The sequence below is a fragment of the Podarcis gaigeae genome (assembly GCF_964106915.1).
Source record: "Podarcis gaigeae genome assembly, chromosome: 1".
In the NCBI taxonomy this organism is placed as follows: domain Eukaryota; kingdom Metazoa; phylum Chordata; class Lepidosauria; order Squamata; family Lacertidae; genus Podarcis; species Podarcis gaigeae.
In genome coordinates this window covers 95,756,903-96,909,363 of record NC_139678.1, presented here as the reverse complement: position 1 = coordinate 96,909,363, position 1,152,461 = coordinate 95,756,903, and the positions used below count along the sequence as shown (strand labels likewise).

At 40.6% G+C, this 1,152,461-nt stretch overlaps 7 protein-coding genes and 6 long non-coding RNA genes across 43 annotated transcripts; 5 read left to right on the top strand and 8 right to left on the bottom strand.

Annotated features, from left to right (window-relative positions):
- The first annotated feature begins 10,974 nt into the window (after positions 1–10,974).
- Positions 10,975–78,035, top strand: TMEM163 (transmembrane protein 163). Its single transcript, XM_083714434.1, has 8 exons — positions 10,975–11,660; positions 15,177–15,296; positions 53,487–53,530; positions 53,976–54,067; positions 62,761–62,857; positions 71,141–71,252; positions 76,349–76,490; positions 76,908–78,035. The coding sequence occupies exons 1-8, from the start codon at positions 11,486–11,488 to the stop codon at positions 76,966–76,968; spliced, it is 843 nt and encodes a 280-aa protein (XP_083570560.1). The 5' UTR covers positions 10,975–11,485; the 3' UTR covers positions 76,969–78,035.
- A 1,548-nt stretch (positions 78,036–79,583) lies between these two features.
- On the bottom strand, positions 79,584–198,582 carry MGAT5 (alpha-1,6-mannosylglycoprotein 6-beta-N-acetylglucosaminyltransferase). Of its 6 annotated transcripts, none has more exons than XR_014557267.1 (18): positions 198,233–198,582; positions 150,788–151,184; positions 138,950–139,117; positions 129,412–129,488; positions 128,976–129,065; positions 123,824–123,895; positions 123,087–123,248; positions 119,544–119,713; positions 116,928–117,062; positions 113,861–113,994; positions 112,166–112,299; positions 98,604–98,753; positions 93,375–93,521; positions 91,053–91,169; positions 90,218–90,292; positions 89,207–89,364; positions 81,848–87,757; positions 79,584–81,782 (listed from the first exon to the last, which is right to left on the bottom strand). XR_014557267.1 is itself a non-coding variant. In XM_083707870.1 (17 exons), exons 2-17 carry the CDS (start codon positions 151,026–151,028, stop codon positions 87,559–87,561), a joined length of 2,229 nt encoding a protein of 742 aa, XP_083563996.1. In that variant the 5' UTR covers positions 151,029–151,184; positions 198,233–198,582; the 3' UTR covers positions 79,584–87,558. The 6 variants fall into 6 exon arrangements, 3 of the variants coding, with proteins under 3 accessions (XP_083563996.1, XP_083563997.1, XP_083563998.1); XR_014557268.1 differs by having other exon boundaries at positions 79,584–82,496; positions 82,594–87,757; XR_014557269.1 differs by having other exon boundaries at positions 79,584–86,491; positions 86,596–87,757.
- A 15,517-nt stretch (positions 198,583–214,099) lies between these two features.
- LOC310833697 lies at positions 214,100–231,834 on the bottom strand. Its single transcript, XR_014558886.1, has 4 exons — positions 231,697–231,834; positions 230,767–231,207; positions 223,401–223,492; positions 214,100–214,423 (listed from the first exon to the last, which is right to left on the bottom strand). It is a non-coding gene; the product is annotated as an uncharacterized lncRNA (long non-coding RNA).
- A 512-nt stretch (positions 231,835–232,346) lies between these two features.
- Positions 232,347–843,241, top strand: NCKAP5 (NCK associated protein 5). 13 transcript variants are annotated; one of them, XM_083703012.1, is made up of 23 exons: positions 232,347–232,487; positions 245,485–245,570; positions 290,744–290,891; positions 352,979–353,031; positions 363,548–363,673; positions 476,289–476,362; positions 532,108–532,171; positions 558,350–558,483; positions 643,124–643,214; positions 656,924–657,073; positions 693,134–693,202; positions 698,300–698,338; positions 709,474–709,593; positions 750,226–750,330; positions 754,218–754,409; positions 755,943–759,709; positions 761,286–761,463; positions 765,102–765,180; positions 786,687–787,004; positions 792,338–792,474; positions 793,777–793,909; positions 799,283–799,470; positions 841,817–843,241. In XM_083703012.1, the coding sequence occupies exons 5-23, from the start codon at positions 363,605–363,607 to the stop codon at positions 842,084–842,086; spliced, it is 6,177 nt and encodes a 2,058-aa protein (XP_083559138.1). In that variant the 5' UTR covers positions 232,347–232,487; positions 245,485–245,570; positions 290,744–290,891; positions 352,979–353,031; positions 363,548–363,604; the 3' UTR covers positions 842,087–843,241. The 13 variants fall into 13 exon arrangements, with proteins under 13 accessions (XP_083559138.1, XP_083559137.1, XP_083559136.1 ...); XM_083703011.1 differs by lacking the exon at positions 245,485–245,570 and having other exon boundaries at positions 232,364–232,487; XM_083703010.1 differs by lacking the exons at positions 245,485–245,570; positions 352,979–353,031 and having other exon boundaries at positions 232,364–232,487.
- Positions 326,447–345,881, bottom strand: LOC310833993. The gene is made up of 3 exons (XR_014559037.1): positions 345,774–345,881; positions 343,315–343,469; positions 326,447–326,504 (listed from the first exon to the last, which is right to left on the bottom strand). It is a non-coding gene; the product is annotated as an uncharacterized lncRNA (long non-coding RNA).
- LOC310833630 lies at positions 442,190–494,243 on the bottom strand. 2 transcript variants are annotated; one of them, XR_014558855.1, is made up of 3 exons: positions 494,107–494,243; positions 485,662–485,845; positions 442,190–442,493 (listed from the first exon to the last, which is right to left on the bottom strand). It is a non-coding gene; the product is annotated as an uncharacterized lncRNA (long non-coding RNA). The 2 variants fall into 2 exon arrangements; XR_014558856.1 differs by lacking the exon at positions 442,190–442,493 and adding an exon at positions 448,218–448,536.
- Positions 843,242–844,896: 1,655 nt separating the features above from the next.
- On the top strand, positions 844,897–873,426 carry LYPD1 (LY6/PLAUR domain containing 1). Of its 4 annotated transcripts, XR_014558472.1 has the most exons (5): positions 845,383–846,250; positions 846,573–846,668; positions 847,144–847,480; positions 849,474–849,611; positions 870,302–873,426. XR_014558472.1 is itself a non-coding variant. In XM_083715155.1 (3 exons), the coding sequence occupies exons 1-3, from the start codon at positions 846,133–846,135 to the stop codon at positions 870,535–870,537; spliced, it is 492 nt and encodes a 163-aa protein (XP_083571281.1). In that variant the 5' UTR covers positions 844,897–846,132; the 3' UTR covers positions 870,538–873,426. The 4 variants fall into 4 exon arrangements, 2 of the variants coding, with proteins under 2 accessions (XP_083571281.1, XP_083571282.1); XR_014558471.1 differs by lacking the exon at positions 846,573–846,668; XM_083715155.1 differs by lacking the exons at positions 846,573–846,668; positions 847,144–847,480 and having other exon boundaries at positions 844,897–846,250.
- On the bottom strand, positions 869,601–997,507 carry GPR39 (G protein-coupled receptor 39). Of its 3 annotated transcripts, none has more exons than XM_083710501.1 (3): positions 997,007–997,507; positions 995,854–996,729; positions 869,601–871,448 (listed from the first exon to the last, which is right to left on the bottom strand). In XM_083710501.1, exons 1-3 carry the CDS (start codon positions 997,107–997,109, stop codon positions 870,922–870,924), a joined length of 1,506 nt encoding a protein of 501 aa, XP_083566627.1. In that variant the 5' UTR covers positions 997,110–997,507; the 3' UTR covers positions 869,601–870,921. The 3 variants fall into 3 exon arrangements, with proteins under 3 accessions (XP_083566627.1, XP_083566629.1, XP_083566628.1); XM_083710503.1 differs by having other exon boundaries at positions 996,909–997,498; XM_083710502.1 differs by having other exon boundaries at positions 997,079–997,437.
- Positions 997,508–1,053,201: 55,694 nt separating this feature from the next.
- SLC35F5 (solute carrier family 35 member F5) lies at positions 1,053,202–1,082,408 on the bottom strand. Of its 7 annotated transcripts, none has more exons than XM_083710932.1 (19): positions 1,082,217–1,082,408; positions 1,079,173–1,079,242; positions 1,077,803–1,077,864; positions 1,077,142–1,077,212; positions 1,076,955–1,077,036; positions 1,075,617–1,075,758; positions 1,072,103–1,072,246; positions 1,070,002–1,070,064; positions 1,068,539–1,068,620; positions 1,066,811–1,067,001; positions 1,065,087–1,065,168; positions 1,063,267–1,063,354; positions 1,062,499–1,062,563; positions 1,061,707–1,061,811; positions 1,060,926–1,061,085; positions 1,058,978–1,059,068; positions 1,055,547–1,055,701; positions 1,054,656–1,054,747; positions 1,053,202–1,053,988 (listed from the first exon to the last, which is right to left on the bottom strand). In XM_083710932.1, the coding sequence occupies exons 6-18, from the start codon at positions 1,075,749–1,075,751 to the stop codon at positions 1,054,663–1,054,665; spliced, it is 1,446 nt and encodes a 481-aa protein (XP_083567058.1). In that variant the 5' UTR covers positions 1,075,752–1,075,758; positions 1,076,955–1,077,036; positions 1,077,142–1,077,212; positions 1,077,803–1,077,864; positions 1,079,173–1,079,242; positions 1,082,217–1,082,408; the 3' UTR covers positions 1,053,202–1,053,988; positions 1,054,656–1,054,662. The 7 variants fall into 7 exon arrangements, 5 of the variants coding, with proteins under 5 accessions (XP_083567058.1, XP_083567062.1, XP_083567059.1 ...); XM_083710936.1 differs by having other exon boundaries at positions 1,072,103–1,074,673; positions 1,075,357–1,075,758; positions 1,082,217–1,082,388; XR_014557719.1 differs by lacking the exon at positions 1,055,547–1,055,701 and having other exon boundaries at positions 1,082,217–1,082,391.
- A 375-nt stretch (positions 1,082,409–1,082,783) lies between these two features.
- On the top strand, positions 1,082,784–1,094,058 carry LOC310833814. The gene is made up of 3 exons (XR_014558941.1): positions 1,082,784–1,083,086; positions 1,086,771–1,086,828; positions 1,093,940–1,094,058. It is a non-coding gene; the product is annotated as an uncharacterized lncRNA (long non-coding RNA).
- On the bottom strand, positions 1,084,917–1,086,559 carry LOC310833881. The gene is made up of 2 exons (XR_014558981.1): positions 1,086,462–1,086,559; positions 1,084,917–1,085,149 (listed from the first exon to the last, which is right to left on the bottom strand). It is a non-coding gene; the product is annotated as an uncharacterized lncRNA (long non-coding RNA).
- A 2,757-nt stretch (positions 1,094,059–1,096,815) lies between the features above and the next one.
- On the top strand, positions 1,096,816–1,131,994 carry ACTR3 (actin related protein 3). 2 transcript variants are annotated; one of them, XM_083712122.1, is made up of 12 exons: positions 1,096,816–1,097,531; positions 1,117,036–1,117,091; positions 1,119,700–1,119,824; positions 1,120,982–1,121,092; positions 1,122,097–1,122,192; positions 1,123,572–1,123,679; positions 1,124,735–1,124,878; positions 1,125,518–1,125,691; positions 1,126,908–1,127,000; positions 1,128,787–1,128,912; positions 1,130,558–1,130,641; positions 1,131,059–1,131,994. In XM_083712122.1, the coding sequence occupies exons 1-12, from the start codon at positions 1,097,488–1,097,490 to the stop codon at positions 1,131,152–1,131,154; spliced, it is 1,257 nt and encodes a 418-aa protein (XP_083568248.1). In that variant the 5' UTR covers positions 1,096,816–1,097,487; the 3' UTR covers positions 1,131,155–1,131,994. The 2 variants fall into 2 exon arrangements, with proteins under 2 accessions (XP_083568248.1, XP_083568249.1); XM_083712123.1 differs by lacking the exon at positions 1,096,816–1,097,531 and adding an exon at positions 1,110,826–1,115,015 and having other exon boundaries at positions 1,115,069–1,117,091.
- Positions 1,131,763–1,140,731, bottom strand: LOC310834073. The gene is made up of 2 exons (XR_014559084.1): positions 1,139,139–1,140,731; positions 1,131,763–1,138,962 (listed from the first exon to the last, which is right to left on the bottom strand). It is a non-coding gene; the product is annotated as an uncharacterized lncRNA (long non-coding RNA).
- Positions 1,140,732–1,152,461: the final 11,730 nt, after the last annotated feature.

Genomic DNA, 1,152,461 nt, shown 5'->3' with positions numbered 1-1,152,461 from the left:
ACTGTTTTTTGATAACAGCACACATCTGGTGTGCTAATTTGTGAACATGTGGCTTGCTGAAGCACTAGGGAAATCAGTCTACAGTGGTACCTTGGGTTACAGACGCTTCAGGTTACAGACTCCACTAAACCTGAAATAGTACCTTGGGTTAAGAACTTTGCTTCAGGATGAGAACAGAAATCGTGTGGCGGTGGTGCAGCAGCAGTGTGAGGCCCCATTAGCTAAAGTGGTACCTTGGGTTAGGAACAGTTTCAGGTTAAGAACGGACTTCCAGAATGAATTAAGTTCTTAAATCGAGGTACCACTGTACTGCAAATGCAACTAATACTCCTAAGAACATAAGAACGGCTCTGCTAGATCAGGTCAAAGGCCTATCTAGCTTGGCATCGTGTTCTCATATTGGCAAACCAGGTGCGACAGCACCAATCAGCAGTCTCATCAAATGCTCTAATATTTTGTGTAGAAACAATATACCATTGTTAATTTCTCTCTCTCATAGTTTCCATTTCATCTTTAAAAAGGATGTTGGCATTTCAGAAATATTTTGACCTTCAGTACCAACCAAGTACCAAGTTGAATCTCAGCAAATTTATATTTACAAATTAATGATGAGTAGAAGACAAAATCATGCATTCAGGTTATCTTTTTTTCTGACTCACCTGTAGTAGCCATCAGGGCAGAGACAGAGATGAAGTGGTACTGTTAAGGGACGTTTTTAATGTTTAATATTTTACAGTGGTACCTCGGGTTACATACGCTTCAGGTTACATACGCTTCAGGTTACAGACTCTACTAACCCATAAATAGTGCTTCAGGTTAAGAACTTTGCTTCAGGATGAGAACAGAATTTGTGCTCCGGCGGCGTGGCAGCAGCAGGAGGCCCCATTAGCTAAAGTGGTGCTTCAGGTTAAGAACAGTTTCAGGTTAAGTACGGACCTCCGGAACGAATTAAGTACTTAACCCAAGGTACCACTGTATTGTGTTTTTAATATTCTGTTTGGAGCCACTCAGAATGGGTGGGGTATAAATAATAAATTGTTGTTGTTGTTGCTGTTGTTATATCTGCACACAGTCATGTTCAGTTGTATAGACTGAAATCCTATACAGTGAAGTTGGGACCACTGAACAGAGGGGCTGTCACTTCCATGTAAATATTCCATAGATTAAACTGTATTATTTGATCCTTCTTCCATCTAAGTTAATTTAAGTGCCAATAATTCGGTTTGCCTGATGCTGTAGGTTAAGGTATGAATCGAATTCACTCACTTAAGCTTTGTGCAGCAATGTAGCTGTGAAACAGTGAGAAGCCTTGAGCAGGATGCAGCACACAAAAAGGTACACATCTGCTGTGTATTCAGCAGTAACCATTTTCTAAATTCTGAATTTAGCTCAGCCTGTCTAGCTTGGGACATTGTCTTGTGGCAGCTTGTTTAGATTTCTAAAAGCTTGTTAATTTTTTAATTTTTAAAAACATTCTCACAGGTACATATACCATGTGCTGTTTTCACATTTAATTAAATGAAAATTAAGGGCAAGTTAATCCATTGCAAATTAGGCTTTGTGGGTGAGTGTTGCCATCATAAGTCACACACTCAGTGTTTATGGCACTTCTGCTGTTATCCTTTTCAAATTTAACAAGTGTGGTGCCAAGAGGAAGAGAGGAAGGAACAAGCAGCCTGACAAAACAAGAGATGGAAACTAAGAGATGCAGAATCTAAAGTAATAGGTTGAATGAATTGGAAGCTACATTTTTAAGGACAGGTGTTGCACGCAGAAGAGACACTAGTTTTGTTTTTAAAGCCTAGGTCAAGAACAGGGGTAGGCAACCTAAGAATGCGGCCCAATCGCCTTCTCAATCCGGCCCGCGGATGGTCTGGGAATCAGCGTGTTTTTACATGAGTAGAATGTGTCCCTTTATTTAAAATGCAACTCTGGGTTATTTGTGGGGCCTAGGAATCCGTTCACCCCCCCCCCAAAAAAAATGTAGTCCGGCCCACCACATGGTCTGAGGGATGGTGGACCAGCCCACGGCTGGAAAAGGTTGCTGACCCCTGGTCAAGAAGGTCATGATGAACAGCTAAAAGAGAAGTCTTAAAAAGGAACAGACAGTGTAAAATGAAAATATAGCTAAGTAACAACTAAGATGCACCTGTTGTGCATTGGACTGCTTCCTAGATGTCAGGCTCATCTAGCTCAGTGTCTGACTGGCAGCAATCCTGCAGGACATTAGAGAAGTGCCTCTCTTTCCCCGATGCTGAGATTTGAACCTGGTAATTTTTGCATTCAAGTCATTCCCTCTATTCATGAGTGACACCCTTCCCCCACTTATTACACAAACAGCTGTAGGAGAATTAACATAGTGGCGATGTCTATATATATTTCATATTGGGGATGTCTGGATATTTCAGTGTGTTGAAATTATCCTAACTCTCCTACCTTTGTTATGTAATTTAATGGATGCTGGACTTCACCAATGACTTCTGAATCGGCAGCTCTGAACTAGCACAGGAGACATCCTTGGTATATGAGAAGGCTTTCTTTGAACCTCAAATGCATCCCCCCCCCAATTATTCAAACCAATTGCATTATTTAAATGATTTATATACCAACTTTTTAAATTAAAAAAGTACAAAGCCAACCACAGGAATATAAAATATTATAAAAATAATTTTAAAAAGCATGTCCTCATAGCCCCACTTCAATTTTAAACTTATATAATAGAGCATCAGAAATTTGGGGGTATTAGTGGCTTGACGTTTCATGCAAACAGACAAACAGAAAGACAGAGGTGACAGGCAGGAAGTATTAGTATATGGTCCAGAGGAACTGGGAATTTTTTTAAGGACATTGACATTTTCAGCAACATGAGAGCTGTAAAATACCATTCTGAAATTATAAGAAGTCTGCTATTTAATGTTATATGACTTTGCTCTATGTTGCACATTGCAAATGTACATTCATATGTAACTTTCAAGATTTGTCCATTTTGCTTTCTGAAAGCGTTCCATTGTTGGAAAGAGTCATGTGTGCAACTTATGATTAGGCCTCATAAGCAGGCATAACAATTTGGAATTTCAAGGAAGGTTGCTGCTGTTGTTTTGTAAAAAAAAAAACTTGTTATAAAACCACCACCACCAAGACCCTTGTGAGCTTAACCCCAAAACTTCCATCATAATAAGTTTGGATCGAGTAGTGGGTTTGTTGGGGAAGGAGTGGGACATGTACCTTGCAGCTGATAGGACCGGAAATGTTTTTAAAGGATCCATTCCTAACAGTGAAAAAGTAAAGGGAAGTGGCCCGTACCAAGCAGACTGCCTGTGAATCCACTGGTGGCAAAGCTCCACATAAACAGCTGGCTGCCAAAGCTGCTAGGAAAAGCACTCCCTCTACTAGTGGAGTCAAGAAACCTAATCACTACAGGCCTGGTACTGTGGCACTGCAAGAGATTTGTCATTACCAAAAGTCCACGGAACTTTTGATTCGCAAGCTTCCATTCCAGAGGCTGGTAAGGAATGAGTGAGGCAGGGAGCTCTGAGTACCACACACTAGCACCCTGCTAGTTTGTGTTAACCACAGCTGAACATTAGCTATGGCTTAACATGAATTGTGAACACAGCCATTGAATTCAAAGCTTCATCTCTAAAAAAAAAAAAATTAAAGGGTTTTTCTGTGACAGCCCATTTTTCTGAGGTTCATAATGTTATGTCAAACTTTCTCAGTTATGCCACACTTGGTATTTAATTTCTAGAGCTATATAATACCAACCCAGTTTCTTAAACAACGGCCAGAGCTCATGTTTGGATTTTTATTTTATTTTTTACATTTCACAGTGACCACTAAAATAAATTAAGTTGATTGCATGTGAGGTCCCTCGAGCAAAGTACTCAATTGGCCTTTGTAGTATCTGTTCATAACTGGAGATGTTTGTTCTTTAAAAGCTCTGTTGCAGTGAAAGGAGATATTGTTTCTGCATCAGGTGCTTGCACATTTCACTCTCCTTGTGTTAGATTCAGGGCTGTCTTAAGCATATGCAGCACTGGGGTGCAAAGATCCAGCTGGCGCCCTCCTCCCAGGTTGCCCAGTCCCAGGTGTGCAGGAGGGGGGAGCTGGCCAGCCGCCTCAGCATCTTGCTGGCTCAGTCGCCCACAAACTCCCGGCGCAGAGCTGCCTGAGCAGAAGAGCCCGCCATGGCGCTCCAACTGATGGACGGGCTCTTCCCCGGACTCAACTCTCGGGCCCCGGACTCTTGGCCTAGCACCCCTGAGAGCCTAGCGCCCAGGTGCCCTGCACCCCTAGCGCCTATGGGTAAGACGGCCCTGGTTAGATTGCAAAAAATCCTATTTCAGATGACATGGACTGCGAAACAGGAAGTGTTATTTGACTCAATATAGACCCAGTGAAGTGAATGGACTTAAATGGCTAACTGAAATCCAATGATTTTAATGGGTCCACTTGAAGTATGGCTACAATAACCTAACCTCACTTAACTGGGAGCACAGTACAGTACTTGCATTTCCTGTTACTCTAACAAAGTTTGATAATATCTTGGCTGTCTCTTAGTGCAGACCCGAGTCATCGAGCTTGAGCTTCTACAGCTGCCATGAACCACCACTGGCAGGATTGGCAGCAACAGCAGCAGGTTTGTTCTATGCTTATGACAATATGTTTTCTCTTGTTAATTACCGTATGCTGATTTAAATGTGCACTTTATATTTGACTTCTTTTAGTAATGTTTTGTTTGGAAATGTTTAAGATAATTTTTCTGTTATCTTTACTGTGTTAAATGTGCATTCTGTAGTCAACCTCCTTTGTAATGCTTTGTTTTGAAACCTTTAGGAGAATATTTTACTTTCTTTAGTAATGTTTTATCCTGGATTGTTTTATTTGATGTTCTAATGTGTTGTAAACTTTCAGATTTATTCTTAAAAATATGAAGCAGAAATAATAACGAGAATAATAATATCTAAAATCACTACGATGAAGATTTAAAACATTTTTAAAAATAAACATAAGCTGATAGGATGACAAACACCATATTCATTGCTTATGACAAAAACAGAAAATACTACACTAACATGTTGCACATTTAGCACCCTCAAATCAGGGCTGTTTCTGCTTCAGTGTCCTAAGAAATAAAGTAAATGACTAGCAATAAACTTGTTTGACCACTTAGCATCAAAATACACTAAAGTGGTAAGTGTGCTCTTAGGGAACTGAGCAATGTGGAAAGACAAACAAACCATTTTCAGGCACCTGTGATGCAACATTTGGTTTCTCTGTATTATAATGACCTGTATAAAAATTGTCAACAGAAAACTACCTGACGCATATTCTAAAACACACCTGGGGAATTTTTTTCTGGTTTGCTTGCATAACAGCCTCTAGCCCCCCCCCCCTCTCTTTTAATGTGCTTCTTCAAAACTCTTCCTAGGGAACAAATGAAACTCCACTGATCATAAGACTGAATCTAAATATCCACTAAAGATAACAGATTTTTGGATAGCCCATTCCTGGAAGCTGGTAAATTCTGATGAATTTAAGAATGCACTGAGGGAATCTTCCAGCTTGGGTGGCATTGGCTGGTGCTGTTCTTGAAGCTCTGGTTGATTTGTGGAATACAGGGATAACTCAGGTGGTTGGCAGGATCACTCCAAAGCAGCATCTCTTGCTTAGCAGAGCCTTACTGCTCCTTGGTATGCACTTAAGCTGAGGATGTTGAAGCAAACTGGCAGTACAGGCTGGTCCATTGGGGCTAGTGGAGCATCAACTTCAGTCTTCCCTGCATCTGCCTGACCAGGGGGTGTCAATAGCTATCATTGTCCTCCTCGGTCTCAGTGTTGTCCTTATAAAATTCAGCAGGGAGAAAGATGTGGACAAAACTAGAGATAGTTGAATCTGCCTGTCATTGGCTCTGGCTCCATCTACTGTTGGGCTTTCTGTCTTCCAGCCCACCAATTCCAATGGGCACAAGTCACCACTCCAAGTTGGAAACATCTGGAATCCAAGTGGAGGGAACACAACTGAACATTGGTATGAGCTCATCATTAAGATTACTCCATGGCTGTGATGATGGTTGAAGATGCATTTTTTTCTTCACAAGCCACTCAGTGTTCTCCAGCAGACCTTTTCCTGGTAAGTCAAGACTTGTTAAAATCTTGCTACTACTATGATGTAGTCAACCCCTCAGTGGCATGCTGTGACATGTTTGCAACTGGTTTTGAGAGTAAAATTACTTGTGTCCATCACAACTTCATTGTATGACACCTTGAGAGTTTTTTTAGTAGGTGTATAGTAAGTATTACATACATAGGTAAAGGTAAAGGTACCCCTGCCCGTATGGGCCAGTTGTGTCCGACTCTAGGGTTGCTCTAGAGGCCGTGAGCCGGTGCCATCCGAAGACACTTCCAGGTCACGTGGCCAGCATGACGAAGCTGCAGCTGGCGAGCCAGCACCAGTGCAGCACACGGAAACGATTACATACATACATACGGATGCAGTCTGTTATAGTCCTTTGTATAGACCAGGTTTCCTCAACCTCAACCCTCCAGATGCTTTGAGACTGCAATTCCCATCATCCCTGACCACTGGTCCTGCTAGCTAGGGATCATGGGAGTTGTAGGCCAAAAACATCTAGAGGGCCGAGATTGAGGAAGTCTGGTATAGGCACAGCACAGAGTGCAATCCTATACATGTCTACTAAGAAGTAAGTCCTATTGGGTTCAGTGGGGCTTACTCCTAGGCAGTGGCAGGTGCCCATTGGGGCTGGTGGGGTGGAAGGCAACCTCCATCAGCCCCAGTCAAGTGTGGCCAATGCTCAGGAATTATGGGAGTTGTAGTCCAGCAGCTTCTGGAAAGCCACAGGCTCCCTGAAACTGCTTTAGTGTCTTCCTCCTATATGAAGGGAAATACTGCAATACTAACAGCAATACATGTAATAAAGAACACAGTCACCATATATTTACACTTGCATCCTGTCACAAGGAATATTTGTCCCACTGGTCAACACCCCCCCCACACCAAATAAACATTTAATATGCATAGGTCTTTGAAAATTTAAAACAAACCAGCTCCTAGCTCAACCTTAATGTTTTTTTCCTCGATTCCATTTCCCTATTTAATAAACATATATTTGAAAGCTCATCTGAATAAATCTCAAGGATTAGTATTTAGGATTAAGAGATATTATATATATTTAAGCCATTGTTGTAATAGTCACTAACAAACGGTCCCAAATGACTGCTGTAAAAGCATTGCCGAAGTTCTGCCATTAATGAAAATTGCTGACTTTAGAAAACCATCCACAGCCTCATTCAGACAAGCTCAACAGGATGGATTTGAACTACATTTATTTTTAAACCCACTTTTCTTTATTCTTCACATCTAATAACTGCTAACAATCAAATCACAAATATTTAGTTGATGTATCAAATAATAAAATAATTGACGAGTACTTGGGACCTGATCCTGACTAGCTTCAGTTGAAGGTAAACAGAAGTCCACTTCAAACTATTTATTTTAAATATGAGTACTAGGAAGTGTGTGTGTATGAGATTAGCCTCCATAAGAGAGGATCTTTGAGGTTTGATTAGTCTGCACTTAGGCAGAAAACAGTACACACATCATAGAATTGCAAAGTTGGAAGGGACTATGAGGGTCATCTAGTCTAACTCCATGCAATACAGAAATCTTTTTGCCTAGTATGAGGCTCCTGAGATCAAGTGCTACCAATTGAGCAATCTAACCACATATTCAAGCCAGGGAAATATCTGGAAAAGGCATAAACTGGACATTTCTTAGTTTTCCCCTACCAGATGGAAGACAAAACTGACTAGAAGGGTGAGGCCTGTTGCAGCTTCAAAGGCGGATATTGCTAGGAGTAGAATTGGTATAATAGCAATAGTTGGAGTGTTGGTATTGAGGTAAATATGGCCATTATTAGGTATAGGGCTAATATTATACCCTCAGTACAGATTAGGACGGACATAAAGTGGATTCAATGGAAGGATAACCCTAAAAGGCTCAGCAGAAATTATGTATTTAATAAAAAGAGGACTGTTGACATGTCAGGGGTTCTGATGTGGTCAGAATTTACTAAGTCGAAATTAGTGGTTGTTGGTTAGACTAACCCCTTATTCAGCTCAATCAAAGCCGCCTGTGTTCATTCATAAATAGGACCCGTAGTTAAGGCTGACTTCAGAGACAATGGACAAGAACCTTTCTCGTGTTGCTGGATAGGAGGACAGAGACTAGGGCAGTATAAATAAATTATAATTATTATAATTTTGTTACAGCAATAGGAAATAGATTGAGAGACACATGCCTTAGCCTTTTTTTTGCCAGATACAGCCATTTAAAAGCCATTTCTGTATTCACCTAATATCCAAAACAAATATTTTATACCAGGAATTTTAAGGTGTTAAAGCGTTCATTACTAAGTTAAAGTGCATAAATCTGTGAAATAATTCCAATTACCCTTTCCAACAATCCACATAGAATAAAAATAATAAAAATCTGAGGGGAAAACCATGCATTTCAAATGTTGAAAACATTTTATTAATCCTGGTATGTATTAAGTACCATCTAAAAATGCTAAAGAAAGAGAGAGTCTCTGGAATAGTGTTTCAGCTTGTTTTGGAGTAATTACAATCTGGTGTGGGCGTGTTTGGGGCTCAGTTTTACAAATGGAAGACCAGATAGAGGATGTAGCCAGGAGCATTTGACCAGCTATGCTCATTTCTGAGGAGGCTAGAACTTTGCATGACAAAAAAATGCCTTAGGTACAACTAGGTTGGATTAATTAAACACACAGTACATGGGGCTTTATTTGAAAAGTCTTGAGAAGCTTCAAATGGTCCCGTATGCAATTGCAAGGACGCTGGTGAGTGCAGACCTCTGAGATCACATTGTACTGATTACCAACTTCTTTCCTGGCACAATTCAAATCATTGGCAATTACCTCCAAAGCCCTAAATGACATAAGTCCAGATTGCTTCCTTCCATATCACCCTGCCTACTGAAAATTGGATGGAAAGTGTCTTCTCTGTGCTCCACTTGGGTAGAAGCATGTTTAAGTGGGATGAAACAGTCTTCTCAGTGGTTGCACCTTGATTATGGAATATTTTGTCCCATGAAGTTTGGTTGGCTCCCTTTCTTGCTGTTACTAAAAGCCCTTTTATTTTAGCAGACTTTGGTTGTATATAGGTCAGATTATCTATTTATGTTTGGTTTTGCCATAAAGTTCTCAGACTTGAGGTTTTAGCAACTATGGTAATTGTTTGATAACATTCTACCATAGTGGCTAAAACCAAACAATTACTATTTAAGGTTACACGACTTGCTGATCAGAAGGTCGGCGGTTTGAATCCCTGCGACGGGGTGAGCTCCTGTTGCTCGGTCCCTGCTCCTGCCAACCTAGCAGTTCGAAAGCACGTCAAAGTGCAAATAGATAAATAGGTACCTCTCCGGCGGGAAGGTAAACTGCATTTCCGTGCGCTGCTCTGGTTCGCCAGAAGCGGCTTAGTCATGCTCGCCACATGACCCGGAAGCTGTACGCCGGCTCCCTCAGCCAATAAAGCGAGATGAGCGCCGCAACCCCAAAGTCGGTCACAACTGGACCTAATGGTCAGGGATCCCTTTACCTTTACCTTATATTAATAAACAACAGCTAAGTGATGAAAAATTGGTAAGAAGTGACTGTAATATTGCATTCCCCTCCCCCAATAGGGAGGAAACCTAATTTATTTCAAATGAGTCAGGTTTTAGGATTCGTAACTTTCTTCAAAAATGTATAACTGACTTTTTCCTGTTTTAATGCGAGCCAAAGTTCTGGAGACCCTGCTGGTCTTGTCCAACCCACCATCCTATCCTTCTACTTGTCCATCAGCAGCCTTGTCTACTTCAGTCCCTTCCAATAGTCACTTATTTTGTGGGCTTACTCACTAGTCCCTATATGTAGCCCCCCTTTTCCTATTACCTTTGTGATGCATTTTCCTGAGTGGATAAGGCTAACCCATCACACAGGCTATAGAAAAATGTTTAGCCACCCACAAATCTAGACAGTTGGGACCATTCTGTGGCTGATAACTTTTAAAACAGGTATTTTTCTGAACATCACATTAACTCACCTTAGGAAGTCCTTAACAGCGTGTGGACATTTTTGCTTATGCAATGGAGCAGTAGGAATCACAGTTGTTTCTCACCCCTTCCACATGTCTAACCTCCATAGCAGCTGGGGTCAGAAGGTGTGTCTCATATCCTGCAATTTAGGTGTAATCTTGTGGTCTTTTCCATGTGTCACACACCCATTATGTATATGAATTTAGAAGGGGGAAGACTTGGTGCTACCCTTACAATTCCTCCCCTCTAAGTGTACTGTGAATGTTTGCAAATAGGGATGGTGTCTCAACAAAATCAGACTGTATACCACGATGAGGCCTCAAACCTACCTATACTGTATAGACATCAATTTTCTGGGATTGGTTTTTGCCCTATTGAGTTCTGGCCAAAGCTGTACAGCTACATATCAAATTTTCTAAGGATTACCAATCTATGAAGAGGTGTTGGGAATGGGATGGCTCAAGATTTGCGGTCCTTTCAGATTTTCAGGATTACTGGGAAGAACTGTATTCAGCGGGGCTTACACCACAATCCTAACCATCACTCCAAAATTCTATTGAATTTAGCGGGGTTTATTCCCAGGTAGATAGGGTTAGGAGTGCAGCCTTACTCCTTGGTAAGTCTGCAACCCTAACATTAGGCAGTAAGCCCCACTGAGCTCAACCAAACCTACTTTCGAGTAAACATAGTATAGATTGCGCTGCATCTCTTTAAACAAGCAAGGTCGGGCTGTTTTTTGTTTTTTGTTTTTATTTAAACCGCAATCGCTGCTACAATCGCTACACGCCCTCCTCCTCCTTTAATTTATAGCATTTTAAAAAGGGAGGCTGCGGGTTGAGCGCGTTGCTTCCCACAGCCGCGACCGAGACCTCTTTCGATAATAGGGCAGCGCACAAGTTGAATTAAACATAAACTTCCCATGATGCGGGTGGGAACTCAGACTCGTGCTAACACGAGGTGTAGCCTCCTGCTAATTGCAGCCTAGCATTGGCTTCGGCTAACGGGAGATTTTCGGCAAGGCTTGTTGGGACTCCGAGTCTGGAGAGACGCCACCAGCTCTTGAGCCCCTCCGACGCCGGAGCTCGGGGAGGGGAGTTTGGGCGCGCTCTCGTCCTTCTCGAGGACGGTGGGAGGAGCCGAGCGACCGGGGAGGCCGCCGGCGGGTCCCACCTGCAGTTGATGTGCGAGGAGGAGCGGCCAGGGCGAGGCGAGGCGACGGCCACTTTCTCTCGCTGCATGCCTGGCTCGTGAGAAGGAAGCCTCGGCGTCTCTTTCCCCCCGCGCGCGTGCCTTTTCCCACGGCTTGGCGTCCCCTGCCGCCTCGCCCTCTTCTTCCTTTGCTGTGCTTTCTCTGCCGCCTTGCCCAACTATGGAGACGTCCGGAGACGAACTGGGCGGCGGCAGCAACAGCTTCCCCGAGCCCACCATCGTGCAGCCCCCCGGGACCACTCCCCCGCCAGCCTACCCGGCCCGGGACCCGCAGCCAGCGGAGACGCTGCGCGTCGGGGAGGACGTGCAGTTCAGTGAAGAGCTGGAGGATAGAGGTGAGTCTTTGGGGCCAGTGACGTCTCCCAACAACATGCTTCTCCTCTCCCCCCCCCACCCCTGCAGAAACCAGGCTCCTGTCACGCGCCCATTTCTCTTCCTTTCCCGCGCGCGCCCTGCCCCTGGCCGGCTCCCGAAAGATTCCTTAAGTTGGCGTCGAACAGGACCGACCCACCGCGAAGCCACCGCTCCCAGGCGACTCTCTAGGAAAGCCTTCTTTCAATCACCTCACCCCTATGGCCGGCTCCTTTCTACGCGTCTAGCACTTCTCTCTCTCTCTCTCTCTCTCTCTCGCCATCCCGGGTCCGGCCAAGTCTCTGCAGCCCACCCGCTCGCCTCTATATCGCCCTCACGGACGTCCTAGCACTTTCTAATTTACCTCGCTGACCAATAAACCGCTACTCTTAACCCCACTAAATTCTGCCACGTCGCTCTTGTAACCAGCTATATCATGCCAAGACCCCACACTTCATCCCTTCTTATGCCTTTACCGCCCTTTCCTTCCTATAGACCCATTTTTGCCGTGCATCCTCCATTGTTGAATCCTGCCTCCTGTATTTCACCTTCCTCAGCCACTCCTGCTTCTCATATATCATCTATGGACCTCCCGTGGTCTGTCTCCTCCACCGCTAGCTGTTCTTTCCTCACAACTCGTCTGCTTGTCCTCCATTGTCTTATCACCTGCAGCAGCCATCTGAATGACCATTCTCAGTCCTCCTTGACCCTTCTTAATAGTTGGACTGAAATCTTAACTCTGCTTGCCTGGGAGTAAGTCCCATTGAATTCATTAGGACTTACTTCAGAGTAGACAAGGTTAAGCTTGTGCTGTTGGTTTGTCTTTCATATTTAATTCTTTCTCTCTCTACACAAACACACCCACACACACCACACACTTAACATAATCTATTTTACCAACCTTGCAGTTAAATTCTTTGCTCACTCATTCTTTTTTATTTTAGAAAAGAAATGGAGCACTGACAGCCTTAAACAAAGAAACACCCGCCTTTTCTTTAGCCTTGAACCACCCAGTCTTCAAAATGCAATTTAAAATGCATTCACTACAATGCAGCCTGGCGTCCCCATTGACTGCAAAGAAAGCATGTTATTTTACCCATTCCACACCCCTTCTTAGAAAGAAGGGGCATTCAGTCTATTGTCTCCCTAACAGGCACCTGCCAAGCACGTGCCTATTCAATAGATTTGTGTGTTTTTCTTTCTCTGCCCTCTTCCCATGGCATTCTGTTTCATCTGAAGCCAAGCAGCTCCCTGCCTGACTTGGAGCCTGCTCTTTGCTCTTCGTTCTCTGCAACTGTCCACAGTCAGTTTCCGAGTTATAAAAACTGCCTATTTCCAGGCAGTATTCTGGCTACAATCTTGTTGGGTATGATGGGTCACTGTGCATGCATTTTTATTTTTATTTAATTAGGAGCTGCTCTTCTAAATGAAATAGTGATATTTGAAGGCCTTTTGCAGTGGCTTAGTCACTTTATAAGGATTGGGCAGTATATGCCAAGTTGGTCTATATTCAAGAGTTTGGGCTTAGGAATAGAGGGATCTTGATTCACCTGGGAATGATCTTCCCACTAAACATCTTCTATAGATGTAAGATGATGATGGTGAGAAGGAACAAAGGACCTAGTAAAAGATAATGGATGTATGGGGGAAATAAGACAAAGAACCCATAAACTCATTCCTTGTCCCTCCCTTTCCATTGATAACAAACTCACAGGTCTGAGCTATTATTCTTTCCAAAGAAATGTTAGGAATAGTTTTTATTTTTTGCTTTAATCAATCAAAATTTCAATGAATTTATTCTTTTCTTTTTGAAATGCTATGTCTGTAGGGTGTTCAGGTGCATTTTGATGGATCATGGACAAAGTATGAAGGTTTTAGCTTCAGCCTTTAGGGAAGCTTAGTTTTTTTCAGTGTCTAGTATAAAACAAAGTTGTGAGAGTCCCCTCTCTACTTTCGTTAGGATTCAGAGAATCTTTGTGTGTGACTACTGTATTTGGAATAAGAAAATGCATTAAAATTATTTCAGTTAATCTGAAATAAAAAAGTCTGTGTAAAACCAATTAAAGCAGCATATGTAAAAAAACCAACTTCATAAATATATTGTCAGCAGGAGAGTTTCTTTGTATCAATTACAAATTATTTTTTACAGACAAATGGGAAAAATATCAGTTTAATAAAACACATCACATCTTTCATTACATGTACTAAAATATCAAATGGCGTAATCTTCAAATGTGAACATGACTTTATAATTATAATATACCCTTTCTAGCCTTGTCTGTGTATAAATTAACCCAGGTATGTTCCATAGGAAGATTTGAAGTCACATTCTGAATGGGATTTGCATTCATGATATAAGTTGCAAAGGTCTAGCATTACCTGTGAAACTATTTTCATTTTATGTGTTTGGCAGATAGATGCTTGTGTGCAATCCCCAAAGATTTTTCACACATACAAACACAATATGTTTTAAGGGGAACAATTTACCTGGTGACACATTCCTTTTTTCCCTGGAGGTAGTAAATTGTAAAACATTTGTCCAATTCTAATAGTATGTAAGATTCAAATATTTTAATGTAAAATGCATAAATTTTGATTCGAGTGGTGTTTAAACAATTTAGACTTGTACCATCTTTCATAATCCAGTAGCAACCAAGAACTGGTTTTAACTATTTTAACTATAATGTTGTTATTAATTTTGCACCACAAATATGTGTTCTATTTTGGCGGGGCATAGATCCTCCTATTGCTCTTTTGGTATGGACCCCACTAATTCATTGGGGTTTTGTTAAGTCTGATCCTGTGATAGTTGGCTCATTTGTTGTCAAAAGTTAGCAAAATCCAACTGGAAATATTTATTCTATTCTTTCCAGAGATCACAGAGTGAACAAGACGAAGGGGGAGGGGAGCTTAATACATGAACACACCTGTTTTGTTTTATTTTGACTAAATTTTGCTAGAGCAAGTAAAGTCCTTAGAACTGAAATACACAAAAAAACCCAACAAGCTTGGGGAGATGGCTGCACAACAATGGCGTATGTTAACCTCTACTGCACCTGCTCTGATTTTCAGAGATGCATCAGATCAGCACCTTTATTTTGCTCTTCTATCAAGCTGCTGCTTGTATTGTGCATCTGTTTCACTGGCACTTTAAGCAATCTCTCCCCATGCTCTTTAAAGTTTGATCAGGAATTGAGTGTGTGTATGCAAAAATCTAAAGATGTCTGGTTATTTTATGATCGGCTCCAGGTTGCTCCAAGCAGCAATTGGTACTCTTTTTTTTTTTTAACCTCCTGTGAAATACAAAGACAAACCTGAACCCATGCACCTGCTTTAGCATTATTTATGGTATATAAATAAGGTGAACAGGATTCCTCCTAAACGGGAAAAATACACAAGGAATTCCTGGTTTGGTTCTGAATGGACCTAATTTCTTTTTTTCTTTAAAAGGGGAATAAAACACAGCCCACACTGATTTCCTCTTCTGATTCTCTTACCAGGTTTACTAGAAAGCAGCACAAGACTAAAACCTCACGAAGCTCAAAGCTACAGAAAGAAGGCACTGTGGGTTTCATGGGCTTCCATTGTTGTCACACTGGCTCTGGCAGTTGCTGCCTTCAGTGAGTATTGAACCTATTTCAAATATTTCAGCCTTTGTCTTGGATACCCGAATGCTTAAAAAGCCATACACGATGCTGCTGTGTGCTTTTATATAGCTCTGCTACTGAAGTGACTTAGAGAAGGCTTGCCACGTGCTTATAAATTAATAAAACAGCTGTGTGTATTCTTTTTTTCTTTCTCTTTTTCTTTTTTGCGAAGAGGACATAATTGTTGAAGGTCAGATGAAGGAGCAGTTTTTTGTTTCCTGTTAGTCTTTGCAGATACGGAAATGTATTCGCTTTTCTCAATAATATAAAAAATACAGTGAATTAAATTTAAATTGAATTAAGTTTAAACAAGCCTGTATCTTTCTTGGATGCCATTTTTTAAAAAATACAGAGCAAAGGCAGAAAAATTACACACAAAACATTTAATATTTATTTTCCTGTGGCTAATAATACATAATTAATGTTTGGAGTGCAATCTCCACCATTCTGATAAGATTATATGCTCCTTGGGGTACATTTAATGATGCCCCTGTGGATCTGGCTTTTCTGCTTTAGGCTCTTTAAGTAAATATTCTAGAAAGCATCTATCTAAAGCAAATATTACTTTAAAAATCACATGAAATTAAAGGCTGCTTGCTTCATTTAAATTGAAAGACGCTAGCTCAGCATAGTTTAAATGTTACACACTTAGTAGCAGGTTGTGCTAACCTATGAATTATGCAAAAAGTACTTTATTTAACTCTGTAGAGACATCTTGTGACGCAAAGTACAAGATTTTGCAGTAGCTTAACAGAAAAGTTAGTTGGCTTTTGTTTGGTTTAATATTGTTCGTTTTAAAAATAGAATTCCAGTTCTCAGAGGCGCACAGGACTTGCTTGTGGATTCTCAGGATATCATCTCTTGGTGTGAGAGAAGCAAAACTGGATGCCGTTGCAGCACATGTTCTTGTGCTAATCTGCAGTGATGGGCTACGGCTGAAAGCTAGTGTCAGCTCCCAAGGGGAGCTATTAGAATCTGGCCAAATGGGCTCTGCAATACTCAGCATATATTACCAGGAGTAATTTGTATGGCAAACACACACACACACCATGCGTCAATATTTAAAAAGAAAGAAGAAAAGAAAATGTGAAAGCAGGGTTTCCTCTAGTACAAAAGAAATAAAGCATAGAAAAGAGAATTGTCCTGTTTCATTGGTGTGATTTTACTGCCTTGGAATCAGAACAGCAACAATTATATTGTCCTCAATGTTAACAATACCTTGGCATACAATTAGGGCACAAGGAAGTATTTAGGGAGACAAAATGGGTTGTGGCTTTTAAGAATTTTTCTATGAGTTTGAAAGGGGAGGGCACATACTGGAGGTTTTTGATGGAACTTTGATTCTGTAAATATGCCAACTATAGCGAGTGGTGCAGTTGGATGAAATATTATGCTGTTGAAAAAGAGTACCTTGTACACTTTGCTTTGTCCTCTTTAAACCAGTGGGGCTTAATTCAGAGTATACAATGCTGGGTTGCATGGATTAGTCAAGTTAAAGCAATTTCCTATGTTTCAGGTTATTGCTACTAAACCTGTTAGGACATAAGGAACCTACATTAAAGATGGAGGGGCACATTGGCTGGTATTCAACTATGTTTTAGAGTAGACCCAGTGACATTAATGGGCTTAACTTAGTCATGTTCATTCATTCAGTTGGTCTCCTCTGAATAAAAACTGCCTGAATACCACCCATTGTATCAAGCACTAAAGTAGCATGTGGGAGACCAGTTTTTTAATTGATGTCATATCCTTGCATCTACAGCCACCTCCCTTAATATTTAAAAAACATCCTAGTAATAATAGTAATTGCCTAGAAAAAATTTAAGTGCCCTTTAGAGACACCTGTGTTTTTTAATACTGGAACCCAAGATATATCAACTTGCAAGTAGCGTGAACACAACATAGCATCTAGCATTTCTGTTTTATGCATGTCTACTCAGAAGTGAACTCCAATGGGACTTGGTCAAAAGAAAATTCACATAGGATTGCAACCTGAGCATCATATAGGTTTTAAACCCATAGGCATTTTAGTATAGTAAAATAGATTTATTAGGTACGTAACATTTATACTACAAGAAAGGAACATGTTCAGTGCTGATTTAATTGGTATAGAATCAAAGGCCCAAGCTAGACAATACGTAAGTTGGACATCTGTGACAGGAAAGCCTGCTTGCTTTTATTTCTTTTTGGAGTAGTTGCAAGGGTTTCCAAATTTGATCAGGGTTGTTGCAGTGGGGCTGTGGCAGTGGGCACTGGTACCATGTTTGTGATCTAATTTATCTCCAAAGCTGCTGTATGCACCATTAAAGAGAATATACAGACACATGTTTTCCCCACTAATAAGGCATGTAGGTCTTTGGTGGGATCCATGATAGGTAAGGAGACAAAATTTGGGGGGGGGATGTTGCTCACTCCTTTCAAGTGTTCCAGTCTTGATCAGATTACATCTCTCCCCCCCTGATTATTCTTATTAAAACGATAATAGCAACAAGCTGGGGATTCAATCACACATCGTCTAATCTTTTGACCCTCAGATCTATATTCTGCCTGTTAAATACTTGTTTTACTTATCTGATTGCAGCAGAATGCTGTGTAATAGTATAAAGTGAACAGAATATTCAAATTTTATACGTTTGCTAAATGCTGTGTTGTCTAGATAGCTTTCGAATCAATATAAGCATTTCTCTAAGACTGCTTGATTGGTTTTCAGTTTGTCTTAATGTAACTTTCAACGAAGTTCCCATACCTTAGGTTTACAAAAGATTCAATACAGACACAATACATATCTTCAATGTAAACAAGTATATGTCGGCTGATATGTAATTAGCTAAAAAAAAAAGTGTTACAGTGTTATTCAATATATCAAGTATAGCCTGGATAAAGTTGGAGTGATTTAATTTTATGCATGATTCAGTTGTTTGATGGTTCATTACTATAACGCTGCATTTTCTCCATATTTCATATTTCCTTTCATTTGTCAGCTGTTCCCATGTTTGGCCAATCTTTCAAGCCGAGATGCTTGCCAGACAGCTTGGTGATTGCTTCCTGTGTTATATGATTGACTTCTGCTTGTCATTTGGGATAGCTAGATTGACTCTGAGAATCATTTCCAAACACCTGCTATTTATGGCACTCTGTTTCCTAGCTTCTTCCTGTTCTGCTTATTCACAATGGCAAAGTGTTAGTATTGAAGTCCAGTGATTTCTACCCCCTTCTCTTGAGAATGCAGATCAGCTAGCCAACACTTTCGGTAGCTGTCAGATTGTTACTGCTCTCTTTCTGTGTTCCTACATTTTCACTTCTTTTAAGATATATTCTGAGACCTCAGTTTATTTTTACATGCTATTAGTCAGGGCTCATTCAGATTTGCCCTTACCCTGCTGTTTTCCTCAGAAGAAACCCAATCCTTACCGCTGAATCGGAACAAGTGTAAATCGAGTTTTCTCTGGCTTGATGTTTGTGCCAATTTATCACTAAAGAGCAGGTTTTCTGGGGGAAAGCACTGGGGCAAGTGGAAAAATGCTTGGATACATGCTTTCTAGGCATGGGACAAGCACAAGTCTGGAAGAGCCCTCAGTCTTCATAATTTTCCTCCTGCTCTTAAGCAAGCTTTTGCTTTAACACAAGAGTAGGGTGCATGAGATATACAGATATATTGATGAAGTTATTAAAAAAAAGACTCTGGAATGATTTTTTTCCAGTCTTAAATACAGTCTTAAATGTATCTGTAGTAGATTCTCCAATCTTTATTTCAGGTCTGGCTAGAACCATTTTCTTGTTTAGCATTGCCAGTTTGCAATGAAGAAAAATTCATTAGATATTCTGGACAAACCCAAGGATAATGAGGAATGATTGGAGCCAAGTAGAATCCAAAAAGCAGGATTATTTCCTTGTTCAACTTGAAAACCTGTTGGTTAATCTAGTTAAGGGCATGTCATTCTCTGAACTATGGAGGCAGAGATGTCTGGTGACAGTGCAAATGTCAAGAATCAGATTTAGGTGATATATTCTCAGCTGCCTGAATAGTTACTAGATGACTAATTTAATGTAGAAACTCCTTTAGAAACAGCTGATATCACCAAGGTAGACTAGCAAGCACTGTTCCCCATTGTTGCTATGAAGATTTGTCCCCTCCATGGAGCTTCCTTTGCTGTTGTCAGCAGAAATAATACTGTTGTAGATTTATGGGTCTACAGATTATGGCAGCTGCAAGCATTGAATGAATGCCTATCATTCATGATCAGAAGAGAGTATATAGTTTGGGATGCACTGAGAACATGTTTTGTGTGTTTCTTTTCGGTACATTTGGTACATTTCTTTTTGGTCCTCAAATTAGTCATAATAGTGATTTCTAAGATAATAGCATTCCTTAAGTCATCTTAAAATTCTGACACCCTGAATGTGCTTCTGGAGCTCAACATTCAAGCTCACAATCCAATAATCTGGAGGTTCACATGTAACATAGATATTATCCTAAAAATATACAACCAGGGAAAGCTAATGCTTGTTTACACTTTCTTGATTCCCCCTCCCCCGTGTTAAACATATTGCAATATTTACACCTGAGCCAGGGTAGTGCTCAGAATTATGAAACAGGTGGTTATTGCAGGCGGTGGGTCTGAGGCACTAAGAGTGCTCTCCTTGCCTGAGGGAGCACTAATGTTAAAGGCTAAAGAGCAGCAAGTTCCAGTGCAAACATGTAATTCCATCCTTGTTGAATTTCTGAGGAAAAGTGGGTTGGAATGATTGGGGGAGGATGTCTGGCTGCAATATGCATTTCACTTTGTGAAGTCCTGGAGAAGAAGGTAGAAGAGATGTGCCCTTTGACTTTTGAGTCTTTCTGTTTTTATGTTATCAGCAAGTTCAGCCTTTCTGAAGTTCTGGTAGCTGGTCATAGTTCATGTTTATGCTAATTCAAAATTAGGATTATAGTTAAGGATATATGTCATGGCTATTCAATTTTTGCAGTGGATTTCAAATTAAGGACAAAAATATGTGAATTATGCCAAATACTTGAAGAAATTACAGAACATTCACTTTTTAAGATCTTATTATTTTAAAAATATGAAATATATTTAAATGGAATAGGTTTTTCATTAATAACTAGCAGCATTGTACCTGGAAATTAGGGATTCCAATAAATGAAAACACTGCAGTTTGAAAAGTTTATTCTGTCATCTTGATTCAAATTGGTATCCACCTGTATCAAAACATAGATGAAGACCTGCACCTTGATCTCGGGAACTACCATGCAGAATCTGGTCACAATATCTTAAGAGGTGTCCAAATGTATAGTGAACAAAGAAACAACTTTCCAAAATGGAACAAAGAAACAATTTTCCAAAAATGGCCTGGCCTGCTCAAATATTTTTTGGGGGAACCAGAGTGTTGGCTCCTATGATACCTGTGCTGATTAGATTTTCTAGCATGATACTCCAATTCGCACGTAGATATTCTAACTACAATGTAGTTCTGGTGTTAAGTACAAGATCTCAAAAGGATTTCAAAGTCAACAAATACTTGCATGGAAATAACCATATACCATTGATCATTCACTTTTCATCAGAAAAACTTGGCTGGCGAATCTTACAATGAATTCTACTTACCTGTTCTAATCTTTCTGCACATGTAGAGAACAGTTTAATAAACATCATATTTTGGTTTACCATAAACCAGAGTGTAGCTTTTAGTGGGTTTAGTGTAGCTCATGGTGTATGTATGCAATTTGTAATTAAGTTCAAATATGACTCTCACTGTAATTTACATGCTTCTCAGTACCAGGTTAAAGTAGCAGCCAGCTGAGTATGGAGAGAGGAGCTTTCTACGTGTAGCTCCAGGTGTTTCATTAAAGACCAGATGGAGCAGTCTTATAATTTCATTAAAAATGACAGTAATACCCCAAAACTAATCTCAGTGGGAATGGCACCTGTGCATCATAATCAGCGATTTTAAGAATATTTATAGGAGTATGAATTTTGCAGACTTAGATATGTCGGTCGCAATAAATACTTCTTTTCCATTGGAAAAGCAGAATACCACAACCATCAATTACCCTAAACATGATCTACAATTTAGCTTCCAAATGTTTCCCCCATGCAGTGTTTGAGTTGCAGCCTGGTAGAATCTTTCCCTAATTACTGGGTACTAGTTACGTAGAGTGACCTATCAATAAGGCTGAGCCCAGTAACGAGCTGCATTAAACCATATGGCTGATACAGCAGATTGGGTGAGATGACAGATTATGTCTCTGCTATCTCCCTGCATGTCCCATCACCAATCAATTACAACTCAATGGCTGTCCAACAGACCTGCTTCTCCTTTCTCCTCACCCACCCACTCCTGCTGCTCTCCCTACCTCTGCTGCTCACCCACCTACTGCAAGAGCACTGTTGCAACCAGCAATGGAGGTGGCAAATTAGTGTAAAATGCCCTTCACTTTTAAACTGTATTTTGCCATTGTTGTGGCAAAGTGGTAGCAGCTCTCTAAGTGATTTTGCCTACAATTCATTGTTCTGAGGACCATGCCAGCAGTACTGATGGCATTGGTTGTTCCCAGATTTACCCCTCCCTCAGCCCTCTGTACTACCTACCCTTCATTGCTGTTCTTGAATGTTCCTGAATTCTTGAATATATTTTGGAGAAATGTAAAAAGGCGGCAAGAGTTGTTGGAGTTGGGCATGTATGTCACAGCAGAGTACAGGAATAAATAGTCTAGTAAGACTGCTGGTTGAAAGAAAAAAGATTTTTTTTGGAGTAGTTGCAAGGGTTTCCAAATTTGATCAGGGTTGTTGCAGTGGGGCTGTGGCAGTGGGCACTGGTACCATGTTTGTGATCTAATTTATCTCCAAAGCTGCTGTATGCACCATTAAAGAGAATATACAGACACATGTTTTCCCCACTAATAAGGCATGTAGGTCTTTGGTGGGATCCATGATAGTTAAGGAGACAAAATTCTAAGATTTATTATTCCTAGTAATAATTGAAGCCATTCGTGAGGACAGGGTTACATGTTGCGATCATGGAGTCCTTAACAGAAGGAAAGTCTCTAACTAATTGAAGGAGGAGGGCGAAAAAAGGAATGAAAACCTTCACCCCACCCCCATTTCAGATGCAGCTTTACTTCCAACAGGAGAGAGGTAGAGTTGGTTAAAAATCATGTACCCTCTTTTGCTAGCTGAGGTGTCTGTTGGATTAATAACCATTTTGCTATTAGAAGGGCACAGTTGGATTCCACCTCATAGTTTTGTGAATCGTGGTATTTGAAATGCTTCAAAATGTAATGTTATTAATGAGGGTAAAGATCTCTTCAGAGCTAAATACATGATTTTAGAGCAATATTGTTTTACTAGGCCTTAAAAGACCAGTTCCCGATTCTTTGGAACAATCGACAAAAACTCCACCCAATATCAGCAAGATATTATGAGCTGAATGTTTTAAGTTGACCTCAAACTCTTTCTCAGATCGCAAGGAGTGGCTGAGAGGTGGTGTGGAAGAAAGGCTCACTGTATGATTGAGGATGTTAATCCTTTGAGTTAAATCAGCCCTTACTAATTAATGCTTGCTTCCTGACACAACAGACCTTACTGTTATGTGATTTACTGTGGCAGCCAACATTTATCAGACTATCGTTTCCAGCTGTGTGGAACTAATAATACCCGAAGGAGCCTGTTCTATGGGTTTGACGTGTGGGGTGTTAGGTGTGCAACACAAACTTATCATTTTAATTAACAAGTCTTGATATTTCAAAATGTAATAGAGCACGACTAATGAATGTATTTTTAGTGAAAAAAGACTAAAAAAAAAATCAATTGTGCAGTTTTATGGTAGGATAACAATCTGCTATGAAATATAGAAAACAACTCTATAGCGTACTGTTATGGACAGAATGAATAAATGGCATAAGTAGGTTGATTACACAGTAGGAGGCCTAATATCTAATGTGAAATGAGATGTTGTATATATTCTGGGCATGGTAGTTTAACAGTGGCTGGGAAATGTAATTCAGGGTGAGGTGGCCAAAATTCTTTGAAATAGTGTGCTTTGAGTGTGCTTCAAAGGTACACAGCCTTTATAGAGCTCTTTTCTTATTTTCTCATCTGTTCCATGGTCACATATCCTTTAGAACTGCTGAGATGCATTTGATCCCACTAGCATTACAAATGAAGAAGGCCTTCTCTGGGCATCCTTATCATTGGAATTGAGGTAGCTTCTAAGTGCAGAGCCTTCTCAGTGATGGTGCACCAGTTGTGAAATGCTCTCCCCAGAGAGGCTCATCTAGCCCTGATTTTGCTGTCCTCCTGGATTTCCTTTTTGTTTTCCTAAGCTTTTTCGTTACATAAACTACCGAAGGAAGTTGTAAAGGACCGTATAAATGTTCATCTGCCAGTCCTCCAGCTTTGATATAGGCAGTAATATCAGCCTGTCTTTAAAAAGTGGTTTTGATGATTATTGAGTGTGTGAAACTCATTGAGCAGTGAAAAGGGATATATAAATGATAATGGTTATAATAAACCACCGAATGACTTCCAGAGCACTTAGTAACAGAAAGTAGTTGTAGCAGACATACCTTGGTTCAGTGATGTAAGAATGGCAGTTAAAAATGCCCTGGCTTCTTTAAAAAATGCACACCAAAACTTATTGTACTTTGTTTTCCAAGGAAAACAAGTTGTACCAGCTATGTATCAACACAACTACATCATTCAGATCTTTTGTCCTCTTGGTAAAATATTTTATGCAAGTATAAATAATTATGTTGCACAAGGTGCATAAACACCTGACCTTTCCTTGTAATTAATCTGTTTAACTGTCATCCAAGTGGTACCTTTTGCAGGAAAAATAATTTAGGGTATGATATTGCCATCTGTGTTTTATGAACAGGTTGTCATGGGCATAGTGAATCCTACGCCAAAAGCTTAGTTTTTGACCTGTATGGTTTGATACTGAGGAAGATGTACATCCATAGCTGTGTAATCTACAAGTTTTACTCCAGCTGGAAACAATAATAATTTGTCTATGCCTTGATACAAGTGTATGATAAATCAGCATAGCTGGATTTAGGTAAAATCTGGAATACTTTATAGTAATTTAAATCTGTGCCTGCAGGAGGCATGTGTCAATAACTGGAAATAAGATGTTATTCTTTTTCAAACACTGCCACTAGCTGTATTGTGGATCTTTTTAGAAAGGTATGTTTTAAAAAGGAAGATAAAACATTAAAATGTGGATTGGATTAAAATTCATCAGTATATTTCAACACTAGTTGTTTTTAGGCAGCATCTCAAGATGGTTACAGTCTACAAAATTCTGGGCTCCAACACACCCAGCTTTTTCACTCATCCTCCCCTCCACTTTTTCTTGTTGTTGTTGTTGCTTAACATCCATCTTGAAAAGAGATCTGGAGAACTCAAAAGGCTTGCTCACTATTTCCGGGTATTAAGGTATTGCTGTATAGTACTGTGATTTCCCTCCACAAGGCAGGAATGGAGGGGTAGCTGTAACATTAGGCAGGGTTAAATGACAGGGTTAAGTCCCTTGAGCTAGCCTACTATTCTGTGGAGCAGTGTGGACATTATCACATTGCTGGTTTTGCAGCTGAAACTTGGTTCCAGTCCAGATGGAAGTGGGAGAATGCCATCTCCTCCTGTAGCAAAATGATTCATGCCAGCCCTGGTGGAAGGAAGGATTTTCATTTATTGAATTGAATGTCAGATTATTTTTGTTCATATCAGGGTTTTTTTTCCCCCTGCATATGCAGCTTCTCTTGGGAGTGAAAAACGCAAAATGCTTTTGTATGTTCAACCGTGCCACATATTTGTATAATGCTGCGGTGTATTATTTTGATCATAATATGTTAAACAAAAATACAATCTGAAAAAGGGTATGGAAAGAAACTAAAATTGTCAAGAGTTTGGTTAAAATCCTGTATCCACTTATTTGGGTATAAGCCCAACTATAACCTAATTGGAACCTCTTTATGAGTGCACGTAGGATTACAGTTTTAAATAAATGTTTAAAAGTTTTAAAGCTTTGCAGGGCAGTCCTATGTATGTATACTCGGAAGTAAGTCTCACTGAGTTTGAGGGGGCTTAATCTCAGGCAACTGCAAGTGTATATAGGGTTCCAGCTTAAATATAGAAAACTTACTACTGTATTGGGGAGAGCAGACAAGCAATTTCTTAATTTGTACTAAAACTTTGGGACATCCAGTGAAGTCAAATTAGTGTTGATCACAAACTGACATAGCACATACCACTTAAGAGTTAGAAATTAACGTATGAAATTACAAGATATGATGGTAATTACTAGCTTTGAAGAAATGAAAGGGGAGAAAGGATTTGGTATATTAATGGAGGACAATTCTATTAAAAGCTGTGAGTCATGATTATTGAATAGAAACTCAGAGTGTTTCTTTATCCATCTCTTTTATTGGTAAGTGTTGGGTAGGAGAACTACAGATCCTCTCACCTGCTGCCCTCTATTCAATGGTTTCCCAGGAAATGTCTCTTGACTGCTCCTCTAGCTTTGCAGATTTATGCACACTCAGGCACACACACATTCAATCCTCTTGAGCATTTGATTACTGAGGGTTTTTTTTTTAAAGAGCCACAAGTTTCTGAATTTAAGGCCTCTGATGGTTGTACAGTTCAGCCTTTAATTAGGCCTGTAGCCAGGTTTGCATTCTTTTTGGGCCAAAAAGTGATAAAGGAGTGGCTTATTCTGTGCCTACAGGAACTTGAGCAATAATTCAGGTAACTATTTAATCTTAATACCAGTCATCTGTTAACTCCTTTCAAAAATAACCTAGATCATAGCTTTTATATTTTTAATGTGCACTTGTGAAAGGGTTGGTATGAACTTCACAGATTAGCAGTTGATCATTCTCACTGGGAAACTGACAAGGTCACACTGAAGTTATATTTATACCTGTGAAAACAACAAATGACGTTAACATAGCATAACATTGCATAAATGTATAGATTTTCATGGGTAGCATTTGATTGTTGCTTGAGCTGCAAGTTGCTTTGGATGGTATTGATGCAGCAGCAAGAGTTTATGCATAACACTTACATTCCCATGAGAAGGTAAACTGTTTTATATGATAATTAAACAGCAGTTGTGCAAAAAACCATTGTATGAGAAAAAGGAGCTGCCACAGTAGCATTTGAAGTTTTCTATAGCATTTTATGTTTATAGTATATTTTCAGTCTTGTGCTGTCAGATTTTTCTCCAACCTAAGAAAATCACATTGCTTTGTAGCAATAGAACTTTGTAGCAATGCAAAACAAACTTACCTATTTCCAGCTCTAAATTGAGCTAATAGATTGGAAATACTAAGTAATGAATTTGTTCAACAATGGTTTCTGAACAAAGAATTTTCCTCTGAGATCAAAATGATAGATTTTTGTGTGTGTGCTAGTATAAAAGTATGGAAGCCTTAGATCAGGCAGAGGCAAACTCGGCCCTCCAGATGTTTTGAAACTACAATTCTCATCATCCCTGACCGCTGGTCCTGTTAGCTAGGGATGATGGGAGTTGTAATCCCAAAACATCTGGAGGGCCGAGTTTGCCTATTCCTGACTTAGATATTGTCACAGAGTCAGCTGGTCAGTAAATCACAGTTCAGAGCTGGAGTTATTAGAAAAACACAATCTTTACAGACTTAGCTGGGTTTCATGCTCAGTGAGCACAGCAGTTCATGCCCTGTAGGTCCTACTCCATGAAATCATTTACTGAAAGTAAAGGCATCTGCCTCCCCACAGCCATCTATGTGTCCTCCTCTCCAGGGCTTCTTCCGAACAATTGGAGACAGCGCTGCATGCAGCCTATCTTTGCTTTGCCCATTTCATCCCTCTACTTGTTTGGGGAGCAGGGAGGGGTGACACCCAGGAGTCTTCAATACCTTACTAATCTCTACTTCTTGACCTCCCTTCTCCCACATGTCTGCTTCAGCTTCTGCCTCTGATGCTTGACTTCTCTGCCGCATACTCTCCCAACTAATTGAGCCTTAATGCCCCTTCAGCTTCTGACAGCTTCTTTTTCCAGACTTCTCCCTGTAACCATTCACCATTGTCTCACTACCAATTCCTGGACTCTGAGCATTCTTCCCTTGATGGTTCCCCAGCTGGTTTCTCCCACCACTCCTCTGTGTCCAACCAGTCCATGACAGATTTGCCCTTAGCAGATGGCAACCTACACATCTTTCATTTACCACTGTGTAAGGCTGTAGGATTACATAATCTGTAGAGCACATGTCAACCTATATTAGATTCTTGTAGCCATTTCTTTTGTTAAGAGCTAACCTTGTGGCTTTTTTTACATCAAGACAAGACAAGACTGATCAAATTTCATAATTTTTGAATAGCTCAAGAATATATCATGTGTCGTTAATGCAATATCATTCACTATAAAAGCTAGCTGTGAAACATAATCCATCATACAAATGCTTTAGGGTAATGCATAACTCAAATCTTATTTGGAACATGATATTATATAAAGTAGACATTGTGTTACTCATTTGGCATTCATTGGCAAGCATGTGACCAAGGTCTCTCCCCCCCCCTTTTTTTTTTTTTACAATCCAAAGCCTTTCCCTCCAAGCCCTTTGCTTTTGGCCAAAGTGCTGGTCTTAGACAAAATGGGAGTGAAAATGATGCGTGTAGTAGTTCCTGAAGATAATTGGTACACTTCCGTCATGGGGGGGAAATGAATACCGATATCCTATTTTCTGTATCCTGTGATACCTACCCATTTTCTTCAGATCTTTCATTTCTCCAGCCATTTGTTTGTGTATTCCAGGTTGTTTTTCTGTCACTGTCTTTGCATTTTTAGGAATCCACACCAACACACATTAGGAGAGCAATGGTTTCACAATGTAGAATAATCTATAAAACAAAACTGGCATTTCATCTGCCACATGACGCACAGGTCTGTCTTTCTTTCTTTCTTTCTTTCTTTCTTTCTTTCTTTCTTTCTTTCTTTCATCTTTTTTTTAAAAAAGGCCTTACTGTTCAGATGCCCTGTATGTGGGCTTAAAGTATATATAAAAAAGTAGCAGATAGACATGGATTTTTCAGTGGGATAGTTCACATTTGCTGCAACCCCCATGCTAATTCTTCAGGACCCTGGTGGGGGCTTCCACCAGACATGGATCAAATTGCTTTTTGAATACTGGTGTCTACAAGCAGGCTTTTCATCTGCAGCCACTATGATTGTGCAATTGCAGCAGCCTGAAAAAGACACTGAGAAATTTGCTAGCGAATCTCTAAACTGGTCCAGTTCTATGCTAAAATATACTCCTTAGCTCACTGCCTGGGCCTAGGGAGAAGATGCAGAAATAATTACACATTAGGCAGTTCTAATCTCTTCTGAAAACGTGAATCTGGAAAAAGTAAATAATTTCTGGAGAAACATATCACAAGGCATAGTAGTATAACTCATTATCATCACTGTAACAAATTTACCCTGGAGATAAATGAATTTTATATGATGAAATCTTACTATAATGATATTTATAATGCAAGCTGCTGGGACTTTAAATGGTTTTTGATCTCCAACCCCCAAATCTGACCCTGATTTCTTGAAGAGCATCTTGTGTGAAGAGACTTGCAGAAAACCACCAGTGACATGACAGAGTCTTGACCCAGACTAACTGCCCAGATTCTCATAATTTGCTTAACTCGTGTATATATGGAAACCATTTTTCAATATTGACTATTAGCATAATCCTAACTGATACGAGTAATCTGTTTTAGGAAATGTTAGTATTTACAAATAAACTGTTAGACAGCAGGGTTTTTCCCCCAGACCGAAAGACTTGAATTATTCATAGATCATGCCTGCCAATCATATACTGGTCTCTTGAGAAATCAATACTGTGCCCTATGTTAGGTTATGATCTTTGTTCTGTCAACATCCTGCTGCTAGATTCGGAATTTCTACATGTGTAAAAAATACCGTAATAATAATAAAGTATAGAAAAAACTGTGATGTTTTCTTCACCACTTCATACAGTTCAAAGGACATAACAACATTAAATCAATCATCCTCATAAGAATAAAAAGAAATAGCCCTCCCTATAGGAGCTCTACACATTTCCTATTCTCTTCCATAGTTTATATTGTAAATACTACTACTGCTAATTTTATTATTTATACCCTGCCCATCTGGCTGGGTTTCCATAGCCACTCTGGGCAGTTTACAGCCAGGTACACGATGCTTTTTCCTTCTTTTAAAAAAATACTGAGATACATTGTTTTCATTTATTTATCAAAAGATCCCAGGATGGTGTACAACATTAAGAACATATTTTACAGATCACAATAATAAAAACCCTAAGAACAGACAGCATAAGGATAACATAATCACAATAGCAGTCCTCCCCGCATGGCCTTAACAGGCCACAGATTATTTAATGTGCAGAGGTCTGGGTAAAGAGGAATGGTTTTGCCTGGCACATAAAGACATGTAATAGGCTCACCTAGCGTCATCATCTAGGGAGAGCATTCCACAGGGAGAACCACCACAGAAAAGGCACGCTTTTGTGTTGCTGCCCTCCAAACCTCTCAAGCGATATAAATAAATATGACAGGACAGATATAATTTTTTTCATTTTGTGCTGAATGGTCAGACTTGGCTTTTGTTCAGAAGTAAAGCAGATTAATCAGCTTGCTAGTCAAGGCACTTTATTATGAAGGTATTGTTAAGGTATTGATTACAAAGATTTATACTGGTGTTAAAAGTTCAGCTCAGACTTAATTTTTCTTTAATTTGTTTTTAAAGATTCCATCATAAATTAGGATTCTCAGACTGATAGGAAAGGGCTAGTTATAGGTTCCCAATCACAGCCTAATTGTCTGTAATACTGGAGTCTAATTCATCTAATTGTCAGGAAGAGAAATGATTAGCACTTTCCCCCCATTTTGTAATTAGTACTTGGTGCTTCTGAATCCCATATCAGATTAAATTCCTGCTCATATAATGAGCTTAACATGGTTTCATGGGCTGATAGATAATTATTCAGTGACAGCAATCGTTGGATAGTTAAGACCAGGCATGGACTTTGTGTTGGTTCCTGAGGATTCCAAGCTTTTGAGGTCACATCCTAAAGAGAAATGGTAGAAGTCACCAAAAAGATGGTTAACTTCTCTATGCTTCCTTGTAGTGTGTAACAGCATTATAACGTTGTGATAATTTCCCCCTCAAAGCCTTTGTAATGGAAAATATCCATTTCTTTCCCCTCAAAAGTGCATTTTTGCAGGAACCAATCTATGGTTTTGATAAGTATTTGGGTGTATGTCAATTCAGCAATGTTTTTTTACTTGTAGGTTGAACATACTGATATGCAGCTAGTATTAAGGTGCTGGATTGGATAAGATACATTGAGGGGGATTTCTAGACAGGAAAATACAACAGGAATAGTGGGCAATGCAAATGAAATAAAAATGGTTATAAGAAACAGTGGAATGACAAGAAGAACAAGGATATCACAGCAGGTAGACTATTCATTTGCTGAATGCAATTTATTTAATTCAGTAGCATTCATTATCTGGCATGCATTACCAGGCAATGAATGAATGAATGAATGAATGAATAAACAAACAAACAAACAAACAAACAAACAAACAAAGGTCACATGTAATCTGTGCACTTTTTTCTCTTGGGATTTCCTTCAGCTGACCCGCTTGTTAGTTTATATCATATGCTCTAGATATCCTGTTTAATTGAAAGGGATTTAAGAACATCCTTTTAGCAAGACAAGGCACACACCTTGTCACAACAGTCTTTCTCTAATACATGTTTAATACATGAGATTAGTGTTATATAGTCTTCTTCCCTAAGTGTGTCGTATTGTGGTTAAACCCAGAATTAGCACTTTGTAGCTGTTGCAGCTCTGACAAATATGCCCTGCTCTAGATTAATTTGCTATACTAGAGGAGAAAGAAGGGTAGTGGATGGTCTACCTGCAGCTGGTGTGGTGAAGTGCTGCCCCCCAGCCCTGATCTAGCCTCCCAAGTTACAAATTTGCTGGTTACATAAATTGCAGTAGATGGCTCAGGAAAAGCTGGTGATCAAGGTCCCCGCCACTGCCCCACTGCTTGTTCTCTCTTTTTTCACTTATAATATTTAATTGGTTTTGTTAAAGTACAAACTTAACCAAAAGGAAACAGAAAACAAAGAATCAAATGTGTTAATCACAAACCGTCACAGCCTGGAAGGACGAAAGGGACAGTGTCGCTCCAAAGCAACAATGAAGACATGTAAAAACAAAAGTACTTCCCCACTTTGAGTTTCACCATTACAGTACTGAGCATGAAGTTCTATAACGTTTCAGGTGATCCAGACGTTTGCATATACTGGTGACACTGAGCAACCATGTATCTCAATATTCTTAAAAGAAATAAAATCATGTTGAGTTTTCTTTTTTTCTTTTTTTACTGTGCATAAGAACATAAGGCAAGCCTGCAGCATCAGGCCAATTGCCCATCTAGTCCAGGATCCTGTTTTCACAGTGGCCAACCAGATGCTTGTGGGAATCCTATAAACTGGACATGAGCACAAAAGTACTCTGCCCACTTGCAGTTTGCAGCAACTGGTATTCGGCGGCATACTGCCTCTGACAATGGAGGCAGAATGCGGTCATCACGGCTAGTAGGCATTAATAGCCTTATTATCCATGAATTTATCTAGTTCTCTTTTGAAGCCATGCAAGTTGATGGCAATCGCTGTCTCTTGGGCAAGCAAGTTCCATAGTTGTAAATATGCAATTTTCATAGTTTTAAATACACAGCGAGGTGAAGTATTTTCTTTTCTTTGTTCCAAATTTTCCAACATTCACCTTCATCGAATATCCTTGAGTTCTAGTGTTGTGTGAGACATTTACAAGTTCTGATGTCTGTGGTGTGCTCTCTGTCCATTTTGAAACGGCAGGCAATGGTGGTGGTGACATTTAACCCGGATATTGCTGCTCCTACAAAGCCAGCCAAAATTTCTTCCTCCTCCTCTCTGACCTGCAACTCCAAAGGCACCCATATGCTGCTTGAAGAACTATTATTTTCCAGTCCAGTGCCACAGTGGAGAGCAAAGTTGCCACAATCCCTTTTAGACCCGAGAGGACATGGTTTCCTTTCCCATTGTGTCCCGGGGCTGGAAATTTTGCACAGCTCCTGCAGCAGTTTCAGCAGCTGCTACAAGATTCTACTCAGTCCAGTGCCATGAGGAGGAGGAAGATTGTCTCCTCTGCTGTTCATAGATAGGTCTCTGAACAGCAGGGAGCAGTTTTATTATAAGCTGAGCACTATAATAGGGAGGAAAACTCCTCCTCTACAGGTGGAGCAAGGTGGTGATTTCAAGTTGGCCAACACTCACCTTACATGTCCACCCAGTAAGATTGGGTGGAGGTGACCAAGACAAGGAGCAGCTTCCTGTACTATACAAGCATGCAGGCAAGCAAGATCTACAGCAGCTCTGGCACACAAGGCAGAGGCTACAAACAGACTTCCCCTGAAATCCAGAGCAGGAACAAGAATCCCAGTGGAGCCTTCATGAACAGGAACAGTGCTTATGTATTTCATATGTCACAAGCATCTAACAAGGGTTAGATCTGTTCATGCATGTGTGGAATGACCACACACCCCTTGGCATGAGATTTCCAGAGGATTACAATGTGGCATTGCGCTCCTTGAGCCAGTTTGCATGATACCCTAATGCTGCTTTCCTTTCTGATGGGCAGCATTGGGCTGTTGGCCATGCCGGTGGAAGTTGTAGTCCCAAACACTGGAGCGTACCAGGTTGGGGAAGCCAGCCAGTAGAAGAGTAGAAATGTTGGCTGAGTAACTAGAGGATGTTTGTGTAGCAATACTCCACTTGCTTATTTCCATAGCAATTTTTCCATAGTAATTATGGCATGTAGGGTAGAGCTGGATAGCGTTAGGCGGAGCAATGGATGCAATATTTATGCTGCCCATCATTTTGAAGCATGACCAGAAGCCATGCTGCTGCAAATCTGGACAATGGATAAATGTGATGCTTAGGCACATACTTAATCCACCTGGAATATAGTGTTGACTGAACCACACTGGCTGAACATCTCTGGAGCCAGACTGTGCTGCATATAGCACACTTTCTTTGGGTGAATTTGACAGTTTTCACTTAAGAATGCTACAGCAGAAACCAGAAGGAAGTCAGAAGGAACTGTAATTGTAAAAGACAAGAAGGAACTAGATGTGAACATAATCTAACTAACATTTTCCTCCTGGAAGCTATTCTTGCATTTCTTTACAGCTGCTAATATCTGTTAGCATACGCTATCTTTTATTGTGTAGTCTACTGCAGGAAAGATGAATTTATAAACGTGGCACTTATAAACCTTTAATATGGTTAAGCAATCTCCCCAGACAACAATGACTTTGTCAGTTTATTCTTGATGGATTATTTTAATAGAGCAAATATTGCTTGAATAAAATTGTATTCCCTAATTCCATACACATGACTCCATTTTGTTCATACTTCCTTGTCGAACATCAAACTGCTACTAGATTTTTTTGGTGCTTATATCCCTTCTGTTTATCTATACCAGTGTCAGTCTCTTCCCCCTCCTTTTTTCTTCCCTACTCTTCTGTGAGTACAGGAATATCAGGCAGGTTGTTCTAGTAAATAGGTAGGGAATCTCTGGCCGGTGGCGGCAGGGGGCTACAGCCCTCCACACCTCTGTATCTGGCCCTCAGCTCTTTCCCGAAGTGTTCTTGCATGGCTGGAATGTGTCCTTGGATCCTGACAATATCTCTTGCTTGATGGAAGACAGACGGGTATGTAGAAACGACTGTACAAAGGTAAAGCCCACTTAGCCTCTGGTCCCACCCAATGCTGGCATATGGCTCCTGAAAGATTACTCTTAAGGGAATGTGGCTCTTGGGCTGAAAAAGGTTCCCCAACCATGTACATGGATAGGGAACCTGTGGCCTTTTAGATATTGTTGGGCTCCAGCTCCCGTCAGCCCCAGCCAGCATGAACAATGATCAGACTGTTAGGATATTTCCATTCCACCTTCAAAGGGGACAGGCTGTTGTGTGTTACAGCCTACGTATTTCCTGTTCACAGGATGTTTCTGTTTTGTATATGCTTTCGTTTCTCTTTGTGCCTGAGACCTCAACGCAGGCAGTCATGTTTTCTTTGTTCTGACCAACGCTGAATAAAGTTGTAAATAATGCTTACATGGGAAACATGCAGTTTCTCCTCTGCAGCAATCTTGAGCATTAGCCGAATGCTCTCATACTTTAAGGTGGGACGGAAATATCCTAACATCCTCCCCCTTTCCGTGTAACCTGTAGTACCTGTGGTTCAACCCAATTGCAACCTCTGTACATAAACCTTAAGTTGTTCTCTGTTAACAACCTTAGACAACAGATCAGCAGGAATTTCATTTCCTGCCATGTAGGACACCTGAATGAGTCCTTTCTGAATGCACTCTCTTGCACGATGTAGCTTAATCTGCAAGTACTTGGTTCTTTGCTTGCAACTCTCTGAGTTCAGCAAAGCCAAACAGGATCTCTTGTCTTGATACACTTGTATAGGACATTTCACAGAAACTCTGATGTCCTTAAACAGTTGCATCAACTATTCACAATCCATGAGTGAAAATGACAGAGCATTGAGTTCTGCTTCACAGGAACATGATGGGGAGTTGTAGCTGGATATAATCTGGAGGGCTGCAGGTTCTTCTTCCATGTTTTAGGATATAGCTAGATACTTGGACAAAACTTTATTTGATGGTGCTTCCCTCATATCAAGGTTCAGAAATATCACAATATGTTGAATTTATTTCTGTTAATATAAATTCATCTGGGAAACGATAAGCTACTGAATGTGTAGAGGATGCTTCACGCAATACATTGTTTAGACATAGAATAAACCTCTGCATAGAGTTCTTTGTGGCAGAAAGCAAGTTTCTCCTTTGGCAAGTTTCTCCTGGGGCTCTGCTGGTATTTCTGTTGCAACAGTACTGTTCCTGGGAAGGAGAATGCACCACCCTGGTAGATCTTGCTACTTTGATGCATAACAGTAGCCAGAATGCCTTTTTCAATTTTTTTACTGTGCCTTCTATAGAAGCTAATCTACACTGAAGATTAAACTAGATTGGATGAACTTCGGTTAATTTAATTTTTTATGCTGTAAGTGATATTTTATGGTGCAACACCTAGCAAACACTAGTGATCGTCTGTGATTTCAGTGATGGTTCAATCGATCATGTCTTGTATGTGATAATATAATATTGGAGTAATGACTTAGAAGGCTGAGAGTCCTTGAAGTAAGTTGAGAGCTACTTCATTATAGAATAGAATAGAAGAGCCAATGGGGGGGGGCAGAGCAGATATGTATGTGTGTGGGGGGGGAAAGACCCAGTTTTTTCTGTTGATGTCAGAGTGATATTTGTATCAAGTTATTGCAACCATAAACAAGGACCCTGGGTCACTGCAACTTTGTGTTGCTGCATATTCTATCATTTAGAACATAGCATTTCTTAGTTACTCATTAGTATAGTAGTAAGTATCCCCTTCTGTCATGTGGGAGACTGAGTGGTACAGCAATAAAATGGCTAGCACATTTGCACAGCTAAGCAGGGTCTGGTATATCTTCAAATTGGATGGGGAACCATGTGTTGAGATTCCTGCATCCAAGGGGGTTGGACTAGATGGCCCTTGGGCTGCCTTCCAACTCTACGATTCTGATCTATAGTGGCTGATAAGGTCCAGCAAAGAGAGAATGGTCAGGTGCATTGACTACCACTTTGTTTCAGGGTTCAATTCAAAGTGATTGTGGTTTAAAAGGTCCAAATGCAGGGTCCTACTGCAATTGAACACACTAGCATTGGAGCTATTGAACCTATGAAAAACGAAATATAGTGCTGAAATATCAACACCTGTTCTGTACTTTTACCTTGAGATAAACAACTAAGATGTGTGCCAGCTGCCAGTGCTTAATTTGGAATGTATTGCAGAAAAGAAGAGAGTTGAGAGCAATATTGGGGTTCATAGTTTTTATGACATCATTACCTCTGTTTCTTATTTTTCAGGCATGAGTGCCAGTGCTTGTGTAGTTAAAAGGCACACTTGTGCACAGGAGGGAGGTTCCAAGGTTTATAGAAAACATGTAAAAACCCAGATTTGTACTGTGTGCATGTGTGTTCAATTTCAATTTATATTCACTTGCATTTACCACCTTTACTTTCTACATGTTACTGAATTATGTTTTTGATTAATTAGAAATAAATATTAAAAGGTCAAAGATTAAATTTTAATTTGTCCTTTAAAAAAACAAATGGGAACTAGAGCTTGTTTTCACGAACATATACAGTGCAGAGTGCCATGTGTTTGTGTGTGGGGCTTAAACAGTTATTCAGTCACCATGACTGATGTGCCATGTGGGCAGATACACGTTCTCTCCCTAGCTAACAGGACCAGTCATCAGGGATGATGGGAGTTGCAGTCCCAAAACATCTGGAGGGCCAAGTTTGCCTATGCGTGGTTTAGATCTAAGCATGTTGGCTTCCCAGTGAATGTCTGGTTGCGTTCCATTTGATTTGGGGGATCTAGATAGTATTCCCAGAAAGATTTTTTGGTAGGGAAGGTAGCTGCTTTTTCTTAAAGCTGAAATGGTGATTCCTTGCTGCTAGAAAAAATGCCAAACATTTTTCTGGCTTGTGTGTCAGCTGCAAATTGAACTGTGTGGAAACTGTTATGAGAGATGCATACACTTATTAGTGTCTGTCATATCACTAGAGTCATAGCCTCCCCGTCAAAATACCTTCGTCCTTCCTTATTTTTACTCGCCTTTTGTTTGTTGGTTGCTGAATGCTTCTCTGATATTTTCAGATGATGAAATGCTTATGCAGCCCTTTATAAAACAAATTACCCACCCCATGAGTTTTTCCTTTTTCTTGACTTGTTTTTGAGCCATTTCATGAGCCCCTTTTCTCCCCAGTTCACCTTGTTTATTTTATTTTATTTTGAATTTGGTTCTCTCTTCACTCTTGCTTCACAATATTGCAAACGCATTATTAAAAGGAAAAACATTGGAAATAGTTCATTTACAAGATTTATTTCTTCACTATACAGTCCCAGGTCTGCACTCACAAAAATAAGACTATATGATTAAGAGCAATACAATTCTATAACACACAAATCTGTACCCAATTAAGCATTTAGAGTTTGAGGTTCTGTTACTGCTGTTGAACTCTCCCCTCTTCCCTTGTCAAAAAAAACCCCATGCTCACATTCCTCTATTTTAGCAGTAAAAATAAATAAGGTTTTAATTGGCTACTGGAGCTATGGAAACTTGTGAACTAACACTGAGCGCATTTGACCTGCTTTAAATTTCACAGTATTCTCCTTTTTGTTGCAAACACTTGACCTTTGCAGGCTACAAAATGTAGCAAGCTCACAATGCCTTGTAGCCAAGCAGAATCCTTTAAGATAAAGAAAAGAAAGAGTGACTACAGTTAATAGCGTATTAATAGTCAAGATCTATATACCTGGAAGCCAGTTTGACATATAATTGAACACAAAGTCTCTCTTTTGACAAAGCTTTGCAACATCACCTTTCACCTCTCATTGCCTCCCATGTTGCTGTCTTCAGGCAGCAGCCAGTAGAAATCATTTGCAGTCTGCGGTGCTTACGTCACAGAGGGACTTTGGACCATTGTCTCATTGTCTCATAAGGCTGAGCAGGTTCAAAGCCTTTCATTCCTCAGAAATGGAAGCAGCAAATCTGGCACACTGGGAATACCAAAGAAGGTGTACAGTATTTGATTAATAAAGTACTTCAATAGAATGTCTTTTCCAGAGCTGCCAGCATAATGGTTTTTAAAGCAAAATACTTCCATCTAGCCTTAGATTCAAAGCAAGCGAAAAGTATAGGATGCTCTGAATTTTCACTACAGTATCAAGCATTCTAAATAACCAAATATTCCCATGCATTGTTGCACATCAACATCACAACAGGTTTGGGTGCAGGATTGTGGTGGAATATTAACTAGTCAAGTGTGCAGCTTCTGACATTTAAATACAAGCAATGTTGCTTGAGCAGCCCTGAGTTCAGTTGTATTATGTCTCCATCAGATGTGATGAACAAATAAAGCAGAAAAGATCACAGGGAATTTAGAAAGTGATGCCAGCTCCGAAGATCAATGAAACATGCTAAAACTCGACCTTCTTATTAGCTCTTAATCATTAGATAAGATTTGTTCATTCATCACAGCAATGCACACACTATCCTGTGTATTTACTCTCCTGTCCAAGGCAACAACCCAAGCAGGTTTAGATGAGAAGGAAGGATTAGCAACAAGCAGAATTTGGGTAGGATGGTGGGGGCGGGAGATGGTTTTAAAAAAAAGCCTACCACAGTAACAGAATGGCTAATCCCTGAACCGTCTGTTCTGAGAGATGTCCTGTATTAAAATATTCAGTAAATTTCTTGGAATTATGAATGGGAGAAACTGCTTTTTCAGTTTTGTTTGTCCTTCCACCCCCCACAACTGTGAACGGGTTTATAAAATTTTTGATTTTTTTTTTTAAAAACTTGTTAAAATTATGAATTAAAGCCTGGATCCTGGAAACTGGGGGAGGAAAGTCTCTCTCCTAATTGCATATGAGTCTCTAATAATGCTGCTCATTACTCAGCTTGTAACCAGGCCCTATAGGCGAGTTGTTCCCATGTCTAAGAAATTGGCCAATTGATTGTCCCTGAGGGAGCAGGTATCACAGTTTGGGGATCCTTCTGGATCCAACTTTGTCACTGGAGGCCTGTGAGGTCTCAGTGGCTAGGAATGCCTTTTATCTGCTTCTGCTAGAACAATATCTATGGCTATGACCGTGAAAGCTTGACCACAGTAGACCAGGCTTTAGAATCTTTAAAAATTGGATCACTGCAGTGCAGTCTGTATGCAGTGCACTTTGTCTGAAAACTACAGTTAGAGCAGAATACTGCAGCATGATCGGTGGGAATGAGATTCTGTCAGCATAGAATACACATGGCCCTGGGCCAAATTCAAGGTGCTACTATTAGTAACACCCGTAACAGCTTGGGACCAGTTTACCTTGCTCATCCACTCAACAACTTCAACCTGTGTAACTGGCACTTTTGCAAATGCCGTATAATGTTGAGTTTCCTACATTGCAGGGGGTTGGACTAGATTACCATTGGGGTCCCTTCCAATTCTATTATTCTTTTGCAAGTAATTGATCCTTCAGTGTGGCAGCACCTGTTGTCTGGAGCTCCCTGCAGATTAATATTAAGCAGGCGCCTTTACTATACATTTTTAAAGGCTTGCAAAAACAAGAAATTGTTTAGGCAAGTCTACCCCGATGTGCTATTTTGACGTTTGTACATTGATAAATTTTATTTTGTCAACTTGGTTTTTTTAAGGTTGGTTAAACTTTGATTTGTATTTTAATGACCATTTTATATTGTTTTTATGCAAACCAATTGTAAACTTTGCCTATTAAGAAGTTAATAAATGGGGAGGCCGCTAGGGGCGCATTGGAAGATGGCCGACAATACCATCTCTCCGGCTCACACAAGGTAATTTAGAGCAGTGTTTCCCAACCTTGGGTCTCCATCTTTTTTTGGACTACAGTTCCCATCATCCCTGACCACTGGTCTTGCTAGCTAGCGATGATGGGAGTTGTAGTCCAAAAACAGCTGGAGACCCAAGGTTGGGAAACACTGATTTAGAGGCTGATATGGGAGTATGCAGCCTCCCTTGTTACCCCAGGGAATGGGGAAACACTGCCTCACCTGCGGTTGCCATAAATCACCCCCGAGTTTGAAAGAAGGGGGTGAGGGTGCTGGGCGCACAGCACTCGTGTGGGATGGCTCTCCCGGACGCTGTCTCTGATAGCGGCCTGGTTGCAGCAGCTCAAAATAAACAATTAGAGAGAAGCAAATGCACATATTTCAAGTGAAGAACGGGAGTTAAGACTGCTAATTGAAGTGACCTCTGTGAAGTGGAGCGACGGACTGGATTCAACAGGAAAATATATAAAGAAGAAGACACATGTCGGAACGGGACGGAATGGGGGGGAACGTTTCTTTTTTTATCTTATGTGATTACCTAACAATCCCCCCCCCCCCAAGAAGAATTGTTGCAACTACTGATTATAAGCGGGATGATTAAGAACTGTGTGGAAATTAATTACTTATCAAAGACATGGTTTGTGGAATATCTGTAAAGGAATGAAAGGCCTTTGGAATGACGCTGTTATATAAAAAGAGACTCGCTAGGAAGCAGGCCTGGTTGCAGGATTTACGATCAAGGGGGAGGAGACCATGGCTTTGTTATCATATTGGACTGTGAGTTTGACCTGGCAGAACCCCCTAAGAAGATCGAGGAGAGAGTGACAGGCCTGCGAGGACTAATGGGCAGACTTTAAGAATGTTTTGTATGGAAGTGTTGAAATGGCGTCTGTCTGTTTGAATATGGCTCTTGGAGGAATGGAAAATCCACACAGGATATAACAACGTTTGTTTTTAACCCGCTTGTGGAGACTATCAGAGGTCACAAAGAAAGGAATATATGATAACAACAAGAAGATGAGGAAAACAATAAAGAGAAGATTGGACAGAACTGTGAATACTATTTGGACAGAACTGTGAATATTAAAGCAGCAAGAGAGATGTTTGGATCCCTTTCTGAGCTCGAAGCATGGGACCCCCAACAAAAATTTAAAAATTTGGCTCTGTAATTTGGAATTAATGTGATTTGATTGGTTTGTTAATAAAAATTATATTTAAAAAAAAGAAGTTAATAAATGTTGTCAAATAAAAATAAATCCAGTGGGAGTGAAGAGATCATTTCAAAGCCACCTTAAATTTTCCAAGTCTTCTATAGTCTTTTTAAATCTCTTACACCCTTGGCTGGTTCCATCATTTGTGATGTTGAGGTAGTCTGTCCTAGGCAAATCAGGTTGGTTGAAATATATATTATTGAGTAAAGCATGTTGCTGTAAGCTTACAGAAACTTCCTGATAACGGCTTGTATAAATGTGTTTTAAGAACACAAACAATTCTGGTAACATTCTCCTTGCTTAATAACAGAATGAAGGGTGAGTGTGTGCTGACTTGAGCATGCAGTCTTGAATACGTTTTTAATGGCAGTAACTGGCTATTGACTGAAGTCAATTTACATGAATATTTACATGAAGTCCACAATAAATCATGCAATTACAAACACATTTGATATGCATAATTTCTCAAGTTGTATTTAGAACTGTAGTAAACATCCATTAAGCTGCCAACTGTGCAATTTTCCTTTATGCAAAAGTTTGCAAACAATTTGAAAAGCCAACCATATATTTGGCATTAACAACTGCTGTTCTTTCAGCAAGGATGGAAAAGGTGGAGCACTGCACTGTGGGGGTAGTTATTACCCTTTTTAAAAAATAACACACAAAAAAACAAAGGACTATAATGTGACCTGTTTGAAGCAAGCCTTGTTGGTAGTTTACAGAAATGTAAGAATTAGCATGCCTTCTCTGCCAACATAAGCATACCCAAGCTATATGTGTTGTGATTCTGCAGAGTGAGTGTAGAAATTGATTAAAAAGTCAGATTCCTGGGAAACTTGATATTATTATTTCCTTCTTTATTTATTTATTTCATTTAAGAATGAAAAAGGGAAAAGGGGTTACGCTAATTTGAAAATGCTGACCTGGGTTTTATGTACTTGAAGAAAGACGGAAACACAGTGGTTGTGGGTGTTGGCTCTTGTGCCATGTGTGGCTCCTGCCTTCTTAATTTCTTGGTAGAAGCAGAATAAATTATGCAAAGTACCACAAATATGCATATGCAGTTTGCAGAACTCAGCATTTCTATATGTTGAATGTTGGTGTTCAGCAGTAGCACACGTTGTTGTTGTTTAGTCGTTTAGTCGTGCTTGACTCTTCATGACCTCATGGACCAGAGCACGCCAGGCACTCTGTCTTTCACTGCCTCCTGCACTTTGATAGTTCCAGTTACAGATAGGTAGCCGTGTTGGTCTGCCATAGTCAAAACAAAATTAAAAAATTAAAAAAAAAATTAAAAAATTAAGGTGCTACTGGAAGGAATTTTTTTATTTTGTCCTGCACTTTGGTCAAACTCATGGAGCACACGTAGGTCTGCCTAAAATGGAGCAGGAAATAGGATGAGAGATATCAAGGTACATTCACTGTTCTAAAAGTAGGAATAATTCAACACTTTGAACACATATTGGGCATTGTGCGGCTCCTGAAGCTTCCAGTCTTTGCCCATATTAACAGGCATTCCTGGAAGCCACTGATTTTATCTAGACCAGGCATCCCCAACCTGTGGCCCTCCAGATGTTTTGGCCTACAACTCCTATGATCCCTAGCTAACGCGACCAGTGGTCAGGGATGATAGAAATTGTAATCCAAAACATCTGGAGGGCCGAAGGTTGGGAATGCCTGATCTAGACCTTTTTCAGTCTGGGTTTGTGGACTTAACGGTCCTTCGCTCTGGTGGATGACCTTTATTGAAAGAGAGAGGGTATGTGTGATCCTGCTTCCTCTTGTTTCATCTCTCTGTGGCTTTTGACACCATCAACATGTATCCAGATTGACTCCATGGGATGGGCATCACGGGTGCTATACTCCAGCGGAGTCATTTTGCAAACTAGTGTTGAGGGATGCTATTCAGCTCTCTGACAATTATGTGCCACAAGTAACTATATTGCCACCAAAGCTGTTTAGCATTGAGAGTGGTCATTAGGGGATTTGGAGTGAGATGCTACCAGTATCTATTTCTCCACTGCATGTGAGTCGAGTATATTTTTGCAAGCCTTAGACTGGAGAGGCCAGTTATGCATTCTGAATGTGGTTGCACTTGTCTATAGAATTAGGTGCATAGACTGGAAATACACCAGGATTTATCTTTTTCTCTAGAGGCCCAGGTGATCTCAGTGCCTAGGGATACCTTTCACCAGCTCTGAGTTATAGCTACAACCATTCCTGGACAGAGATAACTTGGCCGCGGTAATCCAGTTACTGGTGGCCTCAGTGATTGATTGCTGTAGCAGTATCTCCAGTGTTCTTTTCCTGACTGAACATCTGCTGCCCTGAAGTCATCATTAGCCCCTCTGGGGAAAATGCTTGGTACCTGTTTTCTGCATTGTTTCCCAACAGGGCTAATCACAGCTTCAGGTGCAGAGGAGATTTAGACCAGAAAAATAGTGCAGGAGGAAAAGGTTAAACTCCATCTCACTAGCATGCTGTTCTGATCAAAACTGGAGCCCCTGTCGCCACAGAATGCAAAAATAAATATTGTCAAGAATATTGCATTTCTGTATCATATCACAGCTCTTTGGGCTTAAGATCCATTGTAAACAATGAAAGTCTTGTAGTGTCATGCCAAGATATTGTCAATCTATTTAATTGGGCTTTGCAGCTTGTCATATCTGAAGCAGAGTTTATTTCTAACTAATTAAAACCCAGGTTATTTCATATGAATAGAATGATACAAAAGAGGAGTAATTATAATAACCAAAGTATCCTGGCTCAGTCAGTCATCATGTTTTATTTATTCTAGAAGTGATTAAAATATTTAGAGAACAAATATTTAGCATGAAGCAAATAACTGTATGTGAGAGAGAAATGTTTTATATTCGTTGCATCCTTTCATTGCTCCTTTACCTGCTCAGCAAATGATTGTGGCTAAAATAAACATAAAAAGCTGATACTAGAACTTATTTTTACTGTAGATTTCAATATAAATCCAGCATGCATCTTTGCTGTTTCTGCATGTATTTAGACTAAATTAACGATGCACCCACAGTTCATATAGCAACTCTACATCTGCTCACCAAGCACAAAATGACCTGAAGGTTGTTAACTCCTCAAAGAAAGAGATATTGGGCCGAATAAGACAACATGTTTGTTGTACCTTTTAATGCATTGCTGTACCGACTAAATTGTTCACCAGTAATTCAGTTAATAATTCACATGTTCAGGACTGTTTAGAAATGAGTAGAGGGGAGAGAGAAGATGATGGCCAAGCTAGAGGATACATAAAATATCTCTGCCTTAACATACATGACTTCTAACAGAAAAAGGACTTGATCCCCTGTCTTGTGGGAAGGGGGTATTTAGCCCCCTTTGCCCCACTCTGCTGCTGATCTGGATAAGACCTTTGGAACCTGCAATTTGCTCAGGAAAGCATCCCATTTTTAAATCAAACTGAAGCTGGTTTGGGAAAAACTCAGGAAAACACAATATTTATCAAGCTACAGGATAAATGTGGATTATGGCTAATGTTGTGTGTGCATGGCTTCACAAAATAGAGATGGGAGTACACTGGATGCAAATTTAAATGGGGTGTATGTACACAGCCTAAGTTAGAGCTGTTAATTTAAGTAGGTTTACTCTGAGTAAAACGTAGATGAATACCACCAGAGATGTATACATACAGATGTGCACTTCAGACTCATTTTAGGAGCATGTCTAACTACCAGCACATGCCCATTATGACTTTTTGTTTGATCTTTTTCTTGGAATGGTAACCTCCAACTACTCTGTATTGCCATATTGCAAAGTGCTTTAAAATTTATACAAATTTCAAAACAGGATTTGCATGTTTAATGGGAGGCAAGGTGTTTCTTAAAACCATTCATAGCCCTGATGGCATGATAGAATTTAATTATGCAGGTTTTTGTATTGTAATATGAGCTGTGGGTACTATTTCAATGTTTGGCTTTAACATTTCAGTTTGAAAAATTGTAAAACATTCTGTTGTGATAACTTATTTGAAAAAGGAAAACCAATAAAATATCCAATCAAAACATATGCATTTAGAATTACTCAGTTATATAAGACTACTACAAGTTCAATCTATCATTTCCTTTATGCATTCATAAATACTAATATCTGAATCTTAGGGCTTTGGCGAGCCCTAATTTGAATATTCAACTAAAATTTAGCTGCACATAATCCATGAAGTGTGCTAATGAATTAATGAATTATTAATGCTAATTGGTTTTCCCAGTGTGGTAAAAGCTTTTGGTGTGTTTTTTAAATAAAAAAACACCACCCAAACCCAATCTGGCAGATCTTACTCCCACCTCAGTTTAATTTAACACTGCGTGGTATGGATTACAGGCTAAGAAGCTCATTAATCCAATTGAACCAAATAAATGAAGGCTGATTTATGATAGCCTGCCTACTTTAAACATAGTGATTAGATGGCTAAATAGCATTTTGTGGTCAGGCATGTAAACTGCAGTAGTCAGGCGTGGTTAGCCGATGTTATCTGCACCAGATTACGCAAACATGATTAATTGTTGGCATCTGTTTGTTTTGGAAGACAATGGAAGAGTGTGCCTTTATAGGTGAAGTCAAACCTTTGGAGAGTTACAGCACCTGCTGTGGCTGTAGAGACCAATACAGGAGAGACAGGTTTTGCAGCTGGGGCGGATGAAGGAGTCTAGTTTTTGCTGCTACAGGTGCGCCATGGCACTTGTCTCTGCACTCCTCCCAGAGGTAATTTCTCCTTTAGTCACTGCTATGGATAAATGACCTGACTGACTGTCTCCATTATAGGACTGTGAAATCCATCTATTCCAGGAATAGGGTTTTATCAGTTCCAGCCCTGCGGAAGCATCTGTAAATATGTGCCAGTGGACCTGATCCTTCACTTTTAGAGAAGTGTAAGGCCTTTTATTTAAATTAGTTTAGGGGTTGAATAGTAATTAACTGTGCCTGTTTGATCTGTTGCAGCGCATATTTGTTATGACACATCATGGCTTTTCTTTCTTTTGTTAAAATTTGTACGCCACCTCTGTCATTAAGAGGAAGTGTGATGAAAATCAATGAATAAATAAAATCTGTTCTAAGGAGAGTGAAACCCTGTGAAACAGCCCAGAATAGAGGGATTTGATTAATCTGGTCAGAAGGGCACATGCTGCTGATCACAGGATATAAACGACACTATATTAAGAGACAGTGGGATTAAGATACTTTGCATAGAAGAAATTTGGAAGTATGCCTGGCTCTGTGCCTTGCCAGATACGTATGTGTTCTATTGACAAAGCTTTTCTATGGTGATGAGATCTGCTGTGCTAGAGAGATGGACATGAAGCATTTACTTATTCACAGCTTCACAATGCAGTGAAGACTGACATGCAGCTGAAAGGTCAAGGAGATTCTCTGAAAATTAATTTTCTTCTAGGTTAGCGTACTGCTGCTATTGTTTATTTGTCTGCGCCAGTGTTGCTGTCCTTGGTACCAAAGTGCATATTTCATGCATTTAGCTGTATAGTTTAGCTTGTACTTCATTCCTGCAAGATACAACCTTGTTGTAAGCATGATATTGGTTATTTCATTGTGCAACATATAATCATGGGATTGTAGAGTTGGAAGGAACACCAGGGTCATCTAGTTCAACCCCCTGCAATGCAGGAATTGAATCTTCTACCCAACATGAGACTCAAATTCATGATTCTGAGAGTCTCATGCTCTGTTGACTGAGCTATCCCAGATGCATAACAGTTTAAATACAAAATGCTACATTGTACTGAATCATCACTTCCTTTGTAATACGACCAACCATTGGGCTGCAGCAAAATTGTTGGACCCTGCAGGTTTGTCAATCTCCAACTTGAGTATCTGGTCGATTTTCCAGAATTCTCTTGGGGAATTATTTGACTAATTATTTATTTCTCTCTGCCAGAATAGGAAGCTGGCTTTCACTATTGACTTTTAAATCAAGCACCTTGGTTTACTGCAGAGCAGAATGAAACTTGCAGGAAAAACTGTGCTGAATTAGAAAGGACATGTTAGAAAGCCCATTTTTAGGCAATGAGGTGGTAGAATCAAGAATTCAAATAAAAGCATATTTGTTAAGGGAAAATGTATGATTAAAATGCTTTGTATAGAAATGTAGATGTTTGTCATACTCTATGATGTATGCTAGCTGTGTGTGTTTTCTGAAAAAGCCAGGTTCTTTTTGACTACCATTGAATCAATGGTGTCCCATCCAATATAGTAGTTATGGGTCAAGAATGGCTTGTTACAGTTTAGGCTATCCAACTCAGATGAAGCAGTGCATTTGTTGTGATGTGGTTTTTTAAATTACTTTGATAAAATTTCACCCAGGCCTACTTGGCAGATAAAAAGGGGCTTCTGTCTAAGATGTCAATGGTTGTTTGTACTTGCTTTGAGTCAATTGCACCTCAAGAACATTGGCCCATGCTTGTGTCTAAAAGAAGTGTCACGTGTTTGCTTGCTACTGACTGATAAAGGCAAGTTGGGATTGGCTGGGGAAGTATTTGCATGAGCTTGTCAGACCTATGTCTTTTTATAAGGGAAACTTGCTGTTTTCTCATAAGAACAGCAACTAACTTCTTGTTTAAAATGTGTCATCCTGGCACTCTCAAAGTGACCCATATTACCCTTCCCTTTCCTGTGCATGTCTTCTGTCTAAGGTACATTTGGCTGGGATGTGGTCTCTGCCCTCAGACATCCATCTGGTTTCCTCATTGCTATACTTTTATCTCTTCAATACTTCTTTTAAATTCTGGAAGGCATTCCATTTGCTTGACATATTGTATGTCCAGCGTTATTGATGATTTGGCACCTTGACTTAGTTCTGTGTTTTAAAGTTCTATTCTTTTTTTTAAAAAAAAGTAGGGGATTTTTTTTGGGGGGGGGTCTGTTTTGTTTCGTAGCTGACTTGGACTTTTCCAAGAAGAGAAGCAGAATAGAAATCCATTTGCTATTTTTTTTATGCTGACTTTTATTTATTTTAAATTACTGGCTAGAGACTCTAATTTGAAAACATAGACTTTCATAAATGGTGGTTTTTGTTTGAAGGAATGTGCTGAGGCTAAAATACAGGAAAGTATAAAGGGACTAGATTGCACTCAATTAAACTAATGGGGAAGCAGGAGAGACCTGTCTGGTGCTGAAACTCCTGTAATATGGTCAGTGCATCTCGGTTTCATAGCATTTCTGTATTCTGAGCCTTCGCCATTTACATCTTCATGAGGGAAAGGTCATTGGCAAATTTAATCTGGCCATACACTGGGCACAAATTTTAGAACTGAATTCTCAGTTTCGTACCACCTTCTTGTTGTAGACATTGTGCCAGAGACAATGTGATGTGGCCTGACTGAAAGAACCCGGTGTTTGTTGTTGGTATTCGTTTTGTGTTGTGATGTTTATGTTACCATCTGTCAACTCACTTTTAGGGTTTGCTTATTTCAGTAGGCTCCATTATGAAGGCTGCTCAAGAGCCATTGTGCATAAATTATTCTACTTGAAAGTCACTTTCTGCAGAGCCTTATTTTCTCTAGTACTGGGTTAGAGAATCTGCACACAATGTGTTTGAACCACGTGAAAAGAAGTTTTTATGTTACAACCAGTGTGTGGGGCACTCTCATGTGGAAGTAACATTTAGTGGTTCTCACCTAGGAAATAGTACACTAGAAATCTTTATTTCTATTTTCTTCTGAAAAGGGGGAGGGAAGAGGCTCTGAAATAACTGAGACTGTTTAATGATGCAATATCTGCATTCCATTCTTCATAGGTAAACAAGATAACAGACTGCTGCACTTACAAAAAATGAGATTTTTAGGGCTGTCAAATTATATCCAAGCACATATCCCATATGGAGCAGGGAACACACAAAGTCCTGGGTTTAAATTTATATAATACTGCAGAACATGAAAAAGAAATGCTTGTAAGTAGTATTGAATGATAATGGAGCCATGAGAAAAATCAATTCATTTCTTTAAAGTGCTCTGCTTGCATCACAAATCTGAAGTGGACCTTTTAAATATTTATAAAAACTGTGTTGGCTATGAAAAGTATGTCAATCTAGCTTTGAAAAAAACAACAGCAGCAGTTTTTATATAAACAATTAAGCAACTACTTTGTTATATATTTTTAAACCTCTTTTCTTTCCCCATGACCTCAATATTGCAATGCTGATCCCTCTGATAAATGGCTGGATGAATACATTTTTAGGCATGTCTTGGGAATGGAGCAACTTGTCTGTTTTGTAGATTGATAGGTAGTATAAATAAATTATCCTTAACCTCTGACAACTGCAGGTGAAAACAGACTTTCATTTTGAGGTGGGTTTTAGTAGACACACTCTGTATTCCAAGGCATTTCGTGTTTAGCTTGAAGAAGGTGTGGTCTTACTGTGACTTACTATGTCTCACTGGACATTTGGATCACCTGTTTAGGTTTTTCCGCAGGCTGTGACTAGACATTACAGCAGCTGAGGAATTCTGGTTTTCAGCAGCAGTGGTGAATCTCCTCCTTTAACTTGTGGCCTGGTTTGCACAGGATGTTAAACCATAGTTCCTTCCCTGCCCCTAACTGTGCCACATAGAACAAGACACAAGTCAGAATCTTATGGTTTGTTTCCTCCAGACAAACTGCGAGTTGTAAGCCAATGTTTATGCTTGTGGTTTGTTTGGAGGAACCAAACCACAAACCAGGTTCACACATCATGACAAGCCAGACGGTGGCTTGTTTTAGGGTTGTTTCCTCTCCTCCATGGTCGTGTTGGGAGTTGGGAAGAGCAAATCTCTTGAATGCGTTAGACTATAGCTTATTTTCAACCAAGGTCTTAATGTTGCATCAGAATGTAGCCAGTTTCTAGTAATACGAAACATGTGATAGGACATTACTACCCTACTAGAGTGTTGACAGGTGAACTCTAGTCAGCTTTGGGATAACTTTGAAAAAAAATTGAACCAAATCTGGCTCATCCTTTTAAATACATTCTGTACAGCTTCCTTAATTAAAGACAGCAATGGAGTTGTTTTGCTATTCTGCCTCTATTTTTAGTTTCTGGTTGTTTCATTATTCTGTCTATGAAGAGACAATTCTTTTTGAAAAAGATGTATTGAGTTTAGGGGCGGGGGAGTGTAGCCCAATTGTAACATCAGATCGTATCTCCCTGATTCAAATTGTAATCCCTCTGCACAATCATTTGCCCTTTTAAAAACACAGGGAAATCCTATCACAGATATCCTGATACCACAAAGCTGTACTTTTGATATGAAAATTAGTCTCCACCTCACCACCTTATATGTAATAGGGTAGGCGCATGATGAAATGGCATGACCGTCACAGTCATGTGTTTTGCCTTTAGGCAATTCCTGCTGCTGTTCCTGCAATTCTTTAGGCAAATCCTTGTGATATCATGAGATGTGTGATAGAATCTGTAAAGTGCTCATCCAGCAATATTTTAAAAAGGACAAAACCTACTCTACTAAACTAAAAGGTAGCAAACAGGCCAGAGATCTTATTATAGTATGATCCCAGTTAAATCAACCCAAAGGCTGGATATACTAAAATGCCTTAGCCTGACATCTTAAAGCCAGCAGTGATAGTACCAGGTGTGCTTCCCTAGGGAGAGCATTCCACACGTCGTGTTTCTCACAATGTGACCTTCTGCACATCCCTTGGAGGGGGCACTCTGAGAAGGGTTTCTAATGAATGCAGGATCCAGGTAGGTTTATATGGATAAAGATTTTCCCTGAAGTGTTGGGGTCCTGAGCTGCATAAAGCTCTATAGGCCCAAACCAGCAGTTTAAACTGAACCTAGAAACTAAATGATTATCCTGCTTAGCAGCTTCATACTGCATACACAGTTAACACAAACTGTTTCTTTTTACAGCTTCTGTTGCAAAGCATCCAAAAGAGGGCATTCCCTGGACTATATGCAGTGGCTACTGCCTTATTCATATCTAGAATTCTTTGCAGCCCCCCCCCCCCGAAATGTACATGTTCTCATATTATGCTCTCCCTCAGGTAGAAGTCATCACTACCTGGCTTGAACTACTCATGAGAAACTGCCTACTTGCAGAAAATGCAAAAGTCACCATGTGCAGTTGTCCCTTGAACAAACTGGAGTTATTGTTTCCTAACTGTTTAAAATGAATTGTTGTTGGGAGAACCAGTGCCTTTACCATATTTGCCACCCACTGCTGTGGTCACTTGTACCACACACAAGCAAAATGCTCTGTTACTGAACAGTGGTGGTGCTATGTTCCTCTATTTGAACTAACACTCCAATGTTGTGAACTTTTCCATCCCTTGCATATGTGATCTGAAAGGGTGGTCCTTTTGCTGTACTGTAGAGTGCTTTTAAAATCGCTGTGCTAATTTTTCTGGACTGGCTTTTGTGCTGTTTCCGCAGAGACACGAGGAGTGAATTTGCCCTTTTCAAAATGACTATTTCTCGTGTTTTTATGGGAGTAGAGCAAAACTGTCTTCCCTCCCTAAAACTGGCTTTTTGATAAATTTGGATTGTCTCACCATCTCTGTGGCTTTTGTGAAAGGTTAGGTCTTCCATTAGCTTCACTATTCAATAAACCTCTTTGCCTAGAATCCCAAGCACTAGTCTTTCTCCCTAGTGCTCCTTTTTATCAGTAAACTGAATGTTCAGCTTGTTTGTACGAGACTCTTTACAAATGGTTCAGCTTTCTTCAGGTTTCTGAGATCTTTGAAAAAAGCAGTTCTTCTCATAAACCACATTTTCATCTTTGAGTTGAAATGGACATAAAACTTGCCCAAAATAGCTTTGGCTGCTTTGGTGCCTGTTGTTGGAGGTTTGCAGATAGACTAAAGATGTTGCACAGGTCTGATGTTCTGAACTGGTGTAGTGCTTTTGTTGTGTTTTGGCATAGTCCCTATTACGGCCAAGAATGGGTGGGATGCAAGCATGATAAATATTCCATTAACCCCCATTATTCCTACTTTGCTCAGGAATGTTGTAATTAGGACTTGTTCTTGTTGCAATGCTGAAAATTAAATGTTCCCTTTGGGTTAGTCCCACTATGGAAATGCCAATGATAAAGTTGATTTTAACAATTCTTCAGAGGTTTTTAAAATGATTATTTCCCAGACAATTCCTTCCTTCCTGATAGTAGCACTTGTAAAAATCCCATGGTAAAGTGATCAACCGCATGCAACAAAGTGGAGGTGTGATTGCTAGAATGTAGGTGAAAGAAAACTTGGAAGAAAGCCAACACAATTTGGAAATGATCAAAGTCTACTTGATGCAATCAGTGGTGCTGTGAGGGTACAACAGGAAGCCCCCTAAATGCAGCAGAGGTGGGTTATATTTTGAAGTAAGTTAATACTGCCACCTAAAGAGGCCTCTCCCTGTAAATAATGAGTCTGAAATATCTCTAACTGCACCACTGTGTGCAGTGATGGCATCAAAATGTACATGCTGTATTTTCCCACATCACTGTCTGTGCAGTGTCAGTAAGTTGAGCTATTTTGGATAATACCTGGCTTTAATAGCTATTGAGCCATTATTTGTTAATGCTGATTATTCCATAGTTCACAATGACATGTTTGTAAAACATTCATTGGATAAATTATGTCAGATCTGTGTACTTCTCTTTGAATACAGTTCCTGTATCTAAAGTGTCCTGAACCTCTTGGCTATTGGTTAGAGAAGTCAGTACCTGTAGCTTGAAAATATGGATCAAGTCCTTTGAGCTGAATGGCCAGCCAGTGATCTTGACCTTTAGACCTTTGCCCTTCATAGATAAATTTAACCAGGCTGCTGTCAGTTGTCCCCCTTCCCCTTTAAAAAATTAAGTAGTTTTTGGGGGAAAGTGTGCCCCGGTTGTTCAGTTTCAAATCTTTCCTTTCTCAAGTAAGCTGTTAGAATGAGGTGGTAGCTAACCAGATCTAGGGTCTCTTTGATAAGGCTGTCATATCTGGGTCCACTTTAATCTAATTTCAGATCTGATATTGAGAGGGAAACCAGAAGAAATGGGAGTGTTGGCTTGCACTTGATTTTGTAGACTTCTCAGTGGCATTTCCAGATAACTTATTTGGATTGCTCTTTTGCTCTGAATAAGCTCTGTTATGAAGTTGCTTACTTCTTGAAAAGAAAGAATTGGGTGGAGTTACCTGCATGTTTAGTTGGATTCTGTTTCAGCCTCAAATGTTAAAAATGATTTTCACATGCCTCTCCTAAGTGACAGATTGTTCCTCCTTTGATTTACAGAAGCTTGGTGGAGTCTCTACCATTGCTAATGAATATATTGTGATATTTTATTTGTTTACTCCTCTTCAAACTGATACTTTTCCTCACTTCAGTGAACAAAAAGATCAAAAGAGTATTTTTCCCTTTTTCTTTTAGCTGTCTCCGTAATGAGGTACAGTGCTTCATCATTTGGATTTGCTGTAAGTAGTCTCTTAACTGAAATGTACATTGCACAACTCCCTACCCCTGACTGGGGTAACTGACTGACACAATAAAGGCTGCATGCACAGTACCCATTTAAAGCTCAAACCCTCCTCCCAAGAATCCTGGGAACTGCAGTTTAAGAGTTCTGGGAATTGTTTCCCTGTTAGTGAAAACTACGTTTCCCAGGATTCTTGGGGCAGGGGAATGTGCTTGAAGAGGGCTTTAAATGTGTAGTGTGCATGCAGCTGAAAGTCTGTTGTGTCTTTTGTTTCCGGCACAAAGGATGAGTTTGCTTATCCTTTGTGCTTATCACTGCTTTTATTCTGTGCTTATCCCTGCTTTTATTCAAATGATTTATACTTAGTCTACAGGCTTGTGGCACAGTTAGCAGTGTATTGATTTAAGCATGGCTTGCCTTAATGGCTTCTGTATCTTTTCCAGTTTGATGCCACTTTGGATGTGTTGTCGTCGGTGATAGTTCTGTGGCGCTACAGCAATGCAGCTGCAGTACATTCAGCGCACAGAGAATACATGTGAGTACTTATGGTTATTTTTAGCACTTATCAAAGTCTGAGATGATAAAGGGCGGGGGGGGGGATCTGCTTTCTCTGGGCAGTTTTCCTCTTTATGTTCTCCTAGCAACATAATAGCTATACTGATATGAGCCTTCCTGCTCTTATACAGCTGACTACAAAGTCTTATTTATTTAAACCTTTTTATCCTGCCTTTCACAATGAGTTTCTAGGTGGTGTGCAACAAAATTTAAAATAGGTACACAATGCTTTGAAATGATAACCCAGGGCAGGATTAATAACCCACTGGAATTAAGTATCTGTAACAACCTAGGAGCAGAAGTATGTTTTCAGTAAGCTCGAGCTCAAGCGTTGTGTGCCATTCCATACAGAGGTTGTAGATGTTAAACAGCATGGGGGAGACAATTGAATTCTGTGGATCCATGGAAGTTTTTTTGTTTTTTTTTAAGGGGTGGTCTTACCACTGTCTCCTTGAGTAGGCAGGGAACATCCCCTCTTACCAGGAGTTGTTAATCATCTCCCTGGCCCAGAAGCTTGTTTTTATAAGCAGTGAGGTTCAAATGTGCAAGTGGTTCCCTAGACTGAATCAAACACCTTCCAGATGTCCTCAAGCCTTATTAACTGAAACACAACATGCCTAGACAGTGCTCTGGACACCTTTTGATGCTGTAACGGTAGAGACAAGGTCCTGGCAGAGGCAAGCAATTTTATCCTCAAAATGCTTTGCGAACAAGTTTCAGCAAGCTACTATCAGTTCCACCATCTCATTTGGGCCAGACTGTAAAAGGCCCCAAACTACCTGGGAAAGCTCTGAGGGGCGGCACAATGAGGTTGCAATGGAAGCAGAAAAATAGGTCTCCCTTGCTGCCTTTACTGCCCACTTAGGCTTGATAATGAGCACTCACCATTCATCTGTGTTCAAGTCATTTCCTGGTGTGTTTCATTGCCCAAAGCTCTGGTGTATAGCAAGGAGTCAAGTGGGCTCCAAAAAGTGGCAGAGTGAGCTCAGGGACTACCAGGTCAGTGACTTGTGCTATTTGCATATTTCACAAATCTGCCAGGGCTTCAACAGGAGTGCCAGTCATATTGACTCTAACTCCCTGCCCGCCACCTGGGAGCCAATTGACTCTATCAGAATCTAAGGGCAGATCATCCTAATAGGTCCCTCACCTCTGCAGAAGGGAAAAGGTGCTGAAAGCTTAAAACTCAGCAGGAGGTGATCCAGCTATGACAAGGGACTGATGTCAATATCTCCCACTTTCCAATAACCCTCTTCCTGCCCAAGAAAGAAAACGGAGGCCAGAGTCTCTCCTGCCACATGTTGGCATAGCCCCATGACTTACATTTTCATTGCTGCAGTGCTGTGAGAGTCTAATGACAACTTAAGCACCAAATACCGTATTTTTCTGTGTATAAGACTTGGTTTTTTAACCAAAAAAATAGGTTTAAAATTGGGGTTCGTCTTATACACGGGTATTGCTGAGGGGTGTTTTCTTAATTTGGAGTCCCCAAAAATAGGGGGTGACTTATGCATGAAAAAATACAGTACTTTTTTGAAAATAGAGTACAGAACTAATTAATACTGTTAAATCAGTCTGTAACTGAGAGCCTTGTGACACATTGAAGATTAACACACCTATTATAGCATAAACTTTTTGGATCATGGTCCACTTCATTAGATGTGCAGTGGGCTTGAGTCCATGAAAACTTATACCATAACAAATTTATTACTCTTTAAGGAGCCGCAAGGCTCTTTGTTATTTTTGTTATGATGGACTAACATGCTATGCCCTTGGAAATGAATTTTTACTGCTATTGGAAAAAATCATCAAAATCCCTGTCACGTATTAAAGTAACTCACAGTACTCTGATAAACACAAAGAAGCATTCAGGATTTCGAAAAACAGATGATTATACAGTATGTATAAGCGTGATGACCAGCTGTTCACTGCCTTTTGCTTAATGTAGTTTACTCTAACCAAGGACATAGTAATAGAATTTTTAAAGCATGAGAACTGCACATGGGGTGAAGATATTTTATTGTCTACTTGATCATTGGCATTAACCAACAATTTTCAGTTTGCTTTGTAAGAAAGAAAGACAAATGCCGCATGGATATTAAATCATCAGTTATATTTCACAATAGTTGGTGTTTCCAAATGAAAGTTGGGCTACTTGCGCTATAGAACAGATGGAAACTCTACACCTTCAATGGAGGCTTGCTGGTTATTAAGCCAAAGAGATATACAAAGTGTGCAAAGATTTTGTAAAGAGTGTTAAAATGTATTAACTCCCTAGGTTACAACCTAATGGATATGAGTAAGACATCGGTTCCAGTCTTTTGCTGCAGTAAGTGGGAATGGGCACAGTGTTATACAAGTGGTCCAAAAGGTGTCTCTTTCATGGGTGAGGAAGATGGTTCTTCCTCCTTCAGCTCTATGTACTTTTCAAGGGCAGAAAAAAGACAATAGCCCTCCCCACCTCATGACCAGGGGTGCAGTGTGTCAGGGCCAGGGCTGAGGCTTCATGGGCAGACCTCAGGGGCATTATTGATCCCACAGGCACCTTGTAGCACACACTTACTGGTGAGCAAGTCACTTTGGACTCAGTGGGACATCTGAGTAGCTACACATAGGATTGTGTTGGCAAAATGATTGTTGAGCTAGAAATATGCAGTTGTTCCCTCAACTCTGAGGAATAGTTTTACTTTCCTTTTTAACAAATAAACTCCTGATTAACTTTTTATAACCACAGAAATTGCACCTGGACCTGGCTATCCTGATTTTGATGGTGGGCAGGAGTACTTTTGCTCAGCTGAATAATCTTCTTACAGTCTTTAATTTTGTTTCACCCATAGCATGAAGTTTAGATTCCTGAGGTACATACAATAATACCCCCCAAAGATGTTGAACATTTTGCAGTGAACATAAATCAGAGATACAATTCAGTCAAAAGGTTCAGCAATCTAAAATCCCATTGACCTCAATGGAAATGTGAAGCACATGCTTAATTGTTGCATGAGAATTTTGACATACTATGTTAGCTATTGCTTTGTAATAAGAATAAAAGCTATTGCTTTGTTGATTTTTATTTAACAAAAGGTCTTATGTTAGAAGAAAACAAGGTCTGTTTTTCTGGCAGCTTTGACAGCCAAGCTGTAAGATAAGCACAAGCTAACAAAGTCGACTAGCTAGTTATTTGACTGATATTGACAATCTTGTTTTATTTAGCAAAATGTCATCACAGTTCAGTGAATATCCTAATTAACTATGCGGAGAGCTGCTAAAATTGGTTTCAACTCCATGTGAAAGATATCTTGCTACGCAGAGTGCACTAAAGGAGGGAGGCAGCATAATATCTATGTACTGGCAAGTTTAAGTGAAAACATTTGTACAGATTGTATTTGCATGCTTCACTAATTTTTACTTAATGCTTAATTCTGTTGCCACACCTCTGCTGCTCTCAGCAGATTGAACTGAGAGTAGTAATTACCAGGGGCTTTATTATATACCCATTTAGACATATTTTTACTACATTCCGTTTGCTGGAAAGTCAGCGGGATTATAATTAGACAGGGAGATATCCCACACTGGATATTTTACAGAAGCTAAATTATATAAACTACATTTTGCTCTTCGGTTAGAGAGAGAGATGTACTGTAAAATAGTAGTTGCGACAAAACATTGCTGAATATTCTTACATGGAACAGTGGAGTGGTGAACGATTTTCAGAGGGATGACTCGAAACAGAAAAGCCTTTGAGATTGCAAAGCCTGAGGGCTAGCCTCACAAAGAGATGCAGACAACTTCACATGCTGTTACAGATTCATTCTTCTCCAGTAGGTGGTCATCATGACATCACAGCTCTCCTTGTAGGATGAAGGAATCGTCTGAAAGAGGAGGGAATGCTACCATCACATGGGCATAAACACACATTTAGGGTTCTATTCACTCAAAACAGAACAAAAAGCAGCATCCTATACACCCCTAGTCCAGAGATGGGGAACTGTGGTCCTCCAGATGTTGCTGGACTGGTAATTCCTATCATTCTGGACTATAAGCAATGCTGGTTGGGGCTGATGGGAGTTCGATCCAATGTAATATAGAGGGCCATAGATGTAGTGGTTAAGAGCGGTAGTCTTGTAATCTGGGGAACCGGGTTCGCGTCTCCGCTCCTCCACATGCAGCTGCTGGGTGACCTTGGGCCAATCACGCTTCTCTGAAGTCTCTCAGCTCCACTAACCTCACAGAGTGTTTGTTGTGGAGGAGGAAGGGAAAGGAGAATGTTAGCCACTTTGAGACTCCTGAAGGGGAGTGAAAGGCAGGATATCAAATCCAAACTCTTCTTCTTCTTCTTCCTACCCCAGCCCTAGTTTTGATGGCTCCCCTAGACATTTGCCTATTTGAATAATTGCTTTGAAGTTTTGTTTTTGACATTGGGCCACTTCAGATTTATAGAATAGACAAAACATTGTTTATCTACTACAGTGGCCATAGTAGTGTGTTGGTGGGAGCTGCATGCTTAAAGAGGCAAGACAAATGCCACCCAGAAATTGTGGCTAGCTGAAATTCCTGGTGCTTCTTACTGATGTATTTTCAGACATGCGGTTTGCTTCCACACATTTGTTAAATTGTAGTGGAGATGCATCGCTTATCTTATCAGCAATTAACTGTTTTCTCTTTCATGAATTTCTCCCATCCACCCCCCACATTTGGTAATTTTAAAGCACTTTTATTGATTCAAGTGGAGTCAGTCAGTGAAAAATGACTTTCATGAGCATATTGCCATTATATATTATTTACAGTCCACTGTATCTTAATTTTGAGCAATAAGGAGGACATACTCATGGCCTCATTTTGGATTTTTAGGAACTTTCCCCTCAATTTCGTATCACTCTTTGACTAGTGCTCAGCACAAACCAGAGGCTAGTTGCCTTTTCCCCCAAAGTTGTTAAGCATTGAGGTTACCCTTTTTTGTGTATCAGGGAAGAAAACCTTTCACCCCAACCTATTTAAACCTGCTGGTGCTGCTCCCTATCACTTCCCACATGTAATTTCTAAGTGTTTGTATCTCAAAGGTCAGGCAGCTCTATTCCTAGGTCTCATAAATTGGAAGCATTTTTTTCGCACTACGGAAGGAAGCTTCCTTAAAAATATCCATTTCAAAATGACCATGTTAAGTCATGCTCACCTGTAGGCTCTGTTCCAACTCAACCAGCTGCTGCAAAATACATACTATGTATTGTGTCCAGTAAACCAAGCTCTGTCATGTGTGCAGCATGTCAGCATGTCATGTGTGCAGTCTTCAGGAGGCTAATGAAATTCACTGTATTGATAAAATGTGGGCAGAAAAATAATGCCAGTGGGTTGCAGCTTAACTTTATTACCCTCTTAGGCTGCATATATACTAGCCAATTAGTGGCAAAAAAGTACCGCCCCACAAACCAGAACTGTCCATTCTTGTCCTCAACGTGCTGCTTCCATCCAAAAGGGTTGGTGTGGTTGGAAACTGACCCCCCTGATTAGGTTATCCATGCCTTTTTCTCCCTGCACATGCTGCAAGTTAATGAAGGAGGAAGTGGTGATTGCAGTCTTGGTATATGCCCACCCACAACACCAATGAGCATGTGTGGATATACATGCACCATTTCCGTTACATCAGTTTTAATCTGTTTCCCAATGGATACACTGTTAGGAAATCTGGAATCAACCTGCAATGAGCTGTTATTTTTGGAATACAACTGGTTTTCAAGAAGTGCATTTCAGGGATAAAATATATGCAATAGATCTAGATAATGGGTCGACTAGACAGAAGCGCCCCCCCCCCCAAGTACTCAGTCTTCATTGATTTTAAAATAAAATGTTGTGTAGGCTTAGATGACTTGAAAAATAAGTTATTTTCCACTGCCTTTACCTGATTTTCCAGCACCTCCCTTACATTACAGGTCACATTGTTTAGGTTACCAGATCCTAGGGAGGCTGTGTGTGTGTGTTTTGTGTAGGTGAAGAGGGGCTGGGAAAGTCAACTTGCACCCCAGATGTATTCCACAGGCTTTTCTCTAGGTATAGCCCTTTATAATTTCAGTAAAAAATGTTATTTTCTCATTCTTATGTACCTTTTTGGGTGACTTTCTAGTTTTATCAGGTTTTTGTTTGCTAGCACTGGAACAGTATAGTGTACAATAAAGCATTCTAGCTGCAGTGCAGAGAGAAATCAGCACACTTAGAAGTGCCTCAGCCATTAAGATATTCTGCTATAGGTATAAAGACAGGCACACTCATGAATTTTGCATGACCGCAGAATTTCGCAACAAGTATATTAAAAAAGATGCTGCCCTAGCTAAATATGATGAATGAGTGATAAATCATTCAAAAGATAATAGCGCTCCTCTCCCTTTTTGTTTGCATTTTCACCCTATCCAAGGTGTCAGTATTCTGCTAAATATAAACTGATAGCTGTTGTCTGTGGCAGCTGCCACAGAATTATTATTATTTTAATAATCCTGAAACATAAATTTCCATTTTAGCCATAGTTTCCTGTACATTTTAACCCATTTGATGTGGACACAAGCTTCCGATTTTTGATGTAATAAGCTATTCAGATTTTGATTCCTTGTATGTTTCCTCTCTGCTGGGTAGAAAAGGAGGCAACAAATTTAGGTTAGAGAATAAAACCCATATTTTAAGCCTCCCCTTTTTGCGTGAAAATGGTAAACCACATATGTGAAATATCATTTTCTCAAGGTCTACTGCAATGTCTGCCTTGGGGAAGCTACATTTCCACAGGCTGTTTGTGGCTGGCGTACTGCATAGTAGTATATCAGGTATGGGAGGGGAAGATGGAGAGGCCTTTCCTTTTGTGCCTGCTGCTATTGGCAGAACAGCATTGCTACTTGCAGAAATTCTTCTCTTCCCTGTTTGCTGCCACCACTGGAGAACTACCACTCAAGAAAGTAGGGTAGAGAAGAAAGTGGGTCAAAGAATCTGTGGATGGGTGCCAGTAGAAAGGAAGGGGTTTGGGGAGCTCTCAGTGGTGTGGACAGATAATTTCTGAATTAAGACTGGCTCAGTAATGATCAGAGCCAGTTAGTGGTGTTTTGTTTTTTTTAAATTGCACCTCTTCCTGTCTGCATCAGTGAGGCTTGGCTTAGTGAAACAAATGGAAACAAGCTGGTTTGGGCTGGGAGTTGATGCAGAAGCAGAGGTTGGGCCAAGTGCTAAGGATACATTTTGGTATAGACACACTCTTGAGTGCATCAGCTTTGCCAAGGGTCCCACAGTCCCGTGACTGGCTGTGCCATCTCTGCTACAGGTAGAGGACCTTACCTTACACAAGTTTATTTTGGATATCTGCCTTCACAAAGTGTTGAATATTTATCCTAAGACCAGTGAAGGTTTGTCCTCATTTCTCCAGTGACAGAATTCTGTAGTCTTGCTGTAACATCAGTGAGAAAATCCTGTCTGATTTTGCAGTGATCTATGCAGCCAATCTTCCTTCCTGCTCTTACAGTTGTTCCTGGGAGAGCAACACAGACAGAGCTTTAGCATCTTGGAATCACCAGCAAATGTGCTTTAGCATAAGGCCCCATGTCTTCATTTCTGAATATGGTATGCCACAAAATGTTGTGACGATGTCACAACTTGAGCTTGCATTTCTTAAGCTTGGCAGAACCCTGCTGACTCCTTTGCAGCCTCTTTAATGAGTTTGATGTAAATTTTGCATGTTCTGCCAAACCTCCAGATTGGCTAATGTCTGCAGGGTAAAAAATAGTAGTGCACTGCTGTGCTAATTATAACAGCCTCAGACTGCGCTCCCAATAGGTGACAAGACACTGAATGCCAGATGAGAATCGTTGCTTCTTTATTTCTTATAATAAAGAAAACAGATGCTGGTTACAAAAGGAATTATCATACAGCATCATTTATCAGAATAGTCTGGGAGATGTTCAAAACACCATGGTTACCAGGAGTTCTGTTTACATAGGATTTGTTTGAGATAGAGAATTCCCTAAAAATGACTTCCATTAGCAGTGCAGCACAGTTTCTACTTCAAATTGCAGTTTAGAAACCTCTGCATAGGTTTCTATCTTATTTGCACAGTAATGTTTAAACTTCTAAACACTGGGAAATACAACAGGAAAATTGCTAAACGCTTCCTAGAAAGTTTGTACACATTTACCTTGTCAAACTGCCCCTCCCCCGCCTCCCAGCTCCTGGACCATGAGGCCTGAGGGTATTCATACTCTGGTAGCTTACTAGTTGATAGGGCATGCATCATATTACCACAAAATGTCTAATTCAGACCTTGGAGTTCCTAACAATAATTCTCTTTTCCATTCTTGTGATTAAAAGGACCTGATATTTATTTTACCCATGCTGTTGCATGGGGCCAGGCTGATCTTCCCCCTTGCAGTGATGATTTTTCCACAAGATTGCTATGATGTTTTCTTTCTTTGCAGTGATAATTTTTCATGGGACGCAGGAGGAGCAGTTTCCCAGTGGCCTTTGGTTTCCTGTCCAATGGCAAAGGGCAGAGTGTGCTTCTCTTCATTCAGTATAGCAGCCTCTAGGACTTCAGTAGACATTCACTCTCTGAACATTATGTTCATTGCAGAATCCTGTGTGCCATCAATCAATAGGCCACAAAGCTCCAAATGAGTTACAAATATTTTTTTCTTTCTTCTTTTTTTACAGCGCCTGTGTCATCTTGGGTGTGATATTTCTCCTGTCTTCACTATGTATAGTGATCAAAGCCATCCACGACCTTGCAATTAAATTGCTTCCAGAAGTGGTAAGACCTTTTATTTTACCTTTTTAAAACGAAAAACTTAAAATCTAGCCTTAGAATAATATGGTATTGGAGGCACATGCCTGTGTCCACTTATAGCTTGGTCCCTATATAATTCAACAGAACGGCATGAAAATATTCTATCTTTAATGTACACATTTGACCATTAACTAATATTTATCTTTTTTGAGTTCCAATATGGTTTTTCTTTGCAATAATAACTAAAATTTATTCACTTCTAGAAATAAAAGAATCCACTGTATTTCACACTTCAGACCAGTGTTTCCCAAACTTGGGTCTCTAGCTGTTTTTGGACTACAACTCCTATCATCCCTAGCTAGCAAGACCAGTGGTCAGGAATGATGGGAACCATAGTCCAAAAGCAGCTGGAGACCCAGGTTTGGGAAACTTCTTTAGACAATGGACCTAGGAATGAGTAGAACAGAAAAGAGGAGGCCGTGGCCCTTCAGATATTGCTGAATTATGTCTCCCTTAAACTCTGGCAATTGGTCATGTTGGCCAGGTCTGAAGGAAGTTGTAGAGTCCAACAACATCTAGAGAGATATAGGTTTAATCCAAAGATAGAGAATCTAGGGAAGCTTTAAGAAGAAGGTGGAATGGGTTGGATTCAGATTTACTTACATTTCCTAAACTGTAAATTTATGTTCCATAACTTGCTGCAGCCAAGAAACCATATGTCAACTTGAGGCTACAGGCACGTTGTTGCTTTGCAAAATTGGTGAAAGATACAGGCTGTGAAAGTGAACATTGAACAATATTCACAAACACTCATGGACAAACACTCATGCTGCATGTCTGGAAGTTGTCAAAATTATGCAAATCTCATGCTGGAAAAGCACAGCATATTGGTGCTGTATCCAACTTACTATATGTGTGAAAGGAGTAATACAGTACTGTAAATAGAAACCAGAAAGTGCTATGATTTTAAAGTAATATGGCAATCATCCTGCTGCCTTCTTTCTCTCATACCCTTTTCTGGCCCGCAATGGAGATCAAAACCATCTTCTGTAAAATAACCAGACATTTGTTCTATATAAAAGAGGACAGATGGACATGATAGCACAGGCTACTATATGGATAATACATGGAGATGCACATATATTACCGGGTTACTAATATGTTTGGATGTTTTCCACATGCAGCTGGATTTTGTGCATAATTTGGATTAAAGAGCCACCTCTTATTGTGAATTGGGTAACTGGAAAAATAATTCACGCCTACATCCCTAAAGGCTTGAAGCAGTTTAAAGTGAAAGTTTAGAGTCTTCAAAATAGTATTTTGTGCTAGAGTTCAGATTGCATTTACATAAGTGTGGAATTTTACCCAACAATGTCTGAGAATGAAGCCCATGTAGTGCATTGTAACCCATTTAAATTGACACAAAGGAGCATATTTTCCAGAGACTTTTAGAAATGTTAATTTATTTGAAAATGTCAGATTTCATGAATTAAGCTTCTTTTCAGAATAGGCTTTCCTAGCTTGGTGTAAAATTTAAGCAGCATGACTCTGATTTTGAGTCATGCGGTTGTGGAACAACACTTTTCCACTAGAAAATGTTGCCATTCCTTAAATGTTAAGAAAGATAACATTTAACTCTTGGTTTGGAGCAATATAATTTACATAGCAGATTAAAACATTTTCTGTCAAAGAACAGGACAAGTATAAGTTTTCTTTATGCTGGGCTTCTAGTCTGCATTTGTTTCTGGGCCGTTTTAGGGCTTAATGTTTCTCTTCTCTCTTTAAGGACTTTAGAGCGGAGTGTTTCAGTCTTACAGCAACCTAGTGAGGTAGTTTCAGACAGAAAGATGGAAATTTGGTCAAGGCTACTTGACCATAGTGTTGCAGGGATTCAGATCAGGGTGTTCCATGTCCATACTCAACATGCTGTAGGTATGGATTATATTGACTAATCACTCAATATAATGTGTAATTCAGAATCAATTTTGGAAGCTGCTGCTGTAAGGTACTTTCACAATGCTCACATGAGTTTTCTATTTATCAAGGGGCATCCTTTTTCACCAGGGCCAGCCCTATCATTAGTAAGGGTGAGGTGGCTGCCTCAGGTGGCATAATTAAGAATGCCAACAGATGCTTGTGTCTCTGGGTGTATGCAGAGTGCACAAATAGGCTAGAAGGCAGTGTTTGTGTTAGCTTCTGTGCATGGAATGGTGGAGGCACTCTTCTGTCTTTTTCCTCAAGTTTTTCAGATTGCCGCAGTTTAGAAAGTCCTCTTGTGAAGTTGTGGTGCATCTTTTCGGTTCCTAGCCAAAGAGGCCTGAGTTGCAAGGAAGGCCTGGGAATTAGCAGACTGCATAAATGTTTCATTCTGGGTTTCCTGGGGCCATTTTGCCATTATTTCAGTTTCAGAGTCAGGTCTTGTACTGGCAACCTTCATCTGTGCATGTCACAGATGCTCCCATGATACAAAGGTAACATTTTAAGTTTTCCTTACGCCTTCATTTACTTACAGCTCATTGTTTAGAAGCCTTGTATGAACTTGAATGAGGTTTCTTTCCTCACAGTCCAGGATGGGTTGTTGATGACCTGTAGATAGCACTCTGAGATAACCTTGTTGCTGTCTTCTTTGATTGATTTGACTCTGCTTGCTGCAACTCTTGTCATCTCATCTTATATTCCTGTGGCCTGCTACTGCCCTCTGTTGCAAATTGCATCGTCCAAAAAATCATTTCAGCTTTGCAGTTGTGTTGGTAGTGGCATCACTCTGATAACTGGAAAAATGCTGGCCTTGGGCTCTTTACTATAGTGAGCAAGTAAAAGCTAGGCAAGCCCCTGATAAGTGCACTTGGGGCTAATTCTAAATGATCTCTGTACTTTCTAAGAGAAGGTAACCCGCTGAGAATTGGCCTAAAATAATGCTGTAACCTTACTGAATATCCTGCTTTCTGAAATATATTGTCTTTTTTTTTTTTAAGTTCCTTGCACTAGAGCACTTTGCATGCAACCAGAGATTATTAGGCTTGGTATAGTGGCACGAAAAACAGCCCATATTTTGAAAATGGTTTTCTGAAAGTTACTTTCAAGAGTGCTGTTAGTCTTGACATATTTTTCAGTTAAGCTATTAATTTATTTCAGAGGAACTAACAATCATTTTGAGTTTTTCTCTTCTTGTTGTAGACTGTAAATTCAGCAGTTCATTATAATTTATTATAATTCCATATCCCCCCAAATAGGTTATCTCTTTTGTTACGTACCACAAAATGCATATGATTTCTTGTTTGATAATGCAACTCAAAGGGCCAGGGAGAGTACAACCATTTGCTTGGTGTGCTAAATCAATAGCTACTTGCAATTCAGGGAGTGTGTTTATTTCCCCAGGCAGCAGTATCATCTATGCAGTGGCAGTGCAGTTTACATTCATTAGTATGATCCAGGATGTTGTTTGCTAGGATGGGAATAAGGTTACTTCATTTGCCACAACAAAGGAAAGCTGAAGTTCCAGTATAAAAATGTATCTTAAGAAGCTATTATTTGTAACACTAGTTGTGCTTTTAGATGAGTAGTGAAAATACGTCTGGTCTAAGAGACACAATGTACTGGTTGAAAACTAGGACTACAGCAGTGCAGCTCACCCACTGATCCTGTTCGTTGCTAGATCTGCGACTATGTTGGCGCACACAGTCAGATCTTAGATGTATATTTGCTAAAAGGTTAATTTTGGGGAACTGGTGGTACTCCTCTTGAGAGTGCACTGTTGTGTGCACACAATATTGCATTGACTTCGATCACTCCATGAATTGAGTTTATCAAAGTATGCTTCCTTCACAGAACAGTAGTAACTATGCTATAGCTATTTTATATATATATATATATATATATATATATATATATATATATATATATGGTTTAAAGGTGATAGCATGCCAAATTGAAATGACGTAGGAACAGCAAAAACAGCTTTGTAGCGTTAAATAATTGACATTATTGGGTTGTGTGGTTAATACATTTTTATGCTTTAAATTGCCCTGTGGTGTTTTGGTGCAGGTCAGTTTATACACTTGCGACCTAGTGGCCGAACAAAGATGCTGGACTTGTTTTTCACAGTTCCATCATCTGCCATGCTTTGGGTAGCAATATCAAAGAGCTTGGGCAGCAGGGGCTGTGGCCCCCAGGTCCAGCCTTTCTGGGAGTTAAAACAACAACACAGTTTAGGTAAAAATCAATTATGGAGTATATCACGTGTGTGTGTTTGCACAAAGAGAATTTGGGTGCATCTGCATGATAGCTTCTCTTAGTCCCATACAGGAAGTTCCACCACCCAGTCGCAAATATACAGTGGATGTGGTATGAGACACAATTTCATACTAATATTATTTATTGGTTTATACCTATGGTTGTTTTTATACATTTCCCCAGTTTCTGAGAGCTATTCTATTTTTTGCATTATTAGGATCAAATCCAAGTGCCTTCTTTCCTTGTCTAAATTACAGCACACTCTGGTTTTCATACTTTCATTTATGGGAAGTAGATATTCTCTGTGAGCAGTACTGTATCTGCATTGCAGTTAGTACGGTTGTACATTAACCAAATGCAGGTTCCATCACACAGAATTACCTTTTCCTAAATAGTAATGTTTAGTGCAGTAAGAAAGAAACACTCTTGAAAGAACGTCCTCAGGTATGAGCAATCCTGAAGTTGTGTGTTGCCTGTTTATGAAACTAGCACTCTCCTTGATGATGGGCATTAAGTGATTTGGAAACAGCTGAAGTCACTGCCACTCAACAATGTATTCTTGGGTTAGAGGGCATCCACACTATACTTGTAAGCATAAAACTGGATTCAAGGATATAACCTTAGCAAGGAATGGTAGTGGGCCACAAATACCTTCCTTGTTTGCTCTTTGTAATGTGCAGTTTCCATGGTGACGTCCTGCGTGCTTTTATTGAGATGGATTTGCTAGTATAGTGAAATATATGATAAGATTTCAGCTTGCCTTGCAGTTCAATCATTGCATAACCATAAAGAAAAAGGTCAGAAAAGTCTGCCCTGTTCTTCCCCCCACTTCTTCCCTATCAGGGGCACAATCAAGCACTTAAAAGACTCAGAGCACAGACCTGTGATAGAAATTTGCATATGCTAATAGATATGTATGCAGAGATGCAAATTAAGGTTTGTGAACAAGTAAACAAGCTCGGCAGATGAGGTCTTTCTGGCCCAGCAGTCTTGTAAGCAAAATGTTAGAGACAGAGAGAGAGACAGAGAGAGAGAGAGAGAGAGAGAGAGAGAGAGAGAGAAGGAAAAGTTCAAAAACATTGCAATTATTGAGGGAGAAGGCTTGATTCTATTCATTCAGGTCTGTTGTGTATACACTTTGCTTTGTTCACAGATTTGCTGTGGGTGTACTTAGTATAGGATTTATAAATGGCTTTGTAACTGGAATGGCTATGGCAGTGTAACATCAAAGCATAGTATAAAATGTAGTTAAATACATAATTATTTGTAGCTGCATTATGTCACAAGCAAAGATGTTTAGGATAGAATGGGATATACTGGGTACTTATGCAGATATAAACATTGGCACAACTGGACAAAAATGAGTTTCATTTCAAACAAAAGAAGGCTGCAGATTATGGAAGTGTTTAGGGTTTTTTTCTAAAAAAAATTAATCTTCTCTTTCTAATTCAGTGCTGTTGCTCCAATTAAAATCTAGTGAGGTAGCGAACAATGAATCTCGATGGATTTGATTCCTTATTTAATGATTTTCAGAAGCAATGGCAAGAAGGTAATCTGAGGCGACAAAGAGGAAAGGTCCTGGGGGACATGGCAGCAGATGGTCAGGGTTATTTTATTAATTTAGTACCATATTAAAGTGTCTCTTCTGATCAGTTTTCTGGAAGATGAATTAATTTGGAAAGGTAATTGTTCACACCAAGTGGGATGCTGTTGAGGTTCCTGATGTGTTACCAGTGATTGCTGATACCAGGTCACTGCCCATCTCCTTGCCATTTCAGTTTTCATCTTCATAACAAGCACTTCCAATTGTCTCTCTTATCCTTTTATCCGTATCTTTTATCCTTGACCCTGTGGTGCACAACACAACTCACTAGACCCTCAGGTGCACAAGCCTACTCCTAATTCAGCTCATTCATTCTGCCTCCCAAAGGTAATCTAGGCTGTACTAGTTGCGTATTTGTCAGTGGTACTTGGTACTGGTGGTAGTGGGAATCCTGGGGCAGGTGGTGGAGTGGAATAGAATAGTCATACAGATATTGTGGTGAGTAGCTCCACTCAGTGGATGCATTGAAATACTGCAGGGATTCCTTGAACAGATCTTGCTGGTCTCAAGTACTTGAAAACTGGATTCCTTTACTCTCCTACACTTGCTTTTTTCTCCTCTGTTCCTTCTTTTCAGCTCTTTACTTGTATTAAATAAAGCTGGGGGTTTCAAAGAGTGTTTCAGTCATAATATTTGCATGGAGCATGCAACTTTGAAATAAAATAAAATCATAGAATGAGAATACTGTTTTATTAGATCTTATTTGGTATGATACTGCATATACTCGAGTATAAGCCTACTTCTTGAGCACATTTTTTATGCTGAAAAAGCCCCACTCAGCTTATACTCAAGTGAGGGTCCTTCTGGGCTGCTCCTTCCTCCTCCACCGCTGTTGGCGGTGGTGGAGGAAGAACGAGCAGCCTGAAAGCAGCCCTTTTGTGCTGCTTGTTCTTCCTCCACTGCTGCTGCCACCACCAGCCTCTACCTCTCAGCAGCACCCTAGGTAGGCAGGGGGATGGGAGGGGCTGGGAGGAGGGAGAAGCCCCCTCCACTGTGTACACACACACACACACACACTCCAGCCCACCAGAGTGTGTGTGGTGGTGTGGTGAACCGGCTTATACTCGAGTCAATAAGTTTTCCCAGTTTTTTGTGGTAAAATTAGGTGCCTAGGCTTATATTTGGGTCGGCTTATACTCGAGTATATACGGTAACCTATTTCTAGTTAAAAAATAGACTGTGCATGTGGCATGTGCAATGAAATGTTGCGCTGTATCCCTACCCCTTAAGGAGAGTTTTCCTGTTCCAGGCTGGTTTGAAATGTCCAGGCCAGGCAGGAGAGGCATTTCTGGAAGGGTGACAGGGAAATGGACCCTTTTATTCTTCCCCATCCCTGTTCTATAAAGAGATGGAGGGATCAGGTTTAGGATTGCATAGCGACCCTGAATATGAGCACTGGTAGAGCAGAGAATCTGGGAAAGAGAATGGGTCTCATTTTTCCTCTCCTTCTCATTATTCCTATATAATGCTAGAGGAAAGTGCGGGGAGGGAGTCACAGTTACCCCCATGGGCATAACCAGGAGGGTGCAGCTGCCCCCCCCCCAAATCAGGTACGTATATAAAAATACCTAACTAACTGACCAGGTGTGTTGCAGATGACTTTGTTCTGTCTCCCAAACATAAAGTCTACCCCCCAAATAAATCCTGGCTACTCCCTTCCCACTCACCATAACCCTTGTTTTCTGCTATATAGCTATCAGTGGTCATATTCAGGGCTGGCAGCTAGCCAACCCAGAACCTGTATGTTTACTCTCATAGTACACATCCTTGCAACTTAATCCCCCCTTCCAGGATACTTGCCAGACAAGCTGCTAGGGCAGGGCCATCTTAAGCATATCCGGTGCCACACCCCCGTTTCCCAGAGTTGTCGACCTCTTCCCAAGCCTCTGCGGGCATCGCTCTCCCGCGGGGGTTTGGGAAGACAGCTGCACATCCGCCAGCCATACAGTTGGCGGGGCGCAGCTTCCATCCTATGCCTCTGTGGGGATCGCTCTCCTCCCGCGGAGGCTTGGGAAGGAAGCTGCACGCCCGCCAGCCCACCCAATGGGAAAGACGGCTCTGTGCTAGGGGCTAGTTTCTCCTTTTCTTCTCAGCCATTGTGGATTTTGATCCATCCTGGAAGGCTTTGGTGTGCTCCAGCAGATGTGCTGCTGAATCTTGCACCTTTTTCATGCTCCTGAAGTATGTTTGAATGGGGAAGTTGTTGATCTTTCTTGCACAGAGAGGGTAAGAACATCACTCTCACATATCCCTATGGGAGAGAAATGTAGTTCCCTTTCAAAGATAACATTTACTGATTGAGATATGTGTGTGAATTGCTCGTGTGCCCACACTCACAGCTGTTCATATATATCTAGCCAAAGCCACCTCCAGAAGTGTTTTGTTCGGGCCCAGATCTGTACATTTATTTGACAGCTTTGTATTACATGGCAAAAGTGACACATAATATATTTTTCATTTTTCTTTTCCAGGATAACTTTCTATATAGTGTTTCTATTTTAAGTGGAATCCTTTGTACTACCTTGGCAGTGATCAAATTTATGTTGGGGAATGTGCTCACAAGCAGAGCATTGTTAACTGATGGTAAGTAGCAAGTATCACATTCCTCTATGTTTTGGCTACTTTTATATAAGATGAAAGATGAGTGAGATGAACATAAGGTAAAATACAAAAACAGCTACAGATATGAGCTACCAGTTAGCATGCAGCTGACAGATTTGTTGAGTTTCTTACTATTAAATTAAACATTTGATTCGGACTGCATAATCACCAAATTCTGTAAGGACAGAACACCCCCCTCTGCGCCAAGATTAATAGGAACCGTAGTTTACCCTACACACAGAGCTATAATTCCCAGCACTTTTAACAAAGGATTCTTTTTTTGGGGGGGGGGTGCTTGCTTTAAATGCATTGTATGTATGCAATCTTAGCTTCCCTGATTTGCAGAGATTTTTATTTCAGGCATTTCTGGCAACTATAAGCTATGTAAAAATGAAGACATTCCAAGTGACAAAACAATGGATGGAAGTAGCCCTTTAAATAAAGCATGGAGATCAGTAAACCCCAAGGAGTTAATAATAGTAATAATATTTGCAAGCAAGTCAGGAGAGCTTGAATGCATTAAAAGTAGTCAGATGGAGTGTGTGTGTTGCAGGAAATGAGAGGCCCACAAAACATGGCCAAATCAAAGACTTCTTCAGATACTGGATGGTTTCGTCCATGCAGGCTGCTGTGTAGTGCATAAAAAGATGTAAAACAGCAGCAAGAATACTGTAATTATTTATCGGGGACAACCCCTATTTGTCTTGCTCCATGAGAAATTCAAGTAGGGAGCACAGACGAAGGCTACCTAGTGAAGTCATCCTGTTTCCCACAGTGGTCCATGTGGGACAAATGAGTGCAATAGGATTTTCCTGCTGTGTGGTATTCTGAGGCATGGTACCACTGTATAACAGTTGTTTCAGCTGATGAATAAGCCAAATATTAAGGAGTTTTTGCCTGTCTGTGCAGACCCTTTCTCCAGTTGTGATTTAAACCAGGAAGTCTCTAACCACGGATGGAAGTTGTGTTTAAATACCCTGGCTTGTTAAGAGCTGGTGATTGTAGTTTCACCAGAGGTCAGTTTCATCAAAACTGGGAATTCGAATCTTCTGGGTTTAATTGCAGCTCGCACAAAGTGGTTGTGTGTGTTGATAAAAAAGGCTCATTCATATCTCTGCTTATTAAACCAAGATAAGACCATCTGAATTGGCTCAGTGGTAAAACTGATGGAATGTTTTGTCCCACTTCTCTACCTGTTTAATAGGCCACGATTACCAGTGTTTTCAACTAGTCTCGCATTTTGCAAATAGCTGAGGAACTTCTCTTCCATTAATTATGTTGTCGTGATAATTGTGTTGCTGCTGATTTTATTGTTAGCTAAATTAGAGACTGAACTCTGTAATTAGCCTGGTGTCTGTGCATTCAAGCTATTTTAGTCAGGCAGCTACGCACAGATTTCTCTCTTTGTATTTTTGGCTTTTGGTGGAATATAATCTTTGGGAGGGTGAGATTCTCACCCACAAGCAAGCAAATACAGCAAGGGGGTGGAAGCAGCAGTTGCACAAAGTGAATTAGTATGTTAGCACTTTTCTGATTCCTGTTAATTTGCTTCCTGCCGTGACAGCCTGTGGAACTGTAAGTTTCTTTTAGATGGCACAGAGTGGGGTGCAGAATTCAGCATTTTCTATCTAAGAGGGATTTCTTTTTTTAAGTCTGCAGATGTCTCGTGTATTTAGTCTTAGTTAATTGTTTAAAAACATGCTAAGTGAGGAGGCATATATTATGCTTGCCAATGTTCTCAAGTTAACAGAGACAATATGGTATCTGGGAAGGCTCAAGATGGAACCTGGTCAGCAGGCAGAGACTTGTGGATAACAATAGATAACTGAACTATCTATTTACCCTGGTAAATTGCTGCTGATCAGGGCCAGCCCACCCATGAGCCAAGGTGAGGTAACTGCTTCAGGCAGCATGAACCACCAGGACAGCAGATTCCACCACCACTTGTTTCTGTTGTAAATCTTCCCTCACCCCTTCTTCCCTGGTGAGGGGGGTAGCAGCGGAGGAAACTGCTTGGGCGCCTGGGGTGCTGTGCCATGGGGCTTCGGGAGTCTGCCTGCCTCCTCCCACTCAGCTGCCCTACAGCTGGGCTGGGGGAGGCAGTGGGCGGACCATTTGGGCAGCGCAGAGCTTGTGTGCACCCAAGCCACAGCGTCTCACCCAGGTGAGTGCCGCTCGGCATTTTGTCATCCCCTCAATGGTGACACCTAGGGCCTTCTGCACCCACCACACCCCCTTCCTCTGCCCCTGGAGGGGAAGTGCCATTTGGACGTCCGCCTTAGGTACCCAGATGTTTTGGACAGATCTTGCTACTGACACATAAGGTGAACCCAGGAATAGTATTATGTACACTACCATTTCTCCAAGAGGTGAAATCTTCTAGGTGCAGTGCTCATCCAGGTCTGGCTGCCTTTGGAAAATAAATCCTTGTGATTTAATAGTTTTTTTGGGGTAATATTCAAGTTATTTCCAGATACACAAGTTGAGCATAGGTGGAGACAGAATAACATTATTGAAATCACTGCTCCTACATCAGATCTCCAAAAGCTCATTCTGCCTTCCTGATTTGAATTGCAGTTTTCTTTGTTTCTGTCTATATCTTTCTATGGGCAAATGTGTGCATTTACACACTTGCTTAAGGTTGTCCTTAGTTTGGAGATATGCTTCTTAACTCTATTTCCTTGGGGATTCTGGGCTATTTACCTGTAACTTTTCTAACAAAGGATGAGGCTGGCAGCTTGACTATTAAGGAACTTTAAGCAGCCTCTCTGGCATCATTAATCCTTTTCTCTCCAAATGCAAATTTCATTAGAATCTGAAAATAATCAAATTACAAAGCTGGGGGGCTGGGATGGAGGGTAGGCAAGTCCCATTCTCCAAGCTTTCTTCTGTTTGTGATGATTCCCACAGTCCAAACTGTATTCTTTGTAAACTGCTTTGTAAAGCGGTATACCAATTCTGTTAAGTAAAATTGTTGTGCAGTATAATTAGTAGCCCCTTCGAAACATGGATAGAACAGCAACAGCACAACAGGCAAGGCGGTATTTTATGTTTCACCAGCACTAGTCAGGACTGCAATTTCTCAAAGACTTCTCGCTGCACAGGAGAGACATCTCGTGGCCAGCCAGATAGGTACCTAGCATCCCTAGGTGTTAGTATGGTAAACAAGGGAAGGCTGATTGCTATTAGGCTGAGTTGAAGTAGGGTGCTTTTGCTATTTTTATTGCCCTTTTAAGTATTTTTCATTCCAGTTATCTCCCTCCCAAGGGGATCTTCGGTGGCCCATCCCCAGCAAGAGATTGGGTGCTCATGAAATAAGGCACCCCCCTCCCAGCACACATTTGACACCTTAATGCATATGATTAGGTGGTGAGGGCAAAGTGCATCAGTGCCTCAGGGCATGCCCAGAACAGAAAAAGCAATGAATGGTAGGGTAGGAGTAACTTGAGTGTACAGTGGTGCCCTGCAAGACGAACACCTCGCAAGACGAAAAACCCGCTAGACGAAAGGGTTTTCCGTCTGGAGGCGCTTCGCAAAACACATTTCCCTATGGGGTTGCTTCGCAAGACGAAAAAAATATTGCATCCCCCCGCGGGGTTTTTTCGCTTTTTTCGCCCTTTTCTTAAGCCGCTAAGCCGCTTATTAGCTGTTCCGCTGATAAGCCGCTTAACAGCTGATCGCTGGAAGCCGCTTGACAGCTGTAGCGCTAATCTGCTAAGCTGTCAATGGGCTTGCTTCGCAAGACGAAAAAACCACTAGACGAAGAGAATCGCGGAACGAATTCTTTTCATCTAGCGAGGCACCACTGTACAACCAAAAAGCCCTCCAGAGTCATTCCAGCAACCTCCATCTTCTAGTGTGAGTGGCAAGCAGTGAAACAGCAATGAATAGCCATGACTGGGGGGAAACAAACAGGAATGTGTGGAAACTAACATGTTGAATACACACATGGCAGTCTGATCTGAAATGCCTATTGGCCCACATATGGAAGCACCCAAAGACAGCATTCTGCTTGGACCAGCACCCTAAGAGGCAGCAGAGATGGGAGGAATCTAATTACCAATAGGGTGTGAAGATGCTGGATAGACATGCAGAGAGCGAAACTGCATTACAGAGAGAAGTTAGAATGCCTGATTCGCATTTCTGTAAAATGGTGTGGGTACCTGAGTGAGTGGGACGCAGGTGGTGCTGTGGTCTAAACCACTGAGTCTAGAAGGTTGGTGGTTCGAATCCTCACGACGAGTGAGCTCCCATTCAGTCCCAGCTCCTGCCAACCTAGCAGTTTGAAAGCACATCAAAGGGCAAGTAGATAAATAGGAACCGCTCCAGCAGGAAGGTAAACGGCGTTTCTGTGCGCTGCTCTGGTTCGCCAGAAGTGGCTTAGTCATACTGGCCACATGACCCGGAAGCTGTACGCCAGCTCCCTTGGCCAATAAAGCGAGATGAGCGCTGCAACCCCAGAGTCGTCCACGACTGGACGTAATGGTCAGGAGTCCCTTTACCTTTACCTTTACCTGAGTGAGAACTAGGAAGAAATGGAGTAGTTTGAAGTACAAGTGTTAACTATTCAAAGGTGGGATGAGTGGTAGAAATTCCAAGGCACTGCAGTGAATACAAAAACCATCCTTAGCACTTGGATGCAGAGGATTACTTGAGCCTTTATGAATTCCTAAAGGCCCAGACATTCTGGCTCTCTATATAGAGAGACCTCCAGGGAAAAGGCAATGAAGGGTGGTTGAGAGTTAGCCAAGCTGGCATAGGTTTCCTTAAAACCTACAGAACAAGCTCTGTGATGAAGGAAGATGCATGTTCCCTGCACTTATCCTAGATTCCTAACTATCATAATGTAAACATAAGCAAAGTCTGATAAAAAAGACACCTTGCAGTATCAAAGTGGTCAGTATTTTCATGTGAGACACATGATCAGAGTGACATCTTGTGGCCAGTACCTGGAAAAGCTTAAATTTCTTGGTGGGTTTATTTTATGTGAGTTGACAATGGTACACATGTAACTCATTAAACTCATGAGCAAACTCTTTAGTTCTTGGACAAGTCTAAATTTATACTTTTTATTTCAGGTTTCAACTCTCTGGTAGGAGGAATAATGGGATTCTCCATACTTATAAGTGCGGAGGTTTTTAAACACAATGCTGCTGTTTGGTACCTGGATGGAAGTATAGGTGTTCTAATTGGACTGACAATATTTGCCTATGGAGCGAAGTAAGTGAAGCTGTTCCTTTTTTCACCTTATTCTTTGTGTTTGCATGCTTAACAGATACTGTGATGATCTGTTCCTTGTATATGATGGTTGAGGCATGGGGTAGCAACCTCAACACCATTTCCTGAGATGTTGCACTTACTTTGCTGTGGTGTATCGTCATTATTTACCATTGGCCTCACTACCTTATTAATACAAAGTTTCATTGCTTAAATATCAATATATTGGGTGACTTACAATTGCATGCCTTGCTTAGAACACCTTTTAGAATCCACCTTATCAAAATCTACTTTGCAGTGGTTGAGCTCTGGATAGAATACAAAGATATATTCTCAAAAATCTTCCAGCACCATTGTCCATGATTTTCTGCTTACAACTTGTGACTTTTGTCCTTCATCAACATGTGCTTTCATTTCCAGACTACTTGTGGACATGGTTCCTCGTGTACGGCAAACACGTCATTATGAAATGTTTGAATAAAGACAGAGCACCATGGACTGAATAAAATTTTGCAAAATGTGATAACGTACTACATCCTGGCAAACGGTGCCAATTATATTTACAAGATTGCACTTTGTTTCTCATGGTATATTTTCTTTTTACATTATCTTTCCAAGAAAAGGTCAATCTGTACAATTAGGCAAATATGTACACCGCTTAGATCTTGGCAAAAGTAGCAACAAGCAGCCGTTTTCTTTTGTGTGTGCTATTTAAAATCCTGCAAATGGTAACTGAGATGAGCAAAGTGCACAGTTCTAATCAAGCCGCCATGTTTTGTCTTCTGGAATATTAAGAGTTCTTCAGCACGACAGATGCCTGTATAAAGGAGCCAAACCTGAGAGGGCGCAGCCACAGTAGTCTTTTACCATGGCACCTTAAGGACTAACAGGTTTATTGTGGCATGAGCTTCTATAGACAAGAGACTACTACTGCATCTAATATAGACAAGAGATGGCCTTTAGTTACGTTGCCACCAACGTTCCAGAATGTGCCAGCAAGTGAGACATTCCCAATGTCTTCTGCACAGAACTCAGTGGTATTGTACTTAGCTTATGGGGGCCAACAGACACTACTTGATGCATGGAATTAATCCCCCCCCCACCAGCCTCAAATCAACCCCCTTTCCCAAACTTCTCCATTTTTAAATTCAAAGAATCTAATGTGAATTTCATACTATTTTCTAAAATTCTCTGCACTGCATAAATATGAAGCAACACATTATGAAATATATTAAGCTGCACAGACAAAATAAGCACAAGGTGTTAATGTACAGGCAAAAGCCAAAAAAGCAAGAGGGGGTAGTTTTTGATTATATGTTTATGGCTGTATTATGCACTTATGTAGCGGTATATATGGGTAAATACATGGGTGTCCTGTTGTCTGGTAAAAGTGATGGCTTCAAGGTGGTAGTAAGATAGCCTTTCTACTGTTAGTTAGGCTATTCTGTAGGTGTTCCATGTTCCCACCCACCATCTTATGTAATTTAATATCTGGATTACAAGTTATGACTCCCATCATGTAAATCAATAAAGCTGTTACCTATTTTATACAGTACCTGTAATTAACCTTTAAAAAAGCTCTCTAGATAATACATTAACAATACAATCTATGTACTTATTTAAAGTTAAGTCCTGCTGTCTTCAGTGGTGCTTACTAACTTGTAAGTGTGTTCAAGATTGCTTCCTCAATAGAACAAGTCGTCTTGTAGAAAAGCCCTCTGAAATGTTGCTGCCATTTTTTCAGCTATGAAGCCCTTTCTACATGAGTTTAACATTTGGTGAGTATGCAGAAATTATCAAAACATAACTTCGTACCTCTTACTGTTTTGATACTGCATTTTGCAAAGGTAGAAATGAGATGTTTACCCAAGCAGCTGCTTCCACAGAAATACGTATGAGGAATAAAAGCTTACATATACAGTAGTCACATACTGAGTAGCCAACACAGCAGCTCCTCTACCCTTCTTTTATATGTTTTTTCTTACACCTGCTATATAGTAAATCTGTGCAGAACTCAAAATTTGAGACTGATGGTGGTAGGTGTAGGCATTAAACATTTTTATTTAAAAAATGCTTATCTCCAATTAAAAAACACTGACGTGCAATTGCCTGAAACTGCTTGTTGAAGGGTGTCTGATAGTGTTAACAATGAAGTTCATTCTCTACGTGACACCTTACCACCTCAGAAATGAGGATTCTCATAAGAAATCAGGTCTATAATCGCCTCCAAAGAAACTTTGTTAAACACATTTGGCATCTAGTCCACTACAGCAACATATGGGGGTCAGTTGGTAGAAATGATGCAAATATTTTCTCCCACTCTAGGAGGGATCTGTTACAAAAAAGCGTCGTGGATTCCAAGCAATGAATTGGCCAGCTAGCTTTCTCTGAATAGAGGACTTTTCCTCCAGGAATTCCTTCTGTTCACAGAACAAAAGCTTAGGATCCAAGCTGTGTATGTGTGTTCGGCATGGTTAAATAAAGATCCCTTGGTGTACAGCACGGATTGCCAATATGGTACCAGTGGGCATACATGTGCCAATAGAGGTATTCCCAAAAGGCCACAGCATCTCCTCTCCCAGCCTTGAAAGAAGCATTGAATGTATAGCAAACGGAATAGTCGCACCATGCATTTAGTTAAAGCCCATAAGCAAATTTTCCAATAGGCCCCAAGAGCTTGGTACAAAATGTACCAAGAGCTGACAGGCCCCATGGTATTCATACTTGGGCACATATTTACGGCTTCTACTGTTTTTCTGACACCTTTGTTTCAGGTATACAGAACTTGTGCTGTGAAACCATCAACCAGACCTCACACCATATGTGTAAGACTGATTTCATGAATTTTATAGCAGGAGAATATCAGTTACATTGGCAAGATAAGTCTATTATGCAATGTAACTATCCCTCTTTTTAAAAAAAACCAAAAGCAGAAAAATGAAAGCAGAGAGGTTCAATTCTTGGAAGAGGGAAAAGTGTGCTTTTGGCTTCCTCTGTTTTAATAACTATCAAGAGTCATTTATAAGAAAATTCTGATCTTAACTTTATTTTTTAGCACAGTGTGGTTGGATGGAAGAAAGGGTGAAAACAACGTAGTCACACAAGAAAAAGTTTATTGAAAAATAAAATTTTCCCTAGTTTGCCCTACAACAGTTGGTGGGGGTGGGGGGTGGGGGAAGGAAGCATTGTCAGCCATGAGAATACAGACATATTTACACCTTGGTTTTAAGTTTCCCATGTTGTTAATCTTCTAATTTTACAGTTACTTGCTGTGAAGCAACCTGCTTAAACAAAATATAACGGAACACAATTTAAGAAATAAAACCCCCGCACAAAATTTCAAGCATGTATTGTTTTAAAAAACATAATCAGTGCTTGTGAAACAGATTAAAATCCTTATTAAACCTTAACCTACTACTCCGCTGAACAGTACTCAGAACTGGGAAGCTAACACTTTACTTCTTATTACAAACAATATTTTGACTTTCAATGTTATATTTATAGAGATAGTCAGTGACTTGCTATTCTCTGTTGCACACTTCTGGAAAAACCCCACTACTTACTTTTTTTAAGGGTTTCTCTTACTAGCCAAATGTTAATGTTGTGATCTTGACCCCTGGCTGTGGACTGCTTAGCTTATCTTAGTAAAACAGGAGAGTGGTGAATATATGTACTACTCACTGCTTTCTGTTCTAGGACAAGTCCAAGTTGGGAGGTAAGCTTTGTTTTGTCAGACAAAAACAATGCCATTTGCTTAGAACCCAGGTTTCAGTAAACTATGCAAGCCTTCTGCATGGTTTGCCAGTACCTCTTAGTGGGGCGGGTGTTACCGATGCATTATGTAGGTGAAAGAATTTACATACACCTGGCAAACAGTCCTTAGAACTGGTAGGTTTCTTTCCTTTGAAAAGTCATATTGTAAACTATTTGCCCTGTGGCATTGGGTTCAAGGAAAAGTTTAATTAGAACTAGCAATTCAAAGTGTCCCATAAACACCTACTGCTATATACAGCATATGGCCAATTCTAATATAAGAAGTCACTTTCATAATTGTAGTGGGGGGGGGGTCACTTGATACAAACACACTCCAAATGGTGGATTATTAAGCAAAGCTGGTACCTTCATGTACACATCAATACAAAGGAAATTAATTCATTTATATAAATATAAAATGACAGGGCATAGTTAAGTAGCATCATTCAGTGTCCTGAATATATAGTACTCGGTAAGATATAATACTAAGATACATCCATCTTGTATATGCTATTTCTATAGCATAACACATATATATACACACACTTTAACATTTGCAATATATTGACTGACCTTCCTACCTGCTCTGTTATATAGTCAATTTATGCAATTTATGTTCAGTCTTTACTATGGGAATTTTACATCCAGAAGAGATTTAGAAAATTTTAGAATAAGAAGCAGCAAAGCATTATACTCAGTATAAGAAGTTTAAGGTACTGGAAATCAAATCCAGGAGACTGGGGTAAATAGAAAGAAGCACAGATAAGAGAGAGAGATCAATACTGGCCATTAGAACCCAATTGTTTACAGCAGATGGAATGTGGAAGTTGCTGCAGGTGTGAGTCTTATCTCTGTTCTCCTGTTGCATTAGTTTTCCATATGCAACTTGTTCAGCCACTGTGAGAACAGGATGCTGGACTAGATGGGCCATTGGCCTGATCCAGCAGGCTCTTATTTTATATGCTAGTCATGTATGCTGTGTGGTCTGATTCCTCATTTACATTCACTCCACACTAGCTGCTACCTATCCTAGTAAAACAAAGGACAACAGAGAATGCTCAATTGAAACTAGACAGTAATTTTAGTTGCTTTAAATTGATGCTTAACTGTGGTTGTTAAAATATCAGCACTTAAGCATAGTGAGAGTAGTTTGGGCATTGTATACATGCCTGTTTACTTTGTAACCAGTACACTCCTGGTTTGGGAAGTGGTGTGCACGTGATGTATAGCTGCAATTCATATCTGCCCTGTTGTTTCATATAAAATGCTGCATTCTGATGTGCTTTTCCCTAAACCAGCTTTGCTCCAGAGTCAGAAAAAGAAAGCCCTAGCTGCACTGTAAGCCATCAGCAGGATTTTTTGTTGTCCCAGCCGGAACTCAGTTCTGGTACCTCTCAGGTGGGTGCCATTGCCATAAGAGAACAAGGGAGGTGTTCAGGGTGAGTTCCAGCATCTTTTCCCTATAAAAATAGCGCTAGCCATGAGCAAAGATTCTTAAATAGCTACTCTCTTGCTTTCCAGGTGCTGCTAGACTCCCAAATGCTATCAGCACTGACTGGCGACAGCAGTGGTCAGGTATAATGGGACTGCCGTAAAAGCTGGAGGACCACCAGGTCCACAGCACTGTCTTAAGGCAATTTCTAGTTCAAGCACCTGAGTGACTATTTACTAAGTTTTCAGCAGAACAAGCCTAATTATTCTTGCAACATTATAAGCAGGAGGTTGTAATTTCAGTTATTTTGATTTAGTCTAGTTTCATGTGGAAGGAAGGTTAACGTGATACAAATTGGCATGGGTTGGAAGGATGCACCTGTTCCTGAATGTAAGAGAATGCAGAAAAGACCTTGAAAATGTCTCTTTCTGTGCACCTCTGCTATTTTAATGTGATGGCACCAATAATTTAAGTTGGAATGGTACTTTATTAAATCTAAAGTTATTGATAAAAAAAAATTAAGCAAAAAGACAGTCTATAAAAATGGTGTATAGGGTTCCTTTAGCAAAGCAGAAACCACACCAATCATTTAAAACTGCTGAGAACCAATCAAAGTAAAATAATAGCTATAGCATCTTTGTATAACATATGGTTTCATATTAGGTGTATGGTAGTGGAATTGGGTTCAAAGAGCACCTAATCATGCTGTTAACAGCAAAACACCCAGTTTGTTGGAAGATCCCTCCCTTGAATAAGACTTTTTAAAAAAAGGTTCTTATTGTGGATGAAATATAAGACTTTTATCAAAGGGTGCAAGGGACCAGCTATAAATGCCTTCTCAACAATAACTCTCTTCACTTGTTGCACTAAATAAACAGGAATTACCTAGAATATGAATGGCCTCTACTTTGCCCAAAAGGCTGAAAGCAATGATCTAGTATTGTATGAAACCTATTGAGATTTATAATCTTCAGGCATAACCCATCACAATTACTAGTACTAACATCCATTGTGAATGCATAGTGATTTTGTAGCAGTCACGACACCCTTTTCAATTCAGAACCTGCATGAAGGCTATTCTTTCTTTAGAAAGCTCACTGTCAAAAATACAAAAACAAAGGCACTAATTAGGGGGGGGCACTGCGTTATGTAGTTAATTCAATTGTGTGCCTCAGAACTTTTGCAACAAAAGTTATTGGGGGGGAAACGTAGTGAACTGTCCCTGAATTGCTCCCAAGTACATTTTTTTAAACTAAGCAGCCTGTCAGACAACCAGTGGGCATCGTACCATCAAGGTATAAAATGCTGAATGATTAATTACAATGCTAAATACATTTTTACCCCGAGTTACAAATGGAAGTTTCCATAGACTTTTCAGAGAAATTGATTTAGGGCCTACTTACACACTCTAAAAATTCTCCATATTGGACAGCTATATAACCAGAGCCACACTGACAAAATAACATGTGAGTGTTCAGTCATGTTGGTAGGCAAGGTTCTTCTCTGTGGCAATTTGTAAAAAGAAGGAAGCCCAGTGCTACTCAGATTGCAAGTGTCACCACTTTTAAATTTATCCTGTAGTATATCTGACTCTATTTTTAAGGAAGTGCATAGGTAGACCCATACAACACCAGTCTTTGTGCACTTGCTTGCTTGAGGAGGTTAGGCTGCTCCTTGTGACTTGGTGTTAGGCTTCTGATAATCCTTATTCTACAAGAGTGGTGTGAACGTTAGAAGCACATAACATGCCATGGTAGCTGTGTGAACTTGAGCTAGGGGACATGCACCCTCTGATGCTACAGGAATGAGCAATTACACCTCCTTTGAAGAAAAAGAGGAGGGGACTTTTCTCTCTAAACAACTTCTTGAGTGCTCATGTGGTCAACCTTACATACTACTAAATGTGAAGAACTTAACAGGAGCGCCTTCATACCTGCGAAAGTTTGTGCTAAGAACTTCAAGAAAATAACCTATTTCTTCAAAAGATCATGCCAGTGAAGTACTAGTAATTTATAGAAGAACATACTGAACTGCATTCTTTTGAGAGAGAGAAAAATCATGTACATACCAATTTACATTTCTAGTTCTTTGATATTGGACGTCAGCAAATTGCTGTTACTTGGAACATGAAAAGTACACAACCAAACCATTTAAGACCAGGCAGATGGACATTAGCTAACTATATTCTCTCCTCCTTCCTTTACTAAGATTTAGCATGGATAATGCATCATATATAAGCGCATTGTGTTTAGACACAAACATTCAAGTACAAATATCAATAGGTAGCATTCTCTTTGAGTTGTTGCAGCTTGTAGTACGTACTTTTGCTTTGTCTTTTCTCCAATATTAAAAAATACTCTTTATAAATCATACCAATATTTACAGAAAGTATATAAATCCTCAAATTAGTGTTCCATTATAATTGCTCAGGCAATGTTCACATCCCAAACACACAATTAATTTAAAATAAAAAATAAAAGGCACACATATTAGCAGAATGTGCTTCAACACTGCCATGCAGAAACCAACCCACCCCAACCACAACTGCTTCTATGAACCACAAGAGAGACAAATGATCAAAACTAGGTGAAATGTACTGAAAAGCATATTTATAGATGTGCAAATCAACTTGCATATATGAAATAAATGAGGTTTTTATTGGCATTTTAAACAGTGTATTCAATCTTTACCTTTCAAAGGTAAGCTTTAATGTTAAAGTTCTTTAAAAATAAATTATGTAAATGCTTCTCTCAGGTTTTGGTGATCTCTCAGAACAAGATTTCTTAAAAAAAAAAATACCAAGTTACAAACTTGTAAAATAAGGAAGAAAATTTTGATATATGAAGACATGATGCTTCTAGCATGATGTGTTCTTTCATTTATTTCAAGCCCACTACACCCAAAGCCAAAACCTGCCAAAATGATTTGCAATTCTATTTACCCCCTTAGATCTCCTAATAATCCTGAAGTGAAATACCACATTTCTGCATTTGAACTTTTAAAAAATGGTCCAGGTTTCAGTCAAGAAAGGCATTCCCCTCAAATAAATCTATAAGTTTATCTGGCTTTAATGAAAAACCACCTTAATCATCACCTGCCATCTGCTCTTTATGCTGGCAGAGGATTATGAAGGCATTTGTTTTCAATGTGTCATTCCTTAAAGGTATCCATAGAAATAGGTTTGAAGAAAAACCTTATAGATAGCCTGGATCATGGTACAAGTTTAATTTGCTTCCACATTTCGATGCTCAAAAAGTGTGAGGTCCACTGACCCTGTACTAACTACAACATGGTTAGATGAAATTCTTCTTTTGTACCATCTACCAAGTCTTCATAGTAAACACCATAATAAGGCAAATACACAAATTCATTTCTCTTCCACAATTACTGTTATTTTAAAAAATGCAGCTATGAAATAACTGGATGAGCCTATCAAAGGTCTGATCCTATTCTCAGTGATATCATAAAACGCTTGAAGAAATAATGGGAGACCATGTCATATGCAGAGTAAACCCAATGACTTGAAGTTAGTCATAACTTAAGTCCATTCATTTCAGTGGCCTGCTCTGAATACGGCTTACTCAGATACCACCCTACAATAATGTTATCAATCATACCTTCTCAGTACACCACCACTCATTATAACCACATAGCATTTTTTTTTTTTTTTTTTGGCCAACATACAGTATGTCTAAACTAGCAATTTACAGATATTACCCCCTGCTGAAAGACTATGTTATTCATTGCACCAACAAACTAACAAAACTCAAATCCTTCTCTTGGGGTTCGTTTGATGCTATGTATGAAAACAAAAACACATTAAAAATGTTGCAATAGAGGACAAAATCTATGTTATTGTTGAAAGAAAAATATCTAAGCAATTGATCAGATTTGTAAAATTGTATAACAACGTTTAATATATATCTTTCCCTGGAGAAGAAGTATTAGATTGGAACTGGCCCCGTTACTAAAGCCAAACTAATCCGAATGTGCTAAGATGCATTTAAAGCACATATATTCTCAAACATTTTTGCTGCAGCAGCAATTGGTAGTACTTTGTTTATTGCCAGGTCTAGTTTGATGACGGTCTGTCCTCATAAAGAACACATTAGAATAAAAAAGTCAATCACCAACAAGGGTATCAAAGTTGAAGAGTGATAATTTTTTAAAGGAAGGAAGGAGGGATGGGCTCCCATGTACTTACAAGTGTGGGGCAGAAACTGCTTGGTAACTTAACACACAAGGCTAGATTCCAAGTGTTAACTATTACAGAAGTCCAAGACATCACACAAAAGCCAGTCACAAGTTACTGGAATTTGGGCCAGCCACTGCTAATTTTTAATCCTATGCACATACAATTAAAAGTTGTTAGTCTTGTCAAACATTTCTGGAGCTATGCCCTGCTGATATGAAATAGTTCTTAAAAAAAGAAAGAAAGACTCTATCTCAACGATTTGAGAGAGGTGTTTTCCCTTATGGTCTTTGGTATGTCAAAAGATACTTGAGTGCTTCCCACAATAAACAGTGAATGCCAAATAATGAATTAAGTTACATTACAAAAGAACAGAAAAGAGTGAATTATCCCACCAGTAGAAATAGTAAGTAATATTTAGTGTAGAGGGGAAAGAAGCAAATAACTGAAGTATCTACTCTGATATAATATTGAAAATGGTCCAAGTTTTTTCTTGCCAACCTGTGGTAGCTTTTAGCTTCAAAGTGAGGAAGCATCCATTTTCTATCCAATGTCTTTCTATCCAATGCCTTCCACAAACAGTGCTTTTAAAGATGTCAGCTGTGCTGCAAAAGCAACCCCTTTTTCCTTTAAAAAAAAGAGAGGAAAAGCTGATCTACAAACAAATCTAAGTTCAATTCTCTGGATTAATTTCAAACTGTAACACTACCAACCTGCTGCAGCACACCTACTTTTAATTAAGGACTTCAGGAAGAGGTCTCACTTGCTTATAGTCATTGTTTTGTTCATGTCTGTCCGTCCATCCTATAAAAGCTTGTAAAATCTCCCCAAGCTGTCAAAGACAGACCAGCACAATTTGACTGCCTCACTTCTATTTTCAACTTTCAGTCACTGTTTCTCCACCTTATACCGAGGAAAATATTGCTCCAATGGCACCACTTTATTTTCAGTGATCTAACAGTATGTCTAGTCACCACCCTACAACAAAACTTCGTGGGACTGGGAAAGAGGGGTACACTCATAATTCTAGACAAGACCATACATTTTAAATATTACGCTTATGTGGCTTAGAAGCCCCGATGAATGGCACAATCATAATCCATTATCAAACCAAAAGTATCTGCGACTCAGGAAGCCACCAGTTAATGGTGCTACTTGCTTAGCTATGTGGGGACCACCACACGGCTGTGAATTTGCAGAATGTGTCAGATGAGATAAAAACCAATAGTTATTCTGTCGCTGTGTTCCGTTGTAGTTCCATGTTCACCAGCCATTCAGGATTCAGAAGACCCCTATGAACAATGTACCCAGGATTGTGTTAGTCTTTCCTGTACTGACCAATCTCTTCCAGGTCTGTTTCTTTGTACTGGAAATAATATTCAGAAAAGTTGTTTATCATGAGGAGTTGTTGGTAAAAGAAACCCACACTCTTAATTTACCCTTACAAAATGCTGAACTTTGTTTTTTATCTCCTTAAGTAAATTAAGGAGATTTCTGTGTCACTGGAATTGCTTGCTTAGGAAAAAAAATATAAATCATTTGAGATTTTTTAAAATCGCTTTTCTGTTCCATCGTGGTACAGATTTTTCTCTTCAGCAATTGTTCTGCCTGCAGTAGCAAAGTGCAATAAATGGCAGCAGCTCTCACTAAGCCACTGGCTCTTTTGTCCCTTTATCAAGTCAAGTGAGCTGCTGCTATAGACAGTCTTTACAAAGTGCAACTTGTCCTTTAAGGTAGTCTCTGCAAGGGCAGATTCTTTTGTGGCTTGGATGAGATCCTGCACAGCTGAACAACAAGAGATCACCCTGGAAAACACAGTGTTTTCTCTTTTCATCAAAAGATGGAACCACAATATCATTTGCAGACTCAGCTGTATGACATTCAATGTTGTATCTGGAAAAGAAAAGGAAAAGTAAGACAACCTATATCACCTGCAGTAATTCAGCAAGCAGCAGCAGCATCACTTCCAACTCATGGTTCCAAAGGTAGGTAATGCAGAGATTCAGTTCATACATAAAACTGACATCTCAGCAATCGGGTCCCATAAGCTGCCCAACTCACAACGTCAAAAACCACACCGATAATTTCAAAAGGGTGTTACAAGAAGGCAGAGCCTCACTTAGAAGAGATTGACACCATCCCAGAACACATGGTTACACAAACACCGATGAGCAGAAATACTATAATCCAGAGTTCTCTTTGACACGAAGTTGCATAGAGTTCACAGTTAAAGTGGATAACTAGAATGTGTGAGATCTGTACAATGCAGTTCTACTATAGGCCTATTCATTCATTATATCCCCCCTTCCATAAAAAGAAAAGTAGGGATGAGCCCACTGCCCCCCACCACTTCCCCAATCCATCCTCTGCAGCACACTGCTTGTTCTAGTCAAGTAGGCTCTCTGCACAGTTGGAAACCCTGGAAGTTCTAAATCATGTGGCAAGTCTGCTTCACTACAGCATGTTTCCAACAAGCAGTGAACTGCAGAAACAGTGATGGAGTGTGCAGAAATCACTCCTTGTTTGCACTTCTCCTCATGCAATGGTAATCAAGTGGTGATGGTGAGAATGAGTGATTGGGAATTATGTTGCCTGGGCGCTGTGGCACACTCTGCTCTGGAAAGTAGTGACTGTCTTGTATAGGACATTCCTCAAGCCTATGGGCCAGCTTACACTTTTCAAATTCATCCAGCAAACCCACCTGTATATGCAGAAGTGTAGAGTAAAGCTAGAAGCTTCACAAACATGATTCTAGTAATGCTACTATAATTACAACACACACACACACAAAATGGAAATCTTCCACACTAATACCACAGTTGATTCACTTCATACAATAACTGTCCCTTGTGACAAGTACTGGGGGCATATACCCCAACAAACCATGATTTAGCAGACCGTACTCAGCAATCATAGATGTAAGCTAACATACATGTGTGATATCGTCACACGTGAGAGCAAACAGGGAGTTAGGGGGTTTCTTTTCTGCCAATACCTGCATACACCAGTCTAGGGGAAAGTATTTGAAAGTAGATCTAAAGATCAATTGTAACTTGTAGGTCAACGTAGGCAGAAGCCAGGGAATTGGTTGCAATACAAAGGAAAGCTATGGTAAATTCTGTTTGGTTAGCAACATGCACGGCATCATTTGGTTCAGTTTTCTCTGTATTAAATTATGCTATGCAGGTATATAGATGCATGAACACAAATGCAATACATTCAAAAGCCTCTGAAGTTTATCTCGTGGTGAGATTGAAACTGTGTTCCAGAGCAACATTCAAAATGTGCTGAAAATGTTTTCTTGCAACTTTTTTTTCTTGTCCTTGGAACTGCAGTACTTACTTCAAGAGGTCTTTGTCCTTGTTCAGGTGCTGGAAAAAGGATGGCTCACAGATGAGCTGATTTTCTTGACAAACCTGCTTACATGATTTCCCAGACCCAGCAATTTTAACCTGAAGGGCACTTAATGGGGGCCACATCACTTGCCCGTGGCAGAAATCCTGAAAAAAAGTACATTTCATAAGGCAAAAAGTGATTTCACTCAAGACGCTGCTGTTATTCAAAGCTTCAATCTCCAGACGGTTCAGTCAAGACTGTAAGGTAACCAGCATGGATCTCAGGGCTGCCTAGATCTCTGCCAAGTGTATAATCTTGTTTCAGGCTCCTGTCTGAAACTTGAAAGTCACCACCACTCAGGGTAAACAATACACAGCTAGAAGAAGAAGAGGAGTTTGGATTTGATATCCTGCTTAATCACTACCCTAAGGAGTCTCAAAGCGGCTAACAAGCTCCTTTTCCCTTCCTCTCCCACAACAAACACTCTGTGAGGTGATTGAGGCGGAGAGACTTCAGAGAAGTGTGACTAGCCCAAGGTCACCCAGCAGCTGCATGTGGAGGAGTAGGGAATACAACCCGGTTCACCAGATTACGAGTCCACTGCTCTTAACCACTACACCACACTGGCTAGATGGACCAATGTTCGGTTTTAGTAGAAGGCAGCTTTTAATGTATGTTTTCTGTCTAAAAATGTGAGACCACCAAGGCAATAAACAGCCAATTAATAAAATAAAAATATTAAAAGAGCACTTAAAATGGCTCAGCAACAACAAAAAAGCATCACCAAGCAATCTATTAGAGGTGTGCACTGACCACAGGATTTGTTTTAGACGCTGATAGAGTGCTTCATAAAATTGCCCTCTACCAGTTAGTTTACTGGTTAAGTGAAATTGGTTGCACAACTATGAGATTTAGTCTATTCCAGTTCTATTCAACAGAGAACAAACATTGGTAATATAGTGGCTTACACAGGATCTCTGCTCACAAAGCAAGTATTTGTGGATATGGAGAGCATACCTGTTTCTCTATGAAAACATTCATTCTCTGAAGCATCCCCTCACATGTGAATTCAAAGGGTAGGTAAGGTTCAATCTGTTAAAATAAAATGTGCAGTTTAGTTCCTTCTTGTTGTTTTAAAAAATATTATCCAAGGCACCACTGTAACATGTTTGTGCAGGTGCTCAGGTATTAGTTATGAAGTTGTTTAGTATGGTATCTGCCATTCTAAATATTGCTGCTACCATGAAATTAAACTATAAAAATACTCAGCAACTTTCACACCAGTAGTATTTCCTAGCCCAGTTTCCCCTACCATTAAAGCTCTCAGCTACCAGAGAAATAATTTTGTGCTTTTTCGAGCTGTAATTTCCCCCCACACTGAGGCTTCTCATTTGTGCAGGATACATAGTAAAACAGCATCTGCTTTAACAAAGTACAATCTATACATATATTCAAATATGACAATCCAGCTATATTAGATGGGCAGGGGTGGGGAGTTATCAGCTGAGTGCCCCCCCTCCCAGTTTCAAGCTCTGAACAGGATATAAATCTTCTATCTTTTGAAATAATGTCATTCATATTTTGCATATTGCATGGTATTTACAGTATGTAAGTTTTGCATATTAATGGATCTTATATAATGATCCATGTGAGTTTGCAACAAACTGTAATTCATCGTAGCCAAAAAACATAGAAAGTTTTATTTTTGTTGGATTATTTAAGGCTTTTAGTTTCATACTGAGCTCTTTCTGATAAACCTCACACTATCATGTTTCTGTTCCATATTTATGCATTGATTTACAAATGCAGTGGTTTTTTTTAAAAGAAAACAACAACACACAAAACTGTTAACCTTTTGATTCAAAATTGCTTTCACTGCCTTCTCAACTTCAGAGAGGTCATTGATGTTTACAGTCCAAACATGAGGCTTCCCGATGTAAACTTCAGCATAGGGGTGTTGAGATGTTAACTGAAAGAAAAACGATCAAATGTCATCTTTCCGGGAATCATGTTCATTTCAGTAGGCAAATTTCAATAAGATGCAAAATGTGTAGATAACATAACACTCCAGCCATTTAGGGGGCTCTTTGTTCCTTTGTTTTCAAAGCTTTGCTCACGTCATCATAGTCATTAAAAAGGAATTATCTATCAAGATTTCTATAGAACCAAATCATTGAAATGTGGGGCATTTCAATATATATATAAGCGACAGTGTAATGCACCTTGAAAAAGGAAAGCAGACAGTCTAGTGTATCTTGCAATAAAGTATCCTAACATTCTGATACTAAATTCTGACCTCTCTAGTATCTCTTGCCAAGCTAATTAGTATTTATATGAGAATTGTATGCTCAGTCATTTCCATTTGTGTCAAAGCTGGAAGACTCGATAAGATTACTTAATTTGTGAGTTGCCATCTGCAATGACACACTTTTTGTAGCTTGTTTACTTAATGTTTTGAAAAACTTAATACAGCTTTAAAAAACAAATTCAGAGCACATGCTATATAGGAAGAAGAGTTTGGATTTGATATCCCGCCTTTCACTCCTTTAAGGAGTCTCAAAGCGGCTAACATTCTCCTTTCCCTTCCTCACGCACAACAAACACTCTGTGAGGTTAGTGGGGCTGAGAGACTTCAAAGAAGTGTGACTAGCCCAAGGTCACCCAGCAGCTGCATGTGGAGGAGCGGAGACGCGAACCCAGTTCCCCAGATTACAAGACTACCGCTCTTAACCACTACACCACACTGGCTCTCCATCTCTTTTTTCGTATTTTACCTTCATGGTGTTCCGAAACATTCTGCACCCACTCTTTCTAAACCCCCTTTTATCTTGCTTCAAAATATTATAGGCAGCTGTTTACTTCTTAAGAAACTGTTCCCACCTGAATTGGCTTTCTCCTGCAGCCACTTCCTTGCCTGATATTATGCATTTGGCAGAGATGCATATGAGGTCATGTAAAGCACTGACATGCACATGTCCCAGCCCCTTGGTAGCCCATGAGTCTGTAGTCCACGAGTCGCCTCCTGTACTTCTAGATAGCCTCATTCTTCTAAAAGCCTTCAGAATTAATGCTACAGAGTTATAGTGCTGGGCATTGTGCCCAAAACACTCCACTGTTTGATGACTCTTAATGTTATCTAAAGGCTGGCAAGCAAGACCTTGCTTCCTGCCCAGTGAAGGCTAAAAGGCAGCTAACACATGTGTAGATAAATGAGGAGCCTTCAATCCTAATCTCCCTTGCTTTACTTTCTGAATGCCATATTTACAAAGCCAATTCTTGTTGTTGAGACATATTTTGAGGACAAATCCTTATCGGCTTATATTTGCTGCCTGTACAGAGTGAAAGCACCTTGTAAACCAAATGCTTCTTTTACAAGAAAGAGGCCATTGCCACTCAAGCAGTTTATGAAAAGAATTGACCGCCCCCATGCTATGTTTATCCCTTTTATTAAGTTAATGACCCCCACTGACTGCCCTTTCTAGGAACTAAAACAGCCAAACAAATATTCTTTATATTGATTTAAATACAAATATCTTCATAGAATTTCATTTATATTCTTTTAATAGGCTATGTGCTGTCAGCATACAGGATTCAGGTGGTGATGACTGTAAAAAATTCTAAATATTGAGGAACAAGCTGTTATTTCCAAGTAACAAGAAGTATGCTCAGGAGTGAACACGTGAACGGTTGGGGGGGGGGGTGCAAGGACCTTGCCCCTAAAGTCTAGCAAAATAATTCAAGTGGTTTGTTTTTTGTTTTTTCCCCTTGCTGGACAGTTTAACTTCCTTGCATTTAATGTACATAAAGCTAAATAAATGTGCAAACCACCTCACAAAAAACAACACCACCTGTGGCCTGCTTAGAATTACACTCTAAGATTTTCATACATTGACTTTTGTATTTAGCAACGAGGATTTCCTGTGTAAACTGAGCCAATTGAAATAATTGAGTACTGATACTATTCTAGATACAAATGTATAAAAGTAATTGCAGGATATAGGCTCAGAAGGAAACATTCTCAGACCAAGAGTTTGCTATGGCAATAGCAATGAAATCCCATACTTTGGCGATGCTTGGAAATTTAAAAAAGTATGTGCTACAAAAGCTACTGTTGACATGTCCAACCAGCAGTACACACAACAGAAAATTGTGAATATGGATGTTGACTGCTTACCTCTCGGAGTGTTGGCTTGCCTTTGAAGAAATCTGTGTTTTTGCTGCTTTTGGGTGGATTAAATTTCGGATTCAGAAATGCACATCCATTTGCAATGGCCTCTAGAGGGGCAGGTCCCTCATATGGAAAGCCAAGACCAACAAAGAGCTGTAAAATAGAAACACACATAACATTAGCTTTTACTTCATTTTCTCTGCTACATTTTATTTCTGTGTTAGGCATTATTCCCTTTCCTGGTTTTAAACTGTAAAATTAGGTTAGCTTACTTGTATTCTTTTATGCAATGTTGCATGGATCGATTCTTTTGTATTTATTATTGACACAAGTACAGGTGGTTCGGGGAGGCTGCCTGTGACATAACAGGAGGGTCAGCCGAGACATCTAACTCACAAAGTAAGGCAGCTTCCTGCCCTATATCTGATGACTGCCAAAGGTGCTTGCTTTTGCAACATTCCACTCTCCTGAAAGAGCCATGAAAATATACTGCAAACCTGATAACCTTTCCATAACGGGAGAAAGTGAAAATGATGAAACCCTTTTCTAAAATTAAACCTTCTCTAAATTAAAAACAAGTTTTATAAAGCACTCCCTATTACCAATATTTTTGTAGTGGGTGGGGGAGGGAAAGGAGGAAGGGAACATCATATTTTTAGATTTCTTTACAGCCAAAAGTGCAGTGAAAAAAGGTGAAGCAAGGCACACTGTCTTTCCATTATTGGGAGAATGTATTTTGGCCCACTTTCTTGGTAACACATATCACCAAGTCCTAAGCTTTGACCGAAGTCCACTTCATCCACAACCACAATTCACAGACCTCAAGACATTCTAGGCCCATCACAGAGTAATAGAACCGCCATTAGATCCTGGAATAAGGAGGAAATATGTCTTTGGGGAGTTAGCAAATACTTTGCTTGAACTTGTGGCGCACAATGATTACTACACAAATGGCTTAAAATGGCTTGCATAGAATAGCTGAGCAGGGTAGCATTCTTGAATAAGCATATTCTTCAAACAGCACTAGACTTCCAAAGACCAACGGCAGGTGGCAGCAAAGTTTGCAGGAATGTGCACTTAGTCTACAACATAGTACAGCTCAAACTACTTGGAAAGCTGTGTGAAAAGGCTGTTCTTGGAAACTGTTTAGCATAAGAGATGAAAGAAGGGAGTGTGAGTGGTCTGCAAAAAGTCACCTGAAAGTAAGTTGCGTAGAAGTACCTGGTCTTATAGACCATTTTGTCTAAGCCCAGCCTGATGCAGGAAACCGAGAGCTACATGGCTACTCCTCAGACATCTATAGGAGTGCTATCCTGCCCCCTTGGTCTTCTCTCCTTTGGCTTAACCAGGATTCCCCAAACCTGGGTCTCCAGCTGTTTTTGGACTACCACTCCCATCATCCCTAGCTAGCAGTGGTCAGAGATGATGCGAATTGTAGTCCAAAAACAGCTAGAGACCCAAGTTTGGGAAACTCTGGACTAAACATTCCCATTTCTTTTAACCCAAAGAAGGCTAACCTGTATCCCTCCAGGTATTGTCGAACTCCCATGACCATCAGCCCTAGCCAGCATGGCCAATCATCAGAGATGATGGCAGCAGCAGTAGTCCAAAAACACCTGAAGAGGCGCAGACTCCAATCCCTGGCTTGACCTTAACTCATAAAACTTGTTTTTTTATACTGCTCACCATAATCATTGTTCTGGTCTAACCCACTCCACTCTGTTTGTATCTTTATTAAAGTGTAGCACTCAGAAATGGGACACTGTACTCCAGTGGGGTCTGATTAGTGAATAAAATGGAACTTAATTACTTTACTTTCCATGTCCTGGAAACTATGACTCTATTGATGCAGTCTAAAGGCAATTTTTTCTTTTTTGCCGCTGCATCATGTTGCTGACTCATTTCAGCATGTGGCTGGCTACAATCCTGAGGTTCTGTTTGCAGGAACTACTGCCAAGTCAGGATCATCCGTCCTATACCTGTGCATTTGATTTCTCTCACACTGAAGAACTTTGCCTTAGTTTTTGCCGAACTTCGTTTGGTCAGCTTCAGCCCAGTTTTCCATCCTATCAAGGTCAACTTGAATTTTATTTTAATCTTCTGAGAGGTTCTCCCTCCTAGTTTTGTGTTATTTGCAAATGTGATGACTCATTCCACCCTTTTATATTTATAAAAAGTTGAAGCCACAGCCCTGCAGCACCTCACTTGAAACCTCATTCTAGTCTGATGAGGAACCACTAATGAGTACAATTTCACACCAGCTGTGAATCCACTGGCAGCAATGTCATTTAGCCTGCATTTAAACAGTTTGCTAACCAAGGTACAATGGGGGGACTTTGTCAAAGTCTCTGCTGAAATACCATGAGCATCCCACAACCCATTAAACTTGTAACTCAATAAAGATGATAAATTTATTCTGGCAGGATTATTAATTACAAATTTATACATGTTTCTACTAATACTGCAGAGTACACCAGTGAGTTCCTTTAGTACATGGGTAGGCAAACTAAGGCCCAGGGGCCAGATCCGGCCCAATCGCCTCCTAATTCCAGCCCATGGATGGTCTGGGAATCAGCGTGTTTTTACATGAATAGAATGTGTCCTTTTATTTAAAATGCATCTCTGGGTTATTTGTGGAGCATAGGAATTCGTTCATTATTATTTTTTCAAAATACCGTCCAGCCCCCCACAAGGTCTGAGGGACAGTGAACTGCCCCCCTGCTGAAAAAGTTTGCTGACCCCTGCTTTAGTACTTTAGGGTGCAATTTGTCTGGCCCTCAATACTTGAACTTGGCATCTTTGTTTCTATTGACTAATTCCTTATCTATCTGAACTGCAATCCTGACCTTCATTAATTATGCTAATTATGCAAGGTTGTACACTTCCTCTTTTGAGAGAAGATGAAGGCAAGAGCAAAGATATGCAGTGCTGCCTTCTCTGTGTCACCCTTTAGCATTTCACCAGGCTTACTGAGAAGTCCATTGTACGCACCTGAAAAACCCTTTCTGTTGCTCTCAGCATCTCTAGCCAGCTTCAGCTCATTTGAGTTTTAGCTTTCCTGACACTCCCTACAAGTCTGGATTCCTCGTCTGCACATGTCCTTGGTTACCTGTCCTCCCTTATAAATGACCTTTTTTATTTTTAGCTCCTCACTATACTTTCACATTGCCTTTTGTATACCTCTCTCTCAATTTCTCTCTCTCTCTCTTAGCTGTGCCTCCCTTCTTCAGGACCTCTTGGCCACCTGAGGAATTTCCCTATCTAGTATTTCTCTAAGCTTATTAAAATCAGGGTTTTCCCCCTGAAATTCAACTCGTTCGCTTTTGATGAATTTGAGAATTATTTGGCCACTTTCTCCAAAAGTTTCTGCTATTTAAATATCCTGACTTTCTCTTTCCTACTGGTTAAGATCAATCTATCTTACTCCTTCCCCCTCTCTTCTGAAAAAAGGAAGTCCTCACCAAGCCTGGCCACATGAATGGGTCTTTCCAGCCATCACACTTTCAGCAAATTGTCACATCTTAAAGTCTCTAGATGACTCTGGAACCCCATATGACAGGGGAAAAATGTGATCATTTGAAGGCACCGTTGTTGGAACATGAGCTTCCATGCACAAATCTTGATTTGGACATCCTGCAATGATCCTTGCCATTGGAGAGGGGCAAGTTTTAATCCCCAAAAGCTCCTGGCAAAGGCTGCTGCTGAGAATTATTAACTTGTAAGTCTTACGTGGGCAGGATTCAGGCTCTTTTGAGATGAACAGTACTGGATATTAAAGCAACAAATTTTTAGTATAGATTATGAATATACCTCTTCAAAAGAAAAATAGGGCAAAGTGCCATCTGGCTGCAAAATGTTATAACCCTTATTATAGAGTGCCTTTTGTGGAGAGGCTGACAGTGAAATACAGGAAAAGAAAACCTCCTAACAAAACCTACTGATGTATCAAACTGCATTATGAGTTCCCACTCTTTTTTTAAAAAGGAGATTTAATGGGCTCAACATTTACAGAGAACAACCTGATCTATTTCTGCATTCCCATGCAGCAAACAAAAAAGGTAGACAAGTCTGATAAGCAATTAAATTATATCTTTTAATTAGCAGCAGCAGAAACATGGTCGAACCATTAATTAAAGGACTTTAAAATGTCACCAACAATTCAGCAGTGGCTGAGTTTTAATTAGTTACAGAAAATGATACTGGATGGGTAGATAAGCATTCTTCACTTTTTACCTCGACGCTGTTGGAACATCTTTTCTGTTCTATATCTGTCAACTTATTTAACAAAAGCTCCTTAGGGGAGAATGTGCAGCTCACATGTCTTGACAGCACAGGGGCTTCTGTTACCACTTAATAATAAATACAGCACCAACTGTCCTCCACTCATATTAAATAGCTGCTACCATCTGTGAAGTATAACTTGGAAGTAATGACACTACAAACTTCACCAATTGGATCAAAATTATAAGCAGCACATACCACCATTTCAATAAGAAAGGAAATTATTTTACTGAGTGATGTTTTGCTTCACTTTAAATGAAAATCTTCTTTGAAAAAGATCCCATGCAAGCAAATCTTTTTGGCTTTTTTGAAAGAATATTTTCAGTATTTTTGTGGGGAATGTTATTTGCTTTTTTGGCAGGAACACACGTGTATTTGGTGTTTAATACTTTTGAAATATTAAGATTTTTGTTGAATTTTTTCGTTTTTACTGTCTGCATGCATTATTTTGTATTCACATTTATTTGTTCTTTGTGAGCTGCCTTGGGAACCTTTTCAGGCTGATAGGTAAATAAAAGTAGCATAACAGAAACACAACATAATAGAATAAACAGCTATTTGTGTGTATTTGTGTGAGAGGGATTTTGCCTCACGTTTGCTGAGCCTAATTCTGAAGTGAGTTTGCTTGGGAGGAGTGCTTCTGAAATCATCAAACTTGGTTCTCATGCATGTAAAACGTCTAGAGGGTGGAGGGGCGGACATTTAACAGTGAAAGCTTTTCATTTTTCTAAAATAACTTAACACACATATGAAGCACCATCCCAATAAGAAATTGAAACCAATGAAATCTTTGGAACACTGGACATTGGCAAATGTTTAGAGCTGTTATGGTGCAATGAGAATAATGGGCCAAGCGCTTCATGGGGGAGGGGGAGTAAATGCATTTGAATGCACATGTATTTTAATCTTTTGGGGTTTTGCTTCTTCTTCTTTTTTGCATACCAGCCAACTTACCTTTGTCCCTCTCAGCAGGAACTGCAAATCCCGGCCACTGAGGATGCCATGGTTTTTAACATAGCTGGGCATGTAGACAGTACTTGTCCCGTGGACAGTTCCATGAACTTCTGTATAGGTATGAATGACATCCAAATAAGCTTTCTTATCCTAGTAAGGAAACATAAGCCAACCAAAACTGAGTCTTCACATAATGCAGAGGCCTATCTATCTAATTACCCACCACCACTACACAATACAATATCTCCTGCTGCTCCAAGACTCCCCTGATCCTACGGAGCAGAATTTCAAGGGGCAAAGGGGCTGTAGCAGTGGTCAGATCAGCAAAAAAATGCTGCAGTGCCCCATCAGTACTCCCACCATTGGAACTAGTTAAAATCTAAGCTCTTATTTCACCAAGGAGACTGGTTATGCTAAGTTTTGGGCCCCACACATCTTAGTCACACAAAATAATTACTGATCCTCTCCAAAATTTAACTCCACCAAAGCAATGACAAACCTAGACAGCATCTTAAAAAGCAGAGACATCACCTTGCCAACAAAGGTCCGTATAGTAAAAGCCATGGTTTTCCCAGTAGTGATGTATGGAAGTGAGAGCTGGACCATAAAGAAGGCTGATCGCCGAAGAATTGATGCTTTTGAATTATGGTGCTGGAGAACACTCTTGAGAGTCCCATGGACTGCAAGAAGAACAAACCTATCCATTCTTAAGGAAATCAGCCCTGAGTGCTCACTGGAAGGACAGATTGTGAAGCTGAGGCTCCAATACTTTGGCCACCTCATGAGAAGAGAAGACTCCCTGGAAAAGACCCTGATGTTGGGAAAGATTGAGGGCACAAGGAGAAGGGGACGACAGAGGGCAATATGGCTGGACAGTGTTCTCGAAGCTACCAACATGAGTTTGACCAAACTGCGGGAGGCAGTGGAAGACAGGAGTGCCTGGCGTGCTCTGGTCCATGGGTCACAAAGAGTCGGACACGACTAAGCGACTAAACAACAACATGCAAGTGCTTTGAAGAAAAAAAAATCCCTCTCATATTCCCCAGTCCACAGCAGCTTAATGGTAGAGTCATGCTGCTCTTTACATACATGGTGGCATTTAAAAATTCTTCTCTAGAGTGAGCTACAAAGTCTATTGGTTTCCCCCCATATACTCGGACTTGAAGCAATGTGGAAAACTAGGTGCTTTGTTTGGAAGAAAGTTATTTCATTAAAAAACCCTTTGACCTGCTTTCCTCTTCTCTAGAACTCATTCAAAGATGGATTGTGAAGTGCTCAGTATAGAATAACCCTTGAAACATATTGCATGAATGAGACTTCTCAACTGTGTAAATCAGCAACCTCAAAGTCTGGTTTCTAGTTGAGAAGTAAATGTACCCTTTGTCTCCAGTGGGAACAGAAAGCACAAGCTTGTGTTTTGCATCCCTCAGTTCCATCACATGCAACAGCAACACACTATTCCCTGTTTGTTGGTTAAAAGCCATGCACAGATGCTCATTGAAAGGTTACAGGAGACTAAGAAGAATCTTCCTGCCTTGAGCCCTGTAAAATCCAAGCATCTTCACATATATTTGAATTGTCAATTTAAGAACACAAAACACACTAGCTATTACATCTTCTAATGAAGAGTAAATATATTGTAAGAAGTTTTATTTAATTAAAATTTATTTCAAAATTTCAATACCACACTTCATTCTTTTGGTGTTTTCATGATGGCATATGATCAGTGATCTTAACAGGGCAATAGGACAAGAAATAAAATCCAGAAAGTGGCCCATCCAGAAAAAAGCCCATTAAAATGATTTGCTTCCAAAATGGTCCCTCCCGCATGGCAACACTGGTGCCCTGCCAGGCAAGCCTCTTTGCGGGGGGGAGGGGGTGTTTTGTAGTTGCCGGTCCACCACTGGAAAATCCCTCTCTATTGCTGTTGAAGATCACACATCCAGTAAAGGAGGAGATGATTATTTGATCTTCCCTTTGGTCTTAAAAAAATGCCCCCCTTTTTGGACTACAACTCCAATGAGTTTTTGATCCCAAGATTTCAGCAGTCTTCAGACCCCTTCCTTGAACATGCTTCCACTTAGCTTTCCTTGGAGCTCAGATCTCTTTCCCTTGCTCACTTCCTACTATAGTACACACAGCCATTTCCTGGGCTTATCCGTAAATTCCAAACCCTGTCTTCATGAAAACCCAAGCCAGAAAAAAAGAATTAAACAGCTTGGCTTAATTTTTCTGATTTCATTAAACTCAATCAGGTTGGAGTTTTTGTTTTTTTAATACAAATTCTTCCTTAAAGAGAAGTATGCCTAATTAACTTGTTTTGTATGGTTGTTAGTTTTAAAAATTGTATTGTGTTCTTGATGTAACCCATGTTTATGGTGAAGGGCGGGTAGGAAATTATAATAATGGTGCTGATGACGACAACAACAATTCTAGCATCTACAAACTCTCACACATTATTTAAATGACTGTGGTCTTTGAAATGGAGCTTGAATCAAGATCAGTATGGGCTGCTCAGACAGATGCTAAAGTGAGATTAAAGCTCTTGGTTGTTCCTTTGATCAAGCAAGATGCATTCCCAAGTGATGGGTACTATGAAAACACCTTCAACACACACACCCCACTCCCACTACTCCTTCAAATCTCTGTGCTTTGAAGGAAAAACGTGGAGGGGGGCATTTGGGATCAACCAACAGGCAGTAGGAGCATGCCTTGCTTGATGCTATCAACACACCCCTCCCACATTTCTCCTTCAAAACTCTGCAGAGACTTGAAGGAGAAACTCAAGGGTGTGGGTGTGGGTGTGGGTGTGTGTGTGTGTGTGTGAGAGAGAGAGAGAGAGAGAGAGAGAGAAAGCCCTTTGTAAACATCCCCATTGGTGGATGTTTACAAAAGGGCTATTTGAAAGCCCCACAGTATGCTTTGAAGTCCAATCAACGATGGAGTGTGTGTATGTCTTCAAAAGGAAGAATCTCTCAACATCACTATGATAGCAGCTATCAACTTCAGTCCATGGTGGGATATGTGTGTAAGAGATAAATATCTAGCCAGAAAAGACTGCCCACCCCTGCTCCATAGGAATGTTCATATTCTAATCCAAAGTGTTTTAGAGCATGATGTGGTTACTGTGAATATAATAGTAAATCATGTCATATTTTCTTTTGTACAGTATTATAAATTTTAATTTCTTAATCCATTTAGAATTTACAATACTTTTTTAATTTCAAGGATCAGCTCACACACCAAGTGAATTATCTGAGATTTAGTTATTTTTCAGTGTTCAAAGGGCAGGAGGAAGGGATGGTGGGAACAGAAGAAACGTTTTAAGGAAAGGTTGCTTAGAAACAGAATGGACTTGTTAAATCTTTTGACACAGATTAGGATAGGCAGGGCTAGTACTTGTTTGCGACTGGAATAGAGAGACAAGATACATAAAATGGGTCAAACTAAGGCCACATATTTATTAACTTAACTTCTGCACTGCAAATGAAACAGTGAAATCAGCTAATTTCCATTGACGGCCTCGGTCCTGTATATCTGAAGAAGCGTCTCCACCCCCATTGTTCAGCCCGGACACTGAGATCCAGCGCCGCGGGCCTTCTGGCGGTTCCCTCACTGCGAGGTTACAAGGAAGCAGGCAGAGGGCCTTCTCTGTAGTGGCACCTGCCCTGTGGAACACCCTCCCATCAGATGTCAAGGAAATAAGCAATTATCCTACTTTTAAAAGACACCTGAAGGCAGCCCTGTTTAGGGAAGTTTTTAATATTTAATGCTGTATTGTGTTTCTAACATTCGATTGGGAGCCGCCCAGAGTGGCTGGGGAAACCCAGCCAGATGGGTGGGGTATACGTAATAAATTATTATTATGACTGCCTTGGATGCACCAAGTCCTGTCCTCAACAAGGGTAACGACCAGGCATAGCTCCATTGCCTAGGTCTTAGCTTCCAGTGAACAGGGATGCCTTCCTGACCCTGTCTCATACCAGGGCCTTACAACTCTAGGCACATGAGGTCTCCAGGCTAAGGACCCCACAACTCAGAACATCGGGCCTCCAAAATGCTCAATGAGGCCAAAGGGGGCATGGCACAAACCCCACAGCCATGCCCCCAATAGAGATGTTTATGTGACCTCTACATGCATGTCCATGCATCTTATATCTTCCTTGCCAGGTGCAAATGACACTCCAGGGGTGCAGTGCTGCACAGCCAGAGGGAACCTCATTTGCCAAGGCTTTTTAGAGAAAAGCTAGGCTCCCAACACTAAACTTTACCACAGAGCCCCAAAAGAGTGGTTCTTATTCCTCGGGCAGAACCAGCAGCTGCTTTCTTCTTGACAGCTACGATAAACTTGCCATTTACAGAAGGCACTTCTGTTGATCATTGAATACACAACTGTTATTACTTTATGCCAATTATTTTCCACCTACAACCCTCCTCCATATGCAAGACCTTTCACATCAGAGAATGGGATGACAAAGCCTGATGCGTTTCTCCCTCTTAAAGCAACATTAAAGTGGAAAATATAATCGTGTGTGGAGGGGCGTACAATTTTCAATGGGAAAGGGGCAAATTTCCACAAGCTTTCTTTATGGTAATCAGCTGCAGAAACACTAGGAAGGAAAGAAAGAATACACATGTTCTGTTTTAAATGGAGATAGTAAGGAGAAGGAGGTAAAGCTGCCTGAGCCATCAACTTGGCAACCTACAATTAGCAAAAATGTGCATTATTTAAAAATTATGCAGGTCACCTCCACAGAATAGTAATCTTGTTAATCAATGATCTGCTAAAAGCCACAGGAACAAAGTGCAATCCGGCTATACTCTGTGCGTGGGGGGAGCCCAAGCATTACCTCACTGCTCGATTGTCACCATACCAGGCAGTCTTGTTCTATAGCTCTATTGCTCTGACTTCTCATAGAATTCAATTTAAAACAAGAGAACAGGGGTAGCCAATGTGGCGCTCTCCAGATGTTGTTGGACTACAACTCCCAGAATTCCTGACCACTGCCCATGCTGGCTGGGGCTGATGTCCACAACATCTGGAGAGCATCATGCTGGCGACACCTGTACTGGAAGCATTTTTTAAAAAATAACTATTGCTACACAGCTGGATACATGGTTGGAGACCACAACACATGCTTTTTAAAAGATAAGTGCAGGATTTCTTAAAGATATATAAATGTGTGCATGTATCTAAGGTCTGTTTTCCCAGTGAGTTGATAAATCTCACGATTTAATGGAATTTTTCTCTGTACAAAAGACAAAACAAAAACCTCCATGTAGAAAGCGAGACCTAAAGGAGCTAGTCTAGCTTTCTCCTGCACAGCTTCCGATGTATTATGATGCCTTTTAGTGGAGCAGCATTCAATCATGTCAGTTTCACTTGCAGGATTAAACACTACAACCCAGACACAGCAACCCAACATTTTATTAGCAATCTGCTTTAGGTGGAATTGACCAGTAATTCTAGCCTAGGGATACCTATCATAGTGCCCTGCAGATGTTGATAGACTAAACCTCCCATTATCCTTGGCTGGGGCTGATAGGAACAGGTGTCCAACTCGGTTGGGATAGCATCATGTTGGCTACCCCTCCTCTAGTCTTTAGTTCTGTATTCCATAACGGCCCTGCAGATGTGACTACCGATAGAAAAATCAAAAGTCTTGCTATTGTTACAAGATGAAATGAGACAAACTTCAGAAAAGATTTGAAGCAGCTGAACATGATTGGGGACAACTTTGTTATTTTTAAAATGTCGCATTTAATGCAGCAAGATGTGTGGAGCTAGAAATTAATTGTAACTCTCCATAGCAGATACTTTTTCAAAATCTCACGAGGGAATATGGTAGAATCTTAAATCTATCTATGTTTTCTCTTTTCAATCCTGCTTAATGCCGAAGCATACAAAAAGAGCTTCTGAGTGCCAGTTATATAAATTCAATTTGGCAGAAGGATATGTTATTCCTTCTTGGATTTCATTCTCAATAATACAGCTTCTGTAAAACAAATTACATTCCCAGAAACACATGTGTAAACTGCTATTTCCTCAAACAGGTGCCAACTGAGTGGAATCTTGTGAAATATTTTGTCTCTACTGCACAAGGAAGAGTCTTCCCATCCATATCCATATCCCTATTCCACCCCATCTAACTAAATAGATTCTGTCTATTAGGAAGAATGCATGCAGATCTTATGCATTTGCTACACAATCCTTACAATCCTAATATATTTTGTTCTGAAACACCCGCGTCATCTAGCCATGGCTTTGGAACAACCCTAGGATTATCCCACAATTAGGGTGAGTGGCTTCTCTGTGCATGGCATCACAGCTAAATTTCATATACACAATCAAGGACAAACTAGAGGTGATGATTGTGCTGCAATTTTAATTATCCCCAAATTCTTAGTCATTAAAAAAGAATAATCAAATATAGTTTTTGAACATAGCATTCTTAGTTCTGGTGCTCAAGCACTTTATCACTGTTTATCATAAGGTATATAAAGACATGAACCTGGTGTAGCACAGATAATTAAGGAATGAATATAGCACAAGGTAGTGAGCATCAAGAGAACCACTGTATAAAGACAGCATGACAAATACTCAGCCTTATTTTATAGATAAAAATGTGACTATACAAATGCAGTCATTAGTCTGAAATCTGGGCTGGCACAGATGCAAATCTGGGTTTACCTTAATTACAGTTGAAAATTCTTCCAATGAACTATTTAATCATTATTTGCAGATTTAAGAGATTGACTCTTTATTTGCAAACATATGTTAAGCAAGGAACAAGAACTGTGTACAGCAGGACAAACTTTGGAGAGTATGATTCAAATTCAATAGGTTGAAAAGATCATCTTTATTCCCCGCATCTCCAATTTATATGCCTATGCATGTGAAGGTGTAGGCAAAACAGCACCACCCATGCAGACTTGAGGGAACCGTGATGTTTGCAGATGCTGGGGGGGGGGGGGGACCAAAACCCAACTGCCTTTAGGAATGGAACTGGGAGACACCCATATGGACAAATCAAAGGTTTTAATGTAGTGTAAAACTATCTACTTCACCCCCTAAAAACATCCCCAAATGGAGAACCCTTGTGACAAAACAAGCCACTGAGTGCAGAGCACTCTCAGTGGGGACAGAATATTAACTGCCTGATACTAACTGAGGAAAACCAGACCAGTGGAAGGAGCAATGGAATGGATTGGTTGGAACTCTGAGTAAAACCACAGCACGCTGTAACATTTTGTGGCCGGTTGCCACTTGTTACATGGCTATTAACAATTTGCATAACTTTTTTCTAGGGATACTCAGTGGCACATAGTACCGGCACCCCCACCCCACCCCACCCCAGTTAAAAGTGCAGCACTTACTGTAACAACTTCATGGTGAGTACCAACACCTTTTTTCCTATCTATAAAAAGCAATCACTATTTGGTATAAATCAGCAGCTCCCTTCCCCCAAATCTGGAGGTAGGATCCCTGATGATCTTGTGTGTGTGTGTGATGAGTGTATGGGAACCTGCAATCTCAAATGTTTGAGGAAGAAGCTCTATTCTACTGAATACAAACAAATACCATTTCTTCTCTACTGTCCACTAATGCCACACACTGTTCACATTCTGCAGCAAGTTCTATCCACCTATTATCCGTTTTGCCTGCATGTTACAACTGTTCATTTAACAGCTGGGAACCTGGAGAGGTGTAATGATCAGGAGGTTGCTGTCACTGCCCTTACCCTTACAAGCATGCATCCTCCAGATGGTCTTTAATTAGGCTAGGAAGATGGGTAACACAGAACAAGCGGCACTAGAATATTTTCATCCCCCAGGAAAAGCAAAGATCTAAGGATTGAAGAAGGATTCCATATTCATTTCAGATCTATCTATAGTGGGTAGACCAGGGGAGTGAGAGTGCAAACACTATACTGGTTAAGATAATATTTTATCTTTTCCACAGTGAATATTAATATGCAAGGAGACATTAACTGACATTTCTGGAAAGAGCTATTTTACAGATGGGGCATTTAACAACAGATACGAATATGCTGGATATGGCAGGCAAATTGACAGGGAGGAAAGGAAAGAACCAAGGAAGAAAGGGAGGGAGCTGGGGGAAAATAAACTAAAAGAAAAATCTGAAAATAAATCTGATACATCTTTTTGAGTACAAGACCCAAGTCTATCTGACAGGCTGTTCTTCTGGTGTACTACTAGTCACATTGGAAAATACACTGATTAATTATACTCAGTTTTTATTGAGGCTTTTGAAAGTCTCCTAGTACTGATAATAGAACAGAATCCAAAATCACAAAAGCTGAAAATGAATTAACAGTTTCCAATGCTGCTAAAATGTGTACTCTAGCACAAGGAGACACTCTAAAAACCTTGAGTGTTCGTAAATGAGGATGAAAAAGTTAATGATTTTTCTTCAAAGTCACAATGAAAGCAGCACAACTACCACTTAAATAATAAGAAAATGTTTTTTCTGCTCAAGAACCATGGGCAAATATAGGACAATCAAAACCTCAAGATGCTGCTAAACAAATGAAATGAACAGACAGCTGCCACACAAAGAAAAAATCTTGATAGGCCTTCAGGCTTTGTAACGGGCAGACAAAATAGGCTGGCAAAGGGGCCACTAGGCATTTGTCATTCTCTCCGTGTCTCTTTTCTTCTGCCATGGCGCCTTCTTGAAGTGGGCTTAACCTAGCAGATTTATCCCTATGGGAAGTATAATGAGAAATGTTTTCACTGAGGAAGTTTGTACAGTGTGGCTTTAAATCACTGGGAAATCCCAGGAAATTACTACAGTACGGATGAAGAAACTACGTGTCCAAGGTCTGTACTATGAATTATGAAGAGCTCTCACAGTTTTCTGCTGCTAGCCAGAACTAAGATGCCCCACAAAACTCAAATAATTTGTGAAACCCTTGAAAATTGAAATGACACCTGTACTCCTAAATTTGTACTCTTAAATCCTCAGTCTGGCATGTTTCTGTAAAGAACCGAGCAACAGCTTAAGATAATCGTGTACACTAGTTTTTCCTTAAGGAACAATATTTTAATTACACAAATTATTAGATCTGCTTTAGCACTAGATAATGTACATGTGCACATACACATCATGTACGCTATCATGTTAAAAGCTTCTATATGCATCTGTACATAACTGCATACATGAATGTATGCTAGCTTGAATTGGCTGTGGCTTCCTAAATATTCTAAATGCAACACTGTAAATCAGCCTTCCCCCAACAACTTCTAGCATCACTGATGGGAGTTATAGTTCAAGACGACACCCTGCGAGAGGGCACCAGGTTCAGGGAAACTGGTATACACCATATATCCACCCATTTATTTTGGGGATTTATTCAGGATGCCTAGGCATTCTAATCTAAGAAGCAGCTTTTAGTTATAGGTTAATGGCATAAAAGGGAGATGTACCTGATTGACTGAGTGCCCTCTAATAGTTTAAAACAGGGTAGCATCCACTCTATGACATCTGTGGCTGCGTGTGCATGATAAAATCCTGGTCAAATAAGCCAGCATATATACAGTTGATATGTCTCTCCTTTGCCTCTCCCTTCACTTGAACGGTGAAACAAACCAGATAATTTCTCCTTTGATCTGAATAAGGGAGTATGGCTAATGGCTTCCAAACAAGCCGGACTCAGAAGCTAGCATTGAAGTACAGTGGTGCCTCGCTAGACGAAATTAATCCGTTCCGCGATTCTCTTCGTCTAGCGGTTTTTTCGTCTTGCGAAGCAAGCCCATTGACAGCTTAGCGGATTAGTGCTAGAGCTGTCAAGCGGCTTCCAGCGATCAGCTGTTAAGCGGCTTATCAGCGGAACAGCTGATAAGCGGCTTAGCGGCTTAGGAAAAGGGCAAAAAAAGCAAAAAAAAACCGCTGGGGGACGCAAGATTTTTTCGTCTTGTGAAGCAACCCCATAGGGAAATTCGTTTTGCGAAGCGCCTCCAAAACAGAAAAACCCTTTCGTCTAGCGGGTTTTTCGTCTTGCGAGGCGTTCGTCTTGCGGGGCACCACTGTACCTTCTCTGTGATTTACAGACACTGCTTAGTATAGATGATAGCTCTTTTGGAAGGTAAGAGAACAGAGATGACTCCTTCCATAAACAACTCTCTTGACTTTTGTGTGCGCACAAAATTGAACTTTTAAACAATGCAAATCCAGTTAATTCTTTTCCTCAACCCAAACTCTTGATGTTGTGACTAGCTGAAATCCTGCTTTCAGTAACTAAAGTACATCTCTGGGTTGCAAGCTATTGATTCTTTATTCTAGAATGCTAGGTGTAAAACCTGGTATTTGTAGCACCAAGGAGAGATTTACCCAGCCTCCAAGATCCATCTGCAAACATGCTACAATATCTAGCCTAACCTTTCTGTACTAAAAACAAAGAAAAACCCTCACCTCCTGCTTTATGTAACATCTTGTCTGGACAACTCAAAAGCTTGCAACAAATTTGCAATGTTTTGATAGGTCCAATAAAGTTGTTGGCCAACCGGATTTTGAAAATTCTTGCTTACATGCTAACACAGCTGCCTTTGACTGTTAACAATCCATTATAATTCAGTTTGTTACAACTGCATTTCAACTAGCCATTTACCCAATAAAATGACAACATATAAGCACAAAAGGTTAAGATTACCTCATCTGGCTCTCAGCAGCTACCTCTTATGAAGAGCTAGAAATTACAGAACTTTAATTGCACAGAGTAGTACTTGCTGCATCTGCTTCTCTGAATACTTGTGTTGTATTATGGACAATGGCCGTGCCCTCTGGGTAATAATGGGACAACACGAAGCCTCTCTACTGAGAATGGAGGGCAATTTGGAGAACGCCCCAAGGCAGCCTTCCCCAACCTAGTGCCCTGCAGATGTTTTGGACTACAACTCCCATAATCACTGACCAGCGGTCATGCTAGCTGGGGCTGATAGGAGCTAGAGAAGAAGAAGAAGAAGAAGAAGAAGAAGAAGAAGAAGAAGAAGAAGAAGAAGAAGAGTAGTAGTAGTAGTAGTAGTAGTAGTAGTAGTAGTAGTAGTTTGGATTTGATATCCCGCTTTATCACTACCCGAAGGAGTCTCAAAACAGCTAACATTCTCCTTTCCCTTCCTCCCCCACAACAAACACTCTGTGAGGTGAGTGAGGCTGAGAAAGTTCAGAGAAGTGTGACTAGCCCAAGGTTACCCAGCAGCTGCATGTGGAGGAGCGGAGAGACGCAAACCCGGTTCCCCAGATTACGAGACTACCGCTCTTAATCACTACACCACACTGGCTCTAGAGTCCTAAACATCTAGAGGGCAATAGGCTGGGAAAGGTGTTTGTTCTTCTAGCAGACAAGAGGTGACCAAGGATTGTTTTTTTGCCCTTGTTCTCTGGAGCTGTATGCTTAATTCACAAGGGAAATGAACAAAATAAAATCTCTTTTGTAAGCACACACAGTCTCTCTCTCTCTGCACTTCTATCTGGATGAGGAGAATGCCTTGAAGTCAGTGCTAAGAAATCTGACCTAGTCAAGACCTTGCCGTGTATGTGAAAATAAGTGAATTATTTAATATTATGATTACAGGTAAACAGCAAGTCAGCAAATAAAAAAGAAAAAAAAACTTTAGGCAAAAGATAACTCATAGGTTATAATTTTTGGAAGTGCCAATGGCCTAGTCTACCATTGGCACTTTATCATAAACAATACTTTTAAAATAATACCTAATTCAATGGATCTTTAAACATGTAAAAGCAATTCCTTTGAGCATTTTGGAAAGACAAATAATAACTGAAACTAGAGAAATCAACTCTTCTGTTTTTCTTTCAGTACCTACAAGTTCAACAACACATGAATCCACAAGCAACACATGAATCCACAAGCAATGGAGTAAGTCTCCATTGCCTGTTCTGTGGCTTCACAATGTGTAGCTGCACAAATCAGAGCCTCTATCTTCCACTATGGTCAGGATTGTGAATACTTTGATTACAAAGAAATTTGAGAGTGTTGGAAACAGGGATTTTTTTGGAGGCATTTGTAAGGCTAAACATTCAGTTAAGCTGACAATTAGCTGGAGATCCTTTGGTAAAAAGAATGTGACACTCACACTAGAAATCTCACAAATGGAAACACAGAAGCAGTGCATGTAATAGTGTGTTAAAGACAGAGGGCAGGATTCACCTAACCAGCCTCATCAACAGAAGCCCTGTTCAAGGACTTCCACATGTACAATTTGGCTCCTGCACTCCCTGAATATTTTTTTTTTTTTGGGTGGCAGTAAAACCACCTGAACAACACGAGGAGGTAGGAGAGAGAGGAATTATTCCACCTGACAAGTTGTAATGCTTGCACAGATAGAATGATTGGAAGAGCATGATGTTGAATTCCACCCAGTAAGTACAGTGGTGCCTCGCAAGACGAAATTAATTCGTTCCGCAGGTTTTTTCGTCTTGCGAGTTTTTCGTCTTGCGAAGCACGGTTTCCCATAGGAATGCATTGAAAATCAATCAATGCGTTCCTATGGAAACCGCCTTCAGACCAGGTCCGGGGACAGTCTGTCCCCCGACCTCTTCTGAAGGCTGGGGGGGGGGGGGACAAGGGCTTTTCTTCCCACCCCCAGCATTTTAAAAAACCCCGCATTTTAAAAAACTTCTCCGCTGTCCAGGGCGATCTTAAAATGCTGGCGGGCGGCAGCGCTGCGTTTCTCCGCTCTCCCGGGAAGGCAGGCAGGGGGGAGCAAAGACTTTTCTCCCCCCGCCTGCCTTCAAAAGCCGTCCGGGATAGCGGGAAGCGCTTCCCTGCTATCCCGGACTGCTTTTAAAATGCTGGCGGTGGGGAGCAAAGCCTTTCGGCCCCCGCCGGCCTTCCTGGACCTCTTCTGAAGGCCGGAGGGGGGGAAAGGCTTTGCTCTCCACCGCCAGCATTTAAAAGAGGTCCCCGGAGATTTCCCTATGGGCTTTCTTCTTGCGAAGCAAGCCCATAGGGAAATTCGTCTTGCGAAGCAACTCGCAAACGGAAAACCCTTTCGTCTTGCGGGTTTTCCGTCTTGCGAGGCATTTGTCTTGCGGGGCACCACTGTACAGCTAGGAGAGTTTTTGTTTCCAATATTCAGATATAATATGGAAAGTAGTTTGACTGAGAAGCCAACCAGGAGCTCTAAGTTTCTTTTCAATGCATGAGAATTGAGGAGAGGGGAGAAGACAAGAGTCAAATGTTTGTACTTGCTCATACACATTATAATAAACCAGTTAATGGCTTGGTACAGATTAATGGCATGTCCCTTTCTCCTTCCAAATCTTTCAGTTATAAACATGGTGCAATAAACCTGGCTGAACATATAATGACGTAAAATTGTGTACAAGACTATAGTCTAAAGGAGCTGCATCTTTTGTTAAAAACCTCTTTGAACAGATAATATCTGCCGGCATTGTTTTCTAAAAAGTACCTGTCAAACACTAATTAAAATATAGCTCAGTTTAAGCTTGCAACTTTGTGTTCTGCTCCGTCATGGAAAATGAACTTCCAAGAAAAGATTTGTTCAGCATAGCAACTCACCTTCCAGAAGTTATCAACTTTGCCATAGACAAGCGACTGGTCCTGCCTTTTAATTACGTTGAAGTGCTTGATGTCACTGGAATTCAGATATTGTTCCACAACAAAACCAAGGAAACTATTGTCTGGAGTGTGAGCTGTAAACCAATCAACCAAACAAACAAAAAGTCAGCACTGCATCTTTATGCATCACTGCAACACTGTCATAAGTCTTATCTTCTATTATGTATTTTCCTAAGGATATTGTCATGCTGCAATTCACATGGCTGTTGACAGGTAGCACTGCGAGGTAAAGTAAAGATAAAGGGACCCCTGACCATTAGGTCAAGTCGTGACTGGCTCTGGGGTTGCGGCGCTCATCTCGCTTTATTGGCTAAGGGAGCCGGCGTACAGCTTCCGGGTCATGTGGCCAGCATGACTAAGCTGCTTCTGGTGAACCAGAGCAGCACATGGAAATGCCGTTTACCTTCCCGCCGGAGCGATACGTATTTACAGTGGTGCCTCGCAAGACGAAATTAATTCGTTCCGCAAGTCTTTTCGTCTTGCGAGCTTTTCATCTTGCGAAGCACGGTTTCCCATAGGAATGCATTAAAAATCAATTAATGCGTTCCTATGGAAACCGCCTTCAGACCAGGTCCGGGGACAGTCTGTCCCCCGACCTCTTCTGAAGGCCGGCGGGGGGCGAAAGTCTTTGCTTCCCCCCCGCCTGCCTTCCCGGGAGAGCGGCCTGCCTTCAAAAGCCATCTGGGATAGCGGGAAGCGCTTCCCTGCTATCCCGGACTGCTTTTAAAATGCTGGCGGTGAGGAGCAAAGCCCTTCGGCCCCCGCCGGCCTTCCTGGACCTCTTCTGAAGGCCGGAGGGGGGGGAAAGGCTTTGCTCCCCACCGCCAGCATTTAAAAGAGGTCCCCGGAGATTTCCCTATGGGCTTCCTTCTTGCAAAGCAAGCCCATAGGGAAATTCGTTTTGCGAAGCGCCTCCAAAACGGAAAACCCTTTCGTCTAGCAGGTTTTTCGTCTTGCGAGGCCTTCGTCTTGTGGGGCACCACTGTATTTACTTGCACTTTTCGAACTGCTAGGTGGGCAGGAGCTGGGACCGAGCAACGGGAGCTCACCCCATCGTGGGGATTCGAACCGCCGACCTTCTGATCAGCAAGTCCTAGGCTCTGTGGTTTAACCCACAGCGCCACTGTGAGGTACAGTATGGTAAAAAAAAAAACTGGTCTCAGAACTGCTGAGCCAAGGCAGCAGCATAAGGGGCTGAGAAGGAGGGAGATAGAAAGGCAGGAGGTGGCACAGGCCAGAGGATGGGCGGCCCAGTTAAGTGAGCAAGATGTTTGGCAAGGTGTAAGGAGAAAAGGGAAGAGGAGAGAGGGGAGAGAGTGTCCTTGATGATGCGTAAGGGGAGGGGGTGGCTTTGGTGAGGGGGTTGATAAGGGTAGGTGGGATGGTCCAGCAAAGAGAGCAGGGATGCAGCCCCTAGCATTTAATAAATGCTTAGAACATATGTTTACCCTTTCATTATATTCAAAGACTTGTAATATTAAAAGTGAAGGATACCAAAATAACTACAGACCTATAAAAACAGTTTAATATGTGGACATATCTTCTTTTTCATGTAATATCACCACTTGGAGGACTCCGAGGGCTAACTCCTATTCCGAAAAGCAAAAATTGCTTTTGTAAACAACTTGAACTTACGAAACATTGTGTAGAATTGTTGTGGGTTAAGGTTCCATTTTCCCCATGGAGTTTTGTGGCCTTTAGATTGGGCATAATGAGCATGGTTAAACTCTGGTTCAGTCCCAAATGAATCTAGCACTCGTAACATGCACCTGTGCAAAGATAAAGGAAGGCAACAACAGTGTTAGTAATTGGCAACCATGTCTTCTAAAGCTGATACAGAAATTTCTGGCATAACCGAGAATAAAAGCAATACCATGATATACATCAACAAATCAGCATGGTTACTATTCATATTTATTCATGCCCAAGAAAATATGGTAAAGATCTTCCTCTGACAGCAATACCACGGGCCAATTTACACCATAATCCTAGCAATCTTGGGACTTAGAAAGGGCCCATTCTCCACAAATACCAAGTATTATTATTCTTACTTGCACGTGTCCACTGACAAATGGCCTAGGAGTACTTTGTTGAGAAGTTTTGATAGAAAAAGTATTTGAAAGGCAGTTTCAGAGTTGGGATGGGATGGGGGGGGGGAGAAGAGTTGCAATAAATTAAACACAAAGAATAATTTTCTGACAATAAGAGCTGTTGGAGAGTGGATCGGACTCCCTTGGGAGGTGGACTGTCCTTCCTTGGAGGATTTTAAGCAGAGGTTGGATGGCCACCTGTCATGGATGCTTTAGCTGAGTTTTCCTTTATTGCAGAGGGTTGGACTATATGACCCTCGGTGTCCCTTCCAATGCTACAATTCTGTGATTCTATTTTATGCATCCATGATACTTCCACATTCTAAGTCCCCTAAGTCTGCACTGGGTAGCTGAAATTCAGAGCTTTATGTCAACCGCTTTCAGTGAAAACATTTTACAGCAGCAGAATTATTTTTTGATTACATCAAGTGCTTGTCGGGAACCAAACGTATTATTTAGTAGAATAAATCATACAGCAGAAGGAAGCTGTTGGGTTATACTGCGGAAGGGAGAGTGGGATTTGAATAAAAGCATTTGGTTTTAAGCCAAATGCAGCACGTGGGATGATTCTTGGAAGATAAGGATTAGCAAAATGAGTAGGCTGAATTAACTATCTGAAATACAGTGACAGATTACATAATATTTATTATTCTCCCCGTTGCATTAAAACTGATAACAAAGAAATGAATCACCAAGTCAAGTTTTAATGCACTGTTATGCATATGGTGCACTCTTAAAAATAATGTTTGAAGGAAAGTAAACCAAAGTTAAGAAAAGGTATATAATGTGATTCCTAAAGTAGCTTTACTGTTAAGTTTTCTTCTTCTCTACTTTTCATAGAATTATAGGACTGAAAGGGATACCAGGGGCCATCTAGTCCAACCCTTGCAATGCAGGAATCTCAACACCTGGTCCCCCATCCAATTTGAAACCATACCAGACTCTACTTGGCTTTGCAAATGTGCTAGCAGTTTTAATGCTATACCACTTGGAGGTGTTTTGCTGACTTCCACTTTATAGAGTACCAAAGAATAACTGGAAAACAGAAAGCTTAAAGAAAACCAAAGGATAACTAATTCAACTTCCTGAACTGAAAAGGCAAGAAATTGTTGGAATCCATCGTCAACAAATGCCTTCAGAGCCCATAGCTTTCCAAAGCACTTTATTCCATTACTCAGTTCATGCTGCAAAATGAATAGTTAACCAAGTAACCTCAAATGCTAAAAACAGCCTTTTTTCAATTTGAACCATTTGGTAAAGAAAAGCAGCAAAGCAAAGTTGAAATATCCATGTTATTTTATATATTTAATGAACTAGGAAGAAGGAAAACAATGAAGTTTTAGTTTGTCAGGCACATTTTTTCCTCCCATCTTCTTCCTAACAGTTTCTAAAATTTGGAATCCAGTGGCAATGTAAACCTACATGAATGAAAAATGAGTGAATATATGTTGTCCATTCATATTTTCAATTATGTTTTTCAGGCTCTGTTCTGCTACAACTGCAAACCGTGGCTTGGTGTTACATGATAAAGCTTGCACACACATGCACACTCTCCTTGCTCATCTGAAAAAAATATTTACTTCCATTTTCCTGCAAGCCTATTACATTTGAGTCATCCAAATATGGATTATGCTTTCAGTCCAAACTAGTATGGCAAACCACAGCTTGAAGCTGATTTGAAAACATGATTTGGAGAGCAAGTATAAACTGTAGTTCAGTTCACCACTCTGGATAGAAAAACAAGCCCTGGATTGTTTGTAAGAGGAAGTAATTGGGTGTCAGTGGGGAGAAGGGCGGGTATGATTACCAGGTTTGTTCACAGTGCACCAAAACAAAGTCTGGAGATACACCTGAGTGACCCTGACCACAAAAAACTAAAACAATTAAAAGCAAGAAGAATGCAAAATAATACAGTTTATTTTGGTTAAGTTTACTTTCAGAGACGCATAATCAAATACTGAAAAACAAAACAGATAACAAAACAGAGATTAATAAATCTAATCAGCAAAAAGTAGTGACTCCAATTGCCAGATGCATTTCAAACTTCTTCTTCAGTGGCATATAAACAACAATTAGTGGATTAGCTACTCCACAGTAGAATCAGATTCGGGCTTGCATAAATCAGGAATCTTAGTCTTAAGAAAAGAATATTACATTTCTGCTCTGTGCAAGATTTATCCTCCTGATATCCAGGAATTTTCCAGTTCCACTTCATTGAAGGAGGGGGGCAGACTCCCAACGCTCTGGCCTTGAGGGACATAAGGGGGTACTGTCATACAATTTCTTACAGGTTGGGCACTTGTGTTTTAAAGCAGGAGCAAGGCTGCTTATTGAGCACAGACCTGCAAATGAACAGAGCTCCTATGAAAAAGAAGCTACTTATACACAGGAGTTTTTTTGTGACTTCCACACAAGTTGTGAGGACAGCCTGGGTATGTGACACTGGCGTCGTGGCCTTATGTGAATGCTCTATAGGAGAGTAGCACATAAATAGGGCTAGTTAAAAAATTCAGATTCAACATCAGGAACAATGAGGAGAAAGATGTAAAAATGCACTAGATATGTGGAACCACAATTCCTTCTGATAAACTGCTTAAGAAAGGAATACTTACTGATAGTGAACCCAGGATGGTCCAAGGGTTTTCTTGAACTGCGTCAGTCCAACAATGTCAATGTAAATTAGTTCCACTACTTTATCCCCTTGAGTTGGGCAGCCAGATCTATTACCAACAACCTTCTTCATAATCCTAATAGTAAGAAAAAAGAAAAACTTTATTTCCTCCGAATTCCTGCATTTAGTCTTAACAGTGAGCTTTTATTTTTCCATTCCCAGAGACAGAATGACTAACAAACCGATGTGTGTATGTGTATGCGCATGTATTGCCTCAACAGGATTTTTGAAGAACAGTGTCTGAGCAGGACTCACTGCAACTCCAAAAGCCTGCCCAAGGCAGTATTCTAACCTTCAAATTATCAGCGCTGATCTAACATCTTGCTGGCCTGGTTCACAGAACACCATATGTCAAACTATGGTTTACCAGGACTGTGAGAACATGTGGATTCCTGGAGAGAAGTTCACAGTCACTTTACTCATCCCGTCTTAAGCCATGGTTTGATTTAGTGCCTCATCAAAACCTGGCCTTGTGGTTAGGCTCTTTCCTTGCTAACTGTGAGCTACAGCCAAGGCTTGTTCTCAGCCCTTGGGTTTGTAAAACAAGCTAAGCCAAATAGTTGGTTAGCTCAGCAGAGGAGTTAAAAAAAGACCAGGAAGAAAGCATAATGGTTGCAACCAACTCTCCTTGTACCTGCACATCCACACAGTCCCAGAAAACCATAGTATGGCTTACTGTATTGTGCAGGCAAAGACTAATGTGAAAAATATGGTTTGTGCAACATGGCTTTCGTGTCCTCTACTCTTCACTGCTGCCTTCTCCAGGAGCCCCGCTAGAATGAAGTGGAATATTGTGTCCGGGAATGGAAGCAGGATATGGAATAGGTTGAAGCTGAGGGCCATCTTCCCTATAAGGAATTCCCCACCCTTCATTGAGTGCCCCCTCCCCATTTCCTGCCTAGCAATCCAATACTGATAGGTAACCTTCACAACAGACCTTGGGTTCTGTTTTCCCTCTGTGAGCTACATGTCTCAGAGAAGCCAATTCTCCTTGTATTGTATACTTGTGAAACACTGCAAGAGGAATAAATCCCCGAGCTTACCATGGTGTGGGTGTGCACATGCGCAATAGCTCTTCTTCCCCATTTGGTAGTAGGTGAGCTACAATGTGCTTCCAATTTCTTACTGGGGTTTTATATATCGGGAAAGTGAGGTGCCTGGTGGGCTCTCTACCAAGACCAAAGCTTGCCTCAAAAAATTTGGTCTTTCCAGATGCAACTAACTTGCCAGATCCTCAATCTCCAGAGAAATTATGCTAGTCTCATTTTGAAATCGCATTAGTCTCACATTTCAGCAAACAGCACTACTGACAGAGGTATTAATGCATGGAAATGTCCAGAACAGGGTTAACACTTGATAACTTCCTTAGCATAAACATGTGCTCACTGCACTGGCAGAAATACAGTGAAACCAGACCAGATTAAAACAGATAGGGATACCCTATTACGTTAAACTCACATAATTCTTTCCACAAATGGGCCTATTCATGTACCAAAGGAGTGTCACCAAACAGTATGACTAATCCTTTAAGCCCATATTGTAAACATTTTAATTCATGGCTGCTTATGTATATTATACAAATACAAGCACACACACTTCCGGGACTAGCTGCCATACATTAACTCTCTGGCTTAATTTACAAGGAAACATAACAGAGAACTCTTTCAGGCTTATTGAGTTGAAATATGGTATAGCAGAACAGTTATTTGGGGCCCTGAAATCAAAGCTCATTGGTTTCTGACATACAAATACAGTCAGCCCACAACTATGCGGGGGTTACGTTCCTGGGATCACGCCTAAAACCACGTATAGCCAAAACACGTTAGATGTCATGGTGGGTGGGGTTTGCCTTTGTTCCCAGAAGCCTGCCCCCTTTCTGCCTGCTTTTATCTTTTATTATTTGTTTGCATTTTTTTGCCAAGAGCGTAAGGCTGAATGCAAACAAATTAAGTGTGCATACGCTGTGGGCTTACTGTACCACCACCTGTGCTATTAAACATCACCCCCAGCACAATACAGTATAACCATGGGCTTAATTCTCAATGTGTTTCCAATGAAATAATTTAGAAATTATGGGTTGCGTGCTGAATAACAGGATCTTCAGAAAACAGCTCAAAATCCAAAACCTGTCTGAAAAAAACAATGGCTTTCACACAAATTAACCACAACCAATCTAATTTGCTGATAAACAGTTTCATGTTGGAAATAAAGGTTATTTAAGAAAAAGAGGAAACAAATTAGAAGACATTTCTCTTGCTGCAGATGTCTAGCACACCTGTAATGGCAGAGAATAGAACTGCTTAGTTCTGAATTTTCCAGCATTCATTTGTGAAGTCTAAGGAGGAAGCAGTGACAATGAAAACATATTATGCTTTTCATGGTGCACATATTTAGCTTATGAAAATAATCTACTTATCATCTGTTTAGTGAATTATCACTTTCATTTTCCTCTTCACAAAATTATAGGCTGTAGAATAAAGGCTTCAAGAGAGTTTGCCGTTAAAGGAAGGGGTTTTTTTTGGTACTCAAGTTTCAAAGTGGAAAATAATCTCCTTACTCCTTGAGCTCTGCCAATGAAGCTGAAATCCTAATGTCATGGCCCAGTAAATAGAGAGATGTAATTAAATCACTCCACTGGACTAATTCACCAAGTGGGCCACCACTAAACGCATTTTCTGCAATCTTGAATCCAGATTCTTTTGTGAGGAGTCCCAGATGAACAAGGACCTGAAAAAGAAAGCTGAAATGTAAGTATTCAGTACTGGATATATATTGAACAGAGGGTTTAACTATAACATCATTTTACATCAATAGCCCCAATTGCTACAACATAGCATATTGAATATTTGTACTTAATTATTTCAACCCTAGTATTTTCTAAGCATGTGGAGCTGTTCATTTACCGCATCTACAGAACGTTAAAAACACACACAAGATACTCCTTAGCCACAGACTCACAGGATAACAGGCACAATGCAAAAGGAAAAGAAACTAAGAACATAAGTCATGCATTCAAAGGCATCAATTATTGAAATTACTTCAGACCTACTCATGTGGGCAGAAGTGTGCAGAGAGAGAAGCAAGGCCTCACTTTTGTGTGAGAAGCATGTGCAAGCTTCCTGTTTGTGAGCTGGGGATCTGCACAGCTGGGACCCATGGCGTAGCATGGGCGGGGCAATGGGGGAAGTTGCCCTGGGCGCAAAATTGTTAGGGGTGCAAAATTTCAAATGATAAAAAGAAAGTAATAATAATAATAATAATAATAATAATAATAATAATAATAATAGCACGCCCTCTGCCTCACACAGAACTAGAAATGTCCAGTTGCTCAGGTTCCCTCTGCATGGGCTTTAGAAAGATACCCACTCCTGACCAAACCCCCATCCTGCTCGATGCTCACAGGCATCACAGCTGCAAGGATACTTGCCTTGCCCCAGGCAATACACGCTATGCCACTGGTTGGCACCCCCCACCCCACCTCCCAAAATTAGGTTCTCAGACTACGTGGAGCTCCTGCAAATGTGCTCATACAGTGGTATTTTCCCCTTACAGAACCAGTAAGATGGTGGGACTAAAAGTGAGCCACTCCCCACTCCCTAAACATTTATGCCCTGTGCAAGAGTGTCTCAGCAGTATCATTTATTTGGCCAGCAAAATTCAAATACCATTAAATTGCAGTCTCTTAAGAGATTCACATAAAACAGCACAAAATACCAATTCAGTATAGCAATAAAATAAACTTCGAAAACAGTAAGCACAATACAATTATCAAAATATAGATAAGAGCAACAGTTCTGAGAACAAATGTATATGCTAAAATTACATTTCTAGGGAGGCCTGCTGGTGGAAAAAATGTTTTTAGAAGGCACCAAAAAAACCCAGTACAATGAAGGTGCCTGCCTAATATTAATAGGAAGTTAATTCTCTAATCTAACGATGATTAGAGAATCATCTAATGTGGACTGTGGTGGGCTTCCCTGCCTATAAGTACGTATACACATACAACCCAAAGCCCTTAGTCCCTTAGCTGTTTGCAGAACCCAGTACGCAGTCAAGAACAAAAAGCAATACACTATATTTAAGGCTTTTTATTGGTCATTCATTTAATGTTACATCTTAAATGTGATTCCGCTGAGTCTGGCAGGTTGTTGCAGGTTTCAGTTTTTATTCAAATTCTGTATTCACGGTTAGGATATATCATTTAGTTTCCAATTATATAATCCCTGAAGGTTAGTCCATGTTCTGCACAATCTAATGTTTGGGTTTTCGTTTTGTTTTTTAAAAATGTGTATCCAGAATAAATACTCTCTGGTTTAACTGCTGGTACACAGGACTGCTTCTGATCTGATGGAGCCAATTATATTAGTATCAGTTACTTCTAATGTGATTTAACCCCAATTATTCTCATTACAATAACAAGAGGTTATCTGTGAGGTACCCTGTGAGAAAATTAAATCATTTCCTTATGGCCAAAAAGAGACTGCCAAAAATGCTTTCACATTACCACTGACTCAGACCATGGAAAGGCATAACACAAATAGTTTTGGGGGACATTTTTATATCCCAAACAAAACTGGAGTGAAACTTGGGGTTGTAAGATGTCCCCAAAAAGAGCCATGTGGGCTGGTGCCAGAAGAATGAATGAATGCTTTTCCTGGGTTAGTTTTTATTTGAAAAAACCATGGGACTTTTTTAAAATGCCAGGATATTAACAGTGGCTGGAGCAATAAAGTATACCAATGGCAAAAATCACCATCTCACCATAAACCTGTACCAACCTGGCTAGATCACAGGGATGTGGGTCTGAGCCCCACATAGGGCAAAATATTTCTGCATTGCAGGGAGCTGGATAAAAACGATCCTCATGGTCTCACCCAACTCTATGATTCTGTGATGACTAGGAAAATCATACCCCAAATGATTGTATTTGCAAGGCCAAAAAAGCACCCCACATATAAAACACAATTAGTTTTCTTTGGATATTTTGTGTCCCAGGTGCTTTTTGTGCACAGATAGAAAACTGTAAATAGTATGTGGCTCCTTTTTAGTCCTAGAAGGACTACATTGTAGATAAATTCTGCAATGAAAAAGTGCACCTGGGGTATAATTCTAACTCCAGACATCTGGATTAAAATAAAGGTATTCCACACACAATGCTAATATTTCATAGTCTCCAACTATTTCTCTTTGATGAAAATAGGGATGTCCTATTTAATCATCATCATCATGCTCCACCCATCTGACTGGGTTGCCGCATTCACTCTGCCTGCTTACAACATATATAAAAATATAACAAAACAAACATTTAAAAAATTCTCTATGCAGGGATGCCTTCAGATGTCTTCTAAAGGTTGCACAGTAACTTATCTCCTTAGCTCAGGGGTCTCATAACTCCATACCCTCCAACATTTATCCAATGAAAATAGGGACATCCTAAGGAAAAGCGGGACATTTCAGGATCAAATCAGAAACCAGGACGGCTTCTGTAAATCCTGGACTGTCCCTGGAAAATACGGATACTTGGAGGGTCTGACATTTGAAATCAGCTTACCGTATTTTTTGCACCATAACACTCACTTTTTTCCTCCAAGAAAGTAAGGGGAAACGTCTGCGCGTGTTATGGAGGGAATGCCTACGGGTGGCATGCCTACGGATTTTCCTCCTCTAAAAACTACGTGCATGCTATGGTCGGGTGCGTGTTATAGAGCGAAAAATATGGTATATTGGGCCCTTAACACCATGGAGAGATTGCAAGTCAATACCTGTCCATCCAGAATCAAGGTTATTCAGATACTACTTTATCTTTATCCTCAAAATGCTCCTTTCCTTGGATTCATGTTTTTAATTGGATTAAAATCCCACTGGCAGAGAATTGCAACTGGTTTTTAGTTAGCCTGCACTACCTAGTTAAGTGTCACCATTTGGAAGCATTTTGAATTGCTAGCTTAGTTAACCTCTCTCTTTTTCTCTGACCTATAAAGAGGTATACTGACATATGGCAAATATATTGAACCAACTCCTACTCAACACTTAGAGCTAATGGGGCAGTTTTCTAGATGAAGCAATGTAAATGGTATTGCTGCCTTGGAGCAGAACTCACTTTTTTTCGTTTTCTCCTCTCCAGGTTTTGTTTTTCAGCAAGTGATTTAATTGCTTCTATCCAAGTGTCTGCCATCCTTCTTATTCGTAGCATCATCCACCGGAACTCTTCATGCCTGGACATCATTTTGTATAGCAATTCAAAATTCGTTCTGATTTCCGCCTTCAATTAAACAGAAAAGTTTTAAAAGTGTTATTGCAAAAATGATTTTTACCCCCTAATAGGAAATCTCTCTAAAGTGTGTGGGTGTGGGAGGCACAGTGTCATTCCACTTCATCTATTTAAAAAATGCATACAGATATTCCAAAATTCAAACTCACAAAGTTGGGGAATGGAAAGTAAGCTCTCAGATATTATCTGTGTGATAACTGAGCTCATCATGTGTGTTCTCCCCTCCCCCCATATTACTTTGGTCATTTCATACATTACACCAGATATGTCTGCTGACTGAATAGACCTACCTGCAATATAAAAAGTATGCTTCCAAATATCTGCTGTAGTATCTAAAAATTGTGTATTAACTTCTAAGTATGTCCAACAAATGCATGTTTCCAAAAAAATGGCAAGAAAAAGCAAGTGTGTGAGATTAGGACCAGAAATACTAGGCATTCAGACGGTTTAGGGTTTACTTTATGACCCAATATTTGTTTTTGGTTTTTTCTCCATACACAGAAAGCTGAACTTAAGGTAACTCCACTTTGTTAACCATTTTGAAAGCTTTGAGACATACTCCTTACCATCGTCTTTTGATCAGTTTCTTCATTAGGATTTTTTGCTCTCCAGGGTAAACGGGGACACCAGTTTTCAACCTGAAGATATAGGGATCTTTTGTTAGGCACAGCTTCAGATGCATCAAGCAAGATGTTCATTCAACTATTTCCTCGATGCAATCCCATTCTTATTTGCTGGCAGCCATAACAAAACAGCACAAGGTCAGCAGGCGACAAACCAAAAAAGAGGCACTTCTTTGAAGATAACAGATTGGCTATTAAAGTCCTATCTTTGGCTTCTTCGATAAACTGGCTCCCTTTCATTAACTGATCAAATCTTCAACGTATCATATACGTATTGTATGAAACAACCCTGAAGAAGTTGCTATGAGAAAATTGGAGTGCTCAGCACAACAGGACAGCTGGCACATGGAGAAAAATGTGTTTAAATCATTGTGCAAGATTAAAGCACAATGAGAGTCAATAATAAATAAAAAACTGTGACATTAAGATTTTATTTATTTAGTAGAAGGAACACCGATATTCACAGAAGGCAACACTTCCCTTACATTGTCCCTCGAGACGGACGGATGCCAACAACAATGAATATATGAGAACACAGGATGCCATGAATCCATTCTCCTATCGTAATGGATTTCCTGGTGGTACTAATCCCAATTCACATTGGCATCCAAAAACACGTGGGATGCATAACAGCAAATATTTTTCTACAGTCCAAAAATGAGTGTTCCAGTGATAAGGAACCTATAACACTTAAAAATGATTCAGTACAAAAAGGCCAAAACCTTTGCCACTCACCAAAATCTTCAGTGCTAGCAGAGGAGTTAATAACTTACCAGTCAAAAGAGTTTGAGTCCATGTGCCAAATCGCCCATAACTCTACCATGGTTCATTACTTTCATTAATGTTTTGTTATTGTTGTTGAAATAGAAATGGAAAGTGCAAGGAGGTCTGATTAGGATCCCACCATGTCCATGGTCAACCCTTTCCTCCTGCACCATTGTGCTGAAAAAAACACACCCCCTCCCCAAATTGCTATTAGTTCTAGGACAGGACTAACACTCTGTGATTTAAAGCAGGCTATAGTTCAGAATTTAATCCATAAAAAGACAGCCTTTTTGTTAGTACTATTCTATATGGGGGGCAGGAGGAATAATTAGATGAATAAAGAAATGCTTCTGACCATGTCAGAATCTCTACTGCCTAATTCTGATAGAAAGAACAGCCAGAGGGATGGTAGGATTTAACTGTCATCAGCAATCAGAATTTTAACCAATGGCACACTATAACCAAGCAAGCTTCTTCACAGGCAACTTTATAGTTTTGTCTTGCAGCAGAGGTACTTCACTGTTTCTGTGAAGCAGCACCATGCTACATACTGAGGAACAACTGCACATTTTAAGCAGAATCTCCTCGTCAGAAGTCATTGGAGAAAAATAGCTCCCACCTATGGTGAATTACTAAGCTAAAGTGCATACTTTCTTCTATCCACCCCCCAAAAACCCAATTCTCTTTTTTAGTACTGTTCTCATTCCTTACTGAAACTACTGCATTCCTTATTGCAGAATATGCATGTCTAGAACTCTAGTTGAAAATTATGATGATTGATTTAAAGATCGAATTGTCTTGAGAAAGACTCTTCCATCAAGCTCTGAGAGGATGCCTGAAGGAATAATGCTCCATGATTTTGGAGCATCAGATAGAAAGGTAGACCAGGGAAGAGTCTGCTGCAAAAAGAAGACTGCCTATTGACAAATTACTTTATGAGACACCAGTTCCAGGTTATCTTTAGCAAGCAACACAATTCATATATCCACATCATTGTAGTGGTTATTAGAATTTTATTTCATGCTTGCATTCACAAATATTTAAGCTTTCAGAATTTGCTGTTTAGCTTAATCATAACATAATCACAGGATTAAGTATGCTGAATTTAAGCTCAAGGTTAATACCATGACCAAACAATATTAGTTTTATGTGCTGTCAAAAAGAAACCTCTTAGGAAACCCCCCAAAGACTTTTATGTATGCTGTTCACTAAACATAAAACAGATTGATGAGTAACATGGATCATTTGTTCTTCGGGGAAGCACAATGAATTCTATACAATTATGTACTGTAACAAATGCCACATGAAGTACTTCATAAATTCCCTAAATTCTGGAGTGTTTGAAGATCTAAGATTCACTATTTTTTCATAAATACAGAAGCATCCTACTATGTCAAGCGAAGGACATGATAAACACAAATCATTATACAGTGGTATCTCGGGTTACATACGCTTCAGGTTACAGACTCCACTAACCCAGAAATAGTATCTTGGGTTAAGAACTTTGCTTCAGGATGAGAACAGAAATTGTGCTCCGGCGGCACAGCGGCAGCAGGAGGCCCCATTAGCTAAAGTGGTACTTCAGGTTAAGAACAGTTTCAGGTTAAGAACGGACCTCCAGAACGAATTAAGTACTTAAACCGAGGTACCACTGTATATCACCAGGCCTTGACATTTTTTTCTCCATCAACATTTACAAGATGGCTGAGAGCACTGGTGGTGAATTGGGTGTTATAAACATCATTTTGCCCCATTGGCTGCATAGCTCTAACCTGTTGTATATAATGGCCTTGCACAGAATGGAAGTATATAGGGTGTTCCCCTAGCCAACATGTTAGGTCATATAATGCTACTGTAGGTGTCACAGAACACTTATATGCACCTCTCCCAGATTTCAGTTCTTACAATCACTCTAAAAATTGGGTAAAGAAAACCTTTTCAACAATACACAACATAGAAAATAAGTTTAAAAAGTGTGACTGATGAGGTTAAAATACTTGCTCGACAAACTTGTATATTTATAGCCTTATCATAACATATTGCTTTTTAGAAAAATGAGATGAGCAAAGGCAAAATTACTCTCCGATCTGAACTGGTTGAGAATATGCTCCTCCTACACTCTAAAAGAACATATTCAAAATAATTTTCCATTGCAATTCTGTCTTTCTATTATCCCCGCAAAAGTCTTTGTGTGTGATATATTTATAGATGTTGAACAGTGAAGCCTCATGCAATAGTTGACTATCAGCTTCCATCACCAAATAAATGGAACCCAGTACTCTTAATAAGTAGTATCACAAGGCAATGGCAGCCCAATGGGACGATGTGTCACAGGTCATGAAAGTACAGTATTGCACTGGCTGCCAGGGAGCTACTGGGCCTAATTCAATGTGTTAGTCTTAGCATATGCAACCCTAAATGGCTTGGGATCCAAGTACAGTGGTACCTTGGGTTAAGTACTATTCGTCTGGAGGTCCATTCTTAACCTGAAACTCTACTTAACCAGAAGCACCACTTTAGCTAATGGGGCCTCCTGCTGCCGCCACGCTGCTGGAGCACGATTTCTGTTCTCATCCTGAAGCAAAGTTCTTAACCTGAAGCACTATTTCTGGGTTAGCGGAGTGTGTAACCTGAGGTGTATGTAACCCGAGGTACCACTGTACCTAAAAGAGTTCTTTCCTTAGTATCAAACACCCTTAGTATGATTACGTACTTACTGTTGATGTCACCAATAGGGGCTGCTTGGTTGGCACTGACATGTAAAAGGGCCTTTTCATTGGTGGTTCCGCATTTGTGGAATGCCCTCCTCTAAGTAGGTGCATCGTAGTGAGGAGGAATTTGAAAACATTCCTAAATAATGGCCGAAGAATACTGTACACCTGGCAACCATGAGATCACTGGATGAAATTGTGTTTTTAACTGTGAATCTTTTTACAGTGTTGTAACTGTTCTAGAATGCTTTTATTTTCTTTTAATTGTGTGAGTGTGTATTGCCCAGTGTAAGCTGGTAGCCAATAAATGACAGCAAGAGCCACAGTTGAGGTTCACTGGGACTGCATGTTCCATCTCTTTCTTAAAACCATTTTAACTCACCCAGAACCTATTACAGTGGTACCTCTGGTTACGTACCTGGTACAGTGGTACCTCTGGTTACGTACTTAATTCGTTCCGGAGGTCCGTTCTTAACCTGAAACTGTTCTTAACCTGAAGCACCACTTTAGCTAATGGAGCCTCCCGCTGCTGCTGCGCCACCGCCGCCCGATTTTTGTTCTTATCCTGAAGCAAATTCTTAAGCCGAGGTAATATTTCTGGGTTAGCGGAGTCTGTAACCTGAAGTGTATATAACCTGAAGCATATGTAACCCAAGGTACCACTGTTGTAAGATAGACTGTAAATCTAATAAGCAACAGTTTAGAAGTTAAGCCACAAGCTGATCAATAGCCACCAATACAGGATGTACTGATCTTCTAAAAATCTGTTTTCACCCAAGTTATGGCACTCCTTTGCTGGCATTCTCTTGTGAACTGTATTTGTTCCATCATCTATATTGAGCTTAATTAGCATGTCTATAAAAAGATACCGCTAATACTCACTGACACATGCCAGGAAACACTATGATACCTCCTGAGGTGAGGGAGATATTAACAAGCTAACTTGCTCTAAGAATATGTTTTGGCCTTTCATTACCTCTTGAAAGCTGAGAGAATAAATATGCCATTTTTTGGGGGGGAGAAGGAGAAGTACTATGACACACAGAATGCACATAGCATTTTAATAATTTAAAAGAAGAATTCTACGTTCTTCATTAGCTACATCAGCAGGAAATGCTGATGATTCAAAGACCTTCCTTAAAAGGGAACAAATCTTTAAAGTGCAACAAAATTTAAGAGTTTACCCAGGATAACTCATAGTCAGCCTGTACTTTGAATATGTAGGGAGTTATACCGGAGAGAAATAAAGGGGGGAAAAACATTTTCCATCTTACAAGTGTTATAAAGTACAAACGGCAACACACTGCTGGAAAAACGAAACCTATTGGTCATAATTATGCCGACTATGATAAGAACAATACAGTGTGCACATCAAAGGGAAAGACTAATTACTTTTTTGCCCACCGATCTAAATCGCAGTTAAAGGTTACTAAAAATCTCTGTACCAAGCCACTTTGCCTCTCCCCACTATCATGAGGCCTATGGGGTTAAATTGTAGTTAAAGTTAGTTATTATTTTTGTGCTAAACAATTACTGCTTGAAATTTTATTTTAAAATTCAGTCAGTCATTGGGATTTTTCAACCGCTGTACATATCAGTCGCAATACAAATTTACTGACCTCACTGAGGTAAATAAAGAAGGAGCATGTGGATCCATCAACACCGTAACTTGCGTAACAAGGATCAGATCGCCACATATCTTTCATCCACTAGAAGATAAAAAACACACACATACAGTCAACAAATAAGGGGTTTATAGGTCTAACTACAATACCAACCATACATATATAATATGGGTGAACTGGTAGAAAGCAGCATCTGAGATCAGCAAAGTCAGCTGTGGCCATTAATTATTACATCATGTTAATATTTCATGCATGAACATGTAGAATAACTTCAGTGTTAATCAAGGCATCAATATATGGTTTACTGCTGTGCACGCAATGTAAGTGGACCATTCTATATACGGGGCTTTTTCAGGCTAGGAAGCTGCCTTATATCAAATCAGACCATTGGTCCACTCAACAAATAAATGCAACAGGAAATTAGTCTTACTTTTATTTTGCCCTCACAGTGGGGGAAGCCATCCATGGGAGGCAATTCACACTGTTCCTGGGCTCCATTAATGAGATCTGAGAGAGAGAGAGAGAGAGAGAGAGAGAGAGAGAGAATGAATATGATTCAATAATTGTAGCACACTTCATAACATATTCATACTTCATCTCAACTGGCTGTGCAGATGGATCACCACCCAAATCCCAACTGAATTCTAAAAATGAGCACTGCCTCCCCCCCCCCCCCCGGCCCCCAAGAACGGAGAATTAGAAGCAGGCCATACAATCAGGTAGGAATAAAACTGAATGTGCAGCAATTGTGCTCAAACAGAACAGGTTGTTAAGAATAAAAAAATGGAAATAATTCCTCATCATTTATAATTAAGCACAGCCAAATTCCTAAGCAGAAATGCAATTAATCTATTTGTTAAACTGAAGTACAGCAATCATTCAATGAGCAGTTGAGAGTCAAATGTTTGACAAACCTCAGAACACAGATGCAAGCTTAATTCATTTTAAGGCTGCATTCCCTATTATCACTGCATGGAGCACATGCATTTACAGTGGCACACATTATTATGGGTATGAAAATAAAGAGAGAGACGGGATGTTGGTCAGAACCTTGGGATCTGAACACCAGAGATTTCTTTCTCCTTGTTATCTGGCTCTACCCAGTCCTCATGTGATTCCGAAAGTCATGTGTGAGGAGTTTGTGTATACACATGGGACTTTGTGCAGAGGACAAAGGCTAGTGGCTTTTGATGATCTTCCCATCCCATGTTGGGACAGCCCCATGACTATCAGCCTAACCACATATTGCATACCTTGACCTCATGTTCTTGATTAAACATAAGTTTGATGATTTGGTAGTAGGAAGTTCTTTTTCATTTCAGTGTCATGGTCACCCAGCCCATTTCCTTGTGAGGTTTAGGTTCATAGATGTTTCTAACATTTGCAGGTGTGGTGTGCCTATTAAAATGCCCTGCCCCCGGTGGCTGATGGACATGTTTGGCTCTCATGAGTAAACCAAGGACAAGGAACCTGCAGCCCCCCCAATATGTTGTGGACTACATCTCCCATCATCCACGACCACTGGTCATGCTGTTTTCGGCTGATGGAAGCTGAAGGCCAACATTTATCTGGTAGGCCACAGGTTCTTCATCCCTACAATAGTCCATCTGTGCAATGCAGAAATAACTCAGGCAGTTGATTCAATCACTACCCAACCACACTCTCCTCTACTACTGCAAAGAACTCAGCCTGCTCCCCCACCCCAAATTATTAATCCAGGATGTTATCCAATGTTGTTCACTAACACAAGGAATAAATCAGTGGAATGCCTCCTAGTGGTGCAGCAATAAAACTGCTAGCATATTTGCAAAGTTAAGCAGGGTCCAGTATGGTTTCAAATTGGATGGGGAAGTGCAGGTTGCAGGAAGTTGGACTACATAACCCTCAGAGTCTCTCTCAACTCTAGATTTCTGGGGTTCCATGGAGTAACTCCTGCAGTTCCATACTCTAAACCAAATCCCTCGCTACACTGCAGTCTTTTCAGAAGGCCCCGAAGATTTATTTTCATCTGAACATCTAGGCATGGTTAGCAGGGTGACGGTGTAACTCAATTACACTCTCTCCAGCCCTGCATTTTATATGTTAAGTGTCCATTTGTAGTGTTTTAGATTTGGTACTAAATATAGGTGGTGGAAAACTTGATTCAGTTATGACCTCCAGAATGGCACATTAGTGTGCCTACTTTGTTTCGGCAATGGCAGCATAGCAGCAATAGTTTTCTGCACCCATTGTCTCCTTGGGGGGGGGGTCTTTCAGAAGAGTTGTGCTATATAAAATGTGAAGGGACTCTTTAGCATATGAATATCACCTCAAGGCACAAGTATAGCCATTTCCAACCAATGCATCTCCTAGCATATTAAAATGGTTCAAGCTTTATTTAAAATATTGTTGTATACAAACTATAGAATAGTGTAGGCAGCAAAAGAAGAGTACACAAAATTAATACCAAACCAAGGAGATAGAACGCTACTGTTAAGTACTTGCATACATAGCTTTTATGCTATGATAAAGCTCGGGTCATAACAGGAATGCTTAAATAAAACATAACACACACAGAGCACCAGATGTATCAAAACAACATGTCAAGGCTTGTTTGCAAATGACATTGACTCAGCTGGAAGTTATCATGAAGGTGGTGTATCAAGGACAATAAATGGGGCTTTGCTTGAAGGGAAATGACCTCTCTGCCTCAAAGTCCTTGGAACTACAGGAGGGAGAACTGAAAAGGCAAGTCTTGGTAACAACAATGATTGCTGTCAATTCAATCAGATTCCCAACAATTAAGAAACATAATTGAAGCCAATATCTGATGAGTTTGAGCTGGACAGCTGACATTTTGACTACGGCTTTAGCAAGCATAAAAAGCCTATGTAGGGTCACTAATTTAGCTGAGTCCTATACTTGTCCTTCAGTACACAATCTGCAAGCTAATTCAAAGAGAAGTTTGCAAGAGATTCATTATAGATTTTTCTGTCATGGGCTTGAATAGAAAATGACCTTTCTATTTATAATTTCTAGATTCCCTACCCTGCAACAAGGGAGAAAGAAATAATTCACACACACACACACACACACATCCCCCCTAGAGATCTGGCTGAAAAGAGTAGCTTGAAGACTGCAGGAGAAGATGCAAAATTTCAAGGAGGAAATATTCACTTTCACTATCCTTTGCAATAGGAACCATGCTTACTTCTCACTTTCTGATGCAGGTAGCGTATGGGGCTGTCTGCCAGGCACTGGTTCTGGTTCAGTGGTCTGGAGGATCAGAAACCAGATGCAGGCACAGGCATTCTACCTCATATTTCCTCCTCTCAGCTTCCTATGCAGCATTAAATTTACCGTAACTTGCTATGAAACCAAAGTCAGCAACTGTGGTGAGCTCTGGCCCTTAAAATGCAACAACAACAACAACAATGATTTTCAAAGCAAGCAATGTAGGCATTTTGAAACCACAAGGTGGGAGAAACAGGTGTTTTTAGGAAATGCAGAGAGAACTGAAATGTATGCAAACATGGGTGGGTATTCAGACAATCCTTATATATCTTGCTTCTATGCGTTGATAAAATCAGGGCAGCTTTTTGAGCTCAGACACTTTCTCACATGCATAAAAAGTTAGCACCTAAACTAGGAAATCTTACATTAATTTAAACACATTGAAACCCCTGATTCAGGCGTTGCCTTCTCTGTGAAATAAGGGATGAAGAAGAAACACATAACCCAAAGACACACTTCCAGTGATACAGCATGAAGAGATAAGACCAGGAGGAGTTATTCAAAACAACATACTAAACTTCAATTGTTTAGGAACATGAAGTGTATTGCAACTTCCTGAACAAAACAATACTGTCTTGTATATGCATGAAGCAAAAAAAATATATAAATCCTTCTCTTTATAGTCAAAGATAATTGACTAATTACAAATGCAACTAGTATTTGAGATGGAGTTGCAGGTGCTTCAACCTACGGTACCCAAGAATACATCATTTGACTAGCTAACAAATAAGGTGGGGGGGGGGGAACCATCAACATACCAGAGAAGAAAAAGGAATACTAACTACAAATAGAAATAGCACATTGGTCTCAAATCAAAGAAAATATCAGGTTCCTCCAGAAATTGCTGAGTAATATCCAATCCTATAACGCAATGAACAGAATTACTCTCAACATTCTGAGAAAAATCATTGCATAAGAGCACACGCATGCACGCACGCACACACCCCCCCCCCCCGCAATTGGACCATTTGGGTGGAGACAAACATTACAAGGGAAAAATATGCTTTAAGCCTACACCTCACAATTCTGAACCAATCCAAAGTATTAGACGGGTGTTTTCCTGCATTAGTAGTCTTTTGTTTGATATACTCACCAAAAAAGGTAAAAATAAATAGGGTTAGGTAGAATAATGATGTCATATTGTTTATCATTACTTTGTGGAAGCAAAGCATGAAGCATCTGCCAGCTCCAAGATACGTTGGAAGGGTATTCATCCACATGGGCATATCAAAACTTGCAATTCTATCCTCCCGTCTTGACAAGCTTTTCATGATTGCTGCCTAATAAGGTACACTTTCCCACCCACAAAGGGCACATCAAGGCTGTGATACAATACCATAGCCAAATATTTTAAGGTGAGCACAAGCTACACCATGTTAGGTCCATGGAACAACTCCAGCAAGGAAACAAATAGGTATCCTTTTATATGTTAAAGAAAAATGTAGTCAACATGTTTCAGCAATTCAGTGTGCAGGGTAGGTTCTCTCTAAAACCAGTTACCGGTAGGCAATACAATACAAGGAATGAGGAACAACAGGGTGTAATTTCATCACAATCTGCTTCTTTCGGTTCAATGACAGTAAGTCATTAAAAAAAAAAAAAAAAAGACTAGGGGTTGCATTTAACAAAGTCCTACTCAGAGTAAACCCATCAGACCTAAATGAGTCATAGCCATTAAAATGCAATGGATCTTCTCCAAGTAGGACCAGCATCCTAATACTATCCCAGAAATGTAATCATTTATTGGATTGGCTACCAGGTCTATACTCACAATGGTTCTTTAAAACCCTGACTGCTTCCATTTACTTCAGGGGTAGGGAACCTTTTTGACTCCACAGGTAAGATCCTTATCAGAATCAGCCTTGCAAACCAAAATTGACAGATATCATTACTATGGTGATGGTGATGATCCCAGCCTTCACCCTAAGAACCTAGGATGAATTATAAGAATGTACAATCAGGATACCTGGTTCTTGGTCAGATTTTGAAATATATTCTTTTACTGTATACAGTATGTGTGAATCTGCTTTGATTCTAATTTCCTTAAAATAAATCCAATTTTTTTTACGTATGATGCTGCAGCTTGGATTTAGCTTTCAGCTGCTGTCCTTGCTCAGCTTTTCCATTTCTGCCTTGCACTACTAAGATTTTGAAACTCGTTATTGCAGAGAGGGTGGCATCCATTTTGGCCCCAATACATTAGCTTGCGGCAAGCAGTAGCTGTTGGCGTGCTTGAATACAATTGCCTCATCCACTGTGGGGAAAACATGGGACGTTAATGAACAAAGTTTGTCTGGAACCTGGGTGCCACCACAGCATCTAAATCAACCAACATGATGCCCTCCACATGTTGTTGGACTCCAACTGTCATCAGCCCAAACCAACATGGCCAGTGATCAGGAATTATGGGAGTTGTAGTCCAACAACATCTGGAGGGCACCATGTTGGCTGCCCCTTTTCTGAGAACCTGCTTTCAATGCTGTCTGAAGGCAACCACCTTGCTCAAGCTAAGCAGGACTGGATCCAGTGAGCTCACTGGTGGGAGCCCATCTTGGGATTCTTCTGCATTGCATTTATCATGGCTGTTCTATAAATATAATAAATCAATAAAAACACTAGTTTTGTGTTACTAGGAGAGACTGCACTTATGATTAGACTTTTCCATTTGCTTTCACTCATTTATTGCAGACATGCCCATTTCCTTTTGAAAATTAATATTATGTGTCAACTCTTCAGAGTTCCTACAAAACTCTTATTGTTTTGTCTCCTCCCAAACCCAAAACTATTTCTGTCTTGAGAACAAGTGCCCAAAGATGAAATTCACATATAAGCTGAGGCAGCATTAATAGTTACTTTATAACCTCTTTTCTTATTTATACACTCATTTTTTTCCCTTCAACTCACAAAAAGGGGCTTAGGCAGAAGCAATATGAATTATGAAAACCTTTTCTTTTTGAATGAGATGGTAAAATGCTTCACAGTTCCATGCCAACAGAAGCATTAATGGCTTTTTGGGAAGAAATAAAAGTAAATTCCTTCTGTTCTCAAAAAATACCTGCTGAGCTAGCAGCCTTCCATTAACACTTGACTGAAATAATGCAACTTTTAAAATGTTCAAGTAAGTGTCAAGTAGTTAATCCCCAATACTGACTGCAGACCACCTACAGCACATTTCAGTTTTTCTAATACATATTTATCACAAGAGCTTTAATAGTTACAGACAGGGCTGTCACCACCATGACCCAATCAGGCAATTTTCCATGTTCTTTGAAACCAGTTGCCCTCCAAAGTTATTGGATGCAAGCCTCCCAAATGAAATGGATATGAATAAGAAAATTAACAACAATATAGGTGAGCAAAATAGTATAAGCAAACAACATAGCAGTAAATAACACCTTCATACTTAGTTCAACAGTTAGTAGCTATTCAGGTAATAGGCAATGCAGAATTAACCTTATTGTAAGGATTTTCTGGGGGATCAATAGTAAAGGGCTATGTATTAACAGAGTTCCTATGCTTCAAAGACCTCATGTGATTAACTTCAAAACAGAGCTGAAATGCCACCATTTCTTAAATGGTTGGTTATTGACATGCACTTCTTTAATGAAAAAGATTTTGGTGTACTCTGTGCACTAAAAGCAAGAAAGATGTGATCAGCAAATATATTACTGCAACATTCTAATCATATGCTCATGGCAGACCTTTGAAGAGTCAGGAAGCAGTGCAGCTTCACAGCAACTCAATCATGCAAGGTCACACCTTTATCTTTTGTGAAAGAGATCTGCCCTCCTGTTCTCTCAGTACAAACTCCATGCTTCGAGTGATCATACAGTCACAGAATTGTAGGGTCATCTAGTCCAACCCCCTGCAATACAGGAATCTCAACTAGAACATACATGACAGATGGCCTCCTAACCTCTGCTTAAAACCTCCAAGGAAGGAGAGTCCACCATATTCCAAGGTAGTCCATTCCACTGTCCAACAGCCCATACTGTCAGAAAGTACTTCCTGAAGGTATCAGAATCTCTTTTCTTGTGACTTGAAGCTATTGGTTCAGATCCTAGCCTCTGGAGAAGGAGAAAACAAGCTTGCTCCATCTTCCATGTGACAGCCCTTTAGATATCTGAAAGTGGCTACCATATCTCCTCTTTACCAGGCTAAATATATTGAATTCCCTCGACTGTTCATCATGAGGCTTGGTTTCCAGACCTTTTATTATCTTGTTTGCCCTCCTCCTGTGCACATGTTCCAGCTTGTCAATATCCTTCTTAAATTGTGCTGCCCAGATCTAGACACAGTACTCCAGGTGTGGTCTGACCAAGGCAGAATAGGTTGAGAATATCATTTCACTTGATCAGGACACTAGACTTCTGATGATGCAGCCTAGAATAGCATTAGCTTTTTTGCTGCTGCATCACAGAATATTAAGTTGGTATGATGTTACTGTGTTTGACTAGTATATGCAACACATCTGATCAAATCTCACTATAAGCATAAACCCCCCAGTTCCCAGTCTTCCACAAGCCATTATACTTTGGTTCTGATTTCATAAAATGGGATGATTTAGCTGTTTCAAATGAGTTTCATTTTTGAAGAAGCACTGCAAAGCTAATGCTTCTTCAAAGTTCTATGAAGCGTGAAATACATAACATGAATAGAAATTCATAGTGTCATACGCCGGTGGGACAACAGACAGACATAACAAGCTAAAGAGCTTAGAGGAAACTACAGCATGTTGTTGAAACAGGCAGCTCATGTGACACATCATGCAAAAAGAAGAACATTGCTTTGTAAGGGGAAAGAGTCAAGACCTATGTTTTAAACATGGTTCTATAAAATTGTCTCTTAGTATACATAAGACCTAATGCATTGCAAGGTCAAGGTGCCAAAAAAAGAAACAAGAAAACAAGAAATCAAATTTTAGCTCCAAATAATGTAGTATTATTTGTACAGTTGTATCTCGGTTTTTGAACAGCTTAGTTCTCAAACATTTTGGCTCCCAAACGCCGCAAACCTGGAAGTGACTGTTCCAGTCTGTGAGCCATTTTTGGAAGCCTAACATCTGACGGGGCTTCCGCAGGTTTAGATTGGCTGCAGGACCTTCCTGCAGCCAATCAGAAGCCACACTTTTGTTTCTGAACATTTTGGAAATCGAACGGACTTCCGGAACAGATTCTGTTCAACTTCCAAGGTACAACTGTTTATCTTAAAAATGAAATATCCATATGGTGCAATATCCACTGATGTCTGCCAACTTGAACAATTGAAGTCTGCTTGCACAATGGGAGTCTGGGTTTCTCTCCGTCTCTCGTTCAGTTGCTCCCCTTGGGAAACTCTAAGATCTGAGTGTCTTATAATCTGCTACTTATTGTTCAACAAATTATGCATCTTCTAGATAGCACTCTTCTTTAAAACTTTAAATACTTTTAGTAACTTTTTTATCACACCGTGTGTGGTAATCATAGACACAACTACAAAAATAAAAAGGTGGTCTAAGTGTCACATAGCAGATCTTTTATAAAGAAGCAAAAACACCCTTATCACATTTCCCGTGTTCTCTGAAGCTTAAACATTCCTCCAAGGGGGTAAAAAAACCACTCACAATTGCTCAAATTGATCTGTATCACATCTGTTATGTGCAATCTTTTAAAAACAAATTCCCTTTACTGACATGTTATTTATATTATTGCCCTGCACCAGAAAGTGGTAAAATAATGGCATCAACTTAAATCTGAATTCTACACTAGATATAAAAGACAGACACATAATTGTGTGCCTCATGCTTGCCAAGAGAAACAAAAATGTTTAAGGGTTTTGTTTTTTTTTAAAAAGGTGGATTCTCTGATCTGGTTTTATTATCAATACAGAATACAAAAGCTATATAATTGCATACCTTTTCAAGTTACTTAAACAAAGGGATTACATAACATCACAGGTGGGCACATGTAGCAGGTGGGCTGCTTTATTTTACATGGTTGATCACTGATCAACCGGCTTCCTTGCATTAACCTTCTTTAGCAAAGCATGTTTGCAGATTAGATAACTTTTAAGTCACAGGCACCAGCATTAGTTAAAACTCATTGATGTCACTAAACCAGTTCACTTAATGCTGGTTATGCAAGAATCATAGCTTTAACTAATGCATACCCATGAAATCTAACTTCTCAGTAGTCATGCCCGCCCTGTGGATTGCCCTCCCATCGGATATCAAGGAAATAAACATCTATCTGACTTTTACAAGACATCTGAAGGCAGCCCTTTAATGTTTGAAGTTTTTGTGTTTTTTGTGTTTTAATATTTTGTAGGAAGCTGTCCAGAGTGGCTGGAGCAGCCCAGTCAGATGGGCAGCATATAAATAAAACAAACAACTAACTAAAATGTATGGGAAGACCCTGAGCCCATGAATGAATATAAATGCTAAGCATTATTCATTAGAGGGTTGAAGCCTGTTTACTCAGACTAGGAGCTCCATTGAGACTACTAGGACTTAATCACTAGTATGACTGCAGCCTAAGTCGTATACAAAAGTACATTAGGATCAGACAAGAGGTGCACTTTCCTTCAGTTAAGATTTGACACCAAAGACTGAAGTCCATTGCCATAGGATGCCAACAGAAGGATCAATTCATACCATCTTGGATATTTGATACTGTAAAACAGAATTTAAAAAAAGGCACAGCAACTTTCACACCCACCTGCAACATTGAGTTTTTCAGCTGCTCCTGAACTGGGAGTAGCAGTGGAGGTACTATTTGTGGAGTTTGCACCTGTGCCATTGATTACAAGGTTCTCCACTTTAGACTCAAGCTTCCCAATGCGTTGCAGGATGTTGTCTAGTAGGACGGCGAGAGTTTTCTTCAGATCTAAGTTAAGAAAAACAAAGTCAGTTAATCTTACACAGAACAACATATACCAGGAAATATACCCATTTGGTAAAAGTAACAGGTTTGCAACAAACCCTTCCAACCCTCTAATTTCTTACCTAAATATTTCCACAGATCCTCCTTAACTACCTAAGTGTGTTTCTAAGGCTAAAGGGATTCTACAGTCATATGCCGTCAATATGGTTTATTATAATAATGAACATTTACAGACAACAGTTATGTTTTTTCTAACTACAGAGATATGCACCCTCTTAACCCCCCCAAAAGAGTATTTCAATACAAAGTAAAAGGCTACCTTTCATGGGGAGGGGATGCACTTTATAACTTGTCAATTTCATCTGTATACCATCTCAACTTATCCATATGTGCAGTTTCTAACTGTTTAAATAGCTATTGTTCTTAATAGATGGGGTTGCTAAATGTCACCAGTACTGTACTGAGCAACAATAATATTTGCCATACTTGAAAAGGTTAACAATCAAACTTTCACTCTCTTTGTTTAACACATCTTGTATATGATGTATGAATAACATCAAATAACTCCTGTTACTTGGTTGATTATCTGAGAACCTTGCACCCAATAACTTCAGACCTTTGGACAACTACATGTTGTAAGTCAGCATCCATTCTACCACATATTTTGCAGCTTTGTACACTAGAGTAGCAGTGCAGTTATGAGCACTAGCAGTTCTAGCTCAGACTGACATGAGTACTTCTAGTGGCCTTATTAACTCAATCCACTATTCCTGTACTTCAGTTTCCGTCACTGATCTAGAAATATGTAAGCAACTACCCTATCTTATACACCTCTTAAAGATAACTTAAATTAGAGGAGATTGCAGGGACCTTGCTCCACCCTGCTCTTTTTTATTCCCATGCCACATGTCATCTGAACTCAGGCTTGTGGTTAAGCTCTTTCTTCAACACAAGCTGTAGCCAAGAGCAAACTTTTGTGCACTCCCAGTAAGCCATGGTTTGGCTTGCTACATCGTGAAAACCAGAGCATAGCGTGAAATACTTGGAGAAGAAAAAGCAGCATTATATTACAACATCTTACAATATTTTTCCAACTGCAAATTAATTTCCAAATTTACCACTAGAAAGTGATTTCGGCTGGAAATTTGACCTGTGGTAATAAAAAAGCTGATGGTTGGATAGTGTTTTCGAGGTTACCAGCATGAGTTTGACCAAACTGCGGGAGGCAGTGGAGGACAGAGGTGCCTGGTGTTCTCTGGTCCATCGGGTCACGAAGAGTCGGACACGACTAAACGACTAAACAACAACAACAATAAAAAAGCTGCATTATTGGGGGAATTTTCTGCCTTTCTTTCTCCTGGAATCGGAAGCACTCTTACGTCCTATCTCAGACTTTTTAAAACCTTCAACAGACACTACTTGACAACTCCCCATCCTTTGAAACCACAGAAATCAGAAATTATTTCCTTGTGGGGAGAGAATTAAAGCAAGTTTTCTGAAGCAGTCCACATATGTGATGACTGAACAATGCAGATGCAGAAGATCTGCAACGGTTATAGCTAACAAGCCAAATGAAGTGAACATTTGGTCCAGGCAAGTTTCTAATGTAGGCAGGTTGCTATTTTTACAAACACCCTCAGGAAATGTACATGGTTCCCTTGCGACTTAGGATCAAGGAATAAAGGCTTTGCTTTCAGAACAGCCTTTAGCACCCCATATGCCTTAGTGGATCTTCTTTTAGTGTTAATTTTTTAAAAGGCTCCTTGTGAGGAGGAAAGCAGCACATCATCACCATGCTCTAAATTTGTTCCATTCAAGTGCCAGCCTAGCACAGATTCTGCTTGGTTTGCAATACACAGTAAAATCACAATGCAAGCTACCATAGCCTGGAGGCTGCCACAGACAAACATGAGTTACAGAACAAGGGATACTTGTTACTTCAGCTACAAAGCGATGCAAGAGTCAGCTGCCTAGGGGATGGTGGCCTCAACCTTTCAAGCAAATGCATTCACAGAACCACCAGCATCTTATCGGAAAACGAGACAAAGGTATACAAAAGCAGCATGGCACCCTGGCATCTCTGGCACCAGTTCTAAAGAAGGGCTTTCATTCCTAACAGAGGAAGGGGAAGAAGATACCCGAAGCAGTAAATGAATGGCTGTAAGCTCTGACTTGTGTGCATCACAACTCCCTTCTCCTTTGGCAAGATTAACAGACAAACCAAGTTAGATCCCGCAATGATAAGATAGTGATGGGGAAAAGGACCATTGTAAGTGAAAACAAGGTGAACAACTAATTGGCATCTAGCTTTCCAAAGCGGCAGGTGCCTTCTGGCAAAACAAACAAAAAGGTCAGAAAATGAAAACCAATGTACAGGGAACACACACAGGCACACTGCATTTAAAGGGGCACTGCACATATTCACTGCACAAAATTCTCATTGAAGTATAAGATTACAATTAAAACCTAGGTATGTTCCCAACCTGTAAAAGGGAAGAATATTATTCAATGCACTTTACACATATGAAGTGAATGGCTTGATCTGATAAACAACCAAGACAGCCTTTGCCAGACTGGTGTCACCTACATGTTTTGGGCTACAACCCCCATCAGGTGCAGCCAGCTCAGCTGTGCTGGCTCAAACTGACTGCAGTTGGAGTCCAAAATATCTGGAGGGCACTAGGTTAGCAAAGACCGATCTGATTCATCACTTTCAATATATCTTGGGATATACGCTTTCTTGGTGCATGGTTAAAGGATCACTTATATAGCTGGCGTTTAATTACGTAATATTGTGCTAAAGCTACATATATTTTAGTATTTTATTTGAATATATCTTAGTATTTGATGAGAACGGCAAGCCTGGTTGGGACACCTTTTATTGTCTGTGCTGCCCATAATGTGGAAACTTCTTAAAAACTTACCACACTGCCTTAATTGCAATGAATAATGGATGCTACAAACACTGTGAACTTGCAATGGTATTTTTCAGCTCATAATGTTCACCTCAAATATTATGCTCTTGTTGTAGGCCTGAGAGATCTTTTGAGTTAGATTAAAGCTTAAGCAGAGACCTTCAGCCCTCTTATCCTGCCTCCTTTCCCCTCCCTCCCATATCTCCACTTACTTACTTCTATGGGAGCGGGAGAAGAGAGAAAGGTTTCTGTACCCTTTTCCTGTCTAATGCCCAGTATGATGCTATGGCTGCATGCCAGACAAATAAGCACATGGAAATGCTGTTTCCCAGCACTGCTTGTGTTTGGCTTGCAGCCATAACATTGTACCAGGAAGGGGGAATATTTCTTCTACATCATTCATTCCCCTAACGCTGCTCCTCAAGGAAAGTAGAGAGTTTGGTGGTAGGAAGAGGGAGGCAGGTGCTCAGCATATGGGAAAAAGAAACTGGGTTTTGAGACCAGTTATCAAGTCTGGCAAGGATGGTTTCTTCCCATCACTACCAGTCTACTGCTTAGAGAAATTCCACATACTACATGTAGTTCCATGCTTATTTTTTTCCAGGCTCTTATTCACATTATGCAAAACATTAACATTAGTTTCTTAACCTTTCCACAAATGCACACAAACCCCATTCAACATTCTCCCCCTCCCCATAAGTACACCTTGTTTCCATCAAAAGGCAGAAAAACAGGTAAAAGGGTTAAGAAACCCCTGTAGTCAGTGTTGGTTTTATGCTTCAAAATAGAAGATTCAAAGTGTACATTGCATAAAGACAAAGAAAAAGTCTGATGTAATCCCATAACAACACACATTGTACAATCCTTCCCTGAGATTGTTGCCTTATAGAAATCAACCACTGACTTTTTTTAAAATGAAAAAAGGGATTGCACAGAGAAGAAAAGCCTTGCTTAAGAGCTTAGGATCCACTTCTTACATGACAGTAACAGCATAAATACTAATATTCCCGTGGCTCTAATGAATTTCATGCAACATTAGAACATTGGAGGGGGATCGTGGAGGATGATATCTTATATTTTTTTTCCTGAATAAAGTCATGGGGCACCTTAAAAGACAAGGAAGGTTTACTGTAACTTTCTCAGGGCTGTGTAACTAACCTAAAATATGCCAGTAGTGGTTTACATGTGGAATTAAGTCGTGTAAAGTGAGTCCACTTTCAAAAGGAATGCATCTCTGATGTTATATGGCACTTCAGTAAATTTTGCTTGGTTCCCATGCAATTAAGTACTTATTTGCATGTGATTGATGGAAAACAGGGACACTATTTGGATTATCAGAGCCAATGTCACTTAAAATTAGAGGTGCGGGACATCAACACAGTGATATAAACAAGATTATGACCAGTGTAGCAACTATGTATAGAAAAAGCCTTTAGAGAGCTCCTGCATGTAGTTTGTGAATAAAACGTTTCTATGTGCATGTGTGCATTTGTGCACGTGTGCCTGCTCACACAAATACAGCACTGTTTTATCCAACTAGGCTTTTTCAGGGTACAATTGGTAGGTATTGCTCTTGGGAATTTTACAAATAGGTTTAACATAGTCTTACAGCTTTAGCTTTGCATTTTATTTTACTTCTTTTTGTACACCACAATATTTTTGAAATTTATTTATTGCGTTTATATTCCGCCCCTTCCTGCCAAAGGAACCCAGGGTGGCAAACACATCAATATAATTCAAATATTCCAGAAACAGTTAAAAACAATCACATGCTCTCAACCAATTATTTCAATGTTGCCTGGAACAGTATCTTTCAACCATCAAATGCCTGGGTAAACAGGAATGGGGGGGGGGGGATGACCTCCTGGTAGTCAATAATGAAAAGTGATGAGTGGTGGAAAGTTTCTAAATTCAATAAATAAATAAATGAAACAAATAAAACACAACACATACAAGTGAAGCCATGCATCCCATTTCTGGTACAACTTATTTTTATCTGTGGGCAGCAGCTGTGCCAAGGTTTTGGGTGGCTTTTGGTCTGAGCCACTTAATGAATTAAGTTTTTATTCTTCCCAAAACACAGAGGAACACATGCTCCTGATTCATTAGCTGAATGTGCCTTGCAGCAGAATCATAAAACAGTGAAACCCAAAAGGGCAGTCAGATCATCCCAGGAGAAGGTGCCAAGTGAGTGAAGCTAAAATCATGCTTTTGCTATAGTCAAAATCATCTCATTCCGAACCAGACAGATTGATCCAGTTCTGTCTTATCATATGAAATGCATACGCAAGGAATAGGACTCTGCATCTGATCAATCAAAATATTTGGTCACAGCTGTTCATAAAACATTGGTTTTGTTTCTTTTTAACAGATCAGTAAGGGCTATTGTCGTTTTTCTTCCGCCTATATCTAATATACTTTGAGCAACCCTTGTTCCTATCAATTGAAGTGACATACAAATGTTTAAATAATAGTGCTAGTTACAAAAAGGTAACCGAAGTGCATAATCTATTATTATCAATACCATTTATAGTAATTAATTATGAATTGCCAGGTTGGTTGGTAGTAGCACAAAGGTGAGACGTAGCCTCAGCCTTTACTCAGTCTTATAAGCACAGAAACAAAAAAACATCCCTTGCAAATAGAGAAGCTTGTTCATTTACACAGAGTTTGAACAGGTCTTCAAACATTTGCTTTGCTTTGCCCACCAGTTTTGGCTGTCATCATAAATGAATGCATAATTGTTCACCTTAACACTGACCTCATTTACACATGATGCTAAACTATGATTTGACATCAGGTGCAGGAGTCTTAGTAAAATATTTGGCTCAAGCACTTCCACCTCATTTCTCCCATGCAGTTGGGAGGAGAAATAAAATATGATTCAGTGTTACTTCCTCCAGTTCCTGAATTGTTCTTATGTACTGTGAAGGAAATGGACTATTCTGTTGCAGACTGTACTGTTATATAAAACTACAAATCTTGCATGTAGGTTGATCTGGGGATTATGGAACACTCCTAAGCCTAACCCCTAAGTCTGGGGTTCAAACTGGAAGGTGGAAAACTAACTGAGGTGGATGGCATGTAGCCCAGTGATGGCCAAACTTGGCCCTCCAGCTGTTTTGGGACTACAATTCCCATCATCCCTGACAACTGGTCCTGTTAGCTAGGGATGATGGGGGTTGTAGTCCCAAAACAACTGGAGGGCCAAGTTTGGCCATCACTGATGTAGCCTCTGATTTGGAGTTGGTATTTGACTGTCATAATTTCCATGAAATTGTGGAATGGGAGTCACAAGGTGACACAAGACAGAATAAAGTGAACAAAAAGGAAAAGGAAAATGAGAGACAAAAAGGAAATACCAAAGGTGGGGGGTGGAGTAGGAGGTGGTGAGAGAAAAAGAAAGGACAGACATAGTTAATAACAGAAAAAATGAGAAAGGAAAAGGTAAGGGTGGGGCCAAGAGTGGACTACAGTTTGAGGAGTACCGCAAGGCAATTAACAAGATATAGCTAAAGTATTACAACTTGACAATATTAACTACATCCACATTTTGCTCAACACAGCAATGTTAAGGTCTATGGAAACATTTTCACTAACCTTAAATCACACACACACACACAGTGGCATCTGGTTGGCCACTGCGAGAATGAAATGATGGACTAGATCAGCGGTTCTCAACCTGCGGGTCCCCAGATGTTGTTGGACTACAACATCCCTGAGTTGTAGCAAGGCCCTGAGCTCTGGCCTTGCTAGCTAGGGATGATGGGAGTTGTAGTTCAACAACATCTGGGGACCCACAGGTTTAAAAAGGCTGGACTAGATGATCATTTGGCCAGACCCTTATGTGGTTATCATTGCTCTAGTTCTGGTCTCATAGGTATCCAAATCAACACTGACTTTTGGATTTTGGCATACATAGGGAGACCCTCAGCGGCAGATTCTGAGCCACAGACATTCAGGCTTTTAAACAATGTATGGAGGGCATCACAATGACTATCCCAGGTCAAAAGGGTGCCCTGCAGCAAGATATGGCTGACAAACTGAAAAATCTCTCTTCCCGTCCCGAGTACAATGCCCTTCAAGCTGCTGGCCTGCCATTTTATCAGATATTTGCTATTCATCCAAATCTTCTGTAAGAGAAAAAGGTCTTGGAACTGAAACTTTTTGAGAAGCTGCTGCTCTCTGGCAAAAATGAAGGCTAGTATTTGGTTTTCAGCCAATGGAAAAGGTTGAGCTCACTGTGGTCATTGCCAGCTATTAATATGCAACTTCTTAGCTTTGAAAAACTTTTCTTGTGAAATAAAAAAAATAAAAAATAGAACGTCTGAAACACCACATTTCAACCACAAAGTGGGTGATGTTTCTTTGCCTAAACCACCTAAAGTGACATTTAAAGAAGTTGGGGAGTTCTTGCTGTGTAGTTATAAAAGCCTGATTCCTTATAGCCACTATTGTTGACACTTTGAGTCACCAAAATAAGGAACGGATTGGCAGAGCGGGGCAACGGGTGGGAGGATATGAAATGCATACTTAGCAATTAGGGCTTATTTGCCATAGCAAAAAATAACTCTGTTCCAAAACAGTGGGAAATTGTAGGGTTAATCTTGCTCCAGGAAAAAGTCTTACTATGTGATAATAGCAGTGCCTCCCCATTTTTTGAGATCTAGAACAAGAAGTACCTTCAACTTAAAGAATAGGAAGCTGCCATTGGACTATCTAGTCCAGCCTTCTACAATGACTGACAATGACTCTCCAGGGTTTCTCCAGCCCTACCTGGGGATTGTCAGAAGGTCCTACATATGAGTAGGAGTCCAGCAGAGACACATGCCCGACTGACATGTTCTCTCCCTTCTGGTCGGGCGTTCGCGAGATTCAAAAGCTTTATCCAGCCCGAACATCACAGCGCAGTCGCCAAGAGGCATCAGCACACTTCAGGATCAGCAGAGTATAGGCAGTCAGCGTTCAGACTCAGTAGCCTAGCAATTTGGCTAAACTACGTTTATTTACATATATACACTTGGAGCATAATAACTCAGCTCCTTCCTCTTCAGCATCAGACAGCAAAGAGAAAGAACAAAAGACAAAAATCCTACATCACAGAAACACAGTAATAAAAACATCATATCTCCATCACTTCCCACAATGTGGAATGAAAACATACACCGTCATGTGATAAAACCAATCCCATGACTGCAACACGGGGATCCTAACAGGGATGTCAGAGATTAAACCTGGGACTTTCTGCATGAAAGTAGATGCTCCACCACTGAGCTACAAGCCCTAATGCACTTGGTTTAGTACTATGGTTACCCCACCTCTCCACTGATTTTGTTACACTATTTTGACCAGCAACCCACTTGGCAAACATATTCCAGCAGGAACATGGATATTAGTGAGACAATTAGGTAAGTAGTTATACTAAAGTACATGAAGACATGAAGGGCTTTTAAAAAAAGAATAATTATTTAACTAAAACTTTAGTTTGAAAATGAATGGGGCAGGTAGAAGTCGTCTTAGGTGACATGGTATATCAATCCGCAAACCTTCCCAAGCTTATTTGCATCGAAGCACAGATTACACAATGATATATTTAGAACATTTTGTACAAAGATTGCCATAATAAAAGACAAAAGTGGAAAGGACCTTACAGAAGCAGAAGACATCAAGAAGAGGTGGCAAGAATACACAGAGGAACTATACCAGAAAGAAATGGATGTCTCGTATACCCCAGGTAGTGTGATTGCTGACCTTGAGCCAGACATCCTGGAGAGTGAAGTCAAATGGGCTTTAGAAAGCACTGCTAATAACAAGGCCAGTGGAAGTGATGATATTCCAGCTGAACTATTTAAAATTTTAAAAGATGATGCTGTTAAGGTGCTACACTCAATATGCCAGCAAATTTGGAAAACTCAGCACTGGCCAGAGGATTGGAGAAGATCAGTCTACATCCCAATCCCAAAGAAGGGCAGTGCCAAAGAATGCTCCAACTACCGCACTCATTTCACACGCTAGCAAGGTTATGCTTAAAATTCTACAAGGCAGGCTTAAGCAGTATGTGGACTGAGAACTCCCAGAAGTGCAAGCTGGATTTCGAAGGGGCAGAGGAACCAGAGGCCAAATTGCAAACATGTGCTGGATTATGGAGAAAGCTAGAGAGTTCCAGAAAGACATCTACTTCTGATTCATTGACTATGCAAAAGCCTTTGACTGTGTCGACCACAGCAAACTATGGCAAGTTCTTAAAGAAATGGGAGTGCCTAATCACCTCATCTGTCTCCTGAGAAATCTCTATATGGGGCAAGAAGCTACAGTTAGAACTGGATATGGAACAACTGATTGGTTCAAAATTGGGAAAGGAGTACGACAAAGCTGTATATTGTCTCCCTGCTTATTTAACTTATATGCAGCATTCATCATGCGAAAGACTGGGCTGGATGAATCCCAAGCCGGAACTAAGATCGCCGGAAGAAATATCAACAACCTCAGATATGCAGATGACACAACCTTGATGGCAGAAAGTGAGGAGGAATTAAAGAACCTTTTAATGAGGGTGAAAGAGGAGAGCGCAAAATATGGTCTGAAGCTCAACATCAAAAAAACGAAGATCATGGCCACTGGGCCCATCACCTCCTGGCAAATAGAAGGGGAAGAAATGGAGGCAGTGAGAGATTTTACTTTCTTGGGCTCCATGATCACTGCAGATGGTGACAGCAGTCACAAAATTAAAAGACGCCTGCTCCTTGGGAGAAAGGCGATGGCAAACCTGGACAGTGTCTTAAGCAGAGACATCACCTTGCCAACAAAGGTCCGTATAGTAAAAGCCATGGTTTTCCCAGTAGTGATGTATGGAAGTGAGAGCTGGACCATAAAGAAGACTGATCGCGAAGAATTGATGCTTTTGAATTATGGTGCTGGAGGAGACTCTTGAGAGTCCCATGGACTGCAAGAAGAACAAACCTATCCATTCTTAGGGAAATCAGCCCTGAGCGCTCACTGGAAGGACAGATTGTGAAGCTGAGGCTCCAATACTTCGGCCACCTCATGAGAAGAGAAGACTCCCTGGAGAAGACCCTGATGTTGGGAAAGATGGAGGGCACAAGGAGAAGGGGGCGACAGAGGACGAGATGGTTGGACACTGTTCTCGAAGCTACAAACATGTGTCTGACCAAATTGCGGGAGGCAGTGGAAGACAGGAGGGCCTGGCGTGCTCTGGTCCATGGGGTCACGAAGAGTCAGACACAACTAAACGACTAAACAACAACAATATTTAGAAACTGGCAAATGAACATTTCCAAACATTCAGTGGTCTCATTAACAGCCCCAAGGTGCAAACTGTATGCCACGAAGGAATTTTAGCTGCAATATATGTTCAAGCAGGGAGGAGGAACCTTTAGCCTTCCAGATTTGCTGAACTACAATTCCTACCATCTCTTGACTATTGACCATGCTCGCTGGAGCTGATGGGAGTTATGGAGTACAACACCTGGTAGGCCACAGGTTTCTCACTTGTGGTTAAAGGAAACAATTTGGGGCATTCCACATATTTCATTTCAGTAAAAGCAGATGTGCCACTGAATGTATAACCAACTGAGAGCTGCAGTTAGTTTTACCTCTCTTGTGTGTGTATCAGTGATGCATGCAAATGTGCGTCTAAATTTGCCTGATGCATTATAATTTTAGCAGAAAATCTTAGGTGTATATTTGAAGCCATAAAGGGTGAATCAGACCATTGGGGGTGGGGAGCAAATTTAATTTATTATATCAAAAGCATTCTCTTAACAATAAAAATGTAAGGACAGCCCTTTTGGATCAGACCTAAAGCTCACGAATACAAGCATTCTATTCTTACAGTGACTAAACAGATGGTTAGGTAAAGGGACCCCTGACCATTAGGTCCAGTTGTGCACGACTCTGGGGTTGCGGCACTCATCTCGCTTTATTGGCCGAGGGAGCCGGCGTACAGCTTCCGGGTCATGTGGGCAGCATGACTAAGCCTTCTGGCAAACCAGAGCAGCGCACGGAAACGCCGTTTACCTTCCTGCCAGAGCGGTACCTATTTATCTACTTGCACTTTGATGTGCTTTCGAACTGCTAGGTTGACAGGAGCAGGGACCGAGCAACGGGGGCTAACGGGACTAACCATATGGTTACATGTCTATAAAAAGCCCACAAGGTTCAACAAGTATTTGAAGACAGATAAAGAAACCTCAGTGTTTTTTCTCTTCCTGTAGTTCTCTAAAACTGACTCCCACTTTACCTGTCTTCCTGCCATCATCTAATTCCCATTCATGCCATCATATATCCTTCATAGCTAAATGTGTCAGATAACTAGGGTGACATGGGTTCAAATCAGGCTTCCTCTACCTCGGCCCTTCAGATGTTTTTTGGCCTACAACTCCCATGATCCCTAGCTAGCAGGACCAGTGGTCATGGATGATGGGAACTGTAGTCTCAAAACATCTGGAGGGCTGAGGTTGAGGGCTCAAATCCTGACTCAGCCACAAGAAGCTCACCTGGATAACCCTGGACCAGTCTCTCTCAGCCTAAACTACCTTATATGGATGTTGTAAGGATAAAATAGGGAAGAACCTTGCATCCTTTCTTTTTTGGGGGCTCCTAACAATGAGGGAATGTGCTTGAATGGGTCAACTGACATTGGAGATGAACTAGAAAGGATTGAACTTGGTCTCCAAATAATTCTTGTTACAACAGCAGCCCCTGGACAATGTCTAATTGTTTTAGGAAGCCTACTCACCATACGCAGTCATCGTACCAACATATGGTCCATCCACCACGTTCCTATTCTCTTCCGCCAGTGCTTTTATGTATCTTTTGCTGAGGTCCAGTATTTGTTCACGAAGCACCGAACTGCTTTCGTGCTGAGTCTTCTGTTGGATTGTAAAATGCAGCAGCATCATTCCCCAAATGAAGCCAAAGGTCACCAGAAAAAAGCCAAGTTTCTGAGAGGACAACTTCCATGGAGTAAAAAATGCCATGGCTGTTCAACCAGCTCTGGAGTCAACTGGAAAAGGTTTGAAAAGTCCACGCCAATGTCTCAGTTCATAGTCCAGGCAGGTAACAATCAAAATTCCGGTGCTATTCACTCTGGCTCCTTAGTCAACATATTGTTGCTATTCAACTCCATCCTGCTGCTGCAAGAGAAAAGGAAACATATCATAATTTAGAGTAGCGAAAATACCCACCAAAACTCTTCAAAGCTGTTTTCATGTTTATAATTCCCCATTGCCAGCCTTGGAAAGCAGGACAATGTGCTTTCTTGGTAAATTGTTATGAATCAATATTTTATGACACAAGTGACCATAGAGTCCAGGAAACATTTGGGAATGGATCAAGAAATGTGTATTTAACAGATATGGTCCCTGGGCTGATCTTATCACCTGATGTTCTATAGTATATGTGCAAGACATTACATTTGGGACAGAAGAGCTGTTAGCATCCATCTGTCTCAAGAGACAATGGAGTACGATTCCAGGGGGTAAAATCAAACTGCTGTGTTAGCAGCACCTAAGTGACCACCCTGGGGCGCATGCATGGGCAGTGTGTATGGAGGTGCTGGGCTGCCCAGATGACAAGATCCCCCTCTTGGCCTTGCCAATGTGGTTTAAAGGAAAGCAGAGCAGTACATTTGGCACCAGCTTGGCCACAGAAGTTGCTGGAAGGAGGCATACAAGGCGCCATCCAACAATCTTAGGGTTGCTACGCTGGATTTGTGTATAGTTTACACCTTAGCCTTTTGTTCTCCTGAATATATCCTGCAAAGCAGCAGAGGTTTAGGATCAGAGTCTTCCTTATCTGAGATGGGCTACCTTTCCAGGCTGACCTTCAATTCCCTCTATAGTATGTGCAGAAACTGCCTTCTTGACCACTGGATCCACTACTGGTCTCTTCCACTCAATCCTCCAGAGCCTGTTTTTGCATGTAGGGGAAGTCCCTAACTCATTGAGGGTTTGAGACCCATCGGCTACCTTCACCTGATTTAGCTGGTCTGGTTTGAAAGGTAAAAGTAAAAGGTAAAGGACCCCTGGATGGTTAAGTCCAGTCAAATCTGACTATGGGGTGTGGCACTCATCTCCACTTTCAGGCTGAGGGAGCTGGCGATTTGTCTGCAGACAGCTTTTCCGGGTCATGTGGCCAGCATGACTAAATCGCTTCTGGCACACGGAACACCATGACGGGTACCAGAGCGCACGGAAATGCCGTTTACTGCTGGTTTACCCAGGGTATGGCTGCTGTTTCAGGCTGACAGGTTCTAGGAGCCACAGGTGAGAGCTGAGTGCAGGGTGGGGACAAAAGGTGGGACAAACTATCCCAGAAGGAGCATGATGTGTTCCCTACCAAAAGTACTACCCCTCCCCTAACAGAAGTATTCAAGCACAACTTATGCATCCATGCACAGCTGCAGTGTTGCTACATGCACATCCCCACACCATCCTTAGCCAACGGGTCAACGGTCAGCGATGACAGAAGTCGTGGCTGAACAGCATGTGGAGACCTAAGACTAGGGAAGAATGGTGTAGATAATTTGGAAAAGAAAGTTGTTTCCAGTTTCATCCTGTGATATAATGGAAATATAGTTTAAGCTTATCTTTTCAAAGAACACGCACAGCCTAAAATCAATGAGTGACTTCCACGAATAATTAGTTCACATTTTGTTAATCATTTGCTTATATAAGATTAGTAGGATGGTTTATTGTCAGTCCTCTTGGCGGAGACGGCGGCATCCAGCTGATGACTTCAGATGTCACCGAAGTGCAACAAATTGTTAGCTGTTATTGTATTTTTACTGCCAAGGAGAGGGAGAGATACTTGTGGGATTTCCTGCCTCAGCTGCCAAAGCAAATTGCACCTTGAGTCCCAAAGTGCAAGGGCAGTGGTGGGGAGAAAACCATTTGCTGCTTCACCTTAGGCTGCAAGATTAAGTGATCTAGAAATGCTCTCAAATACAGAAAATGAAGAGTTCTTGGGTCAATCCTGTTCCCCCACCTATACATCATAAAAACAGCTGTTCTCCCACATCTCCTCATGGACAGCCCTCATATAGTCACACTCCATTCTTCTCAGGCTGCTCTTGCAATGTTACATGCTGAAGTCCTTCCCTTCTTAATGTCCGATGGTACTCCTTTATACGGTGATAGCTGCCACCTCCAACTTTCTAACAAAAACCTCTACTGTAAATGATTAAAAATATACTATGCAGAGAGATGAGAGGCAGATGGACTGAAGGAGGCTAAGCTCCGAGTGCTAGGGTCTATACCTTTCATGCACACACACACACACTTCCTCCCTCCTAAATAGACATGTATGAGAACTGACAAGGGTAGACGTTAAGATAATGCAACATGAAATCACTTTTAACCTTGAGCAAGCAATGTAGTTCTATTTTCGGGGCAGGGGGCGGGGAGAAGTCTCCTTTGTGCTTGGAGTGCTGCTGAACAGGCCTGTGGCAACCACCCATGATTCTAACAGATACAGGAGTCCTTGGTTGCACTGAGCATCTTGAAACCTCTCCAACTTTCTGTCAAGCATGCCATCTTACACAGCTTAGTCCCACAGAAATGAATCCATCAGCAGACACTTTTCTCATGGTGTGATCAACCATTTTTCTTTTTTCTTTGCTTGTCCCTGAATCATCATTTGTGTGAAGATAAATGGAGGCTTTAAAACAACAGGCGCTCCAGAGCCTCTCACTATTTAATATCCTGTTTACAAAATCTGAACAGAACCTTCCCAAACTTATGGTCAGCCTTTAACTGGCCAGTAACAACAACAACAACAACAACAACAACAGAATAATAGGCAGGAATGCCCTTTCAACTGCCCCCTGAAAAACACTTCACCTGCCCCAAATGTTTTCCCTTCGTCTTCTAGATTTGAAGAGTTGGCAGAAGCTGACTTGAGGGCAAGTGATTCCTATTTTCAGGATGTCATCTCAGTGGGGATTGTAGTCTCATGATTTTCCATGTGACATTCAAGTAGGGTTACAATGCCTTGTTCTGGATCTGCAAAAACTAATTTGGTCTAGTAGGTCCCATCTGTGATATGGAAACCATAGGGCTTTTTATATTGCTCTATCACTCACCAACTACTACTACTCTACTCTGCTGAAAGGTGCTAACATAGAGTCTTCCCATCATCCGGCAATGCAGGAAAGCAAAGAATGGGAATGGCCTGCAACTTCTGCTGTGATGCAATGTCATGGATTAGAGGGAATGTGTTGCTGGCAACACACTTTTCAGCCTGCCTGCTACTTCTTCCCACTAACTCCACCTCACCAATGGAAAAGGCTGCAGAAGTGATGCACTTACCTATTTATTGGTCCACAGATATAAAGTAAGTCAGACTTGCTGGCTTCTGGAAAAGATGTTTGGCTACCAAGCTGAAATTTATGGCTCCCTGGATAACACTTGTTTTCAAGTGTGCCAGGAAACCCTGAGATTTACAGTAGCTATCAGGGGTTTACCCATGGGGCCAAACTTTTCCAAGTTATACTTTTCCTTCAACATACCGAACACTTCCAGAACCCTTTGTAGGATAAAGTAGCTCTTCAGCATACATACATGTTGATGTGGAAAGCGGTCCTACAACTACTGACAGTTCTGTGAGTTTTGTTCATGAAATAAACAATACTCCACTAAGATTCTAAACAAATACCCCAAATTTGATTTAAACTAATAATTATAATCAGATTGACAGCATAACATAGCATATGTCTGAGACGCAGCTGGGTATCTGTATAGTTACTAAACTGATATAGCTCCTGGGGAAAAGTTAAATTTGTTGGGCTATGATGTGTGTAGACAAAAGCCTCACAATAACTCCCAGAGACAGTTATATGATAGTCACCGTGGAGCTACTTGAACCCCCTTTTTCCCTGCTGCTCTTGATTTGCTTAACCACCTGCCCATATGAATTTGGAGCCAATGTTTTCTTCAGAGCTTGGTAATATGGCAATTAAAAATCATCATGAGCCTCGCAAACCGATCAACTCTTGTGAGAGCTTAAAATAAAGAACTGAGGAAGAAAGGTAAATAAATTCTGTTTTTATCGCCCTAAGGAACATAGGAAGCTGCCTTTTACAAAGTCCGACTATAAGTCCATCTAACACATTATTGTCTACACTGTGAGGATAAAATGGAGAGGGGGAGATCCATGTATGCCAAGTTGAGGTCCTTGAAGGAAAGTTGGAATATAAATGTAATAACATAAAAATAAAATAAATGAAGGTTTATAAGAAGGGGGGGGGGTTCTTCGTGAATTCTGATAAACACAAACAAGATGAGGAAATTCTCGCTAGACCAGAGTGGATTGTCCTGGAACAAGGATGCTGGGGCAGTGCCCCTAGGGAGAAGGAAGATTGCCCAGTTCAGGAAGTGAACACCTGGTGGAATGTAACGCAAAAAAGCAGGAGACATGCTGTGTATTTGGAGCTACAAAATCAACTCCATCCCCTGATCTTGGACACCAATTCTCAGTCAGAGGAGCAAGTACAGTGCAAGGTTGAACTAGACGGGGTCCCTTCCAACTTTACAATTCTATGAAACACATGTAGCTGTGGGTAGATATTTTCAGTGATAAAGTTTGGGGGAGGGGGTAGATTCATCTCAGAAGTGCATCTTTTATTGTTATGAAATCTCCAGGGAAAAAAGTATTTAACATGCCATGGGACTCATTTGTGGGGGAAAATTTCTTCCCTTCATTTTATAACATTTATTAATCAGAAAATTAAAACAAACATTTTACTGGTCAAGTTCCACACTTTCCCAACATTTGATGGTTTTGCCAAAAAACAGCAACGGAAGCCAACTACCTAAACCAACATGACAGTCTTGAAATTTTTCAAAGGAAAACAACCACAACACAACCCTGCCAAAACTGACATCAATTTTAAAAGGGGGCAGGAGAGGAAATCAGCCTACACAAACCCTGTTTACATAATTAATGCTTGAGCTACCAAGCATAGCCATAATTTGTGGACCTCTGATTAAGTCTTGGGTTGTAAGGGATTCAATATCAGCATGGTAATATAGAACAAGGAAAATTGTATGGCCCTGAGCACCCAGTTCTTGTTAAGCCATTTTATTTCCACACAACACGTATCTGTGGAACAGGGATTTTAAAAAACAACAACATAAAAAACCCACCCACCACTGCGACATATACTATTTTCTAAGGATGAAGATCAAGTACAAAGCCACAGGCACTATAGTGATACAAGATAGAACAGTGTTGTCAAAGCTGAACAATAGTGACAATAAGATTAAAGACATTGAAGACTGGTTAGAGATGCAAAAGAATAATATAAAAAGATGCAAAGGCTTGAAAATGAGTGAAGGACACATTCATGCCATTGTTAGAGATAACTCACAGCTAAATTTGTAAGAAATCTCCAACTCCAACTGAGTTGGAGTTACTGGAAAATCTGTGATTACGTTAGTTTCCTGTTGATTGAGCATTCAAATGAAATGGTTAAAATGACTCTTGAGTTAATACTCAGAAGTAGCTCTACATATTTAAGAAGCAACAGGTCAACAAGAAAGATGGCCCAGGTGAAAACTGTTCCGTTCAAAATCCGAGGAATTAAGAATATGGTATCTACATGTCAAATACTGTGACAGTTAAGAACTTTGGATACAACTAAGCCAAAGTTAAGTGTTCTCAACAAAAGGAATACAGTATGCACCATATCCACAAGTCTCCCACTGAAACTCTTCCTTTGGCAGAGGTAGGATGCCTCTGAATGCCTGCTGCTGGGAACCACAAGTGAGGAGAAAGAATACTCCTGCACTTAGGGCTTGCATATGGACTTCCTGAACTAGATAGCTCACTGGCATCACCCAGCAGTCTCTTCTTCTGTTCTTAAATCAACAGGACTTTAAAAGATCTTACTGTATGTCCATTTTAATTAACCATCAAAAGCTGAAACAAAAAAAATTCCTTCCAGTAGCACCTTAAAGACCAACTAAGTCAGTTCTTGGTATGAGCTTTCGTGTGCATGCACACTTCTTCAGATACACTGAAACAGAAGTTTCCAGACCCTTCTATATAGTGAGAAGGTGGGGAGGGGTATTACTCAGAAGGGTGGTGGGAATGGGTGATTGGCAGATAGCTGTGATGAGCCTGTTGACGACTCTTAAGGATACTGGAAGGAATTTTTTTTTGTTTTGACTATGGCAGACCAACACGGCTACCTATCTGCATCAAAAGCTGTTCCTTAATAAATCCTACACCCGGGCTAGAAAAAGCCATTCAAAGGCTTTGATCTAAAAATATCTACCAATCTGCATACTATATATATAATATAAAAAAAGAAAACAATTGTTTACCTTAGTGTTAGCCCTACTGCTAAAGTAACTGATCCTGTTCCATAAGATTAAAAGAAGCACTAACAGCAATTTTCTGCCAACTGAGCCTTAGCTTTGAGCTGCTCATGACGCCTCCACAAAATAAATATTTAAAAGAGAATCTTATTACACAGGTCTAAAAATAAATTGCATTTATGTTTTCTACCAACTGTAAACAATTTCATATAAAAAGGATGCTTAATTTAATTTATTTCAGAAGAGTGCACCAGAAGCAGATGACATAATATGCTCTTTTTTCCATCATATGCAGGGCAGATTTGCAGAGCAGAGAGTACATTACATGCCACAAATCTGGTTAACAGTACTTTAAGTACTTGGGTGGCCTCATCCTGAGATATGCTCAGTAGATACGACTTCAATCTAACCCAAAATGTAAAATGTTAAGATATATACCGGTACTTATTATAGACACTCTCTCTCTCTCTCTCTCTCTCTCTCTCTCTCTCTCTCTCTCTGCCAGACTAATTTAACTCTTCCAAAAGCTCCTAACAATCGCTATGTGGATATGAGGAAAGCAAACTCACAAGTGCAGCTGGTTTTCAACTACACCAAATGGCGAGGTGTTTTCACCTATGAACCTGCTTCCTGCATGTTCAACCAATTGATTTCAATCCCTCAATCAGCTATTTCAGCTCATGGATTCACTTTACTTAATTTCTAAGCAACCCAATCATTTTAATGCATATGTCGCAGGGCAGGGAGGGTGGTCGTTCCTACCATAAAGCTACCCTCATTTTGTCAGTGCAACCTGGAGAATGGAGTGTGGCAGAATACATGCCTTGCCTGCAGAATGTCCCAAGTTCAATCCCTGGCCCAGAACTCTGGAACGGCCGTTGCCATTAAGCATAGATAATACTGAGCTAGATGGAACAATGGCCTGACTGTGCAAAGCAGCTTCATTCGTTTGCCTGCTGAGTCATCACCACATCCTTCCTTCATCATTGCCCAGCCTTGCAGAAACAAGAGATAGCTGTACTCCTACCCAGATAAATTGCTACAATACACAGCCTCTCCCTACTATCATAATGAAAGGCATTTCACTTGAATATAGGCACCTTGGAGGGCTGCCACCAGGCTCATGGCTCAACAGCACTCAGGCTCACCCAGATTCATAGTTTGCAATACAGCTTCCATGCAGAAGGCTTTTATGCGGCCTTCATGGTTTGTACTGAGCAGCCAAAATGATGCCATCCGGGTGCTGCTGAATTCCCAACACCCATCAGCCCCAGTCGGCAATGGCCAATGGTCAGGAATGATGGGAGTTTTAGCCCGACAATATCTGAAGGACACCGTGTTGGCTACTCTGGTTTATGTGACTGTACAGGTTTCTTTCTTTTCTCCCTTTGCATCCTCTGACATGCCCCGATGAGGAATATCTTTAACTCTGACCACTTTAAAATTCTACATAATACCACAACTCTATTTTGGCTTGCTGTCTGTCCTTAGAAGCTACTCATATCACAACATATACACAGACACAAACACACAAACACAGAGGGTGAGTAAATGAAACTTTCAGATCAGAATCTACTTCCTCTTCCCCTACTCTACCAGCTTCTATTACATGAAGTTTAAAGAATTACCTGTTTTGGCAACAGCGAACCATTTTGACAGCCTCTCTGATTTTTCTAGCTGATATCATTAACTACAAAACAGAGCTCCTCCATTTCCCCTATACTGGCACTCTCCCCAGACTGCCAGACAGTTTAGGGAATAAGCAGAAATCTTTTACTGCCTTAGGAAAAAAATTGAATCAAGTAGGAAAGAAAATTGATTTTAATGACTAGCTAGCTGGATGAAAAGCTACTCTTCTCAAAACAGCACTTCCCGGGCTCACTTACTGCACAGTTTGGAATGAATTTTACACCAACCCGAGGATTCCTTAAGAGTGTAATCAGTTGCTTCTACCTGCTAATATAAATTAGTTTACATCTTAAGCATAGCTACATTAGGAGCAAGCAGTACAGACCAAAGTTGATGCAGATGCCACCCAGGGCTTACCAGTACTGTGCAAACCTGGAGGCTCCTGGGGAGCAGCAAAGCTCACAACCACTTTTACTGCTCCTTCCTGGTCTTTTTTTAATATATACTCCCTGGCTTTGCTGAACTATGCCAAGGTTTGGCTTAGCATGTATTCCAAACTTGGGTTCATGGTTAAGATGTGTCTCACTAACCAGGTTCTGTAGCCAAGATTTATTCAGTAACCATTACTGAACTCATCAAATACAAATGCTTTGTTTCTAAAGGAAACTTAAGTGCAGCTTTTGCAAATATCATTTATGCACTGCACTTAAGAAAACATCGTGCAGCTGGTTTCAGCATTCCTAACTGGACAGAAAAGTGCTGTGGACATTGGTGCCATTTCGAAACCAGCATGAGTGCAGTGCAAACATGAGACAGAGAAAGGGAGAGGCTGAGAGAGAGTAGGCAAGCTTAGTTGTTGCTAGAGCAGAACCTGAAGAAGCGGAGTTGGACTCTTTAACATCCTTAGTGACTAGCTCTATCCAACCCCAGCCTTTGATTCCAGTACCTCATCATCAGCATAGATTAGAAGTCCTGTAGCAACAGTCTTTTCCTGCTGTCCTTCTTCCAAGAGCTCTACTCATTCATTTCCGTAAACAATGCTTCATGTAAGATCTCATTTCAATTTTTACATTAACGAGATAACTTAAAGAGAGTAAAATATTTATTGGCATCTCTGGCAAGAATAATTTCTCATTCATGCTGTTACGCTGACAATACTGTTAGTTTCACATGCCCAAGTCAGTCTGCATTAACTACCGATAACTTCAGGAAGGTATTGCAATAGAAAGTTACTGGTAATAAAGGTTTGGATTTAAGCTTCACAATCTATGGTTTCAGATGGCATCTGAATTGATCCAGAGGTAATGGCCTGGAGAAAAATGATTACCTGTTGTCCGGGAGTAGCCATTTAGTTAATAATTCCAATGAAGCTAGATAATTTAGCTGCCATTCCATTGCTTAAAAGTCCTGTCCCTGACCCTGCTCTCTGCACTGACAAGAGAAATGGTGAACTAGTTCAATAATATGTAAGTCAAGAAGTATAGCTGGGGCTGCAACTTCCAATCCCTACAATTTGTGTCAAAGGGGAGGAGGGGAGGCAGCACTCAAGCCAAGCTATTAATTACCTTGTTAAGACTGAAACTCTAGATACAGGAATAGATATTAAGGAGTCCTCTCAAAGAGGCAACATTTCCTGCACACCCTTTGATAAAATGCAGGGAGACCTGTAGCTCAACTCTCTAGTTGCTCATGCCTTTTGCCCTGCAGTTTGCAAGCAAAGTCATAGTGTTTTTTTAAAGAATCAAAAATTTCCATAAGAAGATATCAAACAATTTCATGTGCAACAATACATTGCCTCTTGATAGTTGCAAAGTCTAGACACAGGGTACTTGCTATTATTATTATTATTATTATTATTATTATTATTATTATTATTATTGTAATGCTTTATACAAACACTGAAGTCCTGATGAAACTCATGGCCGCAAAAAAATAATTATTATAATGAATATATCTGTTTAAAAAACTAATACACTAAAAAGATCATTCCTGAAGATCAATTACAACACAGATTATTTATTCCCTGCTTCCAAAGGAATATCACAAAAACCAACACAATACCAGTGGCCATTTTTGCCTGGGAAAATAAAAACTTATTTCCCTGGAATCCAAAAGATGGCAATGTCTGCATTAGGTGAGCCACTCTTGGGACAGCATTCTACAAATGGACTGCTGCTGAATCGTGACAGTCACCTAACCTAAATATGTTAACCTCCACTCCAATATGGTTTGGATAATTCTCATGCACACAACCAGGTGGCCATTTTTAGGGGCTCAAGTTTCACTTTCCACACATAGTGCTTCGCAGAATAATACAGGCAAAGATGCAAGCAGGTTGCCATCAAAAGCTGTACATTCACCACCCATGTTGACTAAGAATCCAGAACCAACACTAAACTGAATAAGATTGGTGTAAAAGTAGCAGCGATGCTTATACATGAACTTGAAAAAGAGCCTTAATCTGTACAGCCAAATGACTAAGCAATTAGGTAACAGGGCCACTCTCCATGCAATTTGTTAATTTTTCCAATGGCATTTCACCACACTAGAAAGGGACTCCACCCATTTAGGAAAGTTAATTATTTAATGCAAATGATTGTTTGGCAGCAAGAGTTTATTGAACAGAGTTCCATAAACTTAAGGGCAAATCATAAGGCAATGTAATAACAGGAGCAAAGATCCCTCTTTTAGGGTCAGGCAAAAGGCAGATAAAGATCGACTTTTATATCTTTTTTTCTAATACAACAAAGTATTATCTCTCTAAATTCAGCTGCTGGAAGAAAGAAAGCTTACTGTACAACCAGAAATAGATTTGTGTGCCAACAAATCAATAACTTACTTTTGTTACTAGAAACAAATTCCTGGGTTCAGATGTGCTCAGACCCACCCACTATCCATAACCTGACTCTTGCTGCTGGATCTCAAGTTTCTATTTAAAACAAACCTGAAAGTCTACCCACTTCTGCCCTAGTTAATCAGATCAATGAGACAACTGGAAGCTTTTATCAAGGTCAATGACTCTCACCTGACCTGTGAATTCCTGTGCATCTTCTTCTTCTTGGTCTAGAGCTGGGTAGCAATTTATAGAATGAATCTTTGACTGACAGCCCAGAGGACCCAGGGTCAGGAACCTGTTGCAGACATGTACCTAAAATCTCTATATCTGCAGGAGGTTAGCCTTTTATAGCAACAACTCTAAAGCTTACAGATGGAAAGCCAGTGATTGCACAGTACAGCAGAGTATTCTTATCTGCACACGGTAGCCAACTCAGTAATCACCACAAAAAAATCTGTACACCATTACTTCCTCAAATAAAGAAGCTTGCATACAATGCACTTGCAGACCTCTCATTTTAACACAGATGGATATGAAAACCAAGAGACTTCCCACAAGTCAGTATCTAAATATTAGAACACAGTGAATTTTTGCTCACATAGGAAACACCAATTCTCAGCTTGTATGTAAAGCATACTTATATACTTTGATTTACAATTTTGTAGAGCAATTCTGTCAGCAGTTTCTTGTTAAAGTAGATCATATTTCATTTACTGGAGCAATACCATCAACTCTTAGCCTAACATACCGGGTACATAAACATAATAAGCAAGTTCTAGTTCTCAGGAGCTGCATTTTCAGTGCACTTCTCAACTGATAATTTTCCTTGACTTTACATTCTCCTGAAACTGTTGAGATTCCTGCATTGTAAAGAGTTGGCCTAGAAGCTCCCCAGGTCCCTTCCAACTCTACAATTCTATGATTCTATGAAATAGTGTTGCAGCTTAAAATTTCACAACTTGATCCTCAACATGTCTAGTTGAAACTTAGTGGAAATTGTTTTAGTGGGACTTAGTAACAATGTTTAAGATTGCACCCTTAAAATGCAACTTTGTGAACAGATTTTTTCAATTCATACTTGGTTAAAATCTTCAAGGCAAGGATGTTCAGAGGCATCAGATTTTTCAATGGAAGAAGCTTGAGAGTCCATACCAGTGCCAGATTTATGTATAAGCTAAACAAGCTATAGCTTAGGGCCTGGCTCTCTTGGGGCCCCACAAAAAAATGTAAAGGGAAAAAAACCACTGGATGTACATTTCCAAAATATAAGATAAAAAACAAATAAAATAAAACCTACATGCAGATAGAGTGTTTTGTGTTGTGTAGGTTCCTATGATGTAAGTAATGGGCCCCGCCTGCTATATAAAGGGCCCCGTTACCTTCAGTAGCTTAGGGCCTCATCAAACCTAAATCTGGCCCTGGTCCATAGTCACAGATCTAAACAAAGCAAACCAAAATTACACCGAATAAAATGATTCCTTAGTTTGAATCAACTGGAATACACTCCTGAAATTGCTGCCAGTGACTTTTTCATATTCAGGAACTGAATTAAGGGTTGGGGTGAATTTCCTTTGCGGGGAATTGGTCATAAGTGACTTCACAAAGGTTTCAACCCTGAACATTTTCAGTGAAGATAATTTTGATTTGTAAGATAGAAGGCTTAAGTTAAAGCCATAATGAAACCTCAACACTTGCTAAAACACCTTGAACCATAATTTACTTTGTACTGGGCATTTTTATAGGTCTGCTGTAAAGATCAACACTTGGAAGATTGCTTTAAGTGTTTAATATCCCCCCATTGCTTTTTTTGTAATGATAATTCCAAAACTATTCATTCTCTATACATGAACTATACATGAACCACATAACCTCAAGACAGATGGATTTAGTCTAATTTATAATATGTATCATTATTGACATAAAATAGAAAACTAATCAGTGGTAGTGGCTCTGCTTGAATCCTAACTAATATTTTTTAATGCAGAGTTAACACTGCCACCCACTGTAAGTGGAACTGATCAATACTGCACTTATTTTATTTTGCTTTGGGGAGGGGGTTCTTCCAGTTTTATACCCATCAGTGGCATTTCAAGTATTTTCTTTGCTTTGCTTTTGAAAGATAAACTACTAATTATATAAATGCATAGCATATATACCCCAGTGGTTCATGCTCTTAGATGAGAAGTATTCATCTTGCATTGGAACATTGTAATTAAGGCATTAATTTCTCTTCATTGATGCTTGTTCACCTTTGTCCATTTTCTCCCAGAACTCCCTTGACACATACAACCTATGAACAAATCCTCACAACACATGCCTCTTTCTAAGTGGAATGTTATTTTCACAGCTCCTGCTTATCTAAACAGAATGCTGATTACTTTAACAGAAGAACGGTTTAGTTTGAAAGAAGGAAAGCATATACTTGAATAACAAAGAGTTGTAGTGTTAGAAGGGACCCTGTGGGTCATGTAGTCCAACCCCCTGAGATGCAGGAATCTCAACTAGATCATACATGACAGGTAACCATCCAACCTCTGCTTAAAAACCTCCACGGTAGAGAGTCCACCACCTTCCAATGGAGCCTTTCCACTATCAAACAGCTTTTACCATCATAAGGTTCTTCCTAATGTTTAGTCAGAATCTTCTTTCTTGTAACTTGAAGCCATTGGCTCAGGCTTTACCCTCCAGAGCAGGAGAAAACAAGCTTGCTCCATCCTTCATGTGACAGCCCTTTAGATACTTCAAGATGGCTATCATGTCTCCTCTCAGTCTCCTCCTTTCCATGCTAAACATACCCAACTTCCTCAACTGTTCCTCATAAAACTTAGTTTCAAGACACATTATCATTTTGGCCTCACTTCTCTGCATACGTTCAAGCTTGTCAATATCCTTCTTAAACTGCAGAGCCCAGAAATGAACACAGTATTCCAAGTGTGGTCTGACCAAGGCAGAAGAGAACAGGTCTATTACTTCCCTTGATCAGGACACTTGCAGACTATGGACTAAGTACAATAATGAAGAACCCACACAATAACATTTCCAAGTGCCTTGAGGAAATCTATTACTGGTGTATTTTTGCTGCTTAAAACAACACAGCTGTTGGCAAGCAAAACCTTCACTTTTTGTTCAAATGAGCAGTGCTTTCACATAGTTCTTAAAAAGTGATCCTAGTATTTGGACCACTGTCAGGATTCTTACAGTTATGTGGCAGTAGTTTAGATCCTCTTCTTGAAGAACATAGATGCCCAACAAATAAACGCCCACCCACTGCAGGCAGTATGCCTCTGAATATCAGTTGCTTGAAACCATAGGAGGGAATAGCGCTCGTGTGCTTAGGGTCCTGTTTGTGGGTTTTCCATAGGCATCTGGTTGGCCACTGTGAGAACACAATACTGAACTAGATGATCCATTGCCTGATCCAGAAGGCTCTTCTTATGTTCTTAAGTGTTTGGATGCATATATAGTACCCAAGAATGGATCTGCTGTTTTGGTAGCTAGCGCGTGAAGACTAAAAATGCCCTATGTAATAAAATCCACATTCATTTGTGTTTGTCAAAAACATTAAGCATTATGCAGGCAAATTTGCTAAGGTTTAACACATTCTGATGAGGTCTCAATATCTCATACTCTAATTAATCAACTTCCCTTCTGCCATTTGTGCACTTGCTTCTCTCTTTTTATCAAGTAACCAATGCTGCACCAGGACACGTGCCCTTAAAAATATATGACAAAGCTGATAAATATTCTGCAGGAGTTGCAACAGCCAGACAACTGTCCCATTTTACTGACTCATTAACATGGCACAGCTGTCACCACACTCACTAACAATGCTAGCCTCAGGGGATCTGACAAATACAGGTCATAGTGAAGGTAAGGCGTAAAAGATTAGATGACAAATCTAAAGGGGAGAAATGTATTACTCTCTGCATACCGCAGGTTCTTTGCTGAAAGCTGCAAAGCCAACCAGTTTTCTTTCCTTGACACATTCTTTTACCAAAACACATAGCTTTGTGGGAGCTGAGAACATATTTATTTATTTTATTTGTAAGAGAATGTCTACCCAACCCTTCATGATATGGTCCCAGGGCAGATTACAATATAATAAAACAGCACAATAACACAGCAGTAGAACCAATTCAGCACAACTTATGGAAGCAGATAAAAAAAAATAGCACTCTAAACACACAAGGAGTCACAGCCTGGGCAGTAACTTACAGTAATGACAAAATCTATAGCAACTCCAAAAAGCAAACAGATGAGTTTTCACCCAGTGCTGGAAAAGTTATTTATTTATTAAATTTATATCCCTTGTTCCTCTCAAAAGAGACCTGGGTGGCAACCCTCATCCGTAGAGTGCACTGATGAATTGGGTAAATAAGTGGTGAAATGATCTTTCAGGTTTCCTGGTGGTCCCAGCATAGGGTTCTTTACACTAAAACCAGCATGCTGAACTTAACTCAGCACATAACTGGCAGCAAGTGCAATTCTTCAAACAGCAGTGTAAAACAATGTCTTGCCCCAGTAAGCAGTTGAGCCACCATATTTTGCAGCAGCTGCAGCTTCCAAACCAAATGACAAAAGCACTGGCCTTGCTCATGCCTCTCTAGGAGTAGGGAATTCCCAAAGTGGGATACCACTACTGAGAACGCTCTGTATCCCATGTCACTGAAGAATGTTCTCTGCTGAGTGATGTAAGAGGACGAGGGGCTCACCTATAGATCTAGAAGCACAGGACAGGCTGTCACAGGGAGAGGTGCAAGGTCCAAAATCATTTAGGGTTTTGTAGGTCAACACCAGCACCTCATCCGTATTTCTGCTACCCACACAGTGTGACTACAGAAATAAAAGCACCAATATTGAAAAGGCCATGGACTTTCTCATATGAGCAACAGGCAGAACTATGACCATGGAGCAATAGAACCATTGATTATAGAACATGCTCTACAAGCATATGGTGTTTCAACTCTGCTGAAGTTAAATAGGCCTGTGTCTTGTGAGTGCCTAGAAGGGAGCCTGCTTGGGAATCCTATGCACATTGCCTCAAGTTCTATGATGAAAGAAAAGTAGACTATAAATGTAATGCATAGCACATCCTCAACTCAGTTTCCCTTTCTACCCTCTCATGGACATCATGGAGGTACAATTAGGCAGGTTCAGATAGCAGCAGAATTCAGCCAATTCAATTACACTTACTTACACACACAGCAATAATACAGGGTGAGTCTTTTAAAATAGGCCCCGTGAAACATGTGTACTCTGTATCCACAGGGCCTCTTTTAAAGGACTCGCCTTGTATATTCTTCTCGCCATTTTTTTTAATCTACACAATCCCATAAATGTAGCCAACAGGAGTACAAGCTAGACTGAGGGAACAGCAATTCTTAAAGAGGTTGCTGTTGAATGCGGCACAAATAAATAAAATTTGGGCAAGGCAAATGCTTGCAAGGTGAACCAAATTCATAAAAAGACTGTCAATGGGGAATAAGCAGAAGACAGGGAAGAATGGAAAATCTCAGTTTACAATATTACTATTATTTATCACCAGCATTAGTGGGACCAGTCCACCAATACCACCAGCATAGGAGATAGCAGAATAGTTACAAAATTGTGTAAGTATTTGTTTACTGAATTTGACATAATAATTGGCAAGCTTTGCATAAACAAAGAATGGGGAATGTTTGACCCTCCAGATGTTGGGACTACAATTCCTTCTGTCCTTAACCATTGGCCCTGCTGGCTAAGGCCAGTATAAGTTATAGTCCAACATCTGGAGGGCCACAGATTCCCCATCCATAGTATAAACTCATTTGCTATGTTCTGTGTCAGCAAACTAAATTGCAGGAAAGGTGTAGGAGGATATCATGGCAGGAAGCAGTTCTAGTTCTTCAAACAAACAAAAAAAACCATTTTTAAAAACAAGTATCCCCAGCAAAGAATCTCTTATTTCAGGGAAACATGTTTATGCAACAAGATGTGTCAAAGTTTTCAAGGATGATTCAAGGTTTTCCAAGAGATTCTTTTTTATTATTATTCAGTAACCCTGCAGGTGTTTACAAAGACACTCTGCACTTAATCGAGCTCACATCTTGAGATAAATTATACAGCTATTGATGTGTGCCTACCATACCGAATGGCTCAACAGCACTGATTTACACTCAAGGAAAAGAGTTTTAGCAGAGAGCAATACCAATTGTGCCACCTCAATCTGTGGAACACAGAATTTCCCAGGGATCTGCTGCTGTCTATAGGTTTGAATTAACAAAGGATGCAATTTCATACACACGAAGTAAGACAGCTAATAACTCTGCAGAAGTTGAATTCAGTGAGCTTAATGAGTACATAAAAGAGAGTTTAAGCATCAAGGACAGCTCCAATAGGACAAGATTAGAGTCTCAAATGAGTTTTTAAAAGAGTGGGGAGGGGAAAGATCTAAGAGTCAAAACTGAATGAAAGTGTTTATATTAATGATGAAACAACACAGAGAACACATTCTGCCATGTACACAGTTTCTAAGAGAACAGAACCAATGTGCTAGCAAATGCTTCATGTGCCATATTATTTAGAGGAGGGGAAAACATTTAGCAGTGCAGCACCATCATGGAGATAATCTTCTGGGGCCATTCTGATTCATAGTCCTACTCAGATAGGGTCTATGTTAGTCACTACAGGGCTTTTTGTGGCTGCCACGGGAGACTGAACTCTTTTGTCAAAGATATCTCCTTAACCTCCCCTCTGACATCATTTTGTAGAGTTCTTTTTCCAATAGCCTTTGACTTCATTTTAATGTGGCTGGCTCCCGATTCTATGTATTCATTCTTCCTGCTATTTATTAGGATTGTTCGTATCATAATATTTTATTCACTTTGAAAACAGATTTTAGCACAGAAGGACAGGCCACAGGAGTTTATTCTCTCCCTCCCTCCCCCACCCCACCATACCATTCCCACTCGTTCAGAGGCCCATCCAATGTAAAAACTGGGTGTCCTTTAAAGCATGCAAATTTGTCTAGAGGCTTCCTGGTTCATCTGTTCATGCCCACAGATCCTGCTGACCTCGGAGAAAGAGCTCGGAGACTGTGGAACTATGTTTAACATTAATACATATTCAGGAGCCGTCGTCTGAATATTGCATTGTTGCTTCATCAGTGCAATTTTGCAGCCCTGACTTTGCTGCCACGCCAACTCTACATTATCCAGGTACATGGCAGTGCTGCTGCTATAGGGAACATGGTTCTATAGCACTGCCCTACTACTCCTGTAACTGGGCATCTAAAATAGGAGTATTAATTCTAAGCTGCTGGAGAAAACCCTTTATATGGAAAAACATGTAACAGAACACAGTAAATATAAGGACTATCCTCTTTAACTTTGGCCAACCATACATCTATCACTTTATGTTGCCCTCAGCTACTGCAAGTTTCAGAGACAGAAAAGTAAAAAAATGAAAAGATTGACAGTTGAAGATAGAAGGAAGACAGGCAAAATGAATGTGATGCCTTGCACAGATCTACACAATAAACATAAATTATAAAACACTGCAAATAGTTTTGAATTAAACCAAGCTATAGCTCTACAGTCTATAAAAGGTCTGACGGGTTCATACTCAAACCTTTGGCTGTGAACATTTATCTTAATCTGTCTGCATAGCATGACCTTTTCTGGCAATTTCCCCCACCAAAAATACTTTACATCTTTATCTATAAAAATACAAAAAAACTGTTAAAAGGAGTCAGAGAACTTCCTAACAAAAGCCATGACATGCCTTTCTTAAAATGTATCTTTATACAAGTTTTTCCTCTTTTACATTTAGCTTAAGAAATCTTCTTCTAACCATTCTATATTGAAGACAACACTAATACAGTAGTTCTACAAGTCAGTCAGCAGGCAAAGCTTTTACTACTTTTTTTTAAAAAAGTGCTCTTATTACAAGTTTAGAACAGGTTCACAAATTAGAGTTTAGCATTAAGTTAGGAGCGTAAGCCCCTAGAACAATGGTTTATTTCCTTAGCATTTCTCTACAGTACTTTAAATGCATCACATCACTAACAAATACATCCCTTCTGATGTAATTCAATAAGGTCCTGGGAGTCCAAACCAGAAGAGTCAACAATTGGATTTTCACTCATTGTGAATGTGCAGCTGTCAACCTAATTATACTAATTGAAGCTTCATAACACTATAATCTAGTGCAAGAGATAGTGAATACAAGAGTTTCCAGCTGTTTAGAAATACTAGTATTTGTTTCTGTATTGCAATTGGTCGTAGTGGAATGTGCTAGCCTGCTGCTGATTTCTACAACGTTAAGTAAATGCATAAGCTGAATTCCACTGTGGATATCAGGAACATATCATCAGACAAAAGGAAAATCAGTCAGGCCAGATGTAGATTAGACTTGGCTGTCTCATCACAGTTATTAACTTCTCTATGATAGATTTTGGATTTTTCCCCTTAAAGGCCTTTACAGCTTAGGGCCTGTTTACTTGGAGGATCACTTTAACCGATATGTGCCCACTCAACTGGGTCAATCTGTGGAAGCGGCACTTTTACAAGTGCAACTACAAAAAAAGTGCTAAAAGCCATGCAACTATATCAACTTTTTAACAATGATAACTTTAAAGTGAAGTAGGAAAAAAAATACTAAAATTGCAAAGACACTCTTGGAATTAAGGTTTGGAATGGCTTTTCTTTAATTAAACTCTTTTTTTCTAATGTAGAATATGATTATCCTACTTTTGTTTTATATTTAGTAGCTTTTTGGAGAGATGGAACTGTCTTCCCAGTTGCAAAAACTGCAATGAGGGCCTTGAGAGGCTTATGAGGTTGTGAGTTTATGGTTGGCATGTGTTCAAAAGCTACTACAAAGCATTTGCAATTTTTTTAAAAAACCACACACACACACCAAAAACCCAGGTACATAAACATGTTGCATCTGTACAGAGGCCAGTCTAGTTGCATAACAGAGAAAATTATTTGAAAATATAATCAACAAGACCACCTCCCTTTCATAGAGTCATAGAGTTAGAAGGAACCCCAAGGGTCATCTAGTCCAACTCCCTGCAATTCAGGAAACTCAGCTAAAGCATCCATGACAGATTGCCATTCAACCTCTGCTTTAAAAAACCTCCAAGGAAGGAAAATCCACAACCTCCCAAGGGAGACTGTTCCACCGTTGAACAGCTCTTACTGTACAGCGCATTACCTTCATTCAGCTAACATCTGGTCCTTGTGCAGAGATAGTTGGAAGCCAGTTTAGACTTTGGGGTAGTGGGGGAACCAACAAAAAATACTAAAAGGGGGACCAAGCAAGTAAAACATGATGCAAACAAACCAGAAGCAAAATTAACAAATTGCTTTGCTACCATCCATGAAAAGCAGCCAATCCACAAAATGAACTCTAGAGACCCCTCTCTTCAGCTCAAGTGGCAGACTATTATATAATACACTGCACTTGTAGCTTGGGAACCAAACAGATTGCTGTGGTTCTGCTTTAACAAATAGCTTATGTTGCATAGTATATGGTGATGTCATCACTCAGCAGAATGAGGCCAGATTATGTTCCCTGGGAGGATCAAGTATGTATTATGTCAGTAAAAATTATCCGAAAGCAGGCCATAGAAACACAGCTTTAATTTATATAATTACTGCAAGCCAGATGGAGGATGCCTACTTGTTTCCTATCTAAATTCTTATGCTTGCTTCTAAAATAGTTGTGATTTCTATGTACAAATCACCTCAGTGCTAACTTAGGTTTTCACTATTGTACTGCCTTGCTTATAGTATTTAGCATGGGTGGCTTCAAATGAATATAACAGCAACAAGAAAGAAACTCAACCTTTTTCTTAACCAAGTATTACAGCCCTTTAACCAGCAACAGATCTGCTTCGGTTACACAAGAGTGACTTACACTTTATGAGTACTGACCTCATTTTAAATCTACTTGCTACTGAAGTGAGCTCTCTAAAGCAGTGTTTCCCAACCTTGTGCCTCCAGATGTTTTTGGCCTACAACTCCCATCATCCCTAGCTAGCAAGACCAGTGGTCAGGGATGATGGGAGTTGTAGGCCAAAAACATCTGGAGGCACAAGGTTGGGAAACACTGCTCTAAAGTATTCAGTAATTCAGCTGTAGTTGATTGAAGAAAAAAAATCAAGGAAAATGTACAAGTGTAAAATGTATTGATTCAGACATTCAACTTGCACTTAAGCACCTTGCACTTCCCACCCTGCTCCCATTAAAGGAATGCAACAAAGGTTTCTCCTCTTTAAGCGGGGGTGGGGGTGGGGGTGGGGGGTGGACACCTACATTCTCATTTAACAATTATAGCCCAGATCTACACCCCCACCACTGGCAGAATACTGATTTCGCTCTGCAAGTAGATGGTCCATTAAGGAAAACATCTCATTTCATTATCTCCCACTATTATTAACACAACAATCAGCTTCACAAAAAGGGAGCACCCAATTGTCACCACACAATTTTTAAAAGAAGGTGGAAAATTAACCTTAAGGCACTATTGTAAATAATTCCACAGAAATTTTGTAGCCCACCTACAAATGCATACCAGCATAAGTAATTTGTGGAAATTTAAGAGGCTGGAAGAGAAAGCAAAAGCACTGTCCTCTCATTTACAAAAACCTTCTCAGCTGCTCACCTGGAGGCAATTCTTACTTGCAATGAGGCAAGTCACTATTTAACACTTGTCCCTTAGGAATCAGCAACATTGCACTTCAGGGCAGCTCTGATAAGCAACTAAGCCCCAATGAACTTGAATATTAGCATCTACAGAATAGCACGTCAGAGACTTGGAGGAAACTATGTCTGCAACTAAAATTTGCTAAACCAATCATTCTTTATCTTTCTGTGGAACAGGTTTGGTACATGATCACTAATTTCTGCTTTCAAGGTGAAGAATGGAGAGAGATTGAAATGCTCCTGAATTAATGGTTTTACAATTTAAGGAGACTGACTTTGTAGGGGGAAGGGCGTGTTCTTTAACATTAGATAAACTGATTTTAAAAAAACACCTAGGAAAGCATTTAAAATAGCAAAAGTTCTACTTGTCGGAACTAGTAAAACTCATGCAGCCATTTCCTAACTGATGAGGATGATCATATAAAAACTGGTGAGTGTGTGTTTGTGTGCATTGTGTGTGTTGCAGTTAAAGAGGTATTTATTAGATGTTATCTTATTTACTACCTTCTCTTTATATAGCCAAAATAGCACCAACAAAGATGTGGGTATCAGCAGGATCATTGTAACCCTAAGGCTTGCTTGCAGAAATGTATAATGATGATAACCATAACAATAATGCTGATTATTATAATACCAATGCTAATAATACCTAAAAGTGGAGGGCTCCAAAAGATTGTTGTTGTTGTTGTTTAGTTGTGTCTGACTCTTCGTGACCCCATGGACCAGAGCACACCAGGAACTCCTGTCTTCCACTGCCTCCCACAGTTTGGTCAAACTCATGCTGGTAGCTTCGAGAACACTTTCCAACCACCTCGTGCTCTCTTGTCCCCTTCTCATTGTGCCCTCAATCTTTCCCAGCATCAGAGTCTTTTCCAGGGAGTCTTCTCTTCTCATGAGTTGGCCAAAGTATTGGAGTCTCAGCTTCAGGATCTGTCCTTCCAGTGAGCACTCAGGGCTGATTTCCTTAAGAGTGGAGAGGTTTGATCTTCTTGCAGTCCATGGGACTCTCAAGAGTTTCCTCCAGCACCATAATTCAAAAGCATCAATTCTTTGGCAATCAGCCTTCTTTATGGTCCAGCTCTCACTTCCATACATCACTACTGGGAAAACCATGGCTTTAACTATACGGACCTTTTACAGATAGGTAGCCGTGTTGGTCTGCCATAGTCAAAACAAAACAAAATTCCTTCCAGTAGCACCTTAAAGACCAACTAAGTTAGTTCTTGGTATGAGCTTTCGTGTGCATGCACACTTCTTCAGATACACAGATATACGGACCTTTGTTGGCAAGGTGATGTCTCTGCTTTTTAAGATGCTATCTAGGTTTGTCATTGCTTTTCTCCCATCCAAAAGATTAAGCATGATCAATACACATGAAAACCTGATTGACTATTAAGGGGAGAGGAATGGAATAAAATATACTAGAATGTGTTGCTGGCTAGCTGAAATTCTGAACAAACTCCATACTGCAGCTATTGCAAGTTGCACCACTGAAAAATAATTGTAACCAACAATAAATAATGTAAGAGAGCAGATAGACTATTCATGAATTTCTTCAGAGAGGCAGAGAGGAATAAAGGGGGGTGGGATTGTGCAAGGAACCTTTGGGTTTTTTTCTTTCCCCAATACAGATTAATAAACCGCAAGTTTACCCTCTCTGCCCCACCCCAGCTGCACAAATCTCCAAAGATGAATTATCAGTTCAATATATCACCAGAAAACATGTTGGAACTAAGCAAAATAATAATAATAAATAAAATCAGTCCTTTTTTACACCATTCACAAAAGGTAGACACACTTGATATTTTCAAACTACAATGTTAGAATAGCACTCAGAGACTTCAGTGGCACTTTTAGATCATTTTTATCCAAAAACGCCACTGAAAAAGATGGTCTAAATCAAATGAGTGGAGCTTCCCTCCTGAATAGTTTATCAAAACCTTTCCTTCTCATTTTAAAATTCAGTGCACAAAGCCAAAAAAGAAAAGAAAAAAGTGTATTAATTAGCTATCTTCATTTCGTCTTCCTTACACCACCTTTTCCCAAATCTTTTCCAGATAAGTACGATTACTGTATTGCTTGTATTTCAGGGGGCTGTTACAATCTAATCCTGACAATATTTATATAGCTGTCATGAGAATTTGTTTAACGGCAGGATATAAATACCCAAACTAAATAAAATGAAATGAAATTTGGGAGCCAGACTGACTAATATAACACCTTAAGGAGGAATAAAATTGGCAAGTGATATATTTAGCTCTATATTGCCTCCTCCACACAGAAAAAGAATGAAAATGCTTTCAAGTGCTTTCAAGTGTGGGAAGTGGCAGTGTTGCGTATACAGCCAGGCACTGGCACTCTAGCATCCCTGGTGTCTTTCTAAGAGAGCCTTTAACCTTGTGCCCCACAAGATCATGAAGTATGCAGGGTCAAATGGATGTTTAATTCTCCCAACTTTACTACTGGGACTAAATGAACACTAAGACAGCCCGGTGAATCACTAGCTGCCAACACAGGCTGAGTTAAACCTGCAGTGAGATACTAAGTGTAGCAAGTAGAGGAATCCGACTAGGGTACTGTGACACACCACCCTGCCAGCTCTCAATTTCTGTCCACCCAACTCCCTAGAAGGGTAACACATGCCCAGACAGTAGTTTGGATCAGAAGAAAAACAGAATGATATACAGTGGTTCAAAATGTATGTCCAGATCAGAATACAATACTGTATATCACTTAAACTATATACAGTATATAAAAAATAGGTTTATCAATCAAAACGCAGAACACATAAATATGGCAGACAATTAAATAAAGAAAATCTCTTATGTAACTGCCAAGTCTTGCCACAGCTGGTATAATAGGCATGTAGTTAATCTCTTATGGGCTGTGGAAGAAGCAATTGTGGAAACAGAAATCAATATCCTCCTTGGAAATGAAGAAGCATGTAATACTGATTCCAGCTGAAGGCAATTTATCCAAGGTAGGCTAGGTTTCATATTTATAGGTTTTGTATGCAAAACAGACAGTTTGGCATGACCTTCAGGATATTAGCCAGGGGTGACACAAAGGTCAAGCAACACACACTTTGACTGTCAGGAAAGAAGACAGGATGAGGGCTGGGGCAAAAATAAAGGCCATATCCGACTTAGACATGATCTAGAATTACTGTAACTTAAGTCAGGGGTATGGAACCTTTTAGAGTCCAGGGACATGGAAACACAGAAAGCTGCCCTATATACTGAATCAGGCCAATGGTCCATCTAGCTCAGTACTGTACTGTCTACACCGTACATAAGCAACTCTCAGGATTTCAGACTAGAGTCTCTTCCAATAGTACCTGGAGACATAGGGAATTGAATATGGGACCTTCTATATGCAAAGTAGGTGCTCTAACACTGAGCTACATTGTTAAAAATGGGGTTATTATATATATATTTATTGATGTTAACTCAGAAGTGGCACACAAGCAGGGCAGCCTTTCTCACCTGGCTTCCCAACACTGCCAGATACTAAGAGGGGAAGGAGCAAGGCAGCATGAGGTAGCATGAAGGGTCTGTGCAGAAGCCTGCAACTCTAGAGTGTCCTAACTCTCAGATCAACTAGCTAGAAGGGATTAAAAAGGAACAGTGTCACCTCTCTCTTTGTAGAGGAGAGCTCTGCTGGCAGAGGAGCACATCCACTGCATATGCCTTACTACACTTGCAGCCAGCCCCGTAGCCTAATCCACATTGACAATGACGCTTCTGCAAGAAACCAGTGCTAGGTCCCCAAATGGGCATTGTAGGGGTGGAGCAGACGCAGCTTCAGATCTACTAAATCCAATCTCCCTTCATTCTTTGGAGAGGGCCGTGCATCTGTGAAACAGGAACCAGATTGAAAAATGAAGATACACACAGGGTAAATCCAACCCCTTACACTTTGCACCACGCCTTGGGCAAGCCAGCAGAGCTTCAGAAGTGGTGTACCATCTGCCACATCACACATCCTCCCCCCAACCCCCACTTAGGATATTTCATGGCAATATTTTCATTTTCTAATCCATTCAAAATGTGCAACGCGTTTCCTGGAAGGTAAAAGGCAGAGAATCCACAGACTGTATTATATGATACGGCGGGGACGTTTCAGGGAAATGATTGTCAGTATAACCCTGAGAACCACTTTATCTGATAAAGAGACTGTACAAGGAATTCCAGATGGATAAACACCCTTCAGAGCTTACAGTAATGCTTCTTCTTGCTAGAAGGGAAAGCTTAATTTGACAACAGGAGAAAACAGCACATTTCATATTTCCAAGGAAGAGGAAGCCAATCATTCTGTTGCTTTTTACAGAACAAAATGCAAGCAGATAAAATAGGATATAAAAAATAAATTCTTTTTATTTAATTTTCCATAAACAGGTACATATATACATCTGAAACAAAACCAAGCAAAAATTAAAATAATAGAAACAGAAAAAAGCAAAATAACTTGTTAGTTTGAAAGTGCAGAGGAAAATTTGAATTAAATAGGATTTAAAATCTGAATGCAAAAGGTAAATTCACATAACTTTTTAAATAAATCTTTTATAGACTAGGATCCAAAGAGCTATTTTAGGCGCACAGTAGGACTTGGCATGTCTAGCCGAATTTTTCATAGAACTATTTTTCTTTTAGCAGACGACCTTTCATGGCATATTTAAACTGCTTATGAAACTCCTCATTTTTAAAGAAGTTTGCTATGTTTGACACACATAAACCCAAAGCTCCATTTGGTACCATTGGGATTAGAAGGCAAAGCCATTTCAAAACTGCTTCTCAATGGATTTTTTGGGTTTTTTGTTTGTTTATTTTTCTATAGTTCTTGTGACTATTTTGATACGATTCAACAGAAAACACGTGCCAAGAAGATTGCATTTGGAGGTGAGCCCCAATTGCCTAATTATAGTGTCCTAATATACTGAGCAAATACCAGGACAGAATGTCACATCAAAATGTCAGTCACTCAGAGAGTCATAGAATCATGGAAACTGGAATGGTCCCTGAGTCAACTAGTCCAACTCCCCACAATGCAAGAATCCTGCCCACAGCCATCCCTGGATGGGCTTGAACCACCAACCTTCTGGTTAACAGTCAGATGCACTGGCACTCCTCCCAACTGCACCTCCCAGCCAATAACAGGTATAGCAGGTGGAATTGCCAAAGTCACTTTTCCCTGGGCTGAATGCCATTAGCTGTATAAGTTCCATGTACCTGAGGCTTTATGCCTGCACTACTTCAGTAGGTACTCCCATGGAACATGAAATAGATGGGACTTTCAAAAGTAGTTTGTGAAGTAGCACAGATTTGTGTTCAAAGAAAAAATAAATGTACAGCCCCACTGGCACCCCTGAAGTAGCTCTTCTGATGACAGCCCACTTGATGATGGCATTCAGGTTTTCAGGTTATACAAATCAGAATTATTTCCCTCATAGTGGCTAAAGCTAGCAGGCAATGTTTGCTGGTGTCTGAACAGCAACAGTTTTAAGCTTATTCTGAAGTTGTAAACACATAGTAGATGGACTGCAATTCAGAGAACCTTATAGTCATTCCTTGATTGTAAAGTAAATAACTTTGACAGTGGCTTGGTTCACACATTACATTAAACAATCTATGGCTTCATAACCAAGCTTAGCTTTCACTTATGGGGCATTTTGGGAGAGAGACAAACCATGAGCCAGTACCAGTCTTTCTTTCCAGACACAGTACAATGCTAATTTAAACACAAAGTAAAATCAATATGTATTTTAATCACAGCAATATTCATGAAGTTCACCTCCTTATAAATGGGATCACTGTCTTGTCTTACTAAAAGACTTAACTGTTTTCAGGGCTGTAGGCATCTGCTACATGTATGCCAATATCTTGGTATGCAAGAAGTACACTTGATCTCTATGAAGTAGTTTAATCAATGCTGTCATTCTCCTCTAACATCACGCTGCTTTCAACCAACTTGATGAGTAAAGCAACTATAGGAAATTAGTCAGAACAGCAGAGTTTAACTTGAAACAGACTCATACTCTAAAATCATATTTCTCAGTAGCTTATTGCTACTTCCATGCATTTCCATTTAATATTCAGTAACTACCTTAAAGATTTAAGTTAATGGAAGGACAAGTTCTACCAAAAAAATATTTGTAAGGTGTAAGATGACTTGCACTATTTTTTTTCCATTCTGCAACTGAGTCTTTTAGTGTAATTAGGTCAGTCAAGAATGAAAGTGGCTGCAAAGTAGCTATGTAATGGATTAGTCTGACAAGCAAACAAGGTGTTCATCTCCATCCAACTCCTAGCTGACACAAGCACAGATGTGTATCAACTCCTTCAGCAAAGTGCAGCTTTAAATGTGACACTGAGAGTTTGGACATCTCCATGGAGATGATGGCAGTGGGGAAAATAATGTAATTTAATTTTGGGCAAGACAGAACACTGGTGCATTCATTTACTGGGATATTCCTTCATGTGCTAGAGGAGCAAGTTCATCATCCTCTGCCATGTAGATTTTCTTTTTCTTTTTTTAATAATTTTTATTAAATTTTCCATTTTAACAATCCAATCAAATCACATTAAGTATTCCAAATTATACAAATACATATCATATAGTCCAAATATTCTGCCAAATTATAAATTTTTGTTGGGGCTTCCCGTGCTTCAAGTTCAGTGGGGTTCCATTCATCTTATGTTTCTACTGCCTTGAGTTTCCAATAGTTCCTTCTTTAAATCTTCCTGTTGTTATCCTTTTCTTTTGTGGCCTCTGAGTTGTTTCCACAGGCGAGTTGAAATAAACAATAATGTGCTTCTGTGTGAAATTTGTATGACTCTCCCTTTTTTTGCAGCTGGTAGTTCCAAAATATCTGGAGGGCCGAGTTTGCCTATGCCTGCTCTAAGGAGCATCTTATGGTGATTGACAATGCAGTTTCTGGTGGTCTTGGAGAGCCAACATTCCTTGTAAGCATCCATTTCCCCCCTCCCTCCAAAAAACAAATTGGGGAATGGATCAGACAAGGTCCAGGCCAGGAGAGCAGGGCTGCCCTGTCAAAGAGTTCAGACTTGATGCCACTTGCAGTCTTCTCAAGAGTTCTTTCTCACCTATGTCAGTGGCAGTTCAATTTCAGTTCGATTCCAGCAATTGCTGGCTTTACTTTCCATTAGCCATGCAAAGGATTGAGCTCTGTGGCTTAAGATAAGCTTACAAGTGGTAGGTTGTTAGCCATAGGATACATCAGTGGACTCTGAACTCCCTTCAGTAAGAATTCTCAGAGCCCACAGGGCATGTTAACGTGATCCAGGGAAGCAATTATTTCAAACATCCTTGAAATCCAGAATGAGTAGGACTAGTCATGTTATAGGCAGGCGGGTGATATAAATCAATTGGATACACGTTGTTTCATCCAAGACAATGAAACACAACAGTCCACTAGTATCCAGTAGTACCCATCCTTTCTACTGGGCATACTGGTATGCTTCAAACATTTAAAAACATTTCTTATCAGTATTACACAATAACATTGGTGACTTAGAGCAGTTTTAAGGAATGTCATATGCCTCCTTTGCTGCTTATGTTTAGAAGGGCAGTTAAAACATATCAGGCTTTTGAGCCCTTCTAGATAGTTTGACCGCTCTGCTGTTATTATTTTATACTGCTTAGTGTTTTATTATTTTTAAGTGTCTTATTGTACACTATGCTCTGATCTGCTTTGGGAGGAAAAGCAAGATGCAATGGTTCAAAATAAGGTCTCGGTGTTTGTGCATAGTTTAGGGAGTTACAAGAATAAAGGTAGGTGAAGTAAATGCTATCCTACTTCACAAAACTCAGCCCTGGATGCCAAACTTTGGAGCTTCAAAATTATTGAATGCACACACAGTGACAGAAGAAGGCTCTAGGGCTCTAGGCCAAGGGGTGGGGCGAACCATCCACAGGGGCAGGGCACACGGTGCCCATATGGACAGCGAGCCTGGCACCCATATGGACAGTGTGTGCAGTGTGGGGCCTCAGCTGCCCTATAGCTATGGGGGAGGCAGCTGGTGGACAGCGCAGAGCCTGCGGGCATTCACGTGGCTCTGGTGCGCTGCAGGCCCCACGGTGAGTGCCAGCCGCCATTTTGTCACTCCCCCCCCCATGGTGACACCCAGGGTGGACTGCACTCCCCACACCCCCCTTCCTACGCCCCTGTGCACACACTGCTATGGGATAATATAGGACATAATTATAGGAGTGAAATGGTTGCTCACTCTTTGTTATGATTAGCTGATGAAAATTTCAGAAGATTATTGACTTACTCATGTCAAGCCTTTTCTGCTGCAACCACAAGGAAATCCATGCCTTTTAGAGAGTTACACAGACAAATACAATATATTTCACAATATGTGTTATCTAGATCAAGAACAACATTCAGCTTCCCATTCTAGATAATTGAAGCTCTCTTAAGAGTGACTTCTTCTGACTGCTGAAATTTCAAAGGCTTCATTTTCCTGGAGCAGACAGAAAACTAGTCACTAGCCTCAAACAGCAGGAAGCGTTGGAATCAGGAAGTTGGAAACATTAAGGTAACTTACCGAAACCCATTAAATAATTTATGACTGAGATGGAAATTGTAGTGATTCAACAACAGTATGGAATTATCAGTAGGGGTGACCAACATATTCACTGGACCCATACTGTTGCAGAAGAACTAAGAATGTATCGCTCTCAGCTAAAACGCAAATATCTGGGAGAAGAATAGATGTGTTATAATACCCAAAGATGTGTTAACATAAAGTTCATCAACTTTTAGTTATTTGTACACTGAAATAAACATTAATAATAACAAAAGAGATGCCTACACCAGTAGCTGTAGCTATTATTATTAATTATTATTATTATTATAAAGCAGCTGAAAATCCACTGTTCCAAACTTACTGCATACAGTGGTACCTCACGTTACATACGCTTCAGGTTACAGACTCCGCTAACCCAGAAATAGTACCTCAGGTTAAGAACTTTGCTTCAGGATGAGAACAGAAATTGTGCTTCAGCGGTGCGGCGGCAGCCGGAGGCCCCATTAGCTAAAGTGGTGCTTCAGGTTAAGAACAGTTTCAGGTTAAGAACGGACCTCCGGGACGAATTAAGTACTTAACCTGCGGTACCACTGTACATTAACCCATGAGGTGGTCTTAGACAAGAGCCCACAAGTTTAATAGACAGGATCTGGCAACTTCTGACCAAGAAGCTATGCCCGCACCCTTCTACCCTTCTCCTAAGTATTTAGAGGATGGCTGTGATTGGGGCGGGGGGTATCCATCTTGTCATGGTGCACTTAGAGGTTCTCTGATTATCCAAAAAGGCAATCATGCTGCGTAATTCCCTGTCATCCTCCTAAACTGTTTCATGCTCTGTTTTCCTATGTAAATGTATCACAATTGTCACTGTAACAGGATACTCCCTCCAGTCAGGGATAAAAGCAGAGTCCTGGGGCTTGCAAAAGCTGGCTAGCTATCAATGTCAGGCAAGATCTATGGAACCTGGCTTTAGGAAAGCCATCACTGACAGAACCCCAGCTGCACTTTTTACCACCATTACTGATCTGTTTTGCAAAATTGTTGTAAGGATTACTGAGATAATACATGCAAAATGCTTGAAGTGTACAAAGTGCAAGAAGAAAGATTAAGTATATACAGAAGTCAAAGTGAACAAGAAATATATAAATTCTATCTCAGCTGTCAACCATAAGGTTCTAAAACAGTTTACAGACCAAAACATTATTCACAAGAAAACCGCAACAATTATTAATCCACAAACTAGGATTGGTGTTGGTATAGCAAAACTCACCAATAAATGTTGGGGGGGGGGGGAGTTAACATGGCACCTAAATCAACAAAGCACATCAGAACTTAACTTGGTGCAACAAAAACCATGTAACAATCCAAAATGTTATCACTTTGATATCCTTTCACTGATGACCTACTGCCAGTAGCAAACACAGTGAGAAGCCCATTGTTACTGCTAAAGCAATAGGACAGCCTTTGCCAATGTTGCATCCTCCAGATATTTTGAATTACAGCTCTTATCAACCCCAGAGAGCTCTGTGGGAGATGTGGTTGAAAGATCTGGAAGGCACCAGGTTAGCAAAGGCTGTGACTGGACTTCCTCTAATAGCGCCACTAATATCACAGTGCTAGTTGCTGACTATCTCAGTGTAGTAAAGAAATTGAGGGAAGATGTCAACCTGTCTTCATGCCCATTCTGCTGATTTATCCATGTGGACCGCAAAAAAAGTCCAGTGAAAATTAGCATCCTCTTTCTCTACCTTTATTTTCAGGGCTGGTCCACCCATGAAGTAAGGTGAGGTGACTGCCTCAGGAGGGGCAGCAGATCCAGCCTCCAAGGAATGCCTCGCCCGCTGTTGCTACCACTGCCGTGGTGAAAATAAAATGTTTTAAATATAACAAATATAAATATATAATCAGGATTATAATGTGTGTTTCTACTAATAATACTGGAACTAAGAAATGATCTTGTAATTTATTTTTCTTTTAAAAATTTGTTATTGGCATTTTGCTGTCGTTTTGGAAGTGAAAAGCTGATATGACTCTTCTTATGCTATTACAATGGGAATAAATCAAGTCACAATTTAATTCATGAACAAAGAGAAATCTTATGATACTGTGCTTTAAAAGACAATTGGTGGTATGAAATTGTGGGTTCGCTCTACAGGTGGTGGTTGTTGTTCAAAGATCAAACCATCCGTATCTTCTCCCTTAGGCTTCACCAGAACTAAAGATAGATTATCTGTTCCCTTTGGGCTTGCTACCACAAAGCAAGATAGAAATATTGTTCTCCTGGCCTCTAAGACCTACCATATTTTTCGCCCTATAAGACACACTTTTTCCCCTCCAAAAATGAAGGGGAAATGTGTGTGCATCCTATGGGCCGAATGCAGGCTTTCACGGTGCGCAACAACCCCTCTTGCTCTCCAGGCTTCAGGAAGCTCTCCGCAAGCCTTGGGAGCCCGCGGGAGTTCCTGTCGGGCTCCCTAGGCTTGCGAATAGCAGCCTGCATCTCGAAGCCTGGGGCGGCTGCACAGTGTGCCCCGGGCTTCGGTTCCCCGACCTGGTTTGGAGGCTGGCGGCGGGGAGAAGCGCGCTTCTCCCTGCCGCCAGCCCCACAAGCTTGGGGGACAGCAGGGAGGTGGAACACCACCATCCCGCTGTCCCCCGACCTGGTTTGAGGGTGCGCTTCTCCCCGCAGCCAGCCTAACAAGCTGGGGGACAGTGGGGAGGCGCAGCGCGGCGATCCCGCTGTTCCCCGACCTGGTTTGGGCTTCAGGCAGATATCCGCAAGGCGTGGGAGCCCAGCGGGAAGTCGCGCCAGTCTCCCAAGGCTTGCGGAGAGCTGCCTGTTCTGGGGGCTGGAGTTGGGGGAAGCTCGGGCTTCCCCCGCCCCAGCCCCGCGCCTGAGGGGGAAATAATTTTTTCCCCTTTATTTCCCCCCTCCAAAACTAGGTGCATCCTATGGGCCAGTGCACCCTATGGGGCGAAAAATATGGTAAGTGATGCAACCTTTTTAGCTTGCAGAACAGGTCTTTCCTCTTGTCAAAATGAATTAAGGATCATTGCTAATCTATCCTTAATGGTACAAATACCTTCACTAATTTTCATCAATCTTTCCCTCAAATGCAAGCCAATCTGACCTCTTCCCAGCTTGCTTTCACTACTTTTTCCTCAGGCAAGCCTGTGAGAACTGGATATCCCACAAGCAAAGACCTACATTTATCTTCTACAATTATACTTTACATTCATTCTCTCTCCCACATAGTTCTTGTAAAAAAACGGCAGCTTGGGGCGGTGGGTGGGATTTCCTGTGCAAGTAAATAGAGTTCTGTATGCATACACAAACTTTCCCTTTGGTTCATGAGGATTAAAAACATAGTAACAGCAGCCTCGGTCCACTACCAAATTCCCAGCTAAGAAGGCAGCCCACCAGAAGCATGGGTATCATAAAATTATTCTAGACTTTTCCGGTGACTATTAATAGAGTCTCCATCCAAAGAGATACAACAGTCCCTCAGGATAGTGATTGACAGCCTTCACCAAAAGCTGAGCAGCAGAGAGATGGGGTGACCAGCTGCTTCCACCTGTCATTAAAACAGGCTTTCAAAATACCGTTTAACCATGGGTAGGCAAACTAAGGCCCGGGGGCCGGATCCGGCCCATCTTCTCAATCTGCCCCATGGCTGGTCTGGGAATCAGTGTGTTTTTGCATGAGTAGAATGTGTGCTTTTATTTAAAAGGCATCTCTGGGTTATTTGTGAGGCCTGCCTGGTGTTTTTACATGAGTAGAATGTGTGCTTTTATTTAAAATGCATCTCTGGGTTATTTGTGGGGCATAGGAATCCATTCTCTTTTTTCTTCTTCAAAATATAGCCCGGCCCCCCACAAGGTCTGAGGGATAGTGGATCGTCCCCCTGCTGAAAAAGTTTGCTGACTCCTGATTTAAACTATAAAGATCCTTTTAGAGCCAAGTACCAACTCCACAATTGTTGCAGCAGTGGGATGTGCCTGAAGCATGTTCCAGTTCATTGTGATCCATATGTAACAGTGATTGCAGTCAGCACTACCTGATCATGTTGCAAACTTCACTGTAACAGTTTTGGCTCCATTATAAAGTTCTTGAAACTCATGAGTAAGACTCTATGAAATAGGCTAGCAGCTGGCAAGGCCCCAGTGCAACATTTTGGACATTGCATTAACAATATTAAGCTCCCATGAGGTAGCTACATCTCATAAACTTTGCTGTAGAGCTATTGAAGATTTGTAAGTGACAAGCCTCTGGCTGTTTGGAAGTTGGGCTGGCCATGTTCCAGACAAATTAACACTTATAAGAAGCCTGACTGATATCAATGTGGATTAAAATGTACTTCACTTTGGCTTGAATGTACCTATTATCATGGTGACCTTTACAAGCCATGCTGCTATCTGTACACCTGTTATGGCTTAATTTTTTGAGTCACTGAAATCCGTTTGGGACGTCTTACCCAACAGTCCTCCATTGTCCATGGAGGATCAATGACATCTGGAGAAGGTTTTTTGAGACGCAGTTACTGAAGGAGGTGGAGAAGGAACAAGATGAGCAACTTTCATTTCATGTCCTTCATTGAGTTAGCTTATCTCAGGAGCTGAGCTTTTCATTTGCAGTCGTCCTGATAAGTAATATTCCCCAGAAAACTGTGCCTGGAAACCAGCTACAACTTGGCTAAGCAAAACTCCTTCCAAGGACATCAGTATATATGCTTGTCTGGCACTATGCCCACATACTAGGTCACAATGATTATTCTAGCTGGAATGCCCATGCTTGTCTTGATTGACTTCATTGGCAATCATAGGCATGGTGCAGTCGTCAGAACTACTTGTGTGTCCCCAAGCACATTCCACAGTACTGATAAGCAACAGCAGCAGTGATCTAAAAAGAATGAGATATGATTGACCAGCTCTTCTGTCACTGCGTTCAAACTTACAGCTTTCAAAAACCCAGCCTTTTTATAAAAAGGCTCCTGCTGGTGTCCAAATTTTTTTCAAAGAGGACCAGATCTGATGAAGTGAAGGGCCGTGCGGGCCGACCAAAGGGCCAAACAAGTTTGTTAACCTTTTTTCAGGATTGAAGCTGTTGAGCTTTTTTTATGCTTTTACCCCAAAGTTGTTGAGCTTTTTAAGAGTTGAAGTTGCTGAGGTTTTTTAGTATTTCACCCCAAGAAATAAACTGCCACAGGAACCGGATTGAACCAGTTTGGCCCCCGAAATGGACTTTGGACATGCCTGAATCTTGCTCTTCCATATATGCAAAAAGTAAAACTCATTGGCCAAGTGAGCAATCAAAACAAAAATGCCACTGGCTAAAAACTACTCAGAAATAGAAAGTACAACCAGAGACTCAACAGGAAAACAGAACGCACACCTACCTAATATAGTGTCTCATTTATGTTCCTAGGAAAGTCATTGAAATTCATATGAATAACTTTTTCAGTAAGAATTACAAAAACTATTTAAAAGTTTGCCTGTATCTGTTCTTCAGCAGATCTGTATCTGTAAAAGCAGCCATTTATGTAAGGCTTTGTCTGTTTCTATAAATATTCCTTTACCAGAATATTTTAAGAATTTCATCTATTTATAATGTTCTCTGAGCATCCCTATTAATAGGAAGAAGGGTGTTTTTTGTTTTAGATTATTACACTACAACGGTCTCTCAGGCTATTTTAAAAGTCATTTTATTGGCCTTCATAATGCAAAATACAGAGGTAACATACCTCTCAAATACTTCTTGACAAGAAATGAGGCCTACTGATGCACTGAAGCCTAACAAGAGGCTAATTACCATCACCAACAGACAATAAGAACAGAACTGGGACCTTTATTTATAACTAAGATTCATTGCACCACAAGAGTCCAGAATACAAACTTGGAAGCCATTTTAATAATAATAAAAAAATGAAGTCAAAGGATTCAAAGGATTAAACATGTAAGATTTCACAAACACATTGATTCCCCCAGAGTCACATCCCAATTATGATATGGGAGGAAGAAATCTTCTTCCGGACTATAATGTAGAAGGCTAAAATATTAAGAGCAACCTCCATATAAAAGTTAAGGAGGCATACAGCAATCCTTCATGAACCCTCTCTCATCTAGTTAGTTCTCCATTTGTTTTTCTTGAATACAGAAAACTATGATTGCAGATGTGAGTCCATATGCAGTGGTGTTAAACACATTCACATAAATGAACTTTAAACTTATTCCTTAAAAACCACATACTTGACTTACTTTCATTGCAGCTGTATCATGAAACAACTGGAAACAAACACAACTAAACTAAAAGACACAACTTCTGGCCACCAGCCTTCAACAGATAACAAATATTAGATTATTAAAACAGAAGTAAATGACTATGCAATTTTATCTAATTAAGCAAGCACTCACACAGACTATGGATTCAGCTACATTAGTCAAAAAAACCACAACCCACTTTGAATGTGTTATAAACATGCAACACCAGATGGTAAAGGTAAAGGTAAAGGTACCCCTGCCCATACGGGCCAGTCTTGACAGACTCTGGGGTCAGATGGTGCCAGAGAGCAAAACAAATTTCTATGCTATTTTTACATAGCTTTTTTTCTTTAGTTTCAACAATTTAATTTCAGACTTATTTTTAGTGGGAGTTTTTCCCCGCGTGTAGATCCACCTTATGAACACTTTAGCAGACCAACAGGTTTACAAGAAGACAATACTTTTTGTATTATATTTTTTGTATCTGCAAAGCAAATTTTCCTCAAGTGTCAGCATTTGATTAGGTGGGACATAGTATGAAGGTACATAACTGAGTAGGAGGCTGCATGGGTAACCCATGTATCTGCCTGAATATAAAGAGAAGAAAGAATAATTCCAATCTATTATAGTGGAACCCCTTATTTAAGTCACAGGCTCCTGTTTTTTCTATTCTAGCTTGTTTTGGCTTCTACTTGTGTTACCCATAATGAACCACACCCAAAAGCCCAACACCAGAAATTGCATAAGAAAGAAACAACATGAAATATGAAAAGGAAAGTGAATCATCTGCACAGTTCACAAATTGCTTCTACTTGGAACCTTGTATTGCAACCAATCTCCTTCTTTGGAGGTCTTTAAGCAGAAGCTTGACAACTATATGTCAGGAGTGCTCTGATGGTGTTTCCTGCTTGGCAGGGGGTTGGACTCGATGGCCCTTGTGGTCTCTTCCAACTCTATGATTCTATGATTCTAAGTATTCATATGTTCTGTATAAATGCATATAAGCTGAGTAGGCTAATTTGCTCAGTCCATGACATCATGACCCATTCATCAACATCCCTGGAGCAGTATCATAGTTTTTAACAAACTTCATTATGCTTTTTTTTAATAAATAAAAAGGTACACAAAAGGAACAGGTTTACATTTAATTGAATAAACATACACTCAGTTCTTTGTAAATGAAAAAAGGCAAGCACTCTGCTTAAAATATGGAGGATTGAGGCAAGGCTAATCAATCACTACTGGATTTGCATATAGCTAAATATGTCTTTTTCACAGCAAAGCTAATGGGAAGAAAAGAAGTCAGGTTCTGTTTTTAAAGTCAGTTTGTAGGCATCCCAGTTGGCATATTGATTACCTGCTTAATTTTGACAACTTCATTTTGTAGATGCATAGATCTGTACTGTTCTCAGCACACACTATTAGTTACAAATTGCTTCTGCTCAGTGAAATCCTAAATGAAACACAACCAACTTCCCAGGGAACCTCACCATAAATAACCTGTTCCAGGTCTATGCCCTATCGTGCCTACCATGAGGGTTGCCATATTTCAAAAAGTAAAAACCAGGACACCCCAAAAGGCGCGATTTGTTGATTGACTTGCCTAAGAAAGTGCCACATTTCAGAAGGTGATTCTTCATTTAAACAAGCATGCATCTTGCTCAAACATTACATGATACAGCGTACAGTGAAAGCACTATGCAAGTACGGCAAGAAATATACAAACAACTCCTTTCCCAATTTCACTGCAGGATGGAAAAAGACAGTTGACTCAACAGTTCCCAGTAAAGCAAAGGACATCATTCCTGATCATATTCTGTATGCGTGCTTCTGGAAACATATGACTAGTTACAGTTGAAACAGAATGGCAAATTAAGAATGTCCAGATCATTCGAGCAAAGTTAATTTTTAGAACACCAAATAGATAAGGGTTTTGGCCAGTATAGTAAGGACCCCATAGTATTGAAAGGGAAAGCCCCAACCTTTTGTCCCACCTCTTTCTGCTTGCTGATCTCTTGAAAATAAAAGGGATAATTGGGGGTGCAGATGGGAGGAAAAGAGATGGGTATGGATTGATAGGGGAGTATATGATTGCTTGCTTGTGTGCAGCCAAAGTTGTCTGGCCCAAAGTTGCTGCAGAAGACTCATCAAAGGCAACAGGTGCTACTTTCTTCTTCTGCCTCTCAGGCTCTGTATCCTCTCTGAAGAGGGTTTTGGCAGAATGGGAAAACAGAGTTAGAGTGATATATTTTGAATTTTGAAATATTTTGAAATATTTTGAAATATTTACTTATCAATTTTATATACTGCCCCTCATCTGAGGATCAAAGGGTAGTTTACAGTATAAAAATAACGAACAAAAAAAAAATCCACCCCAGATTAAAAGGCCATAGATTGTTTAATTAACTAAAGGTCTGGGAAAAGAAGAATGTTTTTGCCTGATGCCTAAATAGATGTAAAGAAGGTGCCAGGCAAACCTCCCTGAGGAAAGCATTCCACAAATGGGGAGCCACAGAAGAAAGTCCATTCATGAGTTGCTACGCTCCAGACCTCTCATGGAGGAGAGACACAAAAAGAAAAGCTTCAGGTGATGATCACAGAGTAATGTAAAAGGAGGACAGGCTACATTCTTTCCTCCTGAGGCCCCCTGCCTCACACACACCAAGAATCTGTTCTGGGGGACTAAGGGGTTCTGGGGAGACAGCATGGAAGGTGGTACAGGGTAAGGAGAAGTTGGAGAGACAGACAAAAAAACACTTCACCATTAGCAAAGCTGCAATTCAAGGGTCACAAATTGATTGCAATTCATTATTTCCAACGAAAGCTGTAAATAAAGTCTACTCAAAGATGAATACTTGAGGAAACTGTCACTTTTCTCTAGTTCCAGGTCCATCTATAAGGGTCGTTTGATCATATTTTCCAACTTCACCGGTAATTTCACATAAAGTCCTCTAGCACAGTTTCCCCCAACCTTGTGCCCTCAAATTAAGGATGTACAAATTTGATTTCTCTAACTGGAGGAGTAAAGGTAAAGGTAAAGGGACCCCTGACCATTAGGTCCAGTCGTGACCGACTCTGGGGTTGCGGCACTCATCTTGCTTTATTGGCCAAGGGAGCCGGCATACAGCTTCCGGGTCATGTGGCCAGCATGACTAAACAGCTTCTGGAGAACCAGAGCAGCACCTATTTATCTACTTGCACTTTGACATGCTTTCGAACTGCTAGGTTGGCAGGAGCAGGGACCAAGCAACGGGAGCTTACCCCGTCGTGGGGATTCGAACTGCCGACCTTCTGATCGGCAAGTCCTAGGCTCTGTGGTTTAACCCACAGCGCCACCCGCGTCCCAACTGGAGGAGTAGAGTCACTGAAATCAATGGATTCAAGTAATTTAGTTGGATATTACCCATAGATTATTAGAAGCATCATTTATAGAATGCTACCAGCTGTTGTTCTCTTTTCTTGAAAAAATTAAGAATGTACTTTTTTTTTTTCTCTAGCAGGAAAATATCTTCCTAAAGAGGGTTGTACAACACTGCAACATGTGACCTGGCCATTTTTCAGTCTGGCCCTGGGATTCCATTACTAGGTTTTCATCAACATGTACCATACTGGCAGTCTCATAAAGTCAGCGCCATCCTCATAACAACATTTTGGACTCTGCCTCCTTCGTCTTTTTATCTTTTCTCTAATTATCTTAACAGGAAGGTAGTACTGAAATGCAGAAAATACACTGGTGCTAAGACAGACTTAGAAATGTACCAGGCTAGTTGCCTAGATAGCTTGACAACTGAGAGCCTGTGTTTGGATGATGACTAGCATACTGATTTCTTAAGAATCTCAATTTTCTGGTTGCGAAATGTGTCTCCAGCGCTTAAGTTCCTTAGGTGAACATGCCCTGAGCAACTTCGCCCAAATTGCAGCAACTGTAGCAGAACACAGCTACTCTGTAATGGCCAGCAAGAAGCTCTGTAGTCAAAGGAATATAATTACAAAAAGTCTAGATTGTGGTGCCGGAAATGCAACCAGAACTCAGAGTGGGGGAGAAGCCATCTGACTGTAGACTGTGGTGTATCTACAGGTTTTCTGTTCAAGTGCAGAACCTGGTCTCTGGCAACTGACTTTAGCAAGTTGCTAGCCATATGTACTACATTCAAAAATGGGGCCCAAGTTGCCTTGGCATCAATGTCAGCGATTTATGGCACATGTGACTGCCTCTGCAGCCTTGCAAATCTAACCAGGCAGATACAAAAGGCAGAAACCGAGAAAGCTGGTTTACTCCAGTTACTAGGCACATTTGTAGGCTCCTCCCCTCTAATAATTAAAACAAATTTACAAAAATGAGCTCTTCATAATTTATATAAGACAATATACTATGAACCATACCAGAAATGATCACACAGGCATGCAAAAAAGTTGTGTTAAACACCTACTAGTATGCTGCTCTGATCTGTGCCAAATTTTGTAATTAAGTCTAACCTTCATATTTTCATTACATTTTAAAGAAACAGGACAAAGACTCCCAATGCTTGGAATATTACTTTGTTGTTCTCTTTACAAGCTTATATCTGTCCATTAGGCTCCTAAGAATCTCAGTGAGGTTTACAACACACACACACACACGGCAGCAAAACAACAACAAACAAACAAACAAACAAACACTACCTAATAAAGCTAATGATTCAAGAAAAACAGAGCAACAGAGACTTAACTCCAGTAGTACAAATGCATAATCAGATGGATAGCTCACAGGCACAACACAGAAATTTAATGTAATGTCACCTCTGTCACAACATTTTAATTCTCTTTTTTTATATGGACACCTACTGTCTTGAAATGCTCTTGTTGCAATCTTTGACGGATGCCATAACAAAATTAATTTGTTACTTGATTTAATAGATAGTTAAGTTTTGGCTCTTGTTGATGCAATTTCCAGACTTTGAAGTCTGGAAATTGTGTTCTAATTATGGATTTCTATTTTACACTTGGTATTATATTTTGCAAGCCACCTTGAGCAATGACTTTCAAGGTAAGGCAAGCACTAGGCAGGTTCATAGAGTCAAAGAACTGTAGAGTTGGAAGCAGTGTTAGAAAGTGATATGAAAGCTAGGAGCTAAATGACACCTTAAACCTAGGTTATGGGCGCAACAACAGAGTGTCTAGACATAAGTTTTTATAACAAGAATACAAAGCTGAAAATGAATGAACAACAGCTAAAATATTATGTTCATTTTTCACGTGGTCTAGTCCTTCACCTGCCCACCCCCCTAATATTCTTAAGAGGGTCTCTCCTCCAGTCTTCAGAGAGGAGCTGGAAGTGCAGAGGCAGGAAAAGGTCCTCCTTTGCTTCTAACTCTGCAGTTTTAATCTGAAACCTTAGGTCTAGTACTGCGCCCAGTGCTCAGAAACTGCTCGCACTAATTAAATTCCCTGTCACAAAATGCACCTAGAACAATAGGAGTTTTGAACACTGGTTGGAAGGGCCCCCAAGGGTAACCCTATTCTAACTCCCTGAAATGCAGGGATCTCAACTCTCCAAAACAACAGTTTTCTTGGAGACTTAGGGGAAGCCCTGTGAAAGGACTTCTTCCTGCAAAATGGGGTTTTCTCCAATCTCTCGCCCCCATGCACTCCCTGAATTTGGTACAGGGAAGTCTGAAGAACTCCCAGTGGAACAGTACACAGGGAGAGGAGGGAAGGATCATTCTGCCTGACAAGCTGAGATGCACCTTAATGGCTGTCTTATTATCAATCAAATATCAAGGATGATGGAAAAGGAACATAACAGTTGGGTTTTTTTATTTTAAAAAAACCCTCACCTGGAAATTTACTACTGTTTTCACACAAATGATAGACATGGAGGAGTTTACCAATGACTGTTAGTCAATCTACGGCAACAGGGCTTTCCTATGCAGAGGGGCAGCATACCAGAAACTGAAGACAAACAAGAGATAGCCGCTGCATTCATCCCATGCTGTTAAGAACCCACTGATATCTAGCCAAGCTCTGTTAAAAGCAGGAAGTTGGGTTAGTTAGCCCTGTTTGGCTCCATCAAGGCAGTTGTTATGATTGCATCTCACAGAAGCACCAGGAAGATTTTTGAAGAATCCATAGGCTTTCACCTTCCTTACACTAATGCCATGTATGCATTACTGTTGTCTGTACTGAACAGATTTGTCTCACTTTGGAGAATCAGAATAGCAGCATTCTACCACACCATTAGTACTTCAGCCAAATATATTAGGCAAGCATATCCAATATGAGACTGTTGCTACATGTAGACCTAAGGAGCAAAACAGATCATGTTAACATTTTCGTAACTAAATTTAATTATGATCGACTGGAGTTTCCCCATCAATTCCAAAGGGTGTTGGGTCATATTTTTTCTCTCTCTTTCCTCAAAAGACAAAAATAAATAAATACAGCTGTGGGAATTATTAGGTCACAATATAGACAAACCACATTTCTCATGCCATCACATCTGCCAACACAGTCCCTTGGCATCCCCACCGCTGTTCAAGAAAACAACAGAAGATGAACATGTACAAGCAGCAATAATTCATCTAACATGTAGAATTTTTGTTTTATCAGCACAGAGAGCTATGATATTTACATGCATTCAAGCTGACAGACTTTTAGGATCTAGGATGGGGGAAAATGATTCTGAGGAGACAAGACGTGCAAGAAAGATTATAGCTGTCTCAATCCTATCCATGTCAACTCACTGCTGAGTTCAGCTAAGCTTACTCCAGGTAAAAGGATACAGGAGTGCAGCCTTAGGCACAGCCTCATTTTTATTTATTATTTTGCATCCTTCAGCAACCAGACATCTGATTTTTTTTTCCAGCTCTACTCTGAAGATAGCATGATTGAACACTTATGGGGAAGACAGTGGGGAGATTTGAGGGGTTCAGACCACAGTACTTTTGAACTCAAGCAGTGCAGCACAATAGGACATTTATCTATAATGTGCAGAAAGTCTGATACACTAGATACACTGAATGGGCAACTAATTAATAAAATTTTCTGCTTCCAATAAGGTTTGTTTTAAGAAGAAAACATCTATAAATTGGTATTGTAGCATTATTATTTAAGCTCTAATTTCTAGCAGATGAATAAATTACGATTCACTTTTATTATCTATACAAACTATATTACTGTGCCTCAATGTGCAAGGTTTAGGAAATATATTAATGGAGGATTTAAGCCATTAAATATTTTTTGATGAATTTCAATAGGGAAAAATGTAAGGTTCTACACTTAGACATGAACCAGTTGCACAAATACAAGATGGGGGACACCTGAATTGCCATGTGAAAAGGATATAAGGATCCTAGAAAACCACGAGCTTAACATGCTTTAACAGTGCGAAGCAGCAGCAAAAAAAGCTAATGCTATTTTAAGCTGCATTTAGTGTCCCGATCAAGGGAAGTAATACTCTTACTCTATTGTGCCTTGGGAGTTACTGTGTCCAGTTATGGGCATCACAATTTAAGGAGGAAATTGACAAGCTGGAATGTGTGTAGATGAGGCTGACCAAGATTATAAAGGGTCTGGAAACCAAGCCTTAGGAGGAATGGTTGAGGGAACTGGGTATGTTTAGCCTGGTAAAAAGAAGACTAGGAAGAGATATGATAGCCATTTTCAAATTTCTTAAGCACTGTCAAATGGAAGATTGAACAAGCTTGTTTTCTCCTGCTCTGGAGGGTAGGACTCAAACCAATGGGTTCAAGTTACAAGAAAGGAGATTCCAACTAAACAAGACGATTAACTTTCTGGCAGTAAGAGCTGCTCAACAGTGAAACGGACTTCCTTGGGAGGTTGTGGACTCTCCTTCCTTGGTGGTTTTTAGGTAGAGGTTAGATGGCAATCTGTCATGTATGATCTAGTTGAGATTCAAGCATTGCAGGGGGCTGGACTAAATCACTCTTGGACTCCCTTCCAACTCTACAATACTATGAATTTTTAATCTCTACCCATTAAAAAACATATAGGTCCTGATACATGAGCAATCAGAACACCTGTGGACCTTTGTGAGGAATTTGCATATACAAGGAATGCAGAATTGAACCAATAAGCTAAGTTATGACACACAATTCAAAGAGTCCTCACCAATAAATCATAATCACAGCATGCCAAAATAAAGCATCCTTTCAAAATCAGAAACATTTTAGAACACTCTACCAACTTCACATTTTGGGATGCTTATATACCTCTGATTTACAGTGAAGAAGTTTAAGCAAACTTGAGGCTAAATACAGAAGTCAGTCAATACCACAAAGTTATTTTCTACTTCAACACTAAAAGCCAGTGTTCCCACTCATTGTGTTCTGTGCAATGTTCCTCTCACAGAGCATAATAAACCTTTTGGCCATCCTTGCCTAGGAAAACAGAAGTATACCTCATTATCTTTTATCGTGAGTATGCTTGCTCTCCCTGCATTGTTTACTGTCATTTCATGCTGTGCTATATTTGAATTCCACTGTGGAATGAACCCATCTCACCGCTCTTTTCCATTCTGTATAAAATTATCATTTATATTAGCAAAAAAAGTGACAGCATGCTACACTGGACTTGGGAATTTTAATGCCCAGATTTAACATTCTGGCTTTGCCATATTTAGCATGAAGTGTGCTACATTCTGAAGTAGCTCTAGGTATGGTGCCACTGTGGCATTACTACCCAGCAACAGAGGGAATAGAAATTTAATAAATAATAACAACAATATATGACCTTTTAAACTATGTGTGGGGTGAGAAGCTTATTGTTTCTGTTTGTTACTATGCTATATATTTTTGTGTTTTTATACTGTAAACCACCCTATGGTCTTTGGATGAAGGGCAGTATAAAAATTCAGTATAAAATGTCAATGTAATGTTGACATGCCAAGTTTGCTGGTGTGGCCAATTCCCACCCCCTAGCCATACATACAGACACATGTCATTTCCAATAGCATAAAGAGAGCTATTACAACCACCAGACTGTAAGGCTGTAGGTGCCTTTCAGTGACCTCAGGTTCCCTATGGACTTCCTAGCCACATTTGTGTGTTTGTGTGTTGGGAGACAATAGCTTTAGGGAAATACAAACTCTGGCTGAGCTGCTGAATTTCTGAATCCACCCTGAGTCTCTTCCTGAAGCGCAAAGAAATGCTCTTCCTGAAGAGCAAAGAAAAGCTTGAAGTGCACACCATAGGGGACACACGCACCAGGCCTCTTTGTTCCTGCCCATACCTCCAATGCAAATGCTTTGACATTAAGGCTGGGTATAAATGCAGCAGATAAATGATAGTCCCCTGCAACACACACACCCCTCCCATCTCTCACTACAATCTCAGGGAAGCATCACATAATCCACCAGCCCAAACGGAAGGCAGGGTGGGTAAAAGAAGGCCAACAAGTGTTCCTTCTGCTGGGTGACACAGAAAAAAAAGGCATTGCAGCCATCCCTCAGGGCCATGAAGATACTTGGCGGAGTATCTTTACTGGCAAAAGCTGCATCCCTCCCTCGGAAATTGGGCTGGGAACATCACCACCAGCTTGTTGGCACTGGGAGGTGGGGGGAGGGAAGAGAACAGGAGAAAAAAGACTTTTCTTTCATGGAAGACCAATAATAGCTGTCCACAAAGACAAAGGCTGGAAGCAAACAGCGGTGCACGTTAGGAACCAGAGCCTGAAAAAGCCAGGAAGAGAGGCAAGGGGGCTCCCTCATCCCTCTGAAACACTTTGATATATCCAGTAATAATGTTTACTATATTCCCTCGAGAAAAGATAGCAAGGTGGCAGACTCTGCTCAGGGGGACGCACAAGGCAGGGGAGCGAAACTCGAGCCTGCCGCCCACCTGCTCCACCAAGGGAAAAGGCCCCTTAGTAGGAGGCAGAGGAAAAGGGCCGGAGCAACTGTTTTGCGTGCAGAATGTCCCAGGTTCGATCCCCGGCATCCCCAAGCAGGGAGAGGCGAGGCATGTCGATGGGGACCGACCTGCCCCAATGGCCTGACTCCACTTAAGGCAGCTTCCCAGGTTTATTTCTCCACCCAGCCAACCTGGAAAGTAGACGCAGGTGTGGCAACCTGTTCCCCATATCTCGTGGCCAGGAAGAATGGGGATTTGGGGTGGGGTGGGGGAGAAGCAATTACTGTCCTAATGATAGGAAAAAGCCCCCCTCCCTTGTTGGTCTTACCCGCCTGACAAAAGCAGAGGAGAGAAAAGGGACCGGATAACACACCCTCGTCGTCCACACTGACAGGGAGAGAGAGAGAGATACCGAGCAGGGAAGTGACTGTGCACCGGACGCGGCCACCACGCGGGACGCGCTGGAGAGCAGGAAGCAGAAGCTACCTTGTCCCTCATCCATTCCTCCGTCGAGAGAGGAGCGCCCTGGCAGAGCTGCTCTGCCTCCAGAAGGCAAGCGAGGTCGAAGCAGCATTTTAACCGCGCTCTCCACCCTATAGGCGCAGGCAGGCAAGCAAAGGAGCAGACCTACCCCTCTGCCCGCCTCTGCTCTGGCACACGAGGGGGAATAGTACGCTCTTTCTTCCACCGCTCTCCACCCCCCCCCTCCGCGTAAATGCGGGCGAGGAAAGGCGAACTGCTTCCATCCTGACCACACAGAGAGAGGTGGGGGCGGCGGGAGAGAGGAGAGAAGCAGCACGTTTAACTACGGCGGAGTAAGGAGGGAGGGGAGACGGAGCCGCTGCACTCCGCTCCCCCCCCCCGCCCCCCGCAGTCCTTTCCCGGCGCCCGGCAACGCCGCCGCCGCCGCTGCACACCCCGCCGGGCCCTCGCGGCGCTGGGAGAAGCCGCGTTTCCAAGCGAGCTTCCCGGTGCTGCTCTCGGGTTACACGGGGGCAGAGCAGAGTGGAGCAGAGAGAGAGACAAGCCCCGCAACCCCGCCGCTTACCAGCTTCGCCGGCGAGTCGCCCCGCCGCCCTCCTCGCCCATCTTACTCTCCCAAGCGCGGCCGGGGCTTGGCCCCCCCGCCGGACTGGCGGGGAGGCCGGACCTGGAGCAACGCAGTAGTGGCGTCGGAGGCGGCGGCGCTCGGCGCTCGGCGCTCGGCTTCTTCCAAGGGCCAGGCTCGCCACTGCAGCGCCCGAACCCCGCGCGGAGCGGCCCGTGCTCGGCGGCTCCTTGTGCGCCGGCTCCTGCGGCAGGGTCAGGGAGCCCGGGCCGAGCAGGGAGCGTCTACGAGCCTCCCGCCCGGCCGGGAGCGTGTATAGCAGCCTCGCCTCGCCGGAGAGCCAGGGAGCGTCTGCAAAGTGCCCACCCTGGCGGCGAGCGCGCGCAAACGAAAACAACAAGGGGCGGGGGGGGGGAGAGAGAGAGCCGCCTGCCGCGAAAGAAAGGGAGCGTCTCCAAAGTGCCACACTCGTATCCAACGGCCTGGGAGAAAGACCGCAGCAAATCAGGACTCGAGAGAGAGAGAGGCTCTTGGCAGGCCTCCGCGGAGGCGCATGACACCGTGTGAGCGTTTGGCTGCCGCGTTGTTGTCGTTTTAATGCGCTGAGCAGCAGCACGTCCCACATTGCTCCAGAAAGTCCTCAGCAGGAAGGGGTTAAATCCTTCATCTCTGTGTGTAAAACAACACTGCATGAGCAGGAAGCATCTGCAGCTTCCCGGGTCCCGTTGCCCTGGAAAACGTCCCCACAAAACCCGCTCCGTTTACGCTTGCAAAAGTCGCCGCCGAGACGGCCGGGCATCATTAACACATAATACGGTTAGATAAACCTAAAACTTCCCGCTCTCGCTCCCCCCCTTTTTTTTTACAGCACAGACATTCATAGATTTCCCGTCTGCTGGCCACGGCCCCAAAGCGGCTAGAGGCAGCCCAATGGACTGCTCTGCAGTGCAGGGTTTCGTACCGTAATAGGTACCAAAGCATAAACTTCAAATGATGCATGCACGAAGATTACGTGCGCAATGCACGGCAGTGAAAAACACATAGCCACAATGACAGATCGGAGCTTTCTGAGTAAATACAGAACGAGAAGTGGGAAGTTGGGTGAGAGCCTGATTTAGAACCAGCGACGACCCTGTATTGCAGTTCCCCACGCATTAAAGGCTCACACGCCTGACAGCTGTTAACACGTGGTGAATGAGCGACTGGCTCAAATATCACATTTCCATACCACTTCAACAAGCAAACACCAGCCCCTAAATGCAATGCTTTCCAATTCATCCAGTTGACACAATCAGCTGCCAGCCATCATATACTGAATAACTGTGGTACAAATGGCCATCCCCAAAACTTTTTTGAAGAATGCCTGGGGGTGTTTCACATGGTCATGCATTGCAAGCATTGTTCACAAGTGAGATGATACAGATATGGACCCTCCCATATGTAGTGCAAGGGGGAATCCTGACCAATTAGAATCAGTACAGTGGTACCTCAGGTTAGGTACTTAATTCGTTCCGGAGGTCCGTGCTTAACCTGAAACTGTTCTTAACCTGAAGCACCACTTTAGCTAATGGGGCCTCCTGCTGCCGCCGCGCCGCCAGAGCAGGATTTCTGTTCTCATCCTGAAGCAAAGTTCTTAACCCGAGGTACTATTTCTGGGTTAGCGGAGTCTGTAACCTGAAGCATATTTAACCTGATGTGTATGTAATCCGAGGTACCACTCTAGTTGGAAGGGACCCTGATTATCATCTGGCCCAATCCCCTGCAATGCAGACCCCATTCTCCTGTTCACTTGGACATGGTGGCAGCAATGGTGGCTGGTTCCATTGCAAGGAGAACAGCAGCAGGTGGAGCCAGAGCTAATGACAGGCAACACCCACCAATTCTAGTTTTGCCCCTCCCCATCCCCTTCCCTGCTGAGCTCTGGATTGACTGAGGAAGAGGAAGGTGGCAGCTAGAGCAGGCAGGTGGAGGCTGCCTGAAATCAGACTGAGGTTGGTGGGAGGGGCAGAGACAAAGTGAATCAGGATGCGGTCGGGGCGAGGACCCCTTCACACCATGTCTTGGTCCAGATATGGCTCAATCAGTCATGCCAAGCCAAACTACATGATAAATGTCACCCTTCAGATGTTGTCAGACTACAACTACCATAAATCTCTGATCATTGGTCTTGCTGGCTGTGAATCATGGCAGCTGTAGCCCACCAACATCTAGAGGGCACCATGTTGCCCATTCCTGCTGCAGAAGAAAATAAGGACAATGGAGAGAAAGAGAAGTGAGATCTTAATGATGTGAAAAGAAGAGAAAACAAGCTTCTTGGCATCTCTAGCACCCCACACATCAGTTGCCAGGTCCTATTTTTGGGGTGTCAATGTCAGCTTTGTGTCAGGGTTGCACCTTGTGATATATACTTTAAAAGTTATTAACAGCCAACATTAGTCATATTCAGAGTAGACAAACTGATTTAAGTGAGTCTACTCCCAGTATGACTAATGTTGGCTATATATACTGTTATTTAAGCCATCAATTAAAATAGTCTCCATTTTGTCAAAGTGGTCTGAAATACAGCCATCAAGAAAGCAGATCAAGCAAGGATAAGTTCAGTGTCATTTATATGGAAGAGTCCTATTAACATATATGAATCTTAGCCTCTCCCGATGGAATTTATAACCTTTTCTATGAGAGTGTTTGCCAGCTGTTAAAAGTTCTTGCAGTCATATTTGTGCAGTTAGATGCACAGGAGCCCTCTGAAATCAATGAATCTAACTCTGCATTGGGCTTGTCTGATAAAAGACAGTTTAAAACGATCAATGGCTTAGACGAAAAGGGTGGCTAGGGTATAAATGAGACATCACTCTTACTATCTGGCAGCCTGAGATTTCAAAATAATATCTTTCTGTATCGATTGCCCAACGATTAAAATGTAAGATGCATGTTTCATCATATTTCCGTTATAGATTTGCCACATTCCTCTATGAATACTATATGGTGATACTCCAAGACATAAATTTCAATGTTAAAGATGTTATCGGCCTGTCACTAACTGTAAGACACTGTTACCCAGACCTAGATATTGATACTGTAGAGTATGATCAGAGCATGTAAGTTTGGTCAGACCTTTACAGACAGCTAAACTGCTAGTGATTTCACAGCGAAAAAAGAAAATCTTCTCAAGATTCTACTGTCGGCCTTATTTAATGGGGATCACTGAAATTAGAGGGTATGTTTAACTTAGTTCTGAAGGAAGACTAGAGCAGGTGACATTTTAATTTACCGTCAGAATATGCTAATTGCTGGGCTTTTAACATATCACCACGTGTGCTTTTATTTTCCTCTCGTCTTTTACTTTCATTTATCCTTTCTTATTACATTTCATCTTTATTTAACCAAGCACCATATTTTGCCCAAATTAAACGCTGATAGCACACAACCTTAGATAGGTTTATACACCCCACAGCATGCCAAATCACATTTTTATTTTTAAATACAGTACATATTTGAGCAATGAGTTCACTATAAGCACATTCTATTTGGGCTTTTAAAAGAGGGGCACTGACATATGCACTTGTCACTTCCAGTACCTGAAAGGGGTTGGTTTTTTTTAAGGCGTGTCTTTCTTTCTTTCTTTCTTTCTTTCTTTCTTTCTTACGCCTTTTTACATTTTATTAGCTTAATATAATTATTACAAAATCAAAATCAATTAACAAAGTTTTACAATTACTTACATATATCCAAAATTCTCCATAATGCTGTTTATTAAAAATTAAAATATAGAAGAGAAAAGAAGAATGCAAAAGAAAAAAGAATAAGAAAAATAAAAATAAAGAAAAATTAGTGGAAGAAAAAGAGAAGAAAGTAGGAAGAATTGCTTCCAAATTTATTCTACATGTACCGGTATTTCAATAAACAAATAATAATACAATTTATTTGAATGACTTCCATCGCTTACACTGCACTTCCTATACACCTTTTTACTGCACTTCCACCACTTCCACTGCACTTCCTATAGACCTTTTTAAACATAAATGTATCTGTTATTCCATATTTTTTCTCTCCCAAAGAATCTCATATAAATGATCAGGTTGCTAAGTTCTCTGGGTCTCTCACAAATCTACTCTAAACACAACCAAGCCTTGTATTTGATCCTTGTCTGTATAAATACGTAATCATTTAAACATTTCCATTGTTTCTGAATTATACTCTTTGGTTTTTGTCTTATTAAATCAGGTAACTTTGCTAATTCTAAATATTTGCATAGTTTATTCAACCATTCTTTGGTTGGGATGTGGTTTCCTTTCCAATGGTTGGCTATCAGCATTCTTGCTGCTGTTGTTGAATACAGGAAAATATTTATTTTCTCTTTCAGGATGTCTCCATTCAAGATTCCTAATAAATATGATTCTGCTCTTTTGTTGTATGATATTTTTATCAATTTTTTAATTTCCTCATGTATCATATTCCAAAATGTCTTAATTTCAGGGCAGGACTACCACATATGATACATAGTGCCAGTCGTTCTGTTGCACCTCCAACACTTATTACTACCCGATTTATTCATTTTTGCCGGTCTGTCTGGAGACAAATACCATCTGTGGTGCATCTTCATATAATTTTCTTTTGTCCAAATTTTTCCCCAATCTTTATAATCAATTTTGTAACCTAAATCTTTTCCCACTTTAACATATTTTCCTTTTACTTTCTTGATCTGTTTGTGTATTATTTAATAGTTTATATATTTTTGTGAGTATTTTTTGATTATTTTGTAAAACTTCTTTATCTATCCTTGATGTTTTGTTTTCAAATCCTCCACTCTTTATATCTTTCTCAAATGTCGCTTTCAATTTAAAATATTTCAGTCAATTTATTCCCGTCTTTTTAAATTTTTCATACTGTTTTAATTTAGGATTTTCATTCACTTCTTCCACCAACTCTTTATAGATTGGCCACAAATTTTTTGCATTATTTTTAAGTGTGGAGTTTGCCTCTACTGGGGAGGTCCACCACAGAGTTTTTTCTATAATTTTTTCCTTTGTTCTCTCCCATACTTCAAACAAGGCCTTTCTCACTAAATGATTCATAAATCTTTTATGTACTTGTATTTTCCCATAAAATAAATAGTCATGCCATCCATAAATTTTAACCCAACCTTCCAATTCCAAAACCTCCCTATTTTTAAGTAACACCCACTTTTTCAACCAGCTCCAACATGCAGCTTCGTAGTATCTTCTTAAATCAGGAACTGCAAAGCCTCCTGTTTCTTTTGACCCCATCAATATTTCTGATTTTATTTATTTGGTCTCTTTTCTATTCCCTGTTTCATGCCTTTTGACCCAGAATAGGGAATACAGTGTGCATATTTGCTATTACTATGCTTAGCAATATATAGATATATTAAATAAAATAAATCTAAGATATTCCATGGCATACTGTTCTGCTGAGTGTAGACTTGCATGAATAAATAATTATTTCAATAGAAAATAATAATACTAATAATTGAAAAATTGAACTGTAGTACAACAAAGATAAAGGAATTGCTGCAATCTAAGTTACTTGGTACTAAGTTACTTGGTACAGGAAATCGCCTTGCACTGAGATAAGACTATCAGGCTTTCTAGCTCAGTATTGCTAACATAGATTGGCGGCCTCAGGTCTCCTGGGTTTGAGGCAAGAGTCTTTCCTAGTCCTACCTTGTGGTGCTGTGGCTTGAACCTCAGACCATTTTTACATGCAAAGCCCATGCTCTGCCACTGAGCCATGGCCCCTTCCCTATTTGCTTATGAATGGCAAAATAATTTGTTGGAGTCAACATTTGGGGTATTTTTAAAGACAAATGCATAAAGCCAACCAATGGAAGATGGGTGACATCTGGTGGTCAGTGTAAATTCTCTGGGTTTTTTAAAATAAAAGTTGAGTATTTCCGCTGGAATGAATGGAACTTACTTGCTGTGTAACTCATATGAAGATTGCAATGTGTGTTCAGAACAAAGTTAATATGTTAGACCAATAGTCAAACAACCTTAGATATCTTTGTGCATGTTGTACCATTTGCAAGACCCAGCCTGAATAATGCAGCTTATTGTGCAAGAAAACTATCCATAGTAATGGAAGAAAACCAAATGGCAAGGTAGTACAATTTTCTTGGTTGCTGTGGATGAAAGCATAACTGGTACAAAATACTACTAATTTGTTTTTCAGGGGAGACACATACATTAGATTCTGAAATGCAGTTGCAGAAGACTTAATTAAATTCACAAACATTGAAGTCTTTATCTCCAGGAAGGCTGGCACAATCTGCAGTTGTACATTGTAGCATATAGCATTCTATGATAATATGTATAAAAAGCCCTTGACATTTAATGAGACATTTGGAATTTATAATGCTCATAGGTTATTAGTGATCAAAGCCTTGGACTTATTCCGTTAGAAAGGATGAGCAACTGTAGAAGAATTCTCCTGTGATTCATACGCTTTGTAAAACAGGCTCTTTTCATAAAGAGAAAGCAGCAGAAATCATGCTGGAGGTTTTGTGTGTGTGTGTGTGTGTGTGAACTCTATTCAGTTTCAGGACTTAAGGTGAAATAAGGTTAGCAGAGTTCAGACCTGCATTCTCTTGTATGCCTTTTAGTCACTGTGAAATGTTTGTGGTGTTTGTCAATAATGAATGATTATAAGAAAAAAACAGATATATTTATTTCTATAGATGTATACTTCACCCTTCATCCTAATTGGAACCCAAGGTGGCTAACAATACAGGTTTCAGTAACAACAAACAAAACTTAACAGAAAACATACAAACCAACCATACTAAAACTGGATAAAACAAAGCAGCACAGTCTGTGGAAAATTTGTTATACTCCAGAGGCCTGGTGGTGTGTGTGTGTGTGTGTGTGTGTGTGTGTGTACGTGTGTGTGTGTGTGTGTGTGTGTGTGTGTGTGTGTGTGTACACACACATAATGTCTAAAAATATCCAGTATGGGGGACTATCAAGCAGAAATCAGGAGAGAGAGCCATAATCTCACAGTTCCATTAGGTTCTAGGTTCTGCTTCTGGCAATGCCTTGTGTCACGCACCCACAAACTCGGCCCTCCAGATGTTTTGGGACTCCAGTTCCCATTATCCCTGACTACTGGTCCTGTTAGCTGGGGATGATGGGAGTTGTAGTCCCAACACATCTGGAGGGCCGAGTTTGGGGATGCCTGCTTTGTGTCATGAAACACTGACCAGCTAGCAATAGCCAGTGGTGGGACAATAAGCAGGCATCTCCTGCTGATGTTAATGATCATATGGGACAAAACAGGAGGCTTTCTTTCAGGTAGTTGAGCCCCAGGTCATTCAAGGCTTTGTATATGAATACAAACTCCTTGAACCAGTCTAGCAGCTCACAAGGAGGCAGTGCAAAGTTTGGAAGATCAGAACAATAGGACCCCCCCCCCACCCCACTACTTGCTGTACCAGATACCAACTGGTCAGTGGTATTTTGCACCAGAGGCAGCTTCTGGATCATCTTAATGGGAAACCTGACACAGAGTGCATTCCAATAATGTAGTCAATTAATTAACATAGTAAGGTTTTTGTTTTCTGCTTGGTAAATTGTTGAGACCTATGGCTGTGTCTTATGCTGGGATTTACAGTTCAATCTATTCAGAAGTTTAACAGTGCAATCCTACATATGTTTATTCAGACCTTATTCTCCTTGAGGTCAACAGAGCTTCCCCCCAAGAAAGTGGGTATAGGATACCAGCCATAGAAATTATAGGATTGCTGTTGACCCCGTACCTAGACATAAGCCACATTTACCTCTGTGGTACTTACTTTAAAGTAGGTGTGTATATAATTGCACTGTTAGTCTGCAATCCTATGCCTGCTTGCCGGAAATTTAACCCCAATGTCCTCCAGGGTACCTTTTCTTTTTTTAAAGAAAAAAGAGTAGACGTGTATCAGGTCAGGCTATAATCCTGTAGCCTCTTATCTGGGACTAAACCCCACTAACCTCAACTGGATTTACTGTTGTGTAAACGTTGTAGTGTTGTGCAGTTTTTTAAGAGATACGTACAGAATTCAGCGGTAAGTCACAGCATAGGACACAACATTCATAGCAATAGGTCATAGGAGTTTACTAAACAGAAAAAGAAAACATTAACAATTAAATCAGGATGTAAGAACAGAACCACCGCATAACAACCAAGTCCCTGTCTACTGATTTTCTGAATTCCTTTCTGTTGCACCTCAGGCCTGTGTTTAAGGAAGAGGATCCATTTATTACCTGGGCAGAGAGGAGCGTGACTTAATTTCCCTTGACCTCTTGGAGGCTTTTCATGAAGTAGAAAATGGAATTATTTTTTGATTGCTTGTGGAAGTTGGGGATTCAATTAAGTTTTGCAGCAGTTCTGGTTGTATTGAGTTCTCCCTCATGCAGTAGTTTTGGTTGACTGCTGCTTAACTTTGTGGAATTTGACCTACAAAACGTGCAGGGACCCCAGTTTAGTGGCAGAGCACATGCCTTGCATGCAGAAGGGCCTGGGTTTGATCAAACAGAATCAGGTGGCGGATGATGAGAAGGACGCTGTGCCTGACACCCTGAAGAGCCACTGCCAGTCAGCATAATAATCAATACTGGGGTAGATGGACAATATAGTTTCACCCACAACTTCCTATGTTCCTTATACCACAGAGGCAGGGTGTATGTGCTGTTATCAGTTTTTAGTTTTGCTTTTGTTGTTTTACCACAAATTTGATATTACAAAATTTAATGTATGTTACGCAATGCAAATGTTCACTAATTCCTAGCAGAAGCAGTGTGTTCAAATTCTTATATTCTGGACTTCCACGTTCCTATTGAGATATAAAGTAACAAAGCAGAATACTGACATTGTAATTTTTTATATGGAGGAAGTTTTCCTATGGGGACCATTACACAGCTGATCCTGCATATGTAATCTGAGGTGGTGTTGTCTAGCAGCAAATATACCTCGGGTACCTCGGGTTAACAACTTAATTTGTTCCGGAGGTCTGTTCTTAACCTGAAACTGTTCTTAACCTGAGGTACCACTTTAGCTAATGGGGCCTCCTGCTGCTGCCATGCTGCCAGACCACGATTTCTGTTCTCATCCTGAAGCAAAGTTCTTACCCAAGGAACTATTTCTGGGTTAGTGGAGTCAGTAACCTGAAGCGTCTTTAACCTGAACGTCTGTAACCCGAGGTACCACTATATTGACTAAATCTGTAGATCATGTGTTCCTAGTCAACTTTTAGCCCTGAAGTATAAAGATATTCTGCCTCACCACAGGAAAGGGCAAAGTTTTTCCTGTAGAAACAACTGCCCATTCTATAGTATTTCTATTATTTAAGAACTGCTGATTGCCTTATTAAGGGTTACAGGTGGATAAAAATTATTACAGAGTACAAAAAGATACAGTTCTCTTCTGAGAGGCTCAGAATCTAATTTCTTATTCATTGCCAGTTTTATTGTAGCTCAATGGATATCTATGGCACTTTACAACCACATATAAAGATGAAAGCTACCTCTAGGAGTTCAAAGTCCTAAAGTCAGGCCATGGAAGTAATGATAAGAAAAAATATCAAAGAGTAAGGCAAGTACATAAAGACCTTGAGCACTAGGAAACCAAATTATTTCAAATCATATTTTGCCAGGAATATTTGCTGGTTTTAAAGGGTGAACTTTTGCCAGAGGCATTAATTGAAATAGCTACTCACCAGCAGAATGTCTTGACCCTGGGAGCAAAGGCTATGAGTGCTGTTAACTTTTTCAATATATTTTGAAATTAAGGTTGCCAGTGATTTGTAATTCAAATGAACTGGTCACATTAATTAGACTTTGTAACAAGGAAAAGAAAAAAAGGGGAGAACTTACTGAAAGTATTTCAGAGATGGAAGCCAATAATTCAAGCTTTCCCAGATGTCTAAAATTTCTTGTTCAAATCCTGTCCATATTCAGACTTGTCCATATTTTTGTGTGTGCTGAAGGCTTTTGTAGGCTTTAATCGCTGCCTTTCAATTTTTTTTAAAATTACAAAATATTTATAAACTTAAAATTACTGTGTACAGTAACAAGGAACTGTGATGATGGTTAGGAATTAATGCGCTGTTTCCCAATTCCTTCTTCAGTTTCATAAATGATGGCACTAGAGAGATACCTGCTATTTTACCCAATCACAATTAGCCCCTTGATGTGGTTATCAAAGTTCTGCCCTGGTGTAGTGAAGGGATGGACTGCCCATAATTGGATTGTCAACTGAAGTTAAAAGAAACTTCAGAATGGCTTAGAGAGAGAGAGAAATACTTTAGGTTTGTCTTCTTACCAAAGAGCTAAAGGAGGGAGTAGGTCAATAATGTGGAGTGACCTGCCATCTCACACTCATGCTCTCTCACATGCCCTCCCTGGCCTGGGGTGCCTTTTACCAGTTTTACCAGGTTTGACAGCTATGACTGTTCCTGGACAGGGATGGCTTAGCCATGGTGACCAATGCCTCAGTAACCTTCCAGCTATGTTGCTGTCCTGTGTGTTATGTGAATTGCCCTTAAATATCACCAAAAAGCTTCAGTTAGTGTAAGATTTGGTGACAAGAGTAATGATGGGAATGGCTGGAGTCATTCCTATTCAACCCACTTTGAAAAATCTATGTTGGCTGTCTTCTCACTTCTGAGACCAATTTAGGGAGTGGCGCTTAACTTTAAAACCCTAAATGACTAGGAAACAAATACCTAAAAGAGTGACTCTTTCTATACAAGCCTGTCCAATCCTAAGATCTCCTGGAGAGGCCCTGACCCCAGTATACTCTTTAGTAGAGAAACACTTTGTTTCCACAAAGGAAAGGGCTTTTCCTGCAGTTGCATCCAGACTTCAGAATGTCCTCCCTAATGGGCACATTTAGCATACTGATAACAGTTGCCCGCTTTGTAGTTTCACCAAACAATAAAAATAATTATTATTGAAGGACAATTTCAAAGGTTTATACAAGTAGGCAAATTACTTTGCTTAATAATAACTAGGAATTTTCCTCAGAACGTCTTTAAATGACAGCTAAAAATGACAGCAGATGACATTGGTTGGAAGTTGGGAATGGCAAAATAATTATTTAAATGCAATTCCAGTGCAGAATCTCGCTTAGGACATTTGCCCACCAAGTCTCAGGATGGCTTCCCAGAAATTCTGGGGTCAAGTTACATAAGCTATGAGGATGCATTGAGAAGCTGGGCTGAGTTTGGCCCATGCTTGTTGAATTCCTTGAGAATGCAGCATCTGGCAGGCAGCAAGGTGGTCATTCTGATTGCTTCACCATGTGTGCAGCTTGCGATTCAACCCACAGGCATTTGCAGGGTGGGCGTTTTAGTAACTGTTTTGCTTCCGTCTTTAAAAGCCAATGGAAGCCACAATTTCTGAAAGTGGATCAATGTGATTTGAAACAAATTCAGCTCTGGGGTTAGATTATTTGAAGTTTAAACCGTACCGACTTCAGAACTTCTCATAAAATGTCTTATGTTTTTCTTCAGAAATACTGCAGTGAATTTTTTTACTGATGACAATGGCAGACTTCTGAATGGGTGACAAGCAGAACAATCCACACTCATATAATGCTGAGACCAGAGACAGGCTGCCTCTATGTCAATGGAACAACCATTGGACTGAATGCATGCTCAGCCAGTGAGGGGAGGGGAAATATACAACCAGAATATGCAAAATGTTGCAGGAAAACTGAAGAAATACCCAGAGCAGCCTGGAAACTCCACTAGGACCAACCAACAGTGGCGTAGCGTGGGGGGTGCAGGGGGGGCCGGCCGCACCAGGTGCAACATCTGGGGGTTAGGGGGCGCAAATCCACGGGTTAGGGGGTGCAAATCCATGGGTTAGGTGGTGCAAATTACTTGCCTTGCCCCGGGTGCTGACAACCCACGCTACGCCACTGCCAACCAATAAGGTATTGTTTCTGTTTCACTACTTCCCTTATGCTGCCTGCATAGGGAAGGAACTGATGAACTCACCATGATAGGGACACCTCTCTAAAACAAGTCACAGTGTATGTGGTAGGGGGCTGCAGCTGTGCTACTCTACCAGCTGCAGGGGTGCTGCCACTCTCCAGGACTGGTAGGGTGAAGGAGGGTGGTGTTGAGGATTGGGGAGCAATGGGTTGGCAGTGCTGGGTGCAGCTACTTGCCCCTGCCGCTGCCAACCTAGTGCTTCCTCAACCCTCACTGCTACCCTGCCCCAGCACATCTGGAGCCTGGATTGGCAGTGCCACTGCATCCAGGAAGCAGCAGCTCCCTACTTCACACACCAGAGCTGCCCAGAACATTCCATGCATTGTAATACACATACACCCCAATACCACAATTGTTAAGGTCTACTAAAAATGGCCTAGGGCACCAGGAAGGAAAGGTTTTTAATTTCCTAGGGAGAGAGCCACCTGAAGATGGATCTGCCCCACATATCTCCACACACAACAATATATTTTGTAAATCGCTAGTGCAAGCTGAACCTGCTGTCATTTCAATTTTTAAATTTTTTGTTTTGTTGCTCTGGGAAAATTAGTACTTTTAAAGCAATAACCCTAAATGAAACCCATTAACTCCAAATGTATCTGTTTGCTGGTAGGAAGTTTGCAGCCTGCTGACTCATGTCAGAAAGAAACCTTTTCTTGTCCATTGACACAACTGGGCTGCAGACTACAGCTTGACACCATAGGCTGCACCTTTCCCCTGCAGACAGATTTATTGTGGCAAGAGGCAGACCCCAGTCATTCACCTTCACTGTTTCTCTGGCAAGGAAGTGCTGCAACATGCCACTCCCCACACTTACCAAGGAGCAGTTCCTGTGTGTGAACTGCAGACAGGCAAAGAATAACAGAGCATGAAGCAGCATGATTAAGGGAGATTAATATTGCTTGTTTCTTGGAAGAAACAGACCAAGCATAGAAACAGCATGCCTCCCCCCACCCCGTTTTGATTTCATGAAAGAAATGAATCCTCACTTGATTTTAGAAATAGTTAAGGGCTTCATAATATTGGAAATAAAGTAGCATCCCTTGCTAGCTGCCCTTGTTTTCAGCAAACCATTTATTGAGGATTCTTTTTATATTCAGACTGCTAGAGCATTAGAGTTAAGAACATAAGCTATAATCCATTGTGCGTATTTGCTAGAACAATATATATCCCAGCCATAAGGCAGCTTGTGAAAATCTGTGTATCATCAAGCGTGTCTTACAAAATCAGCGTCTTAAATAATTAAAAGAATGTTTCACAAATAGTGAGTGGTCAGTGTCTGAAAGAGGAAGCACTGGCTCAGGAATACCTGGCCCAAAGTCCCAATTACAATGTGAAGACTCACTGTAGCTATTCACAAGTGAAGGAATGGTATTCTCCATTCTGGGATAGGTCAATGGGTAAAGCATGAGACTCTTAATCTCAGGCATTGGTTCAAGCCCCATGTTGGACAAAATATTCCCGTATTAGTCTAGATGACCCTGGAGGCCCCTTCCAGCTCTATAGTTCTATGATTCTATGATTCCATGTGATTCCATGTCAATCTCTCTATACTCAGTAGTTATCTATTATTATTTGGCATGTCTTAAGGGTAAATGTTGTTCATAAAAAGAGGTGCCAAGACTGAGCCTTTGGAAATATGACATTCCCATCATGAAATCAAATCACCAAAAAGTATATTTTGAAGAGATGTGGGAGTCATAAAGCCATGGCAGAGGCTTGTAAGTGCCGTCTGGTGCCTCGCTGACCTCGGTGACCGGCATGTCTGTGCCTTGCAGTGTATTGAGTGTATTGACCTTATATGGAGTTGTGTTCCCTCTGGGCAGTAATTACCTTATATGGTGATGGGTGTTGTAAAGCCATGATCGGGCGATGTAACGTGAGACATTGGCAGATGACCATGCAGGCGGTTAGACAAAGGATAATAAAATTACCGGAGAGGAGAGAAGTTCGGATGAGCTGCCCTCCATCCTGAAAATACTGCTGTCTCTCTGTGTCTTTTTTCTATGCTGTGCACAACTTTTTGACGGCTGGTTTCCGTCAAAGAGAGACCTCCTGTTTGACATAGTTATCCCTGTGCTGGATAGCCAGTATATGGTAGTGGTTAGACTGCGTATCAGACTAGGATTGGAAAGACCCAGGTTTAGATTTCCACTTGGCCATGAAACTCACTAGGATACCCTCCCTAACAAGGATGTTTTGAGGATAAAATCAGGAACGATGGGTGCTGCCTTTAACTCTTGGATAAAGACATTATTTGCAATGTCTGTACAAATAAAAGGAACAGCTCTCCCTGGAAGGGGTTCATTCCTTATTTTTTGTTTGATATTCCTAGAATCACACACTTTAAGCTAAATTAAGTATCAATGTTCATTTGTTAATCAAGGTTTTGTGTAAGCTTATTGGCTAGTATTGTCATATCCTGTGTGTTTGGGGAGAGTACTCGCTGTGTGAGGAAGTCTTACAATGCATCTGTCCAAAGACCAGGAGTTGAGAAAACCTCAGTAACTATACTTATCTGTGATCAACAATGCAACATAGTGGCTAGCAATTGCTACATAAATAAAACAGATAACCCAATCAGTTCCCATTTAGCTTTTTTGGGGGGACCACACCCAGGGAGGGAGGCTTCTTCTCAAGACCAGGCATGTCTCTTAAAGAGACAAGCAACACACACTACAAGAGTGTCCTCTTCTATTACACTGTAATAATTACCATGAGGGGAGTATCTTTTTTGCCAACTGAAGTGCTCATGCTGCTCTCACTAGAGCACTTATTCATTGATATCACTGAATCAGCAAAACAATACTAAGGACACACAGGTAGCTGCTGAACAGACAAGCATCATGGAAATGGTTATTTGGGAATATTACTGGGACATTATAAGGCAACCCCTTTGCTAATATTTAATCTGTATCCACCTGGTAGGGTTTTTGTAAACCACACATGGAATTTGTTGAAGAGTGGGGTATAAACCCTCAAATAAAGGCATACATATGTTGAAGGCACATATTGTGATATATGTGAATGTTGTGGGATAACCAGCCTCATATAATCAACATGCTTAAAACTAATTAAATGCACGAAGGGGTAGATATCATAAACTATCCTGCCAGGCATAGCTATGTCCATTACCATGGGTGGAAATGGATAATCAAGCCTGTTGTTCCTCAGTCTACCTGAGTTATTCAGCATATAAAGAAGTTTAAACTGGTTGTTCCAGCTCAAACTGTAAGGCTCTCACTCTTGAATTCTTATACCAATAATTTAGGAACTTTAACCACTTTTTAACTAAGCCAAGTTTTACTGCCTGTGCAACTTTCTGAAGCACATGTACCTGATCTTTGAAGAGTTTGAAAGTAACCCCTTTTTAACATGCCAAACATGTTGTCTTATTCTATGCTTGAGGAGAGAAACTTTGGAACTCCCTTTAAAGGGCATTTTTAAACATTTAACAGTTTATATTTCCATGCTTTACTTTGCTACATATTCTGCAATGTTTTGCTGGGGTTCTCTCACCAAAAAGTACTTTCTCCAAACTTGGATATTGGCATCTAGGAATTATTCCTTCTTTATTATTATTTTCCTTGAACCAATAAATGTATCTTTAAGATACCCATTTTCTGTTCATATTAAATTTCTCTGGGTGTGTAATTTTATTTTTATGCTGCCTTGCCATAGTTCAAACCATGCTTGAGGCAGCGTAACATGAAAAAATACATCATTACAACAAAAGTAGTCATAAGCAATAAACAAAACATAACAAATATACAACCAATCTGAACAATTTCCACATAAGATCTAAAATAAATATACAAAATAATAATAATGACAACAATTCCACCCCAATCTCAACCCCGCCTAAACAATCCCCCAATGCAATACCCTCAGCTTTATAGCTGCAATTGGGGCCCTGCTCTTCCAGGCCAGGGTGAAAAAAGGCTTGCAAAGCAGGAATTAGGTCTTCCAGAACTTGCATCCAAGATGCATGTCTCTGACTCTCTGGGTGTGCCAGGTTCATTCTCTTAGTCAACATAGCTAGGCTGCCTCATAACTGGAATAAAGGTTAGTGCTCTGTTAAATCTTTGCTGTGTTGTCCTGACTCTGATGACAGACTTCCTGTAAGCTGAGCTACATCAAAATTTATTACCCTTTGCCCAAACGTAAGACAGAAATATTATGCACATCATGGTCTCCTGTGGTGGGCAAAGACATGGATGGAATTATGATCTCTTTGATTGGACAGCCACGTGCTTAAATGTCCATACATGTAGAAATCTACAGGCCACGCGTAGCTTAGCCGTTAACTTCTACATTACACAATTAGATGTCTAGTGCATAAGTTGTGAAGTCTTTATTTCAAATCTTATATTGGCTATGCTCTTAAACAAGGGACACTATTTATCAGCCTCTCATCTGGAATATATGGATGATAATATGGGTTTGCCGGCTGGGGACACTGGGATGGTGTATGTGATATGTTATGAAACCTTAAGAGAAGTGCTGAAAATTGTTATGAGTTGTGGGTGGCAGACCACTACCCCCTCCAATCTCTACATTCAGTGAAGGGTTAGAATTTGAACAACCTCATAAACTCATGAATTTAGCAAGGGCTGGAAATAATACAGGCTAGCTTCCTCATGAGGCCAGCCTGGGTGAGCTCGCTGAGGGTGGGTCATTGAAGAAACAAAAAGCTGACAATAGCCTAGTTTGTTTAATAATGATAAGCCATTGACAAAATATAAGACCCCAGTAGTTTTGGGGTAGGATTATCTTTGCCTTTTGCAATCTTTTACAGAAGATGCCAGGGTGACCGGGGGGGGGGGGGGGGTGTTTGCTGGAAGTAGAAGGGGAGTAGTTGTTTTTCTGCAAATGTTGCTGGAAAGGAGGAAGTGGGCAGAACTCCATGTGGGGACTGAGGGACAGCAGCCATACTGGCTGGTTTGAGCAGGCTGTTAAAGAGATACAGGGGGATGGTGCTTAGGATGCCCCTGAATCCAATGCTGCGCTGCTGGAAAGCACAAACCCCTCTTAGGATGTGAATGCCCCACAATCCCTCCATCTAGGTTCAGGTTGTATATATGTATAAAGGAAGCATATATCATAAAGGCACCACCGCCTCTGTTGTGCCTCCTTGTCCCAAAAGGAGACACAGTTCCTGGTGTTCTTAAGGGGGAATTCTGAGGCCTAAGGGGGTTCTTTCTCACTATCTCTATCAATATAACTTTTAAGCCAAGCAGGAATTACATTTCTTTGTGTGTGTTTTTGCATTATGCACATGTTTATGCCACTTGGCATGATGACTTTTTATTTTTAGACGTAGCTTCCTATAGAACAGACTGAACCCAAAATGAGTTCAGAAGCACACCTGGATTTGCTCTACAGACCTGCATATAAATATCCAGTAAACTGATTACATTTGGAGACAATACACTTAAGAAAATATAATGCCCTGTGCATTGGAGAAGCAGGTTAATATTAGCTGATTTATATAGCATACTAAATTGAAACAGCATTTCCCACAGACAAATAACAGGCATATGGAATAAGAGAAACAGTGATGGCATATTAGGGTAATTTTATACAGACTAGGTTGTGTTGAATAAAATGTGCAGTGGTGGTGGCTGGTGCCCATTGGGACAGTAGAGTGGAAAGCAGGGACACCAACAATAGGGGTGCATTCAGAAGGTTATAGCCATGATAGTTTTCCTGATTATTATGCTAGCACCTTTGTCCCAGTTTCAAATGCTCAGAGTTGTCTACACCCAGAAAGATGTCTCTCCATTCAGGCAAACAGGAGGCATTACCACAGTTCAAAGACATGTGTGGCCAGGCAAAAACACTTGAGGGGCATGGAGAAAGCCTGAAGAGCTGTATTCAGGCTCCCAGGGCAGGAGATTCCCCACCCCTAGTTCCACTGAAGTTTTGTTTATCATTAAAGTTGTTGTTCTTGGCTATGCTCCTCTTGGCTTGTGTCCTGGGAGAATATATAACACATTGCACAACTCTATAATTGTAGAAATACCCCCCTTTGCAACTAGGCAATAGAAGATTTCTTTTTCTTTTTTAGGTGGCCAAAGTAACCAGGAAGTTAATGACATTCTTTACATATAGCACTTTTTAATTGGCCAGGTGCAGAATGGGAGCTTTAAGTTTCCTTTGAGATACTGCCAAGGCAGAATATAAGAACAGATGAACCCATGATCTGTTCAGGTACGACAATTTTTAATGGTTTTTGTGCGTGCATAAAATCTGTCAGTAAATATATTTAGGAGTTAAGGAGTAGAAGTGTTGTTGAGTGTTTTGAAAGCAGAGGCAGATGGAAAGTGAATCTCAGAGGAACAGTTGTCATCTTTAAATTGGCAACACCACTGAGGAACCTGGAAGGATTGCAGGCTGAGGGGACAATTTTACCTGTGTTTCAGATCAGCTCTGCTCTTTCTATAGCCATGATGGCATTGTGAACACAATAGGACTGAGTTCATCCCAGGGTTGCGGGCAAAGATGACAGCATTGAAAATGAACCCAATAAAGTGAAGTTTCATTCTATTGAGAGCTGAGTGATTGCAGTTTGGGAGAAGAATTATGAGGTTTGTTTATTTTGGTGGCAGCGTAACTTCTTTTTTTCTTCTCCAACAGAAAAGCTTTGTTATAATTAAGCCAAGAGGGAGGATTCTGTTTTAGTGATGCAGAACTCAACACAGAGAGTTGATTTAGATTCCCTGCAAGAAGGATTTGCTGCTGTTAGATCAGTTAACACTCTGCTCGGCAACCCTTCAAAGCAGAGATCAAACATCAATTTGTAAAATTAAGAAAAGTGGCATAGAAAGAAAACGTGTAAAGTTGCATGCAGGTGGGAAACCTTTTCTGTGTGTGTGAAATCAGTGCTATTGACCTTGGGCCACCTTTTGTGCTCTGACAACTGAGAGAGAATAGGGTTTCCAGTTTCATGTGCGGACAATGGTAAGTTATAATATTTATTCTTCTCCCATTAAAACTTTCATATTCTGATTCTGCACATGAAGCTGCTGTTAAAAACAAGAACCACACCATCCATACCACCCCGCTCATCTGTAAGTTTTAAGTAAGAAGTACATGAACTGGCTCGATGTGAACAGGCATTATCATCACAATTGCAATATAAGAAATTAATCTCATTTTATACATTCATTCATTATTTCATTCCTTACTGCATAACACAGTTCTTTGAAGAATCCAACCCTCAATTTAATTATACTGGATTGAAGGACACAAGGAGGGAGGTAGTCTCATATATAAAACACCAATAGTGCTATTCTCCCATCCAAATTTCTCAATAGTTAATAACACATGACATTCAAGGCAGCAACTCCAGAGACACCAGTGTGGCAACTGGAACATATATTTACAGCTGAGCTCCTCTGGTTCAGTGGCTATTATTATATTTGTACCTGAGAGACTTGAGCTGTAATCCAGCTCAGCAGCTGAGCAGACTTGAGAAAATCACTAAGAGTGTGATTCAACCAAAATAAAGCACTTCTAAGTATCACTGTTAATGTGATAGAGCTAAGCATGTGCTTACATTTGACTGAATAGTGCCCTGTGAATGTAATCCACAACTAACACCTCTGGAAAAATCCTGGAGACTCCCATGGGAATTTCATGGTACCTGGATCACAAGTCACACCTGAGTCTAAGTTCTCTATAAAACAAGGATGGAAAACATAAAACAAGGATGGACAATCAAATCTTTATTTTTGTTTGCGGGGAAGTTATTCTATCAAAAGGGAGGAAGTTATTTTTGTTTAACTTCCTCCCTTTTGATAGAAGTGGATGAAATTTGCAGGCATGTTATCCCCACCCAAATAGATAAATTAAAGGCAGATAGGTCCAGGGATATTTGTAGCGTGTGTGTGTGTGTGTGTGTGTGTGTGTGTTGTAAAAAGGACAGAATAATCTGAAATTTGCTACAAGTTTCCACTTCAGAGGGCGTATATCCTACCAAATTTCAGAAGGTCCCCCAGTGGTTTTCTCACAAGGGCAGCCATTTCTTCATTTCCCCACCCCCTTAACTATTAGGAAATTTTCAAATGGCCATAACTCCACTCCAATCCTTTGATAGAAGTGGATGAAATTTGTAGGCATTGTAGCAGTTAAGATGTGTTGGTGGTTATGGTTTAACTTCCCATGGGCGGTTTGGAATTTAAATATTTCCTTTTCAGGCCCGGAAAAGACTCAATATGGAGGCCGAATGGCCAAAGTATTGGGAAATATTAGAAAAAGATGGAGATAATTGGAAATTGCAGAGTTTGGAGAAAATGAAAGACAAAGTGCGAGATTGGCTACATTACGCTCAGATTAAAGAAGTTTTTAAACTTGACAAAAAGTTAGGATTCCAGGTGGAAAAATCGAAGTTGGAAATGGAATTGTTAGAGCCTAAGACTAAGGTACTTTCAAGAATGTATAACTTGCTGTTAAAATGGAACACACAAGATGAAACGGTCCAATTGGCTATGATAAAGTGGGCACAGGACATTGGGCATAATATCATGTTTGAGGACTGGGAAAGGTTGTGGACCATGGGGTTGAACTTCACTGCATGTAATGCTTTGAAAGAAAATGTTATGAAAATGATATATAGATGGTACATGGCCCGAGTCAAACTTGCAAAAATATACCATTTGTCTGATAACAAATGTTGGAAATGTAAAGAAAATGAAGGAACGTTCTTTCACCTCTGGTGGACTTGCCCTAGAGTGAAGGCTTTCTGGGAAATGATATATAATGAGCTGAAAAAGGTATTTAAGTATACCTTTCCTAAGAAACCAGAGGCCTTTCTTCTGGGCATTGTCGGCCAGAGGGTGTTAAAGAAGGACCGAACATTCTTTATGTATGCAACAACAGCAGCAAGGATACTTGTCGCCAAGCACTGGAAAACCCAAGATTTACCCACACTGGAAGAATGGCAGATGCAACTGATAGACTACATGGAACTGGCCGAGATGACCGGCAGAATCCGAGACCTGGGAGAGGAGACGGTAGAAGAAGATTGGAAGAAATTTAAGACCTACCTACAGAAACATTGTAAATTGTATGAATGTTAAGAAGGATGCTAGATTATAAATAACTTGGCACCATTAAGTTAGGTGAAGTGATATATGAAGATAAGTTAAATTTAAGAAAAGACAAATTTTGATAATTATTAGGCTAAATTTAAATTTTTAAGGTTTGAATAAATGATATCGAAAATTTGAGACACAACGTTGGAAATTTAGATAATAAGAATGGAAATAAGGTGATAAATTGCTGGTTAGATATTTATAAATTAGGAACGCAGGAGCGGGAGATGCGAGGGAGTCCAAAGAAGTTAAGAAAATATGTCATGATATGTGTTATCTTGTTTCTTTATTTGTATTGTAATTTATAAAAAAAACACCTTCAATAAATATTTATTAAAAAAAAATATTTCCTTTTCAGAACACAGAGAAGGACATGCTTGTGAAAATAGAAGAGGTGGGGAAAGTGTCCAATCATTTCTAGTATTTTACATTTTGTGGGGCAGAGATCGAAAGAGCAAGATTGAAATTGCATGTCTTGGCAGCCTCAGACAGAAGAAGAGGAATCATAGAATTGTAGAGTTGTAAGGTATCACAGGGGGACGCAGGTGGCGCTGTGGGTTAAAGCCTCAGCGCCTAGGACTTGCCGATCGAAAGGTCGGCGGTTCAAATCCCTGCGGCGGGGTGCGCTCACGCTGCTCGGTCCCAGCGCCTGCCAACCTAGCAGTTCGAAAGCACCTCCGGGTGCAAGTAGATAAATAGGGACCGCTTACCAGCGGGAAGGTAAACGGCGTTTCCGTGTGCGGCTCTGGCTTGCCAGAGCAGCGATGTCACGCTGGCCACGTGACCCGGAAGTGTCTCCGGACAGCGCTGGCCCCTGGCCTCTTGAGTGAGATGGGCGCACAACCCCAGAGTCTGTCAAGATTGGCCCGTACGGGCAGGGGTACCTTTACCTTTACTAAGGTATCACAAAGGTCATCTAGTCCAACCTCATGCAATACAGCAATATTTGGCCCAATATGGGGCTTGAACCCACAATCCTAAAATTAAGAGTCTCATGCTCTACCAGCTGAGCTACCAAAGAAGGAAGAAAAGGAGCAGGTGGGGATAGGGGCTGTAAGACTGACACCCAAAGGTAGAGGAGTGAGGTGGGAAGAAGAGATGCTCTCTCCTCTGCCCTTCCTGTGGATTGAGATCCACATCAAGGAGGTGGGAGGACTTTGACCAGCCAGAGGTAAGGGCTGCCTGCCTATAAGTGGTAGGGAAGCTACTATTGCAGATTTGCCCCACTTGGCAACCCACCCCTGCCTCTGTCTAATGCATTTTTCATACTTTACAGTTAAAAGAAACAAAACCATTGATACCCTGCTGCTTTGTGGTTTGGTTTGAAATTTTATATATACTGTAATAGTTACAGCACCCAAACAGATAGTGGTGGTTTAGGAGAGAAGAACAGGATGAAGGTTACTGTAATCTTAGATAAATAAGATCTATGTGAATAGATAATGGGTTTAAAAACACAATGCTAAACTTGTTTACTTGGAAATAAGTACCACTGAGTTCAGAGGAGCTTACTCCCCAGCAAGTATGCATTGGATAGCTGTTAAACTACAAAACTGCATATCTTTCTTTCATGAAACAAAAACAAAAAAATGCTGAGTATACTATGACAATTAGTGCTTCCATCAGAGAAAGCACAGATTTTGTTGTAGAGGAAATCAACATTCTCTTATAAACTGCACTTAATATTCTGTTTGGGCACCTATTTGACCAAAAAAAACAAAAACAAAAAACAAAAAAACAAACAAATACCATTTAGCGTAGGCCTGGAAATGCAGGGATAAAAGGAAATCCTCACCAGGGGATTAATTTATTATTGTTGGTGGTTCTACTGTTATTTGTAAATTAAGGGACAGCAACAAGAAGGAAGTGAGATAAGGCACAGTGTCTTGGTTCATGAGCAGTAACAAGTAAGAACGCATTAAATAATAATTATTTTTTTTAAATTAGACAAAATTTTACTATCTCAGAATTTACGGGAAATGTACACACATGAATAAGAGTAAGCAAGACATGTAAAAACATGCTTTGGAAACCCTGATTACATTATCAGAGATTGTGCCATCCTCTTTTTCAGGGCTGCATTGGAATGAGGTCCATTGAGAAAATGGTTTATGTGAATTCATAATGTGTCACTGAGAACACTTGGTGCTCAGTTTTAAGCAACTAAAAACACCTGAATGACCTAACAATCACTACACCACTTCACTGGAGTAATAACGTCTTCCTGAGCTTCGTCCAGTTATATCCTGAAGCCTGAAACCCCCTTTCTAGAAGTTAACAGAAGTGATAATATTTTATGTCTCAGTGTTTATTCTTGAGATGGGACATCATGTCAGCTTTGGCTTTAAAGTAAACTCTCTCATCAAGCAGCATACCAATTTAACCTCAAGTAAATTTGATTTAACAACATGCTACAAAGAGGTCAACGGTGAATGAACATCCAGATGAAATACGAGTAACAACAGAAGCAAATGGGGGGAAAGCTTTGCTGCAGAGTCTTTTCATGGCTCTCTTGGTATATTACTATGAATAATTTCATCAGATTTCCTTCCTACACTGTTTTAGGCAGTGGTAGAATACACCTAGTGGTTAGAACACTTGAATTTTATCTAATATTCTGAGATTGGGAAGCAGCATCAAATCACAATTTACAATCACAAAATACTATATAAACTTCAGCAAGGACATTGCCAACCTTTTTGGACAAATATAGCCAGTGGTGGATTTATAAAGGTGTGGGCAGTCCCCTCCCCCCGCCCTGGGCGCTGAGCCGAGGAGGCACAAGATAATGATGAATTAAAAAGGAACAATGAATTAAAAAGGAATTACAGTGGTACCTCGGGTCACAGACGCTTTAGGTTACAGATGCTTCAGGTTACAGACTCCGCTAACCCAGAAATAGTACCTCGGGTTAAGAACTTTGCTTCAGGATGAGAACAGAAATTGTGTGGCGGTGGCAGCAGCAGCAGGAGGCCCCATTAGCTAAAGTGGTGCCTCAAGTTAAGAACAGTTTCAGGTTAAGAACGGACCTCCGGAACGAATTAAGTTCTTAACCCGAGGTACCACTGTATTGTGAAAATAAGATGGGGGGGGGCAATTTTGTCCTCACTCAGGGAGCTGTATTACCAAAGTTTGCCGTGGCAGGTAACCTTGTGGTTAGCCTTGTGAGAAGCCAATGAATATGGAGCATCTGCCTAGAACAGGGATTGTCAACCTGCTGCCCATAGTCACCAGTACTCCCTCTGACATCCATGGAAAGTTTCAGCAAATATCCACTCAGAAATCCACCATATATGATATGTGGGAGACCATCTGCACCATTTTAGTCTCTTTTTATGCTGTTTTCAATGTGGCAGTCACACACAACACAGCAGCCATTTTGTGCTAGGTGCCAATAGCACTATCTCAAAATTCCAAGTGTGCCCGCTGCCAGGGAGCTGAAAAGCACTCTATTAATACTATTTTCTGGTCTCAGCTCTATAGGTAGGACCATAACCACTCTAACAACGTGTCCCCACACAGCTGGTTCAGGAGTATCTCATAGTCAGTGGTAACAAAAGGTGTAGGGAACGAGAAGATGGAATAAGGTTGCATGCTGCTGATCCCACTCTAAACAAAATGGAATCCATCAGGACAAGCAAGCCTGATTCAGTTCCCTGACCAAGCCTGAAACAAAACTGGAATGAGTCTAGATAATCCATATCATCTACAGAAGTCTGCAGTTGCCCCACCTTGACCCTCTCCACCAACTTCAACTTCAATAAAAGGGGTGGGGACTCACAGGCAAAGCACCAAGTGCAGACCCTCTAAGCCCATCCCAAGATGAAGCCTGGACTGGTGCTATCTGGGTGGGCACATCTGAGTTAAGTCAGATGCACTTAGTTTACCCACTGAGGTTTCACCAGCTCAGTTCTTTCTTCATTCATGATCAAATTGTGGATCACCATGGTCTTATTTTGGACTGGCCTGATGTTATGTGACAGCACTGCCAGATCGGAGGGCTCAGTGGATAAACAAATAGGTTTTTCAATACTGGGAGACTGAATGGTTAATAATTGTAGGAGATACCACCTACCTTCCTGAGGCTGCATGGGACAGAAGAACCGCTGGTTGTTGTTTGTGTCTAGATGGCTGACTGCTCTTAGAGGTTCTGACCTTGATTGTGATCTACATTAAAATAAATGGTTAAGTCCTGTTAGAAAGTAGCCTGGAAGCTCCTGACTTTCTACCACAGTAGCTACCACAGTGATGCTTCAAAGAAGTATTTCAAAGGACAATGCCATAAGTGTTTGCAAGAGAAAGCTATAATGGAGGTAGAAAAACAGGAGCTTAGTTAGAATTTCTTCCTGTGCTTTAGTTCCCATTTTCCTTCTTGCACTTTAGCTTTTTCTTGCTGTTCCAACAGTATGACATACACGTTAGAATTATATTTTGACTATGCCCCCAAATGTTTGACATTTTAAATGTTAATCTGCACAGTAATCAAGACAGGGTGTTTTATTTGTCAAAATACCTACCTTAAACTTCAAAGGTTTTGCCTCTAAATACCGAAGCAATCAGTGCACACATTAAATAAAGGTCAAAAGCTAGGTTTACCATAGGCATTTATATTGCACCATAAATTCATTTCACAAACTATGATATACATTAGGTGGTTAACCTGGGGCCCTGGATCTTGCAGTCCTTGCAAAACAAATGGTAAGGAGTTTATTGAGAAAAAGGTAGTGGAAAACTTCTTTGCAGGTGGCAACAGTGTTGAGATGTATGAAGAGGAGGTAAAAGTAGAACATATCTTTTCAACACAGTTTAAATGGCAGCAAAAGAAAATGCCATTTGTGTCATAAAACAATTAAATGTGGCATGACATTTTGTAGAAGGCAAGGTTCATCATGATAAATTCAGTGTAATGGAATCCTCAGAACTCTGCAAAGGTCATTGGGTATAGTCAACTCTCTGCACTGACAGGCTTCCATAGACTTAAATAATCTATGATCAAATTCAAATGTTTTGTTTTCAACACAACTGCTGCCCCAAACCACAGCCCCTTGAGTAGGGATCTATATGCTTCCTAGAATGTTTAGATGTTATTGCTTCAGAGACCACCAGATTTGGCTTTGGAGTTATTATACTTTGTCCAAACATCAACAGAACCATTGTGTTGTAGTGGATAGACTCCAACTGGAGAGTGTTGGAATGTGTTAGATTCAAGGTCAGCCAAGAAGCTCACTGGGTGACTTTGAGCAAATCATTCCCTTTTATCCTGACCTAACCAGCTTCACAGGTTAGTTGCATGAAGTTAAAATGTAGATAGGAGATAGGGATAGGGTAAAATCTCCAGTTACTCTGCAGTATTCTTTGGCATGTATTGAAATTAGAATACTGTATATTGCTTGCTGTTACATCTTTCTATGTATCAAATTAACTGCTCAAGCTACATCACTACTAATGGATGGGTGCACTGCTCACTTCAGTGTTGATCGGCTACTATTTAATGAAGACTAACTTATGAAAAATTTATTCCAGAGTGCTCAGTTTATTGATGAAATGAGTACAAAGCCAGGTTGTAAGGAGCAGCTTTTTTAAAAATAGTTTTCTATAAGTAGTTTACTTTTCATTTAAGGTCTTAATGGAATACAGCCATTTACTTCGGCTGTTCCAAGGCACGGGTTGATGGGACATACTAAATAAGGAACAGTGAAGACAACAGGAACAGTGTAGGTTACAAAATTTGAAGCAGAGTTGAAAGCTATGTCAAGATATTATCAAACTGCAGAATACAATCATCATGAAGAGGAGAAACCAGAGTTCTAAAGAACATCAGAAACCAAAAAAGGGGAGCGGGGATAAAAGTTACAAATTTTGTAAACCACTTTGAGGGTTTTTTGTTTGTTTGTTTTTTACAATCAAGCAGTGTGTGAATTTTATGAAATAAATTAAAAATATGTTTTGCAGCCATCAAGTTCTGTAGCATAACTTAGCTGCTTTGTTCATTAATCAGAATCTATCAACAGCTCCAACTCTCCATCACAACCAGTAAGGGAGGAAGCAAAAACTTGCAGGAAGCCATAAACTGGAAGACTGGCTTTCAAGGCTTCTAGTACAGCACGTGGAACTTTCCCTAACAGTGTGGTATTAGTCCTCAGAATGTCTGCATGCCATTAGAAACTGATAAAGATTTGGCTCCTTTTCAAGCTGCTGAAAAGCTTAAGATCAATATCTTATGGTTTATCTGAAGGTGATTAAAACAAATAAGCCTTATGCAGCACTTTTTATTGATCTCCTTCAGGCCCTTCAATCAACATCACCGAGAAAAACGGTTAAGAGCTTGTGAGATACATTAATATTCTGGAAAGACAGTGTTATTGTTAAAGAGTTCAGTCAGTGGCAAGATCTCTTATTTTCATAGCGGAATGGCAGGCTGTTCTTTGTTGCTCTCCTTGAATTTGATTTGAGTGGGATCGCAACTGTAAAAGTGTTGTTGGCAGTGGGGTAAACAGAATTTTTCTTCAGGAGCTAACAGACATCTAATTACTTCAGGTAGCAAATCTGCCCTTGAAACCAGTGTGTTGTGATGCGTGATTTGGAGAATGTGGAGAGAGACAATATTTTCTCTGCACTCTTGTAATGGTACAATTCAGGGTTACACGAGGACTGCTTGCCTCTTCCCCTGATGTGCAGCGGTTGCGGCCTGATGCTGGGCACAGTGACTCTGGGGGTGGGGTGGGGGTGCTGGTTTCCCGTGAGACCAGGAAGGATGTTATTTCCTCCTCCAGTGGTCACAGGGGCTTCCATTGACTCATCCATGGTTCTGACTAATCATAGGCGGGCCAGGGGGAGATCACCTTAATACAGTGGTACCTAGGGTTAAGTACTTAATTCGTTCCGGAGGTCCGTACTTAACCTGAAACTGTTCTTAACCTGAAGCACCACTTTAGCTAATGGGGCCTCCCACTGCTGCTATGCCGCCGGAGCACAATTTCTGTTCTCATCCTGAAACAAAGTTCTTAAGCCGAGGTACTATTTCTGGGGTAGCAGAGTCTGTAACCTGAAGCGTATGTAACCTGAAGTGTATGTAACCTGAGGTACCACTGTATGGTATATGTAAGGAAGATAATGGATGACTGATGAAGAACCCTGCATGACAGGCAGGGAACGGATGAACTCCCAGGCTGGGAGTACAGATGGAAGTTTCCAAGTTGAGAGCTGGAAGGGTCTGCCCCCTTTTGTGTGAGACAAGAGTTAAGATCTACCCCTGATAGAGGGGCTCTGCATATTATTTCTCTCTCTCTCTCTCTCTTTTCTTTTCCCTCCTATTTTCTTTCTTTCTTTCTTTCTTTCTTTCTTTCTTTCTTTCTTATTTTTCCCCTTCTTTCATTCTCTATTTTTGTTTAGATTTTTTTGGATTTTATTGTATCATATGTTCAAAGCTTTCAATAAAAAAAACAGATTAAAAAAGAAAAGATATACACCAAGAGGAGATCCTTAACCTGGGATTAATCCTGCTCAGTAATCAACCAGAAGTTGGGTTGGGTGATTCTGGATATACAACCATTGCCTACGCCAAGAGTTTCTTACATTTGTAATCAATAAAGTTGTAGCCTATTTTATCCCAAAGCGATTGCCCTGTGATTATTTCATCTTCCCATGTTAGCCCCCAACTGCTTGCAGCCTCACTGCACCTGAGCCCTCAATGAAATCAACTGGAACAGATAATAGACAAGATGGATAAAATAAAATAACTGAATGGAGAGTGTCCAGAAGAGAGTGACCAAGATGGTGAGACTGTGTCTCTAGGTATGAAGGGAAAGGAGGGGAATAGGAATGGAAGCAGGTCCTTTTTATGTGCCCCTGCCCATGGATGCCCAACAGTGGGGTAACTGGATACCCCAGTACAGGAACCTTTGCTCTGATCCAGCAACATTCTTGTTTCCTTCTGTAGCCTTGAGTGCAAGTAAATAACAACATGCATAAGGAACAATACTTTCATGTCCTTTCTCTCTGACTAAATCATTCATTGTTATGACCCTACATAGAAAACAGCAACTCACGTCATAGATGAATTCTGACCATGGCAAATTGTTTTTGTTTAGCTAGGAAGTGACAGTCAAGGTATCAATCCCAACAAACCCACTCTTCTAGTAACGTAAGCTGAGTTTTGGCTATAAAATACAACCACCTAGGCACCTCTCTATATAATGGTGGAATGACCGTGAGCAAGCCTTAAGCAGGAATACAGCACCATGGACCTTTCATCCTCCAGGAACAACTGATACCAAGTTCCTAAAAAAACCAAACCGAGTTTCACTGTTACACTTAACACAAGCCAGTGACCATAAACCCTGAAAAGGCTGAGGAGCAATGAGTTCAGTTCTTATTTCGAGAGTTTTCTGAATGCCACCTAAATCCCACTGCTGATTTTGAAGCAAATGGGTTGGTGGAATTGTAACTAGAGACTGAGAAACATGATTAGTGAAGAAATCTATCGTTGGAAGAGCATACATTATTCACTACAGTGTCACACCTTTTAGAAACTGAGAGAACTGAAGTAACAAGATAGTAAACAGCAGTGTAGAATCACCAGACATGGATAGCAAAAGCAGAGAAATACAATCTGTGGGCAGAGATGTGCCAATTAACCATCTCCCTTGTGAATTTTTAAAAATACCCTTCCTATACTTATTTTAAAGTTCCTCAAAAATTCCTGCAGGTGTTTCATCTGAGCAGTACCCTTCAAATCCACAAACTGAATTTTATGTTAGGTGAAATTCAGAGGCTTTTCTCCTGGTAGGCTTATGTTTATACCAGTTACACGGGAACCTTTGGGACTGCAACTCCCATAATCCCTGACTACTGGCAATGCTGCCTGGGGCTGATGGGAGTTTGAGTCCAACAAACATAGGGAGGACCACAGTTTCTCCACCCACCTGATGTATACCTTTCTTCCTTCTCCTAATATATTTATTTATTATTTATTTCAACTGTTTCTAAGTAGTACACATAAAGATTGCAAAAAGCATACAATACATAAGATCAATGGAAATTAACCAAAAGAACATAATTACCTAAATTTACGCTATGTCTTTCTGATACAGGACAGAAAGGGTTGTCAAACAAACTAGCAAAAGAAATGGACCTAGCCAGAAGTTGATAAGGGATTGTTTGTTTTAACAGGCCATTTAACTAAAAAGCACATTTTAAAGTCAAACTATATGTGATGCAAATGCTCTGTGTTTACAGTTTCCAGTGGCTGTCTTTCTGAAAAACATTGGTGGGGCAGAGCCTGATTTAGGGTCTGGGGCTATAGCACAGGTTACATGCTGTGCTCCAGTCTGGTTCCCTGTCTTAAATTCCACACACATCTGCATATATTTTTTTTTATGTATGGACAAAAGCTCTTATAACAGTGAGTTTCCATCTTTGTGGCTTGCTGTAGATTTGGAGGTGAGCAATGTGACGTAAGTCAGGGAATATGCATTGAGCTACACCCCTGTCACCAATGTCATGGCTCTGCTCCAAATCTACCACTAAACTAGCTTTCATGTTGCATTGTGTTGACACCAAGATGAATAGATTTTGTCATGACCTCCTTGACCTATTAAAAATAACAATGGGCTTTGATGCTGGAGCTGCCCCAAACTGCCCTTGGCTCCAACCCAGACCTGCTCTGCTTTCCACAGCCTCACCCAGACAGTTTTACCTGCAGGCCTCACCCAAGTACCCCAGTGAAGATCTTATCTCAAGGCATAACAGGCAGAGTGTTAAGTAAAAGTCACTTCTGAGTCTGCAGCATGATTCTGAACACAGAACTGTAGAAATAGTCACAGGCCTTTACAGTTCATGGGCTTTCCTAGGAGCTTGTTTGCAGATAATGTATATATGATGCTGTAATGCTTGTGAAGTTAGAATAGTTGAAGCACCACATAATTCAATTATCAGCATGCTTCTGCCGAAGGTACTTCTAAGAGACAGTGCCACCTTCAGTCTTAATAAACAATACTACCAAAGGAGACTGCAGTTTTATGCCCACTTTCTTTAGAGAAAGTACTTGCAGAGGACTGTACTGTACAAAAGGGGGAAATAATAAGTAATAAAAATAAAGACAATAAACAATGCATTGGGGCAAAAGGAGGGGAAAACTCAGATGGTCTTTGTCTGTGGAAGATAGAGGTTAGTGTAGACACAGCCTTCCAGTGGTTTGGAAGAGAATAGACGCTCATTTAAAATCTGAATTCTGTCCTCCCCCCCTGTCAGGGGTGCCAACTTGAATAAAATATTGCGGGGGGGGGGGGGGAGATAAGCCCTGTCCCACATAATCAATGACAAGACATGGTGCGCACACAGTCTGAATAGCAATGCCCATCCTATAGTCTTCTAATAGGATTCTCACAAAAGGGAAAGCATCTGGTTGGCCACTGTAAGAACAGGATTCTGGACTAGATGGGGCATTTTGCTCTGACCTGCAGGGCTCTTCTTATGCTCTCAAGCGGCCAAACCCACTGTGCCCCTGCAGCCCCCCAATGTAAATTGATTGCTTCTTTCCTCTTCAATTTGGCTCCAAGAGTGAATTTTCTATTACTGTTGCCTCACAGTAGAATTCTTGGCTAATAAAAGCCAAAATGAGGAAGTACTAGATCTATGGTTCAGGATCATTAATAACTCAGGAAGTGCCTTGGCTTTGCAGTTTAATATATTGGAATGACTCACATTAATAAATTTTACTTAAAATAATTTGCTTCTTGTGGCACCCTTTTTGGCCCATGATCTCTGAGTCCTTTGCAAGCAGAAAGCCAAAGAACAGAAAAGTATTAGGCATAAAGTGAATAATGAACCCTTCTCCCATTTTCTTTAGATGGGATGGGGAAAAAATTAACAAGCAATTTACACTGATGTAGACCCATGAACTTTAATGGGTAACATCAGTGCCAATGCCCAATCAACCTTCCTCCCAAATGATTAACATTTCCCATGCTTCACTGGCAGATATTAATACCAAGGATTTCATTTTTAGCTCCCTTTTAAACTGGAGTAAATCCTGACTATAGTATGGTATACTACAAGGATAATAAACCTGTGGTCTTCATATGCTCCTGGACTACATCTCTCATCATTCCTGATCTTTTGCCATACAGGCTGGTGCTGATGTGAGTTGGAGTCCAACATCTGGAGGTGCACAGGTTCCTCATCCCTGAGGAACTAGCTGTAGGTATATTTGCTAATTCCATAAGAGCTATTGAAAACTTGGAGTTGTCTATTTGATCCTGAATGATCCGAATCAGGTTGGATACATCAGATAAGTCTGCACAAGACACAGATATATATCTTATGGAAACCAGCAGTAATTGACAAGGTGATAGGTATAAAGGCAGTGGCTCTCATTTGGTTAGAACTGCTACTACTACCACCGCTACCGCTACCGCTACTACTAGACTCAGGATACTGACCATTTCCATCCCAAGATCTGGTTCAGCAGCAGATGTGTTGTTCTTTTCCTTTAAACCGAAGCATGAATTGTGGGCGCATAGTTTCAAATTACAGTGATCTGCTGCAATCTTGGTAGCTGCTGAGTCAGGTATATATTGCATCCATCACGTCCCGAGGAAGCTGCTCTCTGCAGTATATCCCACAGTGTGATTGACTGGTGGATTGATTGAATGACCCTGTCTCACTGTTTCCACTTAACCTCAGCAAAAGTTTGGGTTGTGGGGAAGTAGAGACATGCATTTCACTTTTATTTTCTTTTTGATCAACTGCATCATAGCTTCAAGCCATTTCTGTCAGTCACATGGATGCTGTAGATATTATCTTAGGTAAAGAAATAAGTAGGCAAGCCTATCATACAGGACCATCCGCTCCCCAGTGTGTGATTGATGTATATTGTTTTCCTAAAAAATAAAAAGAAAAGATAAGTTGGAGCTACTTTTATAGGCTATTTTGTTGTCTGATGGACATAACTCCTATTTAGAATTTTTTCAAACACTGAAGAAAAAATACTAATAGCATTTTAATGGGAAAACAAATCAGATATACAAAGGGGTATTATTAACCTGAACACAGTGGTGCTTACTGGAGCATATGATGTTCCTCTTTTAAAAATGATGTGGAAATTGTAAATGTTACTGACATTGTGTGGAGATGCAATCACACTGCTAAGCTTTCAAACCTACCTATATTCATGATACCATACCCTGTGAATTACTATATTAATATGCATTTTTCACTTGGAGTCTGCTAAGTGTCACAGATCAGAACTCATTTTTCTATGGGAATAGTGACAACACTCTAGCTCACACCATACCAAACTGTTTCTGAGGGCTGTGTGGCACAAGATGAACTGCCTTCAGAGCGAAAGGCAGCAGAGTGAAGCAACCTACCTCATCCATGAGGATGGATTGATGAAGTTAGAAATCGGTGGTATTCTAAGGATGCTGGAAGACTTTTGCAAGTTTGGCCTTAGTAAGGAAGGGGAGCAGTAGTGGTAGCATGAAATTGGCCTCCATTTCAGGAAGCAGAACATCTCTGGATAGCACTGCCTCCCTTTGTATAGGGGGCATAAATCTGTGAGGAACACACCCAAATTTATTTCACAGCGAGCTTGTTGCTCTACCACACTTGCTTGGGCCACATGTCCCTTTTCTAGCCTCAAAATCTACTCTTCTATGTCCAGGGAACACAAATGCTTAAGTTCAAATGACTGAGAAGAATTTAAACTGAGCTCTTGGAGGGAGTTCCCCCTTCTATGGCCCTAACTCTATTCTTCCTGTCAGGAGCACAGGACCAAGGCACAACATACTTAAGAAACTTTATGATAGATAATGAAGTGCCTTCATAAACTACTTGGGAGAGAGCAGAGGCGCCGAGTTCCACCCAACGTTGGAGGACGTATTGTTCATGTGTGGCATCACACTCATTGCAGCACATGCCACCAGGCCCAGTCAGGCCCGCCACCACCGCCACAGCGAGGCCTGGCGAGACTCACCACTCCCTGTGAAGCCTGCCGCCATGAGGCCCGTGATGCCCACTGAGGCTTAGCCCTGGGAGGGCTCAGCTCTGTCCCAACAGACTTTCTTTGGGGTGGGTGCGTGAAGACACCTCAGCCCTATGGGAGAAAGCAACAGAGATGAGGCTTATCGAGGAAAGGTGAGTTATTGAAAGAGTAAACACAGTAAGTAAAACTATACCTACTATTTCTCACAGGCCTGTGCAAGAAGGGGTGGGTGCAGCTGGGCCCGCTTGCACCGGGTCTCAGAGACTGAAGCTGTCTGGGGGGCCCTGCTATCTTATGTTAACTGGACTGGCTGCTTTTTTATTTGAGTTAATGACTTTGTTCTAACAAGACTCCTGTCCTGGGCCTCTGCATGGGCCTGCTCTCTCAGAGCAGTTATTGTCTGAGGAAACCCAGGCTAGTACAGTGGTTCCTCAGGTTAAGTACTTAATTGTTCCGGAGGTCTGTACTTAACCTGAAACTGTTCTTAACCTGAAGCACCACTTTAGCTAATGGGACCTCCTGCTGCCGCTGCGCCGCTGGAGCACAATTTCTGTTCTCATCCTGAAGCAAAGTTCTTAAACTGAAGCACTATTTCTGGGTCAGAGGAGTCTGTAACCTGAAGCGTATGTAACCTGTACTTGAAGGCTGACAGGTGTACAAAAGGAGAAGATGAGGTAGGTCTATCCTTCTAGACCTAGAGCGGAGAACCTTTTTTCAGGGCTGCATGTGCTTCTGTGCAACATTCTGGGGTCTACCTGCTAGGGGTGAGTAGGACCAGAGACCAAAAAAAAAAAAAAAAAGTGAGTGAAACAGCAAATGCACTGTATTTACTCGAATCTAATGCTCACCTTTTTGAGGCCAAATTGTGTTGTGAAATTTAAGGCGCACATTAGGTTCAATGGCACATTTACATTTGCCAGCAAATACCTTTTGGGGGAGTTTCAAGGTTCTGAAAATTGAGGTGCACGTTAGATTCGATGGCGCATTAGACTTGAATAAATACAGTAGATTTTACCTTTGTGCACCTGGCAAGATTCTCTGCGCACTCATCTCCCCCATGTTAGGTTCAGAAGGCATTATCAGAATTCAGAGACATATTCCAGCCAGGCAGAAACACTCAAAGATCCCAGCACTTATGGGAAAATGTGACAAAATTTGTTAAAATTAATCAAATGAAACTTTAACACGTGGCATGATAAAACCATGTGGTTTTATCATGACAAGCTATTTGTTGTTTACTGTTGTGACAATTGTTTTCTCAAAATTTATCTTCTGTACCATGAAAATAGATAAAAACAGTATTTTTTAAAAAATGGATAGTGTGATTGAGGGACGGGACTTGGGCAGGTGGTATGGCCTGAAGAGACTCCCAAGGCTCTGGAGGGCCATCTTCAACCTGAGGTTTTCCTACTCCTGTTCTAGTCAGAGGGAAATGCTTTACTTACATGCATAGTAGGGACACAGGTGGCATTGTGGGTTAAACCACAGAGCCTAGGACTTGCCGATCAGAAGGTCGGCGATTCGAATCCCCGCAACGGGGTGAGCTCCCGTTGCTCGGTCCCTGCTCCTGCCAACCTAGCAGTTCAAAAGCACATAAAAGTGCAAGTAGATAAATAGGTACCGCTCCAGCGGGAAGGGAAACGGCATTTCTGTGCTCTGCTCTGATTCTGGCCACATGACCCGGAAGCTGTAGGCCAGCTCCCTCGGCCAATAAAGCGCGATGAGCTCCACAACCCGACTGGACCTAATGGTCAGGGGTCCGTTTACCTTTTTACATGCGTAGTACCCAATGAAAGGCCAGTTGAAATGTTGCACACAGCCCCTGGCTGGGTTCTTAATACCCAGTGAATGGATAGCAGGAGCCCACTTCATGCACTTAGCCTGCCTGGGTACATGAGGGTTGGGAGTTGGCTCCAGTGTTGCCAGATGTGACACCTCCACTTTTGACCTACATGTATTTAGTGCAAAAAGTCTGAAAGGAGGGGGGGTTGCAAGTGTGTTTGCCTGAATGTGTTTACAAGTTGCTTTTTAAGTGGGAACACTGGTAGCGCTAAACATGATAAGGCTGGGGTAGAGTGAGTATTCCTGATGTTGTCAGACATTGAGGTGTGTGGCTCATGTGTGTGCCCCCATCTTTTCTCATCACATATTAAACCTGAATGCTCCAAAAGGGCAAGAATGTTCCCTTGATTTTGCATGTGTCCAATTGACGCGTGATCGTGATGGGGGAGTCCTTTTGGACCCGAAAGAGGGCAGAATGGGGCGTTGGCTTATGTGCACTCTGCCTATGTGTGTGGGGACCAGCAAAGCAACCCTCACGAGAAATGGTCGCTGCCTGTATTTTGTTTCAGTGGGAAGTGAAAATGCATTTTGCCCTAATTAACATTGTCAGATAAAGTGGAAGCCTGTAAGACAAAGATGGGAATGTAGGAACCCAAAATGAAGGTGGGCTGATGCCTTTTAGCAACAACATACTGTGGAATCCTGCTGCCATGTGGCACTTTCTACCATATGTACAAACAACTAGCTTGTCACACATGGTGATGTTCACCCAATTAGCTACTTAGAAATAATAGGTGCCTCATACATTGTTTATGAATGAAGCAAGTTTGATGACAGAGCTTCAAGTGCAGCTTATTTGCCTCAGTGGAATGGAAGTTTCCCAGTATCTGGGAGTAACCTATTGAGAACTGAATGTGAGGAATTTCACCTATGTGTTTATGCCCTAATGTACAGGATTTTACTTGGCTCTTCTAAAAGTTTCTCCATCTTGTCGGAATATGCTTCCAATGAGCCAGGTTCCAAACTAGAGTTAAAATAAAGGATTTCCTTTCAATTTGGCTGTCAGATTTTTCAGACTGCCTGTATTTTCAGTTCTGTGTTGCTAATCCCTTGACTAGGTAATATTAAAGCTTGTCAGATGTATTTGAATGCAGATTTAAAAGCCCATGGCCAAGACATCTCATAACCTCATCCTTTACATTTTTGAAGTCTGTATATATTACTTAGGCATTCTGCTAGTTCTCTTACTGGATTTGAGGGGAGGCAGGGATGGTGGTGGTCCAAGGATTTTATAAATTGCAGTCAAAAATCCCAGAATGCTGGCAGATGCTGAGTACTAGACTTTTAATAGACCAGAACCATTTTTATTTTTTTTGCAAAACACCTCAAACCAGACAGCTGACAAAGCAACATGATGGGCTTGGAATATGGCATTTCTTCAAAAATGTCAGAATATGACAAATGTTAAACTGCTAAAAGTTTGAATCACTATCCCCATATTATGTAGTGCTTCTGGAAAACATTTGTAATGTTACCTTCCAACTTCTATGCTTATGTCAGGCTTCTAACAAACTCTCAGTGGGCCTGCTGATTGGAATCAGCGTGTAAAGATTTGAAGTGATCAACTTGATATATTTTTGCCTCTAAAGTTCAAATATAAAAGGGAGCAAAACAGTGTCTGTCTTACTTTCCAGCCATTTCTTTAGTGTTGCCAGCTTTTTTCTTTTTAACAGCAGCTTGGATATTAGCTTGGATATGCAGATGTGTCATTAGCATTTATTTCCATGTTCTGGAAAATGTTACCTGTCAGTGGCAACAGATAGGAGCCACTGCTCAGTGCCGGATTTATGTATAAGCTAGGTAGGCTGAAGCCTAGGGCCTCTAAATCTAGGGGGCCTCACCAGCCCACCCGCTCCCCAGTGGGCAGTCTCCCCTCTCCTAAAATTGCAAACCTAAGATAGTCAATAAAATATTTTTTTTTGTTTAAAAGCCCAGTCTGGTGCTGTGACCACAGAGTCTCCCCTGCTCTGCCCACTACCAGTGCCTTAAGAAGGGTCCTGTGGGGGGGGGGGGAGGCCAAAAATGTGCAGGTGCCAACCCTCTAGGAGAAACCCAAAGTCAGGGATTTTCATCTCCAAACCCCAGGAGTCAGCCAGAGGGGTCTCACTACCCCTCAAGAAAGGCATAAGGAAGTCAGTGTGTGGTGGCAGCTACTGAAGAGTGACAGAAGCCCAAGTTTATCTAGTTGAAGATTTATTTTTATTTTTAGATTCTAATCTAAGCATGAGTAAAAGATTTTCAAGTACGGTAGTGCTAGCAACCACAAGAGAGAGACTCGAAAATGCTATGATAATGAAGTTAAGACCAATCACCGCTTTTGTGCATGAACCACTAATTGAAGCAACAAGATATTTCTTGGAAATATTGCATACAAGAACCAGTGTTGTAGTTGCCAGCATATGAAAAATGTCTGACTTAAGCCTGCAAGGCACTTAAACCACACTTTGGAAGAAGATAATTTCTTTGTATTTCCAGCTTGAATCTAAACACATTTCATTTAAAGTAAGTACTATCTGATTTTGGTGGAACTTGCTTTTAAGTAAATTTGCTTGGAATCAAGGCAAGGAAAAAATTCTTCAGTATACATTTTTAAATGACTTTAAAACAGCTTGTCAGATTTTGTATAATTGAACTATTATCTCAGAACCATGTAAGTCTAGAAACTGCTTCTGGTCTTTTATGCTGCAGCTATTTTGTCTAGACTGAACATTGCTACGAGGTTGTAATTATTTCATAATTATCCTCTTTTGAAGACATATTGTTCACTTTCCTGAGGCCCCAAGGCTGAAGTCCATTGATCTATAATGGGAAATTGGACTGAACAAAGGCTTCAGTGTTAGCTATGTAATTATTAATTAATTTGTATACAGGATTTTCTCATGGTTGCAATTTTCTAGTCATTTATAGTTTAAGCTTTATGTATCAAACCGGGTCAACTAACCCACTTTCACTGGAATAATTTACTAAAAAGCTTTACAAGTATTGATACAAGTACAGTTAAGCCTACAGCCCAAGAGTTACTTGTGAATCCATGAGTGTGTTCGACCTGGCATTTGTTGCTGAAGGTCAACAAAGGTTGTAATCCTTTGCATGCTTCGTTGGAAGTTAGGGTTGCCATATTTCAAACAGTGAAAATCTGAACAGAAAAAGTGTTGAGCTTTTTTTTTTTTTTTGCCCAAAGTTGTTGTCCTTTCTGGATGTATGGCAACCCAATTGGATGTACTTCCCACTTAAGGTAGGATTTCCTTCTGGATCAACACAAAATTTGTATTTGCACATCAGTAGGAATGCAATGGGACATGGGTGGCGCTGTGGGTTAAATCACAGAGCCTAGGACTTGCCGATTAGAAGGTTGGCAGTTCGACGGGGTAAGCTCCCATTGCTCCCCTGCTCCTGCCAACCTAGCAGTTCGAAAGCACGTCAAAGTGCAAGTAGATAAATACGTTTACCAGTGGGAAGGTAAACGGCATTTCCGTGCGCTGCTCTGGTTCGCCAGAAGCAGCTTAGTCGTGCTGGCCACATGACCCGGAAGCTGTACGCCGGCTCCCTTGGCCAATAAAGTGAGATGAGTGCCTCAACCCGAGTCGGTCATGACTGGAGCTAATGGTCAGGGGTCCCTTTACCTTTACCTTTAGGAATGCAACAGGCAGCAATTACAAAGTGTTTCTGCAGCCACAGCAGGTGCTGTGATTCTCCAGCAGTTTGACCTCAGCCCCAGAGGCACACTCCATTGTCTCTCAAGACAAATGTATGCCAAGAAAAAAGTGTAGGTACTTGGAATCAAGGTGTAGGTGCTAATCAGGCTGTCAGTGCAAGCAGCCATCAGCTGCTGAATGAATTTGGAAATGAAATATTTAACAGAACCCACTTTTTCAATCTTATTGTCATGGATGGGGCATGGGGGAAACACACATCCGTATCCATTATTGGTTTGCTGCTGTTCTTAATTTTATTATGTATTTTGTGGTTTTTATATTGTAATTTTATGTTGTGAACTGCCCTGAGATCTATGGATGAAGGAAGGTATGCCAACAACAACAACAGTAGCTGTGTCTCTGGCTCCTCACCCCACTCCTCAGGTGTGATACTGCTCCACTCCTAATACATACATTACATTAGTAGCTGCCACTCCCTGCTGAGTTATTTACTTGCCTCAGAGCAACAGGATTCTGAGCATACAATACTGAATACACTAACTGTGGACTACTGAGCAGGGCCTGTATTGATGAGTTCCAACTCACTTGACTTCAGGGCTGGCCCAATATATTTTGCTACCTAAGGCGAGGGACAATTTGGTGCTTCCTTCCTGCTGCCAGTCAAGGTACAGAATCTGGCCAGACTGGTAGTTGAATCTCATTTCAACACCGACAGTGAGACAGGCTCATCCACTGCACTCCCTCTAGGGTGCCCAGTGCAGGCCATAGGTATTGCATACAGCTCTCTCCATTCAGCATTTTACCAGCCTTCTCACCTTAGCATGTGCATCCTTTATTTTACTTGCTTGGTTTCCCCTTTGTACACAGAAGTTTGCTACAGATGCTGTGTGTGTAAGGAACCTCTTTGCACCTATGCCACAAAAGCTCTGTCAGGCAGATTGGCGCTGTCAGCTCTGACACCCCGATCACTTGTTTGCGGGAATGAATTACACCAAGTATCTTTCCCTCCTCTTCAGGTAATCAGCAGTAACAATCTGTTTTCATGATGATTTCTACATTACATATGCATATATCTGGATGGGCAGTACAGAGAATGGAATAAAAATGCTCCTGTTGAATTTCTCTTTGTCAAGCGAACAGATTCATCCCTGTGAATGCAAGCCATCATTTTGCTGCCAAAAATAATAATAAAAGGAATGAAGCCAGGCTGTCCCTTATAAAAAAGAACAGAAAGGAAATACTTTATGTATAAAGTTGTTTTGTGACACATGTGGAATGTCATTTGTAAAGCAGATGCTGCATGTTCTTGGTAACAGGCATGTAAATAATGTAAGCTGGCAGTTTTCACAAAAAGCTTTCTATGGCGTTCTACATCAGATAATAGACACTGGAGTGGGAAAGGTACTCTGTTGTTGGCATTGCATCTGTGATCAATGTTTTGAATAACTACTGTAGAAACATTACAGGCGAAGGGAAGTATAGAAGATTAGTATGTTTACCCAGCTTAGTTTTGACTATACTTGCAAGAGCATTATTCTCAAAGGCTTTGAAATTCTGGTTTAGAATTATCTGTGTTTGCTCTTAGTATTCAAGACTCAAAAAACATTTGTGCTTATTGCTCTTTTATTCCTATAGCAACATGTGTGCTACAGGAGCATGTGGACTACTCTTGTCCTCTGTGTTCATTCCTTTGAAGCCAAGCCAGGAAATATGGCAGCCCCACCTAGCAAGAAAAGCTTGCTTATGCCTGTGCTTTCTAGACTTTAGCCCTGGAAGAGTCATTGCAACACCCAACAATGTTGCAAGGTGCTTGTGTAACTTTGGGCTTCTCTCAACATAACCTACCACATAGGCTTCTTGTGACAATAAAAATTAGAAGGAGAAACATGCTGACTTGGTTAGAGCATGGTGCTGATAATGCCAAGGTTGCAGGTTCGATTCCCGTAGGGGACAGCTGCATATTTCTGCATTGCAGAGGGTTGAGCTAGATGGTCCTCAGGGTCCCTTCCAACTCTACAATTTTATGATTCTCACAGCTCCTTCCACCTCTTGGAGGAAGGGTGGAATTAAGAATAAGTTGTTGTGGACCAGGCCCTGTGTTGATTGAAGGATGCACATTGTGCTCAACTCATTTCCCACAAATATAATAAAAGTAGGAAATACAATCTCTTCACAGTATGACTATTCCCATTCAGCAATGGTAAATATTCCCTTGTGAGATGTGGACCAAATATGATTACAATGCCTTTGAGACAGGACTACTCAGATTCAAAGGCAGGGTATGCATGAGGCTTGATCATCAAGATAAATGATAAACCAGATGACAGAGACTGTTGTGTGTGTGTTTTGTTTTTTGTTTTTTTGGCAGATTGCAATTTTTTACAATACCAGAAGTGTCACAAGCTTATGTTTACATGATTGTGTCATTAAAGAGATGCTGCTGTTGTAAGTAGCTCATGTTTTGCTGCTCTCTAGTGGCTTGCTGAGTTAATAAAAACATTGTGTAAAAAAAAATGAACAGAACTGAAGAACACCTCTCTTTTTGGTCTTTCATAAGCACTACAAAAATAGTATGTTAATAAATCAGGGGGCTTTACAATCCCTGGCTTTTATTTTTAGAAATAAAGGTATGTGTATGCTACAGTATACATGCATACCTGAAGATAGATACCTGTTATGCAACATTATTTTTTTAGTCACTGCTATGGTGCATAGTGTGTCATTTATTAGGGCAACAACTTAATTGGTTAGATTCAAAAACTTTTAGGCTGCTGTCTTAGGATGTGGGAGGGGAGGAGCCCATTGGAATTGAGGATAAAGAAGTGCTCTTGTACTACTCTGTTTCCATCCAATTGGAAACAGTGGTGGTGGATGTGATAATAGATCTCCCTCTCCAAGGCTGGAGCTCTCTTTCTCCCCTGAGATGGAGATCCAGTGCTCCCCATAAACCTTGGGGTGCCCTTCTAGAACCCATGAAATTGTAGGCTTAATCTAAAAAGGTGGCCTCTCTGGGCAGTGGAGTTTTAAAAATATAAACAGGGATGGGTAACCTCAGGGCCAGTAGCCCAATGCAGCCCCACCCCCCACAGCTTCCTCCATCTGTTCCTCCTGGCTTTTTCAAGGCCTCTCTCTCCCCTCATTGCCCTTTTCCACCTTCTTCTTGGGATGCACAGAGGTGTGGAGAGTGGAATGTAGCCTACTGTGCAAAGACAGGAAACACATACTTTACTGCACCCACCTTTGCCTCTGGTCTTCCCCGCAAACCTGGCCCCACTAACCAGCTCCCAGAGGGATGCTCAGGAGAGAATGCAGCCTTTGGCCTAGGAAAGTTTTCACAACCCTGTTATAAAAAGTGCAGAGGGCATGCACCATCATAAAAGAGGTGGTTCTCAAAGAACAAAAAAGTGCTTCTAACATCATAAAATAATTGTGTTGGGATTTGTATATCATATGAGTGTTAGATGACTTATTAATCTATCAATTTAAATTGAGAAAAGCCATAGTTTGTATCCAAGCTTTGCCTTCGTGGAAAGTACTAGTGCGGCACTTGATATGTCCCCACTGTTACATTAACTGTCTGGAACCTGAGGATTGGGTAACCCTCCAGAACAGAATGGAACATGCAGAGGGTGGCACTAGGTCAGGGGACACGTGGAAATTGGGTGGATGGAAGTTCTTTTTGCAAAGCCACCATTAAATACAGCTCTTTGCTTTTACCCATATGCACATTTAACCAATTGACTAAAACTCACATGCTTCATCCAATTTGAAAAGGTTTGCAACCGTACATTTTATATTCCTTTTGTGAGTTTGGAAGAGGGGGAAAAGTTATTGTTTTGAGCCTTGTTGCTTTCAGTTTAGCTTACATTCTGGATCCTCTTGTAAGTCTCTGTCCTGGCTTCTCAACTCCCCAACAACTCAGATTTACTCAGGCTACTTCTCACAAGCTGTCAGAGTTGTGAATAATAAAATGATATAAAATACAAAAGACACAGGCTTGTGTACAATGTAGCACCAAGTTAAAGTCAATTAGTGGTATATGTGTGCTGATGGAACATTGTTGAACAATGGGAAACACAATATAATGACTTCCCCAGCAAGGATCAACTGATGTTCAACAAGAGTCAGCTGCCACATAAGGAAAAACACAAGCATATTACCAAATATTGTTGTGCAGCATATTGCACAACAAGAACCAGCTGTTTCACAAGAACCATCTGTTGTGCAACAAGCTTCCACTACTGCAGATGTTGCTTTGGATTCCTTTGACAGAGTCTAATAACCAGATACAATGGCACTGGGACACAGTTCTCAAGCTGAGTCCATGATGTCTGAACTGGGTCTATAAGAATATATTACACAACATACTGAAAATACTCCCTGCTCCTAAACCTACAACTTAAGGATTTTCAGTGTTGCAGCATTCATATGCCTGAAAGACTTACATTGCCTAGAGAGAACCACACTACTTCTACTGAAAAGAAAACCAATCCATGCATTTATCTTTTTTCATCTGATTATTTTTGATCTGAAATGATGCTTATTTATTTTAACCAATAGTGTTGGGAGTAGGTAGTAGCACCCTATATAGCACAATGGGAAACCGATTATGCTTGATATTGGCTCAATTCTCCCCATTCTCATTAGCAAGAATTTGAACCGATTCCAAGGTATGTAAGTTGTAAATAAATTGTTGTGGTTTTCTGTATAACAATTCCACCATTACCTCTAACCATTCAATATGCAGTATAGCAGTAAACATTGTGAAGAAAGATTTCGGCTCTCTTATCTAAAACTGGATTTTAGATAAATTTTCTTGCATGGAAAAACTGTCACAAAATATGTCAAAATTGCTGTTACTGATGCAATGATGGACTTGCATTAGGTTCATGTTTCATTCTTTGAAAGATTGATACATAGCACAGTATTGATACTGTCTCACCTCCACCATATACCTTCCCCCTTCCTAAATGTAATTAATCACATCTTCTCTCTGTGTTTTCTACATGCATACTATTATAACAAATATGAGTTGCTTGGATTAACAATACTAGCTGGGATGTGCTTCCCTCTGCTGGTTCATTTATAGAATACTGTAGGTTTGAAATTAAAAAGTAGAAGCTAAGCCAAGGGGTCAAATTTTATACTTTAGAAAAATGCATGTGATGTTTATGCAGGATTTTTGTGTCGGCATCATGTAGGTAGGTCCTTTAATTAATTGGTATTGTGAGAATTTGGAACTTGGTTGGTTGCATTTGGTTGGTTGCAGTGTGGTTTGTTTGTATTGGGGGCAGGGTGTTGGGTCAGATTAGTCATATTGATTCGTATGCTATTGGGGGGAATAGGTCACTGTCCCTCTCCCCTCTGTCCCCAACTGCACAATGTCTATGACAATAGAGTCTCAGACTGAATGTAAACAAACTGAAAAATACTCTATGGATTGAATATGGAGACACTATATGTACTTTTCCTTGTTTATTTGTTTGTTTTGTAACACAAGAAAATCTTCAATAAAAGCTAATTTAAAGAAGAAAAAAAGAAAAGAAAATTGCAGATGGTAACAGTCCATCCAGGACTGCACCACTTCAGAATGCCTAATTACTTTCTCACCTCAAAATATGTCAATAATAATAATAATAATATCACTTCCCACGAAGCAGCTCAAAGCAATTAATAATATAATGACTCCCCAGATGCTGTTGGACTCAAGATTTCATTGGCCCCCAGCAAGCATGGTCAAAGGGATGAATAAAGCCAGATGGGAATCTCCAGAGCGAGGAGTTATGGCCACACTGGCGAGGGCTGATGGGAGTTGTAGTCCAACACATCTGGAGGGCAACAGGTTGGGGAAGGCTGGTATGTCCCAGCTGCAGTGGAACTCCACCTTTGAGCAGGAGTTCCATTTGGGATGGGGAGGGCAGGAATCACCACCCATCACCTAAGTGTTGGAAACCACATGTTTTTATTTTTTACGAGCAGCTGTATCCCTTTATGTTCCTCTGGGACACATGAAACAACCACAACACATGTTTTTAAAAGAGCACTGTTTTGGCATTGCACTTTAAAATCTATTCAAAAGCAGCAGCAGCAACAACAACAACACTGGCTATGGAATTCCAAAACAACCCCCCAAACAAGCTACTTGGGATCATCAAGACCCGAGTCTAAATTGTCCTTCTTTTACTTCCACACCTTTGCTATGATGCAGAGGTAGGGGTCCTGTGGCTTCCCATATGTTGTTGGACTCCAGCTACCATTAGCCACACCAAGCATAGCCAAAGGCCATGGATGATGGGAATTGCAGCCCAGCAGTATCTGAAGAGTCACAGGTTCCCTTTGTGTACTCAAAAGTATATTCCAATGGAATTTACCTCTGAGCAAATGTCTATGTAGACCTTGCTGTTAACAAGTTTTACTTTTTTTATTGACAGCATTGAAAATGGCTGGAATTCAGTAGCTGAAATTTATTCACTATGTGGTTGATCCTGCCAGTCCTTTTTATCTAGTAACCCACTGATTTCAGTTTGCTGACATGTGGCTTAAAGGGAGTTACTTCTCATGTCAAAGCTTCACAAATAACATTTCAACAGAGGGGGCCTCAGAGCCTCAGTGTCCTTATTGTTGGGATGTGGGAATGGAATCCAATTTCTCTGAGTTAATGTCTTGCTTGATACTGTTGTTCTCCGAGAAACCCAAGGCCTATCAGTCTATTTAATTACCTGTCTACCCTTGTGTCTAACACCAGCAAGGCCTTTTGCACATTAGGATATGGCAGAGGATGCAATCACTCAGTCATCTGCCGGCTCCACTAGATGACTTTCTGAAATGCATTTCCCTCCCACATGGGATTACTTCACTGCTTGCTCCTCATGGAAGACTATGTTTAAGAGGAGGCAACAAACAAGCCTCTCGTTCAGGGGGAAAACCAGAAGGTTTGCCATGTGCTTCGCAGGCTGAACCCACACATGTGGTAATTGCAGCTATCAACATACAAACTAGAAACATGAAACTGCTAGCAACAGTCAACCACATGGTGCATTGCTTCTCGCTTCTCCTCTCTTCGGAAATAGACCCCAAATGTAAACAGGGAGTCATACATGGCAACTCACCACATGTGACTGATGCTAGCAGTCTGTATGTAATGTAAACTTGCAGTGTGACAGGACTGAAATAGACTGTTTGTTGATATCTATTTCCAGACGAAATTGAGCTTATGGAGATTCTCTATTCAGATACGGCTTTCTGTTTCAAAGACATTGGCCTATGTAACCAGGATATTATTATATATTAAAAATAAACCATAGCATTGGCATGTATCTCAGAGATCAACTTCCTGGTGATGCAGAAAATGCACTGCTTCAGCATCCCTGATAGGTGGCCACCCAGTCTCTGCTGGAAAACTTGTAACTAAGGACTCTCATCCAACTCTTTCTGAGGCAGCCTTTTATACTGTCAAAAAGCTCACACCACTACTACGTGCTTCAAAACGTTTATTCTAAACCCCCTTTATTGTAATGTGAACCTGTTGATGCGGGTCAAATCCTCCGAAGCAACAGAGAATAAATTTGGTCCCTCATCTATGTGACAGTCCTTATTTAAAGTTGGCAGATATACCATCTCTTATTTGTCTCGCTTCCAGGATAAACAAGTCAAACACCCTCAATGTTTCTTTACAGGTCTTAGTCTCACTGTCTTTTTCAATCTTCTTTGGACACATTCCAGTTTTTCAATATGGATCTCAGAACTGGACACCATATTCCAGGTCAGGCTTGACTAAATCAGAAAAAGGTGGTACTGTTATTTCTCATAACCTGGAGACTATTTCTGTTGATGCAGTTGAGGATTGCTTTAGCCTTTTTATGCTGCTGTGTCACACAACTGAGTCCTTTTTTTTTATTGTGGCCTACTAAATGCCCTATATCCTTTTCACATGTACCGCTGTCAATCCAGGCATCAGTTATCCTGTATTTGTACATCGTAGTCTTCTTACTTACGTACAGAATTTTATACTTAACTTTGTTGAAATACATTTACTCAAATTTTGCCTATTTCTCTATCCTGCCACCTTGGATTCCATTTCGAAGGATACTTGCAAAAGGAAACGATAATACAAAATTGTTCGGCAGCTAGTTTTAGAAGTGCAAATAAGCCTGAGCAAAATGCACAAGGGCTTAAGCTGGTTGGGATCCTCAGCTTCACAGACAAGTTCTTTTGGGAAAATGGAAAACAATGAAAACAATGGTTCCAATTGTTAATGTTATTTTACAATCGAGTAGCTTTCTGTATACGGCACTCCAAAGGGCATATGAGATGTAATGCAATCTATTGATGTTATGGTAAATCCTGTGTACAGTGGCCTTAAGGTGGCTAAGGTGGGAGGGGCAATTGGCTGGACCTCTGCTGTCTACTTTGGCTTCTTTTGTGAAGTGAGCCAAAGCAAATACCAGCTTTGTTATAACGCAGCCTCTCTCTCCACCCCCTCACATGTCATTTCCAAGTCTAGCTCTACCACCGATACACAAGCAGCTGCTTTGCCTTTTTGTCTGGGAATTGCAGATGAAGTCTAGTTACAGCCTTTTTCCGAAGGCTGGCCATGCCTGTCATGTAAAATGTCATGGTGCCAGCTTTGAAGCTGGCTGGACAATGGCCCCAAAGCAGTAATGCCAGCAAGTAATGAGTTGAGAGAATAATCGTATAATGCAGCTGGTGCTCCTCTCAGCAGAGGCCCTTTCGCTGGGCTTGCTCTTTGGTCTTTATTTGCCTTTCCACTTGATGATCTGGTTCACAGGTAGCAAGTGTGAAGAGTACCAGAAATGTTGAAATAAGGGAGGGCTGCTTCACCTTCCCATCAGCCTCCAGCATTGTGAATCTGGGCTGAATCAGAGTTCCATTAAAGTCAGCAGGGCATGTTGCCACATTATCTATAGAGAAATAAAATGAATTTAAGACAACCATAGGATTGTTTCTGGCTTCTCTTTATCAAAAGAAATCTAGTGAACATGCCTGGAGAAAAACTTCATCATTTGGAGAACTAAAGCAACACAATGCAGTTTAAAAACAACGGCCACAAATTGACTGTAGTGCCCTGGGTAGTGACTCATGCTTCCCATTTTGGGAAGCTCATATTTTCCCTTTTTCCAGTCTAGCAGTCATTCAATGAAACCAAATCAGAGAACGGGATCCCTGCTTTCTGCATTACAAGGCCAGCTGACAGGTGGAGGGATTGATTTAGCAGAGTCTTGCTGCTTCACAGCAGGACTCCAAACAGACTCTGACAGAAGGAAGAGTGCAACCAAGGAGCCCAGAGGAATCAGGTGGCCCAGGGAGACGGTGGGAACTCTCATAGTCTTGGCATCCTCAGTCTGAGCAATTTATCTCTGAGTGGAGCTGCTAATCTCTTGTTTTGCCCGTACCTCTATATGCTTCAAAACTGGATCACAAGCTTGTCTCAGGTGATGCCATCAGCTATAGATTATTGTTTGGCTGTTACCACTGCTGTTTTGTCCATCCCATGTCTCTAGCTCCACTGGGACCTAACCCCCAGCTTGTTCTGCTCCTCTTCACATACTTGTCTGCATAATCTAAATGCACAGTTGGCTAGTGGCAAGAGGGAGGAAATCAAGGGAGAGCACTGGATCCATTACCACAATCCCCTCAATTTAGAGGAGTCTTTATTGGAATCCCCAAAAGACAGGATATTGAGTCTTGTTCAAGAGGAAAGTCTCTAACACAGCCAAAGTCTAGATTAGCAGCATCTGTACTTAAGAAAACTGGCTGCATGATTTCAGCACTGGTTTTCTCATTCTGTTATCCAAAGTCTGTACAGTGGTGCCCCGCAAGACGAATGCCTCGCTAAACGAAAAACCCGCAAGACGAAAGGGTTTTCCGATTTTTTAGCGGCTTCGCAAGACGAATTTCCCTATGGGCTTGCTTCGCAAGACGAAAGCCCATAGGGAAATCTCCGGGGACAGTGGGGAAGCGCAGCGCGCCTTCTCCTCTGTTCCCGGACCTGTCCTAAGGCTTGCGGTGGGAGGTCTGGGAACAGAGGGGAAGGCGCGAAGGGCTTCTCCTCTGTTCCCGGGGCTTGCGGTGGGAGGAGGGTTTTTCCTCCCCACCGCCAACATTCAGAACAGCATTCTGAATGTTGGCGGTGGGGAGGAAAGCCCTCCTCCCACTGCAAGCCTTCAGGACAGGTCCGGGAACAGAGGGGAAGGTGCGCAGCGCTTCTCCTCTGTTCCCGGGGCTTGCGGTGGGAGGAGGGTTTTTCCTCCCCACCGCCAACATTCAGAACAGCATTCTGAATGTTGGCGGTGGGGAGGAAAGCCCTCCTCCCACTGCAAGCCTTCAGGACAGGTCCGGGAACAGAGGGGAAGGTGCGCAGCCTGCTGCCCCGCGCGAGGGGCGCTCTTAAGCAGAGCGCCCCTCGCGCGGGGCCGACATTCGCCGCTTGGAGAGCCCTGCGGGGAAGTCCTGCAGGGCTCCCCAAGCTGCGAATGTCTGCCCCTCGCGCGGGGCAGCAGGCTGCTATCCGCAGCTTGGAGAGGCCTCTGGACCTCTTCTGAAGGCGGGTGGGGGGCAAAAGTCTTTGTCCCCCCTGCCTGCCTTCCCGGGGAATTTTAAAATGCTGGCGGGCGGCAGCACTGCCGCCCGCCAGCATTTTAAGATCGCCCCGGACAGCGGAGAAGTCCTCCGCTGTCCCGGGGTTTTTAAAATGCTGGCGGGCGGCAGCGAAGGCTTCGCTGCCGCCCGCCAGCATTTTAAAATCGCCCCAGGACAGCGGAGAAGTCTCTGCTGTCCAGGGAAGGGGGGGGAAGCAAAGACTTTCGCCCCCCCCGTCGGCCTTCAGAAGAGGTCAGGGGACAGACTGTCCCCAAACCTGGTCTGAAGGCGGTTTCCATAGGAACGCATTGATTGATTTTCAATGCATTCCTATGGGAAACCGTGCTTCGCAAGACGAAAAACTCGCAAGACGAAAAGACTTGCGGAACGAATTAATTTCGTCTTGCGAGGCACCACTGTATTTAATTTTGCTTGTATGTTAACTTTTTTAAAAATGTTCAGCTCACTTTTTATTTGAAAACAAAAGGCAGGTCACAGCAACAAAACCAAAGAACAATACAATCTGAATCCCATATTAAACATATTGCATCTGATGCTGATAATAGCTATACACTAAAATATCAGCTAGTCAAATCAGTAAGAGCTGCTCTAAAAAGAAAACTGGTGAAGCCAGACTTTTGTAGGCTTTTGTAAGCCACACTGCTAGGGTTGGATCCACTTGGGAACTCCTAATTGGAACTCCCAAGTGGATCCAATGTCTGCTGAAAGCAATGTGGCTTGCATTTGGCACCCAATTTAAATGTTACCGAATGCAAGCTGTGCTTGCAACGGAGTAATTGTGGGCTTGCTTTTGATGCCAACTTTAAATGACATACCCAATTGTTCCTTTGCAAGCACAGCTTGCATGAATTCAATTCTGTTTAAATTTTGTGCTAAATGTAAGGTGCACTACTTCAGTTAGGAGCAGATTCACCTGATGTTAGGTGACTGACAGGGATGAGGGAGAAAGTCTATGAAATTCAAAGTTTAATACAGTGGTACCTCGGGTTAAGAACTTAATTTGTTCCGGAGGTCCGTTCTTAACCTGAAACTGTTCTTAACCTGAGGTACCACTTTAGCTAATGTGGTCTCCTGCTGCTGCCACGCCGTCGGAGCACGATTTCTGTTCTCATCCTGAAGCAAAGTTCTTAATCCGAGGTACTATTTCTGGGTTAGCGAGGTCTGTAACCTGAAGCTGCCTTATGAGGAGGATGCTTTATCTGGTAGTGCTCCCTTGGAGCTGACCAAGGTCTTGGTCTTGTGGGCTCTCTGCTTCGTATTGGATGTTTGGACACTAGATGCCTTCCCCATGAGTCTTGACCTTCCATGGAACTGGGCACTTGGGCTGTGTCTGCAAAACACTAGCTGCTTAGTTGAATTTTGAGCATGTGACAAAGGCCTAAAGAGTAGCTTAAATACATACATTCCTACATACACATGATCTTCCATGTGATTGGGACTCAATCCCACACAGGAGGTGTCACACATACAGTTGTTCTAAAATTCATGGCCTTCTAGAGAAAGCAGCTGCAGGGATGCACAGCCCTGCTCCACTGCCATGTGACCAGACAATGCATGGGGAAAGGTGACTGAAATACCTTGGCCATTTTGGCACATTTTAGTCCTCTCATTTTGACAGAGTAAAGTACAGGTGTCCTGTTTACAGGGTTGGGCAGTGCTTATGACCATGACTACTGAACATGTACAGAGGACTCCATGGCATGATGCCTTGCCTCATGGCCCTGACCTCATGCATGCCCAGTATACCTTTTGAATTGAGTGGCTCTAATCAGGAACCCTGAAAGACAGGGTCCCGGGTTGCACCTACAGAAACTACACATGCAGTGTTTTATTGTGCATTCTCTGGGTGGCAATAATGTGAGAGCAGTGGGAAAGCTTCACAGAATAGGTAATAAAGCAGAATGATGTGTGGATGGCCCAATATGAATCCAGCATTAAGGCACTGTTATTGCATCAATGACATGTTGCAGAACACCCACACATCCACACACACCACCCATCTAGAGGGTTCCTGTATCTTCCCTGCTTTTGCTTTATAGTTTTCAGATTTAAGTTTTAAGGATTTCAATTTTTAATCCAAGGATTGAGTGCATATTTTGATATTTGCAATTTTCGTATACTATTTGTTTACATCCATTTCAAAATGTGTATGTTTCAATAGCAGCACCTTTTCATACATTAATAAAATTAGTCGCAGTGTGGCTATATATTACCCCCAGTGATGCTTGCATTCCCCAGCAACTAGTATTCTGAGGTAGTCTATCTCTGAATACTTGTTGACTGGATAACATAAAAAGAGTGTAGTTGGGCTCATGTAATGCTTGTGGGTTTCCCACAGAAATCTGGTTGGCTAATGTGGCAACAGGATGCTGGACTAGATGGGCCATTGGCCTGATTCAGCAGAGCTCTTTTTATGTTTTTATACTCACTCTATTGTGAATGTATGGCTGTTTATTGCTGGAATACATCAAGGAGAAATGGAGAGAGAAAGTTTTAAGTATAGGGTCTTGCTCCAGCCCTTTATTATGAGTGGTTTTTCATTTATCCCCATAATATCAGATTGCTACAGTGTATTTTAGGGTTTGCTTGTCATTGTGGGATAAACTGTAGCCAAACAGCTAAAACTACAGTTTCATGTGTTGAGTGTGTGTGTGCGCGCGTGTGTGCATAGAAGGGATTAATTTTGATTTCAAAGAGTGAAATTGTATACAACAATAGGGCTTAAAAGCAAGGTAGTTTTCCATTAAAAAAAAGAGAGAAAATTTTTTCCCTTAAAGAAGGAAATGAGATGCTAGGTGTTACATAAAAAATTGGACAAAATTCAGTTCAGTGTAATCAGATCTTTTTGTGTAACAGTGGAAATATTTACTGTGATCGGTGGCTATTTATTCAATGTTTAATTCATGAGCAGATTAATGTTTGAATTAATTGTTGTCTGTTGTACTGGACTCTGGCCTATGGACTTCAATATTATTATTTTTAGATTTTATTTTATCATACTTTGATTTAGACTTTTAAAAAGGATAATAATGCCAGAGAAGCAGAAACAGGGGGGTGGGGGTGTGTGAAATGTTTTATTGCCCTCTTTGGAAAAACATTATCATTGTGAATAAACTTTGAAGACTGAGGATAAATTAGACCATCAGCTTCTAGGAACCAGGAAGTAGTAACAAAACTGCAGCAGCTCTTGGGTGAAACTATGCAGCACAGCAGCCCCAGAGTAAGATAAAGCAAGTCATGGTTGTCTGTATATTACTGCACTACACTTGAGCACACCTATAAGAAGCAAGCAAACCTCCCCACTGTAAGTAGTTGGTAAGGGGAAGAGCGGTCCTAAGAAGGAGCTGGAGAGAAGAGGGCCATGCAGGACCAGGCAGTGGGGTATGTTTCCCCCTGCCCAGTATTTACTGTGCCAGTGCCAGGCTGGCTTGCTATATGTGAGGGGCCTGAGGAGTGGGTCCCTTGGGGGATCCACAGGACTCTGAATCCAGAGTGCCCCACCTTTAAATGCCTCATTCTAGAGCTTTCAGGTGGATGGAGCTCTCTCTCTCAGTGGCGCTCCTCTCTGCCAGTGGAGGCCAGTAGAGAGGAGATGGTGTGCCATTGATGCCCGGGGATTAGTATTTCTCTGGCTCTGTGTGAAGCAGTGGCGTAGCGTGGGGGGTGCAAGGGGGGCCGGCCGCACCGGGCGCAACTTCTGGGGGGGGCGCGCTCGCTGCCTCCGGAGTCGCCGAGGAGCCGCTGCCTGCCATGCCGCCCTGGCTGCTTCAGCCGCGTCCGACAGCCGGCTCGAGGCTCCTTCCGGCCGGGTCTCCCGACGGCGCTGCGGGCGGAGGCTCCGGCACCAAGCGCCACGCCGCCCAGGCTCGGGTCGCTGTCTGGATGCGCGCAGCCCGCCAAATGCGCCACCGGCGGTGAATGAAGCGCCCAGCCGGAGCCACCTACGCTCTAGTGCCTGCGCGCCAAGACCGCCCACCCGCCCCGACGGGGCCCACCCACCCGCGCCGGAGGCCGGCCGACGCACTGGCCCCAGAGGCTCCCCCTCCCCGCGCCAGAAAGAAGCCGCGTCGGGGCTAGCCGGCCGGGGAGGGAGACCGAGAAGGCTGCGCCGCGACGCCCAAAGACGCGCGTCTTGGCGCAAAGGGGCCCGCGGCACCCAGACGCGGAAGGGACCCTCTCCCCCTGTCCCGCCACTGAACTGCAATTCCCAGCTCCCTTGGCAAATCCCAGTCCCCAATCCCCAAGATGCTTTATTTGAGGCAGGGGTCCTTTAATTGCAAAAACAACACCACGGAGGGCAGTAGTCACCACGGAGTTTGCCCCAGAGTAGAGCCGTCAGTATTAATGACCATGGTTAGGGGGTAGGGGGCGCAAGTTACTTGCCTTGCCCCGGGTTAGGGGGCGCAAATTACTTGCCTTGCCCCGGGTGCTGACAACCCACGCTACGCCGCTGGTGTGAAGTGCAGTATTAGACACAACAGCACTTTACAAATATCCACTTCTTGCTGCTATACAAACCATTAGATGTAACAGTATCTTATTTTTCTGACTTAATTTTCCGACTTCCCTAGTACATGTGTACCAGATACCAATTTTCTGGATGCCTTAAAATTTCTGCATTTTGGAAGCACTTTTTTTATCTACACAGGAGCCAGGGCAGTGAAGAAAGCATCACGATGGATGGTAATATTAGACCTAATGATTGCATATCTCATTTGTTCAATTATATTCTAAATGTTCCACTTCAGTAAATTAAAAAATAACTTTTGTAAGTGAAAACCATGATATGTTGTAGAAATGCATGGGGTGGTATTCATGAATATATGGTCTCAATTAACTCATTTTTAGTCATTTGTTAGATGGGAAATAAAGCTGCTTAGGCCATTATCTGTGCATGAGGTGCTATACTGCTGCGGCTTTGCATGTGCTTTTGGGTTAGTGGTGGAGAGTACATGCTTTGCTTGCAGACAGCCCCAAAGTCTCTTCCCTTCCAGTGAAAAGAGTCACTCATCAGTAGTAGGACAGTCTGAAGATCTTGGGAAGCCGCTACATGTCAGAGCAGACAATACTGGGCTAACTGGAGTAATGATACTGTAAGGCGATTTCATATACCTGACATATGCCCGATTGGCCAGACAGGAAATAGCGGTGCCAGACTAAAGGGTATGCTTGTCGGGGGAGAATTTTTAAAAAGTGAGAAATGGAAGTGGCCAGCCCACCAATAACCTTGTGTCGTGTGGAATTGCTTTGAGATGCTTCATAGGAAGTGATTCATAAAAGAAGCAGCAGCAGCAGTAGTAGTAATAAAAGCCACTGAAGTTCAAGCAGGGCCTGCGAAAGAAGAGCCTTCCTTTGCAGTCCTGACTCTTCGATTCCAGCCCCAGCTGCAAAGAGGGAACTGGGAGCATGCTCTTGCTACCGATACTTCCTATGCAGCCCAGATCCAGTGCTTGTTGAATTTGGCACCTTCTTCCTCTGCAGTTCAGGGCAACAGAAAAAAGGGCCAATTTCAAAAAGTGTCCGCAAAGGAAGAATTTGGAGTGTGCTCCTGATGGTTCAGCCTCTGCAGCCATTTTCCTGCATCTGATGTCATATAATGGGGTCTTGAAAGTTGGGTGCAGTTTGCCAGAAATGGTTTGGCAGGCCTAATTAGGTCCATGGGCCAGGCTTCCCACCAATGCCTCTTGGTAATTATTATTTATTCCATTTATATCCCGCCTTCTTCCCAAAGGTGCCTTCGGCAGGAAACACATCATTAAAACCATTCTAAAACCAATCACATTCTCTCAGCCTATGATGCCAGGGTTGCATGGAGCAGCATTTTTCAGCCATCAAATGCCTGGGTTAAAACAGGGGTGTTTTGATGGAAAAGGAAGAAAAGTGGTGGATAGCAAAGGAGCTGACAGGGTGGTTGGAACGCAGATTGTCTATGGTGCCAATAAATACAGGGCTGAAGAAAAGGCCACAATGCACATACCTGCATGGCTCCTGATATTGCAGAGATTTTTTAGTGTTCTTCTTCATAGACTTGTTCACCAGTGACGAAGGACTTACTGGCATCTATCTGGTTGACATGTCTGGGTGCTTGGGAGCCAGGCTGGGACTGTGTCACCTGAAGTGCTGAACTTGACATCACTCCACAGGGCAACGCGGCATATGAAGAGCCCTGCTGATTCAGAGGGCCACTCGCAGCAACATCTTCATTTGCACAGTGGTGAATCAAATGCCTCTGTCCTATGAGAAGCCAACAAGGAAATCCTATGATACCACACTCAAGGAAACACCAGGTTTCCCAGTGTATCCATACAGGCAATATGTATATGAAAGTGTGTGAAATAAAGACTAAAACTGCAATGTATGGAAAGTTGCACATATTTGACAAAAGAGCAATACATTCTAAAACATTTCTAAATGGCAACGATCGCTTTAGTGTGTCGTGATTATGAACTGCCACCAGATGGCAGTAGATTGCCAGTGTGAGGAAGAGGCCATGCTCAACAGAGCTGCTTCCTGCATATCTCACCCTAGTGAGTATCACTCCGATAGCAGGACAGGAGAAGAAAGAATTTATAGGAAACTCCCTAGCTGAACTATTGTGAAATCACTGCAAAAGCTGTTTCCCTTGATCCATTACATACTAGCTAGTTTCAACCCGGGCTTCCAAATTATGGGCCCTGTTTAGGAGCTTCCACTGATGCTAATGTTGTGTTACAGTTGGTACCTTGCTGGCACTGACCTTTCTTATGCTGAACAGATAACCTAAGTGCTCATAATTTATCTTATTTTATTTAGTGATATCTACAGAGGGTGCTTTGAAAATTTAAAAATGTCACAATATAATACAAGCAGTTAAAACACCAAACTCAAACAGCAACAACAATATTAGTAAACATATGCATTAATCTACAATTCTGTGCCATACTTCCTCTCCAGCAAAGACCTGGCAGAAGAGGTGCATCTTTACCTGCCTCCTAAAGGCATCTCTGTAGGGAGGACATTCTAGAACAGCCTTTCTCAACCTGTGGGTACCTAGATGTTGTTGAACTACAACTCCCATCACCCCTAGCTAGCAAGGCCAGAGCTCAGGGATGACGGGAGTTGTAGTCCAACAACATCTGAGGACCCACAGATTGAGAACCGCTGTTCTAGAGTTTCAGAGCTGATGCTGAGAAGGCTCAGCTATGGGCCCCTTCACTCCATGTATCCCTGATTGGTTTGGCCACCAACTTCCTGATCTCTTTTGCTGATCATAAAGAACAGGAAGGCTGAAATTATTGTATGTCTTAATATTATCCTCAAACACAAGGCTGGCTCTGGGTCTGTGTCAGACCCTCTTTGAAAGGCTTGGGATCCCACAGAGAATCCTGCCCAAACTGAAGACCCAAAGGCAGCTGGAAGAGCCCCATCTCAAAAATGTGTTGCCTGGTCACCCCAAGGGCTGAATGTTGGAAGATTCAGGACAAATAAAAGAAAGTACTTCTTGACACAGCACATAGTTAAACCATGGAGCCTGCTCACAGAGGCCTGTTGGCTTGAAAAGAGGATGGCTTGAACCTAGATGGCTTGAGAAGAGGTTTGGACAAATTCATGGAGGTGAGGGCTCTCAATACTTGATGGCTATGCTCTGCCTCCACAATTCAAGGCAGCAATGCTTCTGAATACCAGTTGCTGGAAGTCACAGGAGGGGAGGTTGCTCTTGTGCTTAAATCCTGCTTATGAGTTTTCCATAGGCGTCTGGGCAGCCACTGTCAGAACAGGATGCTAGACTAGATGGGTCATTGGCCTGATCCAGCAGACTCTTATGTTCTTAAATACAGGCACAAGCTCATAAAGTTTGAGGCATGTCCCTTTAAAAATGGGTTGTATTTGAGGATAGTTGATAGTGCAAACTGTTGATGGATATTTTATTGTATAGATTATACTCAGTTTGCTTGATAAGCATTGTTATCCATGCTGAGGCTGTATAAAAAGAGCCCAATAACATACACATAAACCTCAGGCTGAGGAATCCTTTTAAAAAGGATGTGAGTTCACGCATTTGTATACATTAAAAAAAATAACATTTACCTTTTTATTTACAGAGTTTCTAAGATTAGCAGTATCTATTATAGTAGGTAACAAGATCTGAGACTCAGGAGGAATAAAACAGATGTCTATCAAAATAACAGTCTGTAAAATAAATATCTTTTCTTTTTCCTTAAAAAAACACACGTTTTGTAATCTAAACAGGAAGCATTCCATAATAATACAGACCTGGTCCTATGTACGTAAGGAAGATTTGCAAATGGATATTTGTGGTGGGGGCAGGGAGGAATAAATGGAGTAAACTGCATTTAATATTCTACAGATGCAGCTGTACCGAGTTAAACCTGCTGAATGACTTCACCACGACTTCATTACTCCCTTGTCCCAGTCATAAAAAGAGAAGCAATTCGGTGATCTCTAAAACCTGCCAAGTATTTTACTAATCCCCTATCAGATATGGGAAACTCTTAGAAGGTCACAAGGGTGGCTATTTAACACTTCCCCTTTTGGCCATCATTGTTAATAATATGCAGTCGTGTATTCCTGTGTTTCGGAAAGCTATGGCCCACAGACATATATAGATAGAACGGAAGATGTGAGGGTTTTTGCTGTGGGTTTGAACAGATCTGCCAACTTGCTTTTAGTTTTCAGACTTTCCTTGGCAAGCATGTGTGATGTGTATCCACACAATGAGCACTGAATTGTTTTGAAGGGTATGTTTATTTGTAAAGACGCGGCAGACACTTATGAGGAGCCACAGCTAATTGTGGCCATCCCACCATGTATAAGCCCTGTGCATCCACATATTTTAGATAGGATTGTGTTCATTACATGACATGCAGTGCACATGCTGAGAGCACAATGGGATATTTATGCAGCTAAGCAGGCCTTGGCATTTGTCTGTGTCAAGTTTGAAAGTGAAAGCTGGAAGCAGATGTAGTGCTGGAAGACCTAGAACTGCTCTGAGGATTTAAGTATTAGGAAGCGGAGGTTAGATGGTTGTACAGGAGGAGTCAATTAGCTCAGTCAGCCAAGAATACCTGGCTTCCTTGTGTTCAGTTCATATCCAAGCTAACTTTATTATTTTTTTAAGCATGAGACTATCACACAGGGATGCTATTTAGTTCAGACGTTACAAGAGGAAGGGCTTTATCACCACTGAGGAGCAAAGCTACATGTTACACTGTGGAGGCCCTGATGGCCCCATCTCTCTAGGTGCTGATGGTATAGAGAAAGGGCCGGGGGGGGGGGCGCTAACCTGTTCCTCTCCAGATGTTTCTGAATTCAACTTCCATTTCTCCTGGTCATTGACCATACTGACTGAGGCTGATGGACGTTGTAATTCAGTAATACATCTGGAGGGCACAGGTTAGGCACACCTGTTGCAGAGTGAAGAAGAAAAGGAAGGGAAGGGAAAGTGTAAACCTTCACCTGAAACACCCCTCACTTGCTTGCTCACATTTGTGTTTAGGACCTATGTTTGCACTACAAAATCCTGCCAAATACACAGGGGTAGAATTGAACTGGCAATGGGGCTGTTTCAGAGGAAGTGCAGGCTGCTATAGGGGGAAATTAAGCACTCCCTTCTCCTTTGCTGCTTCTTTGCTTCATAGCATTTTCTCTCCCAATAGCACTTTAAAGGGAAGAATTGGGCATTGGGGCCTCATTACACACAACTACAGTGCAACATGTAATTGAGCCTTCATGCATTAGATGATGTATCTGAATAAGATCTCACTTAGCTGCCAAGCTAAGGGTGTAGTAGCTGGGATTGGCGAGCAAGGCAAGCAGTTGTGCAGCCCCTAGTCTGTCTCAGAGTCTAATTCTGTTCAATGGAGGACACTTCCTGATTATTTGTGCGCTTTGAGAGCCAGTGTGGTGTAGTGGTTAAGAGCGGTAGTCACGTAATCTGGGGAACCGGGTTCGCGTCTCCGCTCCTCCACATGCAGCTGCTGGGTGACCTTGGGCCAGTCACACTTCTTTGAAGTCTCTCAGCCCCACTCACCTCACAGAGTGTTTGTTGTGGGGGAGGAAGGGAAAGGAGATTGTTAGCCGCTTTGAGACTCCTGAAGGGGAGTGAAAGGCGGGATATCAAATCCAAACTCTTCTTCTTCTCTTCTTTCATTACATTGAAAATACATTTTACTCCAAGACAAATAATGAATATATATGGCTTCGACTTCCAGAAATAGATAACAGGAATGGGAAAGGCCAGTTCTCTGAATATCTGCTCCACAATGCTTTATTATCTATGTGCAATCGCTGCATAATAGCGAACGCTGCTGCTTCACCTCTAAGTTATGTCTGTGCCCTACACCCATTCCAGGCATTTTTCCACTGCATTGAGCAACCTATTTGAGTGTGTTCCTTGGCTATAATTCTAAATTTCAAGTGGTTTTCAATATCTTAAAGAACTATGAGGTCTGAATTACTATTGGTGTCAATTCACATTAAGCCATGTTTGATGCTTTGACTATACAGCTCAAGATAACTGGAAAACTACACTGTCTTGTTACAGTAACTTGTCATTGTAAACTGGAAGGATAGCTTAGCTCTCTTGTTGTGGTTAATAGGACTTAATATTGAGATGGTGTACAAACATTCCATGAAATATAAGTGAATAAATAAACCACCTGTGGCATTTGTATTAGGTGGGGGTAGGGGGGTGGGGTAAATTTGGTTGCATTGTATTATTCTTCCGATATAAATATACTTTTCTTTATCCATGTGTGAAGCACAGAAATCTAGGGCAGGGTTTGGACTTGTGTCCCTCTCTAACTTTTCTTTTTATGAGCTGAAGAGTTTTAATGAGGTTCTCCCCACCCCCTGCTGTGTGAAACTTTCCAGTAATGTTCATAATGTTACACCAATCTCTGATAGGAAGATAAGTACCATTATCCCAGTTTCACAGTGGCACAGAAGAGTGGGAGTGAGGGAGGGATGTAAAATTCCTGTAAAAATTGCTACATTGGTGCCAAACACACTGATGGCTTTTGTGGGAAATTGCAGGCGATTTTCTCTCTCTCTCTCCCCCCCCCCATTTTTTTGCAAGAATATCTTATTGTATGCTCATTTACTGCAGAGGTCTCTAACTACAGTAGCAAGTCACTAATGCATTAAAATGGAATAGAAATACATTTCTGGTGAAACAGACACTGGCAAAGGAGCAGTTAGATTTCTCTCTGTGGCTGTAACAAGGATGAGGCCTGAATCTTGGGAGTATGTGGTGTCTAGGCTAAAGGGCCATTTTCCTTGTGTTACATTTTGATGCAGGAACTGCTGCAATACAGATACATGTAATTTCTAAAGAAAAGATGCTAGCACTGTCAGGAAATACCAACTGTCCCCAAAGCCCTTTCCCTTAATAGCTATCATGTAGGGACAGTCCCTATAATTACTCACTGATGAAGGAACAGAACTCAGCACCAGCTCTGGGTTATACCCATAACCCATTTGGAGCCCCAGCACTGTAAACAAATGCCAGGGCTGAGCTGGGCTAAACTATCTATCACATTTTAAGAACCATGCTGTGACTTTTCTCTGTATTAGCAAGCATTGCTCCAGTTTTTCAGAGGAGTGATACCAGAACTCCACCTTGGACTCCCGCAATAGGGTTTGCAACTGAGTGGGTTTTTTCTTTTGTTTTTTTAGTAGCACTGGAAGGAGCTGTGCTGTAGCAAAGGGGTGGGGAAACCTCAGGTCTAGGGGCTGAATATGTCTTTCAGAGACTCTGGAGGACAAGGCAAAACCCTACAAGACACTGCATAAGTTAATTGCCAAGGCATCAAATGACAGTTTCCCAGCACCACCCTTTGAAACCAACTCTCCAAAAAGGACTAGATTCACCTTGGAAGGCTGGCATCTAGTTCCATCCCAGAAGAGACTTTCCAGGGGTTCACTTCAGACATTCCTAGCCGTGTCTGGAGATGTCAGGGATTGGATTTTGGATGATCTGCCACTGAGCTACAGCTCTTTGTAGGCACTGAGCTATAATACTTTTCCAAAAAGGTAATGGATATAGGCCTCAGATAATGGCAATTTGCAACTATCCAATCTGCTGATTGTCTATAGAAAGGGCATAAAATTCACACCAGTGTTTCAGTTCAGATGTAATGACAAACCTTAGTTTGGTGCTGTATGAACAAGCCAATGAGCCTCAGGTATGCATAAGCTGTCTTTCCTGCTCCAGTTCCTGATTTGCTGAAAATTATAGTTTGTGGTTACATCTTAACCAGCAAGCCATGGTCTACATTATAGTCTACATTTGCCTTACAAATAGGTCAGAAATATGGTCAAAAACATACAAGACTTTTACTCACCCCAATGAAACAGATAATGGTGTGGTTGGCTGAGAAAACTGATGCCAGCACCACTGGACACACTTTGATTATAGGGAAAAGAGGAACAATTCATATTTAGAGACATGCTTTCACTAACACCATTTCTTTCCTTTGATAAGCAGCCTCAGTCTTTGCAAAGCTGATGGACCTAGAGAAACATAGAGATATTATTTAGGAAAACAGAAGCAGAGCAACACGAGGCTTTGGGCATTGCATCTACTTTGGTCCTAAGATAGCTTTAAAAGAAAAAGAAGAAAGCCATACAGCACAGACAAATAGTACAGATTACAGCTCCTGTTGGAGTCAACAAGTTCTCCATGGCATAGCTATGCTGTTCAGTGGCTTAAGCATCCTCCTGTTTATAAAAAGAGATGTTAATGTTAATGTCTGCTAATTTGCATTCTTAAATCCATTTCAAACACGGATGTTATGCTTAGCAGTTTATATTTGCATAAGCATCTGGCAGTAATAATTTCCTCTGAATAACTGCACAATGCAACCATGTTTTTTAAAAGAGACACTAGATTAGAAAGCAGCACATAAAAAGAGTGACAAGGGACACTGACATGTATGTGTGATGTCTTATGTGTGATGTCTGAAGCACAAGAGTATTTATTGATAAAGAGCGACATGCATACAGTACTGGTTGCGAGGAAGCAAAATGCTCCCACCGAGTGGATGGGAGTTTCCCATGGAATTCTATTTAATCCCATTTATGATTTAATTATAAAGCAGAGTCGAGGGGAACCCATCTCTCCTCCATAGGAGTCCTTCACTTTAAAGACGTGACACTATATCACGGGGTGTGAAGAGGAAAAAGACAGAATTTGCATGAACTGCATCTTGTGTTTTAATGGGCACAGCTTTGCCACCGTTCTAAAACGTAAGCGGCAAAGACACACTGAACACATATTGTGGCATCATTCGTTCCGCTTAGGAGACAGAATAGGCAAGTCAGACAATGGATAAGATGGATGGACAATCCTCTTGCTATTTCTATTAGTGGAGGAAATTTTGGCTGAGGGATGGAATGTAACAAACTGGATGTCTTTTAAAAACATGAAAATATGGTGAAAACACACTGCACTTGAAACACATCCTGCCTGAAATTGGGTAAAATATATCATGTACCAAGCTATTTGGCAACTGACCAATTATGCAGGAGTCATGGATATATACAGAAATGAAACTACTTTCCATTAACTTTTCTTGCATGTTTGTGTTGGTTTTCTCCTCTATTACTTTCTCTGTGCTGCTTACATTTTAAACTGCAAATTCACCTAATCAGACATGCATTGGACTGATGCAAGTTCATTTAGAATATTATAAAAAGATCACTGGCCCATTCATCCTGGACACAGGACTGCCCTGAAACCTCTGGGTATAGGGCGGTATATAAATAATAATAATAATAATAATAATAATAATAATAATAATAATACTGTTCAATGGGGTCCCTCTCTAGAGTTAGGGTTGTTGTTCTCATTGTTTGCATTTAGATGTCAGTTCAAGGCGTTTTTATTTACTCAGACCTTTAATTTCATGTATTTTATGAAATTTACAGACTGATATTTAGTTGTCTAATACACCCAACAGCATGAAGTGATTCTGTGCTTTAAAGGTTTAGTTATTTTATCATTTTTTGTGGGGCAGATTGGGGGGTGACTGTATGCAGTTTTTTATGTTGCTAACTCTTTTGTACAGTGCCCTAGGCTCCTTTTATAGGACCAGCAATTCATAAATGAATCGACAAACGAAAGAATGGGTCAGATTCATGGATATTGTGTGGATTGTATGGATAAAATACATAGAAAAATATTGACGGCTATTTCTGTTTAACTTTGCATTTAGTAAATTTCAGGTAAATTAAAAATAAAACCACACATTTAGGAAGAGGGTGCTGAATAAGGAAGTGGCTTCAAATGTGTTCTTGCTTCAGCAGCAACCTTGAGATAGAAATTGGGGAAGTGGGGTAGCTTTTCTTTACTGTAAGAAAAGTATCCAGTACAGACAATACACAGCTGTGATTGTGCAATTTTGGGGTGAATTATTGTTAAGTGTCTCTGCAAGTATAAACTGCTTAGCAATAGCATTCATGTATGAATTTGAAGGGACGCAGGTGGCGCTGTGGGTTAAAGCCTCAGCGCCTAGGGCTTGCCGATCGAAAGGTCGGCGGTTCGAATCCCTGCGGCGGGGTGTGCTCCCGTCGTTCGGTCCCAGCGCCTGCCAACCTAGCAGTTCGAAAGCACCTCCGGGTGCAAGTAGATAAATAGGGACCGCTTACCAGCGGGAAGGTAAACGGCGTTTCCGTGTGCGGCTCTGGCTCTGGCCAGAGCAGCGATGTCACGCTGGCCACGTGACCCGGAAGTGTCTCCGGACAGCGCTGGCCCCTGGCCTCTTGAGTGAGATGGGCGCACAACCCCAGAGTCTGGCAAGACTGGCCCGTACGGGCAGGGGTACCTTTACCTTTACCTTTATGAATTTGAAATGGAAAATGGTAGACATTAAAATTAATGTCTCTTTTTATCAACAGGAGGGATGCTTAAGTCACTAAAGCACTAGGGCTTCGTGCAATGCTCAATTTGGATGTCAGCATTGCAGGAGGCATGTTTAGGTTTAAGATTTGTGTGCCAGAGAGTGAAGGAAAGGAGATCTTCACTCAACATAGTATGTGTCCTGGGATCTAGGTTTCACAGTAGGGCAGAGGATCTGAGCACCTTCTCTTAACATGAAGTGGGAGGAAATGGTTTTTGGAAAGCAGTAGGAGAGGAACAGGAAAAGAAGGGCATAGAAAAGATGTATGGATGTGGACTTCCGGATCTGCAGGTGAACAATGGAGGAGGACAGAGACTGCTCGCTCTGAGCAGCCTGATTGCTGTGAGGAAGTGGGAAGGGTGCTTGAGGAAAGCACCTTCTCAAAAAAGCCTGGAGGAAAAGTTCAGGTTCTGAAGGGTCCAGCAGTGTCAAATGATGCTCTCTAGGCATTCCCAAAGCTCCAGAACTACCTCCCAGCTGAGATCAGGCATCACCCTCCCCTGTTGAGGGCACTAGGTGAAGACTTTTTTATATCTCAACAAGCACTTGTCATGGGCTGGCAGAGCCAGGATGGTGCAAACTGATGGTTTGTCCTGGACCTTTGAAAAGGATCCAGTGGGATGGGGAAGTGTCTGCCAGAATTGGGGCAGCCTGATAATGAGGATCCTGGGGAGGGTTCGACCATTGGTAGGGGTTCCCTTCAACTAGCTCGCTTTCCTCACGCATCTCCCCAATGAGATCTGTGAGCACAACCTCCCTCTGTATCTGCACCTCCTCTGTACAGCTGCCTCACCACTGTGTCTATGGTGCTGCCTACCCTGGCACCATCAGACATTGGGAGAAGCCTTGCCTCTTAATTGGGAAAAAGAAGCCAATGTATGAATACTCATGATATTACTGCTGGGAAAACATCCAGTGAAGTGCCATAGCCCCATCAAAGATGGCGGTATTTGTTTGAAAAGCCTAAACATTGTACCCAACACTGCCATTGAGCAAGTGGAACAGACTTATACTTGTGCAAGAGAACTTCCTCTTCCTCTCTTCCCCCCTGCAGCCAGTTGCACACCCTCAGATTCTAGTCCTGACACATACTTTTTCTAATTTTAGTCAGGGAAAGGAAAGCAAAACACCAGCTATGTATAAAGGAAATGAATGCTGGCATAGTTCCGCCCCCCCTCCCCTGATATTTTAGTTCTGGTTGCACAGGACTTTATTTATTTATTTTTCTCACAAGGAAAGATTCTATTACACATTGTTTTTACCTGCGGTGCAGAAACAATTTTTATGACTTGCTGTTTGTGTGGACTAAGCCAATGTGAGTTTCTGATCGATCGTTCCTCCCCAGGACATACATTATGCAACTCACTGCTTTACTTTAGGCACTTGCTCATCTCAACCAGTTTCTATCTGTTCCAGCAGCCAAGGTTCCTTCAGCACCTTAAGTCAGTTTCAGGAGTGTTAAAGGAGACCTGGCAAGGCCCTACAGGAAAGCCCGGCCTCTTTCGATCATCAGGCACTTACATTTCAAATAGTTTTGTTGGGCCACCTCTTTCAGTTAATTCTTATACAGTCTCAAAGTTTCCTTTCTCTCATATTCTTCGCCTCAGACAACTCTGAAGGCCGCAGTCAAACAAACTGAAGACTTGAGGCTGACATTACAATTTTTTCATAGATGGAGTGTTTTTACCTTCACCTTTGACATGTTTCCACATTTTATCATTCTCATAACAAATTCTTTTATCTTAAGTGCTGATAAATAGATTAGATTTCCTAAACAAATATTTTGGCTTTTTGAGAAACAATTGTGCTGATAGAAGCTTTTAGAATTGCTCAGAAGAAGGGCTTTTATGCCTAAAAAGCTTAACATGGCCAGCCATGTCTCTAACTCCTGTTAAATGTTCTTCAAGTCCCATTTTCCTGTGCTTTTTGTACTGCTCCCATTTTTTTCCTTGGACATATATGTTTAATAATATCTGTAATATTCAGGTAGTAACTAAATTTTAATGAATGTCTGTATGTATATGTGTGTGTGTGTGTGTATATATATATATATATATATATATATATAGGCATTTATTCTACACGTCTCATAGTCTCACTCACCTCTACCTTCAGGCTAAATAGACTATTACCGTTATCAGAACTGTTGCTATAGGAACAGTTTTACACTGCCCTTCCTTTTGCGTGCAGTTGCTTACAGACATTTTATATCTCTTTAAGATCTTGGCACTGTGAAACAGAAGTAAAAGCTCTCAATTAAAAGACTTGAGAGTCAGCAGTTATAAAGCCAAGTTCCTGGGCTAGATTCACAGCAGAGAGAAAACAGCCCCGGATTCTGTTTTCTTTGTCCCTTTAACATTTATTCTCAAAGTTTTCCAAAATGGTAACATAGCTGCCATATACCAGATCAAACTGCAAGCCCATATAACTCAGTATTGTCTATAATGGCTAGTAGCAACTCCCCAGGGTTTTCCTGCCCTACCTTTTGCATGTGAAGGATTTAGGTCGCATTCACATCATACAGTCAGAGTGCTTTGGTACCACTTTAAGCAGTCATGGTTTCCCCCAAAGAATTCTAGGAGCTGTAGTTTGTTAGGGAGCACTGAAAGTTGTGAGAAGGCTCCTATTCTCCTCAGAACTACAGTTTCCAGAGTTCCCTGGAAAGAGGTAAACCACTCTGGGAATTGTAGTTCTGTGATGGAAATAGGGGCCTTCTCACAACTCTCAATATAATAGTGCTTTAAATGTATGGTGTGAATGTGGCCACAGCCCTTCCCAAGAGATCGCTAGGAACAGAGGCCTTAGACTAGCTGAAACCATTTGCAGATTAGCCCAGTTTTGTCAGCTCAGTCTCAATCCTTTAACCTGTGACCCTTCAGATTTGGGGGCTCCAACGCCCATTAGCCCCAGCCAACATGGCCACTTATTAGGTATGACAGATGTTTTGGTCCAGCAATTTTTTCAGGGCCATAGGTGAGCCTTCACCACTTTAACCAAGGATTCCAGGGTTTGAATCTCTGACATGCAAAGTATGTGCTTTACCACTGACCTCCCAAATTGTACATATGGGAAGCAAAGGAGTGCAAAACAAAAAGCAAGACCCAACTCCACTGTGTCTGCTGATATAACAGCTGATGGATTCTGAGAGATACTTATCTTCTTTCCGTTAATATAAATTTGAGATAATTAATATAATTAACTTAATTGTGTTAATTCCAGATGGCCTTTTTATAAATAAAGGACTGACTGCTGGCATTAAGGATTTCATGAGCCACAGGTCTTTCGAAGACCTCACCAAAAGTTTTAGCTTCAATGGTAATTATATTACCTGCATCCATATGTTCACTTCCTCATATCACAGATGTTTGAAGGTCACTAGTCAAGTTGGGGAAAGAAACCTCAAAAGAGGGATTTGTAATCTGAGGACATCAAAGAAATAATATAAAGGCAAGCTCATAGATGGGGGAATGCCCTTGTCGTATCATCACACGTCAGATTTCAGTGTAGAAGTATGTTGGAAAGAAAATGAAAGAACCAAGTAAGATTGCATTCATTTGATACTTTATCTTGTAAGTGAACATTCATTGATGTCTAAAAAGAACAGTTCATGGAAACACTTGGATGATGTTGAGATTACATATTTTCAGGGTGAACTTCTACTGCTCTAATAGTGGTTTGACTGGAAAAAAAAGGTGTAGTGAAGTCAACAGCATAGAAAATGACTGCCATCAGTTCAATGTCTCCTTAGTCTCACACAGGACAGAAATATCTTTCCATTTTATTTACCGAGCCAGGCAGATCCAGTTGTAATGAATAGTTTTAAAATGCAATAGTTGCACTATTTGTTTTTAAATGCATTGAACAATGGCTGTGTCGCTCTGTAATTTAAACTTTGAATAATGCTGCAAGATAAATATGCAACTAATGTGTTTTTCATCCCTTCCTTGACTGAGCTTTAATCCTGATGAAAATTTTTGCTCAGACAAGTCTGCTCAGGAAAGGTAGTAATGGTCCACTAAATATAATATTCTGTTTTGCACTGCAGCAGACATTTTATAGTCCTCATATAGAAACAAAGATAAAGTCTTGGTTTGTGGTGGACTAGGCTTGTCTGGTAGTTGCGCTTTTGAAATGTTCTGTTTGCTTCCATGCTTTGTTTTATACATTTATTTAATTTATGTCCTGTCTTTCCAACCAATGAGTGCAGGGAAGTTCTAACACTAGTTTTAAATGTGAATTATTGAAGAAGAATTTAAAAGTTCAGTTTGTTTGTGCATGTGTATTAAGACTGGATGAGAACCACTAGAATAAAGCTCAGCCCAGATAAGGAGGTGTTACTGGTAGCTGCTTCAGCTGATCATGGAGTTCGGCTTTGGGATTAAATCACAGAATGATCAATGACAGGAGTTCCTGAAGAGCTCTGTTTGGAGATGCTAATGGATGCAGCATTATCACTAAAAGCCCAGGCAACCCACACTGCCTTTGGGTAGCTTTGTTGTCCAACTCTTCTTGACCCCATGGACCAGAGCACGCTTGGAGAACACTGTCCAACCATCTTGTCCTCTGTCGTCCCCTTCTCCTTGTGCCCTCAATCTTTCCCAACATCAGGGTCTTTTCCAGGGAGTCTTCTCTTCTCATGAGGTGGCCAAAGTATTGGAGCCTCAGCTTCAGGGTGCTGCATTCTTGTTGGAAATAGATATCATGACCAGAGTTATCAAGCCTCTAGGCTAGACTGCTCCATATAACTGACATTTAAAGACCTCACAAACTTCAGTTGCACAAAATGCTATACATTTTGTGTAAGGATTGAATAGTTTTGGAAATTAAAAGGGAACACCATTCAGATGAAACCCTGGCTCACTTTGATTATCTGGGCAATCATTTTCATGACCTGAAACTTGTTCAAAATGTTCAGGATGTCTCTCCTCAGCAAGTGTGGTAAACACTTTCTTAGGAGGGAAGCTGTTAGACTCATACTAACAGCAGCACACACATTAGAAAGATAATGGGATAATATAATGATGTTACATATCCAGTGGTGAGAGCGAATGGGCCTAGCCTTTGTGGCCTCATCAACCAGACAGGCTTTAACATGTGAGCAGATTTCTCTAACCCTGACCCCAATGAGGGAAAACAAAACTCATTCAGAATCATTGCAATGCTTTCTTTTCTTTTCCCAAAGCATTTTATCCCCTTTTGAAGCAATCACCCAAAAGCGGAGTGCATTTTGACAATGACAAAAAAATTCATGAAAATTGTCCTTTTAGTTTGAAGGAAATAGGTTGCTTATAGAATCAGATTTGTGAGGGAGAGCTCTCCTCCATACACATTTGCAGAGGTAGTCTGGGGTGAACGTGCTTTATTGTCACAATGGCTGTCTTCTTGCTTGGAGCTTTAAATCGGGGCTCATCAAGTGCTTTGAACAAAATGATCTCAGTGGATAACATTGATGATGTTGTTGGGCTTCTCAAAGTGTCACTGAGTTAAAATTCCTGTGACTTAAAAGGAAAGAAATGTCCATTCAGGAAGCACCACAGCTCTTTCTCCAATGTATATATAATTTGGTTTAGCCTGAGAATTTTAGATGTGGGGTTGTTCTATTTATATTAAGTTTCTTTCTATCGAATCTATACATGTTTTCTTAACATATTCTTCATATTGAAGCAAAAATTAGCAAATTTGAGGATTAAAAATAATAATTCAGCAGACTAGTCTTGAAGGAAAGCTTGTTTCATTTCCTGTTTTGAGTATGCCTGTTCATTTAAGTCTCCATCACAGCATATAAATGCCTTCGTGTGGTTCAGTGTGCTTATCATAAGGCTTATCAGAGACTCCCTTTTATTCCTCTTTCTGTGATGCATGCCAGGTCCTATCAGTCAGTGTACTACACTTAGCACAACAATACACATTTGTTCACGATGAACTTGCCCCCAAATTTCCCAGAGTTTGCAGAATGTTCACAGCTTCTGAATTCTTCTTTGTTGGGGGAAAAAAAAATCTCAGCCATTCAGACTGGAGGGGAAAAATGCTTTATGCTGTCAGCATAGCCCAAGGAAACATTATCCGACAATGGCGATACAACATCTAACAGCCGTGCATAGCATGATATTTCTTATAGCTATCATTTAATAGTAGCTTGAAACCCAGATCTTCACTGCTGTCATTTTGTGGACACAGGCTACCAACCAAACAGTTGGAATTCTTATATTTTATTTTAGATACTCCAGGAAAAGAATTATAGATGGCACATTCAAATCTTTTGAACATGCAAATACTCTGTGCCTTTAATATTTTTGTTACAGTCATACATTTATTTATTTTATTACATTCCTATCCGTCTCAATCGCATGGAACTAAAGGCAACAGTGCTATTTTTCCAGAAAATGAGGTGCCGGAACTCACCATGAATGCCACATTTGTTCTCTTATAATGGCAAAGACACCCACCTGAAAGGTGCTGGAACTGAGTTCTGATGAATTCCAGCTGCAAAAAGCGCTGGCAACAGGTTTGAGTTTCCTGCCAGTCTTCTATTTAACTACAGACAACATCTAGTGTGGTGTAGAGGTTAAGAGCGGTAGACTTGTAATCTGGGGAACCTGGTTCGCGTCTCCGTTCCTCCACATGCAGCTGCTGGGTGACCTTAGGCTAGTCACAATTCTCTGAAGTCTCTCGGCCTCACTCACCTCACAGAGTGTTTGTCATGGGGGAGGAAGGGAAAGGAGAATGCTAGTCACTTTGAGACTCCTTCAGGTAGTGATTAAGTGGGATATCAAATCCAAACTCTTCTTCTTCTTCTAATGCCTCATCCTAGCTAGGTCAGGGATGATTACGGTAGTTAGCCACTCATTTATGCATGAAGTGGCTAACCTTTGGTCTTCTAAGGGAGAATGCCCTTACTGAAAACAAATATAACACAGAATATTTGCAGTACCATCAGTTCATAAATGTTTGGTGGAGACAAAAAGAGAAGGTAGTAGGATCTGTTGACTCAGCAGGGCAACTGGCAGGGGTCTGGCAGGGCTCTGATGTATGTGTGGTGGAAGCAAGGGGGCTGGAGACTGACCCAGGAGAAAGGGGCAGTGATTTATGGGGTTTGGTGCCATCTGTGAGGCAGGAGTCAGGGTGGAGGGAAGAGGAAGAGTCAGAGCAGTTAGAGATGAAGGTGGGGACACAGGACCTGTCAAAAGAGGCTGCTCAGGTGAGGGGCAGGCCAGTCAAATCCTCACCTGCCTGCACTATTGTCTCCTAGAACCAGAAGGGGCTTGAAAAGGGAAGAGCAATGATTTTCATGCAGGAGAAATCTCAGATGGTGTGTGTGTGCACTTCATCAGAAGTGTGCACTGCATTAGCCTGGAATAACCAGATGACAGCAAAAACTGCAAAAACAATTAGCAGGGGCAATTAGAGTAAGATCTGTTGTTTGATTATTGATGTAAACCTCCAGAATGTATTTTGTACAGTTAAGTTTTTACCTCTATCTTCCATACTTTGTATTTTATTTCATTGCTATGGCTAGTGGCTGATGCAAATAAATATTTTTCTGCGTGGGGCATGGTCCCACTGTGGCTTCAACTGCTTCACGGTGCGAACCTGGAAAAGTTCAGGCCAGCTAAGTGGGCACTACAAGTATGTGTGTGTGTCTGGTGCACCTTGGGAGCTGCTGTAAGTGTGTGCATTATCAATAAAGAATTCACTATGGGCCATTTGTATTCCTTGGCTGGGTGGGTGCAGGACAGCAACAGCTAACAGAAATTATTTGAGAACTGGATTCAAACTCAATAACCAAACTTGCCCTGTTTGTGTCCTCATTGAAGCTGAAGGTATACCTTCTACAGCCTTTGACTTCTACACTTTGACTGCCGCAGGAAACTTCTGATAGGTAATGAACATTTTTCATTGTGTTTCCAATCTTCTGGAGAGACAGTTAATGGGAAAATGAAACATATAACTGGCATTGAAGGAAAAGAGGGGGAAAACACTAGATGTAGATAATAGCAACCTCTCTTAAGACAATTCTCAACTTGTCCATGGAGAAAACAATAGATAAGAGCCACAATTTCCTACACCAGCATGAGCTGTCATTATGAAACCTATAAAGGTAATAGTGGACCTTACTGACCAGAGCCAAAGTCTTCGTTGAACAATATGGTCACACAGCAAATATTATCGCCATTTGGTAACTAGATTGAAAGAAGGCAGCCAGTATTAACATTCCAGACAGATTTTCCCAAAAAGTAAAGTCCCTTTGTCCGTTAATCCTCAACTCCTTTTCCAATTTAAAAATGTTCATTCTGCTCAGCCTGTAGATGTCTATAAGAACAATTATTACACAATTTATCATCATTCTTGTGTTATTTCCCTCGTGAAAGATAAAACCAGTGGCTGGGGCCATAAAGCACAAGTCTCTTATTGTAAGAAAGCAATATGACTTTACACAGCAAGGGAACAGTGAAATCCACCTAAGCAAAAATTATGCCCCTTTTAGCCCTGCATTGAGGCATGCAAAGAAGTGTGTTGGAATTAATCCTGCAGCTCCTAAGCATATGGGCAAAGATCAAATGATCCTGTGCCCGAGACAAAACTCTGAACCATTTTATATTATGGCATTCAATTTTCCATACTTGCATAACTCTGACTCCTTTATTGCTGAAATCCAGTGTGGATTCTGCTTTCTTAAGATCTTCCCTTTCCATGGCTAGACAGAAATTTCCTGCCATCAAACTGACAAAAGTATTTACCAAACGTTTTTGCTTTCATACAGCAAAGACAGAAAACAACTCTCACTTAGAATCCTATAATTGTAGAGTTGGAAGAGACCCAAAGTGTCACATAGTCCAACCCCCCCCCCCAATGCAGGAATCCTTTACCAAATGTGGGGCTTGAAACCACAACCCTATGAGTCATTTGCTCTACCAACTGAGCCACATCAGCCTATAATGCATTAGTTCATCTCCAGTCAAAGAAATATCTAACACTTAGATCTGCAGTAGTTAATGTAGTGGGTGCCTCCCGCCACACCCCCACCTCTGCCAGAGAAGTGGTGCAAGTATTGGTGCTGCTTTCCTGCAAGATCTTGCAAGATCTCATAAAAGTGTTGCAAGATGTCAAGGAAAGCCAAGCATCTCATGAGATTCAGGTGAGATCTTCAAGCTCTTTCAGGGAATCTTTCAGGTGCCAATGCCAGCACTGCAGTGCTGGTACAGCTGGTACAGTAATGGCAGATGACACAGTGGTGGTGAGTGTCCCACAGGTGGTAGTGGTGAGGTGGTATGGCAGAGCAGGGTGGCACGTTTTGTTTGGCAAAATGGGATGTACTACCCCTGATGTCAGGATTCCAGAACTTACAGCTGTCAGCTCTGAGGGAAGGCAGGCAAGGACACACAACCCAGGTGTGGCTTGATTTTTCATGGACGAGGTAAGTGATTCATTAGCTGCAGTAAGCTCAGGACAGGTGAGGGTCAAATGACTTGTCAAGCCCAGAAGGTATATTAGAAAAGGCTTCCTGGCCAGGCCTGCGTCACACACACACACATACACATAGCTGCTGTTTTGTGCAAATCTGATGGACTGAAAAACTTGTATTTTAAAAAAGTATTAAAGATGTGTGCTTACAGGTAAACAGATACCCGTGTGCATGCCCAGAATGGCCTGTATCCTGTCCAGGCCTGCGTCACACACACACACACACACACACACACACACACACACACACACCTGCTGTTTTGTACAAATCTGATGGATTGAAAAACTTGTATTAAAAAAAAAGAAGTTGTGTTTTTACAGGTAAACAGATACCAGTGTGCATGCCCAGAATGACCTCAGCTTGCATTCTGAGTACAGGCCTGTATCCTGGCTGGCCAGGCCACTACACTGGCTATCCAAGAGCTAGATTTGCTTTTCCTGACCACATTTAATGGTGGTTCTTGTTATATCTCCCTTTCAGAATTTGTTACTGGTCTTGTCACAGGGACAGATCCTCCAGACACATATGTCTGAGATCAAACTAATCAAATTGTCTTAACTATTTTTTTTTATCCCTAGAGATCTAAGGATGTATTTAACTATATTTGAGTTGGACCAGGTTCTCTAATACTGTTTTTCGATCTATAAGCTGATGGAATGCTTCTGAAATGGACTTAGAAGATTAATGAGAGTAGAATGTTAATATATGGAGCTATATTTTAAACACCCTGAAAGGAGAAAGCTGATGTCTCTAAAATTGATTAGAGAACATCTTCTGCTGTTAGAAAGACTGTGTGACAAGTGAGTGGAGCTGTATATAAATCTCATACTTCCCCTTGCCAAGGATTTTTATACATTGGCTGATTTATACTTCAGGGTGAATGCTGGGACATTAGCAGCATAAATCATCCAAATGAAATTGCAGAAAATGTGATGGTAACTAATTTTTGGTTTTGAGCAACGGATTAATGTAGGTGCAACAATCAACTTCTGGTTCATATTTAGTTAAAAAAAATGGGCTATATTATTGCCATGGTAGAGTCAAGAAGTACTAGCCATGGAGCCAGATTCCAAGAGTTGCATGGTTGCAATCCTCTTACTCTTGCTCGACCTCTCACTGACTTTTGAAGGCATCTGCTATGGATTGGCTTATATTGACTCCATAAGATGGAAGTTCGGGGCACTGAATTGGAGTGGTTTTGGTCCTAGCATCAATGCCAGTTCCCAGAGAATAGAATTGAGTGATTGTGCCTTGCCCCACTGGCAATTATGCTTTGGGGTGCTGCAGGAAAACATTTTGTCCCCAATGTTATTTAACACCAATATAAAGCCAATTGGGAACAGCCATTATGAGTCTTGGGACAAGGTGCCATGAATAGGCTGATGACACTCAGCTCTATTCTTTCCTTATATTGGAGACAGGAGCTGATGTGCATTATCTGCACAAGTGCCTGGATGCACTGGTCAGCTGCATGAGGGTGAAGAAAATGAAGCTGAAGCCTGATAAATTAGAGGCACTGTGGGTGGGTGATTCCTGGGTCCAGGAATTGAGAAATCTGCCTGTTCTAGGTGTGGCTGCACTCCCTCTGAAAGGACAGTGGGTAGCTGGATCCATCTCTGCCACAAGATTCCCAAGTGACTTCAGTGGCAAAGAATACCTACTGTCACCTTTGGTGGTATGCCAACTACAAACATTCCTGGAGAACATTGTTGGTCCATCACGAAGTGAGGATAGGCAGTCGCTTCAGGCGGCAGGCTGGGAGAAGTACCACTGTGCGCTGCCAACGCTGCTGGCCATCATTGCTGCCACCACTGCCAGCTGCTACCATTGCAAGCTGTTGCCCAGCCACCATAGCCAGCCACCGCCACTATTGTCAGGCCCTCCCTTCAGAAATTCAGGAAGGCCGTTATCGGAAGATCCCTTACGAGGAGAGGAAATGCCCATGTAGCTCTGGACAGCAGGAAACAACGGAGCATGCCCTTCTTCTTTGCCAGTATTATATAGACATTCTAACCAGGTTTATCCAACCCATCTTATATAAGTTTCCTGAGTCTTCAGAAGAACACAACTTCTCCCTATTACTACAGGACGAGAGCCCAGAAGTCACATATTTTGCACTGCCATGACAGATATTTGACGAAGAATGGTCTATGCTACAATTCAATCCTAAACTGAAGTCCCATATTGCTAGATCCACACTTCTGAAGCCCACCCCTTATAGCTGTGTTTACCAATCTTTTAATTTTTCTTATAAATTTTTACTCACCCATTACTTACGCTTAATTAAGTATTCTGTTTATATGTTTAAATCTAGATTTGGCTCTTGCTCCTATTTATTTAATAATTATTCACTTAGATTCATACTGTTATGCTATTTATTTAGATGTTTTCCTTATGCTGGTCCGTAATAAAGTACTTGACTTGACTTGACCCCTGAGATGCTCACTTAGGGGCAAGGGGGTGACCAGCAATAATGCCTCCTTCAAGAGGCTGTTTGGTTTTTTTTTTGGTCAAAAATGAGCATTGCTGGTCTCCTCCCAAGGGTGGTGCGCAGACTCCCTTCCTCTCTGTGGAGGAAGGAAAGAAGGTGTGAGCTGCCGCCTCTCCTCCTTATTGCTGTCAGGATAAAGCCTCTGCCTCACAGTCTCCCCCCCAAAATTTTGGGGCAGAGGAAGAGAAGGAGGAGATGCTGAAGTTGCCATGCCTTAAAGTTGCCTAGGCAGACAACAGACACTTTGTTGAGGTGAGGAAAGCTTCCTTAGCAACATTTAAGCTCAACTTTCTTCTCTGCCCTTCCTCCTCTCTCAGTCTACACTCTCTCTCTCTCTCTCTCTCTCTCTCTCTCTGTGTGTGTGTGTGTGTATGTGTGGTTTTGGTATTTTTTTTATATATTTGCTCTAACAATAAAATGGGTGAATGTCAGGACAGAGAAGGCAACCATATGCCTCAGTGAATATGCAGCTGTGCTTGTAACTAAACTCCCAAGGACGTAGGGCTTGCCTATGGCATTGCCAAAATAAGGAAATAATACACCACAAACACCACCATACCTCATAATAGGATAAAAGCTTAAGAAATCAATGTTTAGTCTGAAGTCAACAGCCTTTGTTTTGTTTAGGCTGCTGTCTTTCTTTTCCTGTTCTCGCTTTTTTTTTCTTTAGCTCACCTCCAAATGCACTGAGGCTTTTGTCTGACTCTTCTGTCCTGACACATTTGAAGTGATTTTTATTTTCCCCACCTACTTTTTCATCTCCACATCCTTCTCATCCCATTATGCCTTTCCTCTTTCCCTCTCTACTAGATCCAGCATATACTGTGCTCTTTTACCAAAAATAAAAAAGATCCCTTCTGTCCCCACTTTCTTCCCAGCTTTAGTGTGAGAGGATTTCTGTTTAAGAGAGACCATTTCTGTGGGTGTGCAGGGTGTGAGAGAATTTCTGTGTGAGAGGATTTCTGTGAGGGTCACACACAACACACACGGTCCTTAACAAACTACAATTCTTGGCGGGACACTATTTTCTGATTTGCCTCAGGTACCAAAATGTTTTGGACTGGCCCTGCTCGATAATGATATCCTTACTACTGTGACTCAAGTGTTCATAATCTCACGACTGGAGTACTGTAACATGCTTTATACTAACTAGGATACCCCTGAGGGTTTGTAAGTTGCAGCTAGTGCAGAATGCAGTGGCCCAGTTTCTCAGTGGTATTCCCTACTGCACACTTATAACACTGGTCTGAAAGACCTGCACTGGCTACCAATTTACAAATTCAAGTTGTTGCTTTTGAGCTATAAAGCTCTGAACAGTTTAGGGCAAGGCTATCTCTGATACCACCTTTTCCCATATAGTCCACCTAGGCCTCTGTAACCTGTGGATGGGGACTTCCTGACTGTACCATGGTCTACACAAGTTCAGTTGTGTGCATATGAGCCAACTTCTAGGGGCCAAGGTCTCTTTGCCCCCCAAAATATTTGAGTGGGCTGGGCTCCCCAAAAGTTGATGGGCATTGCCATTCAAATGGTGTGTATGTTGTGTCTTGTGATCGATTATGCAGGGCAGGGCTTACCTAGCCCTCCCATTTTTTATTCAAGTTGGCACTCATAGTTGTGTGGGGTACAAAGAGGGCCTCGTCCACTTTAGGGATGTGTGACTTGTTGGATTAAGTTGCTTTCAGTTTCTCGGAGTTCAGTTCAGTTTCACATGATGTCCGCATGAAAATTCACCAGCATTTTCATGCAAATTTCTCCTAGCATTCACAAATTTGTATGCAACTTTGCCTAATATTTTCTCGATATAATTCATTTTCATGCCTATATACTTTAATATGCACACTTTACCCCAGTGTTTTTGTGTATGTTTTTGTATACATTACTTGTCTGGTGAACTGCACTGCACAATTCTGATAATTTTGAAAGATGGCTATGTTTTACTTTTAATATTGTTTCAAAAAGTGCAAATTTGCTAAGTTTGCTTTAAAATGTGAACTGAACTGAATTTCTCCTCCATCTCTACCGAGACGTAAATCCTGCTTTCAGTGGGAAGTATTTATAATGCATTTTACAGAGAATTGCAAACTTTGTTGGCTTCTAGCAACAAACACCAAATCACGCGTGCTTACGAACTTGTTTAAGCCACCTTGAGTCCTGGTTCAGTAAAAAGGCAGGACAACAACAACAACAACAATAATAATAATACAAGTAACTGTTGGGCTGTAGGTTATTGTAGTATACTTGGAGCAATAAGCTTCTGGTAAATTCTTTCAGTGTAAAGGGGTAGTCTATGGGATCTGATATATAGTTGTAACAACAAATGATTGGAAAACAGAAATCATGAGAAAATCCTGTATAGAAATTAATAATTACATAGTGAATCCAGCAGCCTTTGTTCAGACCAGTTTTCCATTATACATATGGTTTCATATGCCTTCAAACTATAGAGAATCCCACAACATACAGAGGACAGCATTTTGACCAGCCCTGCCATGTAGTAACATATTACAGAACCATATTCTTTAAAAAATAATAATCTGGTCATGTTTTACAAAATATATGTGTAAGTGTGTTAATCAGCTAATGCATTTTCACATATGGGAATGTGCTAATTGACTGATCCTATCATATGAAATATGGTTCTATGAATTATATTGCACTAATCTGGAATTTCCTCTTTGAACACAAACATGTTTGTGGTGGCTGACCCTGCTCTGATCTGTTTAAAATGTTATATTGATGAAGCAAGTCCAGAAACTATTTTTCATGCTTTGAAATTATTATTTTAAACAATTGTAAAGCCATTATTTACACTGAGCTTCTGATTGCAGAATGGTTTAAATTAGCCAAGATTACTGGCTGAGTCTGTCAGTTATAAATCAAGGTGAAGAATGTTAGAATTTGCTTGGTGAAATGTCTGACTTTGCAAGTAAATGAGCAGGATATTCTCCTGACAGATGGTTCTGCCTGTGCATGGGCCACCTACCACCCTAGATATACCGTACTATATACCGTATACTTCGCGCAGCTCTCCCACGGCTAGCGGAGGACTGCGCGAAACCCGAAGCTTGGGGCGTGCTGAGCTCAGCGTGCCGCAAGCTTCTGGGTGCCGGCAAGCACTCCGCTAGCCGTGGGAGAGCTGCGTCTCCCACGGCTAGTGGATAGCTTCCTGAAGCCTGGAGAGCGAGAGGGGTCGGTGCGCACCGCCCCCTCGCTCTCCAGGCTTCAGCGAAAGCCTGCATTCGCCCCATAGGACGCACACACATTTCCCCTTCATTTTTGGAGGGGAAAAGGTGCGTCCTATAGGGCGAAAAATACGGTAAGTGAATCTGTGGGTGCAGATGCAGAAATGTGCCACATTTGTTTACTTAAATATGCCCCCCTCCAACTTGAATCCATATGCTAGTACAGTAGATGCTCAGGTTGCAAACGTGATCCTGTGGGATGCAGGTTTGCAACCTGCAGTGTCCGCAACCCACAGCGGTGTGTCTGCGCATGTGCAGGTTGCGATTTGGTCTTCTGCGCATGCGCAAAGCACGATTTAGCGCTTCTGCGCATGTGCGACCGCCAAAACCCAGAAGTAACCTGTTCCGGTTAGTTTACATAGGATTCGGGCAGCCTGCCTGCAACCAGGCTTGCTACTTATACAATGCATTACAGTGAAGATCTTGCCTTCTGGATATGGCCTGTGGACGGTCCAGGAATTACCGCGTGGATCGCCAGCGCACGTGTTCTTTCCCTCTCCCTCCCTCTCCCTCACATGGCGGCAGTGGCGGCACCTCCTCCCTCCCTCCTCCTGGCTTCTCCCTGCCCTGCCTAGATGGGGGAAGGGGGCTGGGCTTTGTTGGTGCCAGCAGCAGCAGCACTTCAGCAGCAACCATTTTAAGCAGCCCCTCTCTGGAGTCCTTTCATGTGCTGCTCATTGTCTCTCTGCCGCCACCAGCCCCTGCCGCTCACAAGACACAGGTAAGCAGCCACCGGGGCTCGTGGTGCTCTTGCATAATTCCCCCCCCCCATATAGTCTGGCCCCCCACAAGATCTGAGGGGCAGTGGACTGGCCCCCTGCTGAAAAATTTTCTGACCCCTGGCCTATGTGGTCCAGCATCCTGTTCTCACAGTGGCCAACCAGATACCTGTAGGAAAACAATCAGGACCTGAGCACAATAACACTCACCCCTCCCTTTTGATTTCTGAACTTCACTCAGAGAGCCTATCCAGAATTAAATTTAAATTACAAGAGGGATTCATGATAACCATAAGGGATTAATTTCAAGACTTCTGTCACACCACTGTTGCTCTTTTGAAGATGAGAGGCAGCAAACACAGTATTTAGTTCTTCTGCTCCTGTGTAATCTCAAATTAATTTTAACAGGGTTCACACATAAAGTAAGTGCTTGCCTTGCCTATCTGTCAACAACATAGCCCCCCCCCCCCGCAAACACCATTTGCAGCACATCAAACCCTGTGGTCCATGTTAATTTAGTGAACAATAACTGCTTGGCTCTATGCACATAAGATGGAGGTGAATAAAATCCACATTTTGTCATCAGTTTAATTAATTCCAATATTTATGTCCCACTTTTATTAAAATTTGGGGGTGTTGGTGAGAGACTTGGCCTATATAACCCTAGCCCCAGTTCTTGGCGCTCAGTCTCTATCCTGTATAGATTCACTAGTTTCTTCAGGGCTGAGTAGAGATTTTTTGTCCATTAGCTGATTTGGCCTTGGTTTTTGCTGCAAGGGCATCCGTTGTCCCAGACTGCTTCCTTAAGCAGATTTTATGCACTCTGTGTTGCTAATAAAAATTCAAAGTATATGCAGAGCAACAAAAACAAATCTATTAAACTCTTACTCTCTCTCAGTATAAGGAATAGATAGTGCCGCAAGTATGTATTATCAAAAGGAGAAGAGTGTGTTGTGTTAAATTAAAAATGCAACCAGCATAAAAAATGTTTGCAAAACAATGACAGTGCTTTCTTGCCTGATTTTATTAATCACAAACAACTATATGAATTGGAGGTAGGTAATATCTCTATAAGCTGCAGAGCATTAAAATACACACAAGTGCTACCATATATCAAAGAATTATTGCTTTATTGAGATAGAAATTTCTATACAGTGGTACCTCAGTTTACGAACTTAATCTGTTCCGGACATCCGTTCTTAAACTGAAGCCATTCTTAAACTGAAACGTGCTTTCCCTAATGAGGCCTCCTGCCGCCAGTGCCCTTCCACCGTTCGGATTCCATTCTTAGACTGAGGTAAAGTTTGCAAACCGGGACACTACTCGTAAGCCGAATAGTTCATAAACAGGGCTGTTCTTAAACCGAGGTACCACTGTAATGACTTACACTGTTAAAGAACAGAAGCTTGCACATTTGTTCTATCAGCACACAGAATATTGACCAGTCAGGTGAACTATACAGCCTTTAGCTGATTAAACAATCTATGACCTTTTAAAATGAGTTTGGGGGTGTATTGGTTTGTGCTTTTAAAATATATTTTTTGTTCTTATTTTGCCTTTTTGTTTGTTGTGAACCACCCTGTGATATTCAGATGAAGGGTGGTATGCAAATTTTAGTAAATAATAATAATAATAATAATAATAATAATAATAATAATAACAACAACACAGTTTTTATTTTTAAGGCAATATTTTAAAACATGGATCATTTCTATATGTGTGGATGGTTGGGGTTGGGGATTGAGATATGTACCTACTGCCCACACTGTATTCATTTATTGCCTGCTGCTCCACCCCAATTTTCACTGTTATTTGAGCAGTACATGGGAGTTTAGCACATTGTGCAAAAGGTGGGTATGATTAAGGGCAAAGTTGATGTTGGCAAATGGTTGTCTCATGCAGCATCACTCCTTCTCATAACCCAGTTCATCAACATAGTCTCTCCCAAACTATTCTTCAGTATCATTTCTCTTACCCTACTCTTTGATAGTTCCTTGTTCTCCCTTCCCATGCCAGCTTTGTCTATTTAATAAAAAAAAATCAGTCCTTAGGGTAGGCACGATGCCACTTCTATGTTCAGATGTGCCTACCACATTAATAGCAATAATAATTGCAATACTAAATGTACAGGTATAGCAAGTACGTTCTTATCACTAAGATTGAAAGGAACAAAAACATCTCCAAAGTTCCTCTGGCTGTGAGGCAAGGGTTGGGTGGAGAGTTAAATAAAATAATTGCTTCCATTTAGGAAAGAGTTCACCATCATGCTATGTATATTTACTCAGCAGTAAGTCCCATTGAGCACAATAGGATTGGTTCAAATGTAATTGTGTGTTGGATTGTATCACTGCCTATGGTGATAACTCTAGGCTTATCTTGGGTTTATTTTGATTCGTTCCATTGCTTGATATGAAATATGGCAGGAGACAGATGTGGCTTAATTTTCTAGCTGTGTAGCCAGCATTTGAGTTTTTCAGTAATGCCGCATCTGGTTTCAGTGATCATTTTTACAAGGAGGATTGTTCTCCCAGTTACTTTTGGAATACCTGTGATTTTATATTAAAATTGTTGTGTTTGTGTTGCAATTCTTTCCAAAGAATATAGCAAAGGGCTGTTTGGAAAATGGATTCCACATTCCATGGGATTTTCTGAACTGCAGACAACATTACTTCTTGGAGTCAGGAGTTCAAAATGTCACCTCCATAAAATGTGTGGGAAATTGCATTGGCCTTATATTGATATTTGTTTTGGGTGATAGAAATAATTTATTTTAAAATCACCAGTTGTTCATCCAAGTCAAATATCTAGTAGTGCATTTTTCTGGACAGCATATTTGTTAGTTGACAAAGTATGCTGAAAAGATGTAACTTCTGGGGTGTGTGTGAGTTTTAAAAAAAACACTATCTCTTGTAGCGGTACAGAGGATGATGGTATCAGGTAATACTGCTATCAGGGATAGTTTGGCTTTTATGATCTGGCTCCACAACCTTTGTTTGTCAAGGCAGGCTTTCAAACACATTGCAAATGTAGCTTTCCAAATCTTTTACTGCAGATCTTCCAGTGTGTTGTGAAGTCATGGAAGCAATTCATTGTGAGACTCTTAAATGTAAGCCACATCAAATGAATGCGAGCCATGCAAGGGGTTTTGCACAGTTTCCATTCATTTCAGTTGTGTTTGAGAACTTCACAGAATTGTGCCCATAAACTCTGTCCTCTGTCCTTTAATCTAGGGTGAAAAGCCAATAAAATTTCTTAAGGTATTTTGAGAATCCCATTAATTCTGTAAATATTCCTATATGAATGTTAAAAGCAAACATATTAAGATTCTATGTTTTGCTATGTTTTAAAGTTCTGTATATTTCTGTTTCTCTGTCTGAACTTTGTAATCTTGATTGGCTTGCAGCTAACCTCTTCCAAGGCTTGGCTAGCTTAACTTACACAAGCAAGCATTTTCAGGAATGTTAAATAGACAGTATCTGGGAAGGATTTTTCATAGACATTAAAAATTAGGATAATATTATTATTGCTGCAGGACATCTTATCTGCTTAAGATGTAGGCCCAATATCCATGCTAATGTGGTTAGCTTTGTAATTAGCAGAAAATACCATAACAACTGACTAAGCACATTTCCATAGACACAAATTCTGTTCATTTCAATGAAGCCTAATCTGAATCAGTATGCTTAGAATTAGCTCCAAGAGACTGGCTGAAAGTGAAGAAGCACAGCTGATGATGTGCCATTGCAGCTGAATTGTGATATGCTATACAGACTGGCTATGCCCACTTAAAAAGGAAACTGCCTGGTTACCATCCATTAAAATCTGTTATGGCCAGCATAGCAGGGTAACTGCTTTGTAGACATCAGTGAGATAATTTATGGTGAAAAGCTGTCTGTAAATATTGAAAATAAATAGCTATGGTGGTTCCTGCCAGACATTACAACTCCCATAATCCCTAACCATTGGCCACACTTGCTGATGGGAGTTGTAGTCCAACATTGGCTGCTCCTGGACTATAGATTTCAGGGGCAGGGCTAATTAGAAGGGAAAGAGCTTCCTTAGCAGTGACACCTTGGAGTTCCCTTGCCTCCCTATGTTTGTCGTTCTCTTCCATCTTTTCATCTGTTTACTGGGCATGGAATCTGATGGCATCTTTTAATTCTTTCTGGCTTTTTAAAACAAAAAATGTGCTAATGCTAATGCACTGTTCTTTGCTTCTGTTGGATTCACTTTGTTTTTTTCTGTGACTGTTTAAATCTGTTTTAGGTCATACATAATGTTGTGGTGTTGTTTTTTTTTAAAAAATATTGTATTCTATTATTTTAATCTTCATTAAAGGGAACTTCAGTAGCTGGGTGGTGCAGAAATGTAGCTAATAAATAAATACAGTTAGTGCTAGATGGAAGTGGCCTTGTTTTCCTATATTTTTAATGGCTCCTGTGGTTTTATTGCTGCTCCCATGTGCTGCCTTTTATGGCTTTTATTGTTCTTTTATTAGTTATATTTTAATGTTTTGATATGATGTTGCAAGCTGCTTTCAGAATTGAAAGGTGTAGCGGAAATATTTTCCCCAAGCATAACCCATTGGGATCTCTCGCACATTAGCAACAGTGGACCCTGCTACTTGTTGGAATTCTGCCTGGGTCAGAGGAATGTGCCACAACGTAGGCACCGGCAGATATTCCTTGTCGACCTCCCCGCTGCTACTCCCGGCAGATAAGCAGGCGAGGTCTCGGCGATTCTTCCCAGAAGTGTGAGAAGAACACACCGTTTCTTCTCTCTCCCCTTTGGTGTCCCCCAGGGAGGGGAAAGAAGCAGACAGAAAACTATTTACATTCTTTATTTCTGTCTCTTATATCCGTACAGAGAAACATGTCTGCACTCCACAGCAGTAAGAATAAACTCCACCCATGTACTTCCAGTACGGGTCATATGACACACACACTGAGCTAACATCCGGTGCTCAGTACAGAATGGACTGCCCCTTTGTTCCCATGGCAACAGTCACAAACATCCTGTTTGGCTTTCCAGCCACAAGCAGCTGACTTGGCTGCTATAGCCTTTGCTTGTAGCTGCAGGGTAGAACCATTCCAAGCTCCAATGAGAGTCTTCCAGTGACAGCGCTGACATCACTGCTTGAGTGCCTAGTCCCAGCGCCTACAAAAAGTGACAAGCTGTTGCCTTACGCTGGTTTTAAAATGTTCATGTCAGATCCTCTGAGCTGCTGCCTCAGTGCAGCAGCTGAGATGCCATTAAAGGGCATACACATTTCAGGTATCATGGCCACTGAATGAAAACAAACCCTTCTGAATATAACTTGTGAGCAGCTCGTGGAATGTTATTTTGCTTATATATGTATAGTTCACTCTGGCTGAACTTGCTGATGAGGGCCTGCTAGTCGGCTAGGGAGCCATCTAGAGTGGCAAGAGACAACACATTATAGACCAGTTAACCTGGCCTTAGTAGTAGGCAAGCTCCCTGAGACATTAATAAGGGATGAGATCACAAAACATCTGGAGAAATATGAGCTGACAGAATCCTAGTCATCATGAGATTTGCAAAGTGTAAATCTCGTTTGACAAACTCAAATAGAATGTTGCAGAAGAACTAATGTAGCAAGGAAAGTGGAAAGGACTAGAGGCAGTGCAGTTACTGTGCAATCCTAGCATGTCTACTAAGAAGTAAGCCCCACTATGTTTAATGAGATTTATTCCCAGCTAAGCGTATATATATGTTTAACCCCAACTATTTAGCTTTTCGGGCGGGCGGAATTGCAATTGCAGTTGCAGTTAAGACTAGAATACTGATTGCAAAAAAAAAAAAAGAAATATGATTGAATAAAATCAAGTCACACTGAAAGTTATTGTTACACAGGCAACCACAGGGATTTCTCCAGGAGGGTGGGCTGGGCTGTATCCATTTCTAGCACAATAACTATTAACCCTGTCCCTGTTGCTGCATTGGCATTCTGTAGTTATTGCATCTCACCATACTCAGTTATTTGCCAGAAACATGACCCCAAACGGCCACTTATTTTATCTTAACAATACAGGTGTCCACTTAGGTTTGCCATACTTCTGGATTTTCCTGGACATTTATGGAATACTGCATTCGGCAGCAGTGTCCGGGCAGAAATTGGTCAAATGTCTGGGAAAATCTGGATGTATGGCAGCCCATGTTGGCAGTGCCATTTTTTTTTTTTGCTGTTTTCTCATAAAAATATCACAAAACCAGCATTTTTTAAAAAGCGATTTTGCCCAAAAAGCTCAACAACTTTTCTGTCTGGATTTTCACTGTTTGAAATATGGCAACGCTACATAACAGCAGTACTCACAACAGGGAACCTTAGGAAGTATATAACACAGTGTAGTAAAGTTAGTAATATTTAGAAAATTATTCTTTGGTCAAGCAAAGAGAGTGAGGCCTTGTGGGAGTTTCATCAGCCACAAGGACCCTGGGAAAGGAGTTGTGTATCTTTAAAACCCCAGACTAGCTGACTCCTCAGCTGAAAGGTTTATTAGAACCAAGGAAGTCTTGATTTAACACCTGTGTTCGAATGTGTGAACATCCCCCCTCCCAGTGATGCTATCTGTCCTTGAATTGCTTGGGAATGTATCGCTGGTTAGTTTCCACAGGAGGGAGGAAGCCCTTTGATTTAAAGTTTAAATTCCAAATTGGCCCAGCTGTCAAGAGGTAAATTGATTGACTAGCAAGCTGGTCATTGGCGCATTTGAAAATAATTTGAGTCTTATGATTGGCTTGAAAGTTACGACGCCAAGTGCGAATTGGGAATAAAAGATCAAGGAATTGTCTTGCTCTTTGCCCTTACTCGGCAAATCGCAAAGATGCCAGGCTCTATTGTTCCAGCTTAATAGGCCATTATTCATCTTTTGAGATGGAGATCTTCAATCGCCTTCGACTAGCAGAGTCCTAAAGAACATCAACTGTCCTATCTTTGTGTTAGAGTTGTGAGTATGTAGACTTAGTCATACTATACCAATTTGTTATTTTCTTATCTGTAATGCTCAAAAGAAGTGCCTGCTATTTTAGCATGTTTCTTATGTTATTTTAAAATAAATCCTTTTAGTATGAAACTGTTTTAGTTGTGTGCCTTTCCGGGGGGAATAGCTAAGTCCTAGCCTTACGCCTGGTTACGCTCTACCGTAGAACTTCAGCCTGCAAGACTGTGGATACAGCTTGTGGAGTAGGGGGACGGCCAAGATAACGGGTCACAGCCTTCTCCCTGGGTTGTGATTTTGGGTCCCCTGGACAAGAGGGAGTGGTGGCAGCTCTACTGAGACCTATTTGTTGTGTTTGATAAAATTAATACGTCTGCCAACCCTGCCCTGGTGCGTCCTTGCCTGGCCGGAGAGCAGAGGCAGGAGAAGGGAGGGGCAAGAGGTTGGAGGCGACCGTTACTACACACGGTTTGCAGGATCAGGTCTTTGGGTTGTGAAACTGTGTACGCAATTCTATTATGTAATTAGCATGGTTTTCCTCTGCCAGCGAAGGGCATGCCAAATGACAGATGATGAATATATTTATTTTGATTTTTGTTGTTTTTTACCTGAAGGGTAGGTGTGCCTTTCAGTTCTTTCATGCTGGCTACAGAGTAAATATTAATATTTTAAGATTAAGCAACAATCTGAATAATTTGCATTGCTGTTGCACAAGGCACCTGAATTTATGGATGCCACACTTTTATGAGGTATGTAGAGGAAACACAGTGATTGCTCCAGGCTATATCAGATGCAGCTTGCTCTCCCAAGAATATACTGTAGTTTGGTTATAGGAACTGATTTAGAGGAGTTTGTGGAATAATTTACATATCATGTAGAAATCTGCCCTGCATTGGCAATTGTTATCATTTTTTCCTCTGAAATTTCAGAGAAGTGCTGTGTTCTTCAAGTCAGGGTCTTTTAGATTGTAAATGAACTTGCTCCCAAATATTCATATTAGAATTTTACAGATATGCTCAAATCTTTTTGCAGTTGTTCTCAGAATACTTACCTATGAGATTGTCTTACCCCACATGTGCCCACTTGAACACTTCGATTGGCGGAAAAGGTGCCACCTAATGCCTGTTCCACATTTGTAAGGTGTCGATCATTTAGTATGGCAGGTGTCGATCATTTAGTATGGCAGTACCTACAGCCTAGTGCAGATGGGACCTTAGTCTGAACAGGTAAATAGGTGATTAATTCTTCAGTAACTCATCTCCAGCTCTACAAACCATTGAGGTGGTGGACATTGTTCTGTAGCTTGGAATTGTGCACCTCTTTTCCCTGCCTCTTATTCCAGTGCATTGTGCAAGGCTGCAAGTTCACTTTTTGAACATAGTCTAGTTTTCATTGGTAATACAGCCATTTTTCCAAGCTGACATAATTTGACAGAGGGGTCAACAAGAGGGGATTTAAGGATTTATATTTATACAAGTTTCTTTATTTAAAATGACAGCAAGAACAACCCACAATTCCTACATAGAAGCCATGAAGAGAAACAGAAAGTGTCTAAGTACAAGGGAGGTAGGCCACAACAGCCCTAAATTTTATTTAATACTAACTGTACATCTTCGTTTAGGGCAGGTTCTTGTGACTTGCAGAGGGGAAACAACCTTTCTGTTATGTGGGATATCTATGCTAGATCTCCTGGTATATTTACAAACTGAAATATAGCTGGGGGGAGTTTCCCATTCATGTGAAGTAGTTGGGGAGGGGTTGTTGAATTCTTCCCCTCCCTATGCAATTTTCTTGATCAAAAACCTCTCCCAGCTTTTGTTTGTCCTGCAATGATAAAACACCAAGGTCTATATTCCTCCTCCAATACACCAAACATCATATTAAGGGGAATTTTTTTAATCAGAAAAATGACTTGGAGGAGGATGATTAAACATCTCTCTCTGACACCACTCAGAGAAAATGGCAACTCCTGCAATTATATCTCCGTTAAAACACACACAGTTACATCATGGATTGCCCATGTAAGAATAGCACTTGGATGTTTCACTGACTAGGAACATAGTACAAAAACGCAAGATTGAAATCAGCTGAAAACAAAACAAAAGCAAAAACCCCACAGGATAATGGTGTTGCTGCATGATGAATATGTTAAAAATACATATATATACCCAGTCCAATTATTTCAGGAGCAGTTTTGAAGTGTGTGACCTTTCTTGCAATAGGCAGCTTGGGAAATGTGTTAAAATGAAAACAAATCAGGCAAATTCCTGGGGGGAAAACGGAATTTCCACTGGTAAGTTAGACCTGGAAACTTTTCTTTATCATGTTTGCTTTGGCTAAATAATCATTTCATTCATTAGGCAATCTATATCTTTCTCATCATGGTACACTCTCTTTTATTTGCACACATCGAAATTACAGGGAATTATGAATTAGAAGATAAACAATCTGCTTATGTGCACAGGATTAAGGGCATGTTTAGTGATTTAGCTCAAATATTTGAAGTTTGTGGATGAATTTGGCTTTGTGCTCATGGGCTGATTACTGTAGCCGAAGTTGCAAGAGACTTCATTCTTATGCATCACATAGCGCAGTGGTATAGCACATGGCAGGCATACAGCTATAGAAAGGCCAAAGTTATTTCATGAACAACATAATCTGTTCAGCAACTCTAACTGTGGGATTCCAAAAGGCTTGGACGTCTGAGGACGATGAAAAATTATGCACTGTAACGTAGATGTAAAATTCTGGCAAACCCACCAGTAATATATAGTGAAGTAAGGCATTGGCATAAATGCTCTTTAAAAGTATCCCTGAAAGATTTGATTAAAACTTTTTCATAGTACAATAAGATAAAAAAATAATATAAATAAAAAACAAAAACAGTGAAAGAAAGAGAAAAGACACAGTCCTCTCTCTAAGGTAGCTCTTAATCCTTGTCCCGCACAGAAAGTGGTGGACCCTCCCAGCTCTCACCTGGGAGCTTTCCTTTCTTCTCCTCGTCTCTCACCCTGGGAGGTCTTCCCCTCCCTGCCAAATGCTCTTTAAAAGTATGATGGTTGCATCATTGCTTCAGAGTGTCTACTTTCAAATGAGAAATAATGTTTCATTTATTAGATTTTATAGTGCAATAAACAAAAGGTTGCCAGAATGTGTTTTGTTAACCTTCTTCTGGCTTGTATGCTAAAAACAATTTCTAAGTGTTTTAAAATGAGCTCACTCAGGAAGGAATGGTATCTAATTTACAGATTCCATAGACAGAGGTGCAGAAATTCTGTATGGACTGGCATTTCAACAACACAATAAACATGATAAATGAGACCAGATCTAAAGGACTACTGAGTGTAAACCAGCATGAATAATTGCAATCACCCACTGGAATTTGCCCCCTCTTCATACTGTTCTTAGGTACAAATAGCAGTACTTTCGGAATTGGATTTTCTGATTTAACAAAACATGATAGAGAGGTTTTGAGTGTATTGTTGCATGCCACCCTAATCTCTGAGTGTGCGAAACTCCAGGGGTTCTAGGTGCACTTGTCTAGGGCCCATGTTTTCTTTTGGAAATGAGACACAGCGGACACTGGTGTCTTTATGATATATGGTTTATTGACGCATATATACCACCTGAGCCTACAATGGAAGAGCTCACAGCATAATCAGCTTCTCCCAGGTGCAACCTTGGATTCAACATACATAAAACATCGTGCTCTGCCTGCTACTTTCTGTTTCAGTCACATAGCTCATAACTCCAACCCCTCTAACCTAAGCTCTGACTTTATCTGTTGAGGGAGAGGGGCCCCAAACATTTGCCATCTCACACTGAGTTCTTTTTGATCCTCTGTGTTCTTAATGGCCCATCTCCCAGGCTATCATCTTAAGATCGGAGGCTAGCCTGACTGAATTAGATTTTAATACTTGCTGATTCCAGGTGATTAGAAGTGTCTAGCACACAGTTTAACACCCAAACCTTAATTTAATTCTACACCTACTGGACCCAGGAATTGAGGGGAGTCAGTTCCTAGGTCTGAATCACCACGTCCCATTGCTGTAGAATGGAACTGGGAAAGTGATATAGGCCAATCATTAGCACTAATCCAGGATGGTTTTCAAGTTAATTTATGGCATGCTCTAGTTTTCCACATAATTAAAATATTATTGCACATTCATGCACACATGCATCTATGCAAGCCAAGCCATGTTACCCTGGCATTGCATTTAGGACGCTGTCCATTACACATCAACCTAAAAATGTGCTTTTACAAATCAGCAAAAAGCCCCATGTGATATTACTAGGGATATACTACTCAGTAATTGTTTCAAGTCACTTGTCTTAGAATCAGTGCAATTGTGAGCTGCTAACTTTGATTACAAAGGTATTCACTGTTATTTCAGAGTTTGCATTAGCTCTTGGCACTCATCTGAGAGCAATTCAAAGTTGTGACTTTTTGTTGTTCTGAACTAAGAAGCCCTAAATGGCTTGAGCCCAGATATAAAAATGAGAGATCATTCAACTCCTCTACTGTGCTTGCATTGCAGGCAGCTGAGGGCAGATAGTGCATTCTGGCTTCAAATGTGAACAAGGAAGGAAAACAGAGAGACACTCCTGGTAGCCTCTCCCTAAGCTTTTAAACTCATTGGCCTAGAAAGTGTATCATTCTCAGAATCAAAGTATCTTCAGCGAGAGGTAAGTCTTTAAGAAAGAAAGAAATGTAAGCAGTCCTAAATGCTGTCATGTGAGTTTTAAACCAAACTTCTAAAACGTATTTTGCCTATATTTTCTACCATATTTTAAAACGTTTTGATGATGCTGACATGCCTGAGTTTATGGGATAGATTAGATATAGGCCTGTACATAAAGACCTCTACATCCTTTGTACATACCATGAATAAACTTTCACAGTATGTAGGCAGAATCAAGTGCTGTCTGCACTTTTAATAGGATTCAGCTGAAATATACTACAGTGGTACCTCGGGTTAAGTACTTAATTTGTTCCGGAGGTCTGTTCTTAACCTGAAACTGTTCTTAACCTGAAGCACCACTTTAGCTAATGGGGCCTCCTGCTCCTGCTGTGCCGCCGGAGCATTATTTTCGTTCTCATCCTGAAGCAAAGTTCTTAACCCAAGATACTACTTCCAGGTTAGCAGAGTCTGTAACCTGAAATGTATGTAATCTGAAGCGTATGTAACCCGAAGTACTACTGTAATACTATCACCCCTGCTACTACCATTCAGCCATTTATGTGCCAGAGGTGTGTTAGGCTCTTTACATCAGTGGCCTCATTTCTTCAGAGCAACCTGGAAGATTTAGCTTTTGTAAAGAAAGAATGCTGGAATCCCCAGAGTTTTCTAACCTACTCCAGATTTAAACATTCATTATTTATAACAGCATCCTGGAAACTACTTTGCTCAGGCAATTAATTACAATGACCCAGCTGAACGGAAGATGGTACAGTGCCACATGCCGTGCCATGTAATTAGTCACTAGGCCAGCTCTGCACATTAAAAATCTACAGACTGTCTTTATTGAGTACAAGAGATCACCGGTCTTATAGATAATGGCTTAGATGGGAATTTTCATTCCTTAAAAGCAGCGGATATTAAGGTATGAAATGTAGTACTTCTAATAGTTTGTTCTTGGAGATTACTACTGCTGCAATGTCCAAAGGCAACATATAGCATTTTCATTACCTCCCTGGCTGTCATCTTGAGCGGTCTTTGAAAAGCTTTACAGACTTAAGGGCAACTGAGGCAGTAAATGTTGTTCCAGAATGATCCTCCAGTTTTAAATGCCATCTAGTGACAATTCAATGAGCACAGAAACTGCAAATCCCAAAAAGTGGAGAATATTTCAGCTTTAGGCCTACCGTGTTGATAGTACCCCAAGCACAAATTTGGTTCACTCCCCTACTCCTCCAGATATGAATGTACGATACCCTAGAGAAAGAGGCTCAGTGTGTATGGAATGCCAAGAAGTTTTTCAACTTTCTGTGTTGACTGCCTCCCATTACAAATCAGTGTTACAGGATAGGTGGAACAAAAATAATGACAGCATTGAGCTGTAGTAGTTGTGTGCCCCCCCCCCCCAGCTTCCTCTAGGCCTCGTATAGATAGCCATGGCTTTCAGTGCAAACTACTGCATTTTTTTGCAGTTCTTCCTTACATAAAACCAAAGAACAACGAAATGTGGTGTTATTGGAAAATAGGCCATTGTAAGAAGTTTATAAAAAAAAAGGAAATAGTAATATGGCTAGGGATTTTCATGGCTCCTGTGAGCAGAGCCCCATACAGTGGTACCTTGGGTTACAGACGCTTCAGGCTACAGACTCCGCTAACCCAGAAATAGTATCTCGGGTTAAGAACTTTGCTTCAGGGTGAGAACAGAAATCGCACAGCTGCGCGGCGGCAGCGGGAGGCCCCCATTAGCTAAAGTGGTACCTCAGGTTAAGAACAGTTTCAGGTTAAGAATCGACCTCCAGAATGAATTAAGTTCTTAACCCGAGGTACCACTGTATTACTTATTGAAGATATGTTGTGTTTTATTACATGGCAGGCACTGTAAGCCAGCTTTCTCCAACACAGTGCCCTTCAGATGTTTTGGACTACAACTCCCATCAACTCCATCTAGCACTGTCATGATTGGAGTTGTAATCTAAATGATCTGGAAGGCACCAAGCTGGAGAAAGGTGCTCCAGATAACAAAAGACTGATGCTGAGATTTAAACATCATTTGTTTGTTTAATTCATTTGTACGGATTTCAGAAAGAGCTTCAGGTATTGCGCATGTCTCTCTTTCTATGATAAAATATATACATTGGTACCTCTGGATGCGAATGGGATCCGTTCCGGAGCCCCGTTTGCATCCTGAAGTGAACACAACCTGTGTCTGCTCGTGCGCGGGTCATGATTTGTCGCTTCCGCGCATGCGCGTGACGTCATTTTGAGCGTCTGCACATGCGTGAGTGGCGAAACCTGGAATTAACACATTCCATTACTGCAACCCGAAAATGCTCACCCCGAAGCTACTTCAACCCAAGGTATGACAGTACTCCTCGAGAGGTACTATCTTTGTTTGATTCAGTTATTTTCAGAGCTGAGTAAATTAAAAACAACCATGCCAGTTATTGATTGAGCTTCTCTCAGTAAAGTGTGAATCCTGAACTTCATTGAGCTTGACTTGAAGCAGAACATTGGTCAGAGTGGGTTAAGCTTATATATAGTTTAGATGAGTTCATTGCCACATATTAAGTAGCCCAGTGCCTATAAAGGAAGTCAACACAATTTCATTTTGCAGAGAGGGAGAGAGAGAGAGAGAGAGAGAGAGAGAGAGAGAGAGAGAGAGAAGCAAGCTTCTCACACACCTGTTCTTAGAAATGGTATATTCCTTGTTTTTGCTTGTAGACTATAATGATTGTTATCACAGTTAAAAAAAAATTCCCCCTATATTCCCTTTGATCTTCAAAGAGCACTAGTGTTTCCAGAGGACAAAGAAAGCATAACAAGAATATTTTTATGTGTGTAACCAAGCAGGTGATTTGCTTGCAAAACACACAAGGTGAAGAGTCTTTTTTCAGTTTCAAGGAAAATATGGAGAAGTCAGAATGGTTATATTCATTCTCCATAGAATAGGTAGTAGTCAACCAAGCTTTACTCAAAATAGACCTGTTGACATTATATATGACTTTAGTCATGTTCATTAATATCAATGTGACTTCTCTGAGTAAAACCCAATGTTTAGTATCTTAGATTTCCTTCCATATCTGTTCATGAGCAAAGGCACCCAAACCATAGTTAGAATCTACCCATACTCTATGAGGCAGCCTATGGGCCAGTTCCTACACTACTGCCCATGCATATGTGTGCCTGTGGAAGCTACATTTGGCAACCCCAGAAACACAGCAGGCTATAAAAGCTGATGTTTCAACATGTTCAGTTTCTTTGGATAACATATAAGCACCCAGAGCAAATCATCATTATCATCACTGTTAAGACCTGGGTAGAAAAAATAATAATTTTATTTTTTGTGATGAGTGACTAGAGAAATAGGCATTTGGGTTTTGTGGAGCACTTAAAGAATGAATAAGTTTACAGTAGTAATATGCAGAAGAAGATATTGTCTAATCAGTTTGATCACTCATTTCCTGTAGTGCCAGCTAAGGTAATAGCTAGAGAGCTAAACAAGGCTTGATCAGAAGTGGTTTAAAATGCTGCTTTATTGTGTCTCCCCACATGTTGTAAGGACTGAATAAGGATGATAAATTAGTTCAATCTGCTATTGAAAGCGGACAGATGATGTAGTTAGATCTGCATTGTAGCACATATGAAGCTACTGAATAACACATATAACATGAGATGCCCAGTTTATAGCAGGCAAATAAAAGGCAAAGCAGGTGCTGCAAAGCTCTTAACATGCTGTGATTTCATGGTGGGATTCTGATCCACTTTATACACTACATTTTAAATATTTATTCATTGATTTGATTTATTATACCCTACTCTTCAACAGATTTCCAGGGCAGTTTGCAAAAACTTAAGATTACAAATTGAAACAAAAGCAAAAAAGCACATTAAAACAACACAGTATAACAGCAGTCAGCAGAATTAAAAGCAAAACTTCCAAACATTGCGAAGGCAATGCAGAGAGGATTTAATCGCCTGGTTTTTGTTTTTGTTTTTAAGTATTTGTCTGCTGTTGAACCACAACTTCCTGGGTGAGAACGTTCCATAGCCAGAGCGCAACAACCATATAAACCCTGTCCCTTATAGTCTTCAATGGTGGTAGTATTCAAATGGTGTTGAAAAAGCTATGGGTAAGCACTTGCGGAGGAAACAACTGTAGATCTTATATGTATTTGTGGAGCCAACAGACTCTTAAGGCACTTCAGTCATAAATCATATGCTGGACTTTCAAGGTTTAAAAAAGCCCCCAGAACTTTGAATTGAACCCAGAAATGAGCTGCATGCCAGTGCAGTTGGAGAAACACAACTATTTTCAGCTTCAATTTTGACCAAGCATGGAATTACATTGTTGGAAAAATATTTGGACTCAATACCCAATACCCTGTGAGTTCATCCTGGATGGCCAATAAGATCCAAACTCCAATTTTCAAGTCAAACAGGACATTTATTTAGACGTTGCGAGGCCAGTGTGACATAACCTCAACCAGCAAGTAGTTGACGGTAGCACACTGGATATGAAAAGAGAACAACCATTTATACACTTACAAGCAAAGGTTTAATCAGGAGGCATAGCAATTTTATTATCTTTCCCTCCTTCCTTCCTTTGTCCTTAACCGTTATAGTAATAGCTCCTGCATACATGTCATTCCATTCGTCTCCCATGGTTTTCTTGCACATACAACCTTCACTTTTTTGGTCTTTCTCACACACATTTTAATATTTATTCTATAATTTAATAATGTCAATTATTATCCAACAACACCATAGTGGCATACACATATGGTTTTGAGATAAGGTGATTTAGAGCAGATATCTTCAACCTTTTTCAGACCCAAGACCCACTTTTAACTCAAACATGCATTTGGAGACCCATTTCTTTGTATGGTGATAGTGCTCCTGTTACGAGCCACTTTGAATGAAGCCTTGGCCCAATAGTGGGTCCCAACCCACCTGCTGAAGACCAGTGATTTAGAGGATCCGTTGTCAACTGGTAGGTTAGGATCCATAAGCTCTTGGGCCAACTGCACTGCAAACTGTAGGCGGAGTTGGCTTTTATCCTCAGTTGGCAGACCAGACTATGCTCATTGTCTGGGCAGTTGAACTTTTGTTTTGGTAGGTTGTCCTGCCCTGCAGTGCAGCCGGCTGGGTAATTTAAAATGGCTGGCCACTGGGACGTGACTGCTCATAACTTGTGAGTGGAAAGCTACCTGTGAGGGGCCACAACCACACCCAGAGCAGGGTATGTGGCCATTGTCAGCTTTTGGGCCAGGATCCATGAAAGGATCATGTCTGACCCAAGCTAGGCCATACCAGTGCTGCTACAGTTATACACAAATGTGGTAACAAAAAATTAAGAAATGAGTCCCATTATGCAAGCTTGAGGTAAAGTATGGTTGAAGACCAGTGATATAGAGCACTGAGCTATGAATGGAATAGGAAAGCTCAGATATTTAGGTAGGCTTTAAGTCCTCACAAAGCAGCTGATTCTCTCATCCAGTACACTAAGCTTGCCACTCGTCCATTATTTCATGAAATATAAAGGTAAAGGGAGCCCTGACCATTAGGTCCAGTCGTGACCAACTCTGGGGTTGCGGCACTCATCTTGCTTTACTGGCCGAGGGAGCCGGCATACAACTTCTGGGTCATGTAGCCAGCATGACTAAGCCTCTTCTGGCGAACCAGAGCAGCGCATGGAAATGCTGTTTACCTTCCCGCTGGAGTGGTACCTATATATCTACTTGCACTTTGACATGCTTTCAAACTGCTAGGTTGGCAGGAGCAGGGACCCAGCAACGGGAGCTCACCCCGTGGTGGGGATTTGAACTGACGACCTTCTGATCGGCAAGTCCTAGGCTCTGTGGTTTAACCTACAGTGCCAGCCGCGTCCCTTTCATGAAATATATTTAGTATTAAAATCTAATATTAATAAATAAGGAACAGTTAGCCAACCTACAGGACCCCACTCATAGAGATAATTTAGACGTTGCATAAGCCTGGTAGGGTTGGAGATGCGTCCATGGTTTGTTTGTCTAGCAGACAATTTTATGAGAAAGTATGTCAGGCATACTTTTTTGAGAAGCAAATGTCATCCTTGCTTTTGTTTTATTTTCCCCAAGGGTACTCATTCCATATAACTGGCATCACTGACAGTACTACTACTGAAGGGCAAACAAAGGAAAATGTGAAGGAAAGAAAACGTAGTTCTGAGTAGTAGGTAGTGATACTGTTGAACCCTGCAGACAAAAAAGGGGGTAAACTTTGTGTGCAAAAAAATGGGGTCAAATAATCCTATGAAAAGGTTAGTATCTAGTAAAATCAGGAGGAAGAGAATGTAGTTGTCAGGGAAAATTGGGAGAGATGTTTGTGACAAATGTGAGTCAGAAATGGAGGCTATACTGTGGAGATGTAGAGAACAATACAGCACATAAGAGCACTGGATTTCACAGAAGTATTCCTAAGTGTCTTGCTTTGATCCTGAGCACAGTTAGGTAGACATACATTCCTCTGAAATCAAGTACCGGTAGATGTGCCTGGGAAATGGGTACACATCACAAGTGCAATGGTAGTTCCAAGGTATGTAGACCACAACTGCATCTAGAACCATGCACATTTCACCTAATGATAGTGAGATGCTTGACATACTCAACTTTGAGGTTTATAAAAATCATCCTCTGCAAACATCAAGGGTACCAAGTGTAGACAGATGTTGTGTGCTTGGTCATATATGGAAAACAATTAAAGTACTTGGTACACAGTGGCAGATAGGGAGGACCAATTTTAGTACAGTTCGGGCACTAGGATTGTAGAATCTATAACATCACAAAGGGATTACTGAGTAGGGTCAAGAATGGTATATGAAGAATGGTACTGTAACTGAGCTACAAGACAAGTTAAAAACAAAACCCTCCCATTTTGTCAATAATTATATTTCTGTTGAAATTAGACACCATGTTACAAAGGATGATACAGTCCAATGGCAGACCAATCTAATAAAGTAAACATGACAGAATAAAATCCAGGAAGAGCAAAATGATAATATTAAAAAAAAAGTCTGTAGGAAGAGACAGGACACTTTAAAAGTTTGTTGAATGAAAGTATTTCCAGTTGTGTAAGATCTGCACATTTGTGACAAGATGTTTTTAAGTAGTTATCAAAATTTGGAGAACTTGCACATTTGCAAACTTTGGTTAAGAACAAAGCTACTGTTCAGCAAAAGCAAACCATTCCTCCAGTTTGCTTATGTTTGCTTAGAAGTGAAGATGGGAGATGGCATGCCTACCTCTAAAAGCACAGTGTGTGTCCTACCCATCTAGAGGTACAAGTTCATTCTTGATTTTTTATGTATTCTTTTTCTTGCTCGTGGCATGGGTGGATTTGTTACAGCAAAGAAGATGACTAAACTTGGCCTGTGCCCTGTGTTAAATTTACAGGTTGAAACTGCAAGTATCAGATTTATTTCTATTTGTATTTATTAACCACACACCTTGTCTTCAAACCTGCAGTGATAGTGCCCCACAAAATAAGATTATTACCTTGACAGGCCTATAGATGGGCTGTACTTGCCCTATGAATGAGGCATCTAAAATTCCCTGCTATTCTGGCTTTGATTTCAGTGGGTCTGCTCTGATTATGACTTAGTTGGATGTCTCCCCAGGACAGGGATGTGGAACTTGTGGTTCCCCGGATGTTGATGAACTACAACTCCCATCATTCTGTCTGCGGCTAGTGGAAGTTGGTGTCAAACTTTATCTGGAGGGCCATAGGTTTCCCATTCTTGCTTTATGTACTTCTTAAAATTGCCTGTAAATACTTGTGTGAGTATGAAGCATGTTGTAATTTAAAATAATTTGGTATGTCAATGCAGACTTGTCTTTTTTCCCATCCCCATTTCTTGAGCATCAGGTTTGTGGAAACATTGGAAATACAACATAGCATGTTGGGGTTGAGAGTTAGAGTGTTGTATTTTGACATGAGAAGACAGGTTAACAATCTTTTTTCAGCCTTGCTACCTGGGTGACCTTGGGCAATTTGTTGTTACTTCCATTTTAACCAAATTCATAGGGCTGTTGCAAGGATGGCAAGAGTACTCTGCCCACCAAAAATGGGTTCAGAAACAGTTGTTGTTATTAGAAACCTTGTTCTTTAATAACTTTATATAATTCCTTTAAAAAGGTGAATAGCATTACTAATAGCACTAGAATTAAGAATGGGTCTAGATGTTCTCAATGATACTATATCCTAAAGCGATAGATATTCAGTGGGTGGAGAGACTTATAAATCCAGATTTTTCATAGTAGTAAATGAGAAGGTAGCATATGTTTCCTCCAGTTTTTCTGCTTTTTGCAGCTATCTATCTTACTTACATGTATATCCCACCTTTCTTGCATCATGGAACCCAAACTGGGATAAATATGGTCTCCAGGCACTGATCAGACCCAGACCTGCTTAGCTTCAGCAAGCTGACAGCCACATGTGCCTCCAGATCATATTCTGGCTCTCACCATACCACAAAACCCAGACTAGATCAGGCCATAACAAATCTAGATTTCTTCAAATGAGACAGCATCATCATCACAATTAATTTATTTGTATCCCACCCTTCCCTTCCTTTCACAGGAGCTTAGGACAATAAACAACATCAAAATGTAACCCCATACAAATGTTTAGATAAGCTCAGGTAAGAGCCACCTTTGGCCCTTTAGTTAATGCGCACATACAGAACTACAAACATTAATTAATTACAGACATTATTCTTTGGAAAGTCCCTGTTAAGATTTCCCTTCCCCTTCTGTGCTCTGTATTAATGTTAACAGTTGTATAATCTTGAGCAAAAGACAGTTGTTTCATTAATTTATGCTCATGTTGTGATCATATTTACCTCTCTTTTTCGAAGGGAGAGGAGCTTTAATTACATCTCCAGTTAATTATCTCTGATACAAGTTCAACCTCCAAATGCATATTGATGACATGATGCCATTTCCTAATTATCATAATTGCAGCTTCATTTGAGTGGTTAGAGGCTAAATGTGCTGATGTTTGTAGAAGTCTTTGAGCATTGGTATTAAAGCAATATGGGAACAAAGTTATGCATACATTTAATATAATCATCTGTAGGAACAAAGGAGGGGGAAACACTATAAAAGCATTTAGCTACAAAGTACTTTTATTAATCTTCATAAGCCACCCACCATCCTTTCAAGTTACTACATCTTCCATGGCCCCTCCTACCCGCCCAGCATTATACTCAAGTCCTAGTTTAGTAATTGCAGTGAGATCATGAGCCATACGTCTGGGACACAAACCTTTTTAGAGACTCCTGTAGTGATGGTCCAATATCTTCTTAGGGACAGAACAGTAACCACCTTCTGTTTCAGTCAGTGGTATAAATAGTTTTCTATACACCAGACTTCCTCAACCTGTGTAGCTCCATGATCTGTGCTTGCATCACTGAAGTGAAGTCTCTTGGGCCCAAGCCTGAGTAGTGTGTATGGAAGTCCTGGACTTCCCGGACGACAAAATACTTCCTTGGCCTCACTCATGTGGTCCAAAGGCACCAGCTTGCCGGAAAGAGGCATATAAGACACCATCCAACTGCCTTAGGTACTCAACTCAGGATTTGTGTAGGGTTTACTCAGGACTTTTTTCAGCTGGAACTCACTGGAACTCAGTTCTGTCTCCTCTCAGGTGGGTGCCATTGGCATTCTAAGAGAATGAGGAAGGCATTCATGGTACCTATTTTTCTAGAAAAATAGCACTGAGTTTACCCCTTAGCCTTTCCTTCTCCTGAAGATATCCCACAATGCAGCAGGTGCAGATATTCTCTCACCATGTATTCCTGGGATCAGAGTTTTCCTTCTTCTAGATAGCCTACCTTTCCAGGTTGTTGCTTCCCATCTGTTGAATGTAATGCATGAACACTCCTAAAACCATCTTCTTGTGGACAATATTGTTCACAGAAGTATGGAAGCCTTTTTTCAATGTGATGTCTGATATTTATGAGGGTATTCATTGGCATCCATAGGACATGAACTATATGTGCTACTTGGTACAAAAATACAGCATGTAGGTATACAGTCTTATTAAAGTAGCAGGAGTTAGCAAAATATATGCAGACAATTCCATTTTTCCTTCTTGATATTGATTTGTGTATTTCCATTGCCAATCTCTAGCTTGCCCTATGAACAGGAAAATATAGTGTAATCTCACTTCCATTAAAAGTCTACCTGTTTCCTGTTATTTTGTACATTGTTGGCATGAATGACTGCATGAAGAATATACAGGAGTATTATGAAAGACAGGAGTGCTTTTACCTTTACATGACAAGGCCTGGTTACATCTGCTAGCAGCTTTCTGCCAAGTTTTTAGAATGAAAATTGCTTTAAAGCTCTTACATGTGAATCATGTTCTGTCTAGTTTTGTTGGTCCTCCTTTCATGTCCTGAAAATAATTTATTATAGAAATGGTGTGTTAAGGTATGTTAAAGTAAACTTTTCTCTTTCTTTTAAGGCTGACATTATCACTCTAGGGCATCAGGCATCAAATTTTGAGTCACCTCAGGACTCAGATGCCTTTTGAGGAGGAAATAATTTGGATTAATTTAATCCCACCCTTTCTTACTTTTGCACTTCCAGTTTTTTGGTTGTCTGAAGCTGTACCTTTGACATTTTGACTTTCTTCTCCCTTGTACCATACACCTTAGGTCTCCTTTTGTGTGAAGTTATATACATAAATAAATCTAAACTGATCTAATTCATGATCTAAATCTGACCCAATCACAGTGTGAGGAGACACAATGAGTTAAACATGATGTTGGCTCAGCCTTCAAATTAGAACAAACACAATAGGGCAAAAAGTGCCACCTAATGTGTGATATGTCAGCAAGAGCATATGTTCCCACTGTACTCATTTAAAGGCATTGTGACACAAAGGCCAGTGAAATGTAGTGATGGACTGGAGTGCAGCACAAGCCAGATGAGTCACAACTAGGGATGTAAGAAGGCAGCAATTTTTGATTCAACCTGTATTTATCACAATCAGTGCTGTTTTCATTCCACAGCAGTTCAGTTTCCACTATATACTATAAAATTTGGCTCACTATCCACTAATTGAGTTATTTACATAACTTACACAACATACATTCATCTTAATATAAGGGAAACCACTATATATCATTTGTGGACATAAAAACAGTGTTGTGAACAAATACTGATTGTATTTGCTTTACTGATTTTCATTCATGACCACATACAAGCTGCAGCAATTTCCACTTCCTTTTCTGTTTTCATCAGAATTCCCCAACATTCCTAGTCACTGGAATGCTGGAAGCACCAAACCTGTCTTAAAAGGAGAGGGAGGAGAAAAGGAATTCCCTAATTATTCCAAAAGTGGAGATGTCATCTTCAGAACATCTCCTTTGTAGGCCCTGAAAACAATAACACCAGGGCAGCATTGGAACAACAACAACAACAACAACAACAACAAGTCTTTCTCAAAGAACAGCATAGGTATCCCCTAGTTGACTTCTGTCCTAGGAAAGTTTGTCAACAACCCCAGCACACCACTATTTCCAAATATTTCCACAAAAGTGTTTTGTAACTTGATTAATAAATGCACAGCATTTGTGTAGCAGAAAATTACTTTTCCATTCTCTGTGGAGTTACTGCTTTGCCATAAATTAGATTCTCATTCTCTGCAGGGTTCCTCCTTCGCCATAAGTTCCCTTACTCTGTATAACTCTTTTGCTCCCCTCTACCAACAACACACCGGCAGCCTGGGGAACGAAAGGAAGACAGTGGAGAATTGCCATTAGAAACGGTGACAACAGTCCTTGCTTGTTTATGTCTTTGCTCCGGAAGGATTGATTATCTTTCTTCTGATAGCTGCCATTTTATTTATATATACTGTTTGAAATTTCAAAGTAGCGCTTCTGCACTTTTACTCTCCTTGGAGCTATTAAGTGACTTAATAATAAGTGTTTAAATATTTTCTCAGTTATGAAAGCCTCTTTTTGTGGGTGGGTGTGGGTGTATAAAACAGCAGTCAGAAAACTTTGTTAGTTTACAGCTTTGCTAAGGCTTGTACCATCAACATTTAGGTTTGTCATTGTTGCATTGAGACTCTACTAACCTAGGCCATCCATATATTTATTTAAAAGGTGGAAGGCTAAAGGTCAGAAATCCTACAAGTTGTGAGTCATCAAGTGGAAACTCCTTGCTGCTCCCACAGTGCTAACTTTATCCAATGAGTCATTCTCTGCAGCCTTCTTAGACTGTCACATAAGGAAATCGAGGGTTATTCCTCCGCCCCCATGTTTCAGACCTCATATCATGATGCCATAGGAGTGCAAATCTGGGTTCAAAGGTACACATCAGTGTAGCAACAAGGATCACACATTCAAGATTATAACTGACATTATTTAAGGCCTCATCTGCACTATACATTTAAAGTAGTAAAGTAGTAGTATATCAATTTAAGCAGTCATGGCTTCCTCCAAAAAATTATGGGAACTGTAGTCTGTTAAGGGTGCTTAACAGAACTACAGTTCCCACAAGTCACAGAACTACAATCCATCTTCTGAGGGAACTCTGCGACTTCTAACTCTGTGAGAGAAATAGGGGTCTCCTAACAAGCCTCAGCATCCTAAACAAGCTACAGTTCCCAGGATTCTTTGCAGGTATGGTACTGCTTTTCCATAAGCCAAAGTGGCTTATGGAAACACATTGACCAATACATGGACAGTAGAGACATTGGCCTGGTTAACAAATCATACTAAGCCAAACTATGGCTTACCAGACCACATTACTGTGCAGGCAGCCAGAGAGGAGTTACCAACTGCTTTGTCCTTTTTGTTGTCATGCTGTACTGAGCAAAGGCAAGGTTTGACTCAGTATGTTGTCTGAGTCAGGGCTCATGGTTAAGGGTTCTGTTCATGAACCATGTTTTGTTTGCCTCCGTTTTCTAGGGGAGAGCACAACTGATGTTAAATGTAAGCTTGTCACCCTTTCCAACTTGTTTTTGTAAGCATTCAGCATTGTCTCATAACAAGTGCCATTGTTGCCCATCTCTGCCTGCTTATTATTATGGCTTTACCAGCTGCTAAGGTGCCAACCAAGGCCTTCCTTATCGACTAGCAAGAACCTCTTATAATCCAGTCAAGCCTTTCTCCTTCATTAGCAGCCAGCTGCACTTTTCTTTAAAGAAAGCTTTACAAGACTCTGAAGTTCATCTCTGATTTTTTCATCTTTCCATCTCACTATCCAGATGCATTCATGTGCTTGCAACTCTGAATGTGTCTGTTTATAGAATCACAAATCGATATGAAGCCATGTAATCAAATACTTGTGCCAGGGTTTAGAAATCATTATTGCTTTGGCAATAATGGCAGCAGCGGCAACCACCACCACCACCACAACATTGACCTCTACAGGACAGGTCAATGACAGGCTAATTCTTTGGAACTTGGAGCATAAATGAAAGTTCTAGCCCTCAGTGGTGTGGCAGAAAGGTGGTTTTAAATGATGGCAGATGTTTGAGAAAAACAGGGATGAAGAGGCACTGAGAGAAAAATGGTGCTTTGAAACAATAGTAGAGGTTTGAGTAAAGGGAGGATGAAAAGAAAGTAAGAAAAAGTGGCCACTTTAATCAATGGCAAACGTTTGAATAAAGCAAGGATAGAGGAATACTGAGAGGGGATAGTGGTGATTAAAACTTTGGCAGATGTTTGAGCAAGTAGGAAGTGACACTGAAGTGGGGGAAGTGGCAGTTTAAAACAAGGTTTGAGTACAGCGAGAAGGGAGTTTAGAAAAGATCTATTCTGTTAGCTTTTTGGTGCTGGCTTCTGTGTTGCACCCATCTCTGATATTTTACTGTGGGCAGGTGGGGGCGGGGAGAGAAACTGCCATTTTCCTCTCAGTATACCTCCACCTCCACTTCGCTTTCGGTATTTCTACCTTTTTGCTGTTCTCAGACTTCTCCCTCTTCCATTCCCCAGCCTTCTCATGTGAGAGAGATAAAGGATGTGATGCCCTGGAATATTAAATAGTACCTTCACACAATGTATTTCACAATGTATTTTATTAACAAGCAAATACCCACAACATCCATCAAATGAGGGTGGAGCAGAAGGCACGGACAAAGAAAAACAAGGGCTGGGATTGGGAAGGTGGAACGTGAGCTTAGAAGTTACATGGAGTGCAAAGGGGAAGCTAAAGGAGATTAATGTGTGGGAAGTGGCAGGGGGTGGCAAGTGGATGGAGTAGGGGTGCATATCCTAATAATGCATAATTCTTTTACTTTCCTTAAAATCTTTACGTTATTTTTTTGCTGGAAAATATGGTTTTACTATCATTATATAGACTAAGTTTCAAGAGCTGCAAGCACTTCAGTCATGTCTAACTTACTCTTACCAGTCACAGTATCTGAGGTGGTGTGTCACTGCTTTGCCATCCTGCCTGCTGTGGTGGCACTGCTGCTTGTTGGGACTGGGTTCCAAATAATAAGCATACATTTTCCATAAATTGCCAACTTAGAAACATGAGTTAAAAATAAGAACTGACATCAACATAGTGATAAACCCACCTGAGAACCCGTTCTGCAACTCAGTGGGATCTATATGCATTTATAAAGTTCCTGGCCACCATTAAACCACCAAATTTCCCAGGAAGTCAGCACAAAGAGAATTGCATGGTGAATGCTTAGAATTTCAAGGCTCTTAAGCATTAATTTCAAAAGAATTGCACGCAGCCAACTTGTTAAATCATGCAACTCTTTGATAAAGTAAGTGGGGGTTCTGCCTATATAATGTGTGTTTCCTTTTCAACACAGCAACCGTTAAGTGCTTCATTTTTCTGCACCTGGCAACTGTTGTTAAAATTTCTGCATCAGGACTGTCAACATATATTTATGGAAAACAGTCTTCATTGTATTCTAGCCAGAGAATAATCTCCTTTTCTTTGGTGCCTTCATTCTTCTTGATACGCTGGTAGCGATGGTGGTGATGGCGACAAGTGAACATTTAAGCAGCTACAGTTTCACAGGTTCCTACTTACACTACAAAGCACACACAAAGGGGAGAGGGGAAGCCAGATATTCTTAGATGCTATGACTTTGTTCAGAAAAAAACAACCCTGTTATGTATTGGCTTTAAACCATGAATTTTTGATTTTGCTGTATTCTAAGAGCTCCATTGAGCCCAAAGTTAAGCACATCTAATTCAGACTAAACTCAGTGGCAAACATCAAGGCACATTCTTAGTTCTCCCCTGGGAATAAAGATACCATAAAGTGTTTAATTTTGGGTAGATGAGACCCCAGCTCTTATATTTACTGTGTGATTTCCCTAGAGTTCTTTTCCTAAAGTCGTCCCAAACATTTCTTTGGTTTATGTTTTCTCAGCTTTTACAATGGCTATACTTCAGCAATATTTGCTAAACAGTTAAAAAAAATAGGTGTGCCCTTACTTTGAACAGGTAGGACACATCTAGAGTACATACCTGTGCATACATCTTAAGACTCATGGAATAAAATAAGACCAAATTCAATGTAGACTTTCATAGGATGACACTGAATTTATTTAGCAACAAAAACCTTCTGCCTCCCAGCCCAATGCCCAGTCACTCAGAAGTCCAAATGAATTCAGTCTGACTCACTCCCAAGTAAATATGCCTAGAATTATGAATCTAGACAGCAAAGATAAAAAGAAAACAATAAAAATACAAATACTGTAAGGTAAAATCGATATAGAAACCAAATATTGTACTGATAAAATATAGAAACCAAATATTATACAAAAAAAACCCCCAAAACTAATGTACAGGGATCAGCAAAGAATATGTGGTGTAAAAATATTTTTCAGATACAATCAGTATAACTAGTTTACAATATCACAAACAATAGCACTTACAGAGGAGAAATCGAAATAAGAAATATAAAAATTATTTTCTGCATACAAGGAATGCAGATTTGGTTCTGTTCTGGAATGTTTGAAAAGCGAAAGTAGCACTTCCAAGTTTTACAATCTTCTTAATTGCTTTGCTGCCAGATTCTGTTTTTTTTTTATTAATTCCTTTCAAATTAATTAAGAATTGTTTGCCAAAAATTATTGATTACACAATTTTGTCTAGATGCATGCTGTTAAGAGGGAGCCAACGATATTCTAGCAATTCCTTTTGATGAAGTAATCAGGAAGCTTCTGGGGCCTGTTTCAGCTGCTGAGGGGCGTGCTGCAAATGCAAATTACTGCCAAATGAGATTCTTTCCAAATTCCAGCCAATTAAAATATATTTAAAGGGCAGCTGCTTAAAGGCAAAAACAATCCTTCCTCACACCCCCAAAACTGTTGCAAGAAACTTTCCAAGGCAAAAGTCCTCGAGTTTGTCAAGCAAGATCTTTAAAGTAATGCATAGCTGCTATTTATTTTGTCCAAACTGGTGGAATCTGTGAACGGCGCCTATCTGCAGTCAGAAGCTGAGATGACATGTTCAGCACCACCTTAAAAGAGACAAAGCAGGGAGTGTTTGTTCGGGTGTCAGTTTTCTCCTCTTGGCTCTTTAAACCATGTGTGTTTGGCTGCTTGCCCTCTGTGGAGCTGCATACAAATATTGACAGAACACAGTGGTATTTGTTAAGCTGGATCTTGGGAAGTGAATGATTAAAACTCTGAAGGAAGATCTGAAAACTTCAGAGCTTCCCTCCTCCCTCTCCTCAAGAATCTTTAACAGTGTTTAACAGAGTGAAAGTGAAAATGCTGAGCTTGGTTAAATGAAAGCCCTGACCTTCTTTTCCTCTGCCTTTGCCTTGCTGTAGGTAAGGACAAACTTCTTGAAATGTTTTCGTTCTTGCATGTTTTTTTAATCCCATTATGAATTAGTGGTTGTTTAATGTGTGGTAGTATTGAAAGGGGCTGGGAATGCTTTTGATTTAATTCTGTGATTTGGGCAAAAGTTATGAGACAATCTTTGTAAATAGACAGACTGTGTTAGCCAGTAACTATGCACCATCAAATGTTAATACTACTTTTCTCACAGTTCCATTACAGTAAGTGATAGGTGCATGAATCTCCTCAGACGTTTTAAAGACATACTTAGATCCAAATATCTGGGACACATGAAATTCACCTCAGAATTCCACCTAGTGGTGTTCAACTGAGAGTTCAAAGTTTGCTGCCTGGGTTGTACCTGCAAAACATTATTGTGTCCATCACATAGTTAATCACTGTCATACTGCTTTCTAGTGCCAATGAAAGGGTACTGAAAAACCTGTTTGACTTAAGGTTTTATTTTAACTTGAGAGACTCTTGAAACATTGGAATATTTCCCCCCCACTGTGTATACTTTGAAGAAATCACCGGATGACTGAAAAAGTGTATACTAAACATTGTCCTGAAATGGGCTTTTTGTAAGAACACAATTTATTTATTTATATCTAGAGAGAATGAAATAGACCTATGATGCAGTCAAAATTTTGATATCCATGAGGATTACCGGCTGCTTGTTGCTTCCAATTGCTGCATACTAGCACTCAAAACTGCAGAAGCCTGATGATTGCTTTCCATCTCAGTTGCTTATCACCAGTCTTTGGGGCTTCATCTTTTTTCAATGTAAGCAAAGCATCTTTCATGCCATGGGATCATGTTGCAATAGGAGGATTTTGGTTAAATATGCCTTGTTAATCTTTAATGTATAAGTAGCACTGAGCATTTGCCAAATGGAAACATTTAAGCAACACCTCATGTATCCATTGCCAAAATAAATGCTGGCAGGCTACAAAATAATATTTTTAAAAGAATTTTGCAACAAACTTCAACATGTGGGTTCAAATATTCCACGATCCTTTGATGCATCTTGGAAAACGTGCAAATGCAAGTTTGCCTATTAAAATCCTACAGTTGGGGGCTGGAAGTTTGCAAGCGTTCCTCTGATTGAATAGCACTTATTCATGAAGCAGGTCTAGTTGAGCTCAATGAAACAGCTTGTTTGAATCAGCACTACGCGTCATTAGAGTTAAGTAGAATTAGGCTCATAAGGAATGTTTATGGGCATATGATGTATATGTCTGATTAATATTGAAAGCTACCTTCACAGAGCAACATGTTAATAAACATAATCACATTTTGTGGAATGTCTTTTAAGAAAAGCAGAGATACACAGGGTGAGATGGGATTAGAAGCTGAAGTTTTTGGATTGCCTCTCTTTACTTAATACATTGGCCTTATCCGCAGTATTACCCTGCCATGGTATTTTATTTGTATCACAACTGCCAAGAAGCTCAGGGGGCTTTACATAGTTTCTCCCATTTTACAGTATCTACACAGTGATCTTGTGATTTAGTTATGGTGGTATTGACTGGCCTTAGTGAAACTCAGAAGTTGAAAAGCGTCTCTGTGGTCCAAGCAGATTGGTGTGGATTGCCTTTTTTCCAGCTGTGGCTGGTTTGCCTACAATGAATGTTTATGGCCAGGGGTAATCTAGCCACACTGCTCTATTATCTGGAAACCTCCTGTGTGGACTACGGTATGTGGGGCTGCCCTTGAAGAGGATTCATAAGCTTCAATTAGCACAGAAGGCAGCTGCCAGAATTTTAACCAGCAAGATTGGCTCACTAAATGAATTACTGTACATTGGCTGCCCAGTTCTTCTGAGCTAATGTAAAGGCACAGATGCTAACCTTGAAAGTGCTAAAAAGTACTCAAATAGATGAATATACCCTTTGGGCAAAAACAAGCCTGGCTATGCATTAAGATTTGCAGAGAAGGGTCTTCTTTGTGCCCCACTGTTAAGGAAAGTTCATTTTGTGGTGATATGGATGAAGCCGTCTCCTCAATGTTGCCTATTTGTGTCATGCCCTCCCACTAGAAACACAACAGGTACAGTGGTACCTTGGGTTAAGTACTTAATTCATTCCGGAGGTCTGTACTTAACCTGAAACTGTTCTTAACCTGAAGCACCACTTTAGCTAATGGGGCCTCCTGCTGCTACCGTGCAGCCAGAGCTTGATTTCTGTTCTCATCCTGAAGCAAAGTTCTTAACCTGAAGCACTATTTCTGGGTTAGCGGAGTCTGTAACCTGAAGCGTATGTAACCTGAAGCGTATGTAACCCGAGGTACCACTGTACTTCTTCATATGTAGTAGGAACATTAGAATATATAAGTAGGGCTATGTTGCACAATGCCGAAGAGTAACATTCTTTCTGAGCACCACAAATATTCAAGGGTAGTGCTGATATCTCCTTGACAATTCTTTACAAACTTAAAGGCCACTTTATAATGGGTGGACCAACTGAGGGGTCATCACCTCATTAACTGAAAACCTATTACCTTTCCAACATGGCCACGCAATAAGGCCACATCAAAGCACAAATAAATAGAGCTACTGTTCCAGAGGGATTTGTGAGGTATGCTAGAGAAAACCATAAGGAAGGTGAATGCCTCAAACACACTCATTTGTTCCAATACATTTGCTAGGCATACTCTTTATTGGGAGGCTGCTGAAAGACGTACACAAAACTAAATGCTTTTCTCCTGGGTTAGCAGTCCAAATCTGTCATTGATGGTTAGGGAAGAAATTTAGTAGACAGATGCAGTAAATATTTTTTTCTGAAAGCAGAAGCAGTTTGTTGCAGGGGTTAAAAAACCCAACCAAAGGGTATGACATTTGTAGGACATCGGGTGAGTTAATATGTAGCAACATTTACATTTCCTATTGCATTCTAGATTGATCACATGCACACACATTCACACAGCTACACATAGCAATTGTGAGGCATTAGGACAATGGTGGCCAATTTGCTTCTCCTTCTTTCTTTGTTTGATATGTGTGCCACAAATCAATTCAAACTGTGGCGTAGTGCCATCCTGTTGTGCTCTGCAGTGCATTAGCAAGGTTTTCTGGTATATTTAGATATGGGTTGACTAAAATGGCATGTTTTTCTTGTCTGCTGGGCTTGGAACAGCTAGCACAGGAGAGTCAGCCAGCCAAACTATGCTATAACCAGGCCTGTAGGTCATTGAGAGAGGGGGACACACAACTTTCGGTACCTGTGAAACCCATGCCTCCAGACAGGGCTCCTGTGCATTAGGAACAGTGATTATAAAATCAAAAGCAATGCTGATAGTTGAATGCATTCTGCTTCTCCTAGATTCGGTAGTGCAAAGCGCAAGAAGTGTTTGGTCAACAAACATACACATGCAAATTAAATAGTATCTGTAATTCTTCCTGAGGAAATAATGTGATCTGTCTTGGTATATAACTTGAACTTTGTAGTGTAACAGACAAGGGAACCTGTGACCTTCTATATATGGTTGAACTACAATGTCCATCAGGCCTGACCACTGGCTATGCTGGAATCCAGCAATGTCTAGAGAGCCACAGGTCCCCCATCCCTGTAGTACAGGGCAGACCTAAACATGCCTGATAATTTTCTAACATTTAAGTTTTGCACTTTTACAGTGCCAACTATAGATCCTTCCTACCTCTAAAAGATACACCTATCTGGCAAACAATTTAGGTTAGAACTGCAGCACAGCCTTAACTGGATGGTTGTTCCTGGACAAGGCTGAATGGGAGAAATAATCATAGTAAGCATATGTGAAGCATCCTGATTAACATCACAGAGTCCTTGGCACCAACCCTGGTCTCAAAATCCAGACTTTAATGGGAATTTTGCCCAAGCTGGGACTACAGGATCCACTTCTTGTAACAGCAAACAGATGTTCACTTACATTTTTTGGAGCTGATTTGGTGCCCCCCCCCCTTCTGCTCTATTTCCCTGCTCTCTGTACACTGTAGTGTTCCATTGGGCTTCTCAATATAGTCACTAGCATTTCATGCCTTTGGCATAGAAGTAAACACTAAGTTTTGGGAAGTTGTCTTGTTAAGACTTCATAAAACATTATTTTACAAACACTTTCACATTGACAGCAGGAATGGGACATACCCTGCAATCATAGTAGGTTATGAAAAAGCATTATGGAATCACCATGAAAGCTGTCAAAGTCCTATATATATATCCCACACTGCTAGCAATTGGGAAGACACTGTAAAGGTGCAAAAGTGTTAGGATAGGAAAGTTCTATTTGTCTTGGTAAACTGGACCAACACTCCATTTTTCGTGTTGTTGCAATGCAGTGTGACCAGTCTGAAACAACTGGCTCACATGTGCATTAGAATGTATGTACAAATGTTTAACTCGGTTATCTTTATTAGATAACCTTGATCAAACTACTCTTTTTTGGTCTCTCAACCAAGGCAGGACAAATGGCACCTAGAATTTTGTAGCTCTCAAGATGGATGGGGCTTAACTATCTTATTGTTCTTCCTAAACTACAGCTTTCTTACCTGAAGTGTAATTTACTGATAGTCTCTTAGAAACCACAAAGCTGTTTCTCCTAAAATGAGGAATCACCCCACCTCTCAAGTATAAAATCCAGCACTGTAGTCTGATGGACTGGAATTTAACTCTTCTTGCACAGCAGTAATTAACACTGATAAATGAGAGGGCACGTCCGTGAAAGACCTTGGCAAGCAAAGCACATTGCTGTGGTTTGCTAAATGCTACTCATGCTGCCTTAATGGAATTATTGCTTTCTAAAACATGAGTGCTTTTCCTTGTCAGAGGACCACAATCAGCTTCCAGAGCAAAGGAGTTCCTCCTCCCCTTCTTTTTCTGTGTGGTGTGAACCACTAAATATAAACAGAGTATCATGTTTAGAACTACTACTACTACTGTGGTAAGCCACATGAATTTTGTGTTTTGTCATTCTATCACATTGGATATTCAAGCCATATACAGTGGTACCTCGGGTTACAGACGCTTCAGGTTACAGACGCTTCAGGTTACAGACTCTGCTAAGCCAGAAATAGTACCTCGGGTTAAGAACTTTGCTTCAGGATGAGAACAGAAATCGTGCAGCGGCGGGGTGGCAGCAGCAGTGGGAGGCCCCTTTAGTTAAAATGGTACTTCAGGTTGAGAACGGATCTCCAAAACGAATTAAGTTCCTAACCCGAGGTACCACTGTACTTCATTATTTGAGGTTTGCTTGACGGTTACAGATTGGCTTGCTGCATTGGGGGAGTCTCCCACAGCAGCTGGGATGGTTCATGTAGAGAGGAGGGAAGGGGCAAGACTGTTCCGGTCACAATGAATCTAAGGTCCATTCCTTATCTGACTTTTATTGGATGAATACAATCAAAACAGCACCTAAGCCCCACTACTTTATGCCTTGACCAGCCATGAACTTCACATTGAGCTGGACAGAATGCTAGCTCCTAACCTGCTGCACAGTGCCTAACCATTATTCTTGAAGATTGTTGAGAAACTGCTGCTGGTACAGTTGGGTCAAGCTGTCTTATCGTTGAATGGGGCAGCAAAATGACACCATATATTACTCATTTTATTCTTATTCTTCTTGTTCTTTTTTAAATTAAATTTCTATACAGCCCTTGATCAGAGGATCACAGCAGCTGGCAGTAGCAGCAGCAAAAGAAAAAGGGAAAAAAGAAATGTAAAAAGCCCAACTGTCCTGCAAACAACAGTGGTGCCTGGTTGCTTTTCAGAAGATGTATGATAACCTGCTATCTATAGTTTGATCTTTTCTGGTCCAGTAAAAGGGCTCTTAACTTTTGTGATTGCAGAGCATGAGAAAGTATGAGCAGCAATTGCTGTTGATCTTAATGCAGATTCACTTTGAAGAGTTAGATTGCACTGCTGTGGACCTATGTTATGTACATATTACATTTTAAAGTGTCATCTCTGCATCCTCAAGCATAACTTGGAATGGTATAATTCCATCTCAAGTAGGTCCTTCTAAAATTCAGTAATGTAAAGGGAGAAGAGAATTCACTTTTGAACAGAATCCACTTGTTGGTCTCTGATTTAGACTCCATTAATGGTATATAAGGGACGCAGGTGGCGCTGTGGGTTAAAGCCTCAGCGCCTAGGACTTGCCGATCGAAAGGTCGGCGGTTTGAATCCCTGCGGCGGGGTGCGCTCCCGCTGCTCGGTCCCAGCGCCTGCCAACCTAGCAGTTCGAAAGCATCTCCGGGTGCAAGTAGATAAATAGGGACCGCTTACCAGCGGGAAGGTAAACGGCGTTTCCGTGTGCGGCTCTGGCTCACCAGAGCAGCGATGTCACGCTGGCCACGTGACCCGGAAGTGTCTCCGGACAGCGCTGGCCCCTGGCCTCTTGAGTGAGATGGGCGCACAACCCCAGAGTCTGTCAAGACTGGCCCGTATGGGCAGGGGTACCTTTACCTTTAATGGTATATAAACAATCATCCATAAACCTGTAATACTAGTCTGCATGCAAGCTAGCATATATGATTGAGGAGAGATTGAGATGAGCAACTCTTGTTTCCCAATCCTGCCTTAACTCTTTAGGTCAAATGTACCAAGTTACCGCAGCTTTAGTGGTGATACCCAATAGACAGTGCTGCCATAACCAAACATGGTTGATCCCACACCAACACTTGTGAACTATTATGAAAACTTATGGGTAGTCTTCCTTGCCTTTCCCAAAGCTGAAATAACAGCAGAACACTCTTACATAATAGTTTAAGAGGCAGCAAATGACATGTATTGCTTTATTGATTGTTACATGTTTGGTGAGACTAAAAAACCACTGGAAAACACAACACTACACTAGGAAAGTGCATGTAGGTCGGGTCTTGTTAAGAATCAATTCTACAAGTAGAGGGACAGATATGGCAGTAAGAAGAAAGGGTGGTGTGAATCTATGGCCCCATCCTTACTACACATTAGAGCAGTATCATACCACTTTATACAGCCATGGCTTCCCACAAAGAATCATGGGAAGTGTAAGTTGTTAAGGGTGCTGAGAGTTGTTAGGATCTGTGTAGATCTGTGAGGGGAATAGGGGTCTCCGAACTCTCAACCCCCATAGGAAGCCACAGTTCCCAGGATTCCTTGTGGGAACCCATGACTGCTTCAAATGAATAGTGCAGATGGGACCTACCATGTCTAGCTTGTCAAAAAGAATACTGACAAAAATGTTACTAGAAGAAATGTGAGAAAATTCTGCATCTTTTCCAGTCCTTTACAATCCTATGGCAAAAATAATGTCTGACCCTGTCTCTTTAGTGAGGTCAAGCGGCACAGGGTCTTTACCTCAACAGAAGATTCCCTGGATCATTTCCTGTACTATTTAATTCAACATGATGTGATTTTCTCTCTCCAGTGGATTCAGTGTCTCAGTAAGGCAATAAGACACAAACAAACCATACCTTGCGAAAATGCTTTGTGATTATTTGGCAAGGCATCTGCAGTATATGAGGGACTGCTATTAATAATAAAAGTATGTTGCTGAAAATAGAGCTGCAAGCTATAAGGGGAGGGGAAACCCAAAGGAATTACTGGGCCTTATTGCACCATATTTGGCTCTTCCAGCAAAGTAGTCGAATGTGCCAAATATGAGTAATTTTTAAACAAAGAAATCTATGCATGGATTCTGGATTCTAAAGGGGGAAACTAAGAAAATTGAAGTTGGCAATGAATGCACATTTGTGCAACTAATGGATTCTTTTCTTGTTTCTGGCCTCTCAGTTCATAAAGCTTCTGAGAGGCAGCAGAGGGGTGTTTTCAGCAGGCTGCCTTAGTGACTGGCCTCTTTTAGCATTAGGCTTATTAACAGGCCTCCACCTCTCAGATATTTCAGGGCATATATGGGTTTTCAGTAGCTGTCTTTCTAAAGGAAATGTGGGGAAACTGTATGGTACTTCAAATGTGTCCCTGGGAATTTGGTACCACACAGTAGAGAACCCTTGGCTGCCATCTTAGGGATAGGAAGAAAGAGTAAGTGGCCACTTACTCTTTCTTGCCATGGGATGAGAGAGAAGAGATGAGCACTCTGCCTTACAATTCTAATAGCCAATATCTATGGCTTTAAAGGAACTATTTATTTTCATAGTGGATTTTGGTCCACCAAGGTAAATAGATGAAGCTCACTTTTGGAATGCATTTTATCAGGTTTCCGGAGCTACTTTCTTCCTATTCAGCAGTAGAGATAGATTTGCAAATGGCTGTGGATGAACCTGGACAAAGCTTTGTGTTTGCATGTTCCCCTCTTCTCTTCAAGCATGACTGGATAGAGTTTAGTCTAACTTTAAAAAAATAACAATCACAGTTTAACACTATGTCTGGACTAGATACTGTATCTTGGGTTTAAAACAAACCCTGGTATGTTTCAGAACAAGCAGACTTCAAAGGCCCAGGGTTATGAAACTGGTTTGTTAAACTAACCATTGCTTGTTTGAAATCAGGGTCCCTAATTTGAATGGAATGCTAAATCATGATTGTGGGAAAGTGAACGAAAATGCTAGCAAAGGGAATTTAGGAGTACATGAGTCTGATACTTATTCGCTCAGGGTTGTTTGGGCTCAGCCACAAAGGGGTAAACCACCGTTTAGCATTGCGTGCAAACATGGCCAGAGAATTCAAGCCTGGAGGTTGTGAAACTAGTCTCTCTAACACTTGGAGACTATGCAGATTTAAATGGTATCTAAAGAATAATCCTGAAATGAGTTAGGTGGGAATAAACAGCTAACCAAATCTCACATAAAGGGGCCTGTACTGGAACTAGGCTCTTGTTTGTGAATTTACAGTCAAAAGATTCTTCTTTTTTTGCAATCCATTCTTGTTCTGCATCTTTTAAAGACTGATGAGCATAGCATTGTGTTGTTTTTTAAAACATTTGGAAGCAGTATAATCTTCTATCTCTGCACTGCCCCCTTATTTAGATTAAAATCTTTAAAGAGCATTTGATATGGTGACCTTTGGTTTACAAAATAGAGACTTTAGCAAGGAATGCTTATTGCACATTGGCTGCTGCTCTTTGGACCAGACTAAGGCTATCAAGATAAAAATGTTAGGACACAAAATCCTACAGAAATCTTAGGAGCAGGCAGAGCTGGTTCCAAACTCTGTTTTTTTTCTTAAAGGAATGGAAGGAAAACAATATACAGTATTCTGAAACAGTCACCCTGTGGCAAACATCCCACCACATATAACTTCTAGGCTTGCTATTTTCATACTTCTTTTTACATCGATTTGCATCATAGCTTACTTTGAGAATGATCACTGTTTCTATTTATTAATTCTTGCTTTGTGCTCCTAAACTGTTCAAAGAAACTGAAATCATGCATGCGCTAAGCACCTTGAAAGAGATTATTAATAATAGCAGAACACGTTTAAATTCAGATTATTTTTTTAAAAAAGTCAAATGGGATAGGAAAAGAAGGCAAAGAAGCATATTTCATTATTCTAGCAAGGCAGACTGAATTAACACAAATAAACAACTTTGTAAGATAAATGGACTCGTTCCTTTGGAACTTTCTTCACATATTGACCGTTGAGATTATGGCTCCTATCACATGATTAGAAACATGCTGTGCATTTTCTTTTTAATCTCTGAAGAGCCAAGATCACAACCCAAGCCCTGCTTGTGACATAGCATTGCTTGTGCAAGTAGTCTACTTGCATAAGTGGTGTAATTTACAGGTAATTCAATATCTAAACTAAACTTTGCCAACCTGGTGCCCTTCAGATGTTTTGGACTACAGCCCCAACAAGCCGCCTCCAACCATCATAGTCACCTGGAGAGCTTCATGTTGGCAAATGTTAATCTAAATTTGCTATTAGGCTGTTCTCTCTCTTTCACCAGTAAACAGGGTGGTGTGGCTGATTCTCATGTGACAAAATCACACTGGAGATGTGCTGCCTGATGGGACAGCAATGAGCCAAGCAGCTGTGGGCGAAAGGGTACGCTTCAGGTGTCAACTGCAAACAATTAAATCCCCTCCCCACAACCAGCATAGAGCAAAATGCCACCACTGTTTTAGATCTCATCCAATGCACTCTGCTTTTGCTTGTGTCATGGTTGTGTGTCCAATCTGTCTGCCTGGTAACAAGTAGGTGCACAGCTGAAAAAAGACCTCCCCCTAGTAGTCACCGCCCATCTGAAGCATAGCTGTCAACGTTTCCCTTTTTTTAAGGGAAATTCCCTTATTCCAAATAGGATTCCTCGCAAGAAAAGGGAAAAGTTGTCAGCTATGATCTGAAGGACCTTAGTAGAATCTTAACATCAGGCAGGTACATATGGAAGTAGGCACTCTGAGGTAAAAGCATCAGAAAATAGCCAAGCTATGGGAAGCCTATCATATCTTAAGGCTAGGTAGAAATTTTACAGTTAAATCAAGTATATTGAACTGGATTTAGAAATGAAATGGTAGCCACTTGGAGAACTGGTGAAATATGTTCCCAGTAGACTGCCTTGGTTAGAATCCTAGTAACCTCTTATTGAATCAGCTTCAGTTTCCAAATTGTATTCAAGGTAGGCACTATGCACAACACATTATAGTAGTCTAAATGGAAGGGTCCAGAGCATGGATCACAATAGTGTAGCTGTTCATAATTACAGTAATTATTTCTATATTATTATTATTATTATTATAGTAATTATTTCTACACTTGCATAAAGGTAAAGGTAAAGGTACCCCTGCCCGTACGGGCCAGTCTTGACAGACTCTGGGGTTGTGCGCCCATCTCACTCAAGAGGCCAGGGGCCAGCGCTGTCCGGAGACACTTCCGGGTCACGTGGCCAGCATGACAAAGCTGCATCTGGCGAGCCAGAGCCGCACACGGAAACGCCGTTTACCTTCCCGCTGGTAAGCGGTCCCTATTTATCTACTTGCACCCGGAGGTGCTTTCGAACTGCTAGGTTGGCAGGCGCTGGGACTGAGCAGCGGGAGCGCACCCCGCCGCAGGGGATTCGAACCGCCAACCTTTCGATCGGCAAGTCCTAGGTGCTGAGGCTTTAACCCACAGCGCCACCTGCGTCCCACTTGCATATATACATATAAATTAGAATATGGAAATTTTATTCAAATCAGTATCCTACTCTCACCTCTTTTTTGATGATGCATTTTCTCTTTTTTGGCGATATGTAAGTGGCCATGCTTGGATTTCTGTCACGTTCTAATTTCATTCATCATCTCAGAAGTGCTTGGTGTCCTTCAGTTTAGATGCAGATGGGGGAAGAAGGTCACAAATTTCAACAGGGAAAGTTTTCCCTTTCCCAAAAGAAACAGCAATTCCATAGTGTTCCAGAAATATTTGTTAGAGTAATACAAAATGTGAGAGTTGAAAGCATTCCATTACAGTAATACTGTAATGATATTAAAGAATTGGCTACTAGTCTCATGATTCATGAAACAATAATCAAAAGAAAAGTTTGTTTCAGTAACAAAAACTTGCTAGAAAGAAAGAAACTGGAATTCTATGAACAAAATAAATTCTGTTCTTCTCAGATAACGTGAAAACTGATGTCACTTCTAATTCTCTTGAGGGAAAAATGGCTACAGTTAGAAGTACATCAATGCAGCCATTTATTACCCAGACCAGTCTATAAAAAGACATTGTGTACAAGTTTTCACTTTCCATGCCAGAAATGCATTCCTGGAACATAACTGCAGTCTTTTTTTATTTAGTAATTTAGATAATAGTTTCTCCATGAACTTTCATAACATTTATTTACTACCCTAAAGGATTCAGTCGAGTTCTTGTGGAATCCTTTAGCATCCAGCATTTTCATTATATTATATAGGTTCATGAACCTTATGTGGAAAATAATCTTATTAGGCAGATTTACATGAATTTACAAGCTTTACGGAGAAGCACAGAGGAGAGAAGTATGTAGGATTATATCAAGGGGAAATGTGCTGGCTGGAACAATTGTGGGAACATGAGGAAGGGGAGGCAAAGGATGCAAACAATTATGAAATCTAATGGTGTTCATCCACCAGCAGAATGGACTTTCCTCTGGTGGTTTGGGGTTATGATTATGCTTCCAGAGCAGATTTTGGGCAGAGGCTTCCAGGGGGAGGAAAGGAATTGAAAAGAGCAGAAGTTCACTTGCATGATACTAAGTGTTGCCTGTTGAGTTATTGGGTCAAGTAGCATTTTGCCTGCATATTATTATCAATTTTAAAATCGGGAAAGGTTGGGAAATGAAGCTTCTCACATGCCAAATGAATAAAGTTCTTTATTTTGCATTTTATTTAACAACCTCTAGGTACCTGTGAGAAACAATTAAAATGTCGTCTGACATCTTCCCTAACTACTCCTGTATATAATAGCTTACCGGTATATATCTTATATATCCACAAATCTATCTGAATGAAAGATGTTCAGACTATTAGAGCTCCTTACCCAATTTTATTTTTAAAAATCCCATTGTTAGTTCTGGAAAGCAATTAAAAACAAACAAACAAGCAAACAAAAACCTTCAACCTCCCAGAGCCCTTTTACTTTCTTAATTAAAAAAAACCCTCCCCAGTTACTTTAATTTTCAATTTTAGCTCTATGTCACTAGTTTCTTACTTTGTTTTGTTTTGTGTTCAACACAGATAATTAATCCATAGATAAGTATCCATGATTTCTTTAATGATATAGCTAAATTATATAGTTTTCAGGCACAGTACCACACCCACACCTGGAAGTTGCTTGTATTTACATGTTTGTATCTTCTTCTTTTTTTATAATATTTTTTATTAGTTTTATGAAATACAGAAAAAAGAATAAAGAGCATATTATAGAAAAAGAAAGTTACAAATTTTCTTACTCTTTTTTCCAAATCTGTTGGACTTCCCCACGTCCTCCCAACTCTGCATTCTCTGTGATGCATAACGTCTGCAATTTGTTAACTTATTTCAATACTTATTATATCTTCTTTTTTATCATGTTACCCAATTTCAAATGTATTATAACCCAAATCATGTACATTTTCATTTTAACACAATAAAGTTGTTTCATTATTCTATCTCTGACTCCTTGTACCTTAATTTCCATTTCTTTAATTTAACATTACTGAAGCTAGAATTTCCTAAAAGGTGCGTTTTTTAACATTCATACAACTTATAATGTTTTTCCAAATAGTCTTTAAATTTTCTCCAATCCTCCTCGAATGTTTCTTCTCCCAAGTCTCGGATTCTGCCAGTCATTTCGGCCAGTTCCATATAGTCCATCAACTGCGTGTGCCATTCTACATGTTTGTATCTTCAACATTTTATTTTAAATATCAGATACTGTACTTCATTAATTTATTTAATCTTCTGTAAAGTAGATTAAAATTAATGTTTAAGAAGCTGGTTTCTCATAGAGGCCTTGTGTATTTTCAAAATCAACATGATATGATTAGTATTTATTTAGGCTGCTTTTCTGAGCAAATGCCCATCTAAAGCGGCTTGCAGGCAAAACAGATAAAAAACAGTACAGAGTTTAGAACCATACACAAATTTACTTTTAACACACAACTCAACAGTTGAACAGTGGTACCTCGGTTTAAGAACAGTCCGGTTTAAGAACGATTTGGTTTATAAACTCGGCAAAACCGGAAATAGTGTCTTGGTTTGAGAACTTCACCTCAGTCTAAGAATGGAATCCGACTGGTGGAAGGGCGCCGACGGTGGTAGGCCGCATTAGGGAAAGCGCGCCTTGGTTTAAGAACGGACTTCCGGAACAGATTAAGTTCGTAAACCAAGGTACCACTGTATCAAGTATCAGGTATCAAACTTCCTTTCGGTCACAGACCAGCATAAGATAAAACATGAATAAACTGAACACATAAGACTTAAATCAGGCAAGGAATAAAAAACTAGTAATTAGTAAGGGACAAACAGTTAAAAACTACTATAAGGGAGGGCACGTGAAGGAGCAGAGACCTTGCATTTGGGGCCTAGTTTGTGGCGCAAACCATCCTTTGGTAGCACAGAATCTAGCAACTGAGTATGTAACATATGGGTTTTCATCTTGAAGTAGCAGGAAGGTATAAAGTTGTTCTGTGCAACCTGGGAATTTATGTAATATAGGCAAGTTGAACCTAGCTGGTATATCTGTATAGTATTGGCAGTGAAAAAAGACACGTTTTGTTATTTCCAGTTGCCCAGAGCCACATGGGCCTTTCCTCCCCTCATACGGTATCTTCCTAAAGTTGCCTTCTTGGATGGCTAAAGGGAGGGCCTGGCAACAGACCAGAGTGAAAGTCCTTTGCTGTTTTGGAATTTCAAGGTTCATCATATATGGCATCTGGGAGTGAAGTGTCTTCTGGTTTCACTGATTAAAAATGTCAGGGACCTGGCTAGATCTTCTTGGCATTTTGTATCTTCTACACCCCGTTTGATGGTTTTGGGGGCTTGTTAAAACCCAAGTCAAGTAGGATCTGCGGGGTGAAGCCTAGAGTTGTTATTATGTTTATCACTGCACATTTCCATGTCGTTTAGAAATAATAATTAAGGGAGGAAGGCCATGCAGAAGGAGAGAGAGTCTCAGCCAATAATTTAGTGTGGTGATCCTTACAAACCCAGTTTCAAGACGTATGGTAGCATTGGAGATGTGTTTAAGCACTTGTAGGGCTGATCCTAAGAACTTAGATTGTACCAGTTCTAATGGTGTGCAGTTGGCAAAGGGGCCTAATTGGGCACCATATACAAGTTGTGCAATGAATTTGGCCTCAAAAAGTTTGAGGGCTGCAGGTATATATTGTCCGCCTTTAGTCCTGAGGTACCTGAGTATTGCATTTATGCACCTCTGGGCATTCCCTGCAACATAATCCCCATGGGCTTTTCTACTTCCTGAAGAGTGAAGGGTTATACCCAAATATTTGAAGCGGGTGACCTGCTCAATCTTATGGCCATTGATGTACCATGAGCAAGGTTTGGGCCTTTTGGCAATGATTTTGGTTTTCTGATAATTTAGTTTGCTCTCCTTGCAGAATACTGCTAATGTTTTCATGGCTCTTTTAAGGCCTATAGGAGTTCTTGCGAGGATTGCTGCGTCATCTGCATAAAGCAGCACAGGGATAGATATGCTTTTCTGCTAGTTTTGGAGGCTGTAAGTTCATGTTGTAGAAGAGAGGTACCATATCATTTATATAGAAATTGAATAAAAATGGGGCCAATATGCACCCTTGATTGATGCCTTTTTTGGTTTGGACTGCGCCCCATTGGCCAGATTGAACCCAACATCGAGGGACCTACCAATCGGGTGTTATGGCTGACTAATCTTACCCACCCACAACACAGGAGGTCAGTCTCCAGGTCTCACTGCAACACTTGACCTCTTTTAGGGAGGACACATTGCTGTAGGGTAACCATAGCAAAGGACTATTCACTTTACCGGCCTAAGGCATGGTACACCAGGAGAGCCAATGGAGCAGATCTGAAACTGCAGATTGAATGGTAAGAGTGCACATATATTCCAATTAATAGCTTTGGCCCAAACCATTTAGTGCTTTAAAGGAAAACCAGCAGTCTAAATTGTGCTTGGAAACACACTGGCAGCCAGTGCAGCATATATATTTGCATATGAACAAGGCCATACATACATTGTCTTCTAACTGTATTTACTCTTACTCCTTACTGCCCAAATACCTTCCTTCCTTCCTTCCTTCCTTCCTTCCTTCCTTCCTTCCTTCCTTCCCTTCATTTCCTCTGCTGCTAAAAACGTAGATTACGTTCCATAGGACAGAGATAAATGTATTTATTTAGAATGCAAGGGTTCAATCCAATCCAAATATCTTTATTGTACTAGCTATTGGCCACGACATGCAAGGTTTTGGAATCATTCCCACGAAGTCTGTCAAATCAGAACAGGGAAACTCTTTGTGAGATTCACGTCAGAAAATGGGGTTATTTGTATACTGTATTAAAAACGTATGTGCTGCAGAGAAGCTGACTGTGCCATGTTATTACAGTGAAAAAGATGTCCCGCAATATATTCAGCATACTTCAGTATCACCATAAATAAGAAACAATATTTGTGGTGACCATCAAGCGATTAAAAGAAAATAAAAGAATGGATTTGAGTACTGTAGTTAACATTAGATTCAATCGGATAGTTGCAGGAAGTTCTGATTTTCTCTCCCCAAATTAATGCTGGCTGGCTATGAGTAATATCAATAATTCATCACCCGAGTTCATTTCGATATGATCTGTTGATGCACACCACCAGAGCACATGGCAGTAATATGAGCATTTAGGTGATTTACAGATCTACAAAATAGCAAATAATCAGAAATTTCTTCAAGTGACAGCCTGCAAGGGCTTTTGAACATCTGAAATGAGGATGTGCAGCGAGATCAGTATATTATAAATCACGTTCGTCTTTTTTTAGTACTCTTTGGTGGTCCCAGGGTAGAAGTGCATGCACTTAGACCATCTACTTCCAACACTGTTTCCAGTGCCTAAGTGACAGATTATGTTTTATATAATGGTGCTCTTTCTATATCCTTATTAACTCTTTAGTCCCTCAAGGCAAATTATATTCACTGGTGTACATCATGGATACAGGCACTATGTGTCTGCAAATATTTATTTATTTATTTATTTCAGTGTCTGTTAATCCTGATTGTTGTGGTCTTGAATGTGAATCATTTAATAAAGCAAACCCTGCAATGGCAACCCATTCTATTGCTTTGTAATAGAGATGCATCTTCATTTCTTTATATGCTGCACTTCCTACATATAGCGGTCTCTCCAACTCTGTCCTGTCTGTCCACTCTAGGCTGCTCCGTAGAGTCCCTAAGTATATGGAGAGGGCTTACGTGCATGTGATTGTTGCTAAGAGGTGGGAAAAACCTCTAGATAGGCCCAATTTGTCTGCAGACAAATTCCTCCCAGGCCCTGAATATGGCAACCAGTTAATTCCACAGCAAGGTTGTGCTAGAACACTGCCTGCTTACCTGAGGCAGGGCCAAAAGATATAGGGTGGGTGGGATGTCCGTTGCCGACTAACTGCCCACTCACAGCACTACCGGAATATTGTGCTATGGGGGAAGGTCTAAGTGAAGACTGTTGTGTATTGAGTCAAAGGATTTTATATCTGTATTATTATTGTCTGTATTTGCATTAGGGTAAAGTAACTGCCTTTTGGTTCCAGAGGGTACAGCTACTATTGGTTAATTTAAGCTGCTGTATTTGGATCCTCTGTCTTATTGGTTTCCTCCAAAAGGCAGGACTGTGATTGCATGATATTGTTCCCTCCAAAATGTATCCTTTCTAGCTAGTTCCCTGTCCCTATAAATGTAGCTCTCCCCTCCTCAGGTCTTAGTCTTGTTTGCTTTAATAAAGAAGTGTTACTAGAGAACTGTCTCCAGCATATTATGTCAAGAGAGCTGAAATCACAAACCCCACGTCACAACAAAGACTAGCTCCCCTAAGTCCACCTCCAAAACCACGCCCACTGGAATGGCCACAATTGGCCAATTTGAAGTGCAGTTTTTGTCAGGACAACTCAGAAGACCCTGTGACTGGCCAAGGCTGTTAGTGCCACCATTGGTCACTTGGATTAGGACTTCTGCCCCCCTGGTTCCCCAATGAATTTATATAGAGTGTTTGTTTTCCTACTGCTGTGGTTTTAGGCTTTTTTTTTAGTTTAAGTTTTATTGTACTGAATGTGTGGCTACTCTGTAAATTTCTGTGGGTATTCTGCGATAGAAAAGTAATATGATAAATACTGTACTAAACATAATAATTTAAATGGAGGTGAGAGCATCCTGTAGAGGTGATTTCACTTGGTACTCGTTTAGAACCTTTTTTTATAAAGTGTTATGCAGTGCAATGCTATACATGGTTACTTGGAGCTATCTCCCACTCAATTCAATGGGGCTTTTTATCTAGTAAGTATGCTTAGCACGGTGCTAGCCATTCCTTGAGAATGGCACTCTGTGTATTATGTAGGCATTTCTTCATATAGTTGTACAAAAAGGGGGTAACTCAGATAATAATTTTGTTTATGGTTTTGCCTTGGAGGGGGAAAAAACAGGGTTCTTGTGTATTCTGCAATGTGTCATGACTAAAATGTTTGTCTGCCTTTTGCTAGAGGTGGAGAGTGTTTTTGTCTGAGACACAGCTGCACGATATGGATTAGCCCTAAACAGGACCCAACTTGTATTTGTGGTCTCTGGTCTTGCTTAAGAACACTTTTGCAAATATTTCACGCAGGAGGCCTTATTTCACTAGGGCGTGGATTCTTTGGCCAGAACTGATGTAGCCTAATCATTATATCTTCCACACACGAAAGGACTTATGCAGTGTCTTGAAACCTGATGAGGAACTTGTGGTAAAAGCCAAGAATGTTGCATCCACAGGTGGGCATTCTATAAGAAGAATCTCAAATTGCCATCATGAATTTATATATGCAATAGTGAACACATTGTTCAGTTTGATCAAAAACTTTTTTATGTTCTTGACATGTGTGGAGAACGTGCCTTGTGCTTTCATAGTATGCTTTTCCTTAAGTAAACTTTTTTATCAGCTGGCTAGGCAAGAGATATGCCTTTCTGAGGACATCTAGGGACATGAATAACTGAACTAGTAAGCTATAGACAAATCCGGTCGATCACATAGAGTTATAGACTGAATTCTCTAAAGCAGCAAAATTCAAGACTACAAATCAAACAGACTTATTTCTTGACAGTACAAGATAATTGAGAGGCCTTAGATTAGGTATGCCCCAGGATGTGTATAATAACATATGAGCCTTTCTGGATCAGGCCAATGGCCTATCTAGTCCAACATCCTGTTCTCACAGTGGCTGACCAGATGTCTGTGGGAAACCTGAAAGATAGACAGGAGCAGCATTATTATTATTATTAACCACCCTGTACCCCAAGGTGGTTCACAGAATAAAATCAAAATATAAAACCACAAAATGCGTAATAAAAATAAAAACAACAACCACCCAATAACACCCCCACCCCCAAACCCCCACATTTTAAAAGGGCATAGGATGTTAATCAAATCAAACAAAGGCCTAGTTAAAAAAGAACATTTTTGCATGGTATAATAAAGGCGAACTTCCCTGGGGAGAGCATTCCACAGATGGGGAGCCACTGCAGAGAAGGCCCATTCTCATGTTGCCACCCTCCGGACCTCTTGAGGAGGAGGCACACGAAGAAGGGCCTCAGAAGATGATCTCAGGGTCTGGGTAGGCCCATATGGAAAGAGGCAGTCCGTGAGGTATTGTGATCCTCAGACATTTAAGGCTTTATAGGTCAAAACCAACACTTTGAATTGGGCCTGGAAACTAATTGGTGGCCAGTGCAGTCGGACCAGGATCAGTGCAATATGCTCATACTGTTTTGCTCTGGTGAACAACCTGGCAGCTGAATTCTGCACTAGCTGAAGTTTCTGAACTGTCTTCAGAGGCAGCCTTATGTATAACACATTGCAGTAATCTAACCTTGAGGTTACCAGAGCATAGACAACAGTAGATAGGCTATCCTTGTCCCGATAGGGGCGTAGTTGGGCCACCAGCCGAAGCTGATGGAAGGCACTCCAGGCCACCTGAGCCTTGAGTGACAGCAAAGGATCCAGGAGTACCCCCAAGCTACAGACCTGCTCCTTCAGAGGAAGTGTAACCCCATCAAGAGCAGGCAATCTCCTACCCATGTGTCTAGGGAACCACCCACTAACAGTGCCTCAGTCTTATTGGGACTGAGTTTCAGTTTGTTGGTTCTCATCCAGTCCATTACTGAGGCAAGAAACTGGTCCAGCACTTCCACTGCCTGACCTGCAGATGCAAAGGAGAAACAGAGCTGTGTGTCATCAGCATACTGCTGACAACGTACTCCAAACCTCTGGATAACCCCACCCAGCGGTTTCATGTAGATGAACCCCACATTGAAGGTTTCATGGGCCTGAAAAGCACTCCCCAAGCAACACCCTTTGGGAACAACCATCTAAGTAGGACTGGAACCACTGCAAAGTGGTGCCACCCACCTCTAGTTCGGAAAGTCGCTCCAGAAGGATACCATGGCCAATGGTATTGAAAGCCACTGAGAGGTTGAGGATAATTAATAGGGACATGTTTCCCTTCTCTCTCTCTCTCGACAGAGATCATCATACAGATAGACCAAAGCAGTTTCTATGCCAAAACCAGGCATAACAGCATTCTCCCCACTTGCAGTTCCCAGCATGATTCCTCTGACTGTGGAGGTAGAACACAGCCTTCATGGTTGGTAGCCACTGGTGAGCAATACAAGGTTTGTTATTTCAGTGCCTTTGTCTTGAGTAAATCTCCAAGGGCAGAGGTTGCTTTCCACAGTAACGTATACTAAAAATGTATAGGAGCATATAGTAAATCAGAAGTGACAATGTCACTGTGCTCAGAGTTTCTTTACTCCCACAAATGTCAGTCATGGAATGAAAATGATGACTGTCAGGGGCAATGGCATAATGATGGCAACTAACGGTAAGGCAGAGTTAAACAAATCAAGGCTTCCTGGGAATGAGCAAGTATGCTGCTCACATCATGTCTGTCTCCTCCATTTGCTGTGCTGGGAAGAAACAAACCAAAGTTTTTGGGAGGAAACAATCCTTAGTGCTTTTGTGTGAATCAGTCCTCGTGAATTCTTTCTCTCCAAACAAGCCATGAGGATAAGCCAAGAACAGACCATGTTTCAGGATGCATACTGGTGCCAAGTCCCTTTTCTGAAAAGTCTTCCAGTAGGTCTTTGAGGTCCCAGAACAGCACCACTATCAGAAATTATTCTGCTGGTGTATCTGTGGGTCTCATCTGCATTACTTAACCACTGTGTGTGAATTTGATAAGCTATTTTAAGGGTGTTAAGGAGACCTAATCTACCTTGTGATATTAAAATTTCAGCATGTGCATTTGCGTGAAAACAGACACACACACACTTCATCATAGCCAGAGTTCACTTCCTTTTCAATCATCCACTTACTGTGCAAAATCACTTTCCTGCTGCTTATACCTCTTGACAGTTGGGTGTGTGAAAGTACATCTGTCAGAGCATTGTATAGTCAAAGGTTGGCTCATCTGATAACAGTTCCTATTACTAGATATGTCAGCTTCTATTGGGTACCCACAGCTATTTATTAGGCCTATGTAAAATGTATTTCCACCACCACCACCTCCACCTCCCCCAAATCCAAGTAAGTGTTGTGGTCTTTTTAAGTTTATCCTTTTTGACAGATAAAAGCTGAACAAGGATGTCTACACCTAAAATAAGGTTGTTATTGCCTCAAGGGAAATATTGGATGCATGAGAACGTTTTTGCTAATTGTAGAACAGAGAGGCCCTTTATTTTGGCAGGGAAAAGTTGCAGGCTGCTTATGGCACATGCATATACTTGCAATGCAATTACATTTAGGGTTTGATCTAGCATTGCTAGTGTATGGTGTCTATATTTCCCCCTTAATATATTTCTTTGGTGTTCTGTGTAATACGTGCTAGATAGAAGGAATTAGCTTAATACAAACAGTTCTTAGTAACCAGATACAGCATTGGAGTCATCCAACATTTGAAATAAATCAAAAAATTGCTTTTTGTATAATTACCATGTCAATAACTTTAGATTATTTAAAATGGCAATCTTTCACCTCACCAATCATAAGGCATGTTAGAGGGCTTTTAAAAAGCAAAATACTTCAAATTATTATTTTGTTTACTATGTATCTTGCTATCTATTATTTGTCAAATGAGTCTCAAATCGTTCAGTGTATTTGCTCTTTACAACTTTTTATTTATTAATTAAAAATTCCCTTCATGTCAGTATTTAAAATGTAGTGATGCAATTACAAATTTTAGATATTGTACCTTTTGGGATTTGAGGGGATTTTTTACACATCAAAAATTATTTTATTAGATGAAATGCTTCTATTTCATTAGAAGAATTAATTAATTAGATGGGGTCTTCTAATAGTCTAGTATTAGATAGCTGTATTTCAAGGCAAGCACCAAGTTTGAAGGTTGCCTCTCAGTGGTGTCTGGTGTCCATTAGGGCTGGTAGGTTGGGAGATTGGGAGACTGATGGTAGGAGGACCCAAAGTGAATGATAGGCAGAGCCAACTAATTCTAGTTTTATCTCTGTCCTTCTCCCTGCTGAGTTCTAAAATGACAACACTTGGACTAAGGAGAAAGCTGACAGACAATACCACTCCGTTGACAAATAGAATGTAAGAGTTGTTGTTTATTTATATCCCACCCTTCTTCCCTAAGGAGCCCACAGGGGCAGACACAGTAATGAAAAACATTTTTAAAAATCTAAAGTTTGAAAACTTTCTAAACATAGTTAAAACATTATCCCACCCAGCAAAACATACTGTTCCTTCCTCTGTAGTAGATTTCTACTTATGACTAGTATGGCAGCAGCCTAAAGGTAAAGGGACCCCTGACCATTAGATCCAGTCGCGACCGACTCGGGGGTTGGTGGCACTCATCTCGCTCTATAGGCCGAGGGAGCCGGTATGGCTTCCAGGTCATGTTGCCAGCATGACTAATCCGCTTTTGGCGAACCAGAGCAGCGCACGGAAACGCCGTTTACCTTCCCGCCAGAGCAGCACCTATTTATCTACTTGCACTTTGATATGCTTTCGAACTGCTAGGTTGGCAGGAGCAGGGACTGAGCAACGGGAGCTCACTCCCTCTCAGGGATTCAAACCGCCGACCTTCTGATCGGCAAGTCCTAGGCTCTGTGGTTTAACCCACAGCCTAGTGAGTATTAACTACTCAGTGTGTACTTTCAAATTACCTTGATGTAAATTGGGTTTGGAACCCAATTTCAAAATGAAAACGGATGGCTTCCTGTATTTTACCACAATTACGCAATGTAACAATGATCTGTTTTTGCATAATGACATGTTTTTGTGCATGGAAGCGGCAACAATCAGCTGTTTGTCAGCATTTGCAAAGTGCTATGCACGGGGCTTTGCAAGTGCCACCAATTAGCTGGTTGGTGGTGCCTGTGACTCTGCCTGTCAGCCCATCCATCTCTTTACCTGACCCACAGGTAGGACAGGTAGGCATGGCTTGGCCCAAACAGCCTCACAGCTCAAATGGGATATCTAAATAGACAATGGGAACATTCTAACACAGAGATGGATGGGGAGCCTGTAGTCCTCTAGATGTTGTTGGACTACAGCTTGCATCTCTGCTCGCTTGCCGCCCCCCCCCCAACCATGTTGACAGAAGCTGAAAGGAGTCTAACAACATTTGAAAGGTCACAGGTTCTCCATCCCTGTTCTAAGTCATAAGGGCTTTAGACTAAATTTAGAAAGCTCCCCTAACCCCCAAATTAGGAAGATCTTGAAACTACATCATTTTAAAAACAGCTTCTCATTGCAATATATATATATATATATATATTTGCTTTCGTAGATTTTCACGGGTACAGGAATGCAGGTTTTGGTGTCCTCGGGTGTCTTCCCGTGTAAAAGTTGGGGTGTCTAGGCGACGTTTCGACGAGGTCTCACTCGTCATCTTCAGGCTGGTGCTTTCGGCTTCTTGTTACTGGAACAGAGCGGGATCTCAATGTTTGAGTTCCTATAAATACTGTAGAGGGGGTGTGGTGTCTAGCCTCCAATGTTCTGGGCAGAGAGGAAGTTCCCAGGCTAGTGTGCCTTTTCTTCTTTTGTTCCTTAATTACTTGAGAGATACCTTGAGTGATTTCTTGAGTGATATCCTGAGTACCACTTAGGTGGGTCATTAGGTGTGGATTAGTTGCTAAAGTCTTTGTGTCTTGACCTCTTGAACTTTGTGAAGAGTTTTCCTGAGAAGATGGCTGTATTGCACTTAGTTGTGCTTTGGCTTGGCTTCGTGTATAGGGGCGAGCTGTGGTTTTGTGGCTTGTGTCAGCCAGATCTGTGTAGGGATTGCAGGGGGGTGCAGCATCCGGAGGTGCCACCATGGATTGGCTACTGGATGGTGTCAGTAATTCATCTGTGGAGAGGGTCTGGGTTTGGGTCTGGTGTGGTTGATTGGTGTTGGCGTTCTGTGTGCCTCTGGATCTGGTGTCAGTTTTTGTGGGGAGGGCTAATTTCCAGATGTCTGGCAAGCGGGATGTGTCGTCACGCTTGTTCATGTTGTGAGGGTGTTTCTCTATCTCGATGGCTTCCATGATTATTCTCTTGTGGTGATGTTCCGTGTTAAAGAGCAATTTGGAATCTGCAAAATTAATTTCGTGTCCTGTTTCTTTCATGTGTTGGAAAAGAGAGGAAGTTTTTTCTTCTTTTTTGACGGCATTCTTGTGTTCTGCGATACGTGCATTTATTCGTCTGTTTGTTTGTCCAATGTACGTGGCTGGGCAGACTTTGCAGGGTATTTCATAGATCCCTTGGTTTTCCAACTGGATTTTATCCTTGGGGTTTCTGAGGATATTGGCTATTTTTTGGTTGGTGCAAAAGGCTGTTTTGATATTGTGTTTATGGAGGATTTTGCTAATTTTATCTGTAGTGCCCTTGATATAAGGAAGGAGGGCCATGCCATTGTTTTCTTCTGTGTCTTGGTTTTTGGGGGGTGTTTCCTTTTGGATTAGCTTCGTAATCCTGTTTTGCTGGTATCCATTGGCAATTAACACATTTGAGAGATTCTGTAACTCAGTTGTCAAGTGGTCTTTGTCAGCCAGGCGTTTGGTTCTGGAGATGAGAGTCTTGGCTACGGAGTTTATTTGTGCAGGGTGGTGGTGTGATTGTGCATGTAAGTAGCGGTTGGTGTGTGTTTTTTTCTGGTAGATAGTGTGTCCTAGGGAGCCATCAGGTTTTTTGTAGATTAGGACGTCAAGGAAGGGAAGTTGGTTGTTGGCTTCTATTTCCATAGTGAATTGTATTTTGGGGTGTAAGTTGTTGAGATGTGTGAGGAATGACCCTAATGACCCACCTAAGTGGTACTCAGGATATCACTCAAGAAATCACTCAAGGTATCTCTCAAGTAATTAAGGAACAAAAGAAGAAAAGGCACACTAGCCTGGGAACTTCCTCTCTGCCCAGAACATTGGAGGCTAGACACCACACCCCCTCTACAGTATTTATAGGAACTCAAACATTGAGATCCCGCTCTGTTCCAGTAACAAGAAGCCGAAAGCACCAGCCTGAAGATGACGAGTGAGACCTCGTCGAAACGTCGCCTAGACACCCCAACTTTTACACGGGAAGACACCCGAGGACACCAAAACCTGCATTCCTGTACCCGTGAAAATCTACGAAAGCATATATATATATATATATATATATATATATTCTACCTTGAGAATGCAAAGGTATGTAGGCATCATTCACCCAAAGGGTAAGTCAAGTTTATGCTAATGCACAATATTTTTATGTTAGGCTACCTAAAATAGAGGCACCTGCTTAATGCATGAGTGACTCACATCCTCCATATTTTGCTTAGTTGATGTTACATTTTAAAGAGACAGTTATATTCATATTAGGTCATTAAATGAACTAATTACCATCACATTTTCTGGCTGCTGTACTCTTACTTTGAAACCCTTTGAGTGGCAGTCTGGTTTTATCTCTTTAAAGCAGAAGTAAGTATTTGGGCATTTATATATCCTCAGGTTCCATAACAGACGTGACAAAGTTTATTTGTTTGTATAGCTAGATACCATTTATATATATAAATCCATATCTCTTGGCAACTAGATTCATGAGATATACCCCCGGGATACAAATAAAAGCCTTAGCTTTCTTGTGTCTAGCTGCAGCTAATTCACTTCTAGTACAAAAATATCCTGGGAATTAATAATTCATATCATAGGTACTCTGAAATTATATCATTGTGAAGCAGAGTCTCTCCACTGGCTGTCCCTACCATTATTGCTGCATGTATCATGGTCCAAGAGATAATGAAAAGACTACATAATGGTTAGAATCTTCATAACATTAGCTTTTGAGCCAGTGCTCAAATTAGTAGCACTTGCCAGTATGCTATTTCTCACTCTGTTTTGCCCTAGGTCTCTTTGGCCGTGGTTGGAGATGGCATTAGCTCTTTTTTCAGTTACGAAAAAACTATAATCCTTTCTGTGGAGAGATCATAACATTAGGGTGCAGGTTTTGACTCCATATCCAGTCAGATCTTATATAAGAAAATCTTCATTTGGCTATACACAGTAAGAGTTTTTTTATTTCCAAACAACTTTTTCATACTTCCAGCATAAGGAGAAGCAAGTCTCCAAAATAAGAATCATTTAAACAGCTCTCTCTCTTTAAAATCTAACTGCACCCATATAGGAAATCACATTTAAAATTTCAGGAAGTTTTTGAATCAATTTGTAAAAGTGGCATGGAAAAGATAGGGCTGCTTCTTAGAGAAAGAAAAGGTCAGTCAAAAGGTCTGTAGTGTACATTCAGGAGCAGACTACAGTGGTTTCTAAGGGAGCTCCTTGGATTGTGGATCCAATAATTTTAGGGGTTGCCCTGGTCATGTACAAGAAATTGGATGCAGCATTTCCAGTGCACTCACTGGAAAGCCAGCTAAACCATGGTTTGGATGTTAAGTGGAGTTGCCTTGTAATAGAGAAGGCCACATGCATTTCTTTCAGGAGTGGTTTAGAAGATAAACCATGCTGAAGTCCATAGCCTGATTTGCTTTTTTAGGAAGAAGTAAGAAGGATTTCCTCCCCAAATGAGAATTGTCTGCTTTTATGTTGGTATTTGTTGTTTTGGTTTTTTGCCTTCCTAGCTAATAAATGGTTTTGACAACTTGCTTAATAGACATCTGGATTGTTTGTTTAGCCTATTTTTTGAATCATTGAAGAAATTTCAGCATGAGGAAACTTGTTGACTCTTGTTTGCTGCGAGGTAATTTATTTCTTCTTGTGCACTGTTTTGTCACTGAGGCTAAAGCTATAGAAGCAGGAACTTTACAATATTCATATGTGTAACATTCAGTTTTGGGCAAGAAGGTTGGTCTAGATTTATAGGGGACCTAATACTGGGCTAGGAACTGTTTTAATATATGATCTTCTATGTGAAATGAGTACATTATCTCCAGATATAATGAGTCTTCCACTGCAGAAGATGAGACACAAGAGGATGAGCAAACCAATAGTCCCAAATTATGTTTTCTGAGAGTTGATGAAATTGACCTGAGGCTTGCAGAGTAAGTACACAGCATTTCAAAACTGAGCTTAGCCAGAGGGATTACAAACAGAAATGAGGAAATGGAAGCAGGTCTCCCTGTGTCTTAATGATAGCTTTCAGAGGAGACTACAAGCAGGGAGTGTACATCAGAAGAATGTGTCAGAGAATAACAAATATTGGCAAATGATCAAATATATTATGTTAGAGTGATCACAGGAAGATGAAGAGTCCAACTAGTGCAGCATTCTGTTTCAAAGAATGCACAGCTAGATCCAAAAATACAGTATGAAGGCTACAGCCCTCTCAATTCTCCCCCCCCCCCCCACCAGCAGCTGGTGTTTATAAAGGTATATTGTCTTTGACCATGGAATTTCCATTTAGTCATAATGACTAATATTGAATCATTACATTGTTCTTTGAATGAAATATATTGAGATATTACTAGGTTTGAATGGAAGGAAAAGCCTCTAATATTATTGCAGCAGAACGGTTTAAGAAAGACAGGGTTGATATCATCCTTTTCTCCTCTTTGCTCCCCACCCCCACCTACTCTTTCAGGTTGTATGTGATTGTTCCATATATTGTTAACAATATTATCATGCTTTACACCCACATCCGCCCACCCCTCACACCAAGCTCTTAAAATACACTGCTTTTATGCAAGTTAACATGAATAGATGTAAGGGTTTGCCTTTAAACTCTGCTGAGCAATCCACACCTACAGCCAGCTGCAACATTTTGTACTCTGTTCCTGGAATCTGAAAAGCTCCCCTTTCGTGCATCAACTCTCCTCACACCCCACCCACACCCTCACTTTAAATATATATCCTAGGCAAGCTTAGGTGGTAAACTGACCCCTTTAAGCTCACCTAATATGTAGGGGGAAAAGAATAGCTTGAACAGCTGAGAGCGAGAGTCCTGCTAATTTAGAAAAAAAAATATTGTGACTAATATAACAAAGACTTTGCTGCTTGTTTTGAATTGAAGGTTTCTTTTGATGCTTCTAATCTCACTGAAGTCTTTATCACATGGTTTGAAACTGTACCTCAGAGCTCAGATTTTCAAGAAAAGTTGCAAAGGCATTTGGTAGATAAGTAGTACTCTGTGCTATGAATTTTATTTATATCAGTCTACAAAGGGTTTCTCCTTTGTAAAGTTCAGGGAGAAATGTTCACAGGCTCCAGAAGAGAAAACAATCTGGACAAAAGAACATAAAAAGATGCATCTTCTTTTCTCTACCCATGGGCAAAAAAGAAATATTGTGCCTTTGCAAAAATGTAACAGAAGATGTTGTCTCTTATTCTATGCTACCTTTATCTAAGCCACTGCACCAATTATCTACTTAATATAGACCCAGGTGTGCTTTCCCTATGTGATGAAGGTTTTTGAGCTGGAAGTTGTAGAACAGCAATTTAACACATGCTTAGATCAGGCATAGGCAAACTCGGCCCTCCATATGTTTTTTGGACTACAACTTCCATCATCCCTAGCTAACAGGACCAGTGGTCAGGGATGATGGGAGTTGCAGTCCCAAAACATCTGGAGGGCCGAGTTTGCCTGTGCCTGGCTTAGATCCTACTACTGACCAGGTCTTTATGTGGTAGCGATAATAAAGCTAAGAGTTTTAATTAAGGATAGTTTTAGAATCCGCTTCAGTCAGATCCTGCCTAAATATTATGGGTCTAAATTCCAGCATAATTTCTAGAACTGGGCGTGCATGCATTGGACATGGAGGGTTCATGGAACCTGGGTGCCGGCTCACCCCTGACCAAGCATGGCTGCGCTGCACATCTGCCTGCTTGTGCAGGGAGGAGCCCATCTGGCTGATGCATGCCTTGGCAGGCGGATCCCGCCTGCCTCCCCCATGCTGACCAGGTGGCCATTCAACAAGGAGGGTGGAGATACGACAGCGAGGCCAGGCTGGGCTCTGGGACCCAAAGACCACCAGGGGCAGACAGGGCAGGATGGGGATCCTTTTATGGAGACTCTTGGCTCATGCCCCCTAAAAATTGTGCTCCTGGGGCTACACCACTCTATTCCCCCAAACACTATGTCCCTGGTTGTTCCAACACATTTTAGACCCCATTGGTCCCTGAATTTCCCTGAAGAACCAGAATGGTCTGAAACACATTGGATCAACAAGACTTTTTCTTTCTGCCACTTTTTTGTTTGTTTGTTTCCAGTTATGTTTTGAGGTGTTCCCATTTTTGTTGGACCTACTATGGGATTTGATACCCTGAATATGGTTTGGTAATTTGTGTGAAATGTAGCAGGCTTCACTGGACACCTCTAAAGTGCTTATTAAGACCAATGGGTCTTAGGATAAAATTGCCGACAGTAGAGAAGAAATAGTGTTCCATCATAAATAGGGGTGACTGATTAGGATTTTGCTTTTAAACAAAACAAAACAAAACAAAGATGTCAAAGGAATCCCAAGACCTGGAAAATAAGAGAACTCTTTCTTCTTCCAAATGGAAAAGGGCAGAGGTAGAAAATGTCACCATCTCTATTTCCTTGGTTAAATCTAGGCAAAATACTGCCCCTTTCCTTATTGTTTACTGATGTGATGCACGTTGCCAGATCGCTCACAGCCTGCTGCATATCACCTCCTCTGTTCTGTATATGCAGAAGGGTACCAGAGATAAAACTGTCAGAATAAAATAAATTCCTCATTTTCTATAAGCTGTTCTGATTGTTGTCTCTTTCGATAGCAGGATAGCAGAAGCGCTGTAAAGTTTATTTGTGATGGACAAAGATACTGAGATAATTTCTTTTGGGAAAAGAACACCTTTTTTTTTTGCATGTGTCAGAAGTAATATAGTTGGTGGCTTGGATCTCGTGTGCAAACAGGATCTGGAGTTGCCTTTGACACATTCCCCTGTCAGTGAGGAGCCTCTCCAACTGAGAACAACTCTGATGCTGAGCTGGTCCTAATTCCATCTCTGTCTCAATGGAGACACCAGGGCTGGGACTAACAAGCATCATGGACCCAATTTACTCAAAGGAGTGCCTGTTTCTTTGCCCAGTGTTGAGACTCTAGCTGCTTGCCATGCATATAGCTGTGCTGGTTCTGCTCTTCAAAGCAAGCAGCAGGTGGCATGTTCAGGTTGGATGAAGGTTTTAGTTCATGCTTAGATCTGCATTTCAGCTCTCATGTACCTGCTGATTTCTGAAGCCTGTAACTTGCCTTATGCACCAATCCTATCTAAAAATTGAAGCCTTTGGCAGAACTAGAGTTCTTCATCCAATGGGAAGAGCCAGGATTTATTTATAGAAGGATTTCTGCACTGCCACATCATGAGATACTAAGGTGGTATACGCGGTTAAAACATAAAACACAATCTTTTTTAAAAATTAGGAATACAGATAATAATTAAGGTGACTGGCCAATCAAAATTTTAAAAGCTGCAAAGGCCTCTTGGAACAAAAAAAAGTACTCAAGTGATACCTGAAAGTCAAAAGCAAGCATGTCTGGTGAATCTCTGCTGGAAGAGTGTTCCACTACATGGGTCTGGCAATACTACGTAAATGCTCAAATTCTAGTTAAGGTCAGTTGGGCCTCTGTAATACAGGCAACAACTAAACAGAACTCCTCTGGATGAAATGGAATGATGTGTGGGCAGTCCAACATAAATCCATCACTAATGCAATATTATTACAGCAACAGTGACATGTCCCAGAATATACTCACAGACAGACACACACACACAACACACCAGTTTAGCCAGAAAAGACTCGGGAATATCATTTCCTGGTGAGAATCATAGGGGTTGTAGTTTTGTCTTCCTCCTGAACTGAATTGGGAAGCAGAGACTCCCCCAGCAACTAAAAATCTCATAATATTTGACAGGAAATGTTTCTTAATATACTCAGACCATCATTTCTAGCAAAAGTTTCTCCTGGGTTTAGAAAGCTGTGCCCACCATCAATTTTGTTTCTTCCATTTGCAAATTCTAGTTTATTGAAAGCCCTATACCCTTAAAAAGTTTGAAACCTTATCATCTATAGGCTACTGGGTTTCTAGAAAGATGACAATATTAACTTCCTTTTCACATGCATTACTGGTTTGTCCTGTTCGTTCTATTAGTAGTACTGAAAATAATATTTACCAGACTTCTCAAGGTTATGTTCTCATATGAGACAATAGGAATGTCTGTTCCTACTATCTGCTATGTTTAGACTTAATTTGGTTTTGCCACCACTTGTTGTTGATATGGAGGAAGGTATGGTTGGTAGAAGCACCCCAGAGAAGTAAATGCTTACTTATTCATATGCATAGCTGGAAGCCTAAGCATTTGTGCTTTTATTTTGATTTGTGGACTAAATGCTTAAACTCTGGGACATATCTTTGTCTTATCTATCCCACGCCAGCCCTTTCTTTTCTCAGTTCTGTTGTTAACCCTTGGCAATTTCTTGCTTCCTTTCTGCTTATACTTATGTTCACAACACAAGCCAGTATTGCATGAATCCTCAGGTCTAGAGGGTTTAGGGCCTTAGAAAGTGGCAGTTTTGCCACAGTGACCAACCTCAAACCTTTACTCCAGAGCATGACTCTCCTAAGTGTGTGGACCAACCTAGGTGGTCATTGTAACAGTACACTGGTACCTCGGGTTACATACGCTTCAGGTTACAGACTCCACTAACCCAGAATAATACCTTGGGTTAAGAACTTTGCTTCAGGATGAGAACAGAAATTGTGCAGCAGCAGGAGGCCCCATTAGCTAAAGTGGTACCTCAGGTTAAGAACAGTTTCAGGTTAAGAATGGACCTCCAGAACGAATGAAGTTCTTAATCCAAGGTACCTGAGGTTCACCCAAGGATGAACATGCCTGAGGAAGCTCCTTCCTGTCCAGCACCCAAGCAGTACCACTACCATTGTTCTGGAGGGTTGGGGAATCAGTAAAAGTTGCTCTCCTTCTGCTGTCAATCAGCAGGCTCCCTCTGCTGGATCAAAATTCTCATCTGATTAAAAGAAGTCTTTCTATCCAGAGAAGGCAAACTCTGGCTGTAGCCCTGTGTTTAGTGGCATAGGAAGGGGGGTGGAGGGGGCGGTCTGCCCCGGGTGCCACTCTGGGAGGGGTGACAAGATGGCCCCTGCCTCCCCCCAGCTGTAGAGTGGCCAAGGGCACCTGCAGTCCGTATGGGTGTTGCTCTTGCGCAAGCGGCATCCTGTACGGACTGCTCATGTGCAGCATTCTGTACAGAGTGCGCAGGTGTGGGGTGCCGCACATGCGCAGTCCGTACGGGCTGGGCTGTCTCAGGTGCCGGAGAGGGTTCCACTGCCTGTGTTACTGAGTTATGTTGAACAATCTCTCAAGTAACTAACCTTGTTAAATTCACTGCTGTAAAATATTTACCAATGCCAATGCGCAACATGCTTTAAATATTCCTAAATTACATTTGATCACTTAAAGCAATTCACTAAAATTTGGTGCCAGAATGTGCCATTACATAAACCTAAGAGAGGATTCACACAAACAGCTTTAAATAGTGCTTTTTTTAAATATCTGTGAGGTAGAGATTAGTATTGTAAATTAGTCAACACACATTTTAACATAGGGCAAAAATACATGAGCCAGGCTTCAAAATTCAGTTCAACCTTACCTGTGCTTCAGACTATGGTTGACAGTAAAATATGTCTATGTCTTTGCTGCAGTCCTGGAAGATGGAATTTCTTATTACTTCTAATACAAATGATTCCCAGATGATTCTAGTAAAAGTTATACAAGAACAGACCCACTCTTGAAAGATGAGAGAAAGACCATCTGAGACATGCAGTATTTTTGAACATATGATTCCACAAGAAATATATCCCTGTAGGAGCAGAAAGTTAGTGATTTGTTTTGGGCTGAATGTGGCATATTCATTCGTCATACATTCTTGAATTGGAGCAATACTGAAAATATAGGAACAAATATGTAGTTGTGTGTTTTAAATGTGTTCTTTATGGTTTCATGAGTGTAAGTATTATGTGAAAATATGCATCTGGCATCTTTTGTTTTGGAGGAATAAGCATTTTTCTTAATTTATGAAAGCAAATGATTCTTTTAAAATATATATGTACTGTATTTTTCACTCTATAAGACACACTTTTCCCCTCCTAAAAAGTAAGGGGAAATGTGTGTGCATCTTATGGAGCGAATGCAGGCGGGAGGCTCTGCTCAGTGCTCCCTTTAAAGAGCTGCCCTCCTCAGGGAAAAGCCCCCAAGAGCCGCACACGCACTCCGTGCGCTCTTTAAAGGGAGCGTAACTCTTGGGGAAGCCTTAGCCACGCGCAGCCTCCCCTGGGCAGGGGAAGAAGTCTCCCCTTGCCCGGGAGAGGCTGCACGCGGCTATCCCATAAGCCAGGACAGCCAGTGGGATTGCTGCGCAGCGATCCCGCTTGCTGTCCTGGCTTCTGGGATTCAGAATCCCCCCCCCCCCCTGTTTTCCACTTCCAAAAACTAGGTGCGTGTTACGGTCTGATTCATCTTATAGAGTGAAAAATACAGTGTATATATCCTGTGTTTTCTAGGCTTTTGCATTTTATCCAATGAGATGCACCATGAACCTAACTAACAGACTTCAGACTCAATAAAAAGCAATTGCAGCAAAAAGTCTAATTTAACCCCTTTATGTATTTGGGGTTCTATTTGGTTCTAAAAATATGTGAAAGTATTTCCATAACATGGACCACTTCCTTGTCAATGTGGCTTTTTTTTACTATAGCAAAGGGGTTAATTTCTTTGTGATGCTTCATCCCCTTCTCCCCAAATACTTAATGCATTATTTATAATTCAGAATTGGAAAAACTGCATTTGGATCAGTTATACTGCAGTCAAATTAAATTGAAACACTGTATTCCATGGCATTTAGGATTGCAACTGCTCCCAAACATGGTGATAACTTAATCTTAGCAACATGGCTGTTTTTCCAGATTTTGATTTTGGAGAAAGCGTGACGAGTTTGTGAAATCACACAAAGACATTAATGTTCTTCACAGGCCCCATGATACCCACCGTGCAAAAAGGTGACATGAAAATGCAGTCATATGCATTAGTAGGGACTACTGTATTCAGTGGGCTACCTTCCAGATACATTTGGCGAACCATTGCATGGCCACTGTGACTCATGTATTAGTGACCTCAAGGTTGGATTACTGTAATGTGCTCTGTGTTGGTCTTTGATTATGACTAATGTTGGATAAAACTGATTGATATTCTCTTTGGACACAGCTTTGACAGCAAAGCATTGCATCAACAGAAATAAAGTTCTGTGATAGGTCAGACATTGTTATTAGAACAACCAAAATTCTTCCTTCCCAAGCAAAGGAGTCTATAGAGCAATAATATTTCAGTTCAGTGAAGCACTTGGCTCTGACTACTGGATTGGAAGCTAAAGTAGTGGTATAACTGGAAATCTATTTATACCTATAAGATAACTTACCACCTTTATGGCACATTTCTTTTACAAAGTGTTGAATGGACATCATTAAGAACCAAGGAAGGACTGCTCAGTCACACACCAAGGGAGCTTAAGTTTGAGGTATACAAGGTCAGATATACAATACTAGCACAATTGCAGAGAAACAGCGATGATTCTAGAAAATAAGGAGCACACTGCTAACAATACAATCCTAGCCATATCTGTTCAGAAGCAGTTCAGTAGGTCTTATTTAGGGTGGCAACCTTGTTTATTTAAATATGTAGGATGGACTTACATCTAGGTAGGCATGTGTAGGACAACACTATCACTGGGACACAGTGTGACGGGCTAGTACCATTTTTTATGAGTTGCGACTTTTGGAGGATGGAAATTTTTTATGTGATCAGAAACTGAGGCAGACCCACTGACATGTATATGTCCATAGATCGTAAAAGTCCAGAGGTAACAGGGCTGCTGCAACAACCTGTGTTGTGTTGGACCATGAAGTTGTGTTGGACAAGATGAAGCATTCCTTTCTTTCCTTCTCTTGTAGGTCTGATTTTATAGAATCATATAATTGTAGAGTTTGGAGGAAACCCTGAGGGTCATCTAATCCAACCCCCTGTGCACGGCCAGCACGGTTTGAACGGAGGCTAAGTGCTCCTAACAAAGGAGGATCTGTCAACTAGAGAAAAGCTGATGTCTGAAACATTTCAGATTTTAAGTCCTCCTTAATTCTGTTGAGTCTGATAACAGCATTTTTTAAATAAAAAGAAATACATGGTTGGTATTTCTCAATGCTGGAGTCCTCCCATGTTTGTGTCATCAATAGAGAATAGCTATTGGTATACACAGTAGCACTTCCTTCACCTTGCCCTTTCAGTGATCCAGGTCATCACTTGAAAAGTTTAGCTTTTGGGAAATAAGTGCAGATGTTTTGTAACTTCAGCTCAAGGCCTTTCTTTGAGGTGACACTCATGGGGACAAGGAAGTGGAACACACACTTAGGGAGATGCTAATTTCCCTCCTCCGAGCAATGCAGTTTCCTTGAAGACTAGAAGCTGTTATTCTCGTTTCACACATAAAGACTAGTCTCAGGTCCCAATCTCAGGAGTGAAAGGTCAGTAATTTCTTGTCTTACCAGCTCACCCACCACAAGCTGAATGGCTCTCTTTGTCAGTTACAGCCTGATCCTCAACCTTTTTATTCAGAAGAAAGCCTCACTGATTTCATTAAGACTTACATGGGCGTATAAATATTGTTAGGACTACAGTCTCAAATTTTTGAGATTTAAATCTGAGAGAGGCACAGAAAGAGACCTTATATAATCACCTTAAAAAAAATAGGCATGAACTTATTTTACTGGTGGTTATTATTTATTTATTTATTTATTTATCAATCAAGTTAGATATAAGATATTAGTCCTACAAAACACTTAAGCATGTTTGATGAACCTATTAAAATTTTTGCAAAGTTTTTCTTCCACTCTAAGACTTAGCAGACTCTATTAAACTTCAAACCATTCCTAGCATCTGTGCTGGTTTTGTGTGTGCATCTATATAACATTTATATATAAAAAGTCATACTAGAAGTATGCAGCTTTTAAAAAGTATGGTAAATGCAGCATTTAATATATGTTTTTCTCACTAGACCTCATGTCCTTTTTATTCTTTTCATTTTTCAGACTGGCAAAGGATATGATTCTTATGGAAACTTGGCTTCATGATCCTAAGGAAAGCATAGTTTAGATAATCACAAGTATTTACATATGTATAAGTGAAATACCGACTAAGCTCTCAGATTGTGCTTCAGGGTAGACAGTGGTGCCTCCCCACCCCTCTCAGTTCCTCTTTTCTTTTTTTGACAGCCAGTTAATAAAGACTCAACAATAAGCAGCTGCTTGTGATGTCATTTGGGACTTTGTCCACAGAGCTTGTATTTACAAGCACAGAGCAGCAGCAAAGCTAACTGGCAGCAAACTTCATGCCTGTAGTTACAGTAGGACTTTCAGCGGTGCTCTTGATGAACTTGAGAGCTAACTCAGTACTGCTCCTCACCACAGATTTTAAAGGCTTGGTAAATAAACACAGCATCCACTCGAGCAATTTCTAGACTGCTGAAAACTTTCGTATGGTTTGGATTTCTCTAGTACGGGAGCATGTTTTAACTGAACAACAACAAGTAAGGTTGGCTGTTCTTATTGCTGTTATTTCCCTGTTCTAGAATTCTATCAGATTAGCACAGCTTTCTTTCTTTAAATTTTGCTGTATTTATTATGTTTCAGTTTCACTACCAAGGTTTGCTTTTAATTATAATAGGAGCAAGTGTGCTGCTGTTAGGCGGGATTACAGCAAGGCTTTTCAATATGCTTTATGCATTTGCTCATAAAATGGGAATGTTTGGAGATGAGCGAGAATTCAATTCTAACTTTTTTGTTTGCATTTTTATGATGATATTAAGCTGCCCCTTTTTCAAGTTCCATCCGCTTACAGTTTTAAGTCTAATATCATTGTAGATATTTTGTCATCAGCTAAATGAAGAACTTGAAAATTCCCACCCACCCCTTGTGGCTTCTGTGTTAATGCTCAGTTTATGTTAGAATTAGCATTTCAAAATTGTATTGCCGGCTTCGACATAACAGACTAACTGGATCTATCTTGATCCATAGTACAGGTTTTGAAAAGTTAGAAATTTGAAAGTTCAGACGCTGCAAAATGTTTAACAGCTTGAAGCTGTTTTAGTAGAAGTCCTTTATGCTAAGAGTGACAGTTTTGGAATTGGCTGGTTTTTACTGAGAACAGAATGGGATGGAGCACAACCATGGAATCATTAATCACAGTAGTCTCTGGCAGCAGAAGGAAACATGGGTTTGTAACTCTATTTCAGAGAAGAGCAACCTGTGGCCCTCCCATATGTTGTTGGACTCCAACTCTCATGAGCCCCAGCCAGCTCCAACAACATCTGGAGGGCCACAGGTTCCCCATCCTTGCTTAGAATTTAAGAATGCTTGGCCTACATTCATCAACGAATATACAAACAAAGGTGCATAAACTATTTATCATGTAATAAAAGGGACAGTGTGAATCTGCCATTCCTTGCTCTCCTACAGGGCAAGTCTTACAGGAGAATCCTATGCAGTCTGGCATGCAATTACCGTATTTTTTGCTCTATAACTCACTTTTTCCCTCCTAAAAAAATGTGTGTGCGTCTTATGGAGCGAATGCAGGCTGCGCAGCTATCCCAGAAGCCAGAACAGCAAGAGGGATCGCTGCTTTCGCTGTGCAGCGATCCCTCTTGCTGTTCTGGCTTCTGGGATTCAGAATATATTTTTTATTGTTTTCCTCCTCCAAAAACTTGTGGTCTTGTGGTCTGGTGCGTCTTATAGAGCGAAAAATATGGTAATTCCCAATGCATTCAGTAAGGCTTACTCCTCAATAAATCAAATAATTATGTTCTTAGGATCCAGTCCTATGCACACTTACGTGGAATGAAGTCTCACTGAACACATTCTAAATAAACATGCACAGGTTTGTACTGTTCATCTGTAAAGCCACCATTAGAGTCTGGCTGTCATGAAACTTCTATAGTCAATAAACCTACATTGCCTTCTGGTTCCTTCTCATGCTGTTCACTCTCATAGCAACTGTGATGCAATAGCAGTTGCTGAAAGATATAAGAAGAGGTGGTCTGGATTTCCATGCATGCCTCCACAACCCTCCCTTAGAAATAAATAAATAAATAAATATCAAATTATTATGTTTGAGAATGCCTGCAGCTTCTCTGTTCTATTTTCAAAATAGTAACATCCATTTGGAACAATTTGTTTACTTATTTTCCATTCCATTACCCATCTTTTATCCCTAAAGAATACTGGGTTTGGAGGCTATATTTAAGGAGAGTTAGGTGGTGTACAGGTATGGGTGTGGTGTACCCTCAAGCCTCAGTAAAGCTGAAGTTTCCTTAACCTAGGCCCAGCCAACTCATCTGTGATGCTTAGCGAAAGTCATCATTGTTTTCCAGCTGCCCATTATGACTCCACCCAGACTTTACTGCCCATTGATGCTGTCAAGGAGAAGTTCCCAGTTTAACCCAGCTGTGGTTTTAATGTAACATCTGGAGGTAGACAGGAAAAGTTTGCTGCACCAGCTCCAGGCTGACTCAGCAAAGAGGTCTAGACTGGGCTCCTTGCTACAACCTGCTGGTAGGTCAGCTAGCTTAAGATCCAACAAACCTTTGGCCAACTTAGCTCTGTCTCTTTCCTCAAAACACCCTGTTTCAGGGGCTTACCCTGGATACTATTGGTGGGGATACCACTGGCACTGGTGAGCAGAGTGGAGACCTCTGTGACAGTGGAGCCTACCTGCCAACTGAGCCTGGTACAGCCAGTCTCACTTCAGCCTCTTCCAGCACGGCGGATTAAGGGGCTTGGATTGCTCATCCTATGTAGACTAGAAATGCAAAATCATACAATGAAAGCCAATGTTAACATGGTTTCAAGCATGAAGCAGCATATTTCAGTCCATGCAGCGAAATACTATGCAAAATAAAAAGAGAAAATTACCCATAGCTTTGTTTAACAATGGCTCATGCCTTGTTTAATGATGTGTTTCATGTAGTCTTCAGAAGCCCCAATTATTTTCTGCTAGTGACATAAAATTAATCAATGTGCATTGAGAAGTGAGAAGGCTTGTGATATATATATATATATATATATATATATATATATATATTCACAAGCCTTCTATATGAGAGAATATATATGAGAGATTATTTATTTGGACTGATGCTAAGGTGTTCTGCTCCAATATGGTGTATGCTGTGGCAGAAGGTGCCGTACATTGTTGCGGAAATTGCCTGTGAGCTGTGAAAGATGTGAATTCTATGGCAAAGCAGCTTGATAATAAAACAGTGGGTAAACATTATGTGCTGAAAGATGGGCATTTGCAAGGAAGCATTTGGAGAACAAATGTTTCTGTTGAGCCCCACGTTTTGATGGGCTTTCTACTAAAGTCTCCTGTTTGTTTTCACAGAACCAGATGAGACTGGGATGGTGTGCACACACAATAGATCTTTGCAGCTGGAAATCAGCGTCACAAATTGTTTTCTTTGACAGTGCTAATTGATTACAAGGGTTTAGCCTTATCTAAATTGTTAAATTCAGCAGTGTCTGTGCTTTCCTTTTCTTTTCTTTTTTGCACAGACAAAATAAGGAGAGTTAATAACTACATAAAGGAACATGGGCAAATAATATTTGCTACCTTTTAAAACAAAAACAAAGCCATAAATTGTAGATGTGGCAGTGTGGAGATTGACTGCCATAGGAGAGATGTAGAAAAACTTTGAACAGCGAATTGTGTTTTTATAGGAAATTAATAGTAAATCATGCCTTTTGGAGAACTGACAGTATCATGTGTGAGGTCTGACTGGGATGCTCCTGAAAGCCTTTTAAGCTAGAGTGTGTAATAAAGAGGTGAGACATGAAAATATGAATTGAATGAGGGCTACATTTATTGTTACAGATCTCAGCAGAGGGAAATAAGGGTGTTGGAGAAAATCAGTTGCATGTTGCCTTGCGTGAGCTGTCCTGCCCAGGACAGGATGCCTGGCAACATCATAGCCCCTCTGCCTTTAAGGTGTGTAGGAAGGCTTTCTTACCCCTACCCTGGGCTCACAGAACTCTGAGTGGGTGAAATCAGGCTGCTTAATAGGCACTCCATATCCAACACACAGGTCTCATGGCCCAGAGTGGCTCGCATCCAGAAATGTCCAGCACCCAGAAAGGGACCACCAGGTACTCACCTATTCACCTCACCACAATTCTATCCTTGCACCTTTCTGCCAACTGGGACCAGATTACTCTATTTAACAATACAGTCATACCTCGGGTTGAATGTGCTTTGGGTTGAGCGCGTTTGAGTTGCGCTCCGTGACAACCCAGAAGTAACGGAGTGCATTACTTCCTGGTTTCACCACTCGCGCATGCGCAGACGCTCAAAATGACGACATGCGCATGTGCGGAAGCAGCAAAACGCGACCCACGCACACGCAGATGCGCCATCACGGCTTACGTTGCCTTCAGGATGCAAATGGGGCTCCGGAACGGATCCCGTTTGCATCCCGAGGTACCACTGTACACACTGGCTAGTCTCAACCTTCCCAAATGCATACAGCATAGAGTAGGCAGTATAGTGAATCAGATCAGTGCTGTGTAGCAAAAGGGGCTGAAGGAGGCAGCACAAGGGCTTATATTAGCATGGCTCAACTTTTCATACGAAGTGGGCTGCAAGTGTTATTCAACACAGAACCCATGCCTTGTTAGGCAGGCTGTGGAGGCCAAAATCTGACATCACCCCAGCCCTTGCACTGCCTTCCCAAGCCAGATAAGCAAGGTGTTGGGTTTTGTGAAGGTGGCATGAGGTAGGGTCCTAGAGCCCTACCACCTGTTTCTGAAAGCTGGGAAAGTGCTAACCACGCCACAAGTTCGACCACTCTGGCTTATATATACTGACTCCTCCTTCAACGTTGCTCAATGTGCAGGTGCACATGGAACATCTTCATGTCATGCCTTTCCTTCTAGCCACATTTGATACGTCTGCTGTCAGCCTTGCACTGGATGTTTGAGTAGTTTCCTGCTTTAAATAGACACAAGTTCATTTGTCACAATGGTTTGCACATTGGCATTATTGTTTCTTCTGTACTGGTGTTTTAACCATTATTCCCCATAGCAAACACATTTGTATTGTTTGGATGTAATGATCGTAGCTCAATAAACTATAGAAATGAACACATTTCTATGCAGTCAGGGAATGCATATGGTGGAGCTGGAGCTCACCTATATTTCCAAGTGTTCAAAAGACTTTGGGGCACACATTTCCCTCTACATGTGACTTGCTTCCTGCAGGAAACACCTGTGTAGCACTGGTGTGGTTGTAGCAAACATGATTGCTGCAGAAAGTATAAAGCAGCTCTGAAGGCAGTGGTGTTATTTAAATTGTGTGGTGTGTTAGTAGTAAGGAATTGTAGTTTAGCCATTCATGAGTTGCTTCATAGAATAGTATAACCTTCAACACACCCACCCACTCCTGAAATGACTTCAAAGGTGCATTTGCAAAATGAAATGGAAGTAATTATTAAACTTTTACACTATTTACTCCCATGTGTTTCCCTCTTGTTAAAGTTCTAGAATGGGTCTTCTAATGCATACACAGTGAAATAACTTAGCTGTAGTACATATCCTTAATAAAAATTATACTTCTTACATAAATGAGCAATGTCTGATACTGGTAAGATTTGGGGGTGAGTTTTGCCAGTAGAGGGCCATGTTAAACTGAATAATATCAGAATGGACCCTTTTAGTGAGCTGCAGTTTTTATGAGGACTTTAAAGGACAATATTTTTGAAGGTTTTTTTTTGGTAATTTTGATATTTTATATCAAATTAGACTATTAAGCACTATTGTCCACTCAACTTTTTTATTTCAATGGCAGTGAAGTAATAGACTGATGCTTTTTTGTTTAATCTCAGCTCTTAAAAGTAGGCTGAGGAATTTTTCAGACATAAGTAACAGTTTCAGTCATCCATCATCCATAAGATAAAAGGAAAGCTAGATAGACAGATTAGAAAATGATGTGTTCAGAATACACTGATAAAATGAGAAAGTGGACATTTTAGATCAGCAAACCATCTTTACAGTAAACAATTCAACCCAAAAATCCACTATTGATTTCTTTCTTACCTAAAACCTGGCTTTTCTGAATGTGTATGCTATGTTCACATTTTTCTGATTGAACGTAAAGGGTCATTCATTACCCTCTCAGTTGCTTGTCCTTTGAACAGATGTTAAAGGAGTAAGCCAAAGGGTTCCTCCTCCACAGCACCTAATTATAACTGGCACAAAGGATTAACAGATGTTGTAATTGTCCTTATACTTTGCTGAAATGGGTTTCTGCACAATTTGTTTTCCCGTCTCTCACCTGACAATACCATTCCTGTAAGGCTGCATGGACAATGGAGACATGCCTTCAATTTGTTATCAGGGCTTGTTGTACAGTCTTGCAATTTATGTTATATTTATTTACATTTTTAGCATAGTTTTTGTATTAAGCCATGCAGAGAAAAAAACCCACACATAAATTGCCATCTTGGATTCCTCCCCCCCCCCTCATGTATCCCATTGTTAGCCTCTGATGCTCAGTAGCTAGTGATGGGACATACAGTGGCACCTCGGTTTACGAACTTAATCTGTTCCGGAAGTCCTTTCTTAAACCAAAGCCGTTCTTAAACTGAGGTACGCTTTTCCTAATGAGGCCTCCTGTCACTGGTGCCCTTCCACCGTTCGGCTTCTGTTCGTAGACTGAGGTAAAGTTCGCAAACCGGGACACTACTTCCAGTTTTGCGGAGTTCATATACTGAATAGTTCGTAAACAGAGCTGTTCTTAAACCAAGATACCACTGTATACAGTAGAAGTGTTCACCAAGAAGAAGATTTAGCTCAGACCCCAGTTCAGTGCTTTGGAAAACAACCCACTCACTCTGAGACACTTTGTACACTGCCTGATTCAGTGGGGTCTCTGCAAGTCCACTTGGTTCCTCCAATTCACTATTGAGGAATGAAAAAATGGTTAATTTTTTTATTTACATTTTTTAATTTGTATTTAATCCTTTCTCTTTAACCATGAATTCTAGAAGTTTGTAATTCTACAGGATCCCACAGACAATGCTAGATTAGGTTTGCCAGTGAAATGCTTTTGCCATAACAGCAATACAGTGGTACCTCGAGTTAAGAACTTAATTTGTTCCGGAGGTCCATTCTTAACCTGAAACTGTTCTTAACATGAGGTACCACTTTAGCTAATGGGGCCTCCCGCAGCCACTGTGTGATTTCTATTCTCATCCTAAAGCAAAGTTCTTAACCTGAGGTGCTATTTCTGCGTTAGTGGAGTCTGTAACCTGAAGCATCTGTAACCTGAAGCATCTGTAACCCGAGGTACCACTGTACTGATAAACTCACACACTTCAATTATTCCATTTATTTTGTAAAAACTTCCTGACTGTATGTAAGTGTTCTGTACACACCTTTTATATCAACAGAGTTAAGTATAACTTTCAGTTTATAGAACATAAAATCTTGTGTAGGTGGTTTCAGAAATCAGCCTTTTAAAACCCCAGATCTTGATGCTTCAAAATGACATCAAAATCCAAGGTAGAAGAACAGGAGTTAAGAATGAAATCCTGGCTTAACAACAGTGATATGCACAGCATTTTAATTATGCAGACACCTGTTCACCACCAACTTTTAGTATTTCATATAGGTCACTGAGCAGCCATCTCATAGTAATGACTTTCACCCACTGCCAACCTGGACTGAATCTGAAATGCCATTCTTGGGGTTAAAGGCTAAAATTCCAATTACCAGAAGTATGAGGTATCCAACTTCCTGCATTACCACACTGCTGAAGCACTGCTTGAGTGCTCTATATGTTTTCAGGAACGTGGAATCATGTATAAATTATGACTTATTAAAATATTAGTTGCATTGCTTTATGATATTAGCAAGTGTTAATAATTGATAGTGAAGGAAAGTCTCATGCAGCAAATAGCTTAATATGTTTATTCCTGTTGCCGTGTCTAATACTCAGAGTGATCTGAGAAAGAGCCTTTGCACCATACAGCTAGCAGGGAGAACAATAAAACAACAGAATGTAGCAAGTGATGCACAACGTCTCTGCATGCAAGATTCATTAATAATTATCATGTGTTGAGTTTCTGTTTAATAAAACAGAACATTCAGCACATTGATCCATGGCTTCATAAATCATAGTTTATGGTTCATTAAATCACAGCTCTCTGTTCTGTCCAAACTAATATTTGGCTTAATACAGGTTAACAAACCAAGGTTATAAAACAGATTCAGAAAATAATCCTGCTTGTTTGTTAACTGATAACCAAAAGGTGGGATTGTGGCTCAATATAAGCCAGGATTTCTGTACTGAATCCAGTTTGTGATGGCAGAAGGGTTGAGCCAAGGAAGAACACACAATCACAGCACTTACCCACAACTTTACAAACCATGGACAAACTTCTGAATATTGCCATTCTATTAGAGTGTCATCAAATATTTAGAAAACAAGAAAGCTGTTTCTGGCATTTCTAGAATCATGTTGATTCAAATCCTTAATAAACCAATTGCATGTGCTCTTACAGAGGAGAAGAAAGCAGAAGTGAGTGTTGCCCACAATGCAGATTGAGAGTTGGTATTCATAGATTTGCTATCGAGGGAGGATTCCTATGGGAGCACAAGTATTATGCATCTATGTGCTTTTGCCTTTATGGAGCACTGACTTCCATAAGAATTAACATGATTCTACCTAAAAAGAGACTAGAACCTTTTACTAAGCTGAAAACATATTATAGCCTGATTAAGTTTTAGAATTCTTGATTTTAAAATAGCTTTCTATCAGCTGTTGTTCTGTAGATTTTAATAATATAGGGCTGCCATACATCCAGATGTTCTTTGGACATTACCGAGATTTCAAAGGCGGATTTGACATCTGGGGGGAATTTCCGAAATGTGGCGCTCAACAACTTTCGGGGTGTCCTGGTTTTTACTTTTTGAAATATGGCAACCCTAAATAATCTTCTGTTGCTGTAATCAGAATATTCCTATTCCTATTCCATTTTCTCTCTCCAGTAATATTCACCATCTGTAGCTCTAATATTATTGTTAATGTCCTTCAACTATATACCTATATATACCTATTTTTCACCTATATACCTATTTCTTTTCTGTTTCACTTGAAATGCAGACAAGGTAAAGGAAATGGGTTGGATGACACAAAATGTAGAAGACTTATGGACTGTAAGTAGTAGTTCATGAACTTTTTTTTTTTAAATTTACATTTTTATTCATTCTGTAGCAGATGGTGAGAATCCATCTGCAAATGCCAGTACCTCTTTGCAAAAAGTAAAGCAAACCCCTACCTGTGAGCTAGCAGCTGACTGCCTCTGGGGAAATGAGGCATTACTGTTATTTATATTTTTCCAAAGCAAACCTCTCAACCTAGTATCTGTATAATTTGGGCCAGACACATCAATGCAGAAAAAAGAAAACCAGAAGAGATTAAGGGGAAAGAAAACCTATTATTCCATCGCTGCCTTTGATACATTGCTCCCTGTAGTGTATTTTATAGTACTTTAGCCACTGTACTGTTTAATATCACAAGGCTTCTACCTTTTCCCTGGAAATATGGCACCACATTTTATATTAGATTTCATTGTAGAGAGCGTATCCTAATCAGTCTCTATTTCACATCATTGCAATAATCTTCTAAAGCTTTTTGGCAATGGTTTACATCCTTCAAAAAAATATAAAATGGTTATTTTCCCCCTCTCTCCCAAAGGCCTTTCTTCATTGTGTAAATTCATTACATCCAACTTTGTTCGACTGTGCTCATAAGGCTACTGTTATGGCTGTTTTCCAAATACCTTTCAATATTTCTGAACTTGTGGTCATTATTGGTGCAGACTACTTGGAATACATGGAAGTGTATTATATGTGAATTGAATACTATTGTGCTGCTGTGCCACCTGGTTCAGCTTTCAGCACATTTAAAATATGCTCCAAGCTAGAAAACACGACTTCCCCTGCAATTTCCCAGATAGAATCCATTCAGGAGCCAATCTCTAGAACAGGGGTGTCAAACTCAAATTCATCGGGGGCCGCATCAGCAGTTTGGTCACCCTCAAAGGGCCGGTTGTATCTTTAGGACTATGTGTCCACTCTTTATTATCATAAATTATTGTCACTGCATTCAATTATTACTGTTTTTTGTAATAATGAAAGTAATAACTAGCTCTGAAAGCAGAAACATAGTCAGAATAATGGCAAGTAGATATTCAAATGTACAATTATTGTACAATTTATTGAAAAATGATTTTTGGTAACAGACAGTAATTTATTTATTTTTTAAACATACAAATATTGCCAAACACTGTTTATTACACATATGGCAAACACAAGGCATTAACTTTTTTTTAACTTTTCTGACTAGATGGCTGACATCGTTTTCCTGAGGTCAGTCCATCGATGTCTGGCATTAGGTCTTGTGCTGTAGCAATCCGCAAAACAGCATGGAGGGTGTTGCTTTTCCTGGTGGCTAAGGTTAGCAAATTTGGCTCCATGTTTGGTCTCAAAGTGCCGGCGTAAATTGTATTCCTTCATCACTGCCACTGCCTCATAGCAAATAAGACATACTGGCTTGTCTCCATTAATCACAAACATGTATTCACTTTCCCATCTCTCCTGAAATTGCCTTCCCTCTGCATCAACTTTTCTTTTCTTGGACATTTTTGGGTTATTTGATTGTAGTTTATGGTCCCTATACCACTGTAAAGTGACACGGAAGTGATCAGTATATCCAAAGTTTACCGCTCAGACTTTTAAGCAGAATAATAAGCAGACCCCCCCTAATAAGCAGACCCCCCTCCCCCCCACATACATCATATTACTTACAGTACAGGAGAGAAGGGTTCAGGCAGCCGTTGGATCTGTCACATCACAGGATGGCATGCGCTCAATATAAAAACAAGTGGAGTTTTCCTGAATGTATGTAAATTGGAGGTTTCCTGTGTAGAACGGCCGGCGCCGCTAGAGGGCAGACGTTCTCTGGCTTGTAGGCTGCCGCGCATGCGCTGAAGAGGCGGCTTTCTTGTGTAAAAAAAAAAAAGCGAGAATAAAAGGTGAAGGCTGGCGGCCGACGGCGGCTACACGGGCCACATGACGAGGTCTGGCGGGCTGGATTCAGCTTGTGTTTGACACCCATGCTCTAGAATGTTTTGTGGTGTAAGTGGTGGACATTAGATGTGAATTCATAGATGTGTTACTGGAAATAAGTGCAATTAACCTGTATGCATGTGTGTCTGCCGTTGTACATAGGTTGACTTGTTGTCTTTTACACATAAAATGAATGTGTGGATGATTCAGACATTCTTGCTTTTTCATTAAATCTATTGATTACACCATACAGGAAATTGAATGTGTTTGAGACATATGTAATTGACATTCATTTAGGCTTGTAACTTGGTCCTGGCAGGTGGATACAATGGAAAACACTCTGAGGAAAACCCACATGTAAGTTGTTGTGGATACCAAGTGCAATGAACAAATCCATGTTTGTCATCTTGTTGTCATTTTGCTCAGGTCATTGACATTTATAGTTTGCTCAGATCACATGTTAATGAAATCTGGGGTCTATCTATATCTATCTATCATCTCTCTCTCTCTCTCTCTCTCTCTCTCTCTCTCTCTCTCTCTATCTCTATCTATCTATCTATCTATCTATCATCTATCTCTATCTATCTATCATCTATCTATCTATCTATCTATCTATCTATCATCTATCTATCTATATCTATCTATCTATCTATCTATCTATCTATCTATCTATCTATCTATCTATCTATCTATCATCTATCTATCTATCATCTATCATCTAATCTATCTATCTATCTATCTATCTATCTATCTATCTATCTATCATCTATCTATCTATCTATCTATCATCTATCTATCTATCATCTATCTATCATCTATCTAATCTGAGCTGCCTTTACTGTCGAGCTTTAAGTACCTTTGATTTTCAAACTGTTCTTATTTTACCTCTGTCTATAATGGGAAATAATTTTCTTTTACAACATGGGCAGAGAATGCTCTGGACAACTCAACACACTTCTTATACTACTCTCACTAGATTAACCATGGGGGGGAAACCCTTTCTTTTTTGTACACCCAAGTGTGTAATGATTACTGTTGATCCAATGCAGTCAAACAAAACTGATAGCCATTTAACATAGCTTGATTTGCTGGAGTGATAGGTGGAAAAATGAATACACAGGCCACATTGAATTATTTCAATATTAACAATTAGGTCCTGTAGTTTAAAATCTCAGCCGCTACTGCTTTTGGTTTACAGCCACAGGGTTGGATCTGGATTTGTTGTCAACAGAGTTCTGGTCAAGGATAGTCCTGCTGAAGGAAGACAATTTTCGCCATTTCTTCTTCAACCCCCCCCCCCCTGAAAACCTGTTCATTGGTTAGGGGGATTCTCTGGAATGGGCAAGACGACGCAGAAAACTGAAAGGGAAAGGGGGAATTGGTGAAGATCATCATCTCCCTTCCTGCAGTGGGCTCCCTCCACCGAATCTGAAAGTCCTAATTGCAAAGAAAAGGAGCCCATGTACTCATGGAAGGGCAATGCTATTTTTCTAGAAAAAGAGGTGCCAAAACCCTCCACAAATGCTTCCCTTGTTCTCTTATTATGGCAATGGCACCTACCTGAGAGGTGCCAGAACTGAGTTCCGGTGAGTTCCGACTGAAAAAAAAAAGCTCTGAAAGGGCAAATCTGGTTCCAATCCATTGCTTTGAAGAACTGAGCACAGCTCTACAGTGACATGTGGATGACCGGTGGCATAAGGAGAATGCTGCGTAGCATCTCCATTCCCAAATTCATCTGTCATTGTCTCTACATGCATCCTCACTTTCCCAGCTCATATCTGTTCTGAACTCTGTTCGAGCATTTAGTTTTGCAACCTGAATTCCTCAACTGCTTCACACAAGTGAATGAATAGCAAATGTACTCCTTTGACCTTTTCGGTCATCTTTGGTATAATTTACAGGCTGTTTGCTCTTCCCCTACAGCATGCCCCCCCAAAAAAACCTCATGCTAAAAACAGACAGCCAATCAAAGTATGAAATGTTGAAAAGGTTACCACCTTTGGTTTTGCTGTGTCTGTTCAATGTTCATAGCCTTGTTAGCAAGAAATGCTCTAACAAGAACAGAAAATGCCATCAGATGAATCATGTTTCTTACAGAGAAACTGAGAGATGATATAAACATAATCAATTTTCATTGCCAATGCAGATAACTATGTCCCAACCTTTCACATCAATCTAGAACATTTCCTCTTAATTGAATATTGTTGGCCTTTCAAACTGCTGATTAAGGTAGTGAGCAGCAGATCTTCAGATATATTTTTGTCTAGTAGCTGTTATCTCCTAGATAGTGTAATAGTCAATTCTACATTTTATTATCATTCATTAAAATTATTTTTATACTACACGAGATATCATAGAACTAGACTTCTAATTCTCATGTAAGATTCTGGGTGGTTTTTTGATATGACAGGCTAATAGTGATTTGAAACTAATATAGTATTCCAGAGAGTTCCACATATTAACTAACTAATTAATCAATAACCAATTTATTTGAAAATCAATTGCTATGGACTCAGAGAAGGAAACAACTGCTGGTTGTCCAAGTTTCCTGATCAGCTAAAGGAACATTTCTCCTTAGACCTCTAATTTGAGTCGCTCTTATGAAGACTCTTGACACTGAGGTGAGGTGGTGGGATGGCTCAGGAGGTTCATCTTTTGAGGACAAGGCAGTTTACTGTCCAGCTTCTGTGAACAATAGGAGAGTTGAGTTGTTCATCTGGTTAGGACTGATATCTCACACAGGATATAAATGAGAACTGGGAAGAGGTCTGGAGACTTAGTATGGAGGGTGGGTTGTTTCTCTAGTCTAGGTGGTTTATTTGGTGCCTTGAAAAGCGGTCCATTTGTTTAAAGGCAGTAAGTTTCCATGAACATATTGCACTTGCTCTAAAAGGGTCTCTCACTGGTTACTAATACATCTGTACGCTCAATTCAAGGTTCTTGTATTGACTTTAAGGCCTGATAAGGTTAGGGTCCAGAGTATTGGGGGTGGGGAATGCCTATCTCTTTATGATCCCCCTTCCTGTCTCGGTATTACTGTGTATTCCATCAGGGAATTTGCCATTGACAAGAAGCAGGTGTTTTTCAATCAGTCTTCAAACTATGGAATTCCTTCCTCCTTGAAGTCATGCTAGCTCTTCCTTTGCTCCATTTGTTTATGTATTTATTACGTTTATATACTGACTTTTTGCCAATGCACCCATGATGGCTTATAATTAAAAAACACTAAAAGAAGCAAATGATCTAAAATGTAGAGTCCTTTCAGGTCAATAATGGTTTTATCATGAGTCTGGGCCTTTCCTCAGTTCTTAAGTCACCTCAGGGAAGGAGTTACCTCAGGCCACTGATGACTCATATAAAGAGCCGGCGGTATGTGCTTTGAGGGGAGGGAGTATGCCTTTTGTTGTTGTTGTTGTGTCTTTTCTTTTTAAGATCTTGCTTAAGCATTGTTTAGATTTGGTTCTTTGCACTTGAGTTTTTAATCTGACTTTTGTTGTTCTGCTTTTTTGAATGATGGCATCAACATGAGAACATGTCTGACTCACAGGCTGAATTTCTCTAGTCTGCCATTGCCAAGCTCAATTGCCCCTGAAAATGGTATTTCAGCTGTGTTTGTTCAAACATCTTTGCCCCACCTTTCCACTAAAAAGTGCTTAATGTGCCTATTTTGCACTGGCAAAAATCTCATGGGTGCTCTAAAGGCAGGCCAGGCCATGTGTAAATAGGGATTTTTGCAAAAGCAAAATGCGTGAAATCAGCTGTTGGGGGAAACAAAAGCCTCTAGCTGCTTGAAAGAAGCAATCTTGCCTTGTAAACCTTCAAACCAACCACAGTGCAATATGGTCTTCACAATCTAAGTCCTCACTTCAAAGCTCCCATCCTATCAGAAACCTACAGCGTCACTTTCTCTGCTTAAAGCTCCCCCTCGCCCTTGGAGTGGACCGGATAGAAATAGTGGGGGCTGTGACATAGAAACAGGTGCCACCTGTCAGGTAGAGAGACTGCTTGTCTGACTTGTTATAAGTCATTATACCTCCATTCTACCACAGCACTGTTGCTTTGGGAAGGTTTTGGCTAAAAGAAAACTTATTTCTTTTTAATTTCAGGCTGTACATAATGTTGATGCCACTGCAAGTTTTCTGGTTTCCTCTTCACCTGGCTGTCAGAAGCAGCCAAAAATTCTTAACTAGAATTATTAACTTCTTATTTTTGTTGTTTTTAGCATTTAAATAAGCTCAGCTTGCTGCATACCAGAGAAGGGAGGGTAAAAGGGTGTGGGTGTTAACATAACTCTTGGACTGACCTGATTCTATTCCCAGTGCAGGATGTTCTCATGCTTTGCAGAGGTAGGATGCCTACATATTGTGATAATATTTTGGAGCATTGAAGCATTTGGAAGGATAAGAAGCAGTTATGGGATAGAAATATGTTACTCTGACAGATAGGAAGGTGGGGGCTATAAATCAGCAATGTTGGTTTACAATGAGCGTTCCTCCACGGTCCTGTGTACACTATGATATTACACTGTGATGTTTTGTTGTGTCATAAAATAGTTTATTATGCAATAAACCACTGTGGTAGAAGAGGGTATTCACAGCACTGGGCTGCAGCACCAAAACAGCGGAAGGGACAAGGAACATTCAGACTCTGATGGAGCCAGCCATCACTATCCACATCACTGGTTCTCAGCTCAGTGTTCTCACCTACCATTGCAACTGCCCACTATTGCCAGTCACTTGCACCCTTTCTTGGCCCTACCAGTAGTCTTCCTGGTCCTAGTGGTCCTGGGGTGGGACTTTAAAATAGAAGGTCAAAGTCCCTCTTCTCTGGACTGTCAGTGGCAGAAGGCAGATGCTATTTTAGCTTCTCAATGCAGTGCCCAACATCATATCGAAAGGAAGTGGTATTTCAGATATCTGGGGCCCAAGTCATTAGGGTTTTAAACACCCTGAATTGGGCCCAGAAATGAACTTGCATCTAATGCCAGCTGTTTTAAAACATGAGTTTTAAAGGGATCCTTAGTCCGTAATCTACTGCATTTTGGGCCAGTTGACGTTTCTACATCATCTTTGAGAGCATTCCCACACAAAACATTTTACATTAAACCAGTCTGAAAGTTACCAGAGCATGGTTCAAACTCCAGCTCACAGTACATTGCACTAGTTGTACCAGCATAATTTTCTTTTCATTTTTAAGGGAGAATGACAGAGAGGAAAAGAGAATGCACAACATATCTATGTAGCAAAATATTAAAAGCAGTTACCATCCTTTAGGCTGTGGTATATTGTAGGCCATGTACCTATAAAGGTTTTAACTATAGATGTAGCTTTCATATTTTTTCATGTAATCATTATACCAAGTTATTTATTGACCATGGGAGTGGCATATTATGCATTTTAGAAGTAAGTCAATAAATAAATATTACCTGTTTGTCTAATAACTATATCTCTTCTACAGCCAGGATTAATAACTATAATTATAGATATGTTTAATTTAGGCAAACTATCAGTGGAGAGTGGGAATTCTACTATAACTATTATTAACAACCTGGTATGAAATTTTAAATAAATTCCATTATTTATGTTTAGAATAGTTTTTAAACCACTTGATCAAAGAGATATCCTAGTAGTGTACAAATAAAATTGTACATAAACACATACACACACAACCATAAATCAACATTATTTGGATACTCGCTTGTTGAGGAGAAAGATGAGCAAATGATATTAAAAGATATTTATTAAATGATCGATTAAGTGATATATTCTACTAAAGCAACCTTGGTGAATAGATTGTGAGCTGTACCACACTGCTCCTGTGGTCTGAACTGAGAAGCATAATGTATTGAGAATTGTATTTCATGTTGTCTTGCAAAGGTTCTTGAGTCTTGCAATATCCTGGAATACTAGTTGCAATGACTTTGGGGTGTTTTTATTTTTTGGAGAAATGAAAAAGATCACACAAACACACACATTTTTCTGAAGTACAGTGGTACCTCGGTTTTTGAATGCCTTGGAAGTCTAACATTCCGGTTTTCGAATGCTGAAAACCTCGAAGTAAATGCTTCCGTTTTCTAACGCGCCTCAGAAGTGAAACGGCTTCCACTGAGTGTTTCCCAATTTTCTCAATTAAATTTGTATACCGCCATTTGCTCCTTAGTTTTCAAACATTTCGGAATACAAACGGTATTCCAGAATGGATTAGATTTGAAAACTGAGGTAGCGCTGTGCTTCCTTCATAAGCAGGGCTGCTGTATAACAATATGTACCAGTGTGTGCTATCCTGGATAGTTTCCAAAGAACTGAATAGGCTGGGGAGTTGATAAATAGCACCTTTTACCCCGTTTTAATCCAGCTTCATGTGGTGATTGAAATGTTGTAATATTTAATTTGATGGTCTATTCTAGTGCCATTTAGAAATAATTACTATACTCAGTGTTATTTTTCATGTCAAACACAAAAGATATCTCTCCCTCTCTCCCTCTGTTTTTTCCTAACAAGAAAAAAGTATAATCAAGCAGGATTGCCATTTAGTTGTGTTAGTAATGGACAGAGCCACACTACAAACTATCAATTTAACTATGGCACATATTAACTGTCTCTGCCTAAGCCACTTGAAAAACCTCTTTTGGCCCCAAAACTTTATGGGCATCCTACTTTCCAGCGTTGTCTTTCACATCTCAAACACTTGGAAACCTCGTAAGACATACTTAGCACAGTGATGGGATACATATATTTACTTGAACTGGTCTGTGTGGTCAGGGGCGGAGGAAGGGGGGTGCAGTGAGTGTGGGCTGACCCGGGTGTCACCACTGAGGGGGGGTGACAAAATGTCGGGCGGCACTCACTGTGGGGCCTGCAGCACGCCTGAGCCACATGCCTCTCCTGGAAGAGACGTCTTGGCTTGGGTGCGCACAGGCTCTGTGCTGCCCAAATGGTCCGCCCGCTGCCTTCCTCCCCTAGCTGTAGGGCAGCTGAGTGAGAGGAGGCAGGCAGACTCCAGAGGCCCTGCAGTATGGCCCGCCCCTATGGGCGGCCCGCCCCGCCCCTGGGCGCACTGCACCAGGAACCCAAGCAGCTTCCTCCACCACTGTGTGTGGTGTAGTGGTTAGAGTGTTGGACTAGGACCTGGGAGAACAAGGTTCAAATCCCCACTTGGTCATGAAACTCAATGGGTGACGTCAGACCAGTCACAGCCTTTCAAGGTTGTTGTGGGGATTAAATGAGGAGAGGGAGAACCATGTATGCCATCTTGAGCTCCTCGAAGAAAAGGTGGGATATAAAGGCAGTTGATAAATAAAAATAAGATATATGCTTTTTAATTGCACTTGGAGTATTCATATAACATCAGAGCCAGAATACATGCAAGTTTTCAGACTAGATTGCAACCAAGGATTTTCAGTTACAGGACACTCTGTTCAGTTGTTCAGAAATGTGTTCACTGTGAGGACATGATGCTTTGGTAACAAGCTCCACCTCCATGCTATGTCCATTTGTGAATGCCTGAAAAGACTGCATGTATTGGGGCTCTTATTCAGCCAATTCTGTTAATATTGTTATGAGTTTTTCAGGGAGGGCAGATCCTCCTAAATTCTTAGATTTAGCTAATATTTGGAGCCGGTACAAATCCTTGCACAAATGGAATGACCTTGTTGGCTACAACACATTGCCATTTGCCATAATGCCATGCCACTATGCATGTTCATTGGACAACTGAATGGGGCTCTCACTTCCAAGGCTGGGCTGCAGCCATCCAGGATTCTCTGAAGGAGCACTGCTCATGTGAGTAGCCTGCTTATGTGAGAATTCAGTTGCAAAGAGCAGTTAGCTTAGCAAATGTATGAGCTGTTTATAAGTTCTCTGAAGAGCTGCTCCTTACTGGCGTGGTAAAACAGCCATAGGCAAACTCGGCCCTCCAGATGTTATGGGACTACAACTCCCATCATCCTTAGCTAACAGGACCAGTGGTCAGAGATGATGGGAATTGTAGTCTCAAAACATCTGGAGGGCCGAGTTTGCTTATGCCTGTGGTAAAATAATAGGGTCACAGGAACATAGGGAGCTGCCTTATACCAACTTTGACAATTGGTCCATCTAGTTCACTATTGAATTAAATACCGACTTGCAGCATTCCAGGCTTTCTGACAGGGGACATTCCTAGTTCTACCTAGAGTGGCCAGAGATTGAGTCTGGGACCTCCTGTGTGCAAAACATGCTCTACAACTGATTTGCAGCCTTTCAGACCAACCCCACTTCAACTTCTGTCTCTTGAATCAGTTCTAAGCAAGCACATTGCAACTATGCAAATTTGAAAACCCTCACCTGCTGGTGATTTGCCAGTTTTCCTTAAAATATAAATATAAATCCAACCACACCTTAGTTGTGATCTGGATGTATTCTGTAGCATTTTCAAGACCCAAAGAAATTCAATCAAATGTGTGGGGGTGGGGGTGGGATTCCAAACTAACTTCATTAAATGCAATTGGTGTATGTTTCATTGAATCAACTAAGCAGTGTTTTTATTTTAATTTATTACTCATCTTTCACCCTAAGGTACTTGGGTGGGTTACAGTAATTAATTTGTATTTATTTTTCCATCACAGTGAAAGCGGCAACAACCTGGCATTTCTAAGAGAATAAACAATAAAGGATATTCAGCCATGGACAAAAAGCAGCATCTAGTGAAAAAGGAATTTAGCAAAAGATTTTCTTTGGACAGTACTCTCATGGTGAGTACAAAAGCATATCTATAGTTTTGGATATCTTTTTGGCATTGGGTGCTTGGGCCTTTCATTGCTGTGTGACCCTTTGTAACAGACATCCTTGAAGACTTGTTGAAGACCTTGTATTGTCAAAATTGCAAGAGAGTTTTTTTTCTAAATAGCCAAATGTGAGTAAATGCTAAAAGACTATTATAGCTCAGCCAAAATGCAACTGTTGATAGGAACATGACACCTTGTTCGTCTAGATCAGAATCTCAGAAGAAGAATGATGCCAGTGGAGTTTAGTGGATCTGGGATGCCCTGGTATAGGGGTGTCATTGATAAAGTTGTGTCAAGCTGAAAACCCAAAGTGGTTTAATCAAAAAAATTGCTTCAAGAAAACTTATGTGGTTAAATAATGTTCAAATAACAAAGATATATATTTCTGTGTCTGTGTTCTATAGCCATTTGTACAGTGCTTTTAAAGTATACATCAAAAACTAATGTCAGTATGATGAGTGCGCATGATCATACAGGCATCACTGGAAACCAGGATCGACTGTTGAGAGCACACTTGATGGCAAACCTTGGTTTGAAATGGCCCTGTTAATGTCAGTGTTCATTTTGGCTGCTGTGAACAAAGATTGAACCTAAAACATTGCTGTCTCTCGATAAGCGACATAGATATGTTTTCTTGGTTAGACTTTTTCTCCCCTAATAAAGGACTTGGGGTCACTCCACACATTACATTTTCAAAGTGTTCTCCTAAGAAGTGACAAATGCAATTCTTGGACCTGTGCCTGGATGCCACTCTACTGAACATACACTTGGTAGATATTCTTTTACATGGAGCAAATGCATGGTACCTAATGTCCTCTGGTACCAGACGTTAGTGATTTGTTGAGCACTGAAACTCCATTGTTACCTATGTGAAACATTCTTTTTTTAGGCATGCTTCAGACAACAAGCATGTACATGCCCCCATAATACTGTTCTACAAAGACATCATATGGCCATATTATCATATTACTCAACTCTGCCAAACACTGAACAGAGAGAGCTTCCTCTCCAGTAGTTGTCAACACATCCACATTTTAGGGAGTTTCTGTCAACTTTGCAACAGTATTTAGATGGGGGAGAAGTACATCAGGACCCACCCAGTTCTTTGAAACAGTTTAAATTTATGGATTTAAATTTAACACTGCTGGTGAAAGAAATGCAGAATTCTTTTTCAACCATGTCATGGCAGGATTCTTTGGAAAGCAGAAGTGGAGTTGAATATTAAATCATGATAACTCCTGAGAATTACAGCATGCTCTAAAACTCTCCTTGCTCATCTGTCTAATGGCTAATGTTTGTGCCGTAACATTGAATGTGTTTAGTCAGCAGAGTAAGCTCTGCTAAAGCTAATGGGATACATTTGCAAATAAATATGGAGAGGAGAAGCAATAATAAGAAGCCAAAAAAGGGGAGGCGGAGCGGAAATACCAAGTAGCCGCATTCAGGCCAAAGTCATATCCGTGAGTCTGCTTCTTTGCCTCCACTTCCAGCATAATGAATTTGTGGGCTTCTAAGCAGTGAGAGAAGAGCAGCATTATTTTCAAAGAAATTAAGTTCCGAGGGTCAGCATTTCTGGAGGTGGCTGACATATTTAGTGACTACCCTTCAAATGTGAGAAAGCTGGTATGAGATTTCTAAGGATGATGAAATCAGCTGACCCAGGAAAGAATGGAAAGTACAGATGAAAATCAAAGTATTTCTGGGTCAGTAATAGAGCAGTTGCAGAGATGAAAGGAGAGCCTTCTGCCTTGTAAAATAAATCAAGGTACATCCCTTTAACCCGAACAAGGTAATTCATCAGCAGCGGCAGCAGCACAGCAAGTTGTGGGAGTTTCACAGTAGTGTAGCTTGCAGGAAACTTTTAGGGTTGCTTACTGCCCTAATATGCTAATAATATAAAGCAGAGCTTCTGTGGCTTTAGATCTGGGTTTGAAAAGCAAAGAGACAGGTGATGCTTTCTCCTCAGTTCATATCCAAATGGGAGGGAAATAATCTGAAACGTATGCTTGTTATGTACTTAAAAAAACGCAGAGAAGTCTGGACAAGAAAAGGGAGTAACTCCACAACCACAACCTAGCATACTAGTCGCATTGGGTATGTGAGGACTAATTGTCCAGTCAGCTTTCTGTCCCACCTTAGCTGTAATTATCCCTTGGCTGGGAGAAAGGAGCCTAGTTACAACCAGACTAGATTATTGCAATAAGGTCCACAAGGGACTGCATTAAAAAATGTTTGGATTCTTCAGTTGGTACAGAATGCGGTGAATTCTGGACTCTTGTGGGGGCAATCAAAGAATAGAACACCAATATGATACTGGCTGCACTGGAGGCTAGATTGTTTTCAGGACTAGTTTAAAGTGTTGGTGATGACTTTTAAAGCTCTAAACAGTACGTAGCCAAGTTGTTTGAAGGGCTATTTGTACTTGTATAAACCTGTCTGGGTCTAAAGATAGGTTCAGGGAGTTGTGTGCCCGCCATCAATATATATTAGGTTGGCAGGCGCTAGAATTAACCTGTGGCCTTCCAGATGCTGTTGGTCTACAACTCCCAGCATTCCTGACCATTGGCTATTATGGCTGGGGTTGATGGGAATTGGAGTCCAACATCTGGAGGGACACAGCTTTGCAACCCTTGTACTATATAGGACAGGGTGTTTTTGGTGTTGGCCCCATGTTTAAGGGAAACTTAGAACTTCATTCTCTAGGTATGTATTCATGGGCCATATTTTGCTGCTTTTTAAACAGGCATGGAAGACATTCATATTTCAAACTGTTTATAATTTACACTTGGAATGTTTGGCTCATTTTCAACTGTTGGCTGTTCTAATGCTTTTATTTCAAGCTGCTTCTACAAATATTTAAATAACTAAGTAAATAAATAAACTGGTTTGATCATGCATACTTAAATCTGTGCATGATAGGTAACGTCTGTGTTCATGCCAGTGGAATTCAGAATGTGGCAAAGAAAAGTATGCTGGGAAAAGGTCTGTTCACCCGCCCCCTTTACAGTGGTACCTCGGGTTACATACGCTTCAGGTTACAGACTCCGCTAACCCAGAAATAGTACCTCAGGTTAAGAACATTGCTTCAGGATGAGAACAGAAATCGTGCTCTGGCAGCGCAGCAGGAGCAGGAGGCCCCATTAGCTAAAGTGGTGCTTCAGGTTAAGAACAGTTTCAGGTTAAGAACAGACGAATTAAGTACTTAACCTGAGGTACTACTGTACTTGGCAGCACTGCCATCCCTGGAAATGTATCCTATCTAAAGCTCTGAATAGCCACCCACTTCCAGTCCGTATAGACCAGCAGTTGCTAATATGATGCCTATAGCCACTCATCTGCTTGCATAGGTTTTTATTGGTGATCACAAGGCCTCTGCCCCACTCCTCACCCCATTGAAATTGGACTTGAAACAAGCTTTCTGTTTTAGTGGATTGAATAAGCTGTGTGTGTGTGTGTATGGTGACCATGACAGCCTCACTGCTTGGCAAATGCACCCACTGGCTCCAAAAGGATGCTGACCCCTAGTATATACAATACTGAGCTAGATGGACCAATGGTCCAACTTGGTGTGATGCTATGTTGGTGCTATTTTCCTGTACACAATCACCATGTTTGCAACTAGCATACTAGTACAGAGTTACCCTAAGTCAATAAATGTTAAGTTCTCTGTCCAGCTATTCTTTATGTCACCCCCTTCTATACTGAACAGACAGCTTTTGCCAATGCATTCAATATATGAGGCAGGCACTGTATTTAAAATAAGGACAACAAAACTGGTATTCAGAATGCAGAGAAGGCATTACATCATAATGTCTGGCTCCAAGTATTATTTTAGAAGGGGAGTCTAGACCCCAAATCAGAATGCAGCTGGTTAAAAATAGTTTCATGACTTGTAAATACGTACATCCCTATTTTCTGTCTCCTGTCACAAGCACATCACAACTTTGTAGTGCTGTAAATCAGAATTCGGAAATGCACATTAATTAATTAGCTAGGATAATGTATAGTTCTTACAGCTCATACACAATTACTGTATATTCATTTTTAAAGTTAAATGTGCAATGTGGGACATTTTATCAAAACTCAGTTTAAATGTTTTCATTTTCAAAGAAGTCAGATAACATTTAATAACATGGATATAGTGTTGTTGTTGTTGTTGTTGTTGTTGTTAACATTTGTCTACAGCCCTTCATCCATAGATATCAGGGCAGTTCACAACATAAAAATACAAAATACATAATAGAAACAAGAACGAAACAAAAACCTGCTGACCCCCTTCCATAAATGATATTATGTTAGGGCTGTTCAAATGGTGATCATAGTTGTTGTTTTTTAATTTGAGTTGTGCATCAGAAAAATTGGGCTGCTGTTGTGGCTATTAAAACTACTGCCCGGAAGAATTGTAAGCTTTCTTCAAATACATTCTTTTTTTATATATATAAAAAGTTCTGTAACCAAGTAGAAGAAAAAAACACCACTCACATTATAGACCAAATCATTATTACTGTGAGGAACTGTTGCTTTTTTCACACTCTCTGTACAGTGCTCCCTGTGAAAATAATAAAAGACTCACTAGAAACGGAGGCCTTTGCCTGACCTAAAACTGTTCAGTTTTCTCCAGGACACATTTTGATCAGAAAAAGTCAGTGCTTCAAGCTGTGCTCTTTATTTACGAGAGTAATTCCCAAGCTGGCTAGGGAATTGCCTTGGATTGACACTTGCAGCTGTGATGGCATTTAGCTGAGCAGCCTTCTTGAGAACGTTTCATCTTTACAAGTAGCTAGCCTCTATAAAGTAGAAGTTTTTAAAGGGTGGGTTTTTTCTGTTTTTTTTAATGGGCAGCTTTCCACTTTCAAAAGAAGAGTGCAGTGAATTGTTTCTTAGGAGGCTGATTGCCTGTGCTCTCACCTTTTCAAAGCTTAGTTATATACCACTGTGATTTGCAATCGGATTAGTCTTAACAAGTGAGATACCTGTAATATTTGCTGCTCGCGGTTGGGAGGCATGGAATTGACTGGTGAACAGGAGCGCTGCCGGGTGAGGGGCTGTCCTAGTTCTTCCGCTCTCCCTTAGCTTACCAGGTGGTGGCAGGAGCCAGGGGGTGTCCCTTTTTAACACTTAAAGAGGTCTGGCTGGTGGGTGTACTGCACAGTGAGCCACCTGCCAGTGCCATTCTTCCCCCAGGAAGCATGAAGATGGTGGGTGCACCTGTAACTTTGGTCCTTCAGGGTGCTGTGCATTCAGCAGCCCAATGCCTCTAGAAGTTAACAAATGGTGTGCTCATGCTGGGTGCTGCAGCAGGTTCCCATCATCTACAGGTAATGGAAGTGGGGGTCTAGGTTTCAGAGTGCAAGTCTGGCCCTAACATCACCACTACCGAGGAAAGTGCTTACTAAAACCGGAACATTTATACTTCTACCTGTTCTATGTTACCCTTTACTATTCAGTTTACATCTATTTACCCCAGTATTATCTGAGGTGCCAAGCTCATCATCAGACCTTAAGTCTGATCCCCATACTAACAGCCCTTTTGGACAAGCTGTGTTTCCCCTGAACAATAGTCATTCCCAGATCTGCTCCATGCTGAAGAGGACTGCAGATGGCTATTTCCTAGCTTCCAGAGAGGTAGCTGAGTTTGTCTGCTTAGTGAAAACAACAGAGCTTTTGGGCACAACTAAGGGCAAATCCACACTTACCTTTGCTCTGCATTTCTAGGCACAAGTCCATGCTTTAAACTTCCTGTCTAAGCACTTTTTTTTTTTGCCCCTGTGCTTTCCCTGCAAAAGCCCACTCCTTACTTCTGAATCGGTGCAAACAGCAATCTGCAGAAAACCTGAATTGCTGTTTGTTCCGATTCAGTGTTGAAGAGCAGCTTTCCTGGGGAAAGTGGTGGGGCAAAAATAAAAAGAGTGTTTGGACCTATGCCCAGAAAGCACAGGGCAACAGGTAAGTGTAGATGTCTGCTTTAACATTCTGTGGCCTTTTAAATGTATTTGTGGGAGGACGGGTTATTGGTTTGTTTTTGTTTGATTATGTATTCTGTGTTCTCATTTTGTAGTTTTATGTTGTGAACTGCCCTGTGATCTTCAGATGAGGGGCATTATACAAATTAAATAATAAATAAATAAAGTACCGGTAAAATAAAAACAGGGTCAAATTAGTGGTTTTTATGCCCTCCCCCGCACAATCATGTTTGTAGTTTTGCAAGCCAAGGTAATAAGAACAATTAGGTCTTGTTTTCCAAACTGTAAGGTGACCCACCTGAAAGATGGCAAAGAATGTGCCCTTTAACCATATTCAAGGTAAAATGAATGTGTGATTTCCCCTCGACCTCAGAAGGGGAAGGTGCCATCCCTCAGCACTCTAACTTATTAAGACAACAGGCAACCAAGCTGGTGTGATACATTACGTACTGTCAAGAAACAGGCACTGAAGCTGTGTATTTAAAACAGTATATTAAAAGTTAAGCAGTTCTATGTAACCTTTACCCTGTGTTGCTTTGTCAATATTATCACCCTTATGAATCAGCCTTTAAGCCTTGGATTTGAAGCATTTATTTATCATACCATAAAATCTCAATAACTAAGAACACCCTCAGAATAAAATTTGATTTACAATCTTGGCATGTTTGTGTGTCTGGATGTTTCTCCTCTGGCTGCTCAGTCAAATACTCCTCCCTATACCCCCAAATTAGTGATAGGCTGTCAATTCTACCACCTCCCTGCCAAGTATTTTCCTCATGACTACTAGTCCACAGCATGAACAGGCAATGTGTGTGGCAATAAAGGAGACATCAGCAAATCTATGGCTAAGTTGTCTGTTTGAGTTAGATGAAATTTATATAAAATTGCTGGGTTTCCTTAAGATTAATTATTCTAATATTTTAAGTCTGGATTAAATGTGAACATTTGAATTGGCTCTTGGGCAGTTTTGCATCTACGGACATGTTCACACTGTGCCCAGTGCATGCAATGGGTTTTGGGGGTGAGTGCCACAGCACACATCCTGACCTTACACACACACACACACACACACACACACACACACACACACTTTGTTCACCCAGCCACTTTGTTCATAGATTGAAAATGCCCTACCCACATGGAAATACCAGCTCCATTTTTGTGACTAACATATTGTATGGCATAATATACTTGTATACAAACAAGTATGTGAGTTTAGTCTTAAGGTGACTGGGTACAGAGTATGGCAGCAGGACTCCCTTATCTTTAATTGCTGTGTAGGAAAGGGAATTTTGATGACTGCAGATAGTTTTTCAGGGCTGAGGAAAGTTGCATTTACTGAGGGTGAAACTACCAATAGCCAGGGTCATTGCTAGATGCTTAAAAGATTTGAGGCACCAAGCATGTGGGGTAGGAGGGCTTTAACTCTCACCCTTCCTGCCACTGTTGTGGTCCTGATCCAGATTGGAGTTCTTTGTGTACATCTTCTATTGCAAAAAAAGACCCATCAAATTGAATGGGACCTTTTTGCAATGTATATTGCAAGTAGGGGATCCCTAATCTGCATTGGGATCCCAGTGGCAAAGAGTTAAGGGATCCAACCCCCCAATACTAACAGTGTGGTGTGGGGAGGTTGTGATTCTGTATACAAGGGCGGAACTATGCCATTAGAGGCACATGCAGTTTGGCTCTGAAATTCCATCTTCTACACAATTAATAAAGATAAAGAAGCTGTGTTTTCCTTTGTGCATCACTGCTCTTCCCATAAAGCATTCTGTTACAGTAGTGAGGGTGTTGTTTGACTCTAAGTAGTAATCCAATATTCTGCTATGTGAATCGTCCTTAAGAAATAATGAACACCTTCCCTCCCCATTGCCTTCTTATTCTAACTTACAGCAAAGTTATTTTCAAAACCAAAATGCTTCCAGTGCTAGCTATATTCTTTCAAAAACTTTCAGAATTCTAATTGTTCTGTGGAACTGAAAAGTAACATTGCCATATTTATAGTATATCAATATTTGAATGGCATAGGGAATGGAATTTGTGTTGAACATGAAAGAAGAGAAAAATATTTCAGATGGGTTCAGGATCATGTGCTTTACTTCAGTTTTTAATGTTTCTCTCTTTTTAATCCTACCATATCTGCAAGTTGATATTTCCTGCCACATTATTTAAGATATACAGTCCTACAGGCACGTGAGCACAGCCAAGTTAGCTTTGAACTCACACTTCTGATTTTAATGCACACACAATAAAGTAACAAAAAATGCCTGGAGGAAAGATAGTGTTTTTTTAAAAAAACGAAACACTTTAAAATATGATTTTGAACACCCAGGAGCTCCTAAAAGGAATTATGCTTTCTGAACCAGTTCCTGTTTATTTGGAAAGTTATTTCAATTATACATTGGATTAAGGCAATCGAGGCAATTATTGCTGATCACATTTTAAAAAAACTTGCCTATCCAGAAATGAATTCATTTATTCTCAGATATTTCTAAGTCGCTTTTCAAGACTATTGCCTTCCAAAGGTGGCTTATGTTAATAACAAATATAAGATTACATTAAAATGTACAATGCAAATCACAATAGTACAACCATTTTAAAAATGTCCATAGATTAAAATGCAATCAATGATGATAATAACCTCAGCAGCAGCCCATATACTAAAATATTTCTTCAATCAAAAGCCAAGAGAAACAGATGAATTTTCCTCTTTAAAAACCTGAACTGAACCAGACAGCTGTTTATCTTTCAGAAGAAAATTCCAAATGGTTGGAGCCATCACTGAGAAAGCCCTATTACTCAAGCCTACAACTATAATTTTGTTTGTTTATTAAAATGTTTGTTTACAAATACTTCAAAAAAACCACACAATCAAAGTGATTATATAAAATCATACAGTAAATTTATATTATTAGAATCAAAATTAAAATCAAACTTTAATTAACTATTGTGGAAAGTTGTATTCGTAACTACCTGCCTAGGTCTGGTGGCATAGAAAAAACATTTTCAAGACGTGTCTAAAAGTTGAAACAGGAGGCACCTACTGAATATCTATTGACAAAGCATTCCACAAAACCGGACTGATCACATTAAAGGCTCTATTGTTGTCAAATGAGCCTCTCTAACTTGTGGAACAACCAACAACACTGATGATCTTAGTGACTGAGCTGGGATATAAGGGTGCAGGTGGCTCCCGAGGAACCGCTGGACCCATACATAGAGTATCTGAAGCTAATCTTAAAACATGGGTTATATGGGCAGTCCTGTAAATCACATTGACACAAATCTTGTTGGGCCTTAAAGGTCAACAACAATGAGTTAAGCCCAGAAGTTCACTTGCAACCAGGGCAACTGGCACACTTTGGGGGAGGGCTGTAGCTTAGGGTTGTCATATTTCAAAAAGTAAAAACTAGGACACGGTAAAAGTAGCTAAGAGAGTGGGATCAGTGGTCCTACTTTGTATAGACAAAAGTGGACTAGGTGGATCTGTGACCACTTCTTGTGTGTAATGCTTGAACAAAACCTAAAGCAGCACAGTTTAATTGAGTCATGTTGAACTACTTCAGCATGAGTTACTGAGAATCCAAGGCAGAACACATTTCTTCAAATGCTATTAGAAATCTTATGTTGTTCTCGATTATTTAGTTTCTATAACAGTGGTGCATCAGCAGAAAGCACAGGGTTTTGTGGCTCAGGCTGTGTTGCCTATCAATCCACCTATGTTGTGGGGGGAGGGACTGAACTAAAATTTGAAGCCCATCTGGAGGTGCTTACTTTGACCAAAACATTTGCAGGATTTTAAGAGAAGCTTAAAACTTTTCACTAACTAATAAGACTTCTCCAGGAGAGGAGCGGTTTCATGCATCCCTACCTAATGCCAAGTTTGCCTAATGTAGAACTGAGGTAAATCTGGAGGTTTCTGCTTAGGCAAAACATCAAAAGAATTTCAAGTGATGAAGGTATGTCTCAGGGCTGTTTTGTACATTCTCCAATGCTTATGCCTGAAAATCAGAACAGCTACTTTTATTCTTCAGAAAGCAGGCAAAAGAGGAACAATTGTTCTTGTGCTTTCCCCCATGTGGATTTTCTCAAGTTGAAATTTCACAAAATTTCACATTTTACTCAGTCCCCTCCTTCTTGTGACTACTCTTATCTTTTCACTAGATGCTTTTATTATCCCTTAGTAGGGATTGCTGGTAAAATATGCCTCTCTTTTTCTTTGAGTGATTTGACTATAAATAATGTCGACAGCTTTTACCTTGTTCTTTTATCTCGCTGTTCTCAAGAGCTTAGTTTTGTGGATACATTTTCAAGCAGTATTTCTATACTGTCTTCAGCACTGCCAAATTTATGATTCTGGCTTCGCTTCTACAAACCCTCATACACACTGAATATCAAAGTGACAAGCATTCTCCAGTATGGTGCATACTGGAACACAGTAAAAAGACAATGTCAAGGAAACTTGAGACCTTCATTAATCAATAATAATAGCACTGAGAAGTATAATAATGCATTTGCTAGTGCAGTACTTCTCAAACTATCTGATGTGGTAGACTGGCAGTCTATCATGCCCCCTACCCATGTACCAGGGACTGGTAAGATATTTGGTCCCTGAAGTGTCCCACCCAACCTAGGTTGTGGTGGAGTCACCATAGATCAGCAACTGATGTTTAAAGCAGGATTGTACCACTTTAAAACATCATGGCTTCCCCAAACAGTCCCGGGAATTGTACAAAAGAATGCTGAGATTCCTATTCTCTTTAGAAAACAATTCCCATAGTTCCTGTTGCACCGCTCTGAGAATTGTAGTTTTGTTTGATGCTACTTTAAATGCATAGTGCATTATGGGGCCATAAGCAAAAGACTGTTATACTCTAAGATGTGTATAGCTCAAATGCCCCGGATTGTAGAGATTTTAATATTTTATTATGTTGTTAATGCTCAGCTGTCTCAAGCCCTTTCAGATGATGTGGGATATAAACCTATAAATCTCTTGTGTCTCAAAATGCTGAGGCAGCAGCTATAGTCCTGGAAATCTCTTAACATAAGGACTATAAAGGTAAAGGTAAAGGGACCCCTGACCATTAGGTCCAGTCGTGGCCGACTCTAGGGTTGCAGCACTCATCTCGCTTTATTGGCCGAGGGAGCTGGCGTACAGTTTCCGGATTATGTGGCCAGCATGACTAAGCTGCTTCTGGTGAACCAGAGCAGCGCACAGAAACGCCGTTTACCTTCCTGCCGGAGCGGTACCTATTTATCTACTTGCACTTTGACGTGCTTTCGAACTGCTAGGTGGGCAAGAGCTGGGACTGAACAATGGGAGCTCACCCTGTCGTGGGGATTCAAACCACCAACCTTCTGATCAGCAAGCCCTAGGCTCTGTGGTTTAACCCACAGCGCCACCAGCGTCCCATATAGAGGCTTAGACATGTCATTTATCCTTGTAGACATTAGCTTTTCTTGCCATTGTGCTAGTTGCATAGAAATTGTGTGATTCATTTTCCTAAAGAGCTTTCATGTGTGGTGAAGACCAAGCTTCCTTACTTTATCTCATGTCTGCATTCAGATGCTTGGATAGTCTCACATTGCTTCCTCAGTGAATATCATAATGGAAATCATAACAATGTTAGAAGCAGCTGTGGCATAGAGCTCACCCCCTCCCTGTTTAAAAAGCCCTCTCTGATGCACAATATTTCTAGCAGACCAACTGCCCCAAGCCTTTGTTCTGCCATGGATGTTTTGGAGCAATATATGAGAAAGGGAGGGGGAGAGACAGAGTAAGGGTGCATGCAGAACTGCTTTAAATAGAAATATGCCAGATATAGAATCTCTGACCTAATGGCTGGAAGGAGAAAAAGTGCTCAACTTTAAAAACTAATTTAAAACCAAGAGTTATTTGAGAAAGTATAAATAGCACCTAGTTAGTCACTCTTATTCCTCAACAGAGAAGCAGCAGTGAAATCTGCTTCATTAATCTCAGCCAGGCTACTTTGCGGATGACTATGTCTATTTCAGTTCTTCCTTGGTTGACACATCACATTTTAAGTCTAGCTGCATTAGACATGTCAACTCATACTAAATAATAGAGCATATGGTAGACTTCTCCCATGGTGCCATTGAGGCAGCCAAACTTTATCTTTGTGTTCCTAGCTAAACAATTTCATTAAATTAAATTAAATTAAATTAAATATTTATTCTGGCCATATTTTTTTATTTTCTGCTTTGCTGTCTGACAGAGATTTCAGATACAGAGCCATTGAGTTTTTTAATGTCTTACAATAAGAGTTGTATATCTGTGTATCATTTATATCTCCACCTGAACATTTGCAGAATTTAAGTAACATGAACAAAATAGCTTGCAGTTCATGAAGCCTAAAACTTATGTCCATGGCAACCCTAACTTAGAAGTCATCTTTATAATTTGGAGTGTCATTTTTTTCAAGGCAGCATGATTGGAGTGGTGCTGTAAGCAAATTAAGCTATGGCATTCATCTTACAGAATATTTGGGCATTGTGTGTGCATTTATCTGCTGAACTGCTTCCCCATTTTACTAACACATGACAGTGTCATTTTAATATTAGGACACTATATGGTTATCTTTAGCATATTTCCTAATACATATTGGAATAATTTCTTTCTTTTTTTAAATTTCCCTTTCTGGTCCTCTCATTAAGTTCGCCTCAAATGAAGCCCCTTGATAGAAGAGCATACTAGCAAACTGCATTCTTGTTAGGACCCTATCCCAATTGTCTTGGTCTGTCCACTCTTTTCCATCCATGTCAGACTGGATATCAAAATGACTGATAATTTCAAAATTCATCAAAATGTATCCTGTACTTTGCTCTGTTACTATTGCTTAATTTTGACATCTGGGGAATTTGCAGTTTTCAATAAACCTGGAGAAAAGGTACATCATCCTTTGGAAGTCCTTGAAGTTGCAAAATTATTACCAGAGACAGCCAAAATGTAAATAGCCCCAATCCATAACAGTTGCAGGTATTACATGGAATCACACAATTTATGATAAAGCTAAAGCCAAAACATGTTAATCTGTAATAGATTCTGAACTGATATCAATATAACAGCCTACCACCACCCACCAAGTGCAAATTTCATGGCCCCCTTCAAGGCCCTGGCCCCTAGAGCTTACTGGGTAAGTTTCCCAGCCCGCCCACCAAGGCCAGACTTCCCCCAGCTGCCCCTAAATAACACTGCTGCTACCACCTAGAGAGCAGTAAGCCTCTCTTTCTTACAGTGCAATACATTGGGTGAAATAGGATTTTCTAGAATCCCCAGAACACACTTGGAATTGTAAAATTATACATTTATTTATAGAGAATGACACCCAGTACAGTCACCTGATAAAAATAGGAAATAATAGTTAAATTTAACACCTTAGTCTAACTCACCAACTCCCTGCTTCAACTGCTATCCTGACATCATCTTTTAACTGACCTGCTTCCCCTCTCTCCTTGATCGCACTCATTAACTCCTCTCTCTCTGCCCAGTTGTCTACTGTCTATCCCATCCCAGGCAGTCAACAGGGTGCTAGACAAAGGGTGTATGTGTGTGCTAGGTTTCTTTCAGCTAGTTGGGCCCAAGCCATCAGCACCCTGAATTGGGTTTAGAAGCCTATTAGAAAGCAGCACAATTTCTTCAGAGCATGTGTTACATGGGTCTAATTGGTCTCAACAGTTAACATTGTGGTCACTGCATCCTGCATGTTGCAGTTTCCAAACCATCTTAAATGGTAACGCCACACAGAGTTCATTTCAGTAGTCCAATCTGGATGTTACCTGAGCATGGGTTACTGTGTCCAGAATAGTGTAGCTGATGACAGAGCTCAAAATAGGCATTTCTTTCCCCTGAAACTGCCTGGGACAAGCTACAATCCTGCACCTTCAAGGGGAGCACAACCCCATATAGAAATGGCCTCGGCCTAGTATACCTGAAGGATCGTCTCCACCCCATCGTTCTGCCCGGACACTGAGGTCCAGCACCGAGGGCCTTCTGGCGGTTCCCTTATTGTGAGAAGCAAAGCTACAGAGAACCAGGCAGAGGGCCTTCTTGGTAGGGGCGCCCTCCCTGAGGAACGCCCTCCCATCAGATGTCAAAGAGATAAACAGCTACCTGACATTTAGAAGACATCTGAAGGCAGTGCTGTTTAGGGAAGTTTTTAATGTGTGACATTTTAATGTATTTTTAATCTTTGTTGGAAAGCACCCAGAGTGGCTGGGGAAACCCAGCCAGATGGACGAGGTACAAATAATAAATTATTATTATTATTATCCAACTAGTTCCCAGAGTCAAGAACTGGCAATGCACAGTACCTTTATCTTACCTGGATTCAGTTTAGGTTTGTTGGCCCATATCTAGTCCAGCACTGCTTCCAGGCATTCCCCCACTGTCAGTCATTTTCCCACTCCTTCAACACTTACCCATGGTTAAGGGATAAGAATTCACTAAATTTCTTCCTGGGAGGTGATGCACTGTGGAGAGAGAACATAGACCCTACCACTAACTCCTGATCTTTTAGGGCTTCCATATCAGTCTAGAATTTGAGACTATTTAAAATTTTGAGTTTTACAGATGGAATTAGTTCATTCTTTTTAAAATAATATATTTCTATTAAAAGGTAAAGGGACCCCTGACCATTAAGTCCAGTCGTGACTGACTCTGGGATTGCGGCGCTCAACTTGCTTTATTGGCTGAGGGAGCTGGCATACAGCGTCCGGGTCATGTGGCCAGCATGACATGGCCACTTCTGGCGAACCAGAGCAGCACACAGAAACTCCGTTTACCTTCCCGCCTGAGCGGTACCTATTTATCTACTTGCACTTTGACATGCTTTCGAACTGCTAGGTTGGCAGGAGCAGGGACCGAACAACGGTAGCTCACCCTGTCGCGGGGATTCAAACCACCGACCTTCTGATCGGCAAGTCCTAGGCTCTGTGGTTTAACCCACAGCGCCACCTGTGTCCCTTCTAGAATTTTGTAATAATTCTTTGTCCATGTCTGATATTTTGGTCTCAAAGTCTTTCACTTTTTTGTCTATTTCAAAAATTTCTTTTAAATGATAATGTAACCAAGTAATACCTGCCTCTTTGAGTTCCTCATACTTCTTAAGTTTCAGTTGATTGTTTTCTTCCTCTAGTAGTTCCTTGTATGTTGGCCAATTGTCTTCCATATTTTTCTTTTTTTATTGCAATTGTCTCAACTGGGGACAGCCACCATGGTGTTTTAGGTTCCAATAGTTTTTTGTTTCTTTCCCATGCAGTGAATAATTATTTTCTAATTATATGGTTAAGGAATCCTCTATGGTTTTGGACTTTATCCTATCCTAGATAAATATATAGAGTATGAACTAAGAATTAGTTCATTCATACTTCACTAGAGACAGTGAACAGTTCAGATTTTGAAAGTTATTTGGTATGACTTGTGGAAGAAACCTAACCACATCAGACCTTCCAAGCACAATGTTATCCCAATTAAGCCTCCATTATTTCTTCTTCTTCAATTTGTAACATGTAAATCGCCATGTGCATGTTGTACCTTGATGCAAGGGCTGGCATATCCACGAGGCAAGGTGATGTGACTGCCACGGATGGCAGGATCTACAGGGCCAGAAGATCCTGCTGTCAATCTCCCGGCCCCCTGCCGCTGCAGTTCCTTAATGGGGAGGGGGACACCATTTTGGGGTTCACCTCTCATGCAAAAATATCTTGGGCCAACGCTTCTTGATACAGATACATTTCAAAAGCAGCATATCACTGATGTCTGTGGGGTGAGGAAATCAAAGCATCATGGGGAATTATTTCTTGTTTTCTTTCTGTTCAAAGTTCCTTCAAGGAAGCAACCCTCAAGAAATGACATCTAGGATTCTTCAGGCAATTTTCTGGTCTTTTTCAGAGTCCCTGAGTACAGTTTTAATCTCAGAGGTGGTTGATGATATTTATAGATGAACTGGAAAACAAAGTAAGCTAGTTGGATACTAACTGTTAAAAATAGTGGACATCACTAGGAAGTTTGTGGAGGATGCTCTCACATTCTGTGATTTCAAGGACCTTTTTCCTTTGCTTTTATGGTGTGATAAATTATGGCTTAGGTCAATGAAGTAAGCCTTGGTCCAGGTGATTTGCCACTTATCTTTTATCATTCATTTTTGGCAGGATCACATAAACTGATAACATGAGTCAGTATTGAATTCCTCGTGGTCAGCTCTACTCCCATCCACTACTTAATGGCCTAATATTGAAGAATTCTGCCCTTGAAAATCATACATGTAATTATCATTGCCAGCCCAATAAAAGAGGAAGTATTGTGACTACAGTATAAGGCAACAATATCATCTTTGGATCAAATGACTGTAGAACTTTGCATTTAGCAAGACCTTGAACAAGTCTTGATAGTAATGATTGATTAATAAAGCTGTAACTTTTGCACTGAAAAAAGTATTGGAGCTATGCTTCTCTTAGTTTAAACTGTATCTATGGCAGAAAAGCAAATACAGCCATCATCCCACTTACATGCATTTGACTCGTGTACATGCAGCACTGGGAAATAAATAAATCTATTAAACTGGAAAAAGGCACAAAAAGGGCAAAAAAGCATGAAAAGATCGGGAAAACAACTCACAATCCTAGGAGCCTGTGCAACTGCAATCCCATGAGTCTCTTCACCGAACTCTGAGGCCTGTAGAGAGTTGGAGTTTGAAAAAGGAGGTTTGGAGGGAGCAATGGTGGTGGAGTTTGTTGGATTTTTGTGAATTTTTCGTGGTTTGGCTTTGTAGATGGTTTTCCCCACTATACACTATTTCGTGTGTATGTGCGATACTCAGAAACATAACCCCCACATAAGTAGGGAGACACCTGCATATAAGAACATGGTTATGTAACAAAAAGCCTGAAGGAATGATGGTTCTTGCAGTTGAAGATAAAAGACTGGATGTTAGTCTGCTTTCACTCTCTTGTAAGGAGATTGGGTGTGTTCTCAATCAAGCCATAAGAGAAAGTTGGTTTGTACATGTTCTGGGTGATACTGAATGCATCCAGAACTATCCATCAGTGGTCTGATGTGTTTGGAGAAGTCTGTCCAAATCAAATGACTCACCCAGTGCAGAGTCTGTTAACTTGATGACAGGGCAAGCTCCCCAGTCAGGATCAGAACCAAGCCTGAAATGATGACCTATTTTCCAATAAGACCTACACTGTCCATAGCTAAACCCAGTCATACTCTTTCACACACTTCATGATGATGAAAGACCAATGAGGTCCAGTCCTTCCACTACTCTGTGGACTTTTGACCTTCTCCCTTTTTTCCTACATCTCACATACCTGCCTGCATGCCTGCCTGTCTACTTTCCACTCATCCACTTATATTTCCGATTGAACACCACCAACACCCTACTTCACTTGCTGGAGCATGATTCCGACTAGGCTGCTTATAAGTGTGTGCAAATGCTTTAGAATAGTTTGTTTCTAAATGTCCAAAGCCAGGAAAATGCACAGTTTTATTGGGAGGTCTGCTTGGGTGGGTTTTTTTGTATTTGTATCTTTATGGTTTTGATCTTGATTTCTACTAAAGAGAAATATTTCAGTCCAAGATCTGTCTACATGGCCACAAGAAGATGAAAGGATGCAAAGGCTGTGTGAGCCCCAGATCCTCAATCTTTAAAACTGACAAGTTTGAACATAGTGTGTGTATGCGTGTGCACACACAAGCACATGCACACACGCTCATTAACAGAGAAAATAGTATGTTCAAAGCATGAAGATGCATTGTAAATGGCCCTGATATACTTTTACTTTTTCACCAAGCCATGCCAAATGAATGTAGGCATCCATATGCTGTCTCTATCTGCAATATCTTATCTATTTTAATGAGTTCTATTTTTAGATCACTTTTAATGCTCAAAAACACTTTGTGCTTCAGTCTTTCTTGTGCTTAAGGCGTTAACAGATTGGAGAGAGGTTGAAGCCCACTGACCTCATTATGCTTTGTATGAACCCCTTAAAGGGCAGTTCAGCTAAGATAGCTACTGCTACGCCAGAGTTGCACAACTAGTGATTCTTGTATCTCAAAGCATCAGTGTCAAAAGCACAATCCTAGCCATAGAGGAGGACAGATAGCACAGGTACAGCTACATCTACCACCACAGCATCCCTGACAACTCTGACACAGTGCACTGATCACAATAACACTCCTTGCCCAAGCTCTTGCATTAGTGCAGCATGGGATTCACACTGTGATGGTGGGAATGCCATGACATTGTGAAATCCAGTCTATATGGTCTCCCACCACAGATAATGGAGCCATAGCTGCTGGGGACTGTGGTGTATGACGTATAAAGAGTTAAAAAAAGATTGGCTGCAATCATTGCTCCTCCTATGACTCAGTGGGTGGGATTTATGTTGAGTGTGTTTCAGCCCTTCACCAGTTTAGTTCTGTGCAAGCTGGCCACCTGTTTCTCATCTGTTTAATAAAGCACCATTCTTCTGTTCTTTTAGAGTTTGCTGTAGTGCATGGTTAACAGAAAGATTTGCAACCATGTAAGTAGATGCATGAGGGACCCACTTAAGAATATTACAAGGATAACAGTGCCATTCGTCAGCAAAATTTACAAAAGTAGAGGAAGTTGTGTTGGCCTATTATAAAATTTTCCAAATTTAAAACCAAGCTGCACATGATTAATCAAAATATCACAAAAAGTGAGCAAGCTTTTGAGCACACATAGTGCTTTATCCGCAATCCTATAGAGATAATTTTAAGGTTACATGCAGGTGCAGCTCGAATAGGGGAGTTACATAAACTGAGATTGTGGGGCAGGGCCTCTGTTGTGGCAGCTGCCTCATCAGGTGCACACCTAGGAATAGTTGAGAGATGTGTAACATGCCTTCCTTTAACTTGTAAGTGTACTTTGACAATAAAGACTTAGTTCCTCACTCTGGACATTTCAGACCTGCCAGTGCTGTGACAGTAGGAGTCCAGCTTTGAGTCATGGTCACCCTAACCCAGTTGAGCTCCTATGTCTTGCTTACCTGTCCTGTGTGGGGTGTTTTGTCCTCACATCCTTAGTTGAGCAGTGGCATTGTGAATCCTGGTGAGTGTGTATATCTGAAGTCCCAACACAAAGTACCTGCACAGAGGGATGCTTCCAAAATTCATCTCATCTATATTTCTTCCTGGATTAAGGAGTTCTAAACTACCTAGTTATATTTCTGAAGTGGAAATAGTTTAGTAGTTGAGCTTGATGAAAGCAACAACAGTGTGACAATGTTACAACACCATTGTAATTTAGAGAATTAAACTGAAATCTGGCTGCTGTAACTCAGGAGTAGTTTTGCATTATTAATCCAGTTGTGATTATACATAATTTGTGGTACAAAGGTAATACTTGGGAGCATGTAAGCACACGTGCACATTAGCAATCAATAATTCTTCAGTACAGCAGGGAACTGGCAGCAAATGCTTCAGGAGTAAAAGGAATCTGGGGGCACTTGAAAAAGCCACCTATATTATATTATATTATATTATATTATATTATATTATATTATATTATATTATAATGCAATCCCAAGGCTGTTCAGTTGCAGCCTAGTGGTACATATGGCAAACTCCCTAGGAGCAAAAATCTAGGTCAGAAGCTGAGGAGCCAAGAGAGGATTTCCAGTAATATGTCTTCACATAATATGGCTTTGGTGAATGTGAGTCTTGATATTTTATTTGTATTTGCATGTTGTGCTTTTGGCCTTTTAAGAACTAAAGTATTGTCCGGTGGATGCATGAAATATAAACTGCTTGTTTCTGCTTGCTCCATCCATGGTTTCAGGGTCCTGCCACAGTCCATGAATGTATGAAAAATCCACTCTTCTGAAACTACTTAACTTCAGAAAGTCGATAGCAAAAGCTCAGGGACAGCTAAAAAAGCTGAATGTTGGAAGGTTCAAGGCAGATAGATAAAAGTACTCCTCCTCACAGCACATATTTAAATTATGGACTTCACACCCACTAGATTTAGTGACGGCCACCAACTTACAAGGCTTTCTATGACAAAACCATGGAGGATAAGGCTATCAATGGCTAACTGCAAAAATTCCTATCCTGTGCCTCCACTGTCATAAGCAGTATGCCTGTGAATGCTGGTTGCTGGGAATCACAAGTGGGAAGAGTGCTGCTGCGCTCAACTCCTGCCTATGGACTTCCCGTAGGGAAACCTAGCCAGATTGGCAGAGTATATTATTATTATTATTATTATTATTATTATTATTATTATTATTTATCTGGGTTGGCCACTGTGAGAAAAGGATGCTGGACTAGATGAGCCATTGGCCTGAACCAACAGGCTCTTCTTATGTTCTTTGGGCCCACATACCTCCCTCATGCCATAGCCCTCATTATCTTAGCAGAAAAGCAGGTAAAAGTTTTACAGGAAAAAATTAGGTGGCTGAAAAGAGTACAGTCATACCTGAGGTGCTTCAGGTTGTGTTTTTTTGGGTTGCGGACCGCCGAAACATGGAAGTACTGGAATGGGTTACTTCCAGGTTTCGGTCACGCATGCACAGAAGTGCTGAATCGCAACCTGCGTGTGTGCAGATGCGCCATTGCGGGTTGCGGATGCTGCGGGTTGCAAACGTGCATCCCACATGGATCACGTTTGCAACCCGAGCGTCCACTGTAACCTCAATCTAGATTCCTCCTGGTACTTTCTGGTATTGAGGATTTTCTTCACAGCATAAAACCTGATGCTATACAGGCTATGTATTTGAAACCAATAGTCTCTAAATATGGATAAGGCTGTGGCTTCTCTGTTATATAAGGCTGTGGCTTCTCTTTATATTAAAACTTATTTTAGATTTCAATGAGATCTGAGACATATTGTATGTGCTGCTGCAAATAACAAAATGTTTGCTTTCTAGCTGTAGCAGCCCCTGATCCTTCAGAAAATACTAGGATGACAATGAAAATCACTATTATTAACTGTGTAGGAGAAGGATGTCAGCGGGCAGCTTTCTTTATTACAGTATGAGAAGCCATAAAAATCCCTTCTCCTACCATAACTAATGAAGGTTCCAGAACTCTTGCTTACTTTGCAGTTGATCAGCTTAGAAAATGATAGGGTTGTGAACCTTCAAATAATCCTTATTCCAATATTTTGAAATGATGTTGACTCCCCCACCAAAAATAAGGGTAAGAACCTTATAGAAAAGCCCCATGTGCACTCACAGTGGTGTGAGACTTTTTGTAGACAAAATTCCATCTCAGTAGACTTCCCAGAAAGCTCACATGACACACCCTTCCTCTTGATAAAACACAGATCATGGTGAACCTCTACAACTACCATCTTCATAAAGCTATTCATATCTATCTTAAAACATGGTATGTTTTTTATACCAGGGGTGGGGAACTTCAGGCCAGGAGATAAATGAAGCCCCCCAGAGTCACTACCAGTCCTTGGGGCTGTTCAGAATCCATGTCCATCCCAAGGCTTTCATAGCCTTCCTCAGATATTTTGCTTGGCTGTACTGTGTCTTTGAATTGGGACTATCCTTTTTGCTTGCCTGGATAGAAAATGGAGGTGTGTGTATGTAGACTCATCTGTGTGAATGGAATGTAGCCTGCAGTACAAAGCTCAGAGCTACATCTGTTGCCCCACCTGCTTTTGCCCCTGGCCCCCAGCATTCATTTCTTGGAAGGTTATCAATGAGGCAACGTGGCTCTTGGGATGATAAAGGTTCCCCACCCATGTGCTACACCATTGCTTGAGGAAGGTTCCAGAATTTTATACCTCTGATACGATTATCCTCATATCTTGTTCCAGCTTGCGTCCTTTCAAGTACAGCATTTGCATAAGAATGTTTTCTGCTGTAGATGATGTGTGGTAAATATTTCATACGAACATGCTAATACATCATAGTTTCAATTACCATGCATGACAGGTGGTTATTTTAACTGGTTTCCAATCTCTTAACTTATTGGAATTTACCGAGTCAGCTTTATCCTTGTGAAGAATATATCTATGTTTCTATAGAAAAATCTGTTATCTGAATGTTTTAGATGTCCTCCAGGCTATTTTAGACAAATAAAGCTATACTCCATATGGAGTTACATTTATAATGTCATTACTACTACTGCATAAGTGAGGTACAATGAATGAACTACATTGTCAACACATGGTGCATTGCTAATTTAATCCACAGACTGTGAGAACCATCTGGGTTGTGGAAATGGCCCTGGTTCTTCAGAATCCTGCTGTAGGCCACTTTTGGTGATTGACATGCTTTCAGTTGAGGGACTGAATTTTAGGCCCTGCTATTGTTTTTTTAGGTTGTCCTTGCAGGCCCTTTTGGAAATAAGGAAAGCTATAAGTCCATATTTAAAACCACCACTACCAGCACATTTATAAGCAGAGTCATGAAAGGACATCATGCTATTTTCAGCACTGATTTTTTTTTTTTTATCTTTTGGATGAAAGATTTACTGATGTAACCTAGTATTAAGATATTTATTGAATGACTCTTGGCAGATTCTTTCTTGAATTTGATCCATCCAAAATTGATTCTTTATATATTTAGTGAGCCCTGGAGCACAAAGCATAATATTTCCTTTCTGACAGAAAATATATATACTTTTTGCATTATTTAGCTCCGCTCCAGGACACTGCATCAGGTGGGGGGGGGGAGATACAGTAAATTCAACTAGACCAAAGGTACAATATTTTATTTAGTGACCCCTTTTTCCAGTGTACTTACTTATATTGGTGTTCTCATGGACTTACACCTGGGATCCTCCTGCTCTTAGTAATAACCCATAACCCAGCTGTACCATTTGGGTTTGCAGGGTGTGGATTTTGCACTCTGGCCTAGCAATGTTAGCTAGAGTCACTTGGCTCATGGAAGAAACTTCCAAAAACAGAAAGAGAGGGTTGGTTATATTCTTCCTTCCTGTTGCAGCCCTCTAAAAAAAATCCCAATCCGCTCCAAGAGATTTTGTCACACTTTGGAAGTGTGTGAAAGGTGGCAGGGTAAAGGAGGAGTTAGCAAAAAAAATCACCTCCCTATCCCTTCTGTTCACAGAAGCTTCCATTGGATCAATGGACCGTCCTTGAGCAGAGGTACATGGTTGAACAGAACCCACTGAGTTTATTTACACAAGTTGTGGATTTCCTACTATCAGAAAAGATGCTAGTTGTGTGTGTTCACCATGCACTACTTCATGTGTCAAGAGCTCCCATGCAGTCACCCATGAGAGCTTATAGGGCCATGTTGGCTCCCAGCCTGTTTTGAACATGATGGTCCATGTCATCAGCATCTTGCAGGAGAAGGCCCCTTTTTCAGCACCTTATTCAGACCCCTCCCAGCCAGGGGGCACAGTTCCGCTACCATTTTCTGACTGAACAAGTAACTTGCAATATCCAGGCCTCCCGAGCCTTGTAGAAGACAAAGACTGCAAAACAAAGCAAGGACCCTTTAACCTGCCATCCAGTTCTTCCAGGGAGTTGGACTACCACACTCCTGTGTGTTTCTTCCTACAAAATTTTTCAGTTGGTTCTAGATCCCTGCAATGAAGTATTGTATCTTCTGTAGCTCCCTAAGGAGGAGAATGCTTCTGGCAGCAAGTCCCACTTGGAGCTATCCAGGGTCCTGTTCATTTCTCTACTTTGATTTGGCTCAGACTAGACAATGCCTGCTTCTTCGGTGAGCCTCAAGCTCCCACCTAACTGGACAACCCAAGGACTATGTCTTCTGTCTCTTCCTTTTTCATAGATTCTGCTGTATTAAAAGGAGAATCTCCCCCCCCCCCATTTTTGACTCACCTATCAAACTCCCGCCTTTCTTTCTGTCTAGATATTTATTGGCTAGCTTTCTAAATAGATTCCTGGCAGCCAGTTCCAAAGTGCTGATCTGTTTCTGATAAAATGGAACATAGATTTGTTCATTTTTAAAAGTCACATAATTCCAGGTCCATTTTGTAGAACCTAACACCAAAGAAAGTGTAACATACCTTTCTTACACAATAAGCATTCAGTCTCTGAAGGTCTTTAAAAAGAGGGGTGAGGTTGCCTCTTCCACTTTCCTGCTAATCCATTAATTATTCTTCAATGTGTACTGATGATCTCCACAACTGCCAGGTCCCAGTTCCTGCTCCACTGCAGAATTCACTTAATTTTATTGCTACAGAGGTTTATCCACTTATTTCTGAGAAATTGTCTGTACTTTCCATCTTCCATATATAAGGGTGTAAATTTTGGAAATTAACTTCAAAATGTCCAGCCATGCCTTTCATGAAGTATTGTTTGCTTTTTGAAAGATAGGTATAATAGTTATATTACTATTTTCTTATGTCAGGAAGGTAGCTGTGACTCTCTGAGACCTACATATGCATGTTTACTGAGATGTAAGACCCATTGAGTGCAATGGAGCTTAGTTCACATGAAATGTATTTAGGATTGCAACTTTAATTGTTAAAAAGGTTATTTTAAGAGCATTGGTTGCGGTTACATCTTATTCCACATAATAAAGATACAGGGACTACTGAGAAATAATCCTTTGTGCTCTGAACTAAGAGAAGGGCTGAATGATGTCCCTACTCTCAAATGGAATTTCATTTTTGTTAAATTGGAGGAGCAATGATCTGGCTCACAGGATATGTGTGGAGATGAATTCAATAAGAAGTATATAAAGGGACTGGTTGATGATTTCACTGTATTTTTCTGGGTATTCTTCCGCATAAGTGAAGTAACAGCTCAGGAGAGTTTCTCTTCAGGACAGGAACAGAGTTCACACAATTACACTTCCTTTTTCCTTGGGCTTAGATTCCAGTTCTGCATTCAATTGATTCATGATTCTAACAGAAGTGGATGCCAGTTCATTTGGGGGAATGTGGAATTGCCCCGCCAACCTCAATCTATCATCAGCCATACCCCATCTGCCTGCTTTCTTATTTAGAGTTATGGCAGGAGGGACTGTCAGCTTAGTCTCAATGTTGCCCTTGAAAAACTTGGAGGGGGGGACTAGAATTAGTTGGCTCTGCCTATCATTGCGCCTGCCTCCTGCTACTGTTGGGCTCTCTGCTGTTTGCGGTCCAATAGGCACCAGCCGCTACTGTCTAATAGACATAAGTTCAGTAGTGTTATATGGTCCCTGACCTTTGGTGCAGTTCCTGCCCCTTTGACTTGGCATTCCCTGGTTCAGGCATGGCAGCTGGGTTGGGGCTGTGGTGACGGCCTCCCCACAGCAGTGTCACTGCCACTTACGAGGGTGGTACAGAGTGGTGACAAGTTCAGGGGGTGCTAATGGATGCAATCCAGTTGCTCTTAGTCTTGATCAATTGTTCTTTTCTTTCTTGGATACCAGGGATGTGTGTTTTTTCGTTCAGCTGTCAGCCAGCCACTAATTTCCCAGATTTGTACTTCAAGTTGCTTTCTATATATTAAGCAGCCATGCCATTGGGCCTTTCTTAATATAATATTGTTTTCATCTTTGTTAAATATATCCTGCCCCTTGAGTCTCTCGTATATCTCTCATGTCCCAAAGCAAAGATGTTTGTTTCTGGTACGCTATTTTCTGTGTCATGGTGCAGTATTTCTGTCATTCAGAGCTCTTGAATGACTTTTGGCATGTGTTTCTATTTTCACTGCAATTTCCCTTAGCTCAGATTTGCAAATGTGCATGTGCTCAACAGTTACTGTATTTTAAACCCCAAGCACAATGACATGAGCTGCCCCTTTTCTAAATATGCACAGCAGGGTGCCATCAGTTCAGATAATGTAAGATCAGTTATCATGGGCACTTATGAAACATGCCTCATTTATTTAAGAAACATATGGCAGTGCAGGGCTTGGAGTCTAATTTCTTAGCTGAGTGTTTTGATGCAATGACAAACATTTCATTCGCAAAAGGCACTTGGAAGGCAACAGTAGTCAAAATTAAAACAAACCAGAACTAACAGGTAAAGATAAACTTGGAAACAAAATAATTCATAATATTAATTAAATAAAGGACTAGCGGCAGAAATTAATATGAGAAAAAGAGTCTTTCAATCTCATAAATGTAGTAAAATAAAGTAGTCTTCAGCAGATGCGAAAAGGCCCTCAAAAGGAGGTAAGATGAGCCTCCCGGGGAAAATGATCTCGGAACCCTCTCATGAGTGCACATCTGATGGCAAGGGGACATGGAGGAAGGTGTCCAAGATGACCTAAGTCAGGGGTGACCAACTCCCAAGAGACTGCAATCTGCTCACAGAGTTAAAAACTGGCAGTGATCTACCCTCTTTTTTCAGGTTCAGGTCAAAATTGTTGAGTTTTTTTAGGAAGAAGGAAGGCCCGTTTTGGGGGGGCACAGGGGAACCAAACTTGTTGAGCTTCTTTGGGGGGGAGCCAGTGATCTACCAATGATCTGCCACAGACGTCCAGTGATCTACCAGTAGATCACAATCTACCTGTTGGATGTGCCTGACCTAAGTGACTGGCAGGGATATGTAGGGGAAAGGAATTCTCTGCAAACTGCCATGACTCAAAGGAATAGCACAGAAGTTATCAGTGGGTGCACGTGTTTCTGCAGAGGCCTTCCCCTGGTGTGCCAGTGCCCCTCCCTCTTGACAAAGTCTAGCTTGAAAGAAGCATTTTGTTTGAACCATTCTGTTTGTGGTGTGTGTGCTTGGTTGTGTGTGTGTGGTGCCTGAAACAGTTTCTGCAGTTTGGAAATGTCTCCACAGGCCCAACAAGACAGTATCTGGAATAGAGGCTCAGGGAATAATAATAATAATAATAATAATAATAATAATAATAGTAATAATAGTAATAATAGTAATAATAATAATAATAATAATAAAACAGGGCAAAGTTTATTGTTCCTGCTAAAATTTCTCACTCACATCTCTATTTTTGATCTTCGGAGCATAAAAAATTAATATCTTAGCCCAAGTACTAAGGCACCTGGCCTGCCACTGTTGGGTAACGGAATGATAGACTTGATGGCCCTTGTACACAGTAAGCCAGCTCTTAAATGTTTGTCCTAATGTACCGAATCCATTAAAAAACAAACACTTTCGGACCTTATGAACTATAGTAAGAATATAATCATGTGGCACCATCACTTTCTGGGTTTAGCAAGATAATTGACATTTTTACCTCTGAATTCTTGCATGTGCCCTATGGAAATTTATAATGGGTAGAAATTGGAAACTATTTCCACTGAGGGCCCTGGTTAAGGCAAGTGACTATTTGATCTGCCACTTATAGCAGAAAAAAGGATTTTTCGCGTTATTGTGTCTGAGATGAAAGGAAGGGATTGAATTACTTAACACTAGGCCATGAAGTCACATTGTCTATGTGTCGTTCCTTTTAACACACTCAGGGAATCAAACTTCTCTGTTGAAAAGGCAATATCGCATCTTTGAATAAAAAAAATTCTAGTGCTGCATCTTAGCATTCAAAACATTGCTTAGACATAATAGCCCCCATCTGATGTACCCCTTTTACACGTTCAGGTTGCACCCATAATGCACATATCTATTTATGTAAAAGCCAGAAAGTATTTTTAATAGATACAGGTATTCAGAAATATATGTGTTTTTATCCTAAAGCAATTTGACATAGTGTGAAGAACTTATTTCATTTATCTGTTGTGAATCAGCTGCGAATTAATTCGCTGGAAAACCTTGAGTTCTTGTATCAGTTTGGTTGCAGCTCTTATGATATCCGTTTTTCAGACGGGCTGACTAGAACTCTATTTTCAGTGCTTTTGTTAATAGTGCCCTCTTCCACCCAAAAGCTGATTGGTCAGATTCAGATAGGAAAGAGAGAACTCTGGCTCACTCCTCCTGCACCCTCCCAGATGGAAATATTTACTAGAGAGTGTGTATGTTTATATATGCACGCTATAATAAACAATACAAATAGAAGAAACACCTGTGTCATTCTACTCATACGTGTCTTGCACAAGCTCCATGTGAATTTTGTGTTGGGTGTTCAAAGGCAAAGTAAGTGTTTTCTGTAATACAATATCTCACCATAGCTATACAGGATTTTTAAAAATCACCAGACAGGTGCATATTATAGTTTTTTGAATCACTGTGGCTTCCCTCTCCCTCTAGGCATTAAGAAAGAGATTTAAATGCCTGTGATCACCTTGCAAAATGCATCCATTCCAAATCATAGATATTGGGAGTTCATATAAATCAAAATGAGCAAAACTGATTAAAGCTAACAATTTGGTGCTTCCATCAATGTAACTTGAAAGTGCAGCCAGAGGGGCTGAAGTGCATCCGTCATGTGGCCAGTTTCCAGCTGATTTTGGGCCAGAGCTTGACAGTCTTCAACTTACTGCACAAATTCTTGCTGGCTCCAGTATCACTAACACTGAATGGAAGCACTAGTATATTTAGCATGCATAGGACAACCCTTGAAGGCCACAGTTTGGACATCTCAGGTATACTTAGGCAGTGCTCGTGGTGTGTAGGGGTCACCAACTTAAAGTGTTCTGAATAATATGTTTCATAATATGAAGCTCACACAAGTTCATGTGTAAACCAGTCTATGCAAGAAAAAAGGTTTCATTTAATTATTTTTATTGTAAATATAAAACCATTGCCCACTTTAAGAAGCTCCCAAAATGATATATATATAGGAGAGAGAGAGAGAGAGAGAGAGAGAGAGAGCGCGCATTATTTTAGGTGCTTTTGAAAGTGGGTACTTGTAACTGAAACCATGTTTTCCTTTCATAGGGTAGTTTCTACCTGAACTTATGTGAGCCTATGCTGGACAGGAGTTTCATACGTAAATGGAATGAGTCCTTCCATTTGCAGAACAGCAGTTTTGGATCTAACTCCATAAGTTCATTTATCATCTACTTTATAATCATTTGTCTTCAGGGTATTTTATATAGCATGGGATGTAATGCTTCTTAGCAGAGGCCATGATCACATTTAATTGTGAGTCATCAGGAAATACATTGCACATGCATATGTGATTTGGCCCACATTGTTATTGGTGGAGCTTCACCAACAGCATCAATTTCTACTGGGACTATGTCTGTGATTGCATGATTGAAATACCTGGAGCTATTGGTATCAATATAGTGACATTTTATACCGCTGCTATTAAAGGACACAATCAGACATCACTGTGTGTTGTATCACCTCTATTAACCTATTTAATTGAGAGTATCTTCAGCCACTCAGCCAGTGCCTCAGATTATAATCATTAGTGGAATTGATTGTAATCTCCCCACTGCGTATCAGGCAATAAATTCCCCCCTATCTACTTCTCTGAAAAAGATAAACAGCACAAATAGTATTCTGTACCCCTGGTGGCATGGATTGGGACTAATAATGTAAGTCTTACACAACCCGAGTTTAAATAATAGGGATGTGCAATAGCCACAAGATTCAATTCTGGTTTGGTGCTTCAGAACAGAGCAAGATTTGGATTGAAGGGCTTTGGAGTCTGCCCGATTAGACTTGGAGGTCCACGCCAAAATCCGTTTTTAGAATAACAAAACTTAATCCTGCCTCCCACCCCAGTTCATTGTTATGGGGACTCAAGAACAGTTATAACTTTTTCCCTTTTGACAGAAATTGATAAGATTTTCATAGCATAGCAGCTGCTGTAGTAAGCGTGCCAAATCAGAGGCAAATATATCCAACTGTTTTTGTATGGACACCTTTAATTTTGATTTTTTTCTGGCAGAACTGAATGAAAGTTTCAAGCATGGTAGGCCCTGCTGAGGAGGGAAAGTTCACCAAATTTCATATCAATAGCTGCAGTAGTTCTCTCACATGAACTTGTGTTTTGTGGCAATTGGTCTGAAAATTGCAGAGAGGTGCTCCTAGGTAATAAACCTGCCAAGTTGTATGCAAATAGATCTAGGTGGGTTTGTGCTAGGCAGATTTCAAACTTAATGTGGATTTGCTTTCTTCATTTGTTTTGTTTGTGGGCAGTAGAGTGAGCACTGATTCAATCAGCTTCCTAGCAGGTGCCAACAAGATAGTTAAACAGTTTGGAAGAAAAGTTATTGTGCAATCATGACAGCAGTCTCTGTTTAGGGTGCTTCCAACTCAAGGATCCATATTTCCACCACCCCAAATCCTCTATAGCTGCCTGCCTAATCTTCCTCCTGCTTCTTGGGAACAGGAAGCTTCAGAATTGGGGGCGGGGGGGGGGGGCTTTTCTCTCTTGCTTAGCCGTGCACTCATTTTGTCGTTCCTGCCTGACTCTTCTTCCCAAGCAGGAGGGGCTGGGGCTGTACGTGTACAGGTGCATTTTGAGACTACTGGAGGAAATTTCCCCCTGCTCTACTGCTTCCTGCAATGCAGACAGATAGCATCTGCTCTGCTGCCAACTCAAATTGATACCAAACTATACTACTGCTTCTGTGTGGACCCAGAATCTCAGCCTTCAGACTATGGGCCTGCCACAGGACAAGCAGGAGGGATATTGGAGGGGAAATGCTTCAGCACAGCTACTTGTGCTGGTTGCTGCCCAGTGCCTTCTACTGGAATGCTACTGCCTTGTGCGGGAGATATCTTAGGGCTGCAGGATATGATGGTAACTCCTTAAAGTGGGAACCATCTCGATTTAGTCAGGGCCAGCCCAATAAATTTGGGTACCTAATGGTTTCAAATCTCATGATTTCCAAGTCTGTCACACTTATCTTATGAGGTTGAAGCAAGTTTTGGAAGCTAGTGGTACTGTGGTTCAGCATCACACTACAGGACATGGATCTTCATCTGGTGATAAAGGACTTGCCCACCACAACTGGCTTGGTAGCCACAGAATTCATAGATCATGGTATTATATATATGTGCAAATGTGTATGATGCATACTCATGCAGCCCTTAGTGCTGATGTAATTATACCTCACTTTCTGAACAATCTAATGAGTGATATTTCACAGTACTTTACAGGGCAGGGATGCGATGGGGACTAGGGCTGGCCCACCTATGAGGCTAGGTAAAACAACTATCTCAGGCGGCAGGACCCCCAGGGGCAGCAGATCCATGTGTTGATCTTTCTTTCCCTCTCATTCCCTTCTTCCCTGGCAAGGAGGGGGTACCATTTTGGGGTTTGCCTCATGTGACAAAATGTCTTGGATCAGCCCTGTGGGGAACCATCCAGATATTGTTGGACTCCAGCATGTATCAGTCTCATCCAGCATAACCAGTAGACAGGGATGATGGGAGTTTTAGCTCAGCAGCACCTGGAAGGACATAGGTCCTCCATCCCTGATAAAAAAGCTTACTAAGACATGGAAAGTAAATGTTTTGAAATAAGAATAATCCTGGGTTTCATATGCTGCAAAATGCAATTTATACAATGAATAGCTTTTATTACATGAATTCTGTTTAAGAGGATTTTTGTAGTCAAAGAGATTCTCTGTATCAATTAATAGACTAACTTATCATACCTTGAAGTCGCACTATATTCACAGCAAAGCATAACAAGTGGTAGACCACATAAGGAAATGATTAATGGGTCAACCAAATTACCCAAGGAATATTAAAACTTTTATTATTGCACAGTTTAATTAAAGCTGTTAAATTCTTGCAAGGCTTTTATATTATAATGTTCAAATCTTTGGCCTACATATTCTAGAGTAATTCCATTGGCCAGTAGGGACTATACCATGATAAAGCAGTTTGAGGATTGCAACCCATATTTTTATTGGGTGAACGCACATAAAGTGATTTGAACTAACTATGGTACTACTTTTCTGTAACTTCTTCCTAAAACTTTACAGAATGAGGGAACACTTGAAGATTAATTCCTCTACTAAAGCCAATTAGCCCATTAATGTGACAGTGCTGGGTCTGAGAAATCAATGTGATACCCAAATAACTTATGTAACTTTGATAACTGCCGTTGTAACTTAAGAACTCTGTCAGCAAAATTGGCAACTTTAATTACTTTGGCATGCCCATCCTAAGCTTATGAGCACATCCTGATTAGAACTGATGAGCCTTGATTAATGGAAAGCCTAAAAGGTTAGAAAGTTGTATTAAACAAGTAAAGAGAATCTTAATTATCTTGTAAGCTTTTCTGTGGGCCTTTTTTCTAGATGGGGAATGTGTATCAGCAGTGAAAGATAAAATCTTTCTTTACTTTCCATTACATTCCATTCTTTTAGGAGCTTTATTTAGATATCAGCAGTGCATTCAAGGGAACACATAAGAGATTTTTACTGCTTCAAGTATCTGGTTGCCATGAGGCAAATGCACTTTTAGAATCTTAAGCTAGTAGGAGTCTGAAGGGAGAGGAATATAATCCAACAAAATTCCACTCCTTCTCCCAAGATCCTATATGGCGGGGAGGGGTGTTAATGGTTTGTTCTTGTTCTTGTTTTTATTATGCATTTTTATTTTTATTTGCGAACGACTCAATCTGTGGTGCTCCAAATTTTTAGACTAAAATAACCATACTCTGTGGCCATTGGCCATGCTGCTAGGAGATGTAGCCCCAAACATCTGGAAGGCACCAGATTGGAGAAGATTGGTGTATATACTAATTTCCCTAGTAGTCTGAGTGTATCTTCTAAAATACAGTGCTGTAAATTCTGTGAATTCTGCAAATACAGACCTGTGAGTTAGATAATTCTGACACCCTTTCAGTCAAATATAGTAGTGGAAAATTTTATGAGCAGTGCCACCCACCTGACCTCCAGTTGGTCACATTGCTGCTCTTTACCTGGAGGTAGAGTGAGAGTGGAGAGGTGTTGCAAGGTTGACATGGTGCCAATGCAAAAAGAGGACAAAAACAAGTAAGTTGCAGCCCCAAATACCAAAAGGTGACTATGTGCTTCTCTTTTTATATCTCCTCACCAGTTGTGCAAATACATTTAACTGGGGCCGAGGAAAGAGGGTGTGCAGCATCAACAAGGAGAGTTGCTGGCATGCATCTGCCTCGATAGACAATGGAATGAGCCTCTGGGGGAGAAGTCAAACCTCTCATTAGCAACACCGAAGTGACCACTCTGGGGAGTAAGTCTTGGCAGTGTGTAGGGAGGTCCTGGGCTGTCCAGGCAACAGGACCCCCCTCTCAGCCTCACTGATGTGGTCCAAAGGAAAGCAGAGTGATATGTTTGGCATCAGCTTGGCTTCAGGAGTTGCCCAAAGGAGGCATACAAGACCGCCCTAGGGATTCCACTCTAGATCTGTGTAGGGTTTACTCCTTAGCCTTTTCTCCTCCCAAAAATATCCCACAACGCAGCAACAAGGAAAGGGTACTCAGGAATGATCATAGAGTTTGTCAATACTGACCTTAGGATGCAACCAAGGGGCTGATAGTTATTACAACTGAATTGACACAGAGGCCAAGAGTGTCAGCTGTTGTCTCTGTTTTTACCTCCAGATATAGATTCTGCTGAAGGGTCAACCTAGTAAATGTCATTTATTTCGGTAGGGATCATATATTCGGCCAGTAACTGCAATTCAAAATGGCTTTTGGGCAAAGTACTTTAAAACTTACCCATGTCTCTCTCTTATGCAGACACAGGGCTTTATTATCTGTGAATGTTAAACATGTTAATTAATTAAATGGGCATTAATGATTGCAAGATTGTCTTTAAGATGTGATAAGAAAATGCTTACTCTGTCATTCTAATAATTCACTCCACCTGCCTTCTGTCAAGATAATCTTCATTGGTAATTAGTTAAAGGCAGAGCAAAAATACTACAAAATGCATCTGAAGAAGTGTGCATGCACATGAAAGCTCATACCAAGAACTAACTTAGTTGGTCTTTAAGGTGCTACTGGAAGGAATTTTGTTTTGTTTTGACTATGGCAGACCAACACGGCTACCTATCTGTAACTGGGGAGATGTTCAACTTGCCAACTAAGTTGTTTCATAAAAAGAGGAAGCATAAATCCACTTCCCACTTACTCAAACCTGTATGGAACACATAAAACCAGCACTAGAGCTATTGATGACATGCTGGTATCAAAATGGATCTAGCAACACCATCAGCAATGCTCTGGTATCCATCGTCCCTCTCCTGAAAGCAGCATTACAGTGCTATATAGAAGCCACTGAATCTTATTTTTGAATATGGGCCAAGTAGCCGACAGAAAATCGACAGAAAATTTCTGTATCTTGTTATTGTTATTGTTAAATTTGTGCCCCACCCTTCATTGTAGATCTCAGGGCGGTTTGCAACATAAAAATACAATAGGAAAACACAAAATACATAATAAAAATAGCAACAACAAGAAAAAGCCACTCAGAAACCAATAATGCTCCCCTCCTCCCACCCACAAACACATTTAAAAGGGTATAGGATGTTAATTGGTCAATAGTCTGGTTGAAGAAGCATGCTTCTGCCTGTCCATGTCAAAGCGAAATACTCTTGCAAAAGCCATGGTGTTGAGTATCCCCACTATATGTATGTATGTGTGTGTGTGTGCGTGCGCATGTGTGTTCAAATGCACACACGCACTTTATTTTTTAAAAGAACTTGCTTTGGCATAGTCCAGACTGGCAAGATGATTGTTGTTGTTAAAATTTGTACACCACTCTTCATTCAAAGATCTCAGGGTGGTTCACAACATAAAAATATGAAATGGGAACACAGAACATTATGCCAAATCAACCATGTTTTTCGAACACATGGCTTTCAATTCCAGTTTGTGTGCTTTATTGACCTTCTATCATTAGAGCCACAGAAGCCAAACACATTCACCACATCAGATGGGAAGAGGGTAATGAGGGGGTAGGTTTCCCTGGCAAAGCCGGTAGCCAAATAATTATGTGTCTTCACATTATACAGAATTCTGAAAGAGCTGTGATAGTGAAATTGGTTATAGGTACTACAGTACCGGTAGTTACTAGAGATCACTATAATCAGGCTGTCCATTGCAAAGGAGGATTTGGAAGTTCCTTATAGTTTAAAGCCCCGTGAATGCCTTTTACGACAGTGAAGGAGTTGATCTTCAAGCACATCTTTTACTTGGCACGCCACTGAAGATCTCTTTCATAGAAGCCTAGGAGCTTAGTGCACCGATCAGATCTTCCTTTCCAAAAAAAAATCACTGGAGGGTGGCAAAGCATGGTAATTCTACTTCTTGAACAATGAATTTTGCTTTGACTTTGTCCATTGTGCTGTGGGAGGAGAGACAAATGTAGGGAAACAAGAACTCATTCCAGAGTTCTGTATGCAAGTCAGGTAAACATTCCAACTTGAACATGCAAACAGAAGGTCCCATGGAAGTGCATGCAAAACTTGATTACTTAAAATAATGTCTGCAGTTTGAGAGGCCAGATGGACAACTGGATTTGCTTCTTCAAAACAAAATCTTTACTGAGTTTCAGGGATTCCCACAGGAAAAACAAAATTGCTCATTCTGGGATGGTTAAAGAACTAAATGGATTGCACAGATGGCTGAGTGACTGGCACAAGGAAGAAATATTACATGTGGATGGGCCAGAGCCATTATTTTAAAGCAGTGATGTTCTAGCTCCTGTGCTTTCATTATAGGGGAAAGGGAAGACATTCAACAATCTAAAATCGATTACTTATTATGTAACTTTTAAAGGATTGTAACAAAAGAAACACAAGGAAAGTTTAAGCCAGAAACTGGCACGTTGAGTTTAAGAAATAGTGTGGGATGACTGTTCTGTTTCATTCTCTCTGCTCTGATATAAAGGGTTTGAGCTTTTGTTAAGAAAACAGACCTTTAGTAATCCTAATTTACAGCATATCTGCTTCCGTTTTGTGCAAGGTAGATGAGTCCATTTCTATTAGATTGTCCATCAACAAAAGATTGCTCATTGTGGTGCTATTTTCCCCCCACAATTAGCCTTTAACATTGTTCATTCATATTCAGATGCAAATATTTTTCCAGTTCCATTTAAATCAGTATAAAGGATTATTCTCGCCTATAGCCTTAATAAATAAATAAAACCCGAAGTTGTTTAGACAGGAGAGCTTGTATTACAAGTTACGTAAAATAGATCCATTGGTGTAAGAAACAAGTAGATGATTATGAGGTAGGAATTTACCAGGTCTGAAGGAGGCGAGAGTATTGTAAAGCACTTCATACCACTATGAACCTGAAGGTCACAAATATGGATTTTTGTGTCTGTGTTCTTAATTTTCTGTATTATACCAGGGTTTGCCATTCCAAAAGTGTTGGGTCCCCCCTCCAAAAAAAAAGATGCATTGGAAAGGAAACAGTATGATTAGAGAAGTTAAAGAACTGATTTGCATCCAAAATGAAGTGTACATTCATTTAGGTGCAAATGTAGTGAGGAAAAACATGCAGGTACAATGGCTAAATCCTAAACCAAAGAAACACTTAATTTTCTTTTATTGTGCTTTGTGACTATTAATAATGTTATGGTACTAAGGCAGAAACATTAAGCTAAGCAGGGGAGCCATAAATGTTCCTAGGCTGAGGAATACTGTTGATATTAGTGGCTAATAGCTCCAGAGTTCACATAAAATGCAGATTGAAGTACAAAGATGTTTAGTGGAGTCAGCAGTGGCAGTGAACTGTTTACAGGTGAAACCAATAACCAGAGGGCAAACTCAGCATGGGGTAGTTTCTGCACAAGACATCAAGGAAGGAATTGTGCAGAGGCTGTAATCGGAATGTATCTGTCCTAAGGGGGAAAGATTGGATGATCTCTGTTTCTTTCATTTGGGGGTAGGGGGGAGGGAGTAGCACTGAAGATGATTAATTGAAATTTGTTTCCATTTACAAATGTCACAAGGTCTGTACTCCTGCATGTGCATAAAACATCTGCATTGATACAGGGAAATTCCTGCGAGGCATATGACACATGACTTAATAGAGCACCATCAGGGCCTGGGGATGGGAAGCTGAGCTTGGGGTTAATGAACCATAATTAAACTCAGTCACTGTGACTTAACAGAAGAATGCAATGTTTAATAGCAGTCAAAGGGGGCATTACCATATTCAATATGTTTATCAGAAAATGGACACTTGCTGTTTTGTCACGGACACATGCAAGAGAGGCACACTGTGAGAGGGGCTATTGACTTGCTAAACAATTTAGATGGCTAAATGAATAGGCAGCCTGTTAAATAGCATCTTATGGGTTGGAAGGAAAGTCACAACCATCGGTTGGAATATACCTAGTCATTCATATTTCGTCAATATCCAATACAGTGGTACCTCGGGTTACAGACGCTTCAGGTTACAGACTCTGCTAACCCAGAAACAGTACCTCGGGTTAAGAACTGTGCTTCAGGATGAGAATAGAAATTGCGCAGCAGTGATGTGGCAGCAGCAGGAGGCCCCATTAGCTAAAATGGTACCTCAGATTAAGAACAGTTTCAGGTTAAGAACAGACCTCCAGAATGAATTAAGTTCTTAACCCGAGGCACCACTGTACTACTTCAACTTTTTTCTATGTTAAATTAAAATATTAAATTATTGAGAATAAGATTTCCATGTTCTTTTACCCTTATACAGCTGGCTTTGACCAAATTGAAAAAAATCATAATCACATTTATATTCTACTTTCATTGCAGCCTTGTCACTGGCTGCTGCTGTTGTTGCTGCTGTTGTTACTTGGATTTATTAGTTGCCTTGTGCCAAAAGCTTCTATAAGTTTTTCACCCAACAAATATCTCCCCAATAACCGGGAACTCTTGTTTGCCATTGTCATTTAATGCCTGCAATTACATTTGAACATATTGTAATGATCTGAAGTCGAATTTCTGCTTGCAGCCCGTTTCTTATAACATAGATTGAACAATGGCAACTGAAGTTTCTTTAGTCTGGAATTGTTTTTAATCTGGCAACTCACAGGTGCTATACCAAATTCTAGTAATAATGCATGCAGATGCTACAGCTATTGAATTCACATTGTATCAGTATTAACATATAGTTCCATGCCAGTTTGAAAAAGCCAAAATTATATTCAAATGTGACTTTTCTGCCATAGAAGAAATCAAAGGTATCAACACATACTTGACCATCTTATGATGAGTTGTCTATACAATACAACCAATTTGCCTGTAAAGGGTTCTGTATAAATCTGTGTCATAAGATTTGGGGTAGACAGGTATAAACTGTAGAGAAATTACAGACTAGCACAGTATGAAAATTTATCAGTAATAGGAATGGAAGAAGTCATGAATGGAGTCTGCCCACGTTATTCTTTCAAGTGTTAAGTAGTTAAGGGAATTATGAGCTGTGAACAATCACAATATTACAGAAATAAATAGGAAAGGTGAAATAGTTTTAGAGCATTCTAAAATTGTATTCTTAGCTGAAACGTCTTTATTATCTCCCGCTTGGACTACTGCAATGCACTCTACGTGGGGCTACCTTTGAAGGTGACTCGGAAACTACAACTAATCCAGAATGCGGCAGCTAGACTGGTGACTGGGAGCGACCGCCGAGACCATATAACACCGGTCTTGAAAGACCTACATTGGCTCCCAGTATGTTTCCGAGCACAATTCAAAGTGTTGGTGCTGACCTTTAAAGCCCTAAACGGCCTCAGTCCAGTATACCTGAAGGAGCGTCTCCACCCCCATCATTCTGCCCGGACGCTGAGGTCCAGCGCCGAGGGCCTTCTGCCGGTTCCCTCATTGCGAGAAGCGAAGCTACAGGGAACCAGGCAGAGGGCCTTCTCGGTAGTGGCACCCACCCTGTGGAACGCCCTTCCAGCAGATGTCAAAGCGATAAACAACTACCTGACATTCAGAAGACATCTTAAGGCAGCCCTGTTCAGGGAAGTTTTTAACGTGTGATATTTTACTGTATTTTTGGTTTTTATGGAAGCCGCCCAGAGTGGCTGGGGAGGCCCAGCCAGATGGGCGGGGTATAAATAATAAATTATTATTATTATTATTATTATTATTATTAGCAAGCTCACAGGTATTCATTTATTTCTGTGTGCTGCCCAGCACAGCAGGTAAGAGAGCTTATTCTATTTTAAAGTGATGTGTGTGTGTATATCCCAAGTAATACCAATTATGTTAATAAAATTAGTAATCCAACTATGGCTGATGAAACTGCTGAACTGTACTTGCATCGGTATTGATTGCTGACTGACTAAGTGCTGGTGAATGGATGTAAAATTGTGTGATGCGAGATCATTTGACAAAGAAATTGCCTGTTACAAAACACATAAAGTGACTACAAATAATAAAATATTCATTTCATAGCCTTTTAAATACAAGTTTTAAAGCAAACCAGAAATCATTACTTAAGTATAACAAATGCTGAAGATGTTTCACAAATTTACCAATTTCCCCCATGTTGCTTTATAAAGGCCATTTCTTTCCATTCTATATTTTTGTTTGTCATCAAAGTAGTGTTTTAACTGGGATGCCATCAAAGTCCCTTACTCTTCCAGTAGCTCTTTAAAGTGCTTTCTATGCCACCTGAATCACACAGCAGGGGTGCACTGATTGGACCATTACAAATCAAATGTCCATTTCTCTAAGGAAAAGAAGACAATTTTAAAGCAAATGGATCATGGCAATTTAAGCCAATCAAGAAGCAAATGAAGCAACACTGAACACACAAAACATTTATATCTTGTCTTGAGTGAAGGATTAAGTCTAATTTCTCTGCACAACCACAACAACAGGTTTAGGCAAGGGAAATCTTATAGCAGTGTCTCAGTAATTTTTCATAATATTGTGGAATTCCAGTGAACGCATAGCCACTGTTCTTTCAAGACAGCTGGAATGTCATGGTTGTTGGCCTGTGCTGTCAGGGCCAGGTGTGAGAACTGTGGTAACCGATGATTCCAAGCAATGGAAAGGAATTTGATGAGAGCACATGAATGCCTTCTTCAAATGAATACTTGTCTATAAAGTTGGTTGTGTGGCCTTGAGCACATCACTATTTTCAGCCTAATCACTAATAGTATTATTGTGCTACTAAAATTCCACTTTGAGTTCCTTGGAGGAATTGTGATTAAAGTTTGGTATTCATTATGTTCAGACTGTAACATGTGAATCTGACTGGAACATCTTTTCCTTTGGTTCAGACAGGTTTGGGGAACCTCAGACCCAAGAGCCAAATACAGCTCCCCAGGCCTCTCTATATGGCCCTTGACACCCTACCTGGGCAATGCCTCATCTCCTCAGCCCTGCTCTGAACCACTTTGGAGTGCTTTTGCCTGACTGGAATGTGTTCTTTAACTGTGATAACACTTCTTGCTTACCTAGAAGGAGGGTGGAGAGGCGTGTGTGTATAGAAACGCTGACTTGTAGCTAGTGTATAGCCTATGGTTCAAAGATAGCCCATTGCACTTTTGCCTCTGGACTCATATACTACTGGAATGGGGTGCCCAGTAGATTGTCCATGAAAGAATGCAGCCTTGAATAAGTTTCCCCACCCTTGACATAAGATTACAAAAGCAAACGTGACTCCAAAAAACCAGAATCAATAGCTAACTATTGATATTGCAAATGCACAAGTTGTTATAGTATCCAGGTAGAGAGCAACAGAATGTAAACTATCAAATTAGGGTGCAGTCCTTCTAGACACTGGGAATAAGCCCAACTGAACTCACTTCTGAACTTACTTCTGAGTAGACATGTTTGGAATTGCCCTGTAAGCTTCATCAACAATGTATGGGAGTATTTTAAAGGAAGACTTTGACACACCTGTTCAGATTGCAAAATATTATTTATATGACAAAAAGAACACTAAGGTAACATGCAACATAGGTCATGTTGCAATTTCCTCCCTTGTAAATCCTGGAATTGTTGTTAGTCACAGAAGACAACTGTCTGCAACAGAGATCCTTTTGTGTCCATGGATTTTGAAACACTGATTAAAAAAGCTAAATAATGGGAACTCTCTTTGAAACACTGAATACCGCTGTAAACAAATCAGAGATTCCAGTTAATATGACAGCAGTGTATCCAAAAAGATACAGTTAAAAACAAACAAATAAATCCACCAAATCCATATATAAATTGTTACTCAACTGAAAACATTCACATTAGTTTTTGGTATTAAATATGTAGCTTCAACAATCAGTCATGATATGCAGTGATCTCCTTTGCTGTCCAGTACAATCCTTAAAATAAATTGTTTAAAATAAACAATTCCCAGTACCTTGGGAATTAGAATATAGCACTCATGTAACACTGGCAGAGTAAATGAACTGGCAGTGAATGTAAGTCAATATTTTCCCCCCTTCTGAGATCTTTAATGCTTATTCTTGAATGTGCTTGCTTCACTGGAGTGAAAAGATTTCTCTCTGTCAGAGTGAAAGTACTTTTCTTTTTTTATTCTTTTTTTAAAGGAAAGTTATTGAAACCCCAAAGATAATCAAATAATTCCCACAGGTACTAAAGTTTTATTACATTAATTAAATATAAAGAGAAAGGGTGAGGTGAGGGAATCTCGTTTCAAAATAGTTGTGTAGCCTGTGGTTTTAAATTCAGCCTTGCTTATTTCTGCACATTTCCATTATTTTGTACCCTAATCCTTTCATCCTCATTCTGGACTTTGAATAAGAGACAAGAGCTTTTGAAATCATTGAACCAAATTCAGCACAAAGCCAGTCAAGGAAGGGTATACATTTATGTAAATATGTTGAAAAGGCAGCAGACATCCTGATAGAATGAAGAAGAAGAGCGGGCTGGAAATCCCACCTGCTCCTTTGCAACTGCAAATTGCGAGTGCTACCTCGTGCGGTTAGTTCACATTTAAAGTTGAACTTACCAAATTTACTCTTCAGAATGATACACTAACTGAAACACAGCTCTCCTTTGAAAGTTGCACTATCCAATGCATTTTTCCATCTGAGTAATGAGTACAAACACACATATACTTCAGTAAAGTGTGACTATGAATGAATATATTAACAAAACTAACATACAAAAATCCTCCTAATTCAGGGAAGTTAATATTCATATTCCTTCTCAGCGAGTGGTTTGTAAAGTTGATAGTTGGAGAAATGGGGAAACAGTCTGAGGAGCCAATGTTAAATTTGCTTGGTGGAAAGCTTTGGGCAGGGGTGGGGTGACTCAGACCTAGGGGCCAAATACCACCTTACAAGCCTTTCTACCTGGCCCTTGGGACTCTCCCCAGGCCATGCCCTTCACTTGCCTCTGCTTTGCACCCTCCTGAAATATTTTTGCTTTTCTGGAATCCATCCTTCAGCTCAAGTAATACCTTTTGCTTGCTTGGATGGATGGAGGACAGAGTGTCCCTATCTATGTGTAGAAAATAATGTACGCCACAAAGTAAAACTTTGCACTTTTTCTCTGCCCGCTTTTACCTCTGGCCCTGCCACTGGCACATGGCCCCTAGAAGGCTGCCTAGAAGGGAATGTGGCCCTCAGACTGAAAAGGGGTCCCCACTTCTGATTTTGGGAAAGAGAATATAGAGGATCCTCATCTGTTCAGCAGCCCTTCTGATACTTGATCAGATGAAAAGCTTGTCCACACTTTGTCTGTCCCGTGCCTAGAAAGCATGCTTGCCCTGTGCTTTCTAGCCATAGGTCTGAGTGGTTTTCCATTTCCCGCTACATTCCCCAGGAAAACTCACTCTTTAATGCTGAATTGGAACAAACATCAATCCACAGAAAACTCAACTGATGTTTGCTCCGAATCAGCAGTAAAGAGCAGGTTTCCCTGTTCTTTGTGGCAGGATAAGTGGAAGTGTGGATGGGCCCTAAGTTGCTGGCATGTGAGCAAGTGCATGTTGTTGGACTACAACTCCAATCAGCCCTAGTGAGAAGGGCCAGCAGTCAGGGTTGCTGGGAGTCATAGTCTGACAACATCTGGAGACCCAAGGTTGAGAAAGGCTTACCCAGAGTGCCACATCTGATGCACCATTGGGGACTAAGGGTTACTGGATCAGCACTGAGAGCCAGTGTGGTGTAGTGGTTAAGAGCGGTAGACTCGTAATCTGGTGAACCGGGTTTGCGTCTCCTCTCCTCCACATGCATCTGCTGAGTGACCTTGGGCTAGTCACACTTCTTTGAAGTCTCTCAGCCCCACTCACCTCAGAGAGTGTTTGTCATGGGGGAGGAAGGGAAAGGAGATCGTTAGCTGCTTTGAGACTCCTTAGGATAGTGATAAAGTGGGATATCAAATCCAAACTCCTCCTCTTCTTCTTCAAACTCTTCACAAGCAGCTTTCTAGTATGGTTTAGGGGTGTTCTAAAATAAGGGACCACAGATCAGGGCTTTGGAGGCAATATTGCTTAAGGGATATAAAATTAAAACAGTGGGAATTTGTTAAAACAAATATTGGTGGAAATCTAGTACAGAATGCCCTAACGGAATGTGTTCTTCAATACTGAATCAAATTTAAACAATAAAACAATCCCATTTCCTTTTTTTATATAACACCCCCCTCAACCGAAAGAAGATACATTTTTTTTTGCCTCTTTTCTGGGACATGCCTTCATCCCTTTCAACAAGCCAATGCCATTATTGGGCGACCTAGTAGTGATGTGGTCCACCTGTCCCTAATTTGGCTGTTCTGTTGTTAGCAAAACAACAGTGTCAGGGATGTATATAGCATAGGATGCATGAAATCTTATATTCATAAAGCAATTGCTGTCACTTGTACAGAAATCCCCCTCCAAAAAGTAAATAAATGTTAAACATCTGTTTGATAATTCTTTAATGTAGTTGGCCAGTTTTTGAAACCAGGGACACAATAATGTCATTTTCTTTCCTTTTATTGTGGGGAAGGAAATGCCACAAATGGAACAAAGAATCTGGATACATAAGAGCCATTTGTGTCAGGCCACTCAGTAAAAAGAAAAGGGGAAAAGGGGGGGGGGGAGAATCAGCAACAACAAAAGGATACAGATGAAAAGGCTTTGCCCAGCCCTTCTCTGAGCCCTGAGGATTTACAATCCTTAGTCTGTATATGTGAATATAGGTGGATATACAGCCACAGGAATTTTTCAATAGGGAATTTTCAGAAGAAAGAGATTTTGGTGTTCCCTGAACCTTACCATTGTATTATTGGCTAATGTGTGTCAGCTCCCTTCTTCTACAGACCTTGAGGGCAATGAACTGATTCAGACACTACCTTCATCACAAATACAATCCCCTACTGTAAAGGCCTTGGTCATCTGAGCATCTGACATTAAGATACAGTCTAGGGTGGCATTCCGATGGGAATGCCCTTAAGCACCGAAGGCTGTCAGCAGAGAAGTGAGATAGCATTTTTCAAGACTGAGCTACTCTCACAGAAAAAAGCAGTTTATATATTACTTGAGAACTAATCAAAATGGCATCTGAGAAGGGCACGTAATCACATGAGTACTGTAGCTCACGGCAGCATTACAACGCTTGACCTTTAGTTATCCCATTCTTTATTCCTTTTGCACATACATCTCCCCCTGCCCAAAAAAACCCACCTCCCACTTTAGGCAGTGTGAAAAGAATCCAGAAACAGGTCCTAAATTTAAGAGATTGTAGAGACTGGGACCTAAATGCACAGCAGCTGCTGAAGTAAAGTAGCAGTGGGCAGAATTTTCATCACAGTGAGATTTTTAGAACACAATGAAACATTCTGTGCCCTTAAACACAAATGATAATTTTACAAGTGCCAGTATGTAAGTGTGTTGGGATTGAACTTTGAAGCATTTGATGATATTGGGAATGATGGTAACTTATTGTAAGAGGTGGAGCTAGTTTCTAGCTTGTTCACAACAGAATAAACCCATATTTCTTTTATCAGCGATAGATTGCTATCACCTCAAATAACAGTGAAAACTAGTGTGTTTCTTAAAGAGCAGATTGATTAAAGCTGAAAATTACCTAATATAACACGTATACATGTAACATTGGAGGTAAAGCTCTCCTGAAGTGAATTTTCAGAAATATTAGCAAGGCTATGAACAGTCCCTAGGCTATGAACAGTCTATAAAATCCACTATTAATAGTGCTCAAAACATTGTTGTTACAATATGGAATAATATTGCTACAATGCACCACTTGTGTGCAGTGCTTCTCAATTACATTCAAATGCTGGTTTCTTTTCCAAGAAAGCTTATGCAAGGCCTTTGAAAACTTGCTTGGAGCCCCTGCATGGTTGGGTTCTGAAGGAATTAAAGATGCAAGACTGCATTCAGAAGACAGAAGGTACTATTCAGGGGAAATTTGCTAATTTTTAAATGGTTGAACAGATGACTTTAGTGGACCTGTGCCAAGTTATAACATTTGAAAACTTTGCAGTGAATATTAATTAGAGGGGGGAAGGAAGGCTCTTAGTTCCTCTAACATATGCTCTGGTCTCTGATTCTTGAAAGGTGGAACTGACAAAGAGAGGTGATTTTTAAGAACATATTAATTAGCATCAAACACTCATCCCCTATTGTGGTGATTTTTCAAGGATCACCATTAAAAGTGTGAATTTCCCCCCTGAATAGGTATCATTCATGCACATGTTACTGATTGCCTAGGGTCATCCTTGTGACAAGTTTAGAAATCATTCATTTGATACTCATTTGCTACATGGCAGTGTAACATTTTCTTGTTCACCACAAGAGAAGGCAGTTGGAAAACACACTGTGATGGTGGGGGGGAGGTGGCAAAGCAGCAGCAGATTGCATAAACAATGGCAGTGAACAGGCACAGAAAAAGACAAAGCACGGTATAAGAGTAAAGTGGATTTTGGAATATTTGCCCCCACCAAGCAGTGTTCTCTGTTTTAACCTCACAGTCTAAATTAATGAACAAGCCACAAAATGGTATCTGAAGCCTCATCACCATAGCTGTCAACGTTTCCCTTTTTTAAAGGGAAATTCCCTTATTCCAAATAGGATTCCTCACAAGAAAAGGGAAAAGTTGACAGCTATGCTCATCACCCACCTAATAGTATCCAGAAGTTGTACCCCTATGACTTAACCAGGAGATGTTGTCATTTGCTTTCTGCATTATTTTATTCACAGAATAGTCCTGTTGTACATTACATGGTCAGACTGGGTACAATCCAAAGATTGTGAGGAATATCCATGAAGAGGAGAGCAGAAGCTTCCATTTTAAATTAACCACACTTTAGCATGGCACCTGAAAATATCAGTAGATAATACCTCCCTAAACACCAATCATACCTCCAATGCATAGGCAAATAGGTGACTTCAAATTGTACCTAAACATCACTAGAGTTGGGGGTCTTCTTTTCTACATCATCTGTTTATTGGAGTCAATAGGACGCCAACAGTCCAAAGAATGAATGCCGTAATATTTCGTTCCCCCGCCTTTTAAATGTTTTTTTGCCCTTCAATTCATAGTTGAATGGCTTACATCTTTATTACATCCTTAGAGTTGCTCCTTTGCCAATTTTCTTTTGGAGTACAGCAGCATTGGACAAGTATATGTGCCAAAAGGCATTTTTAATGAACCCTAAGGTGCAACTGGAGGATGAATATATTCCTTGTTTTACTCAACCACTTACTAGCTGCCTTTTCCCCAAATCCTGGCAGTGTTCAAGTTCAACAAAATTAGCTGCCTTTTAAGCCAGTGGTAACTCCTTTGTACAACAGAGGATTATGAGGTGGCCAAAGAATTTCATTTATCCTTGAAATCCATTACTGCTTTGCTCTTCATTTATTAAGCAGGCAAATACTGGAATCATATTACGTATGAGTGCATATCTTGAACAATAACAGAATAAAGGCAATATTGTGTATCCATTCTGTCTGTAGTCATAAAATGCCCTCAACTTTGAATTCTAGGCAACAAATTCCTCCAGGCAACAATTCCAAGGCATTACATCTTATTTCATTTGTCCCATTAGCCATCATCCCCCCCACCCCCACCAAGACATATGTTCCAGTGCTATTCTTCTTCTGTATATCTTACACACATAGTCAATTGTGGGGCACAGGGAATTATCCCTAAAATAATAGACTTCAAGAATGTTTGACAATAATAGTACCTTTAAATGAACTGGCATTTGTTGATCAGATAAGATGAAGACTTTCATTCTGTATTCTGAGGAGTGGAACATTCAGTAGCCTAAGGTCATCTTTATTATTTGGTATATTGACAAAAAAATGTCAAAAATGAACAACTACTACTACTTATTATTATTACTACTACTACTCTATCAGTGCTCAATGGCTTAGTACCATCTGTTAAGACTGACTCTCCTCAATACTCAAATTATTAAATCCTATAAAGACATTGGATAGAAAACTATGGTACTTTTATTGGAAAAAGAATGGAATAAGTGTAAATGGAAGATACTTTTAAAAAGAAGAAGGATGGAAACCACAACAAATACAACAGGAAATGGGAATGGAAGATACAGAACTGGGTATGAATTAATGAATACATAATAAAAATCATGGAATATTATTTTAATATATGACCACAGTAGAGGGACTTTGTGTGGTCAGAGATGAGCCTGGATAGCTCAGTTGATTAGACCATGGTGCTGATAACGCCAAGGTTGCAGGTTCGATCCCTGTATGGAGCCAGCTGCATATTCCTGCATTGCAGGGGGTTGGACTAGATGATCCTCAGGATCCCTTCCAAGTCTACAGTGCTATAGAAAGACTTATTGTTTAACATGGAGGAACGGTTGTAGAAATTATCGGCAAAAATGCTGATATGCTTGATTCAAAAAAGCTATTGTTGGAATTTATTAATAACCATAATTAGAGAATCCCTTTTGGATTTTTTGTGTAAAAAGGAAAATGAATTAACCTAGGACGTTTGGGTTGGAAGATTTGGAAAATATTTCCTAACAGAAAGTAGATCAGCTGGATGTCAGTGAATATTTTTAATAGTTTTTTTATGTAACTGGCAAACAGAAAATCCTTTTTATTGTCCTTTTTATTGTTCATCTTTTCTCTTTTATTTTCTTCTGTTTTTTTGGTTTTCATTTGGTGTTCTCTGTTTTTGTTTAGATTCATTTCTTTTATCTTATTGTATTATGAAAAAATATTTAATAAAATCTTATTAAAAAAAAATGTTTAGAGTAGGACATGCAATATTTTGTGGAAACTTACCTGCTAAACTTCTCTTTTTGTATAGTTAAAGGTTTAGGAGCCCAAGCAGAAAGAAACATGGCAATCTTTCATCAGTTAAAAATAGCTCAGTCGCACCAGCACTGGAGCATCAAAATTATTTAATTGAAAAGAGTTTCATTAGTTTTACTGGGGTGGTCTCAAGATCCAATAAATGAATAAGCTCCTGGCAATGCAACATTCCCACTTCATCCCAGAGGTGTACAGCTTGTATTAACATACTAATCAAATTCTAATGAGGCAAATATTTGCTTACTTTGAGTAGATTATATACCGTATTTCTAACAAGGCTACAGAGCAGATAATAGTTTAAACAAGGAAAATGGGCTATAGATCAAGGGATGAACTGAAACATGAGACATTTAACTATACCTACCACACACAAAAACATTGACCTCACTCATTTTTTTTCTTTGTGACATTCACATAGCAATATATTTCTGGTTACCTGGCTGAGATATATTAGCTGGTCACTTGGTGATTGTTTTAAGTAGCAATTACTTGCTGAGCAGCAAATGAGTGGCCAGCTCTCTGTGCCATGATAACCAAGGAACCACAAAGAAGCTTCAGCCATGCCACTTACATAATATAAGAACTGAGTTGAAGTGAAGCATGGCTAACATTCAGTTGCTCATCTCCAAAATGATAGCAGTGGTGACTTGTCTTTTAAAACTGTGCAAAAGCAAAAAGGAAGACATTTTTGCACACTGTGAAACACTTTGCTAACAACAAGTGACACATACACAGCATGTCAGTCTAACAGATCTCTGTATATCTGATTTCATGTCAAATTAGGGTCATGATAAGTCACATTATGGTCAAGATCATGGCTTTCATTATTCTTTCCTGGCACTCTATGCACAGAAATAGAAGAAAAGTAAACAAAGGATTTGGTCTGGAGAGATTTACAATCTCAGATAATACAATTTGGTGTTCAGCAAAGATAACTGTTCTGGAGATACCAAAGACAAGCAAAATCTTTATTACTTCCCAAGAGCATGATCACATGGCAGGGTTACTTTCAAAATCCTTTTATAGCCCAATCCTATTCATGTTTACTTGGGCATAAGCCCCTCTTTTCTCACTAAACCTTACTCTTAAATCAGTGGACATAGGATTGCTGTCCTGTGTCAAACCTCTCTTTCTGATTAAATTCATTCTGTCTTACAGCAGTGTTCAAACAGGCACACTTAATTCCCCTGGTATTTCTTAGCATAGCAGAAAGCAAATATTTGCAATAATAGTTTGCCCAAGACTACACGCATTTTGCAGTAAATATATTCAGTCTTTCATTAAAAACAACAGCAGCAACTTACAGAACCATGTCCACGGCTGAACATTTTACTTTCTTAAATGGTGTATCCCCCCCAGTCACTGACTGCTACTTGTAACCTTGAGGTTAAGTTGGACAAATTTGTTTTTCTGGAGGTTTATTAATATATATGGCTTTGCCAATCTAACCCATGCACAACACGGAAATCCCCATGCTAACAATCCAATCAACTAAAATTTTCTTTTGAAATCCTTGTAATATAACAGCCCCTCCCACCACATACCACTAATACATGCAAAAAATAACTGCTTAGGTTTTTCCTTGTGAATGGCCATTAACTGTTCCCAAATGTGTGTTTCAATTTATGGTCATGACAAGTCATTTCAGCAGGGATCGACAATTAGGTATGCCACCATTCTTCCATGACCATGTTGTATTCTCATGGACAACTGTCTGAAGTCTGCTTGCCAGTGGTAGTCAAAAGTGGGTGGAGCAACAGCTTTGGCTTTTATCAGTAAATGACACAGCACTCATAGGGCTGCCATACATCTGAAGTTTCTCAGATGTATATCAGATTTGTCCTCTGAAAACAGCATCTGGGTGGATTTTTTAGAAATCGGGAAAATCTGGGCATATGGCAGCCCATATCAGAAGTGTTACTATTATTTTTTAGCCAAAACAAAACAAGCTCCAGATTTAAATTTTTTGAAATATGACAACCCTGCCACACACCTCTCCACCCTCTATCTATTCAAACAAGAGGCTTTATCATAAATCAGAGATACATTTCAGCTGATAAAAACACTCAATGTGAGCATGTACTAGGGCTGCTAATAGGCACAGCTGTACTGTTTTGCCTCTATTGCTGCTGCTGCTAATATTTATTTATATCCCACCTTTTTCCTAGTCCTGGACTCAAGGTGGTTGTATTATACTGCTGTATATCACCTGCTATATTATACAAGTTGGTGATATATCAATTATCTTATAAATAACTAACTAAACTAGCCAGGGGATAGGGTTGTAGCATGGAAAGAATCTGAAGGCCAGATAGAGACAGCTCCCAAGCCGGTGATTCCTTGGGTAGAGCCTTGCCTCTGTTTTGCTTAACAAATTTCCAGGAGAAACCCATACACTGGGCAATTTAATGCTGCTGATGCCTTTCAACTGGTACTAAAGTGTTTATTCCGTAAGGTTCACTTAAACCCCAAAGAAGTTGCTGAGGATGCTAACAGATTTGGCATACATGGCCATCAGTTGTCCCAAACCTGTTGCAAGCAGTTGCAACCACAAACAGCAAGGACAACACAGGAAGAAATGCCAGTGAGTGAATATTGCAAGAGAAAGATGTGCACTGCATGTTCATCTAAGGTAAAGGTAAAGGTACCCCTGCCCGTACGAGCCAGTCGTGTCCGACTCTAGGGTTGTGCGCTCATCTCACTTAAGAGGCCGGGAGCCAGCGCTGTCCGCAGACACTTCCGGGTCACGTGGCCAGCGTGACGAAGCTGCTCTGGCGAGCCAGCACCAGCGCAGCACACGGAAAAGCCGTTTACCTTCCCGCTATAAAGTGGTACCTATTTATCTACTTGCACTTAGGGGTGCTTTCGAACTGCTAGGTGGGCAGGAGCTGTGACCGAAAGACGGGAGCTCACTCCGCCGCGGGGATTCGAACTGCCGACCATACAATCAGCAAGTCCTAGGCACTGAGGTTTTACTCACAGCGCCACCCGTGTCCCGCATGTTCATCTATTTCCCTTCAAAATAGCTTGGTGGAAATAGAGCAGGAGGACATTATTTGCTTCCCACTTAAATGTATACTGGTATGGAGTCTATATGATTTCTTGAACACAACTGGTAGTTCTCAATTGGGAGCTGCCCAGAGTGACTGGGTAAACTCAGCCACATGGGCGGGGTATAAATAATAATGATGATGATGATGATGATTCTCATTTGACTTGCATCCGAGAACACAGGCTTATGCTGTCAGGCTACATGCCAACTCTCAATAGTCTATACAATCTTACAGATGTTGTTCTTGTCTTTATTATGTATTTTCTGTTTTTTAACTTGTATTTTTAGGTAGTACACTGCTCTGAGAACTACAGGTGAAGGGCAGTATACAAATTTAAAAAACAAACAAACAAACAAACATTTCTACTTAGAATTAAGTCCCAGAGGTTCAATGGGAAAAGCAGTTAAAAACACAAACATATATTTAACTAAGGAACATAATATCCAGAACAAGGTAACTTCCAAAACAGCCCTCACATACCGACTAACTCAGTCTAACATGATTATAATGTATAGGCAAGCTAATGGAATTATTTAACTGCCAGAAGGATGATGTGAACCTTGACTAGGATATTTTTTTAATAGGCATATCCCCTGATTACTTAATAATTCACCCGTATAATTCACACTCATATGAATCTTTTTTTTTTTTTTATAAATATTTTTTATTAAGTTTTCCATAATAATACATATTTAACAAATGATACCTTTGTTAACATCTTTTCATTCTGTCATAGACTCCCTCACGCCTCCCGCTTCCACTTGCACATTTAAAAATAAAATTTTTCAAAACAAATTATTAAATGTTCACAAACTCAATAATTTTGTTTGAACTCAAAATATAACTTATAAAATATGATTTAGTGATAGACAATTATCTTTGATCTGGCAACCTTGTTAGCATTCAACCAAATTACAATGCTTTTGTAAGTAAATCTTAAATTTCTTCCAGTCTTCTTCACTCCTTTCTTCTCCCTGGTCGCGGATTCTGCCTGTCATCTCGGCTAGTTGCATATAGTCCATCAGCTGCATCTGCCATTCTTCCAGCGTGGGTAGATCTTGGGTTTTCCAATTCTTAGCGATGAGTATCCTTGCCGCCGTTGTAGCATACACACTCATATGAATCTATATTTATATGTACAAGGTTATCACACAAAAGGATTAAATTATACGTTCTGTGTTATGCTATGTGTATTATGCCATAGTGCACCATTTCTAAGAAATACCACTCTTAGATATGTGGATAACTGGGCGGGGGGGGGGGAGAGGAAGGCTTAAGTATAGTGTTCTCTGACTAATTTCTTCTTCAACCCCAACCTTCAGAACTGGGCAACCAGGATCAGTGCATCTGCTATAATTAATTTATGGCCAGATTGATGGAACCAGATGGGAGGTCTTTGTGATTCAGAAATTTGAAAAGAATAGGAAGGTGTATAGTAGTATCCCAGTTTTATATTATAAAAGATAGTTTGGGGTTTAACAAATTATTCTGGACACATACATGTACCTTAAACAAGAGTTTCCTCTGAAGTTCTCATTCTTGCAATACACATATGCTAAATCACATATGCTTAATCCATTGACTTCAAGCAAAGCTGATGCCACAGACTGTAACTACAAAGTTATGGGAAATAGTCTTTTGTGTGTTGCCCACCACATGGAGCTTAGAGTCATTTCTTTTACAGGTCATTCCAAGAGAATGAACATTCTGTGTCTAAGTACAATATACATATGACTTCTCTTTGTATTCCATGCCTGAAGCGAGGGTGCTATTTAGTTTGGGGGAGGAACAGACAATCATCTCCATTATGTTTAAGACAAGGATTAATGTTGTCCCTTCCTGCTGAAACCTGAAATGGCATCCCTGGCCTGAAGCTTCCATGAGATGTCTCTATCCAATTAATGCTGCAAAAACATTGAGTATCATGGATTATGGGAAGTACCATCTATCCTAGGGTCCAACAATCAGAAGAGGCAGGGCCACATCTGGCCACTGGGTAGTTCCACCTATATTTCTCCTAGCGTTCCTTACGAGCTAAGGCAAAAGGGACTGTGGAAGGAGTGATGACTGTTGAAATAGGGTTTACTGGCAGTCCATTTTCACTTCCAGTCTAGCTGATTACCAGTTAAAGGCATTATCCAACTAAGTTACTTAATGTACCTAAGTCATGTCCAGAAATTTTTGTATGAGTGAACATAAGAGTAGAGCTAACATTGGATACAACCCTACTAATCAACTTCCTTAATTTTGGCCACTTCTATGATATTGCTCTGCTTATGCTGACTGCTTACTTGTTAGAAATAAATGCTACTGAATTAATCAGGGCTTGCTTCTCATTAAGCTTGTACATGATTGGGTTGCCATTTGCCAGTTAGCATTGTTCTTTTCAGAAAAAAATGAAAACTTAAGAGGATGCCTTGATTGTAGCAACTCTATTGGAAAATAAATGAACTGGCATGTATTTTTAGTTCTAGTCATTTTATTCATTTGGCTTATTTTCTTATAATTAAACAAATGGTGGATTATATTATTTTTATTCAAAGTTGACCTAAGTTGTAGCAGTTTCTACAAAGAGCACACAGCAATATTTCAGCTAATTAGATACTAAGTTTTTCATAATAGTATGTGGTTCGTTTGATTGTTTTGCCTTAGCAAATATGAGTAAGAATGGTGCAACCTAGATCACTATCTGTGTATTATATGCTATAGTGTTGTCTGTTGGTAGACAATGAATGATTTAGCATGTGTGGGTGAGGTGTAAAAAGAGCTATTTTCTTTCATTTTTGCATTTTTCAGTCCTGTGCCGAAAAATAGATCTTGAATAATTGATAAGGATTTTCTATCATTTCTCATGAAAAACCCATGAGATTCAAGTTTGCTGCATGATGTTGATAAGACAGGAGGGTTAATACTGCAATTATACTGTATATTGTGTGGGTAGCATATTTAAAGTTTAACAAACCCATTTTAAGACAAAAGACAACATTTTGTGCTTATCCCAGAAATGATTTCCCTTTCACAGGGTTGTTAGCTTTTTCTTTTTAAGTGCAAAACCCCAAAGTGCATCTAGCAGCTTTCAGCACTAGTACTTGGTGAAACTGTGTTGTGTTTTCTTTTCATTTCATTTCTTTAAAAAAATCAAATTGGGAAAAGATAATATTTTAAATATTATGTTCAGTTATTGAATAAAAGGATGGTACTACATAAATTGTAAGGAACGTGGGTGGCGCTGTGGTCTAAACCACTGAGCCTAGGGCTTGCCGATTGGAAGGTCGGTGGTTTGAATCCCCAGGACGAGGTGAGCTCCCATTGCTCGGTCCTAGCTCCTGAAAACCTAGCAGTTCAAAAGCATGTCAAAGTGCAAGTAGATGAATAGGGACCACTCCAGCGGGAAGGTAAACGGCGTTTCCGTGTGCTGCTCTGGTTTTGCCAGAAGCGGCTTAGTCATGCTGGCCACATGACCCGGAAAAATTGTCTGCGGACAAACGTGGGCTCCCTCTGCCAGTAAAGCGAGATGAGCGCTGCAACCCCAGAGTCGTTGGCGACTGAACTGTCAGGAGTCCTTTACCTTTACCTTTTACCTTTTACATCAATTGAAAGGTTTTGTAACTCTCTGCCCTCCCCTACTTCTAACGTGTTGTGTCTGTGTGGAAATCTAATGGCCGTATAAGTCCTAGCAAGATGGCAAATGTCAAAGTTGCTGTGGTAGCAACCACAGTAACTTCACAACACACCATTTATCAGAGATTCAAAGCACTATTCAACAGACCACAGTGACACCTGACTCATTTCTTTGTCCTCCTCAAACAATCACTTTGGGATTGCAGAAAGCGCTCAGTTGTGTGGCTCCCTCAGCCTTGTTCCCATAGTCCTTTGAATAGAAAGGCTGCATGAAACACTGGGATACACACGTTTATGCACTATTCACAAGAGAGGTGAAAAAGTCTGCCATCTGCTCAAAATACTTGTCTGTTACCTTTTTATTCAATGTGAAGGCACATCTAATATGTGTGAATCCATGAGCATAATCTTTATAATAGAAAGCTGAAAGTACACAAGAACAATGAAGCAATCACTACAAAATCATGGACAAAACGAAGCCTCTGCCCTTATTGAGGTGAATATTAGTGATAAAAAAGCAGGAGGAAGGAATATGAATTCTCTACCTTTCCATTGCTACTGTTCTTCTCTGGCTCCTAAGTATCAACTTCCAGAGAGGAAGCCATGTTAGTTTATTGCAGCAAAACAAACAAAAGCTTCAGTGACACCTCAAATACTAACAATCACATCACAACAAAAGCTTTTTGTGCCTCAAAAATGAGCTATGGAAGGCACAAATATAACGCAACGTCAGGATCTTTGTGTGTTTTTCCTTTCTTGAATTAGTTTAGAATATGCAAGACATACAATTTGAAATGACTATGGTTTCCTGTGAAACCATCTCCTGGCTTCCTGGTTCAAAAGGAGTAAGGAAAAATATATAACCTCTTTTTCCCTTGGGGTGGCAGGAGAAAACACAGAACGTTTACTTTTTGCAAGCCCAACCATGTATTACTGTTATTGTTTGGCAATATCTCCCCTTCTTCTGATTAATTGCTTAATATTGTTTAAAGTCCTTATCTGAGGATTTTATAGGAATTGAGTCGTGGATTGTCATAGCTGGCATTTTGTATTCATTAATGCCATTTGAAAATACGAAATGAAATTCACTGAAACATGCCTGCCTGACAAAGTGACATGTGGCATTGTGTAATCCTAATGGATAGATGGTATCAGGTCCAGAGAATCCATCATAGATCATAAATCTGAACAAAAAATAAACATAAAATCCTTTGCCGTGATGTGATTAAAAGAAGGCAGTATACACTCTTTGTGATGGCCTACATATTGAGATGCCCCACTCTTTTTAACAAATAATGTTTAAAAATACAGAATTGCATCCAGTACATATTGCAGTTCCATTCATGCAATGTTTCTCTCCTGCTTCCTGCATGACCCCAAAGAAGGAAAAAGGAAATGCTTTTTTTCCTACACAGCTATTTTAGGGTGAAACTAGACCTGATTGGTAGCCATGGTTGTTATTTGTATATGTGTTCCTGTCTAAACTGGGAGGGGAGCTACTAATTTTTACAACAAATCTTATGCACAGGTGGGGGAAGCTAAACCCCTTCTGGCTTATCGCCTACCCATGCTTTATCATTGCAGGCACCATTTGACCAGCCCATCTGCTATAGGAAGTGAGCTAGACATGTTGGGAGGGGAGGGAAGGAGGAAGGAGCTTTGAGTGACAGAATGCCATGAGATAAGGCAGGAGGGTTCAGCTCCCACCACCTGTGTGCACATTGTACCTCAATTCAGAAGTGAGTGTGGCAGATAGATGAATAAACACAGCTGCCCAGATATGTCTGATTTGGCTCCAGGAATGCTTTTTGGCATTATATCAGGTGCAGAGCAATCATAAACTCTTGATCCACCACACAGGATTGAATTAGGAAGTGGTGGTGATCTCCAAGTTCCCTGTGCTTCACCATTGTGGAGGTCTCCATTTCACCTACTGAAAGCATAGGCAAGTGGAAGCTACTGCTTTATCTCTGTCAGTGGTAGCCAGCATAAACCCCAGACCCTCCTAGTATCCCTATTTTCCAGGGATGTCCCTGAGTTAGAGAAGCCTTCCCAGTTCCTGATTTGAACCCAGAATATCCCACTTTTCCCTAGGACGTCCCTATTGTCATTGGAGAAATGTTGGAGCCATCTGAAGGCAGCCCTATACAGGAATATTTTTCAATGTTTAATGTTTTATTATGATTTTATATATGTTGGAAGTTGCCAAGCGGCTCAGCCCCTTTATTGAAAGTTTTTGGGGAGGCGTCCCCCCAGGCCCTCACAGAAGGGGTTGAGCCCCCACAAAGTTCTGTGGTGGCCGTATGTGCACATTGTGGGGTGTGCTCACATCACATGCACAAGCCACAGGGCATGTTTGCGTCATGTGTGCAAGCTGTGGGGCGCCTGCATGAGACGTCAACACACCACAGGGCATGAGCGCATGGCGTGCTGATGTCATGCAGCTCCGGCCCCTCAATCACGGGGCAAGGTGGCACCTGTGATCAAATATGTACTTCCACAGCAACCTAGCCCCCCCTCCCCCTGTGCTGATCTGAGGTACAGGTTGCTCTTAAAATATGCTTCCTTAGCTAAAGGTAAAACCAAAGTATTTTAGAGCAGATGATGTAGTCTAACTTCATGAACTAGTTCAGTAAGAGCAGGAAATAGAAATTCAGTAGTGTGCAGTCTACAAAATAAAAATAAAGGTGATTTTGATCCACATATTTTCAGGACAAAATCATGCACCTGGGTATTGTCAGATGTTCATGTTTCCTTTTCTTTGGTTGTTAATGGTGGGATGCCTGATCCCACAGAAATTGTTCTTGTTAATACGATACATTGGCGGTGAATGATGATGTTGCCTTGAAGCGAGCTTTTATTGTGGATCATGCAGTTGCACATGGGTTTATGCTGTTCAAATTTTAATGAATGAAATCAAGCCAAGCCCTTTAGCAAAACAACAACAAACCTTTTTTACTGCGCATTTTATATCCTGCAAGCTGACCTCTGGGAGTGATGATTATCCGTTTGTGTTCATTTAAAAAGATTTATTTAGTTGACGGAATTACCATAAGATTGCCTTTTAAAACGGGCTATTTGCTAATGGAAAGCAACGTCAAGAGCATTATGAGATTATTGCTTCATTTCAAATAATGTACAGAGATAGTCAAAGGTTAGTATCACTGCTTTACTTCTGTTTTGTTTTTAAATGTGTATCATGCTATCTCTGCAACGGAGAATGGCGCACAGAAGAGGATGAACAGACTTCTCTGCAGTCTTACAGTACAAAGGCTAGGATTCTGAATTTACCTATACTAAGGCTGCATTAACGTGTGTCTTACTGCGTCAGTTTAACTGATTATAAGGCTAGTGCTTCTGTCTCTTTTTCTAATTTTCCTCTCACACTGTACATGCCTGTTGTGTCCCGTCTTGACCGCTATACCACCATGTTGCAGTAAATGTCATTCACATGTCATTACTCCATGCCGTCCGTCTCCTACGCTCTGCCATTCTTCTAGGTTTTACCTTTTCAGCACGACTTTCTATGCTAAATACTGGCCCGCTTTCTCATCAAGCAAAAAGAAAGAAAGGTGTGAGCTTTGAAATGGGCAGGGAGCACAGTGCATGCCAGTATGTAGCCTTATGGCTCATCACGTCACTGACTGTATCATGAACCCATGAAAAAGGTGGAGAAATTGCTGCAAATTTCTGTGTTAAGCGGACTGCAAACCAGGCATTTGTTTTTGTCAAGTGAATTCTCTCCAGCTTGTTAAGCTGAGAGCAAGACACTCAAGTGTTGAGTCATAGGCTTATTCAGGCATTGGTGGCTTTGTCAATAAGATCCTGCAAACTGTTTTAGTAAAAAATTGTTACACTATAGAGGTTTGTTTTGAAATGGAAATACGTGGTGAAATCAGTCAACATGAATAATGGATTCCAGTGCAACATTGTTTAGGGAACTACAAATTCTTTGTTCTGCAAGAATCACGTGAGAGCAAATGGCCAGCACACAGAAGAAAGCGGGTCTTTGTTAAGATACTACTTCCATGTACAATTCTGACAACATTATTAACATTATTAACATGAAGCAAAATATCTGCTTAAGTGGCATTTGTTTTCCTCTAGGCTTATTTGATAACCTTTCTCTCTTGGTTACATTTTGGGGCCTGGGAATGAACTGAGTGGCATGTGTATATGCATGATGGTACTTGGAATTTTTTATGAAGCCAGTATTAATTTAGGACTAACAAAAAACATGGATAATTTTTTAATTTAGTCTTTACTGCAAGGAAATGCTTAGGGCCAGCCTCTCTCCAACAGAACCATTATATAGGTTCTAGCATTGCTCTTTTAAGTTCAGTAGACATTCTAAACTACAGGTTGGAGCCTTGTTAGTAAAACTAGCCATAGTAACTGACTCAGCTTTAGTTTGTGAGGAAGGCATAGAATAGACGAATGCTGTTACTATATTGTGCTGGTCTTCCGCTAGTCAGTTGAGGGGCCCACTGTCAGGTCATGACCTCATCTAAAGTGGGTCACAGCTGCAAATATATTGCACAAAATTATGAAAAGGTTCCCCAGATACATGTTTGGGTTATACCTGTAGGCAGGTCCTGGGTCTGAACAAGTTGAAGGCTGCTGTGATATAGGAACTTTTTCTTTGCTTAGGTATTTATACCCTGTTTTAAAGAACAAAAGACATCAGGGGCTAGAAGATGAAACTTTTATAGGTTTTACAACATATTTTCTACCACCTCTTCATATACTTCATGTGCATGGATCATAGCTATTATTTTAAAAAAAACCAAGTAGGCAACACAGGGGATTTTGTTCTTAAGGGAATAAGTCGGCAAAGGCATAACAGACAGCCTTCATAGTCAAGGTTTCTGCTGACAGGATAGATTTCCCAGGATCAACATTAGAATCTGAAAACCACTTCAAACATGATTGATGTTCTAATTAGGGGGCACTTACAGAAAAAGGGCATGTTGATTGCTTGTACATTTTTTGTTTCATGTGTACTGGCACTGTAAGGCATTAGCCACAGCTCCCCAGTGCACATAACAGAATAGTACTATGTGCAGTCATCATCATGATCAACATTCAATTTGCATGCTTTTTTCCAGTATGAAAATGCTATCTAAATAGGGCAGTCCTTCCATCTGAAAAGGCCCCATTTCTTAACTACTATAGGAGAAACTAATGACAGTGTTATGCTAATTAAATGGCAAATGTATTGACTCAGATCGCTCTGGGGTAAATGTTTGGTGCTGGATCACATCTGCCCTATTCTTAGTGGTCATAATTGTAATTGTCCTTATACCTTACATCATAAAGCAGTGACAGGAAGTGATAAAAATAATAAAAATATAGATTTTAGAAAATAGATTTCAGAAAATAGCACAGTGTGAGTTTTATCTTTATAGCAGAAACTCCCACCCCCCAGCATCTTTTCTTCATCTGAATTTGCATATGGAATAATATTCCAAAACTGATTCTTCTTCAGTTTAGTACTGTGTATTTGGGGGTCTATTGACCACAATAAAGCTGTGTGTGAGAGTTTAAATCAATGCAGCATTCTACTAAGAACCATTAGGGATACTTCATACAATATGGTGTTTGTCTTTGGCATGTACACATTAAACATATAATGGATGCATATAATATATACATGGCATACATATAATGGACACTTTGCAGAGGTTTGGACTAGATGACCTTTGCGGGTCCCTTTCAATTCTAGGATTCTGTGATAACAAACATGTGCTTGTAACCACACACACAAAACCATCCCTTAGACTAAATTCCTGTGATATTTACTTCTGAGTAAATCCCAATAGAGCTGAACAAACACAGGACCAGGTTGTACACACACACACACACACACACACACACACACACACACACTATTATGTGTATTCCACCTTTCAACAGCTGAAATCATGCTCAAGGCAGCTTACGACATGATAAAAATACATAGTTACAACTTAACAAAACTAATCTTAAACAATAAATAGAACATTAAAGAATATATCACCAAACTAAGCAATTTCCACATAAATCACAAGATGTAAACTAAAGATACAAAAATCAACAGCAACAACCCTACAAACACCCCATCCCAAGAATCAGTTCAGCAGCCTCAGCGTTCATAGCTCGAGTCAGTTGGGGCCCTGCCCTCCTAGGCCAGGTGGAAAAAGACCTGCATGGCAGGGAGCAGGTCTTCCAGGATTCACAGCAGAGATAGTTGTAGTAACAAGCATTTCCTCCTTTATTTGGTAATGCCAGGTTTTATAATTTCTTTTAGACATAGTAAAATACTGTTAGATTATTATTATTATTATTAATGTTTTATTGTTAGATAATTACCTATCAGGCACTATTAATGTGGAGGGAAAGACTTTTAGTGTGCAGATTGGAATTTTGTGAATCAGCTAAATTCAGTGAACTTCAAATGGAAATATTTGGTTTTGACCTAACAAGAACTCTGTGGTTTGGGTTTGAGGTAGAGTTAAATCTATCCTAGTTAAGAAGATTATTCTACTTTGACTTTTCAATTCAATCTAACTTAGTTACAGGATCTGACCATTTTACAGTGTAAGCAGCGAGGCCTTTTCAGATTACTTTTATGTTCACACTTATTTGGAGCATCTCCCCAGCCATGCGGTGTGGGATTAAAGAAAGCAGGAGTTAAAGGCAAATTAGCATTTGCTTTTCACAAATCATCTGGAACTAAATTAAATAAACCCTTTTTGTCCTGTGTGACCTTGGACTGGCTACTGTGGAAGAGAATTGGACAGTGTTTTTATTGAATCTGGCTCCTAACAGTATAAAACAAAACAAATCAAATTTAATTGATTTGATCCTTCTGTTTGCTCCACTCCGGGACACAGCAAATATTTACTTGTACAACCGCATTAAATAATTTGAGTAAATTTGAGGAAATGAGGCTCTTACAAACAAGGAAATTTAAATAATACATGGGTAAAGCTGCTTTTAAAAAGTAAAGTTTTAAAATATTTGCTTTTCATTCACTTGTCAGATATCATATTCCTCTTTCTTAGCTGTTTCAAAGCCTGTTCTAGGTACAGTATGTAACAAATATAACTGAAATGTTGGATGAAATATGGGCTTTTCAAAATTAATAGGCCAGTCAAAATGTGGCTTTGTTTAAAGTTGGCAGCAAACCCCCAATGATGAAATGTAATTTTTTAATGACTAGACAGAGTTTAAAACTAAGTCATGTGAAATTTTCCCAGAACTAATGTCAAGTGTTTGTAATCAAATCAGATGACTAAACGTTTGCAGTTTTTGTGTGATGAAGCTATTTGTGAAATTAATCATCAGCTTTTGGGCTGCTTAATGAAATTATCCTAGAATTTATAGCTTGGAAAGTATCCATTGCAACCAAGCAAAATAATGCAATACAGTATTATCTGAATATAAGAAATGTTCCCAAATAGTATTTAGTATACCTTTGGTCTTTTATTCTGTTTTTGTCTTGTATTATTATTATTATTATTATTATTATTATTATTATTATTATTTTATGCCCTGCCTTTTTATCTGACATGACGCAAGGCGGTGTACAGATAGAAACAAGAACCGCTAAAAATGTAGAAAAACCAGTCATTAAAATACGATTAAAATATTGATAGAATTAAAACAATATACATATCTAACATCTGTTTAAAAGATACCAATAATTACAAACATGGCTCTCCTTCCTCCTCTCGCCCTCATTTCATTCTCACAGCAACCCTGTGAGATATCATAGAACTTTAGAATGGCAGGGACCCCCAAGGATCATCTAGTCCAACTAAGGAAACAGCAAGTGGCTCAAGGTCACCTAGTGAGCAGCCTCATGGCCAAGTGAGTTTTGAAGCCTGGTCACCCCACCCCATTACTCTAAAACCACTGCAATGCTGTCCCAGAGATCGATCGGCCCACTCCTGAAGTGTAGATCCGCAGATAGGAGGGGTGACTCCATCTGACCCCTCACACCCACCCTGTCCCTCCCCTCCACTGCGAACTGGTCTATAAAGCTGTTTATTATTATTGATATTGCTAACAACAACAACAAGAAGAAAAATAGGTGCTTTGGTAAGGTAAGATACCCACAAAGTTCCATTTACCACTATTCTGGATATCTCTCTTATCAGCCCTGAGCCAACAGAACTGGAGCACATTCATTTACCCAAATTGAAAACCTTGACTGAAGAACTGGGTTTCAGTCTTTGCTGTTGGATCATTGGATAGGAGGAGAGAAGGAAGGAATGAATAGAGGATGGAGCATGAGACTCTCAGTCTCAGGGGCGTGGGTTTGAGCCCAAGGTTGGCCAAAAGTTTATTGCATTGCTGGGGTTGATGACCTTTGTGGTCCTTTCCAATTCTATGATTCTAGATAAGGTTTTTCCCCCCTGTCGATTGGGTAGAAATGAGAGGAAAGAGAGAAAGTCTGGATCCATCTTTCCACATGCTCATGAGCCTCCCTTTCCCCCAGACAGATTATTGGTGCCATTGCTGAGTTTCTGACTGGGAATCTATATTAATTAATTAACCAATAAAATTTAAAATGTGCTTTGGCTTGGCTCCTGAAAATTTAAAGACAGGGTGGTGGATGTGGATGAAAGTACTACGATATGAACTCTGAAATTAGGTTTCAGAATATGCCATCAGGGTCACCTCTAGTTATATACCGCCCAACAATAAAATGAATGGAATATTTGAACTAATGAATTTGGCAGTAAATAAATCAAATGTAATCTTTTAGGGTTCTGCTCTTGATGTTTCACAAAAAGGTGGACAATAGGTTAGTAAATTATTTGCATGTTTTATTGCAAGCGTCCAATGGGCCCCCTGTGGATGAAGTCCTCTTGTCGTAAATGGCAGCCAATGCCCTTTTGACCTTTTCAATGCATCATCTGAGGTGGTAATGGTCATCTGGCTATCATCGTTTGCTGTGACTCCATCTGGACAACCAGCTGGCTGCCAGACATATGGAAAAGACTGACGGTGGAAGCAGGCTCACAATGGCAGCTGAGCTATACTCAACAGATGCATTAGTTGTGTCCAGTTAGGTTCGCAGAGGGCAGAAAGCTGGTTCTGTTTTCTTTGTTTCATGTTTGAATGGGGTGTTTGTTACATGGTAGATACAGGAAAACCTTTTCTTTTGCGTTAGATGTATCTAATATTCACAAAATAATCAGCTGTTTCCAATGGTTTATCAAGCTAAATATACTACCTCCAAGTATTATATTCCTAACGTAGAAGTCTGGTGCATTTGAGGGAAGAAGAAAAGGCAAAAAATGAAATTTACATATCAAATCCGAGAAGATCTTAAAGATATTGGTCAGACCTCTTAAAACTGAACACAGGCCCCATAACCTTCAGAAAAATGAAAATGAAAATTTAAAAAAACAAAAGCACAGTGTACAGTGTCCCTTTCAGACCAAAGATAGGTTAAAGCAGAAGTTAAAGCTGTTGATGGCAATGAAGGACTAACAAGACTTTCAGGGAAGGTTGAACTCCTTTTCAAATTATTATGTATAATGTTCACTCAATTTCCTGATGTTACAGTTGCACCATGTCAATCTATTAAATGTTGACTGCAATACAGAGTTGAATACAAAAAGATGTTTGCAGTGCCGGATTTATGTATAGGCTGAAACCTAGGGCCTCTAAATCTAGGGGGCCTCACCAGCCTGCCCTCTCCCCAGCAGGCAGTCTCCCCTCTCCCAAAATTGCAAACTCAATACTTCATGTGAGGGCAGGACAACTTGGGCCTCTAAATCTAGGGGGCCTCACCAGCCTGCCCACTCCCCAGTGCTGCAGTCTCCCCTCTCCTCAGGAATTGCCCCAGGGAATGCAGCAGGAAATTCTGTTTGTGGTTATTAAGTTCTAACTCATTAATTTGGCTCAGTAAAGTATACCTTTCCTATTATGTCTCTAACAGGTGCTGTTGGGAAGGTTAATAATATGCTGCAAGAATAAAGTTTATTTTTCTATAGGTTAAATCTAAGAGTAGGGAGATTGGTTTTGTGGATACAGTGCTAGCAGAGCATCTTTAAAAGGTAGAAATCTTTTAAAATGCAATGCTAGATTATAAATGCAACCTAAACAGACATTGTATAATTGGAAAGCATGATAGGCTCAAATCCCAGGTGGTTTTGTTGTTGTCCTATGTGAAAATCATGAAGAGCTATTAGCAGGGGTAGGCAACCTAAGGCCCGGGGGCCGGATGCGGCCCAATCACCTTCTCAATCCAGCCCGCAGACGGTTCGGGAATCAGCGTGTTTTTACATGAGTAGAATGTGTCCTTTTATTTAAAATGCATCTCTGGGTTATTTGTGGGGCCTGCCTGGTGTTTTTACATGAGTAGAATGTGTGCTTTTGTTTAAAATGCATCTCTGGGTTATTTGTGGGGCATAGGAATTTGTTCATCCCCCCCACCATATAGTCCGGCCCATCACATGGCCTGAGGAGAGGTGGACCGGCCCACTGCTGAAAAAGGTTGCTGGCCCCTGGCTATTAGGATCTGTGCCTTGGATCAACATTTTTTGTGGTGCTGGCAACCACCAGATCTGTAACTTTTGCTATGCAGTCTGTAATCTTTAATTTGATTATGTTTGCTTATGTGGGGGTAGATCCATGTTAATTCTACTGGAACTGAATTTTACCCAGCTGAGAAAGCAAAGAGGGGGTACATCTGTGTGCTTTCTCTTTATCTGGGGTGGGCAGGTAGGGGCAGAGAGGGGTTGACCTGCAAGAGGAAGGAAACACAGAACCAGAAGGTGGAGTTCCAATGACACTTTCTCAAAAGTAAGTCCAGTGAAGTTTGTTTCCAGGTAAATTGGTACAAGATTGCATCCTGAACAAGATACAAATTACAAGATGTTTTTCATAGTAACTACCAGAGTTGCCACTTGGGGTCGATGATTTGGGGGCACAGTGGCACGTCATACACATGATGCATGACACGTGCCTGTGATGACATATGTGCAACGCATCGTCTTGCCCAGCACCGGACAGCTGTACCGTGTTCAGCTTGGTGGTTCTACCTCCTCTGCCTTTTGTACTGCAGCAGCCAAGTACAAAAGCACTGTAGTTAAAAGAATCTGTCATAGGACATTGTTGTGAAACAATAATGAAAGTAAAAACCTGACAGCACAATCCTATTCATCTTTCACAATGTGCAGTTGGACTTTTTCCTGAGTAAGAATGGATATGAGTGCAGCCTTGAGTGTATGTTTACATATAATACATTGTATATGATATGTGTGTGTATAATATATTGGCACTCAGATGTGCCTCAGTTATACTTCAGGCTTTCCAAACAGGCTGGGACTTTATCTGACAGTGCTAGGCTGAGTATGTGATACTGCTCTAAATGTTTTTGTTGTCACTTTAAAAGTGATGCCAGCAACTGGCAAGAGGCACAGGGCCCAGCATTGTCCAGTCATGGCAGGTGCTGATTCCAGGTTTGATGTGCGCACATTTTACCATTGTAGTCTTTTAAAAATTGCTTTCTCCATAATCCATGATTAGATTAGCTGATATGGTAGCAACTTTATGCCAAAAAAGCTAAAAACAGTGAAAACAAGCTAAAAAGAAGACACAAGTTTGAATATTTATGTATATCTGCAGATTTTAAAATAATTATTAGATTTTAAAGGCATGTCAGCTCTCTTCCCATCTAATGATTCCTAAAATTCTTAAAATAATTTGCAGTCCACTCAAGATCAGCTAGATCTTTTCTTAGTCAATTAATTTATCTCCAGATGACTCCGATCCTGCTCTGAAATCAATTTTGCTACAATTAATACCTCCCATTCAATGCAATAATCACATCATTGCACCCCTAAATAAACTAAATTCAACATAAATAAGGACACTGTCATGATTTGCTTTGAGTGGGGTAGGGGAAAGTGAAGGTTCTGTCTCTGAGACTGCTCTCTTTACCTTCCTTTAGAAAAATGTAATTAAGCTAAAAAAGATAATGATCTGTTATTTGGCCATGCTAATTAAAATCTCAGCTGCCCCTGGGTAAGGGAAAACATGTGATTTCCATTTCCTTTCCAGAGACCCTGTATGAAAAACCAAATGCCTTTCTCTATATAACTCACTAACTAAGAATATCAGAAGAGCCCTCCTGGATGAGACCATCTAGTTCAGCTTTCTGTTCTGTTCTCCTTTCACATGCCCATGAGAAGCTTACAAGCAGAACGCATGGACAATAGTGCTCTTCCGCTCATGATTCCCAGCATACTTCATCTGGTACTGGTGGTAATATATAGTCGTCATGACTAGCAGCCATTGATAGCCATTGATTTTTTCTAATCCCCTTTTAAAGTTTTCAAGGTTGGTGGCCACTGCTACATCTGTGCACAAAATGACTATTGGAACAAACAATTATGTTAATTTAAAACACTACATATGCATCCAACTCCACAGAGTTGGATCTTGAAGTTAAGATCCTTGAGAGGGAATTGAATGACATGGCATCTTGCAAAACCAACCTTTTAACAACCTCCCAAAGCAAAGATACAGCGGGACAGTGATTTCCCAGGACAGAACATAGGAGCAGTTTGAGCATATGCAGCTTGATCATTCGTATGTTTACTCAAAAGTAAGTCCTACTTTATCCAGTTTGTTTCCAAGTAAGTGCTTAGAGTTGCAGCAATGTGTTCTGACCCTAAACATATTTACTTGGAAGAGTGCTCCACCAAACAAAGTGGAGTTTACTCCTTAGGCATAGTGTTTAGGATTGTAGCCTCCTTCATCCTGAAAGACAAGAAATAAATCACATTAAGGCAAGTAGTGTCTAAGATTCTTCTTCCTAGTCTGGTCAAAATAAAGAATAGTGTTATGCTTTGTACTTTTATCTCCTTCTCCAGCAAAAAGGATGCACTAAAATTAATAGCTTGAGACAACAACATTCCACCTTGTATTTTCTTTTCAGAACAATCTTCCAAATGTTTACGAATAGGTTGCAGTCTGGAGTATTGGGGCAGCCACTACAGATTATTTCTAGAGCTGACACATTAGATTCATTGTGTTCTGTAAATGAATTGCTGAAGTGAAGCTAACATTGTGTAAGTCTAAATCAATTGCAAATTGAGCAGTTCCATAAGCAATTTGTAATCTCCATTTTAGTTCCTTGCACTGTGTGGCTTAGAGACAGACTCTGAGTTATATATGACTAATACTTCTTGGGGGGGGGGGAGAATACAAGAAGGGTTAAATAAAATAAATAAATGTTCTTGTCCAAAATGTTGCTTCACTGAGATGCAGGTACAGTTTATTACATACACTCTCTTTAAACAAGATGGTATTCCTCCATTTCATATCAATTTCTCTTAAGACCAAAGTGTCACCAGTATCGGAACAGACAAAATCAGGATTTGAAAAAGCACATATTTATCATCAGAAAAAGTGTGACAGGTAAGATTTGAAGAAAAGCAACTGATACATTCTCAGGGGATGCAGGGCTGATACAGCATCTTCTAGGAACTGGCTGTTAGTCTTAGGCACTGTATCATTCTGTATCTAGTACTGATGCATCCATAAATAAATAATAGGTAATAATATTTAAACCCACACAACATCTTTTGTTTGTTTGTTTGTTTATTACTAAAAACTAGCAAGTCTATTCCTTCCCATGCCATTTCATATCTATTCAGTCTTAGAAAAAAACAATCATACTTTTCTGAACTTCAGTGCACACCTCCCCACTTCTAACAAAGCAGGAAATGACTTAATATTCACAAACACCATCCTGCATCCAGGCTATGTTCCTTGAAGCAAAGCTGTTTTGCCTTTTCCTTGTGTAGGGCAATGGTGGGAAACTTGTGACTCTACAGATGTTTGAAGACCACAAGTCCCATGATCCCTGACCATGGGCCATGCTGGCTTGGGTTAATGGAAGCTGGAGGCTAGGAACATCTGGCAGGCCAAAGGTTTCCCATCTTTAGTAGAATGATACACTATTGCATTACAGCTGCTGTATCAACATTATGCTGTGTATGAATTACTGTTTACGCTGTGTGTTCTCATTGTTCATTTTTAATTCCATTACCCAGGATCTAGAGCTATACTGTAGATCAGGGTTTCTCATACTTGGATCTCCACCTGTTTTGGACTACAATTCCCATCATTCTTGACCATTGGTCCTGCTAGGTAGGGATGGTAGGAGTTGTAGTCCAAAAACAGCTGGAGACCCAAGTTTGGGAAACCCTACTGTAGATTCTGATTAAAAGCTGTTTGATAGAACCTGAGCATGGTATCCTTGTTGAAGTCACATTGAATCCCAGTTGTGCACATATCAGAAGCCTTCCTTTCCTTCCGGACTTCCAGGGTTGGAGATGGGCAGGAAAAAACCCAGGCAAGTCCATCAGGCAATGACATCACCACTTTCAGCTTATCCACACTTCTATTTGGTCCATGACTTCCAGGCATGGGTCTGATAGGTCCCACCACTTTCCCTGGGACAACTCGCTGTTTACTGCTAAATCAGAGCAAACATCAAAAAGGATAAATTTCCCTTTGGGGGTTCAATATGGAGGCTCACAACAAATGATCAGACTATACTCAGAAATGGCATTACAAGTCTAAATAATCTGTGAAGGTATTTCATTATGATATACTTTACAGAGTAGTTTCATCCTCTAGCCAACAACTTTCTGCTACTTTCTGTTATTCCAGCACCTCACCATTTCCTCATCCAACCACTTCAAGGCACTTACTCAACCCAAGTTATTTGAATGCGTGCAGAGAGGCTTCCTTGCATCTTATGCGTTAGCTGTTTTTTACTCCAGCAGTCAGCTAGGCCCCCCCAAAACTAGTTCTTACTAGTTTTGTGGTCAGACCATATCCTTGTGTACATGAAGCTGGCTTCATTGTTAATGGATTTCTACTTCACTAGGAAAAGAATGAATTCCAAACTCTTTAAATTTACATTTTTTAAAAAAATAAATATGTTATTTTTGAAAATTTAATATTCTGTGGGAAAATTACACCAATAAGTCCAGCAGTGAAAAACACAAAATTTGCTCTCTTTTTTTACAAGTGGCATGTATAGATGTTACTTGGGAGTAATCTCCTGGGGAACAAAGAGCTCAGGCATTAAATGAAATATCTCCCTAAACCCCCACGATCCATTCCAACAAATCCAGTATGGTGTAGTGGTTAGAGTGTCGGACTAGGAGTGAGACCACTCAAATCTTCACTCAGCCATAAAACTTTCTGCATGGCTTCTGTCAAGTCATTATCTCTCAGCCTACCTGGAGCTCCTTGGAGAACAGTGGGATACAAATGCTATAAGAAGATAAATAAATAATCAAAAAGGAAAGATACCATAGAGAAAACATTAGGTCCTCCTTTTGTCAAGGGGATGAAGCAAGGACATGTGCACATTGGAGAGCTTTGATGGACTGTATATTTCCTAGGTAAATAATGTCTTAAAGGCCCAAGGATTAATCTCCTTCAGTACATACACTAAACGAAAATAATTCTTTGTCTTTCTGCTTTCTAAAGTACTGTATGCAATAAATTTTAAAGGCACATATTATGGTGAGATAGACACTTTAGTTGAGTCATTGTGAATAAATAGATAGGTTGAAATTTTACCTAATACAAAAACAGTTGGTTGCAGAATGGAGAAAATCAACACCATCCCACAAATACTGACTGTATGCTTACAGCATGACATTCATACTTCCCCCCTTTCTTTTCACCTTATAGTATATGTTGTACATTTCCCAGTATGTAAAATAACCAAGCAAGTATTAGAAATCACCCCAGAATTGGCCTTACTAGACATCTTCTAAGACAATAATGCCCACTTACACCACAAAGAACTCATAACCCACCTAGTTTCAGCAGCCAGAAACATCATAACCAGACACTGGAGAGATTTGTCAGGAGTAAGCATGGACCAATGGTACCAAATAGTATGGGAAACAGCCTTACCAGAAAAATTAACCAATAAACTGAAACTGACACGGGGACAATTAGAAGAAGACGCCTTCACCCCAGTATGGCTCCCCTTTATCACATACACAGCCCAACAAGACAATGACAAAAATCCACCAACAGCATACAAATCAATATGGCTAACCTGAACCAAAACTCCCACCCACCCCACTCACACGTGAAAACAAAGACCACCACAGCCAACCACAAATGAACAACCACACCCTAGGCCAACCCCAACCTCTCTCACCACCAAAGGAACACAAGTGAACAGCAGAGAACCTGCACAAGCAACGCTGACACCAAACCCTACATATATTAAGTAAAATAGAAACATCACCATCTGACCCCACCCATCTTTCCCCCTTTTCTTCCTAATGTCTTAACAAATATAACTGATTTGTAAAAATGTTACATGGAAAAAATATGAGAGAGAGAGAGAGAGAGACATGGCACATACTTTTGTAAATCAAGAAAATCTTTAATAAAAATACATTTTTTTAAAAAAGTCATTCACACAGGGGGGTCTGTATTATTCACAAAGCATCATGCATCTTACCAGCTTGATTACAGATTGTCTGTATTGGGAACAGCAGCCCTTGGAGCCCTTTTCTTTGGCAGCATTTCTTGATTACGGAATTTCTCGTAAAGCTCATTTACTGAAATAATGAGAGACAATTTGCCCAGATCCACTTTGCCAGAATAATCTCCTTTACAAATTGCCACTCTAAAGTCATTCAGGCTCTAAAAACTTTATCGTGAAGAAGAAATGCAATATAAGGGCTTTTAAAATGTGATACATGATAATCTTCCAACGAGGATAGGGCAGTGTGTGAAATAGGCTTAACTCCTGGAGCTCCCAGAGGGCACTGCCTGGGAAAACTGAGAATAAGGCTTTCTGAATGATGGTGTTTCTATTGTCAATTAAATGTGTTGGGAAGTCAATGTCGTTTATCCAATTCATAAGTGAACTAAACCCGTACATCCTGTGCTCTTAACACCTAGCACTCTCAAGCCTTGCACATGATGATGGTACCAGAATGACAGGATATTTGATAGGCGATCATTGGTGGGCAGCATCACCACTTGCTGTGTTAATTAATAACAGCAAGATTGCAACAGCAGAATTATAAGGCTGACGAGAACCAGAGCTTAATTGGATATGTATCTACCAATTTCAACATTTATTGGTTGATCCTGCCCTTAAGGCATAAGCTGCTAGACCCCTTACTGAATTTGAAGGAATTTTATTACATCTGGGTCGTTGGGGCAGAAGACTGGTATCTGTTCTTTGTAACAAATTTCTTGATATTTCTGTTGAAAATATATGACTCTAAGTGAAATGCAATGCAGGCATCTGAGCCATATAAATCAACCTCAGCTTATGTAAAAAGTAAGGTTACCGTATTTACTTGAGTCTAATGTGCCATCAAATCTAATGCGCACCTCCATTTTCAGAACCTTGAATCCAAAGGGTTCCTTTGCTGGCAAACATAAATGTGTCATCGAATCTAATGCACACCTTAATTTTTGCAACGTAATTTGACCAAAGGTGAGATTAGATTCAACTAAATACTGTATATTCCTTACAAATTCTGCTAAATTTCCCTTATGATATCAGATACCCCATAGGATTGTTGGCATGGTTGCAGTAGCAGGGGACATTTTTCCACTCCCCTCCCCATTTCCCATTATAGTGAGAATGCTATCCATCACCACAAATTTTGATTGATGCTGCTAGATAGATAGATAGATAGATAGATAGATAGATAGAGATAGACAGACATAAAATGCCTAATTGAAGCCTCCCCACAGCTTTTTCTTTAGAACTTATGGGATGATCAAGCAGTAACTTTCTGATCTAAGGATGCTGGCTTCAGTGAAAACATATTTGGCCTAGAAAGGGAAGACACTACGGGACTTAAATCTCTTATTATAAAAGAATATGTGGACTGTGGCTACTGCAGAGAAAAGAACTCATAGATTACATGTTTCTAAGGGTTAAAAAGACCCATACCATTTTTGTGCTGTTTGGTGCCATTATCAAAACTTTATTCCTCCACCAAATCATGAAATTTGGCTTTCATAATGGGTTTTGCTGCTTTTGTTTGGGGCTTTTATTTATTTGGAAAATGCAAGCTCTGCACTGCTCTATGTTTTGTAACTTCAATCATAATTTTGTTTTGTTTGTATTTCTTATTTTACGTCAATAAAGAAGAAATAAATAGCAAAAAGAAGAAGAAGAAAAGAAATAGACACACTTCAGGAGTGGTTGATAATAGCAAAGAAATAGCCTGGGCACAGGGTGTATCATGTTTTGCCTGCCACTATCTCACTGTAGTTTTCCATAGATTGGCCATGCTCACCAGGGCCAGCCCTTCCATTAGGTAAAATGAAGAAGTTGCCTCAGGTGGCAAATTCTGTGAAAGGATTGGTAGCAGTGGTGAGGTATCAGATGACAGGGCTGTAAGTGCCCTGTGGCCTACTCTGTACCCCGTAAACAAGCCTGCTGCAACAAGTGCAGTGGAATATGCTGCCCTGTTGCATATGTTGAAGTGAGATTCAGCCACATTCTGTACATGGAATGTGAGTGGGATAACATTTTGGCTCTCACCTCAGGCAGCAAAATGACTTGGGCCAGCTATGCGTAGTGCCATTTATGAGAACAAATACCAGGCCACTGTTAGTGGGGCATCTGTGACTAGCCCAGGAACTGATGAGGGTATTGTTGGGAGAGTCTGCATTGTTGGGGTCCTACCATTTGGCAGCCTTACAGTATGATGGGAACGATATTTATTCCCCTTTAAAATTATCCCCATTCTCATCTTATATTTACTTTTCACCAAACTTGAGAGGAAGGGAGATCATGTCTGCTGGCAGGCCTCCATCCTTTGTGTATTCACCTGAAAATGAAATCAAGCTTTGTGCATATTATAACTGGGAACCCGGATTCCTCCATGATTCATGATCGTGCATACAGGTCAAGCACTGGGCCAGCAGATACAATCACTTTCATCCACTGTGCCAGTGCTGGGGAACTGAATAAATTCAATGCCAAGAAAAGTAAACAATACTTAATTCCCATGACAAATGTTTTAAGTTAGATTTTTTTCAGTAGGACATTATTGGCATTATGCCTCAGCTAGACTGGTGACTGGGAGCAGCAGCCAGGACCACATAACACCGGTCTTAAAAGACCTACATTGGCTCCCAGTACGCTTCCGAGCACAACTCAAAGTATTGGTGCTGACCTTTAAAGCCCTAAACAGCCTTGGTCCTGTATAACTGAAGGAGCGTCTCCACCCCCATCGTTCTACCCGGACACAGGTCCAGCTCCGAGGGCCTTCTGGCGGTTCCCTCACTGCGAGAAGCCAAGTTACAGGGAACCAGGCAGAGGGCCTTCTCAGTAGTGGCGCCCTCCCTGTGGAACGCCCTCCCACCAGATGTCAAAGAGAACAACAACAACCAGACTTTTAGAAGACAACTGAAGGCAGCCCTGTACAGGGAAGCTTTTAATGTTTGATGTATTAGAGTATTTTAATATATTTTTTTGGAAGCCGCCCAGAGTGGCTGGGGAAGCCCAGCCAGATGGGCGGGGTACAAATAATAAATTATTATTATTATTATTATTATTATTATTATTATTATTATTATTTGCATGGATTGCACTCCACATTTGCAGTCTAGTACAATTAGCCAGGTGGTTACAAGTTACACATGACATGAACATGAGTCTACTATCCCACTAAAGGTAAAGGTAAAGGGACCCCTGACCGTTAGGTCCAGTCGTGACCGACTCTGGGGTTGCGGTGCTCATCTCGCTTTATTGGCCGAGGGAGCCAGCCTTTGTCCGCAGACAGCTTCCGGGTCATGTGGCCAGCATGACTAAGCTGCTTCTGGCGAACCAGAGCAGCACACGGAAACGCCGTTTACCTTCCCGCTAGAGCGGTACCTATTTATCTACTTGCACCTTGTGCTTTCGAACTGCTAGGTTGGCAGGAGCTGGGACTGAACAATGGGAGCTCACCCCACCACGGGGATTTGAACTGCCGACCTTCTGATCAGCAAGTCCTAGGCTCTGGTTTAACCCACAGCGCCACCCGTGTCCTTACTACATCCCACTACATGCATGTTATTTTTGTGATGGAGCATTTGGAAACTGGTCCTAGGGCCATATAGTTTAGCTATTCGTTAATTAGTAACTAACTCTTGTTTTTTAAATGTTGGGCAGCCCAATCCAAAGTGTTTTTGAATCATTATTCCCAACCAGAGTCAGAGATGAAAAGGTGATAATCTGTTGAAGTGGAAGATAAGCATTTCAAAGTACAAATTAATGCTACCACTTGAAGGACACTGTGAACCTATCTGCAGTCGTTTTCAGTCTCAAGAGGGCCTCTCAAAATCCTTGGCATTAAGATTCAGATATATGATAGATGCCAGCTGTTGATCTCTTTCCCAATTACACTGTAACGTGTGAAGTAAACAAACCTCACTAGAAGCCTTTAAATGTCATGTATTGCCTGCATGTCATCTCCTTGAACCTGGCAGCTTGCAAGCAACATCCTGCTCCTTTCATTCATCGCAGGCTCTTGCAAGAGGGCTTGCAAATACTTGAGAGTTCAAATCTACTTCCTTCATTCCCACCACGCTATCCATCTGGAATGGTCTGTGAACAAAAAAGACAGTATGTGACATGATCAAGAACTTCAGTTGCAAATTACGTTTCTCTCTCTCTCTCTCTCCCTCCCTCCCTCCCTCCCTCCCTCCCCCCCTCTCTCATTTTCTTTGTTTACAAAAGTACATGCCTTGTCTCTTTTTTGAAGTTGTAAAGTCTTTTCTACAGATCAGTTACATTTGTTAGGAGACATTAATGTTGAGTACAGTATAAGGTCAGGAAGAAGAGGGGTGGGAGAGGAGGACTGTTGTGTTGTTGAAAAGTGGCAGATGGGGGAAAATGCAAGTCTGAAGGTTCCTCTGTTCACAGAAGGCAAACAAGCAATTAAATGTGTATGATGCTCTTGAAATACACTCTTGAAGATGGGCAGTCCATACAGTACCTGTATGGGATAAAACAGGGGAGTTGCAAAAATGTATTCTGCAGCAGAAAATGTGGTGAGCATCTTGGTTGTGCTTTACGAACCCAGACACATAGCAGACCAGTTAGCCTTGCTTTAATCCCAGGTGGGGTATGGGCTGCTTCTACTCCGTGCTTTTTTCAGGGGGGACGCAGGGGTACGCATACCCCTAAACATTTTGTGAATCTATGTTTGGCCTCATTGAGGGACTGTATTTCAATATGAGTAGGATAATGAGAGTACAGCCATACCTCGTTTTGCGGCCGGGATCCGTTCTGAAAAGGACGCAGGGCAAAGGGCCACATTTGTGCACGTGCGGGGAGCAGTTTGCGCTTCTGCACATGCACGAAGTGCGATTGGCAAACCTGGAAGTAACCCATTCCAGTACTTCCAGGTTTGCCACGGACGTTCGCTGGAATAGACACTAGACAAGGTGGAGGTATTACTCTACCCCTAAAAAAACATATTTTTTAAAGAAAAAAGCATTGCTTCTACTACTGAAAGCAAGTCTGCAAAAAAAAAAAAGCTTTTCTGAACACCCATTTCAGAGATCTACCCTACCCCAATGCTTTAAATCTGTTTCTCCTCCACAAACCAGTCATTTCACTCACCTTCCTAGAGTTGCACAAAAGTGTGTTGTTGTTGCTGGGATAGGTACTTCTTGCCTTTAAGGCCACCTGGGTTTCCATAGACAACGATGGTTCCTCATTATCCTTTTACCTGTTCCTTCAGAGGGAGTGCAGCCTCATCTAAACAGGCAAAGTCTCCGATTCTTGGATCTGGGAACCATTCATCCACAGTGTCTCTGTTTTAGCAGCTTTAATCTTATAACCACCACTGCATCCAGACACTGGTTCAGAATTGGCACAAACTCTCCTGGCTCATCTTAAATGCATGTCAGATGGCAATGGTGGTTGCTCGTGAGTACCGGTAACCAGTCAGGACTCCGCCCTGTCTTTTACAGGTTTTATTTTGGTGCAAAACTATTTACAAGTGCAGAACCACAAGTTCATGTCTGCCTCAATCGCTAGCAGAATCCGGGAATGGTCGTTTCCGGGTCCTCCCCCAACATAATAGCTTAGTCACCCCCAGCCTTTTCCTTCTTTGCATTTTACCCCTCTGCGCAGGGTGGGTGACAGAAGAGGCGTGCTTCCCTCCTGGCCGGCTTGGCCAGGAGCAGTGCTGAAGCTCCCAGCCTTTTCCTTCTTTGCATTTTACCCCTCTGCGCAGGGTGGGTGACAGAAGAGGCGTGCTTCCCTCCTGGCCGGCTTGGCCAGGAGCAGTGCTGAAGCTCCCAGCCTTTTCCTTCTTTGCATTTTACCCCTCTGCGCAGGGTGGGTGACAGAAGAGGCGTGCTTCCCTCCTGGCTGGCTTGGCCAGGAGCAGTGCTGAAGCTCCCAGCCTTTTCCTTCTTTGCATTTTACCCCTCTGCGCAGGGTGGGTGACAGAAGAGGCGTGCTTCCCTCCTGGCCGGCTTGGCCAGGAGCAGTGCTGAAGCTCCCAGCCTTTTCCTTCTTTGCATTTTACCCCTCTGCACAGGGTGGGTGACAGAAGAGGCGTGCTTCCCTCCTGGCCGGCTTGGCCAGGAGCAGTGCTGAAGCTCCCAGCAGCATCCTCTGGTCCCTCCCCCTCTTCCCCACTGGAGGTGTGGCTTTCCCCACTACAGGAAGAGGAACTGCTTCGCAAGATTTTCGGAGGTTCCATGTAACCCAACTGCCCCTCTGCTTCCCTTCCCTGTTCCGATGGCGGTCCCCTGACGATGGAGAAATAGGATCTCAAGCCTCCTGATAACTGCCCCAAAGGCTTCCTATAGATGTTAAAAAGCACTGGAGCTAAAGAGCCTTGCAGTTCCCCACAGCTAAGTTGCCAGGGTGTAGACACATAGTCTCACAGAGCTATCCTCTGAGACCTGACATACAAACAGGAGCCAAACCACTGTAGAGCAATGGCTTCAAACCCCAACTCATATAGATGATCCGAGAAAAGACCATGGTCAATGGCATCAAAAGTCACTAAGGGTTCCTGCTGGGAGGGTTGTACTCCCCCATCTGTACGCTAGAGAAACTCATCAGTCAAGGCTGATTCTAGGCCAAAACTAGGGCTTTCCAGTCTGTTCAAATAGTGGAAACTGGGGGGAAGTAGCAGTTTAGTCCACATCATTAAAGCAACAAGAAACAAAAATATAACTTTTACAGTAGGCTTTTATTAAGTCCCTTATATCCTGCAGATACACAGGATTCTTGCTATTAATTTGCTTAATTTGATTATATCAGTCTTTGATAGGATTTTTAAAACTATTCTAAGAATACACTGATGATACTCATTAAACCTAATGGAGTCTAACAATTTATCACACAAATTAAAATACCTTCTCATAACACCCCTCCGCTTACCCTGTTTGTGTCAGAAGAAGATTGTTGAAATAAATCAAGGACGGGTTTCCGATATCCCAAGTACTTTGCAAAGTAGTGCCTCAGGGGACCTTCTCACATGATCTTTTGTACTTGGGAACAGATATAATCAGAGTACAAAATACAAGCACACAGTGTTATTTGTGAAGGGTACATGTTTTGTGTAAATTGACACTTTCCTTCAAAATCCGTGAAGCAGCCACTTGGGGGAAAACTACACCTCCATGTATTTTTAAAGGAGAAAATGGTAGGTTGCAGATCACAATTTTCATGGTACACGTACATTAAAATAAAAATAAAAATAAAAATAAAAATATGTACTTAAGTACAAAATATAGCAGAAATAGGAGCTACCTAATCTACTTACCTATTGTAGCAAAATATTTATTTATTTGAGATCATTTCTATTCTCGTGTGTTCACACACACGCAACTGGGGTGTGTGGGGTGTTGGGGAAGAGTAGTACCTGTGAGGGGGGACTCGTTGTGCTTCTTCTGGGGTAGTTTGTCCATCTTTGATCCCCACCCTATACACAGCTCTCACCTGTGGGTCCAAGAAGCTGTCGGCGTGTGACAGCAGCCACACTCCAGGAACTGCTTCAACTGGCCAGCTACATCCAGGTGAGCATAGCTGATGGATATAAAACCCTCAGTGAGTCAGGAACTTCCCCTGCATGCGAAGACAGGCTCTAGTGGACTGAGCAGACAACACCAATAGCGGTTTCAGTAGTCAAGAAGGTGGATTCTGCATGTGCTGTAGAGGGAAGTGAGGGAAATATGGGGCTTGTCAGCCTGGGAAGGTAGCCTATCTACGAGAAGGAAAGCTGTCATCCTAAACCTCTGCTGCCTTGCATAATATCTTCAAGCGAAAAGGCTAAGGAGCAAACCCTACACAAATCCAGAGTAGAGTCTGTAAGGCGGTTTTGATAGCGCCTTGTACATCTCCTTCCAGCAACTCCTGCTGCCAAGCTGGAGCCAAATGTATTGCTCTGCTTTCCTTTGAACCACATCAGCAAGGCCGAAAGAGGGATCCTATTGTCTGGGCAGCCCAGGATCTCCATGCACACTACCCAGGCTTGTACCCTGGAAAGGCCGCTTCACCCATGGAGGCACATTCCATTGTCTTGTGAGACTGGTGGATGCTAACAATACAACTAAAACCAGTTCCTAATTCAAACTCCATTGCACTCCTGATTTTTCCTTTGCAGCTTTAGGTTTCCTGCATCTGATTTTATAAGATATCAGGTGATAGGGAAGTAGATGTGGTCTTGCTTTAAACAACTTGGGACCAGCTTACTCAAGATACTCCTTCACTCCATATATTCCTGCCCAGCAACTGCACTGGGTAGACTGAAAGGAGTCGATACTTCAGGGGTGTGTTTATTTTGTTATAGAAACTGGGCTTTTAGTGTTGCTACTCCAGCCCAACTGCAATTAGGCATGCCTCAGCACCTTGATATTTAGGTAGCTATGGAAGACCTTTTAAAGAAGGTGTTTAATAATTTTAAAGGAATAATTATTGCACATTTGTAGAAATGGTTGTGTTGCTAATTGTTTACTGAGTCAATAATCTCTTGTATTTCATCTTACTGTACACCACTTTGGTACCTTTTAGTTGTGAAGCAGTTTATAAATTTGCAAATAATTAAAAAAGAACTCCCAAGGGCTTATTCCTCTTTGCCATAACATAGAGAAAGAATAGGCAAATGTGCCATAGAATACAAGCCACTGCTGTTACATTGTGCATCAAAGGTCTTAAAGTTACAGGTACTGTCCTGTTTTTCCCTGGCTGGAGTTAGGAAACCTAATTGCATTGACAGCTAGCTTGTGATCCAACAAGATGGATGCAGAACACCAGCCAGGAATGGTGGCCTCCTAGGGACTCAATAACCTGGCTGGGCTTGCAAATGCAAAGGTGTCATAAAGCATCTGAAAGTCCTTCAAATACATAATTTGTGTGCTGCATTCAACTTTATGGCTCTGGAAAGCCTGCCAAAAATGTGCAAAACAGAAAATAGGCATGGTATGTAAATAACTTGGGAGAGTTTATCTTTATGTCAGCGTAAATTCATTTTGCCAATGTAATCCTGAAGGCCTAGTGTGCGTCTGCCACATTTTCTAATGGTATCATGACTGATACACAGCATTGTGGTTGTGGTAATGGCTGTTTGTGCTGCACACAGCACCTCAGTTGAAAAGCTGACCCAAGCCACTATTTGCTCCAAAACAGCTAGACACAGAGGATCAGGTGTGAAAATTAGGTCTGCTCAGATATGATGGAAAGAAACGTAAATGATCTTTTAATTTAGCAGTATTCTATGAAATTTACTACCCTTAATTGTGCCGTTAAAAGGTTACAGGTCCAAAAGATGAGCATTATTATAGTAGGTGAACATATGTTTGTGTATGTTGTTATGATGTCTGCTCTGAATCCTAAATTCATTATTTGCCCCAAGCGGCACTTCTCCATCTGTTCCACCGTATATTTTAATGAATCTTTCACATTTCATGGCACTTTGAAGGATATTTAAGCAAGCAGCTACACTGGAAAAAAGTCTATAAAGGGTAAAGGGCAAGAAGGTGCTCTGAAATGGTACAATAAAGGTGATGAGGCATGCTTTTAAAGTCCAAGGCAGATGATTACCATGAAACATGAAAATGATACTGGAGTCTTTTGGCTTAAGGCCTCATTTCCAGTCCAAGTTACTGTTCCTGTAGCTTTCCCTCTCTCATCAGTAGGTTTGCTTCAGTAGAGAATTCAGGAGATAAAGTTGCAATTTTATATTTTATCTACTAGTACTTGACCAGGCTTATCTAATGTTAGTGATGTAAGTATGTGTATAAGATGCTTAATTGTAACATTTAATATGTAGTTTAATGTAATAATGTAAATGTAGTAGTGCAGCATTTTGACTGGCTCCCTAGAAATCTAGTAAACTATGCTTTCCAAATACAAAAACATGCTCATGAGAGATCCAGTGCAGTGAGGAGTTAAGAGGCAGGGTAGCCAACTTAGGGCCCTCCGGATGTTGTAAACTACAATTCCCATTATCACTTGCCATTGTGCAGGCTGGGAGCTGTAGTCCAAAACATCTCAAGAGCACCACATTGGCTACCCCTGAGCTAAGGTGTTAGGGCATCATGAAGATTCAGTTTCAGCTACTCAGGTATGACCATACTCTAGCTGCTAGAGTCATAACTGAAACGTCACTAAAATCTGAAGGATTTTAGGGAAGTCAAAAAGTTTAACCAGCAGACTTTATAGGTGAAGTTGAAGCGATATCTTGGGTCAGTTATTATGTAATAAGATGGGATGACCCTATGGACGATACCCTAGGCAATTTGACATAAAAGTGTGATCACCAGGGCAACCCTACCTGTATGTACTCAGAAGTAAGTCAGACTGACTTCCGGTGTACTGCGGAGGACAATGGCGGTGTGCTAAGTGTCGTCCTCGACACAGAGCTGGCAGAGAGGCTTCAAGGGTTGCGCTAGAGCTCAGCACCCCCAAAAAAAATCCCCACAGAGGAGTGGGGGCCTGAGGGCTCCAGCAGAGTGGAAAAACTCACCCCCTGAACGTTTCCAGGCTGCTGCTGTGTGCGCAGGAGGGAAAGGGAAGAGGCTTGAGTTCACTCTCGACACTAATGCAGCCTGCTGCCAAAGCTACGATTCGTCACCAGAAGCAGTAGATCTTCCAATTAGAAGTAAATGTCAAATGAAACATTTAAAATTAGAAGCTAAAAAGTTAATTCGACAAAACGGAAGCAAAACAGGAAGTCAGCTTCCGATTTCTGCGGGTGAGCTCTGCAAAGGAACTTTTTTGTGAATGGGACACAGAGACTGCCTACAGCAATGGAGAATTGAAACATTTAACTTTGACTGAGTGGATGGTTACATTCTAACAGATATATATATTAACTGTATCTTAAAGACTGTATTCTTAAAGACACAAATTTGAAGTGGAACTGGCCTAACCTTTTTTTCTGTTTTCTTGATTTATTTTTAATTTTTATTTTTTGTCCTTTTAATTGTATATTTTATGTTTCCTGATTTATTGGATGTTTTTATTTATTTCTGCCTTCCTTTTTGTTATATGACTGTATGATTTGTTGCTGTTGGGAGGGAGAAGGCAGACTGTATGTGCCTATGTTTCTCTTTAATTTATGCCCACTGATCCCACTGCAGTAGCATCCCAATTCCAGTTCACAGATATTTGTGTACCTGCAAAATATCACCTACTAGCTGTAGCCATTCATTTATATTGTAAATCCTATGCATGCCTACTCAGCAGTAAGAGACATTGAGTTCAGTGGGGCTTATTCCCAGGTCGGTGGGTTAAGGGTTGCAGCCATAGTCATATTTATGAAATGTTTGTTAGGGCACAGATCTTCAGATTTATCCCTGCAATCATAAATGCTATTCACTTAATGTTTTTATAACAAAGCTGAAATGCCATCAGTGCCTGAAAAAATATTCTAGGAAAAGTTCCAGAAGAGTAGCAGTGCTAGTCTAAATTTTCCTCCAAATATAATTAGTGTTAATCTGTGCTGCAGCAAAACAACAGAGTCCTGTGGCACTTTACTTAAAATACTAACAAATCATCATGTCATATGCTTTTGCTGGCTAGAGCCACTTTGACAGATGCATTTCGTTTATATAGAGCAGACTTCCCCAACTTGGTGATCTTCAGATGCTGTTGGACTCCAACTCCCATCAACCACAGCAAGCATGCCCAAGGTCAGGGATGAGGGGAAATGATATCCAGAAGGATCTGGAGAGCAACTGCTGGAGGAAGACTGATGTAGACACTGCAACATTAATAAATTAATTGAAGGAAGGATATTTACCATAATTGCAAATTTATTTCATTGACTAAAATATTTAATTTGTAGAACATATGTTCAGGAGGATGAAAGGGAATAGTAGAACTCAAGGGGAATAGAAATGTTCAATGTTAGAGTGTTCAAATGTTACAGTACTTTTAAAGAGCAATACTTCTATAATCTAGAGTACTCTTCATAAAGCAAATTTGCAACAGACGAAGTGGTTTTTTTGGAAGCTTAAGCCACAGAAAGTCTATTAATTTTCTAAGGTTCACCAGAATCTGTATTGCTTTTTCCTCCCTATATCAGGCTAATATGGCTACCGGTCTGAAATTAATTAAAGTAATTTTATTTGAAAACTTTTATTATATTTAAAATTACTGAAAATGAAATAAGCTCCCTGAGCCTATTGAATAAGAATGCATTCAAATAAACAAACACATCTATTAGGTTAGATCTAGATTAGGCAAACTTGGGTCCCAGTGAAATTAGTGGGCCAAGTTAACTAACTTAGTTTTGATCTGGCCCATTGTCTTTTTCTTGCCATGGAGACTGTTGTGCATCAACAACAAGTATACCATAAAACAGTTGGCTATTTTAGAGAATGCTTATGTAGTCTGAGCTGAACATAGCTTTTGCATTATTAAATGGATCCTAAACTTTTGACCTCTCACTAGCTGAAGTGGATAGCTGTAATGTTCCAGTTCATATACAGTGGTACCTCGGGTTACAGACGCTTCAGGTTACAGACTCTGCTAACCCAGAAATAGTACCTCGGGTTAAAAAATTTGCTTCAGGATGAGAACAGAAATCATGCAGCGGCCGCGTGGTGACAGTGGGAGGCCCCATTAGCTAAAGTGGTGCTTCAGGTTCAGAACAGTTTCAGGTTAAGAATGGACCTCCGGAATGAATTAAGTTCTTAACCCGAGGTACCACTGTATCTTTCCATGTTCGGAAACTCCCTTCCATGTTATTATCTTTCTCTTTAAGTGATTGACTTCAGTCTCTTGAGAAAGCTATGGTCACCCTTGAAAACTTGGAGCTTCTAAGCAGTTAATATGCATTTTCTCTTAGATTTCCCTGAGCCTCAGCTGGTTTGTAGGGTATGGGAGAAATAAAATTGCCACCTTGTTGTAATCTGAAGCTAAGATTTTAGCTATAGTTTGGTGCAAACTGGATAGCCTGAATTGCTTCTGAGTGGCATGCAGTAATCAATATATCCATATCTATATCTATATCTATATCTATATTTATATCTATATCTCTATATCTCTATCTCTATCTCTATCTCTATCTCTCTGTCTCTCTATCTCTCTATCTATCTCTATCTCTATCTCTATCTCTATCTCTATCTATCTCTATCTCTATCTCTATCTCTATCTCTGTCTATGGTAAATGCAGCATGGATCGAGGGCATTGTATATTAGAGTTTTCTAACTACTTCTACACATATATAGATTGAGATTGTCATCTTAAGTAGATGCATACCAGTTTAATTGCAGTGTTTCAGGATATTTCAAGAGGAGAAAATAATTAATTGTGAAGACACTTAAACATTTTCTTATACAGGATTCATGAGACCACAGACTCTTAAATGTGCTTAATTATATACCATCTGTGAGTGATAGTATTAGCCTCTGTGTGCAGGAAGAACCAGCAGCACACATGGAGTACACTTGGATTGCCAGTAAAGGTAAAGATGTGAAAAGGATCTAGGGGTCTTAGTAGACCTCAAGCTTACCATGAGTCAACAGCGTGATGCAGCAGCAAAAAATAAAATAAAAAATGAATGCTGTTCTAGACTGCATCAACAGAAATATAGTGTCCAGATCAAGGGAAGTAATAGTACCACTCTATTCTGCCTTGGTCAGACCATACCTGGAGTACTGTGTCCAGTTCTGGGCAGCACAGTTTAAGAAGGATATTGACAAACTGGAACTTGTGTAGAGGAGGGTGACCAAGATGATCAAGGGTCTGGAAAACAAGCCTTATGAGGAGTAGTTGAGGGAATCAGGTATGTTTAGCATGGAAAAGAGGTGACTGAGAGGAGATTTGATAGCCATCTTCAAATATCTAAAGGGCTGTCACATGGAGCAAGCTGGTTTTCTCCTGCAGAGGCTAGGACTTGAACTAATGGATTCAAGTTACAGGAAAAGAACTTTCTGATGATAAAAGCTGTATGACAGTGGAACCTATTCCCACAAGAGGCGGTGGACTCTTCTAAAAATGATGGTGATTAGAGGTTTTCAAGCAGAGGTTGGATGGCCATCTGTCATGTATGATCTAGTTGACATTCCTGCATTGCAGGGAGTTGGACTAGATGACCCCTTTACAATTCTGCAATTCTATGATTCTATTAACACCCATTGATGTTCATAAGGTTTTATTTTGTTTGTAGGGCTTGATATCTATGTAGGTAGTCCCCCCCCCCTACTCCCCTGAGGATGAAAGCAAAAAGATTCTCAGGTCATTAATGTGGAGAATGATCTCAAACACAATAGATTTTCCTCATGACAAATCACACACAATCTCCATAGCAACGCTTCCATCATTATGCATAAGATTTCAATATAGTTACAAAAATAAGCTTGGTGGGAGTGGAAAAGAATTGCCATATATAGGGTGAGACTTGTGGGTGGAAAATCATGCACAGATAGATCGAAAAGCAACTGTTCTTTTTAAAAAAAAAAAAACAAAAGAGGAGGGGAAAGTGATTGGATGCTTTGTGTTTTGGAAAGTGGTGATTAAGTCAGTACATTATCTTGAAATGAAAGGCTCTCGTCTGAAATATAGTGAAATATAGTGGTCTCTCTGCCACACTAAAAAGAACAATTTGAGCATCATTCTTTTTCTCCAACCCACTTTCACAATATTAGAAGGAGCTTTGTATAAATCAAGATGTTTCTGATCAGCTGTTGAATAAAAATTATGACGAATCCTAACTGTTTTTCCAACCAGGACTGAGATCTACTGATTTCCCTTCCCTCTGCAGCTAGGGATGAGAAATTTTTTTGGTTCAGTTCACATTTTAATGTGCACCTACATATTTTACACACCCTAAAACAATACATAGCTTTCCTTTGAAATGTCCACCTTTCTGAGTTCTGTATGTAGTTCTCTGATTAAGAAATATGTACAAGAATGCATAAATTAGTGTGCATAAAGATACACTCATTTGTGAAAATTATATGTATAATGCATTGTGTTACAGAAAATGTGTGCATAATATATATTGCAGTATAATGTGTATATTAAGAGAAATAGGAACTAAAATGAATTTTAAATAATTGTTCTACTCCACACTGGAGTAGAGTGGGTAATAATAATAATAAAAATAAAAGGTTAGCTGACTTCACGGTTTGGAGGAGGGGATCTGATAACTACTGGAGTTGGTGGGTCTGCAACATTTAAACTCCCCTCTCTTCATAGACCATGGCTTCCACATAACTAGGATTTCATGTGAGCAAAGCAATATGGAAGATCCTGTTGAACTCTATTAACATTTCATCCCACTAGATGTTCTGTCAGTTAATGTAAAACATAATAAGATGATTTGTCAGTAGATGTATGCAGAACTTTTTATTTGCATATAAAGTGGCACATTTACCCTCAACAATAACTAGGCCTGAAGGAGTGATATTTAATAGGAGAATATAATTATTCTGCTCAGGTCATAAACATTTTCTTTAGGGCAATGGGCAACCGTTTAAGGACAAGACCCATAATCATTCATGTAAATGATTTTAATATTACAAAATGGAGCTAGTAAAGATTTAAGATACAAAGAGAGAGGGAGGGAGGGAGGGAGGAGAACACTACAATTCAGTTTTAATGAAACATCTCTTTCTTATCAACTGCCTTAGCGGCTGAATTCATAAAGGTCAACAAGCTCTCTACCTTAAACATATTACTATCATTTATGCTCACATTGTGTGATGTGACTTTTGAGTCTTTTATATATATATGTCTGAGGTATCCAATACATATAATTAATGCACCATGCAAGAATATATATATATATATATAATGATATATATATATATATATATATATATATATATATATAATGATTAACTCAGTGTTTCCCAACCTTTTTTGGGCAAAGGCACACTTGTTTCATGAAAAAAATCTCGAGGCACACCACCATGCCAGATGGGGAAAGGTCACTTTTTACTTATGTAAAAAAAAATAAAAAAATAGTAACAGCATAGAAGGTAATGGTTATCTCTTTGATGTCTGATGGGAGGGCATTCCACAGGGCGGGCGCCACTACTGAGAAGGCCCTCTGCCTGGTTCCCTGTAACCTCACTTTTCACAGTGAGGGAATTGCCAGAAGGCCCTTGGCACTGGATCTCAGTGTCTGGGCTGAACGATGGTGGCGGAGACGCTACTTCAGGTATACTGGACCGAAACCGCTTAGGGCTTTAAAGGTCAGCACCAACACTTTGAATTGTGCTCGGAAAGGTACTGGGAGCCAATGTAGGTCTTTCAAGACTGTCGTTACGTGGTCTCGGCGGCAGGTAGCAGCGCTCACAGCTTACGGACTGCACCGTGTAACAGGTGTCTGGCCCAGCAGCCTAAGGCGGACAAGCCACTGAAACAGGCATTCAGAATCCATTCATTTCATAAAACCTGCAGGGCTCAATCTCTGTGTTTGTGTATGTGTGTGTGTTTCTGTTTTGCCCAAGGGTCTGGGGGTGGGAGAGAGCTCTTTAGCATGATGCTTTTAAAACAATTAAATTATCAACAAACAAACCTGATGATACGAATAGCAACGTCAGGTGCTACCGGGGGGGGGGAGGGGGCCTACTCGGAAGTAAATACTGCGTCCAGGCGCAATTAGCGCTGATTTAAGGTGCACCAAGACTGCCTAAAAACCTCACCAAAGATATGCAACAAAGCGCTTCGTTGCAGAGGGGAGAGTTTGTGCACCGTGGAGGCTGGAGGGCTTCTATTCTACATGCGGGGGTTGGGGGGGCGAGGAAAATGTGCTCCGTGGGGGGGGGCGGGGAAGGCAAGAAAAGGAGCTGAGCTCTAACTATAGGCTCCCACGCTTGAGCACGCCCGACTCGGTGGGGCGGACCACCCTCTCTCCTGGAGGAGGAGGAGGAAGAGGAGGAGGAGATTCCCATCCACGGCGTGGCCTCCCGCGCTCCTGAACGGGAAATCTCTGCAGCCCAAGACTCTCCGCGAGGCAGCTCCTCCCTTCCTGCCTTGAGCCGCCGCCAGCCGCGCCCCCTCCCCAGTTATCTGCTGCCTGCCAAGCCCCGCCCCTCTTCATTGTCCTCCCCTTCTGTTTATTCCCCTTCCTCCATCCCTCGCTTTTTTCCCTCTCTTTCCTTTTTTAAAAAAAATATTTTCTCTTCCCCTTCTTTTTTCCCACCCTTTCTCCCCGCCCTCCTGGGTTAAAGGATTTGAGCAATGGGTCTGGAGGTGGAGCTCATCGGAGGATTAGCCCGACTCGCCCGCCTCCCTCCCACGGCACACTAGGCAACGTCCGGCGGCACACTAGTGTGCCGCGGCACACCGGTTGGGAAACACTGGATTAACTGAATATATATATATATATAATGATTCTACTAAATAGAAAAGCTTGTGGGAACAGCCTTAACAAACTTGGCATGACTATACAAGCATCCTCCCCTGCCTGTTATTCTGTTATAACATGCCATGATTGTATGTAATAGCTTTATTATAAGGATCCTGCAGGGGTACACATACCCCTAAACATTTTGTGAATCTAGGCTTGGCGTCTTTGAGGGACAGTATTTCAGTATGAGTAGGAAAATGAGAGTACCCCTAAACATTTTTTTAAGGAAAAAAGCACTGGGTTTGGATCCTAAGATGTGTTAGCTTAAGGAAATTCATGGAATAGAAGTTGTCCATCCTCTCCTCTCCCTGCAGCCCCCCGTGCCCCCTAAAAACAGCTATAAACGCTGAACTCCATAGGGAAAGGATCAGATAGATATAAACAGATTATAAATGTACTCCTATGGGGCTTTGATCGGTTTTGGTAAATATTTCCAAAACAGTTCCCCCACCCCTTGCAATGAAGAATTTAAACACGTGTCAGCACACACACAAAGGTAGATGAATGAATGCATACATACAGATGGAATATTTACTGGTCACAATTATTTCAATTCAGCAAACTGCATAGCCTGAGTTGTGGGGTTTTGTTTAAAAAGAAATATAGCACTTGCTCAGATTTGTTTAATTGGTGACAGTGTCACTTTGACCTTTACTTGACCTTAAAATTCTATTTTCCTGTAGAAACCAGAGGACCAAGCATCTCTGAGATACTTGCATTCAAATCCCATTAAATTCAAGAAGAGCTGTGCACAAGTATGCAAAGGCACAGTTTGGCCCTAGGTAATGGTTAGTTCTGTAAATGTCATATTAAGGGAATATAGAAACACAAATATAATGATTTCTCCCATTATATTCATAGACTTTATTATTTCCATGTTCTACGTGACTTTTGATATAGAAATGAAGTTTCCCAATGCAAGAATAAAAGATTAAGTGCATGAGCTTTCACTGAAGCAACTGATCTGCTAATTATCATGGTTCATTTTTGGGATAAGGTAGAATTTGGGGAAAATAACACTATAAAATTTATTCATAGCATTTCATGCAATTTCTCTGTATGATTAGTTGCCTCTCTCTCTCACATACACACAAATATCTAACTTGAATTTTTTTATTTATTTAGAAGATTGTTCTTCATTTAAAAAAGAAATCCCAGAGTGAACTACAATATAATAAACATAATAATATGCAACTTATAGAACTTTAAAAACTTGGTCACTGCACCAGACCATGGTGGGCATTGGGAGACCTGTGCATGCCTCCTATATCCCTACCCTCTTGCCACTGTCCTTGAACTCAGTATAATGTTCCTTAACCAAACAGAGGTCATGAACCTGTGCCTATGCATGGACTGTAAGGGAAAGAGGGGAAAACAAGGTTTACCGCAATGTGTGCACACGTGTCTGCAGAATCCAAACTGTTCTGAAATTTTCAAGGTTTGTTTTGTTTAGAGTGATATTTAAGAGCACAAACTATAGAAATTCCCGCAGTCTTATTTCAGCTATCCAGATCCAACATGATTTATTACCAAAAGAACAGTGTCCAATAGTGTGAGGACAACCGTTTATGATATCAATGTGGCTAAAGGACTGTATCAGTCATCTTAGAGGTATGGGAAAAACAAATGAAATTGGAGATTTTTGAAATCCCTGTTGCTTTTGATGAATTTTGGACCAATGAAACTTGTGCTTCTCTGTTAAGTAACAATCATTTTTCTGTCATACTGTGACACTTCACTGAGCTGTCTCTTTCATCCTTATTTTTTGCTATTGGCAGCAGAATGCTTGCCAACTGCATCATGAGACAATCTAAGAACATTAGAAGAAACCTGCTGGATCAGCCCTGCATCCTGTTCTCACAGTGGCCAACCAGATGCCTATGAGAAACTAGATATAAAAGGCATGGTGACACATTCCAGAGTCATAAACAATCCATGTGTGCAGATGACATTGCTATTTCTGTGGCCAATCCATGTCAGCTTACTTGTCGTTATCCTCATGTTGGAAGAATTTTTCTTAGTCTCTGAAAATCAAGCCAAGTACAATAAACCAAATGTAAACATACCTACGGAAGTAATAACTGGTTCAGGCTGTTGACCCATTCCCATGGCCTGACGACCCATAGATACATTTTAATGTTATTATTTATCCTGATATGAATGTTCTCAATTGTATTTTATTACAGTATTGATAGCCAAAATTAATAAGTAGGTGCAAATTTTATCTCATAGGGTGTGTGTGATTATGGCGTGCATATTGAGCAACATATATCAGGGAGGATTCAACTAATTTGTTGTGCGCAGAGAATGAAGTCTGCTCATGCAGTAAGACTTTCGCCCTGCTCACCCTGCCCCCTAAATTTGTTCTGGCGTGTTGGGGAAAAACCCAGAACTGGTTTAGCTGGTCCAGGGTGTGGGGGAGAAGAGATAAAGTCCCACCACACAAGCAGACCACATTCCCCATGTGCAAACCCCTCTTAGCACAGGATTGAATGCCACCCAGCCATAAATGTCTATATGAATATTTTACACGGGGTGCCTTTTTATCCCAAATCTTACTTAGGTTCATTTATGTCTGTTAATAGATGAAGTTACAATAGATACTTAGTGATGCCATTTGGGCTCTAGGATTCAAAGGAGCGTATGTTTACTGAGATGAGTTAGGTGAAAAGGTACTTTGCAGCATCGTGGAAGGGCCATGGCTTAGTTATAGAGCACGGGCTCTGGTCACTTCCCTATGCCGTTAGTGGTTGCAATACTTCTCCTGTCATGTATAACCCTCAGAGAAAACAATGAAATAGGTCTTATTTACTGCTATCTTAAGTTTCATTGATTTCAGTGGGACATTATTTTGACTGTCACTACTAACTTTTGATGGATTGTGCTCTGCACATAATGGCAAATGAAAAAAATATTACATCAGAGCAGGCTTTGGCTCATCTGTGCATTATAAGAAATCACAATTCAGACAATGCTCTGATATGTGTGCATCATACTTACTGGAGCTGTGAAAGAGCCACCCCTAAGTGTACCATACAGCTATAGGACTCGTCCAGAGTTTTCATATCTGGTTTGCATTTGTCAGTGGCGTAGCGTGGGGGGTGCAGGGGGGGCTGGCCGCACCGGGCGCAACATCTGGGGGTTAGGATTAGGGGGCGCAAATCCACGGGTTAGGGGGTGCAAATTACTTGCCTTGCCCCGGGTGCTGACAACCCACGCTACGCCACTGGCATTTGTAACATCACTTAAACTTGTAGCTTTTATTGTAACTTTGTTTCTGAATAGGTTAAATGTGTTTGATCTCTTAGTCTTGAGTTTGATGGAGATAAAGATCTGGAGTATCAGTTAAATGTTACAACACTGCATGAATATATTTATAGTAAAACATTTGAGCACTGATAAAAGAATATGGGAATCCAAGATCTATCTTTTCATAGTGAGTTTGTTTTATTTTCACTCCTCTGTCAAATTTAAATGGTTTCAAAGAAACAAAAATACTATGGCTCATCATAGCCTAGAAGAGTACAGTGGTACCTCGGGTTACAAACTTAATTCATTCCGGAGGTCCATTCTTAACCCGAAACCGTTCTTAACCTGAGGCGCACTTTCGCTAATGGGGCCTCCTGCTGCTGCTGCGCCACCAGTGCACAATTTCCGTTCTCATCCTGGGGCAAAGTTCTCAACCTGAGGTACTACTTCCAGGTTAGCGGAGTTTGTAATCCAAAGTGTTTGTAACCCAAAGCGTTTGTAAGCTGAGGTACCACTGTATAAGATTGGAAAACTCTGGCATTCTTTATTTTATGCAGATTTAGTCATCACATATATGTAAATGTTCTGTTAGCGTCCTTTTATTGAGGGAAGACATCCACCAGTGGTTTGGGGTGGGAGGCAGTTTTCCATGGATGCCTTCCATCAGAAGAACACCATCCTTAGCTTATCTGCTCCTTGAGCACTCTACAGCCAAGGAAGTGAACAGTTTCTTTTGAAAACTGCTGTGTTTCAAATGATCTAAGATAACATGAAAGTTCTGTCTGCACTCTCATTTCTGTGATGGTCTAGTCTATTTGCACATTAGGAGTAGCAGTCATCAACTAGCCCTGAGTTCCAAAGTGCACATAATGTTAATCCTCCTGTGGTGCAATGGATCAGTGCATCTGGCTGTTAGCCAGAAGATTGTTGGTTGGAGCCTCCCAAAGAACAGCTGTGAGCAGCATTCCTGCATTGCAGGGGGTTGGACTATATGACCCTTGGGGTCCCTTCCAGTTCTACAATTCTATTATCCTAAGTAGGTCATCCCTTAAATGCAGGGGTATATTTTCTTTCCAAATTTACACTATGGGGCTCATGATCTGGATTAGGACTCCAGCATGTGAAGGGGGAACTTTAAACCTTTAAATTTTAAACCGTGTCTGCAGTTTGCATTACAAAAAAGGGTTCTGTTAAAAGGGTTTTGGCAAAGCAGATTTCTAAGGGTAGTAACCATAGAATAATAATTCTGAAATGATGCTCTGAATCTTGATTGTATAAACTCACTAATTTTATTTCTGAATGTTATAAGCAAGTATCTGTGCCCTTTGATGCAACAGGCACAAAAATATATTTGACATTTGTTTTTATTTTACATGGATTAGCTAGATGACTGCTTGTTAAACAGAAAATTGAGGTTTGGCTTTCTGATACGATTTTGTTGCTCTGAAGGTTGTAGTTCCCCCTACCCCCAGACTATCTGGAAAAATCACAGAGTGATAAATATATTCATTGTGCATGACTGAACAATAGGAACACAGACATGATACACTTTCTCATTCTCTTGATGAAGTCTTGTAGTATGAATGTAAAGGCTCCTGCAATTATAGTCCCTTTTGTGTTCCATGCTGCCGGGATGGCATTTTACTTTGTTCAGAATCTCAAGTCCTGCATCTATCTGAGCAAGAAAATAGATGGTGTTCAATGGGTAAGATTATTGGAAGTGTACAGAGCAATGAGCAAGTGCCATCACCATCCCAGTGGAAATTTTCAAAGGGAGACATTCAGCAACAATAGAGTTTATCATACTGCCCCTCTAATGCTATTTCACCACAGGGATCACTATTTGCAGAGTAAAGGAAACAAAGGTAATGCAGAAGTAGCTGAGAAAAATCAATAGCTCGACAATTGTGACCAGCAAGCTGCTTTTGTTAAGTGCAAACTTATCAATAGCCCAGAAAGATAACAAAAGCAGCTCCATTCATACACCAGAAAACTGTCTCCGAGGACTATATTGTAAGAGTAATAATGAAGTTTGTTACATGCAGCTGCATGCTGTTTGGAGTCATTTCTAGCCATTTAGCAAATAGTCACTTTTTTCTTTAAAAATAAAAGTCTTTATCATTTTACATATAAATTGCATTTTGATGATGACATTTCTGAAATATCAGACTGATTCCTAGCTATAAAGTTACAGAATGATAAAGTGATCACTGTGACATTTTGTTGTGACATGTGTTTATGTACCTTTAAAAGAGACTGTGACAGTCCAACTTCTGCTCCTGCTGATGACGCTTTTCACTCTCCTCTGCTTCTGTACCATTGACTAGCTGTACAATCCTAGACCACCACTGACTGAACTTAGAACTCGATTATGGAACTTGAGGTTTGACTTAAGCAGCCCTCTAATGTAAGTGAAAGGATTATATAATGACCATGTTTTTGTCATTTAGTACAATGAATGAATTTCATGCCATTAAAAGGGAGTTAAATGAAGGAAAGGGTCAATATGTATTACTCATTGAACCATTTCCAAGGAAAAAACTGTTCTTTTGGTTTATGCCTGGTTGGAGCAGTTGCTGGGGAGGGTTGGATAAATCTGAGGACTAATCAATTATTTGGCCCAGCTGACAGCCATGGAGCTGTAGACCCAATACCCTCAGGTATTGGGAGGGCCACTCCCATTGTGTCCAGGAAGCTGACCTAAGAGAACAGGTGGGGAAGGGATGGAGATTAGGAGAGGTAATCTGGACTGCAGGAGTTATGAAACCTCAGGCGAACTCTTGCTTTCATCTGAACACTGGAGCTATCTAAAGTGCTGAGACACTGGTTGCCTTGCTTCATGGGTTCTTGCTAAAGACACAACAGGACACACTACCTGTACAATGCCGTTTGGATTTACAGGTGTGTGCTCTCCTCACTCTAAATAGAACCAAAATGGATCAAGGATATTCTTTGTGGTAGCCAGTGTCAAATATATTTTTGTTCAAAAATAGTAAAGCCACTTGAGAGGGCCATGTTTGAGCAGTATAATTCCAAAAAAGGGGAAAGGTTGGGAAGTCCCTCATGCTGTTGCTCCATTCATATTGGCAGCTCCTTGCTTTTTATTTACAATAAGGCAAGAGACTGTGTGACATCTGCTTTGGCCCTAATGTAGTGATTTTCCTAGAGACTCTCCAGAGCCCCATTTCCAGCTGATAGCAGCCAATGGATCAGTGTTCTAAATCTTCTGAGCATACTGCTATCCATGCAAGCTCTTTTGATAAAAAATAAAACAGCAGTGCTACATAACTTGTTGATTTCACAAAGTAGTTTTGATGTGTCTGTTTATTACAACTGCAGTATGCCTTGAAGTGGGTGAATTCAATAGTCAAAGCAAATTAATATTCAGCAAACTGTCAATAGAGTTAAACGAACATGTGATATCTTTTGTGATAATGAACGTATAAATTTCATTGTGACGTCTGCTGACTGGTTCAATAAATTGATTGGTCAATTGATCAGGAAAGCACTCATAAACGCACACAAAATATACCCTTGACAATGGGCTTTATGGGTTCATAGGAAAACTTGAGTGAATTTGCTTCCATTTCACTGACCCTTGGAGTAATGAAAAGCCCTTAAAAAGTTTTGATTTAAAGCTGTGGATCTTGGTGCTTGCTGTTTATTGCTGTCTTGGATGGCTCTGAAAACTCCCAGTGAATTTTTTTTCAACTGCTTACTACACTCCTCATGTAAACAGATGCAGACATCCGGAAATGTCAAGTGTTACAGATATTTGGTTTCAGAATGCAGAATTCCCATGGTCTCTGTGACCATAGCCAAGTATTACTTATGACTCACAAGTAGAGAAGCATATTTATTTTTATTGCCATAAAACTCACGGTAGCAGTTTTAAAACACAACTTAAAGAAACATAACACAGGAGTTTTAAAATTGTGTATTGACTATGTTCTGTGATGACTTATTCTAAACAACAATAAATGGCTCTACTACTTTGGTTATGCAGGAGATGTTAATACTGGTATGTTCCACTAGGGATGGTATATAATCTAATAATCATGATACACTTTAATCACAGGGAGGCCTATAAAAACTTGGGTTCTGGTAGTCCTGGGCAGCAGTAGTTCAGTTTTCATGCTCTGGGGAGCAAGCTGTCAACCTGAACAAGTTAGGAGTATTATCCAAGACAAGCAAGGAGTTGAGTTCCAAAAGCAGCAGCTGATGTTCAGAAGGGCCAGAAGCAAGTAGAATAATCCAGAGTAGGCAGGAAGTTGTGTATAACAGGCTAAATGACAACTCTAAGGAAGTCCAATCTAGAAGCAACATAGAATCTTGAATTTCAGGAGGTCAGGGCTGGAGCGTTAGTTTGCATATCTCTCTTGCACTCACACAGCACCTTATACAGTGCTACACTCAAGCATTTCAGAAGCAGAATCAATTGTGCAAAATATCCAGATATTGGCAAATCTGCTTAATCATAATTTATTTGAATAAGCTTTCCTTGGATTACATTACTGCAGATCTTTATTCTAACCACAGAGTAAGCATTACGTTGCCCATTATTTTTGTTTCAATCCATTGGGCTTCACAGAATAAGTTCATGCAAAATGATCTAAAGAGGACTGCATTGTCATTTTTTTTTAAAGAGCAAGGCAATAATTATGTTGACTACTCCAATTTGCTCTTTAAACCCTGTGAGTAACAAATTATCCCCTTACATGTCATTCTTTGCAAATAAAAGAAAAGTGTGATGGCATTGTATCTTCTGCACTTAAATATATCTTTAGTAAGACAGATTGGCTCCAGAGGATAAATGATGTCCTTCGTTTGCAGTCAAGTGTGAGACAGGACTCATCTTTGAAGGGGTTTATTTAGTTACACTTAAGTGGTATAAAGTTAAACATTCCCTGTACATCATGGTAAGTCATATTTCCCTCCATAACCTATAATAAAGGTTGCAAAAATTGCAGGCTGCCAAGCCTGATATGTACAGCTAAGCGACATGTTTCACAAAATACACAATAGTCAAGCACAAATCAAGTTAAAGTTACTTTTTTTAAAAAAAAGTATTTATTTATATGAGAAAAGGGTGTGTTCTTAGGGTGTGTTGTTCCTGGGCCACTAAAAGCTTTAAAGGTTAATGCTAGTACCTTGAATTCTGCCAGAGCATGGATAAATAGTCAGTTAAGATTTCAAATGTCTTGTATGTGTGCTCTGATCTCTAAAGTGTGGTAAAAATAAATAAATAAATAAATAAATAATACCCCACCCATCTGGCTGGGTTTCCGCAGCCACTCTGGGCGGCTTACAGCATATATAAAAACACAGTAAAACATCAAGCATTCAAAACTTCCCAATACAAGGCTGCCTTCAGATGTCTTCTACTCCTGGGGATTATTATTTTTTTGACTAGTTGAACTTTCTGGATAGTCTTCAAGGGAAGTTGCATGACTAGATATTATAGAAATGTAAGTTATTTCAAGGGGAATAATAACCTTGGCTAACTCCAAGTTCCCTAGAAAGACCCACACCTGGTGAACCAACAAGCTAGTTTAAAGCACCTCTGTCTATTGCTGCCTGTTTATTCAAAAGTACTAGATCTAATGCCACAAGCTGCAAACATACTTTTTGGGAGTGATAGAGAAGTGCAACATCATCCAGCATAGATGTGTAAGTCTCTACCCACACCATAGGACTCACCAACCAGCAGCGTTTCCATCTCGCTGAGATTAGGTTTTAGTTTCCTTGCCTCTCTCTACTTCTGACACAAGCATTCAGGATGCTTTGGGTTGCCCATCAGCTAGAAAGAGATTGAAAAACTAAATGTACCCCCCACTGCCCCAGTTTGTAATTGAATCAATTTTTTGCCCCAGGGCAGGTTGTTCTATGTCTGTTTTATTTATGTAAACCCACTCCCAGCTGAATCATCTCTATTTTCTATAAACTTATTATGAGAAAGACAATTACACTGTCTGCCTGGTGTCTAGAAATGGGATGGTCAGCACATACTTTTAAAAAGGAGCCACTGTGCAGGCAGCTAGAACTCTCAAGGTAACTGACTACACAACACTGTTGCAAGACAATTCAGAGCAGGGCAAACCACCCTCAAAGCACGCCAAAACCTATTATTGTAACACGTCCTCTCTGCCTCAAAGGTTAATCAGAACTACTAGTGATGTAGTATAATTTCCAATATTTTATTGTCTGTAATTAGCATTGTGACATCAGACCCTGACATCAGCAGGGCCTTGACTTTAAGAGCAAAGCTTTGTGGAAGGGCTGTAGCTCAACATCCCAGGTTCAGTCCTCCATATCTCTAGTTAGTTCTGCTGAAGACTACCTGTCTGAAACCCTGGAGAGCCATTGCCAGTCTGTGTAGACAATAGTGAGCCAGAATCAGGCTCGAGGCCCCACTCCATAACAGTGTGAGAGATAGTGTAGACCAGGCATTGTCCAACTCCCAAGAGACTGTGATCTACTCACAGTATAAAAATACTGGCTGTGATCTACCCTGTTATTGACAGCCAAAGTTGTTGAGCTTTGTGATCTACCACAGGCATCCAGTGATCTACCGGTAGATCACGATCGACCTGTTGGACATGCCTGGTGTAGACTATGAACACCATCTTTGAAATAACTGCAGGAAATAGTTAAAAAATGGTCAGGTAAATACAGGTGTGTTTTTTTATTTATCCCAGTGAGACCATTTAAAAGAATTGTTGAGGAAGGTGTTCTGAGTAATTGCAGCCTACAGCAATTAACAATGTTTAGTTCACTTTTTTTTTACTTCATTAGCAGATGGAAAGTTTGTTTTTTCTTCTTCCCATGAAGCAATGTGGCTAAAAGGTCATCATTTTTCTTTTGATTGGTTTGCCATATTTAATGGAAGGGCAGTCTTGATTTGTCAGTTATTCTTGGCCCTAACAGACACTGAAGGTGACATCTACCAGCTTCTCAGCTGGTGTTCCAAAGTATTTAACTACTTAACCTATGGAGAGCTTGCTGTTAATATATCTAAGTGGTCAAATGCACATGAATAGATCCAAGATTTAGTAAAGACACAATCATTACTCTCAGCAGCAGGTGCTTCACTTCCCACTGCGGAGACGATCACCCTGCTGCTTTCAGTCATAGCAAGAGCCACAGGAGCAAAATGCATGAAGAAATAGGAAATGTCACAAGGCAGTGTGTTGGAAATTCCATTTGCTGATAGGCAGTACTTAGTCATATCAATATATAAGGTGACATTTTTGTTTGACAGGTTTAGTTACACTTTCTTACTTCAGGATTTGTCAGTCTGCAAACTCTAGTTTTCAACTGTTAATGCACAATAAGATGAAACACAGCCATAGGTTTTAATATAGTGACGTTTTCCTCTACTTTTTACTGAACCTAAAGTATCCTTAAAGAGTTAGAGAGATACAAGCAGAATGTTGGACTTTGGCCTAGAATTCCTAGGCCAATGTTGGACTTTGGCCTAGAATGAACATATTTAGCCATTACATGGACACATGAGGTGGCCTTGGGCAAATCACTTGTCTCCTACCCGAAGACCTTGCATCGCTAAAATGGGAATGATAATTGTAACTAACAACACAAGGTTACTTCACTAATTAGAAGAATGAAATCAGGGCAGTAAAACAAATCAGTATTTTTATGTACAGCTCTCTGTTCTGGAGTTTTAGCATGGTAAATGTTATACTTGTCCTGATTTAAGTAACCCACACATCTAGTGTATTGGTCTCAGAAATGGATCTTTAAGAATATGGAAGGTGGGCTACTCAGCCAGCTGGTTACTCAAAAATATTACACCATCAGCAGCTCTAGTATGTCCAACACAAAGGCATTAGATTTCAGTGCTCAGATATTTAGGACCAAACAATAGTGGTGGTGTGTATTCGGCTGTTTTGGAAAAAATTGGAGCTTAGTCTGTTTTGAATACCTGGCGCTTGTGTAACCATGCTTAATTGGAACATCAACCTACTTGTGAACAAAAGGAAAATGTTACTGATGCCATAGATTGAGGCTGAAGATAGGTGAGTTGCTAGATTCTGGAAATAAATGGAATCCCATATTTGTTGCATTTAATGAATGGGTAGCATTTTGTCAAAGAATTGCAAGTTCTCCAAGTATAACTCTATTTCCTCCCTCTGTGGAAGGGCTGTGACTTAAAAGATAAGCATGCACTGTCTACACAGGAGGTACCAGGTTCAGGCAACTTAAAAGAGGTAGCAATGCTAGGACAGACCATTGCCCGAGTTCTTAGACACAATAAAAAAGGCAGTTTCAAAAAAATGGTGTGTAGATGTATGAACCATACAAATAGAAATAGTACTAGGATGGTGTTGGAGAGCACATGTTTTATACAACAATAGTCTTTGAGGTGTTGGAGGGTCCAGTGTTCTTTCCAGTCTGGAATCTTCAGTGCCAAACTGCATGTTAGCTTAATATATAGCACGCCACTCTGTCTCTTGGTTTTCTTTAATTAATTTATGACAAACATGGGGAGGGATTGCTAAATAGAATCACAGTGCATGGAGCCCCTTCTTCCTCCAACTGCATTGTTCCCCACAAAAAGATTACTGTGCAGGTACAAGGTTTAGAATAAGAAAATAGCACCAGTAAAAACTCCCCCCAAACTGGGGGAGGGGGGCAATATTCAGGAGGTCGCATCTGGGGATGGAAGTGATAAACCTTCCTTTCTACGTGTGGTGATTCCTTTAACAATCCTCTCCACTGTAATTCATTAAAGAAACATAAGAAACTTTGCTACACGTTAAGCATAATGTGCAATTTGAACCTGTTGTTCTCTTGAAACTTTACACTCCAGTCTCAGCCCTACCAGGGGCCTCTGTTGAATTGATTTGTTCCTCTCTGTTCAGTGTTGATATTGTAGCACTTAAGTGGGAGTATCAGCCACCACTATCCACACACTGTTCCTTCATGGGCAATAACGTCATTGAGGAGGCAGCATGAAGTTGCAAGACTAGTTCAGAGAACTCAAGTTTTCATAGCCAGAGGAATGAGATCAGCACAGGAAGCACTCTAGGAATTATTACTATTTAGGAATGGTTTTGCAAAATAAGAAGAGGCTGTGCGGTGTCACAGAAAGAGTCTGTGAGAAAGCATTTATCAAGTTAATGAAAAGCTTGTCCTGTGCAATCAAAGGATAGATCAAGGCCTCTTTTTCTTTCTTTCCATCTTCCAAACTTTCTTTGTGGCTTAACAGATGCTTGCATATTCTGCATGCCTTTCCAGCCCAGACATCCAGTGTTTGGATTGATTCTAACATGATGATGAGAATGAGTCATCTACATCACTTATTATAATCTTCAAATATACACTGATAAAGGTCTCTGTCCTTAAGCAAAACAAGCCAAAATGCCATCAGATAAAGCTGTTTTCAGTGTTCTGATATCTTAATTAAATTACTACAAATTGATATAGCAGTTGATTTTAGAAAATAATTTAGAAAATGATGTGTTTACAAAAGTTTGGCAAGTCTTTCCTATTTTCTGAGTAGTAGTAATCATAATTCACTATTTTTCATAAAAGTGACTCAAAGTAGCTTCCAGAAAAGAAAAGAAAAACAAGCAAAAGCAACCTAAAATGCTCACTGGTGATAAGCATAAAAAAACAGATCAGACACAACCCACCCCACTAAAGAGATAAGCAGAAAATTAAGGTACCTAAAAACAGATACTGATGGTGCTCGATGTGCATCCCTGGGGAGGTCCTTCTGCAATTGGGAAGGCACTACTGAGAAGGCTGGTTCTCATGTTGCTGCCCTCTGCACCTCCTTCCGAGGGGGAATACAGAGAAGGGCCTCAGATGATGAATGCTGGGTTTGAATTGGTTGATGTTGGGTGAGACAGTCCTTGAGATATTCGGGTCCTGAGCAGCATAAGGCTTTATAGGTAAAAGCAGCACTTTAACTGGACCCAGAAACTAATTGTCAGCCCATGAAGTCATGCCAGGATTGTTGTTATATGTTCAGACTGTCTTGCCCTGATCAGCAATCTGGTCATTTAATTCTGCACCAGCTACAATTTCTAAACTGTCTTCAAAGGTTGGCAATTAGAAGCAGAAATAGCTTTTAGACTTGGCACCTATTGTTTACACTGTAAAACTGAAAGGCTTTTAACCTGTGTTCTGCATAGCTGGTCTATTTCCTCTTCTTTAACAGAAGTAAGTATTATTTGTCAATTGCACTATGTTTTAGTCCAGGGGTGGGGAACTTCAGCCCTGTAGCAAAATGCAACCCTCCAATCCTCTCTATTTGGCTCTCTCCAGGCCACACACACTCCTTATCCACACCCTCTCCCCCCAGGTTGCATCCCTCACTGGCCTTGCTTCACATGCTGCCTGACTGGAATGTGTCCTTGAACTCTGGTAATGCTTTTTGATTGCCTGGATACAGGAAAGAGGCATGTGTGTACAGAAAGTAGCCTTTGGTTCAAAGGTAAAATCTACAGTAATTTTTCTGCCACTTATGCTTGTGGTTCCATCCAGCACCAGCATGTGCCTCCTGGCTAAAATAGGTTCCAAATCCTTTTTCTAGGCATGTGGTATCCTCTGGCAGGACTGGATGTTTGGGCATCTGCTGAGACATTGCTGAATCCCAGAGTTCCCTGGTCCTGCTTTTCCTCTTCCTCGCCATTAACACCAGCTTTATCCCAAGTGCCCAGAGGGAAAGGGGGAAAACTACTTCCATCTTCTTGGATAGCAATTGTAGTTAGAATTTTCATACGCTTTTCTGAAAGGTTTTGTGGGATAGCTCCTACTGTATGTACTTTTCGGAATGGGGACAAACAAAAATGAATGGGGCTAGATAAGTCTCCACTGAAATTATAATGTAGGAACAGTATTGGAATGAAATATTTCTCCCCTGCGGATAACATGGGAGTAGACAGGCTACTGCTGTTTGGCATGACAAGTGTGAGCACACCAATTTTGTGCATTCCACTGTACATTCCTTGGTTAACGAGCTAAACAGTGGCGCTTTGTGGTCAGAGCCACTGCAGAGAGACCATAAAACTTCTGGTTTAATGAGATAAAAGTATTGTGTCACAAAGAACGTGCCTCTGTTCAAACCATAGAAGGAAAGACATTTCAAATGCCAAAGATCCAGTGTCAAATATTCAGGAAAATTAACCTGACAGTGTAGGCACTGATCTAATTCAGTGCTTGCACAGCAGCAAAGGTTGCATGCCTAGCCTCCCTGTAAAAATAAGCTGCAGTCATACCAATCACTTGCTTGGCAGGGAAGGGAAAGTTAAGTAAGGGAGACCTAAATATGGCCTTATATTTCTCCTCTTGAAAAAGTGTGGGTGTGGAAGTGTAGCCCCAGGTTGCTAGATCAGGTTGGATAATGTCATCATGGGCGCATCGATTTTGTTCAGGAGATTTCCTATCCAAGTAGGGTCATAGATGTGTTCTACTGCCACACATATAAAGCCTTTAGCCTGATCTGGGCATTGTGACTTCTCCCTGTTCTTTCTAGCCCAAACCACATAAGATAGTAGTCGAACTACATATCCTGGCTTGTAGTCAACTGCCATCTCTTTCTGAAGGCCAACTCCTGTTGGCCCTTGCTGGTAATAATGGCAGAAATCCTCGCTTTGTTCAACTTAGCCATGATTTGTGATTGTTACAAATTAGCAAGAGTTAACATCTACTGGGATAAATTGTATTGCTTTATGGGGCGTGTGACAATCGAGAAAAGAAAAAAGTACACAGTGTACATTTATATGGAAATATGAAGACTGTTGTGCTGAGCTAGTGGCTTGCCCTCAAAGCTTTCGTATGTAATTTATGGAAAGTGTTACTCCCATTATTCAGAAATGTATGTGTATATATTACAGAAAGGGAGAAAACGTATCTTATTACAGTTATACAGACAATAAAAGGCAGAGTTTAATGGACCATGCTAGGTTTCTCTTAAAACATTAATTTCTTTGTGTTGTCTTTAATTTCCATGATAATGAAATGTTCACAATGGCCACTGGATATTATTATATGAGAAATAAATTAGATCCTTGCAGTTAGATACAAATCCTCTCTGGTGTTGTCATAGGGATATGGTTACTGTGCACCCCCCACCTCAAAATGTTAAATGGTACCCTTTGAAAGTATTTCCTGTTTGAGAATTATTGTTGGTTTTTCAGAATCCTTTTATTTAACTACTGTTAAGCTGATACTAATGCAAATGCTTTTAAAAAGAAATGATTAAATAGTTCATTTCATTTTTTTTAATTGCCTCCTCCACAAGTATAATCCTTGCGGCTCAATGAGATTTCCATGTGGTATGTAACACTTTTAAATCAGAAAACACAAGGAAATGAAATGTCGTAGACACAGAGATGAGTTTAGCATCCCATGCTGTTGCTACTGTACTGATAATGGAAAGGACTGACAAATGAACACACAGCTATTAGAAATGTGCACAGCAAGTGCACAGTTGTTGGTTTCACAACAGCTACAAAAATGGGGATTTGGTTCCTTAACTGTGCAGCAACTCAAGATCACATGAGAATTACTTACCTTTTGAGCATCTTGTAGCTGCCGTGAAATACCATGTGCACTATCAAAGGTGGGTGAATGATAGACTGTCCCTCTACTTTTCAGTACATTTGGTGTAAAAATACCCATATATTTTTACTATAAGCAGCACCTTTGGGGGAAATAGCAGCCAGGAAGGGGGCAATTTTCATTATGAACGTGGTGTAGCTCCTGATTCACATGTAATAGCAATAAATGTCTCACAGCACTAAGTTCAGCTTATGATGGTAGCTACTGAGAACATGAATTGCTGGGTTAAGGCTTTTGGAATTATCCAAGCATAACAACTTTTACTAAATTTGCTTTTTTCAAGTACAGATTTTCATTCAAAATAGATTCTGAGGAACAAAATATCTCACTAGGGCTTATTGGTGTTTATTGGGGTTTGGAGACAATTTTGACACGCAGACATGTATTCCACAAGTTCTTTTTCTAGACTTATTGCCTATTGCTGGGATGGTGCTGAACTTTCTAATTGTAGGTTCCCTTTCAAAATGACCACTTCATTTTGCTAATTCTGTGCCAAATTTCCTCTCTAAGCAAGGGCACATGATGCTATCTACTTTCACTATACAGCATTTGGGAAATGCCTAGCTTTTTTTTTTTTTTTTTTTTTTTTTGGAGAATTCCATAAACACAGAGTGTAGGCTTAGGCTGGGCTTTTATTCATCAGTTCATGCTGAAAATAAAACTTTATTTAAAAAATGGGGTTTATATATTTACTGAATGTTGTTGTTCATTAATGCAAGAACAGAGTCTCAAACAAATAAGTTGCATACCCACTCCCCAAAAACAATAATTTCCTCAAAGAAAATGAATGATATATGCTCTGCCTACATACAATATGTGTTGTTGTTTTCTTCAAATCCCATAAATTTTATAGAGATTTTATATGGACCATTATAAATACTTCAAGGCAGGAAATATGTGTGCAGATATATATGCATGTGTGGGTGCTTATGGATGTGCACATTCACCTTTGGTATAATTCAAGATTGCTGTTACAGCTGTCATGGACTGGCTGGATGCAGAGCAGTGGTGGGAGGCACCAGCTGGGGAACCCCCAAGGGGAGTTGGATGGTGGGACAATGATGAGTGATTAGAGGGAGAAGAAGGAGCAGACTGGGTGGAGGAGGTGTTGGAAGCTGAAGAGGTAACAGGGTTTAGTGAGCAGGAAGTGGCTGTGGCAAAGGGAGTCCAAAATCAGAGGCTGAAGTGGAGGCTGGATAGGAGTGGGGGCAGGCTGCTAAAGAGCCAGGCTGCTAAAGAATCTCCCCATTCTGCTGTTACCAGGTCTCCTCCCTACTAGTCTCCCAAAACACGGAGAGGGATGAAGAGTGCAGAGCAAAGAGAGGCAAGATGAAGGAACCTCGGGTTGCTGGGGAAGGACCTGGGGGAGGAGCCTTATAGTGGTAGGAAGGTGGAGACTGTCGGTCCTCGCACTTCCTCCTGGGAAGAGTTGCTGCGATCACTAGGCTTGCGCTGTTTTGGTTTATTTGAATAAAGAGTTAACTGGGTGTTTTATTGCTGATCTGCTCCTGACTCTGTCACCTGACAACAGCTTAAGTATAATTCACACAAAAGCTTGCTGTATAGATATTTAATAGTGAGAATCTTCCATGTTAAAATGCATTACTTTTTAAAAAAATGTTAAATTGAAAAGATGTAAAATATGAACTTTTTGAACTATTGGTTCAACTTTCATCTTCAGTTCTCGCCTGGAAGACTCCTGATTCCCTGCTGTCATGGGAACTCATTTCCAATTGGGGGCAAGTTTTCAGTCTTACTTTTTGAAGACATCTGTGGGCAAGGCCATCACTCCCTTAAAATACAGGTGCTAAATGATGAAAATGAGTTAGATTCACATCTGGTAGAAATTCAAGCAGAGCAATGGATAATGGTCTTGGCTTCAAACTTTGTATTCAGACTTTCCCCCCTACTTCCTTTCATCTTTTTTGGTCTCAAGCTCTCATTGCATTTGTTCTTTCTCACAGAGAATATCTGTATTACAAACATAATATAGGAGTTTATTACAGTTCACTTACCTTGAGTTCTTGAACAAAAACAGAGGATCATATTTTTGTGAGGCTTTTGGGAATTCTCTTTGCTTCCTATCCTGTTATGGGGCTTGGGGACTCACAGGAAGGAGAAGCAAGAAACAGATCCATACAAGTCCAGGCAGGTATCTCTAGGCAGGGCGGGACCCTGGTCAGTCCCCAGGGGCCTTGCTAGCTAAGCTTTAGAATACATTGCCTTAGCAAAGAGCTGGGATCTTCTTATGTGAATTGTTATGGCTCCTTCCTCCTTGAGATGACTGTGTTCACCTAAAGGGCCCTTGTCTGAATCTTCAAGTACTGACTTTTATGTTGTGGATTGTATGTGATTGCTATTGGGGACTTGTTCTCTGAGTCTGCAGAAGGTGGAAAACTATGTCATCTGGTCAGAGGATCAAGGGAGAGGTACTGACCCCCTCAAGTGGAGAAACCTATAATTCTTTATTATTATCTTCCTCTCGGTCATGTGAGGAGTCATGTTTGAGGGTCAGGGCACTTCCCAAGAGGAGGCGAAAGCACTGTTAAGCCTATTGAAAGTTGAGTGTATTATTGTTCTTGACTAAATTTCTATTCAGTAAACTGTCTTCCTATCTATCTTTGTAAAGTGTCACCATACATGTTTGTGATGTCATTGTATACCTTATAAGTCATATCCAAAACAAAAATGAATGACATTTCATACCAGATATTACAAATCTGGGTATGAAGTTCACACACACTCTATTCTCCCAGACTGAGAATAAAACTGGTGCAAGTTCAACTGAAAAGAGAGAACATAAAATAGCTTCAGTGGTAACGTAAGCAGTATACAGTCTCATCTGGGCTTTACTAATACTGAATTGTGTCTGCATTAGGTGTGCGCGCGCATGCATAAATGTGCACCCACTAACTATAAGACTAATTGTATAGCAATGGTTCTTAGAAAATAAATGTGCATTGACTAGACAAGCACTGCCGGCTACTGCAGAACAGATGTTACTTTAAAACCTGCCTTAACAAGTCCCATTCCTTCAGCAGAAAATGTTTGTGGCTAGAGCTGGGTGCGCTGTCAGACGTGGAACAGAAAGACAAAGTGACGGCAGGAAACAATGAAAGCAAGATGCCTCTCAGCTGTCTTACTAAAGGGGTAAAGAATGTGTTGGCATGTCTGCAGACAAGGAAGCCCCAGCCCTTGCACTCCTGTTGGCCTCTCATCGCTAATCTTTCATGTCTGTGTCTTCATGACAGGTCACAACATACAGGAGCTACTGTATATAGCTCTGGGGAATGATTTTCTAAGTCAGCAATGTTTTTATAAAGAGAGTCTAGGCAACTGAACTGGAGACCTTTGAGTGAGGAATTTTGATGGCTTTCCCTCCCTCACATTAGCCTTGTCAATGGATGGTACTTATAGATGAAATTCCACCTAAATTTTATGTCTGTTTTATTAGTTCTAAAATGGATAAGCTGAATTGATTGCCATCCCCTTCCTGAAGGTTTAATAGGATCTGTCTGTAATAGGGGATTTTTTTTGACTTCACATAACTCTCATGCTATTCTTAGGGTCCTTATAGACAGAGCAGAAATGCTCATATCCGTTTGATGATGGTAATGGTGAAGTGAAGCAAGGTGGGCAAGAATCCTTGTTCCTTTTAGTGATGGTTGAAGCGCTTAAACTCAAAGCATCATTAACTCACCATTTGCCAATTACAAGTGCCATTTGTTAATACTGGGGCCTGGGGAGGATTTTTTGGGGGCAGGAGGTAGTTCTAAATAGACACATTTTTGTGGTTTTGTTTATCTGCCAGCTGATTCAGGAGCTTTGCTGGTGGTGGGATTTAGTAATGCATCACTGTTGGCTGGCCAGATGGGTGGCTGCTGCTTGCTTGAGAAGATGCACATGTTTACCACAGTGTGGCTCCTGAAATTTCCAGTCTGTGTCCAATCAGAACCTGATACTTGAGAATGATAGTGATAGTTCCCAGTTGGTACAAGTCATGGAGTAGGTTTGATTAGAAGACTGAGATGGGGATGACTGTAAATTGATGGGTACATTTATTCGTTCCATAGGCAAGTTCTGTTGCGCCTCCCAACTTGGAGTTTTGTTGTTGTTCCAACGGTTGGATATTCTTGATTTGGTTTTATAAAGGGCAGATTTTTGTGAAGCGTGCCCTACCCTTGGAGTATCCTTCAGAGACCACTCAGGTGCAAAAGACACACATAAATGTGTATTATGTTTAGTTTACATTGTAAGTAAAGGACTATTTTCAGGCGCAATGGAACTTGTCTCAAAATATACTGGCATATTATGAGGCAGACACATTTGCATTGCCAACTAATTATTATTGAAATTTTCTTAGTGCAGATTTTATAATAATTAGCTGACACTGCAAAAAGGTATTAGGAAGAAGGCAGCAAAGAGTCTTGTGGCATCTAAAAAACATATTTATTGTGACATAATATACCATAGGAAGGCGTCAGAGAAAGGCATCCTCCTTCCCCTTCTATGGAACAGAGCAAACTATTCTGGTCTGCATTCTTCCTTGATCTGAGAGCAGAACATTCATTAATTTCCCCAAACTTGACCCATAAAGGTTGGGTCAGATTGCTGGGATCAAGAGAGCTCTCAGAAACACTGGGATAAAGTATCCTCTGTTGGTATCACACTATCTGAATGCCCGCATGAAAACAGAAGGAGGGGGGGAACTCTGCTACATTTTTTCCAGCACTTCACATAAATACTTCTCATGCCTTGTTAACACCTCCTGTCTCATTTGATCCATCACATACATGATTCACATGCAAGCACCATATGCTGCAGAGGTCAGTTACTTACAACCATCACTTATATTCAGCGTATTTTGTTTGACCTGTATTCTTGTAAACAATGATTCAGTGATGGCATAGTTTCTACATGCCCTTGTTAAATGCTGACTGCTCAGAACTTGATTATTTTAACTCCTTAGTCAGTCTCAATGAGAATCTGTCCTTCCTTCCTTATATGTAACTACGTTTTAGTCCAGTCATAACACCCTGGTTTTTTTAGAGGAAGGCACTGTGGCTTCCCCTTTAAAGTTTTGCAGTCCACCCCCACAATTTTGTATTCAACTCTAGGCTCAGTACTTTGTGCAGTGGGAACCTATCAAGCTGCTGTAAATCTGCCTCTGCAATCAGGCAGCCAATACAGAACTTTAGACTGGTGTTATGTAGTCTCACCCAAGAGTAACACTCAACACCCTTGTGGTTGTATCTTGCACCAGCTGGGTTCTCTGAATTGTCTTCAAAGGCAGCCCTGCATAAACCACATTACATTATCTTAATGGTGATATTACTAGGGAATAGGTACCGGTAACTGTGCTCAGGCTGCCCCTGGCCTTAGCGGGAAATAGGTGCCAGTGTGGCAAAGTGGAATCAAGGAGGTATTCCCAGAGTACACACTTCATATTTCAGGTGGATAGCTTATTGATTTGTTTTATGTTCTTGTTTTCATCATGTATTTGGTGTTTTGATATTGTATTCTTGGGTTGCTGGTGAACCACTCTGGGGTCTGTGATGGGTGGTATACTAATTTAATAAATAAAATAAATAAAAATAATCCTATCCAGAATAGACTGCTTTTCTTGTTTCTCATAAAACCCAAGGAGCACCATTCCACAGCAACCCTGGTCCTGTCAGGAATGCAATCCTTGTTGTACAGCCAGAGATGCCTTGCTAGCCAAGTCTACCATTGACACTTGTGTAAAAATGTATTCAGCATGAATAAAGGCTGGAGAACTAAGCTGTAAAGTAGCTTTTTGACTTCATGCTGTATACACTTGTGTGCTTGAGAAGAACGATGTTAGAAAAGGACACCCAGCCAAAATTTGCAACAGTAGAATATGAAAACAATTGGCTTCAGAATATGATAGATCAGTCTTAGTCACGTCAGCTGAGATTTAATTTTAAATGTGTGCTGATGCTTAAGTAATTTTGAACAATTAAGAAATCTATGCAAAATGCTTTGTTAAAGCAACTGCTGTGGTTTTTTTTTTTAAATAAATAAATAAATTTCATATTTCAGTGTATTTGATTTTCAGATCTTTCTGTATGGTGCATGTAAACTTTAAAGGCATTTGCCAATTTTTCACTGACTTAGTATTAGAATATGATGTCTGCTTTGGTTTCTAATAAATTTACCAACAGAACTGCAAAACTAAAATGTTGTTCGCATCTGTCTGTTTCAAGAGACAATGGAAGAAGAGGCATAATGAACAGGTTAAGTGACACTCTCTGTACTGGGTGGCTTTTCCTGGTGGATGCCACAAGCTGGGGCTGCCAGCATGGGAAGGGATGCTTGTGTGGAAGGAGTTGCAGGGGAAAGCAGGAAGCCATGTAAATAATATCCCCCTCATTTTCTGCAATGGGGGTCTCCACTGTATTCTACTGACGGAATGGCAAATCTGGATCCAACTCTGATTTAAGCATGCTTCACCATTTGTTATTTTTTATATGGCAGAAATAGTTCTAATTATACAATGCTTACTGGCATGGAACATGGCCCAGTGTATGCCATAGTGTTATCCAAACATAAGTCAAAATCAAAGCTCTGAGCCGCCACAGGCTAATTTGCAATGCAACTGATTATTAACATGGAATTTGGTCTTTTAAAAAAGGAAAGCACAGTGATTGCTTAAGTTGTTTCCTTGCGTATGTTTTATGGTGGTGTCTTTCAATTAAGGCATCTACTGAGATGTTACTGGGGAATTCCTGAAATGGCTGGGAAAATAAAAGGCACCCACTGTACATGAAATATGATAGTGGTTCTCTTGTAACATATATCTTCATGTTGAAAAGAGATGTGGCATTGATGCATTATTCATGACACTTCCACCTTGCACTTTTCAATTATGAGGAGAAATGGCTGAACAAAGACCTGTCATTACACAATACACAATTCCACAGTCACATGCCTTCTCAATCAATAATAAAGCCTGCCAAACAACCCATGTGTGGAGAAAGATATTTTCCTCAAAGGGGTGCATCTCTTTTATTTGGGTGAGTACAGAAAACATCAGAGAAGTTCTGATGACACATACTGTTGCGCTATACACTTTGCATATTATTAAAACCTTTCTTGAGAAAAGATACACAGAAATATAAGCATTGTGTGTAATGAAAAGCAGCATTGATTACTAGCTCCTTTTGATTGCATTTAATATTGAAATCATGATTTTTTTTTAGAAGTTCACTTTAATGATTACTGGGGGGGAAGAGTTATGTTGTATTTCTTTTACTATATAATCAATTGATTCATGGCTTGTAAAATGTTGGCTTACATGAAAAAAAGCAGTACTTGCACAGAACATTTCAAATATAAAAATATGAGGCTATGGAAAAGAGATTTCATGTAAACATTGTTGAATATGCTACTTAAAAAAAAAAAAAAGGAATGTGTTCAATTTAATGTACTCTTCCATGCTGAGTATAAGTAGCTAGCTGACCAGAGTGGCGGGGGCAATCCAGTCAGATGGGCAGGAGACAAATAATAAAATTATTATTACTCACACAACCACGAACCTCCTTTAACAAGTTTATAAATTCATTTTACCCATTTTAAAGCAGTAAATATATATATATATATATAATGATACAGTACAGTGATTAAGTACATTGTAGTGATTAACTTCTGGTTGCCTTTTTTGCTTGTTGACATTGGGTGAGATCCAGACTTTGCCTTTTATAGACAGAAAGGCTGTTTCCAGATCAGTGTGGTTGGTGGCACTGGGAGATACAAAGGAAAGGTTCCTCACTCCCCTTTGCTGCCAGCAGTAAAGTCTGGATCCAGCCCATTTATCTAAAAAGTGGCATAAAGTGTTTCAGATTGGTAGAAGATGATAAGATGTGGGCACTCCCAAACTCTTACAAATCTATTATTGCCTTTGCAACAGCTATTGAACATGTACATGAATTAAATTAATATGCTTTTCATGGCCATATTATTTGTGACTTGGGATATCCATGGTGGGATCTCCATTTTCCATGCCATTTCCTCAAAGCCACTATGAACACTACCTGAATTGATTTTATCTATGTGCTACTGTTGTTTTAAACTCTCTGTCTCTGTCTCTCTGTGTGTATTGTTTTTATTATATTGTAAATTGCTTTGGGATGCCTTATGGGAAGTGAACTAATTAATAGTTACAACAACAACACTGCAGGAGAAAATACACATCTGATGAACTACAGTTTTTGTATGATTGAAACCTGCATCAGTTAACACAAATTAATTTGCTGAACAATTTCTTTTATCACAGGAATATATGGACTCAAATAGATACATTGACCATTTGCTGACTCAGCTGGAAGAGCAGCGCTGGAATGTGTGGAGGTAATTATATAAATGATATATGTGTGAGCCAATTCATATTTACTCAGAAGAGGTACTGTGGAGTAGAGAGGGAGAAATCTGTCAGTTTCAGTTGTTCACATTAATTTTGGTTCTTCTCATTTCCCCATTTCCATGTACATTTGCAATCAAAGCAGGAAGTCCATATGAAAATTTGTGTGCATTTTTCATTAGCATTTCTTTCAGTGTTTCATTTCTGTATGCAGTTTTGCCTGGTATATACATTTTTTTGTGATTTCCCCATAATAGAATGAATTTTGTGCATTGTTTTCACTTATATACACATTTCTGCATGCACTTTTCGGTAATGTATGTATTTTTGTGTGCATTCTTTGGTTGGAGAACTACAATGCAAAATTTGGAGAAGGGCAGGGTTTTCTTTCACATGTTGTTTTGGAAAGGTCACTTTAAAATATGAACCAAATGAATTTCTCCCCCATCTGTGTTGTGAAGGCAATCTCAAATGTAACAGCCAAGTATTAGAATCGTACCTCAACACATCTGCTGAAAAAGATCAAATCTTTATTCATAAGTACTTATCCTTATCTGATATTTAATGTTGGATGATATACTGTAATACTGTGTCAGATTGACTGACAGCATGATGAGCTTGTTTTCTTGATCCATCTGGATATGGTTGTTATTTTTAATTGCACTGCCTTTTTCTATGATACCAATTGCATAGCTCACTTTGCTCAAACTGATGCTTAGCTTCCAACTGGAATAATTGGCTACATTTTCACACACTTGCTTGAATCCTGTATGTACTTACCTAGGAGTAAATCCCAGGGCTTACTTCTTAGAATCAGTAGAGTTGGAAGGGACTCCGAGGGTCATCTAGTCCAACCCCTTGCAATGTAGGAATCCTGCCCACAGCCATCCCTGTGTGGGCTTGACCCACCAACCTTCTGGTTAACAGCCAAACACATTGACCCATTGTGCTACCTGAGGGTAAGGAGACTTTAAAGGCAAAGACTTGGTATCAAAAGTAGCTCTAAGCCTCTTGTTCTAATAGCACAATGATTTACTCTTGTGCAAGGGAATGTTCCCACCTCTCCTACCCCTGCATCCCCTAGATCAAAGGCTGGGTTCCTTCCAGCCTTCTGGAGGAGGGTGTAGGCTACATCCGGGGGGGGGGGGTACGTTTTGCAAGTGATAATCTGTGCAGTAATGGAACAAAGGCATTGTGCCATCCATTATGTTCAAAAATGTAAATGTAGACACTGAACCAAAAAACCAAGGCAATCTTATGATCAAAAGTCTAATTGAGTACAATAGGACTTATTCCTAAGAAACTAAGAACAGGACTGCAGCCTCAACAAGGCAATACAATACCTTATCTACTCAGAAGTAGAGGCCGACTCTCAGATAAAGAAGCTTAGAATTGTCACTGTAATTTTAATATTATTTGCTATTCCAATGCATTTAGTTTAGACTTTTAATGGTATAATAAAATAAATAAAATACATCTAAATTAAAGCTATAACCCATAGGTGAGCAACACTGACAAGAACAACCCTAATGCTTGTTGGAGACTGTCCTGATGATGATGATGAGTCAGTGGAGGAGCTTGTAAGAAGCTGGTCTGGGGCTGTTAGTAATAGAAGGTGACTGGCAGGCAGGAACTGTACATATCCACTCAAAGGCTAAGAACTAGAATTAGGAGATGAGAGTGGTAATGGATAGGCCCTTCAGAACCCTGGACAGGTCCCAGAGAGTTTACTTGTGTTGAGTAGTTGATGTTCACTGAGCCCTTATAGACTCTCTAGGCCTGATTATCCCTCCTAGGCTCCACTCCCCTTGCGGGAAAACAGATAGCCTTCAATGAGCAGCTCTCTGGCCTTCAACCTCTCCATTGCTTCATCAGGTTTATTACTTAAAGTCAAGAGCAGGTCTGGTGGAGAGGCTCTTGAAGAGGCTGATCCTTAGAGTGGAGTCTAGCTCAAGGGCTCTGGTCATTGGGGGTTTGGGCTGCTGGATTTGGGTCCAATATCAAGTACCTGGTCCATCATGTCTGTGGTCTACTGCAGGGTTCTCCAGATGTTGCTGGACTCCCAAACCCCCTTTTCTCTCTGATCATTAGCCATGCTGACTGGGGATGTTGTGAGTCCAGCAATGTCTGGAGGGCCACGGGTTCTCTACCCTCTTCTAGTGGCTCTTCTAAACCAGAATCCAAGGTGCTGCTAGCTGTAGTCATCTCAAAAACCATAATTAAAAAGGAAATATTGCAAGAGAAATTGTGTGAATGAATTAAGATAATAAAAGCATTTTGTCTGATTAACAAGTTACAATAAATGGAAAAATTAATGGATGTGTATGGAAGATAAAAATAGTTGTAGGCAGATAAACTTTACTAACTTGGGCAGAACACAATACTTTTCAGGATCAAACCAGTGCTTCCCTGTCTGTAAATCTCCCTGTCAGAAATACTGAATGAAAATAAAGTGCTGGCTTTGAATGTAATTTGTATTATTAATAGTTTTGGCATTTATTTCTTTTATTTCAACAATTTTTATATGCTGCTTAACACTGCAGTCTCCAAGTGGTGATGTACAGAAACATGCAGAAGCAAGGAGGGAGGGAATCCCAACAAAGCAAATGTTTTGTTTGTATTGGGATCGAGACTGTACATTGCATTCATAATGTGAACTAAGGGAGGACGTTTCCCTCCGAATATTTCAGCTTATTGATTCCCATCTCTTAAACATTTCCAGTTTCACTGTTTCAGCCATTATCCAATTCCTTCCATTCTGAATGATAAAGGGTGGAATCTAACACCATGCTTATATGATTATTCCATTAGTGCAAGCATTTCTGCTTGCTAGGCCAAATAGTCTCCTCTCTCCTCCCTCTGCATGCTATTCTGGGGTTCTCCTGACCCTCCAGACTGGATTTGGAGGAGGCCCAGGGGTGGGGAGGGGAAGTCCAATTGTGCTAGTGAGAGTACTTGCACTGCCTTCCGCAAGTGCGTTAGTTGGATCTGGTCCATTGTGTTCACATAATTTTTCTTGCTGCTAATATTTAAGCCAAAACATTTAATCCTAACTCACATTATTCATTTTTAGCCATTTCAACCAAACATGCAAGCAAAGCATTGTGACTACTATCTTATTTTACAAGTCACTTCGGCTTTATTAGAAGGTCTTTTGTTTTGTTTTTTAAAGAGAGAAGTCTCTGATATGTGGAAGACCATGGGAATAGCTGATGCTATCCAAGGGCAACAGTAGATTGTCTATAGTCAGACAGATGCCCTAATAAATCAGTGTGGACCACTTCTCAGACTTCATTATGCCCTTGATTTGTGGCTGCCACAATTTTAACGTATTGGGTCATTGGGTATTGAACCTGACATTGAATGATAAGCCCCCAGTTTACTCTGGGCTAGCTAATAAAACAGACAGGCACAAATTCTGAACATTTAGCTCCTTCAGCATTACTCACAGCCTGGGCTGATTTATGGCAACCAGGCCGAGACAGAGGAGACTAAAAGCGATGTCATGGTGCTCATGCAGAATGTCTATGTTACCACATGTAGAACAGTATGCTAGAAGAGGCTTAATTGGATGTGGGAGAATAAATTTCTTTTCATTTTACAGAGCTTGATAGATTTTGTTTTCTTCATGTGGCATAGCCATCTGTTCTGGAACATGAAAATTTATTGCTACAATCTCGCTCCCCTGAGGATCGGTTATGGTTAGCTCATGTTTCATAACATTTTTTCAAAAAAAGAGAAGAAAAAGATCAGGAACCTGCACTCCAGACTAGTTTTTCCATCAGATTTTGTAAAAGCATAGTAAAGAGTCCTCTCAGCAATCTGTACAAATCCAACTGGCTTCAGCTCCCTCCAGATTTCCTTCTATACTTTTTCAGTTGGTTGTTGTGGAAGATATGAGGATAGAGATGAAATAGCAAGATAAAGCCAGAGGTCTCGATCATTTTAAGACAAGGCTATTTCTTTTCTTTTCTTGATTATTGTTGTTATTGTTAGTGATCATGCTTTGAATATGCCGATGCTCTATTTGCAGACTTGGAAAACATTTTCATTTGCAAAGGAGCTTCAATTCATTCCTAATTTAACTTCATAATATATAATTCATAAACAGGCAATAGGAACCAACTCCTAGGGCCTTTGGGGGGCTTCAACCCCCACAATAAAGTATTTGAGGGGGCCATTCCCATTCAAATGGTGTTTGTGCACTGAGTCGTGTGATCAATTATGTCAGGCGGGACTTACCTGGGCCCCCTCAATATTTCATTCAAGTTGGCACCCCTGCAAACAGGCACGAGCCATCTTTGTTTAGTGATACTCAGTTTGTAAAATATTATTTGAGCTTTGTGCCTATTCACATTCTTTTGATGTCACTTGCATACTATACATATACTATGTATTGTGAGACCATGCGGGGGTGGGTAGTAGGACTTGTTCTATAGATAGAAATGTTTTAGAATTGTTCACAAATGCATTTCCCTGCTACACCTGTATCATATCCTTGAAGTATGAGAATAACAGGTGCTTGGAAGTTGAGGTGACTGTTCCTCAACCCCAATCCCCATTTTCTAGGGCAGAAAGATTTGAGGTGAGCTTTAGTAGTGTTAAGATTTCTAACAGTTCAGTTTTATAAGTACAATATAGCTTGATCAGTCTAGTCCTTTATACAAACCAGGATTCCTGAAGGCCCTGAATGCTGTCTAGAGAGCAGCGGGGGAAAGTCGGGAGTACTTTAGCTGGATAATCCTATAGATATGGATACCACATAACTGTCCACCTTTGCCAGCTTAAACCTTGAGCTCTTATTTGTGAGGTTGTATGAATGCAGGACACAATAAACTCCAGATCAGCTTCCCACATTGGGTCCTAAAGGCAGTATTGCCCCAATTTCTCTTCCTATCTGCTAAGTAAACTGTGGTTTTAGATCTCCATTAGCACATTCAACAGAGGGACGGGGGTGGCGCTGTGAGTTAAACCACAGAGCCTAGAACTTGCTGATCAGAAGGTCGGCGGTTCGAATCCCCGCAACGGGGTGAGCGCTCGTTGCTCTGTCCCAGTTTACCAGCTCAACTGCTGTTTTTGTAAAAAAATAGGCTGCACAAATATTATCTGAGTCCTATTGAAATATATGGTAACACTCCAGTTGGTTTTAATGGATCTAAGTAACATTACAAAAGGATAAAGGGGATGCAGGAGGCACTATGGTCTAAACCAATGAGCCTCTTGGGCTTGCCAGTTGGAAGGCTGGCGGTTCAAATCCACGCAACAGTGATGAGTTGCTGTTGCTCTGCCCCAGCTTATGCCAACCTAGCAGTTGTAAAGCACACCAGTGCTAGTAGATAAATAGGTACCGTTGCAGTGGGAAGGTAAATGGTGTTTCCGTGTGCTCTGGCACTCATCACGGTATCCCGTTGCACCAGAAGCGGTTTAGTCATGATGGCCACATGATCCAGAAAGTGTCTGTGGACAAACACTGGCTCCCTTGGCCTGCAGCGGGATGAGTGCCACGCCCCATAGTTGCCTTTGACTGGACCTAACTGTCCAGGGGCCTTTTACCTTTACCTTTTACTTTTACAAAAGAATACAATTATACTGTTTATATTTTAAAATAAATATATAAAGATAAACCTGATTTCATGCAATTAAGAAAGAAATGGGTAGAAAATATTTTCAATTTTGCTCAAAGATTCATCGATCTATCTAATTTAGGCTGTCTTCTCTTACTATCCCAGAGTTTCATGGGAGGGCCTTTTGACATAATGCAGGATTAAAATTCATTTCATGTTAGCGGGAACTTCAGGTGAATGCCAGTGGGTAGCTTATTATTATTTTGTATCTACTTTAATTAGAAGCTTGTGATACTCTTTTCAAGCATAAAACCAATTCCTGTAATGTGTCTGATATTACTTCTAATTTAATCCACTGTTCTGTAACTGATTTTAATTTTTCATTGGCTTCATTTATCCAAATAACTTAAGGGGAACCTCTAGGAAGAGATTGGGATGATTCTGGTTGTTCAAGAACAAAAAAATCTTTATTTAGGAAACAGTAAGGGAACTGATGGGTGCCTCTGAAACCACAGTTGCTGGCAGGTGCCTTAATCTATATCTAGAGGTGCAGATTAGGAAGTAAGGAGCAGAGTCCTGTGGGTCAGGGATTAATAAAGACTAATCTGTGCATAGATACAAACTCCAAGGATTAGTGATGGAAAAGTTTGCAAGAACTCAAAAATGAACAAAGTACCTGAAAGATGAAGTGTCTTATGCATGATCAGCAATAAGCCCAGAGCAGCTGAGGCCAAAATATTTGTTTTACAGTTTCTCCCTATCTACAGTGTTGTCTGAGAGCACAGTTTGTGAGATACAGTTGTTGAACTTAGAACTTTGTATTGATCATGGTCACCTGGTAGCCCTGCACCAGCTCTTGACAGATAAATAAGAAGGATACTTACATCTTACATGAGAGAAGGCTTGGCGACAGACAGTGGGCACTGTAAACATGTTACTGTGAATCTGCATTATTTTGGTGTAGATTCCAGAAGCACTTACTGTAGACCAATACCAGGAAGTTTTAGACTATTGAATACATTACAAAATATTGAGTATGTAGGATAGCAGCCAAGGGAATGCTCAAAATAGATAATAATAAGTTAGGCATTTACAAAGCATGTGTTTAATAGAATGGGGTTTCTAGAATGGGGTAAATGAGATATATTTGTATATCTGTTGAAAGTATTAGCAGGTCTCTATCCTCTGGAGCTTAATGTTTGCAAGCTAAGGATTGGCAAGTATTAAAGAGGTTGCTTTGTCCTGTAATCATAAACATCCACTGGGAAAACTTAATTGGTCACGAGCAAAATTACATTGTAGGACTTCTTCATGGAAAAAAGATATTAAGAATAAACAATTGTGATTAGCTGTAAATTGCTTACCTAGAGAAGGATTCCATGGGACTACAAACAAATGGAGAAACCGACTTACTCCTTGCCATTACTGCTACATATCCTTAGGGGGTGGGGAGAAGATTGCTATTTCAAATTTAACTGTAAGTGCAAACTCTACACAGATTTCTAGCAACTTACTTATTCTCTTGTGTCAGACTCTCTAAGAATATGATTAAATAGAGCAATGGACAAGCAGACATAGCGTGAATACAGATGATCATTTACCATGTGGTAAGGCACTACAGTGTGCATATAACTACTCGCTAAGCCACTCATTTATAATGTTGTGCTTGGTGGTAAGACCTTATTGCCCATTTCTCTGGAAATCCATTTCTTTGGATTTCTCATTTAGTTGTGCTTGTGTAATTAGTTTCATGGCTTTGTTGAGAAATGTGGAAGACCGGCTTATCACTGCATGAACTACAGGTTTAGTTACCACTTGGTAAAATTGTGATCTATACTTACAGTGTTCTTAGAATTGTTAAAAATCATATTCTGCAAAATCCCTGAACCTCAGCTACCCTATAAAACCTCAATCACCCTACACATGTCATCAAGTCCCATGGATGGGATGGATCTTTTTGACCACTGTTAGTCCAGAAGACTACACCTATAATGTCCATACTCTCCAAACTCAGGAAGAATAGTCCCCAGGGGAGTTTCGACTGTTTAGCAGTATGTTTCCAGCAATGGGAGCCTACTGCTGCACTGTCTTGGCAGCATCCAAGGCAAAATCACTGTTTGTCCCACTGATGAATCTGACGAGTACTCAGACTGCTCATACATTCTCTAATAGTGGCTTAGGGACTCTTTTTTAAAAATGCTGAACGAAGAAGCAGATTCAATTTTTCCTGTGCAATTTGCTCATTAGAGCTACATGTATTTTTCAAATACTTTAAAACTATTTTCATTTATTCTAATCAGATGTAATGCACAACAACTAACAACTAATATATCCTCCTTACCTGGGAATATGCTCCCATGAACTTACTTCAGAATAAGCATGCCTAGGATTGCACTCATAAGAGCTGGTTAACACAGGCCAGGGGCAAGTGGTAGTGAGGGATTTGTGGGACAAATTAGATGCAATTGTTTGAATGTTTTACTTTATTTTATTTGGTGCAAGGAGTGTGCATATAGATATTGGGGCTCTGGCAGGGGCAAATGGTTAAATCACTCCCTTCCCTGACATTGGATCTGGTACCTATTTGGATTGGGCTCCCCCAGCTGCAATCTACTTTAAAATAAACATTCACTTGCATGAATAATGTCACATCTGTTTTGGCCCTGAGGGTTGTGCCCAGCTGGTATTGCCTCTCCACTCCCTCCCAAATTAATTTCATACTCCCAGAGTTTTCTATGTCATGTGTAAATTTAATATAGCTTCTTAAATATTTTTATTTACTGATATATTGTCTGGGAAATGGTTGTATTGGATAAGGGCATCAGGCTGCAAGGGCAAATTTCAAACAAATAAAAAGTTACCCTATCTTGCATACGAATCCATTCCTGATGTGCAGTGTAACCTGATGGGTGTTTACTTAGACATAAGTACTACTGATTTCAATGGGTTCTTTGTGTTCCCAAGTAAGCATGCATTGAACTGTAGCATCATTTTTTTGTGTCATATTGGTGACTGATTGAAGGGAAAACTGTGAACTTAAAAGTTATCATGACCTTTAGCAGGCACATTTTACTCCACAGTTTTTCCTCTTAATGCTACTTACAGAAGTCTTACCAGAGCAGTAAATGAGAATTTCAAGCTGAAATGGTTAACACTGCCTATTTTTTTTTAAGCCATTCTGTCTATTTGCTTACTATATTATCAGATTGTAGTGAACATATATTCCATTTTAAAGCATAGCTTTATAAGATGATTCTGAAAAGGATTCCTTCAACCTGCACATTGTACTAAGTGATATAAAAATGAGAAAATCTATTGACCAAATTCACAGCAAGCTTAATAACAAAGCAAGCAAGCAAACAAAAAGCAGAAATGTAAACAGATGTATTCCTTGGAACTTTTCCTTTTAATTAAAAGGCTTTGAGCAAAATATATTCTTTAGACTTATGTCATAAATAAATATAATCTATTCTACTAAGCTGAAAGGCACAAACTCAAGCAGGGAAAAGGGCAGATACCCTCATAGACATATGGATGTTTGTTCAAATACATGCACAGACCAAAGGAAAGTATGTGGAACAATTAAATATGCAGTCCTGGGAAGTTTTCCTTTTTTTGTTTGTTTTCAAGGCTTTCTTTCTTAAGAACGAACTCTTATGTATTCAGATGTGCTTACAACTTTCAAAGGTTTAAAGGGCTAGAAAAATGTTGGGATTTGATTTTACCTGATCCCATCTGTGTAAGGCAGATGGTTATTGTCTGGATCTCTTGAACTGTAGTCCATGGTTCAGTTGAAGGGCAGTGGGCACAGCATGCCTAGACAACTGTATCACCGCATGAGTTAAGCACAGGTCCACTCAAAGGAATGGTGGCTTTGGGGTGGGGGAGGATATTGGATTACATGCAAATCTAAAAAAAAAATAAAAAATTATCCAGCCTAGAGATTCATTACTGAATGAGATCATTGAGATCAAAGTATCAAACAAAAATGCAAATGTATTTATCTGTTGTAATACAAGCTGTCTCTGTGAAGCCCTGGAAACATTTCCTGTCCTTACATTTAAAAAAAAAGGGATTAAGTGCTTTCACTGAATATTAAATATTCAGCATTGAAAATCCCACAGAAATACATATCTCTCTCTCTATATATATTTTTTATATATTATGATTGTGCCACACTATTGAAGCTATTACTCATTAAAAGAGTGTATTTAAACTGCTGTTGAAGTGATATACAGCAAATGTCCAACTCCTAAGACTTGATGATCCAGCAAAGCCATTTTATTTATTTTTTACTGGAGGCTTATAAGTTGTTAGAAGGTGCAACATCAAAATCGCTGCTGGTCTGTAATTTTGCAGTCGTGTTATGCTAACAGCCAAATACCACGTCGGTGGAAATACTTAAGGTTAGGAATAATGTTATATACATTGCTTATATACATATGAAAGTCAAAGAGAACATACCACGGTGTTCTGTTGTGCCAGAAGCGGTTTAGTCATGTTGGCCACATGACCCGGAAAGCTGTCTGTGGACAAACACTGGCTCCCTCGGCCTGAAAGTGAGATGAGCGTCGCAACGCCATAGTCGCCTATGACTGGACTTAACTGTCCAGGGATCCTTTACCTTTACCTTTATTTTATGACCCTAGCACCACATCCAATCATTATGAGTGACTATGATGGTGGTGTACCAAGTGACTTCTGCTGATAATAATATTCTTCATGCTTTTCCCCCATATAGTGGGCCAGCATGTTGAAAGGAGCCTTGGGGCTGCACATTTAGCATGCCCCCTCCAAATCACACTGCTCTTCTTGCCTCCACCATTACATTTGATGTGTTGAGAACAATGTTTACAGCAATGAGCCTTTCCTGGGTGTGGAGGCTCCCTGCTTCAAACTTTATTTGTTTGTTTGCTTCTTTGTTTGACTTATTAATTGTTCCAGGAAGAGGTTTCTAGGTAACATACAATGAAACAAAATTAAAACATCTAAATGTGATAAAATGTGAACTACTAGTAAATAAAGGGATGCGGGTGGCGCTGTGGGTTAAACCACAGAGCCTAGGACTTGCCGATCAGAAGGTCGGCGGTTCGAATCCCCGTGATGGGGTAAGCTCCCGTTGCTCGGTCCCTGCTCCTGCCAACCTAGCAGTTCGAAAGCATGTCAAAGTGCAAGTAGATAAATAGGTACCGCTCCAGCGGGAAGGTAAACGGCATTTCCGTGTGCTGCTCTGGTTCGCCAGAAGCTGCTTAGTCATGCTGGCCACATGACCCGGAAGCTGTACGCCAGCTCCCTTGGCCAATAAAGCGCGATGAGCGCCGCAACCCATGACTGGATGTAATGGTCAGGGGTCCCTTTACTTTACTAGTAAATAAAAACAAACCGAAGTACAACAAAACTTCAAATTCAGCACAGTAATATCAGATTAAGAACCCCACCCAGATACACACAAAGAATTGAACAAGAACTAAAAAATAAGTAACATTAAAATGTTAAAAACTAATTAAAGGGCTTGGGAGACAGGGAAGGTCTTTGTCTGATGTGGGAAGGATATAAATGTATGCAGCAGGAGAGCCTCCCAAAGGATAGCATCCTACAGAAACTCTTTATAGTTGGGAGGAAAATAGCAGAGGTGATGAAGATGAGTGATGATTTAAGGAGCTTCTTGGCTATCAGTAGCTGGTGGTATTCTATCAAAAGAGTGTTTGAAGGTGTAGACTAGACTGTCTATCGAAAGTTAGCTGTCAGATGCTCAACCTGCACTTCAAAGCTCACTTCAGATGGGAGACTGTACAGAGGTAAAGTCTAGAATACTTCCTTACATACTCCCTTAACATTAAGAAATCCTGATTCCTATTCTCTTATTCCTGAGCTATAGGAACCCAATCCTGACCAAAAGACATGTCTTGGTTTATCTAAAATTCTAGGCTTAGAGAGTGACAATACTGGCATAGATACAACCTTCAGGGCAATTTGGTTCAGCATTTGATGTGGTACTTGTGTTTTCAGCTTAAATCATGGTACTTTGCCAAACACTCAAGAACAGATGTTGCTGGGCATCTTCTATCAGATTTCTAGTATGTGTCTTCAGCATGCCTCAAAATGCACCCTTTCTCTAGAACCTTATTTATATAGTCATCAACTGTGTGTTTTAAAGGCAGTGAAAATAGTCACTGTTGATTAAGTGGAAAACATTTTTATTTAGAAGATTGCAATTGCAAAAAATGCAAATATCCGTGATAGGCAACATTACATTAAAAGATTGCAGGCCATTCTTTGGATAAAGATTTTTGCTTGAACTTGAATTTGCACTAACATTTGGGACTCCATACATGGTTAAATATACTGTGATACAAATGTGTCAGTTGTACAGTGGTGCCTCGGGTTAAGTACTTAATTCGTTCCAGAGGTCCGTTCTTAACCTGAAACTGTTCTTAACCTGAAGCACCACTTTAGCTAATGGGGCCTCCTGCTGCTGCCGCACCGCCGGAGCACGATTTCTGTTCTCATCCTGAAGCAAAGTTCTTAACCCGAGGTACTATTTCTGGGTTAGCGGAGTCTGTAACATGAAGCATCTGTAACCTGAAGCGTATGTAACCCGAGGTACCACTGTAATATGGAAACATCAGAAGCAACTTTTACATAAGAATACCCCCCTTTCCCAAATTAAGTTCAGAAAGAGAGCAAAATGAAAGACATGTTCCATAATGTTTTATTGGAGTTTACAACTGTTTTTGTTTCATGACTCTTTGATAATTACAACTAGCTATTTATATTGTAACATTATATATACTTGTGTTCTAGCTCTTAGAACTAGTAAAAATCGTTAGGTGGATTATTTCCAAGAGTAAATGATACAATATTGCGGTTTTCTTATCAGCTGGTTCATTTGGCTAAATCAGGGGTTGGCAACCTCAGGCCCATGGGCCACAAGCAGCCCACAGGGGTCATTTAACTGGCCCCCAAGCCGCCCCTGAACCGAGCCACCCACTTGTTGAGTCCCTGAGTGCTGTGCTAAACCAGTGCAGCACGGGGACTCGCTTCTGTGGTGCCGGAAATTGCGGGCGCGCTGGAGTGAACCGGCCCAGGCAAGGTAAACCTTGCTGACCCCTGGGCTAAATGCACACCCTGAAAATCAAAGCAACATTCTAAGTAGGACTCTCTAGCAGTCAATGTTGGTTCTCTATCCCTGACCTAAATCTCAGCGATGCTCAGTGTTCAGTCTGAAAAAGCTGTTTTTTGAGCAGAGATTTCAGAGACATTCCCCAGGTGGATATCAGTGGGGTTTTCTAATCAAAAAAATACATATGAAATCACTGCTTGGCTTTGTTTCCAGCTGACAGAACACTTCTGTATGCATTTACTTACATTTAAATGGAATTTGATTCCAAGTAAATGTGTTTAGGAATGCAGTGTGTGTCTATCTTTGCTCAGTTCTAAAAATCCCAAAGTGTTCTTTGGCTGGAGAAAGGGACATTCCTTCTCCAAGATCTGGCACTGAGGAAGAAAATCATCTGTGACACACGTGTGGAATCCTCTTGCCACTGTAGGACAGCTTTCTCATCTCACTTTTTTAGGTCCTAGTGCACTGGGCAACAAAACTTTGCACAGTTCTATACTGGTTTTTCAAAAATAAATAAAACAAAACTTTATGCAGGGGCTTCCTTTGTTCTTTTCTCTAAATAAAAATTGCGATGGTTGGGAAAAAGTTAGTGAAATCTGACAGGAGTGAAGAAGAGTGTTAAGGGGGTAGGGATACAAGGAATAGGTGGGGATGAGTAATTTTGTTGTTTTTAAAAAACGAATGAAACTTACACTAACAAGATTGCTATTTCCACATGTGTACACACATACACAATCCAACCACCCAAATACACAAGTATTACATAAGACTATGCAAATATTTACTACATAAGGCAAGTACTATAAAGATCAATTAGTACTTCATGCTCTTTTATGTGTTATATAGCCTCTCTCTCCGTGTGTGTGTGTGTGTTCTGCCCTTGTGTACAAAAGAGCATTAAAAATTTAAGATGAGTTTCTAGGAATTTATTAGTTATGGTTGAAATCTCATTTGATGAAGCCATGTTTTAAGACAGTCTTTCTACATGTGATGTCTTGGAGGTGCTGAACTTAGGTTCCCTTCCACTGGAACTAAACTTATCTCTGCCCTACTCTAGTTTTTAACAGGTCAGGATGTGACTCTCATGAACTACTGCAGTACAGACAACACTTTGGACTCTGAATTTGCCCACCTATTGGGAGAGCTCAGTGGACCATTCTCTATTTTTACAAGCATTTTTCTTCCACAGAAGCCATGTCTAAGAATTTGTGGTTCATATTATGATGGACCTTAGATTAAAGAGCAAGGTGCTAGCAAGAGTTCTCTTCCTTCCTGTATTTGAAAAAGTGTAATGGTTTTTCTCATTAATAAGGACCCCTCTGGATCAGACCAAAGGCCCATCTTGCACAGCATCCTGTTTTCACAGGGATCAACTAGATGCTCATGGGAGTCCACAAGCAGAACACAAGTGCAACAGTATCCTCCCAAACAACAATTAGCAATTTTTGGCTGACCAACTTCACCTACAATTTTGTCCATTACATTGGGCAATGGCCAGGCCTCAGTACCTGCATGAATATAGCTTTTTCTTTTTTATCTGGCTTCTAAAAGCCATCACCACTACATCTCTGTAAACTTACAGGATCAATCCCCTACACATTTTTTTTCCTAACATGAAAGAAAGTTGAGGAGACAGTCCAGTTATAGCATGATTTCCTGTTGTGAAGTTACATGATGTGAAAATAGTGTACAATATTACCAGGCTTTTGAGATAACATGCTGTTATTTTTACTTTGTTAGATGTTATCTACTGAAAAGAGTAGAAATTGTTTTAATTGAGGGCTGTAGTTGGATCCCACACTTTTCTATGAACATTTGTAATAAGGAACCATGTGTGGGCAGAAGTATTTGCTTTTTCTCTGGACCAACTCTGCTGTTCCTACAGGAACATCATGCTAGCTAAGATGGAGCCAAGCAGATCCTATTTACAAATGTTATCAGAGTACCATGAATTTACTTTGTCCACCAAACAACTGTCATTGGTAGGATGCAGCGGACAAAATCTGCTTTCATAAAATCCATGCTGACTAAATGCAATCTTACTTTTCTCTCATTAAGCTGCATTAATTGAGCCCCACATCAGTGTTTCCATTACTGTACCCAAAATCAATGCTGAGCTAACTGGCTTGTAATTAGCAAGGTAACTTTCGAAGCAGGGACTATTGATAGTATGATAACAGTTTGTTGCAATGGCATTATTATTTTTTATTATGTCAGAGGCTTAATGTACTGTGAATCCAATTACGAACTTTGATGTTTATTAACTGAGGACAAGGGAAACTGTGCTCTGTAGCCACAACCCAGTTGTGCATATATTTGTGCATATATATGACTTTATTGTCTCTATTCTAAATCTGCTCTTCTGGGAGAGGAGGTGTTTATGTATTTAAATTTAGATGCATGCTTAAGTCCTTTATCGAACTGGGGCCTGGCTTACTCTACTTCCTTCCTTATAGCTTAGAAACTATGTTTTTGCCGTTTATTTGGATTAGCTTCCTTATCTTACATTCCTTTGCCACTTCTAGCTCACTAGTCTTATGTGCATCTTTTATTTCTCCAGCAAGAGACATTCTCCTAATTGACAAGAATACAGAGTCTTTTACCAAAATGCAGCCAAGTTCCTTCATTTGACATTTAATCTAAATAAGTAGACCTGGGAATCTTCCTGGAAGTAACTTTTATTTTTTTGCAGACATAGCACAATAAATGTATATACACAAGAATCAAGCCCCCCCCCCAAAAAAAAAACGTTCTAAGGATTTTTGAACTTATCACCACATTATAATAAGATGTAGTTACTAGGCAGAAGTTCTTCCCCTACTAGTAGTGACTTTTTTGTGTGTCTGCTTAGAAATAAGATCTGCACATACTTTTATAAAATACTGTGGAGATGAGCATTCCCCATTCGAACACAGCATCCACATGTAGAGGGGCCCCACTCTCTAAAAGAGTCATGTTTTCATTGCCTTACTATGCCATCCAGGCAACAGAACAGCCTAGAAAACAAGAAGTCTCCATGTATATTTTATATCTTCCTCCAACCAACTCCATCTGCTCAGTTTTTAAGCTCTACAATTTGTAGAACCCCTTAGAGCGGGTTGGTTGGTGAGACTAGGACACACAGGCTGCATACACACCATAGATTTAAAGCACCCCCACAAAAACCCCCACAAATCTGGGTCCTTATTAAGGTATCAGAACCCCTGGGAAATGCAGTTTCCCAGGAGTCTTCGGCCTAAAGTACTGCTAAGCATGGTCACCAAAGTGGGTGTCAGGATTCCTTACTAAGTACAGTGGTACCTTGGGTTACAGATGCTTCAGGTTACAGACTCCGCTAACCCAGAAATAGTACCTCGGGTTAAGAACTTTGCTTTAGGATGAGAACAGAAATCGTGTGGCGGCGGGAGGCCCCATTAGCTAAAGTGGTGCTTCAGGTTAAGAACAGTTTCAGGTTAAGAACGGACCTCCAGAACAAATTAAGTTCTCAACCGGAGGTACCACTGTATTCTAAACTTCTCAACTCTGAACATCAGCTGCATCACTAGTGTGCAGGATATTTAATTGTGGGTACATTATATATACATCAATAGATGGTAGAAAAGCAATCCTGAAGCTGCCCTGATCTTACTTTCCTGAAGGTTTCCAGAGCCCAAAGGAGTCACTGCACTCACTATATAGCTTTGGAAATTCCACAGGCACTCTTCCCCTGAAAGTTTGAGGTGCCTTAACCAGAAAGTGTTAACCAGAAAGTGCGCCACTCATTGTTTTCCCCAAAGCCAAACTCCCTTCAACTTCCTTAATATTTACAAACTCTTCCCATTAGCAGCATTGCCCCCCACTCCTGCAACCCAAATGTCCTTTCGTACACTTGCTGTTACTTGACGTTAGGCAAGTTTGCAGCATTAAAAAGTACACAACCCTGTCAATTTCAAACAATGCATGGGGGGGGCTCCCACTTCCTCCTCACTTCTTGAGGAAAAAATAATTAAGGCTGGCATCTTTCGCACCAGCTTGTTCCTCCAGAGCAAAACTGCTAATCAGATTAAGGTGCAGTAATTGTTGATTTAGTTAATTAGCAGGAGGGGTTTATTGGGGGAGGGGTCGACAAACGGAGCTGGGAACAGAGGGAGCTCTTGCGTGTGTCTTTTTTGTCGTTGTTGCAAAGTGGGTGTTTTGGGGGGTGGGGAGGCTTCTGCCCCCTCCTTCTCCCAGCCCAGCGCCTCTCTTTCCCCGCTTGGCTCTTACTTCGCAGGCACCCTAGTTCCCAGCACACAATAGCAGTATTTCGCCGAGAGCTCCCCTCACGCCCTCCCTCCCCTCACCCCCCTGCCTGCCTGCCTCCCTCCCCCTGACTTCCCTAACCCCTGCTGCAGGCACAGATTTGTCAGAGCCATTCAGTTGAGACTGATTATGATTGCAGCAGATGGGCTGGATTTGACAGCCCCGATCCTAAGCAGTTCCTTCAGGGCGGCGCGGGGAGTCGATAGGCCCCGGTCGCGGAACCAGCAGTTCTTGCACACGGCGGTGGCCGCCAGAGCCCCCTCCGCGCGTCCCCTCGAGGAGCCGCCGCCGCCGCCGCGCCTGAGTGGCTCCCCTCCCCGCGGCAAGTGTGCCACCTTCCCACCCCGCCGCCTGGCCGGCCCTCCCCAAGCACATGCGAGGCGGCGGTGGCGGCGGCCCTGCCGCAGCCCGACAAGGAGCGCCAACTAGAGCCAGCCCGGCAGCAGCAGCACAACAAAGCGGAAGAAGCGGCGGCGGCTAAAGCAGCGCGAAGAGGCGGCGAAGGCGGCTGATGCTCCGGGGGCCCCTCGCTGCGCCGCCGCCGCGGCCATGGGAACTTTAGGAACTCGGGGCCCGCCGACGCCGCCAGCGACGGGCTCCTGCAAGGCTCCCGGAGGCCCGCGAGGATTATAGAGGCCCCGCCCCTGGTGCGCGCCTGCTGCAGAATGCCGCTCCGGAGAGCAGGTAAGAGGCGGACGCCGACGGCGGGGCCCTCCTCGGGCCTCACCTCTCTTTCGCAACCCCCCCCCCTCCCCGGCTTCCTCACCTGCTCGCCTGCCGGCTTCCCGCTCCAGTACTGGACTGGACCCCGCCCTCTGGCGTGTGTCCCCCCCCTCCCGGGCCGGCGTCTCCTCCCCTTCACTCCTGGGTTAAGGGCGAAGTACGGGAGAGAGGTCGTGGGGGGGGGGGAACTCGTGCGGGAAGCAAGATGGGAGAGCAGCTGACACGGGCATGCATGCTGTTTTGCAGCGGTTCACGCGTGCAGTGCATGCATGCACGCGAAGAGGCCGGCTTGCGCGCGGGCGCTGGGCAAGTGCATGGGGGCGAAGCGTGCTGCGTGCGTCGACGCCAGCGTGGGCGGCAGCTGCTCCACTTCGCAAGGTGATTTGGATGGAATGTCCTTCTTCCCGACAATGGAGCATTGGGGAGATGTCGTTTGTAGGTGTAAACACGTGCATATATATGTCTACGAGTGTGTCTTATTTTCTCCTCCTGATTATCAGTAGGAACTCATTTGTCAGGTCGTTTGTTCTTTAACCGCTATGCAAACCGGTGTCACCCTCGGCACACATGCTACTGTGCAGATTAATGCACAGACACTAGGTCTGAGCAGCAGTGCTAGCCGGCTGCCAAGTTCTCAACAGCCTGTACAGGACTAGCATTGCTGTTAAACATGTGGTGAGGGGGCAACATGTGGGGCAAGGGGAATGGCAGCCAGACAGCTGCTGCATTGCACTTTGGCGAATCGGGATTAAGCACAGTGGCCCTGTTGATTTCCGAATGGACGGAGTAGTTAAGTCTACAAATAGGAGACACTTGCTTCTGTCAACTTCCTGCTGTTGATTCTGTCATTTGGAGTTCCTCCTGCTGCTGTCACTACTCCACCAGTTTTCTGAAGCTCCTGTAACTCTTCCCCTTTCTTGTCCTTTTTAAAATTACTGCCGTGGAATCTTTGCTCCTTCTGGCCCAGCACTTCTGTTCTTTCTGCTTTTTGTTACTGTTTCCATTTCTTCCTGCTGCTATCCGTTGCCCTTTCCCTTGCCTCTCATTTTCCTGTTCCTTCTGCTGTCCCTGCTCTGCTGTCCCATCTGCTGCTGCCCCTCTTTGGTCACTCCTCCTTTTTGCTGCTGCTGTTGCTGAGGAGGAGAGCCCTACAATTGTATGCTCTGTTGCTACTGGCAACTGCATGTACCGAATTGCTACGCATCCATAAGCAGCTTAATTCTGATTGATAGCAGAGAAATATGATATTTTTTAGGATGACCAAAGAGAGAGAGGGGGGTGGGGAAGAGAGACCAAAGCTTTCTGTGCTCACGTGTGTGTGTGTGTGTGTGTGTGTGTGTATTTGTATATAATTTCCATGATTCAGATTTTTTTAATCTTGGGGGGTTAATCCCAGCGGCTTCCTCCTTGTGATCTGGCTGGTTTATCTAAGCTGTTGGTGTGGTTGCAGTAGACCTTTATTTCTGCTCTTCATTATCTATGCCTCTGTTGGTTCAGATAAATGAAGCTTTTCAAGTAAATTTACTTCTGTGCTTGAGCACTGAAACCGACCTATCTTACTGACCCAGAAGGATTCTTTAAAGCTCTCCGGAAGCAATTTGTAAAGAAACCAGCTCACTCCAGATAATGGAAATATTAATTTCCCTTTCTTTCCACCCTTTCTTTTCCTGCCCCTGTTCACCTTTAAAAAAAAAAGGCTACTTTCCCCCAAGTGCTGGAAGGGTTATGATCAGTGCAATTAAATATCCTACATGATCTGGTGAGGCATTAATTACACCATATGTGTTTTGTGTTTGATGGGGGCTATAAACTGTCTAGCTACATCTTTAAACATTTTTAAATTTTTTTGCTAAACAGCGAGTTTTGTCTATGTACTGTGACTTTGAGTATTTTAGTATAAAATGACAAAAAGTTGTGCCTTTTTACTGTTGTACCAAACTCTACTTCCCAACAGCTACTGCATCTAAGCTAAGCAGCAAGCAATACTGTGTGTGATGATCCTCATGCATTGTAAACATCACTTGGTGTATTCATGATTCTATTGGTTAGAGTGCTAAAGGCACAACTGTAAGTTTACATGATGTTGTATTGCAAGCCTGCATGCTTAAGCTTCCTGACAGGCTACTTTCATAAGTGACAGAACTACTTAATATTTTAGTGATACTTCGCTACATGGATTTGGAACTACTTTACATGTTGCATTATAGAAAGTCAGTCTAAATGAAAAAGAGGAACAACAATTGTTTAATCATAGATGCATTTTATTCAGAGCGTGCTGGTTAGTGATGGAGAGCTTAAATTGCACGGTTAGTTCTTCCAACAAGTGCAATTAAGCATAAATCACAGTGAGAACTGTAGTGTAGCTATCATTTAATCATATATGATTAAGGAACCAATCAAACTATGGCTTTTTGTGGGAATTGGAAAGCTGTGGTTTTGAAGATAGTTGTTTCATCACAAATGAAATATTGTCCTTGAAATAAATCCCATCATTTCTACCAGTGAGCACACATCATTCTATTTATGCCAGTACCATCTAACCTAGTCCATGAACATGGCCTGTTTCTATCCCTTCTTAATTACGTTGCTTAGACCTGCTATTCAGATGTCATTAGATACTCTCACCCTATTTAGCATACTTACGACAATTGATACATGAATTGGTTTATGATGTGCAAGAAGCAGTTTTATACAAAGTTAGGCCACACGTCCATTTAGCTCAGTATTGTCTACACTGACTAGTAGCAGTTCTCCAGGATTTTGGACAGTGGACTTTCCTAGTCCCACCTGGAGATGCTAGGTATTGAACCTGGGACCTTCTACATGCAAAACATCACCTGCAGGCCTTCTCCATAAAGATGAGTTTATGGAAACTCTCCTATAGTGTCCTCCTATACAATACACTTGTTTGAATCCAACTGTATCAGTTACTGAAACGCACCTTTATTATGTTTCTTATGGTCTGTCTGTCTGTCTCTTTTCATCCATTAACTCCTTGGCATATATTTGGGAACGGAAGGGCTGATACAATACTATTATTGTCATTGTCATTATTATTATTATTATAATTATTATATTTTATTGGAAACTGGGTAATGCCATTTTGGGGACATGTAATTTCAGATGCCTATGCTGTGAGCAGCATTGTGACAAGTCATGTGTTGCTTCTAGAATGAACATTTTTACATTACTGCACCTGATATTTGTTTTATAGTTACTCTTAACTGTGTTTTTGGCAAGATGTCACAGTACTGTTGTTCTCATAGTTGTGTTGATGAATAAATAAATTCGCAGAAGGTATCACAAGTTTTGCATTAATTAAATATGTTGATTCCTTTATTGCATGGAAGCATACTTAATTTTAGTGTCTCAAGATCAATACTCTTCAGGATTGAGCTAAACATTTTAGACATAGAGTTGCCTTCCCTATTTGCCTTCTGTATTCACTTGTAGTATAACACAATGGCTCAGTTTTCATGTCACCATAAGGCAAACCATGGCAAACTGTGAACAGCATCATCATCATTTTATTTGTATGCTGCCTTTCCACAGTTAAAAACAATGCTCAAGGCGGCTTACAACATGACACGATTTATATAATTACAAAAGTCATAAACAATAAATAAACCACATAAAAATACACAACCAACTGGAAAACAATGTTCACATAAATTAAAATCAAAAACTAAGAATACAGCATTAATATCACAGTTTAAAATGGCATAGGTAAAAAATAACAGCAATTTAAAGAACACACGCACAAAAAACAGAGCCCTCTCTGCCCAGCGGCAGCAGTTCTTATAGGCCTGTCAGGCCCCTCCCTAGACCAGGTGGTGAGTGGCAGGACTGGGGCCCACAGGCGCTCAGCAGGGGAGTCCTCCTGGGTAGCAGCATCAGTAGAAGCAGCAGTTCTTATACGGCCCATCAGGCCCTGCCCTAGGCAAAGCAAGTTTCTTGGTACACAGGGTGAAGACTGTGGCCACTGATCGCTGCCTCACTACTAGGAGCCAAGCCAAACCATGACTTGGTTTAGCATTACATCCAAATCTGGGATCATGTATGTCTAGCTCCAAACAAAGCATGAGTGGCGAGCCACAAACAAATCTTGGTTACAGCTTGTGGTTTGTTTGGAGTGAGACCAAGCATGAGCCTGACTTCAGAAGCAATGTTCTTGGTAGTGCAGCAGCAGGAGGACTGTAAGAGGACCAAAGTGGCCACGATTTTCAAAACGTACACCAGCACACTTGGCTCCTTCATGCTAAACGGTAGTTTGGCATTGTATAATGTTGAAACCATGCCAGGTGTGACCTCGTTGTGCTACTCTCCCCTCCTTGCACCTCCTTAAAGTCATTTGCTGTCAAGTGTAGGGAAATGCACTATACACTATGTGTGTCACATTGCACATGTTCTAGCACACATTATCAGGAAAAGAGGGCAAAATAACATAGAGTAGTGGCAATACTTTGTTCTGCTCCTTTGTGTGGAAGTTATGTGTGTATTGACTGTGAGGCTGGTCCTACCTTTAGACAAAGTGAGGCCATTGTTTCAGGCCATAGGTGCTTGGAGGCTCCCTGGATATATGCAGGAGCACCTTGACTGTTGGAAGATAGAGATGTGTGTGCCACATGGCCCATCCTGCACCCCATAGTTAACCTGGAAGATTCAACTTCTAGTCCATTGTGGAACGATGGTAGTGCCATTCTATCCTTTATCACAGCCGTAAGTTTGTTTTGGCCTTGCCCTGATGGGCTACACCATTCCGCTTCAATCATGTGTGCTTATCAGTTGGGGATGCTTTGCATGTTGAAGGTCCCAGGTTCTCTTGTTAGAAAGAGACATGGAGATGATAGGATAGTCTCCTGTCTGAAACGTTGGCAAGGTGCTGCCAGTCAGAGTAGACAATACTGGGTTAGATGGGCAAATAGTCTGATCTTCTGTAAGATAGTGTCCTGTGTTCTTCCTGTCAGTGTGCTTCCTCCATGAGCTGGCAGTGCTGCATGTTTATTCAAGTTCTTATCCTTGCCATAGAAAAACAATGGATAATATACACTGTCACCATGGTCTGAGTGGCTGAACTGGCAGTTGTCCTGTTTGTTAACTTTTTTTTTTACTTTTTTTAGTTCTGAAGCTGTTGCTATTTTGACATTATCTAAAATCCTTTGAGGGGCTTGTTTTTGTTTTTGTTCTTTAATAACACAGCAGCCATTAAATTGTATTTATATATTCTCAGAGGAATATCGTCTATCTTTGGATTCTAGGTTGCTTGGAATGATGAAACGGTTATTTGGTTTGGAAGCTGAATGACATTGGCATCTGTCCCTGGTATAATGATGGGTGATGGATGATAGACGGAAATTAAACTAAAAAAATACTTAATAGAGCAATCTACCCTCATAGGCAGCTTTCTCTGTTTCGATTTGCTTATTTTATTGCTGTTCTTCAGAATTGATCTCAAGGCAGTTAATGAAACAATTAATAAAACTAAGTTAAAAATATAAAATCAGCAACAAAACAATGATTATAGTAACATAACAAAATTTTTAGTAGATGATATAATCCCTGATTTCCATAACCTTGGGCAATCTAATCAGTTATGCCAAAAGTCCTGGGACAGTTCAGTTGGTAGAAAATGAGACTTAACTTGAGAGTTGTGGGTTTGAGCCCACATTGGGTAAAAGATTCCTGCATCACAGGGCCCTTGTGGTCCCTTCCAACTCTACAATTCTATATAAATAAAGGCTAAGTAAATGCATACATTTCCACCTGTGGTTGGAAGCTTCAAAAGGTAAAAGTTGTTGCACCTCCATGGGGAGAGAATTCTATAAATTGCATCAAGATCTAAAACAAAGACACAAAAAAACCAAACAGCAACAACAACCTCCCCAACAGTCCCCCAGCTCAAGTGTTTGTTCAGCAGCCTAAGCTTTTGTAGCTGGAGTCAGTCAGGCCCTGCCCTCACAAGCAAGGCAGGGAGCAGGTCTTCCAGGATTCACAGCCGAGATGGTCTTGCTGCACCTAGTTCCTTTTCAGCATTTAATGTCAAAATTGTCCAAACAGAAAGCTTGTAAATATAATTTATTTAAAATAACTTTCAGCTCTGGATAATATCCTTGTTTCAAAGTTCATTAAGCATAAGTTTCAATTTAGTACAGTCTTACCTCACGTTACAGACGCTTCAGGTTGCGTTTTTTTTGGGTTACGGACCGCCGAAACCCGGAAGTACCGGAATGGGTTACTTCCAGGTTTCGGTGGTTGCGCATGCGCAGAAGCGCTAAATCACGCTTTGCGCATGCGCAGAATCTCAACCCGCACATGCACAGACGTGCCGCTGCAGGTTGCGAACGCTGTGGGTTGCAAACGTGCATCCCACATGGATCACATTCGCAACCAGAGCGTCCACTGTATTTTATACGCAAGTAATGTAACCCAAAGGATTGACTGCATACGTTTCTCGCCAAATGATCACCTGTGGAAGTAAATAGAAGCTGTGTGGTCTCCTAATGTGCGTGAATATGGAGCCATTGTGGGACTTTTCTGCTAGATAACAGCACAAGACATTGTGGGAACTGTTTGATGTGTAGGACTTTTGCCTGACAGTAGTTTACTTAAGATGATTATACTTTGCTTGGGGATTTGTATTTGCCAGGCACAATTGCATTTTTAGTTCCAGGCTTCTCAGAGTTATGGGACAGTGGGTCAGCAAAAATTACTGTGGGATTGTCAGATGTGACAAACCAGATTTTCAAAGCAAATAGCTCATAACTGATAGAAATTTAGCATGCCTTTTTATAGGACTTGTAATTGCTCTTCGTGGTTCTGTTTTTGACTTCATCTGTGATGTCCATCCTGGTATCATGTTTAATAACAACATTAAAATCAAAATACATGCTAATGTATCATGAGAAAGGTCTGAAGATTTCCTCTGAAGCCCCGCAACTGATGCACAGTTAAAACGAGTGTTCATAAGGTTCTAAGCACAGCCCACGGTGGCATCATGAATGCTCTATGTAAAGGTGCCTCTCTTCATTCCTACTTTGACCCAGATGTTCTCCTCTTAGCACAGTTGTCAGTGGGAGAGAGGAAAATACCATGATTTGTCAACTAGCTGGAAGAAAATGGTTCTGCCCTGCTTTTGTGCCTCCAACAACAGTGTAATATGCATGAATTAATCTGTGTAGACTTCATAAATTAGTGGATGAAGCTTTTCATGGTTATGGAAATTACAACAAACACAATCACTTTGTAAGTGCTGTCCATCCATTTTAAGGTAGAAATAAATTTGCTCTTGCAGCCAAACAAGTTGTAATGCTGAAACCAGTCATCAGATCTTTTGACATTGCTTTCTGTGCTTCAGAGCAGCTGCAGAGTGGATTGCTTACTTGACTGGGGAAGCAGTGCTGGGGGAGTGTTTATCTTGTTGCCCTTCTGGATGACATCCCTAGTCTCTTGGTTCTTCTCAGATCAAAATGTGATTTGGAATGCATTCATAGCACGGGTTTCCCCTCATCAACTTGAATTCACTCAGGTAACCCCAAGTGATATTCCCTAACTCTGAGCCGGCATGCCGAGTGGGCCTTGCCTGAGAAGCAAGGTTGAGAGCTTAAATTTCTTGTCGTGCTGGGAATCCCAAGTGAACCTGGCACAAAAAGAGCTCTGGGCCTGGTAATGATTCTCTTGCTACTCTGTTCCACCTCTGTCTTGTAGAAGGCTAACTGGCTAGCCATGGGGCAGCTCCAACGGTAACACAATTTTGGCTGTATGTGGGCCAACTATGTGTTAGCGTTTCAAACAATACAGGCCCAACTGAAGCAATTTGCAACTTTTTTGAAGCGAAAGGTCACTGTGCAAACTTGGCCTTCTTGACATGTGAAGTCTTTGACATTATTTAATTATTAATATTATTAATAGTAAAAATATGTGTGTGATACATATTTTCATTCTGTGAACACTTTACCGGACTGCTGAGGAAGCGCCTATAAGATAGTGCTGCTAGCCCTTAACAATCTAACTGTAAAAAAGAAAGAATAAACCATACAAGATGACAGTGTTTCACTCATTATTGAGATAAGTATTCCTGTGAATCACAATTACAGATGCAGTTAAAAAGTAGGAATAAAGGAAAATATGAATTACTGATGTGTTTAATGTGAGGTCCTTTAAATACTCTGAAGCATATTGCAAATGCTAAGTATTTATTTGCTGTAGAAATTATAGGAAAAATAAAATGTGAAGTTGAAATGTGTGTGAGACGGGCCAAACTTGATGGGCTGAAATAGCTATTAAGAAGCAGTAATGAATTTGTTTGTCTTCTCAACATTATTATGAAGTGGGACGTTATTACAGACTTGGCTTTGCATCCTTGTTCAGTCACCATCCTCTCTTGGTGACACTGAGGTTTCTCTGTTTAGTGTGCTTTACAGGGCTCCTTTGAGGACCAAATGGGGAAAACCCCATGCATTAATGTATTTGTTGACTTATTTCAAAGATTTTTACCCCCATTCTTCAGCTGAAAAGGCTCCCAGAGCATCTTATATTAAACTGCCCTACCTTCTGATAACTTTGAGACCTTAAATTGAATTCAGAGAAGTATATATTGCAAACATTCTGAAGGGGTACTCATATTTGGATATCTGTAAGTCTCTAGTGGGGAAGGAAACTGGGGACCAACTGTTGAAAACAATTTTTTAAAAAAAATCCGTGCTCTTTGATTGTGATCCACAGATTTCATTAAGACACTCTTGTTGACTTGGACATATATGAAAAAGGGAAAGAATCACCTTTGCTTGTTTGTCATATCGTGTCAGCAATCAGAGAATCCTAGAATTGTAGAGTTGGAAGGGACCCTGAGGGGCTTCCAGTCCAACCCCCTACAATGCAGGATTCCTGCCCACAGCCATCCCTGGGTGGGCTCGAACCACAAACCTTCTGGTTAACAGCCAGATGCATTAACCCAGTGTGCCACAGAGATTTTGTATCTCAGCAGAAAAAAGTGCATTGCTTTCTATAAATTAAGGATTATTTGCTTACTTTGCACACCCGGAAATAATTATCTTCATCTTGTCTCTGAGTTGCTGCTTTTAGTTTTTCCTTTAGGTGAGCACATCTTTTCTATGCCTGACTAATGCAGGTGTTAGGAGCTAATGAGTCTCAACAATCCTATAACTAAGGATTATGTTGTGTTGCTATCGGAGTTGAGAGCTCTGTGACTGGCAGTGTGCAATTAAAAAAAACATACATTGTTTACAAATCCATTCCCATGTTCACATCTTACTGAGTGAGGCCATAGAAAACAATAATGGCATTTACTGAAGTATATCTGAAAGGGTCACAGTATAAGTAAGTTTTAAAGTAACCTTAAGTTGCTTTCCATTTGATTAACTGAGCATTAGAGAGCAGTGTGTCACAAATAATGATAATAATAATAATAATAATAATAATAATAATAATAATAATAATAATTTATACCCCACCCATCTGGCTGGATTTCCCCAGCCACTCTGGGCGGCTTCCAACGAAACACTAAAATTAAAAGCTTCCCTAAACAGGGCTGCCTTCTGATGTCTTCTAAAAGTTTGGTAGTTATTTTTCTCTTTGACATCTGGTGGGAGGGCATTCCACAGGGTGGGCGCCACAACCAAGAAGGCCCTCTGCCTGGTTCCCTGTAACTTGGCTTCTTGCAGCGAGGGAACCGCCAGAAGGCCCTCGACACTGGACCTCAGTGTCCAGGCAGAACGATGGAGGTGGAGATGCTCATACCTTTGAGATTAGTGTATTCTGATTATTTTCAAGTGTTTTTCAGATTAGCACCCGCCCTATGGGGCCTAACTACACAGGATGTTAGAATGTGTCTTTTATTTTACTGCACACATTTTTCTTTTTTTAAAAAAATACAAATGATAGCTATTGATGTGTGTGTGATAAATATAATTATATTTGCAGCAAGAATGCCCAAATGGTTCTAGAAGCTGGCAAGGGCAAAAATCCCCTACATCAGATGAAAGACCTATTTCTGGTTCTTCTGTTTGGTGCTTCAAAGTATCATAACTTTTAAAGTTTTCGTAGGTGAACATAAATGCTAAGTTCATCTTAAAAAATAGCCAAGAGTTCAAAGAAATGCACATGCTACAAAACAATTAAGAGAAGTGATGTGGAGTCCTTGTATTTTGCCTATGGATTATGTTACTTGCATTTCTCTGAAATCTTTGAGATGAATGTTGTCCAATAGTAATCTTGTATATTGTTTTAGGTGCTTAATTGTTGTGAAAAAGTACTGATTGAAAGATTAATGTTTGTGTATAGTCTCAGTCCTTCTAGTAGCTGAAAGTTGGGAGGAAAACTGGATTCATCGCTTGTTGTGCTTGCTCCAGAAGGGCTTGGTTTTATAGTGGTGAAGTGTTATCTATTTAGAAGCAGAATGATCTGAAGTAGTTCATGCTTGCCAAATATGTTAATTTGGAATATCCACTGGCAGAGGTGCAAAATCTGGGAGTTAGACAGATTTTCTAGGAGTCAGAAAGGAGCAGAAACCAATTTCCTTGCAACCTGGATGCCGGTGCCCAGTCCCATTTTCTTTCTAAGATGCTAGATGAGCTTCTGAATTCTGCAGCCCTGTCTCGCTAGCTTTTTCTAATGTGATACTGTTTAAAAAGCAAAACAAAAAATCCTTTAGTAACTATTAATAGCTCTTTGTAAAGGGTGAGAGAGTGAGAGGTCTGTGTTAACAGTACCCCGAGGCGATATCATTGCATATTAACTGCTATTCAAGCAAGCTGGGCTTCGCTGTATTTGTATGCCACATTAGCTTCAGATATGTCTGAACACAAAATATGCACAATTTTCAGGATTTGCGAAATTTTGATCGTAGCCCCTAAATTATTCTTAGGTTTTTTTTATTCCAGGTACAATTAAGGAATTGTTGAGGTAACAGAAAGTGTTCATTTAAAATAGCTGGGCATTCAGGATTAATTTAAAACCCAAATCGCCAAGACTTAGCCGCAGAAAGCATTTTCAATCCCTGAAACTTGAGTCTGAAATAATAGGGAGGGCCTCTGGGCACACATAGAGTGACTTTTCTTTTCTATGTTGTGTAACCACATGTAATTGGGCTCTAGAAGCCCTTCTCCCCCTTTCTAAGTACTTAGTTTAGATTCACTTCTGCTCAATATAGAAATTAAGCATGGCTGGTATTACAAAAACGACACCAACTTTTCTTACGCAATTTTGCAGTTTTCTAAAATAACTTCTGAGCGAAAGACTCAACAGATGCTGCATACTGGAACACTATTCAAGTAAAGATTGGAAAGTTTAAAATAATTGCAAAAGAGTATACATTTTGAGAAAACAATCATACTAGCATAAAATATACTAAAATTTGCAACATCCAGCTTGATGTAAAATGCTTTTGTTCTACCCTCATTTTTCAGGCTAGTCTTATTATAGGGCCAGGCACTCCCAGCACTGCAAGCCCATCCTTCTGTAGGGTCTGCAAAGACCCATGAGGTTGCTGAAGGCTCCATGTACGTTCTGAGAAGGGAATAGTCTATGCACCAAACAAACAGGAAGTGATCTATTGACAGAACAAAACCCTTCAAGCACAGTGCTCCCATTCCAATAATAGCCCATTTATATCAAAATAAGGAACTGGGGTATGTGCCACACAATCAACTCTGACCAACAAAAATCATACATTTACTTCTCCAGGAGAACTGAATCTGGCCCATTGTATCCAACCCAATGTTGCCTTTTTAATGCCAGATGGGGCTCAGGGGCCTGGTCGAGGTAAAAGGGGACAGGAAACTTCTCTTCTGAGAACTTCATAAAGTTACCTTAGGATAGAATAGTATATCTTAGAATAAATCAGATAGTGTTCCTGTAAATGTTGGGCATCCTAATTGTCACAGCCATGTAACATACCTATTTCTAGTAGAATTGAATACCATTACTAATTTGGCATACCCTCATTAGGCATGTTTCTTACATTATACGAGTGAAGTGAGACTTGCTACAATTGTAGCTGCTTCTCATGCAGCTGGATAAGATGAGAACTCCCCCATGCATTGTAAGAGAGTTGCATCAGTTTCAGGTCAGGTTGATACTGGTGTGGTCTCGTTGATGTAGTGCAATATGACTTCTCTCTACAGTGGTACCTCGAGTTACATACGCTTCAGCTTACAGACTCCACTAACCCAGAAATAGTGCTTCAGGATAAGAACAGAAATCGTGCTCCGGCGGTGCGACGGCAGCAGGAGGCCCCATTAGCTAAAGTGGTGCTTCAGGTTAAGAACAGTTTCAGGTTAAGAACAGACGTCCGGAACGAATTAAGTACTTAACCCGAGGTACCACTGTATCTGTTTTGGGAAAGGAATTGCACTGCGGTGTCCCCAGTGTGGCTGGTGTAATAGGATGGACCTAATATGTTATAACTAAGTGGTGAAATGAACCATCTAATCATGGTGGTATATGTTTAGCTGCCAAGCTAATCATTTCTGTACTGATGGGGAAAAGTATCCAGAAATATTATTTGCTTGGATAATATTAGGACGTTTTATTGGAAATCAAGCTACCGGTTCACTGAAGAACAGATAATGTTGTGCAAGAGTGGGCTGATGTGCCTGAAAAATGGCACTGATGGCTGTTCATGGTTTCAATGGGTGTAATTGGTAGCAGCTAGTGATCAATACAGAGACTGCCTCCTATATCCAAATCAGCGGTTTCCTAGCAGCTGTGCCTATTCACAGGCATATAGCAATATAGCAGACTGTTCTTTTACAGTAATTAGGTCTCATCCTTTTAAGCAAAGCGGGTAAAAAAAAAAAAGGAGTCCAGCAACTGATTCTGCAGCAATTTAAATCATTGACTGAATCCCCCAGTGGTTGAGTGGTTTTTATTTGCATAAAATTTAGCAAACAGGGCTTTTAATGGGAGTTGGGACTCCTTCTTTCATCTTAATTGGAAGTTTGAAATAGACAAGAACCACTTGGTTATCCACCCAGCTGATTTTTTTTTATTAATTGTGGCAATCCAGTTATTGAGAACCCTTTGGACTTGTGGTTAGAAAAGTAACAGGGAAGTGCACTGAGAAGTGCAGGATGAACAAATGATTAGTGGGAAGATAAACATCACACTAGCAAATCAGGATGAATACTTGTCGTATAACCTCTCCACAAACAAATTGGAACGAAGGCTTAATAAACACCAGACACAGTCTAACCTCGCAAGTAAGCAAATTAGGCTTCATGGTCAGTTAGCAACAGCCCCTGGTGTAGGATTCAGATTGGCACCCATCATGGAAGTGGCAACCTCTTGAAATCAGAATTGTTATGGAATTCAGATGTTCAGGGTGAACTTCATTTCATCTTTTGGGAATGTTCATTTAGTGTGGGCTAACTGCAGCCACATGCTACCCTCGGAAGAAGAAGAATTTGGATTTGATATCCCGCTTTATCACTAACCTAAGGAGTCTCAAAGAGGCTAACAATCTCCTTTTCCTTCCTCCCCCGCAACAAACATTCTGTGAGGTAATTGAGGCTGAGAGACTTCAGAGAAGTGTGACTAGCCCAAGGTTACCTAGCAGCTACATGTGGAGAAGCGGGAAATCGAACCTGGTTCACCAGATTACGAGACTACTGTTCTTAACCACTACACCACCCTGGCTCCAGAGTCCTTTCCAACTCTGTTTCTATGATCCTATGAGTACTTGTATGCATAACTGGCTGTTTGTTCTAAACCAAGTTAAACTTGAACAGCAGAGGATTTGTTCCATCCTAAATAAATTCACCTTTTAAAAAAATATTGAATCAATAAATTTTGAGAATGTGATGACTGGATGAAAGAAAGGCAAAAAGCAGTATATAATGGGACATGGCAAGTTTAATGGGACATGGCAGACATCTTCTAATACCCAGTTTTAGAGAACCACACTCATTTTATGTCTAAAGGTCCTTCATTCTGCGAGACATGGGTTAGCCAAGGTGGCAGCCTCCACACATGTATACATTTTGCTTTTCCATCTGGGTCTGCCAAATACCCATGTGTTTTCTTTGGATCTGAATACTAAACCTCTTCTTGCATGCCTTAACCATTGTATGATTAGTCAGTTGGCAAATCGCCTGTTTGGCACACAGCAATTTCATCAGCTTTCTCTTGAGGCTGTGTTTTAGTAAAAGCACTATTGATTTAGGGTCCAGTTTTGCATATTACTGCACTTATGAATGGTTGGGGAGGGCTTTGCACTTAGCTGGGAAACAATTAGTGGCTCTTAATAGTTGAACCTTCATCACTGTATATTTTATACCAAGCTTCCTTACAAGAGTAATCCTAACATAAGCAGTACTTGTGACGTCACCTGAGCAAGATTTGAAGGATTATGTGAAAATATTAAAAATAAACATTCAGCAAGTGTTTGAGAGAGACTGTAGTGGAAAGTAATTTTTAAATACCACAGCATCACAAGACTGCATTATAGTATGGTGAAATATTAACCTATGCAAAGAAGGAAATGTGTATATACTGGAAACATTCCTTTCTGACCCATTTCCAGGTTGCCTGGCTTCTTGGTGAATAAATTCTTTTACAACTTTCAGAAAACCATTTTGCAAGGAAAACAGCTTTTAAAAAACAGATTAAGTGGTTGGTTAACTATGCATGGTTACTATCCTACAGTAACTGTTTTGTATAGCTGATTGACAAATCTAAAAAAAACACCTATCCGCAAAAAGGGCTTTGGTTCAGAAGAGGCTACTTTTGACTGTGTATGTATTTGTGTGGACATATATGGGTTCCTTTTTATTTAAAGTACTGTATAGGCTAATAGCATCTTTGAGAACTACATATTAGGACACTACTGAACATTTGTGCTACTTTCACTTTCTTTATAAAGCTACATAAAGAGTTTTCAGTTTTTAGTACATGGGATATCAATACTTTTCTTGAATAACTGTGGAAGCAAAGAACCTTTGGCTTCTGGCGTCAAGATAAAAATGGATAAAATGATGGTGGACACCTTATGATTTTTATTCACAAAACTCCAGTTCTGTTTCACTGGGCTCCCTTCCCTGCCACTACAAACTTGAGGGTTAAAAAATAATAATAAACAAATATCCTGTTGAGCATTGAGTAGATCATAGATAGGGGTAAAATACTGGGTGGCATAGAGTTGTGGCTTTCCTTTCCAATGTTATCTCTCTCTTGGAAGTCATATTTATTGTTTGCTTGCTTCAGGCTTTGTTTGCTGTATTGTGTCCCAGACATGCTTTAAACATGTTCCCAAATAACAGCATGCCAGGCACACTGAGAGGTATGCCTAAACACCATGGGACAAAGAGTGGGGTGAAATATTGGCCACACAACACTCTTGGTTACAATATATTAGAATTTGGCACTGCCGCCACCAGACCTCCTGGTCCCAGTGACCATCAGTCTTCCCTTCTCGTTTGCTCCCCTATCCCCTGCTCATTGCCTCCTTTTCACCACTGCTGATCAGTAGCTCTCTCAGCACTGCAGTTCTCCCCTGGTCACTGCATATTTCCTTGTCCTGCCTAAAGCTCTCCCTACCTAGCCTCATTTCTATCTGCTACGACGTACCGTACTTTTCTGTGTATAAGACGCCCCCATGTATAAGTCGCCCACTTCTTTGGGGACTCAAATTTAAGAAAAAAGTTTTGAGCTTATTTAGGGGAGGATGCCGAAAACCGCTCACCTGCACGCGTCGCAAAATCCGCCTCGTGTACCATCACCACCAGAAACATTTTCCTGCCTGTTTCCCTTTCCCCCTTTTTCTTACTCTTTCCTTCGCCTTTCCAACCTGTTCTAAACTTCTCTATTCCACCTTGCCTGCCCCAATCTATCACAACAGTGATAAATATAAAAAAAGCAGTTTAAAACAGCAACATATTCATAATGCCAAGTCAGGTACAGGACAGATCAGATCTGAATCAGCGAAAATATTATATTTGGTTAACCCCCTCAGTGCTCTGCTATGTTGTGTTGAACACTCGCCTATTGCTATAGCCCATGTTCTGATAAGCCATCCTTACAATGTGCACTCCACTGATTTTCCAAAAATGCACATTTTCCATGTGGGCTGCTTTCTGTGAAAAGGCATCAGTCAGTCCTTGTCAACAAGCTGGTGTTTAGGCTTGCATGTTGTAGAAAGGAGAGCAAGCACCAGATCTGGGGAAGCTAAATATTTTTCAGTGTAAAATTACTGAGAGGTTGTTTTTTGTACACTAAACGGAGGAAACCATGATTTTCCTTATTTTCTTGCTAGAGAGCTAACGAGAATTTTTTGCATTCCAGTCATGTATTCACTCATCATATTTATGAAAGGCACATTTTGCATTTCTCAATGGCTTCATCTTGCATAAAATACAATGTTATCATTTCATTTTCACACAGAATTGGGTAATTATAGCTTTCAGTGTGATGTTGGAAAGCTTGGGGTTTTGTTCTTCACTGTAATAGGGGGAGAAAAATGATTCTTAAAATAGCCTTTTGTATTAATGTCATGTTTGGGTCTTTTACATTGTCTACTGTTGCAAAAAAGATTGAGAAGACTGCAGCAGTGTAAATATACTCCCCCCCCCCACCTCCGTGCTTATCCAGATAGGACATTTTATTGTAACTTAGAGCTGGTGTGCAGAAAGCAAGCTTAAAAGAAATGCCACCAGTATTTTCAGAAGGGAAACCAGATGTGAAATCCTTTAGGTGTTTTTCTTTCTGAATTTTGGTAAAGTTCCAAGATACTACATAATAATTTCATGACATTTTAAAGCCGGTATTAATATGTTACTGAAAAGACACTGGAATACTTTTAGAAATTAATAGTTTTCTTCTGAGTTCCTGAAATATAGTATGCCACCAACTGATGTAGTCTTTGTTGGTAATGAATTCTGGATGTAGAGTAAATTATACTTGCGTCTAGTTTCCTTTTGGGAAATGGATATTTATTGGTGTTATGTGGTTGATAATTTATGAAGTTGTGTGTGTGCACCAAAGGCCCTGTTCTGCTACTAGAATAAATGTGAACCTCTTAGATCAAGCAGCAAATCTCCTTTATGCCTTGAACTGAGTGTATTTTACATGCTGCATGAACCCTAATGAATTAGGATTCACTCATAACTCCACTTACAAGTGAATAAGCCCCCTTGAATTTAGCATGACTTTTTTCCGTGCGCTGCTCTGGTTTGCCAGAAGCGGCTTAGTCATGCTGGCCACATGACCCGGAAGCTGTACGCCGGCTTCCTCGGCCAATAAAGCAAGATGAGCACCGCAACCCCAGAGTCGGTCACGACTGGACCTAATGGTCAGGGGTCCCTCTACCTTTACTTCTGAGTAGACATAGTAAGGAGTTCACTGTTGGGCAGTATAATGGCATGTAGGAGCAGGCATATAGGAACACTTTAAAATCTGATTGCACGTATCTTTCAGACCAGGATTCAGTGCTGTTGGTTGTGTTCTTGCTGACCATCTTCCTGACCTAGTAAGGGAGTCCTGTTTGTAGAAAGAAGCAAGTGCCTTTGTTCCAGGTACCTTTTTCTGGATCACTAACTGCACCTGGAGATGTATCTTGCATACATACAAATTGTGGTATGTTAAATCCATTGTGAATATTTCATGGAACAGACGCTCTGAGTGAGTGGGCAACATGGGCAAACATTTTTGGAGTCAAATTAATCTAGCTTGGGTGGGATACCTTTCACACTGGAGACTTGGTCCTATCTCTGTATGATGGTTTCAACTGTGCCATATAGCCGGTATGGGTTAGTTACTGGCCAATACTAATAATCTCAGTATTGAGTTCATTTCTAAGTATCTCAGTGTGAATTTATATATGGGCATGCTATGTTTTCAGGCCAAATAAACCATTACTTGGCTGCTCAAAACAGCAATATCTGAACCAGGCCACAGTCTAATCCTGTCATCTGCTGTTTGTGAGAAATAGGCCAAGTTGCAGCTGAAATAATCCTTGCAGTGATTCCCTGCCTTTCCCCCTTTTGCTATATATATTGTTGTGAGGTTTTTTTGGGGGGGGGCAGCGGTGAGAGGAATAAGACTGTATGCTTGAGTTTCTGCTAATTCTTATATCCAACAAGAATCCAATTGCCAGCAATAGGCAGACAGCTTTCTTAGTAATGGCCCCTAAGTAAGGGTCATTAAGGTAATAAAGTGGCTCTATACTGTGTGTGTGAGAGAGAGAGGGGGGGGGCACACTAGAGGCTAGAAACAGGAAGTAGGCTGGGCAGCTGAGAGACAGAGTCATGCCTGATTTCTACGGGGATCCAAGGCTGTGGCTATGGGAAAAGGAAGACCTTATTGGGGTGTTAATGCTGTGAGTTCCTCCATCGTAGTCTCAGGTTGTATAAATGAATCATAGATCATAAAGACACCACAGTCTCCACTGTCACTTTTTTCTGAGGAAGCCGAACCCTGCATAAGCACCTGGAACCCCTGGAATCTTGCACCACTCAGAGATTGGGGTGGCATGCGACAATATAGACAAGTGTGTGTGTATGTGTGGAGATTATATATACATACATATATAGTATGTGCGTATATCTATATATCTCCATATGCCAAATTATTAAGAGTGACTGTGCTTTGTTTATAAAAATAGGCTTTTTTGAAAAGAACCATTTCTTAACTTTATCACACAAGGTATACTTTATTAAGGACTCTGGTGGATGGCTGCTCTCGGTTCCATTTGGAACCCATCCTTTGGTTTTTTGCGTTTTATTAATGTGTGTTCGTGTGCTTTTTTAATAAAAATATATATAGTGATTTTGTTCTTGATGGTTGTAGTTAATCATCAAATTGAGAAGGAACCAATGAATCTCACGCTGTCTCACTGAATAAAATATAATGAACATTTTTACTGAATAGAAAGAGAGAACCAAATTGTATCACATGCTGAGTAATGTTCTATGTTCTATAAAGAAAATTGCACAAATTTCCCTTTATTTAAATGCATCTCACATTTTAACCAACTTTATAAAGAATAATTACAAAAAATTATTCTATAAAGAAAATTACACAAATTTCCATTTATTAAATGCACCTCACATTTTAACCAACTTTTGAACTTTCCTTAGTATCTGTATTTCTAAAATTATGGTAATAAGTAGCATATGATACATAGGATACAAGAGAATGATTGCAAGAAATAACAGTGGATTTACTGATGTGAGTTTCAAGTGAGAGCACGTATGCAGACATTTCTTTATCAAGAGGACTTACAGTAGATTCTTCTTCCCCAGCCTTTTAAATGCTTTTGACAGATGGGCTTATCAGCTAATACACTTCCAAGTCCTCTGTCTTGCATCTCCCTCAATTCTTCTGGTGGGCCTGCCACTGTTTTTATTTTTTAAAGAACTGCTTGCAAGTTTATCTGATTTAACTCTTGCGCAGTAGAAAAAATAGTTGAAAACTTATTCTGGGTTGACAGAGACAAAGGCCACCAACCAATCAATGTAGTGCCTAGCCATCTTTTGCCCCAAACACAGAGAGAAGTTTATTTTTTTCTGAGATCAGTTCTGGGAAGAATACTGTATCCATACAAACAAAATGCAACAAGAACACTTCCATATGTATGCTTTGGATATGTAGTTAATAGCCATGCAGCAAACATATGTTTATTTTCCAATTTCTCTAATGCAGTAATTTTTAAACTGTTCCAAGAAACAAGAGCTTCCATAGCATTGCTTGTTCTGTCCACTGGGAAAAAACACACAAAGGCATTTAGAAATCACTTGGATTACATTTGTCTCTGAAGATGGACCATTCTAATCTGTACCCCATCCCTGTAGGGGAAAATTGGAGCCATAATTCCAGACTTTTTCATGAAACGGACTGACCATAACAATGGGTTAATAGCCACCACTCCCATCTCTTGACCACTTCTTCCTCAACCTAGAGCAAAAACCAAATTGAGGTTATTTTTGGTTGGAATCAAAATAGTGGATAAAGCCTTGTCATTGCCCCATCAGTGGCAGGCCTGGCGCCCAAGGACTGCTGGACTTTTATGTTTCCTGACCCAACCAGGAGCTGAAGCCAGAGAATACAAGATTATGGGCAGCCTCCTCTCTCTGGTCTCTTGGTAAAGGAGGAGCTGGAGCCCCAGCCTTTACAGCACTTAACAGGGGACATCAACTGTTTTAATATATCCCATAGTATTGTCTCAAAGCCCCTGGATGTCTTCTTTCCAATACTGTGAAGACTGAACTACTAGTGACCTATCTAAGACATGGCATGGAGATCTCAGTGTCCAAGGGAGCCAAACTTAGCGCACTCCACCCTTCCCCACACTGAGGAGACATATCCCAAGACCAACGCGATGAGCCCCAGCTGCTTGAAAAGTGCCAGTATGTCTGCATTTCTGCTAGTCACTTCTGAAAAGTGTGCCTTGTGCTGTGGCCAAACCATTTTCTGATTGAGTCCTAAGGGAAGTGGCGTTGCCTGTACCATCCACTCTACTGTAGTAGTGGTATATGTGACCCTGGTTACGTCTTTTCAGGTTGCGTCCCGGAAGTACCAGAAAGGGTTACTTCTGGGTTTTGCAGCTTGCGCGTGTGCAGACGCGGGTTGCGTTCCTTTCAGGTTGCGAACGGGGCTTTGGGACAGATCCTGTTCGCAACCAGTGGTACCACTGTATATTGTACTGTGTGGTATACTGAATTTTCCCATTTTAAAAAGGAGAGGGTGGTTGAGCTGGCATTCAGATCTGAAATGTGAGAATTCTGCCCTTGAACATATGTACTATATTTCATTTTGATTTCTCAGTGGTTCAGCAGAGTTATTGGGCTGCAAACACATACAAACCAAAAACATCCTTTCACCAAACTCAGTGTTGACAGTCAAATTAAGTTGGGGAGGGGGGAATCCACTCACTTTGTTCAGCCAGCAGATACTTACTTGATAAAACATTCCTGGCTTGTGGCTTTTTTTGTTTAAGTTTGTTTTCATTTGCTTCCTGTATTCTTATCATGAAAGGCTAAAGGGGAAAGTAATTTGATGGGGAGAAATTCAAAATAAAGGAGATGAACTCAAAAGCTTTACAAGGAAAAAGCAGATTACATCAATGATAAGACATCATTAAAGAAGAAGAATCCTTCAGTTATAGATAGCTGCTCAGTGAAATTTAAAAGCAAATGCATGCGAAGTATAACTGGTCAGAAGGTTTCATTCAGAACATGAAAGACTCTGAAAAGCAATCTTTTTACTAGACAAGGCAAAACATCTACAGGTGCCCTTGATAATAGCAATATGCTGTTTTCTGGCCCTGGCCCTGCTAAGCTTGTAGAGAAAAATAATTTTCAAATCTGACTATGAGCAGAAGTAATACATTATTAATTGCTTTTCAGTTTTGATAAGCAGTTGCCTTGCAAAAAGAGAGAAGAGGAGGACCATTCCAGAATGCAATTTCCCTTCAGCTGCTGCTGCTGCTGTGTGTGTGGAGGCGGGGGGGGGGGGAGGATATTCTTCTGATGTCCCTTAAATGAGTTGTTAGCATTATCAACTATTCAGCTCATCTTTGTCTGTGTTCCAAAAGGGTTGGCTCATTGTTCCTTGTTCCTTCTTTTCTGAGGAAGTCTTCACAAGGAACACTGGCTGAGGACTTCAGGGGCCTTTGCTCTGACATGTAAGGGTAGAGCATGTATTCATTCCATTTGTATTCTCTGAACTTCTGTGTGTGTTAGAGGTTGTGTAGTCAAACTCATTAGCTGAAACCCACAGTTCATGAAATTTCAGTTGCCATGTCTACTCTTCTACTATTCATTCAACCTTTTAACAAAAGGTCTCTGCATTGGACGAGTATTGTGATCTTTCCTTGGTGATGATACCACCACCTAACATGTTGATTCTGGAGAACTCAGCTGCAGGGGCCACTTGGAACATTTGCTGCATCCAGAGAGGACATGACGCTGAGTCCCAAAAAATGCAGGTGGAAAAATCTGGTGACGAGGATGAGTGAGAGGATTCAGGAAGCCCTTGGTGGTGTACTTTCTGGTGGGGAGGAGTAGCAGGAACATTCTAATCAGCACTGTAAAGGCTTCAGCTCAGTAGTAGAGCATCTACTCAACATGGGTGGCACTGTGGTCTAAACCACTGAGCCTCTTGGGCTTGCCAATCAGAAGGTTGACGGTTCGAATCACCGTGACAGGGTGAGCTCCCGTTGCTTTGTCCCAGCTCCTGCCAACCTAACAGTTTGAAAGCATGCTAGTGCAAGTAGATAAATAGATACTGCTGCGGCGGGAAGGTAAACAGTGTTTCCATGCTCTCTGGCTTCCGTCACAGTGTTCCATTGTGCCAGAAGCGGTTTAGTCATGCTGGCCACATGACCCGGAAAGCTGTCTGCCAGCTCCCTCGGCCTGAAAAGTGAGATGAGCACCACGCCCCATAGTTGCCTTTGACTGGATTTAACCTTTACCTTTACCTTAGCACATTGGTGTCTACAGATGCTCCCAAATGTTACTAGTGTGTACCTGGACTCACATGTTCGCAGCCAGCACACATGTATGTTCATATATACACTGCTGAGAGGTTTAGAATGTTTTGTTGGCGTTACGACATTCTGCGTTCCAGTCAGAGCTGCCATTTTAATTATCCACAATGACATAAATACAGTATCGCTCTTCGGCACAGTGGGAAATTATCTTGGACCCAACTTCTTTTTAAAAGGAGACTCCATTGCTGTTGAGTGAGGTTCCTGGCTTTAGAAATAGACTGGAATCAATAGCAGGAAAGAAAGTCACCAATGCTTTTGAATATTTTTGAAGTATGTTCCACTTGTAATTTAACCACCTACACCTTTCCAGGCCTATTTTCATCCTTTACAACAGAAATTGAAAGACTATTGCATCGATAGTTAACTCTGTACTAGCTTATGTTTTATGCTTTATGTTTTGTTTTTCATGTGAATATAGGCTAGTATGTATTTGAATAGAATTTAAGCATGACATATAAAGGGGAGGGATGGTGTGAGAGAGTAAACCTGGTTCTTAAAGGGGTTTTACCATTGTAATAGTGAGTTGATAGCCCAGTGAAAAGGGGGTTAAAAAGCTCCTCATTGTATGACCGCCCAGGAACACACTGAAGGCCATCTGTGGACTGTGACCCACAGTTTGAGAAGCACTGGGCTACATAGACATACCTCTTAAAATGCCTTTGGCATACGTTCCCTGCTGACCAGTATAGTGGTGACTCCTGTTTCAATAGTTGATGTGTGAGGGAAATGGATTGAGAAAAATAGTGGCGTAAGACACAAGCTCCTTTGTGTTTGCTTAATAATAATAATAATAATAAATACACAATCAGTGAATGTGCTTTGGTTTTTAAATAACTGAGCTCTGAAACGGCAAACTACTTCTAGTGTAACAGATGAGTTTCTGGGAGACTGAAAAAGAAAGGTAATGATCCAGAACACACTGTTTAGATGAATGCATAACATAGAGGGGAAGAGAGCACAGGGAGGCTATAAAGGTATAGATAATATTCTGCTGCTTTACAGAAGGTCAGGGAAGTTCAATCTATTATTCTCAATAATGGTTCAAGGTCCGGTACCACCAGTCTCCACAGGCTTGCAACTTTCGCTTCCTGGAGCAGGCATTAAGATTGTTTTGTTTTGTTCTGATATTGTGTACTTCTAACCCAGCCTCCTGTGAGAGTCATTTAACATGGATGAGTGGCCATTATATGAAGCGCGCATAGATAGATAGATAGATAGATAGATAGATAGATTCATTGCTAGTAAATTAAATGCAGGACTATAGATAGATAGATAGATAGATAGATAGATAGATAGATTCATTGCTAGTAAATTAAATGCAGGACTATAGATAGATAGATAGATAGATAGATAGATAGATAGATAGATAGATAGATTCATTGCTAGTAAATTAAATGCAGGACTATATATATATATATATATATATTTGCTTTCGTAGATTTTCACGGGTACAGGAATGCAGGTTTTGGTGTCCTCGGGTGTCTTCCCGTGTAAAAGTTGGGGTGTCTAGGCGACGTTTCGACGAGGTCTCACTCGTCATCTTCAAAACCTGCATATATATACCAAAACCTGCATATATATATATATATATATATATATATATATCACAAAGTCCTGCATTTAATTTACTAGCAATGAAGATTAATTAAAGAAATAGCACACACACACACACACACACACACACCCTGATCACAACCCTAAGGAAAAAGCTAATTGATCCAGTCCAGAGCCCAGTGTGCACTCAGTGCAGATGGACTATTTGTGGAAGGACAAAATCTTTGACCGCAAAATAATGTGCCTGCATACCTGCTACTTCCATTCAAGTAATTGGGGCAGTCCTTGTGGGCAAGGAAGGAACGTTTGTATGTACATCAGAGATTGTTTGCCCATAGCTAGAGATTTGAAAGAGCTCTGAAGAAATGCTGCCAAAATCAGGTTATGTAAACTTTCATTGTAATGTCTACAAATGTTTCACCAGAGCAGGACACAGAAGGTAACATGGATAATGCCTCCTTTTGCCCTTTGGCCAGCTTGGCTTCTGTGGTTTCAGAATATAACAAAATGACCTGTCGTTGTTGGAATTTAAACATTCCTGGCTTTACCTGGCATTTTAAAATGACTTCTATTAGTCCTTATATTTAAGCCCCTTTTTAAAGCCAAGGGGTCTCATGGTAATGATGATAATAAAGTAGAACTCTAAGTACTTGGCAGCTTGCCTAATTGTGCAAATTCCCTCCATATGCTTTTTGGATTGCAGTGTGTTGGCACGTCTCATGCAATGCTAAATGCTAATACTAATTTTAATACAACTTTAGGATTGATAAATCAATCACTTGATTGGTAAATCAAGAGAAAGCCGAAGGTTCTTGCAGCAAGGTTGAAGCATTCTAGGTGACCTCTTCCTGCACTTTTTATTGCATAGATTAAATTTTAGGTGCCCATATAGCTGAACCTAACAAGAACATCAGAATGTACACAATGTAGATGGGCTAACACTGTGGAAACATTAATACAACCAGGTTCTCTGCTGAATTTACATTCTCTTCACTTCAGTATGATACATGTGGGAATTGCAACAGTAGAGATAATTTGGTTTGTAACCTAAGGGTTAATTCTGTTGTTAGTAAGTCAGCTAATCAAGGGGTGGTGGTGGTGGTGGAGTGTTGCTTAACAACCAAGAAGATCATTGTGATCTTTGCTGAGGTAACACGGGCTCTGATAGGCTGTGTGGTTCTGAGGGAGTTTTCATCTGAATGGTTGGTTGGATGTCTCCCTGCAGTGTATAAGGCATGAAATAAAAAAGACAAAACCTGTTTCCCCCCCTTAAATTATACTCTTTGTTCAGTTCTCTTAGTAAAGTTTTACCAGGATTTCTTTTCTCTCTGGGTTCCATCTGCATCATTTACGTGACACTGCTAACAATACATCCTGTAATGTTAGGTAACTACATAAGATGATTAGTTAAAATTGATGTCCACTTAGCTAAAATGTCTCATTTTATAGCTGAGCCCTAATCTTAAGGATTGTAGTTAAACACATGCAGTGCATAATGGCAGTAGTTGCTGGCACTGCTTCCCTGGTTTCTCAGCACTGTGCACTGCTGCTTCTGCATACTGAAGGGAGGAGGCAAGGCACAGTTGCAGCTGCAGAGACACAGTGCCACCGCTGCTACATCTGTACTGCACTTAGCTCCCTGTTGCCCTGCCCCTCTCCTGCTCAGTAACTAACAGTGATGGATGGTGTTGGGGAGCCTGGGAAGAAATGCTGGGCTGCCCTACCAGCCACTCCTGCATAATGGCCTGCATGTGCATCTCTGTTTATCTGGATAAAAAGATAAATTCCAGTGGTTAGATGGAGACCAGATGAGCATTATGATACAGACAGAGATTTAGCTGCACATCTGCATTTGCTGTGCACTTAGAACTCTTGACGCAATGCATGGAAGTTTGTTGCTGAGCCTGGTTGCTAGTGGCTGGGTTCCACGAGGGGGAGGAAAGCTAGATGATGTTGGTGGTGGTGGTGGTTAATTAGACTTATATACCGCCACTCAGCAAGAGTTCCCAGGGCAGTACACAGCATAAAACACAATAATTAAACCAAAGCAACAGTACAATGACCCCGCCTTCTGACAGATACATTTAAAAGGCTGTAGGATATTAATTAGCCCAAGGTCTGGTTGAAGAGGAACATTTTTGCCTGGCGCCTAAAATATATATACTGAAGGCACCAGGCGAACTTCCTTAGAGAGAGTATCCCACAAACTGGAAGCCACCACATGTGATCTAGTTGCTTGCATTTTAGTATACCCTTGTCTCCTTGTCTGGATAGTAAGAATATTTTTATTTCATGTTCAGTGTATCTTTCTTTTACTCTTAGTATTTTCTCTCTCAGTATTTTCTCTCTCTGTTTTCCAGGTGTGTAAATGGATATGAAATTTTAAAGTAAAAACAAACAAACAAAACCCCCTTTTAAAGAGCTTTTCTATCAGAAAAACAAAGGGCATAATATTTACTTATACTCAGCTGTCACAACATTTTGCATCTGACAAAGTATTGGCTGTGCTCTCACACTAAGCAAATCCGTCTTCCAGAATCTTTCTGATGTTTGTGGCATCAAGGTGCTTAAAACACCTGACAGGTTACCACAAAAACTGACACTGTCTTTTCATGTTGTTTCTAGTATCCATTTTCCCACAGTTACCAACTTGTCCGCCCGCCCAACACATATTCTAGCAATGTTAGCTAAGCAATTTAAATGTTGCATTAGAAAGGGAAGCTGACAATATAAAACCACAATATCATTAGATATAATCCCAGTCTGTTGGGTAACACAATAGGAAATCACAGGGTTAGAATGCAAATTATTGGTTCATTCATGAGATGTAAAGTTGAGCTCATCAGCATAATGCCGGGTCACTGGAATCGAGTGACTGTAGCATTCAAACAGGAAGCAGCGTGTAGCAAAGGAACACCAGAACTCTCCTCCTGATGCCAATCCTGGCAGTCTGAACTGTGATCAGTAAGGGAATTATTGACACAACTGTGTAGAATTGCCATTTAATAATATAAGGCAATGCAGCACTTTACAGCTTGCAAGGCTATAGACCAGACATTGTGAACTACAGCTCCCATCAGTCCTGACAATGGTCAGGGGGGATGTAGTTCACAGCAGCTGGAGGGGGCCGGATTGGGTACCCCTGCTACACCTGGGAGTAAGTTCATTGAATTCAATGTGTCCTACTTCTGAGGAGACTTGCATAGAATTGCACTTTTTGGTGGCCGAGTTAGAATTTCTTGCCTAAATATTGGCAATAAATGGGTGTGATGGTTATGAAAACACTTTTATGTATCATTGTGTGTGTGTGTGTGTGTGTGTGTGTGTGTGGTTGTGCTGTGGAAGTTGAGGCAGGATTCTAGTTGCTCCCCCCCCCCCCCCCCGTAACGGAGAGTTAAGTTAATTAACTGCAGTATTCTTGAATTCACCATCTGCTTAGCAAGGAGCAAGCAGCACCTGTTTACTGAGTAAACACAAACGACTTGTATTTATATTACTTTCTTATCTCACAGCAGTTAAGAGAAACGGCTTGTTAAACTGGCATACAAACCTTTAATTCTTACTGCTTGTTAATGTGCTTAATCACAAGATTGAAAAAGTAAGCCTGCAATTCTTGGAAAACATTATGTTCTGTATGCCAACCCTAGTAAGCATCCCACATTGGCAATCACATGATTAAGATCAGTTAAAAGGTCAACTGTTAATAAAAGCCTACTGCCTTTCTCTAGACTGCAGACACCAGGAGCATCCTGTTGCAAAAATCAATACACATTGGTATTAATTAATTGGACCTTTAAACATAGTGTTGGATGTAATAAACCCATTACGTACGTAAGTTCTTGGAAATTATTAATCAATAGTCAACTCCTGATTTTAAAACAACATAATTTATTGCATATGAAGCAGCGAGCCATCTCTATTATCCAGTATCCATCTTGCTTCATCACACATGTATTTTTATTTATTTTAATAATTTATATACTGCGTAACATCAAAGTTACTAAGCAATGCACAACAGGGATACAGCCTAAAGGCAGTTACATTTAATAGTAAAATCAAAAAGTCTCACTTAAATTTCCCGTGGAAATAATAATAAAGTCTTCACCAGGAACTTGGAGGGAGCCTGTCTGATCTCAGATGGAATGGAGTATCATGAGATTGGGCCCACAGTACTGAACACATGGTTCCAGTGGATATGAGCTGGGCATCTGAGCCATGGGGGGACATTAACAATGACCCCCACCAGAAAAACAATGATTGAACCGGGTGGTCTGTCTTACATGCTTTAATATTTTCTTCCCCTTTCTTCTTGGGTGGTTTTTAATTAACTGGTCTAAAGAGGCTCTGAGTAACCTTTTCCTGAGAAGACCAGACAGAAAGTAACATATCCGGTGTCTCTTTAAATTTGATACTTTATGGGTGTGGAGTAATACGTTTTCTAAAAACAAGTCCCTTGGTGTGTTTCTTACGGGAAGCAAACTAACAAGGGGGCAAGGCAAGGCTAAAGAAAACACCACCCACACAAAAGACAAAACCCACAACAAAACTACATGTTGTGTAGTTATGCACTTCAAATGTTGAACTTTTGCTGGATAAAGAACAGTTTGTTACTTGAATTGTTCTATAGCAGGGGTGGCCAACTCCCAAGAGACTGCGATCTGGCAGTGATCTACCCCCTCAAAGTTGTTGAGCTTTTTTTTGAGGAAGGACGGGGGCCATTTTTTTGGGGTTCAAGTAAAAGTTGTTGAGCGCCATTTCCCGCTGCTATCCCGGATTGTTAGATATCCCATAGACTGTCCCTGGGACAGGTGAGGCTGCTGATCCCTTATTTTCAAATCTGAAAGTTTACAGCTATGGTTGTTGAGCTTCTTTGGGGGTGGGGGCAGTGATCTACCAAATATGTCCAGTGATCTACTGGTGGATAACGATCTATCTGTTGGACGTGGCTGTTTTATAGCATTTATTTTCTCCCTTCCTTAGTCCAGTCACCATTGACAGATGGTTCTAAAAAGGTAAAGGTAAAGGTACCCCTGCCCGTACGGGCCAGTCTTGACAGACTCTGGGGTTGTGCGCCCATCTCACTTAAGAGGCCAGGGGCCAGCGCTGTCCGGAGACACTTCCGGGTCACGTGGCCAGCGTGACATCGCTGCTCTGGCGAGCCAGAGCCGCACACGGAAACGCCGTTTACCTTCCCGCTGGTAAGCGGTCCCTATTTATCTACTTGCACCCGGAGGTGCTTTCGAACTGCTAGGTTGGCAGGCGCTGGGACCGAGCAGCGGGAGCGCACCCCGCCGCAGGGATTCGAACCGCCGACCTTTCGATCGGCAAGTCCTAGGCGCTGAGGCTTTAACCCACAGTGCCACCTGCGTCCCGACAGATGGTTCTAGGACTCAGTATATTTCCACCGTGCCAGGGCTCACCTATGTAAGAGCTGATCCACTGGTGTAGGAGAGGATAAAAGGCCCTCTTGGAGTTTACTCCGCGTGTGACTCTCGTCACTGTAGTTCTTGTTTCTTTTTTAAAAAAACAAAAAAAACTATCCAAAATGCAGCAATGGAGACTGCAATCTGCAGTAGAAGGGCCAGCAAGGTGAGAAGGGCAACTTAACCCTTGCCTTGTATTTTTCTCCTGGGAGGAAAGAATGGAGGAAACTGTATTTCTGGTATCATTTGCCCTAAATAGTCTGTTTCTAGGTTTTCCCCAAGTTGCCTTCATCTTTTATATACAGTGGTACCTCGGGTTACATACACTTCAGGTTACATATGCTTCAGGTTACAGACTCCGCTAACCCAGAAATAGTGCTTCAGGTTAAGAACTGTGCTTCAGGATGAGAACAGAATTTGTGCTCCGGCGGCTCAGTATCAGCAGGAGGCCCAATTAGCTAAAGTGTTGCTTCAGGTTAAGAACAGTTCCAGGTTAAGAACAGACCTCCGGAATGAATTAAGTACTTAACCCAAGGTACCACTGTAGTTAATGTGTTGGTAGCCAAATCTGTTGCATCCGAACCAGTGCTTAGGCTACATTTTCCTACTCCAGGAAATGAGGAACAAGGCTGGGCTCGCTCAGACTGCATGCAGCAGCACAGAGCCCCATGCACAACTTGGTTTGCATAACTATGATGTATGGCTAGCCTTCGTTAGGCCAAATGCCATTTGGCTACTGTCTGGAGTTAGCCAACAGGCTACCAGCTGACACCTCTTTTCTAAATACACAAGTCTTCGGCATGCTTTAAATATTGTAGGATAGCAACAGTTATTGACACGCAAATGACTTTTTCCAGTGCTATATTCCACTTTGGAGATTAAAAATCCAGTAATGACTGTTAGGACTCCTCTAGAAGGTGATAAATCATGGCTAATCGTTGAAGGAAGAAAGCTGTAGTGATTGTGTGCTAACCACAGTTCTAGTTAAACTTGTAAATTAATTAATTGTGGCCGCATCTCCTTGGGCTGGATTCTTATAAACTTAATGAGAACAATCATGGTCAGTATTTGCTTGTGGTGGCATGCATGGCATTGAAGGCTGCAGCAATATATAGTGTTTTAGGCTAGAATAAGCACTATGCAAGAGCATTGACTTCCTGGTTTTGGATGTGCTGCCTTTCAAATGATGTGGACAAAACTAGGTTGGGGATACTTTCAGTGGTTAAAGAGGGCTTCATATTAGTGGGGATTAATAAAGAGAGAGAGAGAGTGCCATTGTTTATTATTTTATTTTATTTTATTTTATTATTGTGTCACATTAGTCTTCCCTACGTTAATTTAGGCCACATTTTACTTTGCAAAACACCACTTACCCAGTCAATGAAGGGCATTTCCTTAGCTAACTTTTAAAAATAGTGGCATAGCACATGGGTGTTTTGTAGCTAGACAAGTTGTGTACATGGCCTCATTTGTTGTTAGCCCAGGAGGTGCCAAAACTTTCTCAGTTGTTGCTTCTTTGTCGTCCTATTTAAACGTGCAAGACTTCACAGCTGATGTAACAGAGCCCAAAATGTTAAGTGAGAGGATGCATTGAGAGATGAATGCATTATGCAGCTTTGATTGTATAAAAATATTGTGCAATGTTCCTTAGCACCATGAAACAAAGTTACTTACAGTGCAAACTGTATCATGACTGCTCATGATTCCTGCTGAATTCAATGGGGCTTACTCCCATGTCTGTGGGGGGTTAGGATTGCATGAGGGTTAGGATTGCATCCTAAGGCACTATTGAGTAGTGCATGGGTGGAGAACCTGTCAGACCCACTGAGACAAAAAGTTTCCCCACCCCTGGTCTAATGTATCTGAATAAAAGCAAGAACCGGCCGCTGAGATTTCTCAATTGGTTTTTCATAGAACTGTAGAGTTGGAAAGGACCTTGAGGATCATCTAGTCCAGCCCTCTGCCACACAGGAATATGCAGCTGTCCCTTACGGGGATTGAACTGTTGCTCTTGTCAGCACAACACTCTAGCCAACTGACCTATCCTGCTCACGGGGTATACTTTCCCAGAGCTATGTAAAATGCCCTGAAAAGCCAGGTACCCATTATTATACAGTACATTTATATATTAATAATGTCACAGGAGCCTGAATTATTAAATGATGCTAACACACTTTTCTTTTGTTGAAGACTTTATTTTTATTTTTCAACACATACATTCCAAGTACTATTAACACTGAGTTGATTTAGACATCTCAATGAGCCAAGGTACTTTGTTAGGAAGGAGTCTGTGAGCTTCTGAAATCCTTCTCAACTATCCCCATTCCTTCATTGTGGCTGTGAGGAAGAGGCTGGGAGATTTCATTTCATTTGCTTCAATAGCCCATGGTTGAAGTTGCCTTGTTTCAACAAGTCATAGTTAATCACAGCTTGTTGCCCTTCAGTTCACTCTTCTTTGCGCCTCACATTCCTTGACTCCTGCAGTCAACTAACTGGGGATAAATTACGTTGAGAGGGAGAATCCAATGTCACTGGCTTGGTATATGGTTTAAGGTTTTTTGTATGTAAAGTAGAACTGTAGGCCTCATTGCGAAGACCTGATAAATCCCCCACACATTATGTTTGACGTCCCTGTTGTACGCAATGGTATGGATTATAAGGATCAAGCCCTGCAGAACAGGACATAGTTTTACTGTGCAATTGACTTATTGAAGGTAGCCCTGCAATCTATTTTTAGAATGTGTAGGTCATAGTGTCAATAACTTACTGTCAATTCCATCAGATTTATTTTACATATTTGCCTTATTATGTTCCATTTATCCCCTTGCATTCCCTTATGTCTTGTCCAGTCATTTTTGAGGGACTTACTCTGGAGCAGAACCTTGCACTGGCAGATGACACCTTTTTATCTGATGCTCAGCTCCTGAACCATGTGGCTAACTGGCCTTTACAAGTTTTGTTTCTTAATTAGATGACTTGAGTTTTTATAATGAGAGGAGTCATTAGAAGGCAGGATTAAAAACCAGCCCTGCTTTTAGGGTTCCTTAACATACCTGCCAGCATTATGGAGATGAACGATGCCCAATAGGTATAACTGTTCATGATTTTGCAAATGGCATAATCTATTAATGTGAGCTTATTAGTGTGCTAATGGAGATAGACTAAAAGCAAGACAATTCTCGGAAGCAGAACCTTGGTTTTGACAGGTAAAAATGGAAGTCCTTTTTCTTTTAGCCTTGAACAATTTGCCTGAACTATTATTATACATTTGTATGCTTGCATAAAAGAGTGCATGTATCTGGTCTGACCCTTTTATAGTTTGAATTTTTGCTCAGAAAAGATTATCTACTTTCAGGATCCTTACCCCAATACCCCATTTTAATTTTGCAGGAGAATAGAACTTGCTACATGTAGTATATTCATTTTAATACAACATCTGAGATAAACACACACACACACACACACACACACACACACACACAGACAATCTGGAAATTCACTCTGTGTCACAAAAGGTATTTTCTTTATTAGCACCCACAATTGCTTATATGTTAATTTCTTCACTTCTACAAAGATTGTTTCAAAGCACAGCTGTTAAACTTTGTATTTCGTGTAAAAATCATGAATATGTTGGAATAGTGCAGTAGAATTTTAGTGTTTACGTGTGGAGACAGGATAGGAATTGCTACTAATTCCACGAAGTATGCTATTGGTATATATTGGAGCTAAGATGATATCTGGAACAGGACTGGTGCCAAGGATTTGCCATTTGCTGGGGCCATACACCCCAGCAGGGAGGTCACTGACAAGAGACCCCTAGACTTAATGCATTGAGGAGGTAGATTAAGTTGGTGTTTGTGGAGTGTGTCGTTTCAAAGGTCCAGCAAAACCTGGACTTGACACTGATAAAAGAGAGGTTAAGATTTGAGTACCAGTTCCCTCTACTCAAACTGACTGGTCCCATTTTGAGTTAGGTGCAGCTCCATTCAATCTGTATCTTCCTCAAAATGGGTCTTGTACCCTACCCATTCCTATTTCCTCACTTTCCCAAAGGAGAAGAGATTTTGTAGCATGCACAACAAGCAGCAGAGGGATAAGTTGACCTGAGAGATCCCTGTGGAGCCTTGGCATGGCTGCACTGGGTATGCAAAATGTGATTTGCTGCCTGGTATTATGAGACTTGCATGGCAGTGTTCTGATCCAATGCCACATCACACATAGAAGGAAGCATGGGTTGGTCAGGACCATGGATAGTTCCAAGTTAGCCACTTGCTCCAGCAAAGGTTGAGAGCAGACTGAGCCTTTTTAAGCTCCTGCTCTTAGACTACCTCTCTTGGGTTCCACCCGCTTGTCGCTAACTCTAGGTTGTTAAAGCCCATTCCTCTAACTGAAGAGGGGCACTCTGTTCCCTAGCCTGGTGCATTCCCTACATTGCTGGACTGTAGAGGTACTGGGGGAGGTATTTGGTTCCTCAGGTGAAGGTACCTATAAAGATCCAAATTCTTGCCCTACTGATACAGGAAGTTCTTCTGGGGGCTCATATTCCTCAGCCTTGGACTCAGTTGTTTCCTGATCCTTCAACATCAGGTTCAGAGCCACGCATCTGATCTGTCTCCTTAGCTAGAAAGTCTGCAGCCTCTGACTCCATGTTGTAACCACTGCTGGACTCTGGGCTCGTAACATGCATCCATGGAGAAGATCTTTATGATTCAGTTCTGTTTTTTCCTTGTTCCTCTTCCTATTCACCATGATGTGGTCTCAGATAGCATGATGGTCCACTTCAGAAAAGGGTGCGTGTCTGTTGGCCTTTCATGCCTTATTTTGTCTTCTATTACTGTTTTCCTTGTGCTACAGAGGCATACATGGGTGTTTTATTGCCCATGCAAATATATAGTGAGGGAGGAGGCACAAATAAATTTTAAATAATATTTTGTTTTTATATAATTTGTGAAGTCCCAAGTCTAGCACTGTTGATTTCTATAGACGCTTTAAACTCTGCTCATGATCCTTACAGTTTGATATAGAACTTTAGCTAATGAATTATCCAGAATCACAGTTGACAAAACAGTGTGGTTGTCTTTTACATTAAGTTTTCACTTTTCTTTAATGTTTGTTTTAGGATGAATGATGGACAATAATATCATACGGGACAAATCAAAATACTGGGGTCAGTATTTCATCATGGGGATATTGGACTGAATTTGGTTGACCCAGAAGCAGTTAAATTGAATCATAAGTGTAGTACTCTGAAACATTTTTAGTCTCAGTTGACTTAAGTTGACTTATTTTGTTTATAAAATCAGTTTAAAGAGTGCTGCTTGATTTTGTTTCTATACTAAATGTTTGCATGTGTTATTCAAAATAAAATAAAAAATTAGCTTTTGTGGTCTAACATTCAAACTTTTGATGCAACTTGAGAGTGCTGGATAAAACTGAGGATTAAAAAAATCAACAGCATTGTGTCAGAAAGTGAAATGTTATTAGTGAAGTTCAAATGAGGTTTCGGGATTCTCAAAGACTCTGGAGACATTTAGCTGCCTTTCCTTCTCTATGTAGAATTGAATAGGGGCAGTCAATCAGTGCTTTCACTTTCCTCATGGAATGAATAAAGCTGAGGCTTTTATTTACAGACAGCTGAGAAAAAGGAAAGGAACTGTGTGGTGGCCTGCATTGTTTCTACCAGCTATAATCTAATGTTGCTTCCACAGTCCTCTTCCCTGCTCCAGATATTTTTTTCTGAATAAAGAGCTCAAAGAATAATTCCTTTGGCATTAGTTTCTTAGTCCAAGATTATTCACATGTGTGAGAGTTGTTCCACTACAGCCTAAAAATGACTAAAGCAGCAAACCAGTACAGAAGCACAATTTGACCATTGGCTAGAACTAGCCATATAGTCTATAGCTGACTGCTCAAAAGTAAGCCCCCTCCAGTTCAACTGGACATACTTTCAGGTAAGAGTGTATAGGATTGCAGGCTAAATCCCCGAAACATGATCAACTGCTTTGTAATTTGCTTGGGTTAGCATTTTATACAGGGCATCATTAAAAAACAAACAGTAAATGAAGCTGGTGGTTGCTAATATACTGTGAGGTGCTGAACTTGCAGTTTATAGATTGCCCTTTTTAATGAAATAGCATCAAGGTCTTAAAAAAAAGTTTAGAGCATGATTTATAAATCTACTTTATGAAAACCCCACAGCCACAGAAGTTTCTTTTACCATGTACCTTGTTCGGTTAATAGCAAGAACAGAAGCTTTATTCAAAACTTGAGAATCAAAACAATGGTTATTGTAAGTGACATTCAGTATTTATACTAGCTACAATTTGAGATAATGAAAGTCTGGAAATGGAAATGGAGAACCATGTTTTGTTGACTCCCCCACCCTTGAAAAGCAAAAATAAAATAAAAATGCTTTTAACTTGCCTTGTAATTTTTCTTTTCCATAAAAACTCTGTAGAATTTGGGGGCATTTTAGATGGATCCTTAGCAAATTGGTAACAACAAGAACAACATTACAAAAGGTATTCATACAATCTGAGAGCCTAGGTATGTGTATAAGTTTCTTTATGAAGTGTTGAGATACACAAAATATGGCTTGATAATGAAGGGAAAACTGCATATAAGAATTAAGCAGCACGTAAGAGTGGGTAAATTATCAATCAAAATAAAATATTAAGGACACAGAAAAGAATAGAATGAAGAGTTTTTAATTTGCACTACTTTTTTAAAAAATAGAGGTTCCAATTGCTCTGCAGATTTAGAGAAAATGGGCAATAAATATGTAAGAAGCTAATTTATTAACTTGGTTCCTGCCTATTATGGGGAAGACAAGGAGACTAGTTTGCTGTCTGAAGACATAACTTTTCAAACACAATGACTATCAGTTGCAATGTATCCTGTGGATCCTCATAAATCTCTATAGAGCAGGCTTTTTTATTCCTCACTACAGGCTTTTTTTTTTTTTACCCACAGCTCTTCCCAACAGATTGGTTCACAAAAGAGCATTGCTGGCTCCGTCTTCTCACTCGTACTTTATCCAGTCCTACGCAGTGGGGTTCATTGCCAGTGATTGTGTCTAGGAAGGAGTTGCTGTCAGCATTGTTGACACTTTCAAAGAACTTTCTTGTAGAACTGTCAAGGAAGTCATTATGGTGTGCATTAGTTGTATCCTGTGTTTTTTAAGTATAGCGGTTGTTATTGGCAGTGTTGATTCCAAAAATTTATGTTGGTATTTGGGCAAGATGCATTTAGAGGTACCGTTGACTAGAAGCAAGCTGAACAAAGTGATACTTCTCTCAGAGCTTCTTGAGTGCTCTGGGCAAAGTGAGAATGGTCTTGGGAGTTTAGCAGGTGGAGGAGACTCTTGACAGTCCCATGGACTGCAAGAAGATCAAACCTATCCATTCTGAAGGAAATCAGCCCTGAGTGCTCACTGGAAGGACAGATCGTGAAGCTGAGGCTCCAATACTTTGGCCACCTCATGAGAAGACTTGCTGGAAAAGACCCTGATGTTGGGAAAGATTGAGGGCACAAGGAGAAGGGGACAACAGAGGACGAGATGGTTGGACAGTGTTCTTGAAGCTATCAGCATGAGTTTGACCAAACTGCAGGAGGCAGTGGAAGACAGGTGTGCCTGGCGCGCTCTAGTCCATGGGGTCACGAAGAGTCGGACATGACTAAACAACTAAACAACAACAAATCTTGAACCTCTGTGGAGCTGACTGTTAGGGAATAACATATGTAGGGAGGGGGTAGGAGCATGGTGGCTAGTCCCACATGTATCCACTTGATTGTACAATCCCTACATGTGGTCATTTGCCATGTTTTTTGTATGGACTTACGTGTACAAACTTTTATGGACATGAAAAATGGGTATAGGGATGGCTGAGGGAACATGGAAAGACAGGCCCACATTAACTCGGCCACCTGTACAATTTCTATGCATTTTCAGGCTTGTGTACATGGTTTAGGACCATATATTGGAACAGTACAACTCCTGCTGCTCCCCAATCATGCATCCTGTTTTATTCTTTTAAGATGCTTTGAAATGAATGATACAGAGATGGAGTTTCTTTTTAAAAGAGATGGGTTATCATTTCTTCTAAAATTCATATTTTTGGTATTGAAAAAGTTCATGTTTTTGGTCTTTAAAAACACCTTTCAGTTTGCTTTTAAGTCTACTTTACTTTTGTTGCAGAAGTTAGGGAAGTAAGTATGTTATCACAGAGTAGAATAAAAGTCATATGCAGAGCCATAGACCATTTATTAAACAATACTGTATATCAAAAGTGGAGTTTTCACTTACAGTTATGATCGCAAACCACTTTTGGGTTCCCACACCTTGGGAAATAATTGGTGCTTATATGTATCAATTTCTCTGTCAAGAAATACAACAAAAGCATACAAGTGCTTTAAAATATATGTTATAAAATAAGGCAGATAAATCAGTTTCTGCCAAGGGGGGTTGCTGCATTGATGAGCAAGAATGCTATGGTGACATACAAATGATACATTTTCCCAGCTGGTGAAAAACGAGCTGCTTTTTATGTTTTTCTTCTTTCCATAGGGAGAAGCTGTCTGTGGCTCGTCTACAGCAGGAAGTTGCGCGAAGTAAGAGTGACAGAACAATGGTAAGTTTTGGCTTTGCATTTGAGATTTGTCCTGTTCCCATTCAGGCTTCACACACACTGGCTTTGTCTGTGATTACAATCAAAATGTAAACGTACGATTTTACAGATGATGAAATCATAACACCGCTTAGAAAGAGATCACTTCTTTTGATAGCAGGAAGTAGTAGAGAATCCCAGGAAAACATTATCGGCCATCATAATGGCTTGCTTTGACTGCTGATGACCATATGAAAAATCATGCTCATTAGGTGCATAAATAGGCAATTTTAAGATTGAAATCACATACACTTCATTAGTAATTAATCACCCAGTGCTAGCTATGGAGAATGGACAAAGAAAACCATGGAAACATGTGAAAGATTGATCATGCTCATTCTTAAGTCTTTCTTTCCATTCACCTTTTCCATACTCCATGGAAATCATTTTCCTGCTGTTACAGTGTGAAGCTAGAACTTGGCAGTAGCTTGTTTTATAACTGTGACCACAATTTTAGTGAGCCTTCTTGCACTTTTTCTTTCTATACAATACCTTTCTGAATGTAGCCTGGTTGTATTGGTCTCTCTCCCCCCCCCCCCCGATGAAGATAATGTTCCTGTGTTGGCTAAGTGAAACCCAAGGATTAAAAACAAAAGGCTCCATCCCTCTCTGTCATTTCTCATACCCATATACAAGCATGCATTATAACATGCAAACACAAGGTCTTGAACTGGCAGTCTCTAGTTATGATGGCCATCCAAGCTCTTAACAAAGGCAGTACTACAGAGATCAGCCAGCCCACGGTCAAGGAAGGCAGCCTCTTTACAGTGGTAGGTCAGGTGAGGTGACTGTCCCTGACTGCAGTTAAAGCATCAACTTTATTGCTTACTGATCTTCTCAAGAGATAGGCTCTTCATGCCTGCTACACTTTGCCTTTCCCTTTACAGGAGCTGCAGTACACTTGATGGTCAGGCACTAGCACCAGTTCATATATTACTGCATTTAAGCAAACTGCAGAAATATGAGCGACCTACTTCTGATTCACTGTAAAATAAATTATATTTGAAGTGGGACTTATTTTCCTTGCAGTGATCTGGAAGCACACACACACACGTTCGCATCTGTAAGTTCCATCCTAAACACTAATTGCATGTTTGTTGAAGTTGAGTTCTCATTTATTGGTATTTCACACTTCACTATCTTGTGTTTGCCCTTCATTTGTCAATTCGGTTTTGAATGCAATTATTAACACACAGTTTCTCAAAATATGTAACTTGGGGGAAAAAGACATTGCACATACTTTTGTAAACCAATAAATCTTTAATAAAAATATGTTTAAATGAATAAATAAAATCGCTTAAGCAATAAGAATCTAAGGTTAGATATGGGGGTTCCAAGTGTTGGTTGGCCAGAGGTGTCATTCATCTTTATGCCAGGGGTACACAAATGCTACCTTCCCCACTATTAAAATGCAAAACTCTCTTCAAGGAACTCCCAAGTGGGCAGAAGAGAAAGTACTTCACTTCACAGTGTGAAAACACACATTGTCACTTCACAAATTTTCTAGCTGGTATGCAAATAAAAATGGAATAAATATAGTAAAATCTAACATTAAAATCCAAAACAGCCACAAGTAGGCAACGCAAGAAAGGGAAAAAAAAGCCATGAGTAAATCCTGCCACACACAGAAAGAGCTGAAAACCACTAAAAAGCACCCAACTCTCATCTAGTGCAGCATGGGTTGAAGCCATAAGGTTTTTAAGTGCAGCATGTGGAAGAACTTACCTTCGGCATTGCACCCTAATACCTGTTTGGGCAGGTGCTGTTGTAAGGATTTGTCAGTTTCCTGAGTTTCATCACACCATGGATTGGCTGGAGCATGCCTTGGGCTGCTGAACTGAGTGTTAGTAGTGACTGCTTGAACAGAAGCTGCAGCTGCAGCAGCAGGATGCTAATTGCGACCAGCGTCTTTCGCAGTTTAACCACTTGTGTGGCCTGGCTGTGGCAAATATCAGTGCTAGGCCCTCTGATGATGTTGACTCTTAGCCCTCAGGCAAGAGAAGCTGCACCCTGCTGCTCCTGGTGCTCAGTGGTAGGTCTGAACTTACTGAGGATGAAAAGCAGCAATGAGCAGGCACCGTGATCTGAAGCATTGGTCCCTTGCTTATAGGTCAGCACCAATAAATCCATTTACATGATTGTCATTTTCTACAGATAACAAGACTCTGGTTAAAAAGGTTAAGTTGGCGAAAGGTGGAGTTTGGAAGGTTGTCCTTCTCAATTTGCCATGCCTAGTGGGCATCTTGACGAAGATTGGCATCTTGAGGTTGCAAATACTGCTGCCATTGCAGGTTGGGACTAGCTATAGAACTTGTGCTGGGGCAGGGACCAGCACTACCTTTAACTGTCATGGCTTTCCCCCACAGACTTCTGTGGATTGTAGTTGGGTTATAGTTGGGTTAGATCAATGTTTCCCAAACTTCGGTCTCCAGCTGCTTTTGGACTACAATTTCCATTATCCCTGACCACTGGTCTTGCTAGCTAGGCATGATGGGAGTTGTAGTCCAAAAATAGCTGGAGATCCAAGTTTGGAAAACACTGGGTTAGATGCTGAGAAATCTTTAGCGCTATCACTTACAGAAATGCAGTGTCCCAGGATCTCTGGGAAGAGGGAATGGCTGCATTGTGGACATGTCCTTAAATTTGCATGTGGCCACAATGCAGCAGACAATTACATGCACATTATCGCTTCTTTTGCAGCTAGTGCTATAACTTGTCACCGCATTGTTTCCTATGGTAGAATAACAATAGTGTCTTCAGTGAAACAAAATACCTAATATAACTGAAGAATATAAGCAGCCACTATTATTATTATTATTATTATTATTATTATTATTATTATTATTATTATTACATTGTTATTATTAATACCTGCCCTTCACCAGTAGGTCCCAAGTCACATGTGTTTGTAATGATTTATATTTTAGCACAAGTCAGATTTTCAGTATTATTTCATCTACTATTTGTGGCTCATACTCCTATTCTTTGCATATTTCAAAATCCTATGTCTCCTCCTAACAACATTAGCTCTTATTGCATTTTCTTTGTCCCATGGCCTGTAGCATAAATTATGGCATTCATGCTATTTATTTATGAAGGTTAAAATGGAATCAGTTGTGTGATATTCCCTTTCATGTTGGCGTAGATGTCACTAAGGGAGGGCCAGAAGCCCTTATTTGCTGTGTTCCCCACTGTGGGTTTAAGTGATACAAAGTGATTATCGTGGCTTCTTCTCTGTATCCATCTAATTCACACCTGCACCCTTTTGTAGAAACACACCATGTTAACTGAATATGAGATCCCAGTTGAATTGGTCCCCTCCCTTTTCGTAATCCTTCAGCGTTAGATTGATTTATGAATGTATCAGATTCTTTGTTAGCATGTAAACCTCTAATTAATTTAAAGCCCTCCTGGGAAAAATTAAAGCCCTGGTTAAGACTTTCAACAGGCTCAGATGGTGCTAATAATAGGAAAACAAGTTATATTAATGAGTTTCAATGTGATCATCCCTATCACTGCTGTACCATAATTTCTGGCAAAAAATATAGCCCACTATATTAAAAAAAGAGGAAAGAAAAAGGTTGAGCATACAAAGAACCCTAAATAAATTGTGCTGTGCCATTTAAGATGCTACTTCCTTGAGTTCTTGAGAATTGAGTTATTGAGAGATATAATGAAAAGTCTAGATTATGAAAAGCCAGACCTGATTGTTTATCTAGCAAGATTAAACTTTCAATAAAAAAAATGGAGGGAAATGATTTTTCCTGGGAGTTTTTGTTTAATAAGGTGCCCTTTTGAAAACATAACTGTTACGTTCTGACTTTCTGATATATCGAATGGCGCAATTCATATGCTTTTGGATATGCTCCAGTTAGTGCGTATCTATTTTTGGGTCCTATGCCAGCCAGTTTCATTACACTGTGCTTATTAAAAGGATGCATTACATTAAAAAAAATGCATTCACATAGAGCCATTATTTAAGTGTCACCTTAATTGGAGAATTCTGCATTGCCTGGTTTGGTGGAACGGGGAGAATAGTAATTTTCTTTAGTGAATTTTCCATCTAAAAATATTTGAAATGAGCTATGAATGATACAGTACATTGAAAGGGGTTAGTTCTAGGGTCAGCAGAAGACTGCTAACTTAGTCAGTGCCTCCCTTTCCTTTGCATATGCTGAAAAGTCACTCTGGATGGCCCCTAATTTGAGGAATTTCCCACTGAAGCACACCTATGTTGCAGCCCACACTGTTCAAGGGAGTCAACTGTACACACATTTTGGGGGGGAACGCTTGGTGATGCAGTTTTGTCCCCACTCCGTGTGTGTTCAGTCTACACACAAAATGACTGAAAAGTGCTTAACTGGGTAAAAGATTAGAGAAATTGTGAAAGAACTAAAAATCAAGAGTTCAATGGGACTCTGTGAAAATTGTATAGGATTAATGGTGGAATATTAAACTGGGGAAACCATAGAAGTGTAAGAGCTAGAGCAGGGGTTGGCAAACTAAGGTCCGCGGGCTGGATGCGGCCCACTGGGCTTGTTAATCCAGCCCGCGAACCTTGTGGATCCTGCCGCCTGCTCAGTCAGTCCCCACGCTAAACCATCGTGACTGACTTCCATGACGCCGGCACGGCTCCGGATTGGCTGCAGGAAGCTCCTGAACGCTGAAAAGCCGGAAGTGTTCCAGTTTCGAAACATTTTTCAGAAACTGAACATCTGATGCGGCTTCCACTTGAGTGCAGGAAGCTCTCCTTGAGTGCAGTCGGAAGCCACGCCTTGGTTTTCAAATGGTTTGGGGAGTCGAACAGACTTCCGGAATGGATTAAGTTCGAGAACCAAGGTTCGACTGTACTATAATACAATTCAAAGCAGTTTCGTAATAACAACATAAAATATTATTTAAGATGTGCTGCATATTGTAAAGAGATGTTTTACATCGATTCATATCAGCTTTCTTGTAATGCCGGGAAACTAATATTTATTTACTTGGTGGTTGAGCAGGCAATTGAGCCCAGTTCAAGTCCAACATTTTGTCTGCTACAGCACTAACAGCACTACCCTTTAATGACATATACGTACAAAACCTTATACCCAATGAATTTGCATTCTTTCTGGAAGCATACCTCCTCCTACCAGCAATAAGTCAATGGCTTCTTTGTGATTGACAGTGGTTATGAATATATCTTGCAATCACCCATCCTTCACTGATCATGTTGATTCTATTGAACCATAGTGGAGAAAGGGCCATAGCTCGCTGGCAGAGCAACTGCTTTGCGTGCAGAAGGTCTCAGGTGCAATCCCTGGCATCTTCTGAGAGTGTGAGAGAGACCCCTTTCTGAGAGCTGCTGCCAGCCAGTGTAGACAGAACAGACTTGGATGCAAGATTGGTCCGATTTATTATAAGGCAGGTTGCTATGAAGAGGCCTCTAAGGTATTTATGACTAAAGCTCAGTCGCAAAAGAGGGCTCATGTGTTGAGAGTTTTGTATTGTTTTTTAAACACAGAGTGTTTTCAATATTCCAGAGCACCACAGTAAGGGCAAAGTACTTACCATTGCTATAGAGATTCCTGCTTTCATCGTTTAACCTTCTCCCTTAATGTCTGTGTATTTCTCTTTGCTATTGTAACTCTCTTCCCCCCTCCAAATGCTATGCGACTTCAACCTCTTCTGACATTAATGCTGCTCCATTAATCAGCTGGCAGGGAGTGCATCTGAACTCTGCACAGTTGGCTGTGTGAGAGGTCCAGTGCGTTCTCTCGGCAGCGTACTGGGTCTTTACTGGGGGAGTTGGGAGTTACATGCCTGCTTTTGAAATAGCTGTCTTACACATGGAAGCGCAATGTACCTCCTCCAGCTTGGAAGCGCTTTTCTATCACAGAGGAGATAAATCTGTGCAATTGCCTGGGGCAACTAGGAAGTCTGTTGATGCAAAAGCATTAAGGTCATTTGGAAATTGATGTTGTTTAGTAGTAAATGAAGTGTTAACAGATGAGATACAAAAGACTAAATTATCCAATTTTTTAAAAAGAGAATTTTCAACATTCAATGTTTTTGAATTGGTTTCCAGTAGCTGTAGCTTTAATAAAGAATAGCATATTCTTGTAAATGTCTGGCATTTCTTCTAACATTTCCCCCAGGATTGTTCTCCGTTATTTTCTGCTTGCATAGGTGTGAATGTATGTATAACCCTGTTTTGCTAAGGTTAATTGCAGATTCATTTTTGAAATCAAATCCCATCCCAAAAGGAGAAGCGTAGGTGAGGCCGGCAGACGTGTTGTGTGTATGTGTGTGTATGAGAGAGTCAGTCAGACAGTCATTCGACCTTCCATAGATCACAGGATGCAATTTAGTGCTACCCACTTCCAACCATTTCATCTGCACAAATGTTTCAGGTTGCCAAGTGTAACAATATGCCTTCTCCCCTACATGCTGTTTTGTGGGTTAGGTAAAGGTAAAGGGACCCCTGACCGTTAGGTCCAGTCATGGACAACTCTGGGGTTGCGGCACTCATCTTGCTTTACTGGCCGAGGGAGCCAGGGTACAGCTTCCAGGTCATGTGGCCAACATGACTAAGCCGGTTCTGGTGAACCAGAGCAGCGCACAGAAACACTGTTTACCTTCCCACCGGAGCGGTACCTATTTATCTACTTGCACTTTATTTCTGGGGTGTGGAGTAGAAGATGGGGGTGAAGATCATATTGTGCAAGTGGAAGTCCTTGTGTAGGGCTTCTCCTGATGAAGCAGGTTAGGAAAATCTGATTGGTTTATGCCTAGCTGCAATTGCTTAGAGCAGAGATGGGGGTATCTTGCTACCCTCGACATGCTATTGGAGTCCAACTCCCACTAGCCTGGCTCAGTGGTCAGAGATGATGGAGAGTTGTACTCTGGCATCATCTAGAGGGCCACAGGTTCTTTGCTCCTGTCTTCAAGAAATGTCAGCAGAATTTCCATTGTTTTGTGAAGCTGAATTGCTCACATATTGTATCTAATCTCTGCAACAAGAAAGCTCATAGGTTTTTTTATAAGGTTGTTAGCAAAAGAGCACCATTCTGACACTTCTGAAAATTTTCATGTTATGAAATCTAGTTTGAATTTAATTTAACAATGAACATTAAATCATATTAACTCTTTGACAAAGTGAAACTCATTTCCATTTCCTAATCTTTGAAATGACCTTAAATGCCACCCTGTTGTCTTTTGGAAGTTAGCTGCTAGGAATTTTACAGTGTGGTGCCAGGAAATAAAAACCTGTTGCTGAATGACTTCTGTTTAAACTCTGTATCATAAATCATCCTTTCAGACCCTGACTCTATTAGGCCAACTTCTAACTCATATTGCATTAACTTGGAAGTGCCCTGCTAGGATTCTTTAAAAAGTACTGTACCACATATTTAGATTTGCTGCAATGTTACCACTAAAGCTGGAGCCACAACAGAACGCTGGACCTTTTCTTTAAAGCAATTTCATCTTCTACCTCATTTCCATTCACGCCCCCTCCCCTTTTGATTTGCCTTGCCTGTTTCTGTTTAACACTCTATTTCTGCCTCCTGCTGGACATCTCAGTCTCTTTTTTTGTGGTAGATCACACTGTGCAGATTGGATGTCCTGCAAGCAATTCCTTTTGTTTTTTCCCTTTGTAAAATTTATTTTTTAGCCTTCTATTTCGATATAACAAGTTATAGGCTAAATAATGATGATGTGCATCTTGCATATTCAGATTCTGTGTAATCTAGAACCTCAGCAAACGTGCTTTCTGAAAGCTGCCCTCGTAGTTGCCAGATGGTTTCAAACTCCAATGCATAACTCATTGATTGAACTCATTAGATTTTTCACCACTTCATGAGGATATTTATTGGTTTGGGGTTTCCTATCATCTCTAGACTTTAGGAAGCATATTTGTGAGGCACGTGTGACAGTAAGCCACACTGTAGGACAGGCTTCCTCAACCTTGGCCCTCCAGATGTTTTTGGCCTACAACTCCCATGATTCCTAGCTAGCAGGACCAGTGGTCAGGGATGATGGGAATTGTAGTCTCAAATTATCTGGAGGGCAGAGGTTGAGGAAGCCTGCTGTAGGACTTGCTTCAGAATAAGTGTGTACAGAAGTGAGCTTTAGCTTCTTTAATCTGAGAGTGATTGTTTCATCTTAAAAGGGTTAAAATCAAAAAGGATTATAAGAAACCCAGAAGCTAAGGGCCAAACCATCCTATGATACAAGAGATCCATGCATTTCTTTCCTGTTGAATGCATGCTACTTTGGTGATCAGTAATGAGGTTAATTTTAACCTTTTCCTTCCATGTTGGTTTTCCAGTCTAAGCCTCCAAAGTTGCTATTAGCCTAGTGGAGGGGGAAAAGGCAATTAAATGTATTATACCTTTTCCTCCCATTTTTCCTGCAAAGTTTTAATCGGAGAAATAGTTGTTGGAAAAGATTGATCTCTCCCCCCCCCCCCCATCCAAAGCTGATTTGGGCTCTCCACTTCTGCTTTTAAGCATTGAAAATAGATATTAGGTGAGCTGCAACTTATGTCTAGTTTGGGCCTATCTTTTAAAAATTGTTCTGTATTTTTCAAGTTCTTAAAAGAGTTTCATTTTCTCACTATTTTCCAGGAAATGTAGAGTTTATCTCAGCAGTGCTCTACTTAATAGTAGTAAACACTACTCTTACTAAATTCAAAGTAAAAGTTTTGGCTTTGACAACCCCTATAACTGTTAAATCATTTTCAGGATTAAAAAGCATCAACATACCTAATGCATTAGTCTTGTGTGCATGTTTCATGGATGCCTTGGTTTTCACAGTGTTTATAAAATGAAAATTCACTCAGAGCATTATCACATTTAATGGAATCTGCACCTATGTGGCTCTATTTCTATTATTCCTCTTAAGAGTTTCTTCATAATAGGCTTTCTTTAAAATAATACCAGCTTTTAATTTCCTAGATCATACCTGTGTTTAGCAAGAGTCAGTGCTCAGCAACTCTTATATTCCACAATGATCTTATGACTAAATCCACTTCTTCATCTTCCTTTACATTTTTTAAAATTAAAATTAATACCAATACTAACTTGATTTCTTTTTTTCATTTTGAGCATGTAACTTATATTGAGTTTCAAGAGGAAACACCCCCCCCCCAATATTTTTCAAAGTAAGCAGTTATCTGTGTCACCAAAAATGATCTTCAGAAAGAGAGATGATCCTTTATAACTGGCTGGAATATTCTGTTTCCTTCTGATTTTTTCTCGTTTTCTTTTTCAAATTAATGAGCATAAGATTTATCATAACATATTCATAAAATATATGATGAAAATTTGACCCGTTTATAGTGTGAATTACATTATTGAGTCTCAGCTCAGTAAGCAATAACTCTGGCAGTTCTTAATATAACTGATTCTCCTTTTCTTCCAGAAGAGGGAGCTGTATACATTTAAATAGTTCCATTACTAAAAACAAAACAACAACACACAACCACCTCTGTTTAAGTAGAATCTTTATCATAAGTGATGATTAGATTTGCTTGTTGCATTTTCTCTATCTCTATATTGAGTGAATACTACACAGAATGTACAAAATTTTTTTTTTAGTTCCTCTTTCACTTTGACAGCAGCATATGCCATATTGTATTGAAATATCAGCCTAGCATCAGGCTCAAAGACACTCTTACAGCCTGATACTAGGCTCATGTTTCAACAGAATGAGTTCAAAACCAGTGTCTGTAGTGAAAATGCCATAAAGTTGCAGCATTGGTGGCATTCTTTAAACCCTATTGAATCAATTCTACTTTAATTTACAGTTACGTGTAAAATTTGGTCACAGCACTTACTTATAAATCCCAACTTTCTTTAAAATGCTGACTTTCATATTTACTGGAGGAAAAACATGGGATATACTGTCCTTATTTTTAGATTTAGTTGGATGCAAGGGCTGTCTCTCAAGTCCTCTTGCTGGGAGTAAATAGAATTGAAAAAAGCAGCAGAATGTAATTTTGAGTTGGTGTTCAAGTTCACATTATTACAGTACATTCTTTGCAACAGCCTTTTGAAAAGCATTAAATCCCTCTATCTCTTTCTCTCCAAGCGCGCGCACACACACACACACACACACACACACACAAACAAACACACAACCACCACAACAACAACACAAACACACCATCATTTGTATAAGAGGATAACATGAGGTTGTTAAGACCTCAGTGTAAAATACATATAATATTTCCAAAAGTACAGGATACAAGGTAAAAAAAAGTAGCCCTGAGGTGGAAGTTGACATTTATACATTAGATAACCCATGCAGAAGCTGATCAAGGGAAAGTTGGAGGGAGTTCCACACTATCCACTGGGTATATTTAATATCACAGAAGCAGTTCCCTCTAGTGTGGAACAAATCCCATTTTATGGCTAGGAACAGATTATTCTGCCTGGGGCAATACCTCAGTAGCTAATAGATACGAAGCGCATAGACACTAATAATACTGAATTGTGACTACTTTAATTTTAAAAGGTTAAGCTCAGCAATCCAGAGCCCTCCCCATTGCCCAGGGGCAGTGGTGTGTGTTGGAGGTAGGGTAGAGCTGGGTTAATGTTTTTATAGCAATGCTCTTTTTTAAGTGTTGGGAGAAAGTAAAATTTATAAACATTAGTTATTGTGGTGTTCAATGTGAGTTGATAGAAAAAAATCTCAACTAATATTTAAGAGCAATATTGTTGCATGAGGAATCATACAAGGGGGCTGTAATCATAGTATAAGTTTCCATATTATAGCATTCAAAAAAAGTATCTTAATTTCCAGAATATTACGTGGGTTAAACCAGTGTCACCTCTTCTGTCAAATTATGCACCACTTGATCGGATTACTTTGAGATTGTACAAAAATCATTTAATTAAATGCTTGTTTATTTAAAATATTTATTATCTGCCCTGCATACTGTGATCTCCAGGCACAGGGAACAATAAAAGCGTGTTAATAGAACCTATTTACAACAAATAAAATTAACAAAAAACATCAGAGGCATAATTCACCTTTCAGGTTTCTTATTTACCTGGAACCAAGCAAGCAAGCCTCATTTGTTCAGCTGCTATTGCTCATTTCTTTTTCTGTAGCCTTCTTATGTGTTCAAGGTCAGGCCTTCAGCTGACTGATAAGAATTTGAAAACACAGATTTATGCTACTTGCAGATGTTTGACCCCAATGTCCTACCCGTGCCGTATCGCTATACGTGCATGTGGTTTTTCAATTATCAAAGTAATATATGCATCATTGTATAATGCAGCCTGCAGTTTCTCATCAGTGCTACTTGTGAGGAACTTGAGAGCTCTTTACTAATTCAATTTTGTTGTCCTAACAATAACAGTAACAAATATTGCAGATTTCTGTGGAACCACATTTCTTGCTAGCTCAAGGAAGTTGTGCTATAAAAGTGGGTCAAGATTTATTTTCAGTGTTAAAACAGATTCCCATCCCCTCTAGTGTTCAGTTAAGTGTTCTGATCTACCCAAAGTTAGTCATTGCTTTTGGGATTATGAGTCCTGTTGCTTTCTGAGCAGTGCAGCTACATCGGAATTCAGAAAACACATGCTGAATGTAGGGAGAATTTGACACTGGATAAACAGGCAAGCCACAAATGATGGGTTGAACATTTTATTTAAATTGCATCTGCCAGGGAAATTAGAAGAGTAGGAACCTAGCTTAACTACATCCTTGGGCCAGCCAGACCTTGCCCATTCTCAGGGTCATGACAAGGCATCACCCCAAAGCTTGGGCCCCACTTTGTGGTGAATAAGGATGTCTTCCTATCCCAGCCTCGTCCAGTGCCCACAACTCCGGGCAGATGTGGCAGGTGAGCCTCAAGAATGTTCCATACCCAGGCTAAGGACCCCATAACCCTGAGCCCTTCACCTTCAAAGGTGCCTAAGGGTGATCACCTGCTGCCATATCCAAACTTTGCCTTTCCTACAGCTCCCTGCCAACAATGTAACCAATGTAACCATGAAACCAAATCAACCAGAAAAGTGTCCTGATCCACTTCAAGTTAGCCGTGGCATATAGGAAGTACTATTGTTTTCAAAGCTATGCAATTTCATTTTATAAACATTCACTTGCTGAGTTAATCAGAATGTGAACACTAAACCAGAAGTATTTGTGCAAGAAGAGCCTACTATGCCAGCACTTTTTTGTCCCAGGGAGTTTGTGTTGCCCTCCTCTGACTCAAATGACTCCAGTTTAAGAACTCCTAGTGACACCGCCGTCTTTCCTGCTCTATTGGAGAAAATTACTGCTAAAGCAGATTGGTCTCCTTTAACTAAAATGGCTCCTCTTATGGAAGATGGAGGCAGTGACTTTGGAGTTGCATCTTCATCAGCCTTCAGCTCAATCTCATGATGACTGCTTCTGTAACCATTTCTGCACTCTGGTCTTATTGACTCTCTTCATGGAGTTGTCCAGAATGCCACTGAAGTGGAGGTCACTTCTCAGAACAGAACAAATCCTATGACTCTTTAGTCAAAAGTAAGTTGGACAATCAGTGGTACTTATTTCCATGGATGTATGTTTAAGGTTATAGCTTTAGTCACGACTTATTCCAGAGGGCTCATAACCTATATTGTATCACAAATCAATCCTAAGACACTGCACTTAATATTTCAAGTAGGGCTGAAAAGGGGGATTTATTGTGGCCATTTACCAATATGTAGTAAGGAACTTTTGTAAACGTCTAAATCCTGGGTGTTTAATCTGTTATCCTCTACATGTTGCTGTAACTCTTGACCCCTGACCATTGGCCATGCTGGATGGGGCTGATGGGAGCTTGAATCCAACAGCATCTGAAGGACTGCCGGTTAGCTACCCTTCATTTAAATGACTGTGGGAAGCTTCTCCACATCATTAAATATAGTTCTTTGCCTTCACTGAGATAACAAGCTCACCTTCCATTGTAAGCCTTTATGCTTGGCAGCCACACGTAAACCAAAAGACTATCACTTGCATCTTCACATAGTATAGTTCGGTAAAAGCATACTTCAGGTTTAAAAGAATGCCACTTTGGAACCCTTGACATCAAACTACTAATTTTTGCCTAAATTCTCGCTTTATAGAAAATGGAAATGCTGTCCTGTTTGTGGGAAGTTAGTTAACAATGGGACAGAAGAGTTGTAGTGTTAGCTCTGTCATTATGAAGACACCCCACTGGTGTTTGATAAGCCAGCTGCGGCGCCTGTACAGCTTTCCAACTAAATCAGCAGGCTGGAAGCAAAAATACTTTCCCCTGCTGTTTTGTTTCACTGTTATCAAAAAGTTTATGAACACAAATGCAATTCATTTCATTTTAATAATTAGTTTTGAAAAATTGCAAATTCCAAGGATATAATTAAGTGTTTCTTAATTTATGTGTTAGGATGTGAATTAAGTTTAAAGCAGTGACCGTTTTGTGGGTACAAGAATTTCAGTGAGAGCTTACATATGGTGTGAAATTAAAGAGGTTAGCAAATTGCTTAGAGGCACAGCAACCACTGATGTCACATTTCAGGAGTTGATTATATGGTAGAGACTATATGTTATATAGATGGTAGAGACTTTACTCTAGTGGGGGCCCATCTGGTGGCCGGACATGGAACTGGGAGTTGAAGGTTGATGTACACTAATTTCTGTTCACAGCCAGATGCCTTTAAGTATGGTCTTCTCCAACCATAGAAGTGGTTTGGAGGCATGAATATGCATCTGGGAAAAGCCCAATTCAGTTCTGCCTCTTTGGGCAGCCATTAACTCCCAACTGAATGTTTCTCTTCTTCCCTGCTCCATGTTGGATACAGATAACCTACCATTTGAGGGCAGAAGTAGTCCTTCTGGTGTTATGTATTCAGATTAACTGCTTTGATGAGAAAATGAACTGTTGTACCAAAGCTCATTTCATTGTTTTGCCACTGCTGTTTCATCTCTCAGGAGGTGGGTATACTGTGGGCTAATGAGAGAGCAGAAATGTATCTATAATGAATTAGTCTAGTTTGGGAATTATTGTTTTTAGGTAGACACATAAAATGCAGTTGTAGTCTACTAAATGGCAGAAACTAAATGTGGTCTACTAAATGGCAAATCTAATTGTATATTTATTGCTAGTCAGTTATTCCATGACATATTATCTAAGAAAGAAAAAGTTAACTTGGGCTATAAAAGTCAATCCCTTTCTTTCCTGTTCTGTGTATTCTCAGCAAGTGGAAAGTTTTCCCAAAAAAAGCACACTTACAAATTCTATTGAAAATGCCGAAAGGAATATATTATTCACCCGGTTTTTTCATAAAGAATGCCACTCTGTAGTGCTTACCGGAAGAAGAACAAGTGAAAAATACTTGATCAAAGTTCCTTCGTTCCTCATATGTGGAGTAAACTGGACAGTCTTTCCACAAGAGAAACAAACAGAATCCCTCTGCTTCCAACATACTGAATATCTTTCCAAAAACACTCTTTCTACCTTTGTTCTCATGCCTTATTTGTCTGTCCCTGTTGTAAAATACATGTAAAATACAGGAAAAAATAAAACCTCAATACTCAACAGTCTTCCAAATTCCTCTTTTGACCCCTGTCATCTTGCTGCTTCCACAAGAAGAGGAGTTTGGATTTGATATCCCGCCTTTCACTCCCTTTAAGGAGTCTCAAAGCGGCTAACATTCTCCTTTCCCTTCCTTCCCCACAACAAACACTCTGTGAGGTGAGTGGGGCTGAGAGACTTCAAAGAACTGTGACTGGCCCAAAGTCACCCAGCAGCTGCATGGGGAGGAGCAGAGACGCGAACCCGGTTCCCCAGATTACGAGACTACCACTCTTAACCACTACACCACACTGGCACCACAAGTTTCTTCCTCAACTGATAAACTCAGTCAAGCATACCGACAATATGTGAACCCACCTAAATCTGAAATAATTCTTATGAACTCTGCCCAGAATCTACCTGCCTGCTCTAACTACTTGCCTAACATTTCTGAGACATACTCAAACTCCTGTATGTGGCTGAAGCCACAGCTGCTCTGCTCTGCTCTCTCCAGTACCACACAGTCTATGCAGAGACTATTTCTTTTCCTGTGCCCCATATCAATTTCCCTAAGAGTCCCATAAATGCTCTCCCTTCTATGATTGTTGCAAGACACTTTACACTTATCCACATTTTATCTGCTCCCTGACCAACCCACAAGCCCTTTTGTCACTGCAATACGCTTAACATGAAAAATGCACAGCAAATCTCCTTTTTTTTTCAGCTGTCTTTTTTTTAAAAAAAATTGTGTGGTTGTCCTATGGCTATTCTGTACACTAATGTTCAAAGGATTTAGTAATAGCATCAATTCAGATACCCCCAGTGGTCCCTAACTATTGTAGGTGATCCTAGGATAGACACAAGCCAAGTTCAAATGCAACACAGTCTAATTACAAGTTAATTAAATGGATTAGATCCATCTCTTCCTCTCCTCTCGTTTGAGCATTCTCCTCCCAGTTTTGGATATAATTATGATTAGCAATGCATTTCTGCCAGCATTTTAACTACCCATAGGTAGCACTCATTGCAAAGCTATTGTCTCCAAAGTTTCTAAACTGTGTTTTGGGCTATGGTTATCAATAATGTTGGTGCAGACATATTAGGCTGGTACACTCATAGTACTAAACCATATTTTAGTGCTATATGAACAAGCTAGAATAAGCCCAAGCCAAACTTCGGCCTTCTGTAAACCCACCCTGACATCCTTCTCCCCCACCCCCGCGTGTGGCCAGAGGAAGGACTTCTGCACAATCTCTGGTTCATACACAGTGACAAACCAGGATTTGTGTCAAATGAAATGAAATGCTGCAGAAATCCTTCTCCATGCTGTGCAGGAAAAGGAGAGTTTAGAGGGGAACCATGTAAGCCCCAAGTCTTCATGCAGATCAGCCCAATGCTAACCAGAGTTGCTTTGCCTATGTTGAAAGAGAAGAGATCATACTCATGTGGGGGAAGGAGTGTGATGGTCCCAATAACCAATCCATTCCCTCAGTTTCTGTTCATAATCAGAAAAGCATCATGGAACACATGGATATATTTGGATATATTTAAATCTGGAATTAAAATTTCCAACCGATACAAATTTGAGTTGTACTGATTTAGGAGTAAAGTCTATCAGAATTATCCAATATATTATTAACCTCACCCCCACAGCTTTAACACAATTATTGGTTCAAAGGGTTGACGATGTGTCTCTAAAACCCTGTATTAGCCAGAATGTTCATTCATGTTATTAGTGTCACTACCTTCCATCTCTCTCATTAACAGCAGCCAATATAGTCATTAAAAGATAGAAGCTGTACAGAAATTAAAGCCACACAGCTAAAAACGCTCTTAAAAAACACTTAAATTTCCCTAAAAGGGATCTCCATGCCTCTTGGAAAGGTGTAGAAACTTGGGAAGTCTACAGTTTCTCACAAGAAAAGCCATGAGCCTAGTTATAGGATAAAATAGAAGGAAGGAAGGAAATGCAAAGCAAACATAGTCAATTATTGCATCAAGCTTCCTCTGTTCCTACTAGTCTGAATACCAAAGTGGCTATCCTGGTAGCAAAAACACCACCTTTCCGACTAAACGTGGGATTTAATATTGTTTGAACACTTTCCACATGCAACAGTGATAATTATCTGAAAATATTTGCTGTGTCTGATCATCCTAATAGTCTGAAGGTAACACACAGGAAAATTGCATTCAGAATGAATTAAAATATGTTTCATTCAGTAGCACAATAGCAAGAGGATATACATTTCAGAAGTCTAAAAAAGGTAGCTTATAAGAATAATTGCACCTTTGATTTATAGTAATCAAATGTAATATCTGGCAATATGAGGATTTCCAGAATTGTAAGGAGAGGGGCTGTCCAGCCAACATGCCCCCAAAGCAGTGATGTTTGTTCACTGATCAGCCAGTAATCCAGATCATATGGCACTAGGAGCAGAGAAGTGTAATCAGACAAGTTCTGTAGAATAAATAGCTGCAATATGAATAAAATACCTAAGTCACAAGACATGATGGAAGCTTTAAAAAGGTTTCAGTGATACCTAGGGAAATATTCTGAAGTGAGAGGTAGCAAAATATTACAGGCCTACACATTCTTTAGATGTCATTCGTCTAACATTATTCTGGAGCTGGCAGCTATCAAGGTAGTCTGGAAAGGAATTGTCTCTCTTTTAGGACACTGAATCATGTGATGCAGCATTAGGGTTATCTGTGAGTTTTGCTACTTCGTCAAGTTGTCCTGTTCTTCTTCAGCATCACAGAAAAAAAATGGCTGGATTGACAGTAATTTATATTCACTACACTTTATGGCTGAAGAGGTATTGCAAAGCATGTTCTGGGCAATCTATTTAGAATCCATTTCTGTGCTCTGGATAAGAGGCATTTCATTGATGTGCCACGATCAGATTCAAAATTGGTTTGAGTAACTAGCTACAACAGATATATGGATGACACCACTATATAATGACTTGCCTGAGACTAAACAGGATGCCTTGAACCATTCTCTTCAATCTTTTTGCATAAATTCTGAGCAAACTGCATCTCCGATTTGAATTAAAGCAACATCTGGAGATACCAATCACAGTAAGACAGAACATTAAATTCAGTTCTTATATTGTAAAGTCAGACATACTAAAATGTGAGCTATTCCTTTTTCTCATGCAACCTTGTATATCATCACCAAGCACATGAATCTTTTTTCTACGTACAGCTGAGATTGAGCTATAGCAGGGGTTAGCAACCTTTTTCAGCCACGCACCAGTCCACCGTCCCTCAGACCATGTGGTGGGCTGGACTATATTTTTTTTGGGGGGGGGATAAACGAATTCCTATGCCCCACAAATAACCCAGAGATGCATTTTAAATAAAAGGACACATTCTACTCATGTAAAAACACGCTGATTCACAGACCATCCATGGGCCGGATTGAGAAGGCGATTGGGCCGCATCCAGCCCACAGGCCTTAGGTTGCCTACCCATGAGTTATACACATACCTGTGTGTATTGCTCTAAACAAAAATGCTAATTGATAATGTTATTTAAATACATAGTGAGCAAACTTCAAATCCAAACCAACTTATGGTTTATGCTGCTTGGGTACACTAAGCCTTTAAGACCCAGCTCAGCCAGTCACAACTGGTGTGGCAGTATTGTTGGGGGAGAACTTAATAGGCCCATGTATTGTGTACATGGTTGGATAAGGTAGTGTATATGAGATATCTCTGCTCAGCTGGTTATCTAGGAGTGGAAATCATTCCCTCCCCTCTTCCATCACTACGGGAATTCTACACATCCCTGTTTTTCTTTCCAGTATTGCATGCATCTGGCCATATGGGAGGAGCAGCTTGAGGAAGTTTCCATCTAAAAAATGGAAGGCAAGGAAAAGTTCAAGGCCTGCCACTTTTCCACTCCAGATTACATTGTCATTAGGAGATGTGTTGTCAGAGTTTATTACATGCTTCAACCTGTAATGTAGCCTTACCTAATATGTAGGACTTACTTGCTGCGTTAATTCCAATTGTCAACCTGAAAAATCCTTGTTAGGAAGCATAAAGGAGAAAGATGACATGAGAAAATATGGGAGGCACAGTGAGAGTTGAAGGACTGTGCTTCCCTTTTACACCACTGGTCTTTCATGCAAACTCCTTTCAATGCAACATGGAAATATCATGAATGCAAAGTGTCATGAAAAGTGCCACAGGAAGGAGTTAATGGTTCTGTATGATGTCCACTGAGTTTCATAAAAAACGGTGTCATTGGCATTAAGTAGTGAACAGTATGGTGGAAGTGGCCACAATGCAGAGTGAAAAATGGTGAGTGATTAGACAAATAAAAGCATAGGGATGAGTCAAGGAGAATGGAACAGAGTTGTGTCTCCTTTTGTCTTATACTCAGGCTGTTGATCTAAACAGAAGCTTGAGAAGCCCATTAAGTAGTAAATCCTTGGTGGATCCACACCATATTGTGTATACACTTCTGCGTTTGACTTTTTATGAAGGATGAGTGGTCTGCATTGAGTATATCACTAACATACCAGTAAGTCATTACAAAAATATATTAGTTCAAAAACTGCAATACTTAGTATTTATCTACTAGCAGAGAAACATATTGTAACTGGATCAAGACAGAGATTACATATTATAACTATTATTTATTTTGCTATTGATTTAACCTTATCTTTCACACTTGTGAACATTAGATTTTTGTATAAATTATTCCTGGTCTAATATCATTTCCAGTTTTTATTTGATCTCAAAAAACATTTCATTATGTTTAATTTAGGGAAATGAGATTTCTTTAATTACTGCCTCTAGAAGCTATTAGAAGCTCAATTACATTTGCAAATTCATTTTTGAGTAGCTTTATGGTTTTAAGATAAAAAATTAAATGATATGAGTATGTGAGCTTTCTTGTTCATTGAAATGACATTCTCTTCTTTTCTTACTTCTTTGTGGTGCATATACATCAAGGCAGGGAAATATACCTTTGAGTAAAAAAATTAATTAGGCTAGGAGCTTAATATCAGTTTCAAGAACTCAAACTTGGCTCTGAGCTTCAAATTTGAATAAACAGTAAAGATTTCATTATAGGAAAAAGCCTTGTTAAATACATTTATCACATCCCTTCATGTGCCATTGGAAATACCATAAATAGCTTGATCTGAAAAGTCAGCAAGAGAAAAGATGGGTACCACTGATGCAGGTGTCATTTCTGAATCTGATATGGCTCGAAACAGTTATAGTGCCATAGTGAATTATATACATATTAGTGCTTTGATGTCTAGAGACCTAGAGTCTCCAAGTAAGACTGTAAAAGGCCATCTACCTAGTAGGATTTGTTTATTAGTCTGTGGAAGATGACAAGCAGTTTTAGTAGTGGCTCTAGTTTTATTGGCCCTGGTTGCTTGTTTCACATAATTAAACAGCTATTTGGCAGTGATACCTTTTTATTTTCCAAGTCCTGCCAGGGTTGCACAGCTGGAGAGAGCAGGAGCAAAGCTTAAATGCCTATTGCTACTTTATGTTGTTTTTGCCTTTTTGCATATACAGTAACTTCACATGTAATAGCATTCTAAATTTCTAAATACAGATTAATTTTATACTTAGAATGAAAAAAGAGCTTCTTAACAACAGTTACTCTGTGGCACAGATGCAATTAAAGCTGTTCACAGTGCCAGATAAATAAAGCCAAATTGGAATTGAATAAAGTCACTGTCCTGCCACTTGGTGGCAATTTTGAGCTACTGCATAGCGAGTGCTGGCATCAAGGAAACTACTTTAATTCACAAACATTTCTTTAGAAGAACTACATCACCAATAACACCATTGACTAAGAATGCGAATCATGAAATCTACTGTCCATAAAGCATCCCACCAGAATCACTGAAAATCTTACAGTTCCTTTCTTAGTCATCTTAATAGACAAATGCAAATAAAGCACACAGAATTTGTAATTGCCAGCTGCTGAATGGATTTCTGTTCTAGTGACAAGAACTGTTAATTTAGGAGTTACTTAGAATGGAAACAGAAAACATAAAGCTGCCCTGATTTACAAATTGGAAAATAACTGGTCCTTAGTTGAAGGGAACATTAAACAGAAATCTATATTATATTGCCACTACCAGTGCAATGACTAGGAATGTTTGGTTGCTTAAAGAACAAAGCATGCTTCACATCAGTTTCTTTGAGGGATAGGAAGGTCATCTGTTCAGCTAGGATAAGCAGTTTGCAAAGGGGGTGGTGAAGACTGGGAACGTAGCCCAGTAATTAAGAAGACTAAGGGGCAAGAAAAGCGAAGGAAGGGGGCTACAGAGAGGGGGTGGGTGGAATGAGGTGCTGTGGAGGCTGGCTGGTTGAAGTAGTTGTGGCTGAGTGAGTGGTAAAAACATGGAGTTGAAGGAAGAAAGGGCTACAGATAGAATAAGATAGGCCAATCCCTTGCATAAGGTCTGGAGACATGAAGGTCTGCACAATATTGACAGGAGAAAGCCAAAGGAACACAGGGTAGCATCCCTTATGAACAAGCTTCTGGAGGCATCATGCCACTTGGAGTAGGACCAGAGGCAAAAGCACATGGAGCAACAGATGCAGCTCTTACCCAAACTATGTACAGTATCATATTCAAGTGACATAAAGGGTGGAGGTTATTACACACATCTCTCCATCCAAGCTGTAGAAATAGGCCTGAAGAGGATTCGTGGCCTGAGGACTAGATAGGGAAGCCTGGAGTCACATTCAGCTTCTAGGTTTGAAGTTGCCCACCTCTGGTCTGAAAACCTAAGTCTCCCACTGTACAGCATTGTAGCCTGGCAACCCTAGCAGGGAATCAACGGCCAAGAAACCATGGCAGTAGGGTTGGATTTTCCGTAGAACTAAACCAACTACTCAGATTTGGGTTTCAGATTTCTGTAAGGCCTTTGTTTAAACCATAGTTTGTTCATTCTAAAGCTTTTTATCCTTTTCAGGTGTTTGAGGTGAGACTGCTTGTGTGATTCAAAATGGAGAGGGTCCGCCCACATGCATGCAGCTCCCCTTCAGACCTCTCTGCATTCAGCACAAAGATTTAAAGAGGAATTAAAAGTGTATTCACCTAAACCTGCTTAGAATTCCCATTCAGACTTTCCACTCAATACAGGGAATTCTGAAATGGACATATTAAACCCACATGCATTTGTCTTGAACATTTAAATAGGTCAACTGAAGAAAAGAGAGAGAGAGAGAGAGAGAGAGAGAGAGAGAGTGTATTTAAAATCGCTAAAGTGGACAGTTTTTAGATCCTATCCTGCAGATAATTCTCTTATCTTTTCATTCCCCTCCCCCTCTCCTTAAAGTGCATACAGCAACTATAGAATGTTTAAAAAGAAAGGCCTTTCTCAGTCCATCGCCACAAAGTTATTACAGTCTATTTTGTGTTACTTCACGCTACTTAAATTTAATCTATAACAAGCGCAACTGGAAGGGGAAAAAACTGCAAAAGATAGCTGTCAGCTTTAGCAGCCCATTTTGGAATGGTAATGAGAAACCAAGGCATACTAACTAACTAATCTAAGGGAATTGAAGAATTGCTACTTGTCTAATGTAATAGAATGATTCTACTGTAAGCAGCTTGTAAATACTGAAATGAGCAGAAAACCCAATGCGCATTACTCTCTCTCCCCCTCACTCACTCTCCCGCCCTCCTCAGACTTCGGGGTGATAGTTGTTCATGCTGTTGAAGCCTACAGTCAAGAAAGCTGCAATATGCTGCAGAGTTGTTTGTCAATGCCTAAGTTTATTTTCGTAAAGAAGTATTGATTGCAGGATGAGAAACATTTAGTTTAGCAGCAGTCGATGAGGAGCAGACAAAGGGCTGTCTGTGCTCTGAGTAATTTAAATTGTATACTAAAAGGTACAATCCCAAATATATATTACTGTGAAAGACACTGGTGTGGCACTGCGTGCGTAGTATAGTGTCATTAAATAATTTGGTCACTAGGTGGCACTGGGCTTAGTCATATTTGGAAGGAGTCCGGAGTTGCTTATTGCTCTCTGTTCCCATCTAAGAGAGGCGAAATAGTTCCCATCTAGTAGGGCTGGGCAATACAGTGGTACCTCAGGTTACAGAAGCTTCAGGTTACAGACGCTTCAGGTTACAGACTCCGCTAACCCAGAAATAGTACCTCGGGTTAAAAACTTTGCTTAGGGATGAGAACATAAATCGCACAGCCGCGCGGCGGCAACAGAAAGCCCCCGTTAGCTAAAGTGGTGCTTCAGGTTAAGAACAGTTTCAGACTAAGAACAGACCTCCGGAACAAATTAAGTTCTTAACCCAAGGTACCACTGTATCTGGTTTCAACATCACAATATGTCACAAGCTAAATATTATGATATGAGATATATATATACACACACACACATATACATATACATTATACATATACATATATACAGATATATATCTATATACAGATATCTATCTATCTATCTATCTATCTATCTATCTATCTATCTATCATCTATCATCTATCTATCTATATCTATCTATCATGTCAGTGCCTTGCTGGGCCTCCCTGCGGTGGCAGAGGGTCCGATCGTACCTCCTTGCAGCGGCAGAGAGTGTGCCGCATTTCCCCACAGCAGCCAAGGGCCTTGACGAGGCTGCCTGTGATGGTAGAGGGCCTTAACATGTAAGCAAGTAGTAGATTTAATAAAAATATTAAATAAACTTCCATATAATATATTTTCAACTAATTTAAGTGTCGTTGATAAGTGATTTACTAGTCAAGTTGCATCTGCTTCCCCACTCAGAGGTCTAAGTGCAATCTGTGTATGCATAAACCCCACTGAGTTCAACTAAACTTCTACTTTCCTGGGAGTAAGCTTCATTGAATTCAGTAGGGCTTGCTTGTGAGCATTTGCTTGCACAGCTTACCTAGAAACACCTTCCCCATTATTCTCACATAGTACTCAACCTCCAATTTCAGCATAAGGCTAAATCTTCTCCACTCCATTCACCCCCTCAGAAGTGCCCCCCCCAAGCCCTCACCACACCAATCTCTCCCTTTTTATCAAAGGGAAGGAGGGAGGGCAAGCAAGGAAAAATATAGTCTCCTTTAAATAAATTTTAAAAACCTTCATTTTTAATATGGAGGAAAGCTATTTAGGGGGAACCAACAACATGAACACCACAAGAAAATTAAAATAAAAACTCTTCCCCCTCATTTTTTCACTGGTGGGGTGAGGAAATAAAGAATTGCTTTCCAGTTCTTTGTTTACTTTGCTGCTGGATCTTTGACTGTCTAGCCTTAGGGGTTTCCTCCTGGATTATTAGCAGGGCTCTGCATAATTAGCTGAGCTCTAGAAAGAATACTGGTGAAGATGAAAGAGTTTGCTGGTTTGTGTGAGGGCTTTATCTCATTTATTATTGGTTAGGAGAGAGGAAGGAGAGAGCAAACAAAGCTGGAGACACAGTGCCTGCAAGTTATACAGGCCTTGGTCCAGTATACCTGAAGGAGCGTCTCTACCCTCATTGTTCTGCCCGGACACTGAGGTCCAGCACCGAGGGCCTTCTGGCAGCTCCCTTGCTGCGAGAAGCCAAATTACAGGGAACCAGGCAGAAGGCCTTCTCGGAAGTTGCACCCATCCCGTGGAACGCCCTCCCACCAGATGTCAAAGAGAAAAACAACTTTTAGAAGACATCTGAAGGCAGCCCTGTTTAGGGAAGCTTTTAATGTTTAATAGACTACTGTATTTTAATATTTTGTTGGAAGCCACCCAGAGTGGCTGAGAAGACCCAGGCAGATGGGTGGGGTATAAGTAATAAATTATTATTATTATTATTATTATTATTATTATTATTATTATTATTATTACTATTATTATTACCACCTGTTGCAGGATCAAAATAAAAGCTATGTATCAAAACCACCAGGAATTTATTGGAATTATGTATAATTTATTGGTGGGCAGGGAAAGGTTTCAAAGTCTCCTCTTCCAGTGACAAATTCTATCCTGTAAAAGCCCCCTACATGTTCCATATATTTATTTTTTTGGATTTATATCCCGCCTTTCTTCCATCATGGTTTACATTCTTCCAAGGTGGTATACATGTTTTCATGCAGTCACCAATCAAGGCACCGACCAGACCTAGACTTGTTTATTTTCAGGAAGCTGGTAGCTTCACATCCTTTCAGACCACAATCCAGACTCCATAACCAGCAGTTATGGATTTATGAAATGCATGTCTGCCCCTTTAATAATGTGTAGCCCCAGCCTAGCTACAGTTGATGAACTTCAGTATTTGCGGGAGGGGGGAGGGGGGGGCTTGTGGTTTTGCAAGATTATGGCAGTGGGAGATGCTGAACATTTTTATACTTACTCAAAGCTCTCTGTAAGTAACATTCTTAGTATCTTGCAGGATTGTGTTATGGGGTAGTAAGAATAAATATTAATTGGCCAATTTAATTAGAACACTAAATTTATTTTATGGAACTGTGTTTTCCCATTTAAAAACCCTCACTTCCAAGCTTTTATGTGTGGCTAGCTAGACAGAAGTTCTCTGCTATCTGTGTAATTCCCCATATTTTACCAGAAGTAAAATATCTTACATATTTCATTTAATCCCTTATATACTCCTGGTGTGTCGTCTGTTTATTTACCTTTATGATATGTTTTTAAGATCAGTTTTTCTGACTTGTGATGCATGTATTTTTGGTTTCTTCCTTACTACTATTTTAAATTTATCATATAATAAGATGTAGAGCTGTAAGACTTACACTAATAATGGCTTAACACCAAGAAAGCTTTATTATTCTCTAATGAAACCATGTCTGTAATTTGGTGATACATTTTTCTAAGCATGTCATAAAATTTAGGTCAGCACCATCAGGCATACATCGAATCCTTTGGTAGGCTACAAATTGGACAACATTGTGTTTACAATTGTTTTTGAATAAGCATGCACACATAAATAGAATGCCTGGTGTGATCCCCCCCTCCCCAGCATTCCCCTGAATTTCTAACTTTTTCATTATAATTTTGTAGCTGAACTTTTGACAAGCTATGTGTAGGACTCATTGATGCCACTACATTATGTATGTAAGAAGAGTTCTGCTGGATCAGGATGAAAGCCCACATAGTCCAGAATCCTATTCCCACAGTGAGCAACAAGATGCATATGGGGAGCTGGCAAGTGGGGCTCGAATGCAATTAGTATTCAGATGCACATTGCCATTGACAGAGAAGGGAGAACAGACATCATGGATAGTAGCTTTTGATAACTGTATTCCCCATGATTTTGTCTAATCTTTTAAAGCCCTCCAGGGGAACACCTTGTACCAGGGATAATAGCTTAATTGATGCTCCAACTGAGGTGATGCTCCAGAAACCTGCTAAAGGGCAAGAAACTACAAGAAGGAAGCAGCTCAGGGTTTTAGTTGTCTCTATACTGATGTACAGAGTATGGAGAACAAACAAGAAAAACGTGAGCTTTTAATATAGGGTGGCAAATATGACTTAATAGGCATTACCAAAACCTGGTGGACTGGAATGTAGAAATGGGAGTGGGGCATAATCTTTTTTTGCATTGTGAAAGTACTGTTGAAATTTGAAAGCACTGTTGAACAGTTTTGTTCTCCTGGGTTTTTTTTTAAGCGCGAGAAGCTGATACATGAGTTGGAGGAAGAGCGACATTTGAGACTTGAAAGTGAAAAAAAATTACGAGAAGTGACACTGGAATCTGAGCGCAACAGGGTTCAAATGAGAGGACTGCAGCAGCAGTTTTCCAGGTATGCTATTAATTTTTGGCTTATTTTTAAAAATGGTCATGCACATATGAAAACAGTAAAAGTTTGAAGTTGTATCAAACTAAATTATTCTCAGAGACCCAAATGAAACAAATGAACCTGTGCCATATCCATTAATTTCAATGGGTCTACTCCAAGTTGAACTAACATTGGATACAACCTTGAATCCTGTACTTGTCTACTCAAATGAAAGTTCAAATATGAAAGTAAGAATTGTCTCCAAGAAGCTGTCATCAGGACCCAGGCTGTAAGTCTGCAATCCTTAACAGAACTCTCTTCCTGAACCTAATTTAAATCTGCGAGAATGGGATTTACACAAACTAATTAGATGCACACTTGCAACATAAATCTGGAGTATGGAAAAGGTAAAAGAATGGTCCTGAACTTACTCATTTTCTTGATTAATAAATGCAATCTTTAATGTAGATGGAAAATACCTTGAGAAGCAAACCTAAACTTGTGCATGTTGTGTGTCCTATGTACATTCCTGCATGTAAAGGTGAAAGGACCAGCTTCAAATTAGTTCACTGGCCAGGAATAAGCTGCCATTAGTTTAAGTGAGATAACTGCCCCAGGCAGCAGTTGCATGGAGAAAGAAGTGTGTGTGTACTATGTGTGTGTACATACGTGCGCCACACAGCTTGCTCTGCATTCTCTTACTTGAACCTGTTGTCCTCAGGTGTGCTATCCTGTTGCCAGTGCTGAAACAATATTCTGCCACCAGTCTAGTTACCTTCTGTATGTGTGTGTAGGAAGAGCATATTGCCCTTTGCTTTGGGCAGTAAAATGTCTTGGACTGGCCCTGACACCATGTGCATCTTTACAAAGAGGAATAACATAGTAATGGTGATTCATGCCCAACCTACATCCCACACAGTCTACTGCCATGAATTCTTTGTGAGGCTGCTCTTTATTTGTTTAAAATATTGTTATTTGTTTTGCCATTTATTGCATCATATATATGCTGCCTTTTGCGCATAATAACAATATATGAAAACACAATGAGATCCCAAAATTCAGAACAAAACAGCAGCTGCTACGTCAATTCAATAGCAAGTAGTTAAAAAGGATCCAGCTGCTATTAATGGCCGGCAAAAGGCCTCCAAGAATAAATGTGATTCCTGCGAGTGCAGAAAAATGCATTAATGTGGGTGCTTGCCTCAGTTCGGAAGGGAGATTATTTCACAAGAACCACAGACATTCCAGGTCATGTTAGCCTTCACAAAGATACTTACACAGCCAATTACAGTAATTTGGGCTGTATGTGGAGAAGTTCTACTGTCTGGAAATTTCAGCTAGTTTAGTTGTAGTGGCTTCAGTATTAACCAGTGCAGCCTGCGTGGGACACATACAATGTCAAAACTGCAGTTACTTCACTGTTTTCCATTTAGTTTGACCATTTTTAAACCTTAAATGGTCTGAGGTTATACATGTTAAAATCCTCCTCAGAAACCCATGTCCATTTATTGGAAGCATGGGAAAAAGCTTTCTCTCTGATAGAAACAAGCTGTAGTGTGTACGCAGTAGGGGTGTTCTTGGTGGTCTTTAGGCATCAGGTCCTTCCAGAACCTTTGGGGTAGTCTGTTCTTTTATCACAACTGATTGCTGCTCTTAACTGCAAGCTTTAATGAGTTAGATGAATAATTTTAATACTTAAAAGGCTACTTTGAATACAAGTGCTTATAAAACAACAGATAAAAAGTCCCATCTTAGAAACAGCATTTCCCCTTCAAGTTCACGCTGGATGGAAAAGTATATTCAACCCATCTGTATAACAACAAAGCACGAAAGCATATGAAAATCTGTCAATTGCCCTTTTTTGTTTAGTGACAGTATAAAGCTGTCTCTTCATATGCTGAGAAAATGTTAACGTATCATATAAGCTGTCAGTTTGAGTGCACAGGTCTTCCTGAATGCATGTGACTTTTGAAGCCAGGGGTGGTTTTCTTTTTTCTTTTTTTCACTTTGATTGACATTCCAACTCAGCAGTATCTCATTTCTGTTACCAACTCAGCAATATTTCTTCCTGAATTTTTTTATCATCTGAAATCCTTATTTTTAACGTATGTGTAAACCTCATATTAAAAATGGCACCATGACTACAGCCACACTTTTAAGTGCCTGACTACTCAATAATTATTTTTTTTTAAAAAGAAAACCATGTGGCTTCAGTTTACGCTGTTGTTTGCATGTAGGTTTTACATGGTGTGCTTTCCATTATGCTTGACATTCTACACCACCACCATTACCATTCCATTCATTATCCCATATTGTCATTGTTGGTGGTTGCTTTCATACAGAATCACATTGGCCAGGTCTACTAAATCATCTTTTCCAGTATAGTGCTTTCTGATTGGTTTAAAATATACTGCTTCACATAGGTCAAGACAGCATTTTCCTGTTTCATGACATAAGAATCATCTAACATTGAATCAAACCACTGGATCATCTATCTCCGTACTGAAAGGCAGTGACTCCTCAGGGTTTCAGACAGGGTCTCCCCAGGCCCTTCTCTAAATGATTCTCTTTTAGCTCTACGAGGAGTTCAACTACTCTCTTTCTTGAGTTTTGTTTTGTATGTTATTTCAACCCTGCTGTCTAGTGGTATGTGCCGAAATGCCAAAGAAGACTCAAAAACATCTGAATGATTTATAGTGTTATTCCAGCAAGAACATAAAGTTGTATGCAGGGTATAAATGGATTACATCGTTCATTTTCTGCATGGCCTTATTGTACCAAGTGCTTGTTGAGCAAACACGCTCTGCATAAGATCCACGCAAATGATCAGATGTTAGAGCATTGACTTTGGCTTTTTTATTATTTCAATTACTATGTTAGGCCATGGAAGGCAATAAAAGACATTACTACATTAACAGTCCCTCTGCCAACAGTTATTGAAGCTTTTTGTACTGGTGCTTTAAACTTATCTTTTCAGTTTTAAACTAGAAAAAGCCAAGCATTTCAGTGAAGATGGCCTTAATGATAAGCATATCATTGTGGGGGAATATCCTATGCATGCTTACTTAGAAGTATGTACTGTGGCATTTACTCCTAAGCCTTGCAGTGCTATTCTGTGCATATTTGCTCAAAAGTAAGTGTCATTGTGTACTGTAGGGTTTACTTCTAGGTAAATCTGTGTAGTATTGCAGCTTGAGTTTTTAATAATATACAAGCAAAATGTAGGAAATCAATCACATTTGGGTTAGAGGGAGTCTGACAGATAATACGTGCTGTAATTCCAGTTTCACTGTGTGTTTCTGCTTTCTGCTGGTCACGCTAAATATTAAACAAGGTTATGCCTGTCACTTCCAACAGGTGTGAAACAAACACTATGAATTTGGTAACACGTTACATAGGATGACAGCCTGTGTCAGCTTCAGGTGCAAACATCTTCAGATCCTTCCTGTTGTAATTTTGATTCTCTCAGAGTTTGGTTTAGTGATGCTAGTGACATACTGTCAGCTTAACAGTGAAGAATTAATTCTCAGATTATTAGCGATAATGTGATAGTTTGCATTTATGCTGCTTTACTGTTTAAGAAGATTAGTCTGAAAAGCGATGACAAACCTATACAGCATCTTAAAAAAGCAGAGACACCATCTTGCTGACAAAGGTCCATATACTTAAAGCTATGGTTCATCCAGTAATGTATGGAAGTGAGAGCTGAACCATAAAGAAGGCTGATCGCTGAAGAATGGATGCTTTTGAATTATGGTTCCCATGGACTGCAAGAAGATCAAACCTATCCATTCATAAGGAAATAAGCCCTGAGTGCTCACTGGAAGGACAGATCCTGAAGCTGAGGATGAGAAGACTCTCTGGAAAAGACCCTGATGTTGGGAAAGATTGAGGACACAAGGAGAAGAGGATGACAGAGGACGAGATGGTTGGACAGTGTTCTCGAAGCTACCAACATGAGTTTGACCAAACTGCAGGGGGCAGTGGAAGACAGGAGTGCCTGGCGCGCTCTGGTCCATGGGGTCACGAAGAGTCAGACATGACTAAACGACTAAACAACAACAACCATAGAATGCCATTCTTTTTTTCTCTCAGCAAAGGTTTTTATCAGGCAGAATTACAGGAGTAAGCAATGGAAAGCAAGTCTATCAAGTCAGTTCTCAGTATCAAAACTAATGCTAACGCAGTAGCCTACTTTTGTGTACTTTGACCTGACAGGCTAGGGCAGTATATATTTGGCTTGGGTATGGAGACACTTTGCTGCATATTTCCAGGGTAGGATTGAAAGCACACTGTGCTGCCCACCAGGCAGTATGGTGAACAACTGCATTGTGTACATGATCATGTGGATGGTACAGTGGTGTCAGGTCTAAACAATGAATTATATGGACCAAAAGCAAGCAATAAAATATATTATATTGTTTTATGATTGCCTGAGATCTTACCACATAAGCTTAATTAGATGGCATGGCATCCGACATGTATGCACTGTCAGTATATCCCCATAGAATCTAGATAATAAAAGCCCATTTTTATCTGCATTTTCAGCCTTCCTTTCCCTTCTGAGTGGAACCTCAAACACTCATGAAAAACTCCACTGAAAGTTGATGTGCTTTCCAGAGCAGTAGTTATCCTTAAAGAATTGCCGCTAGAAGGAAGAACAAGGTGCACACAGTCTTTTAAATGTATGAAATGTGAGTGTGTACACAGTTGTCCATGGGTTTATTTATTTTTGCCAGCAGTGCACTTTTGTGATTACTGGCATTGCTCAGATCATCTGCTGCATAATAGCTAGAGATGAGTGGCGTTTTCTAAGGGAGTTTCTTTCCTTAAGGATTTTTGTTTTCTTTTAGGTGTAGCCCCTTCCTGCTAAATAATTCTGTAGGCTACTTTCATGGATGTGAGCTTAGTTCCAAGAAAATAAGTTGCGTATCTCTTCTGATATTCATAGATAAGGCTGTGGGGGAGGGTAGGAAGTCTTCTTAGCTGGAAAGGATAAAACATTCATCAGAAAGAAAGTCTTGAAAACAACACACTACTTTGAAAAGGGAGAGAACAGGGAAGGGAGGGAGGGAGAAATAATGGTTTATCTTACCATCTGTCAGAGAACGGTATGATAAAAGATGGTACTATTCTTTAATGCTCAAAGTGACTTGGGGCATTCTTTATTTCATGTGCTTTCCTTGCCTACTAGCTTTGGGGTTGTGCCCCACTGCTTTTGCATGCTTTCTAATAGCCTGGCTGGCTGCCATTGTTCTTAGCATTACCTTGTTTGTTGACACTAATTTTCCTGGACCTAGTATGAACTCTGCCCTGGACAGACGCCATCACAGAGCACATCCTGCCAAGACTTGCCTTCCCAGCTTTCATCCTGGTATTTGCTTCCAAAACACACACTAAGGACGAGCAGATGTATCTATTTCAGTTTCTCTCAGTTTCTCATCTCCCCCCAAATCCAATCTCTACATTAGTTTTCATTTTCTTTTAAACTCCACATAAACATTTATCATCAAATTTCTCCTAATTATACACAAATATGCTTGCATAAAAAAAGCATTCCCTTAGTGTAATGTACATTTTTGCTTGTTATTTTACTACTAGATCAGTTTTATGCACATATTACCCATGTAATGTATTTTTGTGCACATTACATGGCCGCAAAACAATACTGTAATATTTGGAGAAGGGTGAATTTGAAGGATGATTGTGCTTTCATTCCCACATTGCTTCAGAAAGTTTGGAATAGATAGGTTTGCCTTTAAATGCAATTCAAATCAAATTTCTACTAATCTCCAATAGTGAACACAGCCACCAGTCATAAATCCAGGAATCAGAATTTCAGGCCAAATCAACTTTAGTAGAGTAAACGTTGACTGCCATTGGTGAACATTTACAGTTTTAAGAGTTAAAGGATGGTAGCTGAAGAACCTTCCATTGGTTTGTAATGGAAAATAAGGATGTGAACTTTTGGTTAATGAGAAAGTGGTGTCCTGTATGATTACTCATTTTATTTATTTTGCATGTACATCATCCTGGAGTGTATTACTTGGATGATAATCTTAATGCTTACATAGGTGCCTTTTGGGATTCCATAGCACCTGGTCTCATCTACATCAGCAGGAACATTGCTTCTTCAAGTATTTGTGGCCCAGGAGGCTAGGAGGACATTGAACAAGCCAGTATTGTTACTGGCTACATTTTCAGTTCAGTTGGGAAATTCCATATATAGGAAGGTAGCCACTTCCAAGGCAGCTCACATCTTATTAAAACACAAAATACTGTAAGCATAAAATCAAAATGCAAAACTCCACATGTCTAAAAATATAATGCTACCAGCAGCTACATTGTCAGCAAAATAAAACAGAAGCACTCATTCAAAAGCTGACCAGACTAAAAAAGGTATTTAGGGTTCTCCTAAAAGTCAAAGTGTTTCATTTTTTTAAAGTATGCATTTTGTATTATTGTATATGTGATTCCTTATTGTTTTTTTAAGAGTTCAGATATGTATATAAATATCTTATACTTTGTACAAAGTAACCTATTATTCGCCTGTTCAATGTGTAAATAATGCATCTTTAGAAAATACATTTAAGAAATCAGAAGTCCAATTAAAGAAGTGGCTAATTTCTCTCCCCCCCCCCCATTTTCAAAATAATTTTTATTTGGTTTTACAAACTTAAAATTATAATCATACCAAACCAAATCCACAGTTACCAGTAAAAGATTCCCCTGAATCTCTGGACTTCCCACCTTCCCCTCCGTATTTTTACTGCATATTTTTTCAATAATCCAAGTATTTTTTATAACTCCAGTATATTCATAGTTCTCGTTACATTACAAGAGTTACTGCAGTCCTGCTAGTGTTTCCGGCTGCTTACAGTGGTTTTCTAGATAAGCTATAAATATTTCCCATTCCTTATTAATGTTTTGGTCTGAGCTTTCTGAACTTTCCAGTCAGTTTTGCCATTTTGGCGTAGTCTAACAATTTAATTTGCCATTCTTCTCTGGTAGGGACTTTATCTTCTTTCCATCACTGGGCTAACAACATCCGGGCAGCTGTCGTTGCATACATAAAAAGTCTTTTTTGCTCCCTTGGAGCACCTTGTAGGTGCTGAAATAAGTGGCTAATTTCTATTACATTTTTGTCATCTTTGTTTTGCTTTCAGGAAGGGATACAATAGGACATGCATTTCAAGATTACTACCCATAGGCATATAAAAATGCAATATTAGGAAGTTCAGTTTTAGCATGGAGATAAGCAACTGAGTAATAGGCCTTCGCTAGTCTGCTTAAATTCTTTACATGTTTTGAAAGCTTCTTTAAAGAGGTCCTGGGAAATGAGTAATATGTGTCTGCCGTGGGCAAAAACATAATAATTTACTTGCTTGGTTTCTAATTCTCTCTCTTTCCTTCTCCATTCTGTGTTTGAAAGTGAGCATTTAGTATTGGCTCAACCCTATCATATCATTACTCTGGCAATCTTGTCAATTGGCAACTATTTCGTAGATCCACAGAATATGTGTGTCTATAAAGAGAGTGGGTGTGGTTTTTTAACACACACACACACACACACACACGGGAGAGACTAAGCAATAGGTTGATAATTATGCAAGCTTCAGTTTGTATTGAAATCTTCATCAGGCAGAATGCATTCTAAATGCCTAATAAACCCAGCATAGAAACTTTATTTACATATCTGAGGACCAAGCTAGATGTTACACAGCAAGATGTGTGTACCAGTCACCTGGTGTGTCTCTGTATGTATGTTTAATAAAGTGTGTCAGGGTAAATCAGTGAGATTTGAGCAGAATAGCACAGAGCAGAGAAATATCTCCTTAACTCTTTCTCCTCTGTTAAGGTTTGTTCTCAAATTGCTCTGCACTCCCAGGAGAAAATATACTAGTGCTAGTATATACTAGTAGGTGGAAAACATCTTGGGTGCTAAACTTCGAACGGGAAATAACCAGTGTCTTCTCCCTGACAGAGCCTGACCTGGCTGCCAATTAGGTTGCATACATGCGGAAAGCAATGGGTGCAGGTTTTTTAAATGCGGTGGAGCTAGTGGTGGAGTCCAGTGTAGTGCTAAGTTTCTTGTTCAGTCAGCACAAGGATTTCTGCTTGTGGGATAGCACTGTATTCTCCCTGTGTGTCCCCTAAATCTATTCTAGAGTTTTCCCCAACCCTCTGGAGCAGATTTGGGCATGGCATCTTATAGGTAGAACAGAGAGAGAAGGTCCTGTTCTGCAAGTGGAAATCCTTGTATTGACAGGATTTGATACTTGAATGTAGCCCTAGGTCTGCTTCTGACCACCCTCCTAATTTTTCTATGTTGTCAAACCTATGCAGGCTATTAAGAAAACATATTTCTGTAACAGTTAGTAGATGGTCTCTAATTTTCAATTTTTATGTGGTTTTGCTATTGTAAACCACTTTGTTTTTTTATGATATAGTGGTTTATAAATATCTATATAAATGAAATAAGCTTCTAGAGTGCCAAAGGTTTCCCATCCTTCATCTTGTTTTCTCTCCGACTTGTGTCTGTCCTCGGCCTAGCTATTCTTGTCTGTCTTCTCAGTGCCACCTGCAGACACTGTAGCCTTAATCACTCAGGTGTCTGAATCTGCTTGGCTCTGGCAGTGAGTGACACAAGGGCCAGTCAACCAGTGCTGTGTACAGTTCAGCTTCAAGAAGGAGAAGGTGTGTTGATATTTTACTTATATAAGTGCTCACCTGTTATATGCTGCATAAGTTCAGTTTCTGCTATGAGACTAAACCAAAGAAGAAATGTCAGGAGAGCAGTGAATCGGCTTCCCCCCCCCAATGGGGGTTTGTTCCTGTTAAATAATAATAATAATAATAATAATAATAATAATAATAATAATAATAATTTATTATTTATACCCCGCCCATCTGGCTGGGCTTCCCCAGCCACCCTGGGTGGCTTCTAACAAAATATTAAAATACAGTAATGCATCAAACATTAAAATTTTCCCTAAATAATAACAATAATTTAATAATAAAAAAACTTACATAATTTAAAGTATTCAAAGTTTATAAGAAAAAGAAATAAGCATTTATTATTTTCTGGAGCTATTGAATGTTTTGAACACAACTTTGTAAAGGTTAAAAAGAAATAATAAAAGTTTGACCTTATGAAAACAGACAATCTTCAAGTCCTCCAGGTTCTCAAACAACAAAACAAAACAAAGCTTAAATCTTTTATTTGCCAATATAATTGTGTCACATCTTGGTTTCAGACTCTCATGTAATATCTTTCGACTTCCTTTTGCCAGTAATACAGAGAGTTTTCCATAATAGGAAATGGGTGTAGTTGTGAATTGCTTGCAGCACCAGAGCAGGAGAATCATATACTGAACATGTGTTGCTGAAGCATTTCTTCATGTTTCATCTAACATAGCTCATATTCACACACTGACACATTCTTCTTGTTGTCGTTTTTTAAAAAAAGATTATTTTGCCAGACAAGTAAGTACCTTAGTCACAAAGATGAGCAAAAAATAAAATGTTCTCCTAGTCTTTCAAATCCAAAATTCTTTTGTAATCATACTGTCTAGTATTGGTTTCCTCTGGGGCATGGAAATCCTTTAGACTTGTCTAAGTGTCTAATTCTTGAGTCACCCTCAGAATTATACCCGCAATCTCTGCATAATGCCGGTGTCACATCAGAAAATATTCACAGGTTAAAATAAATGGTTTTCATTCGAAACGGTGAGCTTTTCATTATTGCATGTGTATAATAAATTCAAAGCCAGCATAAATTTATATGGCTTACATTGGTAACACAGCACAATCACACTCTGCACATTGTGGGTCATGGGCTAGCCTTGGAATACTTTACAGTTGCCAGAATATATGTCAAGTTGCATGGAGCCAGAGATTTTTCCGGTTTCAGCAACTCCTTCATTTCTCAAAAGACATACAAATGAGATGCCTGTGAATCCAGATCAGATGTGACTTCTGTGGGCAGAGATGCATGTATACAGCCTGGAGGTTCATCATCATTAAGCTCATTAGTTGCTTTGTGCTACTGTCTCAGATCAGATTTAATAGTAAAATACGGCATATGGAAGCCAAAATAATTAAAATAAGTAATTTGAGATAACCAGACCATGTGATATGTGCTTCCAAAGATTCAGCCTTAACTCTTTGACATATAGGCTGTTATCAAGCTAAATAATGACTGAATCGGTCCTATGGCTATTTTTTTTAATGCTCTCCACTTTATTTACCTGACAAATATGTACAATAATTTATAATAATAATAATTTATTATTTATACACCACCCATTTGGCTGGGTTTCCCCAGCCACACTGGGCGGCTCCCAATCAAGTGTTGAAAACAATACAGCATTAAATATTAAAAACTTCCCTAAACAGGGCTGCCTTCAGATGTCTTTTAAAAATAAGATAGCTGCTTATTTCCTTGACATCTGATGGGAGGGCATTCCACATTGTGGGCGCCACTACTGAGAAGGCCCTCGGTGCTGGATCTCAGTATGTTTGCCAGTGCAGGATCGTCCAGCTCTATACCTAGACTGCAAATAAATAGAACTGGAAATGTTCTATTGTCTGAAACAAACATTGGTTATAGCTCATGGCTTAGCTTCAGGCAGCAAGACCACAACAATACTGGAGAAGAAGTTTAGCTGCTTCCATTTCCTCTCTAAGAAATTGTGCACTCGTGCTAAGCTGTGGATTGGCTTAATGCTGTGTGTGAGCTGGTTCAATTTGTCCTGTAAGAGTATAATGATGTGCTACTGGGGATAGAAACGATACAAAAATGAGTGTAAAAATCAAGTATCCCTTGAGCCTGATATTTATTACAAGTTTGATGTGTTTCATGATAATACGTATGAGTTTGGTGACAATAATATTTTCAAATTTATCCTTGTCAGTCTTCCACATTAATTGCTTTGGCATCTCCAGAAGAGGGTTGGGTTATTTTTGTAAGACTGTAGTGATACATGAGCAATTTATAGACTTTGCTTAATCTGTTGCTTCAGGGGATTTTTGTGACCTTAAAAAGTAGAGAAGCTATAGGAAAAAAATACACCGTGGATAAATATGATGGTATTCTGCCAATACCATCCTGTAAGGCAGAATGCATGGTCAACACTGCAGAAAAAGTCTTGAGCACAGAAGACAAAGGACAGTGTAAGTGTTCCATTTAATTGACTTAAAGAAGCTATAACATAGCAAGAGGCTTAAACTACTTAATTGCTACTTTGGTTCAGACTTCCCTAAAAGGATTAGTGACATTTGGCAGTATCCAACTAAACAGTTCTGCCAGTGCAAGAGCTTTTAGCTGCACAATGGAATTTCCTGCACACACCCTCCCCAAATCTGCTGCACAGGATTTGGAGGAAACCCTCGACAGATTTAGAGTGGGGCACGGGTAGTGGAGGAGAGGACTTCAAGTATGCAGCTTTCAAGTCCTTCCCCCTGTCCTCACTCCTGCATCATGGGGGACACCAAACCCCATAAATTGCTAGCCCCCTCTGCTGAGTTAATCCCCTGGCCTCTTGTCAGAGCCCTGCCAATGCCTGATACCCTCTCATGTTCTTGTATATTCAAAGATAGCCCATGGATTGTTTTGAATATATTTTTTATTTTATTTTAAACAGCTTGCACATCCGTTTGTTTCTAAAGCAGACATACATTATCACAGTGCGCCAGCTCATGGTGTATGGGCACCAGTATTAAATGTGCATTTCAAGGCTGTGTGTACATCCCTACCTTTGTTGAGTTTGGGTGATCTACCCTACCATTATTTCTGCAGAGTTTGGGTACCATTATTTCTGCAATGGACAGGAAATTGAGTAGAACTGGACATAACAGAGGTTCAGGATTAATGTTGATGCTCATGGAACAATGTATGCATTAAACTGGCTGGATTATAACTTCAAGCATCAGCAAGGATAGGAAACCTCAAGTTGGATTTAGCTAAACAGTAGTTCTTGTATGCATGTGGGAAGAATTCTGGTGCTTGACTCTTGGTGAGGCAGGTTTATCTACAAACCATGTCGAGACAACTTAATCTCATTTTTTGACTGGATCATGAGCTTAACAACTGAAGGAAGTGTGATGTGCTTAGTGCAGCTTGACTTTCTTCCAGAATTTGACATGGTCCTACATTGTGTTCTCATGGGGCAATTCACATTTCTCTAGCTTTCCTTTATGCTGCAGAAACAAGATACATAGCAGGTGCCTGCAGGCATAACACTGTGGGGACGTGTTTTTGTCAGATCTCTCTAGTTTAGCTACACTTGGTTTGGATTATGATTTGGTTTGATCCAAGTCTCTGAAGACAATGCCTAATTAATGAATTAAATTTGAAAGGAAGCATTCTTGTTCTGGTCATCATTTATGCAAACCTGCTAGAAGATGCAATTTACTTTTGTGTTGTTTCTTTTTTTAATGAAATGGTCTAACTGAGAAGGTAATACAAGTAACGTCAATATTAGAAATAGGCTGCCTAGCATATTGCCACATTTTTTGTTGTACACTTGAGCTTTTGATAATCACTGTTAGAAAGTACATATACCCAGATTATTATACAGTAGTCTACCAACTGCACAGGCTGGCTACTATCAAGACTAATAATTGGCTTCTGGCCTATGTATTAGTTAAATATAAGGCATAAAATAAACTGATAGCACTTCTTAAAATTCTTAAGGAATTTATGGTGCTGATGGTTCTCTGAAGTTTTGTCCTTGTCCTTGAGACTGCAAGTTTCATGGCGAACCAGAAGCTTTTGGGTGCTGCTTTCATTGTGCTGCTGCCTTTTGTATGCCCCGCTGCACACTGATCCCAGAATAGTACTGGAAGAACATTCTGCAGCATGGAGCTGCACATTTCCAGATGCACACTAGATGTACACAGCATATATGACATGGATGTAGTTGAGGTCTGCATCATGGTGGATGAAACTCCATTATTTCTTTAGTTTAGGAAGTTAACAAAACTGGGAGTTTGTTGTCTTGGTTGGGTGCTATACATTACGTAAGTCACAAGATTTGCAGGCCTGTCCTAGTCTAAGTAGATCAGATCAAACAGACATCAGGGCTTGCCATAAATATTTTTTTCTGCTAAAAGTTTTATCCCACTACATATTTTGAGTCTTTTTACTCCTAAGATAGCAATGTGGGACAAACTACATTACTGTTTCTCTTTTACCTTCATTGACTTGAGGGAGACGACATCAGAACAGTAAAAATACAATTTAGAGGGGAAATACAAGTCAGCTGGGTATGTTTAGTCTGGATTAAAGATGACTGAACAAAATTGTAATTGCAGACTAGTGTATAATGTAGAGGATGTTCAAAAGCAATGAGACATTTTCTCTCCTTAAGTAGGCAAGAAAGCAAGAGTAATTATCCAAGCCAGTGAGATTAATCCAAGACTCTATAATTGCTAATTAAGAATGGCATGTACATAAAAGGGCGACAGGGTTATATTTAGGTCTAAATATAAAAGATTTTTTAATGAGAACATTAGTAATTGAAAAAAATACTGTAGGAATTATGCAACTATCAGTAGAACTATAATAAAATATGTATTCACCCTTTGGGAGCTAATCAAATTACTTTACAAAGATTAGGGGAAGTCTATAGGGCTGTAACATTAGCTAGGCCAAGATACAGCTAATCTTGAAACCATTTTAAACACGAATTTTAGGATTTCATTGAATTTGAAGGCTGCACTCCTGCATATAGTTAAGTCTGCTTATATCGTATAGAAGAGTATAGAATTTTAGGAATCTAATTGTGTGCCATGTTAGCAATTTCGCTGCCAGTGGCAAGTGGTGGGTTTTATCTTAGAGTTAGTTAATACATCAGAGGTCATAATGAGGTACCGTCTCAATAAAAGGTTAATGTAAAGTGTGGAAAAGTTAGGGTTACTCACACCAGAGAGGAAATAACTAACTTCCTCTGTAAAGTATTACAAAGCATAATTAAAGCTAGAACTACTGATCATATGGAAAAGGTGTGGGGAACCTTTGGCCCTCTATGGCCATTGACCATGCCTACTAGGTTGATAGGAGTCATAGTTCAGCAACATCTGGAGGGCCGAAGATTCCCCCATATATATATCACATGATTTCCAAAGTAGGAGAGCCATGTTGAATCAAATTAAAGGCCCATCTAGATCACCATCCTGTTCTTAAAGTGGTCAGTCAAATTTCTATGGGAAGCCCTGAGTGCAGCATCTGTCTTCCCATTTACACATCTCTGCAACTGGTATTCAGAGGCATACTGCCTCCACTAATGGAGGTGGCCATCATGGCTAGTTGCCATCAATAGCTTTATGAATTTGTCTAATCTTTTCTTAAAAGCTATCAGTTAAAGCAGGCCATTACTGAAGAACAACAGGGTGGTTGGCCATTGTACGCACTATTTGTCTTGTCTCCTTAATCCGCTGGAGCCTGTCTTTGCATGCAGGGGAGGTCAGAGAGTATTGTATATACTTAGTGGTGCACAGAAGCTAAAAGACTTAAAATAAAATATTATCGATAATTAACAATATGAAAAGAATTTCAGAAATTGAACTTCTCTCACCCATAGCGAAATACATCATAATAGATAAATTGTTGTGATTGAAGTTTTCAGATAAAAACTTTCACTTTGAAATTTGGAGTGTTCAGAGCAAAAGAGGACTGAAATCTCCATTGAAATTCGAAAGATGGGGTGGGTAAGCCACCATTCCCCCACCACATCCCCAAAATGTGTTCCTAGAATAGTGATGCTTGTTGATGTAGTTTTGCACTAGTATGGATCTCTGCTTGAAAATGCAATCTACAATTGTTTAAGCCCATATGTCCACATCGGTATATGTCACCACACAGCATCATTCTATTTTGATGGAAGGATGCTGTTGTAGTTAACTTTTCCTGCACTCCCCAATTTCACTCAACATATTTACTGACAATTCCAGAATCTGTCTCCTAGTTTCATTATATTAAGGTTGCAAAATTGGAACGGGAATTTTAACTCAAGTTTAGCAAAGGAAGATAAAAAGAAGGTCTGCTAAAGACATAAAGAGGGAAAGTTCCAAGCATGAAGGTGCATGACAGAGAACTCACTCACAGAGGGGGTGGGGACAGGTTCTATTTTAGATGGGTAACTGCTTGAAAATGCACCAAGCAGAGGACAGAGTAAAGGGATGACAGCTCAGTGGAGGGAAGACAGCATTGGCAAACTCAGATATTGTCCAATTACTTGATCCAGATGGCTACTTAAGGATCTTCAACCAAGGGATCTTGTCAAAATGGTGAGTGACACTGAGTTATTCAGCATGATGAATTCTGAAGCACCCTGTGAAGTACTTCCAAAGGATCTCTCTAATAGGTGAATGGGCAGCAAAAGAACAGATGAGTTTCAATTCAAGTACAAAATTATGCATTATGACCTAAACAAATCACATATATGTTCACAGTGTTTAAGGTTTTAGCTGGGCTTTGACTCCCCAGGAAAGAGATATTTTTGTGATGGAATATTCACATAAAATAAGAAACTCAGTGTGATCATGTCACTTAAGTGTTTTCCTGTGGAAGAAGAATTAAGCGATCAGAGCTTTTTTGCTTGGAGAAAAGTTGACATGATCTGAGAGACTAGATAGAAATATAAAACAGCGTATGGTGGATAAAGTAGAATTGTCCTTTAGCATTCAAACAGGGGGGTCAACAAATTAAATAGGCTTGGAAGTAGATTCAGGATATGCAAAAGAGAAACTTATTTTCATTCCACAAGGTGATTAAGGCAGCTTACAAACAAAAAAATGTAAAATAAATTCATATGCAAATACAGTATAAAAACTGCAACTAGCAAAAGAATCAACAACAGTAAAAGATCAACAGTTCATTGGATAAAATATGGGAGTAATAAATAGGTAGGCACTACACAAATGTTTCTTTGTAGAACACCATCTTAAGCATCATCACTGAAATGTTCTATTCTGAGGTGCCATCCACCTAATCTCTGAAGACAGGGAAACGTGGAACAGAGTCTCAAATATTGATTTCATTTAATGGGAAGGTTTGTGCAAGAGAAGGCAGTCTTTCAGGAAAATTATGGATTTCATGGCCACAAGATATACTGATGCCCCCTGGTTTCAAAGACTAGTTCAAGGATTGTAAACCAATCAACTGCTATTAGCCATAGCAGGTTTTTAAAAAGTATTTTATTTATATAGATAAAAACCAACAAAAATTGCAACTATATAATAACAGAACACCAGAAATATAAAGATATACAGTCTGACAGCCCTGCCCAATGCGACTAAAGCCAACAGTTTTAAAAGTAGACAGCAGCATATACTAAATTACAGTGTATAGAAAGACACACCACACTATTAACTGTAATGGTGATTGCTAAATGAAGCAATACTGCCTCTGAGTATTGGACTTGCAATGTATGTTAGCCGCCAAGTATGTTTTATTGGAAATTGGTTGTAAGCTAGCCACACTGTGATCTGTAGAGTCCAAAACAGACTGTGCAGGAACACAGGAGGGACAGACAAACTTGCAAAGCAGAAGCTTGCCCTAGTGGTGGAGTGTGGCTAGAGTGCTAGTTATCAGAGTGAACTGGTACCAACATGGAGCGGAACCCTTGAGCCTGTTCAGAAAAAGGAACAGAGAGAGGGTGCAAATTTATCTTGTCAGTATTTAGAGGGGCCTCTTTCACAGTTTAACAAACAACAACAGGTCTGGGGAACAATATCTGCTTTTTTCATTGCTCATGCTACACTAGATGAAGTTTTAAATAAATTAGTATGGGATCTCTCATGTTCGGTTTAAACAGAAATTGATTAACCTATGAATAGCCAGGATCTGAACTTCTGAGTAGTTGGTAAACCTGATGAAATGTAATATTTAACCCAACTCACAGGAGAAAAAGTAGAGTGATTAAAATTTAATGCATGGTCAAGGAGGCCTGTGGAGACAGTATGGTAGTTTGAGGAAGAACTGAGGAAACTTTCTCAGAATTGTAATTATGATTAAACTCTGATGCAGATGTTAAGGGACTGGGTACTATGTGGAAGTAATGATGAAAAATGCAGAGACTGCTGTCTGAACAACAGCTAAACTTTTGCTTTTCTTCAGAACGGACCCTGGCTCAGAAATCAGCAAGTAAATCTATATGAAATTTACAGACCTTCCAAGTGTCTCTATTTTCCAGGGACAGTCCTGGATTTACAGAAGTCGTCCTGGTATCTGATTTGATCCCACAATGTCCCACTTTTCCTTAGGACATCCCTATTTACACCAGAGAAATGTTGGAAGGTATGTGACCACTGAACCAAGGAAATAAGTAACTATGCAACCTTTAGAAGAAATCTGAAGGCAGCCCTGTATAGGGAAGTTTTTAAGTGTTTAATGTTTCATTGCGTTTTTTATGTGGAGGAAGCCACCCAGAGTGGCCGGGGCAACCCAGTCAGATGGGTGTGGTATAAATAATAAAATGATGATGATGATGGAATAAGGTGTCTCTACTTTCACCAGATAAATATTGGAGGGTATGAATTTAGAGGCACTGCTTGTGGAAACATGGGAATGGGGAAAAGTACACAGGTGACAATGTTTTTTAAATGCATAAACATACCTGAAGAAGGAAATTTGCATGCCCTGTGGAGGAATGCCTGCAGATTTAAAAATGTGAAATACCACCCTTGTGCTCTGACAGTTTAAATTAGAAGAATACGCAGCTTTAAATAAAAGGGTGCACCTATATCAAACAATGTGAAAAGCAATTTAATTCTCAAAGAATTCCCGTGTATTAGAGGAGACAAATCCTGAAAATGATGAAGTGTGGCCTATACTATCTACAGTGTAAATGGAACCATAATCCCTAGGGATTGTTGTATTGGATACGAACAATAAGGAGGTAACATTTGAGCTGACTTAATGACTCAGACATCATATAAAGACTTATGGAAACACAGAGGGGCATTTTCAATGCAAAACAGCAAGCTAGAATTGCATAAATATAACAGAGCAAACTCATTTAAGTTACTAGAAACCAGCAATGTGACTCTTTTCATAAGACAAAGTGAAGGCCAATAGGGCTGGCAGCACCATTAGACGAAGTGAGGCAATAGCAGCATGTGGTAGATGCTGGTGGGCAGTAGCAAAGCCCCCCAAGCTATTTTCCTGAACCCCCTGGCTGTTGCTCTTTGCTGGAGATTAGAGCTAATCGTGCCACAGGCTTGTCTTTTACTCCCTAAACTAGTTTTCTACCCTCATGTGTAGTGGAGGACACTGCCCTGTTGGCAGCATTGAAGTCAGAGTCAACATCCACTCATGCAGACTTCTGTACATGGAATGGGAGGGGATGCCATATTGTCCTTTGCCTCAGACAGCGAAATACCTTGGGCTGGCCCTGAAGGCCAAAGTTGGCATGATGGCCCTTTCAAGCTGTTGTAAAATTATTGGTCTTTTGCAAAGAATAAAACTGATGACATGTTGGAGATGAACTGAAATTTGGTTGGTTGGTTTTTTTAAAGAAAGCGTTCTGAGAGTGGGTTCTCCCCAAACTATTAGAGGATATTTCTGCAACATTGGCAGGAGTCCAGCTATTAAGCGGGGCAGGAGCCATACCTATGAACACCTCATGTTAGTTGAGAATTCAAAGTTGATGTTACTGTAACACACTCACTCACACACACACACACACAGAACTATTTTAATACTTATTTAATTTGAAGTTTATTCTGCAGGTACGATATTCAATGGAGAGATAGGCTAAGGAATTTTTTGGTGTATTAATCACAGGGTTACAAAACACAAATGTGTACAAAATGTAGTAGAACTTTTCAGTAGATTAAAGAGAAATTGGTGAGTGATTATATTTTATAACTACTACTCTTTCTTCTTTGGCAATCACTCGTAGCCAAGGATTATTGCCATCCATAAACATGGTTTTAACAGTGAGCCCGTAGGTGACTGTGGAGGCCAGTTCTGGATCCACAATGGGGACATAGGTTTCCGGGCGGGAGTTGATCATGGTGAGGGTTTGCCAAGCGTGCCTTCCTCTTAGTACATTTCTCTCTTTTGTCCTGAGTTCAAGTGTCTTCAAAGTCCATGACACCTTTGGTAAGGGTTGTTCTCCAATTGGAGTGCTCGCAGGCCAGTGTTTCCCAGTTGTCAGTGTTTATACTACATTTTTTTTAGATTTGCCTTGAGAGAGGCATAACAACTACCACTACTACTACTACTACTATTACTACTACTACTACTACTACTACTACTACTACTGTTACTACCTTTTTGGGCTCTTATGCATAATAATGCTTCTGAGCAGTCAGAGAGACAGACTAAGGTTCTTCAATTAATGCAGAAGGTTTTTGCTTAACTTATCAACAGTTCTCTATTCTCTGAATAGCTTGATTAAGAAAAATGTCAAGTGGGATTGGGGATTTTCTAATGAAAAAGCTTTTGAGAACTCTTAAGTAATTACTATAGACCTCAGATGTTCTGCTGTACTAACAGCTTGAGAAGAGGTTGGTTTTCTCTCATGATGCTTCTTCTGGGAAGGAAATGCTGTCAGCTCAGTGGACTGAATATAGATCCAATAAACCCATAGGATTTGTGTTATGAATGGTGACAAGTATCCAACCAAGTCATACTTAGAGTAGACCCATCAAAATCAATACACTTAGGTTACTTTATTTCATTGGGTCTACTCTTGGGGACGACTAACATTGGCTATCACCTCTTGCCGCTTGCTAAATGCAGGTATTCACAATTGAGCTAGAAGGGAGTGGGTGTTACATTTGGAGTACAGAAATGTAATACAGGTAGAGATAAATTTACAAATTGGACTTAGCAGAAACCCCTGATTTCTTTATTTAGTAGCATTGAAGTAGTTCCAGAGGTGGGATGTGCTCTTGAGGCCTATGATTATGTAATTGTATATAGACCCTGAAAGGAAATGTGTGATCTAGGTGCCCTGGGTTGATTTCCATTGCTACCCCTACAGCAATACACCATGAAAACTGAGAATTACTGATTGATTGCATTGATGCAGCCCAGTGACAGCCTTACACATAAAGTCTTGGACTGATTATATTGTCATTGATAGCCAAGGTCAGAGAGATTGTTCTGAGAGTATGGTCTTTTAAGAATTGAGGCTACAGATTTTGCACCTTGTTATCTTTGTTTCAGGGGATAAAGTGTATATGTTGATGTATACTGTGGAGAGCCTTAATACTAATTAAAGTAAGAAAAGGATATTGTATTAAATGAATGCTTATGAGCTCCCTGTAGAATTACCAGAATGAATGTATGGTGGCAGAAAATAGAGCTAGATATGAACTGCACTCTCTGTGTGGCATTTTAAAAAAGAGATATCACGCCTCCCCTCCATAGTTGGGAATGGAGAGAAAAATCCCTCTAGACCACTTCTCAGGAATAGTTTACATGCAAGAGATCCAGGTGCCAAAAAGGCCACCTACTATATGAGCTTGCCTGAATCCTGTGGTCATCTTCAAAGGCCCTTCCTATATTATCTTGTTCTCATCTAAAGTGTTGTGGATTGTGACTCTTTTTCCCTTCTTTGCCACATTTTGCTAGATAAGTAAAGGTAAAGGGACCCCTGGCCATTAGGTCCAGTTGTGGCTGACTCTGGGGTTGCAGCGCTCATCTCGCTTTATTGACCGAGGGAGCTGGCGTACAGCTTCTGGGTTATGTGGCCAGCATGACTAAGCCACTTCTGGAGAACCAGAGCAGTGCACGGAAACGCCGTTTACCTTCCCGTCGGAGCGGTACCTATTTATCTACTTGTGCTTTGACGTGCTTTCGAACTGCTAGGTTGGCAGGAGCAGGGACCGAGCAACGGGAGCTCACCCTGTCGCGGAGATTCGAACCGCGCTAGATAAGTAAGACACGGTAAAATGTCATCAGTGTTGTCTTGGGTGGACATCGTTAATTTAGGAACTGAATTAATACCTTGCACTTCCAAAAATAATATCATTTGTTTTTATAGCATTTGTGCAACAAAGAACTAAAAAAAAACCTAGAAAGAATACCCGAAAGTAATGTAATGTTCTGATAAAAATCTTGAGCATTTACAATGAAGCACATTGCAGACACAGTCACCTCTGAGACTGGAAGTCATTTACATCTTAGAATCCAACAATACAATTTTTAATACAAAGCCCTTTGTGCTACACATTATGTTGTGCTAAAATGACTAGAGAAACAGAATGGTGATAAGAGAAAAGGGGGCTGGGGGGCTGGGCTGAGACCCAATATCTTCTATGATGAGATAAACTTTATAAACCTTTTTAATTTTAAAAAATTATCAGCTTTAGTTGAAACTTGTTTTATATATTTAACAAATTCTTTATGACATCGTATCCCTATAAAGCAATTGCCTGTCATCAAGGATGGCTGTCTATTTCCAATCCAACTCAGTTTTGCATGTGTTCATTCATAAGTCCATCCTGTCTCATTTCTGCACTGATCTGTGTGGGTTTCTTTTAAATTAAAACATATTTAAATACTTATTAAAACTTGCACTGAATCCTAAAATGCACATTGAAAACAACATTTTGATACACAGGGTTGAGCAGAGAACTGAAACACAAAATTTGGGGAACATGCAAAATCTGAAGAATAATTGTTTTCAGATGTGTGTATTAATGTGAAGGTGCGAATTAGGTAGGTTTGTTTACTAATGAGGACTGAATAAAATGCCCCTGCCCACTGTTTCAAGGCCGAGGTAATGAAATTTGTAACTGGTGTGACCAAAAATGGAACAACTGTTTTTATAACCTGTAATAGGCCAGGTGTATAAAGCGGATGCCACATCTGCTCAGCAGCTTCCACCAAATGGAACAGAATCATGTGGTGTTATTTCTTTGCACCACACTGGGCACATGTATATGTGCAGTGGTGCAACATCTGGAATGAGACTGTTCTTCCCACATTTATTTATTTTTAAAACCTGAATCTCAGTAATGGAGTGTTGACTGTCGTTCTTGAAAGGTTTGTAGCTGGTGCAGAGGCTTTGTGTAGCTACCGGTATGTATCTATGCTTTATAGTCAATGTGAAGGAGGACTTGAAAATGGTACCCTTCTCTTCCCAAATGAATTGGATAAAAAGAAACATTGCATGCTGTGTAGATTATACATACACCACTTTGGCTTATACATGGTATGTTGAGCCAATAACACAGTCTTCATTCTGCATGAGGATATAGCTGCATAATTAAGCTTCTTGAATAGCAGCTCTGTAATTGTGTAAGTGCTACAGTTATTTAACATTTCAATGAACCAGCATTTTACTACACAGCTTTGTTTTATGACAAAGAAAACCAGTTAAATATATCACAGGAAAAAGGATGGTTGCAAAATTGTACACAGAAAACGTTAGGACTGAGGGCCAATAGGCACTCATTGTATGGACTTTGGCTCGGAATACGTGTGAAATAATACTTGTTCACTTGTTATGTTGAGTTGTATGTATATTTTTGTGTTCCAAGGAAAGCTGAGTTACTGTAGCTGTGTTCTCATGAGTTTTCATATATTAAAAAATACTGTAGGGCACTGTATGTTCCAAACAAGTCCATAGTAGCCCATAATATGTTTGCCTTAGGATCATATTTTTATTTACTTAGTTTCCCCTCCCACCCCCCCACCTCCCAATTGCCCATGAAAGAGTGTCTCACTAAGTGTGGCTAATTTGTATTTTCTAAATATAATCAGTTTATCATGTTGATTTGTGCAATCTTTAAAGTAGCTACAATAAGTAATAAAAATTGAATAATTTATATTGCTTGCCTTGATAACTTTTTATATGCAGTTTTTAAATGTAGTTTTTCATGTTTGCATATTTTACATTGTTTTTACGCAAGAATTATTATGGTAATTTAAAGATTGCTGAGGAACATGCAATTATTATTTCACACTATTGTTTTAATAATATAGAGTATTAAAACGTATAGCATAACAGTAGTTCATTTCTTAGCAATAGTTGGAATTGGACAGTACTGCTGAGAAAATCTAGTTAACCTTTTTTCCTTTCCTAATACAATTATTTAGAGAAGGGCATAATTTAAAGTGCTTTTAATTAAATGCTTGCAGTAGCCCCCATCCAACCAGGACATGGGGAGGGCATGGAGGGGAGAGAAGAGAAAATGGAAGTTCCACTGGGCGAGCAGATTTCCACCGCATAAGCAGGTTGACATCAGAAGTGAATCCTAAGCAGAACATTTTCATTCATTTGGACACTTGTAAAAATAGTAGTGCCATTAGGCATTAACCAGAGATGTACTAACAATAGTTGATTTCTTTTACAGAATTAATATTGTTGCCAGGTTCTATAAAGGGTTAGAATAATTGAATCATAGAATTGTAGAGTTGGAAGGGACCCCAAGGATCATCTAGTCCAACCCCTTGCAATGCAGAAATAATGTTATCTAAAATTTCAATAATGAAGTGCATTGTGATCTGGTTTCTTTCTTTCTTTCTTTCTTTCTTTCTTTCTTTCTTTCTTTCTTTCTTTCTTTCTGTGTCTTAGAGTTGTGGAACCATTAATTTTTTAAAAAATCTACCTATATGATGGCTTGTGGAATTAGGAATATGGGGCAGTGTTTTAATCACACATCTGGCTGCCTTTGCAAACCTGAAACTTCTCTCCCAACTCAGAAAGAGAATCAGCCACTAAGAGAGTAGGAGAGAGAAAACAATGGAGAAATGACAGCCAGTGGCTCTTACTTCACTATGTGCATGATTTCTTTGTCATCCAATTTTCTCTGCCTGTTCACAGCAGAATTCACAACAGATAGAGCTCTTAGTAGCTGCTCTTAATGTGATGAGTGTTGCATATAAGAGAACCCCTTGGGTGGCCATCAGCTTTTTGCCCAGGCAACATTATTGGCAGAGATGCTAGTGCCCAGAAGCTGCTGTTGTGAGTTTAACAGCTGTGTGTCAGGGAAATGTGTTAGCAGGTGCAGCCTCTCCTGTTGCTGCAGCACTTTGGCAGCAGAACATATTAACCCCCCCCCCCCAATTTCTCCTTGATGATTAAAAAGCAATACAAGTACTCTTCGGGTCAGGCGATGGCATCCGTATTCATTGAACTCTTGGTGCAGCTAGACATACAAATCTGTCCTTAAGTAGCTAATAATTTACATTCTCCTGGTAGTGTTTGTGAAGTTATTAATCATGTTGAAGTCACTTGATCCTAATGTGGATGTAATATCAGTCCCATGGAGATTCTATGGCAGTTTAGCAACAATTACTGTCTGCTTATTATAATGTGTTGCTGGGGGCGGGAAAACCTGATGTTACTATTTTTGGTCTTAGTGTGTAGCGTACATCCATTTACAGATATTGCCCTAAAAAAAGGCATATAGATGTTTGTGATTAAAACCAGATTATCATGGAAATAATTTCGGTTTGTACCATCTTTTTCCTGTACAGTCTCTCTTCATCCTAAGTTTATACTTTGCTACAGTTCTGCCCGCAACACTGTCATTAATTAAGCATTTAATTATTTAGAGAAACCAATGTTCTCCACCAATCATGCGGCACAATAATAACTGTTGACAGGCAATGCTGGAAAGAGTGCCTGGAGGATGCTAGCAGTATGTTACATTGCCGAAAGCAATGGAGTTTTTCCTATGGGAGTCAGAGAACTATACTTAGGATACAAGTGCCTATTTCTCTCAGCATGACTCATGAATACCACAGAGTAATCAGGCTATGGGGTGTGGGTGTGCACGTAGATCTATTAGACATTGTGTGAGTGTGTGTGTGCGCGCGCGCATACACACTCTGGAACAAATATTTCATTAACTTCTCCCTCTTTGCATGATTATCAATATGCTCCACATAGAGATTGTTTTGCTTTATTATTAAGGTGAGAGAGATTATTTGTAAAGCTGTAAATCACTAAATGTCGGGATGTGTGTGCTGTTGTAGCATAATTTTAAGGCTATAAACATTGCTACCGTTCCATTCAGCCTGGATTCCTAAGCTTAAGTCATATAAACCTGGGAGTAAGGCCCGTTGAACATCATGAGACTTCCTTCTGAGTAGACATACCTAGGACTGCACTGCAAGTCTTTTAGAGCTGGTGCCCAAGAACCTCAGTAGAAATGTAGCAGAAATTAATGAGCAGATACCCCACCCCAGCCTTATCATTCAGACTTTAAGTGACAGCGTTGTTATATCTGAGTAAATGGTGTTTAATACAGCCATCTACCCTGGTTGTATGTCTTTTATATTCATTGACTTAAAGACAGAAATTCCTGTTTACTTCAGTAGGAAAGCAAAGCACGTGCTTAAATCTCTCTGCAATCAATAGGACTCAGAAATGCTGGGTCATGCCTCCCCTAGCATTCTGTAAAAATGGATGAGGTAAGACACTCACACCCTCAGAAACATTGTGCAGAAGAAAAACTGATTGTTTCTGCTAATACAACAGAACTGTTATAGCTAGCAACAAGGACTTTGAGGTATTGGGAGCTGACAATGCCTAGCTGGAATTCATCTTGCTTTGGGCTTCAGTATTACCCTTATCCAGTGCTTTTTTCTTTAAAAAAATGTTTCATATTCATATTGAAATACTACCCCTCAATGAGGCCAAACTTAGATTCACAAAATGTTTAGGGTATGCGTATCCCTGTGTCTTCCCCCTTCCCGAAAAATCACTGCCCTTATTTACCCGGGGAATAAGCCCCATGAACCACAGTAGCACATACTTCTAACTAAACATGCATAAGAAAGTGCCCCTTTGCATGGCTTTGATGTTGTGGCAGAAATTTATTTATTTATTTATTTATTTATTTATTTATTTATTTAAAAAAAAAAAAAAACATTTTCTTGCCCTCCACATTTTTATTCCAATCTCTTGGATAAGATCCCATCTGCACTACATATTTAAAGCAGTCTGCTACCACTTTAAAGGGTCATGGTTTTCCCCAAAGATTCCTGGGAACTGTAGTTTAAGGGCACTGAGGGTTGTTAGGAGTCGCCTATTCCCTGCACAAGCTACAATTCCCAGAGTTCTCCAGGAAGTGGGGTTAAACTCCTCTGAGAACTGCATATCAGTGAGGGGAAATGCATGTACATGGATGGCGGTTTAAACAAATAAGAAGGTCTTTCAGTGCACATATGTTAATTTTTCTGGTTGCCAAAACAAATAGCTGTGTGGAAAACAGAAAAGAAAAGATGTAGCTTTGTCTGGATTCTGAGGGAATACAGATTAGATCGTTAAGGTGTAGCTCATTTTGTTCACTTATCAATGTTTGCATACAGTGGAGTCTATTAATTGAATGAGCACATCAGGGTCTGATACCTGATCTCAATTTGTCAAAGGGTTAATTTTCTGTCTTTATTGATGGATTTTATCCTTAATCCTGTGAACTGACTGAAATTGGCTTTTGGCTGCTTTTTATGTTTGTGTCCTTGGTCTTCAGTATACTAAATAAACTAATTTGCAGACTGTTTAGCATTCTGTTGGCTTGTAGCTGCAGAATATACAAGGGCTAATCATGTTATCCTGGTAGTCAAAGAGTAATAATAACAAATATTTATGCAAGACTCTTACTGTTGAGCAGGGTAGAGATAAGCAAAACCTGGCAGGCTTCTTACACTCACTCCAATACACCAGGCCAAACTGAGTGAAGCAAAGCAATAGATACTGTGGCAGAATGTCGATTTAGACCTCATAATTAAATGCAGGGTTGCAGTAGATCAAAGTAACAACATGTTAAATATTGGCAAAGATTTACTTTCCTTATCTTCCAATTTAACTGGGTTTGCATCTTTTCAAATATGTGATCCTGTGCATAGTTTGGATACTTTAAAACCCTATTCATGTGTGAGAAATGTGCGTTCTTATGTGATCCAACCTGTTGATTTTTCCATGTGCTGGTTGTAAAGCTAGAGGCTTATTGACTCTTGTATAGTCATGGTATTATATAGACAAGATTCATATATATTTCTTGAGTCTGTAACATTCCAGAAATCACACACACCCCAGGCCATATAGCGATACAGTTGGCATGTCATCAGAAACCCTTTTTCTCATGATCTTGCGGTGGCAGAAAGGAAAAGAGCCAAGGAAATCTCCAGAAACTGTTGAAATAAATTGAAGAGTCAGTTGTAAGGTAAGGAAAAAAGCAGACTTAAAGAAACAAATTAACCCGCTTTTCAGCACCAGCCAATTCTTTCCTGTTTTGGACTATTGTGCGAATTTTTCAGCCCTCCAGGCAACTGGTGCCTTACTCTTTTCTTAAGATTAAAAAGAATACAAACTTAAAAATTTATTGCTTCATAAACTATATTGAAAACCTACACTATGCATCTTAGACAGAGCCGGATTAAACCATGTGGAAGCCTCTATGCAGTTGAATTGTGGTGGGGGGGGGGGGCTTGTCACATGCCGTACTGTGATAACATTGAACTAAGAAAGCTTGGTTGTAATTTTCTTTCAAAATCAAATTGATATTATTTTGATACGTTGTCATGGGGCTCCTAAAAGTCGTGGGGCCCATAGACTGGTGCCTACTCTGCTTATTTGGTAATCTGGCACTGATTTTAGAACATAATTACAGATCTACACATTCTAGACTACAGTTACAGAGCTGCATGTTTCATAAAGTCAAATATTGATTGGAGTTCTGATGAAATACTTAACTCATAAACTCTCACACTCAAATACAAACACATTTGTATATGAAATAAGCCTTACTTATGTAAATGATATACATGATATGTGAAAAATTTCAGAGAATATATGTTAATTGATAATCAGGAATTGTTATTTTTATCATAACTGCTAATTTTTTTATTGTCAGTTTCAAAATGTGGTGGATTTATTAATATTATTTTCTTAGAGCATTAGGGAATATGTTGTACCAGGTACAAAGGAGAAATAGAAACAGCAATATATTCACTGGTTGGTTGTGTCCACCTTTGAAGGATCTAGTGAATTTTTTTGGTGAGGTATATTTGTATAAAAGTGCACAGTGGACACCTACCTACCAGTGACAGAAATGCAAAGTGTGGGCAGTTGTTTCCAAAATAATTCCCTAAATAACCTTAAAGTGTCTTCTGGCACTTTAGTGTTAGTGATCTGATTACCATATTTTTCCAAGTATAAGATGACCCCTATTTTGTTTGAACACCAAATTAAGAAATCCATATTTTAGGGTTGCCATCAATCACATTCAAAATTCTTGAGCTTTTTTTGGGCGATCACCCCACTGAAAGCATACTCCATCCCAGACATTTGCTAAAAAATGAAAATATCCCCCTGGCAATCAGCCTTTAATGGTTGCCAGAACTGGTTCTGCCAGTTTCTTCACGGCCAACCACAGGAAGGTAAGTAGTGGGGTATTTTTTAACCACTGTGCATTCACAGTTTTTGACTAAATACATTTAGCAAAAATAATAATCTTATACATATAAAAATACGGTCCTTGTTGATACAATGCACTCCCCTTTAAACTGATATATTGCTCCAAATAAAAATATACCATATTAGTCTTAAATGACGCAATGAATGAATTGGTCTTCTGGTTAATGTCTATTCCAGTATTTGATTCTTAAGCTATAGCAATATAGTGTCACTACACACCACCCCTCAATATCTCCTGAACAATTGGTCTTAATACCAATCAGTGATTGCTGGTTGTGAGAGAGAGGCTACCAATTAGCAAGGTGAGAATCACACTCTGCAGTTCAACACTGCGCTGCGCTAATATGAATAAACACATTCACAAAACTGCTTGCTGCTACTGGCTGAAATCGAATGCCTCTGTTCTGCTTGTGGAATGGGTTTTCATCCTGCAGGGATGCATCTGCTCATTTAAGAGAAAGGGAGGTGATTTCACTGCGGTTGGTATTCAATTACCACGTCTCGTCAGCACAAAGATTTCCTCTTGCACAAGAGGACTTTCCCCACTCTCTGTGTGTGCCTTGTGCCCTCCCAAATCTGCTCCAGCGGGTTGGGGAAATCTGCAAAACAGATAAGGGAGTGCATATGTGAGCAGAGAAAATAAAGAGGCACTACGTAGAGCACAATCCTCAGATTCTTCCTTCCGACCCCACTATTTTTGTTACTGTTTGGTGGGGTGGGGTGTCCCAGAATAGTATGGAAAACGGCATGGAGAGCTGCAGGTGGAAGGGGAAATTGGGAAGAAAACAAAACAAAACCCTGCTTCTTATATTTTAGCACAAGGGTGGGGAAGTTCAGATCTGCGGGTCTAATGCATCCCGTCCCATCAAAGGGATTTTAGTGGAAGGGATTGTCTGAAAGCAGCCTCTTTGTCCCTAACAGGAAATTGGTATTGTAAAAGAACATCTTACGTTCGGTGGTTTGAGCATTGCTTAGTTCATTCTCTGAACACAAATGTGTGTTAAATTTGCAAATTGCTCTCTTTTTGAATTAAGCTACTGTTAATAATCTTTTTATATCATGAAATATGCAAAAGCATACAACCACAGTAAGAGTAAAGGGGAAATAAGTCAGTCACCAAATCTGTCATTGTTGGGGTTTTTAGGAAATAAAATACTATGATTTGGAAGCATTCTGTGTGGTACTGGTCTCTCTCATCAAGACATGTTGAGTCAGGAATCTTTATTTCCTCTAGAAAGTATGAAAGTTCTAAAAAATCAGGGCTTTTCAACATAGTGGAAATGTCTGGACAATATGTTAAGATTGGATGCATCATGTGCTGTGTAACAGATCTGAAACTTATGAGTAATGAAGGCTTCATGCACAAGAGCCTCTGGACACACAGTGTGGGGCCATGCTAATGCTTTTTTGAAACGTAGATCTGTTCTTGAGCAACCTTTTGTGAGAAGTCATTTATCCCAGTAATGTCAGGTAACTGACAGGGTCCCAGAACACCGCAAGAGGAGCATCACTCCGAGTTCCTATCTGGATGATTCTGCCTTCATGTTAGGACAGACTGATAACAGGTAATAATAATTTGGGTAAAAGTCATGCCCACCCCTGCTGCCAGTTGCTAAAATAAGACTGAAATATTTCTATGTTGAAAAATTGAGAGAAAGGTGAAGGGGCGAGGTTACAATAAGCCAGTGCTTTATGAGTTGATGTTTTGTAACCAGTAGTTTTGAAAACTGCTTTTTACAATGAAGCTTGATATGTCTTATCATAAGACTACTTCAAATATTTTATGTGGAATCTAAACTTTCTACGCAGCATAATCTTAGTTTACAAATACTCTACCATTTGTGGTTTAAGTGGCATTGCTTGGCAGTTTTAGAGGCTTTTATTGTATTTCTAATAGTTTTATGTATTTATCAGGTATTTGAGCTGGCTCTGCTTAAGTTAAAATGCTTAATAACCTTTCCTAATCCACTTTTCCAGTTGCATAGCTATGAGAAAATGTCATTATCTTTTTGGAAAGGGTTTTTTAGCTCCTTGGAATCCGTATTGTCTTTGTAATGCTGTATTTCTTTAATATTGTTTCCTGTTTCCACAATTATTACATGTGCTCTCGCCTGGAAGAAACAGAAGTACTTTTTTTGTTTTTGTATGGGTTGTATTATTTTCTTTGGGACAGTTTTCATGACAGCGTGGTTATAAATAAATCCACAATGCTGAAGTGTTTTGTACACAAGAAGTTGTTGCTTACTTTCTACATTGTTACCGGCTGATAATATTTTGGTTCCTTTTCTATATGGTAATCTTTTTGTACAAGGCCTGTGGTGAAGGTGGTATTAAGGGGGATAGAGCTTAGAGTGATGAAACAAGCTGGGAGATGGCTCAGATGCATTGAAGGAAAACTCCAGTCAAATGCAATTGAACACTGGTGAGGGCTCATCATTTAACCTTCCTAGTGGCAATGAAGGCAGCAAAGGAGGCATACTTTGCTGCCTTCACTGGATCCTCATTGTGCCATCCAGCAGAGCTTTCCCGGTAGTGTGGGGCCTGTAATCTGGCCCGAAGGAAGTAACAGAGCTGACAGTAGCTCGCTGTGACCTGTTTGCAAAACATTTTGAGGATAAAATGGCTTTCATCCACTGGGACTCCACTGTTGCTGTCACTTGAGGCTCAGGTGGCTTCAGTGGCACCAGCTTCGGCTGGTGGCCCAGCTGCACCCCTATCTGGACAGGGATAGCCTAACTTGTGTTGTCCGTGTTCTGGTAATCTCTGGGTTAGATTATAGCAATGCATTATACTTGAGGCTGCCTCAGAAGATGGCTCAGAAACTTCAGTTGGTGCAGAACTCAGTGGCCCAGAGCAAGACTGTTCGCACCAATCCTGCCCTGACTGCACTGGCTGCCAATTAGTTCCCAGGTACAATTCAAAGTGTTGGTTTTGATCTATAAATCCTTAAACTGCTCAAGACCACAATACCTCGAGGACTGCCTCTCCCCATATGAACCAATCTGGACCCTGCAGTCATAATCTGAGGCACTTTTTTATGTGCCTCCTCCACAAGAGTTCTGGAGGGTGGCAACATGAGAATGGGCCTTTTCTGCGCTGGCTCCCCACTTGTGAAATGCTCTTCCCAGGGAAGCTTGCCAGGCGCCATTGTTACATAACTTTAGGCTCCAGGCAAAACATTCCTCCCCACCCCCCGGCCTTTGGCCAATTAAACTATGGGTAGTATTGCTTTTGTTTGCTACTGTGTTATATATTTTTGTGTTTTTATATTATAAACCACCATGTGATCTTTGGATGAAGGGGATATAGAAATTTAATCAACCATCATCATCATCATAATGAGGAATAGACATTTGTTGGCATATTTTTCATAGTTGCATCCTTTCAGTACCTGAAGTGGCTCATTTACTTGTACCATCAAAACTGTAGATAGAAAAATGGAGAATTAATTCTTTACTGTCAAGTTGTTGTAGGGTTTAGCTTTGATACATACAAAGGCCCTTGATGTCTTAAGAATAGGCTTTAAAAAGTTTTTAGGCTTCTGTAAGGATTTCTTAAATGGTAGCAGGTTTGAATATACGGTATGTATCGGCTAGAATAACTGACATTACAAAGATGTTGTTTGAGACAGTTAGTGGCTGTAGGTCTTTCAGGCTGTTAGTCATTCCCCTTCTATGCACGTTTATATATCCAAATTACCAGTGGCTTGGTGTCATGTTCTGAGCATTGAAACCCATTGAATAGATCTACTAATCCCATCCAGAAACAGAAGAGCAGATCAGGCTGAGTCAGGAGGTGCTGCAGAATAACTGGCATTTCTGTGCTGATTTTGAAGGTTGGAAGATTGTTGTACAGTGGTGCCCTGCAAGACGAATGCCTCGCTAAACGAAAAACCCGCAAGACAAAAGGGTTTTCCGATTTTTTAGCGGCTTCGCAAGACGAATTTCCCTATGGGCTTGCTTCGCAAGACGAAAGCCCATAGGGAAATCTCCGGGGACAGTGAGGAAGCACAGCGCGCCTTCTCCTCTTTTCCCGGACCTGTCCTAAGGCTTGCGGTGGGAGGTCCGGGAACAGAGGGGAAGGCGCGAAGGGCTTCTCCTCTGTTCCCGGGGCTTGCGGTGGGAGGAGGGTTTTTCCTCCCCACCGCCAACATTCAGAACAGCATTCTGAATGTTGGCGGTGGGGAGGAAAGCCCTCCTCCCACTGCAAGCCTTCAGGACAGGTCCGGGAACAGAGGGGAAGGTGCGCAGCGCTTCTCCTCTGTTCCCGGGGCTTGCGGTGGGAGGAGGGTTTTTCCTCCCCACCGCCAACATTCAGAACAGCATTCTGAATGTTGGCGGTGGGGAGGAAAGCCCTCCTCCCACTGCAAGCCTTCAGGACAGGTCCGGGAACAGAGGGGAAGGTGCGCAGCGCTTCTCCTCTGTTCCCGGGGCTTGCGGTGGGAGGAGGGTTTTTCCTCCCCACCGCCAACATTCAGAACAGCATTCTGAATGTTGGCGGTGGGGAGGAAAGCCCTCCTCCCACCGCAAGCCTTCAGGACAGGTCCGGGAACAGAGGGGAAGGTGCGCAGCCTGCTGCCCCGCGCGAGGGGCGCTCTTAAGCAGAGCGCCCCTCGCGCGGGGCCGACATTCGCCGCTTGGAGAGCCCTGCGGGGAAGTCCTGCAGGGCTCCCCAAGCTGCGAATGTCTGCCCCTCGCGCGGGGCAGCAGGCTGCTATCCGCAGCTTGGAGAGGCCTCTGGACCTCTTCTGAAGGCGGGTGGGGGGCAAAAGTCTTTGTCCCCCCTGCCTGCCTTCCCGGGGGATTTTAAAATGCTGGCGGGCGGCAGCGAAGGCTTCGGTGCCGCCCGCCAGCATTTTAAAATCGCCCCAGGACAGCGGAAGGGGGGGGAAGCAAAGACTTTCGCCCCCCCCCCGTCGGCCTTCAGAAGAGGTCGGGGGACAGACTGTTCCCAAACCTGGTCTGAAGGCGGTTTCCATAGGAACGCATTGATTGATTTTCAATGCATTCCTATGGGAAACCGTGCTTCGCAAGACGAAAAACTCGCAAGACGAAAAGACTTGCGGAACGAATTAATTTCGTCTTGCGAGGCACCACTGTACCAGCATTGCCATAAGGCTGAACTGTTCTGTAACCTGGCCTGCTAATAAGTCGTTCTAAATGTCAATCATGGCAGAACATTATGTGAAATGGCAGGTTTATTAAAGTGGAAGACCACCAGCCACTAATTCAGCATTCTGGAAAAATAGGGGACAATCATCTTCAAGATGCAGTGACTTCCCTGTTTACTTCTCCTCTGATAGAGTGCAGATGCAGGATGAAAGGCACTTTTGCATGTGGATTACCACTGATGCTTTGTGTATGTGGCGTAAGATATGTTAAAACTAGAAGTGAAGTGTAGCTGCTGATCAGACCACATACAGATGGAAAGATTCCTTCTGTCTGAATATGCGTAAGCGGATGGGCTCTTCATGCTTTTCAATCCCGAAGGGTGAAAGTGCAACCCCACAGAACAGACCCAAGGACATTTGGCAAGGCTGCAGCATACAGCTTCTGGAGCTGGATCCCAAGATAGACCTTTGTTCTCTGGATGACACAGCCTAGCACTTGAGAGAGCTGGATCGAATCCTAGGCTTCCCTCAAGCACATGGAAATAAAGCTGAATGCCAAAAACAAAACAAACAAAAAACTAGAAGTGGAAGTTTTACTCTTTTGTTTCAACATAATCATGTGGTAATTGTTCCTTTTGCTGGTTGATTATTGATAGTAGAAATTTTCTAGAAGACCTTACATTGGAAATAGATGACATGTTACTATGCAGAGCTCATATGCAGATAAAATATTTCCATGCTTTGAGGCATGCTATATAGTGTGTGTCATTTTGCTAAAGGGAAATAATCGGTGTGTGTTGTAACTGGACCTCCTAAATTATGAATCACCAGTTCTTGTGTGCTAATGGTAGGAAACATTTCCTGAACACCGTAGTCATGTGAGGAAGTGAGATGATTTTTAATAGCTGCTGTATATTGCAGTTATAAATATTAAATTGTAAACATTTCTCTTCCTTCAAATCATTCCTGAAAAAAAACCTACTCTTTTTTGTCTTTCATTTACCCCTTCAGACATTATGCATACTAAATGCTTAAATGCACATTGTTTTCTGACTTTTGTTTATCCATTGTCTAACTTGGTTCCCATCAGAACTATACATTTAAAGCAGTATCCTACCACTTTAAACAGTTAATGCTTCTCTCAAATATTCCTGGGAACTGTATTTTGTTAAGGGTGCTGGGAGTTGTTAGGAGACCTTTATTCCCCTCACAAAGCTAACATTACCAGTGTTACATGGGAAGAGAGAGGGATAGTTAAACCACTCTAAGAATTGTAGGGTGAGCGGAACGGGGGTGTTTCCTAATGACTCTCAGCACTGTTAACAAACTACAGTGAAACTCCTAGGTAAATGTATATAGAACTGCAACCTTAGATTGAAAACTCCTTGGGGGAAATATGTCTCACTTGCATGCATAATGAGTTATTGAATGGAAAAGAACCTTCTGTCGACACAACGCTTTTGAGGAATCCTGCGGAAGGAACAGGGAGCTGATTTTCACTCATTCCCCCCTTTCTTGCAGCTACCTTTGCTTACTTGAAAATCTGATCTGGTGAATTGGGGAACCCTCTGGAATAGTGTGGGTGATGTCATAGGAGGCTGCCAGGGAAACGGGAAATAAGCATAGGTCTGTTCTAGAGATGTTCCTCCTGCTGGTGGGAGCAAAGTCTGAACCCAAGCCTATGAAAATAAGCATGAATACATGGTTGAGTTTATGATCATTTTCTGCTTGGATGTGCCTTTGGTTTTGTGCTCATTGATTCGTTCTGCAGAATAGGATTCAGAAAGCAGCATATGTGTCTGCTGTAACCTCTTACCCCCCTCATTATCATCCTTCTGAGCTAAGCGGTAATGGTTGAGCACCTGTAGGCCAGTTTCCTGCTTGGCAGGGGATTGGACTCAATGGCCCTTGTGGTCTCTTCCAACTCTATGATTCTGTGATTCCCCTAAACTGGTTCTGGGTCTCCCCCCCCCCCAACCCTCCAGAGCAGATTTAGGAATAAGGGTGGGGGGCATTCTATTTTGCAAGCTGACCTCATTCTGTGCAAGCAACAACTTAGTTGAATTCCTGCCCATAGGTATTTTATGTCTAGTACTGAGCGAGTTTGTCTACAAACAAAGTGAAACTCTCCAGGTGTATGTGTAATAAAAAACCCGAACGTAAATTACCATATACAGCCAGGCTTCAGAAATATGAAAAGCTTATGAAAACGAATTGGAACCCATTTGTACTCTTGAGAATGATATGATAATAAAAATGTAGATTGTGTGGGCCCAAGAAATGACATTTGGAAGCACATCTTCATTCCATTCCTGAGGAAAATAGCATGATTAGATTCTTCCCCCTAGGAATCTTAGCAACTAATCTGGATAAATTAAGTCATTCCTGCTGAGTGTAATTAATTTTGAAGCAAATCTAATGCTTCATGGTGTTTCTAGTATTAGGCTTGCTTGCTTAGATTTTGCTGATTATAAGCGGTATGCTTAAGGTCAAATTCTGCCTCCAGATACATGTGTTTCTGTCCCATTAACCTTAGGGGCAGCCACATGCACATTCATATTTGAGTATTGGGTGGCCTCTTGTGGCTTATGAGACATTGACAGGGGAGAAGGAAACAGAACGCTCCCCACTTAAAACAAGTCTAGCAACAATATTTGTTGTTTCAATTCTGTCTCTATTGGTTCCTTTACTGAAGTGACAAAAAGAGGTAAAGCAGTTGTATGTATGTATGTATATATTCTGAAGCAGGTGCTACTGTAAGAATAGCATGTATAATTATAGGTTTGAAAGACAGCAGAACTTAAGATATTTTTTCAGGGTAGATTTATTCTGTTTTCAAACCTGTACGACTGCAGTGGAATTTTTATTTTATGGAATACTGAAATAGATAACTTTGAGAAGCCAGTTACAGAATAGGAAAAGAGAAGGTGGGGCGACGGTAATCTCTGAGATGAGCTTTGCCTCACATGTTAGATTTCTAAAGCAGAAATATGGATATATTTCAGTATAACCCTGCCATCCTAACGTTCCCTTATTTTACCTTAGTTCATCTTCCAGTCATACTTGCCTGGCAGTGTTGTTTTTTCTTTATGTTACCATGGATGTCATAGGGACATAGGAAGTTGCATTATGCCAACTCTGATCATTGGTCCATCTAGTTCAGTATTCTGTACTCTGACTGGCAATGGCTCCTAGCCCTACCGGGAGATGCCAAGGATTGTATATGGAACCTTCTGCATGGTAAGCAGATGCTGTACCACTGAGCTGCAGTCCACAATGGGGGGAGGTGGGGAAGCTACTTGTTGGGGGCAGGGGTAGACAGCAATTGGTTCTCTCTTCCATTCCAGTATCATTTTCTCTCTTTCAATCAACTGTCTTTTCTAGGACTTAATTTATTATTTCCTGGAGAGGGCACCATTACATTGCCCTCATTTTGTTCCATTTCTAATTAATGGCAAAAATCATTCAGGAATTAAACCATGATTATGGCTAATGCCTCTTTTCCATCTTCCTAGTAATATTGTTTTCCTGCAGTCATACATAACATCTGTAAAATGTTCTATCTAGCAAATAGTTTCCTGGGTTTATCTATTAGCAGCCATAGATAAATATTTGGTCAGGAGGCCACAAATTATGGCTGGACTTGGTAGCCATGTGTTTGTTTCCACTAGCCAACTTTGAAATTTTAATTTATCATTTGTCCAATGAAGTTATGAAATTTTGTATGTGTGTAAGATTTTAGTAAGGGACGCGGGTGCCGCTGTGGGTAAAACCTCAGTGCCTAGGACTTGCCGATCGTATGGTTGGCGGTTCGAATCCCCGCGGCGGGGTGAGCTCCCGTCGTTCGGTCCCAGCTCCTGCCCACCTAGCAGTTCGAAAGCACCCCCAAGTGCAAGTAGATGAATAGGGACCGCTTTATAGGGGGAAGGTAAACGGCGTTTCTGTATGCGGCGCTGGTGCTGGCTCGCCAGCTGTAGCTTCGTCATGCTGGCCACGTGACCCGGAAGTGTCTTTGGACGGTGCCGGCTCGTGGCCTCTAGAGTGAGATGAGCACGCAACCCTAGAGTCGGACACGACTGGCCCATACGGGCAGGGGTACCTTTACCTTTACCTTTAAGATTTTAGTGAAGTATGGAAGTAAGAGCTGGACCTTAAAGAAGGCTGATTGCCCAAGAATTGATGCTTTTGAATTATGGTGCTGGAAGAGACTCTTGAGAGTCCCATGGACTGCAAGAAGATCAAACCTATCCGTTCTTAAGGAAATCAGCCCTGAATGCTCACTTTGGCCACCTCATGAGCAGAGAAGACTCCCTGGAAAAGACCCTGATGTTGGGAAAGATTGAGGGCACAAGGAGAAGGGGACGACAGAGGACGAGATGGTTGGACAGTGTTCTCGAAGCTATGAACATGAGCTATGAACATGAGTTTGACCAAACTGCAGGAGGCAGTGGAAGACAGGAATGCCTGGCGTGCTCTGGTCCATGGGGTCACGAAGAGTTGGACATGACTAAGTGACTAAACAACAACAACAAAGATTTTTTATTTGAACCTGAGATGCATTCCATAGATTTTGGCAGGGTTTCTTGTTCCATTTCAAATTGTATTCACATTAATGCTGAACTTTTTTCAGTCACTCAGGGAGAGGGGAAGAAACACACACACACACACACACACACACACACACGGTGCAGGAGAAATTAAGTAAAATTAGGGGCCATTTGAGAGGTATGTGGGTGTGGCATTACTTTTAATAAAACTCAGTTGAATCACCACAGTAACAACATAGCATTTTAAAAATCCAACTTTAACCTATCTTTATGGATCAGTTCCAGATAGTATCTTTTTGGAGATGAATAGGACCAACAGATGAGTTAATGCATGTTTCTCATGCCAGGAAAAGTTAATACTTGTTAGCTGGGGATTCCTGGTTCTTCTGCTGAGAAGGGCAGAGTGCCTGAAATCTGGCAGAAGTACAGCATTTTTCTTGAGATTTGTTGCCACACCTGTTAACTACTAATCAGATACTCTATCGCCATCCAAGAACATACCCTTGGTAGTTTCTTCCATGGACTCATAACAAAGGGTCCTTGGTGGAATGTAGAGAAATGGGGCTATATAGTAGTATAGTAGTAGTAGTAGTAGTAGTAATAGTAGTAATACCACCTGTCTTTGAGAGGTTGGACAAAGTTTGATCCTAAACATATTTCTGAATGCATTGTACAATCTTTTTCTGTCAAATAAGTGTTCTGTGGCTGTGGATGATTATTGGGTTTTTATATAATAATCATTATATCATCTGCCATATTTGATGCTCATTTCTAAAATTTTAATTGGCCTCTTAGAACATTCAATTAAAATATATTAAAGTGTTTTTTTAAAAAACAACAACAACCATGTCACCTCGACAGAACCTTTGTAGGATGAAAACATATGTTCTTTGTGCAGAAGGTTTCGGGTTAGATCCTGAACATCTCCAGGTAAGACTAGGAAATAATCCTTCCAATCAGAGTAGATAATACTGAGCTAGATGAACCAATGATCTGACTTGGTGTAAGTCAGCTTCCTGTATTCCTATGTACCAAAAATATTCAAATCTATTAACCTTTATCAGGCAGATATTATGGCTCATATTGGTTTGTCTTAGCTTTGAAAGTTCAATCTGGCAACCGTAGCAAGTATGTCCCACACAGCTCTGCCTTTAAAAAATTCTAGACTTGGAGATTTTTTCGTTTAAGCACTAGGAAAGGCAACCCTAGAGAAAATACTGCTAATATCAGCACAAACCCGCATTTCTGTTTCTCTGTTGGGGTGCTTTCATCTTCAAAGAAGTTTTTTATTGCAAAAAAAAAAAAAACCTACCAAAGTGCATACATTTTTGTGTGTGTGAACATGACAGTTTGCTTTGTAGGCTTGTTTTTTCACATTCAGAGCACTCCTGTGCTAAGCCTTTTGTAAGCAGGGCCTGCAGATATGTGGGGAAATAGCTTATCTTAATGATAACTTAAAATATCATAAATAGTAAACCTCTTCAATATTGCTGGTCTGAAACACTACACAAATTACTGTTCTTGAATTGCTGCAATTAATATTTGCTTTTTCAAGTATTCAATGAATCATAATTTAAAGGTTCTCATTAGTTAACTAAATCCAGTACTATTTTTCTAGAAAAAGAGGTTGCCGGAACTCACCATGAGCACCTCCCTTGTTCCCTTATAATGGCAATGGCGCCCACCAGAGAGGTGCCGGAACTGAGTTCTAGTGAGTTCTGGCTGGAAAAAAGCCCTGATGACTAAATCCAATCAAGTTAGAATTCCTGGCACTTACAGAGCATGTTTCAGGAATTTGAGGGTTGAAATTCCATTTCTGAAGCGCATAAAGCTGTAAATGTTAACTCTTTGAAAAACTGACCTGCCCACCAATCACATCTCTCTCTATATATAATAAAATTGGAACAATGTCATTGAATAGCCCCCATTAGAGGATTTGTAGTGTCACATCAGAATTCTAGGACGCAGGTGGCGCTGTGGGTTAAAGCCTCAGCGCCTAGGACTTGCCGATTGAAAGGTCGGCGGTTCGAATCCCTGCGGCGGGGTGCGCTCCCACTGCTCGGTCCCAGCGCCTGCCAACCTAGCAGTTCGAAAGCACGTCCGGGTGCAAGTAGATAAATAGGGACCGCTTACCAGCGGGAAGGTAAACGGCGTTTCCGTGTGCAGCTCTGGCTCGCCAGATGCAGCTTTGTCACGCTGGCCACGTGACCCGGAAGTGTCTCCGGACAGCGCTGGCCCCTGGCCTCTTGAGTGAGATGGGCGCACAACCCCAGAGTCTGTCAAGACTGGCCCGTACGGGCAGGGGTACCTTTACCTTTACCTTTTATCACAATTCTGGATTTGCATGAAGTCAGGATGGGGTGTGGAAGCAAAAGTGAGGGCAGGTTGCAAAACAGCATTGGGCATGGCATGGGAGTGAACAAAGAGAGACACTGACATAGGAAAAGTGGTTTAAAACAACAGCAGAAGTTTGAGTAATGCAGGAATGGAGAGAACTGAGAAGAAAATGGTGGCTTAAAACAATGGCAAATGTTTGAGTAAAATACAGTGAAGTTACTATTGAATATTTGAGGGTTCCACAGCCTTTATCTGTCTTATATGCCACATCTGAAGAATGAAAGAGGGGGACGTTTGAGTACATCAAGAATGGAGAACCACTGAAAGGGGGGAAGCGGGTGTTTTAAACAATGGTGGGAGCTTGGGCAAAGTGATGGTTAGAGCAGCATTTAGGGGGAACTTGTGGTTTTAAATAATGGCAGAGGTTTGAGTAGAGTGATGAATGTGTGACATAGTGGTAAAGTGGTAGTTTAAAGGAAGGTTTGAGTGAGAAGGAAGCTTGGGATGGCTCTGTTATGTTAGCTTTATGATGTTGGCTTTTGTGTTGTACCCATTCCTGTTCTTTCTCCTTGTAAAAACATTTTTTTTAAAAAATCTAGCAGTGTTTCTCCACCCCCACTCAACTCAAACTTCTGCTGTTGCTTAAAACAGCCACTTTCCCCCTTTCAGTGTGTCTTCCTTTTCGCTGTATTCAAACTTGTCCCTCTTCGATTCCTCAGCTTGCTCATGAGTGTGAGTGAGATGTGGGGCCCTTAAATATTCCATAGTACCTTCATGCACTGTATTTCTAGATTTTCAATGTAATATGGAACATACATTTTGTTAACAAGCAAGCTCCCATATATGTACAACATCCATCAACGAGGAGTGCAAAGTAGGGATGAAAATGGGATTGAAGATGAAAGCAGGGGCATGAAAGGCTCTGCAAAGCAGGAGGGGGTGGTGACTTCAGAAGGTGCTTAGTAGTTGCAGTGTGCGGGAGGAGGAAAACAAAAGAGGTCACCTTGGGGCTGGTTGGTGTCCAAGAGGGGGTTAGCACAAAAAGAGGTGGAGGCATGGCCATGGAGGTGAAGGTGAAAATGGGTGCAAAGGGGGTGCATAATAGAAGAAAGAAGTTGCTGCAGAAATGGCTTTGGGAAGGTGAAAATCAATCTTGGTAGCTGTATGGAGTGGGAAGGGGATACTCCAGGGCATGGTTAGGCAAACTAAGGCCCAGGGGCTGAATCCTGCCCAATTGCCCTCTAAAAACGCCCGCAGACAATCTGGGAATCAGCGTGTTTTTGCATGAGTAGAATGTGTGCTTTTATTTAAAATGCATCTCTGGGTTATTTGTGGGGCATTAGGAATTCGTTCATTTCCTCTGTCAAAATATAGTCTGGCCCCCCACAAGGTCTGAGGGACAGTGGACTGGCCCCCTGCTGAAAAGGTTTGCTGACCCCTTCTCCAGGGGGTACCATGGGAGAATGGCAGGGGGCTTGGTAAATGGAGTGAGCATGGGCACAGCCCCAAATATTACCATATACGTTAAAGCAGAATTACATGCATGATTCAAACCGTATAATGTGAAGGTGCTAGTGGCCTTTAGGTAGCAAGTGAGATTATTTGCAATACCTTTTGAACAAAAAAAAGGAAGGCTCAAAAGCTTAATGTAAATCCCAGGAAAATCTGCCTAGTTATGGCCAATGATTTAAAACCTATACCAAAGGGATTAGTTTAGCAACTTGTTAATTATGTATCTTTGTTTTTCCTCTAAAGATTTGTTGTATTTTGTAAACCTCAGAGTTCATACCAGCAGATGGTAGGTGGTGCTGTTTTGGCAACATAAGGGGTGGCACTGAGAGAATTGAGATTGCTGTTAGTATATGTGACATAATATTTATGTACCTCACGCAGCATTGTTCTACCTCCACAGTTGGAGGCTGTATGGCTCTGAATGCCAGTTGCTGTAACCCAATGAGATGGCTGCGGTTAAAGAACTAAATTGTGATGGTGGTTGTTTCTGCTGCTGCTGGGAATCCCAAGTGGGCAGAGCACTATTGTACTCACGTCTTGTTTGTAGGGTTTCCATAGACATTTGGTTGACCACAGTGAGAACAGGATGCTAGACTAGACAGGCCATTAACCTGATTCAGCAGTGTGTTTCTTAACATTCTGTTTATATAATTAGGAAGTGGAGTCCGTGCCACTCATGGTAATGTATTACTTTGTTAAAGTGTTGAAGTTTTGAGGCACTCGATCTGGAAAAAAAAAATCCCATTATCTGTTTACACAAAGAGAGTAGAAAAGACAGGAAATTACTCATTGTCTCATTGGATTTTTAGCCTGCTTGGTCCTATAGGCTCCATGTGCCTAACACTACTTTACACAGAAGCCAGTCAAAACGAAAGAATTAAACAAGCTCAACAGAGGTTAAAAGCCTATGCCCATTGTTGACAAGTATCCTAGTGGACATTTCCACATCTTTTATAACCAACCTCATTACCTATTTCTACCCCAGGGCAACACAAGAACAGGCCCAACTGTTCGTTTTCTCTCTCTCCCTCCCTCCCTCCCCCTCTGTGTGTGTGTGTGTGTGTGTGACTCCTAAGGATTAGACTCCATTTCAATCTTTCTGCGCTAAATGCTCTGTTCTTCCTCCCCTCCAGGTGAATCAAATATTTTCCCTTTCTGTAGTAGGAACTTGCAAACAATGTCATGGACATTAATTTCCTTTCTTAAATCATTATGCATTGTTATTCTCTTTGGAAACCTTTTCCACTGGCTTTAACAAGAAATTACTTGTATAGGATTCCCTCACCTGTTTTACTAGTAATGTTTATGATGCCACAGCTAGACGTGCCCAGGCACAATTTGCCCAAACTACTTTTACTTTATTGGTTCCATAAACGTTTTTCAACACCTCATTGATCTAATGAACCATCAAGGATTACCAAGGTGTTTAACAAAACAAAAACACCCTTTGTGTGTAAACAAAACCTATTCTCTAATCGGCCTTTCTTTTTGCTAGATTTCTTCAGTGGTGTCAATGTTCCCATCCTTGTGGCTGCAAATTACAAAGTCAGATGGTAGAAATGTGTGAAGCTGCTATTTGTAGATAAAATAGTGAAGGAAATTAATAGCCTGGTGCTCCATTTCTCTCTTAGAGGAAGAGCCAGAGCTCAGTGGTAGAACACAAATTCTGCATGCAAAGCAATCCCTGGCATCTCTAGGTAGGGCTGGGAAGGATTTTTTCTGGCTGAAACTCTGGAGGACTGCTGCCTGTCAGTTTCAGCGTTACACAGTTGACAATGTTCCTAAATACTACAATGTTCCTAAATACTGCCTGAAAAATCACAACTCATCTTCATGTGGTCTCCTCATCAACAAGGCTGGTTTCATGAGAGCTGTTGTGTTTTCTGTTCGGTACCATTTCCAATGCACTGAATCTTGATATTTTCTCGGAAACTGCCAATCTGTATACTAGGACACACCAGCTGACATCATGAGAGAGATGAAGTGTACAGTGGTACCTCGGGTTAAGAACTTAATTCATTCTGGAGGTCTGTTCTTAACCTGAAACTGTTCTTAACCTGAGGTACCACTTTAGTTAATGGGGCCTCCTGCTGCCACCGTGCCGTCGCCGCGCGATTTCTCTTCTCATCCTGAAGCAAAGTTCTTAACCCGAGGTAATATTTCTGGGTTAGCGGAGCCTGTAACCTGAAGCATCTGTAACCCGAGGTACCACTGTATGTTGAAAAATTATCACCACATTGGATGCACCCATTGTTGTGTGCCACTTGTCGTTAGGAGACATTGCATAGCATTGATTGTCTCCCTGTCAATATAGGGAAATTATAATTTAAATGAAATACAATTTGAAAGAAGAGAGCTTTTAAACCCACAGTCATGCCCCTCCAATGCAGGTGGCAACATGCCCATTTGGCATTGTTGTGCCCCTTCCCCTTCTGCACCAGCTGCAAATAGCACTCCTGGTCCCAACACTGCATGAAGTTGCCCTTGCACCCATTCATAACATCCCTGGAGTGGAATTTTCCTAACACATTCACAGAAAGAGATCATTTCAAGTATAAACGCAAATCTGTTAAATTTCCTTTTTGTTTTACTACTTTTTGCCTCTGGGGTTTCAATAAAAGGACTTAAATTCATGAGTCAAGCACTTAATATTGTTCCTACATTGACATTTGTAGGCACACAGTTTATTTCAAAAGAGGAAAAACTAGACGTAGGTTTGCATTCATTAATCACAGCAATTTAATTAATGAGCTGCCCTTCAAGATGGAGCATTCATGCGGTTCTGTGCTACAGTGCAACTGGAATGAGCATCTTAGGCTGCACTGAATGAGTTGAGAGATGACTCCTTCTTAAAATATGGGATGGGAAGGGTCTAATGAGAGGGATGTTGGAGCCCTTTGGGAGAAGGATCCAGAGCCTGTTTGGGATGAAGGACTGAGCCTGGTGAAGAGAAGACCAATGGGTTTTTGCTGGGTGTGCTCATTCAGAAGTTACCTATTTGTCTAATATGTTCCATCTAAATGAGGAAAAGGGGGTGGGGTGGGTAAAGAAGCATATACCAAAAGGGATTTCCTCTGTGACTTCTAACAGCACATACCAATGTGCAGTCAGTTGGGTGGATGGGTGCAAAGTAGAGCATCAAGTAGACTGAAGAAATAAGATGACAGCCAGGGTGGCAAGAGCAGTGTGACAGAGCAAAGCAAACCAGCAGGAAAAAGGACCATCTTGTGGCAGGGAAGTTAATATATTGATTTTTGGCAGCAGCAGGTGCTAATTGGACAGTGGCCTAATTGGTGGCAGCAGTGGTTGCAATTGGCAGGCTGCGCAGACCAAGGGCAAAGACCAACTGTGCGCCATGTGTTGTGCTCCTGTGCCCTATTGGGGAAGAGGATTCACTGATAGGATTCCATCACAGATACAGGCCGTGCTTTTTTTCTGGGGGTACTCAAGGATAGGCAGTATCAAAATCTATTTTTTTAAAAAAAAATGTTTAAAAAGCACTGGATACAGGAAAGACATTTGAAGCTGGGGTGGGGGGTGTAAGAAAGAGAATATGGACAGTGTTGGTGGAATCCTGTAGAAAAAAAAGGTGTTGCTAATGTTAAAATAAAATTTCCACACATTTTTGTGGGTTTCAGCTATGGATGGGTGAATCCATCTATTTTTGGTCCTTGTCACTTTTGCATATGTTCACCTATTTCTTTCTTCTTCATAATCTGTATACCCCCTAACTGTAAATAGAATGTCTTAGCAGTTTACTGCTAAGTCCATCCTGTCCCATTTCCACTACAATGGATAATTTATTGATGTGCTTTTGTGTGAGAGAAAAATCTGTACGAAAAAATTGTATTTAAATAGGCGAACATCAAATTCCGGAAGCATCCGGTTTCAACTTACCTGCACTATACTAGTGAACTTAGACCTGTGACATAGCATATTTAACATTCAGGTTAATCCTTCCCTTTATTTAAGATTAAGTATTGAAACCCAGTGCAAGCTTTCTCTTCTGATTTGTAAAGTGCTTCCTCGAGATGAGTAACAGTACTTGCATTAATATGTATAATACTGTAATTGGCATTCCTAATGTGTTGTGATGAGACTTGAAATGGTTCGTTGAGCTGCACACTTTCCAAAAGCTTATTAGAAATGCCTCACACATTTAATGCATGGTGACTTATTATGCACTACATAACCAACTCAGTGTAGAATAGGAAGGGGTGGCTGACTTGATACACTGTCACTGTGCTCTGAAAGCCCTGCAGTTTTCTTTATTTCTTTCCTGCTGGTGTTTCTGCATAGAAAAAAGCCAGTGTTAGCAAGGAATTTAATTTATTTTCAGACTTATCAAAACTGATCAAATAATTACCATCTATTAAAGAAGACGCATGAGAGTGCTTTTATTCTTGTTGTCTCTTCATAAACAGGATAATTTTTATGTTTATGTGTTTATATTACTTATTTTGACTAATATTTTAATATGCTATTTTAATACTTCATTAGAAATAGCAGACTCAAATTCACCTTAGAGATTAACCTTCCTGCCAAGCACATTTCCAGGAACTATGGTTAAACTATAGAACTTGCTCCCAGGGGAGGCAGTAATGACCACCAGCTTTAATGACTTTGAAAGAGGATTAGACAAAATTCATGGAGTGGCTATTAGCCAAGAAGGCTATGTCCAGCCTCCATGGCTGGACGCAGTAATGCTTCTGAATGCCAATTGCTGGAAACTGCAGGAGAACAGAGTGTTCTTGTGCTCATGGCCTGCTTGCAGGTTTCCCACAGGTTGACCACTGCGAGAGCAGAATGCTGGACTAGATGGGCCACTGGCCTGATCCTGCAGGCGCTTTTTGTGTTCTTGTGTTCACCTCCAATTTTGGTTTAGATGGTGGCCGGAGTGTCAGCTGTATGACCAATGGCTAGCACTTTTCCTCTCCGCCATATCATACCTGTCAAAATCCCTCCACCAGTGCTAGAAATGACCCCCATCTGCCAACTTTCTGTCTCTAGACACTCTACGGCTATACAAAAGATTCTCTCTTCCAAGCTCATTCCAAATAGGTCCTTTTGCTAATCCTGCCAGTCTGCAAATCCCTACAACCTTTTCTTTTTCTGCTGATGAGAGGCCATTGCATAGAGTTTCCCCTTGACTGCAACATACTCACAAATTTGCACACTCTTTGATGAGAACACCATTAATTTAAATAGAACAGAGAGCAGGCTTGGCATTTGAAATGGTACCAAGGTCAGAAGGGAGCAAGACTTCAGCCAGGTGGCAATCAGCCAGAAGTGATGGTCTAAGATGGAAAAGGTGGGGTTGCAGGATGGAAGAGGACCTTCTGTCCACAGGAAACAAAGCCTTTCTTTTCAGTGTTTGAGACATAAACTCAACATACTACTGCACTGAATTCTGATGTCAGATTCATAACAGTTTTTTAAAAGACGATTTGAGTATCTACTTTATCCTACTGAGAACATTTGAAACTGACACAGCATGTATCAAGAATGAAGGGGTCCTTTAAATGAACATTCAACCTCCAAATAGTTCAGAATCCCCCCGCCCCCAGCCATAATAATAGGGTTACTTCCAGTGGCAGCTGCAACACCCAAACAGCATGGCTTCCTTGTCTATTGTCTTCTCATGGTAATAGCATCTGTAGATCTCAGGGTGGTTCAAAACATAACAAATACAATATAAAGACACAAAATACATAAAAACCCAAACCAAAAAAACCACAAACCAATAAATCCACCTCCCCCCACCCCATTCCACTGATACCTATAGGTTTATAGGAGTGGCGAATTTCTGACCGTCAAAAGTTTTGTATAGCATATACTTGTCACTAAAATTTGTGCATAATTTAAGTAAGGAAATCATTCAACAGTATGCTTGTACATTTTGGTGGCTTGTATTGGTATCAGCCCTGAAGTTTCTATTATGCCTATGATGATTTATTCATTCTGGGTGCTTAGAGAAACATGTCATTGTTTTCTCTCGTTGTTTAAAAAGATTACTTAGAATTAGGAGGAGGGAGAATTAAAAGATTACACTGAGCAAAGCAGGCTTCCTAGTCACTGAAACCAAAGCATAACCTGAAACAGGAATTTTCCTTTGAAATCTTGCCCTGTAGGCAGCATATACAATGGAAACTAAGATAAAACAGCTCAGCCGCGGAGAATTTAAATGGAAAGGAAAGCCACGATGAAATTTGCCAGTCAAATGGCATTCTCAAATTATGCCAGTGATCCTATGAGAGTGCACAGTTAACCTTTTTATCAGACCTGTATCAAGTGCCTTGAAGGTTGTGATATTTCTCTGTGGAAAACTAATTTTTGAAACCTGAGGCTTAAATAATTATGTGAAGAGGAATGTGTGATGATTGAGGCAGCAGAGAGATGATTACTGTTGTTTGCCCACTGGATCTTATGGGCCCAGGTAAACTACAGGAGAAAAGTCATTCAGAGACTTACTTAACTTTTACTTATCATCCAGTAAAATCTCAGCTCAAGGCCATAATGCGCTCTTTGATCATGCTTTATTGTTACAGCATAAAACTATTTTTTTCTCTTATTATATTTATACTCTCTTGATTCTTAAATTCTATTAAATGTTGAGATTTTACGTTTAAAATGAGAGTTTTGCAAAACCTCTTTGTAGTGTGTGATAGCTAGGTGTGCCTGCCTGCCAGGGGACCCAACTTTGTCTTGCACAGTGAGGTTTCGCTTTCCTCTCTTTTCCCTGCTGCCTGACACTCAAATCTGCTATGTAAGCTTGGTGGGTGTCAGGGACTGGCAGGGTGCGTTTGAGTGTGCACTGGGGGGAGAGGGGCTGGAGTCTGCCATGGGAAAGGAGGGCAGTGGTCTTTGGGGAGCAGTACCAGCCAGGAGGCAAGAATCAGAGGCAGGGGAAGCTTCAGAGCTGGAGGAAGAGGCAGGCCAGGCAAGTGAAGGGCTGTGTGCTTCCCCCACCCTCCCCTGCACCACTGTCTCCTAGAACCAGGAGAGAATTGAAGTGGGAAGAGCAGAAGCAGCTTCCACGCAGGTGTAGTCTACAGCTACATGTGCACAGCGTGTCGGGGCGGGCACATAAACTGGTGGAGGGGGAGTGGTCCCCGAGTTGCTACAACTACTCCATAGAGCGCAGACCTGGGAATAGCTGCCTAGAGTGACGCCAATTTGGTGTATGTAGGTCTCCAGAGCTGTAGAAGCAACTGTAAGTGTTCTCTTTGACAATAAAAAGCAGTTTAAAATAATGCTTAATATTTACATGGCAAATTTGGACATCTCCACTCACCATTTGGATGCATGATAAGGTAAGTAAACATCAGGCAGATTGGGTACAGATTTGCCCCTCACTGAATAGAACGGCTCCTTCCCTTTGAGGAAGGAGCCAGGAATCGGCAAAAGCTCTCCACTGGAGGGGGAAAGAGAGAGGCAATTTTTACCAATTTCTCCTTGCTTCTGAATTCCCCAAAATTTCCTCTGCAAAAACCTCCCATCTCTAGTGACTGGAACACCAATGATTTATACAACCCCATATGTTAGGCAACATTTGGTACATTGCTACTGTAATGATAGCAGGATTCGGACACATAGCAAACACCTTTTATATTCTTAGAAAAATATGGTTGCTTTTGATACTTTGGTTGACTTGTGACTCTGCTATGACAATATATTCATGTCTTAATTTGCATCTTTGAAGCCATGCATTTATTTATTTATTGGTATTCCTCTTAAAAAGTCTGGCAATAAATGTATTCTATAATGATTGAAAATTAGCTTTGGTGTTCAACTTCAACCCTTCCAGCTTTATTTGATTTATATACCAGCTGGCACCCAAAGGTGTTTGATATGTGTGTGGATTTTGCTAGGTGACAATTACAAGCTATACAGGGCATGAGCTGTACTTCTGGCAACCAAGGGTGGGGAAGGCTCCATGTAATCGCCAGTTACGACTGCTAAGTGACTACTGAGAAAGCGTGCACAGGTTATGGGATCTGATATCCAGGCTATATATCTGTACAGACTTAGATAGCAGCCTGTGCAGGCAAAACTCAGTTAACATAATTTCAACTGTGCAGGCTACTAAATTTTTATTTTTATTTTTGGCAGCCGCCAAGTTACATCACTTGGATGTTGTGGCATGGATGTGGACTACACATCCCTGCATTCTGTCTGGTTGTGCTTCTCCAGTTTCAAGCCCTATTGTTACATATAATTAATACAGTGGTACCTCGGGTTACATACGCTTCAGGTTACAGACTCCGCTAACCCAGAAATATTACCTCAGGTTAAGAACTTTGCTTCAGGATGAGAACAGAAATCGTGCAGCAGCGGCACAGCGGCAGCAGGAAGCCCCATTAGCTAAAGTGGTGCTTCAGGTTAAGAACAGTTTCAGGTTAAGAACAGACCTCCAGAATGAACCTGAGGTACCACTGTACTAGATTTGGAAAATAATGCACCTATGTTCATTTTTTTAGCCCACTGGCTCTTTATTTTTAGTCTCCTTGACACACTCCTGGTGTTTGAAATAGATTTCTGGTGTGAAGCATTTCATACAAAGGGTTTGATTGATAGGAATGTGTCTGGTAATGAGAATGATTGAAACTGAAAGAGAAAAGTCAGTCAACCAAAGCATGGCTTTTTTGTAGTCCTTTGGTGGTGGGGAGGCATCTAAGACTACATGGGGAGTCGAAATAAACATTAGGCCTTTTGAAAGCACTATGCCTTCAGGGCACCCAAGGAAGTCCATTTAAGGCTTACTTTGCTCGGCTTTTACACAGATATATATTTATAAATATATTTGACATTCCATTGAATACACATTCTTCGTTGGAATTCATAATGGAAAGACAGTGCACAGTTAAACACACTTCAGGGCTGTTGAAATCCATGTGCTTAACTGTCTCTCTTTACATTTGGAGGATAAAGCCATTATTTAGGGAGCAGCAGGGGCAACCCAGCAGGTATAAAGCATACCTAAGTTCTATTGAAATTATTTGAAACTAAAGTGCATAGCTAAACACTTAACAGGCTGCACCTACCTTTTTGCTCAGCAAATGAATCTCAGCACAGTTAATCATGCTTAAAATCAGTGGGACCTGCAGAGAAAACCTAAACTTGTTTACGGAGAAATAAGTCCTACTGAGTTCAGTATTGTTTATTCCATGGTAAGCATATTTAGGACTTTAGCCCAAATTACATGGTGAATTTTGTGTACTTATTTCAGTGTCAAGATTTCATCTTCCAGGGCTAAAGAGAAGGGTTGAAGATACTTCAGTTCTCTTATGGTACAATATAATATGGGGAATAAACGCTCAGTTGTACAATTGAGGGCAGGACATATGCAGAAGAAGGCTTCTGACGGAGCGCATATTCCCTATTGGATTGGAAACCACATATGAAAAAGCAGGGACAGCAACTGCCTTGGGCTCCAGGCTTCAGGGGCGCTGTCATGGGCTATCTACTCAACTATCCACTTAACAATTGAAACAAAGAGTGCAAACAGTTCATCTTCCCTTGTAAAGCTGGCAATGCTAACCTGTGTGGCCAGTGTTAACGTGTGCTTGCTTGTTTTTCATTCGTTTGATTCAGTCAGATCCATGCTTGCAGATTTAGTCGTTCTATGACAATGATAACTCATGCAAGCAAAAAATCTGTCCATGTTGTAAGGAGTGTGCAAGTGTAACAACAAATAAAATCTCCTCCAGATGACCAGCTTGTTGAGTATTCATTCTAATGTGGGAGATTAGACAGTGCTGACTACTGAACATTTTTTTCTGGTTTATTTGTGGGGAGGTTGTGTTGTGTTGCAACAAGCAAATGTTATCTGAAACTTTCCGACACATGTCCTTTCACTTTCCTTATCGTGAAAAGTCTGGTTTTGGAGATACTGTACTAAAAAGCTGAATAAATCAGAGCAGGTCCAGAAGATGCTCCACACCTGGGGTGTCATTAAATCTAGGTTTGGTCCTCTGTATGTGTGTGTGGCAGGGAGTGCTGAATGTATACAGTAGTTCCTATCCAGTACTTAAGGTGATGTGTTCAGTCCCTGACAGCTAGATTATGGACCACATACACAGTGCTGATGTGGAGGCTGGTTGTGTCAGCTTTCACAACACTATTTGTTTGAATTGAAGGCTAGGAGCTGAATCCAGTCCATCAATTTCTTCCTTCCCTAACTGTGTGATAGGGACCCATCCCCTCTGCCAGTAGGTGACCATTTCTGTCAAAGCTGACGCTGCCGTCTATCCTTTTGGCACCCATATGGGCATATCAACATGTGGGCAGCCTGTGTGTGTCTGTATATCTTTGGTTGGGGTCCAATATGTCAAAGTAAATTAGGCTAATTTAATAAAAAAATAACTTCTGCAATCATGTGATTTTGATGGTTGTTTAACTGTGTATTCCTCTACTATTTTTTTTTAAGAAAAGGGGGAAAGGGTGCCAACAGAAACCCTGAACTTCAGTGCCAAAACCTGTATTGAATATCCTGAAGATTTCCTACATTATTTTGGTAGAGAGGCACTCTGCTGATGTGTAAAAGACTTTTTAAAAGAATTGTAAATTATAACTAAAGAGTTCTGAATTTCTAATTAATTATGAATGCTAATATAATTGAGTGTATAAATCTACACTGATTTTTGTATTGTATGGAAAGAATATTTTCTGGATTATGCTGGCTTTTCCATCCTTTTTGGTGGATGCTCATGCAAATTAGGACCTCTGTTGAGAAAGCTGTTCTTTATGTGGTTGCTGCAAATATTGTTGCGTAATTTCTCTAGTTAGATGAATTGTAAAAATGGTAATGCTGATTTTAGAGCTAAAACTTTTGTATTCGGGAAGGGATTATGCCTACTAAATACCAATAAATGAATAATTTAATAAATAAATACAATAAATAAATACCAATAAAATGACCAATAAATATGTGTGTGTGTGTGCGCGCACACACACAATTTTGTTAGTGGGTTGCTTTCTTTTTTCTGGACAGGCAAAAACAGCGCTTTTTTCAGGGGGGACGCAGGAGGACGTATACCCCTAAACATTTTGTGAATCTTTGTACTTTTGTCCATTTACCGTATTTATTTTCCCCAACGGTGATTTTCTTGAGTCAAAATGAGAGTACAGTCATACCTCGGGTTACAGACGCTTCAGGTTGTGTTTTTTCGGGTTGCTGTAGGGGGTTGGTGCTGCCAAAGCTAGCAGAGATAAAACTCCAGGCTCACAGCCAGTTTCTGTCTTGAAGATTTATTTACAAAGTTCAAATGGTTACAAGAGCTTCAAAGGCATGTCTTACTCCTCCTCCCCCAGCAGGCCAATCGTCGAAAGACCCGCCTCTTACTTGCTCTGTTCAGTGAATAGCTAGTTCCGGGCTCGGAATCCCCCCTCCCTGTTTCTTCTTCGGAGTCAGATGAGAAACTGCTAATAAGCTCTTTCGGCTCTCTATAAGTGCTAGTCTCCCTCCTCTCTAGCCGTTTGCACTTCCCTGACAGTTGCAGACCGCCAAAACCTGGAAGTACCAGAACGGGTTACTTCCAGGTTTCAGCGCATGCACAGAAGTGCAAAATCGCAACCCACACATGCACAGACGAGAGTTGCGAATGCTGCAGGTTGTGAACGTGCATCCCACACGGATCACATTCGCAACCCGAGCGTCCACTGTACCCTTTTTTTTTTAATATAAGCACTGGGTAAAAGTATGTATACAATCTTCTCTTTCTTTGTGTTTATGTAGTTGAATCTACCTTTTTATGGTCATATACCTATAATCTAGTTTGGAACTGGGTTTCAACATTTGTTTTGAACTATAGGTTACTGCATTCTGGCATTTACAATTCTTTTGGAGTCCGTGTTCATTATATTTGTATATTATCATTTTATTTCTTTGCTGAACTGAATAGTCTTGACCTTTTCCAAAGAGTCAGACTTTCTATGCCAGAAAATAATTGCCAGTTGTTCATGCTTACTACTTTACTTTTTCTGCTGTGATGTACTTGAGTACAGTGGTACCTTGGGTTAAGAACTTAATTCATTCTGGAGGTCCGTTCTTAACCTGAAACTGTTCTTAACCTGAAGACCACTTTAGCTAATGGGGCCTCCTGCTGCCGCTGCACCGCCACTGCGTGATTTCTGTTATTATCCTGAAGCAAAGTTCTTAACCCGAGGTACTATTTCTGGGTTAGTGGAGTCTGTAACCTGAAGAGTCTGTAACTGGAGGTACCACTGTACTTGAATTTGGTCTTCATCATAGGCAAAATCTGTAATAATGCTAAAATAGATTCATCAAGCTTGGCAAGTGGGTAAGAGACGCTTAGGGTGTTTTTCAGATCGCCTTGCTATACTTTTTGATGAACAAAAAAGTGTTTATTACCTGTGGCTCTTCATCCATTGCATGGCAATGGTCTCAGTGAGAAAGTGGGTGAAAAGTTCTTCCACTCATCTGTTCATCCATTCCATTACCTCTTGTTCATCATTAATGCCATTGTTGTGGGCAGAGGAACACACTTCTTTTGTTGCCCCAAACCAGCCACTACTTCCAAGTCTCAAATAATGCTTGCCACCCAAAGCCAAAAGTCATATTATGGATGGAAAGATGATTGGATCTTCCTCCCCAAATCTTCTACAGAGGGTTGGGAAAAACCTAGAACAGATTTAGGGGGTGCACAGTGGGAGCCCCATTGCACAAGTGCAAATCCTTGTGCTGAAGTGCTGAACACTGCATTGGATACAAGCCATAGCTTGCAGCATACGAAACAGTGTATAGCCTCTCCATTTACCTGCTTCCCTCACCCCAATTATCTGTTCTATAATGCTATCCTCTGATATGAAGAGGATTGCATTAATGTCAAGGCAAAATTAGGTGAAATCTTGCCTTTTTCCTGGATTTTCCTTTTCTTCATTATGTTTCTTGGTCATGCTCGAGTATGATGAAATGTTAATAACTGGATTTTTAATATAATCATTAATAATGATATTATTTTGCTATAATATATCCTCTATATTGACAATTTCCCCCTGATGACCACCCCAATCATAGAGCATATAGTTACAGATAGCCTTGATCATGCAGACTTGTTCTACTGAGTTCACAATCAACACTATCTACGGGCAGATTTTAATTTCCTTTTACCCATTATGGTGCAGTGAACTATATGATTTATTTTTCCTGCTTCCATTGCCTTCCTATTTTGTATGGTTATTTACCTTATTCAGAACGGTTGGTTTGTGTACACTTTTTGAATATCTGTTGAGCATTCTTGAAGAAGCAGGCTCGAATCTATTTCCGGTAATGCTAGATAAAAACCTCAATGTCCTGTCATGAGGCACTCTATAGCAAAACTACATTAGGCCAAGGGCTAATAACTGCTTCATTGTATCTCACTATATTTGGCATATTTTCCAATACATGACATCATACCATGTATTCAGGTCTGCCATCATCCGTAGTTGCCATCATATTTGTAAAATGATAATAAGCAAAACCCAAAGTGGTTGGTGAAATACATGTACAAACCCATACTTAGCTTGGTTAATAAGCCTTGTTTCCCCTTAAAAACTTTCTAATACGGCTTTAAGAATGAAGGTGTGTAAGCAAATTGCGGGCAGACTGATAACTGCAATTTGGTGTGCAATTACAGATGCATAAGCTTCACTAAGTCTGTTCTTAATACATCAAATATTTTTGCGGGCAGGGGGGAATATGGCTGAAATTAGCTTCTTTTGGAAGTAGCTTGAAAGTTTCGCCACCTTTGATACCAGATGTGTTTTTGGTTTGAAACACATCTGTATGAGCTTCCACTAGAACAGGAATCGGCAAACTCAGCCCTCCAGATGTTTTGGGGACTACAGTTCCCATCATCCCTGACCACTGGTCCTGTTAGCTAGGAATGATGGGAGTTGTAGTCCCAAAACATCTGGAGGGCCGAGTTTGCCTATGCCTGTGCTAGAATGTTTAAACCTATATATATATATATATATATATATATATATATATTTGCTTTCGTAGATTTTCACGGGTACAGGAATGCAGGTTTTGGTGTCCTCGGGTGTCTTCCCGTGTAAAAGTTGGGGTGTCTAGGCGACGTTTCGACGAGGTCTCACTCGTCATCTTCAGGCTGGTGCTTTCGGTTCCAGTAACAAGAAGCCGAAAGCACCAGCCTGAAGATGACGAGTGAGACCTCGTCGAAACGTCGCCTAGACACCCCAACTTTTACACGGGAAGACACCCGAGGACACCAAAACCTGCATATATATATATATATATATATATATATATATATATATATATGCATGCAGCATCCTATAAGAGAGTCCCTTTTTAGAGGTGAATCTGAAACCATAGCAGATATTTTGTGTACTCTGTGGTATTCTGCTGAAGAAGCCCAACAGAGTTTGCTGTATTTCATTTTCTGTGTATTTTTCTTTTTTTAATGATTTTCAGTTATATACATTTCAGTAGTTTTACAATCATTCTAACATTTCAAAACTCGACTTCCTCCTCTTTCTGTGGTTCCTTAAATTTATTTTTTTTACATTTTCGGCATATTCTAAATCAACTTAACTTATTCCTTTATTCATCCACTTTAAACATACTGGTTTTTTTCCATGGGAGTACGGCGGCCATTTTTGGCACCTTGCTCTTGTGAGATTTTGGGCCAAGATCTCACCTGGGTCTGTGATCTTGTGTGGTGCCCCAAAACGTATGTTGTTTTTAATTTCCTAATAACTGTAGTACACAGATACTAAAATAGCCATTTGAAATGTAGCATATCCAGTGTTTTTTTGTGACGGCACTCACAAGTATGGAAGACCAGCGCCTCTCTTTTTTTACCAAAAAAAGCACTGAGCATATCCAATTAATATTTGGCACCAACCAATTAGTCAGCTAAAACTTTATTTAATTAGCTGGTCACACTTATTACATATTTCAACCCTGTTATATTAGTTTCCATAATAGTCCAGATACCTACAACCGGTCCAGGTTAATAGCGTATGGTGCACTTGAGAAGGATTTCTTTTTAAGAAAGTGGCTCCTGCGTGCTTTTCTTTTATGCATTGCAGCATAGATCACATAAGCACTGTTCGTGCAAGGTATTTGTGACACCACTCCAAAGATATCAAAGCAATTATATACATGGTTGCTATTTATCAGAATGTTTACTTTACCAAAGACTTTATGGAAGAGGAAATCCTACTTAGCATGCAGAATAGAATAGTCCCATCCTCTGAGAGTAACATGATAAATAGTTCTTTATATTAGGGGTCAAAAACACTTCGCTACTCCATGAACAGAAATAAGCTTTTATTTGACGTATTTATTACATATTTAACCTGTCCTTCCTCCAAGGAGTTCAGAGTGCTGTCCATGGGGTTATCCTAGTTTATGCCCTCAACAATTTTGTTCAGTAAAGCTAAACCAAGAAATATAAACTTGCCAATTGCTTTCTGCTCTTTGAGCCAATTTCATTCAGGGCAGGGCATGCTGCAGCCTAGCACAGTTTTACCCACCTGATGTATATGGTATCCCTTCTAATTAGAAGGCTATTGACTATTTGCTATGAAACCTTGATGATACGCTTTTATTTAGAAGATGACCTGACTACATTGTATGGAACCATCCCATGGAAATAGCATTTTAAATTATTTAGCTGAATTAAACATGGCTTCTGCACTTCTGATTCACTTACAGATTTTCCTCATATGCAACTTGGTATTCATTCAGTTGTTCCATTTATATTAAAAGGAAAATCCATTTTAAGCAGCAGTAGTTGCCAGCTACCTTTGGAGCAGTGGCATGCCCTTTCAAACAACAGACACCTGTTCAAAATAAATCTTTAAGCCCATAAATCACTAGCAACAAGTTTTGTTTTGTTTTTTGCTGCAGGTAATCCTCATGGCTCAGCAAAGCATTTATTCTTGATCTTTTATTTTCTCATCTGATGGGTCATTGAGCAGAAGTTTCACACAATTACTAGCTTGACAATTTCTTTAGGTAGCTATTTAGAACACGGAAAAGGCCTGTGGGCAGTTTGGGTTGCAGTTCTGAATGTCATTGTTTCTAATCTTTTTCGGACTGAAGCATGAGGTATCCATGCTGAGGTTGTTTTAGTTTCCTTCAGAATTTACATTTGTGTTATTATATCATTTTAATTTGTATCTTTTTAAAATTTCCTTAATATTTCATATTGACTACTTATTTTAAAAAGACTTGAGGAGTGTGCTACTTGAGTTGCAAACATTTGAATTGGCCATGTATCTGAGAATGAGTCTCAGGTCTTAACTTGGTAGGTGCTAAGAGCAATATAGGACACTTAAGGAAAATTTCACTCCTGACAGAATATAAAGTTGGGTTACAAACAGTATCCAAGTCTGATAATCTGTTGAAATGAGGTACTGGTTTGTCATCCTCCCCTTTTCAAGGAAGGGGTTTTGAGGACACCCCTCAAAACCCCATGTGCCTGTAGAGTTTGCTGCTGTCCTGGTACCTAAGTATTTACAGGCAACTCCACACCCCTTCTTATCAAAGCTGTCAAGCTTCCCTTTTTTTGCAGGATATTCCCTTATTCCAGCGCCATTTCTCACTGCTATCCTGGATTGTTAGATATCCCGTAGACTTTCCCCGGGATAGGTGAGACTGCTGATCCCTTATTTTCAAATCTGAAAGTTGACGGCTATGCTTCTATATCTTTAAACCAGGCTGGAATCAGACACCCTTCAAATGGCCAGCTGTCCTATGACAGCCCTACAGATAAAGGACTATCCTTTGTACAGTAGGACACATGGCCACCCTGGGCCAGGGATCAGTTAGGCTAGAGTGAAAGAACACTAAAGGCATATTTTGCCACTTCTTTATGTCAATCTTTGCTGATGGAGAGATGGAAGTCTTCTTTGCCAGAGTGGAGGTAGTATGCCTCTGAATAAGGGCTGATAGGATTCACAAGTGAGGAGAGTGTTGTTGTGCTCAGGTCCTGCTTGCCAGCTTCCTGTAGGCTTGTTTTTATTTATTTATTTCAACCATTTGTATACTTCTTAACCTCATAGTCTCTCAACAGTGTTGGCTTCTATGAGAGCTGGCCTAGGTGACCCTTTGGTCTGGTGCACTAGGGCTGTTCTTACAGAAGAACCCAGCTTTGGATTCCACAGGGGTCAGTACTTCACAGTTCCTTTATAGGAAGTTTGCAGTTCTTTAAAAAATATTGACTATTCTTGTTGCTCATACCCATTACATGACATTTGCAGTATCTTAAGTGAAACATGTGTTCCTTTATCAGATATCACATGGAGGCAATAATATGGTGCAATATTGGAAACTATTTTATGCCTTAACCAAAAAGGAGATTTCCCTTTAACACAATTTATCATAATGATAATGTAGAATCTGAAAACCTCTCAGGAAGATATATTTTAAGGAAGTCAGAATAGAACAAGATGTAGCTGTTTTCAGACCTGCAATCATTTTTATGTGAAGTGTAGTCAAATCAAGTTATCGTTTCAGGAAGATGTATGCTTGATCAGTCTTGTATTATAATGTGCCTTTTATGAACATATACAAAACATCTGTGATGAGAAATAATGGAATAATAACAGAAAAGTGGGGGACATTCTTGAGGTATTATCTCCATAAATTATGAGCACTGGTATTCTAGGGCTACGTTGTAGAGAAAACAAAGGGAAACATGAGACAAAATAGATTAACTCATGTGTGCCTGTCCAAAGCAGACAAATATACTCTGTGGCAAATTTCAAATTAGCTAGATGATGTGAATTATTAATGTGTATTAAATCATGTTAACTGTTCTTGCATATCAGTTCTCAATGCTTGGGATTATTGGCTTAAAGTGAATTGGTTATAAACTTGATCTGTTTTACATTGAACATTTTTGGCTCCCACATTTTCATTTTCATAGAATCATAGAATCATAGAGTTGGAAGAGACCACAAGGGCCATCGAGTCCAACCCCCTGCCAAGCAGGAAACACCATCAGAGCACTCCTGACATATGGTTGTCAAGCCTCTGCTTAAAGACCTCCGAAGAAGGAGACTCCACCACACTCCTTGGCAGCAAATTCCACTGTCAAACAGCTCTTACTGTCAGGAAGTTCTTCCTAATGTTTAAGTGGAATCTTCTTTCTTGTAGTTTGGAACCATTGCTCTGTGTCCGCTTCTCTGGAGCAGCAGAAAACAACCTTTCACCCTCCTCTATGTGACATCCTTTTATATATTTGAACATGGCTATCATATCACCCCTTGACCTCCTCTTCTCCAGGCTAAACATGCCCAGCTCCCTTAGCCGTTCCTCATAAGGCATCATTTCCAGGCCTTTGACCATTTTGGTAGCCCTCCTCTGGACACGTTCCAGTTTGTCAGTGTCCTTCTTGAACTGTGGTGCCCAGAACTGGACACAGTACTCCAGGTGAGGTCTGACCAGAGCAGAATACAGTGGCACTATTACTTCCCTTGATCTAGATGCTATACTCCTATTGATGCAGCCCAGAATTGCATTGGCTTTTTTAGCTGCCGCGTCACACTGTTGGCTCATGTCAAGTTTGTGGTCAACCAAGACTTCTAGATCCTTTTCACATGTACTGCTCTCAAGCCAGGTGTCATCCATCTTGTATTTGTGCCTCTCATTTTTTTTGCCCAAGTGCAATACTTTACATTTCTCCCTGTTAAAATTCATCTTGTTTGTTTTGGCCCAGTTCCCTAATCTGTCAAGGTTGTTTTGAAGTGTGATCCTGTCCTCTGGGGTGTTAGCCACCCCTCCCAGTTTGGTGTCATCTGCAAATTTGAGTCCATCATCCAAGTTGTTGATAAAGATGTTGAATAAGACTGGGCCCAAGACAGAACCCTGTGGCACCCCACTAGTCACTCTTCTCCAGGATGAAGAGGAACCATTGATGAGCACCCTTTGGGTTCGGTCAGTCAGCCAGTTACAAATCCACTGAGTGGTAGCACAGTCAAGACTGCATTTTACCAGCTTCTTTACAAGAATATCATGGGGCACCTTGTCAAATGCCTTGCTGAAATCAAGGTAGGCTACATCCACTGCGTTCCCTTCATCTACCAGGGTTGTAATTCTGTCAAAAAACGAGATCAGGTTAGTCTGACATGACTTATTTTTCAGAAATCCATGCTGACTATTGGTGATCACAGCATTCCTTTCTAGGTGCTCACAGACTGTTTGCTTAATGATCTGCTCCAGAATCTTCCCTGGTATTGATGTCAGACTGACTGGGCGGTAATTATTTGGGTCCTCTCTTTTCCCCTTTTTGAAAATAGGGACAACATTTGCCCTCCTCCAGTCTGCCGGGACTCCGCCTGTTCTCCAGGAATTCTCAAAGATGACTGCCAGTGGTTCTGAGATCACACCTGCCAGTTCTTTTAATACTCTTGGATGCAGTTCATCTGGCCCTAGAGACTTGAATACATTTAAACTAGCCAAGTATTCTTGTACTATCTCCTTAGTTATTCTGGGCTGTGTTTCCTCTGCTGAATCATTTGCTCCAAATTCTTCAGGTCAGGCATTGTTTTCTTTATCGGAGAAGACTAAGGCAAAGAAGGCATTGAGGAGTTCAGCCCTTTCTGTGTCCCCTGTATGCATTTCACCATCTTCCCCTCTGAGTGACCCCACTGTTTCTTTGTTCTTCCTTTTGCTACGAACATACCCATAAAAGCCTTTTTTGTTGCTTTTAACCTCTCTAACAAGCCTGAGTTCATTCTGTGCTTTAGCTTTTCTGACTTTGTGTCTACACGTGCTGGCTATTTGTTTGAATTCCTCTTTGGTGGTTTCCCCCCTTTTCCATTTTTTGTACACATCCTTTTTTAAATCTTAACTCAGTTAAAAGTTCTTTAGATAGCCACCCTGGCTTCTTTAGGCACCTTCCATGTTTCCGTCTCATTGGTATTGCCTGAAGCTGTGCTTTTACTATCTCCCTCTTAACAAACTCCCAGCCATCATGAACTCCCTTTCCTTTTAGTATTACTGTTGATGGGATCTCACCCAGCACTTCCCTAAGTTTTATGAAGTCAGCTTTCTTAAAGTCAAGAAATTGAGTCCTAGTATGCTTGGCTGCTCCTTTCCGCTATATAGTAAACTTCAGAAGAGCATGATCACTTGCGCCTAATGATCCTTCCACTTCTACCCCACTAACCACTAACATTGGTTAGGACCAGATCTAAAATGGCTGTTCCTCTTGTTGCTTCTCCCACTTTCTGGACAATGAAGTTGTCTGCAAGGCCAGTGAGGAATCTGTTTGACCTTATGCTCTTGGCTGAGTTTGACATCCAAAAAAATATCCGGGTAATTGAAGTCCCCCATTACTACTATCTCCCTTCCTTTTGCATGCTTGGCCATCTGTTCCAGGAAGGCATCATCTATGTCCTCTGTTTGGCTTGGGGATCTATAGTAAACTCCCACAATGAGGTCCCTGTTATTCTTCTCTCCCTTAATTTTGACCCAAATGCTCTCACTTTGGCTTTGAGGTTCTAAATCTTGGATCTCTTCACAGGTATACACATCCCTGACATATAACGCCACTCCTCCTCTTTTCTTGTCTGGTCTGTTTCTCTGAAATAGATTGTATCCCTCCATTATTACATTCCAATCGTGGGACTTAAACCACCAGGTTTCAGTGATGCCTATTATGTCATATTTAGTTTGCTGTACCAAGAGCTCAAGCTCATCTTGTTTATTTCCCATGCTTTGCACATTAGTGTACAGACATTGAAGTCCATTAATCATTCCCCGTGTCTCTTATTTAAGGATTTTTTCCTCCCACCACTAGGTCTGCGTGCTGTTTGCTCCATTTGGTCTATGACATTTGGATGATCATCTTCATCAATTGACTCCTACCTTCAGGAGCACTGTCTCCCTCCCCCACATTAGTCAGTTTAAAGTCCTCCTGATGAGGTTTCTGAGATTTTTGGCAAAAACATTCCTCCCAACCGTTGTGAGGTGCAGCCCATCGCTTGCCAGAAGTCCATCTTCAAGAAACTGCAGTCCGTGATCTAAGAATCCAAACCGTTCCTGTTTACACCATTTGCGAAGCCAGCTGTTCACTTCCACTATTTTTCCCTCTCTCCCTGGGCCACGTCGTTCAACTGGGAGGACAGATGAGATGACAATTTGTGCATTTAATTGCTTCAATTTCCTGCCCAGAGCCTCGTAGTCTCTTTTGATCTTCTGGAGGCTATTGCTTGCAGTGTCATTGGTTCCCACATGAACCAAGAGGAAGGGGTATTTGTCAGTGGGTTTTATGATTCCTTGCAGTCATTCAGTTACATCTTGGATCTTAGCCCCGGGGAGACAGCACACTTCCTGAGACATCTTGTCAGGCCCACAGATCACTGCTTCTGTTCCCCTCAGTAGGGAATCCCCTATCACCACTACACGCCTCCTCTTAGGTCTGGTCGGGGTTCTTCTGTGAGCTGTCCGTTCCAAGGTCGCCTGCACATTCCCTGGGACTGACTTTGCTGCTCGTCTTCATATACCTGATCAACTGTAATGAGAGATCCTCAAATGGAGTCTGCTCTTCGTCTTCCATGCTAGGGGAGGGGACCTCAACAATTAGAGCCTCCTACTTCTTTGAGTCACTGGGCCTCCTACTTCTTTGAGTCACATTTCTCCATATATCTGGCTCCTGTGTTGGTGAACTAGCCTCCTTCTCAGGGGAGTCCCCTGTCTCCTCCTTGGTGGAGACGGTGTGCTCTGTTGCTTCCAAGAAGAGCTCCAGCTCTCTAATTCTTTGGAGCGTAGCTACACGTTCCTCCAGTTGCTGGACTTTGTTTTCTAAGAGGGCAATCAACATGCAATTGCTGCAGGTAAAGCTGCCTGCAACCTTTGGCATCCTACCATTTATTTTATGAAAATTGTGCCATGAATCAGACTTTTTTTTTTAATGTTCAGGATTTTAGGAATACTGATCTAATTTCATAAAGATGTCCAAAACAGTTTTTGTTAGGTGATTGGGTGGTTTTTTTTAACAGTTTTTTTAAAAACAGTTTTTGTTAGGTAATTTGTTAGGTGCACGTTCTTATTTGGGAAAATGTGTTCTTAGAATTTCTTTGAGAGGCAGGACCGTTGCCAAACATTTCATTTTGGTTTTGATGCACATGTAATAAGTGTAGCATGCAGTTATAACAGGCAGCTATTTTCATAAATGATGGCTTTCTCCATCAAATTACATTTTGACTGGAATATTTGGAGAGAATTGGATCTCACATCTTTTGTCAGATCAAGAGCTTGTTTAGCCATACTGAACTACTTCAGATTATCACATCTCAGTTTAGTAAACTAAAATTTTATTGTGCATATAGCTCCTTTACTCTTCCCTTCTCAGTATATCATAATTAAACTAGGAAGTCTTCAATAAACCATAGCAACTTATTATATCTGTCTTGGAAATGTATGGTTACCATGTTCGGAACAAGACAGGATTTTAAACCAACTTCAGATGAGAGCATGGACTACTGAGACCAACCTATACCAATCTAGGAACCAGCCTAACATGGGTATCAGTGCTCCTAGCCATAGAAGCTCCTTGAAACTCCAGCAAGAAATTGGAATCCAGGAGTAGTCCTATACGATGAACCTGCCGCTTAAGGGGGAATACAACTCAGATAACAGGTTGTACCCCCGGGTACCACCCAACCACAGAACCGCTGTCTTATCAGGATTCAGCCTCAATTTATTAGCCTTAATCCAGCCCATCACTGTTTCCAGACACCAGTCCAACACCTTCACAGCCTCTCCTGGTAGCAATGAAATGGAGAGATAAGAGTTGGAGAGACTACAGTGGAACTTACTTGATTTTGCCCAGGCATACTTGCTGCTGGCTGGCCACCACCCTCTTGATCACCTTGCCAAGGAAGAGATTATTAGATACTGGATGGTAGTTTTCTAAAATCTATGGGAGCAGCATTGCCTCCTCTTTCAAACTCCTTCACAATATAACCACTCTCCACACCCATCCAGTCATTCCTCTCATGCTAGATTTTATCAGGCATGATGGGCAAGGATCAAGAGGGCACATTAGCCTCAATGCCACAAATATCCTTCACAAATCTCTTACAACAGGTTATTTATTGACTGATCTGTCTGGACCAACCAGTTTACTATTTTACAGCTCTGCTAGGTTAGGGCTGGAGGGGGTTGTTTCTGAGCTGATTTTGTATGAAAACAATAAGCAATCCTGTCAGTGGCCTCTACCCTCTTACTCTTCCATTGGGAAAGTCGGGCCTTGGCAGCAGCAGCCATGTAATTGGGAAATTCCCTTGGAGCCTTCAGAAATCTAATGGATTTGCTTTTCATTGTTAATATTCAAATGATCTATATTCATGTATTTTTGATAAATAAGAACATGTAGCAATTCAGAAAAGTGTTCATTATGCACAAATAATTTTACAAGACAATTTGAAGCCCAGAGAGAGCATCCATATTGATCTGAAAGACTTATTTACAATTATGTATTTACTTCAGTGTGAATTATTCTTGTGAGCTGGCATTTAAACTTACGCTCAGGAGAGAAATTGCCTGCAGAAGTTGTTTCACCCAACAGTGAGCAATGCAAAAATTCTATGTTTAATTTTATTTAAATTTCAATGTATAATAGCAGTATTTTTTCAGACTGAGCTCAACACACTGCATAGAAATAGGTTCTCTTGAAATCAGTGTCTTATTTCAACTTCAGAACCACCTTGCCAAAGCGTGTATGTGTATGTCTGTGCACACACAGTCAGGGCTTCCCCCTTAGTTTTCATTTTAGCAGCTCTAGTATAAAACTGCTGCACTTACAAGTACTAAAATGCACTTTGGGAGTTATAGGTGTTTGGGCAAAAATTAATGGGATAACCTGACTCTACGAGAGAGCGAGCCAGATACCACATTAGTGAATTTTAGCATTATAGTCAGAGTGTTTAGATTTGGAGCTGAAGAAGTAGAATCACCATACCAAAGAATTACTGAAGCATACAATATGCTGTAGGAATGTAGAAAAGATTGTATGGAAAGGGATTAGGTTTGCTTGGATTATAGACTTGACATGTGTGACAGTTGCTGTTCTTCAATAGAAAGTAAGATCATTTTGGTTCACAGCAAGTTTCTGGCAGACCATGCATGTAGTTCCTTTATTTCATTCTAGTCCTGACATTATACATTGAAAATACGGTTTTTCACATTGGAAAAGGAAACGGAAACCAAATTATGATGTTAATTAGGAGTGAAAAAAAGTTATTTGGAAATAATCTTGTCTTACTTTCAAATCGCTCATTTTTCTATTCCAAATAAGCTTCTCATAAATGTCTGTTCAGCTATTAGTTTGCCAAAGTTGACATATAAAGCAACACAGTGGCATCCTCAGAAATTACTACAGCTCAAGTGCCTCAGCTGAGCCTACCACTGACGCATTCACTTGACCCTCCAACAGGCACTGTTCCAAGGCACTGCAGGAAATTAAATTGTGGGTTGGCACTGGATCACAGTGCTGCTGCGACTTCCGCCGCCACCACAATCAGCACCACCAAATAAGCTTTCCCTAGGCAAAGGATTGGCTTTTTAACTAGTTTGCCTATACTGAGAAGTGTTCACAGATTCTGCTTCAGTAGTGAATTCTATTCTGTCTTCCTCAGTCAATGCATACTTGGAGCAGAAAACAATTTTGTTGTTATTTGAGAACCCATTCATTTTAAACTGCTGATGAATGACTTCTAAACTGTAGCCATGCTTTACTGAATGGAAATTCCAGGAAGAAAGATTCATCATCATAAAGAACATGTAAAAATGTAAGAAGAGGCATGTTAGATCAAACCAAGGATCCATCTAGTCCAGAATCCTAATTTAAGCTGATGTCAGCCAGACGCATTGAGGCTAATAACTATTGATATACCTATCATTCACAAAGAAAATATTTATTTTGAGTTTAATCAATATAAAGTCTGCAATGTAAGAATTTCTATATACGTATTAAAAAAAAAAAAAAGAATGTGCCTCGTTGGAATTCTGCCTCGGTCAGAGGAATGTGCCATCGCTGCAGGCACCGGCTGAATTCCTTGTTGACCTCCCCGCTGCGACTCCCGGCAGAAAAACAGGCGAGGTCTGTAATCAGCGATCCTTCCCAGATGTGAGAACAACACACCATTCCTTCTCTCTCCCCTTTGGTATCCCCAGGGAGGGGAAAGAAACAGACAGAAATGTATCTACATGCTTTTATTTCTGTCTCTTACAGCAGTACAGAGAAACATGTCTGCACTCAACAGCAGAGAGAATAAACTCCACCCATGTACTTCCAGTACGGGTCATATGACACACACTGAGCTAACATCCGGTGCTCAGTACAGAGAATGGACTGCCCCTTTCTTCCCATGGCAACACTCACAAACATCCTGTCTGGCTTTCCAGCCACCTGCAGCTGACGAAGCTGCTAAAGCTTTTGCTTGCTGCCGCATTGGTCCTTTTTGGTAACACTCTTCAGCTAAGAACATAAATGTTGGTTGGTTAAAAAAAGGTTGGCCAACATAAAAGGTTGCATAAAAGGTTGGTTAGCATAAACCAATGTTCATTAGTGTTCAAAGTTCCCTTAGCATAGGTATGGGCATCCTGTGTCTCTACAGATGTTGCTGGACTACAACTACCACCTCCAGCCATGAGCCATGCTGACTAAAGATGATGGGAGTTGTAGTCAAACAGCATCTGGAGGACCACAGGTTCTCTACCTCTGCTTTAGCACAATTTAGTAAATAGCGCCCCGTGATTCAAACAGTAAAAAGGTGATATTCTGCTATTATCTTCACATACCTCAAGACTAGTAACAAAGTCCTAAGACGGCCATAAGTTAGATTAAGTCTTGTGCCAGTAATTAAAGGACTAGAATTTACGACTTCACGGTCTCTTTTCTAATCATTATAATTATAATTTCTGAACAGAGAATATAAAACAAAATAAATTGAAGGAGAGCAAAATAGCAGTGAACCTCCATATTTGAAGAGTTTAAACGAAACAGTGAATGAAACAGCTGTGTGTTAATATTCAGCTGCTGCCATGGACTTCAGGGATAGGATTCAACTAATGAGTCTTGTTAGTGGAAACCCGGCAAAAAGGGCTTCCACTTGTGCAACAGGACTTTCCCCTCGCCCTCCCTAAATGGTTCGGTATGTGTATGTTGGGAGAATTCCTGAAACAGTGTTCAGGTGGAGGATAGGGCAGATCAATCCATTTGGCAACGATTCCCTTACCCTGATGTTCAAATCTTCCTCAAGTCTTCAAATGTTTTTAAGAATTGAATTTAATTTAATATTTTGCTTTGCATAGAAAAGAAATAGTAGATCACATATAACGTTGTGATGTGGATATCAGTATATGAGGTTCTCTGCCATTCTATAAATTGTGTTCTCCTTGGTTTACCTATTTTGCTGATGCATAACTTGTTGGATGCTGCTGCTTTTAGAGGGATATCTGTTCTCCTCCCTCTCCTCCTAAAAGTCTGTTAAGGCTGTTCCTGGGAACAATAATTATAGATGTAAGCAAGTGTACAGATTGAGTGATGGCTGTGATAGTGGAAAAAAACTGAGCAAGCAGGGTAGATAACATTTGAACTTAAGTGGGCATCATCTTCTTAAAATTAGGTTCCAGTATTTATTTTACTCCTTGCACAAGCTAATGTAGTATAGTGACCAATAGTAGCCCAATTTGAAGCCATTTACAAAAGCCTACTGTAGATCTGTTAAAGCTGTGTGAAAAGAACACACAGAGAAGCTGAACAATGTGCACACCACCGTCTGTTACAACCCAGCTTTCCTGCATTGAACAGGCGCTTCAGCTCTTTGTGCTCAATGCAGGAAGATCTGGGGTGGAACAAACAAGAATGTGGATGATGGTGGCTGCCCCCACCTTTGCCATTTCCACTTTTGGAATAATTCCTGAATAGGGCTTGAGTTTCAGTGTGCTGGATCACTGAATATTAAAACTATTAATAAACAATGCCAGTTCACATTTACTAGATTATCTTATAGGTGAATCAGTTATGATTAATAAAATAGTGCCTGCCACTTGAGAGAAGAGGCTTACCGATGATTTTCTGGAGCCTTGTGGTAGTGATTATGCAAACCAAGGGTTCGTAATTTAAAAATAAAATTAAAAATAACGGGAGCAAACAGCCTTTCCTGCCAGCAAAATGGTGCAAATTATTTGTAAGCAAAAAATAAATTCACCTTCAGGTAAGCATTTTAGAGACCCCTGCTATGTGTGCAGTATTAAAAACATATGGCTTTTAAAAAATAAATAAATCCTGTTTTCCTTCAGTCACATCATATCACAACTTAACAGGATAATGTTCAAATAGTACATTATTTAGACACTTTGGAGTACATTTTCAAAGGTTAGCATGGGGTTTTAGCCACAGGATTCCCATTAAGCTCAATGGGAGCTTTATAGCTAAAAACCCACACAGTGGCTTGAAAATGTACCTCTGACTGTGTTGAAGATAGATGTTGAGTACAAGTGGCGGAGGCAGGGGAAAATAAGGGGTGGTGTGACTCTTACTATAGGACTACCATTATGTCTCACCCCTCCTTCACCTTGGCTTTTCTTACAAGTCATCCTCTGTGGTTTCTCTGCCCTTTATTCCCACCTTTTATTGGGGAGGAAATGTACTGAAATAAAATGTTTTGGTGCATGAGCAGCGACTGCCTTCTTTCATTTTGTCCTGTTACATTGCTAGAACCCTGTCCAATGATGCTATATCTTCTTTGTCTTCTTAAAAATGCCCTCTCCTTTCAACTCTTATCTTCTCCAGTCCACACATATTCTCATTCCTGCCTCCTTAAAATTCTTACATTTGTTCTATTGTTTGAAGTTTACGTCTCTCTTACTCTGTGGCAGCCATTTTCAAATTGTGTTTACAGGAATCCTAGGGTTCCTCAGAAGTTTATCAGAGGTTTATCGGCTATTATATAAGCAATGAGAAATGAGCTTTCCGGAAATGTGAATGGCTTTTCAGCATTACCAAACTTCGCCTGTGTTGTACAGTGTTGATAGCATTCCAGCCTTCACTCTCTTTCCCTCTATGCACACACTTATAGAACTTTTTCTTGGAACTTTGAAGTGCCAGGCATAGCTCTAATGGCTTTAGCCCAAGCGTAGCAGAGTTTTCCTGCACAGCGAAGAAGCTAGTTGAGGTGGAAATGACTTGTCAGCTAGACTCAGAATAACTATTTACAGGATTTATTAAAAGGAAAAATAAAACCAGCAGAGTTTCTGCATACAAAACAAAGCAAAATAAATCCTTTCTTTCTCTCTCTCTCTCTCAACCAAACACAGCACTTCTACTCCTAACACACCCTCCTAACACAAACTGTGCTAGCATTCCTAGATAACAGAGTTGAGTGCTGGTCGTTAACCAATCAGAGTAAGTAGCTTCTAGGTCAAGCAGACCTTGGCTTTCTGCCAAGAGTAAATTGACACTGCCTTGAGTTAATTGTGTGAAGCCAGAATCTGTAAGTTTTCATGAGAATCAATTAACAGAAACTGAACACCCCCTCACAGATTCTGCTGGACAATTAACATCAAATAACACCTGTGTAAGAGATTATTTTTCCAGCAAACCTAAACCCTTGCACATTTGCTTGTTCTTTATCTTTGCCAATGGTTTAGTTAATACATCTGCTACATTTTCTTCACTTGGTACATAAGTACATGTGATTATATTGTCTTGTACACAGCAACGTACATTTTGGTATTTTACAGAGATATGTTGGAACGTGATTTGAAACCCTCTGTTTTACTTAAGGTGATACAAGCCTGATTATCAATGTAAACTTGTACTGGTTCTCCACAATTTACATTTAAATCTGCTAACAAATGCTTGAAATAAATCACCTCTTTGCACAATTCACTCAATGCGGCGTACTCGGATTCCGTTGATGACACACTTACAACGTCTTGCTTACGTGACCGCCAGCTGATTAAAGCTCCACCGACCATTATGACTAGTCCTGTGACAGATTTTCTATCTGGCAAATTTCCCCAGTCACTATCACAGAAGCAACTCAACATTTCATCCTCTGAAGAATTTAATTGTAACATATAGCCAATTGTCTGTTTGAGGTATCTCAGAACTTGTTTTACCCCTTTCCAGGTATTTAGTGTGGGTTTTGAGACCAATCTACTCAATATGCCTACTGCATAGCTAATATCAGGTCTGGACCACTGTGCTAGATACAATAAACTTCCAATTACAGAATGATATACATCAGGATGTTCAAATTCAGGACTCTCATCTGTATGAAGTGTTTTTATGAAACCTGGATCCATAGGCACCACTGCCCCTTTGCAATCCTGCATCCTGTATGTAGTCAGTAGTTGTTTAACTTTGTTCTGCTGACTAATTAGGCAGCTGCCATCTTGGGCCCAGCACACTTCCAACCCTAGATATGTCCTAACCGGACCTAAGTCTCGTCATAATCCTTTCCAGGCCTCTGAGAGTATCCTTGAGCCACTAAACGAGCTTTGTATTTGTACTTTCCTGTCACCAGAGGTTTAAGTTTGTACACCCACCTGCAGCCTACAATCTTTGCCCCCTCAGGCGCTGCTACTGGTGTAAAGACCTTGTGCTCATTCAGAGAGGACATCTCTTCCTCCATTGCCTGTTTCCAGAGCTCTGCCTCCTCTTTTGGTAACTTTAACACCTCCTGGAAACTCTTGGGCTCTGCAATTACACTAAACACATTTGCAGTATCTGGAGAAAAACGCACTGGAGGCACTCCTTTGTTTTGTCTTTTAGACCTTCTGGGAGAAAATTTTTCTTCTGACCCACTTTCCTCCTCAGAACTACGACCTCTCTTTTGTTGCTTAGCAACTGGTCTCTGGCTAATTCCACTTTCTTGAGAGCTCTTATCTGAACTTTCCTCCCCCTCAGACTCTGATTCTCTATGTTTACCTTCAGAGTCATGAAGCTCCTGGGAAGGTTCAAACCAAACCTCAGTGTTGGCATGTAGTCTCTCCCAACCACTATGTTCACAAAAACTGGCATTCCTGGAGATCACAATGCCATTTGTCCCTTCAGCAAAGCGGAAACCTTTTCCCAGCTCCTGGTAGCCCACAAACACTAACTGTTTGGTCTTAGGATCTCCCTTCTTTCTCATTTGTTTTGGAATTAATACCCAGGCTTTTGATCCAAACACATGCAAATGGTCAATTTTGGGTTTTTTTTCTGAAACAATTTAAAGTACGGAGTTGTACCTATTGTTTGATGAAAGAGCCTATTTTGGAGATAACACGCGGTGAGCATGCTCTCCCCCCAATAAGACACGGGCAAATCAGCATCATCAAGCATGGCAAACATCATATTTTGTAAAGATCTGTGTTTTCGCTCTGCAACGCCATTCTCCTCTGGGGAAAAAGCATTCGTTTTTCTATGCCCAATGCCACGCTTTTGTAACCAATCTCTAAAAGCATTTGACATAAATTCACCACCTCTGTCCGTCTGAATCCTTCTGAGTTTAAGGGACAGAAATCTTTCCACAGATGCCACCCAGCCTTTAAACTTAGTGAACACGTCACCCTTATTCTTCATGGGAAAAACCCAAGAGTAACGTGTGGCGTCATCCACAATTGTTAATGAAAAACGCGATCCACCCCTGCTTACAGGAAATGGACCAATTACGTCCATGTGAACCAGCTGTAGTGGTGACTCACTAACTCTGTCACTTCTGGGGTAAGAGACTCTGTGGGTTTTAACCTTTTTACAAACATTACAATCAAGGTACTTGTTACAACTCTTTAAATTACCCCCATCAGCCAATTCAGCCATTTTTAGTACACTTTTCCAGCAAGCATGCCCCATTTTCCTATGCAGTAAGTGCACACAGTTGTCATGTATAGCTTTGTTATTCACTGCAGGCTGAGATTTACTGACTACTGCTGCAACTTGAGATCCTGCTTTAAGCCAAAACAAGCCTCCCTCTGACTTAGCAGTGCCTAAAATCTCACCAGCCTTCTTAATAATGCAACTGTCTCCTTCAAAATACACTTTAATCCCAGCTTTTAGCAAACAATCTACAGACATCAGATTGCTCCTTAATGAAGGCACATAAAGTACATTTTGCAGGCATTCACGAAGACAAGGAACAAAAACTGCACCCCCCGAAATCACTTCAGAAGTACTTCCGTCTGCTAGGGCTACCTGGCTGCGCTGTGCTGAGTTCTTGGAAACAAACAATTCATCTGAATTTACGATGTGCCGAGATGCGCCCGAATCAACCACCCAGACAGCTTGTTTCTCATCAGCAATCTTGACCTCGGCGGTCACCAGCTGAGCCGACTGTTTTCGTTTGAAGAATTTCTTTTTACGCTGCTGCTGCTGCTGCTGATCTCGTCTCTGCTCTTGCACCGGCCACTGAGACTTGACCAACTCTGGACATTGTCGTTTTAGATGCGCTGAAGACCCACATCGGAAACAATGCCTAACAGCAAACGCTGACTCCTCACCGGTATGCTGCTTTTGCTTCACCACTGGCACGGCATGAGAACTCCTTCCAAACCGCCCGCCTGTAGAAGCCTCTGCAGCAAACAACCTTTCTTGCCTCTTCTGCCATTCTTCAATCAAACGCCCAGTAACATAACTGACTGATAAATCACGCTCCTGTATGCCTTCTAGAGACAAAACTAAATTATCCCAGCTTTCCGGGAGAGAACTCAAAATAATAGCCACCTTCTCCTGCTGGTCTAACGCACAGTCTTTTGCCTGTAGCGCAGTAAACTTTAACTGTAAACTGTGTAGGTGTTCTTGCATTGTAACCCCAGGCTGTAACATTGCCTTGTACAATGCCTTGCGAATGAACAGCTTGGAAACCGCTGTCTCACGCACATGGAGTTCTTTAAGTGCTTGCCACACACCTCTAGCTGTCTTGATTCCCCTCACATAGGGCAACTGGGAATCTTCCAGCCCCAAGACAATTGTGGCCCTTGCTCTTTGGTCTTTATCAAGGTCTTCATCATCAGGCTTCTCAGGAAACTTACTCACCACTTGCCAGAGACGATCCCTCTGCAGCACTGCCTGCATGCGTTCCGACCACAGCAAGTAATTGGAGTCATTCAGATGCTCAAAAGCCATCTGAACTGGTTGAGAGGCCATCTTGAGAGCGATGTCCCTGGAACCCGGAACCGGCTACTCACGACCACCGAGAGAGAAAACAGGAACCACAGCACCCAGCACTCGCACGCTGCAACTGTTGTCCTTGTGTCCACTGCGTCACCAGTTCACAGCAGTCAGGAACCAGCCAGTGTCCATCTGCTGCACCAACAGGAACAACAACTTCTGGAACTACTGGAACCAACACCGTTGATGCTGACACCACCACAACTCAGACTGGCAGCACAATACCCATAACCTCTTGGAACTTTGAAGTGCCAGGCATAGCTCTAATGGCTTTAGCCCAAGCGTAGCAGAGTTTTCCTGCACAGCGAAGAAGCTAGTTGAGGTGGAAATGACTTGTCAGCTAGACTCAGAATAACTATTTACAGGACTTATTAAAAGGAAAAATAAAACCAGCAGAGTTTCTGTATACAAAACAAAGCAAAATAAATCCTTTCTTTCTCTCTCTCTCTCTCAACCAAACACAGCACTTCTACTCCTAACACACCCTCCTAACACAAACTGTGCTAGCATTCCTAGATAACAGAGTTGAGTGCTGGTCGTTAACCAATCAGAGTAAGTAGCTTCTAGGTCAAGCAGACCTTGGCTTTCTGCCAAGAGTAAATTGACACTGCCTTGAGTTAATTGTGTGAAGCCAGAATCTGTAAGTTTTCATGAGAATCAATTAACAGAAACTGAACACTTTTGTTCTTCCTATACAGACAGTACACACATTTAACTTGCACAATTTCAGGGTGGAGATGCTCTCATTAGATCTTGCTCACAGTTTCAAGTGGGCAATGTGCAAATACTATCATAAGATGTTGTGGGAAGTCATATTGTCTCGTGAGAGTTCTATAAGTGTGTGCATAGAGAGATGTGATTTCAGCAGAAAACTGAAAATTAAGATAGCATCTATTTTAAGAGCAGTTGTAGGTTGCACTCTGTTAAGTAAAATACAACAAAATACATTTGTTGTACACTTCAACTCATTTGTGGCAGCTAAAAGTCACTTAGTCTCAGAGCAAGAAAGTTCTAACACCAACAAAGCCCAAACAGAACCACAGTTGACACATGCAGAGATAGAAAAGGCCTGTTCTCCCTAGAAGCAGGAAAGAACTTCCAGGGTGGGAATCTGGGAGAAGAAATGGAAGCTCTCAGGTGAGAGCTGGGAAGGTCCATTTCCTTTTGGGTGAAATATGGGTTAAGATCTATCTCTGATAAAGGTCTCTGTATTTTACTTCTTTCTCTCTCTCCCCCCCCCATTTTCTTTGTTTTCTCTTGCTCTTTCTTGCTTCTTTCTTCTCTATTTTTATTTAGATTAGTTTGCTTTTTATTGTGTTCTATGCTGAAAACTTTCAGTAAAAATTCAGATTAAAAAAGAAAAGAAAAGAAGGCCATCTACAAATGTGGCATAAATCTAATGGTTCCCAAACTTTTTTTTACTTATAGACGACTTGAAAATTGCAGACAGTCTTGGTGGACCACTTAATGATTTTTCTCTGTGTTATAGCAATTGTAATTCCATAGAGTTCAAACTGTAATAAACACAAAACAAGGAGTAAAAGAAACAATAAAAATACAATTAAAAATCAATATGAATATCCAATGCAATGAACCATCGCCAATCACAAATCAATAGACACACCTGAATGAACCACAGTTTAGGAACCCCTGCTGTGCAACATCTGGAAAAGAATGCGTAAAAATTCCAAGTATGTTTAAATGAGAGAAAAAGAATATCAAGGTATATAAACTATATACACTGGTGGAAATATGAAAATCCACATGATTTCTTCATTGGCGCACATCGTTTTTCAACTTTGAAAAGATGAGCTCTCTGGGAAATTCTCGTAAATGATCACAGAATAGTTCATTTTAAAATGGAAATGAAGGCACAGGTTAATGCAATTATTTTTTTCTTTTTCTTACAAACTTACTGGAATTTGAATAACACCATTATATAAGATACATTACATACTCCGGGAAAAGATCACACTTGTTTGGTAATTGTAATCTGAATTGGAGGTATAAAGGCAAGGCATCTCAGCTGGAATTCCAGTAGTGCATTTCAGTGTGCAAGCTGCAGAGGGTATACAAGCTGTGACTAATTTAAATTTAATACAGAAGACCTAATTTAATAGAAACTGATCTGGAGGATCAATGGGATGCTTATACAATTACAAAGTTGTACTTCAAGGTCTAGTTTGTTTACCAGATGAAAAACTCTAGAATAATAAAACGACCGGTACCACCTGTAATAGATAGGCCTCATCATCATCAATAATAATAATTAATTTTATTATATTAATTGGATTTCTTATCCATTATTCACCATAAGGATTCAACGCATGTTGCAACAATATAAAAACACTACTGAATCAGTTGAAAACAACTTACAATCCAGAGAATAGGGATATAGAGGAGCATACATATGTATTTGTGTGGGCAGATAGATAGATAGATTTCAAATGGAACTGAATCATATGGGAAAAGTGAAGGTGATAGTCAGATTAAAGGAACGTAGAGATTGAGTCAGTCCTGTAGTTCCTGTGGACAAACCTGACATAATAAGTTGGGACAGTGCTTTTTTTCTAGACAAATAGGTGCCGGTACTATTCATGAAGTTGTTACAGTAAGTGCCACACTTTTTAACAGCAAAAAAAGATGTGCCAGTACTGCATATCCTTGAGCATCCCCTGAAAAAAAGCACTGAGTTTGGACCCAAATGCTATGAAGAAAGCAGTGGAACATGTCCAATTGACGATTGTATAAATCACTTTTTTATTTCTTTTATTGATGTCATTGGATTGATCCAAAGAGCCACTTGTGTGGACAGAAGGCACATTGATGGAGAAGGTCTCCAATTTCCACCAGTGCCTGTCCACCTGAGCCTCTTATCCCATGTTGCTTTTTGGAATAGGTTTTTGGCTTCAGTGAAAATAACTATTCAAGAAAATCCCACTGCACAACCCTACTTGCAATTCTTGGACCTGAGTTGGGCAGAACCAAAATGCAACTCTACTTATATTCACTTGTACATCAGTGATTTTCAATAGGAGTGAAAAAGGGAAGTGAAATTTCAGAGAAAGTTATGTAAACAATTTATAATATAATATAATATAATAATAATATAAAACAATTTTGTTATGCGTGCCTAAGACAATGTTTGGTCTTCATGCCTTTTACATTTCCCCTTCTTCGATTTTGCAGTTAGTCTCCTTGTTTTGTATCTATTGAAATATGCGATAATAATTTTTTATCTTAAACAAAGTTCCGAGAAGGCTACTGGAAGTGGCAGCAGTCTTTGCTGCTGCTAACTCAAGATGGAATATCAATTACTCAATCAAAATAAAATGATTGTTTAATTGATATTTCATCTTGAGTTGGCAGGAGCAAATACTTCAATCCAAGTGTTCTGTTTTCATTAGACTTTGAGCACCATGACATTTTAAAAAATAAAATATTACTCATAGAATCTTAGACTCAAATTATTTATAAGTAGTTGTGCTCAGTCTGTTTTTTGTGAATAAATACAAGAAAAACTATTATCATATCCTATACTTTGTTCTCCATGTTTCTGCAATTTGTATACCTCTTGGAATTCTAGAATTAGTCAATATGATAATTTAATTAATTGTGGATATACTTTCATTGTCTTATTCTCAATTGCTGAGTATTAGAAGATCTGTTGTATCATTTTAAAGATACAACTGCTGCCTAACAGGACACAGATAATTAAGCCCATAGAGATGGTTGCTCACCAAGCTGTCCAGTTTTGTTGTGTGGTTAGATAGTGCAAATGAGGCTCTCCCCCCCCCCCCTGTAGCTCTCTCCTACTACCTCCCTGTTCTTGATTTACCTTATCAGTTGCCTGGATTTTCACACCACTAATATAATGGTGACATCAAAATGACAACACTATCCTCATTACCCCAGAAATTTTCCTATTTATCCAGCCCTGCTTCTTCAGCTGCCTGTCTGATAAATTCAATATAGATTCTTCATTGCCATCTCAGACTCAACATGAGTCCTTGTCTTTGTCCTCTCTTACGTTCTCAGCACTGCACTCATCTGGGCACATATTCCTTCTGTATTTACATTTGCCTCCATCTCTTCTTCTCCTGCTCCTCCTTTCATTGCTTTCCATGTGCAAGGGTTTTGATGGTAAGTTTATTGGTGCTTGGACTTGCTTTTCTCTTGGTCGTTTGTGAAACACCACACACGGTTATTGGTACTGTGTAGCTAACGTTTACAATAATATTTTCTCGTTGTGTATCTGCAACAAAACTTAGCTCAAGTGCAGATGTTTCTTCTGTATACATTGTGTTACATAAAACTGTCTTCTATGAATTATAACAAAAGGAAGACATTGAAGGAGAGTCCCTCATTATTTTCCTATCCTCTTTCAACTTGGCCCTTAAGACTTAGCTGTTTCTGGATTTAATTAGAAACATGAAACCTTCTGTCACCTCCCACCCTATTGGTTTTCTCCTCATTTCTACCCTCCCCGCAGGCCTGCACAGTTACATTTTTTATTCTTTCAGGACTCGTAGGAAATGCTTGCACAATACCAGATAGATATTCACATGTGACCATCGCACATGAGTCTTTTATGCTTTGGATGCACATACTTCACTTGGAAGGTCAGAGAGTTTTGCCACACCTAATTATTAATTGAACAGGTTAGAATGAGGCATATTAAATGAGGGAGAGGGTCCTTTTTTTCTTAACTGATCTAGTGTAGTTTTGTAAAGTTCCTTAATTTGAAACTTTATTTTATTCGTTTGACACAAAAAATGACAATGTTCACATGACTCCATACTTTTGAAGTAACTATTTATTTGCCAACACTTAAAAACTGATGCTGTAGTCAGTGAGGCATCATTCCCCCCCCCAAAAAAACTGTTCTTCACTCCATTTGCAAGTTTACAAACCATAGTAGTAATGAACTATGGTCAAATTACATTTGTCAGATAAATGAACAAAGTAGAATTAGTGATGGATCATCCTTGCCTTTTTTATTGTGTTTGCTCACATTACTAATTTGCAAAATTCAATAATTCACAATGAACTTCCTGGTAATATGTGTGAATTAAAGATGTTCTTTTATACTACTATTCACAGGGGTGCCATAGAGATTAATTGAGGGCAAATCTGTCATCAGCTACATATACCACTTCTATTGCCTTTGGTTGTCTGAATGTCTCACTAAAGGAGAATTTATCCTTCATTTCGGAAGCACTTTGAAATTCTTCTATTTAAAAGGAAAGAAATATCAATAGAGTTTGTGGGGGGGATAGATAACAGATCCTGAAGTCTGTTTGTCTGTCTGCCGTGGACAAAACTTGGACAGTTCAGAAAACACTCATTCTAATACCCTCATCCATATATGACCACAATATTATTTTGCCACTGATTTGATATTTTAATTGATTTCTGTGACGGTTTTCTATACATATTTGTTTTATAACGTGTTTAAGTTTTGAACAGATGGGTAAACATATAAGAAATCTCCCCCCCCCTTTTTTTAAAGGCAGTACGTTGTATATGTTCTAAGGACTGTCTTGGGACTTAATGGTCTATGAATAATACCAATTTGTGAGGATGATCCAAGTTCAAATGAGTGCTAATTGCATTCTGTTCTCCTTTTCTTCCACCTGATCACTTTATTTAGTTCTTTCTGCACAACTTCCATTACCCTTCATTATATGTCCTATGGCAGCACTACAACCTGCTTCAATTCTGGTTTTATGTTTATTCTGCTTTGTTACTTATGGTTATTACTAAAATGTTCTTTTGCAGACTTGAATGTACTAGTGCTATTGTAGGAGTTTGGGGGATGCCTATTGAACCAAAATCCTCAGGTTTCAGTAATTACATTTGTGAAACCATACACTGTGGACAAAACCCTAAGAAAGTCTAAATTTTACACCACCTCCAGGATCTCCAGAGGATGGCCTGAAGGAACATCTCCTGCAGTGATGGGACTGTAGCTTAGTGGTAGAGCACATCCTTGGCATCTTTTCTTACAAGTATCCAGTAACAGGTGATATAAAAGACCTTCTCTTCTTTAAACACAGGAGACCCGCTGCAAGTCAGAGTAGACAATTTTGATTTAGATGGATAAATAGTCTGATCCAGTTTCTCTCAATAAAATTTGCAAAAAAAAAAAAATCTAATGCTTTACTTTTTGTCCATACCCTATGTGCATGTCTTCCCAAATGAGCACAACATCTTACAGCATTTAAAGTAATATTTTTCTACATTGCTGAATCAGCATTAAAGATAATCCAACCTCTACAGATGCTTTCAATAAAAATAACTACAACAAAGCCTACATTTAGTTTTCTGTTATAGCAACACTTCCTAATAGCTGGATTAGTTTTTCACACTGTCTCTAGAAATTGTTGTTTTGCCATAAGGTGGGATCTGATCTGTACATTCAACAAAGAGCAGTCTAGTTCGAGGCTAAAATCGATCTCTGAAAAGACATTAAAGAAAATGAGTTTCTGAGGTGTTGTGGTTGTTTTTGTAATAGTGAGCAAAACTCACAATTTTCTGTTGTCAAAAACTTGTAACATGCAATACTGTTCTGAGAGTTAGTGCCATACACTTATTTAACTTGGTGTTTTACAAATGGGTTCTTGGCTTCAATCTAGAATATTGATTCAAGAGTTTATAATAACCTAAAACAATTACTACCTGTTCTTTCTTGCAAATGCAATTTCAGATTAAAACAAATCTGGATGCATCACGCAATCACTAAAATCAAGACACATAGTTAAAACCAGCCAGTTAAAATAGAGATAAGCACTGGTGTTTATTATTTGTACATGGATATCTGCATTGAAGGGGGTTAGACTATATCACACTTGGGATCCTTTCCAACTCTACTGTTTTGTGATTCTATGACCTATGTTTCTGCTATCACTTGAATCAGGGATGAGAAACCCGTGGCCTTCTAGATATTGATGAACTACATTTGCCATTATCCCTGATGACTAGCTAATTGAGAGTCCGACAATAGATAGAGATCCCAGTTTCTCAACCCTTGACTTCTATTAATGGAAATAAAGGAAGCTTCATATCTACTTAAAATGATGTACAGATGTTAGTGGCTCCAACACTGAAATTTGTGGGGCCAACAATGGGTTTGCAGCCAGGCTGTACTTACATGACGGTATAATTCATGTGAATGCTATGCATACTTACATAATGGCACCAGCACTTTTTGGAGCTAATTCCATACCTCTGTTTGTCAGAACAGCTTTCGTTTGGATTTGCCAGCTCAAATAAATAATGTTTCACCAGCAGTGCTGGTGCCAGACTATTTTGCACTCTAGGCAAGCCTAACTACTTGCACACGCACCCCCCCCCCCAAAAAAAAAAGAAAATTGGTAACTTCAATTTTCAAAAGCAAATGTCTGGCAGAAAAAAAATGAAAAACACAAAACTTCAAACTGCTAAAATTATTGTAAATTGCAAGAATAAGTAACATAACCCTCATTGCACTTCAAAAATAATAAATTTCTTCATAAAATAAAAGCAAAATATTATCAGAACTTTATAACAAAAACTAACCTGTATAAAGCTGTGCCCCTCGGTCTGTACCCTTGGCAGCTGCTTGCTTGGCCTCATGATAGCATTAGCCATGTCAGTGTGACAGAAAGCTCAGCTAGGCCAGAGTTTGTTGGTGCAGTGCAGTGGAATTCCACCAGGGGGCTGGGCCGGGGCTTCTCTCTGATTAGCTGTGGGTACAGCTGGCCAAGGGCAGGTGGAAACAGCACTTTTGGAGGGAAAAAGGAAAGGCATTTGGAGGGTTTGGTTCTGGTCAGGAGGATAGCTCCTGAGCTTTGTGTGTAAAATCCACTCTTGAGGAAAACACGTAGAGGTTGAAAGACAGTGATGGGTGTCTTTTAAGAGTATTCAGACAAGAGAAAAGTAGGAAGCTGAACTGGAGACAGGAAAAGTGGAAGTGTGAGGAAACACTCTTACTTGGGCCTCATTTCAGTCAGAAAGGGAGTGAGTTTCTGGAAACAGCAGAATTCCCAACCAGTTAGGAGGGGTGTGGTAATCCCCTGGATCCTGTTATATTATTAGAGGAGCCTCAGGATTGTGATTTATAGAAGGATTGGAGACTAACAGAAATCACCACCTTGTTTAAGAACCAAAGTATTAAGATGGGACACCAATAAGTTTAAAGAACTGAAGTGAAAAGAAGCTGTGCAGTTTATCATCTTGTTTCAAAGCCTATAATGTCCACTGAATTTAATATAAATAAGTTTACTGAAATAATTTTATCTCCTGACACATCCTTAGTTTTACAAAAATAAACCCTTTCACTGTTTAACTCCCGTAAGTTTCCAAGAGTCAAAGTTTTCTTCATAAAAAACCAAACACAGTAGTTAAGAGGGGCTTTGCCTCAGTCAGCTACAAGCTTGATAAGGTTAAGGTGCTACCATGCTTGAACTGACTCTTGTTTTAATGTGCCTTTTAAGCCTCTAAAATAGTATTACTGTGCTATTGGAAAATCAGCATATAATTACGGTTTAATACAAGTTTGTGAAGCCACATGCAGAAGTATGCTCCATGGTATTTTATTTTATTTTATGGAGGGTATATTAGGGAAGAAAAAGATTTGGAATGAGAAAGGGCTCTGAATAAAGTCAAGATATAAAACACAAATGATTCCAATCTGCTGCTGAGAAACTGTTCTCCTGTCTGAACTGAAGATGATACTTGGTTTATTTTTGTTCACATTTGGTCAACAGATGGTATAACTGTACTAGCTGCATTCGGGCGGATGAAAAGTATGCATATCGTAAATAATGATTATACTAAAAATAACAATTTCCACTGGACATCTGATTAGAATGAATTTCTTGCAATGGGAAGCAGGATAAATGTCAATTTAATGTAAAGCACTAAACAAATTCAAATGTTATCAAAAGTAACTATATTTAATTCTGACTGGTATGATAGATGAGGCCTAAATTCCCAAAGAATATTGCATGCTGGAAATAAGCAGTGGAAGGCCATTACTTTAGTGTGCTACTTGTGAGCAGCAGAACTCTTCTGTCTCTAGAATAGAAAGGGTGATTGGTCTTACCTGAAGTGTAGATTTGATAGGTTCTGAGGACACGAATGGACCCTGGTCTGACCCAGCAATGTGATTCCAAGGTTTTTGTCACTTGAAAAAAACCTTCAAATTCTATTTCAAAGGAGATTGTGACTAAACATTAGGAAAAAGTTTCTGAAAGTAAGAGATGTTTGACAGTGGAAGATGGTGGACACTCCTTTAGTGGAGGTTTTTTAACAGATGTTGGATGGCCATCTGCCAGGGCTTATTTGGTGGTGATTCCCGCATTGCAGGGAGTTGGACCAGATGACCCTTGGGTTCCCTCTCAACTTTTTGATTCTGTTCTCTGTATTGGCAGCCAGAGTACAAGTAGAATACTGAACAGAGCATCGGGTTTCAATCAGGAACCCTCAATTCAGAGCCTTATTCAGCTCGCCAGTGCTTATTTGTGTTTATGGACTTTGTTGTCCTAATGATAGATGGCACTGGCCCTGTATGATAGGGATACTCAGGAGTATTGAACATTTAGGAGCATTGTTTTATGCTTTGCCACAAAAATGCCCCTGAAACTACCAGAATCTTTTATAAATAATAATTTTGCATTAGTGGGTGGGGTGGAGGCATTTACCTAACCTCCTGGTGGGTGAGTTGCTGCTCAGTGGGTGGAAGAGGGGACAGGTGAGGCAGTGGGGAGGGCGGCATGTTGCATGTACACCAGCAGGATAGCCAGAGTGCAGCTGCATTTGCCTTGCCCCTGCCCCCCCCCCCCGGTAGATAATAGTGATTCTTCACTAGGAGGTCAAGTGAGCACCTCTGCCCCACTACACCCTTCATAGAACAGCTGCTATAATTATGGCTTTCTATTTTTTAATATGTTTCTCAACTTGAGCAAGGTGATTGGTTGTACAAAAGAACTACAGTGGTACTTCGGGTTAAGTACTTAATTCGTTCCGGAGATCCATTCTTAACCTGAAACTGTTCTTAACCTGAAACACTACTTTAGCTAATGGGGCCTGCCGCCCTGCTGGAGCACGATTTCTGTTCTCATCCTGAAGCAAAGTTCTTAACCTGAGGTACTATTTCTGGGTTAGCGGAGTCTGTAACCTGAAGAGTCTGTAACCTGAAGCTTATGTAACCCGAGGTACCACTGTACATCCCACGGCTCATAACCTCAGGTGGAATCCGTCTGGTGTCCTTGCACTCATGATTGAACTTTTGAAGAAGGGAGGATGGTTACTTTTTGACACTATTCCCTTCCCTCTGAGTAGCCCCATGCTGCTTCCCACCAGGTTCTTGAGGATGATTTCCCAATGGTCTGGAGCTGCTTTCCATTAGTGGGCACCACTGTTGGATAGGGGGTGAAGCATATTGATGATAAAAATAAAGAAAAATGCTGTATTTGTTTCATATTTTGCATGATATGTGCCTGCATATGTACATTCACAGACATGAAACAATATGTTCTTCCTTTGACTGAAAAACAGTACTTTAAATGATCCCTCTACAATGAGATTCTTTATTACAAATTCTATCCCTTCTCCCCCACCCCTTGTCCATAGAATGGAAGAAACGGTGAGAAATCTACTGCAGCGTCAAGGATCACCAGAGGCAAACAGCGAAAAACCTGTTACTGTAATAAAAGCTTATCAGGTAATACTGATATCAGTAAGCTCAATTGTCCGCTTATGGTAACTGATATAATAATTGGATAGTATAATGTGTGTGGGGTTGGAGGCAGATGATTTAGGCTTTGATACAAAGTTTCATCTTCAGATGTTTGTCAAAAATATATTTGAGGCAGAAAGTACCCTTTATGAAGACTAGCCGCAAAGTGTGAACTAAGTGAGAAAAAGGCAAGGTGTTGGCCATGGGAACCACAGAAATGTATTAAAGCACAGCCGAGGAAGAGGTGATTAAAAGTGACGCTTAGAACTGTTACCTCTCTGAAAGGCTGTTTCTCAGAGCTATCAGAAGTCATGATTTTTTGAGACTGCATGACAAGGAAAGGGAAAGGCAATTTCGACATGTGGAGAATAGAGAGAGAAAGAGGGAAGAGAAGGCAGACAGATGGGGAAAGTATGCATGGAGACAGAGGGGAATTAACGTGACGGCTGGGCAAAGACAGGAGGTAGCTGTGAAGAACTCTTCAGCGCTTTCATGTGAACATGTATTTAAGTTTATTAATATCTCTGTGTGTGAAGTGCATGCATGCAGACGCTCATGGGGATGTGGGGCTTGTGGCATATGCATGCAATTTATACATGGGGCGGCTTCTTAAAATGATTCAGAAATTTCAGCTGGTGCAAAATTTTGTGGCCACATTGTTCACCAGAACAAGCAGTATCCTGATTTGGACGTTACCAGTGCATAGATAACAATGGCCAGGCTACCCTGGTCCAGAAAGTGCCACAGCTATCTTGCCAGCTGAAGCTGACAGAAAGTATTCCTAGTCACCTGGGCCTCTAGCAACAAACAGTAGCACTCCCAGACTACAGACTTTCTGTTTCAAAGGTAGTACACCACCATCCAAAACAGGTTTGCATTTTATGGGTATGAGTAAGCATGTTGATTATGCATATGTGCATATGTGTAGAGAACACTAGTTCTAGTATGTATGTATGTATGTATGTATGTATATGCAAATAGATAGTGTGTAGTTTGCAAGTGTTTATATGGACCATGTGCACACAAGTGGATGTATAAATAGTCATATGTGCAGAAGTATGTATAAGAAAGTATGCAGAAAGCCTGGAATGCTCCCTTGTTGCCCTTCATCATAACACCAGTGGAGAAGCAATAGTGGTGGATATTTCAGCCGATAATCATAATCATCATTTATTTGTATGCCACCTTTCCATAGTAAACCATGTTCATGGTGGCATACGACATTTAATTTTTTTTTTACAAAAGCCCTTAAGCATCCTCAGCAGCATGTATTTCCTGATTCACAGCAAGATCATTTCTGTTACCTTCAGCAGTAACAGTTGATGCTATAAGGAGGTGGCCAAAGGTGGACCTCCCTCTCTTCTCACAGTGAAAGATATCTGCTATCTTTTGTAGCTCCTGGAAGGCTGTTTGCAGGATCCTAGGGTTGTACTGTCATTTTAATTAAGTGCCAGTGCTGCCTTTTAGAAGTTGCATAATGTTTCTTATCAGTGCCATAATGAAGGACATTAGTAAAATGCACCTCTAAGTTAAATTATGATGACTAGTTTTCCAATTTGTTTTTGATCAAGTGTTATAGGAAGAAATGAGGAAACGCAGGGTGTTCGTTTTGAATATGACTCTCAGCAAGAGCTGATGAAACTATTCTATATTACCTCACACCATGCTAAGTTAGTTTTACTGTGTGCAGCCTGTTCAAATTAGTATTTGAGTAGTCATAAAAGGTACTTCTTTGCAATAAACACTTTTGATCTATTGACCACCAGCTGCATATTTGTTTTTTGCTTCTCAAACCTAATTATTGTTCTGGGATATATAAAACTGAGTTCTTATTACAATATCAATATCCCTGACTCTAGAATAAATATTGCTGCTAATGAACTTTAAATGTTGCACGGTAGTCATGTCAGTGGAATAGTAATCAGATGTGCACGGAAACATGCGTGTGTTATCATTGTTTTGTTAGGCCTTGTCAAGAGTTCTTCTTTAAAAATAGGAAGTTTTGAGGACTTGCTTGTGGTAACTACATAAGTTTATAAACTACGCTTTTGCCATATACATTAATTTTTGAGTCATGGGCGCAAATAATATAACGCTCAGTTACTCCTGGATTGACTTTGTATAGCACTGTAACTAAGAGCAAAGTTACCTGAATATGGAGAGATTAAATACAGCATGTTGTACATTTTCTATATATTGATTACATTTTGTGGAGCTCATCTAGCATTGTCCAAGCTTGGCACTTGGGTACGAGCTGGACTATAGGTGGTGTTCAACTAAGGGTTGCTCACATTAGACACATTAAATTAATGAGCATTACTGTTAGGTCCATTAGTTTCTATAGGTCTACTCTGAGTAAAACTTGGTTGAAATACCCCCCTAGTAGGCTAATGTTCCTGAGTTGTGGTCAAGGATGGAGTGGAATGTGGATCCCTAATTACCTGGTGAGTCAGGATAAGATGATGTGTCTTCCAGTACTGGGCCTGGTGCAGATGTCACTGACTGTAACGGGTTCCTGAAGGCAAGGCACCATTGCATCTGCTGCATGTAAAGATAAGTAATATACACATAGGCTCTTCACAACTACTGCTCAGTGGCAACATGCCAGTGGAACATAGTCTTTTGCAGTCTATGTTACTTCTATCCTTAAGACTGGGCTAGTCCATGTGTCACTTTAAGTTAGAGTTAAGCATTTATAGATGAGCATGCAGCATGGTGCATGAGGCTTAAAATCACTCTCCCGTGCTTCTTTCGCTGCCACATTGCAAGGAGCCAAGCCATGGTTTCAAGGTGAATGTGCAGCATGCTGGTCCATGGGACTAAAATCAGGGTTGCTTCATTCTTCCCCCGCTCCTTCCATGGCTTAACTTCATATCTGAAAATGGGCATGGATTTGTTTCCACCAAAGGAACCAGAAGTGTTAAGCAAATAACAAACGTTAGTAACAGCTCATGGTTCTTAGGAGAAAAGCAACACAGGTGTCCAGGTTCAGATTCAGGTAATGGCTTAGGTTCTGGCAGTGCAGGGGAAGCAAGGGAGGAGCATAGTGGTTGTGATGTTAGCTTGCTGCACCAGTAAGTTGTGCATTCATTTTTAAACCATAGTTAAGCTTAACTAGGCCACTAAGTATAGAAGCTAAGCTTTGAAAACTGGAATTAAAGTTTTGCTTCTGAAAATGTTTGGCAGCACATCAGGTGCTTTTGCTGAAGTATTATTCTCAGGCAAAGCTAAAGCTATAGAGGAAGCAGCAACTGAGCATTAGTTTCCTCCCCCGCCCCTAGCACCTACTGCTTATGATTTCATGGCTATAGTTTTCAACTTCGTTTCGAAGCTCTTTCTGGTGCAAACAATTCCTTGTTCCAGTGCATATCTCCCCTGTGATCTTGGACAAGCCATACAATTTCTGCCTCTTTGTAACTTATTTCCCTATCTTGAAAAGAAAGACAATATTATTTCACACCTCTCAGAATAGAAAAAAGGGTACCTTCATTGGTGTCTGTGCAAATATATTCATGGCAGGGTCTTTGATGTTCCATTATGAACTTGAAAAGTGGCTCTGCTCACAGAGGTTTGATGCAGTATGCAAAATTTTCTGATTAAAAATGAGGCAGCTTCAAGTGAAAATTAAAGCTTAAAAAGGTAAATGAGCTTGCTTTCAGTTTTGAATTAAATAAATATTCACATTTAATATGCAAAACACATGGAAACAAAAGCTGTTCAATTGGCACCTCTCTGCTTCATATTTATAGTTGATTTTAAGCATGAGGACTGGTGTTGGATAGAAGATAAAATAATAGTTTTATCTTTTCACATAAATATGCAAGGAGAATGTATGTAACTAGGAAGTGAATGAGGCTGTAAGTAGTATTGTTAGGAAATTATTTATTTATTAAATATCAATAGTGTTCTTCACCTGAAGATCATAGGGCAGTTTACATTATAAAAAATAAAAAAAAAATGCACAACATAGTAACGAAAAGAACCAACCAGCGCCCTTCCCAACCCCAGTTTAAAAGGCCATAGATTCCTTAATCAGCCTGGGAGAATCTGCTTCTTTCTGCTTCTTGTGAACAGAAGCAGAAAAGGCAGCACCAAAATGTTGCACATCTTGCTCAGGTTTCCCACCCACTATTCTGACTTGTTGCTGATGGTGGTAAAAAATAGAAAGGAAGCAAACACAGTGTAATTACTAGGCCTGTTCTCAGGATGGTAGATGAAGAATAGAAGAAGATTATTTTATGCTCAGGCTTTCAGAATCTCCCACAAAGGGGCTGTCTTTCCAGAAGAGAGGAGTTTGGCTTAGGGAACAGAGCAGAGTCGGCCCTGAAAGTAGAAATGATGAGTTATGGCACTGGCATAAAATTGGAATCCAAACTTTGTGTTGAATGAAAGAAGTCAAAACTAGAGAACCAGACTTCTAGAAGAAAAAAGGCACAGTTGACCTACCAGGTTGCTTTGTCTTTAGTTTTCTTCCTCCTTTTTACAGATAAACAATGCTTTGACTCCATTGCAGAATGCCTCCTCTTAGTGATCATTCACTGACATGCACCAGGCCTCATCACTGCTGCTATGGATGGCACACATGATGCTCTCATGCCTGAGCCTTCATTTAGGTGGCCATTGTGTTTTGTTTTGTTTCTGTTTTCATGTTGTCTTAATAGTTCTTTGCTAATTACATAAGCACAAAATACAATGATGGTACTTCCATTGATGTGAGTAATTATTTCCTGCAGAAAAAAGGACAGCACTAGGAAACAGACTGTTCCTGGGGCCATTGGTCATGTAAATGCTCATTATAGCTGCATTTGAAGGGGTGATCTAGAGAAGTGTTTTTCACTATCAGCATTAATAAGAGCTGTTCCCTGTTTAACAGATTTAATTAACATTAGTATTGAACTTTTCTAAATATTTCATTTTACTCTGTTGCTTCCTTTTAGTCAAAGTACCTCTTAGGACTGAACGTTTTTCAACAGAAATAAATGTTGCTGATGGATGGAAGAGGCAATAAAAGCATCGTCAGAAAATTTATTAATGTAGCTCTGCAGAGCTGTTCAATAAGGATGATACCCTGCAATATTTAGAAGTGGTTTGAGTGAAGACTAATGTGAAGTAGATTTAGATTGATATGCCACTGGTTGTAGGTTCATATTAGAGACATAAAGAAAACACTTTGTTCTCTTATCCATCACAGGCGTTTAATCTAGGAGATTTTACTGCTCACTCTGTGTATACTTTGTAAGTCAAATGCAGAGATGAAAAAGAGGAGTTTTATGTGTTCTTGCCTGACAGCAGTAATGTTAAACTGTGAACAATTTAGACTGTTTCTCTCAAACCTTCTGATTTATCTAAATCCTTTTCTTTTGCTTCAAATTTTCAGCAGCTTGTGTTGAGCAAAAACAGTTAGCTATACAAGAAAACATTATTCTTGCATCTGTGATAGGTTGTCTAAAGCAAACACATATTGTGTTCTGCTCTGTTGCCATAAGAATGTGAAGGGAATAGTAATAATAATAGTGAAAGGAAGTCAGTGGTGTCTACATGCAGGTTTCACAATAGGTAAGTAAAATCAGTACTTTTATACTGTGGACTTTTATACTGTGAATTCTGATTTTCTTTCCAAGTTAGCTAATGCTCATAACTAGTTTAGCATTTTAATAACAACATACTATTTTGCCCTGGATAATAGCGTTAGCAGTCTGAAAGGTTTTCCTTTAATAAGGAGAAAAGGTTATAATTTTAAGTTCACTCAGAAAATAGAAACATGGAGGGTGCAGAAACCTCCTCATCATATACTCTGCAAAGAACTGAACTGAAGACAGCCCTGAAATTCACCAGAGGTTCCAATGCATAGCTTGGATTGGAGTGCATAAAATGTACTTCTTCACTTCAAGTGTTCCTGATATGGAATAGGTAAGAAGGGAGATTAAAAGTCCACATGCTAAAAATTCAGGAGGCATATCAGAATATCTCAGGTTGAAAAATCTGTACAAGGCCATAACAAACTAATCTAAGCAATGCCTAAGGACAATAAGACCTTTGGAACAAAACAGATGATTCTGAGAATAAAATAAGACTTGAGAATTGGTAGCAAACTGCTAAAGCCTCCAGGTGTATTAGGGGAATAGCTATAGCTCCATGGGTAGAGTTGATTCACACCTCTCCATCTCTTGGCAGAGTTGGGAAAACCACTGCCAGTCATTGTCTGCCAAGTTTGGGGAACATTTTTCAACCTGTGGGCCATATTCCCCCATGGGCAGCCTTCAGACGGCCACATGCCAGTGGTGGGCAGGGGTCCAAGGCAAAATGTGGATTGTGCGAGAACTGTGGCTCTTGGTTTTGTTTAGTATCTTACATTCCAGTCACAAAACAGAGGTTTCTATACATGTGCATCCACCCAGGCAAGTAAGAGATATTAGCACAGTTCAATGGACATTACAGCCAGGCAAAGCTACTAAATGAGGGCACAGAGCAGGACCAGTGAGAAGGGTAGCCTGGGTAGAGGGGTGTTGCCAGGGAAGATGTGGCCTAGGAGCCTTCCTTAGGTCAAGAGGGCTCCATTTGTTACCCAGGCCTGAGGTTACTCACCTCTGATGTAGGCAGTGTTGAGCTAGATGGGCCAACATTTCAGTGTAAGAAAAAGAAGAGTTTGGATTTGATATCCCGCTTTATCACTACCCTAAGGAGTCTCAAAGTGGCTAACAATCTCCTTTTCCCTTCGTCCCCCACAACAAACACTCTGTGAGGTGAGTGGGGCTGAGAGAGTTCAGAGAAGTGTGACTAGCCCAAGGTCACCCAGCAGCTGCATGTGGAGCAGGAGGAAATCAAACCCAATTCACCAGCTTACAAGCCCACTGCTCTTAACCACTACACCACACTGGCTAAGACAGTTCCCTACATTACCTATGTGGGCTTTGTCTTTACTGCAATATGAGAATTCCTCACAATGAAATAGCATGATTATTACAGACACACTGGCAACTCATCTCATGCATTCCTCATATACCCACCAAATAAATCATGGGCAGGATCCTATGAGAGAGAAAGCTAACTATAGAGTAAGCCTTCATAGAAAATGAAGTCCCATGCTTTTCACGCAGGGGTACAATACCAGACAGTCTGCTGGCTTTGCTTGCTACTAAGAACTTTGTGTTGTGTTTCAGCTTTGGGGTTTCGTCTTCGCTCCCCACTTTCTCACAGCATGATTTTTGAATATGCTCTTATTATTTCTTCTCCCTACACTCTGTCTAACCTCATGAACTTTTTATGAGTCAATAACAGAGATATATTCCTCAGAAGATCTTTTGAAAGGATTGGTGATTTGATTTTGATTTTATTACTTCTTTTCCACTTTTCCAACAACAAAAGTTGAGCTCAAAGCAGCTCATAACAGCAGCAATAGCACTGTAAATCAACATAATATTTAAACAGACTTGCATGTAAATAAAACAAATTCCTCAAACAATTATTATACAATTCAATGCAAGCTCATAGTGATTCAAACTATCAGAAAAAGAGTTGCTGAGCATCATATTCTCTCTTTAAAGGCGTGTCTTCATGCAGAGCAACAGCGTGATCCCAGTAAGATCTTTCATCGTTTTTAGTCTTTTTCACCCCAAGAGAAATAAATCACTTCTATGTTACTTTTGGAGAGTGGGTCAACAGGTTCCACAAAAGATACAGATTGTCTTTGATGTCTTGTCTCCTAGTGGTATTCTTAAGATATCTCATTTTCACTGTCCCTTCTGAGGAGTGCACCGGCCTCAGCTGCTATTTCTCATAACAGGGGAACAAGGCCGAGGCAAAGAGCCCAGAGCCCCATAGCTCTTGCCCTTTGGCTCATGCCAGAAGGCCCACACATCTGGCAAGAACCAAGCTTTAAAGTATCTGAAGAGGAGAACAGATAACTCCAATCAGATTAGCAGGCTCCAGGTGGAAACACACTACAGCCTCCCAACAAACTCTTCCCCCTTGATAACCCCAATGCCTACATAGGCTGCTTATTAAAAATCAATACTTCACTCCAATGCTTTTGTTTTTCTTACATTTCTCTCCTATTTTCAATCCTTATTATTCCTTTGCCTTGTATTTTGTTGACATGTCCTTCATTTACCATTAAGTTCTTTTCCTCCCCATATCTGTCTTCACTTCCTTGGCTATATACTTTATTTTCTCTTATATATCATTTTTGGACCTAAACTCGTCTTAATTTCCCTATTATCCATCCCACAGTCCCACCTTTGAAGGTGCTGCTGAATGCACCACTAGTTTTTCCTAGGGCACAGCCATTCCTTAATCATCTCAGATCAAGTTATGTCCTTTTGATCACCAATCCCTCAGACTCCCCCGCCCCCCAGCAACTGCTGATGGGATTAAACCATTTTATGAAAAGGACCAAGTTAGGAGTCAGGCGTAGGCATGAACTATTGGTGACATGCACCACCAACCCTAGCTTAAAGGTTCAGAAAGAGTGAAGATCTTAGAGAAGGAACACTGCTCAGTGGTAGAGCATATGCAAAAGGTCCCAAGATAAATCCCTGGTGTTTCAAGGTAGAGCTGCAAAGGACTCCAGCTTGAAACCTTGGAAAGTCACTGACATTCAGTACAGGCAAGTCTAAGCTAGGTGGACCAATGGTCCAGTTTGAAGTGCCACTATGGCACTTCAAGGTAAGCTGCATTGGAAGTGTGTGGATGCTGAGGAGCTAACAGGGTTAGGACTAGGACAAAGTAGCATGTAGGCCTTATAAAAAGATAGCACACAGTGGAAGAGAATAAACATGCCTCTTGTCCTTTTTAGCTATTTAGATACCAGCTGGCAGTGGCCTTTAAAATAGCCTTGATTCAATTGCGTCGTACCCCCACCCGAAAACCTTTTCAGTTTTTGATATAAACTGCTTGCTTCTCCACCATGATAGAAAAGGGACGGTACAAATTGTAGCCATCTGGTACTGAATAATGAAGCGTTGTAAGTTAATAAAGAAGGGCAAGCTTTTAAAATGTGCAAATCTGTGCAGAGTTGAAAATAGACATACAGAAAATGCATTGCGCAGTTGTCTGTCAGGAATAGGTTGCCCCTTACAGGTGCTCAAAAGATTCAGTGATGCGGTAACAAACTTCCATTCCTGATCTATTTTCTTCCTAAATCCCTTTCCTCATCTTTGTTCACGCTATCAGTAGAGGATATTTCACGAAGAAAAAAACTTTAAACCTTTCTATTTCATTGTGCTTTTTTTATTAATTGCAGTTGGTATAATTAAGTGCTGCTGCTCAGTTTTAAGGGGGTGTAGGACAGTTTTAATGAGATTGTGTTAATGGTGATTATTGTATTTGTTATGAATTCCTGTTTGCTGCTTTGAAAGGGGCTATTATACTCTAAAAGATTGGCATGTAAATCTTGTAAATAAATAGTGACTGCTAATGAACACCAATGAGAACTACAAAATTAGGCTGTTCATAGAACTATATCCCTCGTTGTAATGAAAGAGTGATACCCCCCTTTCAATGTGATTATCCTTTTCTTCAGAAAATGGGAATATCATAATGTTATAATTTAGTATTAAAGGACCAAATAATATTTGGCTTAGGTGGAGGAAGATCTGTGCTCTGGAGTTTATAACAGTCAAAAGAAATCCCTGAACTATTTCAATTTGGGCCTGAAATAGTGACATTTCAGAATTTAACAGTAACTTGGAGCTTTACACTAATTTACAATTTATGACTTGGCCTTGGCCTGTTTTGATAAATACGTTTTCTTTTGCTTTTTTGTTTTGTTTCTTTGGTCTGCATGGTAGATTATCCATATGACTTAAGAATGGCATGGACTTCTAAAACAACAGAAGGTTGGGACAGAATTGCAGTTCCAATTACTCTAAATGTAACAATCCTGTCAAATATGTTAAAGAGGAAATTTTCAAGATGGCCATGATTAAGTGGCATTGACTAGTGTAGCATCTTAAATAGTGTGACATTAACTGTCTCAGAAGCTGTCTTTGGTTAAGATGAAAGGCTGACACTAAGTGTCTATTATTTGATTGACATTCAAATGCTAATAATCAGAATAATTCAGTGGTGACCAATCCTTTTTACTAAGTGTGCCATAAGTCAAATCAAAAACTACATTACACCATGTCTTCAGTGCATTGAGATGGTTTTGTCTTTAATTGATGAGCCAGAAGTACATGTCACAGTGAAGGCCATGGGCTCTCCTATTAATTAGGATTTTGTCAGAGAGACCAGTTATATACAGGTGGACAATATGTTCTCCTACAAAATTTATCCCCATGGAAACTTCATCCTGCTGCAGAGAAATCTAGTAGCAATGTCACACATATTATATGTCTTTTTAAAGCCATTAGTAGTTAACCAGTACTCTTATAGACTGATGCTATTCATGTTTTATTAGAAATGAGACTAGTTGTTTTAGTACAACTGCAGATTTAATTTGAAAAATGAATATCCTGGTCAGGCCACAGACCTCTATTGTGGTAATGATGGGACTGGCAAATTGCAATTAATCTGCACATACGTGTATTGAACACAGTTGCACATCTTCTATTGATTTGTTGAGAAAAGTGATTGGCATTGAAAGCTCACAGCTCACCTGTGTCCCTTTTTTATTTGTTATTTCATTCTGTTCTGTTTGTTTTCTATAAAATTGTTCAGCATCAACTTTTTCTAGTATTACTTTTGTGCCATATGCGCCCCCAATGTATTTCTTATTTAGTTGACATTCAGTGCGAATTTTCAACTCTGCTAACTTGGGCTACGTGCCAAAAAAAAGGCCTAGAAGTATTTATTTATTTATTATACTTTGTCTAAGGATTGCTTTCTATAAAACCATAAGTCATATGTATCTGCCATGCACTTTGAAAATAAGTCTCTTTTATCCCAACTCTCTGGCAAAATTCTGGGGTCATGGTATATGCCATCATTTGAAAAACATATGAATTCAGTGAAATGTCTTTGTGAGAACTTTTGCCTGACACTAGCATTTATTCATTTTGGCTTTCTATCTTGTACCTAAAAAGTGTGGTCAGTGTTTGAATGGCACTTGCTATGAACTGTTGTTTGATTATTATTTTTTAATGTATGCCTGAATGAATGTGCTTATTTTAATTGCTTTACAGTAAATGGATTGTCAGACAAGTTTTAATTATTAGCTCCAATTCAGAGTAACATTCAGCTATGTTTAGTCATGTTGTTTTCTTCCTTAACAGCTTTGTTTGTGTGCTGAATTACAATATCCTTTTGGAGATTTGGTAGTTTGAAAAGCATGGTAATACCATGTAATTACCAGTGTACGTGGCATTTGGTCATATAAGCAAAAAAGGCAAGCCCTTATCCAGGGAGATGACAGCTAGGCTATACATGGGGCAGAATCCTGGGGTGGTAGACTGCACCACCTTGGTCTCGCAGGTGGAAAATAACATTTCTGTGTGCCCCTCAACAATCCATTCTGTAATCTTGTTCAGTGCATGTGTAGACGAGAACTTGCACAACAGAAAGGAACAGCAAAGGAAGCTAGTGGAAGGGGAGGGATGGGGAAAAGATGCAAGGGTAAGAAGAGCTGGACATGTGGTGTTCCAAACATTTTCATGATCAAAAGTAAGAGGCCTGAGAGTATTTCGGAATACTATGACTGTTTTGATCGCACAAGGAAAGTGTTTATGTATAGATCAGCATTTGTGCATAATGCAGCTTCTAGTGTGGATTGTTGTTTATTTATTATACTTATTATTACATTTATATCTCATCTTTCTTCCAAGGAGATCAAGGTGGCTTACACAGCTCTCCCCCCTCTCCATTTTACCCTTGCAACAATTTTGTGAGGTATGTTACGTTGAGAGATAGTAACTGGCCCACAGTCACCCAGGTGACCTTCCTGGCTGATCGGGGATTTGAACCCTGGTCTTCCAGATCCTAGCCCTGCGGTTCTCAAAGGGTGTGGTGCACCACATTGGTGTAGCAGGCAGAAATGGGAAGTGTGCTGGGAAGATTCAAGGGCAATCAAACTCATTGAGCTTGTATACATACTTAAGGGTCATATATAACAGACTCATTTATAATTAAATTTTGAGAATGATTCATATTCTTATGTAACTTCGTTGTTTTATAGTTTCTGGATGTCCCACGACCATATTATAAAGTAGTTGTGTTCTGTGTTATAAATCAAGCACTGCTAGTTGTTTCTTTTTCTTTCCAATATATTTCTTACCAATAAAAAATTTGGTGCGGCCCGAGCAATTTTTTATTCTGAAAGTGTGGCCCAGAGGGAAAGAAAAGAGAACAACTGTCCTAGCCCAGCGCTCTAACCATGTGCAAAAGATATCTGGATATATATGATTCTGAGAATTTTGAACACTTCCCCCTTCCTCCAATATTTGACTCCAAAGCTGGTATGGCTCGAAGCATATACAAATATTTTGTGAATAGGAATTATTAATATCTCTGCTGGTACCTCTGGGAGGAAACACAGTATATAGGCTAAACATGGGAGGCATCTGTATGACAGGGTTTAACTAACAGAAATACCTATCATAATACAAAAGGAGTTAGAAACCTAAATACACTGGACTGTATCCAGTTATGTTCTTTTGCTGACAGAAGGCTCTTTAATCCAGTTGAGGCTTCAAGGATCAGAAAGTGATTTAGCTGATTCTCCCTTTTCTCTGCAGCTCCTTCCGTGCTATTTAAAAGAGTTCACCAATCCTCAACTGATTTTTTCTTGTGGGGTGTATAGAGGACTGTAGAGGATCAGCGAAAATTGCCTGTCTATTTACCACAAGCAGAAGCCTCCATGTGATCAAAGAGACTTTAGTCAGTGGGTGGGCACAGTTGTTTACAGCACTCACATCTGAAAAATATTTATTTATTTATTTATTTATTTATTTATTTATTTATTTATGTAGAGCATTTGTACCCTGCTCTTCAGTCAAAAGTGTATTTTTGTAAGCAATCATATTTTAACTAGAAAACTGTATCACAGAATTATGAGAAGTATTAATTTTCAAAGGGTAACCATGTTTTGGTTTGCACGTTGGTTCAGAAAGTGTGAATTCAGTAGATTCACATTAAAATGTGAGCCAAGCAAATTTTCCACCTAACTCGAGCATGAGCAAGGTCTTAATTCAATTGTGGGGAGGTAAAGAACACATTGGCTACTTAGCAAAGCAAAAAACACGATGCATTCATGGGCTAACTGCAGGATTAAAATATAACCTTTGACCTTAGGAATTCTAAATGTGTAATGTTTTCTTTTCACATTCTGAGTTTCTTTATTCCTTCAACTGGCAGCTTTGGTTGTACAGTGGGGTGAGGGAGGAATTCACATCTTGATGATGATAGCTTCTATTTTGTGTTTCTGAATACTACATTGGAGAGAAGATGAGAGGACAAAGGGCCATTGTTTTTGGTTGTGGTGGTTGTAATAGAAAGCTCTGGAAAGGAAAGAAACAATGGACAATGAGTACTGTCATTTTAAATGATAATTCAGGAAAACGCAATGTCTCATTGCAGGTTATACACTGTGTATATATTTAAATATATGCAGGATGCTATTCCATGTATATTAGGTGTCACACTTCCACAAAGCTTCGAAAGATGCCTACAATGTGTGTACGTGTGATATTATAATTACATTGCTTTTTTATGTATTGTTTTTACCATTTTACTGATGAAAAAATACATTGATCTTTTAGGAAACCTTTACTCACGAGAGCAAGAGTCCTAAAACAGCGGTGGAAGACATTTGCATGTCAGTAGATAAAGATTCAAGGGATGAAAACAGCAGCGCTGAAGAGGAAAAGGAAAAGACAAAATTATTGCTGGAACGGCTGAAGGCTCTGGAGGTAGGATAAAAAGGAAGCTTTTGCATAAGGGGGTCTTCACTTTTATTGGTACTGAATCGTAGAGCAGTATAAATCTTAACTTTCTCAGTTCACCTAAGCACTTGGTACAAAGTATTTTTTGATCACGATTCATTAAACCAGGATGAGTGAAATACTCTTCATTGGAACCACTGAAATGATCTCTCTCTAATGTCAAGGATCATATATCCTTAAAAAGAAACTTCATAAATAAATTTAACTTGTTTCAAGCTTGAGACTAGCTCAGACCCACAGAGACTACAATACAGAAGTCTACGATTTAGTTTCAAGTGTTCTTTTTAGGGCAAAGATCACAAAGGGGCTCCATTGTATCCTTCCTACCTTCCCGTCTTCTTAGTGCAAGGAGTGAGGGCCCCAGCAAACTCCTGATGCACCCAGGTCTAGGAATTATATTCCTTAACTGCTACCAATGCTGCTGCAACTGACTGGAGTAGTAAAAGCATCTATCAACCAGAGGGCTTAAGTTTCGCTGCTGGAATGCGGAGTTAACCAGGGCTATTGACTGTCTGGCTCCAAAGCGCCCTCTCAGGTTGCATGGAGCCCGGACAGCCCTGTGGTTTTCCCTAGAGCTGAGGGTGATGAAACAATCGTTGAGACGGCTAGAGCGCCGGTGGTGGAAAACTCATTCTGAATCAGACCAGACATGGGCTAGAGCTCAACGTTGAGCCTACCAAGTGGCAGTGGTCATGGCGAAGAGAACCTTCTTCACCGCCTCTGTAGCATCTGCAGAAAACAGCAGCAGGAGACTCTTTCAGGTGGTTCGCAATCTATTGGAACCACCTTCGTCACCGGGGCCTGGTAGGGACCCCAAGATCTCCTGCAATGCTTCTGCAAAGTTTTTTGCAGATAAAGTCGCTCAGATTCAGAAGGAGGTAGACTCCACCGTGGGAGCAGGGCTGGGATGGGAGAGTGCTAGAGTTCTGTCTAGTCCTGTTACATGGGATCAGTTCCAATCTGTTACCTCCAAGGATGTGGACAGGCTACTTGGATGAGTGAAACTGACCACCTGTCTCCTTGATCCTTGCCCATCCTGGCTAATAAAAGCGAGCCGGGAAGGGCTGGGCGATGGATTCTGCAGGGTGGGTGAATGCTTCCCTCTGTGAGGGAGCCTTCCCAGACCCACTGAAAGAGGCGGTCATTAAACCGCTTCTTAAAGAAACATCTTTAGACCCGGCCAATATGCCAACTATCGCCCAGTCTCAAATTTAGCGTTCTTGGGCAAGGTGACTGAGTGGGTGGTTGCTGAACAACTCCCAGCACGCCTGGAGGATGCGGACCATTTGGATCCCTTCCACTCTGGATTCAGGCCTCACCATGGGACTGAAACTGCCTTGGTTGCGCTGGTCGATGATCTCCGGCGGGCTAGGGACAAAGGTGAGAGCTGTTTCCTAGTTCTGCTGGATCTCTCAGCGGCCTTTGACACCATCGACCATAACATCCTTCTGCATCATCTAGAGGGGCTGGGAGCTGGGGGCACTGTTATACAGTGGTTCTGCTCCTTTCTCCTGGGCCGTGTCCAGAAAGTGGTGTTGGGGGATGAGTGTTCAGACCCCTGGGCTCTCACTTGTAGGGTGCCTCAGGGTTCCGTCCTTGCCCCCATGCTTTTTAATATCTATATGAAACCTCTTGGAGAGATCATCAGGGGGTTTGGGCTGTATGAAGATGACACCCAGCTCCATCTCTCTTTTAAATCAGAACCAGTGAATGTCCTGTGTGAGTGCCTGGAAGCAGTTGGAGGATGGATGGTGGCTAACAGATTGAGGTTGAATCCTGACAAGACAGAAGTACTGTTCTTGGGGGATAGGGAGTAGGTGGGTGTGGGGGGGGGACTCCACAAGTCACAGTAGTGTTGCCAGTTGCACATCAACAGTGTGCTTGGGGTTTAATAAGTGGTATTAGTGCATTTGCTCCCAGAGCTGTGTGGTGTGGTTCTTGGGCAAAGTTCTTGAGTGGGTGGTTGCAGAACAAATCAGCGTGCTCATGGAGGAAACTGCTTTTCTAGATCCATTTCAATAAGGGCTTAGTTGGTGGTTCCCTAGAACAGATGGATGGGGGATGTTAATAATAATAATAATTTTATTATTTATACTCCGCCCATCTGGCTGGCTGTTGATGGGGTTACCCTCCCTCTGAAGGAACAGGTATGCAGCTTGGGGGTAGCTTTGGATTCTTTGCTGTTGATTGAGGTTCAGGTGGGCTCAGTGGCACAGAGTGCCTTCCATCAGCTTCAGCTGGTGGCCTAGCTGTGCTCCTGTCTGTCTATCCTCTGGCAACCTGTAGGTGAGATATTCTGAAGATGGTTCTGATACTGGTGCAGAATTCAGTGGCTGGGGTGCTCACCAGGGCAAGACAGTTTGAGCATGTTAACTGATCCTGCTCTGACTGCACTGGCTGCCACTTAGCTTCCAAGCTCAATTCAAAGTGATAGTTTTGACTTATAAAGCCTTAATCGGCTCAGGACCGTAGTACCTCAAGGACTGCCTCTCTCCATACCAACCTACCTGGACCCTGAGATCATCATCTTTGTGCTCCAGACAAGAGGTCTGGAGGGAGGCTACATGAGAATGAGCCTTTTCTGCGGTGGCTCCCTGTTTGTGGAAAGCTCTCCCAAGGGAGATTCAACTGGCCTGAGATCTATGGATGAAGTGCAGTATACAAATTTAATAAATAATAATAATCATTTTGAATGGGGACCAAGCCTACGAGATTCTGAGGTGCCCATTTATTTAACCCAAGGGTGACTTGTCAAGCAAAATGCTAGTTCTATTTCAACATATGTGCCTGAAAATGATAGACTGGACGGACACACACAGCTCAGATTCTGTATCCAAATCTTTAACACCCCATTTTAAAGAGACTCGATCATTTCTTGTCCATTTATCATGCCGCAAATAATTATATTACATAGCTTCATGCTCTTGTGTACATCACTTTGTAAAGTCAATACTTAACTATTTCTAAAAGAAATTATTGAGAGTATTTCAGTTGAACAAAATAAAGTAAAAATTATAATTGCATATTGAAGAAAAGAAAGTTGTATCAATATATATGCAAATAACTACTATTTCATGCATTTTTGTGTAGTATATAGGCATATAGCTGTTATTATTATCCAAATACATATATTGTTATTTATAACCTACTATATTTTTAATAACTATAAATATCATTACATGGTATTACAAATATCATTATATTTGTCCTTACAAACTCTACATCTGTAAGCAATCCGTTTATAAGTTGCAAGTGTTATCATATCTTAACTTTGGTTCACAGAATATGTACAACTTCTGCTTACTAGTATGACTGCTCCCCCCCCCCGCCCTTTTAAAGGTCAATATTTACTTAGTGGGTTGATGTTCCATGCAGACCTTTCTTTCCAATATACTTTCCAATATATTTCCAAAAAGTTCTGTTAGCCTAGTTTTTCACCTGTGTCCGTGTAGCTATTTCAGTTCTTCATTTCATTTCTGGTGATAGAAAGTTGTTTAATGAAGTCATAGCTTTTTATCAATTATAGTCAATTGCCTTGAAGAGGGAGGAGGGAAGCCCACAGTAAACCTGGCTATTGGAAGGTCACAGAATAGGATTTCTTCATTGATTCCAGTTTTGTGCTACAGCTTGGTTTAAAAAAAAAAGTGCCAATACTTCCAGAATTAATCTACACAAGCAGTTTTAAGGAGTAATCCATGATGAAAAATGAACTACAGGACCAATGCTAATAGTACCCAAAGATAATTAAAATAAAGTGTTGCTAATTGTATGTTGGTTTAATGTTATATATCCTTACCCTTGTGTATTTGAACTTGGTAGATATAAATTTTTATGTCATGCACTGGAAGCTCTGAGGTTTATTAATCAAGAGACACACATTTTATTAGTTGTGCAATTAGTGGGTTTAATCCTTTGGTATTTGGAGAATAATTAATCTTTGTATTTAATTAGTGGGTTTGAAAAAAAACAAAAATAGTTATTCATTAATTCTTCTAGTGTGGATGTTGGAGTTTTGGTATCATGTTTTCAAAATGTTTTCAGGCATGGGGAAATGGGCAGCTAAGTCACTTGCACAACATATATGAGATGTAGTTTCTCATCTCACTTTCTATAATTATAATATAAGGGTGTGGGCACTCATAGTCATTATTTGATGCCATGATAAATATTATCTCCCAGCCTGATGACCCTCAGGGCCAGATGGTACCAGGGCCTTTCTGTACCAGTCTTCCAAGGTGGAATGGAGAATTATGCCACATCCTCTAGACAGCTTAAATAATTCTATGTGAACATTGGGAGCAAGACCTGTATTATCAAGAATGTAGTCGTGCACAATGGGTGAGAGCAATGATTGTCTCTGTCTACTAAAATCCTACAGCTTTCCAGACACTCCACTTCTTGTGCTCTAAACATGGAAATCATAACATAATCCTGATAATTCTGAGAACCGCAGGCAGAGCACAACCCATCCTGACTGGAACTTTTATTTTTATATCCCAGTGAGCAGACTTCTTTAGGTCCCTGAACGGAACAAACTGGAATTGGCTAGTTTCTGTTTTTCCTGGTGAAAGTAGTAAATCTGAACTACCTTTCATTACTAGTTGACTGGATTAAGGGTTTTCCTCCGAGATACCCCTTTTTCTGATTTTCTCCCTCTTCTTTTTCTGTTCTTAGCTGTATATTCAGTTAAGGTCTTTGTTATACTTCTCCTTTGGGTTGGTTAACACATGCTGCTCAGGTGTGTTTGGGGTATATATGGCGCCCTTCTCCCAGAGGAATAATTAATTGAAGGTGGACATTTATGTGCCTAGGAACAGGGAGAATCCCTTGAGTACACTGCTTTACAGCCATCAGGAAGAATATGAAGTGTACAAGTATGGCAGACGTCCCAATTTCTCAACAATGGTTGTATTAATTTAACATCATCACCATACTCTTTTACATATAAATTATGTTAAGGAGAGCTAGTCATCCTGGACTGCAGTAGTTTCTCACTGTCACTAGATAAGCATTGCCTTCCCGTAGAGGGTGGGTGGGTATCATCTTCAACATATATACTACTCCCTTGAGGTGAAAGGAGTGGAAGCTATTCATGTTTTTTCTTTAAAAAAAAATACTTTTAAAAGTCTTCCCAAAGGTAGCCATTCATTCTCCAAGAATTTTGTGATTCTATTCAGCACAGATAAAACTAAAGTATGACTTAAGTTCAGCATTTGCCTTTCTTACCTGTTCAGTCAGTCATCTTATTCTATTCTATCTCCCTCTGCCAATTCTATTTCTGCTTTAGTGACTGATAAATTCTGTACATTTGCAATCAGAGGGAACAGATGATAATTAACAAATAGTTCCTACTCACTTATACTCTTGATGCCCAGAATTCTTGTCAAATTATGATTTTTTAGATATCACAGCTCCCTTGTGTCATGAACATGCTTTGCTTAGGAAATCCCATTTAATTTACTTCACTCGTTACAATAAAAACCTTATGGTTGATACAAAGTAAAAAAATATTCCCCTGTGTATATGGCCTTCTAAAGGAGATAAAACTTTTATGAAGTAGCTCTTTCGTGGTCTTTTCTCCTGATTGTTGTCTTTTAACAAAAGGTACTGAATTCAGTTTCTTATTTTGTATGGGGAAAAGAAAAAAATCTAAAAACCTCCACATATAAGGACATCATCACATGGTAGGCAATGGACATGATTCTTGTAGGGACACTGATGGTAAACTGGGATTTCCTGCAGAAAAAATTAAAGAAAAATTGAGTTTCTGGCTTTACACGTTTTTGTGTATACACATGGACCCCTGAGAACCAAACCCTCACTTATTATGTGAGTTACCTGTATTCAAATAAATAGAGAGGTTGAAGGAGAAGAGACTCCAGAGGCATAGGTCATGCAGTAGGTGCCCTTTCAGTGTGATGGCAGCTTCATGGTAATACTACAGGAATCTGCCTTACACCAGGTCAGCCAAGTGCTTCATCTGGCTCGGTACTATCTATGATGAATGATAGCAGCTCTTCACAGTTTCAAACAGGAGTCTTTTCCAGCACTACCCAAAGGTTCTGGGGGCTGAACTGTAGACCTTTTGCATGCAAAGTATGTGCTCTTCCACCAAGCTGCAACCCTTTCCTCTCATGTAAGTGCACTCTCGCTCTCTCTTGCTCGCTCTCTCTCTCTCTCTCTCTATATATATATCTAATACAATTTATATAACTCTTGACTAAAGAAAAATCTCAAAGTGGTTAATATGACCTCCTCTTGTTTAAATCATGCTATAGAACACAAGGAAGAAAAAGGAAGAGAGATATAATTAAATAAATACCTAAACAAGAAGATGAACCTTAAGGATTTGTGGCAGTTATTGGAAAATAAATATCTGGTAGAGCAGATACTCAGCAACAGAAGGAGATCTATTTGAAAAAGTATCACCCTTAACTTCCTTAAGCATCATTCTCAGTTGCTTACACAGCCCTTAGCAACATTGTTTTCCTAGCACTCGCCTCTTCTTCCCTTGCCCTTCCAGACCTTTTGTCATCAACACTCAATCCTCAGGGCCTTTGTAAGATTTTCATCCTGTTCCATCCTGGCACCAGCTCTCTGCCTGCCCATTTGTCCTCCAGCACCCACATCTTAGATTAACCTAGGTGTGATGTTTTCCCCCAACTGTTTGTTTTTCATGCCTTGTTAAAATCTTGTGACTTGTTGTGTCCCTATAGCAGTTAGAATGTTTGCCAGTGTTTGTGGTGGAAGTGTGAAGAAGTTTAAAAAAATTGGGAACCATATACAACGAACTGAAAAAAATACTTAAATACACCTTCGTTAAAAAACCCAAAGCCTTCCTTCTGGGAATGATCGGAGATGAGATTAAGAAAGAAGATCATATAATGTTTCAATACGCAACTGTAGCTGCCAGGATTCTGTTAGCACAAAATTGGAAAACCCCAAATATCCCGACCGTTAAAGATTGGCAAATTAAATTATTTGAATATATGGATTTGGCAAAAATGACGCAGAATATCAGACAGCAAAAAGGTACAAAGTTTATTGACGATTGGACTAAATTTATAACATACATGGAAACAAACTCTAGAGACATAAAAATCACAGTAGGTTTAATATAACTCTTGCGATGTGTAGATGTTATAAAATGAAAAACTGCAGAATGGAATTAATATTTACATAACCCAAAACCGAGATGGAGGGAAGTCAACCGTTATTTGTTGTTAATTAATGTTTGTCTTCTGGTTTGTTTATGTTTTTTGTTTTGGTTGATGTTTTCTTTTTTCTTTGGTGTGTGTTGTTTATTTCTCTTTTTCTTTTTTTGTTGTTTGGTTATAGAAAATGAATAAAAAGAAGTAAAAAAAAAAGAATGTTTGCCAATGTTCAGTGGCCTTGCAGCTGCCTGCATACATACACAAATGATTTTTAAACAGAGATTTGGATAGATATTCCAAGTGAATATGAAATACACCTCTCCACCCGCCCAGTTTCGTCTAGCCCCTTGACCACTTACAATACCAGCACAAACATGATGGGAAATCTAAAACTACTTCATGAAAGTGCCCCCCCCAAAAAAAATAGCAGTGACAATTTCTTTATGAATTATCAATAAAAGGAGTAATTCAGAAAAACAGCTTGCTGAGTTTTCAGATCTTCAAACATTGTTTGAACTTAAGCAACACTCTTTTGTTGTTTGCTTTACTGCTGCTCATCCATGAAACTCGCTGAGTAGCTTAGTCAGGATCTTTGTGAGCTGCTAGTCCCTCTCTTTTGTATGCTGAAACTTGTATGCAGCTTTGGGGTGGTGTCCCTCCACCCACTAAGTAGCACATGATCCAGTCATGAAACAAGATTCATTCTGGCTGTCACAAACTGACTGAGTCCAAGTTAGTAAAGGTAAAGGGACCCCTCACCATTAGGTCCAGTCATGACCGACTCTGGGGTTGCGGCACTCATCTTGCTTTATTGGCCGAGGGAGCCGGCGTACAGCTTCTGGGTCATGTGGCCAGCATGACTAAGCTGCTTCAGGCGAACCAGAGCAGTGTACGGAAACGCCGTTTACCTTCCCGCTGAAGCGGTACCTAGTTATCTACTTGCACTTTGACATGTGTTTGAACTGCTAGGTTGACAAGTTACTTAATAGTAAAAAGACAGTAGTAGCAGCAGCAGTAGTCCTGGTAGTAGGCAGAGCAATGACTTGCTGTGCTGGTAGAGAAATGTCCTGCCCGCTGCACTACTCAGTTCCACCAGTGGGGGAGCTCAGCCATCAGTAGAGAAGTCTTCCCCTCAACGAGGGGTTCTACTGGCTGTTAGCCAGTAGAAACCCCAGAACCAGGCATTTAGGGGAAGGGGGGCACCACAAGGGAGCTGGCACAGCAAAAAGGTATTTCCTTTCACCCCTGTGCTTCTGTTCTAGCTGATGTGAGCACCAGAGCTGTATATGCAGTGCTGATTGCACTGATCCATTAAGCTCTACTGCTGCTAGCCAGGAGTCATGAAAACATCCTAATTATATTTTGCTGTGTCATTTTTGTCAACATAAGTAATGAAGGTATGTTAAAGCTAATAAAAATTTTGTTCTTTTGTCCCTCATTTAGCAAGTTTCTACAAAAGTGGCTTCCTTTTTGCATATGAACTCTGCATCATTCATGAGCTGTGCCACTTGTGATACTGGTCCAGCACATGCACTAAATGAGGCATTGAATTATATAACTGCACATTGTCCAATGGCTTTTGTTCGACCAAAAGGAACTTAAATATCTACTTCTATTTTGTCATTCAGTGCTGACCAATTACTTCTGAAATGACAAGCCTGCTTGTGCTAGGCACTAGTTTATAGGGAATAGGAAAGGGCACATTTACACTCTTCCCATTGCAAAGGATAAAAAGTGCTTGTATATAAGTGACCGAAGGCTGTATTCAACCTGGCTTTCCCAGACCAAATTACAAAAAAAAAGTGGAAAGCAGTGAAAATGTATAATCTTGAAGGTTTCCAGTGAAAGTCTAATTTTATGTGTGAAAAATCTCATTGCTTCTGGCTGAGTTAAAGTCAGCAAAAGTTTGCTGAACTACACTTGACCTATTTTTTTCCCAGAGAATAATCTCCAAACACCTTTACTGATATTCCAGCATAGTTGTTCGCTGCCCTCTGTGCAAATCATTATAATAAATATTCCTTCTTATAATAAATACCAATTTTTGTCTATCTACACAGAACTCTAATAGTGTGTCTCCAAAATCCTCTCTAATCTTAATCAAATGCCCATAGGAAATGGCTCTATTGATTCATTTTTTGAAAGTAGCTATTTGTTGACCTTGCACCAATAATAAGGAATGCTGTTTGTAATGATGATTACCTTCCATGGATGAACCAAAATCTCACAGAGAGATTACTTTCATGTAATCCTTTAAATGGTCAATTTAAAGAATATAGGTTTTATTTTTTCAAAAAAGAAAAGAAAAAAAGATTCAGTGCATTATGTAAATTGCAGCAGATAAAGTTGTTTGTTGCTTTGAGTATTTGTGGGAAGGTACCGGTAACTTCTCTGTTCCTGAAGATATAGTTCGGAACAGTGCCAGTACTAAATTCACTGAGAACATCTGCCTGGTGGTTTTAAGCACTGCATCCAGCAAAAGTTTAGAGTATAATTATGCAAAGTTCCTACAGAACCTTTCCATTTTATCAAATGAACCTGTAGAAGTTGTCCACTCATTCCAATTAATCTGATTCATAGAAACCCCATCTCACCCTAGTATATTGGGTCCTCACATGTTTAGAATTTTTTAACTGCTTAGCTGCCCTAGGTCAACCTACTTAATCCTAATTATCTGATCCCTTTGCTCTTAATTCTTCTTCCAGGGAGATTCTTACCAATAGGATTCTGAGCTGTTTAGAGAATTGTCCCTGCAGTAATGAGAACATAGTCACAGATTCCACTGCTGTCCAAATCCTGATAATTAGCTGCTATTTAAGAGATGGCACTCATTCTTCAGCTTCAGTTGCAAAAGAAAAGAGACAAGAGGAAAGGAAAGGTGGGAGGAAAGTATACAGAATATAGATTGGTGGGGGAATTGGGATCCCCCCCCCTTTTAAACTTCAGTGCTATTTTCTTGCAGTACTTTAAACATATCATTTCTCACCTATCACATTTGAATATGCAATATCTAAAAATAAATATTAGAATTTAAATAGTCATGTATTATAGTTTGTTTGTTTGTTTACATACCATCCATCATCCTCTGGGCAGTTTATATAGTGCAAATTACAAAATATAATCCAAATGGTGTTTTTTAAAGGTAATTAAAATAAAATAAAACTAGTTATAAGCACAATACAAAGCCTATTCGAACTGCAGTTAAATAATTAATTGCTATATTAATAAGTGATCAAATTGTTACTGTTATTTATTACATACCTTATATATAGTTTGTGTGGTACTACAAACATTTTCAAAGTCCTGCCACAATAAGCTTACAGTTTCTGAGTTCTTCCTTCATATATTAAAGATAAAGGGACACCTGACCATTAGGTCCAGTCGTGACCGACTCTGAGGTTGCGGCGCTCATCTCGCTTTATTGGCCGAAGGAGCCGGCGTACAGCTTCCGGGTCATGTGGCCAGCATGACTAAGCCGCTTCTGGCGAACCAGAGCAGCGCACAGAAACGCCGTATACCTTCCCGCCGGAGCGGTATCTATTTATCTACTTGCACTTTGACGTTCTTTCGAACTGCTAGGTTGGCAGGAGCAGGGACTGAGCAACAGGAGCTCACCCCGTCACAGGGATTCGAACCGCTGACCTTCTGATCGGCAAGTCCTAGGCTCTGTGGTTTAACCCACAGCGCCACCCATGTCCCTTCATATATTACTTATTCATTTAATATCTTTCTAGAACTACCCTTTCATCATATATGATCCGGATGTGGAAAGCAATACTTTAAACCAAAACAATAACCATATATCTGATTAACAAATGCAGATAAAAGCAAGTCATAAATTAAATCCCTTACCTTCCTTAAAAGCCCAGAGTGTTTGACATGCAATGCAAGTTAAATCTTTTATTACTGTTGTTAATTTTTCAAGGGCCCCTTATGAAAAAGATTGTTTCCAAGTGTCTTTTGGTTGTATTTGAAGCCTACTTCTTAAGATAGCCTAATATATATATATATATATATATATATATATATATATCTGTTGCTACTATTATGCATGAAAAGACAGCTAAAAATCTAAACAGCATTGATTTATATGTTCTGAACAATAGAAGAGCAAATTGACAGAAAAGCACAAATAATTGAGTAGACACCTTCCTCTGAAACAGCTTAACATGATTGTTAAAAGGTTCTACTTTTTTTGCAAGAGAGCACCTGACCTCCCTCAGCAGTATTTTCATACCATTGCAAACAAAGCAATATGATGGCTACGGACTTCTTTTTATCTGCTGCATTTCCTTGGTTCATGTATCCAAAGCTTTTTGAATCTTGCTCAATTGAGTTTGTTCAGGCTATAGAAGCTTCAGGCATAATAGTCTGGTGTCAGGGGTTCTTGGCTAATAGTCTAGTCAGTGGACACAAGATAAGGTCAGACCACAGGGAGTCACAGAAAATTACCTTTACCTTTCGATATATTTGAGCTGCCTGCTATATTAAAAGCCAGGCACATTCTCTAGTGGGCTCTTGTTGAGTTCTAACATTAAAACATACATCTAATTTTGATCATCCAGGGTGTTTCTTTAAGTGGTGAGAAGCTTTTTGAAAACTGCCCATTAGTAATTGTTGTTGAAATCAGTTGATACCAAAGGCATTGTGCATTCTGCAAAGGTTCCAAAAGGATTTGTCCAAACTGGGTCAATGGCAAAAGAGATTCGGTGCAAGTAAAATGATGTACATTGAGGCAATAACAATTAATAATTCTATTGATCATATTTGATCTTGGTGGGAACTTACCTTGCTGATGTTGAAAGAACAGCAGTGGCTTCTGTTCTGCTTACAACTCCAATTCAAAACACTGGCACTTTACTTGGAAGGCCCTACAATTTCAGATCCATTTTCCTGAAGAAACACCTTCTCCTCCCATGCCCACCAGCCCATAGGAAGTGAAGTAATTTTCAAAGGCCTCCCTCCAGGTTTTCCTGCCATATGAGGTGAGTGACCAGAGAGAGAGCCTTCCAATATTATTACTATAGCCAGGCAAAGGTGTTTCTATTCTGTCAGCTATGTAATGTATTATGGTGCAATTTATTAAATTTTATTCTGATTCTTGTATTTTGTTTTGTTTTGTTTGCAAACCACCCTGGCAGCTTTGTTGAAGGGCAGTATAGAAATCTTTTGAATAAATAAGCTAATGGGATGTGAACTGGCAGCAAAGAGATCTTGGGGTTGTAATAGATAGCTCAGTGAAAATGTCAATCGGATGTGCAGCAGCTGTGCAAAAAGCAAATTCTGTGCTGAGAATTATTAGAAAGGGAATTAAAACCAGAACCACCAGTATGATTAGGCCTTTGTATAAAACCATGATGCATATGCATTTGAAATAGTGGGCACAGTATGGGTTCTCCCTTTAAAAAAAAATAAAAAAGTCACAGTGTTGGAAAACTGATATAGGACAAGTAAAATTATCATACAGTTGAAGCACCTTTCCTATAATGAAGTTGCTGATTTTGAGGATTGATTTATTTCAGAGGTAAGGTCTCATTTTCCATATGAAAGTCCATATTATCTTGTTCATATCCTGTTTGGGTCCATATTCCAGGAAAGTAGACCTTACCAGTGCCTAAAGCGGGCATGGCAAGAACTAGTAAACGTGGCAAGAATGGGACGTGCAATCCTCCACAGACACTCTTTCAGATACAAAAAGTAATCTCCTCTCTTTATTTATTTTCCTTGGAAAAGAACAAGAAGAGACAGGCAAGTTGGCTGGCTCATGTTCCTAACCACAGAGCACAGGGGCTAGAACATCTACAGAGACACCCTGGGTTCTGCACTCTTGTCTCCCACTGTTGTTTGGCACTGCCCCCAAAGAGGGACAATTGGGGATCTTGTGGGCAAGAGCTACTGAGGTGCACTGCCAGCTGCCACACAGAAATCCAACCCCCTTCCCTGCTGGATTGCTACAGGGGGTGTGACCTTTGCTGAGGGGGGCAGGGATTGATGGGGGGGTAGTGTGGTCCTAATGAAATGGCATAAACATGCTGGCTCCTGAGGGAATCACAGTCATTTTGCTTCTCCTCAAGCATCTCTTTGGGCTCCTCCCCAGGCAATTTTGGTCACTGAAGTGTAGAAGCTAAGCCAAAATGTTTGTCCCATGGCTATGAGTTAATGAGGAGAAACATTAAGCACAGTCCCAGGATCAGATGACATCTTCCACTGACCTAAAAAACCCAGGAAAGAGTAAAACGGGTGTGAACTCCTCTCCAGGAACCAGTACATTTGGGTAGTCATCGTAAGCCAAGTCCAGCCTTACTATGGCATGTGCACTAGACCTCTGTATGTGAGACAGTAAACTATGCAGGAAAGTCTTTGTAGGATGAAACTCATTTTCTGTATTATGCTTTGTAATCAGACGAAGAAATAAGTAGTTCAGAGATTTCTAATAGACACTTTAGTTAAAATTCAAATTGAGCTTTATGTCTCTAAATGTTTTGCTTGCTGCCCAGGGAATCCCATTTAATTTACTTGAGTACTTAGACTCATATAACACACATATATCGCATATGGGCTTTGTAAAATGGTGAAGTGTTAATGTACTTTTTGATGTAAATTACCTTTCATAGTCTATTTTAGAACGTGAATAAGAAAATGTGCTTTTGACAAACAGCATTATCTCCGCATAGAGAGTATATGCATGTAGACTTCATGAATCTTGTTTTGTTTTAAATAGTGATCCAAACTCTTGTTTGTAGATTCCCATTTTATAGGTATTCTTCAATACTGATTTACTCCAAGTAATTTAGCATGTAGAAATATTTTGAAATATTTCTTAATTCAATGGAAGCTGACATTCATTTTACTCTACAGTTGAATATAGATGTCTCTTCTGTACTTGTCCTTTTGCTTTCTAATAATAGGTTATTAGAAAGCAAACAACCAAAAGGGAGAGAATAATTTCCAATTCTTATGTTGGATTTCTGCTTCACAAATATTAATTTTGATATTTAGCAATGAATATGAAACCAAATCAATAAAATACAATTAATCATTTGAGAAAAAATTACTTAAGTATGTTGGGTTGATGTCTATTTGTGCTACTCATTTTACAACAAGTTTGCTATCACTAGTTTGCTTTTGACCATTTCCATTTTACTGTTAGAATACCTGAAAATAAGGTTTCATATTAGTTTCTCATTGCCACATATAATATCACGTATAAGCACTTCTATGTATGGCATTTTCCCATTTCTGGAATACTTACTTTTTTCAGAGGGTGGGGGGAGAACCAAATACTGGACTTCAAAAATTGAGTATTTGTCAGATTGCCACAGAGGTAGCAGTCTCTTAGTACATCCATTTTTGGATTCTAGAGTGATGCACCTGTCACCTTCCCTAGAGGCCAGTAAGTGCCATCTGATCTTTCTGACTTAGGTGTATACACTCTCCCTATTACCTGGCTTTCAGTCTCCATTATCATCTGACATACTCAAGTGAATTCTGCCACCTAGAGGGATTTGTGATAGAGTATGCACTTCTTTGCTAGTTTGGATGTTTTCCATAAGGGAACATTATCAATCTCTTGGAACTCAGACATTTTTTTGCAGATCAGAGATCTTATTTTCAGCTGCATAACCACAGTGCCCCCCCCCAACCCAAGGCAATAATTTATTTCAATTATTAACAAAAAGAATTCCTACCAATTAATGCCTACTCTGTTATTGGCAATCAAAACCAGCTAATCCTACCAACAACAAAAAAGTCTCCGCTCATTTTCTTAAGGTCTTATAATCACTAATAAAACTTTTGCTTCTTCTGTTATAATTTGAGGTAGTTCCATGCAAAATAAGTGGGATTGAAAAAGGCCTGTCCAAGTTTTCAGATAAGATTAATTCAAATGTCAATATTGAGTAAGCTGGGAAACTGATAAAAAACAAAAATTGAAAGTGCAGAGCTATAGCATATATTTGAGGCTCCCTCATGGCCTACTTTTACTGATGAGGAACACCACAGCTTTTCTCAAGCTCCATCTGTTTTGATCTCCTGGTTTCTGTCTGAGTTAACTTTATCTTGGTGCCAGCTGAATCATTTTCAGACCAAGTTGAAATTTCGGGAGAACTTTCCCTAATACCCTCTGATATTTGCATTTTTAGGATTTAGGATCTTCAGAGCCAGGTCTTTTATGCACATTATTTTAAAGCACTTTTCAATGCATTCTTTTACTTAAAAAGTCACATTTTCAGTGTACAAATTACTTTGCATTTCCCCCCTCCCTCTCCAGCAGCAGTCATACAGAAGTTTGTATATTGTGTGGTGTGGAGGATACAGTGTTGTGCTTGGACTATAAAGCCCTTGATTCAAATTCCCACTCAGTTTGTGTATGTTATTAGGTGACCCACAATCTTTTGTTATCTTTCAGCCATATTTATCTCTATAGGCTGTTGCACACATATGGGGAGTAACATGGGGACCACTGGACTTCAGAGTATATTGCTATCAAAGACCACTTTTGGCTCATTCAGTTGGGTTGGCATAAGGGTTAGGGTCATGTTATTTAACCCTAAGGAAAGTGTACTTGCCTAGAGAGCATATGTTAGGTATTTGGAACTTTTTGTGTGCCTGCCAACTATTAATATTTCAGGTACTCCTAAATATATATTTTTGTTTAGGTTTTTAAAAAAGATTTGGGGCAGTTATGTACACTGAGTACTTGTTCTCCTTGAATGGTTTGAGCAAGGGTGGTGAGACCACACTTCTAGCTGGGGTAAGCTTGCTTTTTTCTTTTCTTTTTAGTATTTCTCATTGTCCGTTCAGGTTTCTAGTCCCTAAGGAAGAGTTAGCCAATGTAGTACACTCCAGATGTTGCTGAACTGCAACTCCTATCAGCCCCAGCTAGCATGGCTCAGCATCAGGGGTGATGGGAACTAGAGTCCCAAAATACCTGGAGGGCACAGTGTTGGCTACTCCTGCCCTATGAGATACAGAGTTGGTGAGAACACCCTATATTCCTCTAGCTTGGGATTTTTTTCTGGTTCTCTAATATTTGATTTTGCTGTATTACATTGGTTTGCTTACTGGTGGAGCCACGAGATTTTATTGTACTTGGTTGTATATTTTGTTTTAGCTGTTCACCTCTTTGCAAGCCTCTGGGCTGAAAAGCAGTATATAAATAAATTGTAAAACTAAAAATAGCAGTACTGCTGCCCTGAGCTCCTTATTGAAGATAGTGTGATACAAATATTGTGTGATTAGGGAATTATGGCTGAAACACATGTACTATTACTTGATTGTATTTCAGATCTAGGCCTGTGGCCCCACAAGACCAGTTGCTATCAGCAACACAACTGAACTTCATTGGTGAGGTTTTCTTGAGCCTGTTCCAGTGATGTTGATCTGCCAAACCCTTTCTCCTGCAGAATAATATCCTTACCCAGCTAGAGCTCTAATGTGTTGTGAGAGTTAATGCACGGAATTTCCATCTAAACTACAATGTGGCATTTTTCTTTCTCTCTTCCCCCACCCATTATTAGCTGTATTGAATTTTCCAGGGAAAGCGCAAATACAACTTCAAACATGAGAAAACCATTTGAGATCAAAAGGGACACAATTCAATCAATAAGCTGAAAGAAAAGAAGGGGGGAGAACCATTACTTTGCAGACTGGAAGTAGCATTTTTCTTACCAGTTTGAAAATGATCTTAAACACGATTTCTCTGAAATGTACTTCCTTCCAGGTATGAAATGCAAATAATGACAACAAAATTGATAATTTAATAGTTGCATTAATTTATACCCTATTCCTTACTGTGGATCCAAGTGGGAGGGAAGGAGGTATCATTTCTCATTCTGCCCTTGCAGTACTGTTTCCATTTCGCTGCAGTTCATTTTCTGCCAAAACTATGTCATTCATCTCACTGCTGCAGTGAAATTATATAACCTACATAAGTTTCAAATTGTTATGTTATCCCACTTAATTAATTTCAGTGTAAAGGAAATGCAGTACAAATGAGGGGGAAAACAATCAATTATGTATCATTTGCAGATGGAAAGCAGCAGCAACAGTAGACAGTCGTATTAACTGAATTGATTTCTGTTACAGACATGTGATAAATAAGTGAACATTAGCAGTTTCCACTCCTGTTTTTGTTTACGATGGAATTCTCCCACACCCCTAGCTTCAAATTACTCTGCTGAAGCATCTTAACTAGATTCCTAATCTCTGCTTGGTTGTAGCATAGAGGTTTCTGTAAGTATTCATCTATGGCCTTCACACATAATGTTAAGACATGGTTAATGGATTTTCAAGACTTAGCAGCACGCTACTGCACACTCTTCTGTGAGTGGGAGTTGGCTTTTAGGTTTGTCCAAGCCTGGGTATGAGGCTTGTTTTCCCAAACCAAGGACCATGAAGCCCTGGTTTCTTTTTGCCTTACTGATTGTTGTTTGTTAGGGAGAAACAAACTACAGTCCTTGTCTGAATGCAATGACAAGCAAAGGATTTTTGGTTTGTTTCTCCCTTACACTTCAGGGCAGAAGTGAAGAGGAAGTGATTCAGCAGCATGTACTGGCATTTAAGCCATTAACTATCACATATTGCCAACTTGATATCCTATTCCAGGTTATATAGTAATGGTCCTGTTCCCCTCTGATAGAATGAGAACAGAATAGTGCTCCTTGAACATTTTTTTATTCAACCAAGTCATCTCTAGGCATAGACTTCTGGTCAAATTTATTTTCTGGTCAATATGTGGCAAGTTTAATGTTTATAAAATAAATACAGATAGGCATTAACACATTTTGACAAAATAGTCATTCTCTGTTGGTACAAGCTTTCTCTAATTTCAGTTCTTTGAACTATTTAGTTATCTCCTTACTTTTTTGTTTTACTCCCTTTGTTATCCTTGGAGAAATTGAGGACTAACAGTTCAACACTGAATATTTCCAATTATAAGAAGAAAAGCAAGCTATCAATGTCCCTTTAGATATGTTGGTCATGGTGCATACAGTGTTATTTTAGTTGACAAATAGGGTATGAATAAAGCTGTGAAGATGTTATATTTTGTCAAGCAGTCTGTGTGCCCTGATGGTGACCTCTTATATGGAGGGTTATATCCTCATCACCAGCATATTTGTGTGAACAAATATGATCGATCCTAGATATATATTACATTGCATAGCACTCCACACATTAATTTATTCATTGTTCCTTGTGAACATTTCTCCCTCCAAGCAATAAATTACTCATTGGTATTACCTGCAGAATGCCATGGGGAGTAATGTATCTGCATGATTTCCTCATGGTGGATGCCATTGTTTAGCTTCCCTAGGCTACATTGTGACTAGTGGGTGAGATTCCCCTGAAGATAGTTACATTTAGACATGTAAGTCCTGTTTCGAAACATAGGGCCACACTGGTTAACTTTGCTGCCGCCCCCATGTTGTGTGACATGCTTCTGCCCTTGCTGATAGGCGTGCTGTCACATGTACACGTGTACATCAAACAAGGTTCCTGATTCCTCTTTACAGATATCTTCCTCTTCTTTTCAAATGTCAGAGCCATTGTGTATACGTCAAGGGAAGGTGCATGCTTTTTGGGGTGAGGATAAGTGCAATCGTGAGTACTGCTCGCTCACACGTTCAATCAGAACCTGAGTTCTAGCTTCTGAAAATGGCTATAACATTTGCCCTTTTTTGATGCTCAGTGTCTTAGACTACAGTCCAGACATATACTTTAGTAATGTCCAAGGCATTGACTTTTTTCCCTTGGAAAAGTTCACATAGGACCTTTTCAGTAGTGGTACCTCAGATACAGAACTGCCTCCCTTAATTATTTGCCTGCTGTAAAAATTGGTTGTCTTTGGCTGACAAGTGAAGATAATATTTTGTTTGTTTTCACTGTGCTTTCATTTGCTTTTAATTCCTCTTGTTTTACAATTGTATTGATGATTGATCTCTTTGTGATTAGAATATCTAGATAGTCTTAAATGATGTTGTAAGTTGCTTTAGGATTTGTAATTTGAAAATTGCTTCTGCCCCTTGGTGCTGATGTAGGTATATGTGCTATTATTGCTATTTCTGTTGTCTGATCTTTGACTATAATAAAGATTGATTGATTGATTGCTATGTATATGCTGTGGGTGGAATACAACTAACTTATCCCGTCAGTGGAACCCCGATGCAAGGAATTCCACTTGTGCAACAGGGCTTTCCCCTCCTCACATGCATCTCCAGTTCCTCCTGAAATTAGCTCTGGTGGGAGGCAGGAGAAGCCTGGAACCATGTGTGGGCAGGGGAAGAGAGATAGTTCCATTTTGGCTTGTCAGTGGGAACCATCTTCTTAGTGCGACATTGAATTCCTCCCTCTGTGTCCTCGACTTAGACTGCACGTAGTACAGCTAAAGTGATCTGATGTGTGTTCTCTTATGACTTGTGATTTGTTTAGGGCATCATTAAATATACCCATTTATAGGAATAATTCACTCACTCAGGAAATATTTCCTGGCTATGATCTCTGCTCCTCTTTACCCATGCACAGGGACTTATTTATTGCTGCAAGATAGCATATGAGCTGTATTTTCTTCCATTTCACTCAACACATCTGTAAGTGAGCTATCTTTCAAGATGACTGACTGTCTCTGTGTTATTATTTCTGTAGCTCTTTGACACAAGTGATTTGACCAAAGTAATATAGGAAACTTTTAGCAGTGCATGGGGCTAACTTAAAAATATTTTAAATGTCAGAATCCTTAGCCTGCCTGCCCCCCGCCCCCGTTAATAGCTGTGGGGCTCCCATGCTTCTTCCCACAAGAAGAGATGCTGCAAAATGGCACTGGGTACAATCTTGGCACTATTTAGGTCAATGGCAAATCCTTTAAATCCTGTTTGTCATGTAGATAACCATTAAGGCTATTAATGAGAGAGTTTTGTGGTGATACATTTTAAAAACTATCTCCGAATGATATATCATTGGGATCTCTGAACAGAAATGAAATGAAATGAAATGTATTGTCTGAAGACTAAGTCAGCTTCTGAAACTTTAAGGAACTAACTTAAATTGATAGTTGACTGAAATATATCTGTTCTATGTTATTTAGAGGAAGCAATTAGGTTTACCGCTGTTATACTGTACTTTAGTTCTATTTACAGAAATTGATGTGTGCCAGGAAAATTGGTATTGCAGCTCTAGTCCTTATTCTTCCAGGGTGCCACAAAATGGAAGATATTATTAACCACGTGTTTACTCTGAACATCTCCAAAAGACCAGCTGTGAAATATCAGAAAACCAATCCTATCTCAGTGAAGTTGGTGACAGATTAATTTCCATAAATAAATCAGAATAGCTTTATCCTCTTGAAACCTAACAGCAGATTTAAGGAGAAGATGAGTATGCTAATAAGGGATGGATAGATAAGGAAACAGGGATTTGAAGAAAACAAAATGATAATTATGCAGTGTGTGAATCCAAGCTCAGGTTCTCTCACTGCACAATGCTCATCCTTTTAGTTCTTTTGCTTTCAGCAAACAATTGGCCCCAGTGACATAATTAAGATTAAACATTCATGTTCCATGCTAGGTTTAAAAGAAAATGTGTGCTAAAGGAAAACAAGAGCAAACAAACATTTTCTATTCCATATTTCTTTATCTGAGTATTGCATCTGAAGAGTCACTTCATACATTTTATTTGAGGCAAATGTGTCTTTTACCACTTTGGGTACATGCTGTAGGGAGTCATTCACAGTGTCCTAATATGATATATGTGGTTGTAAGCTCATCTAGGTTGCATGTGTACATTGAACTGTTACATCCATGCAAATGTACAATGTCTGGCCAAGTGCACACTAAAAATGTAATATGTGAATCCACCCTTACCTACCTCTTTTTGCCATTCAAGATTTGGGGACTGCATTGCAGCACTTTAAAATAGCAAAAGGAAGTTAGATCCCTGCAGAACACTTGTTTTAAAAAATCAGGTTAGCCATGGAGTTCCATTCTGGTTTGGAGTCCACATTCATCAAGTATTGCTGAAAATATAGCACATTTATCTTTGTGATGACCTACTGTGACTTCATGGTAGATATCATTGCAGTGATCTTGTTTTGTGATGCTTCTTTCCCCTCCCCCAACTTTCCTTTCCTTTGTTACAGAAGAAAGACAGGTAATCTCTAGGGCAAGGAGGTCCAAAATGCTGAAGTGACTGAGGGATGTAATGTGTGAATCAGAATTTAGCGTAATACAGCTATACTCAATAGTTAAATAGCATAAAATGCAGAACAATGACTCAGTGGAATTGCCTTCTTGGGTATCATGCATCTCTTCCAACACTGTTGTGGTAGCAAATGTAGATTTTGTCTGGAAAACATTTTAATTATGGTATTCCCCCCCCCCCCCCCCGTTATTGGTTGCATTCTATTCCATTCCAACTAGGAAAATGCTTAGCTTTACTTTGAAGTTTTCTGTTGTGCTAGACCAGGAGCTTTCAGATTCCTAACTTTAAGGAACCTTTTCTCCATCTACGTATCAAGGGACACTGCATATGTATACAGTGATACCTCACTTTACGAACTTAATCCGTTCCGGAAGTCCGTTCTTAAACCGAAACCATTCTTAAACGGAGGCGCGCTTTCCCTAATGAGGCCTCCCGCCACTGGTGCCCTTCCACCGTTTGGATTCCGTTCTTAGACCAAGGTAAAGTTTGCAAACCGGGACACTACTTCCGCTTTTGCGGAGTTCGTAAACCAAATAGTTCATAAACAGGGCTGTTCTTAAACCGAGGTACCACTGTAATTGAGTTTATTCAGGGCATTTTCCACATTTGTCGGACCGTAGGATTGCTCCACTTGAACTGTGAGTAAACCCTTGAATATTATCCATAATCTCCTGGGACTACACATTACAGGGGAAGGTTGGTAATGGAAGACAACCTGACTTTCACAGAAGTTTGTCTGCCATGTTTGATCATCTTACTGAAGAACTCCATTGACTTTTCAAGGACATCCACCCCAAGAATTCCAAACCCTGTGCTCTGGGTATTTATTATTAATAAACAATAGAAATATTCAACAACATTAATTCTCATCTATTAGTATCATAGAATTGTAGAGTTGGGACCCTAAGGATCAGTTAGCCCCTGCAATGCAGGAACATCATCATAGCCTCTCACCCCATCTAAAGAATATCTATGTTTTAAATATGTATGCTACCCATTTTGTGTTTCTACATATACTCCTTGATCAGCATAAAAAGATTCTATATATTTACTGCATGTAAGATTGTGGTATGTCATTTTTTATTTTTTATTTTGCTATTTATTTTATGTACGTAGGTTAAGTGCTGGAATTTTCCATTTGTAAGCTTGCCAAAGGATTTGAGAAACTAAACAAACCCCCTTAATGATCCACGCAGTGTTCTAAATTGTCCAAGTGCTGTATCAGTAACAATATTTAACATGGATGGACTTTGCAGGGCCAAACAGCTTAAACATTGAAGCCAGGATCACTTGTTTTCTGGCAGAAGAGTCCACGCATGTAGCACATTCTATTTTGCCAGAGATTGTTCTTAACCTTCTCTTGAAATGTCAGTTCCAGACATTTCGGCGATTCCAGGAAAGAAAATGTTGAAGGTTTTAAAGGCTTGTCAGTCTTAACCATCATGCAGTAAACAGAAAGACAATATAGGATGTTATGATTCTTCCACAAGGTTTTTTTTAAAAAAAATATATTGGAGCATCTTTTGAGAAAAATATTATGCAAACACAGCAGAAATGCCTAACATTATCTCAGAAAAACTGAGGCTCAACATTTTACAGAGACAGCTGTAAGACAGGTGGTGTGCGTTCGTCCAGTCATTGCAATCTTATAAATCTTGCTTTAATGTATAGATTTCAAAATGAAGTTGTTCATTCACTAATTAGCAGTTAAAGAGTAAAGCTGGTTAATAATAGGCATGTCAAATTTCATATTAAAAATACACAAACACACAAATTAATTAATTGTTCTAATCTTTACTAATCACATTTTAAGATCTTGCATGTAGTCAGAGCAGTCATATTTGATTTTGATTGAAATTTCATTTTAATTTCTTTCAATTGATGACCAATGGATAATTCTGACTTCCACATTTAAGTCAAGTATAATTCACTAGCAGTATCACTCACAATTTTCTTGCAGCAGGATCTAGTCTTAAATTATGTATACCCTTAAATCCTTATTCTTAAATCCATATTGTAATATTTATTACCTCTACAATTTTATTTCAGCACTTCAGTCTTCCTATCAATATGGCTTATAAGTTTCTGATTATGTATGGTAAAGGGACCCCTGACCATTAGGTCCAATCGTGACCGACTCTGGGTTTCAGCGCTCATCTCGCTTTATTGGCTGAGGGAGCCGGCGTACAGCTTCTGGGTCATGTGGCCAGCATGACTAAGCCGCTTCTGGCGAACCAGAGCAGCGCTTGAAACGCCGTTTACCTTTCCGCCGGAGCGGTACCTATTTATCTACTTGCCCTTTGACATACTTTCAAACTGCTAGGTTGGCAGGAGCAGGGACCGAGCAACAGGAGCTCACCCCGTTGCAGGGATTCGAACCGCCAACCTTCTGATCGGCAATTCCTAGGCTCTGTGGCTTAACCCACAGCACCACCCGCATCCCTTTTCTGATTATGTATCACCTCCCAATTAGCCTAACTGTACACAATAGGGACCGCTTACCAGCGGGAAGGTAAATGGCGTTCCGTGTGCTGCGCTGGCTCGCCAGATGCACCTTGTCACACTGGCCACGTGACCTGGAAGTGTCTGCGGACAGCTCTGGCTCCTGGCCTATAGAGTGAGATGAGCGCACAACCCTAGAGTCTGGCAAGACTGGCCCGTACGGGCAGGGGTACCTTTACCTTACACAGTGGACTGTTCAGGTATTACGTTAAAATAATGAGTGTCATCTGACAAAGTGGCAAATCATGGTAAACAAGAATCCAGAGCTAAAGTAGTTGCTGGTTGTGTATAAGGAGAAGAAGGTGTTTAGTTAATTGTGGGGCACATAGATGCTGTCTCCCTTATATATGAATGAGGACTGGACCTAGAGATTTTCTGAGTAGAAATCTGCTCATTGGATGTTGCTGCAGTGGTATGGGGCTGGGATTTCTTCATATTCATGCAGCTCCTGTTCCCAGGAAAGCTGCTCTGGGTGGTTGGAGACCCTCTAGAATAGCAAAGGAAGGAGCACCAGAAGTTGGATGACTTGGTAAAAATCAGCTTCCCCTTTCTTTATGTGGGAGCTTCCACAGATTCCCAACCCTATGTGTTTAGGTTCATATAAGGATAAGTGTTTCTTGGTAGATACTATGGCAGACCAACACGGCTACCTACCTGTAACTAGAATCTTGGTAGATATGTTATTCTATGAAAACTCAATATTTGGTTCTGCATAGGTTTAAGTAAAACCATCTGTGAGACACAGGAAAGGGGGGAATTGGTTGCTTCTTTTCTAAATCACTGCTTTTACCTGCTGTTTTGGTCAAAATGCTTGGAAAGCTGTTGATACATTGGGTAGCCTTGGGCCAGTCACTGTCCCTAAAGCTAACCTACATGTTGCACAGAGATAGGGAACCAGTGGTCCTCCACATACTGTTGAAATTCTACTCCCATCAGCCTCAACTACCCAACTAGCATGTCCAATAGTCAGGGATGACTGAAACTGTAGTCCAGTAGCATTGCCTACTCTTAATGCTCCACCTCTATAGATTTATTCCTTAACAGCACAGTGTACAAATTTATCAAGAGTACATACAGAACAAAGATCTATTGGGCTATAGTATAAAACTATCCAAAAAGTAAATTGAGCCATGGGCATCTTGTGATCCTACTGTAGTTGCAATATAGTGTTTGTTAAATTTAAGCCTTATAGCCTCTGTTCAATTGCTAATAGATGTCACATTTTAATTGATGTGTTTTTACTTGCTGAGTGTTCCAGAAGACACTTTGAGTACTTTTGTCGCCTTTAAAATTCCAGCCTGGGGTGTATGTGATCCAAACTGATTTGTAGTGTCTATAAACAGCTGTCCTGTGATAAAGATGGGAGAGCAGCTCAATCAGATGTGGGTGGGTGGTTGAGTTCTACCTGCTGAAATAAGAAGCAGTAAAAAGGTGACATCTGAGAGTACACCTTGTCACTGGTGCATCAATCCAGGCAGAGGGAAATGAAGGCCAAGTGTTTACCAGGACTAAAACAGGATAATGTTGTTGTCTCTCTCTCTTTTTTTTTGGGGGGGGGGGGGGTAAAGCAAGCAGCTAGTTATGCAGGCCTTGAATGTTTGAAAAAAAAATGAAGAGAACTGGATGCCCTTCTTTAAAATTTTCAAGCCTCTTGTTGAAAGTGTTAAATGGTGGAGTGTCTGTACATCGGAGCACAGAATGTAGGGAATTACAAATAAAAAAGATTAAAGATGTTGAGTACATTTGAAGTACTTGAACAACTTTAATGTACTGAATGGGCCATGCTAAATGAGTCTCTGTGTAAATCAATAATCCTCTCTATAAAGAGACTAATAGTTTAGTATGAATAACAAGGAAATGTACATGGTAACTAGTGTTCTAGAATTCTGTCAGTGTTTTTAAAGTTCACTGTCATAACTCTGTTTGCCTTGACCTTTATCAGTGATACCTTCAAAGATTTTTTAGTTGCTAGTTGAGGTTCAACTTGACACAAGACCTTTTAGACCCTCATTTCCTTTTCCCTTGGTGCTGATGCAGTAGCTAATATACTGCCCGCTCCTTATCTACCACTTTCGCTTCCCTTTTGCTTTTTGTTCCTCTGTAATTATAGGTGTGCCAAGCAGAATTTTCTCTCTGCGTGCTTCCCTCCTCTTTCCTCCTGCGGGAAATTTGGGTTGTTTTTTTCTCAGTTTTCATTAGAATATTGAAGCTTTCCATGCGCTAGTTAATGATCTTCCCTAATACAATGTCAGCTTGCCATTTGCATCTGGTGTGACTTATTCTGCCTTGGTAGTAAGTAAAAGGTCTAGGGACTTCAGTGACAGTGAAATTCTATAGTTGTATCGTAATTGCATAAGTGGAGATAACTGAGAAGGATCACAGTTTGTTGTCTCCCCAAGTTGGTGAGGTTCATTCAATATCAACACAAAACTGAGCCTTCAGTGCTATTGGCCCACTCCTGTGTAATGCTCTTCCAGTAGAGATTCAAAATGCACTGTCTGTATTACATCTCACGTGTTTGCTGAAGACTTTCATTTGCTGCCAGGCTCATGTAAACAATTAAGAAAAACATATTCCGTAATAGTCAGTTGATGTTTTATCTCTGTATTATTCCTATTGCATGTTCGTAGTTGTAACCACCTTAGATAATATTTATGAAATTGCAGTATATAAATATGTTTATAAATAAATAATCATATAATATCATGAAGAATATTACAAAAAATCATTTGACAGTTCAACTGAGTTCTAAAGAGAAGGTTCAGCAAGATGTTGTTGCTGCTGCTGCTGCTGTTATTATTCCTCCTGGATATGCAGGCCTTGGTCCTCTCAGTTCTTTCTCCTTCCATTTCTTTGAACATATGAGTCACCTCTTTAAGTCCTTTAGTTATATCTCTTATGAGGTGGTAAAATAATAACATTGCATCACTCTGACTGTGATTTGCAAGAATCTTTCTATAAAACTGGCTCACATACATTTACTGATAACATTGCATACTTAGCCAAATACCTCATAGTTCTTGTCCAACAAAATCTGGAATCTTGGGTTATGACAGTAGTTTTCAACCTGTGTGTCATGGCACTCTGGTGTGCCTTGAATGATAGTCAGGGATGCCTCGGGCAACACTGGCCTCTGTCCCTCTTTCCTTCCTATCTTCCCTCCCTTCTCTGATGCCCTCTTGCGTCTCTGCCTCTCAAAGGCCTGCACAGCTGTTTGTTGCCAGCAGCTCTGGCTACAAGCTCCCCATGTGAATGGTGCCTCTGGGGCTGCCCAGGGGGTGCTTCCCAGGCCCCTGTGGGGCAGTGTGAGTAGGCATCTCTCTTTGTGGTAGGAGGGGCAGCTCAGAGACCAGGGGCGGCAGCTGCAGCTGTCCAGAGGACTCCCAAGGATAGGGGAGAAGGGAAGATGCTGGGGGAACTTTCCACAAGGGATAGTGTTCAAAAAGGAGTGAGGGGCTGCTGGCTCTGCAGGCAAGGGGTGGCATTATTGAGCTTCTGAGCCCCACAGGGGTGTTGCAGAAAAAATGTAGTTGGTCAAGGGAGCTGTGAACCCAAAAAGGTTGAAAAGATCTGGGTTATGATGCCTACTGACATTAGATCAGTTCAGGCTAGGCAAGCCATGCATAGGCAAGCCAGAGCAGGGTGTTAGAAAGGCAGAATTGATCTTAGGATGCCATCACTAGCTAAACATATGCAACATATGGCATGTATGAAAGAGTTTAATCCCTTAGTGTGTTTTTTTTTCAAACCACCAGCAATGCATGTTTCATTCAAAATGATTTGAATGTGTTTCCTTTTGAATTGATTGTAGATGGGGGGGGGGAGCCGTATCTAATGAAGGTAATTTAAAGTTTCTTAAGATTATCGCATTGCTGTCAAAAACAAAATTCATATTTAATTTTGTGGTTGGTGAGTCTTTTCCTTTCCCACCCCTATTTCAGAAATACCTGTCAATGTAAGCACACCAGTCAGATCTTTTAATATCTTAATAGTCACTGGAGCAATATGTAAACGACTCCTTTAATGGGAATTAGTGTTACATGGTGTATTTGGCTCACTTGATGCTATAGCTGTGGGTAACGGTTCAATGGAAAATAGTTTGCTGTGAGGCTTTAGTTGTAATAGCACAGACACCTATGAATTCTTCCTTCATTAAAGGCCCAACTGAAGTCAAAATGAGAAACCACTAAAACTGGTAAGCAATCTTCTTCCTTCCTTTCCTTTGATTTATGGACATACACCCAACCATATGTTATGTCATGGGAAGCAGTGATTGAAAACCACAATAATCTATCTTTGATGGCTTCTTATTTACTGTACAATGTAAGCTGTGTTATATGGGACTGAACTAGCTAGGTGGAATTTAACCAAGAGAACAGTGATTGGACAGTAGTCATTGTGGCAGTTTTTAGATACCTAAAATCTGATGTGAAGAAGACATAAAGATAACCACATATTTTGGTTGTGTGATTGTGTACACATAGTACTGCTTTTTTTCTTTAAAAAATGATTTCCTAATTGTAGATTTTCCTGGTGTAAAGACAAGACCAAACTGGAAATCTTTAATATTAACCCTCAAGTCACTTAGATTATACAGCTTTCAAATTGTGGATGGTATACAACTGGTGTCCCTCCACTGACAAAGCATCCATCAATGGAATGTAGAAGGGAACCATTTTTGGTGATTCCCCAACACTGCCCCCCCAACCCTCCTGTTCCATAGACTCTCCAGAACAGATCTGGGCAAAGAACTACTTGGGGAAGAGTATTTTTGTTTTGTTTTAAAACTCCCTTCCTCATTTCACTGATAGATATCTTTCATCTGCAGAGGGACATCAGTCCAAAGTATATTTTCTCCAGACTAATTTCCCCCCTCATTTAATTGTTTTTTTTACTATTGCTCATATGCATAAAGTGCTTGTCTCAGCAGTTTAAAGAAAACAAGATAGGAAAGGAGACTGCCTCCAAGGTACATATTAAGCACCAAACCATAAGACTCTGTTTGTTAGTAGTATAAAAACAACCACCATGTAGAATCGTCAAAGATTTTGAAAACTTTCATTTCCTGATGGACTCTTGTGTTGGTGGAAGTAAGGCAGACTGCATTATGTCTTTTCCTCCCAGGTTTCAGGCAGTTGTGCTGTCAGTGACCAGGAAAAAAATGTGGGATATCTAGTCTTATATAACGAACACACATGAAGGAGTTAATGCCATAGAGTAAGCTGTCCTGCCAGGCTTCGCTAAGTCATTCCCTCTCACATTGAGAAGAAGGCAATCTGTCTAGTCAGGTTGAGTGGGATCAATTCCAATCTGTTACCTCCGAGGATGTGGACAGGCTGCTTGGACGAGTGAAACCAACCACCTGTCTCCTGGATCCTTGCCCATCATGGCTTATAAAAGCTAGCCAGGAAGGACTGGGCGATGGGCTTTGTGGGGTGGTGAATGCTTCCCTCCGTGAGGGAGCCTTCCCAGACCCACTGAAAGAGGCGGTTATTAAACCGCTTCTTAAAAAACCATCTTTAGATGCGGCCACAATGGCCAACTATCGCCCAGTCTCAAATCTTCCATTCTTGGGCAAGGTGATAGAGCGAGCGGTTGCCGAACAACTCCAGGCACGCCTGGAAGAAGCGGACCATTTCGATCCCTTCCAGTCGGGATTCAGGCCTCATCATGGGACTGAAACTGCCTTGGTCGCACTGGTTGATGATCTCCGGCGGGCTAGGGACAAAGGTGAGAGTTGTTTCCTAGTTCTGCTGGATCTCTCAGCGGCGTTTGATACCATCGACCATAACATCCTTCTGGATCGTCTTGAGGGGCTGGGAGCTGGGGGCACTGTCCTACAGTGGTTCCGCTCCTTCCTCCTGGGCCGTGTTCAGAAGTGGTGGTGGGGGATGAGTGTTCAGATCCCTGGGCTCTCACTTGTGGGGTGCCTCAGGGTTCTGTCCTCTCCCCCATGCTTTTCAACATTTACATGCATCCGCTGGGAGAGATCATCAGGAGGTTTGGGCTGGGTGTTCATCAGTATGCAGATGATACCCAGCTCTACCTCTCTTTTAAATCAGAACCAGTGAGGGCAGTGAAGGTCCTGTGTGAGTGTCTGGAGGCGGTTGGAGGATGGATGGTGGCTAACAGATTGAGGTTGAATCCTGACAAGACAGAAGTACTGTTTCTGGGGGACAGGAGGCGGGCAGGTGTGGAGGATTCCCTGGTCTTGAATGGGGTAACTGTGCCCCTGAAGGACCAGGTGCGCAGCCTGGGAGTCATTTTGGACTCACAGCTGTCCATGGAGGCACAGGTCAAATCTGTGTCCAGGGCAGCTGTTTACCAGCTCCATCTGGTACGTAGGCTGAGACCCTATCTGTCTACGGACTGTCTCGCCAGAGTGGTGCATGCTCTGGTTATCTCCCGCTTGGACTACTGCAATGCACTCTACGTGGGCCTACCTTTGAAGGTGACTCGGAAACTACAACTAATCCAGAATGCGGCAGCTAGACTGGTGACTGGGAGCGGCCGCCGAGACCATATAACACCAGTCTTGAAAGACCTACATTGGCTCCCAGTATGTTTCCGAGCACAATTCAAAGTGTTGGTGCTGACCTTTAAAGCCCTAAACGGCCTCGGTCCAGTATACCTGAAGGAGCGTCTCCACCCCCATCATTCTGCCCGGACGCTGAGGTCCAGCGCCGAGGGCCTTCTGGCGGTTCCCTCATTGCGAGAAGCAAAGCTACAGGGAACCAGGCAGAGGGCCTTCTCGGTAGTGGCGCCCACCCTGTGGAACGCCCTTCCAGCAGATGTCAAAGCGATAAACAACTACCTGACATTCAGGAGACATATTAAGGCAGCCCTGTTCAGGGAAGTTTTTAACGTGTGATATTTTACTGTATTTTTGGTTTTTATGGAAGCCGCCCAGAGTGGCTGGGGAGGCCCAGCCAGATGGGCGGGGTATAAATAATAAATTATTATTATTATTATTATTATTATTATTATTATTATTATTTTATTCTTCAGTCTACCTGAGAAACTCAGTGTGTAAAGAGGCCTCAGCTGTTCGCTCCAAGCTCAAACCCCATGGCTCTTACAAGCCTCTCAAGTTCCTATACCAGTAATTTAGGAGCTTTCTCCACTAACTAAGCCCATATTTTAAAGGTCTAAGAGCCCATATGTCCTGAAATTGCTTTGCTATATATTTTGTGGTTTTAAATCTTTGCTGGTGTTCTCTCACCAAAGCGTCCTTGTCCCAAACCTTCATATTGGCATCCAGGAATAATTCTTTTGTACCTATTTTTTTCATTACCTGTTGACTAGAATAGGACATCTGGAAGCATAGCATGACCAGCCCATGCTTGAGGCTGTATGAAATCTAGGACTTGGGTGGAAAATATATTGCAAGCCCAAGTTATAGACAAACTAAATGGGCCAAACATTTCTCTTTGTTTTCCTTCTCAGTTGTATTGTTTGCTTGTTTGATTGAGTAATACTACACTTGTATCTCAAAGTGGCTTACAAACAAAAGAAGAAAAACACACATACAAAATTTAAAGCATAGATTATAAGAAAATAAGAACAGCATAAAAGCATTCATGGTGCTTCTGTCATGCTACGTCTCACTATACATTTTTGCGGCTTTGGCGCAAGAGCTGAGCTGAATCTATACTGCTTGGTGTCTAGGATTTAGGTGTACAAAAGGGAAACACTTGCTTATTTTGTAATCTGAAGTGATGCTCAGCAAACAACAACTCTATCACTTGCTTAAAATGTAAATATTGCTGAAAACTCCGAGACTTTTAAAAAAATAATCTCAGCCTATTGTGAGATAACTGATGCCATGAAGAAATTTTACATACATGTTTCCCCTACATAATTCTGCAAACTTTCTTTCTCATGATGCTCATCTTAAGCTGTTGAGATACTCTTTCAATACATTTATAGACATGGGACAGTACATGAGGTAAGCATAATCTAGGCACAAGCATGTAGAATAATGGATTTCCAAGAGATGAAGAAAGGTATGAAGCATACATGCTAAGAGTGACATAAAATCCTATTTTTTTTAGGCTGAGGCGCAAAACAGAAAATAGACCTTATATTTTACAGTTTTATTTTATTTTTACCTCCAATGCTCTGCTACATTATTGGTGATTTAATGTATTTAGCCATTGCTTTTTCATCCTTAGGGGGCTGGCAGGAGGGTCTTAAATGAAGTCATTGAAGCGTTGCCTTCCTAGTTCAGTCCCTATTACAAAATGTCAAATAAATGGATATCATTTGCTCAGCAATCACGGGAAGGATAGGCATTAAACTTGCATAAATTCCAGTTAGTTGATATTTAAAACCTCTAGGATCAGAATCCTTATGGATATCTCTCTAACTTGTCCTATCAAATGATTATACTATTAGTTGTAAGACTCTCATATCCTTATTTCTTAATTTTCTATTTGGGGAACATGGGCTAAGCAAAAAATATGCAAGCAAGCACCACTTTCTTGTTTCTCTGATCAGGGAGTACAAATCAGCAAAAAAAATGTGTAAATATCTAAATCACTGCATTAGCAAAATGGAGAAGAGTCTCCAGCTGTGTAAATTCAAATCCATTTTCAGACTTAAAAATTCAACGTTCAGATATATCAAGTTTGCTTTTTAACATGTTCTCTTACAAACATATTGATAGAAGTGGTCTGGTTGACACTGTGTCTCTGGACTTTCAAAAGCCAGAGCACCTCACCAAATATTCCTAAGTAAGCTTAGCAGTCAAGGAATAAGATGAGAAATCCTCTTGTGGATCAGGAATTGGTTAAGTAGCGGGAAGCACACAGTAGGAATAAATGGATTGTTCTTTGAATGGAGAGATGTAGAAAGTGGAGTCTCCCAAGGATTGGTATTGGGATCTATGAAGTTAGGGGTGAGCTGCAAGGTGGTCAGGTTTGCTAATGTTACTAAACAGTTAAGGATGATTAAAATAAAATGAGATCATGAGAAGTACAAAAGGACCTCTACATACTGAGTGAATGGCAAATGCAATTCAGTGTAAACAAGGGTAAAATGATACACGTAAGGGCAAAAATGTGTATCTTAATTTCACATGTACAAGTGGCATAGCTTTCTGTCTGCCACAAAGTGGGGTGGCATCCCACACCAATCCCTCCCACTCTGAGTTCTGCTGTCACTTCTTTTCTTCATCTCCTTTCCAGCTGTGCCTACTCCCCTGAATCCATTGCCCTGGAATACAGTTGCAACATTCGCCTCTATGATTAATTTGGCCCTGAGTAGGCTCATTGTGTGCTGGCTGTACACTAATATGGAGGTGATTATTCCAGAGCATATGATGAAGATTTTCTCCCTCCTCTTATCACAACAATTTGGTTGTATAACACGAGTATGGTTGCTTTTTGGAATGCTACCTCACTCTGTAGCTCTCATCATTTAACCAAAGTAGATATGGTACAAACAAGTGATGTATGGGTGTTGGTGTGAGGGAAGTGACCCCTTTTTAAAGATGAATGTCAGCTTGCCTCTTTGGGAACGGGCAGTGTTTCAGAGAAAATTTTTTTGGGGGGGAGCTCAAGCTGTGCGTCTGGTCCTCTTACTTGCATGCCAATTAATTATTTGGATCACAGCCTTAATGTGTAAGCACAAGCCTAGCGTAACTTGATTTCATTACCAATAACAAAAAAGCCCCCAACACTTTTCATAGATTGTCAGAACATTAAAAGAGAAGCAAGCAATGTAAACTATGTAATGGTTGTAATTATGTGTGGTATTGATTGCGGTGTCATGGTTACGTGATGTGAAGGTTATGCATAGAGCACCAGGTATCATGCCTGGATTCCCAAGGCTAGCGTTTGTTTTGGCTTGAACATTTATTTTATTTTGTTCCCGCCTCTGGAGGAATTAATATTTAGACTCACTGCTGCCTAGATGGCTTAGAACTTTTATTTGGTCCTAATACATTTGAAAGGGATTCCATATCCCAAAAGACTTCTCCCAAGAAACAAGCAAATATTTTACAGGAGTGAAACAAGGCTTTATATCTTGCAGAAATAAAATAATGAATAGTTTAAATTTATGATTTTGTTGGTTGGTTGGTTTTTGAATTTTCCTAACTCCAAAGAACATCAGTGTGAAATATGACAACATAAGAACAAAATACATCAACCATCAGTAAAAAAACAAACCAAACTGAACATTTAATTAACAAGATAGTTTGATGTGCAGCCCTGCTAGGGATAAGAGTCCCAAAAATGAAATGCAAATGCATGGGAAAATGAGTGTCTTCAGTTGAATCTGAGAACTAAAAATATGGAAGACAGACATAACTAAGGGGAGATTATTTCAAAGTAAAGAACCCACCACAGAGAAGGCCGTTTATGCATCCCCTCTCCATGAATCCTGGTAGTGATTGCAAGCTGAGCCCCACTCCCCCCCCCCATTAAGGATTGCAGTGACTGGTATTAGAAGATGCACTGCTGCATTTTATCAGGACCAGAGCCATTTAGGGCTTTGTAAACTGTTATAAGCCCTTGAATTGGGCCTGGTAGCACATAGGCAACCAGGACACCTCATCTAGCATTGGTGTTCCATTATCCCATCTCACTACCCAGCTACTTAACCTGGCAGCAGTATTCTGCACCTGCTGCTGCTTCCAGATGATGTTCAAGGACATCTTCATGTAGAGCATGTTGCAGTCCCACAGCCATGAGATATCCAGAATATAGGTTATTGATAACAGGCTGTCTTGGTCCAGGACAGCTATAGTTGACAAACCAGCACTCCTTGCTTATTCAGATAGTTCCTCTTATAACCCCCTATTGTTCAGTTGTGTTGATTAGTGGTGACATTTCTTTTCAGAGTGGCAGATCAAAAACAATCTGATCTAATCTAGAAAATTAAAATAGGTTAATATTCTAATCCGGAGACAGTCACTAGCCATGGCATAAGGAACTTCTACTTGTAAAGATGACCATAATTCAATGTGGAAGTGAAAGTTTGAGATCACAATGGCTTGTATTGTTTTCATAACACTAAAGGCTATATTTGCTGTTTGTCTATAATTCCTCCCCTCCCTACCCACGCTAAGGTGTGAGATGGAGCCCAGAGTGCAGCAGAGAAGAGGTGCTGCTATGTTTGCCAGGCAACATGAGATGGTCAAGGTCTTAGTACATTATAGTTAGCCTGTGCAATCTAGAAACTTCATGCTGATGTCACTAAAAGGGTTGACATTAGATGCCCCTATTCTATCTGTGCATGATCAAAGATTTGGGAACTGTGCAGGCAGTCACAGATTACTCTTTAGGTCAAGTGCCAGTCTCAGATAATGAGATTTCAAGTTCTATTTCTGGATTCCCTGATAAGCTCCCACATTGCACAATTTGTATATTATACCATCCATGTGTTAAAGTTCTGCTGTTTTCAATGTGACTTTATTTAGTTGGAAAGGAGAGGTTTCATACTGGCTAGATTGTGTCCTGCATTTTTATCAACTCTTCCAGTCTTACAGCAGTGAACTCTATTTATATATATTTATGATAATTGGAGGTGAGCTTATATACTGTCCACCTATTACACTGGACAAAATAGGCTTGAGCCATTGCACCCAGTGTAAGAGAAAAGTGTGTGCTTCATTTCTAGATTTTATGATATCAGAAAGAAAAACCACTCCTAAAATATGGCTGTGCTATCCATCAATGCTGCAATGTTCAGATGATAAAAAGAAATTGCATTTTATTATTGTATCTCTAAATCTCTTAATATTAAGCTAAGCTTTGTGGTTTGGAAAGGGAAGAAAATGCCCCTGACTCATGATTTTCAAGCATTCGAGCTTGGCAAGCTTGAATAAAAGAAAATTGATGTGCAAAATATCCACTGCAGTGTTTATACTAAAGGCTGTTTTCTGCATCTGCCAAGAAAAGATTACAGAGATGTGTAGAATAGCAATGTCTGTCGTTCTCTAAATTGTAATGTATTTTGTGGTAATTTCATAAAGCTAATAGAATTTCTGTTATTTGTAACAGCAAATGAGAGCACATAGATTTAGTTTACTGTTTATTTATTTATCCGCGCACCCCCCCACCCTGAGTTTATTTTGGATCTTGAGGAGGTGTATAGGGTAAATGTATTGATTGGGTTGTCATGTTTCACACCATGCCCACTGATTAATTTGCATTACTTTTCTGTCTTGCAGGCAGAGAATTCCGCACTGGCTATGGAAAATGAAAATCAGAGAGAACAGTATGAACGTTGCCTTGATGAAGTAAGGTGGATCACTGTTTTGTCACTTTTCCAATAAGCAACCCTTCCCTTTCTTATTGGGTTACATTTTTATTTGTTAATCAGTTTATAATAAAATAATTCCGAATATACTAATTATGAACAATTTTTGTAGTTTTGTTTAGGATTCTAGATTTCCCTTGCGACATACACAGGATTAAAAAATAAATGAATTCAGAAGTAGAATAGAAGCAGTGGAATTAGCTCCCTTTGAGTTTTTTGGGGTTTTTAAAGGTCCAAAGTTAAATACTGTTATTAGCTTCACCTACAAATCCTGGATGGAATGATAGATTTGATTCCCATGTAGTATGGTCCAGTAGTGCTCCTGTTCTTTTACTGAGTGGATCTACCCGAGGAAGTTTGTCTTTAATATGGGTTGGTTAATTTAAATCCATAATGCAACACTGAAAAGTCATTGGATCTTTGCATTTATCTTCAAGACCCATGCTCACTTTGAACAAACCAACTCTGTGATGCCATTGACTTACATTTTGAGAAGTACAGCAATAGATTATGGTAATAGTAATAATCCTTTTTACCCATGAAATATTCTGCACCCCAAATAAAAGAGGATTTTCCAAACCATTTTCTTCTTTTGTTGGCCTTAATTATGCATGAACAATCTAAGGCATTCCAGACAACTTGAAGATTTTACATCCCAGAATAATATCAACTTGGATTGTGACCCATGTCTAGTTCTATTCCCACCCCCCTCTAAATCACCTAAGCTCAGTCTGCAAGTTTGTATTTCCCAGATCAGCTGGGAAACTGTTGTTACTGAAAGTTAGTGGGTCTCTGTCTCACAAGATCCTGCTTAACCACCTGAGTTTAAGACATTCTCATCCTGTTCTTCTAAGAGCAAATCTTGAAAATTGAAATAGAGATTGTAGGGATCCTCCCCCCATTTTTTACAATATTTGTCAGAAGTAGCTTTGAAGAATAGGTTTAGACATTCATTTTCTTGGGAACTTCCTATGTCAAAGGCTATAAAACCAGGTCCAGCTATACCATTTCCCCCAGCTGGGAGACTATGCACACTATCCCTTCCACCAAGAAACCTACTACCATTAAGTACCACATATAGCTTGAGGGTACTTGCTGTTTTGGAGCAAGTTGCTACAGAAACTTTTCAGCTAGGATATAGACCTATTTAATAAACTGCTGCTTCTGATTATATGGATTCGGGGGGTTATCAAGCAGGGGAAAATATAGCCACAACTACAAAATTCAATTCTTTTGCTCACACAAGAATTATATTCTATGTAGTTTGAGGTGAAAGTGTTCCCAGCACTATGCTACCGCATACTTAGAAGTGGCACACAAATCTTCTGATCGCATGTGGGCATGCACAAGCGGGCTGTTTTATTTTTTCCAATGGATGTGGCATAAAACTTTAAGGCTTCTGATCAGCTCATATTGATGCCAAGTTTACGGTATGAATTTTGGAATAGGTTTATGGGCAGATTAATAGCACAAGGATTTGCTGCTGGGCAGACAAGATAGATTGGAGAGTTGAGCAGTTGTAGATGATCACAAAAGTGGCACTCCCCATCTCAGTAATATCAGCTGTATAAACTTTAATTTGATTTGATGGCATGGGGATTACTCAGCTGTTTCAAACTTTGTGTATAGGCACAAAACCTCATCAAATAAACTGATAGACAGAGCTGAGGTGCAAAATTGCTGGATTCAGGCCCTCATTATTATTTTCTAAAAATCTTAATGTCCCTTTTGTTCATATTCTTTCTTCTCTGTTTATTATAAACCTAACCTTCATAACTGCATTACAAATTCTTGCCCTGAAATACAATTTAATATTCTGTGAGTGTATCTACCCATAAAATTCAGTCATTGTAAAGGGTGGGGTGGGGGTGGGGAATCAGAATGTGAGACAATTACAGTCGCTTATAAATTCTGATAGTAATCCTAACAAACAATTGTTTTGAAATTAGTTGTCTATCTCTGCTATTTCCTCTAAAGTAGATAGATCAATCATTTGGATTGAACTTGAAAGTAAATAGCACTGCAATGCATTATATAAGGATGAGCTTCATTTATTTAAAATTCAATACATATATCTATAAATTCTAAACCCATCTCCTTGTCTCTAGGAAACCTAATGCAAGAAACAGGATTACCTTCTTCTACCTCAGGGGCCTGAGGTTTAAATGCTTAATCCTAGTTTCCTATTCTGGAAATTGATTGTCAGTTTTTTGTCAAGAGGTGGTATAATATTTATTCATGTTATTATGCCAGTAAAGATTTATGTCAGACTCAGCTGCATTCTATTAGGGCAATGTGATACACCACACTATAACATCTTAAAATTACTATACTAGCATTTGCAGTTAGTCAGACAAAATATAAAGATCCCACCAATGTTTAACTTGTATTTGAAAGCAACTAAAAGCTGTCATTAACATGCCATACAAATAAGATAATAAAAGCTTATTCTTATTCTTCGTCATTCGAAAACATGACCAGGTCACTGGAAATATATCCTGGATTATTTTAGCTCTGTTGCTATTCTTTCTTAAGTTGGCCAGAAATCCTCCAAATCTGTTATGGTGAGTTTCTTTAAATTAAGATGATGGGGATACTACTTCAGCTTTTCCAAGTATAAAGATCTTGGATTTCTGCATGATGGTAAAGGGATTATTGTTATTCTACCCCATTCATTTCAGTAAGAAGGAAATGCATTGTAAATGGAGTAGGGGGGGGGGGGGAGCCATGATCAATTAACATGTTGTTGATGGACTGAAATCAGCAATGACATGAATACTAATGGTATTTGCTAGATTTATTTCCATTCTGGGCATGGGACGAAAAAGCGAACATCAGCAATTTCCTTTTCCTGTTTCCACTGTCATCAGAATTCTCCAACATCCCTTGCCACTAGGTTGCCTTACCTTCAGCTACTCAGATCAGAAGTGCTTGCACTGCTCCCTCTTCTGCTTATGCCACTCGGCACAGCTCTTAGTGACTATGCAGGCAGAACTGCTGCAAATGACTTGGACACAGTCTGCAGAACCTTGTAGGGTTTTGAACATAGCTGTTTGCTTGCTTGCTTGCTTATTTATTTATTTATTTATTTGTTTGTTTATTTATTTATTTATTTAACTAGTAAGTGGCTTCATGTTATGTCATTTCGTAAAGTAGTAATGTATTGGATGGGTTTGTTCAATTTTTAGGTACACCAAACAATGTTACAACTAAAAATACATGCTAGAAGGAATGCTGTTGGATGTCAGTTCTTAAAGCCTATAGGGCAACACACATGGATTTCAGAGATGCAATATATTTACTGCTGTGGGTTATTATGGCTGCAGTATTAGTCTGTGTCTTGTATTAAATCATGTACAGAACTATTTTATGTGACGGTTTATTCCCTAGTTGCCTTAGGTTAGAGACCAGTTCTGGAAAGGGAGAAGTGGTAATGGGTCATGTTATAAGTGTATGAATCAAATCAAACTCTTGGATCATACAGGAGCAGAATTACTTAGGTTGAAATTTCTGCTCTTGCTTCAGTTCATATGAGTAGGTTACATTTTTTTTCAGTGAAGTTGTTGAGAAGAAAGTGGAATTTTGTTTTTAACTGCTAGGTATGCTTATTTTCAAATGAATAAGCTTCAGATACGATAGGGCTCTGCTTTGACAACATAATGTTTTTTAGTGTGTACAAAAATAGGTCATTTTTTAACAAAATAAGGTATTAGATAATTAAATGTGTGATACAAATGTTAATATCTGGCGGGGGTGGATTTTTTAAAAATCTAGTTGTATACACAATTCTACTAATCAATGTTTTGTAATCTGATGCAAATAAATATAAAGTGTGGCGTGAGTGCCATCCAAGCACATTTGAGACTGTAGGCATTTTAATTTTTAGTGGCACTTAACAGTATCTTGCTGTCATGACAGATGTTCTGTTTTGTCAATATTGAATCAAGAAACAATTAGACCTCATGAAAACATCCAGGGCCCGGCCTTCTGCTTGAACAAAATTGATGATATCTCTTTCAAAATCGGTTGAATGGTACTGGTTTTTTCCAGTCCTGTGTCTTATACTACTCCAGAATTTGGGACAAAGTGAGGTTTTCAAGGGAAGTGGTAGAATCTGAAACACTAGTGAAGATAAGTTTTTAAAAAAACACCTCCAGGTGTGCCTAAAGGAAATTATCTGTACAAACGCAGGAAGCTGCTTTTTACCCAATCAGACCATTGATCCATCTGGTTCTGCACTGTCTATAGGTAAAGGTAAAAGGTAAAGGGACAGTAGTGGAGGAAGGGATGCAGCATGGGACGTGTGTCGCGCGTGGCCTGTAGGGCGCCCTAGCCACCACCTCCATCCCAGTCGTGGCTGTCCTCTAGACAGGGAGGCAGCTGGCCCCTGCCCAGTGGGTGGCTTGCCCCGCCCCCATGGACAGCTAGCACCGCCCTATGGTGGCTAGCACCTCCACCATGCTACTCTGCTGCCCCTGGATGGTTAAGTCCAGTCAAAGGGGACTATGGGGTGCGGCGCTCATCTCACGTCAGGCTGAGGGAGCTGGTGTTTGTCCACTGACTGCTTTCCAGGTCATGTGGCCAGCATGACTAAACCGCTTATGGTGCAACAGGACACCGTGATGGAAGCCATAGTGCACGGAAATGCAGTTTAGCTTCCTGCCACAGTGGTACCAGTTTATCTACTTCCACTGGTATGCTTTCGAACTCCTAGGTTGTCAGAAGCTGGGACAGAGCAACGGGAGCTTACCCCGTCGCACGGATTCAAACTGCAAATGTTCGAACTTCAGTGTTACTCAAACTTGCGTTGCCAGCTGTTGGACTACAACTCGCATCATCCCTGGCTAGCAGCTGAATATACAAATTTGATAAATACTGCTCTATATTAAGTAGAAGTGGCTCTTCAGAGTTTCCAAGTCTACTTGGAGATGCCACAGATTGAACCAGGACTTTCTGCATTCAAAGCAGATGCTGTATTACTCAGCTATGACCCTTAGAAAGCACACACAAACACAATCTGATGCACGGCTCAATCTGATGCACAATCTGATGCACGGTCCTTTATTTATTCTTACAGGTAGCCAACCAAGTTGTACAAGCACTACTTACTCAGAAGGTAAGTAATTTCTCCTTTTCATGAGACACTGTTAAATGTTATAGTTACCAAGGATACTTAATTAGAGTTATCAAAGATCTTTATTCAATAAAATTGGTGCTAATTAGAGATTTACTCTGTAATGAAATATCACTTTAACCAGAGGATTTTCCTTAGGACTGTAACATGGGAGAAAATGGATAAATTCCCTCTCCATGTCTTCTCTGAGCCCATTAATTATTAGCACATACATGTATATTCAGCTAATAGAATTTGAAATTTAAAACATGCACATATACTGTGACATGTATTCAATATACTGTATATGGCATGTTTTCTATCAATGTTTAATTGTATTTTAATGCTTGATTTTTCTATGATTTTAATGGTTCTTGTTTTTATCTGTAAGCTACCTTGAGTCCCATCAGGGGGAAAGGCAGAGTTGTTGTTGTTGTTGTTGTTGTTGTTGTTGTTGTTGTTGTTGTTGTCATCTTTTATAGTAAGTGCATTTATTACTAGATGAATTTATTCTATATTTATTTTCTCTATCAGAATTCTATGCTACTCTTCCTCCAGGGGGATTAAAGCACAATCCCTTTTTATCCCTGCAATGGTTTGAGCTGGAAGAGAGGCCCAAAGTCACCAACTTTGGATTTGAAGCTAGATCTTCCTTGTCAAAGTCCAGCAGTTGACATGTTCCTAATGAACTCATTCTATAAGTGCCTGTCCTTATGCCAAAATTGTATCCCCACTCCTGCTATACACAAGAAAGAGAGAGATTAGCATGTTCAGGGGCAATGTCAAGGTTTGAAATACAAACAAAATACTTTAGGAAAAATCCCAGGGGTGTGGAATCCAAAAAGAGCAGAGTGAGAACTGAGCATGCTGACAGACATGCAACATTTGGATAGGGAAAGGGAAGTGAGTAACTGAAAACCTGAACAGAAGCACTCCACATTGCAGCATTTCCTTGCAGATCCCACTAATATGTATTTGGCAAAGATAAAACTTTGTACAGATTGCCATTTGTACAGATTGTCTTTCCTGGTCTCACATCATTTTTGCTATTGGGAGGGTGGGAGTTACATATCCCTCTATTTCCAATTGCCAATATTAGGCATTTTTTCCCTTTTCTTTTTTTGCTGTAAACTTTGCTGTATTTGTTGTTGTTAAGCTTTTTGAGTGGTGCTTCTGCCTCAATATTTTTTTTCTGCAAAGCTATCTGGCTTCATTTCTTGATCAGCAATTAACTCTCTGTGGCTCCAGTTTCTACTTAAAAGTATTGTCTGCAGAGTGTGCATGTGTGTCTAATAGGTAGTATAACACTGGGACATCGGCATCCAGTTACCCTCCTACTGCACAGGGGAAATGCCAGCACAACTTTCTCAGCAGTGCACAGTCTGATGACTCTATGCACAAGCCCAAGTAAGAGCAAACTGGTGTTCTGGAGGTGGGGGTTATTGTATTCAACACAAGAGTGACAGGAAAGAGGTGGATCTACTGCCTATCTAAAAGTTTATTCAAACAAAATTTATATACTGCTTGATTGTAATAAAAGCTTGAAGTGGGTTACAAAAAAATATTAAAACTATCAGTAAAAACAGTTTTTAAAAAGCTAATCAAAGAGATTCTAGTCCCAATCACTTTGTGGAGGCTATTAATGGTTGCATGTCACCATAAGGGTAAAGGTAAAGGGGCCCCTGACTGTTAGGTCCAATTGTTGATGACTCTGGGGTTGCAGCGCTCATCTCGCTTTATTGGCCAAGGGAGCCGGCGTACAGCTTCCAGGTCATGTGGCCAGCATGACTAAGCCGCTTCTGGTGAACCAGAGCAGCACACGGATACGCCGTCTACCTTCTTGCCGGATTGGTACCTATTTATCTACTTGCACTTTGACGTGCTTTCAAACTGCTAGGTTGCCAGAAGCAGGGACCGAGCAATGGGAGCTCACCCTGTTGCGGGGATTCAAACCACCGACCTTCAGATCGGCAAGCCCTAGGCTCTGTGGTTTAGACCAGTGTTTCCCAACCTTTTTTGGGCAAAGGCACACTTGTTTCATGAAAAAAATCTCGAGGCACACCACCATGCCAGATGGGGAAAGGTCACTTTTTACTTATGTAAAAAAAAATAAAAAAATAGTAACAGCATAGAAGGTAATGGTTATCTCTTTGATGTCTGATGGGAGGGCATTCCACAGGGCGGGCGCCACTACTGAGAAGGCCCTCTGCCTGGTTCCCTGTAACCTCACTTTTCACAGTGAGGGAATTGCCAGAAGGCCCTTGGCACTGGATCTCAGTGTCTGGGCTGAACGATGGTGGCGGAGACGCTACTTCAGGTATACTGGACCGAAACCGCTTAGGGCTTTAAAGGTCAGCACCAACACTTTGAATTGTGCTCGGAAAGGTACTGGGAGCCAATGTAGGTCTTTCAAGACTGTCGTTACGTGGTCTCGGCGGCAGGTAGCAGCGCTCACAGCTTACGGACTGCACCGTGTAACAGGTGTCTGGCCCAGCAGCCTAAGGCGGACAAGCCACTGAAACAGGCATTCAGAATCCATTCATTTCATAAAACCTGCAGGGCTCAATCTCTGTGTTTGTGTATGTGTGTGTGTTTCTGTTTTGCCCAAGGGTCTGGGGGTGGGAGAGAGCTCTTTAGCATGATGCTTTTAAAACAATTAAATTATCAACAAACAAACCTGATGATACGAATAGCAACGTCAGGTGCTACCGGGGGGGGGGAGGGGGCCTACTCGGAAGTAAATACTGCGTCCAGGCGCAATTAGCGCTGATTTAAGGTGCACCAAGACTGCCTAAAAACCTCACCAAAGATATGCAACAAAGCGCTTCGTTGCAGAGGGGAGAGTTTGTGCACCGTGGAGGCTGGAGGGCTTCTATTCTACATGCGGGGGTTGGGGGGGCGAGGAAAATGTGCTCCGTGGGGGGGGGGGCGGGGAAGGCAAGAAAAGGAGCTGAGCTCTAACTATAGGCTCCCACGCTTGAGCACGCCCGACTCGGTGGGGCGGACCACCCTCTCTCCAGGAGGAGGAAGAGGAGGAGGAGATTCCCATCCACGGCGTGGCCTCCCGCGCTCCTGAACGGGAAATCTCTGCAGCCCAAGACTCTCCGCAAGGCAGCTCCTCCCTTCCTGCCTTGAGCCGCCGCCAGCCGCGCCCCCTCCCCAGTTATCTGCTGCCTGCCAAGCCCCGCCCCTCTTCATTGTCCTCCCCTTCTGTTTATTCCCCTTCCTCCATCCCTCGCTTTTTCCCCTCTCTTTCCTTTTTTTAAAAAAATATTTTCTCTTCCCCTTCTTTTTTCCCACCCTTTCTCCCCGCCCTCCTGGGTTAAAGGATTTGAGCAATGGGTCTGGAGGTGGAGCTCATCGGAGGATTAGCCCGACTCGCCCGCCTCCCTCCCACGGCACACTAGGCAACGTCCGGCGGCACACTAGTGTGCCGCGGCACACCGGTTGGGAAACACTGGTTTAGACCACAGTGCCACCTGCATCCAATTAATTATTGCTTGTCACCATAGCTATGGTCTATCCCCATTGTTGGAGACTGTATGCTTTTGGATACCTGTTTCTGAGTATCACAGCTGTGGAGACTATTTTTCCTCTCAAATACTCCCAATGGCATCTTGTTGGCTGCCATCGCAGGGTGCTGGGCTACATGGACCATTGGCCTGGTCCAAGAGAACCTTCCCTGTGTTTGTGCAGTAGCAGACATACAGCCTGCAGTTGTTCTTACATTTCTTCAGATGAGGGCTATTACACACAACCTTTAATCTCATATGAAACATAAAAGGCCTCCCTGTACCTGGTCAGAGAAAGAGATCTTTCCCACCATCCTCTGCCAGGTTTTCCGTTTGGTGTTTTTTTAGTGGGAGATGTGTGAGTTTGAACCTGGGGCCTTCTGTGTGCAAAGTATGCATTCTTTCCAGAGCTGCAGTCTGCGACCGTGTGTCCATTGTGGTGCTGGGACGTGATTGTGAACTAACACGCCTCGTCCCGCTTTGTTTTCATCTCCATAAAATGTAACACATGAGAGGCATCTTAGAAGGAGTGAGGAGATGCCTTTGGGTGTGAGCGTGTATTGCAAGGATGGGGGGGGGGGGGGGAGAGAGGTATAGCAGTATTGTGAGTTATTTTCTGCAGGCATCAACACTGGGTAAGGTTTAAATATCTTCAAGTGCAGAGAAATACACATTGTTATAAGTTGCAGATTCTTTTCACATCCATCAGTACCAGCATATGTGGGTGGGGCAGAATGTTACAGCTGGGTGAGGATGGTGCATGGGAGCAACAAGATTGGTGTTTTGCTGCACTGGTGGGAATGCTGAATTGGTGGCAGTAGTCCTGTGAGTGCAGTGCTATGGCCCCAACCCCACCCTGTAAACAGCAGTGATGTTGGTAACAGGAGACAAGCTCTGCCCCGCTTCACACTGATATCCATGTATTGTGACTGTAAATCTAAGTGCATGCTGAGCAGTCCTAATAGCCACTTAATCCCAGGAGAAGTTCCAACCAACTAGGACAGGAAATCCTGGCAATCAGGATTGTTGCTGACTCTTGTACTGTATAATATAGCTGGCGGGGGGGATCTGTTGCTGGAATTGTCATTTCAGTGTTGTTTTTCTAAATTCTCAATTGAGAATTAAAACAGACTAGCCAACCCTAGAAACAAATCAGAAATGTATTCATTTTCTCTTGTTATGCAATTTAACAGGCCATGAATACAAGTGCATACAGAAACCAGATTAGCATTCTGCAATATAAAAGCCCATATGTTGTGGCATATTCGCTGGTATATTGATCTCAATATATTTATACCTTATTCAGAAAACAACATGTTTTCTTTTTAAAAAACAAAACAAATACAAAATGGAGTTGAAGTGCAGAGAGTCTCGTGAGTTATTTATAACTCCTTTAGGACAATTTTTTTCCATGACAACCCCTTTTGTCAATATTGGAAGACACAGGTACTAAGGACTCCTTATGAACGAACTAAGGATATAGATTAAAATGTATTTAATAATGTGATTTGCTTAGTATTGATGAAATTTAACAGACGCTAGCCTACTGCTGAGTAATGCTGCTTAATTTAATATCCTGAAGGGGAAACACAAGGCAGCACTCTAAATGTTAATGAATGTTAACTGTTACAGCCCTCCTAATGCCATTTGGACTGAGACTATTTATAAGAAAGGACAGGAAGACAATACTGTACAGTAAAAAGGAAATTAGGCTCTTCGGGTCAATCACAAATGGCTCCTATACAAATCTAAGTAATAACCGGTAAACAGATAAGTCTTCTACCACACTGCAGCAAGATGGAACAAGTAATGTCACCAAGAGATAACACACCTCAGGGGCATCATGAGATACAGAGGGAATCTGAAAAGCTCTCAAAGACTCCAGAAGAGTAATACTGTGCAGTAACACAAACTATGTATATTACACTGTGAATTTGGAAATACCCCTCAAGGACTAATTTTTTGTTTAAATTAAATACATACTATAATAATGTAAGGGATGAAGTACTGCATACCCAGAAGTATATGAGAAGCTTCTGTTCCGCCGAGAGATCATGGTGACACCAACTGAGAGAGCAAAACCTTGAGTGATTTATCAATGTCACTGAATCCTTGAGATCAAATTTATAGTTTGAAGTGGGTACTTTTGGAGGAGATCGTTCCTTATAAGACATATGGAACTCCTCCAGTGAGCCTAGTTTTTGAGTGAAAATATGAAGGAAAATATATTAAATTGGGAGTTCTGCCTCAGAGCACTGCATTTTGTTGTTGTTTTGTTTCCATCATTTCCACAAGTTACGGTTTTACTTAAGAGGCATCTAAAAACCGATAGGGGAATAACAGACCAGCAAACAATCATAAACATTTCCAGAAAATATTTCATGTCTTAAGTTTTAAGACTAGCTTCTAACTTAATTCATTCAGCCTCTAGCCAGGAGCTTCTTTGGCTGGAGTCCTCTTGCCATGTTATTTCACATTGCAGATAATTTTGAGGCGAAATTAAAGCTGGACTTGCCTGTCTTAACAACTTTCACTCTTTAGTTTCCTCTCACACTGAAACAGAAACATTAGAACAGTGCTGGACCAAACCAAAAGACCATCCAATTCAGCATTGTGTTTCTCATAGACACCTCTGGGTAGACCACAAGTAAGACAGGAAGGCAAAAAACAACTCCCATTTTTCCTTGCAGGCAACTGGTTCTTAGAGGCATGCTACTTGAACCTGAATGTCCATATTCAGGAGATCAGATTGGTCCATTGTCATGGTAGTTTAAGATTCAGTTTAAGGCCTGAAGCCTGGTAATGTAGTTGCTGTTTCCATGTAGGCGTCATACCTCAGCAGCAACAATTAGCAACTCACTGGAAGATGGATTGTGTGGAAGTACCCATGCTAGCACCATTTCTCCTAGCAAAATCAACATTGTGACATTAGAAGTGATCGTGAGTTGGTTCAGATGCTACCTTCAAGCCAAATTTGGCCCCATTCTGCGAAACAGAACTAAAACACTCCAGCTCTTACCTGCCCACACAGTTCACCAGCCCTACCTTTACCAGCCTCATGTGGAGTACCAGTGAAGACCAGCATACCCTTGCTGGCTCCATGTATTTTGCCAGGTAGGCCTAACTACATAATCTAAACTGATTCCATCTGATCCACATAACCCATGTGGCTGCTGATTATATTCACGACTGTTGTAGCAAGGAGCCCAGCCATGTATATCTTAGGGGGCTGTTTTATGGCCTAATAGGATGGTAAATGTGGAGTTGTTTTAACACCTAAGAAAAACAATATATTGACTGTGGTGGTGGAGGAGGAAACATGTAATAGGAATACAGTACTGACTAAGATGAAGTGCTATGCTATGAAGGTTCCTGGTCCTTCTGGATTGTGGGAAACAGTAGAGATGAATATTGAAAGCTCTTCATAGCAGAGGATTGGCATGGAGGGAGATGAAATATTTATTCATATTGAGTTCAGATGTTTTGAACTCTTCCTAGTAAGTCCAGCCAGATGATAACCTGCCCCAGATCATACTCACTTCTTTTAAGAACTTCCAGTACTCAACACCTTAGTAGTAACATCTGCAGCTAGAAACTATGTGGCCTTAAAAGAGAAACTATTCCTATGAGGAGATTGGATGTTCTAGAAAAGTTATAGGAAACCCTTTGACCTCCATATGTTGTTGAACTCTGTCTTTAATAAGCCCCAACCCACATGATCAGTAGTCAGAAATAGGACTTGTAGTCCAGCATTGTCTGGAGGTTACAGGTCCCCCACTTCTATTCTAGAGCCTAGGAAGAGTCTGTCTCGTAATGTGAGGGGAATCATTTTACATCTACTTTTGCCTTAAAAAAAAAAAACTTCCTATGAACAACTGTACTGCTAAAGCACCTTTTTCCAATAGTTGGGCAATCTAACAACATGCGTTTTATTCTTTATTTTAGAATAAATGCGGGAGAGGAGAGTTTAGCTTTTGAAAGGAATGGTGCGGAGAAGGTGTTACTTGGCCTGTGGTTAGTTTGAATTGCTAGTTCTCGTGAAGCGCTTCTTCTTATTTTGTCTGTGGGGTTCAGTCTCAATTGGAGCAGCTAGTCTTACAGTGAATTTGTTATCTGTTAGAACCTCATAAGGACTGTCCTTAGTGCTTTTGTTTGGTGTATGTATATATATATATATATATGCAGGTTTTGGTGTCCTCGGGTGTCTTCCCGTGTAAAAGTTGGGGTGTCTAGGCGACGTTTCGACGAGGTCTCACTCGTCATCTTCATGGAAGGTTTCCTCCCCGTAGAGGTAAGATATTTGCTTTCGTAGATTTTCACGGGTACAGGAATGCAGGTTTTGGTGTCCTCGGGTGTCTTCCCGTGTAAAAGTTGGGGTGTCTAGGCGACGTTTCGACGAAGATGACGAGTGAGACCTCGTCGAAACGTCGCCTAGACACCCCAACTTTTACACGGGAAGACACCCGAGGACACCAAAACCTGCATTCCTGTACCCGTGAAAATCTACGAAAGCAAATATATATATATATATATATATATTTGCTTTCGTAGGTTATATATATATATATATATGGCTCCCCATAAAAGGTCTGAGATGATGCAGTTATACAGGGATTTCTGTTTGCAGAATTAGAGGATTTAGAATTTTGCTACACTTCAAATAAAAGATAGCATTGCCTCCTTGTCACTTTGGAAGGCAGAGAATGTATAACTTGGTTCGCCTTAGGGGTACTTTAAATAAGCACTCCACTTGTAATGTGCTCAGGCAAAATGACTTCTTAATTCATCCAGCCTTACCTTTGAATTAAAGCTAACCCACATTTTTTACAACTTTCATTTAACAAAAGTGTCTCATTGTGTTACCTCTTCTTCTCTGTTCACCGTGCTGGTTTAGGCACAGCAGACCAAGAACAGACAAAAAAAGACTATTTTTGTGAACATTCTGGCCTGCTACTTCAATAGGTTCATATAACTCAATTTATTGTTAATTCTGTTAACAAGTAAATATGTGGGAAGCTGCAAGACTTTTCATTGTGCTTTGCGCCATTCAAAAATAAAATACAGGAATGTAGGTAGTTAGTGCAGCTGTTCTCATGTTTAGGAGAAGCAAACTGATGTTTTTATTTTATTTTATTATTAATGCAGCATATAATGAAAATGGAAATTCCATGCTACTGAGCCATCTCAACAGTTTCCATTGTAGGCCTGAAACGGAAATTGACAATTGGATGGATGAGGGCAAAATGATGGCTCCTGCCCATAATATGGGCAGAAGAAACGTCTTTACTTAGTTTCAGGGGGATTGTAGGTGGGTTGCCAAGGAACCCAAGCTGCAGATCTCCTTAAACTTAAATTACTTTTTTTTTAATTTACCCATGGATTGACTGAGCAATACACTAAAGCACAATGCCATTGAGACCACAACCCACCCACCTTCTTACTTTGCCCATATGCTCTTATTTTAGTTGCAATGTGCATGTAAGCAGCAGTTCTTAACATTAGATTGTAGGCATGATGGAGCGCTGAGCTGAAAATATATACAGTGTACTGGGCCCAGAAAATCCTGTTGGAATCCTAGTTTCTAGGGACTCGTCCAAGTGGTTTTCCCCTTTCCCACTCCCTTCCCAGGGAAAACCTGCTCTTTAGTGCTCAATCAGAGCAAACATCAATTCAGAGAAAACCTGAATTGTCATTTGCTCCAACTGAGTGCTAAAGAGCAGCTTTCCTTGGGGGAAAGCAGCAGGACAAGAGGAAGTGTGGATTACGCCTAGGTCTCTACAGCTATGTACTGGCTGCATTTCCTGGAATGTCTTTGGAGTGATGCCAAACTGTGTCCCATTGCATTGCTTCCAGGGTATTCTTGGAAGTGTGGTCTGTGGGAAGTAGCACAAAACTGCTTCCACAGCTTCCCACTAGTCCTCCCCCCTTCCCCTTTGAAGTGCAGGGTGTGTTTTGCCAGGAGCACAGACATTGGAAAGGGAGTGTTAACCCTTTCTTCCCTCACTTCCCAACAAAATGAAATCCCCTTATGGATAGGCATGTGGGATGCTAGATTTAGTAAAGAACCTGACTGCCTATAATGGTTCTACGGGTTGCTCGTGCGTAAGTTGCCGCCACTCCTGGCTAGGTTACCTGGTTGAACCCTTTCTGTCTGGACAGCCCTTCACTTCGTGGCTGTCTCAGTCGCTGGCAGAATCCGTCAGTGGGTGTTTCTTGAACTTCTTCCAGCAAAGAAGTTCTTTGACGCCAAGTCTCCTCCTACTCTCCCTGCACCTAAGTCTTCTGCGCAGGGAGGGTGTGGGCAGCGGAGGACCCGTGCTCTCCCCACTGGTCTCCGGTGAAGAGTCCTGGAGCCTCCTCTCCGATTCCCCCATTTGCCCCCCTTCTCCACTGGTGTTACGCTGATTTCCTTCCCCAGCAGATGGGCTGCCTCTCTCCCTACTGGGACCCTCTCCGGCATCCCTCTGGAGCCTTCCCTCCGCCTCTAGCTCCAATGGCAGTTCCCTGACACTGCCCAAGGGAGGGATGAATTGTTACAACTCCTAGACAACTACCTGGAGAATGGAGTGGCCTTCAGGAATTCAGAAGCTCACCATTCCTTAATACAACAGAACAGATGAATGGGCCTGCATCAACACATGCATGCCTCCAGAAAGCAGATTCAGTATCTTGCTCATATAGCACATACATATTTGTGTGGTGATTTAATACCTCAGTGTCTGTGTACCCAGATGATACTTGAGATATAATTTTGTGTCTGGTAAGTCTCATTGGAGTATCATCACAACCAATGCATCCAACTGCTGTTGGGAAGGAACATTTCAATAGAGGGGATGTATATGCTGTCAATGCTACTTGATTTATAATGAAGTGATTGAGAAGATGAATGTAATATACTCACGTCAAACATAGCTATTCCTGTGGCTGCATATAGTTTTTATCAGTTTTCACCTGGCATAGGTTATGTTTGCCTTTCCCACTGTTTGCTTGTGATTGTGATGAAATATGGTCTTGCGTGGTTCATCTTTCTCTGACACACAGTACCACATAGCATTGTTTCTAGAGTGCTGTTGGTTATTCCTCTTGGTTGGAGAAATGAAAATGCAGCTTTCTGAAAGTGCATTGCTTTTCATGTTTTCTATTTATTATTATGTATCCAGACAAAATGAAACTAATTAAAACTTTTCTTAAGCTAATAAATACTTGAAAACTGCCAGTCTAAACAAATATACTAGGTATTTAGAAATACTACCTTTTAATTTCTTATGACATGCTAGTGCTGAAATTTCACTTTTAAAAAAATCTGCTTAATTTTAAAAGCTGGGGAGGAATCCATTTGTTTCATCCTAAAGGCAGGAAGAAGGGACGCGGGTGACGCTGTGGGTTAAACCACAGAGCCTAGGGCTTGCCTATCAGAAGGTCGGCAGTTCGAATCCTCGCACAAGATCAAGTAGCCTTTAGCAAATAGGATTCCTCCTATTAACATAATAGGGTAGTGTTCTGTCACAGGCATTAACAGAAGGGTGGTGTTCTGTCACATGCATTATAATATTCATTGACTTTTCAGTTAATATTTGAATTATGTGGGGTTTTTTTTGCTAATTCAGATTTCCTCCCCTGTTCTAGGACCTGAGGGAGGAGTGTTTAAAGTTAAAGACAAGAGTTTTTGACCTGGAACAACAGAACCGAACGCTTAGTGTCCTATTCCATCAAAGAATGAAACCAACATCTGGCTTGCTGCTTCAGGTAGACTTAATTCATGAAAACATCTTTGCAGTTTAAATATGTGGCATGTTATACTTACTGAAATTACATAACATTAGACAGCTTATGGCAATTTCAACAAGCAAAGTATGACAGTTGATAGGCACAGTGCATTAGAGGGACATTGGCTCTCTGCCATCTGATACTGTTGAAATTGAAAATGTACAAATTCTGGAGGTACATTGAAGCTGAGTAAGATAGAGAAGAGAGAGAGCTCAGTATGCTTTCTAAAAAAACACTACGAAATCTAAGTCACTTTGGAATAATAAGTAAACAGAGCAACAAGAATTATAGGCCATGTTGTAATAGGATAATTTCAGTCATGTAACTTATTGGATCTTAGTGGATGAAGTAGAGATTTCTAGTCTAACCAATTAATTTATATAAATTTACAGAATACTCTCTATCTTTTGGATAAATCTGCACATGTCAATTTATACTTTTTATGGGGGGAAATGTTTAATGGGCTAATGGATTTGGCCTCTTTTACATCTGTTTTTTTCTGCACAATTCTTCTCAAATTATGAAAAATCAGCCACATTGCACTGATCTAAAGCATTATTATAGTTGTTACAGTATACTACTGTTATAACAAAGGCTGTTGTTGGAGGGGTGAAAGTAAGGCCTGTTGAAATCAACATACTTAGTACATGAAATGAATAAAGGGTTAAAAAAGAGAAAGCAATCTTTTTTTTTTAATCAAACAAGATGGTCGTAACCCAGTCTATTGTGTATTTTTGCATAGAGGGATCCCTGTAGGACGCAGCAGAGTTCCTTCTATGGTGTGCAGGCATGGAAACTCACTTGAAAATCCCATCAGACAATTTTGGGTGACATTTGCTTGAACATGGGAATGATCAAACTATGGACAGGGCAGCAGCACACACCTCATCCTCTGTTTATGGAGAGCACATTCAATTGAACATGCTTAAAAACCATCTTCAGACCTTTGCAAAAATCACATGAAGATATGAACAGCAGCCTGGGAATATTGCAGGCTGACCTTGTGTGTGTGCATTCCTACCCCAACCATAGTTTAAGCTGTCATGTGTTCAGGCATATCCTGAACATGGTTTATGTTTATCCCATATGCCAGCTGAACATGCCCTTTCCTCCTACTTGCCTAATAGAATGGGGAGCCCTGGATGGCAATATGAGCAGAGTGCTCAGATCTCACATTTTCTGTGTAGGGTGACATGTTTAATTCAATACTTTTGCGCATATGCCCAGAAAGGGAACACTCTGCTATGCATCTTAGTCCAGTATGCTTATGATGCGGATGCAGATATATCCTGAAAAATATGGAAATCAGTACCTTAGAATTAGTACCACCTGAGAATATTGATGAGCAATGCTCACTGTTAGTCTTCATACTTGTAAAGATACAGTTTAATCAATTAAAACCCAGGATTCTGCAGAGTAGAACATATATACAATATCTCTGTGTGATGATACATAATAATGACAAAATTGGAAAGATCCAAATGGAAGTAGAACCACCTTTCCGTCTTCAGTAAATCATGTTTAATTTGCCACCAGAGTATATCACTTCAGCGTTTTGTCACAGCTTTGAGACTTGCCTTGCCTACCTTGCTCTCCGAGCCATTCCTTGTCCTTCATCTGGCATTATTCTAATATCTCAGTGGTCAGGTATTTAACCTGAAGTGACAGTATTTTTGAAAGTAACTGTGGTGGGTGGCGGCTAACTAGAGGACTGGCACCCCACCTCAGGAACCCCTTCCTCAAATAAGCCTGCCTGGTGCCAGCTTTCATAGTTTATCAGTGTCAGACATTTCAGCAGGTTTTATTTATGTTTTTAGTTTTGTTTTTATGGCTTTGCAAGATTTTGTCCTTTTTGCGGTTAGTTTTCTGTGGCTTTATACAAGTTCATCATATTTATTATTTTAATCTACATATTGTCCTGGAAACTGTGCTTCTAAATACAGTGGTACCTCAGGTTAAGTACTTAATTCGTTCCGGAGCTCTGTACTTAACCTGAAACTGTTCTTAACCTGAAGCACCACTTTAGCTAATAGGGCCTCCTGCTGCTGCCGCGCCGCCGGAGCACAATTTCTGTTCTCATCCTGAAGCAAAGTTCTTAACCTGAAGCAATATTTCTGGGTTAGCGGAGTCTGTAACCTGAAGTGTATGTAACCTGAAGCGTATGTAACCTGAGGTACCACTGTAAGTAGTAATACCATCAGCTAGCAGACATTATATATATATATATTTTTTTTAAAAAAACCACATTAAATGTATAGTGTTCTGCAGAAATATAAATTAATAGTTTCTGCTCACGGCCTCCCAATCTAAATATATATGAGACAGAATGATTAAAATGGATAAAATATTTTATCCATTTAGCTGGGTAATGCTAAACGAAAACAAAAGTAAATAAAGTAAAACTAATGTAATGTTGAATCTACTAAGTAGTAAAACAATCAAATCCAGACAGGGGATCAAGAAGGAAATGCACAGCAGAATTTTAAATAATATTCTTTTTTTTAAAAAAAATATTTTTTATTAAGGATTTTCTTGTTTTACAGAAGTGTAGTGCCTCGTATTTTTTCTTCTTCTTCTTCTTCCATGTAACGTTTTTACAAATCCGTTTCATTTGTTGAGGCATTAGGGGGAGAGGAAAAAAGAAATAAAAAAGAAAGGGGGGTGGAGAGAGGGAGGATGGATGGGGGTGGGGTCGGGTGGCGGTGTTTCTATTATGTTTAATGTATGTAGAGTTTGGTGTCAGCGTTGCTTGTGTTGTTCACTTGTGTTCCTTTGGTGGTGAAAGCTGTGTTTTACCAGGTCAGGATTTTTATCCAGCATCTACCTAGCATGTATTGTCTATCCAGGTCTAAGGCAGAAAGACTTTAACATCATCAGATCCCTTTTAAATGGAGGTTCCATGAATTAAACCTGGAACCTTCTGCATGCAAAGCAGGTGCTCAGCCACTGAGCAATGGCCTCTGTCCATAAGCTGAAGTTGTTGCACTTGACCTTTCCCCTTCTATCAATAATTCTATCAATAAAATATCTAAAAACTACATTATTCAGTAACCAATTAGTACTGAAAATGAAATCCCATAAAAAATTAAATATGAAATGATGTTCCATGCAAGTATGCCAAAGAACTTAATTTATTGTATCACAACAAACCAAAGTTGTGTTTACCTGCCTTCCAGATTTTAACTTTTCCTGTTCTACCTTCTATAAGCATATTCTTACACAGTTTAGTATTTACTTGGTTTGCAGACCTTACATCATTTTTTTCTTACTTTTCCTATTGATTTGTCATAAAGATATGTACACACTAACTCATAGTCATGTAAACCATTACAGGACCCTACATGGAGCATATTCAGTATAAAAGGTAAATTAGAGAGATGCAGTTATATAGAACAGAGTTTTTATGATGAGACTATATAATACAACCACAATTAAAAAGGATCTGGATATCAAAAAAAACCTTTGACTAAAAATATATATATAATGGTATATGAGTAACAGAATATTTTTACAGATATAATATGTATACAATGTGGCTCTTTAGATTTAAGTGTACTTCTCAAACAAACAGAACTCAGCAAACTTAAAAGTGCATTGGAAATTTCCATATAGTGTCATGACAATGAAATCTAAAAGCAAAAAAATTTGGAATTTTCAAACTAAGCCTTGTTATATGGGACGCATATTACGTACAGTAAGTATTATAGCAGGTCATAGATACTAGAGCAAGTATGATGAGATCTTGAGTGTGTCTTCTCTGCAGCCTTCATGGTTCAATAGATGTACAATATGCATGTAATTGAATTGGTTTTGACAATTTGAGGTTGAGGGAGAGCAAAAAAATAAAGTGGTCTATTGTTCAGGTAAAGAAGTTGGTTTATTGTTCAATATAGCTTTCCTATCCGATAGTCACTCCAATCATGTATACACCTTCTAGTGAAAGCAATTTGGTCTTTAGTGTCTGTTACAATGATGTGGCCCCTGACATACACATATTTCAGTTGCAGTGCTGTTTAATTGCCCCTGGAGCCTACTTTAAAAATAGGTGAGGGTATGAAAATGCCCTATAATACTTGTTCCTTGAAAACTTTAACTGCTACCGCTCTCTGCCATCCTTCTCCATGTTAAGTTGTGGGTGAACATATCAGACGACACAGTGATTCTTCAAAAAGCTCTTGTTTATTCACAGGCCAGAACAGAATTGAACTGAAGGGTTCAGTCAGCCTGCTTATATAGAGCTCCAGTACAATGTGACTGTAACAATTTTCTAAAACTATCCAATCACTGAACGTCACTTTTGATCCCTTATTTGCATAACTATCTACAGTATCCCCCTGCTGGCCCAGGGTGAGAACTTCAGTAGATAACACTCCAGAAGAAGAGGAACAAATGGTTTTCACTTAGGCATTGGCATCCATTTGGAAATCAACTGTTTAATCATTTCCTTTGCAGTGTGTGTGTGTGTGTGTGTGTGTGTGTGTGTGTGTGTGTGTCTCAAACAGAAAGGAGGATGTCTGCCGGCCCATCTTAACTCTCAAAGCACTGATTAAACCCCAGCACCAGGAATCTGGAGGAGCCAGGGAACCCACAAACCCATAACAATATAACTACTACTACTACTTATTATTTGTACCCTGCCCATCTGACTGGGTTGCCCCAGCCACTCTAGGCAGCTTCCAGCATATATAAAAACATAGAAAAACATTAAACCCTAAAAAGCTTCGCTATACAGGGCTGCCTTCAGATGTTTCCAAAATGTTATATAATTACTTATCACCTTAACATCTGATGGGAGGGCATTCCACAGGGTGGGCACTACTACTGAGAAGGCCCTCTGCCTGGTTCCTTGTAACTTCACTTTTAACAGTGTGGGACCTGCCAGGAGCCCCTTGGATCTCAGTGTCCAGGCTGAACAATGGGGTGGAGATTCTCCTTCAGGTATACAGGGCCAAGGCCGTTTAGGGCTTTAAAGGTCAGTACCAAGACTTTGAATTGTGCTCAGAAATGTACTGGGAGCCAATATAGATCTTTCAGGACTGCTGTTACCATGGTCACAGTGGCTGCTCCCAGTCACCAGTCTAGCCGCCGCATTCTGGATTAATTGTAGTTTCCAAGTCACCTTCAAAGGTAGCCCCACGTAGAGTGCATTGCAGTAGTCCAAACAGAAGATAACCAGTGCATGTACCACTCTGTACCATTCTTCCATCCTCCATTCTTCTTCCTCTATGTTTTCTGTGTATGGACACAGAAGTAAACTTTTGAAAATTAATTATTCTTATAACTAATTTTTATCACATTTCAGCTTCAGAGCAAAACTCAAAATCATTTAGTTATTCTACAACAAAGAAGTTAAAACATAATTTAAATTGCTTTTTTTTTGAAAAGTGTGACATGAAAAATTTCAGTACATAACTCATTCCATGTTTTATATAGATACATTTTTTTTCTGTTCAGCTCCCTCCCATACACATTCCTCACAGATCAAAAGAAAAAATGATTACTCCAGATTTAGTCAATTTCATGTAGTGGAAATTTTCTATAACTATGTTCAAACAATAAAACTATTATTAAAAATTACAGTGTCATGAATTTTGGACAAGTATATATATATGTATATTTACATATATACAAAGTAGTTGCAATAACCTAGAGCCTGGTAATATTGAAAACGAAATGCTGCTGTTTATCTCAGGGATTTGATTATGCAGATTGGTACATTAATTCCTTGGCACTCGAAATTTGATGCATCCATTTCTGGCAGTGGATGTCACCACAAGGGAAATCTAATTCCCATCATGAGAAGATTAAGTAAACCAAACTCTGACCCAGAAGAGCCAATCTTTCTGAAAATAACTAGAGTTTCAGTCTCTGAAACACTACGTTCTTCCACAGCAAAATACATTGGACTCAATCTGGTAATCTGATCTGAGTATAGAAACTGCAGTGACCAAGGGAGATGCCTCACTCAGATTAGGTTTTTCCTACTTTTGATATTCTTGTTCATAGTTATTGCTGCTGTTTTGATTTGCTGTTTGGTATTTTTTAGTGTACTTTTATGTCACCATTTTTAGATGCTTCCCTAATATTGCATGTGACCTTTGAGCAGAGAGGTTGCTGATAAATGATTGTATTTATATTGTTTGCTAATTAATGTCTCACTCTTTGAATTTAATGGAAACGTTTGCATTCAGAAGGGTCACATGTGCATATGAATGTGCATAGATCTACTTTTAACATTCTTTTTCTGGTGCTTTTGAGATCTTGATTTGGCAAAGGAATTTCCCCCAAGTTTGTTCTTGTTTTATCATCCATATTTTGTTTAGGAGAAAATACAACACGAGCCCTAATTTAGACTACTTGACAAGTCAGACCATTGTTTATTTCCCAGCAGTAGGAAGGGAGGATGGGTGTCCAATGCTGGAATTCAATGAAATGTGGACTATTTCAGCCTAGGAGAGGTCGGGCAAGTGCCAACAAGAACAGATCAGAAAGAGCCAAAAGTCTGTTGTGCATTGTGGATTTTTAAAGGGATTGTTTACTGAGACCATCTGTGGACATCATAGTAGGTATTAGTTGCTGCATTGTTTTATTTCAACTACAGCTTAATGCAGGAGTGGGGGATCTTTTTCAGCCTGAGGGCAGCATTTGCTCATGAGTGACCTTCTGGGAGTTGGGAAGGGGTGCGTGAGGTGAGAGGCAAAAGTTGGGTAGGGCAATGTATGTAACTCTTATCTTGGTACAATGGCCTACATTCCAGTCACACAAAAGACAGAGGTTTTCACACACACATGTTCATATACGGGCATGCACATGCACACACACATACCACTCTCCAGCCAGGGAAGAAAGAGACATGATCATATTCCAGTCCGGCAAAAGTACTCAGAGAGAGCATGGATCAGAGCATGTGAAGAGTGTGGCCTATGGAGGCACAGCCTGAACAGGTCCCAGCAGTCACACAAACCTGGTTGAAGGGATGCAATTTGCCCCCAGGCCTTAGGTTTCCCACCTCTGGTATACATACATACATACATACATACATACATACATACTTGATTGAAATTTATACTGTACACAAAGCAGTAACTCAAAGCAGCTAATGTGATGTGTGAACCCAGTCAACATGATTACAATGAGTTATGGACTTCTTTCTTTTCTAGAATAGGACGAAAGGTAGAACCAACTCAGAACTAAAATTTAAAACCTCTTAATGAGTCCTATGATGAAAATATTTTAGAACTGTTGTTCTGAAATACTTCATGTTAATGTGATATTCTATCTTTTCCCCACATATACTGACATTTGAAAAACATTTTGCAATATGTGAATGTGAAAAGCTATTATGTAGCCTTATGGCTTATAGATTGCTGTTCTTTCCTCTGGAGCGTTGAAATTGGCCTGTATTTTAGACCATTCTCCGAGCATGTTGGCCTGTATCCAAAAAGCTATGGAACTAGTCCTGAAAGCCTAATGAAGTTTTACAACTGTTTTCTCTGAATGACTGTTCCCCCTGTGGTTCATGACATACCGTTTTGAAACTGAGGTGTGTTTCAAAAGCACTTTATGATGTGCTGACTGATATTCTTGAGCTGAGTGGCTGAGGGATGTCAGTGGAACCTGTCATTCAGCTTTCCCAAACTTTTGCCTGTTCAATTCCCCATGTAAAAGCGACACTACATTATCACATTGCATCATCCCCATCCAGTGACAAATTTTGGCCCTATTTGATCCTGTGGTCCCCAACACTGGTTAACAATTCAAAAAAATAAAATATGCTGAATCCTGATTGAGCCTAAGTAGCTATTTTCATGCTTGCCAGTCTCATATGTTTTTATTGCATTCTGAATAAAACTGATGAAGATCAAACACCATTCCAGTTATTAATAGTATGTATCTGGCTTGATAGGTTCAATTCATTAATTGACTTGTTCAGTGAATGCTTCCCTTGGATGTCTCACTTCATTTCATTTTAATCTGCATTTTGCATGGTCTTCTGCTGCCAGGTTACCATTTTTAGGAATCCACAAAGGTTAACCTATATATTCTGGCATTATCTTTGGAAGCAATTTTGAGAGATATGTTTAAAGGAGCTGTGTTTAGATGGAAGCAGTTAACAGTGTAGCAGGAAGGGGTAAATTGCCTCCATGACATTATTATATATGGCAACACTTCTAGGCAATTAATTGTTCAGTACCTGACAGAATAAGATGGAGTAGGTCACCCTAGAGTCTGACCTCTGATTCAAATATCATTAAACATTACAAGAGGTTGAAAGATAAAGAATTATGTTGGCTTCTATCAGCACGAACATGTTGACATCTCCCCCCCTCCCAAATAAGTCTTTGTAGTGGAGATAAAATATTCAGAAGTGGGTAAGTACATGCCTGTATTACAGACACTCTCCTGTCGGCTATGGTGTCCCCCCAGGAAACTTGCTTATTGCCCATGTTGTGGGCACATTGGTGCCATGTTAAGACTTCATTGTTCTCCCAGGACTTTTTAAGATATGGTCAAACGTCCTTGTGGTATAGATGGTGGTTTGAAAGTATGCATTTAATGGCTGTTTTTGCTTCATTTAGGCAGCATTATATTCTGTCCTCCCAATGTTTCCTTAACTGTTAATTCTCTCATTTTCACATGACATAAAAGCCACTTCTAGGAATCTAGTGGACATTTTGCACTCATTTCCATGTTAATTGCTTCCAGAAAAATCCATTTAAAACTCAGAAAATCACAAAAGTTTTCTGTTGTAATTTTATCGTAGTTTTCATGATCACACACCACTGCTCATTTGACCAAAATTGGGCCTTAAAATTTAGCCTGACATGGTGATGTATCAATAGAAAAAAAACCTACTGTTCCATAATGCAACAGGTACTGCAGTTTAAAAGGAATTTTATAAAGTGCTGGCATTATAACCCCTAAAACTGATGCATTTAAACTCCATGCCTGAATGTCTACTACTGTCTGCCGTATTTCATTGTGGTTTTCTGTTTGGGTTCTTGTGCTGATTGGCTTTCAGACTTTTTGTGCTTTGGTTGTAGCATGGCTTATTGTTAGTTTTTATTCGCTTTTTATTTGTACTATGCCCAGAGAATGTACGTTTTGAGGCATAGCATAGATATAATAAATAAATAATGGTTGGTTTGCCATACTATATATTTTTAATTAATGCAAGCAGTCCTAGGCTTCCCCAGACACACCTAATGTGGAGAACACATCATGGATAAAGTCAAGAGCAATTTCCATGATTGCAGCAGAGGCAAAACTGGAAAGGTCCTAGTTTTAAGGAAATTAGCTTGCAGTAGCTTGGAGAATGCCAACAGCTGCCTATATATGCTGTCCCGTTACCCCTTTTAGATAATTTTGAATAAATGAGATTATCGTCGCAAGAAAGGTGGAAGGGAGATTGTGCTTGCCCAGCAGTCAGAATCAATGCTGCGAATATATTCTTATAGCAGCTGAAAACGTATTACAGGCGAATGCTTGGGAAATGAGACTTTTATGAGCCAGCCCCCCCCCCACTCTATAGTAGTTTTTTATGTGACATGAAATTCCCATGGGAATGTGTCACCTTGAGACTATGCCTTTGTCAGTCTGCAAAACTCTAGCTTTCTGAAAGTCCATTCTGTAGTGGGACCCTTCAAACAGTGCAGTTTTCTGGGAACCAGCCTCACGCTTGCAAGAAGTGGGTCATTTGAACACAGCGCTGCATTTGAGTCAAATAGGATGGGGACATTGTGTGGTATGAATTCAATAGGAATATTTTAGACAATTGTATGCAAATATCAGCAAATTATATGAGTGGCTTGGCACATGGATGTATAGGGTGTGAGCCACGTGCAGCTCACCCACCTCATCACATGTAGCTCCACATGCCTCTTGAAGCTGCTCCCTTATTCCATCCCATCAAAGTTCCTCACTATCCTCCTTAGTTTTTTGGATTTTCAAAGTGTTTTTCCCTCTGTGTCCTTTCAGAACTTTTGAGAGCACTGATTTTTTTGATAGAAAGAAATAGATGCGGTATGTTTTTCTCCTCCCTGCCCCCCTCCCAATTCTCTCTCTTTTTTTCTCTCTCTCTCCCCCTCCCTCCGTGTGTTGTGACAACTTATGTCAGGAAAGAATTACACTTCATATCCAAAACAGTTTCTTCATTGGTCTCTTGTAGTAAAATAATAATAATAAATGAATCATCTGTATACTCATTGGAAGCTAATCCTATAGCCCTATCAAGCCCAGTGGTTTTACTTCTGATTAGAGTGACGTAAGATTGGGAATTTAACCTGAAGTAGCAGGTTGGTATTTATTCTGTTTTTTTTTTATAATATTTTTTATTAAGTTTGTAAAATACAGAAAAAAGAATAAAGAGCATGTTATAAAAGTAAAATAAGAAGATTACAAATTTTCTTGTTCTTTTTTCCAAATCTATTGGACTTCCCCGCATCCTCCCAACCCTGCATTCTCTGTGAACATAACATCAGCAATTTGTTAACTTATTTCATTACTTATTGTATCCTTCGTTTTATCATGTTACCCAATTTCAAATGTATTATAACCCGAATCATGTACATTTTCATTTAAACACAATAAAGTTATTTCCTTATTCTTATCTCAGACTTCCTGTACCTTAATTTCCATTTCTTTAGTTTAACATTACTGAAGCTAGAGTTTCCTAAAAGGTGCATTTTTTTAACATTCATACAACTTATAGTGTTTTTCCAGATAGTCCTTAAATTTTTTCCAGTCCTCCTCGATTGTTTCTTCTCCCAAGTCTCGGATTCTGCCAGTCATTTCGGCCAGTTCCATGTAGTCCATCAACTGCGTTTGCCATTCCTCCAGTGTGGGTAAATCTTGTGTCTTCCAATGTTTTGCAATCAGAATCCTTGCTGCTGTAGTGGCGTACATAAAAAAAATTCTGTCCTTCTTAAGCACTCTCTGGTCCACCATGCCCAGGAGGAAGGCCTCTGGTTTCTTAGGTAAGGTAAATCTAAGTACCTTTTTTAGTTCATTATGAATCATTTCCCAAAAGGCCTTCACTTTCGGACAGGTCCACCAGAGGTGAAAGAATGTCCCTTCCGCCTCTTTACATTTCCAACATTTATTATCGGACAGGTGATATATCTTAGCAAGCTTGACTGGGGTCATGTACCACCGGTATATCATTTTCATAATGTTTTCCTTCAAGGCACTACATGCCGTAAATTTCATTCCGGTGTTCCATAACCTTTCCCAGTCTTCAAACATAATGTTATGCCCCAAGTCCTGCGCCCACTTTATCATAGCGGATTTGACTGTCTCATCCTGAGTATTCCATTTAAGCAGCAGGTTATACATTCTCGAAAGTAGTTTACTTTTTGGTTCTAACAGTTCTGTCTCTAGTTTCGATTTTTCCACCTGGAATCCAACCTTCTTATCTACTTTAAAGACCTCTTGAATTTGTGCATAATGCAACCAATCTCGCACCTTGTTTTTTAATTTTTCCAAGCTCTGCAACCTCCAATTGTCTCCAATCTTTTCAATAATTTCCCCATATTTAGGCCAATTGGCTTCCATGTTAGGTCTCTTACGTGCCTTGGCCTCCACCGGTGAGAGCCACCTCGGAGTCTTACTCTCCAATAAGTCTTTATATTTTGTCCAGACCATTAAAATTGCTCTCCTAACAATGTGGTTTTTAAACAATTTGTGCACTTTAACCTTGTCATACCACAAATATGCATGCCACCCAAAAGCATTGTCAAACCCTTCCAGATCTAGGACATCAGTGTTTTCCAGTAAGATCCAATCTTTCAACCAGCAGAAGGCTGCAGATTCATAATATAACCTCAAGTCTGGCAGGGCAAATCCCCCTCTTTCTTTCGCGTCAGTTAATATTTTAAACTTTATTCGGGGCTTTTTGCCCTGCCAAACAAACTTGGAAACATCCCTCTGCCACTTTCCAAAACATTCCACCTTGTCCACGATCTGTAGGGTCTGAAACAAAAATAACATTTTTGGCAATACGTTCATCTTTATAGCTGCTATTCGGCCCAACAAGGAAAGTTTCAGTCTTGACCACATTTCCAAATCTCTTTTGATTTCTGACCAACATTTCTCGTAGTTGTCTTTAAACAAATTCAAATTTTTGGAGATCAGATACACCCCTAGGTATTTTACTTTTTTAACCACATTTAGTTCTGTTTCTTTCACGAACTCATCTGTTTCTGTAGTTGTCAAATTTTTTGCTAAAACCTTAGTTTTTTGCTTGTTCAACTTAAATCCCGCCACCCGACCAAAATCAGAAATTAATTCTAACACTCTTTTAGTACTGGGGACTGGCTCTTGCAATGTTAATACCAAATCATCTGCAAATGCTTTCAATTTATATTGTTTCACTCCGACCTCAATTCCCTGTACCAACCGGTCCTTTCTAATCATGTTCAATAGCACCTCCAGAACTGAAATAAACAATAGGGGGGGATAGAGGGCACCCCAGGTTGGTATTTATTCTGGATCATTTAATCCAGAGACCACTTGTTTCTGACTTTTCCTGTCATCTGCACTGGCTCCACCCACTGCCAACATGTAGCCCCAGCAGATTTCCCCTGAGAATATGGCCCTTGACAGAAAGAAAAGGTAGCCAGGCCTTGTTAACACTTATAGTATGGCCAGTGCTGAGGGACCTAGATGAGCAACATTTAAAGCAACATTTAGAGTAGTTCTTCTATATTTTCATTATTTAAGGAAGGGATAGCCTATATGGTACCCTCTACATATATTGGATTATTAGCAGGACCAGCCCCCAACCCATGAGGCAAGGTGAGGCCACCACCTCAGGCATCAAAATCCATTAAGGCATCAGAACTTCCCTCACCCCTCCTTTTTGGGGTCGACCTTAGGTGCCATAATGTCTTGGGCTGGTGCTGGTTATAAGTGCTATCAGTCTTAGCCAGGATGGCCAATAGCTAGGTGGAAGTTAGTTTCAAACATCTGGAGGGCACCCCTGCTTTTAATGTTTCCAGCCTTCTGGTGTTAGCATTTTTGCTTACTACAGTTGTCATTTTATATTACAAAAAAAAGAACATGCTTTTGCCTTTTTCTTTAAAATGGTTGTTAGGCAAACAGTTGAATAGGACAATTATCAATTTTGTGAACTTAATTTCTCATAAAAGATAATGTTCTCAGAGTAGACAATATATACTATCCCTGTGGATCTTGTGACCCACTTATACAACTGCGGGGTTACATTCAGTTTCCTAGGGACACCATACACCTGCTGAAGGGCATCTGGCACTATGACTGATGAGCTGTGTTGAGACTGGTTGGGTTTTTCCCCCCACCAAGCTCTCACCTTGTTTTTGTGAGAATTTTTCCAGTTCTCACCATGCTTTTGAAACATTTGAAAGGCAGGGAAAAATTACAAATAATGTACATTGCTGGCATATTCTCCCTGTTGAGCTCGTGCCAAGGGTGTTGACACCTGTACCCTTCAGCTTCTGAACAGAAGATGCACACACAACCTGCAAAGAGAACCTGATGTGCTATGAACTTCTTGTTTCAGGCATTTGGTTTCCCTAGATAATAAAAAAGGAAGAAGCTAACTGAGGAAGGGCAGGAGTTGCAGGGAATAGGAAGAATGAAAGCTTGACATCAACATTTTATTTGCCACTATGCTTGTCTCTTCCACCGTGGAGGTGGTCTGACAACACATCTGAAGAGCACACTTTGGATTTGCTTTAAAAGCTTTCTTACTCTCTTAATTACATTCTCCTTTGTATTTAATCATTTAAATACACGCAATAACAAATGCACATGTGTTACAGCTTCTAGCAGCTGTAATGCTGCATTGCTACCTGGACTTCAGGGACTGCTTCAAGGTGCTCGAGCAGCTTTTAGGGGTGGTGTAAAAGGATTAGGGAAGAAGTTTGGGGTGAAGTTGAAGGGAAGAATAGTTACTGCCAATTGCTATTTGTTAGGAGCAGGAGGCATGGCTGTTTGCCAGAGATGGAGGAAGGGAACTGAGGGCTCCTTGTATGCCAAAGGGAAGAAAAAACAGTTTGGTCCTTATCATGACCAAGAGCCTTTGATATTTTAAGGGTGTCACTTTTCACAAGCTGGTAGTCTGCTACCCAAATGACAGTACAGTGCTGGGGAAAAGGCCACCGGCAATAAATCAAATCGAGAAACTGTCTTGAGGCAAAACATAAATGGTCTTTAGTGAAATATTTATGAATAATTTTGAAACGGGAGTTGCCATCTATTGTGACAGCTGGAAGAAAGAAGGGTATGAGCTTGGTTTGAAGAATGAAGATAGATATAGCTCAATGTTGACTTCAGGAAACCAAAGCTCTCCACATGTTCCTTAGTGACAGTGGTGTGATTGCATTGCTTTTCTACACAATCATTTTTATATCCCTAAAATTGACATAGCCATAGAATCCATTCTTGTATTTATCACCAGGGCCATATACTAAATTCTGGTCTGTAATCATTTGCAGGACTGGCCTGTCCATTAGTCACTCTGAGGTCTTGTCTCAGATTGAGGGACGGGAAGATAAGATGGATTTGCATGGCCTCACCTGGCCACCCACCCACCGCCATTGAATGTTCTGGGAGTGCTATAGCCACATTACGGCTGCAGCAAAGCAGTCAAACACTTGGCAGTGCCTCCTGTAGGACTCTCCATGCTGCACACACCAGAATATCTTGCTCTGGAGAGCAAGGGGAGGGAGGAATTCTGTCCTACTTTTCCTTGGAGCTCCCCCGTGTCACTACTACTTTGCTGTAGCAAATCCTTTATTAGCAGCAGTAAATTGTTAAACTTGGAGGTTTGTCTATTCCACTTACAAATTTAATAATATTTGGTGCTGCTGTGGTAAAGCCACAGTGGTCCAGGCTCTATTCAGCTTGCTCATGATGCCTTACTCTGGAGTGATTGTATGTTCCCTTGGGTCCTTCCACTCGGAGCAGGGGATTGCAAGGTGGGTGGCTTTAGAGAGCCTCAGCACACTTGCTTGGCTGCCACTAGCGCAGTGGCAAAAGCAAAAGGAGGAAAATGAGAGTGATTATCAGTGCAAAGGCAGCAGGTCTGCTTCAGATGACAGAATGTATTTTGCTGGCCATGACCATTTGTAAACAATACCTGGCATGGCATTAATTGATTTGCCACCATAGGTCAGATAATTTGTGAACAGGATGGGTGAATATGTTCATTTTGGTTTCTCTCTGGGTTTTACCCCCAGTCTTCGCTTCTTTACATTTCAACATCAATTTGCATTTTTTTAAAAATGCTTCATGATTTTTTTCAGTATTTTAGTATGAATAATATACACATTTTCACATGCAAGTTTGCCTAGTATTTTAAAAAGACGCTTACCTACAAATAAGTGCTTTCACAGAGCCGTTTCACCACCCAAACACTATTGGGAAACATACTCTCATAGTGAAACTGTTTAATGTCCTCTGTTCCATTCAGTGGCTGTTTGCAAACAAAAAGGTAGTGAGAAACCACTTGCCTGGCAGCTTTGTGAGGAAAGGAGAGCACCAAGTGTGAAAGAAAGGCTTTGTGTATTGTTAGGAGTTTGGGTGCCAGATTTTGTGGGTGCAAGTCATCCACAATTCCTGGATTTAATCAATGTTGGAGAGTTAAACTGGAAATCAGACTCAGCTCCCTGTGTTCAAGTGACCACCCAAAATATGGGTCACTAGCAGAAAACAAAGACAGGAATATAAGCTATCAGCAAAGTAAAGACTGTGCCAGACAACAAATGGGGACAGCTCCACCCTGAGCTCTGATATCATTAGTCAGAAGACAATGCTGGGGGGGGGGGGTTAGGAGGGAGTTTCAGGATCGGAGTTGGCAATGTTGTAAGCTGGAAGGAAGAATAGTGGCTGTTTGCAAGCAGCAGCAAACTGGAGAGGCAGCATCAGAGAACAAGGTGGGCTGACTTTCTAAATCGGAGGCAACCGCAATGGGAGAAACAGAGCCCTCTTGGAGTGTAATGCTTTGAACCCCTCCATCATAGGCCTTAGGTTGTATATATGTGTGCATAAACCATATATCTTAAAGGAAACACAAATGCTGCATAAGCACCTGGACCCCTGAAATCTCACACCACTCAGAGGTTGGGGTGGTATTTTAAGAAAGAAATGTGGGCACATTATGTCTTTTGGGTTTTGCATTTTATAGAACTCAGAAAGCATGAGCAAGATACTTTTATAGTAGCAAGAAGCCCTCTTCACATGTTCCTTCTCTGTAAAGGGAGAGTGTGGTGAAAAAGGGTTGTGGGGCTGTGAATTTTGCTGTACCTCAAACATGAGTTACTCCTCCTGCCCCTACCATCACCATGTTGATCACACTGCAGTGGGAGGTGTTGAGGCTCCAATGCATTTTGGAACCCACAGAGCCTCCACCTGTAAGGAGGACTGCCCACTGCGGAAATGATGCTCAGCTTGGCAACAGTACGGAGTGGAGGAATGCTGCTTTGGGGCAGTGCTAGTAAGCGCATGGACCTTTTGTTCACACCTTTTGCATGTGTGTAACATATGAAGGAAACTAGAATGTAATTGTATGTTCCCAACTTCAGGTTTTTTTATTATGTGAATGGTTTCTAAAACTTTGGTATGCCTCTTAGCAAGTTCAGTGCATCCAGATAGATTTCATAGAATCATTTGTCCGTCTATGAATAACAGTGTAAAATGTCAGCAAAGTTAACCATTAATAGTATTTTTTAAAAACCGTTTTCAAGCTAAAGTTTGATAGGTTTAATCTAGTTATTTGAGTTTATAACAGTATTTGTGAAGTATTGGTTATAGCAGAATATGGATGGGCCTGATGGTGAAGGGTGGGCAATAAATGTATTAAGAATGATTACATCGGAAACAATCCAGTGGATCCAATTTACACTTGCATTGTCTATTTTGCCATGTGATACATGGGTAGAATTCTGCTTATGTATGGAGATTCCCTTAGGAGTGGGATAAAAAATAATGGTACTCTCAAAGTCACTTTCCATACAACTTACAACAAATTCTTATCACTATATGTGTATATGAGAAAGAGTGTGCGTCTAAATAAATACAAAAAACTTTTTATTGTTATGCCTCAATACTCATACTTCGCTTATTGTTGTTTTGACAGTCATGATCATGTCAACCACAGAAAAGAAAATATACACACTAATACAATACTGAGGAAGAGTGTCAACCAAAACATGTCTTTACATTAAAATATACCAAAATACTACTACTACTACTACTACTACTACTAATAATAATAATAATAATATGCAATATACAAAAGTTTAAAAAGTATGTTGTACTGAAAGAGAATTGTCTTTTTGACAAGAGGGCTGTTTGGTATTTTAACCTGCTATGTTTACAGAACACAGGAGTAAGATGTCACCTTCTCATCTAAATCCCTGTGCAAATGGTCAAGAAGTAAGCTGAAGTTGTCTAAAGGGAGTCTGTATTTTCGGCTCTAAATTTCATAAAAAGTATTTGAGCTCTGTTTGTTTTTCTGTTGTTTTCATAGCCAGCTCCAAACCCTTTCCTCATCCCTTGAGAGGATGCTGCTGACTTAGCTCTTTATAGCTAGAGTGAAATATTTTAATGAAATGAAAAGCAGAGTATTTACCTTTCGTTCTCTTTTGCTTTTGCTTTGTTCAGGTTCACAGAAGGTTCACAGAAACAGTTGCATTGAAACCTTTTTTTATATAATAAATGTAACCTAGAAAGTGAAATGATTTATCATCATTGGTTTTATGGCAAGGACAGAACCAAAGATTTAATAGAGGTAGTAAATATATCACAGTTGATGCCTTCCCTCTGCTCCCATGGTCTATGTGCAGTTATCCCTCTTTTTCATTATACAACATCTGTAGTCTATATTTAGTCCCAGACCTTTTTCATTATTGTTATTATTAGTATTATGTTGTTGTTGTTGTTGTTGTTGTTGTTCAGGTTCAGGGTAAAAATGAGTTTGGTTTGAAAACAGAAATCATTTCACCATAATCATGGCAGGTAAAATACTGACTGCGAATAACATGTAAAAGTGTGATTCTATCTCTTTGGATCAGTTTCATTCCCTTGGTTGAAATTTTGCAGTAGGTAAAGTAATAGCCACTGCAGGACTCTTCTTAAATATAATATGCATAAACAGCAGGTGTGTGAGATAATTGTTTTCTCATCATGGTGCATATTACACACTCCATAACTCCCAAATGAAATACCAAAAAGAATGCATAAAATTAAATGATTCAAAGATTTAGAGGTTTTCTGCTCTTTGTGATAAAGCTGAAATTTGAGGAAGACTAGAACTTCAGCCATTTCTATTAACATTTAGGCTAATGTTTAGCCTAACATTTAAATATAGGATGACAGCTATATGATTATAGGCAGCTGAGTTTGTATGAGGCTGCAGTAGTTGCAGCTGTCTTTGTTCCAAGAGATGAGAGCTACGGTGTGGGTCAGTTAATATATTTTATGGACCCAACATCTGTTGGTAGCTGAAATAAGCTTTCAAGCTCTTCAGTCTTATCACATCTGTAACCAGATGTTGGCCCATCTATTGGAACCATCTTGTATCACTGTAACACACGTGTGATATATAGGTTTAGTGCTAATTGCTTTAATTGCTTGTAGCATCATTACAGAGAATGAGACAAAGTTAATCGCTAATACGTTCACTTACTGTACAGCTATGCGTGTTTCACTGTTCTGGAGCCATTTTTACATCATGAAGTGGCAGAATTTGGGACATAAAGCAGCATCAAACTATTCCTGTACTATCTGAAATGTCCAATATATACCACAACGCATTGCATTCTGAGGCATTTAGATTTTTATCAACTCTGTAATTTGCTAGAGGTTACAAATTATAATATGCCTTGGCAGACAAATTGCATTAAGTGTCCCAACAGGCAGGGTGGGAGCTGTTGGATAATTTCTGCATCACTTCTTTTTTTGCATTGAATTCTACCCATGGGTCTCCTCGCTCCCTTCATGTGAGCTTACCTCTTTTGTTGTTTGGTAGAATTTGGGTCCAGTGCCAAAAGCTCTGATACTATTGACTGAAATCTCTGCTGACTTTGCTGAGGATGTGAAATACTGTACGGCAAGATAAAATCAACACACAAATGCTCTGTGTAACCAAATAGGCCATCAGTGCTTTAACTCGTACATTTCTACTGGGCCTTCATACTTGATGAGCCTGAGCAGGAGGACAGCATTAACCTTCATTGTTAAACCTTGGCAACATGATATTGACAGACTTAACTGAGAATATTTTTAGCAGGACAGTGTTTGGGCATTCATATTCATTTTCTGTCTCTGAACTTGAGCAAGCCATGTTTCATTAGTCACTCACCTATGTCAGGACACAAGGAGAAGTGGTGATTTGTCTGTGTCTTGCATGGGAGTACAAGGGCATGATGAACATTATGAATTAAGCTCCCTGGATCTTGAAGTATGGAATCCTGAGGGCCAGGGCAATAATGTCTCGCATTAATAACAACGGTACTTAATGAGTCACAAACACATTTCTACTCTCATTTGTGTTTTCTTTGCCAAGAGGTTACATCTGTTCTAAACTTTTAAAGTTGTTTGGAATTAGATTATATTTTATTTGGTTTATATATAGCCTCAGCAGCAGTTGGTATGTGTGAACTTGCTTTACTTTCAGATTCAGAGTTTAGCATCTAAATAATTTGATTATTTTCTCCCTACACACACACACACACGGAGAGAGAGAAGGAAGGAAGGAAGGAAGGAAGGAAGGAAGGAAGGAAGGAAGGAAGGAAGGAAGGAAGAAGTTTAGGAAGGGGGTAGGGAGATAAAAATGATTGAGGTGACAAGAGGTTGGGATTAGGCAACCAGTAAGGTTATGCACAGACAAACTAGGTACACATTCTATGCAATGTAATATAATTTAGGACCTAAAATGGGGGGGGGGGGGCGTGTTAATGTAAATACCCTCCAAAGCAAGCATTTACAGTGAAGAAGTGGCAGAGATTAAAGGGATCACTTAACTTTCCCCCCACCCACCATTTCTTTTGTTCCAAATTCCCCCTACTCCCTGATAGCCTTCCCACATGCTCACTCCTCTTGCTGCTCCCCCCTTTTTTTCTTAATGTGCTCTTTTTCGGTTGCAGTCATTCAACTAGAGAGATAGTTGCTAGGGGAAAGAAATATCAAATTGTGTAAACAGAGCACTAAAGGTAGACCCAAGTGGATAGCTCAGTTGGTTAGAGTTTGGTGCTGATAACATTGAGGTTGCAGCTTTGATCCCTGTATGGGACAGCTGCATATTCCTCCATTGCAGTAGATTGGACTAGATGGTCCCTTCCAACTCTGCAATCTATGATTCTATGAACACTTGGCAGCTAGAATCCACTCAAATCACCCAAGCAAATATTGTTCCACAACTTTTTGGACATCTTACACTGTGTATAGCCACCCTTTCTTAATTCTGATAAAGTTATCTGTGACTGGAAAGCTTGCATATAATTTTACATACCGTATGTTCCGGTGTACAAGACGACTTTTTATCCCTCGAAAATCACCCCAAAGGTCGGGGGTCGTCTTATACGCCTGGTATACGCATTGGGAAGGAGGACAGGGAGCCAGTGAGCAGAGGTGTCTGCCGTCGCGCCTCCTCCTTCCCCACAGAAAGGGATGTGGAAAGTCCTTCTGAGAGCAGTGCTCACCACCCCGCCCGCCAAACGCCTCACCTCGGGCTGCTGCTGCTGCTGCAACGGCAGAGGCAGCGGAAGAGTGCGCACTCTGCCCCTGGCAGCGCTCAAATTCTATAACTCTAAAACTCTAAAATTGAACAGCAAAAGTTGGGGGTCGTCTTATACCCCCAGCCGCCTAATACGCCGGACTCTATGGTAAATTTTTTATTCCAGTTTAAATTTCTCCCTTACTTCCTGTTTGTGGAGGTTTTACCCCAATATTAGCCAGATAATGTTGGCATTGTTGACAAGAGCCCCACCACTATTAGCCAGCATTTTCCATCTTTCCAATGAGAGCTCATATTACCACAACAAAATGTGTGAGCCTTGTTATTGAAGAGTATTTTGTTTTTACTGTAGCTACATAGAATCTGGATGTCTTGAGGGACAAATGGTAAATATTCTCTTCTCTATGGTGAAATGTCTGGTAAATTTTAGATAAGAGTGTTGGCCATACAGGTTTTGCTCTATATAGAGCTCTTTTAAATAGCCCAAGAAACAATGGACATTTCTTAGTTGACCCAAGAAACATAAACACAAAATAGATTTTCAAGACTTTGATACAGATTTCTAATGTAACACACCACAAAATATAGGTTCCTTAAAATGTAAGTCCAAATATAATAAATCTAACATAGAGAGTTAAACAAAATACACTTCTCTAAACCAGACGTAAACACATATTAAATTTCTAAACTGCCTTTCATCCAAGGATCACAGGGTGGTTTACAGTATAAAAACACAAGAATACATAACATACTAACAAGCAAAAATAATACAGTTTAGAATGCAATAGATTGTTTAACTAACCAAGGGCCTTGGAGAAGAGGAATGTTTTTGCTTGGTTCCTAAATGAATGGTGTAGTGAACCCACATTTGGGTGATGTGGCCAACTGGTGGACAGAAATGTTAATAATCCAAGGGGGTTTGGTGTTCAAAGCAGTGTGGCCACCAGGTGATAGAGAGCTGTCTCACATTAGGACCATAGTTTGTTTTAACCAGGGTTCTGAGCTCCTTTGGGGGGGGGGGTAGCCAGAATTATGCCATGCAGGATTTGTGATTCATAAATTATATCAGCATGGCCAGCAGTCTCGAGAGTTGTAGTCCAAAAACACCGGGAGGGCTACTGCTTTATAAAATGGAAACACCACACAGTTCCAGCAATATATGAAAGGGGCTATTGTTTTCCAGGTTAGTAATACCACTCATAACCACTACATATTTGAAACACCTGCTAATAAAGCTGTAGCTTGATAATTCATTACTGATTGCTATTCTCTCTCTTCCAACTCTAAATGCAAAACCTTTGCATAACTGAACTCAAAATGCAGCTTACTTTTCATCCTGATTATTTATTAAAACATTTATTCCATATTCCTGCAAATCTGAAAGATACCCATTCATTGCCATAAATTGCCCCCACCCTCGTATATTGGAATTTTTAGAGAGAAGTAGGATTCTAGTCTCTCAAAAATAAATTATTTTTGAACACGTTTTCATTATTGCACTTTTCCTTTTCAGATTTTTCACTGGAACCTTTACAAAAATTGAATAGTGTAAAAACTATTTTACTAGTCCAAGACTCATTACATCTGTGCAGTCCCAGAGAAAGCACATTTCTTTATATATTGGAAAGTTATGCTGGCTTTGAAAGTAGTAATGAAGGCATTTTGCCGTAATCTTGATCTTATTGCGCCTCTACTTCCATACCTGATATTTTAGTGATATACAAAAAGAGCCTTTCAAAATGCAAAAGATCAGAAGGGAAAAACGAAATATGGCTTGTTCAACATTAACCTTGGCAAATTCATGTTCTTGTCATGTAAATGAATGAACCTTTCTAGTGCCTGGCATTTTGAACCTTGAGAAACAGCAATAAGCAAAGATTGTAGAAAATGGAGCTTATCTCCCTTGATTTTTAATAGAGGTAAATGACTGATTTCGGGTAAAAAAAACAGGCAAGAAGGATTCTCTTTTAGAAGAGCGAATATAGCATGTTCTTGGGACACTGTTTTATCGCTACTGAACTTGCCAGGAGAGAGCTTTGTTACTTTCTTCCATTGTAACGTATTGATCTATCTTCTTCTAGCCTTGACTCTCCTACAGGCAAGAGGTTAAAGTCAGATAATAGTATTAATTTTCCAGACATCTGCACATGTTTTAATAGCCTTTAGAAGGCTTCAAATGGTTTCTGTTTGACCACCACAGGGCTAAAATGCCGTTAAGGCCTGGATTGTAGCAATACATTACAATCACAGCCACATAGTTCAACCTGGCAATGAAAAACTAATTTATTTTATTGGAAGTTTAAATTAATGTGATGAACTTCTCTCTCAGCAGGAACCCGCATGCCATCCTTGCAAAAGTAAATCTCTTGCATGTGCAATATCTTCTTTATATAAGGCATAATAACGGCAACAGAACTCACACCGTGGACGTGTTTATCCACGTTCATATAGAAGTGCATTCATATTTATTTGAATGTCTAGGCTCCAGAGGCCCAGCACCTTCCCATGATGAGAAAACAATATCAAAATCAGGAATAAGTAAACACTGAAGTACAATACCAGAGGCAGATTTTGCTAATGACTAATTAAACCCAGCCATTAACAGGCAAGCCAAATAAAAGTATGTCATAGTGCTTTAAATTCATGTTCAGGCTCAGACTTTGGTGAATCTCTGGAGAAACAGAGGTTTACAGTTGTGGGGCTTTTACTAAGATTTTATCACAAGTGGATGATCTCACACTTCCCCAAACATAGAGGGGTTGTATCCGGTGCTGTACAAGCAGCATTCAGCTAACACAACAGGACTTCCCCTTTCCCCTTCTTCTCCTGTATGCCCACACCTCCCCCAAAAAAATCTGGTCCAAAGGGCCCTGCAACCATCTGGGGCAAATTTTGAGGGTGTGTTGGGGGCTGCAGGGTAGAGGATTGAAGGAGGAAGTATGTTGTGGAAGCACAATTGCAGCAATCCATAAAAAATAACTACAATTCAAATAGAGTTAGAATATATCTCACCATAGTGGAGAAGACTGTGATCAGGTGACATGTCTCTTCTCAGTCTGCAGTCCAGGTACTAACAGCTGGTGGGCAACTTCTAAGCCCCTGTACTTCCTTAGGGGTCTTTCACTTGAACCGGACACATAGTGGACACTTTCAAACAGAGGACTCTCCTCTGTAAAGTAGGAGACAGCTTTGTATGTGAGCCCCTTCCTGCCAAATCCCTGACTTACCAGGGAGGCAGGGACAACTCATGTTAGGCTTGAGTTGTTCTGCTGCAAACTTCAACACAAGTGTCCACAGACAGTAGGAACCATGGAAACTTGGGTTTCTTCTTATTGCCAGATTGTATGGAAATGGCTGTGCTTGCTCACGGCAACATTGTAAGTTCTGCAACACCTAATGTTTAGAGTGCTTGAATTAAAATCAACCCCCTGCCCCAGTAATGTAAGGGGAAAAGAAGTGATGAGTAGGTCTTGGGTTAGTTAGGAATGACAGTAGGTGGATGAAAAGATCTAGTTAGGAACTGGCTCAGACTTTGGAGGCTTGTAGGTATGATGGGATTCATCAAGAGAACATCAGGAATCCTGTGTTAGAAAACCTTCTTTTAGGACCTTCTCTCATCAAAATAAAACATGCTGGTCTTCATGTTACAGTAGTGTTCCTAGAGAAATTAAATGGGTTCTTCTTTGTTGTCCTTTGCTGGTAGGTGAAGAATTTTCTATTCCACTAGGCTTTTGGGAACTGACTGTTCTGTGCTGTGCTGTTTTTATTGTTATGAACTGTGTGTGTGTGTGTGTGTGTGTGTGTGTGTATTCTATTATTGTTAATTTTTGTGATGGTAGCTTTTTTACATGCTTTTATCTGTTTCTGTTTTAGCTCTAAGCTACCTTGATTCTTGTCAGGGGAAAATGTAGGAAATAATAATAATAATAATAATAATAATAATAATAATAATAATAATAATAATTGTCAGGACTGCCGCTAGGTCCCAGCTCACAGAGGACCAACGCCCAGTGGATATTATATACAAAAGTCTTTATTGAAGTTTAGTTTCCATTTCCAAGCTCTGGGCGCGCAGACCCACGTCTCTACGCTAGACCGGCTAAGTCCCCTCTGACTCACTGCTCCACCCACACCAGTTTAAGATTCTAGCCCGGCTCCACCTCTTGTGCTGCTCTTTCCTGCGTTGGGTCCTTCTGCCCTCTGGGGTTCCCTCCTTCCTGGACTCCTCTGACGCGGAGCCTCCTGAGTCTTGCCCCTCCCTCCGGCGGGCTTTAGGACCTGGCTCCCTTCCCGGGCTCCCCGCTGTGCCGCGCTCCTGTACATTTGAACTTGGCGCGCGCGCCCAGCCGGTGACTTTCCTTCTGACCGTTTCCCCGCTTCCTGATGTGGGTGTTGCCAAACCTGACTCCTCTCCTCCCTCTGGTGGTGAGGACACTGGTCCCGACTCCTGGGACTCCCCCTCCCCACTGCGCTCTGGTGGAGACGCTGGCCCTGATCTCCAGCTGCTGTTCAGGGACTCCCCGCTGGCCCCTCCCTCTTGAGGTTTCTCCCTTGGAATCTCCCTTGCTCTGGCCACCGGCGCTCCCTTCTGTGAGTCCTCCGATTCGCTAGAGAGGCTTGTGGAATAACTCTGGCCACTGTCACTGCCTGCGCCCCCCTCGTACTCCTCCTCCTCACTCTCCATTTGCTCCCCCTCCTGTGTCTCTCCTTCTGAACCCCTGACAATAATTAATAAATAAATAAATAAATAAATAAATAAATAAATAAATAAATAATCTGCCATTCAGATGATGTAGGTACAAGGCATTCTTGTGAGTATATTTATGTTATCTCAGTGCTATTCCTTATTGTCTTCAGCTGGAGGGCCAAACTGTAGTGATGTTAGAAGTGTCATATGGTTGTTTCTTGAACTGTAAATAGCAAGTGCAGGGGGCTCAAACAAGACTATGGTGTGCTGTGATGGAAGGTTAACCCTTCCTTTCTCACTGCAAGGCCAAGTGAAATGCCCCCAGCCCACTACTGTTAACTCCAGCTGCTGATGCCTACAGGAACAGTCATCCCTGGTCTAATAGCAGCTCCAAAAGCAACAATTTTCATCAAGATGATTGTAGGGAAGTAAAAGATTAAACTGCCTTCCTAGTACACTATGATTCTGATTGGAGTCCCCACACCTATTTATCTTTTTGAAAAAACATTTTCAAATTCTTCTTGACATGTTAAAGGTCATGTGCAGCTGACCTCACTAGTCGATGATCTTATCACAATCTAATATTTTTAACCTCATCTTAGGACTGGCTATAATTTTATTGAAAGAGTTTGAAATGTTATTTAAGTGATATCATCTAAATATTTCACATACTTGTGAAGGTGTATAAAATACATATTATGTGTAATTACTAGTTTACTTTTCACGGCTTGAAGAAATTCTGTTTAGATCTGTGACCATTTTTATTTCTGTCTCAGTGCTGGAGGAAACCTTTCGCTTCTCCCATTATAAAGTGATAAAGCAGCATTTGATAGCAACAGCTTGTGTGATAAAATGATCATGGCAGCAGTGAGAAAGAATCTAATAAGGGAATTGATCTGCAGATTCCAATTCTGTAAGAGCCAACATCGATCAACATAAATGTCAATAACAGGATCGTATTGAGGTCTGCCTAATTCCTTTAGATGATTTTTTTGGTTCTAGTGACAGACTCAAGAAGCAGATGTGAAAAGTTTGGAACTATAAGGCACTCAAAGCCATGAGGGCCAAAGATATATTGTGGTCTGAGTGATATATTTCTGGACACTAGGTATACATCTATATCGGCACAATGAATTGTGTGTAATCAAAAGAAAATGACAAGGAATGGATTTTGCTGGTGGCACTTGAAAACATTAGTGTGGCATTCCTTTAGAAGCCTTTGGGTTATGTCTCTTGGCACGTCAGGGTTAGAAAAGATAGCCATGCCTTTACAGTGTTAAAGTGCAAATATTTTGTGTGAGATGGGTCATAAAAGATTAATGATGGCATTCTCCCTTGTCACAAAAGTTTGAAATATAAAATGGAATTTGGAAATGATTCTGACCGCCCTGAAATCTAAAGGTGAGGGCTGTGAAACCATGTGAGTAATGCAAAAAGATAAGGTGCCATAATGTGTAGAATCCTGTGTTGTTGCACTGCCTGACTTCCTGATGCTAATTTCTCTTAGGTTGTGCTGGTTTGAGGGACATTTTATCTTATTTTGGCCATCATTTGATCAGTAGAAAAGCAATTTCTAGGGAGAAGGTGCTCATCTTCATACATAATAAAATGAGTGAACAAATTCAATATTTATATTTCAGAAGTACTTTTGATTTGAATAAAGATGCTGTTGATATAAAAAGATGCAGTCAGCCAGTAAAGGAAGCAGAGAAAGACAGAACATTTTTCTTCGTCTTTCTTCCAGGTTAGATAGGCATCTGCTCGGAGAAGGACCTGCTATGCAATGTTCCATCTGCTAAGGGGCATTTTAGGAGGACATTTCCAAAAACAAGGATAAATGGAAATTCCAAATATCGTAAAATCTTGTGTCATATTCTGACATTGCTGCCTACGCATAGGGTGGATAAAGATATGTATGAGAAGCAGAATTGCTTCCCGATCCTGGCCCTACATTGGCGAACAACACGCTGAGTACGGTATATCTTCTGCATAGGATGTGTAGAGTCAGAGCACTTAACAGATAGTAAGAGTACTTTAAGTGCTGTGTGACAGTTTTCTCTATGTGGTGAGCTGTTTGCACACAACATAAATTAGACAGTTTTATTTAGGCTGGGTAAAAATGTCCAAAACCCCATTTGTGGGTGTGAGGTTATTTTGTTTGTTTGCAAAAAGCACATGAATGGTTCAGTGCATTGAATCAGCTGCTCGATGCATCAGTTTCAAGTGCTTTCTGTGTATCAAAAATACACAGAATACACAGAATTGCCTACTGGCAATTACTCAAGAGTAAATCTTGCTGCAATTGCTTAGCCTATATATTTTTACATGAACATCTGCAGCGGGAGAGTGATATGATTGACCAGCTATAGAAACCTGGCCTGTTGTCTTTGTTTAATGGAATAGTTCATTACTATACTCCTCCAAAATTTCAGCTTCCAGAGTAGTCACCTGATCTCAGAAGCACTTGCCCCAGAGAGTGCAGCTTCTAGGCTTGGATTCTTCTGTGAATATATGCCCAATTATTAAGTAGGTTGTCTGTACCAAGTAAGTTCTATCCCTTCGTCAGTTTTTAAACAGTTACACAATTTACTGCTGTTAAAATAAGAACGAACATTCTGCATTTCTTAAAAACAAACACTGACAGAGTTATAAAATGAAAACTAAGGATCAGAGAGGATTACTTTGCTTTTTCTGTGTATCTTTTATGTAAAGCGGTTTATAAACATTAATAAAACTTGGAGGGAGGGATTGGAAAAGGAATAATTTTAGGCTTATGCTGTTTGCCGGGAAACATTAGAATAGTGGAAGAAGATTATGCCATTTATGTTTATGCTCTGAATATCTGCTTAAAACTGCACAATTTGCACCCTAGGACATTTATGAATTTCTGTACTGCAACCTCCCAAACACTTTGAATTTTCATTCACTGTTCATATCTTGAAGTGGCTTGATTATACCAAATATAACAAGCCTGTGGAAACTGAAGCAGGCTCTCTAAGTCATTGTTTAATATTTTGTGGCGGATTTGCCTTGTTAACAGGATTTTCTGATGTAGTTGTAACTTGCTAATCTTCCATACCAATGTTTGTAATATCATCTCCTTGTTCTTTGTCTTGGATGTTGTCAGTTAAGTCTCAGCAAATCTGCCTGAGGATTTGCCAATAAAACTGGCAAGTATCTCTTAATACAAAGTTTAAATTTAAATGCTGAAGTTTGGATTTTGGTGGATTCTCACCCCTTTCCTTTCTCTCCCTCCCCCACTCCCACTTGGAAGGCACTTACAAGTTTAGCCTTTACATTTTTTATTCTGATAACAGGATGTAGAGTGATTGGAAATTATAAAACAAAGTAAAACTCATGCTGAAGAGTATTTTTGTTGCTGTAATAGAAAGTGGGGGTGGGGGAGAATTGAATCCATTGGGCTTGATAAATTTTACCTAATAGCTGGATGATGCTTTTTGGAAATGATGAGGCTTACTTGAATGTATGCTTGCAGTTAATCCTTTAATATTTGTTTTATGCATATTTCTTCCTGCTGTTAACACTGGGCAAAATGATATGTTTCAGGTTTCCTGCCCCAAATGTTAAACAGTTTTTGGAAACACTAATAAATAAGTTTCCTACTGTTTTTTTTAACCCTTTAATCACTGAATCTCATGCAACAGATATTCTCAAAGGACCTTCGTGGTATAAAAAAGGAGCATAAATGAAAGAATGTTCCTGCATAGGAAGTAAATTAATAGTATCAAAACTATCAAGCAGGAAAGCTAATAGCCTAGTTAATGTGATCCTCTGCAGCAGTAATCAGGGGTTTAGGATGCTGTCTAATATAGCAGCTGTTGAAGGAGCAGAATATCACAACACTGCCATACAAGTGTCATGATCTGATCCAGGACATGCTCTAATCCATCTTGTAGTTGGGACTGCTCTACCAGCAGCATCTGCTGACTGGAACAACACCAGCATTGTACAAAACTTCGTAGTAGCAAAATAGCATTCTCAATTCTAAGGGTGTGGCTGCCATAATCACCCAGCTAAGTCATATGATGCTTACAAGCTAATAAGGCACATACCTACAGGCCATAAAGGTTGGCTACTCCTGCCTAACATGCTGTCATTGTACTGAATGTGTGTCTCACAAAAATAGACTTTCTGTACACTCTTTTGAAGCCAATCCTTGGTTTTCCATCTGTTTCTGCTGCTGTTCTGAAATGGATAGAAAACAAGTAAATGCAAAAGGGGAAGGCTTCTGCAGGTACTGATTGAATTTGCCTGCACAATAGACATTTGTGTCCTTCAGCATGTTAAAGATTCTGACTAGGGAGCTTGATTCTCATCTCATCTATGGTACTTGATCTTTTCATCTTTCTCTTAAGAAAGATCTTAACTCCTCTTGTACTGAATAAACTACAGTGTGGAAAATTGCCATAGATTCAGAAGATTGCAAAATATTGTATGAAGCTCAAGATCTTGCTGTATCTTGTCATCTTGACCCAAAAGCTATATTGTCATTATTCAAGGCACAGAAAAAGCAAATATAGCCATGTATATAACTATGAGGAAAAAATATTGCCATAAGAAAAAATACCAAAATCCACAGTTGTGAAATACCTTATTGGGATCAACCAAAATGTTACAGATGTGTGGAAAGCCTTTGAGTTCTTCAGAACAGTAATAAATAAATATTTTGGGTGGGGGAGGAATTGGCTGGCTGTTGTAGCTATAAGATCGTATTGTAAATATAGTTCCAAGATAGAGATCGCAAGCTGAAAAAGCCCCTCCTGGGTGCTACAGATGTCACCCAGGATAGTGAAATAAAGAAGCAATGGCTGCTCCTCATTTCTGAGAAATTAAAAGTCTGGCTTGCAACCCATTCTGATTCTTTAAGGTGGTTTGTGTAATATGTTGTGTCATGAAGAGTTCTGGAGAACTCAAAAGCTTGCCATGCTTTTGTGGCATTTGGGTTGGTCCCAATAAAAGTGTCGATTTTTGATGATGATGATGATGATGATGATGACTGTATTGTGATACAGAGAGTTACCATAAAACAGAAAATGAAAAGGTAGCTTTTTATCACAGTATTTATTCCCCATAATGTGGTTTGTTCTTATTGATGTCCTCGGATCTTTCATAGTGCAACTTTGAATAGTGCTAAGGTTTTAGTTTTGCTTTTCTCCTTTCTTTTTCACTTGTGTTACCATTAACATAATCGTATAAAAATTCAGTGGGATACAAATCTCATTTGAACCTTTTCTGTAGAGCCAATAAAACAATATATATTATTCCCCAGGACATGGGGCTGCTAGTAACAAGAGCTTTATATCATTCTCTGTTTCATCTTTCAATACCAGGCTGATCGGTGTGGGAATAGGACTCTTAGGCAAAAATGAAAACAAATGACAGTGGAGCATGGGAGCCCACTGAGATCTCCAGGACTGGCACTCTCTTAATCCAGTATTACTAGGCAAATCTGAGCCAAGTATCTGTTGTAAGATGTGCTTACAGATGGCTGTAGGTACTGCTGTAGTCCTACTATCTGTTTGCTGTAAATGGGCATATTATTGTGGTTTTACTGTAAACCAATGACTGGATGAAGTTTGGTTTTTGACACAGGAAAATTGCTCTCATCGTTAGAAAATTAGCTTCTTGATCCAGAGATGGGGCATCTCTTGCATGTTTGCTTTGAAAAAGATTTCAGAGCTGAGGAATTGTACCTTACTGCAGGGACACAGATGTTATTAGGACATGATGCTTAATTTCTTACCTGCCTTCCACCACAGATCCCAAGGCAGTGTATATGTGGTTCTCAAATATTCAACCATCGACCCAATTAGGTTCAGCAAGGTGGCAATTTAATGTACCTTTAGAGTATATCCTGGGGCCCTCTGGAATTTAGAGTAACCTCTGGAATTTGAAGCCATACCTTCTCCTGTAATAGATCTGCCAAATCACTTAAGATCTGCAAAGGAGACTTGCCTCCTCCCCAGTTGGTCAGTCAGTCAATCAATCAATCAATCAATCAATCACTTTGCCAGTCAGTACCCCATGGCCACTGAGCAACTTCACTTGCCCTTGATCCATTTGGGAAGAACTTACTCCCCAGAAGATTGTTTTGTACATCTGAAAATCTCAAGGCCATGACAAACCTGCTGATTCCTCCCTGTTGTGCCTGTCTGGTGCTGTTTTAGCCGCATAAGTATTAACACTCATGGCAAAAGAGGGGGGATAGAAGGAATGATCCTACTGAGGGATAGCTGAGTCAGTAGAGCATGAGACTCTTAATCTCAGGGTTGTGGGTTTCGCCGAACCCCATGTTAGGCGAAAGATTCATGCATTGCAGAGGGTCAGACTAGATGATCCTCATGATCTCTTCCAACTCTACAATTCTATGATTATAACATTCTTGAGCTCTAACAGAGTATTCTTTAAGTACAAGGCTCAACATTCTGCAGTGGGTTCACAATAAGAGCTCTCAAAAGCAGTAACTGTTAGGGAAGTAATTTATAACATCTTAAGAAAGTCCAATTCACAATGTGTGTGTGTCCTGCAGTTCAGAAATGCAGACTACTTCTTATGCCAAATACATGTGTGGCAGCAGAAGTCTAATATTTGTAATGGTCTGTCTGTCTGAACACTTTCAGTGATTGAAATCTTTAACACAATGCCATTTTTATTTTATTCCCTACATTGCTTCTTTCAGATCAAGGTCGTTTGAGTGATTAATGTTTGGTACAGGATATTGACCAAGCATATCTGGAGACTTCTTTCTTTTAAAAGTTTGTTGCCTGCACTTTGGGCCTTTTGCTTTACAGTGGTACCTTGGGTTACATACGTTTCAGGTTACATACGCTTCAGGTTACAGACTCCGCCAACCCAGAAATAGTGCTTCAGGTTAAGAACTTTGCTTCAGGATGAGAACAGAAATCGTGCTCCGGCGGCACGGCAGCAGCAGGAGGCCCCATTAGCTAAAGTGGTGCTTCAGGTTAAGAACAGTTTCAGGTTAAGTACATACCTCCGGAACGAATTAAGTACTTAACCCAAGGTTCTTAACCATTCTACTTTTAGCCAGCTCATTGATTATCAACAATTTAATCCAACCCAATGCCTTTTGAAACAGAGAAACATAGGATGAAAAAATGCGGAAGGAAGAGAATGGCGATAAGGAAGGTGATCAGTGTTTGGATAAACCTGGATCAAAAATTTAAATTTGTAAATTTGTAAATAAATTTGAAAATTTTTCTTTGGCCTCCTATTCAAATAACGCCAATATCTTCCATATCTGCTCTTGTTTATTTAGGAGAGGGAAGGGGAATTTCCAGCTTGTGGGCCAAACCTGGTCCACTGGACCTTCCCATTTGGCCTGCTAGCCATGCCCATCTCACACTTGATTTCATAAATGACTTCAGGTGTGGCTCAGGTAAGGGTGGGACTTCAAAATAATAACCAGGAACTTACACCGGGCCCCCGTTTGTTTCTTTGCAGGAGCAAGACATGTTCCCAACCTTGCTTAAGGAAGAACAAACTATTTCCATTCAGTGGAAATTGTCCCCCCTTCCCTATGCTACTCCTTAAACCTCTGGTCCCAGAGCTTTAAAGGATCAGTGTGGGGCTGCTTGCAAAGTCATTTGGAAACCACTTTCTGCTACTCCTTTAAACCTCAGAAATTGGAGGTTTAAGGAAGAGCACAATGTGGGAGGTGCAAATATGCTTTCAGAAGACTTTCAAACATCCCAGTTCTGCCCTTTGAAGTCCTAACAATTGGGACTTCAAAGTGCAGCATCACCTGACATCATTATGACATCAGGTGATTGACAGGTGGGGGACCCAGCCTCCCCATCAGATTTGATCCACCAAGGGCTGGGAAAATAATAATCTGGCCCACCAGCTGGAAACTGTTCTCCACCTCAGTCTAGGGCAGGCACAGGCAAACTCGACCCTCCAGATGTTTTGGGACTACAACTCCCATCATCCCTAGCTAACAGGACTAGTGGTCAGGGATGATGGGAATTGTAGTCTCAAAACATCTGGAGGGCCGAGTTTGCCTATGCCTGGTCTGGGGCTTCATGTGTATACTATGAAGGTGTTTTTTAAACTTCCCCCTTAAATCTAACATGTATTCTGTTCAATGTTCTGTTGTGGGAATTTCCTTAAACTTCCTTAAACTTAAGGTGCAAGCATTTTAAAATGATATTTATCGCCACAAATGAAACACTGGGGAGGTTTGTTAATCTGAGACATTGTGACTAGTCCAAGGTCATTCATCAAGATGGGGACTCCTAGCCTGATGCTTGAACTCTGCCACACTGGCTCCCCTCAGTAATATTGGTAGAGATTAGGTCATTTGAATCTCCGATTGAGAGATAAAGCAATTTGGTTCCCAAATAAATCTCCTAAGCATATTGGACAAGATTCAATGAAGGTTGTGTGTGTGAAACAGTGTGTGCTTGTGCAACTGGATTTCTTCTCATCTCCCCCTTCCTGTGCTCCCTAAATAGGCTTTGAAAGGTTGTGGGAACCACCAGAATTGATTTGTGGAAGCTAATCTTTAATATGATGGGTAAACCACATGTAGCAAGTGGTACTGTAGCATGCTCCTTTAGAACCACTTTGGACTACAATAGTCTACATTAGTGTTTCTGTGCTTTGGCTTATAATACTATTGTGCACTATTCACAATATTCAAGGTTGATATTACAGACACGTGTACATTTAAAGCAGGGATGGGAAACCTGTGACCCTCCAGTTGTTTTTCAACTTGCACCATACCTAACCTTTTGCTAGGCTGGCTGGGGCTGATAGGAGTTAGATGGCAGATGTTCCCCAGTACTGATTTTAAAAGGTAAAAGAGACAGTCTCTGATATGACAGTTATTCCTGCTTATATTATAATACAGGTAGTGGTGCTAATCATGTTAAATTTAGACATTTATAATTATTCCAGTGGTCATTTGAAAACTATTACCAATTTATTCCCTTGTTGCATCTAGACTTCTGCCTTCATTTCAGCTACAGAAAGCAAAGGGGAGAGGTCTTCGCTTTTTTCATACTGTGCAGGATACAGTTGGCTAAGACAAAAATAATATTACAGGTAGACAAGGAAACTGTTCAAAGGATCTGAGGCAAGGACCACAAAAAAGACACCAGATTTCCACCTTGTGTGTTACTCATCTAGGTAGAAGACATCCACAGTAGCTTTTGTCTGCTTTGCAGTTTCTACTTGGATAACTGACACACAAAAGAGATAGCAGAAGATCTGTTGTTCCCACACTTCTGACAAATACATGAAGGTATTCCTTCACAATGTGTGAAGGGAAGCATATCTCTTTTCTGGGTACTAAGCTAAGCTTGTGCCCAAATTTAAAGATCCTGGGTGGGTAGGGGGAGAATCAAGGCAATTAAAGCAATTGATATTTAATACAATCAGTACTTGGAGAGTTGCGTTGTCTTTGGAATGAATAAATAGCTGGAAACTCAATGGAAAATTGTTCGGTCCATGATACATTTAAAAAGGAATTTGAGATGGAATCATACCCCATAGATAGGAAATTTCACAGTAGATAGACAGACTTGCCCTTTAATTGTCAATGTCAAAGTCTTCTTTTTAATCTTAAGACAGTGGCTCTCAAATTTTTTTCTCTGAGCCACACTTTCAGAATAAAAAAATTGGCACACCATTTTTTTAAAAAATTGATAATAAATACATTGGAAAACAAAAAGAAATCTCTAGCAAGTGCTTGACTTATAACATAAAACACAACTACTGATTAATATGATAGTGGACTATCCAGAAAGAATAAAACAATAAGAACATGAATCATTCCCAAAATATAATATTGATTGTCCTTGAATCTTCCCACAGCACTTGCCATCCTCTCAAGCTACACCAGCGTGGTGCTTGGATAACCATTGCCTTAAGAGTACTGTGTACTCTTGTCCAATTCACTTGAATTAACCTGAAGAGGCAGCAGAGGTGTGACCTCTTTTATTGCTGATTGCCTACATTTCCACAGGGAAGCTAGTTACCATGCTTGAGAATCACAAGAGAATTTTAATAGGGGAAGCTAATGACATTAGGCATAGTGAGGTGGTGGTGGGAGGAAGCAATGGTAAAGATTATACACCTGTGTGTGCCCAATGGCCTGTGCTGTCCCTACTCCAGACTACCCTGCTGCCCTCGGGTGTGGTAGGGGATGCTGCCCCATCACCATTGCTGAAGTAAAGTTAAAGTTGCCAGTCCAGTTGACATCTGTAAATAGAATAGGCACACCATCTTGTCCTTCTGGGCGGCAAAAGCTGTGGGCCAACTATGCACCTTTTGGTTGGGCTTTTGCCACTTACGAGTATAAGCTAATGCATGATATAAGCTCTCACTTAAATGTCAGTTCTATACTATATATGGCTTCATACACAGTGTGTACAAAAGAATAGAATTAGAAACGTTTTAAGTTTTAAAACAGCCACATCAGAAGAGGTTATGTATTAACTAAAAGGAAACTCGTTTATTGTGCTTGGCCTAAAGCCTCCTTTATTCTCCTAAATTCTTGCTCAATAATCATTGTAACTTGGAATACATGTGTCTGTGTATAACATAAAAAGGTGTATATTATTTTTAAAGAAACCATAGAAAATGTCACTACTGGCCCACGCCAAATCTTTATTGCAATGTGAAATGTGTGCCTCATCCCTGCTAACTCCTTAGGCTACAGTACTGTAAGTCCTATTGAACTAAATGACATTACTTCTGAGTAGACATGTATTCGATTGAGCTGTTAGTTTTATTCACTTAAAAGTTTGGGCTTTTTGCCAAATTGTCCTTGTGAGTAAGTAAGCTTTTCCTTTATCCTCCCACATGAACACAGTCTCATTTTTAAACTTCTCCTCAGAGCTTACCCACTCTGTCTCACTGTTCTCTTTCCCATCTTACTGCAATGCCTAGTGTCTCTGTGACCTTTCCACTTTATCTAGACTCTGAGCAGGACCAGTAGTGTTGGCGTGAAGTTAGCAAGTCATTTATTTTCTCAAAGAAAACCCTTCAGAAGAAAGCATAAGGCTCCATATTTGATCTACAAACTCAACTGTGAATGAGGCAAAGCAGTCTCTAGTTGATTCCTAAGATGTTTTTGAAACAATTTTAACATAATTAGCAATGTTTTGTCACAAAACGTCCAGTCCTATGTCTCACTGTGACTTCTCTGCTAGTGTACACATTTGTAAAATGTGGGTGACTAAGTCATAGTTGTTTACATTATACAACAGAACTTTGGTGAAAAAGAGGAAGGGGGCATGATAGGCCCTAGTACACAGGGGACTTTCTTCCAATGGTAATATGGGAAAACCATGATCTGATCTCTCAAATTCTTTTTCTCCTCTTAAAAGCAGGTGCAGGAGGGGTGAATTTGGATCAGGGTAGTAATGATGTGGGAAAGCAGTTAACCCCTTCCCCCTCCATCTTTTCCATGATTTGAAATACCACTTCAGCTATCCTACAACTCCTTCACATTGTGCCCCATACCAGTTTCAAGGGTAGTATTTCAAGTGGGGAAATGGTGCCAAGATTTAAACCCCTGCTCTCCAGCACCGCAAACCCAATCCAAAATGCCCCTCTCCAAACAGTTTTTAAGCAAAGGTAAGGAGGTTGGAAGGTCCAGTGATGGGTGTGTATTTAGATAAGTCTTACTCAGAGCAGACCCACTGAAATTAATGTACATAAGCTAGTCGTGTTGGCATCTGTCAGTCTTGGGAGACAATGTAAAAAGTGTGCTTTGATGGGTAAAGTCAAACCATTGGAGAATTACAGCACCTGCTGTGGCTGTAGATACCGATACAGGAGAAACATGTTTTATTTCAGGTAAGCAGATAAAAGTGTCTGGTTCTGCTGCTGCTGATGCACTATTGCGTTTCTTCTCCGCACTCTTCCCAATGGCCATTCCTCCTCTGGCCACTGCTGTGGATACATAACCTGTCTGTCTGTCTGTCTGTCTCCAGGCACTGTGATTCATGTCCATTAATTTCAGTGGTCTACTCTTGAGTAGGACTAGCAGTTAATACCACCCTTGGGGCAGGATTCAACTCATGAGTCCTGTCAACAGAAATCCTGCACAAGGACTTCCATTGATAATATGAGGCTTTCCCCTGCTCCATGCCCACCAGATTATCTCAGGGGTGAAGGGACTCTCCCCCCCCCCATCCCCAGAAAAAAGAGGATAAATTTTCAGAACACTCATGTGTAAGCTTTATAAAATATTTGGAAAACACATTAAATACATTGAAAATAGTGAGTCCAGGCAAAGAATCAGACTTCCTGGAGCTACTTCTAACTTAATAGTCCAATGATCCTGATAAGTAATAAGGTGGTTTTACTACACATAAAATGCAGATATGATTGGGTGCAGATGTCTGGGAAATCCCAGGCATGTCCTTTCTTGGGGGGCCCATATGCCCTCCTGGGGGGAATTTTACAATTTTAAGCAAATGTCTGGGATTTTTTTGCGGGGGGGGGGGAGGTTAAAAAGAAATGTGTGTGCATGGGCGCCTTGGGTTCAGGCTACCTCAGTCTCAGATGACCTGGGATCTGTTTCTGGCTCTGGCATGGGTGGCTTTGGCTCTGTTTCAGGCTCAGGCCAGGGGCACAAAAAACAAGCTCAACAAATTTTACATCTAGAGGTAAGGAACCCTACAGTAGAATGTTGAGACAGAGTGTGTGGGGAAATGACTGTGTATATGGGCTCAACACTTACTGAATAACTGAAGAACAGATGCTTTTAAAAAATAAGTTTTAAAATAACCTACCTCACAGGGTTGCTGTGGGGTTTGGATGAGGAAGGGGAGAACTATGTAAGCTACTTTGAGCTCTTTGGAGAAAAGTGGGGGATACTAGATAGATAGATAGATAGATAGATAGATAGATAGATAGATGTTACATTATAAAAGAAGGTAAATATTTAGAGTGAAATCATATTGAATGAAAAATTTTCATGGAAAACAAATTTAGGGTTGTATGTATCCCTCAAACAGCTATATCATTTTTGCTGGAACAAGGGTGGTGTCAGGTGACAGAGACTAAATAATGGAATGGAATATGAACAGTGAAATAAGCCCCCAATTAATATCTAGTAGTATTTAAGTCTTTAATTGGCCTTGAACTGAAGCCAGTTAGCGATGACCAATGTAGAATATGAACTAAAGGACTGCATATTTAGAAAGATTTCCTCTAGCAGGGGTGAGAGGATGAGTGAACAATATAGCTGACAGTTGTATTTATAATTATTTTATCTGCTTTTCTTAGAAAGGAACAGTGATTATGCAACATTTTTATATAAAAAAACAACAACCTGCCTCACTATAGCCTCTCCAGATTGCACTCCTGTTAGTACTTCAGATGCTTTTGTAGAGAAAACTCTTTCTGTTTTCCTATAAATGTATTTGTAGTCCTTGTCCCTCTTCAAGCAGAGGCACTGAATATGAGCCATAAAGGCTGTGCTCAGTGAGGGTCCTCACACATAGCAGTGGTGGGTGATTTGAAGATGAGTGAGTGTTTCTGCCAATAGATCTAGACTGGTCACTCACTAACAGCTTGTCACTATGCAAGGAAATAGTCTTAGTGGAACATGTGCTTGATAGTTCCACTTTCTTCTTGGAGTTTGGACAAAATGCTTAGCACAATGTCTCTGGAAACTGTACAGTATCTGTAGCAATTTGTACATTCTGTGATTCCACCGCAATGCAGGAAAAATGACAGAAAGTAGTAATGCAAGTGAATATGAACTTTCCCCCAAAATTCTCAATAATCCTTTCCAAGCAAGTGTGTGTAGGTTTACAACCTACATAGCATTTGTTTGTTGAATGTGCATTCCTTATTTCTTGTTGCTCAAGACAGCTATAAACAATAGTGCAAATGCAAAACAGCGTAACATTAGGCTTTAGTTTTGTCTTCTAAACTGAACTCACCTTATCTTCCAGACCCCCAGCTAGATGTGAAAAGTGGAATGTTGTATTCAAATTTAGATGGCTCTGTGTATTTCTGAATAAAATACAAGTAAAAAAAAAACTCGAAAAGAAAAGCAAGACAAGTGAACATCATTAAAAACAACCAGTTAAACCCAATTTTTACATTTTTACAAGCCAGCTTATTAAGCAAAAGCCTGTCCAAATAAAAAAATGTTTTTGCCTGCTGGTGGAAGATCACCAGTCTAGGCTAGCCCAGCCTCTCCAGGGATTAGATGGTGGGACTCACCTCTTGGCCCTTTTGTAGTTACTAGCAGAAGCAAAATACATGGTGTAACTTGAGCCCAGTACTCAAATTTGTTTGTTTTGCATTTTTTTCCAGGCTGCGCAATTCAGTAATTATTTATGCAGAATTTGATGTGAAATTTTTAATTTTTGTTAAATATAGAATTCACACAGCCCTGACTATATGACTGGCAAGAGAATATATATTACCAGGTTTGGAATCTTTTGAAGTTATCCAGCCAGGAGCCATGTTTACATAAATTGCAAAACTTATTGTATTTGCAATTAAAACAGACTAGGCTTAGCACTGACATAAAAACCTTAGTAATTAGTATACAGATTAATATGGGGAAATAACACCAGTTTAGCACTCCTTCCAAGCAAAACTGAAAGAATTGAGTATGTAATCGAACAGCATGTGAATTTTAATGCACAAAATCCTTTGAGTCCCTACCTCCCCGATGCAATTATTTTCTATTCACATTAATTGTTCCTAACAGATGACATTAATGACTTTGAGTTTAAATGTGTGCAAGGGAGGGCTTTGCAAGATCAATGTTGTTTGAAGTAGAGTCACTTTTATAATCATTTACCCGAGCTATAGCAACTGCTAAATAAAATAAAGTTAACCTGTTGATTGCTCAGTAAATGTTTAATATCATGCCTTATTATATTAGGCATCAGTGGCTATAGATAAATGCATTTTATTCCTATGAATGCATCATCGTTATGTACAAAGCTGTTATAAGTAATCAAACATTGTAAGCTAAAAATGCCCTTACTTGTTCGTGCATTACCAACTCCATTTTATACTGTTAAGTTCTGGACTCAATGAACAGAGAAATTAGGACAAAGCTCTTTTACCTTAGGGTCTGTTTTCCCCTTGAATTTAACTGCAGCGGTTGGGATTTTCAAAATCGCTGATCTTCTGCATGCTTGTCAAATGGTTATGCTTTGGTCATTCTGTTATTTTCCCCCAGAAGCTTCATTCGCGCATCTTAGATCTGTCGTCTGGGGATTTCCTTTTAGAGGTAGAGAAGAACAGAAGTTTGATACCGCTGCAAAGTGCTGATGTTCAGGTTCATGTGAGTTTTCTTGAATTTGATTTCTTCATTTAGCACATTCTTATCTCTCCATGAAGTATGATTTAATGGAGGGGAGAGAGAGCAGGAACAAATAACACTCATCCTTGAACCTAAAACAGAGTGGAAGTAGAGATAACAGCATTTTCTTCTCTTCTCTGAAGTTCACTATAATTTCCCAGGCTATATAGGAAATAAAAAAGTGCCCTTTTTGCAAAAAGGCATAAATCTTGGCAGTGTCCCCAAGATACCTTTTTGGGGTATTGATTACATCTCAAAGTTTCTGAGAAATGGTCAAGGAGCTTTTTATTAAAGCCGGTGCACTGTATCATTCATCCTTGTTTTATGATATATTATGTATGAACTGTTAAAAATTCATGGGCTCTGGAAAAAAACACCACCTTTTCAGATGGGCTTAGTTTTTGTGCTTATTTGGCAAAACTTTAACTAGTATGCCTTTCATTTTCATTGAAAAAGAAAAGTGTAACTCAAAAACAAAAGTTGCATATAGGCAGAATTAAAGCAAATGAAAATGGAAGCATTCATTTTATGTTTAAATATAAAAATTCAACAAAAAATGCAATTTGCTGAAGTATGATAAAGTGTTTCTAAATGGGGTGGGATGGGGAGAGAAGCAATTGTTCCAAAAGTTCAGAAAGATGTTAATGACCTACCATGCAATATGTAATTTAGACTTCAGGTTGGATTATTCTAACTACCCAGTTTCATCTTGGCAATAGCTTGATTTAGACAATTGTCTATTCTTCCTACTAACAATTATGTGTTTAAAATATAATCCCGCGCCAGCTTTTGTACTCAGATTTTATTAAAGTTGATGGTTTAAAACCCATGATTAGGGGAGGGGGAGTGCACTCATGAAAAGCAAATTAATAAACCAATGAACAAGTTAAATATATGTAATTAATGCCCCACTAGGGTGATCTTTGAGATCTTTTAAAGGAAATGTAAGAAAATGATTAGGATGCTGTTAGGAGGAAAATTCACCCTCCGTAAAAAAAAAAAAAAAGCTGCTGCCATTTTAAATCTGCAATTTAAGAAGACATCCACTGTTGCATGGAATATTGTTCCAATGTTCCGGACTTGTCTTTAATGTGTATTATATTATCTTGCTTAGTCATTCTCTTTCTTTTTCTGAGATAAGAAAAGCTAGGTGCTGTTTTGTATCCCATCTGTTATATATCTATTCTATGTCTATAGAAAAGATGAAAATATCCCCTCTACTAGAAGAATCTGGGGGAGGTCATAAAGAGAAGTTGGGATCCAGTATTCATCTTCTCTAAACAATGCATGTTGCATGCATAGATGCATTTCATGCATGCACATCGAGACCTCAATTTAAAAATAAGAGTTAGCTGGTACCATAATCCTTTCCATTTTTATCCACAAGCAAATCCTTCTGTGTTCTATGGGGTCTTTTTCTCACACAAATGTGGATAGGATTTCAACCCAGCTCCTCCCATAATTGAGTGAAGAAATATTCTCTCGTTGATAGTTTACATGACATTGGAGACCTTGGCAGATTGGACTGGACTCTACATGACTTCTGTCTTCATGTTCTGCTCACTATCCCTGCAGGTTGAATGTTCCACTGAAGCAGATCTATGCCTTCAAACAGAAAGTCAGGGGGAAAGGTTCGAGGCTAACCTCCTCCCTGAGATCTAGTTTTTCATATTTAGAAAATATTTTTTTATGGAAAAGCATTCAGCCATGTGATAACATCTCTGATTTAAAGTCTGAAGTACTACAATCCAGAAATACTGCTTGTGGGAACTGGGCTCATTACTTATCAATTCCTAACTCAACCAGTATTTTTGTGATTTGCCAAGATGTGGTCAGTTGTGATCTCAGAATGATTCTGAAAGTGTGTTGGAGCATTCAGATGCCGCCCTTAGAAAGCCCATCTCGGAAAGCCCATCTCGTATCTCGTAGTCTGTGATGGTTATTGACTGGTTGATTGCTAATATGCCATTTCTTCAGAATGTGATTGAAGAGGCTGTGGCAGAGCAACTGCAAACAATCTTGAATGGCACTGATTATCTAGATCCATTACAGTCAAATTTAGACCTGGTTTTGAGACTGAATTTGCCTTAGCCACAGTGATCAGGACAAGGGAAAAGCTTTTGATACCATTGACCATAGTGTTCTCCTAGACCAGTTCTGTGGGGTGACAGTCAGGCACAGTTTGTGGTGGTTCTGATCCTTCCTGCGGGTTTGGCTCCAGAGAGTAGCATTGGGAAAATGCTCCTCAGTCCCTTGGCATCTATGTTATGGGATGCTGCAGGGCACTATTTTCCCCTCAGTGCTTTTTATCATCTATATGAAGGAGTTGAGAATCAGAGAATCTGGAGCATGCTGATAACACATAGCTTTATTTCTCCGTAACATCTGAATCAGGAGTGGTTGTGCAGGCTCTAGACCATTGTCTGGCTACAGTGGTGAGCTAAATGAGCATCAATAAACTGATTTTAAACCCTTGATTAGACAGAGGCTGAGCACTGTAGCCTTTAGGTCAAGTGTCACTATCATCACCCATGCATATTTCCTCCATTGCTCAATAGGCATGGAACAGTGAAGCCAATTTCATGCAAAACCTACAATCCTGAGGACTTCATGTCCAACATTTTCCCACAGTTGTCTATGAAGATTGAGATTCATATTTACACACAAGGCACCTTGAGTATTTTAGACCATGACAAACCTGAGTGATTTTTCAGGATTGTGAGCATTCACCCCATCAACTCAGAATGGCACCTCTAAGGAAAGGGAAAGAAAAACATTTTAATGAAGAAGGGAATCCTAATTATGCAGAAGATCCACTTGGGACTCTGGATTTAGGTGGTTTGTGTCTACTCTTAATGGGATAGAGAAGTATAAGCATCCACCTCCACAGCTTTCAGTACTTGTTGTTGAGAAAAACTGGTTTTGAGATTAATGAAATTTGTTGCAAAATGTCAAGGAAATGTAGTCTTGTTGTTATTGATAACTTATAAGTTATGCAGTGCCTCTGCATAAGTTGAAAGAATTTCATAGCCGCATATTCATGAAGATTCTGAACTTTCAATAATATTTTGCCATATTAGGAAGCAGAAGATTTGCCTGGAAAGAAATTAAATGCTTCCACAAACTCCAGCAAAGGTTTAATGTTTTTACTAAAGCGCCACTCTCTTTCTTCATTATTCTCTTCCTTGAAGCTGGTATTTAGTCACAGCAGCTGAGATTGCATTTGGAGAGGGCCGATAACTACACAAGTACTAAAGGCAGCCATAAAGTGTCAATAAATAGCATAAGCAGGAGGCTTCAGCTGTCGGACGGTGACACAAAGATGGATTGTCCTGCATCAGAGACTTTCTTAGACAAAGCTTTGAACTAGATAGGAAACCAAAATTAGACTGTAATGGAGAGATTCCATTCTCCGTGGACATTCTGGTTGGGACACTAAATTAATTTACCTTGTCCACTTTGTAGGGCCTCATCTGTTACGTTGTGGGGATATAATGCACTTGTCAAGATGTTCTTGTACTGGCTTAACTTTGTTTCCAGTATCTTTCTGGAGCACATTGCTAATAAACACAGCATACTTCAAACAGACTGTCATTGAAAGGCCAGCTTGAATACTAGGATGTGCATGTATTTTAATAATAATAATAATAATAATAATAATAATAATAATAATAACTGGCAACTTTCTAGATATTTTAATCTCATAATAGGTAAGAAATATGAGCACTGTGGTTTTAATATTCATTCAATAATTATTTATATCAGCATGAACAGCAAATGTGGGCTTCTGTTTTGTTTTCTTATATGAATGTAGTATGGAATTTTTTAACCCATAAAACAAAGCAATCTCTCTCTTTTTCTTGTTTTAGGAATGTCAGCAGAATATCAGATCTGGAGTACCTGCCTTGAAGTGCCAGAGCCAGTTAAATATGACAGGGCCTCACCGAATTTATCCTCGAAGCAGCTGCAGCAGCAGTGAGCTCTCTCTGTCAAGTGCCTGCAGTGAATATTCCAGTGGCTCCTCCTACACTTGGAATGATGGGAAGGCATGCAGTAAAAGGGTAATGAAATAGGTTCATTTATTGTCATTGTCATCATCAAGTTTATTTATGCAACACTTTTCCAAATAACAGCTCACAACACCAGCAAATAAACTATCAAAAACACACTTCATAAATATATATTTACATTCACAGTTGCAAATAGGCATCTGTGTGACAGGATGCTAGGCAAGATAGATCTTTGATCTGATCCAGCAAGCCTTTATGCTATTTTGTTCTTATTTTGTTGTTGGCATCAGTCTGTCTCAAGAGGCAATGGAGTGCACCTCTGGGGATAAAGTTGAACCACTGCATCAGCAGCACCAAATTGACCTCCTCGGGGCACAAGCCTGGGCAGTGTGTAGGAAGGTCTTGGGCTGCCCAGACAACAAGACCCTTCTCTCAGCCTTGCTGATGTGGTCCAGAGGGAAGCAGAGCAATACGTTTGGCACCAGCTTAGCTGCAGGAGTTGCCAGAAGGAGGCGTACAAGGCGCCATCCAACCATCTTAGGGACTCCACTCCAGACTTGTGTAGGGTTTACTCCTTTGCCTTTTCTTTGCCCGAATATATCCCACAAACAGCAGAGGTTTAGGATCAGAGTTTTCCTTCTCCTTGATGGGCTATCTTTCCAAGTTACCTGAGCCCCCTCACTTGCCTCTACAATATGTGCAGAAACCGCCTTCTTGACCACTGGACCCACTATTGGTCTTGTCCACTCAATCCACCAGAGCCTGCCTTTACATGCAGGGGAAGTCCCTAACTCACTGAGGGTTTGAGACCCATTTGCTACCCTCACCTGGTTTAGCTGGCCAATCTAAGCAATTTCCCGGGGTGTGGCCACTGTTGCATGCAGACAGCTTGTAGGAGCTACAGGTGAGAGCTGAGTACAGGGTGGGGACCAAAGGTGGAGATACTAGCCCATTAGGAGCACAGTGTGTCCCCCACCAGAGGTACTACCCCTCTTGTTAACACTCCCCACACCTGTTCTTATTAATATTTACTGAAATATGAAATACACTGTAGGCACCTCCAGCAACAGAAGCAATCTTTTAGCTAGAGTCTACATTCCTAGGCCTCATGGAAATGGGCCAGATGGAGGTGCACAGGATGAGTTTAGTAGCTTATAATATTTTAAGATATTTGTATGTGATGCCACATAATTTGAACACAAAATTGACGAGAGCAACAAGGGAAGCCAACACAGTGCTCTCCAGATATTGTTGGACTACCAACTCCCTTCAGCCCGAACCAGCATAGCCAGTGGTTTTAGCTGATGGAAGATGTAGTCCCACAACATCTGGAGGGCTGCAGACCTTGATCCCTTGTATGCCAGGTCCTCTTTTTATTATAGCATTGTAACAGAAGTATCTGTAGAAAAAAAATACTATAAAAACCATAGGCCTTCTCAAGCTCCATAGTGTGGCCATTTTAGCATGGTTGTACAATGTACAATCATAGCAATGAGAGAGAAGTCACTAGCTCAACATTGTCCTTTTTTTTTAGTAATGTTTGTTAATTTCTGTGGTAATAACTCTTTCTTCTTTTAAAATCAGTCGTCAGTGAACTGGGATAAAAGAATAAGCATTGGTTCTTCGCTCCCCAGCAACCTTTCCAGTCCTGCCGATGATCTACCTCCAACTCGTATCAAGGAAAACCACATTTTGGAAGGGCTAAAGAAGTTACAGAAACGCAAAATATTACTTGAACCCCCTTCTTCTGTTATATCCAAATGGGGATACAAAGATTGCATGGACTCTAATGAAGGAATATACTCCCCTGGCACTAAGTGCAGCAGTCATAAAGAAGAGGTACATTGCACACCAGAGGAAATGGGGGCCATTTGCATTGATCACCAGAAAAACTTTGTGTATGATTCAGATTCACATGAGGATGCGGATGATGAGTCTTCATCTTTAGCATTGCTGTATGAAGTACCGAGCAAAGACTGTAGGCACTATTGTAATAAATTAACTCACAGCATTTCTGACAGCCTATTTGGTTGGGAGCCTGATAGAAAGCACTTGCCAGAAAGAGGTTCTTATTTTAATTCAAAAGAGAGACCTGAAAAACTGACTAGTTTTGTCAATGAATTTCAGTCAAAAGGAAAATCTTGCACAAATGTGAAGCTGCCTGTGTTGCAAATAGATAAAAGTCTTGCTAGCATAAGCTGGAGAGACCTTAATTTACACCTTTCAGATACTGATGACAATGAAATCCTGGACGAATTACATATAGAAAGCAGTGATGAAAAAAGCCCATCAGATTTGTCATTAACTCCTTTTGTTGACAAGCACACAGAGAATTCTGATGTGCGTGTAAAGAAGGAAAATTGCCAGCATGTATCTTCAGAAAAAGAAGCAAGTCAGGTACTCACTCACTCGGGCATTAGGCCAAAGGCATGTAATTTCATTAAGCAACAAAAAGTTATAAAGAAGACTTCTTCAGAAGAATGCATTACTGTTATATTTGATGCTGAAGATGGCAAACCTATTGAATTCAGTTCACATCAATCTGGAGTTGTCACTGTAACTAGAAATGAAATTTCAATCAACCACTCATGTACTGGGCTCAATGCAGAATACACTGAATGTTTACCTCAGGGAATAGTTAATTTCCAAAAAGCAATGGAAGCTAAGAACTACAGCATTTTGCAAGCACCTGATAATGAAATTGAGAGAAAGACTCTCCCAAATAACTTAGAGAATGAGCATGCAGTTGACCCTACTACATGCAACAGTCAGTCTCCTTTACTCCCCAAAAGACCCATGTTTCACAACATCCCACAGCAAAAGCTAATGAAGCCAGTTTGCAGTATTTCTTCCAAGCCTAGGTCTCCATCTTGTATGCAGGCAGGTAGTAACCAAAACCAAAAATTGACAAAAATTCCGAGCAGAGATAAGTTCTCGCCACAAAAAACAAATATCACAGTGAATGAATATTCCACTAGCACCTCATCACACTGTCCTATGACACTGGAGAAATCTGTAAAATGTTCAAGATTAAAAAAAGTGCAGAGTCCCACTAAGAATACTGATTCAAAAGTAGATTTGCTTATTTCAAGGGTGCACCCTCTGCAAAATTCTAAAATGCTTGACAGAACAGATTGGCCCAAGAATCAGGTCCCAGAATCAGCTTCATTGCCTCAACATCTTATAGAGTCAATTGACTGTGAAGAACCACCTACTAGAGATATCCATTGTGATTTGCCTGCTGTAGAAGCTAGATCTCCATCACCACCACCTCCTCCAGGCAGGTCAACGTCACTATTGATAAGACCAAACTATGAATATTCACCACCTGTACCCAATAAGCCAGGAGCAAGCATTCCCAGTGAGACAGTAAAAAGTCCAGTCATGTCACCACTGAAAACGGCCTCAATGTCCATTTTTCATAATGTGCATAGAATGCCAACTAACAAGCTCCCTTCAACACCTAAAGTCAAATTAAATCACTTCAATGAGAAAGGAGAGGTGTTTACACAAAGCAAATGCATATCAGAGCAACCCTCCACAATGTGCCAAGTCATTCCCAAAGTGTTTACAAAGAAAGTTCCTCCTAAAACCTCAAACCAATCAGTATCCTGCAATAATATAGAACGTAATTCCAAGGATGTGTCCCCAGACTGCACATCACAAGATACAGATCTAATGCAAAATGGACTACTGCCTAAGGACACTGAAGTACCTCGGAAAAATAAATTTCCAAACAGATTCTCCACATCACCAGATTGTCAGCCAGCAATGATTGGGAAACCTTTTCTGCCTCAGATTAATCACTCCCCATTATCACTGTTGTCTCAGGGAAGTGGTGCTGGAAATATACCAGAAAAGAGTCTGAAACCACATCTGCCTGTAGGACTTAAATTACTCATAAAATCTCCTCAGCTCCTAAGAAAGAGTTCCACTATACCAGTGAAGCAGGAAAAAGACAGTATGAATGCAGCCTCCAAAAGCTGTGTGAATTCATCCAAAAGGAGGCAGGGTGAATCTTTAGCTCAAACCACCATAGACGTAGCTGACACTGAATTAAGGAGTGCTGAGAATGGAATAAAAGAAAGTTTTGCTGGGGATCTTGGTATGAATCCAGCTTCCTCTGTTTCACCTGAGACTTGCTGCTTAATAGAACGAGGAGATGGGTTAGAAAACAGGTTAGTTAAGAGATCCATTTCTTCTAGTAGTAAGGCATACTTGAAGCCTGCTCTTGGTATGAATGGAGCAAAGGCCCGAAGTCAAAGTTTCAGTATTCACACAGGGGAAAAGTCACCTATACCTTCCACAGAAGGGTTAGGAAAAGTTCGGACCCAGATCATAACAAACACATCTGAAAGAGGGAATTCTTTAACGAGGCAGAACTCTGCTGTGGAAGGATTACAAATCAGAGCTGTTCCTGGTTCAGCAGTGATGTCAGATATGGTTTCAAACACGACAAAAGTTCCAGAAACTTCTTATTCTAGACAGGGTTCTTCTGCAAGCATGAGTAGTTCCAGCAGTCAAGTTGGTAGCCCAAGCAAACTACCATTCCATATGTCTCCAAAGGGGGATTTATTCTGCAGCATTTCAAAAACTGAGGACAACAAATCACCATCTCAGAGAGATGTCCAAAGTAAATCTTTCCATGATGAAAAGGCCAGCGAAATTTCAAAGCATCAACCAGTAAGCAAAAAAAGTGTTACACAAGCAGAAATGGCATTGGAGTCATCAACTAGTATTTCATCAGAACAAATTTTGCCACTTCAGAAAAATCTGGACAGCACACAATCTCCTCATAAACACGAAGCAGGCAAGGTAGCATTGCAAGAAGCCTGCATAAAGGCATCTGAAGCCTTGGAGAAGGTTTCAGCTTCATCTGTTTTACAGCCCACGATAGAAGAAAAAGTCATGTTGTGCATCCAGGAAAATATGCAGAAGGAACAAGGGCAGAGCAAATGCCCTACCACTGAGCCTAAACAAAAGAGTGGGGGGCCTTCTATTGCTAGCTGGTTTGGTTTTCGAAAGAGTAAGCTCCCAGCCTTGAGTGGTAGAAAAGCTGATGTTTCTAAAGTAAAAATAGAAAAGAAAGAGCCGAAGGGTTTAGCTTTTGGAAGCAAGCAAACAAAATCGGAAAAAAGAAAAGACAAAAAGAAGACTGAACAGCACTGTGAAGCAGAAAACGAGATAAATAATAAAACTCTGAATTGTGGTATTTTAGACAGTGTTCCAAAAGGGGAAAAAATGACAAAAGCCACACACAATAACCTCAGCCAAACTGGGTGCGAACAAAAGAACAGCTCTGCCACCACACACTCAGGAAAAGACAGCTTTATGAAAGAGCTTTTACACAGGTAAGGTTTTTGGAAATGTAGATTGAGATATAGATATTGTGAAGGCATGTAGATTTCATTTCATTCAAACTCCCATCTTAGTTTCTTTAGTAGGAAAGCACAAAGAACACACTTTACTATGCCACGATCAAGCATGCCCTCACAATATGTACAGTGTGGCTGTTTTCTCTTTCCAAACAGCATCCCTTTTCATCCCTTTTACTATGGCACATCACAAGCTGCTATATAAAATCCTGCTGACATTAAAAAGTAACTTGCAAGGAGCACCCAGTAGCTGGAAGCACCTTGCAATGAGCATGTAAGCTGTTCATCCCCAAAAAAACACAACCCCACAAACTTTCCACAAATTGACTCTCATTTATCTCTAGATTCCAGCTGTAGATGAGGAGCCCTGTAACACCCTATATGGCCTAGCATCTGCACAGCCTTCTCCATGTCTCGTCAATCCCAGGGATTTGACTGGTGATGACACAAGGGAGAGCTTTCTTTCTGGTAGCACTTGGGATATGAAGTTCCTTTCTTAGTGAGATTAGCTCAACTCCCACTTTAGCAGCATTTTTATACCACCTCAGTACTACCACCCAGCTCCACAGGATTTCAGCATACAAATGGTTTGTTTAATTTGTCTCTTTTCTCGTGGTTTCTTCTGTTATTTAGTCCACTTTGTTTATTATTATTTGCTTTTTAGTTATTCTGTCTGTCTGTTTTCCATTGCAGCTACTTGTGCTGACGCCCGTGAGGTAGAAAATTAGGATATAGAACATAAAATGAATAAATCATTTCAAGATTCTGGATAACTGGATACACCATACCTGTAAAATGATCATTCCTTTTGTGAAAAATCAGGCAATATTAGGATGTCAGAGAGTAAGATGTCAAGGAGCCTAGACTTTTCCGTGGCATACTATTTTTATAGCAAGAGAGCTTTTTAAAAGCATATGGCCATGCATTCAGAATTGAAACCCCTCTACTACCACCTGCCTCCTAGAATAGCATAGCCCAGTAAAAACTATACCACATGGCTGCTCCGATCATTTGTATCTGCTCTTTGTTAACCAGGTCAGTGGGCTCTGAAATTAAAGAATAGAAAGACTTATAAAAGCTAATACAAATATTAAGCCATAGAAGGTTATTTTTTTTTCCTAGGAAAAAACCCTGTAGGCATAGCAGTATGGGAGGAAATGCATTGCCTGGTTTTGTTTTGTTTTTAAGGTCTTCTAAAATTTGCTATTGTTAATTGTTAGTAAATACATACAGCAACCAACCAGAATTAAGCACATTAGGCCACCTTAGACCACAAAGACATTCGGCAATAATGGTTCAGTGTGTTTTCCAATTTGCCTCCCAGTCATAGAAAATTTAAAATAAATCATTATATGTTGAAAGACTAAATTGATATAGTACCTGAAATTGCAAGTGACAGATTTGATCAAGGCTAGTTAGAAACATTTATCACTCACAGGTCTACGGGGAGAAAGATGCAGGGAGGTTACGTTAAACATTAAAGGAATGGTGAAAGTAGAGTGATTGAAGAAGGGCAATGTAATTTATCAGAGGAATCACTTTCCACCTACAGAGTTGATAAGAAAGCAGCCCAGCCGACAGAAAGTGGATCACATAATGTTTCCTACAGGAGCGTGTCGAAGGGCGGCTCCCAGGGCTCTTCTCTTCCCAACAACTCTGTCGGCACTCAAGGAAACCAGAAGAAAACCAGCAAAACAAAGGCTGATATGGAAATACCAAATGATGCAGTGGTACGTAACAAGACCCTGCTGTCCTTAATTTTTATTTTTTCCCCATACTGTTACTGCTCCAACACAGGGTAGAAATATGCTTGTCATTGCTGGGGAACGATGGATTAATGTCAGCATCTGATGGCCTGATTAGGGAATCCGATTATACTAATGCCCATAGCTGTCATTTCATGGAAACATATTCAGCCTTTTTTATGGCAATTTGCACTTGGTTACCTGTACTTTCAAGCCCACTTCAAGGTCCTAGTTTTCACCTTTTCAGTTGTTCCATGGCTTGAGACTCGCATGTCCCCAGACATTCCTTCTGGATATATCAGCTACCCTGCTGGTTGTTCCCTGAAAACTAAGCCTTGCTTCATATCCTTCACTCTGTGATATAAGGCCTTCCATATCTAGAAGTAAGGTACTTTATAGTAGTGGCCTCCAGGACCTGGAGATGCCAGGGTTGGAACTAAGACCTGCCACTTGCAAAACAAGTACTCTGCCATTGATCTGTAGCCTTTCTTCTACCACCACACTGCCCCACACACCAGGACCCCATTCTGAATCAGGTCCCCAGCACTGGCAGTTTGTGTGGGGTGGGAAAACTTTGTGTTGGATGTCACATCTGGGTTAGCCCTGAGAACACCACTGGACAGTTGTTTCTTTTAAGCTTCTTCTGTTATTGCTCTGAAAAAAGGAAAAGGTGAGTGATTAACATCCCGTGCATGCTGCTGCGTTCTACGAGGAAGCTTGAATTGTGAAGTAATTACATATTTCTCAGGGATATATGCTAAAGGTAAAACACATTTTCAAAGCCCTTCATGATGGGAATTGAAAAATCTATTAGCTCAGTATTGATGTTTAGGGTGCTTAAGGTTAAAAGTATCAGTGGCTTGCTCTCAACATCAGGCAAATGTCTGCAAGCATTTGTGCTTCCATGTAAAGCAAGCTTTAACTAGAAGATATACAAGGTCATTTGTCAAAAACATCTCAGAACCTGCATTCTGAATTCATATGCTTTGGAAAACTTTTCCATCTCCCCTCCCCCTCTCCCCCCTTTCCCCTCTCCCCCTTTCTGTAGCATGTAGCTTCTATAGTATCATCTTTTCTTTGAAAATGTAGATGTCCCCTGCATTATAAAACCACAAATTATAAGCATATCTAAGTCTGCCCTTGTAATGTCACTGAAAGGAATGAGAGAGAATGAAAGTCTGGAAATGTGCAATATGCAGGAAATTCAATCCAACTGATCTAGAACTTTGATAGCAAAGCAGAGCCCCTTATCACAGCCACTCAATTTAACTATGCCCCATTTAATATGGTGCTGACAGCTTAGGGTATATCTTCACTGTACAGAAGTATTTTTTTTTAAGCATGCTGCTTTTACAATTTCTTTTTTAACTTCCTTATTATTGTCTAATGGCACAGTAATTTGCAGAAGTTTTTGTCTCATTTTGTGAAGTCTTTGCAAATGTAACAATAACAGCCATTTAGGACTTTAAGTATATCTTCAAGAAACACACTTCATTTTATCGGGCAAGTACAAAGATTGTTCTGAATCTACATAAATAATGAAGAAATGTTAATTTTTTTCTCTTTAACTTCTAAGGACAAATTAGTCACGCTGCAAAGGCATTACCTTTTCCTTCTCCAGACTGCACTTTGTTAAGCTGAAAATCAAAGTGTTATTAGGACATTGTTTTTGAAGATTGGATTATATTATATGCTACATCTTTGTGGGTTTTTCAATACTTGATTTTATTCTGTAAATGAAATAGCTTGCATTACCATGTTGAAGCCATTTGGGTTGAAAGAAAAATGAGTGCCTATAATCTGTGTTTTGGAATCTGTTGTGGTTTTTTTTAATAATGACAGAATTGTGGGGAATTTCAGTTTGTCCTCTAAACTTGGTACTACTCAATCTCATTTAAAATGCATATATTATTTCCTGGTCTTCATGTCCTTTTCTCCCTTTACTGGCTTCTCACTTTGAATCACGTTGCAGAGAATTCAGTAAAAAGAGATAGCTGTGATTGAAAACACTAGCATGTGGTAGCATTTCCCATTGTGCATTCTTTTTTTCCTAAAAAAGGAGGGGGGGACATGCCTTTTTGAGAAAAACAGCACAAACCTTTTCAAAAGCCCTGAGCAGAGATGATTTCTTTTTCTTTTTACACTGTAACAATACAAGGTACATTTAGAGATGAGGGTCAACCCAGTAACTAACACTTGCAAAAGTTGATAAAGAATGCATGCCTTAAATTTCATCTGAATGGAAAAATCAAATGTGCCTTTTACATTTAATGCTCCTCTAAAGTGGGTTTTCAAACGTGTATCTTTCATGTGCCATAGAATTAAGTCTTTTCTTTTTCAGCATGTTAATTAAAGGCTTAGGGTTCTATTATGCCATCACTTAAACACTTATCTCAGACTGTGGTTTCCTGGCGATTTTTATATACATTTTTAAGAAAAACATGTTCGATTAGCATCGTTGGAACAGATCGTTTGCGCAGGGTGTGCAAAACAAGGACTTTGCTGGAAATCTTGCTCATTTGCTTACATAAATAGCCCCATTTTGAACCTAACCCTTGAGTATTTTGTGAAAAACAGGAAAGATACTATGCTCCACCAAACTAAAGCCAATGTGGTTTTAGTTTTAATATGCATACCACGGCCAAGGTGGAAAAGCACCTTGGGAAGCCAGGTGTGTGAGAGTAGAATATCAGACTGCCATAATGAAAGCATTCTTGCTTGACTTAGAACTGAGCCACATTGTTGAAGCTAATATGGTACAATGGGAAGGGCACAATGGATTGCAGTGCTCATTCTTTCTTCACATATTTTTACCTTGGGTGTCAAACTTTTAAGTTGCCCATGCACCTTTAAACCACTGGTTGACAAAATAGTATCTAAGGCAGCAAACCAGTTATAGATGAAAGGTAGTGTTGGTAGCTGAGTGGAGAAATGGAGTGGAGAGTACTTAACCTTTTTTCTTAAAACAGCTTTTCAATTCAAAATCTGTTTCAGCCCAGGTGGTAGTGACAGCAGAGGTGGCAGTTCATTTTATTTATATAGATGTGGAAAAGATGCCAGAATTATGTGACTGCAGCACTGAATGAAGATACCATGTGACACATAAATTTTATTTCCTCAGTTCTTTAACATAAATTAATAAGATACAACATTTGAGGAGGAAGAAAAATACAGGATCATGAGAACTTAATGTATTTCTTTAATATTAAAATATATATATATTATTTTATCTTTTAGAGAAATTGTATCACGTTGTTGTTTAGTCGTTTAGTCACGTCTGACTTCGTGACCCCGTGGACCAGAGCACGCCAGGCATTCCTGTCTTCCACTGCCTCCCACAGTTTGGTCAAACTCATGTTCGTAGCTTCGCACAAAGACTTAATTTTTCTTGCCAGTTGCATCCTATTGTTCTTAGCAAAGCATCTAGAAACAATTTAAACGTCATTCATAATAGGACGCTGTGCAAGCTGTACTACGTGGGAGTTGCATTAAGGTGGATAGTAAAAGGTGATAGCAAAGATACTAAAAGTTAAACAGATTTGTTTTGAAATACACTGTTTTTGTTCTGTTAAAAGAGAGATATGTAAGCAGTTACAATTACTGTTCCCCCCTTTACAACACAGATCAAAGTGGTAACAGAAAACTTCCAAGAAGATGAAGAGAACGCCATCGCTGACTCAACTTGTCAAAGCCACTTAATAGGTAACATCAACAAAAAATTTAAAATGTTGTAATATGTGGCTTAGATTCTCTTAGTACATTATGTAGTCTATGCAATTGAACAGAGTTATGTACAATTAATCCCATTGAATCACACTAGACTAAAGGTAAAACTGGATGAGTTTCTTCTCTATATATTTTAGCAGGCAGCACTGGGGGATCAGGCCAAAGATCTTAGCCAGCCAGCCAGCAGCCTGTACTTGCAGTGGCCTACCAGATATCTGTGCGAATAGGAACAAGATACTTCTTCAATGGCTCAGTACAGAAATTAATGTAATCCTATATTGGGGATCGGAAATATGCCATGAGCACAAATATTCTACCTCTACAGGCTAGTTCCAACATGCCTTTCCTTGTTTGCCTAAGTGTAAACTGTGGTTGGGTCTCATCAGAAATGCCTTTAAACCATAGTCATCTACTTTTCTTCATACAAATCATATTTCTTTTCAGTGAGAGATTTATTACCTTAATGCAGGTAGCTTTACCATCTGTGGAAATGTTATGAACAGTCTTCTAAATAGCCATACTTCCTGGCTACAGTGCTATCCTTCATCCTGATTTTTAGTGCTATGTTATTTGTGCATCATTGTAGCAGTACTTTTTGAACATACCAGTTTACCAAGTTGGATGATACATGCCAGCGATGGGAACCTCCAGCTCATGTGGCTAATTAGTCTCTACAGGCCTTCTCATTTGTCCTATCAGTTTATTTTGGCCAGACCACAGCTACCTACCCTACACCTGACCTTGTATATAATGTGTGCTGGGGGACAGGTAAAGTCACAGCTGGGCCAAAAGGGGAAAGTGCAGGCACCGTCAAGCAGCTGAATGTCAGGGCTTCAAAGTGCAGCCCAGGGCTCTCTGCAAGCACTGAGGGTCAGTTGGTGGTCGGGGCTTGAAAAGAGTGCTACACAGCCGAAACACTGACAGTCATCTGGGATCAGGAACTGCCTAGTGCTGATGAGGGGACTGGAGAAAACAGCTTGTATTCAAAGCTCTTCTTCCAATGCTCTGAATGCAAGTTGCTTTCTGAAGGGCTTCAAAGGACCTCTCTGTAACCAAGGATCAGCTGTTTTGAAGGCATGTTCCCAGCACCGATCAGGTGACTGGCGGGTGAGTGTTCTTGTCGCCTATCAAATTGGGCGACAGAGGATAGCGGAGATAAAGATCTGGCCTGCCAGCCAGATCCAGTTCCCCACCCTGGTTATATGCACTCCAAGATGAATCCTCAGTAGAGGAAAGTTTCATGGGAATATAAATTAGGATGTTGAATAGTATTGTCAAATGTAAGAACATAAAATGACTGCATATACTATGCTGCTTATATATTTCTAATACTGTACTATTTACAGAACTATTTAGCATGATTGACATCAGAGAATAAATTATCATTATTATTTATTAAATTTGTATACTACCCTTCATCTGAAGATCACAGGGCAGTTCACAACATAAAAATAAAAGATGAGAACACAAAACACATAATAAAACGAAAGCAAACAACCCAAAACCATTAACTATTAAACCATTAAACACATCTAAAGGCTCATATAAGGTTAATCAGCCAAAGGCTTGGTTTTTGGCTGGTGTCTAAAGATAGGTAATGAAGATGCCAGGCAAGCCTCCCTGAGGAGAGCATTCCACAAATGGTGAGCCACTGCAGAAAAGGCCCATTCCCTTGTTGCCGCCCTCTGGACCTCTCACAGAGAAGACACATGAAGAAGGCCTCAGGTGATCAATGCAGGGTACAGGTTGGTTCATATGGGGAGAAGTGGTCCTTGAGGTGTTGTGGTCTTGAGCTGTACAAGGTTTTATAGGTCAAAACCAGCACCTTGAATTGGGCCTGGGGAAAAATTGGTTGTCAGTGCAGTCAAGCCAGGATTGGTATAATATGTTCAACTGTCCCGCCCTGATGAGCAACCTGCTGAATTCAGCACCAGCTGAAGTTTCCAAACCATCTTCAGAGGCAGCCCTACATGTTATCAAAGTGTTGCAGTTATCTAACCTAGAGGTTACCAGAGCATAGATAGAAGTTAGGTTATTCCTGCCCCAATAGGGGCATAGCTTGGCCACCATCTGAAGCTAATGGAAGGCACTCCATACCACTGAAGCCACTTGAGACTCAAGCATCAGCAAAGGATCCAGAAGTACTCCCAAGTTGTATACCTGCTCCTTTAGATGGAGTATGACCCCATCAAGAGCAGGCAACCTCCCAGCCATCTGTTCTAGGAAATCACCCACTAACAGTGCCTCTTCTTATCTGGATTGAGCTTCAGTCTGTTGGCTCTCATCCAGTCTGCTACTGAGGCAAGCACTTCCACTGCCTCACCTGTAGATTTAAAGAAGAAGTAGAATTATGTGTCACCAGCTTAATTTCTGACAGTGTACTCCAGACCTGCAGATAACCCCACTCAGTGGTTTCATAGAATCATAAAATCATAGAATTGTAGAGTTGGAAGGGATCCCAAAGGTAATGTAGTCCAACCCCCTGCAATGCAGGAATCTCAACTAAAGCATCCATGACAGATGGTCATCCAACCTCTGCTTAAAAACCTCCAATGAAGGAGAGTCCACAACCTCTCGAGGGAGACCATTCCACTGCCAATATTAAATAGCATGGGGGATAAAATTGAGCCCTGAGGAACTCCACATTAAAGGCTCCATGGAGCTGAAAAGCATTCCCCAAGCATCACCCTCTGAAAATGGCCATCCAAGTAGGACTGGAACCACCGCCAACTCAGACATGTTATCCAGAAGGATACAATGGTCAATAATATCAAAAGCTACTGAGGGGTTGAGGAAAATTAACAGGCACATTTCCCCTGTTTCTCCCACACTTAGGATTCCTCTGTAAGTCGCAAATACATTCATGTACCACACTTCACATTTTGGGAGGCTGAGTGTTGGCATAAATGTAAACCAAAATGTTTGTGTTGAGGATCTGTGTCTTGTGCTCGTTTTCTCCTGCTTATACTCCATATGAAAACATCTGTGCTGCCAGCTCACAGCAATCTCTCTCTCAGTGCCGGGCTCCAGCTGATATGACTTTGTGTGCTTTGTTTCAAACTTCCTCCCAATCACAGAAGGTGCTTCGAAACTATAATTTAAAGATTATTATGATAAATGGTTATGTACTCACATTTCAACGAGCCATTCTCTCTCTCTCTCTCTCCTCCCCACTGCCACCTAATTTTTCACTGTGGAAACTAACATTTTAACAAAGTGGAATGTGTGTGTATAGTGTGTGGGTAGGGGAAAACTATGCTAATGGCACTAAGCTCAGGATACACTGTGCAATCCCTGGACTGGTGCCTGGATGCAGTGGTGAACTGGATGAGGGTCAACAAATGGAGTTTGAATTCTGGGGAGAAAGATGCCTTTGGGGTGGGTGGTTCTGATGTCCAGGAAGTTGGTCAGTTGTCTGTTCAGAAGGTGGCACTCCCTCTGAAGGAGCAAGTACAGAGACCAGGTTCAAGGCCCATGTGCTAATCCATAAATCACAACTTGGGCTCAAAGTACCTTAAGGACTATCTTGGTTCCTTATGTTCCTCTTCAGTTGCTGAGATCCTCTGATCTCAGCAACACTCATGAGTTTTGATTCACCTTCACTAAAGACAGAGCATTTAGTGCAGCAGGTCCTGCCCCTACCAGTAGAGGTTCTTCAGAAACCCTCCCTCCCTCCAAACGTCTTTTGAGAACATATTTGTTTACAACATGCTTGTTCTTTTTCTTTTACTCAATGTGTATTTATTGGTGTTTATTATTGGTGTTTTAATGGATCTTTTGTTGATTTTATCCTTGTACTCTACCCAGCTGTATTTTTATGAAAGTGGGACTTACAGATTCTTAAATAAATTAATAAGCTAATAATTTTAATGAAAGCGATTCAGTTGTTAACAATTGTCAGTGTAAGATCCTCAAGTGGGTATCTGGTCTATAAAGTTAGATAATATGCAAGTTAAATAATATCCAGTGGACTACAAGTATGGTATTATATGGCACAATGGTATTTTATCACAGTGAAGTACTCCTAGTTCTTGTCATGCATGTTCCAGTTGCTTTATATTCCGTTCAAAAGTGCTCTTAGCAAGCCAATAGATTTAAATAAGTTAATAGTTTCCTAGATGAGTCTTCTTTTAAAAGACCCTGAGAAGACAATGTAATACATATCAATAAACATATAAGATATTATCTCAGGCACTGCACTTTCACAAGATACTTTTACGGCTGGGGAAACCTTGACTTACAGAAAAGCCATCATGCAACACAGCTGAAGTTATTCATCTAGAAATTGCAGAACATAATTCTTAACTCTTAACTTCCCATCTGTGTGCTGTACCATCTCTCTGTCTCTCATCATATTCAGTGTTCAGCTTGGCTATTGGGTCCATTCATGCACACAGTATATATGTATAGTCAGAAATCTTATAAAATCTGGTATATATACTAAGATGCTACAAGTAATTATCTCAGTTGCATTTTTCTTTTGCTGAGTTGCAGAAGCAAGGATATCAGGGAACCTCTTTGGCTGCTTCTTCCCCATCCTCTGTGTACCTACCTGTCTTACAAAAATGTTTATAGCATAATCCAGGGGTGGTGGCAGCTGTTACCCATTGAGGCTGGTGAGGCAGGGAGAAAGTTAGCTATTGGTAGGGGGAGTCAGGGATAACAACAGCCAGAGCTAAAGTAGGAGGAACACTGCAAGACTGCAATCCTGTACACAGTAACACAATCACGTGAGAATAAGTCCCACTGAACTTAATATATTTAAATATATATATAATTTAATACTTAAGACGGTTTACTAAGTGGTTTACAAAATAAGAAATATTTGGAAGAATTTAGTGTCTCACTAAGACAGATGTTCCATCAGTGCAAGCATTTCAGCTTGCCAGAAGGAATGACCCCCCCTACTACCCCATGTGATAATTTGAAGGTTCCTCTGACCCCCCCCTCCCAACCCAATGGGGGCTACAGGAAGAAGAGAGGTGAGAAAGCCTTGTGGAAGTCTTTGTGCAGACATTGTGCACTCATTAGATGAATCCCACCCAAGATCGTGCTCTAAGCTCTCTATGCAAATCCCACGCCTACTGCAACTTGTTATGTCTTGCTGCATCTTTAGGCAGCTAAAGTCATGGTATTTACACCAATTCCATGTGTTTCGAGTCTTCACTCTTCGGGTGCACAGAAAAATACAGTTCTTTGTGCTAGAATTTTACACTAAGGTGAAGATTTTATTTTATAGTCTTGAATCCAGGCACTCCAGTCCATTAAAGTTCTTGATAATCATCTAGCTTATAGCCAAGCACTTTCTTATAACATCATTTTTCGCTTTCCAAGAACAACTCTGCAAAAGGTTCTGCAGTTTAATTTAAAAGCAATCTGATCAGAAAAGAAAGGTCTCTCTTTTTGTATACCTTTGTTATTGTAGGTATCCTTATTTAGTGAAAATGTTGAGCTGAATTCAATGGATCTTGAAATGTTCTTGAAATTGAGGGTTGTTGGTATTGTATAGTGGTGAGGCTATTTTTCAATCCCCATCTTTGGGCTTCTTATAAAGAAAGGGAGACAACTGATGAAAAAATAAATTTCAATGAGAGACTGGAATTGTCTTGATAAGAGAGTTTTTATGTATTATTTGATAGAATGCTTGGTAAAGATAATGGCTATAAACAGTAGAGTTAGAATGAAGTTTCAGCATTTAAAGTACTTTGGTTATGGCAACAAAATCTGTATAAAGCATTTTCGTTCACTAGTTCTAATGCTGATTAATTCAGCATTACACTCATTCAGTTCTCTATAGCTTTCTCATTTAAACAGAAACATTAAATGGGCAATGATTGTATATTAAATTAATGTAACAGTCTTCCTTCAGTCCTTATCTGCCCACCCAGGTGTTTATTAAGTAATAAAGACATTGGTGAATTTAAGTTTTAATGATATAATCCTACCTTCACAAATACAAGTGAAGGCTTATTTCTTATGAGACCACACTTACGACAGTGTCAATATTTTTCTCTAATAAGTATCTGTCTATTCAGCATAACCTAATAAGTACCCAACCTAGAAGTTTGATTAAGTTACAAGTCATAGTACTAGACAGGTACAAAATCAATGAAAAACCAGAGGAATCAAAGCTGTCTAAAATGCCAGTTGTAGCTCATTTGCTTACAATTTTTGAATGACAGAACTACAACAAATTTTGGAGAATGGAATACACCTCTCCTTGTTTTCAGCCTCTCCATTTCATTTCTCCACAGTTTTCTGCCCTACTACCATTAAAACAAGAAGTCAATATCACATGCATTCTGCGCATGTCCAGTCCTCATTAGGCTGGTAGGGGGATTTTATTAATGGAATCCTTTTAAAAAAACCAGTAAGCCTTGGGTTTTCAGTCTAGCTACAGCCCCCCCCCCCCAAGGGAAGGTTATGAGCCAAGAAAATAATAGTAGGATGCAGGAGGAATATCAGAGGAAGAAGGGGGTACAGCTAGGTTGGAGGCTGAGCAATCAAGTTTTAAGTGAGACTGAGGCAGCTGACCCCTTCATGGATCACTGCCTTGCCGTGGCGAAGGGGCTTGAATAACTCAGAGAAGCTATGAGCTATGCCGTGCAGGGCCACCCAAGATGGACAGGTCATAGTGGAGAGTTTTGACCAAACGTGATCCACCTGGAGGAGGAACCGGCAAGCCACTCCAGTATCCCTGCCAAGAAAACTCCATGGACAAAGACAACAGGCATATAAAAGATATGACGCTGGAAGATGAGCCCCTCAGGTCGGAAGGCGTCCAACATGCTACTGGGGAAGAGCGGAGGGCAAGTACAAGTAGATCCAGAGCTGATGAAGCGGCTGGGCCAAAGCCGAAAGGACGCTCAGTTGCGGATATGCCTGGAAGCGAAAGGAAAGTCCAATGCTGTAAAGAAAAATATTGCATAGGAACCTGGAATGTAAGAACCATGAACCTGGGTAAGTTGGAGGTGGTCAAAAATGAGATGGCAAGAATAAATATTGACATCCTGGGCATCAGTGAACTAAAATGGACGGGAATGGGTGAATTCAGTTCGGATGACCATCATATCTACTACTGTGGGCAAGAAACCCGTAAAAGAAATGGAGTGGCCCTCATAGTCAACAAAAGAGTGGCGAAAGCTGTACTGGGATGCAATCTCAAAAATGATAGAATGATCTCGATACGAATCCAAGGCAGACCTTTTAACATCACAGTAATCCAAGTTTATGCACCAACTACTTGTGCTGAAGAAACTGAAATTGACCAATTCTATGAAGACTTACAAGACCTTATAGAAGTGACACCAAAGAAGGATGTTCTTCTCATTATAGGGGATTGGAATGCTAAAGTAGGGAGTCAAGAGATAAAAGGAACAACTGGCAAGTTTGGCCTTGGAGATCAAAACGAAGCAGGGCAAAGGCTAATAGAGTTCTGTCAAGAGAACTTCTGCTTCATTGACTATGCAAAAGCCTTTGACTGTGTCGACCACGGCAAACTATGGCAAGTTCTTAAAGAAATGGGAGTGCCAGATCACCTCATCTGTCTCCTGAGAAATCTCTATGTGGGACAAGAAGCTACAGTTAGAACTGGATATGGAACAACTGATTGGTTCAAAATTGGGAAAGGAGTACGACAAGGCTGTATTTTGTCTCCCTGCTTATTTAACTTATATGCAGAATTCATCATGCGAAAGGCTGGGCTGGATGAATCCCTAGCCGGAATTAAGATTGCCGGAAGAAATATCAACAACCTCAGATATGCAGATGACACAACCTTGATGGCAGAAACTGAGGAGGAATTAAAGAACCTTTTAATGAGGGTGAAAGAGGAGAGCGCAAAATATGGTCTGAAGCTCAACATCAAAAAAACGAAGATCATGGCCACTGGTCCCATCACCTCCTGGCAAATAGAAGGGGAAGAAATGGAGGTAGTGAGAGATTTTACTTTCTTGGGCTCAATGATCACTGCAGATGGTGACAGCAGCCACGAAATTAAAAGACGCCTGCTTCTTGGGAGAAGGGCAATGACAGGCCTAGACAGCATCTTGAGAAGTAGAGACATCACCTTGCCAACAAAGGTTCGTATAGTTAAAGCTATGGTTTTCCCAGTAGTGATGTATGGAAGTGAGAGCTGGACCATAAAGAAGGCTGATCGCCGAAGAATTGATGCTTTTGAATTATGGTGCTGGAGGAGACTCTTGAGAGTCCCATGGACTGCAAGAAGATCAAACCTCTCCATACTGAAGGAAATCAACCCTGAGTGCTCACTGGAAGGACAGATTGTGAAGCTGAGGCTCCAATACTTTGGCCACCTCATGAGAAGAGAAGACTCCCTGGAGAAGACCCTGATGTTGGGAAAGATGGAGGGCACAAGGAGAAGGGGACGGCAGAGGACGAGATGGTTGGATAGTGTTTTCGAGGTTACCAGCATGAGTTTGACCAAACTGCGGAAGGCAGTGGAGGAGAGAGGTGCCTGGCGTTCTCTGGTCCATGGGGTCACGAAGAGTCGGACACGACTAAACGACTAAACAACAACAACGAGGCAGCTGAGGAAGAGGAGGAGACTGAGGCTGTGGCAGATTCCCAGCCACCTGCCAGTTCTACTTTTTCCTTCCCCCATCCTCCTCTGTACCCAAGAACGAGAAGGGTGTTACATGTAGCAGAACAAAAGGCACAGAGAGCCCCTCCTTGAAGGAGTTTGCGACTGTTGGGTAGGCAGCCAGCTGGGGAGGAGCCTTAGGAGGAAGTGGAAGGCTTAGATCCTCAGTTCTGTCAATGGTCTCAATAGGCTAGTTCTGCCTGTGGAGTTCTCTGTTGGGTTTTGTTTCTCTGAATAAAGAATCAACCTTACTGCTCATCCCTGAGTTTCTGCGCTGAACTGCAGCTGAACCATCCCTGACATCTGGTAAGGGTGAGCGAAGCCAGAAAAACCACCTGCGGGTCCCTCCCAATAGTAGTTTTAGGCACCATGAGTTTTGTCAGGACTGGGGAGGGGAGAAAAATGCCAGCTGTGGATCACTGCCTTCCTCCGTTTCTTTTGTGATTGCCTTCTGTTCTGTAGTCACTATGAACCAAGAAGTGGGAGGCCTTTGCTGTGGATGCTTAAGGACAATTCTTCATACCATTCAGGGTGAGAGCCTGGGTGGATTGGAGAGTGGGGCTGAGGGTGTAAGGTGGTAAGTTGCTCAAAAGCCATATAGTGGGCCCCTCTGTGTGTGTGAGAGAGGGAGTTGCCATAGATGAAAAATGGGCTGGGAACTGTTACTATAAGACCATTGGTTGTTTGAATGCCCTGTGCTCGTATTTGTTAGGTATTTGGCTAAATTGGAAATGATAGCTTTTGTGCTCATTGTTGTTTTTCTTGTTTGCCTTAGGGTAGAATTGCTAATTTGTTCACTGGACCTGTTCATATGATTTTGGTATACTGTTTTTGCTCCGTTTATCTCTATTACTTTTGTGCCCTGCTCTGGGATTGAAAATATTCAATGAAAAGTGGGCTACAAGCACTGTAATTTAATAGATAAATGGATTCACTCTTAGTTTACATAAATGGGGTCTGCATCAAAATGTTAAGAGTGTAGAATGTTCCTTTGCCTGCCAGCCAGATATGCCTTCTTCCATTCCCGACCACCCAGGTTTTCTGAGTTCCTCACCCACTCCCAATAGTCAGCCACATCCTGTGGCCACCCCCCAACTGTGTTTAAAGATGTGTGTTTAAAGGTTTTTCTGTTTCTGAAAACCTTGGAGTTCTGCCAGACCAGTTCTCACACATGAATGGTACTGTTTTGGCTACATAGGAACTTGCACTCATAGAACTGAGTTCACTATACTTTATGCCTTAGCTAGGTAACCTTTAGGATCATTTCTGGACAGTAGCATTTATACCTGGTACAACTGTTACCACCCTAATCCTCTCCATTCTGCTGGATGCTTTAAGGGTGTAGCACCACCTGGAAGCGACATCTTTGTAGGTGGAGGCTGGGCTACTAGAAACCCAGCATGGACTTAAGCTGTAAAGAGGCCGCAAGGACTTGACAGCCTTATGTGACACTACACTCTGTGAGCCTACAGACAAACTGATGGCCACAACACAAGATTCCAAACCTTACACAGTAGCTTCCAGACCTCCAGGAGCAGCAAGAACAACAAGCCTAAAGCCCAGAGTGGTAGATAGTGTGCATGTCTTGCAACCCAAGACATTCCTGAACCTACTCAGAAAGTGTAATTCATGAGACCATAATTTTTTTATGAAACCTAAATTCTGCTGGAATCAGTGAGGCAAGCTAGTTGCAACTGCAGTCCCATTGATTCCAATACAACTGAGATGCAGCCGACTCTATTTGGATGGTGGTGGTGATGATGGTGATAATTTCAATTATTCACATTTCCTAATCCTTACATAGTAGATCATAGTTCTACCCACTGCATATTAGGTCATTAGCTTTACAGATCTTAGAAATGATACGGAGTTCATACATGACCACAGGTTTAAGTACCTACCTCCCAACTTTAGCCATCCACTATGCTATACCAGCTTTTAAATGAAACCTGAGACCCAAGTATAGTCATATTTTGCTACTGTGTCAAATGGCTCTCCAGTTAGTAGTATTTATATGTATGATGATACTTGTTAACTGTATTACAACAACTATTCTTTGTTGTTACTTTACTATTTGGACCAGGTATGGGGAAACGTGCTACCACCACCCCTGCCAGATGTTGTTGGACCTGAACTCTCATCGGCTCCCAGCCAGCATGGCCAATACTTAGGAGTATCAGTTCCTGGTTTAGACTCTTTGTTTTAGGTTTCACACTATCCTCTTAAAAAATATAGCCAGATGCATTGCATGGAAGGAAAGAATATGATTAATGGGGTCTATGCATTAAGTCTGGCACGTGTCATACTGTAATGTCTCTATTAAGCTTGACATATTTGAGTAAATAATGTTCGCCTTAGAAAGAACTGAAAAACCAGAGTCAGATTAGGTGAGTGCTTTAATGAATTATTGAGATAGAGCAGAATCGTGCAACAAACTAAATGGGATTGAATGACAAAGTACAAATAGATCACACTTGCAAGGTTTGCTTTTAGAACCGAAAGGCATTGATTTGGCAAGGGAGAGAAAACGGAAAAAATAATAATTCCAAAATTTCCTCCCATGTGAAACAAAGAGCTACGTGCAGTAGATGTATTTCTACTTCCCGCCCCCGCCCCAAAGTAGTCTTTCATCATGAAACCTCACAGTGCTTGAGAATGCAACTTATCAATGTCAGTCTTAATTTCTTCCATCAACCCTTTTGGTAGAAATTGAGAAGAATCATTTAGCAATCATCTTATCACTGTTGTAGTGTTTGAACCATTCATTTTACACATGATCAGATAAAGGAATGATATTTGCTTTATCTCCTCATTTGCCATCCAAAGAAATCTATAGAACCCCTAGATGTCTTTGCAGGCATATAGTAGGTTGCCAGCTGTGAAAACACTGTCAGATAAAACCAGTAGCACTGAATCAATTTCCATTCTATTTTTTGTGGGGGGATATATATATAGATAGATATATATATATGGTTTTTTTTTTAAAAAAGGTATCTATTCTGAGGTGTTGCAGTTTGATAAGAAGAATGGCAGCAGATCAAGTTTTTCAGCAGGCATTTATGTGTGCACAATGTTACCTGTAATCACACGTCTTCTAGCACTTCCAGAGGGAGGCTTGTTTCCTAAGGCATCCGAGAGACAACCTGGTTTTTTAAAAAACGTATTAGACCTAACAAGAGCATGTGTATACACAGACATCATTCTTTGTAGTCAGCGCTTTATGGTTTTTGAAGAGAGGACTAGAGAACTGAAATGTAACCGAAAAATTGACACTGGAAGCATACGTGCCAGTACATTTTTCATGGAAGTAGTTGAATGACTGAAAAATGCATCTGTTATATGTCTTTCCATTTAAAGAATGATCCTCCTTTTATCAACTTTTTAAAGGGGAACATTAAATAATGGTTCAAAATCAACATACAGGTCTGATTTTGAAAAGAAATGCAGCATAATATCTTCTTGCTTTAAAAGTCAGCCTTCATTTTTTTAAAATTTTTTTTATTTATTTAAATCATTTATAGTCATCCTTTTATCAATTTCAATACAGTTTACAAAAAGTGTACATATTCAGCAGATAAAAGCACAATTAATCTTTATGTGATAGAAAATTAGTCTCCACCCTGGGCATCATCTTTGTTATAGGAATGATTGGATGTTTGCTAAACTCTTAAAGTTCTTTGGATAGACATAGCTAACAGGGACTTATTGAAATGGTGTCATATAGAAATAACTGCACTTCAGGCATATACACATGTAATAATAAATCGTTGTAACTTGAAGATTATATAAAACCCTGTCCTCCCTGAATAATAAGAATCTACCATGCATTAGTATCTTTTAAATAATGTCAAGTTACTGTTCGTCACAGTCTGGCGGAGACAAATAATTGCTTTCTGCTTCTAAGAGATAGTACACATAGCACTTGTCTAATTGCCAATTTTTCTGCAGCATTACTGTGGCATGCAGTTTAGTTATCCCTCCACTAAGGAGAACACAATAGCATTTGGCTCAACTTCCGTGTTAAACAAAGTATATTTTTTTTAAAAAAACTTTTAACCGTCCGTTTATGTAAAGCTAAAATACTGTATTGTGATATCAAGGATTCCAGAAAAACTAGTATCTTCTTTAAGCTAGATGCAGATGATATAGTGACTAATGTCTGGAAATATGTATGTGTATTTCCTAACTGATAAGCACTTGAAGAGCTGGTTGTACATAGTAATGTGATATAAGTCAATGATATTGTACCAGTTTGTACCGTTTGATTATTTGAACGTTGTGTAATTGAGCCTGTTTTGCTTTTTTCTCAAAAAGGAAAGTGTTTCTGTTTGTTTGCAAGATCCTATCCACAATTATGTTCTATTAAGTTCAGTGAAATATATGTGCTTGCAAGTAGTTTTGTTGCTTGCTTCCCCCATGTTTTTGGCCAATCATAATGGTCGAATATGTTCTCTATGCAGTGTTGTTGTTTCAGGCTTCCCTTCTTCCAGGGTTTCTGTAAGTTGTAACTGTGGCCTGGGTTGCACGTCACACTAAGCCAAACCACTGCTTAGCACAAATGTGTGAGAGCTCCTGGAGAAGAGATTGCAGACATTTTGCTCCTCCCTGGTAGTTCTGCTGCTGTGCTGTGCTTGAGCAAAGTAAAGGCTTGACCTACTGTGTCATCCAAAACTAGACTCGTGGCTTTACAGGGTAAATATTGGTCACACTTCATAGTTAGTTTAGAGAGAGCTAAACCACAAGCCTGGGTTCAGACACGCTAAGCGTAGCCATTGCTTTGTTCAAAAGCAAAATGATACTGATCTCCTCTCTGGGAGCCTGCACATTTGTGCTAAGCTAGGGTTGGTTTAGTGTGACTGCAAACTGTATATTTTGTGTTCCAAATATACTTTTCAGTTAGAAACCACATGTTGGTGGCATCCATATGTCTCAGGAGAGAATGGAGGAGTGTGATTTTGGGGGTGAAGTCAAACTGTTGGAATGTTACAACACCTGTATAAACCGATATAGGAGAGAGATGGTTTGTTGCAGCTGGGGTGGATGAAGGTTGTGCACAATGCAGATGCAGATGCACAATGGTGTTACTTTTCGCTGCACTTCTCCCAGCAGTCATTCCTCCTGTGGTCACTGCTGTGGATACACAGCTTGACTGTCTCTAGGCACTGCACTCGTCTGCAAGGGATTCCCACACAACAGCAACATCAGTATGACATGTAAGTGTTTTTTCAAACACCAGGATGCTCCAGTGGCCAGGTCACAAGTATCTGCTTTTAAAGTTAGTCTTCTATTTTAGATTTTGCATGTAATATGATATGCTTCATGAGAAACCTTAATGCTTAGGTGGCTTTTTACAGTATGCTTCCACTCTTGAAAGGGTCAAGGTTTTGGTAATTGTTATATAGGCAACCCCAGATTTGTGGGGGTAGGTGTTGTGTTCTAGGTCTTCACATGCATCAGTGGACGAGCATAAGCCCACTCCATCCTGCTATGCCCTGGTATGCTCCCATCCCATCCCTCCCCCCCCAATTACACCCTATTTCCAAGCCACTTCTGGGTCACCATGATTCGCAGTCATGGTCACACATCAATTGGACAGGCGCAAATCGGTCATTGTCTGTACATTGGATATAGATATCGATGTAGACAAGCTTAAAATGTGAGCCAGCTCCCTATTCAGGAAATGAGTGAAGGCCATTTAGATTTTAGAGTAGATGTCCACCAACATGTAACCTGACTCTGATAGGAACATAGGACGCTGCCTTATACCAAGTAAGAGAATTGGTTACTCTAGCTCAGTAGTGTCAATACTGACTGGCAGCATCTCTCCACAGTTTCAGACAGGGGTCTTTCCCAGCCCTATCTCTGCCAGCAATTGAACCTTGAACTTTTTGCATGCGAAGCGTGTGCTTTACAACTGAGCTATAAGGTTGCACTGTTGAATCCTAAATCACGTAAGACCCATCAAGTGAATTAATATTAATTACCTACCAATTTTCATTCCAGAATTATGTCTCCAAAGCTCAAACTAGCTTTTATATTTCAGACATTTGTTGCATGGAAAACACACTTCTTGAAATAAATCAGTATTCGAATGTTGGCTTTAAATCATCACCATTTGTTACTAACTGCTGCTTCCTGCTTAGCTACTGCTCGCTTCAGATTCAGAGATTAGAATGTCATTTAGTCTGGGGGAGGTGAATTGGTGTTCTGAAAAGGAAGGGAAGCCATTTCCGATGCCATATTTGTATTCCATTCATTCTTTTGTGTCTGGCCTGGCCTATGTAAAAACCAGAAGGTCATTTCTGGCAGATTGTCCCATATATATTGTGGCTGATGTATTTAGGTCCTGTAATACTATTGCCAGAGTAGACATGGGGACAAGAGTTGACATTTGGATTTGTTGTAGGGTCTGGTCCTTGTTTATTTCTCTGTTGTGTTGCCTGCTCTTGCTGCTGAGTAGATGTTTTTGGTTGGGGATGGGGTCATCGGTAAAAAAAAAAGAGTACAGAATTGTCACGTAAGGACTGTGAGTAGTATCATTGTCCAGGATAAGCTTTAGATCTCTGATGATTTGTTGTAGTGGTTTTAGCTGGGAATCATAGGTAACAAGAAGTGCTCTGGGTCTGTTTCATAGTAGATTATTCCTTGATAGAAACCAGACAGAAGCATGTAAATATCTGCAGTAGGTTTCTGATATAAGTTGATGCTTGTATTTCCATTATGTAGTTGCACAGTAGTGACCAGAAAGTGGATGAACTACATGGGATGATTTAGGCTCAGATGAGTAGTGTTAAGTAGCTGAAGCCTTAGTTGAACTATATTCCACCCTTTTACAGCCATGTCAAGTTTACACCTGACAACTGGGGGTCACACTCTGTGCATCTGAAGGATCTGGTCCGTGAAAGCTTGTGTTATAATAACATTTGTTAAGCTCTTTAAGGTGCCACAAGACTCTTTTTGTTATTTCTGCTGCAAGAGACTCACAATACTTTCCCTGTGGAAATTATTACTGAAGGTGGTTTCACTGCTTCTCAGCCTTATACATGATTTGGCTTTTTAAAAAAACTATAAACAACTGCTTCATTCAGCTTTGACTAATTAGATCAAATGATGCTATAGCCCTAAAGAAATAATCCACTTTAAAACTGACATTGATTTGGCAGATATATATTAGTGTGTGTGTTTTTTCACTTGTTTTAGCATTTCCGAGAATGGAAAGGACAGGCAAATAAAGAGATCTGCTCTGCCATCTGTAGTTTGAGATTGTCTTGCCAACAACACATGTAGCTTAAAAGTGTTCATTAGTAGCACACAACAACAAAAAAGGCTGTAAAAACCTATTTGCATTGGAGGTGCTATGAAAAAGAGAGACTAATATTTGGAAGTTAGAACATTTAAAAATTGTTGGGCCAGCCTGGACTGCTATGGTCTCCACATATTTTTTATAAGGAACAGTTCAGTGCAACTTTGAAGGTGTAGGCATGTCCCATTCTCACTTATGGCTTGCAGAACAAAATTACTAATATTACAGCAAGGGCTGAAGAGAGGAACAGAGTGGCTGGGGTACATTAATTAAATGTGAATCCAAATGATGTTGCAATGTTTATTTTTAATAATGTGTACTCTGTTCTTCTGCACAGCAGTAGTCACTCATACGCACAGCAGTAGTTAAAAATTCAACAAAAGCAAAAGCATGGAAATTGTCAACAGAATCAATAGTTTGTTTAAAAGGGAAACTTTTCAATTGAGTATACTGCTGCAGTGCACTTTATATGGGGATGCCTTTGAATATGGCTCAGAAATGAAAGTTAGTGCAGAATGCAACTGAGTGTTAGTTGGGGCAAGACACTCTGAGCCTATTACTCCAGCTGCAATGGTTGCCAATTCATTTCTGGGCTCAGTTCAAAGTGCTTTAAAGCCCCAAATTGTTTGAAACCAAGTTAAGTGAAAGGACAGTGGGCATCCATGCGAATCCATGTGAACCATCAGAGGTTCTGCTTATGGATCCACCAGTGGATACAGTTAGATGGGAGACAGAGATTTTTCATTGGTGGCACCCTGTTTATGGAACTCCCTTCCCGGTGAGTTTTATGTAGCACTCTCCTTGTTTTCTTTAAGAAGAGCCATAAAAAATCATTCCGGTCAGCTTTTGGTTAAGATGAGCTGGGGTGGCTCATATTCAATGTTGGGAATGAGGGTGCTGGCTATGGTATTTCTATGTAGTCTTGGTATCTCCTGATTGTCTGCCTTATATATAAGGAGTTAAATTATGTATTCATTTTAATTACGTAGTTCATAATGTTTTATTGTGTTGTGATTTTTATTGTGAGCCACTTTGGGAGGATCTGTGATCCTGAAAAGCAGCATAGAGGATGTCAGTATAATGAATAAGCAGAGAAATAGAATTGGTAGCAGAACACAAATAGGGGAAACTAACCTAACTTTTTGGAGCAGAGTTGCAGCATCACATACAGGGTGCCATGGCAGAAAATACCCTCTCTCATGTTGTCACCAGCCTTGGCTCAGAAACCAATGCATTGTTAAAGGCGTGGTTTTTAGGCAAAATATTTATATGGGATCATATGGGGAGAACTTCTTAAGATTCACAGTTTGAAAGAATGAAAACAGAATTTGAAAGAGCCTTGCTTACTAGGGCAGAGTTAAATAACAAATGGAGAATATTATAAAAACATCAATACATAGGAACATAAAATTGAAAGGGAAAAGATTTGTTACATCATTTTGAGTATCGTCAGCCAATATGAGATAGCTCACTGCAGTATATTCTGAAGTCCTTTATTCAGTCTAATTTGAAATTGCCCAAGCAGTGGAACTTCTAACTTTTCCCTTGAGGGAATCTGCCACAATTTTAAAGAGCTTGCTATCGGGAGATGTTATCAGACATTTAGCCTAAATTTTGCTCAGATTTAAGCCAGCACTTCTAAATCGGTCTCTTGGGTATTTACTTTTTAAGCTACATGTAAATTGCCATTACAATCCTTTTAACCGCTATTTGGAGATACTAGCTCCAGGACACATGGGTAATATATTTAAGTGACAGAGGCTGTGTTCATGTGAACAAAAGCAAATATCATTAGGTCCTTCAGTAGGAGTTAATCAGAAGTCTGTGCCTTCCGTTTGGTGCTGTTCATGCTTTGTATACCTAAATGCATTCCTAACTTGCCCTTCACACAAAAGAGAATATAGAAATGATGTGAAAATATAAAGAATTAATCTTTACTTTAGCAAGTTTTCACATGTGATGGGTGGGCTCATGTTTTGCACTGAGCACACCCAGGATAAAAGCAGGATCCCACATCCTACAAGCCATATGTTTAATGTAACATATCTGGTGCTGAGGTTTGTTTGTTTTTTGAAAGGATATAATCTTGTTGGTGTGTAATGTGGTTACAAGTGAACAAGCTTTTTCAGTGTTTGCATCATTAATGTGGGGGGCCCTCCCTTTGGAGGTTTGGCTGGCGTATCCTCCTTTTGCACAACTTTAACTACCATCTCACCCCAAGTTCCAACTACCTCCTTAGGTTCCCAGCTACTAAAGTATCTAAAAGGGTGTTCTTTGGTTGGTTTTAGTTTTTAATAATGTGCTCCTCAGATTCTTTTTTTCCTCATCACTTATACAGTGGTACCTTGGGTTACAGACATTTCAGGTTACAGATGCTTCAGGTTACAGACTCCGCTAACCCAGAAATAGTACCTCGGGTTAAGAACTTTACTTCAGGATGAGAACAGAAATTGTTCGGTGGCAGCAGCGGGAGGCCCCATTAGCTAAAGTGGTACCTCAGGTTAAGAACAGTTTCAGGTTAAGAATCGACCTCCACAATGAATTAAGTTCTTAACCTGAGGTACCACTGTAGTCTGTTCTCGTTTCTTTTACCAAAGTTTGTGGCCCTTCTTGTTTTCCTCATTTGGAGGATACTTCCATTTTCTGATGGAAGCCTTCCTGCTTCTAATAATTTCCTTAACTCTGTCTGTTGACCACATTGTTGTCCTCTTGGCCCTCCTTGTACCTTTCCTGATCTGCAGTATACATATTAGCCGAGCTTCTATTATTTTGGTTTTGAATAACCACCAAGAATTATTGTAGGATTTCAATCTCTTCCTTTCAACCTCCTTTCTACCAGTCCCATTTTGAGGAAATTTCTTCATTTGAAGGACCCAGTGCATAAGTCATCATTTCCCACTCCATCACAAACCCCATAAATGTATATTGATGATAGGAACCAAAATTATAGTTCCATTGACAGCCATAAGCAGGGATCCAACACAAAATGTACAGAGGGAGAGGGAGGAGGGAGGAGCTGCCGTAAACAGAGTTACAGCATGTAGCTGTGTCGACTCTAGAATTCAGAGAACAAAAGAGCTGGAGTTTTTCTCCCTTGGAAATAAATCTTTTGAGAATTGCAAGCTCTGGTTGTGAAAGAGTGTGCTGCCTTTCTATATGGCTGCCTATAGCCGTTTCGGTTTCTTTGTCTACATCATTCCCTTTTGCCACTAGACATTTGAATTCATTTCTGTAAAGCAGTTGTTTTCAGTCAGTGTGCCATGGGACCCTGGGGTTCCTTGAATGATAGTCAGGGATGCTGCGGGCAACACTGGCCTCTGTCCCTCTTTTCTTCTCTCCCTCCTCTGATACCCTCTCACATCTCTGCCTTCCAAAGGCTTGCTCAGCTGTTTATTGCAGCAGCCCCGGCTATATGCTCCACAGGCAAATGGTACTTCTGGGAGGCACCTTTATTTGGGGGGGTGGGGTGGAGAGAAGCTCAGAGACCAGGGACAGCAGCAGCAGCTGCCTGGAGGACTCCCAGGGAGAGGGGAGAGAAGAGGAGGCTGAGGGAACCCTCCACAAGCAAGGGTGTTCAAAAAGGGGTGAGGGACTGCTAGCTCTGCAGGCAACAGGTGACATAACTGGGCTCCTGAGCCCCACAGGGGTGCCGCAGAAAGAATGTAGTTGGTTAAGGGAGCCATGGACTCAAAAAGGTTGAAAACCTGTGCTGTAAAGTCTTCTCCATTATCAGTGCTTTAAGGGGGGATTTGATTTAATTGCCTTCCAGTTCTGGAATATTTGATATTTCTGATATTACATGTACTGTGCAAGCTGAAGAGGTGGGTATCTAATTTGTACAAGTAGAAAGATTCTGTCATGTATTTGTTGTCTTCACTGTACAAAACTAATGACCCTGCTGAAACTAGAAATGAGGATTAAAATGGTATTCAGCAAAAGGAAAATAAATTAAGCCAAATTGGACATAGTGAAGGCTTCTGTTATAGTTGGATGCTGTGGTCAGAAAATATATTATTGTAAAGAGGGATTCATAGACTACAACATCATGTGGTCTATAATAAAATATTTGAGGCCTTACCACTCCACTGACAGACATGAAAATGTCAAAACAAAACTCATCAATGAAAACAAAAGGCTTAGGAAAGCAGAATATTTTCTGGATTGTCTTCCATCTCCACCTCCCTGCAATGTTAGTGAATACATATAGGTCAGACCATGTGGTGAGCATGATTAGATTTGAATGTACCTGCAGGGCTGTTATGGTTGCCACTGCCAGCACCCTTTGGGAAGAGCTGCTTTTTAAGCCTGGCTTAATACTCTGCACAAAAGAAGCAAGCTGAGTCAACTGATCACACACTCTGAGGTTTAATTTCATGTATGGGGGCTGTCCGTGGTGCTGAAACGGCAGTCAGTTGTGCAGAAGCAAAATTACTTCCAAAGTTATTCCAATGCATTCTTAATCTCACTTTTTGTAAACTGAGAATGTTTTCCTACTCAACCAAATTTTATCTGAAGTTAAGTACATGTAATAGCTAGAAGGTGTGATTGAGATATATATATATATATATATATATATATATATATATATATATATGCTTTCGTAGATATGGATGGTCCTGGAAAAAACCCTATGATTTAAGATACTCACATTCTACCTTGACATTTATTCTGTGTAGCCTGTAACCCCATAGAGTTCCTATACTGTGTTGAGGTTTCTGTGCTATAAACTAGTGAGGTGCAAATGAATTTGGATGCCCATACTTGAGTTATGTAACAGAGACAATATTTCTTGCTGAAGTCCCAGCTATCGAAGACTGGCACATCCACAAATAAGTAATGAACTGGCTAAACAGGCAAACATAATCACTGGTAGCAGCTAACTCTTTTGGATTGAGATGCCTTCTGTTAACTCAGTGAACATAATCATATATTGTTGTGGATAAAATCAGCCCACGGTAGTGTGTGGAGTCTAAACAATAATAGAAAAAAGCTGTGATGAAAGTCCCCCTAGAAAAAAACAAAATACTACAGTTGTAACAAAAGGTATCATCTTACCAACTGTGTTATTCTTTGAGCTTTGTGTACAAATGCTCCTGATTAAACTGAATTCAATTGCATACTTAAGCACTTTGCTTAAGAAGATTATGAATTGGGCCTTTTATAATGTATGTCTCCTAATCAAACAGACACAAGTTAGTCATGCAGCAATGATTAATTCTGTGCTGAGTTTTTCATTTCAGTTGAGAAACAGCACTTTTTTCTTATGAATGAAAAAACAATCTATGCCAAAATACAGGAAGGACCCCATTACCATAAGCATAGTACTTCCTTGGTACCAAATATGTTTCAACCTACGATCCACTGGGTCTGTTCTAGACCAATATTGTACATTATGACCAACAGTGGGCCTCTAAGATTTCCAATGTTTTAGCTAGAGATGCTAGAGGCTGAACCTGATGCCCTTTGTGGGTGAAGCCGTTTTCCCACCGCTGCACAAAAGTTGTTTCTTCAAGGTGTCCTTTGTTTTTTGTAGTTTTTGTCAGGTTCTCCAAATTACACTGTATTCCTCTTTCTTAGAATCCTGCTGCCAAATGAGGACGCTGGACAGTGGGATAGGAACCTTCCCTCTTCCGGACTCAGGAAACCGCTCAACTGGACGACACGTTTCTAAACAAGAACTGGATTTAGAAGCTGACGTTTTCATATCACCTGCACAAGCTTTCCCTCCGGCTTCTTCTGAGAAAGCCAAAACCCTTGAGCGAGAAGTGCCTTCAACAGCTAATAAGGACCAGGGATCTGTGGAGAGCATAATAACACATTCAACATCAGATCCTGCCATGACTGCTAAGGGTGTACAGACTTTTCAGAGTCGCCTTCCAAAGCCAGCTTCTGCAGGTAAAATGACAGTTGTACTGGAAATTAGATCTTTTGTGCCCTGGTGCCTGTTCCCATTAGTGGAGACCTGTACTAATGACATTGGATGAAAGACATATGAAATGTACAGCTGAAAAGACTCTTCAAGTCACTGCAGAAGGTTAACAAGCTGGAGACTGCACTGACATGGAAATCTTGTTAAATAAAATACTAATCTATAAAAAAAATTGCTGTATGACACACCATGTCTATAAGCAGTCCAGTGATAAATTTAAAGCACACACCAGGAATGTATACCAAAAACAAGTCCAAGAGGCTTCAGAAATGTCACAACTTTTGCTTCCTAAATTTTCTTTATAGATATTACAGTATTGTGAAAGTTAAACAGCAATTGCTTTGCTAATAGAATGTGGTGACTTCTGATAAATGTTGGAATGAAATTTTCTTCCAATGAAAGGACAGATCCCCATGATTACTCCTGTAATAAGATGTTTACACTTTCAAGGTTAATACACCACAGTCCCAGGGATTAATGGACAGCTGCCCTCTTGTTGATCAGCATGGGTTGAATCCATATTAAGTTAGTTGAACTTTAGTAGTATTTAAGTCCTGGTATCTTTTTACATAGATTTAAATGGGATCTAAGTGCAGCTAACATTATCCAGCTTGATGTGTCCAAACCTTTCATGCAATATAATAGACATTTTATCATAATCAGGCTGGCTACTGCAAGGGATGCAAGCTGTGTCATGCTTAGCTTATATTAAGACACCCACTGCTTGTTAAGTGTAATTGTTGAGAGTCCTGTTTAATTCATGGCACTGTTAGGGTAGTTTAGAATAGAGGTATATTTTGTAAAGCATGGATGTGCTTACCTTATTGACTCCAGAAAACTGTAGCATGGCAATGACACTTCAAAATCATGTGCAGAGATACTAGTGGATAGTACAGTTTTCAGACATTGTCCAGGGATGCATACTTACAACATAAACTGTTAGATAGTGGTTGCTCCCCTGGTCCAACAAGATTTAAACTGGAGCAATTGCTAACCATGAAATAAACATAAAGCTTGAAGCAAGCTAACAATAAATGTAACTTTTTGATAACTATGAGTACAACACAGGGATACATCACTATACAAGGAGCACAAAATGCTGGAAATCCAGCTAGGGAGCATGTGCCCTTATATATAAAACATATAAATCAGTAACAACATGGAATAGAAGTGGCATACCAAGTCCCCAAATCTTCCATTTATTGTTCTTAGGAGTACTTTTTATTATATGTATACTCAGTATAGTTCCTAATGCATAAAGCTATTCATTTGTTGCATTATGTATGGGGTTCAGGGCTGAAAAGATACCTTTAGAATGAATGCTTGAAGCACAGCAGCGCTTGTCTTTGTTGTTGTATTGTCTATTTCCTCCCACTCCCCTGCATTCATCAGTACCAACAGTGGTTTGCCTGAATGCTTACCATATACCGGTACCTGACTTTCAGAACTTCACTCAAGGCACTGTTGTGATTACGGAGATAGCAGCTTAATTTAAGAACTGAGGGCTAGAGAAGGAGGGAGAAATATTTTCCAATGTTGCCCTGATGTCCTTCAAAGTGGCTTCTGAATGAAATACAGGCCAAGATGCTCAAGGCTAGACTCCCCAGCCTCATGGTTGCCTGCAGGCCATTCTCAACACATTCCTCATTCTTCCTCCTCTGTTCAGCTCTCCAGCATTCCTGTGGTAAACCAGCCCCAGGAAACCAGCTTAGTAGATAAATTTAGGGCAGAGAGTACTAACATTCCCTTTTCTTCCCTTCATGCTTTTACTAAGCAGTGACAGCTCTGGGTAGCTCATAGAGGAGGCAGTGACTGTGGGAACACTAAGCCATGCCCATCAACTGTTCAACCATGCTGCATTTTTCATGCATGGATAATCCCACCCTTTCCTCAACACTCCAGACACATAGGACACAACACTCAAGACCCACAAAGGCTGGAAAAATTGATCTGGACAAGAATTCTAGGAATGGACACACGAAAATAAAATGTAAAAATCTCATTTCTGCACACAAAGACCAGGGCTAAAGTGTTCTGATTGGAAGAGGAAAGCAAAGGAGAGTATCGTACTTTTCCGTGTATAAGACAATGTTTTTTATTTTTAAAGTATGTTAAAAATTGGGGGTTGTCTAATACACAGTGCATAGAGGGGTTATGGGATTGGTTGCTGCTGCGAGCCTAAAACCAGTGGTGTGTTATTGATGGCTGCGGCAAGGGCTGGTGTTGATTTGCTGTTGTTGCAGCAATAGGGCGGGCAATTGGCGGCCTCTGCTGGCAGTGGGACAGAGGATAGGTGGCTTTTGTGGCGCATGTGAGTGATAGCATAGGTCAGGTGGTTGAGCAATTTTCGGTAATACCCCCCCTTAGAAAAGCTCAACAACTCTGGGCAATCTCACCCCATTTTCTTAATATGTAGCCCCCCAAAATAAGGGTCATCTTATACACGGGGGCGTGTCATACATGGAAAAATACGGTAAGTTATCAGCTTTCTCATGTATATCTTTCTCCAGTCTCTCTAGAATTAATGTATTTTATTAATGATCATCTGTATTATGTTCTGCCTTATGAGAACCATGTGTCAAAATCCCATCTTTTCTGTACATTAGCCATGTGACTTCTGTTAGAGATGCATTGGTGATTAGTCAAATGGGGAAAGTAAAGGCTTGTGATAATGAATTACCGTATTTTTCGCCCCATAGGACGCACTTTCCCCCCTCCAAAAATGAAGGGGAAATCTGGGTGCGTCCTATGGGGCGAATGCAGGCTTTCACTGAAGCTTGGAGAGCAAGAGGGGTCGGTGCGCACCGACCCCTCTCGCTCTCCAGGCTTCAGGAAGACATCTGCAGCCTAGGCAGCCCTGCGGGAGTTCCCGCAGGGCTGTCTAGGCTGCGGATAGCAGCCTGCCGCCCTGAAGCAGAGCGCCCCACGCATCGGGCAGACATCCACAGCATGGGGAGCCCTGCGGGAGGTCCCGCAGGGCTCCCCACGCTGCGAATAGCAGCCTGCTGGCCAGCTCCACAAGCTCAGGGGACAGCGGGGAGGCGCAGCGCCGCCATCCCGCTGTTCCCTGACCTGGTTTTGGGGGAGAAATAAAGGAAAACATTTTTTCCTTTATTTCCCCCCCCAAAAAAAACTAGGTGCGTCCTATGAGACAGAGCATCCTATGGGACAAAAAATACGGTAGATAAGGCTAGCATTGCTTAATCTACAACCCCAGGGTAATTTGAAACACCTTGGGGTTGAGCCAATATGATTATCTTTAGGAACCCAAAATCAAGGTACCAACCCATTATTTGAACAATAACTGAGACCATAATTTTATTAATTGTTATTGTTAATAAAACAATATTTAAAGTTAAATTGAGAAATCTTTAAAGACAGCCATCCAATCCTGCAGCATGTAAAGAACACCCAGATCTATGCAAGGATGACAGTTACAAGTCCAAAGCCAAGCAATTATATAGACATATAGTACAAGACCCATTGAAACATTCTGTATTCTGTGGATCATTTGAAAATGATCTGGACCAAAAAACTTATCTCCACTGGAAGGACCAGCCCAAGACATTTTGCTGCCTGAGGCAAATGACAAGATGGTGGAGCTGGCGTTGCCAGCCTGTTTAAACATGGTAGTTGATGTAACCTGTGAGACATTTGGCTGGTTCCCATGTCCCTGCCTCCATGTTAGGACCAGGACTCACTCACTTACTCTTCCATTAGATGGGAATAAAATGAGTCTGCTTAGATGGCAAGTGTACCAAATAATGTTTTGCTAATGTGTCAATATTTAAATTGAGCAAAGGAGTAAATAGGCAGCATTAAAGATTCTTGTGAGTTTATGTGAAGTATTCTAATTAAACATGTTGGAATTTAGTTGATTTAGCAATATTCCCAGTGCAGTTTTGCACCGTAGTTATAATGGAATGCAAACACACAAATTGTACACCCTTCATTGGAAACTCCCCTGCTCATTTCAAATCAAAGCAAAAGAAAAAATATTTTTAATTCATGTTATTTTGTGTGTGTGTATGTGTGTGTGTGTTAAAAAGTGTATTGTTAATTAATAGCACAACAAAGGGAGATTCAGAAGAGAAATCTTAGTTATAGATTATATGCTACATGCTTGGATAGCTACATGTGTGACCTCAATTCAGCAGTGTGCTGTGCAGTAGACTTCATGATTAAACACTGTCATTATAACAAATTGAATAGAAACTGCAAGCACTGAATTGCTTCATAAGAAGTCAGTAGCAATAAGATTGTCCTGAACTTAATGCTAATATTCACTGCACCAGGCTTCCAGGGTTTGTTTCTTAATTAAATTGTCTTGAAGGAATGTAAAAAAGTAGTATATAGCAGATTGGGAGGTCAACTTTCCCATTCTCAAATTTTATCATCTGACCCATCTCCCCCATTTCCTCCCTCCCCCTCTCTCATACACACACACAACAATTATCAGTGAATTCTACAAAACACAGTGGATTTACTTGCATGTTTGTTCTACACAATGCTGTTTCAAAAAGAAAGAAAGAAATGAGTTGGCTGAAAGCATTTGTGCTGAGATATTTTTCTTAAAGTCTGCAAGTTTAAATTATCGGCCCATGGTCAGGGATGATGGAAATCATAGTCCAACAACATATGGAGGACCACAGATGCCCTACTCCTGATCTAGGTCTATCCGTATTTACCCTTCCTGCCACCCAAACACATTGGGAATGGAAAGAAACTGTGGGAAATGGAAAGAACGGTTTCTGAACCCTTCATGTCACAAAAACAAGGGGTGACATTGAACTGTCCTCCCAGTGCCTGGTTGCACCAGCCGTGTTCTTTACTTATGAGTTATTTACATGGAAGTGAAAATCCATTTTACTGGAATCATAATTGGGACCTCTGTGAGATGGGGCCTGTGTGGGATACATTGCACAATCTATTCCTCATTACTGCAAAATAAATAAATAAATAATAAAAAAATTAAAATTTAATTTAAAAAAAATGTATACATGAAAACCAAATCCAATAGAGGTTCAGAAATGTTTTCTGGGCTATTTAAGGGATGTGACTCTGGAGACTCATTTCTCCTTTTCCTCTTCTGTCCAGTGGATGCTTCTTCCCCATTTACTAGGTAACCATTTCAGATATTGCTTTCCTAACACATTAAGCAAAACTCGTCTTTGTAGAAGTGCAGTGCATTCAGGGTGGATCAAGTGAAAGAACTTGACCCTTTCATGGAAATGGAATCAAACGCTATTTTTCACACTCTGATGTTCAAAATCTTTTGCTGCTACTTTCTCTTACCCAGGAATAACGAGCCCTGTGAAAAAAAGTGGACAAGAAGAGAGTTCTCTGACTTCTGTATCATTAAAGCATTCAGAAAAAGAAAAATGTGGCAACAAGATGTTTCCGGATTGGAGCAGCAAAAAAGCTATTAAAGCCAAGGTACAAATGAAAGAGGGAAACCGGACACATATATAATTTCCTTTAAGTAGCTCAGGCAACAGACAATGGGGCTATAGTTTCATTTTGCTCTACTTACATGTGAAGTAGGTAGAACTGTATGCTTTGCACACAGAATGTCCAAGCTTGAATTCCCAGCATCTCCCGATAGAACTGGGAAAGACTCCTGCCTGGAACCCTGGAAAGCCACGTCCAGTCAGAGTAGACAGTACTGAGTTAGAAGGACCAATGGTCTGAGTTGGTATAAAGCAGTTTCCTGTGTTCCATTTTCTCATGAGTGTGACTGGCCCAGGCCACCAATGGGAAACAAGTATCAACCACTGTAAATGTTAGATTTTGGGTACCAGGAAGAGTAGTAAAGTAACCAAATTGCCAAGTACCTTGTGTAATATTAGTTTAACAACCTAACAGAAATAACTTCATATTCAATTATCACCTTCCATCTAATGATGTACTGTGAGTATTCGTAATTAATAATAAACTGTGTGTGTTTTACCCTTTAATTTGCAGACTGTATAAATAAATGGTAATTGTTATAATTAGGACAACAATAAGTTTACAGAGGAGGTATCTGTGATATAAGAGCTTATAATATGGCTCCTTAAGAGATGAAGCCCCCACACCAAACTTTTCTCTTTTTTCAAATTATTTTTATTTATTTTGCAAATTATTGCAGATCAAACCTAATTCATTTAATTTAATGCAATTTTTTTCCCTCTTGCCCACTGATGTTCATCCATCAGTATCTCCATTCCTCCATATTCCTGTTAGGAACATAGGAAGTTGCATTCTACTGAGTCTGGCCATTGGTCTAGCTAACTCTTCCACCTAGAGATGCCAGGGATTGATGCTGGAAAATGCAGGTTGGAGGATATTTATTTGCTGAGATAATGCCTTGCTCAGTCCTCAAATGTAATGGCAGGTAAATGTTCCAGTCTGAATTCTTGTTTGTCACCACTCATAGATCACCTTTTCTCAAATGCTTTGTTATGACATAAACCTGAGAAGAATCTATGCATATACCCAGGCTGGATTTCTTGAAAATAGGGACTGTGAACATAGATTATGCCTGGACAATACTTGCTGGAGGATGAAATCTGTTTTCAGAGATTTGTGACATTTAATTACATAATCAATGCCAAATTGCAGCAGCTAAATAAATAGGCTAGACTGGAGAGAGACGAAATGGCTTACCTATTGTGCTGCACTCCTGATCCTTTGTATTCAGTGTAATGTTTTTTTCTTCTGAGTCATGGATTTGTCCTTTAATGTTGCTGTGTACAGGACAGGGCGCTGAGAGTGTGCACTTACTCTGCTAGCAGTAGCAGTGATACCGAAACAGAGCTGGAGTACGAAACAAATGATTTTGGAACCGGAGGGGAAAAGTTGGTAGATTTAATGAAAAACAACAAGCAAGGTAATTTAAAATTTGTACACAGGGATGTATTGATCCCACCTTTGTCATGGCAGCTGTTTGTGTTTTGCTTGCACTATGTCTACGTTTTCTCATCTCTTTCCAAATCTCATTTTCCATTATGTGCTTTTTATTGTATATGTACATCAATTTTTGCCTCTTATGCTATGTTTGACACTAAAAGCCAAACTATAACTTTTTTAGTTGTAAATCCCTGTGTTGAAACTAAAAACGTCTTCAGTTGGATTATAGCTTCAATAATATATCTCTTTGTATTTATATATATTGCATTTGTAGGTAGTTTAAAATAACCCAATGAGCCATGAAGTTAATTTCCTCACCTCCATGTTATGTAGCTCACACTGCTACATACAGTTAAAGCTGTTTCTGGTTCTCCCCTCACAAATAACCATTTTATCCTCACCCATTCCATTTCAGTTAATACCTGTTGATTGTTACTAAAATTAGGACAAAAAAAAAATCAGTGTGACATTTTGGTGAATTTGCTGTCTCTCTAAAAATGTGCTAGAACAAGTGGTAGACAGATATGCATACAGTTTTGAAGAATGTAGGATTTTATCCTCTTTTTTTAGTGCAAAGGTGAGATTAAAATGTCGATCAGGGGTGAGTGGGGAGCTTGTTGGACTATAACTCCCATCAGTTTATGTTGGACTACAACTCCCATCAACTGACTATCAGCCATACTGGCTGGGACTGAACAGCAACATCTTGAGAACCCCCAGTTCATCATCCAGTTCATCCCTGATATGCAGTGTGCAGGCATTGACTACAAATCCATCCCAGAGTATGAGTATGAGAACGAAATTTGATCCAGATCCAGCAAAGCTGCTGATTGTGTCATTTTCCTTTTCTTCTTTAATGTAAAAGTTCATGAGGACAGCAGATTGCACAGGGTAGGTCTGGGAAACCTTTTTCAATCCAAGGGCCACATTCTCTTCTGGACACCCTTCTGGGGGGCTACATTCCAGTGGTGAGTGGGCCAGACGTAAAAGTGGGCACAGCAGCAAATAGAAACTTTACCTTTGAACATTAGGCTAGTTTTACACCCAATCTCACACTCCTGTCAGTCTTCCATCAGACAAGGATGCACTCCAACTAGGCCAAGGAGGGTATGTGGCAGGGCCAGTGTTGGCTGGGGAGGGTGTGTGGGATGAGGAGAGTCCCAAGGCCAGATAAAGAGACATAGAAGGTCACATTTGGCCCAAGGTTCCCTACCCCATAACAGTAGGGTATTTTCACCTAGTCAACATGTCACCTCATTGCTTACTGCTTTTAATTGTTCCAGAGACAGGTCCCAGAGTCTGTGCAGTGGGCAGAAGAAAGCATGGTTGAGCAAGTACTATTACATGAAATTGTTTAAGTTCTATGACTAACCCAGGGACATATACAGAACTTCAGTGATATGCAGATTGCAGACTAAACTGTAGTGAATAGGAAGACTGTTTTGAGAAGAAAGGAAATGAGTACTAATTATTTTACCTTATAGCTAAAACAACTGCAGTCTCTTTTTGATATTCTGCAGTGACTTAATGACTCCTGAAATGTTTCCAGAATCAATATTCTATTTCTCATTTGAGAAATAGCAACGTATTTGCAAATATTGTGATGTTCAACATGCACCGACTGCAGATATGGATCTCTAATCAGTGCTCTTTCCGGCAGGGAATTCTAGGGTGTGAACAGTCCATAGTGGTATGCGCACACCCTTCAACCCAGATGCTGGGATCAAAACTTTTTACTATACAGCATCTTGTTGATGCTAGAATCAATTTAAGGATGGATGGGTGAATGGATGGATAGACCATACATAATGCTTTTGAGTGGTCAAAGCGCTTCACTCAGATTGTCTTGTAATTACTACAACAACCCTGTAAGATAGATCGGTATTAACCTCATATTTTCAGATTGGAGGCTGTTTGAGAGAGAGAGAGTGGGTTTCCTAAGACCTTGATAAAAGGCAAATTCAAACCTGGGACTTCCTGGTTTTATAGCTCTATCTTCAGGTTGCTATGTTACTACCAATTCCAAACCAACAAAGGTCTCTCTCTCTCTCTCTCTCTCTCTCTCTCTCTCACACACACACACACACACACACACACCCACCCCACCCATGGTGCATCAAGTCAAAACTTGCTACTCAACATATATCCATACCGCCAAGTGTTCTTGTATATACACCAGAGCTTGTAAGCTAATCGGAGCTTTTTAAAGTTCATTTTATATTGAGTGCAAGTGAGTGTTGGTTAGGAATTCAATGTATCAACTATTACTATGCAAATAAACCTGCTTGAGTTTCTTGAGAGCAGACACAAGACCCTGCTGGAGTGCCTGCTTCTTAGCCCCCTTCCACACTTAAAAAAAACCCCTAGCACCTTACCTTGGGGGAAATGGTAGTGGGTGATTCCACATTTTTCTGCCAATGATCCTAGGATTCATGGTCAGTTCTCAGGGACTCAGCAGAAAAGATGACATTACAAGCAGTGAAGGGACTCCCCACTGCTGCCACCCCAAACTTGCTCTATGTAAGCTTTTGGAAGATTTTATGGCCGAGGGTAAGGAGGAGGTAGAGGTGTCAGAGAGTTCTGCAGCTGAACATTCAAATGGTTCTGAGTGCTTTCAGGCAGAGTAGGGGTGCAAATGCCATCCCTAATACAGGTTTATGTAACAATGAACAACTATCTGCAGGCTAGCTCTGCTGTGTGATTTTCTAGTTTAATCTGTAAAGTCTCTAAAATTAATTTCCCAATTATCCAAAACATCCAGTACATGTTACTGATGTGCACATGTACATTATTTTAAACAAGGTGCAAAAAGGAATGGTTATCTGATACGATTTCCTTTCTCTGTTAAAGCATCTCTATATATTCATTAAATTGCAGTGCAAAAATAAATAAATGCTGAAGTGACTGTGTGATTGAAGCCGTGCTCCTTATTTGTGCTGTGATTTAATCAATGCACATACACGCTTGTGCACATTATTACCCCATAATTGGTGGAGGGGGGGAGGAAAGAGACATGAACTGAAAACTTGCAGCAGACTGCAAATGCAAAAGAGTCTGAAGAAAATCCTGAAATACTCCAGTAAAAAGCAACACATAAAAATGGTTTCCAGAGCAGTAGCCATATTAGTGTGTTGAAGCAAAAGCGACAAAATAGTTTTGTAGCACCATGTTCTTTCAGGTGCCCCAAGACTCCGTTGTTTTTAAGGAGAATGGCTGGCTAACATCATCACATTGTTGCTCTGCAAATGATATTTTAGTAAACCCAAAAGAGATATTTGGATGGGAATAATTCTGTGGGCATCTTTCATGCCACCTACATTTGAATCTTCCTGCAATATCCCTTCAAGCTCCCAGTCAAAAATTATAGTGCTTTGCTGCAAGCTCAGAAGCTGTTGCTGCTGCCTCTGGTCACACACCTTCCTTGGCAGCACCTCACTTTCATTCCATCAACCAGAGCGGAAGAAGGAAATTAGGCTGCTAGGCTGTTCTCTCTCTCCCCCCACCCATTCCCTTTTCTCTTTCTAGCTCAGCTACTAGCCTCTGCAATTATGAGCAGCGACAAGCAGCCAAGCCAGAGAAAAAAGAAAACAAAACAGCCTCAAAGCACCACTTCCCTTTTCCTTCTCTGATGGCTGAAATTAAAATGAGCAACTGCTGGGAGGGTGCTTGGGCCTTGGTGGCCACATGGCTCTCGTTGCTTATTGTGTGGGGCTGGAAGGGCCAGGAGTGTGATTGACAGCTGTAATAAGTGCATGGAAGGTTAGGCACATATGGTGACTTGTTTAGAGATTACTGTGTTTCAGCAGATCAGCGAATCAGGCCTGTAGTGACAGACTCTTGTCTCTGACCAAAATGTATGTCTTCATAGTAACCATAATCCTTGTTCCTTGGTAGTATTTTAACACATTTGGGAAGATATGGTACATCAGGAGTCTGCTATACTAAACATACTTACTAGCAGGTCTCACTGAATTTAGTGGAAGCTGCTTTTAAAAGAAAAACAAAAAATACCGTAATAATGGTTAGGACCAGGCTGCATAATCTTTGAGCTGGGCCGGATCATGTTTACTCTCCCAAGCAGAACTTCAAGATTTAAACCTACTTACTAATATATGAATGGAACTTGCACAATTAGGTAAACTATAAAATATATAAAAATGAACCTTTGGGCAGAACAATCTACCAGATTTGGGGAGGGGTGTGTGTGACTGAGTGGATGAGTTGACAGAACCTGGGTTGCCAATGCCAAGGAAGAAGCTCTGTGTGTATGTGGAAAGGAAAGGGTGTTTTTTCCCTTTTCTTTTAGGGGACCTTGCATCAACAGTCTCCCCACCCACCCGCCCCAAAAAAGAACCCCCAGAAAATAGTATACATTGACAGCAGCCCCAACACGCTATCAGAAAATCTTACTTTTGCCCTCATGGTCACTGGAGCAGCAAGAATGTAGGAAGAACAATGTGGAGGTTTCCGCATTAGCAATTAGGAGCCTCTGAGTTTAGACCTCCTGCTCCAGCTGTGTTTCTCCTCCTCTGTTTATGGAAAGGGGGATATTAAAAAAAATACCTTTGGACCCCAGGACATCATCCCAGGGACCAGAGGACCTTCCCCTAAATAGGTTTTTAAAAATACTCTCATTCAACTTTACTAGATTTCATTTCTAAATGCTAAAACTGAATGATTTCCTTCTTCTTCAGTAAATAGAGAATTTATATGTAAGAATAGCACATTATTTAATATAGATAGTGAAATTCATGATGGCCATAAAAATGAGGTGTCAACTCAGCAGCCAGTCTCTCTCTCTCTCTCTCTCTGCCTCTCTCACTTAAGCATTTAAGATTAGCAAGATGACCAACTAAAAATGTAATTGGCAGGAAGAAAAGGATGTTTAAAACTAGAAACTAGGCATATCCTCAAGGTATGTAGGGCAGATGAGCCACTACGATTAAGATAGAGATTTAAGCTAAACTAACACCCAAAACACTATATTAAAGTGAAATTAGCAATTTCACTTCAAGGAAATTACCTACTATTTAAAATAGAAACGCTTATCTCATATACTTTCCTTTCTTTATTCCTTTTTCTTTTTTCTTTTTTTTAAAAGCATGAATCATTAACTTGAATTGTAACCCAGAATCACCTTGCTTTTGTGAGTTTAAATTACACCATGCCATTCATAACATTGGATGGGGGATCATTTTGGATGTTATAGCCTTAGCCCTAATGTTTCCACTTGTCTTGCGCCATTTTTCACATTGAACAAACACACAGCATGCCAAGCAGTGTGTAGGCTTTTTTCTCAAAGAAATGTACAAAGCGTGTGTGCTTTTTATTCTTATTTCAAATCTGTCCTTAGCTGAGCAAGAAGAAAATAGTGTGAGAAAGTCCTTTATGGGGAGACCCTTGTCTATCTTGGATATATACCAGCACAGTCTCTGTGGCCATTATGGAGAGGATGGACCTGAACAATTAGCACATTACAGTTTTATTGAGCAGCTGAATGGAACTTCCACTAAAGATGGCAAGAGCAAAAAGATCCCTAGTGTGAGTTTTCTTGCTTTCTTTGATGCTATTACCTCTCTTCTTTCTTGAGGGATATGTCTGGTTTGCTTTCTTTTTCTGCACGCATCATTACTATTTATGGATGTCCAGATTGAAAATGTCACATGGACTGCAGGGAAGAGTAAAAGGAACTTTTAAGCATTTTCTTTCCTTGAGGCAAGTTACATATATATATGTGGCAGCGACTTTCGTAGCAACATCCTGCGAATGCCGAACATTAAAGATCGGCTGGCGTTCAGTGTTGTCAGTTTTTACAAGCGGAAATTTGGAAGGTTGCTTATAGCTGCTTTGAGCCATTTTGCAATAAACCACAGTGCATCAAATAATGCGCTATGACTATAAACAGCACTGCTCTTTAAAATATATGCAGAGTGAGAGAATGTGTGTGCACAACTGAAACCTCCATTAAGATCCAGAGTCACTTGGTTTATTTTTTAAAACAACGAACAGATTACAGAAATGCAGTTACATATAGGCAAGGTTTTAAGATGAGTTTATATAGCCCAGCCACATGCTCTGAGCCTGTTTATATAATTAATGTATCCTCTGCCTTTTCTCCAAGGAACTCAAGACAGAGTACACAATTCTCTTCCCCTCCTCCAGTTTTATCCTCACAGCTTTCCTGTTAGGTAGATTAAACTGAAATGCAGTGACCCAGTTCACACGTAACACCAACCCAAACCATGGCATAACATGAATGAACAAACAGGCCAGTTCCCAGAGCTAAGATCGCAGCCACTGTGCTCTTCTCCTAATGCAGCTGCTGCTGTGTTACCAGGGGCTAAGCCGTAGTTTGTCTCACTCCATGATCTGTAACCAAGGTTTGTTCTTGGCTTACTGCTTGTGGTTTGTCTGAAGCAGCACAAGCCACAAACCCAAAGATCCTTAGAGCATCTGGTTGTCTCTTCCTGTTGGAGACCTTGGAAAGGACCTTTGCCAGTTGTGCGTACATGCCTTTTTCATTGCAGGACCTGTACCTTCTTCCCGACAGTCCCTAACCACAGTCTCATGCTGTGGTTTCTTTCCTCGCCTTTGCCCTTCTTCCTTTCTCTCCCCTGGCTCTCCACGGGGCTTGCTAACTGAGGCCTGCTTCCTTTCTATATACTTTTATCTCTCCTGGTAATCCAACTCTTTCTCTCCTGGTTTCAGCATCCTGCCTTTTTCTGCAGCTGCTGTGAGCATCTTTGTAATGCCCCACAGCTGCTGCCATCCTGTCACCTCTGGCTCACTTGCATCTTCATGTGAACTAGCAGGGAGAGCAGTGACAAGGAAATTAGCATCACCTCCTGCATCCTTCTTATACACAGCTTAGCACCAGGTAGCACAGCAGCAGGAGGACATGGGAGAGGAGCACGGCCGCTATGAAAATTGTTCCAGGAGCTGGCACATTTGCTTATTCATGCTAAGTCATGGTTTGGCATAGCTTTATGTGCACACTGGGTTACTGAGTGGCCCAAGGTCTTCCAGTGAGCTTCACAGCAATTTGAACCTGGGACTTCCCAGTCCTGGCCTGATATTCTACAGTGTGGCATTTTCCTTAGGCTTAGTACAATGTTTGAAAAACGACTGTCAGCTGCTGTTTCTTCTGCCCTTGCTCTTTCAGTTTTTAGCCTCACATGTCCTGCCGAAATTATGGCCAAGCAAAACTACCTGGGGTTTTTTTATTTTAAAAATCAGGAAATTAATTATTATTTTTAATTAAAAGCCAACTAAAATCTGTTTGTCAAAGTGTTTGTGTTGCCTTGTTTATGTGATTACTGTTTTCCCTTTTACTCACTCTGTTTTTACTGTAAGCTTGCTTAGAGTTGGCTGTAAATACTGGATTGCTTTAGACACCAGGCTCTGGTTTGTGCTGTGTTTAACTCTGAAAGTCTGTCATTCACAAATGCCCATCAGCCTTGTGTCTAGCAATGTCTGGCAAGTTTAGTTTAGTAGTCATGGCAATGTGCATAATACAGAGGGGGAGAAATTGAGGAAGGGACACTTCTAGGTGGAACAGAGAGTTAGTTGTTCCATCACCGAAAAAGTAAACATTGAAGTGGAAAGACACAAAAGGTACATCAATACTTTTAATATATGTGCAATCAAAGACAGACAGACAGTCCTAACACCTCTCAAGCCAAAACAGAATAAATGCCATTTTGAAAAGTGTTTCATTTATGTGGAAAAACATAAAGTAGCTTTACTTTTTATTATTAGTTTTTAAAGAATGATGTCAATACAACTACACCAAAAAGAATAAAGGAAAGGAACTAGATGTTCCACTGCTAAAATGCTTAGAAATCACAATTACCAGTATCTGAGGAAGATAAATGCTATGAAAAGCAACAACCTTGGTTTGTGGCATCTAAGATCTCAAGCTACAAATGCATGAATCTCTTTGGTTTGTTCTATGTCAGATATGAAAAATTGGGGTGGTTGTTGGTTTTACATGGCTTAAATACAGGAGTACATTTCTGGAATGTGTAAATGCAGCATTGGGTAAATGTTGGTTGAAGGGATCAGAAAACAGTGCTGCTTGGGAGAGAGGCTGATGAGGGAGCAATACACCAATTGTTGGGTTGTAGGTAATTTTTCTCCAGCATGTTGTTGTGCAGCAGCGTGTTGGGTTGGTTTTTAATATTTACCATCTCGAAGACAGCAAACTCTTGAGAGCTCAATAAAACACATAGGATTTACCTATTTTAGTATTAAACGCTGCAGGATGACAAATGAGGAGCAGTGCCTGTGATAAGCAAACTGCCCCTGAAATTATGCACAGGCAAAAAAAGTAATGCCTTCCATAAAGCAATTTAGATCTATAATGGGGTCTGTTTAAAACAAAGTGTTATGTGCCTGTAATCCCACTTCGAAGAAAAATGTGAAGGTTTAGTAGGAGGAAGCATAGGTGTCACAATGGACAGAATGACTTTGTTGTCAAAAGAGCAGTGTGTCATGGCTCTGTGTAAGGTGGCTCAATTAAATAGAATCTTAAAGCATAAATAAAATAATAAAATGGTGATTTCAGACTGCTACCCTAACAAGACTTTTTGGAGGGAACCTCTGCTAAGGTGTCCAATTCCTTGTTTGTTTGTTTGTTTGTTTGTTTGTTTGTTATTTGGCAGGGTTCCTACATATTTTGCTGTTGTGTGGCAGGAGCATTTTTCTTTCCATCACTGCACTTCAGTGTCAGGAGAAGCTGAAGGCATGGCTGAACTCATGTTAAAAAGCATAGGAAGCCTGCCAGAAAACAGGCAGCACTTTGTAGTGTAGCATAATAAATCACAATATATATCATATTATTAGTGTGAAGCTAATGTACTGAAGCCAAGATTGTATATAATGTATTATTTATTATACAGTTGGGGGAAATATTAGTCAGTCTATTACTAGTCTGCTATGTACTTTGCAGTGGGCCATGACCAGGATGGTTGCCTGCTCCACCTTCTTCCTCTCTCCAGGGGGGAGAAAATCACTACATCCCACTGACACACATGCACACTGTGGTTTAAGCAGGAGGGCAGTCAGTGGCCCCAGCATTATGGCAACAACCAGCTGGTCTCATATTGCAGAGGGACGGCTGGTCTAATTATGCAATTAAGAACCAGTAAAACAGTCTCCAGCAAAAGTAGTACTGTGAAGGTTAAACAAAGAATAAGATGTAGGTCTTACAAACCAAAATACCTAATGTGTCAAAAACCAGGATAAAGAGGTGCTTCTTCAGTGTATAGCAGGAGCTACACAACAGAAATTGTGGACACACAGCCATGGCAAGGAAGTTCCATGATTTAAGGGCTCTCTTAGAGAGGACCCTTTTCAGGGCTGCCATGTCCCACGTGTTTGAGAGCAACTGAACTACTAAAAGGTCTCTTTCTACTGGCCTTAACATCTGAGATGATCTGTAGAAAAGGAGGCAGTCTTCCAGATGTTTGGGGTCTATGTCATTTAGGGTTTTAATCACCAATGTCAGCATCTGGAATTGGGCCTGGAAGGAAGCAACACAGGACACTGAATAGGCAATGCAGCAGGAGCAAGGAAATGGGCTTACTCGGGGCATCCTGCCCCAGGACCACAATAATTTGGAGCCAGCACCAGGTCTGCTATAATAGTGTGTCTCAGCTTCATAATTCCTTATGGATAAAATGAGCAGATGTTTTCTAGTATGCCACATTCTTAATTCCTATAGCCTGAGTCTTTCCTTACTTTGAAGTGTTATCTACTCTATATAAATATCAACCCTGCATGACCTCAAAAATTCTTAAGCTCTATGCCTCCCACATATAAAATGTTGGTTTGTTGGCAAATTGGTTTGATGTTGTTGAATTTTTATGGTCTGTAATTCTTAGCAATTGATTTGTTCATGCATGTGCTTTGTAACCCAAGGGTATAGTTGAGAATTGTGACCAGCTCCACTCATAGTTCAAGCAAAAGCATTTAAAGTTAATTGAAGGGTGCATATTAGTGCCCTTACATCAGAATTATCACACCATTGAGATCTTTTTTCTGACACAACAGCTTTGTTATTGATTGTTATTGAGTGTTACAAAATTGAGAGAAGAATGTTTTTTAAAAAGCAGATCCAATCTTTGTTTTCGAAGTACCCTCTGTGGGCTTTTGCAGATGACAGAGAAATATAATGAGGTGTGTTCAGGCATTTGGGGACAGGAACAGAGCACACATGTAAGCCCCAACCCTGATGTTCTGGTGCTTGTCCTTGACCTTCCCCATGTTGCCCCAAAAGGCCTGCTGCAGGAGGCTTCTACTCACATTCACTTGAGTAGATAGAGCAAGGCATTCTCCTTGTCTTAAAGCAAATACAATGAAAAGTCCCTTGCACATCTTCCCTGCTCATTGCAGAGGTGGTCAAGGACTTGTTGTGCAGGGCACAGTGCATGGGGACATTGCAGCCAGGGCTTGTGTGCATGCCCCTGAGGGATGTCCATGCAGGTAGCATACTTGAACACACCTCTATTTTATTTACTCTATCAGGCGCCAGTGGTATGCTGTCATTTCCATATAGATTTTGGGGGGAGGTTCTTTCCTGCAGAAGAGAATAGTCTTACAGGTGGGGTTTTTTAAGTATAATATTTTGTTACTCTACTGAAGTAGAACAGGCATCTCTTACTGGTCTTCAACACTTTTAAAAAATTGCTTCATTAATGCCCCTGCACTTTTACAGTAGAAGAGTGTTCAACCTCTTTAAAAAGTGGGGGTTTTTAAATAGAAACAATAAAGGAAGGTCACAATGTAGCACTGGTATGGAGAGTGAGGAAGAATGTATTGCTTGGCACTATCCTACAGTCCAAAGTACACAAATTCAGCAACAAAATGTGGCTTTTGGAGTGCAGAATAATACAATTTATGTGCAAGTCCAATAATTTTCTTGGTTTGCCACAGTAAAATTTCCTCTGTTTCATGCACATGCACACATGGAATCCTAAGGGGCTATGACTTTAAACAATGTTCTTCTGCAATTTCTGGCTATTTCATTGGTGTTAGTGAAATAACAGCATTTAGTAGGTTGAAATATTGACTGTTTAGCTTTCATAGGATTTTCCAGAGACCCCTTGAAACCAAAGAGACATATGTTTGTTTTAATAAACTTGAAACCTAAGGAAGGTTTCAGGAAATGGGGAGAACATATTTGTATTTACTATTTTAAGTATGTTTCCTCACTTCTGAGGGTATACCCTAAAATGCTTAGTCTGATCCCCTGGCTGTGCTGGCAGCCAGCTGGCCTACTTGTGCTTTCCAACATGCTGTGGCATAAGTACCAGTAACTTTTCACCTTGTATTATTTGTAAGGTGTTACTACATTGAGGACTCTGGTTTCTCTTCAGATCATATGAGCCTTCCATTCTTTTATTACGTCAGTAATTCCACTGCAAGGCTCAGTTAGCCAAAGAGACTTACGTTCACCTAAATGTAGCTTTCCATTTGTTTTGTTTTTCCCTTCGTGTGGCAGAGTGGTTTTGTGTATTGTGCAGATGATTCATTAAGGAGTTTTGATGCTCATATTACCGTGCCATGCAATTCAAGAACTAGCTAGCAGAGATGAGCAGATTTTTTAAAAAACATACACACTCCACTAAGAAAGGAGATGCTGCTGATTTGGCTGTGGTTTTGAACAGAATTGAAATGGCTTCATTCCCAGATAAACTCGGGATTTTTTTTTTGACTGAGTGAATTGATTTGGAATTAATGGCATAAACATGTCTCATTGGGCTTGTGAGACTTCAGATGTATCATATTAGCACAAACTGTTATCCAAATTAGGCCTATCAAAAGGATGATTATATTTGGTGCTACTTATACTGCTTACCACCTTGAAACATTCCAAAGCACTTTGCAAGCACAGCTTGAATCCAGAGATCCCTGTAAATAGTCTCACCAGTTTTTCCTCCTCCAGAAGCAGCACCTTTATACCACATTACATGTCACCCTCTGCAATCCCCAAGAATAGCTTTAGGATAGCATGAAGGCTTGCAGGGGTTGACCTGGTTCACATATAACATTAAACCATGATTTATCAAATTATTAAATCATGGATTAGTGTCATGTATGAACCCTGTCCAGCAGCTTAACTATGGTATGTTTGCTGCCAACAAACACAATGTGAAGCCATGGTTTAATGTTGTCATATGAACATGTTTTGCTGTAATTGTGGCTTGCTGTTAACATACAAACCCAACACTCATCCTTAACTGTGATTTGTTTTATCACACCACCCTAGACATTCATCAGAATCAAAAGATAAGAACAATTAAAAAAAAACTTTGGAAAAACTGACCAGCTTGCTCTGTGACAGCTATTTAGCTTAGAAAAAAGTGATAAAGACTCTCCTCCCTGCAAGAGAGGGGAGTGGTTGTGGGCGGGAGCCCGAGCTCCGCCCCTAGCAGGGGGCGTTAGCCCCCTGCCTTCACCTCACCTGGCTGGCGCCCACGCCCCTCAACAGGCATCCAACCAGGTGCCTGAGGGGGGCGTGTTCAGCAGCCTTTTGCTGCGGCGGCAGCCTTCGCCCGGCCTCATTCTTCGTCCTCTCACCATGTGTTCGTTGATATGGAAGTTTTAGATCAGAAACTGTAACATGTTGCAGGCACTAATGTCTTTGCATATGTTGCTAAATTAGACATTCTTCATAAATCATAGATTTTTGTACTCAAACTGAAAAATAAACCAGATATGATAACTCATATGAAAAGCAAGCTGCAAAAGGAGGAATGCATAATAAAACCATAAGTAAAAAATGAATATGCTTTGCCGTCTCCTGTGAACCAAGTCTAGCAGAAACACAGTACTGAAAATAAATATTTCAGATAAGGAGAAAATATCTATAGAATCCATACATAGCTGGAGAACCCAACATAAAATTTAAAGCTGCATATATGCAGAGGCATGTTGCTCTGGGTAGGAATCACAGATTTCTATCAATTTGTGGGACTTTAGCATAAAAATAAAAGCAAGTCAGGGAAGAATTGCTGATGCTGTTGTTGTGTGTTGTTCCCACCATTGAAATAAATTATACTGAATCCCATATTCCTTTAACTTTGTGGTCTGTACATAGATCCAGAGTGAACGCATTCTGGTCGATGAGAATAATCAGTCAAAACATATATGTATAAAGAATTAAGGAACTTCCTCATACTTTCCCTGAAAAATAGGACAAGCAGCCCTGTTGGGTGCCCACCTACCTTGTACAGAATGGATGATAGGTATGCCACATTGTAAATCTGCAGAACTCTAAACAAAATTCAACAGGCTGCATTTCAGCTTTTGACCTCACTATTAATAGTCCTTCCAAACCAGTAAGGGAAATATGGACATGTAAGCATCCCATCTGTACTTGCAGATCCTGCATCTATTAGGGGTGATAATGCAGCAGATAGAGATTGTTTGCACCAGTAAGCCAACTTTTGAGATTTCTGATAACGGAACACTGATCTATCAATTTGGACCATAAATTGTTTGGTTGTTTTTGTACAGGAGCTTTGCAGAACACCAAATTTTGAACACTGAGGCAAAATTGTTCTACAGAAGCTTCTAAAAGATTTTGTAGAGTTCTGTATGTAGAAGACATGCCCCAACAGGGCTCTTGTGATCTTTTTGTGCTGGGTATGTATGCGATCTAGGTAAATCCCATTAGTTAAAAAGACTGAGCTGTGTTGCCATGGGTTGTTGTCATAAAGTAAGCAAATAGCAGTAATCATCATCCACAATGGGAATAGCCTACTTTTTTGTGTGTGCTAAATTAAACCTCTTGTTTAAATAGGAGTGGACATATAGGACAATCAAATAGGACTGAGCACTTGTGCATTGCTAAATCTTGACTTTCTTACTGAAATCTTTTCACATTACCAACTCCTATTGATGTTGTCCATTAAAAATTCTTGCACACTGCAACTATCAATGGTTGTCTGATGTACACAGCAGCATGTTTCTCTTTGGTATAATTCAGTAAGCCATTGGCTGAATGGCTGAAAAAGGCCAAACATATGTGCCTCATAAAGGTATCAGCATTACACATTTCTTACTTTCAAGGTTTAATTAACCTCAAAAATAGTGGTAAATCCTTAAAGATTCCTTCACTTCCAAACAAAATACCGTAGAACAAATTAGAGCTTTGAAAGGATGCTATGTCAACTAACCATATGCAATTGGTCTTTCTAGTAGGTGGATAAATGACTAAGGAATATATGTTGGGGAAAAGGAAAATGTTGATCCCTGGTTCACTTTAATTGTGTGATATTCATAGCCATTTGTCAAAAAATGACTGATGCAGTGACTGCAACTTGCAGCATCGCCTAAAGTACAGTAAAGTTTCTTCCATTTGTCATCATGACCTCTTCAGTCTTGAAGCTGTAGAAATGAAATTGACATTTTATGTCCCTTCACATTCCTATTGTTGCCTAGGAGTGGATTATAATAAACTGATACAATGAATCCAACACAGGACTGAATAGAGCATTCAAAGCAACAAATGACAAATATTACTTAGGAAGTTTGTAAGACAGTGTAATTGTTATAACAGTACAAACGTCATTACTAATAAAAGAAAGAGATAAAAACTAAATTGAATGCAATAAACATGGCATTGACTCAATCAAGATAAGAGAAGTTGGGAAGAAGTGCTGCTCAAAAACATACCCCCTCCTTTTTTATAATGCAGGATTGGAAAAATATTTTGACTCCAAAAGGAGAATCTGATCAGCCGAGTTAAATTACATGAATAATGCTAACGTATTTCAGGGAATTGGTTTTTTTCTTCTTTATAGCCGAAATGTACCTTCTTCATTTATAACATTGATATGCTCTGCATTACGCAGTTAAATATTATGAAGAAAGGAATAGGAAATTACTGATATACTAATATGAGAGTTACGTTCTCGGCATGATGAGTGGGGAATATGTTACATAGCTTGCATTAATGAGAACTGTGTACAGCATCAAAAATGAAATGCCGAACCATTTTGCATTTCTTCAGTGGCACGTTGTATGATTCTTTCTGCTTCAGATTTGGCCAATCTTAGCTGCTTTTGTTTTCCTCTCTCTTTTTCAGAGCACTGAAAGTCAATAGCTGGGCTATAGTTATAGGTTTCAAAATCCTAGAGAACTTGTGGGTTGTGCACAGTTTATTCTGCCACACAATTATAGGTTTGCACTATCAATGGGTATTTATTTCTTCATTTTTTTTAATACATAGTCCTAACAACCCTCCATCAACTTTGCTCTTCTGCTGTTAGGATAGTGTGTCTTTCATAATATTTCATGAACCCCTCTGCCAATACTAGAGAAAGATGTGTTATCACTCAAGAATGCTTTAAGATCGTGGGAGAATGGATACAGTCAGTGCTTTTTTTATTTTTAAAAAAGGAGGTACCAGTATTCATTTCTTGGTGCTAGCAAAGATGGATTCCATGGAAAGCAAAAAATAGAGGTGACAGTACCATCACACACACATAAAGCACTGAAGAAGAAATTGAATATAAACTGAGGATGAAAATTTTATCTCGCATGTAATAATCAGAAACTGGTGGTCTTCCGGATCTAATTAGAAATAATGTTTCAACAGAAAAAGAAACATTCTAAACGGTGAGCTAAACGGGTGTTTCAAAAGAGAGAAAGAAAAGGTGAACAAGTTATTATGGGGCTAAGTAGGCTGAGAAACAGTATGCCCCTCAGGTGGCATGCTCTTTCAAGAACTACAAGTCCCAGAGTTCCTCCTGGCAGGAGGAAGGGACAGGTACCCTGACCATCTATGCTGGAAAGGTTTGACCAATCCTGGTTCACAAATCAACTAGCAGTGATCTCAAAGGAGAGACCCTCCTTGAAAATACTTTTCCAATAGCATCAATATCTGGAATGAATAAGAGTTCCAAACGTCCCTCCCCTTGTTCCTGCCATCCCCCAAATTCCTTAGTACCAGCCTCCAAAAGACTCTCTGCACCTTTCTATTTACTTTCCTGCAAATGGGGATGGTGTCAGAGATTGGTAGAAGGTGAAGAGGTTTTTCCCTTTGCTTCCCCTTGAGTTTTTGGACAGAGTTTTTTGCTTCCCAAGTGCTCTACCAGTCTTGATGTGCTGTTTCTAACAGTGTCAGAAAAGTGGAGGAAGAGAAGGAGGGAGGGAGGAAACTTTTCCCCCTGCTGCTACTGCCACCATCTCCTCTTTCAAGGGAAGGATGGAAAGAATGCCTTGGGGCTCATGTGGAAGGGATCCTTTCATTTCATGACACTCTCAGATTGTCTCAAGAAACTTGTTTCCAGTTTTGGGGGAAACAAATCTGTTTATTTCCAGTTAAGCCCAAGAAGAGCCTAGGGACGTTCATGTATCTCTAATAATCAGGGGCAATGGGATTTGAAGAATAGTGGGATCCAATGTTGCTGATAGGATTTACAGGTCCCAGAACATTTGCGAGTAAATGAGTTAGGCCTCTGGTCATAATGCCCTTCATTTTAATACAAATCAGGAATCCGGTAATGTAAGGAGGGTAAACAGTGTGAATGAAAAGAGGTTGGTGGAGGATATTGTTCAGTCTTGCAATTTATCAAAACAAACTAAGGTTCATGTGAGAGAGCAGCAGGCCTTATTATATACTGGCACCAGGCCAAAAAAGAATGTTATTGGGCAGTGGACATGGAAGCAGTGGCGGGGGATGGGGGTTGCCTTGTTGCAGGATGGATAGCTATCCTACAACAAAGAGCTGTGATCAGACCAAGGTCCTATGCATTCCAACATGCTACATCACATGGTCAACAGCCACATGCCTCTTGATGTATTTCTGCCATTGAAGGAGAGGACATACAGCTCCTAAGTAATTATGTTTTAGAAAGAGTATAAATCATTCAATAAATAGCACACATGATACACATGTGTGCTCATGCTTGTGTCCATGCATGTACATCTTGTTGCTATGCTATTCCTTTCATTCTGAAACCTTAAAATTCAAGGAGCACATTCCCTGAGAATATTTTAATATACAGACACACATACAGATCTAGATACAGAAACACAACTATGTCATGCAGGTATGGGAATGAGTTGACTTGTTCTGTGCTGATCAGAATCACAAACACTATCCAATAGCATTTAAACAACAGCATTCCAGACAGTAATAGCCCGTCCATTCAAAATATTGCAGATTTTAGGGCTGGAGAAATCGCATTTCTTCTCTACAGAACAGCAACTTTGAGAGAGGACATGCAGACAGTGTGCAATGAACGTGCCTTTATTCCAAACAAAAAACCTGAACATATGGAAGGGCCTCTAGATATTTCTTTCTCCTTCCATTCCTCATTATGAACTCAGAACTGAGTTTCTCAGCTAATTTGAATGCTGGAGTCAGTAGCATGATAATAGTACACAACATAGTCTTGCAGCATTACTCTCCTCAAATGCACGCCAACAGGCAAAGCAAAGCAAAACTGGTGGTTTCTTATAGGAACTTAACCTAGGCAGGTGGTGTCAGCAATTCTGGAATATTCCACTTGCTGAGAAACTGATAAAACTGCATAAGACCACCAGAGAATCAGATACTTGGGTGGAGGGAGTGGTTTCCACTTTTATTATGCATGTTAGCACAGAAAGCACACCACATAAACCACCAACCACTCATAGGATATATCGGAGAGATATTTGGGGTTGATATTGAATGTTAGTATTTCATTCTCCCATTGCTGGATCACATGATCCTGTGTTTACTTTCTGTACTGTTATGTATGGAAACGGAAGTCAGTCTGTTCTCTCTCTGCTGAGGGAACTGTCTGTGTGAGAAGACGCAGCTCACTGCTCCTCATGATGCTTTTGTTTTCTTTGCTGTAAATAAAGGCTCAATACTACATATCCAGCACAATCTTGCTTTTCGCTTACTCTTCTAATGTGTGCTCACATCTATGGATGTGGGTCGTAGTGTTTTATGGGACTAAGTCCGGAGAGAAATGTCCCGATATCGTTGTTGTTGTTTTAATGATTTTTTACCCCCCCCCCCACAAAATGCAAAAGCCTTCTATCAAAACAATATTTTACATAGCAGATCAGCTATTTGAAGAGGTCACAAAAGTGTACAACCTCGCTGAGTTCTGCTACCTTGCTTACCTAGTGGAGAACATTTAGAATTGCAGCTTTTAAATATTGCTTGAAAGTGGCCCAGTTCCACACATATCGTTGAACCATAATTAAACATCACCTGTGAATTGAAATGAATGAGCAGTGTACTGGTGCATGCTGCTCATTGGTGCCCAGTTTGCTGCTAGAGCTCACTCATTTCTTTGTCACAAATAAATATTTAATTGTATTTATTTTATTACTTTTATACTTGTTGAAGGGATGTTGTTGTTTTCCACTAAAGCACCCTATGTTCTTGTGGGAAAGGAAGGTTAAATGTACTTAAAATAAAATACCAGTCTCAATTTATGAAATGATTGATATGTTTTAAAGATTCCTATTTATTCTCTTCCCAAAAAAGATTTTAGTCCAGTTCCTTTCTGAACTAGTTACAGATAGGTAGCCGTGTTGGTCTGCCATAGTCAAAACAAAAAAAATTCCTTCCAGTAGCACCTTAAAGACCAACTAAGTCAGTTCTTGGTATGAGCTTTCGTGTGCATGCACACTTCTTCAGATACCTTTCTGAACTGAGAGACTTGGCCTATACAAGGTCTACTCTGAAGTAAAGCCCATAAAGTTCAGTGGGGCTTACTTCCAAGTAAGTGTGCATAGGCTTGCAGCTTAATTCTCCCAGAATGATCTAATATTTATGCCATCTTTTGAACCTGACAAACAAATTGGCTGCAGCCTGATGAAAAACAAAATTTCCATATTACAGTAAGGTTTCAAAAATGATATCAGTTTAAGAACTGAAAATGAGGATTAAAGGAAGCCCACGCCATTAATTTTTACTTGAGCCATTCCCCCCCCCCCTCCTTCCTTCCTTTCTTCACATCAGGCTTGTCTTCCTTCCCTTGGAACTTGGCTTTCAGTACCCCATGCAATATTCATGTATTGTTGTTGATTGAAAAGCAATATCTGTATCTACTGTGATAAACCAACAGGGGGATGCCATAGAACTAATAGCAGTGAGCAATGAATGACAAATACCATTTGAGATGTCTGTACGTTGCAGCTATATAATTTAGTCATCTTTTAATAACATTTTACAAAGGCTCATAAGAGTGATGTAAGCTTTAGTGGCATGTATCAGAGTCCGCCCAGCTTGAATTGCTCTCTATTAATCTTTTCGGACACTTCCTAACTGCTGTATTTCCAGTAAGTAGCTGCTTTGGATTACTCCATTCTTTGCTTAATCACTGGCAAGGCCCCTAGAACTACTGTCAAATGCCTGCAGACTTAAAGGGCTTCTTTTAACAACTCTAGGGGTTATTCATAGTAAATAAAAGCCTGAGTGGTTACTTAAAGAATTACTGGATAATTGCTGTCAAACATCTAAAAGTGATCTCTCCAGTAGATATGCTTTTAAAATATGCACCCAACACAACAGCAAAAATGAAAGGTAACATGGAACATACTGTAAAACAAGACCTCAAATAGATTTCAGTAAATGTCAAATAAAACACAAGTGGGTGGAAATGGGGAAATTAAATAGGAATAAATTACATTAGAGGGAATTTTAAAATTAAAATTGTAACCTCACATTAATAGTACATGACACTTTTTTATGTCAGGAGGGCTTTAAACTTCACCAGGATCATATATCTGGCAAGTCGGGGATCATGTATTTATAAAGCTGCAAAATGGAATTAGAAACACAAGAGTTATGTTTATTAGAATTTCTGGAAAGTGGTTAGCCGATAAGCAGAAGGTAAATGGAATTTGGTCACACACTTGCAAGAATAATTTTCATGCTAAAGCCAAACAATGCAGCCATTCCTGAAGTCAGATCTGAAAAGCCAGGAGAGCAGGCCTGCCGGGCTTTTGAAGCTGAGACAACTCAAACCATATAAAGTATCATAAATTAACAGTAGAGCTTTTCACAGAGATTATGAACTACTGAAGCTTTTGTTAGCATAACTGAAGGTAGCATACACTTACAGTTCCTTAGAATGGAACCATCCTGTCAGTGGCGTAGCGTGGGGGGGTGCAGGGGGGCCGGCCGCACCGGGCGCAACATCTGGGGGTTAGGGTAAGGGGGCACAAATCCACAGGTTAGGGGGCGCAAATTACTTGCCTTGCCCCGGGTGCTGACAACCCACGCTACGCCACTGCATCCTTTTATAAATTGCTTTGATTAAGCAACAGCAGTCCATGAACGTAAGCCTGCTGATGGATTTGCAGTTGCCGAAAAGTTAGAAGTAGCTACCCAGAGTACACAGGAAAAGCCCAGGTCCAGCATTTTTTTTAAAAAAAAATAAAATTTATGTACTGCTTGATTATAGTGAAACCTCTAAGCACTTTATATTGCATGTGGTATGTTGATAACCCCATTATCCTAGGACATAACAGATACAAACCTACCATTCCCAGCTCCCTGTTCAGCCTTCATGCACAGGAGTTAGATTTAAATGGAAAGCTATTTAAAATGTGCTTCTGAAGTCTCAAACACATTTGTTAGTTCCTTAGATACTAAGACATTTGGAGATTATTAAATCAGTATCTTGAATGATTTAGAGGTGATAGTCAAAAAAAGGTCAGTGAACATTGCTTAAGATGTTCCCATTCTTATCACAAAAAGGGAGCTCTTTTAGTGAAAGCACGTGAAGACTTTGAGGCATAGATCTGGCTCCCTGAAGTATCTGTGCAGTGGGAGGTGGTAAACACAGCTGCAATGTAATGTGTGTCACATGCTAAATATTTGTGTGCCAGCATTTCCTGTAACATTTCCTGTAATAATCTTAAATTGAACTGAATTTCAGAGTTTCCTATATCTAGTGCTAATAAAGATCACACCTTTGCTATGTGTTTCTTTTTTTTATTCACTTAGTCAAAGGTAAAGGTAAAGGGACCCCTGGCTGTGAGGTCCAGTCGCAGACGACTCTGGGGTTGCAGCGCTCATCTCGCTTTATTGGCCAAGGGAGCCGGCGTATGGCTTCCAGATCATGTGGCCAGCATGATTAAGCCACTTCTGGCAAACCAGAGCAGCACATGGAAACGCCGTTTACCTTCCCGCCAGACCTATTTATCTTCTTGCACTGGTGTGCTTTCGAACTGCTAGGTTGGCAGGAGCAGGGACCAAGCAGCAGGAGCTCACCCTGTCATGGGGATTCAAACCGCCGATCTTCTGATCGGCAAGCCCATGGCTCTATGGTTTAACCCATAGTGCCATCCGCGTCCCTTAGTCAAAGCACGTACCAATTCTGTAGTTCTTCCCCTCTTGCTTTCTTGTGCAGTTAATAAATTGGGGATAGATGAGTGGGTGCAACATATTTAAATTTTAATTCTCAGTTTTGGTGGTCAATAACAGCTAGCACTCTATGTTTCAAATTTGTGTAGATTTTAGAAAAAAATATATAAAGGGTGCTCCAGTGGCACCAAAGCTTTGGCCAATTCTGCACAATATTTCCAAATGTGTTTTTAACGCAGCCCGTGTCTAAAATAATTGCTAACCAATGTTGAGCCAGTTTTGTGAGCCACTTGGGAATCTAATGAAAATCCATTTCAGATTTTACTTTGGAAGGATCTCAGATATGGAGAGTTGGTTGTGTTCTGTTCATTACACCAGATGGTGTCCCATTTGGTGGTTGCTAGTTTATTTGCAGTGTGATATTTTGTTTCAAGGAAAGAGGGACAAGTTAAATCACTTATATGTGTGGCCCATAATCTGCATGATCAAAAGTCCACTGAAGCTATCAGAAAGATTTGTTTTAACTTTGGCAATTGTTTAGTTAATACTGAACTTCTGAACTGCTGCAGGAAATAATCTAGTAAAAACTAATCCTAAAGTGATATTTATTTCAGGGAGATTTCTTGGCTGAAAGAAAATCATCTCTGCATGCCCCAAGAATTTAAAGTACCAAGGAATAAAACTGAGGGAACAATGGCTCCACGAGTCTCCTGGTATTTTTATGTTGCAAATGTTTGCATATCATAAAACCACATTTCATTTATGCATCACTAAAACAAGGGCTAAAAGCAGATATTATTCAGTGTTGTTGATATACAGTATCTTCATTGATAAGGAAGGAAACGTGTCATGGTGGTGCTTAAGAACTGAACAACATTATTGAGATGTTTTAACTTAGCTGTAGCTTTAGAATCGGCCTGGATTCATCTATGGATCTTTTAGGGGAAACTGGGGCTAAAATGATAATATCTGTTTCAGGTAGGCACTAATACCCTATTCCTAAAAGCAATTCCATTTCCGTATCCCTTTATTAACTGTATGGGACTACTTATTTAGGTCTATGTAGCGCAATGTCAATAAATTATTATTTAAAAAACCCCAGTATTAATTTTTTTGTACCGACTCCTTAATAATGAAAGATTTTCAATAATAAATCTGGTGTGTGAGGAGTTCTCTCATGAAATCTGTAAGAAGTCAGCCATGGCTCCTTTTTAGGTTGCTGAAGGACATATCTCACCAAACAGCGACAGGTATAAACAGTTAACAGCTTACAATTGTATTTTAGATTGTGTTCGGTCCAAATATGTGGCAAGTAACTAATGCCAAGTCTGTTTTGCTGGCATCAGTCTGCTCTGATGATTCCTGAGTTCCCAGGGCACACTCTGTGATCACTGGCAGCAGTAGCCATGGACAAAGAATGACATAATTATTGTTATTGTTATACCCCACCCATCTGACAGGGTTGCCCCAGCCACTCAGGGCGGCTTCCAACAAAATATTTTTAAAAAATGAAATATCAGACACGCTGTATTTCCCACATCATTCCATGCTGCTTATCACCTCCATAGAGGAAGTAGGCAAGACTGAGCGCTCCAACCTTCTCTGCTCTTCTTCAGTACTTCCCAAGTGCTCTGCAGTCATTCCTAGCACTTCGGAAATATCAGAGCAGATGAGAAGCTTTTGCACACACACACACACACACACACACACACACACACACACACACACACACAACAATCATCAGAGCAATTTGGAGGACTTGGTTCACCTCCACCATGGAGGAGAGAAGTGGAAGGAAAGAGCAGCAGGGAACACATTATGTCTGTCTTTGTCCACTGTCGCCTCCGCAGACAACACAGTGAGTGTCTCTATGTTGAGCCGAGAATCATAGAATTGTAGAGTTGGAAGGGACCACAAGGGTCATCTAGTTCAGCCCTCTGCAGTGCAGGAAACTTTTGCCCAATGTGGGGATCCAACCCAAGACCCTGAGATTTAAGAGCCTCATGCTCCACCAACTGAGCTGTTGAGAGCAGAAGGGGGTGCTGCGCTGGGGGCAGGGGGATAAGTCTGTGTGTGGTTGTTTGTCTGTGTGTGATTGCGAATAACCTGTGTTGTGTATTAGGTGTTTGAAAAGTGTGTGATTGTGGGCCACCCACTTCGACTCTGTCCCCACCTTCTTTGGGATCTGACCCCACCCACTGTAGGGATGATTTTAACCACAGTAAATGCTAAAGCCTGGAAAATGTTCCTAACTTTGTTATAGATTGGAACCCAAAGTTCTAATATAGCTACTATATCATGTTTATTTGGAGTTTCAATGAAGCTTATCTATAAAACATATAGTAATGTATTTTAGAGACATCATATGCACTACCCTTGTATTTCAGTAGTATTTCAGTCCTCCTAATAGTTTTTAGTTATATAAGGCAAACGCAAGTTCATTCACAGATCTATCATAAAATATATTTCGGCCTCACTTATTCACTATTGACTGTCAGAATGGTTAAGATGGTTCCATGACAGGTTGAATACTGAAATAAGGAAAGAATGAAAATGCAATATTTGGACCATGAAATCTGCCAGAAATAGCTGTCTGAACTCCAAGACCCAGTTTATATGTTCAGCAGAATCACACCTTTTCTGGACACTAGCAATCTAGGTTGCAAGTTAGAGGCTGTATATTTGACTACTTTTGCTTTAAAAACTTTTTTCTGAATTAAAACACGAACATATCAGGGTGAAAAGTTTAGCAGAGTACACATTCTATTCCACACACAAACACACCCTCCACATTTGGAAAGGTGCTCTCTTTTCTTTAATTAGGAACATTTTCAAATAGGCAACTGTACCCCCACCCCCAGTTGTAATCTGAAGTAGTATAGTAAGTAGTATAGTAGGGAAACTTGATTTGCTGACTGACAATTTTCTGAGGTATCTGCAGCCTTTAAAATTGCCTCTACCAACTCTTAAGGCAAAGGCAAGCAGCTGGAAGAGCAGCTTTCTCCAGTGCAGTGGTGTTTTATTAGGATTGAAACAGAAATGTTTCTTTTTAAAATAATTTTTATTGAGTTTTACATTTGAATTCAACACAATCATCATTATCACAGAAAGAAAAACATATGTGAATCCCCATCTCCCCCCACCCCCGACTTCCCTCAACTTCCTCTTCTGGTTCTTTAAATATCAGTTTCTCCTGCTTGTTTTGTTCTACCTTAATTTTGTATTCTTTTAGCTAAACGTTATTGCATTCTCATCATTTTTATACCATATTTTCCCAAATTACATCTTACATTTTATTATTTTCCCAGTTATTGCCTCTTAACTTTTATATTTGTTTTCTTAGTTGTAAGTGTTTAGAAGTGAGTCTACTTCTTTACACTGTTTCTGTAAGTACATCATAAACTGTTCCGTCTTTTTTAAAGTCTCTATTGTCCTTGCCTCTAAGTTTTCCAGTGAGCTTCACAATTTCAGCATATTCCATCAATTTTACGTGCCATTCTTCTTTGGTTGGTATCTTGTCGTCTTTCCACTTTTGGGTTAGTAATATCCTAGCCACTGTTGTAGCATACATAAATAGTTTCTTCCACTTTTTTGGCAAGTCTTGACCTGTAATGCCTAGCAGAAAAGCTGGTCTTTTGACAAAAGTTATCACAAACATTTTTTCAATTTCATTATAAATCATTTCCCAATACCTTTTGATTACTTTACAGTTCCACCACATGTGATGAAACAGAAATGTATCAATGGTTAAAAACAACAACTCCAGCATTAAAATGACATTATTTAAATGTTCGATTGCAAAGATCCAAGCAGTTTTCCCAAACACACATGTGAGCCATCCTTTCCTTTCCTTTTTTTCCCTCGTTTTGCTCTGAGTATGTTCCCCCTGTTGCTTTTATTTATAATGATCCAGAAGAGAGTGGGTGTCTCCTGCAGTCTGGTTTTGTATCTGTCATGAATTACCTTTGCTGAACACCCTGTCCTCCGTTTCTTATTTTCTGCATGTTTACACCAGATGTGTCACACCCTGAGACTGTACCCTTGACTTTCCTTGCAGGTGTAAAATTTAGTTTTTGATCTTTATTTGTGTTCACACAGATATGCTTCAGGCTACAGATTACATTTAATCAGCTGAAACTCAATAACACCTATTCCAATTATTGGAATATATTGGATTGGAATCCCCCATACCAACCAACAAAATATTACCAATTAGCCTGTACAGTCATACCTCGGAAGTCGAACAGAATCCATTCCGGAAGTGCGTTCGACTTCCAAAACGTTTGACTTCTAAAACACAGCTTCTGATTGGCTGCAGGAAGCTCCTGCAGCCAATTGAAAGCTGTGGAAGCCCTGTCAGATGTTCGGCTTCCAAAAGAACGTTTGAAAACCAGAACACTCACTTCCGGTTTTTGATCCTGCAGGAGCCGGAACGTTTGACTTCCAAGGTGTTCGGGAGCTGAGGTACGACTGTTAATAAAAGGATGTATCCATGCCTATATGCAGTGCTTTTTTCTAAAAAAAATGTTTAGTGGTACTCTCATTACCCTACTCATATTGTAATGTTGCCCCTCAATGAGGCCAAACTTAGATTCATAAAATGTTTAGCGGTATTCGTCCCGTCCCCCCCCCCCCCGAAAAAAGCACTGCCTATATGTACAACAGGAGTGGGCAGACTTCAGGCTTGTCATAACTACTTGTTTTAATAAAACCCCAAGACCTACCAACCACTGCTAGATGTAAAAGAGATAGAAGTAGAGAATAGGATGCCTCTGAATAATGTCTGTGCCTGGAAATTCATTTTAAATAGCACAACTGAACTGAGAGCACTTTCACTGGAAGTCCACTCCTGGTTAGTCTTCTTCATTTCAGCAGCCTAATTTAGGTATAAAAGGTTATTTTGTTATTGCTGTTGTTAAACCAGTGGGAATCAGTAATGCATGTCAGTCTGCTGACAGTCACTCAGAGATCTTCGAGTCTGCCCTGCCCAATTATACTTAATCCCATAGCTGAGTTTACCTTTAAAAACATAGGTCTTCATATAAGCATTCCACCCCTCATCCTATTTAACTGTTGCTATTTGTTACAGTCTAGATGCATTTACAATTGTTTTGAACCCTAAATTTCCCAGGGAGATGCATTTTCCCATGTTATTCCATTCATAGAACTCTCTATACCTAATATAAAATTCTTGTCTTAGTCAGCTCTCTCATGTGTCCAGTCTTCTTTGCAACCCCAAACCTAGTCCCTGGCTCCATTGCTAACTCATCCATGCTGCTACTGAAAGTTAATAACCTCACAATAGCATTAGCTTTTCCATTCAAAAAGGCCTACAATCGGTCATCAGTGTTACAGGACCTCCTCTTTAGCAGCTGCCATAAACACTGATGAATTTCTGAGGCAAAAGGGAAGAGATGCAGAAGAGTGCCTTGCTGAATCACGTCAGAGCTCCATCTAATTCAGTCTCCAATAATGCCTTCCTATATAGCCCTAGGAAGCTCACAAGCAGCCTTTATCTGCTGTTTGGGAAGCAGCTATTGTCTATGTTTGGCTCTGATGTGCAATGTATACCGCTTCCAAACATTTGCATGGGTTGATAGAAGCCACAGCACAGCTTTGATTTGCTTGGTGCATTTCTCAGAACAGTGTTTAGTTGTTGAATCTGGCTGCATTTTAAGGAATTAAGCTTAATGTGGTTACTGGATCTACAGTGCCAGTGAGTGCCCTAGAGGTACCAGAAGTACTCAAAAAGTGAAGAAGCCAAGTAGTCTTTTTGCAGCATTCTTTATATTGCTCTGCTTTCTCAGTTCTGGAAAAGTTATGGAACATTGCTATGGATTTCCTTTACTTTGGATGAGGGGTCACTGCAGACTTACAGGTTCGTTTGTAATATCCACTTATTTCAAGCTGAGCAAATAGTAAGCCAAAACCAGTTGAAATACAGTATTAGTCCCCAGAAGCTATGAGGTCAGTAGCAATGGCAGAGAAATCCAAAGGTTTTAATATACACTGTAGGGACATACTGCTACATATTACAGCAGTACCTCAGGTTAAGTACTTAATTCGTTCTGGAGGTCTGTTCTTAACCTGAAACTGTTCTTAACCTGAAGCACTACTTTAGCTAATGGGGCCTCCTGCTGCCGCCGCCCCGCTGGAGCCCGATTTCTGTTCTTATCCTGAAGCAAAGTTCTTAACCTGAAGCACTATTTCTGGGTTAGTGGAGTGTGTAACCTGAAGCGTATGTAACCCGAGGTACCACTGTACTAACTTTATTACAAATGTAGGACACAATCAGGATTCAGTTTGTTACTCTACTGTAGACTGGCCATAGACCCTTAAGGTTTTACAAGAAATAACAACTTAACAACACTCCAGAAAGTCTACATTCCACTGCTCAGGAATACTACAATCAATGAGCTGGTTTGGAAGATACCCCAGTCTGTCCAAAGTGAGGTGGGAAGAAGGACATGCAGCTGCTCTTCCCATCAGATGCATTGACCCGCGTTCAGGGCACTGTCCCCACCTCCGCCTGTACATGCAGGGATGGATTGTCTGATTGTCACATAATGTACACAACAATTACATTTTCCAAACTCAATTCAGGAAAACTCAATTCAGAAATTTTGTTCATACCTCTGCAGAAAGGGAGCCAGACAAAATGGGAGTGGCATGCACATAATGTGCCCCAGAGAAGCTTTGTGTACTCACTTCACCTCCACACATTCGGCCAGATCAGGGAAGAAAATATAATCCAAACTAGCCCAATTTATGCTTCCAAGACTCAGATTCTTCCTATTTATATTGCCTTTCCCTATTTATATTGTTTAGGGTAACAGTGGCTCTTAACCTTCCATTTGTAACTTTAGATAAAATCGGCTAGTTGGGTGGGTGGGGGGAACAGGCATGCTGCAAATTTTATCCTTATTTACCAATTTTCTTAGGTTGACTGTTTTTCTATCAGTCTCTTAATTATTAATGTAATTTTAGTGGGCAACTTAATAAATTGTTTACTTAGTTAATTCAGATAGCAATTTATATGATTATTGCCTGACTATAAAAGCTTTTTTAATAGAACAGGGGGTTTTTTGTATCCAGCAGAATAACAAGTTCTTTTATTATTCAAACACAGCTTACTTCTTGCTGTTTTCAATAAGATTTTTAATAAATATGTAAATTTAAAAATTAATTTACTGCATATGTTTGGCAGCGTGATGTTTGAGCTGACAAAAGTTTGATGGATTGTAAAATTATCCCCCTAAAAATCATCAGTCATAGTAAACAGAATGTATCAACCTCTGGTAATTTTACAGCTTTTTCTTCATCTTATCTTCTGTTAGGAACTCACTTAAAATTGATTATAATGCACTATATTTCTGGAGCCATAATTCATTCATAGATTAATTAGATTTTAGGTTAATATCCTATCATGGTGTGGGATAAGAGCCAAGAGAATGTTTTCTGGTTGTTACAGAGCTGCAGTAGAGAAACCTTGATTACTGTTCCCGTGTGGTTTCAACTGCCAAGACTAATCACTAATCAAATTCAAACCACATAAAATGAAACATCCTTCATGCCATTTAGTTTTCTTTTACAGTACCATGAATTCTTCATTGACATAACTAGATAAGCTGGATTTTTATTTTTTATTTTTTAAAAAGGGATGCAAGCGGTTTTCTACCATAGCATTAATTATTCCAGTTTCACACTTCTGCCCTGATCCACTCACCCATATGCTCATAGATGCACTTCTTCCTTGTTTTCTTTAAAAAAAAATGCATGCAGGGTACCCATTCATTTCAATTGTGAAAGCTAATCCCCCTGTACAAAGGGATGTACTTAGCCATGGCTTTCCATTGATGAAATGAATGAGAGAACTGTTTGAGGATGGGGTACTCCGTATATGAATTTTACCTACTGTGCACTGAGTAAAATCCAAGAACAGTCTGCTGGAGCTGAACATTTATCAGTAGAAGTACATTTGTATTAGGTACTGTCATGTCCCCAATTCTGTATCATAGAACACAGCCAGAAGTGCGGATGACATAGTCTCTGTATAATAGTAACTGTACTTTTCTATGCAGTGGCACTTGTGAGAGGGGTTCAACAGCTGATCTTAAAGAACAGGTAGAGTCACATAAGAGAAGATGGCCCTTCAAGTAGCTTGGATCCATACTGTTAAGGGCTTTATAAGCAAGAGCCTGTAGCTGATAAAGCAAGGGAGTCACATGATCCCAGCACCTTGCCCCCAGTTAAGATTATGGCAGCAGCATTCTCCACCAACTGAAGCCTCAGAGTTATTTTAAAGGGCAGTTCCCGCAAAGAGTCATCAGGTTAAGAAGTGAGAATACCAGAAACAGATACAACTGGGGCACTGAGCCTGGCCACAGTTGATGCATGGGCACCTATCTAATTTCTGTGTTCTAAGAGTGGTACACAGAGGGAGAACAATAAAGTCCCCATCCCCCCAAAAAAGACAGATATGTGCATAACCAGATAAACAACCCAATTAACACTCACCCCAGAGCAAATATAAAAAAGCAGAAAATAAGTCCGGAAGGCCTGGAAAAATAGGTGAGTGCATTCTAACTCATTTAAAGAATGATTTATTATCCTTTTTAAAGATCAGTGAATTCTTGTAGATAACACACATGCTGAAATTAACATAACAAAATGAAAATCCATTTAAAATCCTGCAGAAAGCAGAAAAGAGTGTAGAGGGGAATTGTCTGTATAGCTTGTGGTGGCCCAGAAGTGGAGTACTGATCAGGGCAAAACATGGTGAACAGGTGTGTACTAGAAATATATTTTTGCAGATGATATCAGCAAAAATCTGCTGCTCCAGATGTAGGTATGTATCATTTGAATTCTGCAAAGACAGTATACAAAAGTGAAATTTCCAACTTGCTTTCAGGGTTTTTGGCATTTTGCACTGTATGCAGGATTTGACAGCTGATGGCTTAGGCAGGTGTAGATTTTAATAGAGGCTGAGCCATTTGCCTTTTCAGTCTTTCAAAATTTGATCAGAGAGCCAAATACTGACTGAACACTGTTCCTTGTATTCTGGAAGAAGTGTTGCTCAGCCATCATCAGCAATTAGACTTCAGTCCCTCCCTCCGCTTTTTATCTAGTTGATTGTAAAGATCAGAGCACACCCCAGAGAGAAATATACAAATGGGAGCACTCACCCACTGCAAGCCAGCTCATTGTTATTTTAAGCCACCATGCAGACCTACTAGGCAGCCTGCAGAGGCTCCTTTGGCATATTAATGCCAGGGTGGGTAAAAGACATTAACCCCTTTAAATGAAGCTCCTGCTGTAAGCGCTATGAAAGGTAAAAAAAGAAAATAATGAACTTTTCATTGTCAAACTTTCCTTGTCTGAGCAGAGAACAAGAATCCTGGAGCCAGCATATGTCTACAGTGGTACCTCTGGTTATGAATGCTTCTGGTTACAAATGCTTCAGGTTACGAGCTCCACTAACCTGGAAGTAGCTGCTCCTGGTTGCGAACGTTGCCCCAGGATGCAAGTGGAAAGTGCGCGCTGGAGGCTGGCCCCATTAGCAAAAGCGTGCCTCAGGATAAGAACAGTTTCAGCTTAAGAACGGACTTCCGGAACGAATTATGTTCGTTACCAGAGGTTCCGCTGTATTACACATGAATAGTTGTGAATAGTAGAAGATTGAGAAGTGTGCACCATCTGCTCCAAAAATGCTCAAGTACTGCTGAAAAGGAAGTATCTTCCACTGGGGGAGCTAGAGCCAGAGTTTTGCTTTCTTGTAGTCTGTGGGACCTCTGGACCCAAGTAACTCTACTTGCAGAGGCAGATTTAAGGGAACACCACCAGTTCAGTCGCATTCGGCATGGAGCCTCAGGGGCACTACTATGATGTAGAATGGAAGGCAAGAGGCGCCACAACTGTGATGTAGAATGGAAGGCAAGAGGCGAGGGGCACCAGATTTGGGCATCACGCAGGGTGCTGCTGAAATTTTAGACTCCAAGGTCCATAACTGTATCTTGCTCCACCCTCAGTGTGATTGCACCACATATATATTTTCTGCTTGCAACCACGTATTTTGTGTGAGTCCCCCTAGCTGAATTTCCTAACTTCTTGCTTGTGTTCTCAGCTATGAATTGCCTTGTTATCTATCTTAAAAGGTAAAGGTAAAGGTACCCCTGCCCGTACGAGCCAGTCTTGTCAGACTCTAGGGTTGTGCGCTCATCTCACTCTATAGGCCGGGAGCCAGCGCTGTCCGCAGACACTTCCGGGTCACGTGGCCAGCGTGACAAGCTGCATCTGGCGAGCCGGCGCAGCACACGGAACGCCGTTTACCTTCCCGCTGGTAAGCGGTCCCTATTTATCTACTTGCACCCAAAGGTGCTTTCGAACTGCTAGGTTGGCAGGCGCTGGGACAGAACGGCGGGAGCGCACCCCGCCGCGGGGATTCGAACCGCCGACCATGCGATCGGCAAGTCCTAGGCGCTGAGGTTTTACCCACAGCGCCACCCGTGTCCCTTATCTATCTTAGACATCATCATTTAGGCTGGATTCCTAGGAGTGACAGTTGCTTAGTCCACAAGCTTTCACAACTCTTGGCTTATTCCTGCAAATACTTTCTACCACCTTGGAGGCTCCGATTATACAGGAGAGACTGCGAGTATGGGACCACTCTCTCTTATAGTATGTTAACTAAGAAATGTAGAATGTTTTAGAGGCTTCTCTGACTCCTAACCTTTTTGGTGCCGCAATAGTTCAAGAGTTTGTGTTCCAATCTTGTATGCCAAGTTTCATTTTCTTTCTCAGTCTTCAAGAAGGATATACTTGCTGCCCCTTGAAAATAGGTGGGGTTCATGGTGGCTTCCTGAACATACATATATATCAGCTTCCATTGAGATGTCTCAGTGCTCAAGGCAGGTATCGCATTGTACAGTGGTACCTCGGGTTAAGAACTTAATTCGTTCTGGAGGTCCATTCTTAACCTGAAACTGTACTTAACCTGAGGTACCACTTTAGCTAATGGGGCCTCCCGCTGCCACCTCACCGCCGCTGCACGATTTCTGTTCTCATCCTGAAGCAAAGTTCTTGACCCAAGGTACTATTTCTGGGTTAGCGGGGTCTGTAACCTGAAGCTTCTGTAACCCAAGGTACCACTGTATTTTACATTTTCATTTTCTGTTTGAAAATGGGAACGGGGTAAACCAGTTCTATTTCTGCACACAGGGTGTTTGGAAATGAACCTCATTTTGCACAGGTGCATCTGCTTGGGACAGGGGAATCTGTTGCTTCTGTATATGTAGTATTTCCTGAAATAGTTACAGGTAGCTAGCCGTGTTGGTCGGCCGTAGTCGAAACAAAATAATAAATAAATAAATAAATAAATAAATAAATAAAATCCTTCCAGTAGTACCTTAGAGACCAACTAAGTTAGTTATTGGTATGAGCTTTCGTGTGCATGCTGAAGACGTGTGCATGTACACGAAAGCTCATACCAATAACTAACTTAGTTGGTCTCTAAGGTACTACTGGAAGGATTTGTTTTATTTTATTTATTTTGTTTTCTTTGATTTCCTGAAATGTAATCCTTGTACCAATTCCCCAAATGACTGTTGAAACTTTAACTTTCAAATGCAGATTTAGAGTTCCCTGGGGCCAACTGATGGAAAAGGAAAAGTTTCCAAAGACTGAGCTATTACATGGAGGGTTAGATATAGTTCTAGTGGAGTACACACCAATAGTTTATGTACTCCTTATTTTTATGCCTGGGGAGTAATCTAGTAGTGAAGATGGGGAATGCAATATTTTTCCATTTACTTTAGAAGGAATATGCAGAGGAATAGACAGAAGGAATAGACGGAAAGAGTGGGCAAATGTTTTCCCACCATTTAGATGAAGCACCTCTTGAGAATAAGCTTTGTGGTATTCTACAGGAAATTCCTTCTCTCCTTCCTTATGTTCATCTCCCAGTAGACAAGCTGCACTTGAACTGAGCATTAGGAAAGGCATTTCCTTTCATGCATTAAAAAATGTGGCTTGTTTTTCACAACAGAAACAGTAGTTTCTCAACAGCTGGCTCAGGCCGCTGATCACTTGTGAAAACTGTCCCTTGAAAAATGAATGTTTCCACATTTGCTGCCTGCCCTTCCCACACCCCAACCTGCCCCTCCTCCACCTGCCCTAGTCTGGGTCAAATAATGAACTTTCCCTATTCATAGGTTGAGAATCTTAATTCATTTCCCGGAAGAGATGGTTGCTAGCCAAAAAAATTAAATGTATATGGAGCGGGATGGAGGGTCCTTGTGGTTGATGAAATAAATTGCCTTGCTCAATTAGAACAGAATCCATGATACTACGTTCTACCTTCATCGTTGGAGGCAATGTACCTCTGAATACCAGTTTCTGGCAATCGCAAATGGGTAGAGTGTCTCACTCCATGTGTCTGGAGTGACTATAGAGTGAGAGTCCTACTGCTCTTTAACTTAGTAGATGTGGCAGCAAATGGTGGTCAGATGGTAGTCAGAGTGTCCAGATAGGTTCATATGCAGAGAGGTTGTCCTTGAGATATTGCAGCTATTCAGGTATTAAGGCCATTAAGGTATCAAGGAATAGGCTCTGTGCCCCTCAACTTGATGGTAGTTACAAAGACAAAGTGGGGAGTTGGGTGTGTAAGCTTAGAAGCTGGAAGGAGGAAGCTACGGTTGCCATATTTCAAAAAGTGAAGACCCAGACAGAAAAATTGTTGAGCTTTTTTTGTTGAGCTATTTTAAGGAAAATCACCAAAAACAACACGGCTGGCGTTCTGCCCCAGACACTACTTACAACAGCCAATTGCAGGCTATGTATGGGAAATTCTAGACATATGGCAACCCTAAAGAAGCAGGCTGGGAAGCCGGGGGGGGGGGGTCTTGCAAGAATCCAAAGCTGTGGCTATGGGAGAAGCAAGACCCTCTTGGTTTGTGAATGCTGTGAACTCCTTCATAGTAGTCACAGAATATGTGTAAATAAACTGTATATATAATAAAGGCACCACAGTCTCCACTGTCCCGCATGCCAGGGGAAACACGAAGCCTGAGTAAGCGCCTGGAACCCCTGGAATCCCATGCCTCCTGGAGATTGAGGTGGCTAACAACAATAGTTAAAACGTGGATTTGGGACCACCTGGTATAGCAATAGCCACCAACCATTCCCTTTAAAAGGAAATCAGATAAATTAATGGATGATAGGGGTACTAGCCACAAGGGCTGTTTTTCAAACACTGTAACATAGGACACAATCCAGCAAGGACTAAGCACTTTTAACAGCTCAGTTAGGTTCATGTTTACTTAGAAGCATTCCCACTGTGTTCAGTGGGTCTTACTTTCAGGTAACTGTGCAGCCCCTCTGTCCCAAAGATTCCTTAACTCTTCCCCCCACCTTCTTCCTGGAAGCCAATTGCTTGCTACAGTGCTATTTTCGTATATCCTATCAAAGCCAATAGTTTTACCAGCCTAATTGTGGTGCAGTATTGCACACAAAAGAATGTGAAGCTTAATTTTGTATTAGTTGTACAAACTTATATTTTTGTTATGGTGAATCTTAAATGTGGATTAAACATAATTCTGATCATGTTATTTATTATTATTATTTATTGAATATATATACTGCCCTATACCTGGAGGTCGCAGGGCGGTTCACAGAATAAAATGGAAATATAAAACCACAAAATACATAATCAAAATAAAAACAACAACCCAATAAAACAAATAAAATATTTGCTTACCAGTTAGTTACCTTAGGTGAGCTTCCCCCCTCCCCCAAAACGTTATCAGTTCTCTGACCCTATTATAGCAATTTTGTATTTAAATATGTGAGGCTTGTTCATTCAATACTTTCTTCCTTTTGTGTTATTCAGAGATACAAAGCATGGACAATTTTGGTTCTCCCTTTCACAGCTAGCTATTTGCTCATCAATAACCATTTTGTTCAGGCCAACAGGTGGGATCCATTTATACAGCTCATGCTAATGAATTGTTCTTTCCTCCCATACAATTTACTTACTTACCAAAAAAAAAATCATTTTGATATATCCCCTTCCCAAATCCTTTCTGTAACTAAAATATCAAATAAAGAAAGTTGTTCTCCTCTCATACTTTGGTTAAGCATAATGCCTATGTAGATTACTTTCTGCTAAGTGTATATTGTTTTCTTATAAAAATGATGAACAGATCGATAATTTCACAAGCACTTCATACCAATGCAATTTTTCCATGAGGCAGAAAAGAGAGGGCCTCTCATTATTTATCCTGAGAATGTGATGGGGTTCCTTTGAGAAGGTCATTGTCTGCTTCAGCAAAATAATCATGGGATTTCTGTTCAAGCAGGAAAGAGAAAAATGATTCATTATTTCAAAAAATTATTTTACTGCCAGTCTAGAAAATAGATGAAAGCTTCTCACAATATATGAGGGAGAGAAAGGCTTTACTTATTATTTAAGGTTACGCTTTAAAGGGGGGAAAGGTTCAAACGTTACATTTTTAGCTTAGCTGTAATATAACAGAGGTCATGCAGTTACAGCATTCACCTTTGTAGTTTCCAGGAGGTGATTTTACAACTATTTTCACTGTGGAGCTTTACTTATCCACATACACTTTCTTTCATTTGGCTAAATGAGATCTGGGGACTCTACTCCACTCTGTTGAAAAACTATTATTGAGAGTTGGCATCAAATTTTGCCTAAAGTGAAATTTGGGGGCCAGTATGGAAGTTTTCACTGGAACAAAACTTCTGAAGAATTAGGAGGAAAGTATAAACTGGCAAAGGATTCCATCCAAACTTGTCTGTAAACAAATGTAGCTCAATTTCACCTTCCTCTCTTCCCTTGCTTGCTCTCAGAATCTTTTCTGGGCGGGTGACGGGGGGACGGGGACTCTTGATTGTGTCCAGACTTGCACTCAAGATACCTTTAACTTTTCTTTCATTCTTCACTGTTCCTCCATGTCCCAGTATTTATTGGCACATGGTTCTGGTTCATGCACACTTCTTCCACCTGGAATGGAATGTTTAGATTTAAAATTATTCCCCTCCCTAAAAATAATGTTGAATTTGTACATTTACATACATGCATATTTTAAAGAGAGTAAGCCAAGGTTTATTCCTTTTGGTGGGTTGTAACCAAAGTTCCATGCGCTTCCTTCCTCTGGTACAATGGAACTTTTCTTTCCTCTCCTTCTTCCATGAGTTCTCAAAATGTGCTCCAGACGGTCTCCGAAATGTCCAGAGAGGGGGCTGGCGCTGGGGACAGGAGAGGAAGGGGAAGTTCTGTTGCATGCAGGTTTATTGGGTTACTGCTTTTGGTTTGATTTTATATGTTTATATGTTGTGGTCTTATTGTGAACCGCCCTGAGACCTCTGGGTATAGGGCAGTGTATACAGTAAGTATAATGATGATAAATAATAATGATGATGATGATGCAGGTACAGTGCAACAGCAGAGCTGCAATCTTGGATACCCAGTATAATTACTGTTCAACAGCTAATTGCTGAAGCGCTATACTGTATAAATATTTTTATTACTAGAAGTGTTGACCATGTTAGTTTATTGCAGCACAACAACGTTTGGTAGCTCCTTAACGACTAAAAAGCTGTGGCACAAAAGCTTCAGGGTCCAGAGATCACTTATCAGATACACCAAAGTAGGCAGGTATATACTGTAATATGAATATAAAGAGAAGAGGAAAGTTTTTGTTACCAAGTGAAAAGAAAGGAGGAAATGAATGGCATCTAGGCAGAGACAGGTGAATACAGAATTACTAGTTCAAATCTGCAACATGGATATGATCCATTCCCAAATAGAAACTTCGGATGATGAACAGGTATAGCCAACAGTGCCCTTCTGCATTTGTTAGCTACCATCTGTTACCTAGTGGGAGGTAAAAGCAGCTGAGAAGGATGTTTTGCAACAGAAAAACAGCCAGAGCAGAAATATTTAATAAGCTCCTCTCCCCTGCATTGGTTTTCCACTTCTAACTGATGTTTCAGCAGCTGGGGTTTTTTTTTAATAATAAAAAGAACTGCCACACTCTTTACTTCCGTGGTAAGCTAGGAATATCTAGGATCAGCTCAAACCAAATCCCACCATGTCAAATTTGCTAATGAAGTTCAGTGAGAGAGCTTCACAGTTGAATCTCCCTTTGAAACTTATTTGTTGGAGCCTCAGTGAGCTTAAAGCCTGTTTCTGGATGTTCTAGAGGTCAAAATGCTCCCTCAGTGCTTTGAGTCCTCTCCTTTTTAAAAAAACAAACAAACCCCATCTAAGTTGTATCCATTTGCCCTCTTGTGCAGACTGACCTGTTTGGACTATGTAAATGGCAGAGGGGCACTGCTGGTCATGTTTATTCATTAGCAGCTGCTGGTGGTTGGGACTGGTCCACATCCATATCAGTGATGGATTATATTCATTTTAGGGTATTCTGTATTCATTTGTGCTCTAAATAGCACTGTGACCACAGATACACACATGCTATTCCTTGCATTGTTTGACCATTTGACCCCATTTTAGGGAGAGAGACATTTCCAGTTTTATGTAAGCTCTGTTCCAACTTATAAATAAATTTGCACAGGTTGGGAATGCATATGTTGGGGTACGGCCTGCAACAGCTCTGTCACTGACTGCATGCCCAGCTATATCCATTTTTCCTAATTTTTGGAAAGCCTATGACTTCTGGACTTGAAGAACCCATTTTAGCTCTGGCAAAAAGGAACCATCCAATGAAATTAACAAAATGCTTATTTTGACAGGGTGGTGGCAATGCAGAAAGTGGCTCTGATAATGGAAAGGAGGGGGCATAATAAGATGCAGGAAAAATAAATTATAGGAATGTTTCTCTTCCCCTCCTTTGTAAAGTAATAGCTTTCATATGAAAGAAGAAATAAAAATCTGGAAGCAGTGCACTGAAGATCAGCTAAGGCTGTGTTACCAGGTTAAAATACAGCAAGGTTGTACTTTTTCTCAATTTGGATAGTAGCTGGTTAGGGGAAAAACACATCAAAATGCAGCATTTCATTAGAAATTACAGGCTAGGTATGCATTGTGGCTCATGTTATATGTACACCACTTCCCAAGCCAGCAGTGAGAGTACACAGGATGCAGAGTAAACAGGAGTGTGTACACAGCCTCAGGCTGCAACCCTGTGCCCACTTATCTGGGATAAGCCCAGTTTAACCATATAAGGCTTCTTTCTGAATAGACATACCTAGGAATGTGCTATAATGATGGCAATCACAGGAAGCAGTATGGGTATCTCATTCTTTTCAGGTGATTTTTGGCAGCAGATTGCACACACAAAATACTGTTCCTTTGGATGTATATTTGGTTTTCAGCAGATAGAAAACTGCTGATTCCAGCTTGAAAACTAAATAAACCTTTTTATAAAACAAATTCCTTGGGCACGCACAAACTTTCAAGTTTATGCATAATGGACTGACTAATTTATCACCAGTTACATTAGTGGAGTAAGAACTCTGATTTGTATTATTGTATGATTCAGCTCCACTGTTTCCAAGGAACTTGTTAACAATAAAAAATCTGAATTAAAAAAAGGGGGGAGCCACAGAACGTTAATAGCGTGCACTATGATGTTTTTATGTATTTTACTCAATGGTCCATTAGTTACTTTATATCATAAATATAAAGTACCTTCAGTGATTTCTAAGACATCTAGCTCTGATTAAATGTGAAATTTAACATGATAAATAGTATAGATTATTGGATCAATATGACCTTGGATAAGCAAAGGCAGAGTAACTTGCATATTTAAACATGCAAAAAGCTTGAAAACTATTCCACTTCATAGCAACATTTTTATTTTACTTTTTAATCAGCATACTTGCTACTTCTGATCAGGGATTAGGTGTGAAATGAAAGACCTTGAGTTATGCAATTAAGTATTGATTTTGTTGATCTATATTTAATTCTCATAGCAATTTGGCAGCTTGCAATATAAAAACACAAAAATACACACCATACCTATCTTCCTTCCCTGCACCCTTTTTACTGCTCCCACTCTGTTGCTGGGCATGCCTTACAGACAATTCTCTCTCCACTCGCCTGTCACAATCTTTCAGACTTATCACAGATGGCTTCTAAATTAATCCATGACAGCAGGATCAAATGGCAATGGATATGGAGAAGGACATCTATGCTGGATGGCTCAGTTATGAACTCCCATACCTGAACCTGAGTTGTTATTGGAAGCATTGAAGAACCTTAAATTTAAATGTTCCTGAGCCTGAGTTGCATTAAAGAATTTTAGATATTGGCTGCCTTCTCTTTGTGGCCAAGTCTAAGCTTTAGATTGGGTGTGACACCTGTTGTAGTTCTTCACATTTTCATCTTTATATTTTTGGAGCATGATCCTTCAGTCTGCATGGGCTGCTTTGTCCATTTCCCCACCCAGATAGCTCTTAGGCACATGGACATGGCTTGTAGCAAAACAACTCTTATTTACGATGGGAGATCTGTTCACCTCCCATTCTTCAATGTACCCATCTCTGTCACCTCCATAAACCTGAGGCTGAGCTCACTCAGGTATCCGGAACAGATTTTGCCATTTGTGTGTCTGTTTAATAGTACAGTATAATATTCCCAATTCCTAGCAATTGAGGGTGTATAACAAGTCAACATAAATACATCTTCATTGATGTAGAAGAATGGCCATAGTGGATTGACAGGTAAAGGGCAGTGTGTGCTGCATTTTATTATTTATTTGTACTTACAACATGTAGCATGTTAAGGCTTTTTGTTTGTTTCTGGAATCCAGTATACCCAAAACAATATGTAATCATTACTTTGGTGATTAAGTTTTAATTAAATCTTTAATGATGCAGCATGTTTTAATTAAATCTTTAATGAAGCAGCATATATGTGTGTGTGTGTGTGTGTGTGTGCAGACATGTATATATGTGCAAACATAATTGTGAATCCATCAGGAAATCGCATCGAAAATCAGCTAAGAAGAAGTGGTAGTACTTTGTTCTCTTGTGTTTTTTTTGCTTGTTCTCCCCTTTCCTTTGTGATGATGATGTGAATACTTGGCAGGTAAACTAAGTATCTGAAGGAGTTAGTCAGGGTTCATCAGGCAAGCTTCTGATAGCAATGATTTTCAGTCACTTGTGTAGGCCAGATTTTATCTGAACCAGTGACCTAGAGGTTAAAGGCTTCATATACTATTACCAAATCCCTGAGCCATCCAATTCCCCAGGATACAATATATATCTGATATCCTGCAGAATGGCCCTTATCAGCAAGAAAAGGTACTGATTCACACTAAAAGTGCATTAGTAAAATAATGATTTAAACATGAGCAGAGGTTTTGAGCTTCCTAGTGGCTGAAATCAGTAGTGGATTTAGAAGCACTGTAGTGGTGGGTAAATCTGCACCATCTATCTCTCCATTGTGTAACTGGATGCTTATAATGTCAGTTCCTTTGTTTTCTTTCTTTTACATGTTATGCCAAAGCTGTTTTTTTTAAATCTTTGGAAGCATTTCTGCAATTTTTATTTAGGGTAGTCCCAAACCTGTATATGACTTTGGTATTAGTGGAAAGATTTACATGTTCCAAAAGTATAAGAGTATAATAATAATAATAATAATAATAATAATAATAATAATAATATTTTTAAAATAATCATGGTAGTAATAGCCAAATTTATATCAACCACACTACATCTTGGTCAGTTCGCTAACTGATAACAAAAAAACCCCCAAACCTGATAGAGTTGGAATAGAAAGTAATCAAAATAGGGACTGAATTGAGCAAATGTGATGGTTTCTTGCCATCCATTTGGCAATCCTTACTTTATTCCATTAACATGAGAGAAGAACAGTTCATTTTCATAAGTTTTGTTCAGACACATTTATTTCAGAAGGAAGCTAAGATATAATTGAGTTTATTTTTAGGCTTACAATTAATTGCACACACTTTTGTAATGATTTGCCCATGTGCATTAAGTATTATATTACATAACTTCTTATCCCAGAGACAGCAGGATGCAGGTGTTAATCTATTCTGCAAATAAAGTTTTGAAGATTAAACTAAGGGCCATGCTGAGGGTGGGGGGAGAGGTGAGTGTCTTCATATTCATTGGTCTACCAAATTCATCGTGAGCATTTTTTCATAGCCTGACTTTAAATGGTAATTGAAATTTTTCTCTTCAGTAAAAATAAATAAAATCCAAAAATTAAAAAAGGCTTATTTTTAATAGCTTACATGAGTATTTGTTCAAAGAGCAATAGCACACTACCAAACATCTTCCATTCCAGCACAGCCATTACCTTACTGTAGTACAATAAAATACTGTTAATTAAACAAAAGAAAAACCAGATTTTCTTCCACCATTGATGATCAGTTAAAGAACCTTTCACACATGGTGGTTTCATAATTGTTGGAAGCTGCCCAGAATGTCTGGGGCAACCCAGTCAGATGGGTGGTATATAAATAATTAAGTGTTACTGTTATTGTGCCATGGATGGCTAACGTCCCAGGTGTTGTTGGGCTGTATTTTCCATTGTTTCTGACCACTGATCATCCTCACTGGAACAGATGGCATCTGGAGTCCAGCAACATCTGGAGATCATGGTAGTGAATAGATTTTTGCTTACGCACATGGACTTCCCCTCTCTGCTACTCCATGTGTGTACACTGCGCCCTTCCCAAATCTGCTCCAGAGGATAAACAGTTTTAGAGGGCACCTGGGAGGATTCCATTGCACAAGCTGAAATCCTTCCTCTAACCTTCCAGATGTTTCTGAAACTTCCATCAGCCCCAGCAAGCATGGGCAGTGGGTGATGGGAGTTCTAGTCAAGCAACATATGGAAGACTAACGTTTTCCCACACATGCTGCAATATAATATTCACATGCTGCTATGTTGGATTTGGACAGCATTAACCTGACTGTTTATTCCATTTTCCTGACGTTTCCATGTGGTGGCTAATGCAACAAAACCCACGTGTTAATACAGCCTGAGTTTGCCACCACGTGTTTATTCAAACTGCAACCACAGTTCTTTGACTATTGTACCTTAATGATACACATCTTTATCCTCTTCACACTTAAAAGCCTTTAGGTGTACAACTATCAATGCAGTATGTCAAGTGCCCCTCAGATCACTAATCTTGGTGCTAAAGCACAGGAATTAAATTTATTTATTGTATTGTCAAGTACAAGTACAAGTACAAAAAGAACTCATTTCACCACCAAAGCCAGACAGCTATTACCTTTAAAAGCTAGATCCAGTTTTGATGACAATGTGACCTAATCCAAAACGCATTACACTTAGCAGGAAGACTCCTGTTGACTTTGGTAGACTTTGGATTAAATTTTAAATCCCTTGCCTAGTTTCACTACTGAATACTGTTTATTGCTCGACATTTTGGTTTAATTTGGCTCCTTGATCATAGAATTTGACCTTAATGTTTTCCCCCACCTTTATCTAGTATATTTTATTAATTGATGTCATCATATTAAATTACTAACTAAACTGTAATACTACCACTGAAAGTGATAAATAGAAGGAAGCTGCAATTTCTTTTGTCCGATCAGCATAAGTTTATCTTTGTCTAGATCAGTCTATCAGTTCTACCCACAAGGTTAGAGGTGAAATCCTTAGCTCCTTTTACAGCTATATCCTTAAATTCTGATAGAAGGAATCTGGCATCCCACTCAAGCAGTTCCTACTGTTTTGGAAAATCTTCCATGTATCTCTATATATGTAAAGTATTAAATATAGCACTGCCTTGTGTCAAGTTCTTTGAGATGAAGACCCCTGCTTCGGCATATACAACAAAGTACTATATTGCATCTTAAGCACAGAAGATGTTTTTCACTGTTACTTTTCAGGGCTGGTTTAAAACTGTAAGAACCATGTACATATGGATAGGAGTGTCATAAATATGGGGTCCCCACTGAAAAGACAGTCTCTAGTTCCTGCTAACCTAATATTTCTTGAGAAGAACACCAGAAACCGATCTTAGGGCCTGGTTTGTACAAGTGCAGGTAGTCCTTCAGATAATTTGATCCCAACCCATCCAAGACTTTAAAAGTAGCCAGCAGCACTTTAAAATTTGTCCTGAAGCAAACTGGTAACTGGTGCACCTGATAGAAAATATATGTCAATTGCTCTGATCACCAGGCCCACACAAACAATTCAGCCATTTGTGTCATATAGAGTGCATTACAATAGTATGATCTGAAGGCTTGCACAACTGTGACAAGGTCTGCTTTCTCTAGATACGATTGCAGTTGGCAAATCAGTCTAAACTGCTAAAAAGCATTTCTAGCCATTGAAGCCACCTGGGCATCATTTGACAGTGCCAAGTCCAGTAGAACCTCCAAAAATGAGAATTTTGTCTTTTGGGAGAATGCAACCTTATCCAGAACCAGCTGGATACCGCCATCCAGATCTGCATATTTTCTCACACAGATAATTCATTTTATCTGAATTTAGTTCCAGCTTGCTTGAGGTCATCCATCCCAAAACTTCCCTCCAGATACCCATTCAGGGTTTCAACAGTTTCTCTAGGAAGAACAGGTGGAAAAGAATGGTATTGTATTAACACCCACATAGTGGTGACACCTGCGATGTTTGCAGGTGTCAAACAGTTTAGGGAATCCAGAGATCGATGGCTGCAGTATGGCTCATGAGCCCATCAGACCACCTTTTGGAGGTGTCACTTCAGAATGGACTGCATCCACTACAATACCTTGCCTCCAAGACCTAATCCAGCCAGATGGTACAGAAGGATACCATGTAACTGAAGTGTTACATGCTAATTTGGGAAGTCTGGATTCTATTCAAAACTCAGCAGTGGTGTAATTAGGTGGCCTTGAGAAACCTTTTCCCCATATCCTGCAGAATGGGACTCATAGTGACATACCACATAAGGATCTTCATGAGAAAAAGGACTGCAACACAGATTTCTGTACCACTAAACACCCTTGTATGAATTATTAATAATTACAATATTTTTCTTGAGATTTTCTTTTACTTGGCTGTGTTAAATGTATTCAAAACAGAGCTGTGTAGCTGAAAATGAATGAAAAATTATGGAATGTCCCCCCCGCACCATGGTTTAGCATTTTGCAACGAAACCCATATGATAATGCTTAAGTTCCAAAACACAAACCTCGTAGTACAACAAAGGCTCTTGTAGCAGTGCCAGGAACAACATTAGTTCCATTTCAGAAAAAAAGGATTTTGGAGCAGCTCTAGTGGTTCCACAACACAAAATTGTTGTGGATATTAGTTAGTATATTGTCCATGCTAACAAGGTGTGGAAGGCAGGACACAATAGGGCCACAGTAGTTTGTCTGCTTTGCAGGCCATTTTGGGGATACTGAATTTTGGTGTTTTGTGTTTGACAGTGAAAGTGGTTTTGTAGCATCAAGCTGACAATAACCCAGTGGCCTATATGACTGAGATGCAAAAATCAAACTAGTCTCTCTCTCTCTCTCTCTCTCTCTCTCTCTCTCTCTCTCTGGCTCCAAAGGGCTGTGTATTTTCCCGCTCTCCAGCTACATCCCTGCACTGACCAACCCCAGAATTAGCATTCCTGACAGGCCATGTCTGTAGCTGGCTTCATATGGCATGGGGAGGAGGGATGCAGTCAGAGGGGAGATGGGCAAGCCCATACCCTGCAAGTGTGCAGAACTGCTTTCAACACATGCATGGGGCCCTTAGGATTCAGACCAATAGAATACTAATAGAACTAGAATACCTATTCCTACATTTGACATGATCCAAAGCATTACATATGCAGAAGTGATCCATTTTCTTCCACAAAAATACATATTTCTCATGAATACATGAGCATACTCCCTTACACACAGTTTATTCAGCTCATGCATGAGCATATGTCTTTGCTGGGGCATGGCTGCCACTTGGAGACCCAGTGACTTTAGTGGTTTTTTCCATGAATTACTAGGTGGTTTGAATCAATAAATGTAAGGCTTACGTTTCAGCTGGCTTATCTCACTCTTGTAATGGAATAAGATAGTGCAGATGTTATAGTCTGATTGTGGAAATGTTAGTGTAATTCAGTAGCAGCGAACACAGACCCATCACCCTGGCTGCTTATGCTTTTTGAAAATGACTTGCACAATTTGTACTTGGGCTTAAAGCATTTTTAAAAAATCAAATTAACTAGGCCTAGCTGGTTATGGGTTGGGCTTCAACTGTAAAAAATAGCATTGTGGCTTAATTTTTTTTTGCAAAAATGGGCACACATAACATGGACCTAAACAGAACCCTAAGTTCTTCAGAGTCAAACATCCTCATCTTATTTTGCTCTTACGTTGCAATATCTCTTTTTCCTTTGGTAGTCTGTATTGTATTCTTGATATTTCTGAATGACCACTAAATCAGCCACTTCACTTGCCAACTAGACATAAAGTAAAAATGTTTGTTCTTGGACTGCCAATAGTTTATTGATCCATTTATTTCTGCTTGGAACTAATACTGAAAATGAAGAATGATTGTGACTTTAGCACACCTCATTTAACAATGGATACTGCAATAACTTTAGATATTGGTAAAGCCCCTAATGTATTCAGTATTTTCATGCATTTCTTTAATGATATTATTGAGAAGAGATGGGGTTTATTTGGGTTTTTTAAAAAAAACACCAGCTGTGTGTGAAAACCAGGTCATTTCTATATTGAACCTCTCCCTAAAAAAGCTGATTAAAAGTGTTCTTCAAGCAGAGATAAAATTGGTATTGTACAATCCAGTTTTGTTTTTTTAAAAAATATATAATATGCTGATACATTGTCCAGTGCTTCATTTTATGTAGTTTTGTCAGATTACAACACTTCTCCAAGTAGACATAGCCAATATCTGATTGATTCTGGCCTGAGGGGATTGGACCAGCTCAGTGTAATTTCCTCTCCTGTTGCTTTCATTTCTGTTGGAAAGGTTTTTTAGTTCATGAAAATCAATACACATGCAAAATGTGAAGTTCTTTCCTAGTAAATTTAATTAATGTCTGCATTATACAGATTTATTTTAGTAAATATATATACAATACACATTGGGATACTTTCCCTCAGATTCCAGGTTCCCTACTAAAGTTCCAAATACTCAGCCTGTTAAAACAGGTGGTATATTAATCTATAGATTAATTGGATAGCAGAAGTTGCTTCTTTTCCTCTAACACCGGTTAGGTATAGGCCACACCATTCCATACACGTTTAAATATTTTGTACTCCAGCATTTCTCTCTCAAAGTACAGTGGTACCTCGGGTTACATACGCTTCAGGTTACAGACTCCGCTAACCCAGAAATAGTACCTCGGGTTAAGAACTTTGCTTCAGGATGAGAACAAACCACACGGCAGCAGTGGGAGGCCCCATTAGCTAAAGTGGTGCTTCAGGTTAAGAACAGTTTCAGGTTAAGAATGGACCTCCGGAACGAATTACGATTACGATATCTTTATTGTCATTGTCCCTTGCAGAACAATGAAACTGAAAAGTACTTAACCCGAGGTACCACTGTAATGCATAGTTTTTATATCTGATTTACACTACTGACAACAAAATCTGACAACAAAAACATGTTCCAGTGAGATCAGGTACATGTATATATAACGCTGCAGACATTACCTGCAGCCTTGTAGTCCCTGGGAAGGCACTCAAGTGGCCATTGGGTGTTTTGGACAGCATCCTCCAAGGATGGAGAGGGAGACCCAGTGTTGTAGGGCCCCCTCCTGCTGCTACAGAAATGTTCCTGGTTCTTGCCTCACTGATGTCTGATAGAGGCAGAAAGTGGGTATACCTGGGGCAGTTTAGGGGCTTTGGGAGTTCACCAACATGCCCCAAGCCAAGGAGAAAACTACACCTGCCTTGAAGCTGATAGAGTGTTGGATGGAGGAGGCAGGGAGGGCCTAGGAAATGATGTGTGTGGGGGGGAGACACCTTTGCTTTCACTATTCTTTCTGGTGTGACCCTGACAAGTTAGGTGCACTTTGGATTTATTGAAATAAGTGAGACATGAACATTTGTCTGTATTCAAAAGTTCCACTGATTTTAATAGAACTTAACCATGCCTGTCTTGTCTTCTGCTTTCACCTAATATTTGCACTTTTACTGGTTCTCAGAATAGGAGTGCCCTCACTGGAGTCCAAATGAAATAATAGCGCCAGCTTTTTTGACAAGTAGCGAGTTGTCCTTAAATAATGATTCCTGAAAAAGGATGGGAAATGTAAATTACTCTGGAGATGCTGGAGATATTTTACACATACAGATTCCAAAATCAGCTGCTTAAAATGTAAATGGCACTTAACTGTTTTGCAAATTGAGTACTATTTGTCTCAGCAGAACCATTAAAGCTATGATTTATCCCAAAATGAACTTTATTCTTGGATTTAATTATTATAGAGGATTAAGACCCAAAGCATTTAACTATCTTATTTCTTTTCTGCTGTGAACTTTGGACAGGCAGTAATTGACTATTTACAATTTTGATAACTATTTTTGTTTTTGGAGAAGAGTATGTTTCTAATTCTGACTTCCTCTCCTCTTAAATTGTTACAGAAATTGAAGCAACCTGAAGAAGCAAAAGAAGATTCTGAAAGGGGGTTATCTAAAATTTCCCTGGAGTCTCTCAATAAATTTAACAGCAGCAGAAGCATTTTATTGGAAAAGGAGAGCAAGGTTGAAGGGCAAGAAGAAGAAAATGGGAAGAATGAAGAAGTTTCTCTAAATAGCTCTGATAGGCATGATATAGACCACTTGGAGTCCTTGAGTGATTCTTTATATGATAGCTTCTCGTCCTGTGCAAGCCAAGGCTCAAATGATGTATAAAGAGGACAGTCGACATGGGTGGCCACTGAGTGGAGCACTTAATGAACAGAAGAACTAAATAAATAAGAGCTGTTGAAAATATTCAAAGTAAGTTGCTAAGACTCATGATAGGATATATCCAGATATATTCATATAGAGCAATAACGAAGAAAAATCTGCATTATAACAAAAAGACTGAAAGTTTGACAGTACAACACAGTTGTTACTAAAAAGAAATAGTCTTAATTTTGCACTTTTATGAATTATTGTACAGAAGTTGTAAAAAATGTTCTGGGGAAGAGAAATAAAATTATATTTGTAGAAAAACATGACAGCAATAAATACAAATTGGTGCCATGCTCCTGAAATAGCAGGCTACTAACTTTAAACACTGATGTTAATATTAACAAAGTTAGTAATTTTTTTGTAAAATAAAGATTTATGAACGTTCTAGTCTTAAAACTGTATGTAGAAACACTGCTTTATTGCAAAATTGAACTTGCCAAATGGTCTACAATGAATCACCTTGAACCACATTGTACAACATACGATTTTTTAAAAATGCATATATTTGTGCAATTTTGAAAAGATTCTCTATGAACTTGCATATTTCTCTTAATGCCATTTGGTGAAATCATCCAAGAGATACCCGCCTTCCCTATAATCTGTAGCCTTATACCATGAATACATGTTGTGTTGATTTAACTTTGATATGATTTCATATTAATTCTGTTAATTCAGGAATCACGGACTATAATGCAATTGATTTAGATTTGTATTCAACAATTTAAATTTTTTTAATTAAGAAAAAGATTGGTGCCAGCAAACAAATTATGGGGGGTGGGGGTTTCCTACAAAGACTCTTTATATGTAAGGGAGAAGTCTATTTCAAAGGTGGAGCGTATTTTTTTTAGATGTGGAATATTTATAACAACTTTTGTACAGCAGCCTGTAAGCTAGCTATATTTACAATGCTTCCTAACTCGTTTACTATGTTTGTAGCATAAGCCTGTTGATTTCCACCCACTATGTTGTACTATCAGTGTTACTTGGTTAATACTTTCGTGCAATGTTACATTTCATGTTGTTTTAAATAATGTTGGGGTAGAGTTTGGTTGTTTCTGATTTTTATGAAATTTCCTTTGAAGTTTATTTCTGAATAAAAGTCATATCATATATGGTTATCCAAACAATGATATTACATACACATCAGCAGATGTTCTAACAGTGGTCTGAAGCAGGCATTTAAAATCCACCTGGAAATTGATAGTTAAAACTACCTTTATATGTAAATATAAAGAAGCAATATTTATAGACAAGAGGGCCAACTGCAACAAAATACACAGCTGTATACTAATGATTCTCCAGCCATTTCCCTTCTCAAACCAAGCTTGCCTGGTATGCTTCTCTGCTAATGTATGTGCAGATAGGATGCAAAATCAGACAAATGAATTTTCTACATGGCAACTAAGAAGTAATTTAAGCTTAATTCAAACCTCTCTAGCGATTTCTCTCTAGCTCTCATTCTCTCTCTCTCTGAGAAAAGATTGGGTGAATGATGAAAAGCAAAGAAAGGTCTCCGAGAGATGAGGCTGAAAAAAGCCATCAGAGGCGGGTGCAAGTGGTAATGGAACAGCTTTAGACACATAATCTTATGGGAGATAAAGTGCTCCAGCAACAAAGTGAAGCCCCCACAGAACTGCAGGCATGGAGATAAATGGAACAGTGGTCTGAGCCCTGATAAAAAGAAGGCTGCCCGTTTATAAGGCACGTGCGTTATTTTTATTTATTTTTTTACGTCCTGTGTCACTGGCATGAAACATGGTGAAGCCTAAGCTTCGGTTACCAGTCAGAGTGAGGCCCACTGAGCTCCATCAAGCTCGCTTCTTGTTGGACGTGTATAGGATTGCCCTGAATAGTCCTCAATTGCCAAGAAACGACGCCCAGGACCTCACTTCAATTTATTTTTTATTTTTTGGTAAATCCTAGAAGGCGAGAAGCGATCCCCGACTGCCGCCGCCTCTGCAGCACTAAGGTAAGGCATGAGAGATGCTTTAACTCTTCTTTCGCCAACCTGGTGCCCCCTCCAGTTGGATTACAACTCCCGACTGCCCCAGTCAGCGTTGTAGTCCAAAACATCCGGAGGGCACCGGGTTGGTGAAGGCTGCCATAATGTCATCAAGCTTAAACTTATGTGAAGGATAAGCTGCCTGCCGGTCCCCCTTTCCCATTTGCTGCCTGTTTGGCTCATTTTTCTCAGGTTGGAAGAGGCTGCTGTAGAAGGCGCTTTTCAGCGAGTCAAGCGCGGCGTGCGCACACACACACAAACGTTCCGAGCCGTGGCGATGGGAGCGGGTGAGGTTTCGCGCCTTTGGAGCACAGCAGCGCGCGAGAGCGGCAGGCAGGTAGTAGGCGGCGCGCTCCGAAGGGCCGCTCGGCACGTTGTTTTCACACAGAACGAAGCGCTTTCCCGGTGCTCAGCAGCACTTGGCTGAAAGCGCTGAAGGGCGTGCGTTCTCCGTCCCGTAAGACCCTCTTCGCGCGGGAGGCAGCGCTGCCTTCCTCGCGCCTCGTCATTAGTTTTTCCCGCCAAAAAGATGAGCGAGCGAGGGGGGCGGCGGCGGCTCGAGCGCGGCGGTGCGTGCCTGAGCGCGCGCCCTTTTGACCACCTAATCCTACTACAAGCACACACGCTTGCGCAAAGCCTTCCCTCGTTTAAGCTCGCCTATTTGGTTGTTTGGTTAGAGCGCATTGGCGCCTCCTCACTACGGCACAGCGTCACTTCCTCCCCGTTGTTTGGTGCGGGAGGCGCACAACGTTAACCCACGCACCCTGTTGATTCGCCCACTGTTACTAGACAGAGTTCAGAACAGGGGTGGGCAACTGATGTGTTTGGACTCCCATGAGCCCCAGTCCGCATGGTCAGTGGCCAGGAATGGTGGCAGTTGTGCTTCACCCGTATTTGGAGGACTAGAAGTTCCCCATCTCTGCTTCAGGAACACGTATCCAGGGAATAAAAAGCAGCAACAGATCCTTTTCTCTGACTTGTGCAAACTAATCGTATTAAATGTTTGCGTATCGCTCTCAAGTATTCAAAGCGCTTCACGCTTTGCGACCCTTACAATAATCCTATATGGCAAGTAATTGTTATCCCCCGTGTTGCGTGAGGGGAAACTGCTTAGGTTAAACTTAGCATAAATTCAGAGCAGAGACAAGATTTGAACACCGACTTCCTGGTTCAAAACTTGACAGCCACTATGCAAGTAAACGCATAGCGTAGCCTTCAGCAACTGCTCAGGCTCTTTGTGCGGGGGGAGCATTTCGTGCATCCACACCATAAAGATGCACGCGCAAATTTAGCAATCTGGCACAGAGTGGGGGCATTTTACTCATCCCTCTTTCGTTTTCTTAAAAGTCTGTTTCTAGTCCTCAAGGGTGTCGGGTATGTTCTCTCGAAAGTACAGAAATACTTTTGGCCGGGAGACGACTTGGCGCATCCACTGGGCCTCCCGCGAGAGCACCCTTCGCCTTTTCTGCAGTCAGTTCAGCAAGCTGCCGCCTCAAATGCTGCCAAAGCGCACATGAAAGACGGGAGAAACAAACACCAAGCACATCCCTCTCCAATGGAGGAGATGAGTGTGTGCCGGTGTGCACGCCTATACTGTGACCTGTGCGATCATGACATCTGAGGTATTAGCCTACTGCCCTTAAACACCCCCCAACCCATCCCCAGCAACCTCAAGCTGTTCCTCAAGCTGTTCTCCACCTGCTCCACAACATGAGCCGGCCCTGCGGTCCCTGCACCAGGTTGAAACTATTGGGGACAGGGCACTGAAGCCGCCACTGCTTGATATGTGCCGATTATTTAGGAGCAGAAGGCATCGCCCTGGGAAAAGCCCAGACCAGAACGAGCTCTTTTCTTTGCACGGCTCCGTTTGTTGTCCCTCGCGGCTGTCTCTGTATGGAAAGGGCGGCCTTTTTCCTGCGCCCGAGAGAGGCTCCCTCTCTTTTCCAAGTGCCTCAGGCAGTTACAACAGGCGGCAAAAGCGCAACGTATATAGTCTAGGATGGGAGAAACGTCGCCCACCCTGGGCGCACTGGAGACGAGACGCGCCAATACAGACACCACACCGGTGGAAGGCGCTATCGGCGTGGGACAGGCCGCGGCCCTCCTACAGCGGGCGGGTAAGTGAATGGCTCCCCTGCCTCGTCGGCTCTCAGAGCGCGAACTCCCCCTCGGCCTTGGTTCCAGTTCACGTCGTCCACGGCCAATTAATATGTTCGCACAACCACAATCGCGCCCATAAAAGCGCGGAGGGGCGGGGAGGTGGCGGCAATCAGAGCGGAGGAAAGCCACATATTAGCCACTAATTGCAAAATTACTTGAAAGTGGTTGATTGATTGTAGCAGCCAACTAATCCACTCTCGATGAGTCATTTTGACTATTGCATCTCCACAGCGTTTGTGTGGTTTTATTTATTTATTTATTCATTCATTCGTTTTAAAGGCTGCTTAGGGAAAACTGATCATTGTTTCAAGTGGGGGAGAGGGAGTCTCACAACCACACACCGTCCTAAGGCGGCGGCGGAGGAATCTGGCGAGGGTATGAAAGGGGGAGAGACAGGGTGAAAGTGAGCGTGAGTGACAGAGGGAGAGAAGACCCTGGTGGGGGGTGAAAGAGAGGGAGAGAGAGAAGCCTGAGCAAAAGAGTAAGCAGCTGTTTAAAGTTGGTCCACGAAGGGGCTATTGTATTGCTGGGTGTTAGATGAGAGTGCCGGTCGCGTCGGAGGAGCTTCCGCGTTAGCCCCGCAGGTGGGAACTGAGTGGCTGACCGCCGGCCTCCTCCCCCATCGCAGCTGCGGCGCGTGCAGGTGTTTGGAGGGTGGGAGGGGTTCCTCCCCCTTCGCCTCTACAAGCTGAAGGATTCTGCCTGTCTCCATAAACTTTCTCCCTCCTTCCCCCCTGCAGGAAAGGGGGGAGGGGCACCACGTGACCCCGGGAAGGTGGGTGGGGGTTATTCGGTGGGTCTCTCTCTCTCTCTCTCCCCGCCCTCCTCTCCCTCTCCTCTTCTTGGCTAGGCGTCTTCCGCTGTAGTTTCAGTCTCTCAACTCCGGCGAGGCTGGAGGGAGCTCTCGCAGGGAGGACGAGAGGGAGCCGGGGCTCGGGCGGGCGATGCGGGCTGAGGCGTCGCCTGCTGCCCCCGGAGCTCCTCTCCGCAGCGGCTGCAGCAGTCGCACCAGTCCGACGAGGCAGAGGTGCGCGGCTCTCCCGGCGTCGCCCGGCTGCTGCTTCTGCTGAGAGCTGCCGTACCTTGGCCAGCGTCTCCTACCGCCACCGCCAGCCCCTCCGACGGCTCCAAGAGGATGTGGCTCCTCGCCGTGGCGACAACTTTCTGGGGATTGTTGCTGGCGCCAGGTAAGAGGGGACGCCCGCCGTAGCCGATCCCCAACCCCCGCCAACTCGAATCGGTGCCTGCCCAGTGCCAAGGACTCCTCGCCGATACTCTGCAAAGTTCGCGCCTGCCATTCAACAGCTGCTGCTGCTGGCACCAACTCTGCAGCTCCCGCCCCAGCGAGCCAAGAGGCCGGCGGCGGCTGCTCCTTTTGCTACCGTCTCGCCGGCAGCTCTGCCCTGCCCTGCCTACCAGCTTGAGCCACCGCCGGACCCTGGCTCCTCTGTGTGCCTCTCCCGAGCAATGCGCGGGGTCACGCAGCCCACCCGTGGTCATCGCCGCCTCTGGAACCCCTTCGCTTCCCGAGGTCTCGCTCACAGCAGCAAGGAAAGCTTGCTTGCCCATCCCTGCTGCGCTTGTTTCTGGAAGAGAAACTCGGCTTTCCAAGGAGAACTCGCTTGGGATCTGTCTGGGAGCAGTCCACTTGCGCTGCCTTAGGGACGCTGCCGAGGCGAGCTTCCCAGACAAGCCCTGGGAACTTCCGCGGGCAGATCGCAGCAAGCCGTAGAGTAGCAGCCCCCGCCCCATCGCTCCCGCGAGTCTCCTTCCCCCTATTTCCCCCTATATTCACACTGGCAAGCGGTTGCCCGGGAAGCCGTCCGCTTAGTAGCCAACTAGCAACCCTCGGAACAGAGGATTCTTCTCGGTCTGTGCGTCACGGTTACCCTCCCAACCCCCGTGTTCCTTGCAGAGCCCTTTGGTGGGGGGGAGTGTTAGTAGTTCTCCTGCAAACTACCTTAAGAAGCAACAACGCTAGGGCTGCCCGTCAGGAGCCAGCAGGCACCTGTTTAAGTAAAACAGCCCAGATACCTGCTGCCTGGCCCCACGAGTTGAATGGGGAGGAAACTCAGCTGAGTAATGGCAACTATTCGGGCGTCCGTGGGCAGCTAAATGACTAGCTGAGCTTGATTTTCCGCTGTGACCGCACTGAAGCCAGTTCCCTGCGTGCTAGCCCGATCAAACCGCTCCTTCCAATGATCGCACTTCTTTATTTTAAGGAGACATTGCTAAAAGCACCGCTTCCCACCTCGTCTGTCAATGGGTGTGAGGCGGCGTTGGCTATCCCGTCCGGATCTTTCCGTAGCACCCAAATCCTCCAGGAGCGCTGGGAGATCTAGGATCGATGCCCTTGCTCAGGCACAGCTCCAGCAGACAGTAAATATGGGGAAACTCCCCCGGCCCTCGCCTTAAACTTCCAGAAGGACCCTCGTTTGCATGATAAAAGAGGGAAGCTAAGGATGCTTTGCAGCTGTAATTGTGCATGGCAAAACAGTAATTAAATCATTGCAATTAATTAGTAGTTAAGTAAACCCTTTGGCACAGAAAAGCTCTGGAGCACATCTATTAGGAGGTTTACTTTTTCCGTCATTTGCTTGCTTTTTAAAAGCCTAGTGCTCAAAAAAGACACAACCCTACACCAAACCTTTTAAGAAGGAAAAGCAGAGAGGACAAGATGGTGAGCAAAACAGATCAATTTTGCTACTGCTCATTATTGTTCATTCTGCCCCCTGCTGGATACAGATTAGGTTGATGAAGCCAGAAGGGTTTGAAAACTTGGAAGTGAACATAACTGATAATGAGTTTTGCCCATGTTTAAAGGTCTGATGTGGAATGAAGTTGGCAGATTATTAAAGGATACTATATCCTTAAACCATAGTGTTAGCTAAAAGGACAACTGTTACAGCCAAATAGAGAATGAATGAATGAGTGTGTATGTGTGTGTATATGAGAGAAATTTAAAAAAAGGAAACTTAATATACAGCACAATCCTAAGCATGACTGCTCAAAAGTAAGTGCTACTGAATCAATGGGACTTGCTTGCTTACTGCAAGTCTTTATTTATGCTTATGAAATAAGTCCTATTAAGTTCAATGGGGCTTATTCCTATAGAAATAAATGCAGAATTTCTTCATTAAAAAATATTCTTAGCACATGCTAAATGTTTTTCTATTCCAGGATTTGCTTTGCAAATACAGTGCTATCAGTGTGAGGAATTTCAGCTAAATAATGATTGCTCGTCCCCAGAGTTCATAGTGAATTGCACTGTGAATGTCCAAGATATGTGTCAAAAGGAAGTCATGGAACAAAGTACAGGTAGGGTGAACTATATCAGTTCTGTCTCATTAAGTCTCTTCCCTTTTCATTTTATTTCCTGTCTAACTCAACTCCATAGTTAATTCAAATGCATGTTTGTAACACCTTTAATTTGATTTGAATTGTTAACCGTGCCATTCATTTATTCTGCTGCATGTCACAGGTTCATCCTTCCACTTTACATTGAAAATGCTGAAGCTTACTTAAAATAAGTTATCAAAAGTACAATATAACAACACTTGAAGCCTCAGACCTCTTTAGAATACTTGGGAATTAATAACAAGTTCATTTAATCTCATTACAGTTAATTACACGGGCCTTCTCCCATCAGTTGGAGGGAAATGTATTGAATTAGTAGCTGCCGTTATTTACTCTAGCAAGTCACATACCCAGTGGTTGATCTTTAGGGAGAGCGGATGTGGTGAACTGAGCTTTCGGCCATTAAATATAATAGAATTGCATAGGATGGGCTGAAGGTTAGGAGGCTCTGCTTTTGGTCTTGGGAATAAGGGTCCTAGATCATTTATTTCCCATGTGGAATTTCACACAAAAGGGCATGCTTTGCAAAAGTAGCTGACAGTCAGTTGGCTGAAAATGTTGATGACATAAATTGTTCTTCTGTGTACCAAACCATGCAACATGGAAGGGTTATATTTTTTTAAAGCAGCATAGATTACGTGATCCATGCTGGTTGCTATCAGGCAAGTTTTGGATTTACAATTGTACCTAGGGGGGAAAGGTCTTTGGCATCTATGGGAAAGCCCATATTAAAACCACTGATTCTAACCCTTCCTGAAATCATATCTTGCTTTGATATCTCTAGAGGGGTGAAATTGGGACATACAAAAGCAAGACAATAGAAGATGCAGAGAATATTGTGTATCACTGACATTGGAGATTATCATCCATCTTGGGATGGATATATTTGCTAAGGAGATCAACAAGTTATGCCTGTTGAACTAGGAATGCTTCAGTACCCATGTCAGTAACAGTGGGACCTATCTGATAATGGAAGACATAAGTATATAATTACAATATATTTGGTTTGTTAATCATAAAAATAACAACCGCAACAAACCAATGATTGTTTAGTAAATTGGGCCTTTTGTGGTAAATGAAACAAGTGCCACAAGAACCATTATTGGTGACCAGCGTTTTGTAATTTGTTTCCCCTTTAAAACCTGTGAAAATGAATGGGCGAGAATTGTCAGTTCAGTACATTGCTAGTCCAGGTAGAAATCCTGTAAACAAAAGCACTAATCTTCTAAATGCACTGTTAATGATCTGTGTAGTTGTAAAGAATTGGACAGTGGTGTCTCTGTTCTCTGAAAGTGCAACAAAAATATACCCCCAAGTTCAACACGTAAACATTTGAATGCACAACACAAAGCAAACATTTCCTCTTAATCCTTATACTACCTGGAAATCCTCCTGCTAGAGAGAAATTTAACATCATTATGATGCTCTTTAAAAATTAAAAGCAATTTTGGAAAGGTATCTGAAATACAATTTTAAAGACTCTCACAATAACACAAAGCAGAACATTCATATTTTTGTAAAAATATAGAGAGACTTAAGTGGATTGAATGGGAATGGGGGCTGAAAGGCCATTAAAAAACATCCCAGCGGAGATATTAAAGTGTTTTCCTTAGTTGTGCTTTTCGAGCATTACTTCTTCTGGCCATAATATTTTTATTTCAACTTGCAATTTAAAACTTTTAACAGCCTCCCAGAAACCATTTTGGTAATCTTTTAAGCTGAAGGTTAGCGAGGCAGAAAAATCTGTGCTAGCAGTAGGCCTTTATCTGGGAATGGCTTGCTTAAACCTTTGGGATACCTAGATTTTTAAAGTGATGAATTTGTTGGAGTTTTTAAAAAATCAGATTTACTACTGGATTTTGAAACTGATTGATAAAGCTACCATGACTATGTTAAGTTCAAAGTAAGAACCGTTCTAATTGGATCTTAAAACATTTAGAGTGACATAAATATGCTTTCCCCACTGGAGAGAAATTGATTTGTAATGGCTTCAGTAAGAGAGAGGCATTTTAAACGATATTTTTTCTTTGAATTAACTCAACCTATGAATCTTGTATCAAGTTGTAACAATAGTACCCGACTTAACAGCAGAACTTTCCCTATGCATATCAAGCAGCAGTACACATACTATCTTACTGGTCTGCTTAATTTCATATGTAAATATATTTGTAACTTTGATCAGGAGTTTCCATGATTGATGACATTTCTATATATTCTTACCTATATCAAAGACATCCCAGTCTGCAGCTAACCCAATAGGCAAGGCAATAATACTTTGATTTTTAAATCAGTTTTGTCAAGGTTGTGATACTGAGCACTCTTACAAGAAAATTTCATTCACGCTAGTAAGACTTAGCTCCATATATGTGCTTAGGATCAGGTTATGAGTAGCTAAATCCAAGAGATGGTAGGTTACAGGGTACTGTGAAACAATTCAGGGCTCAAATAATTACCTCTAGTATGATTGTGTTCAGCTAGATTTTTGTTTGCTTACAGATACTTAAAAATGTGTACAATTTTTTTTGCCACATTCCTATGCTTTAGCACATGTCTAGCTCAACATTTAACATACCATTTCCCAATGCTGCTTACTTTTACACTTGTTCAGCACTGAAGAGATTTCTTATTCAAAGAGAGCCACTCAGTTTGAATTTTTAACCCAATGTATAAAATAAATAAAATTGCAATCTTGCAATTGCAGGTTCTCCTTTTGACTACTAGGGCTAAAATAAAATTAGTATAGATTTAATAGTTGTTTTCTTTAGTAAGATATGCATTTCTCTCAGTGCACATGATTAAGGTTTCTGTAAATCTTACTTCAAAGTGAAATGCAACATATTTTGTTCTTTTTTTTAAGGCAATGTTGTATTTTAAATTGTTGCAACCATCCTAGGACCTTATGGTTAAGGGCAGGCATAATAATAATAATAATAATAATAATAATAATAATATTTAATTGAAACCATGTTAATGGTCCAAATCAGTAAGCCAATGGATCCACACACTTGAACATGCATTTAGCTATTTTCCTGTTTTGCAATATATAGGATCACTTATTTACATACAGTTATATATATTATCTACATGTTAATGGTGGCAATGTGACACAAATGTTTGTATTCATTAAATGGAACGATGACACCTATGCAGGTCAATTTCGGTACTGAATTATTTTGTTTGTTACACAGTACCCAGGCACCAGTCTCCCTTTTATCTTAATCCAGATAAAATAAGGAAACTTGTGACTTCTCAGATGATGTTGGACTGCCAACTGCCATCAGCTCCAGCCAACATGACCAATGATCTGGGATGATAGGACTTGTAGTCCAACAATATCTGGAGGGCCACAGATTTCCCACTTGTGATAAAAAACGTAAGAATGGCCTTTTTAGATTGGCCACTCTGTACATTAGATGGATGTTGGTCCAATGTGATGTTTTTGGAAAGTCAAACTGAACGACCCCTCCTCCCCTGTTCTTAGTTCTATTATCTGGGGCTCAGAACAGGCATACTGCTGTGATTTTAGGTATTGTAGCTAACAGTCCTGTATAGAACTATTCTCCATTAACTTGCGTGTGTGTGTGTGTGTGTGTGTGTGTGTGTGTGAGAGAGAGAGAGAGAGAGAGAGAGAGAGAGAAACTCTTCAAAACCAGTGATTACAACCACATCTTGTGATAGTGAATCCCATGCATTAATTTGTGTGAACCACTACAAATTATAGCCTAGTATTGAAGCAATGCTTTGGGTTTTGTTTTTTTAATGATATGCCCAGTTGTTCAGTTTTGCAAATCTCTCTCATACCATCCTCCAATCTTAGTATGCCCCCCCCCCCCGTGCACTAAGTTCTAGGCTCTTCAGTCTTGTCTTACAGGAAGGTCTTAAAACAGTAGTCCAAAAAGCTGCATTAATTTTCTTCAACTTGTCTTTTTAACGACAGTGCAACCAAAACCAAAACGCCAATGTTATATGGGCAGAATTATCTGTGTGTAGTGGGCTTTGCCAATTCCCCCTCCCCCTCCATTGCAGTCTCACAGACCCATGATAAGTTTCGCCTGTGGATCAGACAATCCTTAGGAAAGGCGTGGGAGATGGTTCAGAGGCTGCAGCTGGAGACAGAAATGCTGACAGTCAGATGGAAGCAGCTTGTTTATGCAAACTGCCTCACACTAACTTTTAATGATTCTGCATGTTGTTGAAGCCCATGCACCACATACCAGGTTTTCTTCCCTGAAGGATACAGGGGGCTACAGAGAGGAAGGGTCAGGAAAACCCTCTTGTGCAAACAGATTTCCACACACATAATGTTGACTACACTAAATGTGTACGCACCAAATGGTTTATATAACAACACCCTGCTGCGTTATTTTCAGTTCCTTTTGTAATTATGAAGTAGTTTGGCTTTTCACCATCTTGATACCTTTTAGGATATTTGAGTAAGAGGAAGATCTTGGCATATTTGACTTGGATTCAAATCTTAGCCTGTAGGGCACCCCCCCCCCCAGGCAATTTTAGATCTCCCGGTGCCATTTCTTCATTTGGAAACAGAATTGTTGTGGCTCAGCTCACATAGTTAACTAATAAAGAATGATAAACCAATTTATAATTAAGTGCCATGTAAATGAATTAGAATGTACTTCATTGAACATATTATTGGTCAAGACAGACCCATTTGTAAGTTATACAAGCTAACATGCCAACCTTTACTAGAGTAATTTATAGCAGTATCCAAATCAGAATCAGTCTGTAGAAAAAACATGACTGACAGAGAAATTTCAGAAAATCCAAATTTAAAAACAGAGTAATAGCTTTGATTGTAGATTTAGTGTGGATACTAAGCAACCCATAAAATAATCACATCAGGCTTACTGGGTAGACATTTCTACAAACAATGCAACATACTTTCATTGCCTAATTAAAGAGAACAAAATGGTTGTACAACTAGTGGATTTTCACTAGCGAAAAGCACTTCTGTGAAGTGAGACACCTTGTTTTTGTTGATTCCACCTACAAACTGTCCCATGCAATGCTGCTCTTCACAGCTGTGGAACAGTCTGGAATAGTATGGGATAAGGAGTGTGATGGGCTGCAGTAGATGTGTGGAGGAAATTGGTAAAAATGGCATACTCTCCCTCACGTAAGTGGCAGTGCTTTCTGCTTAGCAGTTCAAAGCCAGCCGTTGGACGCAACCCAAAGTTTTCAGAGATAGTGGAGAATGAAGGAGTTTAGATTATACATGTAGAGAGGTAAATGGGTTGACTGAGTGTAAATACATGTTATGGATTATATTCTGGTTGATACTTTGCATGTGTGAAACCTCAAACTGATGTGTGTAGGAAACCAGCAGAACAGAGAGGAAGGCCAAGTAGTGTCAAGTAGCGTTGGCAGTAAATGCCGAAATAAATTCTAAATTGTAAGAGAGGCACAGGATACCTAGTACGTTTAAAATGGAGGGACACAGCCAAATCATGGACAATAATGTGAGTATAAGAGTATTCTGTTGCTGAATGAGCTAAATGAAATAACACAGAAATCCTCTTCCAGATCTATAGTCTGATTCTCACACCAGTTGCACCTGTGAGATATATATCATTTGTCTCCTGCCTGCTTTCTTATCATACAACTCAAGACAGCATCCCCCAAGGGGATCACCCATCTAGGTAATGACCATACCTAGGTGGTGCAGCAAGGTGGCTGTATGAAGTGTCTTTAGACTGTACTCTGACAACAATGTAAAGCAGGCATCCCAAACCTGTGGCCCTCCAGATGTTTTGGCCTACAACTCCCATGATCCCTAGCTAACAGGACCAGTGGTCAGGGATGATGGGAATTGTAGTCTAAAACATCTGGGATGCCTGATGTAAAGCATGGCAATGAATATAGAGAAAGAAATTGAGAGTAGGAAGGAAGAAAAAGGGGATTAGGTGCCTATCCAACTAGGTAATAATATATATATATGGTTTCTGAACTTTTACTGTTATGTGGCTTTTAAGCACATATTTCCCATTGTTTCTACTCCATTCTTCTGGTATAAGCTGTGTTGCATCATTTGTAAGAGAACCTGAAAAATAGTGGTATGGGCTTGGGCTTAAATACTTTTTTAAAAAAGGGAATAATAAAGTGAAAAACTAGAAGCCAAAATGTCAAACTGTCCAGAGAGCTGAATTTCTACTGCAACTGAATTTACCAGCAACATGATTCCCTTAAATAAAATGTTTGGGATTTTAAAAATACATTTGTTCAGTTTACAGTGGCATTTTCCTGTGCATGCAAGGTTGTATAAAATGCTGCAGTGCAATTAAAGCAATTTCTGTAATTGTGCACTTCAGCTAGTATGTTAGGAAACTGGGTACAGTGCAGATTAATAAATGCTGTTTTTAAAGCTCTGCAAAACAAGTTATTTTCGTACTAATTATCAGAAACCAAGAGAAAAACTAATTTTGAAAAAGTTCCCCTTAATTATTTAACTCATTGATCTGGTGCATGTGTAATTCAACGGCTGTCGCATTCAGTTTTGCCTTGCTATGACCATGATGAGCAAATATATATGTATCTAATGAAGCTTTTACTACAGTACAGCTGCAGTACAAAACAATCAGTTGCTGAGTTTTTGTTTTTCACCCACCTGTCAAAAGGAGAGGAACCTCTCCCAGGAAAAGGTGACATACTAGTTGCATCTATGTTAAAGGTGCACATTCTCCCCCTGTTACTTTAGTTAAGAAAGGCTGAAAAATTGTATATTACTCACATTTGCGTATTGATAACATTTTAAAAACTCAAAAAATTCAACATATGTGAGAACCTTCCAGTCATTAATATTCAGAGCTAATTGCTTTATCTTTGGTATCCCGTGAAAGGCAGCATGGTCTGAAACTTGGCTATTCGTTCTACACATTTTTAAAAGATTCAATCCTGTTTATAACATATTGCTCATAAGAGGTCAATGGAGAAAGTAAAATTGACTCTTAACACTCCAGTAATGTACAGTGGGGTGGCTAATATTTGTTTGGCCCAAGGACTTTATTCAGCCAATACTTGGGGGAAGTGGCTCTCCCACAACCTCATTTATTTGTACACAATGGCACACAGTTTCCCCTCCCGAGTAGATCAGTCGCAGGTTGGCTCCTGCCGAATCACACCTTTCGTCTGTGGCTCAGAGTGGCTAGGAGCCTGTCCATGTGCTCCCCCAGCTTCTCCTCAACTTCTCTGGGGGCCAGACCAGCCCCCCCCCCCCGCAGACACTTCTGGGCACCTCTGGTTGGCGCTATTAGAAGGGGCTTGGGGGGGTGGAAGATGGACAGCGATTGCCAAGAGCCTGAGGGGGAGCGTCAATATATCTTCTTGCCAAGGACACAAGGGCACCTAAGTACGCCCCTGATCAGTTGAGAAAGGTTTATTTTTCTGACCTGTTCATCAAATGATTGACATGATGATTTTAGAGATGGTTCTTCGTATCCACATCTTTGTGTCCACCTACTTCAGTGCTGTGTCTACTTCAGTGGTTTTTCTTTTCACCGTTGCCACCAAATCAATGGGTGGGGGCTGGGGGGGGTGTCAGAATAATTTCTCAGGAGGCCCTCACACTAATGTGCCTGAGGTGCACATTCAGTTTTAAACTCTGTATTAAATTCTGTGTGTGTAGATCTTATAAACCGCCCTGTGATCCTCGGATGAAGGGTGACATGAAAATTAATATATAAAAATAAAATAGATGTAAATCTACCGGGGGGGGGGGGGAGGTACTTCCCAGGACCCTGCACTGGTAAGAGGGCTTTTTTGCTTAGAAGCACAGTCCTCTCCTTAATACAGTCCTTTTAAAAATAATGGGGCATGCATTCCATATTACACAGTTTAAAATGTGTTTGGACAGGATACTCCATCGTACTGGAGTGGTAAGGCTTAACAAGAAAGGATGAGGAGATGTGCATCTCTTCCAATAAGTTATTAATGAAATAGGCTTCCCAGAGGGAGAAGCAAGGACATTTGCTGCCTTGGCTCCTGGACATCTGCACCAAGAACAGTGGTACCTCGGGTTACATACGCTTAAGGTTACATACGCTTCAGGTTACAGACTCCGCTAACCCAGAAATAGTACCTCAGGTTAAGAACTTTACCTCAGGATGAGAACAGAAATCGCACGGCGGTGGCAGTGGGAGGGTCCCATTAGCTAAAGTGCTACCTCAAGTTAAGAACAGTTTCAGGTTAAGAACAGACCTCCAGAACGAATTAAGTTCTTAACCCAAGGTACCACTATAGAGGCATTGCAGCCAGTTCCTTACTGTCAGTGTTTGTCTGGAATAACTTTATAGTTGCCCATATCTGAAGCACCCAGCTCCTTTCTGTTGATGATAAACAAGGCTGCATGCAATAAAAGAATTATGGTATATGTTATTAACTTTCACTATATGCTATAAATTCAGAGCTTCAGATATATTACCATTCAGGAAGTGTTTTCAGATGCTAAAGCTGTAGGGCATGTTCTCTTATTAATAAATTGCTTCCAATCTTACAGTTGCCTGTAACACTACAAAGGAAGCAGGAGATGAACTAAATTAAGTGCATTAGATAAGGTGAAACCATGGAGAGCTTATAATAAATTGCTTTTTTTTTAGTACTTTTAAACACAGTAAAGCAGTGATGGAGCTAGAAGTTGACTTGAAGTAGTTTATGATTTGGAAAAAAACATGAAAAGAATGATAATGCAAAAAGTTGATGGATTATTTTAAAAGGAAGTTGCAATTTCTGGTTGAGCGACTTTAATTTCTCACAATGATATGGACAATAGCTTTTTATGTTTTTCCATTTCTTGGACTTGTTCTGAGGGGATATACAATGATCAGATATGGTGCCCACAGGCTGCTGTCTTAGCAGTTCAGTTCTAAGCTTCCAGACTACTAGAGTGTGGTTTAAATTTCACATATAAATGAATAAATTCCAGAACAATTTGCAGTGACCTACCCAGATCTATGCACTACACTCCCCTTACCTTCTAAAAGTTTATTATAATGACAAATGGATTTAATACCAGCAATCCTTTACATTTTATTGGTCGGATCTCTGAGCAAACATCTGAGTACTCTTATCCACTGCTAAACCCAAAACACCAAAGGGCTAGAAATTTTATAGTACTAATACTGCTAATGATGCTGTCAAAAAGAACTGAAAGCACTTCAAACAATCAGCGGTAGGGTGCTGTTTGCAGACAAAACAATGATATAAGGAAGCTGTCTCATAAAACTATGGTGGCTGTAGATGTCAATGTCATATTCTCAGTCTTGATGCTCAGACATTTTGTTATGGGCTCACATAGCCTTTCCTACATAAATTCCATCTTTCCATTGTTGTTTTACCTTCAGTGTTGTTTTAAATATGCATATGTGCTTAGATTGACTATAACAAGATTCTACACACACACACACACACACACACACACACACACACACACACACACCAATACCAATCACTGAGGTTTGCAAATCTGGTGATGAGAGCAATCCTTGCTGGTGCTGGTGTAAAGGTACACCACAGTTAAAGAAAACCATGGAAGGGGAAAGGGGGAATAATCTGTGTAGCAGGGAGGCTAATTGAGTGCGTACCTGAATGGCATATTCCAAATTTCCTAAACGTTATTAGAAAATCAGGGTACGGATCCGAACGTCATTCACATATGGGATTGCACATTAAAATAGTTCCGTATACCATTTACAAGAAGGCTTAAGAACAACTGAGAAAAACAAGATGCCTAAACTTTGCTTCAGTGACTCCTCAGATAAAAAGAGTATGCCAATCCCCACACTGTCTCCAAAGCTGGATCTCATTATAAAGTAGAAATGCGGCAGTAGCCCAACCTACAACTGCATTAGGAATATCATGGATACAGCCATTTATCTGTGGCATTAATTGAGTTGTACACTATGAGCCATACATGTATCTGTAAGTCAGTGCCATTTATGGTTTGCTTGAAAGTTTGGGAAGGAGATAGTAAGACAACATAGACTTTAGCTGATTTTTTTAAAGGACCCCCCCCCCCTGCATACAAATCACCCCCATGTTGAGCTCCTGCATCTTCTTCCCTCCCACAGAATGCAAATACTAAGCACCCTGTTCATCTTCCCAATTAACAAGCTTCCACCCCTTCCTGTTCTTTGGGCCATTCCACACCCCTACTTTAATCTTCAATGCAATTCCAATATCTCCTTCCTTCCCCCTTTCCTGCAACTTTTATCTTTCTCACATGAGGCAGTCTTTGCTCAAACAATGGCATAAGTTTGAGTAAAGCAGAGGTGGAGGCACACTTAGATTAAAATAATGGTGGAAATTGAAGTAAAGCAAAGACAGAGAGATGCTGAAGGGTTGTGGGCTTTTTAAAAAACAACACAGCAAAAACCAGTTTTAAGGTGGAATAGCAGAAAGGTACAATACAGAAGCTAAGATTAAAAAAAAAAACTATTGGAGACTTTTAAAACTCCCTTCTTGCTGTATGAAAACATTGTCCCCTTTCCCCTGTGTCACCTCCTGCTCACTCAAATCTCTCCCATTGTTTCAAATGTTTTTCCCCGCTCAGTGTTGCGCCATCACTGCTTTATTTAAATCTCTGCTGTTTAAAACCACCAATCTCCTCTGTCTCCTTGCATCTCTGCTCTATTCTGCTGCTGTTTGAAACCACCATTTTCATTTTCAGTGGTCTCTCTTCTCGCTCCCATCACATGGGCTCTGCTGTTGCGCAACCTGCCATCTCTCTTATCCCCTGCTCCTGCTGACTTTATGCAAATCTAGTAGTGCAGCAAAAAAACAACACAACCCTCCATTGTGAGCTGTGTGGTGACAGCCTTACATTTTTTTTTATGCCTATAGGAATACTGTATATGGGTGTGCAAGAGCATCTCGTGTAGAATATATATGTGCACATTCTACACACGTTCTCTTGCACACCCATGTTAGCAGTGCTGAACACTATACAGTAAACTCGTGAAGGGAAGACAAATATCTTAAAACACTCCTGTCCCACAGCAGCATCCTGGGGATTATTCACTGCTTACCCCTGACATTTTGGAGATGTGTACATTTTGTTTACTGCTTATGGTGTTAGGCAGTGCAATCATCAGTGTACACACAACAGGAATGCTTGCCACATAATCAGCCCTTGCATAAATCAGCCCTTAGAGGAATGTAGCATCTTATCTCATAAAAATTCCTCCTGCCAAAACAGATTATTTGACGGATTCCCTCATTTGTGTACATAAGGAAAGCATGTTAAAGAGTTACTAGAAGCATCTCACTCTTAAAGCAGAATGGTAATAATTTAATGAAACATTATACAAATTAGACAGTGTGCTGCTTTTTATGCATAATGCTACCGCATCACCCCCACTTCTAATACATTTTGAATTCCATTGGATAAAATATATGAAAACAGTGCTTCCTCTGACTGGTCAACAACGATAGACAGGGATTCTTGTGAGAAATGCTATAGCAAAGGTTATGAGAATATATTTGGTAAAAGGGCACATCATGTACTCCATTTTATGGTTGTGTCTACATAGGTATGATCTCTTTGGTCTTACTTTTACACTACCTTGATTACTAATTTATGAAGGGTGTTGTTTCAAAATCTTTTAATAAAATAATATATACAGGGTGAGTCCTTTAAAAGAGGCCTTGTGAATAGAGTACACATGTTCCACAGGGTGTCTTTTAAAAGACTCACCCTGTATATCCAATAGGGAGAGTGCTTTTCAGAGTCATTTCGGAATCTTTATAAAGATTCCTTGTAGGTCATATACCTGAGAATATGTCTGTTCTACTCTGTTATTTGGACCTAATAGAATGGATCAAAGTATCAGAATAGAAAAGGTGACAGAAAACAGAGACTTCATCTTCAGGACTGAATAGTTACACAATTGTAAATTTTGTACTAAAGTTTCATCTCACATGATTAATTATTTGGGAATATAAGGAAACTATCAGTGTTGCACATTGGGGCAAAAGAATGATTGCTTTACATGTATACCATTGGAAGCTGAGCTGGGTGACCAGGCAAAGGATCATGGGGTTATTTAGTGTAAACACTATGTGGCAGCTATTCAAAAGATCAATTCCATGTCAGGGATCATTAGGGAAATGGTTGAAAATGCAACAAGCAATATCTTAATGCCTTTATACAAATCTGTATAAAGTCTTGGAATACTGTGAGGAGGAATTCAACATTGTATTCTTATAATTATTTCGTCAGTGCAAGCATTTCTGCTTGCCAGGTGGAACAATCCTTTCCTCCTCTCCACATTGTTCTGGGTAGTTGGAAGGGACCCCAAGGGTCATCTAGTTCAACCCCCTGCAATGCAGGAATCTCAGCTAAACGCATCCATGACAGATAGCCATCTAACCTGCCTATAAACCTCCAAGGAAAGATAGTCCACAACCTCCCAAGGGAGACTGTTCCACTGTCAAACAGCTCTTACTGTCAGAAGGTTTTTCCATGTGTCTAATGGGAATCTCCTTTCCTGCAACTTGGACCCATTGGTTCAAGTCCTACCCTCCAGAGCAGGAGAAAACAAGAAAACATATGACAGCCCTTCAGATATTTGAAAATGGCTGTCATATTTCCAGGCTAAACACGCCCTCTTCTGCACATACCTTCTGAGATACGGTCATTTCTCTATAATGTAGATGTTGCTAAGATGGGAAAAGGACAACCAAAGTGATCAGGGTCTGAGACAACTCCCTTATGAAAAAAGATCCCAATATTTATGGTTTATTAAAAAACGTGAGTAAGGATGTGTGTGTAAAATAATTCATGGTGTGGAGGAAGTGGAGAGAGAGGTTCTCTCCTTGTCTCATACTACTTGGACCTGGGTTTGGCTAATGAAACTGCAGGGTGGGAGAGATTCAAGACAGTCAAAAGGAAATGCTTGGGAATTCATTTCTACAGGATGTTGCGATTGGTACATAATTAGATGGCTTTAAAAGAGGACTAGACAGATTAATGACTATTAATCCTGATCAGGTTCTTTTATTTCTAGTATCAGAGGTATTGTGCCTCTGAATTGCTAGCGAACGACAGCCAGAGAGCGCTGTTCCTCTCATAGCTTGCTTGTAGGCTTCCCAGAGGTAGCCACTGTGGGAAATGGAAAGCTGGACTAGATAGGTCTGTGGCCTGATCCAACAGGGCTCTCCTTACATTCTTAAATTTATCAGCATATAGTACATTTATTTTATAAGAAAGACAAAACTTTGATATGCTGTCCATACATTCTTGGACTTACCAGCAGGATGGAGGTTTTAAAGCAGAGGTTAGATGGCCATCTGTCATGGATGCTTTAGCCGAGGTTTCTGCATTGCAGGGGGTTGGACTAGATGACCCTTCAAGTCTCTTACAACTCTACAATTCTATCACCCGGGAGTCCAGGGTTCAGATCCACACTCAGCCATGAAACTCACTCAGAGACTTTGGGCTAGTCACTGCCTCTCAGTCTACTACGCTGAGCCTCCCCCAGCAGCAGGAGGAGAACCGTGTACACCATGGTTCTTTGAGTGCCTTAGCAAAAAGGTGGAATATAAATGTGATTTAAAAAGATCTGTGTGTGGTTCTGCAACTGTATATTAAAATTTTGGTTATTTAGAACTAAACACAATGTAATTTGAGAGGAGGTAAGGATGCTATCTGGAGGGGAAGAAAGAACAGGTAATTTGTAAGTGTGGATTGACACTTCCATCAAAGCAAATGCTTTAAAAGAAATTCTCTCTCTCTCTCTCTCTCTCTCTCTCTCTCTCTCTCTCTCACACACACACACACACACACACACACACACACGAAAGTTTGAGAAAGGAGAGATAAATGGGCCCATTTACAGGAGACCCTTATCAGGAGTGAGCTGAAAAGCCTTTATCAGTTTACGCACAAGGTATTCAATCTTGTCTTTATGAACAAACAAATGGGAATAACATCCAAGAGAAAACAGTCATAAATCACAAAAGTGTATCATTAAGAAAAGAATAATTATTAATTACTAGCCTGTCTATATGATGTGCTGAAAATTAAATTTAATGGAGGCAGCAGAGATTGACATGAATTATGACCAAGTCTGCAAATGAGAGAGGGAGTTAGGAGAGTGAGAGAGAAAATGTAATGCAAAATTTTCTCCATGTAAAAAGGCTAGGGCTTGGATCCTAATTAGACTTCCACAAATGGAAGGACTAATTCTGTGTGCGAATGGAATTAAGATGCTGTAGAGGAGTCTGCCAGTGGGGAAGGTGAAGCTTCCAAAAATAAAAAATAAAAATACATTTCTGTTGGTGGGGTTGTCCTGGAGTGGAACACAGGGCACAATCCCATGCAGAGGTTCACTGAGTTTTATTGAGGAATGATGGAGGCTGTATATTATCATAGGGTCATAGAATTGTAGAGTTGGAAGGGATCCCAAGGGTCATATAGACCAACTCACTGCCATGCAGGGACCTCAACAAATGGTCCCCATCCAATTTGAAACTGTACTGGACCCATTAGCTTTGCAAATGTGCTAACCGTTTATCTATATATAGCATAATTATTTGGTTCAAATCAGTTCTCCTTAAGACACAGATTGCTTTTTGGTATCACCTGGTGCAGAAGTTCCTAACAAAAGATTCTACCACCCATTTTATATTCCTAAATGAGCTGTCACCAGTGCAATACATAATGGAGAAAGAGAGCGTTTCATGAATTGGCTTTATGATCATAAAAGGATAATGACCACAGAGCAAGTGGGATAAAGGAAAAATGTAGACATTGGAAACTAGAATCTACTTGGCAACTTTGTCTTTGTATGGCTAACCTGTTTCTTGGCCACTGTTGGAGATTGGCTAGGCCAGAACAGAGGGAAAATATTCCATGACATATATTCAATGGTTGGTTACGAATGGGTCTCTGTGTCATTTCAACACATCCAGTAGAATAGCGAGTGACAGATTCCTTTCTGAGTAGAAATTTATTTGTAGTATAAGCAATGCAAAACTCTCAAAGCCAAAAGATGTTCATCAAATTCCAAGTCAAGAATACAAAGATGGGTTAGCTCCTGTTAGAAATCCAGTCCTTACCTTTTCCCTAGTATTAGAATAGCACCATTTGGTACAAAACAGTTCTTGCTTTTTTAGAAATGTAGTTAAGGAGAAACATAGTACACGCTGATTATTATTCAGTCACTACTGAAGCTCAACTTGCATAAGCTAAAATTTATTTCACAACACAGGTAATTTATGAAAAGTTATTGGTCGGTACTTTTTTATAGTTTTGATTTCTTACCCACCATTCACAATGAAGTTCCAGGGCATCTGCAGCATACGCCGTGGATTGCATAATGAAGGCGTTAGATGCATCTTTGGGGGAGGAAGTTGCATAACTTTGGAGCTGCCACACCTAGCTTTCAGGTTCTTAGTGATATTTCAGGTGGGAGCACAAATTATGGCTTTTTAGATGCAAACAATCTTGGCATTTGTAATTTCCAGTGGCTTGGTACTAAAGTAAGTCAGTTGCATTTAGCTTCCATTGCAATCTATGAGTTTTAAGTTAAATCATTACTACCGTAACTTCTCATTTGACCAAACTGCGGGAGGCAATGGAAGACAGAAGTGCCTGGCGTGCTTTGGTCCATGGGGTCACAAAGAGTCGGACATGACTAAATGACTAAACAACAACAAACTTCTCATACTGATGACAATAAGTCCCAAGAGCAGCTAACTTTGTATGGACCCAACTCAGTGTGCTAACTTGACAGAAATCAAGAAAACTCCAATGTATGTGATTTCTGGTTTCTGCAACCTGAACGTGTTGTTTGGTGCTATGCTACAAAAAAAAGAGAGAAAGAAGAAATGAAAGGAAGAAACTTGCTCCCTTTTTAAACTATTGCTTAGCCCAGAGGCACTCCTAGGAATTAGTTTTTTCTAGAAATAACAGCATTGGGAAAAGAGATCAGGGGACTAACCCAGAGGCACTGAAGACTACGTAGTCTCTCAAGGAAGTATTAAATGAGCAGACACATTTAATGACAGGTTGGTTGAGCTACTATACTAGCACAATCCTAATAATAATAATAATAATAATAAATAATAATAATAATAATTTATTATTTATACCCCGCCCATCTGGCTGGGCTTCCCCAGCCACTCTGGGTGGCTTCCAAAATAATATTAAAATACTATAATACATCAAACATTAAAAGCTTCCCTAAACAGGGCTGCCTTTAGATGTCTTCTGAAAGTCTGGTAGTAGTTGTTCTCTTTGACATCTGGTGGGAGGGCTTTCCACAGGTAAGGCGCCACTACCAAGAAGGCCCTCTGCCTGGTTCCCTGTAGCTCCGTATTCACATTTATGCAGAAGCAAGTCCCACTGAATTCAGTGGGGCTTCCAGGTAAGTGTGCACTGGATTGCAGCTTGTGTGGGAAGATGCCGGTTGTTCCAACAGACATTGCAAATGCAAAGTTTTGTTAGTTGTCATGACCATAGACACTATGTGCCATACCATATTGTCCTGTGAAATGCAAAGGGTTTCGCTTGTGATAATTTGTTTCTATGAGATGTTTCTAGATGAGCTGTTCGGTTTATGGTAATGGATGATAAAAGTGACATTAGATGGCAGATTAGTGAGTTACCACTGCTGCATTTGTTGTTCATTGTGTCTGAAATGCCAGCATGCAACTGATGGTTTCAAAGTGTTTGCCACTGAAAGATGAATTCCTGTAGGTTTGATTGGACGCTCAGCTGTTGCACCGTTAGGTCTTTTGAATAGAAGGATTAAACACAGCTCATCCCAATGTCCTAAATGAAAAGCTGGGCATTGAGCTACATTTTATGAGCACTTTACCTCATTGGGCTCTTTGTGTTATTCAGATTTTTAAGTAGCTGCAGGATTGTTACCGCTGAAAGGCAGATATGAAACCTTTCACCTGAGGTTTTTCAGTTTGCATTCAGCTTTCAAGGACTGATATGGTCTCTTTCATCTGCTGTTACCGTGCAAAATGTGAAGGAAATAAATACATGACTTGTTTTTACAATTGAAAACCTTTTATTATCTGTTGCACACAAGGAGGCATAGCTATGTGGCAGCATTTTGATCCTTTAGCTATTTTGTTTTTGTGAGTTTAGCTGCGGAGTGAGGCATGTGTAACAAGCTCTGGTAGTCCATAGTGAAATCCTTAAGCAATTAGGAGATACGCCCTTTTTTGAGATTCTTCTTTCTTGCAGAGCAATTGGTCTTGAATTCCTTTACATCTCAGGCCCTCTGCTAGTATAGCTGCAGCAATTCTCACAGATGTGCTAAAGGCAGCTGGGCTACAGCTCCTACCCTTGATAACTGGCTAGGCTGGCTGGGAGTGACTGGAATTTGAGCCAAACGACATCTGGGGAGTTGCAGGTTCTCTTTCTCTGCTGTAAAGAGCTGTGCCTCCTGCAGCTGCCATGACCATGTGCCAGCAACTATGCAGGAAATAGTAATCTCCCGTAAAATTCATGTTCTGCATGGATGCTGATCACCAATGGTCTGGATTCAGTGTTTGAAATTAGCCAGGCGCCAAGTGCATTTTGCACCTGACTTATTGGCTACCTGCGGCCAAGTGAAGATGCCTGGGCACTAGCATGGTGCCTGACATCTCCACCATCTGGAGATCATTGGATGTTGACCGTTTTCACACACCAATACCACATCCTGTAGGATCTGCACAATCGGAATGAATTTCAGGAAGCAAAATGCTTTTTTCTGCTCAGCCTGGGCAGGAACAGTGAGTAACGTTATAGTTAAATGTTGCAGCTTGTCTTTGCTTACCCCTCCCCACCACTATGCTCGCAGTTGTGAAGAATATTCTTACGTTATAAATGGACTGTGTCACCATTTAGAAAAAGAGGTAGGAATAGGCCAAATATATGTGGACTGCCCCTGGATAAAGTGACTACTTTTCTTTAAGTTCTCAAAGTTCTTAAGCTGGCTCAAGTTTGTCATTTGAGCTAGCTGCGTGTTTAACAGAGAATCAATCAGAATCAGTCCATCATTTGAAAAATAAGACTTTAGACCCATCTTGCCCTAAAGTGGCAACTAGACATTCTGGTAAGTGTAAATTTGGTTTAAGGAGCCATTTGGCACCTAGCTTACAAATCTGAGTTTCTAACACTGTCTGGATTTGGACTTGTGATGAGTAGAGTTCCACTCATGCTGAAGGGTTGAGGAGGCAATTGTTGCCAGTCTCCACACCCCTGTGCCTCATGAAAAGGTGTTATGGGGAGTTGGGAAATCCTCTGGAACATTTCTGGAGGGTGGTGCTGAGACAGGCATGATTAGCAAAAATTGCTCCATCTTTTCCTCTGACATAGAGCCCTACTGGATCCTGGTCTCTTCTGCGAATGAAAGGAGGAAGCCCTTCCATATACAGTGGGGTTAATCTCAATCCACACCATGCCAAAGCCAAACCAATTAGGCAGAAGTTAGTATAGTCACTAACTGATGTAGGGAGCTTTTGCAAGTGTTCTGCTAGAAACGTGTTTGAAAGTGGTCTCAATCTTTATCCACTTAGGGTAAAAAAGGTAGAAAGAAGATACTTACTGTACTAAGAGAAGAGAATAAGCCACCCTGTGAATTATATGCGTGTATTTTCTTGATTACTGGTGTACTCATACATGATGAATATTGCATAGAACCTGGATAGCTCAGTTGGTTATAGTGTGGTGCTGATGCCAAGGTTGCAGGTTCGATCCCTGTATGGGACAGCTGCATATTCCTGCATTTCAAGGGGTTGGACTAGATGATCCTTGGGATCCCTTCCAACTCTACTATTCCTGATTATAATGCTGGTGCTTCTGTCCTGCTTTCCAGTGTTCATTTCAGACTGCAATACTAGTTTTGTTATGGAACTTTGGCTTTTTGACCTCTATACCAGCATGGCATGCTAAATTTCATTCAAACTGGTTGTGGTTTGACCCAACAATGAATGTCATTGGATTGAATGTCATTCACTGCTCCACCACCTTTCCCACACATGTGGGCTTCTATTTGTCTATGATTCAACCATGAAAACAGCAGGAAAGAACCATATGCTGGTATACTTATCCAAATTTAGTCACTTCCATGATTTTCTAGGTCAGGGGGGCTATAAATGGATTTCCCTCCCCTGGAACTAAGTAACATAGAAAGAGCACTTAATCTGTGTTGTGTTCCATTAGTTTTCTGGAAATGGCTTCTATGTTGTATGGAAACTCAAATATGATCTGGGAATTAACAGTTTGGGGAAATGGAATAAAACTGTTGAGTGAATGCAGCTACATAAATGAAGGAAAGCAGTAAGTTATAATAAGCATAAACAGCTGTCAAGACTTACATTAGTAAAGCAGGCCGACTTCTCATTTCCTAGATTTAATTGCACTGTGTACATGGTCCATATACATAATACCATAGACTTAACTGTAGGCTGGTCCAGTAACCCAATTCAAGTGAATAAACCTTAATCATAAGTACGGTATACAGTATCTGCTATGTGGGGGGCGGGGCAGGGATCCACTCCATTTCCATTAAATTCAAGTTTCTCACATGCTGTATTTCCCACAAGCTATGGAAGTTTATTCTCCAAGATAATTGTCTCCAAAATCATGAACCTTTTAGGCCCTGCCTGGGTTCTAATACAGTGAGGGAATACTTAAACGTAGCACTCTTTATTAGTGTGTGCGGTGCAGCTTACAGCTTTTACTTACAGGGATTGCTAAGTTTAGTAAAACTCGTCTGTTCTGTTCCATTTTCCTGCTCATAAAATGTGGTTTTCCATGCATTGTTCTATGGATCAGGTGGAATTCAACACTGTGTTAATACAAACATTCTGTCTGCATAACAGCTTGCCAGATGGAACAACGCCCCCCACCCTGTGTGCTGTAACTCCCTTTGAACCAATTTTTGTGTGTGTGTATTGTTGTATTGTATTGTATTACACACACACACACACATGTAAAATTTAAAATACATATTTAATGTACATTATTACACACATTCAATTAAAAAAAGGTTCAGAACAGTCTCTAGAGGGCTTCTTACAAGGCAAGTCATTTCGTTCTGACTTCTGTTTATCCAACTTTCTACAGCAGCCTAGTTACAAGGATGGGGAAAGAGAGAATATTTATAATCTTTGTGTTTGTGAGTATTGCTCTGTAGACTCCAAATTCTCCCATGAGCTTTTTCTTCGTTTGGGGCTCATTTCCTCCCCGCAAAAAGTGCCTAAAAGGAGAACTTCCTTTAGCATGTTGCAAATCAGAAGCATAAAAAGAATCATGGGTCTCCTTAAGCTCCCGTAATGCGGTTTGGAATGCGATTAAACTTGCATGTATTCAAATCTTAAATAGGTACAACTTTTAAAGTTTTGAGTGCTGTATGCCCCAAATGTATTGATTTTGCGATTTCCAGGCTTTGTGGAAAGCAAAAGCAGAAGGGGGGGGGAGGGTTAAGAATAGTGCTATTTATTTAAGGCCCTACATTTCCTGCTAAGATACACAACAGGTGATGGTGGGCTAAATCCTTTGGAAACGCGCTGAGAATCAGAACCAGTATTACGGAAAACTTGGCAGTCTGTTTAAATTTTAAAAAAGAGCTAACATACAATAGAAAGCATGTTTGTTCATATCAGGCTAAATAAACTTTTGTTCTGTGTCACAGGGATCCTGTATCGCAAGTCCTGCGCATCCTCTGCAGCTTGCCTCATGACCTCTGCCGGATACCAGACTTTCTGTACTCCAGGGAAGATAAACTCTGTTTGTATAAGCTGCTGCAATACTCCACTCTGCAATGGGCCCAGGCCAAAGAAGAGAGGAAACTCTGGCACCATGCCCAGGGCTGGTGTATTAACCATACTGCTCTCTAGCTTGGCATTTTTAACACCAGTACACTGCTGAACTCTAATGGAAGATTTTTTGTTGTTGTTGGCATCGTTTTGTCCAGACACAGCTGGTTTCCATTGTAATGTTGCTGTTTGCTTCCAACTGCTAAAAGAAGAGTTTGATTTGAAAAATCCTCAGCAACTTCGTTAGCAGCAGAATAGGTCTAGTTGTCCTGTCTTTCTGGTAAGCACTTAAAAAAAAAAAGCCGTCACCCATGTAGAACCCATATTCATTTATGTTATTGGGAACATAAGTCTATTGAAACAAAGCACTTAAACTTGAAGGGTGCAACCACATAGGCTGCAAAAAACCCTTTGTTGTGCTTTTTTATTTATTTCCAAAAAAAATTCCAATTTTTAGCATACTGTCTCATCCGGCTCTGGTTTTTTTAATGTGGATTCACAGTTCGTGTTCACAAAGTCCATTTTGGTTAGCAGGGCTAGGATCTGTGCAAGTCTCCAGTGGCATCATTTTCACATTCAGCTCCAGTGATTCAAGACTCAATTTCTGCAAACTGCAGCCAGGCTTGGTTTCGCTCTGAAAAGTACTTAAGAAAACCTTGTTAGCGCTCTTGGTGGAAGACTTGCGCATGGCGGATGACGCGAAGATCAATGGGCGCCGCGAGCGGCCGCTATCGGCTGCAGAATTCAAATTGGCTCTTAAAAGCTTCTGTTTGTTGACGTGTTCCAGTGTCAGGCGACAGCGGAGGACCTGAACAAACACATTCCGGAACTGCTGGGAGGAGATATTGTACAGGAGCGGGTTCACGACGGAGCTGAGATAGAAGAATGTATCTGCTATAGGGAGCAGGGTGATGTACGCTCTGAAGTAGGGGACTGTCCAGTCCTGCTTTGGTCTAGCAGCAGCCATGATCCTTCGAACTTGATTTGGCAGCCAGCATATTGCCAGTGAGGCAACGATCAATCCTGCAAGCAAAGAAAGAGGGAAGAGAAAGCATGTGAAAACAAATCATAAAATATTTAGTATCAGTTCTGCACTTACCGGCTAGGAAATGACACCAATTTTTCAGTGTTTTGCCTGACAGCTTCTTCTGCCACTAGCAAAATTTGTTCCAAGGAAGGGGAAAAGAAGGAGCAGAGTGGGGAAAAAGCAAGCCACTGATTCAAGGTCACTGCAGTCTGTGCTCCGATAAGTATTATATAATATTTAAGACAGCATTTCTCTTTACTCCTTGGCATTGGTTATGTTCAAAGACATTGTGTTTCAGCGATAGTGCATTCCTCAAAAAATTATATATATTTTTCTCGTTCCTGCTCCCTTCCCTTTTCCTTCATCCCCCCTCAATTATTAGGAAAAAAATACAGCCATATTAGAGCAGGCAATACCCAAAAGATGACCAGATTCTGTTTATATTTTACAATACAAATATGCATACAACTGTATATTTGGCATTATTTTTGGTAACGTTTCTCTTACAAAAGATATTTTTACGTACTGTGTGAATGGCTCTTTAGGATAAGGAGCATATAATGGGCTTTCCAGGGGGGAAAATCCAGTAGAATTAAAATATAAAGAATATGGCACAGGAAAAAAACACTCAAGTATACAATGGAAATGGCAAATAGTTGCAGTTAATATGAATTATGTTCAAAACTTTGATATCCCATGCATTTTGTAGTCACCTATAAATATATTTTCTCCACTTTATTAGGCCCTTGAGTTTTGTTTTGTTTTTCAACACGTTAGGATTTGTCCTTGATCCAGTACCAGGCCCACACGACAACAGCTAATTGCTGGTTGCAACAGGGGAAAGTCTCCCAGGTACTTGTAGTTCTTCATCTGCTATAGCTGACAGAAACACTTTTATATAGAGCATTAAAATATTCAGTGTCCTTCCCATTCATTATCTTGCATACAATGGAACCTATGAGGTAAGTTGCTGTTATTGCTGCCACTGAACAGAAAATGACTTGCTTTGAAGCTCAGAATGGTGGTGAGTCTTGAACCATGATTGTAGTTCAGCCTCTTAGGCTGCAATCCCCATTTACCTAGAAGGAGGCGCCATTGATCGTGCTTTTAGCTGGTAGACTACAATGGGAGTTGATGAACACACACATGGTCTAGAAAACAGCCAATGTCTATTAGTTCCAGTTTAAGTATGCAAGGATTGCAGCCCAAGTTGCACTGAACACAGTAGGACCAACTTCCAAGTAAAAATGCATTGAATTGTGCTTTTAAATTTTGATTGGTAATGTTTCTCTAACAGGAATCTCTTCCAAGAAACTGGATAGTATTAAAATGAATGTACTTGGAGCCTCTTTTCTTTTTTCAAGGATGCACTCAGTGGTATGGGGGGAAGTGTTTAAAAAATTCTGTTTAATTATTAAACTCCTCTATAATGCAATTCCAAAGTTTTCAGCCTCTTTACCCTGCAATGGTGTTCCTTGTTTTGCAGTAAATGTGCCTTATGTGTAAAACAAAACACTTTCATAACAGAGGTTCCCCAACCATTGCAAATGTTTTCATTGATTTGTGCATTTTGCACCATGTCGTTTACTCAAGCTCCTATTTCCTCTAAGGCTAGTTACTCAACTCAGACTGCTTCTTTGGCAAGAGCACAAGCATTATGCTTATTTACTCTTGCCAAAATTAATCTGGACTCTTATCTAATCACTATTATATGGGAACACTAAAATAAAAAAGGTTAGAATAATTGAGATGTCCAGGATTCAAAATGGAAAAGATTGTTGTCTTGAGGAATGTAAAGGAATTTGATAATGCCGATAGAACAATAAATATGAATGTATATTTAAGTAGTGGGAAATTTTGGGCAGCACCTTGGAAGAGCCAGGATTGAACATAACCTTTGTGTGATATTAGTTTTGTGAACCTTTTTGTTTTGAATGTTTACTTTTGGTTAATAAAAGAGATTAATTTTTGTAACTGAGAATTTTCCATTAATCAAAACCTTTCTGTATTTGCTGTGCTCATTACTACACCGTATATAAACACACAAATGTGTACAGTTTTAATGCCAAGGGACAGTTTTGCAACAGCAGACATCTTGGTGCATTTGGTTTCGCAGACAGGAAAGTAACACCTGGTGAACAAGATTGCCAGAGGCAAAGAGCAAACAACATCCTTTTGCATTCCCTAACCAAAATCAAACTTGACCACTGGTGACATGGTAGCATGATAGCACCATCCTCTACCACACCTGAGGGTAATAGGTTGGCATAGCAGGTCTTATAGCATGCACAGGTCTATCTTTCAACACCTCCCCTCCCCAGGCAGCTGTTTGCCTAACAGTTGGGCTACCCCTCTGCTGGTGAGCAAGGTTAAAAGGACTTAAACAGAAGGAAAATGTCATTTTATCATTTTCCTCACTGGTGCTTAAGAACACATGACTAAGTTTGTAGATATTATACTCCCTGTTTTGCATCTTCCTATTATTCTCAATCATCCTCATGGCAACAGCTGCCCATAGCAGACCCAAGGTAGGTGCACTGTTTCTTTGCCAGCTCCTAATTAGTGCATAGGTGGTATAAGGCACACACACAAAATGTCCTAACAATCAATGTGATGCCCTTGTGTTTCTAGTAGCACATAGAAGGTGGGATTGTGAGAAGTCGCTTAATTACTTCAAATCTTGGAGCCCAAACAGACAAGCAGAAGAGTCATGTGGAGACTGCTTTTACTAGACTGTATGTACCATTTCATACAAAACATATTCACACATCACACTACTGAACCATTGTTTGTTTTGTACTTGTTACCATCACTACTCACAAACTAATTTGCAAAGGGCTGCAAAACCATGTTTTTTTGGAGCTTCTTTGTAAACCAGTGTGTTTGCTGAGATTTGCTTATGTTTTCAAAAACCATATAGTTAGGGCAATTGCTTTGCCTCAAAAGGCTGCTTGCTTTCCAGTGACAGGAATGTACAGTGGTGCCCCGCAAGACGAAGGCCTCGCAAGACGAAAAACCCGCTAGACGAAAGGGTTTTCCGTTTTGGAGGCGCTTCGCAAAACGAATTTCCCTATGGGCTTGCTTCGCAAGAAGAAAGCCCATAGGGAAATCTCCGGGGACCTCTTTTAAATGCTAGCGGTGGGGAGCAAAGCCTTCCCCCCCCCCTCCGGCCTTCAGAAGAGGTCCAGGAAGGCCGGCGGGGGCCGAAAGGCTTTGCTCCCCACCGCCAGCATTTTAAAAGTCCGGGATAGCAGGGAAGCGCTTCCCGCTATCCCGGATGGCTTTTGAAGGCAGGCGGCGGGGGGGGGGGGACAAAGACTTTCGCCCCCCACCGGCCTTCAGAAGAGGTCCAGGACCTCTTCTGAAGGCCGGTGGGGGGCGAAAGTCTTTGTCCCCCCTGCCTGCCTTCCCGGGGGCTTTTAAATCGCCCCGGGACAGCGGATAATTCCTCCACTGTCCCGGGGCGATTTTAAAATGCTGGCGGGCAGCAGCGCTGCCGCCCGCCAGCATTTTAAGATCACCCCAGACAGCGGAGAAGTCCTCCGCTGTCCCGGGGTTTTTAAAATGCTGGTGGGCAGCAGCGAAGGCTTCTTTGATCATTCCTCATGTAAAAAGCACAATGAGTTCATGCCCTCACTCTTGTTTCTCTGTGCTGTCATAATTATTAACAAGAACTAAAGATCAACGAGGCATAGAATAGACGTCACTGAAGGCATGTAAATCTAACAAAGGTACTCTGTTTGTTTGTTTTTAAGAAAAAAAGGTGGAGCCAATGAATTTATTTCTCAACCTTTAGAATACTTTCAATTTAGGCCAGTAGCCAGAAATTTTGTGATAAGATGTGCAATCATTGTATTACAACAACAACAACAACAACAACAACAACAACAACAACAACATCGTCATCATCATTTAATTAAAGAACTTTATGAAGTTAGGGCCTTGGGCTATCCTAGTGCCTCTGTGCTCATTGACCAAAACACTGGAAGGCAGGGTCGTTTTCCCTGAGAAAAAGCCACGCATGCCTTTCCCCCAAAGTAGAAGTGATACAAATATACATATCTATTTTTCGATTAAAGCTGAACATTAGGGCCCTAATCTAGGTTGTTTATGAGGAGGCCACACCGCTGTGGCTATTGTGAAGGAAAAGGGAAAAAAGCAAAAGCAGGAAAAGTGGAAACAAAGGAAATAACATTGTAAGAGGCTGTTGGCTCAGGCCAATGGCCCACCTATTCCGGCTCCTGCTCACTGTGGCCAACCCACAAGCAGGCCCTGAGCACAAGCAAACTATGTTCTCCTGCAGTTTCCAGCAAGTGGCATGCAGAAACATTACTGCCTCCATCCATGGAGATGGAGCATAGCCATAATGTTGTCCTATCAACCTTGGACAAGTTGCTGGCCACCAGTGCTTCATGTGGGAGTGAGTTACATAGTTTAACTATGTGCTGTGTGAAGAAGTACTTTCTTTTACCTGTGCTGGTCTTCCTTTGCTCTGCTCACCCACTTTATACATCCCTCCACCTGAAGAACTGTCTATTTATTCCTGCTCTCTGCTGCCCTGGTCCACAATTCCTGGACCTCTCCTGTTATTCCCCTGACTGCTAACCTTCTCAGGAGACTTTGGTGAAGTACCTTGCCTAAATAGTACATAGAGATGGTCCAGTTTCCATAGTGTGCTATCTTCTTTTGGACACTCCTGCAGAATATTAGGTTTGTGAGACAGATCTGGCCTTTGCAGAAGACACACTGGCATAGTTTAAGCAAAGCTTGTTCTTCTATATGCTTTGTTATTTTAACAATATTTTCCACCATTTTTTTCCAGCTAGCTGGCCTGTAATTTCCAGGATCACCCCTAGATCACCCTTTTTAAAAAATGGTGTTTGTCATAACAGGAAGCTATGCTTTGTTTCAGACATAACAATCTTGCTCCCATGGTTTATAGAACCAAGAATGATTGTTGTCCCATATACTGTGATGCAAGAGTTCCAGAGTTTTGTTTCACTAAAGTTTCCTGTGACTTTCAAACCAAGAAACTGCTTTAATCTATAAACTAGGCCAGGCATAGACAAACTCAGCCCTCCAGATGTTTTGGGACTACAAGCCCCATAACCCCTAGCTAACAGGACCAGTAGTCAGGGATGATGGGAGTTATAGTCCCAAAACATCTGGAGGGCTGAGTTTGTCTATGCCTGAACTAGGCTATGAAACAAGGATTGTGAAAGTCACTATACAATTTCCTCCCCCGCCTCCTTTTTCTTTTTTCTATGCAGTCAGTTCAGGGCTAGTAGCAGGACAAGCCAGGCACACTCAAGGAACCTGCTGTTGCTCCTGTTTGCTACTGTTCACTCTAAGGAAGTGCAGTGCCATAAACAAAGAAAATAGCAGCAAACTTTCCCTCTCCATCCAGGTAGCTGGGTGGATTGGGCCCCAAGGACAAGTCCAGCAAATTGATAGCGACAAAAGCATCAGAACATGTGGGATCATTCATTGAAGGCATCTTTCCGACGGCCCCTCAAAATCTGATCTGGCACTAAGTTAGATTTAGATATTGCTGAAGTTATTAGTAATGGGTTGGTTCTGCATATCTGTCATATATTTAAAATGATCTAGAATGCCCCATCATAATACAGTGATACCTCGAGTTAACCTGAAGCACCACTTCAGATAATGGGGCCTCCTGCTGCCACCACGCCGCCGGAGCACAATTTCTGTTCTCATCCTGAAGCAAAGTTCTTAACCTGAATCACTATTTCTGGGTTAGCAGAGTCTGTAACCTGAAGCATATGTAACCTGAAGCGTATGTTACCCGAGGTACCACTGTACCAGTTTTATACTATTTTGAATTCTATAGAGAGAGGAGTTTTCAGTACCACTGCCTTATTCTTACTAGAACGCTGCCCCCTCCCAAGTTTTCCACAGTATCCAATGCATTATAACAGCTATAGCATAACTTCAAGCTATCTTGCGGCAATTGGTTTAGGCCAACAGAAGGCAGGGAGATTTAATGCCTGTTAATCTGAGTTTTTTATTCTGCACCAACAAGGTATTTTATTGGCTTTTAAATTAAACACAGTCTCTCAAATTTACTGTTAATCTACCTTGAGTCTTCAGGGTTGTGTGGGTTATACATTTAATTAAATAAAAATATTGTTTTGGAACAAAATTCCAGTGGGCTGTCTCTTAGGTATTACAGACTGACACATTCACAGGGACAAATTACAATTTCAAAAAAACCCCACACCATTTGGACAATACTGTGTGCCAAAATTAGCATCCGGGACTATAAAACAAGACAAAAACACTGCATTACAGTCAGATTTTCTTCTTATCTATATTCTTGGCTTTGACCTTCACTGAGAGTATGAAATGTTGCACATGCAAGGTTCTTCCTTAGATTCTTCAGAAGGCACCAAACTGCTTGGTTGTACATTCAGCAAGTGAAAAATGAGTTGTTAGTAACCTTGCACGATACTGTAGAGGTTAGTCTTTCATGGGGCAGAAGGAAGGCTGTGTGTGTAAACTTTGTCATTTTTATAAGCACAAGTAATTGCTCATCTCTCTTCCTCAGGGGGAAAAAAGCATCCTTTGCTTTTGCAGAGATGTGAATAAACATGGTGGGGAGAAGGGGTGGCAAGCGGTTAGGCAGGCAGGGAAACCCCAACCCAAAACACTTTATGTTTTGGCTCAGATGCTTAGGAATTACCACAAGCCTCCAAGGGAAACTGTTATATTCTCATTCAAGCCATAATACGATAGTGCATAAAATCCTTCCACTCTGTTTAATGTGCTGGTACAACCAATACAACCTGAGTATGACAAACTGAGAGAGACCGAATAGGCTATGCATAGCAACTACTACTGCTTTATAAATGGGCAGAGTGGGCTTAAGTAATGCAGTGTGAACTTTTATGTAGGCCAGTAAAGCAAATGCTCTTATAACACAGGAAGCAATATTTTCTATTAGACTGAGCAGCTGCTCCATCTTAGAACCTATTCAGTGGTCAGGGGCTTAGTGTGCTTTCAGAATACTGCAAATCTAATCAGAAGGCAAGGAGAGCGGTAGTTTCATTCCCCCCCCCCCCATCCAATTACTGTACCCAAACCACAACAGCCATTAGATGGCACATACTTTTAAGAGAAGCATTTGCTTCTCTTAGTGTCCATCTATAGCTTCAGCTTTTAACATAGTAAAAAACAAACAGTCTTTCACTTATATTTCTACACTTTCCCCCTCCCTCCTCCTGTCTGCAAAAGGTGGCATGGTCCAGCCAAACATAAACACTTTTAAGTTATAAAATATGCTAAGTTGATTTGTATCTCTATCTGTACTGTATATTTCTATATATATATTGAATTGTGGTTGCCTATGGCTCTGAGTAATAAAGAACCACTATCAATAAGTCCCAGTAATTTACAAGAAAGAGTTAAGGTCACCACTGAATCATTCCATGCACATTAGTAAGACTTTCAGCGCATGGATACACATGTCTACTCAGATGGTAAGCCCCACTGAGTTCAATGGGGTTTATTCCCAGGTAAGTCGGTCTAAAACTGCAGCCTTAAAAGTGCATGTTTAGGTTGGATTTTGTTCTACACAGTCCCAAAGGATTTGAGTTTTTAGACTCTACAGAAGCACAAAACCAAAGTAGAAGTCATTTTTCCTAAGGTTGCAGCTGAAACTACATTATTCAAAAATCATGGTTGCAAATAAAAATATTGCATATTGATGTAATGCAGCGTAGAACACATGTATCCAAAATGTTGATTATCCTAATGCCTTGTTGCCCCACACAGCATTTAAGACATCATATAAGCAGATAATCCTACACCCAAGCCGGCTTATTACAAAAACCCATGGCGGTGCTCATGTTAAAATAAAAACAATTATCACAATTTATTAAATAGCATTCACACCAGCAAAACAGTCGCAGCAAAGTAAACGTAGCGTATTAAGTGCCAACAGCATAACTCTACCTCACTGGCACAGAACAGAAGAAACTTGGCAGTCCCTTTCCCCTTAACAATTCTTCCTTTTTATGACTCAACAACACTCCCTCAGGCAACAGGATTCCAAACTCAGCTCATTACTATCTGCATCTTTATTGAGGATTTTAAAATACATTCTAGAGAGCGGCATTCAAAGTACAGCGGAGAACACCGGATCATTTACTCACTCCAAGATTAATATGCATTCATCTTATGATTCTTTTAAAATGTTAAGTGTTGGTTTTTTTTTAAATGTTAAGTTTTAAGGTCTAAGCAAACCTTGTCTCACAGCAGCCTCTCCAGAGAGACCAATTAACCCATAGAACCTGAGTCATCTGATGAGTTAAAGACTGCTGCTGTTGTTAGGAGTGCTCAAATATTTATATCTGTATCTAATGCTGACCCCTGTTAACCATTTCCATAGTCACTTATATTTCAAGACTCCATTCCGGGTACCCCAATTACTTGTATGAGTCACAGGATATAGGTGATTCATTGGGACCAAGACCAACTCATTTACAAAAACAGTACTGGCATGAACAAGGTTAATTACCAAAAGGATTTTTTTGTCATTAAATTAATGGCACAAAAGAGGATTCCCAGCATCTGTTTATACACTGACATTTAAATGGTAATTGTCAGTGGAACATAAGCATATGGCTAGTTGCGTTCCGAGTGGACAAAAATGCACATGACTAAGTTTTAAAATTTTAGCTTTTCATTTACCTGACCTGGCTTTATATACCATAGTTAGGGATAAGTTGCGTCATTAGTCTCCTATCACCTTTCTGCATTATTTATATTTATAAAACCGGCATCATAAAATCCCCCAGTGGAGAGTTTATTTTTTAAATGTTATACAGTTCCATACCATGTGGCCACTTTTCATTTGCAGCTACTTGAATGTTCTTCAGCAAAGAGACAAGGCAGTGTGGTGGGAGAAAAGACTTTGAAAAGAAACCAGGAGAAAAGGGTAGAAAAAGATCTAGGGATATTGGAGTACTGTTTAAGAAAAGGGAGGAATCTGAATTAAAGAATCTGAATAAAGAATTACATGGACTCAATTTATGGTTGAATAAAAATTTGCAGTACTAAGGAGCTTTAGGTTACTTCCAATACAGAAATGCACACAGCCTATGTCCCAATAATCCTATATTCCAATATAGGGGTGGGGGACGCGGGTGGCACTGTGGGTTAAACCACAGAGCCTAGGACTTGCTGATCAGAAGGTCGTCGGTTAGAATCCCCACGACGGGGTGAGCTCCGTTGCTCGGTCCCTGCTCCTGCCAATCTAGCAGTTCGAAAGCACGACAATGTGATAAATAGTAGATAAATAGGAATCGCTCCAACGGAAAGGTAAACGGCGATTCCGTGCGCTGCTCTGGTTCACCAGACACGGCTTAGTCATGCTGGCCACATGACCTGGAAGCTGTACGCCGGTTCCTCGGCCAATAAAGTGAGATGAGTGCTGCAACTCCAGAGTCTGCCACGACTGGACCTAATGGTCAGGGGTCCCTTTACCTTTACAATGGTAAAGAATGTTCTATGCATATACAAGTTCCAATATTGCCCTGGAAAATATTTCTGCATAAGATCCTTGGAGAGCTGCTGCCAGTCAAAGCTGACAGTGCCACTGGGCAAGGTGAACAGTACAGACCTGTAGATTCATAGTTCACATACGTTTTATCATATACGCAAGAAGTATGTCACCATAGAGGTGAGCCATTGATAACGAAGGTGGCTAACCTGTGGCACCGCAACTTTTGCTGAGCTACAGCTGCCATCAGCCCCCACCAGCATGGCCAATGGTCAAGAATAATGGGTGCTGTTGTTCAATATCTGGAGGGCACCTCTTTCGCTGCCCCTGAGGGAACCCCTACAGACTCTGTATGAACTATATGGTCAATTGAACAGAAGAAGGTAATTTTCACTTATTCCTCTTAAAACCTCATTGACCATTGGACCCACTATTGGTCTTGTCTTCTTAATCCACTGGAGCCTGTCTTCACATGCAATGGAAGTACCTAATTCACCAAAGGCTTGATATTCATCAGTTACCCGCACTTGGTTTAGCTGGCCAGTCAAAGAAGTTTCCCGGGGTGGGACTGCTGTTTCAGGCTGACAGCTTCTAGGAGCCACAGGTGAGAGCTGAGTACAGGATAGGGGCCAAAGCTGGACAAACTATCCCAGAAGGAGCACAACATGTCCCCCCACCAGAGGTACTACCCCCCTGCCCTAATACCCCATACACCCTGTAATGTAATTCTTTAAATCATGTGTATAGTATACCTGACCCATTCCAGTTTGTATCTCACCTTGAATGCTTCAACCTAGTCAAAGTTACAAAGAATTACACTGGCCATCAGGCTACAGTTCATATATATGCTAAACAACAAAGCACCTAATGATGGCAAATGGCAATGGAGCTGGTACATCATCCCTTTACATTTCTCTTCAGAGGTTATGCTTTGTTTACTCAAGGACAAATATTTGTAACAGCTAATTAGAAGCAAATTATATTGATAATGCTGGAAGTATCACAATTCATTAATCAGAGACATAATTATTGACTCTGCTTTACCTTTGTCAATATTTACAAAGGAAAATAAATTAGTGCATTAACTGAACCAACTATCAACACACTCGGGTCTATGCCTATGTCTATATTTTAAAAAACTCTGAATTTCATTTGACTGCTTTGTAGTTTCAAATGTCACAACTTCCTTGAAAGAGAGTCACATTCTAGAAGATATAACTGCTATATTATTGCACTCCTATTTCTTCTGGCATCTTTCCAAAATTCATATTGTAAAATAGCTGCAAAGGAAGCATTTATTTATATTTTATCCTGCCCTTTTCCCAAGGACATGGAGCATATCTGGTTCACACACACCCTGCTCCATTTATCTCCATCATAGTCCTCTTAGGTTATACTGAGAGAGTGCAGCTTGCAGCCAGCCTTCCAGTAAGGTTCATGGTTGAGTAGAGCATTGAACCAAGATCACCTTACGCTTGGTCTAGTACTCTAATCACACCACTACATAGGGTCAGATCACTTGCCTACCTTGCAATTACAGTGGAACCTTGGTTCTCGAGCTTAGTCCATTCGGCTCCCGAAACCATTCAAAAACCAAGGCACGGCTTCCGATTGGTTGCAGGAGCTTCCTGCACTCAGGCAGAAGCTGCGTCAGATGTTTGGCATCCAAAAACTGGAACACTTCCGGGTTTTCAGCATTCGGGAGCCAAAACATACGAGTACCAAGGCATTCAAGAACCAAGGTACGACTGTAGTTGGCTGTTTGATAACAGCTCCAACTTTACACATGTTCCATGGTGAGCTGGGGAGAGCTACATTATAATAATAATAATAATAATAATAATAATAATAATAATAATAATAATATTTTTTTATTTATACCCCGCCCTCCCCAGCCAAGGCCGGGCTCAGAGCGGCTTACAAGCAATAATAAAAACAAGATGAATGATTACAAACTTAAAAACAAAAATAAAACAACAATTAAAATAATGGAACATTAAAATATTAAAATGTAGCCTCATCGCAGGAGGAGAAGGAAAAGAAGGGGGAAAAAGAGAGAGAGAGAGGGGGGGGGGGAGGGAGGGAATCAAAGTGGCTCCAAGCCAAAGGCCAGGCGGAACAACTCTGTCTTACAGGCCCTGCGGAAAGAAATCAGATCCTGCAGGGCCCTGGTCTCATGAGGCAGAGCGTTCCACCAGGCCGGAGCCAGAGTTGAAAAGGCCCTGGCTCTGGTCGAAGCCAATCTAAGTTCCTTAGGGCCCAGGACCACTAGGGTGTTGTTATTTATGGACCTTGAGGCTCTCCGTGGGGCATACCAGGAGAGGCGGTCCCGGAGGTACGAGGGTCCTAGGCCGTGAAGGGCTTTAAAGGTCAAAAGCAGCACCTTAAATCTGACCCTGTACTCCATGATGATGATGTATAGTAAATGATGTTATATTTGCCAGAATGCCTTTGAGTCCCTCCTTCCATGTCAAATAATTTCCATTTCCATCTGCTGGTTCCTTAGCTTCACCAACGAATCCGAGAGTTAACTAGGGCAAGGTGCCACGTACACCCGTGTGTGCTCATCTCCTGTCCAGCCAAGTTCTCCTTACCTCTTGCAATCTAACCGCCTTTACATGACAGCCTCAGGAAAAATTCTGTTGCCAATGTTCAGGTCTGCACAGATGTATCTGAAGAATGTAGCCACTGCAGCATAACTAACTGCTCTGCAGATGATAGAACTAAATGCAACTACAGCTCTCGGGGGCTAGATGTCCTGTGTGCATAAAGCCAGCAAAATTATAGAATCGGTACCATAATTGTGATTAGCTTAAAGCGTTTAAAGGACAGATGTTTTCCCTAAGAATTTCTGATTTAGCAAAGTTCATAGCAAAGTCATAATGGTTGCCTTTGGATGGAGTTTACTGGCCAGTGGTTCCCAGCACACATTTTCACACACCGTCCAAAAACGCTTGCAATCCAAATGAAGGTCCTCCAGGTCTTTCCAGTTACCGATCTACTCAACTGCTTCCCAATGTTTTGTATAAATTTAGCTCTTGCCAGGTTTCATTCGTCAAAAGCTTATAAATTTTAGATACAGCTTTTTCTTCTTTTTACCACTGCTGCGTAAAAAGAAAAAGAAAGGTCAATGAAATAGCTGTTGGTTGAAATGAAGGGGGAGTGGAAAGTGTGGAATTTACAACTTTTTGTGGCTGTATAAACACACATACAACTGAGTGCTGGGGCGTTAAGGAATTTTGTAGATGTGATGCCACAGGGACCATGTCACTTTGTCAGCCGCATTCTGCATCTCACTCCAAATCACAGCAAGTTCATAAATTGGGGATAGTGTCACGCTCTCAGTAATAAAATGTGTTATTGAAAGAGAAACACTGCTATAAGGGAAGGTAGCATACTGATGCTTGCTACAAGGGAGTAACAACAGCATATCTTGTTTGCAGTATGAACTGCTTGCTTAGAAAATCCCTAAGCTCCTTTATCTCAAATAAAGCTACAACAGAGCTAACACAAAGTAATGACTCTCAAAGCAAATACTCAAACATTTGCTTACTTTAATGAACACCACTACTGAATTTGCAATTGTGTGAAATCAGAATTTTTTTTTAATTTGCACTCCTCAATATTAATTTCAGCTGTACATTCCATACTTATTACTTTGAGTGAAGCTCTGCTAAAAGTATGTTCTTAGCCAATTTCGTTTGCTTGCAAAGTTTTTTCTTATAGTACACACATTGCTATTGATTTCTCTTTTTAATATTATGAATTTACCAGTACCTTGCAAAAAGATGTTCCAGCAGCACTGGAAGTAACACAAACTGTTATTTAATATTGACTATTTTATATACACTACACAATTCTTTACAGTAGTACCTCGGGTTACAGACGCTTCGGGTTACAGATGCTTCAGGTTACAGACACTTCTGGTTACAGACTCTGCTAACCCAGAAATATTACCTCGGGTTAAGAACTTTGCTTCAGGATGAGAACAGAAATCGCACAGTGGCGGCGGGAGGCCCCATTAGCTAAAGTGGTGCTTCAGGTTAAGAACAGTTTCAGGTTAAGAATAGACCTCCAGAACGAATTAAGTTCTTAACCCAAGGTACCACTGTACTTGGAAAGGTAGTGCCAGAAGCCCTAGTGTACATGCAGTCTGCCTCTCACAGGAGACAGAATATGCACATGGTGCAGCAATCAACTCCACAGTCACCTGGTACATGTAGGTTGGGGTTAGACATTTAGCCTGAGGGCCACACTCCTGCATGGGCAACCTTCCAGTGGCCGCTTGACAGTGATGGCTGTGGCATAAAGTTAGATAAAAATAAGCAAGAAGTAACTTTTTCATGTCATCCTCCCTGCTGATTCAGCCTTTATATTAAAGTTGAACTGACTGCAATTTATTTTAGAACTTAAAAATTAAAATTCATTTTAAAATCTATGGGTTTTTAAAAATCAGTGAAGAATGATCAAACCCTTATTCATACACACAGATTATTAAAGCCAAGGTTTCAATACCTGTGACATTTGAGACCACAAAGTAGTTAAATGAAATTCGGAGCTCAATATCCCCATACCAAAGAAACTGCCCCAAAGTATAATGCCATAATAATAAAAGATCTGTTCAAGGGCATGAGACAGAAGAAAGAATATAGATGTAAAATACAAGCAATGCTCTAAAGATTCATGCAGATTTCTTTTGTCCAGTTGCCTTTTATTTTGACAAAGGATATGTCTTCATTGCTGAAAATGTACTTTCCAAAACAAATCCACATTTAAATTCAGAGGTGCAACCATTCAATTGGGTGTGCAAACAAAGTTTTGTTGTTGTTGTTGTTTTAAAGACAAAATTCAGCCAGCACAGCATAAACCAAATAAAGCAGATGTTGTCTATTGCAAGCTGACTGCAGAATTCAATGAATAACCAATTGCTCAATACATATACCCAATGAGACAAAACATGATATGAGATGTCATGTCATAAAGATTCCTGCCAGAAAGACAGGCCTGAGATATTTCTTTTTTAATACCGAACCAATCACCACGGTAGGACTCAACAAAGCTTTTTCAAAGAGAGTAGAAATAAATGCATCCTCTTAAGACAGTCAGCCATCTTGATAAACATCAAATGAAGCAATGGTGGGATAACATTTTTTTCACACAGTAACCAAGCAATAAACGTGAAATCATTACAAAGTAAGTTAATGAATTAAAGCAAGGGGCGGGGAATGACAGCCGGAGTATCATGTGAAAACTGGATAGTGCAGTTTACTCTGAAAGATATGCTGTACAAGCCTATGCATGTCTACTCAGAAGTAAGTCAAACAAAGTTCAATGAGATTTACAAGACGAACGCCTCGCAAGACGAAAAACCCGCTAGACGAAAGGGTTTTCCGTTTTGGAGGCGCTTTGCAAAACGAATTTCCCTATGGGGTAGCTTCACAAGATGAAAAAATCTTGCGTCCCCCGGCGGGTTTTTTTTGCTTTTTTCGCCCTTTTCCTAAGCCGCTAAGCCACTTATCAGCTGTTCCGCTGATAAGCCGCTTAACAGCTGATCGCTGGAAGCCGCTTGACAGCTCTAGCACTAATCCGCTAAGCTGTCAATGGGCTTGCTTCGCAAGACGAAAAAACCGCTAGACAAAGAGAATCGCGGAACAAATTCTTTTCGTCTAGCGAGGCACCACTGTACATATCCAGGTATGCGGAAGCTACCAGCATGAGTTTGACCAAACTGCGGGAGGCAGTGGAAGACAGGAATGCCTGGCGTGCTCTGGTCCATGGGGTCACGAAGAGTCGGACACGACTAAACGGCTAAACAACAAGAAGTGGACATAGGATTGTAGCCTATGTAGGAAAGACAAGACAAGATTTTCACCAATATAACTAGTATATCAACTGCATGTTGACCCAGAGTTTGTGATGAGCAAAACTCACATTCTAAGCCACAGTCAAACAAGTTAGGAACATTCATCAGGCTCTCATGCCTGCCTTCCATCTCTTTGCCCCCTTTCTCTCTCTGCCTCTTTGTCTATGTGTGAGAAGAGGAAGATTATACAAAATACAAACACACTCACAGGCAACCATGCCTCATACACATACCTGAGTGCTGTTTCAGATCAGGCTTTTAATGCTTCGTTTATGCAACTTTCAGAGGGGTCAAGATGATGTTGTAAGCCAATTGCAATCCACCTGTGTTTTCCCACTGCTTATTACAAGTTTTTTTCTTTCTTCAGTAACTCCATAAAAGAGAAAGAGCAGAACAGCAGCACAACCTCTCCAGGTGTGAATAGGAAAATGTGCAGCTGGGGCACAGAGGGAGGAATTATCCCTGGGAGAGGTGGATGGCATGTCTGGAATGGCCCTACATTCTCTATTACTTGATGTGCATTTCTGGTTTCAGAGCTATTTCATATCTTGGGCCTCGAAGTCATTTCCATGGATCAACTGGCTCTCATTCTTAATTAATTGCTTCCTGGAATTAGGATTCCTCAACCCACACACTTCAATTAGCTATTTAACGAGTAGATTTCATTGAAAACAGCAGCACTTGCTTGCAAGTACAGAATGTAGGTTGTGGCTGTCACCCTGAAAGCGTGCAATCGCTAACCCTTTGAGGAATACTTCGTTTTGTTATTTTTATTTAAACCACAACACAATGAACAAGCAAATAAAACCAGGCTGCAAAGATTCTAGCTCGTTCTAAAACTGACTAGGATTGGGTTGTCTGATTAGACCTGCTTATTGTCCTGCTCTGCAAGCACTCTTTAAAAACTCTCATTGGCTCCAAGTCTTCCGGCAAGGTTCGTGGTTAAGTGGACTGTTGAACCAAGATCACCTAAGGCTTAGTCTGGCACTCTAATCACACCACCACATGCAGTAGGCTCTTTGAGAAGAGGCTGATGATCTGCAGGCATGCTGCAGTTGTAAACTGTATTGTAGACCCTGCATTGGGTGGTGAGATCTCCACGCCTGCCCCTTCCAACTCTCTAATTCTAAGTGCAGCCAAACCCTACACAGATCTGGGCTAGGTATCTGGGCTTCCCACTGATGGCTGGTCTTCCAGACAGGCTTGAACTCTTGCCCTTTTTAAGAGATGACGTTGACAACCTGAAGTCATACAGGGGACAGTTCATGGACGCACGATACGATACGATACGATACAATACAATACAATAATTTTTATTGTCATTGTCCCATACAGAACAATGAAATTGAAAATCTACATCAGACATTCAGAAACCAACAAGCCTGCTATCCCAACTATCCCAGCCAACATTCTCAGGATCCCCAATTCTATGCAATGGAGGGAATAGAAATGATCCTTTCCACAGAAGGCCAATACCTCGCACTGCATTGAAATCAAACCTGGGAAGAGGAGAAAACAAGCTATAGTTGTTTTGAAACCTTTCCCCCGCTCCTCTCCCCTTGGCTTTCCCATCCAAACCACGTTCATGGAAAGGCAAAAAGGCTACAGGCGCTTCGTGAATGCTTTCTGGATACAATGCAAAAGACTGAACAGACTAAATATGGGCTGCAACAATAACTGGCAATTATATTTCCTTGTCACCCCTTTCTCACACTGGAAAAAGAGGGTAAGATGGTTATGTCTCAAGTTCCACAATAGCTGTTGTAATTAGTCACACTGTGTTCAGACATCTCTGTTAACATTCCCTGGCTCCTATGTCTGAGGCTTTGGTGTTTCAACTGGAGGTTCACCTGCATAGTTCTCCAGCTTTTGTTACCCCAGGATATGCAGGGCAACATTCATGAAGACCAGATAAAAGTAGTTAAGAGCACAGCCTTCGCTACCCCCAGCCCCTGCCTATGGGTCACACAAACCCCATGTACAAAAAGACAGAAATGGAAAGGAATAATATTCTGGAAAAATTATAATGGTAAAATTTAGGAGCCAAAAAGACAGAGCGAGTTACATTTAAACAGCAATGCTGCTAAAAGTATACAAATCTAAAGCATATTCAACAGGTGTCTGAACAGGTTTTAATGAAAAAGATTCTAACAGAAGAAATGCAAGAACGTGAAAGCCCTGCAGAATCAGGCCAAAGGCCCATCTCATCCAGTGCTATTGTTTTCAGTGGCCAACCAAATGTCCATGGGAAGTCCAAAAGTATGAACTGAGTGTAACAGTGCTCTACTCACATAGGATTCTCAGCAACTGCTATTCAGAGGCATACAATCTTCCACAGTGGAAGTAGAATATAGGCATAATCACTCCTGCTTTCTGCTGAAAGGTGGTTTCTAAGGGCCTTCACCATTTCATAGCCTTTTGGGTCAGGTCTACCTTGAACCATGATACCAGTTAAGAGAAAGGCAGATTCCCTTGCTCCCACCCCATACATTCTCTCTCTCTCTCTCTCTCTCTCTCTCTCTCTCTCTCTCTCTCTCACACACACACACACACACACACACACACACACACGAGGGACTAAAGAGCAGAATTTTGTGACTGTCAAATGCCTCAGCACACTATACCATTATGAGCTCAGATGCTTCTCAAACTGTTCTTCCAACCTTCCACATGCTATCCCCTTCTACAGATACACACAAGGGGAATCTTATGTGTTTACTAGTGTTTACTACTGCGGTCTCAACACAGATAAACGGTAAGCCAAATAATCACATATTGATTTAACTGAGGTGGAAGTAGCCTTAAATTCCATCATATATTTACTTTTTAAAGACTTCGTCCTGATCTTTTCTGAATGTGGGTTATAAGACTATTGTGCAGAGCATTTGTTGGAAGGCTAGGATGATTTACTTGGAACATCAAGTAAAGGCATACATACCAGCTGCAAACCAAGACTGGACATAGGCTACTATGCAACAAATACTAGGGCAAAACAAGAAAACAGCAAAGTAATTATCATAGCTACCTCAATGCCTAGATTCACCACAGATTTCCAGAGAAGCTAGCTAGATTCCACTTTAAATGTATGTTGTGATAGCTTTCTAGTAATGCCCAGATAGCAATTTATTTTCCTCAGCAATGCCAGGCAAGCAAAATCAACAAATGAATAGTATTTTGGGGTGTTACAAATCCACCTCTATGTTATGTTAGCTTATAGATTATATTTATTCTATTATGGGTTTAAAGATCCTCACTCAGTTTCATAGATTTCATTCTTCTGCACTAAATTCTCCAATTTCACAGACCCAAAAAGTGTTAAAATAAGTTTATCTGGAGCCTTTAATTTGGATGAATGTAATTTATACTCCCCAAAATGTTGAAGCGTAACAGAGGGCAAGAAGGACAAATGGGAAAGCATTTTTCGCAATGATCAGTAAACAGAAGCAAATTGGAAGCACCGCTTGAAACATTGCTGACTTCTGCAGTATAGAAATGAGCTTATGTTCAATACATTCTGGGTTTTCACTTTATTCATACTGTTAATGATTTAATCCCCCATCATATTCATTCAGATCAGCATGCTAGGGTCATATTCTATATCCAATTAAGCAAAGAACACATTAATTATAGATGGATGATCAACAACAGCAGTGTTCTCGTGTATGTGCGCAGGTGGTACGAAGTCTTGCTTTATCTATATCTAAGCTGCAGGCTTTCAACAGCACAGTGATTCCGTCCACAGTAAATCCTATTACTAAGCACTATGGGAGGTTCGTTCCCCAAAAGTGCAATCTTCTACACATTCAGCAATGCAGAAGCATTGGATTAGGCTACAGGAGCTATATACTTAATTTTTTACCTCTTTTGTGCATTTGGTCAAGGTAGCAGTTGAACTGCACTCAAAACTCATGTTTTATCATCAGCAAAATGCTCTCACTTACTCACACACCAAAGCAACAGTTTATGATTAACCAACATAACCATTCAAAAGCAATCTCTTCTAGCTACAGGACGCCGCTTGAGTTATGAGTCTGAACAAAATGGGCCTTCAGACATAGATTGAACCACCTCAACATGAAATGAAAATCCAGTAAATTGATCCAAACATGAAAATTTTAGAGACAACAATGCAATGTACTAGCCATAAAGGGAAAACTTATTACGCACTGCTAGCCACTGAAGCATTACTGGTAACAAATCAAGTGGCACAATTTATACTTTCTTGTCAAAAGGCACAATACTATTTTCTTCCCTTCAAAACTGTGAAAGCAAATGCTTATATGCATTTTGATCTGGGTTTTGACAGTTGCAAAAACAGACTTTGTGCGGTATTCTTACGTGCTTACCCTTTTTCAAGCAGCTGGCCAAAGCAGCAACACTAGCAATATTCTGGAATAAGGCCTCAGAGAGAGGAAATTAAGTTGTGGCTGCCTCCTTATGGCTCATATTAGTCACTTCCCTTGAGTTCAGTCAAGATAGGGTCACCAAACAGCCTTTATTCTGAATGACATCTCTAGGTTCTACAAAATAACCATGCTATACCCATATATTACCAAAGAAAAAATTAGAGACTCCACAGTTCAGGGATGAGGAACCTGTGCTCCCCCAAATATTGTTGGACTCCAGCTTCCATCAGCCCCAGACAGCATGGCTGATTGTCAAGGATGATGGAAGTTGTAGTTAAAACAGCATTTGGAGGGCCATAGGTTCCCTTTTGCTCCATAGTTCATTCCTCATAGTTTTGAAATATATGGTTTTTACCCTCTCAGGCAACCCTAATACGATCAGAATTGCCTTAAAAAAAAAAATCAACTGTCAAATTTTGACAAGTTGTTAGATAACAGTACAAGAAAAGAGTGCTTGTTTAACATTTTCTTCATGCTAGCATATTCTTTGGTAAGACCAGCCCTGTGCAGGTTGATGTAAGTGAAGCAAGACTGACTCCATTTTGGTTGAAGTCTGAGCCCATCTCTATATAAACAACAACAACAACAATTTATTATTTATACCCCACCCATCTGGCTGAGTTTCCCCAGCCACTCTGGGCAGCTCCTAATCGAGTGTTAAAACAATACAGCATTAAATATTAAAAACTTCCCTAAACTTCCCTCAGATGTCTTTTAAAAATAGGATGGCTGCTTATTGCCTTGACATCTAATGGGAGGGCGTTCCACAGGGTGGGCGCCACTCCCAAGAAGGCCCTATGCTGAGAAGGCAGTAAGTGTGTGCTTAAAGCAAGAACAAGAAGCAGCTAAGCACAGAGCTAAGCAGCAAAAGCTTAAATGACCTTTAGATAAGGAAATATATCTTTGCAAATAGATATTGTGGTTTTCATGACAGTTTGGACTGACAGGTAGGAACTTTCCACCTGGGATCTTCCTCCTGAGATGTTGTTTAGTCAATAGTATAAAAGCTTGCTTCTAAATGTAATCAGCGTTCAGCTTCTGACCTATGCTGCACCCTTCTCACCCAGGTGTGGAAAAATATCTCCTGAAGAGAATTGTCCTGATCTCACTCCTGTTGCTATCTGGGGGAAAGTCGGCTCAGCAGAGCAATGGGTGGTTCTTTTCCCACAGCAAGGTCAGTCAAAATCTAACATCAGATTTCAGGATATAAGAGCATTCTAGAAGCAGTGCATCAACAGATCACCCTACCAAAGAGATACATCCCAAATTTTAAGCGAAATTATACAAAGAAATGATAAGGAAGAAAAGGAATTTAGAAAAGTTTTTGAAATTCCTGATTGAACCCCATGGCTAGTCCTATCCATTATAAGTTACTGTAAGTTGTGATCTTGCTCTCTGGAGAGTTTTGGGGGATGACCTTTTAAGCTAGCTCTAGTATACATACCTTCCCCTGAAGTCTTTATATTTTAGTCTCACTCCTTGGATCTCTATAAATCTTTGTGGGAAACAGAGTAAAATGTGCAGTAAATTCAATTTACTCTTCTCCAAAACTGTTCAGAGAGCCAGTTACAGTAATTTATGATGGATGGACACCAGAAAATCAGGACTGTCCCTATTGAACAGGAAGGAGTGGTTCATATATAAGAATTATTAGCATGGGCAAACGTTAGGGAAAGGACCTGGAAACACACATTCTTGTGTTGGTTCTCTGTGGGCAGCAACATGCATTACTAAAACCATTTTGTGATCAACAAGTCAGTTCGAAATCAAAATTAAGCCAGTGCTTCTTGATTTGGAATTAAAGATAAGAAATAAACCTTGCTAAGCCTGAAAGCAGACAAAAGAGGATAAACATATGGGCAATTTTTTAAAATTGGGTAGTACAGAAATATGCAAATAGTGCACCATTCACACTGATGATTTACGGTGGCAGTTTACATTTAACTCCACATGGAAATAAGAGATAAATCAAGTGATGAACTGCCACCAGTGGGCTTGACACGTAAAGCACTTTTACCCATGAGTTACTTGCTGAGTTGGCACTAAATTAAAGCTTATCTGGCAAGATTATGAATTAACGACAGTAGAAAAAGGCCAGGCAAGACAGCTAAGCAAATCTCACTGGCAAAGAAGAACCTATATACTTCTGAGGGGGAGGAATGGACATCTAGTTGATATGTTATATCTTGCTGTAGTTACAGAAGTTATGTCCTACACAAAACATATCCCTTTTCATCTAGTCTAAAACCACCAACACTAAATGTGTCCTTCATGCCCACTGTGCCCATCTTGTTCTCCACACATTATTCTATGTAAAAAGAGCCTACGTGCATTGAAGTTTGGATACTTGATCTAGCTCGGATCTAGATCAAGTGCATATGGAAAGAACCTATGTGTACAAGGTGTACATACATTGGCTCTAATCATGAAGTTACAAGGACTGCAGAGGCAAAAGGAGGAACATTATTTATTTATTTATTTATTCATTCATTCATTCCTTCCTTCCTTCATACACACATACATACATACATACATACCCCATCTTTTCCCCTGACAAGGAAAACACAGGGGGGAAACATTTTAAAAACCACAATTAAACACTGACAGAAGGTGGTCCATATATATATGAAAATAAAGAACCTTGGAATGTGCATGAGTGTTTAGAGTGCCTTTTCAAGAAGTGAGTTAGGCTAAATAGAGCATGCAGCATGGGACATAGAATCACAGAACTGTAGCATTGGAAGGGACCTCATGGGTCATCTAGTCCAACCCCAGCATTGCAGGAATCTCGGCTAAAGCATCCATGATAGATGGCCCTCCAACCTCTGCTTAAAAATCTCCAACGAAGGCGAGTCCACCACCTTCTGAGGGAGTCCGTTCCTAACTAGCATATCCATTTTTACTTAATTAGAGGGACTGTGACTCCATTCCTCCTCTACAGACAGAATGTAAGAACACCTGGATAGCTCTGCTATCCTTTGTGAAAGCGCCTTGAACGACTCTAATCAACACAGAAATTCATGATTATGGTATTCAAATGTTCTGCTGAGGGAGCCACCACCAAAAACTACTCATTCAACCTGAGTAGACAACAGAACTGTGCAAGATAATATAAATAGAAGGCTTCCCAAAGTCCTTTGGAGCTACCACTGAAGTTTAAAAATATATTTGCATAAAATACTTGTACTAAGAGGCATTTGTTTCAGGAATGGTGAAACAAGAATGTTTTCATTCCATGCTAGGCACCTCGGCTAGGGACCACCACCTGTTCTCACTGTTACCACCTGGCAATCTGACAGGATAAATAAAGCTGTCTCTGTGGCTGGTTTTCAAAGGTGTCCTGGAGGAAACGATAACTAACCACACTTCTGGTTGGTCCGTAGAGACTCCAACTGTGAGGAAGGTACTGTCTATGCTGCCCTCTCCAGAGGCACATGATTCTGCTTGCACAAGCAACTGTATATTGTGGGAAATTGACAACCACTTTGTTTTACATTTACGTCCTCACTATATTGCAGCCATTTTGCTCTAACTTAACAGACAATCCTTCTCAAAAGAAACACGTCACATAGAAACTGACGTTCCTGAGAACGCTTTCTCCCTCACTATGGCAATATGACGACTGGATACAATGTTGACACAGATAAATTTCTGTAGCGGGGAATGCATAAGCTAGCTGTCATGGCTTATATACGCTGCTCTCTGTTTCACTCTATGTCAAAGGTTGTGCTGGAGAACTCAAAATGACAGAAAGGATTTAAAAATGGGCATGCACACACAAAAGGGAAAGCAATAGTAAAAAACGGAGAAGTTTGAACATTGTCTCCTAGTTACAATTCCTGGGAAATGCCACATACAAATTCTTTTGGTTATCCCCTTACATACAGTCCCATCTTGCTAAGTGTTTTCACTGCATGGTAATGTCATCTTGTCCCCCACCACCCGCCCCTTGATGTAATGCAACTGGGAGAGCTAATTTGTTTCTAAAACAAAGTAAATGCATATGCATTAGAAAACAAACACCTTTCCCACCTTAAAGACGTTTCCAAGAAAGTGACTATTCCCATTTCTTTAAAATAGACAGTCAAATGTGGATATGTATTTTGAAAAATACATGTGAAGAGTATGTCAGTCCAAAAGCTTTTGAGCTTTTTTGATTTGAAAAAAAAGAGGATTTGTAGTGTAAAAACCTAAATTTTACGGAGAAGTCAGCCACAGTGACATTTCTTCACATGTTTAGGATTTGCTTTACTTTAGTAGCTGTCCATGCTTGTGTTTAGGATTTCAGCCTAATTGAGGGAGGAGACTTAATAGATATAAATTTAAAATTGGTATGGAGTGGAAGGAAATAATTATTTTCTAATATACTGCAAGTTGAGATAAACCAATGATATCAATTGGCTTTAAAAATTAAAAAAGAAAAAGTCCTATTCTATGCAATATATCATTTTTAAGTTAAGAATTGTGAAATTCGTCAGTGCTTTTTTTCTGGGGGGACGGAGGTGTATGCATACCCCTAAACATTATGTGAATCTTTGTACCCTTGTCCATTTACTGAAATTATTTTTCCTAATTTGAACTATAAAATGGTGATTTTCTTGAGTCAAAATGAGAGTACCCCTAAACATTTTTTAAGAAAAAAAGCACTGGAATTGGTAAATTACAAGATGTGCTGATGGCCTTAACTTAGATGGCTTTCAATAAGGATTCATGGAGGATAGTTCTATCAAAGGGATGATAGTAACGACAGCTAAGGAGCATCTCCAATCCATGTTCACACTGGCAATGTAACTCAGAACACTGGCCACTGCCAGTCAGGGTAGACAAGACTTGCTGGACTAATTGTGTGACTATGTTCACTGAGGACCCGACATAAGCAAAGCTATTTCCTGGTGTGCTAGCCAATAAGTGTTGGGGCCAGTGTTTGAAACTGCTTAATATTTACATGTATCAAAAAATAATATCGTGAAAGGGCAAGAATCTACAATGGTACCTCAGGTTATAGACGCTTCAGGTTACAGACTCCGCTAACCCAGAAATAGTACCTCGGGTTAAGAACTTTGCTTCAGGATGAGAACAGAAATCATGCTCCGGCGGCGCGGCGGCAGCAGCAGGAGGCCCCATTAGCTAAAGTGGTACCTCAGATTAAGAACAGTTTCAGGTTAAGGACAGACCTCCAGAACAAATTAAGTTCTTAACCCGAGGTACCACTGTACTTCAAGGAAGCCATTACATGCAAATTAGTTTAATCTGTTACAGCTTTGAATCTGATCTAAAGATTTAAAGGAAATCATATATGATAAGCCTGCCAGAGGGACTGTCTTCCAATTTAGACTTCTACTGCCGTACTTTTTTTTTTAATATAAAAAAGAACCTACTTAATGAAGGAAGGTGGTAGATTGTCTCTTAACTAGTCAAATATATAAAATACCATCCCACATGATGGTAAAGTCACTGAAAACCAAACTGAAGTGACTGATGTATCTTTTACTGATCTTTTAACTGCGGTATGAGAGCGGGGAATTAATTGAATGAAAAAATATCGTAATTTTCTCCTCTTGAGGTTTCATTATAGGCTAGAAACCAGAGCTCTGCACTGCCCACTTCTGCTTCCTTTTTCCCAGTTATTTCTGGGGTTTTTAAAATAATTATTCGTTAATTGCACACTATGATAAGATCCTCACTGTTTTGAAACATTTTCCCTCTGGCCTTCATACTATTAAAGACCCTGCCTGCCTGCCAAGAGCGTAAAATTAAAAATCAAAGCACTACCTTCGAAAGGTTTAATATGTGCCACTTCGAAAACGTTTCTCCAGCTTACAGCCTTGTAATTGCATCACCAGCTTAACAGCACAATCTCCCCCAGTGTTTTGAAATGTTTTCCTTTGAAATTTGAGCCAGCCAGGAGCGGAGTTCTTGTTTAACACTGATTTACACACCATGTATGTCACAATCCTATATGCCTTCCGTGTCTTACCTGGCTTAATTTTTTCTTTTTTCTTCTTTTGTCCCAGGGGCAACGCATTCTGGCCAATACTGTCACTCAAAACACGCAAAGAAACAGAATATGAATATTGAGTGTAGAGAGGCGTTAGCAAGGTGCCAACTTGAGCAGAACTTGCTGCTCCTTCCAATATTCCGGTTCATCCGTTCCTGAGCCGCCATCCTCTCCTCACAGACACCATGGAAAAGTCTTCAAGCAAGCCCCTGAGTGGAGGAGGAAGTGTACAAGGCTGAAGTCTGCACACATAAGGCTAAACCATGTTTAAACAGAGGGGTGACAACCTCCCTCTCAGATAATGTTGGGCTCCAGTTCCCATTACCTGTAGGCAGCAGAGCCAATAGCCAGGGTTCATGGAAGATATAGTCCAGCAACATACATACGCAAGTACAAAAGTTAGCCACTCCTATTTTAGTGTTATGCATGAACCGTGCCTTCATAACCAGCTACGGTATATTTTCTACACCACCACCACCACCAAATAACTGTGTGAGGCCATTAAAGTGTGGCTTCTGTATCAATTTGGTTTTCATATCCTCATTCCATCCTTGATGTTGAGGAACGGTCAACAGCAAGTTTTATTATCAGAGCGTTGTCACATAATTAGACTAATAAATATGTTAATTAAGATTATGCTAACATCTTAAGAGAGTAGACAGATCCATTATTCCTTTGATATTGCAAAAAAACCAAAAAACTGTTGCCTTAACATTTCTAATGGTATTCTATCCACACGCTGCATAGATATATAAACTTTTACAGGACCTATTGCATGTATTAATTAAAATAATTTCCCTTTTGAAGAAAGAACTGCTTCCAGTGAATGTATGGCGCTCCTACAATATTTCTTGGTCACATGTTGCACAGGTTAACCTAGAAATGAATCACTGTCTTGATTTTCTATTTCCACTGTCCAGGATAAGCATTTGGTTGCTATCAGGAAAATTGTGTAGATAAAATGATTAATATCAGGCTTGCAAATCTAGTGCCTCAGTTTTAACAGAAAATAAAATGTAAGCTTTAAAAAGTACCAGATGGCCATCAGACTAAATTGAACTGTGAAAATTATTGTACCCAACCAGTCAAAAGTGTTTTGGAATGAATAGGGTAGAAGTAAATGCAGCCACATTTGAATTCATTTCAGACAATCTCCTCCTTCTTTTAATTACTGTCCAGTATAGTCTTTCTCTGCCTTGCAGAACTCTTCCTGAATTCTCAACAGATGCAACTATCACAAAGTCCACAAGTTTGAAACATTCTTAATCAAAAGAGACAGAGGTCTCCAGCCTAAATCAAAGCAATTTCCATAGTGTTTTGCATGGTAGTTTCTCCATCAAGTTACGGAGATGTTGCGTTTCCTTTACCTGTGATGTCACCACACAAAACCTATTGATCTCATGGAAAAAGCCCAATAATGCACAACAAGAAATGTGAAAACAAGCAGTGAAAAATCAATACAACTTGAACTTTGAAGCATTCTTTTCCTACTGCAAGCCTGTAGCCAAGACTTAACTGGTTATTTCAAATCCACTTTTGATTCTTCACCTCAGTAGCTTCAGGGCAAACATTTCTGTCCCTTTTTGCTCTCCCCCCTCATTCTTTTAAGACTGCTCTCTCTCCCAAGTCTCATCCCATTTTTCCTGCACAGCCAAACACACACTCTCCCTTTGACCTGCTGTCTCCTCAAAGCTCTGGACCAGATCAAAGGAAATGTGTGCAGTTGGGTGAGCTGGAAATGAGGACTCTGACTTCAGAGTGAGAACAGCCTGGAAGAAAACCCACCGCCACGCTTCTACTTGCTCCTTTACTAGAGCCATTTACCTGATTTCCAGGATGAGTATGCCACGTTTCAGGGCTATGTAGTCTTCTCAAGGTGATTGACACAATAAAACAATATTATTATTATTAGAATAATAAATTGTGTTAATTTGTTATTTCCAACAAATTTCCAGAACAAATTTACAAAAGTTTTACATCTCTAATACGTTAAGAATCTAATTCTTCTTGCCTAAAGTTGTGCAGATACCTCTATGCTTTCTGCAACTTCATGCTCTATCGATATTGCCTTTCTTGAGATATCAAAAAATGTATGAATGATTTAAGTATTGAAAGTATTGAAAAACTTTGCTCACCACTGGAAACATAAACAGGAAGCGTCAAGAGGATGCAAAGAGCAATAAATGTATTGGGTACACTATCAGTCACGTTATGTTTCATATAAATGTAATTATCTCTTGGGTGTTGCATGGTTCAGAAGTTGTCGGCCAATAGTTTTTAATTCATCACAATAATTCAGCAGCATCAATGTCTTTGGCATCCCTATGCTGTAAAGCTTTCTCTAAATTTACACAGTGTTGTACAATTTGTGCTGATGTGCTATTCTGCAAACTTTGAATATTAGAGAAGAAGCCCAATGAAGAATTGATTTTATCTGTCTGTTTGAACCTTCCATCAAGGGATTGCTTTGCAGTTTCAGGGATACCAAAGTAAAAGTTTACTTTCAATTTTTCTTTAGGATTCTGGATAGGTTCATTGTTCATTTCATATGCAAATTGCTTCTACTTTTTTCTCAAGCAAACTGGATCTGGTTCAAAATTGCCCGGATTTCTACTACTTCAGCAAGATCATATGCATCTACCAGTACTTTGTCAAATACTTTGTCACTCCTACAGTTTACAAGAAACTTTTTTGTTTCTTCCACCTGGTTAATTACATAATCTATTGCAAATTATCCAGCTTGAAGAGTTTTGCTTGTAATATTGCTATAAAATATAATATTGTATTAATTTATTCCTTTCCCACCTCTGGTTTCCAGCACTAGGCCAGACATACCCCTCCCCCCGCCATCTAGTGCTGGGGTATGGTTTAGGGCATGCATCCCCAACCTTCGGCCCTCCAGATGTTTTGGACTACAATTCCCATCATCCCTGACCACTGGTTCTGTTAGCTAGGGATCATGGGAGTTGTAGGCCAAAACATCTGGAGGGCCCAGGTTGGGGGTGCCTGGTTTAGGGGGCTTTGTTTTGGGAAGGAGGATTGTTGCTGTTATTGAAATTAATTTTTGTATTTTTATTTTATATTGTACTACGATTTTTGTGGAAATTGTTTAGTTTGGCTGTGTACTTCTGATGTTTTATTTATTGCTTATGTCTACTTATGTAGTGTTTCTAATTACGCATTTTTTCCTCAAGTTGAAAGCTGTCGAGCATGTTTTGAACTATGGAAAGGTGGCATGCAAATAAAATAATGTATGTATGTATGTATCTGTGATGTGACACATTTAATTGTAATAAACCAAATTAGGTACAAAATTTTTTTAAGTGACCTCAGGATAGAACTTAAAAACCCAAGTTTTGAAACCAGCTTTGAGTGTATACCAAAATACACAAACAGCAACTGCAAATTCTCAATCACAATAAGAAGAGCAAAAGAAAACTACAAACATATCCTAGTCACTCAGAAATGTTTGAAACAACAACCTTCTGTGATAGCCAGTGCCAAAATGCTACCATGCCAGGGCAGCAATAACCACAAAGGTAAGCCAATCTGATGTGCATCAGCCCCTAACAGTCCCCAAACAACCATCTTGCAAGAAAGTGGATAAGCCTAAACTATTAAAAGCAACTGGGAAGATCTCTGGAATTAGAAATAATTAAGTGAGTTTTTAAAAATATTATCTTAACCTTTCCAATGCGATTTTGTGAGCTGAATATTTCTAATCACCACCACCCATATACTTATATGAAATATAGAGAATTATGAGGAGGATCAGGGATTTGGGTGGGGGAGGAGTACATTGTTGTTCTTTTACCTGCCCCACACCTGGCATGCTATAAGGAGTCAGGTGTAGCACAGAGACCCACAGGCCAAATGTGGAGGTACAAGGCTGGAGCCCCACCCCAGCCCATTTGAGAGCCACCTGTTATCTAGCTTCTAGCAATTTATATGAGGTGGCATCTCCCTCAAGTATCATCACAGGGCTTCACTAAGGGGAGGAGAGATGTAGTTTTCAACCGTGGTAGCTTCCCTTGGCTGCCTTTTGATGTAGTTTTAATTGGTGCTTATTTCAGTGCGAACCACTTTGTGAGGTTCACCTGAAAAGCGGGGTATAAATATCCCCCTTCAATAAAACAAATAATTCCGTAAAGCTCAGAGCGCAAAGTGGATACTGCTTGCAGCAGAAAACACTGTGAATGGCAAAAACGAAAAGAGGTAATAATTTATGACACTTGCCTTACTAAAGTTCAACATGAAGAACCTAGAGACACACGTATTAAGTATGATGCACTGACAATGAAGGGGGGGAAAGTGCAGAAAAGAGGCAGAGGTCAGCCAAACAATGAAAAATGGGTTTGTACTATTTTGAAACAGTGAAATAAAGAATGATCTATTTGGGGAGGAGGGGAGGCATTCTACACAGAATTTTCAGCCATCTTCTCTAAGTAGACCATGAATCACGCTAAATAAGTTCACTGCCCATGGCGAAGTCTAAATGGGCAGCATTCTAGTACAAATCAAGTAAGGTCTGAGAAGAGCTTTTACATTTATTATGAATGCAGCTGTGTACAATGTCAATTTAAATGCTGCATCAAAAACATTCCCCAAGCACAGGCACAACCAAATAGCCTATTCTTTATAAACCACACTCCTGGCATTCAAGCTCACTTTATTAAGAAATATAATGCATATTAAAGTGGCAAGCTAACAGACAGTTAAGTCTCTTCCTAGGAGTGCTGCAGTACTGGTCAATCCCACCAACACATGCTGCTGCTGCTTTGTCTTATGGGACAATTTCATAGCTTGGTCTCCAGTGCTGAATTAGGATGGTATCATATGTACCAGGTTTGCAAGGAGGAGGAGAACTTTCATACCTACCCTGCAGGATAAATAAACTAGGTTTGTCATAGTAACACACCAGGATCAAATTCCAATTGTTGCTTAACAATTATTATGAAGCATCCCTTATGTCCAATTCTTACTAAATCACTTGCATTCATGCGTGGATGTATAAAACAGTATGTGCTTTTTCTTCATTCCTATGGAATGGCAGCATACACACAGCCTTGTTCTCAGTATATATTGCTACTCTTACACCCAGTCTTATGCATGATCTCAGTTTGTCCAATCGCACTTACAGCCAAGCAAGTATGGGTAGGATTGCAACCTTAATAATGGTAAAATGAGTACGCATAACAGGATTCTTCTTGCATGATTCAGAAGAATCAAAATTAGGAAGGAGGTATATAAGAGCAGTGGTGCATTTGCTAGAAGGCATTACAATACAATGGCTTTGCTAATAGCTCTTTCCTGTCTTTTTCTCATCCACATCGTTCCCCTCCCTTCATACATGGCAATGGCTTTTTAAAATCAGATCTGCATGTGGAAATGTTCCCAGCCAGCAAGGACTAATTATTTAAACTCGAATGCAAGCACTATTGTATTTGAACAGAATGGAGTAGGCGGTTAGTGAAGTGGGAAGTTGCAGATTCTTGCAGAGATCACAACCTCAAATGTGAGTTTGCAGAGAAACTATTTTCCTTCTCAACAGGAAGACACACAACATTTTAAATGTACCTACATGGTATTATGCATACACTTGATTCAAACTTCTCCTTGGAAATCTTATTAATAAATGCCTTGGGTCTGAAGGCTTAAGAGCCTTGGGTCTTAAGGCTTAAAATCTGTGACGACAGAAACACAATGGGCAGGATTCACCTTACTCGCCCCATCAACAGAAGCCCTGTGCAAGAACTTCTGCATGCGCAATGCAGCCTTCCTTTTTCTCCTCACCTTGTATGCCCTTGAAGTTGGCTCAGGGGGTCAGGAGAACCCCCAGAACAGCAGAGGGGAGGGGTGGAATCATTCCATTTGGCAAGCTTAAATGCTTGCACATAAGAAGCATTCAAAATAATGTGGTACTGTATTGAATTCCATACATTATGTGCCTTACAGACAGAGGTATCAGAGTAAACACGACAAACTTTTCTTCTATATAATAAAAACTGAAACTGGACATCTGCGAAATAAAGATGGAGGTGCATTCCTAGTGAGAGGTTAGGTTCAGCTTTGGAAATGACCTTACCCCTCTTATTTCTATGAAGTAGTTGTACCTAACATAAACAAATTCAGATTCTTGAGAAACAGATTTGCCTTTGGAGGTTATTTTAGAATAAGAATCCAGGTTTTTATAAGCTCAACTACCAGCAGATCTTTTTTCAATCAGTTAAGAAGAAGGTCTACATTTTTTGCTGCAGTAGTGTAAAGGTTTCAGAGCTCACGGTTAGCTAATGCCATCAACGGCCTCAAATGCTTATACCTTTCACATTTATACACACTCTCGGAAGACTCTCAGCAGTACTAGAGTCACTTGCCAATTGTTATTCATGCAGCACCCAGGAGGTCAGAAAACTCTTAACATCTGTTCTTTTGTACAAAGCACATATAAGGCAGAAAAAACCTCTACAAAACTGGAAGGTGCGTCTGAATAGAATCGTCCTCAAGCAGGTATGAGCATTTAGAAATGTCACAGAAATCATGAATCATTTCTCTAAGCAGCAATGATGCATCTACTTCTAGGTATAGGATATTATTACTGATGTTGGATTTATGCAGATGAACATTTATCACCCCACACTTACAGTTGCTTCAAAGCATTAAACACAGCATTGACAAAAGGGTTCAGTGAGGTGGGCTGTTTAAGAGGTCAAACTACCGTATTTTTCACCCTACAGGACGCACTTTTTCCCCTCCAAAAATGAAGGGGAAATGTGTGTGCGTCCTATGGGGCGAATACAGGCTTCAGGAAGCTATCCTCAAGCCTTGGGAGCCCGCTTGCGGAGAGCTGCCTCTATCCTGAAGCCTGGGCGCACTGAGCAGTCGTGCCCGGGCTTCGGGTAGCTCTCCGCAAGCCGTGGGAGGGCTCCCAAGGCTTGCGGAGAGCAGCCTGTTCTGCGGGCTGGGGTCGGGGGAAGCTCAGGCTTCCCCCGCCCCAGCCCCACGCCTAGGGGGGAAATATTTTTTTTTCATTATTCCCCCCCAAAAAAACTAGGTGCGCCCTATGGGCCGGTGCACCCTATGGGGCGAAAAATACGGATATAAATTACATTAAAACATACTCAAATTAAGTGTCAGTACCTTGCCAAGTGTTTTATTATATTCCGGTACAATACAAAACCTGGAATCATTATTCTGGACACACTTGCATATTTTGGGATAAAACCTTTGAAAACATAACCTTGCACCTTGGTCAGAGATACCCATTTACTACTGGATTCTGAAATTCAAATATTGGAATAAAAGTTATTTATGTGTGCTATTACTCTTCAACAACAAACGTTTCTCAGCAGATAAATTGGTGAATTCATCTTAAAAGGATCCACTGCTGGTCGCAATCCCAAAGCCACGTTTTCCATAACACAGCCCTTTTCAATGGCATTATGTCCAAGATGGTACCAGCTGTAGGGAATCTTTAGATGCCACAAAACCAACGCCAAATCTGGTCACTTGCAGAAAACAACAGATATGTAACAAAAATAGATGTGTTACAGCTTTCACCAACCTGGTTTCCTCCAGATGTTTTGGACTGCAACACTTATCAGCATAGCTTGGGAATGGGAGGTGAAATAAAAAACATCCGTTTTCATAAGTGACAGGACCTAACATGGATTCTGTGGCACCCTGAAATCTCTAAAAGATGTATCATCTTGAATGTAGTTGGCAAAGGCTGGAATAGATTTCTGGGTTATGCGGTCTCCAACATCAAATGTTGATGCAACACTACTGAAACTGACACTCCAGAGTTAAAGAACGTTTTCAATTTTTAAACTCCCAAATTCATTAGACGTGTACTTTTAAATGCAAACCAACGCTATTAAATCCGGAACTGACACCGTTTTATGAAGTAGGATCATTTGCTTTTAAGGTAATTTCTTCTGTATGTGATTTTAAAAATACTAAAAATGGCACTTCTACTTCTACTTTAAGTTATTATTCAAATGATAATAAAATATTTATTAAAATATTCAAAATACACCATGTGTCTTTCTGGAATCTTATCCAGTTTTCCAACTGCTGTTGCCCTATGATCAATTCAGACAACACATGCTGCTGCCAACTTTGGGGCAGAAATCTCCTGCCTGGCTGCCCGCTTTTCTAAGTTACTTTGCTTATAGGGTGACTGAATACACTGCAGAAGCTCCATGCTGCTAAGAGACCGCCCACCCACCACCTTAATTTCCCAGAAATATCAATACATTAGCATATGCACATTTAATAAACATTTATGTCTTGGGTCTATGCCACAAGTCTTCAAGTACCCAGCAACACTTCTGAAGTGAATGGATGGGCATTACATGCATAGGTGGTACTCTGCTTGCTTCACCACACCAGGTATATAGCTGGAATACAACAGCCATCTTCAGTTGTGTTGAAGAAAACAATGTTTTTATAACACAATCAACAACAAAGCACTGCCACATGTCAACTCTTTTCTTGGGGTGATTTCCTGGCCTTTAATGTTTAGCTTTTTATAATGATATCAAGAAAAAAATGCTGCCCTCTGGCATTTTCAGCATGCAAAGTCTCTCCTACACAAATGTAATTTTCATTCTCTATACCTCCCCCAATCTGAATAGTCGCATGTCAGGCTTCAAATTAAAATATTAATCCTCCTTTAGGTGTGCCAAAAATACCTACACGAATGCTGTGAGCTCTAGTCTCAGGTAAAGCCAAATGTTTCCTAGAAATGAGGTTGAAAGACAGCACTATCGTGGCAGAAACAATCTAATGGGATGTGTATGCTGAGGGAGCCTGCAAGAACAGTTGTAATTAAACTTTCATTATCAGTTCCATTATAGAGCTGGTTTCTGAGGAGGCTTAAACTACTACACTAAAAAATGGCTTTTGTGCTCAGCATTTGGGCTTTAGGTAGGTGTCAAAAGCAGCTTTGATTTCAAACCTGCTTTTAACACTAGGCAATACTTCGTTTTAAATACAGTACAATCAGGGGATGAGGGGCTATTTTGTACTAATAGATAAGGCAGCTTGGTTGATCATTTCAGACCAGCTCACTTCTGTGTGTATGCGTAAAAAGCTCAGGAAAAAAGCATCAAAGCTATAAACAATATAAGCAGAATCAAGTTTTTCTGCAATAAATCTGAACAAAGGTCCCCAATTCTTTTCCAATGAGTGTTTCCATATTTAATAAAGGGGTATTAATCCATTTTTAAATGCACTGCTTAGGACTGGATGTCATTAATGTTTGTTTCTTTTTACATTCTAACTTTGGTATGTTTGTGAGAGTGATAAATATGCTGATCATATGGATTTAAGATGAGCAACTGCAGCTCTTCAGCAGCTCATAACACATCTCCAGAGTTGCCCCTTGAACTATCCATTGATTCCTACTACTTGGAAATGGGACAAATGGACTTGTTACCAGATGATTTGAATTGTGCTTCTCAACTGTCATCATAACCCCAGTTTAGTAACAAGTGCCAGAAACCAAATCAAATAAAGGGACATATAGAACCATCAGACAATACAGAGTTTTTGCCATCCTTCAGAGAATAACATGTATGGTTCACTCAATCATTTAAGTAATCTAAAGCTTCCAATTAACATTTTTTAACAGGAAACTTTCAGAGAAAAAGGAACTTAATGACTTTGTTCATTTCAGTATTTGAATAATGGAAGTATTTTTAGCTCCAACAACTGGTGAAATCCTCATAACATCCTCCAACGGGAATAATTTAATCAGCAAGTGTTCGCTTTCCTTAGGTTATCTGGGTTATCTATGTATTGTATTGAGCTTTGGCTCCAGACACCCCAACTCAATCCAATTTAGTCCTATGTCTGTACTTATAGCGCATTGTGTTTATAATTTTACACTGCTACATCCCAATCAAATTACCAACTGGCATGGCTCTAAATGGTGGAACTGCTTTGCAAATTGGGATGAGATGGTATCATCTGAGAGGGCTGTAATAGCTTTCCTTTAAACAATATTTCATTTCCTCTCTCCTGCCTGTGTTGTTCTGCAGGGATAACAAGTGCCATTATTTTGTGCTTTTCACACTTCCTGTGACATTCAGCTGGTTTTCATTATAGATTTCTAGCTTGCAGGACAAGCGAAGCCTTTCTCTGCCTCTCTTACTGAGAAAGCCAGAGAAAGGGGAAGGGAGAAAAGGAGGACAAACAAGATACTCTCTCACAATATTTGAATTCCCACTTTCCTTGCGAAAGGCAATTAGCTCTGCCTGTATTTTTCTAATTTATCTCTACCAAACGAAAACCAAACTTTACTGAAGCTGCTATAAAGACATAGCAGAAGTCTACACCCAGCTGTACTACTCTGAAGCTTTCTACACGATAGTAATTTGCCCGTGGCATGTTCTCGTAAGTAAACTCACCAGACACAGAACTACATGGCAACCTGCTCACCTGTAGCATTCAGTCAAGAGGAGAGGCCATTTTGCCCATGCTCTATAAACAAGCAGAAGCCAGACAGCACCTCCAGAGTTTCCACATCATGAGCTTACAGACAACCAATAATCACAGAAGAAATGCAATTATTTACCATTCTCACAGCCTGATAATGTGTTCATTCTAGACCACCTGTGCTTTGACCCAGGATGTTCACAAGATCACTGCTTCTGAACGACCGCAAGCCAAGTCTGTACAGTTCAAACCTTTGTTTTAACGTCCTCCTGTTTTCTGCAATAATATCCCCTTGAGGAATAAAGGTTGAAAATTTTCCATTTAAGCAAATATTTAGCAACACTTACCTAATGCTTTCTCTGGGCGTGGCTCTCACAGTTTCTTATCTTTTGCTTGTAGCCCTTTGGCCAGAAAACCTCTGCTGGTCAATGCAATTTACTCCTCATTCTCTCTTTCTGACACCATGTAATGTTTCTGGGCACCATGAATGAGGAGCAGTTTTATAGAAGAATCTAGAACTCAAAACTAAAGGCCTAAATAACTGCCCAGGTCATATGACCAGGCCATGTGACCCAGAGCAGAGCTCTAAGGGAGTGTCAATAAATTGCACTCTGTCAATACAGGTCAGGAATACCTAGTGCTGGGGATCACTGTTAACATTGCAACCTTCCTCAGAGTCACTTTGCTAGGTTTGGGTTACTTGGACCTGGTTTGTCCCAATTTCTTCAGAGAACATGTAAAGGTACTCTGAGATCTTGTACCAGTGCAGGTGATTTCAGGTTAAACATTATGTGGCCCAAGGCAGAAATGTATTGAGAGCGCAAACTTGAAACCATAGCAACATCCACAGAGGAAAAAGAATCTAATCAAGCTATCCATGGGAGGCTTGTGTGCATTCCCAGCCAGGCAGCCTAGTTACTTAACAGCTATTATTTATTATTTTTATACAGCACCATAGCTGCACGTGCACCACACAACTTTTTAACCTTACAATTAACTTACTTTTATGGAAACAGTGGTGACGTGAATAGAACTCATGGGAAATCAATGGAACCTTAATTTGATAATAATGAGTTGCCTCCTTTGCAAGTTTTTGTTTTGCTTTTTTGGGGTTATTTACATGCCTACCTTTCTGCCAAGGTGTTTTACAATCTAAAATGCTAAATCTAGAATACTAAAATAAACACGCAGAGAGACATAAAATGCAATATAAATGTTAGAACAGATTAAAAGCACCAAGGGCTCCTCCTCCAACTTGAAGGCTATATGAAGCTGTTAAGGATATATGAAGGCCTCTGCATGCCAAGGTTAAGGCAAAACAGGATTCCAGGCCAAAGAGCTGGAAATTATTCATAATATGTAATTCAGCTTTTGCCAACCTGGTGTCCTCCAGATATTTTGGACTCTACTTCCTTTTAGCCACAGCCCTTACAAACAAATCAATCAATCAATCAATCAATCAATCAAATTGGGTTGTCTCAAGTGTATTAAAAGAATAAGTACTGCTACCTCTCCAGGTATTATTTTTTAAAAGACTGTTCTTTCAGTATATATACTCCTATGAATATATGCAGATTTAGAATTGCCAATGCTCTAATACTTTAACACCAGGAAATAAAAGGCAGGTGACAACTCCAGTTAAAAAGCTGAGAGAGTTTTGACGCTTCTGTAAATATTGCAATGAATTTCAAAATAGGCTTTTATTGCAGTTTTTTTTTTTGGAGAAAAGGTATAAAATTAATAAGACCAAGATACTAAGAAAATTTTATAGAAGGGCAAGCAAGCTAGGATGTGCTAAGGAAAACTGGCAAGAGGCACTTAATGAGTTTCTACTTTCACAGTGGAACATTGTGCTGCTGCTGCTGCTGCTACTAAGACAGTGCCATAATTTTTTATTTATGGGTTATGCTTTTCCTGCTGGGATCCCATATCCAATGAGCTCTAGCAAAACTTATCTAAATGTTGTTCATGCTTCAGTTCCCATTCTCAACTCTTGATGCCTATGTTTTTATTGTGTTTTTTTATTATTTTAAAAAAACATAATTTGTTATCCTTGACACTTCAAGAAAGCATATACACACGTAATATATAGACTGCACAAGTTAAGTGCGTTGTAAAGACAAGATCACGATTTTCTAGTCTCTGTGGGCTTGCTCCATGTATTAAAATAAATCCCAAGCACCAGAATTTACTCAGGGGAGAGGGAGAGAGAGAGAGAGAGAGAGGGAGAGGGAGGGAGGGAGGGGGGTAGTGTTTGCTTTTGATGCCTGGAGTTTCTACTTGCTTTGCCCAATCTACCAGCCTTAGGAGCCTTTACAAGGGAGCTGCTTCTAGATGAAATGGTAATGCTGGTTCTGACCTTCTGGGTCTAGATATAAAAATGGACTGGGGGTTGCTAAGCACTATTGCCATAAGCTTTGGGACTATTTGGGGATGTACTGAATAATTGGCCTATTGGTAAGCTTTAGATGCACTTGATCTTTTGATATATTTAAAATGAACTATTAATTGTTGAATGCTCAGTATGTTGCACAGATATTATGGTTTTTATTATGCACCGTGGTTATTGCATTTAGACTTTGCTTGTTTTCTGTGCTTAGAGCAAACATTTATTTGTTTGTGGGAAACGCTGTATGTAGATAAACGGACCATGACTAAACCAACTAAGAGCACATATTAACAGTATCTGCAAAGCCAAATACACCACACAGAAATTCAGGGAGGAAAAGTACTAGCTGGACAGAGTTCTCTACACACCTCCAAGTAGGAGTTAATGACAGAATAATACTCTGCAACAGTTCAATGCACAGAATTGATGTTCAGAATACAGAGTGTGCATGGCAGAGATCAGAATTCCAGATAAGACATCTGAAAATGCAGTTTGGAAAGAAGAATTACTTATTAACTCACATGAAATTAGCTGAAGGCCTTTTATCTGATGCAAAATTTAATTGAAATTATATTGGTGCTTAGCAGACACTATGGACAGGAAAAGAGAATTCAGGTGTATAATAAGAAGAATATGACAATCCCATTACTGAGAGCTAAGTTTCCACTGCTCTAACTCATGAGTATTACATCTTTTGACAAGCCCATGTTTCTCATGCAGCGATGAGATGCTCTCTCCCATTTCCCCATGGAAGCTTTACAAGCATAGATTCCATTGGAATAGAGAGAAACCAAGGGCCAAAGGAAGGCTCATGTTGTTCAATCTCATGTTCTGCCCTTTTTGTCTACTTTTAGGAATGTATGGGTGACAGGAACAGCTGGGTAGGGTGAAAAAGTGCCAATACTGACTGCAGAAAGGGAAAGCTGGAGAGAAAGAGGATTCACATGGATCTTCACCTGTGCACTGCAAAACTAGTCAACATTTTCAACGTGAATATAGGAGATATGTGAAAAACATGCCATGCCATGTCTCCTTATGCAGAATTTATGTAACATCCATTTATTTACACATATGCCGGTTGTGGGAACAATGGGCAGCTGATGGCCCCAAAATACTGTAACTCTAAACCTCTATGCTCCCAATGTATAATTTATAACATTTTTATCATGCTTTTCCTTCTAGAAGCTCAGGGAGCCATACATGTCTCCTTTGTTGTATTATACATTCCAAGAATCCAAGTAGTAGATCAGCAGTAGGTTTCTTGCTTGAATAAGATTTGAACCCAGGTCCTCACCCCAACTCTTAACACTTTCTTTATTGCCCCAGACTGCCTCTGAAAATGGAGGTCTCTTATACTGACCCAAATCAAATTGCAGAAGCCCTCTGTGAAATCTTGATAATATATTGAGACTATTAAACAGGGCCATATGCATATAGCTCCCTGACAGGGATCTTAACACAGACCTGTAGCAGAGTATCTCCTAACCCCCATGGAAGAGAGGGTGGGTTGAACTTAAGGGCAGTGCATAGTCAAGTCACCATGGTGAGGAAAAACAACCCACCATCTATTCCACAGGTAAGTTGTGTCAAAACAATGCTGTAGGACAGAACTAGGGAAATGGATCTGTCCAGCAGATTGAACCTCTCATTCTCCCACCCTTCAGTCAACTTTGACAGGCGAGTGGTCCTGTCCACCTGTCAATCACCTTATTTCATAAAGATGTCAGGTGACTGACATCTGTCAATGTTTAAAGTTGCTTGCCATAACTGCCAATCAGCTGGTTGGCAATCCCTGTGACCTCCTTTGAAAGTGTACTTCCAGCCCCAATAAGTTGATTGGTACTTGACGTGTGCTTACAAAGTGGTTTGCCCTGTTACAAACGACAGTAGAGGAGGTAAGGGGCAGATTGTTCCAAGTGCTTGCTGAATTGGGACCTAGGTTGAGAAAGAATAGAAGCCTGGTCATAGAAGCCCAATGCCTGCTCTCTGTTCTGCATCCTCAACAGAAGGCTGAAGAGTTTGACTGAAGGTGCATAGAACAGGGATTTAAAGAAGCACCAGACTCTGGCTAGGGAGGTGGAGAAGCTAAGAAAAAATCATAATCTGGGACCACAAGGGTCATCTAGTCCAACCCCCTGCAATGCAGGAAACTTTTGCCCAATATAGGGTTCGAACCCACGAACCTGAGAGTAAGAGTCTCATGTACCACCCACTGAGCTTTCCCAGCTGACAATGGGTGAAAAGAATGCCAAGTGAGAAAGAAGAAGTCATGCTGGGACTTTAGAAGGCAATGCTACTGTTTTCTCTTCTGCAACTTCAAGTGGCTTACCATGATGGAAGGAATTACCAGAGTAGAACACATTTAGCTCTCCACTGAAATTTCAATCCAGACAGTGCAATACATTCCAGCAGTTTGGAATACCCATTGTCCATCTTAGCATACAGCTTATCAGAGTTCTGCTGTTCTCTGTCAAGGGCACGACTCCAAATGTTATTCACTGATGTGAAACCAGGGGGGTGTCAAATCAATGGCTCATCCAGCTCAGTAACACATCTTCGGCACTGATTAGATCGTCAGTCATGTTGTTTTATCAGCATGAGTACCTCCATTTTTTACTGTCTACTCTAAGACTGGCAGTCCCTCTTAGGCTGTGTACACCTGGTCATTTACTCTGACTCCACTGAGCATACACTGCTCATTTTTTAAAATCCATGTACACATGATGTTACCCAGGATCCAGAGTTATCTCGGAGTTTCTGGTGAAATACTGAATTTTGATGGGGGTTTTCCCTAAGCCAACATCAATGTGATTCAATCCTTATTCAAGTCATACTGAATCCCAGGTGTATACAGTACATTTTCTAGATTTCTGCTAGCGGAGATGGGGCACGAAAAGCAACCAGGCGATTCCCTCAAGCAAAGAAATCACTGCCCAGTCTCCATCCACTGATAGGCACAAACAGCGGGTCACTTCTATACACATCAACCCATGTTGATGACTACCATGACAGGCAAATTCAACATGAAAATCAGCAAGAAAAAAATGACCTTGCTGCATTTTAAGCCAATAATGCATGCATAGCCTTAATACACTGGATATTACACAATGGTTAATTCTGTGTTTCATATATGTGGTACAGTGGTACCTTGGTTCTCAAACGCCTTGGTTCTCAAACACCGAAAACCCAGAAGTAAGTGTTCTGGTTTTCAAATGTTTTGGGGAAGCCAAACGCCCGATGCGGCTGTCGGCTATTGTTTCCGGGGCACCTGCACCAATCAGAAGCTGCGCCTTGGTTTTCAAACATTTCAGAAGTGAAACGGACTTCCAGAACGGATAGAGTTTGGAGTTTTTGTTTTTGCTATTTATTTTGCATTTTTGTTTTTGAGGCCTTTTCGGTTAATTTGTTTTTGTGACTGTGTGGAACCCAGTTCAGCTACTACTGATTGTCTGATTGTGTGCCTGCGGAAATGGATAAAAGCCCCCCATCCAAACAATGACTATCATCAGTGTAGGCAAGAAAAAATAATAATTTTAATTCTTATCATCTACAATACTGTCTTATTTATTTTATAGTACAGTACATTGATAATTGCTTTCATTTTATGGATCAATGGTCTCATTAGATAGTAAAATTCATGTTAATTTGCTGTTTTAGGTGTTGTTTTTAAAAGTCTGGAAGGGATTAATCCGTTTTGCATTACTTTCTATGGGAAAACACACCTTAGTTTTGGAACACTTTGGTTTTGGAACAGACTTTTGGGAATGGATTAAGTTTGAGAACCAAGGTACCACCTTTCAGATATTGAAATATTACTATTTATTATTAATAAAAATATTATTTATTAGTGTTATAGCAATGTCAAAATGCATATTGCTTTGTGAAGCTCAAGAGGGCAGGTCTTTGTCCTTCTGTAAGCAAGCCTAAGTACATGTGATTAAAATTAAAGCTGGGAAAAACAGGGGGAGAATACACTGTTTTAGTCAGAACTTTGGGCTACAGCATGGGGATTAATGGTTAGTGCCATAGGCTTTAACAGATTGAATAGACAGACTCCCAGTCATGCTGCATATGGTTGCACAGAAGCCTGTCTGCAGGGTGAGGCAGTTGATTGGGGGGGGGGGGGAATTAGCATCACTCAAGCCAAGTGCTATAGCAGATACATTCAGAAATATGAAGATATCAAAAAACCAAAATTTTATCTAGGGCATTGGTTTGAGTTCAGCGTGGAATTTTTAGCAAATGAATTTTGCAGTGCAGCCCTAGGCAAGTTTACTCAGACGTAACCCCTACTGTACTCAGTGGGACTCACTCCCAGGCAAGCTGGTAGCCTGAATCACACACACACATTTCAAAACAACTCAAGGGTGTTCTATAAGTTGCTTGTGGGGATATGTCAAAGTAAGGCTTTGGTGCCTAGATGGGATTTCTGGAACAGAAGCAGGTAACAGTTTGCCTTTGACAAAGTCAAGAGCAGATCCTGCAAGAGTTTTTTCTGTAATCATTTATACCACAGATCAATAGAAGCTCTTTTGTAAATCAACATCCCACTTGACAGTCTATTACAAGTAGTGCTATCACCTGTCAGTAGATGGTGGCAGGAAGTCACACTCCCTCCATTCAAGGGAGCTTGGCTTAAGCTTATAATTGGAGTAAGTGTGCCTCTGAAAAATTGGATAGTGCATATTGGTTAATGCAGCTTTCTCCCAACCTAGCGGCCCTCAAGATGGTTTGGACTACAGCTTCCATCATCCCCAATTGCTGACCATGCTATCTAGGGCTCCAACTTAAAATATCGGGAGCTCTAGATTGGCGAAGGCTGAGTTAATGCAACACTTCAAAGCAAATTTACTTATTCCTACCGCTGTAAAAGGGACGAGGGTGGCACTGTGGGTTAAACCACAGAGCCCAGGGCTTGCCAATCAAAAGGTCGGCAGTTCGAATCCCCGCAACGGGCCGAGCTCCTGTTGCGCGGTCCCTGCTCCTGACAACCTAGCAGTTTGAAAGCACATCAAAGTGCAAGTAGATAAATAGGTACCGCTCCAGCAGGAAGGTAAACGGCGTTTCTGTGCACTGTTCTGGTTCGCCAGGAGTGGTTTAGTCATGCTGGCCACATGACGGAAGCTGTACGCCGGCTCCCTTGGCCTATAAAGCAAGATGAGCACCGCAACCCCAGAGTCGACTGCGACTGGACCTAATGGTCAGGAGTCCCTTTACCTTTACCGCTGTAAAAAGCAGGGCTGTTAATTCATTTGATTCTACTTGAATTTCCACTGAGATTCTTCAAGTATTAACTTAAAGACCAGAAGATTCTAGGAGTTTCTAAAGGAAAAAGATCAAGGAACCATAAAGCATATGAAGTTTTTGCTGGCTGAAGTCTATTGACTAAGGAGGGTTGGCAGGGTCATAGGGGCAAGTTCATTTCAACTCTGCGAAACATCAGTTTTGTTTTGTTTGTCACTAGACTGGTTTGCAATCCATCTCATTGAATAATTCATGGTGTGGATCTTCATGTGGGTATTGTACTCTCGGAATTTCTAACATACTCCACTAATCTATAAATACCAACTATAAATGTTCTGAGCTGGTAACTTTTATGGCTGCGAGGATATTTCTCTCCCTCTCTGCCACTCTTCATTGGAGGGATACACTGTAGATTTTTTACTGCCTCTCTTTTACTAACACCAAATGCTACAAACATTAGTGTTATTAACATATACATTAGCTTGAGCTGATTTCTTCCTCCAGCTGCTGTTCCACGTTCCGATGAGAGACTGCTGCAGTGAATCAGATAACACTAATGAGTGAGTTAATGAAGTTCCTGCAGTGGAATGTGCCGCTTGGAAAGGGGTATTGAAAGCATATCCAATACCCTTGAAAACTCAAAATGGTCTTCTACATTTACTTCCTTTTGCTTTCTGGCTTGCACCTCTTCTGGACCAGGACTTACAATAAGCAAATGGCTTTGAGGACGGGGAGAAGAGCAGCAACTATCCATTCCAAAAATGCACAAGTGAAAAGAGAATTCGAGTTAATTAGGAAATCGATTCCAAGTGGACACCAGCCAATTCCAGTCCGCCCTGGATCGAGCTGCCAAACCTTTGCATGCCTTTCATCAAAACTTCCTGCTCCTGTTTTCTTGTTTTGCTTTAAAAAAAATAGCTCACTTTTAGTAACCTGCTTAATAGATCCTCTCTTCTTTATTACACATAGCCCAGATCCTATTTCTGCATTTTAATTAAAAACAAGAGCTTCATAACTCAGACAGAATTTGTTTTAACTGCTCGCAGGGGGAGGGGGCAGGAAGAAAAGAAAACTAAGCCGAGTGAATGAATGGATAGGAATTACAGGGATTGCCACTGCCCCCCCCCAAAGCAAGGGGGTTACAACAAATCCAAGCCACCTTGCTAAGCCATCCCCATCACATGTTCCATCAGCTCCAGCTGCCTAAAGCTCTGTTTCATCCCAGCAAGCCCTATCAGTCATAGAAACTAAATGCCTGGTACTCAGAGGCAATGTGCCTCCTTACCTTTAGGATGAAGTGAGCTCTCATTAACACATGCATCCCTGTACTTTTCTGTGCACAGGTGCAAGGTGAGGGCATAGCCTGCTGCAAGCTGGACCCCCACCTCAAATTTGCTCACGGCCCTTGGGTGCCCGTTAACACCCTACCTTCTCAAAGGAAGGGACACCTTTTCTTGGGTGAGAGATGGCAGTGCCTTAGATGAGGCCCAAATCAGTTCTTGATGAAGCTCCTTAACAACTAACGACATTTGGGAGTTCCTACTGGGAATTCTGCAACTTGACGCCCCAAATCCTGAGCAGGAAGAGATAGCTCTCCATGCACCCCTTTGTTTTACGCTGATCTCCTTCTTAATGGCCGCTGCTTTGTTGTCACCGCCGCTGCTGCTGCTGCTGCTTGCTATTTCAGCTCCTTGTCTCTCAACAGAGCGTCCCCCTGTAGAAGCAGGTACTCAGTATGTCTCAGTTTTTATTTTCTGCCTCTTTACAAGGCTTATTCTCCACAACTTGATAAGTCTCAGAACGCTGAAGCTCCTCTCTCCATTAGCTTTACTGTCCTTTATAATATTAAGTTAGTCCGTACTCCTTTTATTTTAATTTAAGCCAGCGTTATTACCTTGTTCCTTCAGGAGTACTCTTGATTTTACAGTTTTAGTTTGGAGCAGCCTGGTGCTTTCTCATTCGGGTCTCAGGGGCGTCTCCCGGTCGGGTGTGTGATCTTTTCTGCACTGAAGTTCTTCCACCTCCCTCCACTTTTTGTGCTGGGACGGCAGAAAACCCCTTTATGCGCTGCTTGGATCTGTTTTCTTCAGTCTGGAACCTCCTCTCAGACCTCTTCAGGGTTTGCGTCGCCCTCGCTTCCCCGTCTTTTTATCCCGTAACCGTGATTGGGAGCGCTCTTACTGCAGCAGAGCGCTTTCCCTAACCCGACGCTGAGCGCACCACGCCAGGAAGTTGTCCCATGCAATTCTAATGGGTGCAGCATTGTAACCATGCATCCCTATTTAGGATAAACACAGGGGAATGCTGTTGCCTTCACGCCTTGTTTTAATGCTTCCCAGAAGTGTCTGACTGGCCAGCGATAAAGGCACAGTGCTGAACTAGAAGGCGATTTGGGCTCCAAATCCTAAACAGCCCTAAACAGCAAAGCCCCAAATCATTTCTCTTTCCTGATATTAGTACTGCTTCTGGAATAATATTTCTTGTCAAGCCATGGTATGAAATGTTCTGAATGGCTCTTCTCTCCCTGTAGACTTTTTAAAGTTTGCAGTGACTAAAAGGGAAAAATAAATTCCCACTGTAATGATGCAAACATGTGTTCTCTCTGCAAAGCATAATTAACAAAAGATTCGCTGCCGCAAGATGTGGTGCTTAGCTTTGAGACACACACACACACACACACACACACACACACACACACACACACTATTAAGACATATTCAAAAAGAAAAGGTCTATTGACAGCTATTGTTCAACTGGGAGTTCAATGTTCAGAAGCTGTATTATCTGGAGACCAGATGATGATGATCATTTCTAAAGGGATTTTGTATTTATAAACACAGTGGGACATTATACAAACAAAGAGATTTCACAATAGTAATATAACAGAGATAGCAGCAGCTATACATTACTACCTCTCCCACCAGCCCTTCTCTCTTAGCTCTCACACAAAAGAAAAGGCAGGAAAGGCAGACAACTATCAAGGAGGTTGTGATGCCAAGTAGCTCAAGAATTTCTCATCTTGAAAACCATAACTGTCTTTGTAACTGTGTTGGAACATAACCTTGATCAATATAGTGTGAAAATAAAATGAAACTCTGCAATGGTTCATAATATGTGTCCAGGCTGTCCAGTCCTATTATTGTCCATAAATGATGGGTTAATTTTCCAGCTACTGCTATAGTCCAAACTTTGCAGTACTACAGAGACAAGTCCAAATCTAACAGGTTCTTCCAAAGTTGAACTATTGATAAACGTGCTGCCTTTATTACAAAAGACAACACTTCATTGGATTTAGTGTCCAAGTTTGGACCTTCAAAGACAGTTAAACCCAAGTGCAGAGTTAATGCAATATAGTATTTCAAAATTGTAGTTATTTCTTGGGATACGTTTGTCCGGAACAATGCCACTATTGGCATAGACAAAGGTGGATAGAGTTCCCTCTGCAGCCACAGCTTCTCTGACAATCAGGGGTAGACCTCTGGGAAGATGAGGGAGAGCTGCCCTGGTGTCTAGAACCAGTGGCCAGTATCGCCTTCATCCCCTGCTTCCAAAGGCATTTGGCTTCTTCTTCTTGTTGTTGTTGTTGTTGTTGTTGTTGTAACAAAACTAGATAGACCTTGTAACACAAAACTAGATAGATCTATCTAGGCCAACATCCTACCCTCTGAAGTAGTCAACCAGGTGCCTATTGGAAGCCCAGAAGCTGAGCATGAGGATAAACAGACTGTTGCTTCCCAGAGAGTTGTTCCTTGTGGTCTTCAGCAACTGGTATTCAAAGGCATGCTGCCTCTGATCCTGGAGGTTGTCTATAGCCAACATGATTAGTAGCCATGGATAGTTCTGCCCTCTGTGAATTTGCCTAATGCCCTTTTAAAGACACCTGACTTGGTGCCCAGGATGCTTTGCACTGTGGGAATATAATATATTTCTCTTTCTAGATTCCTCTCCACACAGAGGGATTACCCCCCCACCCCCTATTCATTTTAACTGCCTCCTCAAGCAATAGTTTCCAGAAATCCTGCAAAGAATGGCAAAGCGATCATGCCTACTCTCTTTCAGTCTTGTTGGATTGTCCAGGAGCTCTCATTAGGAGGGAAGTGGGTTCAATGCCCATGCCAAGTTGATGCTGATCAAGACAACCAATCCATCACTACCTATGAACTTGTTTGCCTCCACCCTTAAGCATCTCTTATGAAGAACATGTGTTCTGGCACCACCTGGCAGACAGTGAACTATGCACGACACCAGGGCTGATCCTTCCACCAACTACAGCTTCAGAACCTCCATAGGTCCCCAAACTCCTGACCATGGTCTTCAAGGCAACCCCCCCCCCGCACACACCTTTTTCATTAAAAGAATTAATTTGTACAGGTGATTTAAGAGCTTTCTTGCCTTTAATACAGTGTACAGTGTTCACTGAATAAAGAGTCACTACTGCCTATGTTTGAAATTGTGTAGGCATATGAGAAACCAAGAAGAACACCTCTGAAATCAAGCACGTAGCAGTGTAAGGAGAAAATAAGAAAGAAGCAAAACATCACAGGAATAAACCACGGTAGCATACAGTGAATATGGCAACGAGAAAGTCACTGAAAAGCTCTCTTAAGAGAAAAACCTCACAGTTTTTCAGCAGCAATCATGTTATAATAAAGTCCACCCCCACCCCCGCTCCCCAGTATATCACTCTTCCAGCAGCGAAGTCACTGATTTTCACAGCTATTGCAAAGGAAGGGGGGAAAGGTATATAGTCCTTTTGGCAGTAGCAATCTACAGTATGCAGAAGCCACCAGAGTGACTTTATCGAATTACCTACTCTATGGGTTACTGTGGGGAACAGGGGAAAGTAGAAGACAACACACTGATGCATTTATTTTTTCAGAATGATGGAAGCAGCTACAAAAGTAAAAAGGAGATCTCATAGAATTGTAGAGTTGGAGGAACCACAAGGGAGATCTATGCATTTAAATTTCAGAATACATTTTACTTGCAGCTTTCTGTGTTTACCGTGATAAGATGATAAAGATATTTAAAGTGGCAAAGGTCAGCTGCTTATATAATATCAGAAAACGGGATTTTTATTAATTTTAGCTGAATTATGTGCACACACTTTTATTACCATTTTCATCACAGTTATTGAACTTGTGCACTTTCCAATTATGATGCAGTTCAATGCTATGGCTACTGAACTAGTCACTGAAAGCAAAAATTCCCAGTTTTTCACTTGGCAGCATTTGGACATTCAAACTGGCCTAACCTGATACTTCAGCTTTGTATTTACGAGGAAATGTTGAATGCTATCCTGAGATTTAAAGTGTCTCATAATAATTGTAGAACCACACAAGGCAACATATACACTTGCATGTGAAATGGTATTATCCTTCACTAGAGGGACTACCCATTGTAAACCAGTACCATACTTTTCTGTCTATAAGACGCCCCCATGTATAAGATGCCCCCTATTTTGGGGGACTCAAATGTAAGGAAATGGGGGGGAGATGGCTTTTTTTGGGAGGGTATTGCACAAAAATCACTCACCTGCAGCACCCACACTGGCAATCGCAGGCACCCGCCAATCAACCGCCCACTTCCCACAGTGACAGCCAATCGCCAACAGACTCTTCCCCAGCTGAAAATCACAAACCCGCCTGAGAAAAGCTGTCCACTGACAATCGCACGCATCCCAGAACAGCAGCTGCCAATCACAGCAGCAACAACCAATCCAAAGCAGTCCTTGCTGCAGAAACCAATCACCAACCCAATTAGAGCAGCAGCAGCAGCAGCCAATACAAAGAAGCCCTTCTAGCAGCCAACAATCACCCACCAAATCGTCGCTGACAAGTTCCTGCTTGCAGCTGCAGCCAATCACCTGTCCACCCCATTCACCATCCATGTATAAGACAAGGCATGTTTTTGAACATTATTTTAGAGTAAAAAAAAAAAAAAAACTTGTCTTATACACTGAAAAGTATGGTAATTATGTTTGGGGCATTGACATCATTTCATACAAAGATTTCCTTTTTGAATCTTAATCCTAACTATGTTTATGTGGAAGGAAATACCACACAACCTCTGCCACTTCTTAGAGGAAATTAGGGCTGGATCTAGACACATCAAAGAAGCAATTACCGTATTTTTCCGTGTATAACACGACTCCTATTTTGGGGGACTCCAAATAAAGAAATCCCCCCATATGCACTATCCGTGTATAAGACGACCCCCACAATTTTAAACTTGAAAAAATAGGGGGGAAATATAGTCTTATATACGGAAAAATACAGTAAGTTAAACGCGTTGTAAATTCATGCAGGGAAATCCAGTAGGGAAAGATGGGACTCTACAGCACCATCTGGTGTCAGAGTGTTATAACTGCATATACAATGCATATTAAAATGCTCTTTCTTTACCAAACTTGCTGAGTTAGGGTTGCCATATCTTGAAGACCAAAAAACAAAAAGGATGTGGGTGGGGGGAGTCTTGGCAAGTTAGGGAGTCTAACAGAGCCAAAGCAGCTGGCTCATTGCATGCTCATGTATGCAGCTTGCAAAGCAGTCCAGAAAACACACAGAGAGACTCCTTCCCCACCACCACCCTAACACCTTTTTTTGCTAAGGAAAATATTCCCCACAGATGCAATTTTTACATTTTAAGCAGGGGAATGGGGACAGAGAGTTGGAGGATCCTCTTGGTTTGATGGTGATGGTGGGAAAGCCCTGGACAGATGACGCCCCCCCCCCCGCGCGCGCTTTTCTTTTTCGCAAGGATTCTGAACAAGCGAGGGATGGGGTTCTTTCCGGTGCCTCCCCCTTCCCCTGTTTCTCCAGTGGCTGGCAAATGTGAGCTTCAGGCTGCACTCCCTGCAGAAAGAGCTCTGTGAATCAGAACCACCGCCCCCCTATTCATCCTCCTTGTGAGGAAGCATGGGAAAAGAGAAAAGGCAGGCCCCTTTAACTCTTGCAGTGCTGCATCCAAACAACGCTCCTTACTAAAAAGTGATTCCTCCAAGACTTCAAACTTAAGCACCACTTATTAAAAACACACACATAGACCCCCTTGGTCCTTTGTCAAAGAATATAAATCACATCACACTTCCGTATCAAAATCCAGTATTGGTTTCTTTAAGAAAACCATCACACGTGGAGCAGTTTGAAATGTTACATATCACCCTGTGAGGCATACAGGTAATCAATGGTGCTTATTGGTAACAAGGAAAAATACTGTTTGGAAGAAAGGGGGGAGCAGACATGTTTCAAATAAGACTTTTTGTTATGAAAAGCAGACAGTTTGAATTAATGTTGGTACAGCGCAATACGAAACAATGGTTGATATTCAACAAAGTTTTATTCAGAGTAGAAATTAATGAACATGGCTCAACAGATTTCAAGAGATCCACTCTGAGTAAAACTTTGTTGAATGTCACCCAGTCTGCTAGAACCAATAGGTTTGTATCTCTCATTATCTTCTGTTTATAGTACTTTTTAGATTAATCTAAAAAGTGTTGCAAATACTAAAGTTTCTTTATGTAACTGTCTGTCTGGGCTTAACTGCTCAGTGTTGCTCCTGTTTGCTCATTACCATGTAATGAACGATCAGATGAATTAGCTATTTCCTTTCTCCGTTCATGCTAGAATAAAATGCTTATACACTAACACCTCTCCTCTTCTAGAATTTACACCATTTGATAAGAAAGCTTGCATTAAACATTTAAGCTGGTCCTATACAATTTAAGCTGGTCCTATACAATTTAGCCTGCACTAACAAATTATAGTAAAGCAGTTATATTCAGCTTCTGTGTCAATAAGGTTAGAAATGAAATTCTAACCATTTGAAGGCAGCATTACCATGTCCCTATAGCTCAGTATTACTAAATTCCTGTCTCAGAAATATAGGAGTGGAGAGCAGGGTCTGATAATGCTGGGCTTGGGCTTCAAGACCTCACCCCCTTCATCAAAGCATAGGCTAGTTTTTTACCCTCACCCCTGAAAGTAGCACGGGCTGTTTTCGAAGCCTGTACAAAACAGCATTACCAATTTTATAGAATTCCACTCTGCTTCCTTTTCAGCCTCTCAAATCCTCCCGCAAACCCACCATCCATTTTCTGAAATGAAACACAAACTACAAAGCTGAAATAGTTCAGTTTTTCTCAGGAAGACATCGCACAGGAATTCTAATGCTGGATTCTCTGACAAGCCCAATTTGCTATCATTATGGAATCAAGCTTCAAAGGAAACACTGAAGCTTGTGGGGTCAGTTTCAAATCCACACACTGAAATAAAGGAAAGCATGTTCACGTCTATTTCAATTGTCAAGTGGCAGTTAGGCTCTGCCTTATTGCTTGAGGTTCATGGCACAATCAAGCTGCAAACCAGATGAGAGACTCACCTTTCAATATCAGCATCATACAATGGAATGCATGAATGCCCATATTTAATTCCTCAAGGACCCGTAAAACCACACAGCCTCTGCCACTTATTGGAGGAATTATGCCATTCCCCTTCCCACATCCAACTCTTGATAAACTTCTGAGATTTCCTGCTGCCGGTCTTTCAAAGGTTATTCCTCCCTCTACTGTACTTGCTTGCTTGACTTATTGTCCTTTTCATTTTAATTAGGATTTTTGAAATGGATAGGAAGGCAACAGTATTAACAAGGGAATTGGGATAAAAATATACACTAAAAGTAAGTTAACATAAACTTTTATCTTTGCTTATTCTAATTATACTTTTCACAGTGTCATGATGACACAGCATAGTGTTGAAGAGATACTGTCTCCAATATCATGTCTCTTTGAAGTTAAGAATTCCACAAAATTACATACTTTTCTGGTGTAATTCAGGGTCTTTGCTCCTTCATCTATATACTTAATAAAATTAGCTAAATCAATAAAAGGGGCGAGCAAAATAATCAAGGGGATGAACCAACTCCTCTTTGAAGAAAGGCTGCATCATTTGGGACTTTTTAGCTCAAAGAAAAGGTGAAATAGAGGTGGCATGATATAAGTTTATGAATTTACGCATAGCATGGAGAAAGCAGATAGAGAAAAGTTTTTATTCCTCTCTTATATTACTATATCTCATGGACATCCCAATGAAGCTGACTGTTAGAAGTTTCAGGACAAATAAAAGCAAGGAGAGCGTAGATAAACTATGGATAAACTCACTTCCACAAGAGGCAGTGATGGCCTTGGATGGTTTTATAAGAGGTTTAGGCTATGGGCCTATGGGCCATGTTAGTTATGTTCTACCTCCACTGTTGGAGGCAGTATCCTTCTGAATACCAATATGGGAATCACAGCTGTGTTATGTCCTCTTACATTCAGGTCCTGCATGCAAGCTTCCCACAGGCATCTAGTTGGCTGCTGTGAGAACAAGGATGCTGGGCCAGATGGGATGTTGGCCTCATCCAGCAGGATCTTCTTATATCAAACCAAACTTGATAAAACATGTCCATTTTGACTTGTTAAAATGAAATTTTAGGATGAGCTTTTCTGACATAGCCAGAAGTTATGCTTCGCCATAGGGTTTTTGACACTGTTGTGGCCTGGGCACAGTTTCAGTGTACAGCATATAGCATAGATACAAAGGGATTATAAGCTCATATCCATTCTAGTGACAGACAACTACTGCACAGGTGCATTGTGGTGGAATTTTCAATGACTGCCATGAGAATATATGATCCTGGTCTTGAACGCAAAATATTAAAACTTGGCCTTTTATTTAGGAAATAAATTAACAGTTTCAAGCTAGAAAACTGATGAAGCTTTCATGAAAATATGCAACCAAAACTTGTAAACAAAGCATAAGACTTCATTCAGCTTTCTCCACCTACAATACCTTCAGAGTCCATTTCTGTATTTATAGTTTAACCAAATTGGTGTAATAAACTCTGCCCCTTGGATACAACCAGAAACCTCTTTCAATTTAAAATGGAATAACAGGTGCAAATGAACAAAGAAATTGGTTCACAGAGCATACAAAATGAGTGCTGCACAGAATTCTGGGTTATAGCAAGTTTATGGGATATATAAATTAAGCCAAACAATTTCCTTCAGACCTCTTGCTCTGGGAAGGCCAAAGCCATTTCTGTGCATTTTTTGAATTTCACAGAGCAAACTGCATTCTCATTCTCCATTAAGTTCCAACTGTTCCAGAGAGCATAAAAGATGAAGAATGAAAGAATGGTAGCTTCTTACTACTTATGGTTTTTACTTAGCAGCCTGTTTCCACCGGCTCAAAATGTATACCTTTTCTTCTACTCACTGTATCAGTAACAGATGCCAATCTTATTCAATTAGCCTCACAGGATTCCTTTTATAAGCCAATGTCCTCAGATATATAAAACAGAGCATTTCTGTAGCGGTCAACTACTTTTCCCATTGAAAGTGTCAATCACACTGTAGAAGGGAGGGATCTCATGTCTAGATACTCAAAGAAAAAGAGAAAAACAATTTATAGGTAAAGAAATTGCTTTCTCGGTTGCTTCAGGTGCCTCCCTCTATGGGAAATGGCAAGCAGTCATGATTAGCTTCCTGTCACTTAGAAGTGGGCCTGCATTAGCCATCACATCCATTAGATGTAACTCCTAGACTTTGATTCCACTGCCTCCTTGAATATTTCATACCACCTCCAAAATGGCCACCCTAGCTCCACTAACTGGATGTGAAATCCTCAAAACCACAGGTCCTTAAGCACTGAAAAGACAACAGACCACTTGCCAATATTATGTCACACTAGTCTGCAGTTCTCATCAAATCCTCATAAGAAGGAAGCCTCGTTGAAATCAATGGGACTTACTTCTATGTAGAAAGGTGTGCAGTTTGCTTATTATTTTTTGTACTTATAGCCCACCCTTCACCAAATGGTGCCACAGTGGATTACAAAAGTCTGTGAATTAAAACAAATACAATTTTCATTAAAGTAATAAAAATAATGCTATGGAACAGCCCACAGCAAAATAACACAACAGCATCACAGAACCACAGCGCCCAGCAATGCAGGAAGAGGAATGACTTCTGCACAGCCCAAGGCCTTTGTGGTAAAGAGGGCAGTCTTGACCAATCATCAAAAAGCGCACAGTGATGATGCAAGACACACCTCAAAGGGGAAGTTATTCCTAGGGCTGAGCTTTAGGTCCCATGAAATAACCCAATATTCACTTTTTTTTTGTTTTTAAAAATGTCAAATTATAATGTAACACTTCACAAATTAATCCAACAGAGCTACTGATCATCACCTGAGGCTTTTCTTTGTGTGCCCCCTCCGTGAGAAGTCCAGAAGGTAGCAACACTGCTTTTTCTGCAGTGGTTCTCGATTTAAGGAATGCTCTCCCCAGAAAGCCTCACCTGGTGCCTTCATCAGATATATATTTTGACACCCAGCAAAAACATTCACCTTCATCTATGGCTTTTAAAACTCCGGGGCAGGGGTGGGGTATTGTTTTGTTTGTTATCATGTTATATATTTTTGTGTTTTTATAGTGTAAACTACTCTGTGACTTTTGGATTAATTTAATCTTTGGATAAATTAAAATAGCAATACTAATACTAAGGCACCAGCTGAGAGGAAATGTGGTGGATGTATGTTACAGAGACCGCGTTTGTTTTTGCAAGTGATTACCAAAGAAAATTATGACCTTCCACAAGGTATTCAATGGAACCACAACAGTTAGCTACTGACAAAGGAAAGCCATTGGACTCTAAAGCAAGGTTTCCCAAAAGTGAATGTGCCAGATTATCAGAGACAAATGGACTTCATTTAAAAAAGACTTTGCTAAGGTGAGAAAAGTCAGTGTGAGAAAGGTTCTCCTCTCCTTGCACGGGAAATAAGCTTGCTGCCCTGGTTTAAGGCACCAAGGACAATGCAACCAGCAAGAAGCCCAATTATTTTCCCTTTTATTGCCCATTTGCTTCACAGCAGAGTTAAAAGCTGGATGACATTTGCCCTTCTGCACTGCACAATCTTTTAACAGAACCTCCAGGCATCCCGTCAGCTTCCTTCTCTTCTAAACCCTCCACCTTTATATTCTTGAAGCAGCGATGCAGGGCCTGAGTCTGAGATACTGATCAAGACACTGGGATAATGTGCAGTTAAGTTTTGGCCGTCTACTCTTTCAGATATTGCTAGCTTAGCAGCTCCTCAGTAGCAAAGAAAAAGAAAAAGAGACATTCCACTGCATGTTCTCAGCATCAGAAACTCCAGCAAAAGCAGAGTGACTGATCTCTAATGCCTGAGTTCAAGAAGCCAACTTTGCATGCTGGGATATACCGGATGTACTGTGCTTGGTTTGACTGTGGCAAGCTCTGCTACCAAGATCTGAGGTGCCAAGACAACAAAGTGATATTTGTGATGGCTCAACGTAGATGACAGAGCCACACACTAGCAGAGAAGATTCCATGGCTCCATTAACCCCTTCCACAGCCATAAAACCTTTGCTTTCCTGTGAACTGCAGAAAGGATTTTAGCAAGTTTTACAGGAAGTAGAACATCTGTTTCTTCAAGCCAGTCTGCTTTGCAAGTCTTTTCCAGCCAGTGTGGTTGTGGGGAACTTTTGACCCTCCAGATGCTGCTATACCACAATTTCTATTCACCCCAGCAAACATGGCAAGTGGGCAGGGATGATGGGAGTTGTAGAGCAGGGGTGGCCAACTCCCAAGAGACCACAATCTACTCACAGAGTTAAAAACTGGCAGTGATCTACCCCATTGGACATGCCTGTTGTAAAGGTTCATCTAGGTGGTCAAAGTCTCTCTACACCTGTAGGTACAGCTTGAAACTAGTGCAGAGGAAACCCAAGTCTTAATCTCTCCTCTGCTATGATGTTCACTGGGTAAGCGCAACTTACTTCACAGGGTTCTTGTAGGGATGAAAGGGAGTGGAGCACATTGGTCATTTGGCTGGGAATGATGGGAGCTAAAGTCCAACAACACGGGGGGGGGACAGGTTCCCCATATGTTCCTTGGACATGAGGAATAATATAAATGCGATGAAGAAATGAATACATAGTTCACGCAACACAGTTCAGTTGGCAGGCTAAGTCTCTGCATGTTTATTCAGAAGCCAGCCCTTTTGTTCATTAAGACCTATTCAAAGATAAGTGTGTGTAGCGTTCATTATTATTTCCAATCTGTACCCCTTGATACTGCAGCAGGCCATTTATATCTATATAAAAGTAGATCTAGAAAATTAAACATAAACTAAAACATTGTGGAATGCAAAATCAATTATTTTAGGCCTGCGGGAACACAGAAGTAATTGCTGAATATAACGGCAGCAAAATATGCAAGCTTCTAAGGCATTCGTCTTCATATCTGAAGACTCATCTAATCTGCCTCAACAGGATTAGTTCCAAGGCACTTAGCTTGCAACATTTATACTGTCGTCCAGCTCTCTTAAATTCGGTGGAAGTTTTGTCACTGGCTTTAATGTGAGCAGGATTGCACTCTTAATCACATTCTTCAATCCATCAGAGTAATACATAAAGCTTTTCAAACTTTTGTGTTGAGGGGCCTCATGATCAGTGTTTTGGCTCTGTTCAGAAGTCAGCAGTCGTTCAACCTTACACATTCAAGTGCAAAAGTCACCTTTAAATTAGATACGTTGTTGGTACACGCCATTCAAAAGACTTCAGATATGAGGCAGACAAAAGCTATAATCACAGCCAAATATTAGGCAGTGGTTTGCAGAGAGACAAGACAGAGCACGTGAGCCAAGCCAGAGAGCAGAAAGTTCTAGTGTTTTCCTCTTGTCTGTAGTTCTGTGTCTCCCTCAGTCCAGTTTCAAGGTTGAGTGACAATGGTCAGTAATGTCTTCCATCTTGGCCTGCGAACTGCAGTTGGGCAGAAATTTAGCAGCATCAGGAGAGTTGCATGGGGCATGGACCCAAAGGAAAACGGAAGGGTCTGGCAAGAAGTCTTAACCTTGGATGCAAAGCAATACTGTAGGCCAGAGATGGGGAACCTGTGACCCTCCAAATGTTTTGGCTCCAACTCCCATCAGCGCCAGCCAGCATTGCCAACAGTTAGGGGAGCTACAGTTCAACATAGTTTTCCAATCTCCACCCTATCAATATATTGGGTATTGCCATAATTTTAGCCTCACTGTAAAGCCTCTTCTTCCTCCACCAATTGCATGTTGCATGCAGCTGTCTGCAAAGAAATCCCAATATGCTAGCCAACAATAGTCTGTGTGGGCTCCATACAATCCTCACACCTGTGCAACCAGTTGTTCCCATCATGGAAGATCATGCGATTGGGTTTCTTTACAGATAACTGAGCAAAACACATAGTTGTTGGAGGAGGAAGAAACAACCAACTCTAAAGCTGTGGCCCCACTCTAGATTAAAAAGGTAATGCCCTACATACAAGTAATGCAAAAATAGGAGTCCTAGTGTCTCGGGATTGATGTGAAGCTTTATTTATGGGTCATCACATAATGATAAAGATATTCCTCCATCTAAATTGAGTACACTGCATATAAATGAACCCACAACATTGCTCTGACTAGTACACAGCAGACTGCCCTCCCCCTTCTCTAACTTTTTCCATCAAGCAATTAAAGCTATTTGTAAGTGAGCAAAGTTAATTTAGAAATTATAAAATTAAGGCTAATGGACTCAATTATCACCAACACACAGGTCAGTGCCTGTGGCAATTTTTGTCCCCTTGCTTTATTTGAAAGTTTAGCATAATAATGAACTCCATCACACATTGCTATTAGCATTGTAAATCCTGAGATTATTTTTCCTGCCCCTTTGTGAACCCCTTTGAATTGTCATAGGAGGAGTCAGTTTTTTCCATTATGACTGCTCATGTTTGTTGCAAAAGGGTTGTAGTACAAACTAAGGAATCGAGGAATGAGCATCTGTAAAATCAGGATTGTCAGAATATCTATAGCAGGGCTGGGGAGTCTGTAGCCCTCTGAATGTTTTTGGATTATAGCTGCCATCACTCCTGACCACTGGCCTTGCTGGCTGAAGGCAATGGGAGCTGGAAGCCCCAAAACATCTGGAGACCCACAAGTTCCCTGCCCTAGATCTGTAGGAATGCTGGCAAATATCATTTGATTGACCCATCCCAAGCCTTGTAGGGTTCAGGTTTTATGGAAATGGAAAACAGACAAGCAGCTTGGAAGCGTAAGCACTAACCTTGAAGCACTAACAGAGGCCTTTTTAAATACCCTTAGTGGAAGAAACAGAGGAATGCTAAATATACACGAAAACAGATCAGTTTTATATCCTGGCAGAGAGCTGCTTCAAGGAATTAGTTCATTCTCCTTGAGCTTCAAAAACTAAGAATCTAGAACTAAATACATGCAAGCAGCATAAGGACAGAAGTACACATGATATAAGGCACATGAAGCATAACAGGGCCATTACTCAATTAACAGTCTACATTGTTCTATGCATCTTGTGTCAGAAAGAGAAGTGGCTCTATGGACATCATCTCTGACTGGTGCAAAAGATGGCTGTACCCCGTTGGAAAGCAGTGTTTCACTACATCCCAGAGGCCCATAGCTGGATGTACAATTCACAATTAATACAGGGGGTTTTCCATGTTCATGAATACATTGTTTATTTGCAGGGGGGGGGGCACCTTTAAAAACAATCCAAGATGTTTGCTGTAATAACCAATTATTCTTACTTGCTGAGGCTTAAGAGACTATTCAGTTATACAACCTTAATATTTAATTAAAATAGTGCTACAATATTTACACTGGTTCACACAACATAAGGCCTAAACAGAGGAGAAATTTTGAAGTCACTAGTTCTTAAGGTACTACTACTACTACTACTACTAATAATAATAATAATAATAATACACAACCGCACACAAAGAGTAAAACACCATTAAGAAACAGTACAAATAGGCAGCAAAGTGGCTAATTCAACAGCTGAAAAGTTCTGATGGCATAGAAACATCTTCAAGAGATGACTAAAAATCAAAAGGAGTGTGGCTGCTAAATTTTTGCTGAAAGAGAGCCAGTGTGGTATATTGGTTAAGAGTGTTGGAGTATGACCTGAGAGACCCGGCTTCAAATCCTCACTCAGCCAAGAAGCTCTCTGAGTCGCTTTCGCTTAGGCCAGTCACTTTCCCTCAGCCTAACCTACATCACAGGGCTGTTGTAAGGATAAAACAGGAGCAGATAACCATGTACACCACCTTGGGCTCCTTGGAGAAAAAGGTAGTTTAGAAATATAATTAAAAGAAATAGTATAAACTGCTCTTGTGCTGGAAAATCAATGAATTTTAATGGAAGTTTTTAATGTCTGATATTTTATTGCATTTTAAATATTTTGTTGGATGCCACCCAGAGTGGCTGGGGAAACCCTGCCAGATGAGTGGGGTATTATTATTATTATTATTATTATTATTATTATTATATGACCTACAAATTCATATGTCATGCATATATTCAATACAGTTTTACTGTGTTTAGGAGAAATTATAATATATTTTGAACTGCTAGGTGGGCAGGAGATGGGACCGAGCAATGGGAGCTCACCCCGTTGCAGGGAGTCGAACCGCCAACCTTCTGATTGGCAAGCCCAAGATGCTCAGTGGTTTAGACCACAACGCCACCCGCGTCCCACCATAATAAAAATAAATATACTGTGTGTGTGTGTGTGTGTGTGTGTGTTTCATAATGCATAAATGCAATGTGTTTCATGGCTATTAACAGAGCACAGTCAGCACAATCAAATAATAAAGGTAAAGGATCCCTGGCCAGTTATGTCCAACTGAATTTGACTATGGGGTACAGCGCTTATCTCCTCTTTCAGGTTAAGGGAGTTGGCATTTGTCTGCAAACAGCTTTTCTGGGTCATGTGACCAGCATGACTAAACCACTTCTGCCACAATGGATCACAGTGATGGAAACCAGAGAACACGGAAACACCATTCACCTTTTTGCCACAGCAGTACCTATTTATCTAAGCTGGCATGCTTTCAAACTGCTAGGTTGGCAGGAGCTGGGACAAAGCAATGGGAGATCATTCCGTCGTGCACATTTGAACTACCAACCTTACAATTGGCCCACCCAAGAGGCTTGGTGGTTTAGACCACAGCGCCACCCGCGTCCCCACAAAATCAAATAATATACGCTTCAGCAGTGGAGAGTCTCTGCATGTACCAAGTTATACACAGTGGGTTACCTCTACCAATGAAGTGAATGGGGAAATCTCAAGAATCCAGAACTCCATGGTCACATCATAGCTCAGTGGGGACTCTAGACCATGGCTCTAGGCCAGTCTTTTAATCAAGACACCTGCCACCATGTTCCCAGGGTGGTGACCAAAACATAATCCTTGTCTTCAAATCTCAGTTTAAAACTACAAACCCCTCAGATGAAAGATGGCAAAACTAAACTAAACATACACAAGTTTTATAATGGCCTCTAGATCTTCTTTGATTTTTGTCCCTATACTAATTTAATCTTAGACCATTGCAGAATCTTTAAACCACTTCTGAGCAGCTGCAAATTCAGTAGCCTCTTTACTCAAAGAGAATTAATTGCTGTTAGTTGGCACCTTACTGGCAACTTGCAAGCTTCTGTCAATCATCTCTTTTCCTTTAAGGGAAACATTAAGCTTTGTGTTTATCCAGTCCCCCATCTCTGCTTCTCAAAGGAGACAAGGATATTGTAAGGCATACGAACTCATTATTTCCAGTAGATGAAAGCAGAAAATGTAAAAGTCAGCCCTAATAAGTGTAGGCCTCTCTATCAACGTTTTATTTGGAATTCTCTCACACACATTCAAAGTGAACCACAATATCCAAAGAACAAGTTATAAGCTATAAAGAATTAAAATTGATTCCATTACAGGAGCCTAACCTCATGCACCATAGCAACACTCCACATAGTATCACTGTGAAACATAAACACTTTCATTTATTTATTTTAAAGTCAAAGGAAAATAAAAGTTTCCAGTTCTGCTAGTGTTTCCAAATGAGCACTACAGAGACAAGCTGTTATGATACTGACTACAATCAAGATACCCCAAATGGTACAAGCATAAGAAGCATTACAGCACCTAAAAAGGGCTCCAAATTGGAAAGTTGCCCATACCTGCACCAAGTAGCAATTTTAAAATACTAGATTTTTTGGAACTGGTGCTATCCTGGAAGGAGTTCCAGGAAATCCTAGATCAAGATGGAGAGTGAGGGAACAGCTGCAGTCGCCTGCGGTTCCTGCACAATGTTTGCCATCTTGCCAAAGGTTGCAGGCAGCTTTACCTGCAGCAATTGCATGTTGATTGCCCTCTTAAAAGACAAAGTCCAGCAACTGGAGGAACGTGTAGCTACCCTCCAAAGAATTAGAGAGTTGGAGCTCTTCTTGGAAGCAACAGAGCACACCATCTCCACCAAGGAGGAGACAGGGGACTCCCCTGAGAAGGAGGCTAGTTCACCAACACAGGAGCCAGATATATGGAGAAACGTGACTCAAAGAAGTAGGAAGCCCAGGGTTCACTCTGTTTGTTTAGAAATACACAATCGCTTTGAGGTCCTCTCCCCTAGCACGGAAGACGAAGAGCAGACTCCATTTGAGGATCTCTCCCTCATTACAGTCGATCAGGTACATGAAGACGAGAAGCAAAGTCAGTCCTCAGGGAACGTGCAGGCAACCTTGGAACAGACAGCTCACGGAAGAACCCCGACCAAACCTAAGAGGAGGCGTGTAGTGGTGATAGGGGATTCCCTACTGAGGGGAACTGAAGCAGTGATCTGTGGGCCTGACAAGATGTCTCGGGAAGTGTGCTGTCTCCCTGGGGCTAAGATCCAAGATGTAACTGAACGACTGCAAGGAATCATAAAACCCACTGACAAATACCCCTTCCTCTTGGTTCATGTGGGAACCAATGACACTGCAAGCAATAGCCTCCAGAAGATCAAAAGAGACTATGAGGCTCTGGGCAGGAAATTGAAGCAATTAAATGCACAAATTGTCATCTCATCTGTCCTCCCAGTTGAACGACGTGGCCCAGGGAGAGAGAGAAAAATAGTGGAAGTGAACAGCTGGCTTCGCAAATGGTGTAAACAGGAACAGTTTGGATTCTTAGATCACGGACTGCAGTTTCTTGAAGATGGACTTCTGGCAAGAGATGGGTTGCACCTCACAACGGTTGGGCGGAATGTTTTTGCCAAAAATCTCAGAAACCTCATCAGGAGGGCTTTAAACTGACTAATGTGGGGGAGGGAGACAGTGCTCCTGAAGGTAGGAGTCCAAATGTCATAGACCGAATGGAGCAAACAGCACGCAGACCTAGTGATGGGAGGAAAAAATCCTTAAATAAGAGACACGGGGGAATGATTAATGGACTTCAATGTCTGTACACTAATGCGCAAAGCATGGGTAATAAACAAGATGAGCTTGAGCTCTTGGTACAGCAAACTAAATATGACATAATAGGCATCACTGAAACCTGGTGGGATAAGTCCCACGACTGGAATGTAATAATGGAGGGATACAATCTATTTCAGAGAAACAGACCAGTCAAGAAAGGAGGAGGAGTGGCGTTATATGTCAGGGATGTGTATACCTGTGAAGAGATCCAAGATTTAGAACCTCAAAGCCAAAGTGAGAGCATTTGGGTCAAAATTAAGGGAGAGAAGAATAACAGGGACCTCATTGTGGGAGTTTACTATAGATCCCCAAGCCAAACGGAGGACATAGATGATGCCTTCCTGGAACAGATGGCCAAGCATGCAAAAGGAAGGGAGATAGTAGTAATGGGGGACTTCAATTACCCGGATATTTGCTGGATGTCAAACTCAGCCAAGAGCATAAGGTCAAACAGATTCCTCACTGGCCTTGCAGACAACTTCATTGTCCAGAAAGTGGGAGAAGCAACAAGAGGAACAGCCATTTTAGATCTGGTCCTAACCAATGTTGATGACCTGGTTAGTGGGGTAGAAGTGGAAGGATCATTAGGCGCGAGTGATCATGCTCTTCTGAAGTTTACTATACAGCGGAAAGGAGCAGCCAAGCATACTAGGACTCAATTTCTTGACTTTAAGAAAGCCGACTTCATAAAACTTAGGGAAGTGCTGGGTGAGATCCCATGGACAGTAATACTAAAAGGAAAGGGAGTTCATGATGGCTGGGAGTTTGTTAAGAGGGAGATAGTAAAAGCACAACTTCAGGCAATACCAATGAGACGGAAACATGGAAGGTGCCTAAAGAAGCCAGGGTGGCTATCTAAAGAACTTTTAACTGAGTTAAGATTAAAAAAGGATGTGTACAAAAAATGGAAAAGGGGGAAAACCACCAAAGAGGAATTCAAACAAATAGCCAGCACGTGTAGACACAAAGTCAGAAAAGCTAAAGCACAGAATGAACTCAGGCTTGCTAGAGAGGTTAAAAGCAACAAAAAAGGCTTTTATGGGTATGTTCGTAGCAAAAGGAAGAACAAAGAAACAGTGGGGTCGCTCAGAGGAGAAGATGGTGAAATGCAAACAGGGGATACAGAAAGGGCTGAACTCCTCAATGCCTTCTTTGCCTCAGTCTTCTCCGATAAAGAAAACAATGCCCAACCTGAAGAATTTGGAGCAAATGATTCAGCAGAGGAAACACAGCCCACAATAACTAAGGAGATAGTACAAGAATACTTGGCTAGTTTAGATGTATTCAAGTCTCCAGGGCCAGATGAACTGCATCCAAGAGTATTAAAAGAACTGGCAGATGTGATCTCAGAACCACTGGCACTCATCTTTGAGAATTCCTGGAGAACAGGCGAAGTCCCGGCAGACTGGAGGAGGGCAAATGTTGTCCCTATTTTCAAAAAGGGGAAAAGAGAGGACCCAAATAATTACCGCCCAGTCAGTCTGACATCAATACCAGGGAAGATTCTGGAGCAGATCATTAAGCAGTCTGTGAGCACCTAGAAAGGAATACTGTGATCACCAATAGTCAGCATGGATTTCTGAAAAATAAGTCATGTCAGACTAACCTGATCTCGTTTTTTGACAGAATTACAAGCCTGGTAGATGAAGGGAACGCAGTGGATGTAGTCTACCTTGATTTCAGCAAGGCATTTGACAAGGTGCCCCATGATATTCTTGTAAAGAAGCTGGTAAAATGCGGACTTGACTATGCTACCACTCAGTGGATTTGTAACTGGCTGACTGACCGAACCCAAAGGGTGCTCATCAATGGTTCCTCTTCATCCTGGAGAAGAGTGACTAGTGGGGTGCCACAGGGTTCTGTCTTGGGCCCGGTCTTATTCAACATCTTTATCAACGACTTGGATGATGGACTCAAGGGCATCCTGATCAAATTTGCAGATGACACCAAACTGGGAGGGGTGGCTAACACCCCAGAGGACAGGATCACACTTCAAAACGACCTTGACAGATTAGAGAACTGGGCCAAAACAAACAAGATGAATTTTAACAGGGAGAAATGTAAAGTATTGCACTTGGGCAAAAAAAATGAGAGGAACAAATACAAGATGGGTGACACCTGGCTTGAGAGCAGTACATGTGAAAAGGATCTAGGAGTCTTGGTTGACCACAAACTTGACATGAGCCAACAGTGTGACGCGGCAGCTAAAAAAGCCAATGCAATTCTGGGCTGCATCAATAGGAGTATAGCATCTAGATCAAGGGAAGTAATAGTGCCACTGTATTCTGCTCTGGTCAGACCTCACCTGGAGTACTGTGTCCAGTTCTGGGCACCACAGTTCAAGAAGGACACTGACAAACTGGAACGGGTCCAGAGGAGGGCAACCAAAATGGTCAAAGGCCTGGAAACGATGCCTTATGAGGAACGGCTAAGGGAGCTGGGCATGTTTAGCCTGGAGAAGAGGAGGTTAAGGGGTGATATGATAGCCATGTTCAAATATATAAAAGGATGTCACATAGAGGAGGGAGAAAGGTTGTTTTCTGCTGCTCCAGAGAAGCGGACACGGAGCAATGGTTCCAAACTACAAGAAAAAAGATTCCACCTAAACATTAGGAGGAACTTCCTGACAGTGAGAGCTGTTCGACAGTGGAATTTGCTGCCAAGGAGTGTGGTGGAGTCTCCTTCTTTGGAGGTCTTTAAGCAGAGGCTTGACGACCATATGTCAGGAGTACTCTGATGGCGTTTCCTGCTTGGCAGGGGGTTGGACTCGATGGCCCTTGTGGTCTCTTTCAACTCTATGATTCTATGATTCTATGTGATTTGAAGAAATAATGCAGCAATGATTGCTTGTTGATTAAGAGAAGGACCAACAGCCCAATTTATTTTTTGGTGTGTGGGATATCATTTCCAGATGGGCTACTCAGCACCTATGAATCACAGAATTGTAGAGCTGGAAGGAACCCAGAGGGTCATCTAGTCCAACACCCTTCAATGCAAGAATCACAACTAAAGCATCCATGACAAATGGCCAGCCAATCTCTGCTTTAAAACATCCAGTGAAGTCCACCACCTCCCGAGGGAGTCTATTTCAATGTCAAACAGCTCTTACCATCAGAAAGTTCTTCCTGATGTTAAGTTGGAATCCCTTTCCTTGCAACTTGAAGCCATTGGTTTGGGTCCTACCCTTTGGAACAGGAGAAAACAAGTGTGCTCCATCTTCTGTGTGACAGTCCTTTAAATATTTAAAGATGGCTATCATATCTCCTCTCAGTTTCTTCTTTTCCAGAGTAAACACAACCAACTCCCTCATCCATTCTTCATAAGGCTTGGTTTGCAGACTCCTGATCATCTTGGTCGCCCTCCTCTGCACATGTTCCAGCGCTTGTCAATGCAAGGAAATGACTTAGTTGACAAACAAATCATCTCCCGAACGCCGCAAACCCAGAAGTGTTCCGGTTTGTGAACATTTTTCGGAACCTGAATGTCCATTTCAGCTGTCAGCATTGTTTCCGGGGCCAATCAACCAATCAGAAGCCAAGCCTTGGTTTTTGAACGTTTTGGAAGTCAAAAGGACTTCCAGAACGGATTGAGTTCGAAAACCAAGGAACTGTGTCCTTCTTAAACTGTGGTGCCCAGAACGGAACACAATTCTCCAGGTGTGGTCTGACCAAAGCAGAATAGAATGGGACTATTACATCCCTTGATTGGAACACTACACTTCTGTTGATGCAGCCTATAATAGCATTAGCTTTCTTTCTTTCTTTCTTTCTTTCTTTCTTTCTTTCTTTCTTTCTTTCTTTCTGCTACATCACACAGTTGACTCCTGTTAAGCTTGTGGTTTACTAAGACTTCTAGATGCTTTTTACATGTAATATTGGCAATCTAGGTGTCTCTCATCTATCTGTAGCTATATGGCTTAAGATACTACTGTATAATTTGTGACAAATGGTTTTTATCCACTTTATTTCAGAGCAGAACTGCATGCTACTTGCATACAAAAGCTTAGCAACTGATTTTCATAAGACACAGAGGCTATAGGGATACAGAATCCACTTCACCATTCAAAATCAAATTCATTCTCCCCTACCCCAGTGGAGTTCCAAACCTAGGAAAAGCAACTATCAGAATTTTATTATACATGTATGCATGCACAATGGTGCCTGGGAGTGCATACAGACATACAAGACTTGTAAAAAGGAATGCATAAAGATTGTGAGGTTGCACCCTCTTGTCTCTGCTGCCTCACTCTGCACATTATTGAGAATCTGTGAATAGAACACACACATTCCTCACATACATATTTGGAAGTGCATGAGAATCCCAATAAATGTGTGAAAAAGCCCTAAATAACAGTTCACATGTATAGTTTAAGTGGATTGATAAGCAGAAACTGTCCATCCTTCTGTCAGCAGGCTCTTGTCAAAGGACGACAGCAGATATTTATCCTCATGTTTTCCTGATTTTATTATCATACAAACTGAGCAGATATTCCAACTAAGTGTGTGGTCTTAAGTTTTATCATTTAGAAAGTACAGCACATAAAACCATTAAATCGGGCCTTTTCTATATGTGAGTAAGCATCTGGCATTCTAAAAAGTCACTTGCCACATAATTCATTTATCTAAATTGATTATATAATCATTGCAGCTAAACACCTTCACAAGGTGAATGATATTTAGTTTAGGCAACTTGAACAGAACATTATGCGCCTACATTACTTTAAAAATAAGCAGGGACAAGATAACCCAAGTGGCTATAAATATCCATGCTACTTCATATTGTATAATGGTTCAGAAATAATAATGCATTTTGTATTGAATACACCAATACTGTATTAAATGCCAAATCAGGATTGCTGCTAGAGAACACCCTGTTTGTTGAAAATGTGTCCATGCTTGAGAGACACAAATAGAATAGATACAAATGGGAATACACAACTGGCAACACAATCCTATGCACATCCACTAAGAAGAAAGACCCACTGAGTTCAATGGGACTTACTCTCAGGTAAGTGTGTTTGGAATTGTAAGTTGGCATTAGAATACAGGATGGATAGAGAACCCAATGCCATAGTGATGTATGGAAGTGATAGCTGGACCATAAAGAAGGCTGCCCGCCGAAGAATTGATGCTTTTGAACTATGGTGCTGGAGAGTCCCATGGACTGCAAGAAGATCCAACCTATCCCTTCTTAAGGAAATCAGCCCTGAGTGCTCACTGGAAGAAAAGATCCTGAAGCTGAGACTCCAATACTTTGGCCACCTCATGAGAAGAGAAGACTCCCTGGAAAAGACCCTGATGTTGGGAAATATTGAGGGCACAAGGAGAAAGGGATGACAGAGGACGAGATGGTTGGACAGTGTTCTCAAAGCTACGAACATGAGTTTGACCAAACTGCGGGAGACAGTGAAGACAGGAGTGCCTGGCGTGCTCTGCTCCATGGGGTAACAAAGAGTCGGACACGACTAAAAGACTAAACAACAACAACAAGAGAACTCACTGCAGCATCACTACTTCATTTAATAGCAAACTTGGGTAATCAAAGTGCCTGCTGGTTTGGATGTAAAACATAACAACCCAAATATAAAGGTAGCAGTTTCTACTGTACAGGTGAAACTCAAAAAATAAGAATATTGTGGAAAAGTTCATTTATTTCAGTAATTCAACTTAAAAGGTAAAACTAATATATGAGATAGACTCATGACATGTAAAGTGAGATATATCAAGCCTTTATTTGTTATAATTGTGATGTTTATGGCGTACAGCTGATGAAAACCCCAAATTAACAATCTCACAAAATTAGAATATTAAATGAAATCAGCAAAACAAGGACTGCAAATAGAGCAATATTGGACCTCTAAGAAGTAGAAGCATGCACATGCTCAGTAGTTGGTTTGGGCCTCTTTTGCATCAATTACTGCCTCAATGCAGCGTGGCATGGATGCTATCAGCCTGTGGCACTGCTGAGGTGTTATGGAAGACCAGGAAGCTTCAATATTAGCCTTCAGCTCTTCTGCATTGCTTGGTCTCATGTCTCACATCTTTCTCTTGACAATGCCCCATAGATTCTCTATGGGGTTCAGGTCAGGTGGGTTTCATTTTCCAGCAGGACTTTGGCACCTGCCCACACTGCCTAAAGTACCAAAACCTGGTCCAATGCCCATGGGATCAAGCACAGTAATCCCATGGGCATCGAACCAGGTTTTGGTACTGGAAAATGAAATCAGCATCCCCACAAAGCTCGTCTGTGGAAGGAAGCATGAAGTGCTCCAAAATCTCTTGGTAGATGGCTGTATTGACCCTGGACTTAATGAAGCACAGTGGACCAACACCAGCTGATGACATGGCTCCCCAAATCAACACAGACTGTAGAAACTTCACATTGGACTTCAAGCATCTGGCATTGTGTGCCTCCCCATTCTTGCTCCCGAGTCTGGGTCCTTGGTTTCCAAATGAGATGCAAAAGCTGCTCTCATCAGAAAAGAGATTTGGGGAGCCATGTCATCAGCTGGTGCCGGTCCACTGTGCTTCATTAATTCCAGGGTCAACGTAGCTGTCTACCAGGAGATTTTGGAGCACTTCATGCTTCCTTCCATAAACGAGCTTTATGGGGATTCTGATTTCATTTTCCAGTAGGACTTTGGCACCTGCCCACAATGCCAAAAGTACCAAAACCTGGTTCAATGGACATGGGATTACTGTGCTTGATTGGCCAGCAAACCCGCCTGACCTGAACCCCATAGAGACTCTATGGGGCATTGTCAAGAGAAATTTCTGCCCAAAATAAAACTAAGAAACACTTTCTAAATCATGTCTTACTTGGGGTGTTTTTAAAAACGAAAGTTGTAAAACATTTTTTAAAATTGCCCTGCTAATGCCAGTGCAGTCAATCACCACCACTTTGTGGGAGGAAGCAGCGTGACTGGGAGGGAACAGCTCATGACAAGGTAGTCCATGGTTCTACTGCAGGCTAGAGGTGGAACTTAAAAAGAGAGGAGTTAAAGGTACTGGAAATTATGCAGATTATATTGAAACTAACATTAAGAAGTCTATTATTGAGGGCAGCTAAGCCACAGAATAGTGGCTATATATATTGCTGCAGGTTCCTACTTGTAGAATTCTTAATTGTAAACTACAATGAAATTAATAACCTCTAATTTCTCCCTGAACTATTATCAAATGCTTCATTGTTTTCTTTGCAGTTATCTCCTGGGCCTCTTGCCTAGGGTAACATCAAGGTTAAGATGATTAAATGTATGTAATTTAGTTAATGATGATTAATGCACAAACAAACTAGGGCCATAGATCTATTTGCATAGAAATAGATCTCTCCTAGAGCAGCTTCACTTTTTCATACGCATGAAAAATCTAGCACTAAGTGTTCTGTAGCAGATGGGCTTTATGCAGGTATTTTTATGAAAGCCTTAGAAGTTTCCACCCAGAGACCAAGTCATCTATGATGAGTTTGCCAACCACTTTGCAGACACAGTAATTCGCAGTGAGCTGAAACTGGGAGCTACCACTTCCCAACATTTTCAAAGTTCAAGGTTTATTTATTGTTTGTGTTTATATTCTGCCCTTCACCAAACTGTCCTAGGAAAGGTTACAAAAATGGCATGATCAGAAGAAAAGAAAGTAAAATAAAATGTTACAGGCTCAGCTTTGTTCATTTGGAGTGGTTTCAATAATCAACTTCTACTGCACTAAATCTGTGGCCAGTTATTAATTGTCCAAGCTGGTGAAATTCAGGGCCAGCCCTATCACTATCTAGAGCAAGGAAGCTGCCTCAGGTAGCACAAGCTCGGGGTCAAGTGGCACTGATGAGGAACTGAAGGACAGAACTGTGTGCCACAGAACAAGCCCTCAGGTGCAGAAGAAGACACTGTCTCAAGACCAATGTTGAAGTAAGTATCAACAGCCACTATAGTTACGTTTCTGTACAGGGGTGTGGCAGCTTGTCTTCTACTTCAGGCAACAAAATCTCTGGGGCTGGCTCTGGTGAAAGCCAACTGGCTTTGATCTCTGTTTGGTCTAAAGTTAATGCCTCACCCTGGAAAGGCATATTATTTTGTATATGTAGATGTTTAGTCCACATTCAGAATCTGTATTGTGGATGTTGAACAGCTACTTTTGGCCCATTCCCCATTTTGAGGGCAAGGATTTTGAGCATGCTTCTATTTCCATACATCAATTGTGGAGGAGCCTATGGCTTTCCAGTTGTTGCTGAACTCCCAACTCCTACCAGCTTCAGCAAACATGGTCAATGATCACGTATGATGGAAGTTGTAGTTCAGCAACAACTGTGGGAGCAGTGGTGGCAGTTTCTCAACAGCTCCCTACTGAGTTATCTGGAGTGACTTCCTTCATCCAAACTCTGTCAGAAGGCAGGTTCAGCTGCTCCCAGGCCAATAGTGTACACAAATATATCCCTTTGCTTTTTTCCATAGGAATGTGGGGAAGCAGTTTCTTGAGTCGGGAACCCATTCACCTTAGAGATTTAAATTGCCTCCTTTTACACAGTATCAGATTTACCACAGAGTTATTTCACTGCTATAAAGCTACTCTATGCTATTTTTGCTCCAAGTAGGGATGACCCTTGGAACATAGGAAACTGTCTTATACAGAGTCAGACCATTGGTCCATCTGGTGCAGTACTGCCTACTCTGACTGGCGCCTGCTCTCCAGGGTTTCAGGCAGAGGTCTTTCCCAGCGCTACCTGAAAATGCCAGGGACGGAGTCAGGGAACTTCTGCATGCAAAGCAGATGCCCTACCACTTACTTATGTTACTTGAGTATGGGAGGCAGTGATTGAACATCTGAATCTAACAAGAATATGCTTTTACTAACATTTCGGGCTACTGAACTGATAGTCCTGCCATTCGGACTTTGCATTGCTTTTTCAACCAACTGAGACACAATCAATAGCCAACAATATCAGGTCCAAGGTAAATGGAACTGGTGCTTTTGGAGCACTCAGCGTTGATGACATGTCTATTTTCAGACCTTACTGGAAAGTTCCAGAAACACGGGCTGACAGTCAAGGCAGAAGGTGTCCGATTGGCCTGGGTAAAGTTATTTATCTAAGTCGTTGGGTTGGGTAGCAAACTGTTACACGTGAATAGTCCCAAGTATAGTATACAGTGGTACTTCGGGTTACATACACTTCAGGTTACAGACTCCACTAACCCAGGAATAGTAACTCGGGTCAAGAACTTTGCTTCAGGATGAGAACAGAAATCATGCTTCGGTGGCGGCGCAGCAGCAGGAGGCCCCATTAGCTAAAGTGGTGCTTCAGGATGAGGAGATTTCACCCCTCCCATATCCAAGAATCTCCTGATATCTCTGCTGATTCTCCAGAGAGGAGGAGCAGTGTTCTGCTCTCTACTTATTCTACTCCAGCACCAAGTCAGTCAGTCAGTCAGTCAGTCAGTCAGTCAGTCAGTGTGTCGGAGAGAGAGAGACTGAGTGTTAGAGATCGTGTGTAGAGATTAGGTTGCTGCTAAGAGCAGCTGCAGACACTCAGTGTAGCATTATTTATGCTTAGACCTCATTTAGCTCTTTATATAGTTTGTATGATTATATACTCTGCTAGACTCTGCTATACTCTGCTGTGCGACGACTGTCTTCTTGTGGAAGTGAATCCGGTGCTCACAACTCTAAGCTGTGAGTCGACAGCATTTTGAACTGTTCCTGTCCAGAAGGTGGTCTCTGGAAGTGCTACCCAGCTCGCCTAGCCCAGTCGGGGCTGAAGTGTATGAGTCCAGTTGGTGGCACTGGCTCAAGGGCGATGCTGACACAGGTTAAGAAAAGTTTCAGGTTAAGAACAGACCTCTGGAACAAATTAAGTACTTAACCCGAGGTACCACTGTAATGGCCCCAAGAAACAGGTGCAGCCTAGTCTTTGGTTTGCCGGATATTTTGTAGACCAGTTTCTCTTGCTGATTTCTATAATAAAGCAGCCTGAATTTAGTCTCCCAGCAGGCTTTTGCCTACCTCAGAGCCAAGCTAAGTTTGCTCTCTTCCTTAGATCCTATGAGTCTTAACAGGCCTGTGCCACAGAGTCAGTGTGTGGTTACAAGCAGATCCAGAGATTGGGCTACAGTAATTGGCATGAAAAACTAATGCCCCAGGAGAGAAACCTCTCCACAACAGAAAATAACATTCATTTCCTGCCCTATTTGTCTTTAGCAATTAACAACACACCAGGAAGGGTCAGCTTCATAGCTAACGTCTCCATCAGCTGGTCCAAAATTTGCAAGTGACACAAATCCCTGGGTCCCAGACCTCATTAGCTAAGAGTCTCAAAGTAAAATTCCACCACCTAAAGTGTCCTTCTGGGGATAGGAGGCTTTTACTATGAGGGATGAAGCGCAGGGTCAGAAAATCACCCTGGCAAAAATGCTGCCTGTATATTTTAAATCAATTTGCTAGTGTGCTAAATTTCTAACCGACTAACTTTTCATGCCTTTCATCAATGCAGCACTAGAGTAGAGATGGCAATTTTCCTTCTGGGTGCTTTTTTCCAAATTTGCTAGTATGGGTGATGCTTTTATCTCTCTGCATTTACAAATAAAGATATATATTTGGGTCTAAATGCTCTGACCTGGAATTGCCATCATCACTGGAGGGCTAGCCCCATACTCTCTAGCAATTCCTCAAAGTAGGGCATTGAATAGGCATTTACCTTAGTAAGAAGCTACAGTCACATCTAAAGAATGATATTATTCTCTCATGTTTGAAGCTAACCATGGGCATTGGGGCACTATTATTTGAAATAATGATTGTGTTACATTCGAGCATTTGATCCCCACCTTCTTAATACATTTGGCATATTTACCTTTAAAGGTAAAGGTAAATGAACCCTGACAGTTAAGTCCAATCGCTCATCTCACTTTACTGGCCAAGGGTGCCGGTGTTTGTCCGCAGACAGTTTTTCCGGGTCATGTGGCCAGCATGACTAAGCCATTTCTGGCAAAACCAGGGCAGCGCACGGAAACACCGATTACCTTCCCGCTGGAGCGCTACCTATTTATCTACATGCACTGGCGTGCTTTCGAACTGCTAGGTTGGCAGGAGCTGGGACCGAGCAACGGGAGCTCACCCCATCGTGGGAATTCGAACCGCCAACCTTCTGATCAGCAAGCTCTAGGCTCAGTGCCACCTGCAACCCCTATATTTACAGGTCCTTTAGTCCTGTAGAAAAGAAGTTAGGTGAAGTCCTCTATGAAGACTGTATGAGTTAATTCCAGGTTTGCTGGAGAAAACTGCTTAATATTCTTCCAGGACAGGCTGCATCTGAATCATCAAGGATAAACAACTACTTCTCCTTCCCTCCAGGGATGAATTCCAGTTATTCTAGGTCCGCTGACACAGACTCCATTGAGTGAACTATGATGAGGTATCTGTTCTGCAATACATTACTTGACAAGTGCACCATAACGACAGCCTATAGTTTCTTCCATGATGATCATGTGGTCATTATGCGAGACAAAAGCTTGCATCACATTAGAAATAGCACTTTTACATCATCTCTGTCCATGTATACATGCAGTAAGCTATATGTATACATGCAGTAAGCTATATGTAAGCACAGTAAGCACAATATTAATTGTAACAATGAATTGGTGCATCTAATTAAACGGTACCCCTGACCACTAGGTCCAGTCGTGGCCGACTCGGGGGTTGTGGTGCTCATCTCGCTTTACTGACCGAGGGAGCCGGCATACAGCTTCTGGGTCATGTGTCCAGCATGACTAAGCCACTTCTGGGGAACCAGAGCAGCGCACGGAAACGCCTTTTACCTTCCCACCGGAGTGGTACCTATTTATCTACTTGCACTTTGACGTACTTTCAAACTGCTAGGTTGGCAGAAGCAGGGACCGAGCAATGGGAGCTCACTCCACCGCGGGGATTCGAACCGCCAACCTTCTGATCAGCAAGTCCTAGGCTCTGTGGTTTAACCCACAGCGCCACCCGCGTCCCTTGAGCATCTAAATAGGTCTTTGCAAAAAAAAAGAGTAAGTTTCTGCAAAAGTAGTGTTGCAACCCAAGGTTATATCACAGTGTTATACATTGATTTGATATCTTCAAATTGTGGTTTTAATTAGATGCACTAATTCATTGTTACAATTAATATTGTGCTTACTGTATGTATACATATAGCTTACTGCATGTATACATATAGCTTACTGCATTTAGATGCTCACTGGTTAGAGTACTTGTTATTATTTACTTATTTTTTATTTTTTATTTTGTTATATGGCTTCTTTTGCAGAACTTGCTACAGGGTATTGTGTGTAGACCCATGCAAGTGGGAGATCTTAGCAAGCATTTCACTAACATATACTGTATTTTCCTTCCTGATGATTGTTACTGCACTGGATGAGCTATTCTAAAACCATGTAATAACAAAAACAGTGTGGGACTATATTTCTTAGATTGTCTTTTCTTGAAGACATATGTCACTTGCTGCTTATTGCTTCCAGAAACACCTATGCATGCATGGCCAAAATGCTTTAAAAGTGGTATCAGCTTCAGAAAGCCAAGTCTCAACCAAATAAATTGTTAACCAAGCCTTCCTTAAATCCTCTAGGCTGATCTAGGTTAAAAGCATTATGCAGGGAGGGGGGTAGCAATGTGCATGCACGAAAATGCTGACTTTATAAACAGAACTTAAAAAACAAGGAAATGATTTTCTATGAACTTGGAACTCCCCAGTGAGGACTATAAATAAGCTAATTTGACATTTCTTGCTTCAGCCAGCTCTGACTTATGAGTGTGCAATTTTTTTTGCTCTGAAGATACGGGAAAAGTGTATTTTCCCCATGCTTGCATAAATCAAAAAGAGCTGAACTAGTTTGACTTAATTTTTAATTTATTTTTTTAAAAAAAACACCTTCTCATGCTAACCTTTAGGTTAAACTTCTACAATGCTAGATCACCCCTACAAAGCACATGAGAACAAAACTTTCAAATTATCAGTTAATAATTAGTTATTGCTTAGCACTATAATAGGTACAAATCTTAAAAAGCCTGTTTTGCTGATCTTGGGTCTCTGAGAAAACCTTTTAGCAATGCTCAAAAGGATTTCAGGGCCATACATTTAAAATGTTCTTGTTTTTCTTTCTTATTTTAATCTCTGGCTGCGTTGCTGCCTCTTTAACATTTCCTGCTTGATGCCAGTGTCAAAACATACCTTTTATTTTTGACTCTCTAATCTGTTTGCGGTAACTGAGCCATTCCCAAATCACTATTGAGGCTAATGGTTGAATATAGTATTATATACGTTAAGGAATAAGTTTGACATGGATAGCTAAACTGAACCTGTGATCCATCTGTTTGGGAAACAGCTTGTGATTGGCAAGGCTTAGCTGTCACATTGGCCCCACAGAAATGAATGCGAAGAAAATGGCAAATTTAATGGGACTGAGATCCTGTTCACCAAATTCTTGGGATTGTAAATGGCCACTTATGGGGTGAGATTCATTACAGAGTGGGCAGGCACATCCACTTGTGCAGTGGGGCTTTCCCCTCTTCCTTCCCCTTACACACACCTCATCACACACCTTCATATTCTGCTCTGGAGGGATGAAGGTGGAAAACAGAAATCAGAATTCCCATTATACAAGAAGATTTCCATCACACAAGTTGGGAAGGTATCACTGGATGGGTAGGCCCATGAAAAATAGTCATGTGAGTATTCTATCATGAAACATTCAAAAAAATTATCCCACTTTCTAGTGGGGCTGGGCAATGTATTATCCAAAAATGGTTTGAAGTGCACATTGAAGCAACGGTTTCATAATATTCAACATGGTGATACATCGCAAATCATGATTTGCACATGTGCTATGTGAATAATCGTGCTGTGAGGAAAATCGTGAAGCTGGTCATCTCTTCTCTCGTGATTCCTGCCACCCCTGTTGTTCTGTACTATAAAATAACAGCGGTAACAATATGTTAAAGGTATTAGTGTTAGACTTCTAAGGAGTAGCAGTTTCCAGTACATTGCTTCATTCGCCTCTGCTTGGTATCATCTTTATTTCAGACATCATGATATATTGGTATATTGCAATGCTGGTGATATATCACAATGTTGAAAACCAGACATCGCCCAGCCCTGCTTCCCAGCCTTGAAGCTGTTTGCTGCCTATGGCAGAAGATTCAGATGAACACTTTTATCACAGGCATGCTAGTCAGACCAGATAAGTGGCTAAAAAAGCCTAACAGTTGGGTTAACTGGTTTTGAGAATTCACCTCAGCAACGTTTTCACTGGATAATATATGCTGTAGGTTTATGCTTCCTATCTTACTTCAGCAAGTTGTATAAACAAATAAGCTAAAATGTTCATGCCCTCCTAGCTGAAGGCCAGTTTCATTTTACTTTTAAAATATGCAGGTGTGCATTCCCAGATGCAAGTCACCTGCAAAGGCAAATTATGTGGGGGGGGGCGGAGGGGGAGGATTGTCAACAACAGGGAAAGCTAATCAGCTGGCTCAAAGAAATCATTTGCTACAAAGCTTATTTCTGTAATAAAATGCAGCCTTTAATTCCGAGTTTTTATATAATTTCCAGGAAGGCTGTGCAATTTACAAGTTACACAGAGCAGGAGGATGATGAAAAGGGTCTTTTAAATTAGACAAGTACTAATTGTTGATTATATTTTTGCAATTTAGTGTAGGGAGGTCCAGGTGCATGTGAACAACTAGATATGGGCAGCTTTGCCAATATCTTCTTTGAGGAATCACCGGTGAAGATTACAAACCTTGAGCATTCCTCTGTTTAATTTGAAACTGCTTTGACTATGAAATTTGTTTCCTCTTAACATTAGCCTTGTTACTTTTGTGCACTGCTGCCCCCTTCTGTCTGAAACGGAACTTTAAAGAGAGAAAAAAACCCTTAAGTTATTTCACTAGTTTATAGACCAAGTAGTCCATAAATTTGGTCTGTGCAAGGCACGAAACAGCTAAGTTTCTTTTTTTAAGCCCACAGACATACAATTTGTGTAAAATCCATTTGGACACATGGAAAAGCAAAGAAACCAAAGGCAATTTTTTAAAAGCCAACTGTATTTTATAAACATAACTCCCAAGAGTAGAAAGCACAAGCTGTAAAGTCACTGTGTCAAACCCTAGATCTGGGCAGGAAAGCAAACAAGAGCCATCCTAACATAGTACATCGCACTCCAGCTTATCCCATATCTGACAGACACAAGTTTTTATACGGGTATATACTGCATCCACGTAAAAAGGTAAAGGTAAAGGACCCCTGGACACTTAAGTCCAAAGGCGACAATGGGGTGCGCCACTCATCTTGCTTCAGGCCAAGGGAGCCAGCGTTTGTCCACAGACAAGTTTCTGGGTCATGTGACCAGCATGACTAAACTGCTACTGGAGCAACGGGGCACCATCACAGAAGCCAGAGCACATGGAAACACCGTTTACCTTTCCACTGCAGCAGTACCTATTTATCCACTTGCACTGGTATGCTTTTGAACTGCTAGGTTGGCAGAAGCTGGGACAGAGCAACAGGAGCTCACCTCCGTTGCGGGGATTCGAACTGCAGACCTTCCAATCAGCAAGCCCAAGAGGCTCAGTTGTTTAGACGGCGTCCATGCATCCATGTAGGAGAATAAGACAAAAGAGTAAGATCATCCTTTTTCACATTCAAGCTTTGAAACAGACCTCTCTCTCCAGGGCTGCTTCCAGTTACTGTATATTTACCTGCCTATGTCTGGTATAGTTCACAAAATGGCCAAACAAGCTGGTAAAATTGTATCAGGACTGTACTACTTCCAGACTGGGAGATTATATGATTTAAACATTTCTCTGCAAAGAAAAGAAAGGGAGACCTGTGCTAACAAAACCAGAATACCGAGTAAAACACCAACTCTTCTCCAGTAATCTAGCTATCCATGTGGGAAGATTTTGTATATGAAGGAGCATTCAATAATGTCATTTAACACCTATTGTTTCAGGTAGTACAGGTGCAGGGGAATTTTACACAACCTTAAGTGAAACAGTTCTTAGATGTGACTACTGTGAGGCCCTTCAGCTTTTCAGACTCACTTTGCCAAGCCCATTAAACTCTATTTCTTTCCAACATTTCCCCCTAAATATTCGTGGCCAGGAAAATCAGGTTGCTAACTGTGAATAGTTCTGCAGAGACCACTTCTGTTTTTCTTTAGCATGAACTTGTTGTATGATGCTGACTGGGGCTGATGAGAATTGTAGCCCAAAACACCAGGTTGACAAAGCCTGTTATATCATAAAAATGCTTATCGGGTATAGCTGATATATAATTACAACCAAGATGCACAGATGAATATTTTTTTTTTTTAAGTATTATTATGAAGCATAACAACTTCAATCAGGACTTTCCAGTGTATCCATTTCAAAATGCTGTGTATTTTATCCAAAGCACTATAAATATGAGAAGTGGGAAATCCAAATATTACCTTATCTCAGTTACAAGGCAGGATAGGGTTTCCCCCCCTTCCGTCACGTACAGGAAAAAATAATGAGTACCTGGGTCTTTATTTTGTGTACTTTGCAGCTTCAGCTGCATTTCCAGGAGTATCCATTCAAAGAGTTTTCACAGACCCTCCAGGAAATGCAACCAAAGGTAAAGAGAGCCGCAAGGCTATTGCAATTACCTGTACAGCAAGGAAAGAAAACTTCACCCACCTCATAAACCTGGCAAAAGCAAAGAAGAACAAGCACCCACCTCAAAAAATTTCAAGGCTGTGTTCGTGACTGCAGAAACTCGCCTCCTATTTCCACACAGGAAGAAGGAACCCACTAAAACGGGGAATGAATTCCAGCCCATGTTTAAAGTTAACTATAGCTTGCTTGAGATTATGGGTTGTATTCAATGCACTTGTTCCACCAGTGCAAGAACTTCCCCTGCCTCTCCTTGCAAAGCCACTAAATTTGTTGTGGGGTTTTTCTTAACCCTCTGGAGAATATCTGGGTAGGACATGGGGGAAATGCAGGGAGAAGAGAGAAGTTCTATTGTGTAAAAGGAAATCCTTATTGGTAAAAGGACAGGTGCCTTATGTTTTTAGTGTGACACAGACAGATGCATCCACAACTCTGGCAATCCTTCTGTTAAGGCTGAAAGTCTACAGGCAAATTAGGCAGTGACAAGCATAGGCCTGGCACATAAATGAGCTCGATTTGGTCCCCAGCCCTAGAAGCTCAGTTACAGACTTTCTAGGGACCAGATGGAACGTCTATGATTTATTGTGCAACTTAATTCTTACTGAACTGGTAGCTGCAGTGGCATCTTTTTGGCCAGCCACACTTACGGAACTAAAGCACAGCAGACAGCAGGCCAGTTGCTCTCCTCCTGGAAAGCCCTTGCATCATTAGAGAGAGAGTATGTCAGCTGGTCTAGCTGCCTGAGTCTGTGGTTCAGGACCTCCAGCACATTAACATACCTCAAATGAGTAGATTTATACATATTGGGATTTAAGAGGACTCAACTTTAGTAAACACCAGGAGCTTACTGGAGGCTACAATTTGGCATCACACTATTCAGCACCACACAATCATACAAGTTTAAATTGGGTGGGATTCACCTAACGAGCCCTGTCAGCAGACGCCCTGTGCAAGGACTTCTGCTTGCACAGTGGGGATTTTGCTCCTCCTCACACATGTCCTGCCTTCCCGAAATTGTCTCCAGAGAAGTCATGAGAACCTCCAGAACTGTGCGCAGGGGGAGAAGAGGGGGAGATTGTTCCACTTGCCAAGCTGAAATGCTGGCACTGATGAAACTATCAGAAGAGTGTGATGTTGAATTCCATCAAATGCATCCCTTTTCAAACAAAGCAAGAAAGAGCCCAGGTACACATTACTGACAAGTGACTTCAAATAATATAAGCTTTACTATGTATGAACAAGAAAAGACAGCTGTACACAAGCCATCCCAGACTTCTTTGGGAGGAAAGGAGAGATATAAATTGAAGAATGAATGAAGGAATGAATGAGTGTGTCTGTCTGTCTGTCTGTCTCTCTCTCTGTGTGTGTGTGTGTGTGTGTGTGTGTGTGTGTGTTTTACAAACAGCAGCATCTAAAAACAAACCAGTCACCAATATTGTTATCAAACTATCCACCAGAACAACACAAAAAAATCTTTCCTGGACAGAAACTGCCAGTTTAGGCCTCACATATACACTTACAGGGTCTGAACTGGCAGTGACTGCCCAGAAAACCAATCTTGAAATCATGGTGGATAGCTCAATGAAAACATCAGCCAAGTGTGCAGCAGCTGTGGAAAAGGTGGGGTGTTAGGGATGATTGAGAAAGGCATGGAAAATAAAACTGCCAATATAATAATGCTGTCATATGCATCTGTACAGTGCAACCACATTTGGAATACTATGTAAAGTTCTGGTCGCCTCAGCTCAAAAAGGATATTGTAGAGCTGGGAAAGTTTCAGAAAACGGCAGCCCAAATGATTGTGGGCCAGGAACAATTTCCCGCCGAGGAAATATTGCAATGTGTGGGGCGTTCTAGTATAGGGGGCAAAGCAAGTAAGGAAGAATATGATAACATATATATAATTATGCATGAGCCACCTCCCACCTCCAGAACGTCACTATTTTGCAGGTGGAATTCAATCACATACTGTACTGGAAAGTCATATTTGTAGAGTTAAAAGAGTATTAAAGCATTCTAGTGTAACAAAGTCACTTGAAAAGAAACAGAACTTTTGCAGTTGGGAAAGTGACAGGGAATGCACTAAGAAGAATGAGATACATAAGCTCCACACAAACAAATCTGGATAAATCCTCAATGAAGTATGGATATTTTGTAACCTCTGCTTAAAGTTGAATGCTGAACAGGTAGTCTAAAAAAAGAAGCATATTTAAAATAGATGGATTTCTTCCCTCCCTCTCTCATGATGGCCATCCGATAAGGCCATCCAATGAAGATGTTGGAAGATTCAGATAGACAAATGGAAGCACTTCTTAACACAACAAATAATTATATTATGGAATTTGCTACCGTGTGATGCAGTAATGGTTATGAAGATGGATGGATTTAAAAGGTTAGAAATATTCATGGACGTTGAAGCAATCATTTACTACTAGCCATAAACACTGTGTAATACCTCTGGTATTGGGATGCAGTATGCAACTGAACACCAGTTGCAGAGAAGCACAAGCAAAGAGTGTAAAGGTAAAGGGACCCCTGACCATTAGGTCCAGTCACAGAAGACTCTGGGGTTGCAGCGCTCATCTCACTTTATTGGCGAGGGAGCCAGCATACAGCTTCCAGGTCATGTGGCCAGCATGACCTAAGCCGCTTCTGGCAAACCAGAGCAGCGCACCGAAACGGCGTTTACCTTCCCGCTGGAGCGGTACCTATTTATCTACTTGCACTTTGACGTGCTTTTGAACTGCTAGCTGGGCCGGAGCTGGGACCGTGCAACGGGAACTAACCCCATCACAGGGATTCGAACCGCCGACCTTCTGATCGGCAAGATCACAGCGCCACCCGCATCTCTAGAGTATAGTTGCACTCATTTCCTGCTTGTGAGATTCCCATAAGCATTTGATTGACGACTGTGAAAATAGAATGCAAGACTAGATGGGTCTTTGGTCTGATGCAGCAGGGCTCACTTATGTTCACACACACAAAAAAAAAAAAATATTTAGCTGCTTTCACTCCTGTTTGTATTTTTAAAGAATACGAGAGCTAACATAAAAGGGCAAATGTAAGCTTTGGTTGAGTTTTAAGGATTTACAGTTAGAATCTGCATAGATTTGTAGTGTACCAAGGTGCATTTTGAATGCTGGATGTATTTGAACTGGAAGATCAGTATGAAAGTCTGACAGCAAGAAGGCATTAAGCCAGTGGAAAAAATTACTGGAGAAACATGTGAGAAAGCATCTTTTAAAAAACCCAAAAATCAGGCCAACAAGTTTTATAGGAGGCTACTTTTTAATGCATTTTGAAATATATGTGGCTTGCCAGAAGAACACTGAAAACACATTTATAATGTAATCATAAGCACAGCCTGTGACTGTTGTATGCATGCATGCAGTGTATTTCTTAAGCAGTATTATGACCAAAGTCAAGTATTATACGCTTTGAATACAAATTATTCAAATTACAACATCTACATTTTTATGGTAACTGCAGCCACACGAGATTACTGCTGTGGTGGTTAGTCATCTATGGTTCAATGCTTTAGCACCACGTTCCATTATTAATTGAAATGTATTTCCTGCCCTATTCTGTACTGTATTTGAAAATATTAAGTTTGCAAGCTTTAATCAGTTTAATGGGAATAAACTGCTCTGGGGCTGTTTGACCAGGCAAAAGGAGAGGAACTCTAGAAGCCCCTTCTTCAACTCTATTGTATTTTTTAAATCACTTAAGAATGGAAACACCTGTAAACTCCCACTGCTTAAAAATCCCTACCAAAAAAGTGTCCATGCCACAGAACCCTGATGCTTGCTAAAAGCAACAACTCCTCGCCCCACCAAAATTGGCTTTGCTTCACTGAAACTTTGTTCAAAGCCTGGCATGATTGAAAGCAATCCAAAAATAGAAGAACCATCACATCATGGTATATTTCTCTTGAAACGCACTAACATGAAGAACTAGTGAAAGGAACATAATCTCAAACAATCTTCAGCAAAAAGCTGTCTGCCCTATTTCTTACCTTGTGAGAGCTATAAAATGCAAGTGATGCTTTGGCACACAGCAGGTAGCAATATAATCATGCAGGTGCATAGTTCTGTCTATACACATTACAGTAGTGCATATGTAACTGGGTGGATTCTCACCAGATTGAAAAATGCATCCTCCTCATTAACAGATGCCCATTCACTAAAATATTGGGAAACAAATCTATCAATAAGGTTGGCCATTACTTTTCTGAAGGTTACAGAGGTCAGCCAGAGCATCTTTAATGCACTGGACATACAGATTACTGCAACAGATGAGACAATTTGTGCATGTAACTTAGCTAAAAAGACAAATCTCTAAAACCAATTAACACAGTCTTGGAATTGCTTATATGGCCAAGGGTAAATCCAAGGGTAAGGAGAGATAAAACAAAGGAGAAAAACTCAAGATACTCATGGGCTGTCCATAGCTTCTGCATTGCTTTCATCTGCCTATTTAGATCTGGCTGTGATAGAGTTAACAAACAGTTTACAATTCCCGTCTAGTTCATCTGCAGATTTCGTGCCCAAACAAACCAAAACTGCTGCTTTTGCCTAACGAACTTAATGAATGGAGGGCTGTAGTTCACTGGGTAAAACACACGCTTTGCATGCAGACATTCCTAGGTGAAATCTTTGGCGTTGCCAGGAATTCCTGGAAAAGACCCCTGTCTGGAAACCTGGAGAGCCATTGTCAGTGGACAATGCTGGAAATGGATGGATGAATCAATTATCCGACTCAATAAAATGCAGCTTCCTATACAAATTGTCAGGTAGCATCTCTAATCCTCTAAATATCTCATGATCATTTTGGAATGCCTTCAGAATTCTTTGACACCAGTGATGTGGTAGCCAATACATCCTCCACCAGGGCCAGGGCCTTTTCAGTGATGGCTGGTGAAATGCTCTGTCCCATGAGACTAGAGCCCTACAGCATTTAACCTCCTTTCATTGGGCCTGTAAGACAGAGCTATTCCGCCTGGTTTTAATTTGAATTCAGCCTGATCTTTTATTTCCCTTCTCTTCCCTCCCCCTCCCCTTTTATGAAGATTACCTGCTCTGGGACCCCACAGCTAATTCTTCCCTGGCCTCCTCGCTGGCCCAAGTAGGACTAATTCAACCAGCTAGCCCTGGTGACTATCTAATGTTTATTGGATGGATTTCCCCCAAATAGATTTTTGAACTTTGAATTTTATTGTTATTCATATTTTTATACTATATTTTATGCTAGTTTTAAATTTGTTGTTAGCCGCCCTGAGCCCAGTTTTCTGAACCAGGAAGGGCGGGGTATAAATAAAAAAATATTATTAGTAGTATTATTATTATACAGGCTTGCCCACCTGCGGAAGGGGGGGGGGGGAGTGGAATACTTCAGCAACGTCTTCCTTGCCCTTCTAATCAGAAAATGTTGCTCTCTGCCTGCCATCCTCTGACTCCAAGGATGAGTTCCACGTTGCATCTCTATCACTTTCAGCCTCACAGCAGCCAGCAGTTTCATAATTGGACAAGGTCGCTTTAAAAGAACACATCCAGCTCCTTTGAGGAGGCAGGGCCAACTGCAAAAAATGTCTTGCCACTGAGCTCTTCTTGCTAAGCTCCTCTCTGAAAGACAATAGGGAATCTTTTTTTTGGGGGGGGAGAGAAACTGCAAGCATCTAATGCTACTATCTTGGGGAGACCAGAATCAAGATTTGAGAACTGGCCTGTGCATATAATTCTGAGGCATCAATGGAAAGCTATAATTTTAGTTTAGATTGCATTCTGCAGGGCAGGGGGAAGATTCCATTTTTTTTCATTTATTATAGAATCAGGTCAATAGATCAATTACATCTGCTTGGACTTCACCCTGATAAACTCGGCTAATTTATCTATAACTAAAAAATAAATAAGCCTTTGGAAATTCATCTGACACTTTCAAGGAAATCGAGGAGAAAAACGCAGCCTTTAAATCTGAAGATTCCTGCTAGTGAAGCAGTGATCGATTTTTCTCCCTGAAATAATTTGTTTCTGCATTGGCGAAATAATTAGAATCCAATCTCTAGGATGAGAGAAAAATCTAAGTGAGTTAGCTATATAACTGGAATTCTCCAAATGCTGGCTTCTGAGGATTCGTGCTGTCGCTTCCTCTTTCTTCATTCCATATAAATGAAATTGCATATGATGCACTCTGGCCAACCATTTTATACCTCGGTTTGATAGAGTGAAGTATCAAACATCAGAGCCTGCCCGACACAAGGCTTGTGATTCACTCAACTCTCATGTTCATACAGCGGCATTGCCCTTACAAGTTATTTTTAAAAGGCCCTGGATACTGGTCCAAGGTATACAAAATAAATATTTATACTGCTAACCAATTTATCCCATTTTTCTCTTACTGTATCAAAGAACTGTAAGAATAATACAAGTTCCTTCAGATCCATAGCCAAAAGATTAACTTAGGTAAGGGGTGTTCCCAAACCCTTTGGGCCATTGGGAACATGTGTTGCTGTGAGAAAATGCCATGGGTACCAGTCACAAAATGGGCACCACAGTGGGAAAGAATATACTGAGGTCCAGCGCCGAGGGCCTTCTGGTGGTTCCCACCTGCGAGAAGCCAGGTTACAGGGAACCAGGCAGAGGGCCTTCTCGGTAGTAGCGCCCGCCCTGTGGAACACCCTCCCACCAGATGTCAAAGAGAAAAATAACTACCAAACTTTTAGAAGACATCTAAAGGCAGCCCTGTTTAGGGAAGCTTTTAATGTTTAACAGGTTAATGTATTTTAGTGTTTTGTTGGAAGCCACCCAGAGTGGCTGGGGGGACCCAGCCAGATGGGCGGGGTATAAATAATAAATTACTATACTATTATATAAACTGAATGGTTTCCACGTACAAAAAAGCAAAAAATGGGATGACAAAATGGTGCAGGCATGCCCCCATATCAATGGGGAAGAAGGCATCAGCCTTCACTGGACTTGCTCACAAAGTGACGCTCTGGGCAAGCTAAAGTGTGTCTGTTCAATGTAAGAGAGGCTGAGCCAGTGCCAACAGAAGACCAAAGCATCTCTCACACATTCTGGATTTTTATTGGGATATTTCCTGAGGCCTTTTGCAGACATAGTGCCTCTGGATGCCTTGGTGGCAAGCAAGCCCTGGCCTAGGTGTTCCAGGCTGAAGTGTGCAAAATGGTCAAGGTAAAGCCATGCTAGTGATACCTGTAGGGCAAATGGTAAAGAGGATGTTAAATGAGTATATGAATGTGTTATATACTGATATATTCAATGATGGAAAAAAATCCCTTCTTGCTTCTGCATACATGGTCCAGCTCCAGGGTTGAAGGTCTCCATAGCAAAGGGAACACCTGCATTGACCCACTGTTAAAATAATTATCTCTTTCACAGAATTGTAGAGCTGGAAGAGACCCCAAGGGTCATCTATAGTCCAGCCCTCTGCGTTGCAGGAATCCTGCCCACGTCCGTCACTGGGTGGGCTCAAACCACTGGTAAACAGCCAGACACACTGACTTATTGTGCCATATGCATTAGAAGCTGAGTTATTCTGGCTCTCCATGGAGAAAAAATATGCATCTTTGTGATAACACCGTCTCTCCCTCTAACCCAATGATCTGAAATGATCTAGTGTCTGGGGTGTTGGAGGTAAATTCAATTTGGTTGATTTTGCTTTGCGGCAGAGTGCCAATAAAATAAAGTTTTGTTCTTTTAAAAAAGGGGGTGGGCCAGAACTGGGCCTGGAGCTTTCCAAGCATACCTCATGAAGATGTCATACATCTAAGATATGGCAGTGGTTTTGACATTCAAGTCAGGCCTCAACTTATTTGTTGGTATGAGAGATATGCATGCCAGGCATCACCCAAAACCACACAAGACTTTTCTAAATTTGAAATGCTAAAACCTGTTGGAAAAAGGTGAACAGGAGACTCCACTATGTTGCTTCTATTTTCTGTACAAATCCTAACCCACTGATGCACAGCAGAATTGAGTAACCTGAGCAGGCTATGTTTGGATCAGCGTTATTCCATAATAATGAATATGAGCCCCAAGTGTCTTAGTTTGCATTCTAGTTTATTGCAACATTGAGATTTGTGTCACCAGGCCACAATCCACCCTGGAGCCCAAATACCGCATTATATTTACATACAGTGACACAAAGCATTTTAATCATTCTTAAGATTCAAGAGAATTTAGATCAACGTTTTCATTTTTGTGCATCTTGGGAAACGTAACATGCACACCAGACTGAAGCAAATATGAAGGCTGGAATTTAGGCTTTGCAAGCAATATACAGAGACCAGGAGGCAAATAATGTTTTCTACAGCTGAATCATGTTTCCTCTACAGTTATGGTTGCATTCAGACATCATGGAAAATTATGTTTTTCTGGGACAAGATGAACCTAGGTGAGGTCTTATGTTTGCACTTTTCCCCATCTTCCTCCTTGGCGTGGCCAAGAGGGGAGGTTCAGGGGTTTTTACTTCCATTTATGATCAATCGTTACATTCTATTTGATGGGTTGTGATCAAACTATAATTAATTAGCCACAGCTTAGGGTTCAGCTCTCTTTCTCATGACCATGCCAGAGGATGAGAACGAATGGGAGACCATGTGTAGCTGAAGTCTTTCCCCATAAAAAATTTCCAATTACGCACCTGCCGTAATCAAGCCAAAGTCTGTAAGCAGAAACTTGCAAAGCGTTTCTCAGTGACATCTTAAAATATCAGTTAAGAAAACCACTACATAATTCATGGTATGCCTTATATATATCACAGCACATTGAGAAGTGGATGGTACACCTCACTACAACTTGAATTTTTATATTATTAAAAAGAGTTTGGGAGGTGGAAGGGGAGAACTTGATAGATTTAGGGCTCATACTTTTGCCGACTGCATTGCCAATGTGATAAAATATTTAGTGGCTTCATATTCCCCAACCATATTTTTGACAATATGCTTCATGCTCTGCTTGCAACAAAAAAGGGAGTGACACAGCAGTCAGTTTTCGAAGAGTAAAGTGTGCATTTTTCATGGCAAAGAAAACTTCATTTTTTATTACCCTGCCATTGGTTAAGTCAAGCTCTGATAATTAGGATATTGGATATTTATGAGGAGCTATTCTCCCTTTATTATTGCTTTAGGTGCCTGTTGACAGATGCAGCTAGACAATTTACACTGATGCGTGAATTTGCCAGTATTTCAGTAATAATGTCCAAGTCTAAGACTATTAGAAAAATGGGCTGTTTCTCACTCTTAGAATATATATTTCCAATTAATTCCACTCTTGCAGCAGCAGCACACACACACACACACACAGTCACATACACACAATAAAAACTGGAAAAAGTGAATATTAACAGGATATGAACAATGTGTTCAGTAGCAAAAGCCTACTGGCGGGGCCAAATTATTTGAAGAGCCAAAGCTACACAAATATTACTGTGTGCCATTAACAGGTAGTGACTGCGACATATTTTTGGAGACACTACCTGTGCAAGTTACAGTTTGAGAAGAGAAAGCCAGGTCCAGGGTGAGTTTACAGATCAACTGCAGTTCGTTCCCACTTCAATTTAAATGGAAAGAGAGAATTCCTTAAAGAGCGCGTTACTGCAAGCTCATCTATGTTTATACAGAACAATTTCAAGATATGAAATTGTCTGCTTTTTCAATCTAGGTTAGTACTGAAGATATACCATCAAAAGCTGTGCTCCGGAATGTCCACCAATTCAAATGTGGCAAAATGTTCATTAAAACAACAGAGATTACTGCCTGTCTTTTAAACTCTGGCCACAGCTGTTCCAACAGGATGAAAGAACTCAGAACTGGGGATTCCATGGTTTTCAACCAATCAAAATGTACCACTGCATTAACGATGTTCCCATATGGAGGCATATTCCAATAGAGTGGTATAACATTATTTATTTATTCAATTTATTTCCCAAACCCTCCCCTCTTCCCAAAGGAGCCAAGGGCAGCAAACAACAAGTGAGGAAACAACAAAAACATCTGTAAAACAATTCCAATACAGATGCAGTCTAGGACACATCTCAACTTAAAATTGTTTGTTGAGAGAGGGAGGTCTTCAGCAGGCATCAAAAAGTGATGTATCTCATTGTTATAACAGATACATCTTTTTTTCCTGTATCTCGTTGTTATATAACAGGGTCATCGACCCAGTGCCCATGGGAAATGAGATGCCTGAGAAGGCCTTAACTGGTATCCCAACACAGGACCCCCTGACTCTGAGCTTTCGTATTTTAAAAAAGTAAAATTCTAGCCTTCTAGAAAACAGATTTTGAAGCAAAAATGTGCAGGTACCCTTCTAAGCAATTTATTTGACGTGCACCAGCTCCCACCTGTCGGTGTTTTTATCCAATGAATAAGTAGACTGCTTGGTCATCAGGCAATCGGAACCCCTGTCCTAAAGAGCTGCTATTTTCCCCTCCCCTTTAGTGAACTTTTCCTGCTTCTCTCTTATTTTCAAGTCCTTGGACCCACCTATTTGGCACTCTATGGCTGTGGTCCACTTCCAATCTTCTTCCAGCCATGCACTGAGTAGCTGGTCTGTCCTTAGTTAAGCCACTGCTCTCTCACTATCTCCCATCTGCAATATGGGAATGAAAATGCCAATCTACATTACAGGTTTGTTGTAAAGACTGCTGAGATAACTGTCTGTGAGGAACTCTTTAAAAACCCTATATAAATGCTAAGTGTCATTATCGTTCATTTCCCAAAGTAGTTAAGCTCTGCTTGTATGTCTGAGAACTTAGAAAGAGTCTTCAGGATCCAAGACTAGGCCTTTCTCCCACCCAAAAGAGAGAAACCATTAAGCATTTCAATTGATGTTATGTGGTAAAAAAGCACTGATCCATTCCCAGTTAATCTATGCCCATTCTACAAGTAAATGGTTCAATACTTCCTCTAATGATCTGTACATTTTAGGATTTACTCATGGCTGAATAAGCTCCAGAGTTTACGTGTGCAGAGCCATAAAACTGAGCAATATATAATTGCAGCCAAACTATCGTGCTTGGACTGCAGACTTTTAAAAACAGAGCCAAGTAAAAGCTTAATGCCTTCAAATTACAGCATGCTTGAAGCATCCAAGCTGTCTTCAGACATTACAAGACAGAAAGAAAAACTCAGCATGCTCCGAGCCTTGGAATTCACAACTAAAACAGTGCATGTCACTCACTTCCCCCTCATTGCCAACAGGTCAATGGCTTTTAACAGGGCGCTTACTGGTGCCTAGAAGGGAGAAATGACCCTTATAATACTAACAGCTCACAGCCCAATACTCTGTGCAGTATGCCAGTAAATTTAGTTAGCGTGGCTCCAAGCTACTCTAGGAAACAAATCTTCACAGCCCTGGCTAAACAGGTACGGCATAGGCACTTTTACGCCATCAAAATCTGTTCCGGATCAGTCCGACACTGAGCTGCCCTCGGGATAGCTTTATGCCTTGTGTATTCAGTAATCAGAGTCAACACATGGCAAGATGGCAATGAGGCTTGAGCATCTGTTACAAATGTTTGTGGAACCACAGCCCGCTGCTGTCCATTATCTGGCATTGTATTAAGCTGATAGATGGAGACAATTTTAGCCATGCAAGATTCCTTCTAGAAGCTCAGTGAAGAGAGGCTGAAAGGTGCCAGCCTTCCATAGTTAAACTTCATAATGGTTTCATTTATCAACACAGCTATAAAGACTGCAAATTTTCCAACACAAGTGACAAACATTCAAAACCCTACTCCAAAAACAAAAATCGTATTCCACTGCCGCTGTAGCAAATTATAGTCAAAGACCTTAAATATTAATATTTGTAAATCCTAACAAAATACATTACTTAGTGATACTTTGACATTTTCATTTAGAAAAATATTCGTCTGCACGCCTTATTTCAGCTGAAAAGAAAAATCACAACACATTAGTTACTTTAGTATTGCTTCTACATGACATCAAGCTATTTCTAGGAGTGTTGCAACTTTCAATGTCATTTTTCAGTCTGTCATCCTACCCAGAAGGAAAAGCCACATTCACACAGCCAGCTGTAGGACTAAAATACCACGCACATATTCATATACACTAGATGTGGCAGATTATACTTTGATTAAGTATGGGAAGGAAGAAGGATAATACAGGGGCTAACACAGAATCATTGCTATAAGCAGCTGGATATCACAAGAGTAATGGGTTATTATTGGCACAGAGGAGAATAGTTTTACCTAAATAAAAAAGATTTGATGAACAGAGGTTCGTCAGCAGCAAAAACACTTAATTTTTCTGGCATTAATAGGCTTAGATCGGGGTTTTAGAAGAACCATCCACCAAAAGGCCAGGAGAGTATATGGCATGAACTTCAGCAACACACAACTTAAATAAACGGGTTGATACTGAAGGGCTTCATAAATAGAAACTTCCAGCATGCAGTTATCATGCAACTATTACAAGACGATCAAGGCCATAGCAGGCAGACAAGCAAAGCAACTGTTACAAGACGAGCAAGGCCATAGCAAGCAGACAAACAAGAATGAGTAAATTAAGAATTTAACCTTCAAAAGGAGAAACATGGAATGTTAGAGCCTGATTGGATAAGAATAAGATAAGTTTCACTCTCTGTTTATTCGTATAGTCTATAAAAAGTGGGCGCACCCTGATTGGGGTGTGCAGATTGTGAACGTATTGCGCTGCACCATTTGCTTTGCATATGCGAACCAAATAAACCTGAATTGACGTTTGCCTGCCTGTGTCCAGTCCGTGCTCCAGAATATCCAAGTCACATGCGGTCCAACAATATGACCCTTGCTGAAGGCCACAATTTTAAAGATCTACACAATAATCCTCTGGTACTCATGTAAGCATTTTCACAAAGATGTTGGAGGCAGGGATATAAGAGAACAATCATAGAAGAAATATCACAGCTGTGGAGGGAATATGCACATTTGCCACACTTACATTGTGATTTCGTTCCTGAAATGGGGTGTGTGTTATATTATGCATTTCTTACACTATTTTGATATAATGGAAAGAAATGAGATATGAATGTGGGAGAGCTCCTTCACACATCTACTGGTCATTGACCGAAATATGTATGTATGTATGTATGTATGTATGTATGTATGTATGTGTACACACACACACCGTATTTTTCTGTGTATAAGACTAGGTTTTTTCCCTAAAAAATAATTTCAAAAATTAAGGGGGGTCATACTCTGGGCCATCTTTCCCCATTTTCTTAAGTCTGAGTCTCCGAAAATAGGAGGTGTCTTATACATACATACATACATACATACATACCCTCCTTCACACACAGGAACAAAAGCAGATTGATTAAAGGATAGTTCAACACTATTCTGACAACTACTCTGATGAAGGAACATGGGCAAAACCTGCAAATAGGAAGCTTTGGATTTTAAGGACTGTTTCCTTTAAACCACCAATAGTCCTTTGCTGTCCACACATGACAAACTGTTGCAGCAATTGAATTTTATAGGTGTGGGTGTGGGAAATTACCACTAGTCAGATCTAGAAAAAAGAGAGAGAGAGAGAGAGGAGAGAGAGAGAGAGAGAGAGAGAGAGAGAGAGAGAGAGAGAGAGAGAAAACAACTAAGAAAACAATGGAATGCAATGATTTTACTATGATGCCATGTGGATTAACTATCTTGCCACAGCGGTACATATTTATCTACTTGCACTGGTGTGCTTTCGAACTGCCAGGTTGGCAGAAGCTGTGACAGAGCAACGGGAGCTCACCCCGTTGCAGGGATTCGAACAGCCAACCTTCTGATCAGCAAGCCCAAGAGGCTGAGTGGTTTAGACCACAGCACCATCTGTTCCCACAAGGGAAGGTAAACGGCATTTCTGTGCACTCTAGCACTTGTCAGGGTGTCTCGTTGCACCAGAAGCTGTTTAGTCATGCTGGCCACAAGACCTGGAAAGCGGTGTGTGGAAAAACACAGGCTCCCTTGGCCTGAAGCAAGATGAGCACCGCACTCCATACTCACCTTTGACTAGACTTAACCGTCCAGGGATCCTTTACCTTTTACTTTTTGGATTAGCTATAAAAAAGGGAACACATAAGTGAATATGATAATGGCCAGATAGAGTTAGATCATGGAATATCACGAAGTGACCAAAAAACCAAACCCATTGCTGGCTTTAGGTTCTAAGAACTGGAAGAGAGACACTAAAAGCTGGTCAGTAATTTAACTTAAATGTGTGGTACAGAGACAGCTACATAGTGCACTTATTATTGGCACTTTATTGTTCTAGATGGTATACTGTTCAATTTCATTTGTAGAACTTTAACTGAAAGGCGTAAGGCTACTAGTGATTTTCAGCAATATTTCTTAAAACATCTGGAGGCCCACAGATTTCTGAGCCATGCAGCAGACATTCCTTGCCATTATATTCCCTGTCCTATTTGCTTCCTATGAACACACCAGCTTACATCCATAAAATGTATTTCCACCAGGAGGAAATGGTTAAATTTCAAAACATGAAAACAAAAATCATTTATATGGATTTCTAAGACACACGGCATCAAGCAAAGAACTGCACGATCCATCTTTTATCCGAAATACAATGAGATATTCTTCAGCACAATAACAAGAGTTCTTTTTAAAAGATCTATGCTATCTTTGGATATCTCCATCAGCATTACACGCGGTATCTATCAAGCAGAGGTGTAAATTGAAAAAAATGAAGATAAAATGACTAATTAAAAAAACATCTGAAGGTTGATTCACTGAAAAACAAGGAATACAGAAAAATCTGTCTAACAAAAGACTAAGGGGGAGATGGTTTTATTAGACGTCAGTCATAAAAAAATGCAAAAAAGATGATAAAGAGCTAATATGCAACATGAATCACTAAGAAGAGAGTTTATGATAAGCCGGATCTTCCTTGTATATTAGAACGGTAAGTAAAGGGGGACTGCACTTTGAAAGAACATTTCAACAGAAAAGCTTTACAAGCAATTGGGAAGGAACTACTGAAAAGTTTTCACATTTCGGAACTGCCAGTATGAACTATAAAGGAAATATATTCTATATGGCAAACAGCCATATCCTGTGCAGATGGACCAACAGGATAGAACAGAATGTAAGTTTAAGCCTCCTTTAGCCTTATTTAATTTATATACTTCAGATATGGAACAATTAATAAGTAAGGAATTAATAACACATTTATTAACAGCAGCTAGAACAGTAATAACCAGAACCTGGAAAGACTTGCAACTAATTAATATTGATCACTGGTATATTATAGTATGGCAAACAACTGTAATAGAAAAGCTGTCGCTAACATTGAAGGTGGCAAAGGGACAGAAGAAACAAGATAATGTTTACGCTGTATGGTGCGATTTTATTAAATATACAAATGAAACAACACAGAGACAAGAAATACCTACAACATATATTGCAAGGGGGTGTAGATAAGCAGGTACTACTCATTAGCTTACTGCTATTTCTGTATTTTCCTAGTTAATTTACTGAAGAATTCACTGAACTGGTTTACTCTAATCACCCCATTATCTTGTACTGTAATATCATATGTTTAGTATTTTATCCCCCTGGTGACCAATCTTTTTTGTTTTTGTTTTTTTGTCAGTCATGTCATGTTTTATTATTTCTGGGTGTACAATTTTGTAAGAGAAAAATAAAAATTATATATTAATAATAATTAAAAGGAATGTTTGTGATGGGGTGAGCAACAATATCTCCCTCAGGAGGTTGTGGGTTCTCCTTCCTTGGAGGTTTTTAAGCAGAGGTTGGATGGCCATCTGTCATGGATGCTTTAGCTGATGTTCCTGCATTGCAGGGGGTTGAACTGGAAGACCCTAGGGTCCTTCCAATGATTCTATGATATGTTGGCCCACCCACATGCAGTGCTTGGAACCTGTAATTACAGCAAGATGAAAGAAGACAGGTCCTGAAGGCTTCTATAGCACACATGAGCTTTCTGCCAGGTGTTGCTCATCTTGAACCATGAGCCCTGTGGACTACTAGACATTAGGTCTCTGCTCCCACAGTATTTCTGATCAAAGTAGGCAATTATAAGATGGTTCCTGCACTGGAGTCCATAATCATCCTACTCTGGGATGTCAGAAAAGGCCAATCACATGGGCTACTGGATGACATCATGTTCTCCTATTCTAGGCAAGTTGTTACTAAGGAAGGTCACCTCCACTGTATTCTGTTCTTTAGTAAGTCCTCATTGTACCTGAATACCTGTAGAAATTTAGATTATCTGCAAGTGGTTTGTCCTAGTTTCAGTAAAACCGTCAGCTCTATTGAACAAAATGAATAGACTTAAGGCTGAGAGCACACACAACTCTGAGTCAACCCGTAGCCTATTCAAAAAAGGAGTAGAATAGCAGCTTTCTTCTAGCCTTCTAGAATAGTCTACTTCTTTATGAACTCTCATTTATAAAAGAACTGAGGTTTGTCTATTTGCATTAATATTGTTTGTCCTCTTTTTACTCTTTCCTGTTCCTAAAAAATGTATGTTCGGAGACCTTGTGGGGAATAAAAATAATGGATACAGCTGGCCTCCTGCAGACACACACATACACAACCTTATCCATACTTGGCTGCTTTAGAAAGACTTTTCCAGAAGGAAAGCAAAAAAAAAGAAAAAAGATGAAAGATTTCTTAGTAGACTGCTGACATCTCCAGATACATGTATAAATAAGCAGCTACCAAATGCAGTTAGATCCGTATTTGATGTCTGAATTGGAGGTTATGGGAGGGAATTTTTTTTCTGCCTCTGAAACTCATCCCTGCTCTCTGGATACCACTAAGCCACCCCTGGCAAAGGAAGGATTATCATCCTTGGCTCAAACTTCTGAAGAGAAAACCTTTTTATACTCTGAATGCACCAGATGGTATTTTTGTTATAAAAAACTCCCTGTTCCCTTAAGAGAATACTTCCATGACCCTGCCTCCCCAAAGTCGCTTATCCCCCACTCCTTGCAAATTACTCACTTCAAACCCTACTACAGAACAGAAGTAGAGTCTTCCCTTGGCAACTGCATTGTGCTACGCCGCTAAAGAATAGCTGGAGACGCTTTCTAGTTACCCTGGATTGATGTATTCCTTGGACAAAATAAGACGGCACAGCCTAGTCTAGTATAATTGGATTATATTAATATGAAATCCATAATGCTGTGCATCCTCGGGAGAAGTTTCCTTTCTGGGTTCCCCACCCCCACTCCCGCACTCCAGACTGATCTTACACACTATAGGAAATGGCACACGAGTGGCAAAACAACTATGAGAAATGAAATATTTTTCTAAGTTGCACATTGTGGCAGCTGTTTAATGGAGGATGCGGAAGTAAAAGTCTTTCCCTACCTTTTGAGGATCCCTCTTCAGCTGAGTTTTGAAACTGAGAAGATTCAAAGGAAGCAACTTTGACCATAGTTATGCAGCTTGTAAGTCAACCTAAACAAGTATAACTATGAAGAAAAACCCATGAACAAAACAGGATGTTTACTATACATACCACCCTTAGGTACAGCAATGAAATGCATACACCTGTGTTTCAAACAAATTCATACAGAGGATTCTTCTGCAACACTGAGACACCAGTCTTGTGGTTTATTTGTACATTGTAACTTTACCACAAAAATGAACTCTTTTTCTAATCTGGTGGGTTAAAGGGAGACGAGCTCAGACACAGAGCTTTAAAGCGCAGACCATGCCTAAAAGAGCAGCGAAAAATAAGTGTAGATAAGCCCTTAGAAGACATTACTTAGTGATTTTTCTGCTGCACAACTTTTCGAAATGGTTTCACCCATATACAAAATCAAACCTAGAAGGTAACAGTGCCATAGTGCAGTGGTGTATTATATAGGTTACAATAGTGGAAACCATATCACTTTTTAATTTGTAATATCTAAAGCCCAAACATTTCCAACTTTCAACCACATTTGCTCCCTGACTAGTTCCTTGCTGCAGAAACCCGGATTTATTTCACTTTTACAAAATGCTTCCTGAAGCAGAGACCAAGGACATTGGTCTACCCATCCAGATAGAAAGATTTAGGCCATTTGTTTTTTAAAAATGACACATCATTAAAACTCTCTGTCATGCAATCTGCTCCCCAGCACAAGCGATGAAAGCTCCATCTTGATATCAGAGACTGAGAAATGATGGCTACAAAATGGAATCCTGATATCAGCATCAATTTTGAAACAGTTCTAAACGTTCACTAGTCTGTTTTTGGTGTGGCAATGAAAACTGACAAGTGACACCATTCAGGTAGGTAGATTATTACTTACGTGGAGAGAGTTGGAACAGAATCAAGCTGTACAATTTCACTGCTCTGTATTGGCGCTTCTTATAACTTTGCCCATGAAATCACAAGATTTATAAGAAATTAAACCCACAGCCATCACATGGTTGGAAACTGGTTACCCAGGAATGCACAGAGAGCAAGGACTGATATACAGAGATTGTTCCACTCTTTCTCCAGTTTTCTCACACACCACTCCTTTTCCATTTTCTTGCTTCAGAGGCCTATTTGGAAATCTTCCTAAGCAGAAGGCCACAGCTGATTTTACACAAAAATAAGCTGCCTTTCTAAGCAGAAGGCCACAACTAATTTTAAATGAAAATAAGTTGTATGTTGCGAGGAACAGATGTTCTCATATATATATATGCACATGCTAGATGTGACAGTATTTGAATTAAACTATTTCAGTATAAATTGAGGTAATTCCTTACAGATAGCCAATGAAACTAACAAAAAAGGAACTATTTTTTCGCACATGCTTTACTTCACTATAGGCTCTTGGACAAGGCGGCCCATCATTACGGAGTTGAAATGACTCAAAACAAATTTGGGTCCTTTCCATTTGCTTTTTTGGAGAATATATTCTATCACTTCAATGAAACAGAAAGTTTTAAATGGAGTCCTGGGGTTGCATTCAATGCAGTGCTAAGCAAAACATTCCATCAGCGTAAGGAATTTTTCCTTGGGTAACGGAATGTTCTCCCCATCTCCTGGGGTTCTGGGGCTTCCACCAACCCTCAGAAATAGATTTGGGGCTGGCACGGGGCACCCACGGGAGGGGGACAGGAAAACCCCTGCTGCGCCAGCAATAATTCTTGTGCTGGCATCAAAACCAAGCAGAGACTACTGTATTTTTCGCCCTATAGGACGCACCGTCCCATAAGGCGCACCTAGTTTTTTGTGGGGGAAATAAAGGGGGGGAAATTATTTCCCCCCCAGGTGCGGGGCTGGGGCGGCCTGAGCTTCCCCCGACCCCAGTCCCCAAACAGGCAGCTCTCTACAAGCCGTGGGAGCCCAGCGCTGGCTCCCGCTGCTTGCGGAGAGGTCCGCGAAGCCTGGACGCGCTGATCTCAGCGCGCGCAGGCTTCGGCATGCAGGCAACTCTCCGCAAGCAGCGGGAGCGCTCCTGCTGCTTGCGGAGAGGTCCGCGAAGCCTGGAGAGCGCACTGACCCCTCTAGCTGTCCAGGCTTCAGCGAAAGCCTGCATTCGCCCCATAGGACGCACACCCATTTCCCCTTCATTTTTGGAGGGGAAAAAGTGCGTCCTATAGGGTGAAAAATACGGTAAGTCAATAAAAAGCAAACCACCACATGGAACAAAGAATGTGTCACCTTGGTATGGTAAACATTGGTCACCAGAAACAAAAAATGATGTATAGATAAGTTTCTGTCAGTCAATCAGTACCAATCCCTCCATATTCTAAACTAGCATGAAATTAGAAACGGTGGCTGTTTTTCACAGAAAACTGGGGGGGAAAATCTATGGAGGTAAAATAAAGCTCTTCTTTTCTATGCTGCTTCCAAAAGGGGAGAGAGGGATTCTGCAATAAATAGTGAGAATATTAAAAACATTTCCTTTATGTGTGTATGTGTTTGTGTGTATGTGTGGACAACTCTTAGAGCATAATAACCTGTTTTATTGATGATGATGCTGTTCCATCATGGCAGCATGGTTCCCTGCTGTCTTTTATAGAAGAGAAATCACATTGTAAGAGAGTGCCGTCCACTTAACGTTATTCACTCTACTGCAAATGGCAACTAAGAAAGCTGAAAAGACAATGTGGATCTGCACCCTATCTTTCCTGTTATGGGAATATTTGCACAAAATCTTGACTTCCCTGCAATATCTAAGTCAATTCACCTCCATACCAGGGAGGGAATTATAATCATCTCAAAGATTTCTTAAAGTCGGGGGTTGGTAACGGCATCTTCAGAACCGTTACTAGTCACTGAGGGAGTTCCACTTGGTCCCTTCCAGGTTGCCAACTCAGAGTTGAGAGAGAAGCGTGGAACAGCTATGGTAATGGGGCTTGATGAAAAGATTCTTAGGTCCAGAAGAGGAAAGTTGGCTTGCCTCTCAAGGTGGCTTTCCTGCAAAACAGTAGACGACTTATACCTTAAAAAGAAGTTATGAAAACTAAAGAAACCCAAGTACTCAATGGCACTAAATTTACAACTGATGCACCAGGATACTGAGAGAAGTTCGTTCTTGTTTCAGACTGAAAGTAGTAGGGATAGCTTCACAGGCACTTCAGGGCTTGGAGAAAATAAAGGCTTTTTGTTTTGTTTTTTAAAAAAGAACATAAGAATCTTTACAACTGCTCTGAGGTAAAAAATTATATCATAAAGTTTGCAGGATGCAGAACTTTTCCTGGGGAAAGTACCCTTAAGTTTAAGGTAAATTTGCCTCAGAAGAAACATTTCAAAGAGATGCTTCTCTTTTTTATTTTCCCCTAGTCTGTGTTTAAACAGCATATGGTCTCTCATCAATGCATACGCAGAACGTGGGGATATTAAGAGAAGTTTATACACACTTCCTGAAGTAAGCCACCTTTAAACACAGAAATCCCCCAGACTGCTTTGAAGTCAAAATCAAATTGATGGTGTCATTTCTTTGACCAGCACAAATAACAATAGTCATATACATAATATTTGTTCTCATCATTTGTTTGCTCATAGTTGCCTCAAGAGGTGCCTACAACAATACTACGTATTACCAAGACTGTTCATGTTGCCCCAGACTTTGAGCTGATGTGCTGTTTCAGAGAGCTGATGTGCTGTTTAAGAGAGTAGAATGAATAAACAAAGGAAAGCTAATAAGAAATAACTGTGACATTCAGTATATATACATGGCCATTAAATTTAAATGAAGAGAATCAAACATTCAGAACATTGGAAATACGATCAGCAACCTCAGTCCCTTTCACTCATTATAAACGAAGTAAGATCTAGGGCAAGCGTAGCCAATGTACAGCCCTCTAGTTGTTGTGGGATTCCAGCTCCCATCAGCCTCAGCCAGCAGGGCAAATAGTCAGGGATGATGGGAGTTGTAGTCAAGTAACACCTGGAGGGCTACTCTGGTCTAATAAAATTACACTTGACAAGATGCTAAAAACAATCTTAAAGAAGGCGTGTGCTTAATACATGGCTGCAAAGCTTTGAGAGCAAAGCTTACTTTGTGCACAGATTTACGACCTAAAGAGGAAGCCCTAAAAGCTTCATTTGAGCTCAGTAGGGTAGATTGTGGTGCTGATAATGCCTAAGTCATGGGTGTGAACCCCATATAGGTACATATTCCTGCATTGCAGGGGGTTGGACTAGATGATCCATCTGGTCTCTTTCCAACTCTATTATTCTATGATTCTATGAAGGAATTGTAGAAAGGCACTACTGGAAAGTTGAAAGGTGGTCGCGGTGGCAGGGGGAATACCAAAGTTTCCAGCTATAGCCCTGATAATAAACAAACCTAACCTCACTTGGAGCTTGCTACTGGAATGAATTAAGAGGAGTAGAGTTGAACTTTTTCTATCCCTGGATCAGTGTGAGTTTCATTTTGGGGTACATTCATTTAAGTGTCTTAACATATACCCATCAGTCAGTGGTTTTCTCCCAACCTTTTCTAGGCCAAGTGGCAACCTTTCTCTACCTTCCAAAGAGCCTCCCAAAGTTGTTCTACTCTGCCACCAGTATAGCTCATTTTATGGAAGGCGTTTAGTGGGTGAATGGAAAGGCGTTTAAGAAACTAATCACATAAAGCAAGACTTTACTCAGTTATTCAAATGACTTTCTAAGAGACTGTTTGCTCTCCAGTTTTCTAGAAAATCCCTACATCTAGCTCACCTTATGTCAGACTGCACAGTAGCAAAACACACATCTATTTAGACAGTCTCTTGAAACCAGGGTCTGGTTGCGTGCCTGGTTCAACAACCAGCTTAGCACCGTACTTGCACTTAATGAGTAAGATAGGCTATTATGGAAGAAAATCCATAATGACACCCCTAGTATCTAGGAAGTCCACCCACTTGCAATTCCATAGAGTTCAAATTATGTATTTCCGCCCATTTATAGCCTTTTAACATTGGTGCTTTTATTACATGCAGACCATCTATATTACTGCAGCACAAAGGAGCTCACTGCAGTTGATTTGCAGAAAGCAAAAGGGTTTGGACCATGCATTTTGTGACTGTGGGGGAGGCTTTTGCCCATGATAAAACGTTACTCATTTTATCAGTAAGGGAAATCAATTTTGGGTTCCCTTGAGTAGAATTTCTCTGCTTGATTAAAGAAAGAAATTAATCTGTAAGAACACTTGCAGTGAAAAAGAATTTGCCCTCTGCAATGAAAGGCAAGAAACAGTCAGCCGTTCTCAGAAGCTAATGAAATTGAAACTTGTGAGGTTGTTAGAGGACTCCATCCGTCTGAATTATGCAGATACCTAATGCCCCCTTCATCATGGCATCACACTTCAAAATAGGAATCCTATGCATGAACCAAGCTGGTTGAAGAAGCATCTCTCTTTCCAACCCATAATGCAGCCTGATTGAAGGCTAACAAGAAGTTATGATTTGGTTTTTACAGTACTTTGCTCACACTCTTGACAGCCTGTCTGGAAAGCATCATCATTTCCCTGTCAGTAAACAAATATCCAGACCTTTTAAACTTCACAGCAGTTTGATAAGGTTAAACTAATCTGCCCTACCACAGCAAAGAGAATTCACAATGCAGGACTTTAAATTGTGCACAAGGAGACTTGCATACACTCCAGTCATAAAGTGTAACACCTGAAGCAAAGAGCAGCCTACAGTTGCATGTCTTGGTGCTGTTTATCTTTACACTTTCGCCTTTGACTATGAATGGGAACAGATCCCAGGAAACCAACTTCCAATACTTTGGATACTTTATTTATTGATATTGACCTCTCTAAATCCCTGCCCATAAAATTACGCTCAAGGCAACTAACAATATAATGGCTTGGATCCCAATATAAATTAGTTCACAGTACAGTGGTATCTCTGGTTACGTACTTAATTCGTTCCAGAGGTCAGTTCTTAACGTGAAACTTTTCTTAACCTGAAGCACCACTTTAGCTAATGGGGCCTCCCGCTGCCGCCATTCTGCTGCTGCGCGATTTCTGTTCACATCCTGAAGCAAAGTTCTTAACCCGAGATAATATTTCTGGGTTAGCAGAGTCTGTAACCTGAAGCGTATGTAACCCGAGGTACCACTGTAGAAGTATTTCACATCTTTTCTCTCCCTGTCCTCCCACAGCTACAACCCCACCACAAAGACTCTCTGGAAGCTTGGGACCCCACTTGGACATTATAGGACAGGACCCAGGAATTGCCCCAAATTAGGAAGAGAGTCACCCAACTAGGGGCAATTGTGTTCTCCTTCAGCAACACCTGTATGACTCATCCACACCACTCAGGAGTATAGTCTGGCTTTGCAGGGAAAAGTAGGGGAAGAGGGAAAAGGAAAGAGAAAGGGATGGAAAACTTTCCTCCCATGAACGTCCTTCCATTACTTTCAAGTTATTATACCAAGGAATCGCCCTGCTCCAGTGCAGCAAATCAATAGGGCTACCTCTCTGGAAAACAATTCCTTTCTGATTTTACTGTGATCTATATAAGGCTGCCAATTTGTTATCAGCCAGTGGTGAGGTGTGAGGGATTATTTAACACAAGCCATCCAAAAAGGCGTGGGATAAGTTTTTTAAATATCTATTTTCATTTAAATAAATAAATATATACTGCCCATTCTAGTTGTTCAGAAACTACGTAAAAAGCTGGGATGCCACAGGTTACCCACCTGTAGTTCATGTCATCCTATCTTGTTTTGAATGCTTCAATACCAAAAGAACTACATACAAAACCCAGGATCTCATTTCGAATGGGCTTTACAAACAATTTCACCTTTCAGATTTTCACAGAATCATCTGAAGCTGAAAAGGAGTGGAATCCAGTGTGGGATTTTTCCTCCCTACTGCATAACCAGCTGTTTATAAACTGTTGCAGATACTGTCACTTTTAATTGGCCTCTTAGAGCATGGAGGAGAGCTTTTCTTCACATTATAATTAGGTTCTTCTCCCTCAATTGGGGATAGTAAAGTGGTACCCAGAGCAGACAAATAGTAGGTTAAGCTGTAAGAGGCCAAAGGCCACTTAAGCATTTCAAAGGTTATTACTTTTTCATTAAAACATGCAGAAAATAATTACAAATCACAAGAAGCTTGTGAAAGGTTTCAAGCAAAAGCATAGCTATTAGAGGCAAGTGAGGTAGACAGGGAATTTAACTCAAGGCTTATTTACACCATTCGACTAAAGTGATATGCCTTCACTATTTCCTGCAACAACAGAGTATAGCACCAGAAAGCATTGATTCTGCTTCCCCCCATCTTCCAGTCTCAGGGAAACACAGATCCAACTATTCATTCTATGTGTACACCTACCTAGGGTGTCTGTGCATCCTATTATTATTATCAATTATTATTTGTTCCCCAGCCACTCTGGGCGGCTTCCAACAAAGATTAAAAATACATTAAAATGTCACACATTAAAAACTTCGCTAAACAGGGCTGTTTTCAGATGTCTTCTTTTGGTCAGAGTCTATCACCCTTTCTTTCTCTCTTTCTCTCTGCCAGTGGTGCCATCCGGGTTTTGTGGTTGCTTTTCCAAACATGGCTTTGCACGAGGGCATGTCTCAAACTGTAGGCACCCACCTCTCCCTGGGGTCTTGCCTGCCCCTCCTCATGCCTTTTTCTCTGTGTCTCCCCTTCAACTGTCCTGTTTCCTTGGGCAGCTGCACAGAGAAGGATGATATTATTATTTATTTATACCCCACACATCTGACTGGGTTTTCACAGCCACTCTTGGCAGCTCCCAACAGAATATTAAAAACATGATAAAACGTTAAAAGCTTCCCTAAACAGGGCTTTCTTCAGATGTCTTTTAAAATCAGATAGTTGTTTATTCCTTGACATCTGATGGCAGAGAGTTCCACAAGTTGGTCGCCACCACTGAGAAGGCCCTCTGCCTGGTTCCCTGTAACTTCACTTCAAGCAGTGAGGGAACCTCCAGAAGGCCCTCAGAGCTGGACCTCAGTGTCCAGGCAGAATGATGGGGGTGGAGACGCTCCTTCGGGTATTCTGGGCCAAGGCCATTTAGGGCTTTAAAGGTCAGCACCAACACTTTGAATTGTGCTCGGAAACGTACTGGGAGCCAATGTAGGTCTTTCAGGACCAGTGTTATATGGTCTCGGTGGCTGCTCCCAGTCACCAGTATAGCTGCCACATTCTAGATTAGTTGTAGTTTCCGGGTCAGGGGACTGTCCTCTATCTGAAAGACCAAGTATGGTTTAAAGGTAAAGGACCATAAGGAAGAGCAGAAGCCTTGATGTTGCCAATCAGCACCTGGACAGCAGACTGAGAGGCACACAGGTAGTAGTTTTCCCCACCAATGTGATGAAACATGGTGTATTTCTATTTAAATTAAAGCGATTATAGACATGCAAATCTGTTTTTTTGTGTGTGTTTTTGAGGGGGGTGATTCATTTTCTTTCTTTCGGCAATGCATATATGACAACCCTATATATACCAGTAGAGGGCCAATAGCAGTGTGCACTGCGTCCCTCCACAAGATCCATTTTTCATATGGTAGAAATTGCACAGGTAAGAAGCAGCGCTGGATATCTGCCCATGTTAACTGTTATTGGCTGACTGCATTCAGTGGTACTGAATGCTCATTGTAACCATCCTTTAAGAAATAGCAATAGCAACAACAACAAAACCTATTGCAGTTTCTAAAATAAACAGAGAATTCTTTCCTAAGTTGCATCTAGATAGAGATACTCTCTCAACCAGGCATCTCCTTTTTCAGGATCCTTATTGCATGAGATGACTTTCAGATAAGTGACTGAAAATGGTATGGAGTAATTCTTGCTGGATTTTTGTACTGTTGGGAGTTTTGCAGATGCTCTTTGTGGGCTACAATATTATCAAGCCACACTGTGCAAAAGGCTTTTCTGTTTTCTTCAAATGAAGAGGAATTCCTATGTATGAACAGAACCACCCCTGTATAGGAGAGCAGTCTCTTGCTCATAGAAGAAAACAGCAATGACCCGGAACTTAATTGTAGCAGAGATAGTTTTGTGCATTTGTTTTACAGTTTGTTTTTGTTCCCAAATGCAGGAAACTCATTCAGGCTTGGTTGGGATAAAATATAGACTGGAATAAAAACTAAAATATGTGGAATATGAATAATATTTCCCACTAAGATAGCCAATAGAATTTGTCAACTTTCTCATAGTTTAAATATTGATTTCATACTGAATTTTTCAAATGTGGAAACAAAACTGTTCTGTTTTCTAAGCAAAATCTCATGTTTCAAGTTTCCCTTAAATATACAATAATTCTTCATGATGTCTGAACTCAGGAAATTGTTGCTTGGTTAAACTCTGGTTAAGTGGGAAGATAGCTTCAAACCATTGTTTCAGATCCTGGATTGTTTTCACTAACTACAATTTAAACAAGCCACATTTCCTGGAGTTCAGGCATCATGGGGAAATGTGGTTTGTTTAAAAACAAAACCATCTGATCAAATTCATTCACATAGCGCTGGGATGGGGAACCTGTGGTCCTCCAAATGTTGTTGGACAGCTCCTATCAGCCCCAGCCAACAGAGTCAATGATCAAATATAGTAATCACAAACCAACAACACCTGAAGAGCAGTGTTTGAAACTCCCATTGTTCTAGGCACTTTTTGCAACAGAGAATTTCATTAATGTGAGCAGTTTCTGAGCTCTGGGTGCAGTACTGCGCCTATGATTTCAGATTAAAACTGCCACTGTTTTGTATTCTTGTTATAAAAAAAAGCGCGCCTAGACACTGTATTGCAGCACTCATAACCTAAGTTTAGGGTGCCATTTAGCTCAGTTTCTAACACTGCTGAAAAAGCCATAGGTTCCCATCCCTGAATAGTGCGAAACCATGGTTTCACATTATGTCTGAAATGGGCTTATATTAGGTGAGTGACTAACGCAGGAATAGGACACCTAGCTGACCTTTATTCCATAAACCCTCATCCTACAAAAGCATGCATTTCAACCACTTTCTCCTAAGTAGTGTCATAAGCTCTTTACCTCCATCTCCTTCACAGAAAAAACAGCAAAAGAAGTCTCTATGATGCAAGCAAATAGCAGTGAACATACAATCTGTCTAAAGGAATAATTCTGCCCAAGCTTTTGTTGGGGAACTAGGAAGACCTTTGGGGACTAGATTTGACATTCATAGCCTCCACTTGCTGTACGGTTGCCTATGTGCCTGCTTGTGAGTGAGGTTCGTTACATGGGCCTAACAACGTCTCACTCTGGATTCTAGATAGGACCCTGGAATGGTACTTACTATTCACTTCCAACACATAAAACTGAAAGGACCACAACTGAAGTACTTTACCATTATTGTTCTTCAAATCATGATTTCTTGCTTATCTCATCCTAACTCAGAAAAGATAGGACTCATTTACGGTACCTTCACAGCTGATTTATTAAAGCTTTCACCTATGAATATTAAATCCATTATCTATTCTTCCATTGTTTCCAGTTCCAATTATACCACTTCTCACAAAATTAAACCTTTTGTGTCAAGATAATGCCTCTGATGTCTGCAAGAAAACAATAATTGTTGCTCTTCAAAATTTAATAGAACGAAGATACGGTGTCTTATGAGTTCCTAGCAATTTGGCGTTGCAACTCTGCTCACTCTCTAATGCACTTGTTACCTAGAGGCGAAGTTCATAAGAGGAAGTCAGAACAACTGTCTTTTCACTACAGCAGTATTCTGCCAAAGGTCTAAATCAGTAGCTACAGCAGTTAAAAAGAAACCCCACAATATTATATTCTACTAAAGGATTGTTCCGACACTGCACTTTATATTCAAGCCATAACTAGGTTGTTCTCGGTAAAACTCTGCAATAGCTGCAGCATGTCCTTCTAGATCTTCCCAGAGGTAACCTAAAAAGTATTTACAAGATCCAGATTTGATCTATATAGCCGAATACTACAGAAAAGGTAGCATTTTTATCTGCAATCCCTTTATATGCAATATAAAATTAGCATATCCCCAAGGTCAGATAAGCTTGAGGATGTTCCCTTGCACTTAAGAATATTAATTACTCATTAATGAGAATATGAATCAGTCAGAAGATTATGGAACAGGTCTCCTTCAGCTCTAAACAGAAGGCTTATGCTAAAAGTTTAAAATTCCGCACCCAGCAAAAACGGATTCCATGAGCTGTACAAATTATGCAGGCTAACTAGATGTATACATATCCTTACTTAGCCCAGTTTATTATGCCACTGCTATTTATGGGCAAGGCTTCCATGCAGAATTCTGATGCTTTAACCTCTAATCAGAAATCTTGATCACACACAACACACTCAAACTCTAGAATTTCATTAGATATTTTGGCTACTTAGGAACTCCCTGCCCATTCATATCACTTTACTCTTTTCAGCACATGCTAGACCATTCTTGTTTAGACAAGCCTACCCAGACGCTTAGAAAGTTGAGGTAATCTTAATCTGTTTTGGTATTTTTACTTTTGTGTGTTTAAAGGTATGGTTGTGAATCTTTCCATTTTTTTGTTTTCGTTTTATCCTTTTGTAATCTGCTTTGAGGTTTTTCCCAATCAAGTGGTATATAAAGGTTATGAAATAAAATAATGCCACTGTCATGTCTATCACTGTCATGTCTAACCCCCCCCCCCCATTCTTCTCAGGTGGTTGTGGTTAAATTCATATCCTAGCTTTCCTCCCAAAGGAGCAGAACACAGCAAACATCAAAACATCTAAATAATACAATTTAAGATAGTGGCCCATTTAAACACTGTTTAGAAACATTTAAAAATATTTAGAGCATCTAAAAATATTTAAAAGCAATCACATCCCCTCACAGTTCCGAATTTCACAGTTGCCGTGACTGGTACATTTCAGTCATAAAATGCCTGGATGAAAACAGGAATATTTAAAATTTATCCTGAAAATCACCTCACAAGGGAGGACATTCTACAAACAGGGAACCTTCACCAAGAAGGCCCTGTCAAGGATAAACATCAACCTAACAGCAACCAGAGGTAGCACTAGCAACAGGGTCTCCTCCGCTGATTGTACAGCTCAAGATGGTTGATATTGGGGGGGGGGGGGATTTGCAGTCTCATAGCAACTTACCGTAAATCTGGAGAACAAAATTAAGAGAGAACTAATTTTTTAAAAAAACAAAAACCAGTGGTGCATTAAAAAAAAAATCACCACACTACATAAACAGCATAGTAGTCGTCCTCCTGGGTGTCCCAGGGGCAATATGCATGTTAGTTTAACCTTAAGTCATTTTGTGCTCATGCGACTATTTTAATTTTAATCTATAAGCTGTTATTGTATATTGTTTTAAATGTCTATTTCACTCTTGTGAAAGCAGTCTCAGTTGTGCTTCTTGAACTGGTCTTTGACCATAATAATAAATTATTACTATTACTATTACAGCATAGTCATTAAAGTAACTAGCTAGCACGTATCACTACCAGCAAAATTAACAATCCCTAGAGCAGTGTTTCCCAAACTTGGGTCTCCAGCTGTTTTTGGACTACAGTTCCCATCATCCCTGACCACTGGTCCTGCTAGCTAGGGATGATGGGAGTTGTGGTCCAAAAACAGCTAGAGAACTAAGTTTGGGAAACAATGCCCTAGAGAGATGGTAAGTCTTTGCCTGGTGCCAAAAAATGTCAGTCAGACCTTACTGGTTAAAGCATTCCACAAATGGGAAGCCATTACTGAAAAGGACCTCAGCAGCTCAGCCAGATGGGATACTGAGAAGGGCCTCCCATCATCATTGGCCAGGTTTTTGAGTCCTAAGCCGCATGGGATTAGGGCTGCCTAATCGGAAGATCTGACCTCTACGCTAGTTTACGGTAAATCCTGGCACCTCTCACTTTAAAAAATAAAGCACCGTTTTAACTGTGACCCATTTTTCAAGGCATTCTTCAGGGCAGCCAAATAGTTTTCATGTAAATGGCAACACATCCCACATACCAATCAATTATAAATATTTGCCTAGACTGGCATGAGATTCATACGCATGATGAAATATTGTCCATTATCAAGCATCCTATCCATTAATCTCTCACATGATTACTATTGCATGGGACATCCAGATGAAAATAATTCCAAGACACAAGTATCTACATCTCTGATAACTCCAGTGAAGCCTAAGAAGAAACGCAATAGAGTGTAACAAGGAACTCCAAGGAAGTCAACTAAAGTACATGAACTAAAGCTATATTTTTTTCTGAAAACCAATCAATCAAGCTGTTCTTTCAATTTCATTCTGTCCTCAAGCTGTATCTTTTTCTGTAAAAGAGGGAAAAACAACAACAACCCAAACACAGACAATTTTCAGCCTACGAAGAAACATCTAATTTTCCTGTAACAGAAGTCCTACCATTGTCAAGTTTTACAGTGCTCGAGTCATCTATAGATGTCAAGCACATATTTTTAGCAGAGTGCTTGAAGTAATCTGTCCTACTGCAAATCCATTTGCCAGGTGCCTCAGAAAATATATTTCCTCAGTGATCTTTTGAAAGGCTATTTCTTTCTACGCACGACACCCTTATTTTGAACTACACATTAATCTGCCAACAGTAGATTGATTGTACAAAAATTAGATGTTCAGCTTTAGAGTGTTGGGCTTTGGTCTTTTTTTTTTTTGTCTTAGATATAGGAAGGCAAAAAAGATCCAACACGGGTCGCTAATTATATTTTACAGCAATATATTTTATAGGTCAGGCCTGCAAAATGCCTTCAAAGCAGCTTGCTGCAATATTAATAGATATTTAGGAAGTGCAAAGTTTTATTTAGCAACAAATTAAGGTGCCTTCTTTTTTTCTTTTTTCTTTTTTTGCTGTGACTGCAAATACCAAACCATTGATTGAGTTCATGTGTCAGTGTTAACACAAACTTAACTGCCAAAGCATAGATGTAGTATACATGGCATAATGCATACTGTGCTGAGCTATTCAGTTACGAATCTGTCATAAACACCTCTTTACACACGGAAATGGCCCAGCCTTTGCCAGAATTCCTCCATATTTGCTCCTGTATCCTAGCTTGTGTTCCTTGCTAATGAATGGGCTAAACATCGAAACCCTTCCTAGTCCCTAAATCATTCCAGCTTTTCATACAACAGACCCCATAATGGCACAGGCATGGGAATCCATAAATATGGCGACTCCTCCAACTTAATACCATTTTAAGCAAGTAGCCAGCACCTGTAGCCCTGGTGAGAAAAGAGTGTGGATGCGCAAGGATTATTGAGGAACATCCCCCCTTTCACTTATTTCATCCAGATCATTTCTACTTTGGCTTGGGCTATTCCAGCGAGGGAGTATCGCTTCTGGCAATAAACTGCCTATTTTTCTTTTCTCCACACCTTATGTCTGTTCACCTATTTTGTGACATGGCCACTGAAGCACAACGCTGCCCCACCGCCATTACTAGGTGCCTAATTTCTGTTCTCAATGGCTGGCAGGAGACATCACATCCTTCACCACCTGCATGTGGGGATTTGAATTCAGGCCCTCCTGTAAACTGGCCAATTGTAGGCGGGCCTGGAGGTGGTACCTAGTGGGGGTGGAGCTGCCTGGGACTTCCAGTGATAATTTTGCCTGGGTCTTCACTCAGGTCTGCTCCATAGGCTTAAATAAGGCTCATCTCCTTGCCTCAGCACCTCAGTCTGCCTATGGGTCTCTCACCTTTATTGCATGGCTAAACCCACCCACCAGAGGGGATGGTGCCTTCCATACAAACTTGCTGTGGAACTTTTGACTGCCTTATTCAGGGCCAGAGAGGAATTTCTCCTTTGGACTAATTGGCTCTGTCTGGGGGGTTTTGCCTACCTTATAGCAACTGTCACAACTTTGGTGGGTAAGGCATTGGGTAAAATCCTTAATCAAGGATGGAAGGTTGTAAGCCTTTGTCTTCACCTGCAATGAATCGGGGTATCCCATTAAAGGGACCCTAAGGGAAGTGGTTCAGTCCATATGTCCAGGCAGGGACTAAGGTGGCAATCCTGTTGAGGTTGCACCCATTTGATGTATGTCTTCGTCAGCCCCAAAACAGGACTGACCCCCAGCAAAATTTTCTAGCAGGTGGGCTGGTTGATAGAGGTGATACCCAATGCCTAAGCCAAACTCACTTTCATCTGTAAACAATAAAGTTGTGACCTGATTTGAACTGAAAACACTGTACTGTGGTCTTTTCAGCTTCCACAAACACAGCCTCAATAAGTGGTGAGCTCAGAGTACCTGGGTACGCAAATATTTTTATACACCTGTATACCATGACCCTCCCTTAATTGCCTATTTTCTAAAATTAAAAAGCCCCAAATATTGTAATATTTCCTCATAGAGGAATTGCAATAACCCTTTGATAATGTTGGTTGTCCTTTTCCAGCTCTACAATATCCTTTTTGAGATAAAGCAACAGTATTCCAGGTGTGGACACACCATCAACTTGTATAACAGAATTTATGATACAGGCGATTTTAGTTTTAACCCTTTTACCCATTTTTTACATTATTTTCCAGTACACAATCTAAAAACTCCTTTGATATGTCAAGTCTACTAAGGACAGCCCAAGCAATATCCTTTTTAATTAACACCTTTCCAGTCTCATCTCCTGGCTCAAAAAGGTGTTATGAGTGCCTTCCTGGCTACATGAAACTCAGTTGATTGGCAAATGACAGGCTGTCTATCAAGACCACCCAAGCTAGAACGTAATAAATATGGTAGCTACCTCACCCAGACAGATGCTTGCTCGCAGATCTGTCCTTCCCTCCTCCTTGCAAGGGAAAAGAGAAGTTGTGGCAGAAACCTAGTAAAAAGAGAGATATGTGCTCTACTGGCTTGCCTCACAAGGCAGCTGTGTGCAAGACCTCCTTACAAGAGTCTACACATGTACAGTTTGCATGCACATAAGCGTAGGATTAGCAGAAAGCCAGGACACTTTGTTGACAGGTAAAACATAGCTAACTCTATTTTCATATTTGCGACCTCTGACCTCCTTGCTCAGTGCCATCTACTGGCCCTTGTGCTTATACAACTAACACCCCCACCCACCCACCTCGTGAGTTAAATAACATTGTGGTAGCTTTCACAGTGGCTGTGTACACATTCCCATCTGGTGCACCCCCACCTCTGTTTTGGGAAGCAGTATGCACACAACATTAGCCAGAATCTGCATCTATCCAGTCGCTTCTTATAAAATACTGCAGTTTGATGCACTTCCCCGCAAACCAGCTTTGATCCAAACTGAGAAAAAGAGCAACCTAGCTGCAGTAATGCACACATAGCCTAATTCTAAAAAGTGCATCATAACATTAGTTAACTCCCTTAATGTGGTAACATGCTGCCTGTTCATAGGGAGGAGACACTTCCCCTATTCACCACACCTTGTGTCTGTATGGGCAGAATCCACTAAAGGCTGCTTAATTTTGAGAACTGTATAGTTCATTGTGTTGAAGTCCAACATATTTTTCACAGAGAGTACTTGAGACATTCACATACCACAACTGCTATTTTAACAGCTGCCACGGCAGGAAAATGTTGTTTTCATTTTCAGCGCTATTCTGTCAAATTATTTTTGTAGAACACTATAAACCATTTTTAAAGCACTCACAATCAAATTCTATCATCATTGTTCTCTAGAGACAACTTGTTTATTGAAGAAACCTTTTTAAAGACTATTTTTCTTAAAAAAAGAAATCTGCTTATTTTTATTTCACTTGAAATATTTATAGCCTGGTCTCTTAAAATGGTTTACAAATGTAAAAATCTAAAGTTATTACTAGAATTTATACAGAGTTAAGGAGCAGAACAATATCACTAAATGCCATCAGCATCAACCCATATTAGAAGCTAACCCAAGAGACATCTTCAGTTTCGGAAGGTCAAAGAGATGGACTGTGATGTTTGGATAAAGGAAGAATGTTCCAGAACTGAGTGGCCACAACCGTAATGACCATGCTCATAGAAGGCCGCCAAGCTCACTTGGCGAGATGGAACAGAACTTTAGGCACAGGCACAACAAATAAGCTTCTGTGCCAAGTACCAACATATATTCCCTTCTCTATGCCTCACAGAACTGTAGAGTTGGAAGGGCCCCCCAGGATCATCTAGTCTCAACACAGAGTCCCCTGTCCAATTTGAAACCATACCAGACCCTACTTAGCTTTGCAAATGTGCTAGCAGTTTTATTGCAGCACCACTATGATCTGAGGCCCAAACCAAATGTCTCAACCCAACTGAGATGTAAAAGTAGCCCATTCTGTGAAGTTAAAGTCTCAGCTGCAAAACAATTAGCACACACTTCCTGACTAATAATTTTCTGCAGGCTTCTTTTTGAAGAACCAGAATAGAATCAGACTGTGTTCCATGACTACTTGTGGAGCTGGGGAATTATTATGTTTGGAGTGAATGTCTTGTATTTTCAAACAAGTTTTCCTTAAAATACAGACGTATGCTCTACTGAGGGAGTTTCATGGCAACGACAAACAACAGCTCTCAGCCTTGGAGAGGAAAATGTTACTAAAGTCCTGTTAAAGTCTGTGCAAATGAATGAATGGCTGTCTGCTTTGTATGTGTGTTTAATCCTTGCTATGCAGTTATACTATGAAAAGCCTTGCCTTTTGCCACTCAAACACCTGAGTAGCAAGAGAGAATGAGAAAGAGAGCAGGTGGACACTAGCTACTACCTTCCTGCCTCAAAAGCAAAGAATGAAGCCAGGATGGAAGAAGAGAGATTTCATGGTCATTTCTGCTGCCAAATCCTGTGTCTCCTACTGGTGGAAAAGGTCATTTTCCTACTTTCTCCTCCTTCTCAACCACACAGTGGAAGTCTGAGCAAAGGGATGGACAACGCAGGGCAAGCCTACAATTTGGACTGTAACTGTGACTTGGGGAAGACTTTGACCCTTTTCCCACTGCTGTGGTCTGGGGATTGGGGGGCACATCTGTATTGCAGGGGAGGTCCCATTTGGTCCAATAGAGCAGTAGTAGTTGTCATGAAATCAGAGGGAAAGAGGCAAGCAAATGGAGCAGGCAACTGGAATAATGGTTTGCAAGCCTGCACTATAATGATGATTAAAAAATGGAAACTGGTTTTACCAAAAGCTGTGAGTCTTCCTTCCAGGTAAATATCTTTAGTGCACACACAGTTTCTCTTTACACTCTGCTGGCCTCCGGATTTTCAGAAACACAGAGGAAAGCCACAAGTACAAAACTGTATTTACCATAGACTAAAATATACCACAGCACTCTCTTTCAGCATGCACTTTGTGCAACGAAGACTCTTTTCAGTTCCCCATCTGGCATTCCTTCCCTTCTCCCATACAACCACACTGTGGCAATCACTGTACAGTATGTGGTTTACTGCCGAAAAGTAGTACATGCACCAGTATGAAGAACCAAAACCTGTCATCTGTGATACTTAACCTGATGTTTTTGATCCCTCTTGCTAGCTTCAGGCCCACACGTGAAACACCTTATTGCTCCTTCACAAATAAGTTACATATTTCAGTATTTTCTTAAAGCAATCAACAATGCCAAACCTTCTTTTGTTGGTGTACTTAAAAGCAGCCTTACTAAAGGAAATTTAGATCAAAGCAGCATCCACCTCTGTAGCAATTTTAACTTTTGGTTTCCCAATGCACTTCTTTGGTCATAGCATGTACCGTGTGCTTTCCACATTGCAAAATTTACAGCACTTTCTCTTATTGTGGGTGGGGTCAAGAGTTTGGTTCATAACCACACCTAATATTTATATACAGACAGATGTCTTTCTGCGGAAAACTTCTGACTTCACACAGGTGTTGGTGCTTTTAAGAAATCTGGGTTCTTGAAAACTGTTCCTGTGAGGCAGCAGCTACATGAAATGCTGAAAGGTTTGGGGGGTTTGTAAGTTAAGAAGAAATTAATCAATACATTCTTAAAAAGAGAGAGAAGACCAGACAAAGACAGAAATGAAAGGAGTTAGCCAGACATTTGAGCAGTGGTTGGGAGAGCAAAATTCCACTGCCATTTGATGTGTTTCCTAGCACCCTGGCTCCAAAAGAGTCCATTTTGGTCTGGATAGGCAAGCAAGTAAGGATTTAGTTTGCACAGGGCAAATTTAATAGTCTCCTACTCTATTGACATGGACAAGGAGGTAATCCCTTTCCACTAGTCAGCTAGCATGTAAACACTCCACTTCCATCTTGTTGTTGTTTATTCGTTTAGTCGTGTCCGACTCTTCGTGACCCCATGGACCAGAGCACGCCAGGCACTTCTGTCTTCCACTGCCTCCCGCAGTTTGGTCAAACCCATGCTGGTAGCTTCGAGAACACTGTCCAACCATCTCGTCCTCTGTCGTCCCCTTCTCCTTGTGCCCTCAATCTTTCCCAGCATCAGAGTCTTTTCCAGGGAGTCTTCTCTTCTCATGAGGTGGCCGAAGTATTAGAGCCTCAGCTTCACGATCTGTCCTTCCAGTGAGCACTCAGGGCTGATTTCCTTCAGAATGGATAGGTTTGATCTTCTTGAGGTCCATGGGACTCTCAAGAGTCTCCTCCAGCACCATAATTCAAAAGCATCAATTCATCAGCGATCAGCCTTCTTTATGGTCCAGCTCTCACTTCCATACATCACTACTGGGAAAACCATAGCTTTAACTACACGGACCTTTGTTGGCAAGATGATGTCTCTGCTTTTTAAGATGCTGTCTAGGTTTGTCATTGCTTTTCTCCCAAGAAGCAGGCGTCTTTTAATTTCGTGACTGCTATCACCACTTCCATCTAGTTCCAATCAAACGAACCTTTGCTGAACCTTTGCTGAATTAAGTTATAATGGCCCATGTCCTGGGTGAGAAGGCTGGGGATTCTGTCAATGGCCCTAGTTTCACTATGGAATGGTGAGATGAAGAGAGACAGATAGCATTCATGACCCCATGATGCTCCCTGGCTTTCTGGGGACCTTTAGACAATTAGGTAGGTCAGACAGGAATGGCTGGTGAGGAGCAGCGTCATCACTTCCCTGACTTACTCCATACCAGTGTAGGCACCAAGTAAGCACCCACCCTCCCTGTCAGCCACTTCTGATGCCAGATGACCAACAGAATATGGGCAGTGCAACTACTACAAGCTTCTGTTAAACATCCCTGTGGTGCTTAATATTCCTATGAAACCACTGGAAGACGTTAGCAGAGGATCTGGAGTAAGGTGCTAACAATATGCTGATGACATACCATCCCTATTTCTTGTTATCCTCCAAGTCAGAATGGAAGGAAAGTTCATGGTTTCCCTCCCCAGGATTCCCTTCTCCCCTGAATCTCTCCCTTCTCACGCTTGAGGTCCTGGATGCCTCCATCCCCTTCTGAGTCTCACTCTCTCTTTTTCTCTTCTTCCCTGAGCTTGTGCTTGACTTGTTTGAACATTAGACCATCACTCCTCCAATGTTCAAACAGAAGGTAATAATCGGCTTCTCTCCTCCTCTTTCAATGTCTTTGCTTGCCTTCTTTCAAGTCCCACTGCAATTTTTCCCCTTCTTTCCACCTCCTTTGAAGCCAAAAGTTGCACCATGCCCCTGTCATTGACAGCAGCCTGTCCACTGAACAGAATAATCCTCAGAAGCAGTTCCCCTAGCTACCCATTTCAGCACTCAGGTTTGGAAATTCCTTGCAAATGGTTAGGTTCACTGTCATATTTAAAGACACATTTCCTGAGCAAGCATCGGAATAAAACACTGCTTGTGCTAATGACCATCATAGTAAGATTTGCACTGACTTCATGAAATACCACTATCTGTGTCAGTGGTCCAGAGCTGAGAGGCCCACAGTGACATATATGGGCAGGACTGTGCAAACCTTATACAATATTTACCAGCACAAATCATGTAAAATATGATGGTGCTGATATATCCTAAGATTATGTGCACATAACACTAGCATGCCCAAGGCAAGGGCATATGTCAGTCACTTACTCCAGGGATGTCATACATAGCTAGATGTCAAGGGGAGAATAATTCAGCTCACTTATTTGTGCAGTAAAAAGGCTTATTTCTCTCATAATCACTTATTAGCTTCAATTGTTTCTCAACCTTTTAAAATCCCTCTATATTTACTCTGCCTTCCTGAGCCCACCCCCATACCCCGATAACAGCTCTTTCTTCAGATTTAAGATGGGAAAATGGAGTGAAGGAAACAAAAGCATTAGCACTCTCTCCTCCCCAGCACTACAGATACACTCCAGGTTTTAATGAAACATGTAAAGTGGTCCTCAAACTCTGCCTAAAACCAGCAATACAATGAACAGGAAGACCTCTTGTGGCCAGAATCTCCCATATGTTTACTGGCAGGTTCTCACAGAACATTAAATCATGGTTTAATACATTATGGTTTTCTAAACCATGTCCTAGTGTTATATGTGAATCCTGCTGGGCAGCTATAGTTTGTTTACTGCCCTCCCAAAAAACATGATCTGAAGCCATGGTTTGTTGTTTGGCTTACAAACCTTGCTTTGATTTAACTATGGCTTGGTGTTGTGTGTGAACTCAGCACCTTTCCTTAACCATAGTTTGTTTAACCATGCTAACAAAACTACCAATGCACAAGATAAAAGGAGCTGTAATACATACCAAACTTCAGAGAAACAAACTATGATTTGTTTTATTTGATTATCTATGGGGCAAATAATGTGTAAATCATGGCTTGTATAACAATGATTTAGTGTTATGTGTAAACCAGGCTACTGTGTCCCTTCCATGCCTAACAGCCATTTTGTTCGGCCAGAATACTAGGTTTTAACTGCTTTTAAATGAAGTGTGCCTATGGCTTTGCTGTAAGACTCTCTCCTCCCACAGTAAGCCTGTCTCAGTTTGAGACCACTAATTTAATGAGAAAAGGGTACTGCAAAACTGTAGAAATTATGGGGAAAATGTTGTAGGAGAGACTACACCAAATTTTAGCCTTACAAGTTTCTCCCATACATTACAATATCCACTTTAGAATTTTTTCACCAAGCTTATTTATACCCTTGCCTGCCATTTTTATGTTCTTGTTCTTGGGCAGATTCTAAATATCATATAGAAAACATTTCCTCACATATGCGTGCATGAGCGCACGCACACACATACTAAAATGTTTTCAATTTGTTTTCATTATTTTTCAAACATTGCACCAAAGCATAGCACTAAAACCACTTGTTTTTCAACTTACACTCTTCCTTCTTGAGTACTAGATTTATGAATTTAATTTCTGCTTTATAGAAGTTATCACTTTTAACAACTAGAGGAGAGAGACTCTAAATTGCTTTTATTGCTGCTAGACTCTTCAACACATCTTGCTCCGTGTTGTCATTTACATTTCACATTAAATGTGAAATACATTTGGAATGAGCAAATATTTGTTTTAATTTGACCCATCTGTTAAATGAAATTCAAACAGGCCTGCTACATCACAATGTTTAAATTCAGCAATTTGTAAACAATATATCTGTTCATTCTGCCTGGGTTAAAAGCACCCTAAAGCATAATTCTTATGAAAGCCACCACTTCAAAATGTATTATTCTCATGGATGCAGGCCATGGTTTCTGTCTTCTGTTCATTAATTTATTTTCTAACCAAAGTTAATTAGTGAGACTCATATTAAGAGAGTAATTTGAAATACAGCACAGAAGTCAGGGAGGAGGACACTGAACACCCTTCTCCCCCCCCCCCTTCCTCAATAGACACTTGTAGGCATTAATGCAAATCTGCTTGCAGACAAAATTATCACTAGAAGTTACAGAATGGCTTTCTTTTTCTTCTTTGAACAAAAGTTTTTCAAACAAAGAAAAACAAATATACCTTGAGAACTTGGTGTATCGATAGGTCCAAGAAAAGATCACACATGCTAATAGTGCTGTAGCATATGAGGATAGCAACAGATAACAGGGTCTTCATATTGAAGAAATTTGAAGCCCTGTCTTCATCTTACAGAAAAGGGGGTCATTCCTGACTTTTGACAAAATTACATTATTGTATTTTCAGATATTAGAATCTTTCAAAAAAATCTTATGTTCTGTATGCCAGTGGTGGGTAGACTCAGTCCTTGGAAAGTTCACTTTAAAAAGGAAGAAGTTCTAGTTCAGGTACGTCCTGTTCAAGTCAAGATGGGTGGCGATCGAGGGAGCAGGTGGCCAGATGCACTCCTTTAAGGAGCGTGTCCACATCCTTTGGTCACAATAATCAAAATTAATCCAATGCAGATGGAACAGACAATGCTCTGTATGCTGCCAGCAGACTTGCTCTAACTGTGGCATCCAACTCTGTTTGGATCCAAGACCATTTCCCCCCCTCCAAGTGCTTTGCAAATTTGTTACAGCCAAGGGTGGCAGAGCAATGCTCTCTTGCACAGATGACAAAGCCCATTCACCACTTGTAGATGCATCAATGGCGGAAAAGTATGCTTTTTCATCACAACCACATGGTAGGCGTGGTAATGCAACCTTACCCTGACCAGGGTTTACTAGAACCCTGAGATCAACCAGATGCAAAATACATGTGCTTAGAATTCTAAGCCCAGAACTGTTTTCAGCATCTGAACTGAATGTAGCACAGAGTTCCTTCACACAAAAATCCACTTAGGTTATCCTAAGCTTTTTTTTTTCTACTTCAAAAGTATATAATCTGTGGGAGAGGGGCATTATTTCATTGCTGCTATTGGTAAACAATTGAGAGTCAAAAATCTTTTGCAATCGATCACAAATCACCCAGAGATTTTCCAATCAAACTGGATTTGCTGTCTCCCCACCCCTCCTTTATACTACGGAAGATAAGAGAGACAAAACTGAAATCCCTATGCTCTGTCCTGTTAAAGTATGTGGATATTTCTGAATGTCTGTGAAAATGCAGGCAGGGAAAAGAGCATGGCCTGACAGACAGGAAGGTAACAGTTCCTAGAATATGACCCATTGTAGCGACCCACAGATTAACTTCCAGTTGTTCAATTCCCATGAAGTGCATTGTGGTACCATCACCTGGGAAGGCGACAAAATAATGTTCAAAGGCTGTAGCACATCTAGTCACAGTGATGTTGCTCACCAAAAGAACAGACAAACCAACCCAGGTGCGAAAGCAAATCATATGACTCATCCAAGTACACAGCATCCTGATAGTATATGGAAACACTAGAGAAGGTTAATGTGAAAAACAACAACAACCAGATAGCACATAAAAAGAGCTAAGTGTTGAACCAAAAACCACAATGAAATCACACTTGGGTTTTTGAAATGGCCCTTCTTTCCAGGCCTGGTTTAACTTTGTAGTACTAAACTGGAATCATGTGTAAGTAAAGGTGCTGCAAGTAAGAAAACTAAGCCAGTGTGAGTATAGCATTATGGCTTAGAAACTCAGCCATCAAGACTTCTGTTGTTCACATCATGCCAGCCACCAAGAACTGACCAGATGCACTTTAAAGGTAAAGGGACCCCTGACCATTAGGTCCAATTGTGACCGACTCTGGGGTTGCGGCGCTCATCTCGCTTTACTGGCCGAGGGAGCCGGCGTACAGCTTCCGGGTCATGTGGCCAGCAAGACTAAGCCGCTTCTGGGGAAGCAGAGGAGTGCACGGAAATGCCGTTTACCTTCCAGCCGGAGCGGTACCTATTTATCTACTTGCACGTGCTTTCAAACTGCTAGGTTTGCAGGAGCTGGGACCGAGCAACGGGATTCGAACCGCCGACCTTCTGATCAGCAAGCCCTAGGCTCTGTGGTTTAGCTCAGAGCGCCACCTGTGTCCCTTAGATGCACTTTAGGCAAGCCTTTATTTCTTAGTTGTTTCTCTCCCAAAGCAGATCTTACCTATGAAGACAACAATACTGACCTTCCTCACAAGGCTTACTAATATAATATATGTGAAGTGCATTCTTCTTCTTAGCTTTAATAATGAAAACGGCAACAAGTAGTATGGCATTTTTCATCAGTCACTGGACTTGAACCAGCCTGTTTGGTGTAGCACATTTTTCCATCATAAATCCTATCGTCTTTGCACAACCATGAATATGGACTAGAAATATACTTACTAAATAAAACAAAAGGCCACAATAAAGCAACTTTGATTATATATTCGCCACTCTCTCATCCCATATTTTTCTCTCTCACACACACACCTGGCTTCTTTTTCGTCTGAGCATACCTCTGTTGACTGCACACTTCTCCCAAACTGATGGTATATTACTAGCCCTTGCTACAGTTCAAAACTTATCAGGGCCTCTCCTATACAATCTATTTTTTAAATAGAGCCAGCACTGACATTTACTGCATCTGGGATTTTTGGTTGGAAAATTCATTCTATAGACAAGAAACGAGCAGGGGCTTTTCACAGATCATAGCAAAAGCGCAAGGAGCTAAAAAAAGCAGAGGATGCAGTTATTAATCTATGTAATCTATGTAATTTGTGCCCCCTTTATCACACCCTTTACCCCTCCCCCCAAATGTAGTGGACCTCTAGAAAAACAATTTTAAAATCTCCTCTGGTTTGGTTGTGCACTCTGGTTTGGTATGTTAGCTGATTCGTTTATTGTAGCGCTAGCACCGCACAAAGCAGGCCAGTGAAAACGAGGAATTGCAGCAATTCAAGCAGAACACGATGAAAATCACATCTAAGAGCTCTCAACAAGATGCTGAGGCTACATGGATCACAGCCTGGAAAGATTCTCAAGATGGTGAGATGACAACTTGATTAGATTTAGTCTGAAAAATGTGGCAAGAGAGATCAGAATCAAACATAATTCCCAAGTTATTGGTCTTTTAATAAGCTCTAGGTGCAGGGAGGGGAAATTCCAAGAAAGGCAACTATCTGGCTGGCTTAAAGTGATCAAGGCCTAGCAAAAACAAATAAGTTGAAAGGAAGGCTTCCAACTTTTTAAGAGCCCCTGCTCTCATACCTTTAATGGCAACTTCGGCATCTGAAGGTTTCTTATGGCATGCCACTGTCTTCACATTTAGTGACAACCTCCTTGAGAATATGCATGGCTGCTGCCAGGCATGTGACTGACTCAGGCTAACAGTCTTGTAAAAAGGCAAAATAGGCAGGAATCAGCTACTAATTCTCCACAACTGCCACCTCCATGCCAGCCCAGAGGCTGAAGTGGGATCAGGTGGGCTGGGTGTCATCATGAGGCAGACTCTAATCTTTGCCAGGACAGTTTCAGCTACCAGGGATTCTGTTAAAGGCACATGAGCAGGGCTATAGTAAATGATAGTGGCCCTGGCAACAACCCAAATCTCAGGTTTAAGCTTTCTGAATGCACACATTTGCAGTAGCATTTGAAGCTTGCAAGGTTCATTATTTGTTTCTGCTTGTTTGTTTGTTTGGGTTTTTTTTTGGAACAGTTTAAAAACAAACAAAGTCTTTTAATCAGCACTCCAGTCCTGAACCTATTTGTTCAGAAATAATTCTTAGTGATGCTAGTGGGACTTTCGCCAGGTAAAGGATTTATGATTGCAGCTTAAGGTTGTGATTTGCAAAGGGCTCCTCATTGTTTCCAGCAAGATCAACATGTAAAAAGCTTCCTTTCCTTGAACCCCATTCCATACATCTCCCCCACTTTGCCTATAAAAAACTAGTTTCATTTATCTAAAAATGGGGAAGGAATAAGATGTTATCAAGCAGCATGACTAGTAAAAGCAAATTGAATTTTAGGATCCCTCGCTTAATTCAAACGAGACAAAAATTATAACACTACACAAGATAAGCATTTAGCTTTAAAATTGAAATATTTAAATCAAAAGTGCTTTCTTTAAGTGATGATGGGAAAGTGGGACAGGATGGGTAGAGAAGCCTGTTGAAAAGCTGAGTTACTTGGTTCTGTGCATAAAGAAAAGGGAAATGCAGCTGAAATGAAAACCATTCCTCTCAAATGCACATTCTGAAGGCACTAATGCTTACTTTAATATCACCACCGCACAGGTTCCATGCAATTTATGCCATTTGCTTTGTGCTGAGCAGAATTATTTCCATAATGAATAGGGAATGGTGAAACACTAAAAGGGAGATGAAACCTACCTCATTTTCCCATCATTTCATCCTGAATCAATCCCACCCTGCCATTTGTCTTTCCTTTTGTAGCTGCAGAGTCATTACCAACACACACACACACACATACATGTACATAGACAGGGTCTTACCTAGGAAGAGGATAGTCTGTTTTCTGGAAGTCCTGCCATCGGGATTCTCGTTTTTCCTTAGGTACTGGTTTTGGCTTTCTCTCTCCCCTCTCACGGCTAAGGTCCCTTGTTTGTGGATCATCAGGGCTTTCATCATATTCCGGCACATAAAAGCCACAGATACCAACACTACGACATACACAATAAAAGCAGTGAAGATACCAGACTGGAAGGCCTTCCATCGAGACGACAAGCTGGTGCATATGGTGACATTTAGCATCAAGTCAGGCATGTGGTGCCGGGGTTTGGGTTTGCTGCAGGGAACCAATCCTCGGTGGCCCTGGATGGCTTCCAATGGGTACTCTGTGCCCATCGCAAAGAGAAGAGGTAAGGCCACAAGGACAGATGTAATCCAGACAAAGGCAATGAGGATCCTCACTTTGCAGGGCCCAGAAGCAGCTTTAAACTTGAAAGGGTGGCAGATGGCAATGTACCTTTCAAAGCTGAGAGTGGCCACATGCAGCACCGTAGCATAGCTGCAGGCCTCAAAAAGGAAGCAGTAGAGCTTGCAGGCGAGGTTGCCTTGAGGGGTGGAGAAAGGGGTCCAGATCATACTGAAGAACTCCACAGGCATCCCCAGCAAGAGGACCAGCAGGTCCGAGCATGCGAGGCTCACCATGTGGTCTGTGACCTCTTTCTGCAAGTAGCCCTTCTTCTGCAGCAGTTTGGTTGTCCGGATGGTGACACTGTTGCCCACAATGCCTGCCACAAAGATGATGACGTAGATAAGGGCTAGGGTGATCTTGATCCATTGGTCCACTTCAAATTCTTTAATGTGGGTTTCATCAATTATATCCCAACAATCCTGCTGGCTGTTTCCTGTCTCCATGAGCAGAGCTAATCACAGACACACACACAATGGAGGAAAGAAAGACAAAAGGTGGGTCAAAACATGTCACTGATCCAAACATTCTTCCTAACAAAGCTTACAAGTTTACTCACAGGCCAAGGCCTACTGCATTCTAGGAAGCTTATTTCACACAGGTAGAAGCTGTGAAGTAATAGCAATGACTCACCTACACCCAAACAGGCAACACAACCTTTTTTTCTGAATCAGCACCTCACACCAGTCACATTAGTGGATTAGTCAATCCAGGAAAGAGATGAGACAAACCATTATTCGCTTTAAAAAGAAGAACCACGAAGGAAATACTTCTTTCTTCTAAGTATTGTTTTTGTCCTGTACCTAATTCCTCCTCACACGCTTCAGGGTGCATCCAATTCTTCCTGGTGAAGGGAAGGCTAAGTCCTTCGGGTTTTCTCCAGGCACTCCCTGTTCCTTGCCCCGCCAGCTTCTGAGTGACGAGACTTCCCTCTAGCCGACAGGCAACCACTTCCGTCAAACATTAACTTCTAGCTGAACAGCCGGGTGGGATGTGGTTAGTGACTGAAAAGATAAGGTGGCCAAAAAAGGGGACAATGCAAGTCTGGTTCCAGCCAGTTAGCTTCCTCTGCCCTCCCTGAAATCTGATCTCTACTCCTTAACAACTGTGAAGTGAAACCTGACAAGGAAAATAAATAAATTAAATAAAGGCAGGGCATGGCTGCTGCAGAAGGAATCTGGGTGTTTGATTTAGCCCTCTTTCTCAATGTCCTCTGTTTACAGCACTTCACGTGGGTGGTAGTTATTGCAGCTTTCCGTATCCTCGCCTTTTCTACATGGGAGATTACTGTACAGGTTTTCACGTCACGAAGGAGGAGAGGAAAAAGAAACGATTATTGCTTCAAATGCCATATGAACCTGGGACTAGATGAAGAATAGGAACTCTGCCAGGCTGTGATGGTTGATCCCATTGCTGGTTTAGAACACAGGACTCCAGAATACATACGTGCCTAAAAGTACAAAAAGCTTCCTGCAACAGACAGGGGTCTAGCTTATGAAACTCTCACCTACTGCCAATAACTTTTAAACCCCAAGAAGAAGTGTGCATGCACACGAAAGCTCATACCAAGAACTGACTTAGTTGGTCTTTAAGGTGCTACTGGAAGGAATTTTTTTTGTTTTGACTATGGCAGACCAACACGGCTACCTATCTGTATTTTAAACCCCAATTACATTGTTGTTAAAAGGCAAGTCAAGAGCCTTCTCTAAACAGAAGTCATATTTAATAAATTGGGCTAATAATTTCCAAAATCCATTATTTTATACTCTCAGTGCAATTCTAGACATGTCTGCCCATTCGTTCCACTTAGTTCAATGGGACTACCCCCAGGTAAGTTAAATTTAAAGCACTTTCAGTGCACCTTTGAAGCCAAATAATCCTGGGAAGTGTAGTTTGATAAGGATTCTGGGAAGTGTAACTATGAGGGGGAAGCTACAGTTCTCATGATTCTTTGGAGTGGGTCATGCTTTAAATGTGTGCTGAATGTGATTCAAATGTAGGGTGTGGGTCTGCCCATAGTGTAATGTGGGATAAATTCTTCATACAAACCCTTAATAGCATTATTTTAAGATTTCCTTCTTTTCCTGCTAGATAACAGAAATACATATAGATAGCAGTCCTAATCATGCTTATTCCTCTGAGCCCTACAGGGGAAGTGAATTTAATGCACACTATATTTTTTGTTTCCAAGAACCTCTCATGGTAACCTCCAGAGTTTTATATTTATAGATTAGCATACCTTCACATTTCAGTGCAGGCTACTTCACAGCTAAATAGAATCACTTCCAGAGGACTTTCTCCAGACTACTAGGCTCAATCTACTACAAAATCTCAAAGCAACAAGTTCCAGACTAAAAATGGTTCTAATTAGAAAAGGTGGGCTTGCTTTTTAGCTATTCACAAGAGTGGAACAACAGATAGCTATTAAACAGTTCTCATCATATTCAAGGTGGTTATCTTCCCACCCAAAAACTTAATGAACAAAAGATGCTAAAAAATCAGCACCTGTTCCAGTTGATTATTCATGCAGTCCTATTTCAGAGAAAAACCTCTTTCCTCCAATCTCTGTGCCGCTTCAAGCCCTCTTGCCCCAATCCTCCTTCCTTGTGCTTGATAATTCAAATTTGTTCTGCTCAGACAAGCTTTCTATTATTGCCCAATTTCTTTCACTTAATTTTACTTTATAAAAGTGTGAACAAAGATTACATATGCATGGCTGAATTGTGGATATGAAACAAATTAAAATTTGCCCATTACCAGGGGCTGAGGAAAGAGAGGAAATAAGGGCCCAGGGAAGATTGTTGGTTCCCCCACAGACGTACTTTCCTATCCAATTATATAAAAAAGCACCAGTTTTGTAATCTCAGTATGATAACATGTGTAATCATGTAGCACCCTGCTTGTGGTTAACGCTTAGCTGGAATGAAATATTCAACGCAGCAATAGAGAAATTAAAATAATAATTTATTTGTCAGACAAATAAATGAGAGGCTCAGTGGTATATGGTTACCAAGCTCTGGCCTGGCCTCTTGCCATCCTGGCCAGCACTTATATTCCCTTAATCCAGCCCCCTTTGCTCCTCCTGTGGCTGCCTCTGTCCAATCAGCCTGGTTGAAATTCCTATTGGCTGTTTGGTAGAACCAATCACAAAAGATACACCCACAAAAGATACACCCACTTCCTTGCCCTTATAAGGGAGACAAAGAGCTATATATAAATGACAAATAAGTAATAATATATCTTACATGGAATCTTAATTACCAGCTCACCTCTTGCCCTCCTTGCCCTATTGCCTTCTAAAACAAATGTTTAATCTTACATTTTTATGTTCAACAGATGTCAAGGATCTTGAGTTTCACATCAATATTGAAAGATTTCCTTCATTTGAAAGTTTCTAAACAAATGCCTGACAACCATATATATCAAGAGTGCTTGGATGGCGTCTTCTGTCTAGCAGGGGGGCTAGGCTGGTGGCTGACTTAATTTCAGGATAAATACAACTCTTACAACCATATGAAATAAGAATCTAGCATTCCTTAAATCCTTTGCATAATTACATTTAAGCCAATATATTTAAGCTAATATATTTCATTCACTTATCATAGGTAGCCTTTTAAAAGAATAAAGCCTTTGTAAAGTAAAAAGGAACTCAGTAAAAAACAGCTTTTAAAAAGAAGCCTCTTCAGTTTACACCTCCCCCCTTTCCCCCTCCTTTCCCAGCCAGCTAGATGCTTCTCCCATTAGCTCTTCCCAACAGCTTTAGAAAATTTCCCAAAAATGCTCTCTTTTCTTCTAGCCAAGCCAGTTGCCTTTTTCACTGCTCTTGGCCTTTCAACCTTGGAAAGAAGATCTGGCTCATTTTACTGAGAGGCACATTGGTATTATTTTACTATTTACCCTTGCCTTTAATTGTGTTTTTTCAGCCTTGGGGCAGCATATGTAATTCTCCCTTTTTTATGACTTTGAGAATTGTTTTTCTACTATAAATCAATGGGGCCCCCTTGTCTTAGGAGAAAAACCTCTTGCCAAGGTTCTTTCTGCCTGGCATGAAACATTTGAAAATCCTTTTTTTTTTAAGCTCATTTTTAAATACAAGCCTTGATTGCAATATATAAGCTTTGATAAAAAATGCAGGCTTATGATTAGATGCCTCAATCAGATTGTATTATTAACATGTCTTCTAGTAAGAGAGAGGTATGGGGTGAATTTATCACTTCCTCTACTAGCTTCTTCCCCATAGCAATTGGGAAAGGTGTGTTGTCTTCTTAAGAGACCGGTTACAAGAAGGAAAACCACCTTTATTAACTTTAGGCAGTGCTTTTTTTCTGGAAGGACGCAGGTGTACACATACCCCTAAACATTTTGTGAATTAAATTTGACCTCATTGAGAGGCAGTATTTCAATATGAGTAGGAAAATGAGAGTACTCCTAAACATTTTAATAATAAAAAAGCACTGACATTAGGAATAGCTATAAACATGAGTTTACAGTACAGTCGTACCTTGGTTTAAGAACAGTCCAGTTTAAGAATGATTCAGTTTACGAACTCCGCAAAACCGGAAATAGTGTCTTTATTTGAGAACTTTACCTTGGTCTAAGAATGGAATCCAAACGGTGGTAGGGCACTGGCGGTGGGAGGCCTCATTAGGGAAAGCGTGCCTCAGTTTAAGAACGGTTTTGGTTTAAGAACAGACTTCCAGAACGGATTAAGTTCGCAAACCGAGGTACCACTGTACTTGGATGCACTGGGCCTGTTTAAAGTCCTGCTTGTGTATATCTTGTTTCCTGCTATTGCTAATTTAAAACCTAAATTTGTTTCTGTATAGGCATTTTCACTTAGTCTACCCTAATATTGTAGAGGAAGGCATTCAAAAGATTTGGAAGAAAAGTGTGTGGTTCTAGAAGGGAAGGAGAGTAGCTCAGGGCTTTGAATATTGGTAGTTATCAATACCAGGGCACATAGTCAAACATAGTGGCTGACAAGTGGAACAAGCAACAAATTGTTGCAACATATCCTCTCTCTTAAAAGAGTCCTCATTTTCAGGGCTCCAGACAGATATTCCATCCAAACTGACTTACCTACAGTCCTGTTGATACCCACCATAAGAATTTGCTATTAGAAGGAGTGATATACCGGTAGTTGACTTGAGAGGAGGTAATAATGTATTTCTTGTAATATAATTCCAAGAAGACAATACGCTGCAACTTCAAGATCAGGTCTTTTTTTTTCTAACTCCCATCATCCCAGACCACAGACTATTTGACTGACAGCAGTCTAGAATCTAAATGTGGGTAAGATGCAATTTACATGTGCTTAAGCCCAATGATTTAAGTCATTTAATCATCACAATTCTACTCAAAAGCAATTCCCTTTGAGTTCAATGGAGTTTACTCCCAGGTAAGTGGGTAAAGATTGCAACCTAAGCATGCATTATTTTGTGTAGGATTTGAGAGCCTGAAATTAGATAGATAGATAGATAGATAGATAGACCTGTAATATATATATTACACACACACACACACACACACACACACACACACAAACACACCTGTAATCTTGAGCAATAACCACCTTCAAATATGTGTTGTGGAACTGATACAAAACAAAAGCAAGCACCACCATATCAACAGTAATGCAAATTATAACTATTCTGTCTCAAAATATGTAAATTGCTCTGATGCTAATCAACAATGGTCTTCTCTGCCATTGTTTACCTATGATATATGAGCTTTAGGTGCCGATGATTTTGTAATAACATTTCTGTAATTGGTGAAGAAACATTTCTCCCTCATTAAGTTAAGTTAATTGTATTATAAGCATAGTTGCAGCTTTAGAGCCACCTTATGCAGTGCTTTTTTCTGGGGGTACGCAGGGGTACACATACCCCTAAACATTTTGTGAATCTTTATACTTTTGTTCATTTACTGTATTTATTTTTCCTAATCTGAACTATAAAATGGTGATTTTCTTGAGTCAAAATGAGACTACCCCTAAACATTTTTTTAAAAAAATAAAGCACTGACCTTATGAATATTGTAAAAACACCAAATTCAACATATATGGACACACAGTGTGACTGGCTGCTTCACAGTTAAAGAATTCCATTTTTCTGGAAGCTGACAAAACCTGAGCATTTTCTGCAGTGTCAACCTTATTTGAATTCCTTAATTGTAATTTACATATATATAATGTTTCAAAGTGCAGTTACCTTCCCTGACCACTATTCCTTTCTCTTTTCTGGACATGAATAACATTGTCTAACAGGGAGAAAATCAAGAGGTACAACTTCTCTTCTTGCTGCATATAACTCTGTGATGAAAAACGCAGCTCCTGCTAAATATCTCACACTCTTCTGGTTCTTATAGGCAGGCACAGGAGCCTCTGTCAGAAAAGAAAGTGGTAATCTGTACCTTCGGGGATAATTGAAGAGAAAAAGATGGGGGGAGGGGATATACTTATATTTTAAAGCCTAGTGGATTTAATGGTGGTTTGCATTTTAATGTCTCTGTGTGTTTTTAATATGACTAATGTTGCTGAGCTTTTTTAAAAAAGAAACCGAGTCCATGAGTTCCGTTGTGCGAGCTAAGCATTTCGTGTATACGATTGCAATGGCAAAATCTGTGCCTGTTGTAATAAGGAACTGCATTCCTATATAGTAGTAAATGGCACTTAGAAACACCTAGATGATTTTAATGTTTTGCGACATAGGCCATTAGCTTCCGAGGTGGGGGTTTTTTTTGGGGGGGGGGGACTAAGAAGACCTTGAATTATTATTATTATTTTTTAAAAAAATCAGAGCGCTGTTTTCTTTTCTTTCCCCTTGCTATTTGGAGAAAGATAGGAAGATGTTTGGGTGCATAATAGTTTGCACTCTCAGCAAATGGCAGGGATGTGAAAATGTTTACAGAAGTGCTTTGCAGTCCTTAAGGTAAGTATGCGCCTGCACTGGTTATCTAGAAGGGACTGAATATAAAACATTGATTTTGTTTCATTAGCATCCAACTACAGAGGCAGGCTGCCATCAATCAGAAAGGAAAGTGATATATAAACTAGGAAATTAAGATAATGCAGAAAGCCCATTAAAATGGAGATTATTTGCACACAATGCAGATTTAGCAGTGGCATCTCATTCTGCCCATAGCCTACAGGCCAGTCAACATTAACTCCTCTAATGATACATTTGCCTTATAAAGTAGACAAGGGGCTGTAAAGCACACATCCATTTTCTAAAGAGATAAAATAGTTTAGCATGCCTGTGGTCACATATGCGCAGATTCTTTTTGAATTATGTATAAACTTCTTTTTTAGTATCAGTGTGGACTGGGTTGAGCAAGTGTGCTAGATCAAATAAAATCTGGAAATGAAGAATAATAGGAATGTTCATTCTCTGGTCTATGGAACATTATAAAGATGGACTGCTGTGGCACGAGGGATGCCATGCATATTGTTTTAGGGATAACTGATAGCCATGAGAACTGGCAACTTAGGGCATGATGCAGTCAAAGTGAAAAGCCAGTGTAGCATATTGGCTGAATGTGTGAGCTACACATCAATTATTTCCTGGTTCAGTTCTCACCTCTGTCATTATGTGAGACAGTCTCTCTTGGCCTTGCGCCTTCAGTATGTGACTCTTCAGGGCTGGTGTAAAGATTATGCATACAAAGTGAACACTTCACAACACTTGCCTAATCTGAGTGAACTGGAAGAAGGAAAGAAGCAGGCAAACACATTATTACACACACCTGCTTGGCTCATATTTGCACCTCCTGTTGCCAGAGTGATGTTTTTGGGTCCCTCCACATGTTATCATTGTACCCAATGTTCAGAGGAACTTGACATTATCCATGTGTGGAGAGGGGGAAATTGGTTTGTTTTTGTTTTTGAATCCATTGCTTCAAAATTCTGTTTTTCACCCAGTTCTTCTCTTTTCTACATTCTCAGGTGTCATCTCTCATGGATCCATTAATTGATTTTTAAATTTTTAAAGAGTTTTATTGGAAATGATGTATTATATGAATGCTATGAAGATTGGTCTAAAAGCAGAACACAAATTTAATTAATAATACTTAGCAGATCTGCCGTTGATCTTTAGTGGCTCATACTGACATTGCAGCTATCACGTTTTGAATATGCATGTGTGAAACCACACATTATACACAAATGCATTTAATATAGTTCATTTTAAATAAGTAGGGAGCCTGTGCCATACCACACACTCTTTGCTTTCAGCCTGCTCAGACTGAAGAGCTTTCCATCAGGAAGCTAGCCTGGTTATTCCAGGAATTTGCATCCTCGCTTAGATTTTGACACTTGCTGGATCGAGGAATTAGAAGGGTCTTGGCATTCAGCCTACTGCACCCCCAACTCACAGCAAAATATACTTTGTCTTTTGCCCCCTGATTCCTCGCTCTTAACTCCCTGATCAAGCAACTGGCTCATCATGACCTAACTTTGCATAGCCTACATTTGAGCCTTAAAAAGTTTCCGTTAGGAACTGGATGGAGAACATCAACATAATTTGACAGATGCCGTCCCATTTTAGGTGCCTTTTTACAGATTTCATTCTCTCGCCATACTGGAATATAATTACATGACTAACTCCTATATGTAGATTTCTCCCCCAGTTGTGTTATTGTATCCTTGTTTATGGGTTCTTGGTATCCAAATCTGCATAAACACAGTATGTTTATTTCTCAATTACCATTCAGCTTGGGAATCCCTTGCCTCAGAATGGCTCCCAGAGATTATTAATTTTCCATTGTCTTCATATTTGTTTCTCAATAGCTGTGCTGTGCATATGCAAATGTACCCTAATTGGCTCTGCTAATCTCCCTGCCCTGATTGGCTTTTTTTGTCTACCATCCTCCTAAATTGACAGTGACAATAAGTCCACCTTGATCTTTCTCTTTTTCTGGGTGGAGCCTTATAGGACACAAGTGAAAAATCTCAGAAGCACAAACAAAAATAAGGCTGTGGAACTGCTTAAATGATCAGTGGTTCATTTGGGACAGTGTGATTTATCCTTCTCTGTATCTTTTAAGGTAACAGATTAAGAAAGTTGAAACTGTCTTGCTGGATCAGACTGAAAGCCCATCTTATTTCCACATGGCCAAGTTGATGCCTCTCAGAAGCATAAAAGCAGAGTGCCCTGGCAGGGTTAGGAACCTCTGGCCTGCAGGCTGGATCCAGTCCTCCTGGCCTCTCGGTCTGGCCCTTTGATCTCTCCACAGGCCACACTCCTCTCACCTGCCCTGCTCTGCCCCCGCCGGCACTCAACTCATTTTGTTTGGTGGGAATATGTGGACTTGCTTGCTTGGATGGAAAGGGGTGTGTATGTGTAAATACTTATTTTTGCATGGTTTGAATGCTATCAAAAGAATCTCATTTTGTTGTTCCACCTACCCCTGCCATGTGGTTCTGGGAAGGGGATGTGGCACTGGCTGTGAAATATTTCCTGCCCCTGGTGTATTGCAACATCCTTCTCCAATTATTTATCACACATCATCCAGTAATTAGCATTCATAGATGCATAGAATTGTAGAGTTGGAAGGGATTCTGAGGGTCATCTAGTGCAACCCCCTACAATACAAGAATCTCAACTAATGCCAAAATCATGTATATTTAATGTACATTCAAAACACAGTGAGTGCAATGGCAGGCGGGATTGCCAAAGACTTTTCCCCACATGCCAGCCCCCTTTCCGCCCTCTATTTTCTTTTGCCAAGTGTATAAAGCTGAATACTCACAAGTTAAATATGCATAAGTTGTGGGCTTACTGTATGTAATTGAATCCCGTCAGAAAATAGCAAGTCTGGAAGTCCCCCAGGGCAGTGTGTGGATTTGGACATATCCATTGCTCGAGTGGAGAAGGGGCAGAGGGAAATATGGAGGTGGATAGTGGTCAGGTCATAGTAAGGTAAGGTCTGACCACATACTACTGCTCTGGTGAAGAAGGCCCAGCAGAGAATTTATTTCCTCAGACTTTTAAAGAAGAACAATCTGAGTGAGAGACTGCTGGTGTCCTTCTACCGAGGCTCCATAGAGAGCATTCTCACATACTGTATTTGTGCCTGGTTCTCCAGCTGTACAGCTAGGAAGAGGAAGGTGCTCCAGAAGGTCATAACCACAGCCCAAAGGATTATTGGTCATCCCCTCCCATCTTTGGAAGAACTGTACGGTTCCCGCTGTCTTAGGAAAGCAAACAATATCCTGCAGGATGCATCTCACCCGGGACACAGTCTGTTTGTACTACTGCCTTCTGGCAGGAGATACAGAAACATCAAGTCAAGGACAAATAGACTGAAAAATAGTTTCTATCCAAGAGCTGTGGCCTTCTTAAATGCAGTAACTCGATAGTGTGACCTGGGAGTTTGATGGGTGTGGGTGTGGGTGTGGCTGGAATGTGGTTTGTTTGGTTGTTGTTGTTGTGTTGCTTTTGTTGTTTTTAAGGGATGGCATCCAATTTCGTTGCACTTGTGCAATGTTGCACTTGTGTAATGACAATAAAGAATCTATCTATCTATCTATCTATCTATCTATCTATCTATATTGCTCATTCTACCTTATGAGCTATAGCCAACCAACAATGTAATGTAAGCCTGCCTGAAAACCTGGAGAGGTTGCAGTTATACTTGGTTGGTATTCTAAGGCTTCCAGCCTTAGAAATCCCACTGTTATTTGTGTGCACAGCAAAAAATGCACCACTGTAGTATTGGAGGAATCTCAAAACCCCAGGACTGGAATGAGACCTAAGTTCTGAACTAAGGCAAAAGGCAACATCAGAGGAACAATGGGAACAGACAATTTCTCACAGGGTATATGGTTGTGCTAGACTGAAGGGAAGAGGATGAAGCAATAATATATGTCCTAACTTGCGGTTTAAACTGCCCAAGAGCATAACATTCATTCTGCGAAACACCTTTGGAAATGAAGAACTAAGAGTCACTTGGATGATTGCACAAAAAAACCTGCTATGCTTGGTGCCACATACGAAGAAGTGTTCCAAGGGTTATATCTGACGTAACCAGAATGGCAACAACTACTCTGACACTTTACTCAAGCAGTGATGGACTTTGGGGTTTCAAATTTCAGCAGCATTCTGTGCGATGCCAAAATTTGGCACACACAGCCCCGGCACCTCTTGTGATCCATTCTAAATAGTTCTAAATTCTAAATCCTAGTTGGGGTGGCCCCAAGGCTCCACACCTAAATCCACCTCTGGCTCAAGCAACTTGTGACAAAATTGTCACAAGGGGAACCTGCCAGTAATGTTCATACATGTTTATATTGAACTATATGGGATTTCTCATCCATCCCTATGTGTACCAGCCTGGACTGAAGCCAGATCAGAGATTCAGGGAAGTAGACAAGGCTGTGTAAGTTTTAAGAATTATACTTCTTAAATGCATTGCCCCTCTTAGTTGGCTGTGTGGTCAGTCTTCTTACACCAGCAGCAGAGTTCCCCTCACTGATGGGGAAATGACATCAGATACCCATGTTTGTGTCTACTCTTTGGTTTCATTGTAGTAGGAAGAGCATTAAGCTGGGGTAGGTCAGTCGGTCAGCATGAGACTCTTAATCTCAGGGTCATGGGTTTGATACTCATGTTGCGCAAAAGATTCTTGCACTGCAAGGGGTAGACACTTGTGGTCCCTTCCTATTCTATAATCCTATAACCTATGATCCAAAATCACACTTAGTTTTGTTCCAGATGGTGAATTTGTCTGCTTGCCCTGATGGATGTTTATTGGCATTAAAGCAGTGTCTGTCCACCTGCTTGAGATGATGCTTTTTCCTCCTTTGCTGGATCTCAAAAACATTTATCCACAATGTCTGCAATACATCCTTCCTCAGTACAGAATAGCTGTGTTAATAACAGGGGACATGGCCTTCTCAGTTAATATTAACAGAGTTTCAGCTGTTCCATAAATGGCTATAGAATCTTGCCTTTAATTCCTTTAAATGTAAGTTCAACAACTTCAGCTTATCACATCCACAGGACATAATAGAGTCATTCTTAAAAACCCATCATCTTAGGTGCTTTGATCTCTGCAGATTCTGATTATGAACCTATAGGATTAAGCATTCAATTCAACGGAATATGGGTATGCAGAGGTTTCTCATCAGTGGTGGAAGCGTATTGCAATTCATAACAGCTATTGTTGTTGAAAGGTAGTGGGCGTTCGAATTTGGGAGCAGGGGGTAAATTAATTCTGTAGAAGTCCTAGGCAAGACTTTGAATTCTCTATTTTGTGCAACGTTATTTGTTTCAGTGATACACTGCACATCTGCTGAAGGAAGGAAATCATTGCTAATGGGAATCTTGTATTTCACCTCTTGTTACTTTCTGTACTTGAAACTTGCATGTCCATCTCAATAATTATAGAGCCATTCAGCCTTCACTTCAAAAATCAGCTAATAACATTTGCTAGGGGCAGAAAAAGACAGTGTACTTTGTCCTGCTTCAAAGTAAAATGTTCCAGCTGTGTCACTTCTACAAGAACACATGCATATGTACCTTATGCATACCTGCTATCTACAAAGTATCCTGGACTGAGTGCATGAAATGCTCTGCGTCTCCATTCAGTAGACTAATATTTTAGTTGTCTGCTTGTCAGATTTGTATCCCACCTTCCCACCAAATCATGCTCAGGGTGTCTGCTGTAACAACAGTAGAAATAAAAGAAAATCAGTTATCTAATCTGCTGATTGCGTTGGACTTTAAGCATGGCTAATTAGACCATTGGTACGGGTGACATATAACCTTTTCTTCATCTCCTCACTTTGAATTCTGCATCTTGAAATTGTACTTGGCCAACCATGTCTTATCAACCATTAACCTCCATGGTAAGCAAGGAGTATGCAAGGGGTAGTTGGTACCCCAATTAGTTGACCTTTGCTGATTCTCATTGAACTATGGTGGCATTCCACCTTTGTATGCTAGACCATTCACTCAGCCACCAACCACATTTCTGCCTATGGCTCTGTCCATTTCCAGTTCTTTCCACTATGCCACACTGAAAGACCATGAAGTGTATTATTTACAGAGGCTCAAGGTGCATGGTGTATAAAATTTGTACATCACACTGTGCGCACATTGAATGTAGAGTGGTAACTCGGGTTAAGTACTTAATTCGTTCCGGAGGTAAGTTCTTAACCTGAAGCACCACTTTAGCTAATGGGGCCTCCTGCTGCCGCCGCACCACCGGAGCACGATTTCTGTTCTCATCCTGAAGCAAAGTTCTTAACCTGAGGTACTATTTCTGGTTTAGCGTAGTCTGTAACCTGAAGCATATGTAACCCGAGGTACCACTGTCTAGAATATGCACACACACAATTGCAATTAATTATTTAAAAGTGTGTTTTAATGGAACCAGGGATAAAATTAAAGTCAAACTGGGATTAAGGAGCGAGAGAGGAATTAGAAACATCAGCGCAGATTGAAATGTCATCAAGATTTGTAAAATGGTCCATTCCTAGTAATGCTTCTGTAGAAAGAACAGGTACTGTTCAGTTTCCTTGTTCTCTTTCTACTCATGGCCACTAGCTTACAGTGTTCCCACACATACCCATGCTTTTTAAAAACAACTGCCGCAAGTAAGCAACTGTCTTAACTATGGGTGCTAGCTTGACTATTTAGTAGCTTTTAAAAAACTGAATATATATGTAATCTTTCTATAAAAAGGGTCAGGACAACGGGATCAAGATTAGAGGGTGGGCAGCCACCTTACCTGGTAGGTGGTGAATTCCAGCAGTGGAAGTGTTGGGTCTGGAAAGGGGGGCAGTGAACACAAATTCTTTTATTTAAATGTTCGAAGGTATAAAAGCCTAAAATACACGCTGTTTGCATCATTAGAATTCTGTTATTAAAAGCTGCATGCTGGTAGAAAGGAGCCACTTTTGTTTAAAGATTGCATTACAATGCTAATTTTATTTTTAGAGCTAATGCTAGACATTGTGTATTCCCCTCCTGTTTGTTCTCCAAGCACTGCAACATTCATAGCAGACAGTAGACTTTCATAATAATCACGCTAATGAAACTTCTAATGCAAATCCTAAAGTATTAGTTTGTGGGAAATATACCAGACTTCCAAAATAACACTTTCACCTTTAAAATGCCGCCGCAAAATATTATACTGTGAAATCTGAACATTAGAATTGGGTAATGGATCACGTGACCTTTGTAGTGGCGCCTGGCAACATCCTGGGGCATTGCCATATGGAGAGTTTCTTGCTGTTTGTGTGTACTAAATCAGAGGTGAGGTTTTTTCTCAGTTTCCTCTGGTTTGCCTAACAAAGACACCTCACACACAGTAGTGCACCTTTGTGCTTTTTATGCTGAATGATTGTATGTTGGTTATGCGCACCAGTGTATTTGAGCAAATGAAAAATCCTGTTTCGGTGTTGTGTCTTGCTGAAGTTGGCCTTTTAAAAAACAAAAATAAAATCTCCTTCATTTATAGACCTGTCACGCGGGTGACATTTATTACTGAATGCACTTCTATTGGGAAAGGAGGATGCAAACCAATTGAGCAGCATAGATTTTCTTTCTCTGGCAAAACAAATAGAAGTGAAAAGGTAATCAGGGTTTCATTCAAACCAAGTAAAGAAGCAAAGCAGCCCCATACTCTGGTATGCCAAGGAGAATGAGATACACCATCATTACGCTGTTACTATGCAGCAAGAATGTTGCAACCCAAGGGTCCTGGCCTATCCAGTTCTTAATGGCAACAGAAGATAAATGAAATTTTGACTAATCCAGGAGACAAAAGGATTTTCTATCTCTTTTTCATTATTTCTATTCAGTCTCTCTTTTTAAAGTATCTAACACCACTTTCAATTTTAGTATACAAATACTTATGTACAGGGATTATAAAAGGTCTCTGGTTAAAATGACCGATACACAAGAATCATGCTGATTACTGGCGTGCCATCGCCATCTTACTTTGCTACATGGAGTATTTCCTACCCATTCAAGATTCTGAGTCTCCTTCACTTATCCCTGTGGCAATCAAGCTTCCAAAATAGCAACTCCAGCAGTCCCTCCCCAAATCTCCACCTCCAGTCTGGGTTCTGCCTTTCCATGCCATTTTGCATGATGAACCACATTCCCATTTGGAAGTTCTTAAGTAGCACTTGCACATGGTTGAGTTCTGATAGCTCACCGCTTCTCGAAGAACATTTGTTTTCATTAGCTCTTCAGGATGTAGTGGCAAAGGATTTTACCATGTAAAGTAAATTCATCTGCAGCATATTATGGAAATGTTATATTCTCTTGGGAAGTCATTGGATTACGGTGGGTTGCAGGCAACGCCGAGTAAGGCTTTAAAACTGAAATAAAGTCACAGCAATTTAAATTCTACTTCTCAAGGAGGTTAACACAGCCCTCTGCTCTTCAGACCATCAATTGGGTGTTGGATTCCTCATAAACTGCTAGGGATAAAAAAGCTCTGCATTTATCCGAGAGCTACTTAACATGTGCCTCCTAGAACATGTTAAGTTGGGTGGTTGAGTGCTGAGACTTTTGTATTTCTGCATCCTAATTCCCACTGCAAATTTGCATCATACAAAGCTGGCTGTGAATGGAAAGAAGGAGCAGCATCCTGTGTATAGAGAAATGAGCATCTGTGTTCTGGTACAGGCAATATTTCATTGCTTGCAATGAATGTGAGGTTGTGGACACACTTCCACTTACTCTCCATCCAGTGCACTGCCACTGCTGGTTGGGAAGTGGTGTACACATGGCATTAGTCACAATCCATATCTAGCCTGTGAAATACTAGTCTTATGAAAAACTGCATTTTGATGCATTTTCTCCAAACTACCTTCTATCCGAATAGGGGGAAAGAGCAGCCTAGCTGCATTTTAAGCCTGTAATGTGTATGGAACCAGGTGTGCTGCTGGGGTTGGGGGGGGGGGAGGTCCTATTTCTGGAAAGCACTACAAAAAAATCCCATCTGTGGTAGGGGTGAGCAATTTGCTGCCCAAGAGCAAATTTCATGATGCTCTTGGACTAATTTAATAGGAGTGGAGGAGAATCTCAAAAGGAGTTCAGGAGGGTAGAAAGGGTAAAAATGGAGAGGAAAACTTAAAGCAGTGGGGCAATGGAAGAAGAGATAAACTACTAAAGACTCAGATAGGAGTTGTATAAAACAAATACATTTATTAAACGTACCTCTGGTGGGCAACATGTCATGCTCCTTCTGGGGCAGTTTGAACACCTTTGAACCCCACCTGCACTCAGCTCTTACCTGTGGTTCCTAGAAGCTGTCAGCATGCAACAGCAGCCACACCATAGGAACGGCTTTGACTGGCTGGCTAAATCAGGTGAGGGTAGCCAGTGGGTCTCAAACCCTCAGTGAATCAGGGACTTCCCCTGCATGTGAAGACAGGCTGCAGCGGATTGAGCATATGAGACCAATAGTGGGTCCAATGGCTAAGAAAGTGGTTTCTGCATATGCTGTAGAGGGAAGTGAGGGGCAGATGGGGCTTGTCAACATGGGAAGGTAGCTCATCTAAGAGAAGGAAAACTCTGATCCTAAAGATCCACCACCTTGCATGTTATCTTTGGGAGAAGGCTAAGGAGTAAACCCCACACAAATCTGGAGTCCCTAAAATGGTTGGATGGTGCCTTGTAAGCCACCTTCTCACAACTCCTGCAGCCCAGCTAGTGCTGAATGTATTACTCTGCTTTCATTTGGACTACATCAGAAAGGCTGAGAGCAAAATCTTGTTGTCTGGGCAGCCCAGGACCTCCATCTACACTGCCCATGCTTGTGCCCCAGGGATGCCACTTTGATGCTGCTAACCCAGTGGTTTGACTTCACCCTTAGAGGCACACTCCATTGTCTCTTGAGACGGACAGATGCCAACAACAACATCAAACTCTCACCCTTTCTGCGTACTAGAATTGGGGTTGAAGGCAATTTCCTTTATTCCGTTCCCTTTCAGTGACTGTTTTGCACCAAAGACAGCCTGTGCTGTGTTTTAGCTCCAGCGAAATGCACCAAGGAAGCACAAGCCTGAGTTCTGTGTAAATTGGCTTTTAGTCACGAAGCATGGCTGATGGGCTGCATTGGTGAATCACAGGTTGTGCATCTTCATATTTATGACTTTCTGTGAACTGATGACGATGTGTTTGGTTTTAGAATATCACCACATCTGTACTGAACACAGAATGCTGGCAACGATCGTGTGATCACCTCCCCATGGATTGCTGGGGCTCCAACTCAATTCCCAATTGCAGTAAGTTGGGCACATGATATAGGCACACAAGCAGCTAGAAAACTGTGTGCTTCCAACTCACTGAATTTGACTTTTTGCGTCATTCTCTGTATTGTGATTAATTTTGGTCTCAACGTGCCGTTGCTAAAAAAACACATGCACAGCCTCACTATAATTTTATTCCATTAAAAATGTTTCTCATAGCGCACTGAGCAGTGATTCTAGTAACAGTATGTCATTCTGAGTTTCGTTTCTGGGTCCTGATAGTCCCAGCTGTTGTAATCAGAGTTTGTTGGGAGGGTGAGCTCTCTCTGATTAATGCTCATTGTTTACCTGTAGCTGCTTAGTTAGAACTGGTTTGTGTGCTCCTGGTTTAAGAGAAGGGGACAGATATGTACTGAGACTTGACTGCACTTGGAGATTTTGAACTCTGTCAGTAATCATACTTTTGCTAGCTGTGCTCAGAGAGACCAAGTTGTACAATGCTTATTAGACAGAGCTAAGCTTAGGAGGCCTTGGCCTCAGATATGCTTCCTACATGTATTGTTGCCAACTGTCAGGAGGGGGGAAAATAATAATCCGGCTGGCTTTAGGTCTGCTGGAGCCTGTTGCCAGATGCTTTTGTGCAAGAGCCAGTATTTTAGGTTGGTTGCCAAAGCTTTTCAGTAAAAATCAGTAGTGAAAGTTTTTATCTAATGCAAAAGCTTGAAACATAACCTGTACATGTGCACTGGGATATTTAGCTCACGAGAGAATGAAGAGTGTCCTGCATGCTCTCCAGTCAAGTAACTTGTACACAAATAGATATGCTAGGGTAAAGTGTGCATAAAAGTGCATATATTAATGAAAACAGCATACAGAAATGCACTGTATTTGTATATTGCTTTGCTAAGATATGTAAATTAGGATATATTCACATTTAAATGCTGGTGAATTTTCATAAAATGTACCTGTATCACAAATTAATGTGGGAATGCAGAGAGCTAAACTCAAGACTGAGAAACCGAGAGAAACCAAAATTGACAGATTTGCCCATCTCTAATCTCGCATCCTGATTTTGAACAGCAAACTGAAACAGTTCTTGGCGTTGGTGGTGTTTAAATTTTCTGTGCCAGACTGAGAATTTAATTCTGCCTTGGTGCAATATCCACGTTGGCAAAACTCTCCTGCAGTATACCCCACTACATGAGTAGATATCATTTGGAGGAAAGTATTTGCATTTTGATAGTTAATGAGCAGCCACAAATGATGATGATGATGATGATGATGATGATGATGCAGCCTGATTTGTTTGCAGAGGGATTTGATGACAAACAAACTATAGCTCTCTTGAAGGACTGTTTCAAAAGTCTTCCAATAGCTCTTTCCCTTTGCTTCCTACATTTCCCAGTGCATTTTCCTATGACTTTCCTGTGGTTTTGTACCACAGGAGCTCCAAATCAACTTGATTTGTGCAGACTGAACTTGCTAGGATATGATTGAATTCCACCTGACAATAGTGACAGTCTGGAAGCGCTCTCTGTGGTACAATACACAGCTCTACTGCAGCTCTGATGGGTTCCCTTCAATATATAGTGGTGAGTTGGTTCAAGAAAAAATAGAGACAGAGATAGGACCCTTATTTTTAAAGCAGTTAAGTAGCCAGCACTGGTCTAAAAGAGCAGGAGCTGAGTAATGCTGATCTTTTTCACACTGACCTTCTTATATGAAAGCACACGTTCTCAATTATATATCTATGGCATGTTAAGATATAATTCATAAACTATCAGAAAGGACTTATGTTTAATTGAACAGTGATCGGTGACACAACCAAGATTTATATGCGGCTCTTGTGTTTGAATGAATGACGGGGGGCAACATCATACACCTTCTGTGCATACCTACTTGTGAAATGCAGCCTCAGTGCATAAGTTGATGAGAAATATAATCCCGTCAGGAACCTAAAAGTGGAGCCATATGAGACTCTCATTGAATATTTGACCCACAGAAGTCTTCACTGGCAGAAATTTGTGTGAAAAGAGTGCTTACCTTCAAATTCTATTTTCTGTTGCGGCATTATAAAATGGGGCTGTGACAGATCACCCATCACCCTCTTATCACAAATCGGTTTAAGACTCAAGATTTCCTTCTGGTTAGGAATATGCTGGTAAATGTACAATATGAAATAATTTGTATAAGTTGCATTTAGCTTGCCTGTAGACAGCACAGATGAACAACCTGGCTATATGAAGGACTATTTCAAAAGCCCAACCATTTCCAGTAGCTCCTCTCAGCTTCTCCCTTCATGATCTCCATTCCCTATTGTCCTCTTTCTGCCTTCACCTCCACTCCTGTGAGCTGGCTTCTTCATTCTTCCCTCTGTTTTCTCTCTCTCCAGCTCTCTTACTGAGTCTTGTCCCAACCAACAACCAGCTTGGAGCTGGATATGGCCATGCCTGGCCTTTATTCCAGAAGACTCTTCCCAGTCCAATGTTACTATGGCCGACAGATAGTTCCCTGGCTCATCATTAATGACCGCTGAATGGAAGTAGAATATATGCTCCTGGAACTAAATGTGTAGGTCCTTTGGACTCCTTTTTGAGGGACTTGCTCATAACCTAGGCTTGGAGGCAAGCTATCAGCCTTTTAACATCACCTTTTAACTATTCACACAGCAAATGACTATTTCACACCAGTTGACTTGTTTACATACTTTTATAACATTCTGGACAACTTTTTACCTGAGGATGTACTCACACTCCACAAGGACTGATTTCAAAGTACTAATTTCCTTAGTTGCTTCCAGCTCAATATAACAATACTGCCACCCCCAAAATGCATTGAAGATTCAGTCACAGTTTATTTTGTGAGGGTATGAGGGTGTGAGCAGGTACAATGAGTGTGTCTGGTGAAGGGTGTGTGTGTGTGTGTGTGTGTGTGTGTGTGTGTGTGTGTGTGTGATCAGATTAGAAACAATTGCTCCAAATGTAACTCACAGTTTTCTTACCCTCACAGCTGGTCTGAGGTGACTAAGGGCCATATTCTACAAATAAGACCTAGCAGTGTAAGGATTTACACCTGTGCAATGAACCTTCCTCTCTCTCCTCCTCACAACACACACCTGCCTTAAGTATGCTCAAGAGGGTAAGAGCACCCCTAGAACAGATTTAGGGGGGACACAGAGAGAGGAGAGGGGGAGAATGCACAACCAGAAATCTTGGCACTCACAGAATGGTGATATGCTGGAATCCACCCAAACTGCCTTTAAATGTACTGTACTAGATCGTCTGGATAACCCAGCAGAAACTACCTTGGTTCTACAAGACCAGGCTCCAGGTCTGAATAATGGCCATCCATTTGAAGGATAATTACCTAGCGGTGAAGGCAGCCATGGCATTCAAAGACTGGATGATTCAATTTCTCTGTTTCAAGAACTTATTTGTCCAAACTCAGAACAAACATTGTCCAATGTTTATATTTCCCTTGGAATATTTAGGTTATTTCTACTGTTGGTGCCTGGCATGTAACCAAGGCTGGCCTTGTGTATATCTTTGACAGCATGTGGGGAATAAGCAAATCCTGAGTTTAAAAGTTTGTCAGAATGTCATGTAGATTTATAAATAAAAATGTCTTCCGTGACACAGAATGGTAAATGTCTAGGGGTAAAGAAGGATGGCAGTTTGTTTACTGCCTGAGGGTCACAGATACAATGCATCTATGGCCTTCAGCTGGCAGCTTGCCAGAAAAACAGCACAACTGATAAAGTTGCTGTGTAAATTGAAGTACCTATCACCTGAGGGGTTTACAATTATGTGATTGTGACAATCGAAGTCCTCTGCTTTTATGCTGCACACAGGAATAATAATTAAAACATGCAGTCAAAGGTCAAAACACTGATTGAATGTTCCCTCCTCGGTCCTTAATTATAGGCTAATGGACTATGAGCCTGTAGAGTGTAATTTATGATTCTGTGAAGGGTTCTGACCAGTGGAGGGACAACTGAGAAGAAAGCAGGCAGTGGCTGTCGAGAGGAAGAGAAGAAGGCAGAAGAGGGGCAACACAGAGAGCAGAAATCACACAGCCGAGGGCATCTGCAGGGAGAGGAAATTCTCTGTAGCAGACCTCCAAGAGAGCTGAAGCCACATCTGTGAGGTATAAGCAGCTGAGCTCAGGAAGCTGCTGGGTCTGGAGGGACCTACAATGGAAATAACTCTTCTGGGTGGAAGCATCACTGCTTACACCCAGACCAGAATCAAAACCAGAATCAGGCTTAAACCTTTGAACTCACATGTGTGCTGACTGGGCAGGAGTTGTAATAAGAGAAGCATTAGCAAATAGCATTGACTTGGAAAAGTGTTCTAGTTCAAGGTTATAGACACTGTCTTCAAGTCAGAGGCGCCAGTTTGGGCACTAGGTTATGGGTGCCCAATGGCACCCACGACATAACATGACATCCTAACATCACATTACATCAACGTGCTGCAGCGGCACTTTGTACCAGAATTCGTGTTGGAGGCCTGGCAGGGCCTCCAACATCACCTCAGAGGTCATGTCTGGCCTCCAACATGACTTTTGGTAGAAACTGGAAGTTGCATTGAAAAATTTGTGGGTGCCTGGGCCCCCATGGTCCCCTATAGTTGGCACCTATGCTTAAAGTGATGGTATCTTTAGGGGCAGGGAAGAATTTTTGTTCTGTAGACCAGATCCTTATCAGGATCGAGCCTCACAGGTCAAACTCTGACATCACAGTGACATCAGGTGATTGGATGTTTGAAGTCTTAAAGTTGGAACCATACAAGGTGCAATGATATGTGCTGGAAGCCGCCCAGAGTGGCTGGGGAAACAATTTGGTGGTATCATTAGGAATGATTGTCACAGTTCAGCATCAGTATGATGGATCGTCCACAGTATGATGGGGTTATTTTTCACATAGTAACAAGGAAGACCAGAGCATTGTTGTCTTCCATAATGGTTGCTGGAGGCCTTTTCTCTTTACTGTCCCTCCCCAGCTGATAACCGGATGGCTGTTCTAATTCATCTCCATCACTGTAGTCCCTTACGTGGCATGCCCCACCCCCCAACAGGCCCTCCTGAGGGAGACCTTCTAGATTAGTGTGGGAGTTGAAGGAACTGATAAAAATTTAAGTCCTGCCTTGTATGAACAGAAGTGCAATCAGCTCCAGATGAAACTCCCTGCCTCATGCCATTCTGGTGAGTCTCTTCACTCTCAGAGAAAGACATGCAGGCTGTGGGACAAAAAAAGGGTTAAGTGAGAAAGCCCAATGGCATGAATATAAGTCCATTCATACTCCTCTGGATCAAGAGAAGTATCCAAGCATTCATGTTTTCCCTCCTCATTTCTTATAAGTCAGTAAAACATATCATTTTGTCAGATAAAAGGACTGCCATGCCGTTAAACAGCAAGTCCAGATTACTAGCTGGTGACATCCCCGTTAAAATTGGCCACTGACTTCTGTCCATATATGTTTACTTCTCTTGACTACACACAGGGGAAAACTCAATTTCAGTTGGAAAATTAGGAGATAAGTTGTCACTGGAAAAAGTAAAGGGAAGTCAATATCGTCTTTATTACCACACTTCATGAAAGGAATCCCTGGTTGGACATAGATGGCTTCCAAGGCTATGTTCCTGTTTTTTATAGAGAGAGACAGAGCAACCTACTCTGCTCTGTAGTTATAAATCGTGTGTGTGTGTGTGTGTGTGGAAATGAAACTACAACCAGAAAAGTTTGCAGCATAATCCATAACTGCTTCCACAAATTTATGTGTGGCACCTGAGTAGTTGTATGCCTCTGTAGCTCTAGAAAGAAGCAGGGTGCTGCTCAGTTGGATCTCTCTGCACAAGGCACAGACAAACATGCAGCTGAAGGGAATAGACAGGTTTAGTGCAGTTCCCACAGCTGAGGATGGTAGGAGGGTGTGAAAAGGGTCCATATTGCTTTATGGGAGGATGGGGAACCCTGGCCCGCTAGACATTTCAGAACTTTAACTTCCACCAGTCCCAGCCAGCACAGCTAATGGTCAGGGGTGGTGGGAGCATTAGCTCAACAACACCTGGAGAAGCACAGCACCTCTTGCTGTTTTATGGGGATTTCCTTCCCCTATGCCAGGGGTCAGCAAACCTTTTCAGCAGGAGGCCGGTCCACTGTCCCTCAGGCCTTGTGGGGGGCCGGACTATATTTTGAAGGGGAAAAAATGAACGAATTCCTATGTTGCACAAATAACCCAGAGATGCATTTTAAATAAAAGGACACTCATATTAAAACACGCTGATTCCCGGACCATCCACAGGCTGGATTTAGAAGGCGATTGGGCCGGATCCAGCCCCCAGGCCTTAGTTTGCCTACCCATGCCCTATGCAGTTGGGTGCCTCTGTAGTGCAAGTCACACTAGAGGTGATACACTGTGTTCATAGGCCAATAAAAGCCCATTTCACCCATACAAATGAAAACAGTGAACTGCCTTTTCCACACCTTTTTCATGGAAGAGCAGCTAAAGGTGAGCTATAATGTGACCTTGAATATGCAGATTAAAGTAGAGGGGGGAAATACCTTGCTGTAGGAATATGAAATTGGATTCAAGGGGCTACTGAAGAACTCATCATATTTTCTTTCGCTTTAGAAACGTTCTATACTGATGGTCTACTCCTTCAGCATTTGGCAAAACACTTCATCTTCTCAGATAGCTCTTTTTGTCCCCAGGGGGATTTAAAAAAGATCCTTGCTTTTTGTGTTCATATCAGGTAATTATTTATAGTCTTCCTGGTTTCCTGGCAACCTCTGAATGAACTTTTTCAGGAAAGGAATTCAAAAGGACGGGGCCTATTGAACACAGTGTGCATGGTTACCTCCTCATTGTAAATTAAGCTATTTCTCAAATAATATGTGGAATAGAAATTGGTTTTCCCTTCACCTTATCCTATGAGAATATTCCAAGTTTTTTTAAAAACCCCAAAGTAATTCTAAATGTTTTTTTAAAAAACCATTCTAACGGTCCTATACAAATATTTCAATCCTTTCTAATTGCTAGGGAGATTCACTGCTTTCTTTTCAAATGGAGCAATGATACTTTATCTCTAAAAGGAATTTTACTGCTTATTAAAATAAGCCAAGATGCCCAGCTGACAGCTCTGAGGAAAGTAGATTTACTGGGCAATAGCGATGAATGTTCGTTCATGCTTTACTGCAGTTGGGGAGGCAGGTTCTGGTAACTGCTGTTTACTCACTCACTCCTGAAATGTGGAACTAGCATGACATCATTATATAATAGGATTAATTTTTAAGCAGTACCAAACCAGGCTAGAGGGTTTTCTCTGTGGTACTTTGAAGTGTTCCTCAACCAGCACCTCTTCATTTATTGTATAGAAAGTGCAGAATTTTCAGTCCAATGTCAGGGATAAAAAAAAAAAAATCACACTAATGGTTTTGGGGGGTATATTTTTTACCCCCAGTGAGATTTCCAATGTATGGTGGGGTAGAGCTTTAACCCCATAAAATATTTGTGTTTGTGGTGTCAGAAGAACTGTGCTTGACAATTCCCAAATAACCAGGGGCAGAAAAAAACTTATTTGTGGGGTGTTCTTCTAACCCCAATAAGAAACCTGCAAGACAGCTGTCCATGATTAGGGAAATGTCCTGAAACGACATTGTGCCAACTTATTGAGCCTTCCTCTACAATTGTGCCTTGCTCTCTGCAAAATGAATAAACACAGCTTCAGTGAAAGGTGTGTCCTTCTAGGCAGATCGGCACTGCACTAATGGATCCTTGGAGCTGTGACTGCAAGGTTCCCATGACTTCCTTTTCCAAACTGGTTTTCCAAACCAAGACATAAAGGTAAAGGTAAAGGGACCCCTGACCATTAGGTCGAGTCGTGGCTGACTTTGGGGTTGCAGCGCTCATCTCGCTTTATTGGCCAAGGGAGCCGGCGTACAGCTTCTGGGTCATGTGGCCAGCATGACTAAGCCACTTCTGGCGAACCAGAGCAGCTCACGGAAACGCCATTTACATTCCCGCCGGAGCGGTACTTGTTTATCTACTTGCACTTTCACGTGCTTTCGAACTGCTAGGTTGGCAGGAGCTGGGACCAAGCAACGGTAGCTCACCCCGTCGCGGGGATTCAAACCGCCAAACTTCTGATAGGCAAGTCCTAGGCTCTGTGGTTTAACCCATAGTGCCACCCGTGTCGTCCTGATTAAATGGAGGTGGTGGCAACCTTTTAAGGAGGAAATCTATGGGAATGGCTGCCCATTCCTAAACGCCCATTCCTATAATCTCAGCAAAAGTTGATTTGAAAAATATATTTGCTACAAAGACACATCATTTCGCTGAGAAAATGTGAATGTGTGGTTAGGAATGGTCAGCAGGAGTGGGAGGCGGCACATATTGTGAATACAGGGGGAAATCAGCAAGGTGGAACTTTGAACCTGCTTCTGGTGATGCAATTAAATACATATTAGCAACCATGGAGGCTCTTGTGTCAAGACACCCCCTAGCCCTTACCAAGCACATACTTGGTTTTTAAATGCTGTATTTCATGGTCAGACATACCATTAATCCCTCAAGAAAAATGGTACAAAGTCAATGCATTTAAATACATATTTAAAAACTGCCTACAGCCCAATGCTGAGATTGAGTTTAAAAACTGGCCATGTGGCAAATAAAGAAGAAGAATAAAAATCAGCTAGGTGTTAAACCTTTATACAATTCTTTGGATTGGAATAGTCCAGAATATCTAGGTGCTGCCTTGCCTTTTTGCTATCAATTTGAAAGGGGCAAGGGAGAATGCGCTCAAAGTAAAAACATTAAAAACCAAAACAATAAACAGGCAAGGCGAGGTAAGATAGTCATAATATATGGTTTTGCAGATTTGAAGCTCTAGCAGCTGCTGCAGTGGATGCCAGCTTTAAATATCTGGCATCCAATTGCTTTGTCTTCATATTTGTAATTTCCAGTGTAAATTACAGAGGCAGATTTATCATAATCAAGCAACTCATTCTTAAGTGAAGCATTGAGCAAGGTTTCTACATCTGTTTTATTAGCCCTGTTATTGTTTCAATAATGGCGGCATTACACAGTAGGAAAGGATTAGCGCATATTGGAAATGCATCATTTTGCCATTCCGATGTTTATAAATAAGCACTACAGTCAACTTGAAGTTCTTTTGCACTATATAAACAATGCAGGGTAATCAATCCTTAGCACAACTGAAAAGTCAAGCTAATGGCTGTAATCAAAGAAGTGAGGCTTGCCTATGAGAGAGAGAGAGAGAGAGAGAGAGAGAGTCAGAGCATCACTTGCTTGCTTCTGCCAAAGAGGCAAGCTGCTTTGTCAACTGAACAGCTGCTGGTCACTTCAACAGTGGAAATTGCTGTGGCAGAAACAGATATTCCTACAGACATGTTCTAGCATGCGTTTAATGAACTCAGCTCTTGCCACAATGCATTTGTTCACAGTGCCACAGAACCATTGGTGGCTTTAACAATATGTTTGTGCTTCGGTTCTGCGCATGCAAATGCTTGCTTTGGGTTACTGCCATAGTGCCACAAAGCAACAAGCTAAACAAAAAGCATGAAAAAACGATTTTGTTTTCAAAGGCACAGCTTTTTTGGGATAGTGGGGAGTTGCCTGGGAGTTGTCACAGGGACCTTGGTGGGTCTCAGGCCTGAGTAGCGTCAGATGAGATGCCTGGGCTTCTGTTCATGGAAACACCTCAGGATAAACCACCCAATATTCAAAGGCATGAATCTGTTTGTTTAAAACATTACTCCACACACTGAAGCAGCACGCTACATAATTAAAAGATCCAAGCAAACCCATTGATAAAATCCTTACAAAATGACTAAATACTAATCAGTGGAAGAATAGCAGTAGGTCAATGGAAACTACAAAGCATACATACACACCTCTCCTTAGAACAGGGGTCAGCAACCTAAGGCCCATGGGGCACAAGCGGCCCATGGGAGTCGTTTAAGCAGCCCATGGACCCCCACCGCCTGCTCAGTTGGCTCCTATGTGTCATGATAACTGGCGCAGAACAGAGCGGGGACTGCCTTCCGCAATGCTGGCTGGCTTCCCATTGGCTGCAGGAAGCTCCTGCAGCCAATGGGAAGCTGTACACGCTTCCTCCGCACTGGAAGGAGCACCAGAAATAGCGTTTGCGCATGCATGCATGCGCACGCGCGCACACACACACACACTCCGGCCCACTGTGGTGTCTGAGGGACCGTGAACCAGCTCAAGCCATAAAAAACTTTGCCAACTCTTGCCTTAGAAGTAAGTTTTGAAGCCACCCTTTGCAAACATTAAATCATGTTTAGACATGTCTTGCTCAGTGTACTGGACACAGCAATAATAGGGGACAATGTTGCTGTACTAGCAGATCATTCCAAACCCTCAGGGCCATTATCTAAAAGACCTGTTAAAAGAGAGAGATTTAAGAGGAGAGTCCTTGCACAGAGGGATCACCCCACTCCCATGGAAACACCACTGTTGTAGGGCCAACACTTTGTGCAAAGCAATGTGGACAGTTTGTTAGAAGGCAGCTGCGTGAATTGATCAGTTACGTTTTGTTGGGTGTGGAAACACAGTAGACACAATTGGACCATTACATTCTGGACAGCTTAAACATCTTCCTTTTAAAAAGCTTATTAAACAAAACATAAACTTCTAAAATACACACAATATACATTCTAACATTTCAAAAGCATAATTTATATTATTTGAAGTATGTGATTTGTTTTTCCAGAAGACAATTTTCCAATTGTGAATCAAATCATTTGGAGTCTGCCTCCATTTTGTTTTGACATTATGGCATGTTCGTGTAACTTATTTTCCTGTTTAGACAATTCATTTATTACTGGAATTTTCCAGTGTCTTGCATATCCATGCTGCGACAAGTATGTGTGAAATAAGCTGTCAGTATGCCAAAGGTACATTTTCCTGTAAAGGTTATTTTTTAAATTAAAAAAACAAAGAATCTAAACAAGCTTTAATATTTGCCGTCTTTTCAGTATATATGTTAGCAGTCTTCCAAAACTTTGCTGATTTATATGTCTGCCACATATGAAAAAAAAATCTTGACTATATAATCTGACTATATAAATCAGATTTTTATTCACATTTTTTGGAGTTGAATGCCGTGTGCACATCGTTTTATAACAATTCTCTCAGATTTTTTAAGAGAGAAAATTATTGCCATATGTCCAGATGTATCCCCACATGTCAAAGTTAAGTGGAATATCCTCATCCTTATTTCATTTTAACATATATGGTTTCACTTGTTATTTCTCATGAAAATATTCTAACAGGAAGCTATATATATATATATATATCCACGATACAATGTGTGTGTATGTGTGTGTTACACATTTCCCCCCAGTACATGTATTTCAAAGGGAGTATATTTTCATTTAAAAACCTCTCTTTTAAAATATTTCATATTTGCAAATATTCACAGCAAGGAATTTTTTTGACAATTTATTAAATATAATTCTGTATAAATCAAAAATTAAGTATGTGCAAATAACAAACTGTAAGTATGGAAATTGGATTCTGGTATACTATTAGGATTAAGTAGCTGAGATCACTTTTATGGATATGTACACATTTGCTCGTTCACACTAAACTACTGTTGGCTTAGTGGTACATGCAAACTAGGGCGATGTGTGCAATCTGTAACATAACAAATGAAGAAACCACCTGAGTATGGCACAGGTTGTGCAGCACACAGAGAGAATAATCTCACTCAAAATGGAAATTGAAAGGCTTTCTTACCTATTTCCTCCCAAGGTGAGGGGAAGTGACATGAGCTAAGTCTGGCAGGACAGCTTACTCTATGATTTTAACCCCTTCATGTATTAATCGGCCTCAAACATGCTGGTTATATGAGACTAGTTACCCTACAAATAGAGCACACCAAGTTTTATTCTTGTTCTGCCACAGAGATTCTCAGTCCCCTTAGCTATGTCTTGTAACAAGGTTAGTCAACATCCAGAAGTCCCTGGACTACAACTCTCACCATCCCTGACCACCAGACATGTTGGCTGGGGCTAATGGGAATTGGAGTCTAACAGTATCTGTAGGGCACTACTTTGGCTACCCCTATTCTATATACAGTGGTACCTTGGGTTACAGGTGCTTCAGGTTACAGGCGCTTCAGGCTACAGACTCCACTAACCCAGAAATAGTACCTTGGGTTAAGAACTTTGCTTCAGGATGAGAACAGAAATCGCATGGTGGCAGCGGGAGGCCCCATTAGCTAAAGTGGCGCTTCAGGGTAAGAACAGTTTCAGGTTAAGAATGGACCTCCAGAACAAATTAAGTTCTTAACCCGAGGTACCACTGTACTTCCTACACTTTCTTTCATCACCACCCTGATGACCCATTTTCCCCTCTTCCAATTTGTATAGATAACTTCTGGAAATAGAAATATTAGCATTAGTGGGCTAGCAGAATTATTGTGTGAAGAATCCCCCCGAAAGCATTTAACAAAAGAAAGGAGGAAGCATGCCCCTCCCTTTTTTTGGCAAAAGAAATCAAGCATTTATTCTGCACACAGCCACCTCTTATCCCGGCATTCAGCTACAACTACAAACAGCTGAAAACAGAAAATGGTGCAGCATGGTGAATAATTGCATACAATTAAAGCCAAGAGTGCAATTTTTGCTGTTACAAAAGATCACTCTTTGCCATCGATTTGAAAGGCCCAGTGCAAAATCAGTTTCCATTATGAAATGCCAGTTCCCAATTTCATCTGCAGGGCTCCTTTACATTTTCCAGTTCAGGTGTTTCTTTCCTTTCATAGCTATAGTCCCTTAAAAGGGAAAAGAGCAAAGAAAGAAACCCAGGTCAGAGGGCATTTTCAAACTTCAGCTCCAATCCACAAACCTCTTAAACTGCAGTAATCTCAGAACAGTCAGTTGGCATTACAGTACAATTTATTTGAGAAATGTGGCTTTAGTGTGTGTTTGGTGGTGGTGGTGGTGGTGTGTGTGTGTTTTAATGTACTTACAAGACTTTCCATATGGGGTTCTTTTGTCTAAGTGGCTCCTACTGTGGGGCAAAATAATTAAGGAAATAATTGCAGCTCTCAACAAAGGTCTTGCATACACCCAACGCTGCTTTTGTTCTGCAGGATAATAAATGTCACTTCATCAGAAACCTACGTGAAGTGCTACTACAGTTAAATCTTTTCTTATGCGCCTTGACTAACCTGCCTAAGAAGTGGGGGATTAACCTGCACCCGTTAATAGGTGGTTTTAAAGGTCAAATTAATTGGGGTCCCTTGAAAGTGCACTATAGCTTTACCAAGTAGATGCATTCCACAACTTTGTAAGACCCCATGTGCACCAACAGAGGTGGGAAGGACTGTATTTTATTTTTTTAAATGTATTTTTATTAAAGATTTCTTTAATGCCCCTTCTGTTCCCTCTACCCAGCGCCCCTGAGCTGAACCAGGTGTGGGCTGCCTTTGGCTCTTATCGCAGATAGGTAGCCGTGTTGGTCTGCCATAGTCAAAACAAAATAAATTCCTTCCAGTAGCACCTTAAAGACCAACTAAGTTAGTTCTTGGTATGAGCTTTCGTGTGCATGCACATGAAAGGTATCTGAAGAAGTGTGCCTGCACACGAAAGCTCATACCAAGAACTAACTTAGTTGGTCTTTAAGGTGCTACTGGAAGGAATTTTTTTTGTTTTGACTTTGGCTCTTATCGTTAGCATTACATAAACTCCAACGTTTCTCCGTTGAAACTAGGGATTTCCTATTCAATAGTAGTAGTAGTAATTTTTATTATTATTTATACTCTGCCCATCTGGCTGGGTTGCCCCAGCCACTCTGGACATAATAAAACATTAAAGATTTTTTTTTTAAAAAAACCACTTCCCTATGCAGGGCTGTCTTCAGATGTCTTCAAAAGGTTGTATAGTTACTTATCTCCATGGCTTAGGGCGGGGGTCACATAACTCCATACCCTCCAACATTTCTCTGATGAAAATAGGGACATCCTAAGGAAAAGCAGAACACTCTGGGATCAAATCAGAAACCAGGGCGGCTTCTGTAAATCCAGAACTGTCCCTGGAAAATAGGGACCCCTGAAGTGTCTGTCTTCATCATGATCATCATATCTGGCTCTTGTCCTTTGTCTGTTGTTTTTAACTGTTTTTAATATTGTGTTTTAATGTTGTAACCATAGCTGTCAACTTTTCCCTTTTCTTGCAAGGAATCCTATTCAGAATAAGGGAATTTCCCTTTTAAAAAGGGAAACGTTGATAGCTATGGTTGTAATGCACCCATGGACCTGAGAGTGAATAGTGCGTAATTAATAATAATAATAATAATGTTGCTGAACTACAACTCCCTTCAGCCCCAGCATGCATGGTCACTGGTCAGGGATTGTGGGAGTTGTAGTTCAGCAATATCTGGAGGGTCAAACTTCCTCACATCTGGCTAAGGTGTTTAAATGGAATTGGTTCATAAATCACCACTATTTAGCCAAGGCAGCAGACTGCTGCTGCTGTAATGACATGTGAATAGGTTCACATCCTCAAGCCTTTGGGACCTGTGAGACCCTTTCGAAAAGCAGTGCAAACTCTAAATGAAATGCAGAACAGTGAAGTGATGGCATGTTGTAGATGCAACAGCTAGAAAAAGTAGAAGTATTTGAAAAGCAGTTTCTCCCCGGAACAGAAATTATTGAAAAAGCAGGTTTAGTTACATATTGTGATTTGCAAAACACACACACACACACACACACACACACACACACTGAATTGGAAAGTGGAGTAAAGCACTTAAGGGATAAATCTAGCTATATTCACAATGGCATCCTTTCTTTCAGATACATGGTAAAATTGAACTGAAGTCTGCCTTGACAATCTATATTGTTGGCATGGCAATTCTGCCTGTTTCAAGGAAGATCCCTGCTTCAATAGGCTAACATTTCTGATGGCATGATGCAAGATGAAAGCAACCATCTAGGCACCTCCAGGCAGGTCAGTAACAGATCATGGTGGAATCTACATACATATTAAAAAACATTCTGAAAATGCTTTTTAAAAAAAGGGTTTTTAAAAATACATTGAATTTTCCATAAGGCTCACCATTGCCATTGTATATTACACTTAAAACACACTTCAAACGTTTTATTTGCTGCTGTATAGCAGAGTTCCATGTCACTATCTTCTTATGAATGAGGCCCTGCTTTGGCAACGGGTACCCTTCTATGATCAAAGTGATCAAATAGCCATTTGCAGTTGTTTTTAGGTACAGAGTCATAGGAAAAGCGGAAGTGGCTTTATCCCAGTTAGGGCCATCAGTTCTTGTTATGTACTGAAGTTCTCACCCTGGGCCAGCAGGGGGATACTGTAGATAGTTTTCACTCAGGTCCACATATGCAAATAAGGATTGAAAGTGACATTCAGTGATTGGATAGTTACAGAAAATGGTTACTGCTGCATTCTCTATATAAGCAGGCTGGCTGAACCCTTCAGTTCAGTTCTGTTCTGGCCTGTGAATAAACAAGAGCTGTTTGAAGAATCACTGTGTCGTCTGATATGTTCACCCACAACTTAACACTTCTCTAGCTTATTGTTGTCAACACAGATCAACAGAGGCTCTCCAGGATTTCAGGCAGGAGATTTTACCAGGACAAGCTCTACTACTGAGCTACGTTGGCCTTTATGCAAATGAGAACACCCTTAGGGTGCTGAGTGGTGACACTCTTAAATTGTTTCTGGCTTTCCATAGGCAGTTCAGCTCCAGGGGCATGCTGTTTTGTTTCAGTGGAAAAAATAGCATTCAAACAGGGTATTAAAGATGATGAAGAGCTAATAATAAAGTAGTGGGCATCCTGATCCAATACACATTTACTCAGATATAATCCCACTGTGTGCAATAGGATTTACTTTCGGGTATGTGTGCATAAGATTGCTGTCTGAAACACCTAAGCTGCCACCGTGGGGGGAAAGTATACATACATGTATATATAAATCTCCACAACAGCAAGAAAATTATCAGAATCTACCACATTGCCTTGAATTCAAAAGCACTGTGGTCATGTAGTGAAAACATCTCAGCGTGCTGCGTTATTTGGAGATAATCTTGGCTTGAGATGTAACCAAGGGCTAGGAAGCTTCAAGCAGACGTTAAACTCTCTGCTGCTTAGCAGAAACAAGACCAGAGGCTAGTTTCTCCACGCAGCAGAGGTTATGTCTCTTTTTAAGGTAAGGATGTTTATATGATAGGTTTGAATAACCTGCCTCTCTGCTCGTTCCTAACGGAAAACTTCCCCCACAATGTAGCAAGCACAACCAAATTGTTCAGAGGCAGGAATAAGAAGCCCTCGATAATACTGGGAAGCGGATGAGTGGGATATTATTTACTTCTTATTTTAATAAGAACCCACCTAACTTCACACTCCCAGTTGAAGTTTCCGAGCTGCTTTCAAGGGCACATCCACACAGAATGTGTCATGACATTATGGCTATCAACAATTAATTCAACTAATTATATTTCTGTTGCATATGATAGCAATAGAGTTTTTCTTCCATTATTAAAATAACAACATTCTCTGTCTATTCTCCATCTTTGCAAAGCTCTAAGCTTGCTCCTCGCCCCGAATAACCCAATGCTTGGCTGAGGACTAAACTACCCTGGAAGTCAACCTCTTCATTTTGGATTATGCAGACAGCCTCAGTTGCTGAAGTGTGATATCATTGTTTTGGACCACACACTTGCTTCTAGCTGAAACTTCAGGGTTGTTGGTGTTTCTTTCTTTCTTCTTCTTTGCATGTGGCCTATTAGCATGTTAAGATCTCTGCAAAGCATAGGTTTCCATTGAAAATATTATCAGGCCAAAAGGAAAGTGTGCTTGATACGGCAGAACGACTGAATGAAACTTAGCATTAAAACATGCAACTCTGGGTCTTCAAAGAACTGTACTGAAAATGTAATTTCATTTCTCAGTGCCTTAGTATCCTTGTTCTTGCAGCGCACACACTTATCTTGCAAGGTTATCCCTTCATTTCCCATGAATTTAAGCGAAATGGCAAATGAACTGACTCGATGAAGATAGAATCTAAATATCAGACTAAGCTGTTAGCAGCAGAAAATCCAATATGACTAGAAAATGTTCAGCCCTTTAAATGAAGTCATGGAGATTTGAATTATGATTCTTTTCTAAGACAACTATGAGCAAAGAAATCCTGCAGAACCTGCATCTCTTCTTTTTCTTTTTTAGAAGCAACTATAAAGAATAGTTAATAGTGCCTTTAAATATAAGTAGGGAATGAATTAAGACTAAAAGGTGTTTCAAATCAGAGCTGTTTTCATTTCAAGTTCTACCCAAAGTCAAATATAGCCATATTTTATTTTACTTTTCAACCAGTTACTAGGTTACCTAGGGTTCAGTCCTAAGCTGAGGAGAGGAACCAAAGGCAGTTTCTTATATTTCTCGTCACTATCCTTTTCTGGGTTTGAAAAAATAATAATAATCTCCCACTGAGAACAATGAGAGAGGGGAAAACAGAAATAAGCTGTATCAGCTCCTGGGCTAATATAGCTTCCCCACCACTCCCCGAGAGTTGAGGAACTGGGAAGGTGGCAGATCATCCTCTCTGAAGTCTCCAGAGCTCTCTATTGGCCCTTAGAGGGGAAGTTCTGCTACATTCTCATGGACCATAGGACTGCAGGGTTAATGGACTACCACACAAATACATAGGACAGTAATAGGAATGGGATGTGGTATGTTGCCATGACCAGCTTTGACATTTTATGTACTTAAATAATTGCGGATGAAATGTACGTAAAAAGCAACTTACCAAATTGAAGCCAGATTTCTCTGATACAGTAGTTGCCCCCGCCAAATGTCTTTTAGGCTGCAGGCTTATACTGACTTACCTAGAATAAACCCTCATTGAAATCAGCAGCAGGACATGTATAACAATGGGCTTCTGTCTTTACATTCTGACTGAATGGAGTGAATCAATATTGTGGAACCGCAGCAGCCATTTCAACACAGAGATATTTGAAATACCAATTATTAACAGTTATATAGCCCAGATAAGAAAACAGCTCTGGTTTCCCTCAGGGAAACCATTTTGTTTTTATTTTACTTCTCTCTCTCTCTCTCTCTCTCTCTCTCTCTCTCTCTCTCCTCTCTCTAATACTCCTTTTCCTGGCATCCTAATTGCTGAGCCCACACAATTGTGCCTGTACAGACACTTGTTCTGCCCTGATCCAGATGGCTCAATTTGTCTTGAAAGAGAAGGGGAAGTAACCCTGTGACAGGATTCTGAAGCATTCAGGTTTCAGATTGTGAAGGTGATAGTTTTAGTTTCTGCTAAAAGCATGAAATGTCAATGCCTCCACAAAGGGGTAAAACAATTTTGAAAAAAATAAAACATGAATGGTGTTATTGCATCTTGGATTCCATGTAGAAATACATATATTTTTCTAATGCAGCCCAGGCTATTACAGGACTCCATAAAGAAATATTGCCTAGTTTAAGATAAAGTATTGGATTTATGATCCCAGGTTATTCACTTCAGTCATAACTTCAAAGCTGACTGACTGACCACTCACCCAATATCTTTTTCTGCAAAAGAGGTATGGCTTTCTTGAAGGGGTACCTGAAGAAAATAAGGTGCATCTCAGCTAGTAAGTCACAGAGTATACCTCAACAGAACAAGTTTTTGTTAAGAAAGGCTCTGATGGGGTATGCAATGTCCTAGTCTGGTTTCCAGGAAAAATATATGGAAGATTCATGAGACACGTAGTAATTACATAGCAGGATTGAACAGCCTGCTCTGTTTTGTAAACTAGGCTGAACTGGAACATCACACCTAAGGCACATGAGCTTAATCATGCCTTATAACAGAGCTGGGAGACTCATAGCCCTTCAGATGACATTGGATTTCAACTGCCATCAGCTTCAGCCAATGGTCAGGGATTATGGCAGCTGTAGACCAGCAACAGGGTCATTGCTTGGAACTTAAAGCCTTGGGGGCACAGGCACACATGGAAGACTTGCTTAAAATTGCATTTACTAATACAGGTGCCTCTGGTCAGATTAAGATGGTGGGTGGCTCAGCTCACATTCACACTGTGGTTTGCAGTGCACCCAGCCACACTGTGAGCAAGGTAATACAGGTTTTTAAACGAGCAGGCGCTCCAGGGCTCAAGCCCCCAGGACCATCTCCAATAATGCCCCCGACCATCAACATCTGCAGGGCAATAGGTTCCCCACCCCTGCACCTTATGTAGTCCTCAAGTCAGTCTCCCCACCCCTAATACTCTCTGTATAAATTACCTTTTTTAAAGCAGTCTTTATTAATGTTCAGATATGTCAACAAGAATTTGAAAAGAGAAAATAAAAGACCCTGAAAGCAAAATGTAAAAATACAAAGATGCAGAATATAGCGAGGGAGGAAATGCAGAGCATATTGTATACTTTTTCACACTTATCATAAGCACATATGGGTACAGAATGAGTCACTGAAGTCAATAAGCAGAAATGTCCCCTGTGTTCCCAGAGTGGTTGTTAAATAGTTTAAACGCCCAACAAGGCAGGTGGTAGAGATTGTTGAAATTGTTCTGCAGTGACATATAAGATAAGGTGCCACAACGTTGTTGAAATATGTCTGGTTTTGCTGTCTTATATAAGGCTCTGATGTGCCATGTTACTTTTCCTAATAAACCAATTGTTATGTAACCCAAAATAAACATGGAGGCCAGTGTTTTCGATCTTCGTAACACTTTGTAAATTATTCAACCATCTCTATGGTACAGAAAGGATGCTGCCCTACCCGTGTCTGCTATGGCCTACCTCAGTAACCCCCTTTAATTTGACGTTTTAGCAGTGTGGGTGCAAAGGAGTGCAGGGATTAAAGGGACTAGACTAATTCACTGGGGTGGAGTGTAGGATGGCGCCTGAAGTTACAACTTTGGCCAGTGGCAGAGGAAGCCACTTGGGTGCCTGGGGTGGTACGCCCAGGGGCAGGGCGCACTGCCCATCGGGGCAGGGCAAGGGCAGGGCAAGCCCCCCCATAGGGGCGGGGCGCACCATGGGGCCTCCAGAGTCTGCCTGCCTCCTTCCACTCAGCTGCCCTAAAGCAGGGGGGGGCAGTGGGCGGACCGTTTGGGCAGCGTGGAGCCTGCACGTGCCCAAGCCACCACGTCTCTCCCAGAAGAGACACATGGCTCGGGCACACTGCAGGCCCCGCAGTGAGTGCCACCTGACATTTTGTCACCCCCTCACCACTCTAAATAGCCAAAACTACATGGCCAGTGTCATTAAACTTTAGGGAAAGGGTGATGTTTTACCGTATTTTTCACTCTATAAGATGCTCCAGACCATTGGAGGAGGAAAACAAGAAAAAAAATATTCTGGATCCCAGAAGCCAGAACAGCAAGAGGGATTGCTGTGCAGCGAAAGCAGCGTTCCCTCTTGCTGTTCTGGCTTCTGGGATAGCTGTGCAGCCTGCATTTGCTCCATAAGACGCACACACATTTCCCCTTACTTTTTAGGAGGGAAAAAGTAAGTCTTATAGAGCAAAAAAAGGGTAATCCATTTTCACAGAAGCCTACAACAATACAACAGAGGTTCATGAAAAACAGTCCTTTTGTCTCAGCCCTATGAACACATGAAAAAGGATTTTACATTGTGAGGTGTTAAGGATAGCTCTAGGACAGAGCGTATCCCTGACAGTGTTCAACAAGGTTTGACTGGCAAAGTTCTTTTGGAGGCCAATTACTGGTGCTGCTTAGGCCATTGCTGGTGAAAAATTATAGTATTGCCCATGGCAAATTCTAAAGGCGGAGTTTGGCCCTTCAAACCACTTGAATTTGACATTCCTAAATTTGTGGATATATAAAAACTAATAGCAAAGGAAGAATAGCTTGGGGGCAGTGATTGCCAACATGCATTTTAGCAGATGCAGTTCCTTCACCCTTCCTGAAGGTCTATGAATGAAAATACAGTCGCACATTATTGGTTTGTTTTTGTCTCTAAAATGCACCATGTTGTTTGCAGGGAAAGTTGCAAACAATGAATTATACAGTGCGATTATATCTCTGAAAAGATGCTAATTAAGTTTTAAAACAATGTTCTGACATGGAACAAAATACCACTATAAGACATAATTTCACATTTTATACTTTTTTTTTAACACACACACACACACAGACAGATATATATGTTATCTGAAAGTTCTTCAGACATCTTTGTGGCCATCTTCTCCTGGTCCTCAATGAACAAAGCAAATGCCACATTTTTGCAATAGCTGCTTTGAACTGCTACATTCCTCTCAGCAATTTTGAGAGCAAAATCGGAGGTTTGGCAAGCTGACCACAGAACATAACGGACTGACCCTGTATCTAAACATCCAGGATGTGCTAGGAATATCAATCTATCAAATATCCTTCTCAGCTGTGGATGGGAGCAGAGCTCGGCTGCCTTTCAAAAGCAGCACACACTGCCAAAATCACTGTCTGGGTGGCTTGCAGGAAGTACAGTAAGTAGTGGCAAAGCTAGGTCAGGCCCATAGGTGGCGGGGAGCCCTTCTCAATCCCTGGGGCTCTCAGTCAGTGTCTGACCCTACTGACCACTGACACTGGCCTTGGGCTGGCTAGAGGCCCAGGATGCTTTGTTGATATTTCGTCAATGGAAGCTAATATCTGAATATGTTCACTTGATGCTGGGAATCTCTCTCCAGCTTTTGGGATGTCATGGCCCATTCAAACTTGGAAAGGTGACATCCTTCAGTAAGCGTAGGGTAGCACTTTTAAAGCAACTTTCTGTTTAAAGTTAATCAGGAAGTGTTTGGGAGCTGTGCATTGACTGCAGGTGAAAATCCTTGGGGCAGAGAAGCTCTCTCGGGGACTCTGATGCGGGAGGTGGGGTGGGAAGCAGATTTTTCTACCTGCTGTAGGAGTATCAATAGGCTTGTATATTTTGTAAACAAGATCATACTCTCACGATGAAAAGATATTAAGCCCTGTAGCACCACACCTGGAACTCCTCATCTCTCAGGAATGGAGGGGGGGGGGGAGAGAACATAACAGCCACAGTAAATTATTACATTGCCACAGCTGAACCAGCAGATGTCTGAGTAATGTAAGAGAAATAAAACTTCCTGTATTTAAGATACAGTTTTGTATCAAATGTCAGGCATCTACAAAACAAAAACAAAACCCATTGTTCACAGTGATGGGGTGGAGGTTAGCCTGGCTCCTCCTTCTCTTCCAGCCTTCCCTCCTGGCTAGTTGATACCCTCCCCATTTCTAGGGAATCTCTCTGCTACCTGGACTGCCTCACCCTCCCTAACCTCTAAGGGGAAAGGAATGGGGGGGGGGGGAGGACTTTCTCCCTCTCGGGCTGTTCTTAGCTGATGTCATCATTCATAGTCTCCTCCTCTGCTTCCAGCAATTGCCACCACAGCCTTGTGGAAGTCAGGATGGCAGGGCTCAGAACATATACAGCCACAGGCCAGCTTCGAGAAAGAGATTTTGGGATTTCCCTGCCTTGCAGAGGAACATAATATTGTTTTGTTATAGGTTCAGAGAGAGGGGGGGGGGGACGACCTAAACCCTAGAAATTAATAAATGGTAAGATTTTGATTATTTGGGATATGAATGAAAAATTCAAGCTACAGAGGAATTCCTGGGCTAGCAAAATAACCTGGCCAAGCTAGGGTCATTCAGATACAATACAGGGCCATTGAGGCCCATTGGCAGTGCAAGAGAACTGCCCCCACCCCCAGCCTTGCCCTGAGATGTGAACAGAGACAGGGGATTTGGAAGGTTGCCAGGATAACTTGGCATGATGTTACAGGGAGAGTTTGGGGCCTTTGGCACGAGACATGGAATAGGAGAAGAAAGACAGGAGATCCATCTTGGGCAGGCTGGCTGAAGGCAGACTGGGAGAGTTGCTTTGGAATCCAGTGCTACACTGCTGTGGAGAGTAAGCCCTACTTGACATGAGCATGCTATAAGATCTAGACTCCCTTCCTCCAAACTCAGGTGTAAATATGTGAATAAATCATATTTCTTAAAGCTACAACAATCTTGATTCTCAAAGGGACACAGACTCTATGTGAGCTAACTGTAGCAAGATTCCCCGTATTGTAACAGTATGTCCTCCATTATTCTATTTCACAAAAACATTAGGTTCTGCAGCAGATAATTTAAGCCCTTCCCTTTACTCCCCCCATTAGAAACATTGTGTCGCAACCTCATGAAAATAGAACCCAACTTAAAAGGATAGGAGAGGCACTCCATATTTTTAACAAAGCAAAATGATTTACTTTTGATAATGGCTCCACATCCTGTCATTGTGTATTCACTGAGGTCACTTCCCTTTGAAAAATCATCCACAACGATTCCATTGCTGCCAAGGTCTCCCATGTAGACACAGTCTTACTTAGGGACATCAGGCTGCTGCAAAGATGTGAGCACTGAGGAAGGACAAGGGGGTTTTAAGCTGTTAGGCATGGACAATCTCCAACTGCTGAAGGAACCTTTTGGGTCCCTAGGCAGCTGGCAGGAATTAAGAACAGGGACTAAAGTTAGGACCAGGAGTAACCGAATTAAGCCATTAAAAATAATAGTTTTTAAAAATCACAACCCGCAAGGTTATTCTTTAGCCCACAGTGAACAGGGTTTTTGTTTTTTAAAAAAATGAAGACATACACACACAGGATATTTAACTCACATTAGCCTAAGCTCTGGAAATATGGCTTCTGCCCTGCTCAAGAGGGAAGACCACATTGTTCTTGCATTCATTGTGTGGTTTGTCCAGTCACAGGCGATGCCCTCCACTCTCTCCTACTGCTGCATATGAATTTCAAGTCTTCGTTTTGATCGCCTCCCCCTGCAGCTTACAGGCAAGCAGCCAGTTCTCCAGTGCATTTTGAGACTCAGCCAGAGGTGCCTGCACTGAGATATATGTGCCTCTGCCAGGCTGCATCCTTTGATACCAACATGACTCTGCAGTGACAGCAATGAAGATAAACCGCTCTTGGTTGTATTAGCGGGGACCCAGGTGGGGAACACCACACCACACATATATCCCAGCCTTAAATTATTGGAAGGAAGCTGCCCTGATCTAAATAGCTAAAAGACTTCCCCCTTTTAGGCGATTGCACATTATTGTTCATCTCTGTTGTTGCCACCAGGGAGACATCAATATTAAAGGGCCTGGCCCAGCCATAACAGTGGAGATGCATTACTCTTGGCCTCACCAATTGGGACTCATTAAAAACTTAGGGAAGCAGGAAGCTTGCCTGTGCACTAGTAGAGGTAGAGGAAGGCAAGCCGAGTCGCAGAATGCAAAGCAAGAAAGGGAATGGGCTTGGCCAAAGGCAATTTGGCCAGAAAGCCCATCTTCAGGCTTCATTAACATCTTCTGAGTGCATAATAATGAATAGCCAAGTTAGCTTTCCAACTGTGCTTTTCGCATCTCAAACCCATGCCTTTCCTCTCTGTCAAAGTTGCCTCCCTCTTGCATTCGGAAACCCAGTGGGTATTGGCTCAACAAGGCTGCTTTCTGGTGTGTCGGCCAGAGAAAAAATCCATCCTCAGCAACACAGGGTTGGAATATTTATGCTTGCACCAGGATTCTGTCCTTTAAAATGGCTGTGTAGTAGAAAGGAACGCAGTAGGGAGGAAGCTTGTTTCGCCGCTTCAGAGGCACAAAAGGAAAAGTGGTTCTAACTGAGGTGCTTATACCTACACAGGCTCATGATGTAGTAGCAACCCAGATGCTCAGCTCTGATCAGATGCTGGTCCTAGTTCACTCCTAGCTCCCTCTCTCATTTCAAAGAGGGTAGCCTTACCTGGTCAACTGGGGTGAATGTGAAAGTGAAAGCAATAATTGTAACCAACAGATTGGACTGACCTATAGATAATTTTTTTGTTGTTGTTGTCACAATCAAAAGTCATCACAAAACTGAACAAAAACCCCAACACTATCATAAAATGGCTACTAAAAGTATTTGTCATGCAGTTGAAGGTACCTATCTAATCTCAGTTGGGAGAGAGCTCACAACACGTAAATCTCTGGAGCTGTGAAATATGCACTTAAATAACAGGATTGGGCCAGTCTTTTTGCGGCATGGTTCTATTCCCTAATGATAACAAACAAAATAAGATGTGCCAGTAGTCAGTGGCGGAGGAACCCTCTCTGCCACCCGGGGCGGCATAGCCCATACGGGCTGTGCATGTGTGGCATCCTGTGAGTGTGCACTCCGTACGGAATGCCGCTTGCACAGCGACTGTTCAGGCTGCCGTGCAAGCAGCATCCCACACAGACTGCGCACGTGCAGCAGCCCATACAGTCGCCATGCGCAAAAGTGGCAGCCCATACGGATGCCCATAAGGATGGCGCGTGAGAGCGGCAGCCCGTACAGACGGCGCGCGAGCAGCGCCCATATGAACTGCTGGCACCCTCGGCCGCTCTACAGCTGGGGGGAGGCAGGGGCCATCTTGTCACCCCTCCCAGAGTGGCACCTGGAGTGGCCCGCCCCCTCCGCCCCCCTTCCTACGCCACTGCCGGTAGTGCTTGTATTGTGTGTGCTGCATGGGGTTGGTGTGTATTCAAACAAGGCAAATTCTTCTGTGGGTGTTTGCTTTTTTGTACCCAAAAGTTGATGAGGCCACAAAATAACGTAGCACTACTACATATTTTTAGTCTGATACCCATTTTTTGAAGCAGTCAAATATGTAATTCAGTCCATCTATCAAGTGGTCATTCTTATAAGGCTGACTCTCCGTCACCTATCATATCTGACGTGTGGCTGTCATAAAATCCCGGCGCATAGAAGCACGGATGTTCTGCAGCCTCCCCAGGGCTGAAATCTGAGAAAGACTTGCAAATCTTCTGAACAATATTCAAGGGGGGGGGCATACAAAAGTGCCTGGTCATACAATGCAGTCATTGGTGTAAAAACACAATAAAAAGTCTCTATTCCATATGGATTGGGTTGTTTTTTTTAAGACTGGAATGGTATTGGGGACACTGGTTAGGAAGTTAGTGAGAGATGAAAATAACTTCTACTTTCTATTTCTACAACTTTTCTACATAACTTTTAGAAGCCCTGTATTGGGAAGTTTCTAATGTTTGATGCTTTATTATGTTTTTATATGTGATGGAAGCAGCTCAGAGTGACTGGGGAAACCCAGCTAGATGGGTGGGGTATAAAATTCTACTCCTACTCCTACTCCTAATAATAATAATAATTGCTGCTGCTATTACTACTGCTACTACAAGATATACGGTATATATATATTTAAAAAATCATACCTGAACTTTCATTTTAAGAATGCCTGGTATTCCTTTTCAGGGAGAGCTTTCGATGTGTTATCAAGTCACCAATGTTTCCCTTATACTGGGTAAATAATTTTTAAACATTTGTTCATTGTAATAGTGGGTTATACTCTTCACTGTTAACACTTTGATTATAGTAATTAAGTCAAATACACATTGCAAAAGCTGCAGCACCAGTAGGCTCTGAAAGAACACCTCTCCCCTATCAATTTAAGTAATTTAACGGCATCTATAGAAGAGCCATCATGTCATAGAAAAATTGCTATCTATTGACACTACAATGGGGGGGGGGGGTTCAAGTTACTTCTTTCGTTCTTCTTTCCTTCTCCTGATAAACTTACTTAAAAGCTATTTTGACAAGAAAAGATCACTCTATATTGATTGTGGTAGCTTAGGGTGTGGTTGTTTTTTAGTGTTGTCACAATTATTTCACTCAATATAAATGTTGCTTTCTTCTATAGTTAAGGTATTGCTGGAAATTGTTCAAAATGGCATCTAGGTAATTTCCCTATGCGTTTGAAAGCATCTGGAAGTAAAGCTTTCCGTAAGAAAGATTTCTGCAAACACGATATGCATTTGTTACAAACAGAACCCAGGGCCCCCTGGGTTCCTAGAGGCACAGCAGGCACCAGACCTTAAAGTGAGGAAAACTGCAACACAGGCAGTGAATTGTTCACACTGTTCATCAGAGAAGATTGATTTGAATTCATTGGCTTAACTGACAGAGCATTAAAGATAAAGGGACCCCTGATCATTAGGTCCAGTCGTGACCGACTCTGGGGTTGCAGCACTCATCTCGCTTTATTGGCCGAGGGAGCCGGCGTTCAGCTTCTGGGTCATGTGGCCAGCATGACTAAGCCGCTTCTGGCGAACCAGAGCAGCGCACGGAAACGGCGTTACCTTCCCGCTAGAGCGGTACCTATTTATCTACTTGCACTTTAACATGCTTTCAAACTGCTAGGTTGGCAGGAGCAGGGACCGAGCAACGGGAGCTCAACCCATTGCGGGGATTTGATTTGCCACACCAGAGGGTTTTGGATGAAATGGAGATGTCCCTCCATCAGCCTTTGCTGGCGTGGGAGCTCTGAAGTTGACAGGATGGCTCTACTGGTGAGGCGTATCCACCTAAACAGCCAGTGGGTGGAAGTTACCACGTGCCGCACCCTCACTTGTTGTAGCCAGCAGAAGCTCCAGAAACAAAGGTCTAGGGAAGAGTTCAGGGCCAGAGCAGATTCTACTGGATCCTGAGCTAGCTCTGCTGCTGTCATGCAATGGCAGTGGGCCTGATCCAAGTACCTGCCGCTGTGCCATCCTGTGAGCTGGAGTGGTGCAGTGTTGTAGCAGGGCTGTGGATGCAGTGGTGTAGTGTGGGTTGCCAGCACCCGGGGCTGTGCAGAGGTGAGAAGGGAAATGGATGGAGTACACATGTGCATTGAACTCCCTAAAGGTATCTGCGTCACAGCCACAGAGATAAGAAAAGAAAGAGTTGTTCCATTATCTGGAGAGGTCATTTCCTGGTTTGCATGGATAAGCCATTTTCAACAGAGCCGAGCAACAGAAGCTTGCAGCTGTATTGAGGCAGCAGTGGGTATTTGCTTCCTAATAATTTTGCTCCTGCGGCAACCGTCCCTGTTGTGCCCCTCACCAACTACGTCACTGTGTGGATTCAGTGTTGGCTTCTCAAGTCCACGAAGTTCCACTTAGGCCCAGTAACTTCAGTTAGTCTACCCTGAGTAAGAACCTAGCTGGTGACCACACAGTATGCACTCCTACAGGAAGAAGACAAAGATGTGAAGAATAAGGAGGCTGTGAAATGGTGTTTACAGAAAACAAGAAGCATCCATGGCTGAAAGGAGCCAAAACTGTACAGGAAAGTTATGCAACAGGTTGATTTTATGTTGTATTAATATGAATCACAGGGTATTAATACATATGCTAATCTTGATGCTAAATTCAAATACACGGCCCATTGATCTGTTACCACCAATCAGCCCCTTTAGGGGATTTCCAGCTACTGTTTCCTACCCACCCTGCTCCTGTCTCTGCACAATCATTAAAGGTAAAGGTAAAGGACCCCTGACAGTTAGGTCCAGTTGCAGACGACTGGTTACAGCGCTCCCTATTCAGTACCAGCAGCATCTCACAGAACAGATGTGCATAGCCTTCTGTCTTCAGGGCAGAGCTTCTGTCTGCAGCTTTTCAAAGGAGTGAACAGCTTTCAAAGCAGTAGGAAAAAACTATGTTTTTAAGATGCAAAATGTTCCTTAGAATGGAAAGACCTTGGAGGCCGGCAGAATGTTGCAGCGGGGTAGCTGGGGCAGGGGCGGGGGAGAGAAAAAGATAATCTTATTGACATTTGCTACTTTATGAAAGCCAAAGCTTTCCTGGACCTGAAAAATACAGAGGGCCATCACCCCAAAAGTGGAGATGCATTATTGGTGGGAAAAGAGATCTGCATAAAATTTGTGCGTTCCGATTTGCATGTGTAGATACAGATCTAGAAATTAGGGCAATAATTTAAATAGAAATACATCTCACCACAGCAGGGAAGACTGTGAACAGGTGACTTGCGCATACCTGCTCACTCTCTGCTGCCCAGGTGCTAACTCTGGATGGGACGAGGCAAAGCTTCCCTGTTCTCCCTTCTTGTGATTTAAGCTTTCAATGAGTCTTGAGCTGGACAGCTTTTCCAATAGAGGATTGTCCTCTGTAAAGGAGGATGGATGGTCACCTTCCCTTCCCACTGGAGTAGCCATTAAGAAAAAGCTGATGTTTCTCAGAAGGGCATCTGGGGAAATTGCATTCATTTCTGCATGAAACCCAAGCTGGGCCACAGCTTATTTTTGTTCCCTGTCCTTTTGAAAAACCTTGCTGAGGCTGCTGCACAATCAGTGGGGAAATTAACAACTTCAACCTCAATAAGCTGCAGAAACATAGCTTTATTTGCCCTTTATTCCGATCCGTCCTGGGCTAAGTGTGTGCTTTGACACATGCCTCTTTCAGCGAGACCTTTGGAACTGGTCTGCAATCTGCAAAGGACTTTCAACAAATAATTTGAAATCACACTGCACATTCAGATTTACACCCAAGGGTCAGCCCACTGTGCTGATTAACTCTAGAACCAAGGTCAGGGGGAGAGATGACTCATGGTCTTTGTATGGCTAATGTCATTTCCCACAGCGGGACTGCAGCGGCAGATATGTATTACAGTAGCCCCCTCTGCTGGCCAAATCAAAAGAAAGTTAAGTTACCGTGAAACAAGCGCAGTGGGGTGCGGGGAGGGAAAAGACATGAGGGATTTAAAGTCTCTGCCTTTTGGGCTTTGAATTTAGTGCGAATTCAGTCTGGCTTGTGTTGGTACCTTTTCCATTAGCTCCTACTGCTGACAGGTGGCCTCTGGAGTTCAAGACAAGCTAATCAACTAGAAATATTTTTCATAGCTTCCCAAAAGAAGGAGCAGGTAGCAATAAAAGCAAATTGGGAAATTAATTATAGATGCTAAATTAAATTAAAGATGCTAAAAGCAATGGCTATTAAATCTAGAACTGGTCCTCTGCTTTAAGCACATAAATTCCACACACACACAAGCCCATATGTTAAAGAAACCAATTCAGATAACAAACATTATAACCAAAATTAAGAGGAAACATTGAGTAATCAATCATACATTAATTGTGAGACTTACACTCCAGATTCAATCCTTGGCATATGTAGATTGTCAGGTTTTGTTTTCTAGCCTGCCAGCATGATGTTAAAAGGCCCACATGACAGCTTATGAAGCATAAAACTGAACAATATAAGCTTACAATCAATCAAATTTAACACATATTAAAACCAAACACAAACAGGAGCATTGCCATGATAAAAAAATCCATAGCAACCACATTTTAAAATTTCACTTGAAATATTTCTATACCAACCCGCTTCATCAAAATGGATTCCCTTGCAGTTTTACAACAATATAAAAGAACAAGCATAGCATTAAAATACAACACACTTCTGCCACTACTGCTACTGCTGCTGCTGCTGCTGCTGCTACTACTACTACTAATCATAATAATAAGCAAAAAATAGGAAGACTAAAGAACATAACTTAAATTTCCTGGGATAATAAAAATTCTGCCTGATGCCTAAAAGACACTGTGGTTTGGGTCAGGCAAGCCTCCTTAGACACAACTTTCCTTAATTGAGTCACCCAACAGTTGACATCTGCTGCACCTCTGTTAGAGGAAACACTTGGAGATGATCTTAGCTGATGGGCACATTGAAATGAGAATAGGTGCTCCTTCAGGTACTTGTGTAAGGAGAGCCTTAGCTTTAGGCAGAGTGGGGCAGATGCTAGATCGCTGGCAGCAGCTGTGAGGTGCTGAAGGATGAGGTATAATTGCCATGTGATCTATCATCGGCCTCCTATGTCCCTGGGTGAAGCGACTACAATCTGTTAGGGGTGCTGTAGGTGCGGCCCGCCCTGGGTGTCCCCACTGAGGGGGGGTGACAAAATGGTGGGTGGCACTTACCGTGGGGCCTGCAACGCACCTGAGCCACGTGTCTCTCCTGGGAGTGACACGGTGGCTTGAGCGCCCGCAGGCTCTGCGCTGCCCCAAACAGTCCGTCTGCTGCCTCCCCCTCAGCTGTAGGGCGGCTGAGTGGGAGGAGGCAGGCAGACTCCTCAGAGGCTGCTGCTGTCTGTAGTACACATTTAAAATAGTATCACGCCACTTTGAACAATCCTGGCTTTCCCCCAGGTGTGCTGGATTCCGCCCATCATTGTGACATCATACACTGAGAGGAGCCCTGGCGCTCCCTCCGCAAGGCCCGTTGGGGCCTGCTGTAGCTGCCATAGGCTCTGCTGGGGCCCCCACCAAAGACTGTTGGGAATTGTACCTTGTTGAGGGTGCTGAAGGTTGTTAGGAAACTCCTATTGCCCTCACAGGCTACAATTGTCAGAGTTCTCCCCATGGAATTTAGAGTAGCTGGGGCAACCCAATCAGATTGGCAGCATGTAATAGTAATAGTAATAATAGTAATAAATTTTAATTTAAGCTCTGTGGTTTGGCTCTGCTTTAAATGTATAGTATAGATAGGGCCTAGGATTCAGTTGCAAGTTCTGTTGATTTTTGTAGATAAAGTATAATGCTCTTGCTCTTTACCTTCGGCAACAAAATGTTTTGAGTTAGCCCTGCTTGTGCATTTAAACCATTGGTAGCAGGGGTAGGGAACCTATGGCCCTCCAGATGATAATGTTTTTCTGCCCTGCATTCAGACATCTCTTCAGAGTTCATATCCAAATTTTACATGATGGTTCCTGAAATCAAGGAGCAGACTTTCGTCTCTGAGTGGCTACAATGGGACACTATCAAGATGGCAGGTTGAATCTTTAAAAACTTTACAAACTCTTAGAATTCCTAGGCAACATCGGATACAATAATAGAATAGATATTCATATTTAAATAGGACAGGATCCCTAAGCCACATTCCCCATATTTGGGGGCAACTAAACATACAACACAACAGACTTCAAAGTTCTGTAGGTGCCAGTTTAAACAGCTCACTTGTGGGGTTTTTTTTTGGGGGGGGATTATTCAAAGTTTCTCATATTCCAGGAGGAGGGTGGGTGGGATGAAGGTCACTTCAGGTCCTACTCCAGCTGGACAATCACCTCTCCCTCCCCCACAGGCCCACCTGCCATCCACCATCCTGTTTGCACAAATGCCTTCTGCATTGTGTATGCCAAATGCGCAGCTAGAGCCAGGATATATCTCCTGGTTGCATGTGTGATCACAGCATAAAATTCTCAAGCAATTATCTTGTCCTCTTTGTTCTGAACTAAATCATTTCTATATTTTTATCTGAACTGAAGTCACTATGAAAATTAATGAAAGATGACATTAAACCATCTCATGCTCAAGCTAATACTATTTTGAGAGTCAGTTCCTAATCTTTCAAGTTTATATTAAAAGGAATAGAACTCAGAGCAGGCACAAAAGGAGGGCAGGTGGGAGGATGTGAAGAAGAGGCCGTACTGTTCCCAAGGAGACCTGTGCATCGACTTCAAAATTACTAAATCTGCCCTGCTGTTTCCTTGTTTTGAAAAAAATTGCCTCACTCACAGGACATCATGATTAGCATGTTATTCTCTGCATGCCTGTCTCCATCACAGAATGGGAAAATCAGGAGAAAATGTTGAATTTCTCCCCTTGTACAAATAGTTTCCCAGGAATTCAGTATCAAGCTTTATATACATGCAAATGTATTCTGCATTGGTGAATAATAATGTAAGTGCTGTATTTTATCAAGGGGGAAGGGTTAAAAGGTTGTGCAGCCCCGGATACTATACTGTGTGTTTTTATGAAGTTTTGAACCATGGGCCCAAAGATGGGCCCTATTACATATTGATGAAATAATAAACATATGCAAGAGATAAAATGCCATGATTGTGTGAATCCACATTTTTCTCCAAAAATCTTAAATGGAAAATCTCACTAAATCGCATTGCTTTGAATCAATACCACAAAGTGACTTTTACTTGCAAATTTCACAGCAAAGCTATTTGGAGGTACACAAATAATACTATAAATAAATAAGAGCAGCTGGAATTTTGCAAAATGAGATCATACAACAGAGCCCTGTCGCCTTTGAATGATTGCCTGGTATGATCACTACTTCAGAAATTATTTTTAGCCATGGTAATATAATTATTGTACATCTCTGCTTATCACCTTGAAGGGAGGAGCTTACACAAAGACAGGTCTTTCCATTTAACCTTGAAGAAGGGTTTTTTTCCTCTCCAGACCAGCAGTGTAAGAGCACTTTTAATTTAATACAATTAAAATATACAGCAAAACTATGACAGATTAAAATTAATAGAGTATGGCAGTATCAAGCTGTGAGCAGGATTCTGCTTTCAGATCTACAAAATCACAAAGGATTTGAGAAAATGTCCCTTAATAGAACGAAATAGACTATTAAAACCCATATAGTGTTGAATGCTTAAGTGCAATGGCAGGTGGCTGGCAATTAATCTTTAAATCATGCAGCTGAACCTAATTGATAAACTCATCATATTATATGAGACCATCCATCCTGACAGTCAGGACATAAGAGTCAGCATTAATGAAACATCAGTAGGTAGAAACATTTCGTGGTAGATAATTCTTAACATGGGTGATTGGTAGATTTCAACACAGGAAGTTGCTGACACCTGCCTGCCTTAGGAGACAATGGAGAAGTGCGCCTTTGGGGATGAAGTGAAACCACTGGGCAGTTACAGCGCCTGCTGTGGCTGTAGAGACTGAGGTGGAAGAGACATAATTTATTGCAGTTGGAGCAATGAACATGTCCAGTTGTGCTGATGATGTACCATGGTGTTTCTTCTGTTTGCGCTCCTCCCAGCAGTCATTCCTCCTCCGGTCACTGCTGGGGATACACAACATGACTGCAGTAGTCTGCAAGACATTTCCACATTCGTGGGGCTGATGTTGCCAGCCTTTACGTTTCATTTTCAGACATCTTAATAAGAACTGAGGGGAGGGAGACTTTCTGTAGGCAATGGCTTTTCTACCTGTCTTGCCCCACCCTCCAGCCCTGGGAGCCTTTCCCAGACCATGACTTTGAGAAGAGCAGAAGCAGCTCGGAAGGGAGGAGTTCAAGGATACTTAAAAATAATAATTTTACAGGTTGTGTGTTCTTGTTTCGCAACGTGACCCTTTTACATGATTTTGTGGTATTTTATGCATTGTGATTTGCTGTTATATTTATTATTGATTAGTAATTCTTTATTCTAACTGATAAGTGTAAACTTTTTAATTATTATTATTTGTTGTTGTTGTTTAGTTGTGTCCGACTCTTCATGACCCCATGGACCAGAGCACACCAGGCCCTCCTGTCTTCCACTGCCTCCTGCAGTTTGGTCAAACTCGTACTGGTAGCTTTGAGAACACTGTCCAACCATCTCGTCCTCTGTCGTCCCCTTCTCCTTGTGCTCTCCATCTTTCCCAACATCAGGGTCTTTTCCAGGGAGTCTTCTCTTCTCATGAGGTGGCCAAAGTATTGGAGTCTCAGCTTCAGGATCTGTCCTTCCAGTGAGCACTCAGGACTGATTTCCTTCAGAATGGATAGGTTTGATCTTCTTGCAGTGCATGGGACTCTCAAGAGTCTCTTCCAGCACCATAATTCAAAAGCATCAATTCTTCGGCAATTATTATTTGCTGATGTTTAATTTTACTGTTTACTATTGGATTCTAATGGATTATTGAATATTGCTTTGATATAAGTTGTTTATTTTAAAGTTATTTTGACTTCCATATTGGATTGGATTGTTTGATGTTTTATTATTATTTTTATGTGTGTTGGAAGCCACCCAGAGTGGCTGGGGCAACTCAGCCAGATTTTTTTTTTTTTGGGGGGGGGGAATCAATAAAAAAAAATATTGTAATATTTTTGTAATGAGTTGACTCCAAAAGAATGCAACAAGTACAGGATCTGGTCATTAAGTTGTGTGCCTAGTTTTCAATTTTTATTTCTCAGCTCTAATGTACACATTTGGCACACTGCTCCTATTTAGAAATTTTATGTATCCATCACGGTAGGCAGTGAAAACAAGTAATTGCTCAAGTCCATAAATGTGCATGAGAACTGCTGTATAGATTTGAGATTACTCTTACTGTTCATTCTTTAAAAAGAAGTATGTACATTGTTCAAGCCAAAAAAATTAATCTGTGCAACATTAGACTCCCTCTCTTTCTCATCTCATTATCTCTACAATTTAAAGTGTTACAGCTTTAGGTTTGCTGTCTTGAATATCCCCTGAGCAGTACCTCATAGCAACTTTCCACTGAAAAGGATTTACCAAATCTTTTCTCAACAATAAGTCTATTTACACATACCAATATGCAGACTTCAAGTGCCTAGGTAGACAAAGAAATCCACTATTCAAGGTGGTTGTGATCCGATTATGATGTACACTGCCAAACAGCATACAAACACATCACTCTCCAATACAGGGCATTTTAAGAGGTACCAATATGTTTATTCCAGCCACATTTCCTCTGCATGAAACTCTTGAGCATAGGGGAACAGAGCTGTCCCCCGACCTCCCCAGATTATAGGTGGTATCCAACTAAACTGTTCTGCTAGTGTAATGAGTTGTAGCTGTTCAGTGGAATTTCCCCTCCCTCTCCTCAACACAGTTAAAAGTCATTGCACTTACTATTTTCTTTAGCTCTTTGCCATTTTTAAAAATGCACAAAGCTAAAGATTAGTATAAGCTATTCATATTCCCTGGCCTAGAAAATGCAGGTGACAGATGTTCCTTCTAACTATGTTATCTTCCAAATCTCTCCACAAACAGATATCCACCTACAGTTAAGCTTTAGCTTTTGTCTCAGGCGCTGTTACTAATGTTAATTTGCAACACCTTCCAAAGTTCTGGCCTTGGGGGAAGCCAACCACCTTAATCAGAAATGCAAACCCAGAGACAGAGGCATGGTTTGTTACCAAGGTCATATCCCAGGGACCCTCTCCAGGGGTAACAAAATCATGAATAAAACAAAGCAGAAAGGAAACAAGGAAACAATATAGATGAAATGGCAGAATAGGAAGGTTTTTCATAGGAATCATGGGAAATGAGTAAATAATCAAGGGACGGGGTTCATTATCAGCTATCCAGTCAACATCAACATGTAAACACTCTGGGAATATGATCAAAGGGAGATATTAAAATATTTGTAATAAACAGACATACTCCGAACCAAATTACTGCTCTTGGGGTAGAGATAGGATAAGCAAAGATTTCAGAAGCAGCAGGGTCATTTGTTCATTATACAACAAGGCCCCATATCTAATTCCCAGCACCTCCAATTTGACTCTGTCTACTTTTAATTTTGCATTTTGGTGTGATCTGTTTTAGCCTGGGGGAAAGGCCAATATTAAATATGTAGTTGAGATGGGCTTTAATTTAAAAAGTTGGCAAATAAAAACATTTTAAATCACTATATGACTATGTAACATTTCACAATGTTACTTTACTTCAGTGTACAAGCTAAATAATTAAAAAATGAAGCAATTCTGTCCCTATGTCCCACAAAGAGGCACTGGGAACTAAGTTTGTCTTGAGAATATTGGTTTGGATCCAGAGGTGATTTAAGAATTCCAGATACAGTAGTACCTCAGGTTACAGATGCTTCAGGTTACAGACTCCGCTAACCCAGAAATAGTACCTCAGGTTAAGAACTTTGCTTCAGGATGAGAACAGAAATCACATGGTGGCAGCACGAGGCCCCATTAACTAAAGTGGCGCTTCAGGTTAAGAATGGACCTCTGGAACGAATTGAGTTCTTAACCTGAGGTACCACTGGACTGTGAAAACGCAAAGTGATAAATTTCTGCTCTTCCAGAGTGGCGATACAGGCAATTTATCCTGTTCACACACTTACTGCAGTTAATAAGCCGGTCCTAAGATATAATAGATAGTTGCCAAGTTTATAAAGCTAAATGTTGACATTAAGAATTTGTTCTAGAAGAAAGACTGTTGACATAATTATTGTTCACGGTGGGACTAGGCAGACGCAACTGAGTGTAGAAAAATATCATTATAGTTTATTAAATGCAGGTCCAATGCCATATATAATATGTATGTACTGTAACTCATACATTTTAAAACCTTAAAATCACTGTTGACAGTTTTCAGAGATTTCACTTTATAATGTACTCCCAACTGCTAAAAGAATAGTAAGAAAAACAATCCAAACGGTTAATAGTTTTGCTCGCACACTAGCTTTTCTGAGCACATTTAAACAAACAAACAATGTAATGAGAGGATGCTAGGCCCAGAGAGGATAAACCACACGTCTATCACCTAGTGGTATTGCTGGATATACAGGAAATGTTGAAATAAAGTGTGCATTATAAATACATTTATCATATCTTCACAATTTTTTATTATTATTTTAAAAACACACTCTTCCATCAAGGTATTTTAAAGACAGATTATGTAAGGTAAAGGTTAGGATGGCTTCCTCTAAATGTTGCAGGTAAATACTGGGGGGGGGGGGGAAGGTTGCCATGAATGTAGAAATGGCACTTGCCTCCCTGCCAGAAACATTGCAACTCACATATCTGAAAGCAGAATTGGCCACAGGAGGCACATTACTGTATAAGCCACCAAATTACTGCTCCAGTAGCTATAAAAACATAATTTAGTGGTCAATTTTTACTAACCAAGCTTGACTGACACTCTCAAAGAGTAGAACATTAATGAAGCAAATCATTACTGTTGCTTACTTTCTCTACTGCCTGATGCACTAATAGTTTGTTTTTCCATTTCCAGACAGACTTAAGCCCATAATCTTTCGCCTTCCTAAAGCAATGTAATCTTATTGGAGATAAGTCTTGCTCCTGCCAATGATCTAAACTTTATGCAAGGTCAAGTCACAAATCAATTCAAGTTGGTGGTCAAGAAATCAAATGGACACAAAACAGCTTACAATCCTCTCAATACTTGACAACGACTGAAAGCAACCTACATACTGTGCAGGTATGGAAGGTTATATATGATCTATGGTTGTCAGTCATAAGTAGGAATACATACGGACTCTGAAAAAAATAGTTTACTTAACTAAGTAGATGAAGTGTTTAGTCAAGGTGCTTCCTTAACTGACACAATTTTGTTTGTTCTCATCTTATTTGTATGGGCACTACTAACCTTGACTATTTCTCTCCTAAAAATGTTGGCCTGAGTTCCCAATGAGCAGAACTCTGCTCAGGGAATGCTCCTGCCCATTGAAGGAGAGCATAAATTTTCATGAATTTGTCCTTCAAATTTACACTTGATGGTAGGAAGATCACCCAGACCAGCATGTGACCTGCCAGTGGGGCCTATGGAGGAACTGCAAAAACCAGCTCCCCCGTTCCACTAGCAAGCAGTCCCTTCCTTTTGTGGAAGGGCAACTCAGGATCCAAGCTACATACTACTGTGTTCTAAGAGTGGAATGTACAAGTTCACAATGCCATTGAGAGTAGAGGTACAGTGGTACCTCGCAAGACGAAATTAATTCTTTCCGCGAGTCTTTTCATCTTGCAAGGTTTTTCGTTTTGCGAAGCACGGTCAGTCGCAACTGCACCTCTTCAAGCGGTTTTAAGAAAAAGGAAACAAAAGACGAAAACGTCTTGCGAAGCAACTCAAAAAACGAAAAACTCTTTCGTCTTGCGAGTTTTTCGTCTTCCGAGGCATTTGTCTTGCGAGGTACCACTGTATAGGGAGGATTTGAACCACAACTTGTATTTTAGAGCATGTAGTTTAGAGCATGTAGGCTCATAGATACTACTTCAAAGTTTAGAAACTAGGAAGTGGGTATCCAACAAAGGCATTAAATAGACACATTGAAATTAATGTGCTGTTGTGTGTGTGTGTGTGTGTGTGTGTGTTTAAAACAGCCAATAGTCTTAAATTAATAAATGAAATCCATTGTTTAATTATTCTGAAAATATTTACTGGGTTGCACAGTACTGTTGTAGCACTATCGGTTTATATATGCAGTGCATCTTTCAGGTGTTCACTCAGAAGCAATTCCCCTTGTAGTCAACAGGACTAACTTCCAAGTAAGTGTCTACAGGATTGCAATGTCAAGGTGGGATCCAGAGGTGCCCTTCTGCAAGTGGAAGTCCTCCTTGAGGAGCTGAATAGCCTTTTCCTGACTTAGTGCGAGATCCTTGTGCAAGAAATGAAATCCAGATAAGCTTCCATGTCAAGTTCACACAATGCCTTCAGCTGGCTCTAGCACAATAGTTGACGGAACAGCACCAATAGCAGAATTTCTGCTAGCAAATTTCTAGATCCAAGTCTTTCCCCACCATTTGAGCCCTCTGCCTTTTGTCTTACTGAAGACTGATAACTTATATGCACTCTTCCCACGTATTAGAATTCTCTGTAAACCAGAACCCATTCTACATAGTGTAGAATGAGTTTAACTTGTTAAAAAAAAACCATGCACCACTGCAACATATTATTTCCATGCAGCCAGGGGACCTTTCTCTGAAGAGGAAAGCCTTGCATCGCAAGCTTCAAATTACATACATGTGTTATTCTCTAGTCCACAATTACATGTGACAGGCATTCTACGATCAATCCTTTTGGTTTTTAAAAATAAGATCCTGTGTTTTTTCCTCCTCAGATGGGAAAGCAGCTTTGGGAACAAAGAAGGAGGGAGGGAGGGAGGGAGGGAGGGAGGGAGGGAGGAAATTAAGCACCTCCTTTTTCTTGGTCACAGACAGGTACATCCATAACGCTAGTCCTGATAGGGAAAATATATTGACTTCAATGAGAAATTGTGTACAAAAGTTTAGAAACTTTTTTTTCTTCTCCATCATTGAATTCAGAGCACTCTATTGTTTTCAGCTTTTATATTTGGTTTGATACATTTTACAACTTTCGTTGAAACAACAGGAATTGAATTCTTTAGAAGATTCTTTAGATCAGTTTTTGTAGTTCATATTTATAAGGATTCTGATGTTAAGTTATACTTTTACATTAAGAGTTCTTCAAAAATTTGAATTAGGACACAGATATTTAAAACACAAGGCACCCAAACTCTTTCAAGATCTTTCATATAGATAAGATGCCATATTATATAGTACTAAGTAGCCATAATAGCTTCTGAAATAATGAAGTTATTCAATAAATTAAATAATTTTCTGCTCTTTTGTTGTTATTCAAGTAGAGCTTAAGCATCATACAAGGGTAATCAGTACCTATTACAGGTAACTGCCGTATTTTACTTTTACATTTGAAAGTTTATACAAAATTAGGATTCACACAGACTTTTTACAGAATTTGAAAAGTATTTGTAAAAATGTCATCCAGCACTTAAGAAAATATGAAAGCTTAAAAAAAACAAAAAAACACTAGATCAGCATTCACTTCATTGATTGTATCAAGTAATTTCACCAACTGAGTTCTATAAGGCAGGTTGGTTTCTTAGAAGGACTGGGATTTCTTGTAGTAAAGTAGCTCTTTAATAAAACCGATTCAAGATTGGAACTGAGAAAGTGAGAGTGTATTTTTAAGTTTCAAAAGAACTGAAACAATTAAAGATTCAGAAGAGGCACTGAAACATGATTCCATAAGGACTTTCCAGGAGATTGTCTCTTCGCTGAGTTATTTTTCCATCTTGCACTATTGAAGAAATGGGGAATGTATTATTAGTTTATTACATACAACATTCTGCATTTATTTGACTGGACATTATAACCTACATTAACTAATCATGCTGCTATAGATTAAATAAACCTAAGGATCTGACTACATAGCAGCCTGTTCAGCATTTTAGTACATAAAGGAAGAAGCAGAAGGATTATTGGGAAATAAATGTATTTTAAATTACATTCATGCACTTACACCTGGACAAGCATATCTGGCAGTGTCATTATGAAGTACCTATTATTAAGTCTTTTCTCATGGTTATCAAATTATTAAATCACATACATAATTTTGTTTTCATGTTTTCACGATTTTTGTATGCTTTTTAGACTGCACACCACTTAATAAGAATTTTTTTGAAATATAAAATGATAAATGTTTTTATGCTAAATAAAACAAACAATGTAACATTAGAAACTTTACAAGTTAAACCACTATTAAAACTGATGCTCACAGATTCTCTGAAGTTGTGCTGCTGCAATTGTTGTCATCAATTGGCATACATAACCGGCTCTATAACATCTGTGCTTATTATTAACATTCCAAAAGTAAGGAGATGGGAACTGTTTCATGTTGATAACGTAATACATTTCTTTTTTATAACTTAGATGTAACCCACAACTTTTTTTATAATTGTGCATACCTGTTGTCTAAGAACAGCAATTTTCTCCATCTTCTTGCGAAACACTGTGCATGGCAATGAGACTTTCACATTGCTCACTTTCGTCAGATGTTCTACAAAATGATATAGATTGTGAAATTTGTATTTATACACAGCATTATGAAAAGCAGACAGGCACATCTATAATGCTAGTCCTGATAGGGAAAATATCTTGATTTCGACGAGAAATTGTCACGCACAGCATTTTGTTTAGAACCCTTTTACATTCTTCACTCCACGTTTGTTGGCTCTAAAATTAAATTGATAACTAAAATGTGTACTAAGGAAAAGTATGTTTATAAAAAAAGAACAGCTTAATTATCAGATCATTTTGATAGTTGTTTATTTGTCAGGGGTTACTTTGTAAAAAATATAAATGATTTGTACTTTTTTATATACATACTTTTCCTCAATGTCCTTGCTAAGTTTTATGTTAAGAATTATTTGTGCCTTGATTATCTGTAAAATGAGCAATTCAAAGACTGTCAGTGGAACAATGTTTTCCCAAACTAGAATACTGTTGAGAAAAGTATGCTGTAATAAGAGAGTAATAATTTAAGAATTCAGAACAATGTCCAATGAGAACATATATTTCAGACAGTTGAAACCAGATCATGCAAACTAATCAAATTCCTGTAGATGAAGTTTCATGCTCCTTACATAGCTGTGTAGAAGGGGGAATTTCAACTCATGCAAGATACATCTGTTTATATTCTCCGTACTGTAAAACTATTAAAAGTGCAGGTGCCCTAACTGCCTTTTCACCTGCCCACCCCCATCAACAGTGACAAAACAAAGGAATAATAAAGATATGCATCAAAAGAAGTCCATGTAGGAATGGAAAGAGATAAAGCTGTAAAGAAATCATCCCACCTCTGAATACGGTGTTTTCTGCAAATGAATACAAAAACTCTTCTAATTCCCACCATCACTGGATCCCAGTTGTTGTAGTGACATAAGAGAGTTGCAATGAAAAATGAAAAGAATACAGGGATTGCCCCGGCAAAAAATAACCAAGAAAATTGGACCTGAAATTAGAACAAGGATAGCATTTTGCTTTTAAAATATCAATTTGCTATACCACCAATAGTAAAAGTGGAGTAAAGGAAGAAGGTATTTGGTCATTACAGAAATCTTGGAAAACATTTTCCTAGATGGAGTAGATCTGTGTAAGGTTTTAAAACACAGCAATAGGAGTAGCCATCTCATATTGGCACTTTATTTGGAACGGCTGCCAATGTTATCACATACACTATTTATATGCAAGTAAATGAAGTCACTCAGTTTACAAAATCAGAAGCCCAAGTGTTTCAGTCAACTAATTTTTACTCATATTTGATTAAAAGTTGGACTCATCAATGTTTTAAAAAAATACTGGTTGCATCCCAAAAGGTTGAAAGGCTGTTTCACACAATTAGTTTTCTTCCCTCTCCTCTAAAAAGTAAAGGTAGAGGGCCCCTGACAGTTAAGTCCAGTCGCAAATGACTCTAGGGTTGCGGTGCTCATCTCGCTTTACAGGCCGAGGGAGCCAGCGTTTATCCAGACAGTTTTCCGGGTTATGTGGCCAGCATGACTAACTTCTGGCGCAGCAGAACACCAAAACCAGAGTGCATGGAAACGCTGTTTACCTTCCTGCCAGAGCGGTACCTATTTATCTACTTGCACTTTGGCGTGCTTTTGAATTGCTAGGTTGGCAGGAGCTGGGACTGAGCAATGAGAGCTCACTCCGTTGCAGGGATTCGAACTGCTGACCTTCTGATCGGCAAGCCCAAGAGGCTTGGTGGTTAAGATCCCTCCAAATGTCTCAACTGAGGCACATGGGTCCCGTTTCAACAGCTTGGGTTGTGTCATGGGGAGCTGCAGCTGGAACAGGAACTGCCCCCAAATCAGCCACGAGAAGATTGGAAGCTTTTGCTTCCAGTTTTGATTAACCAAAGTTAAACTTCAGTTAATTTCAACTATGGTTGTTGAATCAAGCCAGATTCCTAGCCCGTTCCAATCTCCTCTCCTTGCTGGAGCAGAGAAGAAAGTGTGCAAGCCTTAAGCTTCCTGCAGCTCATTCCTGGAACAATAAACTGCATTTCACTAATATGTCCAAACACAGCCACTGTGAAGAAGAAAGAGTTTTGTGCCAATTTTCCACCCAGGCATCCATCTTTCTTTGTTGCTGCTTCCTTCTTGCTAGGTACATCGTGCAATGCCAAGACTTTGCTACTGCCACCTAGCTCCACAGAGCCATAAGTAGGAAAACCTGTTTTGTAGTTCATGGACCTTAAAGCCAGTGGGTAGGGGAAAGGTAAAAAACAAAGGACGAAACATTGTATACTAGGGATCAGAAGCATTTCAGCATTGGATACAGCAGAAAGAAGCGTGAATTATTTAATTTGTGGGTCTGAATTGTGCAAGTTATTTGGACATCAATCCAAAGCCTTTGTTAGCAGCTGAGACTAGTAGCTGCATCAAATGCTAATCTCACACTATATTGGAAATGTCTCACTTTAGAATGAAAGTGTCACAATGAGGGCAAATTCTACCAGCATTAAAAATGAATATGAAAACGAGACAACACTTCCACTGTGACAGGCTAAAATACAACCTGCCGTATGCTTCATTCATCAAGTAATTTAGGTATTTCTCATGCCATCTACTTAAACAGTTTTCCTGCTGTGTCCCTGACATACTGATAGAGTATTTTCATTTGTCAAAATACCCATGTTCCTATAGGATCTCTGCACCTCTACTTGAAAAACAGCAACAACTACCTGGATTCAATAAAATCCTTCCTGCTGTATTATTTCTGACAGCTGGTAACTTAACTCAACTTACTGTTCATGGACAAATACCCCTAACTACTATAGCACCATTTCTTATTCTGTTCAGCAATGAGGGATAAAGTCAAAGCATGTTTCCAGCAAGGCTTTCATTGGCAACTACAAGAGCAAGCATGCCTAAATCCTCTGCAATAACATGATGGCTTGACCATGATGGAGACATGTTGCAGTGCGGACATGAACTTTAAACTCCTTTTATTTTAACTAGAACCACCAACATTCTTGGGTTTTCTATGAAAAGTCAAACCTTTGAAGACCTTTGAGCAGGCATAGGCAAACCCGACCCTCCAGATGTTTTGGAACTACAATTCCTTTCATCCCTGACCACTGGTCCTGTTAGCTAGGGATGATGGAAGTTGTAGTCCCAAAACATCTGGAGGGCTGAGTTTGCCTATGCCTGCCTTTGAGGCTTCTAAACCCATACAAAATTATACAGCCCTTCTACCCACGTAATCAGGATCTAATTCCTATAATACAGAATTCTAGCAAGTTAGGAAACGTCTTTTACAGTGGTGCCTCGCAAGACGAAATTAATCCGTTCCGTGAGGCTCTTCGTATAGCGGTTTTTTCGTCTTGCGAAGCAAGCCCATTGACAGCTTAGCGGATTAGCGCTATTAGCGGTTTAGCGGCTTTTAGCGGCTTTTAGCGGCTTATCAGCTTAGCGGATCAGCTGATAAGCGGTTTAGCTGCTTAGAAAAAGGGGGGGAGGGAAAAAACCCCGCAGGAACTCGCAAGACATTTTCGTCTTGTGACGCAAGCCCATAGGGAAATTCGTTTTGCGAAGCGCCTCCAAAACGGAAAACCCTTTCGTCTAGCGGGTTTTCCGTCTTGCGAGGCGTTCGTCTTGTGGGGCACCACTGTATTTGTAGAAGGTATATAAAGACTCAAAAGCTTAATCACTGGTTCAGTGACCAAGCAGGTTCTATGCCCATGTGCAGAGAGGCTGAGAAAGAGACAAGAGAGCTCCATTTCACTGCTCTGCAAACGCAGGCACCAAGAAACCTGGAAAATGGGTGGCCCATGTGTGCCTCCCGCATTCTCATGCAGCCCTTGCTCTGTCAAGAAATATGAGCTTGGAAGACAATGGGAGGCATGCACAGACATCTCATGTCCTGGATTGCCCTGGTGGCACTTCTATGTGTCTAGATAGGTGGGAAGGAAGGAACAGGCCTCTGTTATGCCCTATGTGATCAGTGAGCTTGCAAGGATCGTGCCCATTACATCCCCCCTCCATTTTTTAAAAAAGCCACCCACTTATTTCACCTTATAAAAAGAGAAGGTTGCATTTAAGGTAGTGAACATTAAATGATATTGCTGGAGAAGCAAAAGCAGTCACTTGCAATTAAGTACAACTTATTCCTCCCTACCACAGCTATTTTAATTCTCCCTAGTCATGTGACATTGCTAAGAGTCCTAACCAGGGCAGTTCTTACAATTGTCATTAATAATAATAAAAATAATAAAATACATTACCTTTTGCATGCACATATCGGCTATTATGGACAGAGGTATTGTAAGGCTCAGAGCAAGTGTGCCTATCAGTGATGAGGTAAGAAAACAGCCCCTAAGAAAATGTTAAAATATAAAACACTTGAGTTTAAAAACTAAACAGGGGAAGTGTAGAAGCAAGTTTCATTGTTGTATACACCATGGATAAGCATAATTTGTGAACCTGTTGTGGCCTGCTAAACACATTTCTGAAAGCCAAAGCACTTGGAAAACGGATAATACAAAGAAACTCTAAATATAAATATTTCTAACCTTACTTAGCTGAGGAGACAAAACTGAGAACACAAACTGCACCAAGATCAGAAGACAAATAGAGAAAGACCAGCTCAATAGTTTCACACATACCCTACACCTCAAGTCTCATGGTTTTTAAATTTAACTAACAAATTCCAGGTTTTTACTTTTGAAATCATCTATTTTTCAAAAATAAATAAATATCATAATTCCCAGCTGTGGCCCAACTCAAGTAGTGTTAATATGTATAATGTATTTCCAATCCAACACTAGTCCTACAGTAAAGAAAGTCTTTCACTGGACTACCCATCGCAGTTCACTCAATGATTACAGAATCAAGTGAGGACTCACACATCTTTATGAGTCATCATCAATTAACTAATGCATCTCACTACTATTTACCTGCATCATCTGTATTCAATACAAACCAAATCACTATAGACAGTCCACACATTTGACTTTTCATTATCAAGTGATACATTAGGTAGTGAGAGACTAACACTGTAATTCTAAGTGTGTCTATTTGAAAGCAAGCCCTACCAAGGACAAGGAAAATGGGTATAGGTTTGCAGCCTACGTGAACATGGATACCAAGACCTTGATCCTCCAAACTGGACATTCGCAATTTGATTCAAAGGAAACTATTTTAGGTAATCAAAAAGCCATTGCACTATTCAGCCCCTTGATACCTACTCAGGGTTGATGATGACAGAAAAATTATACAACAACGTCTTCATACAGCAGATAAGATTCAAAGCTGCACATGACCACAGAGCACCCACATATTTCCCTCTGACTATTTCTCCATGAAGCTCCTCTTCTCTCCCATTACTACCACCTAGAACCTTTTCCCAGCCAAGAACTGGGACTTCTTGGCAATGAGACTGGGCAGGAGAATGAGAACTGAACTGCATATGCTGCTGCCGCAGCACTGACATGTGCCTGGGTTTAATTCACAGTACTTTTGCAGACTCAGATGGCTTCTTAAAGAGAGAAAGAGTGCACATTTCGCAGCATTGTGCTGGAAGCCTCCTAACTGGCTGTTGGGGAACTCTGGTGATAGCCTGGGGGGTCAATGGTCACTTGCTCTGGACAAGCAGAGCCCTGCCTTAATAAGCTAATATATACACTAGCAGAGTGCACCTGCCTTTGCTACTCTGGTTGCATGAGTAAGAAAGAAAGAGAGGATTTAGCTCTTAAGCACAGCCTTGCATGACTTGTAAGCTGAGTCCTAAGTGGCTGCAAACAAGCCGGGATTCATACATCACCTTTAAACTCTGGTTCAAAGCTAGTGCCTAACCTTGATTTGTTTGTAAGACCTTAACCATAGTTCCCAAATTGCACATCATGGGAAGCTACATACTTGTTTGCTTTGCAACTCATGTGAAAGGGGGAGGGGAGGCAGGTAGATGCAGCTCATGCCTATCATGGCTTATTGAGACAGGAATTTCAGCGCTGCATTACATATATAGTCTTTCTTCCACTTAATGAAATTTAGTGCTTCTTGGTGGTGACAAACGATATCTGCGTTGATAACTTTTAACACAGTATTTTGCAATAACCAGTGCCCTGTAAAAAAACAGTCCTAGCTCTTTCGGTAAAATGCAGCCTCGTTTGTTGACTCCTTAATAGCTACCTGATATTAATATGAAACAATGAATCAGAGCTAGGCACATACCACAGCCAGAGAAATTCAGACAGGACGGTTCCAACAAGGCCATTGATGACAATGCACATAAGGACTAATTTACTGGGAAATTCAAAGTTCTCAAATCCAGTATAATGGAGTAAAAAGAAACCTGGCCAAAGCAGCAGCAAATTAAACAAACCAACAAAACCTGCAAAAACCCAGAATAATAAAGTGTTAGCAACAAAGCCAAAATAATTAAGCTTATTTCTACAGTAGTGAACTTCTCTTGAACTTCACTACTTCTCTAGTATATATGTATGTCAGACTATTTACAGGATTCATTTAGTAGATAATCGTCACATCAAATTCACAGGATTAATTTTAAAAAATTAATAAGTAGTATTGCTAGAATAGTCCTCTAACCTGGAATTAGATACTTTATTTATTAAAATAGGCATACCCTCACTGTTTGATTAAAGCACATCATTAGCAGTGTGTGCTAGAACAAGAGGAGATACTTATGGGTAGGGTATCCTACTATGGGCAGAAAAGACACCCTAAGACTGTACCTAGTCTAGAGGAGCTGTATAAGCATTTCATGAAATTCACACAATTCAATATCCTATCTACATTTGCCCTTAAGGTTTCTTAAAGGAAAAGGCAGTGACAATTCTGCCCTCTTCCAGGTCCAAAAGGACCTGCACATCAGCGATCGTGCATCAAGTGGATGTGCCTAAAATGGTCGCTGCCTGTACATTTTTATAAAACTGGATCCTAGTGAGCAAGACTTGGTAACAGAAAATAGTATTGTTTCAAGTTCTGTTCTTACCAAAAAACATTGGTATATCAAGTTTGTCTTCTCTGTCTACTTTTCGTTTTATCATGACTATGTAGATTGCATAAAGCATAGCTCCCACAAGAGACCACAAGGACCCTGTAGATTTGGGGTGGGGAGGAGAAAGCCACACAACTTGTGTTAAAATAAAAGTATTAATCGCTATACTATGGACTGAATTTCTTACAAGTTGACATGCTGTTAAGATGTTTCATTTATACTCAAGCAAACAAACCATATGAAGCCAAAAGGGAAAGCATTGCAAATCAACATAAAAGAGTGACAGCCTAATCTAATCCTGAGCAGAATGGATCTTCCTCTACTTCCGACTACAGTTCCCTATGTGGCCCCACACCATCTGTTCTAGAGCACTCCCCAAAATAATCTAGAATAGAGAGGATGCAAGGGACTAAAGCTGGGAGAAGGAGAATTCCCATTCCATTCACAGACATTCCCTTGGAGGACAGTGGATATCATCTAAAGCAGTGGTGGCCAAACTTGGCCCTCCAGCTGTTTTGGGACTACAGTTCCAACCATCCCTGACCACAGGTCCTGTTAGCTAGGGATGATGGGAGTTGTAGTCCCAAAACAGCTGGAGGGCCAAGTTTGGCCACCACTGATCTAAATTATTTTATAAAGAAAGTGCTTCTTCTATAACTGCAATCCGTACCTGATATTACGACTAAAAAATTATTGTATTTTCTTGTAGTTCCTGTCTCAAGAATGTACAGTAATGTCTACTCAGATATTTCAGTAAACAATAATTAGATTTTTTGGGAAATGTACCTATTGTATCTCTTCCAGCAGATTTCTCAGACCCAGACAGATTCACAAGGACAACGCCTCCAATGCTATTTGAGAAATAAAGTATTATAGTTCAAGCTGAGTTTAGTAAGACATTTTGCGTGGAAATCACTTAAAAGTATTGCCTATCTATAATTATGGGCTGAGTATATTAATATTTTGTATTCCTTCTTTGCTATGTCACTCAGAATTATATAAACCAGGATTAACAATGCTTTGAAAAGCAAAGCATCATAACGGCTCAGATAATCAACAACAAATATAATTTTCTTATATTTCTTGTTTATAGAAAGTATACACATATATCTGAATGTGTAGAGAAGCCCTTAGGATGAAGTATAAGCTATTTTAATATGTGAACATTTTCATAACTAAGTACACTAGACAATCCAAATGTCCTATGGAAAAGTTAATATTTGATAATTTCACACAGTCATCTGATTTAACAAGGTTCACCTGGCCATAGTAACACAAAGCAGCTCAGGTTAGGACTCAGTGACAATTCTAATCCTGTGTTACATGTTGCAAAATGGGGCTATGAGCAATTATTGGCAGACCAACTTCCAGAACAGGAGCAACATTTGAGCAGGTATTCTGCAAACTTATTTCCCCTACAGCTGTTCAAGATCTGCTGCATCTAAAAATAGTGACAAAACCTCCACTTCTAAATCCAGCTATCTAGAAGAATGTAAGAAAATTCAAGCCTGTAGGAGAGAAGAAAATTGGAGATTAAGGAGTCTATATTCTTACCTTAAAATGACAGCTAACAATTTTGAAAGGGTAAACCTATCACCACTGTTACTTGGAAACACTGCAGCTAGGATTAAGGTAAATAATCCTGTAAAAAGAAAGAATTTAAGATTTGGGGGGGGGGGGAGACATTGAATACACAATACAAAGAAATACTGTAACCACTTTACCAGATGAAAACACACTGAAAAACATGTTGAAGAAAATTGATTGGGATCCAAAGTAAGTTAGTCTCACTTAGGCCCCACTGAAAAGAAATGTAGAAAAGTTAACCAACTGAAGTTTCATTAATTTCAGTGGAATCTAGCTGTTACTAACTTACATCCTATACCTTTTTAAAAGGAGGCTTTTTTGGGGGGGGTGTTATTGGATTATTTTTATTTTTGATGTTATATATTGTGATTTTTATTGTGAACCGCCCTGAGACCTCCGGGTATAGGGTGGTATATAAATTCAATGAATGAATGAATGTTATTAACCCTGTGTACTCAGAAGTAAGTCCTACTAAATTAAATGGGGCGTAGTTCCAGGTAAGTGAGGTTAGGACTGAAGCCCTAGCTCCTTATACCCAGCAGTAAGCACCACTAAATTAAACAGGACTAACTTCTGAGTTCCTGCCAACCTAGCAGTTCGAAAGCACGTCAAAGTGCAAGTAGATAAATAGGTACCGCTCCAGCGGGAAGGTAAATGGCGTTTCCATGTGCCGCTCTGGTTCGCCAGAAGCGGCTTAGTCATGCTGGCCACATGACCCAGAAGCTGTACGCCGGCTCCCTCGGCCAATAAAGCGAGATGAGCGCCGCAACCCCAGAGTCGGCCACGACTGGACCTAATGGTCAGGAGTCCCTTTACCTTTACCTTAACTTCTGAGTAGACATGGTTAAGACCGCAGTGGTAGTAGCCTGGGTCTAACACAATGGCAATAACCAATATTATTCTCAGAGGAGACTCCACAAAATCAACAGACTTAATTAAGTTATGTCTATTGATTTCAATAGGTCTAATACTATGGCTAATATTGAATATCACAAAATAGCCCCTAAATTAATAGCACATAATTTTTACTACCAAATTAAACTGAAAATGATTTTAATTTTTAAAATACAGGATCACTGCTTTTAAAATAATCTAAGGAGAGCAAATATTTATATGCTATGAGTTAAACTGAAACAATTCGAAATGTATTTTTTAAAAAGAAACCACTTTGTTTCAAAGTTTTATTTAGTAAGACTTTCCCTATCAGCACAATTAATTATTTAGCATACAGATTGCATGACTACATGAGGTGGTTTCTCTAATAAGTATTTAATCCTTTAGCTCTTACTAGGTTCATGTGCAATAAAGATTATGTGTTATCAGGGTGCTTTGTTCATGTTGCCTTTTCATGCTGAGCCAATACTGAGTTACCAGTGGGTGGGGGACTGTTCAGAACATAACCAGAATCCCCTCCTACTCAGCATTTTAAAAATGATTCGTTGTTATCAAAATGTGCATCCCAGCTTTCTAGAAAACATTCAGGGCATCTTTTAAAGAATGCCAACAAAATAAATTGCTAGAGGAAATTCTGTTTACTTGATCTGGGCTTGTAGAAATACAATTTGAGCATGGGACATGGTTGGCTTTTTAACAGAAAAAGACACTTGAAGTTCGGTAGGAGGGAGGAGAAAGAAAGAAAGAAAGAAAAAAGAAAGAAAGTCAATTATCAGATATAGTTTTGCAACCAAAAATATAGAATAATGTCCTTCTTAAAACATGCAATGAGTTGGATCAACTCATTGAATTGTAGTGTATCAACAGTCTTTTCTATAAGTTTCATTTCTTACCAGACGTTGAAGACAGAATATTAACGATGGCCACTTGGGTGTCCGAAAGCGCTTCTTGATAGGAGAAGTTTGCCAAGAACCACTAGGAGATTAAACGACATGTGTTAGTTTTAAAAAGTTAGAAGAAACTCACAAACCATTAAAAATAAACCCAAAAGGTTAATCAGGTCTTTGCCTATATAGTGAGATCATGCTTGGGAGGTAGGAGGGATTCAATTTATATTAAGAGGAAATGAAAGGTTTAGGCCGTTAGATGAAAAAATAATTCGGGTTATTTATATACCAAGTGTGAAATCCAATGGTGTGTGCACAAGTAGGACAGACTTCCGCTCATGCAATGGGAATTCACATTTCACTCCATCCTCCTAAATCTACTCCAGAGGATCCCCAATCCTCCGGAGCAGATGGAGGGCGTGGGTGGAGGAGAGGAAGCTCTGTTGCACAAGCGAAGAACTGCTCATACGATGTCGAATTTTGTCGTAATGGTTTGCAGCTGCTAAGAAAAGTAGATAAACATTCTAGAAGTAACAATGATTGTTCACATACTTTCAGACCCTTAGTTGTTGCTTTGAAAAGACCTTGAACACAATGGACATATAAAATGCTTGTAACTATCAAAATACCAACATATTAGTTCCAAACCTGAAAGAGAAAATTATGCTCATTCGTTTCAATTGGACTTAAGTCTCATGGGACAAATTAAGCCATGATTAAATTAAGGGCTATTAACTTTATCAGGATTGGGGCCACTATATTTCTCTGTGGTTCAAAAGAAACATTGCATACATATCACATCACATGCTATTTGTTGAAAACAATGAAATAAATGATTGCCCCATGGCTCTCAAGTTCCTCTTTGGAAACTGCTAGACATATTTCCCAACTTTACCAGATACAGTCATATGAAATAAGTTAAGTAACAACAAATCAAGTCTGCAAATATACATCCTAATTCTAAATACTATATATAAATACTAAAATCAACTAAATGTACATATAAATGTCTAATACACTTCGAAACTAAATGCAACACTGCTTTAGATCCGAAAGCTCACAGGACTCTGTCCCACTTATCTATAATGCTAATAATTTTTAACACTGCTGTGCTAGTGGTGAAATGGAAAATACTTCAATGTCTCTTTTATCTTTAAATTCAAAACCATCATCTAGAATGTAAGATGCAGTAATTTTTTATTATTATTTCAAAATGTGGCTAGAGATAAAGTATTATAGCTGGAACTTTAATCTGCCTGATTGGTGGGCGACCAATTTTAATTAGTGTTGGTAAATGGAACTGAAAGTTAAAATCACATTTTTTGAATCTCTTTTCATTTGGGTGAATTATTGCAACAGAGAATGAAAACGTTATAGATAGTCTTTACTTTTAATAATGAATGACAACTTCTGCTTATTAAATTGTAAACTCTCTCTCACCTGCAATAAATCACCTGTGGTGTAGTCTTTTGTAAACAACCACAATTAAAGTCAATCAGTTATAAGCAATTAATTAATTAATGAGCAGACAGCCCCCAAAGATCATCCCTTTCTCTAAATGGCATGAACAAAATATAATGACTAGCTCAACACCCAAAATGATCCATTCTATTTTTAGTCAAGCCTTCAAAAACAAAAATATAAATAATAGGGCAAAAAGAATACAAAATAACCAACTTCCCAATAATATATATTTAGAAACAATGCTTAATAAAGAATAGGTGACATACCACAAAGCAAAAGAAAAAGCTGATTTTGGCTACTTGAGATGCGGTAAGCTTCCCTACAGCTTTTAATATTGAATCCTGTTCCTTAACTGTTGGATAAGACATACGAGACAGCTTTGCTTCCAATGCATGGCTTGATGGGAGTTGTCGAATCTCCATAATATTACTGAACCTTACACGAGGCTTTTTGGGAGCTTTAAGGGGGAAAAGAGTGGTGCAGGTCATTATTATACGTAGCAGACTGGAACAAAAATAATAATCCTCAAGATAAGACCAAGACTCCCAAATTGCAATTCAGAGTATGAACCCATGTTTAACTACTTGCACAGTTAGTTTTATGAGAGCAAAATGGTTTGTGTGTGTGAGGAACATGGACTATCCATTTGGCGCAAAAGAAGAGATGTAATTGAAAATTGTGGCTTTAAGAGTTTCTATCGCCATCAAACATATTCACTGTATTTAAGGAACAGGCCAGGCTTCCTCAGTTTGGGTGCAGCTACTTCTCTTTTATGGAAAATGCCTTCAATAACATGTTCTCAGAAGAAGGGCAAGCTTAAGTATTTAATATTACAACTTTGTCTTTAAACTAGTTTAAGTATGGCTACTACACCATCTTGTGGTAAAACCAACCAAAGGCTTAGAACGGCCATTTGGTTACAAAATCCTGTTAGTCTATTTCTAGGCCTATGTACTTGTTTCTTAGAAAAACTGATCTACAGCAAAGATGATTTCCCAGGCTTCAACTGAACTGTGTTGTTCAACTTTCATTCATCACATACAGATCAGTGTATGTAAAAGGAACCAACATAATCTCAGGACTAAATCCACATTGCAATACACTAGGGGGCACATATAGAATCTATACACACTATTGTATTTTGAGGCTGCAGTAATGCCTCTGGCAGCAATTGTCTGGACCTGTCATGTTGTAGGATGTTCACATTACAATGGTTTGGCCACCTTGTAATAAATACAAGATCAAATTGTGCAACAAAGAGAATGAGGTCCACCTTGCACATGATGGCCAATCATTGTGTGATGTCCAAGTGGGGGATTTGTTTTGCTCAGACAAGCTATGGATGTTAACCAAGAGCAAACTTTGATTTGAGTGAAACAAACCACAACCACCAGTGCAGACATAGCGCTAAATTGGGGATTGTGGTATGTTTCTCCCATTAGCTAGAGGGGAGAAGTGAAGTGGAAGCCTTCTGTGGGTTTATGAAAAGCTATTAACCATGGCTTACCATAACATGCAGCCAATTTGTGCTAACATGCAAAAATGGCAAGCTGTATTTGCTAAGTTTCAGTTTCCCAAAATTATAATGTGCTATATTTTTTCAAAATTCCACTGAATTTTGAAAAGTTCACTGAATTTGTGAAATTACACAAAAAATATTAAACTTGGGATATGCTCCCTTCTCCAATGCAGTGTTTGTCAATTGTTCATTTTAGCATTTGCCTTCTGCATGACGTCCAAAAATTGATGTAATTGTCAATTCTCCGATTTTTAAAAAAATTAAAAGTAAAAAAGCATCTTAACAGATTATCTCTATTTTACTACTGAGCATCTTTACCTGTTACCATATTTAGAAAATACTGTACTTCAGGCCATCTGGGCACACAGGTTTTTAGGTAACACAGGAAAAGTTGCTTCCATACTTTCAACATGACATAAATATTTATAAGTTGATACAGAAAACTATATTCTGACATTTTGAAGCATTTACTTACTTTTTTCAGTGTCACTGTTAGTGTTGCTACATTTTTCACTTGGCAAGTCATGAAACTTTACAGGAACGTATAATGGTTCACTCTGAAATGCAACATAATGAGTTCCCAGTTATCACAAGTTATAAAAAAACACACACCCAAATAATAACAAAAAATCCCCCCCAAAATAAAATTTACTAACAGTGAATGCTATGTATGTTTACTGAGTACATGCGGACATAAACTGATTTAATGTATACTACAATATACAAATACAAAACAATATACAAAACAGCTGGACCAACTGCAAGGTAAATGTGTACAAGTTGCTAACTTGCGATAAAACTGTTAACCAAAAACAGCAAGAAGGAACATATGATGAGAAGAAATTGAGCTGCATTTCACCATTTAAGGTAAATAAAACATCCTATTGTGTATCCCTCCTTCTTTAAATGAAATATGTGGGAGAATTCAAATACTTGTTCTGATATTTCCAGTAGCAGAGTACCACATTCCCTTGGATTGATGGATTAACGGCTTTAACTCTAATTGGTGGTTTGTTTTTTTAGGTAAGTTTCCTGTATTAGAATAAATATCTGGTTTGAAGTAAACTAGGCATAGGTAATAATATTAATGTTGGCTAGATAGATAACCACTGAATTCAGCCAAATAACAAACAAACAACAAAAATGCAAGTATTTCAACTTTGCCTTTTTTTGCTCCTTATTGATTGTCACTAATGAGTTTTCCATGGAAGGACAGATAATATGCTTAACTACGTGTTTTGAAGGTGGCCTTATAGATTCTACTGTTTTAGATATTCAGCCACAACTTAATGAGAGAGTGCCTATAGAATATAGGCTACCGTTGCAGACAATTAAGATACTGCAACATGGCCATAGAAATCTTCCACCTGGGCACTTCACTGCTTTTTATACCTGCTGCAGATTCTTCATATTGAAAAACTAAGGCTGTGTGTGTATGTCTTTATCTTGCATTACATGATGGAATTTTAGCAAACAGTGTTTAACTATAACCGAAACAGAAGTAAGCAAATTAGTGACTGAAGTGCTTGAACCACATGTATTTAAAAATTCCATGGGCCAAACATAACATTCCCTAGTAAATAAGGTTCATTTTTGCTCACATGCCATATATGTTTACTTTCCAGTTCCTATTTAAAATGGCATTATTCAGAGCTCTGTGTTTATTTTCAGTACTAATTAAAAACAGACAAGACACGAATAGCTATTACCACACAGTAGTAGATGGCAGGAAGGGGCAGCAGCACCCATCTGACCTCCTGGGAGGTAGATCACTGCTGCTTCCTGGGACGGAGAGTGGGAGGTACAAGACGGTGGGGAGGTTGGTGCTGTGCAAATGGATCCACAAAGAGGTCAGGTAAGAACCCCGCTGTCCCACCCTGCTGTCTGCTACTGTTGCCGCACAGAACATTACAATCACTTAAATGAGAGAGAACTTACCAAAGAACTATTTACAGTATTGTCAGTTGTACAGGCTGCAAAATAGCCTTCAGCATCTGCAAACTAAACATTTAAAATACAGCTGAGACATTACAATGAATGTGTAGAGTAAAAACAACACATTCCACCCTGAAGTTAAAAAAAAAAAAAGGTGAAGGACCCCTGGACGGTTAAGTACAGTCAAAGGCGACTATGGGGTTACGGCGCTCATCTTGCTTTCAGGCTGAGGAAGCTGGCGTTTGTCCACAGCTTTCCAGGTCAGGTGGCCAGCATGACTAAACCACTTCTGGTGCAACGGAACACCATGATGGAAGCCAGAGCACGTGGAAACGTCGTTTACCTTCCTGCCGCAGCAGTACCTATTTATCTACTTGCACTGGCGTGCTTTTGAACTGCTAGGTTTGGCAGGAGCTGGGACAGAGCAACGGGAGAGCACACTGATGACACTGCCATGAATAACTTCAGGTGAGATGGGACTCAGGAAGGCTAGCTCACTGGTGAAGAACAAACAGATCCATCTCCATTCTTGCCCCTTGGCTTGCTGCTAGGCTAGTTTCAAGCTGCTGCAGCTTCAAAGCCAAGTCTATTCTGGCATGAAGCCTATTCCAAGAAAGGGCTAGAGAAACACGTTAGTTCTAAAAACCAGTGTGATAGGGTTCTCTTGATTAAACAAGACTGCCAACCACCAGCTGTATGATTTCCCCAGACAGCCTTTTTTCTGGAATACGCTTAATACCAGCCAAACTTATGGTCAGTCGAAAACAAATTTTAAAAATTCATTTGATTATCCAGGAATTAGTTGGCAGCCTGAATTAACTTTAGTCCAGCAGCTATACAAAATAACTAGTTTTATAAAACATTAAAGTTTTCTGCTTGAACAGTTCCTCTTCAAACAACTTAAGAGTCAAACTTTCACAAGATCACTCTGCAATCTCAGACCTTGTAAGTAATATTTGGGAACCACAAACCAGAACTCAGGAAGAGGGCTCTTGAAGTCCTTGTTTACCTAAAACCTTCACACTGTATCCTTTACTATTCTGTCCAGCAGCCCTCAAAGTGGAGGGAATAGGAAAACAACACAGCATCTATCATTTTCCTGTGCTCCCAGCTTTCCTGTCCAATCCAAAATGTTAAAAACAGACTTGAGGAGGAAGGTGATTTCCCCATCTTCAAAACCTTCCCCAACGTCAAAAGCTTATGGTTAGCAGAGAGCTTAAGAAGGAGTCCTGCTTTGGATAACATGCTATATCAAACCATTAGCTCAGAGTGGCAGTAAAAGGGAACAGGGAGGAGGGCATAATCTCTGCTCTGGAAGCTGGCATGCTTGTGTGGTCATAATAAGCCATAGTTTGGGTTACTGTGTGTTGTGCAAACCCGGTCAATGTGTGGGATCCCAACTATTCCATCAGAGAACAAAGAATTTGTAGTGTTATTACTATGGGTTTCCACATTCATGTGCTGTGTTGTTCTCTGTTCATCAAGAAAGCACTCTTCAGCCAAGGTAGAAATGCTTCCAGCTCACTAGTAGAGTCTAAGGGTGATGAATTGGCTATGTCTTGTTGAGAAACATGGATTAGCTAACCAATTCCCAGCTTTTTAAATACAATTTGGAAAGCATGAAAAATGGGTCTGATAAAGAATTCATTCACCACCACCACGGCCACTGTCTTTTATCAAAAGAGAAAACTCTGCTGAATCTTTGTAGACCAGTTCAAGAGACATAGATCTCAAAAAACCCCAAAAACATTTACTGACATCTTTTTAAATAGGTTAATAAAACATTTCAAAACTGGCAGAACATAGCAAAAAATATAAGCCACGTGTCCAAATACTGATTCTAGGCACATCTTAAATTTTATATCATTTATTCCATTTCAATTCCACTAAGAAGCATTACTGATGCAATTACTGCTTCTGTTTATGCAATGATTCACTTTGAAATGTTAGACTAATGAAAGCATTATTTTGCTCACTGAACATCTGGGAGTTTAGCTTATGCTAGTTTATGCAGGATTCCCTCTCCAACATAAGCTTTGATTTTGTGTAATTTACAGAAGCCAATGTGATGGCAAAATTATTAAATGGAAAAATAGACACTTACAAAAGCCGCATGTTTGCCGCGAAGGCCACGTGTGCACTGCTGCCTCCAAGGTTTCCAAACAATAAATCCCAAGAGGTAAAGAACAAACATGGATGTTTTTGCAAATGTACTGAAGAACGGCTTATTGTACACAGTGAAAACATACTGCAAAGGGAAGGAAAAGAAAGATGGTTAAATGAAAGGCATGTCATATGACTAGAATAGTCTTACTGATCAACTCTTTGGTACTATTTCAAATTTCTTGACCGTCACAGACCCTGGGAGGGCTACCATATGGTCCTCTGGATGTTGCTGGACTAGTTCCCATCCACCATGAACATTAGCCATGCTGGCTGTGGATGATTGAAGTGGAGTCCAACAACATCTGGAGGTCCACCAGTTAGCCCCCTGCAGTGGACGGACATACAAAGAGCAGAGGTGTAGTTCAAGCAAGAAAAAGCTACATATCCTGGAAAAGGAAGAGAAGAGATGCAGTGTTCCTGGGTGTGTATCTCAGGATTGCCCACTACACCACCAGCCAAGAGAGCTAACAATTGGGGTTGGAAACTGTTCTAGCACATGGCAGTATGGTGTTCTGGTATGAGGCTTCTTGCCCCCTGCAACTTTTACCTGCTGTGGGTTAGATTCAAGGACAGACCTGAGAAGATGGCATTCCAATGGCTATCTATGTTAGATAAAAAGCAGAAATAGTCTAAAAAGCTGAGGTGGCTCCTTCTGCAAGGCAGCTGATGTCAAGAACATCAACTCCTGGGAAGGGAGGAAGTACAGAGGGGCATGATAAGAGCAGTGGGTTGTCCTGCGCAGGAATGGCAGCTTGCAACCTACCTGACTGCATCAGAGGCTAAATGAGAGACAGACTTTGCAATACTATCCTGCTCCCAAAATCTGAAATACAGATTTATACAGAAAAGCTACAAAATGTTTGTAGTTGTTCCCCTCACCTAGGGAGGGAAGACCACAGTCCTTTGAAAACAGGAGGAACTCACAAGCTGCTTGGAGGTCAACTACTCTGGTTAAAAAATTTATTTAAAATATTTACACATACACCACATCACAGCTCGAAATGCTCCCAAAGTAACTTAAGAAAATCAGCAGTAAAACACGTTCCTACCCTTAGGCTTACAGTTTGAAAGTCAGGACACAAAGGGGATATGGGAGGCACCAAAATGAAGATGGAAACAGTTCAGGTAGCCTAATGAACAGCTAAGTAAGCTAAAAGGCAGCTAGTCGCTCAGTAGGTGTGATGGAATCGCCTCTTTCCCTCCACTCTGCAGCTGATGAAGATAACAAATTTATATTGGTCTATTCAGAAGTAAACCTCACAGGTTTGATGGGGTTACTTTTAACTACATGTGTAGGTTTCCTCCTATATATGTGGGAATTGAAAGTAACTCCTTTCCGACTCAGCACAACCCTACCAATGTGTTCTGCTGTCAGCGGCTGATGAAACTAAAATCAGTTTTCACCTACGGGCAGCCATTCCATCAGGCTGCAGAGAAAAGGGAGAGAAGCCTGCCGATGCGCTCCTCAAACCATACAATCAGGGAGGGAAGCAAAGAAAAGAAAACACACCAGTTTTATTTTCATCAAAAGAATAACATCCCTTCCAATTGTTCTGAAACTACATAGACACAGAGACCAACCATTTTTAAAAGCCAGTGATAATAAGGATCCAACAAAGCATGAAGGAAGGAACTCTGATGGAAAGAAAAATTGGCCTGTAGCGGGCTACACAAAATGAAGACAGGAAGCAAACATGGTCCCTGAGTCACAGGCTGCCCACCCTGGTTTTAGGGAATTGACTCTCTGACTTAGACAATTCTGGGCTTAAATTACCACACACAGCTCAGTGGGGGACCCTGAGCCTCTCACTTCTCTCTCAACCTAAACTATATTGTAAGGTGGGTGTGAAGATAGAAATGAGACAATCCCATGTATGCTGCCCTAGCCTGCTAGAGGAGTGTCGATTTTCACTTTATTGTAACGGATATAGACATCCTAAGAATGATCCCATAAAATTTGCTAAGCCCACCTTCAGAGATTTAGCATATAGAGAGAACTGCTACCCTAAGGCAGTGATTTCTGTATCCAATCAAAAGGATCTATGAATGTCTTCATCTCCACACTGTCACCTATTCTAACATTTTCATTCAGCTTCATATTATTATAGGAATCCCTGAAAGGTACAATTCTTCTCCCAGTTTAGGAATTCCTGCCCGAAAAATTGGGGCCCCAGCATATCTATGGAAGACTGTGTTTTGTTAAGTTTGCTGTTTAAAAGTCATACTTATAGGGGATTTGGAATTATAAAACTGAACTGGCAAGATTAATTGAATTTAATTATAATTCATGACAGCATAAATGCTGGGAAAGGCTTCAGGCAGGACCAGAAATGTAGCTAGTCAGGTATGAAAAGCTGCTCACCAAGAACCAGTCAACCCGCTTCTAGCAAGCAAGTACTAAGATCACTGTACAAAGTTAATGGAGTGAGCGTTAATTGCTCTCCCTTGAGCATGCTGGGCTACTACATTAAGGTGAATACACTCTGACATCACAAAGGGTTTGGCCACACTTACCGTATTTTTCACTCTATAGGACGCACTTTTTCCCCTCCAAAAATTAATGGAAATGTGTGTGTGTCCTATAGAGCGAATGCAGGCTGCGCAGCTAAGCCCAAAGCCAGAACAGGGAGACGGAGTGCTGCGCTGCGCAGCGCTCCATCTCGCTGTTCTGGCTTGGGGATGGCTGCGTAAAGCCTCCACAGGGCAGCAGGGTGCCTTCACCCCGCTGCTCTGCGAAGGCTTCAAAGGCTGCGCTCTGGGGGCTTCAGGCAGCTATCTGCAAGCCTTCCGAGCGCAGCAGGAGTTTCCGCTGTGCTCGGAAGGCTTGCGGATAGTCACCTGAAGCCGTCCGAGTGCAGCACAAACTCCTGCTGTCCTCCCAGGGCTTCAGGCAGCTATCCGCAAGCCTTTGGAGCGCAGTAGAAGTTCCCGCTGCGCTTGGAAGGCCTGCGGATAGCTGCCTGTTCTGGGGGCTGGGGTCGGGGGAAGCACTCCACCCCGCCCGCTATCTTGGCTGGAGAGGTTGTGCATGGCTAAAGAGGAAGCTAAGACAGTCAGCAGGATGGATCCTGCTCGCTGTCTTGGCTTCTTTGCTGCTGGGGGGGTGGAAATAAGTTTTTTTTTTTCTTGATTTCCCCCTCTAAAAACTAGGTGCACCTTATGGTCCGGTGCGCCTTATGGAGCGAAAAATACGGTACCTTTTGCCCCGCGCTTTCTAGCCACAAGCCTGCGCTTTCCCGGTTCGTGTCTGAAAGTTTTATCTTTTTTGTCCTGCCACTTTCTCCAGGAATAGCAGATCTTTACCGATGAATCGGAGCAAACAGCAATTTGAGTTTCCCACAGATTGCTGTTTGCTCTGATTCAGCAGTAAAGAGCAGGTTTTCACAAGTAAAACAGCCTGGAGCTGTGCCTAGAAATGCAGAGCAAAGGTAAAGAGGGGTGGACACACTTACCGAAGTGAGTTCAGAAGAAGCAACCCATATCACATCAACCAGGAGAAGAATGACAATTCCAAGAGCCATGCGCCTACGCTGACTGGGAGAACTGCTCTGTGGGTTCATCCGGTTCATGATAAAAATCCACACCATTTGTAATCTATGGCAGCAATAAATAAATAAATAAATAGTTTTTAAAACTATGTGGGCAACAGGCTTTGTGATCCAGATCTGGATGGGACACAAACTCAAATAATAAGATACAGCTAAAATGTCAACTAATAACCAATTCACAGGAACGAAACAGGAAGCAGTTTATTACAACTGGCCTATTACTCTTTCAGCTCACATTTCTGTTAAAAACGTGGTCAATCCATGGGAATCTTGTTTTGCCACTGGAGTTGGGCCCTGGTCCCAGAGTGTTTTAAAAATGAAAGCTTCAGGCACCACTCCCTATCAGCTGATTTCAGTTTTCACTTTTGATGGTGTGAGGCACTTGGAAGAAAGACACAGGCAGGTAAGCATGGGAGCAGGTGTTTCTTTAGCAGAAAAAGAGAGGGCTACTTGTGCCCTTGTAAGTATACTAGGTTTACAGCCAATAGCAAAACAATGGAATCACTGGCGGAAGTGGGCTTTTGAAGACACATTTATAAACTATACTGTTACAATACACTGGGCTGGCTTTGTTCTTGGCTGCAGCTCCTGTTTAGCAAGGAAACAGCTTAAACACAATCACTGGTTTGGACATGCTAAGTCATACCTTGACCTAGCTCAGCACAATGAGAGAATAAAAAAGAGCAGGCAGGGACAAAATGACTACAAACCATAATCTTGCTTACCGTGTCATGTGAATGAGGTCACAAAGTGGGATTTGTCAACTAGCTGACAAAATAAGCATTTAAATAATAAATCTGCTAGTTGTAATTCCTAGCCCCCTCAAAAAAACAACCCCCCCCCAAAAAAAACAACAACCACCATTGGAGCCAGCACCTATGTTTGTGTCACAACTACCTTGGGTTTTGTTTGACAGAGGAAATGGAATTAATCCGTGTTTGCTTTATTATACAGTCAAACCTCGTTCTGCGTTCGCCTCCGCTTGCGTCTGCTTCAGTGAACTTCTGTGGCAAACCCGAAAGTACTGGAACGGGTTACTTCTGGGTTCGCTGCATGCGCAGAAGTGCTAAATCACACTGTGTGCATGCGCAGCTGCGGCACTTCGACATGCGTCATTTTCAGCTTGCGGACGGGTCTCCGGAACGGATCTTGTCCGCAAAACGAGGTTTGACTGCATTGATAACAATGTGTTTGGATAAGGATGCTAAGTATCAATAGCTATACACGGGACAATTTCCATACCTGCTCAGTAACCTTTTAAAGTTAAAATAATAGCTGGACTCTGACAAGTTTCATGGCATCATGTTAAGGTGAAGGCTGCCTCCTGAAAAAAACAGAGAAATAAAGGGTGTCAAGGGCTATAAAGAGACTACGCTTTCCTAACTTTGCCACCAGGCTTTATGTTTGCCATTTGAGCTTATGCACACACCTGTTCCACAATCAAAGTATTCCCCACATCCTTCACTTAAGAAAGTCAGCAGTGTGTGTAGAAGACTGGCTCTGTGTAAAACAAGCGTGAAAGTCAAAACAAAACAAAGCATACCCAAACAAATAACCTGTCATAATACAGCAGCCGCAACTCAGTAAAGGGCAGCAGAAATGAAGCATAGATGGACTGTAAATTCCTGGTTCAGGCAGAAATGGAGAGCAGAAGCTTTTTAACAACAATGACATCAGAGTGCAACATATCAAGCCCACAAACCATGCTGGACAGAGACAGAGTGCTATCAGAAATAATACTTTAAAGATTTTTACAGATGTTTGTCAAGGCAGACACAGCTTTAAAAAATAATAATCATGAGATAAATATAACCACAACATAGGGGAACTTAAGACTCCTCAAAATCATTTTCCGATAATGAATAAAATATACCTTGTGTGAAACATAGCGTAGTGTAGTAATGTACCTATATAAAAACTGAATCAAAGGACTAAAGGAAACTATAAAACTGAGTTTCAGGTCTCATCATTTTGGAGGGGGGGGAGCCACAGGTTTTAATGCACGTTTTCCCTTTTTTTAATGTAGACAGCTATTGCATGGTGAAAACACATTCTTAAAAACAGTCATGGCATGATAATATATTTCTCACCTCTTGACCTGACAGACATATCTCAAGCATCATATTTTTTTATCTATGGGTTTGTGATGTTTCTGGAAAAAAACCAAAAGAAAAACCAATCCTTAGCAACTGTGCTGCTTAGTAATGCTTTATAAGATGTTGACCTGTTAAGTGTTTCACCCCTTTCATTACAGGATTAGATTATCCAGGATGTATTAATGCACAGTATGTACTGTATGGCAGAATACTGAACACACTTGAGCTTGCAAGTGTCTTTTGCTCACCGCTGAAATAAAAAATGACTTCAACCAGAGTCCTATGACATGCCACTTTATTTTCATATCCTTTTTTCCTTTTACTGCACTAGTAGATTCATTGTGTTATAATAAAACTCTGTTCAAAGAAATGCATATTTACCATTTATAAAGGAAAATAATAAAGCACAGCAAATTAGTAACTATTTGTTATGAATCATGCCAATTTTTGTAAATCAACACTCATAAAAACATTCTGGTAACATGTCCGAGCACATCTAATTGCATAGGTTTTAACTCCATTCTGTACGTTCACTTTCAACAAATTTGAATCAATATCTTAACATCTATTCTTAATTTAATGAAACATAAAATATTGATAAAGTTGGTCAACAACCTTGAAAAGCTGACTCATTTTTGCCAGTAGGTAATCCTTGTTCATGATGCCTTGGTGACCTCACAGAGGGATAATATACACAATCACGGCACCACCTTAGCAACTGGTTGAACAATTCTGCAGCCTTCTATACTTGCAAGACTTAAAGAAACCTTTGCTACTGAAAAATGACGAGGTAGTTAGCTACATATTGGTCCATAAGGATTTATTTGTTCCACCTATAGTCCACTGAAAGTTCAACAATAAAGAAGGCACTATTTTGTCTTTTAAGGACCAAGGTAAATAAATTCATTCTATGCAAAGATATGAATTTGAAATATCTTTCAAATATTTCATATTATATGAACCTAACAGCATAATTCTATACATGTCTACTCGGAACTGAGTTCAGTGGTGCTTACTACCAGGTAAACAAGTAGAGGATTGCAGTCTAAGTGTTCAGCCAGTAGGGATATTTTTCATCACCAGTTCTGAGTGTCTGACTTGTAAACTGGCAGTGTAAACTGCATCTATAACTGACTATCTTTCTAATTAAGAGAGATACAGATGGAGGGTTTCATAGCAGCAACATCAAAATGTTATTATAACCATTTAAAAGGAAGTGTTCTCTTTCCCAAAGCCTCCAGCTTCAGTGCTAAAACCATGCTGTATCTGCCCAAATTAAAGAAAGTGTTGTGCTGAATATTAAAAATGTAACGTGATCAGACAATATGAACTGATTTTGTAAATCTCTATTGTTTCATTCTTACCTGGATATGTTACTGTCGTGGCATCAAAGTGTTCTCTGTAACACTACTGGTATAACTAGTTCTCAAATGTCTAAATAAGTAAGAAGACTTGGCATTAGTTCTGAAGTTCTTAGCATTCAAATTAACGTCAATCACATTTTAGTCTCTCTTTTTTAACCATTACACAACCATGCTTTTACAATTATGATACCTACTTTGTGGTTAAAAGCCATTCTTTATGGATCTTAAATCACCACACATTTGCATACACACATGATCATGAATCACTACTAGGAAAAAGGCATGCCAAGTTTGACCTGCAAAAAGAGAGTTCTTGCCGATCTCATTGCCCACCTTCCAATCTAGCATTCAAGCCAATGCTTCAGGTGGTACAATGCCCATCTACCTGTTTCTTCAAATCAAATATAACCCCCAAACCCCAAGTAGAAGGAAAGGAACCTCTGTCAAACCAGAAGGTTCACTTTTCTTCCTCATCAACTTGGCACTTGGGTATTGCTTTTATTGCTTTGCTTGTTTATTAAGTGAAGGAGCTAAGAAACCCATTGCTCTCATCTTTTGCAACCCTGCATCTACTTTTAGAAGGTTAAAGATGTTCAAGATCCCAGTAGAGTCGCTAATGGCAGTGACTGAGATGCTAAGTGTGAGCAGGTTCTGCAACTACCATCTTACTGTTCTACTGCAACAGTGTATTTTTCCCAGAGCTATGAGTGAGAGCATAACAAAAAGGAAAACAAACAACTGGCTACCATTGTGGTGGGGACTAAACTTGTTTTGTTCTTCTGGAGACTCTAGCCAGTAAGGAATCAAGCCTCCTATACCTGCATAGCCCCATATTCAGCTCTGGATACCAAGTATAGTAGCATGTTAGGAAATGGCTCATCCATAAATAAACATAGTTTTCTTTGAATGGGAAATAATACCATATACACTTTGAACTAGAGAGGAATTCAAAATTTTGTTTAATTCAGTATCAAAATTACTAGAATTTGATGGTAACTTTTTCAGATTGGAAATGTTTACTAACTAGGACACTGCCACTAAGAGCCACTTCCAAATTTGTACTGAAACAAACTTTGCCCGTGTTTGCCTAAATCACATGTACTTCAGATCCATCAATAACAAATAAAACGTGTTACTCCAATAAAGAAAAGCTGATGCCTGCCAAGAAAATAGACAGCTGCAAGTCAATGTTGATATTCAATAACTGTTTATACTTTTAAGATACAAAGCACCTATATGCATAAAAATATTAGTTTGCATTCAGTGATGAATGCTGAAATTATACAAAAACCACCTCCTGAAGCCATACACCTGATTCAGCACACAGGATAATGTGCAGCTTCTTTCCAGCATGGAGTCATGTACATCCCATATTCCATTATAGCCCTATTTACACATTCACAAGAAAGTAAGTGAGCTTAAATTAGGAGAGGGACAGAGGCATACATATTAAGATTCACCCTCAACATCTGCTCGCACCAGATCCATTTCAGACCTTCACACACGAAGGAGGAAAGGCTATAAGCCCAACTGTGGTCCATTCTACTATAAGATAGTTGCTTACGTTCATATATTCCATTTGGGTGTCTATATATTGGCATACATTTTCTGTGCAAGTTAAGCCAGGTTCTTCTTATTGCTGACACAGCACTGTCGAGTTATATGATATATGCATTTACTGAGTAACAAATAAACCGTAGCCATGCTGGCCCATAAGAAAAACAACTGCAGAATCCAATGTTGGGCAATACTTTTACTAGGACCAAGCAAAATGTCACAAAACAATGATCATAATTTTGGGGCATTTTGGTATTGTGCCACTGTAGGTTTTGAAGTAGATTTACTGAGTTACAGAGGCATAAAAAACAGACCCCTGCCTCTAAATAACTTTGGAAGTTGTCTCACACCTGAAAGTGGTTCTACAGAATTTCAGGGGGGGGGTCTTTCCCAGCCCTACCTGGAACAGGGGGAGAATGAACCTGCAAACCAGATGCTCTACCACATACACTACATACAACTCTTCCCCCCCCCCAAAAAAAATAGGGGGGAAACCGCACAACACAAGAACAGCCCTGCTGGTTCAGCTGGAAGGCCAGACTAGCTCAGCACCCTGTTCCTGCGCACCAGCCAACCTTTGGGAAAAGCTGACAAACAAGACAGGAAGGCAATACTTTGGTGGTGCTGCTTCCCAGGTGCTGTGTCATTCAGAAGCATATTATCTCTGAACTTGGGAATGTGTCCAAGTAGAAACCATAAAGACCAACAGCCCGCGACAGGTCAGTCCTTAGCCGACCTGTGTAACCCCATTTTCAAACCACCTAGAACTAGAGGCAGTCCAGTGGCAGGGAATTCCACAGATTTCACTACAGGGAAGGAGAGGAAAGAGCTGGGGGTGGGGTGGGGGATCCTACCTCTTCCTTTACTGGATGAAAAGAGAGAGAAAGTGGGACAGGGGAAGGCAGGATTTTTCACTTCAGAGAAAGGAGAGGGCATTTAACCGACCGAGAGGAGAGGAGGGTGGTGGTCGGGAAGCTGAGCCGGGGGAGAAATAGCGTCGCTCCTCCCGCCCACGCAGGCTCCGCGGCCAAGAAGGAAGTACAGCAGGAGGATTTTTAAACACACAAACATACAGACGCCAACCCCGGTTGCTCCCTGACCCCCTGGAAGTGAGTGGGTGCGGCGGGACAGCAGCAGATTGTCCTCGCCCCCGACCACACACGCAGCGGACTGGGTGTGCGTGTGCAGCCCCTTTTGCAACGCTACTTAAAGAGAGAAATAAAAGTGCACTTGGGCACAGCTAAGGACGGGTCTGCTTCCCTTCTGCCCGCCGGGGAGCCGCCGCACCGAAAAGGGAGAGACGGGGTCCTGGCTGGCTGGTGGGGCGCTTTGACAGGGAGCTGCTGGGAGAGGCGCCAGCGTCCCCGTCGAAGCCGTTCCCACCCGCCTCTTCGGGGCTCCCCTCCCGCGCTCCTGCCATGCCCAGCCCGGAGAAGCCCGAGTTTTGCGGAAAGAGGGAGAGAAGGAAGGAGGGAGGGAGGGAGTACCTCTGTGCCGGACCCTCGCGCGACCGCAGCCCCTCTCCGCCAAAGATGGTGGCAAGCTCCGCTCCCACAGCTGACTCGGCTCAAGAGCCCGCTCGCCTGGGCCGGAGTCAGTCGACCGCCGAAAGGAGACACCCCTTCATCGATGCGCTCGGGGTTCCGCTCGCCGGCCTAAACCCTCTGCTGCCGCCGCCTCTCTCTCTTTCTCTCTATCTCGCGCTCGCTCGCTCGCTTCCTCCCTCCTCTCCCCTGACCCATCTGCATCACGCCCGCGGAGAGTAATAATAGGACAGTAGTATTAAAGGAGCTTGAGGAAGGCGGGTGGGAAATGGGAGAGGGCTGCAGAGAGAAGAAAAGGGGGAGAGGGGAAGTAGCAGAGGAAATGTGGTTTTTGCCTTTGGAGCAAATTCTAAACTTAGCTGCAGGGGTTAGGATTGACTTCGATTTGATGGGAGGTGGGGTGAGTTTAAGGCTGCAGCTTTAAGGAGGCAGATCTCCCTAAATTTAGTAAGCGGCGCTATGATATAGCTAATATTTGTATGGGGTGTTAGGGGAGGGTGTGACCTCTGGTGGGGGACACGTCCTGCTCTTTCTGGGGTAGTTTGTCCATCTTTGGTTCCCACCCTGCACTCAGCTCTCACCCTCCGCTCCCAGTTACAGGTAGGAAGCCGTGTTGGTCTGCTGTAGTCGAAACAAAATAATATAAATAAAAAAGTGTACATGCACATGAAAGCTCATACCAATAACTAACTTAGTTGGTCTCTAAGGTGCTACTGGAAGGAATTATTTTGTTTTGACCTCGGCTCCCAGAAGTTGTCAGCATGTGACAGTGGCCACATCCCATGAACAGCTTTGCCTGGCCTTCTGAACCAGGTGAGGGTAGTTGAGGGGTTTCAAACCCTCTGTGAGTTGGAGACTTCCCCTGCATGTAAAGACAGGCTCCAGCGGATTGAGCAGATGAGACCAATAGTGGGTCCAAAGGTCAAGAAAGTGGTTTATGCATGTTCTGTAGAGGGAAGTGAGGGGCAGATGGGAGCCCCATGTCAGAGAATGGAAACTCTGATCCTAAACCTCTGCTGCCTTGCAGCTGTACTCATTAATGAGAAAGGCTTTGGGAGTAACCCCAGGGGAAAATATGTATCCGCTGCCTTGTGGGACATCTTTGGGAGAAGAAAAGGCTAAGGAGTAAACCATACAGAAATCCAGAGTGGAGTCTCTAAGATGGTTGGATGGTGCCTTGTATGCCTCCTTCCGGCAGCTCCTGCAGCCCAGCTGATGCCAAATGTATTGCTGCTTTGGACTACATCAGCAAGGCCGAGAGTGGGGTCTTGTTGTCTGGGCAGCCCAGGATCTCCATAGCACCACTGCTTAAGCTTGTGCCCTGAGAAGGTAACCTCCATGCTGCTAACACAGCGGTTTGACTTCACCCCAGGAAGAGCACTCCATTGTCTCTTGAAACAGCCAGATGCCAACAACAACATTTTGCTTAATAAGGAAGATGTGACATAGTGTAAAATGACAGGTTATACTGGTTTTCCTGTTTGGGAGATCGGCTGATAGAGGTGTCATTAAGAAACAAAGAGAGCAGAGTATTGGGCCATAAAGAAAGATTAATACAGTAATGCAAATATTACCCTTCCTCTGCCACTCAGTAGTGGACATGGACGGAAGCATTGGGAGGGTGAGGTTGTCATGGTTACAGGGGCCATGATGCCACTACAGGAAAAAGTGCCCATTTGCAGTGTGTGTGTGTGTGCAACGGAGGCTGCCAGGAAGACAGTGAGTGATGGTGTAAATGGAAAGGGAAGCTGCATCTGGCAAGGGTTCTGAGAACAAGAAGTAGGGAGTGGACAGAACTCAATGCAGACTGGCAGGGAGAGTCTGTACCCAGACACTGGGTAGCATGGCTGGTTTCTTCTTTGGGCCCAAGCTTGCTGAAGCTATGGGAAAAGCAACAAGAGACACCCTTGGGGTGTCATACTATGCACCCCTTCATCCAAGATCCTGGTTGACACTACAGTCACTGTTGTGCCTCATTTTTTTTCCAAAGGAAACACAAACCCTGGTTAAGTGCCAAAACACTTGGAATCTTGCGCCGCTCAATAGAGCTTGGAGTGACCAGTAACAATATGTTTTGAATAACAATTTCAGTTGAACCTTAGGATTTCTGAGTTAGAAAGAACTCTAATTTGAGTAGGAGGACAACCTCTTGTCAGTAGTCCAATCCTCTGGACGCAATGTCACAGAAATAGTCTGACAAGCACAGAACAGAGTGGAACTATCACTGCTTGTGATCTGGACACCTCCTTACCTCACCTGGGCTGCAAATCCCTCTGTATGTCATTTGTTCTACTTTTCCAAAGTTGCACAATTCTCCTTATGAGTAAAGACTATGGCAGAATAGTAGCTGAGTGGTTCCTCCTGCTCTCCGTCACTTGTTAATACTTCACCATCTTCCCCAAGCAGTGGACCTACATTTTGTTCTGTACATAATTAAAGAAGGTTTTTAAATTGTTTTTCATTTTCCTTGCAAGTCATAGGTCATTATGGGATTTAGTTTTCTTGACACTGTCATTACAGGTTCAGAAAACTTTTATATTCATCCTTGGTTATGTCACTTCTTTCATCTCATATACATTTCCTTTTTTGACTGAGTGCTACTGAGTTGTGCATACACATCATAGGATCAGACTGCAAATAATATGTTTTCTATTTAGTTATTTAATTATTTGGTACATTTATATACCACCTTTTTCTTCCTAGGAGCTCAAGGTGGAATACATGATCACACTCTTCCTTAAATGCTCTTTCTTCCTGATCTCTTATTTTACTGGTTAAACTTGCCATTTCTACTTATTCCAGCAATTTTGTCTGCCATTCCTCCTTCATTTGTACTGTTCATTCCCTCCATTTCTGGGCATATGCCATTCGAGCTGCTGTGGTAGCATAAAGAAACAGATTAAAATTTAGATTTTAATTACATTTGTTTTACTTTTAAAAGGCTAAGTTGAGTCATTGAACAATTGCATATGCAAGCAACCAAGGTTGGATAACAAGTAACGAGCAAAGTTAAACACAGAGCATAAAGTCTATGACTCACAGTCCCCTGATCCTTTTCACTAGTTACCCATCTTCCTCAAACTTCTACCAGCTGATGCTCTGAAATTGGAAACGTATGTCATTCTTAGGCTACAATCCTAAATACATTTTATAGGGAGGAAGTTCTGTTGAATTCAGTGACACTTGCATCTGAGTAAACATGCTTAGGATTGCACTGTTATACTCAAAAAGAGAGGAAAGTAGAGGGTTGTATCCAAGTAGATTATAACTCAGAATAGACACATTGAAATCAATAGACTTGCTGTTTACATTAATTGATCTCAGTGAACATACATACTCCACCTCCCTATTGTCCTCATGTGTTCTAATTAATTCATTCCTGGTTTGCAGAAAACCAACCTTTCCCCTCTGCATTGACACAGGGAAGCTATTGTTTGGGCTTCCTCTCTAAACCAGGATTGCAAACCAAGGTTTGAAGCTGGTTTGCACAATTCAAGTTCGAACAGGAAGCTTAAACTATAAATTGGCAATTTCCATGTAAATGGGAAAATCATTTGCTGCAAACCAGGGAGTTTCTATTTGGCAGAGTGAGTGAGGGGACGAAGGGGTGTTCAAAGTCCAAGGCTGCATCATCTAACACCCATAGTTTGGCACTTTTGTTAACAAACCCTGTCCTCATTCCTCCCTCAGTTCTGGCTTAAGAAACTACATTACTGTGTAGCAACTAACCCTGCTTTTAACAAGCTTAGGATCTGACTGCTGCGGTAAAATGCATATCATCGTTTTTTTGGTCTGGAAAAAGAGACACAAAGATTGGGAGGGATGAGGCTGGGAGGCATGCAGACTTCCAATTTAGATGAAGAAGCCAACATTTGCTTCTCTCAGATTTTCCAGATGTTGATCTTGGAGAGTTTCTCTTAGTCACCCAACTGCAAGCAGCAGGAATGCTGGCTGGCTGAGATTTGGCTGAACAGAGTTTCTGCCTTAGATAAATGCAAACAGTAGAAATAGTTTAGCTATTGTGCCAGACTTTCATCCTTTCCAGACTGAAGCATTTAAGATGTGGTTCTTAAGGCATCTGGAGGAAATGGGGTCAATGTGATAATAAGTCTGATAGTTTTAAAAGAGCTATTGTGAAGCAAAGGGATATCACAGGATTCCGAAATACATTTTTATCTCCTTATTTACCTTTTTTTTCTTTTTTGCACATCGCAATCTCACAAGATGAACTTATGTCAAATCTGCAGCCATATACATTTTCGATCATTCCTTTCTTCTAATTTACTGAAAAGGTAAAACATAATGCAGATGTCCTTGATATATGTATCTATCAGTTTAAAAAGTATGTTATTTCCTTATTATTTGAGCTGCATAGGATAACCTATCACTCATTTCTATAGGTAGAATGAATTGTCTCAATCACAACGCCTCCAGAAGGAGCGAGAATAGTTTCCACAAATATGGGAGTATTTCTTTTTATATACTGTTTCTCTACAGATCCTTTCAATCGAACGCTGTAGAATTTTTATTGGAATAATGGCTCACTTAACACGAGGTAAGTGGAACCTGATTGTGTGTTTTCTGGAGGAGAAATGGGCACCCTTATTGAGATCTTTGCTTATTTGTGCTGCTTACCCATTGATTTCAAAGTGATTACTCAAACATGTTTTTGAAAGTTACAATTCATTTTTAGTGAGAACCCCCCTCACCCAAATGTATTACAATACCTATAAAGATGAAAAGATGAGAAACAAATATGAATTAAGATCCCATAAATGACAGGAAGGATGCCAGCCCATTGTTATGGAAACTAACTGAGAAAATACTAATATACATGTACAGTGGTACCTCGGGTTACAGACGCTTCAGGTTACAGACTCTGCTAACCCAGAAATAGTACCACGGGTTAAGAACTTTGCTTCAGGATGAGAACAGAAATTGTGCCCTGGCAGCACAGCGACAGCAGGAGGCCTCATTAGCTAAAGTGGTTCTTCAGGTTAAGAACAGTTTCAGGTTAAGAATGGACCTCCAGAACGAATTAAGTTCTTAACCCGAGCTACCACTGTATTATTGTGAAGTGTGCTTCCAGTTTTAATCTAGATAAAAACTGTGTCCCAAATATCAAAAGTTTTAAAAATGCTGGCATTGGCATAGGATCTTGCTACAGATTAAGAATGCTTCTTTCTGGCCTTGAAAAAAATCAGTTTAAAAACCCCCAATAAAGAGCAGCGTTTAGCTATTTTTATTTTTTTAAAAAAACACAAAACCAAGAACTAGCTCTCAGAAAGGGCAGATGTGGTTTTCCTGCTATAGATCAAAGGCCAGCAATTGAAATGCCAGCACTTGACAAAGGAAGGCCATCCTTATCGTTTAACATGGAAAGAGTAAAAGTATAAACGGAAATGCTAGGCAATAACCATCCTTCCTCCAAACAACAATTGAGCCTTTATCAATTGCTTGTTCAAAATCCATTTTCCCCTAGCAGCAGACCCCCAGATTACATTTTGAAGACCGTGCTGTAGTTATTGCTCAGTATTTTATAACAACAGAACTAGTGTAGCGCAGCAGTTACAGTATTGGGACTGGGACCACAAGATCCACGTCCAAATTTCCACTCTGCCGTGATGCTCATTGGATGACCCAGTCATACAGTGGTACCTCGGGTTAAGTACTTAATTTGTTCCGGAGGTCCATTCTTAACCTGATACTGTTCTTAACCTGAAGCACCACTTTAGCTAATTGGGCCTCCCGCTGCCACCGCGCCGTGGCTGTGTAATTTCTGTTCTCATCCTGAAGCAAAGTTCTTAACCCAAGGTACTATTTCTTGGTTAGCGGAGTCCGTAACCTGAAGCATATGTAACCTGAAGTGTATGTAACCCGAGGTACCACTGTATTTCCACTGGGATTTGAGATGATAATATGGGTGGGAGGACTATTGTGTATTCCCCCTTAAAGAAAGGGTAGGGTTAAAATGTAGAAAGTTAATAGCAAACAGGTATTAAGGACATTTTGAACTTGATTTTTTGGGAGATTGTGATTGGCCCAAGATCACCCAGTGATCTTTGATGATACATGGGAATTTGAATCTTGGGTCTCCAAGGTTCTACACCTACAGCCTAACTACTACAACATCCTGGTTTTTAGGATAAGACACATTTGAACTATGAATGCTGGTAAATCCAAACAAAACTATAAATACCACAGCAGCTGGTTTGCCTACTGTCTACAAAAAAAACCGTTTTGGGTGATTCTCTCTATCCTCACTCTTGAACAGTGGGCAGAACTAAATGCTTGAATTCTGCAACTCGTACACATGCACTAAGGATACTGATATCAACCACAATCTGCTGGTACGAGACATCACAAAGTGTGTGTGTCTTCTCTGGAAAGCCATCCACAATCCACTGAGGCAGTGAGTGATGACGGAACAACGTGACAGTGCATTTGGCTGTGGAAGACATAAAACCTATCTTTAACCCACTTCTCTATACTTTAAATTAGAATGCAAGCACAGGCTCAGCAGACCATATCATATTTGCCAGCTTTGACTGTATGCTGCCATGGGACTCTGTGTCTGGACCTGATCCTTGCCATGCTAAGATACCAGAAACATCTGGGGACCACATACCAGTGGTGGGTGAGGCCTAATGAAAAAGTCGTCAGAACAATGAACGTGATGTCACACAGGAGGCTGCAGTCCAGCCACACAAAACCCAGAGCTTTCTGTATACACATACACATCGTTCCCTCCTCCATGCAGGCAAGCAAGTCATTTTCACAGTTCAAGGACACATTTCATCCAGGCAAAAGCTGGTGCCAATTGTATTTCTTTGCTTTCCTTTGGACCACATCAGCGAGGCTGAGAAGGGGGCCTTGTTCTCTACACATAGCACAGGCTTGCGCCCCAGAGAGGTCACTTTGGTGTTGTTAATGCAGCAACAACGTGGAAGGCAGCAGTTACGAGTTACATGTCTCCGCAGTCACAGCAGGTGCTGTGATTCTCCAGCGTTTTGACTTCACCCCCGGAGGTGCACTCCATTGTCTCTTGAGACAGACAGATGCCAACAACAATGGAAGGGAAGAAGAGAGTAGGATAGTCCACTTGCTCTTAGGCCTAGTTCTAATTGGGAGGGTAAAAAACACCTGTTTCTGGACTGTACCATTTTAGAATGCAGGTGGGAGTCCACACGGTTGATTGTTCTTAGCAATACAAAAACAAAAGACAAAAGACCTCCACCTAGAAAATGTGCATGTTCAGGATGCTGTACTACAACCATTTTCCCTAACATCTTGTTTTCTTTGAGCATGGTGGCAATTTTTTTCCTATTGAAAACTGTTCATCCGTATGAGTCCCTGCACATAGTTTTCAGTAGTACAGCCCTGACATAGGTGTATTACCTCAGTGAAAACAGCCTAAGTTTTAGACCTCATGAGATTCCTCTCCATAATAATTCATAGTTTCTGGCAACTCATTGGCTCTGGAAAAAAAGAATATTTCTATCAAAGGTTACGGTTATCATATACAAAATTTAAAATCAACAGCTGCTGTTAATAACACTACTTATTTTCAACTTAAGCTGAATATATCCAAGAGCACCTTTTAAAACATTTATATCGCTCAGTAAAATCTATTTTCTTTCCCTGCTTCCTCCCAAATTTGAATTGACACCCTAGTTTAAATCATGATTTTTCAGTGCCAAGCCATCAGCAGTTTTTTCCTGGGAAATTACCACAACGAAAAGAGCTGCTTTTCTGCCCAAAACTAAACCATAAACATATGTTTCTAGCCAGTGTCTGCTCCCAGTGTGGGCAAAGGGGGGGGCAACTTGACTATGTGTTAACAAATGTGAGGCAATGAAAGGCCTGTGCTTCCCTGCTGCTATGAGGGAGAGAAGGCAGCCAAACACTCTTCTACCCAGCAAGGAAGGTGCATTTGCTTTGAGCAATCGCAGGGTGGCAGTACAGAAGTAAAATCACTCCATTTTCAAATTTGAATAACTACTAACACACCCCAGTTGGAATGAAATGATTTACAGCATTTGTTCACGTGGGTGAATTTCATACTTTCCCAGAAGCTTATCTTTACCTTTCCATGAATGATTTACTACATTTTATTAGATAGCATCAACTGCATGAGCTTAAACACACGCTAAGCCTAAGGAAAGCAAAATAACTATGTGCAGCACTTTGAACATGAACACTGCTAGTGAGTTTCTGGCGCTGCAATCCTGTAGCTCAGGGGCAGCTAACCCCCCAGCTTAGGGGCCTGATTACTCACGCATTTTGTATGCATACAAAAATATGCATGAGGGACTTTAGGGTAGCTACACCCATTTTTAGCTACACTGGCCACTGGCATGCACACCTGGGAGGGCTGGCTAAGGCTGAACGCCACCCTTGGGTCAAAAAAAGGTTGCTCACCTCTGCTGCAGCTACTTGCCTATGAGTAAGCCTAACTGAACGCAGTGGAGCTTACTTCTGAGTAGGCATGTCTAGGATTGTGCTTTAAGGCTCTCTTGTCATCACTCATTAACTGTTCTGTGGAGAAAATTATTCTAGGCTGATGAGACAAGTTACAGAGTAGTCCTATTGTTCAGAGTAGTCCTATTAAATCACTCCCACTAACAGAGTCGGGGGAAACAAGTCGGAGTTGTTCTTACAGCAAAAAACCCACAAACTTTCATCAGTACAAATGCATTTCTTTTTATTCCTACCCCTGCTATAACTACAATTCTGTGTACTTGCCTGTACATAATTTCCATTCAAGAATAACAAATTTACTTAGGCATGCCTGAATGTCAGATTGCAGCCTGTAATCATTAAGCCTGCTAACTGACAGGTTAAAAGTAATTTTTAACCTTGCCACAACCCTGTGAGGTAAGCAAGTTTAATTACTACGGGCTGCAACCTGGCACACAAATGTAGCAAAGAAAGGAACAGTCAATTGTATCAATGCCAAGCAGGCTCACAACAACTTTCTGTGTCACTAGTGGCGACAGAGGCCAAAGCGTAATGGCATAAATCAAGGCCAATAAAGAGTATTATAATGCACTGTGCGTAGGGATGCCTTTGAGAAGTTTTCAAGAATTATGGCTGGTTCAAAACATGGTGGTCAAATTGTTAACTGAAACTGATGGCCAAGAATATCATAGAGGGGTTAAAAGAACCTAGCTTGATACTAGTTTGTTCTGAGCTCAGCCTTTAAAGCCCAAAATGGCCTGAAACCTTCTAAATCAATACAATACTAATATATATGGTAACAAGCAGCCATAGAGCAATAAAACAGTAGATTTAAATAGCATTTTGAAAAAATTAAATATTTAAAGAGCTCTCAAAAAGGCCTAGGGAAATAAAAGTGTGTTTTCCTGATGCCAAAATAACCCCAGAGTAGGGGAGAGCATTCCACAGCTGGAGTGCAATGACTGAAAGGATCCTCTTCCTAGGAACTACCTACCCCACCTTCCTTGTCAGGGGCATTCAGAGAAGTTTTAAAGGCTTTTAATTATATTTTCTACTTTTTAGGGCAGAATATTTTACTTTTGGGCCATTGGCTTAATGGCTAGAGCAGAGTTAGCCAACAGAGTGCACTCTAGATATTGCTAGTCTACAGTTTCCACCTGTAGTACAAACCTGCTGCTCACAAGGGGGACCTTTAGAGATGGAAAACATGGAGAAGGAACACTCTGCACACAAATGAAGGACTTTGCACAAAGCAGCTTGGCTTCACAATACATCGGGGAATTAGTGAGTAGTGCTAATGTGTTCTCCTAAAACCCTGGTGAATACCTTGCTTTGAGATATCAGAAACCAACACTGAACCCCACACCACTTCCAACAACTGGAGGGAGTGGGTAGCTGTAGTCAGTAGAGAACACCTCACACAAATAATAAAGGGAATATAGAACCCACACTATAATGCATAACTGTTGCAACTGTCTCTGTGCACCTCCCCAGGCTTATTCCCTTGGAGTGCATTTAGCATTGCAGCCTAATTGTACAATGCTCTTATCATATGCAGTACAAGTATTTGCTGTGGTTCCCTGGGCAAATAAAGCCATCAAAAGAAAGTAAGATACATGCTATGGGAAAATTGAAGGCAGGGCATAAGGCACACCTACTTTCTTCCACAGTGTTTAATAAAAGACTGCAGTTGTTGCCTCTGAAGCATTTATAGAAGTTGGTTGGTTTGTAATTACACAACCAAAGTGTTTGTACTTCATTGTGCATTTTCACTTTTGCTCCGAAACTCGTCACATCCTGCTATTCTTTTTCTTTGGCTTGGAGTTGTTTCTCATTAAAGAATTAGAGGCTAGATTGTGTTTACCTCAAAGACGTGAGGTGAGTACACAACATGCCATAAATTGTTATGTACATTGGCCAGAATCCAAATAACCATGAAACTAGTTCCATAAGCCCTTGTGCACTTTAGACTTACTGTTCTTGAACAGAAGATACCAGGGCCATATAATAAGCGCTCTTGAAATGGACAAGCATAAAGAAAGGATTTGTGATCATAGAATCATAGAATTGTTAAGGTGGAAGGGACCACGAAGGTCATATAGTAGTCCAACCCCTGCAGCGCAGGAAACTTTTGCCCAATGTGAGGCTCAAAACCACAGCCCTGAAATTAAGCGTCTCATGCTCAACACAGGCATACAAATAAGTAAGTACCCATTTTAGAAGCTGAGGATACTGTGAAGCTGTAGGGACATAAGAAGAGCCCAGCTGAATCAGGCCAAAGGCCTGTCAAGTCCAGCATTCATTTCTTCCAGTGGCTGATCAGATGCCTGTAGGAATTCAGGAACCTGAATAAAAATGCCCTTCTCCCAGTTGTGATTCCCTGCAACTAGTATTCAGAGGCATATTGCCTCTGATGGTGGGTGTAGAACATAGCCATCATGGCAAGTAGCCATTAGTCTCAGTCTCCAGGTAATAATGGATGAAATGATTTGTAAAAATTCATATATTTCTGATAAGTGTGTATCAAGAGTTTATGACTTCAAATGAAGTGGAGAAAGGAGAAATATAATTTGATATAGATCATTTGCTGTCAGTTGAGAAACCAGTTCTTAATAACATTAGAGAGGAACATGTCTCCCCACCTTGGCCCTCAGGAGCACTTACACTAATGCAGTTTATGGAAAACATCCAATAGGTTTCCTTTGTTGGACAGTTATTTTGAAACATTTACAGGACAGGGTGGGGTGAGAGAGAATGATTGCATTTTATGAAGAGTCATGCAAATGTAGGAAGCAATTTTAACATGTCCTTGCTGTCAGTTTTATAGGAAAGTTTATCTAAAAAATGAAATTACAAAATATCCACTGATGTGGATTCTATATTTTACTAAATTTAATTTGCTCTGTATGAAGGGAAAACAAGTGTTTTATCATTACATTGTGCAATGATATTTTTCATTAACATAAATAATTTTATAATAAGGTGGTGTGGTGGGAATAAAATTATAAAATAAAATAAAAACCCAGACACTGTGAAGCTGTGCATACATTCATATGTGCAAATACCTTTGAGAGCCTGCCTTACTATCAGGCATCTCCTGGTGGCTATCTTCATCATCATTTGTAGAGTATAGCAATTTTTCTGCAGCAGGACATGCAAACAATTTTCTCAGTGCCATCTTGGTTCACATATGTTTGCTATTCAAGAACAGCAGAATAATGAAAGCATACTTGCAAAGAAAGCGAAGAATGGCTGGGCAGTAAACAAGGATCCTCAAAGGGAGATGCAGAAGGAGCCACATAGTTGGCGTGAGATACATTAGGCCGAGCAGCAATAGATGTGTGATGACTGGACCCAAAGTTCATGGCAATCTTGTAGGTTGGATACTGGTGATAAGTTGGGAATGGTTAGGAGTGTGAAACAGGATTATTTGAAATTAAAAAAGTAATGAAATAATGTCATTCTTCAGAGTTGGTCTTTCTCCCAAAATCCCAAGATATTTTGACAAGCCCAGCTGTTTCAGTGTTATGTACTGAAGTTCTCACCCTGGGCCAGCAGGGGGATACTGTAGATAGTTTTCACTCAGGTCCACATATGCAAATAAGGGATTGAAAGTGATGTTCAGTGATTTGATAGTTACAGAAAGTGGTTACTGTTGCATTCTAGTGGAGCTCTATATAAGCAGGCTGGCTGAACCCTTCAGTTCAGTTCTGTTCTGGCCTGTGAATAAACAATAGTTTTTTGAAGAATCGCTGTGTTGTCTGATATGTTCACCCACAACTTAACATTCAGGTTCTAGGGTAGAAAAGAACGATCCTATCCTTGAGTTACATGTGCTAAGTTAGAAAGGGTCAGTCCAAAAACTATTCCGCCAGCATAGCAGGACCATAAGACGTTGGATGGTTAAATGACGGTAGAAATTACATTTTATCTTTGGGCCTTTTCATACCTTCATATAGAAGCAATCAAAACTGTAGTATAATTTTAATTCCATTTTCTGTACCTTTTGAGAGATTTAGAAAAGTATACAACAGAGAACTACATTAATTGAAGCATCTCTCACAGCTTTTTAAGACCAAACGTTATCCCATAAAACAACCTTTCCCATAATATTCTCCTGGAAAAGGAAAGCTTTTACCCTCTTCCAAAACATTTGAAATATTTGTATAAAGTCAGGCAGCTTTCATGTGGTTGGGTTGGGAAACAGGACTATGAAAGTCCTGCCTGCACTCATCTACCTGCATAAGGTAGATGAAAACCAGAGTAAGGCCTCATATTTCTGAAACAGCATCTCATTTTGGGCAAACTTTGGGCAAACTAAAAAAAGCTGAACAACTTTTGTGTCCAGATTTTCATTTTTTGAAATATGGCAACCCTACTTAGCACACCCGGATACCCATTTTTAGTTTGATGTAAACCCTAGGTATAGCTTCCTTTCTAACAAGTACCGGCATTCTTATAGGGTTCCAGTCTTATGGAACTGATTGGTAATAATACACATATACTGTAGTTGTTAGACAACAGATCAAACAATAGCCACAGTGGAGCTGTCTATTTTCAGTCATGGAAGTGTCCTCAAATAAAGGGCACTTCTTCAATGTACAACTTCTCAAAACATGCATACACAAGCTAAATTTATAAATATACAGAAGCCACTGGGGGAAGTTATCCAGATGTTTGGATAAAGGAATTATATCAACACTCAATGACACATTGCTCTTCTTGTTTCCATCTTTTATTTTGGAATCTGGTTCTGCTTGCACACTTTCCATAGGCATCTATTTGGCCACTGTGAGAACAAGAAGCTAGATGGGCCTTTGTTCTGATCCAACAGATCTCTTCTTACATATCTCATTATGTATGAGTCCTAGAGAGCATGTCTGGGCAATTTTAGGGTGAATGGGAGCAAACAAACAGAGATTTAATCCATGTAAGAGATGGCAGTACTGTGGGTGGGAAAATCTGAACAGCGAGGCGGTATGTACTCGAGGTGGTCATACTTACCCGTAAATATCAAGTCAGTAGCTTGGGAGTCCTGCATTCAGTGCTGCTGATGGAGGTGCAGGTGGCACTGGATATGAGTAGCGGTTTTATCAGATTGGGCTGATTCGCCAGCTATGACGCTATCTAGCCAAAGTGGACTTTGCCTCAGTAATTCATGTCCTGGTTACATCTAGATTAGACTACTTGCAATCACTAGAGTGGGACTGCCTTTAAAGGCAGCTTGGAAGCTAGAAGTACCGTAGAATGTAGCTTCCTGGCTGCTAGAGGTGGCCAAGCAGAAACACACATTTTACATACAGCCTGTTAGCTATATTGGCTGCTGATGCATCTGGGCCCACTTTAAAGTGCTAGTGGTTACGTCTAAAGCCCTGAATTGTTTGAGATGAAATTATCTGAAGGATTGCTTGCACTCATTTGAACTTGCCCAGACCTAAGATCAGCCACAGAGGTCCTGCTCGCAGCTCCACCATCTAAGTTGTTTAGATTGGCAGGCCAAGAGTTGAGGCCTTTAACAGCTATCACATTATTTTATTAGGTGGATAAAAAATACATTATATTTTCAATATAACAGATAGTTTTGTGGTGCCTGTATTCTTTTCATATGTACAAGCATGATATTTGGGAAGGAGTGTAATTATTATTAATTAATTAATTAATTAATTAATCTATGAATACCCAGCCTTTTTCTCAGAACTGGGGTAATGTTTGTCTGTTTCCCTCATTCAAGCGGTCCACACCCCCTCTCCCGTCCCCAGTAACCAGGAGAGACAAGATTGGCAGCTTGTTCCTTGACAGAGCTTCTGTGCTTGGCTAGTTGTCAAAAAATCTATCTGGCGAAGCGTTTCCCCTGTCACTTCTCCCCTATGCTGTGAAAACGCTCAGCTGTTGCATTTCTGTCTGCAGCGCGGTTTGCAGAACCCGAGCCCTGCCAGAACTTCTTAAAAGAAATCGCTAGGGCCGCCGGAGCTGGAACCTACGGCCCTCCAACAGGGTCTCCTGGACTGCAATTCCCATGATCCTCGGCTGCTGGCCGCGCTGGCTGGGCATGATGGGAAGCGCAGTCCAGCAAAAGAAAACAAAATCTGGAGGGACACGTTCCCGCGCCGCTGTCACCCGGGTCGGGATTTAAAAGAGAGGATCCTACGGGGGCGAGGAGGCGTGATAAAATCAGCAATGCCACTCTTTTGGGAGCGAGCATTAAGATCACGAGGACGCGGGGGAGGGGGTGTGAGAAAGCGACCTGTGCTCTCTTGACGCTGTAAGTCACTTGGAGAGGAGCCTTTCTTATAAAAGAAAGAGAGCGCGCAAGCAAGCAAGCCAGCGCAGGCAAGGAGAAATATATATATATATAAATTTCGGCAGCCCGCCCGCTCCACTTCTTCGCACCCACTCGCTTCCTGAACAGCGCACGTCACCGAAAGCTTCGGTTTGACGCGCCCGCCCTCCCCTTCCTCCTGAGCGTCCCTTCCTTCCCTCGTCGGCTTTGGGTGCCGAGAGGGAGGGACGGAAGAGGCGGCCATCTTGGGCTCCGCTCGCTCTCTCGCTCGCCGGCGCTGTGCGCGTGTGTGTGAGAGGTGGGGGCGGGGGGGCGGGAGCGAGGCAGCGTCTGGGGCAGGGAGGGGCTGGCTGGCCGGGCTCCCTTTTGCGGAAGTGGGTGGCTTCGCTCCCCCAGAGTGGAAGGAAGGAGAGAGCGCGAGCCCAGCGGGGTCCTCCGCACCTTTCCCCCAGCGCCGTCTCGACCCGAAGGAGGATGGCAGGGCGGCTCCCGGCCTGCGTGGTGGACTGTGGCACAGGGTGAGCGGCGGCGAGGAGAGATTGAATGGGCGCCTTGCCTTGCTACTGCTCTTAATCTTATTCTTTTTTTTTTTTTTTTTGCATTTCTTCTTTCTGCTGCTGCTTTTTCTGCTGCTGACAGTTTGGGAGAGGGCGGGGAAGGGAGCCATTGAGCCTTGCGATTCCCTTTCATTCGGGGCTGTGAATGCGGGTGGGAGTGGTAGCTTGCCTTTTCATTTAAAAAAAGAAAGGGGGGCGGCGGCGGCGGAAGGGACGTCGGTTCCACCCCCCCACCCCAGCGCCAGGAATCTTTTATTTGTCCTCCTCCCCACGCATGTCTCCCCCTCCTCTCTCCCACCCACCCCCAGCCGTTCCTCATGTCTCATGTCTATATTAGCCTTCAACTTGTGAAAAGATTAAGGGGAGTAAGAGTCATGTGCAAGAAGGAATGGGAGTGGGGAAGAGGTGGGGTCCCCCCCTTCATTTTCCTCTGACTGGCCTTTTCTGAGCAGGTTGCCCAATGGCCCTCCTTCCTGCTTTTTTAAGCATCCAGAACTGTGTGCCTTTGTGGGAGGGAGAGGGGAGTCACACCCTAAACAGCACAGCTTCCCTCACCTTCCCGTTTTTTAAATATGTGGGATTGGCCCTTACTCATTCCTTTAGAGGCGTCGGCCTTCTGTGGAAGTGGGGGTTGCATTGTCTTCAAAATCATAAAGTCGTTGAGGCTGCAATTCGCCAGAGTTTTTTAAATATATATATTATTCAATATGTTGGTTGCAGCAGGGCGACCAAATAGATTGGCTCTCTTCTTCCAGACTGGGAACAGGCTAGCTTCTGAAAATGGGCACTTATATATCCTAAGATCAGGATTTTTAATTTTTTTACCCTCTTTGCTTCAGAGAGAACTCATCCACCGGCAGTTCATTTCAACGGCCTGGTTAGCTCTTTCAGGAAGCAGTGCTGCTTCATTTCTTTCTGAAAGGAAAATGCACTTTCATAGAGCTTAGGCGCAGAGTCAAGATCAGCATAGATTCTAATCCTTATTTATTTTAAATCCAGGCTGGGTGATCTGTAATTGTCTCCAAATCTGAATATGCATTTATACTATGTGGATTATTTAGAGTGGCAGTTTTGTTCAGCAGTGCCATGATTTTTCCATATGTGTCATTTATTCAGCCTTACTTCTCTCTGTGTGGGTGAAAAAAAAAAAAAAGTCCACCCTCTCTTGTGAGCAAGCGCAGAGGAACTTCCTTAGTTTTGTCAAAGGCTCTTCCTTCTTTCAGGCTTTTATACCTTATAAGGCAGTTTTCGGTGTCAAACCTGAACCAAATCTTTTTTAGAAACCGCTTTTCTTATTTAGCAATTGCCGGTTGGTGATAAGGGAGAAAATAGTAATGCTTAATACTTAATGTGTGCCTGTAGAAAAGAGCTTTATAGGATAGTTGCAGAGATTCTTTCTGCTCATGTTTCCAGGAGGTGGTGAACAAAGCGTTGGAGGTACAACTGTAGGAAGCAAAGGCTTCCTCAAATAGATACTTTGTAGCCTTCGTGCCAGTGCCTTAGGGAACTGGGTTTGAGGGAAGTTCTCTTTTTGACCACCATTTCCAGATAACTGGAATGGGGGCAGGGAACTGAGATACTTTAGTGTGCAGATCATATATGCAGCCTCCAACACAGAAACTGTAACTTAACATGTCTGATTGTACAGTTTTTATGTAGAATCAGTTGTCATTCCACCAACTTTAACTCCTGTTTAAAAAAGATGCCCAGTTACAAATTTCCTTCATTGTTTGGAAAAAAGGATTTTAGAATTTGATCAAATGTGCCGTTACATAATCTTTTAAAATTGTGACCTTGTCTTTCAATTTTAAAAGAGAAAAAGGTTGCGGGGGGTGGGGGGTGGCGGAACAACCCACATTTGATTACGGGTTGTTCATATAAATGGAGCAGAGTATGTAAGATTGACAGCAACACATATCTGACAGTTTTTAAATTAAATATGTTATAAACGCCTTGAAATGCATTTTGTACTCATTGCTTTTGGGCTGTCACACTTACCTAGAACATATCCTGGTGGTGTGATAAACCTATAATGTGTCTACAAAATGCAATACTTAAAATGACATGTAGGTTGCAGGTTCTGCTCTGAAAACTGTTTCTGAAGCTTTCATTTTGTACTTGTAGAGGAGACGTCTTTGGGGCCTTGCTGTCATCTATAGGCATTCTTGAGTGTGAGTGAAATAAATGAGGATAACTGCAAGAGGACAAGGGGACTTAAGTCTAGATTCTACAAGGGGCCCTGCAAATGAGCACATAACTGCCTCTTTGATTGCAGAGCACATCCTCTTTTAATTTGGTAGCTAGCTATTCCTTCCATTTTTATGTTGTGATGTTTTACCGTGTGCAAACAATTTGTGCCCTCTTCACTCCTCCCACAGGAAGGTAACAAACCATTACCCCAGGTTTGGCATTATGTCTGAACCAGGGACTGTGGTTTGTTTTGTTCACAGCACGATGGATCAATCAAGCACAACCTTAGATTATTGTTACAGGTGTAGAGAGAAACAAACCACAATCCCTGATTCAGATGTAGCACAGAGCCAGAAATTGTGATTGGTTTCCACTTGTACTAGTGGGGAGGAGCTAAGAGTACAATTTCAATCCTATACAGTAAGCCATGGGGGCTTACCATGATGTGCAAATGTGGCCATTAGGTTTGCAAAATTCAGACTTCTAGGTGCCACCTTGAAGAAATGTGGAAAGCTTTGAAAGTTTAACGGGATTTCCAAGTGTTCTTTAGTTGGTACCACACTCTTTCACTAATGCTGCTTTAATAACAGTATTGAAGAGTAACCTTGTCATGGATAACACAATATTAATTTTTCTTCAAGGCCTTATGTGCCACATGTGAAGATGTGAAAGTCAAGGTGCATCATCCGCACTGTATTATATATGAGATACCTCACTCTGCATCTGTCTGCACTGTAAACATGGATGGGTTCCAGCCAGTGTGAACAGTTGGAGGCTCGAATGGTGGGAGGAGTGGAGATCTCATTCATTTTGCTTATCTGCAGTGCTTTCATAGAGTCATAGAATTGTAGAGTTGGAAAGTATCCTAGGATAATCTAGTCCAACCCCCCTGCAATGCAGGAATATTCAGCTGTCCCATATGGGGACCTGCAGCCTTGGCGTTATCAGCACCATGCTGTATCCAACTGAGCTATGCAGGCTGAAATCTAAAAGTTTGCAGATAACGACCTATAACATATGAATGGTTCCTGGTCCTGGTTCCAACTGTAAAGTGTTGTGCACTGACTAGTACAGCTGCAGTTAAAGGTGACTAATAGTATTACGGATGTACAGTGCATCAGTGTGATTCCCCCCAAAAACTTTCAGAAGTGCACAGGGGACATACAGAAGTCCAATTATACACTGGACATTTACTACAGACTTGAAATCTGGTTTCTGTTTATTTGATGCTCTTGGATGTTTAGGGACACACATCTTCCCTTTACTATTTACTGCAGCAAAAGATGGTGTTCCAAGTTGTAGGCATTGGGATCCTAGTCAGCTAAGTAAGTGTGTATGCAAGTTCTTAAAAAAACTTGAAGCCTTATTGTGTGACAGAAGTTAGAATCCTGCTGACCTGATACATGTGATGGGTTATGAATGAACTTGGCTCAGTTCAGATATCACACCAAACAACAATTTGTACTAACTATGGTTTGAGGTTTCAAAGCCATGGTTTAAATTTGCTCGTCTGCTCTTGTTTTTCATTGCATCGTGCCAAATTATATTTAGCATAAACCATGGTTTCTGATTATGGCTTATTGCAAAAGCATGACCTGTCAATTCAGACATCTTCATAAACTATAATCAATTTTTTTTTTTTGCATAATTTGGAAAACCATACATCTCTAAGTACAACACAGGTGCTTAGGTAATCAGTTTTGATTTGTGCAATAACATATATTTGTATGGCCCATCAGGATGTTTTTTGCACACCACATTAGTTCAGCTACTTACTCATAGCATGCTTAGGTCATTGATTATACTGTGTGTTTTAATTCTAATTTTGCCTTTAGTATTTGTATTTGCAAATGGAAGCATCCCATTAGCTATATTGTTAAATGTAGTTAGCATCAAATTGCTATTAAATGTTTCAGATAGCAAGCCTAACCATGTCTACTTAGAAGTAAGTCACATTGAATTCAGTGGGGCATACTCTTAGGTAAGTGGTCTTAGGATTGCTGCCTTAGTTACTATGCTGATGTGTTTGGGACTATAGATTGTTTTTTTTTGTAGAATATTTCAGAAGTTGTAGCTTTTTCAGCAAGCCTTGTTATTCTGCTTATTAAATCATTTTATAAATTGAGTTAAGTAAGCTGCAGCATAGTCCTGTGCCCTCATACTGATGCATGAGTCCTACTGATCTCAGTATCACTCAAGTGCATGTAAATGAAACAGAATTATGACCTTTAGTATTAAACATGACAGAGACCTGTTTTTGCTGCAGAAGAATGGGTTTGGGGTATACATTTTAACTCTAAAAGGGCTGCTTGTTCTATGCCTCTCCAAAGACCAGTTTTCCATTTACAGTAGTAGTGAGTGTTGTGCTCCACCCAGCTTTAAACTTGAATTCATACAACTCAGGATGATACTTTGCAGCTAGGAGGATCTTACTTTTTACGAGTGTATGTGCAGTCTCTGAAATAACAATTCTACATTTTGTCCATGGTTTAGGTTTTTGTAAAGAAGTGTACAGTAAGCTACCATAGGAAAGGTTTTCATTTTTAGGCCTTGCAGTTATATTTCAAGCGGCAATGTAATTATATAGAGTCTATTCCTAACAGGTGATATTGAATTGCTAGATCAGGGCTCAGAGAGAAGGTCAGGTATTGATTTTCAGACAGAAGTTTCCCCATAGTCAATTCTAAACCAGCACAAGTATAAACTTCTGTGTTTGAAATTCTGTAGCTTAATTGACACTCAGCCAAGAAGACACTGCTTTATTTTTGTAGTCTCAGATACTAAAAAATGCATACAGCATGTAAAAAATATATTAAAATGTTGGACACATTAGACTTCTGTTTATCTCCCTTCCCTTCCCTGAAACTCATAATTTTAGCTCAATTCTTTACTGGAAACGTTAAAAAAAAGCCACTTGTATGCATCTCGAGGGTGAACAAACTATTCTCCAAGTCATGTTGAATATTTATATTGAATGGGTTTAACCATTACTTTTGTAGCTATGCTGAAATTTATTCCAATACTGAATATCATTTTGCTCTGTAGTAAGAGCTGACCTTATGCTGAACTCTTTGTTTCTTCATGTTTGTTATGAATAACTGTTCTAGTCTATGCCAGGCTTTTGTTTTTGGGAGTACTCATGGTAGCATAGTTTGACAGAAGGCCTTGGACACTTGTGAGGTGTGTTAGATTATATTGATTTATAAACTGTCTTCAGTATTTTTAAAAAATGTCTCAAGAGTTCTGTAAATAAAGTAAAAATTAAATTTTCTTGCTTTTGTGTCGATATGGACAGTGTGTTTGGCTTGCTAAGGGTTTGTTTTTTTTAAACTTAGTCTGCCAAGGAATATTTATAGTTTTCTATAAAGTTGTAAGCCGACACAAGTTACTGTAACAGAATAATGGTCGTGGTTTTCTTCTAAAAATACAAATGTTTCAAACTGGTATTTGAGTATAAAAGAAAAAGTAATCATGTATAACCACCATAGAAGTAAAAAACAATCAATCAATCGCCCACTTTAGTAACTGGAGTCATTCCAGTTTTAAAGTGCATTAAAAACAATGTGCTCAAATGGAAAAATAAATTTAGTGGGTATAGTTATTCTATACCTATGGTATATCTGTATATTTACTTGGATGATATGCCCATAAATGGCAGTCAATATCTTTTGTGCTGTTCACCTGACAAGGCAGGTTCTTTAGTAGTGTGTGGTGCTGTGGGTTAAACCACAGAGCCTAGGGCTTGCTGATCAGAAGGTCGGCAGTTTGAATCCCCGCGATGGGGTGAGCTCCCGTTGTTGGGTCCCTGCTCCTGCCAACCTAGTAGTTTGAAAGCACGTCAAAGTACAAGTAGATAAATAGGTACTGCTCCGGCGGGAAGGTAAACGGCGTTTCCGTGTGCTGCTCTGGTTCACCAGAAGTGGCTTAGTCATGCTGGCCACATGACCCAGAAGCTGTACGCCGGCTCCCTCAGCCAATAAAGCGAGATGAGCGCTGCAACCCCAGAGTCGGTCACGACTGGACCTAACGTTCAGGGGTACCTTTACCTTCACCTTTTATGTTGCCATTTCCTGTCTGGAACTGTTAATTTAATCTCTTGCTTGGTAGTTTCCATTTTGGTATGATTAGTTATACAACATTTAACAAGTACAGATCTCAAGGGATTTTGATTAAGAACTGAAAGTGGGCTTCACACATTACACAGCTGGTGTATGACTCTCATGTTCTCTTTATGCATGACTTGGGTAACATCAAAAGCAAAACTCAGCATTGCTTCTGTGGGTTATGACTGAGGTTGATGACTGTCATGTCCACAGAGAGGAAATAAAAGTTGCTTGCACTTCCTCTTGTACATTTCACAGAAATGAGGGCAAAGTTATTCTAAGAGAAATTAACCAATTGTATTCTCAAGTGCATTTTCAATCTATCTGTATGTCTAGTTTTCCCCCCTTTTTGGTTTGTAGTTAACTTGACAGCAGCAAGAATAATAATCACTTGTCATTGGAAGAGTTCTGAAATCCTTTCAGTAGGGGTAGGTGATAGGAATGTGTGGGAGGTTGTCGTTATAGTGAAGCTGGCAAGTCTTGGGAGCTTCAAGGGGAAGGAAAAATTAATTCAGAGAGATATTGATAACCCATACAGAATTTTGGAACACCAGAGGAACAGTCATGATTAATGAGGATACAGAATTTTCCTAAAGATAAGAAAATAGAATTGAATATATAACTCCTATATGTAATAGAAGGTAGGAAGGCAATGTGGAAATGAAGGTTAGCTGGGATAACAGTGGAATACTGATGATGATGATGATGATCAGTACTCAAAGGGTTACTCAAAGACTTATCAAAATTGTTCTTGTGGAGTATTATAATATAACCTTGGAAGTCAATACTTAAAAAGTATAATTCAAAACCAAACTGTCTCCCAGATTTTTCTAGATTCACATTTATTTAAAGTTTGCATACGAGAAGCATTTGGTGTGAAATGTAGAAGTGAAATTCAGTTTGTGTAGGTTTTGTAAGATTATTTCACAGTTAACTGAAGTTTTTTCTTCTCAGACCATGGCTGAGCACTAGTCCTACCCCTCTCTGGTCTTCTTTCACACTCTCCATGTGCATTTTTGCTTGGCTCTTGATGCTCAGTAATGACTTGCCTCAATGGAGGAAAGAGGTGTATGTAGACATTAGTCCATAGTATAAAGATAAAATTGGCATACATTGCTCCACCCACTTTTACCTATGTCCCCTACCTACCAGTAGTATATGGCCCTCATAAGGTTTCCCAGAAAGGAATGTGGCCCTTGGGGGGGGGGGTTCTCAGCCTCTGTACATAGTTGATGTCTAGTAGTTGACTTACATAGTCTGGTTATCTTGTATAGTTGTTTTGAGAAGGTTGTGCTCTAGTAACTAGCACTAGGTGTTATTAGTGACATAAGTGCCGAGCAACTAACCTTCTATTCTTAGAAATTCCAAGATATAATACAAGTTTCATCTCATTTTGCTTTATGAAGAATTTCTGAAAATACACACAGGTCCTGCTTTACAAACACAAATTCACTTATCCAAACACAAGGAAATAGTACCCAAACCTTGCTATTCCTTTCTCAGGAACGAATTAGAAATTTCCCCATAGGAATAAATGGAAATCATTGATTCATTATGTGAACACTTGCCATTTCCAGGGAACACTTGCCATTTCCAGGGAATATGTTGTGTCCGTAAAACAGGACCTGCGTATAAAACTGATAGCAGGCTCTTTGAGTTAGATCTTAACATATGGGTGCAGCCAGAAGAGATCTTAAAATGTGCAGTTCAGTTATGAATTGTGAGGATACTTAAGAGTTGTAAAGGCACTGAAAATAAGATGAATTTAAGAAACTGGAAGAGTGATGTAATGAGCGACATCTTGAATAACAACTTGGGTTCTAATTTCTGCTTGGCTACCTCTTGGGGGAGCTTGGACCCAGTTACTCTCTCAGCCTAACCTACCTCACAGGGTTGATGTGAGCACAGAAGTGAGGAATGGAGAGAAAACAGTGGAATCTTCTATTAAGCATGCTGGCTGAGTCTGATGGGAATTGTAGTCCAAAAGCATCTGGAGGCCACAAGGTTGGTAAAGGCTAGCATATATCATAAGGAAGTCACCCTTCCAAAAGTCTGCTGTAGTAAGTGATATTGAGGGGTAACCGAAGTACTTAACACCTTTTGGGGACAACTTTGTTTGCAAGAAGCATTGAAAATAAACTGGAGTAGTTTTGTACCCCAATTGTTTACACTCAGCATATGCAAATGTTAATTTCTTCCCTGGAGTGTATTTTTATTTGCAGAATGTAAATGGTAAGTTGTGTGTTGCTATACTTTGTTTATCCAACTAACAGATGACAGTGTATTAAAGTACAAAGTTACAGAACCAATCCCTCACAAATTCTTGCAAGAGATATGCCCCAATGCAATTGCTGTCTGTGTCAAAATTTTAAAAGTAAACAAATCACCAATGCATTCTAACACACAGTAGCATTTTTTGTATTGACAGTTGCCAATTTGTTATGCTAACTTTTATTTCTGTATGTATAGAAACTTGAGTCTAATGGTTCCACATGTATTTCAGTTGAGCAGATCTGAATGGAGGACCCTATTTCCGTATGTGGAAATGCATGCATGTTGCCTTCTTTGAACTATTTGGAGAAAATGTGGTATACAACTACAATGCAATTACAGTGGTACCTCTGGTTATGTACTTAATTCGTTCCAGAGGTCTGTTCTTAACCTGAAACTGTTCTTAACCTGAAGCACCACTTTAGCTAATGGGGCCTCCCGCCGCCGCCGCACGATTTTTGTTCTTATCCTGAAGCAAAGTTCTTAACCCGAGGTACTATTTCTGGGTTAGCGTAGTCTGTAACCTGAAGCGTATGTAACCCGAGGTACCACTGTATTTTTATGGTTCAAACTATCTAAGCTCTGTAGATGTTGTTTTCACGATCCATTTTCAACCTTTTTTCAGAGTTACTACAGAGTACTCCAGAATCCTTAATTTTAGATGGGTTTTTAAAATGTGTATACCTTTCCCTTGTGATGGGATTACAGTGAAATTGAGTGAGCAATAGTTTCATTTTACCTTTGCCACCCACATTTAGTGTTATTTATGTCATTAAATATTTTTGCCCCCAATGTTTTCTTCTAAAGAACTATGACAGTAGTAGTAGTAGTAGTAGTAATAATAATAATAATAATAATAATAATAATAATTTATTATTTATACCCCGCCCATCTGGCTGAGTTTCCCCAGCCACTCTGGGCGGCTCCCAATCAGTGTTAAAAACAGTACAGCATTACATATTAAAAACTTCCCTGAACAGGGCTGCCTTAAGATGTCTTCTGAATGTCAGGTAATTCTTTATCTCTTTGACATCTAATGGGAGGGCGTTCCACAGGGCGGGCACCACTACCGAGAAGGCCCCTCTGTCTGGTTCCCTGTAGCCTCACTTCTCGCAATGAGGGAACCGCCAGAAGGCCCTCGGCGCTGGATCTCAGTGTCCGGGCTGAACGATGGGGGTGGAGACGCTCCTTCAGGTATACAGGACCGAGGCCGTTTAGGGCTTTAAAGGTCAGCACCAACACTTTGAATCGTGCTCGGAAACGTACTGGGAGCCAATACAGATCTCTCAGAACCGGTGTTATGTGGTCCCAGCGGCCACTCCCAGTCACCAGTCTAGCTGCCGCATTCTGGATTAATTGCAGTTTCCGGGTCACCTTCAAAGGTAGCCCCACGTAGAGCGCGTTGCAGTAGTCCAAGCGTGAGATAACTAGAGCATGCACCACTCTGGCGAGACAGTCCGCGGGGAGGTAGGGTCTTAGCCTGCGTACCAGGTGGAGCTGGTAGACAGCTGCCCTGGACACAGAGTTAACCTGGGCCTCCATGGACAGCTGTGAGTCCAAAATGACTCCCAGGCTGCGCACCTGGTCCTTCAGGGGCACAGTTACCCCATTCAGGACCAGGGAATCCTCCACACCTGCCCGCCTCCTGTCCCCCAAAAATAGTACTTCTGTCTTGTCAGGATTCAACCTCAATCTGTTAGCCGCCATCCAACCTCCAACCGCCTCCAGGCACTCACACAGGACCTTCACCGCCTTCACTGGTTCTGATTTAAAGGAGAGGTAGAGCTGGGTGTCATCTGCGTACTGATGAACACCCAGTCCAAACCCCCTGATGATCTCTCCCAGCGGCTTCATATAGATATTAAAAAGCATGGGGGAGAGGACAGAACCCTGAGGCACCCCACAAGTGAGAGCCCAGGGGTCTGAACACTCACCCCCCCACCACTTTCTGGACACGGCCCAGGAGGAAGGAGCGGAACCACTGTATGACAGTGCCCCCAGCTCCCAGCCCCTCTAGACGGTCCAGAAGGATGTTATGGTTGATGGTGTCAAAGGCCGCTGAGAGATCCAGCAGAACTAGGAAACAGCTCTCACCTTTGTCCCTAGCCCGCCGGAGATCATCAACCAGCGCGACCAAGGCAGTTTCAGTCCCATGGTGAGGCCTGAATCCCGATTGGAAGGGATCCAAATGGTCCGTTTCCTCCAGGCGTGCTTGGAGTTGTTCAGCAACCACCCGCTCAACTCAGGATAGTCATACATTCACATTTGGGTAGTACAGTATTTATTTTTCACAGAAAAACTGAATAGATTTTGAGAACTCTATCATTTTAGCATTAGTGTGTGCAAATGGTAATAGGATTTCAGCCTCAATGAATTTTCAGGAAACTATCATTGCAGGACAATTATGTTTTCACACAGCTATTAGTTAACAAAGTATGTGCCAAACAATGACTCCTTAAACTGTACAAATTTGTACTGTGAAATATGACTACCCTGAACTCTATTAGTTTCAGAATTCTTTAGAAAAAACAAGTGTTGCTTCTCCCAGTGCAAGTTACTTGATTCTTCACTCTTAAAAAGAGAGTGTGTTCACATTAACAAATTGATGATTGTTAAAGTATATTGAAGGGGAAACACCCAAAATATGATTTCCCCTGTTTGCATGCTGTTAGGATACTGTGACAGTGGCTTTTCCTCTATCTGAGTCAGCTTGAGTGTGTGAAGAGAAAATAGCTACAATGCATCCCATATGTGCTTTAGCTGCTCAGTGTTTGCTGCATTTATAACATGTGAGCAGTTAAAAAACAACGCTCTTGAACAGGGGTCAGCAAACTTTTTCAGCAGGGGGCCGGTCCACTGTCCCTCAGACCTTGTGTGGGGGGGTGAGACTATATTTTGAAGAAAAAAATGAACGAATTCCTATGCCCCACAAATAACCCAGAGATGCATTTTAAATAAAAGGACACATTCTACTCATGTAAAAACCGGCTGGTTTCCGGACCATCCGTGGGTTGGAATTAGAAGGCGATTGGGCCAGATCCGGCCCCCGGGCCTTAGTTTGCCTACCCACGGTTTAAGATAATGGCACTTAGCTATGTTATAGGACAGAAATTAACCTAATTATGATTGCCTTGTTCAGATTATTATTTATGCCCATCATAAGTTTAGGAAAGTGATTTCTAAGTTTATATTTTTCATATATATAATGTTTCACCAGCTATTCATTACATCACTGGAAATATTTATAATAAAGATAGCCAAGGGCCTATCAGCATAATCAACAGCAAATACTGTTAAAACATTTCAGTATTGAGTCTTGTATTCCCCACCTGTTTCCCCAACAATTGCTTTTCCTTTCTGCCTCCATTCCCTTTGCTTATCGTGCTTCTTATTGACACTGTCTGATCCATGTAGCATGGCATGAGTTGCTCTTCAAAGGGAGTCAGCTGCATGATTTGGGAGGCCCTTTGCTAATCAGAGCAACTGATCAATGGCAGCCAGAAACGCTATGGGCAATAGACACAGTGCTAGTATTGGTGACAGAATGACAATCAGGAGTCAAATTTAACCAACAGAAGACCTGTCATACTGAGGGCCATAAGCTAGTTATAAAATATATGTGTTTAAAAGAAGCAAAGCAAATATCTACTGCCACAATAATTACTGGGCTGAGTGAACTGGCCTGTGGGCTGTCTGCCTAGTGTTTCCTCTATTCCCTGTTCCTTTTATAGACTAACAAAGGATTTTTTGTCTGCAACTTTGAAGTATCAGTGTCTTTTTCCAGCTTCAGCACTACTGACAAATGGCAGTACAAACAGTTTTAGTTCCTTGCTGTTTTCAGGCATCAGGGTTTAGCTATTCTTTCAACTTCAAGAGGAAAAGTGCAGGTACAGAAACTGAAAGTTGATATTGATCAACATGTGCCATGGCCAAAAATAATGAATGAGAAAGTTAAGGGCTGCAATACCATTTCTGTTAAGATCATAAGAAGAGTTCTGCTTTGGCCTTCTACCAAAGGCCCATCTAATCTAGCATCCTGTTCACAGTTTTCTTGACCTGGTGAATTATACCAGCTTGCTCTGTGTATGCACTTCATGCAGAAGCATGCCAGTTTTTCCTCCTAGTGATTCTTGGATAATAAACATTTGATTTTGAATCATATTGGCTTGTATCCAACAAAACAATATTAGGAGTATATTAATTAAAATTTGTTAATTGGAATGGGTCTACTTAGTTGCATACATCCCATTCATTTTAACTCACTTCATCCTATAGCATTTGTGCTATCAAATCTTCATTACATTTTGTTCTACCTTTACAGCCAGAATTAAATTAGTCACTATTCTCCAGTATAGCCATCTAATTGCTTGTTTAATGTGTTAACTCCCTACTGTATAGAGAGCAAGAGCCATATTTTAAGCACATATTTTCCCAACAGGAATGACCTGACTCTTTTTCTTTTTGGAACTTGAAAAGGTTAGCAAGACTATAAACAGGAATTGGTAGCTAGCATAATTTCATTGTCTGGTTCATGAATGATTTCTCTTCCATTTTGTGTCGTAGGTTTAATACTGATTTGTATGTACTAATCTCATATTGCAGAATGGTACTGGAGATACCTTATTTGTGAAAATAACTCTTGTCTCAGAGTGGGTTGAATAGTATACAACAAATAGCCCTCTGTAGGCTTTCAAATGACTATGCAAATATAAATATAATCATATTACTTGGTATGTCTTATAGTAATTATGAATTCACCTAAAAGTTGCATTGCTAAGAGAATCTGGAATTGGTGATACTGCTAATACCAAGGTCTGCTAAATAATAATTACTGTTTCCTACTGTAAACTGAGCTGAAATTGGGGTGTGTCTCATTATTCCCTGAGTCATGAATGAGTTGCATCTTGCTTTGCATTCTTTGTATTACTGCATTACTAAACTAGGTTTGCCTACATTGTTACTGAATAAAAATACTTAGAGTAGGTTTGATACAGTTTGAGATTTTCTCCCCACTGTTTAAACATGGAATTAGAAATCTTTTAAAGTATCAAGGTTTGTTTATTTCCCCCCCTTGTTATATTTGTCCGTGTTTCGCACTATGAACTGATGACCCACCTTGTTATTGTGGTATTGAAATTACCCTGCTGAAGATGAGATTTAGTTCTTTGAACAAGAATTAGAGTAGTAGTGTAGGCTCAGAACTGAATGGCCGGAGTGCCTGCCAATTATCTTATTTATTTTCATGACTCATTCTTCTGCATTTTTGCTAAAGTAGCAATGAATATTTTTAGATTTGCTGAGTTGTACTGTTTGAGCTTAGACTTACTGGAAGTACATCTTAGTATTTTCCTTCCAGTCAGGATGTGTTTTTATGCTGTGGATCATTGCCTACATAAGCTATTAAGCACTCTTTTACATCTTGGTCTTCTGTTTTTGGTTTTCCTAAGCGTACGTTTTTAAAATGCTAGGATATTGCTTCACCTATGTTCTTTTGTTGAATTCTGTACTCTTGCACTAACATGCTAATCCTGTGCATGGTTCCTTGTATATAGGCTCTGTTTTGTTCAATGGCACTTATTCCCATATAGAGGACTATATCCGAAATGTACAGTGTCTTAGAATATGTTCAAAACTTATTCTTAGTAAGAATGTACATAGATGATTCTTTTGTGAGTTGCTTTGGAATCAGAAGGCATTTGTTTTATTGGAAGTTATTTTATTGCTCAATACAAAGTATGACACATCACAACAGTGCTAAAACAATGAACGGCATTAAGGTCTTTCTACTCCCAATCTGTCACTTATGAGCTTCTGTACTTGGAAATGTGTTTGGGATGCTGTGCCCTGAAAATGCGGCAAGAAATAGCAGTTTTAATAGGACCTTAATGCTAGTTCTTCTCAAAGGGCTCACTCTTGGGAGATGTTTCAGAAAGTCTGCATGAGAAAGAAATGAGACAGAAATTGGTTGGATGATCATTTTGCATGTGCTTTGTCATAAAAAGGGCTATAAAATGCTTCATCTGCAGCATTTTTGGTTATCAGAGGCTGGTTATGAAAATCCAGTGTTAATCCACAAACGTCTGATGTTCCAGATCACTACAGTACAAGCATATGAAAATTGGAAGAAATGGCTGTTGCTCAGCTTTATCTATGCATTTATTAAGATAAAGGGCGGAGAAGCCATTTTGTTATTTTCCATGTTGTTGCTGAGCAAGAGAAAGCTGGGAAAACCTGGGAAATCCTCTCTATACCAACAAATGAATGGCCCTATTTCTTCCTGTTATCTTGACCCATAAAGCACTTCCTTCTTTTGGCCTTATAACCACTATTCTCTTGTGTCCCATATCTCTTACGTGTAACCACCTGCCCATATCATAGTCTCATATAATGCCCCTCATAACCCTTCCCTATTTGCCTTGTTCCCTATTGTCATTCAACGTACTTTATCTTTTGGCCCCTAGACAATTCTTGTCATTCTCTTCCCCTACATCTCAGTCCTAGGGAGTCTCATGTTCTATTTTTTCACCTCTGTACTCCCACGCAGAATGTACTCGAACTGTATTTCAAATTCTGGCTGTCTTGGAGAAAACTGATAATTTATATTCATTTTGATCAGTTTTCCAGACTGGTTAGAGGATTGGAACAGCCTTGGTCACCCTGGCGGATGACTTATGCTGAGAATGGATTGGGGATGTGGAGGGTGACCCTCTTGGGCTTTTGGTGGCTTTCCGTACCATAGACCAGAGGTTTTCAACCTTTCTGAGTCCACGGCTCCCTTGACCAATTACATTTTTTCTGAGGCACCCCTGTGGGATTCAGTAGCCCAGTTATGTCACCCCTTGCCTGCAGAGCCGGCAGCCTCTCACTCTTTTTCAAACGTGCTCCCTTATGGATGGTTCCTTCAGCCTCTTCTCCCAGGGAGTCCTCTGGGCAGCCACACTGGCTGCCCCTGGTCTCTCAGCCCCCCCGCCTGCCCCAAAGGGAGGTGGCTCATCACACTGCCCACAGGGGCCTGGGAAGCACCTGCTGGCCAGCCCCAGAGGCACCATTCACCTGGGGAGCTTATAGCCAGGGCTGCTGCAATGAACATTTGTGCAGGCCTTCGGGAGGCAGAGACGCGAGAGGGCATCAGGAGGGAGGGAAAGAGAGACAGAGGCCAGTGTTGCCCAAGGCACCCCTGACTATCATTCAAGGCACCCCAGGTTGCCATGACACACAGGTTGGAAACCACTGCCATAGACCCTTGTATTCTTTTGTGTCATCTTGCTGGGCTGGGCTTGGATGGCAGTTTTGATCTGGCTTCAGGCCATTCTGATCAGATATACTCAGCTGGTGATGCTGTTGTGACTTTTGCAACACCTAATACCTTTTGACTCCTGTGGTGCTACGGTGTTCCATTCTGTCTCCCATGCATCTTACCTTTTGTGTTAAACTTCTAGGTGAAGTCATCAATAACCAATTTTCTATAACATTTTATTTTTGAAAAAGTTTCTCAGTTGAATTATAGCAGAGACCCAACTGTCTCACATTTTACCTACAAATCCTAGAAAGTTTGTAGAACTCGTGAGCAGGTATCTGGAGACAGACTTGATATAGATGACTGTGAACAAACTGAAATTTAATCCATTGGTTTGTAAAATTCTATTCCTAACGTTGGTAGGAGCTTTTTGTGTTAAAAGCTATGTACTCTTGCTTCTTAGATAGGAAGTTGGTCAGATGTCTTAAAAAATATCTCAAAATTTTACTCTTTAACCTGTTGCATCCTTAACTCTACATGACAGGGTGTGTAGTTTCTCCCTGTTCCATGCACTAGGAATGATTTTTCTGAAACTTGAATAATGCCAGCCATAAGCTTGTTACAGTGATTACAATACAATGAAGTTCATATTCTTGTCTGGCTGTTGCAGAATTTATCATTCCTGATAAGCAGCACCCATTCTAATCTGGACTTGGGCCAGTCTGGAAGACAGACTTTTGTTTGGTCTAAGCTGTATTTCTGCCTCTGCCTAAAAGAAAATAAGGTGAAAAGGGAGTAAAGTTCCTTTTTGTTAGTATGAATGTATCTAAAGAAAAATATTTCCAAGATCTTAGCATGTCAGTTTTAACATATAATCTGGCAAATATTGGTGTGGTTCAGACACACTCACAATGTAGAGTCTATGCGTGGTGGCAGAACAAGACACCTTCCCAACTCTTGACCTGCAAGGCACCCACACCTTAGGTACTGTATTTATAGAGACTGTACTTGGGAAGTCCATTGCACTTGGCCTCAATTTTGGTAATTGTTAACCCTCACCTAGATTGAGTTGTTCACATATGTTGGGTATGAAGATAAATTTGGTCTAAATCATGGACAATCAGTTGAGCTTCAGTCTAGCTTACCATGTGACCAGTTTCATTTATGTGATGCTTGGCGACATCTGCTGTAGTTTTCTGATACTTATGGAGGTTATTTGGGGATAGAGATAATAATATTAAGAATAAGTAAGTAGGGCTTTGGGATAAAGGCAGAGTAGCATAAGGAGAATATAAACATGAACATAAGCCAGTTACATTAATTCACGGAGCTGGAGTAATGCTTTATGAGACCTTGACCTGGACAGCTTTGGGGGCAAATTCCATGTTGTTTTAGAGTCATGTTTGTAATAAAGCTCCTGTGGCTCCTCTGCTGGGAGTACAAGCAGCTGAATTGATAGTTCTTCTCTTCTCCCACTCCATTTCCATGTGAATGCCTTCTGTGCTGGATGCACTGCAATGGACTTTGTTGGACTGCAGGTATCTGTTAGCTTTTACTTACCAAAAAGTGACAACCAACTAGTAGTTGGATTACCTGTATTAAAGTCCCATATCTGTGATGAATTCATAATGTGAGTCTAGGTGAGTCATAGAGTCATATAATTGTACAGCTGGAAGGGACCCTCAAGGATCATCTAGTCCAACACCCTTCAATGGAGGAATCTCAACACACGGTCCCACATCTAATTTGAAACCATACCGGACCCTGATCAGCTTTCCAAATGTGCTATAGCAGAGGCTCAGTATCCATTCCCATATATAAAAATGCACATTAGCAGCAGCTTTTCTCATGGTGCTTTTGTGAACTGGACCAAGAAAAGGGTTGCAAGGCTTTAGCTGAATTAAAATGATCATAGCAATGTCTAATAATTGCTACATTCATTTTTAAAAAATCTAGTATTGAAACATTCTCTAAATCACAAGCATTGTTTGCTTGAGTTAATATTGTATGTTTCTTACTTATGTTTATGATGAGTTTATGGGTTATTTCCCAGGTTACTGAATCCTATAAATATTCCACTAGGCTTGCATCATGATGCTTAAAATTGAATTTTAACAAATTTGATGGAGAAGTATGAGTTACCTGAGTTAAACATAACTGAATAGCATTTTTGAAAACAGGATTTTTATTTAGAAGCAGTTTCTGTGCACTGCCTGGAGTAAATGGCACATACTTAAAAACACTAGGGATCCTGTTGTGATTTTTATTCTATTTTTTACCTAGCAGACAACATGTGTGATCCTGTTGTAGATGATCTTCTTTCTCCATTGCTAAGGTCCAGCTCTCCCCTCTGGACTGGTGCTGTACTGATATTTTAAGCAGTCAGTGGTGCTGTGTGTAGCACAGTTGTTCCCCAAAAGGATATTTTGGGTGTTCCAACAAAGCTCCTGCCTGCATTATTTGAAGGACTAAAAGCTATAGTAGGTACTATATTTTTAAAATAAACAGCAGTTTATAATCTAAAAAAGTATAGGATATGGAGAAGAGGAAAAGAAGCAAGGCGTAAAGTACATGTCATTGATTGCCAGATGGTGAAGGCAAATTGGATTCTGGTAAGTGCAATGCAAGGAGGCATTTTAAAGACCTTTAAAAAGCCTTTGCCTTTGATAGGAAATAAAGGCAAATGTGTGAAGGAAAAGCAATTAGTTGTGCACCATTTGCAAAAGAGCAAAAGTGAAAAATTTAGAGAACTGAGGTTTGATGCAGAGACGAGAGACAGAGGGAGAACAAGTTGTTAAATTTGTGCGTGGTTGCCAGGCATTGCTTTGCTGTATGTTAAAGTACTAAGTACAGTGTGATCACTTAGATGTGAGTACATGAAGTGGCGATGATTCAGTAAAATATGGTTAATTGCCTATGATCTACAATAGCTCATTCCACCTATACTTCTTTACAGCATGCACCACCTAAGTCCTGTGAAATGCTAAACATGGTATTTTAAGATTAAATTTAAAAATCCTCAAGGAGGCCTTATTGTCTTATAAGCCAACATTGTCTTATAAATATGGACTGCAACACTGAAACCCTTGACTTGAATGGTGATATTTGTTCTTCATGGGAGGCAAGATAATTGCATTCCTTAATTAACAGAGTAAAGCTGCAATTCGAGAAATGTGCATAGAATTAGATGGGTTTTGAAACTTGTAGCAAAGCTGATCACCTCATTTAGCAAGGGAAGCAAAATTCTAAATGAAGAAGCTGCTAACCTTTTCAGCTACTTTACTAGCTGCAGCAAAACTCATAAAAACATGGTGGTTTTGTATGCATGTATCTTGCACCTTTGCCTTTGCTGTTTAGGATTTCTGCCTAGAACAATAATATTGCATTGAGCAGTCTATCTTCATAATTCATGTGGATTAAGGGTTGAATAATATAGCTTTGGCATCATTGTTATCAAGAAAGCAGTTATGTTTCAGGTATGCAAATCCTCAAATTGGTCTGGTGTTTTAAGTGGTAAAAATTCACAGTAAGAGTCATCAGTGATGGGATATCAGTGGGAATATTTCTGTGAAACAGTATTTGTTTTTATGACATTGGTTTGTAAGCGCTGCCTTTCGTTTGGTGACTGGTAATGTAACCTATTACTGTTTCTTGGCCTTTACAGGTATACCAAACTGGGATATGCTGGTAATACAGAGCCACAGTTCATCATTCCATCATGTAAGTTTTTTGTTTTTGATCAGTTTATATTTGTGTCCAAAGATATATCCAGTTCTTAGTTTCAAGAATAGGTGTATATTTTTAAATGTTTTTTTCCTCACAGTAAACATTGCAGCCATTTTGTTTCTCCCGTGGTCATTCTGCTACTGTGCTACGTGGAGCTAAGCCATGGTTATATCTGAACCTGGGCTTGTGGTTTGCCTCATCCACAAACCATGAGATGTAAGTTTTTAAAGTTATGGGTAGAATGGCAGGAAGACAACCAAGAAAGGAGTGAAATGGTTGTGATGTTTACTATGAGTACCTACACACTTGCGTATTAATGTTTAGCCATGGTGTGGTTTAGCATTATGTATACAACTGATACAATGTCTGATGCAAATTACTGTGTAGTTTTCAAATCATTCTTGAAGAACAAACTCCAGAATAGCAAAAGATATTCTAATTAGACTCTAGCACTGCAATGCTGAGTCTTGGAGGATCTTTTCCCAGCTGTTCTGTTTCTTGCCTGCCCTAGATTAGCAAGTGCCGCTGGCTCCTCTTGCTTTGTGTGCCTTATTCTTTTTATGTGTCCTGTGAAATTCAAGTCTGTTCATGGGAAAACTGTTACGGATGCCCTGACACTCTTCTTATCCTCTGGAGCAGACTTTTTCAACTTTGGGTCTGCAGATGTTGCTTGGGATGATGGGAGTTGCAGTCCAACAACATCTGGGGACCTGAGGTTGAGAGAGGCTGCTCTCAAGAAAGAAAACTCACACCAATTTATTATTTCTGTCTGAAAGGAACTGCTGATCAAAGGGGCTATAATATCAGCTGATGAAATGAAAACATCTATTGCTCTTCCATCCCCAAAGGCCAAGTTCATGAATAATTATACTAAGTGCAATTGCTTGTTGTAATTCATGCTCCAGAATAGGATTATCTTTATTAGAAAAGTACTGATTTTTAATACTAATTTAAACAATCCCGGGCTGCTTTGAAAATGAGAATATAAACTTGTTCTCGTCGTTTTTCTGTATCATGGGAGAAGGCTTGTGGAACCTAGTCTTTCAGCAGGACCGATGGAGAGGCCTTGCATTATCTTTTCTCCTTCGATAGCCTGGTTGGAATGGCTACTGATAGTTAGAAATAAAAACCTGGGGACTGGGTGGAGGGAGTCCTTTATTTAGTACATTTATATGCTGCCCATCTAGCCAAGTTCTTCATGTTCATTATAGCTTGTAGTATCCTGAAGGGTGGCATTGGTCATTGGTGGCATCCTTCATAAGGAATGATGGTGCACTGCAACTTGAAACATCTACATTAGACATGTAGTTTTGCATAAATATCTCACATAATTGTGGATTTTGTTTTTACGGCAGAGATAGGCTTTTTAACAGGTAGGAGGAGGTTGAGGTAATCAATGTGGTAAAAAGAGCTTTCAGAAATTTAGCTATGCCTTTTCTTGCTTTCCTTGCTAATGCTGGAGGAAACTTTTAGTCATATTTATATTCAGGTCCTCCCCCCTTAATTCATGATGGTGTGATATGGCTCAAAATGCCATTGATTGATCTTTACAGTACTGAACACATTTGCAGTTGTGATAAACTATTCCGAAGAAGCTGTCACTGAATTTTCTTTTAAAGATTTTAGACTTAATCAGTGTGCACACTAATGCCCAATGCAGTACAAACACAACTTTATTTGTTATTAAAGCGTTTTATTCTTGCGGCACACAAATCCAAAACAACCACTTTCTTGCCGGCACAACTCCCATCTTTTTCTTCTACCCAGACGTAATTTCCAGGGCACTGCTTTTCTAGGGTGCTGTTTTTCTTCTTTTCTTCTTGCTCTGAAGTTGCCCAAAATAATTCCACTACATCTTAAGTTTGGACAAGGGCAAAATTATTAAGTGGAGTTTGGAAAGGCTTTTTGCATTGTTTCCCACCCCATCCCCTACCCAAGATCTGTTGCTTCTTCAAGTTGTGATGGTGATAGCTAATAAAACCGAATTGAAATGACTGAAGGATGCCTAAAAGCAAAAAGCAAACAAACAAATAAAATTTTCTGGCCAGGGCTATTGGCCCAGTACCTCAATTTTCTATTATAACACTTCTGCTTATTCAGTAAAAATGTACATTTAGAACTAAAATGAGAGATTTGTAGAGGAATGTGCTGAGAGATTAATGCTATGTGGTAGAAAAGGAGGCCATGAGAAACCAAATGAGAAAAGGGATGAGAAACTAAATGAGAAAAGGGAAGCTGTAGAAATGTAATAAAATTCCAGTAACTTATTGCGTAGGAATGGAGACATATAACTGCAATGAGGGTACATACAGTAAGTGGTACAGAGTTCCTTCCTTGGTGCTATAGAATTGGCGAGTTCCTGATAGATTTATGTGGCAGAAGCACACTGCACCTACAGATTACTTTCCTTGTGGGTGACTTGAAGTCTATTCCTCAAAGTCATTTGAAATGTATCTATTTAGAAAGTTAGATTGTGTACCCACTAAATGAATAACCTCCTCCTTGGCAGTACTTGCAACAAATGAATATCACTTTGAAAGTTTAGGATACATATCTGTCTTGGCTGACTGCAACTCTCTCCCCCCCCCCCCCCACATTTAAGGTATCGCTATCAAGGAATCTGCCAAGGTTGTCGATCAAGCACAGAGAAGGGTTATGAAAGGTGTGGATGACCTAGACTTCTTTATTGGGGATGAAGCAATAGAAAAACCAACATATGCAACAAAGGTATTTACAACTAGAACTTTTGCTACTTTTTAATAAAAAAGAAACCACACAACCAATTTACCCTGCCGTAGAGATTTGCCTGCTCATTACAGAGGTTGTTTTATAGAATGATAATGCATAAAGTACCATAAAACAATGATAATGTTGCAACTCGCAAGTCTCTGGTTGGAATGAATAAAATATTTTGTGGTTATAAGATTGCAAGTTTATTTAATACATTTCTGTCCTGGTAGTTGAGCCAATATCTCAGAGCAATATTTTAAAGAATGAAGAAGGTTGTGTTATCCTCAGGAATGTAATTCTAAAGTTTGGAAGTCACAGCAGAGAAGGGTCATCACTTGGGTCACAGCCATCTCGCTGAAGAAATGGTCCCCTGGTCACATTCTGTGACTAAACTGCCACATTTGTGCGCAAGTCACTAGAAAAAACTTAGCCAAATGCCATAACTCAGAACCAGCATGAAACATTACCAAACAAAATGTGCTCTATATGGGCCTACCTTTGACCATCCAGCTCTCTTTGAATTAAAAGAGGAGCAAATGATCTTAATGTGAAAGATCCTTTTAGGCAGTGAAATAGCATAGATCAACATGAAGAAGGTGAGTTGTGTCACTAATTTTTTTTGGTGGCGCTCTTCACCTAAATAGTTTTGTGCTTGTCCTCCTCATTCAAGGAATCCAGTGTTTTGTTTTTTCAAAACTGTATAGTAAAAGTTATGTTGTATCTTAGTTACATCAACAGTGCATCCAGAAACTAAATAATTATCAGTGGAATTTGGCCATTATGTTTCATTGTGAGTTTCCCAGAGGTTGCTAATGGGGGTGAGTGAGATGTTATATTAAATGGACCCTTACTTGGATCCAACAGGGCAGGTTTTATGATTTTATGTTAAGTTGATATTCAGCTGAGCAACATAGCTGTGTAAAACATAGTTGGGATATAGAGTACTGTTGTTTTTATCTAGGATGTTTGAAAAGACTGAGATGTAGTCCTTAAATCCTACACACAAGAATAAGTATCTTGAACAATTTATACGCTGAGCAAATACCTTGCAGACTAGTTCTTTTCATCTTTATACAGAATTATATTTATGTAGCTCTAACATAACTTAAAATGCCTTAAAAAAACCCCTCTTTTAATTGCAACATTTTCAACAGTGGCCCATCCGTCATGGAATAGTTGAAGACTGGGATTTGATGGAGAGGTTTATGGAACAAGTAATCTTTAAATATTTAAGGGCAGAACCTGAAGATCATTATTTTCTATTGGTGAGTACAGCCTATCTTCTATTTTTTAAGCGTTCACAACATCCTCTCAGCACACAGTGTAGAATAAATTTTAACTTGCAAGAGAGTTGAAGCAGAAGTAGCAGCTTGAACACATGCACGGTAGCAGTTACTGATTAAAGGAGTTTTTCTTTTTGGAGTGTTAAAAGCCACAGAGCTTCTGAATTTTGGATGACTGCTTCAGTTTCTGTTTCTTTTAACTTGCACCAGCTCTCTCTAGAGCTGAATAATGGTGTCCTGGCAACTGCATTTTACATAAGTATTTCTCCAGTGATGCAACAGGGGTATATCTGGTGTTTGAGTAGAATTAAGACTGCTAAAACAGCTGCTGTTGCTTAGAGACAAGCATTAGTCAGTGACATTTGGTTTCTTCAACTTTTTTCTGCTGGGATTCTTAGAAAATAGGCCTCGAGTGGCCTCTAACTCACATGAGAACATTTTTGATTTTAACAATGGGTCCAGGATCTATATGGCCCCTATGTCATATTTCAGAATTGGATGCAAATTAGCTTGTTAAATTTCTCTATTTTTATATAAAACGGCAAATGGAAAAATGAACACACAGGTACATTATTATAACAGAAGTATTGTTATATTAAAGATACTTTGCTTAATGTAGTTTAGTCAACTCTAAGTATAGGCATAAGTCCTAGGCATGAGACTTATTATCCAAAACAGCAAATGAGATGCTAAACCTGTATTTTGACTAGAAATGCCAGATGAATTTGTTCTTCGTGAATTCCGATATGAATTGATCTAACTAACCTTTCCTTCCGGAACCAGAATGTGGATTGAAACACAGTTATCATTTGGATTTGTCATGCTTCTGAATTTGTGATATAGTTCATGCTCAAACACATTAAATGTTTATAGGAATGGGTATTTTAAGATAAAGTAAGTTCTTCTGTTGTTGTTTTTCTACAAGTACAACTCAACTGTAAAAAGCTGTGTTTCAACTGAGCTGACTGGATGATTTTGCTTTACAGACTGAACCCCCTCTAAATACTCCAGAAAACAGGGAATATACTGCAGAAATCATGTTTGAGTCCTTCAATGTTCCCGGGCTTTACATTGCTGTTCAGGTGAAACATCATTTAGTTTACAGTTGAGATAAATGTTTTAAGTAACGTTCCTTAAGAGGAGAATATGCAAGCTGTTGTGCAGAAATTGGGATTGGCACCAGATTTGGAACCTTTCATGTGGACTCTGACCCAAAAAGTAATTTCTGGTTTAATCCTGCTAAAGGACCAGAACAATTCACCTTGTTCTTGGGGCCAGTATTCATACCAGTGAAAATTCAATGTTAAACACATAAAGTTCTTCTGAAATATTTTTTTGAAAAGCAGATTATGTATTTCATAAACATACATTGCCCCATATGTGTATGTATAGCTGTTTAGATTTAGAGCAGCGTTGCCTTCTTTCAAAGGGGAGACAACAGCAAAATTGTCACAGGAAGAAGAGTTCTCTGTCTCAGATTGATCTATGGAATAAGATGCACTTTGCCTCTTAAGAGAAAAGTCAGATAATGATTCAGAGACTTCACCATTCAGATCTGCATATATAGTTTACTGTAAATGCTAATCTTTTCAACCTACCGTACTTCCAGAAAACAGCTGTCGTCTTGTGTAGGCTTGTGAGGATGTGGATCCTTAACCTTTCTGTTTTGAGTGTCTACATTAGTGTTTTAGTTCCTCCTCATTATGTTCTGTTGAATGCACGGCTCTTCATTGCACTCCTTACTTTTATTGACTGCACCTAAATCCTTCTGCAGAAGATCTGCAGCAATAATTTGACATTTCTTTGCTATAAACTGTTGAATTTAATATAATATTAGCTTAAAGAAAAGCTTTTCAGAAACACAATAATATTTTAGTACCCATAATATCCTTGGTACCAACACAGGGAAGATAAAGCCCACAGTAATTGATTGAGTATATGGGAAAATGGCTCCCTTGTCAGCTCCTGAAAAAGGGGTGCAATTTCTATGAGAAGCTCCTTTCAGAAGCCAGATCTTCTGCTGTTGCCTTCATGGTAACAGAAAGGAGCTGTGCTGCAGTGATCCCTACGTTACAAGGTAATGTGAGAAAGGAGCCTGAGTTTTTAGACTGTTTAAAACTAGTGCGGCTTCAGCTATATAGTACCAGTTAGGTAGTTCCTATATATATATCAATGCATATTTAGATTTTCCCAAAGCTTGAATTACAATAAATTTCCATTTTTCTGGTTAACTTTTGGGTGCTGCTGCAATTATAGAAAGTAAAATCTACCAATTTTTGAATACCATTTTTAGGGTTTTTATTTCCAGTTCCTTTGTTCTGTTTTCTTACTTCTTGTTTTCTTCTGCTGCATGGTGCAATGTAACTATGTTAAATGGTTTTTGTCTGATGTGGCAATCTTGAAGAATAGGCCTTTAGGCTGGTTATGAGATACTAAATCTCAAATTGTTTCCTTGGATAAGGCCGTCCTTGCCTTAGCTGCATCTTGGACATCAAGACAAGTAGGAGAGCGAACACTGACTGGAACGGTTATAGACAGTGGGGATGGTGTCACTCACGTCATTCCTGTGGTAAGTACACATAAATATGGGTGCGGTTTGTGGAACAACACTGCTTCTAAAACTATCACTATTATGGGAAGGATAGTCTTGGCAGCTCTGTTCAGCATTTCCCCAGTGAACTAGGTGTTATATATCACACAAGATTGTGCTAAAATTAGCATTTAGGAACGTATTCTTCTTATTTTTATTTTGGAGTTAGAGAAAATCTGTTTTTTTGTTGTTGTTTTTTGCTTTAGGTATATAATTGAACTTTATAGCTTGTTGAAAGTTTTTAATGATTAAATCTGCAATGCTCCCAGTATAATATATGAAGGTATCCTTCAGCTAAATCTGAAAATTTTGTGGGGTTTGTTGCTTTTAAGGAAGACATGGCGATCTCTTTGGAAGTGCTGCTGCCACCCCCACATTAAACAAAAATCATGCGGGCAGAAACTAAGCTTCCTGCACTTCATCCAGTGTAGATTTACTTCCCTTATTTTCTTCCTCCTCCTCCTCCTCTGCCTTACAAGCTGGTGAAAGAGGAAGGCTATACTGTACCAGACTGATGATCCCCTTATATATCTCTGTCTACCATTATCTGTTTACACTATGTTAAAGACACACACCGTGTGTGTGTGTGTGTGTGTGTGAGAGAGAGAGAGAGAGAGAGAGAGAGAGAGAGAGAGATCTTCAGAATTATTTTAAGTTTGGATCCTTTAGTTGCAGTAGTGATAAATAGCTACCAAATTTCCCCTCTTTTTCCACAAAAATAGAAGAGCTTTAATACTTCCAGGATTCATTTCATTAGAAATCAGAGTGGAGAGATTGCTTTGTGTTGTTGTAGGTGATACTTTAATTAAGTGCTGGTATAAGTTATAGCGTGTAGAAAATCCACCATTATCTGTTCTGTAAAGGGAAATATCCATGCAACAGAAAGTGCGCGATTTGAGATGATAGTAGAGAAATGGAAACATAGGACTTGCTTGCGATATGTCCTACTCAAGTGTTCACAAATATGTCTCTAAAGTTTGTATTTGGGATTAAGTTCATTGAAGGATTTTATTATTATTATTTTTTACTTTCAGGCTGAAGGTTATGTGATTGGCAGCTGTATCAAACATATTCCAATTGCAGGACGAGATATAACTTACTTTATTCAACAATTGCTAAGAGAACGAGAAGTAGGAATCCCTCCTGAACAATCATTGGAAACTGCTAAAGCGGTGAAGGTAATGTATATTTTAAAAAGCAAATAGATACTTAATGATTGGTTCAGTAAGACTCAAAAACTGACACAGCATATATATGTTCTGTGCCACTACTGGTATTAACTTTAACAATTCAGATCAGGTGACTTATATATTGGAAATCAAGATGCTATCTTGGTGGTAACAAATTGCCAGTAATCTAATTAATTCTCTGGGCTAGGAAGGTATTCTAATACTAAAAAGTACTTAGTTTTGCATAATGAAAAGTCATAATTACTTTTCATGAATTTTTCTTTTTTTCCTGAGCAGCTTTAAATTCTAAAGTGTATGATGGTATGGTATGTAACCATGGCAATAGTACATTTGAGCATGCATTTTTCGGAGTTAGCATCTCCCAACTAAAAACCCCCCACCTAAGATAGTTTAGGCTGTCAGGTCTCAAGAATTTTTGCCTAGTGGTGCATAGAATTGTGTCTAGCGCTGAGTGCTAATTATCTTAAATGTATGCAGTTAATATTAACTCAACAATTCTCTGGTGTTTTCATTTGTTTTTTGTTTTCTAAAGGAAGTTTCATTCCTGTTCCATTTAAACTGATCAAATATAAAACCTTAGTAGATTTTTGGGAATTTCTTTTGTAACTGCCTGCATCTTATTTCCAGGAACGCTTTAGTTATGTCTGCCCTGATTTAGTAAAAGAATTTAACAAGTATGATGCAGATGGTACCAAGTGGATCAAACAATATACTGGAATCAACGCAATCTCAAAGAAAGAATTTACCATTGATGTTGGCTATGAGAGATTCTTGGGGCCAGAGATCTTCTTTCATCCTGAGGTAAACTGGTGCAGATCTTCATAACGCACACAGAAGTATACCTTTAGTTTTATCTTCTCAGAAGGAAATACTGTTGTGCTTGAACGAGTCTTGTTCCCTTGTAAGTGTGACTTATGATTGCAGCTTTCATTTCATAATGTAGGGCAGGTAGTGCATTTCAAAGTTGGAATTAAAAGCCAGCGTACTTCCACCCCCTTTTTTAAAATAACCTTAGAACCCAATTTCTTGGTGCCGAGTTAATTATGTTGGCTTTAATGTTCAACTGAATCTGTTTTTAACTTTTGAGGATCGTGAAGCTGTAAGGCATTTCCCCCTGCTTCTTAAATGATACTCCGCTGAAGAAGAATCTGGGGCTGGAGGTGGGAGGGGAGATCTAGCTGTTATCACTAAAAGCCACACAACATACTTTGTATAATAGTTTCTCTCTTCCCACTTCAAATTTGAAACCACCAATCTGGCTTCTGTGGTGAGCTGAGGGAACAGGAATAAATATTTCTTCCAGCTGATTCCCATTTTTTCATGCTGAATAAAACTGTTTGATTCAGTGCTTAGCATCTGAGATGTGTAGGCGGTCTCCAAAGTGTTCAGTACAATGCAACAGCAGGGAGAATGGAAAGGGTAAAGGGATTGGAAGGCTTACATTTTTCTGAATTCCTGTTCTTCAGTATCTGTATATGGTTGTACTTGGTTTTTTACCCTTTCATTTTTTTGGGTTTTGTTTCAAATGATCTTTATTATTATAACACAGGACCGTTGAGAATAAGTGGTACTTTACAGAGGTACATAAGCAGGCAGAAGCTGCCTCAAACTTACAGTGTAAAATAGCCATTGGGGAAGACTGTAGAGGCTGGTGAGGGAGAGGCGAGAACAAAGATTATTCTTCAGAGCAAATACTGATTCTAAGTTAACATATTTTTTGAATTAGAATTTACCTTCAATTAAACTAGTGCTTCTTTTTCCATAGTGTCTCTCACATTGTTGTGTCTTAGTTTTTTCCATCTTGCTAAATTCATCTCATCTAGCTTTCTTAATGCTTTCTTTAGAAATCTGCAATAATCTACACTTGCCTCTAATACGTTAAAGAGAAGGCTGATGCTTCAGTATCATGTATGGAAAATGAAACCTGTTTGTATTTGTTTTTTAAAATGCTCCATTAAGCAATAAAATTACTTGTAACCTAATCAGTTCTTTGCTGATAACATACTTCTGTTTTTAGTTTGCTAATCCAGACTTCACACAGCCTATCTCAGAAGTAGTAGACGAGGTAATTCAGAACTGTCCCATTGATGTTAGACGTCCGCTATATAAGGTTAGTAAAGCTAAATAATGTTTGTGTGTATGTGTGAGAAAGAGAGAGAGAGGGGTTTTTTTCAGAATATATCTCTGCCTACTTGCTAAAGAGATCTCAATTCTTCTGTTGAAAGCACAATTATGGGTTATGTTACAAGTGTAAGAAGCTGCCGTATGCAGTCTGACGAGTGACCCACCTAGCTTAGGGCCTACACTGACTGGTAGTGGCTTTCCAGGGTTTGGGGCAGGGTGGTCCAAATTTTCATACCGAGTGGGCCTTGGGACACGGGTGGTGCTGGGGTCTAAACCACTGAGCCTCTTGGGCTTGCCGATCAGGAGATCGGCGGTTTGAATCCCCATGACGGGGTGAGCTCCTGTTTCTCGGTCCCAGCTCCTGCCAACCTAGCAGTTCGAAAGCACACCAGTGCAAGTAGATAAATAGGTACTGCTGCAGCGGGAAGGTAAACGGCGTTTCCATGCGCTCTGGTTTCCATCACAGTGTTCTGCTGCACCAGAAGCAGTTTAGTCATGCTGGCCAGATGACTTGCAAAGCTCTCTGTGGACAAATGCCAGCTCCCTCGGCCTGAAGCGAGATGAGCGCTGCAACCCCATAGTTGCCTTTGACTGGACTAAACTGTCCAGTGGTCCTTTACCTTACCTTTACCTTTTACCTTACCAAGTGGGCCACAATAATACTTAGACATGGAACCCCCAGACTGCACACTGCCATGTCACACAGGGGTTGGGGAACAAGGCTAAAGGTTAGTGCCCCCTCTCCAGTCCTCGTACTGCCTTCCCAAAGCTGGGTAAGGGAGACGTGAGGCTCTGCCAGCGTCCTAGAGACCTCCCACCTCCTTCTCGAAAGCTGGGAAAGCACTAACTATGCTTTAGGAAGCAGGCTGGAGAACTCTGGGACTATGTCAGAGCCCTGATACATCCATTCCCAAGCCCAAAGCCTCACCCATCTTTGAGAAGGCAGTGCGAGGGCTGGGTGGGCATCAAATGTTGCCGAGGGCCACCAAAAAAGACCTTGAGGGCCGCATGCTGGACCACCGTGGTTTGGGTTGAGAGTCTTCTCCAGCTTTACCAGAAGGTGCCAAGGACTGAACTTAGACCCTGAACTTAGACCTGTGTGCTAAGCATGTGCACATTTATCCTGATGAGCCCTTCACTAATGTATATTCAAGTGGATATTGTAAATAATGGAATTAATGGAATGAAATATATTGTTAAACTATAACTAGAAACAAAATATGAAAGGGTTAGGTTGTATCCCCTGCCGCTGTTCCACTATTAGTCCACTATTGTGTTGCTTGTGTAACAGAACTTCTCTTTCCCCTCCCACTCTCTGGTTGGAAGACCCTCTGGAGGAGGTTTTGAGTGGAAGAAGAGTGGAATGAATTTTGGCATGATCATTTAGGGACGTTTGTTGTGTTGCATAGCTTTTAAAATTGGGCTGACTCAGAACAAACTTATTAAACAAGTTATTTAATAAATTTCTAGATGAAAGTGCACTTTAAGTATCTAAACATCTGTGGTATTTTGTAATCTAGCCTTTCTTTCATGGGGTGCTCAGCTTAACACTGATTGTAAAGCCATAAAATTCTCAGGCTATCTGTAAAATTCCTATTTGTGAAATAATTTGTCTCAGTCTCTTAAATTGAGCATGTATGGCTCAAGCATGGTCCTGTTCCTTGCTGTGACTGTTTTGTGGTCATTACAGCTGCCTTCACTCCTTATTTTCAGAAACTGATTCCTAACATCCAGTGTTGTTAAGTAATACAACTTTTGTGTGTACAATTTAGAATATTGTCCTCTCTGGAGGCTCCACAATGTTCAGGGACTTTGGTCGCCGTTTACAACGAGACTTGAAAAGAACTGTTGATGCCAGACTGAAACTCAGCGAGGAACTGAGTGGTGGCAGACTGAAGGTTTGTTTCTTTAGTTAAGACGTTTCATTTGTATGTGTAGTTTGTCGTGCTAGTTTACATCACATCTCTAAATGGAATCCAATAAGAAAGCCATTAAATTGTGTCATCCTCATTTTGAACTGTATCAATCTCCTCATCTTTAATTACCGTATATACTCAAGTATAAGCCGACTTTTTCAGCACATTTTTTATGCTGAAAAAGCCCCCCTTGGCTTATACTTGAGTGAAGCGGGCGGCGGAGGGACGAGCGACCCGAAAGGAGCCCTTCTGGGCTGCTTGTTCTTCTTCTGCCGCTGCCGCCACCACCAGTTTGTGTTGTGGTGAACCTGCTTATACTCGAGTCAATAGGTTTTTCCAGTTTTTTGTGCTAAAATTAGGTGCCTTGGCTTATACAGTGGTACCTCGGGTTACAGACACTTCAGGTTACAGACTCCGCTAACCCAGAAATAGTACCTCTGGTTAAGAACTTTGCTTCAGGGTGAGAACAGAAATTGTGCTCTGGCAGCACAGCGGCAGCAGGAGGCCCCATTAGCTAAAGTGGTACTTCAGGTTAAGAACAGTTTCAGGTTAAGAACGGACCTCCGGGACAAATTAAGTACTTAACCTGAGGTACCACTGTATTTGGGTCAATTTATACTCGAGTATATACGGTACTCTCCACATTTGTGAAGGTTTCATTTTTATGGCTACAGGCACTTATCCTGTCCGTGATCTTGAAAACTAGTAGTGGTTTTGGAGAAGCAGCTGTTGCCACCTTTGTGGAGAGTGGATACTCCTGTTTCAGTGTTTATTGCAACAGATGGATAACAAATAGAATTTGCCAGCTTCCTCAGAAAAATAATAAAAAGCATTTATTTAAAGTCTGCTGGCAACATGAGGCTTATTAAATTATAGAACTGCTTTCAGTACTGTGTATTGTTTTTGGTTGGTGAATAAGTGCTTATATTGGAAACTACCTTTTGTTACCTAAGAAGAGCCTGAGAGATCAGGCCCGTGGCCCAACTGGTTCAGCATCCTGTTCTCACAGTGGCCAACCAGCCTGAAAGCAGGATCTGAGTGCTTTACTGGCCTGACCACTTCAACTTTACTGTCCTGTACTTTCCCTCTGGCACAACAGATTGGAAATGGCAAGAGGCATGTTATAGTGGCTTCTGTGAGAGAAGGGAGAAATATATTGAGGTGTTTTTTATGACTTTAGTACCTGGGGAGTAAGTGATTTCTAGGTTCTGCCTGTTTTCAACCATGTAAACCCACAAGAAGTATCTCGTAGCATTTTTGGGAGAAAGGGAAAAGTTCACACTTGTAATATAGAGAACGTTAATGGCTGACAATGATTTCCCAGGGTTTCAGGCAGAGGGTTTTCTTATCACATATGACCCAATCATTTTAGATAAAAATATTGGGGCTGGGACATGGGACCTTCTGCATGCAAAGTCATGTTCCCTTCCACTGCGCTGAGAAAACATATATATATTGAAACCTATTCAGATTAGTGCATTTGAGAGAATTTGATTAAAAACTGTTTTGCCTGATGGTTAAATATTCTTAAAATTGGGGTTTTGCTACAGCCAGAGAAAAAAAGAAGTGTTTGTAATGACATTTTATTTAAAACAGTACTTTGTACTGATTTTATTTTCTCTTGTAGCCCAAACCTATTGATGTACAAGTTATCACACACCATATGCAAAGATATGCTGTCTGGTTTGGAGGATCAATGTTGGCTTCCACGGTAAGTTGACAAAAGGAAAAAGAAATCTGAAGAGAACTTTTCTCACATATATTTTGACCTGTATTCACTATCACTGTTTTCCACTTTATCCATGGTATGGGGGGGGGGGGGGATACTGCCTGGAACCTTTTATAAATAGACTTTCCAAAATGTTTGTAACTTATGAGGAGCTTCCTTGAAAAATGTAAATGCATGGGGGAAGAGTTTTTCACACTGTCTATTGTTTATCTGTTCTTAATTTTTTTCAGAAACATCTTTTTAAGGCAGTGTTGTCTTGTGTTACATAAGCTATAATACAGGCACAAAACTGAGACAGGTGCTTTAATAACAAGTTTTAATATATCACAAGTTTAACCTAAAAGTGTCAAAAATATATTTTTAGTGAAAATATTCCCTTTTATCTTCTTTTTCCCCCAGCCTGAGTTCTACCAAGTATGCCACACCAAAAAAGATTATGAAGAAATTGGTCCTAGCATCTGTCGTCACAACCCAGTTTTTGGAGTTATGTCTTAAATCCGACCTGCCATGAGCTGGATCTAGGGAGGATGGGAGATGGAGGGTCTTTCTCAATACATGTTTGTCTGGATGGCCGTTATTAAGATAACAAAACATGACTTGAAAATAAGAAAAAAAAAGACCAAACACAATTAAACAGGAATATTTTAATAAGTGTCTCAACATGCAGATGTAGTGGGAAGCCAAAATGATTCCAAGTGTTTTTTTTCCTTTCGATTGAATATTTGATCCTGTGCGTAAACAAAACAAAAGAAGTGGGTTTTTGTTCTTTCTGTGCCCTGATATTTTGTATATTAATGGAATATCCAAGATTTGATGGGATTTGATGGTGTGTAGATAGTCAGCTCTATAATTCTTCAATTGTACTCTTACACGTGTACAATGAGAGAGCTTGTTTATATTTCATACTTTTTTATACGTTGAGAAAAATATCAGTGAATGAAAGAAATGTAATATTTGACAAGAGAAATACCAGTGACCAATTTGAGATGAATAAAAATAATAATAATGCCCACATGAAGCTTAATCATGTGAATCTCTAGTAACTTCAAATTATGACCAATCCTAAAACTTGGGTTCCACACACAATGCAACTTGGCAAGTGCTTTTGGAACTAAGGAGCTAGAATCTTGGATTAACCAATGCCTGCTAGTGCTTTCTGATTACTCGGTGCATTTTCATTCTATTTCTTGCTTTTGGGGGCGGGGGGAAGTAAAGACAAGACTGTTGGACCAGTATTGCAGTTCTGTAGTGTCATTTCTAATTACAACCAAATATTCAAGTTATCAAAATAGGTGTATTCCACCATTCCAATAAAGACACAAAAATTCTTTTTAATGTTTGTCTGAGGCCTTTCAGTCTCATTGCTTGATCGTTTGAAGGTCTCTCTTTCTAGTTTGCCATGGCAGTTATTAAATCAGTAATTTTAAGGAGACGGAAATGGAACAGGTATTGTGACACAAATATGAAAGTGGTGCATGTTTCTGTGATTTTAGTTTCTATTCAACAGCATACAGAAGTGCATATGCAATTTATAAAAATTTAGCTTTCATTAACATTTTCTCATTATGTTTTGGTAAATAATGCTGCTGCATTTTGGGGGTATTGTTGATTTGCTACTGCAGAATCCAGGGGGTGAATTATACGGCTTCTGTATATACTATTATCTAACAAGGAGCTGGTATGGCATGGCTGACTATACAAATATTTAGAGCAAAATACGTTGGCCTTTGTGGAGTAAACGTAGCTGCTGATCAGTGTATTGCCAATTTAGTTTTAGTCCCACTCATTCACCTTTTGATCAACTTGAGGCCATGGATCCTGAGTGAAAAGGGAGATTGAAAAATTGGAATGTTCCCAAAAAATTAAATTGGATTTTTAAAGAGTTTTGAAATTTCTGTTAGTGTTGGATCCAGGCATCACAGAGCCTGATTTCTGCTGATGAGACAGTCACTTCATGGCAGGTGGGGAAGGCAAATTTCATTAGTATAACTTTTCATTTGCAACACCTGTGTTCCCTTAAAAGCTGTTCTGCTTAGATAGGAGACCTCCTGCAACAGCATGGGAGGTGGTTCTGGGAGTTGCAGAGGAAGGTGGAATATATGAAAATCACACATGCCCTTCCTGCAGCATGAGTCTCCACGGGATACATGGCTGTGGTGTGAGAGAGAATCACCAGAAATCAGGTGAAGGATACTTTGCACAAGCAGAGCTCCCTTCTCAGGTGATTTCCATTTGTCCCACTGCCACCTCATACAACATACTCCACACTGTTCAGAGGGCCCCAGACTCACTGGATAGGCTTTCCAAGAGCCACAGTGACTGCAGAGGGAAAGAAGGCCAAGGAGAAATGTGAAGTGCCTTCTGCTCAGGTAACTACCAAATATAATCTCTACTAAACACAGGTGCAATGAACTACTTGAATAGCATTTCTGCATATGTTCTAGAAAGCTATTCCATTGGTTTGAACACTTTTATTGTATTTTCAAGTCTACCAGCGAAGATGTGTGGATTTCTTCTACTGAAATGTAGTTTAATGAATACTGATGTGAATCTCCTATGTGTTGCATACCAGTAGTAAAGGATGACAGTGGAATCAGCTTTGCAAAACAATAAGATAATTTTACAACTAATAAAATGTTGCATACAGATGCTCAATATAAGATTATTCATAATGCAAACTATTTAAACAACCAGGATTCCTCAGTAACGGTTGTTTCTTGCTTCTCCCAAGAAAGCTGTCAGCTAAGAGGAAACTATGAACAATTTTTTAGGCAGAGTCCCTAAACTTCAGCATCTAAAGAGTTACCCGTTGGCCTTCATGCTTGTAGACCAGCACCTTGATCTCTTCTGTCATTTTGTGTATAAAAAATACTCAACCTTAATGCATTTTATGTGGATTTGTCATATTTGCATGCCCCCTGGGGCAGGAACACTTTAAAAAATTGTTGCAATGATCTGAAAACTTAATAAGGTACAAGTAGAAAGGAAAGTTCTGCCATGGCATGGCTGTACTGTACTGAATCTTTGCTAATAAGTTGTTCCTTAAGGGTGATATCTAAGACATATTCAGACTCATTGAAATCAGTGGGCTTAAGTTACTATGTGTATGACTAATGTTGACTATCGCCCAACATTATGCTAGTTTTCTGTTAATCCTGCAATATTTTTTTTAAAACAGGTGGAATTATTAACTACAGACTTTTTTAATGAAAGGGTATTGACCCACAAGAAAAACATCAGTCAAGGACTGCTCTGGCTGGGTGAAGTCAAATTCAAAAGCATGTGGAGTTTGCAGCATTGCATAGTTGCCTTGTAGTAGTTATTTTTGCCCCACCCCATCTCAGTGTATGTACCAACCCTTCTCTTGCTCATGCTCTGAGTCACCCCCTTTCTCAACACTGCATTAAATTAGGCTGAGAGTACTAGGTTCCTAACCAGGAGCTAAACTGTCAGTGGATATATTGCCTAGTTAGAAGCCCATGGGTAGCTTGAATATTTCCATTGAAAAACAATAACAAAAAACTGATTTCCCAGTGCCTTAATCAAATATCAATATTGTGCAGTATTCAGTTATCAAAAATGTGTGTACCTAAATTATGAAGCTCAATTGTTTTAGTACATTTGATCATTTGGGCTATGACTATCTCACAACTGTAGTGGATATGGAAGCAGAGTTTCAGGTGCTAGGTAATTGCTAGGAATTGGTATAGGAGAACAAATGTGATGGTCTGCGTGCCTAATGTGGTGCAAGAGAACCCCAAGCTTAAGTGATACAGTGATTTAACTAGATCTTTGTATGGGAAACTCGTCATTTTCCTATAATAGGAAGGGAAGGAATCGTGTAGGTTTACACACGATTCGAAGGAGATTGTTGTGTATGTATAAAAATGCATCTAATTTTTATTAAATAATATATTATTATTTAATTACCTGCCCTTCATGCTAAGGTCCCAGGGTAGGGATTACAACATTCAAACACAATAGTAAAAACAAATTACAATCACAAGAATAAAGTGGGTCCTAAAAATATACACCTAAAGTGTCAAAAGTCAGGGTGAAGAGATGCATCTTCATTGGAAGCTGTATAATGAAGGTGTTTGATGCAACACAGGTGCATGACTTAGGGGCTACCACAGAGAATGCCCTAGGCTGCGTTGTGTGAGTTGTCTCTGTATACACACCATTGCTTAAGCTTTTGTACTTGTCAGTTTGAGATACAAAGAAGTAGCTTGAAAATGTGTGTGAGAGAAAGCGCACATTCTATATGCTTCCTGAATATTTATATATGACATAATCTCAAACATTCAGGTCTTGTGGTTATCTGGGACATATCTGCATTCTTATGGACAAGTCCTAACAGTGTGTTGCTGTCAGTGGCAACTTCAGCAAAACTGTTAGTGAAACTTCAGTCTTCCCTGCTTAAGAAAGTGAATAACACATCATACAATTGTCATAAGGCATCATATGATGCTGATAATAGGTGGTGTTATAGAATACGGCAGATAAGATCAGCACAGGCTGCCCATAAAATCAAAGGTATATATTGTTATTAGAGGGTTTTATTATGCTGAAAGGAATAACCCTTATGAAGATCTGTCTCTGTTTAGTTGCACTTGTGTATTCCAAATAAATGCAGACAAGATTTGGATCCTACTGACCAAACCTGTCACTTAAAGCTTAACTGGTTGTGTGTTGCAGAGGGTAGCTGATACTTTATTAATTGGCTTTTGTTTCCTGAGGCAAATCAAAATTCCATTGGTTTTTGCTTATATAGAGTTTTTCTATAATACTGACATGTCCTATTAGTAAGGTCTGTGAAGAACAGTGATTACACCCGAACCAAGTTTGTTTGCTAGAACATCAAAGTCTATGCCGAAAATACCTAATCCAAAACTATTCTTTGTTTCCTTAACTCTGTTACTTAAATTAGTGGGCATAAAGATCTGCTATATCACAATGGTACAAATATGCTGCTGTGTAATAAAATCTTGCTGCTCTCTGCTACAGGTAATCTTAACATTCATTTTTGTTGTTCATTTAATGGCTGTTTGAGCAGTGAACAAAAACTCACATGTGACCAAATCTAACACTGTAAAAAGCACCTATGATACAGTAATTAACAGTACATTAGAAACTTGATGTGGCTCAATAGACTTCTTTGAATGTCCTTAGCCACTGTCAGTGTTTCCAAGGATACTAGATAATCACAGGTGTTAGAAAAACATTGTTTCAAGTCCCTACTGCTTTCGCTGAAAGTTTTAATTACCTAGTGGTATTTTAACAATCTGTTTTCTTCTCTCTACTTTAGGAATACTGACTTTTCCATTGTCTATAAAGAAAAAGGTTATGTTCATACTAGAACATTGCACACTGCTATCTTATCTGTACATATTTTGTAATATCTGCTGTGACTTTACATCCCAGCTGAAACTAGAAAATCTTGTCTGCAATTTTTAACCACCTTCTAGCTTGAGGCCTGGTAAATGTAAAACTCTTGGCAATCTCAGTGAAGTTGTCTGTGCTTGTAGGCGAGATTGGTTCATTATGTTTCTCCTGAACATCCATATCTTCAAATCTATTAAATACCACTCCTTATGTCAATAGTGAGACCATCTGATTGTGTGATGCCACTTTTGGCTGACATTTTAGCTGGTATCAAAAAAAGAAAATTGATAAGTCTTCCGTGTCTAAAAGGGCTTGGCGTTCAAAGAAGGAGACTGAAATGATGCTTCAATAATAAGCCTGAAATATTTTACAAACTATTGGCATTCACATTCTATTATACATCATGTTGCCCCTACCAGAGGTATATACAGTGTACTGTGTGGTAGCTTAAGGGTTTGGTTTTTCTCAACATGGATTTCATAGTTGTAGGTGTACATGCCCTGTCTCCCACCTCATTCTGTACATCTGGGGTGGGGAATCTCCAGATATTGGACACCAACTCCCATCAGCCGCTGCCATCAAAGAAGATGGGAGTTGTCATCCAGGAACATCTAGAGGCCCACAGGTACTCTGTCCTTGCAATGAATGGTTGGAGTAGGATGCTAAAACACTTGCCTCCGCACTGCATGTACGGTCTACAGGCTGGCTCAATGCGAGAACCCTCTCTTGACTTTCAACTCCATTTTCTCTTTTTCAGTTGCATTTCTCTAAAGCTATCAAGCTAACTTGTTTAATGTCTTGTGCAAAGCTCTCTTCTAATTTTTGGAAGGAATATCTAACTGTATGGCTCTATAAAAAGTACAATGTAAGGTGTGGGAAGACAAGCCAGTAAGACCTGAGGTTTGTGTGTAGCCTTGATTTGTCTGCTAAAATATTTAGGAAATAATGATCTGGCTATGTCACTGGTGCGTCTTCTGCAGGACAGGTTTCAAATATTTGTTATCCATACCCTTGGATGTGTAAAGTGGCTTATCGTGGATTACTTTGTTCATTAAAAGAGCACTCCTTTCCTATCCTGGTTTAAAACATTTTTGGAGAGGGCCATTTCTCAGGAATTGCATGCTTGCAATAAGCAGAGGCAAAACTAGGTGGATTTTTCATCACTACAGTATTACGTGGCACTCCATGTGCACATACTCTAGCCCTACTCTATCCATTATCCCCTCCCCTCTATCCGTTTTTGTCTCCTCTCCATTTCCCCCTTTCCAGTGACACAAATTGTAACTGACCACTACAGACACCTCTCCCTACTTCCAACTCTCTGTCCTTTTCTGGTCTCCACCACTACATCTCCTCCTCCTCTCCTTCCAGCCCCATTCCTGGGCTCACCACATAGCAGACCCATTTTCTTTTCTTTACCCCCTCCTTACACAGTGGCATGTAATGAAGAAGTGGTAGCAGTTATCAAAGGGCTGGTCTGGAGAGCAAGAATGGGCCTGCATCATTCAAAGGGTTACATAGTGGTCCCTGGACTGCATGTTTCCACTACTGTTTAACATAGACAGTACAATATTCATCATCATCTTCATCATCATCTTACGTATTTGTATGCCACCTTTCCAATAGTTAAAACCATGCTCAAGGGAGCTTACAACATGAAATGATTTACATAATTACAAAAGTTGTCAAACAAATAAAGCACATCTGAAAGTACACAACAAAATTGAAAAATTTCCACATGCATTTTGAACCATAATAAGATCTAGAAATAAAGATACAAAGAACAAAACCCCACAACAAAACCCCCTAAACAGTACCCCAGTCCAGGAGTCTGTTCAGCAGCCTCAGCTTTTATGGCTGGAGTCAGTCAGGGGCCTGCCCTCCCAAGTTTGGTGGAAAAAGGCTGCAAAGCTGGGAGCAGGTCTTCCAGGACTCGCAGCCAAGATTGTCTCAAACCTATACATCTGGGGTGAGGATTTGTCCACTTGGACAACCTGTTGGGTGCAGGTTTGTATCAGTTTTCCTAAGCCTCTGCTTCTGCAATCATATTAACTTACAATCTGAAAATTCCTGGATGTAGTTAAAATGCTAACCGTCCAAAATCACTTCAACATTATCCTGCTTCACAGCGAGGGCTTTGATCTGTCCTCAGTTATGCACATAACTCCAACCCTACCAAATATTCATTATTCATACCCTATTTCCAGTTACACCCTTAACCTGGGAGTAAACCCTATTCAACACAGGCCTTACTCAAGCATTGAGTGAGAAAATGGGGATGAGCCAGCTCCATCCCAGCATTCTTCACAAGTTGGAGGGTTAACTTCTGAAACTGGGAGCCTTTTCTACTTGTGTAAGCTCCGCACATGATTTAGGGTTCTAAGTATGAGGAACCTAAATGAACAGAGTGGGCTTCTCATGACAGACAGTCCTCATTGCCGTCATTATGAGTAATTCCAACCAATTGGGTACCATATTACCAAAATATGGTAAGACAATTACTTCCAGGGCAAACATGCCCAGGATTACATTTAGTGTGTGTTAACATCATTCCCCATTCTTTTATATTTTCAATGTCCTTTGGCCTTTATTTTATTAAGTCTTTAATTACTGTCTTGTGTAAGATGTTTCATTGCACATTGCTTTGGTGCCTCCTCTGAGGTAGACTTTTGTTTACTTAGATGAAATGGACATAAGCCTCTCCACACAAGTGTTGAAGAGCCTGCCAAGAAATGTGTAAGAGGTTTACAAGCATTATAGCCCTATGTGGACTACCATCATGCAGAAGTGACAAAACAGTATAGGTATGAATTGAGGGATAGGTCTCCGCACCATAGCTACAGCACCAGTAACTAGGAGAGGAGGAATGGCAACTAAAAACTAGCACAAAGCTCGTCTTGATTGTTTGCATTGCTGAACTTCCCCATAAAGGTAAAAGGTAAAGGGACCCCTGACCATTAGGTCCAGTCGTGACCGACTCTGGGGTTGCGGCGCTCATCTCGCTTTATTGGCCGAGGGAGCCGGCGTACACCTTCTGATCGGCAAGTCCTAGGCTCTGTGGTTTAACCCACAGCGCCACCTGCATCCCTTGAACTTCCCCATAATTATCACGAAATAAGATGGCCAGTTGTATTCACTCACGATGATCAAGATTAGTCAATGGCCTTATTCCCAAGTGGGCTTGTGTCTTGTGAGAATGCCCGCCTTTTATCTGCTAATAAGCAGTCTGTGGCTTTGGTAGTTTTAAGGTAGTTTTAAGGAAAGTGGCAGAGAGGCACTCTGTTCTGTAAATTTAGTACTGAGCAAGTCTTTGGATGTTGCTGTGAATTTCTGCCTGAACCTTGAAATATCCTTGTCTCCCCCACCTCCCAAAGTCAGTCTAGAAGAGCTAATATTTCTAAAGATAGAAATTAGGAATTTCTAAGAAGTCTAAGAATAACGATGAACACCTCAAATCAAACACCAGTATCATGTCAAGGGAAATGGTAAATAGGTTTTAACAGAAACCACTTAAAAATAGCAAAAGCATGTCCTGGAATAGTAATTAGTACTGCACAGGAACGAGTTATGACTATATAGGCATAAGCTTTCCTTCACACACAGTTAAGATAACGACACCTAGCTATGCTATAGGACAGAAATTAACCTAATTATGATTGCCTTGTTCAGATTATTATTTATTCCCATCAACAGTTTAGGAAAGTGATTTCTAAGTTGATATTTTTCATATATATAATGTTTCACCAGCTATTCATTACACCACTGGAAATACAAATGTATCCTGGTCCAGATCTGTTAATTTTCTTACGGTATTTGCAAAGTAATTGTACTCAGAGATGTTAAAAGACTCCCTCCATCTCAGCTTTCATTTCAGCAAGACCAGTGCTGCAATATCAGCAGCAAGGTACCTTGTGTTGTCTACCTAGGAGGGAACATGATCCTGTGGTGGCTACAGTCCATTCTACAAGGATAGAGCTGGAATGTAATTCTGAAGATCTTCTGTTCTCTCTCCTTGACCTTTGGGTTGCCCAATGTGGGGAAGGTTTTAATGAAAAGATACCCTTTTAAAAACCAGTGAAGTCAAATATCCAAGAGGGGAAGAAAGGGGAGAAGGAACAAGAAGGAAATTATATATGTGATGTCTGACCCTCCGTGCATCCGATGAAGTGGACTCTTAGTTCATAAAAGCAACATGCCATAATAAAATTTGTTACATCTTTAAGGCATGACATGACTCTTCATTGTTATTGCTACCCATTGAATTCTCACCTCTCCTGAAAACTCATGAAAAATCCTAAGAGGTCAGTGGCTCTACTGTCAGAAGTACAGTCCTTAGGTTTCCCTTACAAGAGAAAATGCCAGTTAAACCAGATTAAGCCTATAGTGAAGGAATGTTCTAAATTTATCTTATGCAGGAAGCAAAACCTTCCTATAAAGAGCAAAATTTCAGTAGATGAAATGCAAGTTCCTGTTGAAATACTTGAAATACTCTGAAATACTTGAATAGTCTCAATCCTATTTATAGTAAGGTGAAAACACTCTTCCAGGCACTTACCAAATCAGTAGCTAAAAAGATAGATAGCACAATTAAAATATACCAGAATAGACAGGCACCAGAATAGAGAGAGTGGCTGGAATGATGTCACATTAAATTATGATTAAGGATGGAAATTAACAAAGTTAGACAAAATGGCATAATTTGAATTTGAAATAAATCCATCGATTCAAGTTGATACTTATCAGCCAATATCAAAAGTTCTCTGGCCCACTTTGTAAGTTAAAAAATTAAGAACAAAAAGTATTTTTAAACACCTTAAAAACGCAAAATCTAAAACACAATAAAACGGGCATAATAAAGCCAAAATAAAACCAGTGCAAGGGGCTCAAAACAAATTCTATCTGTTGACAAAAAGGCAAGCTTTAAAAAATCTCCCTTTGTCCATTATAAGTGGTGTAACTTGATGGCTAGTCTCGCTGCTTGGAACCACATCACAGAAACTGCCTTTCAATATTGGCGGAAATAAGCCTCGGTTTAGCTCTTTCACTAAAAAGATTGTGTGATATATGAAAATGCCTTCCTCATAGCAGTGAAATGCTCTTCATGCTTACTCAGAACTGGGGCCTTCTGCATTTAGTAACAGTTCACAAGTACATGTGCACAGGATTGCTACTTTGGAAAGTTTTCATCACCCTTCTAAATTTGGAGAGAATCCTGCAGGACAGGCTTGGGAAACACAGGCCCTTCAAATGTTGTACGACAGCTCCCATCAGCTGAAGCCAACGCACAATAATCTTTACAATAACCCTGCACATAAGGCTACACACACATTTCAGAGAGAAGGGTGAGATTGAGAGAGAGCTTATTGGGTTTACATAAAGCCTGTGCCTAAACTGAAATTTAAACTGGGATTTCTAATGCACATAGGAAGGTCCAGTGCTGTTAGCCATTTATTTATATAGGCTGCAATCCTAACCACTAATCTGGCAGCAAGCCCCATAGAATTCACAGGTCTTACTTCTGAGTAGACATAGTTAGTCTTGCACTGTTGTTTATTAAACCTGTATTCCGCTCAAAGGTTCCTAGAGCTGTACAAGCACCATAAAGTCCCCAAATAATAAACCAAATCTATAAATCCCTCCAACACACACATTAAAAAATCCTGCAGCATCTCTCTCTTACATCACCCAAATCCATAAACTGCTGAAAATAAACCCATCTTAACCAGATAGATGGTAAAAGGGATCTCTGGATCTCTACAGGGTGGTAGTTCTATGTCCAGGGAGTCACAACAACGGTGAAGGTCTTGATTTGCATTGCCACACCACAAGCTATGGATGTTGATGGAACAGTAGAGCCTTTCCCATGGAATTTAAGGCATAGGAGAGCATGTAATAGGGGAGGTGATCCTTCGGGTGGAGCTGTATTGAACTTTGTAGACTGAAGTCAGCACCTTGAATTGGGCCTGGGAGCAAATAAGAAGACTTAATGGATAGATATTGCATGATCCCATTTCAAACTGCCTGTCAGGAACTTGGCTGCCACATTTTGCACCAGCTGCAGCTTCTGGGTCATCTTGAAGGGCGCAATGGCAATAGTTAAATCAATAGGTCACCAGAACATGTAACGCCATAGCAAAGCAATCTTGGTCCAGAGAGGGCCCTAGCTGGCTAACCAGCCAGAGCTGGGCTTAGGTGTCTATTGCCACTGAGGTCACCTCACCTGTGGCTTAAGTGACAGTGGTGGCTCCAAGGACACTCCCAAGTTACAAACACACTCCTTTAGGGGAAACACAACTCCATCCAGAACAGGACATCTTCCCCACTCCTGGGCTTTGGAACAACTTACAAACAGTGGGGGGAATTCAACACAAGCATTTCTACTTACCAGACAGAATGACCTGCTTCTCCTCCCTCATGTATTGTTCTCCTGATTCCCCAGAGCAGATTTGAGGGAGGTGTGTAGGGTGCATGCGGGGAGGAGTGGGGTGAAGCCCTATTGTGCTAATGGGAGTTCTTGATTCCAATAGCATGCTGGGTTAGTTGACTCTGACCCCACATTTCCGCCGCATCAGTTTTCAGCTTTGGTTGATTGGTCACCATCTGATGCACTGCTGTCTCCAGGCATTAGCACAATATCCACAATGCCACTCCTGATGACAACATGTTCCAAATCTCCAACTGACAGCTCTCAGTGGCTTCACATATATATTGAAGAGTAACAGGGGCAGAGTGGCACCCTGTGGGACCCCACAGCACAAGTGTCAGAGGAAAGAGCAAAAACCTCCCAGTGCTACTCTTTGGCAGAACCATTGTAATACAGTAGCCCCAACTCACAGAACTGATACCATGATCAATGGCACTGAAGGCCACAGAAACATGAAGGAGAACCAGCAGGGTTGCATTCTGTCTCCCAAGAAATGTCACCCATCAGGGTATCCCAGACCATTTCAGTACCAAATCCAGACCCAAAGCCATATTGAAGTGGGTCTAGATCAGTGGTTCTCAATCTTTTTTTGGCCATACCCCACCTAAGCATCTCTAAAATCCTGATCCCACCCCCCACATATAATTTTTAATATTCAAAAAGTGAACTATTCATGTGGAGGAAGTCTAAAAGGCCATTAACTGTTAATAACTCATTCTCGAATTTCCACCCTTAAAAATAAAATTGCTCCCCTATGAGGCATGTGCCCCATGTTGGGAACCACGGGTCTAGATAATCAGTTTCAACTCAATGTGTTTAGAGTTGCCTGGTCACCACCAGCTTCAATCAACCCACCTCATCCCATGAAGGAGACATTTACAACCAGACAGTAGTTATCTAGTACCTTAAGGCCCTGGGACAACCATGTGAGAAGGGGTCTCACCACTGCCACCTTCAGAAGTTGGGAGTCTCTCCTCTCTTAGCTGCAAATGACCTAGAGGGAACTAGACACTGCTACTTCAAGTGCTTATCTATCCCTATCCACCATAACACAGTAAGCTGTCAGATCTAATTTATATTAACAGAATGCTTTGCCACTTTGCCACAAGGAATCCATAGCTAGGTTATATTACAAACCCATGGAACCAGACACTTAGAGTACACGGTCTCTTGGAGCTGAGTCCCACTGTGTACAATGGGGCTTACTCCTAGATAGATAGGCAAGAAGCTGCAGCCTTAGGCCAAGTTCTCAGGCCTAGTTTAGTTCTGTTTAGTTCTGATATTTATTTATATCCTGCCTGTCTTCCAGTGTGAGAGCCAGTGTGGTGTAGTGGTTAAGAGCGATGGACTCGTAATCTGGGGAACCGGGTTCGCGTCTCCGCTCCTCCACATGCATCTGCTGGGTGACCTTGGGCCAGTCACACTTCTTTGAAGTCTCTCAGCCCCACTCACCTCACAGAGTGTTTGTTGTGGGGGAGGAAGGGAAAGGAGAATGTTAGCCGCTTTGAGACTCCTTAAAGGGAGTGAAAGGCGGGATATCAAATCCAAACTCCTCCTCCTCTTCTTCTTCTTCTTCTACTTCTTCTTCTTCTTCTTCATTAAGGGACCCAATATATTAAAACTATATATATCTGCACTGTCCTCTACTGCCCATTTCACATAGTTAAGGAATGCCCTCCAGGTCTCCAGAGATACTTGTGGGGAGGACACAAGTGACAGAAATGGAAAGGAGTGGATGGGAAACTTGCCTTCCTTGAACTGATCCCAAAATCCAAGCCAAAGTGTTTAAAGCTCTAGTATTTCTTTTGTTTGTCTTGGGATATTTCTTAGGAATTTCTCTATTCTTCTTATTCAAGTTGTTCTTATTTGTGGCAAGATAAAACTACCTGTCAGCATCAGTGAATTAGAACAGCCTCTGCTTTTCTGTTTCTTTTGGCTTGAATGGCCTTTTCATTTAACAAAGGAGGAATCGGTTTTGCACAAACTTTATAATCAAGCACTGCCTAGATTGTTGTGCTTTTTTTCGAAGAAAGATAGCTTTGGCCCTTGAAGCAAATTTGCACCACACCAAATTTTAGCGAAGGAACAATAAAATATTTTACCAACGTTTTAACTGGTAGTGTTTGGGGCATGTCACCAGATCTGAAGAGACAAAGCACAGTATTCTACACTTCAAATCACTCTTCTAGATTTTGTATGCAGTGTATATAGTTCACATATAGGCCAGAAAATTGAGCTTTTCTTTGCCAGCAGCAGTAAGATAACATAAAAGTGGTTTCATTTTACTTGTTTGGAAACAAAATTCCCTGAATGTATTTTTAATAAAAAAAGGCTTATGTTGCAGATTGCCACAAAGGATAACAGACTGCTCTATCATGTATTTCTTTTATGGTTGTGTTTTACTGCTGCTATTATCTTATGTGTACCTTGGAATAGTTTTTTTTAAAAAAAATCGTGCCCACAATGTAGGTACTGTACTTTTTCTTAAGATTTGCTGTCAAGTCAATAAATATTTGTGGAGCTCCAGACAGATATTTGTGTACAATGCTCCTTCTGAGCTCTGCAGTTGTAAAACCCATAATGCTAGATGTCACCAGCTATATTATAGAACCTGATTATGTTTGATCATTCTGTGAAGCAAAAGAAACAGGACAGTGTCTGCCAAACAGAGTGGATTCTGAGAGCACAGAAGCTGGATTGTAGTTGTTTGCCTAACATTAAAAAATGGTTGATCATATATGTTTTTCAGTTATTCTGAACCCTTTGATTGGAAAACATCCCAAAACTAATTAATATAGCCCGGGAAAGATAGTACATATTTTATGGCTTGATCAAACAGAGCTTTGTGTGTGTGTCCCAATTAGATGCAGGCCCAAAAGACCACATTATGCCCTTGAAATGTCATCTTTGCTGATAATAGGAGATGTACGAATAGATAATTTCTTGCCAGGCTCTTCCCTATTAATAATAAGACCACTGTCATATCAGTTTCCAAGACCGATGACTGATTTTACGTGCCAGACAAGGCTTTTAGAGGATGGCAAACACTTTTTATGAGGCAAGTACTCTGTATTATCCTTGCTCAAGATCTTGAAAACAAACATTAATAGTGTATCAAATTTCCTGCAGTGAAGGAGAAAAAGAGTTTTGTAGAACAGTAGAACCTCGGCTTACGTTACCCTCGGGTAACATAAACTTCAGGTTGCAAAAACGGCAAACCCAGAAGTTTTTTTTTGCATTTTTCTGCTCACGCATGTGCAGAAGCCCTATATTATGCTGCACGCATGCACAGAACAGGCACCTCTGGTTGCAGAAACCTCAGGATCCGACCAGAGCTCCGGAATGGATCCTGTCCACAACCGGAGGTACCACTGTAGTAGGGATGGCTAACCTGTCACTCTCCAGATGGTGACAGACTACAACTTCCATTATCCTGATGGGAGTTTGAGTCTAAAGACAACAGATGGTCACAGTTACAGGTAGGTAGCCGTGTTGGTCTGCCATAGTCAAAACAAAAAAAAAAAAATCCTTCCAGTAGCACCTTAAAGACCAACTAAGTTAGTTCTTGGTATGAGCTTTTGTGTGCATGCACACTGTGTATCTGTGTATCTGAAGAAGTGTGCATGCACACGAAAGCTCATACCAAGAACTAACTTAGATGGTCACAGCTTAGCCATCCCTGGTAGAGATCCTTAAAAAATACGGTAAGTACTGTTCTGCGCTGGTCTTGTAATCAGTATTCAAGAACTAAAGCTCAAGCCATATCTGGTAGAGTAAGGAAAGTCATTATAGGATATACCAAGTGATTTGTGTAGAACATTCTAAGAGAGTTTCACAAAATAAACCATGAAGTTAAAAAACACACCCATACTTTCATTTACAGTCAATTACAGTGTGCATTATATCTTTGTCTCAAGAAAGATAGACATAAGAAAATGACACACCCCACCGTACTTTGGTGTGTTCTGGTATCCCCTATCTGCAGAATAATCAACACATTTTGATCATTAATTGTAGCATTGTAACATACTTGAAATTGCAGCTGGTTGGAGCCCAATGCAACACCATGAAGTATCAGATTTTTGTGTGCTTGTTGCTTCTGGTTATTTATGAATAAAAGCAGTGATGTTGTTTGAGAGGAATTATTTGATGGTTTCTACTGTGAAGGGATCACCAGTGTTGGAGGACAGATTTCATCTTGAGAGTATCCCTTTTAATATGCCTGCAGTCTTTAGTTACAGTGGTACCTCGGGTTACATACGCTTCAGGTTACAGACTCCGCTAACCCAGAAATAGAGCTTCAGGTTAAGAACTTTGCTTCAGGATGAGAACAGAAATCGTGCTCTGGCACATGGCGGCAGCAGGAGGCCCCATTAGCTAAAGTGGTGCTTCAGGTTAAGAACAGTTTCAGGTTAAGAACGGACCTCCGGAACGAATGAAGTACTTAACGCGAGGTACCACTGTACTTGGGGAAAACAAAAGAGAAAACTTTTTAAAATGCACCAGTTTTTGATGGCTCTCCCTCCTCTTTCAGCCAGCTCATGTTCTGAAGGACAGGTAAGAGTTTTGCACTGCTTCAGAGCGGCTTTTGAGTATGCTGGTAATTCAGCTATCAGTTTGTTGTTTCATTTTGAATGCCTCTGTATCTCCCTGCTCTGTCACCAAGGTTATGAGTGGCAGCCAACGGTGCTAATGCACAAGTGCAATGGACTTCAATTTGTGCAACAGGACACCATTCTCCTCTCTTCCACCCTCTACCCCCTGCATGTCCTGAAAATTTGCTTGCTCTGGAATGTTATGGGAGTCTATAGAGAAGATTGGGGGCATATAGAGGGCTGCAGGGGTGAGGAGAGGAAGGGGGGGTCTTCTGCTGGTACAGTGTTCAATACTGCCATATATTTTCACATGGCCCCAAAAGTCATGTTTTTTTCAATATCACCCACTAGACAAATGGTCGTTTCTGGCAAATAAACTGCTTCATCCCTTGAATGAAGTGGAAGGGATTAAGCCCCCTTACATGTGATTCCCACAGCACAGTTGTTTTATCGTGCTCTCCCTGTGTTTTGAATCTGAAGTCCACTTCAAAAATATTGCTTATATTGTGGCTTTTTTGCCATTAAGTTGGATGAAAGGCCAAAGACGTTCAAGTGTACATGAGTGTACATTTTTATTGAGCCAAATGTGTTTTGAACGGAATTCTTCCTCAGAGACACTATGGATATGAAATGCATAAAACCATACTACAAAACATTTGTGCACATTTTCAATACAGCGAGTTAAAAAAAGGAAAACCAACATCATACCTGTTTTTGTTGATAAAACAAAGTTATAGAAGAAGACAACTGAATCATTCACCATTTTGATACAAAATGTTGGTGCAATTATAATTGTTTTATTTTGTGCATTTATTTGCCTCCAAGAAGCTCAAGGTGGTGTAGGCTGTTCTCCTCACCCACATTTTATCCTTACAAGAACCCCATGAGGTAGCTTAGGTTGAGAGCTGGTGACTCAATCAAGGTCACCCAGTAAATTTCACTGCCAAGTGGGGATTTGAACCTGGATGTCCCAGGTCCTAGTCTAGGGGAAGGCAACCTAAGGCCCGTGGGCCGAGTGTGGCCCAATCGCCTTCTCAATCCGGCCTGCGGACGGTCCGGGAATCAGCATGTTTTTAACATTGGTAGAATGTGTCCTTTATTTAAAATGTATCTCTGGGTTATTTGTGGGTCCCTGCCTGGTGTTTTTACATGAGTAGAATGTGTACTTTTATTTAAAATGCATCTCTGGGTTATTTGTGGGGCATAGGAATTTGTTCATCCCCTCCCCCCCAAAAAATATAGTCCGGCCCACCACATGGTCTGAGGGATGGTGGACCAGCCCACAGCTGAAAAAGGTTGCTGACCCATGTCCTAGTCCAACACTCTAACAGTTACACCATATTGGCTACCTCTTCCCCAAATTCAAAACTACTTATACATAACTACTATCCATGGCAAAAATAAAATACAAATTTGAAAAAACAAAACATTGAAAAGGGAGTGGGGGAGTTTCCTCTGATTTCTCTCCTTGAGGCTCCAGTGCCGCACAAATATCTGCGCTGGAGGGGTGGGGAACCCTCTGAAATAGCGTGGGAGGTTAGATCAGGGAACTTCTGCTGCAACTGGAAGGACACCTTATCATGCAAGGCAGCACTTGTTTCAGGGGAGATGAACTGAAGAACAGATCAATTGATCTGTGATGAGGGGCAAGAGTAAAATATTGGCAAAAAAATCTGTATAGAATATACCTACAACTCTTCTATTTTACTTTGTTTTGAATGGCAATGTAGCATTAATTATTTCTGAATGGCATCATGCATTTTTGGGATCCTTGCAAATATCAGGATGCTGGTGGCTATTTACATGGGAACCCTACAGCTTGGTTTTCCCTGTGTACATATTACTGGCATAAAACGCAGCTAGTTCGTTCTTCTCAATTGGAATGAAAGCAGGTTTGGTACAAATGCATCAAAGCACAGAATTTCATAAGAAATAACAGGGCAGATGCAGGGCAGATATGGTTTGCAGCTGAGATCATGCACACACTACTTCCCAAACAAGCTGTGGATGTGCACTGGATGCAGAGTAAACAGGAGTGTGTACACAGCTTATGCCTTTGCCAGCACACCTATTTCAGAGCTATAGGGAACTGTTTGCGCCAGAGCATCTACATGGAGAGGCACCAAATGGAGGCATAGTGTTGCCTGTTGTCATGCAACAGTATATGCTGCATAAGCAATTAAGACTGAAATCCTAAACACACTTACCTAAGAGTAAGTCCCATTGAACTTCTAAGCAAACGTGCATAGGACTGGAACTATAAAAATGAGTTCTGATTTCATCCATGCAGACTGATTCACAATCTGTTATATTACAATTTGCATTTCTTGTGTCATAGAATCCTAGAATTTGGAAGGGGCCACGAGGGTCATCATGTCCCAACAACCTGCAATGCAGGAATCTTTTGCCCAACATGGGACTCAAATTCACCACCCTGAGATTTAGAGTCTCAATCTGTACTGACTGAGCTATCCCAGTGTTGTTACCTTTCTGCTGAAAAATTAAATAAAGATATCTTTTTTTTAAAAAAAGAAGGATTTAGGAATCTGGTGTAAAGGGAATCCTTATGGCATTTTTCATGTGAATGGGAAAATTTACTGACCAGGTATTTCTGTAGAGGATATTAAATTGTCTTTCTGAAGTGGAAACACCAGCACTTTTCAAAATATCCACTAGATGGTACTTTCCTACAAGAAATTTAATTTTAAGAATGTAAGCTGTGCAAAAGCGCTTCCAGTGTTCTCAAACACTTGGGGCCGCTTGGTCTTTCTTACTGTAATCTTAAATGAAATGAAAAGCCAAGCCTAAATGAGAAGATGCTATCAATTTACAGCTAAGAAATAAATAAAACAAACCTTGAGGTGAGAGGAACAGACAGCATCTCCGTGTGACCAAAAATTGTAGAAATTTCAAAGAAGATTGAAAGATTCTTTCAGTTTATTAAGGGGTGCTTTAATACTATACTATAATGGTCAGTCCTTCTGAAATCACATGCCTACTTTGGATGGGCTATCTCCAGTCCACCACAGAATTATGCACTTAAGCTCATTGATTTTAGAACGCTTAAGGGTACCTATGTGCTGTTTTTTGGCCAGGGATGATGTGAAAGGAATTTAAAGGACAGAGGCTGACTATTTTGTGTATAGCATGGCTTCATATACTGCTGATATTTTTATTATAAATAGCCCTAGGAATTATGTGAAAAACCTGGCATGGTTAGGGCTATGAATGGTGTTTCTGAATATACAAATTTACCAACAAGTAGAACAATATGTCAATATGCCAGTAGCTCTAGGAGTCATAGTAGAATTGTCTTCCCATATATATATGCAGGCAACTTCCCATTTATGTGGGGGTTACTTTCTGAAGCACCATGTGTTTAAGTGAAATCACTTATATTGGGAACACCATTGGAAAAGCTTGCAAACACCACATTCGCTCCCTCCAAACTCCCACTCTCCACAGGCCTCAATGTTCAGTGCAAGGGCTTGTGGGATTGCACTTCCAAAGGCTTGTGGGATTGCTAGACACTCTTTTAGGGCCTTTTTTTTTTTGCCAATTTCAAAGTCACTTCTGGTTCGGCGCAATGCATGAGTGCACAGTGACTTGGGTGTGCGTAAATTAGTAATTGCCTGTATATGACATACTAAGGTTGTTGTCATGCTGGAGTTGGCATGGCCACCAAGTGTTCTGAAGGATCTCCTGGCACCACCACCCCAGAGCCAAATTGGGCTGTTTATGAAGCAGGTGGGAGAAGAGGCAAAAGCAGAAGTCCTTGTGCTTTCTGCTGACAGGACTCAATAGTTTTCCCCTCTTCAGTGTACATTTCAGTGTAAAATTCTTCAAATTTACACATTTGTATGCATTTCTGCCTAAGGGAAATTTTTGCAAATATAATACATTTTTGTATGTTATTTCCAGTACTATACAGTATATGCATTCTTATGCATATTTTACCAAAAAGTGTATTCATTCTTGGTACCATTACTTGGCTGGAGAGCTGCATTGCAAAATTCAGAGAAGTTCAAATTTCAAAGGATGGCTGTGTTTCAGTGTGTGTGTTGTTTTGGAAAATGCAGGTGAGTTTGGTTTGTCTTTAAATGTGAACAGGGGAGGCAGCAGTGCCAGGCAAGGGCCCAGGTTGCTTCCTGGCTTGGGTGACCCATTCCCATCTTCTTTCTATACTTGGTAGGAAACAGGGTGGATGCATGCCCAACAATGGCAATGGAGACTACATCAGTATTTGGGGGAATGTGCCCCTTGTACAACAGCTGCCCCAGTTGGTGAGATTTGTGCCATGCTTTAGAACTGCCTGTTTCTGTTTGCTTGGTTGGATAGTACCTGGAATTGAAACTCTTTCCCCCATTGCAGCACAGAGAATAACTAAAAATCAAGTTCCTTTGATTCTAGATCCCCAGCTGAGGATCGGTACCATTGAAAGCACATTCCCCAGGACTTCCCCTCCTGCCTTTTGGAGCATGCAAGGCTACATGTGTGCTGTGCACCAGGAAAACAAGTGAAGGAATTGGGAATAGAACAGGCAGGAGCATTTAATTGCTTTGTTTTCATAATAGATTAAAAGGATAGTGCAATTTCCAGGTCATAACCAGACAACCCTTAACTTAAGGATGCCGATGGAAAGGCAGAACACGACTACAGTGGTACCTCGGGTTATGAACTTAATTCGTTCTGAAGGTCCATTCTTAACCCAAAACTGTTCTTAACCTGAGGTGTGTTTTTACTAACGGGGCCTCCTGCTGTTGGTGCACTGCCGGCACGCAATTTCCATTCTCATCCTGGGGCAAAGTTCGTAACCCGAGGTACTACTTCCGGGTTAGCAGAGCATTTGTAACCCGAGGTGTTTGTAACCTGAGGTACCACTGTAATGTGAAATAGTTCCCTTTTGTGTACAATACAGTACTGGCCCTCAGGGACTAGGACTTGCTAGCATTTTGCATGAAGCATCAAAGTCTTGCGGTATTGCCTTCTAATCCCTTTTGGCATTTTTCATATTAGAATGTCAGGTGGATCAACGCAGCAGTTTCAACTGCAAAGCCATAGACTTTCTGTTCAGAAGGTTGTTTGGCAGCCATCAGTTTTCAATCTCTTTCTTTTTTTATTTGGGGGCCTTTGACAACTTTGAAAGATAGGAACTTAATAGCTGTCCTTCGTACCATGGAATGTAGATCACTTGTCATTTCAACTACAGGAAGATTATAAACCTCAGTACATTTTATCAGTGGAGTGGTCCTTGATACGTCAGGCTCTGGATAAAGAGGCAGCACCACAAAGTGGCATATAGAACACATAAAACAAACTGAATTAAGTTTTATATAGTGACATTTTATTTATCTTAATAAAAACTCAAAATTGTCTGAGAAGCAGTGCTTGGAACTAA

Excerpts from the sequence above, each read along its gene's own strand:
- NCKAP5 (XM_083703003.1), top strand. The coding sequence starts at position 494,269 with ATGGGAGAGCAGCTGACACGGGCATGCATGCTGTTTTGCAGCGGTTCA. Across the intron at positions 759,710-761,285 it reads ATGAAAGAGCTTTTACACAG|AGTTGATAAGAAAGCAGCCC; the intron begins GTAAGGTTTTTG and ends TTCCACCTACAG. Across the intron at positions 799,471-841,816 it reads AGAGCAAAAAGATCCCTAGT|AAATTGAAGCAACCTGAAGA; the intron begins GTGAGTTTTCTT and ends AAATTGTTACAG.
- LYPD1 (XM_083715155.1), top strand. The coding sequence starts at position 846,133 with ATGGGAGAAACGTCGCCCACCCTGGGCGCACTGGAGACGAGACGCGCC. Across the intron at positions 846,251-849,473 it reads GGCCCTCCTACAGCGGGCGG|GATTTGCTTTGCAAATACAG; the intron begins GTAAGTGAATGG and ends TTTCTATTCCAG. Across the intron at positions 849,612-870,301 it reads AGTCATGGAACAAAGTACAG|GGATCCTGTATCGCAAGTCC; the intron begins GTAGGGTGAACT and ends TCTGTGTCACAG.
- TMEM163 (XM_083714434.1), top strand. The coding sequence starts at position 11,486 with ATGGAGACGTCCGGAGACGAACTGGGCGGCGGCAGCAACAGCTTCCCC. Across the intron at positions 11,661-15,176 it reads TGAAGAGCTGGAGGATAGAG|GTTTACTAGAAAGCAGCACA; the intron begins GTGAGTCTTTGG and ends TTCTCTTACCAG. Across the intron at positions 53,531-53,975 it reads CTTCATCATTTGGATTTGCT|TTTGATGCCACTTTGGATGT; the intron begins GTAAGTAGTCTC and ends TATCTTTTCCAG.
- SLC35F5 (XM_083710932.1), bottom strand. The coding sequence starts at position 1,075,751 with ATGGTGTGGATTTTTATCATGAACCGGATGAACCCACAGAGCAGTTCT. Across the intron at positions 1,067,002-1,068,538 it reads TAACAGTGACACTGAAAAAA|CTCCCAAAAAGCCTCGTGTA; the intron begins GTAAGTAAATGC and ends TCCCCCTTAAAG. Across the intron at positions 1,061,812-1,062,498 it reads TGCTGGAAGAGATACAATAG|GGTCCTTGTGGTCTCTTGTG; the intron begins GTACATTTCCCA and ends CCAAATCTACAG.
- MGAT5 (XM_083707870.1), bottom strand. The coding sequence starts at position 151,028 with ATGGCATTTTTTACTCCATGGAAGTTGTCCTCTCAGAAACTTGGCTTT. Across the intron at positions 139,118-150,787 it reads TGGTACGATGACTGCGTATG|ATCTGAAGAAAACTCTCGCC; the intron begins GTGAGTAGGCTT and ends TTCTTAACTTAG. Across the intron at positions 89,365-90,217 it reads ATGTTTTCATAGAGAAACAG|GATTTCTGCCACGGGCAAGT; the intron begins GTATGCTCTCCA and ends ACTTTTTTTCAG.
- ACTR3 (XM_083712122.1), top strand. The coding sequence starts at position 1,097,488 with ATGGCAGGGCGGCTCCCGGCCTGCGTGGTGGACTGTGGCACAGG. Across the intron at positions 1,121,093-1,122,096 it reads AAGATCATTATTTTCTATTG|ACTGAACCCCCTCTAAATAC; the intron begins GTGAGTACAGCC and ends TTTGCTTTACAG. Across the intron at positions 1,122,193-1,123,571 it reads GGCTTTACATTGCTGTTCAG|GCCGTCCTTGCCTTAGCTGC; the intron begins GTGAAACATCAT and ends TCCTTGGATAAG.
- GPR39 (XM_083710501.1), bottom strand. The coding sequence starts at position 997,109 with ATGCACCCTGAAGCGTGTGAGGAGGAATTAGGTACAGGACAAAAACAA. Across the intron at positions 996,730-997,006 it reads TCTTTTTAAAGCGAATAATG|CTCTGCTCATGGAGACAGGA; the intron begins GTTTGTCTCATC and ends GTCTGTGATTAG. Across the intron at positions 871,449-995,853 it reads ACAGACTATCCTCTTCCTAG|GATTGATCGTTGCCTCACTG; the intron begins GTAAGACCCTGT and ends CTTTGCTTGCAG.